The 1,153,433-nt window shown below is 30.3% G+C and overlaps 26 protein-coding genes and 7 non-coding genes across 38 annotated transcripts in view; 17 read left to right on the top strand and 16 right to left on the bottom strand.

Annotated features, from left to right (window-relative positions):
- LOC129956944 (histone H3) overlaps positions 1 to 188 on the bottom strand; it is a 489-nt gene extending 301 nt beyond the window's left edge. The window contains exon 1 of the mRNA XM_056069000.1: positions 1 to 188. This exon is cut by the window's left edge and continues 301 nt beyond it. Within this exon, the coding sequence (XP_055924975.1) occupies positions 1 to 146 (146 nt within the window). The 5' untranslated portion in view covers positions 147 to 188.
- Positions 189 to 268: 80 nt separating this feature from the next.
- Positions 269 to 1,000, top strand: LOC129956941 (histone H1-III-like). Its single transcript, XM_056068997.1, has one exon. It carries the CDS (start codon positions 352 to 354, stop codon positions 961 to 963), a length of 612 nt encoding a protein of 203 aa, XP_055924972.1. The 5' UTR covers positions 269 to 351; the 3' UTR covers positions 964 to 1,000.
- A 2,202-nt stretch (positions 1,001 to 3,202) lies between these two features.
- LOC129956845 (uncharacterized) lies at positions 3,203 to 10,534 on the bottom strand. Its single transcript, XM_056068801.1, has 5 exons — positions 10,204 to 10,534; positions 7,675 to 7,934; positions 6,727 to 7,137; positions 5,958 to 6,045; positions 3,203 to 3,527 (listed from the first exon to the last, which is right to left on the bottom strand). Exons 1-5 carry the CDS (start codon positions 10,508 to 10,510, stop codon positions 3,214 to 3,216), a joined length of 1,380 nt encoding a protein of 459 aa, XP_055924776.1. The 5' UTR covers positions 10,511 to 10,534; the 3' UTR covers positions 3,203 to 3,213.
- Positions 3,661 to 4,212, top strand: LOC129956952 (histone H2B). The gene has a single exon (XM_056069009.1). The coding sequence runs from the start codon at positions 3,717 to 3,719 to the stop codon at positions 4,089 to 4,091; it is 375 nt and encodes a 124-aa protein (XP_055924984.1). The 5' UTR covers positions 3,661 to 3,716; the 3' UTR covers positions 4,092 to 4,212.
- Positions 4,717 to 4,835, bottom strand: LOC129957715 (5S ribosomal RNA). Its single transcript, XR_008782822.1, has one exon. It is a non-coding gene; the product is annotated as a 5S ribosomal RNA (ribosomal RNA).
- Positions 5,663 to 6,113, top strand: LOC129956948 (histone H2A). Its single transcript, XM_056069005.1, has one exon. The coding sequence runs from the start codon at positions 5,701 to 5,703 to the stop codon at positions 6,073 to 6,075; it is 375 nt and encodes a 124-aa protein (XP_055924980.1). The 5' UTR covers positions 5,663 to 5,700; the 3' UTR covers positions 6,076 to 6,113.
- LOC129956940 (histone H1-III-like) lies at positions 7,254 to 7,985 on the top strand. The gene has a single exon (XM_056068995.1). It carries the CDS (start codon positions 7,337 to 7,339, stop codon positions 7,946 to 7,948), a length of 612 nt encoding a protein of 203 aa, XP_055924970.1. The 5' UTR covers positions 7,254 to 7,336; the 3' UTR covers positions 7,949 to 7,985.
- A 1,998-nt stretch (positions 10,535 to 12,532) lies between the features above and the next one.
- On the top strand, positions 12,533 to 13,029 carry LOC129956939 (histone H2B). Its single transcript, XM_056068994.1, has one exon. The coding sequence runs from the start codon at positions 12,534 to 12,536 to the stop codon at positions 12,906 to 12,908; it is 375 nt and encodes a 124-aa protein (XP_055924969.1). The 5' UTR covers position 12,533; the 3' UTR covers positions 12,909 to 13,029.
- Positions 13,030 to 13,533: 504 nt separating this feature from the next.
- On the bottom strand, positions 13,534 to 13,652 carry LOC129958004 (5S ribosomal RNA). The gene has a single exon (XR_008783100.1). It is a non-coding gene; the product is annotated as a 5S ribosomal RNA (ribosomal RNA).
- An 827-nt stretch (positions 13,653 to 14,479) lies between these two features.
- On the top strand, positions 14,480 to 14,930 carry LOC129956936 (histone H2A). The gene has a single exon (XM_056068991.1). It carries the CDS (start codon positions 14,518 to 14,520, stop codon positions 14,890 to 14,892), a length of 375 nt encoding a protein of 124 aa, XP_055924966.1. The 5' UTR covers positions 14,480 to 14,517; the 3' UTR covers positions 14,893 to 14,930.
- Positions 14,931 to 15,501: 571 nt separating this feature from the next.
- On the bottom strand, positions 15,502 to 15,990 carry LOC129956935 (histone H3). Its single transcript, XM_056068990.1, has one exon. The coding sequence runs from the start codon at positions 15,946 to 15,948 to the stop codon at positions 15,538 to 15,540; it is 411 nt and encodes a 136-aa protein (XP_055924965.1). The 5' UTR covers positions 15,949 to 15,990; the 3' UTR covers positions 15,502 to 15,537.
- An 80-nt stretch (positions 15,991 to 16,070) lies between these two features.
- On the top strand, positions 16,071 to 16,802 carry LOC129956934 (histone H1-III-like). Its single transcript, XM_056068988.1, has one exon. The coding sequence runs from the start codon at positions 16,154 to 16,156 to the stop codon at positions 16,763 to 16,765; it is 612 nt and encodes a 203-aa protein (XP_055924963.1). The 5' UTR covers positions 16,071 to 16,153; the 3' UTR covers positions 16,766 to 16,802.
- A 2,202-nt stretch (positions 16,803 to 19,004) lies between these two features.
- Positions 19,005 to 26,336, bottom strand: LOC129956844 (uncharacterized). The gene is made up of 5 exons (XM_056068800.1): positions 26,006 to 26,336; positions 23,477 to 23,736; positions 22,529 to 22,939; positions 21,760 to 21,847; positions 19,005 to 19,329 (listed from the first exon to the last, which is right to left on the bottom strand). The coding sequence occupies exons 1-5, from the start codon at positions 26,310 to 26,312 to the stop codon at positions 19,016 to 19,018; spliced, it is 1,380 nt and encodes a 459-aa protein (XP_055924775.1). The 5' UTR covers positions 26,313 to 26,336; the 3' UTR covers positions 19,005 to 19,015.
- LOC129956938 (histone H2B) lies at positions 19,463 to 20,014 on the top strand. Its single transcript, XM_056068993.1, has one exon. It carries the CDS (start codon positions 19,519 to 19,521, stop codon positions 19,891 to 19,893), a length of 375 nt encoding a protein of 124 aa, XP_055924968.1. The 5' UTR covers positions 19,463 to 19,518; the 3' UTR covers positions 19,894 to 20,014.
- Positions 20,519 to 20,637, bottom strand: LOC129957992 (5S ribosomal RNA). Its single transcript, XR_008783089.1, has one exon. It is a non-coding gene; the product is annotated as a 5S ribosomal RNA (ribosomal RNA).
- Positions 21,465 to 21,915, top strand: LOC129956937 (histone H2A). The gene has a single exon (XM_056068992.1). The coding sequence runs from the start codon at positions 21,503 to 21,505 to the stop codon at positions 21,875 to 21,877; it is 375 nt and encodes a 124-aa protein (XP_055924967.1). The 5' UTR covers positions 21,465 to 21,502; the 3' UTR covers positions 21,878 to 21,915.
- Positions 23,056 to 23,787, top strand: LOC129956933 (histone H1-III-like). The gene has a single exon (XM_056068987.1). It carries the CDS (start codon positions 23,139 to 23,141, stop codon positions 23,748 to 23,750), a length of 612 nt encoding a protein of 203 aa, XP_055924962.1. The 5' UTR covers positions 23,056 to 23,138; the 3' UTR covers positions 23,751 to 23,787.
- A 1,049-nt stretch (positions 26,337 to 27,385) lies between the features above and the next one.
- LOC129956898 (histone H2B) lies at positions 27,386 to 27,882 on the top strand. Its single transcript, XM_056068911.1, has one exon. It carries the CDS (start codon positions 27,387 to 27,389, stop codon positions 27,759 to 27,761), a length of 375 nt encoding a protein of 124 aa, XP_055924886.1. The 5' UTR covers position 27,386; the 3' UTR covers positions 27,762 to 27,882.
- Positions 27,883 to 28,386: 504 nt separating this feature from the next.
- LOC129957940 (5S ribosomal RNA) lies at positions 28,387 to 28,505 on the bottom strand. The gene has a single exon (XR_008783039.1). It is a non-coding gene; the product is annotated as a 5S ribosomal RNA (ribosomal RNA).
- Positions 28,506 to 29,332: 827 nt separating this feature from the next.
- Positions 29,333 to 29,783, top strand: LOC129956894 (histone H2A). Its single transcript, XM_056068907.1, has one exon. The coding sequence runs from the start codon at positions 29,371 to 29,373 to the stop codon at positions 29,743 to 29,745; it is 375 nt and encodes a 124-aa protein (XP_055924882.1). The 5' UTR covers positions 29,333 to 29,370; the 3' UTR covers positions 29,746 to 29,783.
- Positions 29,784 to 30,354: 571 nt separating this feature from the next.
- Positions 30,355 to 30,843, bottom strand: LOC129956893 (histone H3). Its single transcript, XM_056068906.1, has one exon. It carries the CDS (start codon positions 30,799 to 30,801, stop codon positions 30,391 to 30,393), a length of 411 nt encoding a protein of 136 aa, XP_055924881.1. The 5' UTR covers positions 30,802 to 30,843; the 3' UTR covers positions 30,355 to 30,390.
- Positions 30,844 to 30,923: 80 nt separating this feature from the next.
- LOC129956892 (histone H1-III-like) lies at positions 30,924 to 31,655 on the top strand. Its single transcript, XM_056068904.1, has one exon. It carries the CDS (start codon positions 31,007 to 31,009, stop codon positions 31,616 to 31,618), a length of 612 nt encoding a protein of 203 aa, XP_055924879.1. The 5' UTR covers positions 30,924 to 31,006; the 3' UTR covers positions 31,619 to 31,655.
- A 2,202-nt stretch (positions 31,656 to 33,857) lies between these two features.
- On the bottom strand, positions 33,858 to 41,219 carry LOC129956843 (uncharacterized). Its single transcript, XM_056068799.1, has 5 exons — positions 40,859 to 41,219; positions 38,330 to 38,589; positions 37,382 to 37,792; positions 36,613 to 36,700; positions 33,858 to 34,182 (listed from the first exon to the last, which is right to left on the bottom strand). The coding sequence occupies exons 1-5, from the start codon at positions 41,163 to 41,165 to the stop codon at positions 33,869 to 33,871; spliced, it is 1,380 nt and encodes a 459-aa protein (XP_055924774.1). The 5' UTR covers positions 41,166 to 41,219; the 3' UTR covers positions 33,858 to 33,868.
- LOC129956896 (histone H2B) lies at positions 34,316 to 34,867 on the top strand. Its single transcript, XM_056068909.1, has one exon. It carries the CDS (start codon positions 34,372 to 34,374, stop codon positions 34,744 to 34,746), a length of 375 nt encoding a protein of 124 aa, XP_055924884.1. The 5' UTR covers positions 34,316 to 34,371; the 3' UTR covers positions 34,747 to 34,867.
- LOC129957824 (5S ribosomal RNA) lies at positions 35,372 to 35,490 on the bottom strand. Its single transcript, XR_008782926.1, has one exon. It is a non-coding gene; the product is annotated as a 5S ribosomal RNA (ribosomal RNA).
- On the top strand, positions 36,318 to 36,768 carry LOC129956895 (histone H2A). Its single transcript, XM_056068908.1, has one exon. It carries the CDS (start codon positions 36,356 to 36,358, stop codon positions 36,728 to 36,730), a length of 375 nt encoding a protein of 124 aa, XP_055924883.1. The 5' UTR covers positions 36,318 to 36,355; the 3' UTR covers positions 36,731 to 36,768.
- LOC129956891 (histone H1-III-like) lies at positions 37,909 to 38,640 on the top strand. Its single transcript, XM_056068903.1, has one exon. The coding sequence runs from the start codon at positions 37,992 to 37,994 to the stop codon at positions 38,601 to 38,603; it is 612 nt and encodes a 203-aa protein (XP_055924878.1). The 5' UTR covers positions 37,909 to 37,991; the 3' UTR covers positions 38,604 to 38,640.
- Positions 41,220 to 41,300: 81 nt separating the features above from the next.
- Positions 41,301 to 41,852, top strand: LOC129956897 (histone H2B). Its single transcript, XM_056068910.1, has one exon. The coding sequence runs from the start codon at positions 41,357 to 41,359 to the stop codon at positions 41,729 to 41,731; it is 375 nt and encodes a 124-aa protein (XP_055924885.1). The 5' UTR covers positions 41,301 to 41,356; the 3' UTR covers positions 41,732 to 41,852.
- Positions 41,853 to 42,356: 504 nt separating this feature from the next.
- LOC129957709 (5S ribosomal RNA) lies at positions 42,357 to 42,475 on the bottom strand. The gene has a single exon (XR_008782816.1). It is a non-coding gene; the product is annotated as a 5S ribosomal RNA (ribosomal RNA).
- A 95,963-nt stretch (positions 42,476 to 138,438) lies between these two features.
- Positions 138,439 to 151,987, bottom strand: LOC129956842 (uncharacterized). Its single transcript, XM_056068797.1, has 4 exons — positions 151,848 to 151,987; positions 147,120 to 147,759; positions 145,305 to 145,381; positions 138,439 to 138,574 (listed from the first exon to the last, which is right to left on the bottom strand). Exons 1-4 carry the CDS (start codon positions 151,985 to 151,987, stop codon positions 138,439 to 138,441), a joined length of 993 nt encoding a protein of 330 aa, XP_055924772.1.
- An 18,056-nt stretch (positions 151,988 to 170,043) lies between these two features.
- Positions 170,044 to 371,413, bottom strand: LOC129956841 (uncharacterized). The gene is made up of 28 exons (XM_056068796.1): positions 371,102 to 371,413; positions 326,166 to 326,360; positions 322,273 to 322,491; positions 309,627 to 316,883; positions 308,659 to 309,039; positions 297,921 to 298,115; positions 294,752 to 295,267; positions 291,392 to 291,598; positions 285,901 to 287,298; positions 281,826 to 282,191; positions 278,778 to 278,999; positions 271,560 to 271,775; positions 262,410 to 262,608; positions 252,816 to 252,940; positions 233,491 to 233,712; positions 231,755 to 233,044; positions 227,345 to 227,737; positions 220,279 to 221,538; positions 216,665 to 217,057; positions 213,161 to 214,225; positions 204,624 to 205,031; positions 202,203 to 202,415; positions 185,629 to 185,853; positions 183,003 to 183,245; positions 180,396 to 180,758; positions 175,917 to 176,090; positions 171,627 to 171,923; positions 170,044 to 170,353 (listed from the first exon to the last, which is right to left on the bottom strand). The coding sequence occupies exons 1-28, from the start codon at positions 371,160 to 371,162 to the stop codon at positions 170,241 to 170,243; spliced, it is 18,216 nt and encodes a 6,071-aa protein (XP_055924771.1). The 5' UTR covers positions 371,163 to 371,413; the 3' UTR covers positions 170,044 to 170,240.
- Positions 371,414 to 428,100: 56,687 nt separating this feature from the next.
- Positions 428,101 to 1,094,276, bottom strand: LOC129957250 (GTPase-activating Rap/Ran-GAP domain-like protein 3). 6 transcript variants are annotated; one of them, XM_056069502.1, is made up of 31 exons: positions 1,094,054 to 1,094,276; positions 584,047 to 584,116; positions 564,350 to 564,433; positions 564,184 to 564,265; positions 562,424 to 562,542; positions 561,710 to 561,774; positions 559,677 to 559,743; positions 529,137 to 529,163; positions 528,128 to 528,203; positions 520,441 to 520,539; positions 516,358 to 516,461; positions 515,082 to 515,193; positions 509,865 to 509,910; positions 502,350 to 502,456; positions 496,317 to 496,432; positions 494,573 to 494,665; positions 487,624 to 487,728; positions 473,457 to 473,531; positions 471,500 to 471,523; positions 469,547 to 469,610; positions 467,094 to 467,144; positions 465,633 to 465,731; positions 461,417 to 461,530; positions 459,450 to 459,613; positions 454,286 to 454,444; positions 452,124 to 452,190; positions 451,722 to 451,802; positions 445,831 to 445,949; positions 440,480 to 440,594; positions 434,929 to 435,116; positions 428,101 to 430,295 (listed from the first exon to the last, which is right to left on the bottom strand). In XM_056069502.1, exons 1-31 carry the CDS (start codon positions 1,094,149 to 1,094,151, stop codon positions 430,041 to 430,043), a joined length of 3,045 nt encoding a protein of 1,014 aa, XP_055925477.1. In that variant the 5' UTR covers positions 1,094,152 to 1,094,276; the 3' UTR covers positions 428,101 to 430,040. The 6 variants fall into 6 exon arrangements, with proteins under 6 accessions (XP_055925477.1, XP_055925474.1, XP_055925478.1 ...); XM_056069499.1 differs by lacking the exon at positions 1,094,054 to 1,094,276 and adding an exon at positions 863,335 to 864,124; XM_056069503.1 differs by lacking the exon at positions 1,094,054 to 1,094,276 and adding an exon at positions 666,357 to 666,490.
- On the bottom strand, positions 447,863 to 447,965 carry LOC129957971 (U6 spliceosomal RNA). The gene has a single exon (XR_008783069.1). It is a non-coding gene; the product is annotated as a U6 spliceosomal RNA (small nuclear RNA).
- Positions 1,094,277 to 1,153,433: the final 59,157 nt, after the last annotated feature.

Here is a 1,153,433-nt window from a genome sequence, read left to right as displayed (position 1 = left end):
AAAGCAACAGTTCCGGGCCTGTAACGATGGGGCTTCTTAACACCTCCAGTGGCTGGGGCGCTCTTACGAGCGGCCTTAGTAGCCAGTTGTTTCCTGGGGGCTTTACCTCCAGTACTCTTACGAGCGGTCTGCTTGGTACGTGCCATGACTGACTATTCTCAAACGACTTTGAACAGAAAATGGGGCGCGCAAAGATGACTTCGTTTAAATACGCTCCGAAACAGAAGGGGAAGGTGGGTGAGCGAGTCGAAATCGACCAATCGTAAAAGCGAAAAGGCGGGCGGGCGGATTCTTGGCGGTTTCGTTATTAAGAATATTTTTATATTACGTTTCAGACTCTCGACTGTCAAGATGTCCGAGGAAACAGCCGCTGCCCCTGCAACTCCAGCCACTGCCACGCCTAAGAAAAAGGCAAAAAGTGGCGCAACCAAATCGAAACCTAATCCTCCAACTCATCCCAAGGTTTCCGAAATGGTTGTGAAATCCATCACCACTCTGAAAGAGCGAGGTGGCTCTTCACTGCAAGCTATCAAAAAGCACATCAGCAGTCAGTACAAAGTCGACATCGACCGTTTGACTCCTTTCATCAAAAAATATTTGAAAAGCGCTGTCGCTGCTGGAACTCTGGTTCAAACCAAAGGAAAGGGAGCTAACGGTTCATTCAAGCTGAGTGCATCCGGTCAGAAAACCAAGGAGCCAAAGAAAATCGTGAAAAAGCCTAAAAAGGAAGGAGCTGCTTCTCCAAAGAAAGCAAAAGCCCCTGCTAAGAAAACGGCCAAGCCGAAGGAAAAAGCAGAGAAAAAGAAGAAGCCTGCTGCTGCTAAGAAAGCCACTGCTGGGGCTAAAAAAGTAGCCAAACCCAAATCTCCTAAGAAGGCAAAGGCTACAAAGCCAAAAGCTCCCAAGCCCAAGAAATTAAAATCACCCAAAAAAGCAGCTCCAAAAAAAGCTTCAAAGAAGTAAATGGACTAAACGAAAAAAATATTTTTCTTTAAAAAAAAAAAAAAAACGGCCCTTCTTAGGGCCATAAAATAGATGTGCCAAGCCAAAAGTAAATTAATTTAATAAATAATTCCCACAGTAATTGACTATTGAAATTTTATCAAGCCATTTTTTTTTTTTTTTAAATTTAATTAAAAGCCAAGAAAAACCATAGCACACACAATTTATAAACAATAGTATATGTTTTAAACACATTTAACAACTGAATATTTTAATAATACATGTTTAAGGTGCAAACACTTCATAATCATGTAAAGTGAATAGTGTGTAATGGGAATGAGAGGCATGTGTTTATATTCTATTTCACACTGTGTATGTAAATGAAAATATTAATTGGAAAAAAAAAAAAAAAAATGCTTTTAATGAAATAATGTTTATACAATAATTGTGTCATATTGTTCAATTGAGTATTTTGTTTTACAATTGAAACAGGTTATTATTCATGCAATAGTTGTAACAATCAAGTGACACATATGCAAACAAGTAATTCTTATTTGTGTATGAGTAAGAAGCACAAATAAAACAAAAATTCAATACATATTAAAAAAACAATGAAATGCAATAAATGAACATTCTTAATATTTAGCAAAAAAATATAATTAAATAAATTATATGATAACATTTAAAAACAATAAATAGGTGCAACATAATTATTGAAAATCAATTATTATTATTATTATTATTATTATATATATATATATATATATATATATATATATATATATATATATATATATATATATATATATAATAGTCTTGCTGTTAGTAATGTAATGAAATCTTCTTATCGAGAGAGATGGCATGGGTGTCTTCACCTTAGGACATTTCAAATCAATCACACTGATTGGAGTTTACCTCTAACCCTGATTTGCATGTTTATTAATGGTATTAGCACGTGGTACTGTTTACCATAGAAATAAATGTTTGACAACTGATTCGACGCATGTGCAATGCACAATTCTCATATGTTGAGATTTAGTTTCTGTTTCTTCTTATTGTATAAAAATAGCAGGAAGGCATTTAAGAGGATTAATGTTTCATGTAGCATCCTAGAGTTAGTAAATAATTAATTTGCTTAATTGTTTTATTAGTAATAATTTTTATAAAATTCAAATATATATATATATATATATATATATATATATATATATATATATATATATATATATATATATATATATATATATATATATATATATATAAATAAATTTATTAATTATGAATCCCTGCTTTCATGAAAATTATTTATTTATTTATTTGGGGGGGGGGGGGGACAGAGGGATATAAATTCTAGCACTAATGTATATTTTTATATCAAATATATCATGCAAACGGTTGTTATTTAAGAAAGTGACAGAGTTCATTTTTGACCATATTTGCTTAAAATGTAGCAAATTCTGCATATACATCCTTCTATTTCAAAGATTTATTCAGTTTTTATTTTTTAAAAAATAGTTGCTGACCGTAGAATATTGGGAAACAGAAATTTAAAGATAGCATCCCACTCTCCAAACTTCCTTTTACATTTGAGGCTTTGTTTTTTTCAATATACATTTATTTTCGTTAGAAACTCATTTTAGATCTTGGGGACTGATGTTTTAAATTGGTTTCTTGAGTTATTTCAAAGCTGTTACAGTTTATTTGCTTTAAATGTTAAGTTTAGTTTTCATTGAATTTTTTCATTTATGTCATAATGCTATGAACCATATCATCTTTTTTTTTATTTATTTATCTTTATCATTAATATTATTCTTTTTATTATTATTGTTTATTTATTATAGGAATCAATGAAACTGGAAAATTTTCCTATAAATTATTACACTGAATTTTTCTCATTTCCATTCTTACCCCCCCCCCCCCCCCACACACACACACACACACTCTTTTTTTTTTCTCCTGTTACTAAAAAGAAGGACATTGTTCAAGAAATATTTTAAAAGGTTAAATCATACATCTGCAATTAGGACAGAATTGACATTTCTTATCATCAAGAACAACACTTTCTCAAAAATTTATAAAAAGTTTTTTTTTCTTTCTTTTTATTATCAATTTATTTTTAATTGCCCCCCCCCCGCTTTATGTGCTTCTAATAACATGAATATTAAATCATTATATGTTTCAATACCATTACAAACAAAACAGTGTTTAACAACATGTGTTGGCCCTGAAAAGGGCCTTTTTTTTTTTGGTGCAAGGGATCTGAACTTTTGCTTAACCTCCGAAACCGTACAAGGTACGTCCTTGCCTCTTTAGGGCATACACAACATCCATAGCAGTGACAGTTTTCCTTTTAGCATGCTCGGTGTAGGTGACAGCATCTCGAATGACATTTTCCAAGAAAACTTTGAGCACACCTCGAGTCTCTTCGTAAATCAAACCAGAAATACGTTTGACTCCGCCACGTCTAGCTAAACGCCTGATTGCGGGTTTTGTAATACCCTGGATGTTATCACGAAGAACTTTACGATGCCTTTTGGCACCCCCCTTTCCAAGACCCTTGCCTCCTTTACCTCGACCAGACATGACTTCTCAATTCAATGCAAATGCAAAAATGCCATGACCCCAGCTCCAGAATCGCCTTTTTATAGCAATTTACACACGCCCCTGCTTCGAAGAGCGAAACGCGATTGGCTGCTTTCGGTTTCGCAGCAGTGGGTATAAAATGAAATGTAAAAGTGGTCGCGAGTATTTTCTATTCTCATTTCGAATCGAAGATGCCTCCTCAAGCCTCTGGTAAAGCTGTGAAAAAGGCCGGAAAGGCCCAAAAGGCTGTTCGTGCCGGTGATAAGAAAAAACGCAAGAAGCGTAGGAAGGAATCTTTCGCTATTTACATCTACAAAGTCTTGAAACAGGTCCATCCTGATACCGGTATTTCCAGCAAAGCCATGTCAATCATGAACTCTTTCGTGAATGACATTTTCGAACGTATCGCAGCCGAATCTTCCCGATTAGCTCACTACAACAAAAGGAGCACAATTACCAGTCGGGAAATTCAAACAGCTGTGAGGCTTTTGTTGCCTGGCGAATTGGCCAAGCACGCTGTTTCCGAAGGAACCAAAGCTGTCACCAAGTACACTAGCTCCAAGTAAAAAGTTCAAATCCCTCGAACCAAAAAAAAAAAAGGCCCTTTTAAGGGCCATCACATGTTGTCAAACACTGTTTTGTTTGCAAAGAAAGAATATTTATCACAATAATATTAAAAAAATATATTTTGAAGTTTGTGTATACATAATCAAACAATGTTTCACAATTTTCTTTGTGTAAAATAAGGTGTTTCATGGCAATTAAGCATAATAGTTTAAATTTGTTTCAAACATGTGTAGAGAATGGTTAAAAAATAAAATAAATAAATGGGTAATTAGATTTTTAACACTTACATGCATCTGTTAACTTTCAATTCATTTTATTTCCTTTTTTTGTTTTGTTTTTAAATTCTTCACATTCTTTCTAATTCTGGAAAGGAAATAAGAAAACGATTTTTAGTGAAAAATAATTTGTAATAACATTCAGTCACTATTGATGATACTTCATTACAATTTAGAATCACAGGTACAAAATAAATAAATAAACACTTCGTGCAATAAAAACGTATTTTGTAGGGAAAATTAATAAAACACATCAAATAAATTAATAAAAAAATAATAATAATAATAATAATAATAACATTACATGCAAAAGGATCAAATCTTAATTTTTGAAATAAAATTAAAAAGATGCCAACAGCACGCGGTGTTCCCAGGTGGTCACCCTCCCAAGTACTGACCGCGCCCGATGCTGCTTAACTGCGGTGATCAGACGAGAACCGGTGCTTTCAGCATGGTATGGCCGTTGACATTCATCTGGTGAGAAAATACATTTCATGTCCGATCTTATATATACGATACTAATACTCTACAGGTGCGATAATGAACATTTTCGTGGGGGGTCTTGCTAATGACGAGTGTCATTAGCGCAGATGGATGTCGCTAATGACAACCCTAATGACCCTTTAATGAGGGTCGTAAAATGACCGCCCTAATGACCCTTTAATGAGGGTCGTAAAAAAACGACCATCACTGACCACACACGATGGCCAGGGGGGACAATGGGGATCGGATGACACCACCCACGGCGACAATTTCAATTGCCCGCAAGCTGCAAGCGAATTGACACCGACAGCCAAAAAGAGACCGTGCATTCACATTCATGTTACAATACTCTTATCAAGTTTTTTCTTTCTTTCTTTTCATTACGCACTCCTGCAAGAAACGAACACGAGACACAGATCACACCCCACAAAATATAAGAAAAAAAACCCCTATTAAAAAAAAAAAAAAAAAAAAAAAAAAAAAAGTTCTTATAATAATAACTAACTCTCCTCTCAATTGAAATTATCACGCGATGAGCCATTTTCACCTAGGAATTTGAAATGCTTAAAAAATTCCAATCCGAAGACAGATGACACTTTATTAAAGGTCACTGTTTACTTATCATGTTTACATCGGCTGTATGTTTATTTGATTTGTTTGCCTATAATTAAAACACGTGACAATAGGAAAGAAACGGCTCTCTTGAATCCCGAAGATGAGCGCTTTGCGTGCATTTTTGCGCAATTTCCTTGCTCTCCGATTGGCTGAAACCCGGTTTCGCGGTAGTACTATATAAAAGAGGGCGAAAAAAGCGCCAGGTACATTTCGCATTCTCTCCTGAACTGTAATCATGTCTGGTCGTGGCAAAGGCGGTAAAGTTAAGGGAAAGAGCAAGACTCGTTCTAGCCGAGCAGGGCTTCAATTCCCTGTCGGTCGTATCCATCGACTTCTCCGAAAAGGCAATTATGCCGAACGTGTTGGAGCTGGAGCACCCGTGTACCTGGCTGCCGTGTTAGAATACTTAGCTGCTGAAGTGTTGGAGTTGGCTGGTAATGCCGCCAGAGATAACAAGAAAACTAGGATCATCCCTAGACATCTCCAACTCGCCATCCGAAACGACGAGGAGTTGAACAAACTCCTTTCCGGAGTAACTATTGCTCAGGGTGGTGTATTGCCTAACATTCAAGCTGTCTTGCTCCCCAAGAAAACCGAAAAGAAAGCCTAAATTAAGACTTTACAAGTTTAAAAAAAAAAAAAAAAAAAAAAAAAGGCCCTTTTAAGGGCCAACAAATTATTAAGAATTAGCTACTGAACACTTGTAAAAATAAAAAAAAAGGGCAATATATTGAATTTTTAAAAAAAGTTATGCATCTATTTTTTTTTAAATTTATTAGCATTACTTTTTAATTTATAAACTGAATGAATTTCCATAAGAATGCATTGTATGGAAGGGTTTCTATGACATGCACAGTTTAGTGTTACAAGAATTGGGCTGGGTAGTAATGAAACGAAACGTGTTTCTGTTTACACTAAAGAGAAACTGAAAGGGTCCCGGAATGTGGTGCCATCTAGCGATCATGCTAAGAATTCGAAACTGGAATGCATTTCGCTATTAGTAAACAAGAGGAGAGGGAGATGTAGAAATTGATGAAATGGAAAGTTATTTGCTTTTTGAAACATGAACATTCAAATATGCTTGTGTAAGAAGAGATTTACATAAGAAAAGGTGAGTATTTCATGAGAAATTAATATTATAAATAAATACATAATTATTAACATATTAATTAGTACATGGTTGTGTGTGCTATGGTGTTTCTTGGCCCTGAGAAGGGCCGTTTTTTTTTTTTTTTTAAACAACTTTTTTTTTGGCTTAGGCACGTTCACCCCTAATTCGTCTAGCGAGCTGAATGTCCTTAGGCATGATAGTTACTCTCTTGGCGTGGATAGCGCACAAGTTAGTATCTTCGAACAAGCCTACTAAATAAGCTTCGCTAGCTTCCTGGAGAGCCATAACAGCAGAACTCTGGAATCGGAGATCAGTTTTGAAGTCCTGAGCGATTTCTCTAACCAAACGCTGGAATGGCAATTTTCGGATCAAGAGCTCAGTGGATTTTTGATAACGACGGATTTCTCTCAAAGCAACAGTTCCGGGCCTGTAACGATGGGGCTTCTTAACACCTCCAGTGGCTGGGGCGCTCTTACGAGCGGCCTTAGTAGCCAGTTGTTTCCTGGGGGCTTTACCTCCAGTACTCTTACGAGCGGTCTGCTTGGTACGTGCCATGACTGACTATTCTCAAACGACTTTGAACAGAAAATGGGGCGCGCAAAGATGACTTCGTTTAAATACGCTCCGAAACAGAAGGGGAAGGTGGGTGAGCGAGTCGAAATCGACCAATCGTAAAAGCGAAAAGGCGGGCGGGCGGATTCTTGGCGGTTTCGTTATTAAGAATATTTTTATATTACGTTTCAGACTCTCGACTGTCAAGATGTCCGAGGAAACAGCCGCTGCCCCTGCAACTCCAGCCACTGCCACGCCTAAGAAAAAGGCAAAAAGTGGCGCAACCAAATCGAAACCTAATCCTCCAACTCATCCCAAGGTTTCCGAAATGGTTGTGAAATCCATCACCACTCTGAAAGAGCGAGGTGGCTCTTCACTGCAAGCTATCAAAAAGCACATCAGCAGTCAGTACAAAGTCGACATCGACCGTTTGACTCCTTTCATCAAAAAATATTTGAAAAGCGCTGTCGCTGCTGGAACTCTGGTTCAAACCAAAGGAAAGGGAGCTAACGGTTCATTCAAGCTGAGTGCATCCGGTCAGAAAACCAAGGAGCCAAAGAAAATCGTGAAAAAGCCTAAAAAGGAAGGAGCTGCTTCTCCAAAGAAAGCAAAAGCCCCTGCTAAGAAAACGGCCAAGCCGAAGGAAAAAGCAGAGAAAAAGAAGAAGCCTGCTGCTGCTAAGAAAGCCACTGCTGGGGCTAAAAAAGTAGCCAAACCCAAATCTCCTAAGAAGGCAAAGGCTACAAAGCCAAAAGCTCCCAAGCCCAAGAAATTAAAATCACCCAAAAAAGCAGCTCCAAAAAAAGCTTCAAAGAAGTAAATGGACTAAACGAAAAAAATATTTTTCTTTAAAAAAAAAAAAAAAACGGCCCTTCTTAGGGCCATAAAATAGATGTGCCAAGCCAAAAGTAAATTAATTTAATAAATAATTCCCACAGTAATTGACTATTGAAATTTTATCAAGCCATTTTTTTTTTTTTTTAAATTTAATTAAAAGCCAAGAAAAACCATAGCACACACAATTTATAAACAATAGTATATGTTTTAAACACATTTAACAACTGAATATTTTAATAATACATGTTTAAGGTGCAAACACTTCATAATCATGTAAAGTGAATAGTGTGTAATGGGAATGAGAGGCATGTGTTTATATTCTATTTCACACTGTGTATGTAAATGAAAATATTAATTGGAAAAAAAAAAAAAAAAATGCTTTTAATGAAATAATGTTTATACAATAATTGTGTCATATTGTTCAATTGAGTATTTTGTTTTACAATTGAAACAGGTTATTATTCATGCAATAGTTGTAACAATCAAGTGACACATATGCAAACAAGTAATTCTTATTTGTGTATGAGTAAGAAGCACAAATAAAACAAAAATTCAATACATATTAAAAAAACAATGAAATGCAATAAATGAACATTCTTAATATTTAGCAAAAAAATATAATTAAATAAATTATATGATAACATTTAAAAACAATAAATAGGTGCAACATAATTATTGAAAATCAATTATTATTATTATTATTATTATTATATATATATATATATATATATATATATATATATATATATATATATATATATATATATATATAATAGTCTTGCTGTTAGTAATGTAATGAAATCTTCTTATCGAGAGAGATGGCATGGGTGTCTTCACCTTAGGACATTTCAAATCAATCACACTGATTGGAGTTTACCTCTAACCCTGATTTGCATGTTTATTAATGGTATTAGCACGTGGTACTGTTTACCATAGAAATAAATGTTTGACAACTGATTCGACGCATGTGCAATGCACAATTCTCATATGTTGAGATTTAGTTTCTGTTTCTTCTTATTGTATAAAAATAGCAGGAAGGCATTTAAGAGGATTAATGTTTCATGTAGCATCCTAGAGTTAGTAAATAATTAATTTGCTTAATTGTTTTATTAGTAATAATTTTTATAAAATTCAAATATATATATATATATATATATATATATATATATATATATATATATATATATATATATATATATATATATATATATATATATATATATAAATAAATTTATTAATTATGAATCCCTGCTTTCATGAAAATTATTTATTTATTTATTTGGGGGGGGGGGGGGACAGAGGGATATAAATTCTAGCACTAATGTATATTTTTATATCAAATATATCATGCAAACGGTTGTTATTTAAGAAAGTGACAGAGTTCATTTTTGACCATATTTGCTTAAAATGTAGCAAATTCTGCATATACATCCTTCTATTTCAAAGATTTATTCAGTTTTTATTTTTTAAAAAATAGTTGCTGACCGTAGAATATTGGGAAACAGAAATTTAAAGATAGCATCCCACTCTCCAAACTTCCTTTTACATTTGAGGCTTTGTTTTTTTCAATATACATTTATTTTCGTTAGAAACTCATTTTAGATCTTGGGGACTGATGTTTTAAATTGGTTTCTTGAGTTATTTCAAAGCTGTTACAGTTTATTTGCTTTAAATGTTAAGTTTAGTTTTCATTGAATTTTTTCATTTATGTCATAATGCTATGAACCATATCATCTTTTTTTTTATTTATTTATCTTTATCATTAATATTATTCTTTTTATTATTATTGTTTATTTATTATAGGAATCAATGAAACTGGAAAATTTTCCTATAAATTATTACACTGAATTTTTCTCATTTCCATTCTTACCCCCCCCCCCCCCCCACACACACACACACACACTCTTTTTTTTTTCTCCTGTTACTAAAAAGAAGGACATTGTTCAAGAAATATTTTAAAAGGTTAAATCATACATCTGCAATTAGGACAGAATTGACATTTCTTATCATCAAGAACAACACTTTCTCAAAAATTTATAAAAAGTTTTTTTTTCTTTCTTTTTATTATCAATTTATTTTTAATTGCCCCCCCCCCGCTTTATGTGCTTCTAATAACATGAATATTAAATCATTATATGTTTCAATACCATTACAAACAAAACAGTGTTTAACAACATGTGTTGGCCCTGAAAAGGGCCTTTTTTTTTTTGGTGCAAGGGATCTGAACTTTTGCTTAACCTCCGAAACCGTACAAGGTACGTCCTTGCCTCTTTAGGGCATACACAACATCCATAGCAGTGACAGTTTTCCTTTTAGCATGCTCGGTGTAGGTGACAGCATCTCGAATGACATTTTCCAAGAAAACTTTGAGCACACCTCGAGTCTCTTCGTAAATCAAACCAGAAATACGTTTGACTCCGCCACGTCTAGCTAAACGCCTGATTGCGGGTTTTGTAATACCCTGGATGTTATCACGAAGAACTTTACGATGCCTTTTGGCACCCCCCTTTCCAAGACCCTTGCCTCCTTTACCTCGACCAGACATGACTTCTCAATTCAATGCAAATGCAAAAATGCCATGACCCCAGCTCCAGAATCGCCTTTTTATAGCAATTTACACACGCCCCTGCTTCGAAGAGCGAAACGCGATTGGCTGCTTTCGGTTTCGCAGCAGTGGGTATAAAATGAAATGTAAAAGTGGTCGCGAGTATTTTCTATTCTCATTTCGAATCGAAGAGGAAGGAGACGGACGTTCAGATAGCAGATGCTCTAGCAATCTCTCAACGAGCAGCTCAGGCAGACCTCGTAGGATTATGGTTGTTGGCTTTAAAGGCGATGATGATGATCTCTACTCCCATAGGGGAAGCAACAAGTCAAGGAATGTTGCAAATCCTAGGGCTAGTAGTACTAGTAGCAATAAAGAAAAACAGAGAACTCCTGATTATCTGAATACTCCTTATGCTAAGGAAGTACGAAAAGCCATCGATAAATTATTTCCTAAGAAAAACACAGACGGCAACTATCCCAATTTTGAGATCGATCTTGCGGTAAAAGAAGATAACCATATGGAAATAGATAAAATATCCCAAGAAAAACACAAAATTGATGATGAAAACACTGAAACATTCGAACAAGTTAACCCCAAAAAAGCAGCTAAGATCAAGAAAATTGAGGACAACATTGAAAACATGGACACATCCAACAGATATGAAGTACTTAGTGAAAACCAAGAAAAATCAACTAATAGGCCCGCTGCAATAAATTTAAAATTATCAACTAAATACAATATTACGCTCCAAGAAATCCATAGGAAATTCCCCCAAACAGAAAATAAACTCATCAGAAATATGATCGCAATCTACCCAGCAACCGAAGATGAGAGAACCCAAATCATAGAACTCTTAACAGAAAAACAAGAAGAATTTATCTTATCTGAAAACCAAGATGAAAGACCCTTAAAAGTGATTATTAAAGGACTCCCAATTAACGCTGATAAAGAGGAAATCAAAAAAGAACTTGAGGAAAGAAACTACATTATCAACAGAATCTCCCAACTTAGAAATTACAAACAGCAGTCCCTATATCCCATCTTCCTGTTGGAAGTCAAGAAAACCAAAAATGCCATCAGCATATACAATGAAAAATCCATCCTCTATCTAAAAATCAAGATTGAAAGCTATCAAAGAAAATCAACCGCAACAATGTGTTATAACTGTGCTGGATTCTACCACTCCGCTAGAAATTGTAGGTTAGCACCCAAGTGCATCAAATGCGGCGGCAAACACGCAACAAGAGACTGTAATATCACCGAAAAGATCATGGATCCTGTATGCGTTAACTGTAACGAAACTGGTCACACAGCTGCCTGGAAAGGATGTCCCAAATTCCCCAAACTGACAACTGTTAATGGAAGACCCTCTTATGCAGAAATGATGAAGAAAAACCTTAGAAAACAAGACACTGAACCCATTCCCCCACCACGGAAACAGAACACGGAGCCAACTTTGACAGCAGCTGAAGAACTCCCCTCTCTCCTAGAAACCTTCCAAATACTTAAAGATCTCAGAGAAATACTTAAAGAGTTCCCAAAACTAATGGAAGCAGCCAAGCTCGCAAAGAAAACTGAAAATAAAGAAGAAAAAAAGATGATTATCCTGAACGCACTGATCGGCTAAGTCCCACCAAAAGTTAAATCAACCCTCTGCAATATCCCAGCCTTCTGATTGGCCACCTACGTACAATAGTTTATCCCTCACCGAGCTCCGAAAACCTTCTGCATCACCCTCTCCCACACCCCTGACAACCTGCTTTACTATTGGCCGAGACAACTCTCCCACTCTCCCTCACCTTCAAGGACCAAAATTCGCTTGAAGATCCATGCCACTTGCTCTCCTTCCACCATTGAGTCAAGACTCATCACAGTTATCATGGCACAATACTATAAGTCAAGTTTCTACCAGTTATGTCATTTAAGGGGATAGTCCTACCCCAAGGACGGGTACCCCGATAAGCTTTCATCGTGAGATCGTGAGGTCGCGAGTATTTTCTATTCTCATTTCGAATCGAAGATGCCTCCTCAAGCCTCTGGTAAAGCTGTGAAAAAGGCCGGAAAGGCCCAAAAGGCTGTTCGTGCCGGTGATAAGAAAAAACGCAAGAAGCGTAGGAAGGAATCTTTCGCTATTTACATCTACAAAGTCTTGAAACAGGTCCATCCTGATACCGGTATTTCCAGCAAAGCCATGTCAATCATGAACTCTTTCGTGAATGACATTTTCGAACGTATCGCAGCCGAATCTTCCCGATTAGCTCACTACAACAAAAGGAGCACAATTACCAGTCGGGAAATTCAAACAGCTGTGAGGCTTTTGTTGCCTGGCGAATTGGCCAAGCACGCTGTTTCCGAAGGAACCAAAGCTGTCACCAAGTACACTAGCTCCAAGTAAAAAGTTCAAATCCCTCGAACCAAAAAAAAAAAAGGCCCTTTTAAGGGCCATCACATGTTGTCAAACACTGTTTTGTTTGCAAAGAAAGAATATTTATCACAATAATATTAAAAAAATATATTTTGAAGTTTGTGTATACATAATCAAACAATGTTTCACAATTTTCTTTGTGTAAAATAAGGTGTTTCATGGCAATTAAGCATAATAGTTTAAATTTGTTTCAAACATGTGTAGAGAATGGTTAAAAAATAAAATAAATAAATGGGTAATTAGATTTTTAACACTTACATGCATCTGTTAACTTTCAATTCATTTTATTTCCTTTTTTTGTTTTGTTTTTAAATTCTTCACATTCTTTCTAATTCTGGAAAGGAAATAAGAAAACGATTTTTAGTGAAAAATAATTTGTAATAACATTCAGTCACTATTGATGATACTTCATTACAATTTAGAATCACAGGTACAAAATAAATAAATAAACACTTCGTGCAATAAAAACGTATTTTGTAGGGAAAATTAATAAAACACATCAAATAAATTAATAAAAAAATAATAATAATAATAATAATAATAACATTACATGCAAAAGGATCAAATCTTAATTTTTGAAATAAAATTAAAAAGATGCCAACAGCACGCGGTGTTCCCAGGTGGTCACCCTCCCAAGTACTGACCGCGCCCGATGCTGCTTAACTGCGGTGATCAGACGAGAACCGGTGCTTTCAGCATGGTATGGCCGTTGACATTCATCTGGTGAGAAAATACATTTCATGTCCGATCTTATATATACGATACTAATACTCTACAGGTGCGATAATGAACATTTTCGTGGGGGGTCTTGCTAATGACGAGTGTCATTAGCGCAGATGGATGTCGCTAATGACAACCCTAATGACCCTTTAATGAGGGTCGTAAAATGACCGCCCTAATGACCCTTTAATGAGGGTCGTAAAAAAACGACCATCACTGACCACACACGATGGCCAGGGGGGACAATGGGGATCGGATGACACCACCCACGGCGACAATTTCAATTGCCCGCAAGCTGCAAGCGAATTGACACCGACAGCCAAAAAGAGACCGTGCATTCACATTCATGTTACAATACTCTTATCAAGTTTTTTCTTTCTTTCTTTTCATTACGCACTCCTGCAAGAAACGAACACGAGACACAGATCACACCCCACAAAATATAAGAAAAAAAACCCCTATTAAAAAAAAAAAAAAAAAAAAAAAAAAAAAAGTTCTTATAATAATAACTAACTCTCCTCTCAATTGAAATTATCACGCGATGAGCCATTTTCACCTAGGAATTTGAAATGCTTAAAAAATTCCAATCCGAAGACAGATGACACTTTATTAAAGGTCACTGTTTACTTATCATGTTTACATCGGCTGTATGTTTATTTGATTTGTTTGCCTATAATTAAAACACGTGACAATAGGAAAGAAACGGCTCTCTTGAATCCCGAAGATGAGCGCTTTGCGTGCATTTTTGCGCAATTTCCTTGCTCTCCGATTGGCTGAAACCCGGTTTCGCGGTAGTACTATATAAAAGAGGGCGAAAAAAGCGCCAGGTACATTTCGCATTCTCTCCTGAACTGTAATCATGTCTGGTCGTGGCAAAGGCGGTAAAGTTAAGGGAAAGAGCAAGACTCGTTCTAGCCGAGCAGGGCTTCAATTCCCTGTCGGTCGTATCCATCGACTTCTCCGAAAAGGCAATTATGCCGAACGTGTTGGAGCTGGAGCACCCGTGTACCTGGCTGCCGTGTTAGAATACTTAGCTGCTGAAGTGTTGGAGTTGGCTGGTAATGCCGCCAGAGATAACAAGAAAACTAGGATCATCCCTAGACATCTCCAACTCGCCATCCGAAACGACGAGGAGTTGAACAAACTCCTTTCCGGAGTAACTATTGCTCAGGGTGGTGTATTGCCTAACATTCAAGCTGTCTTGCTCCCCAAGAAAACCGAAAAGAAAGCCTAAATTAAGACTTTACAAGTTTAAAAAAAAAAAAAAAAAAAAAAAAAGGCCCTTTTAAGGGCCAACAAATTATTAAGAATTAGCTACTGAACACTTGTAAAAATAAAAAAAAAGGGCAATATATTGAATTTTTAAAAAAAGTTATGCATCTATTTTTTTTTAAATTTATTAGCATTACTTTTTAATTTATAAACTGAATGAATTTCCATAAGAATGCATTGTATGGAAGGGTTTCTATGACATGCACAGTTTAGTGTTACAAGAATTGGGCTGGGTAGTAATGAAACGAAACGTGTTTCTGTTTACACTAAAGAGAAACTGAAAGGGTCCCGGAATGTGGTGCCATCTAGCGATCATGCTAAGAATTCGAAACTGGAATGCATTTCGCTATTAGTAAACAAGAGGAGAGGGAGATGTAGAAATTGATGAAATGGAAAGTTATTTGCTTTTTGAAACATGAACATTCAAATATGCTTGTGTAAGAAGAGATTTACATAAGAAAAGGTGAGTATTTCATGAGAAATTAATATTATAAATAAATACATAATTATTAACATATTAATTAGTACATGGTTGTGTGTGCTATGGTGTTTCTTGGCCCTGAGAAGGGCCGTTTTTTTTTTTTTTTTAAACAACTTTTTTTTTGGCTTAGGCACGTTCACCCCTAATTCGTCTAGCGAGCTGAATGTCCTTAGGCATGATAGTTACTCTCTTGGCGTGGATAGCGCACAAGTTAGTATCTTCGAACAAGCCTACTAAATAAGCTTCGCTAGCTTCCTGGAGAGCCATAACAGCAGAACTCTGGAATCGGAGATCAGTTTTGAAGTCCTGAGCGATTTCTCTAACCAAACGCTGGAATGGCAATTTTCGGATCAAGAGCTCAGTGGATTTTTGATAACGACGGATTTCTCTCAAAGCAACAGTTCCGGGCCTGTAACGATGGGGCTTCTTAACACCTCCAGTGGCTGGGGCGCTCTTACGAGCGGCCTTAGTAGCCAGTTGTTTCCTGGGGGCTTTACCTCCAGTACTCTTACGAGCGGTCTGCTTGGTACGTGCCATGACTGACTATTCTCAAACGACTTTGAACAGAAAATGGGGCGCGCAAAGATGACTTCGTTTAAATACGCTCCGAAACAGAAGGGGAAGGTGGGTGAGCGAGTCGAAATCGACCAATCGTAAAAGCGAAAAGGCGGGCGGGCGGATTCTTGGCGGTTTCGTTATTAAGAATATTTTTATATTACGTTTCAGACTCTCGACTGTCAAGATGTCCGAGGAAACAGCCGCTGCCCCTGCAACTCCAGCCACTGCCACGCCTAAGAAAAAGGCAAAAAGTGGCGCAACCAAATCGAAACCTAATCCTCCAACTCATCCCAAGGTTTCCGAAATGGTTGTGAAATCCATCACCACTCTGAAAGAGCGAGGTGGCTCTTCACTGCAAGCTATCAAAAAGCACATCAGCAGTCAGTACAAAGTCGACATCGACCGTTTGACTCCTTTCATCAAAAAATATTTGAAAAGCGCTGTCGCTGCTGGAACTCTGGTTCAAACCAAAGGAAAGGGAGCTAACGGTTCATTCAAGCTGAGTGCATCCGGTCAGAAAACCAAGGAGCCAAAGAAAATCGTGAAAAAGCCTAAAAAGGAAGGAGCTGCTTCTCCAAAGAAAGCAAAAGCCCCTGCTAAGAAAACGGCCAAGCCGAAGGAAAAAGCAGAGAAAAAGAAGAAGCCTGCTGCTGCTAAGAAAGCCACTGCTGGGGCTAAAAAAGTAGCCAAACCCAAATCTCCTAAGAAGGCAAAGGCTACAAAGCCAAAAGCTCCCAAGCCCAAGAAATTAAAATCACCCAAAAAAGCAGCTCCAAAAAAAGCTTCAAAGAAGTAAATGGACTAAACGAAAAAAATATTTTTCTTTAAAAAAAAAAAAAAAACGGCCCTTCTTAGGGCCATAAAATAGATGTGCCAAGCCAAAAGTAAATTAATTTAATAAATAATTCCCACAGTAATTGACTATTGAAATTTTATCAAGCCATTTTTTTTTTTTTTTAAATTTAATTAAAAGCCAAGAAAAACCATAGCACACACAATTTATAAACAATAGTATATGTTTTAAACACATTTAACAACTGAATATTTTAATAATACATGTTTAAGGTGCAAACACTTCATAATCATGTAAAGTGAATAGTGTGTAATGGGAATGAGAGGCATGTGTTTATATTCTATTTCACACTGTGTATGTAAATGAAAATATTAATTGGAAAAAAAAAAAAAAAAATGCTTTTAATGAAATAATGTTTATACAATAATTGTGTCATATTGTTCAATTGAGTATTTTGTTTTACAATTGAAACAGGTTATTATTCATGCAATAGTTGTAACAATCAAGTGACACATATGCAAACAAGTAATTCTTATTTGTGTATGAGTAAGAAGCACAAATAAAACAAAAATTCAATACATATTAAAAAAACAATGAAATGCAATAAATGAACATTCTTAATATTTAGCAAAAAAATATAATTAAATAAATTATATGATAACATTTAAAAACAATAAATAGGTGCAACATAATTATTGAAAATCAATTATTATTATTATTATTATTATTATATATATATATATATATATATATATATATATATATATATATATATATATATATATATATATAATAGTCTTGCTGTTAGTAATGTAATGAAATCTTCTTATCGAGAGAGATGGCATGGGTGTCTTCACCTTAGGACATTTCAAATCAATCACACTGATTGGAGTTTACCTCTAACCCTGATTTGCATGTTTATTAATGGTATTAGCACGTGGTACTGTTTACCATAGAAATAAATGTTTGACAACTGATTCGACGCATGTGCAATGCACAATTCTCATATGTTGAGATTTAGTTTCTGTTTCTTCTTATTGTATAAAAATAGCAGGAAGGCATTTAAGAGGATTAATGTTTCATGTAGCATCCTAGAGTTAGTAAATAATTAATTTGCTTAATTGTTTTATTAGTAATAATTTTTATAAAATTCAAATATATATATATATATATATATATATATATATATATATATATATATATATATATATATATATATATATATATATATATATATATATATAAATAAATTTATTAATTATGAATCCCTGCTTTCATGAAAATTATTTATTTATTTATTTGGGGGGGGGGGGGGACAGAGGGATATAAATTCTAGCACTAATGTATATTTTTATATCAAATATATCATGCAAACGGTTGTTATTTAAGAAAGTGACAGAGTTCATTTTTGACCATATTTGCTTAAAATGTAGCAAATTCTGCATATACATCCTTCTATTTCAAAGATTTATTCAGTTTTTATTTTTTAAAAAATAGTTGCTGACCGTAGAATATTGGGAAACAGAAATTTAAAGATAGCATCCCACTCTCCAAACTTCCTTTTACATTTGAGGCTTTGTTTTTTTCAATATACATTTATTTTCGTTAGAAACTCATTTTAGATCTTGGGGACTGATGTTTTAAATTGGTTTCTTGAGTTATTTCAAAGCTGTTACAGTTTATTTGCTTTAAATGTTAAGTTTAGTTTTCATTGAATTTTTTCATTTATGTCATAATGCTATGAACCATATCATCTTTTTTTTTATTTATTTATCTTTATCATTAATATTATTCTTTTTATTATTATTGTTTATTTATTATAGGAATCAATGAAACTGGAAAATTTTCCTATAAATTATTACACTGAATTTTTCTCATTTCCATTCTTACCCCCCCCCCCCCCCCACACACACACACACACACTCTTTTTTTTTTCTCCTGTTACTAAAAAGAAGGACATTGTTCAAGAAATATTTTAAAAGGTTAAATCATACATCTGCAATTAGGACAGAATTGACATTTCTTATCATCAAGAACAACACTTTCTCAAAAATTTATAAAAAGTTTTTTTTTCTTTCTTTTTATTATCAATTTATTTTTAATTGCCCCCCCCCCGCTTTATGTGCTTCTAATAACATGAATATTAAATCATTATATGTTTCAATACCATTACAAACAAAACAGTGTTTAACAACATGTGTTGGCCCTGAAAAGGGCCTTTTTTTTTTTGGTGCAAGGGATCTGAACTTTTGCTTAACCTCCGAAACCGTACAAGGTACGTCCTTGCCTCTTTAGGGCATACACAACATCCATAGCAGTGACAGTTTTCCTTTTAGCATGCTCGGTGTAGGTGACAGCATCTCGAATGACATTTTCCAAGAAAACTTTGAGCACACCTCGAGTCTCTTCGTAAATCAAACCAGAAATACGTTTGACTCCGCCACGTCTAGCTAAACGCCTGATTGCGGGTTTTGTAATACCCTGGATGTTATCACGAAGAACTTTACGATGCCTTTTGGCACCCCCCTTTCCAAGACCCTTGCCTCCTTTACCTCGACCAGACATGACTTCTCAATTCAATGCAAATGCAAAAATGCCATGACCCCAGCTCCAGAATCGCCTTTTTATAGCAATTTACACACGCCCCTGCTTCGAAGAGCGAAACGCGATTGGCTGCTTTCGGTTTCGCAGCAGTGGGTATAAAATGAAATGTAAAAGTGGTCGCGAGTATTTTCTATTCTCATTTCGAATCGAAGATGCCTCCTCAAGCCTCTGGTAAAGCTGTGAAAAAGGCCGGAAAGGCCCAAAAGGCTGTTCGTGCCGGTGATAAGAAAAAACGCAAGAAGCGTAGGAAGGAATCTTTCGCTATTTACATCTACAAAGTCTTGAAACAGGTCCATCCTGATACCGGTATTTCCAGCAAAGCCATGTCAATCATGAACTCTTTCGTGAATGACATTTTCGAACGTATCGCAGCCGAATCTTCCCGATTAGCTCACTACAACAAAAGGAGCACAATTACCAGTCGGGAAATTCAAACAGCTGTGAGGCTTTTGTTGCCTGGCGAATTGGCCAAGCACGCTGTTTCCGAAGGAACCAAAGCTGTCACCAAGTACACTAGCTCCAAGTAAAAAGTTCAAATCCCTCGAACCAAAAAAAAAAAAGGCCCTTTTAAGGGCCATCACATGTTGTCAAACACTGTTTTGTTTGCAAAGAAAGAATATTTATCACAATAATATTAAAAAAATATATTTTGAAGTTTGTGTATACATAATCAAACAATGTTTCACAATTTTCTTTGTGTAAAATAAGGTGTTTCATGGCAATTAAGCATAATAGTTTAAATTTGTTTCAAACATGTGTAGAGAATGGTTAAAAAATAAAATAAATAAATGGGTAATTAGATTTTTAACACTTACATGCATCTGTTAACTTTCAATTCATTTTATTTCCTTTTTTTGTTTTGTTTTTAAATTCTTCACATTCTTTCTAATTCTGGAAAGGAAATAAGAAAACGATTTTTAGTGAAAAATAATTTGTAATAACATTCAGTCACTATTGATGATACTTCATTACAATTTAGAATCACAGGTACAAAATAAATAAATAAACACTTCGTGCAATAAAAACGTATTTTGTAGGGAAAATTAATAAAACACATCAAATAAATTAATAAAAAAATAATAATAATAATAATAATAATAACATTACATGCAAAAGGATCAAATCTTAATTTTTGAAATAAAATTAAAAAGATGCCAACAGCACGCGGTGTTCCCAGGTGGTCACCCTCCCAAGTACTGACCGCGCCCGATGCTGCTTAACTGCGGTGATCAGACGAGAACCGGTGCTTTCAGCATGGTATGGCCGTTGACATTCATCTGGTGAGAAAATACATTTCATGTCCGATCTTATATATACGATACTAATACTCTACAGGTGCGATAATGAACATTTTCGTGGGGGGTCTTGCTAATGACGAGTGTCATTAGCGCAGATGGATGTCGCTAATGACAACCCTAATGACCCTTTAATGAGGGTCGTAAAATGACCGCCCTAATGACCCTTTAATGAGGGTCGTAAAAAAACGACCATCACTGACCACACACGATGGCCAGGGGGGACAATGGGGATCGGATGACACCACCCACGGCGACAATTTCAATTGCCCGCAAGCTGCAAGCGAATTGACACCGACAGCCAAAAAGAGACCGTGCATTCACATTCATGTTACAATACTCTTATCAAGTTTTTTCTTTCTTTCTTTTCATTACGCACTCCTGCAAGAAACGAACACGAGACACAGATCACACCCCACAAAATATAAGAAAAAAAACCCCTATTAAAAAAAAAAAAAAAAAAAAAAAAAAAAAAGTTCTTATAATAATAACTAACTCTCCTCTCAATTGAAATTATCACGCGATGAGCCATTTTCACCTAGGAATTTGAAATGCTTAAAAAATTCCAATCCGAAGACAGATGACACTTTATTAAAGGTCACTGTTTACTTATCATGTTTACATCGGCTGTATGTTTATTTGATTTGTTTGCCTATAATTAAAACACGTGACAATAGGAAAGAAACGGCTCTCTTGAATCCCGAAGATGAGCGCTTTGCGTGCATTTTTGCGCAATTTCCTTGCTCTCCGATTGGCTGAAACCCGGTTTCGCGGTAGTACTATATAAAAGAGGGCGAAAAAAGCGCCAGGTACATTTCGCATTCTCTCCTGAACTGTAATCATGTCTGGTCGTGGCAAAGGCGGTAAAGTTAAGGGAAAGAGCAAGACTCGTTCTAGCCGAGCAGGGCTTCAATTCCCTGTCGGTCGTATCCATCGACTTCTCCGAAAAGGCAATTATGCCGAACGTGTTGGAGCTGGAGCACCCGTGTACCTGGCTGCCGTGTTAGAATACTTAGCTGCTGAAGTGTTGGAGTTGGCTGGTAATGCCGCCAGAGATAACAAGAAAACTAGGATCATCCCTAGACATCTCCAACTCGCCATCCGAAACGACGAGGAGTTGAACAAACTCCTTTCCGGAGTAACTATTGCTCAGGGTGGTGTATTGCCTAACATTCAAGCTGTCTTGCTCCCCAAGAAAACCGAAAAGAAAGCCTAAATTAAGACTTTACAAGTTTAAAAAAAAAAAAAAAAAAAAAAAAAGGCCCTTTTAAGGGCCAACAAATTATTAAGAATTAGCTACTGAACACTTGTAAAAATAAAAAAAAAGGGCAATATATTGAATTTTTAAAAAAAGTTATGCATCTATTTTTTTTTAAATTTATTAGCATTACTTTTTAATTTATAAACTGAATGAATTTCCATAAGAATGCATTGTATGGAAGGGTTTCTATGACATGCACAGTTTAGTGTTACAAGAATTGGGCTGGGTAGTAATGAAACGAAACGTGTTTCTGTTTACACTAAAGAGAAACTGAAAGGGTCCCGGAATGTGGTGCCATCTAGCGATCATGCTAAGAATTCGAAACTGGAATGCATTTCGCTATTAGTAAACAAGAGGAGAGGGAGATGTAGAAATTGATGAAATGGAAAGTTATTTGCTTTTTGAAACATGAACATTCAAATATGCTTGTGTAAGAAGAGATTTACATAAGAAAAGGTGAGTATTTCATGAGAAATTAATATTATAAATAAATACATAATTATTAACATATTAATTAGTACATGGTTGTGTGTGCTATGGTGTTTCTTGGCCCTGAGAAGGGCCGTTTTTTTTTTTTTTTTAAACAACTTTTTTTTTGGCTTAGGCACGTTCACCCCTAATTCGTCTAGCGAGCTGAATGTCCTTAGGCATGATAGTTACTCTCTTGGCGTGGATAGCGCACAAGTTAGTATCTTCGAACAAGCCTACTAAATAAGCTTCGCTAGCTTCCTGGAGAGCCATAACAGCAGAACTCTGGAATCGGAGATCAGTTTTGAAGTCCTGAGCGATTTCTCTAACCAAACGCTGGAATGGCAATTTTCGGATCAAGAGCTCAGTGGATTTTTGATAACGACGGATTTCTCTCAAAGCAACAGTTCCGGGCCTGTAACGATGGGGCTTCTTAACACCTCCAGTGGCTGGGGCGCTCTTACGAGCGGCCTTAGTAGCCAGTTGTTTCCTGGGGGCTTTACCTCCAGTACTCTTACGAGCGGTCTGCTTGGTACGTGCCATGACTGACTATTCTCAAACGACTTTGAACAGAAAATGGGGCGCGCAAAGATGACTTCGTTTAAATACGCTCCGAAACAGAAGGGGAAGGTGGGTGAGCGAGTCGAAATCGACCAATCGTAAAAGCGAAAAGGCGGGCGGGCGGATTCTTGGCGGTTTCGTTATTAAGAATATTTTTATATTACGTTTCAGACTCTCGACTGTCAAGATGTCCGAGGAAACAGCCGCTGCCCCTGCAACTCCAGCCACTGCCACGCCTAAGAAAAAGGCAAAAAGTGGCGCAACCAAATCGAAACCTAATCCTCCAACTCATCCCAAGGTTTCCGAAATGGTTGTGAAATCCATCACCACTCTGAAAGAGCGAGGTGGCTCTTCACTGCAAGCTATCAAAAAGCACATCAGCAGTCAGTACAAAGTCGACATCGACCGTTTGACTCCTTTCATCAAAAAATATTTGAAAAGCGCTGTCGCTGCTGGAACTCTGGTTCAAACCAAAGGAAAGGGAGCTAACGGTTCATTCAAGCTGAGTGCATCCGGTCAGAAAACCAAGGAGCCAAAGAAAATCGTGAAAAAGCCTAAAAAGGAAGGAGCTGCTTCTCCAAAGAAAGCAAAAGCCCCTGCTAAGAAAACGGCCAAGCCGAAGGAAAAAGCAGAGAAAAAGAAGAAGCCTGCTGCTGCTAAGAAAGCCACTGCTGGGGCTAAAAAAGTAGCCAAACCCAAATCTCCTAAGAAGGCAAAGGCTACAAAGCCAAAAGCTCCCAAGCCCAAGAAATTAAAATCACCCAAAAAAGCAGCTCCAAAAAAAGCTTCAAAGAAGTAAATGGACTAAACGAAAAAAATATTTTTCTTTAAAAAAAAAAAAAAAACGGCCCTTCTTAGGGCCATAAAATAGATGTGCCAAGCCAAAAGTAAATTAATTTAATAAATAATTCCCACAGTAATTGACTATTGAAATTTTATCAAGCCATTTTTTTTTTTTTTTAAATTTAATTAAAAGCCAAGAAAAACCATAGCACACACAATTTATAAACAATAGTATATGTTTTAAACACATTTAACAACTGAATATTTTAATAATACATGTTTAAGGTGCAAACACTTCATAATCATGTAAAGTGAATAGTGTGTAATGGGAATGAGAGGCATGTGTTTATATTCTATTTCACACTGTGTATGTAAATGAAAATATTAATTGGAAAAAAAAAAAAAAAAATGCTTTTAATGAAATAATGTTTATACAATAATTGTGTCATATTGTTCAATTGAGTATTTTGTTTTACAATTGAAACAGGTTATTATTCATGCAATAGTTGTAACAATCAAGTGACACATATGCAAACAAGTAATTCTTATTTGTGTATGAGTAAGAAGCACAAATAAAACAAAAATTCAATACATATTAAAAAAACAATGAAATGCAATAAATGAACATTCTTAATATTTAGCAAAAAAATATAATTAAATAAATTATATGATAACATTTAAAAACAATAAATAGGTGCAACATAATTATTGAAAATCAATTATTATTATTATTATTATTATTATATATATATATATATATATATATATATATATATATATATATATATATATATATATATATATAATAGTCTTGCTGTTAGTAATGTAATGAAATCTTCTTATCGAGAGAGATGGCATGGGTGTCTTCACCTTAGGACATTTCAAATCAATCACACTGATTGGAGTTTACCTCTAACCCTGATTTGCATGTTTATTAATGGTATTAGCACGTGGTACTGTTTACCATAGAAATAAATGTTTGACAACTGATTCGACGCATGTGCAATGCACAATTCTCATATGTTGAGATTTAGTTTCTGTTTCTTCTTATTGTATAAAAATAGCAGGAAGGCATTTAAGAGGATTAATGTTTCATGTAGCATCCTAGAGTTAGTAAATAATTAATTTGCTTAATTGTTTTATTAGTAATAATTTTTATAAAATTCAAATATATATATATATATATATATATATATATATATATATATATATATATATATATATATATATATATATATATATATATATATATATATAAATAAATTTATTAATTATGAATCCCTGCTTTCATGAAAATTATTTATTTATTTATTTGGGGGGGGGGGGGGACAGAGGGATATAAATTCTAGCACTAATGTATATTTTTATATCAAATATATCATGCAAACGGTTGTTATTTAAGAAAGTGACAGAGTTCATTTTTGACCATATTTGCTTAAAATGTAGCAAATTCTGCATATACATCCTTCTATTTCAAAGATTTATTCAGTTTTTATTTTTTAAAAAATAGTTGCTGACCGTAGAATATTGGGAAACAGAAATTTAAAGATAGCATCCCACTCTCCAAACTTCCTTTTACATTTGAGGCTTTGTTTTTTTCAATATACATTTATTTTCGTTAGAAACTCATTTTAGATCTTGGGGACTGATGTTTTAAATTGGTTTCTTGAGTTATTTCAAAGCTGTTACAGTTTATTTGCTTTAAATGTTAAGTTTAGTTTTCATTGAATTTTTTCATTTATGTCATAATGCTATGAACCATATCATCTTTTTTTTTATTTATTTATCTTTATCATTAATATTATTCTTTTTATTATTATTGTTTATTTATTATAGGAATCAATGAAACTGGAAAATTTTCCTATAAATTATTACACTGAATTTTTCTCATTTCCATTCTTACCCCCCCCCCCCCCCCACACACACACACACACACTCTTTTTTTTTTCTCCTGTTACTAAAAAGAAGGACATTGTTCAAGAAATATTTTAAAAGGTTAAATCATACATCTGCAATTAGGACAGAATTGACATTTCTTATCATCAAGAACAACACTTTCTCAAAAATTTATAAAAAGTTTTTTTTTCTTTCTTTTTATTATCAATTTATTTTTAATTGCCCCCCCCCCGCTTTATGTGCTTCTAATAACATGAATATTAAATCATTATATGTTTCAATACCATTACAAACAAAACAGTGTTTAACAACATGTGTTGGCCCTGAAAAGGGCCTTTTTTTTTTTGGTGCAAGGGATCTGAACTTTTGCTTAACCTCCGAAACCGTACAAGGTACGTCCTTGCCTCTTTAGGGCATACACAACATCCATAGCAGTGACAGTTTTCCTTTTAGCATGCTCGGTGTAGGTGACAGCATCTCGAATGACATTTTCCAAGAAAACTTTGAGCACACCTCGAGTCTCTTCGTAAATCAAACCAGAAATACGTTTGACTCCGCCACGTCTAGCTAAACGCCTGATTGCGGGTTTTGTAATACCCTGGATGTTATCACGAAGAACTTTACGATGCCTTTTGGCACCCCCCTTTCCAAGACCCTTGCCTCCTTTACCTCGACCAGACATGACTTCTCAATTCAATGCAAATGCAAAAATGCCATGACCCCAGCTCCAGAATCGCCTTTTTATAGCAATTTACACACGCCCCTGCTTCGAAGAGCGAAACGCGATTGGCTGCTTTCGGTTTCGCAGCAGTGGGTATAAAATGAAATGTAAAAGTGGTCGCGAGTATTTTATCACAGCGCCAGGAATTGCAGATGCAATCCGCGCTGCATTAAATGTAATGGGGAGCACATGACCATGGAATGCCCACAGAAAGAGAAAATATTAGAGCCTGTATGTATTAACTGTAAAGATACCGGACATCTGGCCTCATGGAAAGGATGCCCTGCATATCCAACTACAGCCCCAGCACCAAGAAATAGAAGATCCTTTGCAGACGTCCTTAGAAATAGAAATACTACCCCTGAAAAAGTCACTGAAATTACACAGAATCCACCCGCACCCAGACAGAGACCCCAGCGCCAACAACGGTTACCTGATCCGACCCCAACTTTAGAAGCCCACGACCCTCAAATAAGCTTACTGGAGATGAAGGAACTTTTTGAAGCCTTCAGAGAAATAAGAAACCTACTGAAAGAATTTCCCGGATTACTAACAGTGGCAGCCAAATTAAAAGAAACCAAGTCCAAAGATGAGAGAAAGCTGGTCCTCCTTAACGCACTTCTCGACTAAGTCCAGACCCACCCGCCCACCATCAATAAGCAAGCTCCTGATTCGCCCTTCTCAAACAATGGATTATCCACCACCTGGCTCCGAAAACTGTCTAGGAACTGTCAACAACACCCTCACCCGCACTCCCCCAGCTAGCTGTTCCTGATTGGTCACCGCCGCACCTACTCCCCTTGCCTTTCCTGCTTCACCGGTTCCAACCTTGCTAGGCTTCATTTCTTCCTTGCAACGAGAGAGGACGGTCCTTCGGACCGCTCCTCTCGATGTAAAAAGTCCATGTCATTTAGTAAAGCAAGGCTAATTTCCTCAACTTCCCACCATCTACAGGAGATAGCTTCCTCGGAAGCGGGCTCTCCTTAAACTTCTCCATCGGTCGCGAGTATTTTCTATTCTCATTTCGAATCGAAGATGCCTCCTCAAGCCTCTGGTAAAGCTGTGAAAAAGGCCGGAAAGGCCCAAAAGGCTGTTCGTGCCGGTGATAAGAAAAAACGCAAGAAGCGTAGGAAGGAATCTTTCGCTATTTACATCTACAAAGTCTTGAAACAGGTCCATCCTGATACCGGTATTTCCAGCAAAGCCATGTCAATCATGAACTCTTTCGTGAATGACATTTTCGAACGTATCGCAGCCGAATCTTCCCGATTAGCTCACTACAACAAAAGGAGCACAATTACCAGTCGGGAAATTCAAACAGCTGTGAGGCTTTTGTTGCCTGGCGAATTGGCCAAGCACGCTGTTTCCGAAGGAACCAAAGCTGTCACCAAGTACACTAGCTCCAAGTAAAAAGTTCAAATCCCTCGAACCAAAAAAAAAAAAGGCCCTTTTAAGGGCCATCACATGTTGTCAAACACTGTTTTGTTTGCAAAGAAAGAATATTTATCACAATAATATTAAAAAAATATATTTTGAAGTTTGTGTATACATAATCAAACAATGTTTCACAATTTTCTTTGTGTAAAATAAGGTGTTTCATGGCAATTAAGCATAATAGTTTAAATTTGTTTCAAACATGTGTAGAGAATGGTTAAAAAATAAAATAAATAAATGGGTAATTAGATTTTTAACACTTACATGCATCTGTTAACTTTCAATTCATTTTATTTCCTTTTTTTGTTTTGTTTTTAAATTCTTCACATTCTTTCTAATTCTGGAAAGGAAATAAGAAAACGATTTTTAGTGAAAAATAATTTGTAATAACATTCAGTCACTATTGATGATACTTCATTACAATTTAGAATCACAGGTACAAAATAAATAAATAAACACTTCGTGCAATAAAAACGTATTTTGTAGGGAAAATTAATAAAACACATCAAATAAATTAATAAAAAAATAATAATAATAATAATAATAATAACATTACATGCAAAAGGATCAAATCTTAATTTTTGAAATAAAATTAAAAAGATGCCAACAGCACGCGGTGTTCCCAGGTGGTCACCCTCCCAAGTACTGACCGCGCCCGATGCTGCTTAACTGCGGTGATCAGACGAGAACCGGTGCTTTCAGCATGGTATGGCCGTTGACATTCATCTGGTGAGAAAATACATTTCATGTCCGATCTTATATATACGATACTAATACTCTACAGGTGCGATAATGAACATTTTCGTGGGGGGTCTTGCTAATGACGAGTGTCATTAGCGCAGATGGATGTCGCTAATGACAACCCTAATGACCCTTTAATGAGGGTCGTAAAATGACCGCCCTAATGACCCTTTAATGAGGGTCGTAAAAAAACGACCATCACTGACCACACACGATGGCCAGGGGGGACAATGGGGATCGGATGACACCACCCACGGCGACAATTTCAATTGCCCGCAAGCTGCAAGCGAATTGACACCGACAGCCAAAAAGAGACCGTGCATTCACATTCATGTTACAATACTCTTATCAAGTTTTTTCTTTCTTTCTTTTCATTACGCACTCCTGCAAGAAACGAACACGAGACACAGATCACACCCCACAAAATATAAGAAAAAAAACCCCTATTAAAAAAAAAAAAAAAAAAAAAAAAAAAAAAGTTCTTATAATAATAACTAACTCTCCTCTCAATTGAAATTATCACGCGATGAGCCATTTTCACCTAGGAATTTGAAATGCTTAAAAAATTCCAATCCGAAGACAGATGACACTTTATTAAAGGTCACTGTTTACTTATCATGTTTACATCGGCTGTATGTTTATTTGATTTGTTTGCCTATAATTAAAACACGTGACAATAGGAAAGAAACGGCTCTCTTGAATCCCGAAGATGAGCGCTTTGCGTGCATTTTTGCGCAATTTCCTTGCTCTCCGATTGGCTGAAACCCGGTTTCGCGGTAGTACTATATAAAAGAGGGCGAAAAAAGCGCCAGGTACATTTCGCATTCTCTCCTGAACTGTAATCATGTCTGGTCGTGGCAAAGGCGGTAAAGTTAAGGGAAAGAGCAAGACTCGTTCTAGCCGAGCAGGGCTTCAATTCCCTGTCGGTCGTATCCATCGACTTCTCCGAAAAGGCAATTATGCCGAACGTGTTGGAGCTGGAGCACCCGTGTACCTGGCTGCCGTGTTAGAATACTTAGCTGCTGAAGTGTTGGAGTTGGCTGGTAATGCCGCCAGAGATAACAAGAAAACTAGGATCATCCCTAGACATCTCCAACTCGCCATCCGAAACGACGAGGAGTTGAACAAACTCCTTTCCGGAGTAACTATTGCTCAGGGTGGTGTATTGCCTAACATTCAAGCTGTCTTGCTCCCCAAGAAAACCGAAAAGAAAGCCTAAATTAAGACTTTACAAGTTTAAAAAAAAAAAAAAAAAAAAAAAAAGGCCCTTTTAAGGGCCAACAAATTATTAAGAATTAGCTACTGAACACTTGTAAAAATAAAAAAAAAGGGCAATATATTGAATTTTTAAAAAAAGTTATGCATCTATTTTTTTTTAAATTTATTAGCATTACTTTTTAATTTATAAACTGAATGAATTTCCATAAGAATGCATTGTATGGAAGGGTTTCTATGACATGCACAGTTTAGTGTTACAAGAATTGGGCTGGGTAGTAATGAAACGAAACGTGTTTCTGTTTACACTAAAGAGAAACTGAAAGGGTCCCGGAATGTGGTGCCATCTAGCGATCATGCTAAGAATTCGAAACTGGAATGCATTTCGCTATTAGTAAACAAGAGGAGAGGGAGATGTAGAAATTGATGAAATGGAAAGTTATTTGCTTTTTGAAACATGAACATTCAAATATGCTTGTGTAAGAAGAGATTTACATAAGAAAAGGTGAGTATTTCATGAGAAATTAATATTATAAATAAATACATAATTATTAACATATTAATTAGTACATGGTTGTGTGTGCTATGGTGTTTCTTGGCCCTGAGAAGGGCCGTTTTTTTTTTTTTTTTAAACAACTTTTTTTTTGGCTTAGGCACGTTCACCCCTAATTCGTCTAGCGAGCTGAATGTCCTTAGGCATGATAGTTACTCTCTTGGCGTGGATAGCGCACAAGTTAGTATCTTCGAACAAGCCTACTAAATAAGCTTCGCTAGCTTCCTGGAGAGCCATAACAGCAGAACTCTGGAATCGGAGATCAGTTTTGAAGTCCTGAGCGATTTCTCTAACCAAACGCTGGAATGGCAATTTTCGGATCAAGAGCTCAGTGGATTTTTGATAACGACGGATTTCTCTCAAAGCAACAGTTCCGGGCCTGTAACGATGGGGCTTCTTAACACCTCCAGTGGCTGGGGCGCTCTTACGAGCGGCCTTAGTAGCCAGTTGTTTCCTGGGGGCTTTACCTCCAGTACTCTTACGAGCGGTCTGCTTGGTACGTGCCATGACTGACTATTCTCAAACGACTTTGAACAGAAAATGGGGCGCGCAAAGATGACTTCGTTTAAATACGCTCCGAAACAGAAGGGGAAGGTGGGTGAGCGAGTCGAAATCGACCAATCGTAAAAGCGAAAAGGCGGGCGGGCGGATTCTTGGCGGTTTCGTTATTAAGAATATTTTTATATTACGTTTCAGACTCTCGACTGTCAAGATGTCCGAGGAAACAGCCGCTGCCCCTGCAACTCCAGCCACTGCCACGCCTAAGAAAAAGGCAAAAAGTGGCGCAACCAAATCGAAACCTAATCCTCCAACTCATCCCAAGGTTTCCGAAATGGTTGTGAAATCCATCACCACTCTGAAAGAGCGAGGTGGCTCTTCACTGCAAGCTATCAAAAAGCACATCAGCAGTCAGTACAAAGTCGACATCGACCGTTTGACTCCTTTCATCAAAAAATATTTGAAAAGCGCTGTCGCTGCTGGAACTCTGGTTCAAACCAAAGGAAAGGGAGCTAACGGTTCATTCAAGCTGAGTGCATCCGGTCAGAAAACCAAGGAGCCAAAGAAAATCGTGAAAAAGCCTAAAAAGGAAGGAGCTGCTTCTCCAAAGAAAGCAAAAGCCCCTGCTAAGAAAACGGCCAAGCCGAAGGAAAAAGCAGAGAAAAAGAAGAAGCCTGCTGCTGCTAAGAAAGCCACTGCTGGGGCTAAAAAAGTAGCCAAACCCAAATCTCCTAAGAAGGCAAAGGCTACAAAGCCAAAAGCTCCCAAGCCCAAGAAATTAAAATCACCCAAAAAAGCAGCTCCAAAAAAAGCTTCAAAGAAGTAAATGGACTAAACGAAAAAAATATTTTTCTTTAAAAAAAAAAAAAAAACGGCCCTTCTTAGGGCCATAAAATAGATGTGCCAAGCCAAAAGTAAATTAATTTAATAAATAATTCCCACAGTAATTGACTATTGAAATTTTATCAAGCCATTTTTTTTTTTTTTTAAATTTAATTAAAAGCCAAGAAAAACCATAGCACACACAATTTATAAACAATAGTATATGTTTTAAACACATTTAACAACTGAATATTTTAATAATACATGTTTAAGGTGCAAACACTTCATAATCATGTAAAGTGAATAGTGTGTAATGGGAATGAGAGGCATGTGTTTATATTCTATTTCACACTGTGTATGTAAATGAAAATATTAATTGGAAAAAAAAAAAAAAAAATGCTTTTAATGAAATAATGTTTATACAATAATTGTGTCATATTGTTCAATTGAGTATTTTGTTTTACAATTGAAACAGGTTATTATTCATGCAATAGTTGTAACAATCAAGTGACACATATGCAAACAAGTAATTCTTATTTGTGTATGAGTAAGAAGCACAAATAAAACAAAAATTCAATACATATTAAAAAAACAATGAAATGCAATAAATGAACATTCTTAATATTTAGCAAAAAAATATAATTAAATAAATTATATGATAACATTTAAAAACAATAAATAGGTGCAACATAATTATTGAAAATCAATTATTATTATTATTATTATTATTATATATATATATATATATATATATATATATATATATATATATATATATATATATATATATATAATAGTCTTGCTGTTAGTAATGTAATGAAATCTTCTTATCGAGAGAGATGGCATGGGTGTCTTCACCTTAGGACATTTCAAATCAATCACACTGATTGGAGTTTACCTCTAACCCTGATTTGCATGTTTATTAATGGTATTAGCACGTGGTACTGTTTACCATAGAAATAAATGTTTGACAACTGATTCGACGCATGTGCAATGCACAATTCTCATATGTTGAGATTTAGTTTCTGTTTCTTCTTATTGTATAAAAATAGCAGGAAGGCATTTAAGAGGATTAATGTTTCATGTAGCATCCTAGAGTTAGTAAATAATTAATTTGCTTAATTGTTTTATTAGTAATAATTTTTATAAAATTCAAATATATATATATATATATATATATATATATATATATATATATATATATATATATATATATATATATATATATATATATATATATATATAAATAAATTTATTAATTATGAATCCCTGCTTTCATGAAAATTATTTATTTATTTATTTGGGGGGGGGGGGGGACAGAGGGATATAAATTCTAGCACTAATGTATATTTTTATATCAAATATATCATGCAAACGGTTGTTATTTAAGAAAGTGACAGAGTTCATTTTTGACCATATTTGCTTAAAATGTAGCAAATTCTGCATATACATCCTTCTATTTCAAAGATTTATTCAGTTTTTATTTTTTAAAAAATAGTTGCTGACCGTAGAATATTGGGAAACAGAAATTTAAAGATAGCATCCCACTCTCCAAACTTCCTTTTACATTTGAGGCTTTGTTTTTTTCAATATACATTTATTTTCGTTAGAAACTCATTTTAGATCTTGGGGACTGATGTTTTAAATTGGTTTCTTGAGTTATTTCAAAGCTGTTACAGTTTATTTGCTTTAAATGTTAAGTTTAGTTTTCATTGAATTTTTTCATTTATGTCATAATGCTATGAACCATATCATCTTTTTTTTTATTTATTTATCTTTATCATTAATATTATTCTTTTTATTATTATTGTTTATTTATTATAGGAATCAATGAAACTGGAAAATTTTCCTATAAATTATTACACTGAATTTTTCTCATTTCCATTCTTACCCCCCCCCCCCCCCCACACACACACACACACACTCTTTTTTTTTTCTCCTGTTACTAAAAAGAAGGACATTGTTCAAGAAATATTTTAAAAGGTTAAATCATACATCTGCAATTAGGACAGAATTGACATTTCTTATCATCAAGAACAACACTTTCTCAAAAATTTATAAAAAGTTTTTTTTTCTTTCTTTTTATTATCAATTTATTTTTAATTGCCCCCCCCCCGCTTTATGTGCTTCTAATAACATGAATATTAAATCATTATATGTTTCAATACCATTACAAACAAAACAGTGTTTAACAACATGTGTTGGCCCTGAAAAGGGCCTTTTTTTTTTTGGTGCAAGGGATCTGAACTTTTGCTTAACCTCCGAAACCGTACAAGGTACGTCCTTGCCTCTTTAGGGCATACACAACATCCATAGCAGTGACAGTTTTCCTTTTAGCATGCTCGGTGTAGGTGACAGCATCTCGAATGACATTTTCCAAGAAAACTTTGAGCACACCTCGAGTCTCTTCGTAAATCAAACCAGAAATACGTTTGACTCCGCCACGTCTAGCTAAACGCCTGATTGCGGGTTTTGTAATACCCTGGATGTTATCACGAAGAACTTTACGATGCCTTTTGGCACCCCCCTTTCCAAGACCCTTGCCTCCTTTACCTCGACCAGACATGACTTCTCAATTCAATGCAAATGCAAAAATGCCATGACCCCAGCTCCAGAATCGCCTTTTTATAGCAATTTACACACGCCCCTGCTTCGAAGAGCGAAACGCGATTGGCTGCTTTCGGTTTCGCAGCAGTGGGTATAAAATGAAATGTAAAAGTGGTCGCGAGTATTTTCTATTCTCATTTCGAATCGAAGATGCCTCCTCAAGCCTCTGGTAAAGCTGTGAAAAAGGCCGGAAAGGCCCAAAAGGCTGTTCGTGCCGGTGATAAGAAAAAACGCAAGAAGCGTAGGAAGGAATCTTTCGCTATTTACATCTACAAAGTCTTGAAACAGGTCCATCCTGATACCGGTATTTCCAGCAAAGCCATGTCAATCATGAACTCTTTCGTGAATGACATTTTCGAACGTATCGCAGCCGAATCTTCCCGATTAGCTCACTACAACAAAAGGAGCACAATTACCAGTCGGGAAATTCAAACAGCTGTGAGGCTTTTGTTGCCTGGCGAATTGGCCAAGCACGCTGTTTCCGAAGGAACCAAAGCTGTCACCAAGTACACTAGCTCCAAGTAAAAAGTTCAAATCCCTCGAACCAAAAAAAAAAAAGGCCCTTTTAAGGGCCATCACATGTTGTCAAACACTGTTTTGTTTGCAAAGAAAGAATATTTATCACAATAATATTAAAAAAATATATTTTGAAGTTTGTGTATACATAATCAAACAATGTTTCACAATTTTCTTTGTGTAAAATAAGGTGTTTCATGGCAATTAAGCATAATAGTTTAAATTTGTTTCAAACATGTGTAGAGAATGGTTAAAAAATAAAATAAATAAATGGGTAATTAGATTTTTAACACTTACATGCATCTGTTAACTTTCAATTCATTTTATTTCCTTTTTTTGTTTTGTTTTTAAATTCTTCACATTCTTTCTAATTCTGGAAAGGAAATAAGAAAACGATTTTTAGTGAAAAATAATTTGTAATAACATTCAGTCACTATTGATGATACTTCATTACAATTTAGAATCACAGGTACAAAATAAATAAATAAACACTTCGTGCAATAAAAACGTATTTTGTAGGGAAAATTAATAAAACACATCAAATAAATTAATAAAAAAATAATAATAATAATAATAATAATAACATTACATGCAAAAGGATCAAATCTTAATTTTTGAAATAAAATTAAAAAGATGCCAACAGCACGCGGTGTTCCCAGGTGGTCACCCTCCCAAGTACTGACCGCGCCCGATGCTGCTTAACTGCGGTGATCAGACGAGAACCGGTGCTTTCAGCATGGTATGGCCGTTGACATTCATCTGGTGAGAAAATACATTTCATGTCCGATCTTATATATACGATACTAATACTCTACAGGTGCGATAATGAACATTTTCGTGGGGGGTCTTGCTAATGACGAGTGTCATTAGCGCAGATGGATGTCGCTAATGACAACCCTAATGACCCTTTAATGAGGGTCGTAAAATGACCGCCCTAATGACCCTTTAATGAGGGTCGTAAAAAAACGACCATCACTGACCACACACGATGGCCAGGGGGGACAATGGGGATCGGATGACACCACCCACGGCGACAATTTCAATTGCCCGCAAGCTGCAAGCGAATTGACACCGACAGCCAAAAAGAGACCGTGCATTCACATTCATGTTACAATACTCTTATCAAGTTTTTTCTTTCTTTCTTTTCATTACGCACTCCTGCAAGAAACGAACACGAGACACAGATCACACCCCACAAAATATAAGAAAAAAAACCCCTATTAAAAAAAAAAAAAAAAAAAAAAAAAAAAAAGTTCTTATAATAATAACTAACTCTCCTCTCAATTGAAATTATCACGCGATGAGCCATTTTCACCTAGGAATTTGAAATGCTTAAAAAATTCCAATCCGAAGACAGATGACACTTTATTAAAGGTCACTGTTTACTTATCATGTTTACATCGGCTGTATGTTTATTTGATTTGTTTGCCTATAATTAAAACACGTGACAATAGGAAAGAAACGGCTCTCTTGAATCCCGAAGATGAGCGCTTTGCGTGCATTTTTGCGCAATTTCCTTGCTCTCCGATTGGCTGAAACCCGGTTTCGCGGTAGTACTATATAAAAGAGGGCGAAAAAAGCGCCAGGTACATTTCGCATTCTCTCCTGAACTGTAATCATGTCTGGTCGTGGCAAAGGCGGTAAAGTTAAGGGAAAGAGCAAGACTCGTTCTAGCCGAGCAGGGCTTCAATTCCCTGTCGGTCGTATCCATCGACTTCTCCGAAAAGGCAATTATGCCGAACGTGTTGGAGCTGGAGCACCCGTGTACCTGGCTGCCGTGTTAGAATACTTAGCTGCTGAAGTGTTGGAGTTGGCTGGTAATGCCGCCAGAGATAACAAGAAAACTAGGATCATCCCTAGACATCTCCAACTCGCCATCCGAAACGACGAGGAGTTGAACAAACTCCTTTCCGGAGTAACTATTGCTCAGGGTGGTGTATTGCCTAACATTCAAGCTGTCTTGCTCCCCAAGAAAACCGAAAAGAAAGCCTAAATTAAGACTTTACAAGTTTAAAAAAAAAAAAAAAAAAAAAAAAAGGCCCTTTTAAGGGCCAACAAATTATTAAGAATTAGCTACTGAACACTTGTAAAAATAAAAAAAAAGGGCAATATATTGAATTTTTAAAAAAAGTTATGCATCTATTTTTTTTTAAATTTATTAGCATTACTTTTTAATTTATAAACTGAATGAATTTCCATAAGAATGCATTGTATGGAAGGGTTTCTATGACATGCACAGTTTAGTGTTACAAGAATTGGGCTGGGTAGTAATGAAACGAAACGTGTTTCTGTTTACACTAAAGAGAAACTGAAAGGGTCCCGGAATGTGGTGCCATCTAGCGATCATGCTAAGAATTCGAAACTGGAATGCATTTCGCTATTAGTAAACAAGAGGAGAGGGAGATGTAGAAATTGATGAAATGGAAAGTTATTTGCTTTTTGAAACATGAACATTCAAATATGCTTGTGTAAGAAGAGATTTACATAAGAAAAGGTGAGTATTTCATGAGAAATTAATATTATAAATAAATACATAATTATTAACATATTAATTAGTACATGGTTGTGTGTGCTATGGTGTTTCTTGGCCCTGAGAAGGGCCGTTTTTTTTTTTTTTTTAAACAACTTTTTTTTTGGCTTAGGCACGTTCACCCCTAATTCGTCTAGCGAGCTGAATGTCCTTAGGCATGATAGTTACTCTCTTGGCGTGGATAGCGCACAAGTTAGTATCTTCGAACAAGCCTACTAAATAAGCTTCGCTAGCTTCCTGGAGAGCCATAACAGCAGAACTCTGGAATCGGAGATCAGTTTTGAAGTCCTGAGCGATTTCTCTAACCAAACGCTGGAATGGCAATTTTCGGATCAAGAGCTCAGTGGATTTTTGATAACGACGGATTTCTCTCAAAGCAACAGTTCCGGGCCTGTAACGATGGGGCTTCTTAACACCTCCAGTGGCTGGGGCGCTCTTACGAGCGGCCTTAGTAGCCAGTTGTTTCCTGGGGGCTTTACCTCCAGTACTCTTACGAGCGGTCTGCTTGGTACGTGCCATGACTGACTATTCTCAAACGACTTTGAACAGAAAATGGGGCGCGCAAAGATGACTTCGTTTAAATACGCTCCGAAACAGAAGGGGAAGGTGGGTGAGCGAGTCGAAATCGACCAATCGTAAAAGCGAAAAGGCGGGCGGGCGGATTCTTGGCGGTTTCGTTATTAAGAATATTTTTATATTACGTTTCAGACTCTCGACTGTCAAGATGTCCGAGGAAACAGCCGCTGCCCCTGCAACTCCAGCCACTGCCACGCCTAAGAAAAAGGCAAAAAGTGGCGCAACCAAATCGAAACCTAATCCTCCAACTCATCCCAAGGTTTCCGAAATGGTTGTGAAATCCATCACCACTCTGAAAGAGCGAGGTGGCTCTTCACTGCAAGCTATCAAAAAGCACATCAGCAGTCAGTACAAAGTCGACATCGACCGTTTGACTCCTTTCATCAAAAAATATTTGAAAAGCGCTGTCGCTGCTGGAACTCTGGTTCAAACCAAAGGAAAGGGAGCTAACGGTTCATTCAAGCTGAGTGCATCCGGTCAGAAAACCAAGGAGCCAAAGAAAATCGTGAAAAAGCCTAAAAAGGAAGGAGCTGCTTCTCCAAAGAAAGCAAAAGCCCCTGCTAAGAAAACGGCCAAGCCGAAGGAAAAAGCAGAGAAAAAGAAGAAGCCTGCTGCTGCTAAGAAAGCCACTGCTGGGGCTAAAAAAGTAGCCAAACCCAAATCTCCTAAGAAGGCAAAGGCTACAAAGCCAAAAGCTCCCAAGCCCAAGAAATTAAAATCACCCAAAAAAGCAGCTCCAAAAAAAGCTTCAAAGAAGTAAATGGACTAAACGAAAAAAATATTTTTCTTTAAAAAAAAAAAAAAAACGGCCCTTCTTAGGGCCATAAAATAGATGTGCCAAGCCAAAAGTAAATTAATTTAATAAATAATTCCCACAGTAATTGACTATTGAAATTTTATCAAGCCATTTTTTTTTTTTTTTAAATTTAATTAAAAGCCAAGAAAAACCATAGCACACACAATTTATAAACAATAGTATATGTTTTAAACACATTTAACAACTGAATATTTTAATAATACATGTTTAAGGTGCAAACACTTCATAATCATGTAAAGTGAATAGTGTGTAATGGGAATGAGAGGCATGTGTTTATATTCTATTTCACACTGTGTATGTAAATGAAAATATTAATTGGAAAAAAAAAAAAAAAAATGCTTTTAATGAAATAATGTTTATACAATAATTGTGTCATATTGTTCAATTGAGTATTTTGTTTTACAATTGAAACAGGTTATTATTCATGCAATAGTTGTAACAATCAAGTGACACATATGCAAACAAGTAATTCTTATTTGTGTATGAGTAAGAAGCACAAATAAAACAAAAATTCAATACATATTAAAAAAACAATGAAATGCAATAAATGAACATTCTTAATATTTAGCAAAAAAATATAATTAAATAAATTATATGATAACATTTAAAAACAATAAATAGGTGCAACATAATTATTGAAAATCAATTATTATTATTATTATTATTATTATATATATATATATATATATATATATATATATATATATATATATATATATATATATATATATAATAGTCTTGCTGTTAGTAATGTAATGAAATCTTCTTATCGAGAGAGATGGCATGGGTGTCTTCACCTTAGGACATTTCAAATCAATCACACTGATTGGAGTTTACCTCTAACCCTGATTTGCATGTTTATTAATGGTATTAGCACGTGGTACTGTTTACCATAGAAATAAATGTTTGACAACTGATTCGACGCATGTGCAATGCACAATTCTCATATGTTGAGATTTAGTTTCTGTTTCTTCTTATTGTATAAAAATAGCAGGAAGGCATTTAAGAGGATTAATGTTTCATGTAGCATCCTAGAGTTAGTAAATAATTAATTTGCTTAATTGTTTTATTAGTAATAATTTTTATAAAATTCAAATATATATATATATATATATATATATATATATATATATATATATATATATATATATATATATATATATATATATATATATATATATATAAATAAATTTATTAATTATGAATCCCTGCTTTCATGAAAATTATTTATTTATTTATTTGGGGGGGGGGGGGGACAGAGGGATATAAATTCTAGCACTAATGTATATTTTTATATCAAATATATCATGCAAACGGTTGTTATTTAAGAAAGTGACAGAGTTCATTTTTGACCATATTTGCTTAAAATGTAGCAAATTCTGCATATACATCCTTCTATTTCAAAGATTTATTCAGTTTTTATTTTTTAAAAAATAGTTGCTGACCGTAGAATATTGGGAAACAGAAATTTAAAGATAGCATCCCACTCTCCAAACTTCCTTTTACATTTGAGGCTTTGTTTTTTTCAATATACATTTATTTTCGTTAGAAACTCATTTTAGATCTTGGGGACTGATGTTTTAAATTGGTTTCTTGAGTTATTTCAAAGCTGTTACAGTTTATTTGCTTTAAATGTTAAGTTTAGTTTTCATTGAATTTTTTCATTTATGTCATAATGCTATGAACCATATCATCTTTTTTTTTATTTATTTATCTTTATCATTAATATTATTCTTTTTATTATTATTGTTTATTTATTATAGGAATCAATGAAACTGGAAAATTTTCCTATAAATTATTACACTGAATTTTTCTCATTTCCATTCTTACCCCCCCCCCCCCCCCACACACACACACACACACTCTTTTTTTTTTCTCCTGTTACTAAAAAGAAGGACATTGTTCAAGAAATATTTTAAAAGGTTAAATCATACATCTGCAATTAGGACAGAATTGACATTTCTTATCATCAAGAACAACACTTTCTCAAAAATTTATAAAAAGTTTTTTTTTCTTTCTTTTTATTATCAATTTATTTTTAATTGCCCCCCCCCCGCTTTATGTGCTTCTAATAACATGAATATTAAATCATTATATGTTTCAATACCATTACAAACAAAACAGTGTTTAACAACATGTGTTGGCCCTGAAAAGGGCCTTTTTTTTTTTGGTGCAAGGGATCTGAACTTTTGCTTAACCTCCGAAACCGTACAAGGTACGTCCTTGCCTCTTTAGGGCATACACAACATCCATAGCAGTGACAGTTTTCCTTTTAGCATGCTCGGTGTAGGTGACAGCATCTCGAATGACATTTTCCAAGAAAACTTTGAGCACACCTCGAGTCTCTTCGTAAATCAAACCAGAAATACGTTTGACTCCGCCACGTCTAGCTAAACGCCTGATTGCGGGTTTTGTAATACCCTGGATGTTATCACGAAGAACTTTACGATGCCTTTTGGCACCCCCCTTTCCAAGACCCTTGCCTCCTTTACCTCGACCAGACATGACTTCTCAATTCAATGCAAATGCAAAAATGCCATGACCCCAGCTCCAGAATCGCCTTTTTATAGCAATTTACACACGCCCCTGCTTCGAAGAGCGAAACGCGATTGGCTGCTTTCGGTTTCGCAGCAGTGGGTATAAAATGAAATGTAAAAGTGGTCGCGAGTATTTTCTATTCTCATTTCGAATCGAAGATGCCTCCTCAAGCCTCTGGTAAAGCTGTGAAAAAGGCCGGAAAGGCCCAAAAGGCTGTTCGTGCCGGTGATAAGAAAAAACGCAAGAAGCGTAGGAAGGAATCTTTCGCTATTTACATCTACAAAGTCTTGAAACAGGTCCATCCTGATACCGGTATTTCCAGCAAAGCCATGTCAATCATGAACTCTTTCGTGAATGACATTTTCGAACGTATCGCAGCCGAATCTTCCCGATTAGCTCACTACAACAAAAGGAGCACAATTACCAGTCGGGAAATTCAAACAGCTGTGAGGCTTTTGTTGCCTGGCGAATTGGCCAAGCACGCTGTTTCCGAAGGAACCAAAGCTGTCACCAAGTACACTAGCTCCAAGTAAAAAGTTCAAATCCCTCGAACCAAAAAAAAAAAAGGCCCTTTTAAGGGCCATCACATGTTGTCAAACACTGTTTTGTTTGCAAAGAAAGAATATTTATCACAATAATATTAAAAAAATATATTTTGAAGTTTGTGTATACATAATCAAACAATGTTTCACAATTTTCTTTGTGTAAAATAAGGTGTTTCATGGCAATTAAGCATAATAGTTTAAATTTGTTTCAAACATGTGTAGAGAATGGTTAAAAAATAAAATAAATAAATGGGTAATTAGATTTTTAACACTTACATGCATCTGTTAACTTTCAATTCATTTTATTTCCTTTTTTTGTTTTGTTTTTAAATTCTTCACATTCTTTCTAATTCTGGAAAGGAAATAAGAAAACGATTTTTAGTGAAAAATAATTTGTAATAACATTCAGTCACTATTGATGATACTTCATTACAATTTAGAATCACAGGTACAAAATAAATAAATAAACACTTCGTGCAATAAAAACGTATTTTGTAGGGAAAATTAATAAAACACATCAAATAAATTAATAAAAAAATAATAATAATAATAATAATAATAACATTACATGCAAAAGGATCAAATCTTAATTTTTGAAATAAAATTAAAAAGATGCCAACAGCACGCGGTGTTCCCAGGTGGTCACCCTCCCAAGTACTGACCGCGCCCGATGCTGCTTAACTGCGGTGATCAGACGAGAACCGGTGCTTTCAGCATGGTATGGCCGTTGACATTCATCTGGTGAGAAAATACATTTCATGTCCGATCTTATATATACGATACTAATACTCTACAGGTGCGATAATGAACATTTTCGTGGGGGGTCTTGCTAATGACGAGTGTCATTAGCGCAGATGGATGTCGCTAATGACAACCCTAATGACCCTTTAATGAGGGTCGTAAAATGACCGCCCTAATGACCCTTTAATGAGGGTCGTAAAAAAACGACCATCACTGACCACACACGATGGCCAGGGGGGACAATGGGGATCGGATGACACCACCCACGGCGACAATTTCAATTGCCCGCAAGCTGCAAGCGAATTGACACCGACAGCCAAAAAGAGACCGTGCATTCACATTCATGTTACAATACTCTTATCAAGTTTTTTCTTTCTTTCTTTTCATTACGCACTCCTGCAAGAAACGAACACGAGACACAGATCACACCCCACAAAATATAAGAAAAAAAACCCCTATTAAAAAAAAAAAAAAAAAAAAAAAAAAAAAAGTTCTTATAATAATAACTAACTCTCCTCTCAATTGAAATTAACAAACTTTTAAACACCTCCCCTTTTGCCTTAAATGGAAAATATGATAATAAGCTTCCACTTCTGGGAAAAAGAGAAGTTTCTAACTTCCGTCTATAGATGGTGCTTTGAAATCAAAAATTAAACATTAAATAAATAATTTTAGTTCCCTTTCTTCGAAAAACTTCCATTTTTCAAAAGCCTTCTTCTATTTTATACTGAAATTCTTGTTTAAATATTTTCAGTACTTTTTTCAGCTTGACATCAGAACAACTTCGTCGCAGTTAAGTGAAAAATCTTCTTTGTTTACCTAATTAATTATGCAGAAAAACATTTCTGCTGTTACGTAGCGCACAAATCTCCAATGCTGCTCTTTCGATTACGCAGACCACGTTCCAAAAGTTGCTGATTAAAAGATCTAACGAAGAGCAATGCTGAAAACTGTCCTTAGTTACATTTAAAGAAAGAGAAGGATAATCACGATTTCGGTGATTTCAATTTTTATTTCTCATTTTCTGTATAATCATGAACATGCGGATGGATACTCCTGTCATTACAGTCAAGTTAAGTCAATTTTCAGTATTTGTAATTTTAGTGTTTTTAAATGTTTTACGTTTAAGTTATGATTTAAGTTAACAAGTTTTTGAATTAACTAAATAACACTGTTAATTACTACTTCCTTCCTTAACTAGAATATATGTTTAAATATTGTTTTTATCAACACCTCTAAAAAAACCAACCTATTTAAAATCTTAATTTTTTCAAAGATTGTTAAACATCCTTTTAGCTTCTGAATCTTAAAAGAATTTCACACATAAACTACTTCATCAAAAAAAATACATAAATTTTTAATAACATTTCTCTAAAACTCCATGAAAATCAATCTTACAAATCAGGAGTAACATCAAGAATCTAAATTACAAATATATTAATGAAAGTAGAGAAATACCTTTCAATACATTCACAATTAATCAAAATTCAAACAATGCATTTACTACAACTATAACCATACATTACAAAAAGAGTTAATTTTCAGTGTTTAATTTTTAATGAAGCAAACAATTATTTCAGATTCTGAAAAAAATTCCAATATAACATTTACCAATTGAACGAAAGTTCAGTGCAAGCATTTAGGTTAATTTTATTAAAGTTGAAAACATTTTAAAAAATTCTTAAAAATTACTAAATAAAAAGTATTATTTAATATGCAATTTATATCAATTAACAGATTCGGCAGATGCATCCAAAATTCGCGTACATTAAATTTATTTCACCATTCATTCCTATTGATAACAAAAAATAGAAATAGATCTTTATTTCTTTCTTTCTTTCTTTTTTTTTTTTTTTTTTTTTTGATAAAAGGGAAAGAGAGCCAAACAGGTATGAAGGTATGTAAGAATTGGGGGTGATTAATTTTTTTTAAATATATAAAGCTTTTTATCAATAGGAATGATTAATTTTCACTCAGGCAAGAATAAAATTTCTTTCTATCTGTCCTCTGCCACCCCTCATATATGTATATATATACATCAATACTTCACAAATCAATGAAAGCAATGAAGAAAAGAAATGGCTGCAGTTAATTTCACCTTTATGTAATATGTTTAAAGAAATAAAGCTAATACTAAAAGGATAATAAAAAAATATAATGATTAGAAGATAAACCTGCATTTCTCAAAGCAGAATTAGAGGCTTTGGCTGCTTCAAAAAGCAATACAGCAATTTGATGAGCAGAAAAATTCAATGTTTCAATGAATAATATTAATAAACAAATAGACGGCCTTGTGAATGAGAAATTTATGTTGGTCTTTGGATTATATCTTTATTTCTTAAATAATTATTCAAACAAATTGTTCGTTTCATTGTCAATGCCTCAATTCTAATTTTTAAAAAAAGCAAATTCTATGTTTTGCATACATTTGTTGTTGCAATGTTCATTCATCAACGTTTCATTATAATTCATTTACGTACAAAAAGATGTTAAATGCTAACTAATGTTTTTATGCCATTTCTCCGCCCTCTTGTTTCTGTTAGCGGTGCAAAAATGCCTCAAAATTAATAGAAAAAAAATAATGATAAGATTGCTGGAAATGAATCAGTCATTGCAAACATAATATATATTAAATAGATTTATAATTCACATGAATTCCTCTTCCACTTTTATTCTTTTCCTGCAAATATATATTAATTGAAAAAATTTCTCGTGTCAGCAATTTATATTTTAGTTTATTTATAGAATAAATTTATATTAAAAAAAATTTGCATGTTCCATTCTCACTTAAAAACTGGAATAAAATAAATTTCACTCAAATGCCTAACATAGCTTTAAAAAACTTTCTTGCTTTCGCTTTTACTGTATCATGACTTCTCACACTCTAAGAGAATTGCAATACTATCTATCAATAACGAATCCGACTTGCGAACATTTATGTTAATCGCCAAAACACGCCTACCAACACAAACCGGAAATGAAAAAAGAAAAAAATACATTTGGAAAGAGGCATCATTATTGTTAATCGTTTCAATAAATTTCGAAATACTACCACAGTTTTCAAAAGTGATAACAGATGGCACAACGGGTATCATTAATTCTTCGTTCATAAACCATCCTTGAAACTCGTGCTTTACCAAAAATTAAAAAGGAAAATAAATACATATAAGATATTTCTTTTTCTCGAGAAACAAAACAAAACAAAACAAAAACAGAGTATTTTGAAATTGGAGATTACTTGGGAAAAAATAAACTTTCTTTCGAAAGATTAGTTACTTTTTAAGATTAACTCAATTACATTTTTTAAAAAAATTAATTATAAAATAAAATTCGGTTTTTTGTAAAGAAGATATATTTAAAATATGCATGGCGTCCGTGTTTATGAATATTGTATAAAAAAATAAAAGTATGAACGTAATCATACACAGAAAATTACTTTCTAATGCACAGAAAATTGTTTTAAAATATAATTTTGATGCTGATTTACTCGAAAAAATAATTGAAATGAACATAATATTATAAAATTACACAAAAAAATTTACAAACATTTTTTTTTTATCTATATTTACTCTTTGTTGTAACCAATTATAATTTTAATTAATTTGTTACAAAATAATTAATATGTATGAAATTAAATCACTTCTCAGTTATTTATTCCAAATTTAAATTCTATTAAAAATGATAATTTTACCCACAGAGAGTTCAATTACTCTTGCTTTTGAAGGAATAAATTTTATTAAAGCAAATTATTAACATTCATTATTCCTTTCTCTTTAAGGATTCTTCACTTTCCAAACACCTTTTGATTTTTCTAAATGCTGATACAAAACAACATATTGCCTTACAAAGCTAATAATAATAAAAGTGATGTCATTGCTCATTTGGCTTATAAAGCAAATAATAATAAAAGAGATGTCATTGCTCATTTCGCTTGAAAAGCAATTAACAATAAAAGTTGTCATTGCTCAATCATTTAAAAAAAATGATAAAAAACATTTACGAAGTGTAAATGAACATTAAAAAAATAACTATTACAGCACATTGCTCCCTTCTAACAGGAAAGTGCTTAAATTTTCGGAAATTTAGAAAAGAAAATACATTTATTTTAGGAAAGAAGCAAAATATAATTACGATCCTTTTTTTTATTTTATTTTATTTTCAACGACATAAATTAACTTTATAAAATTTCTACACTAATGCGAATAAGAATTAATCTATCTATACTTAGATAAAGCTCAATGTGTGTGTGTGTGTGTGTGTTGGCGCTCTACAGGCCAGGCCATTTCACCTACAGCTACAAAATTTGGTACATGTATACCTTGAAGGTCGGGAATGTGCACCTGGGGTCCCTTTTTTTGAATTTTTGATTAGAATTTTATTAATAAAAAACTATTTTTCCCGCCAAAAAAATATTTTCATTTTCCCCACCGCCAAATCGGAAAGGCTTCAGTTTTTTTCTTTTCTTCCCCACGCTAATGAGGCTAGGCTTACCATTTTTCGGTCAATTAATTAAAAAAAATCTTTTTGTTTATTTTCTTAATGTTTGAAGCATTGAAAATTAAACATAGTTAATTACTCGATCTTTCAGATTCATTCTGAAGAACTTTTGAATTAAGATAAAACAGAATAAAGGAAATTAAAAATTTCTTATCTGCATAGCGTTACCCCAACTGACGTAGAAATATTCACGCTTTTGCGTTACCATAACTGACGTTGCGCATTCACGCATGCGGACTTGATTTTAAATAATTTTTAGGTTAGTTGTATGCTTTTGTAATTAAATTGAATTTATGTTAGTTATATATATTTGGTATATGTTTTGAATATATATACATCGTTTTTAAGTAGTTTTTTAAAACCTGTTTCCGACCGATAATTTTAAACGATTCATTTTATTTTCTTAATGGTTGATGCATTTAAAATTAAACATTATTAATTAATCGATCAGTTCATGATGAATCTGAGAAAATTTTGTTAACAAGATCTTGAGATTTTGAATAAATTAAGAAAGATATTCATTAGTGCCATTAAAGTTTAAAATCTCAGTGTTTTCAGTAATCATATTATAAAAAAAAATGTTTTGTTTCAGTAAAAAAAATTATTATATTTATTGCAGATTCATCCTTTCCACTTTAATTTAAAGCATAAATTCTACGGGAGCTAACAGAAAACTAGAGAGATACATATTGCGTTATGACTGAAGGTCTTTAAAATATTATGAGCGAATTATATGACTATCAAAATTTTAAGTTTTAAAAAATTTTGATAAAAAATCTATTAAAGCAGGAAGTGCAAAAAAAAAAAAATTAATTATTAAAATTTAAACGAACATTAAGATTGGCGAACTGGCAGGTCGACAAAGGCGGCTAGTTTATAAGAAATTTAATTTCTATGTTAAGACCTTTTTATTACTTTAACATTCCATAAATTCAAAGAACCGAATTTAAATTATTTTTATTTTTCATAAAATTAAAATCTCTCTTAATTACCGCAATTAACATGAAATATTAGGATTTGGATGATGATGGATAGATAAATAATGAAAAAAAAATTAATAAAAGAAATAATGTAAAAAGTTATATTCAAATGAAACAGACTCTAAACGGGATCTATTAATTTTCATTGACAACTGCTATTAAACTGAAAATTATAAACCTGTAAAATTTTCACTCTTTTACTCGGTGAATTGAGATGCGGGTTTCTTTTTAAATTACTCTACCACTTACGAAAATTTTAATTCAAAAATCATTAAGATTTTCTTTAATAGGAAAATCTTATTTTTTTTTTCCTAATAATGACTTTTTTTTATATTATTAGAGAAATGCCTTACGATTACCCCCCCCCCCAACCTTCACTCTATTGTAATCCAGTTTTATGAGCATGACGCTCATCTACCTTTAGTTGTCGTTGTAAGTTAATGCACATGGTAAAGTAGAAATCCAGCATTCTATTACTTTAGAAGTAAGCATATAAATCACATTTGTTATTAGATGCCTCAAAATATTTAAGGGGGCACTCTTTCCTAAAACACAGGAAAAAACTTAAAATGATCAGGCACTGCATCTCATTAAATAACTCTCGTTCGATCAAAATTATTTTGCATTAACATTTCACAAAACATTAACATTTCAAACAAAAAACAAAACATTACATTAACATTCATTACAAACATTACATTACATTACATTTCATTAAAAACATTTCACAAAATAAAATTTTAATAAATATGAAAATAGTATAATGCATAACGTGCAACTTCTCCCTATTAAGAAAAACAACGTTACATGTTATCATCATGATTTCTAAAAATTTAAATACTACACAATAAATTTAAAGGAGTATGATATAATACTGAACATAAGCATGAAAGGAAAAGAAAACTTACCCTAAACTTTCAACGAAGCATTTTTGAATTACAGTGTAGAAAGGTGGCCAAAATGGTAAATCCACAGCAGCTAAAAAGGGATAGAATTTGCGACTGTATTCTAAATGTTTTAGTCTCTTACTATAACACTTGCCAATGTGCTTTGTCCCATCTGTCGAGTGGGTAAATGGGGGTGAAAGGACCACCCCGAAAAACCAGAATTTTATGGCTCTCAGCTGTATACGTGTTTTCCACTTGTCAACATTCACCACAAAATGGGAGGCATCACTTACTGACAAATAGTGTTACTGAAAAGAAAAAAATACTCTGCAAAGAAAAACGATCTTAAAGTTTCAACATCCATAGTTTAAATAATTCAAAAGTCTAATCTTTAAAAAATTACCATTAAAAATTTTAAAAACCATACAAATAACGTTAATTGAAATTCTGTAAATAAATTACTTGAAAAAATTTATTGCACACAAAATAAAACTTTTTCTTTCATAAGGTTTGATACAAAATTTAATCACATCAAAATGCGACTAATAATTTAATATAAAATTTCTTTAAAGTTTTAGAATTTTTTGTAATTAGTCGCATTTTTATTAAATTCTGGAATCTTATTTAATAAATAAAATTTAAATTTTTATATCATCAATCATCCCATCACCAATGAAGCTTTCACTATTACGATGTCCGCCCCAGAAGTGTGCTTTTGAATCAATAAATGGCCTTCTGAATTATAATAGATTTTATTATAAACAGAGGATTATTAAGGGAAAATATTATATTCTTTACCATCTTCGAGATGGAATAAACATTAGCAAATTTCTATAACTCGAATAACCCTATATAATCTAGTATATTTTCCGACAAAGAAAGTAAAAATTAAATAAACATTTTTGCAAGAAAAAAGTAGACAAAATAATGCAAAATAATAAACAAAATTATGTTAAGTTTTGGACGACATCATTGAACACAAAATAATGCAAAATAATAAACAAAATTAAGTTAACTTTTAGACGACACTATTGAAGACATCAAAATAATAAAAAATCACTATATTATAATTGAAAGCAATTCATCTCATCGTTTAAATACTACGTCAGTTTCAATTATTGAGACAGTTGACTCGAACTAATTTGCAAATATTTAGAGACAATTTTAGAAAAAACATTCTATCTCCAATTCCATTAAATATATGCGTGGATTTCAGACAGATTTCAGTTTATAAGAAAAAGAACAAAAGAATTTTAAATTAAGCATTTAATGGTCATTTGTAACTTACTAAATTTTGATTGTTTCTATTAATTTAGAAAAAAAAAATATATTATTCTTATTAGTTAATTGATGTGACGTTATTGAAAATCAAAATACCTGTTTTGGTGAAAATGAAACTTTTTTTTGGGAAGGGAGGGAGGGAAGAATGAAAGAAACTCCTTAATACTAGGAAAATTGTAGTGCAGAACAGAAAAATGTCGGGATCATGCATTTCTTTTTACAGGATAAATAAAAGACGGCATTACTTTTAGCTCTAAGGCTTCAGCGACCAGCTCTTCGTGCTTCTTATTAAAATTAATAATTTAGAATTTTCAACTATCTTTGGTCAGATGCATTTTATCACAATAAATGAAAATAATATTTTACAATTTTGCACAATAAACAAATGTAAATGCTGTGAATGCAAAGTTTTGAAGTTTATTGGCGAATAAAGTTGACATAATCGGTGAGGCGGATGTTATATCCTTTTGCAGGCAATTTTCTTAACTGTGTAGTACTTATTACAAAATAATTTTATTCAAATAATTTGAAGATAAGGTCAGGTGATTATTTTTTGAAGGGAGAGGGGGGGTCCTTCAAAAAGTGTTTAGATTGGACTTAAAATTATTGCCTGCATGTGAGGATCAGATCAAGACTTCTATCTTAGCTCTCAGAAAGCATTTATAATTATTATCATTATTTAGAATTGGAAAGAAATGAAGCAAAAAGATAATAATTAATATAAAAAGACACCAAACAATAGAAAAATTATGCGCTTTTATTTCTTGAGGAACAAACGAATAAAAAAAGAAATGCTACAGCTCATAAAATATCAAATTTGAGTTCAGATTTTATACGCTGGTATGAACTTGAAAATCAAAATCTATTTTGCATTATTGAACTTAAAGAAATGAGTGATGTAATTTGAGGAACCATTTTCTTTAATTGAACCAATGAAACAATTTTAAAAGGCTATGTTTTATTCAACTTTAAAGTGTATTTCTACGTAAGATTATTCCATTTTAAAAACCAAATAAACAAAAAAAAATTACTGCTTCTGCTTTTTGAAATTAGTTTATTTTTGTCAGTTTTCATTAAAAACTATTTATATGATTCAAATGTGACAGACTTTCCTTATTTCTGCTATTTTAAAACACTCCTTTTAAAGTAAGCAACAGCGAGCTAATTTGCTTCTAATTGCAACAAATATAATTGCGAAGGAAACAAAATCTATAGAATGATAATTGTATGGAATATGTTTCGAAAATTTCAATACACTTATTCATATTTAAAATCAGATCAAGACAAGGAAAAGAGAGAAAAAAAAAAAAAAAAAAACATGAAGCATTAAATCAGAAAATAAAATTTATAAAATGTTTCTAGTTTTTCTTAAAGAAATGATTAGCTTTACCATGAAAAAAAAAATATTATTTCATGAAAAAGGTACCTCAATCATCAATGATTCTCTTATCAATAAGAGAATAATTAGTAAGTAATCATTAATCTGTAGTAATCTTGATCCACGAAAAGTTTTTCTGTCAAGGAAATTAAAACCCAGTAAACCTACAATGTGAGCGCAACGATTGTAAGAAAAATGCGATTGAACGCAAGTGACACACAACTGAAAACTTCTTAACGTTACTTCTACGGCGGCTTTTGAATATAGTTATCAAATTATAATTCGCGAAATGCGCATGTTTTGCTATGGTCTGATACATATTTTTACGAGTGTTATACATACATAGCCAAAAAATATTACATTTTGATAAAAAAAAAATGTGTATTTTGTTTAATATTGAACTTTTTTTTTTAAACATGCAATTTTTATGAAGCGTTTGGTGTGCTTTCAAAGCATTTAATGCTGAAAAAAAGCAGAAGAATGCGCATTTTCCAAAAACATAAGAAAAATGATCAATTTTTTTTTTTCAAGGAAGGAAGTGTTCCTGTCAAATTAAGTGAAAGCTCTTAAATTTGCCCATACAGTTTCTATTTTGAATATTGCCAACTTGTTATATTATATTATATATATATTTAATTTAGTTTATTATAATATAAATTATTAATTATTATAATATTATAAATTAAATTAATTTATTATAATTAATTTAGGTATCTATATTTAAAGAAACTAATACTTCAAAATTTCTATAATTAAAATATTTCATTGTTGAAATGTAATTCACTGAATTTAAATAGTTCAAAATAATTAGTTTTTATGAAACTAAGTACTAATTGCAGAAAAAAAAAAAAAATTCCATAGTCTGAAGAGAATGAAAGGTATTAAGCCATTAAAAAAAGTTCATGAGAGATAAAATACTAAATGAGCTCCTTTTAAAGTGTCAATAATTTATCTTTAATAAATGTTAATATTCCCATTTTATACTAAAATAAAAAAAGAAAATCGTAATTTTTCTCGTAATGTTTTAAGAAAGCTGTTTTTAAGAAAGCTTTTACATTAAATGTATTTATAATGTTTTTTTTTCTTTCTTTTTTGAAATCCTTCTTGTCTCTACTGGGACTTCATAATTGATATAATATGTTTTAAATAATTGTATTTTTCTGGTTTATTATGAAATTTTTATTTGAAATATAATTTGTATTCTTTCATTTAAAAATCTAAATAAAAATGAAAATAAGTAGATAACAAATATCAACATAAAAATTCTCATTTCATCTTTTATTAATTATCATATGATTATTCATCTTTCAATCAGTAAACGCTTATTACTAGCGCCTGAAAAGTTAAAAGAATGATATCAATATCGCAATTAAATGTTTTGGAAAATTCTCAGAAATTAATGTATATAGTATATCGTAGCTATTTGGGTCTAAACTGAAAATATTTTAATCCTCTTGATTATTCATTTATGAAGATAAAAAAAAAAAAAAAAATGAGAGGCACTTGTTATAAGTTTAAGTCAGATTTTCCGACTTTCAAATATTCAGTTTTTGAACAATCATTTGAAAAATCATCTTAAATATAAATTTATCCTTATAATGTATAATTATCCAAATACATTTATAATATTTGGATAATTATACATTACACAACCCAGGAACCAATCTCCCACTCACATCTGCTCCCCTGATTTCGCCAATTTCTGATTTTAGATAGAGGTTTAATATCTGAGTCTACCTTTCTATTTTAAATCCAAATTCGTTTTGGGTTAGGGAGGTGTGTAAAAACCACAACTTTTTTGTTCATTCTCTACGGGGGAGGGACCTTAACAGAGATCATTAACCGCAACACCAATAAATATAAATGATCTATATGTTACCGTTAAAGTATGAAATCCGTTATTTTATAGAATACATAGTTATTCCATGAAATAACTGACCGTGTCCGTTAAAGTCTAAAACTCTCTTGTATTTCATGGTTTAACTAGTTATTTCATAGAATAACGATCTGCTGCCCGTTAAAGTGTAAAATAATCTATATCATATATCTCGCACGACAAATACATTTACCTTCCACCCCTACTGCATTTATGTTTTTGTTTGTTTGTTTTAGAAATAAAAAATGTTTTTGTTTTAGAAATAATGTTCTTTGTAATTAAAAGTGTCATTTTAGTAATCCTTGTTGTAACAAATGATTTTATGGTACGTTTCCATAAATTAGATAAATTGCTTCTTTTTCATTTTAATTGTCTATCATTAGTTTAATTTTATTTTAGATAAATTGTTTATTTTACAGTTTAACTGTCTCTCATTAGTTAATTTATAGAATACCTAGCTTATTTATAGAATACCTAGTTAATTTATAGAATACCAAGTTAGTTTATAGAATACCTAGTTATTTCATAGAATAACTAGTTAAAGTGTCAAATTAATAACACATTACGCACTTTAATGGACACGATCAGTTATTTCATGGAATAACTAGGTATTCTATGAAATAACTGCATTATATACTTTAACGGTAACATATATATAAAATCTCATTATCCCACAATGCCTGCAGTGATCATCTGAGGTTTCAAAATAAAAGTGAAGGTAATTAAAAGCCTGGTTTTGCATTTAATATGATACATTCAGATCATTAATATAATAATCAGAATTCGCAACCCTTCATATTTTTTCATCCATTATTTATGTGATTTTTTTGGTCTTTTCAGTGTATTCCAGGGTTGTTTTTACTTATCAAATTTTAGACGTTTGATATTTTAATTAAAACGTTTGGGTCTTCCTTTTAGGTGGGAAGGAAGACCTTTCAGGTATATTTCAGTTCACTATCAAGGACACTATCTTTCAATTAGATTGATTTTTTTTTTTTTTTTGTCACTTGCGTTAGAAGTTATTTTCTTGTCAGTAAATTGTGAATTACTAATATTAAGCAAAGTATCATCAAGGTGATTAAAGTACCACCTACCGTTGGAATCTTGATAAATCGGGAGTAGTGAAGAAATTCTTTTATCCTTATTATAAGATCCTCTTTTCTAGGAGTGGGATAGTTTTCTTTTTTTTTTAATGACAACGCCATCACTTTAATTTTAACACGAGTAAAAGTTCGTCTGATAACAACAGATAAGCTTATCAGCATTAGTCAACTGGACAGCAAACAAACAGTCAGCATTGCAAGAAATACCAGGATGTGTTAAAATTAATGGTAGAAAAAGAGCTACAAACAGACACATTTGTTCTAGTCACCAAATACCAGACACTAAATCCGCAAAATTTGGAAAATTCAGATAAGTGTTTTTTAGTGATGAAATATCGCATGACAAATCTAATCCTGAAAAATAAAATTTGCTTATGAGTGCGATCGCACAAAGAGAGGGGGGAAAATCAAATATTCATAAGCTATAGAAAAACTTATTACATTTTTGCTCCCTAAGAGTAAATTAAAATTCTTGAATAAAAATGGTGATTTAAAGAATAGATCGAACAATGAAATGTGTATGATTTATGTATCAGTACTGAAAATTATTTTTGCAAATCAGATGTATTCTTAAAACGGTTATATTAAAAAAATATTTTTAATACTGAGGATAATGACACAACAACTGAATGTATCATATAAAAAATATTTCATAGTTTTAAAATAGGTGAACACTATTTTTATTATATTAATCTCTTCATGAGTAATCACTAAAATCATTGAAATATTGCTTCATTTTAAATTAACTAAAAATTCAAAGTGCAGACTATCACCCTCAAAACTGCTATTGTGAAGAGTTTGGTAACATTAAATCAAATGGTTTGGTTTCAAATGTCGTCAACGGACATTGCAGTCTAAATCGGCCCGGAATAAATTTTCTGGTAGTATATATACGTGCGTGTTACGGCGCTTTAAATAATATATATATATATATATATATATATATATATATATATATATATATATATATATATATATGTCAACAGTTTTTACATATTTAAACTACAGCTTTATCATTACTAATTACCTATTTAACTGTTATATTATTTAATTTAAAAAAAATTTAAATTGTAAAAAAAATGTTTATCTATTCTGGATAGTTAAAATACAGTTATTTAGGTTCAATTTTTCCTAATCAGGAAGTAAAGGAGGGGAGGACAATTTTGTTATTTGTCCTAGGTGCCGTTTTCTTTTGAATATTCAAACTGAATCATAACTCCGTTTTATGAAACAAAGTTACCATTCAAATAATCATGGAAATATTTTCACACAATTTAACTTCTACTTGCATTGCTAACATCCTTGTTTCATTATCTCATTTCTTAAAAGTTTCTTCATTTTCAGTAATTAGTTTTGATCTTTATCCTTACATTGACTGTCGCGTAAAAAAAATAAATGCACTCAGTTATTATCAACGTTTTCGATTACTTCCTTTTCATTACTTTATTGTATATCATTATTTCGCTGACGTTCATTATGTCTAGGCAACGGCATCCTGATTCGCTTTAAAATTATTATAATAAACGATATACAAGATATAACAATCTATGCACATACTAATACTAATATGCGATTTTGCAACAGAAATGGAAATTGAGGCGCTTGTACTTGACTTTAGTAATATATGGCCTTGAATTTCTGTTCATGATTAATATAGTAAGAAGCATGGAATAAAATCTAACTATCTAAAGACAAATATTTTACGATGTAAGTATATTTGTAAAAACTGATGTTCAAGCAGGAATGAGTTCTTTGTCGAAAAAATTATTTTAATATTCCGTCACTATTGCAAGTCCCGAAATTAATCTCCGCCTATATTAAATAAATAACCAATAAAATGTATTTGTTTCAGTATAATAATAATTTTTTTAAAAAAATTTCTGTGATAAAAGTGTTTTACGTATTCTTTTCATCCTGCCCAATCTGGGAAACCATATGCAAAAGTGGACTTGTAAAAAGCAGAATAATTTCATTTCCAAAAAGGGAAGAAAAGAGTGACAATGCACCATAACTTTCTGCACCATTTGAAATTCACTGATAGTATTTTTTCAATACTTTTGTTGCTTATTGCTTCAGTCAAAGAAGCTTCCGCGCTTTGCATGGGGGAGGCTTGGAGAATAAGATCGTTGGTGGGGTTAGAAGTCATTTTGGGTGCAGCCCCTATCTCTCATAAATCTAGTAGCTTCAGGGAGATACAAGAAACTTGTCGCACATGCCTTTTGTCAGAAAGCGCAAAGAAGGACCGGCCATTCAGAAGGGGATAGAATTTCACTGTCCAGATGGTGATGGAAAAACAATTTCAAAAGAAGAAAAAAGAAAGGAAAGCCCCGTTTCCGTTTTGTTTAGAAAGTGAGGGATCCCTCAAGGGGCTATTTTATGGCCCGTTGATATTGGGATTCTTGCCTACGAGACATCCGTATCGGTCATAAACGTCCAATAAATCATTCGCATCTCGTTAAAGAGGACTTAAGAAGTGATTAGGTTTGCTGAATGTATTAGTTGTTGGTAGAAATATTTGGCGAGAAAATGCATTACTACTTGAACTATATTGTAATGCTTAAAATTAGGGAACATGCTTTTTTTATCTTAAAATAAACGAAATTTTCCTTTTCTTGAAAAAAAAAAGCTTAAATATATCAAGATTATTTGCAAGTCACAGAAGTTATCTAAATCATTCATTCACAATCTAAATGGACCAAAGATAATTCTAAAATAAAAATAAATAAACTATAACAATTATATTATATTTTTTTATATCAATTCATTGTGTGCATGAACCTTTGTAACTTTAACTTTCCAGTTCCGTGGCATCATAGAGCTATTAAAATATTAAATTTGATGTATTTCATTAGCATTTGCATGTTCCATTAACATTTATACAATATTAAATATTTCAGTGTTGAATATCATTTTAAATTGTGTCTATGAATGAAGTTGAGAGACAGATGTAATTTTTAAATATATGAATACTGGAAATTAAAATCACATTTCACTCTATTATTGTAGATTAAGTCTCATTAGCAATTACAGCTCAAATGTCAAGAATAAATTTTCTCAAATTTAAGAAGTTAATTAAAAACTTCTTACAGAGCACTGCAGCTGTATTTTTACTTCAGAAAAAGCAGTTTTGAGCTTAAGAAAGACAGAACACGAAATGCAGTAAACAATAATAAAGTTTATCCAGTTTTAGAGCTAACAACTGTATCTGAAATTTTATTTATAAATTGTTTCAATGCTAAGAAATTTGATTCATACTAATTAAGTATTACTATAAGAATTATTCTTCCGTTTCCGTATGCAGTATATTTATTTCTATAGCTTCGGAATTATAGATACCCTATAAAAATTAATAAGTTTTATAGGTTATTCAAAATTAATGAACTTTCTATGAAAAATTGTTAAAGTAAAAATAATTAAACCTCTTTCAAAATATGTTCGTTTTTCGTATATTAATATGCCTCCAGTATATTATGCAAATTAAAAACTCCTGATATACCATATGTTTCATGAGCAATCAGCATTAAAACTTCTACATGTACCATAAATTGAGGGTATATTTTGATTTAATTTATTTTGTATTTCCGTATTAAAAAAAGAGAGGTGCCATTTCTTTACACAAATAAATATTATCAGCAATTTATTGGTTTCTTAACAAAAATTTAATCAAGATTTAATCAAACTTTCAGGAATTATGATTAAAAATAAATTACTTGTATAAAGTCAATCACATAACTATCATAAAATAAAGGTTTTATTGTTTTTATTTTAATTTTTATTTAATATCACAGCAATAGTTTCTCCTGCAATAACGTAACCATTTAATTTTATTTCTTTCAATAAAGAAATTGATAATCTAAATTCAGTTACTGGGCTTAAAACCAATATTGAACTCAATTTAACTTTTTCAAACTATGGACTCATCGTATTGACAACTAGACTTTTTCAGTAGCAAAATGTATACAACACGGACAAAGCTTCCACAAAAAGAATTGCCCATGGACCCCATCATTCAGACCAGTATCAATGGGCATCGAAACGTGTCTGTAATTCCATTACCAATAAATATAAAAATAAATCAACTGACAGCGAATCTTTCATACAGGTCAAATTTCGCGATATTGGGACTTTTGCGCAACGATATTTCCCTGAGGAGGGAGCGTACGCCCAATAAATAATTTATATATCCTAAAAAAAAGGGGGGGTTAAGGTGTGATTAGGTTCATTAACATGGTGTGAAGTGAAAAACTGTTGCAAAAATTAAGTACTTTTAAAAACTTTTTAAGTATCTTATATCCATAAATTAAACACTTTTGTATAAGTATTCATACATAAACTTAATTGTATTTTCTAATTAACATAAAAGTTTTCTAATTAACTTTCTAATTTTCTAAAAAACTTAAGTGTATTTTCTAAGCATAATATTTTTTTTTGTTTTATAATAATGCATCGTTTTTATTGAAAAAAATTAAAAAATAATCTTAAATGATTATTTTTTAAATTTTAATATTTATTTCTATATTTACACAACATCTTCTATTGTAAAATTATGCTTTTTTTTATTTGACAAATGCATAGAAATGATCATAAAAATGAAAAAAATGAACTATTAATACCAAAAAAAAAAAAAAAAATTAAATCAGCTTTTTAAAGATTAACAATAAGGATCTAAAGAATGTTGATCTTTTAAAAGATTCATCATTTCTTAAAATTAAAATAAAACATCAGAGAGATACAAAATTTCTGAAAATGTTGATAATGTAGATGCTCAATATGACTACAAAGTATGTATTTGATGTTTATATAAGCAACAACAATTAAGATCCAACATGGCTTGTATGAAAAGAGTAAATTTCTCCCTGTACTGTCTCATTCTATTAAGTAATTTTATTTGCGATCTTATAAAGCTAAGAACTAAAGCATTCCTATGACTATCATCATACGACTAGCAAAACTGCCATGCAATTGATAATAGAATGCCATGTTCTAAATAAGTTTAAAAAATTATTTTTTAATGGAAAATAATAGACAGTATTCATAAATGATCAGACTAAAAAGAAATTGTCTTATCGCTTTTAATTTCTAAATGTGTAGAAAGTTTTTTTGAACTTTTAAAGTTCCTAAAATTTAATGAAAACCGACTTTTTAACCTATAAGTAAAAATTCTTACTTAAAAAGAAAAAGAATTACAGAAGAAACATTACATATATTTTACGAAGAAATGAAAATGCTTTAAAGAGCCATAACAAATTCATACAGTAAAGAAAAAAAAAAAAAAAAAAAAAAAAAAACAGCTTTGTAGTTAGAAGATAACTAAATAAGTAATAACTTAAATAAATAAACCAGTGTGTCTCCTCAAAACTTTCTCGCATATTTCCAGGAAATGCCTTGTGTGCCATTGGCGTACATTATTTACAGATTATTAACAAAAGACGTGAATTAAATATTTTTACTGATTCTATCGTGTGATCGTTGGCAAATGTTTTGGGAATAATCTACGGAATAAAGTTGAAAGTATCCGGAAAGCGAATTTGGGTTTTAGACGCATTCTTTTTAAATGATTAAAACAAAAATTTGACACAAAACTCCACTTGTAGTCACAAAAAAATTAAAACTTACCTATATTGCTCTTAAATTGATATGAAGGCCGTTGAAAGAACTCCCTTTTCAATTCGGAAGCTGCCTTCTGGAGTGGCGGATAGTTGGACCATTGCTTTTGTTGAGTGTCATTTTTCTTCCTCTTGGTGGCTGGAGTACGTCTGGAGCTCCTATGCGAAGCATTGCAAACTGAAGGCACAATTTATTTTTAACTGTTCTCGACTCTGCTGGCGCTAAAAAGAGATGGAACCAGTGACCAGAGGTCTAAGAGGCGTAACTGCCCCAGGGGCAGGTTCGTGTTCCATTGTCCGATGCCCTTAGCGGTGGGAAGGGGATTCCATTCACCCAAAAGGACAGTATTCACCCAAAAGGACATTTACTATAAGTTTTCCTTCACATGCGTTGTTATTACATGTTAGAACAAGTGCGTAGCATATGTTCCCACTTGTGTGAAAAATATTTTACAGCTGATGATAAGCTTTTTATTATAAAGCTTTTGCGCTTAAACATTGAAACTTTTTTCTTTCAGTTATTGTCTAATAACAACCATTAGAGTTTACGAATGCCTGTTTTAACAATGAAAGTGTTAAAAAATAATTTATGATGTTGCATTGGATTAAGTTTTTGTCGAAAACAGTTTTGGACAATTACTTTGTTAAACATATCTGCTTTGAATCTTAAATTTAAAATGAAAAATTAATCTTTCAATGATAGCAACATTTTTCATTAAATTTATAAATTCTATAACGGGCGTTTAAAGCTAAATAAAGTTTAGCGTCTGTTGCTGAAGAGATGCCTTTTGAGTTCGCTAATTTGCATGACCTTTAACAATATTTAACCTTTCTATAAAAGGATTAAAAACTATTTCCAAATTTGCTTTAGGAAGTTATATCGTCTGTTTTAAATTAATAAAACTTTCTAAAAACATATCTGCTTTTGTATTGTATATATGGAAGTAAATATACAGATTTTTTTTTTTTTTTTTTTTTGTATTTCAATAACAATCTGGTGTTGGAAACTTTCAATTAGAGAACAGAAAACATTTTATACCAAAATGAGATACTTCAAGTAACAAATAAAATTGTGACTGTTTTTTTTTTAAATAGAAATTTTAGTCAAAATTCGTATAGAAAAAAAGAACAACAAAGATATGCTATCAAGAATAATCTAGTTCTCATGAAAATATTCAATTCTTCTGTGTAATATTTTGTTTCACATTATGCAACAAAAATAATTATCCACATTTTTTTCAAATTCCATCCTTGGGCACATCCATTTCCGTTTTCGAAAGGTAGGGTTAACTCAAATATACAAATGATAAAAGTTCTGAGTGAATTTTGTTAAAATAAAAATGAAGTATGCGCTTCGATCACTGGAATGCGATTCATCATGGGACCATGATTCATCGGTAAGAGATCGGATAATCTATTTTTCAGAAATATCGAATTTTTGTTCGATAACCAGAAAACTGACACAGTTTTACTGACAGGGGTAATATGTCTTAGTTAAATGGGTGGAAAAGAATTTTAAAATATAAAGTTGTTCGAGATATATTTTAGATTAACTGAATAATGGCATTAAATGGTACTGGCAAGAAAAAACAGAAAACTGAGAGAAAGACAAGAAAAATATACAACCATTTTTCAAAAATGTGGTTTTAGAACTCAGGAAAGTCGGACATTCGTCGAAATGTTTGACATTTTTTATTTTTTCTACAATACATATACGAGAAAATAAAAAAGGAAGGTTTTGTTTTGTATATTTAATCATTGAAATATTCCGATAGTGAATATTTCAATGTTGTAAAGAAAAAAAAATCTTATCATTAAATAATTTTTTCTGGCTGGAAAAATAATTTACACTTTTATATTCTGATCTTTCTTCTTCATTGCTAAATAATATTTACCAATAATAAAAAATATTTTTGTTGAAAATAAATTTTTGGAAATGTAATTTCATAATTATTCTGTGTGTTTTATTCATGTATTTATGCTCACATACCAAAATCAGAAGGACAATGCTGTAAATAATTAAAGAAATATCAAACGACTATTGTAGGTTCAATGTGAAAAGGAGAGATATCCAATTAGATTTATTAAAATTATAAATGATTTATTAAAAAACCCCTGTTTTTCTCATGAGTAAGATGCATCAGGCATGATTAATAGGGAAAAGCGTATTTTAAATAATGATTTTGAAGTAACTGTTTTGTCTAACAATTAAATAAGAGTGGTATACATAAAGTTCTGGAATAATTATTAGGGCTGTTACAAAATGAACGGGCATATACAAAATGAAAAGTTATATAACAAACAACTAATTTATTCTAAATAGAGTACATTTTTTTTAAATGCAACAATATCGAGGTTAAATCTGCGATGACAATCAGAACGTTTTAAATTTGTAATAGCACTGAATTTTTTGATAGTGATATAACATGAAATCTCACGAAAAACTAATATCCATATTTAGAAGTCTTTTTAACGACTTATGACATTTCAATATTATTCATTCTGCAACTATTCACTCATTAGAAATCATTCCAATACCAGTTATCTCATTTAATTGTACATTAAACTTAAGAAATTACTTAAACTTGAGAAAAATTATCATTTGTTCTTGATTTTTATTATTCATTTTTGAATACGTGTATAGAAAAGAAATTTGTCTTTTATAAAAGACATCCTGGAAAGTATTCAAGCTGTATTAAAACGCATGCAAAATTGCGTTATAGTAAATTTTGCCAAATCTGACACTTTTATATAAGGCTTAAAATTTTGCAATCTTTTATGGCATTTATTCTTTTCAATAACACAACCGGTTTGCAAGCAAGACCATTGATTGACAGTTTTAAGACCGGTACGGAAATGTTCTGATGGAAAAAATCCTACAACTCACACCGCGGAACTCTCTTAAAATCCCCCCCCCCCCCGATATTTAGTGACTAATAGATGAACGCCACCTGCATATGTCTGAAAGCGCAGAAAATGACCAGCCATCTGGGCAATGTGTCATTAAAAGGATAGAATTTCAGGTTGTCCAGATGGTTTAGAAAAGACTATTTCATAAGGAGGAAGGCAAGTTTATCGCCTTAATAAGAAAATAATGAACAGATGGTATTTCATATTGAATACTAAACAGTTTTTTCATTTGAAACAGTTCAATTCGTGATTTATGACGGTGAAAATCATTCCGATAAAACGGTACATCTTAAATTAGGAATCAGATAGGAAAAACAAATGCATTTAAGGCTTTTTTCAAATCTAAGCAACAGGTGTGTGTTCTGATTTCTCCAATACCTGCAGCATTATTAAATGATCACTGCTGCACACATATACTCACACTTACCCAAAAAATTAGAAAAAAAATAAAAAATGTACGAATGCAAAATTTTAATCATTTGCTCCAAAATTTAATTAATTTTGAAAATTATAAAATAGCAATAAAAATACTTTCCTACCAATTCGGGAAATAACGCATTTTCATTGACAATATGTAAGCTTTAGAAATCCTAATTACTGAATAGATTTTATTTAGTTTTCGGTTACAGGCACAAAGATTTAAAAGCAAAGTTTTACTGAAGGTTTCGTGATGATCAGTTAAATAATAAAATTTCTAATTATTTGAAACATGATTTCCATCCATGAAAGAATTCATTTTGCCTTTACAGTTCGCCACCCCTACTGATTGAAAATATCGTTCATATTTGAAGAAATTTAGCTGTTGTCTTCGCGTTACTACTAGAACAATTTTATTAATTTAGTATCAGTTTTCAAAAATTTTTTGTAACCAATGAAAAATAGTATTTTTCTTCTATTTTAAAAATAATTTGAATTGAAAATAATTTCAGGACATTTCCGTTACATCTATGGGCTATAAATATTATTTTGTGTAATAGATACACTTAAACTAAAATAACATTTGCAGACGAAAAGAGAATATTATGGAATTTTTTAATGTAAAGGTCATCATTAAAAAGATATCTGCATTTAAATGAACGAGTTTATTTAATTCTCGTTAATATTCCATCGAATATTATTAGAAGCGTATTTTTACTTTCTCTTATGACAACGATTTTCAATATCCTGTTTCGTTGGTGGTGATTGCAATTTTTATTAAGTTATTAGTATTTGTTATGTTAAATATAGGTCAGATTTTGCTTATAATCAAAGAAGTATAATTAGTATCCAGATGCAGATTTCTTGAAAATTCATTAAAACTTCACCAGTAAAAGAAATGAATATATCTCTATCTCGAAATAAATAATGACTGCCAAATCGCGTGAAAAAGGAATAGATTTATTTTTCTCAAAATAAGCATAAAAAAGAAACGACCTAACTTAAATGACATGAATGACTGCATTTATCAGAAAATCTATCTTTGCTTTATTATCTACTAGCCGCCTTTGGCGATCTGATGTTTCACTATGATTAATGTTTACTAACATTTTTGAATTAAAAATTTCATATAACTTGTCCTCTGAATAGCTTTCTTTGCAAAATATTTTCAAGCTTCAAATACTTATAGCCATATAACTCATACTATTTTAGAAACCTTACAAAAACATTTTTTTGCTGAAATCAAACTGTTTTTTTTTTTTAATATGAAAAAATATCATTTTAAACATAAACATACTGTTAAAAGCATATTTTTAAAATATGTTTTTTTGTAAATACGCAGAACAGAATAATTCATCATTGATGTCTTATGTGGACTACAGAATATTTTTTTGAAGGATTTATGGAATGATTTAACTCTTCGCTCGCCTAATTATTCTGAGTATAGTTTCTCTAAAATTTATCTCTTTTCGGTAAAATAATACTTCAAAAAGTATCTGTTTCTCGCGAGAGTGTTCAGAAAATAAATAAGCATTTTTCGTCCCTTTTGCGGGGTCCAATTATAACAGTGGGGAGATTGGAATCTTTTCAATCTGGTTATCTTATCTTTTTATTCAAGTGCATGCGACTTGGATTTTCGGCGCAATTTGTCAAAATTTTACGCTTGTAGCTACTTTCTCGTAGTTTTCGGGTACGAGTAAACGATGTAATTTCATCCTCCAGACCAATCTTGAGCGGTTGTGCGCAAGGGAGTTTACTTTCTCCAACTCTTTTTAACATTTATGTTAACGATCTACCTAGAGCTAGTAATTGTCATTTAGCAATTTTTGCAGACGATTCCGCCATTCTCACACAGCATAGGGATCCAAACATAGTCATAGCAAACATACAACAATACATGACCGTTTTACAGTGCTGGCTCATCGGCTGGAAAATAAAAGTCAACCCAAATAAATGCGCGTGCCTCCTATTTTCTAAAATATTGGTAATGCCTGATCTAGCCCTAATCCAAATTTTCGACCAACCCGTTCCTTTGTAAAAGAATATAAATACCTTGGGTTAGTTTTAGACACAAAATTAAGCTTTAATAGTTATATTAAAGCAGCCCTCTCCAAAGCTACTAGAATGAGTATTAATCTCAACAGCATAATTTCTCCATGGAGCAAGCAATCGACTGGGCTCAAGTTTCTGCTCTACAAAGCTATTTGAAGACCAATTCTGATGTACGGCTCTCAAACCTTGGGGGGCCACATCCGCCGGAAACATCAAGAAGTTGCAAGTTTTTCAAAACAGACAATTGAGGAAAATTGTTGACGCACCCTGGTATGTCAGAGGAAAAATAATATATAACGACCTCAAAATTGAACCTGTTTCGGAATTTATTAAAAGAACGTCAATTAAGTTCTTTGAAAAATTACCCCAGATTCGCAACGAGTTACTGAATTTACCTGCATATGATCCTGCTTTACCCAGCTCTAGGAAAAGACCTAGAGCTGCAATTGATAATGTATACATCAATTTCCCAGCCGTAAAAAAGCTGAGGACATCATAACTCTGTTGCCAATCTGGTGGCATACAATTCTCAAAATCATTACTGTTTAGGCCCTAGATAGCTACGATGAGCTACACGCACGAATAATTTTTTGGAAATTTTTTAAATCAGCCAAGTTAAATCCAGCCTCCATAGAAAAGGCACGTGCAATGTAAATCCATTAAAATTCTTTTTATCCCATAAATAAACCTTATATTATTTTTAATAAATTAATTATATCATAAATAATAATAATAATAATAATTAAATATCAATCTCTATGACGTTAGATTGCGCTTTATTACGCTCGTCGAAATTAGTTTCAATTAATTTTAACTTTTCCCTAAACTAACAAATTAAAGTAACTATTCCAAATTATGATGTGGAGGTGCTCGTGACCACTTTGTCACATCGCGGAACTCCGAAACATCACGACGTTGCCGTTATCTTATCCTACTGACTGACCACTTCCCTCTCCAACATTTTTCTCACATTAGCAATATGTAATTCCAAACTAAACTTTGATCCGAATTCGTTTTTCGAATAATTACCTCATTTTAGAAAGGGATGAAAATATTTTCCTTTAGCGGTCTTAATTTTTCAAACTAATACTGATAGGATTTTTCTATAATCGAATTTTCTATTACATATCTTGCTTTATTACCGCATTCTTACTAAAAAATAATTTGTTACAAGTTATATTTTCATTAATAATAAATAAAAACAAAGAAAAGCATTCAGAAATACACTTGCGCTTTATCGTGCTACAGATTTGCATATTTGCGGAAAAATTTATAAATAATGTTTAAGGCAAATAAATACTTCTTTCGAATACATATTAATTTTCAAAATCTATGTCTCCTATACTTTATTTTTTTCTAGAGACTTAATTTAAGATATCTTTTCATTCAAAATTGAGAATTTTACATCTTAATGATGAAATTTCACCAACTTTTGTCTTTGTCATTTCATAGAGGAAAAACTATTAACCTCTAGGGACCTCCTATTTAACACATGGGACCTCCTTCGAACACAATCCGGTTAAACTGAAGTTTCATTTCAGCATCACCTCCCACCTTCATAATAAAACGACAACAATAATAATAATAACTGAATGGCAAAATTATAAGAATATTATAAATACTATTGCCAAGCTTAAAATTCCAAAACTTGGCATTAAAAAAGGGCTTGAAAAGGACATATTTCAACTGGAGAGTGATATTACCTTGACTTATAGCAGTAACTCCAAACCCATGAAACCTCATTTGGAACTTTATCTTCCTTCTCACGTTACGAAATTAAAAACTGACATAAACAAATTTTAAAAAAAACAAAGATTTAGAGACTAATACAGAAAGTACGATAATTCTTACTACTCTAATTAAGATTTGAAAAAAATAATATTTTACAACCAGAAAACACTTATAAAATTTTAAATTGAAAACAGAGCATTAAAATGGGCTAAAACACTATTTATGCTCTATTTAAATTTTATATTTCGGCATTAATATTATGGTACTCTTTATAAATTTAGTGAATGATTGATTTTGATTATATTTTGAAATCGAATTAAAAAATTTAAGCAGTGAAAAGCTGCATATTAAAAAGCTTAATGTTTATAGATATATCTACAAGCAATTCAGTTTTCATAAAATAAAAATTCTTTTTCTGGTTAATGAACCACGCAATTTCTTCTCCCCCCCCCCTTTTCGTCACGGTGGAGGATGTGCGAAACTTTCACCTAGAACTGCATCGACCCAGTTCAAGATAAATTAAAAATTATGAAAGTAAGGCCGAAAAAATCTTTAATTAGAGGATCCATGTCGCGAGAAAAATAAGTTTTTATATTTAAAATTTGTGTAATTTTTTTTTTTGAGAAGCGTTTTTTATAAACATTTTTTTACTTGTATCACATTTTACAAAACATATAGAGGGGAAAATGATTCGAAATTTTGCTTTTGCTTATATTTTCCTGCTATACATTAAATGTGCCTGAGAGATAAATTTTAATGGTCTAAATTTTTGTTAAAAAATGAATTGTATTAAGAAAAAAGAAAGCACGAATTTTAAGAAGATAACACGTGATAAAAATGACCTTAAATCTCTCATTGGTTAAAATTTTTTCCTTTTCGCTTTATGTGAATACATTGTCCATTTTTTTATTTGTTAGTAAAGGATTCACATAAAACAGAAATGAATTAGATTAAATGTTTTAGAAGAATGGTTTCTGAAAATTCTTTTATCACAAATTCATTATACATGATATATGGGCAGTTCAATATAACAAACTAGATACTTTTGGTAATAAACTGTTTCGTAGAGTTTATTAATTACGTAAGATTTCAAGTGAATCTCTTGCTATTGAATTAGTCTTTATGGCTTCCTCCGCAAATTATTTTTTAACTTTTGATTTTGATGATAACCAGTACAGTTTTTGTAAAGGCTCTGTATAGTTGTGCCCATTATGGTATTTGAAGTGTCATTTTTACGACATTTTATCTCAGATTTGAAGTTTAATTTTATAATTTCAATTTTCAATTCTTTTCAAAATTCTTTTTGTGATTAAATTTCAACAGATCCAGTAATATGGCTTGCTGGATGTAGAAAATGTTATTAATGCGCATTCATAAAATATATAAAGAATTAAAAAATTGATAATTCATCTTTGAAGTTTTATAGAAATTACAGAATATATTCATTATTTATGAATATCAGAACATTATTTTATAAGAAGTTCTTTGATTCAATAAACAAATTCACCGTGCTTCGAAAAGAAAGCAAAACGTCAAGCTAAAAGAGCAAAAGTAAAATTATTTTTGTATGCTTTAAACAATAACCTATTAAATTTTAATTCTTAATTTTTCATTCAAAAACATTTGTGAAGAAAATTAAAATTAACAAACTGGTTCAATACAACTACATATATTATTTATGAAAATTTGAACAGAGAATTAATGAAAAGCATTGAACTCCTTTTTATGTACATCGGAAAATCACATATGTAGATCTCAAAATTAAACTTGTTTTGGATCAAATGAAAACGCTTCCTAATTTTTTTTTTTTTTTTTGAAAAATTATCCCAGATTCACAAAGCATTGTTGCAGTTATCCGCATAAGGTCCATTTATTCCAAGTTTTCCACATTTAATCAAGCATTCGAGAATTTTCTAGCTATCAAAAGATGCCGGGATCTGAGCACAATCAATACGAATCTGGACCCTGTTATGACTCGAACTTATACACTTATATATTGAATAACTTATAAACTGCTATACAGAGTAAATTTCGCGCTGTTGAGGACTCGATAATCCTTAAATTAGATCAATTCTGAAAATGTTCACCCCAGTTCATTAATTGCTTAATTTACATCTATTTTATCTAATTATACATAACGGGATTACCTAGAATCTCCTGTTTCTCCCCACACCAGGAATTGCTTCGAAATTCCTGCATTTCGGCAGACAAAATTTCTCCAAAAGTTAATATTTTACTGAGAAAACATCGTTTCCTTCAATTAACTTAAAATTTCTATTTTTTTCTTCTGATTTAACAACTGTTTAAAGGAAAAGGACTTGCGGAACTCTGATAACCATTATGTTCCTCTCTCTACAATGAACTACTTTTTTGTTTAGTGATTGCCTTTTCTAACGTTGCAGCTTCTGCATCGAACAATTAAAGGGAAATTAGGAGCTACTGACGCTTTTTATGAAATACCTCTTCTGATAATATAATCTTTTTATTTTTTTTTTCAAACTTCTGCGATTTGTATAAGCCATTGCAATAAAGAGCACTTTTTTTCTCCTCAAGTATATTTAGGGATTTTTTTTTTTATTTATTATTGTGATGCTCTAGAGTCAAGATACAACTACACAAGTACGGATAATTAAATATTGCCAATTTTATATCCCTCTCCCAACACGAATCAACAAATTTGTAATACTGAATCAGCAATAAGATGATATAGTTAATTTTTACCTACAGTACGGGATATTGTTTTTTAATTTAATTATATTAAAATTACAAACAAATTATCTCTCTCAATATTCAAAAAGGTGAGCAAGAGAAATATTTTTATAAGTAATTAAAATTAGGAGCATTGGGAGTGCCAGACAAAAAAATATATAAAAAAAGAATTTACGTGTTGTGGGAAAGATTTTTTAATGTACTGAAAACCAGACTGCTGACAGCCATCATCAATTAACGGTAAGAGGAAAGGTTTACTTCTTACTCCTCCGCGAAAAAGGAGAGTTAAACAATTATGAGGAAAACTGCAGAATATTTTGTAAATATTGCGACTGAAATTTCCTTTTTATACATTTTTAAAAAAAGATTTAATTTGCATCTGAAAGAAGATATCAAAACAGATGTTTCAGTCCAGCTATTTTTATTTTATTTATGATAGAATTTGTCCTAAATTTATTTAAATGATGAAGTTGAAGTTCTGCAAATTTTAATAATTATTTAAAAGTACTTTGAGAAGTAGGAAAAAAATTCCTTTATCAAAAATCCGTGTTTTTATCCATTCTATCGATTGCAGTTGATTTCACAAAAAAAAAAAAAAAAAAAATCTAAATAGCAAAAGAAAAAAAGGTCGATATATTTATCCCCATAGGATAATATATTCGGAAATTGTAGGTGGTGTGTATACGGCACCCTTAAAGCATAAAAAATTTCTTATCATTGTTCAGCATTCATTTGTTATAAAATTTATTTATTACTGATATCCCGTATCATTGTTTTCCCCTCTTGTCCTAATGAAGAAAAAAAATTAATTTAAGGGATACAAAATGAAGTACAGCAAAATAAATCCAGTTTATATAATAGACGGTACAAATTATATGTAAAGATTATTTAGCATTTTATGTATTTGTTTTACTATAGGACAACTTTTTATTTAAAGTTGATAGTTCATGAAACATAAGGTATACCAGCGATTTTAATTTATATAATATATAGTTCAGATATTATTTTAATATGAGTATAATGTATATTATTTTAATTAAGACATAAATTTAAGACTTTTAAAAGTTTATTCCTAACAATCGCAGATATATTAAAAGCTAACACATATGTAAAAAAAAAAAAAAAAAAAAAGGCGTAACTAATTCTGTTTTCGCACTATTTCATAGAAACTTCATCGATTTTGAATAAACTTTTATTCATTTCAGAGGCTTTCTAAAATGAAGTGATAATTTTATTGCATACGGAAAATTTGCGGTCAGTTGCTATAGTTATACACTAGAAGATATTATGCATTTAATTTGTTTGCATTGAAAGAGTTTACAAATAAAAATTGAGATAGAGTTCTTAGCTCTGTAATATAATTTTTTTAGAGAATGAACTTTTTTCTTACCCCCCCCCCCCTAAAAACCTAAAAAAAGCTTTTGTATGAATGAATAAAAATACAGCCATTTCATTTTCTATGAATTGTTAATCAACAACTCTTTGAATTTGGAAAAATCTGTTTTTGACATTTGAGCTGTAATTGCTAATGAGGCTATGAGAGAGAGACAGAGGGAGCGAGAAAATGCATAAGAAATCTATGTATAAATCAAATGCCTTCTTACCGTTCTTTACGTATGCATACGTAGATTGCTATATTACGTATTATTATTCCCTTTTCAGTTGTAAGGCTCTATTAAAATCACAATTTCAATTCTTAAAATAAATAAAAACAGTTTTAGGAATTTAAATAACAGGTTTTCGGATTAAACATACACACACAAACTTGATTTTCAGCAAGGAGGTATATGCCTTAAATTTGGCTGGTATCTCCAAATTTTTTGTTTAAAATTATTGAAAAATTACAGTTTTAAATATTCAGACTTTAATTTAAAAATTTTAATTCACAAACTAAAATTTTCTTTCATGATTAAAAGTAAATGTGTACATATTCGTCTATCCGTCTGTTTTACAAGACAGACCATTATACTGAGTTACTATATTTAGCATAATTATATTTGGGAGAAAGAAATATGCAATTCAGTGCATCAAAAAATATAAACACAGAAAAGTTATTCAATATCTAATGTAAATTATCTTAAAAACGTTTCATTGATTTTGTTGGTTTATTAATGCTTATGCTGCGTGTTTTTGATCAAAAATTTTGATATCTATCTGTATTTCTTTTAAGCAATTGGCTTCTGATTCTATCTCTATGCCCGAAATTTTGAAGCTCGTAATCAACTATGATCTTTCAAACTATGTAACTAAATTCATAGACTTCTGATTTAATGCTTTCACCAATTATTTTCATAGATAATTTTCTTAACTGAATCAGCAATAGCTTTAGAAAATTCTACAAGTTAAAATTAAAAACATGTTATTATCATCCCTTCATAACCTTTACGTGCCCTTCTGTTTCGAAAATTTACCCGAATCAATTGTAGAAGACATCAAAATTGTTTTAGTTGATTAATAGTGATAACATTAATTCGAATGGTGCGCATGGAAACATATTCTGCATGAAAATTCGCAACATTTTTTTATTAATTCATTTAAACAGTTGCATTTTGTAAAAATATACTTTTACTATAAACTCATTCGGAAGACTCAAATCAAACATATAGTTTATGATAGTAAAAATCAGGGATTAGAAATTGCAAATGTATTTATCAATTTGGTTTCCATACCGAATTATTTTTTACCCACTTTATATACCTAGTAGTTTGTCCTGAAGAAAGCCACAATGCACTCACACACATCCGTCTTTATTATTAACACAGATATAGATTAATTTATCGTCTTAAAATACAATAGTAAATTTCACTGTTTATATTCTTTTCATTTTTTAACATTTCTTTTTAATGTTTCGACTGAAACATTAAAAAGAATACACTTAATTAGAATTTTGCACTTATTAGTTAAAATTTTACACTTAATTGACATAACTTTTGGCTATTTTGCAATAGAGTTGAATGGAGTACGGTTAGTTTTTCTAAAATATTCTTAAATTGTATATAACCAAGAATTATATAAGTGTTTAAAAAATATAAACATTATTAAATTTACAAAATTATAAAGAATGAGTTGGACTGATTTGCATGCCAGGTGAAAGTACAGTTAAAAATATTTTTCTTCTGAAAGCAATTTTAAAGTCAAGAAAGACTAATACTAATAGATTGAGTTTATTAATGGGCTTTTAATATTATTTTAGGATATTTTATCAGTGTATTATATTCTATGTGTTTATATAAAAAAGTAATTTAACTTTCTCTCTACCCACCTTACATAAAAAATCTTGAATCGTATTATCTTGACAATTTCAAGTTGACATTCCGAAAATAAATTCCCTGTTCTCAAAACATTTCTTCTAAAATGAAAAGAAGCTATTCCAGCACTCAAACTTTGGGTTTTACATTTACCGCAAAGATTGATATGCAAATTAATAGAAATATTTAATATACATAATTGGATGAAGCTATAAATTAAGAAGTAACTCCAAATGTTCATTTAAGAGTTATAAACACCCTAGCAAAATATTACAGAAAAATACTTTTATGCTACATCCTTCAGTTATTAATTATTGAATTCTATAAGTTTTGAAGATTGCATTGTTCAATTTTGCAAAAGAATTACACTTTTGTTTATAATAGCGAAAATCATATCTTCATAAACGGCAGTTTCTAAATGCATAATTATGTCTAGTTAATTTATATTGCTTAAAAGTTATTAAATAGATCAAAATATCTTAGAAATATCTTTCAGTTATTATTGTAATAACTAAAGAAATTTGCATGGTTTAGATTGTGTGGAAGCTTTAAATGACAATTAAATCAAGATAAATTTTGCAATAATTTGAATATTTTGCAATAATTTAAAGAAAATTATTGATATTTTCACAAAATAATACTAAAAAAGTCTCTTGCCTCATTTCAATGTCAGATATCAAAGATTTCTATTTAATACATCAAAATTTTTCTTATTATTTTAAAGCTGGAAAATTAAGTTCGAAGAAAGAAGTGGCATAGATTCTAATGTTAAATAAGAGCTATGTAATACAGTGAGATTATATCATCTTGTAGCATTGCTTTTTTCAATGTACGAGAAGCATTTAAATAAAAAATGCGGTCCACATATATGATAAATAAATCAATTCAACTTACCTCTGTTCTTCGGTTCATCCAAAACACGTCTGTGGCTGAAGACGTTCTAACACGCCAGTCGGTACATAAGTCGACCCAGATGTACACTGGTGAACAAACACACCGCTGAACTCCGAAACATCCACGACCAAGTTTAGAACATCCCTTACTTTGACTAATAGCCACTGCTCTGACCACAAGGAAAAGAAAATTGTATGGCTGCTTTCAGTAAGGTATTTGCCACACACATTGACCAAAGATTTTAGGGAACACAGATGGTGAACACATGTATCAGGTAACCAAACAGACAACAAAGCATTCGTAGGAAGATTAGTTTGTGCCCTAAAGCGTTATCTAGCGATAAGAGTTCTCAAATGCTCACATTAGGCATAAAAAGGAAAAACTGATTAAATGATATTTATATTCTTCGAATTTATTTTAAATATAATATACTTTTTCTTACATTAATTTTTATAATTTACGATAAGATAGACGTTAATTTATTTTTTAAGGAAATATAGAACTTCGTTATATTATTGAAACTGAAGGATTCATTAATGCTTTCACAGTAATTCAGTCATTAAATAAAAATAATAATAAATATTTTGAAATTAAAAAGTATTTGAAAAATGTAGAACAGATTACTTGATACATACTATTCTATAAAAAGGAAAGATTTTCTAACGAATCTAATAAAAATAAAAATTTTAATAAAATATTGATCAACCCTCTTTAATCGCAATATATAATCGATAAACATCAAATCTGATTTTATTAGTTGTGAATTATGCAACTAATAAAAACAATTTGATTTTTTCTTCAGAAAAAAAAAGAATCTTTTTTCTCATTTAGACTAATTACTGTCTTTACAAAAGGAAATATTATAAAATCGAATTTAGATCAAAAGATATAGTGTGACATTTCAGAATAAAATTAATGCGATTGTTGAACAATAACTGTAACGAGGTTTATTATTTTTTTTTATGTCCTTAGTTATTTTCAGCTTTTTATATCACATAAAAATGTTTGAGTGCGGGTGGGAAATATTTCATGATAAATGTTTTTTAAAAATTAATTACTAATATGTAGATCAAAATGAGTTCAAAATTAAGAATCCAAATTCACTAGTGACTGATAATAGAAGACATTAAAATGTGGGCAGAATTGTAATTTTAAGAAAATTAACTTGTGATTCAATTTCTTAGCCAGTACTTTTCTTGGCTCAGTTGAAAATTGATGCGAAATTAAGTTTTTTTATTTTTATTCAAATGCTAAATAAAGTATATATATATATTTCAAATGGTTCAATAAAGTAATTGAAAAAATGCTTAAATCCAAATTACATTTTAAGAATTGAAAACTAAATTACGAAATCGTAGCATCAGTTGTTACTTTGCGCAATGTATTGAATTAATGTTTTAATACATTTGAGGGATTATTGAATCGTAGAAAGATCTATTTATAAGATGGGGGACTTTGAGTGTTTTTGCATTGGATATTTTAAAAAAATTTCATATTCATATCATTTGCTGATGAGAAATCAAATCAAATAATTTAATTTAAATATTGCGTTATAAAATTAGGTGTCGTAGTAATTGCTAAAAAATCTAAAGTTACGTGAAAATAGTTTGGATGTTTTTTGTTTCTTTTTTTTATTTCATTGCTGCAATGATGCATATACAGAATGTCCTATAAAGTGACTGAAAATGTTATTTCCTAAAATATTGTATCTATATATTTCCAATTTCAAAGTTTTCTTAAATAAGTTGGATATTGTATGAAAATGCTTTGGATTCTGCGGAAGTTAATAATAAAAAGCTTAAAGAATAATTTTATTCGACTCATAGCGGATTCTCCTTTTCTGGAATAAAATTATTGACCTTGAGTGAGAACGCGAATGCGTTACGTTGCATGAACAGTTCCGAATTACAGATCATTGGTGTAAGTATAGCACTCCTATTAAATCTATCTTGGAAATATGAATTTTGGCCGGATTTTTTTTTTCCAACATGTTGAAACTAAAATTCGACTCGGAGTTACAGCTGTCACGAGATCACATACTTAATTTCATTGAAATAAGATATTATGTTTATGAGTTTTCGCGTTTGCATGTATGCGAAAATATAGACCGATATTCTGGCAGCCTGATTAAAAATTTGATAGAATCTATAATTTAGATGTTAAACCGTGTAGACCATTTTTGCTTAACAAGCTCTTTATATTTTCTAGTTATAGTGTTAACTTATATTTGGGCAGTCGGAAAGGGAAAGTTTATTTGAATGGATTTCACTCAAAAGTTTATAGAAATCTGTAAATTTATTATAGAAACCATGTATCTAATTTCACTATTTTAACTCAGCGCGTTTTTGAGTTATCGTGTTTACAGATAGAAAGTCAGAAATCCCAAAATGTGCTGCATGAACTTAAGGAAGAGACAGTTTAAAACGTGGAGATATGTCAAACACTTTCTATGTCTTTAGTGTCATATATATTTGGCTTTTAATATCTTTGAAAGATTTTTAAGTTGGAAGCATCAGATTTACTGTATACATGGATGAATGTCAGACCCCCCCCCCTTTTTCTAATTAATACTTTTGCACTACAGGAACTGTATAATTTTTTTCTAATTTTTATTGTCGATTTCGATAGAATTCAAGATGTATTCATACAATTATCTAGTTTATTTACTAAAACTTTGTAAATGGAAATATATGTTTTACAATATACAACTGTACAATTTAAGGACACAAATGTTTGTTGTACTTCTCTAGGACACACCGTAGGTTGTACGCATTTTCAAAAGAATAGTTCAGAATGACTGCACTAAGATTGCATCTTTCATATTCCTTTTTTTAAAATAGTTAATAGTATTATAAATCAGTATAAAATTATAAATGTTAATGCATCTTTTTCTCTGAATTTTTTCTAGATATATTGCAGAAGCTCTATTTGTTTTAATTCATTTCGAAATTGAAACAGAAATTAGAATAAATTTCTGTAAAGATCTGTTGACAAAATTTGCACTTAAATGGTTTATAATTCAGATAATTAATTAAAAAAAATAGGAATAAGCATAACTCAAATAAAGGAAATATACTAGTGGCAGATAAGTGCGTTGTAACTAACGGCGTAAATAAATTAGGGAATATACGTAAGCACTTCTGCTTCTGTTCGCTCTTCGCAGCACATAGCAGGCATTGCGAAAAGGAGTCAGAAATAGAGAAATGTGGTTTTATGGGAAGAACTGTTTTTCCCTTTCCCAGAACGAAATTCTTCTGTGAAAAATCTGAAAAGAATCACTCACAAGTGCTATGTTCAAACATAGAGCTAAAGATTCGATACAATTTTACTGATGTTATAGAAATGTGATGATCCTTTAGATTGTTCCGGTCTCTACATTAATTTTTTAAAAAAAATTTCAAAGACATAAATTCTATATCATATTTTTCTCTTAATTATTCAGTGACCATCTGTGTAAAACCATTACCACCTTACACAGTTTTTCGCACAGTGATGATCGCTCTTTGTCTTAATTTCGTTAAGAATTTATATAAGCTTTATATCTTCGGTTCCCACCAACATCGCATTAAGTCATTAAAAAAATTAATGATGCTTACTTCTTATACAGTTTTTGTATAGATATAAATTCATTTTCTGTTCTATTGCTGTTCCTACAATCGTTAATTTTATATCGAAATAAAAAGTGGACATGGAGTTTATAATAACATTTTTTAATGATATTTAGGATACAATATTGCTTACGTCAAACTTGATTAACAATTGCATACAATTAGAAATTTAAAAATAAAGTTAAAAAAATTGGATTAAAAAATTGGTTTTATATAATATGTTTGGTGCAGACTTTCACCTGCTTATTCACTTGTTTTATACACCGAGAAGAAAACGCTTTCGGTTTGGTAAAAACTGCCAAATAAAATTGCTATGAGCATTTCTAAAATTTTATTCTATTTTTAGACATTTTACAGAAAGGAAAAATCTGTTCAATAACTGTTTGAATAGTTGACTTTCTTCAAAAATTTTAAATAAAGTTTATTAATGAGAAAACATTATATGAAAATTATTATTTTTTTTATTAAATTATTCTATTTGACCTACGTCTTGAAGAAAATTTTTATAACTTAGTTAGTTTCAAAAATGTTTAGTAATTTGAAATCAGAATCCCGTACAGTTCAAGGAGATTTTAACTCATTTATCGCATCTTTCCACAATATATCAAAACTGAGCTAATAGTGTAAATCTATTAGTTAAACTGCATATTTTGATGAGAAAGAGAAATGTGGGATTATTATTAAATTATTCTACTATAAAATATAAAAAAAGTATGAGGTGGCTGAATAAAAAATCTAATAAAATGAATTATAATTTTTAGTTTTATGAGGATTTAATCTTTATATATTATAATCTTTATACTTACGTTTTAACTTTATTTAACAAAATGAAAAAAAAAAAAAATGCATAGAAAGGGATTTAAATTCAAATTTAAATGGATATCAATAATGTTTAATTCTTTCTATATGTATGTATGCTTTTATGTATATACATTCCACAAACTGATACTTGAAATGAGCTAATGTATTTTTTACGTTAAAGCTGTTCAAATAAGGGTTTTATTTATTTATTTTTTTATTTTTATTTTTATTTATTTATTTATTGCAAAAAAGTAAGCTTTTTGGCTGGCTAAAATAAATGATAGGAATCATATTAATAATTTTAAAAACAGCAGGTGGTTAATTCTCGGGAGAAAAAAAACCCCATTTTCAATAAGAAAATGTTGATAATTACTAAAATTCCTTCAAATCTGAAATATATTACTTCATTTTCTAGCTTATTTTACTGTCACATTTAACTATACATAATCCAATGTATCGCAAACGACATTTAAATGCAACATCTAAACGTGCTACATTAAAACGCTTAATTCTCAAATACAGTATCATGAGCTTAAATTTTATTCGAAAGTAATGTAGTAGCAAATTTCTGCCTATTTTCTAAAAAGCGCTGCCAAAGATTTATTACTAATTTTCAATTTGTCTTAAATCTATGCACGAAAGAAAGCTAAAAATAAATATATTACTTTATATTTTATTCGTTCTTTTGTTTTTTTCGCTCCTGAATTTTTTTCCAAAAGTATAGATTTATATAGATTGGACCTTTATCGTAGTCTACTTTAATTTTCCCTCAGTCAAAAAACTGAGAATTAATTAACTCTGTTACCAATCTGGTGGATTAAATTTATCAAAATTATTTGTGTTGGCCTCAGATAGCTACAATAAGCTACCCGCGTGAAATTTCTTGAAATTTTTTTTTCCTTCAGTAAATTTATTTTCAAAAAATCAGTCCCAATAGTTAAGGCACGTGCAACGTAATTCCATTAAAATTCTCTGTATATTACCCCATAAATAATCTAAAAATTATTTTAATTAATTAATTACATCATAAATAATAATAATATGAATTAAATACCAAATTTCATGACATTAGAGCTTTATTGCGCTCGTCCAAACTAGTTTCAATTAAATTTAACTTTTCCCTAAACTAACAAATTAAAGTATCTATTCCAAATTATGATGTGTAGGTGCTCGTGACCATTTTGTCACATCGCGAAACTCCGAAACATCACGACGTTGCCGAGACCCCCGCCTTTTCGTGTACTCATAGGGGTGGCGAGAACCAATTCGCCATTCCGCAAGCTTCTCGTCCTCAATTACAAGGTGCCCACCCGCGGGACTATACCAATTTCAAAAATTGGAGCTTCTTACCTTACTGTGAATGGTCAGGATGTCACAAATTTATTTACTTTTCTATCGCCAAATCTAACTACTGCTAATCTCGACACGGCTTTCTCTAGTAAATCTTACTTGAAGTAAAACGCGCTTACTAATAAATGTATTTGTTATGGAATGTATCAAGACGCACTACGTACAATACCAATGTTATATATATGTGGGGGGGGGGTCTTGGGAAGTACCTAAGCTCGACGGCCTTTAATATTCTGCTCGATTAGAATGATGAATATATGGCAAACAAATTATGTAGAGCATAAGATTTTTAAAATTTAGATGATGACTTAGCAGTTTGTATTATTGATCAGATTAACTAGTTTAGGAATTAGAGTAAGGGGGAAAAAACCGTTACGGCAATTTAAAGTTCTATAATGTGGTATTTTTCTTGTCAGGATAAGTACATTGACCATTAGTGGGTTCTATTTCGTCACATCGGCGGGTGGAGAAGCTGGCCATGGAGTAATACATTGTTTAATTAGTGCCATATATCAGTTTAGTTAATCTGAAGGGACCAATGCTGCCGCAAGTATTTATTCATCAGTAGAAGGAGACCTGAGCTCTTAGCGTTGCTGGAATGTTGGTAATTGCACTAAATATATTATTTAGTTCCATGGCAAACACCAAAACATCCTGGATATATCCACGTAGCAGGAGCGTCGCGTCTGTTGACTGTTTACTTGTCTTCCTTCTCCCACTACCTGGGGAGAGAAGGGGTTTACTGCTTCGGCTATTGTGTTCGTTCTAACGGTGCTACCGTTACTGGGGGGGGGGTCTTACTAACACTTCCGCGAAGCTTTTACCTGGCTTAATAGTTTTTATTTGTGCGAGCTTGGGCTGGCGTGGGCACAAACTGTAATTTACTGTGTGTGGCTTACCGCAGTTGGCATACTTGACTATCGTAGCATTTCCCCCTTTATTGGGACATTCTTTAGATGACGGCTCCCTGCGCATATTAGATTGCTCCCTGTGATTTAGTTTGCATTCCTTAGATGCGTGGTTCTATAGCTGGCAGTTATAGCATCGATGGGTTTGTTTGGTTACATATTTTTCTACACGGATCATAATGCACAAGAATGTATCTAATTTATAAATTTCTTGAATGTCTTCTGTTCTAAATAAATGAATTTGGTTAATAGTCATATTAAAGTGGTCCTCCCCAAAGCCATGATTATGAGTGTTAAACTGAACAGCTTAATTGCTCCATGGAGTAAGCTATCGATTTAGCTCAGGCTTCTGCTCTACAAAGGAATTTTAAGACCAGTGTTGATGTACGGCTCTCACACTTGGGGGGAGGGCACTAAAAGCAGTAAGAAGTTGCAAAAGACGTATGCAACTGAAGAAGTTGCAAGTTTTCCAAATAAATATGTGATGAAGATTGTTAAAGCATCCTGCTACATCAGAAGAAAATGACTTCATGATGACCTCTAAATTGAACTTGTTTCGGATTTTATCAATTAAGTTCGAAAAATTACTCCAAATTCATAACAAGTTACTTCAACTGCCAGCATATGATCCGACTTTGTCCAGTTCTAGAAAAAGACTAAGAGCTGCAATCGACAACTCTTACATCAATTTTCCGTCTGCAAAAAGACAGAGAAATCTCCAAATCCGTTGCCAACCTGGTGGATTAAAATTTTTCAAAATTATTTCTATTTCGGCTTTAGATAGCTATAATGAGCAAAACTTATGAAATTTTCTGAATTTTTTTCAAAAATAACTAATTAAAAGTCAACTACATTGTCCGTATTGTAAAAGGCACGTGCAACATATTTCCATTAAAGTTCTCTATTTCCCTAGAAATAATCAAAATATTATTTTTCTATAAATAAGTATATCACAATAATTAATCTAACAATTTTACCAAATTTCATGACGTTATGCGCTCCTCTAAACTAATTTTAATCTCTCCCTAAACTTACAAATTATAATTGCTATTCCAAATTATGATGTGGAGGTGCTCGTGACCACTTCCACATACCGCGACAACTCCAACACATAGTGCTGTTCCTTCTGCCCTAAATTTATGAGGTCAATCTATTTGAACCCCCTTTTTCACAGATGGGAGCCTGGTTAATGTTTCCAGTGTACAAAAAAGAAATTCCTCTACTTATCTTGTATTAGTGTACTGTCACATTTTCTGAGCAATGTTCTTAAGAATTTATACTAGAAAGGGGAGAGGAGAAAGGACAATCAGAAAACTTATTATTTTTTATGTTTATATTTTTCTGACATTAAAATATATACATAAAAAATATGGACTTTTCAGAGTTGTAGAGCAATATGTATTTTCCAAAGTTAAGATAACAAATAAGTAAAAGAAGTTGCCACGAATTGATTAAAAATATATATATAGTTCTTCAAAAAGATATTTAATCTTCTTTTTTAAAAATGCAATTCTTATGAACCATGCAGAAAGTTTTTAAAATTTCTAATTCTGGCGAAAAAAAAAATGAATAAAATAAAATGCATATTTTTCAAAAGAAAAAAATGAGTAAAAAAAAAAGCTCCCAAAGTTTCTTTTCTTCAAAAAACATATTATTTGTGCTATTATTATAAGAAAGCGACAGTTTTTAATTTCCATGAAAGATCTTATAACTAAATAATATAATTATTAACCAGTTTTTATAGCATATATCGATGTACAATGCACATCTATATTTAAAGAGGGTAATTCTTCAGAATTTTAAAAATGAGATATTTCATTGTTTAAATGCAATTCGTAGAACTTGATTGCTTGAATAGTTCCATCCTGAAACTAAATATCTCTTACAAGAAAAAGAAACTTCATAATTGAGATGGAGAGAACGGAAGTCTAATTTATTTTTTAAAAGGCACAGCAGAACAAAAGGTTAAAATGTGCAACTGTTAAGCACAATCCCTTATTTTTAATGCCTGTTAGTATTTGCTATTTAATCTTTTTTCTATTATTATTCACTTCTTAATTCTTGTGTTATAAATTACGTTGATTTTTTCGAAATTCGTTAAATATGTAGAGAAAATTTACAATTGATGAATTCCCTTTCAATCATTCAGAAATGAAAATTTTAAGGAAGTACATTTTTAATTTTAAAAACTGCATATGTGTGTTCTCTACTCTTCAAAATATACTCGAAAACTGGCTATCTACAAAAACTTGGCAAAAATAATTGTTTAATAATAAAAAATAAATAAATATAAAAAATTTTGAAATTAAAAATTATAATATAAATAAAGAACACTACGAATGTATGTTATAGATCTCCAAAAGAACCGGGCCGAAATAAATCAAATCTTGCATACTTATTATTTAAAAATGAGAAACAATATTATTGACTTTTCAAAATATAAAATTATTTAAATATTCAGTCAATTAGAAATAATCAGAAAAATTTTAGTTTTCCTACAGTAATTTCAGAGCAAATTATGCTATATTTATATACCATCTTAAAATTCAAAATTTTTCCTTTTCAGTGATGCAATTCTATTTATATGCAAATTTTCTCTAATTTTCACCAATTTTTTTCCAAATGCAATAAAATATTAAGTAGGTGCGAGTGATTTGCAAATAAGGAATTTTATCGGTATTTTTTAAAAAAATCATCTGGTACAGTTGAAACTCTGATTTTAAATAAAAGCAGGAGACGATAAAAATATTATTTGTATTATAATATTTTTTACATTAAAACTATAATACATGAAAGTATTTTAATTTCGAGGGACGACGAACGTATATACTAGAAGATAGAAAACGAGAATAGAAAGAGAGAGAGAACAGATAGAAAACGAGATGTTAACGAAAGCTACAAAACACTGTCAACCCCTCGACATAAAGCCAAGGGGTCATTGTGTGTCCTTGAAAGAAGTGTCAAAAACGAACATCCCCGCGGCCACGGTACTCTTGAGTAACGTCTTGATGTTTAGGAGGGTTGTATGAATTTTCTGTAGGATCTTACAACTTTCAATCTAGGGTCTTGTTTACAATCCGGTCCTGTTACTGATAAGGGGTTGTAAAATTTAAAGTGTTATCTAAAAGTGTAAGATTTGGCGACATTTACAATGACGTTTAACGCAGGTTTGAATACTCAAATGACATATTCTTTAATACAATATCATGCGTTTTAATAAGTTTGAACACTTTCCACTTTGTCTTTGATAAAAAAATTAATTGGTTTTCAATAAATGTATCAAAAAATGAATGATAAAAATCAAGAACGAATGGTAATTCTTCTCATATAAATACTGTATTTATTTCGAAACAATAATCACTTCTATATTTAAGATACTTTAAATAAATATAAAGATTTTAAGGAAGCGAAAGATTTTTGATTTTATCAGTTTTTGTTTCTTTTCTTCTTGATTCATTTATTTAATTCAATAACTTCGAACACTGAAATATATGTTATTTAAATACAGGTACTTAAAAAAATTGGTTTCTTAAGCTTGAAGCACAATTAAATGAGGTAACTGGTATTGGAATTTCTAAGGAGAGAACGGTTGCAAAAGCAATTGTAGAAATGTCATAAGTAGATATTACATTTCCATGACATAGCCTGTTATGGCAATTTCTAAAAATCAGTTTCCAAAGTAGAAGCGCTATTACAAATTCAAACCTTTCTGTTTATCATCGTAGATTTATTTCAATGTTCTTACATTTTTTTAAAATTTGTGCTTTGATAAGAATAAATTTGTTTCTTTGTATGACTTTTCAGTTTGTATATGAAATATTGAAATTACAGAGTGCATAAAAAGAGAGAGCCTAATGACACAGAAATATATTAACATTTCACTAAACGATCCTTTGCACCTGCGAAAATCTATAGGAGATAACAGCTGAGTTCAAATTTAATTTACTTTTAGATGTACTATTAAACTAGGGACTGCAATACCGGACCAAAATTTCAATACCGGTATTCGGTATTTTTTAAATCTTAAATCCGGGATACCGGTTTTAATAACGGTATTAGAAATTTTTGAAAAAGAAAGAAAACACAGGTGTTTCTTTGTTTCATTTGCCGTTTTATAAGAGAGTGTAAATATCACTAAAAATAATATGTAACATAAATTATAACAATATATAAAGAATCACAAAAAAGTGAAGAAGCAACTTATTTATTTAAATCACACAAAAAAAAGTGTAAATATCACTATTCAGTCATTGGTACTATTACAAATTTTTGAAATGTGATCTTAAAAAACATAATGCATCAATTGTACTGTCTTTAAGCCTGAAAAGTAATTTTGTGTGAAAATGACCAGCTGTCGAAAACGCTCTTTCGGCATCTACGCTAGTTGGTGATACTGTTAGCAATACGCGATATACTTTTTCCAAGTATTTACCTCTAAATCCCTCATCTTCAAATAAATCAATTTCTCGTCGGATGGTTTTGGATATAGCTGATTTCTGTATTGTATTTTGGTTCGTTGATTTTTTTTTTATTTATTTATCGCTAATTTTAATTTTTGTTCAAGAGACAATTCCTTTTCCCTGTCGACATGAGTGTCATCATAATCTTCGATAACTGAACCGAATTCTTCTGAATATGGATAGGTTTGTGGGTAAAAAATTTTAAGAAAATTTACTGTAAACTTAATCAGATTTGAATTGATTATTTTCTTCTTTTTCATTTTTATTTTTAAAATCATTATAATTATGTAAATACCATAAGACATTTTCAATTTCGGTATACCTTTCTTCTGTGCGATTTTTCAATGTAATATATAATTCTTCCGATAGTGATGTGTGCTGTTCTTTCATGACTGTAACATGAAATGTATTGTTGCATTAGCTGTTAATAAATTAGAATCTCTCCGACATAATGTCTCTATAGTCAGTTTTATTGGAAGTAGAGCTGATATAGTTCTGGATATTAAGTCGAATTCACTATCTGAAAAATTAATTTACAGGTTTAAGTCGATTATTGCTTTTTGGATTGGATTTCTAAATTTCAAAAATCGTTCAATCATTAGGAGTAAACTGTTCCAACGTGTCTTAGAATCTATTATTAACATATATTCTGTTTTATTTTCAGTTAGTATATATTTTTGCAATGTGGCATTTTTTGTAGGGGAAAGTTTAAATATCTTAACAATTTTTCGAACTTTATAAATTATAAGAGGCAATTCTTGATGGGTTAATATTTCATCCGCATTAGCAATATCTTCTTCAACAATTACATTGTCATTATCTTCATTGTCAATATCACTCTCACTCTCATCAATGCCGGAATCTGAAGTTTCTATATCCACAGTATTTGGATTTTTTTGGACATCTATTACTCCTATTTGAATTCCATGAGCATAGCATAATTGCTGATTTGCACCAATCAACTTTAAAACTTTTTTCATAACTGTTGATCCATTAGTCGTTATGGATACAATATCTTCTTTCAGGGATAATCCATGTTTCGCTAATTTAGATTTAAGCAATTAATTAAGCCATTAATTAGCTAATTAATTTCACCCGCTAAGGAGACATAAAAACAAAAATGTATATTTTTTTGCTATGTTGGCGATCCCGGAACATATAGTGAAGACAATTTTAAAAATTTTTAGTAAATACCGAAAAACCGGTATTTAAACTTGTGAATACCGGTATTACAAAATTGTAAAATGGCTCAAAATACCGGTATTCGGTATCCCGGTATACTGGTATTGCAATCCCTATATTAAACGATAACCGAAATCTACTGCTGAAAAATAAAACAGAATAAAAGAAATTGATTTATACATTGATGTATGTAGTATATATTTTTTAAGAATTTCAATTTTTTTGAAGACAGTTCTTACATGTAAAATGAGTCTTTAATTCGTGGTGAATGTAAGCACTCTTCAACAATATAGATTTTACTCACAAACTACGTTTATTTCTTACAAGGCCTACAAAAAAAAGAGACCTGATGAATTTACACTGAATTTAATTACTTGCTTTCCATATTTTACACAATGCGATTATTTCAAATTTCAATAGAACTCAGGACCGATTTTAAACTTACAGGGATCCTGAGGTAATGCAAATCTCTAGCCCTCTTTTACCATGCATATTTTTAAAACCCAGGATTTTTTTTTATTGATTTTAATTTAATTTTTATTCAACTATTATAAATAGTAAATTTTGACAAAATGAAATTGCGAATATATTTCAATATTTAACGTATAAAAAAGTGCGCAGCTAAAATTTGAAAGCAACTTTAAGCAAAACTGTAAAAAAAGACAACTTTCTTTAACATATTCTAATTAATATTATAAAAAGAGAGGCTATTTTTTTAAAATTGAAAAGCACTTAATTTTTGTAGAATTATAAAATAGCTTAGTAAAATACTTGCAAATGGTAAATAGGAATATCACTAGAATAGAGATCCAAAATTAATTTATACAATATTTGATTTTGATTTGAATAAGCTCGATTATACGGTCACTATAATTAAATTAAAATACTTTTAAAATATCACTAAACATTTTAAGAGATCAGGGGTCTCTTGGCAATTACCTATTTAATAAATCGGCCATTTTTTACTGTCTTCATTAAAATTATTTAAATAATTTTCTTTGACCTGTTGACATAAAATCTCCCGTACTATAGATTCTAAACTATGGAGAATTTAATTATATTTATTAGAAACTTCTTTATGGACACGCATTTCAATGTGCCGGTTGATTCGGATGTTCTTAAGCAATTCTTTTTTGTGAAAACAATGTGTATCCAGCAGAACATTTTGCTATGGTAAAAGTCTAGTCAGCTGTACCAAATGAATATAAAATTTCAAGAAGAGCAATTGAATTTAGAGCATTAGTTTCTTTATTAAAAGTAATAAAATCAGACTTATGTTATTGCATTTCAGGTGAAGCTGTTGCTGTAGCATTAAAAAAAGTTTAAAAAAATTCTCTTTTGATAACTATGTAAATGAACATTCACTTCTTTTTATGTAACTTACTTTCATCTGAATATATGACACCTTGATTAAATTTTCAATATATTTTCGTTATAGACATTTGTAATCGTGTTATTAACGTGAAATAAATATTTTCCTAATAACAAATTCTTAAATTAAAAATATATATATATATTGTATTGCTTATGTAACAGCCGTTTTTTTTTTTTTTTTTTTCTCAACATAGGTTGACATTTTAGTGATTTTTGTATTAAATTTGAAGGAATACTTAACAAAAATTTATTGTTTTAATGCTACTATCCATAAAAAAATAATTTAAATTATTTTTACATAACATTTATATTTTAAAGACCTCGTAATTTTGAACTGCTGTCAGATGAAGACGACATTTGAGCTGGAACCCTCTCTCCAAGTTTGATTCCCGCGAATTTAAAGTGCACCAGATCCGCTTTCAAGATGGTTCTTCGGTAGAATTGGGTCTCGAACCTGAATTCCTTAAGTCGTAAACTCGAACTCGAATAACCTCTCACAAAAAATGCTCAAAATACTTAAAGTATAAAAATACCCTTATCATTCTTCAGCATTCATTTATGAGGAAATTAATAAATTGATAACACTAAATATAATTTTTGCAAAAAAAAAAAAAAAAAAAAAAAAATGTTTTGCCTCTTTTTTTTTTTGTATGGGGACACAAAAGGAAATAAATAAATTAAAATAAACCTAGTTTATAGGACATATAAAAAATATTAATTGTAAAGGTTATTTAGTATTTAATGCATTTCTTTTAATATAGAATGATTTTTTTATTTAATGTTGATTGCTCGTGAGCAAATACATTTTAATTTGCATAAGACATGGAAAATTATTTTTAAATTGTATATGGGTGTATTTTAATTTAACTATGATAAGATCTATAAAAGTTTGTTTCTAACAGCCGAAGATATATTAGAAACAAACATATTTGAAAAAAAAAAAAAAATCTTAACTAATTCTGTTTTCACAATTTTTCGCTGAAACTTCATCAATTTTGACGATCTATTTTACAAGATAGACCAATGTACTTGGAGTTACTAATTTTAGCAGAAATATATTTGGGAAAAAGAAATGTGGATTTCAGTGCAATCCCAAAATATTAATGCATAAAAGTAATGCTATATTTGGCACAAATTATCATACAATTAAGAAAAAATCATATTAACTCTATTGTTTCATTAGTTCTTTAAGTTGCGTATCTTTATACTGCTAAAAATATGTATAAATCTTAGATATCATGTAAGATTTATACTTAAGATCTTCCATTTATATTTATGTGTTAAACATAAAGTTTTCACATTTTAATTATAAGCGTGAATACTAGATTTTTAAATATGAGATTTGGTGTATTTTTTTAACTTTATTAGGTTTCTTATTTTATATGTACACTCATGTCCATAAATTAAGGAAGTTCAGAAAAAGAAAGAGCCAGAAGCAAAACAAATGCGACTTATTTATAAAGCCTATTTATAAACAAAATGTAAAGAGCAAAAAAGATGCTATATGTTTGATATCATTAATAAAAATTGCGATTTTTTGCTCCCTGGTGTAAATTGAAAAAAGAAATCTATTTACAAAAACCAATATTACCTGGTTCGTATGATGGTTAATACATAGTATGTCTCCCAGACAATGCAATACAGTCCGTACAACGTCTAGGCATGCTGAGTATCAAATTATCGTTCTGATCTTGGGGAATATTACATCACTCATCAAGCAATGGTCTCCAAAGTTCCGGTAGACATGTAAGAGCTGGTTGACAGGCTGCAACTCGTCGGCCAAGCATGTCCCACACATGCTCTACTGTATTCAAGTCCGATGAAAATGCTGGACGGTCCATATGGGTGATATCCTCCGATCGAAGGCATTTATTTACGATGTTTGCATGGCGAGGACGGGCGTTATCATCTATAAACACGAATTCTGCGCCCATGGCACCCCGAAAAGAACGTACATGTTGTTCCAGAATGACGTCCCGATAGATTTGGCCTGATATGGTCCCGATTTGAACATGGAGGGCAGTTTTGGAACTCAGAATAGTTCCTCCCCAAACGAGCAATCCTGCCCCACCGTAACGGTGTCGTTCACTGATGTTCTCTTGATGGTAACGGGTACCTGGCGCTCTCCATATGAAAGTCCGGCGAGAATCAGACTGCAAGCTAAGCCTGGACTCGTCGGAAAACATCACACAAGCCCGCTGTTTCAGTGTCCACAATTCATCTCTTTACTCCAGGCTTTTGAAGATGTGTGTTGTCATTTTACGGGTGATATATGTTTTTTAGAGTTCGATTTCCGCATGACTCTGAATTATCCTTAATTTATGGGCATGAGTGTATATGAATTATTAATTTGATTAATAGAAATTCTAAAGTTATGGATACATTTTACTTCTCTCTATATATATTTAATAAGAAATTTATCAGCTGTTAAATTCTGTTATAAATTTATGTATCAACAACTAGCTAAAATAACCCACTTATTTTAAAACAATTAAAATCGTCTATGTCTGTAATAATTTAGTTCTGGTGTAAATTTTTAGAATAGAATTTCACTGTTTTAGATTTCCTTTTACAGTTTATTGATTTTCATTTCACATTTGGTATGCTTTGACTCTGAATGAATGTTTCAGAGAATTAATACGATTTCCAAACGTATATTTTAAACTTGCCGCCGTTGGCGACCAGTTGCTTCACTGTGATTAATGATTGATGAAAATTTCAATTGTTTCCAAAACAAATCATTTTTATTCAAATTTTGATAAATCTCTCTCTCTCTCTCTCTCTCTCTCTCTCTCTCTATATATATATATATATATATATATATATATATATATATATATATATATATATATATATATATATATATATATATATATATATAACTTGCATTAGTCTTAAACTGTTTTTTTCCCCATTGTGCTCTGCATTTGCCTATTTTCTGTCTATACTTTATACACATAATATTTATTTTTACAATTATATTACAGGAAAAAGTAGCACGATTTTAAAATGGAGGCACTTAAAAAAATTTCCAACATTGCTTGATTTTGTAGTTAAACCGTATTTGTAAATACAAAGAATATCAAAAAAATTATTACAAGCATACCTAATATTGACATCTATTCGACATGGAAAAATAAATTTTGATCTTAATATCCTGGTTACAAAAATAGAAACAAGGCAAAGATGAAATATTAGTAACAAATGTATCTTATTCATTTGTCATCTCGTCTGCCAAATGTGCTACAAGCTATCGGCTGAACTGGCTACAACTGAAACTCAAACTGAATGTCCATCTGTTAAATTAGATGTCTGATTGCCTCTAAATTTTTCTTCGCCGACATCCGTTGCTTTGACTTCTTGGTGGACCGACAAAGAATAAACGGCAAAATGCGACATCTGATTCCCTTGCCACCTCTTCCGTTCTTCTGCCAAATCTAGTACAAATTGTAAGTTGAATCATGTCTGACATTAACGTTACATTGATTTCTTAATCGACCCACCAAGAATAATCGAAAATTGAGTCAGTTTATTCGTCTGTTGCTTTGTCGCCTTCTTGCCGAATTTGTCTTTCGGCCAACTTAATTCATAATTCGGATATTTCGATTGTTTATAATACATTGCCTGCAAGATGCGTTTTAAATTATTATATTCGTTAATACTCAACTCGCCACGTCACTGTTCCGAAACAATTAAAACTTTTGCTGACGAAATTCTCATTTCAAAATTCCAATGCCGATGGGAAGACAATTTCCCCCTCCCCAAATTCTCCGCCTCTGAATTTGAAAATTTTTATTTACGGCTTTTAAATATCAGAAAACAAAAGTTTCATCCATTCATCCATACATTTTCCCATTTCTAGTTGTTATTCAAGGAATTATATTTATGATGATATTTGACTAAATGCAAATCAAATTCATTAGTAACTCGAGTTTTTTCTGTTTTTTTTTTTTTTTTTTTTTTTTGTTGTTGTTTTTTTAACTTCTTATTAAAGTTGTGTTAAAATATTGTTCATAATTCGAATACAATTATTTCGATATTCCAATTCGATTATTTGATATTCGATTTCCAATTATTTCGATGTAACTAATAAATGTTTTTATTTCTGAATTGCTTTCATCATTTAATTTCGTCTATACCTATGTTTTCAGAGATTATAAAAGAATTTTCAAAGAGCTTAATCCGTTCGAGGAAATCGTAGAAAGTTTTGTTAATGGAGAAACAAAATAAATAAATATATTACCTTCCATGTTGTAAACACAGCATGTAGTGCTGAATTATGATGTTTCTAAATCCAATGAAAAATGCTCGGAATTTCTGGATAATTCAAAATAAGAATTTAAACTATGATACGTTTCAAGTACCTTAAATTTCCAAAATTCTGACTGTGACTTTAGCTTCAGACAAAGGCGATGTCGTGAATAAACAATCTCAATTAAAGTTCCATCAAGTAAAACTTTAGGCCAAGGTTTGTTTTAAAGAGAAATTTCATGAGATCTATTATTATCCATATAAAAATAAAATTGTCTTGGTCAAATTTTCCGCATTTATTTTTATTTTTTAAATCTGGTTTAGTTTTACATTGTAAATTCTGTTTTGCTTTCTCTTCTGAACTACTTTGCCATTTATAGCGGAGCAATGAATTCTGCATTCAATATAGCTTTAATTTTAAACTAAAAACAAAACAAATAAATTTTAAATAAAATAATAAATAATAACTTAATAAATATAATAATAAATTTTAACAGATTTTAATTCAACCCCCACCCCCAGTAGTAACATGTTGACTTGTCCCTGATTGTATGACTTTTCCGTACGGATCCACTTTCGTACCGGTAATAAAACTGTCAATCAATGATCTTGTTTACAAGGCGGCTGTGTTACTGATAAGGATCAGTTGTAGAAGAGGTTACAACATTTTAAACGTTATCTAAAAGTGACAGATTTGGCGAAAGTTAACATGATGTTAAACGCAATTTTGAATATGTTCTTTAGTACAATTTCATGCGTTTTAATGCAATCTGAATACTTTCCCCTTTGACATTTATGAAAGATGAATTGCTTTTCAATAAATTTATTCCAAAATGTATGATAAAAATCAAGGACAAATGATATTTCTTCTCATATAAATACTGTATCCACTTCGAAACAAAAATCATTTCTTCTACATTTTAGATAGTAAACGCATTATTTACTATAAATATAGCGATCTTCGTTAAACGAAAGGATTTGGTTTAGTCAGTTTTTGCTTTATTTCTTCTTGATCCATTTGTTTAATTCAATAAATTCGAACTCTGAAATATAAGTTATTTAAATATAAGCACTTAAAAAAGTTGTTTCTTAAGTTTGAAATACAATTAAATGAGGTTAGTAGTATTGGAATGATTTGTAAGGGGAGCATAGTTGCAAAAGTAATTCTTGAAATGCCGTAAGTAGTACGAAAAGCTTCCAACTACGGATGTTAAGTTTCCATCTTATATCAGTTAAAAAAAAAATCAGCTTTCAGAGTAGAAACGTCATTACAAATTTAAACTTTGCTGTTTATCATCGTAGATTTAATTTCAATGTTGTCGCATTTTTCATCTGTACTTTGATAAAGATAAATTATTTATTCAGTATATAACTTCTCATTTTGTATATGAAATGTTGCAAGTATACAGCATAAAAAGAAAAAGTCTACTAAGTGAAGTATATCAATATTTTCCTAACTGATCAGTTGTATCTGCTAAAATTTATAGGAAATGTTAGCTGAATTCAAATTTAATTTTCTTCTAGATGTTAAACCATAACTCAAATCTACTACTGAAAAATGAAAACGTAGTATAAAATGAAGTTTCCTGAAAGCGTCTGTATGTTTGAGCCACAAAAACTCGAGAAATATTGAACGGATATTGGAGATATTTATACCATTTTGTTGAGCATTTATTGGGGAAGGTTTTAGTACATTAAAGTCATATCAAAATACAAAAGGTAGTTTTATAATTGCGATTTTAATTATTCCGCGCATGCGTGAAAACCTCAAAGTGCGCATGTGCAAATAGCAAGAGCATAGAGAAATAGTTATGCATAGACGAAACATTTCTTTGTTTACCTCTGTTTGATAGTCAATCACATCAGAACGGAATTGGATGAAATTTAGCACAGAGATAGATTATATTCTGGAATACGACATAGGCTACTATTTATTCCGGTTAATTTTTTATTAATTAAAAATTAACTTTCCCGCCAAAAATCTTTTCATTTCCGCACCGCCGAATGAGCAAGGCTTCAGTCTTTTTTTCCCCTCCCCACACTAACCAGGTCAGGTTTAACAATTTTTTGACCGATTATTTCAAACGATTCTGTTTATTTTCTTAAAATTAAACATTGTTGATTAATCTATCTTTCGTATTCATTCTGAAATACTTTTAAATTAAAATAAAGCAGAATAACGGGAATTAAAAATTTCTAATCTGCATTGCATTACCGCAACTGGTGTTGAAAATTCATGCATTTGCGTTACTCCAATTGGCATTGAAAATTCACGCATGCGCAGTTTGTTCTTATTGTTGACAACAGTATTTTCAATTAAAAGTTTATAAATTATGTATATTATACTGTTGTAGCTATCTCAATCGATAAATAAAATGGACTTGATTTAAAAAAAAATACGGACTTGATTTGAATCTTCTGCTAGTCCAACTCCGCAAGGACCGCAATATAGCTCTTGCTGTAGCTTCCTCAGGCATTGCTGCAATTTTACTTGACTGTGGCCGGACAGCACATTCCGTTTTCAAATTTCCACTTAACCTTGCAAGCAAAGATACCCCAAATGCAACATCGGCAAAAACAGTGGCCGAGGAATCCTTTTGCAGCAGTGCAAGTAAATATTATGAGACGAGTGCACAATGTCGCACAAGCCTGCATTAAAGATGTTAAACCGCAGCCTGCAAGACATCCGGAGTAACAAGGCAGTGATGGGCGGCTTTGTCATTTTGCAATTTTAGTGAGCACTTGAGGATTATCAAACCCCCTCCAGCTGTGGGATAATACAAGGACGCTTGAGCCGCAGAAGATATCGCGCATAGGCTGGATGACACTCACAATGACCTAATCATTAACGGAGCTTAGGTACTGATTGAAAGGAGATTAGGTACTGATACCTAGGTCAGTTCTCATGCATACGCATCAAAATTTCCACGCGAACGAAGTCGAGGGTAATAGCACAACCCCCGATATCGGGAGTTGTGGTAATAGTTAGTACAAAATAAGTCATTAAAAATCGTGATGAATGAAGTTCTGGTAATACACTCTTCAACAATTTACATCTACACTTCTAATGTAATTTTTTATTGATTAACTATGCTTTTATTCCATATTTCAAACAATGTAATTATTTTCAATTTCAGAAGAATTCAGGATTGTTTTAAAGCTTCCAGGGGCCCTGAGCTAATGGAAATCTCAAAGCCCCCTTTTCCCTTCAAATTTTTTATCGATTTTAATTCAATTTTATTCAACAGTTTTAAGTAGCAAATTTTGAAAAATCTACAATCGCAAGTTTCTTTCTAAAAAGTCCATTTCAATATTTCATATATAAAAAAAGCGCACAGTTAAAATTAACTTTTAGCAAAATATTAAAGACAAAAGACAACTTCCATTAACACACTCTAAATAATATTGTAAAAGCAGGGGACATTTTTCTAAAACTGAAAAGCTCCAAATTTTTTAGAATTGTTAAATAGCATGATGAATAACTTGTAAATGTAATTAGGAATCTTATTAGAATAAAGTTTCAAAATTAATTTAATCAATATTTGATTTTGACTTGAATAAATTTGATTGCATGGCTCTCTGTCATTAAATGAAAGTATAAAACTAAATAACTTTCTAAAACTGCTAAAATTTCTCTAGAGCTGAGAGGCTCCTTGGCAGTTGTCAACTTTGTTTATTTAATAATATTGCCCTTCTCTCCCCTCTCCCGTTGAATAGAATTATTTAAATAATCTCTTTGGACTGTTGACATTACTGCTCCCTTAATGCAGATTCAAATTTCTTGGGAATTTAATTATATGTATGAAAAATGGTTTTAAGGGCTCATTTCGATGTGCCCATTGATTCGGACGTTCTTATCAATTTTTTTTTTCGTGACAACAATGCTTATACTACAGATATTTTGCTATGTAAAAAGTCTGGTTATTTCGCAATGAACCCATAGTTTGTAGAAGTCTTGTCGAGATCAATATAAGATTTCAAGATCACATTCCTATTAATATATTGTTAAATAAAAAAAATGCATTATAATACTTTTTTAATAGCTGTAATTTTTTTTTTCTCAAAATAGGCTAAAATTTTGGTTATTTTTTATTAAATTTGAAGGAATAATTAACAGAACGTTTAATCTATAATCCACAAAAAATTATTTAAATTATTTCTTAAATCACCTTTATATTTTAAAATTACTGTCAAAGCTGCCTCTCACAAGGAATGTTCAAAATACTTAAAGTATAAAATACCATTTCTACCATTGTTTAGCATTAATTTATTATGAAATTCATATATTACTAATATTAAACACCATTTACGTAAAGAAATGCTCCCCATTTTCTCCTAATGCAAACAACAACAGCAACAAAAATACAATTTGAAGGTAAGAGATACGGAAAGAAGTAAAGCAAAATAAATCCAGCTTGCAGCTCATATAGTAGCATTTATATGTCAAGCTTATTTAGTATTTAACTTATTTTTTTTAATATAGAATAATTTTTATTTAATTTTTATAGTTTATGAAACATATGGCATATCAACGACTTTTAATTTACATAATATATACTTGAGAAATAGCCATACACTGTTTTTTATCTTCATTGTGCTTTGCACTTTCGCAATTTTCTGTTTTTTTTATCAATATTTTATGCTCATAATATTTATTTTTTCAATTATATTACAAGTAAAAGCAGCAATATTTTAAAACGGAGGAATTAAAAAATGTCCAACATTCCTTCATTCTGAAGTTAAATCTCATTCGTAAATACAAAAAAAAAAAAAAAAAAAAAATTACACGCATACCTAATATTGAAACCTACTCATCATGGAAAAATATACAAAATATTCTTATTCTGTCAGAACAATAGAAAAAAAAAAATAGATGAAATATTCGTGCATTGAGTTTTCAGGTTTTTTTTTTTTTTCAACAATAAAATATATTGTTGCAAAATGTGTTTAAAATATTTCAAAAAAATTATTAAATATAGAAAGAAAAATTATACGATAAAAAATTTTATATCATTAAAAAGATAATTTTTTTGAAAAACGCTCCTAAAATCACTTTTCTACCCTCCAAAATATATATATTTGCCAAATTTGATAGGCGTAAGTCAGACAGCCCCGTCAAATACTGTTGCCAACAGATAACATGTTTTTAGCAAACTTAGGCTAATCACTTTCTACCCCCTTTTTTCAAAGAGCTAAGCATGATATATTGGACTTTTATGTTCCGCACGGGAATGTCGTCCCTGACCAAAACTTGAAGATTGTGTAGTAATATTTATTACATTAGCAAAAAAAAAAAAAAAAAAAAAAAAAAATTAGAGAAGCGAATAACTTTTTTTTTTAATAAAATTCAGTTCTTTGTTCACGCATTAGCAGATTCAGATTATAGTGCGTCGGATAGCGTCTGCCTCAGAAATAACTGAACTTCGAATCTTAGATCTGAACTTCCTTCGTCTCTATATAACCTTTCTCTTCTATCTGCCATAGAAAATTTAAAAAAAAAAAAAAAAAAAACTGCTATTGTAGTTTCTTCTCCCTTTTAATTTATTTTAAAATTGAAGCTTTTGTTCTCCATAGAACTTGGCCAAAAGATTTTGGCTAAGATTTTTTTTTAAAGACATGCAGATAAGGACCCCCCTTTCTGAGGATAATATGCTACATTTTCAGACATTCACAAGCATAACAGGAGATGGAGGGAATGACTCATAGCGCCGCGGAGAAGGCAGTAAAAGGAAGTCGTCTGCTATTTGACCCCTGTGAAATAGACGCAGTAAATTGCGCCGGGACATGTGTTCTGAGTCTTTTTCATAAATCAGTTCTCAGAACGCTTCTTTGTGGATCGGTTTCCTTTGTAGCAAATCATCAATCAGAAAACTATAAAAGAGAAAATAAAAGATTTTGAAAATAGCATTCCATTTCCCCCTTGAAGTATAAAATATGAGGAACTGCTTCTTTCTTGCAGATAATACACACCGACAAAACATCTGTTGTATCATTGAACCTGGGAATAGCTGAAAATTATTATTTAGCTGGTCATAAAGTACTGCAAACGCACTCTCAAATTGACCACACATTTTTATCTTTAAAAATTTTATTTTCTCCAGTAACTGAACTATTTATGGCATATGATATTCGGAAATAGCATCTTGTGCATGAACTTGCACTTAAAAAATTCTCAAATTCTTTTAAATTTTAATTATATTGTTCCATGTTATTAGCCGTGGAACAATATAAATTAAAAGTGCTTATATATATATATATATATATATATATAAGTATATATATGCTTTTTAGTAGTTTAGTGATGCTGCTGCGAACACTGCTTCCCTTTTCTATTATTTTTGTTAATTTATCCATGCTTAAATAAAATATCAAAGGTCTTACCCGTATCCAATCGATTAATTTCCGTGCCGATGCACCATGTTGCAACTGTGGTCAGTGGTGGTGCTTAATGAAGAAATTCCAACTCTCGGTGCCTTTAGATATTTTTTATTAACAATAACAACAAAGTTTAAAGCTCAGGGTAAATTCCATTACCGCTGGGGTCCGTGCCTGACACGCAAGTCCCCGTTCACGGGGGTGGGTGAACTCGAACTCGATGATGGGTTTATCGGGGCACCCGTCCTTGGAGTAGGACTATCCCCTTATTGATGTGGCTGATTAGAGCTTTGCTTTTAGTATATTGCCAATGTTTACAAACAGGAAGTAAATAACAGGCGGGAGCGCCATCTATGTACAATCCACAACAAGAGCAGTACAAGGACACCTAAATTTATATTCCACAGATGCATTGGGTCATCTGTACACTGTAAATCCAAATAACGCAGAATGCTTTTACCTAAGATTATTATTAATCAATGTTCGTGGACCAACATCTTTCCAAGAATTAAAAACAGTCAATGGCCATGTGTGTGCTACATTTCGTGAGACTTGCCAGAAATTTCTCTTAGAAAACGATGCTTATTGGGATATTTCACTCGCTGATGCTTCTGATACAGCTCAACCACAGCAGATACGTACACTATTTTCCATCATACTAACTACATGTTTTCCGGCTAATCCAAAGGATCTTTGGGGAAAACATAAAGACTATATGAGTGAAGACATTTTACATCGTATGCGTAGAATAAATGCTAATCCCAACGTTCAATTTACATCAAATATATACAATGAAGCATTGATTTTAATTGAGGATGTATGTTTGACAATAGTCAACAAATCACAGACAGAATTGGGAATTATTGCTTCAAATAGATCTCGTAATGACATTTTCGATCGATATACAACGAGAAACGCACTTCGATGTTAATGAATTACAAACATTTGTTCGAATTAATCTGCCGAAATTGGTATTAGAACAACGAACAACATATGACACAATTATAACTGCAATATCTAACAAGAGTTGTGGTTTATATTTCTTAGATGCACCTGGAGGCACTGGCAAAACTTTTCTTATTTCAATTATTCTGGCAACTATAAGATCACAAAATAATATTTCACTTGCTATTGCACCATCTGGTATTGCACCAACTCTTTTGGACGGTGGTCGAACAGCATATATATTCAGCATTGAAATTGCCATTAAATATGCAGGTAATTGAAACCCCAACATGTAATATTAGCAAATATTCTGGGGTACTAAGATCATGTCATATACTAAGGAAAATGGGAAAAGTACTAAGATCATGTCAGTTTATAATATGGGATGAATGCACCATGGCACACAAGAAATCATTGGAAGCACTCAATCGCACATTAAAAGATTTGACAGGAAATGAGCAGCTCTTTGGTGGTGCACTCATTTTGCTAGCTGTTGATTTTCGAGAAACCCTACCAATTATACCACGTTCAACACCTGCAGATGAATTAAATGCATGTCTCAAATCATCAGTGTTATGGCGGTATGCGGTGAAAATATCTTTAAAGACCAATATGCGTGTTCAGTTACAACAAGATGAATCTTCTGAACGATTTGCAAAACAATTGTTAGATATTGGGAATGGTAAAATGGAAATGGACGAATCCACACACTATATTACATTACCAGAAAACTTTTGTCATGTTGTAGAATCCACTGATGAATTGATTGCAAAAGTTTTTCTAAATTTATCGCAGAATTACAAAAATAATCAATGGATTAGTGAGCGTGCTATATTGGCAGCCAAAAACATTGATGTGAATTTAATAAACTGCACAATTCAAAATGAAATACCTGATGAAAACAACATATAAATCCATAGAAACTGCTGTCAATCACGATGAATCAGTTAATTATCCAATAGAATTTTTAAATTCATTGGATCTACCAGGAATGCCATCGCATATTTTATCTTTGAAAATTGGTTCCCCAATCATCCTTCTACGAAATATAAATCCACCGTGTCTATGCAATGGGACTAGGCTATCAGTAAAAAAATTAATGAATAACATAATTGAGGCAACCATTTTAAATGGAAAACACCAAGGGGAACATGCACAACTACCACGCCTTCCCATGATACCAACGGATACTCCATTTCAATTCAAACGTCTACAATTTCCTGTACGACTAGCCTTTGCAATGACCATTAACAAAGCACAGGGACAATCATTGCAAGTATGTGGATTAAATTTGATAAATCCATGCTTCTCACATGGACAGCTGTATGTTGGGTGTTCAAGAGCTGAAAACCATCAAATTTATTTGTTCTTGCACCAGATAGAAAAACAAAAAATGTTGTATATTTACAAGCATTACTAAGATAAAGTTCACCATTAATCATCAAATATCATTCATTTCATGATGATATTTAATAATTACAAAATTATTTTTGTAATTATTAAATATCATCTAATAATAAATTGTATTGTTAATTTTCATTTTGATGTATTGTATATATTTGATCATTATTAATTTATGTTTGAGGTATCAAAACTGCCTTTCTGTTCAAACACAGCAACGTGTGAACGGGTACAGCTATTATGAGGCAAATTTTATTATAAATTTTGCCTACACACAGTGGCGGATTTTTATAATATGCGGCGACAGAAGCTAAAATAATTTGAGGCACCTTCTCGGTGAATTCTATTGATGACAAGAAAGTAGTATAGATAAACTTATTTGAGTTTTTAACTTTATCTTCATGCTTATTTTGTGATATCGTTATATAATTGAAAGGCAATTACTAATGCATTTATAGCTTTTATTTCTAATTTGTACAGAGAATACGCCTTTTATCGACACAATTTATATACTATGTCATTTTTTTAATGTTTCTACTCCAATGAATTTTGTATTTTTGTTATATATATATATATATATATATATATATATATATATATATATATATATATATATTTATATATACTTAAAAGCAAAAATCCTGAATGAATTTTATTCTTCATAATTTCAAGAAAATAGTTCAATTTTTATATCAAGATTATTTGTTCAAACACTGGTGAGCACGTTGTAGCATACTAATTTGAACGTTGTTCTGCCTTCTAAATTATTTCTATTGAATAATTTGGTTGTTAACGAATGCATTGTAAGTGTGTGGGGTTGGGATCTATGACAGAAAGAGGAATGGAGCGCTGTAGGTGATGATCGCTGATATAAAAAACAAAACAAAAAAAAAAAAAACCCACCAACAATTTATTTTTTTCATTACAATGTATTTCATTAACATAACGAACATATACATTTTTTGATCTCTTAAAAGTTAAACGTAAAGTGAAAAAAGTAATATATTTTTTGTCCTAAAGTATAAAAATGAAATAAAGAAAATCAATATTCATTTTGAAGAGCAATTGAGTGTACGATATTTTTTCTCAGTCCGTCTTTAGCCAACACAAATAAGCTGGATATTTTGCACACGTGAGAACATGCCACGTGTGAAAAACATGGTGTACCCAAATCTAAGCAGCAAATAGACATCGTTTGGTCTTGCGACTTATTGATTGTCCTTGCGAATGCCAATCTAATAGGAAATTGAATGCGTTTGAATTCAATTGGAACGTCTGTGAGAATCATTGGAATTCGTGGCAGCAAAACCTTTTCGGCTCGGAATTTACCATTCAAAATGGTGGCTTCGATAACGTTTTTCATCAATTTTTTAATGACCAATCGCGTGTCATTGCACAACCATGGTGGGTTCAAATTCCGAAGTAAAATAACTGGAGATACAACTTTCAGTAGTAGAAGGTGTAGTGGCATGCCTGGCAAATCCAGTGAGTTCAAAAACTCTGTTGGATAATTTAAAGCTTCGTTAGCATCGCAAACTGCATTGAACAATTTGTATGATACCAAGTCGCCTGGCAAGTATACCAAGTCGCCTGGCAAGTATACCAAGTCGCCTGGCAAGTATGATACCAAGTCGCCGTTAGTAGGCAATTTTATGCATCCAGTATTTTATTAGACACCAACTTTTCCATTGCCGATATCTAAGAATTGGTCCGAGAATGTGTCAGCAGATGGATCTTGTAGCATTTGGACGCGCGTGTTTATTTTTAGCTGGACTTTTTCAACATTACGCCACAGTGGCGATGATTTCAAGCAAGCGCTGATCTCATCAGCGTACTGTGAACATGGATAGGAACACCCTAATTACCTAGCGTTATGAAATATACTTTCATGAAAATCGGTCAAGCCGTTTCGAAGGAGTACAACACAAACACCGTGACATGAGATTTATATATATCTGTATCTCTCTCTCTCTCTCTCTCTCTCTCTATATATATATATATATATATATATATATATATATATATATATATATATATACCGTATGCGGCATAAATTCGCGCAAACTTCAAAAAATCATAATAAAAAAAGTAATGTTGGAAAAAAATTGCGGTTTGTGGGAATATGTTCAGAGAGCCTTTGGATTTTATTTCTATTAAAGAAATGACAGAGAGATGGCGCTCACACGTCATACCGAGACGGTTTATGCAAATCAGGAAAACAGAGCACAGTAACATTATAGTACATTTTATTTTAAAGCAAAAGATACTCAACATGACCGCCAACACAAGGTATTAAGCAAGTGAGGCGCGTAACTACTCCTATTACAGCTGCGTGTAACATGTCGGCATCGATGCCACCAGCGATCAATTGAATGGCATCTTTCAATTCCATCAAAGTGACAAGAAAGATCCGGTAGGCAGGAGATTTCAAGCATCCCCACAACCAAAAGTCCGCTGGAGTAAGATCTGGCGATCATAAGGGCCACTCATTCTTACATCCTCGGCTTATCACTCTGTCCTCAGTGAATGTGCTTAGGAGGAACTTCTTAACGGAACTAGCAACGTGGGGCGGGGCACCATTCTGCAGGAAGGTGACGGAAGATAACACACGCCTTTGCTGCAAAGCAGGCATAATGTGGTCACGCAAAAGCCTAAGATAGCGTTCTGCAGTGACGGAACAGGTTTTCCAACAAGACACAGGACAACGCTCTTCAAAAAAGAAAGGGTCTAGAATGAAGGACAAGTGAAACCGTACCAAACATTCACATGCGGAGAATGTAGTGATTTGGTCGTGAATTCACAATGGTTTGATGTCGCCCATATACGACTATTTTGCGTATTGACGTCACCATGCAATGAAATATGGGCTTCATCTGCCCACATGATGTTCAGTAACCATTGTGGGTTGCGTTCCATTTGTGCGACCACCCATGTTGCAAAGGCAAAGGCTCCTCCTAAAAATAATGTTAGACAAAAAAAAAAGGGGACGTTTGCATTTTTGAATAAATAAACCAGTTGCGAAGCTACATTGCACCTTTTGAGATTTTTTTTGAAGTAGTAAGTAGTCAGAAATGATCTTCCTTCAGCGTTCTTAGCAAAAACTCCTTTGTGTTGTACAGGTCTGCTTTTAACACAAAACATTTTACTTATCAGTTATAATGCTTGGTCATAAACCAAACTTATCACGCAAATCCTTGATCACTTATATGCACTTCATCACATTTGTTATTGTCATTTTCGCCGTTATTTTCTGATTCAATCATATTAGTATAAACATATGGTTCTTCAAAGATTTTCACAGTTTCTATACTTTCCATGCAAGATTGTGTAGTAAGTGCGGAACTTTCTTCGCCAGTTGAAGCTTGAATTGTAACTTCTGAAATCGAAAATATTTCCTTACCATAATTACTTCATAGACAAGAAAAAAAATATACTCATAACTTTTTGAAATTTAGTTTTTCTTCTTTTTTCTTTTCCGCTTATTTTCGTTTTTTGGAACCGAGTCTTCACACTCAGAGGCATACTTCCTTGGCATAGACATGATTACATCTAACAATATTAAACATTTTATAGTATGAATTATCAAAGTAATATATGCAATTTAACCTAATAGGTGAGGCAAATGACCGTACTTTTTGTTTATAATATGTTGTACACTTGCACTAAACTGTAATATATCTGTAAACTTTGTATATTTCAAAACCCATCGATAGTTCCAATTAAATTTCTTTCTCTCTCCTTTCCATCCCGCTATTACCGATCAGAACATTATTTTAGCTCTTGATTACTTTAGTTCTTGTTGGGACCCCCTTAATCACGGGACCCCGGTGCATAGCATCCGCAGCAACCCCCAGATGGCCAGCCTTGACTAGTTTCTATTTCTGATGTCGACAAGGGGCAAGGTGATTTGCACACTATATTGGCAGTTGTAATGAATGTGACAGATTATGATTTTAACCGATTTTGAACTTAGGAAAGAAATTTAAAAGAAGTATATGCTAGATCACAATTCACTTCATGCCCTAAGAACTTGCTTAGAATTGGATATATTCTTGACGACACAATTCCACTCCGTCAGTTGCAGTTGTTCAGTCCAGTGAAAAGGACCAAGGATTTATCAAATGTATGTGTAAAACAAAGTGCCAAAATATGAAAAGTCTTTCTGTAAAAAATGTAATTCAAAATGTCATTCAAGCCTATCATGTTGCAACAAGTAGGTTAATTTTAACTTCTTATTTTTTTATATGAAACTTTTTTCCCCCTTAATAAGAAATGCATTTTTTGTTTGTTTGCACGCCTTTCATTTTTTTTTTTTACATATTTTGAATAAATTTTTTTTAATGGCACTCTCATTATTTTTGAAGAATGACAACTTGAGTGATTTTAATTCTTGTTAGCTTTTTATTTCGCATATTCTCAAATTATTGAAGTTAATTTTCCTTCTGATTTACAATTTCTTTATTTTTGTTAACAACAATTACAAATGTTCAAGTGAAAGAAGTTTTAAAAAAGTATAGAATAATGTTCTTATGTTTTGATTTTGCAAACCATTTTTGTAATTATTTTTATTTTGACATGAAGCTAAAAAAGGCTTAACAGTAAATATTTATTGTAAACTTCGAAAAGAAATTTCTTTAAAACTTGACATTATGTAGGCCTTTTTGAATCCTCTTAAATGAATAGTTTATTATTATTTCACATTTCCTAAAATAGCAACATAAATTTTACTTTCATTTGTTTGAGTTATTTTTTATTTGTCTCTATTATCCCAAAATGTTATTTGCCTACACAGTCCATAATTAGATTGAAAACATTGTCATGCCTATGAAGTTCTATAAGAGCTCATAAATTACACATTTCCAGTTGTTAAAGAATATTTTATTTGTACTTTAAAAAGAAATGAAAGCTCACTTATTATTATAATTGTTTTCTAGGTTCATCAAAAAGGATCAAAAAAGGAAAAGTGAACCTAAAGAAATGTATATGTATCATTCTTTATACGTAGCAGAAGATTCAATTATATATATATGTAATGATATTTTAAACTTTAATTTCAACTTAATTAATTTCCAAGATTTTATCCTAATGTAGCCCCTAGTAACTTCATTCTAAAATATTCTCTTATTTCGTGATCCATTTCCACTTTCTCTACTTAATTAATTCGAGAAGCTTCATAAAATTGCTTAATCAGCTAAACGCCGATACTTTCACACGCTCGGCGTGAAGGGGTAAAAAATGTCCAGTAAGCACATTCTTTCTTAAAAGATCGCTGTGTTTCCCTTACATGGGATTGACATGCGTCAGAAATCCCTATCAGAATCTTATTAATATATTAGCACAATGAAGAAATATTTTCCATATCAAAATCTAAGGTTATATAAGGCGAGGGATAATTTATTTCGGCCTTTTTCCCCGAATTCCTTTCGGCCTTTCCTTTTCGGATTTTCCTTTCGGCCTTTCCAGGGTGCGCAGATATCATTAATATTCTTAGCATTGTGCTTTTAGACCACATTCACACTGTGATTAAAACTTTTAGTGAATAGCCGTGAGGAGAATCTTAGGCCCTTCCGGCGCTCTCAGGGTACGAGGCTTGGTGGCAAGATCGGCAGGGTGTGACACTCATTTTGTACTGCGCTGTGGCGGACGTCTTGTCCGCGTCTCTGCTTGTAAATAATTATGTTTTCCCGATGGATTAAAAAGATAAAAAGTTCCTTCACTGTCTTCAAAACTGCATCATGCTTCAGAACAAATAATGTTACATATTAAAAAGTCGCCAAGGATAGCTGCCTGTGAAAAATTGTCAAATGAACTGAAAGAATTAATATTAAATCCGGGTGAAAGGAAAATGAATCATGCAATAGATCTTCGACAACGCTCTTCGTTCTGGCCAGCCGTCTCCTGTGTTTCCGTGGCGAAGCTCTTTCACCGCCGTCTCCTTCGACTGCCTCCGGCCACATCGTTTCACGCAAACCGTAGTCCAGGGTTCGGTCCAGTTCCCGTTGAATCCCGTGCCTTCTACAACTTGTGACTTCATCCGACACTGCTTGTGTTTGTGTTCCATATTGTCATGTGTGTGTTCCTTATTTCCTCAAGGAGTTGGGGCACCTTGTCATCATAAAAATTTTCTGGCTCCTTATTTGTGCTGAATAATCCCGATCTCGACTTCATTTCCTTATTATATCATCATTACAATAATAATCGCCTGCTTTACTCGCCAGTGGTCTCCAGTGCTAAAGTGAATCATTCAGATTTCGAAAATATCACTTGTGGTTATATTATCATCTCAATATAAAAATAGTTTTCCGTCACCTGCCGTAATCTCCAGTTCCAGTGCTCAAAATTGCATTTTTTGATTAATTAAAAAAGTGATTATTTTTCAAAAAGTGTAAGTATTTAAAAAAACAAAAATCATCCATCAGCTGACTCAACGAGTGAAATTCAAAATTTATATTCTGTACTTTTGATTTGATTTTAAATTGCATTTTTCTGTCATAATATAATTGCAAATAATCTGTTTATATTATTATTCGAAATATCATGAGTTTTAGTTTAAAAATATTGAGTTTTTAAATTTTTTCATATCTATTATTTAAAATGTATTCATAATTTTATAATTTGTTGAATTTGAAATTTATGTGCATGCTATTAATAACTAAGAAAAAATGGTTTCCCCAATTTAATTAAATTTATCTCACTCAAAAGTTTTAAAAAAATTATGCATGCAGACCTTGTGAACGAAAAAAGTAACATAACAAGATTCTTATATACTTAATAATTAATGGAACATGATAATTAGACAAATGCAGTGAATACCTCAGGGGAAATTTTTACACCCCTGACAGTTATTGAGCTGTCCTCTATTATCACTGTGTCCAAATACTTGTTTTTTACAAAATACAATTTTTTTTTTTATATTACATTTTTTTTTTCTTTTTCCAAATATTATAAGAGTATTTTGAGTCTTGTGTTTGTTACATTCATTCACAAGTGTTTTGTTTGATATTTTGAATTTTGCAATCGTTATCATTTCCAAGAGTTTTATATGAAACCATTCAATTTTACAAGTATTATTTTCATTTCCAAGAATTTCATTACATATTTTTGAATCTTATATTGGGTTGGCAACTAAGTAATTGCGGATTTTTTTTAGAAAATCAAAGAAAATTTTTTCATAGAACTAAATAACTTTATTCTGTAATGTATTGCCCATTTTGATCAATGACCTTTTGCCATCTTTCAGACAGCATCATAATCCCACGTTCATAAGACTTCTGGTTTTTATTAGCAAACAACTGAATCAGGTACGATTTGACATCATCATCATTATTGAAATTTTTACCCTTCAAGGAGTTTTGTAAAGATCGAAACAAAAAAGTAATCAGATGGTGCAAGGTCAGGACTATATGGTGGATGTGGCAAAACATCCCAACCAAGCTCCAATAATTTTTTGCCGAGTGACCAAAGATGTGTGTGGCCTTGCATTGTCATGATGGAATACAACACCTTTTCGATTTGTCAATTCGGGCCGCTTTTCTTCAACTGCATTGTTTAATTTCGTTAGTTGTTCAATGTAGACATCAGAATTGATAGTTCGGTTGGGTGGTAAGAGTTCAAAGTAGACAATTCAAACTGATAACAAAACCTTCTTTTGATGAATATCAGCTTTTGATGTTGTTTGAGTTGGTTCACCTGGCCTGCTCCACGATCTTTTCCGCTTGATATTGTTGTAAACAATCCATTTTTCATCTCCAGTTATCAGTCGTTTTAAAAATGGATCATTTTCATTACGTTTCTTTAGCAAATCGCAGCTGTTAATGCGTTACGTTAAATGCGTTTCTTTCAGTTCGTGAGGAACTCATGTATCGAGTTTTTGAACATAGCCAAGTTGTTTTAAGTGATTTTCAATGCATGTATGTGATACATGAAGCTTCTCTGCAATCTCACGTGTTGTACTGCGACGATCCGAATCGATTATTGCTTCAATTAGGTCGTCATCAACTTCAACTGGACGACCAGAGCGTTTTTCATCTTTGAGTAAAAAATCACCAGAACGAAATTTGGCAAACCAATTTTGACACTGCCGATCTTTTAAGGCTTCGTCACCATAAACAGGACTTAACTTTTTATGAGCTTGCGATGCGTTTTTCCCTTTGCGGAAATAAAAAAGCAAAATATGACGAAAATGTTCCTTTTGATTTTCCATTTTTCAACGAACGCCAAACGAAAACTATGCAAGCGACCAAAAAACTTTTTTTACTGATTTACAGCTGAATTACCAACTATCAAATAACAAAATGTGTTTTACATTTGTACTACGTCTACCAACCTAAAAATTCAACTGAAGCCATCTATGAGTGAAATCCGCAATTACTAAGTTGCCAACACAATATTTATGGTTTCAGGTCCAAGTGTTTAATATGAAATATTTCAATTATATTGGAAGTATTATTTTCATATCCAAGTTTTTTACCTGAAGTTTTGAATCTTGTGTTTTTATTTACTGTTAAAATACTTTACTTAAATTCATTATTATACTGATATTTCAGTTGGGTAAAATCATAATAATACTGATATTATAATTTAATACTTTATTTCTAATTTAATAATTTTGTTGAGTCAGATTTCCTAACATTTAAGAATAATATATCATTGACAATCCTCTCCAAATTAAATTCAACAGCTGAGTTCCTGCAGAAAAATAGTCAGAATAAATGTGTGTACCACATCATTTAATTTTGAATATTTTTTTTATTACTGTTTTTTATTAAGGTTTTAATATAACATTTTCACAATTATAATTCTTGGTTTTTTTTATATTTCTAATATAAAATGATGAATGGGATTTCTATATTAATTTTTATATCATGTGAATGTAAGGGAAACCTTGGTATCACTTTTAATATGCCTTTAAATTTTAATTTTTTTTACTTGACCACCACTGTAAGGTAAAGCTGTGTGTCGAGGGCTCCGACATACTTTCACGTCTTGCAGTGGGGGGGGGATGTAATGATATTTTAAAATTTAATTTCAACTTAATTAATTTCCAAGATTTTATCCTAATTTAGCCCCTAGTAACTTCATTCTAAAATATTCTCTTATTTCGTGATCCAATTCCACTTTCTCTACTTAATTAATTCAAGAGAAGCTTCATAAAATTGCTTAATCAGCTAAACGCCGATACTTTCACACGTTCGGCGTGAAGGGGTAAAAAATGTCCAGTAAGCATATTCTTTCTTAAAAGATCCCTGTGTTTCCCTTACATGTGATTGACATGCGTCAGAAATCCCTATCAGAATCCTATTAATATATTAGTACAATGAAGTAAAAAGTTCCTTCACTGTCTTCAAAACTGCATCATGCTACACAACAAATAATGTTTTATATATATATATATATCGATAAATGTGTAGGGAATTTGAGAAATTTCACACTCTTCATTACAAACATTGTAACTAAACTGTAAATAAATCTGGTTATAAATGACTTTGTGACAGTATTATTTTTTCTTGAAAGTCATAGTTTCAGGGTACTGTTTGGTTGAGTATCTCATTACTGACAATTCAGTCAAAAATTTGAAATAAATTATTATTATACTTTATTTTTGTAAAATATTATTTAAGATTAAAGGTCTTTATAAATAAATTGTTTTGTATAGTTGATTTTCCAATCTCCTAAAAATAAAGAGGGAAAAATGACAATTTTTTTTAATAAATATTTGTCTATTACTTGCAATAAAAGCAAAACAATTTTTTTTATTTACATTTAAAATGAAGTATAAATTTTCCATGTCAGAAAGTAATTTTATAAATTAACAGAAAATAGCAAGAATATATATTTTTTTTAATTTAAAGAATTGTTACATTTTTATGTATGGAATTTTTGTGAAACATATTTTTAAAATATTCATAGTTAGGTATTCATAAATCAAATTTCGTTCTTGTGCTATAAAACTAAACCAAACTAATTATTGATCAAGGAAATATTAAATATTAGAAGAAAATTATTAATTTGTGCTTGTAAAATATTGTCTGTTTCACATTAACTAACACTAGCATTTATAATTAAGTATAAAATTTAAAAATCATGAAGTAACATTATAAATTAGTTGTAAAAAAGCAAGCATAATTTTTATAAAGTAGAAAAGTGATCCATTTTTGTGAAACATATTTTTGAAAAATTCATAGCTAATCATGGATCCAATTTGGTTTTTGTGCCATAAAACTAAACCAAGGAATATTACAAATTTGAAGTAAATTATTAATTAGTGTTTGTAAAATGGTGTCTACTAAACATTAGCTTACTATACAGTTTATAAATAAGTATAAAACATCCACATAATGAAGCAAATTTATAAATTAATAGTAAATAGCAAGAGTATTTTTTTTTAGAGAAATGTTGCATTTTTGTGTGTGGAATTTTTGTGAAATATATTTTTGGAATATTCAGTGTTTATCATGGATCAAGTTTGGTTCTTGTGGCATATAACTAAACCAAACTAATCTTAGATTAAGAAAGTAATAGAAATTTGAAGTAAATAATTAATTTCTGCTTGAAAAATGTTGTCTGTTGATCATTAGCTTTCACTAGCAATTTTAATTAAGTATAAAATTTCCACATCATGAAATAACTTTATAAATTAAGACTAAATAGCAAGATTTTTTTTTTATAATTTAAAAATTGTTGCATTTTTTGCCATGGAAATTTTTGGGACATATTTTTGAATTATTCATAGTCAGTCACAGTTCAAATTTGTTTTTTGTGATGTAAAACTAAACAAAACTAATCATAGATCAAGAAAATATCAGAAGTTTGAAGTAAATTATTAATTTGTGATTGTAAAATATTATGCATTAAACATTAGCTTACAACAGAATTTATAATTAAGTATAAATATTCCATCATGAAGTAACTTTTTAAATTCATAGCAAAAAGCTAGAATTCTTTTTATATTTTAAAGAAGTGTTGAATTTTTATATATAGAATCTTTGCGAAATATATTTTTGTAATATTCATAGTCAATTATGGATCAAATTTGGATTTTGTGCCTTAAAACAAAACAAAACTAATCATAAATCAAGAAAATATTTAATATTTGAAGTAAATGAATAATTTTTGATTGTAAAATGTTGTCAATTGAATATTAGCTAACAATAGAATTTATAAGTAACTGTAAATATTCCACGTCATGAAATATTTTTATAAATTAATGGTAAATAGCTTGAATATATATATTTTTTAATTTAAAGAGGTGTTCGTTTTTGTGTATGGAATTTTTCTGAAACATATTTGCTTATTATTCATAGGGAATCATGGATCAAATTTGAGTCTCATACCATAAAACTAAACCAAACTAATCACAGATCATGAAAATATTAGAAATTTGAAGTAAATTATTAATTAGTGTTTGTGAAATGTTGTCTACAGAAAATTGGATTACTATAGAGCATATAATTATGTATAAAATTTCCCTATCATGAAGTAACTTTATAAATTAATAGTAAATAGCAAGGATATTTTTTATAATTTAGAGAAGTGTTGTATTTTTATGTATGGAATTTTTGTTAAATATATTTTTTGAATATTCAGTGTTAATTATGGATCAAATTTGGTTCTTGTGACATTAAATTAAACTCAAATAATCAAAGATCAAATTATTAGAAAAATTATTAGAAAATGGAAGCAAATTGTTAGTTTGTGCTAGTAAAATTTTGTCTATTTATCATTAGCTATACTAGCATTTAAAAGTAAGTATAAAATTTCCACAGCATTAAGTAACTTTATAAATTAATAATAAATAATAAGAATATTTTTTATAATATAAAAAATAATGCAGTTCTGTGTATGGAATTTTTGTCAAACATAATTTAGAAATATTCAATAGGAATGCAGTTCTGAGTATGGATATTTTGTGAAACATTTTTTGAAATATTCATAGTTATTCAAGGATCAAATTTGATTTTTCTGGCATAAAACTGAACCAAACTAATCATAGATTAAGAAAATATTAGAAATACAAAGTAAATTTTTACTTTATGCTTATAAAATTTTCTCTATTAAACATTAGCTAACAATTGAATTTATAATTCAGTATAAAATTTCCACATCATGAAGCAACTTTTTAAATTAATAGTAAATAGCTGGAATATATTTTATAATTTAGAGAATTGTTGCCTTTATGTGTAAGTAATTTTTATGAATATATTTTTTGAATATTCTTAGTTGATCACAAATCAAATTTACTTTTTTTTGGCGTTTAACTAATCCAAATTAATCATGGATGAAGAAAATATTAGAAATTTGAATTAAATTATTAATTTGTGCTTGTAAAATTATTTTGTCAATTGAATATAAGCTAACACTAGAATTTATAATTAAGTATAAATTTTCCACATCAGGGAGTAATTTTATAAATTAATAGTAAATAGCATGAATATATATTTTTTTAATTTAAAGAAGTGTTGCATTTTTGTGTATGGAATTTTTGTGATGCATATTTGTGAATTATTCATATTTAATAATGGATCAAATTTGAATATAGTGCGATAAAACTAAAAACTAATCATAGACCAAGAAAATATTAAAAATTTGAAGTAATTTATAAATTTGTGCTAGTAAAATGTTATCTATTGATCATTAGCTATCACTAGCAATTACAATTAAATATAAAATTTACACATTATGAAGTAACTTTATAAATTAATATAAACACCAAAAATACTTTTTATAATTTAAACAAAAAATTCAACTGAAGCCATCTATGAGTGAAATCCGCAATTACTAAGTTGCCAACACAATATTTATGGTTTCAGGTCCAAGTGTTTAATATGAAATATTTCAATTATATTGGAAGTATTATTTTCATATCCAAGTTTTTTACCTGAAGTTTTGAATCTTGTGTTTTTATTTACTGTTAAAATACTTTACTTAAATTCATTATTATACTGATATTTCAGTTGGGTAAAATCATAATAATACTGATATTATAATTTAATACTTTATTTCTAATTTAATAATTTTGTTGAGTCAAATTTCCTAACATTTAAGAATAATATATCATTGACAATCCTCTCCAAATTAAATTCAACAGCTGAGTTCCTGCAGAAAAATAGTCAGAATAAATGTGTGTACCACATCATTTAATTTTGAATATTTTTTTTATTACTGTTTTTTATTAAGGTTTTAATATAACATTTTCACAATTATAATTCTTGGTTTTTTTTATATTTCTAATATAAAATGATGAATGGGATTTCTATATTAATTTTTATATCATGTGAATGTAAGGGAAACTTTGGTATCACTTTTAATATGCCTTTAAATTTTAATTTTTTTTACTTGACCACCACTGTAAGGTAAAGCTGTGTGTCGAGGGCTCCGACATACTTTCACGTCTTGCAGTGGGGGGGGGGGATGTAATGATATTTTAAAATTTAATTTCAACTTAATTAATTTCCAAGATTTTATCCTAATTTAGCCCCTAGTAACTTCATTCTAAAATATTCTCTTATTTCGTGATCCAATTCCACTTTCTCTACTTAATTAATTCAAGAGAAGCTTCATAAAATTGCTTAATCAGCTAAACGCCGATACTTTCACACGCTCGGCGTGAAGGGGTAAAAAATGTCCAGTAAGCATATTCTTTCTTAAAAGATCCCTGTGTTTCCCTTACATGTGATTGACATGCGTCAGAAATCCCTATCAGAATCCTATTAATATATTAGTACAATGAAGTAAAAAGTTCCTTCACTGTCTTCAAAACTGCATCATGCTACACAACAAATAATGTTTTATATATATATATATATCGATAAATGTGTAGGGAATTTGAGAAATTTCACACTCTTCATTACAAACATTGTAACTAAACTCTAAATAAATCTGGTTATAAATGACTTTGTGACAGTATTATTTTTTCTTGAAAGTCATAGTTTCAGGGTACTGTTTGGTTGAGTATCTCATTACTGACAATTCAGTCAAAAATTTGAAATAAATTATTATTATACTTTATTTTTGTAAAATATTATTTAAGATTAAAGGTCTTTATAAATAAATTGTTTTGTATAGTTGATTTTCCAATCTCCTAAAAATAAAGAGGAAAAAATGACAATTTTTTTTATTTACATTTAAAATGAAGTATAAATTTTCCATGTCAGGAAGTAATTTTATAAATTAACAGAAAATAGCAAGAATATATATTTTTTTTAATTTAAAGAATTGTTACATTTTTATGTATGGAATTTTTGTGAAACATATTTTTAAAATATTCATAGTTAGGTATTCATAAATCAAATTTCGTTCTTGTGCTATAAAACTAAACCAAACTAATTATTGATCAAGGAAATATTAAATATTAGAAGAAAATTATTAATTTGTGCTTGTAAAATATTGTCTGTTTCACATTAACTAACACTAGCATTTATAATTAAGTATAAAATTTAAAAATCATGAAGTAACATTATAAATTAGTTGTAAAAAAGCAAGCATAATTTTTATAAAGTAGAAAAGTGATCCATTTTTGTGAAACATATTTTTGAAAAATTCATAGCTAATCATGGATCCAATTTGGTTTTTGTGCCATAAAACTAAACCAAGGAATATTACAAATTTGAAGTAAATTATTAATTAGTGTTTGTAAAATGGTGTCTACTAAACATTAGCTTACTATACAGTTTATAAATAAGTATAAAACATCCACATAATGAAGCAAATTTATAAATTAATAGTAAATAGCAAGAGTATTTTTTTTAGAGAAATGTTGCATTTTTGTGTGTGGAATTTTTGTGAAATATATTTTTGGAATATTCAGTGTTTATCATGGATCAAGTTTGGTTCTTGTGGCATATAACTAAACCAAACTAATCTTAGATTAAGAAAGTAATAGAAATTTGAAGTAAATAATTAATTTCTGCTTGAAAAATGTTGTCTGTTGATCATTAGCTTTCACTAGCAATTTTAATTAAGTATAAAATTTCCACATCATGAAATAACTTTATAAATTAAGACTAAATAGCAAGATTTTTTTTTTATAATTTAAAAATTGTTGCATTTTTTGCCATGGAAATTTTTGGGACATATTTTTGAATTATTCATAGTCAGTCACAGTTCAAATTTGTTTTTTGTGATGTAAAACTAAACAAAACTAATCATAGATCAAGAAAATATCAGAAGTTTGAAGTAAATTATTAATTTGTGATTGTAAAATATTATGCATTAAACATTAGCTTACAACAGAATTTATAATTAAGTATAAATATTCCATCATGAAGTAACTTTTTAAATTCATAGCAAAAAGCTAGAATTCTTTTTATATTTTAAAGAAGTGTTGAATTTTTATATATAGAATCTTTGCGAAATATATTTTTGTAATATTCATAGTCAATTATGGATCAAATTTGGATTTTGTGCCTTAAAACAAAACAAAACTAATCATAAATCAAGAAAATATTTAATATTTGAAGTAAATGAATAATTTTTGATTGTAAAATGTTGTCAATTGAATATTAGCTAACAATAGAATTTATAAGTAACTGTAAATATTCCACGTCATGAAATATTTTTATAAATTAATGGTAAATAGCTTGAATATATATATTTTTTAATTTAAAGAGGTGTTCGTTTTTGTGTATGGAATTTTTGTGATGCATATTTGTGAATTATTCATATTTAATAATGGATCAAATTTGAATATAGTGCGATAAAACTAAAAACTAATCATAGACCAAGAAAATATTAAAAATTTGAAGTAATTTATAAATTTGTGCTAGTAAAATGTTATCTATTGATCATTAGCTATCACTAGCAATTACAATTAAATATAAAATTTACACATTATGAAGTAACTTTATAAATTAATATAAACACCAAAAATATTTTTTATAATTTAAACAAATGTTGTATTATTGTGTAAGGAATTTTTGTCAAACATATTATTGAAATTTCCATTGTTTATTATAGAACAAATTTGGTTTCTATGCCATAAAAATGAACTTAATTATTCAGACATCAAGAAAATATTAGAAATTTATTGTAAATTTTAATTTTTGCTTGGAAAAAGTTGCTTATTGACCATTAGCTAATAGCTGTAATTATAATTAAGTATTAAAATTTCCACATCAGGGAGTAACTTTATAAATTAATAATAAATTTAAAGAATATATTTTATAATTTAAAGAAGTGATGCAGTTTGCATTTTTGTGCATGGAGCTTTTGAGAAACATATTTGTGAATTATTGATAGTTATCAATAATCAAATTTGGGTGTGTGATATAAAACTAAACCAAACTAATCGTGAATCAAGAAAATATTAAAAAATTGCAGAAAGCCATTAATTTCTGCTTTAAAATATTTTCTATTATATATTTGCTGCCTCTAGTAATTACATTTAAGTATAAAATTTCCACATCATGAGTAACTTTATTAATTAATAGTAAATAGCAAGAATATTTTTTATAATTTTAAAAGGGTTGCCTTTGTGTGTATAATGTTTTTTTAAACATATTGTTGAAAGATTCATAGTAAATCACTGATCATAGTAAATTATTATGGCTTTTATGCCAGAAAACTAATTATAGATCAAGAAAATTTTGTAATTTGAAGTGAATTATAAATTTGTGCTTATTGAATATTGCCAATTGAACATTAGCTATCACTAGAATTTATAATTAGGTATAAATTTTCCACTCCATGAAGTAATTTTATAAATTAAGAGTAAATAGTATGAATATTTTTCTAATTTGAAGAAGAGCTGCATTTTTGTGAATATAATTTTTGAAAACATATATTTGAAATAGTCATAGATAATCATTGATCATATTTGGGTTTTGTGTCTTAAAAGTAAACCAAATTGGACATACATCAAGAAATTACAAGAAATTTGAGGTAAATTATTAATTTGTGCTTGTAAAATATTGTTTATTGGACTTGAGATACACTAGCAGTTAAGTATAAAATTTTTATGTCTTGAAGTAACTTTATAAATTAGTAGTAAATAGTAAGAATAATTTTTATAATTTCAAGAAGTGTTGCATTTTTCTAAAACATATTTTTGAAAAATTCATTTTTAATCATATATCAAATTTCGATTTTGTGATATAAAACTAAACCAAACTAATCATTGATCAAGAAAATATTAGAAATTTGAAGTAAATTATCAATTTGTCCATGTAAAATGCTATTTATTGACCAATATCTAATAGTGGTAATTATAATTAAGTATAAAATTTCCACATCATGAAGTAACTTTATAAATTGATAGCAAATAGCAAGAATATATTTTATAATATTAAAAGGGGTGTAATTCCGTGTATGGAATTTTTTTAAAACATGTTTTGAAATATTCATAGTTTATCAAAGAAAAAATTTTGATGTTGTGCCATAAAACTAATCCAAAGTAATCATATATCAAGAAAATATTCTAAATTTTAAATGAATTACTAATTTGTCCTTGTAAAATGTTTCTATTGAAAATTAACTCACAAAAGTATTTGCAATTAAATATAAAATTAAAACATCATCAACTAATTTTATTAATTAATAGTAAAAAGTAAGAATATATTTTTTATAATTTTGAAAGTGTTGCGCTTGTGTGCATCAATTTTTTTTGAAAAATATTGTTGCAATATTTATAGTAAATCACAGATCAAATTTTGGTTTGTGCCATGAAATTAATCAAAATCAATTATAGATCAAGAAAATCTTTGAAATCTGAAGAGAATTATTAATTTGTGCTTGTAATATATTGTCAATTGAACATTTTTTAACACTAGAATTTATAATCAAGTGTAAATTTTTCTACATCATGCAGTAATTTTATAAAATAATAGTAAATAGCATGAATATTTTTTTAATTGAAAGAAGTGCTGAATTTTTGTGTAACATATTTTTTAAAAATTCATAGTTAATCTCAGAGAGTATTTGGTTTTTGTTGTATAAAACTAAACCAAATTGATCATAGATAAAAAAAAAATATGAGTTAATTATTAATTTTTGCTCGTAAAATGTTGTCAATTGAACATTAGCTAAAACTATAATTTATAATTAAGTATAAATTTTCCAAATCATAAAGTAATTTTATAAATTAATAGTAAATAGCATAAATATTTTTTTTAATTGAAAAATATTTCAATTTTTGTATAACTTATTTTTAAAAAATTCATAGTTAATCACAGAGAATATTTGGTTTTTATGATATAAAACTAAACCAAACTAATAATGCATCAAGAAAATATTAGAGATTAGATGTAAATTCTTCATTTTTGCTTGTGGTTTTTTATTGATCATTAGCTATTACTAGCAATTATAATTAAATATAAAATTTACACGTCATGATGTAACTTTAAAAATTAATAGTAAATAGCAAGAAATTTTTTAAAAATAATTTTAAGAAGTGTTACATTATTGTTTATGGAATCTTTTTCAAACATATTTTTGAAATTTCCAGAGTTTATCATTAGTCAAATTGGTATCTGTGCCATAAAAATAAACTAAACATTTCATACATCAAGAAAGTAATAGAAATTTAAAGTAAATTATTAATTTGTGCTTGTGAAATTTTGTCAATTGAACATTAGCTAACACTAACAAATATAGTTAAGTATAAAATTTCCACATCATGAAGCAACTTTATAAATTAGGAGTAAGTAGCAAGAATATTTTTTATAAGATAATAAGGGTTGCAATTCTGTGTATGGAATTTTTGTGAAACATATTTTGAAATATTTATTGTTAATCACTTATGAAATTTGGCTTTTGTGCTATAAAACTAATTATAAAGCAAGAAAACATTTGAAATTTGAAGTAAATTATTAATTTTTGCTTGCAAAATTTTGTCGATTGAACTTTAACTAAAATTAGCATTTATAATCTATACTATTATTATAAATGTGAAAGTTTGGATGGATAGATGGATGGATGTTTTTTAGTGAATCAAGTCAGAACGGAATTGGATGAAATTTAGCACAGAGATAGATTATAGTATGGAATAGGACACAGGCTACTAATCATTCCGGTTAATTGAGTGGTTAATTTTTTATTTATTAAAAACTAACTTTCCCGCTAAAAATCTTAGGCCAAATCCCGCCAAAAATGAATATGGCTTCAGTTTTTTTTCTCACACTAATGAGATTAGACAATATATTTTCGACCGATTATTTCAAAGGATTCTGTTTATTTTCTTGATGTTTGATGCATTTAAAATCAAACATTGTTAATTAATCGATCTTTCGGATTCATTCTGAAGTACTTTTAAATTAAAATAAAACAGATTAACGGAAATTAAAAATTTCTAATCTGCATTGTGTTACCCCAACTGGCGTTGAAAATTCACGCATGCGTAGTCTATTCTGATTGTTGACAACTACGTTTTCATTTGAATTAAGTTAAAAAATTATGTGCATTATACTGTTGTAGCTATCTCAATCTCGATCGATAAATAAAATAGACTTGACTTGATTTTAAAGAAATACGGACTCGCTGTTTTGTTTTATTTCAGGTTACAATGTAAATCAATGGTTTTTAGGTTAATTGTGTGTTTTTGTAACTAAATTGTATTTATGTTAATTATATATTTTTTGCATATGCTTAAAGTTTTTGCATCGGTTTTTAGGTTAGTTTTATTTTTTTTATTTGTTATTATTTGATAGTTTTTCAAAATGCCCAAAAAACGCAAATCTAATCTTTCGAAGAGGAGTAATAAAGCTCGGGCTATGAAAGTAGCTAGAAGACCTGTTTGCAATTTTAGTGAGCACTTGCGGACTTCAAACCCCCTCCAGCTGTGGGATAAATACAAGGACGCTTTATCAAAAGATATCGTGCATATGATGGATGGCACTCGCAGTAACCTAATCATTAATGAAGCTTTGGTATTGATTGAGGATAAAGTGATTTCAATATCTGAAAAATGTCTCACTGATTTCGGCCTACCCCCACCGCAACGAAGAGGAGAATTATCAAGCGAAGTTGTGAAGGAGCTATTAAACACTAGCGTGTCAATCGCAGAAGCGGATAGCGAGAGAACGATCATATAATGTTAACGGACTTAGAAAATTTTTTCGGGAGAAATATCCACCAGGCAGCTCTAATCGATAATATTTCGCTAAGGTACTTTTTGCATCCATTTCACACTACTCACCCTGGATCATATATATATTATTTAAAGTTTATTATTGTATGCAAATACTTTTAGACTATTTGTTTTATTAATTCTGTAATTTTTTTGCTTTGATTTAGATTTTTGTTTAACACTTTAAATGTGTCATTATCTAGAATTATGCATATATATGTATAGACAGGCATATAAATAATTTTAATTGAATTATTCTATGCAGTGATTTAAATTAAAATTTTAATCATTTGAGTGATTAATTTTATCAAATTTTGAAACTGCAATTATTAAAAATAAAAATTCACACTATTTTATTTATTATCATTTTCTCCTATTGAATCATATATATTATCTTACTATATATATATATATATATATAAAGATTTATATTAAAACTGTTTTTGTTGCTTCAGCCATATAAAATTCTTTATGGTTTTGTACTATTTATCAATATATGCTTGATTAATCACATACTTTAATAATTACATATATCACTTTCATTGTTATTTCATTTTTGTATATTTCTGATTAGTGCCTATCCAAAAGCAATATTTTTTTTTGTTCTTTTTTTTTCACTTATAACACTATGAATATGATGATAAGGTTTCATAAGGAATATAAAAATCTTACATATCTGATTTTAAATTTATTTATAAATTTTACATTATTTTAGATTCTCTATCAAGTCACTCGTGTATTGCTTTAACCCTCTATATTTTGCAATTTTTTTAAACGTATATAATTTTAAATTTTCATTATATTGTTGCTTGAATTTTTGTATTACTGATTACTTCATGAAAAAAAGCATTGATTTTCAATAATGGCACAATGAATGTTATATTTTATGTATACTTGATTGTAAACTTTATTTTGAACTTTCTATCTTGTCAATCTAGAGTTCTATTACTATTCTGCAATTTTTTTTCCTCAAAATCTCTTCAATTATAATGTTTGAGTTTTTGTATTATTAATTAGTCCAGACGATTCAGAATTTGTTATGCTTTTTAATTTTTATAATTTGTATACAATTGCAATTATATTTATGTTCAGATTTTCAAACAATTTAGAGAATTATTCTTTTTTTTTTTTTTTTCCTTACCTTGATTTTTATCTTTTCTACCTATACATTGTAAAACTTTTGTAAATTCTACATTAAATTATACTCATAATAATTTACTTTATAATTTCAAAATTTGTTTTGTGATTTTGATATTTGAAAAATGTTTATAACTTAGTGCAGTATTCATCTTATATTTTGTAAAGAGTAATCAGATGCATTTTGTAGTTCTGATGTCTGCAATAAAAATTTCAAAATTGTTTATAATTCTTCTAATTTATTATTCTCATTCAGTTTTACATTTCAATACACTTTTTCTTTCATTTAGCTTAGAAAAATGTCAAGTAAAAATATCAAAATATTTATTGCTTAAAATAAATAAAATGAATATGATGATATAAGAAATCTCTTATAATTTTTCTATAAAAACACTAACATTTTAGTATGGCAACATAATATATCTTATCAGATTTTTATAAAAATATAAAATTATTAATATTTATAATTCATAATTTCAAACAAAAATATTGAAACTTTTATTTAAATTAAAATGTTCAGAAATCAAATTTTTAAAAACATATTCGTATTATTTAAATATATCTGAAAGAATGAGATAATAAATTAAATTCTCTGAATTAAAAAAAAAAAAATTGCTGAAAAATCTTGGCAGCTACACCAGTAGTCCTGGATGGACAAAAGTTGAAATCATATGAGTTATTAAGGTTTTTTTTAAAAGAAGAAATGGTTAATAGTTATTCTTGGATTATTGATTAATTTTGTTTCTGATAAATGCATATCAATCATGGTGGTGAAAACATGTAGATTTTCTATTTTATCTTACTTGCCTAACTACAGAAAACTATTTCAGCAAGACATGACCAAGATAGTTATTCCATGATTGACTCCCTTTTGAGTATATAGTCATGTTAAATTTTATCTAAATATTGTTTATTTTTAAGAATCCAAAGAATTTGGGGAGGAGATCTTATTAAATTTTATTTTTGTCTCTTTTGATAAACATTTTATTATTAATTTAAACTGATGATTTTTTTTTCAGGTTATCTTTCTCTGATGCTACCAGAATAAAAACTTTACTCATCAAACTTAAAGTATATGCAGTAACAAAAAGTGTATATATTTTAAAAGAAAGTCCTTGCCACTGAAGGGAAAAATAAAAAAACGCAGCTGCAGAATAGTTCTCGTTTATCACAGTTAATTGACAAATGGCTTTTTTTCTTTGTCAGAACTGAATTTCAAAACTATAATTCATTATTATTATTTTTTCTATTATTTATTAGACTGAAATAAAATTTAAGGAATGATTGAAAACAGTAGAAGTATATCCCCTTAAATTCCTTGCTCAAAAAACGGTTTTAGATCAAATTTTTGTTCCATTAATAGGATGTAGAGCTTATTATATTTAAAATTATTATGTACAGAAAGTACTTTTATTGCAAAAATAGTTAAAGTGATTATTTCCTTAAAAAATATTGATTAAATGGAATTTGGATTGATTACATGGAATCTTTAAGTGGAAGATTTATTAAATTCTTAGAAAAATTAGGGAACATGATGTAAATAATCCTGTTTTTTATGAATTAGGATTACTATGGTAGGAAATCTTTAGTATTATATATAATTATTGTATTTTTTATTCTCACTTCAAATTACTACAAAAATAAGATCTAGAATTTGTAAATTTTTATCACCTCATCTTTCAATTAAAAAAAAAAGAAGAAGATTTTTTTTTAACTAAAATACTCAACAAAAGAAGATATGAAGAAAAACAGCAGCTTCAATTAATATGCTGGTTGATACTTCCTTGTTGCTCAAAAGCCCTTTTTAAAATGATTTCAAATGTTATTCTCAGAATTCCTCAAAGGAAGATAAATTTCTTTAAATTTTCTAAATTATTATATTAAATTCATATATATGGGTATTTGATTACTAACATTTTTAAATAAAGCATTTAAGAAAATAAGGTTAACCTTTATTTTACTTTAAATATAAGGAAAAAAAAAACATAACCATACTTTCCGAACTTACATCCTTAATATTAAGATTATCCATTAATTTTACTTTCATTTTTTAGAAAGTCTCATTAAATATTTAAGAAACTAAAAATCAACCCTATTTTTAAAGTTTGAATTATAAAACATTTTATTTATTAAAATACGTCATAATACGTTGAAAAAAAAAACATTCTTACTTTTTTTAATAGTTGTAAATGATAAAATATTTTTAACATTTTTGATTTTCTAAACACGAAATATTCTTCATCTTGATGATGCTCCTGACGTAAGCGGATAGCGAGAGAACGATCATGAACCATAGAGAATATTACTTATTTTCTCCAGTAAAATAGGAGCATGTGCAGAGTGTAATGATTCAGCTTCTTCCTGGGTGACCACTGTGACATTCCTTTTTCCCACACTCGATAATTTACATTCCGGGCCATTCTTCATCAACGAAACTCCCACAGTGTTAAGTGCCTCCAGATTGCCAAATGGAAGACCCTCCTTTTAAGTACGGTCGTCTGGCCAATTAGTGCTAATCCAGATAAGGAACCACACGTGCCTTTCCCAGGGAAATAAATCGTGTCTTCCAAAGGCGAGAGTGTCAAACACTCCAGATGTCCTTCATTTTTCCCATTGTGGAGGGTGGATCATCAATGGACATTTCCCACGGCAACGGCAACGTCGTGATGTTTCGGAGTTCCGTGATGTGACAAAGTGGTCACGAGCACCTCCACATCATAATTTGGAACAGATACTTTAATTTGTTAGTTTAGGGAAAAGTTAACTTTAATTGAACTAGTTTGGACGAGCGCAATAAAGCTCTAACGTCATGAAATTTGGTATTTAATTCATATTATTGTTATTTATGATACAATTAATTAATTTAAAAATAATATTTATATTATTTATGGGGTAAAATAGAACTTTAGTGGAATTACGTTTCACGTGCCATAACTATTGGGGCTTTTTTAGAAATAAACTTTCTGAAGGAAAAAATTTCAAGAAATTTCACGCGTGTAGCTCATCGTAGCTATCTGAGGCCAAAACAAATAATTTTGATAAATTTAATCCACCAGATTGGTAACAGAGTTAATTAATTCTCAGTTTTTTGACTGAGGGAAAATTGATATAGACATTGTCTATCGCAACTCTAGGTCTTTTCCTAGAGCTGGGTACTGCAGGATCATATGCAGGTAGATTAAGTAACTTGTTACGAATCTGGGGCAGTTTTTCGAAGAAATTTATTGATGTTCTTCTAATAAATTCCGAAACAGGTTCAATTTTGAGATCGTCATGTAAGATCTTTCTCCTGATATACCAGGGGGCGTCAACAATCTTCATCAGGTGCCTATTTTGAAAAAATTGCAACCTCTTGATGTTAGTGGCTGATGTCGCCCCCCATATTTGGGAGCCGTACATCAGTATTGGTCTTAAGATAGCTTTGTAGAGCAGAGGCTTGAGCCTAATCGATAGCTTGCTCCTAGGAGAAATTAAGCTGTTGTGTTTAACACTCATTCTAGTAGCTTTGGAGAGGGCTGCTTTAATATGACTATTAAAGCTTAATTTTGCGTCTAAAATTAACCCTAAGTATTTGTATTCATTTACAAAGGGTACGGGTTGGCCGAAAATTTGGATAGGGGCTAAGTCAGGCATATTCACTTTTTTAGTAAACAGGAGGCACGCGCATTTACTTGGGTTGACTTTTATTTTCCAGCCGATGAGCCAGCACTGCAAAATGGTCATGTACTGTTGAATGTTTGCTATGACTATGTTTGGATCCCTATGCTGTGTAAGAATGGCGGTATCGTCTGCAAAAATTGCTAAGTGACAATTGCTAGCTCTAGGTAGATCGTTAACATAAATGTTAAAAAGAGCTGGAGAGAGTAAACTTCCTTGCGCGCAACCGCTTCGGATTGGTCTGGGGGAAGAAATTACATCATTAACTCGTACCCGAAATTTACGAGAAAGTAGGTACGAGCGTAAAATTTTGACAAATTGCGCCGAAAATCCAAGTCGCATGCACTTGAATAAAAGCCCTTCGTGCCAAATTTTATCAAAGGCCTTGGCTACGTCCAGAAAAAGTGCACCTGTGGTTTGGGACTTCTCAAAGCCACTGTGAATCAATTCTGTAACACGAATTAGCTGGTGATTCGTCGACAGATTTTTACGAAATCCGAATTGCTCGGAAATTAAAATATTTTTGTCGCTGAGAAATTGATTCAGGCGTTTGAGGAGCACAGATTCGTACACTTTGCTCAAGTTACTAAGTAGCGAGATGGGACGGAAATTTTGAGGTAAAGTCAAATCAGAGTTTGGTTTTGGAATAGGGACAACCACAGCTGTTTTCCAGCAATCGGGAAAATAACACAATTCCATTAATTTATTTATTAAGAAAGTTAAATATAAAATAAATCTAAAAGGGAGGTTTTTAATCATGCGATTTGTAATTAAATCCAATCCTGGCGATTTATTTGGCTTAAGGTTATTCATGAATTCCATGATCTCCGTGGGCCGAACGGGTTGAAGGTTGTTTACGTGTTGTTGCGATAAGAAGCTCTCCAGCTGATCTGTGACGAATTCCGTCAGCGGGGGGTTCGCCAGCCACGCGTCCGCGTGGGGGGCGAACTGGTCTTGTAGGCTATCTGCCCAAGTTTCCGCCTTTTCAATGTGAGCAAGAGCGAGTTCCCCCGTCCCCCCTCTGAGGGGGGGGGAATCGGGGAAAATGGTTTTTTGAGAAAGGAGGAGCGGCGCCAGAGGCCGTGCGTGTCTAGGTTCTCTAATTGACTAGCTCGCCGTTGCTCGAAATGACCTACTTTTAACCCTTTGATCTCATCCTGGGTTCTGCGAAGTTCCGTTCCCACTTGAGGGTCGCGAGAACGTTGCCAAATTCTTCGCAGGTAGTTTCGCAGTTGAATTTTGGTTTGGATTTCGAAAGGAAGCTTTTCTGGAGGTTTGTTAAATTATGGTTTTGAGGCTTCTGCGAGCGACTCTGTGAGAATTTTTCCTAGACTTCCAACTGCAAATTCAGCGTCATCATTGCTATTAATTTTGAAGGGAGGAAGGGGTTTTGAATTTAAAATATGCCGAAAGTTCTCCCAGTTGGTTTAGAATTGTGCTGGTGAATTTAGAGAAAAGGTTCCAGTATTAAAAGTCAAAACTACTGGAAGATGATATGATTCTAGACAATTTAGCACTCTAATTTGAGAGTGGAAAGGAATTCGCTTTAATATTGCGAAGTCTATGACGGAATCATTAGAGCTAACTTGATAAATGTGGGTTGGAGAGTGGGGCGCCTAAACATTGATTCCGTCCTGCGTTGCAAGATAATTATACAACTGCATACCATATCTAGTTGATTTATAGTAGTTCCAAGCGATATGACCTGCGTTCATATCGCCCGCAATGATGACGTTAGGGCCTAAATTTAAAAGTTTTTTCAAATCCTCCAGAGGAAATCTGTACGAACTCCCAGATCGTACATATGCTGACACAATTTTGAGAGGGGGGAGATTTCCTAACTTAACCTCAATAATTGTCGCGTCCATCCTCTCTAAAACGGGAGTGGGGATGACGTGATGTTCAATTATTGATTTCACATAAATACAGGTGCCTCCGTATATGCGCTGACGATTAACACTATTTCCGGATCTATTTGTTTTATAAATCCGGTAATTAGCGATTAGGGGTGTGCACTCCGGGGGGAGTTGGGTCTCTTGTACCAAAAACACATCAAGATTTTGCTCTAAAACAAAGTCTCTTACTTCCGCGATCTTGTTAAGCAAGCTATTTGCATTCCAAGTGCAGACCTTAAGCTTATGCAAGTTTACTGAGTTGTAACGATTGAATTTTATTTTTGGGGACCGCAACTAAGTTTGACGTATTCTTGGAAAAGTAAATACGCCATATCAGCACCGTGGGATGCAGCACGAATTGCTGGTAATGCCTTTCTAAAGGCTTCGAGTAGAAGAGGTGGTACACACCAATCTTCTCTCATTAATGCAGCTAGGCCAAAAAAGATGTCGGTGAAAATTTTGGAATTTTTAGCATCCGCTGGGACCGACTGATTTGGAATAGGTTCTACGACAACTGAGGAAGCGGGTTCTCGCTCCACTGATACATCTAAAGAGAGAAAATCTTCTTTATTTGTTAGGATATTTGAAAACGACACTTTTTCTTCTACTTTTCTGTAATTTTTTTGAGGTCGATGCGTCCTGGGGGGATCCCAGATAGATCGATTGGTTGGGTGATTTTTGAGGAAATTACTGGTGGCGGGATTTCGTCCACCTGATTTAGGGAATCTTGGACACTGGCGCCAGTTCGCCGCATGGTCACCTGCACAGTTAGCACATTTTAGTTTATCCTCAAAGGCTAAAGGACAATCTTTAGCTCGATGAGGTCCTGCACATTTAACACATTTCACAGGAAGCTTGCATGCTTCTTAACTATGAAAAAATCCCTGACACTGCCAACATTGAGAGGGCCCCTTCTTACCTCTGTAACGCTCTACTGAAATTTTAGTGCCAAACATTTCAGTCAGAATGTACACCGTTTCTGACAGAGTGCCGTTTGCGATTTGCACATAAAATAACGGCATTGGAGATTTAGTTTGAAATTTTGACAGTTGAGTAATGCTGACAGCTGTAAAGCCTTCTCTTTCTAATTCCTCTTTTATTTCCTCAATAGGTGTGCAGGAGGGAAGCCCTCGAATTACGACCTTTATGGACCTGTCAGTTTTAAGCATAAAGGTGTTAAACTCAGCACCCTGAGCTTCGAGAAGGCGTCGGTGCTCCTCATCTGTTTCCACTGTTAGCTTTAAAAATTTGCTACTCATACTAGACTTTAATGAAGGGGCCTCTAACCTACAGATATTAAGCATGACTTTAAAGTCTGCTCTAGGAGTAACGAAGAAGGGCGGGACTCTTCTTCGTTTTGGTTGTGTAGGTGCCTGTTCAGCATCGACCTCGTCGTCTAATGCAACCTCTTCGATGCCTTCTGGTTGTTTCTGAATTTTTATTTCACTATTTTCATTCAATTTTAAATTTTTGACTTTCCTGACGAGGTGGGCTGCAGGAGCAATAAATCCATCCTCGTCAGCGGTTCTCTTTTTATTTAGTTTCACTTCGTTTTGATTAATTTTAACAACATCAATTTTCCTTTTAGGAGTTTGATTAACATTTAATTTCTTATCATTAGTTACTTGATTATCCATTTTAGTCGTAGAATTTTTATTTTCAGAGGTTGCATTAGCGTCTCTAAATTTGTCACAGATTTTATTGACCTCCTTGATAGTCGGAGGGAGTATAAAAAGGGGGATGCCTAACTTAATTAACAATTCGTTTAAAATTGCACTCACCCTTGCAACTTCAGCACGCATTTTGACGTATTCCTCTGATTCCTCCTTGTAACATCTGAGAGCTTGGGCCCAGCTCCCCACGGTGTTTCTAGTGGTGATGGCTTGAATGATCTCCATGTGGTGTTGATAAATGAATTCCTCCGAGACTTTGATGGACGAAGGTGATATCGGTCTTGGGGAATTTACTGGAGTCGATGGTCTTGCATCATCCACTTTGGGTTGCTGGGACTGATCTTTTGTTCCATCTATGAGGTCCATTTCTTCATCTGAGGAAGAGCATGATGAGCTGGATTGCCCCGTTCCGCTTTGGCCCTTAACCCATCGAGCGCCGACTGTCTAGCTTAAGAATGTTCTTAAAACGGCTGCAGTCAAAATAAAGGTTGAACACAATTTATTAGAAAAGAAATTGGCAGAACGTTCCTAAACCGGCTTGGTATGTTTTTGCTTTCCCCTGACCATTAACAACAGGGGGTAAACTTTCCCGCGTCTCGACCATCGCCACCTCCTGAACACCGGGGGATTTTGAATAGGACTGACTGATCAATCAAGTAATAAATCTGTCGACGCAGGGCAATTGCCATGCGGTTTTTCAACTAAGAAGTTGGTTTTCACTCTGAGAACTAAGAATTTGTCTTTTAATCTGCAATGTTTACAGAAAATAGAATTTGTTCAAAAATAAATTCCTCAATATGATTTTATAAATTTTTATTAGTAATAGAAAAATTTGTTTAATAAATTATTTAAAAGGAATTATCATTCATCAAATTGCATTACGAATATAATACATTCTTTTTACTGACATTCAGTGAATTTTAATTAAGTTTTTTCTAATTTTTAGTTGTAAGCATTTTACTCGCATATTATATATAATAGATAAATATATAGTTCTCTGATTAAAATAAATTATAAAAATTTATTATTAATAATTTAAAAATACTACATTCATTTCAGATATAAATCTGTTATTGAAAATTATAAATAAAAATTTATATTTTTTTTTCCATTTTTTTAAGTTCTGAAAATAATAAAACAATCTTTTGTCAATATATAGTAGGTGAATATTTTATTGATAATATGTTGATGAAAATATTATTAACTTGAATATTTTTGACTTATTATCTTATTTTGAAATGATTAAAAAAATAAGTTGAAATAATAAATTTTTAAAGTTAATTTTAATACTAAAAAAACATATTAATGTATCCATTTACTCACGAGGCTTATATCTGATAAAAATCATCATTTCATTCATATTTTAATAAGTGAATATTTTGAATGTCAATTTCTTATATCATTCCTAATCTTGTCAGAAATCTTGGTAAAAATGGCTCATAGTCAGTGCAGAAATATTTTCATAAATCCATGCATTTCTCTGCTGACAAATATTGCGAAGAATCTTTCCTTCATCTTACTCCATCAATGAAATCAAAATTTCAATTGTACCCATTTTATTAAGTTACAACATTATGATTTTTTTATGAAAATTCGTAAATTATCTCGTAGATAAAAACGAGACTTAGCTGCATGTGTCCAAAAATTAAGAATTACCCTTTCAGACCGTTGCTTCCATGCTCTTCCTTTCTGAACAATTCAAACGAATTTCATTGGAAATATTTATAAAGTATTTCACTGCATGTGAATTTCAAAAGATGGATGCACAATAAAATAAAAGAAAAACAATCTAGAGTAAGTAATCATAATTTCAGCAACGTTTAAAACCCGTAAATGAAAAATAAGGTTTTTATTTCATTGTAACAATAAAAATACTTGCTACAAATTTTGGCACATTAATTAAAATAAAACAAATTATAGATATTCATGAATCTGTAATTCATGAATCCTCCGGTCACAAAAATTGGATGGAAGAAAAGTGGTTTAACAATGACATTACATATTAAAAAGGTTGTGCTAAATCAGAAATAATATATGTATAAGTTATTTTATATATATAAGAAAAATAGAGCGAAAAGTAAATTTTTTACGTCATAGAATTAATTAGCAAAGACTGGGTCGGAGAATCATGTTGGTGTGGTAAAGCAGCGAGTTATTGGTGGTCAAGTCACAGATGACTCATCGGGGTCTCATGATGTTAAAATCTTCTTAGCATCTGTAACCATTTCTTATCAAAGCAAAAATAATATTCACAAATAGCTTTTAAAAAATGCAAAAGCTAATATTTTCGTAAATTATTAATTTTTAAAGCATAATAAAAAGTTTAATTAAAATTTTCCCGTGGTAATTCGAAGGAAAGTAAATTAATTAATTTGACATTTGTATATTAATTTATCGAATTTAAGTATATTTTACATCAATATATTTCTTGATGGAAGTGAAATTAAATTGTCTCCATTGTTGCTTCTATCATTTCAACCTAATTGTTTTCCATTGTTGATATCAAGATATGATCCAACTAATTATTTAATGTTGAGTATGTTTCAGTGGTATGCTTTTGTTAAAAATTTTGTTATATTTTAGATAAAGTTCAAGTGCAGAATCAAGCATTGGTGAAAACTTTTTAGCTCATTTTTGAAAATTGCTATTAGGATTGACCTTAGGAGGTGCATTAGAAATAAATTTCCTAAAGGAAGCAATTTTTCTATTGGAAACAATACTCAGTAGTATCTGATCAATGGCCGAATTTCAATCAGAATATAAACAAATTTTGTAATAAAATCCACTTGCCTTGTATTAGTGAACAGAGAAATCGTATTTTTTATTTTACTTTTTAGTCATTAATTATTATTAAATATATTAAGAAGTACGTCTTTAAATGTTCTATGAAAAAAAAAAAAACTGTAATGGATATGAAAATCAAAAATAGTAGAACACACGCTTTGTTTGACATAAAATCTAAAATTGATTAAAGAGCAAAGCTTAAAAACTTTTTTTCATATATTATTGCCATAATACCCATGTTAATTTCATAAAAAGAACAGCTCATTCAGGAATGATGAATTAATCTTTTACATCCAAGACTCATAAATTTCAAAAATGGTAAATATTAAAAGAACTACTCAGAACATCTTTCAAGAATTCATTCTTGTCTTGCTGAATGCCTAGCAAGGGAAAATATCCTTCCTTTCAATGCGAGATTCGTATTAAAAGTACTTCTATTGTACAATCTGCCTGGCACATGTTCTATATAACCCATTTTGAGACACTAATTTTTATTGAATAGGCTGTTGTCACTAGATGTAACGCTTCTCTTTGTAACTTAACTTGGGCAATTTTAAGCACTAAACCTACCGACATTTTACAGCTTGATTTGATCGTAAAACTTCTATTAACAATGCGGACAAGCCGAAAAACTACTTTCACATAGAGAAAGACATGGATTTTCTTACCGAATACTAGCAATTGAAAGCAACCGAGATCCAGATAAAAAAGTTCTGAATCCACAGCCTTGTAATATACGTTCAAACAGTTAGAAATGGTATCAGCCTTTAATGCATTTATTTAATTTCATTAAATAGCTAATGCCGTTTTAATGCAAAGCAATAATTATTATTGCACAGATACATTTATTAATTCTATTCTTCAAAGCAATATCATACTCATCATCGAATTTTGTTGAATATAAATAAACGTTTTCCATTTATTAAATATATTTTCTTTCTTTCATATGCTAAACTTTTTTTTAATAGTCCTTATTATTACTAAGTAATTTTTTTCATATACGCTTTTCGCAGCTCGTCACAAGACACAAATCTTCCTCCCATTTGAGTGTGCTTTCATTTTTTATAGAGATTTTAAATATATATTAATAATAAAATTATATATTTTAAAGATATAATTTCTAAAAAATATTTTTATATTTATAAAAGAAGCGGGTTTTTTTCCTACCTTTGCCTCCCCCCCCCAAAAAAAAAGAAAGACAAATATGATTTGCAAAAAGCAGTAAAGAACGCTTGTATTTAAATAATTAAATAAAAAATAATATTAAGCAGTAAAAAAGAATAATAGTAACTACATTTATCAAGATACTTTAAATAAAAACGTCTATAAAAATAATTAAAAACGCTTTTACTAAAAACTCACTCTAAATAGTAAAAAATAAATAATTAGATCCAAAAAATTTTCAAATTTGCCTTTGATTACGTATTAAATGCTTGGCCAAAATCTATATACAAAGCTTAAGCAATAGTTAAAATTACATTTATAAATAAATATTTGTCTCGCTTAATAATCGGGATGAAAATAAATTTAAAAATTTTAAATAAGGATTTTTTTTTATTTTACTGCATTTTAATAAAAGTATTATTAAAAGTTCAAACGTACTGTTTTGCGAACTAATTACAATCATTAACTGTTATACATGATTATGACATGTAAATATGAGGGATTCCCTACCTTTAATAAGTATAATAGTTTTCATTTGGATATTAAATTTGTGGCAAAATAATGAAATATTCAAATCAGAAATGAAGTATACAGCTCATATCACCAATCGATCCTGCAATCGTGAATTCTTACGAAAAGCGTTGTTTCCCCTTCTTGTGAGTTCGTTCCCCTAATTGGAGGGACCACCCAAATTCTAACTGTCAGCGAAAACCACAAAATGACCTTAACAAGCGGATGACCCACCCCGTTTACTGCATTTAAGGGGGAAGGCATTGACGACTTTCTACGTTGGAGCCGGGTTTAAAGCAGTTTGCGGAAAGCAACTTCCTACGTTCCAGCCGGGTTAGAAGTAGTTTTCGGAAATCAACTTCCTACGTTCCAGCCGGTTTTCAAGAGACACATTGGAGCGACTTTCTACGTTCCAGCCGGTTGAAGGGTTAAAAGGCTAGTCCGGGAACCCGCTCCTCTCTTCCGTCTTCTTTCATCTTTCCTAGGCTTCACACGCGCAAGCAGCTCCTGCTCCGTCGAAGACGGAGCAGCTTCCACACACGTGTTATCCATTCGGATACCAATTATCATCTGGGCAAGAACATTTATAAAGATGGCCATATTATGAGTCGCATGCCATATTCGTACATTTCTCCAAACAATGCTCTGGTATTGGGCAATTTTTATGCATTTTTACCACTTTATATTCTTTGTTTTTATCTTCATTTGCGGACGTATTCCAAATATTTTCTGAATCTTGATAGACGTCGTCTGTATTAATTCTGATTCCTTTTTTGTGATTTACTTCAATCCTTGTGGATGACTGAGTTTTGAATGGAAAATCCATATATAATTTGTAAGCATGTGTCAGATGTCTATCCTTCTCCATTTGCATTAATGTGTTAACTAAATTATCTATTCGCCTATTAAATTTTCTTTTGAAATAAACTGTTCCAAGCAATAACTGAATTAAATGACAAATAGAACGCTCATGATCTTGAATTATAGTTGAGTCATTTGAGCTAACTTGATTAATGTGGGTTGGAGAGTTTGGGCCTAAATTTAAAAGTTTTTCTAAATCCTCCAGAGGGAACATGTACGAACTCCCAGATCGTACATATGCTGACACAATTTTGAGAGGGGGGAGATTTCCTAATTTAACCTCAATAATTGTCGCGTCTATCCTCTCTAAAACGGGAGTGGGGATGACGTGATGTTCAATTATTGATTTCACATAAATACAAGTGCCTCCGTGATTGCCTTGACGATTAAAACTATTTCCGGATCTATCTGTTTTATAAATCCGGTAATTAGCGATTAGGGGTGTGAACTCCGGGGGGAGTCGGGTCTCTTGTACCAAAAACACATCAAGATTTTGCTCTAAAACAAAGTCTCTTACTTCCGCGATCTTGTTACGCAAGCTATTTGCGTTCCAAGTGCAGACCTTAAGATTATGCAAGTTTATTATGTTGTTGCGATTGAATGTTAACGTTGGGAACCGCAACTAAGACTGACGTATTCGTTAAATAGAAAATACGCCATATCAGCACCGTGGGATGCAGCACGAATTGCTGGTAATGCCTTTCTAAAGGCTTCGAGTAGAAGAGGTGCTTCACACCAATCTTCTCTCATTATTTGAGCTAGGCCAGAAAATATCTCGGTAAAAATTTTGGAATTTTTAGCATCCGCTGGGACCGACTGATTTGGAATAGGGATTTTAGCAGCTGATGGAGTTGTTTCGCTCTCCGCTGGGGTCTCTAATGGAGGAAATTCTGACTCTGAATTTGTCAGAATTTTTGAGAATGACACATTTTCTTCCATCTTTCTGAAATTTTTAAGAGGTCGATGCGTCCTGGGTACATCCCATATGGATTTTTTGGAGGGGTGGTTTTTTAGGAAATTAGTAGTGGTGTTATTTCTACCACTTTGTTTAGGGAAGCGGGGACATTGGCGCCAGTTCGCTGCATGCTCACCTGCACAGTTTGCACAAGTTAGTTTCCCACGGGCGACCAGAGACGATTCAGGTTGTTCTGAACGGTGATTGGGTAACAGGGAGTCTGAGAGGAAAATAAAAGGTGAGATTTTTCAGAAGAAGAAGAGAGAAGCTTCGTTTGAATCGGACTTCTGAGTAAAATTCCACCCGAAGCAAATTCGGTGGATTCCGAGAGCTACCCCTGGAGTAGCCTAAGACGCCAACAGCCTGTTAGCTGTTCTTGTAAAGTTGTTTCCTTCGAAATTGTTCGATTAACTATTCTTGTTTAATTTTCGTGTTGTAAATAGCATCATTCATTTAACCTAGATTAGAAAGAGTTGTTTTTATGTAATAAAGCTGTAAATAAAGAATTTGATCATAACGCTACCTGTTATTGGATCGAGACTTTACAGCTTTAATATTTGGTGGCAGCGGTGTTGATAGAACTTTGCGCGGTAAGCTATCATTAGCTAACTGGACTTGCGTTTCAGACTCAGAGATTTCTAGTCTGAGAAAACTTACAATATCTAGGTTAAAATTACTTTTAAAAAGTTGCGTGGTAATTGCCAACTACAAGATCGACGAGTGGAACTCAAAGCGAGGAAGAATCTCTCAGCTGCAAGAGCGTACTGACCCAAGTTAGAAAGGAATTCTCCAGCTACAAGTTCGACGAGTGGACTCAACTTCGATTGGAATTCCCTCTACCTCCAACGTGGTATCAACCAACCGACGAAGTGTTCCGAGTCTCCTGCACACCGGTGAGTGCTTCCTAACTTTCCTTTCTCTAGAGGCAGTAAATTTATTATAAAAGTAACTGTCGATTACTGAAGTAAAATTTGAAATTTCAGTGTAGCATTTTAGAATTGGCTATTAAAGCAATTCAGTAAAGAAATTTTTAATTAGTTGGGACTAATTGTAAAGATTAAAATTTTGGTGTACAAGTTCTGTTAATAATATAGAAGTAATGTTAAATTGTAGATGCTAATTAACTTGTAAATGCTAAATGTAACCACAGGTTTCAGTGGCTGAACCAAATGCATTCGATGAATGATAACTTTGACTTTTATCGAATGTGTATTAGATGAAAAATTGTGTGACAGTTTGCAGTAATTAGTTGAATAGAAATCTGCTGATTTCAGTAAATTATTCAAAACTGGTGAAATATTTAATAGAATTTATTTTGTGTATTGTATAAATCAACTGTGTTTTATGTGTATTGTTGATACATAAAGGAGTTCCTTGTGTTTAAAATCAGTTGAGTTTTGTGTAGCTTAAAATTTTTTTTTTTGAGAGTAAGATAGCTAATCAGTTTGTAAGTAGAATTAAATTAAGAAATGGCTTTCTTAAACAGAGCGTTAAAAATAGATTTATTTTCCCTGACGGAAGAATTAGGGATCGAGACTGACCCCTCAAATAAAGTAGTAGATCTGATCAGGAAAATTAAAGAGTTCCCAGATATTGACTTAGACTTCGTAAAAGATAGATATGAAGTTATAGTGGAAGAACGAAAAACAGAGAAAGAGCGCGTAGAGGCAGAATTACAAGCTGAAAGGCAGCGCGAACGGGAATTTGAGTTGGAGCGTTTAAGAATATCTAATTCCTCGGAAATTAATAGCTCACATTCAAGCCGAAATGAAAATTCTAGACCGCGAAGAGATATTAAGCATTTAATGCCTAAGTTTGATAGTAACCAAACTGATATGTCAATTTATCTGACGTTACTAGAGAGGCAATTAAAAACCGCCGAGATTGACGAGGCTGAATGGGTCTCTCAACTACTGTCATTATTGCCGTTAGATTTGGCTCACATCATAGCGAAAGAACCGGAAGACAAGGCTCAGGATTACGAGCATATTAAACAAGTTTTGCTGGAACGATTTAAGATAAAAACTGAGACATATAGGCAGCGTTTCGTGAGCCATCAGAAAAAACCGAACGCATTGTGGAAGGAATTAATTTTTGATCTGGAACATTTCTTAGATGGTTGGCTTTCGGGATCGGGTGTAACGGATTTTACCGGGCTAAAGAAATTGCTAATCACCGACCAGATAAAAAAACGCGTCCCGAGCCAGATAAGAGACCATTTTCTAGACGTATGGTCGGAGTTCGTGGATCCTTTTGTTCTAGCCGAGAAACTGGACTACTACGAATCGGTGCGGACGAAATCCAACTTTGTAAAATTCCCCGAAAGAAAAATGGTTGAGAGAAACAGACCCTAAGAAGGATGAGAAGTATAAAGCGACGGAAAGAATGGCAAACGCTAAACCCAATGAGAATAAATCGTGGAGGAATTTAGCCCCACAAAGGAATTGGAATGGAGACAATTTTGATCAGCGGAAACAATTACAATGTTATGAATGTCTGTCTACGACGCATTTAAGGCCAAACTGCCCTCAATTAAAAAGGAATCAACCGACAGAGCAGATAAATCACGTAGGAAGCGCACGAAAATGAATTATTTGCTCCCTATATAAGTGAAGGATCCGTTAACGGATCGGAAATTAAAATATACTAAAAACGACTTAATATAAATATATGATTGTATTACTTTAAATTGTTCTTTTCTCATTTTAATGGGTTTATTAAATGTTGTTTCTTATTTAGTGAATGTAATTTGAATCAGTATATCAATAAAAGCTCACTGTGACCAAAATAGTATATATTTTTATAAGAAAAATAAATTAATTTTTTACACTGCAGTTTATATTGTTATATTGTATGTATTTCAATTTATTTATTTTCTCCTGTCTTTAAATAAAGGAACAAATTCCCAATGGTTTGGCTGAAAAGGTTGTCCAGAAATTTCTGGCTTTCTTTTTAAGCTTTTAACTTTTAGGAAGTTCCTTTATGAAAAAAAATTTAGTATCAGGATAAATCCATAGAAGAAATTGTGGTGAAGCTTATAAGCCAGATAACAGCCTCTGGAAAGATTGAACACTTTTGTTTAGTGGTCTTGTTACTCGGCTGCAAACCCCAACGTCACGAGTTTGCTCCTCGTCCTCATCAATCTTCCTCATTGGTGACCCTGGTTCTGAACTAACAAATGTATCGAAACAAGAATTCAAGAAATAAAGCAGTAAGTGACAGCTAAGAAATGGAACATTTTCATGCTGTAGCTGTGTTATATTTAAAATTAAAATAGATCATTTAGATAATATGAAAAGAATTATATTTCATTTGTTTAGGGTACATTCTTACAAGGGGGGGCATAGAAATCTGTATAAAAATTTAGATGTAGATGGTTGAAATATATATAGAAATTTATAATGTTATATTATCTATTCATTGTCTGCATATTTCATCATTTTGCCATGCTTGTTAAAAATATGCAAGGACATTGCTGAGCTTGATTTTTCTTCTTTCAGCTCATATAAAGATGTATAGTTCTTACATTCTGAAGTGAAACAAAACAATAAGAATATGTTACATTATTACTTTTCACAAATTACAGATTTTTAATGATTCTCTGTTATTTTATTTTTCCATTTATACTTATTACTTAATGATTTCTTTTTACATAGTTAATAAATATAGTTAATCTTTGGTTATCAATTAATTTTATAAATGTCTCCCAGATACAGTTTTCTTTTCTTAATTTTGCAAATGAAACAAATTTATAAGTGCTTGAAATAGTATATAAAATCAGTAAACTTAATAAAATTCACCTATTTCTTTGGCAAATTGGAGTACTGAAAGAATATCATATATTTATAACTTGAAAGAATAAAATAAAAGTGTCAAAATAGAAACAAATTTTATATTTAACAAAATTATTTATGATTTTGAAGATTTGTATTTTAAAAAAAATGAATTATACAGTGGCAATAAACTATCTAGCAAGGTAAAAAAAAGAAAAAATTCCGTTTCCTGATTTTATGTTTTATATAATTTACTACACAGCACATTTTTGCAGTGTCTTGCTTGGAGTCAGTTGACTGAATATTTTTTGGAAAATGTGACTAGGTTATTGCCAATATCCAACGTAAAAGGCCATGTCTATGAAGTTAAAAATAAATAAACAACACCTTTTTAGTCTTTTTTTTTCATAATGTAATGAAGATATTTGTTAAATATTGTAAAATTTTTAATTATGAGTTAAGATTTTTTATAAGCAAAATAGGTATGTGATAAATCCTAATTTTAAAATGTAGCAACAAGTGAATCACTAAAAAATCAGCTCATTCAGCTATAAAACTTTTCCTGCGAAATGCTGATATTGATTGTTTATGCTCATAGGGTGTGAGTGGGAAATTTCAATGGGAAAAAGGAAGGTAGAATGTGAATACTGGATTTTATGACTATACTTCCTGCTTTTAAACTTTTAGCTTGAGAAAATAAGTTCTTGCCTTTTTTTTTTTTTTTTTTTTTTTTTCTTTTCTTTTCTAGGGAAGAGCTGATTTTCCGTTTTTTCTGTGAAATTCAGAAAGAATGAGTTCCAAATTTATAGAAGAAAAAAATAATTAAACTGTGTTAAAATTCTGTAAAAAAGGAAGTCTCTCATAATATATGAACACTATATTTGGACTAGTTTTTCCTTACCAAATTTCATATGAAAGCTATATTATTGCATGCAATTTTTTTGGGTGAATTAAATATATTGGATCTAAAAAACTCTGTAAAATTAAGGTAATTTTCATTTTTTAAGAATGAGGTTTCATTATAGTGTTAACAAGTTTTTTTTAACACATGAACAGTCTGAAGAATTAATAATTGTATGAATTTTTTATCCAAGAAATTTATGTCCTAATATTGAAGACAAACTATTTCTTTTTATCTAAATGGTGAATGAAACAGCTTGTCACTGAAATATTAAGAAATTTTTATTTTTAAGCAGTCAATCATGCGGTTATTTCTTAATAATTTTTCACATCTGATAGTTAAGCAACTTATGTTCCTTGCATTGTTTTTATTCGTGTAAAAAAAAAAGTTCATTTTAATGAAAAATATCTTCAACAGAGTACATGTTGATAGTCTGAATACAATTCTGCAGTGCCTGAATATGACCTTTTTATTAAATAGACAACTGCTTAGATGCCTCTAGATATTTTTTTTTGTGGTATTTCCGATAGTTTCATTTTGTACTGTCGCCTAGTGTACAAAAGCCGTGCAAACTTAATTATTATTATAATTATTGATATTAATTTTAGAATATTTTTCTAGCAGTTCGTTATTTACTTTTAGAGCATTGTTCTACCGAAAGTTTTATATTTTGTTGTTCCATAATAATAAAAAAAAAAAAAGCTGCATTATAATTTAAAATAAATATATCAAATCTATAATTAAATATTATTTAGATTGTCTTTAAAAAGTCTTAAAACTTATTTTGTGTTGAATTCTTCGAAAATTTAATTTGGCATTGCGATATACTGAACTTTAGAAAGTGATCCGCAATAAAAAATTTTGTTATTTCAGTTTGATGAAATTTTCTTCTTAAAACTGTTTATATAGATATTGTTGAGGAGAGGAAAAGAGAAACGACCCCTTGAGGGTTTAATTGGCATTCGAAGACTTCATTTTAGTCCGGTTCACTATCTGACTTAAGATCTCCAACTTCTTGGAAATGTTCTTTATAAGAATTTTTATTATGATGAATGGGTTTATTTTTCCATAGCATTCCTTTAAAGACTTTCATTCTAAATTTCAGTAAACGTTATTCTGTCTGACTACTAATAACACAATTGCCCCAATGATAGAAAATCGTTTTCAACTAAATTTTTTAGAATTGCAAATAAGTCCTTTAATTCGACTTTAAGAATACATTGTGATCAGAGACGTGTTGAAAGGACAGGGGATTATTGCTCCTAAATTTTTTTTTCCCGAACTTGCTCCATATTTTGGTACTTTTTATGATAATTCGACTGGAATATTTTATGTTTGATTCCTCTGATTTTATTGTATCGAAAATAATTACTAACGAATATACTTAATATCTTTGGAATGTGTGTGAGTATAAATCCAGTTACTACAGATAAAAAATTATAAAGTATATTAAAAAATATTTTTAAAATTTTATATAAATTACAGGTAAAAACACGCACGGTAATAAAATAAATTTTATCGAAAAACTCATTTTTGTATTTTTAAAATAATTTAAAAAATGGTTTGTGACTGATATGCTTCAAAATTATTGAAAGAAAAATTTAGTTTTAAATAATGTTTAGGTGAAAAATCTAATTCAAATTTTGAAAAACTCTTTCTTAATCCTTTAAAAGGTCATTTTTTTACACAATCATGATTTGTTAAAATATTTTTAGGATTGAATTTGGCTTAAGAAAAGTGACTCCTTTAGCTAATTACATTAATTAAATTTGGTTTCTTTATAATTAAGTAACAAATCAAGACACACTATTTTATGTGAAATAAGGAACTGAAGCATCTAAGTTCCTGTCTTATAGAAAATTTGTCCCCTCAGGGGCTCACCTTCTTTAGGTGGGTACAGGTGTCCCGATCCCGAGGTACCCAGAGATCTTTACTCTTTCTTTTCTCTTCCTACTCCTCTATCCCTTTTCTCTTCTTTATCCCCTTCTCTCTTAAAATCCCCCCTTCCCCTTCTGTTTTCTTCATTCTTCCATCTCTGGACGGTAAGCGAGGGAGCTCTCCATGAGAAGCTGTGGCCGCTCTGTTTGCTTCTTGCTTCGCATGGACAGCCAAAAACCCCACGTGTTCGCCGTGCGTGGCGACCCTCTAAGGGTCTAAACCGAAATGTATCAATCGGCCAGTATCCCAGATATTTGACTGGGCTGCTCAAGGGGATCAAGTGAAGGGGTTACTCCTTGGGCTAGGCGTTAACAGGCTGTCCCCGGGGGTGACTCTCAGCGTATAGGTTCCGGCTAGCGCCATGATAAGCGCTAAGGCTGGGAATGGCCAGAGCCAGTGGTTGCCTTCCTTTGTTGGGCTCCGTGGAAGGCGGTGTCGTCGTGCCCGAATTTTTTTTCAAACACTTTGCCATGTTTACCTATTACTGAAGATACTAGATTTCTAATATTACACACACCAAAGACCTTTAATAGTTCAAAGATTGATTTCTTCATTTATTGGTGATGTCAAATCTACTAAAAAACTTCCATCCGGGGATCTTCTCATTGAGACCTCATCAAAAACACAGATTGCTACGATGCAGAAATTAACAAAACTTGAAGACTTCCCTGTAGAGGTATTTCCTCACAGGACACTGAATTTTTCTCGAGGAGTCATCTCTGATTTAGATCTTTTTGATTGTTCGGAGAATAAACTCATTCGGGAATTGCATTCCCAAAAAGTTTGTGCAGCTCATCGCATAAAAATTAAACGTAATGGTTCGTTCATTCCAAACAAAACATGTCATTCTAACTTTCAGTCGTCCGGAACTTCCGAAATTTATACGTGCTGGCTATATACAATCCAAAGTTAAACCATATGTACCGAATCCTCTACGTTGCTTTAAATGTCAGAGATTCGGACATTCGCAGTGAATTTGCCATGGCAACCGTCGATGTGCCAAATGCTCAGCTGATGTTCATGAAACTTCAGTTTGTAGCTCACAGACCTTCAAATGTTTAAACTGCTCTGGGCTAAATCCTGCTTATTCCCGTGACTGTCCTAAATGGAATACGGAAAACGTAATTCAAAGCCTGAAAGTTAGAAGAAATATTTCATACGCAGAAGCGAAAAAATTTGTTTTAGACAGAACACCCAAACCTGGCCTTATTATAGTGCCTCCATAAGTTCAATATTTAAATGTGCTTGTTCTCAGACCGAATTACTTTTGTGTTCAGTTTTACCACACCGATGCGCAGATGTGAAATTAATTCGTCTATGCATTGGACACACAAGGTATACACATAGACATTTGCTGTTTGGTGAACAAGCTCCTCATTGTACGAACTGTGGAGTGATCAATTTTATTGCACATATTCTTACTCAATGTCCTAATTTTACTTCTGATCGTTTAACTCACTTTCATTCGCCAATTTCAAATTTACAGGACCTGGTGGGTGAGAAACCTCACTTAAAACTTTTTGACTTTTTAAAAGCCACTGGTTTCTTTCATAGCATTTAAAATTTGAGATTTATTTTTATTCTTGTGCCAAATCATTATAAATCATAGACCTTTTAAATTTTTGACGTTTTACAATGTATCCTTGTTTTATTTACACCTTTATGATGGAACTGCTTAAATATCCTTGTGGATAGCACAGCTTGTCCTAAATTGTACCTTGTGCCAGAAAACCTAAACTATACCATACCATACTATAGAAAATTTGTGTCAGAACTTAAGTAAACCTACATAACTTCACACAAAAATTGAAATATTTGGGAGGAAGCATATTTTCCATATCTCTTGAAAGGGTTAATGAGCATCAGCAACGTAAGAAGTAACTACATGCCGGATTTTGTAGTTGTAGATGCGATGATCTGTTCTATAAACCATTTTGAATGATTTTTATCATGCATGTTGAAATTATAAACAGTACACAAGTCTATAAACGCTATCATGTTAGAAATATAATCCAAATCTTTGCACTATGTACCACATTTGGGTTCATTAAGATGGTATTAAAATATTTCAATGTAAATTCACACACAAACAATTGAAAAATTCACACATATATGAGTCACTTGATCTTCATAATTTATATCGAAGGAATAGCAATTAAGAATTGCACAAATTGTCGTGGCATTATAGTTTGAGAAAGACATTTGTTTGACTAATTCTGCTGAAATTGCTATATAAATAGAAATCAATGTCTGAGTCTATGTAGTTGATTTTAAGAAGTAAAAAAAAAAAAAAAACTTTATATTTTTAAAATACAAATTTTCCTTTTCACTTTGAATATGTTCAATATATGAGTATTTTTTTCCCTACATATTCCATTTCAATGCAAAATAAATAAATAAACAAAAAAAGGGCAATGCTTATTACGACTTGTCATGTAACAATTAGGTAAAATTAGTATTTAATAAGAATGTCAATAATTAGTTGTTAATGTCAATAATTAGTTGTAATTAGTTGTTAATGTCAATAATTAGTAGTAATTAGTTGGGCTTAAGGGAACTAAGTGTTATTGAAACAAAGGGGAACAAAAAGTAAAGAGATGAAAATATTTAAAATTGAGGAAATATGAATATCTGCAGCAATAAAGATCTGATAATTAAATATGAAGATGATAATCATTGTTAAAAATTATGACTCAATACTTGTGAAAACATGATATTGTTAGAAAGCCTTCTTTGCATGTTCTGCACGAAAAAAAAAAAAAGAATCACTAGAATATAAAATCTTTGAAATATATTTAAAAAAAATCATTTATCTAAATATGCTACTTATTTGGTGATACATACAAATATACTTTAAATCATAATCATCCCACATGTTACTGAAGATTTGTAAGTTAATGTAAATGTAATAACATTATGTACACGATAAAAAGAACTATATTTTTATGTTTACTATCCCACATATATTAACAATTGCTCATAAATTCTTTCACACTTCTGTGTCTCAGACCACCTGTGAATTTTCAAAGATTAACCAGACAGAATCTCACACACGTTTGCTGTTATCTCCGAAATGTAAACATACACAATCAATCACGTTCGCACGTTAGCCAATCACATGTACGATTGCATTGCTCATATACATGGATATACATAGCGGCTTTCTTTCGCGAGCTGGAATTGGTCAATAAGAAAAGTGAATTTTAGTACACATTCTGAGGTACACATTTCCTCCCATCTTCCTCGTTCACGTTTATCCCTGATGCCCCTCTCGGACAAATGTACCTACCTGTGAAAAGTACGGTTCATGATGGATTCGCCCATTCCATAGGGATTACGTTGCGATTGAGACGCTAGTCGATTTAACTGAACCAGGATAAGCGTTGAGCTACAACTCAACATTTAAAAGACAACGTTTATCCCTGCTGCCCCTCTCGGTCAAACGTCCCTACCAGTCGAAAGTAAGGTTTGGGATGGATTCGCCCATCCCATAGGGATAGACGTTGCGATTGAGACGCTAGAATTTAGCCGCTAGTAAACCACCACGAGGAAGAAACATTTCAGCTTTCGTAGCTCTCACACTAACATCGTCAAGACAGGAGACATCCCAACATGGGTGGGTCACAAACCCGATAGACAAGGTCCCTGCGGTTTTCCGTGACGTCAGAACGAGACGGTACATTTCATTCCCTTAACGTTAAGTCTCTGTGCGCTAGAAAGTCAGGAGAAATTACTTTTCACTTGTTAATATCATTTCATATACTTCCATATCATGCAATTCAACACACATATATTGTAGAATTCATTAATAATTAAAATGCAGTCCCTTTCCAAATCACCCTGGAGGTACGGCGCTTGGTATGCATTACCTTTTTTGCATTATATGCAGGGCAGGTTTCCCAGTAGGTGTATCTCCCCTAGATTTAAAACTATTTAGCAAAAATTGAATGAAAAAATTGTTGATTAATTTCAAAACAATTCCATACAAAAAGGGTTTTAAGAATATTTGCCGTGGCGTCAACTCCAAGAAAGCAATAAAAACAATATTTCACGAAACAGTATTCTATTCTATTGACACTTCAAAAAATATCAAATAAATCTTTGAAACATTAGAAGAGCTTCCTTATTTAACTATATATTTTATCATTACTTTGTTAGAAATATCTTTACTAAATTTATCAAATTTTCTTTTCTTTCCAGTTTTAAAAGAGCTTCTCAAACTGTCATTTAATTTTTTGCAATAATTATTCAGTAATGAATTTACTGCAGACCAAATTACCATTTTATAGACATTTTGTAGAGCTGGTTGTGTGTATTTAAGCCAAGGAAAGATGCTTTCTTGTCTCTTTTCTTATTTATTTTGCACACACACACATATAACAACACATGGACGATGACTTCACACATATAAGGTAACACATAATACTATATACAATTAAAGTAGAAATTGCCGCTAACAAAGAGCGAACGAATACTTCTTTTTGCCGCTAACAAAAGAGCGAGCGGTGCCTACTTGCACCAGTTACACACCAACTCTCAGGGTCAAGTCTTTACAAAAAACAGCTTAAGTGCGCTTCCCCCACATTCCAAACATACACATGGGTTAGCGCATACTGCGCCATCTATGTTCAGTATTAATCTTTACTGTATGAATACATATACAAAGAAACAAAAATACAAATAAAGTAATTAAATAAAAACAAAATATTATAAATAATAAAATCACATAAACATACTCCCACCCATCAAGAAGTCATTCTTGATGCACAGGTAAAATACACAGTTTAACTATAGGCCTTTTAAAAAGCCCTTTCAAAGTTTTTAATGTTACTACTCTTATGGCCCCATCCTTACCAGGATGTATAGCTACAACCTTACCAAGAGGCCATGTTGCTGGGGGAATATTGTCTTCTTTAATAATTGCAATATCACCGATTTTAATGTTTGGATAACAATTTTTCCATTTTCTCCTATTTTGTAATGAGCTCAAATAATCGATATGCCATCTTTTCCAAAAATTTAATTTCATTTTTTGGACAATATCCCAGCGCTTCCTCAATGAAAGTGTAGACACTTCCAGTGTCTCAGGTGGACTATAAATTACATCTCCAATTATAAAATGAGATGGTGTTAGAACATTTAAGTTATCTACATCATCATTATCTGCACCAACTAGGGGTCTTGAGTTTAATATCGCCTCTATTTGAGTTAATAAAGTATAAAGTTCTTCAAAAGTTAAGTTTGAATTTCCTAAAACTCGCTTTAAGTGAAATTTTACCGATTTTACACCAGCTTCCCAGAGTCCACCAAAATGCGGACTCAAAGGAGGGATAGTATGCCATTCAATTTCCTGTTGAGAAAGAAAATACGAAACATTTTGATCTAGATTAATTTTAGATAAATGGTTGTATAAATCTTTGAACTTCCTTTTAGCTCCTAAAAAATTAGTCCCATTGTCCGAATGAATATGTTTAGGTGTGCTCCTTCTTGAGCAAAAACGTTTCAATGCAGCAATAAAGGAATCGGACGTGTAATCCGTAACCAATTCTAAATGTAAAGCCTTCGTAGCAAAGCATACAAATACAACCATATAACCTTTCGTTGTTTTGGCTCCTCTGCCTCGGTGTTTCAATATAGAAATTGGACCTGCATAATCAATACCACAGACAAAAAATGGTCTGTTGAGAGTCACTCGTCCCTCAGGAAGATCTCCCATTTTTTGTTTTGACATATTACTTCTAAATCTACAACATACAACACAATTTAATACACATTTTCTAACTATTCTTTTAACATTTAATATCCAAAATGTTTGGCGTAAAATACCCATTAACAAATTACCACATGCATGCAAATTTAAAATATGAAAATATTGTACAATCAGAATACTTAATTTATGCTGGTTAGGTAATATGATAGGATGTTTTGCATTATACTGCAAAGATGCATTTTGAAGACGCCCTCCCACTCTGAGCAACCCGTCCTTATCAATGAATGGACAAAGTGCTGATAGTGGGCTTTTCTTTGGCATTGGTTGGTTTGACCTTATACAATTGATTTCAGCATCAAAAAATACAGTTTGAACATATTTTACAATAATATTACGAGCAAAAATTCTTTCCTTTGAAGTTATAGGTTCAACTATACCTGTAGAATTATTAACTTTACCAGTTTTACAATTATTTATAAATCTAATACAAAAACATAATACATTAATTAACTTAGTATATGACGAGTATTTTTCAATTAATGAATCTATTAAGTCATTTTTCAAAATTGCAGCAAATACACATGCAGTTTTTTTCTTTTCCTTAAGGACAGAGTCATTGTTTTTGAATACTGGTTGCTTTGGCCAGTCAGCCTCTGATGATGTTAGGAAAGTAGGGCCCTCCCACCATAGACGACAGTCTGGCAGATCCTTAGGAGACAAACCTCTGGATCCTATATCTGCTGGATTTTCCTTTGACGGCACATACCTCCATCTATTTTGAGGGATGAGGTCCAAGATCTCTGAAGTCCTGTTGGCAACAAAGGGCTTCCAATTTCGAGGAGGTGAAGACAACCAGGAAAGAACAACTTGAGAATCTGTCCAAGCATATATATTAATAACATGATCATTAAAAGTTTTAATTAGAACAGATAATAATCGGGCTAACAGGAGAGCTCCATTTAACTCCAGCCGTGGAATGGATACAGGCTTTAGCGGAGCTACCTTGCTTTTAGCTGCTAAAATAGTGACTTTCGTAACACCATTATCAGTTCTTTGAACCGCATAAATTACACAGGCATATGCTGATTCCGATGCATCCGAAAATCCATGAAGAGTAATTTCCTTTTCTGTAGTTAGAAGCCATCTCGGAATAGAAATGTGACATATTTGCTGAAATTCCTTTTTGAATTTACGCCACTTAACTGCAAAATGTTCCGGTAGGGCACTGTCCCAATCAAGTTTCAGCAACCATAACTGCTGATAAAAGATTTTTATTAATATTGTGCAGGGTGAAAGAAAACCCAAAGGATCAAATAGCCTTGCTGATGTGACAGAAAAGATCTTTTGGTGATTTCATTCTCAAAATTAAAGTCAATTTTAAAAACAAAGCAATCAGTAGAAGAGTTCCAAATAAGTCCCAGAGTTTTAGAACAGTTTTCGGGATGAATTTCCACATTAGATTCATTAGCACTCAGGCATTCAGCTAAATTATTTAAGACATGTGGAGAATTAGAACGCCACTTTCTTAAGTGAAATCCTCGGGCATCTAGAATTTCCGACAATTTTTGAATTAACTCGATTGCTTCTTCATTAGATTTTGCTCCAGCCATCAAGTCATCCATATAAAAGGAATTTTGAATTATTTTAGATATTTCAGGATTTATAATTTGAGAATCCAAGCCTATTTGATGTAAACATCTAGTAGCTAAAAATGGAGCGGATGAAGTTCCATAAGTTACAGTAGAAAGTTTGTATTCCTTAATAGTGGAATCAGGTGAATTTCTCCACACTATTTTTTGCAAATTTTGATCTTCTGAATCAATTAAAATTTGTCTATACATTTGCTTTATATCGGAAGTGAAAGCAACTTTATTTAGTCTGAATCTGACAAGAATAGTAAATATATCTGGTTGCAATAATTTTCCTACCCCCAAAACTGAATTCAACGAATTAAAGTTAGGCGGTTTGCAGGATCCATCAAACACAACTCGAAATTTGGTTGTAATGCTGTCTTTCTTTTGCACAGCATGATGAGGAAGAAAGCAATCCGGTTTAGAAGAATCAAAATCTTTATTAGGTGACATATGCCCCAATTCTTCATATTCTCTCATAAAACTCTTGTATTCCATTTCAAATTCTGAGTCAAACTTAAATTTCTTTTCCATAGCTATTAGCCTAGAAATAGCCATTCCCTTTGTATCTCCTAACTGATTAATGTCCTTATAAACAGGTAATCTTACAACAAATCGACCCTGATCATTTATTCTGTAAGTCGATTTAAAATGATTTTCACAACATTCTTCTTCATCTGACATAAGAAACTTTTTATCCGGCAACTCTTCCATTTGCCAAAACTTTTGCAAAACAGAATCAATGTTACAATCACTTTCAACGGAAATCAGATGCGATTGTGTGTACGATGATGAAATAGAATCTCTTCGAATCTGACCTGCGACAACCCATCCAAATATTGTGCTTTGCGCAATTGGTTGTCCTTCAGACCCACTAATTTTTCCATTACGAAGGATTGAGAAAAAGCAATCAGAACCTAAAATTATATCACATACGGATGGCTTTGAAAAATCTTCATCTGACAGAGGGATGCCCTTCAAATAATCTAATTCTTTAATGTTAATATTCTCAACTGGGATTTGAGAAGTAACCTTATTTAAAATAAAAGCATTAACTGTCACACATTCTTCACTAAATCTTGACCCAATTTTTAAATTAACTGAGCCACGTGTGGTTCCTGCTTGAACCCCACTTATCCCACTTAGAGACACTCTAGCATTCTTTCTTTTTAGTCCTAAAATATTTATTACATTTTCACTGACAAAACTGGACTCCGAACCACTATCTAGTAAAGCTCTGAATAAGAAAGAATCACCCCCACTATTATACAGTAAAACCTTTGCCGTGGGGAGGAAGGTTATAAATTTGGAGTTGTTTAGACATGTGCTAGAACTAACAGGCCTTTGAGGTTCCACTGATTTATTGCGTTGCGTTTCTCCCCCTGGGCGGATGTCGTCTTCGGAGGGGTGTTTTGGGGTTTGATCGTTAGGTTCGGGTTCGGATTCTGAAACACGTGCACTATTTACTACCCTTTTAATATCTTCATGCAAGAGTGAATTATGGTTTCCTTTACATATGGTACATTTTAAATGACTATTAGAGCAATCCTTAATTTTATGAGAATTCAAACATAAAAAGCAAAGATAGTTTCGTTTTACAAAATTCTTCCGAGCATTCAGATCCATATTTCTAAATTTAATACATTTAAACAATTTATGCATTCCCGAACATTTCAAACAATTTTTATCACTTTTATTTCTTTGAATATTTTCACATGCAACAAAATTAGACTTAGTAGGAATTTTAGTATCAGATTCATTATAAACCATTAATTCAAGAGATGAACATCTGGTATTTAAAAATTCCAAGAATTCTTCCCACGTAGGAAATTCTATTTCTGAAGTTTTCACGGACCAAAGTCTTCTTGTTTCAGGATCTAATTTTTGCAATAACAAATGAATTAGCCATGAATCTCTGCTAGATGCCTCTTCTCCTAAAGATTTTAACCCTCTCAAAACCTCATCACTCGTGTCAACTATATTTCGCAAATTCGTTGAATTGGCTTGAGAGATGCCTCTTTGTTCCAAAAATGTTTTGATTAATGCATTAATAATTTTCTTCTTCTTATCATACCTGTCCATTAATTTTCCCCATGCTTCTTCATAGGAATCATTGGACAACGGTATGTGCTTAATTAAAGAAGCGGGTTCATCAGACAACAAACCCTTTAAATATTGAAATTTTTGGCTATTGCTTAGTGAAAGCTGCGAATGAACTGTGGATACAAATAAATCCTTAAAGTTCATCCAATCTTCAAATTTACCAGAAAACACTGGAATAGTAAGTTTTGGCAAACGAAAATTCGAAATAGATTGCACTGAAGAATTTTGTGTTTGAGCAGAAGTAAATTGAGATCTATTAAAGACATCAATTTTATTTTGAAACTTTAATTTCAAGGAAAAATATCTATTTTCGAATTCCTCTATTTCAGAATCCTCAATAGTTAATTCTGAATCTAATTTTTCGAATTCTTTCAAAAGTTCTTCTAACCTCTGCAAACGAATCACTACCTCATTTCTTGATTCCAATTCATCTGCAGAATGTTCTAATCTAGTTAAGGAGGCCTTAACCTTGCCTCTTGCTACTTTAATTTGCGTTATGTGTTCCTTATATCTTTTCGGATCGTCCATGTTGAAAAGAAATTATATAACAAATCGTTTGCGAAACGGAACCGAAGAAATTATGTTCGCTCGCAATTCGAGAACTTCTTATTAACTCTTCAGATGTTCTTCTCTTTAAAAACATCAAATTAATAATCAATAATAATAAGAAACAAATGAAAGAAACTTATCTGTTTCTCATGCTGACATCCCACCGGTGCCTCCATTTTTTATATGTAGAGCTGGTTGTGTGTATTTAAGCCAAGGAAAGATGCTTTCTTGTCTCTTTTCTTATTTATTTTGCACACACACACATATAACAACACATGGACGATGACTTCACACATATAAGGTAACACATAATACTATATACAATTAAAGTAGAAATTGCCGCTAACAAAGAGCGAACGAATACTTCTTTTTGCCGCTAACAAAAGAGCGAGCGGTGCCTACTTGCACCAGTTACACACCAACTCTCAGGGTCAAGTCTTTACAAAAAACAGCTTAAGTGCGCTTCCCCCACATTCCAAACATACACATGGGTTAGCGCATACTGCGCCATCTATGTTCAGTATTAATCTTTACTGTATGAATACATATACAAAGAAACAAAAATACAAATAAAGTAATTAAATAAAAACAAAATATTATAAATAATAAAATCACATAAACACATTTTCTGGTTTATGTCCTGAAATGCATTCGCCAGACTTTCTGACAAATTTATATGCATTCGGAGCCATTGAATAAAGTAATAAGCAGAATATCATCATTTCAGTGCAGTACCTTTTACTGTACTCATTTTGAATAATCAAGGCAGATTGCTCTTTAATAAATGCTATAACATTGGTTAAATTTTTTTGGGTTATATTTAAATTATCCATGAAATTATGAATCTAGGAAATAATATCTGAATTCAGCAATGAATTATTTGTCTTCATTTCTGGCAGATGCTCTAATATTTCATTTAAATGTTGATGTTATTGACTTTTATTGGTAAAGAAGAAATATTTGGAATATTTGACAAGCTTGTTTTTCCAACCAAAGCTAGCACCTATAATAAATCAATTATTACAACAGAAAATACAATTTCAGGACCAGAACTAAATCCAATATTCACGAATAAAATTTTGTTTTCTTTATGAATGATATTCCAGAAATTTTTCAAATTTACTAAAGAGATGCGTTGCTTTAGTTCTTCAAAATTTTTAAATTCTCTTGTCTCATCGTATTTTTTTTTTTTTTTTCTGTTAAGCTTTCCTGGAGAGCTTTCTCTCTATATTGTTGTTCCAATTTCATCTTTTTTATTTCTGGATTTTCCCTATGAAATGTTGAAGATGACATGTAAGAGGCACAATTTGGCATCTGAGATGAAATTGCTCCAGTCACTAGTCTCGGATATTTAAGAGGGGCACTTAATAATTTTCCTGACTTCGAATCAAATAGACTAGTTTCTCTTTCAATATCATTTTTTTTAAAAATGTAATTCACAGAGCTACAGTAAAGAAAATTATTCGTAAATATTGACTTCCTTTAATGCAGCGATTCTCAACCTGTGGGACGCGCCCCCCTAGGGGGGCGCGAGCACACTAGAGGGGGGGCGAGAATATCCAAAAGAAAATATTATTTAAGAAAATGGATTAACTGATTGAAAGGAAAGCACACATACACATAGAAAATACATTTCGACATATTTAATAACGTATTAAAGTAAAACAACTTACTAAATCAAAACTTACTTAATTTAAACATACTAAATTAAAAATAAATTTAATAATTATTAGTGTCTTCCTTGGGCCTGTCTTGCAAAGCAAAGTTTTTCGAAGGAAAGCTTAATATTAGAAATACCAGTCTCAATTCTGTAATTATATTTAGCCGAGATCCATATTTTGTCTCCAAAGAAGCTACAGTAGAAAATCGAGTTTCACAAAGGTAGGACTTTGAAAATGTTAATACAATGCGAAATGCCCTTGTTTTTAGTGCAGAAAAATCATCCTCTACTCCTGTCCAAAATTCAAATAGTGATTTATTACTCAATTGTCTTTTAGTTTTGCCACTTGTCGTGAAGTCTATGTATTTTTTTCCCTCATCAATTGAGAGTTCTTCGGGAGTTTTATGAAACAGATCCAAAACCCACTTGTAACTTGCTATCAGTTTGTCGTCAGCAAAAAAATACTTTTTAAAATTCTTTACCAGCATGGCTAAATGATTTAGTTCTTCGGGAGTTTTATGAAACAGATCCAAAACCCACTTGTAACTTGCTATCAGTTTGTCGTCAGCAAGAAAATACTTTTTAAAATTCTTTGCCAGCATGGCTAAATGATTTTCAATGGTTACAAAAACAACTTTTACATTTTCTTCTTCAGCCTTGTTAGTTTTAGAACAATCATTCACATTTGCATACATTGTTAGGTTTTTTTGCTTTAAATTTCTGCTTCCCAATTCTAATTTTCTACAAAAAGCATTGACTTTATCACTCGTATTCAACATATGTATATTTGCACCTTGGAGTTGAAGATTCAAGTTATTTAATTTCTCGAATGTGACGACCAAGTAGCTCAACTTCATCACAAAATAAACCATCGCGAAAATTCTCGGCCTCCGGTCTGTTTTCTTCTTCGAGAAAAATGGCGATTTCTTCTCTTAATTCATAAACACATTGCAAAAATTTCCCACATGATAACTATCTTGCCTAGCAATAAAATAGTAATTCTCATGTCTTTACAAAGTGCGGAAAAGATTCTCGATTTCAGAGGTCTCATTTTTATTTAATTTACTACGGTTACAACCGTAGTTCACACAATATTCAGACCAGGACTCATTTCTTTCGAAACCAAAGCTTCTCTGTGGATCATGCAATGTGTCCAGATGCACTGAGGCGATTTCTGTTTTCCAAGTGCTTGTATACCTTGGAATCTTCCGGACATAGGACTGGAATTTAATTTTAATTTGAAGAATTATCTGGGTTTGTTGACGTACTCACTATGAAGCGTTTCCAAATGTCGTTTAAGTTTATTAGGTTTCATGCTTTCTGTAGCCAACATTTTTAGCAAATGATATACGGGAGCCTTTTTTCTTCTTTTACTTCAGTACTGGTATACGCGAAATTTAAGTATTCTTGTGAATATTTTTTTTAATTTCATTTTCGGAACCACGCTCGTCTGTGTATTTGTTGATGCTTGTTCTATCGTCTAATGCTCGCTTACTTTCGCTTAAAAATTTATCCATGAGTCGGCATAAATCTGCTGCCCTGAATATTTAATTTGGCGAATTGTAATTAACACGAAAACATACATAACATACACATTCACGAATATAGATTAAATAGCGATAGAAAGATCGACTCGAATGAGACTAGCTGGAATTGAAATCTGCATTATCGTTCCTTCTTATGAGAAAACATTTGCTCTATGCATACTCAAGACGGCATCGGTCGTGTGGATTCCCTTCCACAAATATTACTTATTTCTTTCTCTTTTATTTCAGGCTTCTGAAATAAAAGATATTCCCTTCCACAAATATTCTTATTTCTTTCAGGCTTCTGTTTTATTTCTTTTATTATTCGAAAAAAATGTATTCAAAGTTTCAAATTTTAGTTCACCCCGTCTAGGTTAATTTTTATTAACGAATTTTTCTACTTTCATATTCTTTTAACGTTATCTCACTGTTTGGGTTTCATTTCAAATACAATATTTAAATTTTCCCCGCTTTCAAACGTTTCATCTATTCACCGCCCACTTCGCAAAATGCCAGATATGGTTTTTCGCCAACGTTGGCTCGCTTTTACTCTTGTGTTGGCAGTTAATTAAAAATAATTTAAAAATAGAATTCAAAATACTCAATATACATTACTGTTGTATTCATTTTATTGTAATCGGGGGAGGGGGGCGATGAAAATTATGATTGAAAACTGGGCCGCGAATACAGAAAGGTTGAGAAACGCTGAAATAATCTAAGTGAGAAAGATGCAGCAAAATGGAACCAGAAAAATTCTGACGCCGTTGCTTATATTAAGTTATCATTGTCAGACGAACAGGCCGTACAGTTCGCAGCAGAGGAAAATACAAAAATTCTTTGGGATAAAATAAAGTCAACATCCACGGGTAAAGCAGAAGACCGCAAAATAGATGCCGCCAATAAATTGAAAAATCTTCAAATGAAAAGTAATGAATCGGCAAACGATTATGTTGTCAGAGCAAGAGGAATTGCTACGAAGAATCATTCTTTAGGACTGGATGTCACACCTAGGGAGCTCGTTTACTATAGAGTGCGCAGACTGAAAGGAAAATACTCTAAAGTACGAGAAATTTTCAATACCCAACGTGACAAGTCAATGGACGAAATATTAGAAATTTTACGTGAAGAAGAAATTACCTGTTATTCGCCGACGAGTACTCGCCCTCGCGGAAGTGCTTTATTCTAGAAAAAATAAAAGTTCTGATGTAAGGCTCTGTTACATCTTCAGACATCCAAATCATATCGCCAAGGACTGTTTTTACAGGAATAAAAATACTAGTCGAAGTACTCCATGTAATGAAAATAATCAAAGGCGAAATACACAACACCGTGCCAACCAGTCAACAAAACAATGAAATGTTAGTAATAAAGTGTTTACTACTTCTCATCAAGAAGGAAGCCTAAGTGATAAAATATGGTTGCTGGACAGTGGAGTTTCTTGTCATATGGCCAAAGACAGTATGTGGTTTGAAGAAATAATCCCTGAAACAAGGGATATTTATTTAGCAGGTAAAGACTCTAAAATTTTGTGTGAGGGAGTCGGAACAGTTAAAACAAAAACTGTAAGTAATAATCCTAAAAGTTTAACAATTACTAATGTTAGCTATGTTCCTGAACTAAGATATAATTTATTCCCAGTAACTTGTTTGATGGATAAGGGTTGTAAAATTAAATCGAATAATAACTGTGCGTTGATTTTTGATAAAGATAATAATTTAGTTACTAAAGCATTTAAAAATAACAATAGATTAGAATTATATTTAGAACCATTGAATAATTTAGAATGTTATTTTTCTAAGCAATCCACTAGTAATTATGAGTTTGGCATTACAGATTATGTCATTTAAATCCTAAGTATATGCTTAAAATGAAAGATTATATTGATATTAATGATATAAATGATTTTAGATATGAAACTTGTGATATAAATAAGATAACCAGAAAAACTCATCCTAATATTGACATAAATCAAAGTTCTGAAATTCTTGAGTTGATTCATGCTGATCTGTGTGGTCCTATTCAACCTAAATCATTTGGTGGATGATTTTTCTAAAATATTTCATGATATTGGTGGATGATTTTTCTGGCATGTATTTTACTTATTTCTTAAAAAATAAAAATGAAGTGTTTCATATATTTTCGCAATTTAAAGCCAAATAGGAAAATTTAACTGATAAAATAATTAAAAAATTAAGAACTGACAGTGGCTTAGAATTTGTAAAATCTTGATATACTTCTCTTGCTAATTCAGGAATATTTCATGAAAAAACTGTTCCATACAATAGTGAAAGTAACGGTAAAGCTGAAAGAGCGAACCGTATTCTTTTAGAAAGGGCTAGATCAGGGATGGGCAAACGTTTTTCGATCGTGGCCCAAAAATCAAAAATCAAAAAAAAAAAAAAAAAAAAAAAAAAAAAGTTTGGCGGTCAAAGATAAATTTTTCAAAAATTTCAATAAATTTTAGATTCTAAAATTTTAATTTAACAATATAAAAGTATTACAGTTTTAATATGTGTTAATGAAATGAATGAAATTGCGATTTCATTTTTAAAAGTTACTTATATTGAGGTTCGAAGTGAGATGTACTGAACGAGGCTAAATGCTCATCTGTCAGTCTACTTCTAAAATAATTCTTTCTAAGGTTCATAACTGAAAACACTTGTTCACTTATATAAGATGAAGCAAACATAGCACTGATTTCTGGGCTTGAGATATTAAATTTTGGAAACTTACTTTCGATAATGATTTGTAAAACTCTAACTTTTGTATATTTAGAAACAACTGCTTGAAATGATTGTTAGATTGCAACTCACTTAATTCAAGCTGCAAATCTACCTCACTGCTTCACAATTTACGTTGAAAGGCATGGCAAAAAGATCCAATTTTGTTTGAATGGCACTGAAATCTTGAAATCTGCGTTCGAACTCAAAATGCAATTTTTTCAAGCCATCTTCATAATTCTTAAGCTTCTCTTTATTTACTGAGGGTATTGAATTTAACCTTGGGAAATGTGTCAAATCGTTCTTAGCTAGCTGCCCAGCAAACAGATTAAGTTTTAGTTTAAAAGCTTTGAAATAGGCCCGGCTATCGTCGATAAATTGATTTTTCTCTTGCATCTTGACATTCAAGTTGCTCATACGACAAAGAAGATCTATGAAAATGCAAAGTCCGAAAGCCATTCTGTATCTTCTAACATTTCGCACTCCGCAGAACACTGTTTCTCATGAAGGAACGAAACAATGTCGTCTTTCAGCTGCCAAACTTGCTCGAAAACACATCCTGTATTAAGTCATCTTACTTTCATGCAATAAAGTACATCAGAATATTAAGACTGCACATACTGATGAAAATTTCGAAATTTCTTGTGAGTAAGCTCACGAGATTGAATAATATTTACAAGTTTTATGACTGCATCAAGCACGGGTTTCATATTTAATGCAGATTTACATAGAGAATCTTGATGTATAATACAATTAAGAAAAACAACATTGTTCCCGGGAAAGTTTTGATTAAAGAGTCCAAGAAATCCAGATTTTTTCTGTCATATTTGGTACTCCATCGGTCGTAATATTACATATGTTTGTTATAGACATTTTCAAAGTTAAAAGCCCTTCCTGAAATTCACGAAATATATGACATCCCTTTGTAGTTCCCTTTTAAGAACGCCTGCACGCCAGTTCCTCGGCAATTTCAAAGTTTTCATCAACACCTCTTATAAATAATACTAATTGAGCAGTATCATTTATATCTGTGCCTTCATCCATAGCTATGGTGCAAAATTTAAACTGGTCAATCTTTGACTCGAATTGTGATGTCAAATTTTTATCGATAACTTCGATTCTAGAAGTCACCGTTTTTCGAAATATAGATTCAAATTTTGACAATTTTTTAAAGGTCAGTAAAAAAAACAATAACTGAGAACATTTTTTTTTTGCAAATATCTTTGTAAATTTTTATCAATGGAAGAAAGGTCAGTATCTCAATAAAAAAAAAAGAAGCTAAAAATTACTAAATTTCCTTTAATTAAATGTAAAAATTAATTATTATGAGTTATTTTCTAACCAAATTAGGGAAATTGTGATTCTTGCCCCCCCCCGTCGGCAAGACTCTACCGCCGCCTCTGGTTTTAATCAAATAAAAAATAAAGATTATTCCGAGTCTTATTCACCTGTTGTGAATATTGAATCTTTCAGAATGTTAATGGCACTTGCATCTAAATTAAATTTATTTTTTAAGTTCTCTGATGTTAAAACTGCATATTTATATAGTGATATTGAAGAAACTGTTTATATGTTACCTCCACCTGGTTAGGAAAAATTAATAGGAGATGAAAAAGTTTGTAAGTTGCAAAAGAGTATCTATGGCTTACCAAAATCTGGTAGAAACTGGTATATGACTATAAAAGGTGAATTAGAAAAATTAGGATTGATACAACTGGCCTCTGACAATTGTGTGTTCATTAAAACTGTTGGTAAAAATATTTTTATATTATGTACGTATGTAGATGATTTAGCAATTTTCTAATAATGATGAAATGTATCAAGAGATTGCAAATAGCATCAAACGCATATTTGAATTACATGAGAACAAAACTGGTAAATTTTTAGGTATAGAAATTGTCAAACATGAAAACGGCATTAGTCTGTGTCAATCTGAATATATTGAATCCTTATTGGTTAAACATAATCTAGAAAAATGTAAAAGTGTTAAAATTCCAATTGTAAAAGAAGAAGATAAGAGTTTTCCTTCCACAAATGAACTTTAATCATAAACCAGAAAAAAGGCACTATAATTTGGTTAAAAGAGTACTAAGATATTTAATGGGTTCAAAAGATAAAGAATTGTTTTATGACAGTAAGTTTGGTTTTCTTAATGCAAGTTCTGATGCTAGTTGGGGGAATGCAGAAAATGGCAAATCATTTTCTGGTGGTGTAATTAAATTAGGTAATTCATTATTTTCATGGAAATGTCATAAACAAAAAAGTGTCAGTCTGTCAACATGTGAAGCTGAGTTATTTACTATTTCTGAAATATGTAAAGACATTATTTGGTCTGTAAACTTATTAACTGAGTTAAACTGTAAACAATTTATAAATAATGCTGTATCCGTCAGGCAGCTCAGGTGTCGTTGCGTCATCTGACCGTAGTTCAAAATTACGAGGTCCATTCCAAAATAGCTTTAGTGTTGCTTCAAACGGGACGTTAATTTAACCAAACCAAACCAGACTTGGGATATTAATCCACTGCTTGAAACGTCTCCAACGGTATGTAAGATAAATCAAAAAACAAAAGTGAAATATCTAGTTTAGAAATTCCTGACGAATCAGTAAAGGATGAGATTAGTGATTCATCAATTCTATACCATAGTAGAACTTCGAGTTAAACAGACGCCGCTATGGGGGATAAAAACGAAACACCAAATGTTGAATCAAGTAGTAATAATATCGTAAATCAGATTCCAGTCAGACGTTCGGAAAGGCTCAAATCCAAACAAATGTCAGCTAATGATGTAGTTTATAACATTCCGAATACATACTTAGGGAAATAGTAAATACTGTTGATTGGAAGAACTGGGAAAGAGCAATGAAAAATGAATTGCATTTGTTAAATAAACACGAAGTTTGGAAAATAGTAAATAAGCCTGCAAAAACAAAATTAATAAAAATCAAATGGGTATATTCTTTAAAACAAGATAACTCTGGTGAAACAAAATATAAATCGAGACTTGTAGCAGCAGGTTTTAATCAGAGGCGGCGTTAGCAGGAGGGCAATTGTCCCCCTGTCGGCAACCGCCTGGCCCCCCGTCGGCGAGAGATTGAGTTTCGTCGGCAAAATTTTTCACTACTTCAAAATTAGGGTTTGACGGTTTTCAAACCCGGTTTTAAAAAACCGGTTTTTTAAAGTAAATTTATCACATTCGAGAACCGGTTTTTAAATTAAGAAAACCGGTTTTAAGAATTCATATTATTATGTAAAATTTAATTTTGAACTGATTTGATTTGCTATTCATTCTATGCAACGGGCTGCAAACACATTTTTTCAACGTTACAAGTTGCGTTGGCCAGTGCTTGTGCACTGCACCTCGAATTCGTCAATTTATGTTTTTCATGAAGATCCCTTTTCACTTTTTTTTTTCTAGGTGAAACAAAAGTTTGATAAAGTTCATCTCTTGCTTCTGGTCGGATGTTTTGTCTATCGGTATGAAGTCGGTGCTAATAGAAACGTCAGCAATTTGACTGGCTCGTTTCGAAGAACGTGTGAAAGGAATAAATAATTCCTCGTTTTCTACTTCCTGATCATAGTATTTAATAATATCATATAAAATTTTCTTCGTACCACTCCTGAAAGCTTTTTTACTACACCACTTGAACTAGCCATATCAATACGAAATATTCAATTAAATTAAAATTGGAATTTTAAATAAAATACAGGGTGTTAAAATATTCCATATTTTCTTTAGCAACGTTTTAGCATAAATTATGTCTTTAGATTAGAATCATCGGAATTATATTAAGAAGTGTTTATTTTTTTAAAAAATTCCTAGTAAATGTACAGATTAGATTATTTTAAATTGCATTAATATTAATAGTTAATAATAAAATTGTAAAATAAAAGTCGAAAATATTTATTCAATAACTTTAATTTCATTTTTAGATAAAATTTGGGAAGTTAGTCGGAAGTTTGGGATAATTTCAAAAAGTATGGCATAGACAAGACAATTTGAAATCATTGTAATAAAATGTTTAGCTGCAAAGGATCATCTACGAGCAATCTACATAATCATTTGAAAGCAGTTCATAAAATAATTGTCGGATATAATTGTTTAATTTCTTGAAGACTGAAGAAAAACTTACAAATCCAAAGACACTGAAAGCTGAATTTTCATTATTTGAACAAACGAATAAAAGAACAAAAAACTTAGATTTGTAATTTGATGCCGAATTCAGTAACTAGTGAACGAGTATTTTCAATTTCAGGCAATATTGTGCCCAAAATAAGAATGAGACTTAGCCACCTTTCAGTGGATATTTTATGTTTTTTAAAATCATATTTTCTTAGGAGAAATTAAAATTCGTGAAAATAATATAAATATTATTTGAAATTTTTGTTTGAGTTTTCGTTATTTTGTGTAAGTAATATGTATATGTAATCTTTAATTTTGTTTTTTATATTTTGACTTTGATATTGATTTCGTTTTTTGTTATTTTATAGAAATTAAAATAAAATAAAAAATAGAATAGAGAAAAATAAAATATTTTTCCCTATACAATTTTTTTTTTTTGACAAAAATTCAAAAACCGGCTAAAACCGGTTTTTTTTTAGAAATATCGAATTTGAAAACCGGTTTTTGTATAAACCCTATTCAAAATGGTTGTGGAAAAGCACACTTTCTCGAATATGAAAATTTGAAAACCCTCTTAAAATTAATATGTTGTAAACAATTAAGTAGCTGTTAAACCGATTTGATTACGTTTAGTAAAATAATCAGTAGGGTGGCAGGTCAATAAGATACCGCATTTTGCGGACGATTTTTGATCGCCTGACTATGAACGCAATTTGATAGATGTAGAAGTTAAATTCACAGGTTTGCAGGCTTTTGATTGAAATGTCGTTCATCAAGCTTCTAATTAGCATTACTTTTGGCAGTATATCCGACAGGGTGAATAAGTTATCTCATTTTGCCGACTATGAACTGAATACGATGGAAGTTCGCTAATTTTCAGACATCTTATATAAATGTTCATTCGGCTAATAATTTGCATTACTTTTGGCAGAATAACCGACAACGTGTCACGTGAGTAAGAAGTCACATTTTTGCCGATTTATATTTGTCTTTCAACTAAGATGTTATCATAAGTCATGAGAATTTTTTTTTTTATCTAGTACTTCGATTATTTGCAAGTGGAATTATCAGGGAAAAATACTTTTATATTTCATAAGATATAGGGCCGGCATCCTGGCATAGGGGTAGCGCGTCTTCTGGGTGTTCTGGGTTCGAGTCCCGGATCGGGCATGGTTGTTCTTCATGTGTTCTACCTGTGAGATGTGTGAATGTGCCCCCCTCTAAAAAGGGGCTGTGCAAGCGAATGTGATGTGTGAGTAGCTGAGACATACTCTTGGCTCTAGTTAGCGCTACTAAAACAAGAGACGCTCCCTTGGCTTAAAATCGCTGACTTCGTCAGCGAGCTTGTCCATGGCAAGTGCCATTATAAACATGAATAGGGCGACAATTTTCCCTAATTCGGAATTCAATGAATCATTTTACGAGATTTTAGATTATAAAATGGATCATTTTTTTTATCTAATTGTTATTTCTTCGGTGATGAATTGGTAAATTTATATTATTTTACTTCACTGAGAATTCTCTGATTTAAATCTAGTTTATGGTTAAACTAAACTTAATAAACACTCTTTTCTCTCGATACTCTTGTGTTTTATGCATGCTAAGAAGAGTTAGGTTGCTATAGCTAGGTTATGTGAATTCATTTTAAATTACTGGAATAAATACATTGTATTATAGTAAATTATTTAAAAGTGAAATATCTTTTTTATGCAATCTAATTTACTGGCTACAATTATTAAAGAAATATTACCGACTGAAAATGACGACAAAAAATAAATATATATGTTATAGTAGCTTTTTAGCTACGCTAAGAGCTTATCCAAGTATGTACTAAATTTGTTAAATAAATTACTACCTAAATTCTTAAGATTCTGCATTCAGTATTATAACTATGTAATCGAAAAAAGTATTTTTAAAAGACTTCTTTTTCATTTTTTTATAAATACTCTTTACAGTAAAATCTATATAATTTCTAGTGCTTCTAAATTTTTAATAGACTTTAGATAAAGATATCTTGATAAAACGATAATGGCTCGATTAAAATATTTATTCGTAGAATATTCATATATGATATATTAATACCTTGACATACGAATTTACTTAATTGGTACATCTTATTAAGGACAATTATTATTATTTTAATTCCTAAAATAATATAAAGTCATTTGAGGCACTGATGAGCTTTCAAGTGATTTTTGCATTTTAAATTACTCAATACTTTCACTTAATTGTAGATTAAAAATTTAGTAATTCGATGCGCGATCCAGACTCGTCATTGTATACGAAGTGGTTAAGAAAAACCAATGCATGCAACTGAGAGGATAAAAATAATCTTTTTAGAGGAATATTAGCTTGCAATAGCTTCGAGGGAAACAAGTACTTAACCACAAGACACGTGCTTAAAAATGAAGATAGACGAGTTCATATTTTAGATCTAAATGTTTTTTAATAAAACGCTTTGTCTTTTTAAGTCTGATAGCTTTTTTAGCATATCTATACTTATAATAAAGCTCAATGTGTGTGTGTGTGTGTGTGTGTTGGCGCTCTACAGGCCAGACCGTTTGACCTACAGCTACCAAATTTGGTACATGTATACCTTGGAGGTTCGGAATGTGCACCTGGGGTTCCTTTTTTCGAATTTTTAATTAGAATTTTAATTATTAATTAAAAAACTAACTTTCCCGCCAAAAAATCTTCCATTTTCCCCACCGCCAACTTTTCCGCCAAATGAGTAAGTTTTTTTTCTCCCAACAGTAATGAGGCTAGGGTTAATATTTTTCGGCGGATTATTTCAAACGATTCTGTTTATTTTCTTAATGTTTTATGCATTTAAAATTAAACATTGTTAATTAATCCATGTTTCAGATTCATTCTGAAGTACTTTTGAATTAAAATAACACAGAATAAAGGAAATTAAAAATGTATAATCTGCATAGCATTACCCCAACTGGCGTAGAAAAATTCATGCGTTTGCGTTACCGGAGCTGGCGAAGAAAATTCACGCATGCGCATTCTGATTGTTGTCATGACAACCGTTATCAAAGGACGATTTAAATTATTTTTAGGTTAGTTGCATGCTTTTGTAAGTAAATTGTATTTATGTTAGTTATATATTTTTTGTATATGCTTATAGTTTTAAGTACATCGTTTTTTAAGTAGATTTTTTTAACCTGTTTTCAATTATTTAAATTATTTTTAGGTTAGTTGCATGCTTTTGTAATTAAATTGTATTTATGTTAGTTATATATTTTTTTGTATATGCTTATAGTTTTAAGTACATCGTTTTTTAAGTAGTTTTTTAAACCTGTTTTCGACCGATTATTTTAAACGATTCATTTTATTTTCTTAAAGTTTGACGCATTTAAAATTAAACATTGTTAATGAATCGATCTGTTCATGATGAATCTGAGAAAATTTTGTTGACAAATTCTTGAGATATTACATAACTTAAGAAAGATATTCTTTAGTGCCCATAAAGTTTAAACGCTCAGTGACTCTATTATCAGTAATCATATTATTAAAAAAAAATGCTTTGTTTCAGTAAAAAATATTATTATATTAATTGCAGTTTCGTCATTTCCATTTTAATTTTAAGCATAAATTCTACCGGAACAACAGAAAATGAGAGAGATACATATTATGTTATGGCTGAAGGGCTTTATATTATTATGAGTGAATTACATGACTATCAAAATTTGAAGCTTTAAAATATTTGATGAAGAAGCTATTAAAGTAGGAATTACATAAAATATTTAATTATTAAAATTTTAACGAGCATTAAGATTGGCGAACCGGCTGGTCGCCAAAGGCGGCTAGTACATAATACATGGGAAACCTAATGCTTCAGCCGCTCATTTTTCACACGTTCATTTTTCAATCTTACATAAAATAGTAAAGTTTGTACATATCTTTACAAAATATCTTCCCCAACTTTCTTAAGAAACATCATTGTATCTTTTCAGCATTCTATATCGTTCGTGTCCGAATTATATTAAATTTTTGTTGTATGCTCTCGCTTATTCGACTTGATTTCGAAATATATTTGAATTCCCTCTCGTTGTTGCAATTCTTATAAAAATTATTTTAGGTAGGAGACTATACAAAGGAGGGTGAAAAAATCGGTTTTTGGCGAAAACACTGAATATTCCTTTTTATTTATCATGCTGGATTTCTAAAAAATTTCTTTTATAAAACTTTTTGAGCATAATTTCTACATTCATTTTAAATAGCTTCCATGATGAGAACATGTATTTGTTTAATTTACAATGACACCGCATTCTACCTCAGCCTGTGTTTCTATCTATATACTACAATCTAGAATAAATATAATTGTAATTTTTCCAAAATTAGATCTTAGTGCAAGTAAATCTCAAGAATCTCGTAAAAATATAGATTCAAATTTTGACAATTTTTTAAAGGTCAGTAAAAAAAACAATAACTGAGAACATTTTTTTTTGCAAATATCTTTGTAAATTTTTATCAATGAAAGCAAGGTCAGTATCTCAATAAAAAAAAGAAGCTAAAAATTACTAAATTTCCTTTAATTAAATGTAAAAATTAATTATTATGAGTTATTTTCTAACCAAATTAGGGAAATTGTGATTCTTGCCCCCCCCCCGTCGGCAAGACTCTACCGCCGCCTCTGGTTTTAATCAAATAAAAAATAAAGATTATTCCGAGTCTTATTCACCTGTTGTGAATATTGAATCTTTCAGAATGTTAATGGCACTTGCATCTAAATTAAATTTATTTTTTAAGTTCTCTGATGTTAAAACTGCATATTTATATAGTGATATTGAAGAAACTGTTTATATGTTACCTCCACCTGGTTAGGAAAAATTAATAGGAGATGAAAAAGTTTGTAAGTTGCAAAAGAGTATCTATGGCTTACCAAAATCTGGTAGAAACTGGTATATGACTATAAAAGGTGAATTAGAAAAATTAGGATTGATACAACTGGCCTCTGACAATTGTGTGTTCATTAAAACTGTTGGTAAAAATATTTTTATATTATGTACGTATGTAGATGATTTAGCAATTTTCTAATAATGATGAAATGTATCAAGAGATTGCAAATAGCATCAAAAGCATATTTGAATTACATGAGAACAAAACTGGTAAATTTTTAGGTATAGAAATTGTCAAACATGAAAACGGCATTAGTCTGTGTCAATCTGAATATATTGAATCCTTATTGGTTAAACATAATCTAGAAAAATGTAAAAGTGTTAAAATTCCAATTGTAAAAGAAGAAGATAAGAGTTTTCCTTCCACAAATGAACTTTAATCATAAACCAGAAAAAAGGCACTATAATTTGGTTAAAAGAGTACTAAGATATTTAATGGGTTCAAAAGATAAAGAATTGTTTTATGACAGTAAGTTTGGTTTTCTTAATGCAAGTTCTGATGCTAGTTGGGGGAATGCAGAAAATGGCAAATCATTTTCTGGTGGTGTAATTAAATTAGGTAATTCATTATTTTCATGGAAATGTCATAAACAAAAAAGTGTCAGTCTGTCAACATGTGAAGCTGAGTTATTTGCTATTTCTGAAATATGTAAAGACATTATTTGGTCTGTAAACTTATTAACTGAGTTAAACTGTAAACAATTTATAAATAATGCTGTAACCTTAAACTCAGATAGTCAAGCAGCAATTCAATGGATTAAGTGCACCAGGTCTTCAAATAAATCAAGACATATGAACTTACGTTTTCATTTTGAGAAAGATTTGTTGGAAGATAATGTAATTAAATTAGAATATGTTCAAACAGAATGTTTAATTGCAAATTTTCTTACAAAAGCTATACGTGAAGAAAAGCTAAAATATTCTGTGAAAAATATTTCGTTAATTTCTTAATTTTTGTATGCACATATAATTTTTTGTATTGTTGTGTGTATTTAATTTTTATGTGTATCATAAATGCTCAAAAAATGTCACTCTCAGGAGGGGTGTGTTGGGATGAAGCGAGCGTACTATTTTATCGCGTAGGAATATTTGTGTGATTATGCTTCTGCTTCGTTCCGGCGCCATTCCTTCCGCGAACTGCTTAACTTGATGCTGTGTGCGTAATTGTCAATACCTGTGTTCTGTTCTTTTCGTTTTCTATGTCTAATAAATGTGCTGTCTTCAAGAACCATGCTGAGATTTATTGAAAAGTAACAACATTAACTTTTGCCATATTAAAAACTAACTTGCCCTAGCAGCACACCCCCATTCCTTGTTGCATCTTGACCGCCAATAGGAATTTGAGCTTCATCATGCTCTTTCCGCCATTTCTCCTGCAAGTACTATATAAGAAAATCCATGGACTTTTGAAGAAGATCACGTCAACTGTTGAAAGGCAGGCCTTATGCCTCTTTCAACTACCGGAGATTAAGCCCCCTGACAGGGGCTAAGCGCTCGGTGATCATATCATTATCTGTGTCAACCGAACGCCAAAGAAAATGAGACAAGAGTTTCCTTCGCTTTTAAAGACCACCAACCGATTCAATGGACAGTTTCATGAGGAGGATATTAATGGTGCTGACGTGGCTGATACTGAATAAACATCACAGCAGCCCTCCGTTGCTGCTACAGTCAAAACTAATGACGAAGTTGACCCGATTCCAAAGAAAACCTATGTCCCACACATCTACATAGATGAACATAAAAATTCAGCTGGACTTCTTTCTAAATTCAGCCAAATCACCAATATTAAAATCATGGGCAAATTTATGCCAAATAACCGTTTTAAAGTTTTTCCTTCTAATGCTGACGTCCACAGGGCTATCCAATGCCAAATAAAAAGCTCTAAGCCCATACTTCCACGCTTAGTGACGAGAAGAAACTTTGTCGTCATTCGTGACCTTCCGGCGGACTATCCCTCGAAGATACCCTTCAAGAAAGCAAAAAATTGGTCTTGCACCCGAATTCTGTCATCCTCAGAGACAGCGAAACACCAACACTCTGATGCCACTCCACTCTTTTTGGTCACTCTTCTGAAAAACGATATTAGTAAAGCCATTTCGGGCTTGTCAACTATAGGCTAGCTTCGGATAGTCGAACCACTTTCAGTCTCAGTCGAACCACTTCGCCACAAGAAAAAGCCAGTCCAATGCTACAACTGCTAGGAATGTTACCACCGCAGCCGTCTCTGTACCAGAAACGCCGGCTGCCTTAAATGTGGAGGTCCTCATACGACAAAAAACTGTTCCAAATCAAAAGACACCCCAGCCAAATGCTGCCTGTGTGGAGGACCCCACACGGCGAACTATTTCCAATGTCTGAAGAATCCAGCGATGCGAAAATCCCTTCAGGCCGGTCCAAAGGATGTTCTGGCTAGTGTCAAAGAAGACTTTGCGATTCAACCTGTGATACAAAGCGATAACTCCTCGAATAATAAGAACCAAATCAATCCACATAAAAACAGTCAGCCGTTAACTGTAAATCAAATTACTTAACTTATGAACAGCTTTTCCTTTCCCAAATGTCTGCACCTGGCTTCATTCAATAGTATCAGTATTATTTTCTGAAACGCTGGTGGCCTCAAAAACAAATTTAAAAAGTTCAAGTACTTTGTCCTAGATTGGGAACCAGGTATCATTGTTCATCAAGAAATCCATTTGAGTCCCTCAGACAATTTCAAACTTCCTAATTATCAATGATAAATATCAATGATCAGTTGATTCTACTGGTATTTTACTGTTAACGTATATTGAACAGTTTTAATTTATTATTCTAAGAGTGTTGATGTTGATCCTTGCTCTAACTTTCAAAATCTTATGTTTCATAAATAACAGTTACTGAAATAAATAAGCCGTTTATTTTAATTTTATTCAGTTAAATTTACATCCATCAGATCTCGAAAAAAATGATTAAAATACTTCAGGCGATATTTACTATATTGTGGAAAGTACTATTTTGTGGTTACTTCTTATTGAAGACATGATATCTGCTGCTTTTTCTGCAATAATTATATATTCAAAGTTTCATTCAACATTGAAATTAAATCGAATGTCTTATTTTCATTTAAAAACATTGTTTTATTTAAATGTGTAAAAATAAATTACACCATAGAATTATTTTCAAAATTCTTAAATTACATATCTATGCTTTTGCTGGATAAATTGTCAAAGCCTCCAAAAAGCCTCCAATAAATTAGAACCCATGCGATACAATAGTGATTACATGATTAACATGCAAGGCAACGATGCTGAAATTCTCACAATAGGATTTCTGGATCTGGTGAGAAATGCGCAGTTTCAAGTGGATATTTGATCAATGTTTGATCAGATTTTTGAGACTTCAATCTTCTTAAAGTGGCAAAGAAAAAATCTGAAACAGAAAGTAAAACAATTGGTATCCAATACAATTAGCAACTTAACTGGAAATACTTATTTCACATAATGACTATTTCATATGCAAAAGCATAAATTCATGTAAAATATTTAAATTTTATATTGTTTAGTTGAAATACAAATGAATCGATGGATTTAATTTAGCAAGCTAAAGTAGCATTTTATAAAATATATTACTACATTTCTAGTACCTGATGTCTAATATTTAAATGGCCAACTATCTTAAACTATTTTAAGTGCGCGATACTCGTTAAAAGGAATAACATTTAATGCCTGCAGAGAAAAGGGGTTGGGAATGGTGCACAAACTATAGCATATGTTTTCACACGCGTAGTGGTGCGGAGGCAGTAACCTTTAATTGTTTGAATGCTATACAGGACAATCACATTCATCGAAAAGAATCCCTCCATGGTTGCAAATTGATTGATATCAATTCGAAAATTTGCGATTCAGTATTTTCTGCCCAATAAATGTTGATTCACTGAAATGAACTCATTTAAATACTGTAAGATTAAGACAACTCTGATTATTGTAATACATCAGGAGACTTCTAAGTTAATACTAAGTAAATACGTTAAGTATTTGATTATTTCACAAAACACAAATGAACTTTTCTTGAAAATAATTCTAAAGAAAAAACTATTTCAAGTAAAAAAATTAAATCCATGAATTCAGTCTTTCGCGTTCTAATTTTTTTTTTTTTTTTCAATTTCATTGAGAATGCTACAATGATTTATTTTATTATTCAGATTTTGAAAGATTTTTTCTCTGACATCAGTGTTTAAAAATCCTTTTATATCAGCTTGAGTTTCTTCTTAATAATTTTAGTCTTCTATACCTTTCTACCTTTGAAATACCAAATAAGAATAAGAAAATAATTGATAACTATGCTTTTGTTTCTAAAAAAGTTACTTTTTACTTTTTTTAGATGCTAGTAATAACAGCTGAATTTGTACATCGTAATCATGTACTGAAATAAGAAGTTTCTGTAAGTTAGCAGATTCTTCGCTCTCTTAGCAACATATGAAAAGATAAGGGCTAATTAATTGACCCGCTTCCAAATACTGGATGTTAATATAATCCATGAGAGTGGTAAAACCATACTACTGTTGTGAATGGCATGATTATGCCACCTTCCACAATTACCTTTTCATAATGCGTTCCATGCAGCTTTAGTCGGAATATTTGTAATTTAAAGGTGAAATTTTTCGAATATAATGAGAACTATGAAATTCGTAAACTCTTCCTACCTCTACATTTTACATTTTGAGGCAGATCGCAAACCATCCTCTTTCTGTTGAAGTACAGACCTTCCGGGCAGCGTTTCTTGCAGGCCTTGCCGTTCCTTAGACAGTGGTAGAAAGATTGGCAATCGTCATAGGTCGTCACTCGACAAGCACAGGGGCACAATATTCCAGGAACCACTTCACAGGACATACCATTTGAGTTCTTCGATTCTGAAAGGTTTTCGTGTGATGATAATGCTGAGCTATACTCAATTATTTCATGCTTAATGTCTTTAGTCTTGAGCACTTTTTTTCTCGATTCTGAAAAAAATTCACGTAATTAGCTAAAAGACCTTCCTTTTGCTTCCTAATTCTCACTTAGTGGCAAATTTTAATGTATAGCGAATGGAAGTGAAGCAACAAAACGATTTAGACATTTAATATTCATTGAAATTTATTAATTTGAATGCTAAAAGGGAATTGAAAACATAAACTAACTGGTTAATTCAAAATGACTACGTTTTAAAAATGTTTATAAACAGTTATTGTTATTTAACGAGCATCAATGTCAAGAAAAATTTTTACGTCTGAATTTATTGCAATTTATAAGAGCCTGAACAATGTTTATACTGATGCTGGACTGAATTCTAAAAATATAAATTGTTTAATAGACAGCCATGCCTCTATAGAACATGATTAAATGAATGTGGATGAAACAACAGCTTGCCCATTTCTCTCTCGGATAACCTTGCAACGCTTTCATTTGGTCCTATCTCACGTCTGGATGCATGGCAATGAGCCAACTGATGGCTTGGTCAAGGTTGCTTCTGTTCAAAACTTGCATAGACGCAAATGACTCATTTATTATGAAATCTCCTCAATAAGAAAAAAGAAAGAAAAAGGAAATAAATAAACTCTGGAAACCAAACATGGTAATTTGGTAGAGGCTTTGTTGGATCTCTTCAATTCAAGAGTAAACTTATCAGACACCAGACGAAACAGCAGACGACTATTTCACGATTGATCAGTAGATACACCATCGTGCTTACTTCCCAACAAAGATGCGCGGTCTTTCCGGAAGCTCTTTCCAAATGGTCTAGCAAAGCTTGACAATCTGAGATAGCAATAACAATAAGTAATAATAATTTAAGTTTCCTGTCGAAAGAACAAAATATTTTTAATTATGACATCATTCATGTGTTGGTCTCCGATTCACATAATTGTGCCAAAATGAAGAAAACTCTAAATTCCTACTTTTTGAGCTTTATATTTGTAATATTTTAAATATATAACTATAATTATTAGTAATTGGAAAAATAATTTTGAATTCTACATTTTTTGAAAAATTCTTTTTGTTTTTCTGAGATCTCTATTGATATTAATTTCTTAAAAACCTTGGCTTAGATACAATTTCTTTTATTTTTAGATTCATCTGCTATCATAGGGGCAAATTCTTGCTCTCTAAATGTGCTTCACTAATTGAACTTTAGATTCTATTGCACTTCCATTGGGGGAAGGATAGAATTAGTAGAATTTAGAAAAAACATGCTCTTAAGTGCTGAAGAACATGCATACTTTTAGGTTTATCATGCGTATTGATTCAGTTTCTGTTAGAAAACTGTAGCCATAATTTCTCTCCAAATGTTTTAGGCCTGAGTAATATGAGGATATATATATATATATATATATATATATATAATTTTTTGAAAAAAGAAGAAAACTTTTATATTGGACATTAATTCAAAAAGACCTGTGAACTGAGAATATTTATGATCTTTGGATTATTTAAAGATGCCAAAAACACTTTAAGTTAAAAATACCTGACATGGGATTTTCGCTTATAAAATACAAAATTCATCGTGAATAAATATACTTATTAGCAAAGACAATCATCTGTGATCTATATGTCAAGAAATTTTAATTAATAAATCAAGCATGTTTAATTAATTTTAATTCATGCATGTTTTAGTTTTGCTTTAACATAGTAAAATTTTATTTAAAAGTGAATGTTTATCAAAAACGGGGAGTTTCAAACTATGGCACTTATTTATGATCGTAGAACTATAGGGCATTATTTAAATTTTCTTCATTATATTTACTCTGGCATATGAACACACAAATATTTAAACACAATATTTACAAATTTTATGTGGTATTTTCAATAAATTCTTTAATACTTTATCATACAAATTATCGGAATGGAAACACTAAATTCTCTTATTCCAGCTTCAATCATCCTCTGTATTCTCTTTTTTAACAGTATCTCAACAAAGACACAACAGCCCTAGATTCCTCAGGCCGTTGGGAGCTTCGTGTCTTCTATGATATGAGCACCTTGAAAGTGTTTAATTGCATTATTCAATCTACATGTGCTTACAATTTTTTAAATATTATTTTATTGATTTTTTCAGGAATCAATTATATAAGACCACGGTATACCTACCAGACCGTTTTACCAACAACTACCAAATTCGGCACATGTATACCTTGGAGACTGGAAATGTGTACCTAGAAGCCATTCTTTTAAATTTTTTACTAAAATTTTAATTAATAAAGGTTATCAGAAATTTTTGGTGTTTTTCCGCTATAAGTTCCAAAAATATTACAGCACAAAATTGATTTTTACATTATATTGACGTTCAAAAAATAATATTTTCATTGATAATAATGTTTTAACCAACAAATTAAATTTCTATTTTTAATAAATTTTTTAAAAATAATTTAATTATGTTTTTTAGGAATTTATTTAATACAAAACAAAAATAAAATTTAACCTGTACGAGCATGTTACACGCTCATAGGAAAAAAATTAGCATTTATCAACGAGTTTCCTGACAAAAGCTCAAATTAAAAAATAAGTTAAATATAACTGAAAACCTACGAAAGTGTAATGTTTAGCATGTGCTTGTATATATATATATATATACAATATTTTCTTTAAAAAATGAAAGACAGAATTTTCTATAATTTTCATTATTAATTCAATGAATCAACTTTATTTCAGGCAAACATAGCTTAATATATATCATTCCAATTCAAGGCCCAACAGATAATTTGTAAAACCTTTAATAATAGAATTACATCTGTTAAAATGGTTTAAATGAAGTAAATAGTTATATTATATGTAACTTGAGTCTATAAATGCTCTAATAAATGACGAATGCTTAGTTTTTATCTAGATTCTGTGAATCATATTTAACAAAATATTCTAATATTTTTCTCTAATATTCTAAATACACTAATATTTTTACTAAAAAGAGTTGCACTCCAATCAACTAAATCAGTCACTAACACCAACTGATTTATGAAAATTTGAATTCCACTGTTCAATAAGAACGTTCGGTTGTAGACCACTTCATCGACCTTCTCAAAGTTGATACCCAATTAGCGTCCAATGTTTCTCAATACTGATTGGCCTAAGATTATAAAAATGTTGATTGTTCTAAACTATTCTATTCAAAACTACATAAATCGACCAGATTTGATAGCAGAAGATAAAAAAGTTCATTTATTTATTTAAAAGTTGAAGTGTCAAGAATATTTAGCAGAATATGATTCAAAGGATTGTATACAGTTTTGACTTGCTGATTTTTAAAAGTATATTTATAGATCGAAATAAAATAAAACATTGTCAGTCAAATCACTTAAATCCTTTTGAAAGTAAAACTAAATTTTATGAGGAATCTGAGAAATTTTTGTTAAATAATTCTTGAGGTATTATATAAATTATGAAAGATAATCTGCCGTGCACATAAGATGCTGAATGATTCTGTTTTCAGTACTCATATATTTTTTTTTTAAAAAATTCATGGTTTCGGTAAAAAATGCTTTTATATTATTTGCAGTTAAATCATTTCCACTTTAATTTAAAGTAGACATTTTACAGGAGCCGATAGAAAATTAGAGAGAAACAAAGTACATTTTAGCTTAAGGCTTTCATAATAGTATGAGTGACAAATTAGACTATCAAAAATTGGAGTTTAAAATATTTTGATGAAGAAGCTATTAAAAGGCAAGTTACATAAAATATTGAATTGAAAATTTTAACGAGCATTAAGACTGGCGAACCGACTGGTCGCCAAAGGCGGCTAGTAAAAAATAATATTTAGTACAATGTAAAGTATTCAATTATAATAAAAAGATTTTGCTAAAGGAAAACTGTGTAATAAAATAAAATAAGCATTTTGTAGACAATTAAATATAAATCAGTAATAATGTAATAATAATAATAATTTTTTGATTAGAAATCATAACATTTAGATTTTATTCATGTAATTTAGTGAGAATAAAGGGAGAATAACAAAATTCCTCTACCTTGAACATTATGTGGCCAGTCACAAACCTGATCCACGGCGTTGTAAATCAATGGAGATGAACAAGATTTTAAGTATTTGAAGCCATTTTCACAATGATAGAATAAACTGGAATTTTTTGGATGAGCAAAATATCCTGAGATTTCTTCACAAACGGGATCCTTTCCAAGTTGTTCTGAAAAAATTAGGGAAATAATACGCAAGACATATCTCACACTGATTGCCTATAATTCACATTCAATAAAGACTTGAATACAAAGATCATAAATTACTTGTTTATTGTTTGATTGTCTATTCCTTTGAAGGATATTTAAAGGAGAGATGTTCGACTGCACATTTGCCAATAATGAATTGTACTTTTATTGGGGAATCTTTGTTACATGTGCATCGCGATGGATTCTGTTTTGCAGGCAATATAGAATTTGTCCTAATGGTGAAATGTAATCTTTCGATTATGTTTGGCACATTATGATATAATATCAGTTTGGAACTTTCTTTGATTAATATTAACCAGGACAATGTAACTAAATTTTTTTCTTTGTAAACCAGAAATGTATAAAAATACTTCCGGATCATAATGCCATTAATCTTGATATCTAGTCCGCATTCTTCGGAATTTTCAGATTTCGCGTTTTCGGAAAATTTATTTATATATTAAAGCAATAAAAATAGCAGTGGCTAAATTACATTGAAAAAGTGGTAATTTTGCCAACTGTGTTAAAGTTTGTCGAAACTCCCCAGAAACATAATTTTTTTAGCTATGAAAAAACTTTAGACATTAGTATTAACTCCTCATTGTTAAAAAAAAAAGAAAAAAAGAATGGAACTGGAAAAACGATGGAAAAGAAGAACTGGAATGTTTAAAAACACATATTTTGTGCAATAAAATCAGAGACTTTTGTTGCAGGACCTCGTAAGGAATCAAATATAATTTTTTTTCTTCAAAAATTGGTAAAGTTATTTTAGTTAAAGGTATTCACAGTTGCGAAAACCGTTTTATGGAATTTTTGACTTTAAATTTATTCATTTTCCCTTTCTTAAAATTGTTTTTAGTAGCAATGAAAGAAATTGGTTAAAGAACTTCATTAGTTTTGTTTAGTAGCTAGTTTTCAAATTGTCTGTGATTTCAATTAAATTTGGCATCCTCTTGAAGGACAAATAACTTTCTTCAATTATTGCATGTAGCTTTTTAATGTAGTAACTCTTTAGTGCCTGATAGACATCATATGAAGTAACGAAACTATATATGTGAAATAATTACGAGAAAGTACGTGTGTAAAGGGTTTTGTTGAAACTTCAGAGGATATTTGTTTCATTTTTTATGCTTAGATTAGTTTCAATATTTTCTGTCCTTTTCAGAGTCACAAGTAGGGATTGCAATATCGGACCAAAATTTCAATACCGATATTCGGTATTTTTTAGATCTTAATACCGGGATACCGGTTTTAATACCGGTATTAAAAATTTTAGAAAAAGAAAAAGAAAAAAAAAAAAAACATAGGTGTTTTTTTGTTTTATTCGCCAGCTTTATTAGAGAGTGTAAATATCACAAAAAATAATTTATAACCTATAAATTATAACAGTATATAAAGAATCACAAAAAAGTAAAGGAACATCTTATTTATTTAAATCACAAAAAAGTGTAAATATCACTATTCAATCTGTGGTGATTACAACTTTTTGAAAAGTGATCTTAAAAAACATAATGCATCATTTGTACTGTCATTAAGCCTGAAAAGTAATTTTGTGCAAAAATTACCAGCTGTCGAAAACGCTCTTTCGGCATCTACGCTAGTTGGTGATACTGTTAGCAATGCGCGATATACTTTTTCCAAGTATTTACCTCTAAATCCCTCATCTTCAAATAAATCAATTTCTCGTCGGATGGTTTTGGATATAGCTGATTTCTGTATTGTATTTTGGTTCGTTGATTTTTTTTTATTTATTTATCGCTAATTTTAATTTTTGTTCAAGAGACAATTCCTTTTCACTATCGACATTAGTGTCATCATAATCTTCGATAACTGAACAGAATTCTTCTGAATGTGGATAGGTTTGTGGGTAAAAAATTTTAAGAAAATTTACTCCAAACTTAATCAGATTTCAATTGGTTATTTTCTTTTCTTCTTTTTCCTTTTCATTTTTAAAATCATTATAATTATGTAAATACCATAAGACATTTTCTATCTCGGTATGCCTTTCTTCTGTGTGATTTTTCAATGTAATACATAATTCTTCAGATAATGATGTGTGCTGTTCTTTCAGTGACTGCAACATGAAATTTATTGTTGCATTAGCTGTTAATAAATTAGAATCTCTCGACACAATGCCTCAATAGTCAGTTTTATTGTAAGTACAGCTGATACAGTTCTGGATATTAAGTCGAATTCACTATCTGAAAAATTAATTTACAAGTTTAAGTTCGATTATTGCTTTTTGGATTGGATTTCTCAGTTTCAAAAATCGTTTCATCATTAGGAATTAACGGTTCCAACCTGTTTTAAAATCTAATATTAACATATATTCGGTTTTATTTTCATTTAATATATATTTTAGTAATACGTCATCTTTTTTATAGGGGAATGTTTAAATAACAATTTTTCGAACTTTATAAATTATAGGAAGCAATTCTTGATGGGTTAATATTTCATCCTCATTAGCAATATCTTCTTTAACAATTACATTGTCATTACCTTCACTGTCAATATCACTCTCACTCTTACTCTCTTCAAAGTTGGAATCCGAAGTTTCTATATCCACAGTATTTGGATTCTTCTGTTCTTTATTTTTTTGTTATAATACATCTATTACTCCTAATTGAATTCCATGTGCATAGCACAATTGCTGATTTGCACTAATCAACTTTCCAACTTTTTTCGTAACTGTTGCTCCGTCAGTCGTTATGGATACAGTATCTTCTTTCCGGATAATCCATCTTTCGCTAATTTAGATTTAATCAATTAATTTATCCATTAATTAGCTAATTAATTTCACCCGTTAGGGAGACATAAAAACAAAAACGTGTACTATTTTGCTATGTTGGTCATCCCTGAACATATAGTGGAGACAATTTAAAAAATTTCTAGTAAATACCGAAAAAACGGTATTTAAACTTGTGAATACCGGTATTACAAAATTATACAAAGGGTTAAAAAACAGGTATTCGGTATCCGGGATCCCGGTATTGCAATCCCTAGTCACGAGCCTAATTTAGGTACAATCTTAAAAGTCATTATAAATCCTTTAGTTTTCTAACTTTTTAGCATAAATGTGTATCTTAAAATATCTTTACAACAGAAGCTTAAAGCTAATATATTATTAATCTAAATATATTAAAAGTATTTTTAATTGGCATTTCAACTAAAATACAGGAAGAGTGCTTCACTTATTCCTGGAATTATTAAGATATCTTTATTTTAAAATAAAACTTATCGAATTTTCCTTTAAAAGTAGAGAAGGAAATGGCAAGTTTCATTTTCTTCAAAGCTTATCTAACTACCTTTTATTGCTTTAGATTTGATTTAGATTGCAGTCATTTTGATTTTACTTCATACTTCGTAATTTTTTTGTTTTTTATTTTTTCCATTTAAATAAATATAAAAATGTAGAAAAAAAAATGGATTAAAAAATTTAAATCTTTGCTTAATTTTTAATTTATGTCATTTAAATAATTGATTAATAATTTTATTTGCAATTTTATTTCACTTCATATAAAAACTTTAGTAAATAGCATAATTATCCAATTCTTCAATTACTCAAAATTAACTGAAAAAATTAAAGGTAGTAATAATAGAAATATGACTTTTAACGTAGTTTGTGATTTTATTTGTTTCCATTAAAAAACGAAATATCAAAAGTATGAAAAATGAAAAAAAAAAAAATAATAATAATAATTTTATTGCATAGTAAGACCAATTCCTAAATATTCAGCAACGATGAATCGTAAAGAAACCTTATTTTAACAATGTCCAATTTTGCTATGATTCTTCAAAAAAAAAAAAAAAAAAAAAAAAAAAAAAATGAAGACTGAAATTTTGGAAAATGAATTTTAATCTGCAAATCAAAAATCTTAAAGACAGTGAATACAATAGTAGATTAAAAATAAATACTGTATTATTTTTTTCTCTATAGAAAATCGAAATTGATTTAGATAAAAAATAAAAATAAAAACTTCTGCAATCATTGTAGTAAATATAACAAAAATTACCACCTTAAATATATTTGATTAAAAATCTCCCATTCTAATTTTTTTAACGTTACGGAGCCATTTATATTTATTTCAGAAAATAATTTTAAGACAAAAAGTATCTTTAAGCTATAATTATATTACAATTTGTCTTATTGCTTCATCAGGGAACCTTCCAAACTCTCTTTCAATTCAACTTCATTCAAACGAGAAGGTGAGATTCTCACACCTTCGTATATAGCTAAACTCCGTAAGTCCTGTTCTTTTGCCAGTTTTCTTAAAACGAATTCTTACCACAATGTCTCTTAGGATTCGCACACTCCTGAATCACTGGATCGAACTCCAACTCATCTTCACAGTCCATGACGTGAGCCACCGAATCTCTGCATTGTATAAACTTTTTGCAGTTGCCCGGATAAGAAAAGTTTCCGGAAGGCTCGTCGCACATTGCCGGATCACCGATTGCTTCACAGGTCACTTCGGACGCATTTCTGCATTTGTTGGATGACCGATCAAACAGCATCCCTCGCGGGCAGTAGCCTTTGGTCAAAAAACCATGACTACAGAAGAGGTAAGCTGAACAATCTGTAGGATCCTGTAGGTAACAATTTTCGCAAGAACACTTTCCTTCAGGTGTGGGGATCTCTGATGGACATTCTGAAACAATGCACAGATAACATTATTTTAGGGGAAAGAAACTTTATGAGATAATAAAAGTCATAGAGTGGGCGCTGCTTCGTCGCAGAGTGATCGCGGTTATTGTCATAATTCACTTTGTATTAGCAAAATCTTCTGGTTACAAACGAACGTATTTAAATGCATACAAAAATATTATTCATCAAAAAAAAAAATATTGTCGAATAGGGTGTTTACTACATTGTTTAAGTTTATGAAGTTTGAAATAGAGAAATGGCGGATTTTTCCATGTTCAATCAGCTTTAATGATTGACATTCAAACATCTGAATTGATTTAAACGGACAGATTTAAAACCGGATATTAATTGAAATCCATTTAAAACCTGAAACAACTATTGCTTGTCATTGAATTATGAACAGGAAGGGGTTATAACAAATATGTTAAATAGGGGTTGAGTATATGTTGAGTAAGGTGTATAGCAACGATTTCCGAAAAGAGTCAACACTTGATTTTTAAATCTGGCGTACTGCATAACCCCAAAACCTTTAAAAACAATGCAAGTATCAACAGCATTTAAATAAACTGTTAAACGAATAAGTGTGATAAGAAATAATTAATACATTTTTTAATAGTTACTCTTAAAATAAATTATGGGTATCTCGGAGAGATAGAGAAAGAGGAAGTGCCTTTTCTCTTCGCTTGATGTCATATAAATGTGGCTCAATTTACCCAATTCGGTTATTGTTATCTATTGGCTAATATTTTAAAAGCGTAAATGCCCCACTTAGTCACATCAGCGGAAGCTACCGTTCTAATCAATGATTAATGTTTCTCATCTCTATAATGTTAGAAGTTGTGTCTCGCGCTCAGCTTCCTAAATATTCAGCAACGATGAATCGTAAAGAAACCTTATTTTAACAATGTCCAATTTTGCTATGATTCTTCAAAAAAAAAAAAAAAATGAAGACTGAAATCTACAAAGACATTAAAGGAGAAAGGTTAGAGAATCGATGAAGCTAACCAATTTAAACAATTCTGAGTTTTCTTACAAATCTTTTAATGCCATTTATTTAAATCTGATTTCTTGAAAAAATATCAAAGAAGAATCAACTATATTCTACATGATTTTTAAAAATCGAAAAATGTTTTAGGAAATCTGCACGACAACGTCTTCCTGCCAATTTTTCGTCCATAAAAGTACTAACTTCAAGATGCAAATAAAATATGGAATTTGTGCAGAAAAACTACAACATGAAAAATTACATCCGAAAGATTGTTGATAATTCACAAAGTATTATTCAGTTAGATGTAGTGTTATATCATTTTCAATTAGCATTGTTAGGGCATGAGGATTATAGTCTTAGCGCCTTGTTTCTCCTTGTAAATACTCGTACTTCTAATCACAACTTTTCATAGCCTGTTTCTCGCATTTTTATTCATTAGAATTCTGAAATATAACACAATTTAGCTAATTTATAGCTGAGCATAGCTAAATCATATCAATAATTGGAAACGAGATATAGACGTTTTATGCATTTAGTTTTTTATATTGTCGTCAAATGCTATGCCTAAATAATTACAAATGAAGATAATTATTTATCTAAGGAAGCAGCCATTCAATTTTTCTCTTGGTCTTGCTCAAAACTTTTGTGACACCTCTTCACATTCTTTTGGTTCCTTGGTGACCAAATTTGACCCAATTAAATTCATTTCTGAAGTTATTATTAAGAAATTAAATGTTCAAGATAATGAATTTTTATAGAATTTGTTCTTAATATTAATATCATCGTGATTTCTCTATTTTTTTACAATGTTTTTATAAGAAAATAGGAGAAATTTAACAGAAAATCCTAGCATTGAAGAATTCTCTCTCAGAATTAAAAAAAAAGCAGATAATGCCAACATCATCATGTCTGTATTCTATAATGTTAATTCCACTACAAACAAAACTCTGATAGTGAAACTCAGATAGTGAAAAATTCTGATAGTCCAAAAATGGATGAATCAAAAATTTAAAATAGAGAAGAAAATGCCCTGAAGTGTTTTGACGCTGTTATTTCATCAGTCTCTAAAATCTCTTCAAGAATAAGTAAAGCATCACGCACAAACGCACACACAAATGATTTAGACAGTTTCGTATCCACTATTTTTTAACGAGGAGAAGAAATATTTTAAGTAACATTTAAAATTGCAAGCACTCTTATCTCGAGTAATGCTGTGTGTATCAGCTGTACCAAAAGATAAAATCAACAATCACTACTTACGGATATTTGGATCACAGCCAGCAAGACATGGATTTTTACATGTTTTGTCTTCGGGATCAAAATGCAGTCCTCTAGGGCAAAGCATAAGGTGAACTTTACCATTAGAACATTTGTAGAAAGATGAACAGTTTTTGGAATTTGGTAGTGTTCCATTGCTTAGAGTTTTGCACAGAAGCAGCAGAGGTAAATGAACGGAAGGAACGAGATTTCTCTTTGACTTCCCGCTGTTTAAAAGAGTGCAATCTAAGAAGAGGGGAAAATTATAAGACATCTCTTAGAAAAGTTAGCAAGATGATCGTATTACAGTTTGCAAGGTTTTTCACTGAAGAAAATCCAATGGATAACTTTAATCTGAGAGGTGGTTTTCGCTATTTACTTGTGTCTTACTTGAGATAAAACATTTAACTGACATTTTTTTTATGTTATTAGGTTACCAGAAATAAAATGTCATATTTTTAGGAATAAATTTTCCTTAAATTGCTGCGTCATGCTTTATCAACTATTCAAGGTTGTCTTTGTACATGTTAATTAAAAAAATCAAAGAATTAGGTGAATGAAATTTGGCATACGGTGTTTTCCTTTTTAAATATTAAAATTATATATTTCTGCCAGATTTTATCCTTCAACTGAAATTTAGCCCATCTTCTAGCTCGTTTGCAAGTAAACAAAACCACAATTCGGAATTCAAAAATGGAGAGCTAAATGCAAGAAATTCGGCTTATGATTTTATGATCAAAGTCATACATTCGTATCTAATTTTGGGTCAAATACGCCAATTGTTTGACTATTTGTTTGTATGTTCAATTGAATGTGAACGCATTAACACAAGAATGCATTCAATGCGAAAGATTAAAATTTGTTATGTTCTTTCAACATCAAAATTTCAAACCTACTCAGTCACTCAAAAAAGTATTGGGACACTTGGCGTGAATAACTGCAAAGCTATTTATAAAATTATTTATCATATTAAAATAAAAAAATGAAATGAATCAAGGGATATTTTAACATTTGGTTTACATTCTCTTGGAAGAATTTTATTGGTATTTTAGAATTATGTTTTAATCTAACTTTTCAAACATAATTTAAAGGCAAACAAGAGTCAAAAAAGTATTGGGACACTTTTGAAATGAGAAATTCAATAAATATATTGCACATCAATAAAAATGATTTTACTGCCTCTTTTTTAGAGTATAATTTTAAACATAAAAATTTCAACAGATATGATTTCTTATAGCGAAAATGGCGAGGAACAAAGATATATCGGTTGTTGTGCGAAATCTTGTAATAAGTTATAGGAAAAAGGGAAATTCAGTTCGCTATATAGAACATATATTGAAATTGAGTATGTCTACTGTTTTTAACATTATTCACAAGTTCAAGGAAAGAAATAGTGTTGAAAATAAGCAAAGATCAGGGCATCCAAGGAAACGTGAAGCAAGCTCACTTTAATCCAAAAACTAGTGCAGAAAAATTAACTTTGCAATGTAGCAATTGCAATTTAAGTTCGGAAAACCTGTAAATACAGAAACTGTCAGAAATGTTATAAGAAAAAATAAATAACATCGCTGAGTACCTCAAAGAAAACCCTACATCAGCAAAGCAAATCGACAAGCTAGGCTGGCATTTGCTCAAATGTATGCAAAGTAACCAACAGAATTTCAGAAAAATGAAATTTTTGTTGATGAAAGCACATATAACATTTTCAGATCGGATGGCAAGCAAAACGTTTGGTGGAAACAAATACAGCAATCAAATAATCTAGTGTTATATGAAAGCAATGGTGTCGGGAACGTGCATTTTATTGATGGTACAATGAATAAATATGTTTATTTTGACATTCTTAAACGAAACAAAGCAATGTTAAAACAAAGTGCGAGCATGCTGTGAATCTCAAGATATTTTAAATTGTACCAAGGTAATGACCTGAAACCTACTGCTGATATTTGCAAGTATGGGTCCTCTATCACTATCCTAGTGTTAATAAGACTCCTGCACAATGTCCAGACCATAATCCCATTGAGCGTGCATGGGATTATTTGCATCAAAAACTGTATGAATATCAAATTTCTAACAAGCAGAATTTAAGAAAACATCTGGTAAAGAGTGGGCCAAAATCGATGGATCATTTTGCAAAAAATAGGTCCAATCCCTGCCAAATAGACTATATGAGGTCATAATAAGCAAGACCGGCCCAACAAGATATTAACTTTTAAGTTTGCATTCTTTTTCTTATTTTATTAAGAAGTGTCCCAATACTTTTTTAGCACCTTTTTTTTTTTACTTGATTTCTTTTATTTTCAATTATAAATATTATTGCATTAATGCGAAAATTTTGTTTGAATGATTATGATTAATATAATATTTATTCATTTGTTTTGGTTTCATTTGTACATTTAAGTGAAGTATTATGATAAAAATCAGTGAACTTGTAGTGTGTTCTAATACTTTTTTGACAGACTGTATATCAAATTTCATTCAGTCGTCCAACAGGACGGTGGATGAAATATACATTTAGTTCTCCCTTTACAACGAAACAAAACAAAATATGTCATTTTGGGTAGCATGCAGCAAAATCGAAGGGAACAAACTCAAATTGGTTCAAAAAGTCGCTAATGAGTTTACTTACCTACGCTCTTGTCACACTGAGCACTGCATGGCGTCTCGCAAGTTTCGTCCTTACTGCTGTAATGAAATCCAGGGGGACAATGAAGTAGATGCGCCCTTCCTTTAGAACACAGTTTATAGGCGCCGCATTCCCCTGCTACTGGAAATAGTCCATTTGGTCTGGGACAGTGTAGGGGAAGAATTTCGAACGATTTACTATAAGCAAATTGAATCGGCGAGGGGCAGTCTAGAAAAACAGCCATTGTTAAATCATGCAAAAAATGAAAGAAGAGAAAATTAATTGAAAGCTTGTATTTCAAATGCTATGGTACCATCTCATATAATGTTCCTGATGAATATTACATTTATCGTGGAACTACGATTTAAACTTCAGAACAACTTTGGTTTTTGAATGATTTTAAAGTTTTTCTGTTCGAAGTTTGTAGTTTTAAAATGTTGAAACATCTGATCTTGATTTTGAAATTAAATACCTTAAAATCTTAAAATAATGTTTTTTTTTTTTTTTTTTTTTTTTTTTTTTTTTTAAATGAAACTCCTAAAAATAAGTGAAAAAGAATCAATCTAGAATATAATGCTTAAAACTTTTAAACAATCCACACAAGAAAGTCAAGGAAACTTTCAATCATCGATTGCGTATATACTGTATTCTTTTTATTTTGCTATTTTTATGTTTGTATTAGTACAGCATTTGTTACTAAAATATAATTTTATAGGATGTATTTTTCCTTGCAGACAAATTCTTTTGTATATAGATCTCTTGGTTAAAAGATTTCTTTACATACTTTGTCGAGAGTCCCCTCCCCCCCCCCCAAAAAAAAAGAAGGAAGGAAAAGGAACCCACTTTTATTTCTCTAAGTATTGCTGGCAGACATATGCTTCCAGTTATGATGGAATGTGAATAGGTAGTTCAAAGCTCAACATTCCATAAACAACAATGTAGAAAATATTTCAAATTAATAACGGGCAACCATGCAGCATTCATGAATTCCATTGATTATTATTCGTGGGAAACTACATGATTGAAGTCTAGAATTTTACAAGTGGACCCTTCTTCAGATAAAATCTTCCATTTCTTTTCTGAGGAATATAATTTGGACTGACGAATCTCGCTTTGATCTAGAAGGAATTATTGGTTTTAAAATTAATTGCTTTTGGAATGGTAAAATTCCATTCTTCGTAAAAGAAGTTCATCATCAACGGTAATTTTTATAAATATATGGTTCACTTTGGGCAACAATATATTGACTCGTTACCTTAACACTTAACACCTCTCCATGCCCCTGCGACTATAATCTTAACGATTATTTAAACAGTTGGGTGGACATGGAGAGTGAGAGTTGCAGATGGCTAAGCTAATGATGTGGAGGTAATGGTGATTGGGCTGATGATGTGAAGCTGATGTTGGCAGAGTTGTAGTTGGCTGGGTTAAAGATTTTTAAGCTGCAGTGGGTTGCATTGGAGTAGGTGAGCTGAATTCGGTTAGACTGGTGAGGAGCTGACTTGGCTGGGTTAGAGCAGGAATGGTTGGTTTTAGGTTGGGTTGGAGCAGGGATGTCATGGGCTATGCAGGACTGAATGGAGTTGTCTGAGCTTGAGGATGCGCTGCGTTGGTTGTTGGAGTTTCCGGGCCTGGTGGAAGTCTTGTCGTGCAGGTGGTGAGATGGGTTTTCCGATGTTATAGGAGTGGTGGTCAGTATCTGAACAGCTGTGACTCTTCATGCAGGAATTGAACCATTTTTCTGATCTTGGCCCTGCTGAGAGAGTTATCTGCTACCCTGGAGAACCAGACCTGTTGAAGGTTAGCTGATGGTTTCGTTAGGTGATAAGATGTAGTTAAAATGCATTCTGTTGCGTAGTGGAGTGGTGACCCCACTTCGCCGCAGGTGCAGTAAGGTTCGTCTGCTAAATTGAACCTTTTTAAGTAGGTGGGAAATGGGCCATGGCCTGTGAAGAAGAGAATTTCTTCCCTTCTCCAGGGCGTAAGTTGTTGAGTGGCTTTTGGGAGAAGCTGGTAGATGAGTCTTCCAGTTTCGCCATTGTCCCATTCCGTTTGCCACTTTTCCAACATGTTTCGCCTTAGACTGGACTTTATGAATGAAATTGGGTATGGTTCGGGCTGAATAGGGCTGTCTGAATCAGCAGCTTGTTTGGCAAGTCTATCCGCTTTCTCATTACCTGCATATCCGGCGTGGGCTTTAATCCAGGATATCTTTATGTTTGCATTTGTAGAAAGTATTGCAAAGATTTTCCTGGCACATTTGTTATTGGATTTTGGATTTTTTGCTGCTAAGATGCTGGCCCTATTGTCGACGTAGATGGTAGATGTTGCTGATGTGGACTTCAGGAATTCTGCGGCCTTGTATAGGGCCAGGATCTCAGCTTGAAATACTGTATTGTGGTGGGCCAGTTTTGTTGCCCAAGTTGTTGTAGTTACTCCATTGTTGAAGACACAGTACGCTGCTCCTACTCCCTTGTCCGTCTTCGATCCATCTGTGTAAATTCCATTCGGGTCCGATCTCAAGCCTCCGTCGTCAAGTGAAATCTGGTGATCTTCTAGGTGTACCGAGGGATGAGAAGTCCAGCCTGAAATCTTACAGTCTATTTCTAGTTCGCTAATTTGAAGGTCGCAGTTGTTGGTCGGGTTTTTGAGCCTATATAACGAGATGCCCTTTGCCTCTCTTTGTAGTTGGAGGTGCAGAGGGGGGATTCCCAAAATTATTTGTAAGGCTGCTGTTGAGGTAGTTCTATAGGCTCCCGATGTGGCTAGTAGAAACGGTCGTTGGATGGCTGCAAGTTTCCGTTTCATCCTCTCGGTGGGATCTTGGCACCAGATGGCTGCGCCGTGTGCAAGTACTCTTTCTATTACAGTTGAGTAGAGGGTTTTTCTTTGTGCCTGCTTAATTCCCCAGGATTTCCCTGCTATTTTTAGGAGATTTTGGTGGAGGATAGCTGCTCTTGTTGCTTGATATCGAAGGTGTGCGTTCCAATTGAGTTTGTCGTCTATTTGAATTCCTAGGTATTTTATTGATTTTTTTCTTTTGATCGCTGTGCCGTTCCATTTTATTGATGGGCCTCTTACTATTTTACTGAGGAAGATATAATTGGTTTTATTAATGGATATTTCCAACTTGTTTTTATTTGCCCATTTGGAGAATTTTTCTATTGCTGCGTGTGTTTGGTTCTCAATTTCTTTCCTGGTTGGGGCGTGAGTTATTATAGCAAAGTCGTCCGCAAAAGCCTGGATGGTGGTGTTGCGTGGCCACTCCTGCTGAAGGATTTCATTTGCTACCAGGTTCCAGAGAGCAGGGCCACTGCAGGAATTGACTCGTTACCGTTATATTTAGTTAATTTTGCTTGGTATTATGTCTGAATTAAGGGACTGATTGCTTTTGGTATTATACATTGCAGATTTTTGAGGACAGATTGAAAAGCTCTGCTTTTATATCACAAGTGATGAATTGAAACGCTTATACCAAAGTTAAAAGAATGTAATTTTATATAGACGTACAAGAATATGTTATTAGGTATGGAAAAATAGTCTAAGTCAGTAATTTGCCTTTTAATATCTCAGAAAATTTTACAAATAGGAGCATGAAACCTTGTATCTTTACAGATGAGTGTAAGAAAAATATTTCATTCATTGCAACTTTTTCGCAAAGTGCATCGCATAAAAATTTTGTCATTTTTAATTTTTGTCCTCTATAGAATCCAAAGTCCTATTTGGGAAGCGGCCTCAGAAATTCATCTAAATAAATTACAGACCCAGCAAAATTTTAGGGCCAGACAAATCACAAGAACCCCATGGTACCACCGAAGCAAAAATATTCAAAAAGACTTGAAGCTCCCAACAATAACTGAATTCAACTTTAATAAAAATATAGACAAAAGCAACAATCCTAAAATAAAGTAAATACCAGTTTATAACCCGCTAATCCCAAGAAAAAAAGATGAGCAAAGAGTCAGCTTCACCGGCAATAAACATCTATTAGATATGCCCCACCCCAACTCTTTTTCTTCTTCTCTCACTCACAGTAAGATAAATAAAACGGCACAGACTGACCTCCTAGGCCCGAACAAGTCTTGATGGCACCTTCGAAATGGCGACGACAAAATCCCAGTTAGGTAATATAATTGTTAATAGTATTTTTTTTCCCCCTACAGGTTTTTCCTTTCTGGTTATTCTCTGTTTAAACGGAATCGGAACTTTTGCGCTCGGTAAATCATTCCCTACCCCTGTTGCTGTCATAGGTTTACTGGGATTTGGACCTTTGGCAAGAAAACTTGGCGCGGATGACGGTTTTTAGTTTTCCATAGCTGCATTTCCGGTCGGGTTTATTGGTAATAATGGAATGGCGATAATTTTTGTAAAAATTTTATTTGATCTTTCATTTATGAGATCTTGTACATACATTTATCTTATCATTTATCTTATTATTATTAATAAGAGCCTTGTTCATTGCTCCGAAAAATTAATATATATGAATTTTCCCAGAAAATTAATCTACATATTTTTATCACTCAAAATTTAATAAAATAATTAAATAAAACGCCAAAATGATGCACTGCTTTGAATGGTTCCTGAGAGGAGAGATCTAAGTGCTAAGTGTAAATATATTCATGTCTCAAAACAATTTGTTAAATAAGATTCAAAGGTTAATGTAAAAGGATAAACATGTAAACGGATTACAAAGGGTAATTGAAAGGACCTATGAAAAAATTTAAAATTCTTAATTCATCGGAGCTTTTATTGACTCCAGTAACATAAATTGTAATTGTTTAGTTCATTTAGACCATTTTGTTAGTAGATGCGTGCCCCTGATTAAAATTGACTGATGGGCGCTGATTACAGTGACTATCCAATAGATATATAAATCCTGTTTACCTTAAATTTAATTGTTTGATTTAATTAATAATATAGATATTGTAAAAGTTCATAGAAATCTTTTCGCTTCATACAGACACTAGCTGAAATTTACACTTTTATATATTTAATTTACAATAATTTGATTTATGTTTTTAATTTTAACTTCTTTCAATGTGATGGCAACAGGTGGATAACAGCTAATTTTTTTTTCATTGACGTGCTCATGCAGATTAAATTTTATTTTTATTTTGTGCGAAGTACATTGTTGAAAAATATGGTTAAAATGTTTCTTTAAAAACAAGTTAAAAATCGAAACTTAATTTGTAGATTAAAGCATTGGTATCATTAAAAAGATAATTTTTTTAGCTTTATCTTGATGCAAAAATCAATTTTGTGTTTTAATATTTTCGGAAGTTATAGCGTTGTAATATTTAGAAAGTGTATCCATTTTTAAATCTTGTTACTTCTTAATGTAACAAATTATTGTATGTATAAGGGTCAATGTCAGTGAAATGAATTAATATTAGATAAGTATATTATCTGTAATGCTCATAAACAATGCTGATTGAGAAAGTTTTCGTATTAGTTGAAATTTAAACACTTTCGTTTTTCAAGTTCCCATTTTTTGTTGAGATTACTGAAAATTAAAAAAGATGCATTGCGCAAAAAGCAGAATAGTATACGGTTTTAAGAACAATAGTAAATGTTACATGTCCAATAGAATTTGAAGTTAAATATGCTCTTGTGAGTAAGCAATCAATGACAAGTTAAGTAAACTTCAGCAACCATAAATCTGAATTATAAAACTAAGTTGGCCATTGCTTTCATAAAAACTTTTAAAAAAATGCTTTTTAATATGTATTAGCATTTGTGTAATAATATATTTTGCAACTATTTTTCTTCAATTCATGGTTATATAGGAGTAATCATAATTTCTATTTTGAAAAAAGCAACATTACTACCAAGTTATTCAATGAATCTCTCAAAACTTTTTTTTAATTTTAATTACATACAAATGAACAAAAAATGCTGTTAAGCTTTCAGAAATGCGGAACAATCTTGACTATGCTGAATGTCAGAGAGATAAATGTTTGCAGTTAGTTTATTTTTTATTTATTTTTGTTAAATGTAAGTGACCATATTATGCATATTGTGAATGCATATTAAAAAAAGAATTATTTAGAAATTATATTCATTTTTTTTAAATTCACCTTTTTATTATTTTTTTATGTATAAGTAAAAATTATAACAATTCCTAGATGAATATTCAGTCTGAAATATTCCAGAACTTTAATACGAAATAACGAAATATACAAAAATTCAATTTAATTTAGTTCGTTTCTTTTTCAATTAAACCTATTTAATATTTTTTTAATAAATAATTTACTTATAAAATTCGAAAAAAAATTAGGGACATTTTATTAAAATTCGCTGTTAGTACTAAAACTATTGAGAGAAAGGATTGAGCCATTCTTTTGGGATGAATCCGAGGTCTTACAATTTCATAGGCACATAGATGTTGGCCGATTCTTCTGGATTGAAAAATTAATAAAAGCAATTATTGATAAAAATAAAATCGTGTCAAACGAAATACTATAAACATTGAATTACTCCTTCTAAATTACAGAATTCGGAAATGTTAATTAACAGAATTATAGAGAGCAAGTAAATGTCCCAAAATCGAAGTGCTTCAATAATTAATCAGTGATGAGTTCTATGTTCTAAGAGCCCTTCTAACATTCACGCGGAACTCAGTATGATTTTCTGTGCAAGCAGAGAAAATCTAAAATATCCAACTCAAAGAGTATTTTTTCCAAACAAGTTTGGGTGACTCATTAACCCCACCAAACCCCTCTCGTGATGTACAAAGACGGCAACGGCAACGTCGTGATGTTTCGGAGTTCCGCGATGTGACAAAGTGGTCACGAGCACCTCCACATCATAATTTGGAATAGATACTTTAATTTGTTAGTTTAGGGAAAAGTTAAATTTAATTGAACTAGTTTGGACGAGCGCAATAAAGCTCTAACGTCATGAAATTTGGTATTTAATTCATATTATTATTATTTTGATACAATTAATTAATTTAAAAATAATATTTATATTATTTATGGGGTAAAATAGAAACTTTAGTGGAATTACGTTGCACGTGCCTTAACTATTGGGGCTTTTTTGGAACTAAACTTTCTGAAGGAAAAATTTCAAGGAATTTCACGCGTGTAGCTCATCGTAGCTATCTGAGGCCAAAACAAATAATTTTGATAAATTTAATCCACCAGATTGGTAACAGAGTTAATTAATTCTCAGTTTTTTAACTGAGGGGAAATTTATATAGACATTGTCTATTGCAGCTCTAGGTCTTTTCCTAGAGCTGGGTACTGCAGGATCATAAGCAGGTAGATTAAGTAACTTGTTACGAATCTGGGGCAGTTTTTCGAAGAAATTTATTGATGTTCTTCTAATAAATTCCGAAACAGGTTCAATTTTGAGATCGTCATGTAAGATCTTTCTCCTGATATACCAGGGGGCGTCAACAATCTTCATCAGGTGCCTATTTTGAAAAACTTGCAACCTCTTAATGTTTGTGGCTGATGTCGCCCCCCATATTTGGGAGCCGTACATCATTATTGGTCTTAAAATAGCTTTGTAGAGCAGAAGCTTGAGCCTAATCGATGGCTTACTCCTAGGAGAAATTAAGCTGTTGAGTTTAACACTCGTTCTAGTAGCTTTGGTGAGGGCTGCTTTAATATGACTATTAAAGCTTAATTTTGCGTCTAAAATTAACCCTAAGTATTTGTATTCATTTACAAAGGGGACGGGTTGGCCGAAAATTTGGATAGGGGCTAGGTCAGGCATATTTACTTTTTTAGTAAACAGGAGGCACGCGCATTTACTTGGGTTGACTTTTATTTTCCAGCCGATGAGCCAGCACTGCAAAATGGTCATGTACTGTTGAATGTTTGATATGACTATGTTTGGGTCCCTATGCTGTGTAAGAATGGCGGTATCGTCTGCAAAAATTGCTAAGTGACAATTGCTAGCTCTAGGTAGATCGTTAACGTAAATGTTAAAAAGAGTTGGAGAGAGTAAACTTCCTTGCGCACAACCGCTTCGGATTGGTCTGGGGGAAGAAATTACATCATTAACTCGTACCCGAAAATTACGAGAAAGTAGGTACGAGCGTAAAATTTTGACAAATTGCGCCGAAAATCCAAGTCGCATGCACTTGAATAAAAGCCCTTCGTGCCAAATTTTGTCAAAGGCCTTGGCTACGTCCAGAAAAAGTGCACCTGTGGTTTGGGACTTCTCAAAGCCACTGTGAATCAATTCTGTAACACGAATTAGCTGGTGATTCGTCGACAGGTTTTTACGAAATCCGAATTGCTCGGAAATTAAAATATTTTTGTCGCTGAGAAATTGATTCAGGCGTTTGAGGAGCACAGATTCGTACACTTTGCTCAAGCTACTAAGTAGCGAGATGGGACGGAAATTTTGAGGTAAAGTCAAATCAGAGTTTGGTTTTGGAATAGGGACAACCACAGCTGTTTTCCAGCAATCGGGAAAATAACACAATTCCATTAATTTATTTATTAAAAAAGTTAAGTATAAAATAAATCTAAAAGGGAGGTTTTTAATCATGCGATTTGTAATTAAATCCAATCCTGGCGATTTATTCGGCTTAAGGTTATTCATGAATTCCATGATTTCCGTGGGCCGAACGGGCTGCAGGTTGTTTACGTGTTGTTGCGATAAGAAGCTCTCCAGCTGATCTGTGACGAATTGAGTCAGTAAGGGGTTCGCCAGCCACGCGTCCGCGTGGGGGGCAAACTGGTCCTGTAGGCTATCTGCCAAAGTTTCCGCCTTTTCAATGGGAGCTAGAGCGAGTTCCCCCGTCCCCCCTCTGAGGGGGGGAATCGGGGAGAATGGTTTTCTGATAAAGGAGGAGCGGCGCCAGAGGCCTTTTGTGTCTAGGTTCTCTAATTGACTAGCTCGCTGTTGCTCGAAGTGACCTACTTTTAACCCTTTGATCTCATCCTGGGTTCTGCGAAGTTCCGTTCTCACTTGAGGGTCGCGAGAACGTTGCCAAATTCTTCGCAGGTAATTTCGCAGTTTAATTTTGGTTTGGATTTCGAAAGGAAGCTTTTCTGGAGGTTTATTAAATTTTGGTTTTGAGGCTTCTGCGAGCGCCTCCGTTAGAGTTTTTCCTAGACTTCCAACTGCAATTTCTGCGTCATCATTGCTATGAATTTTGAAGGGAGGGAGGGGTTTTAAATTTAAAATATGCCGAAAGTTCTCCCAGTTGGTGGAGAAATGTGCTGGTGAATTTAGAGAAAAGGTTCCAGTATCAAAAGTCAAAACTACTGGAAGATGATCAGAATCTAAACAATTTAGCACTCTAATTTGAGAGTGGAAAGGAATTAGCTTTAATATTGCGAAATCTATGACGGAGTCATTTGAGCTAACTTGATTAATGTGGGTTGGAGAGTGGGGCGCCAAAACATTGACTCCGTCCTGCGTTGCAAGAAAATTAAACAACTGCATTCCATACCTAGTTGATTTATAATTATTCCAGGCGATATGACCTGCGTTCATATCGCCCGCAATGATGACGTTTGGGCCTAAATTTAAAAGTTTTTCTAAATCCTCCAGAGGGAACATGTACGAACTCCCAGATCGTACATATGCTGACACAATTTTGAGAGGGGGGATATTTCCTAATTTAACCTCAATAATTGTCGCGTCTATCCTCTCTAAAACGGGAGTGGGGATGACGTGATGTTCAATTATTGATTTCACATAAATACAAGTGCCTCCATGATTGCCTGGCCGATTATTATTATTTCCGGATCTATCTGTTTTATAGATCCGGTAATTAGCGATTAGGGGTGTGAACTCCGGGGGGAGTCGGGTCTCTTGTACCAAAAACACATCAAGATTTTGCTCTGAAACAAAGTCTCTTACTTCCGCGATCTTGTTACGCAAGCTATTTGCGTTCCAAGTGCAGACCTTAAGATTATGCAAGTTTATTATGTTGTTACGATTGAATGTTAACGTTGGGGACCGTAACTAAGACTGACGTATTCTTGGAAAAGAAAATACGCCATATCAGCACCGTGGGATGCAGCACGAATTGCTGGTAATGCCTTTCTAAAGGCTTCGAGTAGAAGAGGTGGTTCACACCAATCTTCTCTCATTACTGTAGCTAGGCCAGAAAAAATGTCGGTGAACATTTTAGAATTTTTAGCATCCGCTGGGACCGACTGATTTGGAATAGAGGTTTTAGCAACTGATGGAGTTGTTTCGCTCTCCACTGGGGTCTCTAATGGAGGAAATTCTGACTCTGAATTTGTCAGAATTTGTGAGAATGACACATTTCCTTCCACTTTCCTGAAATTTTTAGGAGGTCGATGCGTCCTGGGTACATCCCATATGGATTTTTTGGAGGGGTGATTTTTAAGGAAATTAGTAGTGGTGTTATTTCTACCACTTTGTCTAGGGAAGCGGGGACATTGGCGCCAGTTCGCTGCATGCTCACCTGCACAATTTGCACACGTAAGTTTATCCTCATAGGCTAAAGTACATTCCTTAGCCCTGTGAGGTCCTGCACACTTGACACATTTAATTGGTAATTTGCATGCTTCAGAGCTGTGGAAGAAGCCCTGACACCGCCAGCATTGAGATGGCCCCTTCCTTCCTCTGTATCGCTCCACTGAAATTTTCGTACGGCAACGGCAACGTCGTGATGTTTCGGAGTTCCGCGATGTGACAAAGTGGTCACGAGCACCTCCACATCATAATTTGGAATAGATACTTTAATTTGTTAGTTTAGGGAAAGTTAAATTTAATTGAACTAGTTTAGACGAGCGCAGTAAAGCTCTAACGTCATGAAATTTGGTAATTAATTTAATTTATACATATTTTTCAATATTTGATCTAATTTAATTAATTAAAATAATAAAAAAGATTATTTATGGGGTAAATAGATAATTTTAATGGATTTACGTTGCACGTGCCTTTTTCCTATGGGGGACTGATCATAACTGGGCTGAATAAAAATTACAGAAAATTTTCACGCGTGTAGCACATCGTAGCTATCTAGGGCCTAAACAGTAATAATTTTGAGAATTTTAAGCCACCAAATTGGCAACAGAGTTACGATGTCCTCAGCTTTTTTACGGCTGGGAAATTAATGTAAACATTATCAATTGCAGCTCTAGGTCTTTTCCTAGAGCTGGGTAAAGCAGGATCGTATGCAGGTAGATTTAGTAACTCGTTGCGAATCTGGGGTAATTTTTCAAAGAACTTAATTGACGTTCTTTTAATAAATTCCGAAACAGGTTCAATTTTGAGGTCGTTATGTATTATTTTTCCTCTGACGTACCAGGGTGCGTTAACTATTTTCCTCAGTTGTCTGTTTTGAAAAACTTGCAACCTCTTGATGTTAGTGGCTGATGTCGCCCCCCATATTTGGGAGCCGTACATCAATATTGGTCTTAAAATGGCTTTGTAGAGCAGAAGCTTGAGCCTAATCGATAGCTGGCTCCATGGAGCAATTAAGCTGTTGAGTTTACAACTCATTTTGGTAGCTTTGGAGAGGGCTGCTTTAATATGACTATTAAAGCTTAATTTTGCGTCTAAAACTAACCCTAAGTATTTGTATTCATTTACAAAGGGGACGGGTTGGCCGAATATTTGGATTGGGGCTAGGTCAGGCATATTCACTTTTTTAGTAAATAGGAGGCACGCGCATTTACTTGGGTTGACTTTTATTTTCCAGCCGATGAGCCAGCACTGCAAAATGGTCATGTACTGTTGAATGTTTGCTATGACTATGTTTGGATCTCTATGCTGTGTAAGAATGGCGGTATCGTCTGCAAAAATTGCTAAGTGACAATTGCTAGCTCTAGGTAGATCGTTAACGTAAATGTTAAAAAGAGTTGGAGAGAGTAAACTTCCTTGCGCACAACCGCTTCGGATTGGTCTGGGGGAAGAAATTACATCATTAACTCGTACCCGAAAATTACGAGAAAGTAGGTACGAGCGTAAAATTTTGACAAATTGCGCCGAAAATCCAAGTCGCATGCACTTGAATAAAAGCCCTTCGTGCCAAATTTTATCAAAGGCCTTGGCTACGTCCAGAAAAAGTGCACCTGTGGTTTGGGACTTCACAAAGCCACTGTGAATCAATTCTGTAACACGAATTAGCTGGTGATTCGTCGACAGATTTTTACGAAATCCGAATTGCTCGGAAATTAAAATATTATTGTCGCTGAGAAATTGATTCAGGCGTTTGAGAAGCACAGATTCGTACACTTTGCTCAAGCTACTAAGTAGCGAGATGGGACGGAAATTTTGAGGTAAAGTCAAATCAGAGTTTGGTTTTGGAATAGGGACAACCACAGCTGTTTTCCAGCAATCGGGGAAATAACAAAGTTCCATTAATTTATTTATTAAAAAAGTTAAATATAAAATAAATCTAAAAGGAAGGTTTTTAATCATGCGATTTGTAATTAAATCCAATCCTGGCGATTTATTCGGCTTGAGGTTATTCATGAATTCCATGATTTCCGTGGGCCGAACGGGGTGAAGGTCGTTTACGTGTTGTTGCGATAAGAAGCTCTCCAGCTGATCTGTGACGAATTGAGTCAGTGGGGGGTTCGCCAGCCACGCGTCCGCGTGGGGGGCGAACTGGTCCTGTAGGCTATCTGCCAAAGTTTCCGCCTTCTCAATGGGAGCAAGTGCGAGTTCCCCCGTCCCCCCTCTTAGGGGGGGGATCGGGGAGAATGGTTTTCTAAGGAAGGAAGAGCGACGCCAGAGGCCGCGTGTGTCAAGGTCTTCTAATTGACTCGCTCGCAGTTGCTCGAAGTGACCTACTTTTAACCCTTTGATCTCATCCTGGATTCTGCAAAGTTCCGTTCTCACTTGAGGATCGCGAGAACGTTGCCAAATTCTTCGCAGGTAATTTCGCAGTTTAATTTTGGTTTGGATTTCGAAAGGAAGCTTTTCTGGAGGTTTGTTAAATTTTGGTTTTGAGGCTTCTGCGAGCGCCTCCGTGAGAATTTTTCCTAGACTTCCAACTGCAAATTCAGCGTCATCATTGCTCTCAATTTTGAAGGGGGGAAGGGGTTTTGAATTTAAAATATGCCGAAAGTTCTCCCAGTTGGTGGAGAATTGTGCTGGTGAATTTAGAGAAAAGGTTCCAGTATTAAAAGTCAAAACTACTGGAAGATGATCTGATTCTAAACAATTTAGCACTCTAATTTGAGAGTGGAAAGGAATTCGCTTTAATATTGCGAAATCTATGACGGAATCATTAGAGCTAACTTGATTAATGTGGGTTGGAGAGTGGGGCGCCAAAACATTGATTCCGTCCTGCGTTGCAAGATAATTATACAACTGCATACCATATCTAGTTGATTTATAGTTGTTCCAAGCGATATGACCTGCGTTCATATCGCCCGCAATGATGACGTTAGGGCCTAAATTTAAAAGTTTTTTCAAATCCTCCAGAGGGAATCTGTACGAACTCCCAGATCGTACATATGCTGACACAATTTTGAGAGGGGGGAGATTTCCTAACTTAACCTCAATAATTGTCGCGTCCATCCTCTCTAAAACGGGAGTGGGGATGACGTGATGTTCAATTATTGATTTCACATAAATACAGGTGCCTCCGTATATGCGCTGACGATTAATACTATCTCCGGATCTATTTGTTTTATAAATCCGGTAATTAGCGATTAGGGGTGTGCACTCCGGTGGGAGTTGGGTCTCTTGTACCAACAACACATCAAGATTTTGCTCTAGAACAAAGTCTCTAACTTCAGCGATCTTGTTACGCAAGCTATTTGCGTTCCAAGTGCAGACCTTAAGATTATGCAAGTTTACTGAGTTGTAACGATTGAATTTTATTTTTGGGGACCGCAACTAAGTTTGACGTACTCTTGGAAGAGAAAATACGCCATATCAGCACCGTGGGATGCAGCACGAATTGCTGGTAATGCCTTTCTAAAGGCTTCGAGTAGAAGAGGTGGTTCACACCATTCTTCTCTCATTACTGTAGCTAGGCCAGAAAAGATGTCGGTAAAAATTTTGGATTTATTTGCATCCGCTGGGACCGACTGTTTTTGAATAGGCTCTACGACAACTGGGGAAGCGGGTTCTCGCTCCACTGATACATCTAAAGAGGGAAAATCTTCTTGGTTTGTCAAAATATTTGAGAACGACACTTTTTCTTCGACTTTTCTGTAATTTTTTAGAGGTCGATGCGTCCTGGGGGGATCCCAGATGGGTCGATTGGTAGGGTGGTTTTTAAGGAAATTACTGGTGGCGGGATTTCGTCCACCTGATTTAGGGAATCGTGGACACTGGCGCCAGTTCGCCGCATGGTCACCTGCACAGTTAGCACATTTTAGTTTATCCTCAAAGGCTAAAGGACAATCTTTAGCTCGATGAGGTCCTGCACATTTTACGCATTTCACAGGAAGCTTGCATGCTTCGGAACTGTGAAAAAATCCCTGACACCGCCAGCATTGAGAGGGCCCCTTTCTACCTCTGTAACGCTCTACTGAAATCTTGGTGCCAAACATTTCAGTCAGAGTGTACACCGTTTCTGACAGAGGGCCGTTTGCGATTTGCGCATAAAACAACGGCATCGGAGATTTGGTTTGAAATTTTGACAGTTGAGTAATACTGACAACTGTAAAGCCTTCTCTTTCTAAATCCTCTTTAATTTCCTCAATAGGTGTGCAGGAGGGAAGACCTCGAATAACGACCTTTATGGGCCTGTCAGTTCTTAACATGAAGGTCTTAAACTCAGCACCCTGAGCTTCGAGAAGTCTAGAGAGGCGTCGGTGCTCCTCATCTGTATCTACTGTTAATTTTAAAAACTTGCTACTCATGCTGGACTTTAAAGAAGGGGCCTCTAATCTACAGATATTAAGCATGACTTTAAAGTCTGCTTTAGGAGTAACGAAGAAGGGCGGGACTCTTCTCCGTTTTGGTTGTGCAGGTGCCTGCTCAGCATCGACCTCGTCTAATGCAACCTCTTCGATGCCTTCTGGTTGTTTATTAATTTTTATTTCACAATTTTCATTTAATTTTAAGTTTTTCACTTTCCTGACGAGGTGGGCTGCAGGAGCAATGAATCCATCCTCGTCAGCGGTTCTCTTTTTGTTAACTTTAAGTTCCTTTTGATTAATTTTTACAAGGTCTATTTTCCTTTTTGGGGTTTGATTTATATTTAATTTTTTATCATTGGCTGTTTCTTTATCCAATTTAGTTTTATTTTCAGAGGTTGCATTAGCCTCTCTGAATTTTTCGCAGATTTTGTTTACCTCCTTAATACTAGGAGGGAGCTTAAAGAGGGGGATTCCTAATTTTAGCAACAAGGTATTTAAAATGCCACTCACCCTGGCAACTTCAGCCCGCATTTGCTTGGACTCCTCTGAATCTTCCTTGTGGCATCTTAGGGCCTGCGCCCAGCTTCCCATTGTGTTTCTTGTGGTTATCGCTTGTATAATATCCACATGATGGGTGAAGATAAACTCCTCTGACACCTGCACCGATGAGGGTGAGACTGGCCTCGGGGCGTTCTCCATAACTGGCGGTAGACTTTTCTCTTTCTTTTCCTGTGGATCCGCATCACTCTTCTCTTCATGGATCTCCATTTCCTCCTCAGAGGAAGAGCATGATGAGCCGGATTGCTCCGTTCCGCTTTGGCCCTGACAAGGGCTAGTCCGGGAATCCGCTCCTCTCCTCCTTCGTCTTCTATTTCTCGCCTTTTCACCCGTAAGCAGCTCCTGCTCCGCCGATGGCGGAGCAGCTTCCACACACGTCCTATCCATTCGGATACCAAGTCGAGAATCTCTCGAAATTTTCGTGATGTACAAAGACAGTGACCTCTTCAGAGAGTAAGGGAAAGTTTTATTGGTTAATCGTTTTATTGGGGGTGGTTGATGGGTCAGTTGACCGCACAGTTTGGCGTACATTGTAAAATCGCCAAATCTTACATGCAAAGATAAAGTTTATAATGTGGTAGTCTTTCTTGACACTTGAGCGGAAAGGGGGAAATTTATCGAGCGCAAGTGACATAGAAGCGTTTAAACAACTCATGAGTAAAGGCACTTCACTTTAGTGACTTAACAGCGGTCTAGTAAAAACTTAATTCCCATAATTATCATCATATTCCTCAGCTCTCAGTCGTAAAACTGACTTATTTCTGTATGTTTGATCTACACTTAGCTTGTTCTATTATTTTATAATACTGAGTGGAGCTCAGATTCAGTCAATAATAATAATTTTTATTTTCTGAAATACAAATTACGATTTTAAATAACTGTTGTAGAAAATAATTTGCATTAGGTTTTTTTAACGATGCTGTAAGTTGCCTCGTTGAAAGCTCGAACTGTCTTTTTTTATACCAGTATCTTGTGTTGTGTTCGATGTTCATGCCAACAAAATATTGTACAAAAAATGTTTATTACTGTAAGATGTATCACTTTTCTCAGTTTCTAGAATTTAGTACTTTCGTATACACTTGAAACAAACAAATATACTTGTAACGACTATTATTTAACTTTTGGAGATTAACTATTTCAGTGAGTGATGGGGCAGATTCTCATAGTTTTCTACCTAATGCGAATATGAATCGATGCTATAATGGAATTTAAATCGCGAATTTTGATTTTTCGCCAAAAACTGTTTCTTACCAACGGTGAGATCGCATCGAGCATCGCATGGTGGCTCGCAGACTCCATATTCAACATTGAAATGCAGCCCTTCCGGACATTTTATTGGATATGCCCGGCCCTCTGTGCACATATAATATGACGAGCAGTCATCTTCGGACGGGTAGAGACCATCTCTTGCAATGCAGATGGGTGAACCGGAGATTTCCGACGGTGGACGTGGCGTATTGCAACCTAAATAAGGGATTTAATTAAAAACAGTTTACAAAAATCCTTTTTATGTATTGAGCATTAGAATTTTAATTTTTTTTTCACTTTAAATATTTTTTCACTATTTGAGATTGAGAAAAGTGTCCTTCTAATTCACTCTCTTCTAATGACGGGAATTCAAATATACAAAACTTTAAACCTATAATGCACAAAGAAGTGGGTAAGAATCAATTATAAATTCCATTTACAGAAATAGGATACCAAATTAAATAAAAATGTCAAAAACTAATCAGTGACAATTTTCAATAATAATGTTTTTAAATTTTATTAGTTTCTGGCCATTTGAAATCATAGATGGCTTGAAGAAAAAAAAATTATATAAAGCTTTAGAACTAATGGAGAGGCTTCCCTATTTAAGCAATACATGTTTCTATTTGTATGTACGATTTTTAAAATTGAGGGAAGTTACGATTTAATAACTTTCCACATTTGATGAAATGATTTCTTGAGAGATTCATGTTTTACTTTAAAGTAACTCACTGAAATCCAAAATGTTTTAAAAAAATAATAAGAATATGAAACTTTGCTTAATAATTATGTTGAGAAAATTAAAGTATGTATATAAAGGCTTAGCAAATTTTCAACGTATTGAGGCAGACATTTTTTGGTTCTCGGGTAAACAAACAAACAAACAAAAAACCCTATTCTATAAAGAAATAAAAATAAAATGTTTGTTTAATGCCTGACTGAGAGGAAGAAGCGCTCCATCATCAAATAAAATTTGCGTTCATGAGATCACCCCAAATGTTGCCTTTAGTTTCCTTAGTTTTTCTAACTTCATTTTTTAGTTAATAATGATCACTGATATAGTATTGATTAAAAATTAAGGTTTACAATAGTAAATAATTAGCAGCTAATATAAAGACAAATGATTGCGACTTATTAATGTATGTAGTTTTATGAAATATTACTTTTAGAAATATATTAGTATTGCAAATACGAGCAATTATTCAAGCATTTTCCACCGGTATAGAAATCACAAACGCCTGTTAATGAATAATTTAAATTCAGAAACGACCCAAAGAAACATAAATTTGTTGTAATTACTATCCTAATTCTCTAAAAACATTCTTAAATATCTCCCACATAATAAAAAAATGATAGTTAAGATATATTTATATCCAAATTTTGAAAATTATTGCAAAATGTTCTTATTTTTTGAAATACCATTTAACTTACTTATTTGCATTTAAGAATGTTCTTCAATGAATGGTTGCAAAGCAGTAGAATTAGCTGAGCAACTTGATCGGGGGGCACTTAGAATGGAAATAAGAATTTAACATTTTTTTTTATTTGTGAGGACTTGACAGAAGTTGAGGGGCGAAATTTCACTGAATATCTTAATGTGGAAAAAAATTTGGTTCATTTTTTGCACTTGTGAAAAGAGCATTAAAATAACAATATCCTAATCAAATAGCTCTAATTTAATATTAAACTATGATGTTAATCGAACAAGTAACTCTACAATTTTATAAAAGGAATGCTTCCGTAAAACATCTGCAATAAAAAAAAAACTATGTTTTTAATTTTCTGTATCAGAGACATAGAAAGTATGGTCATTCGTTAAAGTATTCTACGGTGATTTTTTTTTTTTGTTTTTTGTGATTTACATCTGAATGAAACAATGAAATGCATTTTTGGATACATGACCATTTGTCTGTGAACGCAATGCAGCGAACAAGAAGGATCAAATTTAATGCGAGATCTTTACACCGAAACTATAGATTTTTGTCCCATTTTAGCATTCCACCAGTAGAAAGTCAATCCATAAAGTGTCATGTTATCCCATCACGGTAACTCAGAAGCCCAACTAGCTAGATGGATGAAGTTAAAAATATTTTATCATTAAAACATGAGATGTATTTGAAATGTTCGACCAACAGTTAGCTTGTCAATCAGTGGATATATGAATGCAATAATTTAAAAAGGCAGCTACCTAGATAAATAAAATTTAGTATGTACTGTTGACTTGAAAATTATACATTTATAACTGATTTTTGACCCAGTTAATCAAATGGAAGATTTGCAATATGTTTGATTCTCTTCACTGTACTAAGGAATTACCAGAAAATGTTCCACACTGAATTACATTCGCGAGAAAGTCTAGTACACTTTTGCCCAAAAACAGAAACATGCTATTGATTAAAAATATCACATTATGTATTTCTTTACTTAATGTCTTGTCGCAGTTTGCATCGCATGGATCCACACATTTTCTTTCAGAAGTTTTGAAATGCTCATTTTCAGAACAATATTCTAAGAAGGATTGTCCATTGACACATCTGTAGAATGCTGCACATAGAGTAGGATGAGGATAGATTCCATTTTGGGATGGACAGGAAGGCGATGTTTGCGGACAGGTCACTCTCTCGGCAATGTCACAGTTGCTGTCAAGGTGGTTAAACAGAAGGCCTTCTGCGCACTGACCCTTGTGCAGATAACCATCTAGACATAGTGTGTATCTCGAGCAATCAGTCTTGTTCGGGTAGAAGCAGCATTCACAATCACAGGTTTGGTTTACAATGATATCCTTCTCGTTGGGTTGGATTATTTCAGAAGTAGGCATAATTGGTGATTCACCTACAAATACAAAGAAAAATGTCTTGTTAGAATATTAAAAAGTATAAAATTGTTTTTTCCTCATCAAACACAGACATCAAAGAAAAAAATCACAAAAATAGATGCTGGCAGTAATGCCAAGTAAATTAGAATTTGGATAGCATATATATGATAATTTAATTTATAATGAATTTTTCAAATTTTTTTTCTTATGATATTGAGTATAACTATATTTTTTCATTGGTTTTGGTTTCACAGCCTTATACTTTTACAATCCTGTTTTGATTTTCATAGTTTTCATAAATAATTATTTCTAACAATTCATAATAATTATTTCATAATTTCATAATAATTTCTCTATTTTAGCATTTAGTTAGCATCTTTTTGTTTCAGAGAGTATTTGCGTAACTTTTTTAATTTTTACTATTTCCTGTGTTTTGAATTTAATATAGGAATTAATTATTTTATTGAAATCTAGTAAAAATTTTATTCAAATTCATTACATAGGGAATCAAAATTAATTCAAAATAATTTATTATGTGATAATTAAGTACTAAAAATACCATAATAATCTAATGTCATCGGAAAAATACAAAACTAGCATTCTAGTTTATCAATCAGTGAATGAAAAAAAGAGGATTAGTCCAACTCGCATGAGACAGTTTTTGTTCTGACCACTGTAACTGTTCTGAATTTTGTATGGCAGTATAATTAATCCTCAGCTTGGTTTAATAATGTCATCAAATTTCAACATTCCACTTTGGTAGTTATATCAAGATGTCCTTCGTGGCAAATCAAGGACATTTCTCACGCGTTGGTTCATCAGAGATTTCTTGATTCGGTTATTCACGATCACTCCGAGCCATTTCATTTTTTCGGCATGCGTTCCCGATTGTCGAAGAAAAAAATATTTTGTGTAAATTTTAAACGATTTCTTTTCCTCCTTTATAACGATTTAATGCTTTTCTTTATACAAATTCTTTCATAAGTTCACCAAAATGTCTGCTATCAGGAATGCATTGTCCGGTGGTATTGGAAAGGACTTGCTTGAGATGTTACAAGAATATTGAGATAAGCAAATCAAAAATTAAAAAATAAATTCATAGTGCAATTATTCTTCTGACCGAATTTTTACAAGCAAAGTGTTAAAACACTATAATTAAAAAAAAAAGTTTAAGGATCATAGTTGCTGAGCCAAATTGTTGATGAAAAAAAGCGCTGCTATTGCATTGAGACAGCTTACTGAAAAATAAATAGTATAAGCAGACACTAAATTCATGACATATTTAGTGAAATGAAAAAAGAGCGAATTATTTCAGAGAAAACAAAAAAAGTGAAAGATAGAAATAGAAAATCCTTGAATTCTATTGAAACTAATGGAGTAATGGTCCAGGTGAAACTCTACTATTGAACAAAGATTCTTAATTGTTTTATCATGTACTAAGCATTGATTTTTTAGTGATATTGAGATGTAGAGCTCAGTAAATAGTTTTCTGAATAACTAAAAACTGGACTTCTTCTCTTCTTGAGACTTACAACCCGCATCTACAAGGGTTAGGAGTCGAATCAAGATTTAACTAAGAACTTCACCAATCCTTAATCTTTGCAAACAAAACTATCAGATATCGAATTTCATCACGTTGTAAATTTTCTGGGATAGGTTAGAGGAAACAGGAGAGGGGAAAAGGGGAAACTAGTCATTTATATTTCCTAAATTGAATTCTTTATATTCCAATAAATGGAAAATATATAATTCTAATCAACAGAAACAACTGGAAACCAAATGAAGATGAAGAAGTTGAAGAGCTTTTAGATACAAGAGAATATGCAGTATTCAACTACCGGAACCCCCCCCCCCCATAATATACTAAAGAGTTGAACATATCTTTTATAATGAATGTATTCCTGATGGAGAAACAGATTGGCAAATCGTTCAAGCAAACTTTGAACAAAATGCAAGAAAATAATTATACAGATTAATTGATGAATTCTACAAATTTTGAGATTACAAGATTCAAAGATAAAGAAGAAACGATTGGAATATTTTGTGGAGAAGTTAAAAAAAATGCCATTTATTAGCTCAATTTTTCGATGCATGAATGTCTGTTGTGTTCTCAGTCATCTGAAGACTACCCGCCGATTATGATAATTTAATAGATCTTCTTTACAAAATGGATGATAAGAAGTTCATATTTACAAATATTGAAAGTCACATAAGTGAATCCAGGAATATAATGCAGAGGAAGAAAGATCAAGATAAGATGAAATGGCCGACGTTTATATCACTTTGCTAAACAGAACAGAGTTTTCAGTCTGAGGTAGAACCACTCTGAACTAGCCAGAAGAAATTAAAGATAAGGCTTCTTATCGGCAGTATTAAAAAAAATACTGCCGATAAGAAGCCTTAATTAAATTTAATTTTGTAAGTTTGGCAAAGAGCGAGGAAGGGCACAGTATCAAAAGACGGCATTACTACCGCAATGGGACTAAAGGCGGCAGAGAAATACTGAAATCGAAATCTTTGTTTTCAAGATCTTCAACAAACATTTTTCTATGACGATCAGAATCAATAGAGTCAATACTCTCTGCTACTGCAACAGATAAATAATTGGTGGATTCAGCTACAACATCGCAATTCTGTAAAGAGTGTTAATTGCACGACGGCTTCAAAGAGCTTATTCCACTTGTAGCTGAGTTCGGAGAAAACAGTTTGGTGAAGAAAAAATTCATGTGCATTGGTGGGGACTAGACAAATCTTTCCCTCTAAGAAAACTCTGGGGGGGGATTCTTATTTCTTATCCATAATTAATGATTTTTCAAGGTATATATTAAGAACTTATTTGTTAAAAATATATCTGATGTATTATTACTTTATTGAATACGAGGACAGTTCAGAGAAGGAAATAGCCCAAAATTTGATGCGAGTAAGAGCAGATAATGGAATCGAACTCTGTAACAAATCATTCGAAAACTATCTAAAAATCTTTAAAAATTTAAATGGAGAAAACTATTGTTGACACTCCAGAACAAAATGGTGTAGCAGTGAGATTTAACTTGACATTAATTCTGGATTTCAAGTAATGATAGTGTTCTAAATGCTAAATTCTAGGCTGAAGCTCTATAGGCTGTTGTGCGTATTCACAACAGATGCCAGCACAAACTCAAGAAAAAATGTCACTCCAGCGGAAATTTGGAGAGAAAGATAACCATCCTTTTATCACTTCAGTGTTTCTTAGGATCAATGATCTATATTTACTCATCAAATGTTAAATGTGATAAATTGAAAAACAAAACAGATATTGGTATTTTTGTAGGTTATCATAGGAAAACGATGGAATTTGGTTGTCGAAAGGGTGAGAAGTTATCGAAACAATCACAACAATCACACAAAATCTAGAGAATAAATGCTATTGTCAGATTTTAAATTTGCTTAACTAATTAGACGATCAAAATTCAAAGGGAAAAAAAAACACATATAGAAATTGAACTACGACTTAAAAACATTGATATCAGGAAGTGGAAAAAGATTTAAAAAAAAAAACCATGTAAGAAAGGTTCGCTTGTATTCTATTTTATCATCCTCGAATCGGAGAACATGTTTAACATCGAATAACGTCGTGATTAAATATTGCAATGAGAATAAACTTTATTATAAATCCAAACATTTAAATTTCAAATCTATCTTAAAAAGTTAATCTGTAATATCTCATAATTCAGACAATTTAGAAGAAAACTGACGAGTCTAACTAATCTCATGATATTTTTCAGAAAAACGTTTTAAAATGTGCAAATCTATGCAGAAACACTGTTAGAATCTCCAAAAGTTACTAAAATTATAGATTGCATTCAGTTAAATTTTGAATTGCGATTTACATTCATTTAAACGCGTTGAACATTAAAAAATAAACGTTTCAAATACTAGATAGGTAGTATTCGGCTGGCAAACTTCCTGGAATTCTTTTGGCAAATTAATATTCATAATTTTAATGTCAATATTAGGATGATGTCAATATTGTGACTTTTATTATTTATTTTCCGTTTATTATTGAACCGTTGTAACTTTTGACTATGAAAGTATTTAAAGAATAGTGCTATGAAGGCAATAATCCGAACCTCTCTCCTTTACAACGACGTTTATAATTATTCCGGAATATTCCAATTAATAATTCAATAATTGATAAGATAATACTTTTCATAGCCTGAATTTATTTTTACGATCCATTACCAACCTCAACCAAGTACTTTCTTTTTAAACTTTTAAATAAAAAATATCTTTTATTTTATAGAATATGGCAAATAAACTACCACAGTTATTAAATATTTTCAATTTGAAGTAATTCCTATTTCTATCTCCAGTTTTGTCTGGAAATCGGCTTTTACAAAACCAGGAATGACTGAATTTTATGTCACGAAAAAGAAATTTCTAAGAAACATACTTTAAAATGAATAAGGGTTGGTGGTTCAATAAAGTCGTGGAAACTATAGTTCTCACTTCAGTCTCTTGTTGAACTCATTTTTCGCTGATATTTATGCCACATGGAAAAGTTTGCGTAAGCGACAGGATCTGACAGAATTAACTTTTATCTGAACCTCAGACAACACAAACTATTACGAACCATCAAAATAAATTTTGATTTATTCAAGCTAGGGATCCTCAAAACTGTCGCAATCAATTGACCTCATCAACTTGTCAGACTTCCGAATAGCGTGTCGCCATTTTGGCATTTTGAGCATAATCGGCTAAAATGAGCATATTTATTGAAAATTCAACCACTGAAGATTCGAGACAAGTTTCTTTTTTCATCTTCGTAACCTCTCAACCTACTGAAAATAATTAAAATCAGATTCCTTCCTCAGCATCACATTAATTTTTTTTTATTCCTCGACGCCAGTTTACTTCTTTCTTTCAAAATTATTATTAATAAAAAATTTCTATACATGAAAAGTAAAGTGTATGTAAACCCCATAATAGATTCTTAAAAAATGACAATTATTAATTAAATTAAAATAACGAACATCATTGGCGGGATGAAACTTTACTGCGGATCTAGATTTAATATCACTTCAGGCCATATGATAAATTATTTCAAATGTATGAACAATACAGTTTTTATTATTATAAATGATTATTCCTAATTATCCCACAATGAAAATTATCAGATAGTTGAGAACACTATCCTACTTATCAGGATAAAATCCAAAAATAAAAATGGAATTTTATTCGTAACCGTTATATCCTACAGATCTTAAAAATATATAATATCGCAACTTTTGAAACAAATAACCGATGTGGGGAATGGATAGTAACACCTATGAAAGTTATGTCTTCAATTTTTTTTAAACACAGCTACAATTAAAACAAATAAACGTTAAGAAATAACATTAAAGAAAGCTGGGAAGGTTTGTTCGCCGTTCTCTAGAGTGTCCTAAAGAAGGCACATGCTTCCCAGCTCGCTGAGGTTTTACCCGTGAGCATGATAGTCACCGCTCTTCATTACTCCTTGTTCCCAATGTTCAATCCTTATATTGTTTAGTTCAAAATTTTTTAAATTATTTTCAATATGTAATTTAAAGAATTGAAAAGATATTTCATGAAAGACCAGCCGGATTTTAAAAACACAAAAATTTGAAAATAAAACTATTTGTAGTTATGAAAGTAGTTTTCGATTTGAAAAATTTGGCTCGACTATGAAAAGAATTATAACTTCTAAATGATCACAGAAAATTACTTTGTATTACTTATGAAGTTAAGTGAAAACTGATGGTATAGAAGAGCTGTAGAAACCAGAAAACAAAAAGAATTGCCATTGTAAATGCTTTTTGTTATTCGAAATAAAAGCATGATTCCAAAAGAGTTTTTTTTTTTTGTGTCTGTGTGTGTCTCGTATAAATGTTAAGTTTTGGATTCCCAGCTCAAGCTATCTATCCTCTGAATTTGACAAGCTTGAAAAAAACTCAATGGGCTCAAGTTAATTCTATGATTTGTGGAATTTTCTTATTATACAGGGTTCATAGGCTCGATAATGTAAAGAAATCAAGCACATTGTAAATTCTGAAATTTTACATTAGCTATCATTTCTGTTTTTCTGATTCTTCAAGTTAATTCATTATGAATAAACATTAAAACAATATCTTATAGGCTCCTAAGAAACTATTAAGTTTTCATGTGCGAAACGGGCTGAATAAAATTTTTTTTTCGATGAATTCATTGAAAGCTGCTGCATTCCAATTCTTTCATGAAGAGTAAATTATATTTCAATAATCTATTTTTGTCTTTTAACAGAAGAAATCAAAAGAATTTCCATAAAATGCAAGTTCAAATGAAACGGTAAATAATTTTCAGAAAGATTTCTTCCAACAGGAAATTTTAATTCATAAAGACAAAAGTCAAGGTTTTATTCATATTCTATATTTTTAAATCTCGAGGAATTCAGATGTTTAGCTTTGGCGAGTCAATTGATATTTCAACCCTTGAAATTGCAACAGCTATTAGCAAGTGAAAGCAGATAAAAAGAAAACATTTTTATAATATGCATAAAAGAGTTATTCTGTAGCAATATTAATACTTTTATCTAGCATATAATAAAAATTTGCAAGAAAAAATATTATTTTTACAATATTCATAACTCTTAAAAAAAAGCTGTATATCTGAATGGGATAAAATTTTTCATTTTATCTAAAATTACATTGCTACAGTTTCATTCATGCACACAAAGTTGATGTCATATTTATTTTAAAATTAAAAATTAATTAAATTACTATTATTAAACTTATTATTAATTAAATTACTAAAATTAAATTACTATTTAAATTTAGTACACAGGGTATACTGAAATGGCCACATAAACAGTACTTTGCTGGATTTCCCTATCTCAAAATATTAAAAGAACTATAATATTATGACCTCAAGTTTTCAGGAAAATTTCACCCAAAAATCGATGGCATCAAAAAAGAAACTTTATTTGAAACATGAAAAATTGAACCCAGTCTAAAAGTCTGATGTTTACGAATATATAAGCAACTTCGAAACGAGTAGCTGTCTATTTCAATTATGAGTTGGGTTTGAGGAATCAATTCCCTCAATGATATCATATTTAATTAATTTTTTTTCCTTACATCTGCCCACATTGCACAAAGGATTTAAAATTTAACACGAGTCAACACGAAATATAATAATAATCCTTATGTTTTTGGAATATGTAAGATATGAATTTCGTATTTTAAATATGGCTCCTTTTAAATCATCGGGGTTTGATAAGAACGTTAATTTTGTGCATTTTCTCGAAAGCTAAAGTATTGGAAGTCTCTGAAAGAGAAAAAGCTTTGGTAAATTTACTATAACTTCTTCTCAGTATTAAAACTGTGTCCAATAAATCTTGGGAGTAAATTTTAACATTAAAAAAATGACTGCTCAAAACACAGTTCTAAGTATCACTCTCCATAATTTTCATATCAACATGACGATCGAATGGCAGAGTGGCAAAGTCTATGCATTGAAGTTGGATGATCGAAGATATGAGATCTGACTGAACAGAAAGTTCATGACCATGCTATGCTTTCAATAATACTTTAATTATTGAATTTATATAATATTTATTCCCTCTTTTAGGGGTCAAATATTATATTCTTTTCTTGACCTGGCATTAATGTCGAGTGTTAACTGCCAAATTCTGAAACCATAGGTTCCATTCTTAAAATAATTTTACTGCCTTTTAAAAACAGAATGTCAATATAGCGAGAAAAATTATTATCATGCTTTATCATTCATTTTTAAGATCATGACACTTGGGATATTTTTATAAAATGTCAAAGATGTGACAGTATTTTGTTCCAACTAATTTTATTTAAAGAAATTACTTGAAAATAAATCAAAACTGTAAATTTTTTTAATTAAAAAGTTATTTCCTGGTATAAATTTTTTTTAAAGTTTTTGTTTTATAACTCTGTAAGGCAAAAGCAAATGTAAATTATTTTGTTTTTATTGCATTATTAAAAAAAATTATTGTTTATTTTGAGTTTGAAATAGACGCAGAAATCACATCTGGCAAATTTTGTTTCAAAAAATTTGATGCAATTTTGATGATAGATTTCTCATATTTAGGATAATTTGGCATTGGAGTATGATTATATTTAAGTAGAAGTCCACTTACCACACCCTGCTTGATTAGGCCAGTCACACACTTGCAGTTTCGGATTAAAATGGAGATCGGAAGGACACCACTTGTGAAGCGCCACCCAGTGGGAACAATGATAGAAACGAAAGCAGTTCTCAGGATCTGGAAATAGGCCAAAACGTGACGGACAAAAGAAAGATGAGTTTGAATCAGCTTCAGGAGTGGATATTTTTACATCTAAATCATTTGCAGTGGTAAAATTTTGGTAATTTTCGGTAATTTTTGAAACTGTGTTTGTAGAAGACTCAGTCAGTAAAGAAGAACCGTCAGTTGAAGAAAGAATTGTCACCAAACTCTTCGTCGATGCTTTTGCGAAATCAGCAAGACTTTCAGTTGTTGCATCTGGGATCAATGATTCAGTTTCAAATGAATTGGTGCCAGTGGAAGTGCTGGAATTTTCACGAATTTTAGTTGAGATTTTGACTTCTGTAGTCGGATTTATTGTTTCTTTCTTAGAAGAATCGGGAAGTTCGGTTTCAGTGTTCAACGAATCAGCAGCTGTACTTAGTTCTGTGCTAGGTGTTGAGGCAAAATCGTGATTTGATGACGTAGGAATAAATTCGGATGATAAAGAAACAGTTGTTGAGATGAATCTCTTCGTAGTATAATTTTCATTTGACTTGCTAGTTAGTGAAAAATCGGCATTAGTAAATGGTGGCAAAGTACTTGAGAATTCACTGTCGTCCCTTTTTGTCTTCTGATGAGTGCTCAGATCTTCGAGACTGGTAGTTTTTCCGTAAGTTGTAGAAATGCTACTTGAAGATAAATCTCTTTTCGTGGAAGTAGTTACAGGATCAAAAGGGAATGAAGTCTCCGAAGTCTCTTTTATAAGTTTTGTAGATGTTTCGGGAACATGGTTTACTGTTGACTTCGTTCTACTTGTTGAAAGACTATTTATTTTTGAGCTTTCGTTATCTGTATATGTTATAAAAGTATCTTTTGTTGAAGCCACTTTTACAATCTCGGCTGAATGTGGAAAAGGTGTTGTCGTCTCCAAACCTGTCGTGCTTTCATATTTAATAGAATATGTCGTTTCGATATCTGAAAAAAAAATATTTGTATACTTTTTCATTGTTGCCAGAAATGAAATTTTAAGAATAAGATCATGATACATCTTTTAACATAAACTGTCTTTCTGACAAATGTAGGGAATGACTCCAAAATACACTTATAGAGAATAATTAGATCAATCATAAAATTTTCCTGAAAGTATTTTAAAATCGGAGAATTTTTCTAATAAGTTCAGCACAAAAATTATTGTTATTATGTTCTAAAAGATGCTATTTCACTTCAAACTTAGTTTGCTTGTGGCTTCTCATTTTTGCAACTATAATTAATTCCATGAAGCGTATTTAGTAAGGTAAAAACATTTGCTTATAAAGCAATCAGAATAATAACTAGTTCTCTACTAACGTCAGAATTTTAATGTTTACTATTAGTTAAAAAATTTGCTGACCAGGGACATTTTACTTCTTCAAAAACATGTTAGAATATTTTCAAGGATATTTCAGATCATGCAAAATGCACAGATAGAGGGCAAGTCAAAAGAAACAAATTCAATTCAATAGTAAAAACAAACACTTCCCAAAAGAATGTTGAATTTTCAACATATTTTATAATAAAAAGGCAATACAATATAGTCATGTGAAAGCATAAGAGATAAATACAGTGTAGGCAAGAAATAGTATAGTTTATTGTCTCTCAGGCTGAACTACAAGTCATTGAACTATATATTTTTTTCAGTCTAAGTAACGCGCCTACAATGTAATAATGCCTCCCTACAGGTGAATTAAAATCAGTGCTAATATATTCATGAAGCTCTCTTAAATTATTTGAATGAATTAATTATCTTTGCGATTTAAGCAAGTAAATAAAATAAGAGGAATGTTTTTAAAATACGACTAAAATTCAAATATATTGTTAAAAACTTTGTAAAACTCTTAAGTGTTTATATTGAAACATTTTGTTCTACCTTCACAAATAAGGATCCAATTTCTAACTTGCATTAAAAATATAAAAGGCTACTATTAATTCAAATACTGCACCTTTTTACAGAAAATATAAAATACTTTATTTCTCCGTAATTTAACAGCTATTTGCAGGAATTACAATGTAACATTAATATAATTTATATTTGTAAATTTTAAAATAAGCTCATTGATGGGAAGGAAACAGAGATAGAAGGGGGGAAAAACTGATAGCCTTTAAAGTTAGAATTTCTCTTCCATTCCAAATATAGTAGTGAGTGAATTGCAAGTAAGACGGGATGAAGTTCAACAACAAAAAGTTACCTTCCGCTTTAAAATTGATAAACTGTGCAAAGAAGAAGGGAATAAGGTACGGCCGTATGTGTGAAAGAAAATAGTGTTAGTAACTTCAACATTCAGTATTTAATTGAAATTGAAAACTAGAAATTAATCAATAAACATCAAGCACACACTTTTTATGCACACAAAACAGAGTATAGTATCCCCGTAACAAGCATTTTGACCCCTTTCCATGCATGAAAGGATTCAACATATTCTAATCACGCCATTAAACTAAAGTACAAACAAGTGACGCTATTAAATAAGTTAACACGAAATTATTTGTTATTCAACACATGTATTACATATTCTAAACATTATTAACTTATTTTTAACTTTAAACATTTTTAACTGTATTCGAAGTAACTTTAAAAATAAATCATTCAAAATAATTCACTTGCGGAGGACTGATAAAAAAATTGGAATTTTATATTCAAAAACTAGTGTTTTTTGTCTGCATAAGTTATAGTTTAAAAGCCTATTTAGCTCCGTATTTCTCGGAGCAATATAATACATAGAATAAAACAATCAGCTAATCATTAGCCCATCATCTTTCACTTAGAAAATTATCAGATGGGAAACCATATTTTCCGCAACATGAAGCGCCATTTCTATTAATATGACCTAATATCAACAATAAAAACGTTACTGCAAAGATATATATATATATATATATATATATATATATATATATATATATACATATATATAGTACGTCTTTTGAAGTTGCTTTCGAATGTAAGAAAATCCATTAAACATTTTAATCCTTTCTAGGAAGTTTAAATATAATTTTCTTCATGAAAAAAAGTTAATTCCTACAAATCTATCAGATAAAAGAAAGCGAGACATTGCTTTCTTTACAAACATACATTCACACACACTCACACACAATGAACAAAGCTTCAACAGACTATTGCCTCCCTTAAGGAGAGGCTTTTGTAAATGTGGTATTGAAATCCCCTTCGAAGCGACTTTTTAACGTTTGACTTTTCATTGTTTCATATAAATGCATCGTTTCACAACTGCAGAAGCATCTAGTGGTTTTAAACAGCAAATTATGTATCTAATAATTACTGTCTTCGTATTACAAAAATATAACTTCATTTTAATTTTTTCTATGTGAATTCTTCTGTTTTAATTCACATCTGTCAACAAAGACAACAAAATCATTTACCTTCGCAAGTTGCAGTCCAACTGCATCTTTCTTCACTCGTGTCATAAGCCATTCCTTCTGGGCACTTATTGACGGTCATTTCAGTATTGTTGCATTCCATGAAGTGATAGCAGGAGCGTGGGTATGGAAAACGGCCTGTGGGCCCAGGGCATTCGATGTTTGTCTCGCAGAGAACATTATTCTCCCAGTCGCATGTTCCAGTTTTAACATTGAAATTCAGCCCACTCCCACAAGAGATGAGCATGGCGGATTTATCGGTGCACAGAATGTAGGAGTTGCAGTCATCCGGGATCGGCAGCTCGCACGAGTCACAGGGACAAAAAGCTCCAGTTGTCGTTGGTTGAAACGGAGTGCTTTCATTCTGTTCAGCAGTCGTTGTGGATCTGGTGGAAACTGAAATAAAAAAGTGAAAATCAAAGTTTTTAGATGATGATATTTAATAGGTTGAAATTTCATCATCCAAAAAGGGTTTGAAACTTCCTATAGGTCAGATCTTTGGAATTATAGCTGCGAAACTTGACACTTATTCTTTTGGTAGTAGCTACTGAAAAGAACATTTTTTTTCCATATTTTCATCAAATTTTTTAATCAATTCAAATTATTCGAAATTTTTATATCCTCTTAATATTAAAAAAAATGAGTTTCAGTTATGCCATTTTCAATACCATAGAATTTCTCCTTAACAATATGTTTTTGAGATTATTGTATAATAATGATTTTCCTTGTTTTAAGCACATTTGCATTGCGATTTCATAAAAGGCATTTTTTGTGTGAGCTTTAATGGTACTTTATTTATAAGTTAATTTTTAAAAATAATATAAAGAAGACAAGGCTGAAAAATTTAATAAATTTTTTAAGCCTAAATAAGCTTAATAAATTGTCATGTAATGTTTGTGATTGTGATTCAATTCTTCTTTGGTTTTTTAAATAAGTGTCCTATTTAGATTATATATAAATTGAACATGCTATTTTATATTCCATGCTCTTCGATGCATCGAAAATATAATTTTAAGGGAAATATAATTAAAAAAATAGTTCTTGTGGGAAGGGCTGCTAGATGTCGGTAGAGGTATTGTGATATCAGTAAACAAAGTCCCGGTAGCATGCCTCTGTTTTACAATATTTGCGTAGAATTATATAATATTATGAATATTTCGGAATACTCAGTACTCCACTAAAATATTGTATAATCTTAATAACGTTTCCATGTTTCCAAATTTTCTAAAATATTATAAAATTAAGTTTTTGCATAAGAATATAAATTTTTGTTTTTGTAATATCTTGGCATGGGGTATTATTGAAAGAAATCATTGAGAAAGTTATTATTCAAAACATTAAATAAAAATCATAATTTAAATTTATCGATTTGATACAATATGTTTATGATAAAATTCAAAAATGCGTATTGATAATTCTGAATTGAATTTCAATCCAATTTCATTGAAAAAATATTATAAATGTTAAACTTGTGTCGAAATACACTGAAAAAAAATATTTTTAGATATTTAAGGATTAGAATATTAAGCATAATTTCTAAATTATTATGGAAGCAAGTTTTTAGATCAAAACAAAATATTTTCTTTAAAAATGAAGTTATTATGAACAGATGACAGAATATTATACTTTATACCAAAATAAAGCAATTCTAAAAATTTTATGTTGAGAAACGACTTGCAATAAGAATTTGAAAATAAGATGAAGAAACTGATAATTCGTAAATGATAACACTAAAAACTTAGATTTGATTTCAACACTTTAAAAACTATAAATGTTATAGCAGTGTCACGATCTACCAATTAAGAATAAAGCCTTATCACAAACTGTTACACTATTCACAACTCAAATTATTAACTCTTTGAAAGTTTTTTTTTTCATGTAAACTCTCGGGAGTTAGGTGAGTAACTAATATTTCAAAGAATAATTTCACTTTTTTTAAGTTGAAATTTCAATGTTCATAAATTAAATCAGATCCAAAATTTAATTGCTTCAGAAAAATAAGTACTTTCTTAATATCTGACATCATTTAAATTTAGCCATTTGCAGTTATTATAATATAGAGTAGCATCACAAAAAATATTCTGTTTTGAATCAAATAATAGCTATAACTTTAGATGGGAAAAACATAATATCAGAAATAATCCGAATAATTTTCTCGAAAGGTTATAAAATTGAGGGTGTGGGAAGAGCGTTTCGGCAAGAATTCAGACCTATAATTTGAAATGCACATCAAAATCAATTATTTTATCAAATGCCTTGGGCCAATCCTTTCCTTACAACTCCGAACCAGAGCTAAAGACTATCTTTGAAATGAGTCAGATAATTTTATCAAATTTTTTAGTGCAATGCATTTGAAATATTAAAAAAAGAACATGCATTTTAATATTTCAAAAAAAAAAAAAAAGTAACTAGAATATACACATTTCTTCCAAAAAAAAAATGATGATTCTTTTGCCAACGTATTTTCTTACTTATTTGCCTATACCGATTCACTTTTCTAAAGGGCTTAGATTGGTTTCTGATCAACGGAGTATTAAGAATGCATGTTGACTGCTAATGGTTAATACAATGCACTTACTAATGATAGGAATATTTTTTCGAAGAATCTTATATTACTAAAAGAGATTGAACTCAAGAAGAAAAGCAATTACTGACTCTAAAGAATTCCACCCTTGATGCTCTTTGCTTTAAGCGGGATCTATACTTCTTTCTTCGATATTTTTATCCCTTGTAAGACCAGTCTCCCTCTTTCGTTTGATCAGTAACTAGTAAATGGCCAATTCATGAAATGAATAATTCATTGAAACAGCGTTTGTTATTTATCTGATAGGTTATCACATATTCCCAACTTTAGGGAATTTATCAATTTATGGATATCAAGAAGCACATAGAGCATAAACAATGGTTCAGTGTGAGCCAAGCAAGAGAAGTGAGGATATAAAACAGGACATGCAGAAGATGATAAACCTTAAAAGAAATTATATCCCTTTAATACCTTAGTATCGGGATACTAATCACACGCAAAAAAAAAAAAAAAAAAAAAAAAAAACGCTTTTTTGTGATCAAAGTATGATTATTGATTCTTCTTTGAATTGTTTCTAACAGAATTCACAGTCAGAAGTCGTACTCGATAATTTTAAATTAAAATAAGGATTGCTATGGTAAAAGCAGGGATCGTTAAATAGAAACAGAACATTAGACTCTTATAGTGTTGGAGAAAGATTCATTTTCATAAATAAACAATTCAAGAAATTTCGATGAAATTTAGTGAAATTCAGTGGTGTTTCTTGGTGTTAATCTTAGCAAGAGAAATCCTAAATAGCACTGAATGTCAATATATATGGAACAACTATTCAGTTACCTTAATATTATTTCACACTTGCGATAGCGAGCTCTCTATTCTTTTACAACCCTGTATTCTACACGGCGATTCTACTAAACATTTGGTAACTATCACAATTAATGCTATCCAGTGGTTTCATATCCTCTTCTTTAAAGATACAAACAATGGGACGTTTTGATACATAGACACATAACAACTTTAGGGACTGTGTAAATTAATAAAGGAAGAATTTGGGGACCAGATTATTATTTAAATAAGTATAGAAGGAACTTACTGCATCCAGCTTTGTAAGGCCAATCACATACAAGCAACACAGAACTGAAGTGTAGTTTCGAAGGACATGTTTTATGATACGCTATCCAGTGAGAACAATGGTAAAATTTGGAACAATTTTTTGCATCAGGATAAAGACCAAAGCGATTTGGACATTTGAATTCTGTGGTGTCGTTACTACTTATTCCTTTAACTGTTGTTATTTCTGGTAATGTGCTATACGATTCTTCTTCATTTATGGTCTCATTACTTAGATTTGAAACGCTGTTTGTCGTTTCTTTGTTGAACATCGTGGTACTCAAATCCCTGATGGCTTCCGTCTCTGAAAATGTGTCAGCAGTTGATATTGTTGATATATCTTCAGTGTTAATTTTTGTCTCCGGAGATGGAGTCGTTCCCATCTCTGTTGAAACGTATGTAAAAATTACTTCAGTTTCATTTGAAACAACTGAAGATAATGTTGAATCTGTGTCCGTTGACACTTCTCTTTCTGGCATAGTTTCTGACTGCGAAATAGTTTCTGTTGAAATGATATCTTGAACTGTTGTCCGTGATGAAATTGTTTTAATGTCTGTGGCAGATTCATCCATTACATTTGTTGACTGTGAGGCGGTTTCTCTTGTTGATGATATTTCATCTGGGATGTTTGAAAATATTTCGGTAATATTTAAAGTTTCATCTGAAATTTTTGATGGAGAGGAAGTTATTTCAGGTTTTGCAGAATTTTCATTTGAAAATGTTGTTGCTATTGAAGTTATTTTGCTAGAGACTACATATTTCTCTGTCATTACTGAATCGGCATCAGTTGTGGTTTCCGATTTAGGATTAATACTAGGAATTACTGTTGAATAGTCTTTTCTTGTAACTCCACCTTCATCAGTTTGCATAGTGATGGTTATAAATTCACTTTCACCATCAGAATGCTGAGTTGAAAACAATTCTTCGTTCTTGGTTACACTTTCCGATGTGAATTTGAAATCAGTTGTTGCTGTATGTGTAGTGATATAGACAGTGGAATTTATTTTTGCACTGGTAGTGTTCGATTTATCTGTAGCGATATTTTTTTCAGTTATAGGCGTTGCTTTTGAGGTGAAAGTAGTTTCAGTACCCATAATTGTTGTATCGTTTATACTATTTATCTTCTCTGTCTTAGAAGAAGATGTTGAGCCGCTTACATAATCAGTCGACGACTGCGTTAAATCCATTGTAAAACTTTTAGAATTCTTATTATTTGTTGAATCTGTTGAAGTGACGAACTTATCTGAAATGGAATTCGAAGATTTCAGTAAATGATAAAAAAAGATCCATGTCTTCTGTATTTAATTATGTATATATAAAAATAAAAACAGGACACTGAAAATAAATATCAGAAGAAAATATTAATGAATTCTATTTATAACTTCTGGTTTATTTATACTTATAATTTTAGAAAAGGATTTGAAGCAACTTCTAAGCACAAGAATGTCTTTATAAACTAAAACTCTATATAGTTGTCCTACTTCTGAGGTTTTGTGATAGAGTCTCCAAATACCCAGCTGCCTAATAAGGCCAAATAGGAATTAAGATCTTAAGACGGTTTGGGAAGAAAATATCCTCATAGCACCACGGAGAACCATGTCACCTCGCAAGTGGTTTTTGGGCGAGCAAAGTCCACTAAGCAAGAGGTAGTGAGTTTTAAAATAGAGTGAAAAATATTGCTTCTAACACGAGCAGTAAGGGAGACCGGGGCAAGTTGACACCAATTTTGTTTGCGAATTTTTCTAATTTTTTTGGTAATGATTAAATAGCTGATATGTGTACCAAAACATTCTTACATCCTTTAACTAGTATAAAACGGAATTAATAACATTTTAGTTTAAAAATAAGCGTGCATTATTGAGTTGATTGAGCTAACTCCATCGGTGTCAACTTACCCCGGGACCGAGGTACGTTGGCACCATAACGCGGGCAGGTTGGCATTATATATTTGTATTTTTCTTTATCATACTGTAGGTATTTATATAAAAAGAAAATAAAAAAATATATATATTTCAACCAGGAACTTTTATTGAATTAAAGTTTAAATAATTAAATTTAGCTAAAAATTGCACTTTTTTTAAAAATTTAGAAGCATTTAACCAAGGTACTGCCATGGTACAACTAACTCAGATGGACTTAACATTGCAAAAGTGTTTTTGTCTCTTAGTCGCTCCAATGCTTTCATTAGTTTTCTTCTGCATTTTGTCTTTGGCCACTTTCCTGCTTTTGGTCTTTCTTTCTTCATTTTTATTGTGTAGAACATTAGTCTTGATTTTCACACTTGTTTTTAATATTTTTATGTTAACGGCTTGTTTATCTGTCTGAAGTGTGTCCTTCACAAGGGTATCCGTCAAAATAGCAGCCTGCCTCTTCCTCCACCCTTTTCTTGTTCCTTGTCTTGTGCCAGCCTTTGGTAATGGCCATAGTTCTTCCAACGGTGAAACAGTATGTGGGATCAAAACTTCGGGATCTGCGGATGATAAAACCTGCAGTAGTTGAGTGCCATTTCTTTCATGCTCTGCTTCGGAAATTTCATTGGGATCAGTAGGCATCAGATTAGAACAAATGCATTCTAAAGCTGAAGAATCACTGAGATATATTAGATATGGCTTGAGGATAGTCTGTAACGTAACTGGGAAGAAATTATGAATCGGGAAATATATCTGGGTTCAGTGGACTTATTCCAGTAGCTGCAAAGCCGGCTGTTATATTGCTCTTGGTGGTAGCAAGTGGGAGAGCAGTCTCTATGATACCTAGAATATCGTAAATCTTCATTGTTTTTTCCAGGATTTTTTCCATGCCATGAATCTCATGTACTGTTCAAGTATTTCTTTAGCGAGCCATATACACTGCGATACAGAGGTTGCAGCTTATGGTTGCAATGAGGTGGAAAACTCAGCACCACAACTCCGTTCGCTTTCAAATAATTGAGTGCTGAAATCGAAAGAGTCATGATTGTCCAGTAGTGGTAGTGTAGGTCTTTTCTTAGTTGACGTCGTGTACAGGACGAAATGTTCAGCAAAGAGTATAAAATGCTCTTCTTTCACCCATCCTGAAGGATTGCAACATCCAGTGCTGCCTGTACGTGCTCCATTGAGGAAGTGATCTCTGAAATTCACACGTGGAAAAATGAAGAGAAGAGGAATCTTGTTTCCTATATCAGATGCAGCAACAGTCAACATAACAAGAGTACCTCTTTCTGCAGATGTCATTTTGCAAATCTGTTTAAATCCCCTCCGAGCTACCACCCGGTCGGGTTTGTGAACAGTTGAGATCCCTATCTCATCCATTTCCATATATCCGCAGGTCCGAAATTGTACTTATAACACTGCGTGAAAAGTTTAAAAAATGCGGCAACGTTTGTATTATTAAAGGAGGTCGCCGGGCTGAGACTCGTTGCTTCTGGCTTTCTGATGGATGAAGAAGAGTTCTGTTTTAAAAATAAGCTGGACCAGTCCTCGCCTGTCTGTTGATTTTCTTCCCATGAACCAGGCACTTTCCGTTTTAATGAAATAGCAAACTCGTATGCAAATTTCCGTACTTCTTTCGGACTAAGACCAAAATAAACAACTGAGGTTCGTTTTACATATTCTGCGAGATTTGCTTCCTCCTGAAAGCTGAAAATTTTTCGTGTTTACAGATAGCTGAAAAGTCAAAGGATAACCACCCCCTGCTTTTGAAGCTTTTCGGCGGTAGCGTTTTAGGGAACGCAAAGGTATCCCATACTTTTCAGCAGCCTTTGAATACGATAATTCTTTATGCAATATTGCTTTTACAGCTTCCAAAATAACGAAACGGGGGGGGGGGTCGAAACTCGGTCTGTAGTCCTCTTTCTGTTTCTAACCAAGGATTTAAAGAAAAAGTTAGATAAATAAATCATCGGCATTATTAAAAGAGTAAGGCCAACCTGCCCCGCTTGGCTTATGCTCTATGCTCCGTCACGCCATTTTGATTTTGATTCCATTTTTGATTCAGAAATGTTAAATTAATTAAAAGATGCTTTCTCACAAATACATTCATGAATATCAAAATATTAAATGTAACATGCGAGAATTTTCTTTGCTAATATTGTACATTTTATAAGAAAATCAAGTGAGTAGTAATACTTACTTTTCGAAGCAAAAAAAAAAAAAAAAGCGACTTGACCTCTAGTATCTATAGGTCCAAATGAAACTGACTGAAAACTTCTGAGCGTATGAAGTCATACTTCCTGTTTACTCTGTTCCTGTTTCTACTGCCATCTAGTGTTTTTTACCTCCGCTATTAGCAAAGTGCCTATTTGCCCCGGGTGGCAACTAGGCCCGATCTCCCCTACTTCAAGTCATTGATATGGATAGCAATACATATTATTCTCTTTAGACATTATTACAGGATTCAACTTAATTTGAGGGGATGGGATCCCGACATATTTGAGCAGAGTTATCCACATAGTCACCCTGAAGCACACACAGGAAGTGAAACTATTTACATTACTCTATCTAGGCCTAGATTCATATACATTTTATTTAAAAAAACACACGTTATTTTTTAGACAAAATTGCGATAAACCAACAGGTCAGAAAGAGGGAGGAATGCCTGCTCGTACGACTAATCTTAATTAACCTTAATCTTCACATATGTTTAATCTAATTAAAATTATTTGTGCTTAAGTTGGCTTCATTTAGGTTATTGTTTGAATAACTTGAATGCTGTTTTATTACCTCTCAAGTTGACGGAAATAGAAAACTAAGTAAAATCACGGTCATATTAAGCCGCTTCCCTGCTTGGCTGCTTCCATTTCAGAGTCTCTCCATATCCGAGTAAAAAAAATCTTCCCAAGTCCAATCGTTAATATGGCAGATCTTCCAAATGTACTTTGTAAAAACCATATAAAAGATTAAAAATTTACTTAGGGTTAACAACATTAGGACAAACCGCCCCTTAACCGCCCACACTTGACTCCTTCACAGACATAAATGATCCGAGAAAGCCAGGGTTGGCAGGGGAGTGAGATGGGACTGAGGATATTGGACAAGGAGCAATATCATAGATATCCTAAATTAAACTATGTGCAATAAGATGTTATTAAAGGATTAAATGAAAACAATAAAAAAAAAACTTAGGCGTTCGAAGTCCTAGCCAGCGCCCCGCAGATGTTTAGGCTGATCTAAAAAGCCCCGTCCATTTTACTAAAATTTGGTTATTTTTTAAAAAGATTGGAAAATTGTTTTGCGGTAGTGTCTCTACTTCAGGATCGTGGGGTCAAGATTTGATTCAATAGAAAATTTGTAATTCTCCGTCAACTGTCTTCATGCTAGCTGATTACGGAAGTTAAAATGCCTTCAAAACTCAAAACTAAGAGATTTATCTAGCGCATTTGTTTCTTCAAAACTTATATTAATTTAATGAAATAAAGCAATTACTTATTCAACTTTTAATGAGCTGAAAGCACTTCTTAAAAATGCAGTAATTCAGCTAATTGCAGTTATCCATTCTTCTTTTCAGCAATTTTAAATTATATCTCTGATTCTACAAAGAAGAGCATGAAGAGAACAGTAAAATCTATACTTCTGGTAACCTATATTTCTTAAACACTCTGTGGTGAGCAAATCAGAGTGATAGAGCTTAATATTGTACTTTTTACTCTTGAGTTTGGTATTCTCTAGGAATCGAATTAAAAGCTTCAATTAAATAAGTTTCTATGTTTGATGACTATTGATTAAAAGCAGTCAAGCAAAACAAACTGCAATGAATGTGAGAGAAGTGACTATCACCCGTAATTTTAGATTTCGCTTGGCCTTTCAAAATTCTTGATATGTTTAAAATACCATTTTGTAGTTATACCTGAACCATTTGTGGATGAAACACGACATTTTGATTTCACGCATGCCAAGTTAGATTTTTGGTGGATAATGGTTCGAATTTCAAAATCTTTCGTTCATGAATTTAAAATTCTACTAGCTGTGCTCCTTTCATTGCCAGATAGATTATTTATTATAAATGGGTAACTGACAAATAAAAATTGCTAAAATAATGAGAAATATTTAAGATAAAATTCCTGACAAAGTTTACAATTCTATTAGCTTTAAACCTACTTTTAATGTTTTTATAAATACTGAAAATTTCTTCCTTGGCTCTTAAATTTTTTTGTCTTCAAATTTTAACGATTTCAAAACAAACACGAACAGCGAAAACACAGAACATACATATATTTTTTCAGCTAATAATTGAGAAACATATTTACATTTTTCACTCATTGGTTAGTAAAGAACAGTGAGAGGCACTTTTGACACACTTCATTATAATCCAGCATGTGGAATAAATCAAATATTATTAATAAATTTTTAAAATCTTTCTATTAATAACACTAATTTTTCGCACTTTGACATCATCGAAGTTCATTTCTTTGATGAAAAAATGATCAACATCATTTGTATTGAACCTCTTGGTTTAAAAATCTTCTAAATTCTATCAACACTTGAAAATACCTATTATGAAGGCCGATTCTTTGTTTCTATAGTAAGATAAAATTTCAATACTCATTTCTCAAATAAAACTCTGTACATATGAGTGATTTTTTTGTTATTGGAGCGCTGGTGCATGTTTCTGCTTTCACGCTTTTGGTTTCTGTTAGATTGTCGCAAAGCATCATAATTAGGGCGCCATGAACATTTGCAGAATTTATAGATTTTGTGGCAAAGGAAGGAAGAAGACCTTGGATTTAAAGGGTTTTTTTTTGTTTGTTTTTAGTTTTTGAAAATAATTCGGAAGTTTATTTTAGATAAATTTATCAAATTTGAAAATCTTTTTCATTTTTGTGTAAAATGGCATACTTCCAAATATTTTGTCACAATGAGCTTGTATTTTTTAAAATAAGATAAAACACTGAAACAGTTTGTTTTATTATTTTATAGTTGTGAACAATTTTTTAATTCATTTTTTAAATGCACCTTTTCTAAAATTGAACTGAATTTATCTGGCACCATTTACAAACCTTTGTGCATGTGTTATATGCGTGTAGTTTCAAAGTTTAAATAAACATGTCTTTTTAAATGATATAAAAACATTACCTTCACAAGATTCACCAGAAAGGCATTCCGCCTTATCTTTGTCGAAGATCATTCCTTCAGGACATATTTTGACTGTTATTTCGAAGTTGTTGCAATCCATATAATGAACGCACGAATGTGGATAGGGGAAACGACCAGAAGACTCCGGGCATTGGACATTGTTTTCGCAAGGCAAATTGTCCTCCAGGTCGCAGGTTTGAGCCATAGTATTGAAATACAAACCACGCCCGCATACGATGACTTTGGCAGAGTTGTTCGTGCACATCATGTAGACACTGCAATCGCCAGGCACAGGCAACATGCAGAAGGTGCAGTTGCACGAAATGTTGGAAGACGTTTCTGGTTCTCTTGTTGCTGAAGTTTCAATCGATACAGATGTCGTCGACTCTTGTCCTGAGAATACAGAAGAAAGAAGAAAAGCACCAATAAAATGTTTTTGACGATCTTTTAGTAAATAATCCTTATGAACATTAATATGGATACTATCGAGCCGAACGTGAGAAATGAAATCGGACCATGGAGTCACTGCAATCACTTTTTTTTTTCTGAAAGGATAAGCAAATATTCTCTGTTCTATATGTAAATATCATTAAAAAAGGCATATTAATTTTTAGTTATTTTTTTTCTGAGCTTGCTGAATAAATTGATTTTTAAAAGTGCATTGAAATGCTAATTTGACAAGAAATGCATCTTTTACAAAAATGTTAAATTAAAAAATATTTTTAGGATTGAGGCTTATTTAAAAAGGTATTTCGTTTCGTTTAGTGGATAAAATTGATTTTATTTATTAACTTTACATATCAGAACAATTTTTTATGGATTAAGTACCTACATTTTTATTCCGTTGAAAAATTTCCCGAAGTTCATCTTCTTTTTTAACTTTAGGGGTTGCCTACATATGTATTTCAAATTGTAAAAACTTTGAAATTGGCTACAGCAACATCCTTTTTTTAATATCATGAATATATTTCTCATGGAAAAAAACGCACAGAATATAATATTTAGTTAATATACCATGATCACATCTGCAGATATTTGACGTTTTCTGTTAAGGAATTGTTTCTGTATTTAGATGTGTAACATCTAGATATTCTCTAGACGTCCATAATAGTATTTTTTTTTCTTGTAATCCTTTTAAACCATCTTTAAAGTTTTAACCCGTACATTTGCCACAAAACATTTACAGCGAAAATTTTGGAAGAATCCTGATTCTTTCGGGAAAGAAGTATGTAAGAGCATGGAAAGCTTCGTTTAAATTGCACATGAACCTGATTCTGCATTTCGCTGAAAGCATTGAATGGAAAGTTTTGCTGCATTAGTAAAAGATATAAAAGTAAATATATTTTTTATTATTAAAAAGAATTGTTAATTTATTGTTAAAATTAATATAGTATCTTTCAGAGAGAAAAAAAATTAATTGATTTTTGTTCCTTTGCGCTTTATTCCTGCATTTCTTTATCAGTATATACTATCAACACAGATTACTGCTCATAAACAGACATGAAATGGTACGCAGAAGTATTTTATAAACATACAAAAATTAATTCCTTTTATTCACTGATAAATGTGAATCAGTTTTCTTCCACGCTTCATGGACAACTTATTATTCCTTGAAAATAGTTTTTGTTTACCAAAGATTTTATTGTACGTGTTCATGTATGGAGGATATATGCGTGTTACAAACTTGAAAAGCAAACTGCAGAGCATTACTCTAAATATTCCTTTATAGCTTTAATTTCCATTATCGCACCACTTATAAGCTATAGCTATTAGCGACTTCTTATATGAATAGAAGTTTGAAATCAGGTATAGTTATAAGGATTATTATACATATAATTTTAAGAATAATTACATATAACTATAAGAATTATTTCTGTATATTGATAATTATAAGAATAATTATTCCTTCTAGATGTCTTGAAGAAGTAACCAGCTGAATAATTGAAAATTTATATTTCAGTATATTTATTCTAACAGAACAAAGTTAATTTAATTAAACATGATTGAAAAATTTAGTGTTTATCGGTTAACTGTATTAAATGAATTAATATGAATGAATTTAATGAATTAATATTAAATGAATATATATAAACAAAATATCATTATTAAATTAAACTAAAATGACTACCTCATTTTATATCTATTACTCATTTGAAATAAAGATTCTTTTTATGGAAGTCAGAGGAAATTATGAAGAGCTTGCATTCGTAATTTATGAACAATTTTCATGAATGCTTGATAGTCTTTAGGGTTTTTTTTTTCTTTGAAAATTTTAATGTCTAAGGGAAGACACTTATCCGATTTATGAATTTGGCAGATGATCGTGTGATTAGTCTATTCAAGGTGATGGTGTTGGGAGGCTTAGTGATCCACAGACTCTGGGATCACTTTAAATTCCAATTCGAAATTTAGTTTTGAGAAGACCTACTTCAAATAGGCCATGCGTTGCAATCTTCCGAGAAGATCGTTCTCTTGCAATTTTGGTCCGAAGAGAGCAGGCCATCATTGCACTTGAACTCATTGCAGATCATTTCATTGCCACAAGGACGAGAATAATACTTTCTACGAAAACATTAAAAGGGTAAAATGTAATAAATGTTAAGGGTAAAATGTAAAAAAGTCTATTTATGTATGCCCCTCTTAACCAACATGCCTGTTTATGTTGGGTCAGAGAGCAAGCATATCGCCAAGGTCAGACAGCAATAAGCCTCTCTTCTTTTACAAGTTTATTCTGGCGAGTCATTCCTGCTGCGTTGTGATATGGAGAAAACAAGCTATCGTATACCATCATTCCAACGCAGATAGGCACAATTACGAAGGAGGAGGAGGTATCGCGGATTTTGGTTGGAATCACTTTCCCATGTTCAATGCTATGGGATATAGAGATGAGATATTCGATCGACATTTTTAAATTATATCCTATGTTATTGGCGAGGAATTTATTCTAAATGTGAATTTATGCTTAGCCTTACCGAACTAGGCTTGTCGATGAATATCTTAAGAATTAATATTTGAAACGAATGGATTAATATCACAATCTCCGAGCTTTAAGCTTTGGTTCTAACTTCAACCATCTGAAGTATCTTTATGAGCTCGATAAATCAGCTTGCAGAAATGTTATTTCATGAATGATTTTTCTTCCCAAATTTGGTGTTCAATAACTTATAAGAAAATATGATAAAGCAACGCCGCCAATACACTGAATTAGAGTTTAATCCTCTTTTATTAAAATAATTATTTTTAGTTAAAATCACTGATTTTTTAATAAGTATCTCAATCACTTTCCCTAATCTTTTCTTCGAAAGTGGAATTTTTATTTTGAAAAATATGTAACGATTAATTTGTAAGTTTTGCTTGGTACTAAAATTGAGTAAAATTCAATAGATAATCATAAAATTCAATAAAAGGATGTAGAATTTTTTTCTCTTTATGTATATTTGCTTGCAAATTAGACACTAATAATTAAATGCACCTTAACTTTTCGAGGTCATTTTTTAAAAATTAAAAGGTAAAAAAACAGCGCTTTATATGCTTAAATGCAGAACATAATTTCTTTTTGATCCAAAATGTCTTTGTCGAAGTGAAAATCTTGAAAGCGCGAGACATTGAGAAAATAATCTACAAATATTATTGAAAGATAGAATATTCACAAAAGATTAAAATGTATCAGGAATAGATTTAAATTTCTGATTGTCTGAAAATATTTATATCACGTTTTTGCAGCTTTCGCCTTTGCCTCCAGAATTTGAGAGGAAACCTATGTTCTACATTTAATACATTATTAGAAGCAAGCTTTTGAAACTTTTTCATAGTTATTATTTTAACATTCATCTTTTTACTTTAATTATTTATTTAATTTATAATATAAAGATAAGAAAAAACTGAAACTACAGATCCTAATTTTGGTATCTCCCGAATGTAATTTTTTTAAAAAGAAAAACAGGCATTTGAAAACGAAACCAAATATTTAAATAGCATTTGAAATAAAAATATTTGAAAAAACTTGAAATGAAAGATAAAAGCATTTGGAATATAAACTAAATATCAAAATAAGAAGAAATTTGTCCAGAATTTGTTAAATATGAATCTCCCAAAAAGTAAACCAGAATTCAAACTATTGAAAAGTGATTTTCCACTATCACAAATTTATAAGAAAATCAGTTTTTGGAAATAAACAAAATTAAATAAATTGGAAAAAATTTTCAACTTTATGAATTTTTATGTTAAACATCGGTTTCCTAAATCAAAACTAAATTTTTAGTGCATTTTTTATACGTCATAAAAAAAAAGAAAGAATGAGTTGAAAATAGAAATCGTTTGCTTAAATTCGAATATTATTTATATATCAAAAATATTCATTTTTAACGATGCACTATATTTGAATCTGCATAACCTGCGTTCATTACTTACCGCATCCCGCGCTTTCTGGCCAGTCACACACTTTTAATGCTGGATTGAAGTGGAGGTTTGAGGGACATGCCTTGCGATATGGCTTCCAGTGAGAACAATGGTAGAATTTATTGCAGTCGCTCTCATCCGGAAACAATCCGAACCGAAAGGGACATGTCCAGTTTCGATTCTGGAAATCATTTGTGACATCTGGTTGTATTTCTTCTGTTGGTAATGGATGCTCTGTGCCTCCAGTCGAACCAATAATTACTGTTGGCTTTGAAGTAGTTGTGATTGTAGATCTAAAGCTTGATGTTTCAAATTCTTCACTCTGTTTGGCTACCGATGTAAGGCGAGTTGTTTCTAATTCTTTGTTCTCCTTAACTGTAGATTTAAAAATGGTTGTTTCTGGTTTTTCAATTTTTTTGCTTGTTAATGGAAAATTGGTGGTTTCTGGTTCTTCAGTTCCTTTAGTTGTTAATGGAAGGTTGGGTGTTTCTGGTTCTCCGATTGTTTTGGTTGTTAATGGAAGACTGGTTGTTTCAGGTTCTTCAATTTCTTTGGTTGTTAAGGGAAGGTTGGTTGTTTCAGGTTCTTCTTTCTGTTTGGTTGTAGATCTAGAAATTGCTGTTTCTGATACTGCAATGTCTTTGGTTGTAAAGGAAAAGCTGGTTACTTCTGGTTTTTCACTTTCTTTGGCTGTTGATGTAAAAATGTTTTCTTCTGGTTCTTCACTTTCTTTGACGGTTAGTGTAGATTTATTTGGATCGGGTGCTTCACTTTCTTCGCTTACAGGACTCGTTATTTCCTTTGCTTTGGTTGTTGATGTATATTTAGTATTCTCTCTGGGTGTAAAGGAAGGATTTGTAATTTTGGTAAGTAAATCAGAAGATTTTGAATAAGTTGTATTCAGTAAAATGTCGAAACTAGAATAAGTGGAAAGAATAGAAATCTTTGTTGGCTTTAAAGAAGAGTTTGTAGTAGTCATATCCTCTTCACTTGCAGGTTTCGAATAACTTTCACTTTGCATTTCTGTAAGTGTAGTTTTTGTTGTTTTAGTTGGTAAATCTGGGAATTTTGAAACAGTTGTTTCTGTTGGGTGAATTTCATTTGATGTTGTAGACTGATAAATTTTTGTGGAATATATCTCGGATGTGTCAATTGAAGTTTTTGTTAAAGGCTCTATGGATCTATGAGAATTATCAGAGGTTGTGTCGTTGTTAATTATAACAGGAATTTCAGAAATTTTTGAAGTTGTAATTGTTATAGCTCCAGTGGAGGATTCAATTTTTCTTGTAGTCTTTCCTATGCCTGAAAGAATGAGTTTTTTAGATATCATGCATTTTTTTTTTCAGTATTTATATATAAATGCAAATACTGATGATAAGCTATATCACTGAAAATTAAATAAATGGTGGGATTTGAATTACTATATGACAGCTACATTTTGGTTATGCATTTAAGTCATGATAAGAAAAATTAAAATGAGAAGATAGGGTGATATTTTTTGTTTTTCTGTTCATTAAAATTTCGCAAATTCTCTAAAAAACTGTGGGAACGCGCTTGTAGAATTAAAAGTCCCATTACCCAAAGATGAGGAATTAAACTGTTTAGAATCTCCGCCTTTTTTCAAAAAAAAAATCTTTCTATGGAAAACAAGAAAATTCGTCACTAATACATAAACGATTTACGAATAAATATCTGAACCTTAAGTTTAACCTTTTGGTTTAATGTGATAAAAGGAGTATTAAACTTACTACAGTTGACGTTGAAATCATAGTCACATGTTAACGTGTCTTCATTAAACAAGAGACCCGGAGAGCATCGGTATTGGAGCGGCTTTCCCTGCACACACTGGTAGTAGAGGGCACAGTCCACTTTACTGGGGTACAAACAGCGACAGGGTGATTGGGGACACATGGGCCGGTCATCACAAACACCCGCACGACATTGTCTCTTTATGCTTGAATTCGCTATTCCTGAAATACATATCTATTATGAAAATCAAACGAAAATATGTAAGAAAAGGAAAAATGACTCAGGAACAGGGAAAAAAGATAAAGCTTTCGTGTCTAAAAGCAAATCCTTTTTGCAGTATACAGAACATCTACGAATTTTTCTAAAAAGAGTTGACGGTGTAATAGAAACCTGTGAATTTTCTCAATGTTCGATTTCTTACTACTGAAATATTTAAGATCAGTGCAACACAGTGGCCTTCCAAAAAATAATTTTAAAAATTACATACAAATATTGTTTAGACAATGATATTACTTTTTTTTTCTTCAAAATTATGATTGATTATATAGGTAAAGGCTTTTGAATCTCTTTCTCTTTCTCTGTATATATCTATATCTATATCTATATGTGTGTGTGTGTCGTGATGTATTAAAACTTCTCCGATATATGACACTTAGTGATCTATCCGCTAGCAATTGAAAGGAAATTTCTGATGTTATTATTTGTAAAGATGAGCTTAAAATTTTAATGATTTAAAGCAAGAGAATCCTTATGATTACAGCTAAAATGTGAAAATTCCGAAGTTATCAATATTTTGAAGATACCACCGAACTTTATCGGCGAAATCATAAATGAAGAGGAGGCCGATAATCTATAAAATTTGCCCGTTACTAAAAAAAATTGAAGAACTTAGATGAGCCTGTTCTAAAACCGTGATCAGGATGATCGTCTGTTCCTATTGATGTTGTTGCGGAAGCACATATTATGATTCCTGCAAATCCATTGAAATGTTACCCACAGTTTCGTTGCACCAGAAACTACGGCCCCAACTCTTCTGCGCTCTCTTTCTGTGGATATTTCATTATCGAGTACTGCATGCCCAGGTGTTGCAATCTAGAGACGAGCAAGAACGTGCCGCTTTTGGAAATTTTTTCCCGTCAGATGTGATGAAAATAGCAGGTGAATGCTGAGGATATTATGAGGCTATTTTCTCTTAACTGTGAGCGTAAACTCTAATATCAGACTTCACCGGATTGACGAAAATTATCATGATGTGGCTATAGTGTCTTTTCAAGAAATTAAAGACTGTGGGATGCGATATCGCAATCACATTCATATTACTTTTTCAAAGGGGTCACTTCCACCGATATGAAACGCCCTCCATCACAGGTTCTTGGAATAGAACAATTTTGCAGATTGGTGAAATTTTAGAAATGAAGCAGTGAAATGCCGTTGATGATATTGCATGGATACATGATGATGCTCCTCCGCATACTGTCACACATATTCGGCAAATGATTCAATGGCATTTTGCTTAAAAAGTCCTCCGCTGTAAGTTTGCAGTTTCGTGGCTGTTACGATCCCTCGATCGAACTCAGATGGATTTTTGGTTCTATGATTATTTGAAATCTAAAAATGTGCACAATATATCCATGAGGGAAAAAAATTCAAAATTGAAGTAAAACGTGAAGTTACACAGATTCTTCCAGCGATAATCTCCCACACGCAATGCTTTATTGTCTGCGACGGTGAGTACGATGAAAAACTTATATTTGCATTGAAAGATTTTTCTCCCCCTTCTCTCTTGTCTGTTCATTAGTTTTTCAGAATGCTCATCTTTGTAAAAGATTTATGCTGCCAATTTTCGTCATGCGTGCTATTGCTATTCATGATTTATCAATGCGCTGATTAATTGCCCCCCCCCCAAAAAAAAATAAATAAATAGTGAATGCTGTCATTCGAAAATTTCGATAATTATTCAAGGTAACTGTAACCGTGAGAGCTCTGATGTTTTAAATAAATTAAATGATCCTTTTAAATCAATCTCGAGTACATACCTACAAAATACAACTTCTGGAATTTCTTTTCGATTAATTGAGTGGATAGTCAATATGGGATTCATGTACAAGGAAAGTCTTTTTTATGACAAACTTGTACATATAATTGAAAATCCTTTCATTTGTTTATGCTTACCTTACAGCTTCACATCTTTTGATGGGTTCTAAAGAAATTCACCATATATGTCCTTTTCTCTTAAAAAGATTAGCTGTGCTGTTAAAAAAATTTCTGCAATCCTTTAAAAAGGGTGAAATAAATTTTAAATGACTAACCTTTTCAACCAAAAATCCTGAATAAAGCACTACACATAAAATATTTTTACGTCATGTAAAATTTCAAAAAAATAGCCTTATAGTAACATTATATTCATGACTATAATATTTTTCTCTCTTTTTAATCAATATTTCAAATTAAGAATAACGATTCCATTTTTTTTCAAAATATGGAACTTTTTTACACTGGTTCATCATACATACAATTCGCAAAATTTTGCAGTTGTTAATGTCAAGCTGCTTTGTACAGACATTTTATTTTTTACTTATAGCTTGTAGAGTGAAGATAAAAATGTTAGTACTCGCGTGCTGCAGTTCACCATTAAGCACTGCCTTAAAATATTTGCTCTTTGTTTAATGAACCGTAATTTTGCCTCATATTTTAGAATCTTTAAGATTCTAATAAGCCCAATTCGTATGTCATATGCTTTTTTTTTAAATTTGAATTTATTTAATATGATTTTATTTCCTGTGATAAGTTTGCAAGTTTTTATTGCATTCTTATATATATGATCACACCGATTTCAAGGTCATAAATTTTGAAGTGCATTATCAAACATTTCCTTTTAGCTTTTAATTTTCTAATGACAAAATGTGACTTTTTTTTACCTTCATAATTTCAAGAGTGAAGGCTTTTCTTTAATCTTACTAATCATTCTCACCATATTAGTAAGTTCAAAATCTAAATATTGAGTTTGTATATTTGACAACGCATGTAAAAAAATTGAATAATAAAACTCTTGAAATAAAACGGATATGAACAAGCTTAATAGGACCTGCACCATGTCAAAAATATTTCTTCAGAATATAAATACAGTACTGTACAAATTAATTGGGACAAACACAAAAATTTTCACAAATGTTGTTTAATTAGTATAGGTTAACTTACATGCACGGTATAGCAATCTAATACAAAATTTGTCCTCCTCTAGCTTGAATGAGATCCTGTACACAGTTTGGCTTGGATTCCACTAAATTAGAACATAAATTTTTGATCTCGTCATCACGAAACCAAACTTTTATAGCATTCTCAATCATTGTTTTCTTTGTTAAGCAGTCCATTTTACTCAGACGTCTCTTTACAATGCTGCACAAATTTTCGATGGGATTTACATCAGGAGAATTGCCAGGCCAATCCAAAACCATTATTTTCTGTTTTTGAAAAAAATTCGTTGTTAGCTTAAAAGTATGGCATGGAGCAAGATCTTGTCGAAAGATACGAATACTACCAGAGAACGTTTGCATCATGGGCACAATTTTACTTTCTATTATAGAAATGTATTATTTAGAGTTCATCATCCCTTCAACTGGTACTAAGCTGCCAGGTCCTTCAGAAGTAAAATAACCACAAAACAACGGTTTCTGAGGGTGCTTAACTATTTGAATAAGATCTTGTTCCCTGATGGGTTCTCCACCACTTCGCCTGACAAATCTTGGTCGAAACACTTGCACAAGAAAATGCGTTTCAGCGCTGAATACAACTTTCTTCCAATCTTGTGCAGTCCAGGATTGATGTTTCCTGTCCCAATCCAAATGTTTTTTCTTCATTGCAGGTGTTAATAACTGTTTTTCGATTGGTTTTCTTGCAAATCTCCCAGCTTCAATAAGCCTTCGTCGAACTGTCGATGAATTTACTCTCACACCAGTAGCGAATAATTCTCTCTGAAGATCTCTACTTGTTTTGTAAGGATGCATTGTACTATTTCGTACAAGAAATTTGTCTGTTCGAAGTGTGGTCTTGCGTTTGCGTCCACATTTACTCTTTCATTTTGGAGACACTGTTCCAAAATTCTTTTGCTGATTAATAATCCTAGAAAAACTGGATTTTCCAACTCCAATTACTGCAGCAATATCCCTCACAGTCATAGAAGTATGCTGACTAAGGGTAACAGTTCTAGCCCTTTTCCAGGGAGTGATATCCATTTTTTTAATACACGTCAGAAGGAGACAATTCACACAAGCGACCACTTTTTACAGCAACTGAAGGGAAAAAATTTCGACATGCCATGATCACGTGGTCAAACCGGTTTAGACTAGTCAAGGGCAGTCACGCATTCTAAGAAAATGCAGTTGAAAACGCTTTCAGGCAGAAAATCCCCGAGAAAAGAACAATTTTCTTAAAAAAATCTGTCTGTCCCAATTAATTTGCACAGTACTGTAAGCGTAACCTAAAGAATTATTTTTAAATACATGCTAATTTATATACACGTTTACTTTTTTTCAAAGAGTCCGTTTCATTTTTTCATCATTTTTAGCTTTATTTTCTCAACGCATCTCGAATTCTCTGACATTTCTCGTAGATATTTGAACTGTAATATGAAACAGGTGGTGATCCAATGCCTGCTGAATCAAAAAAAAAAAAAAAAAATGCAACAAAAAAATAAGATAATAAATAGAATTACTCAACATGTACCACCTAATATGTTTTATATTTAACTTAATATCTTAAAAAGTTTTTGTTTGCCAACTCAATAAAGAAATTGAGTATACTGCAGTTGGAAAAAAAATTGAAGCAGAAACAGCAAAAATATATTTGTTTACACACAAAGAAACCTGTAAGGAATTTTGATTCTTTTTCCGTTTGAAATTTTAGCTCTAATTTTTCCAAAATCCCCAGCAGAGAAGAATGTTTCAAAGAGAAGCTTATTGAACAAGTATGTTTCTATAAGCAATGAAAGAAAATAATGCAGAATAAAATATTTACCAAATCAGTGAAAAATAATTGAATCTCGTTTCATCAACAAAGAATATTGTCGCAGAAAATACTTTAGAATATTTTTAAGAAGTTTAAAATTTTAATACTTCAAAATATCTTTAAAAAGTGTAAACTTTTAATAATTTAAAATTTTTAAAATTAGAGAAATGTTTTGCGAAAGCTAAGCTGATATCATTAAAAGTTAATTTTAAATTTTAAGGTTGCGTTAAAATATTTTTTAGAGTTTTGGATATTACTACTGGTAAAGTTCCAATTTTCTTAATTTTTAATTAATTAATATTTGAATTAAAAAATGTTTCGAACCACGTATCTTTTAGAATATATTTATGTCATTGTAGTTTACATATTGTAGTTTTATTATTAAAGGGTCCTCTCTGTACAACTCCAGCACACCTGCATTAGTTTCTATCATCAATAGGGAAGAGCTCATCTCATAATTAGACATGGACGCTGGTTAAGGCGGCAAGAGATAATTAATGAGATGGCAATAACGTCCTATCATCTCTATAGCAAAGTTTTTTTTCTATTGAGTATTACCTAGAGATTATTTCTTTGTTTTATACATACTTTTCAAAAGTGAAAGAAATTCTTTTTACAAAAAATATGATATTTAATCCTACGTTACTAACATATTTTAATATAATTAAAGACGAAACTTTTTAAAAAATAGAAAAGTTTACTAAAGCAGGAAACTTTAACAAAGAAATTTTGTTGTATTTTATTAATTTTATAAAAATTTTAATAATAATTGTTTTGATTGCATTACTATATTCTTTACACTGATTGACATAAATCTGGGTCACGTCAGCTGAAAAAAATTACGTAGCATAGAATTAAGTAAATCTCTCTCTCTCTCTCTCTCTCTCTCTCTATATATATATATATATATATATATATATATTTATTAATGAACACATTATATTAAGAATTTAAGATGGCAATGGATTTTAGGTTAAGACAATTTCTTAGATTAAAAATGCTGTACTTACCACTAGTGAAAAATAAAACTAAAATCTGACAACAAAACGCTATTCTGAACATCTTTAAATGTTTCAGTAAAATGGCCTAAAAATTATGAAAATATCATATTTTTTAGAATAAATTTTCTCGATCTAATATTAGACGAAGACTGATTGCAAGTTTCGAGATCTCTTGAAATAAAAAGTCTTCTTCCAGTTTTATTTTTGAAATTTAACATAAATAAACTGAGTTATCAAATGTTACTGGAAAATGGATCAGCATTTTTTCCCCCTGCAATAAATTGAAAATTTGCTTCTTTGTCATGTTGAGCCACATATTTAGAAGATAAGATGTGTTTTTAATATAAAAGGATTCGAAATTCTTCATTCTTTCCTGATAAAAATGTGAGTTTGAGTGATAGTACTAGATATGACCTTGAATGCTGTGGATCTTGAGCTCTCTAAGAGGCAACACCTGAGATCTAGAGGAATTAAGGCTTTTATTTCCAATAAAATATGAGGTGTGGTGGAATTTTAATACAGGTAATAAAGGCTTTATCATAGTCATAAAATTTTGAGTAGCTGTTATTTTTCAACTTTCGTTTTCCAAGCAAAAGTAAAAGTTACCGACCGTTATGCTGTGTTAATAAAACATTTCTTGGAAGTTGGTTGAGAAATTCATTCCTTTTCTTACAAATATATTCGGTTGCAGAAAGCTAGCAAAAAAATATTAGTACTTGCAATTCTAGGGTAAAAAAGGTTTCCAACGTTCTTTTGTTCATTTTAAAGTTTGTAATAAATAGTGAATTTTGCAATAAATTCTCAAGAAGCTTTCACGCAATCATTACCCTTCCCCTGAAAATCGTGTATAGCTCCTTCCTGGGTTAATGTAATTTAAAATTTAGTGAAATCTATACTTATAATAAAGCTCAATATGTGTGTGTGTGTGTGTTGGCGCTCTACAGGCCAGGTCATTTGACATACAGCTATCAAATTTGGTACATGTATACCTTAGAGGTCGAGAATGTGCACCTGGGGTCCCTTTTTTTGAAATTTTAATTATTAATTAAAAACTAACTTTCCCGACAAAAAAATCTTCGATTTTCCCCACCGCCAACTTTTCCGCCAAAAAAATCTTCCATTTTCGCCACCGCTAAATGAGTAAGGCTTCCGTTTTTTTTTCTCCCAACAGTAATGAGGCTAGGGTTAGTATTTTTCGGCGGATTATTTCAAACGATTCTGTTTATTTTCTTAATGTTTGATTCATTTAAAATTAAACATTGTTAGTTAATCGATCCTTCAGATTCATTCTGAAGTACTTTCGAATTAAAATAAAACAGAATACAGGAAATTAAAAATTTCTAATCCGCATAACGTTACCCCAACTGGCGTAGAAAAAAATCACGTATTTGCGTTACGTAATTGCCGTTGAAAATTCACGCATGCGCTTTGTGTTCTGAATTCCGCATTGTGTTGACGAATTATTATCAACGGATGCGGACTGGATTAAAAATTTTTTTAGGTTCGTTGCATGCTTTTGTAATTAAAATGTATTTATGTTAGTTATATATTTTTTGTATATGCTTATAGATTTAAGTGCATCGTTTTTTAAGTAGTTTTTTTAAAACCTGTTTTAAACCGTCTATTTTAAACGATTCGTTTCATTTTCTTAGTGTTTGATGCATTTAAAAGTAAACATTGTTAATTAATCGATCTGCTCATGATGAATCTAAGAAAATTTTGTTGACAAATTCTTGAGATAATACGTAAATTGAAAAAGATATTCTTTAGTACCCATAAAGTTTAAACGCTGAGTGACTCTATTTTCATTAATCAGATTAGAAAAAAATTCTTTGTTTCAGTAAAAAATATTATGATATTAATTGCAGATTAATTCTTTCCACTTTAATTTAAAGCATAAATTCTACGGGTGCTAACAGAAAATGAGAGAGATACATATTACGTTAAGACTGAAGGCCTTTATAATATTATGAGTGAATTATATGACTATCAAAATTTGAAGTTTTAAAATATTTTGATGAAGAAGCTATTAAAGTAGGAATTGCATAAAATATTTAAATATAAAAATTTTAACGAACATTAAGATTGGCGAACCGGCTGTTCGACAAATTCTTGAGATATTACATAAATTAAGAAAGATATTTTTTAGTTCCCATAAGATTTAAATGCTCAGTGACTCTGTTTTCGTTAATCATGTTATTAAAAAAATAAACATTTATTGACGAACACGAACACACTGATATTCACCGTTACTCTGATTAGGTGTTATAAAATCTGAATAGATAAACATAAACGTGTAAACAGCTGTGCGCCGGTTTCTATGGCAACACAGCTGGAAAGCGAAAAAAAGTTTCTAAACAAAACATCTGCTTTACACACTTTTATAGAATAACTTTTCCCCTTTTTCGTTTCATTTTATTAAAAAATTACTTATTTAATAAGAACACCCAATTTTTTAGAATAGTTTTACCCCTCTTCGCTTTACCCAATTTACCCAATTTTTTAGAATAGTTTTTTTCCCCTCTTCGCTTGCTTTAAAAAAAACATCTATACTTATATATAAAGTTCAATGTGTGTGTGTGTGTGTGTTGGCGCTCCACAGAAAAGACCATTTGACCTACAACTACCAAATTTCGTACATGTATACCTTAGAGGTCGGGAATGTGCACCTGGGGTCAATTTTTTTGAATTTTTAATTAGAATTTTAATTATTAATTAAAAGCTAACTTTCTCGACAAAAAAATTATTCATTTTCCCTACCACCAAATGAGTAAGAGTTCAGTTTTTTTTTCCCAACAGTAATGAGGCTAGGCTTAAGATTTTTCGGCTGATTATTTCAAAGGATTCTGTTTATTTTCGTAATGTTTGATGCATTTAAAATTAAACATTTTTAATTAATTGATCTTTCAGATTAATTCTGAAATACTTTTGAATTAAAATAAAACAGAATAAAGGAAATAAAAATTTCTAATCTGCATAGCGTTACCCCAACTGGCTTAGAAAAACTCACGCATTTGCGTTACCGTAACTAGCGTTGTAAATTCACGCATCAGCATTGTGTTCTGATTGTTGACATGACAACCAATATCAACGGACGATTTAAATTATTTTTAGATTAGTTGCATGCTTTTGTAATTAAAGTGTATTTATGTTAGTTATATATTTTTTGTGTATGCTTATAGTTTTAAGACCATCGTCATTTAAGTAGTTTTTTTAACCTGTTTTCAACCGATTATTTTAAACGATTCGTTTTTTTTTTTTTTTTTTTTTTTTTTTTTTTTTTTTTTTAGTGTTTGATGCATTTAAAATTAAACATTGTTAATTAATCGATCTGGTCATGATGAATCTGTAAAAATTTTGTTGACAAATTTTTGAAATATTACATAAATTAAGAAAGATATTCTTTAGTGCCCATAAAGTTTAAACACTCAGTGACTGTTTTCAATAATCATATTACAATAAAAAAACTTTGTTTCAGTAAAAAATATTATTATATTAATTGCAGATTAATCCTTTCCATTTTAATTTAAAGTATAAATTCTATGGGAGCCAACAGAAAATGAGAGAGATACATATTACATTATGACTGAAGGCGTTTATAATATTATGAGTGAATTATATGCCTATCAAAATTTGAAGTTTTAAAACATTTTGATGAAGAAGCTATTAAGGTAGGAATTGCATAAAATATTCAATTATGAAAATTTTAACGAACATTAAGATTGGCGAACCGGCTGGTCACCAAAGGCGGTTAGTATGAATATAAAACAAGAAAAATCATTGTGAACAAACTTAGAATATTGCTTTGAACATTAGATGAGGAAATATAGTTAGAAACTGTGTCCATATTAGCGATCGCTGAATATTTAGCTGGCTGGAAAAACTTATATCTTCTTTAAAGCACTCTAGAAAAAAATGAATAGCACCTTTTCCCTTTTTTCCAGCATTATTTTCTATCATATTATTACTTAAGTTACTAAAAAGTGAAACCAAAACTTTTCTAAATGTTATTATTCATTCCCTAAACCGGTTATTTACAAGCCAAGTTTTTCATTTACATGCAGGATGCCCCTCAAAAGAGAAACGAATGTTCATTTCTTTATCTACTATAACTAAACTTATAATGGCGAAGTTTCATCAAATAAAGTACGCAGAGATATGAAAATCTTTGGTTTCTGAAAAGAGGAATAATACAAATTTACAAACTATACATTTTTGTATGGCCCTCATAGTAAGTACCTGTAAATTAAATATTTTTCATACATTCATCTATATGAACACAAAATTTCATGCTTCTAAATGTAAAATATCTCGAAATGTTAAAAGGAAAATTTACTGATTTAGACCATTTTTCTATACCTCGACCGATACTTGAGTGAGACTTCCGTTGTAATTTTCAGGGATAGTGTTCCTGTCAGGAAAGATTAATAAAAGGGTAAAATTTAATGACCCTATTTGAAACTTAAATATTTAAATAGTCAAATTGCATATATATTAATTGAAGTTCATAAAAATGTATTCAAAATGAATATCAACAGCCCCTTATAAAGTTTCATTCTTTTAAAAATACTTATGCATATACGATAAAGTTCATCACTTGAAATTATATTAATGTATCAGCTATCATTCAGCATTCTTTTGTGCAAAATCGAACAAACCAAAGAGTTTCTCAAATGGCCACTTACACTTTATAAACAATTGCCACTGATGATTCATCTCTTGTATGAAGAATGGAATTTTAAAGCCCCCAAAATGATAGTTTTATCTTTATCCATATAATTGTTGTAACAGTCCATGTAATCTACGAACATTGTGTGGATGAAAGTTATTACGTTGAAATAATCTCCATACTTTTGGCTTTGGGATGTTGTATTCTGAACTGGTTGTTCGCACACTAGAATGATGGTAACTTGGAAAATAAGCCAAACTATCAATTTCTGCATAATATATACAAAACCATTCCATTCATCTCCAGGAAATTATGAATCCTGTCGTTTGGAATTATTAAACCGTACTGAAAACACATGTTCTAGAAAGATGCTGGGAATTCGGAAAATGATGTTTATATTCTTCTACATTACGATTATAAATAACACGAATCATAAGTATTTCCAAACGTTCCGTGTTACTGAAATATGTCATTCTTTAAGAAAATACAAATTACGACAATGATTTATTTTTTCTTTCTCGTTATACCAGTATTTTTTTAAATATCTTAAATGCTCAGTTTTTTTTCTCTTTTTTATGAAGTTGAAATTTCATTTGTTGACCTATCAAAGTGAATAATATTATGCATGATTAAAGAAATTCTTTTAAATCATGATAATTGAATATTGCACGATTAGAAAAAATACTTTAATATGGAAATTTTTTCTGAAGAAATTAGCATTACTGAAATTAATGTTGATATCTAAATTTATGATTAACCCCTTTAAATTTAATAATACCATATTTTTGCCTATTTCTGAATGGGTGACATATAAAAAGTGTATTTATCTTACCTTTTAATTACAAACCTTTCCAGATTTCAAAGTGTTTTGTATAATTGCTCACCTTATTTCATGAAACTTTGTAATCAAAGGTATGTTTTGCTTTCATGAAATCTGTTTTGCTTATAAATATTTGAGTTATGGATAGAAGTTTAAATTAATTATTTAGCACTTTTCATTATTTTTTATATCAGTATTGAGAGTAATTCGGATTGCAAAATATAAACAAAAATATTTGCAACCAAAATAGTGATTTTTATTTAGTTAGTGTTCTGCAATTTTTTTTTTTTTTTTGTATTTTTGTTTGTGATACGTTTAATATTAGTTCAAAATTTTTACGCATCTTCGTATTCTTCTTGTTCAAGATATAATTAAAATATATTTTGAAAATTAATAAAAAAAAATAAATGGAGTCGGCAAAAATGGTATCATTAAAAAGATAATTGTTTGAATTTTAAGATGATGTAAACAGCATTTTTGCACTATAATCTTTTCAGATGTTATCGCGGGAAAAATTTAGAATTTCGCTACATTTTCAATAATTAAAATTATACTTAAAAATAGCTTGCATAATTTCATCTTCCAAAATACAGGTAGTTATTAAAATGATGGAAACACCACAGACGAATACACGAATATTTATTAATAAGGCACAGGGAAACTTTGGCATGGATTCACCTGAGAATCGAATCATACAAGCGCTGAAAAATGTTTCTAGAACTATTGCACTATTTTTCATGGAGTTCCGGGAGAGATGCCTATAGAGGATTTTTATTCCAAATTGAAAGCTCTAAAATTCGATTATATTGATATTGGAAGACTGTGCGGAAGATGTTTCACTTCATTCTCGTATTCATAAGACCACAATTGGGAAAGTCCCACTGCATGGATGGGGGCGTTATCATTCCGGGAAATTCCATCTCCTGTAGGAAGCAAAGTTTGCATTTTAAAATGGATCTGGTCAGCTAAAACTTTTCTACTATCTTCCTTAGTGATTCTTTATCCTAGGAGTACGACTTGGCCTGAAAAAAACCACGACACACTACTCATATCATGACAATCACCATCGTACGTTAGTGTAAGGTCCTCCAAATGTGTAACTATCCTATTATGGAGAAAAGTATGAAGAATGATACGTCTTATAACTGTTTTCCACTTATCAATCGATCAGGTTTTAGGTAATGGCATCACTGTAGATGACGTTTGTGATTAACATCAACGAAAAGTGGCAATGGAAATGCTATTTGGCGAAACTATTTGGGAAGGTATAGGTAACTAATCTGTGGTAACTATTTGTGTTCCTAACAGTAATTATTGACAGGGGAAAATCTAGAAGTTCATACAGCTCTTTGGTCACTTTGATTGACAGTTTTTTTTCCTGTGTGAATAAAAGAAACGGCATGGTAGAAAATCTTAAGGTCCTCTATAGCTTATTGATCATTTAATAACATTCAAACTTCATTTAATAACATTTAAATCACAATGTAAATTTATTAGATATATACATACATATACATACATTATTGAAGTGACAGGTAATACATGTATTTTATAAGTTAACATAAAAATTGTTTACTTCTCAAATTACTTATGAACTTTCAAATAAAATATTATTGTATTTAATATAAAATTTAAATTTTACACCAACTAATTCTGTTGATAGAAAAGAATTACTTTCACAGCTTGTTTTTTCACATGAAGAATTGTTTTCATTTAATATTTTAGTAATTCATACAATTTAATAAACTAGCTTTTATTATATATCTGATTTTACATTTGAATGCATTTATAATTAATTTCAATTCAATCTGTAGAAACAGTAAAAGAAAACACAAATAAAAAAATCGCACACTATTTGAAGCATAACATTTTATTTACAGAAAGACAATAACAAAATACATTTTGTTTTCCAACTTTAATATAAATTTCACACAGACAAATGAAAATAATTATAATATTAAATAAAGTTAAAATACAAACTTACAAATTACTTCTAATTTGGAAGGAATTAATAAAGAATGATTTACCTTAGGAGCTTGAGAAGAGCCTAGACAAATAAAAATTATTTTGTTTGATTTTTGAATTATACTCCATGTATTTGATTTAAAGTTTTTAAAGTTTAAAATTAAATCAGAAAAAGTGTTGATATTTTCTATCTCCTCTCTTTTTACTATGTCATGGAGACTGTTATTTAAAGCTGCTTTTAAGTTTTCAAATTTTTTTATGTGTTGCCCTATCCATTGGAGTTTCTCTTCTTGCTTTTGATTCTGAGGAAAAGTATGAGGGTAAATTAGAAATTGAAGGTACAGCATCAGGTACAAGCCTAGAAAGTGGAATTCTTTAGATAAAAAAAAATTAGTAATTTATTAAAACTTAAAATCAAAAACAGAATAGATATTTTCTTAATACATAAACTAAAAGCTAACGTATGTTGGACAGTATTAAATAAAATCATATTGAGTATTAAAAAATAAAATTTAAAATCAACAGAAACATTCATTCATCCAAAATAAATACCTAGTTCATTATTATGTTGGAATATCTATAGTAATTATTTATACTACCATTCAAGTAATACAATATTCTACATGAATTAATCATTTGATTTTACACGATATGAAAAATGGATTTAAAAACAGTAACTTTTCTTTTAAAAAGAGTTTCCGATATTTTGTAAAAGTTGCATCTATTTATAATTAAAGATTGTGCATAACTAATGATATTTAAAAATAATAATAAATATTAATTGTTTTATATATAATCTGATGATTTATAGATAAACAAATAAAAACTACATTTTCTAAACCTATATGAGCATGCAATTCATATTGTTTTCACAACTATATCTTTTTTTTTACATAATATTTTAGGATAAAATATGTTTAACCTGCTACAATCTATAGTGATGATATATATAATTAAAAATTAAGTTTTATTACTCATTAGATGATTTTAAACTTTTTTATAAGAGCATAATAAAAATAAATCACTTAAGTATTTTGTAAGATTTTGATGATAATTATTAAAAATTTCTAAAAAAATTGCCTTTTACACTCTAGTGGTACTTGAATAAGTTCTTCTGTACTGGTATTAAACGGTTGTCTAATTGTTAAAAACTGATTTTCTTGAAAATGTTTAGCACAGACCTAAATGTTAGCAACAAATATTAGGCCTAAATCAGATTTTTAAAAATATGTATGAAGTATAATTAAAAAGATCAAAAACAAAACATTTTAAATATTAGGAACAAATAAACAAAAGACTATGAAAAGTAACAATAAAACAAAGAAGTTTTTTATTTAGCTCAAGCAAACAATACCAAAGTAATTGGAAGCACAAGCAACTAAATGTAGAGCAAACAAAATGACAGAGGACTTAAATCAAACTTACCTTACTATATTTAGTTGGTACGAAATCGTCCCGCTTTATTGCAGAGGTCCATGCTCTTCTAGTGTTTTCATCGTTTGGAAACGAAAATACAGAAACATTGGAGCTATTTTTTGTGTAATTACTTTTGCAATTGAGAACACAGCACGCACTAGGCATCTTCATTACGATAAATTAAAATTAATATGCAAAAAGATCAGAAAACTACCAAAAAAGCCAATAACACATTTCCCATTCTTCACTATGATAAGGACTATCGTTTTCTACAGAACTCATCCAACCTCATGACTTCACGGGCTGAAAGCGTTGGGAGTTGTGAGGCCTTGTATTACGAAGGTCGTGTTCAAACCCGTCTTTCTCCTTCTATCCATTATTTTGTTTTGCCGAGATAGCCTGGCGAGCTTTGTGTGTGCTGTTATAATTTTAAATACCGTTATAAATACTGTTATAATCTCTAAAAACACCTATTTGCTGGATGTTTCGGCCTCAGTTATTCTAACTAATCGGGGTCCTACAATTTGAAATCTTTGAAAATCTGTGAGGTCTAATATTTTGTGTTTTTGATAAAAATCTGAGACATATACAAATTCAATAAAGCTAACTAATACTGCCATATAATGTACCTTTTATATTAAAAAAAACTGTTAGCTAAGATTATATTTTAATGCTTAAGAAGCGCATTCTTTAATATCGCTTTTAATCACAGATAGTCACGCTCTTTTTTTTTACCATCTGTTAATATGTGCTAAGTATGGAAGCTCTAAGTGAAACTGTTGAGTGCAAATCCACTGACATGTACATATGTGTATACACACATTCATCTTAATTATAAGTGTGTTATTATTTCCGTAGAATATTTTAGTTTTCAAATGGTTAGTATTTTGATTATATTTGAAGATGTGTAAGGTTTCAATCTTTAATTATTCTCTGATACTAAAGATTACTATATTTAAAAATAAACATATTTCTGAAACTTTAATAGATAGCAAAATGAAACTTTGCGTGTGAATAGAGGATATAAGAAAGGCGCTTTATACATTGCTGATTTTTCTTTCTTTCTACCATAACAAAATTTAACTTTTGTATAATTTCTTTACTTTCCTTTGTATTGAAAGCAAAGCGTTTTCATACAGTTTCTCTCCTCTTTTAATAAAACTGTGTCATTGAAAATGCGTATCTGCGTACAATATTTAGAGAAATAAAAGTTTACTTCGTTTTTTGAGATACCCTGTATTTCTTAGATTTGTAGTACTACTGTTTGCTATAAAGATTCGATGCCCATTTCTTGGACTTTATCCCGAGAAGCAGCATAAGGTTCCCAATTAACTCTGACAATTTTCATGGTGAGGTAATAAGGAATCGGCTTTTGATATAATAAAAATTGTCACTTTTCATGCATTTGGAATAATTTAATACGTGATAGGAATATTAAATCTAGGAAAGAGGTAGGGTCGCATTTATTATTTTATGTCAAATTAACATTTTAAAAACTTCCGCATTTTTTCGTGTATGAAAATAAGGTATTAATAATGATTTGATATTGTTTCCTAGTTGATTATAGAAGAAAGAAAGAAACAAACAACACCCCCTCTCAAGAAAAGTAGGAAAAAAAAAAGAGAAAAAAAAAGAAAAGAAAGGAAACATAAAAAGGTAATGATTATGACTCTTTTCAAAGAGAAACAAAAGTTGTGAAGAAGAAGAAAATAAATTGGGATCATCCGACATCAAATACGTGTATCGATCGATTATGTTGAAAATACCAAAATTTTATAATTCTTAAGGATTGATGGATGATGGATATTTAACTAAATGCAACAGATTTGCAGAGCGCTTGTTTGGCTAAGTCAAAATGAGTCTACATGTCTCGTGATAGTTTGCAATTTTCGGGAGCCAGATAAAAGCTACCTTATCAAATCCCGCACAAAAAGCAGATTTTTTTTTCCGGTGGTGTAAATTTTAGGGAACAAATAAGTTGAACAGGAGATTGAACGTTTCACTTAAAGTAACAGCTCTATTTTCTAGTACTAAATGGAATTATTAGCCCTTACTCATTTTAAAAAGCGTTTCTAAGTATAAGATATTTCTTTTTCAGTCTCGCAATATTTAGTCAGTTCTGTTCTTATAAATATTAATTTCCCACATTTTTCCTATAAAATAGATGATGGAATGATTAAAAATTTCTTCAAATCCAAAGTGTGGTGTTTATATGCGAAATTCCATAAAATAGAATATAAAAAATAGTTCTTTGGCGTATATGGGAAGGAAGATGGTAAAATAAATATTCAAACAAAGAACAGCAATTTCTTATAGCTTCAAATAAATTTTCTTGATATCAATCTCAGTTTCTACCTATTCTTTGGAGTAATTGGGAACATACTGAGATAATTATGAAACTTTACTAAGTAAGCTTTGTTTAGCGATCTCCAGAACATGATTATACACCGCATAAGTCACAGTCGTTTTTTTCTTTCTATCTCATTGAATAAATTTAAATCAAAGAAAATGAAAAAAAAAGCAGCAAAATTCTTCCCCCCAAAACTCTATCTGGTCTTACCTTATTGATATCAGAATGTGAATAGTAATTCTTTGTTTATCATTTTCGTTAATCCATTCAAAGATATTTTTGCATTCTGCTATTTTTGTAAAAAATTTATAATAAATACATATAGTAAGTATGAAGCCTTTGTCCCTGAGACGTTAACAAGGATTATAAAGGCAAATTTTCAATGGAAACTATATTGCCGCATTGAAGAAAGACAGTTGAATCTCCATGGCCAAATGGTCATGGCAGTGGTCTCATACTCAAGAGACTTTGAGTTCGAACCCGCTAGAGACGATGGGATTCATAGTATGTGTAAATATTTAATTACTTGATTTTATGTTTTCCTTTATTTCATGTTCCAGAAGATACTGGACATTTCTTTAGTTTACCGGACAAGTGTTCTGGACTTTTCTTACTGTCTCCAGAATAGTATTCTGGAACTTTTCCTGCTAATATAAAAGCAGAGGATTTATCAATCACTGTATTCGCAGTTCAGAGTTCAGTTAATAAATTTGTTTAGCCCTACCTCTTGTGTGTGTCATTGAGTTCTATACTATAGTTCTACGTGACATTCTTTGGTGGTGGCGCCGTGTACGATTCCAGTCAGCGTGGAAACGAATTTACGAAGAAGCGATCGCCTTACAGGCCTTGAACCAGAATTTGGACTTTATTTCCCACCATCCAGAAAGACAAGGAAAATGCCCGCAGAACAGGAAACTAAACCTGTCATCCTAACATCTGCACAGCAACAATACAGGAATCCCTCTGTATTTAAAGGAGACGTGGGACAAGACCCAAACAAATGGCTGAAGGAATATGACAGAGTATCAAAATTCAACAGATGGGATGACATGACTTGTCTCGCAAATGTGTTCTTTTTTTCTGGACGGCACAGCGAAGCAATGGTACGAAAATAATGAGGATAAATTGACTTCTTGGGATGTTTTTCAATCAATGTTAAAAGGGGCATTTGGAGAAACACAGCACTATGTAAAGAAGGCTGAAGATGAGCTCAAGTATAGAGCTCAAAAATCTGGCGAAAGCACGCAATCATACATCCAAAGCGTGTTGGGATTATGCCATCAAGTCAAACCAGATATGTCAGAAGAGAAAGTATCTCATCTGATGAAAGGAGTCACCGAAGGTGTTTACCAGGCACTTCTGACGGAAGAAATAACAACCACAGAGGACTTTATAAAATGGTGTAGGAAAATCGAAGAAATGCAGCAAAAGAGGATCCGTGGTAGGAAATTTGAAAGGCTCCCAAATGTCGTACCAATGGCTGCAATTGACCAACAACAGGATCTGGTGTCACTGGTACGTCAAATAGTGCGTGAAGAGGTCCAGCCCCTCATATCTCCAGTAGTCGATCCCGAACGCCAAGACAAAGGCATTGAAGCCATTGTTCGAGAGAAAGTAGAAAATGCTTTGGATCCTTTGTCACAGACAGCACTAGAGTGGACAAAGGTCAAACCAAGACGCCGACCTTCCTATGCTGACGTTGCCAGACTACCTACGCCCGTAGCACAGTAACCACAAAGGAAGCCAGAGGTCTGGCGCACCCCTGATAGAAGACCCGTCTGTTTCCATTGTGGCCGCCCTGGCCATGTAGTTCGATACTGCCGAGATCGCAAAGCTATTTTTGAGGCATATCGGGCTCATAGGAGAGATTTCGGCCGTCCGCCGTCGAATGAGGGACGCTATACCGACGAATGCAGCCGACCAGTAGCCCGGGGTTTGTCGCCAAGCCCATCACGAGGACGATCGCCGACACGCCGCTATAAATCTCCGTCGCCATATAGAAGATCCAGTCAATCTCCTAGACGGAGAAATGAGGAAAACTAAGCGGTACGACCTTCCTCGGGGGGTGAAGCCGCTAGTGACAAAAATCCCCCGATTGCCGCAAAGATGTCTGGGAACAATATTGAAGTAATCGTAGACAAAAGCCTGAGGGCCGAATGAGCCAGTACCTTCCCTTGTGGACTCTGGAGCCTCATTTTCTGTTATCTCGGAGAAGTATCTTCGCCTATTGAAGAAAGTTATGTTTCCAACAACCAACAATGTTCTTTTAAAAGTTGCCGATGGAAATTACGTGAGACCAGTGGGAAAATGTACGCTTCGTCTCGAAATCAATGGCAGACCTCGGGCTTTTGAATTTATTGTTTTGCCGCAATGCAGTCACGATATCATCCTTGGTTGGGACTTTTTGGGCGCTTCTCAAGCTGTTATAGATTGTGACCGTTCGGAGCTCTTGTTTCAAGACGTCCTTCGAGAATCCCAAACTCCAGCCGTTTATTTACGATAGAAGACTATACAGTACTTGCTCATTCTATCAGAAAGATTACTGTCTTTCACCGTAAGAACCTTCGAGCTATTGACGTAATAGTAGAGGGAAATAGGATGCTCCTCTTGAACAAGGAAGTTGCTATTCCGTCTTCTATAGTTACGCTCCTTAATGGAAAAGCCGAGCTATGGGTTGCCAACGGACAAGGAGAACCTCAGATTATCCCTAAAGGCATGTGCATCGGGTATGCCGAACCTTTACACGAAGACTGCGTAAATACCATACTAGATGAGGGATTGCCTTATTCCACGACCACTTCAAAGCCAAAGTTGGGTGTCATCGATTATACCACGATGATAGCTCCGGATTTGAGGATCGACCAAAAAGAAAGAATGTTTCATCTACTCCAGAGGTTTTATGAAATTTTCGATCAAGAAAGGACTTTCAAGAAAGGAAGTCATCTCAATGTGAAACACCGAATAAACACAGGCTACCACTTACATATCAGTCAGAGAGCTTACAGAGTGTCCCCATCTGAACGCCGCATTATAAGCGAGGAAGTAACCAAAATGTTAGAGAGAGGCATCATTCAACCATCAGAAAGTCCATGGTCATCTCCAGTCTTCTTGGTCAGGAAAAAAGATGGAAGCTGGCGTTTTTGTGTTGATTATCGCAGACTCAACAAAATTACCAAGAAAGACTTGTATCCGTTGCCACGTATTGACGACACCTTGGATTGCCTGAAGGAGGCAAAATATTTTTCGTCTATGGATCTCTACTCCGGTTACTGGCGAATAGAAGCCGGCTTAAGAATCGGCGGTAAGAAAACGGCTTTTATTACACCTGAGGGATTATACGAGTTTAAAGTGATGTCATTTGGCTTATGCAATGCTCCTGCAACTTTTGAAAGGATGATGGATAATCTTCTACGACATTTAAAATGGACAATGTGCCTTTGCTATTTAGATGACATTGTGATGTTCTCAGAAACATTCGCTGAACATTCAGAGGTTGAATACCGTCCTTCAGTGTATGCAGAACGCCGGCCTTATCCTTAATCCAAAAAAATGTCTCTTTGGAGCAAAAGAGATAAAGATCTTGGGACACTTAGTATCCAGTGATGGCGTACGATCGGACCAAGAAAAAATAAAGGCCGTGAGTGACTTTCCCGTACCTAAGAATATCCATGACATCAGAAGCTTTCTGGGACTTTGCTCTTACTATCGCCGATTTATAAAGGACTTTTGCCTTAAAGCCGAACCTCTACAATTGTTACTGAAGGGGGGGCACAAAATTCTGTTGGGGACCTGGAAGCTTTTAATACCTTGAAGAAAGATCTTACCTCCGATCCTGTCTTAGGCCTTTATGACGAAACTGCACCAACGGAACTTCACACTGACGCGAATGCATATGGAATCGGCGCAGTATTAGTTCAAATACAAGATGGGAAGGAAAAAGTAATAGCTTATGCCTCGCGTACTCTGACGAAGGCTGAGAGAAACTATTCTGGACTTTTCTTACTGTCTCCAGAATAGTATTCTGGAACTTTCCCTGCTAATATAAAAGCAGAGGATTTACCAATCACTGTATTCTCAGTTCAGAGATCAGTTAATAAATTTGTTTAGCCCTACCTCTTGTGTGTGTCATTGCGTTCTATACTATAGTTCTACGTGACAATATTATGACCATCTAAAAAGCCACATTTGGATCATAGAGAAAGAGTTTCTTTTACCGTCAGTGCGTAAAAAACGGAGAGAAAAGTCATATATACGCTCAGCCGCCTATCACAATGGAGTCAGAATTTCAGTGCGTTTATTTTGCGTCTCAAAGAGAAATATTTTGAGGCTCAAAAAAGTAGAAGCATGTTATGACCCCAGGCATGATGCTCGTAACGTCGCTGTTTGCTGTCACGACATTTTCTCCAGAATTAATCAGATGAGCAATGATTGTGCGGGTTGAAATAAATAAATAAAAATTCTTCAGCTTCGCGATATCACCGAAAAGTAATAAATTGGGGATAAATGAAACGAAATATATATATATATAAAATTGATTTAAATCCTTCGTTCTCATGTCACACTTAAAAGCTGTAAAATTTGACGGAAATTGACATATTTTCATTAATTTCTAAATTTTTTTCTATCTATTTAGTAAGGCATAGTTACTATGCCTTTAACTTCTTGAGGGTAATGAAATTTATTTTAATAAAACTTATATATAATTCCCGCCCTCACATTCCCACCAGATTATTGAACAAATAAACAAATATTGAAATTACTTTAGTCTCCAACTATTAGTTTTAATCATGACTATCATCTGCATGACATGTTTTATTGACGAATTACAATAATTAAATGTACACACATAGCAAAAAAAAAAAAAAAAAAAAAAGAAAACTACTTAGGTTTAAAATGATATCAATATTTATTTTATTTATTTATAGTCACACATTGCAACACTAAGATTCAAAATTGGGTTATCATTTGATGGAAAACAACCAATGGAAAAAAACTGAAAATAATAAAAAATAATGTATTTTTAAGAAAACATTGAAGATACAAAGACATCTTGATATATATAAAATTCTTTGCATGGAATTTTTTTTCTCTATATTAAATAATGCTTGAAAGTTTGATTCATGGGAGTTCTTGGGCATTAAATGCTTAATTCCTTGTATTGATCTAAAACATTCCGCTAGGATCGACAGTGTATTCTCAATATTTCTTTTTCTTACAAAAATCGTACAACTTATTGAAGAATTGACCAGCTATGATTTTCACAAATTCCCACCTTTAAGATGACTAACAATTGTAAAGAATGTACATCTACCTTACTAAAATGAGAAGAGGCGAAATCCGTGTAATGAAATCTACTATGCCACATTTTTTTATTATTAAAACCAGCTTATAGATATTTCATTCAAACCTACTGAAATAATTCGTATCTTTCAGAAAATTTGCATACAATCCAGGTGAATAAATATAATTAATTTTGTATATATTGAAAATATGACACTGATCACTGGAAAAAAAAACTTTAAAAATCTGGCAGTAGACACATTTTAACTCTCCAGCACGCGCATATTCTAAAGCAGTATGAAAAATGAGCGTATGTACGCTTTCATACGCGCTTTCATACATTTCATACGCGCATGTAAAATTTAATAGCAGTTTTTGATAGGGTAATTATTAAAATTTGATTTCATTGGACTTAACACACTAAACCAAATATTTTTTTAAAAAATATTGTTTAATAAGGAAAGGAAATATAGCTAAAAAAATAATTTAATGGTTAAAAAATTAACCGAATGACTTAAAAATAAAATGAAAAAAATTACCGATATTTCAACTGAAATCTTTTTATTTGGAACATAAATTTGTAAAGCTGACATGGAAGTAAAAAAAAAATTATCTTGATATGCAATTATAAAGAAGGAAGAAGTGAAGAACGTATTTAAGGAAAAGTCAACTCAATATTAATTTTATTGCAATGTTATAATCTGAGCATATACACTTCCATGCTCCAAACAAACTAAGCGTGCTCCAAACAAACAAACAAAAAAAAAAATGGTAAATCTCGCAGCTAAATCTGTTGATTCTGCTGAATTCCTTATTATTATTATTTTGCTTGATGACGTTTTTTCCTTTTATCAACATTTTTTTTCTTTCGATTTTTTTTAATGCAGTTTACTTTGTAAGGCGACCAATGCACTTTACTTTATCCTATTTTTTCACAAGAACTTTTGTCAGTAACCACAGGTGTTTTATTCTAAGAAATGCTTCTTCACTGTTTCTAAAAACCAATAAAGTAATTACTGATTTCGGCTACAATGAACATTGAGAAGAAACCCAAAACAGTCAACAACGACCTGAATTTCGGGCAACATAAGGAAGAAGCACTTAATTTGTCCATGTGCTCACACCTCTCTTAGTAAGGTTGTAAAAATGATAACCACTAGCTTTTCTTCGGCTCCTTGCACCTTTATAGATTGCCATCTGATCATAATAATTAAAATGGAAACTTTTATAACGTTTTGAAACATTGGAGAGAAGGGTTATATTTTTCTAAAACCATAAAGACTCACATTGGGTTTTTCAGCTTTTTGTTTGTTTGGTGAGCTTGAATTCATTTGGATTTTGAATTTTATTTTCATAAGTACCAAAAATGGTAAGATGTTTTATGACTGATTTTATACTTTGAAACTTGAAAGCATTTATCTGTTGTCAACCTTTATACAGCATTTTGTAGTCAGTTGTTTCTGGAAACATGACCACCTGCCTGTGCTCCTACATATATTTATGCGCTATATGCATGCTGATCTGCAAATCATACCAGTGTCTATCATAGCGTACATTTTATATAGTGTATGTGTTTTCATATATATTGGATAAAACTACATTTTCCTCGTAGTTACAATTTTTCCTCAGTTGCAATATTCTTTCCGAGAAAATTGTAATTATCGACAAACTTTTCAAAACAAATTTCATATTGGAACTAGACTTAATTTTCTTCATGCAGCTCTAGTACACATAGAATCAAAGTGTAAAGTTTTCAGTGAAAGATAAAAAAAATTGTCTTCAAACTCACAACAGCTTTGAAATTCTCCATTTTCTGTCATTTGACACATTTAATTTTATTTTTCTACCCATTGTTTAGTTTATTTAATAAAATTATGAATGTAATATATGACTAAAGCCTTTGAAATTATATAAATTGAAAATATATAAATTCTGTTTCTTTTAACTTTATTTCAAGATTTTATTTCAAGTTTAACAAATTATTCTAAAGCATGCAAGTTTAAATGTAAAAAAAAAAACAAAAAAACAATAAAATATTATTTTATTGTTTAATAAACCTTCTAAAAAGAACAAGAAATATATCTTTATAATAAAAATGAGTTTTTAATCAATTATGTAAAGTATATAAAATATATTTATTGAAAAGATCTTTTAAGACGTATTTCTTCGGCAAGCTGGGGTTCAGAAACAAGCCATCTATAATAAGGCATCTGAAAGAATAATTTCTTTTTTTCAATGCAATTAAATTTTTAGTGCTTAGTTTTCTTGCATTAACATAATCGAGAAGCGAAAAGCCAATTATTCTTTATGGAATGAATTTATCTACATAATTGCGATTAAAAGAATACCAACGTATCTACTAGTGTTCCGAAATGGTAATGATTTAATCGAGGGGGAAAAAAACTTATGAAAATTGGAAGTGACGCATTCACAATTTAGCCATGGCCATTGTTTAAGATTTCAGAGTTAATAGAGCAAATAGGTCAATCTTAAGCATTTGATTTGCTTATTATTATTAATAATAACTAATAATCGTTGAAAATTTACTCTAATAGTGGAACTTCATTAGAAAGTGCGAAAAGAATGTACTAAAAAATCTGAATCCATTTAAGAATTACTCATTTTAGACTTTTTACAAGGAATAAGCAAACATATTGTGAAAAAGTTGAAAAATTCACCCTGTCATTTCTGAATGATTTAATTTTGATCGACAATTTTGTCCGATTGAACAGTATTTAATTAGAATTTTGTTGTGCAGCACATTATTTATAATATTCAATGACTTAAAATTTCATCATTTCGCAAGAAATAATTTATAAATTTAAAATTTCTTTGTCATCAAAGAATAAGAATTTTAAAATATGTTAATTTAAATCATGCAGGTGAAAATTAACTTGGCAGTAATGCTTAAATATGCGAAATTATCTGCTTTCTTTATGAACATATTCTGAAAAAATAGAAAAAAAGGCAGAAAGTGATAATTTTATTTATTTAATTTTTGTAATTTGGCTTTTTTCTTTTGTACCTTAAATTTAATTATTAAGTCATGATCCATACTTCGAATATAGTTCAAAGTAAATATTAAAAATTATAAAAAAAATGATTTTTATTTCTGTATTGTTTCACTTTTCTAAATATGCTGGATTTCAATGATAAAATGAATTTTATTCATTTGAATTCTTTTCTGATGTTGAATATATTCAGACAAAAAAACTAATTTAAAAAAATTTCACAGAAGAATTTTAATTTAAATGTGATTTATAGAGTTTTTTAAAAAAATTTTCTAGTATTATTTGCTACCGTGTTTTTTCAGGTAGAATTGCTGTGTTTAGCGTATTTTAAAAGGTTCGAAATTTCTCACTGAAATTATTTTCTAAATTATGAGTAAAAATATTAAATTGATGTTTTAAATAATTTTAATAATATACCATTTCTTCAAGCATAAATATTACAAATTTATCTTTAAAAATTGTCAGTTTCACTTGGTATTCTCCTATTCAGATTCAGTTTTAATTAATTCCAATTTTTAGCGAAGTCAATTTTGAGTTAGCCAAGGTCCAGTTTGTTGAGAAAGAAAAACCAATTATATATGGATTTCAAAAAAATTCTTAAAAACAATATTATTGAAATTAAATATTTTTTACGAGAATTATCCTCATTTTTCACATTGTCAGAGAATGTTTTTGAGATATAAAACTAATTCATTAGACACAAAATGCTAAACTATTTTCTGATGTATTCAATTTATTCCAACGTATTCAAATTTTCACAAGGACAAAATTTCAGAAACAAACTTTATTTGTTAATAATTTGTTAAATACACAACAAAACTATTTTATTTATAATAAAGTTAACATATTGTAAAAAATTGTATAGAGTTTCTACTATACACAGCTTGAATTTTGTAGCTTAAAACCATATTTACAAGAATATTAAAAATCGTCTCTCGTCATTGTTCTTCAGAATACTCGTGACTCGAACCTGAAAGAAGACATTGCCGGTCATTATTGAAAAATGTAAGGCTGTAGAGTAAGAAATTCTCTAAAATACTAAAGGAAGACTTTGCTTTTCAAAAATATTAACTGATTAATATGAGATACTTATCTTTTTATTTGAAAATGGCTTTTAAACTAATTCAATAGGCATTCAAGAGTTATGAATCGTATTTCATTAACTTAAACAATCTGTCGTTGTTTAGTTACCCTTTTATATGCAATAGCTTTAAATAACATTGATATATACAAAAGTTTGAGGCTTTGTGACTATGCTTTGCGAATGGATCCAAATTTATCATTTAAAATCTGAGATTAAACCGTTAATGAACAATGATGATGTTTGCGATTCTTTCCACCTTTTGAACAAAAATATTTAGTAAAGAATGCAAAAGGTTGGAACAATTTTGCGAAAGATTGCCTAAAACGCGATCTTGATTTAAAATGTTGGTGATAGTTTGGGCATTTTTTTTCCTATTGAAGAAATTACTTCCAATCGATTATTTGGGCACCGCATTTCTCCGATTTATTAAAAAAATTATTCATATTGCCGAATTCCCCTTACTGATATTTAGATTCTCCTATTTCAGTTAAGACGCATTTGACTTAAATGCAGCAGCAGTTTTGATTGTAAGAAAATGCTTCTGCTACCAATTCAAAGATTCGCAGTTCTTTCCTCTCTAATGCTCAAAATTATTGGAATTTATATTCAAAGAATTTTATAATGCATTTCTAAATGGCATAAATCAAAATGCCATTCCTATACCTATTTCTTCCCACAGACCTAACAAACTATTCTTAATTGTATTAAAGCGTACTTTACCATCCTCTTCCTTCTGTTTTCTCTTTTCAAAATGGCTTGCTTTGATTTTTTTAAATATGAATTCTTGCAAGAATTCCACATAGTGCAATGGTCTCAGGAAATCGTGAAATAATTTTTGCCGATTTTCCGGGATTCTGAATAATTAAATTTTAATAGTATTAAAATGTGAAACAATTAATCCGTTTTGTCTTGTGATCACATGAAGAGTAATTGAATTAGATGTGAAATGGCAAATAACATGTAAGGTGTGCGAAAATTTTAAGATAAGCCATCAAGCTCAGAGGGGTTGGACTGTGAAAATGCTCACTTCACTGCAAGCCGTTTAATATTGAAGATAAAAAGAAACAACTCATCGTAGCAAAAATTTGTAATGAACATTTTATCGATAACTGGAAAGTGGAAAATAATTTTCATCACTTCATTTTGACACCCTTTTAACCTGGAGTTGTGAAAGATTTTTTTAATAGTTACTGTCATTTATATTCCTTTCTGCTTTCTTAACTGAGACGGTTCCCTTATAACACTGGATAAGCGGAATACAGCTTCACCTTCCATTTACCAACAGAATTTTCTTTTTTTATTATTATTGTGAAGAAAAATAATTTACATGTGAATAAAATAAACATATATTGAAGGACTAGAGCTTCTGCCTTCATTAGGAATAAATTATGTCGAAATACTTCGAAGTTAAAATAGACTTCGAAGTATTTCGCCATTTAATTTGAATAAATGCAAATTTTATCAAATTATGAATAACAGCATGTTTAATAGCGATTAGCAAGCATTTTCGAAAGCTCCTTTTAAAACACTGCCGCTGCTGAATAATGAATTAATAAAAGTTACCATATAAATTAGAAGTTGAGAGAATGATTTGTGTTGTATATTGTAGTAAAAAGATATTGTAACTCCCTTTTAGTAACAATCAACAACATTTAAACATAATGCAATATTGAGCAATATTTTATGATGAAAGAATAATTATGCTGAATTTCCAAGATATAAAAGAAATTTTTTCGGGGGGGAAATATCGAGTTAACCTCCCTTTTTTTTATTCTACAATTATCAATTCTTTTCTTAATTTTTTTACTCCTTATAACTGGATTGTATATTTTTACAATGTATGAGATTGCCCAACGAGCTTATTTCGCAACTTTATCAGTTATTATAAATTGATGGAATTCTCACGGACTCGATTGTCCTCTCGACTATTTTAATTTCGAACATTTCGATTCCATTTTTCAAACATTAAACACAAAAAGTTTCTTTTTATATTCTTTTAGTTTCATCCTTATTTTTGAAATAATTATTTCAAATTGAAAGCTATTCTTTCGGGCAAGTGAAGCAGCAAAATTTCTTCGTAGATGAAAGAGTTTCGTTAGTAAAAAAGCTACTTTTAGAAAAGATAGTTTTTTTTTTTTCATTGAATGATGAGAAATTCAGGAAAATGAAGTTCGAAATGTTAAAAAAAAAAAAAATCATGTAAAAGTGGGATTTGTAAATATCCATTCATCAAAGAATGCATGAATCAATATATAATGAGCATCAGCTTAGCTATTAATAAATTTAAAAAAAAAGAAATATTAGTATTTGCAACGTACGGAAGGTGAAATGCTGCCCTTCTTTCACATTTCCTCCGTTGTTCGTTATATATATGGGTACCGGGACAGCAGAAACGCCCCAATTTGTCATGATGACACTTGTAGTAACATTTGTTCGTTGCGGGGTCCACCGCCTGCACCTTGTAGCCGTGTCTGCAAATTTCTGCAAATCTCTTTAAGCTGTAACTGCCACCATCCCCTGAAAAAAAATTTTCACTTTTATATCTGAAGACAAGAATAACTTTTTTCTGAAGTTTATTGTTTTGAGTATTGTCTTTTAAAAATTCACATAATTTTAAGAATGTTATAATCAATTTAATAAAATCAAATTAAATATAACTTTCTTTCATTTAAAGAATTTATTCTAAGAAACAGTTGATGAAAATGTTAGTTATTATGTGTCATAAGCTCGTATATCTCTCAAGTGATTTTTTGCAGATATATTGATTGCAGCTACATATTTTACCAGTTTACGCTTCATGAGGAAGCATTTGATATTATTATCACTTTTTGTTTGCTTTTAGATTTCAAACAAAGGAAAATCGTTCCTTCTTAGTTCCACATACATAGCTGTTTATAACAATTTCATTCAGTTCAAATGAAACTATGAGGATGGCAGAAATAAACAATGTTAGCAAATTATCTTTTATGTAGATGTAAAAAAATCTAACAATTGATATTTCTAGAAAAGATGCATACGTAACTCTCCAAAATTTGGTACGAAATGCTAATAGACACGTTGGTTAGAGCAATCATGATGAATAGTTTACGAAATGGTGGTGACTTTATATAAGAATACTTATGTTTTAGAATATGCATTGCATGAATGGACAGTTTGGTAGAAAAAATTAATCTTTAATACTAGCAGCACAGCAAGAATTGAAATACATTATTCCTGATTCAACGAATATTGCTGAAAACTTATACTATTCAATGTATTATGGAAAACTTATACTATTCAATGTATTATGGAAAACTTATACTATTCAATGTATTATGGAAAACTTATACTATTCAATGTATTATGGAAAACTTATACTATTCAATGTATCTGAGTTACCGTTTGCACGTGCACCGTGTAGCCAACATACAAGTAAGTAATATGCAATTGAAAAAATGTGAACAGATACATCTGTTCATCTATATACTGTTCTGTCTCAATAGACAAATATGCTAAATCAAGCATGCAAGTACAAAGGGAGGAAGAAAAGTTAGTTGATGCACACCAAACTACATAAAAGTAAATGTAATATAAATAAATTTCTTAGATATATTTATTTATTTGCCTTCATGATTTTCGGTAAGACAAAAGAACACAACACAAATACAGAAGCATTTAAATGGACTAGGGATTATTAATGACAACTAATATCACTTTGAATTCGTCCTGCACCAGCAACAAAAATTTAAATATTCTCTAAATTAACCTCGGCAGAACTAAAGCAGCAACCACTCACCTACACCCTGCCGTAGTAAAATTGAAAACGGACATTCTCTTGGTACAAGAGCCATATGTATACAACAACAAAATACAAGGTTTGCCGATGTCTTGGAACATCTTCACATCTACATCAAATGAAGCTGCAACTTTTATTTCCCAAACCATCCATAAAGCAATTCCAGTAGCTAAATTGGAAAATACTATAGCAGTCAAACTTCACACAACAAACATATAACACTCATTTCGGGTTATTCATTCCCAATAGCGGATATCAATGAAACTTTACAAGAGATCCAGGATTTTATAAGAATGCTACCAAATGAAAACTTCCTTGTTGGAGCCGATCTGAATTGCCACAATCATCTTTGGGGTTATCATTTCACCAACACCAGGAGTGTTGCAATAATGGATTTCCTACTGACTAATAACCTTTATATCAACAATTCGTCAGATGCCCCACCAACCTTCACAAGAAATACATATGTGGGCTGGCCCGATATGACATTCTGTTCACAGGATATCACAAAGGTAGCCTCTTGGGAAGTTCTCGAAGAACCATCGTTTAGTTATAACCACTTTATTCAGATAACAATAAGAACAATAATTAATAGCCACATATTCAATAGGTTTAAAACCCTCCATGGAAACCATAACAAATTCCACAAACAATTTTAAGTTTATGTCGAAGAACTAATTAACATAATTAAGAACTGCAATATCCAACAAGAACTAAAGAATTTACCTACTTCTTCAAGAAACAATAATTCAAACCTGCAACAAAGCATTTAAAATTAAAAAAAACAGCCATTTTCTGAAAACCCAACTTGGCGGACAGATAAATTCGAAATAGAAAAGAAAAGAATTAAGGCATTGAGCCGAAGGGCCCAAAGATCAAGTTCGGAGGAAAGATCTGAAAAATATTTGCAGTGGAAGATAGAAGCCAAAAAATATATGAAGAAAGGCAAGAGATCCAAAAGCGTTGGTTGGAAAGATCTTTGTACTGAAGCTGCAAATCCATATGAGAAACATTTTAAAGCTGCCTTTAGGAAAACAATTCATCCATCTCAACTAACAGTCTTCTACAATATCAATGCAAAAGGAAGACACCAGAAAATAGCTCAGAATATATTAGAACAAATTTTTCCATTCCCAAGTTCAACTCCATCTTTAACACATGAAATCACCACCACTCCTAGTGATTGCCCTTTCACTGAAAAAGAAATAGCACAGGACATTGATAATCTCTCTCATGGAAAAGAACCAGGATAAGATGGTACTGATAATATAATTATAAAAACAATAAAAAAAAAAATTCCCGACCCTCTTCAAAGAATATCTTAATAAATGTCTTTCACTAGAAAAATACCCGAATCCATTTAAAAAAAGCAATATAATCCTATTTCAAAAAATTGAACAGACCCTAAACAAGCCACGTCGTACAGACCAATAGCTCTCTTGCCTACTATAGGAAAAGTTCTAGAAAAATTACTCACACAGCGTCTTATTTATTTTCTAGAATCAAATAAACTCATCAACAATAACAAGTTTGTATTCCGTGAAGGAAAATTTATACAGTGGTGGCCAAAATTATGGACACTTTTAAAAGTCGTTATGTTTTTTAACTTTGTATGCTTATAAATAATGATACATTTCAGAAAATGCAAACTATTACATATCATTTTAAAGAGAATTTAATACTGATTTCAATAAAAGAAGCACAACTCAAATATTTTCAATTAAAAAAACATTCTTACTTTAATCTGAATAACAAACACATTGATGAAGTGGATTGTAATTTCTAACTTTCCTGACAAGTCACTGTTTTTGTTCTGAGAAGCAGTCAAATGTTAATAACTGCTAGCCGAAGCTGATATCATGTTTAAAGTTATAACGAGTCATTATTGTGCTTTTTCCTGTAGAAGGAAGACTGTTTTTGATGTAATTAAGTTGCAAGTTAGAAATTTTGTTAAACTTTTTAATATATAGTAGACATTTTTGTAAATATTTATAATATTTAGTCAAGAAGCAATGACATCAAATAAATGAATAGATTGAACATCTAAAAAGAGAACTAAGATTATTGTGTTATATGAATGGGGTCTTTCCTATGCTGGAATTGCAAGACAGGTGGGTGGTTCAGTGACTACATCTGGAGTCCGAAAGTTTTGTTTACGATATCGGAGACAAATTCAATAAAAAATAAAGTAGGAAATGGCTGAAAAGGGTGCCCCACATCTGTTGATAATAGAAGAATGAAAAAGCTATGTCTCCAAGATAGAAGAAAGTCATCAGAGGCCATCAGAAGTCAATTGAATGATGTTGGTGTTTCTGTCAGTTCCAGAACAATCAGGAGAATGTTATTAAATGTTGAACTAAAAGGTAGAATTCCTCGAAAAAGCATTATTTCAATTTACAGCAGAGAAAAACAGATTACAGTGGGCAAAGGAACACATTAATTGGACAAATGATCAGTGGTCACATGTTATATGGAGTGATGAAACCAATATATTTTTATTAAACATTTTAGATTTTAGATTTAGATTATTAGATTTTATTAAACAAAGATATTATTCGGTAGCGAAAATATGCAAAACGTAGAGTAGGGGAAGAGCTACATCCTGACTTCATTCAGGCAACTGTGAAGAACTCAATTAGTGTTATGATTTGGTCATGCATGTCAGCAGATGTCATTGGTCACCTTCATCTTATCGATGGGACATTAAAGGCTAGAAATACATTGACACTATTCTAGAACCAAAATTTACACCTTCCATCAGTGATCCCTTTTTCAAAAACGCATTATTTATTTTTCAGTAGGATTCTGCTCCTTTACACACAGCAAAAATATCGAATTAGTGGTTTAGTACAAAGAACATTGAATTGTTATCATGGGCAGGAAACCTTCCTGGCCTCAAAATTATTGAGAACTTATGGCAACGTTTGAAAACTCTTGTGCATATGAAGCGTTAATCAAAAGATAATAAATTGTGACTATAATTGTTTCCTGGTATCATACAATAACGAAGGAAGAACAAAAAACTCTTTAGCTCATTTAAACATCAGTGTGAAGCTGTAATAAAAAATAAAGGCTACCCTACTAAGTGCTGATAATTCACTGCAATCATGAGCATCTAATGTATCTCGATAATTATTGCCACTCAACTTTTTTTGTATTGCAAATATTTGAATTTTGCATTTTGCATCGAAATCAGCATTACATTCTCTTTAAAATGATATGTAAGAGCTTGCATTTTGTGAAACGTTACATTTTCTATAAGCATACCAAGTTAGAAAACATAGCGATTTTCAAAAGTGTCCACAATTTTGGCCACCACTGTAGATGCTGCTCTTAAAAAGCTTGTAGAAAAATTTATGATGGAAAAAGGGAAAAAGACAATATTCTGGTTCTTTCAGTGGACATCAAAGGGGCATTTGATAATATCCAACACTTTTCAATAGTTAAATATCTAGATAAGCTCCAATGTCCCCAAAATTTAAGAAACATCTCTGAAAACTTGCTACATGCCAGAAAAATAATCCTCAACACACAAGAAGGCTGGGCCATAAGAGAACAGAAGCAAGGCTGCCCCCAAGGATCGTGCAGTGGTCCAGCTCTCTGGAACTTGGTGCGAACGATCTGCTTAATAAAATCTGGCCTGTCCATACAACTGTCCACGCATTCGCCGATGATTTTGTTCTGATCATTAAAGCCAAAACAAAGGAAAATCTAAGAAAAAATACCCAAGAATCAATAGCACAATTCATATCCTGGGCTGACATAAACAATCTAGATGTGTCCAAGGGGGGAAATACAACTTTATTCTGTTTAGTAAATGGGTAGCAGGACCCAGAATCTATTGACAGGGAGAAAGAATAAAGGAGACCCACGCCATTAAATACCTAGGTGTCCATATTGATGATAAATTGAATTAGAATACCCACCTCAAGCATTTAGCATTGAAAGGACAACAACAACAATTCAATTTTCTCAAAATAGCTGGCAAATCCTGGGGAATAACACTTCGACATAGATATATTTTGTAGAAGACAGTCATTGAAAGGATGCTTGCACACGAAGCAGGAGTTTGGTGCCTCCACCCAACGGTTAGATTAGCAAGAAAGTTCTCTTCCATACAAAGAAGCTTTCTGTTTGCAATAACGGGAGCATACAAAACCACGCCTACTGCAGCACCAGGTTATCCTTGGCTTGCCACCACTACATTTGCAGCAGATGGCAAGAATGACTGAACTGTACAGATTTCGTGGAATCGTACATGATATGCCACATATCAGCCCATACGAGTATGAATACAGAGCTACGGGTTGGACGTCACATCCTTCCAAACATCTACAAGCACATCAAATTTCTTTGGAAGACGGTGGGTCTCAGAATGTAGTACTCGGGATCTATGCAGATGGTTCAAAATCCTCAGCAAGAGTTGGGGCTGCATTTTGTGTCATGCAGGATGCAGTGACTATACACCAGTGGTCCATCAGCCTATTGAAAGAAAACACGGTCTTCCAAGCTGAATTACTAGCACTCAATAGAGCAGTCAAATACGCAACCTCTCTTTCTACATCAGATCCAGTTACTATTTACGTCAACAATAAAGCAAGTATACAAGCCTCAAGCTCTCCAAAGTCCAATAGCCAATTAGCAAGAGATACATTTACCCTTCTTGCAAATCCTCACATTAAAATTTCATGGATCAAGGCACATGTAGGCTATAAAGTGAATGAAGCCACGGACAAACTAGCCAAAACAGCAACTAATGCTAATCAAGATCGGAATGTAATGAAGCTTCCAAGATGTCATCTGAAGAACATCCTCCAAACCGATATGATGACAAGATGGCAAAAGGAATGGGAAGAAGGTGAAACAGGTCGCTCCACATTCAACATAATACCGAAAGTTTCTCTCTACGCGGCCAATGGATGTCTTTTTCATCACTGGACACGGCTCATTACCGACATACGTACAGATTCCATCTGGCCAATTTTCCTTACTGTAGCTGTGGGGAGATAGGATCCCCAATTCACTATGCCACCGAATGCCTACTGACTCTCATGGCACATGAGAAAGCCAGAAACAAGTCTCGAGGAAGAATGGTACAGGAGAGTTGCATCGAATACCCTTTCACGCGGCAAGATCCACTCCATAGTAAACCATATTCATAAATACCAAGACCTCTTCAAGACTACACAATAGCTGAGATCAAAATGCCACTTGTCAAAATCCGCCGAAATTATAACTTCAAAAGTCCCTCATAAGTGCAGTTCTCACGAAGGAAATCAAAACCACAGGACTCAGACGGACGTTACAGATTTCTGACTCTTCAGTGATTATTTATATGCTTATACATGTCATACAGATGTTGTCAATGTAATTTATCAATTTTTTCAGTTAATAATCTCATTTCCTTGTCAGTTCAACTCAAAGTCACCATTTGTTTAAGTATTCTTGTCCCCTCTATCCAGTTATTACATCACCAAAAATTGAATACAGTCGTGTAGGATTTGACACCAATAGGATCTCTCTGGAGAACCCTGGATGGTCTGTCGTTTCTTTCTTTCTATCAAAAATTTTCTTTCTTTTTTTCCCCTTCTATCTTGTGCTCATCCAACTGGTTAGATAACTTAGTGTTATAGGCACCGGGGGCACAGGATGGCGTTATGTTATGTAGTATTGTGCACCAGAAATCGCACTTGACCAAACACATAAGTAAAACAAATGGACATTTTGAAATATAATACATAAGATAATAAACATGAAAAACAAAGAATTTGGCAAAAAGTAAATAAAATGGCACACACACACAAAAAAAAGAAAAGAACATAATGCAGAAAAAGAAAAATCAATCGAACTACCTTTCTTTCATCCTTCTGTAGAATGGTGTAGATACTTTTAGATATAAAATATTTTGTGACTTAAATACAGAAGATCTACTGATTATAGCATGGGTGAATCATATATTTATTTTTTTACTGAGAGACTAATAAGATGGAGTTGATAAGTATGAAGGCAATCAAAAGCAAAGTTTTCCGCATTTCCTGGGGAACGCAAGTACAATTAAGTCTATCGATTCTGTAAAAAATGGTACAAACAAGAAGAAAATCGGTTATGTCCAGAAACAAAGCATAAAGAGTATCTTTTCTAGCTCAGTAAGTTAAAACTAATTGAGATTTGACTGGCACTTTGTAATTCAGCATTCAATGGAAATCAAGTTGCATTATTAATATACGCATTAAATTATGGAAGTAAAAGGTCTTGAATGATTTTGCCTTTGAATGGGAGTAAACAAATGGGTCGATGAGAGCTTAGCAAGCGAGGGAGCGTCCCTGACTTAAGGAAAAGTACTTTGCATTTCCCAAACAATATGTGATAATCCGCTTTCTTACCTAAGCAACTACCAAATCAAACACAAAACTAGACACATTTTGAAAATGTATGAGATAATCGAAAGGAAAATAGTCTTGGTTCTTTAATATTCAAACTTAATACCAGGAAAAACACAGTTTGTTTCATATAGTAATTAAAAAGCCACCTATAAAATCAAGTTCTACTATAAATCAGAGCAACTAGAAAAATGACAATTGAATAAATTTTAGAAAATCCCACATCTTAAAAATCTGCAAGTGTTCTAAACCTATTCTTAGAGCAGTAAAGTTTTATAAATTTCCACGCAGTGCAGAAATTCGATTTCTATTATCTGGTTTTTGATGCACAATTAATGCATGCTTATATGAAGCAATCCAAACAATTCCCCAAATTTGTCGTAGCAACTTGCAATCTATACCGAAACACTGAAAACAGAGAAACTCCTCCCTTATTGAAAGCGAGCTTCACCAAGTGATTTACTTTTTTTACACTTTATTTTTTTATTTTATTTATTTACTGATATTTTATTTATTCATTGTCTTTGAAATAACTTTTATTTTATTCAAATTTATAGTTTTGTGAAACGTGATGGAGGCTATGTAATTTCTGTCTGCCGCAACCTTTCTTTTATCCTTCGGTATTTTCATATCAATCATATCAGCTCTTATCTTTATGTCTTTTAAAGAAGGAACATTCTTTTGTCTCTAAATTATAAATTTGTAATTATTGTTTAAGAGCTTATTTTGGTATAGCATACCATATAATCAACAAAATATTCATTTCCCCAAGTAGTATTTTAATAACAACAGCGCTAGTGAGTGTTGTTCATTTAATAAGCATCAAAATATTTTTTCATTTAATAAGTACTACAATATTATTGAAGATTTTTAATGTTATCTAGTCAATGAAATATTTATAAGAAGTATTATTAATGGCTTTCGCACCAAACCTTTACTCTGAATTAATTACTTTTGGACTTTTTTTGAGTCTATATAGATGAAACTGTATCTCTTATATGCAACAGATTGGAAACTGAAGATTTCATACACATAAAAAAAAATATCCTATTCAAATAGAACAAACTGCCCATGATGAAAAGTTACTCCATTATTTTTTGATTTCAAAACATCAGTGAAACGATCATAATCCTAAGAATCTGCTCTTTACTCAGGTATTAACCGATGCTACTCTTGTATTTATTCAGGTATTAACAGATATTTATGAACTAATGATTTTAGTTCCAAAATATTCTGAGCATGGTTTACGGTTTAGAAATGAATACGATTGAGTAATTTTTTTATATATTTCTCAATCAATGAGCATCACTCACTTTTCTTGCATCGAACGTTCGTTGGTAGATCGCACATCGATGTTTCCCAGTTGAAATAGAGACCCTCTGGGCACTTCTTAGCGCAAGCTTTTCCAGTTCGGCAGTCGAAGAACATGTCACAGTGAGAATTTGCCACGTACGATCTGTTAGCTGGACACTGGAAATCTTCTGTGAAACGGCGACATCTTTTTTCCATTCGACTCTGGTCATAGCGACCTGGAAATTGCATAAGTTTGTAAATAACTTTCAAACTATGAAAATTTTGCAACAATAATGATTATAAACTCATCAAGTGAAAAATTTTTATAGACTGATGAATGATCATTTTCGGCTAGAAGAATTTAGCAGAAATGCGAAAAATTGATCCATGCAAAATTTGAGACTAATTGCCTATATTTCTAAGAAATAAGGAAATTTGTAATCCAAATGAATGAATTATTTTAAAGACTGTTCATTAGGGAGGAACGAAAAAACGAACTTTTGATTTTGAATTTGGAATAGCGCGGAAAAGTTGCCTTTTGGTGTAAATAAAATAAATTATAAATATTAGCAATATTAGAGTACGTCTTGAGGTACCTCAAGAGCGTTAAAGTTTCATAAAAACGCCCTTTTTGGAACTTTTTCAAAGATTTTTACGTGTCTTGATTATGAAATAAAAAGTTTTAAATAGGCGTTATAATATGAATAGAAGTATAAAACCAATTTTACTATTGCGTTGGCAGGCATCCAGGATGCTGAATCATTGCCGGAACTGATGTTATTTAGGGGAGACGGAGTTTTTTTACGAAATAATCAACTTTTGATTTTTAATTTGTAATAGCGCAGAAAAGTTGCTAGATAAAGTTTAGATAAGATAAATAAAAATTATAAAAAATATTAGAGTACATCTTGTGGTATCACGAGGACGTTAAATTTTCAAGAAAACACACTTTTTGCAATTTTAAAAAGATTTTTGCGAGACTCGATTAGGAAATAAAAAGTTTTAGATATGCGTCATAATATGAATAGAAAAATAAAAACAATTTTACTCTTGCAATGGTATGGCATCCAGGAAGCTGAGTCATCACTCAAGTTGATGTTATTGAGGGGAGGCGGAGTTATATCTGCATTTGGTGACGAGAACAGAGCTGGTGCCGAGTTCAGTTGAGTTTGACTCTCCGTTCCGTCTGTTGCGTAATTATTAACGAAATTGATTTGTGAATTTATGTGCTTGTGTACTTCGTAGTTAGTAAAAATGGCTCAAATTAAGTTCGCGAAGACAAGATAAATGTCAGAATGCCCTATTTTTGGGGAATTTAGTGATTTGTTTGAAGTTGAACTACTTACTACTATCTTATGAAGTGCTACTGTTATATTAGATATAACCTCAAAATCGCTATAGAGAAGGATGCTTCTGTAAGGGAAATATGTGACACTTTAGTTCACAAAATAGAACAAATATGGTCAAGGGCTTCCATACTCGCTATTTCTAGCAAAAGAATTTTGCAAATGATAAAAGCTTATCATGCTAAATACAGGAATTTATTAAAGTCTAAAAGCAGAAAAAGTTCAAATAAGTTTGATTCGAACCTCAGAAAATTTAGAGAATAAGCTAAACGCCTATTTTATATTGCTGCCTGTAAATGTGTAAATTTTAATACTTACACTTGCATAAAAGAAAATAAAGTGCAGTTATGGAACAAGAGTTTCTAAACGATCAATGCTCTAACAGGAAAATGGTTATAGGTAACACAGATGTAGCTATCACAAGAGCTTTGAGGAAAAGAGAAGGAAGAAAATGTAAAGAACTACAGAGAATAGCTAAATTTAATCAAGAACGGGCGAAAAATACTTGTGTGGCAGAAATGGTTATTGACAGAGCTGAAGAACAACAGTGTTCTTTAAGAGAGCACACACTAGAAGAGAAAGACCAACCAGATCCATCAAATAGACAAGAAGAGATAAAACTATCAGACCCTTAGAAACTGAACGAAGAGAAAAGCACTCAAAAGCGTATTAAACTGCCATCTGTAGCTTCCATTGCTGACCGTATCGGAATATCAAATTGAGCTGCTGCACTTATAGCTAGTGCTGCTTTACAAGACTTGGATGTAATAACAGAAGACAAAATCTATGTAATAGACAAGAGGAAAATTAGGAAAGCAAGATCAACAAATCAAAGAGTTCTCATTAAAGACAATCGTTATACTCAAATAACCGAAAATAGAGGATTGTTTTTTGATGGGAGAAAGCATAACAATTGTTTAAGAGTAGAGAGGTAGTCAGTTGTATAAAAAAGTTATTTCAGAAGTGCACATTTCACTAATAGATGAACCAAACTCAAACTTTTTAGGCCATGTAACACCTAAATCTGGCACTGGAAAAGATATAGCAGACAATATACGGGAATTTCTTAAAGATAGAGAACACAACACACAACTTTTGAACTTTACTTCTGTTGGGTGTGATGGAACCGTTGCAAACACTGGATATAATAATGGTGCGATTTCTTTGATGGAAAAGGAAATAGGAAGACCTTTACAGTGATTAATCTGTTTGTTGCATTGTACTGAGCTACCATTGCGACATCTTTTTTGTCATTTAGATGGTAAAACGAAAGGACCCAATAAGTTTAAAGGTGAAGGTCAGCAGCTAGAAAACTCTGCTAGTCTTCCTGTGATTACCTTCTTGCCAATTGAAAATAACCTTCCTCTTCTGGAAGACAAAAATGATTTAAGTAAGATCAAAACCATTTAATGGATATGTGCATCGCTGTGTCAAGTTGAAATTGCTCACTAGATTTATCTTTAAAAAAACCCTGGAAAACTTGCTCACTCCAGGTGGTTGACATTAGTCTTCGCTTGCTATCGCTTGCTTCGATTGTATGTAGCAACAGAAAATCTTAAGACACTGACTGAGTACATTGTGAAAGTGTATGTGCCTGTGTGGTTTAATATTAAATTAATGTCATCATGTACGTATGGTTCCAAACATCTGTTTAATATTATCTCATACTCACGCTATCTCTCTGACGATCTCAAGAACGTTATAGAATCGATTATTCAAAGAAATAGGTACTTTGCTACGCCAGAAAATATCATTTTATGCCATGCTAAGTTATGCACGTAAAATGCAAAGTGAACTTGTTTTAAAAGCAACAACAGAAAGTTGAGACATAGTTAAAAAGTTCAGTTTCAAAGATAAACTTCGATGCAAAGAATTACATGGACATTAGGAATTGCAATATCGGACCAAAATTTCAATACCGGTATTCGATATATTTTAGATCTTAATACCGGGATACCGGTTTTAATACCGGTATTAGAAATTTTAGAAAAAGAAAGAAAACACAGGAGTTTCTTTGTTTTATTTGCCAGTTTTATTATAGAGGGTAAATATCACAAAAAATAATTTGTAACTTATAAAGTATAACAGTATATAAAGAATCACAAAAAAGTAAAGGAACATCTTAGTTATTTAAATCTCAAAAAAGTGTAAATATCACTATTCAGTCTGGGGTACTATTACAAATTTTTGAAATGTGATCATAAAAAACATAATGCATCCATTGTACTGCCATTAAGTCTGAAAAGTAATTTTGTGCAAAAATTACCAGCTGTCGAAAACGCTCATTCGGCATCTACGATAGTTAGTGGTACTGTTAGCAATGTGCGATATACTTTTTCCAAGTATTTACCTCTAAATCCCACATCTTCAAATAAATTGATTTCTTATCGGATAGTTTTGGTAATAGCTGATTTCTGTATTGTATTTTGGCTCGTTGAAATTTTCTTATTAATCGCTAATTCTAATTTTTGTCCAAGAGACAATTCCTTTTCACTATCGACATAAGTGTCATCATAATCTTCGATAACTGAACCGAATTCTTCTGAATGTGGATAGGTTTGTGGGTAAAAAATTTTAAGAAAATTTACTATAAACTTCATCAGATGTGAATTGGTTATTTTCTTTTCTTCTTTTTCATCTTCATTTTTAAAATCATTATAATTTTGTGAATACCATAAGACATTTTCTATTTCGATATGCCTCTTCTGTGCTATTTTTCTATGTAATATATAATTCTTCAGATAGTGATGTGTGCTGTTCTTTCATGACTGCAACGTGAAATTTATTGTTGCATTAGCTTTTAATAAATTAGAATCTCTCCGACATAATGCCTCAATAGTCAGTTTTATTGGAAGTAGAGCTGATACAGTTCTGGATATTAAGTCGAATTCACTATCTGAAAGATTAATTTACAGGTTTAAGTCGATTATTGCTTTTTGGATTGGTTTTCTCAGTTTCAAAAATCGTTCCATCATTAGGAGTAAACTCTTCCAACGTGTTTTAAAATCTAATATTAACATATGTTCTGTTTTATTTTTAGTTAGTATGTATTTTAGTAATATGTCATCTTTTATAGAGGAACGTTTAAATATCTTAACAATTTTTCGAACTTTATAAATTATAGGAAGCAATTATTGATGAGTAAATATTTCATCCTCATTAGCAACATCGTCTTCAACAATTACATTGTTATTATCTTCATTGTCAATATCACTCTTACTCTCTTCACAGCTGGAATCCGAAGTTTCTATATCCACAGTATTTGGATTCTTCTGTTCTTTATTTTTTCGGTATAACACATCTATTACTCCTAATTGAATTCCATGTGCATAGCACAATTGCTGATGTGCACCAATCAACTTTCCAACTTTTTTCATAACTGTTGCTCCATCAGTCGTTATGGATACAATATCTTCTTTCAGGGATAATCCATGTTTCGCCAAGTTAGATTTTTACAATTAATTAAGCCATTAATTAGTTAATTAATTTCGCCCGTTAGGGAGACATAAAAACAAAAACGTATACTATTTTGCCATGTTGGCGATCCCTGAACATATAGTGGAAACAATTTTAAAAATTTCTAGTAAATACCGAAAAACCGGTATTTAAACTTGTGAATACCGGTATTACGAAATTGTACAAATGACCCAAAATACCGGTATTCGGTATCCCGGTATTGCAATCCCTAATGGACATGATCTCATTGTCTGAAAATAACGTAACTGAACCCTCACTGTTAAAATATGTTTCCAGTGACTCTCTCAAAGACTTTATACTGAAGTCGTCTGAAGTTGAACCAAATAATAAAGTGAACTCGGTTATCGACTTTCTCCGGCTTTCTTGTCCCTCAAGCTGTAGGAAGAGCTGTAAAACTGGTGACCGAATCGGCCCAAAATGTCCGAGGTTCAGAAGAATAAGAGAAGGATATATAAAGAGCAAAAATAAACTCGCATGTGAATATGCCAAAATTTAATACAAAAAAAAAATCAGTTTATTGTGGCAATTGGCAATGAAGTAGAAAAGATTTTGAACTGTAGTCTTTGTAATCATTAAGGATACAAAAGTAAGAAACAAAATTTAACATTCAATATATTTTTTATCATTATATTTTGTAATTAAGAATTTTTTCGAGTTATAGTGCTTATATATGTATTTAAAACCATCTTTTGTAACATCATATCCTCGAAAAATTTATAAAATTCTTTTTATCAAAGTTTATAATTTTTCAATTTTTTTACAAACTTTAAATTCTTTGAGATACCTTAAGATGTTGTAGCATTGTAAGCAAATAAAAAAAAAATTTTGAACCTAAAAGGTACCTTTTCCTCTCTATTACCAAACTGAAATCGAAAAAATAAATTTAAAGGCCTATTTTAAAATCTGTCAGTTTTTTTCAATTTTTTTTCAAATTTCAAACTCATTGCGAAAACTCAAGATGTTGCCATATGGCAACCACATTTTCAATTATTCTTTATGAAACTAAAAGGCAACTTTTCGCCACTATTACCAAACTAAAATTGAAAAAAAAAATTTAAGGCAATTTTCGTTCCACCCTACTGTTCATATAAAGAAATAATAGGAGCAAGGTAGCAAAAAGAGTTTTAACGAAAACTTTAAAAGCACTTATTTGTCATTATGAGGAAGTATGGTTGTTTATAAAGCAATATCTTAAAAAGAAATTTAATATTAATGTGTTTAATACGCGACAAGGAATGTGCTTAATAGTTAATTCTGTAGTTGTTAATCTATAGAAAATCACTATCGAACGACAGGGCTCACAGCCTTGGGTATCACTATTAGAGACGATGTAATTTCTTACCCTACCCTCTTTTTGTAAGCATTGACTGGGGATACTGTCTAATGACATTTCTTTCTAATTATTACTGTGACTCCATTTCAAAAGACAAACTTTTATCACTTGTAGAAGTCTGTAGGAATCGGAATGTTTGGTAAAAACAAACCGATTAAAATAGCTATTAAGAATCACATACTTCCAATTCGTACAACATTCTTTACTTGCACCTCAAAACTTCTCATTATGCATAATAACATTACATAATACGACTTAATTAATAGTATTTAAGAAATATTATTGAATTATTTAGTATTTAGTATTATTTGGGAAATTTTATTGAAAGATCGGTTTTTCGTTAATATATAAATATTACTGAAGGATCAAATAAAAGCACTTGACATCAAAGTCTTGGCGAAAATTTTGTCAAAAGTAAAAAACTAAAATATCCCTGGTTTTATGATAATACAACTGATCAGTGCAATCTAATGCAGGATAAACTGAAAATATTCCCGCCTGTTTGGTCTGCTCCATTATCGGATGCGCAAATTCCAGCTTATATACTTCCAGTGAAGATTAGGTCACTTTGATTCGACTTTAAAATCTCGCAACAGCTTTCGTCAAAGGTGACAGCCGTTGAAAGGAAGTCGTACCTATAGTCAAGTATTCTTTGCTTGTCCTTTTTTGACTGCATAAAAATATCTTGGAATTGTCCAGAAAAATACGTTCTTTAAACAAATTACTGTTTTTGACATAGGTTTATAGCATTATTATAGAATCAACTGTATTCATAAAATGTGGTTTCTGAAATATTGTTTTATTCTCAAAACATTAATGCTTTCAAATTGACAACTCCGAAATCTCTCCATTTCAAATCATTTTAAAGTTTTAATGGTGGAAAATTATCCTTTAAAAAATTGTAGCCTTTTGGAGTCATTTAATTTCCATAGATGACTACAATGCTGATTTTCCGTCTAGCAAACTGAATCTATATTTTTTCCTTAATCGTATTGTGAAATTTCAAGTGAATTGCTAGCGCCAATAATTTATTTCTGTGTTATTACTTTGCTAAAAAGTAATTATTATTCGAAATTACTTACACTTAACGTCCTTTGGCCAGTCGCAAGTTCCATATTTCGAGTTGAAATGTAGACCTTCTGGACATTCTTTCAAATGTGCAACGCCTTTGTTGCAGAAGTAGTATAGGTTACATTTCCCTTCGTGTCTGTAATATCCGAAACTACTGGGGCAGCGCCACTGTGCTGCTCCTGGAGCAGGCTGCTTTGATTTGCTTCTAGTTTCATTCGTTGAAGGGACAGAGCCTGAAATATCGTTGGAATGAAAATTGCATGCATTAACAAAATAGTGTAAACAATTACAGTCAGCTCTAAAGAAAATATGTGGTCTCATGCAGAGTTCAAAATGATTTTTGTATCAATTAAAATTTTCTTGGGCTGTTTTTTTTTCAGTCTTGGTAGATTAACTGTTGAAAAGCGGATTGTTAGAATGCATTTCTATGCAACTTTTGTCTCTAATTTTTATATACCTAAAACTTTTGGTTTCTAACAATAAGGTTGTGTTCAAGAATGGAGTGTGCGAATAAAAACAGGATACAAAGTGGAATAAAAGTGCTAGTAGCTACAGGGTTATGCAGAATTTTATTGAAATCCATATCTTGATAAAGCTTGCACTGCTACTATAACATTATAAATAAGCCTGCACTGCTGCTATACAATTTCTTTGATAGTAATGAATATTTGCTTAATTTGAAATGGATGTACATGAAATCGTTATGAAACTGCATTAACTGTTTCTAAATAAACAAGCACGAATTTATTGGGAGTAGGAAGATGAAAATATTATAGAAGAACAGTATAATTCCGTCCTCTTTTCTGTTATCCATTTTACGACAATTACTTTAATATTCGAATTTTTAGCAGTTACTTTTTCATATTTGGAAGACTAAAAATATAAATGATGAAAATATCCGTATTTAAATTATTTTACTAGGAAAAATACATCGATGATATATTTTTATATAGGATCTTCTATAATATCTTAGTGTTGTATGAGATCGACCTCAAATTCAATTAAAATAATATCACTAAGACAAATATGAAATTATTTTGGAAGATCTCGATCGCAGTTGTGGATGGCGATTTTGGTTTCTTGACACTATATGTCTTGATATTGAAACAATTCGTTACAAAATAGTTATATACAGTACTATTCTAAAACATGAAATAAAGATATGTGGGGGATATGAAATAAGAAATTTTGGCGCAGACTGAGAATATGAGTGCGGCGGGGGGGATTTCTTAGGTATTGGAAAGAAAAGATGGAGTAACTCTTATTCATTTATTAAGATACTTTTAAGTGTTCTAGCATTATTAATCTTTACAATTCTCACCTTTTGAAATGTGATGATACATGTCATACGAGATCAAATGCCCTGCAGAAATTATTCACTTATCACTTATGTCATAGTACAGTGTAAATCAGCTTTTGCATTTAAATTAAAAACCTATCTTACATTTAGCTTATTCAGTTAAAAATCCAAACATACGATATCGTTGTTTGTATACTTAGATCTACTATTTCTCTTATATTTTGCCATAAGTTCGTGCACACTTGTACTTCTAATATTGGAATTAGAAGAGTGGAATTTCTTTATCTTTACTTTGTTAAGAATTCTGGGTAACTAATTGTAGGTTGTACTTTCACATCCCTATTGTGAAAACCCTTTTTTTTTAAAATCATTAATCATTTACGTGTCTTTACTTTCTAGTATGCGAAATACAGCCAGCAAAAACAGTCTACCCTAAACTTTAATTCATAGTAGCTGAAAGATAAAGATGTTATAGTCCCCCCCCCCTCACTAGCAAAAAAATTGTGGGCAAGTCCATGAACAGAATTTTATCCTCAAAATACCGCAAAAAAGCGTTTCGAGTATAGCAACACGTTGTAGAAAAATTGAGTATGCATTTCGGACGCCTTTCTTTCAATCGATTAAAATCAAAATTTAGTATCAACATAACATATCAAATGTCATATCAGAGTCGCTACATGTTTTACTTATCGCGAATGCATTGAATTGCAAATGGCTCACTGTTTGACGGATTTGTTCAAAACTTGATATCGATCTCGTTTTTACTGACAAATCTGTGCACCAAATTTTATTCATGTAACTTATTACGTTTTGTTTCCTTCGTTTTGTTATGCTTACTTATGCTCGGGTAGACAGACATCGTCAGAAGAGAATTCCTTTAAAATCTGACAGAAATATAGAAATTTCAGGTAAATATGCTACAGTTCAAGTTTCCTTCATCTAGCTTAAATAGATTTCCATAAATGATCATTTCGAACCCGAGAAGATTTGAAATGCAAAGATTCATCAAAATCTCAAGGCCGACTGTTTTGATTATTACAATGCTTCTTCTTTATATATTTTGTATATGAGAAACTAAAAAGAGAAAACATTGAAAACGTTTTTATTTTTATTTTATTATTATTGATCTCTGAATAGTGAACTAGATGTTTTCGATCAACTCGAATGTGGAAAGAATATCCTCGAAGCAAAAGTTTACGTCTATGGCCATAATTCAACACCAGTACGAGTCAACACCAGTACCAGTTGCATGGCTCGTAATAAAATTTAGACCAATTTGGTCTTTAGACCGAAACAGCAGATTTGCTTCAAATTTCAATTAAAATCCATCTTTGGGATATCTGTCCATCCATGAGCATGTGGAGATAATTAAAATGCTTGAATCAAAGCATTCAAGGTGTTGATCGTCTGTCTTCATAATTGTGTATCTGTGAATCTGACAATTCAAAAATACAAAGATAAAAGAACTTTGCGTACCGACTTCTCTAAAACTGTCGATATGTAATAAATTCGTATTTAATTGGTTCAGAGGAAAATGTATAAAGTGTATAATTGGTTTTTCTTACAATCAAATAAGAAACTGGCCTTATTTGGTTTTGAAAGCAGGTGACGGGGATTACTCTAGATGTTAAAAGTGTAGATTAATTACTCTAGATGTATATAAGTATATACAAGCAAGATTTTCGAGCAAACCTTCTTTATAAAATCAGCGTTTATCTTGTCCCTTAGCTGCTTATATATTAGTGAGAAACAGACTTACCACACGGTCCCGGTGCGACTGTACAGCGCAGGGTTTCTGGATCAAACTGGAGCCCCCGTGGGCAGCCTTTAGTATATGGTATTCCATTTGAGCAGCGGATGAATTTTTGACAGTCTCCCTTATATGGGAATAATCCATTCCTCTTAGGACAGATTTCGCTGTGCTGACAATCCACTCGATGCGCCCAGTCACATCTGTACAGGCGGGGATCGAATGTCTGACCCCTAGGGCAATCCCTTTTCGTTGGTTGGCCATCCTTGCAGTCGAAGAATTTCGTGCAGCTTTCTGGACTAGGACGAAGGCAATTCTTACAGGCGCAGAGCGGGTTGAGAGTTGTAGGTGGAACTGCTGAGCTTGAGACACAAGCTGCGGAAAACGAGGAAAGGAGCATTAAAAGTTTGAAAGGAGTAATGAAAGTCAATGGTGCATGTTGCAATATTGTATCGAATACGAAATGTATTGAAACAAATGATTCCAAAGGGTTTTGGGCCACATGGAAAGAACAATGTCATTTAAAAACCGAGAAGTCAAATTAGGTTGCATTTGCTATGTCCCTTTAATTTGGCACTTGGCATTTCAGTTTCAATCCAAAATGTTAAAAATAACAAAAGAGAAATGATCATTTTATAGAAAAGCATTTTTTATGACAAATTTCTTGTCAGGTTATTTTACGTTTTCACAGATGAATGTTAAAAATATAGACTTTCTGACAAATCGTCAATTTCTAGGATCTTCTCCACTTATAACAATGCACAGTAGGGTGGAACGAAAAAACCAACTTTTGATTTTTAATTTGTAATAGTGCGGAAAATTTGCCTTTTAGTGTACATAAGACACATTAAAAATAAAAAACCTACTGAAGTACGTCTTGAGGTGCTGCAAGGACGTTTAAGTTTCATAAAACCGCACTTTTTGGAACTTTTTCAAAGATTTTTACGTGTCTTGATTATGAAATAAAAAAGTTTTAAATAGGCGTTATAATATGAATAGAAGTATAAAACCAATTTTACTATTGCGTTGACATGGCATCCAGGATGCTGAATCATTGCCGAAACTGATGTTATTGAGGAGAGACGGAGATCTGCATGTGGTGACGAGTTCAGAGCTAGTGTCAAGTCAGCAGTTTTGTCGAGATCAATTGAATTGGCGTCTCCGCGCCGTCTATTGTGTAACTTATTAACGTAACTGATTTGTTAGTTCGTGTGCGTTTTTGTAAGTAAAAATGGCTCAGATTAAATTAACGAAGACAAATGTCGAGATATCCTATATTTGAGGAATTTAGTGATTTGTTTGAAGTTGAACTACTTACTACTAACTTATGAAGTGCTACTGTTATATTAGACATAACCTCAAAATTGCATAAGTTTGATTCCAAGCTCCCAACATTTAGAGAAGCTAAACGTTTATTTGATATTGCTGCTTGTAAGTGTATAAACTTTAATACTTGTACATGTATAAATGAAAAAAGTACCAGTTAGATTACCAGATTTTCTAAACGATCAAGGCTCTAACTGGAAAATGGTTATAGGTAGTATTGATATAATTACCCCAAGTTCTTTGAGTAAGAAAGAAGCAAGAAAAATTAAAAACTACAGAGAAGTATTAAGTAGAATCAAGAACGGAAAAAAAATATTAGTGTGTCAGAAACGGTTACAAGCGACAATGACAGCGCTGAAGATAAAATAGTGTTCTTTACTGGAAGAAGCAAACCAACCAAATTCTTCAAATATGTATTAAGATTCTGGTTTATTACATTGTGAAAGTGTACGAGCTTGTATGATTTAATATTAAGTTATCATCTACTTATGGTTCCAAACATCCGTTTAACCTTATCTCATATTCATGCGATCTTTCTGATGATCTCAAGAACGTTACATACCTGATTATTCAAAGAAATGGGTACATTTCTGCTCCAGAAAATATCCTTTTGTCTATGCTAAGTGAGGAACATAAAATTCAAAGAGAACTTTTTTTACGACATGTTTTAAAAGCAAGAACAGAAAGTAGAGACAGAGTCAGGAAGTTTAAAGTTCCAAAGATAAACTTCGATGCAAAGGAATATATCGACATGAATGGTTTGAAAATGACGTAACTGAAACCCCCCCCCCCCCCGCCCTTCCTTAAAACACGTCTCCAGTGAATCTGTCAAAGGATTTATACGGAAGCCATCTGAAGCTGAGCCAAATAATAGAGTGGAGCCGGTTATCGATTTTCCCGGCTTCTTTGTCATATGCAAGCAATGTAAAGAGCTGCGAAACTGGTGGCCGAATCGGCTCAAAATGTCTGTAGTTCAATCATAAGAGAAATATATAAGAGCAAAAATTGACTCATGTGTGAATATCCCAAAATTTCATACAAAAAAAAACCCAGTTTAATGTGACAATGAAGTAGAAACAGACATTTTGCAGCTGCAGCATTTGTAATCATTAAGGATACACAAGAAAGAAACATCAAATTTGGCATTAAAACATATTTCAGTACTATTATTGTATTTTGATATTATTAATTTTTTTTCCAATTGTAATACTTTTATATACATTTAAAACCTTTTATAACATTATAATGCGAAAAATTCAAAAAACATATTTCATGAACGTTTACAATTTGTTCAATTCCTTTTACAAACTTTAAGCTTTTTACGGTAGCTCAAGAAGGTTGTTGTAATGCAACCAAATTTATTTTTACTCCTTTTGAACCTAAAAGGCAAATTTTCCCCACTATTACATCTAACTATTATACCCACTATTACATCTTACACTTAAAATCTAAACAATTTTTTTAAAAGGTCCATTTTAAAATTTGCCAATTTTTAAATTTTTTTACAAACTTTAACTCCTTGCGGCACCTCAAAATGTTGTTGTATTGCTATAAAATTTTTAAAATTTTTTTCACCTAAAAGGCAGCTTTTTTCCACTATTACCAAACGAAAATCTAAAAAAAAAAAAAAAAAAAAAAAAAAAAGTTTAAGGCCATTTTAATTTATTAAAATGGCCTTAATTGCACAGCATTATACTTATTGTTAACAAATGAGATTTATCAAATGATATTATAACATTGGATATATTCATTTTAGTCGAAGACGTTAGCGCTCGTTAAAAATATTCAGATTTATGCTAAATAGCAACGTTTTCAGGAAAGACTTCAATTCTGTGTTTCCAAAAAGTTGCTGAAGCTGTAAATTTATATTTAAAAATTTATTTTTTTAACTTTTTTCCAAAGAATTTCTACTTTTTAATTATAATGATTTTGATATCATTAGAAATAAGAATGTCAAAAATATCCATGTTTAATCGGAAAAATTACTGGGTGAAAATTTTTTCCTGACAAAATTAGAATAAAATTATTGAAGATAAAAACGTTCAGTTAACGTCTAAAGAACACGTAAAGAGTTTTAAAACATGATACTGTTCCGTTAGATATCACAATACCAATAAATAAAAAAGGCATTTCGCTAAAAAATACTATTTCTTCATTGTATGTTTATTTCGATTGATGCAAAGCCCTCTTTCTAAGTTACTTAAATTCTATGAAAACATAAAAAATTTGTTTTATGATTAGATTGCTTCAAAACTAGATTTCTTCTTTTTCGAATCGAATATATTCGTTTTCTAAAAAGAAACATCTGTCAAACAGAAGGAAAAACAAATTCTTCTTTCAAAATGAAACTAAATAAATGCGCTCTGTATTTAAAAAAAGAAGACAGTTTGGTTCTTATGAATTTAAAAAACAGTGAAAACTTCTGAATTTTTAAAAATAACTAAAAAAGAAGAAATACGAGATTTCAAACATTTAGGTTCAAAGTGTTAAATCAGTTAATAATAATTTTGCAACACGAAATTGCATATCTAGCAAACGATTTGGAAATTATAACCAAGTTCGAAATAAACATCAAATATAATGAAAACCAAAATTGAAATTTAATGCGCTAAATGGCGATGAATAAAATGGGAATTGTTTTTATTGGGGAATAAATCTGAAGTGAAATTTAAAAAGTTTGCAACTTGTATTGTTATTCAAATTAGACAAAGGATAAAGAGGTGAAAGCCCATTTTAACGAGTACTAATTGAAACTTACCTAATGATCCATCACACTTGGAAGCACAAGGATAATCACAACGTTTTGTTTCAACATTGAAGTGGAGACCATCAGGACATTCTTTAAAGTATGGTATGAAGTTAGAGCAATGTATGAAGCTACCACAATCTTTTGGATTTCTGAACACACCACTGGCTTCAGGACATCTAAAAGGACTTTTTGTTGGAGATTTTGTAGATCTAGGCTTATTAGTAGTCGGACTTGTAGTATAGGACTTGCGTGTCGTAGAGCTAGTCGTGTAGGGCCTGCTCGTCCTCGAGCTTGTCGTGTAAGGCCTGCTCGTCGTGGACTTCGTAATGTAGGGCTTATTGGTCGTGGGGTTCATAGTGTAGGGCCTACTGGTCGTGGGGATCGTAGTGTAGGGCTTATTGGTCGTGGGGTTCATAGTGTAGGGCCTACTGGTAGTGGGGATCGTAGTGTAGGGCTTGCTGGTCGTCGGGTTTGTTGTGTAAGGCCTGTTCGTTGTCGGGCTCGTCGTGTAAAGCCTTTTCGTTGTCGGGCTCGTCGTGTAAAGCCTTTTCGTTGTCGGGATAGTCGTGTAAGACCTTTTAGTTGTCGGGATAGTCGTGTAAGACCTTTTAGTTGTCGGGATAGTCGTGTAAGACCTTTTAGTTGTCGGGATAGTCGTGTAAGACCTTTTAGTTGTCGGGATAGTCGTGTAAGACCTTTTAGTTGTCGGGATAGTCGTGTAAGGCCTTTTCGTTGTCGGGATAGTCGTGTAAGGCCTTTTCGTTGTCGGGATAGTCGTGTAAGGCCTTTTCGTTGTCGGGATAGTCGTGTAAGGCCTTTTCGTTGTCGGGATAGTCGTGTAAGGCCTTTTCGTTGTCGGGATAGTCGTGTAAGACCTTTTCGTTGTCGGGCTCACCATGGGACTCGTAGTATATGGCCTGTTGGTCGTCGGGTTTGTCGTATAAGGTCTGTTTGTTGTCGGGCTTGTTGTGTAAGGCCTGCTCGTTGTAGGGCTTTTCGTGTAGGGCCTACTCGTTGTAGGGCTAGTCTTGTAAGGCCTGCTTGTCGTGTAAGGCTTTCTCGTAGTTGACATCGACTTTGTGTACGGTTGTACGGTAGTTGTATAAGATATCGTCGTTGGAGATTGTGTTGTGTAAGCAGGTCTTGCATTTGTTGTGTATGTTTCATCTGTTGATGGATACGGTGTGCTTGTCGCCTCATTTGACGAGTCGCAAACGACTTGATTAGCAAGATTGCAAGTATTTTGGTTCTTATCGAATCGAAGACCATCTGAACATTTCAAACGATATGCAGTAAAGTTACGACAGAAGAAATATTCCAAGCAGTTTTGAGTGGAAGGTAAGAGGCAAGTTTCGCAGGGACACATGTAATTTAGATCTGGATTAGGGAGATCTTTCGCTGGTTTGCCTGTGATAGAAACAGAAGCATATTAAAATTTTTATAAAAAGAAATTTCTGTATTATATATTTAATATTAAATTCTAAGTAAAATCGTAATCAAAATAAGCTCAAATATTTCTAAGTTTCAAGATAAAACGATGAAAATTCAGAATTAGATTCTAATTGATGAAAAATACTGGACTGTAAGTTAATTATTTGTTAAGAGTTTGAATACTTCCTTTAGTTTAAAGATAATAATTAAATAGAGATTCTTTTGTCTTGGAAAAGAGAATCTCGGTATTTTATATATCCTTGTAAATCCCTGTAAAATTATAGCCCTGTAAAAGCAATATAATGTGCCTTTCATTACAACATTCATTTTTCAACGAATGAGTTTCTGCAAAATGCGACTTGATTAAAAGATATTTAAGACACCATTTGTTGCTGGCAAGAATTCAAGAGAGAGGACTAATACCACTTTTTCCAAAAATAATAAAATGAAGAATTTTTGAAATTGTGATTTATAATGTGGAGAATAGCTTAATGAAAAAAAGAAAATACTTAGAATTAATAACAAATGTTTAATTTAAGTTATTCCGAGCATTTTACCCAATAGAATCTAATTTTCTACGATGAGGAATTACATTTTCTTTAGCAAAATTCTGAGGTAACATTACAGACGAGATTTTATAATCTTTCATAAATCTTAATGTGTTTTAATAAACTTACTAACCTTTCAAAATATTTGTGATGCTGTCGAATAAGCACAAAAACATAGAAACATAGTGCTGTTTACCTACACTTTCATCATCGTTGTAGAAGTATCCGAAGGTACTATTCGTTACTTTATGCTCACTAAACAAATATCGCTTTTATGGAAGCAATTGCCTTTTGGATACTTACTTCTACTGTAAAGATGCATTGATAAACTGATACAGTAATATCGTAAAAAATAACTATGATCAGAAAAATTTGCTCTCGTCTGTCGTTTCATCAATTGGAAAGAAAGAATCAGATGCAGAAAATAATTTGGAAACTGAGACAAACGAAGATCAACATTAGATCTTATCTATTTAAAAAAATAAATAAAATAAAATTTTGTTCTTTCATCTTTTTAAGTTTAGAAAGTCGGAACAACTTTATTAAAGCATTAATACTTTAAAAGGAAACTATGAATCACCTTGGAACCCACAATTTTTTTACAGAAAAATTCTTCATTTATTTTAAATAGGGAACTATTAGATTAGAGCATGAAGTAAGATACAAGAGATGGAAAAGCCATTAGAATTTTCATCAGCTGAAGTAGAACTAGATTTAATACGTTTTTTGCATATTGGATGATATTTATGATGATAAACTCGATATTTTGCTTGAGATCATGATAAATATTTTACATCCAAGAACATTCAATCTTAAAATTGACTTGAAAGCTCACATCAAATGCTTGAAAGTTCAAAAAATTTTTGGTGTAGGAATGTTAAAAAATTTCAAAATAATCTCTATCCTAAATTGATTCTTTAAAGTACCTGCATCCTTGTTTCAACTGAAGTCAATACATCGCACGGTTTAAAGAATAATAAAAAAAATATTCAATGTACACTTTTCACAGACAGATTCACTTTTAATCATAAAGAAAATGCTTTTTTTTGGCCAAAGTTAGTGCAACAAAAATATTACTGAAAAACTTGCATCAATGAAAGTAAGGCAATGGTAAAGTGTTATGTAAAATACTATCAGATTTGGAAGAATTAAAATGTATTTTGCATTAAGACTTATTTTATATCAAATATGAGTAACATGTGTCACAAGGAGCTAATTTCCTGCTTTAATACTTTAAAAGGAAACTATGAATCACCTTGGAACCCACAATTTTTTACAGAAAAATTCTTCATTTATTTGAAATAGGGAACTTCGATCATTCAAATAATACAGGACGAAGCATATTTTCATGTAGTCTTTTCTACAAATACCTTCCAAATTTCAAGCGCAGCCCGCGTCCGATTCAAACCTCTCAAAGCATGAATAAATTGGTCTGTTTTAGAAAACAACTACCTATAAGCAAATTTCTATGCTTTTGTGCTAAACGAAAATGTTTAATCTTCTGTTTCAAAAAAGACTTGCAATGAATCATTCACTAAAGAGATTTTTTAAGCGTTACGAATCGTAAATTCAACTGCATACTATCATTTTTATACATTTTCTTTAAAAACCGAGATCATGGTTTCATAATAAATGGAAACGAGTCCCGGTCTTACTTAGATATGGAATCATAAAACACTGAAAAGTGGGTTTCCGCAATTTTAATTTCTATTTATATTATATATATTACTATATAATTGTTTTCTTAAAAGAATTCCAGATTTTAACTTTTTAATTTAATTTTCGAGAATTTCTTTAAATTGACTGTTTTTTAAATTTAATGCTGTTTTTTTTTTATTTTCATGAAAATTATTAGCATCTTTAAAAGTAAAAAGTGAAATTCTAACATAAGGTATAATGCCTTTTTAATTTTTGGCATAAAAAATAAACAATGAAAAAAAATTTTGTTAAAAAATTCGAACTAGAAATGTTGGCGCACTTTGGACTTTCCCGAGTACCAAAAATCCATTTTTGGAATTTTGTTTGTCTGAGTGAACACGAAAACGTTTTCAGAAGATGAATGAAATTTTGTGGAATGAATTTACTATCGAATTTGCAAATTTCTATGAAATTTGAATGACATCTATTCTGAGGGAGTCTTGTTTTTAAGGCTATCAGAATACAATTGAATTGGATAATTACAAAACGTAAAGCGCTTGATTATTAATATTTAGTACATATCCTTGTTTAAATACTAAAATGTATATTCTTATCCGATTTTGAATCAAATAAATCATAGTATAACCGTTCAGTGACCAGAATGGTCACGGACACGGGGGTATGAGACGGCGCTCTGTTCTGTATCGAAATAGTGGGAAATAATTAAGAAGAGTTAGTTTATAATGTTATTCGTTTTACTTTATTTAGTTTTATTATTTATTAGCTAAGAAGCATTCCAGTGAGATAGAGATACTATCATACCTAAGAATGCACGAAACAAAGTGCTCGCATTTTTTGTTTTAATTCGCACAGCCTGTCATTTTATTAGGACAGGAATGCTAATCGGACTCTTTAGAAACGTCTTTGTTCGACAATTGTCTTGCTCTGTTACATCTTAACTTCCGAAAATTTTTACCCGCTTCAAAATACAGGGTGGTTATAATTAAAGTTAAACTTTGAAATGATCATAAAAGTAAAACTACTGGACCAAATGTTATCAAAGTAATAATTTAAAAAAGAGCATAGAATTTTTTTTTTCCTATCAAAAAAAAAAAAAAATGAAACTCACCACCATGGTGAAATGACGCTGTATGCAATATTGTTAATCGAAATAGGATATGAAGATATCACTTTAAAATGTGTTTAATCGTTTCTGAAATGTGTTACAAAGAATGTTCAATATGTGTTATCTCAAAAAGCACTGGTTATGGGGATAATCTAAACAATTTGACGGAACTGAAAGATGCGATATACTGACATGTACGTAACATTCCTCCTGATATGCTAAGAGCTGTTATTGAGAATGCAGTAATGCGATTTAACTTGCTTTTAGAAAATAATGGACGCCGCACTGAACATGCTTTGTAACACGTTTCAGAAATGATTAAACACATATTAAACATATTGCATACAGAACCATTTCACCCCTGATTGGGAGTTTTGAACTTTTTTTTCTTGACAGAAATGAAATTTCCGTAACTTCCTTTAAAATATTATCAAGTTTGATAACATTTGGTCTAGTAGTTTTCCTTTTATTACTATTTTAAAGTGGAACTTTAATTATAACTACCCTGTATTTGTGCAAAATGTAAATAATGGAAAAATGTAATTTATTAGGTGAAGATAACATACGTATTTGTAAACCACTGCAAGATTTAATTTCCGATACAAATGACGCAAGAAAGTATGTCTCTTATTGATTTTTCAAGAATTGATTCCATTTTTCAATGAAATGGCATGGATATTTCTGTATGGAAGTGATGCGGTATAGTGCATTGTATACAGATTATTAATATGCTGAAAAATGAATTCGCAACTCTTACCGCAACCAGATTTCAGAGGCAAATCGCAGACACGCTTCGTCGGATTGAATTCCAGTCCTGTGGGACATCTTTTCTTGCTTCGTATTTTGCCGCGTGTGCAGTCGTAATAATACTTGCAGTAACCACGCTTCGGTAAAAAGTCCTTCGTCCTGCATAGAGTTAGCGGCAGTGGTGTGAGCGTATCTGGTTCCTCAATGGTTGAGCAATCTGCAAAAAGAGGTTGTAATTTGTCTTGAAAAGAACTGACTTTACCAATCTACATGAAGATGTTTACGCTTAGTTAGACGTCAGAAGTTAATTGCGAGAGAAGAAAGTGACTCCTTAGTTTCCACCCCACTCCAGACTTTACAATTTTAAAATTTTGTTTGACTTTATTATTAATTATTATTTGTTTTAATTATTTGAACATTGAAAACCAAATGGTATTTGTAGTTTAAATTATGAGTGCAAGAAATTCTAAACGACTTTCCATATTTTTACTAACCTTTATATAGAAAAATGATTTCAGATATTGCAGCAACAGATTAAACAGGTGCTTATCTTACCAATTAATTAACAAAAGCACTAAAAAAAACTTTCACAATATGAAAAGGAAATAAATCTTCAGATATGGAAGACGCGTCAGAAATTTTCCGACGGGGAGGGGGAGGAGGTCATGACAATTACTTGCAATAATCAACTATTCGCATAGTATCGGATGGTAAGTTGGTTGGTTGGTTTTATTGGCTCAAGAGCCACTCTTGGCCATACTGCGCCAAACGTATGGTCGATAAACAAGATCGTGGTGTTCAAATATATGGTGATGTTGTATGAAAGGTGTTAAAATTCTAAAAACATTGAAATTTTTCATGATACAATTTATAATTGGTAGAATACAGTTTGCCTTTTTTCGCATTGCAAAACTGTCGATGCAAAATACGTCTAAAACATTAAATCTAAAATATCTAAAATTAGAGCAACAGATGTAAAGTAAATAGATTAAAGGATTAAATATAGTATAAGTAAACAATATACAATTAAAAACATAAGAAATTATGTTACTCGATAAAAACCAAAAGATAACTTATGGTAATTAATTACAATGTTAAAGATAAAAAAATTAAGCACAAAGCTAAATATTTTTAATATTTTTGTATTTTGTCGGGATAATATACATTCTTTTTTCTCTTTTGGCTTTGTAATGAGGTGGAGAACTAATCACTTCTGGGGAGTCTTCCAAGTTCTCAGACATGTTATATTCTAATGTGTCACCATCTGACACAGAGGTGGAGCTCATCTCGGCATCAGCATACGATATAAAATTTTGAAATTTTTTCAGCCTTGGTAACATTTTTTGTTTTAACAGGAGAGGCCTTTTTCAACTTTTTAGTGTGCGTAACAACTTTAAAACCAGTTAAATCAGGTGAAGCAGAAACGACTTCACAAACTGGAAGTGACTAATAATTATTAAATTAGCTTTTAATTTAGTATGTTTTTATTAAGTAAGTTTAGTCGAAATGTATTTTGTTTTCTATGTGTATGTGTGCTTTCCTTTCAGTCAGTTAATCAATTTTTTTAAATAATATTTTCTTTTGGATATCTCGTGCCCCCCTCTTTTGTGCTCGCGCCCCCTTAGGGGGGCGCGCCCCACAGGTTGAGAATCGCTGGCTTACGAGAACATACTTCGACCAGTAAATCACCGCATCTGAGCTTTTTAGTGCTTTTGACTTCACCAACAGTACTAGTAACAGCCTTTTCTACCGAAAACGGAGAAACAGAATGAAATGTTTCATTAGTGTCAGATGATCTTTCAATTATAAAAAAGTAGGAAAATTTGTTGCTGTTGAGGTGTTGGAGGTAATTTATTGCCCACCGAAGGGAGCCCTTTTGGTTTTACCCATACGACATTGATTTAAATTCAGGTCCAACAGCACCGCCCACCACGGAGCCCAACAAGGGAAGGCAGCCACCGGCTATGGCCATTCCCAGCCTCGGCACTTACCTTAGTGCTAGCCGGAACCTATGCGCTTGGAGTTACCTCCGGGGACAGTGACCACCCTTAACGCCAAGCCCAAGGAATAGCGCCTTCGCTTGATCCCTAGCAGACTAGCCACTCAGGTGACTAGGAACCAGCCGATTGATACACCGGGGACCCCAGTGCAGAACTCGTCAAATGGGTCGCCACGCACGGCCAACACATGGGGGTATTTGCTGTCCATGAGAAGGAGGAAGCAAACAGAGCGGCGACAGCTTCTCATGGCGAGCTCCCTCGAGGGTAGGAAGAGGGTAGAAAAATGACAGCCAAAAGCAGAAGACGGAGGAGAGAGTAAACATAAAGGGAGTATAGATCCCTGGGAACATCGGGATTGGGACACCCATACTCACCTATAGTAGTTGAGCCCCTGAGGGGTATCGAAGGGTAAGAAATGTCAGATGCAAACTGGAAGATCAACGGATGGCAAGTGAAGGAGATGTCTCATCTTGCCTACAAAACCGAATCGTATAATTCGGACAAAATTAGACTAACTCGACTTTTTGTTGTATAATAATTTTAAGATACGATTTTAATTATGTTATTTAATACTTATATCTCTACACCTCCTTTCTGAAAGCTGGAAAATTTGATGATGAAATTCTTAATTTCACCCTCTCAGTGTCATTGTCCCCATTTTAAGATGCTACTAAAAACTTCAAAAACAAAATTAAGAAAATATTCGTGTAAAAAATTCTGACTAGCTATTTAATAATGATGTTTTTAACGTTATCTGATCCCTATGACTTTTTACATCGGTCTTAATTAAATTTTTATAGACATTTGCTTTGAAATGATTCATAAGAAAAGAATTTGGTTGAAAATAGAAAGTACTTCTAGCCAGTAAATAATAGCATAAATTAAGATTTAAGTGGATTTAAATGTTAGACGAAATTTTTCCAAAGAACTAAAATATCAGTTTAATTGATTATAAAATCAACAAACTTTAATATTTACATTAAATTTAGCACCGACAAAAAAGCAAATAGTTGAAAAGTATTGAGAAATACCAGAATAATTTATTTTTTAAAGAGGATATTACTGACAATTCCCTTCAATATTTTTGTCATATCCCTTTGTAACCATAAAATATTTTCTAATATCGTATCAACCATATGAATTCACATATAAAAAAATACAGAAAGAAAGAATGAAAATATAATCCTTTGTTAGTTTAATTACAGAACTTGAAACTAATAAACAGCGAATCCAGTAAATTTAGTGCTTAAATATTAATTTTAAAACTTAGAAAATTTCATTTTTATACATTTTCTAGGAATATTATAAAATATTCATTCAGAAATTAAAACAAAGCAACAATGGAGGCGTTAACCTCTTTAGAAACTTACCAAGACTTGGATCACATAAAGCACTGCATGGCGATTCACAGCGTTTCGTAAAGGGATTGAAATGCAAATGGTCATCACAATATAGCTTCATTGGGTATCCATTGATACACAAGTGCAAAGCTCTGCATTCTTCAGGATCGGGATAGACCCCTGTGGTTTCTGGGCAAAGAGCAGAGAAAGTAGTCGGAGATATTTCAGTCGTTTCATCGGAGAATAAGTTAAACTGAGAAATGTATCGCGTAGTTCTAGATGTCGATTCGGTCATAAGCTCATAGTCATCAGGTTCTGGATGAACCGAAGAAAATAAATGTATTGGAGTCCCATCGGAGAATGAGTCTCTTTCGGTTGTTGTTGTTTCTCTTCTTGAGATTGGTGAAAAGCTAGTTGAAGTGATGTCGCTGGGATTAGAGATTTTCGTTTCCTCAGAAGTTAGTAATGAAACAGTGGAATTGGTCTCACTTGCTGTGGAAACTGAAGTGCCAGAATCAGTAAAGTCAGTGGTCGAATTTAAGCAGACTGAAAGAGAAGAAAATGGAATGAGCAAAAGCTTTATTGATTGACAAATGACGAATTCATTTTGCTTTATTATTATTATCACCTTTAAAAAAATTGCTTGGAAATTTTATATGAAATAAAATGTTCAATTTCGTTAAAGAAATATACTGAGGAAGTTAATAACCTGCTCAGCTAAAAGTTTCAAAATATATAACGTTAAATGAAGCTTATATAATCTGCAGTCTTCTCATTTCTCAAGTTATATATATAATCATATGATGAAGGGATGAACTGTATGCAATTCAAACATAATTCTTTAATATATTTGGAACTTAGTTATTAGTTAAATAGGTAATGGAATTTGGATTCTGTACTTGTAGTGTTACGGATTCCAAGAAAAAAAAATCGATTATGAATTTCCATAATGTTTATAATAATAAAAGAAAGTATGCCAAAAAAATTAGAAGTGTCTTGTTACTTAATATTTAAATGAAATTTATAAAGATTTCATACAGCAATGCTTTAGGATAAACAAATGCAATCTTATTTTCAGGTCTGACAAATAGACTAGCAATCCTTTGATACTTGCACCAAAATAATGAAGATAAAATAATTTTTTAAATTTATCTTTACTTAGCTACTTAGATATGAGCGAGAAACGAAAACCAAGGAATTATGAATTGCAGAAAACATTATTATAAAGAAATTAAGCTCCAATGAATATCATAATAAACCCCCCAAATTTTAGTTAATAATTACTATGTATTTTATATTTGTTTAAAAGTCCAGTATGTCAATAATATGTTAGTCAGCATTTCACATTTTCATGATTTGGATTTATGTAGCTCATGATTTTTTGCAAGTTAGTTTAAAGTGGCACATCTTTGCCAATAGTAAATGATTCTTAATCAAGTTGTATTATATTAAACAGATCTTTGAGCCAAATGGGTAACAGATTAAGGATCTGACAATTCTAAAAAAAAATCTACTAAATAGTAAGAAAGTGGTATAAATACAATATAAGTTTTCTTTCCATTTCCATCTCTGTCGAAACAAAGGTAGTATTGGTTTTTGAAATAGTTATCTTCTGATTTTTTAAATTCTTTTTCTGCTTTTAAATGTAGCAGATATGATTTAAGCTTAGTTCTTAGAATGAACAAGCCGCTCATAATAATCAAATGGATGATCATATTACTGTTTGTGTACTGTCTAATTAAAAATTGGTTAAAAAAACTTTTAAAACTGCTGCTCAGTTGCTCTATCATGCCTTTAAGAAACATTAGAAAGCCTAATGCAGCATCTGTTTGAATTTCAAGTATAAAGAAATAAAACTAAAAAAAATCTTTAAAATAAAATACATGATTTCTTAATTACAAAAGAAAAATTAAAATTGACATCAAAATTTATACTTTTATAGCTGTTATATAAGCTGCTTCGCCTACATTCACCTATTCTTATAAATAAACACGAGGGGGGAAAACACAAAACACATACGCCTAAATCATATGATTTTCATATTCAAGTCCTTATAATGCCTCAAGACTCTCAACCTCATTTAATTACTAGGATAAGGATTTCGAATAAAAGCCGGCTTGTAAAAAAAGCTTCGAGCTGAGATATTATTGACCGTTTGAGAAATTTTAAATTTCTAAGGTCATACCAGTTCTTTTTAAAGAGATTGAATTTTATTTTAGGCGATGATCAATGTCAAAAGAAGACAATCTGAAAGCTATTAGGACTCCACTAATAATGATCTAACTTAATATTTGATGTAATAACACTTGTAAGCGTCTTAATATAAATTATACTGAAAACAAAATTCAATGAATTACAAATTTAGAGTAAGGCATAAGTAATAAAACTGTGAGAAAAAATATTCGAAGAAGGTAACGTAAATTTAAAAATGGTAAAAGCGCTAAAAATAGATATTTTTAAACAAGTTTGATTTCCAACAACAACAAAAATTGAAACTGATAAAAAATTTATTCAAATTAACTTTGAGAAAAAAAAAATGATCAAACATCGAAGAAAAACCGTCTAGTTCTGAAAGTGAACCTGTTTTGTTTTTGTTTTTTTGTTTTTTTCCCTATGTTAAGATGTGTAAAAATATTTTTTGTAAGTTACTGCGGGAGAATGTAAATTCTTTTTTCTTTTTCAGCCTCTTCAAAGATGCATAGAATTTATTTTAATAGTTCAATTGATACTTCCAAATGCTAAGGAGTATGTTGTACATGTTCAAATTCGTCAAGGTGTGTGGAATCCTTTAGGGTTAAAAAAAACAGACAAATAGACATTCAATTATAAATATGGATTTATCTAAAGCTCCTTAAACTTAATATTAGAAAAAGCCTGCCGAATAGAATTTCTTTCATCACAGCACAAATGACTTTTGGGACCATACTCGGTACATATTTACTCTTTACAATTTTTACAAAACATTAAATTTTATAATTTAAGAGTTTTGATTTCCGTGGTTGTATTAGAAAAACTATAGTTTATCTGAAATGAAATTCCCCGATTCCTCTAAAACAGAGAAGAAAAACAACTCTTTAGATTTGATATTTTTCATAATTTTTTTTATCAGAGATTATAAAATTATATGGAAAATATTTCTTAGTTATGATAAATACGATTGGAAAAGATGATAAAAAAGATTTAAATGATACATCAATACCTAAATCGAGATCGCACATGGCCTGACAAGGGTCTTGGCAATTTTTTTCCACAGCGTTGAAATGTTCTCCATCGGTGCACTCTGCGAGCTTCGGTTCTCCCTCTGAGCATTCGTAGAACGTGTGACAGTCATCTGGATTTGGAAAGAAGTCACTTTGGTCCAGGCATATCGGCAACTCGCTTGTAATGGGGCACTCTGAAAACACGAAATTCCTTTGTTAGGACTACTGATGCATAAATTTTCATTTCAGTCTGAGATAATTAAATAATTTAGAAGATTAGCAGATAATTAAAGAATTTAGAACGCGCTTTGAGGCTACACAATACCATATTTTAAAAAAAGAGCAATATCAAAAATAATTCTTGCAAATTATACTATTAAATCGTCACTGAGAAAAAAAAAAGCTTAGCAAACACGGGATTTTAAAATTTAAATTTTTTGAGGCTTTACACTTTATATATCAGTATTTTCAAGTAATTTATATTTCTTGGAACAAAACTGTGTATGAAACAGAAAATCTAATTCCATTTTTAAATTTTGATAATTATTTTTCTAAATCCGGAAAAACAAATATTCTAAAAATGTTTGCTATGATTATTTTAAAAATATAACTAGAACATATAAGCCTAAGTCCATATATATTCTTATAATACATAATGAAAGTTTATACAAAATATTTCAAGGCTCTATCTGGAATAGAAAAAAATGAACTTCATTGAAAAGAAAACAACAAAATAAGTCCGAAAATAAATGCGTTAAGTTAGTAAAGGCATAAAATAAAAAATAATTGTAGAGTTCTATTTTTTAATATATTATTTCTCAACTTAAAGAATAAAGAAAAGACTATTTTAATTCCACATGATTAAATTGATTTTTTAAAATTCAAATATGCTTTCGCACAGTATTAATAAACATTGGTTACGTAATGACATCATCTGGCTTAACTCAGATTTAATATTTTCATAAGATTTTTTATTGCAATGTACAATGTAATGATATGACACAAATTAAAATAAAAGAATAACGAAGATTGTACAATCGTCAAAAAAACAATGTGACAGCTTTGTAACTTTGTTACATCTCTACCAAAGTGCTTTCGATGAGAGGTTTCAAAGGACGGATTTGCTTAAATAGATACATTAACAAAGCTAATTAACCTAGTTAATTAATTAAGATATCGGAATTTTCCCATTATTCCTACCAATTTTTTTCTCCTAATCGTTTGTTCATTATAAAAATAATCACCAAAAAATTTTGAGCTTTTAATGAAAAGGTCAGAAAAATGGCGCGTTAAACAAACGATTCCACAACGTTTAGCGATATCTAGGAAATTATAATATATTTGCCAAATGTTTCTAATTAGCGTAAAGAATATAATTTCATCATATAAATGGATGGAATAAATTGTTAAAATAAAAATATTAATATTTTTTTAGAAATTTTAAAACATGGCTGTGATAAAAAAGTGAACAGTAACATAATAAAATTTTTACATATGAACAAAGCTGGGATAGTAAAATATAGAAATCCTAAAGATTACTTCCATACTTGAAGTAATTTTTGAAATATTTCGAAAAAAATTCAAAATTCAAATTGCCGATTGGAAACACCTTGGCATGCTTACTTGTTGAAGGATTGCATGTCATTTCTAATGGTTTTTATTGATATACTCCTTGTGATAAGGGAGTTTTAATTGCTGTAAATCAAACACTGGATATTTGTAGATCAGATGATTTTTGTATAAAATAGTTTCTATCGTATCAAAAATAAATATATTTAATCTATTGACATGAAAAATGTGGGATATTAAGATGAATTACTTACAAGAAGAAACAATACTCATGTTGCTGGATTGCGATTTTCAACGAATCATTTATATTTTGTTGTCTTTCTAAGATTTAATGTTCGATGACTGTTTATGCAAGTAAGACATTTTTATGAATTTTGTAAGTAAAATTTTTGCGCCAACCTATAGTTTAATTACTTTGGATATTCTTGGGCATTTGGATTTTAAATAATGACTATAAAAACTGCACTACTTACAAATAATAATCAAATATAGATATAAATTTATATTTTTCGCATAACACATCGTTAAAATTGCGGCAAAGTAGGACACCTCGCCTACGCACGGCGTGGCTGTGAAAAATTTCCGAAATTTAAACAGCCATCTTATAGAGCCAAAACCCACTGCTTCATACCATTTGATCCACAAATTTCATATGCAATTAAAGCGGCAGCCGAGACGAATCTAGAAAAAACGACAAAAAAACAATGCACTTCCTCTGACGAATCCATGCCGTATGTGTTGAAGGTGATTGAGTAGATGATATGAAAGATAGATTATTCATATGAAATAAATTTCTAAAACTTTCCCGGAAAACTAACCTTTCAGACATGGTTAGGCGTCTAAAAAACATCCAGAATATTCTTGATCGTCTCCAATTTTTTGTCCATTCTTTTAAAATTATCCACACACTCAAAAGACTTTCTATTTGTTATTAGAACGCTAGTGGGACAGCGGATAAAATGAACGATCTTCGCATCTTCGTTGATGAGCACAAACCATAATTCCTTCTCATTCAGGAAATTTGGCTTCAAAACTCTAAAAATATTTTCCTTCCAAATTATTACATTTATAAAAATGATGGGCGTCAATCACACCCTTGAGCCTCCAGAGGTTCCAACATCTTTATCAAACATAACATTAGTCAATGAAATTTCTTTCCTAAATCTTTGCTCTATCTCAGTAAGTGCACTAAAAATTAATCTAATTCGCCCTTTACAATTTTCTCGTTTTATATTCCTTGTCTGCAGGATCTAATTTTATTAATGATTTAAACTTAATTCTAACAACAGCGCCATCTGTTGTGGAGATTTTAATACTCATCACTCTTCATGGATTATAGTAACTTTAACAGCATTGCTACTAATATTTATAATTTTACACAGAATCATAATCTTGAATTAATTGGCCCCTTCCTCTCCCACCAAATTCGGTTATAACTCTAATTCCACGATCGATTTTCCTAAAATTTAATTTTAATTTCACTCCTATTATTTTAAACCACTGCAAAGTCAATGGTGATTGGAACAGTTTGAAAAACTCATCTCAAAAATGTTAAAGATATCCCCCCCCCCAAACCAACTCTACAGCGTATCTTGAAAACGAAATTCTCAATTTGATATCTGATAATCAAGAAACTTACTAAAACAGTCTCACCCTATTAAAGATTCCGAAGAACTTTTTATTCTCCCTGCATTCAAAAAATAAAAGCTGAAAGACAACGAGTGAAGAATATCTGGTAACTGAATAAAAATCTGATTAATAAAAATAACTATAATAGAGTCCCAGCCAAGTTTCGTAGATCCTTTAACAAAATCTCCCAGAATACATATGCATTTAGCAACGAACAACCGGACAGACGGCTCCATCTGGCGGAGAGCAAAATAACTAATATCTAAAAAGCCCAACATACCTGAATTCATTAATTGAAGTAATAATCATCACGCGCATACGGATTTTGTAAAAGCTGAATTTATTGCAAATCAACTTGAATTACAAGTTAAAATTAACGATTTTGGTGATCCCACAACTGATATTACTGTTAAATCACCCTATCGAAAATTTCTTTAATAATCTGCGCCCCATTTAAATGTCGCAAAGTTAGATTGTTGGAATTTATAGATATCATCGAAAAAACAAAAACAAATCAAAAGCTCCTGGGTAATGATAATATTATAAAAAATTGCTATAAAACCTACCACTTAAATATCTACTTAAATTACCTAATCTTTACAACTTCATGTTCAAACTTTATTATTTTCCTAGGTGTTGGAAAACGGCCAGGATTATCCCAATCCAAAATAGCAAGGACCCCACCAAAGCATTCAGCTACAGCCGCATCTCACTCTTGCCTACACTCAGCAAAGTCGGTGAAAACCTGATTCTCACTAGGTATCTCAAACACACCAATAGAATCAAAATTACCATTCCTCAACAATTTAGCTTCACGCCGCAACTCTCAACTATTCATCAACTTCTCCACGTCACAGAATACATTATCGAAGGTAAACGCTTCAATTTAGCCACTGCTGCTATTTGCCTTGACTTTGCTAAGGCTTTTGACAAGTATGTACTCAAGGACTCATCTTGAAACTAATCTCTTTAAAACACTCCATTATTTAATCTTAATCATACTCTTATCTCCAATATTGCTATTTCACTGTTAAAGTTGCAAACACAGACTTTTCCATCAAGAAAATAAATGCGGGCGTTTCCCAAGGAGGAATTGTAATTTTCCAATTATATATGAACGGCATCCCCAAACATCGCGACATAACACTGAGCTAGTATGCTGACAACACCGGCATTCTTCTCCAGGGTCGTACATGCGCACAAATGGTTTTCCTCCTTCAAAATTATTTCCCCAAACTCGAAGACTGGCTTATTAAATGGAAGATTCAAATTAATATTGACAAAACTGAAGCAATCATCTTTCCTAAAATTTTTAAAAACTGCCTCGAAATTAAACTCTTCAACTCTTTTATACCTTGGGAAAATGAAGTCGAATATCTTGGCCCAATACTTGATAAAAGACAAACCTTCACCCCCCATATCGACAATATTGGTAAAAAAATTCAACAAGTCATTGAGAATGCAATATTCGCTAATCTGTCCCAGTTCTAAATTATCTATTAGCAATAAAATGCTCATTTACCTATCCTATTTGAGTCCACTTCTTACTTATACTTGTCCCATCTGGGGTCATTCTGCTAATTACAATATTAAAAAAAAAATAGAAATCATGAAAAACAAAACCATAAGAATGATTGCTAATGCTACATGGTTTATGCGTAGCGAAGAAATTAGACACGCCCTCAAAATCAAAGACTTTATGATTAAACTCTAGCAAAATATCTTTGATAATCTTGTAAATATTACAAGCCCTACTATCAGAAAAATTTCTTCATGTAATGGTTCACTTCCAGAAAATAAAAAACGCCTGAAAACGGTTCTCCTTAGATAATTAATAACTCCTCCCCTGAACCTCCCTTAACCACGCCCCATCCGCTCATTTCGTTTTGTAACTAGTTTACCCGCCTTCTGCCACAGTATTTCTGGCGCGGTCGGTTAATAACCGATGCTCAAACTTTTTCTCCCATGTCCTAGCCACAGTTCTGCTTTTCTTTATTTTAATTTTAAAATTTTCCTAATTTATTTATCACTCTTACTCTCATTTATGAAGGAAATTTTAATTATATCATTAATTCAATTCAGTTTTCATTATTTTTCTTTTCATTCGTTCCGTTTAAAATTTCTGCATTTACATTGCACAGGTTTTTCTACACTTCAAGGAATTTCACACACCTCAAGCCAAAATTCTTCCTTGAATGCAGCTAAAGGACCCGTTCGGTGACCAATGAACAGCAGTAAACCTCCAAAACAATGATGGAATATATGTTTTTCATATTGAAAAGTACTTAAACGAATGCTGTCTTATACTTAAGATATTCTTTTGATAGGAATTAGTATCTTATTTGTGCTTTAAACAGGATTTTATAATTTTACTTGAATATGTGAATTCAGATAATGTAACTCAAAGAAATTAAGTAATTGAATCTTAGTAAAATATTGGTCAATAAATGATGAAGAGTTGGAACAACTATAGAGGCAGATTCGAAAATATTTTTAAATGTAACGAGGGCTTAAATTTCCAATAAAAATCATATTAATTGAAATTTGAATGTAATTCGTATATTCTTGCTAAAGATCAATCTGATTCACTTTTTTTTAAAAAATAATCTCAGTGAAATGAAATGAAGGAAATGCATTTTTTGCATCTAGCTATCTGTGGTTTACTTAATATATGATCCTTAGTGGGTTGACTTCTTTCTGGCGGAATTTTAAACAAATGAATTTAATTATAACGCAGGAACTACTACGAATTTTGGAATAAAATTTAATTATAATGTAAACATAATAAACTTTTTAAGTGGAGGTCGAAGAAAAAGGGACACTTTGAATTTTCGAAACCTAGCTTTATTCCGTCCCGGGAGGCAAAATTTATGTACAAAGAAGCAGTGGCGAGGTACGTCAATCCACAACACGACACAAGAGCGAAAGGTGAACGAATAATTTTTTCCGATGACTATATACTATTAGATTCTGATAGGGATTTCTTTATACGCGTCGATTTAGGTAAGAGAATTATAGATATCATTTAAAAGAATTTGTTTAGATTACATATTTTCATCCCTTCATTCGGAGCATGAGAACCGCTGATCATTAATTAAATAAAAAAGGGAGAATTGGATCAGGAAATAAGAGAACATTTCAGAATTAAGTTAATATTTGCTAAATTAAGATACAAATTAAGAAATCAATTAGTATTTAATTTAGATTTTAAAATGTCATTTTATATATAAACATACTAGATCACATTATTGAACAATCTCGATCTCCGTAATGGGAAAATTCTGAAGTACTAATTAATTTACTATGTCAATTGGGTTAATTAGCTTTCTCATCTGAATAAAGCTGCTTTCTTAAACCATTTCCATCGACACTAGTTTTGTGAAGATGAGATAATAAAGTTACAGAGGTGTGCCATTATTTTTGTTGAAGAGTGTACACAGAACCTTATAGTTTCGTCTCAGTTAAATATTTTGCTTACAACTGTTGCACCATAAATTAATTTACCGTTGCTTTCGGGTCGATACATTTCCTGTATCAGTAATTATTTTATTTCTCCTTCTCTCAAGTAAACTTTCCAGCATCACCCCAATTGCCCCATAAAATCCCTTCTTTATTGTGAAACACTCCAAACGGTCAAAAGATTTTGGATTGCCGATGTCAAATTCAGTATTGGCACTAAAAAGTCCGCGCACCTTGTCTTGTAGACTTTTTTCCCCCCAAAAAAAAGTTGGGGAAAGTTCCCCATTAATTTCGGAATGGATAAGTTTCTTTTCATTCATGAGTCATACTTGACAGAACCGAATCACTTTGATATTCATTTCTCAATTTTGGGAAATCAACTTTCCCATATCAATAATAATGGTGTTCAACAGCGAGTGATGATTCGTAAAAAGAACTTTTTTCCATCTTAGACACGCTTTCTCCCCATTCCAGCTGTAGTCACCAGAAAATCGGCGCATGCGCAGTTTCTGTAGAACTTTGATATGCTTCTTTTTTATATACTTCAGATTTTGTGATGGCTTATTAGAGATGTAACGTAGAATGACGTGTTTTTGTGTTCGTGTTGGTTATTCGTATTCTTCCATAAATGTTATTCTGCGTTTTATGATATTTCTAATTCTTGAGAGGTAGAAATAGATTTTTGACGTTAGACCCTAAATAATTAAAACCACATAATAGAGTCAGAATGGCGCCATTGCATTTAGATTTATTTGATGAAAGCTCTGGTGCCATATACATCAACCAAACTTCATACCGAGAAATCCTATACTACATCGTTTTTCAAAATAAAGCAAATTGCTTTTCAGCGTAATATTATCACAACTATAATATTAATAGTTATTACATATGAATTACAATTACAGTATACAAGTACAGCGATATTATAGAACAATAGTAGTTATATACAAATTACAAAAAATTCAGAATTATAAATAAAAATTAACGCTTAAGCGACAATTAATATCTGTTTTTCAAATTCTAAGTACACCATATTCAATTTTACTTTGCTAATTTCATTATTTTAATCTGATAATTTATTTGCATCTTAGAAAATTTTTGGATGCATTTCTTTTAATTTTAACTCAATTACCAACTATGAACAAAACTGCAGGCGTTTTTCAAAACTGTAACACCCGTAACGAATGATTGAAATGCTCAGTAAAAATTAAGCAATCAACAGGCATTATAAGCATTAACAGCATAGAGAGAAATGTTTCTATTTATAGCTTAAAAATTTCGAAAAAATAAAATCGATTTTATATGCAATATATTATTATTCAAATATTCAAACATAAAATTAAACCTTTAATCTATGGAATAGAAAAACTGTGTAACCTGCGTGACACACAAGAAAAGAAGTGAACATTTTGAAATAGAAAACAAATAACTAGAACCTAAAACTATTGTAATAAAAATATTATAATTAATACTAAAATATTATAATTTTTATAATTCTTGTTAAAAAATAATTTTATAGAAATATATAAATAAAATATTCACATTGCAATGTTCAATCAGTAAAAGAATTAACTCCATAATTTCAGCAAATCTTTAAATATTTATTAAATTTCAATTCATTTTCACATTCCAAAGTAATTATAATGCGGTTTTCATTCGTATTAACTCCATGAATCATTATAAAATAGTTGAACGATTGTTTAATCTGCCACTTATTTATACAGCAGAAATTTTCATTTAGTTTATTCAATGTCGTGGAATTCATTTAATATTGTTTCCTGCAGAATTAATGAATTAACAATTAAAGGAGAAAAAAAATGAAATAAACCTGTGATTTGAAATCTGAGTTGTGAAAAACTGGACACAAAAAAAACAACCTGTTTACTACTGAGTGGAGATTAACCCATTAATGCTTAGTTGATCGAAATCGAAGACAATTTCAAGAAACGCGACCAAAGGAAGGAGCAAGCATGCACTAGCTTTCTCGTTTAGGGCCGACCTTTAGAGAAGTTTTAAGAAGATAGGTTCCGAAATAGATAGGTTAAGAAGATAGGTTCTAAAGTCAGAACAAATTTAGTTAAGTTTTTTTCTCGCGAATTTATGCTTTGTTATTTTCCCGATTTACTATCGTGCAGTTTAATACAAATGGGGTATCATCTATTTTATGAGCAATACTTGTGTATTCACAATACGTTGGTATCTGCAGAAAGTCGATTTTTAGAATTATCTTTACACTTATGTATGTTTTTTCAAAATATTATGCGCCAATAATTCGAAAAAGCTAAAGGTTATGGTTTTCTCAATGGTACATGAGACACAAAATATTTGCTTTCAAAGCTTCTAAGCAAAAAAGAAAAAGTCTTTTTGTAAAAGCTGATGTTGGTCCTGTCAAAATATAAGTTAAATAAGAATGAAAATTCACACACAACACAACAAATAAAAAAAAAAGTGTCTTGAGAAATAACCATTTAACTTATGGAATTGGCTAACATATGTTTCATTACATTTTAAGCATAGAAAAATGCTTAAAAAACTAATCAACTTCTCAGATGTAAAATTTTGAGTTAACAACAAAAAGAAAACATTGAATATCTTTAAAGCTATTCATATATGAAATTAAAATTTGAAATCAAATTTCACAACCTTATAAGTCATTAAAAATTGAGAAAAAATTTTATTTTTTAAATCAGTTTTAGGGTCTGTGCAGTTTTAAAATAATCAGAGTAAATGGTTCTAAAAATTTAAACATAAATATTTGGGAAAATTGGTAATTTCTAATAATAACAATTATGAAAAAAGATAGAAAACTCATAAACAAAAGGCAACTGCTGAAGTGCTTCGTCGGGAAACTCCACCAAAATCCACCATCTGCAGAATGCACAAAATGTAAATGTAATAGGAAATATTCATTGTAGCTATTATCAGATGATCTTCTAAATGGATATATTCTACGATTTGAAATGAGATATTTTCGAATTTGCAGTCGTTAATACTTGACCGATTAAGTATAGAATGTGGACATCGTAGAAACAACTTCGGGACAAGTCTTGAAACGAGATGGGTGATATCTATTTTTTCGACAAATAACATCTTTTACTCACAGAAATATATCAAGGCTCAATAAGCCAGGAGCTTAGAGGCCATACATACTTACCCCCCCCCCAAAAAAAAAACTTATTTAAATTCTTAAAATCGAACTTTTTAAAATGTGCTGGAGCTTACCATGGCAATAGCACATTTTTCGTATGACGCCAGCTTGAATGAGGAAACACAGAACTTTAATGGCACATAGGAGAGTATTGCCTTCTAATGATATTTGCAGTTATAGATCACAGAGATTGCATTGTTTTGGAATTCTTCTATTCCATAGCGTTTGCATAAGTAATTTTTGGAATCCAGTGTTTCGCAATTGATTTCAGAGATTAGTTGGTTAAATTCAACCGAAGAAACTAATGCAACTGTGTTAAACTAATGCAATATTTAATTGTCTTTCTCACATACAGTATTTTATAGCAATGATCATAATATAAAAAATGCGTTAACATTGGGCCAACTGAATAAAAAAAGAAAAGGAGAATTGGGATTGTGGTTCATGGTGCTTCTGAAATCAACTCCCCTCCTCACCCATCAAATCTGTATTGATAATCGTTAAAGAAACAGCTTAATATTTAAAATTAAAATCTTTTTAAAAATAAAGATTTTAATTAAATAACAACCAGCAATAATGAAAAACATTTCGCAAATGATGCAAAGGAAGTTACTATTTTTGTCACATAGATTTTGATTTCATATCAAGATTATCCAAAACTAAACCTCATTATCTAAAATGCTTTGTAATGAAAATATTTTTGGAAAAGCTCAATTCTCAGAACATTTTCAAATCAAGTTGACAGATTTTGAACTCTGTGTTTGATAATTTTTAATATTGTTGATAAAAGGCAATTGCAACAATGGATCCTTGCCTTAAATAAACATATGAACGATATGAATTGCGGTGTCAAAATCGTAGAAATTTGGCAACGAAAAGGCATTAAAAGTTTAAATAAAATGTTCTTGTTTTACTAGTAATGAATAATTTACCCAAGGATGAATCGCACCCGGCTTCACAAGCTTCTTCACACTGGCCAGTAATAGCACTGAAGTGGAATCCCGGCATGCACTCTTTGTTGTAAGCAACTCCTCCGACGCAGTGATAATACAAAGAACAATTTTCTGGGAATGGAAAGTCTCCGTTCTTGGTCTTGCACTTTGGCGATAACGAGGTGCATACGGCACTCCCTTCATAGTCACATGTGGAAGTCTCCGAGTTGAATCGAAGGCCGTCGCTGCATGTTTCGTTGTAAGCAACTCCATCCAAGCACAAATAATACTTGCTGCAGTCGTCGGAGTCTCCCATTATACAATAGTCACAGTTACAATCGATCACCATATTTCTGGATGTTGGAAGAGTTGCTTCAACTCCTGTAAAATAATTGCATTTCACATATACTTCTGGCACAGTAAATTGTTTCCCTTAGACATTTTAAATAAAATAAAAATATCAAAAACCCATACTTCCTTATCATAGCGAATCCCGGGCTTACTTGGCAACCTTATTAAGACGAAGATTACAATTATGATTTCTGCAAACTCATCTTAGTAAGAAAGTAATATGAATTTTATAGGACTGCATGCGTATTGGTCAGATTTTCCAAACCCTCTTGGCGATATAATTTAGGCTGTTTAGTTATTGAATTTCCGGGAGTAATATGAAAAGGAAGTACCCAAAAGACTTTTAACTTGCATATTGTTTTCAACATGTTTGATTCTTATTCGTTTGATAAACCCCTCTTCAGGTTTGTTTTACCACTATTGAAAACCCTGCTTACCTTGAAAATTAGATTTTATTGATAGAGCAGTTAAACCGACACTATCTTTCACTTCATAATGTGGAGGAGAAGACATACTATTTTTAATCAAAAACGTTATTTTTGTTTTTGTAAGTGAATGAGTAAGTTTTGTAATTGAAAATGAAATATGAATTAGCCATTAAAATTTTCCGCACTTACCGCAATTCGATTTTTTGTCGCAAGTCCTTTTCACTGGATTATACAGCAAACCTTTTGAGCAAGTTTTCTTGTACGGAATGCCATGATAACACTGAACGTAGGAACTGCAATCACTTGCATCTACAAAGAATCCATCATCCTCCAAGCACTGCTCTGAATATTGGTCACATTCTACATTATCAGCCATTTCACATCTTTCAAGTGCATTGCTGAAGAGATATCCAACAGCACACTGTTTAGTTACATATTCATTATTTATACATTCGTAAAATTTTGTGCAGTCATTGTTATCTTGTATACGGCATTTTCCACAATAACAAGAAAGGTTTTGAGGTTTATCAGTCGAGTTTTCTCGGATTGTTGAAAGAACTGTTGCTCCTGTCATTTCTTTATACGTAGTAATTCGACTGCTACTTTCTGCATCCGTAACTGATGCCGTCGTTTCGAATGCCTCCGAAGTTGATAAAGGCTGGTTTGTTGAATCTGTTTCAAATAAATCTCCTGTTATAGAATACGCTGGCACATTCGATGACGAAGATTTGAATGGTAGAGTTTCGCTCGCCATTGTTAAGTCAGAAATAGGAGTAGACGTGTCTGAAGATATAGAAACAATTTCTGTAGGTAAAGAACTTGCATCTTTTGTTTCTAACGAAATATTTTCCGTTTCAGTAATTTTGTACGTAGTGGGAAAACTCTCGGTAGTTGTGTCAAAAATAGATATTTCCACAATTTGTGTCCCCGTTTTTGTTGAGGTACTTTGTTTATTCGTGTTCTCTTTCAAATTGGTGGTAGAGAAAGTGCTTTCGACATCTGTTGTAGAATTTTCAATGTTAACAGACGTATCTAATATTGCAGTTGATTCAATGTTACTACCTATAGACTGTTCAGTTCTTGAAGTTATTGTTGAACTTGGTAAAGAAATATCAAGAGCAGGGTAAGTCGTAATTATTACGTCATTTTCAGAAAATGTTGCAGAATTTCCAGTTGCTAAATCATAGGTAACCTGAACATCTGTAAAAATATTTTCCTGCAAAGAATGCTGAACAGTTGAAAATTCGGATTGTCTGGTGAGTCGAAGAGAGGGAGTGATTCCTTCATTTGTGCTTATTTCCAAATCATTATTCGTCTGAGTAATTTCATCTTCAATATTTGCTTCCGTGAAAGCATTCCCTTTAGTATTTCCGACAGTTATATATTCTGCTTTAGATGTAGAAGCCTTCTCGATGAGGTTGTCAACAGTACTAGTGACTCCTGTCGAGGACTGAGACAAAATGCTGCTACCCACAGTCGAAGTTTCGGATGCTACGCGATTGTGCATCGTGGAAGTTTCCGTAGTAGTGCTCGCGTCTGCAGCAGAGGTCTGGGAAGTCATACTCGCACCTGAAGCAGAAGAGGTCTGAGAAGCAGTGTTCTTATCCACAGCAGTGGTCTGAGAGTTTGTGCTCGTGTCCACAGCAGTGGTCTGAGAGTTTGTGCTCGTGTCCACAGCAGTGGTCTGAGAGTTTGTGCTCGTGTCCACAGCAGTGGTCTGAGAGTTTGTGCTCGTGTCCACAGCAGTGGTCTGAGAGTTTGTGCTCGTGTCCACAGCAGTGGTCTGAGAGTTTGTGCTCGTGTCCACAGCAGTGGTCTGAGAGTTTGTGCTCGTGTCCACAGCAGTGGTCTGAGAGTTTGTGCTCGTGTCCACAGCAGTGGTCTGAGAGTTTGTGCTCGTGTCCACAGCAGTGGTATGGGAGTTTGCGCTCGTGTCCACAGCAGTGGTATGGGAGTTTGTGCTCGTGTCCACAGCAGTGGTATGGGAGTTTGTGCTCGTGTCCACAGCAGTGGTATGGGAGTTTGTGCTCGTGTCCACAGCAGTGGTATGGGAGTTTGTGCTCGTGTCCACAGCAGTGGTATGGGAGTTTGTGCTCGTGTCCACAGCAGTGGTATGGGAGTTTGTGCTCGTGTCCACAGCAGTGGTATGGGAGTTCGCGCTCGTGCCCACAGCAGCGGTATGGGAGATAGTGCTTCGATCTGCATTAGATGTTTGGACTGCCATGTTCGGTTTCTCCGAAGAAGTCTGAGTAGCCGCGTTCGTGTCAGCCGAAGAAGTCTGAGTAGCCGCGCGCGTGTCAGCCGAAGAAGTCTGAGTAGCCGCGCTCGGGTCAGACGAAGAAGTCTGAGTAGCCGCGCTCGGGTCAGACGAAGAAGTCTGAGTAGCCGCGCTCGAGTCAGGCGAAGAAGTCTGATTAGCCGCGCTCGAGTCAGGCGAAGAAGTCTGATTAGCCGCGCTCGAGTCAGGCGAAGAAGTCTGAGTGGCCGCGCTCGAGTCAGCCGAGGAGGTCTGAGTGGCCGCGCTCGAGTCAGCCGAGGAGGTCTGAGTGGCCGCGCTCGAGTCAGCCGAGGAGGTCTGAGTGGCCGCGCTCGAGTCAGCCGAGGAGGTCTGAGTGGCCGCGCTCGAGTCAGCCGAGGAGGTCTGAGTGGCCGTGGTGGAGTCAGCCGAAGAGGTCTGAGTGGCCGTGGTGGAGTCAGCCGAAGAGGTCTGAGTGGCCGTGGTGGAGTCAGCCGAAGAGGTCTGAGTGGCCGTGGTGGAGTCAGCCGAAGAGGTCTGAGTAACAGTGTCTTTCTCCACAGCAGGGGTCTGGGAGTCTGTGCTCGTGACCACAGCAGGGGTCTGGGAGTCTGTGCTCGTGACCACAGCAGGGGTCTGGGAGTCTGTGCTCGTGACCACAGCAGGGGTCTGGGAGTCTGTGCTCGTGACCACAGCAGGGGTCTGGGAGTTTGTGCTCGTGACCACAGCAGGGGTCTGGGAGTCTGTGCTCGTGACCACAGCAGGGGTCTGGGAGTCTGTGCTCGTGACCACAGCAGGGGTCTGGGAGTCTGTGCTCGTGACCACAGCAGGGGTCTGGGAGTCTGTGCTCGTGACCACAGCAGGGGTCTGGGAGTCTGTGCTCGTGACCACAGCAGGAGTCTGGGAGTCTCTGCTCGTGTCCACGGCAGCAGTGTGGGAGATAGTGCTGGGATCTATTGCAAAGATTTTGGCGGTTGTGCTTTGATCTACATCAGACGTTTGGACTGACACAATCTTGACTGTCAGAGAGGTCTGAGTAGCCGCACTCGAGTCAGCCGAAGACGTCTGAGTAGCCGCGCTCGAGTCAGCCGAAGACGTCTGAGTAGCCGCGCTCGAGTCAGCCGAGGAGGTCTGAGTGGCCGTGGTGGAGTCAGCCGAAGAGGTCTGAGTAACAGTGTCTTTCTCCACAGCAGGGGTCTGGGAGTCTGTGCTCGTGACCACAGCAGGGGTCTGGGAGTCTGAGCTCGTGACCACAGCAGGGGTCTGGGAGTCTGAGCTCGTGACCACAGCAGGGGTCTGGGAGTCTGTGCTCGTGACCACAGCAGGGGTCTGGGAGTCTGTGCTCGTGACCACAGCAGGGGTCTGGGAGTCTGTGCTCGTGACCACAGCAGGGGTCTGGGAGTCTGTGCTCGTGACCACAGCAGGGGTCTGGGAGTCTGTGCTCGTGACCACAGCAGGGGTCTGGGAGTCTGTGCTCGTGACCACAGCAGGGGTCTGGGAGTCTGTGCTCGTGACCACAGCAGGGGTCTGGGAGTCTGTGCTCGTGACCACAGCAGGGGTCTGGGAGTCTGTGCTCGTGACCACAGCAGGGGTCTGGGAGTCTGTGCTCGTGACCACAGCAGGGGTCTGGGAGTCTGTGCTCGTGACCACAGCAGGGGTCTGGGAGTCTGTGCTCGTGACCACAGCAGGGGTCTGGGAGTCTGTGCTCGTGACCACAGCAGGGGTCTGGGAGTCTGTGCTCGTGACCACAGCAGGGGTCTGGGAGTCTGTGCTCGTGACCACAGCAGGGGTCTGGGAGTCTGTGCTCGTGACCACAGCAGGGGTCTGGGAGTCTGTGCTCGTGACCACAGCAGGGGTCTGGGAGTCTGTGCTCGTGTCCACAGCAGCAGTGTGGGAGTCTGTGCTCGTGTCCACAGCAGCAGTGTGGGAGATAGTGCTGGGATCTATTGAAGAGATTTTGGCGGTTGTGCTTTGATCTACATCAGACGTTTGGACTGACACAATCTTGACTGCCGGAGAGGTCTGAGTAGCCGCCCTCGAGTCAGCCGAAGAAGTCTGAGTAGCCGCGCTCGAGTCTACCGAAGAAGTCTGAGTAGCCGCGCTCGAGTCTACCGAAGAAGTCTGTTTGGCCGTGGTCGAGTCAGCCGAAGATGTCTGTTTGGCCGTGGTCGAGTCAGCCGAAGATGTCTGTTTGGCCGTGGTCGAGTCAGCCGAAGATGTCTGAGTGGCCGTGCTCGAGTCAGCCGAAGATGTCTGAGTGGCCGTGCTCGAGTCAACCGAAGAGGTCTGAGTGGCCGTGCTCGAGTCAACCGAAGAGGTCTGAGTGGCCGTGCTCGAGTCAACCGAAGAGGTCTGAGTGGCCGTGCTCGAATCAGCCGAAGAGGTCTGAGTGGCCGTGCTCGAATCAGCCGAAGAGGTCTGAGTGGCCGTGCTCGAATCAGCCGAAGAGGTCTGAGTGGCCGTGCTCGAATCAGCCGAAGAGGTCTGAGTGGCCGTGCTCGAATCAGCCGAAGAGGTCTGAGTGGCCGTGCTCGAATCAGCCGAAGAGGTCTGAGTGGCCGTGGTGGAGTCAGCCGAAGAGGTCTGAGTGGCCGTGGTGGAGTCATCCGAAGAGGTCTGAGTAGCAGCTCTTCTGTCATCCGAAGAGGTATGAGTAGCAGCTCTCGTGTCAGCAGAAGAGGTATGAGTAGCAGCTCTCGTGTCAGCAGAAGAGGTCTGAATAACAGTGTCCTTTTCCACAGCAGTGGTCAGTGCGTTTGTGCTCGTGTCCACAGCAGTGGCCTGGGTGTTTGTGCTCGTGTCCACAGCAGTGGCCTGGGTGTTTGTGCTCGTGTCCACAGCAGTGGCCTGGGTGTTTGTGCTCGTGTCCACAGCAGTGGCCTGGGTGTTTGTGCTCGTGTCCACAGCAGTGGCCTGGGTGTTTGTGCTCGTGTCCACAGCAGTGGCCTGGGTGTTTGTGCTCGTGTCCACAGCAGTGGCCTGGGTGTTTGTGCTCGTGTCCACAGCAGTGGCCTGGGTGTTTGTGCTCGTGTCCACAGCAGTGGCCTGGGTGTTTGTGCTCGTGTCCACAGCAGTGGCCTGGGTGTTTGTGCTCGTGTCCACAGCAGTGGCCTGGGTGTTTGTGCTCGTGTCCACAGCAGTGGCCTGGGTGTTTGTGCTCGTGTCCACAGCAGTGGCCTGGGTGTTTGTGCTCGTGTCCACAGCAGTGGCCTGGGTGTTTGTGCTCGTGTCCACAGCAGTGGACTGGGTGTTTGTGCTCGTGTCCACAGCAGTGGACTGGGTGTTTGTGCTCGTGTCCACAGCAGTGGACTGGGTGTTTGTGCTCGTGTCCACAGCAGTGGACTGGGTGTTTGTGCTCGTGTCCACAGCAGTGGACTGGGTGTTTGTGCTCGTGTCCACAGCAGTGGACTGGGTGTTTGTGCTCGTGCCCACAGCAGTGGTCTGGGTGTTTGTGCTCGTGTCCACAGCAGTGGTCTGGGTGTTTGCGCTCGTGTCCACAGCATCGGTCTGGGTGTTTGCGCTCGTGTCCACAGCATCGGTCTGGGTGTTTGTGCTCGTGTCCATAACAGTGGTCTGGGTGTTTGTGCTGGGATCTACTGCAGAGGATTTTGTGGTCGTGCTTTGATCTACATCAGATGTTTGGACTGCCTTGCTCTTGTCAGCTGAAGTGGTCTGAGTAGCCGCGGTCGAGTCAGCTGAAGTGGTCTGAGTAGCCGCGGTCGAGTCAGCTGAAGTGGTCTGAGTAGCCGCGGTCGAGTCAGCTGAAGTGGTCTGAGTAGCCGCGGTCGAGTCAGCTGAAGTGGTCTGAGTAGCCACTGTTGAGTCAGCTGAAGTGGTCCCAGTGGCCGCGGTCGAGTCAGCTGAAGTGGTCCGAGTGGCCGCGGTCGAGTCAGCTGAAGTGGTCGGAGTAGCAATGCTCGAGTCCGTTGACGATGTCTGAATAGCAGTGCTAAATTCCGCAGAAATGGTCTGGGAGTGTATTCTCGTCCTTAAAAGTGAGGTCTGATGTTCTGTACCAGTGTCCGTAGCTTGTGTCTGAGATTTTGTGCTCGTGTCCAAAGCAGTGTTCTGGGAAGCAGTGCTCGTTTCCGCAGCACTGTTCTGGGAAGCATTGCTCGTTTCCTCAGCAGTGTTCTGGGTAGCAGTGCTCGTTTCCGCAGCAGTGTTCTGGGAAGCAGTGCTCGTTTCCGCAGCAGTGTTCTGGGAAGCAGTGCTCGTTTCCGCAGCAGTGTTCTGGGAAGCAGTGCTCGTTTCCGCAGCAGTGTTCTGGGAAGCAGTGCTCGTTTCCGCAGCAGTGTTCTGGGAAGCAGTGCTCGTTTCCGCAGCAGTGTTCTGGGAAGCAGTGCTCGTTTCCGCAGCAGTGTTCTGGGAAGCAGTGCTCGTTTCCGCAGCAGTGTTCTGGGAAGCAGTGCTCGTTTCCGCAGCAGTGTTCTGGGAAGCAGTGCTCGTTTCCGCAGCAGTGTTCTGGGAAGCAGTGCTCGTTTCCGCAGCAGTGTTCGTTTCCGCAGCAGTGTTCTGGGAAGCAGTGCTCGTTTCCGCAGCAGTGTTCGTTTCCGCAGCAGTGTTCTGGGAAGCAGTGCTCGTTTCCGCAGCAGTGTTCTGGGAAGCAGTGCTCTGGGAAGCAGTGCTCGTTTCCGCAGCAGTGTTCTGGGAAGCAGTGCTCGTTTCAGCAGCAGTGTTCTGGGAAGCAGTGCTCGTTTCAGCAGCAGTGTTCTGGGAAGCAGTGCTCGTTTCAGCAGCAGTGTTCTGGGAAGCAGTGCTCGTTTCAGCAGCAGTGTTCTGGGAAGCAGTGCTCGTTTCAGCAGCAGTGTTCTGGGAAGCAGTGCTCGTTTCAGCAGCAGTGTTCTGGGAAGCAGTGCTCGTTTCCGCAGCAGTGTTCTGGGAAGCAGTGCTCGTGTCCACAGCTCGGGTCTGAGAATTTGTGTTCGTGTCCACAGCTCGGGTCTGAGAGTTTCTGCTCGTGTCCACATCTGGGGTCTGTGAGTTTGTGCTCGTTTCCACAGCAGATGTTTGAACTTCTGTGCTTAGATCCGCTGTAGACTTCTGAGTAGTAGTGGTAGAGTCCGCAGCAGAGGTCTGAGTAACAGTGGTCGAGTCCGAAAGAGTGGTAAATGTTTTTCTTAAAGATGCTGTTGTGGAACTGTAAGTATTTATATTTGTCATCGTAGATTGAGTTGCGTCTTCTGCTTTAGTATTAAGAGGTTCAGCTCCTGAAAAAAAGGAAGAGATTTCATTTTGAAAAAAGGAGTTAAGAGATTTTTTGAACTAATGAATGGGTACTCTCCGAGATAAATACTATACTATTGTGTTACATACAAGTACAATAAACAATTTTGAAGATTAAGTTTGTTAAATTATAAAAATTGCTCCTTGAAATATTAAAAAACATTATTTTAGATTCAATATTTTGCTCCAGCACAAAATTATAAGATTTTGAATATTTATTAGTTATTTACTATATGACGTATGTTTCCTTAGAATTTATATAAATCTATTTCATATCAATTACAGGCATCTATTTTAAATTAATTGCAGGGGATTGAATTTGGCATTTTAATTTGAAAATACTATTCGTACTGCAGCTTAATTAATTTCAAAAGGGAACAAATAGAAATATCCGATTTCAGAATAATGATAGAATAAAGCTTAATTGAACGAGATTAACAGTTTAGGTTTGAAACCAATTAGCAATACATTAACTGTCAATGGATGTGATTTAATTATTTAAAGGATTTTTTTCCCCATTTGCACTGATATGTGTCTAAAACATATATTTTAAGATCTATGAAGGGGTTTCTATTCTATTTTTTAATATGCGAATGAGTTAAACCGATGAAACTTTTCTTTGACCTCGAAAATCTCGAATCCTTCTTCAATTTCAATTTGGTTAATAAACTTATAATAGCATTGGCAGCTACCATGTGATCGGATTGGGTTGTCAATTTTTTTTTTACTTGCTCGTATACAAAGTATACAAAAAATATTGTATCCTTCAAAAAATTTGGACTCCAGATTTTGCAGCTTTCCTGGTTTCAGACTTCCCCCGAGGCCCGTATTGCCGTTATATTTGTCTGCATGTGTCAGATGCCTGATTGCCTATGATGTTTCAAACTCAACTTCAGAGAAAGAACTTCTTCAGGTCTTAGTTAACCGATAAGATCTCCCAGATCCTTTGAAGTTAAGATTTACACTAAAAGTAATAGATCAGACAACCTCTCACAAGATACTGGAGGCCCCAGAAGAAATAAAGTTAAAAAATATAAAAAAATTCCTTAATTATGAGATACATAACATAAGAGATTTCTTCTATATTAGAAAATGCACCAATTGTCAAGGCTTCGGACGCCTGACAAAGAATGCAGGTATGTAATGACTACTTATGGCAAATATGTTAGCAGGCATAATACCAGGAATTGCATTTATCCTCAAACCCTGTGCATTAACTGCAACCATCATAATTTACTTTGACTTTAACCTCACCAACGCAGCCAGTGATCAGTTTCAAAAATTTATATTCAATTTAAACTAGGACATCATTCTTATTCAAGAACCGTACATTAATGCAGGAGAAATTCAAGGTCTGCTTAAATCTTGGAATAGCTTCTAATTTAGAGCCAGAACTGTAGCAATAGCAGTAGTCAATTAAAAATTACTGCTCGTCGACATAGTGTAATAAACAAAATAGTGTAGCCGTGAAGTTGCAAACAGGAAAACAATCAGCTACTTTTATTTCAACTATAACTCTTCCTATGCTAACATTGAAGAAATGTTACAGGAAATGCAGGAAATCATTACCTCTTTTAAAAACACGCCTATCTCTATAATACCCTTAAGATCAGCTCCGATAAACTGCAGAAATACAGAGATAATGACACAAGAAGAAAAAAAAGTATTAGATCTTATCCAGGCAAACGACTTGTTTGTTTAAGAAGATCAGATGCTCCCCCAATATTTCAGACAGACCTTTTCAAGGTCTGAAAAACTTAAATATCTGCAGACAAAATCTAATTTTACAAATTGCAAAATGGGTCGTCTCTGAAGAACCATCCTTCAGTGACTTATAAATATATCATCCCTCAAATTAACACCCAAATACAACAATGTTCATTTAATAGATTCAAGACTCTCCATGGGAACCGCAGGCAGTTTCTCACTTTTCTAAAACCAACCATCAATATTCTCCTGCAAGAAATTAGGAGTTTGAGTTTGTGTTTTATGGCAAAAAAAACCATCTTTGGCTAAGCTGCGCCACACGCATGGAATTAAAATATTTGCATCAAATTATAATAAAATCGAAACATGTCTACGAAATCTAAATGTCTAAAAGTGTAAAAAGTGAAAAAGCTCAACAAGGTGATGTAAGGTATAGAACATTACTAAAAAGAGTTTCATTACATTCATTCAAATTAACATTAGCCTTTTTATATATTTATAAATAATCATATATAAACATGATAATGTTTATATATGATTATAAAAACCAATATTATTTTATAAATTAAAAAGGTAAACATGAGGCATTTTGGAAAGAACTCGCCCAAATCATGTCGAGATTTATGAAAAAATACAAGACACTGTGAAGAAAATCGTGGACATTCTGCAAGAATGTGTAAAACAGACATATGACTGTTACAAATTGAGCAAAATGGTGTTAGCTCCTCCGTCAACAAATGATGAGGAGTGAATCGAGTGCGACCAATCAACAACTTAGTTAAAATGGTCTCCAGTTTTCTGTTGAATATTGTAGACCAGAGATCGAATGTAGGTTTATTCGCTTGACGCTTATTACGAATGTGTGCGTTCCGAATCAGTTTGCCGTTGGGAATGCAAAATGTGAATTATATATTTCTTTTAATCATGAAGAGGGATCAGTGTTGGCAGGAAAGATGAAGATTTAGCTGCCCTGTCAGCCTTTTTATTTCCCGTAATTCCAACATATACAGGGATCCAACATAAAATAAATTGAAAGCCCTTCCAGATACGTTTGTCATACAAGTCTAAAATTTTGAAAAGCACAGGATGACTGTGAACATGTAAAGATGAAAGGGATTCCAGGACGCTCAGGGAATCTGTGCACATTACGTATTTATCTGTAGAATAATCTGAAATAAGCGATAAATCTTTTAAAATATCAGTTAATTCTGTTGGGAAATTTAAACAAAAAATGAATTCTATAAGATATTGTAGAATTTGAAATAAGACAAGCGCAAGAAGTACGATCGAAATCTCTAGAACCATCTGTAAAAATTGGTTTGAATTGATGATATTTTTGACGACGATCAGCAAAGATTTGCTACAAAATGCTGTCTGCAGTACTTTGTTGATCAAGATGTTGAGAGGGATATAAGTATTGGATACCAAAAGATTTCCAGCGCGGTAAGAGAAATGATTATTGAGAAACTACTTGCCCCTTCTCTAGATGCAGTTCTGAACCTAAACAAGTCAATCTCTCAAAGAATGACGGTATTAATGATGGTCGGGCTGCCTGAAGGCTTTGTAAAAGCCGGCTTTGATTAAAATTATAAAAGATAACCAGGGTTTGATAAAATTTTAAAATAATAATGAAGGGATGATGCCTGCCTTATGATATGTAGAGAAGGTTCGTTACATTCTATATACAAACTTTGTTCTGGTGAAGTATTCAACGCCCTAGAACACAATCGAAGAGCAACATGGACAGTATTTAATTTTTGGAGAATACTGCGTCTTGGCCCTTTATGTCCTCTAGACTGTTTAAATAATCGGAAGGTTATAGTTTCAATGGCTTTAAGCGGTGTTATTCGGCCTCTGAACGTGATAACACAAAGCTTTGAAGCATGCGACTGAAATGCGGTATATAGAATTAAGACTTAATTTGTACAAAATCCATTGAAAGAAAGTCAGTCTGCCTGGTTGATTGAGTACAAGTTATCTCGATAACTGCAAAACACAAAAAGCTAAATAAATAAAATTTGATTAGCAGGTGTTGCATCTAAAATATAAATAAATTTTAAATTTTGAATCATTTCTGAAAATATCAGTATTTTCTTCATCTGTATTTCCTCATTTATGTAAACGAAATAACTCAAAGTTAATGTCTTAAATCAATGAAATTCTGTATTTTATCTTTTGTGACTAATAACTGTAGTTTCGCGTGTCGTGTCGTAAATTGGCCGGCAAAAAGGGGGCCGAAATGCACATTCTTGCTATTGATTCAGTAGAATGCAAGACACATGTCTAAGATTTATATTTCGTCACGGTTGTTACGAATACTATTTAAGTGTCTTTACTCATAGTCCGAAATTTCCTGCAGAGTTAGAGGAATACTATCTTTATTGGAGAGTAGCACTGAACATCGCGATATATCGATCAACTCGCACCGATGTTCTTCGATATATCGTGATATTATTTGTAGCAGTTATAAATTGCATCTCTTAACATATTGATTTTTAATAAAAGGAAGTTTTCATTTTACATAATAAAATTTTTCCTGTTCTTTTTAATAAAAATAATTATGTTAAAATCCCTTAAATAAAGCATGCCAATGCCAAAGCAATGACCGCATGTTATAATTTATAATAATGCATTTTTTCAATAATAGCAATCTTTAAAATTTCTCCCTTTTTTACTTCTTATTTAAAACAAAAATGTGTTTCTTTTGTTTTTCATAGAAAAAAAAGGAAAATGACATAATTACGCCTTTAACAAGTAAAATTAAGTAATTTTAATATAACTCGAATTCGAAATCTGCTGTTTTTAAAAATTTATTCTGTATATGAATTATGTAAATTTTTATTCTTATTTTAATAGTATCATTGGCAGATTTAATTCAAATAAGTAGTAGAACTTTTACAACAGGTATATTAGGTAATTAAACTTAGGGCCTTTCATACAATTTACAGTTTCAAAATTCAAAAAAGAAAAACAATAATTCTGAAAGAAGTAAAACATTAACAAAGACAAAAGTAAAACATTATCAAATATTATGGAGTGTAAATTTATTTATTTGTATTATTATTCAAAACAGTACTTTCAAATTTAGAAGTAAAAAATTATTATGACTGACTTGGTAGTTATAAAAATTCCATATGTATTAAAATACCATATAATTTTTTTATATTAATGTAGTCGTTTCAAAAGGAACATCAAAAATATTTCATTGCTTTTTGTGAGAATAAAACCTATATTTCATGATAACGTTTTGTTTATTTAAAATTACTTTTATTCACACCGTACAGTACAGAACAGATAAAATCTGTATTTTAAGTCTCGTGCAATAATTTTGAGACAAAATTTACATTAAGCAAAGAACTATATTCATATTTTTAAACCTCCTTCCCTAGTATTGCGCTTCTAAACATATAGTACAGTAAGTAGGATAAACACATTGAATGTATTAAGAAGTGAAATTTAAATGCTGTTACTTTGATATAAATCACATTGACACATTTTATAATCACATAGACAGGCGAAAGAAAGAGCACTTATTGAACTCTTTAATTTTTCGTTACCCGGCTTTCCTTTTGCTCATATTAATCGGGTTAATTTGGAGTCTGCAGACTAAAATAATCAACCGTTCCTCACTGTTCTAAGTTTTAACAAGAACACAAATATACTTACTACAGTTCACATTTTTTTCATAATCGCACACAAGTTTCTCTGTATCAAAAAGTAAATCTTGAGGGCACGACTCCTTAAAAGCTTCACCATTTTCACACAGGTAATAATCAGAACAGCTGCCATTCACCATCGAGACCCAGGTGGAGGTGTTCGATCTACATGTGGCATCTCCATTCGTATCCCGATTATCAGGATCCACAACAACGTTTTCAGGTAAATCTGAAAAAAAAGAAATCAATTATTTTTCAAAGTGGGCAAATGAACATACAACCATCGAATCAATTTGAACGCAAGAGATCATTTTTGTAAAGTTGTGATCTTGCATTTTTCTGATGGGAAGCACTAGTTTCAGAGAATAAAATTTTTACCTCCTTTACATATGGTTTTGTATAAATGTTGTAGCATCAAATCATCGAATCACTTTTTGTAACTAGTTTGAATAGCCTCTAATCACCTGGTTTCTTCATTCCCCTATTCTATTGCGTACATCATGACTTTCATTTAACGTACTTGTTCCATGTTCGTAATCATTCTCGATAACATTTTCTATTTTAATATCTTCTAAATTCAATTATTAATTATTCAACAGAATTAGTTTAGATAAAAATGGGGCTATTTGGCAGAAAAGTTGAAAAAAATGGATTTCAAGAACCAATAATATTTCTATTAGAAAATTATGAAGTCCAAAATTACAAAATGATACGGAATAAATTTTTAAGGACTCAAACAAAAGCGTGATTTCTAAAACCATCTTTATTCATTTCATTTATTGTAATTTATTTTTATGCAATTGAAATGAAATGCAATTTATTCACTTTTTGTAATTTATTTATTTATTATTACTTATGAAGTTAAGACTATTGGAATTGTGGCCAGATGCCAAGAAAGGCTTATGAGATGCCTCACTACTCTCCTACTTCCGTACTTTTCTAGGGAAGTGGGGAAGTTCGAACTGCACCATGAGTTCCCAAGCGACAATGCGCGCGGTGTTGGTGTTTGTGGAATAGAGATGTATTTTTGATATAGAATGGAGAGTGATTGCTTCCAAACCCTTGCATGGAGTGAGATCATGACAAATAATAATAGGGATTAATCAATCTTCTTCAACCCTACATTTGATGTGCACCGTGACAGTAAACAGAGATTAGAAGGAATCCAATTTTGAAATTGGAAATATCTATTCACTAAGTGAAAATGCTACCATGAGTATTCTGTACTTAATGGATAGAACTGAAGTGTAATAAAGGTAATTGATATAAACCTTATCTTTTAAAATGCTGGAATAGCATTTTTTTTCAAACTTTTCTATATTATGTTCGACATTTATTTTCTCCTTGACAAATGATCTCTGAAGAACTTTTTCTTCACTATGTGAGTGTAGAAAGCTCTAGAAATGTATGGCTCGAGTCATTTATTCTCAATATAGTGCTGAATTTGCATTTCTCAATTTTGACATAATATTTATAGACTGGATATTGTAAATAAATTGCGACTGCATGACACGAGAGTCATTAAGACTCAAGAGGGCACGCGTCTGGAGCGAGAACTACAACTGACGTGCCTTTATTTCTTGGTTAGTAGATTTTCACGGAGAAAAAATTTCTCAAGCTTTTGCTTATAATTGTCAATGAAAATTAATTAAAATAACTTTTCACAATAACATCGAAATATCACTTTTAGAACCAAATTAATTTTTTAAAAATTAATTTTATCTAGGAAGACTAGTTTTATTTTCGCTGAAAGTGTTCTCTAATTTTAACAAGTTTTCAAAGAATTTTTACTTTACTATACATTGTTGTTTTAATCATCACTTTTATATAAGAAAGGAAGGAGATAAGGAAGTCATATTACCTACTTAAAGAGATCCTATTTTTTATTAGATTTGGGAATCAGCATAACCACGTTTTTTGCATCTATTTTCTGTGATAAAACTCGACTTCTCTTTATATTCATATGAATTCCATTGAGTGGTCAGAAGTCTATTTATAGCCAGTGATGTGAGAGAGAAAACGTAAGGACCTCCAATTGCCAGCTTTCAGCAGATCGGCTCCGGAGTAATAATTCGAAAGTGAAAGGACACGAGAATTCAAGTTGGAACACATAGGACGCAAGGATTGTTCATTCTATTCTCTGTCAAAATTCAAGAGCCATTGTCCTAAGGTTGTTGCTGAGTGAGTCTTGATTATTTACCGTTTGTAGATTATGTTTTTATATTTGGGTTTTATTCCAGTACTTTGTCTAGAGGCCCAGCTTGGCTTTGAACTATCCTAGGAAAAACTGGTGAGTCGTATATGTTCTAAAAATATGCATGTTAATTTTGTGAGAAGTGAATAAATAATAGAATTAGAATTTATTCTTTCCGGATTACAGTTGCGGCATACTGTACGAGTCTAAAATGCCAACCCAATAAATTACGAGAAAGTTGTATTGATACTTGATTTATTTCTTTAAATAAAATAATTCCTGAAAAAGTTTTTTTTTTTTTACATAGACTCAAGAGTATGGCTTGCCAAATTTTTTATGAATTATAATTTATCTGCTATAGGTAGCACACGAATAGTTCTTAGAAGTTGATTCTAAAACTTATTTCGTGAACATAATCTTGCTATTACATATATTCTGCAAAGGCAATGCTGCTTAGGTGTGTTAGCGTTGGTATTTAGATAGTGAACAGATGTAAAAGTCAATTAAGTTGAAATAATCTATTTTAAAAGAAAAAAAAAGACGAAAAAGACACGTTCAATTATTAAAAAACACCCTTTATACAAAAATTTGTCAGAATGCCTTTTAATTGTGTTTTTTTAATTCGTAGAGCAAAAACATTCTCATTGATACACTAGTGTCTGTTAAAATATTTTGCGGAGTTTCGCAATAAAAAATGCTTACAAAGTTCCTGGCAAATAACGTAGAGATTATGAATAGAACCTCATATTTAAGCCAAATCAATGTAAGGATATTCATCTCCAAAGACAGATATAGTTTCGCAGATATGGAAATCCAGCGAATCTTCAGCAAAATTAGATCACGGAACAGAGGCTGAAAACTAGGCATTTATTTACATGCATTATTATCAACTCATTTTTGTGAATAATCGTAATAGGGCAATTCATGCTTATGTAGTATACATAATGCGTGTCATACTATTTTAATTTTATAATTCAATGTGCATTTTGGCAGAGTAAAAAGGGCACGATACCACCAGATATGACAAGACAACGTGCAATTAAATGCCTAACATTCGTTTGCCTTGTTACTGATGTAAGTTGAATTGACCTCACTCCTTAAAATGTTGGTTTTAAGCTAACTGGTTAAGCTCCGTTTAAGTAAATTCTCCGTTACTGTTAAAATAAACCTCAGTTTGGTGGACCTTTGGAAGATAAGATGGGACAATTATTAGGTAAACATCTCAGCTATTTTCGTGGGAAATAAATTGGGGGTTTCTCCCCTTAAATTTTATTTATGAAAGATTTATTTGTTGGGATTTAAAATTAGAATATGTTAAAACAAGAGCAGCTGAATTTGTGGATCCACAGATATAAGCACATAAGTACTCACTCATAGGAAAATAAATATTTATGCGTGCATCCAATATAACAAATCCAATATGCAAACAAATCGGTAAATGTCTACTACTCGTTGGCTAAAATATGCCACGAAGGTCAGATGAAGCGGAATAATCCCATTCCCACAGTCAGAACCTAAATTGGAGTTCGGAAAATCTGTTGAGTTAATTTACTGTCGCAGAATGAGAGCTATTGGAGCTGATTCATATTGATTTGGGCATCAAATGTAGTGATGCATGGTTATATTAAGGCGTTTATATCATTCTAAATAAACTGATGAAATGCTCAAAAAAATATTTCGTCGTTCAACATAGTATCTTAATTATTTACCAGGGTCGCAATCCGCAGTCTTGTTATAGTCGCAAGTCCTCTTTGATTTGTTGAAGAACAGTCCATCGGAGCAATTAAGGAGCGTGGCATTACCACTGTCACATATGAAGTAGGAGAAACAGTTTTCTGGATGGGGGACGATTCCGTCTTTGCCCTTGCATGGTTCCGATCCACCGCCATCGTAGCTCGAAGCAACTGCGGAAAAATAATACGACATAATATTCCATATATACAAACAGAAATCTAAAGCAAAGTGAATTCAGGTCATTTGTGATCTGTGTGTTATATAAGGAAATAGAATCAATGTATTGCCACATTCATGGATAGTTTTAAAATGTGGGTAGTGTTAACAATATCCTACTTTCATCTTTTGGATTCAAGTAACTTTCCCCCTCCCCCCAAATATTTGTAGAACAATATCCAAGTGGATGTAATAACTAAAAAACATTCTTTTGCAATCTCTTTTTTCACTAACGGGTATATCTATCATTTGTACTTATGGCGCAGGTAAGCAAGTCCCATCTATCAAAAGGACGGTTACAATCCTACTCACAGGAATGCGTTTATTTCTAACCTCCTTCAATAACGAGTTCATCATTCGAACACTTGCTTAAGTCATTGAAGTTCTCTCTTTGTTGAAAAAAACGCTAAATAATTTAATCGGCTTAGACTATTCGCAGGCTTATTCAAACTAAATATTATAATCTTTTACGTGTACCTATTGCTTATACTCATCTTTATTTTTAATATCCACTTCAATTTTCATTTTACTTCTTTTTTACTTTTTATATTCCAATTTATTGCATGACGGAATTTATATCTACATAAATTTGCCTATTTAATATTTATCAATTCAATAAAATTTCATATTTTAAATTTAAAGAAGAAATTTCTTAAAAAATATGGAGGTTATCAATGTTGGAAATTAAAAAAAAAACATAACAAATAAGTACATAAACAATATTGCTAAACTTTCATTTGTAATGCAGAATTACAATTAGTAAATGAATTTCGTGCTAATATATGGTGCCAGCTACAAACTTCGAAATTTCATGAAATTAATTTATATTGATTTAGAGGAGGAAAGACGGAGTGCATGTACCCAAAATTTTTAACCTTCATTTTGCTAGATGCCTGGGGAAAAAAGTGGCTCAACAATGATATTACATAGCAAGATGATTGTGCCTAGTTAAATATAAAATTGCATAACAATTACTATAAAAAAAACGTATCTTTTTTTAAAAACAGAAAAACAGATTTAAAAAAAAGAAACGTCTGTTTTTTGCGTATTAGAATTAATCGGCAAACATTTGGGAAAAGGGTCATGTTAATGTGGTAGATTAGCAAGTCATACATGAGTCGTCGAGGTTTCTTGACATTCTAAAGATATTTAAAATAGCAAGTTTCAATTTCTTTAGTTGCGATAGCATCGCGTTTGTCTAGTTGAATCTAAAAAAAGTTTGCAGTCAGCTTGTTTTCAGTTTTTGTGATATTTTGGAGATGATTTTCCCGGATATTTTCATCTTTATCATTTTATGTATTTTTTGACTTATTCAAAATCGATGAAATGCCTAGAGAAACAACTCTCCATGTAGTCTGTTGCCGAAGCCTTTCTGAGTACGTTTAGTGATTCTAAAGGTGGGTTCACACGAGGCCAATAGTTGTCTCTCTACTGTTGTCTCTGTATTTTCCTCGTGTGAACAGTTGAGACAACGTCGGTGGGACAATGGCAAATGGTTGTCTCGACGGGACAACCATTTGCCATTGTTCCATTGCGATCACGTGATTTTCCCGAAGTAGGCGTGACCTTCTATTACGCGCAATAGTTCGGATCGTGTGAACCCACCTTAAGAAGCTAACCAAGGAAAGAGATTTTGCCGAACTGAAAGGGAGAGATGATTCGCTGAATCGAATGAACACTATAATTCTCTGTAATTCTACACCGAATGAGAACTTTTGCTGTCGCTCGAGTATGCCTGCCTCGGAACTAACGTGTTAAGGATTTTCTCTGCAATTTGACGAGGTTGAGAAGAAATTTTGCTGAACTGGTTATTTTTACTTCTCTAAGGTTTGGAACAATTTAGTTATCCAAGTATTAGAGAAATATTTTATTTTGTGCATTGATTTAGTGCTTTCAGTAAGGTTAAAGGCTTGCTGAAGAAATTATTATTGATGTTTATAATTTTTAGATTAGGCAGTTAGAAATTCTATCCATGCTAGAAGTTATGATTTTTTTAGGACTTAATACAGCATAGCACTTCAGAATTATCTTTTGTTGTTGAAAGAGTTAGTCTCTCCTGAAATCTGAGGTCAATTGTTAAATTATTTTAGCATGTTATTTTAGGAATGGAGTTCACGACATTATTCCAATTTCATGCTTTTTTCAAAAATGTTCGAAAAGGTTGCTGTATTCGGCTCAATAATGGAGGAAGGACCATAAAGAATTTCTTATTTGTGAGGTTTTTAACAAGTTTCCTAATGGATCCACCTTCTGGAGAGAGTTCATTTATTACCGGCAACCAGAGATTTTGTGGTTCTTCATCAAATAGTTCGCGGAGATCATTTTGAGCACAATTAAATAGATTCTTATATCTTGTATCCATAAATTGTGCCAGAAATGACGCAGTTTATTTCTAACTGCAATCGACTTTTTAATTATAGTTGGGAGTTGGATGGTATCGTCTTTCATCTTTCAAGAGCTATTATTTCTTCTGGGATACTTTTGTCTTCATCGATATCTTAATCCAAGTTAATTTGGTAGAGGATGTATGGTGATTTTAGCAGCAAGTTTTTAAATTCTGTCAGATTAAAATTGAGAGTTTTGTCATTCATAAGATTGTTGGTTCTCAAGTGTTGTATTGATGAGAAGATGGTCTTAGAAAGTTCATTGATTACTTCCATTGTGAAGCGTCATTTAATATCTCTACAAATGGAGAAGTTATTCTATAATTGAGTGGCTATTAGTATTGTAGTGCACAGGTGTGGAAGAAGTAATAATTTGAAGATCAAGAAAACCTGCAAATGATTAAATATGCTTACTGATTTGGTTTTTGATTTGACAATTCCACCATCTATTCCAACCTATTAAGTAACCCGCAACGACGACTGCTTAAATTATACACAAATGGGTTTTACCGGATGGTGGAATTATTAGGAGGATTGTAAATTCAGAGGACATTGATTGGTGGGTTCGACTGGACGTGAAACAGTCACAATAATATATCCGATGTGATGATGTAAAGAGTTGATGATATGATAGTGTTGAATAACCATGATTTAATGAGAATGCTTGTGTCTCTCAATAATACCTCCAGTTCCTGGTAAGGGTTGATTATAATGTGTAGTTGGAAACAAACTTTGTCGGACGCAATTAAATGAGTTTCTTGGGAGAATACGCCCTGTTTATAACGGTTGATAAAAATTGCGGGGATCGCGAATTTTATCTTGAAGTCCGTTGATGTTCTAGATGCAAATAAAGATGTCGGTGGCTGCATATTGAGAAATAAAGATTAAATTTAATGAATTCATAAGGGAAAAAGTTTGTGTTGCTCACGGTTGAGCAGTTAGTTTTGATGTATTGTTAATACTTAAAAGATGGCTTGGATTTCTTTAAAATGACTAAAATATTCTTCGTACTACTGGCATTTCCATTTTTTTTATTGTATTAGTTGATTGACCATTGTTTGTAACTTGATTGCAGATACTGAAGTTTTGCCTTACAGGGCTATTTTGAGTTTCTTTGTTAAGAGTTTCATTTTTAAATAGTTTTACAAATTTTTTATCTTGCTGTGCATTCTTGGTGTTGATTTTTACTTTAGGAAATTTTGGACTCCTTTAGTCTTAGGCCAACGTGCAGGTCATCATAATTGATGCATTCAGGAGTAAAGTGTTCTCTTTTATTTGACCCTTTATATTGATAACTGGCATAGGCGATGCATTTTAGCCCAAGACCCTATTATTTAGTAATGTGCTGAAATGTTTAACAACTGCAATAAATATATGATTTTTGTATGATTTTTTTTTATTTCTAAACATGCATGAGAGAGTGTTCAATTTATAAATATCCAACTTTTTCAGAGGAAAGTTTGTGGATCTGGAATATTGGAATTGAAATTTCGCTCTTGAATTGGTTGACGGTCATTTCTATAACCAAGCTCTTCTCGTTTTAATTTCTGCAACAGGAATGTAAAGGAGTGGTGGTTTTAATAACAAACTTAATTTGACATTAATATCTTGAAGCTTTCTAAAGCAATAATATAGTATCCAAACTTATTTTTAATGAAATGCTTGTTGATCTTATGGTGATCATCTGAATTTTCTGTAAAGACACTGTAGATTCTCCAAATTTTTTGGTTTTACATTTTATATTTCGATAGTGTTTAATCTTTTTAATAGTTCTTTATACTTAACTATATGGTTTAGTATATATGGGATTTGTGCTGCGTAGATTTCGTTTCCTTCATCTTATGGTTGATTAATGCGCTAAATCTGTTTTAAGTATAGCGGCGTCCTAATTTGGTGTGCGTTTTTTTTAGTGGGGATGATTATTGCCTGCGAGATGACGGCCTTCTTTTCTGGAAGGATGATCCTCGAAGGGACAAGTATAAAATTCTACAAGATTAAATTTTGCGTCTTTCTTTCGGTATTTTTTGATTTGTCAGTTTGATTGTTATTGTTTAAATTACTTTTGAAAATTTATTGCTCTTTAAGACACTATCAAGAATACCATCAGATTTAGGGATGTGATTATTAGCAATATTAAAATCATTAGCATTATTTATTGTTTCAATATCACTGAGTTATCATTAGATAAGTTTACTTCATTATCATTTGTCATCGTATTCTCAGCATTAAAAAAAATCTTATTCAGTATATGTTGTAAACAACTTTTCTAGCATTTTTATCACTACAGCTATAAAGTGTGCCCGATGAAAAGAGACTACAGTTACGTACATAGAAACTTTAATAACAATATTATATTTAAACTTCATACGGAACAACACAATCATAAATGATCGAGAATGAAAAACTGATCGTAGCGCGTAAGAAGGGAGTGGATGGCTTCAGTGTAGACACTTCTGGAATGCTAATCAGTTGCTTGGCTACCACTGAGTACAAACTCTTCCATAACCGGATTATTTAATCCACAATTTATTTGCTTATTGGCAGTTGAACAGCAGTTATACGTGTGGTGGTTCCACAGTCAAAATTGTAGCATTGTTGGTCACAAAGTGCGCCTGCCCAACATGTGACCATTCAACGATGTTTGCTCTTCAAGTCTCATAAAGTTGACATTACAGTCATGTTGGTGCACTGTGCGCGATACTGCTCTCCGTAAACCTCTTCCATTCTGCGATAAATTTGTGCAGTATACTCCTCTTCTGCTCAAAGAAATTGGATAACTGCTCTTTGTGCTGATCTGGAAGATTCCATCCGGCAAAAAATTGCGAAAGCAACTCTCCAGAAATGAGGATATCAATATGAAGCCGTTAACTACTCATATGCATCTGGGAGTATTACCACGCCATCTATTGGCATTCATTCACTAAATCTGATATAACACCAATACACTTAAGGTCTTTTAATTTGGGCACACTTTATACTTAGTTAAAATATCTCTGAAGTATTGGCATAATCATACATAAATAAGTTTGTATTTCAAGCCACTTAGAAGGACGCATCCAGCATGATTAGTGTAGTTAATAGTGCCAGATATATCCATAAGGTTAAATTGTGCATATATCCTTTCATTGAACTATGGAATTAATTTATTAATTTTCGAATTATGAAACTGACTAATTAACAAATTAGAAACTATCCGGTAGCCGCTTTCGTATAAACACTTTCTTATATAACAAGGGAATAATGTTTCTTAACGTGTATCACGATCTGTGTAATAATGCATTTTACAACTGTTTTTCTTTCAGTTCATGGTTATATTATATATGTATAAAATCAATAAACCTTCAAAAATATAAGAATGTCCCGACTTATTTTGGATGTCAGAGAGAAAGGTTCGTAGTCAGTTTACTTTTATTCTTTATGAAATAATAATGACCATAATATACATATAAAATATGAAAAAATTATTTTTTTGGAAACTTAAAAAATAAATCTAATGCAAATTTATTATTTTAATATTTTGTATTTTTATGTAAAAATTATTACAAATACGAAATGAATTTTCTGAATGAAACATTCTGGAGCTCTGATGCGAAATATAGAATCCTGGCTAAGTAAATGAATGTTGGCATTATAAAAATCAATAACTAACCAAAGCAAAGCAAAATCTTCAAAAACAATCATTCTATAAATGCTTTAAAATTTAATTTCAGATGCATTTTATTAAACTTAATTAAAGATGTACGCACATCCTATTAAGTTAGCTGTATTCCTGTTTGGAAAAGTTGAGGAAGGGAATTCTAACGAATATTATTTTCAGAATAAGTATATTTTCCTTTTAATATGGTACAAATATTTATATTTATTTATATTTAATTAGAATTCAGAGTATTTTTTTCGGGAAAATGAGTCAGAAAATAAGAACATCCCTGCTTTGCTGAGACATCACATATCTTTACAAACATCCGATACGTAACAAGAGTTGAAAAACTAAGCTTGGTTTTTTTGTCTTCTTTCCAACTAAACCTATTTAGTACTTTGTAAATAAATAATTTGCTTATAAAATTCAAGAAAACCGGGCACATTTTATTGAAATTCGTTGTCAGTAGTAAAATAATCGAATGAAAGGATTGAGCCTATTCTTAGGGGACTATCCAAGGTCTTACAACTTCATGTCCACATAGAGCTTGATGCAAACTGGCCCACCTTGATTGAAAAAATAATAAACCCAATTATTGTTGTAAATTAATTAAAGTTATATCAAACGAAATGCTATAACTACTGAATTGTTTACTTACCCCATCTAAATTATAAGATCCTTTGATATCAATCGATAAATTTATAAGAAAAGCCCAGATTTGCCTATAGCCTCATTTTAGATGAATAGTAGGAGAAAACATGAACTTTCTGGTAGGAATACATACGCTCTCGAATGTGCAAATTTAAAAATATGTAGCTACTATTAGTTAAAATCTGGAAGCCTTCAAATTTCATGAAAAATTATCAAGACTGTATTCTAAATATTTTGGATTCGAAATTAAGTAACTTATTCAACTTATTTATGTCATGCTTTAATTTTTACAGCTAATATGTGGTTTAAAGAGTATCTGTCATATTTACTCGATTATCTATATAAATTACATAATATCTATAATAAATTACTTGAAATTATTTATACATGTTGATTTCCCTTATCTACAATACAATAGGTATCTGATACTAAAATCAACTAATTAATTTCTGAAGAACATTGTCGAATGCAAAAATAATACGTATACATTTCGGAACTTAATTATTTTTCCGCCAAATTTCCGCCAAATGCGCCAAATTTGCCTACTAGAGACGTAACTCCATTAATAGCGAACAGGGCAAATGCTAAAATAATTCTTCATTTATAAAATGTAAATCCTTCATTTTCACTACTCCAAATTGTAATCTGTATACTCTCTTCTCTCTCCTGAAACCTTACGCTAGGCTGTTAAGATTGAAATTGTAACTAAATCCAAATATTTCAAATATTTTTGAACTTATATGGTTTACATGCTACAAATAAGCTGGTTCACTCATCAAATTGATGATATTCATTTCGTAACATCCACCAACTTTAATTTTGCTATTGAAATTATATAATTTTTGGAAAGCCCAAAGCATTATTACAAAAAAGTGGAGGGACGAAAAAGAAAATCAGTGAACAAATAATTTGAATTAAATTTTGATATATATAAAATAAAAATATATTGAATGTTTTGCAGTTGAAATGCGGGAATTAGGCTTTTATATTTTACAATAATAAATAGTATTAGGCAGAATGATTTAGTAAAAAATGATATTTAATTAAAATTCTTTCCTGTTTTAATCAAATATGAATTTACTCTCTATATAATAATTACAATAATTAGTTTCTTTAATAGACGTTAAGAACCTTGAATAAAAAGATCATTGCTATCCTTTTATATCCTGAATCAAAGTTATCATTTTATGAAATGCACGATTAAATTTATCCAGAAAATGTAAAAGTTATAGCAATTGTCTAAATCATTTATATACAATAGAGAAAATCAAATTTAATTCCAAAATATAAATCATTTATAGTTTATGTAATAAAAATTATGGTAGCAAAAGAGAAACGCCAATAATACCTATAAGCTATGAGATATTTAAGTATATATATATAAGAGACAAAGTAAAAAAAACCAAGTTAATAGGAAAAAATCAAAATTAAACCAAATAAAAAAAGATTAAATTCAGATTCGTGACTTGTAGTACTGGCAGTTATAATTACTATACGGGAAAACATTTCTTTAAATACTTAAAAATTATCCTGGACAAAATCAAAGATGAAGACAACTTTATAATTTCTAGTAACAAAGAAGTACTGCAGCGTTTCTCAACCTTTCAGTATTCGCGGCCCAGTTTTCAATCATAATTTTCATCGCCCCCCCCCTCTTACAATAAAATGTATACAACAATAATGTATATTGAATATTTTGGATTCTGTTTTTAAATTATTTTTAACTAACTGCCATAACAAGAGTAAACGCGAAACGCCAGCCAACGTTGGAGAGAAACCACATCTGTCATTTTGCCCTAGCGGGCGGTGAACATATGAAGCGAATGAAAGCGGGGAAAATTTAAATATTATATTTGAAATGAAAGCCAAACAGGGAGATAACGTTAAAACAATATGAAAGTTGAAAAATTCGTTAATGAAAGTTAACTTAGACGGGGTTAGAGAAACTTAGAAACTGGGAATGCATTTTTTCGAATAATAAACGAAATAAAACAGAAACATGACACAACAAAAGTGAAGAAAATAAGTAATGTTTGTGAAAGGGAATCCAGACGACCTATGCTGTCTCAAGCATGCGCGGAGCAAAGGTTTTCTCATAGGAAGAAGGAAAATTTTCGATAACGCAAGTTTCACTTTCATCCAATTTCATTAGAGTCGATCCTTTTATCGCTATCGAATCTATCGTGAATGTGTATGTTGTATATGTTTTCGTGTTAATTGCAATTCACCATATAAAATATTCACGGCAGCAGATTTATGCAGACTCATGGGAAGATTTTTAAGCGGAAGTAAGCGAGCATTAGACGATAGTCAAGCATCAAAAAGTACACAGATGAACCTAATAAACTTAAACGACATTTGGAAACGCTTCATAGTGAGTACGTCAACAAACCCAGAGAATTCTTCGAATTAAAATTAAAATCATATAAAAAGCAATAATAATTTTTTAAATAAACTTTTTTTGCGAAAAAAAAAACTTTAATTGCATCTTACAAAGTTTCATATAAAATTGCAAGATGTAAAAAAACCTCACACCATTGGTGAAGAGCTTATTTTCCCAGGAGCAATTGAGATTGTAGAAACTATGTTTGGAGATAATTTTTCAAAACAATTGCAGCTCATCGAATTGGTGATATAGTTGAAGATGGAGAGTGCCAGCTTTTCTCGAAGTTGCTTGACAAATTGTTTTCACTACAGCTTGAGGAAACAACAGATAGTAATAGGAATAAAGATGCTCATTTAATTAATTTTGTGATAATATGTCAGAAGAAGGACTACGTTTCTGCAAACCAATAGAACTCAAAATAACAGCGCTCGCATTATTTGCTATTTCAAATTATTTTATGAACGAGGCAAACATAGAATGGAAAAATTGCGTCAGAATATGCACCGATGGTGCTCGTTTAATGTCCCCGGAAGATTCCAAGGTATACAAGCACTTGTAAAACAAAAATCGCCTCAGTGCTTCTGGAAACAGTGTATGATCCACGGAGAAGCTTTGGCTTCGAAAGAAATGAGTCCTGGTCTGAATATTGTGTGAACTACGGTTGTAACAATAGTAAATTATATAAAAATGAGACCCTTGAAATCGAGAATCTTTTCCGCACTTCGTAAAGACATGGGTTCAGTACATTCAGCATTACCATTTTATTGCGAGGCAAGATGGTTATCACGTGAGAAATTTTTGGAACGTGTTTATGAATTAAGAGAAGAAATCGCCATTTTTCTAGAAGAAGAAAACAGACAAGAGGCCCAGAATTTTCGCGATGGTTTGTTTGTGATAAAATTCAGCTATTTGGTCGACATATCCGAGAAATAAAATAGCTTGAATCTTCAACTCCAAGGAGCACATACACATATGTTGGATACGAGTGATAAAGTTAATGCTTTTTGTTGAAAATTGGAATTGTGGAGCAGAAATTTAAAGTAAAAAAGCCTAACAATGTTTGCAAATGTGGATGATTTTACGAAAACTTATAAGGCTGAAGAAAAACATGTAAAAGTTGTTTTTGTAAACATTGAAAATCATTTAGCCATGCTAGCAAAGAATTTTAAACAGTATTTTCTTGCTGACGACAAACTTATAGCAAATTACGAGTGGGGTAGGGATCCATTTCATAAGAATCTCGAAGGACTCTCAATTGATGAAGCAGAAAAATTCATAGACTTTATGACAAGTGAAAGACAATTTAATAATAAATCTATATTTGAATTTTTTGCAGGAGTAGAGGATGATTTTTCTGTTCTAAAAACAAGGACATTTCGCATTCTGTTACCATTTTCAACATCCTACCTTTGTGAAACCGGATTTTCTGGAATGGCTTCTTTGAAGACAAAATATAGATATTTGCTAATATAGAAACAGAACTAAGAGTGGCTATTTCTAATACTAAGCTTTCCTTCGAAAAACTTTGCTCTGAAAGACAGGCCCAAGGAAGTCACTAATAGTTATTAATTGGTTTTGATTTAGTAAGTTGTTTTACTTTAACAAGTTATTAAATATGTCGAAATGTATTTTGTTTTCTATGTGTATGTGTGCTTTCCTTTCAGTCAGTTAATAATTTTTTTAAAATAATATTTTCTCTTTTATATTCTCGCGACCCCCCTCTAGTGTGCTCGCGCTCTCCTAGGGGGTCGCGCCCCACAGGTTGAGAATCGCTGAAGTACTGGATTTTCTTAAAGATAACAACATCAATAAACTTAATACTTATGATTTCGAAAATTTATACACCAATTTACCTCATGAAAAATTAATAAAGGTCTGTACTTTTAGATATGACGAATACTTAAATGAAGATGTTATTCTAAAAATAACTGGCTAGAGTTATGTAATTTTAATATTACTGAAAATTATGTTTTTAATGGAATTAATTTTTATAAACAAGTTAAGGGCATTCCAATGGGAACAGCTTTCTCAAGTGCTTCAAGTGCTTTCCTACATTACTATGAGAAAAAATAAATACAGGGTGTTTATAAAGTCTCGGACCCATTTTGATGTTTAATAACTCATAAAATAATAAAGATAGATTTAAATTAATAACATAAATGGTTAAATAGACTCAAAAAGTTTCATGACCCTTGTCAATGAACTTCCACGTGTGCCCCCTTCGTTGCAAGGAGAATATCAAGTCGATAGTCAATTTCACGCCAGGTAGCGACAAGCATGTCGGCATCCACAGAGCCATTTGCGCACTTTATGGCGATTAACAATGCCAGAAACATGAAAGGATGCTTCATCGGAGAACATTATGCTCTTCAGAAAATCAGCAGCATCTTCTATCCTCCTTAGCATATCTGTTGCAAAGGCCATCCTCCTAGGCCTATTGTTCGGTTCCAAAACTTGAACAATTTGAACTTTGTATGCCTGTAGTCTTAATTTTTTCTTAATAACCTTGTACACCGTCGAAATTGGCATATCCAATTCTGTTGCCGCTGATCTCACAGATATTCTAGGATTGTGTAAAAATGTCTGTCTGACACGCTCAACATCAAAATCACTTGTGCAAGGACGTCTGGAAAGTTTCTTATCTTCGATACTTCCAATTTCTAGAAAATTCTTTTTCCATCGCAAGATGCTGTTTTTGGATGGAGGATCTTTTTGGTAAATTCTTCTGAAATTTCTCTGTGCTTGCACTATCGATTTCATTTCTATGAACCACCATAAAATCTGTGCTTTCTCTTGTGGTGTATGCATTCTCCTTAATATCCGCTCGAATAAAACATCACATAGAAAAGTACTACATAGAACAAACACATCAAAAGTAAACATAACATTGCAATAGTTGCCAAAAACAAAAGAGAGAAAAATGCAATTAATAAGCAGACAATATTTAGAAAAGTGCAGATATTTAGACTGGAAAATGAAATTATCTGAAATTAACCAAACGCGCAGACGATATTTACAAAAGTAAAAATATTCAAACCTGAAAAGGAAAATATATGAGTTATTCCATCAATAAATGCCATAAGTGTGTTTATATCGTTATTATTTTATGAGTTATTAAACATCAAAATGGGTCCGGGACTTTATAAACACCCTGTATAATTTAATAAACGAGTGGAGGTATATTTATGACCTACTTTTTATGAACTTGGACAATACTAATACTGTTACTAATTGCTGTCCAAAAGATTTAATTCTAAAAGAAAAAAATAAAAATCAACTTGAGGCTACTTTTCTGGATTTAAAAATCGAAATTGCAAATGATAAAACAATAGTTGGTATCTATGATAAAAGGGATGAATTCAACTTTAAAATAACAAAACTTTGCAATTATCATTCCAATCTAAACTCTAAAATTTTCAAAAATCTAATTTTCTCACAATTTAACAGGATCAAAAGGATTTGTAATAACAAAAATTCCTATATTGAAGCATGAAATAAACTCATTAAAAATTTAATTATAAATTTTCAGAAACTACTGCAATATCAACTTTTTGACTAAACAAGGTATGATTTGGGATTAATCCTTTACCTAAAATAAAAAATATACCTTTCCTTGCATATGAGATAACTCAATAGATGACGCTGAGTCCCTCCAATTGTTTTTTTTACCTTGAATGCGTTAACTTGGAGGTGTTAAGAGCGGGAGCACAAACGTTAGCTTAGAATTATCATGCCTCTTGCTGGTATGTCCTTTCCTTTTTGTTTACATTACTAGTTTGAGTTTTATTATATGGTTATTTTGTGTTATTTATGTTGTTGTATTTTTGCTTATTAGGATGTGTATTCTTATAATTTATTGTTTTGTATTTTCCTTTCTGTGAAAATTGTATATCTCTTAGGCCTAATTTCAAGGGGTTGTCGGGTCACGAGGAATCGTTATTAGACTGTTTAGTCTGCATTCCTTCACAGAAAAGGGTGACCCTTGAAAAAGTCTTCAGGCCGGATTCATTTTTTATTTGGTTTAATTTTTATTTTTTCCTATTAACTTGGTTTTTTTTACTTTTGTCTCAATTCATTTGTGTTTTAGAAGTAGCTGCATTTGCGCTCTCTAAATACTATAGTGCTTTTCCTGTTCCTTTTTTGATTTTTGTTTGAATAAGAAATAATTTTTAGTTGCGATTCCGAAACTATTTAGTTACATTTTCAAAATGTTTCTAACTTTAGATTGGTTACTTTACATATATATGTATTCGTTTGCATCAAAAACTTAATATATATTATCTAAAAACTTTTAAAGTTATAAAATTCTGATGATTATTATAATAACTGCATTTTTTAGGTGATTAAAAGTTTATAAAGATAAAAGATAAACGTTTATAAAGATATAAAGATATTTAATCTGGTTAATTAGTATAAGAGCTTTTTACGCTAAATTTTGAAATACTTGAACTACCTCTAAAATTTCACAATAAAAAATATTTGTAACTGTTGGAGATATGAAAGTCTAATTCGTGTATATTTAATAAATAACATACAATAAATTCAGTTGTGAATTTTCAATTAGACAGACAGGGAAGCTGCATAGGATACCTAAGCTGGGCTCGGCGGGAGGGTGGAGTACAAGCAGGTTGTTTCAAAATTATTTTATTAGTTGTTGCTAGTTGCTTGAATAATATTTGCCTAGTTGAATAAAATGTACAATAATGGAAATTTTTTTGAATTATAAAATATTAGATCTATAATTACTGGTCACAATACATTATTAAAATCCTTCATTTAAAATACATTACTTATCCTAATTCTTAAATTAAGCATTGAAAAATTAATTTTTCATTTATTCTTTGTGTTACACTCCCCTTGAAAAATTCTTCAAAATAATTTTTATGGTATATTTGTTTAGTGTTTATTTTTTCCATAATAATTAAATATTTTTACTTGCAAACAAAAGTATCATTAATAATTTTGGTTTAATTTTCAAGAATTTTATTAAGTAATTTTTTACCTCGGAGATGTAAATATTAAATATAAATAATCAAAAATACTTTACCATAATAGTAAGAATAAAAAATCTAAAATAAATAATAAGGATATTGATTAAATCAAATTTATGAAATATATGTTGAATGGTCAAAACTGATCAGTAAAAGGACAGAAAACTCGTACTTTGATTGCCCATGACTAAATTATTTAAACTCCCATTAGACGAATCTAATTTTGAAAAAAAAAAAAATGAGGAGGAGAGAAAAAAAATTACTATTCGTAAGCTACAAAATCTTTTGTTTTATTTTCATAGCATAAAATTCTCTATTAAAAACTTGTTGGGAGTGTAGTGAATGAAACAATGGAATATGTTTGACTTAAGTCTACGAAAAACTTACAAATTATTTATAAATTAAAAAAATTATTAATATTAAAGTTACCAGACAAATGAATTTATATATTTTAAAATGTAATTTCTGGAATTTTTTGAAGTAAAAATTATTTTAGTCTTTAAAAGTTATTACCAAAATTTCGTTCAAATTTTTTCAGAAAAAACTGTACATTTCTATTTTTTAAAGCATATTTTTGTCCAATTCAGAGATTTTGTATAAAATGATTGGACCTGCGATATGCCAACAGACAAAAGGTAACATATAGAAAATTCGCTCTTTTTAGTATGAATAGAAACATTGCACACTAAGTATTAAATACGTAGGGTTTTCATCGAAAATGACAAAGCGACATGTCATGAAAATGTTTTAAAAAAGTTAGTCATTTAGACTGTTATTAATGAAATTTTGCTCCACTTTCTCAAAAACATTAGGTAGCTGAAAGGAGCTGAAATAAGAAATTCAGAGAGTTGTTTCCCTGTGAAAATTTCGATACATCAGATAAATACAGTAGACTCCCGATTATCCGCGGTGCGGATTATCCGCGCCTGCCGCACAAAGTTTTTTTTTTTTGACTGATTTTTTCATAAAGGTGCAGTTTTACAGTTATGCTTTTGTAATTACATAATACATTACAGTATTAAAACAGTACATATGTATTAATTTTTCTGTGTATCCTTGACGCCTCTCGTAAATACTAAGCACTTTTCTGTTTTCATTAACAAAATGCATTTTAGGTTAGTTTTGAATGATATACTAAAATATTAAGCGTTTGTTAAACATTTCCTGCTGTTTATTTTAAGTTTTATTGTACATAAAACGATTTTTCAAAGTTGGAATGACGGTTTTCTTTTTTGCTACACCCGTTTCTAGCTTTTTTCGGATTATCCGCGATTTTTGTTATCCGCGGCGGCCGCGCCACCCAATTCCGCGGATAATCGGGAGTGTACTGTATAAAATAAATATTCATTCAATAAATACCATATTTAAACAAATTTAGTAAAATGTAAAACAAGTCAATGTTTGGAAAAAAAATCAACAAATAATAAATAATATAAAAAAAATACTTTTTTAAATTTCTTATCAATAGAAATTTTAAATATTCATATATTGAAATAGATTCCTCCGTTTCGCTTTACCAGTTAAACAGAAGCATTTCTTTTGAAATAAAATTTTTTCCTCATTATATGTAATGAATTTTAGTTGATATCCATTTAGCATACAAAATGGGGACTAAAACATTTAAAATCCATGTAAATCACAAGAAACCCTGATACACTTTGTGGAGTTAATCAAAGTGGTATCAACCCCTTTTGGAAAAACCATTTAAGGACGGTAAAGTACGTTCTTTACTGCCACCGAGATGAAGCCTTGAAAAGGATATCAAGCGTTAACTTTCACAGACTGGATTTCGGGTTATCAAATATTTGCTGTGTAAAACTATTTGAGTTTTTTTTATTAAAAAAAGGCAGTTCGGGGCTATAACTGATTTTCTTTTCCCGCACTTGGCTGAAATATTTTTTAATTTTAAGAATAAATTAAAAAAAAGAAAGTAGTTTTATATTAATTGCAACTAAGCGATTTTTCAATTTTGCAATTCCTGATAATTGTACAAAGAATAATAAGCTCTTCTTGTTCCACTCTGTTATTTACTGTTGCCCACCTCTTGTTCAACTAGTTCTTAATGGTTCACAGTTCGAGAATTACTTAGAACAGATTAATAAAAGTAATTCAAAATTAAGAATTCATCTGTTAATATTACAATCTTCGTTAACAATAAGAAGTATATAAAAAAAAAAAGAAAAAGAGCCCACCATAAGTTTTCCTGTTTTATACTATTTTATTGCTTAGGATATTGACTTTTTACTAATCATTATTCAATATGCTAATGTTTTTTAGATGTTATATAAATAGAGTATTACCTTTTACCTTCATTCGTTTAACATTTTCATTCAAAATGATTCAGTTTTTTTTTTTTTATAAATAATGGAATTTTTTAAAATATGGAATTCCACTTTCCATGCAATCAAAATCAGTCTAATCCCGATTTTTGCAATGGTGAATCTGCGGGACTTTATTCCTCGAAATTCTGACATGAAGCGAGACGAAATTTTATTTTTAAGCGCTTCTATTGATTTTGAATGTTTGTAATTATAATGTTTTATAATGTTATTATAATATTTGTAATTATAACATTTTGTAATGGATTTATTTTCCTTTCATTTCCTCATGTTCTCGCGAGTTCAGATATTTTGTTCTTTTTTAGTGTACGACAATAAAGTTTTGTTATTTTAGATATATTAATGTAGTAAAAATTTCAATTCACTGAAATAGCGCCATCTAAGACAAAATTTAGGGAATATTAATTTTTAGACGCCAAAATATTTGCGACGATGAATTATGGAATATATTGAAGACTAAAAATTAAAAGCAAAATGGTTTTAATGTCTTTTTATTATTGCAGTAAATATAGGAAAGAATGTTATTTATGAGTAATCAAACAATTTGAAAAAAATTTAGATAATGTGATCAAAATAAAATTCTTGAATATTCATCGGAAATAATACTATAAATTTGATAAAAATTTGAGTTCGAGTATTTTTTTTATCTCACGTATGTAGGGTTTTGTTCCGAAATTTATACTTTCTGATAAAAAAAAAATTATTAAATTGGGGATAGTGTAAAAATATTTATTCTCAAAATAAGAATAGGCATGAAATTCTTATTTTGAGAATAGGCATGAAAGCGAACTGGCCGATTTGATATAACAATTTATGTGCACAGAAATAGCATTTTTATATCCGATTCATGGAGAACATTGCAATTCGATATTTTATTTTAGGTACAATAAAAAATCATAAGAAATAAAATCTAGATAATAATAGAAACTCAAATACTATTAACCGTATATTATGAAAGAAAATATTTTTAACAAAAATCTATTGGTGAAATAAGAGTCGTAATTACATAAGGTACAGAGAGCATTCCTCTGATGGATTACTTTGAAAAGATGTCAGACATGACAGATAGCGAAAACTATATTTTATTACACATACATCATAAAGCACAAGGAGCAAAAAGAATCGTCGGAACTCAATCCGTTATAGATACGCTATCAAATTCCTGTTTTTTCCCAATAGCCCCCCCCCCCCTTTTTTTTGACGTCCGTCGCTAAAATTATTTTATTTATTCAACATCCATTAAAAATATCTAAATATCCTTTCCTAACCGTGAGACTAATTTGGAAGCTAAACAATTTAAAGACAATGGATATCAAACAAATACAAATTCGAAGCATAACAAGTATGACTTCCATTCGCTCAGAAATTTTTTTTGACGGAACTTTATTGTTTTCGAAATTTGTTTTGACGTTCAGATTTTTGATAAAAAATGTTTCTCTTTTAAATACATTTATAAAGGCATTTTGCTTATTTTCTTCATAACATTATCTAGAGAAAAATAGGTTAATTAGGCTCCCATGAATGAACTTCCCATTATATTAAATGCTTTTATAACCAGATTTCCTTTTGCTCTAACAATTATAATAAAATAAAAAAATAAACAAAAAATTAAAAAAATATATACAAAAAAAGGGGTAATTTTCTTTTTTTAAGCATATTTACTATTTTGCAGCTGATTTTTATTTTCTCGCAGTTTGGTGTTATCTTTTTTACACAACCTACAGTTTACACAGTTTAAAGTCGCTTCAATTTCATTGAATGAAATTATTTGTTCCATCTGGCAAGCTTTTCACATAATGAACTAATTTCTTGCACTAGCTGAAAACTGATATTTTTTTTTCTTATGAGAAGCTAACTAATATTTGCTTTTAAGTTTTCTTGCCAGATTTTTAGTTTCATTAGGATTTTCCGATTAGTTTAATTCAGATGTCTTTCTTTTCAACAATTTTGACAAACAGAATTTATTAAATTTGATGAAAAGTGGATCTGATAAAAAAAAAAATTCTGACAATGTTCTTTGATAATAATTTGATTTTTTAAAGAAAAAAACAGAGACCAAATTTGAATTTTTCAATAAATACTTTGCCAAATTTGACATTAGATTTAACAAACAACGATTATTTACATGCATCAAATTTTATTTTAAAAGCATGCAAAGGGAAAGAGTAATTCATTTTCGGACAAATTTCAATTTCTATTAACTTTACAATTCGATAGGACTAAAAGATACAAAATTTCAGTTTTAAATAATTTTGCATTTCTTATCAGCAGTTTAATAGTATAGAAAACAATATTCCGATGGAACCGAATTAAGAAATCATTTAACATAAATGGCGAAGATTTCTAGAATATTTAAGTACTAAAGAGATCTTTTTTGTTCCCACGAAGCTGAAAATGGCGTTAAATTTCCAAAATCAAAAAATTCCAACTACATAGAAGTTTAAACTTATTCGCATTTTAAAAGATTAAGAATTGAAATAGGTAATTAGCAAGAACAAACGAATACTACGAGCATCAATATTGTCTCTGAATCCTATGTATCAAAAAAATATACAAAATGTCACATCTCTTTCAAAATTGGAAACTGAGAGCTTGAAATTTATTTTGAACAAGCCCACAATGAACGCATTTTGTCGAATGTGAAAAATTCTTTACGTCTCGTAGAACAAAATGCGGACTTATGCTCTCGATTCTTCAGAGAAAAAGAGGGAAGATCAGAAAAGTTTTTAAAACGTTGAATGTTAAAAGTGGAAATTTGTGAAAGACTTTTGTGCTGTACAAATGCTTTTAAATGGAACAAAACTCAGATATTGTAAACTTCAGAATATTGCTATAAAACTTCAGAATATTGCTTAACATTAACCAACAGTGTTTGAATATAATTTTGGAGATGATTTCGTATATTTGTTACAAGCCTCTTTGCATTATTATCCATCACAATTAGTGTATCAACGATTTTCATGCATTAAAATTGCAATATTTCCACTAATTTGCGACTATTAGAAGAACCTACTAATTATTCGATTAATTAAACATCACGGACATGGAGTTTTCTATTCTTCAACAATTCTTATACAGCGTCCTGTTATTATAAATTTTATAAAACTTACATTTTTTTTTTTTTTTACTAAATATGGTAAGCAAAGAAATATTTATGAAATTTTTTGTCCAAAGATAGCATTATTAGTACTTACGTTCATGCTTAAGAAATATGGATGACACTTCACAAAATTCACTTTTAAATCCATTAACTGGGACTTTCTTCGAAAACCTGTTTATTTAGCATTCACATTAACAATTTTCATAAACGATATTCCTGTAAGACATTTATATCGCAAGATTTTTTTTAAAGACATTAAACCTGAAAACCACATCTTTCAAGAATGTATTCTTAAGTATTTCTCGCGGTAGACATATCAGTAGCGTTTGAAACTTTTTGCGTTTACGGTGCTGTATTCATTGGAAATCTATTGTCGTGACTCCGAAATTGGGAAAGAAAGGAAAATTTTTGTAAAGGAAAATGAAAAATGTTTAAAAATATGTATTCAGCAAATTTAACGAAGCTGAAAAGAGTATGAATGACCGTTCTTAAAACCGCTGCATGCGAGTAATTCAGTTGGATCATCGTTCTGCTTTGAAGTTACGATGAGACAGTTTTTATAAAGGACCTTACGTAAATAGTGTTCGCAAGATTAGAACGACATTCAAGGGAGGATGATCTCTTCATACTTTTTCGTTGCAACTACATGAGAATATTTCATACCGACAGATTTAACTTGAGTCCAAGAAAGTTTTGTAAACTTATTGCAACCAGCGTATGTTAGTTTAAACGACTGAATTCGAATCTGCGACTCACATTCTAAGAAGAAAGTACAGAAACGATTCTTTACCATTCGAAAACGTGATCTTAATTGTAGAATTAACATGACAAAGTCCTTCTATGTTTATATTTTGCATAATTTATGTGTGGGGAAAAGATTTTTCCATATTATTAATTTATGAGAAGCCGGAAACGATTTTTAAGCTCTCCATTTACACATGAATAGCTGCATTTAAAGTTTGCAGCAATTTTTTGCTCATGTTCAAGCTAAAGCCCTCTCTACCTCACTCGTAATTTTTTTTCGTCAATGATGCTTTTCCCAACTATTTTACCATTTACGAGGGAATGAGATGCGAGGAGCGCTTCAGGCGAAAATCCTTTGTATTCCTCATATTCCGATATTTAAATAATGGATAGAAGTACTGCTTATTTTTTTAAGTTCAGGAATTAGATAATATATTTCTTAAGCTATCTGCAAAATTTTAAGCAAATCATATGATAAACTTCTAAGCTAGAAATTTTTTTCTTTATACTTCTTTTTAGCCAAAATACGTGCCCTTTTTTCAATTAAAAAAAAAAAAACTTTTGGCACCTAATTGGTATATTTTGGCTTCGTAGATGTTTTTTCAACCCTTTTTATACAAATATTTAAAAATATAACAATTTTTGAACGTTTTTCGAAAAATTCATCCCGAACGTAGTCACATGCCTTTCATATTACTTACAAAAGATTAACTGGTAAAAAAATTTCAGTCCATATTTGCATTCTTTTAAAAAATTCAATTTTTTTAAAAAAAATATGCAGTGTCGTCAGATAGTTCTCAAAAGTTCTTTTCTATCAGTCAGAACTTGATGACTGAAACAAAATCCTACTCTAAAAGTATAATTCTACACTTCGAAATAATATAATGATCGATTTTTAGAACTGCTGAAAAATAAATTTGAAGTCAACATTTTATTCCAATTTTTTTAGTTATTTTCTGATGATAGCCACATTCACAAAAGTTGTGTCTAAAGGTTTTTAAAAGAAAGTCGTCGCCACAAAGATATTTTTATTTTTACAAAATTTAATTTTTTTCTTTTGAAAATCGACTATTTGGTATCATAGAATAGTGCATGTGAAATAAGGTCTCTTTTATAATTGATGAAAAAGAATCATTTTTCAAAGATTGTTTTTTTATCAGTTAAATCAAATTATTCAAAAAATAATGAAGATATCATTAAAAGATATTATCTATTATTTTTTTGCATAACATATAAATATAATTCCAAAAAATTCGCTTAAATTAAAAAAATGAAAAATATTTTTCCAAATTTTAAATTTAAAAAATATATTCCTGATTAAATTTGGTTACCTTATCCCCCATTAAACTGCAATAAGCCATTTTTTTTAACTGAAAATGTTAATTTTATAAACAAACTTTTCTTAATTTGCACCTAAATTTTTATACTTTTAATAAAATAAGTACACGTTTTTGTGATTTTAACTTCCAAATCCATTGATTCACCGAGATTTCTACATTATTCAGGTGAATAAATTGATAGGTATTTTATTGAATAAAATTGGATACTGCACTGTTTTGGGAAAAGCGATATCTTAAATATAAAATATTTTGCATTATAAAAACGCGACTTAAAATCCAAAAGGTTATTTTTGGTAAAAATGATAAAATTTGAACATAAAAATTATAAAGTAAGACCATTTTATCTAATTTCAAAAATAAGGAATGCTTTCATATATAATTGCATAACTTAATATTTCTAATAAAATTCTATTTTGAATTATTGGCATTCCTCCTACCAGAAAATCCGAGAGGGTTTTGAGACTCTCACACCCAACTTTAACTCGAGCACAAAATCGATGTAAACTTCAAATAATTCTTTTCAAATGTAAAATGAGTTTAGAAAATTATTCAGCTGTTCTTAATTTTTCCTTTGTTGGTCTTAGTTTCTTGAACTATTAAATAAAAATGACTTTATTCGTTAATATCTCGTCTTAAAGTTACGCTGAAAACCTTATTCTATTATAGGAAACTACTACTCAGTTCTTCAAATATGCACATATCATCAGGTTGAGGACTAATGATTTGTGATATATTTAACCCAATGGGTACATTTGAAGGCAGTGAGACTCGTATTTTTCTTTTTCTCTAAATTGATTCGTCATGCAAAATTGCAAGATATATCTTTATAACGTCAGGAATTTGTGATACAGTTTACTTGTCACATTCGAGATATATTGGAAAGAATAGCAGGGATTTTGACAAATTCAGCTAAAGGACAGAATAAGAAACATGCTTTTCCAGATAAATGAAAACAAGGAACATGCCAGAACTTATTTTAGCTAGAGTTTAGGAATGTCTGTAAGAAATTATTGTGTAACATGTAAGTGATTAATAGCTATTCTAAAATTCTAGAACACTTCCAATATTACTTCAAAGACAGATAATTTCTTAATCGAATTTATCCCGTTTTCATGGGATGGCTTTGAAATTTTAAGGAACCTACAGGTTATATAGATCTCTGTAATAAAACTTTCAAGTGATATGATCCAATTTTGAAATCCAGCATCGAAAATGCCGCTAATCGTTTTAGAATATTCTGTTTCGAGAGCTGCAAAAATTGCTCGAATGTCAGAAAAAGAGTGATCTGAAAACAGACGTTTCAAATTCATCCCAAAAATTTCCTTTTAATTCCATTGCCTTAAATTTAAACATACAGAAAGCCGTATATTCGTGCTAAAGGTAACTGTTCCTTTTGGAAATTTTCTTTCTTTTCCTGTAATAAAAAAAAAATCGCATCGAACTTTTTTTTTTAAAGAAACGCAGTAAGTGTTTCTAGGTTCCTTAATTATTACATTATCAAAAACTTGACTTCTTCCTTTGAAAGAGCCAAACGTCTTGGATGCCGCTTGATTGATAGATGATCATTTGCATTTTCACATTGTGTCATCTCACGGATGTTAACTTCAAAGTCGCAAACGTAAGGCAATCTCTGAAGTTTTTTCATTTTAATATTTATTTTCACAATTCTTCACTAAATCTTTAAGATTCCTCATGTTATTAGGAGATATCGAAATAATTTTCTGCAGCGCCCTCTATGATGTTATCCACTACTGGTCCACATGCCACAATAACAAATTACAATCTTAATTTTACTGTCTAAATCCTGAACCCGTATGGAAACGGCATCCTTTCCCTAATCAACAAATTTTTCGCACCACTAGGGTACAATTTTAAAAGAGTTGGATAGGAAAATCCATTGAAGAGTAGATGAATTTCCAGAACTTTCAGAAAATACTTATACAAGAAGTTCTGACTTCGCTTGTAATATTTTCCTTTCCTTTGCGATTACACAGCATAACTTTGAATACTGTATATTTTTTGAAAATAAAGTAATTACCTCTCATTATCTTTATCTGCTACTTCAGGTTTAAAATAAAGTTAAATTTTTGAAGAAATTCCAGGGCAAAATACATGGATTGGAGATATCAACTATGTCTATGTCAGCTATCTTTTGGCTCCACATTTGAATGATGCACGCAGCTTCTCTTGCATCTGTTCTTTTCACCAGTGACAATCTTTAAAGAAATATTAGAGTCACATTTAATGTTGCGTCTAGTCATTTGCTCAAGAAGACTTACTTTTTTTTTCACTTTTAGCACAAGCTAAGACACTGAAACGGCAAGTAAACAGTATCATGAAATCGTAACATGGATCTATAATATTGTTTCCTTACCGCATTAGTGTCCTCGCTAGAAAGATAGATTTACAAATTCGTAGCAACTTACAATTCTGTGCATCAGCAAATCAAGTCTTTCCAAAGGCAAAAATCTTTTTAAAAAAATTTGTTCTCAAAGTGTTAAAGACCACTATTCGGACACGCATGGAATTTTAGAACCCTTCAACGTAATGTGTAAATGTTCCGAAAAAAAGACTACCGCCAGATCATCACGATCATATTTATCTTAAAGCACATATCAATATCTCCAAAACTCCCTTTTAAAATCATTTTCAGAAAAAAAAAATACTGTAAAATCCCTTTATGCACTGAAAATTTTTTAAACAATTGAGCGATTTCGTATTTCTTACCACACAGAGTGCATCATTTAACGTTAAACTTTCTTCTACCTCTTATACATTTCTTCTAATCCCTTGAGTTTCATCATGTTTTCTCATTTTTATTACAGTTTGGATTATATTTTTGACACTAACCTGCTGCATTAATTGTTTCTTCTATGCCTTAACAAATGTGAATTTTTCCGTCATAGAAATCAATGAAACAAAGTAATGCATTAACTTAAAAAGAAAACCAAGATATTTCAGAAATGTCCAGCTGGAATATCTATCTGGTTGTTTCAAAGCAATGAGATGTCGACTTTATTATTAGGAGATCTGTTCGTTAATAAGTTATATACATGCCATGGCAAATTTCCTTCACGCTAATGAAATAATTTTATTCTGTTATAAACGTAGCCTTTATTAATTCAAAATACATGCATTAATATTTATATTCAGTTAAATAAAATGATTATATAACAAGATATGACTAAGGTAACTATGTTTATTGTCACAAATCTAAGATGCTTCTAATCTCTAATAATTAATAACATTTAAAAATAGATTTATTGAATTTTATTAACTGGCATGTAAAACTTCAAGTTTTACTGCCCCTAGATTGCAATTCTTGTTTATTAATTTTGTGGCAACTCAGTACTTGGATTTTTTTTTATTAAATTTTAAGTGTATGCAAGATGCAGCGCTAATGTTAGGGAGAACAAGTCCAGGAATTGCTAAAACACTCTGGATTTGATTCCTCGCCTCAATATTCGAATCGTCCTACGTTGACATTCAGAAAATTTGACCATTATAATTTAAGCCTTCTAAGGGAAAATTTAAGAAATTCTCTGATTCTGAGATGTTCTCGTGTGCTCATTTAAAATGTGTGGCAAAATCTCTTAAAACGCCATCTGAAATTTTACAATGGAGTGTGTCCTGTTTTAGTCAATTTGCATGCTATCATGACTAGGGATTGCAATACCGGTATTTTGATACATTTGTACAATTTTGAAATACCGGTATTCACAATACCGGTTTTTTGGTATTTACAAAATTTTTAAAATTGTCTCCAGTATATTTTCAGTGATCGCGAACATAGAAAAATAGTACACGTTTTTGTTTTTATGTCTCCTTAACGGGCGAAATTAATTAGCCAATTAATGGCCTAATTAATTGCTTAAATCTAAATTAGCGAAACATGGATTATCCCCGAAAGAAGATATTGTATCCATAACGACTGATGGAGCAACTGTTATGAAAAAAGTTGGAAAGTTGATTGGTGCAAATCAGCAATTGTGCTATGCACATGGAATTCAATTAGGAGTAATAGATGTAATATACCAAAAAAAAAAAAAAGAAAGAACAGAAGAATCCAAATACTGTGGATATAAAAACTTTGGATTCCAACTTTCAAGAGAGTGAGCGTGACATTGACAATGCAGATAAAACCAATGTAATTGTTGAAGAAGATATTGCTAATGAGGATGAAATATTAACCCATCAAGAATTACTTCCTATTATTTATAAAGGTCGAAAAATTGCTAAGATATTTAAACGTTTCCCTATAAAAAATTATATATTACTAAAATTTATACTAACTGAAAATAAAACAGAATATATGTTAATATTAGATTATATAACACGTTAGAACAGTTTACTCCTAATGATGGAACGATTTTTGAAACTTAGAAATCCAATCCAAAAGGCAATAATGGACTTAAACCTGTAAATTAATGTTTCAGATAGTGAATTCGACTTAATATCCAGAACTATATCAGCTGTACTTCCAATAAAACTGACAATTGAAGCATTATGTAGGAGAGATTCTAATTTATTAACAGCTAATGCAACAATAAATTTCATGTTGCAGTCACTGAAAGAACAGCACACATCACTATCTGAAGAATTATATATTACATTAAAAAATCGCACAGTAGAAAGGCATAGCGAAATAGAAAATGTCTTACGGTATTTACATAATTATAATGATTTTAAAAATAAAAATGAAAAAGAAGAAAAAAAATAATCAATTCAAATCTGATTAAGTTTAGAGTAAATTTTTTTAACATTTTTTACCCACAAACGTATCACATTCAGAAGAATTCGGTTCAGTTATCGAAGATTATGATAACACTAATGTCGATAGTGAAAAGGAATTCTCTTGAACATAAATTAGAATTAGCAATAAATAAAAAGATTTCAACGAATCAAAATGCAATACAGAAATCAGCTATATCCAACGAGCAATCGATACGACGAGCAATCGATTTATTCGAAGAGGAGGGATTTAGAAGTTAATACTTGGAGAAAGTATATTACGCATTGCTAACAGTACTACCAACTAGTGTAGATGCCGAAAGAGCGTTTTCGACAGCTGGTAATTTTTAAACAAAATTACTTTTCAAGCTTAATGACAGTACAATTGATGCATTATGTTTTTCAAGATCACATTTCAAAAATTTGTAATAATACCACAGATTGAATAGTGATATTTACACTTTTTTTGTGATTTAAATAAATAAGATGTTCCTTTACTTTTTTTGTGATTCTTTATATACTTTTATAATTTATAAGTTAAAAATTATTTTTTGTGATATTTACGCTCTCTAATAAATCTGGCAAATATAAACAAAGAAACACCTGTGTTTTCTTTCTTTTTCTAAAATTTCCAATACCGGTATCCAGATCTAAAAAATACCGAATACCGGTATTGAAATTTTGGTTCGATATTGCAATCCCTGATCATGACATAGTAGAGGAAGCCAAGATTAATCTTATTTTGCAAATAATCCTAAATTTTGAAACAAAATTTCCTGGTGAATTTCTTGGACACGTCTAGTAATTCTCCTTTGTAAATCAACAACAGAGTTAGATTTGTTCTTATGGATGCGGTCTTTTAAATATGTCCACAGCCAGAGACCGAAAGGATTGAAAGCAAATGAACGGGATGGTATGCATTTCGGAAACATCTGCTAACTATATGATCCTCATTGAAATTTTGGGGAAGCAGTTATTTAACAAACTGAGCAGTGTTCTATTTTGAATAAATGTTGTTGAATTTAGGCAGCTTTTTTCTTGAAAAGCAGAAATTAGATTTTCTAGTATTTTATTGTAACTAATGCCTGTTACAGTATAGCGAAACGGCCCTGTTAGTATAAGATTTTCGAAAATAAATAAATGGACCAATAATAAAGTCCACAATCATACCTCACCAAAATGTGACAAACGTTAAATGCAAGTATTTTCGAAGAATAGCGTCAGGTAGGATGAGCCCCATATCCTACAATTCTGGGTATATACTGGAATATAATGAAATGCGTTTCATCAGTCCACAAAATCTTTCGAATCCATGATCGATTTTGGGCAAAATCGGTTCTTTGTTGTGGATCTCCTGGTTGCAAGGTGCTTCAAAATTTTAACTTTATACGGATAGCGTCGTAAAATTCAGCACAAGACTTTTTGCATGGTCAGTCGTGGTGTTGATAAAATCTTTGCTAATGCTTATATGTTGCTGACCCACTCACCCTGAATCAATTGCTTCTCTGATTTCTTCCACAACTTTCTCATTCACAGCACGTTGTGTAGTTTCCAGGAGCATCTCGATATCTCCTATAGCTTCAGATTTACTAATCATTTTCAAGTCACTCGCAGACATAGATCCTCTTTTTCAAACTTCTAAGATGACGATATTCTTTTAAAGCAGCAGTGTAATTGGCATTCTTCGGGTAAAACCTTTTAGACTGGCAATGCACATTCTGACTTTGACAAAGTAATGGCTGTATTTTAAAGACATTTCGTTATAAAAGTAATGTTTTTTTAAGTGACAGGATTTTGACATAATACAGGAAAAATAGTTTTGGTAACCGACACCACCATCTATCAAGAAAAAAAAAAAAAATTGAACTCCCTTTTTTTTAAAGCGAGTAACTCATTTCTCTCTCCATGCTCTAAATATATCAATTACTAAGTTTCTTCAAAATAATTCAAATAGCTTTTCTTCTAGAGTCTTTCAAACGCATTTTAATTATAATCACCCTACAATTCATAAAATTATCTTCAATATTCTTAAAATTTGTATTTATGCATTGTTATTTGTGTGAAAATTAAGCTCTAATTCCAATCTTTATGTTTTCGTTTGTTTTTAGCATAACTGAGTTTTAAAACTAAAATATATTTACAACACTCTGCTCTCTGTTGTATTAGAAGACATTTAAAGAGATAAAAAAAAAGATTAATGAATGAAAAAGCATCGTATATCTATTAAAATGTAGTGATCCATATCAAAGGCGATTAATTTAGTTTATTGAATATTTTTGAAATGTACTAAATTCCTTTCTACGACAATAAAAATTTTAATACAGTTAAAATAATTTTTCTAAAAAAATGTATATTTCACGAACGTTACTTTTAGGCATTACTATTGAGACTGCAGTTCTAAAAAAAAAGAAAAAAGGATACAAAATATTTGACAAATAAACGTGGATGAAACTGTAAACAAAAATAAAGTGATTTTGTTCGATTTTTATACAAAAATAAAAATTCTCTGATTTCTGACCCCTTTCCCTCATATATTGTCTGCAGTGAATAGTTTTAATGATGATCAAAAATTTATGGAGGTTTGATCATATTTACTGAAATTTTGTTTGACTGGAACATTCAAAATCCAATTTAGGATGTTTTACATTTGTAATAGGAAAAGTCTTCATCCAATTAATGTTCTTTCTTTATATTTGTTATAACAATAGTATTTTTATTACAATAGTATTCTTTATATTTTCAAAAAAAGTAGTTTCTTTTATAGAAATTTAAAAAAAGTAGCTAATAAACAAGAATTTTAGTTTTAAAAATTAAAATTATGCCCTCACATTGACAATATCCGATAAAACCATATTTTAAATTACAATTGTGCTTTTAAGTTCATTATAATAAGTGATCAATTCTTCAAAATGGGTGGTGGAAAAAATTATTCTTAGATGAAAACTATTCATAAAAACAGACTCTCAATAATCTGAAAGACAGTATCTTATGATTTTTCAGAAATAAAACGTTTATATTTGAAAAATCGTAATCCACATCTCATAACAATGTTATTTGTAATTTATTTTTCATTTTATTTCAGTTATTGTTTATTATTTATATCCATGATTTTTTACATAAGGCTTTAAAAATAATGAGATAAAATATTTTAAACTACTGATCAAGCATGAAGGGCAATGGTTTCTTGAAATTACTCTTTAGAATTCAATTTTTCACATCTTATTATTATAACAAATTCGCGAATGATTTTTATTAAAGAATCTTTTGCTTAAAATAACTTACTCATTAAACTTCCAATCAAAAGTGCTGATCCGAGGGAGCGAAACATCGTATTATTCTGTGTATCTTTCAGCTTTTGAAGAGACCTCCTTTTTATGAAAGCAAGAAAAAAAGCATAACAGCCTATAAGTCAAGATTTATAGAAACTGAAAGCAGTCGGTTTTAGAGAATCAAAACAGAGTTTTATTATATAAAAACTTATTGCCATTTCCGTTTGTTTAATTTATTTTGACGTGATACAATACTTTTAGCAGGCAAAGCGGTTGCTACAAGCAACTGCGATGCCGACATGCCAATCTTTGATATAGAAGGAATCCTGATCAACACAGGGTCGTTTGCATGGGCTTAGGATGAAAGAAAGGTGCCAGAAATACTCGAGTATCTGGCTTCAACCAAATTAATTCAGAAAACCATCTCAATTTGAAACTGCAATGTAATTTCCAAGTAAATATGTTTAGACAGATATTTTTCTGTTATGATTCATTAACTAATATGCTGCACTGCTTGTATGCATACAAAGGATGAGGGAAAATGTCGTTTGCATGATCCGTGTGTATTTTACCACACATGTAATCAGGATTCAAATCGTAAAAGCACTTTTATCTTAGTTAAGTTCAAATGAACTTTGTAATCAGGATTAACAAGGTTCGATTTATCATCACAGTTATTACTTGATAATTAAATAATTCATTGATAACAATTTAATTAAAGAATCAGCTATTCGTTATTTACAGAGCAATAATTCAGTTATTTGTTAGGAATTTATGCACCCCTGGTCTCATTTTAATAAAAGTTAAGTTTATTCTCGTTCATTTAAAGTAATATCCTTGTCCTTGCCTTATATTTTATCTTATTTTAAAAGATGAAATATATCATATTTCTGAAAATTTCAACTTGCGATTATTTGGTAAGTGACAGAGTTTCGCCACAGATGACTCCAGGGTCGAAAGATCCACTAACGAATCATATTTAGCCACTCCAATGTGAATTCTATAGCAAGTGATTCTTATTCAGTACCACACGTTCCTGCTTGATTATGTTCCAATAAAAGAGGATCGTTCATTTGAAAAATTTAGCTGAATAATAAAAAAAGAAAATATTAAACTGAAATAACTAACCTCACGGAGGGTTAGAATCTCAGCTCAGAATTTTTGTTTTCTTTCAGTAGATATTAGCATTACAATTATAAATAAGTATTGTTTACAAATGAAATTAGTTTATCATCTCTTTATTACGAAATTTCATTTGACTTTGAAATTACCTGTATAAGTCCTAATATATTTTAATTTACTTAGTAATTGCTTTAATACTTTCTACCGTATATGAAATAAATTCGCAAAAGAAAAGCCATAATGCTTATTCTAAATTTATAAATATAAAAAGAAAGAAAAAAATGACACTTTCAAGATACTTGTACCAACATGTAACACTCTTTCAATATATGTTCATATTAATTGTTTAGTCGAATTCAAACTTATAGTTGGCATTCTTGAAAGAACTTTCCCGGAGAGATGATGAGAGCCACTGTGGCCTAATGGTCAAGTGTAAGCTCCGAATCTGGATGATTCTCAGATTTGAAACCCGATCTCTCTAAGCATTCGTCTTACAGATGGGCCTTGTGTCTCTTGGATCCGTTTTGGTACATGCAGATCTTTTGCATGTTAGGTTAGATGTCCTCCCGTTAATTCAGCACTGAAATTTGAAGAGGGTTGCACTGGTTCAGGTATCGTCCTCTCCAAAGTTCAAAATTATGAGATCATACCAAAATAGCCCTCATGTTGTTTCAAAACGGGACAAAAACAAAATTCATCTAAACCGTGGCAATAAATATATTAAAGTGCAATTCTTAACTAAGCATGAATACGAACATTAAACTTTTGAATCGTCTTCAGAAGACAGCAGGGGCTGGCTCCTCCACATAGAGAAGATCGGAAAGAAATGTCTGGCCCACATCGTTAAAATTTATTTTTATCTTTCCCAAAGCATCCTCGGGTTATCAGATGGATTTTTCAACATCAAAGTTATGATCCTTCAAATTGCTCAATTAATAAAATTTCAAATAAAAATTCGATACGGGTTTTGCAGAAATATCGGCTAACAGATCATTTATTTAGTTGAAATAATTTGAATAATATCCCTTTTGTATCTCATCGCCAAATTTAAAATTATGAAACAGGTTTATAATCTCTAATGGTATCCTCACTGAATTGATTACAAAGGAGATAACATATTAACTTCTGATACAGCTTTCAAACGTCCTTAAACAAGCTTTTATTTTTTTGTCCATATGTTTATACGAATCTCATGAAATGTGATATCAGGAATTAAATTACTAAGCTCGGATTGGTATAGAGCCTTACACTGAAAACGACGTGTCATAAGCCAGATGTAATATTATTAGTTAATATAATAAAATAAAAAATGCATTTTAATAATAAAGAAGAATTCTCATAGTTCATGTTCATTAAAATCTGGGAAGATAGTACCTTCGATGATTTTTTATTTTTATTTTAAAGTAAGAATTGTTCAATAGACTTCTTTCAACAGAAAATTTACGTGTAAGTTTATCAAATCGTTTTGAAAAAGCCATGAAGATCATTTTCGATTCTGATATTTAAAAATTGAAATCCTGATCTAGAGAATCGGGTAATTCCTGAATGGAAAATCATATTACCCGAATACTACGAAGTAAAAAATGTCACATAAATGCATTTACTTAAAAGAAAGCCTCTTATTTGAAGTATCAACACTTCGCAACATCTGTTGTATCGCTTTCTTGCGATCTCAGTGTCAGCTACGAATTGATAAAATAGAGAAAAGACCTGTACGATGCAATCCGGCAGTGTAAACAAAAACAACCTTGGGCGGTGGCATCCTTATTGCGAAGATAAAGTAATTTATGGAGCTTAGCTTGCGCAAATTTGCCAAGTCGTACCTCTTCTTTAGGAAGCGTGAGAGACTACCTTGAAAAAAAAAATGCAATTTTCCTTTTGAAAATATAAAAAAAAAGGAAAAAAAGAAGTAGAAGAAAAACTTCTGTAAGAAATCAAGCAAAATGAAATTGTAATGTTTTTCAAATGATTATCAGCAAAAATTCCAGGCGAATACCAAAAGCTGTCTACAATAAAATAACAATAATAATGTTAATTACAATTGTTATTTTAATTGTAGATCCCATGAATATAAACTGCAAAAAATAAAATTTCGAAATTAATTTAATGTAATTGTACAGTCGGAAAGCTTAAAAAATGTTACTTTCATTAGAAAATTCTTTCTTTTGAGTTATAATAAATTCACCGGTTTCTAATTTTTAAATATCTGATGCCCGATATTTTACTGCCCTAATTCGTCAATAATAATGTTATCAAAATTACGGTTAATGATTTTTTTTCAAAATTTTGTCTTTGTTTTTAGTTACTCATAATGCATTATTATATATTTGATCTTTATATGATATAAAAGGATATAATGAACTATTGGGAGTATAATAAGATAATTCGGGACTTATTGTTTAGCATGCCTTTCATTAATGACTCCTTCAAAATTGTAGTACAGCTGAAAAATTCTTTTCGAGTCTTATTTTAATTTTATATATATATCCCGCTTTTAAGCAACTTGAAGATTGTTTAGGATTATAGATCTCAAAATAGTGAAATGTGATCAGATGATGAGGATATAATCTGATCTACATTTTACTTTGAAATTTCCGCTTCACGTTCAATGAGATTCCGTGCCGCACAAGTAGACTATTTGATCTCAAGGAATTTAACATGTAACAGATCAGTTAACATAGCGGTTTTTTGGTAGAATTGAATTTCAAACCAGGAATTCTTTGAAAACAAGATCTTAGCATCACAGAGTTCTCTAAATTTTAGTCATATTGAGAGTCCCATGCATTGGAATGATAATTTAAATCCACTAAGTAAATGATTGTGTAACTGTGGTTGAGAGTTGTGTTTGTGTAACAGAGACGTCTTAACAATGTGATATTGACGATGAACGTGTCATTGAATCAGGCTTGAATTCTTCACAAGTTTAAAGAGCTGGATACGTTCATGCTGTAACTAATTCACTTTCTGAACTCAAGCACAGGAAATAGTACTAAAAATATTCAAGAATGATAAAAAAATAAAATAAAATGGAAATATATGGAATATAGAAATCTTTTTAATGTAATTTTTAGAATAATGCGATGGAACTTCATTACCCGATAACATTCAGTAAGATGGGTTTTTTTTTTGCTTTTTTTTTACACTAGTCACGGTTATTGATTTTGTGTTTATCGGAGATCATGAAAAAATATCAAACCAACATCTTGTTATACATAAAAATTCTGAATTTCTAAGTGTTGAATAACCAGCAATGAACTACATCTGCCTTTTCTGACATATCTAACGACCAGTTCCAAGATCAAAAGGATATGGAAATTGAATACGAAATAAAAGCTGTAAGAATTCCAAATACTGAAACTATTGCTTTAAGATGAATGGGAGCGAAATATATTTACTGAAATGATATATACAAATATATATAAAGTTTCTCCAAAACCTCTCGATAAGGTCGCGAATGCATTTGAATGGCCTTGGCAAACAGTAATTAGGAAATATAGATCACTGGCATGAATCACGCATTTTTATGAAATTACCTAATGAAAATGTATTTTGGGTATCATTTTATCGATTGATGAAAACCGAAATTTGATGTGAAACCACATCTACATTCGGAAGACCACATACCAAATTTTATTTATTTAAATTGCTTTTTTCAATTATTGCATTTACATCTACACGAAAGAATAGAATGACAGACGGTCTTTCTTTCACAAATTTCTTTCAAAGTTTGTAAAAAATCGACACATTAGGTACTAAATCTAAGTACAAAATTTTAATTATTTATCTCTTTAAATTTCATAGTTTTCGAATTCACTTGTATTCCATTTGCCTGGTAACTATCCCAGATTCCGCTGAATGGTTTTTGTTCAACATTTGAGTTTTTAAAAAATCTACAAATTTTGTCTAATGTGTTTTGCCAACAATGTATTCTTCGAACTCGAAGAGGTCTGAGGCGTGGAAGTTCGTCGAAATTTCAAGTTCGAATTTTCGATGATTGCAGTATTTACTTTATACTTCGCATACGAAGAAGTAAAGAATTACTTAAATCAAATGCTAATATCATGAGCAATGGAGAAATCCTTTTGATGGGTATTCTTATGGGTTCAAATAATTACATGGGTATACAAAGCTACGCTTAATAAAATCTGAATATTCAATATATTACACCATTAGAAGAAGTAATGTTCATATTTTTGTTGTTGTTAATTCTAATACTCATATTTTGATCCAGATTTCCATCTGCATTCTGATAAAAAAGTAGATCCCCCTCCTTCACAAAATAGTAGACAGAACAAAATGCTCAAAACCATATCAGCATACGCACAATAATTTGAGATGTCATTGTTTTGGCAATAATTATTTTTCAAAGTTAAAAATATATATATTAGAGATATTTAAATTGAATTGAGAAAAAGAGCGCGTAATGATTGCTGTGTATGATGAATGCTGTTTGCTCCTTGAACTATGAAATGAATTATCATTTCATTCAATTATAAGATGCAATATTAAATCTGCATTTTGTGGTATAAGTTAAAAAAATAATCAGGAAAGTTGTGATGAATTTCTTCAATAAGAACAATGCTTTTGCTGAATTACTGTCTGTAAAGTCGCCGGAAGTGTCAACAATGTTAGATGCTCAAGAAATTTGTATGTTGCATCACTATTAAATACTGTAAACAACTCTTGATGTTTTTCAATTGAAAAGAAGAAGGAAAAAAAAAACCGGAACCATTGAGCACATAATACCAGTTAATATCCTGTTATTTCAGCTCGTAAAGTGAGCTGTACTCTAAATATTCATTTGAAAACGTTGCCTAGAAATATATTTTGAATTTCTATCACAGAAAATCTGAGGCCGAAGAAAAAATCATAATTCCCTCTGTATATGGAAGAATATTCTAGATACATAAAAAAGTTGTCAGGTACCAGCGTCTTGTGAATGTAAAAGATAGTGATCAAAACAGACTATAGAGAACCATTGTCCTTAAATTAAACCATAATGAAATATTTTGATTTTTTATCATAAGCATAAATGACGAGTTATTTTTCTGTCTCCCCGTCTGTTGGTGTATAATTTTATCTATTGGATAAAATATTTTAGTTGTCTGTTTTCAATTGTTACTTATAGTGAAATGAGCATGGATTTGGTATTCCAAATGACACAAAAATATAGTTTAAATATTTTTATAAGCTTTTCTTAATTACAGATTAACGCCGCATACCGGAATCCAATCACGCCGACGATTGAAAGAGCCCGGACTTCGCCACATATCTAAAATTTCTATGATAAGAATATCTGCCAATTTCTATTCTAAGATGACATACCAAAGTGGTGTGGTAACATTTTCTGTATCATCGTATTCAGTCATCATTCAAAAAAGTTTTTCCAGAATCAGTCATTCGTCCACACCTCGAGGCTGAGTTTCTATGATTACAATACTTTCTCCTCCTGTATATCGGATTTATTTTAAAAGGTTGTTTAAATTGTATAGGTGCCGTAAGTTGAGTTTGGGAACTATATTGTACATTATTTTGCTTAAATTATTGCTCATATTGTAAGATTTTATCTGGAGTGATACTATTAAATGAACGAAATATATGATACTGTCAAATATCGAAATATAGTGTCAACTTATAGGAATATAGAAATTTTCAAATATCACGCGTATTTTTCGAATAAGAGCAGTGAAACAATTCCGATTTACTTAGGTTAGGTTTGGTGGACGCATATTGCAGATAAAAAGCAATTCAAATAAGGGGAAAACATGGATAACTGAATACCCCTAGATAAGATATTCTCGCATGAGATGAAGAATAAGCTCAGAAGAAAATAACTGAAATTGAGGGACCGAGGACATAAATATGAGTATTTCTTTTTAAGGAAAAAGCAATCTTGCTGGCATTTCTAATTATTAGATAATGAGTGATAAGAAAGCGGAAATATCAGGATCTGTAAGTTTTTTTGAGAAAAACAACCGGGCTCATTTGTTCAACCCAGCATTCGAGAGTTATGTGAGTTTCATATTCTAAGGAAGAATTTTTTTCCCAATATTTGAAATAGATACAAAATTCACCATCAATAAAAATTTGTTCAAATATTTCAATACGATTTAGAATGCATTAGGATATCATTTAATATGATGATGAAAATGTGGATTGCAAAAGATTTATTTGAGCATCAAAATGTGTTGTTTAAATTTCTAAATATTTTATTGCAAATACAAATTTCAAGTAAATTTTGAAAATAAGATTTACTATTATAAACGTTTATTACTTTCTCGTCTTTTAAAATGTAATTTAAATATTTTAATTAATTTTGTTTCTATCCTTCGAACTATATAAAACCGAATCTTAAACTGCATTAACATTGCATGAAAGCCAGGTCAAGTCCGAAATTAACAGAAATAATAATAATACAAAAAGAGACAACTTTCGATTAGGGGGAATAAAAATGAAAGGGGAAATCTCTTTTTCACCGAAATAATTTAAGTAAACAATTATATCAGATGTGTTTACTTCTAAACTCAACAGTTCATTTTGTTTAAATCTGTACTTGAACAACTTGTCACTATTTTTTTAGTTTTTCATTCGACATTTTTTTTTAAATATAAATGCTAATTCATTTTCCTTCAATATACGAACAAAACACTTCTAAAAGTACTCATCTAAACAAACATAGGATTTAATTTTTCATTGCTCGCCTTTGCATACGAATCTGATTCCTCAACGTATAATTTAAACACTGTCATCACTGATGCCACATCTTATGAAACATGCCCTCGCCTGACCATGACTCCTTTGCAGTTGAGACGTCCACGTAATAGTCTCATCGCGCACTTGACCTTGACTGACTAATTTGATTCTCAAGTTGAAATGCACTGAAAATGAAAGTTTTGGGAGTAAAACCACAAGTTTGAAACTGGTAGCTCTCTTTCCTTTTCTTTTATCTTTTTTTTTTGTATACAATCATTAAGTGAAAGTAATTAGCGCGATGAGTATATGATGTCATCGAAAAATGGAACTGGTATTTAAAAAAGAGAGTCTGCGACGTCTGATAACTTAAATTAAATCTATTTTCCATTCTGAAATTTGTTTTTCTCAGTTTCACAAAGCATTTTTATTTCAAGGATTTTAAAAATGCTTTTCATCGGCTTTTATTTTAGATAACATTTAAAGTACTTAGAACTTCGATAATCGCATTCATTTAGTTTCTATCACGCGTTTAAAATTAGAAGAAAATTAAGATGTTTATAAATTCTCTTTCACAAACAATGTGCCTGCTACAAATAGAGTTTCTTATTATATTGCTTTAAAAATAATCTCTTATTTAAAAAAAAATAAAACTTATTAGGAATAGAACCAAGGAAGAGACTTTCAACTCTGCTTTGTTATGGAAAGAAAGCATTCGACATACCTGCACATGAAGTTGATGTTTCTACTTACTTCCTGATAGTGAAAGTTATGCTAAAAGAGGAGAGTAAAAAGAAAGAATTGTAACAGTTAAAGAACTATATTTCTAGATTTTGATGAATTTCTCTGAATCCATACATATTTTTAGAATTATATTTATCTATCAGCTTGCGACACTACTAGTTAACGGGAGAAATTCGGAATGTGATCCAACACATCAATAGTAAAATACTAATAGCCCATTGGTCAACTACCTTAACAGGATGCCTGCGCATGTGCAAGTAAACACGAGGAATCAAGAACTGAATGAGCCGGATGAATAAAATTTAAGATTTTATTAATATAATGGGGATTTGTACCAAATACTCAACCAAATCGATCGACTGTCCGTCTATCTTTAATACGACGACTCAGAAACACAAGCTAGAGAACTATATCTCGTTATAGGAAGCTAAAACTGTTGCGTGTAGAAATATGTCGAAGAGAAAAGGCACAAAAGACATAGTCGATTACCTTCAATTTGTGATAAACTAAACACAAAATGAGCCATGTGTTTAAAACGAAGGGAAGAACATTTCATTTGGTTAAAGACTTGCATCTTGTCTTTGACGCAAATAAAAGATTGGTGTCCAATCATAATAAACTTCTTGATAAATCACGAACATTTCAAATAAATGTCCTTAAAGAACAATCGTATGAAAAAATGATTCATCAAAACAATTTTAAACCAATTTTTCGTTCTTACCACAAAAATGCAAAAAATTCCGAGAGATTAATTACAAAAAAAAAAAAAAAAAAAAAAAAATGAGATGCATTTTTTTTGTTGTGAAAAATAATTTTAAAGAAATAAATTAAGGTTAAACAAAACATCAAAATATAAAATTTAGAATGCATTGTTTTGGCAGCAGTAGCGGTTTCAACTTAAAAAAAATAGAATTAGACGATACAATAAGAATCTTTCAATACATCAGACCAGAGAACTGCTAAATTAACGAAAGCGCTATTAAGTGAGAGTTCATTTAAAAAGCTCCTTTTGGCAGCAAACTCATTTTAATTGCACAGAGTATACAAAATTATATCTAAAATTATTTATACTTTTGAAAGGAAAGATTTTATGAGAGTATATCTGTGACTCCAGTCAAATCTAGTGCATTTATAGCTCTGAAATTCGCGTACAGTCCCTCGTAGTGATGTTTCAAAGCACTGAATTAAATGCAGAATTTGTTTATTTATTGTTCGAGTTTCTTTGGATAATTTTTTTGCATGTATTTGCTATAGTATAATTTCTCATGATTGTAGAAAAAAATACGTGGATCTTAGAAGACAGCAAACATTTGAAATTTAAGAAATTGCTTCCCCACTAGTGTATCACTTTGAATTTTGCTAAATTTTTAAATATTAGTCACACTTTCCAAAAAATTTTAAAACTTGAAATTTACATTTCATGAAACTGAGATTCTAATTCAATAATTATTTCAAACAAATTTTAGGAGATTATTCGAACATTTATCTCTTATTTAGAAAAGAACTATCAACATATCCTTATTGTTTATTTTTAGTTCATTATTATCCATATGAGTTCAAAGAGTTTTATTTTTTTTTATCACTTAAGCGAATTCGCGGGAAGCAGTTTTATTTCTTCACAGATTTGTCAAGAGGTTAATTTAAAAACCATGAAGATTATATTATATGCATATAAGCTTCATGGCTTTTAATTACATTCATGTCCAAAATTAAGGTCACAAAAGTGTTTTTCAAAGTAATTCTAAATAGCTACCAGTAAAATTTAAACAAATTATATTTTATATATTGTGAAGGACCGGCAACATGATATTAACCTTTGTTGTGGGAAAAAATGTTGTTTAGCATTAGTTTTTGAGGAATTACTGAAATTAGACCGTTTAGGCATCTGGGATTTTTGCCTGCAATTTTGTGAATATTGAATTAAAAAAGAAAATTTAACATGTTCCCAATGAGAATAAGTTCTCATAATCATTTAGACGATTAATTGAGTTGGAGAGCCGTTGGCAGGCTTGAAGTTGGGCAGTCTCAAGTGGAGGTGGCTCAATGATTACACCGAAAGTGGTATCTTGGTTGTGGAATCAATTCCAAACAAGTGGCACTGTAACCAGAAAGGCCGGCCAAGGCCGTCACAGAACAAAGACGCCTGCACAGGATCTCTATTTGGCATTAAACGCACGACGACATAGGCTGACAACGGCTCCTCAACTTGCTCTTGACCTTGCTGCTGCATCTGGAATAAGAATTTCCAGACAAACAGTATACAGACGTCTAGCAGAGAGGGTCCTTTATGCCAGGCGACCATTTGAGTGCGTCCCTTTGACTGCATTCAACAGAAAAGCCCGGTTCTTGTGGTGCCTAACACAGCCGTCCTGGGCACAGCAAGAATAGGGGCGTGTTCTTTTCAATGATGAGTCGAGATTTGCCACATAGAGTGACACTCGTTGAATCTTCATCTGGAGAGAGTGAGGAGCTCGCTACCATCCCTCCTACGTAAAAGAAATCGACAGATTTGATGGCAGAGGAATCCTTGTCTGGGGTGGCATAATGTTGGACAGTTGTACACCACTGCACACCTTCGATGCGGGTACTTTCAATGCACATCTCTATAGAGATGAGATCCTTGAAGCCTATGTAAGGTTGTTTCGGGGGGCTTTTGGCCCAGACTTCATATTTATGGACGAAAACGCGCATCCACACAGAGCCCAGATCGTTGATGATTTTCCTGAGGAAGAGGATATTCGACGTATGGACTGGCTCTCGAGGTCTCCGAATCACAATCCTATTGAACATGTTTGGGATGGTCTCGGAAGAGCCATTGCACTGCGTAACCCCCCTCCTAATACCTTCCAAGAGTTAAAAGCCGTGATTTTGGAAGAATGGGCTTTGTTGCCCCAAGCATTTATTCACACCCTCATAAACAGTATGAAAGCTCGTTTTGAAGCCTGTATAGCAGCGCACGGTGGTCACGCTCCATATTAGACAGGCTTTTCCCGAGATAAATGCTTTATCTCTTATTCATAGTGTAACACTTTTTAATATACCCTGTTTCTTAAATCCCAATTAAAATCTTTTCCATGTTGATATGTGTCTACATTCTTTCTTCCATTATAGTGTACCTCTGTGCCAAATTTCGTGGCAACACAGTGACTAGTTTTTCATCTTTCTCAGATTTTATGTTTGTGACCTTAATTTTGGACATGAGTGTATTTTACGCTTAGGAGAGCATAAAACTGTATGAAATTTATTAATTGCCGTTTCGCAACAATTCATAAATTGGATTGTTTACAATCCAACAAAGATTATAAGTTTGAATGGGTGGAACGTCTTTTTTTTGAATAAGGTAGCTCGAACAAAATAAATTTAGGTCGTGTCGCTTCGTTTTTAAATTGAATTTAAAGCCAGGATTCATTATAATATAATTGCGAAATTTAGTTTCAACAAATCACAAAGTAACATTTCAGACGCAAATAATAATAAATTGTTACTGTAATGTAGCGATGTATCATATTTTACCGGTTCATTAAAGCAAACTGATTCATCACACTGGTCTCAACCATTCCATTTGATTAAAATTTAATTTCATGCATTTCAAATAGTTTAAACTGCAAAATGAAATATTTTCTTACACTTGAAATATTCACATTAGTTGTAGAGGAAACGGTTGCTTCGCATCTCTAAAATACGGAATTAGTATTTAATTTTATACAGTACATTTATCTGAAACAACAAAGTAAGCAAATTCATCTATTTTGTTATAAATTCTGGGTTCTGATTCTTTTCATTGTGTTGTTTTAATGAAATATATGTATGCAGGGTATCTCAAAAAAGTGGAGCAAGGTCGCCCAAGAATTGCGCCTAGACATACAATTCCTAAGTTTCATCACATGTGATGATTCAATGTATGAAAACACTTTAGCTTCTGTAGAGTTTGATAACAAAAAAGATTACAAAAACTAAATTTTGTTTTGGCCCGGTAGTAAAGATAAGACTTTCATTCAATGGTTGCGGGGTGGTCGTCTGTGGACAAGAAGAAGCATTGAAAAGACTAAAAAAATCTTTATCTTGTCTTCATTTATGCAGAACAAAGTTTCACGTTTTCATTTACAAAATTTGTTTATAAATGAAAAGATAAGTTTTGGACTTAAACCATTTTTTTATATTTCAGATTGGAGCATGAATGAGTCTTTCCTTTTCAATCTCTGGTTATCATCATATGATATTATGTTAATATCGCAGCATATTTTGTCTCATTCTTGCAACTTTTTAAAATATCATGGTCTGTAGTTCTAGTCATTAAGGGCGACTCTGCCTTGCCTCCCTTTAATGAAATAAAAGAGATAGAATAAAGAAAATAGATTCATGCAGTAGAAATTTCGGGAGTCTCCGTAAGAAAGTGTGTTTTCAACCATGTTTCACCGCAAGGGACCGATTTTTTTGCTAACAATCTCATACTTTCGTACGTTTTAATTCCTTTTTATGAGTAAAACGGGTTTTTTTATATATTTTTTAAAAGACAGTAAATTCTTCTTCTACTGATATTAAATTGAATAATATACCTTTTTTGTGAGCTTTCATCAAAATTTCAGTCTAATACAGAATAAATACCAATCATTGAATGGAACAGATAAAGGAGTAATAATTATAAAATTATTTCATTTCTTTGTTTAATTTTTATTTAGAGAATTGTAATCTTCGGATTGCATATGACTCTATTTCCAGTTCATTCCTTGTTTTGGCTCTCTACAACATAATCGTTAGTAGCATAGATCGCCAGATCTGAAGCTACTAAATTTGGTACAATTATAATTTGGAAGTATGGAAAATACACCTGGAAAAAAATATTTTTAAGCATTTTAATTTCGAAAAAGGAACGAAAATGAATGAAAAGTCAATGAAAGATTATACAAAACTTTGGAGTTTTTTACCGAAAACTTCCTGAAATATTATTATATATATACCATTTTTACACTACCATAAAGAGCAAGAGAAAACCCTTATAATGATACTAATTAAATTACTGTCAAATATTTCGTCTAATTTTAATTACTTTCAAAGACAAAAGTTTCAAAATTTACTATACTACTTTCTATTGTCGCAATGGAATTCAAACGATTTTGATTATTTATATAAATACGCATTTGTTTTTCGGATAAGAAAGCTAAAATAATATCCTAACGAATTTTATTCTTAAAAAAAAAACATTTCATCTATCTTGCAATAAAATATGGAAAAAAAATTCTCTAGGATGCTAAGTGTATTTCAGAGATAAGAGTTATAGTAACTAGCTCATAATTAATAATTTTTATCAATATTTTTAATTAAGATTATTCAGCAGTTGCGAAGTCAAAAAGCGATTAAACTTATATATTGTTGGATCTGAAATTTAATGATCAATTTTAATATTAATGCCCTCATTTCGGATTATTCATGTGATTGATAGGGATATTTGCAAATCTTCCAAAAACGGGGATTAAATATATAATCACAATTTGAAGATTAAAATTTCCTTATTAAGTAAATTATAAATATTATACATTATTCAAGTCATACATTATACATGAACATAATAAATATTACTATAAAATAGCTTGCTGCAATGGGTGGTTAATCGGAAATAGAACCAATTTGCATTAAAGGCATTTGTGTATAAAGAATTTGGTTTATGGTCTGAAATAACTAATTTTATATATGAATTAGTACAATAAACTTCAAAGAATAAATTTCGCGATTTTCAGTGTCTTCCTTGTAAAAGAAATGCTTAATTTTAAAAAGATTAAAATGTTACATAGATATAAAATATTGTCTAGAATATATAAAATAAGATTTTGGTAATTTCATGGTGAAAAAAAAAACTGAACAAAGAGACATGTGAGAAAAAAGTAATACTCTGTTACACCTTTTTAATTTTTTAGCTCCATTTTCTCTTCGAGAAACATCTGAGAAAGGAATGAACAACTTAATAATTTATCAAATATGATGGTGGGGTAATATCTGAGTTCAATTTTGTATATTTTGCTCTTTTATTTGAAATCAATTAGTATCAGCTTTTGATAATTTTAGCCATGATCACAATTTTAAAAATAAAGAATAATAAAGTTTTAGTTCCAATCACTTTAGATTAACAAACAATAATTGCTTTATAATCAATACAAATATGAAAACAAATGTGCGGAATTTTGCTAATCGAATAAATTTCAAATTTACTCAAATTAATAAAATAAATAAAATTAAATAGGAGTATTTGTCGTTGTTGAAATTAGCTAAGTAGTTACTGGTAGTAAAATAGAAGAAGTTATATAGTTTAGTTATAACCATTTACTTATTTTAGAGAAGTTTAAAAACCATATATAACATAGAGCGGTAAGAGGCGAACAAATTCACGTTCATTTGTCCCTTTGAACATTTGTGCTTCAGATTCCATAAAGTAAATATGATTTCTAACAAGTATGTGATCACATGGTACTTTAAGGTAATCATAATACATGAAAACTATAAATATTTACGAAGCTTTTGAACGAAATCCGAAACAGTAAGCGATCCCGTTTTCTACGAAAAGTTTCCACATACCTTTCAGCAAAGTGCCGACAAGAAGCACAGCTACTTGCAAATTTCGTTTCATCCTCGTCATAAACTCACTCAAGTCAGTCTGTGGATTTTTCAGAACCGAACTGAAAAACACGACTTAATGTAATCCTTGTGTCATCAAACAACTCCCGATGTGACAGTCTTTGCGATTCTCAAAAAGGTCCTGTCGCACTCACCCTTCTCTTTAAGTAGCCCTTACAAGCGTTGATAAAGAAAATTCTTCCTCTACCTTATCTTATCTCATTGCGGACACTGCCATAGGTATTCATATCTCTTCCATTCCAGACTGTTTTGATGTGTTCGCATACTTTCCGAAGTGGGGGTCGAATATTGGAGACCCACTATTCCCCATTTAGAATATGGTATTAGTGATATTGAGGGGATAACAGAAGCACGAAGTTCTTCCTCGCACAATAGCTGGTGAGAGCCCGGTCTTATACCACCCACAATGAAAGGGATTTGAAAATAAACAATCAACCGGTTTACAGAGCGAGCGTTAGTCAACGAGACGTGTTTTTCAATGGAGAGGAAAAAAAAACTGTTTTCTTACTCGGTGTTTTGATTATTTGTTGTTTGCTTGGGACTGGACGACTCAGAGATTTGATTTTGGAGGTGCGCTTAGAGAGGATAATCAAAATTGCGATGAGATTAGGTAATGCATTTTAGTTGTAGGGAGATGGAAATTCTGGTAGCGTCACCTTGTAAAGAATTTTACTTAATTATTCTAGGTTTTTCTTTTCTTTTGAAAGAGGGAGTTGAAGCGTCTATTCTTCTGGGAGTGTTGAATTTTTGAGAATACTTTGTTTCTAGGGCCAGAAGAAGCTTTGAAAAACCTTAATTGCCTGATTTCAAGAGCAATGTCATGTTTTTATTTGAGTCATAAGTAATTAGCATTTTCCTTTTGAGAGATAGATGAATTTTTTTTTCCAATTTCTTTTTAATTAGATATTTAATTTATGCGCACATATTTTTTTAAAAAGTAAATCCGGAAAATAAAACAATTCTAAAAATATCTCATTCGAACTAAATATATAGCTTCGATGTGTATATTAATAAAAATATTATACCAGGTTTCATATTTGAACAGGATTTTCTTAATTTTCGAATCACATATCGACAACAAAAAGAGTTATCCCAATATATGCATCACAAACTTCGCTAGAAAATTCAACAAAAAAATTAATTAAATTAAATGTAAAAAGGATTTTCAGCATCCAAGCACATAATGGAGACAAAAAGGAATGTTTTCTTACATTAAATTACATTTCTTAGATACATTTAAAAAAAAACTCGTTTCGACTTGTTAGTTCCTCTTATCAAGCACTATTTCTAATAATAAGTGCTACTGTTCTGGGAAGAACAATGAACATAGACCTACACCATATACGGCTGAGAGACTTCAGATACGTGGGAATGTGTAACTTAAAGCCATTTATTTTGAATTAAAATTGACTTTATTAAAAATCCAGCAAGTTTTACCCCTTTTTGTTGACCAAGTTCAGAAGTTTTTCAAAAAAAAATAATTATGTATTAAAAAAAAAAAATCTTATTCCTCTCAATGAAATAATTTTTTGAATCGAACCAATTTAGCTGTCATGCAATTTCCCTTAAATTGTGGCAAATATTAAAAAAGTATTTTCCTGCAAACTTAGCAATTCTACAAGGGGTGTTCAAATGAAAAGGTACGAAACGTCGTAACAATGTAACCATTAACATATTTGCCTATTCCGCTATGGGAGAACGTAGTGAGACATCTGGGGATGCGATTGGAGTCTCCGGCGTAGATCTGAGCATGTGCAGGCGTCCGCATGCGCAGGAGAGAGCAGAGGCTCTTATAACGAGCGCCATCCAATTGACGCTATTTGTTGAATTCTCGAGTACAGAAGAACCATCAACTTTGATGTGTACTGTAAGACACTCGAAGACTACGCAGGTCCATCAAGAACAAATGATTGGGGCTACTCATGGAGGGTGTGGTTCTGCTCCATGATAACGCGCGTCCACACGTCTCCAAGGGGTAGCGTTAACCGGAGGACGCATTGGAGGATCAAGCCAGGTTCCAATTAGTGTCTGTAGGTGGTGCTAGCAGTCTGAAGCCGTCTATAGGCGCTAACAAGAACTTTCCCAATTCCAGGACTAGCTATAACAGCGGTTATAAGATTTGGCAAATAAGCATATTTGTGGCGAATTATGTCAATCTTTTTCATTTCCTATTCCACGATTTTGTTTTTCATCTTATTCCGCTAAAACTTTGAATCAGCAAACTATTTCGTTTCTTTTACTCTTTCTGAAACTTAATCGTTTCTTTTACACTCTTTCAGAAATTCATCTGATAATATTTTTTAATTTTAAATTAAATTTGATGTAAATAAATTTTTTATTATTATTAAAATGAATTTATTTATTAAGAATGTTTTGAAGTCATTCGCTAAAAATTATTATTTATTAAATAACTATATATATACATAAAATATAAATGCATTTATTATTATTTTTTATTTATTTTATTATTGTATAATTATTTTTCACTTGAAAGAAAACGTTTCCAACATTTGAAAATAATAGAAATATTTTGATGCAAAATTTGAATACATAAATGTTTTTATGTTATTGCGATTCGAAATAACATTTAGCTGCAAGGACTCTCCATATAATATATGTATAAACTTTTTACTATATACAAATTTTTTTTCTAATAAAAGAGAAAGTATGCAGAGAAGAATAAATATGCTTTGGAGGGTGGGAAATTCTAATGTTTGGAAGTGCAATTTTTAAATTTTTATTATTTAAAATCAGCCAAAAAGTTTGATGCTTTATTAACCGGGAAAATTTTTCCCGATTAATAAAGATTTTAATTCATCTTTAAAATAAAAGTATATTTATACATATATCTTTTTAATTATAAAATCTTATGATTTTCCTTCTTTATTTTAACAAATTTTTAAATATTGATTTTTAAGAATATCGTTATAATAAAAGACAAATGATTTTCATTGTTCAATCAAAGCCGAACGTTTTTCCTTTATTAAAAAATATGAGATAAAATTATTCATACTTTTAATATAAGAAAATTTATAGGCTGGCATGCTATCAACAAATTGCGTCTTTCGGGGCAGATGATTGGACTTATTTCTTACAAATTTAGCTATTTCTTCGGTAGCAATATTAAGAAATAGTGTTTCAAAAATTAAATTAAAACTTTAATTAAAAAAAATTCCAGCATTTTCTTTAATAACTTCGAATCATATCACTGACCAAAAACATTTTAAATTTAAAAAAATTATTTTTCAGTGCTCTCTTTTTTTATTCCATTCAATATTTTTCTTCTTTGATCTTAATATTTTTCAAAATACTTTTAAACATATTTTTCAAAAATATTTTTCATTGGTTTAGTAAACTATACTTCTATATGAGCGCATTGCAGTGATATTAAATACAATTTTATGTGCATATTATTGTCATTTTAATTTTTTAAACATAATATAAAACGAAACAATTAAAATCTACTACTTTGGTTTCTTATAATGATTTGGATGAAGATTCAAATCTACTTTATTATTTCCATTTCTATTATTTAATTTTTATTTATTTCATTTCATTTATTTTAGGTTAACATAAAATTAAAAATTAGATATAACTGGAGGTCTTTCTTTCTAATAAAATACAGTTGATTTTCTTTACTTTACCAGTTTTTTATGGCTTTTTTTAGCATTTAATAAAAAGAAATTTGAAAAATTAACTTTCTATTAGTTTTAATATATTCATTTCTTAGCTCAATCATTAAATAATTCTTCCATCAACTGCAAGATAATTCTTTTCGAAGGTTATGTTAATTAATTATATATTATAGTTTGCTTAAACAGTAATTCTCATAAAAAGCTAAAAAACAGTATTTCTCATAATAATTTGCAACTACATATAACTTGTTCTTTTCTTGCAATTCATGCGTTAATTTAACAAAAATTAAATTTATAGCAAATACTTTATAATTAATTGACATAATTAAAGTAATACTAAATGTATTATGGACAGACCAGCTGGTCACCGAAAGCAGCTGGTACATCCCTAATTATTTCGATTTCGTTTCCAAAGTATACGTCTAACGATAATCATCCTTATAATGTAAATGTGCTTTCATTATGAAACAAAACAGTGCATATTAGTGGGGAACGCAGTGTTAATATATTGAATAGTTTTAGCTAACATTAGAGTTCATGCTTCTTCTTGGAGTCTAGCCATGTCATACATGGAATACCTGCTTAGTCATGCATTGATTCCTCTTAAAATCCAAAATTAATATTTATTGACTGATTGTCTATTTAGCATTTATGTTCGGCTGCCTTGTATGGGCCTATATTATTATATTAATGTTGAATGTTTAGCATGGACCGTTAATTGCTCTATAAATATCTACATATCTTTTCTAAGCAACTATTATTATTTGAATAATCTACATTTGTTCCCTGAAAATGTAGTGAATTTTCTTGTGGATTATTTGATGAAAATAAGCTGGAATGTATAAACCCCTTCAAACCCATAATGGGATTAATGACAAATGATTTTATCAAAAATTTGCAAATTCTTCCAATCAGACATCAAATCTTAAGAAATAAAAAAATTCAATTAAATTTGCATCAAAAATTATTGTTATGACTGTTTCAAACGGCATCATTAGATGGATATTGGAAAACCTATAAGGAAAAATGATAGAAAAAACCATGAAGGAGCTCGAAGTGGAGCAGTTCTCTTAGTTTTCGGAAAGGGGTATCCGACAATGGTAAATTTTCAGGCATTAAATTAAGCGAAATATTGGCCTTTATTCGGGATAACTTTTTAAAAGTCTACAGTAGAAAAATAGTTTTTATAGCAGCATAAAATTTAAAAAAATATATTGCTGCAATGAAATGAGGCAGTCGACTCTCCATGGGCGAATGGTGATAGCACTGGTCTCCTAATCAAGAGACCTTAAGTTCGAATCCCGCTAGAGACAATGCGATTCATAGTCTGTGTAAACATTTAATTCCTTGAATATATGTTTTCCTTTATTTCATGTTCCAGAAGATTCTGGACCTTTTTTTAATTTACCAGATGAGTGTTCTGGACTTTTCTTACTGTCTCCAGAAAAGTATTCTGGAACTTTCCCTGCTGGTATAAAAGCAGAAGATATGTCATTCTCTGCTTTCAGAGTTGAGTTAATGAATTGGTTTAGCTCTACTTCTTGTGCGTCATTAAGTTCCATCCTAAAGTACCTACGTGACAATATATCTTTTTAACGACACCAAATTTTTTATCAGACAATTTTTCTTATATTTAATAAATTTTTTGAAATATTTTAAACGTATTTTGCAACAATATATATTTTATTGTTGAAAAAAAAAAGAATCTCAAAGCCGTTTTAAATGTTTCTACTAATTTCATATCTACTTTTTTTTTCTGTTTTCATCAGTGTTACCGTTTTTTGTCTATCATTGTTAGAACTCTCCAATTAGCAACGGAAATTATTAACTTCTTGTCCACTTAACATACTATTTACTTTTCAAAATGGATCTTTGGTGAAACTTCTCATGACAACTTCTCAAGACATTTCTTTCTTAAAAAATAATTAGCGTTTTATGCATTGGATTCTGGTTCATTATAAAAGTGGTGTTTTCTATAAAATTTGAATAAAAGAATTTTTAAATAAAAGTTTTTAACTAGGAAATGTGAATTTATGAAATGATTATTCTGGGATGAATTTATTCAGACAAGATGTTTGTTCTTAATTCGAATTCTCTTGTATTCCTGAAGGGCAATTTTTAAGAATTTTATTTTTACTTTTGTGAGCTTAAATGCTCAAAAAATAAGTATTTTTTTCAATTTTAAAAACTTTTTTTTCCATTATGGTAGATATGGATATTCTATCAACATTTTTCTTTATTAATCACCATTTTAACCAAAAAAATCGCTCTGAGTTGCCTATTCCCAGCATCCAAGGGATATATGTCCAAATTCGATAGCTGTTGATCAAATGGCAGGCCATGTAGAGCGCAAATACTCACATACGCACGAAGACATGTACATTCATCTTTATTATTAGAATAGATAATACATTTCATGTTTGTAAAGATTAAATTTTGTAATGGAATTTTCATTCACTCTCCGAGGTTGTCAGAGTTTCAAAATTGCACGGCACGTTTGTCTTCTCTATGACTATACATAATTTTGCTAGGAATTAAATTGTCAATTTACTTAATTTTTAATTCCACATAAGTAATGCCACCCGGAATTAAATTTGAGAAAACAAAATTAATTGAAAATTACATAACGCATATAATCTACACTAATTATAAAGATGCATTTGTATGCATTTGTACAGGGTAAATCGCTTGATGTATAACTACCAAACTTTGAACATATATGGAGGGTGGAAATGTACATTTCGGCTGCAATTTTTTGAATTTTCAGTTCATTAAAATTTGTGAAATTTTGGCGTTTTTTGCATTAATTTCTGAAAATATTACAGCAGAAAAACAGTTTGTACAGCATCTTAAAATTCAAAACATCACTTTTTTAATGATGCCAATTTTTTGCCATATAATTTTTCATTTTTTAAAAGTTTTTAAGCTTATTTTACAAAACTATATTTTATTATTGAAGTGAAACTGAAACCATTTACGTTGTTGCTCCCAATACCTCATTTTAACCTTTTCCCACTGATAAGACCAATATATGCAGGTTCGGTTTATTTTTCCATGTTGCGTTGGCTTCAATATATGGCATGCGTTTAATATATATATATTTTTTGCATTAAATAAAGTTCGCTCTTTTGCGATTAAAACTGAGTGAGTTATGACAATTTGAATGTCACTGTTTTATAAAAACGCGGAACTCCATTGACTGTCTCGAAGACATTAAATGAGCGCTGAGTTTCTCCAAGATTGATCGATCTAAAATAATTACATTTTTGATTGTCCTAAAATAATGATATTCAAGGCTTTATAACTCGGTCAGATTTGGCCGCAGAAGATGGAAACGTTAGATTGTCAAAATTATTTTACTGAATATGATTCCTAGGCCTGAAGGATCGTATAAAATTTAGACTTCATAATCGTTTTCAAAGCTACTTTCAACAGAATAAGATAAGGCTTCTATAATAGTATCAGTGATATATTTATAAAAATTTGAAGCTTGAAAATAATTTGCTTGAGAATCTATTAAGAGAGCAAGTTACATAAAGTATTTAACTGAAAATTTTAGCAAGTATTAATTCTGGCAAACCAGTTAGTTGACAAAGGGGGACAGTAACAATTATTGAAAAAAAATTAAAATCTACTTTTAATTCTTTAATCAGCATAACTTTTAAAAAGTGGTTTTTTTATTAAAGTTATTTTATATTCCTGGTAAAAATTACCAAGAAATAAATATTATCGAAAATAGTTTCAAATTAGGCCTCGCGCCTTCTAAGACCGACCCTATTAATAAGGCACTGGGAACTATAATTATAAAATATTCCTTAAAATGTTTTCAAATATTTAATTAAAATATGAAAAGAAATTGCACAGAAATAAAACTGATATCACTGAATAATTAGTATTTTGAATTTTAAAATGGCGTAAGAAGGGCTTCTATGCAACAATACGCTCCGAAGTTACTGAGACGAAGGGTTAAAACGTCAATACATTTTTAAAGAAGAAACCTATTTACAATTTTAAAAACCTTTCTTAGTGAACATCTACTATTCAAATTACGAACCAACTTTCGGTCGAACGGTCTAGTCTTCAGAAATCTCGAATATATCTTTGCATTATAAATGTCTCCTAACTGAATTCAGAGACAACATCAGTCTATAAATTTAATCATGTTAAAAATTTAGCAATTTTATAAATAATGCGATATCTTTTTCAGAAAAATTAGACATATAGACTGAGTGAAAAATAAGCTCAATATAAAAAAATATATAATTGAAAAAATAAAAAAATAAATAAAAATTGATATTTTAACCTGAATTTATTTTTGCAACAGCTGCCTTTATTTGAGAAGCTACTTTTAAGCGATTTTTTTTCTTTGATGAATACAATACCAAACAAGAAAGGATAAAATATAAAACTCATGTTATTAAAATTTTTTGATTAAAATTCTTCATTACTAAGTAGATGAATAAAAATTTTGCTAAATGCTGCATTACACATAGCTCTTATCAATCCTTTTTAATGAATATTAAATCAAAAGTATAACGTTAGAGTAAGATGCTGATACACGTTCGTAATTCCTATCTTATTGAAGAATAATATACTAGTTAATGAGTTTATCTATACGTTAACATGAGTTACAAGACAGACTGCCGCCTCTAAAGCTTAACATTTAGCAAACGTGATTTAGAGATTAAAAATGTGTACTTTTAGGCAATTTATCAAAATTTAGAACTATAATATTAATTAATCCTTCTCTCTTTCTCTCTCTCGCTCTCTCTGTCTCTTTCTCTCTCTCTCTCTCTCTCTATATATATATACATATTGAAATAAAACTCATTCAACATAGTTGTATAAAATATGGTTTTGTCCATTTTTGCTATCAAAACATGAACTATATTAAAATTCCTCAAAACTGCGAACACAAAAACTGATTAAAATACATCGATAAAAAAGTATTAAATAAGAAATAAATCGTAATTATAATTCAAATGTTCTTTATCAAGCATTTGTAATATTTATATGCTGCAAGGGAAAAATAGATTTAGTTTAATCAATTTTACTTAAAAAACTTCCGTTTAAAATGGATATTTACAGACCAATGCGAATGTCAAATACTTTGTTATATTATTTGTGTAAACAAATAACTGTTTGTTTAATCTTTTCTTAATTTGTCTTTTTTTTAAAATTCTATAAAAATTTATTCATTTGCTTTTATAAAATGTAGGCATTTATTTGAAGGAAATTCGACTATGAGTTCACTTTCCCGTCTTTAAGCATGGTTTAAAGTGTAATTATCAAATTTCGCATGGGAAGAAATGTGGATTATCCCATAAAAAAGAATCATTATCCATCAATCACTCTCATTACAAGAATGAGAAATATGCATTCCCCACAGCTTCTCTGTTTACCAAGTTTTCTTCTAAATGGTAATTAAATTCCATTAATCCTACAACTTCAGCACATATGATACTAGTTAAGAGCGCATATGCAAGATGACCATCCAGTGGTTTTGTTGCCGTAGGCCAATTGGGGTAGCTTTTCAAAAGCAGCAGAGATAGGTAAGTAGATGGAAGTAGAGGAATCAATTACAGAACTGTCATGAGTATCTATTTTTCTTTCTTGAGGCTCATAAAAACATCTGTTACTTCCCTATCTAAAGAAATACGTCCCTGCATATAAGCTTTCTTTGAGAAACTACATCCCAAGCAGCAAGAGAAGTCGCTAAACGATTGGCCAAGCATCGCAGCCATCTGATATACGCCGCCCGTATTTTGCCAATGTCACCTTTGCATTGGCGCGACATCGGATTTTGACCATATTTTTTTCTGTCGCCTCTGAAGATCGCTTTTTCATCGGGGCGAACTCCTACGGCGACTTAGTGGAAAAGACCGGCTTAAAGCAATCGGCCCATAGTCGCCTCGATGTCGGGAAAGTTGCTTTTCCTAGGTGGCGCTATGCGAACATATTTTAGAAATTTCCCATGAATCACCTGGCGTGTATTGGATTTTGAAATTCAACCAGCAACGCATACTGTCATTTCAAGAAACTTGGTAAGTGTAAAGTTTTTATTATTATATATTTGTAAATAATATATTATTTATTCTAAATAGTGAATAAAAAAGATTATTTTTGTTGAAGCCGTTCGAACTCGTTGCTTAACATGGAGTTGCACGTGATATTATTAGCGTTAGGCGTAAGCTAGGATTATCATTTCTTTTCTTGTTTGTATTCTTTTCAAGTGATTTTATTTCCTATCTTTTTTTTGTGTGTGTGTCTGTTCTTAAATTATTGCAGATATTTTTCCATTTCATTTACAATGCCTTTCTTTTTGTTAACAACAATTTCTAATGAAAAAAGTTAAAAAAAAAATATTAAATTACGTTCTTATGTTTTGGTTTTGCAATAACATTTGTGTTATTATTTTTATTTCGACATAAAGCTAAAAAAATAGATTAGCAGAATATATTTATTGTAAATTTCAAAAAAAAAAATCTTTAAAACTTGCAATTATGTAGTTATATTTGAATACTCTTATGTGAATAGTTTATAATTATTTCACCTTTCATAAAATAGTAACATAAATTTTACACCCATTAGTTTATATTATTTTTCTCTATTGTCCTAAACATTATTATAATATTTGCCTATATAGTTTTATCAGATTGAAAACATTATCAAGCTTATGAAGTTCTATATATCTATTTTACTCCTTAATTACATATCTCCAATTGTCAACAAATATTTTATTTGTACTTTTAAAAGAAGTGAAAGCTCAATCATTATTCTAATTAAGGAATATGTTTTTTAGGTTCATCAAATCTGCAAAAAGAAGAGTGGACTTGAAGAAAAGTATATGTATAATTCTTTATATGTATTACCAGCAAAATATGAAATCCAGTATTCTATAGAATGCCCAAGCATTGTATATAATGCCTAAAACAAGGCAGTAATGTATGAAACAATTTGTATTTCATACATTTTCTAAGCATTCTATAGAATGCCAAATGACAACCTGGCAAAGTATGAAATACATCTCTCATTCAATGAAATAAAAATTTTGTGCAACCTTTGTTTCAAAACTGAAAATGCAATTAAAGATAAAATAAATTTTAAAATTGATCTATAAATATAAACAAAAAAAAATTTCTCAATATTTTTTTGGAAACTACTGTGCAAGTTTCTATTCCTGACTTCAAGAAAGAGCAAAATATTGGAAGTTATAATTAATGTGACGGAGTATGGTTTCTACCTACTTGGAACATCAGAAGGAAATTTAAAACAATTATATGTCCCAATTCACTTTATATCCTAAGAACTTGTTTAGAATTGAAGATATTCCAAATCAGAAAATTTCTCTCTGGTCAGTTGCAATTACTCAGAGCAGTGGAAGCAATCAAGGATTTATCAGATGTATGTGTTTAAGTGCCAAAATATGTAATGTCTTTTCGTGAAAAATGTAGTAAAACTTCAAAATGTTGCAATGTGATAGGCTTGAATGACAAGTAGGTAAATTTTAATTTCTGATTTTTTTATCTGAAAACTTATTTGCCTTAATTAGAAAGGCATAAATTTTGTTTTGTACAAATTTTATTTTTCTATATAATTTGAATAAATTTTTTTTAATGGCAACCTCATTATTTTTTCAGACTGACAATTCAAGTGATTTTAATTCTATTTAGATTAGTTAATTTTCCTTTTCATTTACAATTTTTATATGAAAGAAGTTTAATAAAGTATTAAATAACATTTTTATATTTTGGTATTGAAATAACATTTGTGTAATTATTTTTATTTTGACATGAGGCTAAAAAAAAGTTTAGCAGAATGTATTTATTTTAAACTTCAAAAAAAAAAAAACTTTAAAACTTGAGATTATGCAGGCACTTTTGAGTTCTCTTATATGAATAGTTTCAAAGTATTTCGCATTTCATATAACAGTAACATAAATTTTACTCCCATTAGTTTGAGTTTTTTTTTTTATATTATTATCCTAAACATTATTATAAAGTTTGCTTACACAGTCCAGTATCAGAACAAAAATATTATGCTTATGAAGTTCTATAAGACTTTTGCTTGTTAATTACTCATGTCCACTTGTAAACAAATGTTTTATTTGTACTTTTAAATGAAGCGAAATCTCAATTACTATTATAATTGTTTTCTAGGTTCAGCAAAAAGGAAAAATGAAATGTATAAATAAATGTATAATTTTTTTATATGTAGCTGAAGATTCAGTTATACATATATAGAATATTTATATAAATGTGTGTGGATTTTTAGAAATTTCAAACTCTTCAAGTATTACATAATAAATAAAGTTTAAATAAATTTTTTTATAAATTACTTTGTGTCAATATTATTTATTCTTCTAAATTATAAGTCATAGTTTCAGGATTTTGCTTGGGTGTATAAGTCATTACAGAAAATTCAGTAAAAAATTTCAAGTAAATTATTATTTTACTTTGTATTTCTAAAATATTATTTAATGAAGGTCTTTGTAAATAAATTGTTTTGCATAGTTGTTTTTCTTTTCTCCTAAAAATAAAGAGGGGAAAATAATAATTAAAAAAAATATTTGTCTAAAGAAATTTTGTATAATTGAAAGTAGTGTTTACATTTTTAGGTATGGAGTTTTTGTAAAATATTCAGAGTTAATCATAGATCAAATTTGGTTCTTGTGCCATGAAACAAAACCAAACTAATCATAGATTTTAAAAAAAATTAGAAATTTGAAGTAAATTGTTAATTTGTGCTTGTAAAATGTTATCAATTGGACATTAGCTAACACTAACATTTGTAATAAGGTATAAAATTTCTACACCATAAAGTAACTTTGTAAGTTAATAATAATAAAGTAACTTTGTAAGTTAATAATAAGATTTCGTATAAGTAAAAGAAGTGTTGTATTTTTGTGCATGGAATTTTTGTGAAACATATTTTTCAAATATTCAGAGTTAATCATAGATCAAATTTGGTTATTTTGCCACAAATCTAAACCTCACTAAACATAAATTATGAAAATATTAGAAATTTGAAGTAAGTTATTAAATAAGAAGTAAGTTTGTGCTTGTAAATTGTTTTTATTGAATATTAGCTAACACTAACATTTATAATGAGGTTTAAAATTAATGCAATATGAAGTAACTGTAAATTAATAGTAAATAAAATTTCCTATAAGGGGAAGAAGAGTTCCATGTTTGGGTATGGAATTTTTGTGAAATATTCAGTGTTAATCATTAATTAAATTTGGTTCTTGTGCTACAAAACCAAACAACTAAATATAGATCAAGAAAATATTAGAAATTTGAAGTAAATTATTAATTTGTGCTTGTAAAATGTTGTATGTTGGACATCAACCGACACTAACATTTATAATGTGTAAAATTTCTACAACTTGAAGAAACTTTACATGTTAATAGTAAATATAAGGAATTTCGTAGAATTGAAAGAAGTGCTGCATTTTTGTGTATGGAATTTTTGAGAAATATTCAGTGTTAATCAAAGATCAAATTTAATTCTTGTGCCATAAAACCAAACTAATCATAGATAATAAAAAAAATATTAGAAATTTGAAGTAAATTATTATTTTGTGCTTGTAAAATGTTATCTATTGGACATTAGCTAACACTAAAATTTATAATGAGGTATAAAATTTCTTCATGAAGTAATTTTGTAAAATCAATAGTAAATAGAATCAGTAAAATTGAAAGAAGCATTACATTTTTGTATATGGAATTTTTATGAAACATATTTGTGAAATATTCGGGGTTTAACATTGATCAAATTTTGTTATTTTGCTACGAATCTAAACCTCACTAAACATAAATTATGAAAATATTAGAAATTTGAAGTAACTTATTAATTTGTGCTTGTAAAATATTTTCTATTGAAGAAACTTATAATAGGAATTATATAATTTAGTGTTTGAAACTATTTTTAACCAATGCATTAAATTTTAGGGTGTTAAAATAGGAATTTGTGTTTTATTCATTATTCTTTAGGAATTATTTGTTTATTGCTCACATTAAGCAATATAAAAGTGTGTATAGTAAAAAAAATATATATATATATTTTTAATAGGAATTATATATTTTTCTGTTTCGAATTTTTATAAAATAGCTTTTAAAAACAAATGATATAGGCAATATATATAATACATCTACTTTTAAATTTCTAATATCAGTTAAAATCATACTGATTAATTATATAATTGAAACTATGATTATGTTAACATTTCTTCCCATGCATTAAACAATGAAAATAAATAGGAAATATCAATGAAGGAAATAAATCTTATATGTAGATAGATGTTCAGGAGATCAAATTTAAAATTATTTCAGATAATTTTAACATTTGTTTATTTTTTTTAAAGAACAGTAAAAAAATGTCATTTAAACATTTTATAGGGTAAAATTGTGGTAAAATCTATGCTATAATAATAGTTAAAAAAAAGTTGGAAGAATTGTTAGAATGACATTTTCCATGAATTTTTATCGAAAACAAGTATTTTATGGAATTTTAAATTTATCAAAATAAATAACAAACACTATTATTAATAGGTAAAAAAGAAAAGTAAACTATTCAAAATATCTCGTATTTTCAGGCTTTTGACAAAATTTTGAAAGTATGATAGTTTTAAATATTATGACACTAGTTTCTAGAGTTTGAGAAAATTGAGTAACCATTAAACTAATATTTCAATTTGACACCAGCAAGTGTTCAGAAATAAATTGCCTATTGATTGGCATTTGGTTGCCCATTGCTAAAACACATGGGGAAATGATTGGTATTGGGTCGCCCATTGCTAAAACACATGGGGAAATGATTGGTATTGGGTCGCCGATTGTTAAAACACATCGGGAAATGATTGGTATTGGGTCGCCCATTGATAAAACAGGTCGCGAAATGCTTGGTATAACGTCGCCCGTGATAATAACAAGTCGCCAAAGGATCGGCAAATTCGTCGAAAACAAGTCGGGGCGACCATCGCGCGGCGAACCGCCGGGGGACATGACCAATGTCGGGGCGAGATCGCCTCCGATCTCGCCCCAATCTCGCTCGTTCTGTGGGGCGATGCTTGGCCAATGGTTGGCCTACGATCTTTTGCTGCTTGGGATTTAAGCAATTTTATTTTGATGATTAAAATGCTAAAGAAGAAAGGGAAACATATCAAAATATTGTTTAATAAAATTATTTAATAAAAAAAAAACCCTCACTTTTAAATAGAATAGTAGAAGAATAAAAATTTTACAAGATGCTGCATTCCAGTGGATATCAAATCAAAAGAAAAACATTAGGTCAACATACAGATATGCAATCGTAATTTCAATCTTACTGAAGAAATATATAGTTGTTTATATATTTATTCATACTTTAACATGAGTTACAAGACAGACTGCCGACTACAGAAACTGAAAATTTATCAAACATGCTTTAAAGGTTGAAAGCGTGTGCTTTGATGCAATGCATCAAAATTTCCAATTATAATTTTAACTAAACAAAATGTTGATGTTTTCCTCTTATAATTCCCAAAATATATAATTGTACTGTACTCATTTCATTCTCAATACTCTATGGAAATTTAACTACTCAAGTAAGGACGAATTTATTCTTTTACCATTAATTTAAACTTTTCTGTCACTCAGCATTACACGTTTGTTTTTATGCAATATAGTAATTACAAAAACAAAAACAAAAAAAATGTATGACAGCAATAATATTATTAGATAACGATAATTAAAAAAATGGAATATGATGTTTGCAATAATAGCTGAAAAATCTTCCGAATATAACATCCGAATATAACAATTCCTTATGACATCTTGACACAACTCAATTTCTCGTACTGATCAAGATATTTTATTTGTTTAAGAAAAAAAGCTTTGGTAAATTAGCGCAGCCATATTTAAAATTTTGTTAAAATACCATTTTATCATTCAGATTTAGTATTTAGAACTTCAAAAATAACCTTTGGAAATTATGATATTTTCTTCCTGAAGCATTAACAAAGGTTTCTTTTATTCGCAAAAGAATTATTTTTCTTCAAAAGTAAAATTTTCTTTTAAAAAAAATTGCTCTGAAGAAATTTAAGTGTGAGTGATTAGTGATGGTATTCGGATATCTAATTTTAAGAGTAAATATCCAGAATGGATATTTATTTTTCAATTAATTGTATTCATATAAAAAAACTGTATGATTTTATATGCTATCGTTATAAAGAGGCAGAAAAAGTATAAAGATAAAAGAGAGAAAGGGAGAAAAACATATAATTTTTTAAATTTTATAAATTTTTTTAAAAATTTATAAAAAACAAACAATAACACGTCATACATTTTACATACTTGATTTAAATATCAATTCTTTTTAGTTACAATGAACAATGATGAGGTAGAAATTTTTTTAAGAAGTAATTTTAACTAAATTAAATTTTTTTTTACTTAAAATAATATTGGAAACAAAAGTGAAAAATATTGTTTACAGTATTTTGTTTCTTCCAATTTTTAGACTGTGGTTTAAGCATTAATAAGAATTATGTTTTAGAGGTACTATTTGAATTTTGAGAGGAGTTGCATAGATTATCGGCTTTTATACAATATCTTGTGGAATATATTATATCATATATTCCACTTGTAAATGATTGTGCTTTCTCTTTGCTCATGAAGTTTAATTTTTTTTTCTGTCAAGTTCTCTTTATCTCTTTAGAAGCTTCCAATTATATGATACATATCCAAGTTCAACTGCTCTTTCATATGCTAAAAAATTTCTTTTTTCTTCTTTTGTGAATAGAATGGCCCAGGAAGTTGTTTCAGTTGCATGTAAAATTTACAAAACTACTCTGATTTTTAAAATACTTGTTTCATGCAACTCTTTCATCAAAATAGTGAAAAAAAACATAATTTGTGATCCTTCTCATATTTTTCATTCTCTCCCATCCTTTTTTCTGTAATGAATAAAATCTGTTTACAGTTGATTGCCATCTATTTTCTTTTATTGATCCAATTGATATATGTAAGTTAAAACATTCAGACAGTTTTAACCTACTTGTGTCATTAGCTTTAAAATTTTTTCTGAAGGTGAATTGAATCAATACTGAATTATTTTTGGAAATTAGCCTTTCTTCATGCTTTTGTAATGAGGACAATGGAAGTCGTTTTAAAAACATATTCTCCAAATTATTAAATTGCCTATTGAACAAATGAATTTGCAGATAATTTGATTGAAGGGATTATGATTAATTTTGTTGTTGATTCTAAATTGTAAATAATTTTGTCAACTTAACATAAACAATGTTAAAATTCATTATTCCATTGTAATTATCATTATATTAAAACAATAAAAAATTTTCTGTCATTTCATTTTTCTACAATATTTTTTCCTACATCCTCATAGAAATCGTTTTTTTTTTGTTGATAATTTAGTCAAAAGTTTAATTTAAAAAAATAAAGTAGGTATATAAAATATATAAGTTTTAAGCCTTTTCATCATCCTTTGTAATTTTTTTTACACAATATCTCAAAAATATTCACCACTCGGTATTTATCCACTCATCATTTGAATCAGTTAAAACAGTATTAGTATAGCATTTTTTAAGGTGGAGCAAATGTTTCTTATTTTGTTAATGGTTTGGTTAACTAATATATATTGGTATATTACATTAATGAATGCTTCTGAAGCAAATTACTTTTATTTCATGAATTATTATTGAAAATCAAAATGAGAAGATATTAAAAAACTGAGAAAAAGAAAAATTTCTTGAGAAAATGTAAGTGTTGAATAAAATATGACTTAAATATTATGCAAAAATTAGCAAATGATTTTTTTACAATTTAATTGAAAATTCTATTGTACAAATTTAGAATAAACTAATATTATTATATTAAATTTAAAAATATTTTTTATTTTTTGAAATTAAAAATTACATTCCAAATTTTTTTTTAAAGTTTTTACTTCTGTGTATTATTATAAAAGTAGAAAATTCAACATTTTGTAGAAATTTATCCGATATATTAGAATTTTTAGTACAATTTTTCTTTTAAAATGTTATTACACCAGCCGTATAACTAGAAAGAATTGATTCTATTACCTTTTCAGATTTAGTTTGGCAACTTTCTATCAAAATTCTGATTTTTAGCATTTATAGAAGAATTAAATTGCGATATGCATAAATAAATTTACTAAGCATTTATGGAAAAAAAAATTGGAATAAGAAATATATGTATTGAAAAGTACTTTTTAAAATCATGTGATATTAGCTCATGCATATAATTTTTGTTTCAATATAAATCCTATTTTAACAAAACAAAAATTAGTTTTTATCAAATAGAAAATACTGAATATTTTGATGATTTTTTTGAGATTTTTGGTTATCGCACTTTCTTAACATGGAATAAGCCATTTTTTTTTTTATCAAAAACGTAGCTAAAATTATATGTATTGTGAAAAGAATTCAAATATATATGTTTCTTTGCAGTGCATATTTTTACAAGTATGAATAATTCAATTTTGAAACAATTTTTGACTTTGTCATGCAGATTATCAACATTAAAAAAAAAAAAAATGGATAAAACTGCAAGAAAGAGATTGCAGATTTTTATTATTGCAATTTTTAGACCACAAAATATAAATGCTTTATTGCTAATACAAATGCTAGCAAATAACAAAATCAAAGCATGCCAGCAGTTATAAAAAATGTTTTAAATGTTCTATAACACTAATTTATTACTCGATTAATATAAAAAAAATATATATAATTTTTCATATTTGAAAAATGTTAGATAATTTTTTAGAAACATTTAACTTTGTACATTAAAAAAATATGAGCATTAAAATTAATAGTATAAAAAAATTAAAATATTTTCCAATGAATACAGCCAAATTGTAAGAAATAAAATTAAAACAACATCGAATTTGTATTCCGAATAAAGCATCATTTTTAGCTGCCAATAAGAATTTAAGTGAAACTTGTAAGTTCATTCCATTACTCTGTGAAAACTTTAAATTTCATTTAATAAACCAATACAAGATAGAATTTTACTCTGAGTTAACATATTAGTTTCTTGTCATTTAATTAATTATAAATAGAATGCGTCTGTGGAAAATTCAGCTTCTCCAAGCTCTCACTGTTCTCAGACATAGTCAACATTCATTTCTAATCAAAAATTAGATTCCTAAAACGTAATTATGAGCAAAAATAAATAAATTATATCACGGTATTGTCCTTTTATTAAGAAAGGTCGTGCATAAATAAGATCTGCCTTCTTCATAGATCCGAATGACAGTCGTCCACACTTCACAGTAAGCATTCCAAAGATGCGCTTCATTCTTGGTCCCTCTATATAAATTTTCCCCTCTTAGGGCGAAAAAGCTTTTCCACAAGCAACCATACATCTATTGCGTCTTCCCCCATTTCCATCACTACCAGAATGAAACCCGTCCTCCAAGGCTACTCCCCCCCCCTATCGCTTCTAATTCTTTCCCCCCTTAGACTTCTAGTGGGGGTTTCACACATCTTCCAGTTAACGATTCTCGTCTCCAGGATCACACACTCGAAACTGGCCAAGTTCTAGTGAGAGCAGCTCGACCATCCATCCTACAGCCCGGACATGTCGCCCTGTAGTTTTCATGTGTTTGGACCCCTGAAAAACCAGCTGAAAGGGAAGCGACCCAGCTCTCCAACTTGGACGGCAAACTCAAGGAAGCTGTGAAGGATTGGGTCTCGTCACGGCCATAGGAATTCTGAGAACAAGGAATCCTTCGAATTAATCAATGGGATCGTTGTGCTCAGGCATATGGTGTATATTTAGAATAAAGTCTTCATTTATACCCACAGTATCGTGTCGTACCATTTCATTTGAACAGCCCTTGCATCATTGTAGTAAACGTACTGTAGCCTCCACCAGAGCACGGCGCAGTGCCGTTCTCTCATAGATGTCATCAAAATGGAAGCAGCTAACTTCATACCATCACTGTACCCACCACAGTATGAAAGGAAAAATAATAGTTATAATCATAAAACTAATTTAGAAAGGTACGAATTCATGAAGACACAATTATGAAACTTTTCAAATGACTGTACTTTTTTAAATATCAGTTTAAATTTGTTTTCTTAGGATCAAAATTATTGTTTACCATTGGCTAATGAAACTTTCTATTTCCTTTTGTAGCCATTCTATATATACAATTTACAAAAAAAAAAAAAAAAAAAAAAAAAAAAATGCTCAATAATATTTAACACGCTAGAAATAAAATTTCGATACTGGCCTTTTTGGAATTGAAAAAATTCTTAATAATGAATTTGATTGATTAAAAATAATTAAATTCCTCAACTTACATTTACATTGAAAATAGAAACATATATATGAAATGTTAATTTATGGTAAATTATGAACCTACTGCAGGATGATATATTGTAACAAGATACAACAATAAATATTGAACGAAATAACAAATTGATTCATTTTTAATTTACCTGTTTTCCCTCAATCACAAATGTTTTTGTTTGAGTCTGAAACTAGAACTCTTCCATTCGAAGTTTTTAATTATTTTCAGTGTTCTATGTGTAATTTTTTCTAAGTCAAAATTATTTTGTTCATCATTTTATTTCAAAATCAAAATTAAATTAAAAATAAAGAAATAAAAGAGACACTTTAGTAAATAACAAGCTTTTATTGTTACCTTGAAATTTCTGACTGCGTCAGATTCACGTCTCTATAAAGTCTCTGTCGCACATCATTGCTTGAACGTTTTAGATTTCAATTTCCAAGAAACCGTTATCACTATCATCGTAATATCCGTGTGCCACAAGGAGCGGCGACTGTGCAAAATACACTTCTTCTGATAAGACGGCAATGGAATCATAAATCAAGTTGTTCTCAACAGAAATTCTAGTAGAAGAGACGAAGTATCAGATTATTACGGACTAATAAATTTCCTCATAAAGCTAGATACGTGAATCGATGCAAGCATTTCATGCAAGTGTGGATGGACGTGGGAAAATGAGTGATTAGGAAATACTAATATACATATGCTTTTAGGTAATTTTGTTCTCTTTCTCTGTTGATATTCAGAATAAACCCGTACACAGTCATATTTTAGGAGAAGGAGTGATAAAGTACGAAATGAAACTAAAACTTTAAATGACTTTGATACACGATTTAACATTTAATGATGTTTGCTTTAGAATTCAGAAATAAGACAAGAATTACCTTCTAACTAATTATACCAATTATTTTCACAAAATTCTTCCAATTCTCATTTTATTTTAAGCAAAATTTTCTTCTTTAGGTAAAATTTGGTAAAATACCTTATTAAGTTGTTAGCAATTCTAAAATCTATGTGATTGTAGCAGTATGAATTTAGCAAGCTTCAAATTTTATTTTTATCGATATGACAAGAATATATTACTAAAATATTAAAATTGCAAAGAGATCGTGAAAACATGAGTTCTCTTTTAGTTTTCCGTGGGCTCCCGTATGAAGCAGTATGAACAGAATTTCAACTACGGACATAACAATTTTGTATTATTATGCCAGATGACAAAAATTGCATTTAAGTTCGCATCTCGTCTCCACGGTCCTCCTTATCCCGCACAGGCATAAGGATGCGTCACCCAAACGGATTTATCGTTAACAGATCTGCATACAAAGTGGAAACCCTTAATAGGCCAGGATTATTTTAGAAATAATGCTAGATAGTATTATTGCAAAACATTTAGGATTAGTTAAATGTTAAGTTTATCTGTTACTTTTTGTAACCGGACCTACAAAATGGGATCTTTGATGCTAGAGTATAAGAATTTCTAAGATCATATTTAAATGATACAGCTCAAATTATTTTAGAAATTTAATTAGCTATTCTGTGATAAAGTAAGTAAATTATTAAGCAAAAGTCAGCAATAATACTGGTGTAATTTCAATTGCATTCAATATTACAGCAGTGATATGGGTTTGTGTGGCGAATTGGTATGGGCGAGGATAGAACCTGGGACCGCAGTCGAGTAACATGACCACAAAACAAAAGCAACTGCTCGGGTAGCGTAGCTGTTAACTGGCTTATAAGCTTTCATTACAGGTGTATTTAAATGATTTGAAACACAGTTAATGGTCAAGTGAAATTGGCATTATCAACGCAATGCAGCTTCCACATTAGTGCTTGTCAAAATAAATATATTAAAAATTTTAATATATTTAGTTTGAGTTGTGTCTTATTTTTCGCTTATCGCGTTTCCTTATTTTATTTCCTGCTAAAAAGGATATTTTTGGAAACATTTTCGTTATTAAATTTAAATGGGTTATTCCACTCTTTCTTGTGTTATATTCAATTGTATTAATTGCTTGTTCCAATAACTATAAATATGAACCAAATTATATAAATATATATTAAGATAATTAATAGATTAAAGCAGAATTGTAAGCATTAATTGTGAAATCAGTATGACTCATTTTTGAATTTCTTTGAATACGGATTCCTCATTAATTATTCTTAACATTAATTTTTATTAATTATTAATAAAATATTTATTATTATTCATATCAAAATCCAGTTAAGATTATTTTTATCACCTAACTCTCAACATGCTGAAGAAGAAAGAAATTACATAATATTTTTCCCTTCTACTGCTAATGATAAGAAGAATTTGAATGTTAGGTGTGAAAGATAAGTAATACATAGCATGAAATATGATGCTTTGAAAAAAAAAATTTGATTTGTAATGACAAATATTTGAAAATCAACTGATTATCTGAAAAACAAATTTCCCCATTAGAAAAAAAAATGTCCATGGATGAGTTTTGCTATCAATAATTGAAAATAATTGAAATAATTGAAAAACGTTTCAATAGGCAATTACGATATTTGCTAAGGCAAAATTAAAAATTCAGATTTAGTAATTACAGTCTATATATTCCATTTCATCTATAGAAACCGAATTTTAATGTGAAAATATGAGAGAGAAAAAAACTTCCGTCCAACGAAGATAAACATAATGTGCACTCCTTTCCAGAAACAATGTTTCAGCGTTTGAATTGTTGCGTTGGCAGAATTGTTGGGAGAAGTGTATGGCAAAAGGAAAAATAAAGGAAATTAGAAAGAAATCAGTTAATATACAATTGTTATATCTAAATAAAAAATTCTTTTTATGAATACTTTCTGAACAAACCTCTTACAAGAGAAAAATCGCCGTTTGGTTAAAGTGTAAAAAAATCCATCCGTTCGTTGTAACTCAACTCAGTTGAAGCTTAAATATTTATTTTGTTACATATTAGAATATCCCTTACACTGCCTTTACAAAATCCAGTGATAATAAATTTCCCACTCATGAGATTCTGATGCACATTAAATGGCAATCTGAGGTTTTTATAAATGTAAATGTTGATAGAACTTTATTATATTTTTTCATAATTTTAACAGGTAACAAGTAATTCCATCAATATGGATGTCATAACATTAAATCCATCAATATGGATGGAATTATCTGTTAAACTTGCTATAAGTCAAACAGTAAGTTCCGAACACTTTAAAGAATCTTGTTCTTTTTTTAGACCCTTGGAGGCCGGAGGTTACCAGGTCCCAAACTCAATTTAACCGAAGAAATATCGTGTAATTTAAGATGCATAGTAAATACATCGGGGCCAAATATTTTTTTGATGTAATGCTAAAGTTTTGAATAAGGGATGCGGATTGGGTGCCGTTCTGCTCTTTTAACCGCGATTAAAAATCACGTGGTCCTTCTCAAAAATTCTTTAGTATTACTTCAAAACGGAATATTAATATAACTCAACTTAGGTCCTAGATTCCTTTTTTGATTGATTATTAAGAGATACAACAACAGAATTTTGAAAATATTTTTATGTGCATATTTTTAATTATCCGAAAAGGAAAGTGAAATCTGGCATTATATGCATAATAATATCTTGAAAAGCTTAATCTCTTAATAATCAACTTTTGAAAACTTCTTCCAGCCTTTGAAAAAAGTCTCAAAGTTTTAGCGTTATTCTAATCTAATAGTATTTACTCGAAACATATATTTCAATATCAGTATTTTTTAGAGAATCCTGCAATGAATGTTGTGCTGTCAAGTTTATGTGCTGCCAAATTTAATAAAGCATATAAACTTGACAGCACATGAAAAATGAAAAAAAGTAACTAGTGCGAAAATTTATAATTCTCTGATTCATTAGAATTTTTAAATTAAAAACTGAAAGGGAATACGAACTATTTACAGAACTGATAATAATATTCTTATATGTTTTATCATTAGCGTATCATTGACCATAAATATAACATTATTTTACAGAATTACTAGTGATATAGTTGTCATCATTCTGTGTTTTTTCTTTGTGATTTGCATTTTATTTAGACTAGATTTTCTTTAATTTTCTAAAATAGCAATAAAGCTGTCTTATTTGATGATCTGCTACACTCCAGTGATTAACTTGGGAATAAGAAGGGCACGTTGCATAGAAATGTTGTCGACTATACTAATTCAGAGATGGATACTAATAGTGTTACCAATCCTGGAGAGAGAAATTGCAAAACTCTTTCGTACTTTGGAAATTGTTAAAGAATATTAATTTAACAAACCATTGCACGAAATTATAATAGAGTCACTTAATGTAAGTAGGAATATATTTTACCAACTTGATCATTTATTTTCCAATTCGAAAGATCTTTTGTGATAGGAATTGTTCCAATAATTTACGAAAGTGCAGAATCATGTTCATTTGTTAAACAATGTCTTTTGTTCCTAATGAGTGTATTAGTTTGCCAGTTTTCATTTACTGTGACGTTTATAATTATTTCAGTACGCCAGAAACTAAAGTTTAAGAGAAAAGTTTTCAACTTATAGACTCTGAGGAGTAATCGGAAGAATTTGTTTTGGCTTCTGTTCCTTATAACAAATTGAATTAAAAAGAATATATTTGAATTGATAAAAACCTTCTGCTTATTGGCTCAAAATTTATTTTGTTGACCGTTTTCGCCTATCCATTGAGCGTTATCGATTAAGTATTGCTTTTCTACTGTTTTTCGATAAGAATGTATTATAATTCATGAAATTTAGCATATAAATTATTATTACTATTTAATAGCTCCAATTTGTAATAATTTATATTCATTCCCTTCATATGTCGGTAGGAAAAAATCAGGAAATGGGTTTTTATAAAAACAGAAATGATTAAATTTTATATCGCGAGAAAGAAAGAATTAAAACTTAGAAACTCATTTTAAAGGATTAATATTTCAATTCAATAATAGAAAGTACAGTTCTCACTTAAAGTAGAACGTTCAGTCTCTTAAAGAATTCATTTACCCATGACATTTACATTTCATATAAAAGTGGGCTTAAGCGAGAGGAACTGACAGAATAGTTTTTGTCTGAACCCCTAATATCACCAACTAGTATGAACCACCAAAATCCATTTTGATATAATCAAGATTGTTCCCCACAATCTTGCAATATCCAATTCAATATACTCAGAAAAATACATATATTTGTTTAAAAAAAATAAATATGGATGATTGGAGATAAGTCCTCCATGTCCACAATCTCTAATCCTTAAAGAAAATAATTAAAAAAAAAATAATCATCTTCAGATTTCTCCTTTAAAATTACATTTTTTTTCTTTCCCTCACTACAACTTCCTTATTTTCTTGATTGCTTGATGTCAAAAAAAAAATCATTTTCAATATTCAGTTTTTATTAGTGAGAAATAATACATACGTAGATAATGATAGATTCTTAAAAAAATATTAATCGCTTATTTTGCATTAAAATTATTTGAAATGCATGCAAAATTCAGTTTTAATCATTATAAAAAATCTATTCGTAATTACCTCACGATGAAAATTTTCAAAGGTAAGTCAGAACTGTATCTTGTTTCTCAAGAGAAAATACAAAAATGGAGACCGATTCATACTCGCACAGTTCATTTAACTAACAGGTCAATAAAAACCTATATATCTATGGAACAAACATTATGGTAACTGCCCGGAAACTTTGAATCGCCATTAATTTGGACACCTCTTATTTCGAATCCAAATATAAGCAAATATTACAAGATTAATGCTGATAAAATAATTCGGCAGGAAATAATCGGAGGCTTTGAAGAAATAATCCAAATGATGTAATAGGATGGTTATCGAAGTGTCATACAATTAAATGCCAATACAATAAAACTGGAGAAACAAATGGAAAAATAACAGAGATGAACTTTCAGACTACGAAGATGAAAGACAGTCTTAAGGAATGCATAAGCATCAACCCTAATAAGAGGATATAGAAATGATTGAATTCATTAAAGTTACGAAAAATAAAATAAACAAAACAAAAAAAATCCTGGATCCCTATCGACACAAAATAACTTTCAAACCTTAAAAAAATGAGATCGAAGGAAATTTGAAAAAAATCCTACTCCAATTATGAATTTAGGATTTACTGAATATTATAAACTAACTCACCAAACCTAAAAAAAAAAAAAAAATCTGAAAATTTCTGGTTTTATTAAAGTTGACTCTATAAACAACAAAGAACGAGCACAAATAATCTAATTACTTGAGGAATGTAAAAAGGATTTTTTCGCTCTCAGAAGATCAAGATGAAAGACCTGTCGGAACAGTAATCAAAGGTTCTACGTGGAGTCCAAGATAAAAAGTGCTTCCCCAAAAAATATATTTGAATTATCAAGCACTTTGCTTATCTCAACAAAGAAACTTTTCTCCCATTTTCTCGATTGAAATAAATAAAAAGACTGGTAACTATAAGAACGCATACAGCTTCAAGTGTCCTAACTTTCTCAAGATTAAATTCGGAGCCTACAGATGAAAATGTTAAGCCAATTTGTGTCACCAGCTTGCTCTATTTTTTTTCATAGCACTTAGAATTTCAAATCCATTTTATGCTGCATCAAACGCAATTGAACACATTCCACTCGCAGCTATGAAATAAAAGAAAAAATTCCAGAACTATTTTTTATTACTTACTATCTAACAGATACTAATTAATGAACATTTTAAAAAGTACCGATGATTTAGAGAAAAAGATAATCACAAGCACCTTTATGCATGACATTTCAACAATTCAGACGTAAACCCTCCCATTGCTTTTAACTCGTCTCTGGTTGATCCCTTAAATTCCTACTAATACTATGCACCAAAGCAAGATTTTCTATGGATTCTACACGGATTTTCTTGGAAACTGTCTTTGTTAGTTCAGCAGCAAAGCTTTCTAATTGGCACTTCTCAACAGACCTCTAATCTAGTTAATTGGCATGATTCAGATCATATAAAAAATTGAATTCCTTTGTACAACACCTCTACTCTAAATCAGCGTGACATTAGGAAAAAAAATATAACCATTAGAAGTAGATCGAAATTGGATAGAAGAGAGAGAGAGAGAAAAAAAGAAATAATTTGGCTTCGGAATGACCTTTCAATAAGATACGGATGAAGTTCAATTAATACTGCAAATTAGATTTCAGGAGTAGCAATTCTCGAAATTCAGGACGTTGAGTTGAAAAGAGTAAACTTAAGAAATTTGAGAGGGAGAGTCCATCTTGTGTTTGGATAAGAAAATCTTTGTTTTCCAGTATCATTTCTGAATGACAACTGAAATGCCATAAAAGATTGCTGGAGTGATAACTGTTCCAGTGAAACACTTTCTGGACAGGTCGACAATTAGGGTTTACAATATCTGAACAAAAGTGCAATACCTGTATTCGGTATTTTTTAAATCTTAATATCACAATACCATGTTTAATACCGGTAGTAAAAATTTTAGAAAAAGAAAGAAAACACAAGTGTTTTTTTGTTTTATTTGCCAATTTTATTAGAGAGTGTAAATATCACAAAAAATAATTTGTAACTTATAAATTATAACAGTATATAAAGAATCACAAAAAAGTAAAGGAAAATCTTATTTATTTAAATCACAAAAAAGTGTAAATATCACTATTCATTCTGTGGTACTATTATAAATTTTTTAAATGTGATCTTAAAAACCATAATGCATCAATTGTACTGGTATTAAGCCTGGAACGTAATTTTATGCAAAAATTATCTGCTGTAGAAAACGCTCTTTCGGTATCTACTGTAGTTGGTGGTACTGTTAGCAATGCGCTATATAGTTTTTCCAAGTCCACCTCTAAATCCCTCATCTTCAAATAAATCGATTTATCGTCGGATGGTTTTGAATATAGCTAATTTCTGGATTGTATTTTGGTTTGTTGATTTTTTTTTTATTTATCGATAATTCTAATTTTTGTCCAAGAGACAATTCCTTTTCACTATCGACATTAGTGTCATCATAATCTTCGATAACTGTACCGAATTCTTCTGAATGTGGATAGGTTTGTGGTAAAAAAATTTAAGAAAATTTACTATAAACTTGATCAGATTTGAATTGGTTAGTCTCTTTTTTTTCATTTTCATTTTTAAAATCATTATAATTATGTAAATATCGTAAGACATTTTCTATTTCGGTATGCCTTTCTTCTATGCGATTTTTTAATGTAATATATAATTCTTCAGATAATGATGTGTGCTGTTATTTCAGTGATTGCAACATGCAATTTAATGTTGCATTAGCTGTTAATAAATTAGAATCTCTCCGATATAATGCCTCAACAGTAAGTTTTATTGGAAGTAGAGCTGATACAGTTCTGGATATTAAATAGAATTCACTATCTGAAAAATTAATTTGCAGGTTTAAGTCGATTATTGCTTTTTGGATTGGATTTCTCAGTTTTAAAAATCGTTCCATCATTAAGAATAATCTGTCCCAATTCCGTGTTTTAGAATCAAATAATAACATATATTCTGCTTTATTTTCCGTTAGTATATATTTTTGTAATATGGCATTTTTTGTAGGGGAACGTTTAAATATCTTAACAATTTTTCGAACTTTATAAATTATAGGAAACAATTCTTGATATATTAATATTTCATCCTGATTAGCAATATCTTCTTGAAGAATTACATTGTCATTATCTTCATTGTCAATATCACTCTCTTCAAAGTCGGAACCGAAGTTTCTATATCCACAATATTCTTCTGTTCTTTATTTTTTTGGTATAATACATCTATTACTCCTAATTGAATTCCATGAGCATAGTACAATTGCTGATTTGTACCAATCGACATTCCAACTTTTTAAATAACTGTTGCTCCATCAGTCGTTCTGGATACAATACCTTCTTTAAGGGATAATCCATCTTTCGCTAATTTAGATTTAAGCACTTCCACGCATTTTTCGGTTGGCATACTTCCCGAGACGTGTGTAAGTCCTATATTACAATTATTTTTTTCTGAATGAATATTTATATTTAAATAGCTTCTATTTCTTAAACTTGTCCATTCATCAAATGTAAGATTACATTTTTCACCATTTACTTTTAATTGTATTAGCTCGTGTTTCATGGAATAGTGAACACCGTTAGTACACCCACTCTTCTTATAGTGTTAATCGATGTTGGTAAATTTTTAAAACTTCTGACGGATAGGGATTTTCTTAATTCAGTAGAAGTGCAAAACACTTGAAATGGCAAACCATCTAATGCTGCCATTTTACTTATAATTTCATCCAAATTATTATTAATTTTTTTTGAAAATAATCTAAAATCCCTGATGGATTTGTGCTTAAATTTGTATCTACATCGCAATTAGATTCTTTCCTCTTTAACAAATTTGTATCATGTTTCGTTTTTAAATGTGTATGAAGTCCACTTGTACTTCCTCCGTTCACTTTAATAACTCTTGAACATTTTTTACACTGTGCCACCATATTATTTTCATCATATAAATAATGAAACCAAACCGAAGTGATTTTTTTATGTTCTTCAAAGTTAATCGTATTTATTATTATGTGTTATTATTTATTAAGATATATATATATATAATAGATCTGAATAATATTTTGAACCCTAAAGTATGATATGCAAATACAATGTGAATAACAAACTCACCAGTTTAAAAAAATATCGAAATATTACACACTTTCTTTACAACTACAACCTTGTTTTCACAGATATGAATATCAGACTACGAATCCTGCGCGTGTGCAGTATCGCTCGGAGCTATAATAGGGTAGTTTTGACCCGTCTCCTTGGATGATTCATATACTAAGCGAAAATACTACTAGTATTTTATCACTTCTCTCGATTGTACGATGCAACTTTGTATTCTCAGTCCAATTAATTTCGCCCGTTAGGGAGACATAAAAACAAAAACGTATACTATTTTGCTATGTTGGCGATCCCTGAACATATAGTGGAGATAATTTAAAAAAAATTCTAGTACATACCGAAACAACGGTATTTAAACTTGTGAATATCGATATTATAAAATTGTACACATGGCTCAAAATACGGGCATTCGGTATCCCGGTATTGCAATCCCTATCAATTTCAACGGTTTCAATCTTCCAATCGTCATGGATGATGTCGTTTATAATATACCACAGGGAATGGTCATGATCCGCAATATTTTATTTTGAATTTTCTTCCTGTTGTTGGTACAGTGAGACTTCAAATCGAAGCCACGTAAATCAAAGTAGCCTTAGAATTTATTTGCAAACTACTGCTCTGTTATAGATTGAAGGTTGTAATATCTCTCGATAAGGTGGTAATATATTTGATTTCCTGACAGAATTTATCTTTTATGCATTAAATATGTCGACAGAAATTTAATTTACAATCCAACACCAAATAGAGGTATTTTACTTCTTAAATACATTTAATTTCATCATCAAAGACCATAAATGAATTGTGTGTGAAGTTGCTAAGATTTTTATGAAAAATGACGACCTGAGAATTGTCAGTTTCAATGCAATTGTCCATTTGGTAAACAAGACTTTTACATCTCTAAGAAATCATTGAAATGGCAAATCAGATTTTTTGATTCTCTAATAAATTGTTGAAATATCTCGGTTAAAAATTTAAAAAGAGTATCTTATAAAATAATTGCATAGTCATCTATCTGCAAGAAGTACTTATTAATAAGTCGATGGCTTACGGTAGTCTGTTGTATTGATTAAAATACCGCTTTCTCTGAGGCATATTTCCCTAGACAATGCATTCTTGGTAGAAATCATTATGAATAGTCACTCTAAATTTTCTGCCTTTAAAAAAATTCTGTGGAATTTTAATCATGTAATCAAGAAATTTAATAGTACAGGTCTGAATAGCGAGCCATGTTGTCAAACGTTATCAAATGCCTTCTGAGCATCAAAGTATATACCATAAGTCTAGGATGGATTTCTAGTATATATCATGGATTTCCTTGACCATGGATTTTTCTATTCCAAAACAATGATGAGCTATAGAGGGCTTCTTTCTGAGTCTCAATCAATTCACAACGTTCATCGATTCTGAATTGGAGGATTTCTCAGAAAATTTTCATGCACACGTCACCAACAATTTAAGAGCACAATGTTAGACTATGAGGAAAATACTTCCAGTTTCTTATTTACTAATGTTTTTTCCTTCTTTTATTGCAATAAATTTGCCTTCTATAGAAGTAACTGAAATACAAATTTCTATCAATGCCCCTTTTTTTATTTCTTAAAGCATTTTGAAAAACTTATAAAAAGGCTCAACATTTAAAGACATTAATATTTTAAAATGTTAAACTTGAGCATCAAAGCAATTTTAAAAATCCAAAACTAACCTCAAAAGAGACTCCGCATTGATTTTTTTCTTTACGATGCATTGTTCAACATATTATAAGCATATGAAAGGTGTATCTTCGCCTTTTCGTAGAAGAATACATAGTAATACGAATCATATTTTCACACATACAAACCAACAAACAAAAAGGCAAAGGAATACGTAAAATTAATGGATGCTAACTTTTCCACTAATTTTAAAAACGAGCATGAAATAATTTAATTCATTCCAAAAATTGTATTTAATCTAAAAATGTCTACGAACGAATGCTTTTAATTGAAATTTTTAAATTTGAACGAATGCTTAATAATTTGAAATGATAACAGAAAAGCAAATGTAAACTGAAAATAGCATTCTGAAAAATAAATATTAAAGATAGAAGTTTTAAAATGTCATTTTTATTCTCTTCACAGTTAAGCTATTAATATCAACTCTGATGCACCATTATAGCTTGTTGTTATATCAGAGCTTTCGATAAGGGATTTAATAATCGCAAATTAATATTAATTGGAAAGAGATTTGTATTAACAATTCATTCTCCGTAACTTCCATACCATACAAGCATAAAGATATGTTTACTCATGTAAGAGTTCGTAGGCATCTTATACACTTTTAGTGAAGCTTAAGTAGCGAAAAATTATAATTTGACTCCACGTTTCTCTTTAAACATTCAAACATTTTAAACGCGTATTCCGATTACTTTTCAAAAAAAAAATATTATTGATGCTACGCATAATGTATTTTATTTACCATTAAATAATGACTTATTTTAAAAGCTCTAAAATATGAAAGTATATTTCCTCAACAAAAACTTCTTAACAAAGAATAACCTTAGGAAATGGATATTTTTAAGTCAATTTCTCGTTCAGCATTGATTGAAAAAAACTGAAAAAAGTTGTTATAATCTATTTCTTAAACACGTGAGGTTCATAAAATTAAATCAGCTGATGATATGAATACACAATTAAATCGATTATATAAATATGTATGGAAATTCTTACTGATTAAATCTACGGAATGTAATTTCTTGGAAATAAGAGTATTTAAAGCAAGTTCACTCATGAAATAACGCTACTGAATGCACGTAAAGTTTTCTTTGAAACTGCATGAGCTAAGAAAATTCATTCTCAAAACTTCTCCAAAAATATTTTTTGCGATCTTTATTCCCTCCCCCTGTGGGGAGCCTCAAAGATCTAAATGAAAAGATTTTGGAAATGCGATGGTTGATTTTCGATTTGCTGTAGGTTTCATGCATTCCTTCAGATGCCAGCACATACTTTCTAAGGGAAGAATTTTGCCGTGTCTGGTGGTGACCATTAGTAGTTATCCATAGTTAGAAAAACTTGAAAATGTCGTATCTAGTTATAAAAATTATGCCATAATAATTAATGGCGATTTTAATACCAAAAACCCAGCATGGGGGAAGGTTAGACAGGACGAACATGGAAGAAAATTATTGGAGCTGATAAATCGACTAGATTTAGACATAATAAACGAGAGGGATGCACCACCGACCTTCGACTCAGTCATAGGAAAGAGCTGGATAGACTTGACCGTAACTAAGAATATTCCAAGGAGTAAAATTCGAGATTGGAGAGTTCATACGGATATATCATTAAGTGATCATAACCTCATCACCTTTCAGGTGGATAGTTGCGCTACAGGCATATCTGCCGCCGAAAGATGGTCACTGGACAAACTTAAGATTTTTAATTTTCGTATAGACATAAAAATATTTATGGACGCTATGTCTAATATAGAAATAAATAAGAATAATTTTATAGATATCTTGAAAGACTCGGATGAAGGTCTAAAATTAGCTTGCCAGTTAAATACTAGAAAAAGTACCTATAAAAAAACCAAAGGACGCCGTATGGTGGAATCAAAACCTTAGCATCATGCAGAGTAAGACTAGGGCTATTAGGAGAAGAAATAAAAAAATAATGGAGCCACTAGAAAGGAAGAAATGGGAAATAAATACAAGAAAGAACTAGCTGAAATATAAATATATGATTCCTATTGCGAAGATGGATTATTTTAAAGAATTTCTTGGCAACATATTACAAAAGAAGTCATATGGTAAAATTAAGAATAACATAAAAGAAAAGAAAATTTAAATAAATTGGACAAATTATTAAAGACAACGGGGAAACAACAAGTAGTTATAGCGAGAGTAGATACTATACATTGAAGAAGCACTTCCCGTTTATAGATTATGCGACCGCTGTCGTAAATGCAAAAAATATTGAAAAAACAATTATTGAATTTTCTCCAATTGAAATTGAAAACTTTTTAATAAGTATGAAGAAAATGGGTGCTTCAGGTTATGATGGTTGGAGAGTTGAACTTATCCAAGAACTGTTTTTTTGCTAACAAAACCTGGTTCACTAAGCTGTACAACGATTTTTTCCAATAACTTGAAAAATAGAGGTGTGATATTAATACCAAAGGAAGGAAAAAATTTAAACCACTATAAGTCTTATAGACCAGTATGCCTACTACCTATTATGGGAAAAATATTAAATAAGCCGGTAACAAAGAGACTCTCCTATTACTTAGAAAAGAAAGAGTTTTTGCATAAAAATCAGTTTGGTTTCCGCAAAAGTCGCGGAACCAATGATGCTTTAAAAAGTATTATTCATTATATTCATGAGGCAAAATATCAAAATTTGATAACGTGTGTAATATCATTGGATATTTCGAACGCTTTTAACTCAGTAAGATGGTCAGACTTAAAACAAATTTTTAATAAATATTGTATACATATTACACTGAGTCACCTGTTGGAAGCCTTTTTAAGTGAAAAATCCATATTACAAATCTGACGAAGTAAAGTGGAAATACAATCAAGGAGTCCCAGAGGGATCTAGTTTACGTCCAGACCTCTGGCTGGTCATTAACGAATTAGTAGTTGAATTTGATCGGGAGACAGAGATTATGGTTCAAGCTTATGCGGATCATTTTTATGAAGGCCACCGCATCTTATTTATTTACTGATAAAAGTATTTTAGTTATGAGGAAAGTCGAGAGCGCATTAAACAGATACAATTTGAAATTTAATAGGTGTAAGTCTGTATACTATTATTAAAAATAGAAAGGTCATAACCCACTTCCCAGGAATTAAGCTCTATAATCAAAGGTTTACTTATTCAATAAATATCACATATTTAGGCATTACCTTTGATCCAAACCTGTCATTCCTGCCACATTAAAATTCAGTCCAAGATAAAGTCATTAAATTACAAGAAAAATTGCGCAGAATTGCCCACCCTACATGGGGTTTACAACCAAAAGTAATAAAACAGATATATTTGGACGTAATTGAAAAAATATTTTTTTATGAAAGTGAGGCTTGGTATAAGAATATCGTTAAAATAAATAATAAACTTCTTATCATACAGAAACAATCGTTACTATCAATTACTAAATGTTATAGTACCGTTTCAAACGAGGCAATACAAGTAGTAAGTGGATGTTCCCCCATTGACATTAAAATTCAACTTACGAATCCGGTGTCTGAAATCATTAGACAACAAAAAAATAATTGAATATTCATATGGAAAAATAAATCTTAATTACGTAACAATGGAAGCTCCGTGGGAGGCATTAAAAATTGAATGGAGCTATTTCAACGAAATAATGGTTGGTACACAAATATATACAGATGGCTCAAAAATTGAAGATCTAGTGGGTTGTGCCATTGTCATTTTTCAGCATGGTAGAGAGATAGATCATAAAATATTTAGACTTAATGATGAAAGCACAGTTTATAATGCTAAATTGTTGACGATAATAACCGCAGTTGATTATATTGTCTATAAAAAGCGGATAAATGTTTGCATTATTTCTGATTCAAGATTTATATTGGAGACTTTGCAGTCATCTAAAGAAGAGAGAAAACTGATAAGAGATCTGAAACTAAAAACAGTCAATTCAAATCTCAATATCAAGACTAAGGGCATGAAAGCACACAAAGGAATCATTGGTAATGAAAGAGCGGATTATTGCGCTAAGGAGGCCACAAGGGAAGAAGAAATTGATTATTGTTTCGGGTCTTCTACACTTCAACTGAAAACAGAATTGAAAAATAAAATAACGGAAAGATGACAAATCAGATGGCAGGATTAAAAAAAAAGGGAAAATGGACAAAAAAAGTTATACAGAAAGTAAGTGTAAATATACTATATGGTGATTTCTACATAAACCAAATTATTACTGGTCATGGGACATTTCGAATTCATCAAGCAAGACTTTTTAGAAAATCGATGGAGTGTATTTGTGGGAAGGCCACGAGGACTATATTACATGTCATTAAGGATTGTGAACTATGGGATCATCTTCGTAGCTCATGACCAAAAGTATGGAGTAACTTGGATTTAGAACTGCTGGTCAAAATTCCATCTTTTCGAATTGGTGTTTTCAAAATATTGGCCAAACTTCAAAAATTGGAAATGGCAGACTTGGAATGAACACTGTACATATGTAAACATCTTACAGCTGTCTTGGTATGAGTTTTTTAAAAGTATTTATAACATACTTTAATGGTTATTCAGGTTAAATGTATTAATCGTTTTTAATGTTTTAAAGAATTGTCAGATTATAATTATTGTACTTTATATTTGATTGAATTACAGAATATGGGGGATGTAAGTTAAATAGCAATAGTTATAATTGAATGATGTGTATTCGAAAGAGTATGGACTGTTTAGTATTTATTTTATATCAAGAAAAGAGATAGAGAATGTATATTGTGACTATAATACTCTATTTACTATAATACTCTATTAATTATTATTTGTATTGTTGAAGGGTAGAGCTATTATTGTATATAGTTTGATTTGAAAGTGGAACATGGTGACAGTAATATATAAAATTGGATTTTTGTAGCTTGTCCGAGGAATATAGCAGTTAAACATAATGTTTATCAAGTTTTAGTCTTGTGCCTCCGCGCTGGCTGGGGTTGCTTCGTGGCGGCCCATCATTTTATCCGAATGGCTCCGGCTAGGACGGACCGTAGGTATGTCTACCCATAGTTCTGGTCAGAGTGTAGTCACGACGATGATGATCATTCACTTAACTAGGATACTAGGATTGAATAGGGCTCTTTCGCGGTTGTCATTACAAAAATTCCATCCTCAATATATCATTTATGTTCTTCCAAGGAAACTTGTAGTGGAAAATACCTCCAGTAAATCTTTTACAGAAATTTCTTTAAAACTTTCTTCTGCATACACCTCTGAGAAATTCAACGAAAGGCAATGTCAAGGTCTCGCACTCCTCTCATTGTGATAATAAGCAGAATAGTTCCTCTTTCACCGGAGAGCTTTTACGGAGAAAGAAGAATTTTGCTCTTATTATGGTAATAAGCAGAATAGCTTCTCTTTCTCCCGAGAGCTTTTAAGGACAAAGAAGAATTTTGCTCTTATTATGGTAATAAGCAGAATAACTCCTTTTTCTCCCGAAAGCTTTTATGGAGAAAGAAGAATTTTGCTCATTGTGGTAATAAGCAGAATAGCTCCTCTTTCCCTCGAGAGCTTTTGCGGAGAAAGAAAATTTTTACTTTTATTCTAATAATAAGCTGAATAGCTCCTCTTTCGCCTTCCTTTCACCAAAGATGGCAAGGATTAATGTTATGCACACCAATATCACAAATCAATCAACTCTTTTTTGAACTACATCTTATCATATAAATTTAAATTATAATTTAACAATAACGATAGAGCATTTTATGTAATTATAATTCAAAGTGAAGAAATTAATTGACGATTTTCCTGTAGTTTGGAAACCTCATTCAGTAAACTAAAACAAATGCACCTCTATTTCATCTTCAGCACTTCATTTGTCCTAATTTTCGTTTTCACTACTATATTTGCATTAATTTTTTCCTATTATTTATTCTTAATAAATAGCGTTGCCTCCTGTTTATTAGCCAAGCTAAGCGTACAAATAATGTGATCGTGCAAGTAGTTTTCAAATGATAATTAGCAAATTTTTTGATTTTGAACCTGATCTTGTGTCCACACACACACACACACAGAAAGAGAGAGGGAGAGAGATGTTTTTGATTTTTCTCCAGTTCATATACGATTCGTCTATTTCTGTTGCAACAATTAGAACTCCATGACAATTAAATAATAATGAAATCGTCTAAACAAATAGGCTATTAAAACGGAAAGCATTGTTGAGTTTTTTTTGTGCTAAGGTGACCGCGAGGGGAATGTACAAACGACTATTTTGAATTGTTTCTTGCAAGAGTGCTGGATAACGTTGATGGAGCATTCAAACGTTTTGGAAGAGAAATTTCAAACGTTCTGGTAGTTGCTGCTGTTTGAAATTAGTATAATGTGCCTTCATCCTTATGCGTAAGCCTGCCAGATCTATCGATATAATAATTTAGTTTTATCCGAGGGTGAAAGTTGTGCTTTTTGAATGAAAATTACATAAAATATTTCGTCGGAAAAAAACATTTGAGTTCTTTGATTTTATTAGGAATGTCTTTCGCAATCCAACTAATCCATCGCAGATTATCATAATTATAAAAGTTTTTGAATTTGCTGATTATTGTTGTAGTTAATTGAACAAGAACATTGGTGGAGACTCCCTTTATACTTTTGATTACTTCTGCAAGGTTTTGATATACAGAATTTAATGGAAGATTAGAAATTGAATGATTACTCTATTTGTTGGAAGGATTTGGGCAGTCAAATCTGGTAATAAATTGACACTTTGGGTGATTTATATGGAGATGTAGGGTTAGACTAAGCAGTTACGTTCTGGCTGAGTGTATTTGACGTAGTCCATCGGAAAACAAGAAATTTTGCACGATTCTGTTGGTTTGCGGGCAACTAGAAATTTTCGCTTTTTATCTATCATCACATAGTGCGTAGATTTCAGGTGTACCTTGAAATTTTGAACAATCCAAATATCTATAAGCACCAGAGCATTTGAAGTAATCTGGGCCCTTGGACACATTCGGCTTTATGGTAAAATTATTGAATGTTGAAACTATCCTAAGGGCATATTGCTTCCTCGCGAAGGTAATATCCTTATTCGTTCATAATATATGACTTCAATTCTGAATATTCTTTTGGAGTAAAATCTTTAAGAAGGTTAATTAAATATAATAGCAAATTAATAATCTTGTCTATACTTTTTAGTCGGGAAATGAGTAAAGAGCATATGAGTAATCAATAAATTCTTCATTCACTTTAATTGGGAAGTCTTTAGGCAGATGATGAATATAATTTTTTTACTATTTCCTCCTCTGACAATATAAAAATACGCATAAAAATTTTGGATTCTCAAAAGTTCAAATTTTTTTGGCTGAAAAAACGGGCGAATTACGGTATGGATATCAAATGTAAGCGAACAATTTAATAAATTTCTTTTGAAATATCCACATTATTTAGTAATATTTTGCAGTTACGTTATATAGGCTTTTTGGAAAATTTTTGGCATTCTTATTGCGGTACATATTTTACGACATTACATCTTTGTTTTCATCCTTTTTAACATCGTGAAGGTTATCAATTTTTGCGTTTTCCCCCTGATAAACCAAATTGGTTTGATTTGGTCCACTTTGAGAATTCGTGATAACTGGTTATTTTGACTTTTGGTTAGGAGGCGATTTTGGATTTGAAGTTGATGTCAAAGTGGAAAACTCTTCCATCATCCAAGATTTTAACTTATTTCATTAAGGTTTCAGCATTTAGATTATCAAAATCTCCTATTTTGAGATGTTCTAAGTCAAATACATTCAGCCAGAATATAACAACTCTGTATAACCTTGTATCTCCATATAAATTATCCTAAGCGTCAATCCCTTACTAGATTTGATTGTCCAAACCTCTTCAGAAAATAATCCAACTATTTAATTCGTAAACTATTAACGTCCATCAAATTTTCAGACTAAATTAATTAGATGGAGGAAAAACATCTATCTTCTCCTTTCTTTATCTTGGTGCATTGGAATAATTTTAACAGTTTTTGCTTTTATTAACATTACCTACAACACTATCCTGTTCGTCTTGAATCACATTCTGAGGATTTGGGTTATGTCAGATTCTGTATTCCATTCACTATCGGTATCTAGAGAAGAGAAAATTAGTAATTTAAAACAGAAGAAAGTTTTCTAATAAAGGAACCCAAATGCAATAAATCACTTGCCATAGGAAAGTGGGCTTGGTAAGTAGAATTTGTAACACAATTAAAAAAAAAAAATGAAGTGCTGAATGCTAGGAACGCAATGTGCTGAAAAATAATTGCTGAATAAAAACTTTCTTAATATTGTAACATTCCCCGTTTCCCAGTACTGATAAGACATTTACAGCCAGCTGTGTCGTCGCTGTTAATTACTAAACTCCTCTAGAGAGCCAGATGAAGGATCTTTTCACCTGGGTGTTTTCACATCTGTTCATTAGCGATTACAGTGAAAGACCACATGTGGTAATTCCTCGTCCAAGAGATATTGATAGTACCTTCAAAGAGAAAGGGGTGTCCAAACATGCTAAATGTTTCTCATTGTGAAAGGACTATGATAACTCAGTGTTCCAGAATAGTCAGTTATGAAGGGTGCATCACTAAAAAGACCTTCCCACGACCGGCTGGCGCCGCTGAGGGAGCATATTGCTGAACCCCGATTGGCCGAAAGAGAACTCAAATGACCAATGTAAATTAAGAGGCGGAGATTGTCGCCGGAATAAAGTGTGGAAATTTTTCCTCAAGTGAGAACGGAACTTTGCAGAATCCAGGATGAGATCAAAGGGTTAAAAGTAGGTCACTTCGAGCAACTGCGAGCGAGTCAATTAGAAGACCTTGACACACGCGGCCTCTGGCGTCGCTCTTCCTTCCTTAGAAAACCATTCTCCCCGATCCCCCCCCTAAGAGGGGGGACGGGGGAACTCGCACTTGCTCCCATTGAGAAGGCGGAAACTTTGGCAGATAGCCTACAGGACCAGTTCGCCCCCCACGCGGACGCGTGGCTGGCGAACCCCCCACTGACTCAATTCGTCACAGATCAGCTGGAGAGCTTCTTATCGCAACAACACGTAAACGACCTACACCCCGTTCGGCCCACGGAAATCATGGAATTCATGAATAACCTCAAGCCGAATAAATCGCCAGGATTGGATTTAATTACAAATCGCATGATTAAAAACCTCCCTTTTAGATTTATTTTATATTTAACTTTTTTAATAAATAAATTAATGGAACTTTGTTATTTCCCCGATTGCTGGAAAACAGCTGTGGTTGTCCCTATTCCAAAACCAAACTCTGATTTGACTTTACCTCAAAATTTCCGTCCCATCTCGCTACTTAGTAGCTTGAGCAAAGTGTACGAATCTGTGCTTCTCAAACGCCTGAATCAATTTCTCAGCGACAATAATATTTTAATTTCCGAGCAATTCGGATTTCGTAAAAATCTGTCGACGAATCACCAGCTAATTCGTGTTACAGAATTGATTCACAGTGGCTTTGTGAAGTCCCAAACCACAGGTGCACTTTTTCTGGACGTAGCCAAGGCCTTTGATAAAATTTGGCACGAAGGGCTTTTATTCAAGTGCATGCGACTTGGATTTTCGGCGCAATTTGTCAAAATTTTACGCTCGTACCTACTTTCTCGTAATTTTCGGGTACGAGTTAATGATGTAATTTCTTCCCCCAGACCAATCCGAAGCGGTTGTGCGCAAGGAAGTTTACTCTCTCCAACTCTTTTTAACATTTACGTTAACGATCTACCTAGAGCTAGCAATTGTCACTTAGCAATTTTTGCAGACGATACCGCCATTCTTACACAGCATAGAGATCCAAACATAGTCATAGCAAACATTCAACAGTACATGACCATTTTGCAGTGCTGGCTCATCGGCTGGAAAATAAAAGTCAACCCAAGTAAATGCGCGTGCCTCCTATTTACTAAAAAAGTGAATATGCCTGACCTAGCCCCAATCCAAATATTCGGCCAACCCGTCCCCTTTGTAAATGAATACAAATACTTAGGGTTAGTTTTAGACGCAAAATTAAGCTTTAATAGTCATATTAAAGCAGCCCTCTCCAAAGCTACCAAAATGAGTTGTAAACTCAACAGCTTAATTGCTCCATGGAGCCAGCTATCGATTAGGCTCAAGCTTCTGCTCTACAAAGCCATTTTAAGACCAATATTGATGTACGGCTCCCAAATATGGGGGGCGACATCAGCCACTAACATCAAGAGGTTGCAAGTTTTTCAAAACAGACAACTGAGGAAAATAGTTAACGCACCCTGGTACGTCAGAGGGAAAATAATACATAACGACCTCAAAATTGAACCTGTTTCGGAATTTATTAAAAGAACGTCAATTAAGTTCTTTGAAAAATTACCCCAGATTCGCAACGAGTTACTAAATCTACCTGCATACGATCCTGCTTTACCCAGCTCTAGGAAAAGACCTAGAGCTGCAATTGATAATGTTTACATTAATTTCCCAGCCGTAAAAAAGCTGAGGACATCGTAACTCTGTTGCCAATTTGGTGGCTTAAAATTCTCAAAATTATTACTGTTTAGGCCCTAGATAGCTACGATGTGCTACACGCGTGAAAATTTTCTGTAATTCTTATTCAGCCCAGTTATGATCAGTCCCCCATAGGAAAAAGGCACGTGCAACGTAAATCCATTAAAATTATCTATTTACCCCATAAATAATCTTTTTTTATTATTTTAATTAATTAAATTAGATCAAATATGAAAAAATATGTATAAATTAAATTAATTACCAAATTTCATGACGTTAGAGCTTTACTGCGCTCGTCTAAACTAGTTCAATTAAATTTAACTTTCCCTAAACTAACAAATTAAAGTATCTATTCCAAATTATGATGTGGAGGTGCTCGTGACCACTTTGTCACATCGCGGAACTCCGAAACATCACGACGTTGCCGTTGCCGTTGCCGTGGAAATTTTTTTTTAGAGGGTGGAAAAGAAACGAATTGCAGGCAGATTGTTGGACTACGCCCACGAGTTCGGAGTCCGAGAACTACCCCTGGAGTGGTTGACTAACAACCTGTTAGTTCCTTGTGATGTTGTTTCTCCGTATTGATGGAGAACTGAGTTTCAAGATAAACCTTCGGCTGTTGTGTCTCCTACTACAGGGGTAAATAACTATTTATTTACCCAAGATTAGAACAAGTTATTCTTTTGTATATATAGGGCTGTAAAATAAAGAATTATCTGGAAATTCTGCTTCGTTATTTGATCAGTCTAGATCAAGACATTACAATATAAATAAAAAATCATTGTGGCTATCTATGTATTTATGTATCGCATTTAGGCAAATGGGCTGAATTCAATAAAATTTTGCCTACTTACTACATAAAGCATTAAAAAAATTACTATCTACTTGTATTTTTCAAAGCACAAGTGTTAATTGACTATTCAAAACATTTATTATGACAAGCAACAAAAATTATGCGTTTTTCTTCATTAACATTGAAGGCCATTTTTCCAGAAAGGTTTTTTCATATGACCTTTAAATTCAAAATTTTACCTTTTCAAAATTACCAGTTTCCTTTCTAAGTTTTACTTAAATTATTATTAATTTTTAAAAAAATTTAATGCCGACGGTTTTGAAATATTGAACCACTCTATCATTATATTTTTAAAATTTCTCTTTTAATATAATAATATATGTTGATTCAATACCAAAACATCGCGAACAAGTAATTCGGAAATATTTAACTAATTAAATATAACAAAAAGTTTATTAAAGCTTTTTTTTTTTATACTTCAGTATTTGTGAATGGAATTTGGAGGACAAGTATAAATTATTAACTAAGAGAGAAAATTAACTAACGAGTTTTTAAAAAATCGTCTGAATCAATTTATATTTTAATTGTAATTAAAAATACTTTATTCGATAAAATTATTTTACGTAATATAAATTTTAATGCTAAATTATTTTTTATGGTGAAAATATTTAACACGAAACGATTTTAACGCTGAACAACGCTAGATATGTCATCTAATGTTTAATAAAATTTCTGATTAGTGTCACTAGATGGCAGCTCGTTACAGGCTTATAGAAAGGAGAATAGCAGCTATGCAATTCGAAACCCCAAACAGTATCGACGGTAAACAAAATCGATGAAACTAAAGACTTCCAAACATAATGGTTTCTTTTCTTTTTTCATTTTTTTTCCTCATTATGTGTCAGATCACTTATCATGTGGTAGACAATCCAAGTTAATTTATTCAAAGCAAAATCGGAGATAAGTCCTCCCGTGGCCAAGAATGCCGATATCGTACTGAATTAAAGAATGAATCTCTCTGTGGAGTTGAATGGCTTTAATACAAAAGAGTTTTTCCCAAAATGCCGAAAAACAGCTCTGGTTGTCACTAAACCGAAACCGAAAACTGATTTCAGTTTTCTTCAAAATTTCTATCCGATCTCGGCACAAAGTAATCTGAATAAAGATCTGCTTATCTGTGTACTTTCTCAAATGCAAGAATCAATTTTCTGATCGACAATGGCATTATTATTCCAAGCAATAAAAGACCTGGCGAAAACAAACAAACAAACACGCTACAAGATTTTTAGATCTAATTATAGAAAGGCAAGGCAATTTAAAAATTTATATTTATGACAAAAGAAATGATTTCAAATGTTGCCGTATTGAACATATTTTTTGAAATTCTAATTTTTTTTTTGTACAAATTCTTCAAAAAAACAAAAAACAAAAAAAAAACACACACACACTTTAAATTGAATCATAACATGTAATGAAATGTACAACGAATCAAATTCTGTAAAATCAAATCAAGCGCTTAATAGATAACATAACCACCAAAAATCCCACTTCTATCTTTAAACTTTTAATCAAAGGCTTTAAGATGTAAGCAAAGGATTGCATTTCAAAGCAATGTTGATGCAGTTTTATAAAATTGCGGCAAAGTTTTCAAATATTTGAATTAAATCTCGGAAATACATCTTTTGGCTAGATTCTAAAATTTAAATAATAATGATTTTTTTTTTTTTTTAAATTCCAACAATATTCCTTTTAAAACTATTTTTTCCAACCATCTTTATAAAAATAATATTTTCCTTCATAATCGATCTATCCACTTCCTAATTTAAAAAAAAAAAAAAAAAATCTTTTTTTTTATTTCTGTTTACAATTTATTCTTGAATCGTTATTTTTGTCTTACCGAATAGTTCTTAGCCCCCAGCAGGCAACCTTCAGAAACACGCGGCTACAGTAGCATCACTTGCTATGTTACAGTGCAGATGAATCACCGGCCTTTCGCCTATACCAATAATCCATTAAATCTTTTTTTATTATTTACCAATTTTTACTTTGATTTTTGTTTTTAATTATTACTATTTTTCTTACGTATATTTTATCCCATTCTTGTATCTTAAATTTTTGTCCATCTGTATAGTATTGGTCTGCTGTAGTATTTGGGTGAAGACTGCATACTGCAAACAAGGGTTTAACTCCTTTTGTGACTACCATTAATTTCTTAAAAAAAAAAAAAAAAATCCAGATTACAGCCCATTTAAATTTTTGGTCAATTTGTCACCTTTATAAATGAATTTAAATGTATAAGGTTAATTTTTGATGCAAAATTAACTTTTATTCATATTAAAGGACCCCTTTCCGAAGTTACGTATTGTAATTTTAAACCCAAGAGCTTAATAGCTCAATAAAGTAAGCTATTGATTGGACTCAAACTTGGTCGTTCGTACTTTGGATATATAGTTCTTACATGTATGATTTCACTTCTGCAGATAACATTAAGATTTTACGAGTTTTTCAAACAAACAGTTGGTGGTGAATGTCTCCTGCTATGCAGGAAGGATGATAATTCACAATGACCTTCAGAATGAACTTGTTTCGGACTTTATTAATAGAATGTCAGAAAAGTGAATCAGAAAAATTCCCCAAATTCGTAACGAATTACAAACGAATCCTGCCATTCCCTGTTCCAGTATAACACCTAGAGCTGCGCTGAGTAATGTGTTCATAAATTTCTCTTCTCTAAAAAAAATTGTACCGTTATGAAGCTAGAGGATAAAAATTGTCTTCAAATGATTTCTTGTTTACACTTCAGATACGAGCAGAAATTTCTGAAAATTTTCACATGATTTAAGTATTGATAAAAATTAATGAAATCAGTGTTTAATTAGCAAAGTACGAGCAACGAAATTTTATTAAATTAATTGATTCTATTAATTTAATAAAATTAATGTCTAAATCTATTTCCATTAATAGATTATATTCCATTTTAATAAAAAAATTTAATTAAGAAAACAATTTTACGAAAATCTTCGGTAGAGCCTCATGCGCTAGTTCAAGTTATTCCAATTAAATTTAAACGTTTCCTCAACTTACAAATTAAATGTTAATGCTCCAAATTATGATGCTGGTCAGTTGTATTTGTGACCAGTCATGATGTTGGGCTTCGAAACATCACGTGGTTACCATTGTTCTGAACTTGAGTTCACAGATATAACACAAAAGTTGTGTGGTGACTCAACCCTATTATTATTGAATTAGATGTTTGTTTTATGCTTTTGCACTACAGTTGACATTCGTTGCTCCGATCTTGACCATGCTTTAGTTACCTCTGCTCTGTGTTTTCTGGAATATTCGAGGAAAAAAGCACGGTTCGACAAAATTCAGGGTGTTTTAACTTTAACGGACATTATTCCTAAGAATATATTATTTCTGATTTCAACATCTTTCTTCCTAAACTGATAGAGAGCCTTCAGAAATGATTAAAATTCCCCCCCCCCTTTTTTTTTTGTCGTTGTTTCGAAGTGGGGGAAAGTGCGGAAATTAGATTACGCGAAAGTTTAGCACAGGTTTATTGATCCACAAATAAGGACAAAAGGAATCTTTTTTTATTCAATACATGAGCTGTACTTTAGTTTACAACGTCATTTTATATTTGTGCCTTTATTTTAAGCACATCATGCAAAATAAATATTCTTGGATGCTCTCCTGTTCTATCTTATAACTTTTGAATTTCATATTTAAAATTATAGAAAAAATTCATTTCATTTCATCCTTTTGAAATCTTGAATAATTATAAGATTGATATAATAAAAATAAAAACAATTTTTTTTATTCTCAAGAATTATGGAAATGTTTTTCAGCTTATTTTTGCTCTAGGGCACAGAACCAAAATCACAAGCTTCAAAATTTGAGTAAATCAAGAATTAATGCACTCTGAATGAATGTTTCAATTTGATGTGAAGGCACAACAAGGGAATTTCGAGAAAAGGACTTGACTTCAGACTTGCGTGTATATTGAAGCATAGAGTAGGATTTGTTAAACTGCTGATCATTGGCAGGAATGTTTGAACCTAGAAACGTTGATGATATGAATTACACCAGATTATTCAAGAGCTGTTAAAAATTATTCCTGAAGCAAACTTGATTAGAAAGACTTCATTAAAACTTTTCTCCTAAAGGTATGCTTCACGAAATATTTTATTACTAATCAAAATCTTGTTGGATTCTTTCATTCTCTGTGCAATATTTACATAAAGATAAAGCAAGAAGTCGCGAAATTATTTTTTCAAACTAAACGCAGTCCGTCTGCAGAAAAATGAAAGGCTGTCAGGCCCCTCGTCTGAAATGGGGAAAGAGGCATCTGATAAGCATCTATGCTATGATAGATATCCATGCATGATAATGTCTAGTTTGTTTCCCCTGTCATTAAATTTATTTTAGCAATTTACTATGAATTTTAAAGTAGCATAAAATCCTTTTTGGTGATATTATAACTTCCAAAAATACTGAGAAAGAAATTTATCATTAATTTAATTGGTGCTCTATGTCCAGCTGTTTGTTGTTTATAGAATTTAAAATCCTTTTTTCATCATACCTGTAATATATCAGGATTTATAAATAGTGTTCAATCTTTAAGCTATAACATGTTAAAAATCAAGCGATTTCTGATTTTATTTACTTTTTTCAAATGTATTCATTTGTAAACAGAAGATTAATTGTAAAAGGAAGAATAAATTAGAGAAATTCTGAATGAATTTGAATCGATAATTTGTAAACAGAAAAAAATGTAAAAGAAAAAAGAATAGTATAGACATCTTGAAACGAAAATAATCCTTTGTGTACCAGGTTTAGTTTTAATTTTATTTTTAATAGTAGTTGGTATTATTCAAACTAATTGTGCCAAATTTCAAGAAATTTTAACACGTTTTTTTAAATATATAAATAAACTTAGTCGTAATTGTTTCGGACTTTTAGTAAACTTCGCGCATTTTTATAAAAGCTAAATAAGAGTATTTGAAGTGCATGTAAATAAACCTTATTGGAAAAAGTTCGTTAGAAGAAAAAAATTTAGAACAATTGAATGTGTTGTAATCCATGAGTTTGAATATTTCCCTAAAACATGTTTGTTTTATATGAATCATTCACATTGTCTAACTCCATAATAAGCACAACAATGACATGCAGGGAGCCGGGGCTAAGCTTTATATACTCCTTCGAGTTGTCAATTTAGAATGCGCCTTACAGACATCATTGCATTTAGGTAGCTTTGTAAAGCCTAAGTTATATATATATATAGTATAAGCCTAAGTAGTGTGTGTGTGTGTGCATGACCAGGAACTTTCCCATTTTCACTTATTAAGCTAATGCTGACCACTAGAAGTCAAAAGTCATATAAAGTTCTCAGTACCACCTTCTGATACTATTACTCTCTTGCTCTATTAGCAAAGTTATGCCCTACAAAGTAAATAAAACAAACTCCAGAAACAGATTGAAAACACTTTTAATATGAAAATATGACAGACATTCATAAATTGTATGTATATAATAATCAATGTATATTTATATTATGTACAAGAGAGATTATGAAGAATGGTAAACATATATAGATTTAAACATAACACCGTATATATAGAGTATGCAGCTAGAGTGGAATGATCATTCCTCCCGCTGGTACAAAACACACAGCTTCGCGTAGCGATAGCATCTTCTCCGAAGGGAGAGATTGTTAGACAAGGAGAGATTTTTGAAAAGTACTTTTGTACGTCCAGACACTTAAAAAGTGCATTGCGTAGGCGGAAAAGCAGGGTAAGTACACACAGGTATTCATTTGGATAGAATGATATGTACATTACTTTGAAAACATCGCTCGCAGGGATAAAATATAAAACACACACATTGAGAAAAGATATATTTGACATTCATGTTTGCTGGATCCGGAATCTATGCTGAATCAAGAATTCACGCAACAAAATTTAAGGGAAATCACTTCAAGTTTTCTCCCCGCGTTGTGCAGATCATTTGATAAAAAATAAAGGTGTTCAGTGAAGAATAGACGCGTTATGCATTTCATGAAGAATTTTTTCGGTATTCCGAGTGCAATCTAACTTGAGGGATTGCGTTAATAAATAATCACTGCGAAAAGATTAAACAAAATATATGCATGTATGAAAGCTCTTCAAATATTTATCTGAACAAAAATTTTAAAAAATACTAAAGAATTTATTTTTAATTTATAATTTACCTTCATTTTTTCATTAAAATAGAAAAATATTCGTAATGAATTTTTTCTATTTTAAATAATTTATCGTAAAACGTAGTTCATAAAAAAGGGAAAATAAAGACAAAATCAAGTAATATATTTTAGTCAAATGTTCTACCTCCTAGTTCAAACTTAAAGCAGCCCCCTCCCCCCCAAAGAAAAACCAAAACGTAGAAATAAAATGATTCTGAGAAAGACTTGTTTTCATCTCAATATGTGATCATATATCGAATGATCTACATAACATGGAACAAAGTAGAATCACCGAAACTTTTGCTTAACTAATCATGATTCGAAACAAAATCCATCTCCGAAAACGCCTCGAAAGAGGACGTTAATCTCATCCTTCTATCAATATTCACTAATGAGCAGAATAATGTGCAACACGGCTAAAATGTCAAAAGCACCGATTTACATCTTAGATTCGACATACTGCATGCACGGAAAGGGAATTTGCTCTGAATCTTGTGCAATAAGAAATTATTTTGAATTTTTATTGTGGGTGGACCTGGAGAACGTGAGTCTCGCTCATATTACGGTTACAGAAGAAAAAATAGGATCAAGATATTTATTTTTCAAAAATTCCTAAGAATCATAGAAAGAACAAAGAAAAGTTAAATTCTGGAGTAATTTTAAGACTTCCTCAGACTTCAGTTATAAGCTAATGTTCACAATCACAAACACATTTTCTCTAGTAAGTAATTTCATATACGAGAAAAGAAATTTTTCACTATTCGATTAAAAGTCTTGATTATTTTTTTAGCTAACAGAAATTGTTCCAAGATAAACAATAAAAAACTTTGAAAACATTACTGATTTTCATTTCTATAAAACAAAAGCAAAGAAACCAGTATTTGAAAACATTATTGGTATAGTAATTTAGCCTTTTCTATCTATAAGTAAATGCTTTTGAACTTGTGATTAAAAGTAACCCCTTCCTCCGTCCTATCCCAAAACCTTTATGTTCACCTTTTCACATTCTTCAGAAGCAAATGCCCTCATAAAATTGTTGCACAGCTTTTAAGCAGAAATGAGCAAAAAAACATTATTTGCATTAAGTGCACTGATTCTTTCGATAGAGAGAAAAATTAAAAAAAATAAATAAAAAATCGCCAATGCTCGACAGATCAGAATGCCCAAACATCCATTACCGCTGAGGAGCAGAATAACCGAAAAGTAAAAAAGTGTTTCATTTTTTAACTTCAGAAGTCTTATCCTATTTGATTATTTTAGTTATCGAAATGCAAGAATTTTATATACTTGAGACGTTTTATTAACCATCGTTTTAAATTTACTATTTTTGAATTCTGTATTTAATCACGATAATTTCAAGTGAGTTTTCATCATCTAAGTATTGTTTGAAAAGCATACTCATTTTATACGTTACAGAAACTTGATTCAGCATGTTTTGCATCAGTGAAAGCTGGGTTCAATTCGCTACTTTATTAATTAAACATGATTATATTCGATCATTTGGCACACAGCGTGGATTATTCAATCGATATGTAAAAGCTACGCCAACATTCAAAGGCATTAATCACACTACATTCTTAAAAGGTTGTCGAATTATAAAAAGGAACAAAACTAGATGGCAGTACTTTCCCAGGAGGCAATACCTATTTTAGTTTCTACAGTCAAACGAACTAATAAAGTTGTTTTTAATATCACTGCATAATCTAGTTTTGTTTCAACTAGTAACTCTTTTCGTTATTCGATGCGTACGCGCTTAAATCTTATAAGATTCCAAAAATTCATCTGCAGTTACATCTCTCCTGCTAACTTGCGTGAAAAATAGCCATCCCTTCCAGACAAGCGGCATTACTAGTCTCTTTATAATGCACATCAAAAGACCGCACGTTATAAATTAAACTTCATTTCAATAAAATTTCATACGAATCAATAAGCTCTTGTTTCTGCTGTTATATTTTGGATTTTCTGCTTAGTAAAGAGTTCCATGAACCTTCAGTCTTTTCCTTGAATTTTTGCGAAAAAAAATTATGATGATATTCGTAAAAAAATAAATTTAAAATTCAACTACCTTCTTCATTATGCAATATAAAATGAACTTTTTCTAATAAATCCCAAACGATTATCCCCTCTCTAGGACTTTAACTCATTTTGATTAGATTTGTACCAAGAAAATTCATCTTATCAAGATTATTTGACGGAAATGCCAAGAGGACTGGTATATTTTAATAAGTGTTTGAATATATAATATTTAATAATTTTGAAATAACAAATTACAGTCGTGTAATGTTTGTTTTCAAAATAGTTTCTCAGACAAGATTTTTTTTCAAAGTTTCGGATCAACACGATTCGATTTCTACTTACTTCGCGATTATTGATGTGCCTCTTTCATTACCTTTCATTCTTCTTCTTGAAGATTTTTCGTGAAAAAGACCACTTTAAGAATGTAGCAGATTATCCAGTTAAATAGATAATATTGCATGATCCATCACATCAACAGGGTGTACATTACACATTTACATCAAATATGTCAGTCCACATATTTCAGTCAGGCCAAATAAAGATTCACTTTCAATTTGAAAAAGGGAAGATCTCGACTTTCGACATTAAAATACAATTATCATGACTACACACTAGCATGCATCATGTAGTTAAAGCAAGTGGCTAGAATCAAATATATATTTTAGTAATGCACATTTTGCACGAGTGGAAAAGCACTTGCAGTTTGAGCAACACGAAAATTATTCGAAGCACACAAGAATTTCTGTTGAAATTCAAGTTACAATATTGACAATACCACATAGTTCATTTTGCAATGAGGCAGATCGTTAAAAATGTTCGTTCTATTCCATATTAAGTATTATTTTAATTATTCGCCTTTGTTTAGAAATAACCTCAATGTTTTCATTTCAAATACAAATAAAATTACAATATTTATTACTTGAAAATTATAGAGAATATCTGAGTAGAAGGAATTAAAAGAAATTTATTGTTTATATATATATATATATATATATATATATATATATATATATATATTCTTAAAATGCATCACAGTTGTTTCATATAAAGAATATGCTTTTATTTGTTCAGAATATATGTATTTTAAAAGCGCAGTCTTTTACAATTTATATCCAAGGAGTTGTAATTTCACGAGAAAAATTTATCATTAACAGAAATTATAAGTGCACTCCAGCACTAATTTTCCCTCTCGGATAAATATTTTAGGTGATTATTAGATAAATATTTAGAATTTCAGTAATAGTAAATTTTCTGAAACCAAATTTCACCTAAAGTTTTAACTGCAGCTACGTAGAAGTAAAACTAAATAAATATTTATTGAAATATTTTACCCGGCTTTTAATACTGCTCCTAAAAATTACATTTACTTATCACAATGAATTCATTCCCAATTTTTGAAAATATATTGGCTTTTTAAAATTACATATCTTCCGCAGTTGCATTAATTGTCAAAAACAGAAAATAGATATTACATTTCTTTAAAATTGTAGCTTCATCAAGAGATTTGTAGAGATCTGCAAAAATGTTTTCAGCAGAGTTATGCGACCATTAAGCAAAAATTTATCCTTCACAACTACTGATGAATATTTCTGTAACTTTTGACTTCAATCTCGTCAAGTAAAGAGAAAAAGCATATTTGTAACGAATTGTTGAGAAGAATAGCGTCTGCCCTCGTGCAAATCTTCATCAGCACATGAAAAAAACTGATATTTCATCAGTGGGAAAATTGTTACGACGATACATTCAATAGTGAAATATTCAACGATTGCTTACCAAAAGCGTGAAAAAGTATCACCTAGCACAAATTGAATCTCAATGAATATTTTTCACTTTACTTGATTCAGATACAGAAACATACACTTTTATACATACATACATACATATTATATATATATATATATATATATATATATATATATATATATATATATATATATATATATATATATATATATATATAGGCAGAGAAACATTCCATACAAATTAATATCGCAAAACATCCAGCCCTTAATGCACATTAAGCTAAACTGACAATATAACACTTCAACAATAAATGCTGATACTTGAAGATGAGTTCACAAACTTTACAATATTTAAGAGAAAGAGAAAACGCTTGTCTGGTATTGATTTCTATTCGTACTTGTGATCGGAACATATTTACTTAATTTGCAGATGATGTTTTCGAATAACAAAATATTTATCAGAATCTTTCCTAATTATAGGTTTACAATTATTTGAATTCAATCTGTATTACGTTTTTCCGCTGAGTTGCTGCACAATTTATAGATCCATATACTGAATTCATGTAATATTTTTTTTTTATCTTTCAGAAGATATGAATGACTTTATATGTATATGTTACTGAATCCCAACCATAGAAAAATTTTTAAAATAAAATCTGAACAGTTCGAAATTACAACTTGCTTCAATCTTTTCGAAAATTCTTCTTTTCAAATGTATATTTCGAAAACCTTATTATAAAAAGAATTTCTTTAATATACCAATAGATTAAAGAATTATGCTCAAAGATTTTTCATAATTTGAATAGTAAAGAGTTTATTTCCAGATTTGAGCAAATTTGATGTTAGGTACAATTTCCAAAATTCCAAAATGAGCAAAGAAATATGCATGTATATAATATAGTCAGTGAGATGAATTGGTCATTATAAATAGAATCGGTGAAACTGATTAATCTGTTTTTCCCATTGACTAGTTATTATTAATAATTACCGATTATTATTATTAACGGAGGAGATTATTAATAATATCTGACGAATCCCGTAAATGGCAACATACAATCATAAATCTCACATACATAAATCTTTCAAAAAATTCTTACCCATTGTTAAATTGGACAATCCACTAACTGAAACTATGTGGGACTAATTCATGTAAAATGAGGATTCAAAAGTGCTATTGAAAATTTTAGAAAGAAAATTTTTCGATTGTGAGTGTGAAGAATGTTATTCGCTCTGTTGCCATTCAAGGGATTCACAATGATGAAAGAAACTGCCTAAAATCTGCAAGGTTAAGCTTAATTTTGAAAGAATGATTGCATTCCTATTTTCGAAACACCTTCACCGATGTTAAAGTTAATTGTTTGCTAATGATTGTTAGTTCTACGTTATTTACATAACAACAGCAGACTCAGGAGAAAAACAATGATCACCGAGAGACAAACTTGTACTCTTTTTTTGCAACTATTTTAAGAAATAGTTGTAACTATTATTAAAAATACTATTTTATGACTGTAATAGACGGATTAGAACACTGATAAATTGATAATGTAAATAAAGAAAAATGAACGAATAAGAAAAAGCATTTTTTAAAACTTCAATGCAGAATTTAAGAGATAAATTATTTTTTATATTTTTAGTGTAGTTTACATGTACCATAGGTACTTTTTTGATGGTATCTTAATTTCAAACTAAAACATGAAAATGCATAAAATAATCCATACAAACTTCTTATTTACTTAATCTGATCCAGTTTCCCATTCTCTTCAAACAAACTGTAATATGTTTATAGATTTGCTTTTAATGTCGTTAAAAGCAATAATTATCTCTATTGATAATTAGAAGTATATCTCAGAAATAACGTAAGTAAAAAATAATATCTCCCTTTGTTGCTCATACAGGAAATTAATTATTCTTTTTATTTAATTACCGATGATAATTACGGCAGTTTTCTAGGAAACTATCAAGTGTAATATGAATGCAGTTAACTATAAAATACAATGCATCTAAAAGTGGAACGGCGACTCTTTTCAAAAAGTTAAAGGCTGATTAGTCCAACACTTTCTAATTTTATGCATATGTTTCGAAAATTAAATTTGGTGACTGATTTACTTTAATTGCACTCATACCAATCTTTTGAAGATAAATGTTACTAATATCTCCCTTTTGTGATACAAATATCAATACCTTAAACATGAAACAGATTTGAACTCAGCCAAAATTACCAAATTCAAGCGTTCCATCTTCATTATGTTTCAGTTTTAAACGTTCAAAATTTCAAAAAACTTGCTAATTTTTCGACAGTTAAATTGTTATTTAAATAGATACCGAAGATCATTAAAGACTTTATCAGTGTCCTAAGTCAGTCAAAGAGACAATTATATACACATTTTCGAAATCAAGTGAAGGATTTTCAGTAGAAATACACACAACATATGACTAGTTGTAGAACTTACAAAAAATAAAAAGTTTTGCATTTTTAGTGAAAAATCGGAAAGAATAACATGGTTCAATTAAGTAACTCGCTTACAATGAGATCACAAACGCATGTTAACAAAGTTTATACATATACATATATACACATAAAACGTTGATACGAGATACTAGAGAAAAAAGTTGAAGAAATACTGATAAATATCGTCCATTTGAGATGTGAAATACATATTCGGGTTCGTTAAAGTAGAATACAAACGGCTACCGAAGACGATTTGTAAACAAATGCTCTTTTCCTTGCAAAGGAGAGAGTTGTAAAAATTGATTTATAGAGCTAGAGAAAATTTGTGCAGAGTCGAAGAAGTTGCAGCTGCATCGGCTGGCTAAAGGAAATAAACCTCATCAGTTTACCATCAAAGGATCTAGGGCTTTTCTTCACAATGGAAACATAGTTTGACGTCTTTCGGTTGTTGCTTTCTGTAGTTACATTCGAATAAGCTTTGAAGCAGCAAGATTACCAATTTAATGGCCCTCCATTCCTCGTCAAATGACCTGATTCAGTTCAAAACACATCAGAAGGAAGATTTTTAATCACGAAAAAAAAAAAAAAGATTTAAGGTGGGATCGGCTCTTTGCCTGGCAGTCCCAAAATCAAGGATGCACTGCACAATAGTTGCACCGCTAACTTTAAATCACCACTAAATCGAAAACTTTTCCTATTTTTCACTCAAAATTATATATATACAAGAAATATTATGAAAATAATATGAAATTAAACTTTGAGATTTGATTTTCCAATAACATTAACAATTTAAAATGTGTAGATACCCAATTAATGTATCTTGATTAAAGACTTTCCTATTATAAATAAATTGCAATAAAACTCAAATTTTAAACTTTTGTGAAATTACTCTCTCTCATAGCTGGGAGACAAAATTTTCATATATTACATTACTCATAAGACAGATTTCGATTTAATCCCTGATCTTAAAATGGCTTAAAGTCACTCATCTTGCCATATTATTTAATTATCTGACTAAACACTGTTTATTGAAAGGTTAACTCATTAAAATGATTCTACTCATTCTTAGCATTAATGCATTGATAGAATTCATATCTTTTAATTCATATTATTAATAAAAAGTTTTTTTTCTGTTTTCAAAATAAAATAAGCTAATACCAAATTAAACATTCATTTTTAATGGATCGATGCAAAATTGGCAAGAAAGCATCTTTGTTGTTTTTTGTAGTCCAAGCAATGACATTAGAGAAATCTCTGGATTCTTAGAAATAAATATATTCAATTTCTAATTCTAATTTGTATTCGAAAATTCAATTACCCACACCGAAATCTACTAGAAAATATCTGAAATGACTTAAATAAAATTAAGACATATTTTTAATGAGAAAAGGGAAGAATACTAAGCAATAATCTCTTAGATATGAAATTATTTTGATTCAAGAACATAAAATATAAATAAAAGCTCTCGAACTGTTTGAAAGCTCTCAAATAAAAGCTTCGAATTATTTCCTCGATGCAGCTGCAACCGAATGTGCTTTATTCTTCAACAGAGATGAAAAATACGAGGTTTTCATAAAAATTATATTATAAAGTATGCATCTGTTTCTGACAAGTTTACATTCAACAATAATTTATTTATCAGAGGGGCATTCCAAAAATTTTATTTCACTTCATAGAGAATAGTGCTATTGGAAGAAACTAATTATATATTGAGATAGTTTGGTGAATATTCTTCAGTAAATAAATTATAGAAAATAATGATTCTAATTTTTTTTTCATACACTTATAAATATCACATTTCATTCTAAAAAGATTTCAGAAAAGTTAGAAGGAAAAAGCACAATTAATAAGAGTATAATTATTTTCTAAAATCTCAGTTTAATAATTTTGTTTTCTCCTGAAAAATTAAATGCAAAATGTGTGAATGAAAAATTTCTCTATATAAATTAACAGTTGTCGATTCAAACCTGACATCAAAAAAATAAATTGATATTCTTTTTGAATTCGTGTTCATTTTCTTGGGAAAGGAAAAAGTAATCAAAATTTCAATTATTTATAAATAACCTTTATTTGTAGATACTGAAATTTTAATCAATTTATGTCGAGATTTAAAGTATTCGTTATTGCATGTAATGGCGTTATTTTAATAAATGGTAAATATTGAAATAAAATATTTTCATCCTGATGCTATCAAGATTATATTTTTTAATAAAAAACAGAAAATCAACTTTAAAATAAGAATTATTTGTTTCCGAATTCTTAAAAGCAGCTAATTAAATTATAACAAAGAACGAATCCAATATTCCTTTCCGAAGCTATATTCTTTTTCAATCCATTCTGTCACCTGGGGAAAGTCTGCATTACTGATTTCAGTTTCTCTGAAACTCCTGTAATGGAATTAACTGCTATTTTATTGATACTTTTCCTGCCTTGAAGAGTAAAATATGAACCGCCTTTCACGCAGTCTTTTCTCGTACTATTATAAACAACTTGTATCAAAGAAAAAGATTCATCTTACAAATGAATGAAAAAAAAAAGGAAATAATATAGCATTTATCAGGGGATTTACTTCATTATACGATTAAAAATGCATGGATATTAATGACAGATTTTAATTAAAATAATCTGAAGAATTTGCAATGTGTGCAATTTAAAAGATAATTAGGAAGAAAAAAGACGGAGCTAGAACTAAATTATTCATATATGAATTGAGCATTTAAAGCATCTGGTGCTTTTCGAGCCGAATAAATTATTTAGGTTAGAAAAAAAAAATTCTTTCTAATTCTCTGGTTGGGGATTTAAACGAAACTTGTCATACAATTCGAATTAATATTTTAAAAATAAGGTTTTTTCCCCCAATGCTTTGAGGGATTGCGCTCATTAGAGCAAACAAGATAAATTTTAAATAAGATAAAATAAAGATATAAAAATGAATTTCTAATTATTTGAATTCAGAGGAGGATTTTTCAATAAAATATGCTTATTATATTATTATTCAAGTGGTAATATTTGATAAAGTAAAAAGAAAAAAGCAAGGATGAAACAAGCAGGTTAGCAAATCTCAGGTGCGAAATGCTTTTTTTGCATCCAGGTTTATTATTTATTAGAAAATAAGTATCAATTTAATAAAATGATGAATTTATTTAAAAGTGTCTGTTTTGTCTTAATTCTTAGTTATAAAATTGCTAACAATTATCGTGTAAATTAATATTTATTTTGCATAGTTCTCTGAAAAATTGATACAATGAATATTTTAGAAATTATTTTGATCTTATATATTGGTTCAAACTGTATAGGAAGAAACAAATATTGCAACATTTTTTATAGGTATTTTTTAAATCTTTGCTACTTTTGTACCTAAAATAAATCAGTAACAAAAGTTCTTTTTATATCTAACTAAAAAAAAAAAAAAGAAAAAAAAAACGCTTTTTAAAAACACTGATAAAACAACTGATTATCTCGTTCCTTCATTCACTGTGCAATTACACTGATTATTGATTGACTGCCAAAATTCACTTTAATTGACAATAATTTTGAATGTTTCAAATCTAATTTGATATGTGAAATATATATATATTATTTTGGGACGAAGTAAAGTTACTTTTCAACTAGGATGACAAAAAATTTTATAATATTTATCTCCTTAGTCGTTTATCTGGGCCCACAGTTTTTTTTATTTTTTTTTTATGTATATGCTAAATTCTCCTTTACGTAATTACTAACTTTTTGAAATTCATTTGTACATATAAAATATAATATTTTGTACTGCAATGTACACCTTAATGTTTGTACTGAGTTTCGCGAATGCACAGTTTGTACGCATGCTCTTCATTTTCATCTCTGTTGTAAGAATGATAAAAGAGTGGGGAGGGGGGGGGTCATCACTTGTCCTGGAAGGGAGCAGGTGGGTCGATTTCTGCCACAACAAAAGGACTCGGCGGCGGAGTGGATCCCAAACTTTTGCCCAATCCAGAATCGGAACTGGCGGAATGGGTGTGATCTCGGTTGAGTCCTCGGGTGGGGGAGGCCTGCCGATGGATGAGAGGCAGTTGGGGCAGGGGAGAGGAGGACGCACTGCGACTGGGTCGAGCTGCATCGGCCCGCAGGCGATTGCCATCGGCGCTCAGGCAGTCTAGCTGTAAAAGAATAAAATAATTAAAAATAATGTTTGGAAATACCTTTTATTAATGCAATAAAAAGTATAATATTTTTCTAAAAATATTACTCTTATTTTACTTTTTAGTCCTAAATTCTAACTCATGCTTATAAATATTGTGGATACTTGAATTTTTTAAAAATTAAATTCATCATCAGACCATCCCACTTGTATGAATCAAAATTTTATAAATTAATAGATTAATTGAGAATTGAATTCTGAAAAGACAAAATAGTGTATTTATACCGCACATTCGCATAAGACTCCCCACAGAATTTTGAAGAATTCTAAATTTTTTTACTCTGATTCCTTGCATTTATTATTTATATCAGAGGTTTCCAAACGTTTTTTTCTCTTGGACCACTTTCAAAGTTTTAGACTCCCTGTTGCTACATTTCTACTGTATTCCCAAAACTCCTAAAAAATATCACCCTATTATCACTGGGGGTGTTAAAAAGAAAAAAAAAAAAAGTAGCACATTTTCTTGTGTCCTATTTATAAAAATAATACTTGTGGTTATACAAAATTATAAACATTTATTATTACAAACAATCAACAATTGACAAAAAATCAACTCTGAAATGTAAATCAACAATAAAAAATAGTCGTACTTTTAATGAGACGGATGTACTTGATGAATTGACAGCAAATTATCAATATTTGGCTTCAGTTTTCTCAAATCTCCCCGTTCTGTGATGTTCAATCTGCTCCTTTTTTTTTTTTTGTTAACAGGTTGGTAACGGCACTAAAACTTCTTTCGACAATATATGACGAGGGAAACGCTATCAAAAATTTTCTCGCAATTTCCCACAGCCCAGGATATTTTTCGGGGATTTCTGCCTGCAGCCAAAATGTTTGATAGCCTTTTTTAAATTTCACCTTCAGTTCCTCGTTGGTACTGAGCTCAAGTAGCTCCTCTTGTAATACCACATTCTCCTCTTCCGTTTCATCAAATGGGGGTTATGATGTTATGATCCATGGTGGTATTTAGATCGTCAGAATATCTTCAAATCTATTTTTGAAGTCATCATGTAGGGTATTTAAATGTTGAGCGTATGTCTGAATATCCTCATCAAGACATTCTATCTGTGACAAGTGCAGAAACTGGGAGAATTCGCTCCGACTAATATTTTGCTTCATTAATTTCAATTTACCAAGAAAAGCCGAAATTACACGCTTTGTTTTTATTAAATTAAGGCTGTCCCCTTGTAACTGCAAGTTAACGTCATTGAATTTTATGAACAAATCTGTTAAGTACGCAATGTCCGCTTTATATTTGATCAGATTTTCTTTTAAATCTACGTTGATAGGTAAATCCAAGCCAAAATTTTTGTTCTTTATTATGAAAACCAGAAAATTTTTCGTGGACCCCCATTTACAACTTGTGAACCCCTGTTTTCTTTTTATATCTACGTGGACCCCCATGTGGTCTCTTATGGACCCCTGGGGGTCCACCTGAACCACTTTGGGAACCTATGATTTATATTGTAACGAAACTTGCTCTAACTAGGAGCGGACTAAAGTGATAGAATGCCATGAACTGAGAGTGACAGCTCGCAAACTCGTATCCAACTGCAGGCAAATTGCCTAAAACCTGTTTTGTTATTGAATTACTTTCTGTTATTTCTCTTTTGTTCTAGAAAGTTCTTGTAATTTCTGTATCTTTTTAAATCTGAAAGATTCCTTTCGTCTTGTGCATGAAAACAGATGCAAAGTTTAATTCCTTGATTGAAGTCTCGAGTTGAGATTAGCGAGTATTATTTTTGACTTTAGTTAACATACAGTTTATTTACGCTAACTTCATCTACGCGGCACTATAATATTAAAATAGCATTTATAATACAAATTAATTTTATCAATTAGATTTTGACAAATGGAAAAAATGCTGTTATTTCCTAATTCTTTTCGTTTATTAAATGAACTAATGTCCTGCATTTTCAATGCCTAAATTTTTTAATGCCCTTAATTGATTCGAGGACTTTTATGTGATTGATTCAATCCAAAAATTGATAAGAAAATCTCTCTCTTTAACAAGAGACTGAAATGTTAAATATGAATAACACTGTTTATTTTGTGGCTTTATTGCAGAATTGTTTAAGCTGTTATTTTTTTGTAAATGCTTATGTTGTTGGGGGTTTTTAAAACTGTAAATGTAATTTTTTTTATCATTTTTTTATTTGAACTGCTATATTTAATGCCATTGTTAGTTTCGCATTTGTCTCCAGCTCTTGCTTACACTGTTTAATTTCTTGGCCTGATTAGAATTTCCGTTTGAGTCCTACCAGTTTTCCTGCTTTTTATAACCTCTTATTTCAAACGCTTATGATACTTTTTATTCAATTTAAAGTGAAAATTTGAAAATTCAGGGCTGACACTATTGGTCATTCTGGAAATATGCATAAAATTTGAAAAAATCATTACTAAATTATAGACTGCATTAATTAAAAAATTATCAAAATCTAAGGACCTTATTTAACACGATGATGTTTTAAATGGTACAATATGCCTTGTGTGATGCACATAAAGCTCTTTTGAAACTGGAGATAATAACCTAGTTACTTTTCGAGAAATATTACACATCAAGAAAGGATTTTTCAAAATTTAATTAATTTTTATTAAATCAAAAATTATTGGAAATGTAATAATTATTCTTCAAAAACTTTGAAGCAAATTCTGGCGCATAAATACTTTCCATAAATTTTAAAAATTAAAATTTCAACTTAAAAACGATACAGTTTTCTTCTTGCCCAGTTTTTCCTCAAATTTTTATAAATTAATATTATTTTAAGTATATTTGAAAGCAGCACTTTCGATTGTTTTGATAATCGCTTTTATATTCATGTATATTGAGATATTATTAAATATGGTTGTGCACGCATCTTCTTTGTACTATAATTATGGGTTATTTAAAAAAAGCATAAATACTAATAGCGCTTAAAACCTCGTTATTCTACGATTTTCGAGTAGAAATTATAATCTTCTTTAAGTATTTTTGTAACTCAATGCACAGTAAATATAATCTTAAGCGAGCATTTGATGGTAAATCTTGCGTTTTAAGAAGAATTAAAGAAATGTTTTCTTTCCTTTTTTTTGTTTTAGTTTTGCCTTAAAGATTGTAAACAACTGATACTTTTATTGACTTTACACTAACTGCATTTGAAGGGTTATCGAGAGTCATCGTTGAAAACATCTTCAAAAATGCTTAATTCTGAGAATTTGACTTTGAAGAAGATATATTAATGCATAGAGTATTGGAGAATAATTCTTATTGAAAAAGAAATTGATGCTGAACAGACTATCTTAAAAATGCAGGTGTTGCAACAGTTCGTCGGCAATGAAATCAGAAGATACCAAGAGGAAGAAAACATTTTAATGCCACAACAGCGTTCATTCGTGAAATCCTATTTCCTTAAAACTAAAACTAAAAATAAGAAGTGTTTTATACCTTTGTAGAGAGTAATTTAAAGCCTTTTAAAATAATATTTGGCAAAATGAACAATTAAGATGATTGGTTGTGGCAATGACATCGATTCGAACAAGCTTATTCCCTAAGATAATGATTTGATCTGCTAAAAAAATGCAACATTGTTGGATTGATTTTAGGAAAAATAACTTTGAATATTTAAAAAAAATTATTAATAATTTAAATGACTTCAAGGGTAAATTTGAATTTTTTTTCATTAATTGTAAAATTTTTTGTTATGTTTATGTTTGTTTGTTTGTTGTTTGTTATGTATGTAAAAAATGTTTCGTTTTCGCTACCAAATTCCATGCAACAGTTTTGATGGAATGTCGACTTACGGAAACCCGAATTTGTCACTAAATATTGCTTAAATACTCTTTATGTTATTTTCACAATTATTATTGAAAGCATGGATCACTGATTGTTTTAGTTTATTTTGAAGGTAATAATATCCCATCTCGAATAAACACAGATTTCATTAATGGCTGGATGTTATGGTGATAAGCATGTGATGAAAATACTCAATAGAATAAATCTTTGGATTTAGAAACATCATATTAGATACGTAATTATTTTTACTTGCTATATTTTCATTATGAAAGAATTACTAATAATTTCAATGATATCTTTTATTTAAACATTAATTGGAAGTTTTAATTTTTTTTCTTAAAAACTTAAAAACATAGTATCACACAAAATTAATTTTTGATCACTTGAAAATTTAAAAAAAAATCTCTATTTTTATCAAGCAGTCGTGTTTCTTACAGCCTTTTTTTAAATCTTAACACACTTTTCAAAATAATTTTTGATGTTTTAATAAGTGGATTCAAAAACAGGTGGCTTGAGAGGGCAATGCGTACGATTTCTTTGTTATCGTCGCTATAATTGATTAAAATTTAAAAATATGACAAATTAAATACAGACGAATTAATCCTAGAAAGTCATCACACTAAGATATTTGGAACAAGGAATATGAATTCTCGTTCCTTTGAACCTGTGGTGAGGGTACTGGTTGCTGGTTCTGGTCTTTTGAAGATTCCGCGTCACACCAGCAAGAGAATGTCCCTTGCTGGTGCGTAGACTCCCATCCACGTGGAATCGATCTTCGGTAAGGTGAGTTTCGAACAGTCTGACTGGAGGGAAATCTTACCTGCGTATCCGGTGTAAGATAATTGATGCCGGAGGCACCGGCGTTGAGCATTGAGTTGGGAGTGGGTGTGGTGGGTGTGGGCACTCTGCGCTCGCTGGGTGAGCTACCCGTCAGGGAAGTGTACGAAATCCGGAAGATCCGGAATGGCTTCACCCCATCAAAGTTGTACGGTGCACCCCCTCCTGTAGCTGTAAAACGGCAATATATTAAACAACAATGGATTAAACAGCAATGATTAAGAATAAAAGAACGAAAAAAAGAACAGCATATAATTCACGTAAGCATAAGAACAGCACGTGAGTTTTTAACTACCCGTATAGAGTCAGCTTGAAAAGCGAGGGCGCAGAGACTCACGCGAGTCGATGAGAAATTTTTTTTCGGAAAACACGTGACGCGCCAATTTAAGGTAAGGGGTAATAACGAAGAAATAGCAAAAATATTAACATAATCGTATAATAAATAAATAAGCATACATACTAATACAAATAATATATATTAAATATAATGAAAATTAAAAAATAAACACAATTAACATTTACAAGTAATATCAACAAGGGAGATAAATAGAAAAAATAATAAATAATAAGAGTTTTTTTTTTCCTTTTCTTTTGTGAATGAAACAGAGGCACTGTTATAGTGAGATGATCATTCCATTTATCATTCCACCCAAAGATGATAACATGAAAATCATATTATTTCGGCAGAGTGGCGGATGAAATTATTCAGAGAAACTGACTGTGAAACTAATCGAATGAGGTCTGCTTCGGTGATCCAATCCAGGTTATAGTTGAAATCATTTGTAACTTGACATATTTGATCTAATAATACAAGTTTCCTTGAGTCAGAGGCATAAAATATCATAAAAAATCTTTTCATATCAATATATTTTTTTTTATTTTCAATATGCTACTTCATAATTTTTATCTTCCTTTCAAAAAAATTTTGGGATTTACTTACACATTTTAGTGAATTGTATTTTGTCCATTTCGAGACAGACAGCAATGGACGGAACTGGAGATGAAGCTTAAAGTAAAAAAGCCATCTCCTAAAGTTCACCTCACTCAATACAACTTAAGCCAGCGTTTCTCAACCTTTCAGTATTCGTGGCCCAGTTTTCAATCATAATTTACATTACGCCCCCCCTACAATAAAATGTATACAACAATAATGCATATTGAGTATTTTGGATTCTGTTTTTAAATTATTTGCCAAAACAAGAGTAAAAGCGAGCCGACGTTGGCGAGAAACACATCTTGCATTTTGGACAAGTGGGCGGTGAACAGATGAAGCGAATAAAAGCGGAGAAAATTTAAATATTATATTTGAAATGAAAGCCAAACAGGGAGGTAACGTTAAAAGAATATGAAAGTAGAAAAATTCGTTAATGACAATACACATAGACGGGGTGAGCTAAATTTAGAAAAAGGGAATACATTTTTTCGAATAATAAAAGAAATAAAACAGAAGCATGACTAAACAAAAGTGAAAAAATAAACAATGTTTGTGGAAGGGAATCCACACGACCGATGCCGTCTCGACCAGGTGCAGAGCAAATGTTTTCACATAGAAAGAAGGAAAATGTTCGATAACGCAAGTTACAATTGCAGCCAGTCTGATTTGAGTTGATCCTTTTATCGCTATTGAATCTATCGCGAATGTGTATGTCATATATGTTTTCGTGTTAATTGAAATTCACCATATTAAATATTCACTGCAACAGATTTATGTAGACTCATGAATAAATTTTTAAGCGGAAGTAAGCAAGCATTAGTCGATAGTCAAGCATCAACAAGTACACAGACGAGCGTGGTTCCGAAAATAAAATAAAGGAAATATTCTCAAGAATACTTAAATTTTGGGTTTACCAGTACTGAAGAAAATGAAGAAGAAAGGCCCCTGTGTATCATTTGCTCAAAAATGTTGGCAGAAGACAGCATGGAACCTAAGAAACTTAAACGACATAATGGAAACGCTTCATAGTGAGTACGTCAACAAACCCAGAGAATTCTTCGAATTAAAATTAAAATCATACAAAAAGCAAAAATCATTTTTTAAAGAAACTTTGACTGAGAATAAAAAAGCTTTAATTGCATTCTACAAAGTTTATAGAAAATAGCCAGATGTAAAAAACTCACACCATTGGTGAAGAGCTTATTTTGCCAGCAGCAATTGTGATTGTAGAAACTGTGTTTGGAGATAATATTTCAAAACAATTGTAGTTCATACCTCTTTCAAATGATACTGTTGCTCGCCGAATTGGCGATATAGCCGAAAATGAAGAAGAAAGGCCCCTGTGTATCATTTGCTCAAAAATGTTGGCGGAAGACAGTATGAAACCTAAGAAACTGAAACGACATAATGGAAACGCTTCATAGTGAGTACGTCAACAAACCCAGAGAATTCTTCGAATTAAAATTAAAATCATACAAAAAGCAAAAATCATTTTTTAAAGAAACTTTGACTGAGAATAAAAAAGCTTTAATTGCATTTTACAAAGTTTATATAAAATAGCCAGATATAAAAAACTCACACCATTGGTGAAGAGCTTATTTTGCCAGCAGCAATTGAGATTGTAGAAACTATGTTTGGAGATAATTTTTCAAAACAATTGCAGTTCATACCTCTTTCAAATGATACTGTTGCTCGTCGAATTGGCGATATAGCTGAAGATGTACAGTGTCAGCTTTTCTCGAAGTTTCGTGACAAATTGTTTTCAATACAGCTTGACAGTAATAAAGATGCTCATTTAATTGCCTATGTTCGCATTTGTGATAATATGTCAGTAGAAGAACTACTTTTCAGCAAACCAATAGAACTCAAAACATCAGCGCTCGCATTATTTTCTATTTTAAATGATTTTATGAACAAAGCAAACATAGAATGGAAAAAATTGCGTCAGAATATGCACCGATGGTGCTTGTTCAATGTCCGGAAGATTCCAAGGTATACAAGCACTTGTAAAACAAAAATCGCCTCAGTGCACACATTGCATGATCCACAGAGAAGCTTTGGCTTCGAAAGAAATGAGTCCTGGTTTGAATATTGTGTTAACTACGGTTGTAACCGTAGTAAATTATATAAAAATGAGACCCCTGAAATCGAGAAAATTTTCCGCACTTTCTAAAGTTATGGGTTTAATACATGCAGCGTTACTATTTTATTGCGAGATGGTCATCACGTGGGAAATTTTAGCAACGTGTTTATGAATTAAGAGAAGAAATCGCCATTTTCCTAGAAGAAGAAAACAGACAGGAGGCCGTGAATTTTCGCGATGGTTTATTTGTAATGAAATTGAGGTACTTGGTCGAGATATTAGAGAAATTAAATAATTTGAATCTTCACCTCCAGTGAGCAAATACACACAAGTTGGATACGAGTGATAAAGTTAATGCTTTTTGTAGAAAATTGGAATTATGGAGCAGAAATTTAAAGCAAAAAACCTAACAATGTTTGTAAATGTGGATGATTGTATTAAAACTTATAAGGCTGAAAAAGAACATGTAAAAGTTGTTTTTGTAACCATTGAAAATCATTTAGCCATGCTGGCAAATAATTTTAAAACGTATTTTCATGCTGACGACAAACTGATAGCAAGTTACGAGTGGATTAGGGATCCATTTCATAAGACTCTCGAAGGACTCTCACTTGATGAGAAAGAAAAATTCATAGACTTTACGACAAGTGATGAAACTAAAAGACAATTTAGTAATAAATCGCTATTTGAATTTTCGGCAGGAGTACGCATGATTTTTCTGCACTAACAACAAGGACATTTCACATTTTATTACCATTCAACGTCCTACCTTTGTGAAACTTTATAGCTTCTTTGAAGACAAAATATAAAAACAGAACGGAGAGTGGTTATTTCTAATATCAAGCCTTCCTTCGAAAAACTTTGCTCTGCAAGACAGGCCCAAGGAAGTCACTAATAATTATTAAATTTGTTTTTAATTTAGTATGTTTTGATTAAGTAAGTTTTGATTTAGTAAGTTGTTTTACTTTAATAAGTTATTAAATATGTCGAAATGTATTTCGTTTTTTATGTGTATGTGTGCCTTCCTTTCAGTCAGTTAATAAATTTTTTAAAATAATATTTTATCTTGGATATTCTCGCCCAACCCCCTCTAGTGTGCTCGTGCCCCTCTAGAGGGGCGCGCCCCATAGGTTGAGAATCGCTGACTTAAGCGACAAGCGTTTGTGAAAGTAGATGATGCACCTGCTGGTGACATTAATTTCATTCTTATGTATTGCATTTGCAGTATTCAGTGCTGCTTGTAATCTACCTTGGATATTATTTGACAACAGTTTTCATAGATTTATTTGTGAATTCAGGACTGTTTGAGTGACGCGAATAAAGGGATAATCAGTCGCCAAACTTTCCTCAAATCTAATGCAGGCATACTATATGTGAATACTGCTGATGGTATCTAAGAATTAAGGGAAAGGAAAAAGTAAACAGACTTTATGATGAAAAAGAACATTTTATATGCGACAATTATGCTTTGATTAATTAATAAATTTCACATGTGAACAAATTTTGGGATAATCTTTTACAAATTTTCTAACAATGTATATAATAATTGATTTACTTTTGATTGAGCAGCAATATGAATTTACACAGATTATGCAAGGCCAATTTTGACGAAATACAATTTCCTCTGCATCAGTAAAAGTAACATGTGGCATAGTGATCTTTTCTGATTTGTGATTCAACTGCATATTTCTATCATTGTTGTTTTTCCTACTATGAAATTCAAGCTTGAAATTTAGCGTCGTAATTGCATTCTTTGCATACAAATGCGCTTGCTGCCATCTGAATGAAGAACATTATGAAATAAGCACGATCCCCTTTAACAATGTGGCAGGATACCGAGATGAAGCAGGAATTTCCTGTTTAAACACGCAAATTTACATCACACCAATGATAGGCTAGAAAGCCAGCAGTACTGAAGGAAGGAGCGATTCAAAACGAGGATTGTTTTAACCCCATTTCATTTATCTTATATTTTTGCTTTCTATTTACATAATCGTGAGGAACGACAAAGAAAAGGAAATCGTTCCCATTAAGATTTCATCTAGTAAAGAAAATGGCTTCATTTGGTTTCGTTGAATATATACAGTTATCAAATTTCTTGTTATATCTGCTATTTCATAAATTCAGTCTGTTCTGTGCAGAGCAAAATTATTAATGCGATATCGAAGTTTCGTTGCAACCAAAATACAACAATGAATAGGCAGATATTTATATTACATTTATCGGCATTTATTATAAGTAAGGAAGCAACGCAAAATACTCAGTTTCATCGAGAACACATGTTGGATATAAGAATGGAACCGGCCAGACAAATTACTCTACATAGAAACCTATCCTCGCTCAAGAGTCCTCTAACCCAATTTCTGTAAGGTTCTGTATTTCGTCTCAAATAGATTTTGTGCAAAAGGGTTTATATACAACTAAGAAACTCCTGCTATCTGCCCGTGAGCGTACATCCGACCTGCTATCGAATGCATTTCTAAAGTACGAATTGCCCTACCGTGCCGATCGACTTACAGTGTGGCGATGAAGGTGGAGAAAGACTCGGATCTCTGTCCATCTTGTCAACTTTGACGCGTTCTCGGCGAACTTGGAAACTTTCGGGTGCGGTGGTAGCGAAGATGATGTCGCTCTGAAAAGGAAAGATGAGCTCTTTTAGTGTGAAGATTTTGAGTGATTCAGAGTACAAATACCAGCAAACAAAATCCAGTCCTATCGGAACAGAAATCAAACAGGGAAAACTATCTGATGTGTTTAGGAGGGCTAAGAAATGGTTAGGAAATAAAACGGGAAAAGTGCTCATTATCTAAAAGTAAAAGTTTTGAAAAGCACACTTTTACTAGTGTACTAGAATATAGAGTGTATTTTTTAAATTAAAAACTTGAAGGTTATAGTTGGAATCATTATGGTGTGACACCTTGATCTAAATACTCCATACGAAAGAGCTTTTGTCAACATTAATTAAGTATTTTCCCTTTAGCGAATGTATTAGAATATTTTTTCTGTTTATTATGACTTAATTTCTTTATTGCCTCACGCTGTAGTAATGTTTACCTTGACTACAATATTTCTGACTAAAAACTAGTTCATTTTCAATATTTTTTAAAAAAATATTTACTTTCAAAAGTATTTACATTTTTATTAATATCGACTTTTTGGTCTTTAATATATTTTATTACAATCAATGAGCAATTTTTTTTTTCAAATTCATTACAAAACGGCATTCTGTCAAAACCAAATAAGGTTAAGCGATAAATTGCTAAAATTCTCGTTAGCTTTAAAATATTATAAAAAACATTGAGAACAATCACAGATCTTGGAATTTCATAACTCTAACGCCTAAGCAAATGGGTGAAAAATGGATTATAAAATTTTAGACATGAAACAAATCAGTTTGCATAAAATTATGCAAATAGTCTAAATTAATAAATATTGAAAATCAACATAAATTAAACATTACTCAACAAACAAAACGACAGTTACATTCAGACTAACCTAAAAGGAAAAGTATTCTTAATGTCATGTTGAAATGAACAATTTGAATTGCAGACAATGTTCTTTCCCAACATTGCATTCCGATATTTTATAAACAAATGACAATCAGTTCTAACGGAAGATTGTTACCATAATTTTATAGGTAATTACAAAAGAAAAGAATGGATATATTAAATTTATACTTCATTGAAGATTTAAAGCAAAGTTGCCCATTTCACTATTGAGAGAAAATATTTGTATCCTTAATTTTACTATAACATCTAGAGATTTGTGGGTCTCTTAGGATCTAATGTCACAGATGGAGCGAGTCTTTTCTTTGTAACTGAATTAAAAACAGAAACTCGCTTATTGAAAATATATCACTAACACTTTTTATTTGGAAACGAACGAATTCTATATAGGCCGAAAGGAAAAGAACGATAATTTATAGTTAAAGCAATCCGAAAGAAATTATTTATATTTCTACCATGGCTAGTTGAATGAATTTTTTTACAAAGAGAATTAAAGCATCAATTTATGGTGGCATTGGGAAAATAATATTATTAAAAATATTGTTACGAAATTTCCAGGGTTCGTTTGGATAATGGGAGTTATATGGTGTGGAGAACGCTCAATCAGCAGGCAGCAGTAGAAAAAAAAAACAACGACGTTTATTTACACGAAGAAACACAGGACAGCACAAAGACGACAATTATATACAGCATAGAAGACGATTATCTTCAGCCGAGACGGGCAGCATACAACAAGACTCTACTGCAGACATTAGCGCACAGCTTAGTTCAGCACTAGCTTGAACCCGTCGCTGCTTCGCTTATCCCTGGAAGGCCAGTTCTTTAACGTCGATTCCAACTACTCTCCACCGTCGATTCCGACCACTCTTCACCGTCGATCCCGACTACTCTTCTCTGTCGCTTCCGAACTACGACTCCTCCGTCTAGGACTACTCTGGCAGCTGCGCCTGCCTCCTTTTATAGGTCTCAGGAGGTGGGGCTAGAAGCCCCTCAACCAATCAGGTACGTTCGAGGCGTATCTCGGTTCCTACTGGACGGATCGGGAAAATTATCGTCTTTTCGGGTATAATCTATTTCGGCGCCAAAGTCGCCAAATTCGTCGCCAAGTCACCAAATGGTCGCCAAGTTTGTCACCAAGCTCTGGGACCTCCTATGAAACCAACTATGCTGGGAAGCAGCATCACAGATTCGTAACATTGTCCCCCTCCTATGGACTGCACGTCCCGGGCAGTCCCACTTCAATTCAACAGCTGGCGTAGGCTTCCGAATGATGTGATGATGTTGATGCGTTTGGCGACTTCCGCTCTTTCGAAGATGACATCGTTTACTAATTTGGCGGCGACTGAAGATCCATCCGAACCTTCTCAATGATTTTGACTCTTACCTCTTCGTCTTTTCGGATTGTACACCCAGACTTGATTTTTCTTCTTAAAATGCAATGTGTCCCATGGAGCGAAACGCTGGATCGCAGTAGAGGCCTCCGGAATGAATTCTTGCAAGGCTGGTCGGTTGGTCAGTTTAAACTTCTTTCATCGAACCAATCGTATATCAGGATGATCCAACAGTGCCTTCTGAAGTCCACTCGAAAACCATGTATTCGCCTTCATCGCCAAAGCTTCCGCGGGAATATCTCCGCCTATTCCCGGCTCATTCTCGACACTTGAGAATTGTCCGCAACTCTCCATATTGGATCTTCTGAAGAGGACATCTGTCTTTACGGGAAGGGCTTTTCTGCAACAACACAACTTGACCGGATACACAGAAGATTCCTCGGCTCCTATTTACATGACACTCCTCGAAAAATACACAGCAAATCCGAATTCTTGGAGGAAATTGAGACCGTGACTACAGGGATCAGCGATTCCAGCCACGTAGTCTTCTTCCGTGTCACTGCACCAGGAGATACCAAGAGGCTTGCAGAGAGGTAATCCCTTTAAGCTTTGGGACGAATCCAATCCAAACAGGGTCGCATTAACTCTTGCATCCATAGGCATCGAGCACGGGTCGCCACCAACAGACCCGTCCGAAGAAAGTCCATCATCCCCAAGCGCCTGTACTTTCGGTTCCACTTCAGGGGACTCATTCGGAGAAGACTGTTTCAGTTCCGCAATTATTTGACATTCTCCCTGTTCGTGCCTCTCCTTATTAAACTTCGATTCATCCTCCGGATGGCTAAGCTCCTTTTCGGTGACACCGGTCTCCATTCGATCTTTAGCCTTTTCTTCTTCCACTTGGCTCTCGCTGCTTCCTCCAATTTCTTCTGTGATATCTTGGACGTCTTCTGTTTTATTACATTTATCTTTTAAAATTTCTTTCCACGACGAAAGGCCTTTCTTCAATTCACTCTTCATTTCTTCATATCCGGTTTTCATTTCTTCCGTGAAGGCTTCCATTTCTTGCAAAATTCTTTCTTGTCCTTCCTTCAACTCATCTTGTCTTTTCTTCATCTCATCCATAGATTTCTTCATCTCAGCCAACAGAGCCAGCAACTCACCATTACCGCTATCAGTCATTTTTGCTTGCGATCTCGTCACCACCATACACTATTAACCACTATTCCACTTTTGACACCAAATGTTACGAAATTTCTGGGGTTCGTTTGGATAGTGGGAGTTATATGGTGTGGAGAACGCTCAATCAGCAGGCGGCAGTAGAAAAAAAAAAAACGCCGTTTATTTAGACGAATACACACAGGACAGCACAAAGACGACAACTATATACAGCATAGAAGACGATTATCTTCAGCCGAGACGGGCAGCATACAACAGCATACAACAAGACTCAACTGCAGACAGTAGCGCACAGCTTAGTTCAGCACTAGCTTGCCTCCGTCGCTGATTCGCTAATGTCTGGAAGGCCAGTTCCTTACCGTCGATTCCAACTACTCTCCACCGTCGATTCCGACCACTCTTCACCGTCGATCCCGACTACTCTTCTCTCTCGCTTCCGACTACTCTTCTCTGCCGCTTCCGACTACGATTTCTCCGTCTACGACTACTCTGGCAGCTGCGTCTGCCTCCTTTTATAGGTCTCAGGAGGCGGGGGGTGAGATGCCTCGCCGTTCTGAACTCCGAATATTTTTATATTTCGTTTCAGACTCTCGACTGTCAAGATGTCCGAGGAAACAGCCGCTGCCCCTGCAGCTCCAGTCACTGCCAAGCCTAAGAAAAAGGCAAAAAGTAGCGGAACCAAATCGAAACCTAATCCTCCAACTCATCCCAAGGTTTCCGAAATGGTCGTGAAATCCATCGCCTCTCTGAAAGAGAGAGGTGGCTCTTCACTGCCAGCTATCAAAAAGCACATCAGCAGTCAGTACAAAGTTGACATCGACCGTTTGACTCCTTTCATAAAAAATATTTGAAAAGCGCTGTCACTGCTGGAACTCTGGTTCAAACCAAAGGAAAGGGATCTTAATTCCTACTTAACGGATCTGGAAAATTCTGGATGTTTCGGGTATAATCTATTTTGGCGCCAAAGTCGCCAAGCTCCGGGACCTCCTATGGAACCAACTATGCTGGGAAGCAGCATCACAGATTCGTAACAATATGTTTCAGATATTATTCATTTTAACTCCTTCCGGTAAAATGACGAGTCTCGTCATTGGTTTTTCATGCCATACAGCACAATGGCGAGCTACACTTTGGTTTAAAATTTCTTGTGCATTAAATTCGGCAGCACTTTTATTCCCTATGCTGATGTCATAGATCACTATCACATATCGTTTGCGGTTAGATCATCTGGGTACAAGTTACGGCCAAATTGTTGTTAGTCAGTGGGATTTCATTCCTATATATATTTAGCGTGAGCATCCGTCTGACTAAAAGAAAAAAACGTATTGTAAAATAAACAACAACAATGTGATTTGGGGGGGGGATTCAGAAAAATCAGAAGAAATAAGCATGCATTTACCTGATACTGATAATGAAACTAATGTTAGCGAAATATTATCAAGAAGATGAAAAACGCGCTTAGCGACTAATGAGTGATTTTAGTGAATGCTCGTTCTGTAGTCATAGACACATTTGAAAAGAATTACGTGTTGATCCGCAGTCATTAAAGGTATGAACTTTACGAATTACAATTATATCTATATCAATTATATAATTTTAATTACAATATGTAAGAATTATAAAATGAACTAAATGTTCTTAAATAAAAATTAAATGGTTGTTTCATGCGCAATTTTTCATTATTAAATCCCACTGGAAGGGGTTAATTACGTGACTGATTTTCAGACAGTGATTTAAGAACGTTTATAAAAATGATATACTCAGATGCCAGTAGAAAGGAATTTTTAAAGAAATGTACAATGAGTAAAAAGGGAACGCAGTCCATGAGGGGAAAGAAATGAGTGATTCTCACTTTCGCTGTGATGAGCTTGAGGCTGGGCATGACCATGCTTTGTACGAGGTTTCCGTTGATGACGAGTCGGATTTCTATGTTGTCGGACGTGAAGGCCATGACGTAGGGAAAGGCACAGACTGCGGGAGAGAAAAGAAATCGATGAATGAATCGGAAAAGCAATTTGCAGCACGCTACCTAGTTAGACGATCTGGCAATAAAAGTCAGCAATAATTATTAGCTTTTAGTGTTAGAATTAACGTGCTTTAGTTTAAAATGATTGTTAGGAAGTAGGAAAACTAAAAGAAAGATAAACTATGCTAAAATGGAACTATTAACAAATTAGCAATATTTTCATGATATCAAAACGATGTCTCTCATTATTCTGTATATTGTGCGATACCCCTATCTAGTCAGAGGTCATGCGGGAAACTTGATGGGGCCGCTGAAAAGTAACCTTACCTAGCACGAAGGAACAGACCACACTTCAACACATTGCACCCTTGCAAACAATAAAAAAATACCTCTAGAGAAAACGCATATTGTTACAGAAAAAGAATAGGAAAAAAAAATATTACATTTGAAATTAAATATGAAGTTGTAAAAAATTAAAAATACATAAAATGAGTGTTAATGTTTTTCATTAGGAGAGAGCTAAACACAAAAGATTTGACAAAATGTCCCTAATTCATTATTCTGTATAAGTGAAAGTTTTGATAATACGGTAGAAACTGACTAATTCAAACATTTCTGAATTCGAAATGAGTGGATAATTTTAATTTCTTAGCAGATTTAAAAAAAAATTTAATTAACGTACCTTTTATAATTCAAAGTTGTCTTGGCTATTATTTAGACAAATTTAATTATTATTTTTATAATTTTTATTTAGTTATTTATTATTTTTTTTTCTAAATTGCTTTCCCAATACACTCATAGATTTTACGGCAGTATAATGTATTCAATAACTTTTTTTTTTTAACTGTATTGCATTTTTTATTTGAATTATACTGAGATGCATGAGGTGTGAATTTTGAAATGTTTTGGTCAATTGTTGTAAATAATGCTGTACATTGATTCAATAATAAAATCACTTACTTTAATATAATTGCCATTTTGACATCTATTAAAATTTCTAAAAATAACTCATATATCTTTATTTATTCAAATACTTACTTTTTATTAATAAAGTATTGTTCATCCAAATTATTAAATATTAAATACGTAATTTAAAAATTTACATTTTCTGATACTGTACTCATATTGTGAAGCAGTTTTTTCACGTCACATTTTTGAATTAGACAGCATTTTTACAGTTTTTTAATTGGCTGTGAAGAAGCCAATTTCAAAAATTCTTCAATTCGTTTTCTGTAGATATTTAAAAAATAGTGACAAGCTAAAAATGCTTTAGTTCCTTTTGTTATTTGAATGAATGTATAAAATTTCAAGGAATTTCACAAGAGTGCACTGAATTAAATCTGAAAAAATGTAATTAGGAATATTTATAGATTTCAATAAAAAAAAGTCCTAAATTCTATAAAGACAGAACAGCACGTAATCTCATGCCCTCGTATTCGTAACCATTTTGGGAACTGAACGGTTTTTGATGGGCATGTTGCGGAAATTTTATTGAATATAAAAATGCTTACAGTAGAAGAAACAAAAATAACTATGTACAGAATTTACAAACATCAAAGATGAAAGATTAATGAAATGAAACATTTTGCAAAGGTTTTCTACTTTAAAAAATTATAGAAAAGTTATTTGGTATAATAATTTGCAGAAAGATATTATGTATGAAAATATACACATATACATGAATTCTATGTTCACTTGTTATCATGATATAGTAAATGAGGAAGGAGTTAAAAAAATTAAATGGAAACTAATAGGGTTAATGGAAATGAAGAAAAACTCTGATTGATATTTATGAATGCAAAAATGTATGTGAAGAAACTGTGGTGCTCCCCCCCCCTAAGTTCTTGTGAGTGTGGTATGTTAAAAGCTAGGGAGGCAAGAAAAGGTCTCTATTTTCACTGATAAATTTAATTATCTTAAAAATGAGAAATGCTTCGTGGTTTTGAGTATCATTCTTGCGTAGGAGCCATTCAAATATTCTCTGTATCGTTCCAATTTTAGTATATGTACTGCCGAAGCAATTAACCTAATATTTTAATAAGCTGAAATTTCTCATTTTATCATCATTTTCTACGAAACAGCTAAACTTATTAAAAGCACATTGTTCATCTGAATACTAATGTACGGTTATTTTAAAATAATAATATCATGCTTTATTTAGAATATTAAAAAAAAAAATCTCGAAAAATCTTAGATCGAAAAGTGATTTTAATTCTTTCTGTTAATTCATACCTTCAGAGATTAAAAGTTTTATGTATACGTGTATGTTATATTCACATATCAATTGCTCTCAAGAAAAATAATATATTTCGAAATTTGGCTGATTTTTAATTCGAATTTCTGCGTAATTCAATTTTGTGTGCTCTCTAGAATTTCCTGTTCACATAACGTTAAAATATAATTTATAATTCTGATAGATTTTAATCAATTCATAGTAAAAAAAAAAGATTTTGTTTTCACTTGTTAATTTATTTGTAATGCAGCGCTACTTCAAAGTGCTGAAAACTGTTTGTTTATCATTTAATTTTTATTAAAATTATTTTTTAAGTTATAATTATTATCACTTTATTATTTTCACTTCTTATGTATACATCCTTTATTAAAACTATCAATAGCATATTTTTACTGATTCTTTGAATTTAAAAATTATTATTTGTTTGTGAAATTGTTAGACTTGTTTCATTTAATTTAAATTGTTTAAGTTGATTTTTTTTATAAATTGCATTTAAAATATGTCTCATCATCTTCAAATTATTATATTTTTAAGGTATATAGAAATATTTTTAATATAAAATATATCTTAACACAAAGAACTTAAAACTCTACTCTAAAAATAAGCGGTAATTTAAAAGAAAATTTCGTTGAATGGGATTCCTGTAGTTGAATCATTAAAATTTAAATTATACGCAACGCCCGAATAGTTGCATTTGGCTTTCTACAAACTCCTTCAAAGTCCTTGGTTAATTTAACATGTGAATGAAAACGGAGATGAGTGAAACGCAACTAGCAGAATTTTCAGAGAAGTAAATTATGGAAAAGCATAGATAGCAGAGTGTCGTCATACTGGGTGTAATTAACGATATGAATAATGAATTAAGAGATTTAAGATATGTTAATCTTTATTCTTTTAATCGAAGAAACATCTCATTCACATTCAAGATATAATTAAGAAATCTAAAACGGTTGGGATTTCACACGTGAAATGATATTTTAAAAAGTTATTCACTTAAAATTATATTTGATCCATTTCATTAGAGCAGCAAAATTTGGAGATTTCAGTGATTCTGAGTATTTAAAAGGCTTACTTGTGTTTATAAAATTAAAATAAGAAATGAAAATTTCAGAGGTTAAAAGGGAAGAAGTGTAATATAATGACTGAAATATTTTTGAATTCCGCCGACATCAGATTTGAATTTATGAAGAAATTCAAAAATGTTCGTAAGACTTCCAGAAAGACCAATTATCACAGTTCTATAATTATAAAAATGAAGACATTTTTTCACAACATATTTGCAGATTGAAAATAACACTGCTTTAATTTACGAGAAGCTTAAAAGTTTTTTTAAGGTACACAAAATTTCCCAAAAATAAATACTGAAATATTGGAACATATTAAGACAAAATTAACTTTTTTCGCACATTGAAAACATTGTCAAAAACGTAAGATGCCTCTTTAAATTGAGTTTTGAATAGGTTCAATTAGTATTCCGAATGTAATTTTCATCTTATAAACACGACGACATGTTTTGAAATCTTTTTATATAAAGTTCATCTCATTATCCCACTCTTTCACTACAGAAAAAATGTTATTATACAAACAAATTTTAAGACCTGTCCTCATTTAGGCTGCACAAACTTGGGGATTCGTTGCTATAAACGACCGAAACAAAATTCAAGTTTTACAAAATAAAATAACTCGTATCATTATCAATGCTCCCTGGTTTATTCGGAATGATATTTTGCACAGAGATCTTAAAACTCCAAAGTTCGATAATTTCATCAAAGACCTTTCAAGAAAATTCTTTAATTAGCTCAAAACTCTTTTGATATTTTGAAAAATTCCACAATCAAGAACAAATTAACCATGTCCACTGCAATGGAAAATGCACATTTCCTTACTCTACTATTAAATGGACTTAAACCTCCATAGCGTCTTCCGAAATTTAAATTGCATCCAAATAATTGCTTCAATTTTAACCTTAAGAGTTTTTAAGTAATATTCATTTCTACTCAACTGAAGGACCAATCATACATTACTTCTGTTTTTCCCTCTGCTACTTATTACCTCAAACCGTAGAAAAATGCCTAGGCACTAAGGCTCATCATGTATCTAAATTCAAGTCAAATCTTTTTATGAAAGAGGAATAAGAAGAATTATTGAATAATATTGACAAGTCTAGATTGTTACATATAATACATTTCTTGCAAGTAATTCTGACTAAACTGTTAAGAAAAAAAAACCGTTTTTCAATGATATTGTTTTTGATATTTATGAATTTTTGGGCATAAATTCAATTATAAGAGTTCCGTAGCTTTTTGAATTTTTTCTCATTTTCACTGTTAAACCTAATACTTCGGCATTATCGTTCTGGGTTTACCAATGCAGACTTCTAATAATGTTGCAGAATAATGTTTATCTTTTCATGATTTGTTGTATCTCTGAACCTGTCAAAATTTAGTATCTTCTCGAATAATTAATATGCATATAGTCGCGAGGAAAGGATACATATAAAAGAATGTAATTACGGGAAAAGATATACATACAGGAAGATTATCTATCTCTCATCCAGTGTATAGCTTATCTTATCACCATTTTTAATAGCTAAATTTGTTATCAATATAGCAAGGAATGAGATGCAACTTTAAGGGTGACCAAAAAGATTACAAGACTTATATGCAACGATTTAAAAAGGCTGAAAGCGCTTTTTTGTCACTTTTCCAAAATGCTGTCTGAATAAGATATATGAATTTTATTTTGCTCGTTATCTAAAAGCTAAAACATACTCTGAGAAAGAACAGAAATACTGGTTGGCATTTGTTGAGGATGGAATTACATTACGCACATGATAACGTATGAATAAAAAATGATGTAATAATTGATAATAAATAAGCGAATTGCTATAAAATGAATATTCAATTTAGATAATTCTATTAAAAAGAGTTATGACATTCTGTTGAAGAATAATCAAAATAAACGCACTAAAAACACTAAATATCTATTTTTCTGATTTGATTTAGATCTGATATGGAAAATACTTTAGTGACATTCTAATTTTAAAAATTGTTAAATAAACTATATAGCATTGGAACATCCAATGCTATTTAAAGAAATCGGAAAACCATTATTAATATTGTGATTGACAATTAGCATATTACACATATTAAAAACTAATTTTTCTTATAGATCTGATTAAGGACCTGTCAAATCTGTGGTCATCATTATCATCTTATTTTAATGTTTCGTCCAACCTATATTCGACAATTACAAGTGATGGAAAAATTAAAATAAATCAAAACGTTAAATCAAACCTTGACAAAATCATTTTTACTGTCCTTTAGTTCTCTAATATTGTTTTGAAGAAGAAATTAGATAATTTTGTGTACTGATTCCTTTTTGCTGATATTCTAAGAACCAGTTGCTTAATATTATAATATTTAGCAATCAGAATTAAAAGTGTTGATTGCTTCATTTAATCTGAACCAACCAGAATGCTATTTTGAATTCATACATTGCAGTTAGAAGTTATCAGAAGGAAAAAAAAAAAAAACCCAATTACCGATTGCTTCGGGTACTGCATTCCACTGGAAATCGAATTCACTTGTGCCTTCCTCAAACAGCTTTTGAAAATGCGTCATATCTAGAAAAGAAAGAGGAACGATATATTTTTTTTATGTCTGATGTATCTCAACGAAATATCATCATAAAAAATAATTTTTTAACTTTCCAAAGAACTCTCCACAAGAAAGATTTAAATTTCGCATTGATTTGATACAATTTGAATAAAGAAGTCTTTAAATCACATGGTATGATTTTTTTTTTTTTGCTGATTTCAGTTACCTAGCTTTTTTTTTCTCACAAATATGAAAGTATTTTTAAAGGATCTATTTTTTTCCTTGAGAATTATTAGAGAGGAAATGTCTTAGAAAAAATGATATAAACTTTACATTTCTGTACTTACGATTATAACAGAGCAACAATTCAGCTTCATCATCTTCGTATATGTCGATGGCAGCAATCAGATGACCCTAAAACAGAAAAGTTAAGCAAATACGATGTTTAAAATCACCAATAATACTTAGAAAAGTGTAATTTTACTTATATGTTGCATAAATTAAAAATTCGATCTTTGTACTTTTATGTTTAATACAGTATATTATACTGTCAGATTCATTTGAACTCGGGGAAATTTGATTCATTTGTAGCCAATTGAATTGAACTAAACGTTTGATCGATTATTGATTGATTGATAAAATAATGAAACCGGGGACTAAAAATGAGTTTATAGAAAAAGAATTTTAAATCTAGAAATGGCAGAAGACGCTTGTTTTTTTGTATTTGTTAATTTTAATGAGTAATGTATAATGAATAATTGAACATGACGTAAGTTTAAAAAGTAAAGAAATAATTATTATAATCTTAAAATTTTAATCATTCGAAAAATAATAGTTTCAATTTATAATTTAAAAAAAAATGAGTATTTTGAATACAATAATTGTGGAACCCTCCCTCTTTTTGAAACAAATAGCAGAATTTTTATCTAAATCATCATGTCTCACATTTTAATTTAATTTAGGGCAGAGTTTTTCAGAAGCATGGGAGAAAGAGTGGTAATTTTTAACACTCCGAGTTCGGTGGTACAGCATTGTGAAAAGAATGAAATAGTGTCATTTATTGCAAGACTTAATTAGGATGTAAAAGTATACTATTTTAACAATGATTTAATACTAATATCCTGTGTGTGGCCAAGAATACCTTTTAAAGTTTATATTTTACTATAACTACAGTTTTTTTCTATGAATGCTCTAATAGCTATAATATATATATATATATATATATTTATTTTTGAATTTGAGGCATGCATATGATACCCGGAAAATTATTTGCCTGTCACTCTGTAAAACATGAACCTTCGGGCTGCGTAATTCTTTAACATCTCTATTTAGATTTGATGTTTGCAAATAAGTTCAAATATTTTCCAAAGAAACGGAACTGATACTATAATTTACAAGATAATAGTATACTATAATAAAAATCTGTAATCGTAAAACCAAACACTCTAAACTGCGAGAAACGCGGGATGCAATAGAAAATGGATTGATTGCTAACCTGCGGAAATCGCGGGATGCGCAGCTGGAGGATTAAAAAATTAGCTCCTGAACATAAAAAAAAAAATCTTATTTACTTTCTTTGAGAATTACAGGTGCTGAAATGTTTAATTAATAAAAATATTAAAAATGAAAAAGGTTTCAGGTTGTAATTTGAACTTCGAATTAATTAAAGTCAAACCGAATTTGAAGGCTATATTCTCGGAATTGACTTACTGTTGTGTTTTCATATTTTTACGAATGAATATCGTAACGGTATTCGACGATTAATGTAAATGTCATCTCGAATTCAATTATCCAACATACTTAGACCCTAGCAATCCAAGTAAATTAAACCAATTTAATTTTTCCAACAAAAATTACTTATTTTGAAAACAGTAAGATAATTATATTACATTTGTACAATAGATCCTCAATTTCTTTAGCATGTTTTAGAATTAAAATTTTTTTTAAATTTGTGATACATTTTTACAAATAGATTAATAAGCTTTTTGTTTTGATAATTTTTTAAACTTTCGTTAATAAGTATCAATTTACATTTAAGTTTTGTAGGGCATGTTTTATGCCTCTTATAATAAAAATGTTTATAAATTAGTTTGAACATCTTAAAAAAAATATTCTGCTTTGTGAAATCTAAAGAAGTAGCCATCCTCAATCCATTGAAATTAAATTTTATCCATCCATATCCAATTCCGTTTTTTTTTCTCGATAAAAAAGACTCATTCAAAACTTTCTACTTGAAATACATTTAGGAGGAATGAATTTGGAGTTTCATGTTTTTAAGATGAATACAAATTTCATAAAGTTTTTATCAGAATTTTCCAAATATCCAATATTTTTGAATAGAAGATATAAATGAATTCTAGGGATGATTGAATGAGAATTTTAACTAAAGTAAATTTATATAAATATTTTTCAACTTGAAATAGTTGCACAATCAATGGAAGTGGATTACTATTATAAATAAACAAACAAACATGTATCCGAGGACAGCAAGCAACCGAGAGGCACTCACTTTGTTTCCTTCGATGACGTGCAACTTTTGTGACTCTCCGGTCTTTTCATTCACCAGGTCAAACTGGTGTCTGTACCCAACACATATCTGGTTGTCGAATCCCGACACGGGGCTGTCCACCAAAGTAATGAGATGCGGAGTGTCAGGGAGGGAAATTTCCTGCAAAAAGGAAATAATATTGAGTTAGGAGTTATTCAATATCAAACTACCGAATCTCCCGTCCACAGACCATTTCTTTCTAGTATCATTGAAACCAGTTTGACGTGAAATCTAGGAAAACATGAAGTATAATGTACTTTTTTTATTACCTGCTCATTATAATGACTCTTTTAACTAACGCATAAATTGCTCCAAACTTTGCACATAACACCTCTTTAAAACTTTATTTAATGGAATATTTAGTATGAAAATGTGGGTTGTTAGAAGACGACCGACACCCTCTCACATCCGCATTGTTGTAATTCTGTTTTCATAAAAACAAAATAATGGAATGAAAAAATATCTATGTGAATTGAAACAAAAAAGCTAATATATTTTTTGCACTTATTTATAAATTGAAAATCCATCAATATTAATAAAAATAATATTCATTAATAGTTCATACACTATAGAAATCTACAGATTTTCTTAAATTTTTTAAATTAGTTTTATGAAAAACGAGGGATAATTTAGTGATAGATATCGAGGCAATTAGTTAAACAATTACTTTTTTTTATAAATTCATACATTTAAAAAACATTATTTTATCTTGCTGTTACTCTCATTAAATAATTATGTTGTAGATATTTTCAATCATATTATTTATAAATCCCCGAGATGCTTCTAGCAATGCTTTGTTAAATTTTGTATCATTTTCTAAAAATTGTTAATGATTTTTTTTTTTTAAAATTAACTTTTGGCAACTTTTAAAAATTGTTGGATCCATATTTTTTATTTTTACACAACTATGATAATTAAAACTTGTTTGGTGCAAATTATTCTCATATAGATTTTAATTAAAAATATTTAAATATACTTGATAAGAGGATTTTATATACCAAAATTTTAATGTTATTTAAAAACTACATTATTTTGCACAGTCATATTTTTGGAAAAGAAAAAAATATACATAAAAAAAGTTTATTTCGGTGAGCATTAGCATTTCAATACGTGCCATTGTTAAATAATTGTTCTGATGTGTTAATGAATAAGCTAAAAATACCGAAGGCATCCATTTCATCTGCTGTGGAACTTTCTCTCCGAAATAGGGAAAAAAAGGCAGAAAATTAACTCAATAGTTTCTATTTATTCTGCAAGCAATAAATTACTCAAAACATACAAATATTTTTTGTCACTCAAAATATTGAGCAAAAAGTTTAAGTTTCATTTAAGATAGAAACGTCTCCTATTGAATGCAGTAACGCTTATTTTTACACAAATAAATTACTGCATAAATTAAACATAGTTTCCAAACATAACAAAATATAGCCTTAATGTCCCTTGATTTGTTTTTCTAAAGCCCTAAAGACAGATATATCGACATAGCGTTTAATTGCTATTACAATTTATGAGTTTCCATTATTAAAAAGAAACATTAAATATATTCACTTGTTGAGAATAAGCATTTCCCTAAAAATGTTTTCAAGCTTGAGAGGCAGTTTGTTAGAATTTATTTATTCTAGAAAGGGAATTTGATTGTTGCTGCTAGAAAACATTTTGGTGTAAATGTCTGCATGATAAAGAACAAATGAATTAAACTTTTATTATAGAAAGAGGACATTTTCTCTCAAATATTTTAAAGATTTAGAAGAAATAAATTAATTTTTAATTATTACTTAGAGAGTTCCATTCCTCTTTATTTAAAGGCTTAAAATACTGTAGAATGTAACATTAAAATTTAGAGGAAAAACATAACAAATTTATTTGAATTTGATGGGATGGCAAGGAGAGATCCGTGCTGTGAAGCCATTAAAATTTGGGCTGTTTTAAATTTAGAATGGAGGTGAAGAAAACGTACTAAATGTAAATTGTTGATCATGTTATATGCAGCGTCGTGGGTTTTTAAACTGAAATAAAGACATCTTAGGAAGAATTAAATGCTCGAGTTACGAAAATCACGCATATTCTCCTAATTGATGAAATGCTTTCAAATTCTGGATCTTATGTTAGAAATTGTATTAGGTATTCATTACAAATCTGAGAATCCTTCTGTAAAAAATGGGCCCAAATACCTTTCATATGGTAAATATAGGTTCAATGTTTTATAAATTATAGAGTACGTGATATCTAACACAACATGGAGCTTCACAATTGTTAATTATTGAACTTTATTTGTAATATTTACATGCAGCAGAGTTGGATGTGTGTGTATTGGCACTCTACAGCCGTTTCATCTAGAGCTACCAATCGTGATATTATATATATACTTTGAAAGACGCTTCTTAAAGAGATTTCTTTTTAAACTGTAATTTGAATTTTAATTATTTTTCCCATAATACCTACAATTTTGCCATAATTTTTTCATTTTTAATCAATTTTTAAAGATATTTTAAATAGATTTTCCAACAATACATTTCTTATAAAATAAGGATTAAATTAACTTCCATGAACCCCTCTCATACGCATGAAAAAAAATGGCTCATATCAGCAAGTTGCCATTGCGCTGGCAAATTTTCAAACTAAAAATTTAAATTAACTCTCACCTCAAACTAAACATAAAAAAAGTGAAATTTTTTGCTTGTAACGGTATGAAAATGAAACTATTATGAATCATTATATTTTCTGGAAAAATAAATGCAAGAAAAGATTTCTGTTACCTTTTTGAATATCTTTATAATTGATTTAATAATTCTACACTATTTAAAGAAAACACGATTTTTATATACAAGAAAAATATCCACTCTAATAGGATCGCAACAATATTTTTGAACTGTTAACAACTCACATACAATCTAGGAGAGAAAATGGACTAAATAAAGAAGATAATTATATTTTTTTAATTTGTGTCAATAAAAGTTCTCATGAATTATGAATTTTAAATTTACATACAGACTTTCGAACATTACGGTCTAACTAATTTACATTTATACATTCTTTTGAAATTTTATATGATTATAACTATAAAAAGATGTTCATTAAATTTCAGATCTGCTATTATATTTTTTTTGTTCTGTAATATATTTTCACATTAATATGAGTAAATTGCATAACATATAGCATGGGAAGCCTTATAATAATAATTTGATATTCCATCCAGGCATGTTCTCAATACCATCATTTCTTGTGTGTGCGTGTGTGTGATTAAGCTCAAACGTCGAAATTAAGTAATTGTAGAATACGTGATGAAAATTTAAGGTATGCCTGCTTCAAGAGGGAATATTTACTAATCTAAATAGAAATTATTTTTAAAATTGTAGTAACCATAAACAATGTGTTTTGAAACAATACAAGCTATTGTATTTTAGTCAGCTCATCACTCAAAATAAAGGTGACTAAGAATCCCATCTTAAAAAATTCGAAACTTATAAATAAGAGTATCATTTCATATATGCTTTCGTTAACTTTATTTTAAAGAGTTTTATACTTAATAAATTAATTTGACTATATATGCTACACTAAAAATTGTTAATGTTTTTAATAAACGTTATGATTCTTTTATTATTAAATTCTTTGTAAAAGTTTAAAATTAAAAATTAATTAATTTTTTTCCTACATTTTTTACATTATTGTAACTTGATCTACGCAACAGAGGAAAAAGCTTCATTAAACAATCATAAGTTCGAACACGAATTAGTTCATCATGGCTTTTAATCAGCTTACATCTTTACCGTTGATTTTTAATACCGGCTTTAGGTATGTTGTTCTCAATTAAAGCAATCATCAGGGAAGGTCTGGAATCATGAAAATAATGTTATGATTCATCTCCAAATTTAGCTTATTCTTCATTGTCACATGCGTCGTAGTTAATTAATCTTAGGTAAAATATAACTTTAGGCTAATGATTTCTACTTAAGCACGAAAAAAGTTTTTTTAAGACTTAATTATCAAAAGAAAGTTTAAATAACTTTAAATTTATTAACTGAAGCTTATTTATTTCCAATTTTTCTTTTTAAAAATTATATTCTAAAGAAATTAATTACTAAAAGAAATGACAGAAAATTCTTATTTTTTAAATAGGAAAATAAAATGTCATAATAGAAATAATCTAATTGCTTAAAATTTCGAACTAAACCACCCTAAACGAGTTCAACAAAAATCATTGGAAGAAGATTCAATGAAAAATTATTAGGGAAACTGAGACAAAAATAGTGAAAACCTTAAAAAAAATCACATGTATTTGGTGAATTGACAAGTAAATACAAATATAATTAAAGTCGGACAAGGTTGCTTTGTCTTTCGTCATGAACTGAATCTCCATTGTGGACTAATGCACTATTCTATCTTTGTATACATGTAAATTTATTTAAAATATAAGGATTTTCGAAGATTTTAATTCGCATATTGTAGTTAGGCGAGAAAATTTGGCCGATAGGCAAATAGACACAATGGGAATGAGTATGACAGCAAACAGATTAAAACTCTTGCAGGATTATTCCATGTAAACATTATAGTAATTTAAATAAACACAAAAAAATCAAAATTAAAAAAAAGCAACGTTCAAGAGAAATTTGAAAGCTATTTAAACTCTTCACAACGGTATCCTCTATAATTACTAGGACATTTTCCCACTTTCTTTTTCTATAAGAAGGAAAGGCTGAGAATCCTATTGCAGCCACGCCGAATCCAACGACAAAATCTCTGCCATAGAGCGAGTACATTTGTTTATCAGTTTTTGAATAATTTTGTTTAAGAGCTGAGACCTTTATAGGAAAAAATCCCATTACCATGTTTTTTCATATTCATATTCTCCAATTTAGGCAAGGCTTTAATCTGACGGGGCACTTGTGAGCTGTAATTGTTTGAAACAATTAATACTCTGTGTCAGAAAAAGTTGGCTGATTTTCAGGTTTATTAAATATGAAAACATCGAACGACATTTTCAATTATCGATGCCACATTGCATATTATAGAAAAATTGACTGACAGTTTATAGAGAAGCGATATCCAGTCCCCCACACAGGTATTATTGAAAGGATCTAAATAGGAAGATCGATGGCTTTGAATTTCGGCAGAGAAACGAACTTACCTTAGTGAACTGAAATCCGTCCACCGTGTCGGTGTCCGACGCTGCACACCACGTGGTCCACGCGGCAGAGTGTCTCCACTGAAGAATGATCAGCTTGCGCCCGATCGCCACCACCATGCGCAGGTGGCTACCACCGGGGCGACTGAGAGCATACAAGTGACAACCTGTTGGGTAAAAAAGAATTATCTCTTTTTCTGTTAATCGTTTCAAGGCATTTATTGTATTTCAATACAAAAATTATTGCTATGGAAATATTGAAAATTTAGTAGCGAAATTATTTTTCTCAATAGTTAGGGTAGTTTAGAAAACGTTCCATTTTAAAGCAACACTAAGGCTATTTGGGGGCAGACCTCGTAATTTTGAACCACGTTCAGATGAAGGGGACGAAACTGAGCTGGCACCCCACTCTCCAAATTTCCATACCACACCAGCTGGAGGAGGTTCGGCCTCAACGATTTAACGTGCTTACATGATGGTTTCCGTAGGATCGGATCTCGAACCTGAAACCTTCCGGTTCCGAAGCCGAGGCCACTGCAGCCTCTTAGTAAGTAGGAATCATTTATTTATTGGCAGAATTGCTCAGAAAGCTTATGAATCAAAGTTTTCGCTTAAAAAAAGTATTTAATTTATCCGAAAGGCATTTTGAGAAATTGGGGTTTTCAGAAATATTTACTGATTTATTCTATTTAATTTTAATTATAATAAATATGAATAGTAATAACGGAAGCCTGGCATTTTATCTTTCAATTCTTATTACCTGGTGTCACGATTATATAGCAATTGTTAAACCGTTTCTGAAACCGCTATAAAGCATTTGTTTGAGTAATACTTGCAGAATTTAAAGAGGCTTTTTATAAATTTCAACTAATAATTATAACTTCATTAAAGAAAAATCCTAGCCTTTTTTTCTTGAAAATTAGAAAAAAAAATGTTTTCTATGTTCACAAAGTGCATCTTTCATCATTTTTTTTTACAGTATATCATCAATTTTTTTTCCTTGAAAAGGGAGCAGCAGATTTTATTCGTGGACTTGACCTGGCTAATCCAAGTAAAGTGAAATAAGAATAACTTCCATTTTAATTCATTCTTTTTAACTTTTCATGAAGTGCATAATCAGGAATCGAGCTTCAGGCTCATCCTGAGGTATCAGCAATGTGTCATTGTAGCTTTCCAAGGATGCAAGTTTCAGTCAATGAACGAAATAGCAAGTTTCGATGGTTATAGTATCTACATCTTTGAGTGAAAAGGCGATGAAGTGTAATTCAAACTATCAGCCAGGTCTACAATGTTGCCACAAGTTAATCTTAATTTTTTAAATAAAAACTACAACATTTTTTAATATTTTCCTTAAATTGCCTATTTTTAGAAAAAAAAAATCCTTTAATGATCTTGATTTACTTTTTGTGAGAAAAAAATGAAGTGCAGTTCAATAAAGCAATTATTTCCTTTCTTGGTGCATCAGATATGTTCATATCTTATTTTGTTTCCTTTAATAAGAAAAGCGAAAATTTTATTTTTACATTTTTTTTTTTGTATTTTGAATAAAATTTTTTAAATGGTTCTCTTTCCTTTTTTTTTCAAAATAACATATATTTATGAGGAATTAGCTTTCTTTTTATAAGAGGCTTATCAGGATCTATTTTACATACTTTGCATTTGTCATTCTATAGTAAGTCTAGATATTATATGCAATACTGAAAGAAAGTATTAAATAATTCTCATACTTCATATTTTGCTTAAATCGGTGGGGCATTTTATAAGAATATAGGTATTATATAGAATGGGGTTTCATACGTTGCCAGTAACAGATACAGCAACTAGACTTTTGCATAATCGATTACGCAGAATTTTGGATATAAGAAATGCATAATAGATGGTATGATAAAAGCGCGACACAAACACACGCGTACACATACAGAGAAAGAGAGAGAGAGAGAGCATTTTAGCTAATAAAAGAGTGCACTCACCTTTCGTACGTTCTATTTTGTGATCTTTGACGTCAGCTTTTGTTCTTATGAGTGCCTCATTTTGCTCGCCTTCAAAATCAGAGAGACGAAACACGTGGATTCGGCTGTCCCGGCCTGGCATAGAAGAACATTGTTCAAAAAAACATACTGAATTAAGCAAACATCATATATGTGTCACAGCAACAATAAGATAATTTTTGAAATATGAATAGCAAGAAGGCACAAATTGGTAGATCACAGTGAAAATTCAATACATTTTGTGATAAAGAAAGAACGGATGGCATATAAGCTAATACTTCATAAAAATGATCTAAAGTATTGCTAAAAAATCTTTAAAAATAGTAAACATTCGTATTGATTCTGTAACCATTTGTATTTTAATGCAAATGACCAAATATCTGTATTTTTATTAAATAAAGAAATGTAGCAAAATCATGCGCATTAAAATTATCTTTTATTCTATTAAACTTGTGATCAGTATTAAGTATTGTCTGGTATTTGTTACACATTCAGTCTTATTTACAAACTAATTTCGGAATCTTACGTGTAACAGGAAATGAAAATTTAAATTGCAAATTGATGTATTGGCGAAATTTTCTTAGCTGATATATTTTCCAACGAAGTGAAAGATGGTAATACGATCTCTAATATCACAAATGCCGTGAGGCTGCAATTCACCTGATTAAGATCTGTAGGATCTATCCCGTCATTATGTGATTTATAAAGTATAACAACTAACGGGGACCTTTCTCATAGTGCAATAAACGAAAGAATCAGAGATATATGAAAGAATCAGAGATATATATAAATTCAGACGGAATGCCTTGCTAATTTCGATGTGTGCGCAATTTCAAAAACGGCAGGTCGCTGGTATTCACCACTTGTCAATAAGTACCGATTCCTGTAATTACACTTTAAACGTTTGAGAAAGGATTTGTCTGCAGACATAACAGGGTTGTTCTGGCCTATTCATTTCTTTCAGAAAACGTTATTGATAACTTTGGCATCGAGTGATAAAACGTCCTGTAATTATATGTAGATATTCGCCGTGCTAAATTCACACGCTACAGAAAAGTTGAGGTAAAATAATCATAAAATAACTCTGAGAATACCTCATCCAACAATATTCAATATGCTGAAACATCAGATCTCGTTAGCTACAAGTACGAATTTAAAAAAAAATAAAACCCATCAATACCAGTTGAAATTTCTATTGAAATTTCAACTTGTATTGATGGTCAAGCACTTTTCGATATCTCGGATGAAATTTCTTCTCATACAAATGCCAGTAATGTACATTCACTACAATATCTCTTGGAAAGGCAGAAAAGCGACTCCATACAGCTTTGAAATAAATCTAGAGGCAATATGTTTGCAAGAAAATCTGATGTTTCTATCACATATACCTGGTCAAACTCTTTTATTTCACCCTTATCCATTCAAGATTTATTTTGATATTAGTAAACTCAACGTCATTTGTAAATATTTTAAGCATCAATGATGTTTTGATATTTTCATATTAATGATTTTTTTTTAATTGACACCCTTCTTTCTGCCATTATGCTTGGGAATAGAATTCCAAATGAAATCAGAAGACGATGACGTGATTGATATCAGAACTAATACATTTGTTTCTGGTTTTCCAAATTATATCTATCCATTAATCTAGTTTTGACATTTTTTTTCAACTTTTAAAGTTTGCTAATTCACAGTTGAAAAAAAAAACATTGCAAGAGTTGGTTTTACAAAAAAATTGAATATACTCTTTTTAATTGAATATATTATTTTAGAAAAAATATCATTACTGTAAAAAATAAATAAATGAATGCCTTTGCTATGGAAGAAATATGTTATTACTATAATGTTTACTAGAGGAAGAAGGGCATTAAAAGATTCATAAAAAGTTATTATAAAGTAAGAAACGCAAATTTTAATGTACATTTTCAAAGTCGTATCAAATCTAAGACATTCAGTACAGAAATAGAGACTATGAAATAATTTCAAAGCTTCGAGCATTTTTTGCTTCTTTCCTAACCCTTATAAAAATAAAACTGAAAGGAAAATTATGAAAAAAAAAATCAAACTTTTGTTGATTGAAAATAAAGTTACTTCTATAATTGTAGTTATTTCAATAAACAGGCTTTCTGTCTTTCCAAATGAAAATAAAAATTCTCGGAATAAATTATTTTTATAATTCTTTTTCCACGCACTAACATAAATTTCAGGCAAGAATTAACAGGGCAATTAAAAAAAAAGAATGAATGTTGAAATTTAAAACTTGAAAGTTTTTAATTATTTAAAAAAAGTATTTGCAAAACTTGTATGTAATTAAGGCTTTATAACTTTATGACATAATTAATTAATTTTTTTTTATAAAACTACTTGATACATTACTATAAAAATATTTCCTTAACGCTTTTTTTTAAATTGCGCTTACAACTTTATTTATTCAATTCACTGTTAATAGAATATCAAATCGAAAGTAGCAAATAAATAAAAAAGAAATATTTTATCAGAGCTTTAAAATTATCTCTAAATTCTAAAACAATGAAATTTGGCAAGAAAAATTGGAATTTCAAATTAAATTTCTGCAATATCTAAAAAGTAAATTCAATTTATCTTATCTGCACTTCAACGTAAAAAGCGAACCTGAGCGTACATTAGAATGAATCATCAACAGCATTAATTGGCAATACGCACTGGGAGGGGAAATGGTCTCAGTTATATATTATGGAATATATCTTGAACGTATGGAATTTGCTGAAGTCCGTGAGTGGGATAAGGTTAGCCACTCAGTCCAAAACAAGCGATACTGTATTTGTTTTACCCATGAAAATATTTGCTTCCATATGACAGCTGTAATGTAGAAACTCATTGCAGATTTTGGCTTGCAAATATTCTCTTCTATTCTTCCCAGCTGATTTTCCTTTCTTTTTGCAACTTAAGATTTTTTTATAGGATAAGAAGTTTCAGAATGAAGATAACGAGAGGCATTCTATGTCTGTGTTATATATTTAATTAAATTGAAGAATTTAATAGAAATATATTCCATCATTGATTCTATAATATTAAAAGTCCTGTGAAAACCTCATTTTGATATTACAATCTTTCTCTTACTTTGAGATACATGAAACGGAAACGCTAAGAAAAGATTTGAAGATTAATTTGCATGGTTATGTGTTAATTATCCTTCTTTTATTAGGAAACTTCCTTAATTGAAATTTTTTTTCAAAATCTCCCAATAAATAACACTTTGATGACATATTTATTCTGTAAATAAGTTTTGATAAAACTGAGCATATTTGGAGCATAAATATGCAACAACATAATAAAATCTCTGATTCTAATCTTTCAGGTTTCAAACTTGATAATTAGAGATTACATATTTTTTTGAAATGCTTGTAGGAAATGCTACAATTTTTCCGACTGAAGCAGCTAAATTATAAAATCAAAAACTTATTTCACCTTCCCTAACACTTTTTTTTAATTCGTAAGCTTCTAAATAATTTAAAATGCCTACAAGTTACTATAAAGAAAAATGACCTAATATTCCGAGATATCAATAGCTTTCTAAAATAAATAAATGCGGAATTTTTTTTATCAATTAATGTCAGAAGTTAATTATCTTCATTGTTAAATATTTATTTAAACTAGTTTGGAGTTTTTATCTAAATTTCTATTATTAAAATCTGACTAATTAGCTACTAAATATACTATCTTTTTTTTGTCTTCGCTAAATCTGAGAGTTAGCTTTTGTTTGAATAATTTTTTTTTCATTTTCAGACTTTTACAAAACTTGTGCAGTTCATATTTAATAAAGAAAGATATGTATTCATTCGCTATTTATTAATTTTTGTAGTTTAATGTTTAGATTATTGGCGCTCCCTGTAATTCAGGACAGATCCCACAGATTTGATGCTCGTTCGGAGACAACTTATTAAAGCAACAATTATTTATTATCTGTTATTCAGGGATAAATTCTGGAATTGCAACGTGAATGCTATCAGTAAAGAAACTATTACAAGGTTATTAAAGAAATTTTAAAATAAAAGACTATTCATTGCAATTTTATCTACCAGATTTTGGACTAATTATTTAATTTAATTACTATAAAATGAGTTCAGTACTTCCGTAATGTCTGCCACAGAGTTTAGATTACTGTTTATTTCTATAAAAAATGCTAAAATATTTTTCATGTTTTAAAATTAGTACTTACCTTTGTCCGCTCTTATTAATAAAATTCCATGAGCTTCAACAACACTAAGTTGCTTCACTTGTAGAGATTTATCAAAAATTAATCGATGACTAGATCCCTCTGAAAGAGTGATTTATCAATCATGAAATCATCAAAATTCGCAGATATTCATTTATATTATTTCATTGTGAATCATGATTCAATTTACCATGGCAAATAATAGATATTTAAATGATGTGCCTACATGAATGGAAATTTAATGGAAAATTATAGTTTTACGCGAAAAATTAGGAGGATCATTCAGAATCTCTGATAATTAAAATTAAAAAAAAACTAACTCATACATATTTTTGTATTTTTATATGCCACCGATGAGGCCATTTCATGCAAATTATTCTAAAGAGTACAGGCTAAATACTTCTAAGTTAATCATCTAAGTTATTATTTCCAAATTCCTTTCAACCCTTAGACAGAAACAATGAAACGTTACATACTGAAAAAACTAAACATAATGATTTTATTGCTATAGCCTAGTTCATTATTTATTGCAAAATAGATAATATTAAGATAAGAATTATAAAAATAATATACAAATGCAAGTTTATTTCAACATTTTTATTGTTGAACAGTTTTGAAGCAAATGACAAAAGTTTATATTAATTGGCAAGGACTAAAATTTTATCGTCATCATTTTAATCAAATCATTTAATCAAAAATTATTTATCGTTTGCAATTATTCTTTTTTTTCCAATTAAATACAGAGAATGAAGTTTTATGATAAAAGGTAAGAATTTATGCCTGCTTTTATCCACAAATATTGTAATTAAGAGCCTATCTGTTGGGTTTTTGAATACTTATATTGTAATTATAATTAACTGTACTGCTACCAATATCTAATGCTTTTGGCTAACACGGAATTTCAGCATTTAATGTGCCAGATGAAGTATCTGAATATGAAGAGATTACTAGAACGTCATATATTAATTTTTAATTTAGTTAATATAATTTTAATTGTTTAATGAACACTAGAAAGCCTTTTATTCTATTTTTGCTTTAAATAAATCTAATCAAAATAGTTTTAAAAACTAAATTTAATAAGTACTTCAGCACACATTTTGGTCCTTAATTAGTTTTACACTTTAGTTTTTATCTTATCCTTCATTATTATAAATATTAAAACCAGTTTGAAATAATTTTTTTCCTCCTACATTTTTTACAATATTGTGTATTGGTCTACACAACAGTGTAAAATTTAAAAAAAAAATCAGTTACGAATTAATTCATTACCGGTTTTAATCAGTTTACATCTTTAGCATCGATTTTTGATAATACTATCTTATATCCAAGCGTTGAATGACAGTTTAATTATTGTAAATTATATATATAACAACCTATTTTCAGTTTATATAATTTACGAAACAGAATATTTAAGTCAGAAGCTAAATCTTAACAATCCTGTTAATAAGGAGATTCCATATTTACCTTCAACAAAATAGACTCCGTCTTCAGTTGCCAAAACCAATTTGTTATCTCCTGTAAAATGAGAATATATTTATTGAAACAACCCGAAATGTGAACTGCCCTTAAATGCATCTATTTGATTGTAATGTTCACTAACTTATTTTTAAAAACATGATGGAATATTTTCATCTAAAAAGTACTTGAGGATTCCATTGGGGTTCGTAAGGCATTCGAAGTAAAACAAACAATTTTTCTTCATTTTTGAGAACAGGAAATAAGTCCACTGTTTGAGCTGAGGCGCTCACCAGAAATTTCGGTATCTTTTCAGCTCTCGAAATGTTTTATTGGCTTTTCAGCCACTCAGAACGCTCCGAAAAGAAAACATTTGCCTTCGGCTCTTCAGAAATTTCAACGGAACTTTGGAGGATCAATAGAATTTTGAGATTTTTTCATGAGGCGCCAGAACTTGCATTTATTGAATTTTGAAGCTGCTTAGGAAATAAAAGATAAGAACTAAAACTGATAAGGAAAAATTTCAAATGTTTTTTGTTTTTTTTGGCCAAGATATGTATTATATCGGCATGTGCTACGGCTGTAAAGATCTTATTTGTGCAAAAAATATCATATAAAACAAAGGGGAATTGTCTGAAGTATCAGATAACCAAACAAAATTATTATTATTAAATATTAAATTTAATGATCAAATATTAATTAAAATTATTAAATATTTTAAGATCAAATATTTTATAATATCTGATCTTAAAATAATTTTTAGAGTATTTTTCCTGCTAAACTCTTATTATTTAATTGATTTTTGTATAAGAGAACAAAAGGAGCTTATTATTTTAAATTATTCTAAAAGTTTCTTTTTGAATAATCCGATGTTTTGATAACCCGAATGTTTGAATAATCCGAAAATTCGTTTTAAATTTTTTAAAAAGAATTCTTTACAAAAAATTCTTTTTTTTGTAATATTTGAAAATGGTATATATTCTTTATATTCTTTTAGGAAAACTACTATGCGTCGTGTTTGTAACACTTTTGTGATATTTCGGGAACGATGAACTACCTAAACAGTTTATTGTATATAAAAAGCAGCTGCTAATTTAAAAACGTTTATCAGAAGAAAAAACCAGTTTCAAACAAATTCCTACTTAAAAACAAAGCTGATCATAAATCATATCATCAAAATGCATCTATTAAGAAATTGCCTTTTTTTTTTCAAAATAGCCATTTCCTCTTTTCAAAAATTTTAAATAATTATTTAAGTCATTTTTCAACATACCATGCTTTTCAAACAGATTAAAAAATATCAAATAATTTTACATAACCTTATACAGACTTCTAGCCCCATCAGATTGTTCTAAAAGGTTTCGATTGAAATTTTTTTCACCACAATTTTAAAGGGAACTAAAAAGCATAAAATGATTTAAAGGTGATTAGACTAAAAATATAAAATTAATGGTATAATAATAAAGAAAAGGATAATAAATTTGCAATTGTGGATTTTAAAAATTCACAATTTTTAGGACAATCTATATAGGGGGTCATAAATATATATGGGTTTAAGTGAAAATATTTTGTAAATTTTAGTCCGTTTTAAAAACGTGATGCATTAATTATGTTAATTTTTTTGTTGTTTCGTCTTGTGTATGTGAAATTTTGCAATCAATTTTAAGCTAACTTCAACTAATAACTTGGCATCACTCCATCTGTCGGTAATGAAGCGCCGAACAAATAGACAGGCAGACAGAGAGGCGGGCTAGAAAGCGAGTAAATATTGGATTGCTATCCAGTTCTGAACTGTGTTTAAGGTTTCGAGCTTGTCTGGAAATTAGTTTAAAATTGATAGAATAATTTGCCCTGAAAGAAAAGACAGATAGTGAATTAATAAAGGCGAATTAATAATAAGAAAATCCTCGTCAATTTGAAAACAACAGCAATTTAAAGAAAGGATGGTTGTGCAAATAAAGGGATGGATTAAGCCATTGGAACAGTGCACATTTTACCAATTTTTACTTATTTCTTACTTTTTTTAAAAAACAAATTTGCTGCAAAAGAATTGATATCGGTTTCCTAAAATAGGGCGTACTATCTACCATTGAGATGTGGGCACCATGAAACTTTTTCCCATAAAACCATATTCATGTATGATGAAGTGTGGCAAATCAAAATAAGCAAGCATTTTATTATTTCTTAAAACTAATAATTATCTGAAATAACAATCATCTAAAGATAATATTTTACTCAGCTTCTAGTAATGTTAAAAAAATATCCTTTCGCCTTTTACTGATCACAATGATCTATTCATAAGCACTAAAGCACTGAATATAAACTATAAAAACCCCTAAAATGTTGTATGCTTTACAAGTAGCCACAATTAATTTTCCGAGATCTTTTAAATGCTCTTCTTTTAGGGAAATGTTCTTGTTCAGTGTTCAGAAAGTTGTGTAAACTCATTAAAAAAAACTGACCCCACGAGTCTCCACAGACGATTTCATGAGGGAAATCCGGATAAAAGCACTGTGGCTCCCAGGGCTGAAAGAAAATATCAATTTCGTATTTTTAAAGCGATCTGAAAAATGTAATTAAAAAAAATATAGAACGTTTTTGTAGATAAAATGTTCTGCTATGAATTTATATATGATGTACACAAATAAATTATTGAAGGCACAATAGGAAAGAAAATAATGTATACACAAAATATCAGAGCTTGTGCATATTAAAAGCTTTCAGCTATGTTATTTAATTCATTATTTAAAAAAGCAGGAGAATTTTGTTACTACAGTTTTAATGCCCAGTTTTTCAAGCCACGATAATCAAGTATGCAATATTATAAACTGTAATGTAATCATCGCTTTATGCATCTGCACTTAAGCAATAATTATTTCTATTAATCTTTTCGTTTCTCTACACATTTAATTTTTCAAAGAATACTAACCGTCTAGTTTTTATTTCCTAGTTGATATCTATTTTTAATAACCATCGAGTTAATGTCTGCTAGGTTGCTGGGCATGTTAATCTAGATTGCAACCCATGAGGACGGAATTTTCCTTAAATAAACTCATGAAAATTGCTAATACGTACGTGCAAATTTTAAGAAGCCAATTTATGAAGAATATGATATTTAAAATTGATTTCATACATTTAATGGATTGATACATGAATAAGAAATAAATTAAATAAATTTATTTAGGTGCAATCATTACGACTTCATAATCACCGATTCAAAATATAAATTTAAGATAATGTCCATGCCAGAAATAACGAACCTTTGTCGGAACGTAAAGTAGGAAACAGAATAAAAATAACAATATACAGTAAAAGGTGTAACATGTTAATCAACAAGGAAATTTCATGCACATTATATGAGTACACACAGAGTATATAAATCTATGTTTTTGAACCATGAAATCGGATGAAAGAACGTGAAAATAATTTCTATATAAGTTGAATATTATGTACCAATACTTCAGTTTGATCATAGCGAAATAAATGGCAAATCTAGGTTGTTGGAGATTTTTTTTAAAAAATATGATTGAAATCTAGAAATAATGTATCATTTATTTAGTGTAAAATATCTTTATATAAATATATAACAACACATTTTTATAAGATATAAACGCACATCAAACACTGTGAAGTGCTGATACTTACAATAAATCCATTTTTAACGTGTAGTAAATTTCTTTTACGATTTTAATATAGTTTAATAGTTCACTAGTTACATGAATACATTTCTTCTATATTTTGGATCACATATCACTAGTACCGACTTTCAACATAATCATAACTAAGTTGCCGAAACTCCAACTTAGCAGAAACTTTTTTTCTTAACATGAATTTCGTAACAGCGTCCGCTTTCTTATATTTTTTTTCCCACAAGATATTTTATGACAGATGAAAATTAACTGATAAAAATATATTTCTGTAGACAACAGACTGTTTTATACAAAATGAATGATACCGTTTAAGCCTTTTTAAAAAATCTTTTTGTCATAATTTCTAACAGAATTCTCTAAAATCCAAGATTTGTCTTTAGGAATGCTACGATCCATTTCTTGCCCTAACGCCTAGTCACTTAAACACAGAAATAACTTTAGTTTTATTCATTGAAGCTTTGCATTCTGTTATGTTTCGCGGTATAAAACATAGATCTATACCCCGTGCTTACATAAGTTAATCAGTCTACAATTAAGAAAAGAGAAATTGATTACAATAATAACAAACTAGAGAATTCAACATGGAAGATTTCCAAATGAATATACATCCGTTTCGTGCTCTTTCCTTCATTTTTCAGAAAACAAAAACACATAAAAATTTGTCATAATAATATTAAGGTCATGAGAATAAATCCTAATAACTACTTTAAAGTTATCTAAAACTATGTACAATTGATTGACAAGAAGAGTGTGGCTATAGCTTACCAGGCACGGGTTGCTCTTAGGCAGCTAAAACGAAGGCAACACAAAATGACAGTGTAAGAATCTCAGTTAAAAACTATGAATTACATAAAAAATAGAATGTATAGTATTTTAGTGTAACCCGTTGGTTTTTGCTTAGATTTTATATTTTAAATTTAGAGGGTTTAACTATAGTTTTTTTTCTTGCGTATATAATTATAAAACAAATCGTAAAAATATTTTTATTTAATAAAGATCAAATCATATCTCATGATGAAACAAAGATTACAAAAAATATGCATAGTTTTTTGTTTCATAAGATGTCACTTCTTAAGAAGATTTATATACATTAGTAGATGTTTAAAAATGGATCTTTTCCTTATAAATTCTTAAAATAGTCCAAATTGGAACATTTATAGCCAAAAAACTTAATATTTTAAACGTGTTACTTTAATGAAGACAATATTTTCTTATGTGCTATTGGAAATAATGAGAAAATTTTGAAAGCTTCTAAAACATAAAATACATTTCACTTCGAAAATTTCTGTCGTGTTGTGGTTGTATTTAAAAAAATGCCAAAAGAAATCATGTAACACAAACTCCCACTAATAACAAAGTGTAATCAATTATCACGTATTTTTCCAACCGATTTAATAGGGTTTTAGTATAATTGGTTTAGTATAAAATTGGTTCATTTTTCATTCGAAGCAAGCAGCTGGCTATAAACAGCTTTTTGATTTTTAAAGAAGAAAGGCAGCAATCTAAATTCTATTTGAGTTAAATGAAAAAAAAAAAAAAAAAAGGATCAAAATTTGAGCAACTATGTATTCTGATAATACAAAAATTTATGTAAATATATCATATAATGAATAAGTTTAATGATTTAATGTGCTTAGACAGAATAAGTCAGAAAAGAAAAACCCTGCATGGTTAGTAGAGAACTTTTAAATAAACTTAAAAAAATTATTATATAAATACATTCAGATGTTTTTCTGAAGATCTGCGATCCTTTTTGATATTCCAAACTGTTATATTTTGAATTTTATTATAGTTAAGTAAAATATTTTTGACTATTGCTTTAATTTTGAACTAATTGGATAATATTTTAAGATATTTTTTTTTACACTTGGGTAACCTCAAAATGACCACTCCGACCGGTGCTGATTCACATGGATAAATCTGAATGACCGGACCGATATGACAGCATTGGTGGGAACTGAGGCTAAGGGCCCTCACCGGTCACAGTACAATTCCTTCCCCTTCGTGGGAGGTAAGTCCCATTATCGGTAGAGGGTAGCGCAGCCACTCCATTTCTGCACGCACCCGGGTGGTGAGAACCAACCACCATACCGGAAGCATCACATCTTCATCTCTAATGTACCCCCTGATGGAAAATTATATATGGGTAATAGCAATATGAAAGAATTTTATTTTATTTTTTAACGTGTGTAGTATTTAATGAATACGTATATGTAAATTTTTAAAGTTTTAATCTTACTTTTTATTTGAAATTTACTTTCAATCTAAATCCTTGAGAAGAAAGAATTCGACTTTAGACTGAATTATCAATTGAGAGATACTAAATAGATTGAGATACTAAAATATTGTATTGGTAATAAGGTAGCACTCGACATCCTGCATTAAAGTTTCTTATTCTGATGACTTATATCAAATATTTAATTTAATATTTTAAAAAGAATTTATGAGAGACTAACAAAGACATTCTCAATTTAACTTATTACATCAAATTAAAATATTATTAAATAATCATTATGGATTTAATTCCTAATTTAAAAAAAATCAATTCATCAGTCAGGTGATAAAATGAATATTTCCTATTTTTGTTTTTAATAATATCTACCTCATGATTCTACAATTAAACATCAAACATAATGTGTTAAAGAATACAAAACTAAGACAATTATTTTCACAAAAGAATTAGCGTCTTGTCAAAATCAACCAAAATTATTTGTTCGCTTACCTCTCTCTTAAACAGACTGGTAGTCGCTAAACTTGTTGGCGCGTCTCCTTTGACAATCGTATCTAACTTTAGTGCCTGGGAAAAAGCGAGAAAAAATAGGAACATGTAATTTCGTTATATTTTAGTGAAACTTCGTTAGTTAAAAATCTCAATAAAAATATATTTATATATATATATATATATATATATATATATATATATATATATATATATATATATATATATATATATATATATATATATATATATATATATATATATATATATATATATATATATACAGGTGGTTATTAAAATAATAGAAACACCTGTGAATAAAAGTGACACTTTTGAATGCGCTTTATAAGTATTAAAAAAATAATAGCCACCAGTTTTTTTTATAAATAGCAATGTATATATTCTGGCAGTATGTGTTATCTTCATTGAAATACAGTAATTCTTCGATTTTTTTCAAAAGCGTAAAATGACGGACCTCTCAGATTTTCAAAGAGGCCAAATTGTAGGCCCCAGTCTAGCTGGAGCAAGTGTGACCGAAACATCTCACCTTTTAGGCATTTCTAGAGGTACGGTTTTTAAAGTCATGCCAGCATACAAACAGCGCAGCAAGACAAACTCGGCAAAGCAAAATAGTGGCAGGAAATTAAAAATCATTAAAAGAGACAGACTCGTATTGAAGAATATTCTAATGTCTAAAAAGCGAACAACTGCAACAAAAGTGACCGCAGAGCTCAATACCCATTTGGATTCTCCAATGTCAGTGATTATAGTTAGAATTCACCTTCATAAACAGAACATTTATGGCAGAGCAGCAATTCTGAAGCCACTTGTCACAGATGTTAATGGTAAACGACGTCTACAGTGGTGTCATATTCACAAAATCTGGTCGATTGATAAGTGGAAGAGAGTAATATGGTCTGACGAATCGTGTTTCACACTTTTCCCTACAACAGGTCGAGTGCGCGTTTGGAGGACTCCTGCACAAGCGTATGATCGTGATTGTGTAGTTCCAATTGCGAAGTTTGCAGGTGGATCTGTCATGATATGGGCAGCCATGTTGTGGTGTTTTGCTGGACCAATCGTAACTCCGAAAGGAAGTATCACTGAGAAATATAGATAAATTTTAGCTGAACAGGTCTATCTTATGATGCAAACTTTTTTTTTCTGCAGTAGATGGAATTTTCCAGGATAATAATGCACCTATCCGTGCGGCGTGATTTGTCCAATCATGGTTTGATGAAGACGAGGATGCAGTTAAACATCGGTCTTCAATATAATTGAGTCTTTATGGTCTATTTTAGAGCGTTCGATACGGAATCGATATCCACCATCGGCATCTCTCCCAGAACTTTCACAATATCTTCAGGAAGAATGCTACAATATTCCTCTGAACATTTTTCAACATTTGTATGAATCGATTCCTAGACGAATCCAAGCTGTATTATATGCCAATGGTGGTCCTACACCATACTAATAAAAGATTCGTTATAAATCTAAGGTGTTTCCATTATTTTGAATACCACCTGTATATGTATGTGTGTGTATATATATATATATATATAGCAAAAGGGATAAATAAATAAAAGGCGTATAATTTTAGAAAATCAATTAATAATAGTTTCAAATAAATTTTTATAACGTTAAAACTAATAATTTCAACAAATAAGCAAACATTTTTATCTAAAAAAGCAAAATATCAGTTAAAATAGAGCAATTGTACAGTAACATTTGCCTGAAAAAAGTACAATTCTTATCTTACTTTTTCAAAGAATGTATGTCTTAAAATAAAAATAAATCTCTTTTTAGATCACATATACATATTTTACTACTGTAAAGTCTTCGAGTGAATTGAGAATTTTTATAAATGATTCCTTTATTATGAAAACTACCGTATGTTAAGGAAGTATTTAATTAATGAAGAAAACTCAGAAATAAGTGCCATTTTTTAAAAACTTTTGGATTTAACTTCGATTTTACCAAATTAGATTTCGATTGCAAAAAGTATATAAACATTATATCAATTGGAAAAGATTTAAATTACCGTGGAATTCAAATTAAAAGTTTAATTCAAATTCTCATTCATTCAAATTCAAATTAAGTTTTACTAGAAAAGTCACTTATTATTAATTTTATTAATGAAATATGATTTAAAAAATGCTTATCCTAATGTGTTTCAACTTAGAGTAGCTTAACAGATGTAACAAACTTTAGCTTAAGGAACGGCAATTTGTTAAAAACAATGTGTTTTAATCCAGAGAGAGTATCCTATCTGTGAAATTAATAAACTGCCATTTCCAGTGCTATCCTTCCCATTTTTGTAAACTTCGTATTACTTCAAAGAAAGGATGTTGAGAGCACAAACAAGACACAGGATGTTGAGAATTTAACAGTACACATTGAATAGTAATAAATAGAAATTGAAAAATTGAAAAAAAACATTCTTAACCACTATCAATTTAGAAAATGAACCATTTGTATTAAGAAAAATCCCGAGAACTATTTCATACACCATTTATTCCCATTTACATTAACTTGTAAAAAACTTATCAACGTCTATTTATTCTATTGTAATTAGAGAAAACAGAAGAAAAGATTTATATAGATATATTTTAAACTTTGGTCAAATATTGCAGTGATCTTCATGAACGAAGAACCGAAATGTTCTCACCTATATGAAAATCCGAGAAGCGCAAACCACAAACGATTTTATCTTGCTTATAAAACAAGTTACAACTATATTTTTATAAATATATATAATTTTTTATTCTATACATTATACATTTATTAAAACATATATTTGACACAGTTTTCCTGCATTTAAGAATGCCAGTAAAATATGAGATTTTTTTAAAGATATTTTTTTTATTTAAATGCATTAAATAAAGAATTGAAGTGTAAAAACTTGTTATATAAATATTATTTAATTAAGTTACTGATTGATGCTTTTTTCCGTCAGTGAGGCTTTTAAAAAAATATGCAACTCAGCCAGTTTTTTTTTTTTTTTTTTAATAATCCGTGAATTTTATTTTGAAAGAGAAAGTATTGCAAGAAATTTTTAAATCAAACTTTCTAAACATGAATCAAAGAAGAATTTTCTGAAAATGTGAAATTTAGAACATAGTTTATTAAATTATGCATTCATAACTATCGTAAGCGTGAGAGAGAGAGAAAAAAAACGTTTACATTGCACCTTAATAATTTTTTTTTTAATTTAAAAATATTGTAATCATTCATTTTTTCTATCTAGGTAATGTAATTATTCTAATTTCACTGCACAACATCATTATCTGCTCCTTCCTTTAATGTTTTAATAAATTTGTTTTTTAAGTGTATGATGTTGTGGTCCTCTTCCAATCTCCACTAGGAGCAAACCTGGTAGGGATACAATTTGAATCCATCGACCTGGAAATGGAAGGTAGTGAACAAATCGTTGACAGTGCAAGACCACTTAAGGAACGGAAGCAGCAAAAGATGTTGTCTTTAATTACGTGTTGATGCAAAGAAATTTGCGAAAGAAATGCCTGTGTTTGATCGATAACCTGTATTATATTAGAATCTGAAAGAACTATCGAAATCAAAGCTGTCCTAATATTAATACATAATAGGAAAGGATAATAATTTTCTATAAGCAGAAAACGTGAAATAAAATTATTTTAAATTATATAGAAAGAAAAAAAAATGAATGACTATTGTATTTTTGAAACCTGTATTAGAAAAATTCAAGTGAGTTAAGATGAAAATGTTTTGTCACACTTTTAATAGTTATGAATTCTTAATTTAAAGGATTCAGTTCGAAACTTTACGTTCACAGAAGATACCGCGCTGCTCGGTGTCTGGAAATATTCGATTTCTGATCATTTTTCTTTCAAAATGAAGAGCGTAAAAATTTAAAACATGATAGTTCATGCGGTTTTTAAGAGCATCACCGAGAAAACAAAGCATAATATAGCACAGCATTTCGGATGCTTAACTAAATAGCATTCCTTTTCTTACATTTCCAGTCCGCAATACAATAAGATGTTTATTCGATGCACTTAAATAAAAACAAAATTATCATAGAAAACAATTACATGTTTTATTGGCATTTCTATACAAAAAATATTATGCTAGATTTAACTATGCTAATTTAATACTATGCTAGATTTAAGTTCTAATGTAATACAATAATTTGGATTAATGAATGGCCTATATTTAAGAAAAATCATAGTTGCAATTTAAAAGCAAAATACAATCGCTGTCTTTTTCGAATTCTTCAAAGGAAAAAATCTTCCCCCTAGGAGGTGGGAACCTTTCGGTTCTCAGTACTTGAAGGTTAAAAGAATAATTGACCGAAATTGATATATATCAAATATTCTCCTATTTGTCATTTTTGGGTCTAATGGCAGTTGAATAATAATTTGGAATCCATATTGAAAGCACAACATGGTAATGTAAAGAGATTGCCTAATATCTTTTAATTTCGCCATGTATGATGCAAAAATCTGTGAAATCTCTCGGTAAGGCAGACCACTGTAACAAAAGCTACGGAATTCAGCAGGTAGTTTCTTTTTGGGTAGCATATGCTCACTTATAAAAAGTTTTAAAATTTTGAACTAATTTCTTTAATTATTTAAAACTGAGCTAAGTTCTTTTTCAGCAGCTGCTTAGCATGCTATTGCCCCACTGCCACATAAAATTTAGAATAATGCGGTTTTTAGTTACGCTCACTTTCATTTCCTCTTATTTCGCTCTTTAATTAAAAAAAAATAGTATTTTGTATATTAAACCAATACTTTTCACTGCTTATTTATTTCATTTCATGAGTTTTGCATCTATAAGAGGCAGAGGAGGCTGCGGTAAGTTGAGGATGGAACAAAGTAAAAAGTGACTTAGCTTATGTTTACATTACCCAAATTTCATCACATTACAGATACTTCTAATGTTTCACAGTACAAGAAACTTAAATTCAAACAGTGAATTCATTGTCAGAACTTCGTTGTTTGTTGGATGATGCTCATGTATTTCATATGACGTGTTGAAACTTCCGAGACATTTATCTTAAGATCTCACATTCTAAATGGGAAGATATCTGATTTTTCTCTGTTCTACATGATTTTCATAGACAATATGCTTTATACTATGATTTCTTATACATTATTTTTCTAAACCAAAGAATAAAGGATTTTTAAAGTTTCCTATTGGGACAAAACGGTCTGGTAAATGGACTGTTGGTCATTTTGTCTTAAATAAATTTTAGTAAAAAGAGTTAACAGTTAGCCTCTTCAACTTCCCTTGACCTCTGCTATATTTTGTTATGCCAATTTCTCTTTCAGCGTTAGATTTGGTGTAAAATGTTTCGAGGATAATAACTCATTACACATGGGCGAAACTCAAACTGGCATCAAAGGCAATGAATTTATTGATTCGAAGGCCAAAGCTGCTTCAATTAAATCTGCAGTAGGCTATCACTATAGGAAAATTAAAAGAACAAACAGAATTCTTCTTCGTAAAATTCACATCAATGAATGACAAGCAAGATGTTAAAATAATGAAAAAGACCTCTTTACTTTCAGTATCTTTTCTCAGATGAAAAGAAACAGATGTATTAATAATAAATATTGAATTCAAATAAGTACAAAACATGGAATTTGACAGCATTATCTTAAAGGATTCGATTTGAAAAATCGTAGTTGCAGATGTGATGATGATTCTGATGACATTCAAAAGTACAGTTTTCATTTTCTTATTCTTTATCATTTGAGAAAATTAAACTTTAAAAAATCATTTCCGAAATTTTATTAAATAATAAATTTAATTTAGAAGCTCCAGTTATTATTGATTTCCCATATCAGAATGAAATCAGGGTTTTCCTATGGAATAATAATACATTCGAGTTTTTATCTCTCTATTTGAATTTATCTTCTCTATTTTGGATCCTGCCTTGGTAAAATCTATACATAATTTTACTTTGTTGGTTATACCTTGATGTATGTTATTTCAGCATTTCTCTTAGTTATTTCAATAATTAAAGTTTTTTTTTTTATCAGTAGCAAGCTTTAAGATGGAGTCTACCATTGCCCGAGCCTTTCAAAGTATTTAGAAAGAAAGTTAAGTTTTACTAAAACTAAGCAGTATCTTTTGAGTATAAGAAAAATTAATTGCAGAATCAAATATTTTTCCAGTCTTTCGTTCCTGAGAATTGAACTTCATTTAAAACTGAATCAATGCATAAATTTATAAATTCTTGTTTATTCCTCTTCCTTTTTCAATTTTTAAAAATTATTTTCCGATTAATTTTCCTAAGTTTAAATTGACTGTCTTTGGTAAATTAATTGTTTACTAATTATATTGTTAACATTACATTAGCAGTGCTGTTCATGTCAGCCATTCTGATTTTATGCCTACTCCTTTATTTTTTATTTTCTTTGGTTATTTCCTGCTTCTTTTGAATCTAGCATCTATGCGTATGAAAGAGTTTTGAATGGATAGCCCTTTAACAGCCATTTAAATTCTAATTTTTAAATTTTAATTATGAGCTCTTTGCTAATGTAACACCACTTTTGGCGCAGACTTAATCACCAGCAGATTATGGTATAGTTAAAAGTAAAGTTTTAAACGTAAAAAAAGTCCTTTAAATCTTTGTCATACTGCGAGACTTCAAATTAGAGGATATAACTTAGTTTAATCTTTGAATATGTAATTTTCTTCCTCCCCCCTCTCCTCCCACAAACAACAATGACAATTTTTCGGTATAAAAGTTTTGTTACATTTTTCTATACTTAAACTTTGTTAAAACGGTTTTTTCGAGAAAAAAACTTACCTTACTTAAACGGCAAAGGACTTACTTCTTTTTGTTTATTAAAACCGATGGATTAAAAAAAAATCACTTGCTTAAAATGAATTTCCGTATTTATTATAAAAGCTTGTTTAAAACCTTTTTCTTTTTTTATATAATAATCTCCAAGCTTGCTACTTTCATTAAGTTTCTGAAAAAGAAAAATTGAGTAAATATAAGAAAAAAAAAGTTTTTAAACTGTAACTCAAGCAATGTCTGAATAGCCCGAGGCGAAGGGAGAGAAGGCGAGTTTATTCTTCCCCGTGAAAGGGGAAAGAACCGTTCCCCTTTTTACGGACTTTAACTTAATTAGGTCAACGTGAACTCGCACAGGAAAGGTCGAGTCTCCCTAGTCTTCCCCCTTTAGTTTTCAAACGTCTGAATGAAAAGTATTGAAATAATTTGTATAACATAATGCCGAAAGCAAAAATTAGTGAAATAAATTTCTGTAAAAAGAAAAGAAACAGACTAACAAACTAAAGATGAAATCCATCGAATTAGTCTTGTATAAGAAGATTCCTTCTTCCATCTTCTATTTAATAGTATTTATGCCGATGCTTGTTGTTTTTATTTATCATGAAATTAAAGCGGAAAAATGAAAATCGCCCATTAAAATTCAAATTTAACTCTTATTTCAAAATTTTTATCATATTACAAGTGCTTTGAACATTAAGTACAGCATTTAACTTTCTAATTTTTTTTCTTTAAATGCCAAATAAAATATCTATAGAAAAAAACGTCACTTTTTTTACTTTAATATGCATTATGATTTTATTATTATCTCTACTTAGATAATAAAAAAATCACTTCCTTGGTGAAATGTTTTACTTTTTAAATTTATTTTCTCTAAAAATTAATTAAAAACTTATAAAAGAAGTGTACTTTTTCCGCATTAAATAATAACTCTATTGCAGATTTATAGCATTAATATATATATTTGCGTATTAATATTTAACAAAAGGTTTTGCTATACGTTTGTTTTACATGGAAAAGTGTTAACTCTTAGATTCTTTTATTCAATTTACAGTACAGCAGAAATGCATTTAAGTTACCACCAAGTGCCAGCTAATTTAATTGGAATGCGTGATTAATCAGATTTATCTTAGAAAAATGTTAACTTTAAAATAATAAGTGCGAATTTGGTGGTAAAAAAAAACATTCATACGCATTTTCTTTTTCAGTTTCATTTACCTTATTAGGGTGAGAGGGACATCAGGATGTCAACTGAATCGTCAATTAATCACTCAGTGGATCAAATATAATATTTGAATTACCGAGTAATTTGATAATTTTAAGACATAATACGAAAGCTCTTACAAATCCTAGTTCTCCCCTTACTTGAAAGCCTTTGTTTTAATGTAAGAACTATATACTACTCTATATACCTCAATCAAATATCAAGTCCTTAAATTATTTTTGCTACTAAAAACAGGATGAATCATAATTCAATTGCAAACTGATAGAGATAGAGAAGGGAAAAAATGAGTTAGAATCGCTTAATAACATATGACAAAAAACGACACCTCGTTAGACACACGATACATGAAGACAAGGAAATACACGATAACCGATGAAAATAGTTTATTTCGTTTTATTTCTAGAATTCCGAAATTTTCACTATTTATAAAAACGTATATTTTACAATGGTGGCACATGAATTGGCGAAAGTTTTTTAAAAGTATCCTGTATTCGCTGCCATTTTCTTTAACAACAGAAATTTTGTAACAAGCTAGGAATATCTGACATTTTAACATTCTTAAGTTGATACATGTTTTATGTACATAGTAAGAATATCAAAAGTTTCATGCTTAAATCCAGTTACAATCCAAGTGAATAACTCATCGAATGGAAATTCTGAATATGTTTTCATTTGTGATTTTGATTTGATTTTGTGTTCCTCATCTTGTTGTCGTAGTTATTCATACTTTGGTTGTTAAATTAGATATTATATATGCAACAATAATAACAGTTTAGAAGCCAGTTCTTATTATAAGGCTGATTTATAATCAGCCTCTTGAAATTTAAATGTTAAGAAAGAGTTCTTAATTATAAAAATAAAAATCTATTATTGTGGTAAAGCATCTGCGTAGGTTACAACCGTGGCGGACATCGACAACCAAACATCTGTTGCCAACATTCGTTTTCACAAGTTAACATAAGCTAAACGATTACAATCCTTTCATCGATACACAAAGTGAACCTTACATTCGGCCCCTCTCAATATAAAATTTAGACAGACAGAAGAAATTTTAAATTGAAGCGTAAAAATAAAAGAAACAAAGTTTTTGATGAAATCATAGTTCAAGTCTCTGTGGAACACAGACCAGTTAATATCTTTTTGATGATGGCTCAGTGGCTCTCATTCTCTTCGTCTGTGCTGTTTTCCTAGATGGTTGGTGAATTTCGTTTAAAGTAAGGGCGAAGATATTGTACGTGAACAACCTTGATAAATTTTTTCTGCTGTGTTGTAGACTTGATCTCATAGCACACGGCCCGACTGGACGTATAATCACAAATGGTCCTTTGAAAATAGGAGAAAGTTTGTGATCTTTTTTCGGCCAGTCGTACAATACGAGATCTTCTGCCTTGAAGGAATGGGATCTGCGATGAAGATCAAATCGTTTCTTGTTCTCCAAATGTGTTTCATACACATTATTTGCTGCTTCGGCCCTGGTCAGAGTTAAAAGGTCTAGTTGGTCTTCACGTGGCGTGTCATCTATGGAGCTACCAATGTGAAGTTCACGTGGAAGGCGTGGCTCATATCCATGAAGTAAATAAAATGGTGATTTCTTAGTAGAATTTTGTTTTGTGGTGTTAGTTGCGAGTAAGGCATTTGGAAGTAATTCGTTTCATTTATTCGGGTTTTTGTCAATCATTTTTTTCAAAGAGGACACAATTAGGCCGTTGGCTCGTTCAACGATACTATTAGCTTGTGGTGAATAAGGTGGTGTCGTTGATTGTGTTTTTCCATATTTTTGAAGAAACTGCTGAGTGTGACGTGCGGTAAATGCTGTTCCTCCATCTGATAAATACATATTTGGCGGTCCATATCTAAGTATTATATTATGATACAGAGCATCAGTCACTTTATGAGCGGCGAGAGATGCAGAAGGTGTTGCAATTACATAGCGTGTGGCGTGGTCAATTTGGACAAGCATATTTGTATTTCTATTTCTCATTTCTGGCAAACAGATTATGTGGTCAGCAGATACAATTTCCCAAAGTGTGGATGGAATCGGCAATTGCTGCAAAAGACCATAGGCATTAGCAGTACGTCGGTTGACAATTAGGCATTTATGACAGCTTCGATCATATTCTTTACAGTCCTTGCTCATATTTGGCCACCAATAACGTAATTGCAAATTGTGAAGAGTTTTTTTGCGTCCATATGTCCAACATCATCGTGACAAGCGATCAGAGTTTTCTCTCTCATTGCCTTAGGAATCACTACTACAGATTTCGAATTATTATCTTTAACTCGCACCAGAGTGTTGTTATCGATATTGTAATTGTATATGATTGACATTGTCCTTTTGTTTGGATTTTTTTCTCTGAGAAAGCGAAAAATATACTGACAAAAGTCATCTCTTTTCTGTTTCACACAAATGTCTGATTCATAACTTGCAGTAACTGTTAAACAAACAGGTGGTGTTGGGAAACGTGAAAGGTGATCAGCGATGACATTTTGCTTTCCAGGTCAGTGCTCAGTTGTGAAATCAAATTGAGCCAAATTCACTAAATATCGTGCAAAATTTCGATTAATTGCAGATTTTGCAGCTACATAAGCGGTTGTATAGTTGTCTGTGATGAGTTGAAACTTGTGACCTAGGAGATAGAGTCGAAAGTTTTCAGTTAGGGACCAATGTACAGCAGTACATTCCAGTTCGTTACTGTGGTAGCGTGTTTCAGCATCTTTTAAGGTACGTGAAGCATATTCAATGACACGACGCTTTCCATTCTGTTCTTGAGATAAAACTGCTCCTAGTCCAGAATAAGATGCATTAGTTTCTACAAAGGTTGGTAATCCTTGTTTGAAATACAAAAGAATTGGAGCAGTAGTAATTGCAGTTTTTAAAGATTCAAATGTACGCTGTTGGTCATCTGTTAAAACTATGGGAGCATTGTTGGTCTTCTTTTCTGAACTTTTTAAAACGCTTGTTAAAGGTTTAGCAATAACAGCATAGTTACGAATATACTTTCGAAACTGATTAGTAAATCCAAGGAAACTACGGACTTCATGAACTGATTTGAGAGTTAGGTAACGTTCAATTGCTGCTATGCGTTCCGGATCAGGACGAACACCATCTTGAGAAATAATTCGACCAAAAAGAGTGATTTCTGATACTGCAAATTGTGTTTTTTCTCGTGTCAGCTTGAAGACAGCTTTTTGAGTTGCTTCAAAGATTTTATATATCACTTTGAGATGATAATTGAAGTCATCATGAGAAGTTGATATATTATCAATGTATGTGTTGACATTGTGGGGTGCAAGATGATTGTAGGCTAATTTAATCGCTCTTGTCATAGAAGATGGGCCATTTGTGACACCAAAAGGCATTCGAAGAAATTCATAATGTCCGTCAGGAGTAACAAATCCAGTTTTGTAGGTGTCAATGTCTTTTATGGGAATGCAGTTAAATGCAGAAACATCTGTTGCCAACATTCGTTTTCACAAGTTAACATAAGCTAAACGATTACAATCCTTTCATCGATACACAAAGTGAACCTTACATTCGGCCCCTCTCAATATAAAATTTAGACAGACAGAAGAAATTTTAAATTGAAGCGTAAAGAATTGTTTAGAATTGTACATTTAGAATTGTAGCTCTTGCCTGCCATGCGTTTTATAACGTTTTCCATTTGATCGATTGGGTGCGGATCAATATTTGTGATAAGATTAATAGTGCGAGAGAAATCTACCACAACTCGCCTAGGAGTACTTTCATAAAAGGGCTGCTCCACAATGAAAGCTGGTGCTGCGTACGGTGAGTTGGAACGACGGCAAATTCCTTGTTTTAACCATTTTTCAATTTGCGTTTTTAGAAACTGGCGATCAGGCTCTGAAAGTCTATAAAGTCTACATTTAATAGGCTTTTCATGTTGCAATTCTATTTTGAATTCCACATATGGACATAGTCCAATGTTATCCTCATTAGAATAAAAAACATCAGTAAATTTTCCAATTACTGCATCAAGTTGAGCTTGTTGAGTTATAGAGAGTCTTGCGGATTTAGGGATAAGGTTTGTTTCGGATGAAATTATATTGGGTGTTGCTTCTGGCAAAGTAACATCATCTAATGATGGTAGTGAGGGTGGATGAAAAGCGACACAGTTGATGCTGGGTTTCGAAGCATGAATACATTCGTACAAATGAAATGAAGTTGGAGTAGAAATACATAATGAGCCATTAGGGTCGTAAGTGCATCTAGCTTGAACTTGTTGTTGCCAATCGAATCCTAAAATAAGCTTAAATGGAAGCTGGGTGCACACACCAATATTAGGCAGCATATGTTCCAAATTACCAACAATTATGTTTAAAGAAATCCAACCTATTGGCATTATTTCATGGTCAACAACTTGGAACTGTCCATCAGTCCACGGGTTAATAACAATATCATTTGGAACACAAGATTGTTGAATGACTATGATATCTGCACATGGATCACAGAGGGCTTGAATTTCTGTATCATTGTTGATAATAACAGGTATTAAGGCAAGTCTGTTAGTTTCAGTTCTAATACAATTTATGGAATTAATATTTGCACTATTTGAAGTTGTAGATCTTCCAGATGTCGAGTTGCGATTGTTGTTGTTGTGGCGGGAATTTGAAGAGTACAAACTTATGGTTTTGACTACTGTGTTATTATCAGAACTAGTTGAACTGCTAGAAGATGGGATTTGGGCATTAGTTTGACTGTTGGTATATTGATTTTGTCGTGGCGTGTTTCTTGGTTGAGCTATGGTTGAACCACGTGGAGGAGGTGGTAAACTGCACATAAAAGATGCATGGCCTTTGTTTCCACATCTCCAACAAGTAATATCACGAACATCGTCAGTTACTGGATTGTATTTACGACGTTGTTCATCATGTGTATAAGAAGATCGAATTTGAGATTTCGGAAAATGTTTCTTATGCTCTTGTTTTGCACTACGAATAGCATCAAGTGCAGTTGCCCTGTCAATTCATTCTTCAACAGTATTCGTATTTTGAGTAGCTAATGCAATTTGCCATTTTTCTTCGGTAATATAACCTATGATCATAAAAATACGGTCAGGTTGGGGAAAGGAGCTTTTTCCAAAAGAGCGTCTTTTGAATAAATATAATCTACTAAATTTTCATTATGCCTCAACTTTCGTTCACTTGGGTGAGCCAAAAATTCTTGCATTGCAATACGCCTTTTAAATCTTGAGGCGAGACCTTTTTCCAAGTAATCCAATCATTAAAATTTTTTCCTGTTGTTAATTGCCAATTTTTTGCAGATCCTGAGAGACGAGAAATAGCATTAGTTAATTTTAATTCGTCGGACCAGTTATCTAAAGTTGAAATTCTTTCCACTTCCTTTAACCATTCAAGTGCATTTTCAATTATAACACCTTTAAATATTTGGATTGAATTTGCAGTGTCATTTGTAGATGTGATTTGAATCACATTTGGATTTACTTGTCTTTCTAAAAATTGTTTTTGCGTTTCCATTAATGTAGAAAGAATAGCTGCGATATTCGGATCTATTTGAGAGGGCGGAGGCATAGGAAGTGGTGATTGTGCTTACTTAAAAGTTCTACTTGTTTTCACAGAGATTCAATCTCTGTCAATAAATGTGCATTATCAGAAATTGTCTCCTCAACGTTATTAAGATACTGCACTCGAAGAACATTTAATTCTTTCAAAGTTCCTTCACTATTTCTTTTATTATTATCCTCTACAATACGCAAAATTAGTTCATTCTTATTTCCAGTTAGCGAAAGATTTCTGAAACGTAATTCTTTTTTCAGTTGAACTATCGTTAAAGTTTGTAGCTGTTGCGAATCTAAAGAATTAAAAATGATATCATCTTTTGTTGACATTTTTTTAATTTGTTCTTAAGTTTAATTTGTTCTTAATTAGAAAAATAAAAATCTATTATTATGGTAAAGCTTCTGAGTAGGTTACAGCCGTGGCGGATATCGACAACCAAACATCTGTTGCCAACATTCGTTTTCACAAGTTAACATAAGCTAAACGATTACAATTCTTTCATCGATACACAAAGTGAACCTTACATTATCTTTGCCAATTTCTCGTAAATCTATATCAATCGATTCTATTGGGAATTATAAAAAGAAATTAAAATTAAAAAAAAAAGAACATCATCTTACCTGTCCAATCCTGACAAACTCGACCTGCCTGGCTTCTTCTTTTCTCCGTGATGTTTTGGATGCGTCAGACAAGACGTCACTAAATGCGCGTCTGTTGAGCATCGTCTGAAATAGACAGAAACCAAAAGGCAGATTAAACTTATTTCAATTACTCTGCAACCTTATCTTAATGGAATTAAAATTTAATATAATGAAATAAACAATTTTTTAGTGACATGTCTCTTATCTGAAATTATCTTTTAGTTGAAAGATATTTTAATCAGAAATAGTTATTTCGGAAGTACGATCATGATGTTCGGAAAAGAAAGAGCAGTCTTGAAAGTGTCCCAGAAATTTTTCTATCCCTATTAAAGCTGCTACACAACGTCGACGATCCATTCCTACAGCATAAATCTTTCTTGAGAAACAAATTGATCAGGATCAATCCATTTTAAAAGCACCGAAATACTTGATGTGCAGAAATCGCAGTTAGAAATTAGCGTCTCTCTAAAGTTATCAAAGTCTCATTTATGAAATGAGAGAACAAAAGCCGCGGGGTTGTAACATATCAATACTTCCCTATTTCTCTGCAACAAGGGTACAGAAACATTTTCACTCGATATCATTTTCAGGGTAAAAAAAAATGATTTTCAAATTCAAAATTAGAAAATATTCTCAAAATATGACATACATTCGACAATTATCTATATTTATAAAATGCTATGTTTGCGACTGTATACAATGCAAAATTTTCTTTGATTTTTAACAATCATTCTTTTGCATGATTTAAGAAAATACTCCACTTTTTATCCTTTATATAGATTTCTTTATAGATGCCATGAAAAATGCAGTGCAAAGCATCGATTTGAAAAGCAGAAAGAGAAAAAGGAGACAGTGAGAGCTTATTTAGTACAGAATTTTGAACTTATATAATTTGAGGAAGAAATTTGTTGATGTTCTGTGGAAAAATAGTCACTCTCGCAACTTAGAAGTTAGAATAAAGCCGGAATTCGAGTGATTAGGAAAGTATTTTTAAAGCATAGATTAATTAGAAATTGTTATATGCACACAAAAGCATGCTTGTAAGTATGTTGCCTATATAAATCTATTACATTTAGAACCATGGAATTTCTCACATAGGTAGTTGCAATTGAGCCTTAACGTATTTAGAAGCTCTAATTTTCCAATTTAATATCAATTTTTTTATTTAATATTTTAGGTTTTTTTGGAGAATTTTTCTGCATATATTTTCACTTAGTGTCGTTTTTCATCGATGTAGGAAAGAATTCTGTGCATTTTCAGAAAGAAAAACAATCGTTAGATATATTGTTTCTCTTAATTAATTTACTGAATTTTGTGAAACTTAAAAATTTGTCATTTACCCCTAAATAATTTAGGAATTAAGAGTAAATTTCCTGCATTCGATATTCTAATTCGTTTTCTTTTTAAAATTTTTTTGAACTTATTATCCAAACATTTATCTCTAATTTTAAATTTAAACGATCAAAATATTTTAATTCATTGATTTTTAATCATTTTTTTTCTGGTCAGTTCGTAGATTTTCTCTTGATCAGTGATCATTTTTGCTAATATGTTTGATTTCTCCATTGATACGGCAAGGTGCTAAATTGAAAAATCAAGAATCACGTAACTTTCATATAGACGCAGGGTTGGGTTTCATTCAATTATTGACCTTTATAATCAGCTTCCAAATTTAGTTTATTTAAAAATTTGAATGATCAGAAATTCTGAGGACAATACTCCTAGTAAATAAACCATAGCTTAGATAAAAAGCTTAATCTTAAGGTTAAGGCCTTAGATTTTATGAAACGCATTTAGGCTGTGTCTTCTGCGGTTTCGATGGATCATGAAAACCACTGGCATAAGTGGCATTTTAATCAACCTTTTGATACTGCTTCCAGTTTTGAGAATTTTCAATCCCCTACTGAGGAACTAACTACTAATGAAAATGTCATCGATATTCTATGAAGCGCTGAAAATAGTGATTCAGATATTAAACCATATCATGCTTCCGAAAAAAAAACCCAAATCTGTCAGGAAAAGTACTTAAACCTTTTAAATTATATATTGAGAATAATCTAGCAATTTATCGTAAAAAATCATCTAGTGTTTCACTCATATAGTGAAAATCTAGATGATCAATGGAACTTAACTAAATACACCGATAATGAAAATCTAGAATATTTTGTTGATTCTACCCAAGCCGAGAAAGATATCAAAATCGTAATTAAAGGACTCCTAATTGAAGTCATTTGCAAAGAAATTATGGAAAACCTTACTATTAAAAGCTATTTAGTTGATGAAGTTAGTTGATTTAAACAATTAAAAGCCAAAAACTCTATTATTAATATTCCAGGTTAACAATTTGAAAAAATATCTTTAAGCTATTTTCTCTACGTGATTGTAAAAATCAAAAAAGATTTTTTAAAAATCTATAAGGTAATGTTTTTCTTGCCAATATTTCGCTCATACAAGTGTTAATTACAAGAAGCCTCGAGAATCTGTTCCCACCCCTCCCTCTCTCTCCCAAAAAATTAGAAAAACAGAATTAATGCGCTAATTGATGTAGAAGATCGCTCACTGCCTCACACAGAGGCTGCCCTAGAATTCCAAAATTTCAGAAATCTAAGGAAATATAAAAATGGAAGTCTCTTTATTTGAAACGTCGAGCGATAAGCCAAACCAGAAAAATAATAATGATAATAATAATTACACCATACCAACATCAAGTCTCGAGAGTACTCCAGAAAATTCGCCTTGCTTACATTTTCCGTCTCGTTAACCATCTAAGAATTATGAAAATCATTCTCAGCATGATGGAACCACTAAACAAACTGGACAATGATAACCATTCTCAAGATAAGTTATTTATTCTAGCCGAAGTTTTCGCTAATTCCATCAGCATGTCTCCTTTTAAGCTTCATCTACCAACTTCAGGCTTCACTACAATACCTCTCCAAAAGGAAAGAACTGCAAGTCAACTCACCTTTTAGAAGGAACGCAAATCATATTCCGAAACTGAAATTGGTTTTCAAGATTGATTTTTAGAAGATGCCCTACCGATGAAGACTCTTTTCTTACTTCCCCATTCTGCTTGCCAGAATTTCCTGCCCAAAATGGATTCAGATTTAGCGAGAGTTGCAGTCATTAAAGTTCACACGAATCTTTCTATGCAATTTCTTCTTGAACTAATCCATTATTTTATGAAATTTCTTCTTTCTCATCTGTATGGCGATTTTTAGAAACTCCCTCTGTTTGCGTTTTTTTCTCTTGCAAATTTTATCTGTTTTTCCTTTTTTTTTGTTCTGTACAACATTAGGTTCGAGTATTATCTTTTGTAACTTTCTAACCGCTTTGCTACGAAATTCAGATTATGAGCGAATCACCCAGGAATTCCTAACAATTTCTCCTGGCCACAAGTTTGAGGTAAAATATATTTAATTATATCATTTCAGAAAAATGAGTTAGGCTCTTGCAATTTCGATTGGAAACTAAACTGAAAGTCAGAATACATTGCAATGCTATTGAGAAATTTAACTAAGTCTGAACAGTGGATTTGATTTAATTCTAACCAAATTAGAACTTGCCGTTTTAGGGGTAAAATAAATTGATTCTACAAATAAAAAAGGACATATTTTATACCACGAACATCCCATTCAAGCTCAAATGATATCATGTTTCACATCTTCTAGCTGTATTATGTCTTCACTAATTGGCCTATATTATGGCAAGAAATGAAGAACAAGGAAAACTTATGAAAAATTTCATTTGATGCAAAGCAAAAGCATTTTTATCTCTAAATAATTATATGTGAGGTTCTCACTAATTGAATCTTTAGACTAATTGACCGTTTCGATTGAAATTAAACAATTTTTTTAACCGTGTATAACAGGAAGTTTCAAATGATTCGTTTCTGATCGCTGTAAATCATTTCAATATTTAAACACTTAAAATTAGATGTTTTCGTTTTCAAGTTTCTTTCTAATAATATCTCTTTTCTTCTAGAAAATTTTAATTTTAAAAATTGAGATTTAGTGATTGTTAAGAAGCCAATGGTCATAGTTTATGCAACTTATGTTATAGTTTATTCATCACGATCAGGAGCTCTTGTAAGCTGGCTTTATGAAAAATAATAGTTAACTGTTGACTGCTATTTTTGAATCTCATTATAATATCTAAAAGGTGCGTATTAAAACACTTTTACATGAATCTATACATTATTTGAAAATTCCAGGTGTTCATTTAAATATAATAAATCTAAAATATCGGACATAAAAAGAATCGCATTATTTGGAAACAGATTTTTTTTTTGCTATTAGATTTTAAATATGTGTTCAAGAAAATAAAAGTATCAAGAACACAAAGGCACTTTGCGCACTTTTTTTTCTTTTCTTCCAATTTAAAAGTCGTTCCAGTTTCTTTCCAAATTTAAAAGTCAAGCCCTAATGAGTGTAAAATTTAGAAAAAATAGCCTATATATATATATATATATATATATATATATATATATATATATATATATATATATATATATATATATATATATATATATATATATATATAAAGCGTTAATGTGCTTTGCGCAGAATTCATTTATATTACTTATTGTCGAATGACATCAGTCAAATGTTAACAAATTACTATGCAACTGTTTCGGACTGCTTCTTTGAAATTTTTGGTAGCCACATTTAACCAAAGCTTCACCAGTTAATGAAGTTGCGAAATTTTATTAAAAATGTTCTGTGTAAAAATAATCAAAAATTCTATTTGTAGAGAGGACACTAGAAAAAGAAATAAAAAACTATGCACTAAACAAAATTTGATCGAACGCGGAAATAAGAATACTCATTGGCAGATGGGTAGTCGCTAGGGTTTCCTTACTTATGGAAACTTCTGATCATAATTGCCGTGCTTTTATCTTAAAAAATAGTTTTTGCATTTTTTTAAAACTCAAAAATATCTTTTTAATGATACTGATTTCATTTCTGTATAATGATTTTTTAACTTTGAATTTTATCAATTTTCAATTGAATGCCCAACTTGTAACAATTTTTAATGTTATGAAATTTAAACTCATCTATTAAACCATACAATTGTGTGCTTTTGTCAATGTTTAAATTGAGATTTAAAAAAAAAATTTTTTTTGTACATTAATTCGGAAGTGGGATTTTAATTTCTGATTTTATTTTGTAGTTTATACATCTTTTAATTTGAGAGAGAATAAATTTGTCTTGACTTGTTCAAGTAAATTTTTGCTTTCCGTTTTTCGGTCTCGACAAATAATTTAAAATTTAAATATATGCATTCCGCATCAAATGCAGGTAAATAATTAAACAAAAGAAAAAATAAGATAATGAAAAAGCGACTCATTGAAAAATATTGATTTTTTAAAGAATATATTTTGATCAGAAATGTATCTAATAGCACATTTCGCAAGTTATTAAGAAATATAGATTTCATTCTTTTGAGTAATCTCAGTTTTTTTTTCATATTTTAAAGAAATTCTGCAATCAGTGTTAATGTCATTGTGAAATATATTTAGAAGAGTAGTTTCTACACAATTAAATAATTCGCAACAAGATATTCGAGTAGATTTGTGTAAATGCTTCTAGCAGTTTGATTTATTCGACTGGAATGGAAATTTTGGAGAAAAAGAATGTTGATAACCAGTACGACGGTGTTAAAACTAAATATCTATTCTCCGCCTATGTTCATCAAAATATCACCATTTTGGTGTTTTTTGAAAAATGTTATTCAAAAACTTCTACCCTCAGAAAAGAAGAAATATGTGTATTTCTGTATTCACTCTATTCTTGTTCGTATCTTTTATTCTTTCTCTTTATTTGTTACTAGTTACAGAAACCACACCTCCCCTTAGTTTGTATGAGTTTATTCTTCAAGCAGACAATAAGCACCGAGTAAGAAGAGCACTTTTCGCCAATTTCTTTGTTAGGAACATTTCATTTTTAGTTATTTTTTTTTCCTTCGCTGATTTCCTGCTTCTTTTTAAAGGAGCTGATGTGTTTTAACTCTAAATTTGTCTTATCAACCAATATATTCAAACCTTTCTCATCTCCCTCTTATTTTGATGAAATCAAAGAAGGCTCCCTCGTGTGTGTAAGAGCATGTATGCATTTCCGTCTCTGGTAACAGATAGAGCTTGCTTATTGCGTTGTGTTTACTCTGCTGTTTTTATTTATAATTTTAATTATGTACTCACTTGTCATACTTCATTGTTATATTTACTTTATTTTAATCCTCAGGTCAAATTGACTGTTTCGTCTTCATAACTTTATTTTTTTATATTCGTAAGATCGAGAAAATATCTCATTAAAGAACATCCCTCTGAAATTATTTTTTTTTCATCTACATTCTCTTTAAAAATTTGTGAATCTAGAAAAAATTTTAGATGCTGTTGCAGCCAAAACTAAAGCCACTTATTTTGTGATTTTGAACTTACTTTGTTCTTTCTTAGGTTTCTATTCCTTTGCACAAATAAGTGATATGCATATGATTGAAATACATACGTATTTAATTATGTAATTAAAGCTTCAAATTACATAAGGATATTTTATCTTCTGTTCAATTTCTCACCTCATATATAACTGCAAGTAGGAATTTGAAGCTTTGCACGAGTCATTTTATTAAATAGAGGCGATTGTCACAGTTATTCATATTGAAAGGCATTTCAGTTTAATCTTGCATCCATAGTATTGTAATGAACGCGAAATTATTCTTTGAACAATGTAACCTCACCGGTATTTCAAATTAATTTTTCATCCCTAAGGAGTATTTCTGTTGTAGCAAATTTACTCATTTTTTTTTAATAATTCACTTTCTTTAAAGTTACAGACGCAATATGTTAAGATATGGTTGTTGATTCCATTTGAATGAATCATTTCAGTTAATAAGCATTTTTGAAGCTATAGACAAGTATTGTTTTGTATACCATTTCTCTGCGCTTGGATGCAACGTTCGCTTTCTCCATCCACCGCTGCTTAAGAAGGATCTTTGAAACCACAGCGTTAAAAAACAATTCCGCCTAAATGAAACGGATAAACAAGTTGTAATACAACATCCAAACTGAAGATGTTCTGATGAAGTACCCTTACTTCTAAGATGAAGATGAAACTACTTTTATATGACAACGGATGAAAGACTGTGCAATTATTTGATGAAAATTGATTCACAATGCTTATGAACATGTAGATGATCTCACAATGCCTTACAGGACATGATAAATTAAAGATATGTAGTACTGAATGAAGCATTAAGACAAGAACAATCGCGAGTCAAATTGAAACTCGAACTCTTCGCGTTTGAAGCTGAAAGTATTCCAGCCATCTATTGTTCCATTTAACAATTGAAATAGCACCACACTTCATTTAGGGACGGATGATAAAAGAAATAGGGAAAAAGGAGCCTTTTTTTATGCCACTGTCACCTAAAAATCAAGTTCTGCGGAAAGTAAAATAAATTTACGAATGAACGATGAAGCACTGAGACACTTCATTCAGTCCATCCACTTTATGTTATCCATCTACGTTATGCAACGCGGTTAGGGTAAAACTGGAAAGGATCACAAAATTGAATCTCGATTTCATCAAAGATCCGTTATTTGAGTGGCCGCATTGTTTTTGACCTTGAGGATTAAAAGTTTTTCGGCTGACGTTGAGTTAAATCTGGAGCAACCATTTTGGGTGTGATCTGACTGCGATTCAAAATGATGGGGATCATTTCAACACATTCCTCGCGCAACATCAAAACAAGACGTTAATATAATAAAAATAATGAACTAAATCTTTTTTATCAGGGCATATCGCAAGGAACATCCACTACACTTCTCGAATTTTCTCGATGAATGCAATCAAGTTATGGATACTCTCGAGATATTCCTTGAATTTTGAATCGTAGACAAAAGTAAAATCGTTTCTTAAACTGCTATCAGTGTTTATTACTTTCAACTCATTAGATGATAAATATTTACTTAACATTTAAACGCAATCTGAATTCATATAGAGCGGCTTTTATGTTAGATTGTTGAAGATAAAATAAGTTTTCAAGTAAAGCGCATTTTCGTAATGTCATGCAAACCATCCGTGGAATGTATTTCAGTACTTTCTTGAAGTCTATATAGTCCGAATAACTGAAGTGGTTGTTGTCTGGGCAAGAATTAACTTGTATTTTGAATTTTGAGCTGCACGTTATGCAATTTTTCTATTACGTAAATTAAACCATCAGCTCTTGTTCGCCGCATGTCTTCTCATGTCATATATTAGTATTCTCTTTTGCTACTCAGAAGAGCAGAGATCGGAATACATATGAGTTGTTAGTAGTTTGGCGTTATTTCTTTTGTAAGATGGAGCTACGTATCCATCTGCCATTTCAATTGCAACACCAGCGAATATGTTCATTATGCAATCAACACTATACGATTAAAATCAAACTATGAATTGTTTACACATTTGATGTAAGAAAGACGTCATTAATGAAATTGATGCTGTATTGAATATGATATTTATAAATTTAAAACATCGGAGATCGGGATACATGTGAGTGTTATTTGCCACAAATGAAGCTTTACACTCGCAAAATAGTTAATTTTCAAGTATTATAAAAAAAACATAGGAAAATATGCTCATAAAAAAAACTTAAACCTTGGGATAAAGATATCTATATTCTAGTGGTCTTACCCCTCTGTTCTCTGCCATGTGTTCGGTGTAGAGATCCTTTATGAGCATGTCTAATGTTCTCTCTCTTTTCTGCGCGAAGGTCGGAGTGTTGAATGCTGCCTTCTCACCGTTGATAACTGAAATAACGGAAAGAAAAGAAAGAAAACCGTTTAGTATAAGGAGAAATATTTCATTTTAATATTCATTATAATATTTCAAAAGTACATAAAAAATGCAGTTTAGGAATTTCGCTTTTCGTCGCATTTCGCGTAAAAACTGTTTTTCTAAAAAAAAAAAAAAAAAGCAATTTTGAAATTTATTTTTGTTTATCAAAACAAAAGCGATGATTGAAGAACACCACTATTTTTCTAGTTTTGGTTATTATTATTTTTTATTCAGCAGTAATTTATCCCTTTTTGTTTATATGGGTGAATTTTATTCGACACGATTATTTGGTAACTCCCCAATGGCAAGTAGTTCCTTTTAGTGTTTATGCTATGCATTATGATTTTGTTTAATGCTGCAAAACGAGTGAATTAAAAAACTTCAGCAAATATAAAAATTGGTGTATTATTTGAAAAATGTTGACTTTACGAAGAAATCGATGTTTTGAATGCGGTCATCCTTACATACATCCAATATCCGCTTCTTTATTTCAACTGCATACAATAAACCTGCAATAACATATTTGCTAAGCCTTCAGAAATATGTCTTCAGTAATTGCCTCTGTGATGCGGATTTTTTTAAAATTAGTGATGGTCGGACATGTCGACATATATGTCATTTTTTCGAATAACCACAGTATCAAAATGAAATTACGTGGAAAACGATTTGGGCATTTTAGTAACCAAGGTAAAAGTTCTCTGTTTCTGTTCGTTGAGTATCCAATCTACAGATATGGGCTCATGCTATATAGGTAGCGCCTTTTTTTTAAATGACCTTCTATAATTTTAGAGTCCATATCACAGTTTCTGGGACCAGATTCAAAAGTGATATATTATTGTCAAAAAACCGTTGCAGATTTCATGTATGCTATGGAATAAAAGAAATGTAAATTAATTATGTTGCTATTTTAATGTATTACATCTTGAAATGTTTATCTTTCAAATACACACATTAATTTCTTCATTGAGACTTTCTTACAGTTAAGCATTGAAATCAAACATTTAATTTTTGTTTCTCCCATATTTTGAGTTCAAAGATGAAAAACTTCCTAATAACTTTGCTAAACCTAATATCTGCAATTAGATTTACGTTTGATATTTTGTAAAATCTTCGAAATTCCTAGAGTTTAACATTCTGAATGATGATGGCATACAGAAATCAATTCAATCTCAGCTCACCACTGGCCAAACTACCCCAGTGTAAACATCTCCCCCATTTCTCAGCGGTTATTTGCTTTACTTCCCCATCCCCTCCCTCAGAACTTGGTAACCTATTCAAATATTATTAACTTACCAACGAGCTGGCTATCAGCCGTGCACAAATAGGCTGATTGCGTTACGTGGCAACGAGTAAGCAACAGGAGTTTGCTAACTGCTTGCAGCCTAAATTCAATTTTAAGAGCACACCATCAAAGAGTCTGCTTTTGAAGCTCGACGTCGAATCGGGCGGGGCGTGTGTAATAATTGAATGTCGGATGTTCACGGATCGGAATTTAAGAGGTTTGAATCAAATTCAATTTAGATCGCAAACAGTTTTAAGAAAGCATTTAAACAAATTAAAAGAACATTAAAGCATTTACAGAATTTTGCGATTAAACTTCCTTCTTTTAAAGGTATAAATATCAAAGGTAATGTATTTTAATTCTTATGATAATATTGACGTTAATAATCAGAAAAAATAATCCTACCTCAAATTTGATCAATAACAAATCATATTTTATATAATAATACTCAGTGTGTTTAAGACTTTTTAAGATAGGCTTTGTAAAATGAAATGGACACTAGAAATTGTTACTTCATTGACTTTTTATTCAAAATAAATCTCTCCGATTTCAATATCATGGTTATCACGATTTATTAATTAATTCCATAACTGTTCCAATTGATTACTTGGAATTGCTTCAAAGGCAAGACTCGAACTAACTTGTAAGGTAAAAATTTCAGTATAATAACTTCAACATTTGAGAATAAAGATAAAATACAGGATGTTAAATTATGTGAATATGCGGATGATTAAACATATAAATGGCGTTTTTTCTTTGCAAAACATTAATAAACAAATGTGACTAAATATATTATCAAGCAACAAGCACCAACTATTTTTTTCTTCAGTATTCTGGAAAAAAGGTGACAAATTCTGAGTATCAAACATTTTAAAGTATTTAAATAATAATTAGCAATTAAGGATTTGTATGCTTCAAATAAGGGTTCAATTAGGTTGTTCCATAAGAGTATTATTATACAATGATGCAATAAGTTTTATCTTAATTTTGGATGAATCTTTTTTTTAAATTGTGGTGAGCTTATTCTGATTCCATTTCACATTTTATCTGTCGGTTTTTACCATTGAAAACTCTATACTTCAACACTCTCAGTATCAATATGAAGAAGTTTAGATCATTTTCAGCGGCTTTAATGAGATCTCAACAGTGCACGCATTTCTTTGAATTTGTTTCGATAGTTAAAATGTGTGGAACAAATTTAGCCCAAGCTTTCACTTTCCTCTAATATTAATAATAAATGGATGCCTGGAGTTAATTCTTTGTTGATGATCAAAGATCTTTCCTCCTTTTCAGTAGTGATATCAATGTTTTGAATGAAATCAAGCAATTGTGTAGTTGTTTTCAGTGTCCTAAAATAGCTTTTTTTCATACTGTGAGATATTTTTTTCACTCAAAAAAGTTTGTGACACAGAAAGTATTTCATTTGCTTGAACAACACTCACTGCAAACTTTTTTTTCAAAAGCTGGTGCGTTTTCGAGGAATTTTTGCCAAATTTTCTTTTAAATCAAATGTTACATCTTAATATTTCAACTTAAATAATTTAAGTCCTTAATGAACGGCGCTATCTTTTGAGTTGATTTACAAAATGCGTAGAACTTTTTATTTCTTACCAGTAGAATGTGGAGGCATTTTTAGGCATGCACAGTTACATTGTGGGCGTCAATGAGATTAGACATCTATCCTTAAAAATTCTTAAACACACTGTATTAACAAACCCTAGGTATCTCTTAATTTTTGCATAAACAGCATAAGTTCTCATTTACAAATGACAAAATACCTCCAGAAATCCATACCTTTCTGACTCTTTTTTTTGTCAATTATTAGTGCCACATCAGGAACACATAAAAGTTGCCCAGCATAAAGTGTTAGCATTATAACTAAAATCTCCACAAAACATAAATTATTTTTATATTCGGATAAATTGAAAGAGCTGATGTACCAAATCCCAAACGTTACAGAAACACAGTTTCCTGTCTTCAGATGCTTGTATATATTTTAAAGCCACACAGTTTACCACTCTGCAGTGTATATAATTTATCGACTTTATAATGGCTCCACAAAAAAGTTATGACCATTTCCATTGATCTTTCTTTTCAAATTGAAATAATATTCTTCTCTTTAACATTTCAGACGATGGGGAAAGAGGCTTTATTTGCATTTCTATAAAGAGGTTTCTCTACTAAATCTTTCTTCGTGTATTAAAACAAATTTATTTTCAGAAATCTTAAAATTAGTTATATCTATTCAAGATCAGGAAATGTTTCCAAGTTCCTTGACAGATGCCTGATTAGTTTCAAAGACATCTTTTCTTCATCCCTTGCTGCCTATTAATTGAGAATTTTAAATTGGTTTGAATGGTATTTTATCTTTGCATAATGTGGCATTTATGCATTTATTTCATGACTTCAGAAAATATGGTAATTTATTTTAAGTGAGTGAAAAAGTACTTTAAGAAATATATAATAGATTCCAAGATATTGCCGAAAGTTAATACGATACATTTACATTGCAAGCGTCATTTTTAAAACCCTATAACTATCCAAATCAAGGTCAGAATTCCGTAAAATTTTACTGATTGGTTAATTTTATTACGACAAATCGATTTAGTAAAAAGGGTATCCGATACGTAATTTTTTCTAGATAATAGTTAATTAACTTGATTAATCAATTTGTCTATCTCAACAAACCTCCAATCGTTTTCACCCAAAGTTTAACATCGGATATCTTTTAATAATAAGGATAAAATTACAGAGGTATTCCCCTTTTTGTTGACGACTGTTCTTTGCATTTAATTGCGTTTATTGTGCATAAGAAAAAGATTAATTTTGTTTTTTTTTTGTATTATATTGCACTGCGGTATCTTTATGATCTAATACTGTTTTATATAATTAAAAAAATGCATAACTGTTAAAAATTCTACTTCACTTTTAAAGATCATTTTTAAATTACGATTTGGTAATATTGCTAGAAATTACAACTTTCACCAAAATGCTGAGTAGCTGTTAGATTGTGTTGTCTCCCTTTTGGGAAATGAAATGGAAATGGTACTTTTAAGGAAAAATAAACAAATTGCATATGATATACAATTATTTAAATTTTTTTAAACTGATTTTGTATATTTCTATTGTTTGTAACAATTACAACTTATATAAATAAGTAAATGATAAGAATTATTTTGTTAATACATTATTTTATAATATAAATTATTTATATACGGTTAAAAAAACCAGGCTGAATTTCATGTTCATTAAGAAAGTCAGTGAAGATAAATAATTGATACACATCATTATTATTTGCAATTGAAATTTAAATGAGAAATATCCATTTAGGTAATTAAAAAATGATTTTATAAGAATTTAGCAACTTATTATGAAATGCATGGGAATAATAATTATTGCTTATGTCAAAACGTTACATAAAAGGCACAACTCCATTGAAAGTTAATTAAAAATGAAATATACAATATTAATTCGTTCAGTAAGCACAAGCATTTCACAATTGTCTCAAAAGTAATTTGCCATGTTACTGGAAGATTAAATTTTTGGAAAATGTATGATTGCATGTCAGTGATTGCAAATTGCTTAGACAACTCATTTTATATCGAATAAACATTCATAGTGGAAACTCTCCAAAATCAATCGTAATTCAATTAATTTCGAATAATTCATTGATGTAATCATCTGTTTGATATATTTTTAATTGCAATAATGAAAGTGAAAGAAATTTTGATTAATACGTCTATAATTGTAAAGATATTCAAAATTAAAATGTTCAATAATTTGTCTTCAAATCCTTAGTCAATTTGTGTTGATTTGTACAACTATTTTTTTTTCTTAAAGAATGAATAATCATGTAAAATAGAAGTAATTCAATAAAAAATGCAAATTTTTAGAGTCGATAAAATTATGCGATGGTAGAAATGAATTTTTATGTCCAGTCGAATTTCTTTTAGAATCGGCTAGGATCTGTGTATAATCTTCTTCGATATATAAATATGTGCAAATGTATTCTGAATTATAAATTATTGCATTCATTAATTCAACGGAAACATTAAGAAGACATTTTTTGCTAGCTAATGGAATACATATATATCTCGGAAGCATAAAAAAATATACAGTTGTAGTTACTCGTGCATCGCATGATTAATTAGCTTGCAGGAGCACGCAGCTAAAACTGCGACGTCATCTTGATGAAAGCCGGTTCATCACATTAATTTCAGGATTGTAGTAATGAATTGAATAATAAGGATCATTTTTTATAATTAAAAAAAGCAAAATTCGAAAATTTTAAGGAAAGCTGTATATGAAATGGGATTGGGCTGATCTTCGCTGATCTGATTTTCTGGCAAGCTTTAATTTAAATACCACAAATTATGCTAGGAAGTCAAAGTTTCTTTTTCTCAATGCACCGTTCCTTGTAATCATAAAAATAGAACAATAATGTAAAATCATATTTTTAGACATGATTGTTTCAATTATAGAATCGAAATAAGAGGAACATCAAGGTATTTTTTATAATTGAAATATAATTGCATGGAAATAAACAAGACTATAAGTGAATCGGATGGCATCATAATCTAACAAGAACTTTCCGAATGTATACTTACGTTTGACTAGAAGAAACTCTCTGAATTCTTGATGATTTTTGAAAATTGGTGGATTCGGGAGCGTCGGGCCGAAAAGGGGAACCGATTCCTCCGAATACACAGACAACCTGAAAAAGAAAGACAAAGCATTATATTCGCAAGAAATCGATTTTAACCACAAATTGTAGGGGTATATATATATATATATATATATATATATATATATATATATATATATATATATATATACTAGCAGACCCGGCCACTCGTTGCTGTGGCTAAGGTTTTTGTTATATTACATAGTAGTAAACTATTCAAGGGAAACGGTAGGAGAACACCAGTCATGGGGACCACCATGCTTTTTTACACAGATGCCATTTGTAAAAAAACATGGGGACCTCCATGATTGATTTTCTACTATCGTTGATATTGAGCAAAAATCAATAATAAAAAAAATTTAAATTTCTTTATTTTTTGTATTTAAGTTTGTAAGAAATGAGTACATTACAAAGTGGTTAGTAAAAAACACGTAACACTTAAACTTATAAATGAGGTAGGTAGGGCAGATAGTTTTAAATCTTTGACAATAATGTTTATTATTTTGAATTATAAATACTTTTAATTTCAATTTAATTTAGCACTAATCGGTGCACAATATGTTTGATTAACCTGTCTTTAGCTAACACAAATAGATTTGACGGTTTTCCTACACGTGAACATGTAACATATAGTTGCCATGAGAAAAACATGGATTTTCCAAATCTAAACCACAAATGGACATTGTTTGGCCTTGAGACTTATTTATAGACATGGCAAAAGCTAAATGAATTGGAAACTGTAACCATTTGAAGGGTATCGTAGATTCTGATGGTATCATCGGAATACGTGGCAACAGGACCACTTCTCCTTTAAACTTTCCAGTTAAAATGGTAGCTTCAAGTATATTTCCGGTGATCTTTTTAATGACCAAATGCGTACCGTTGCATATTCGAGGTGGATTCAAATTACGCAGGAGAATAATAGGTGAACCAATCTTTAATCGAAGGTTATGTGGTGGCATTCCAGGTATATCTAGTGAATTTAAAAATTCAATTGGAAAATTTACACTATCATTTTCATCAACAACAGTATCGATTGATTTAAAAGACATCAGATCGCCTGGTAACAACTGTTGTATTTGGAAGTTAATTTCGTCAACATCAACATTTTTGGCTGCCAAAATAGCCCGATCACTGAGCCAGTTATGATTAAAGTAATTACTCTGTATATCCGGAAAAATACTCTTAAACAATTCCTTTTTTCCCTGAAGAACAGTGCAGAAATTGTCTGGCAGTTTAATGCATTGCGTATTTGGTTGCAGTTCTATTTTACCATTCCCAATATCTAGTAATTGTTCAGAAAATATTTGTGCTGATGGATCATTTTGCAATTGTACGCGCATGTTTATGGCCAATCGAAGTGTTTCAACACTTCGCCATAAGAATGATTGTTTTAAACATGCATTTTAATTAAAGATTGTTGAACAATGAAGCACTAATAATTAAAAAGCAAGAAGAATTCCACTGTATTACTTTTACTATAATATGAATTCAATTTATACTTCAGTCTAAATAACACGTGGTCGGCTATGCTAATACCAAAAATTGAAAAAGTAAGAACAATTGAATTTCATTGTATTGCGTTTACTACGAAATAAATTTAACTTATACTTTAGCCTCAGCAACACGTGGTGGTTATGCCATTAAATTGTAGCTTATGGGAAACGTTGGTACTTTTAACACAGCGCCATCTTTTAGAATACTTACTCAATCCAGTCAACAGATACCGCCATCTGTTAGAATAGCTTGGAGCTAACAGATAATTGTGATTGTCAAAAATTGAACAAATAATTTGTTCCTTCTTAACACCTTCCTTCTTAGTATAAATCCTTTATGATGTATAATAAATCCTCTAACTTCAGTGATACAGATTCTGGCTTCCTCAGCTTAAAGGAAAGATTTAAAAAAAAAAAAAGTTCTATATTCCACACATGAAGTTGCCATGAGATTTATTCTGTCATTGAAACATTTGTCTGTTGCAATAATTCAAAATTCATTTACAAAATGAAATCAGTTTCAGAAACATTTATTAAATAATGATAAGCATTGTAGCTGAAGTGAATGATAGCTGAGTTGATGATAGCTGACATAACTTGATACGTACATGCAGTTATTAGTAAAGAAATGAAAAACTGAAACGATTATTGTAACCATTTTTTATTATCATATCTTCAATAATTTATATAAAAAAAGATTAAATTTCATTTAGCATACAAATGAGTTAATATATTTTTATTATCCGATTAGAGGAACTTATTATTGGCTCGTTCACTTACCTTTTTTACGATATTCTTAACAAAAGAAATAAAATCATTTAATTGAAAATTCAATGAAGGTAACAAATGTTATTGCCGTACAACATTTTTCTTAGTAAACAGTCAGATAAAGAATCGGAATTCATTCAAAACGAAAAGTAATAATTATCCGTGTGCACCTCCAAGTATTTTTCCAAACTTCTTTATAATTAAAAAAAGCAGAATTTTAGTATGTTATATTAATCAGTGATCAGTTAAAAAGTTTGTAATTAATCATTTTCAAATAAAATAACTTATTTCTGAGAATTGCCACCGTGCACAGTAATACAAAATTCAAACATAAGATCGTGATATTTTATCCGTTGCAACGTATCAAATTTATTGTATGCATTAAAAAATAATTGTGGAAAATAATATCTTATTCCTGAGAAACGTTTTCGGATAGGATCATAAATAATTCGAACATTCGGATTCGAAACGTAACGCAAATGCGTGAGTTTTTCTACGCCAGTTGGGGTAACGCTATGCAGATTAGAAACTTTTAATTTCCTTTATTCTGTTTTATTTTAATTCAAAAGTACTTAAGAATGAATCTGAAAGATCAATTAATTAACAATGTTTAATTTTAAATGAATCAAACATTAAGAAAATAAATAGAATCGTTTCAAATTATCAGCCGAAAAATCTTAAGCCTAGCCTCATGACTGTTGGAAAAAAAACTGAAGCCGTACTCATTTGGCGATGGGGAAAATGAAAAGATTTTTTTGGTGGGAAAGTTAGTTTTTAATTAATAATTAAAATTCTAATTAAAAATTCAAAAAAAGGGCTATCCTATCTTTTAAGTTTGATCAAACTGCACATGGTGTGCAAATTTGATTAAAATCGGTTAAGTAGTTTAGGAGTCCATCGCGGACAAACAACGTGACACGTAATTTATATATATTAAGATATATATGTATTTACAACTCCTATTCCTAAACAAAACGCACCGAGTTGTCTCAATATGGATCCATAAACATTTTGAAATGAATTCAAGCTGATTCCATAACTACCAATATAAATTAAAAAAAAAAAAGGCTGAGATAGAATTATTGGTTGGGCGTTGGATTCGCATCCCTTGAGCTGTGAGTTCGCACTCTTCCGGCCGAAGATTCTTCGTGTACATGGTGCACGTATAAATCTGTCGTAGCCACAAAATCCTCCAAGTATAGACAATAGCACTGGAGGGGGGGGGGATGGATCAGAGGTAAACTTTCTCTGATTCAGGTCTAAATTACGACCTGCGGATGAGCGAATGAAATATATGAATAAAGTTCTCCCCGTGAAAAGAGCTGTGACGCATGAGTAGCTAAGACGAACTCTTGGCTCTAGACGGCACAAGAGACGCTAAAACGTAGCTTTAAAAAGCTGACTTCGACTGTGGGCATGTGTACGACAAGTGCCATAAACAACAACAACTTAAAAAAAAACGAATATTCATGATAAACCAAATCAGTGATTAATGATTCATTAAGTTTAACAATATTTTTTTCAGCAGATCATTATGAATTAAGTAGAAAAAATTGTATTTTTCTAAATAGCGTTTTTAGTTAAGGATTGTCATTTTATATTAACACAAATCTCGATCAATTTCTTTGATAGTAAACAACATTCTGTTTCACAACTCCATTTGAAATTTAATTTTAAGAATACATTTCTAATTCAAAAGAAATATGATCTTAGAAATATTTCATCTATTAATTGTTTTTGCATTCACTTTCCTTTTACATAGAAGAATTCACAGGAATAGGTAGAAGAAATATTTTTAGTTTTTTTTTAAGCCTAAGAAATCTAGAAATTCTTGATATACATTGTAAAAAGGATTTTTGAAGACTCTTTTGGTCCTAGAATTAAGAAAAATGTATCTTACTATTCAGAAAATTTCCATAGATTTGATATTTTGAAGTTCCTAACAGTATGCTTAACAAATATCTTTCCACAATATTTTGGTCTTCAAAAGAGAGTAGAAATAGTTTCTCTTTCAATCAGGGTCTTTAAAATTTTTAGAACGAGCCTTTATTAAACTTCAAAGATGTTATTCTGTTTTTTTTTAACTCATTCATTGAAAGCTAATATAGTGGAATCTCGAATAATATTAGAAATAAAGTTCGACGAATAGAAAATTTCATTATGGAAGATATGTACTATCGGTTAATTTTATGTACGTTCAACTTTTTCTTTAAATTTGCAACTATGCATATAGCATGTAGGATTTATTTTTTAAAAACTATCAATATTATAGTTCATATATAAATAACAAATAAGTATATATATATATATATATAATATGGAGAGAGAATTAAGAAAATACTAAATTTATCTTGCGCATAATCTGGGACTGTTTATGTGCTGTGAGAGAGCTATCTACTCGCAGAATTTTTTTCGTCATTTTGTATTTATTATAATTGCATTTCTAAAGCTAAGAATTTTGAAGAAATTAATTCCGTAACATTTTTTTAAAAAGTCCTTTATATTTGCATTATTAAAATGTTATAAATATAGATATAGTATAATTTCCCTTTTAAGTTTGACGAAACTATTTAATATATAATAATTTTTCAATAAATAATTAAAATCGTTCCTGTCTACATCTTTCTAGATTAGAACTAATAAAATCTTTCATCTTTTTGATTGAAATCGAAATAAATATAACAATATACTTGAATACGGAAGTTGAAATGAAAATAATGTCTTTGTGACATCAAAATTATTTGCATCAACAAAAATGACTCAATGACGCAATGTCTGTTGCCATTATTACAGAAAGCCAATTTTAATTTTTCTGTCGTATGTAATCTATCATCTCTCATAAGGTAATGTTATTCGACAAATTAATTTTCACAAATATATGTAAAAATTATAATTTTTACTGATTACATATTTAAAATAAATTAATTGCAATTAAAAAATCTTTTTTGATATTTAATTTTATAATATCTTCCCATGGAACTTCGGAGCTGTAAGAGTTTACTTTTATTTTTGAAACTTGATTTAAATTTTTCAAAATCTATGTTTCATTCACTTAATCTCAAAATTTTAGAGAATATCAAAAATATTCTGTGATTAATAATAAAAAAAAATGTAAAAATCAGATGTAGTGTACTCAATATGGTTTTTAATTCGATACGAAACAAACTTAATTACTTTTCTACTGCAACGGATTATTCTGCAATTGGTCTATAACATTTCTCAATCATTTCTAATATTATATTGCCTTAATTGAATTTTCAACATATGGTAATATCTTAACACTGAATTTAATATTTAATTCACCGACTTATGAAAATTCAAAAATAAGTTAATTGCCAGTAATCTCAAAAGCGGTCCCCATGCTAAAATTTAATATTTATAGAAAAGGTTTCAAAGGGATTCTTTATTGATTTAAATAAAGTGTGAGAGTTTTCAAACTTGCAAAAACATTGACAAACTAAACCGATATAATATTTTAATTTTATGGCAATCTTTACTCTGTAATTATATCTTCAATTGTTCGAGATATGTAATTGAAATCCTTTTTATTAAAACATTTCAGGTTTTTCGCCTAATCACTCTGAAACTTCGCTTAAAAATTAATTACGGAAGAAGCGATTTAATCTCTTTCAGAATGTAACAGATATCTATTACTTGTGAGAGGAGGAACTCCTACTGCGCCAGAGATAATTGTTTTTCTCCCTCTCTATTACCATCTAAGAGGCATCCCAACGTGAGACACACAATTACGTTTTCTAATTTTAAGTTACGCCATTTTTCGCTAACTGCAGAGAGGGGGAGGGGGTACCACATCACTAGTTTTCTCGAAGCAATTATATTCATTTCCCGAAACTCCAAAAGGCTATTAGATTTTCTAGAACAATTTTCGCCCTACAGGGAAATTAGAATTTGATTTCTAGTCAGCGCAATGTTAATGTTCGTCTTGGGAATAAGAAACTATCCATTACTGTTTTTATTTTCTTTTTTTAAAGAATAGTAATAGCAAACACTGAAGAATTCTGTTGGATAGTTACGCAAGAAGCGTGATTTAAATACAGCTTTCTCTTTGTGAGAAAAAAGTCCACGCATAAAAAAACAACTCAGCTTTCCTCTGACGAATATTTCAAAAGACAAATTTAGACTGACTTTTTTAATGGAAATTAAACTGCACCATGTATCGGTGATGTAAATTAGTCAAAATTCTCATTATAACCGCATTACGCATGCATAAATTATCATACCTTTTGTAATTTAAATTTTAATGACGCTTTTATGTTACCTTCTGTAATTCTATTCTGTTATGTAATTTCAAATATTATATATATATATATATATATATATATATATATATATATATATATATATATATATATATATATTATAAATATTGTAACTTTATAAATCACTATATTTGTTTATTAGTATTCTCTGGAATGTATCATTTTTGCTGAATCACGAACTATCTACGATGAATCCCAACGGATAAAAAATGGCTGAAGAATGAAAATGAAAAGCGTAGTTATAGATACAGCGGTGCTCTTAAACCCCAATGCTCAAAAATGCCAGACTGCTAGGAGTCTTACCGGCAATTTCTAACAACTGTCTACAAGAGATTTTCGTAAAAATTCAGAAGTTCAGCGCCGAACGATTTGTAAAATTTTGAATGGAGGAGAAAAATGTCACCAAACATCACTGTAAAAAAAAAAGGCGGGTTTTTTTTTTTTTTTTTACTTTAATTAAATATTTGCGGTGGATGCCTATTTCGTCGCCATTGCGTCGCTTATGCTCAGTGGATGAGGGTGGGTTGCGTGGGAGAGGGTGGATGGAATGTATTGTACTCTATCAATGCGGAGTTCTAAATGGCGTGAAATGCATGTAAATGACTGGTGCAAATATATTGGTAAAGTATTAAATGCTATAAAATGCCATCTCTCCTTTGTCCTGCAATAGAATAATCATTTATGACAGGCTTTATTTCAAAATCTGCCAATAATTATTTTTCATAATGTCCTTAACTGCATTAATAAATAAAACTTCCTTCAAGCGGTTGATAGTAAAATAAATGAATTGAAACTTATTTATGCATTCAAACTATCAAAAAATGTAAATCTCTCAAATAATTACTGTTTATATGATGAATGAGCGTATAAAATTCATTTGCAATAATCGCTTACCTGTAGGAATCATCTTCCTTCTCGTATGAAACAACCGCGAAGATATCTTGGAATGTTAAGGGATATATTGTTTACTTTGCACGTAGCTGACAAACACTTGAAAGAAAGGTGCTTGGAAAATAATTGTCAAAAATAAAAATCTAAACTACATAATTTTTTCCCCTACATAACAGCATTTTGGTAGAATTTGGATGAAATACATAGTTTTGTGAAAGGCATGTATGAAAACATAAGAATATTATAGATGCAATATCCCTTAATGAGTTTAATGTCAGAATTATTTACAATGTTCGAGGAAAATCCAGCTCGTTAATTAAGGAATAAGTAATGTTTCAGGCTTAATTTAAGTTAATGCTTCCAACAAAGCCAAAATTCTTACATACAAAGACAGATTTTTTGCTTTCTATATTTTAGAAATATTTCTCGAGAAGGTTTTGATGTGTATGTAACATTTTCCGTTGAGAGTCAAATCAAATTTCCTGGTCTAAAAAAATCCCTCTTTATGAAGCAATTGTTTCTAAATGAAAAACTTATTCATACAAAAGAGAAAAAAAAATTTTTAAGTAATATTTAATAAATAGCAAGATTTTTCTTCCTATTTTTTCCATAAATGGATTACTGAAATTTTTCTAAAACATAACATTTAAACTTTAAAAAATAAATGGATTTCTCTTAGAAGAAGGCATTCCTTGGGTAGCCTTTCGTTTCTCTTTTGTTATGCATGAATTTGTCATACACACCAAATGATTTTGAAAACAGATTCGATGCTTTTAATACTTGATCGCATAATTTTTCAGTACCAGAAATAAGTTAATGCTAAAGAAAAGGTCAGAATATTCAATTTAATTTTACTGTTTAAACTATGGCTGTAAAATAGCTTGTAAAATGAATGTTTCATGTATAATTTATGAAGAAATTTGTCACTGACATTATAGTTTTCAAATTTCTGTTTATTTTCAAGTTTCTTGCTCATTATTTAGAAAATCATTTTCAGCCTTTTTGTAACCAAGCAGCAGCAAAATGTTTTATATCATTTTTAAAAAGTGAATCTTTGCAATTGCGTTGTTGCTTCCGGTTTCTTAGACCATTTTGGAATCCACTAAATTTCTAACTATAAGTAGAGGATAATTTATCAGAAATCTTAAAGATTCCTGATAAATTATCCTTAACTTTTGTAGGACATTCAATGCAAATACAGGAATTTTTTTAAAAAATTAATCAAAATATGCTATATAGTTAATGATAATTTCGAAGTTTTATACCTGCTTTTGCACCAGCAGTCAGACTACTCAAAATACTTGTTCATACAGGACAGTCGAGCACTACAATGAGAAAGCACTTAATGGAAACCTTGAGATACTTTCAGAAAGAATTTGGAAGAAAGTTTTGTTTATCAGGAGAAAGTTGCTATTACTAATACTACATACCAAATAATGGCTTATGGAACACTAGTTCATTTAGTTAAATTTCGATGAAAATAGAAATAGTTTCAAATTTCTTTGTGAACAAGTTCAAGAAAATATTTTAGACCAAATTATAAGAGAAAATGATTATAAAAACTGAAAATTCTTTCTTGAAGTTTCATTTGCAGATGCTGTGAAAGAAAATGGAAAAGAGACGTAGGAACCATTAAAAATATGATGTATAGAGTATTTCAAAGTACTAGGAAGTTTTTAACCAGAATTATAAAATGCTAGCAAAATAGAGTTGGCAGTGTGAAAGCAAAAAGCTACAAAAAGAGATTCATTTTTCATTTTCTGTCTTTTCAAGTGAAATCGCGCCCTGAAAACTTTGGTTCCTTTAGTAGGAAGGAAGGAGATTCCATTAAGATGCTACCAAAGCAACAGAATTTTACTATGATTATATTTTATTGCTGGTTGCTTCAGTCGGATAGCGATGAAGATACATAAAGGGGAATTGTGCCAGTATAAGGGATGACCTTCCGATTCTGCATTCAAGGACAATAATTTTGATCAACAGGTGAAATTATGGTTTAAAATGTAATGCTGAAGTTTATTGAATTTGCTAACTTGCATTAAAATGAAACTACTCTGTCTAGTATACCTGTATATGATTTAATAAGTATTTAACTAAAACTTTCAAAAGGAATCTGATGGTTAAGAACTGAAGTCCTTTTCAGATTTAATGCAGTAAACATTATAAAGATCTCCCAAGCAAACCCACGCAAACGAAGAATGTTTTTTTTTTTTTTTTTCAAACTAACATTTTTAATGAAAAAGAAATTGAAAGTGTTTAAGAACTATATAAATAGTCTATATTCTGAACTTTTATTATGGATATAATGGTATCATAAACTCTGTCTGAGATGTCTTTAATATTTCTTTAGATATTTGGGACGTGGTAGTTTGAAAGTAAATAACGTTAAATATAAAGAAACAGTTAAACAAGAAATTCCGGATTGGGTTCTATTAAAACAGATTATTTGATAATTTTTATATGAAGAACATCTGATCTGTAGGATACAAAAATAAAATTATAAACAAACAGAAATACAAAGAGAACCATTTGGTGGGAAAATTTCTTTCAAAACTTATCTTTTTATAAATAACAAAAAAAAAATCTTTCACAATAAAAGAAGATATATGAAATCAAATATTATGCAAGAGCAAGCTTTATATACAAGAAACGATGATATTAGAAAGTATAAAAAGAACTATCAATTTATGTTATTTATAAACAGAAGAAAAAAGTCTGTTTAAATGAATATTATTGCTTGATTTTTAACAGCAACGAGTTTCGATTATGAATGAAGTAGATAAAGATTACGAAAGTAGATTTTTTTTCAGATTAAATGAAGTCTTAATATTCGGAAATCTGATGAATAGAGTTCACTTTACGAACATCTCTAAGATTTCCTTCTTAAAGTTTTTTAAACACATCATAAAAATCATTACGCACATTTTAGGATGTGACATAATTTTTAAGAGTTTCAACTTAATAACAGGAAAGATATTCTGTTTTGTACGAAAACAGTCTTTTTAATTAAGCAAAGCAAAGGATTAATCTGAAAGATGGATATGAATATTTCAAAAACCATTAAAACACTTTTTACCATGCATTGATGAAGGAATGCAAAATGTGAAAAGATCGGCTGGGATAAATAATTCAAAACTGAGACTTTTAAGTTTTTGGGAATGTCTGTCATTCTAGTAAAGTAGATTATTCCTCATTTCATTAGTTATTTTTTTCTTTTAACCGAGTCGAAATATCGAAGTCAGGCAGAAAGAATCTATTATAGTTTCATTCATGGTAGTCAAACTCACAGAGAGTTTCAAATATTTTAGTGAGCATATTTTGCCAAGAAAATGTGGCCAGAAGGCCTTTTTTGCTTCACAGCTATTTTCAAAATGAATTCCTCCATTTATTGACTCATATCGACATCCATTGTTTGAAGTTAGCATTAATATTTCATCTTTGTTCATAGGTAAAAATCAATTCTTATTAACCATCAAATACTTAAGAGAGTGACAGAAATAAAAGCAGTTGCTTGGGCAAAAGAAATTATCACAAAATAAGGAGTCGATATTTCTGAATGAATTAAGTAAAAATTGTGTCTCTTAACTGGATTAAAGAAAGATCGCGACTCTCCACATTTCTAAGAGCATCACTTATGTAAGTCTTAACAATCTAACTGATCTAATTTTCTGAAGTCTTTCATTGTTCATTGCATTGCCGAAGAAGCATTGCTTTTCCATTATCAGAAAATCAAATCAGGAAATCTATTCCAGTAGCACACAAGAGTTTTTCGATATCACGTCATTCTTCTGGAGAAAGTTTTTCAACAGAATGTATACAGTTGAACAACAATCCTGAAACAATTACCTATCAAAACAATACTAAGAAAAGATGATTTATTCGTTTGTAGGATGAGGCATCAGACAAGCTTCTTATTTCATAAATTCTATGGTTGAGCAATTATTTCTTTTAATAGTACCGACTTCTAGGAAGTTTATATGCAGCGCAATATTTCTAGGATAGAGGTTATCGGTTTAACTTCTACGAAATGCTTTTATGTTCAGACATTGGATAGTGTGCCTCTCATAGAACAAATGAAAAAAAGAGTACATGTGAAAGATCCAGGGAAAAATTGCATTACAGTCGCGTGTGTTAAGTACGGCAAGTACCAAGAATACATGGTTATCAAATAATAACCATATCAAATTATGTTCAAAAACAAATTCATCAAATTTATGAATAAAATCGTAAGTGAACAGTTTGAACGTTTATATATATATATATATATCAACAGTATTTTGAACGAGTTTCCTATTGAATATAATTTTTTTTCACCATTTCGCTTCGAAGTTTTATAAACGCTTTTCTGAACATTTCATTTAAAACAACCTGATATTCTAATGTTTAACCCTTTCGGAAGGGGGGGGGGGACTCTATCCTGAAAACTTTAACGTCGTGAAAGAGGTGTATGAAAAGCAAAGGAAGTAAGGCATGGAAACAATGCAAGAAGCTTTACACCAGTTATCAAGTAAGAGTTACTTCTAAAAGGTATGAAAAATTTTCTTGATGGATGATTCAGGGATTCATACTAAATAAAATTATTATGATTTATATTTGAAAATGAGTAAACGAAAAAAATGAATAATTCAAAAATTTTGAACTAATTAAAGTGGAAGATTTAAGATTGTTAAAAAAATAAGGCATGCATTTTTTTTACTTTCCTATTTATCTATTAATCATTGCAATGAATTTGTATGCCTCCAAGATGATTACAAAACGTCAGAAATAGTTCCTTTTCGTATTTTCAACTTTGATTTATTTGTATTCTCTGTTTTATTACTATTTGTAGCCGAATTTAAATAATACAAAATCAACTTTTGCATAAAAGTTCGCTTGTCTCAGAAATTTATCAATAAAATCTTTTTTTCTCTTTTACATACAATAAACAATTAGTTATATTTAAATCACGCAACAAATAGAAATAATGGAATTATATAAGATGTAACTGTGAATTTGCATCGGTACAATAAAGGCTGAGAAAAAATGTTGTGATCAAAAATTGTATAGGTGCGTGTTAACATGATCTGTAATTTTGAGGGATTAAATCCTTGTATTGCATTTAACTGAAGAAACGCATTTCTAGAAAATTATTTCTTTGTTACAAGTTTTGATAATTTCTGACACTCACTTAACTTTCTTTTTTTTCCGTACGGAAAAGAACACAACAAGCGAAAAGGATACGAGTAAATTGAGATTTGATCATCGTTGGTTTGAAGTTGACGTGATCCATATGAGTGCCTTCTAGAAATATGATATTCACAATGTCGTTGCCAATGTGCCGTTTTCTTTCAACCTGCAAGGAAATGTTGCATCATTTCAATGACACTTCATGCAATCAAATTTTTTTTAAAACCAGTTTTGTTCTTTGTGAATGACTTTTCTCAATGAATTATGGTAAAATGACACACATTTACTGTTTCTGGCGAAAATATTTGATATAATTGTATTTATTTTTGAATAATTGTTCTTTCTTTCAATCAATTATAAGTAATTATCTAAATTGTATTAAAACTGCTTTGCTAAAAGAGCATTTTTTGTAAGTTTAATACCATCATTTCACCTTTTTATAATGTTATCACTGAAGTATGAAAAATATATCTACAATTTTCTAAAGCAAAACGTATCTGTTGTTTATTAATCATTTCTAAAAGTGTAATTATAAAGTTATGTATGCATTTAGAGCTTCACATCTTTACTTTCCTTTTTTAAATGCATTTCCTTGATTAAGCAATTTCTCATTGCTACGTGTTTGTTTCATACGAACATGAGAATATCAAAAGTGGATGCATGCTAAAAAGCTGTGAAATAAATCAAACTTTGCACAAGGAACCATTTTTATGATTTCAAATGCTATACTGATATATATTATGTAAATGAACACACTTTTGAGAAGACTTTAAGATCAAGTTCGTCAAATTTATTTCAGCATAGACACAAAACCGGGAATGTCTTATTTTCTGTAGTGTTTTTATTAAACATATACATTTTTTTCATAATTTATGACGATATGTGTAGAATTTCTAGAATAGTCAAAATATTTTTGGTACGTAATAATTATTTTTAATGTTTTATCCTTCTTATATACCCCGAAGTTGATTTATAATTTTTACATTTTCATTCAGCGTTTAAATTCAAGTTCAGATTTTTCTTTGTTTTGATTTATTTATGGGTAATTAATTTTAACACATTATTTTTTCGATAAAAAGTCTTACATCAGCAATAGCAATAATTTTTTCAATTTTGCCTAGTTCAATATATAATAAATTATTCTTTATTTAATATTTCATTCCTACCTATAATATTTTTGTGGGCAAAGAAATGATTTCCATTTTGTTTATGCACAAAATTATTAGGAATTTGTCCAGGAATTGTCGAATTTCTTTTTAGAGTTTAAACCCATTTGGATTTCTTCAGATATGGAAATAAAATTTCACAAATAGAAAAGTTCCTTTCTTACTTGTTGTCGATTGTCTTTGGAGTAAGGCAGTAAAGTAGAGACATGAAACATAATTTCATGGCCTTCGTATATTGTGTAAGCAGAGTATTTCCCCGTCATATCACCTAAAATAGGCACAGAATAACTGCTTAATTTTCATAGGAAAATAATAAAAAGATAAACTGAAAAATATTACAAAATTCCAGTATTCAATGCAAAAAAAATTTAGTATTGAATTTCCTCTGTAAGTTTAGAATTTGATATTGACCATATAACACAAAATCATTTTTTACGTGTATAGGCATTTGATCAACAGAACAGCAACGCATTAGTATAAGAATATTGGAAGAACGAAAAGATCCACATAAGAAAGGCATTTCACTCTACCATGCAAAATTATAATCAGAATAAATGAGACAGAATAATAACATCCCAATATTTTGCTCGACAATAAAATCTATTTCATGAAATTAAGACATTGTGACGACACGTCCTTATCCTAAAAATGAAAGCTAGATATTAATTGATAATCCTATTCAGATTGTTATTATTGTGATTTAAAAGCCATCAAACAACTGATGCTTTGAAAGTATTGAAACTGCTTTTGGAATTTACTTTTGACAAAAATGGAAAACACATAAGCGTCATCATGCATTCTTTACAGGTCACATATTTATACGATATAGTTAGGGATTGCAATACCGGACAAAAATTTCAATACCGGTATTCGGTATTTTTTAAATCTTAATACCGGGATACCGGTTTTAATACAGGTATTAGAAATTTTAGAAAAAGAAAGAAAAACACAGGTGTTTCTTTGTTTTATTTGCCAGTTTTGTTAGAGAGTGTAAACATCACAAAAATAATTTGTAACTTATAAATTATAACAGCATATAATCAAAAAAAGTAAAGAAACATCTTATTTATTTAAATCACAAAAAAAAGTGTAAATATCACTATTCAGTCTGTGGTACTATTATAAATTTTTGAAATGTGATCTTAAAAAACATAATGCATCAATTGTACTGTCATTAAGCCTGAAAAGTAATTTTGTGTAAAAATTACCAGCTGTCGAAAACTCTCCTTCGGCATCTACTGTAGTTGATGGTACTGTTAGCAATGCGCGTTATACTTTTTCCAAGTATTTACCTCTAAATCTCTCATCTTCAAATAAATCGATTTCCCTCGGATGGTTTTGGATATAACTGATTTCTGTATTGTATTTTTGGTTCGTTGAAATTTTATTTATCGCTAATTCTAATTTTTGTTCAAGAGACAATTCCTTTTCACTATCAACAGTAGTGACATCATAATCTTCGATAATTGAACCGAATTCTTCCGAATATGGATAGGTTTGTGGGTAAACAATTTTAAGAAAATTTACTCTAAACTTAATCAGATTTGAATTGGTTATTTTCTTTGCTTCTTTTTCATTTTCATTTTTAAAATCATTATAATTATGTAAATACCATAAGACATTTTCTATTTCGGTATGACTTTCTTCTGTGAGATTTTTCAATGTAATACATAATTCTTCAGATAGTGATGTGTGCTGTTCTTTCAGTGACTGCAACATGAAATTTATTGTTGTATTAGCTGTTAATAAATTAAAATCTCTCCGACATAATGCCTCAATAGTCAATTTTATTGGAAGTAGTGCTGATATAGTTCTGGATATTAAGTCGAATTCACTATCTGAAAAATTAATTTACAGGTTTAAGTCCATTATTGCTTTTTGGATTGGATTTCTAAGTTTCAAAAATCGTTCCATCATTAGGAGTAAACTGTTCCAACGTGTTTTAGAATCTAATATTAACATAAATTATGTTTTATTTTCAGTTAGTATATATTTTAGTAATATATCCTTTTTATAGGGGAACGTTTAAATATCTTAACAATTTTTCGAACTTTATAAATTATAGGAAGCAATTCTTGATAGGTTAATATTTCATCCTCATTAGCAATATCTTCTTCAACAATTACATTGTCATTATCTTCATTGTCAATATCTCTCTCACTATTACTCTTTTCAAAGTTGGAATCCGAAATTTCTATATCCACAGTATTTGGATTCTTTATTTTTTCGGTATAACATATCTATTACTCCTAATTGAATTCCATGTGCATAGCACAACTGCTGATTTTCACCAATCAACTTTCCAACTTTTTTCATAATTGTTGCTCCATCAGTCGTTATGGATACAATATTTTCTTTCAGGGATAATCCATGTTTCGCTAATTTAGATTTAAGCAATTAATTAAGCCATTAATTAGCTAATTAATTTCGCCTGTTATGAAGACATAAAAACGTATACTGTTTTGCTATGTTCGCGATACCTGAACATATAGAGGAGACAATTTTAAAAATTTCTAATAAATACCGAAAAACCAGTATTTAAACTTGTGAATACCGGTATTACGAAATTGTACAAATGGCTCAAAATACCGGTATTCGGTATCCCGGTATACCGGTATTGCAATCCCTAGATATAGTTGATGATCAATTATCAATAATCTATGACGCTAGCAAGCCTCTAAATCAAGACCAAGTCAGATTATTGAAATAAAAACATAAAATTTCAAATTATTTTTGCAAGCATAATTTAGTTAATTTAATGACACGATTCGAAACTGCTCTATAAAAATTTACGACTAACCTTATTATTATTTTTTTTTACCAGCGATCAAGAAATCATAACGACGGTTGAGCCGGCACACGGCAACGGTAAGGATGGTTAAAGAATGATGGCAGATTTAGCAAGCACCAGGTTTTTAAATATGGTTTAATGGGTCCTTAAATATAGGATCCTTCAGTCTTGAAGACATTATCTTATCATCATGCCATCGTGGACTTTAAAATGTTCATATATCCATTGTTTGAATTTGCTGGTTATAAATAGATTCTATTTTTTATTTTATTTATATAAATCCTATTTCTTTTCTTCTGAAAGGTTTCTGCATGTATATTCGAAAGTTATAATTATTTTACAAAAAGTAAAGACTAAAAGTCCATATTCCTGATGTAAAATCTCATTGCCAAGTGAGTGAAATGCCTTCTGAAATTCCAATACATAATTGGGTGGGCACTTGTTGGAGTTTGATAGGACTGAGAGCTTTCGAATTTCAAGAGAGCCACTGCATGGTAAGATATTTCCTGTTCCGCACGCCTATCGAAATATCCATTCAAGGTTTAATTAAATTGGGTATTAATTGTCAATGCAGTTTAACTTCCACACTGTATGCCAGTGAATCAGGGCTCGAAGATCATCGAGAATATCTGAAAATTCTTGTTTTCTGCAAATATGCAAACATTTAAATTATCAACTTGAATTTGATTTCAATTATTCGAATGATGAAGAATTTCACATTTGCAATAAAGCTAGAATAACCATTTGTTTGAAATAATTGAAAAGGAGTATCCGATTTTTACTTTTTTCGTATGAAAAGTACATATGTTGGACTAGATGAATCCCCCCCCCCTTCGATTGCCGTCACGGATAATTGTTGAGATGTGAAATATTCAGTTATTATAATTTCAATTATTTAACCGAACTTATTTGTCTGATTTTATAACATTTAGGTTCCAATTATATTCCGCTGTACTTGTATCATTTCATTTCTGTTGAATACAGTTATTTCTAATTAGACAAAAGTGGATTTTTTTTTTTATTTCATCGCTTTTTCTCAAACATTTGAAAATAGAGAAAGCGAATAAGAACTTTTTCTCCTATCAAAATATTCATTCCAAAAAGTTAGTCGGAGATTGAATGTCTGTAGAATATTATTGCACTTTATTGAGGAAATGAAATTAAGTTGGATCAGAATTATTAGTATATAATATCACCTAGCAGGATATTTCACGACATTTAAAGTCGCTTTTCACTTTTGGGCTCTAAACATTGATTTGACTTGAATGGTTTCAAAATATGTTATAAATATATCTCTGACTTGAGAGCCTTGGAAATACACCTGTATTCCAATGTAAAATTCCATGCTTGAATTCTTTATTTATAAAGGCTTAAAATGCCGAAGACATGAAATTCTCAAATAATTACTGCACAAAAAAAGCATTTAATTTCACAATTGGAGAAACTAAGCATTTACCTTTGACATCTAGTCCTCCTCTGTATTTATCCCAGCTCTTTAACCGAATCCTCTCACCAAGCAAATTCACAAACTTGTCAAATTCTTTTGTACCGGTTTCTGAAATGAAACAGTGGTAAACATATCGAACAATAAGCAATCTAAATAATCACATGAAAAAGGATGAATAACTATTTTTTAGTATTCAAAGAACAAAACTAAGAAGCCCGCATGAATGTCCCGAAGATATGGAAATTTAGAGAACAAGGAGTAAATCGATTCTTTGTTCACGCCATATGATTTAAATAATTTTGTGAGTTTATTTTCATTCAAAAAGTTCACTTCTTGTGGTTTATTTTACTTTGATATACCGTAAACTGGCTAAGACATTCAAATCTATCTTTCACATCAAATATATTATTATTTTAAATTTTAGAATTTATTTAGAACAGATTTAAATACTTTTAAAATCAGAGTTTAAAGAGATGATTTATATTCAGGAAAAATTTTAATTTTTCAAAAAAAAAAAAAAGACTTGCTACAGTAAATGAAATTAGTAAAATAGGTGAAATATTTAATATTTGGAAGAATAATAAAACTTAAAGCTTAAACGGTAATTATGATTATATTCGAGATTCTTTAATAAGAATTAAAAAAAAAAATAGCATTTTGTTTCAATGTTTTATTGAAATGCACTTCAAGGTAGTTAATTCAACTAAAGTGATTCTCGTTAGTCCATAATGAAGATTAAACAATGAATTCACATGTTGAGTACAAATTGATGAAAAGTTAAAAATCAATATTAAAAAAAAAAAAGACTGTTCGAAAAATATAATCAAGTGAAAAATATATCAACAGTAATTATAGTAATATTAAATTCAAAGTATCTGAAAGAGAACAATGAAAGGCATCGATAAAAAAAGAGTCATTTTAAGGATTTAGATATGCAAGAAACAAACTAAATCGTTGAAAACGAATGTTATCAGTATGACATTAATGAAAAACAACAGTTCTGCAAATTATAGAAACTCTGTAACATTAATGAAGTACTCGTACTGAAATCTGCACAGCTTAGCAATTTGTTCTTGTCTTTTTATGGGTAAACAAGTAAAGAAGACTTCCTATTTTAATCGTGAATTTTCTTTTCGCCGGAGGAATTTTTTTTCTTTCCACTCTATAACACCGACATTTTCTGAAATCCTTATGAGATTACCGAGAGATTTTCTTTCCCATTCAGTCGGGGGGAACAAAATAAAGAAGACGACGACAAAAATCAATTATTTAATGGAGAACCTTTCTTAAAAAACACATTAAAACTAAATGATTTAAGTCTTAAGCGATTCAAAAACAGCACAGAATTATTCTAGATTAAAAAAGATTTGTTGGATTAAATGGGGAGTTCAAATAAAAGCATCTGTGCCGTGATGTAATCTCTTAAATCATTGACGCGACGCAATTTATTCTAGATTTTTCCCCAAAAGTTTATAGACGAATTAAATTTTTCGGGTAATCTTGTTATTCTTTGCAGAATCTAATCTATTAAAAAAAGTCGGATTTACTACAAGATGAGAGCCAGGAATAAAATCTTTATTTTGTTTACTGCGCAAAAAATAACAATAAGTATTTCCATTTACCATAATAAAAATAAAAGGCCGATTGCAATATTTAAGCATACAAGTGCTAAAAGCCAACAAACAAAACAAAAATATCAGGTAATATAAAATTACTTGAAGAATTATCTTAAATTTCGGTTATGTCTTGATAGTGAGATAGAGCTTCGTTTATTTATTTATAGGTAGAGGAATTAGAATTGATATAACGAACTTTGAAATAAAAGAGAGCACATAAAAACAAATATTTTACTTATAGAAACGGATGGATGTGGAGGAAAAAAATGAAACAAATAAATACTTTTCCGAAATTAAAACATAGTCGAAATTTTCTAAAGTAGTTTATAAAATAGTGTAAAAATTGATCACGCTTATTGGTTATTAGCCACTTTTGGCCACCAGCTGGTTCGCCAATCTTAATGTTCGTTTAAATTTTAATAATTAAATATTTTACGCAATTCCTACTTTAATAGATTCTTCATCAATATATTTTAAAACTTCAAATTTCGATAGTCATATAATTCACTCATAATATTATAAAGGCCTTCAGTCATAACGTAATATGTATTTCTCTAATTTTCTGTTAGCTCCCGTAGAATTTATGCTTTAAATTAAAGAGAAAAGAATTAATCTGTAATTAATATAATAATATTTTTTACTGAAACAAAGCATTTTTTTATAATATGATTACTGATAACAGAGTCACTGAGCGTTTAAACTTTATTGGCACTAAAAATATCTTTCTTAATTTATGTAATATCTCAAGAATTTTTCAACAAAATTTTCTCAGATTCATCATGAACAGATCGATTAATTAACAATGTTTAGTTTTAAATGCATCAAACACTAAGAAAATAAAATGAATCGTTTAAAATAATCGATCGAAAACAGGTTTAAAAAAACTACTTAAAAAACGATGTACTTAAAACTATAAGTATATACAAAAAAATATATAACTAACATAAATACAATTTACTTACAAAAGCATGCAACTAACCTAAAAATAATTTAAATCAAGAATCATCCCTTGATAATATTGTCAACAATCAGAACACAATGCGCATGCGTAAATTTTCAACGCCAGTTACGGTAACGCAAATGTGTGAATTTTTCTACGCCAGCTGGAGTAACGCTATACAGATTAGACATTTTTAATTTCCTTTATTCTGTGTTATTTTAATTCAAAAGTACTTCAGAATGAATCTGAAAGATCGATTAATTAACAATGTTTAATTTTAAATGTATGAAACATTAAGAAAATAAACAGAATCGTTTGAAATAATCGGCCGAAAAATGTTAACCCTAGCCTCGTTACTGTTGGGAAAAAAATAAAACAGAAGCCTTACTCATTTGGCGGTGGGGAAAAGATATTTTGGCGGGAAAGTTAGTTTTTAATTAATAATTAAAATTCTAATTTAAAATTCTAGAAAAGGGACCCCAGGTGCACATTCCCGACCTCTAAGGTATACATGTACTAAATTTGGTAGCTGTAGGTCAAATGGCCTGGCCTGTAGAGCGCCAACACACACACACACACACACACATTGAGCTGTATATAAGTATATCTGATAACAAAAGATTTCGATTAGCAAAAATAATACGATAGCATACAAAATTCTCGTGTTCTTTGTCAAGAATGCATTTCTAATTTCTTAATTATTAAATATTTCAAAATTTCTTGTCTTAAAAAATCTTTTTTATATCATCTAAAAATTACTAAAAAATAATCTTTTGAAATATTATATCTTTAATTATAACTTTACCAGCAAATTAAAATGAATAAATACACAGAGGGACAATGCTCGTATAAATAAGCATAATGATTTAAAATCCACATAATATTTCCCTCATGGAAGAGAGATTGTTGAAACAGACTTTTTTATGTAACTTTATTAAAACGCTAAATGAATCGAGTACGAAAATTGGGCTAATACCTCTTACTCAGCATTAAAATCTTAGAAACAATTCATTAATTACTTAAAGAACTATGTGATATGTTCACTGCTTTTAAATATCATGTTCGAATAAATATGAACAGATGGATAGATAAATACTGATTTACAGCAGAAAAGAATGTCATTGCAGTTTATTAACTGTCGAAATGCCGAATTTGATTTATTTCTTCGATTTAGCGGTTAAGAAGAAAGAATAATCCAGATTAAGCTTTAAAGAGAAAAAAAAGTGTAAGGGATAATGAAAGCATAAATGACAGTGAAAGTCTAATGACGATTTAGGCGAGAATTTTTTTCTTATCGGTGCAAAGCGAAATGGATAGGTTGAAAACGACTGAAACTATTTATAATGCTCAGAGAAAGCTCTCACGAGCAAAGCATGAACGTGTGTAGAGTTGTTGGAAATATATCATTCACTTCCAAAACAGCGCGTTCATACCTCGCCTTTAGAAATTCTAGTGAAATTAAAATTCCAAGGTATAATGTTCATCTTTTCTTAAAGCGCTTTAAATGAAAAAGTTCCGCTCTAACGCGCTCTCAGTGAGGAAGATCCAGACGGCATAACTGAGATTCCTGCACCTGAGAAGAAATCATTTAAATTGGAATGATGAGTGACTAAAATGGAATGATGACTTTTATTGGAATGTTTTCTTAAGAATAAATGCTATTACAGAAAAAAAATGCAGTCTTTGAAGAATTGGAAGTAACAATCGAAATAACATATGCAAAAATTTCAAATAAAATGTTTTTAAGTATGCATGCTTTTAAAATTCGGGGAGTTCAGTGCATTGCAGATCGGAATAGCCATTGAATCGCGACAGGAAGCGAGTGAAAATAATGCCATTATCTAGTTTGTTATAAGCTCTGAAAGCAAAATGTCCAATATTTAATAAATACTTTATAAACAATGAGTGATAACATTTTATGCGACACTCAATAGATACAATTTTTTTTATTTCGTTTATTTCAAAATAGATTTGAAATTCTTTGAAGGATTTTAAAAATATAAGACCACAAAAGTAGTTTGAATGGGTGATATAATCGAAACATGATCAAAATATTTTTATATTTTTACTTTCTCGTATCAAAGTATAGGACAAATATTGTAAACATAAAAAAATCCAAAATCAAAATGCTTACGAATTTTTATATTTCAGATCTCTGTATGATCGAAAAATACATTCTTTGCATTTTGATTGCCTGCTTTGCAAAACAATAGCTCTGAAATGCTTTGAGATAGGCGAATGAAATTTGGTATATAAGATTAGGTGCAGAAAATTTGTAGAATTCCATCACATTTTGCACAAAATGCATTCCGAGGGGTCCGGCAACTCGAGTGCAAGTGAACTCGATAATTACAGAACGTAAAGAGCCGGACAGATAAATCTGGTGCACAGTTTTAGCATCTGAAACGTAAATTCGTATGAAATTTTGAACAAAATCTGTCGAAAATTCTTTCGTGTGTCGGTCTTCTTGGTTCGGTTTCGCATGCACACAAACGCAATTATTTCAACCAATGGAATTCGGCATGTGATCTACAATTGTAATGCAGTTTCAAATTTCAGTTTCAATAGATCGTTGAAAAGGCATCCGAAATACAGAACTCTCACAATAGATTCAATAAAAAAAATCCTATATTCAATCCAAAGATCTAAAGTCCTTAACTATTGTTCTCTAAAGCCATTTCAGGCATTCGCGATCAAGTCCAAGGTCCAGAATTTCACTCGGGGGGGATACGGGAGGGGGATAAATCACTCATAAGAGAGAATATTAGAAAGATTTGGTAGACTATTCCCCTTGATTCCAATGAAACATTTTTCTCCATAAACGAAACTAATAGAAGTTCAAATTTTAGATTGAATTCTTTCTCCATTAAGAATATCTCCAAGCTTCCGTATAAAATAAATAGATCTACCTTACCAGAGTTTGAATTTCAACTCTTATCAACTTTGAAAATGCTTATAATCCATATTTAGTGGTAAAGATGAATTCTGATATTAATAGTTTTAGTTGGAAAAATAGATGTGAAAATTAAAAAAAAAAAAAAAATGTTTCAGATTTGTACTGTGATTATGCTGATGGGAGTGATTGCCCCAATACATTGCCAGATAGCCATTGCTTTTTGATCGATTGTGACTCAAAATTACAAAGATTTAATAAGATTATTTGAAATGTAAGGATTTTCAACACGTTGGAATCGTAATAAAATATTTAATATCTTATGCAAGATTTTTAGACAATGGCACTGCATGATCATTATTATAAACTGCTGGAAAGCCATGGCTCACCCCCCCCCTCCGTATATATCAAATTGAAAAAAGTGCCATACTAAGAGCGAATGGTTGGCCGTTGGCCGCATTTTTAATGCAGATTCTCATAGATGCTATCGATGCCTAAGATCACGCTCCATCAGTGAAAGTTTAAACAATTAGATTTTGACGGAAAATGAGTTACAAGTGAGTACAAGATACCATCAGATTTGAAAGTAGGCTAGTCATACCAAATTTACATTGAGACGTGTTTATGGATATTGTCGTATGTGCGACGTGAGCGAGTTTTGTTTCTCCTATCTAGACAACCACAATGTTTACCGTTTTAAACAGCTCCACCTATTCCGAAGTTTCCGATGACATTTCTATTCTGCTATTCACATTGCCTTCTCTATATTTACACAGTTTTGGGATTAAAATTCTTCAAGTATTTGCTCTAGATGTTTGCCTATATTCAACAAAAAAGGTTGAAAAATGTACAGTATGTTTAAAAACAAATAAAGGGCTTAACATTTTCAATATTATACCTTTCTTTAATCCTTTACAGTATTCATACATTCGTGACTCTTTAAACAGGAAAAAAAAAAAAAAAAAAATCGGACTCGCATTTGTTACATCTTTGGCCTCGAGCGATTAGGCGAAGCGACGCACAAACATTTGAAGGAGAAAGACGTTTTATTGAGATAAATAATGGAGATTGAAGTTTATGATTAATAAAATGTGAAGGCAATTTATTTTATTTTGACTTCAAGTCTCTTCTCTGGATCTTAAGACGATATATTTAGGGAATTTTCGAGAATATACTAACTTTGAAGAAAAGAGTTATTTGTATAGATATTTTCTTCTTTTTATGGTAAATAAAGTAATAAATTTTGCTATGATCAGAATTAAAGAAATCCTAGTTTACATCAACTTTATGATGTGATGCAAGTTTATGGACCCTTAAACATTCCATTCGCACTTCGTTGAAAGGTAACAAAATTAATAGACGGGTAAATATTAAAAATTAGAATCGATGAACTGTAAGGACCAGATTCTGTTGTTGAAGATCACTTGCAGAATTTTCCCGTTATCTTTAAATAAATTTTAATATGTATAAAAAAATAGTATTCAGTATTATATCAAAGTGCGAAAATATGCCTTTTATGAATTTTTGATGCCATTTTTTATTTGAAAATTCGTATCCAATAGTTTTATTCGTAAAATTAATTAATGTAATTTTTCATTTAATCTATAAAATTAGATAGAAAGAATTAAAAGGAATAATTTGCAAGGGCATTCAAAGTAAAGAAAATACACAAACACTACATCTCTGTAGTGTTTGTGTGTGTTTAATTGTGCGTAAAGAACGAATTTTGGCATTATAAAATTTGAAACACTTTTACTTTTGAATATTTACTTCAAGAAATCTGTTTTTCCTAAACATGTTAAAAAAATGTAAAGTCAGATAAATATCTAAAAGTAAATTATTTAGTAGAACATGTTACAATTAATATGTATAGGAATATTTTATTAACCAATTCATTACTATTGATGTACTACAATCACATCCTTTAAAAAAGTATTCCTTCACCACTGAATTCTATCGTTCCTTTCTTAGTTCATTTAGTTTTAGATTTACTCCAGAAAGTAGTGAAAATACTTGAAACAGAGCCATAGCGAATGTATTAAATGCAGATCTTGAAGAAGATTCGATTTTGGGCAAGCATTTGTTGCCAACAATATGTAAAGGATTTATCTGTTACAGATGAATAACAGCGTTTATTTTATTACTGATTAAAATTGTGAAATGCCATATAAGTTGGCGATGAACATTAAATAATACAAATAATTCCTTATTCATTTTAAAGTACCAAAAAAGTATCATAAAACTTACCATTGCTAAACATTTCATCGTCTGTTGTTTGGCGGGCTTTTGCAAACAGCACACCAAATTTGAAATTCACAGATCCCTAAAAATACACACACCACAAATATACACATAAAATATATAAAAATGTTATTTTTCTTATGATAATAATAGCATCAGTCCTTTATTTTTTGCTGATTTTATTTCAAGGGTAATTTTTTAATTAATAATAATTAAAGGTAAAGCTCAATAACGAGCTATATAACGAGTCAACATCTGAATTCTCTTTTCTCATTTTAATTTATCAAGTATAAGAGTATATTGCTTAACAGCTTCTTCCATTATAGAATTAGAATTGTTTTAAATGTAGAGTAAATCAAATAAAAATATTTTATTGACTATTTTCATTAAATTAATGTTTTTTTTAAGTCAATCAATGTACAATGTCAATCAAAGCACAATCAATGTAGCATCACTCCACCACAATTAGATGATATCACAACAAAACTGTTTGACTAAGCGGTTGCATTCTCTCTTACATAAAAATAAGAACTACTTTCCATACAAATCCCTATGCACGACTTTATAATTGCTTGAACTCACACAAATATCGATTTGCAACACATTGTTTAAAGTTTATTTATAGAATTTAAATCTTAAAGTTAATATAAGTTCGTCGTGACTAACTATTTATACACCACAAGCAGCACTACCAAACAATAGCTTTCAACAGTGTAAAATAGAGTATGTTTCAGTGTTTTTATTAGCTAAAAATATTTTGAACAAACGAAAGAAACAAGAGCATAACATTCAGTTTACTTGCGAATATGAATGATGTCAATGTTGTATAAAAGTTTCCTGAAGAATACCATTACAGAAAATTATCATATAAAGCTGCTCGTTTTTAAAAAATGAATGATAAAAATTATGAACTATTGACACATTGTGTACATCATTCATAGAAAGATACAATACTAATAATTAAAAATAAACTTGAGTTAAGTAAATTTAAACTTTAAAGTCAGAAGAAACTCACTTCTTGCTCTTCCAATAACAGTAGATCCTAAAAGAAAAAAGACAATTATTATACAAAAATGCCAATAATGAAATAATCAAAGAACTATCTCTAACATGAGGATACGGTTTGAGATCATGCTTAAAATCTAAAAAGATAAGAATTAAAATTTATTTAGAAAAGATACATAACATTCGGAACAACTATTTGCGTCCTTTATGATGGCTCAATAATCGGTCTCAATTTTATTTCTGTCTCTTTTTTCCATAACGTTATTATTGAATTTGTTTTATTAATGAAATAATCATCTTTTTACTTTACTTGTCCTGACATTCTCACTATTTATAAGCAATGTTAAAATACCACCGTCCACCTACTGACTAGAATAATAAGGCTGTTATTTTTACGTTGATCGAGGCAGAAGTATTAATGAGCACACTCCCTTTTCAACATTTAATGCTATATCACTTTTGCAGAATAGAATATAAATAACACATGTTTAAATATATTTTTATATTTGTACATTTTAGCATTTTGTGTGTGTGGAGAGGGGAGGTGAAGACTTCTTATCTAGGAAAAAATTATTCATAAGATACTTTAATCGGAATGGTTAAAAAGTAATGGATATTTTTATAAAAACGACTTTAGGGAAAAACAAACGGTGTCATTACTCAGAAAAATCTTGCAGTTAATATCCTCAAATATATTATATTAGACACTGATGCGTTAAAATACATTTATGCAATGAGCCACAAAATTCTTCTTTAATTAAAAATATTGCACAAAATTCTTTGAATTATATCACACAATTATAATTAGTGTGTTAAGCAATATTTCTATCAGGCAATTGTAAAAATCTGTTATTCAAAATGTATATTAAAACTTATGTTCATAATTAGAATCCTCATATTTTAGCAGTTTTCGTTTGTAATAGGGTTTCATTGAGAGATAGATTTCAAAAACTGATTTAAATTTCAATATACAAATAAGACCATGGTTTTCTTTCCTAATTTACTTCCTATAATAGATCCATTCATACCTCACGGTTTAATTCTGTGAATCCAATACTAAACTTTCCGAAATATAGAATGGGAGATGTTACAGTACAGACCAAAAAGAGGCAGATATCTGACTCATAAATAAAATTGCAAACATCAATATAATGCCTTCAAATTGAAATTACTTTAAATTCTCTCTAAATGCTCGTTTTTATGGAGGAAAAAAAAAGATTTTTGCATTTTAGTGATTTTATCATTTGGCAATTGGATTTTAGAGGATGTGTTGAACTAAGTGATAGTAACATTAGATAAAATGACTCTATTGATGCGTATTACTCAGTATTTAATTCATAAATCCATAGTTAACAAGATTTCCTTAATTTTTATTAATAGACACAAAAACTATATAAATAAATATATCAATTTAAAAATCTGCATTTTAATATCACAGTATTCTTTAAAATTATATTATTAATCAAGAAAGTTTTAAGGGTAAACTTTAATGGAATTAGATAAACAGAATATAAAGTAAATACCGTGAAAATCTAATCTTATTTATTGAGTAGCCATACTAAGAAATTTAATGTCTTTCTTTAGATTACATTTAGAAAGAAGTAAAATGTATGTATATATAGGAATGCTGAAACACCAATTAGCTTTCTTTAAACAGAAAAGATAAACCAAAATTAACGAATCGAAACTGAGCCGGGAATGCTTTCTTCATAGTGAATAAGCAAACAGTTTTCCTTTCAACTGGAACTATACAAATATTTATTTAATTTCCTCGAACAAAAGCCTCTCCAAAAGTTGAATTTAAATGTCAAATAAAAATTTACAGAGCCCCTCCCCCTTCCAAAAAAAAAAACTTAATTCGAGAAAAAACAAACTCTTCCTTAATGATTGGAAATACATCCGTCATCTATTGATAAGAAATTTTAAAAAGAATGAAAAAATAAGAGATTAAAGAAAATAAATCAAATCCTTTCCATTTCGGAAAGGGAACGATTCTTCGAAGAATTTTGTGGCGGAAACAGCATTAAAGCGAATAGGCAGAACAATTCAAAGGATATAAAAAATATTCACCGTACCGAAGGAGTTTTTTTACTTCTTCTAAGTTTTTTTAAGAACAAAAAATTCATTTAACAAGATTTTCAGCTTCACTTTGGATTTTGGGAGTAAAGTGTCCATGGAGGTTTTAGGCATAAAGTGCTGCCTCCATTCCGAAAGGTTAAGCTCTGAGTGAAGAAAAAAAAACCCGAACAAGATTTAGCACTTTAAAAAACATAAATCCGACAAAGCGCTTTTGAAAATCGTTAAATTTTCCAACTGTGTGCGTTTTACTACTGATACAACATTGCTTAGAGTCAATGAAGTAGTTTCATGTAGGGTAAATAACACAAATAATTCTTAGTTTCATAACAATGCAAGAAAAACGTTCTTGAGGTAGAATTTGAAATAAATATAGCACAGTTTTCACTAGATGAATGAAAGAAAAAAAAATAAAGAAGAGATGATTTAGGTAGAGAATTCACAGTTTCTAAGGTTTCAAAACTCTGGCATGGAATTCCCACAAAAATTAGAATTCTGATGAAGTTTTGTGAGTGCGTCGATGACATATGTAGATAAAACTGATGATAAATATAGATGGAAAAGAAACCGGAACTCAAAGGAGATCAAAATAATATTATCTCCAATACATACACTGTGTAAAAAAATTAGTAAAAGAGTAGCTGCAAAAGCTCAAAATCAAGCAGAACTTATTCATAAGCCCAAGCAAACAGTACGCAACTACATCGAAAAGTGAAAAAAAAAAAAAAAAAAAATCGTTTTCAAAAAACGGAGGCATCATCCAAAGTGGAAACAAACACAAATTAATGATCGTTTGTCTTGGGCAAAGGGACACATGGCATGAACCACAGAATAGATTTCTGTGATATTTTCAGATGAATTTTTTTTTTTTAAACTTAGATGGTCCAGGCGGTTATCAATGCTACTAGCATTGTCTGAAGAATGCAGAACAATATTATTCAACTAGACAAATGGGAGGAGGACGTTTGATGGTCTGGTTAGTAGTTTTTTATGGAGGAAGAACACGCTCAATCTTTCTCAATAGTAGGCAGAAGCATACAGACTGCATTAATGTCCTGAATTCTGAGCTTCACCCTTATGCCTCTGAGTTAGCAGAAGAACAGTGGATGTTTCAACAAGATGGAGCGTCAATCCACACCAACAATGAAGTTAAAAATTGGTTCGCAGTAAATAATGGGCAGGTTTTACCACGGCTAGCTAAAAGCCCCGATTTGAATATAGTAGAAAATATCTGGACAATGCTTGCTCATCGAGTATACGCTGGTGGGAAGCAGTTTGAATCGCTCTCTGAGCTTCGAATGGCATTAAATACCTCTAGGGATAATTTTGGTCAAGCAGAAATCTTATCCTTGTACGATTCACTTCCAAACAGAATATTCGAAGTCCTAAAAGCTAATGGAACGAGTATTCCTTATTAAGACCGCTTATATTTTGTTCGTTTTATAACTGTGTTCCACTTTTTTTTACATGGTTGCAAATGAAAAAGACCATTTTTGTTGCCATTTATACTTTATTTTTGAATATCATGGTAATGATATTAATAACTTTTCGTTGAATGATCTAAAAAAATAATTCTTACAAAAATAATTGCAGTAAAAATAAAAATAAATCCTTATTTTTTTAAAAAAAATCTAGTTTCCAACTACTTTTTTTAAACAGTATATATCCACCATATTCTAAAGCATGCAACATTTCATTTTCATAAACAAAACAGTCACAATAATGAATGTTAAATTTTATATTGGACCCACAATAGGGAAGTGAATCCTTTGGTAAATAAGCCAAATAGCGACTCATTTTCTTGATAGCCCATATACTGGCAAGCTTGACTCAAAATTTACATTTTATATCTAAACACTTCTGAAAATATTCAAAGTTTTCTTTATGTTGTCATATTCAAATTTGAGAGCTCATGTGACCTAGCTCGTTTTATTTTCATTTTAAAATATTTTTCTTTTTCCAAAGCTAATTAGAAATATCTTTGTATGAATTAAATTCTTAAGTGCAGTGGTGGCCATCTTTCACCTTCAAATAGCGCTTATTCGTTTAAGTCCTGCGTCTTTTTTTCAGTATTGACTTACTTACAAACAGAAAAAGGATTTTTTTATGAATAATATAAGTTTTTGCTTAATTTTTATATTGTGTTATTTCTTATTCAATCTTCTATTGAGAAAAAAACACGACCTAAATATTCTTGAGTAAATAAGCACAATGTTTTGAAGAGGCAGCAGATCAATGAAGACGATAATTCTGAATTCTGATGTCGATTCTAGTAAGAAACTTTAAAATACAAAAGTTTTGAATACAAATATTGAGAATAAAACTGATGATATATCTGTTAAATCAGTATTTATTATTGCGGATACTGAAAATAAAATCAGTGATGCCACATAAATTAAGCTTGCTAAATTGCGCCAATTTAAAATTGAGAAGAAATAAAAAAAATGTTACACATAAAACTGTATATTCTAATTTTCATTTGTGTTGTTACTACTATTATTTTTAATGAGTGAAGAGTGTTCAAAAATGTAATCAAAATATTTGGTTAAGAGAATAATCTGTCATAATCGTAACCAGTATTATTCATATTGTGCAAAAAGTTTGAGTTAAAAGTTTTTGAATTAAAAATTATATACTTAATGATGTAAAATAGTGCTCTTTTTATTCTTTAAATCAGGAAATAACATATTAAAAAAATTAAAACTCCACAAACGATACTGTTTTGGGATTTAAGTTACAAATTTTAAAATATTTTCTCCAAACTTGTATTTTTCATTGAACTCCAAGAATTTCTTTTTTTTCTTACGAGGTAAAGTCTTGAGAATTTTGAATGCACTTTGTTTGTATATTATATAAGAATTAGAATAGATTTTGGTCTGAGAATTCTAGCTACTTTAAAAAAAACATCAAAATTAATGTCTTCAGATTTTGTTTTTTTTTAGATTTAATTAAATTATTATAAACTATTAATTATAATATATTAATATAATTATATAAATAATTATAAACTAAGAGTCAGATTTTCAATACTAACATGTTTTGTCAATAAAACAAGAAATATAAATCACTTAGGATAGCTAAAAATCATTTTATAAGAAAATTTAATAATTTTTAAAAGTTGCAATTTTTTAAATTAAACTAATGATGATGCTTGTTAAATTGATATTTTTAAAAATCAGAATAAATTTTAAATTTTGTTGAAAAGCGGAACTATAAAAATTTATTTTCTTCGGAAACAAAGCTTCAATTTATTATGTGAGTCATCAGGTTAATGAAATCTTTCTTTATTCAATTTTTTCGCTTTCACTGAGGTAAAATTGAAGAGTTCCGCATTCTTTTTATAAATTTTGGTCAGGAGCATTTGTTTGAACTTCAAAAATCTCTTTCCGATTAATGGGAAAAATAAAACTTCATAAGGGCATATGTTATGGAGTAGTTCATGTATTTTAGAGTTTTTTATTAATTCTCTGTCAATCACAAATTTTTTTTATCTTTAAATTGTTACAATGTATGTTTCAGATCTAACAGCTTTTTTACAATATATGCATCCGATTTTTATAATATTTTTGCTTCTATAAATTAATTCTAGCTATAATTATAATTAATATTTTTGTAAGAAAAACTCAAATTATAAATTTATAAATGTAAATATTTTATGCAGTTTCCATGCGTAATATTGTAATTGATGGAAAATTTAGGAAAGCAAGTTACTGAATAACGTAAATATTGTGAAAATAGTATCAGAAAGTAGTGGCAATCGGAGAGATTAACACACATTCTCATACAGATGCAAACCCCTTCATTCATATAGTGAAGCCAAGTTCAGTAGTTTTGCAAGACAGAATTATGTAACTGGCATAAGAGCAGTCGGAGGCTAGAAAAAATGGTAGTTTATTCGCTGTGTTCATCCTTTCAACCAACTCTGAGCCATATGCCAAATGCAAAATGTATGTTATTTCTGAAGAAACTTGCCTTCTTTATCTGTGCTGCAAGTAATTTCTGCGATAAAATGATCATTTTCGCGTTCCCTGCAGTGCCAAAGTATTTGGACTTTAGACAGTTTTTTTAATTACTATCTTATAATAAGACATCCATATTTAGCGTTTTTCTACTGATACAATTAGTAATCTATTGAATATTTAAGTTGCTCTGAAACTTGTGATCTTTTTGAATAATGGATTATTTGAATGATTTAATTTTAGCTTATAAATCTGATAATTGTTTATCATATTTTAAAAAGTTTACTATTAATTATAGTAACGATAATATGTACACAAAATCTGCCTTCCAAAAGTTTTCGAATTTAATTATATTACTTTAATTAAGAGGTTTTTTTCACTGAATTGGTGTATCATCTGCTAATCAAACGTGGTATTCAACAAAAATAGTTCTTTTAATAATGACTTTATTATACTCTGAACAACAAATACAAATGCAATGGAATACGCTTTTTTTTTAAATGATAAATTAAAATACCGAAATAACACTTCACCAAGTTCATTCGGCATTTCTTTTTCACACTTAATTTAACAATCCCCAAGAATATTACAATTCAGCAAATATATTATAGCAATTATAGTTCTTCGTTATATATCTTTTAGCTCCTTCAAAGTTGTTTTCAAATTTTTGAGCACCGAATACTCTAGTTTCACTCTTTGCACTTTCTCCTTTAATATTCTTCCATTCTCTGCTGCAGTTGGAGGAAGTTTTTTTTTTAAATTAATTTCTGTATTCCTATCGTACTCTACCTCCGATTCGGTCCAAATTTGTTGCTGGAGATTGGTGAGGCCCTTTTAGATTTTTTGAAAAGTTATAGAAACGTGAAAGATGAGCATTCTGAGGGGTGTTCTAAGGACAATTTTTATACTGAAAAAATTGTTCCCGATACTTATTTCAGATTGGTAATTTGATGTGCTATTGAAAAATATTTAAATAAAAGAAATTGACTCAAAGTTACTTAATTTTGGTGTTGATATATTGACTTGCACAAGAACATTTCACTTTCAGGTTTCACAATCCCAACTAATTTTCCAGTGTTAAATTCACCATTTTTTCACTACCATTATATAATCCATTCAACCAAAAATGTTCTCTTATGTACACAAGTTGTTATTTCAATAAAATGTGGGTTCATTTATCATCTATTTCGTGTATAATCTTAATGCTCTTCGCAAATATATATCTTTCCATAAAATTTTTTCATCTGTTTGAACGCCCATTAATACCAGCTGATCTCAAATTTCCCCTTGCATTTTCCGGGGAAGCTAAAGCAAAAAAATATTTTCTCTAAATTCCGAAGAGGATCTTTTGAAGCCCTCATGAATGATATTTTTGCGATATTTTTTAGAATAAATTCTTGATTAAATCAAATTAAACTTTTCTGGAGAAAATTTATTTTAAATCCTATTCAATTTCCATTAGTGCAAAACTTTATCAAAAAGTACTCCAAAGTACTCAAAACTACTACAAAAAAGTATCAAAGTACAATTTTTACTAATTTAACTAGATTTACCAATCATATATTTAAAAAATCATTTTTCAAATACAGTTCTTGTTTGGAATTACATTTTTTTTTTTTTACTTATGCGTTATTTTTAAATAAATAGGTTTTTTTTTTTTTTTTTTTTTTTTTGTGAAATACAGGGTGTTGCCTTTTTCGATTGACAAATTCAGAGAAGTGATAGTAGACACCAAAAGGATAAAAAAACCCCAATACAACCTGTTCCCAAACGACGTTTAGTAGATAAAAATCGCAGAAATAGAGAGTGTGCGAAAATTGTTGGAAACGGTAGAAAAATAACTAAAAAATAACAAATGGTGTTGCAGTTATGATTTTTTTAAGTTAAAGAATATTCTTAAATCTAAATTAAAATGTCAATTTGATGATCCAGAGGGTCGCAAATTACTGAAAACGAAAAAGTAGTTTGTAAACCTTATCTGCTAAAAATATTAAAAGTTGAAGAAAAAAGTATAAAAATGTAAGAAATTTCATACTCTTGAATTTGATATATTCATGTAGTGTGAAAACCCAGGAGTATGTAAAATATTCGAGAAAAACTAAAATGGTACCAAAAAACATCGTGGTAACATCGGTACCAATATTTGCATAAGGTGTTGCCAATTTCGAAAGATAAATTCAGAGAGAAGATAGCAGGCATTCAGGAGATGAAAAATCACCACAAAACATAGGGTCGCAGGTGACATTTATACGGCGAAAACCGCAAAAACAGACGACGATATATTAATGAGTCTGGCGAACAGAATGGTCCTATAAATGCAAAGATTAGAAACAAAGTAGTTGAAAAGAAGAAACCTTCCTTTCTTCTTCTTCTTATTTAAATTTTCCATGCGTTCTAGGAAAGCGAGCAGGTGTTGATTATTGAGCATTGCCTTTTCCTGTCTATTAAGATTATCATGTTAAAAAAATATGAAATGCCTTTAAAAAATTATAAATTCTTTATGAATCCAACGGTTAAGCGATAACAAACTAATTTTTTTTTTTTAAATTTGTAATGCACAGCCAAATAAAGAAAAATATAAAAAAAGATTGTTCACAACGTTTAGTCTTATTATTGGTCCTTTTTTCCCATAAAAAAGTGAAATTTGTGATGAGACCAAATCGTCATTGTTGAGTCCTAAGTTTAGACTACAGGAGTTTAGATTGATGTTTGTAATAGAGGTTGTCCCATGATTTTGATTATCTACATTTAACAATCAGACTCTAACAAGTAGAAAATTCATTATACAAGCTGCTTAACCTATTACATTGCACGCTCCATTGAAATATTGTGCTCTGAACTAACGTTTTCTCAAGAGAATGTGATTATGTGCATCATCACTACATGCATTTATGTTGTGCGCATGTTCTGTGCTCTGTTCAGTTCAAAGAGGGTGTTCCTTCAGAAATGTGCCTTTCATATGAATCGCGGACCCTTCTGGCCGTTAGGAGTCATATATGTATTTGCTATGGAGAGCAAACAGAAGATTATGAAGCAGCGTTCACACATGATCAACTAGCTGACAATTTGTTGACGATTTGGGACAAATATTTCCATTGTCTCATTAGAACTGTGTAATATTTTTGAAGTATATGGAACATTCTTTTGCGTAGAATAGTTGGCCTCGTATGAATGCTGGTTGACAGATAAACATTCTGAGAAAGAGTACGTGCGGTGTTACAAGGGCAGCAGCAATTAGGTCAACAAGCTCTAAGGAGATCTGCTCTGTAGGAATAATACCCATTGGTATGGCCATTGCTAGTCCATAAAATTTATTACCGTTTCTGTGGCTCAACAGTTTATAAAACCTCAAAGATAACAGAGAAGACATTAGTGATGAATTTATTTGTTTCTCCAGGAGAGGCATTTCAGAATCAGAAAGTGGCTGCTGTCCAAATTGAATACTTTTGAGTGAAGTTTGCTGTTTCGCTAATTGTCAAATATAACGACATTGTTTACCAAATTATAATTTTAATAATACTACTAATTTAATAATATTACAGTCATTAAATTTTTACTTTAATGCCTAGCTCTATAAAAAAAATGACTTTCAGTGCATCAAAAAGACCCTGAAAGAAGCCATTTTTCTGTCAGGCTTCAATGTAAGATTGTTTTGCTATAAAATGGCTGTAGATCCATTCTGCAATCAAAATGCCTAAGAAGTCTAATGAGAAATCATGATCCAGTAACAATATTTGATAAATCGATCGAGGAATGTTAGACCCACACTTATATAAACAAAGAATTTCCCATGTGTCCCATGCTTACTCGCATTTTTATACACTTCATCTTAGTCCTAGGTTTTTTCATAAAAAATCCTTTCTTCATTTTTCGAAGCTGTTGCTTCTATTCCATGTCCAGAAATACACAAAGAGTTAAAAAAATCCACACTTTAGGAATTTCATTTCGATTCCTTTTCAAACCCCTTCACAACTTTACTCTAGAATCTAGTCAATCTTTCTCACTCAATGAACTTTGAGTGGTCGGGGAATAAATAGAACTCCAGATTTCCCTTGCAGGGAAACTTCCAATCTGCGCAGTGCGAGAAGAGAAGGAAAGAGACATATTTTCTTTTCTGGTTTCTCAAGATTCAGAATGTTTTTTTTTCCCCTAAAGATCCAGAAGGATCATAAATGATGAAAAACACCTGCTTCATGCTTTAAAACACTGATTGGGCCCTTTTTAATGAGCAGAAAAAAATATTATTTTTTTAAGATTAACCTGTGAAATTAAGAAGTGCCTTTCTGATTAAAAATTTCTAACTGTTAAATTAAAGAAGGGTTTTTCTCTAGCTGGCTTTCAACTGTAAAAAATCTTTGATAACAATAATCTGATATAATTTTTTGCTCATTATGGAGAAACTCCGCTGAAATTTGTTCAAACACAAAATAGATTCTTCAAGATTGCTACTACATCTACACTAGTTTATTTTATAACGTAAAAATATAATCATTTTTTTATTTTAAAGATAATCATTAGACTTTTGCGTCCAATAATAGTGAATATAAGTAACCAATCTAAAATAAGAAATATTTTGAAAACGAGATGAAAGAGTTTCGGAATCGCAACTAAAAATTATTTCTTATTCAAACTAAAACCAAAAAAGGAACAGGAAAAACATCATAGTGTTTAGAGAGCGCAAATGTAGCTACATCTAAAACACAAATTAATTGAAACAAAAGTAATAAAATTAAACCAAATAAAAAAAGTATCCGGCCTGAAGACTTTTTCAAGAGTCACCCTCAGGCAGAAAAATTCCAAAAAAAAAAAAAAAAAAGGATTTCTTCTGGGAAGGAATGCAGACTAGACAGCGTAATAATGATTCCTAATCACCCGAAAATCCCCTAAAATTAGGCCCAAGAGATATACCATTTTAACAGAAAAGAAAATACAAAATAATAAATTAGAAGAAAACATCCACTAATAAGCAAAAATACAATAATCAGGGGTCACACTGCCTGAGGGTGACCCTTGAAAAAGTCTTCAGGCCGGATTCTTTTTTATCTGGTTTAATTTTTATTTGGTTTATTTTATTTACTTTATATATATATATATATATATATATATATATATATATATATATATATATATATATATATATATATATATATATAAATGCAGTTGATTCAAGTGAAGTAGAAGTTGTAATTTTGTAATTCATTGCAAAGAAGAAAAGGGCTTCACAACACTTCGTAAGATGGATATATAATCATGCTGATCTGACTTTCTAACTAGGATGTAGAGTATCACCCAACCAGCATATGAAAGATCATTGGGAAAGGGGGGGGGGCAGTCAGTCCTCTAATGCAAAAGAGCATGCAGATCATGGTATTCACCGCGATGACAATTCAGACAAGCTAGATATTTGAATAATCTGAATTTATTAAAATTCCAAGAGTTGCATGGATTGTCCTCAATAGGGACGATGTACTAAATTAAATTAGCAAGTTTTTATGAATTACTGCTCATCTTCGCCAGAAGCGAAATAGTTAAGATTGGCTCACCATTTTCTTATTAAAATTCAATCGAATACAAAATCCCAGTGGTCCTTTTGTTTTTGATAATTTGAATATAGAATGTCCTCTTTTGCACCATTTTTTAAAAATATCTATACGTAAGGTCGGATAATTTGAACTGGAGAATCGCCTTTATTTAGATCGCAATGCATTTTAATAGTATATTCACTCTTTTCAGCAATTTGATGGGATATTCGATCCAGCAGTACAGTGCTTTGCCTAATCTTTTTGGGATTTTTTCTTAAAAGATTCGAAAATTATTAGTTTAAGATATTAGAGGGAAAAATAACTAAAAAAATTGATTTAGATATTTGATATGAGAAATATTCTTGAATCGGTTTTAAAGATTATTTACACGTTAAATTTAACAAAAATCATTTTGTTAAATTCGATTTGAAAGTAATAATTTAAATCTGAAAGGTGAATAATTTTGTATTTATTTATGATATTGATAAAATTCTGTGCCCAAGACATTCTCAAGACGTCCCGCTTCCAATAATTATAAACTAATGAATTCAATAGCATTAATTCAAGTGAAGGAAGATATAAACGAGATCCATGCTCCTTATTATTACAAATATTTAAATTATGGACAGTAATAAACACAGTTTATATGTCCTTAGAATTTGACTGAATCATGTCCTCATTTTTTTATTCGAAGCTAAAATCTGTAGTTGAAAAATTAAAGATGTTGATAAGATTAAAATATTAAAGCATCCCCCCCCCAGTTAAATTAAAATCATCGTCATCATTGGGAAGAAAACAACAGCTAAAAATATCACGAATAAGATTATTAAAATGAACTTTAGTCACCATAAATTGGGAAGTACTAATTCAGACTCTTATTCAAATATAGATTTTAAAGCCTCCATTATTAATGAACTCAAAAGTTTTGCATTCAAATCGGTGTAAGGATTTCATCCTTTAATACAATGCAGAACTCCTATTTTGTAAAGTCAAGACCTTTTTCTTATATAAACTCACCATCCTGCCACCACTGAATGAGGTAGTATCGACAGGATTTGTTGTGGCCGACTGCTGTCTTTAATATAATCCATCAATATTGCTGACAAATTCTCCGAACTAGCATCCTCTTCGAGACGGTTAGCCTTAAGTTACAGTCTCGGACCTTCCTCCTCAACTTCCCATTCATTTGTCATCCTGTTTTGCGAGCAGCAGGTCAACACTTTCTCTACAAAATTCTCTATATTCCTCTATATTCCAAAATTCTCTATATTCTTTCAACACAAAATTCTCTATATTAATCTAAATGTGCATCCCACAGCATAAGAAAGGATAACACTTTTAATTTTTAGCAAAAAACTTTTTCTTTTAGCAAAACTTTAATTTAAACTTAAAAAAAAAACTTTAATTTTTAGCAAATTTTCAACATAGTGTCTCTCAGTATTTTAAGACTTCCTGGCACAATTTGTACTGAGCCTAAGTCATTATTTTCAACGTTTAGATTCTTTCTTACTTCTGAGACTTCTGTAGATTCGTTTAAATAAAAGTAAACTGTACAGTTTCCTCCACAGATACATTTATTTTCCCGCATTCTTCCAAATCTTTGGAAATATGCGGGAAATCTTCCATGTCCTGATATAATTTGTATTATAAGTGGATGGTATTTTCTTATTTTTATTTCTGGGTTAGAAATAAAAGAATGGGATACTCTTCCTTTTTGGACATATAAAGTTACAATGGTTTGACGAATGGTATATCTTCTCTTAATTCCCATTTTGAGACAAGATTTGATTTGAGGACAATTATATTAATGTAAATTTAAGACCATAGGCATTATTTATCAAATAGGACCTAGAGTGTGCTGAGCAATCTGTAACCTTCTATGATTTATAAAATTCATCGGTGGTTCCCTAAATAATAACTTTGTATTGACTGAAATAAAATGAGTATATTTCATCTAGAAAGCTGCGTCTTCCACAGTTTGTCTTTAGTCTATAATTCTATGCAATGAATACATCCCATTGCGTTGAAATTATGTCTTCTCTTCTTTTTCATAGGTCTTCATGTAGTATTGATCAATTTCCTTCCTTTATATCAAAAACTGAGCCGTCCGACCTTATCCCATATCTTGTATTACGAATGAAAACTCTTAACCCCATGAAATGAAAATAAAAATTATCTTTCTGTTAATTTATTAGGATCAAGAGTCGAGATGCAGTAATTAAAACTGGGGTTATCTCACTGGAATGTTAAAATAGTCTTAGTGTGGAATTCATTGTTGTAATCCGAGAGAAACAAATTTTAGCAGCAGCCTTTCCTTTAAAGCTCCTGTTTCGATATTGATGTTGAACGATATAAATTCGAATATTCTATTAGTCAGAATGAAGAATTCTAAGTCTTCATCAATCTTATTTGCCCCTTAGTGGTTAATCTTCTTTTTCTTGATTTCAAGTGAGTTTCAATGGAGGGCATTATTTTGATTTCCCCAATGTACAATTGTGAAATACCTATTTGTTTTTCAGAGATAAAATGCAATTAGATATAAATTTCTTTCGTAATTGGATTTAGGTTACTTCCTTTATTTGAATTTTCTCTTGATCTTTAAGACTGGAACTAACATTCTCGACGGGGGTACGAGGGATTTTGAACCATCTATGCAAAGACAAGTGTATGGACAAAGATTTACATAATTTCAATCAATAACTTTTCACTTCACTTTTGTGATTTGTTGTTGATATTATTCGTATTATACAGTACGATCAAAATTATTATATTATGATCAAAAGTATTACACATAATTCAGTGAACAGTCAGATGGCATGTGTTGATATGATTGTCAAATGATCTGGCATTTTCTAACCAAAAGAGAATAGAACTATCTCCGTCCTAATTAAGCATCTAGAGTAATCTAAATGATAATAATCAGATTATGAGCATGGGAACTGAGAGAAGTATTTTAAGGAACATCACCAGCCATTACCCAATGTCTTTGACAATTGGTATATCCCGCCTTCAGACTAGTTTGAGAGTAACTACATCTCAAACAATTTCTATGCTTCCAGAAGAAACGAGAAACCTCATACTCACCTATAGGCACGCTTTGTGGAGTATATAAAGTTTCATAAATCTACTGCGCTAATAAATCGTTGATAGTAATTTAAAAAAGAATTATATTTAAAATTTACAAAAAAAAAAAATGTTTAAACAAATTGAATCAGATAAATGCGACAGTTTCCAATATTTTATAATTTTAAATATGTTTTTCCTGCTGTGGGAAACCATATTTAAAATATTGCAATAAATTATTATAGAAACAGACAACTAAGTCAGAGTTTCATTTAATTAATATTCCTCGTCACCAAACCGATATTTCGAGTATACAAGGCAACTGCTTTCCTGACAAATCCATATCTCAGAATCGCGACAAATTGAATTAGAATCACGTCACTTCCTTTCAAGCAGCGCGATCGAAAGTAGTAACAAATGAATGCTCGCATGCGTGATGGAGTTATAATTAGACATCTTTATGTGGAGGGTAGAATTAAAATAGAACTTTTTATTAATTTCTGGCATTAATGGAAGCCACCGTTTGCTCTCCTTTTAGAGAATGGAAGCAGAAACAGTCTAATTAAGAATCAATTACAATGCTTCAGATGATTGCCACCGGCAGGGTTGGAAGGACAGCTTCATACCTCCTGTGCGCTTATCTCTTGCTGAAAGGATCAGGCATCCCGCTTGCAGCTGAAATTTTACAATGATATGATAGTCGTAAATTTAAATGCGCTCAGAGCAGGGACGTTTGCGTTCATTAGGCACAAAAGACACAGATGTCGGAAATTAATTGTAGCGCTCATAGGTATGTTTAGTTTAGTTTAGTTAGATTAACGTCCCGTTTTAAAGCCACACTAGAGCTACTATGAAACAGATTTCATAATTTTGAGCCACTGTCAGATGACTAAGACGGCACTTGAGCTGGCACCCCCTCTCCGAATTTCCACGCCACACCAGCGGTAGGGCGTTTGTCCTCGATGAATTTGGCGTGCACTAGACCAGCTTACACGATGGTTCTTCGGAGGAATCGGGTCTAGAACCTGAAGCCCTCCGGTTCCAAAGCCGAGGTCTTACCATCAGACCACCGTGACCCTCTCATAAATATGATAAAAAATCATGTTATGAAGTATGTAGCTCTTGTAACACATGTGACATTTTCTCCAGCTATCACAATTTTATTATTAAAATTAACTATTAAAGTGAGCATTTGGTGTTTCCGACTGAGCAGAAATATTAAGAACTCAATACACAGTATTAAGAAAATATCTAATGCGAAATAGAGGGTATGTAGATATACCTGAAGAAAAGAACGATCGTATTAGTCCATACTGAGATATAAAAATTATTTTATTTTTCTGATCAATTAGAACTCAAGTTTCAGTGATTGAATCTTTATTCACTTAATTCGTAGTATGGCTATTTATGCATTATGGAAGATTTTTAAGCTATGAAGGAATATTCGAGTATCGATTTCTTGCTGGGCTTTTAGTGAAAAGAAATTAGGATTATGATTTCAGTACAGAGCACAAGTAAGTTGAATATTCAAACAATATATTTTTTGAATATAATAAACTTGCATAAGGGAATGAAAACATTTCTGTTCCAAATAATACAGTAACTTTTAGTTTGAAAAGAGTTTCCTGCCATCACTTTGATAATAAGATGAAATATCGATTTTATTTATTTACTGAATGTCTGTAAATGTATTTTTGTATACGATTCGGATGCTTTCTAATATCCTCTATGCGTTAAGTTTAAAAATAAATTTCTTTTCTTTTGCATTTGTATTATTTGGTTATAAATTCAACGTTATTTGAACCTGAAATAAAAGCTGGTTACACGATACCAACGCTGAAGGAGAACCATTCGATTTCACATTTTCTTTTTAGATGCCAGTTCCGTTGCGCGACTCTTGGGAATGGCACAACACTTAATTCCATTTTATTGATAATTCTTCGCCGCTGTTTCAGGTAAAATGAATGCCACCAGCGTCGCCGTTAATACTAGCCAGAAGTAAAGGTTACTATTTTCGGTTGCAAACCTCTGGAATTCGGCTCACGCTTGGCACTTCCATTCAGCCTTTTAAGTGCAGTGGCGACCGCTTTAGTGCGGGCACTTGTCTGAAAATGGCGTCGGTTTATGTCCGTAACAACGACGATTCGCTTAGTTTATGAGAAGTTGAGATATTTAGGGGTTGTCGTGCCTCATGTAAAATGAGACTGAGAATAAACATGGGACCTTTGAACTTTATTAAATACGGATTAGCGTATGAGGAGCAAGAAGCCATTGTCAATGAATAATTAACAGAAAGAATCAAAATTTGTTACTGCAAAGGAAATATAAGAGGAAAGAAAAGCGATCGAGTCTGTTTAATAATGACAGAAGACAGATTTCTTGATTTTTCGGAATGTCAAAACAGGCTTTTTTAGTTAACTGTTGAAAATAGTATTTTAGAAACCTTTTTTTAGATGGTTTTTAACTGACATTTTATGGCTGGTTCGTTAGATTTCATGTTTGAAATGCTTTGTTTATTTACATAATCTTAGTATTCAAAGCAAATAATGAGAATGCTTAATATAATAATATGAAAGTTTGTTTCTTCAAGCCATTCATTTGAAAGTGTGAACTATTAAAAATTTCATATTCTTAATAGAGGAAAAATAAATATCATTTTATTGTACATGGTAGATAAAATAATTTTTTTTACATATATTTATATTTATAGAAATCAGGATTTTCAATCAAAAAATAGGATTCGTCTGGCGATGCTTTTGATTTGCAAATAATTTCTTTCGTTTTCATCATTAATGGTTTGAAAGTGAATGTGAGGTGTATTTTGCCGATTATTTATTTCACTAAGAATGCTAATAACTGATTAAATGATAAAACATTAGATACAAAACAGAACAGGTTTACTTTTAAAAATGTTGGTCGTCAATTAAATTCTCTGGTTTTTACTATGCACTCGAAATCGCTCAATGGGTTCTTTGATAAATCGCGCTTCTCATCGCAAATATTATGATTACGGATGAATAGAAATATTTTCTTTATTTCTTCATATGGCAAGGGCTTTTAGCACTTTGAAAGGACACGAAAAATATGGCCATCACGTCAAGGCTTCAAATGATATTTTAAATTAATACGTGTCAAGATAAAATTTATTCTATGACAAGAATCAATCAAAACGTCCTCTATTTCACTAAAATTTGCTTAGAATTTTTAAAACTATTTTCATTTTTTAAAAAATTATCTTTCCAGGAAATTAAATGCCTGTTTGGTGGAATTCCTTTTTTACAGACAAAAATTAAGTATTGCAATCATCAAAGGGATTCGATCTCAATTTATTAACAATTATTCGCGTTCAGTTTTCCTCGAGTCTTTTCATACTCAATTTTTAAATTATATCTGTTTGTCATTCTATGTGCGAACATGATAATTCAAAAAATATTTGGCACTTGGTACATTTGGTAAGTGATTTCTACACAAAATTTTTGGATTTTTGTCAAATTTGAACGAAATCTGTACAAAAGATTGTACTGCAAGTGAACCCATAAATCACAAAACGTATAGAATATATGAAAAAGTTTATACAATACTTTGGCATCGAAACTGACATCAAATTTCAAACCAAATCCGTAGAAAAATTAACTATATGTCGTTCTGTACATGCATGAAAGCGCAGTAACTTATATAATTAACGAAAACGCTATGACTTAAATAAATGTAATGTGGTTTATTGTTTAGATACCAAAATTGTAATTTTTTTTTTGTCAAATTTTGGTTTCATTCGATCGAAAAAAAAAAACTCCTAAATACATACTGCGTTCTTTCATTATTCAACAAAAATTTAAGACACTCATGTGCAGGACTCTGAGAACGAGCGCTCATGACATTCACAGCCTTATGGAGGGTCCGCAATTTTTATGTGGAGGGAGAAGTGTTCCGATCAGAAGTATGAAACGAAAGAAGTAGTCAATATCTGCTACCAAAAATCCTATTAGGATTTCTTCTCTTAAAATCTTAAATCTCTTGATCTAAAACTGAATCTCTTAAAGTTGCTAGTATCAACCTGGAAACTACATTTTTCTCCAGCGGACAAATTTAAGTTGTCAAGTTCTACAATGAGAAACTCTCAAAATCTTTAATCTATGTAGCAAACAGCGAGTTTGAGATTATCACTTAACCGAAAGCCTTAATTCTGTAATTATTTATTAATTAGGCAGAGAGTATTAAAACATCATTGAGAAGGGCACCTTTAATTATTTTAAGGAATTTTAATAAATCAAAACTGTATGATCCAAAAGTCTATTCTACTTAAATTTCACTAGGGTTCCATATAAGCAAAATACTAAAACTGTCGTGCATGGAAAACACCTTTGCATTTAGAATAACTCTTAGAATTTTCCAAAAAATCTCTAACTAAGCAGTGGACAAACGTAGGTATCTACTGCTGGTGGAAAATAATTCCCTTTTTGAAGAACTCATTATTACAATAAGATATCTAAAATAGTGAAAAAATATTTACTAATATAAAAGATGTTTGAAATCTTATAAAAATTGTTTTCTTTTCGTTAATGAATTGTAGAATTTATAAATTAATAATAGGATCTTCATTTGCATAATGATTTTAAATTTTTAAATAAAAATCTTCAAATCTATGCAACAAAATGTTGACTTTTTTCGAAAATGATGGATTACCATTAATATCAATAATTTCATTTCTATACGTCTCAGTGGTAGTAACTAATTTTGGGAAGCTGATGTAGAAGATGAAGGAAAATTGCATTTTCTACGGTGAAGATGGGATGGTAGTTATTAACAGTGCCAATGTAGCAAGAAATTTATAGACTTTGAGGAATATCAGAGTAATAGAAAAGAGATCATGGTGGAGAAGAAGTGAGGGCTATAATATGGTGGGTGTATTGCATGGAAAAATTATACTAGATATGATAATTACTATTAATCAACTGTTTTAATTTCTTTAACTATAAGAACAAAAGACAATAAAATCCCTTCTTAGAAGAGACGAACATCTCTGCGATTATAAAATACACTTTCACTATAGTGGGGAGTAAATGATAAGGGTGCTAATAGGAAGCAAAGTTATTCAAATACAAGTCACTAGAAACTGGTCCAAGAAATTTCAATTGTTCGGAATAAGCATACAATGAAATAAGATATTTGGTGAAAAAAAGATTTAAATCGCATTGACAGAGAATATCACCAGTCTGTGGCAAATTTTCCATATCATAAAAATTACAATGTGCGATTTTCAATCTTTTGTTCAAGCATGTTAAGTGAACCATTTGAAAATGCGGTCGAAAGATTTGTCGATGAGTCTACGTTAGTAAATTTCAATGTGTTATTTATGCAACATCTTGAATGACAACTACATAGTGGCTCATAATGCACTACGATTCTCAAAAATGCCTAGCAGGAAAACGGTAAAGGTTAAAAAAACAATTCTTGTAACAAATTCATGTGTCCGGGCATAAATTTTTATCCCAGTTTTAGGATTTTGTTCAAAAGTTACAGATAGAAGGCGCTGCAAGTGCTTTTTTTTTGTTGTTCTTCCGGCACGCAAGTCATAAAAATATGCAATCTCAGAAGAACCATTGTTTTGACTTTAAAGTTTGTGTTCTGTGACTGGACGAGAAGTAGTGAGCTGAACTGCAGATTCTGTAGGAAAGCTTCGAAAAAGGTGAAAAATGGCTGAAGGAAAGATTTTTCTTGTTTTAGAATTCTACAGTTTAAGGGAGAGAATTATCGCAACAAGAAGTGCAAATTCCAAGTCTCTAAGGATACAATACAAGGATCAGCGGAATACAATAAAGAAATTGTACGAGAAACTCAAATGAACAGGTTGTGTTGCTGATGAGAAAGTTGGAATTGTTGGACGACACCTTACACATATTACAGAATCAAATGTACAGGCCGTTGAGGAAACAATTAAACGCACCCCTAGAAAACCAACCTGGAAAACAGCTGCCGTGTGTCAAGTGAGCAAAACAGCGACGCATACCATAGTGCGTGAGTGCTTAACCTTGCTCCCGTGAGAAATTCAAACACAGCAATAGCTTCATACCGTATCCGAAGAGAAAAGGAACATATTTGAGAATGAAATGCTGGACATGATAGATGAGGTAATATTGAAATGCATTCTATATGGTTTTCTATTGGTATATTTTCAAAGGTACATTTTTATTTTTTTCTCTGTATTGTAGATTTTCTTGTCGGTGGTTCGTCAATGAACAAAATTGGCGAATTTGTGGTACTCAAAAACACCCATGTGTGTGTTCCAAATTCATTCTTTTTCAAAAAGTGACCGTAGGCAGCTATTTCCAGTAGAAGTGTAATTGGAGAATTTTTTTTCTAAATGATGCAGTGACTTCAAAATAATATATTCAAATTTTGAATGATTTTATAGTCATTGGAAATGTTTTAGTCGAATAGTCCGCAACATCCTGGCTTATGCAAGATGGCATGATGTCTCACCGTACTGCTGGCGTATTCCGTTTCTTATAGGGATATTTTTATAGTAGGGTAATTGCTTTAAATTACTCATGCTTCAAAGAAAAGGGAATAGATTGGCCAGTCGTGACACATGTGCAGCTGTTCCAATGGCCACTTTCCAGAAAGTGTCCACAAATTTCATGTTCCGACGACGACATGCGATTGCCGCTGATGGTGGACATTTCGTAAATATCATACTGTGATTTTCATTATTAAAAGATTTCGAAAAATTATGATGTGATTTTTCAGTTATTTTTTGACTTACATATTTGTTGTCTTAAAGCGCCATTTATCGACAATTTTTGAACTAAAACCAAAAATTTTGGGAGGAAAAATTTATTTTCTGTAAAAAAATTCCCTGCAAGAATTGTTTTTCTTACTTAACAGTCTTCCGTTTATGCATTTTTTAATATCATCGTCTATTTCAGGACATACTGTTTTACTGCCATATCTGCTGTTTAATTTTATCGAGAGGGTCATATAGTTCAGGTCTAAGAGTGACAAGTTCTGCAGTAAAAATCGTTCGAAGGAACTTTTATCAGCCCGCTGTGCAAAAACTTTCTCAATTCTGCCAAGAAGAAATGTTTAGGAGTTTTTGTTTCTTTTGAGCTAATAGAGTTGTGGATTTTCAAATGCATTTCATTAAACTAAGAAAATAATGCAGACAGATATACAACTCACGAAGAAATATCAAAAATAGGGTGGGAAAATCAAATAGATGAGATACTGATTCATTTGCTTCTTAACTTAACGAAACTAGTAAAACTTTCACCTTACAAACATAAGGTTCTAGAGTTGTGCAGTCTTCATTTCTTCGGTGTCTTCACGTTCACTCACGAAAAATCTCTTATTAGATGCAGAGATTTTATGAAAAAAGAATAGTTGAAGGAAAAATAGTGCGAGAATCAAGTTTCACTGATACCTTCGCCCCTAGTCGTTCTTCAACCTTACAGTCCTCAGATCTCGACTGCAGCAAGGAGAATGCGACATCAAAAATGTATTGTGGGAGATTTGATTAGACGCTTTTTAAATAAAATTAGGCTTATAACCTCTTGGAGGATGAAATTGACTTGTAAAGAAATCCTGATATTAGGTGGATTTTATCCATTTATAGTTACATAGTTGTGGTGACCAAGTCATTGCTGGATGTGGAATAAATGAAATGTGGAGTGAAGTATACGCCAAGAGAGCGTATGCTTCTCCGACAGCTATATATCCTCCGATTTTGAAATGTTGTGAGGGAAAACTGATGTTTAATCGATTTTGAATAGAATTCCCTGAGGAATTTACAATCAGATTGCAAACTTGTCTTTTTCCCAAGAAATTTTTTCTACCCAGATTTGCGTCTCTATTGAGTGATGCATTAAGCGCGTAGAAGATATCCGAAGAAAGAAGCAGCACATCTAAATGATGGTTGCATTAGTTCAAGTAAGTCATGGGATGCGTGATTTCATGAGAGAGACAAAACTACATTAAGAATAACAGACAACTCGATCGTTCATCTCTTCGGCTTACCTCCATGTAGATGGGCATATTCAATAAGCAAGTCAACTGAATAAGTCTAATACTTGCGGAATAAGTCTAATGTTAGGACTTTTTGTCGGATCAAAAATCTGAGCGTTTCGTTAGTCAGGACTATTTTGAATTTTTGCGATAAGATAGATTTTGATACTGAGTTTGTATAGACATGACTATAAATAAGATCCTAATGCATTCTATGAAGATTAACTGTGTCTTAATGCATTTTCTTAAATATGTCTGATAATGTCGTATTACGATGGATTTGCAACATGCCGAGAAATTTTCAGTGATAACAGCAATGAAAGCGTTGGCAGGCATGGCAAATGAATCCTTCTATAAACACATTTCTATATCATGATTGAAACTTTTACTACTTGAAAAGTTTACTGCAACAGAGAATTACGGACATGTCTTGGTAACCTTACCAATACGATTGCTATCTTACCTTGATTTTATGCAACTCGATGAAACCTCTATTTAAACAGAAGTAGCTCGTTTTTCATCTTCAATATGTAACAAAGAGATCATTTTCTGAAAAGGATGTGAAGTATTCAGCAACTTAATCACTTCTCAGAATTATGTTGCAGCTGCATAAGAGCAATTTATCGTCCATTTATACAGAGGTAAACGAACTTGACAGAGCCAGATACTTGAAATACATCCATCTACTTTAGCTGCAGCTCTCCAGCATAATCTGCAACCATGACCAGATTCAAACAAGACAGATAATTTCCCTTGAGCTGTCGATAGGTGATGGAGCAAAGGGCAAGGGAAACATACGTTTCGTAACTTATAACTGCAAAGGAGATAGCTGCTGGAATTTTAAGTGCAAGAGATAAGAGATAAGAGCAAATGTACAAGAGAGTTCGTTCCGCATCAGTTGGAATATTCCGAATCCGTAGATATAGAGCGTAGCTGTAATAATAAAGATTGCTTCGAACACAAATAAATGCACCGATACCTTATGCAGAGAAAATTTTACTAATCACGGGCAATTTTACTGAAACATATAAATTTGGTAGATATATTGAACTCTATTTAATCAAATGAGTTCAGTTTTAATTTCAAAATAAATTGTATAAAATTATAAATTTTCAAGCTAATTTTGCATTTATTAATAGAAAAAAATGCCGTTTTTGTATGCTTTCAAAATGTTTTATACAAATATAATTCTATTTACTTCAGTCTTTTTATTCTGGTTATGAGTTCTTGTTCTAAAACAAATGTGTTTTACATGAACAATATCTCTGTAAATGTCCATTGCTTAGCCGAGGTAAGTTTTTGGAAAATTGCTAAAAGGCTGGTGTTTATTCAAATTTTAATAGCGTTCCCCATGCATGAATTTTTAATTGTGTTCTAAAAAGGGGCACTAAGACCTATAAAATATATTTTTTTGAAGGAATCGTTTTCAAAAAATTGTATTTTGTCTATGCTATACGTATTTTTCCTTTCCTTACATGCAGATAGAACGAATAAACGCAGGCGAGTTGTAGCACAGCTGCTAAAAAGGAGGATCTATCTAAAAACTGATTTTCACCATCTCATATTCTATACTTTAAAATTTTTTTATTAACATAACATTAATTATTGTTTTCATAGTCTCCATCCTCTTTAAGTAATAATTTTATATCTAAGCAGGATTTTCCAGATATTAATTCAAGTTTTAATAGAAATGATTTTTTTGTATGACTTCTAAAGAATTATTTCAAATTCAATGAAACTACAAAGTTAAGTTATAGAGGACTCTTCACAGACAGAGAGGGTTCAAATGCTGAAAATTTAAGTAGTTAATCTCCAAAATTTAAAGATTAGAAAAAAGTTACAGGACAAAACTTAATAACGATTGTCTTGTAGCTTCTACTGCTTATTGTCTTAAGTTTTTTTTCACACCCTTTTCCTTCTGTAGTGGTTTCAGCTTGCTGTGAAATTAAATTGGCTTTCTGTATTAAAATACAATTAAGAGCGTGTAAATTATTAAACTGATGTATCATCTTCGATGTACTATTAAGCAAAACAGATAAAAAATAAATTTGTTCTGAATTATTGGCGATTGATTTATTTGTAAATAATAGGAAGTTGTGAACTTTCGATGAAAAATCGTTCGAAAATGATGAAAAACTTTTTTTAATGAGAGAGAGAAAAAAAAAAAAGGAGAAGAGAAATCATACGAAAGGGAAGTAAAGAAAAAAAAATAGAACTTAGACAGCTTATAAAAAAAAATAGAATAGAATAGATAGAATTCGATAGAAATATTTCCCTACATGCACAGAGTCGAACATATTCTTAAATTCTTACTACAGCACTCTAGGGAGCAAATGCTATGACAGGAATCATTTAAACATTACGCGGCACACACCCTGAAGCCTCTTAAGTGTCGGTTGCATTGCCGATCATAAATGCCGCAAATAAACGCAGACACAAAGAATACCAAAGAACAATTTAAATAGGTTCTCAAAACCAATTCTGTGGTATTTAATTACTCTTCGTATCTATGTAAATGACAACAATGAAGTTTCGTTTTTCAAACTAGGTGATATATTTGGGGAAATAAAAACTCTGAAAAACCAAAACAGCCACCAAGCGTTAAGGCGAAACACATTCCTTACCTCTTCTAAAAGCAATCGACTCAAACCTAAATATTTGAAATAAATTAAATGATTTTCAGGAAAAATAATTGTTTTTTACATTATAGATACATATATGACCATATAAGAATTGAATGCTTCTCTTAAAAGCTTTAAGTTTATATATTATATATTTATATATATAATATGAAGAAAACCCGTTTGCTATCTCCAGTTGGAAATTGTGTTTTTAATTATGCTAAATACTTTCTTAAAAAATGGCAAAGAAAATGAAATCAAGCATTTGACAATAAGTGCGAAGACTTGAAAATGAAGTCTATAAATTCGTGATTGTTCCTATATTTTTTTCCGAATATTATAATAATGCAGATAAGGATACAATGGGCATTTGTAATCGAATAAGAATTTTATATTTGCAATGAGATCAAGAAGAAAAATATTTAAGAGTCATTTGTATGAATTTCAGCTTCCTATATATTAAAAAATATTTAAATTCTTTATAAATGTTTTATATTAAAAATTTGTTTGAGAATAATTTTTTTAATATAATAAAAAGTTCATTCGATATATATTAACACTAAATTCATTTATTGGATTTTGTATCAAAAATGTTTTAACCATAGAATTTTCATAGAAATATGACGTGTTTCAGAACTTGAATATCTAAACATAATTCAGTTCTTTTAGTAGAAAATTAAAGGCGAAAAACACCTCCAAAGCGCAGAATTGACACAAATTCATCCAAAACAACCTGAAATCAAAGCAAAAAGTCGGGTCTTCAACTTTTATAGAGAAAATCTAATCGGGAATTCCGGTCGCTTTCATTGCATAATCAGACAAAACGTGGGTCCTGATTTCGGTGAATCCATGGTGGCATCCGAAAGCGAATCACAAGTAAATCTTGATTACAAAAAGGAAATGACAACTAATCCTACCTACCAAGTAAATAAATCCTGCTTTGAGAAGAAAATCTCCTGGCAGAATCTATTTCATTCATTTTTTTTTCTTTTCGTTCGGGTGGCCTGTGAATCGGTACGACAAAAGCTTTCTGTTTATTGTTTTCGCTTTATTTTGTTTTGTTTTTTTGGTCTCCCATTGACGAAGTTGATTACTAGGAGTAAAGGCCTCTTGAACAAAAGATTTCTTTAATAGAGCGAGTTGAAGAGAGCGCAAAGAAATTTATTGTTGTTGTTGTTTTTGGTCATCAAGGGTCAAAACGAAGACAAATCCATTTAAAAAATAATAATATGGGAAATATTGAAAACCTTTCTTCATTTAATTGCAATATGCGAACATTCATTTGCATGAAATACATTTTCAAACTGTTGTTATTCAATGAAATCCTGATGATGGTTCTTTTAGACAGTACACTTATTGCACACACACAAACATACTATATATATATATATATATAAATATATATATTAAGACAAATAAAAAAAAAACATACAGCATTTTCTGTTCTGTATCATAAGGACACTGTTAAGGGCTTGAGGGAAGAAGAGAGAAGCGGTAAACGTAATCACATATCCATGTCGAAAAATATTTCGCCCACATCATTTCAATGCAAATGCTAAATTATGACTTTATGATCATATCACCGCATGCGCAATGTCTTGTTTGGAAAATTAAAGAGGATTTCATTTTGATCTCCATGATCCACCTTTTTTTATTTAATTAAGATTTTAATCTGAACCATTATTTAAATTTCTTTGGTTAGAATTGATATATAATATTGGTAATATTAAAGAAGTTGCGAGTGTAATTTTTCAATGCAGGTAATATTAAATTTATAATAAATTATTATTTACAAAGAAGGTAATTTTTAAAAATAAAAATAATCTAAACGAAAAAAAAATCAATGTATTTTAGAAATCCTTACCCCAGGAATTAATCAACGCAATGGTAAGTTTCAACATCTCATTATAAATTCGCAGCATAGTGTTACAACGCAGAATGTTTTTTTGGTATAAACGGCTGGAAAATTCCATCGCTCGTTCATAACATTTCAAACAATTATATCTTGCTAAGAATTATTTTGTTTATCTATTGTCTGAACGGTCCTTATTAAAAGTATGGAGATAATTCACCAAATAGTATGTTAAACTCTAATTGATAAGTTGTTTACGCATAAAATGTGCCACAAATTCAACGTTTCTCTAGAGCGGCTGTTTTATAAAGTAGGAAAGCTAGAGGCGTTACAAGATGCCGAACGGAATTCCAAAGCAGCAAATTTTCTTTTCGAGCCATGCTGATAACAGGTATGGTCAGAAGACTCTTCGTTTATAATACCAGTTGAAAAGTTGTTCCTGAGATGCTTATGTCTCACTGCCCATGGGAGACAATTACAAATATTTACTTGATTCAATCCCCAAAAAATATAGCTTTTTTCAAGATACAAATTTTGTCAAAAATCCTTTTTAGTGTAAAACTTGTTGCCCAATCTAGCAAGCAGAAGTACTTTATGTTTACGATTCCATGTTATTCTGTAAAATTGTCTTCAGTGCACATTTCATTTTTAGTTGCAGAAGTCTATTGTATTAATCAGTTCAATTTCGTTGCAAGGGAGAAAGCCTTTTAGGCATTATGACTTAATCATTTTTATTTCAACTATTCAATCGCTTCCTTTAGAACAATTTGGTACCTGGAGAATCTTGATTAACCATAGTGAAATGTAGCAATTTCATAGACATTAATTATTTATTCTTTCTATGATATTCTTTTTATTTCTTGCTTTTTTTATATACAAAGACAGACTTTTTTACGCACATTTTTGTTTTCTTTAAAAATATAGTTAGTTTAAAACATAATTTAGGAAATACGGCACATTTAACAATAGTTATAAGATCATTATTTACTTCAAATTCATAATAGGAACAAAAATATATTGCAACGAATAACTCTCTCAACAGATTTAATACACAGATACGTGATACTTATCTACTTAATTTTTTATCGCGCATTTTTCATTTAGTAGAACTTGAAATGAAACTTTAGATGACAGGTGATTTTATTTTGTCATGTGGCTGATGGAGCACAGTGTTACACTTCCTTTTTTGAAATTAAAAGATAGAAATTACATATCTCATTTCAAAACGATTGTTTAATACCCAAGCTTTTATATCAAATAAAATCAAGAACAGCTTAGTTGCATTTAATAAAGGCAATTCTCACGACGTCAGCTGTATGATTAAATTGATTATTATATCATCTCGTTTTTCACCTATGCTTGTATCTCAAATTGAATCTATCTTTAGGAAAAATTTCAGCTAATATAAATTGAAATAAATAATATACTAATGAACATGTAAATGAAAATGCACTATTACACTATTAAAAACTATCTGCTTCCATCAAGTCTAAGCATGGATTTTGCTGTATCATTTCTTGTCATTTTTTTTAAAGTTTTCAAAATCACAACAACTATTGCTTCTTTTAATATAATTTTAATTTATTAATTGCTTCTTTTAATATAATTTTAATTTATTTATTCTGTTATGAGAATTATATTTTTACGTTTCGCTGTTCTCTTTCACATTACAGTAATATAAGGAATTACTTGAAGAAACTCATTATAAACTAATTCACGACAGTAAAAAAAAAATCAAAAGCTTCTTATAAATTTAATCAAACTGAATATAAAATATTATATTTAAAGCATAAAAAGCATTTTATCCATACTTTTACTTAAAAAAATTTTAGAATATATGAGAAAAAAACTAGGTAACCTAAATCAATAGAAAAAAAAGTTATGTAAATTAATTAAAACGCATATCAGTGAAAATCTAGTATTATTATTAGTCTTTTTCTCTAAAAAATGGTGAATAACATTGTGAAAGCGTATGTTTCATTTAAAAAGAGCGGAGAGGAGCACTAGAATCTAACAGCACGAAAAATTGCTAAAATAAAAAAACAAAATGTTCTCATTTATTATATATACATTCCCTCCTTTTATCTGAAACAAAATAAATAAATAAAAATATGAACACACAAGGGAGAAAAAAAGCCACCGTAAACTATTCCTTAATGAAGAAGGCGAATTTTTCAACAGAGATACTTTTAATTAAAACTTCAGTACCCAAACATAACCTCTTCTCCTCGTTTTCCGAACGACTTATAGAAAACAAAATTTTCAAGTACCAGCATAAACCCCTCCCCCCCTCACAAGCGGGAATTTTTTCGTTGTTATCCCCTCCCCACCCTTTCAAGCACTCGGCTGCTCGCAACGGAAGAGCTGATCAAGTCTTCACGTCACGGAAATACTTTAATTATATTTTAACTTTTTTTTCCATACACCGGAATATCATGTTTCTTTAATGCTAATTAATTCCCACGACATAAAAGCTTAGAAGAATGTTCCTGGGCTCTAATCTCTGGCATCGGAGCTCCAGCAGACTTCAAAAGATTTGAAGGAACCTAATGAGTAACGGTCTTCGCAATCCCCCCCTTCCTCCTTTAGATTGTCTTAAATACTCTTTAATTAATACTGGATTGTGGCAATTATAGATCGCGATCTGATATATTAGGTCTCATGAATGGGAGAGTGAATTTCAAGCATCTTTCTTTAACAGCTTCTTTTATTACAGCGATAATCAATGTTTTTAGAGAAACTTTGAATAGAGGAACATGCACGCTCTATACTTCAATATATCTCAACTCTCAGAGTAGAGAGTAGAAGAAATAAGAAATGTACATTGAAAGAATTTTCTGAAAGGCTCCTTTTTCCTCATTTTAAAAATATTTCTACGATAATTCAGTCTATTTATATAATCTCTGGCGTCTATTCCTTTTCTGTTTAACGAATAATCAGACTACTTTTCATCTATAAAATGACTGAATAGGCTGGTCAGTAAGGCAACAGGAGAGTTATTACGCGAGATGAGATAAATTAGTTCAACAGGCAGAACGAAGTCCCTGTTTAAAGGCAGAAAATCTACCTGGCATGGCATTTGTATCATCCGGATCGCAATGACGCTATGCCAGGAGGAATAATGTCACCAGTTCAAAAAGAAATTATGAGTGTTCTAATCTTGTTCTAAAAGCCAGTAAAAGACACAAGAGTCATTGAAGAAGTAAAATTGCGACCGATGGAATATGAATGGACAAACAAGAATATTTGCGAATATAGGCATTCTACTGACTGCAATGAAAGTCAGTGTTTGAGATTACTCTAAACAGTTATGAGTTACGAACTGCTGGCTTTTGAAACTATTTAGCATCAGAGAGAAAGGAGCAATATATCACGTACACACGCAAAACCCTTATACACACCTTAATTACTAATAAGGGAATTTCATTATGACTCTTAAACGCATTTATGATTTACCTTTTGAATCTCTGGAGAGAAGATTTCCTTTGGTCCTTTCTCGATTTTGTCCATATTTTGGAAATTACTGAAAAAAAAAACCCGTCAGAAATTAGTACCAAAGAATATCATATTGATATTATAGCAAAGCTATTAAGCTTATAATATGATGGATATTTCAACTGAATTTATTTTCTAAACACAAACAATCTACAAATTGTGTCCAGTAACCGTTCCTACAAGTATTTTTTTTCCCTCTAAAATATTACTTGTTAATGCAGTTTTAACTAGCACCATTATACACTGAGATGGCAAAAGACATGGGATGGCCATATGCAAGTATACAGATATCAATAGTATATTGTACAAAAGAATAAATGGTCTATGCATTGTGAAGTGCCATTGTACAAATAAATAGTGTGCCTGTGCATTTGTATTCAAGTGATTCATGCGAAAACGATTGACGTGATAATGCCAGATACATGGGACATTCCATTTCAGAAATTGTTAGGAAATTCAACAGTTTGAGATCCAAAGAATCTAGAGTGTACATATATAGAATATTTATTTTCAGGCATAACATCTTACAAGGGACAATGCAGTCGCCGGCTGTTTGCAATTAATGATCGAGTCCAGGGACAAGTACGTAGTATTGTCAATTGAACAATATTTAAAATAACCACTAGAATCGATGTCTGACGTATGATGAGAGTCAGTCACGACAGTGTAAAATTTGTCTTTAACTTTGCTATAGCAGCAGAAGATCGATTTGAGTGCCTTTATTAACAATATGAAATGATCTGCTTTCCTCTCCTGGGCTCGTGACCTTAACGGTTAGATCCTAGACGATTGGATAACCGTGGCTTGGTCAGATGAGTCTCGATTTCGATTAGTAAGAGCTGATGGTAGGATTCGAGTGCGGAGGATTTTCAGGAAGCCATGGACTCAAGTTGTCAACAAGGCACCTCTTTGCAGTTTGGTGGTGGCTCCATGATGGTGAGGACTGTTTTTACGTGGAATGGATAGAGTTCTCTAGTACATATGAACTAATAATTGACTGGAAATGATTATGTTCATCTACTGGGAGACTACTTGCAGCCACTTGGACTTAATGTACCCAAAAAATGATGGAATTTTTATGGATGACAGTGAGACTTGTCAACGGCCACAGCTGTTCACGACTGGTTTGAAGAATATTCTGGACAGTTCAAGCGAATTATCTGGCCATTTAGATAGTCCAATATGTATCCAATCAATCATTTATGGGATATAATTGATAGATCAAAAATCGTGAACAAAATCCTGCACCCTACACACTGCCGCAATCTGAGTGTCTATTGAGGCAGCATGGTTTAATCTTTCTGCAGGTGATGACTTCCAAACACTTGTTGAGTTTATACATCTTCGAGTTACTGTACTTCGCCGAGAAAAAGGAGGTCCTAAACGTCATTAGGAGATATCCCATGACATTTTTCACCTCAGTGTATATACATTCAATTAATTTTGTTGCGTAAGTGTACATCATACACTTTTAAAAATATTTTTGTAATACATCGAAATTGTAAAGCTAGTTGTTTATTATAAAAGTATTATAATAATAGCATTGATTACAATATTAAAAATCATTATATAATTTTATCATTTTTAATTTTACTTAATAATTATTTCAAAACTCGTTTATTTTGTCCATTCGATTTTCTTTAAATACAATTTTTCATATAAATATTAGTATAATAAAATAAACAAAAATTTATACTTACGTACCTATAAAAATTTCATGCCATGAATTAAAAATAATTATTGAAAAATTTTGTAACTATTGAAATTTTTGATATTTAAAATCGTAACGAAACAGATTCCACAATTGCAAAGTTATGGGTGTTTTTATTACAAACATATAGTCTCAAGCTAATTAAGCATTTGTTTATAGATTCAAGGAGTATTTGAAAAAATTTAATAATTTAAAAATAATTGAAACTCTAAAAGCTTAAAGCATTGTCAAATTAGAAGAATACTTTTTAGACATTATGTTAAAGGAAAAAGGGATGCCTTACCTTAAGATAGACTTCACCGTCAAGGGTTTACCAGGCGAATGAGAAAGGCAAATTTTTTGAGCTCCCTAAATAAAAATAATCAAATATATTGAAACTTATGAAATCTTGTATCGAAAAATTTAGGAAAAAAAAGTTTTGGAGGCTGTGAGTAAATACGCATGTCATTATCATCATTGATAATAATAAAGGCGAATTTGTATCTGCTGACGTCTGAAATTCTTAAAAAAATTATTTTTTACGGTCGTTTTAAGAAATATGAGCTTTCTGGGCTGGAGTAATTTAATGCTGCATTAAATCCATCGAACATCTTCTGCGCAATGAAAATGAGATCTTTATATTCTTCTCAGTATATTATAAATAAAAAAAATATTCTTTTATCAAGAATCACACCACATTTTGTAAATTGTAACACAGAATTACATTCATCTAATGTGATTCAGTGTAATGTGATTAAAGTACTAAATTTGTACTGTAATGTGATTAATGTACTGTAATGTGTTTAAAGTACTAAATTTAGTGTATTACTGTGATGTTAGACATTGATTTGTGACTTTCAACAAAATGTATTGGTTTGTCTACGACCTTGGACTCAAATGTTGCGTATTATCTGACTGGAATTTATTTCACTTTTTCAAAACTTTTTTTCCAAATGAACCCTAAAATTCTTTTTGTTGACGCCTGCCTCCGAGTCTTAGAGAGATTGCTCCCACTCACCGTTTTTCTCCAGAGGATGGCTCTGTACTGCTGAACTCCTTGGGAGTTGGCGTCGGTGAGCACAACTGACAAGAAGAAAGGGACTTTGTCAGAGTCTGCACCGACGTAGTTCTGATGCACTGAAACAGAAGAAAAGGCACGGTTCAGAATGAGAGCTGAAAAATGTACTTTTCCACAACTTTATGCCTGTAGTCATTGATTAGCTCTCTTCCGTTAACGAAAAGCTGAAAACCGCCAACTTCTAATGGCGAATCATTAAAGAATGTTAAGACTTGCTGATTTACATTGAATTCTTGTTACTTTAATGGTGAATGTTATGCCGAAAAAGGAATATCACCAGCATTTAATCTTAATGAATGTTCAAGTTCCCTTAACCAAAAAGTAACCATCGACTCTTTAATGTGTATTGAAAGCTCATCTTTAAAGGAATGCAACATGATTTGGAACAAAAAAAAAACGAACACCTCAATATGTGCCCAATTAAAAGAATATTTAAAATGAGTCACATATCACTGGACGCTTTATGTAGAAGATAGTAAATACTACTCCCAGAAGGTATGTGCTTACTAATAAAATGAAAGACTATGGGGAAGCATTAAAAACTTTTCCATGTTACAAGTTTCATTTAAATAGTTCAACAAGTTTTAAGCTGCATTTAAATAGTTCTTTTTTAAAATAGTTCCCTAATGTGCTCTTCGATCAAATGTTAATATTGTGTAATAAACATTACAAAGCCTAATATCGAGAAGACAGAATTAAGTATTCACTAATGTACCATTTGTTGGATAACTACCTTCAACATGAATATTGACTATGAAATAGAAAGAGAGTGAAATTTATGTCAACCGTTTTTACCTTCAAATAATCATTTACTTGCATTGGTTTTATTTATTTAAATATATGCTTTAATCCTAAACTGATGAGTTGCCATAGTTTCCAAGAATATATTTGAATGTAGATTAATTTTTAAAACTTATCGTCTGTGATTGAATCTGAAATGGGAGATCTTTTGTTAAATGCATAGAAACACGATCTTTAAAATCTAGTACCTAACGTTTTTATCTTTTGAAGAGGAATTACGTTTCTATTTTATATGCAGACATATCAATGGAATTATTGATTGGATTCGATTTAGCATGCTTAAATCTTATTTCATGAATTACAACAGCATCTAAAGTTTCCCATCTGCGTAAATTTATTAAATTTCGTTTTATGCAAGACATTTTAAAATTTAACTGCAGTTTAGCGCATGGCTACTGATTTGAGACAACAAAGCCACGTTTAACTTTTGTATTATAGAACTTTTCTCTAATCAAAAATCAAATTCTACAGGAACAAGGAATTATACGCCAGGAACCTTTCCACACCAGGAATCTACAAGAACCTTTCAAATCATATGCCAGAAAAATGTTTTTAAACTCGGCAAGTCGGATAAAAAAATGTCACAAATCCTATACAACACATCAAAGATCACAGAGTTATATTTGCAACAGTTGCAAAGCCATAGTTCATATTTAGCGGAAATGCTACATTGCTTTAAAAAGTAAGCCGAATTGAAAAAAAAATATATGTTGAGCTTTTAGACAATAAAATTTTATATTTCAAGAAATTTTTTTATACAAAAACTTTGATATTTCATAAATAAAATTCATCAGAAACAATTCATTGCATTAAAGTCATTTTAGGATAATAATAATTCTTCCATGGAAATAAAAAGGTTTGAAAATTTGATTTATTGGTAGTTTTTTTCGAAAACTTACATTTTCCCAAGAAGAATTTGAAATACCACCTCGTTTGGTATTCAGGATTTTCCAGAACAGGCGTGCTTGGAGATCCATATACCTGAAAAATTTTTGCTCAAATTCAAACATTTTTGAAGTTAAGTAAAAAAATGCAACATTAATTCATTCATCAGCAGAAAAATACCTCATCTTTTTCCACTTGTTCACCATTTTCTATTCGGAATCTCCGGACTAGACTTTCAGATCCCTCACCGTCGCAGGAAGCGAGCTGTAAAGAGAAAAGAAACATTCGAATTCGTGTTTCAAAGCGAGAGTTAGAAACGGAATTACAAATGAATTTTACTGGTTCTAAAACTTCCTTTAAATTTTGGAGAAATAAACGAACTTTATTGAAAATTTGATGCTAAAGTATGTGATATTGTAGGTTTTTGATTCAAAAGTAAACAACTGTTCAACTTAAAAATACATTCAAATATTTTTTTAAAAAAATGTTTTCAAAGTGTTTGAAGTATGTTTTCTGCATGTGTTTTGACATAAAGCGAGTTACAAAAAGTTGCTCTAGATTTGAAAAGTTACATCTAAGCATGATTACTTTCTAGAACCTAATTATACAAATTATTATGATGGAAATTATGTAATTTAATTTATTTTATGAGACATGTTCTAAGCGCGTCCTACACGATTTTTTGTGTCAAATTTTTCAGTAGACTTAAAGGTTTTAATAAATTATCATTTTTAGGGGAAGATGCAATTGCAAATGAAATTTAATAATATTATACTTGTATATTAATCACTAACGTTTCATTTATTTTTTTTTAATAAATTAGAACTCCTGTGAAACACCAATGCATTACAGTATATTCACAGCAACGACTATTTCTAGAGGTCCTGTCTAATAAATTCATTGCTTCATGTAATACAAAAAGGTATAGAATCGTAATGATAATGAAACTAAAATAAAGTCAAAATTACATGAACAATTATGGGACAATGAGAAAATATCACAATGAAGAAACCAATTCTTCACAAACTCTTATATCGTAATGAATAAATGATTAAAAAAAAATTCAAAAACTAACAGAAGTGATACACATTTTGCAGTAATGCTTCAGATCAAGCACAAAGAAAGAAAAGAATAATGAGCAAAATAACCGGAGTGGAATATTCATACTTAAAAAAGCAAGACAGGCGAGAAATCATGGGAAAATAATAAAAAAGGTAAGCGAAAGAAACTAATAAACAGAAACGATATAACATTCCGGAAATGAGATGGAGGGACGGGCACCTCGTCACCGGCAACAAGACGATCATTTATTGCTTGTAATGTTCCTAAAAATCTAAATATATAAGGATTATTATATTCGTGATGATTTTGTGATTGCTTTTTGGAATTGTTTCTAGAATGCAATTTCCTGCCTCTCACTCAAATACAAAGGACTGATTGCTTCTGAATGGGAAAGTTATTTTAGGCTCTTCACTTTTTCAACTCAGGTCTGTTTTATTGACTATGGATAATTAAATAAAAAATCTTTCATTATTTAATGGCAATATTAGATTTTTGTGTTTGTTTAAATATATGTATTAGAAATAAATTTCGGGTAAAATAACTAAAAAAAATATGTGCAAGGTTTTATTAACTAGAAAAATAATTAGATAAAAAAAGAATAAGACTGACAATTAATTTGCATTGGAATATACTCAAATCTTCAGTTATAATAATTGTAGATGAAAATAATTACGTTTTGAACCTTAATTCTTTCAGGCACATGATTTTAAACAAAATAAAAACATCCTAACTGCACAGAATTTATTTTATTATAAAACCTTTACATAAATATCCATTTCAAATATTTAACATAAAATGTTACTTAAAATAAGAAAAAGAAATTATAACATTTCAATAAGCCTTTTTTACAGGTTGGGAGATATCTAATACTATCTCTTCATAACTTCAAAATTAGTAAAAAACACCAAATAACATATTTATTATTATAAAACAATTTATTCATACCATTATGAACTACAAAAATTTAGTCTATAACACAATGTGCTAAACTTAATCACATCAGCTTTCACAGCTTAACTGATGCGTTTTGATTTGTATAAATTGTTATCACGCACTAACCTTTGGTGCATAGTATTGCCAACTGAATGAAAAACTTTAAATAAAAAAATTGTATGCTTATGACTAAGTTCAGTTTTTCGAGTTGGGTTTAAATATATCCCATCATGCATAAAAGTAAACATTCCAAGGACAGTTTTTAACCTACCTAACCGCAAAGAGTTAATGGGAGTATTAATTTGTTTCTTTAGCTTAGAAGCCAGTTTATGTCATTGAATATTCAAATTTTCTTTTCCTGAGATTGAATTTGTTTGTAGTCTGACGTTACAATCGAGAAAATAACGTTTATGTGTTTGACAAAAAATTATTTTGGCTACAATATGCCACTAAGGATAGTATTGAAATTGTGAAAGACAGAAGGTTCCGTTTCTCCTGCTTGGCATTCCTCCATCTAAATAGAATAAAGGCTAGCCTTTGTGCTTGCAGGCAAATTATTTTGCCTATGAATAAGTTAGATCCCAAAGATAAGTTAAAAATCCCAAAAGATTCAAACAGTTGCGAAAGGAAGATGTTTTATTCAAGGATAATAAAGAACAATAGAAAATCAGAATAAGCCGTAATGGAATTATTTTGTAAGTTACTTTTAAAGGAGTTTACATTGATCATCAAAATAATGCCATTAAGATTTTAAAATTTTAAGATGCGGATGATATAAAAATGTAAGATATTATTACTATTATTGTAATATCCTTATTTTGCTTTTTCTTCTTGACCTTTATAACAACGCATTTGACCAGATTCATTTTAGTGTTCAGCAACAAAATTATAGGTGTAAGTATTCGCAATTCACCGCTCGGAGCACGCCATCATCAAATCGAGAAATTTTGCAGCAACACTTTAAAGAAGAATGAATATTAAAATATTCACTTTTTTGCTCAAATTACAATTCACCATTCAATTTTTATTATTTCTGACTGCAAAGAACCTCAAACGCATAGACACACGTATATCAATGATGCCAAATTAATATTTATGTCGGAAATCACGAATTCTGTTATTATTTCCTGAATTTTGATGGCTTGACCATCTCCATGTACAGAGCTATACTGCAGAGAGCTATTGGTGGTAAAAATTGGAACTATTTATTTATTTGTATAAATAAAAATGGTTGAATAGAATGTTGACCAGATATGATTTCACATGATTGAACAGGTGTTTGTTTAATATTAGAGCTTTAAACATTTCGATTTATTTTATGGCCAGCATGCGTACATTATAAGCATGATCTTAAGTAAAATATTTTCGGTTTAAGAGAAGCCGTGAATTATTTTGTAATAGTTGAGTGCAGCTGTTGCATATAGAGCATGCAAATTATAATAGCAACTGCGCACTACTGCTTCTTTTTAAAGCACACTAACTCTAACACATTCATTTATTCATTTCATCGGTTTGATTTTAAGGTATTTTTCCTCTTTCTCAAGAAAAACTATTACAAAAATTTTTTCAGTAAAACCTTGAAATGCGAAAAGGAAGAAAATTTAATGCTTCTGTGTAGCCGAAAGTCGTGCCAAAACAATCGATCTCCATATCCCAAAAGAATTGAATTCACAGAAAAATGGAACTTCTCGAAGGCGATTCCAATCAGGATGTTTCATCATTCATGCGAAAAAGTATCCTGAGATACACATTCCACCCTAAAAATATCGTTTCCCTGATATTTAAAAAGTCACTTGAAGATGCTGTACGGAGCTCCCTGGGGTAACCATCGAACAACCTGTTTTTTTATTTTTTATTTTTAATGCAAACAAAGGCAGGAGAAGTTTCTTGGGAAGTATCCGCTAGAGAGTGGGTGATTCGCTTATTTAGTGCTGTCGTCAGAGATTTATTCGGAAAAATCTTTTCTGGAAGAGTGGCATTTTTTCTCATTATGTTGACAGCAAAATTATTAAACCAAGTAAAGTTTAAAGAAAAATAAAAAGATGACGATACTTTTTTTCGAAAGAAAAAATTTAATAGGTCATGATAAGTGATATCGTCAAATACAAAATTTTTATGTATGCAGTTAAAGCATTGTAAAAAAAAAATCATTAAAAGCTATAACTTAAAAATGTATTAGTTTTTCCTATAAAATAAAGTATTATTCTCTATTTTTTTTAATTTTTCATGTATATTTAACTATTAGAAGATCTCAGATTTGTTACTACATTGTTAAACTTCACTAAATTAATTGATATCTGGTAATTCGGAATATATTAAAATAGTATATCGCCACTAAAAATGTACAAATGCAGAAAGTTTCAAAATTGTTGTTGTAAAAACCATTTGCAAAGTCCAGTTTTAAAAGCGTGTGTTCAAAACAAGTTAAATAATTAAAAAATGCATAGATGGAAAGAGAATATTAAAAATAAAGGCCATTCAGAAAAATTATTGATGAGCTTTTATTGAGTAATTATAATCATTAGAAAATATGCAGCAAAATTAGAGATGTAAATTTATAGAGCTAATGCTTGGCTTAGCCTCTTGGCTACAAATTTTAAATGATTGAATTTGACTCGGTTTAAACGCAGTTTCAAAATAAAATTGTTTTATTTGGAAACAAATTCCTTTCATAGCGCTTATACTAATACACATGTCCATCTGGTCGAAGAATTTATGTAATTTCATGACTTTCAGGAGAACAATAAGCTTTGAAGGAAATATTTTAAATTTTAGAAAGTTTGTAGGAATATGCAGAAGGAACTTGCGTTGCTAATGGTGCAATGTTGATGCTTGCTGCAAGCAAATTGAACCATATTTTGAGGCAGGAAGTTAATGGTTTTCGGCAATGAAAGAAAAATTAATCTTTACCTATATGAAAACAATTTTACAAAGTAAGCAAAACACTCAAATACATTTTTTTCGAAATATGGATGTTTCATAAACATTTTTAGATTTTGAAACCAAATTGTTTATAAACTATCAAACTAAAGTAAACAATCTGAATTTTATATCAAAATGTGAGGAGCACTGTATTTTTCTTGCATCCAATTTAAATAAATTATCTTCTTAATTTAAAGAATTTGAGGAGAAAAAGATTTAAAATTAGGGAATTTAAAGTTTTCCTGCAAAAGTCTAAAATAATTAAGCTGGAATGCAAAAATATTTTCTGATTTAGAAGAATTTTCCAAAAATCGGTAGCTATGCTCTTCATTATCAGTTTTCTCTTCGTGTAAGAATTTTTCGGTACTATACTGATGCAATTTCCTTTAACAAGAAAAAAAAATGCAATAAACATTTCTCTATAGGCACGTAACTTTAAAGTGGAACGTCCCAAATATAATGATCGAAATATGAAGCAAACACCCATGTTTTAGATATATATTTGTTGTGCCTTAAAACTTTTGATTTAATAAGTTAATTTGTAGACTAAGCAAATAAACGTTTTAGATTTGGAAATAAATAGCAAAAAATAATTCCTTTAATATATAAATTACTTATTTTTAATGTGTAAAACAATTTAATTATATTATTAAGTAAGAGATTAGTGTAAGCATACATCATCTTTACACCGATAACTTCTGCTGTAAATCGGTAGAAAGATTTTTTCCCCTAAGAAAATGCAATCTAATTCATTCCTAGAAACGGTGTTTAGTGCTGTTTTGAAACGGGACAGTAATATACGCTAAATTAAACACAAAAAGTTATTATCCAGGCTTCAGTTGCTTTCACAGTAAAAGTAGGCGAGCACTTCCTCATAAAGGCATATTTTAGTTTTATGATATAGAATGTATACGTTTATTAATGAACCAGAATTAAAGTTAATGCAATGAGGCAAATTTATTATTCCCCATGCGATAAAACTTCAGAATTTTATTAAAGTAAAAGTTAAAACTATTATTTTTTTTAAATAAGTATTGAAACCATTTGGTCTATCATGAAAAGCATAGAGTGTCTAGAAATAAATTTAGCATAAAAATGCTCCCTTCATAAACATTCATTTGAATGAAAAATGACTTTCATGCGAAAGAAAAAAAAAGAAAGGTTTCTGCAAGAAATATTTAAAATGTCTACCGATGTCAGCGAGAGAAAACGATGCCAAAATAAGATTAATTAATTGAAATAGGATAAGATATGAACATTGAAAGTTTTTCCATATAAGAATAGAGATTATTAAGGAACTAATTTAAAGAAATATCAGAAATAAAATTTTTATCTTAGCTTTTTGTTTCTCAACAATCGTTAAATTTCAATTTCTTCACAACAGTGATAATTTTTAATGAAAGATATGGAAGTTTCAGTATTTAAGTAACTTTTCAGTATCTTTTAATATAGACGTTTTGCAATAATTATCTCAATATATATATTTTCTTTCCTTGTTCTTAAAATTTGTGAAATTCAAACATAGTTATTAAAGGGAGTGATAAGTGATGCCTAAAATTATTAAGTTGAATAAAAGACGGCATCAATTGAGCAATTATCAGACAAGTTTCTAATGATATTTCTTACATCCACTGGTGATTAATTTATTCCACTATAATTCAATGTATTGAAGTAGGTACCGTGAAATGACAAATAATGAATGAAATGGAATAATATGAAGTCAGTATATCTTAAAAGATATAGTGCATGTATATTTAACATCATTAAAGCAAAGTCGATACTCGGTGAACACATTATTCGTTAAGCAGTTATCAGTTAGTCTGAACATTTTATGGAAGTTTAATAAAGTGATTTCCGAGACAGCAATTATTTTTGCTCAGTATTATTTTTCTATTTATGTGCAGTTAACTGCACATTATTTTTTTTTTCTAATCTTCCTTGTTGACCACATTTGATGTCCGTTCATTCTTTTTAAGACATATACAGTACATTTTTTAATAAGAAATTCAGAAGCGGAATTTCAAAAATTCAGATAAGAGATATCTGGTACATAAGAGAAATTTAGATAAGATATATCTGAACCGCAAAAATACTGAGCATGCAACTACTGTTTCCTCGTTCCAGATATCTATCATGTATCAGTTAAAATTTTCACTTTCTTCTTATTTCCCTCTTCTCGTTTTGCCTCACTTTCTTTTGATTACTAGGCGCCCACGATGGTGCTAAAACGGTTCTTCTCGGAATTATTCTTTTCCAATCATTAAGAACTTTCAAGAAAATTTCTATGTTCCAAACGATCAATTTACAGAACACTTACTGTAATCCTTGAATCTTCTTTGAAACTGAACTCAAAGTATTGAAACTAAAACCAGTTTGAATATGTTTTGATTCAAACTAAAAATCTTCACCAATACACTCAATAATAGCACAAAATTTCCAGAACTTGCTCAGGCCTAATAGACAACACTATTTGCACATTAGTTCTATGCAAGATATTTTAATTGGCGCAAAAATCTTATGAATCCCTTTATTTGGACAAACTTTTTAATATCAAAAGTAGATAGAAATTTAAAAAGCGAAAGATAGAAACTAAATAAATAAAAAAAATTAAGCATTTATTGAAAGATTTGTTTTTTAGGTAAGATGAAAAGAATCAATAATTTTATTGATTACATTTATATAAATGTTATATAGGATCGGACAATTAATGATTAGTCGCAGCATTTATTCAGAATGAATCAAGAAGCTGAAGTTCACGAAACGAAAGTGTGCATCCGAAACAGCTCAATAGGACGCCGGCTGATTCCGTGCTGCAGGTCATTAGAAGAGGAGTCAGACGCGCTGGCATCATACGAACGAACATTAAGTATGGAAACTGCAACAGCCAGCGTAATTAGAATTTCCACCCCTTCATTAGGGTGTATACAAGCGCCTGATTGTGGCACCAACACTACTTGGTGCAAGAGCGCAATAATTTCGGGGAATTATGGGTACACAAAAGTTTATTGAGCTAGAAGCAGCTTTGAGGTGGAAGTACGGCCGTTTGCTTGGATGAATCTTTAGCCCAGTATTCGAGACGAAGTAGGTTTCTAAAGATAAAAGTTTTCCTTTTGTATTTTTTTTTATATTGCAAGAAAGTCACAGTTGTGCCCAATAAAATTTAGCCAGCGATAGAAAAATTCTATTTCGTGTTTCTGCACAGTTGAAAAGGAAGCGATCATAACGAAGGCATTATTAAGATTAAAAATAAATCACTTGAGAAAATGTAATAGTGACAAATTATGGTGAAAGTATATAGAAATCTATCATCGACCGAGTTATAGAGTATGACGTAATGCATATTAATATTTGTCTCAGGTTCATAAAAGAAGGTCATGAAAAGCAACAACAGCTTTAATTTTAAATAAAAGATTTCATCAAACAGTACTCTGATAATTAGTCACTGAAATTAAATTCAAATATAGCACCTGCTTTACAAAACAGTAGCACTGATGATTTGTAGAAGTACTTTAGAGATTGAATCTTTCTCCACACTATCAACTTGACTACAATAAGAGAAAAATCTTTTGATCTAGTATTGATTCAAGTAAATATTCAACTAAGTGAAGTCATCCATGAAAATATTTTACAGCGTTAATATAGCGTAGTATGTTTTTATCTGAAACTGGTTAGCAAAATATATTTTGATTACTTTTGTCATAAATGGGAATCTTTAAATTAAACTAATCCTAATTACCGACTTTGAGATTCGATTAAATGAGAAGTTCATATATACAAAAGCAATGAAAAAATTTTGAATCGTAGGTAATTTATCTTATTTATCTGTGCATTCGGAAACCTGAAATAATTATTACTTTTAAATCCTGTTTTAACACGAATATTGCCCTTACTTTTCAACCCTGTTTATAAAGGAAAACAAAGAAACCAAGTAATTGAAAGAAAAAAAAAAGTTTATTATTTTGTTTGAATATTCTTTCTCATTATTAGTTTTTTTTATAACTTTATACTTTAACTTTTATTTTGTTTGCATTATTTTTGTTTAGTCTTCTGTAAACTGTGCTTTGTTTACTTTGTGTTGATTTTATATTTTGTGTTTGATCATGTACATGTTTTAGTTTATATATTTTTTTGTGTACTTTGCATATATTCCTTCAGTACATATATGGTTTTGTTTTTGCTTTACATTTATAATTTTATTTGAAGATTTTTTTTTGTCTCAGTTTGCCTCCCAAATGCATTTATATTCAATTTATATATATTTGTTTCTTCCACTACTCCCCTAATTCATCTGTTAAGGGGTATGAATGATTCTAGCAACCGGTTTTCTGTTCTATTTTTATAAAGAACTAAACGAAATTTACCTAAATTCTGAAAAGCTATAATTAATAAAGGAGAATATCAGAGTAAAAAAATCTGAAAAAGGAAAACGTTTTCACTCTTTCTCTTCTTTCACAATCATCAGACTCATGAAAAGCAGAGTCAAAAATTTATTTGCGCAAGTTTTATGCATCCATGTATTCTCAGTTAGCATCTATAAAAACTATCAGTTGGGTAAAACTATCAAATTATTGTTTTGCTCTCATGTTTTGATTTTAATATTACCTTTCAATAATTGCGCAAACTTAAGATTTCTTAACTATTTTCAAGCCATTTACGGTTCCATTTATTAAAGCTAGCTTAACAGAGAAAATGTTTTTTAATGTTACCAATCGTGCTTAAATTTTTAGCTTTCTGAATAGCATTAACACAAAAGTAACTATAATATATGATTATATGCACACAAAAGAACTGTATAAAATTATCCTATTTTCGGTACTCTTGTTGAGAAGATTGATTTAAGGTTTAAGTTAAATGACTTTTTCGATTAACATATCAGAACTAAATTTTTCTGAAGCTCTTTAAGACTGATAAATTACCTTATGGAAAATGCTCATTTAAACCACTTCATTTTTCAGGTTATTCTTGGCATGCATAGAATCAAAAGACTAAATTCCAAAAATAAACCCCATTTATTTTATTAGGTTATTTTGTTTTAATTTTAGTGGGATAAAAAAATGTCAAAATCCATCAAAATCTCGGTGTTGAATTCTTTGCTCATTGCAATACATTTCCTGCATGTACTCATTCGTGATAAAGTAAAATTAAAAAACAAAAGAACAAAAAATATTTTCATAAAAAACAAGAATCTCAGAGTAAGTAAATATTTTTAAGGTAATTTTTGCGACCTTCTTAACCTTTCAGTATTCGTGGCCCAGTTTTCAATCATAATTTTCATCGCACCCACCGCTTACAATATAATGTATACAACAATAATGTATATTGAGTATTTTGGATTCTGTTTTTAAATTATTTTTAACTAACTGCCAAAACAAGTGTAAAAGCGAACCAACGTTGGCGAAAAGCCACATCTTGCATTTTTGAGAAGCGGGCGGTGAACTGATGAAGCGAATGAAAGCGGAGAAAATTTAAATATTATATTTGAAATGAAAGCCAAATAGAGAGGTAACTTTAAAAGAATATGAAAGTAGAAAAATTCGTTAATGAAAATTAACCTAGAAGGGGTGAGCTAAATTTAGAAACTGGGAATACATTTTCTCGAATAATAAAAGAAATAAAACAGAAGCATGACAAAACAAAAGTGAAAAAAAGCAATATTTGTGGAAGGGAATCCACACGACCTATGCCGTCTCGAGCATGCGCGAAGCAAAATTTTTCTCATTGAAAGAAGGAAAATGTTCGATAACACAAGTTACAATTGCAGCCAGTCTCATTTGAGTCGATCCTTTTATCGCTATCGAATCTATCGTGAATGTGTATGTCATATATGTTTTCGTGTTAATTGCAATTCATCATATTAAATATTCACAGCAGCAGATTTATGCAGACTCATGAATAAATTTTTAAGCGGAAGTAAGCAAGCATTAGACGATAGTCAAGCATCAACAAGTACACAGACGAGCTTGGTTCCGAAAATAAAATCAAGGAAATATTCTCAAGAATACTTAAATTTTGGGTTTACTAGTACTGAAGAAAATGAAGAAAGGCCGCTGTGTGTCATTTGCTCAAAAATGTTGGCCGCAGACAGCATGAAACTTAAACGACATTTGGAAACGTTTCATAGTGAGTACGTCAACAAACCCAGATAATTCTTCGAATTAAAATCATATAGAAAGCAAAAATCATTTTTTAAAGAAACTTTGTCTGTGAATAATAAAGCTTTAATTTCATCTTACAATGTTCATATAAAATAGCCAGATGTTAAAAACCTCACACCATTGTCGAAGAGCTTATTTTGCCTGCAGCAATTGAGATTGTACAAACTATGTTTGGAGATAATTTTTCACAGCAACTGCAGTCCATACCTCTTTCAAATGATACTGTTGCTCGACGAATTGGCGATATAGCTGAAGATGTACAGTGTCAGCTTTTCTCTAAGTTGTGCGACAAATTGTTTTCAATACAGCTTGACGAAGCAATAGATAGTAATAAAGATGCTAATTTAATTGCCTATGTTAGAATTTGTGATAATATGTCAGTAGTAGAAGAACTACTTTTCTGCAAACCAATAGAACTCAAAACATCAGCGCTCGCATTATTTGCTATTTTAAATGATTTTATGAACGAGGCAAACATAGAATGGAAAAATTGCGGCGGAATATGCACCGATGTTCCACATTCTATTACCATTCAATATCCTACTTTTGTGAAACTAGATTTTCTGCTGTGGCTTCTTTGAAGACAAAATATAGAAATAGAATTGAGAGTGGCTATTTCTAATTTTAAGCCTTCCTTCGAAACACTTTGCTCTGCAAGACAGGCCCAAGGAAGTCACTAATAATTATTAAATTTGTTTTTCATTTAGTATGTTTTCATTAAGTAAGTTTTGATTTAGTAAGTTGTTTTACTTTAATAAGTTATTAAATATGTCGAAATGTATTTTGTTTTCTATGTGTATGTGTGCTTTCTTTTCAGTCAGTTAATCATTTTTTTAAATAATATTTTCTCTTGGATATTGTTGCCCCCCCTAGTGTGCTCGAGCCCGCCTAGGGGGGCGCTCCCCACAGGTTGAGAATCGCTGTTATACGAAATAGCTGAGTTGAGTAGCTATTTAAAAAAGAAGCGAGGTCGTTTGAGAACTCGCTCACAATTTAAAATTCTTATGAATCTTTTTCTTATATCTTTTCCAAGGTCTAAAATCAAAGTGATATTGATATTTTAACCAAACAAAAGCTTAATATTAGAAATTATTCCGATAAAGGATATAAACAATTTTCCTACAATTAGAGTCCTAATTTTATAATATAAATAAAACAAGAATTTTTTTAAATTAGATGGATTCTTAAAGTTAAAAACAAATAACATTTTTTTTATTTAAATGATAGCTTGAAAATGCATTATTTTTCAGTCATGGACTTTTTGTGTCATTTGATAACGCAGGGACAATGTTTTGGCCATAAGGCAGCAGACATTTAGTAAAATTTGGATTTTCTAATCTAGCATCATTTCTAAATGGTTATGCAATGGTAAAACGTTTATGCAAACAATTTAATAATAAATAATATGTAATGAAAAATTCATGTCCATTGCAGGGGGCAAATGAATGTTTAAATTTGAGAATATACTTCAGTGGTTATTAAAAATGAAAAATTTTAATTGTGTAGAATGTTACATTCAATGTCGAAATAGCGATTGAAGATATTTGAAAGTCGTATTAGAAATCTGGATTGAAAAAACCTGAAATTCGATCAGAATGCAGAAAAACATATGAAAACAATCACATTAAGAACATATAGAAATCTGTTCACCAAGTAGCAAGAATTGATATATAAATCTTGTACGAATGATGAGCAAACACTTACTGCATATTTTTGCTTTTTAACTGAATGCCAGTATTCTTTGATAAGTTTCATTTTCTTATTATTTATTGTCTGTTTACACGATTTTACTGAGAAGAGTAATACATTTTAAAAATCATATTAAGCGATGGACATATTGTATTAATTAAAAATGGAATGCGAATGAATAAAATGTTGTGGTGTATCTCGTTTAAATTTCAATGGGAGGCTACACAACAGCTGTATAAAAAAATAAAATATTAAAAAGATTGTAAATATAAGATTGCAATTCTTAAAGAGGCCGTAAGGGCTGAAATAATAATGCCGGAGTCTAAAACTGAAGATCGTTCATTCCATGCCGCATCAGCGAAGGGATGGCGCTCCAAGAATCTATGCTCAAAAAGAAAATTCAGTCAGTTTTGCTAGGGTGGGTTATCCAGGCAGTTAGCCTTACGGAAGGTTAACTGCCTGGTGCTTGCTAATATTCTGGTCGCCTCTTTTTATTACATTAATTGAATCAGGCCTTATTATATGCGTGTGCGTGCCAATCCTGGGAACTTTGTCTAATATCTCTCTGTATACATTCATGTAATAATTTTCAATTATCTGTTGTCATAAAAAGAATTTCCTTATCACACTAACTCCAGTTTATACTTTTATGCAGGTTTTTATTTTCTCATACAGATCAAAACACGATATCTGAAAATTCCTTATAAAAACTTTTCATACGGCCTCCTTTTTTTTCTTTTTTGCTTTCTGTCTACTTTCTCAGATTGTGTTTCGAACTTAGTCATGGCTCTGAATTCGTTCCTTTTCATTTTTTAAACCTTTTACAGTCGGAAAAGTAATTCGATGAATAATTCACCTAATACAAATATTTGTTTATTACTCTGAAAAATAATTATTTTCAATCGAATTTCTTTGAATAATCTATCTACATCTTTTTACCATTCCGTGGGCGTTTTTAACAACAAAAAAATCGAAAAAATAAATAAATAAAACGTCAAAATGATGCACCGTCCTAAATGATGAGGGAAAGACACCATCCCAGTGCAAAGGATTGACAATTTTTATTCACGATGCCCAAAAAAAAACTATTTTTTTTAATTTTCGTTTTTATTATTGTATTGTCCTCGCTTTATTTCTCATTATTATTCCATTTCTTTATAATTTGTCATTTTGCATTCCCGAATACTTAGTATAATAATAGTATGATAACATAGTTAAACAAAGTTCAATGTGTGTACATTTTAGATTCGATTTGCATATTAATCAGCTTTTTTCAGAATTTAAGATTTTTAAAAAGAAAATCATGATTTCATATCATAAAGTTTCATATTTCATCCAGGCATTACTTCGAATAAGGATGTTTGAGACAGTTCGAATAAGAACGCGTTTCTACGAAATAGAAGTTTTGTTAGGAGTAACACAGTAGCGAATGAAAAGAAGAACACTGAACTTGAAAAAAATGTTACGGTATTTTGAAACTTTATGATTTAGGACATACAGGAAAACTCTTCGAGATTATCATAACTAAAAAAGTAAATTATGATAGATTTAACTCGGACTGAATAAAAAAATAAAGAAAAAAACCCATTGCATTGCAGTCTTCACTTAACACCACGCGATTCGTAAGTTAACTTAGTCTGAAATTTTACATTTCAGGGTGGGAGTAGGAATTAAACTCAAGGATTCTAAATGAAAAACCCTTATATATGTTTTTTGAAAAATGAAAACAAATATTTTGAAATATATATGACTTTATTCAAGACTGCAAGTATAAATGCAATAACTATAATATTCCTTGGCTATTGTTTATAGCACAGTTACCAGTCTTCCATCCTACTATATATTGATTATTCTGATCCCGCTGCCAATTATGTAAATGCAAGATAATTTGTTTGATGAGTTTATAATTGATTATCCTTTTTTCTATTATTATGTCAGGAATTTATTTTAAAAAGTAATTCAAGACAGTTTTATTTATTTTCATTAATGAAATTTTCTCAAGCCTTTCATGTAAATACAGGGTGAAATCAAAAACAGGCGAGGGAAGATTAGAGCAGAAACAAAATATTTTCAGCCGCCAAGGTTGTCAGTTGTCCTGAACTTTATGATTTGTGTGTTTATATGAACCAAAAATTCAGGTTTCTATTGAATAAACTTGGATACGTTTAAATAAACGCGAAATAACTAAATTACACTTTTTCAGCAGTGCCTAAAAAAGATAAAAAAATTGATAAAACTGCATATTTTGAATTATTTTATTACTATAGCAGACATCATGTTCATGTAATAAATACCAAATTAATTTCGGAATCCTATTGCCCATAATGCCGCAATTAGAAAAGCAAGTTATTCCCGAATGGGTTTATTTTATCGCGCAGTTGGATGTTACAAATGAGCAGTCAAATCACAACAGATCTATCACATTTAAATTCAATCCCTTTTCTGACACAAAACATCATTTGAGCGTTTGGAGCAGTTTGGAGTTTAGTTATATTAACTTCCCATTTTAAGCAACACTAGGGCTATTTTGGGACCAACCTCGTTATTTTGATTCGTGGTTAGATGACTAGGATGACACCTGAACTGGATCCCCTTTCCAAACTTCCATATCACGCCCTCGGGAAGACGGTTGACCGTGAACGGATTTAGCGTACAACAGGCCCGCGTACACGACGGTTCTTCGGTGGAATCGGGTCTGGAACATGAAGGCCTCCGGTTCTGAAGCCAAGACCTTACCACCATTCCACCGTTGGCCCCCGTTACTTTAGATGCTTACATTTTAGCCAATGTTAAAGAAAATTTTGCAAGTAGTGTAAATAGCTGCTGAATATTAGTGCCAAATTTTGCCGCTTTGGCACTGGCTGCAAACAATACTTAGTCGTTTCCAAAGAAAATTCATTAACACATAATGTAAATGTGTTAGAATAAAAAGGGAAATATAAATCTCAACAGAAGGCATAAAATTGTAACTGTATCTCATCATTTTTGAATATGCTTTAGTTTTTGGATATACATAACCTTCGTCACATAAATACGATTCATGATTCTTGTATGTAGTGAAGAGTTCGCTTTATTTTATCATTTTGCGTGCCCCACATACGTTGAACTCTTTGTATATGACATCTGCTTTACGGGTTTACAAAACTGTATTTGTGTTTTGCAATCAGAGGATCAAACCCCACCTGTCACAGTTATTCTGACTTATAAATCCTTCACCAATCTGTAAGAAACCAATTTCTCTTTTAATCGTATTCTTTGATTGCTCCCAGAGCGATAACAATCGGAAACATTCGCTTCCTATGGGGCCAACTATAAACCCAATACCGACGAAGAATGAAATTAACATTTTTATTTCATTTAAAAATTCTTTCGCCAATTTTGTTGCATTAGCCAATTTTATCTATAGTTTTAATATTGAAGTTCTTGTGCATTGTAGACTGAGCAAATATAATTGTAACAGACAACAAAGGTGCTGCGCTTCATTTTGAGCTGTAATTCAAAAAATTCAATCGAAGACAATTTCGCACTCCTAAAAGTAAATAAATCTTATCGTTGTAAATATTAAATTTTGGAATATTTCTCCAGTACTTAAATCACATTTTTCTTAACACAACAATGTTAATGTGATGATCTGTTAGAAGAATGAAACAAACATGATTCATTCACGACTTTTGAAATAAAATCTTCCTCGGCAAAGAATTCCTTTTCTTGCAAAAGTGTAATTCCTTCCTCTTCATCTGTAGATAATTGTCAAATTATTAAATCCATTTTTATGTAATTCAACTTTTGAAAAAAATATATGCTACAAGTTAAAGTTGCTAGAATAAGACTTAGTAACCTTATGTATATTTTATTATTTTTCTAGTAACCTTGGATACGAAGTTAATGATGTTAACCCAAAAAATCAATGCGAAGTCTAACAGTGGCGGATTGGCTTCGATTCCAAGCAAGCATAGAAATATTCGATGCCAGGCTAAGATATTGTCACCGAATAATAGCGACAATGTAGCAGATTAGTATGATTTGTGGTGAGATAGAATAACCAAATTCTGTCGTCATATATTAAAATATTAAAGTTGAGGCCATCCGAATAGAAAATACCTAAAATTCAAAACAAATTATGCAAATTGGCTAATCGCAAAGAATAAAAATATGTATTTTTAGAAATTTTTCGTATTAAAAAAAAATCCTCATTGCTTAGTTTCATGTGGAATTTTATTTTGAACCGGAGTAAAATAATTATATTCTAAATGAAAATTTATACTCGTCATTGCTTTCAGTTTTAATCTTAAAAACCAAGATAAACTTTTAGAAAAATTGTCTGAAGAACAACTGCTTCGATAAAAAAATAAACATTCTTTTCTGCCGGTAATTATTTTCTGTTAAGCAGTTTTAGTTATGTGTATCTGTATTTGCTGTTTAAATTTTCTTTAATCTAAGCTGTTGGAAAGAAAATAAAAATAATTCCAAGAATGATTTTAAGCCCTTTTTTTCAGAAATAAAGACATCATAATATATATATATATTTTTAAATTACGGTTTCGTTTCATACAAAGGATTGTATCTCTCACTCAAAGCTGTAATACTTCTTTTAAGATTAAATAAAGAAAAGCAGTTGAAAGGAATAAAAGCGATTCTTAGTCACACAAATTTAGTTATATAAAATCATTATAGACAAACAGTTCTTTGAAAGACCAAATTAAGAGCATTCAGCTTCAAAAAACCTCAAAAGAAGCCTTTTTTCTCTTTTATTCAAGAAAATCATATTTTCAATCATTCATTAGTAAACTAAAAAAAAAAAAATCGTTCTTGAGAAAAGTATTATTTTGTGCAGTTTTTATAAATGTAATTTAAACATAAAATTATAAATAAAAATCTTTTGTTAAGAAAAAAAATTATTCCTTACATATAAATTGAAATGAGATCAGAATAGGGTTATTTTGATATTTAAGGTAATAACAATCTTTATGAAAGTAATTAATTTATTTCGTTAACAAATCTTTAAAAAAAATGAACTAATTTATTTTGAAATCAAGGACATTTTAAAGAAATGAGTTCAGTTTGCTTCATTTATCTAGTTAAGGAAAAAGAATTTTAAACTTTCATTATAATCCCTAGAACATTTAAAAAATAATTTCTCTTTTCGTGTTCTTTCCCTAAACAGCAAAAGAAGAAAAAAAAGTTATATAATTTTTTTTATTCAACTTAGCAGCTTAACTAAAAATACGAATAGTAAGAGCTGAAGCATTAAAAATATTTTTCTGAGAATTAATCTAGAGAAATTTACTAAAGATGGAAGGATAGAACAAAAAATATTCACGGAATTAGGAAACATTTTGGTACCTTTTCCGGAAGAGAACATTACTTTATAGCAGGGTGGATGAAGTAAATCTTCACTATAAAACGGAATTTTCTTTAATAAAGTAATTTTTAAATTATAATTTGAAAAGAAAGTGGTTGCCATAAATATTTGGAAATGCATGTATATTAGAAAAGTAATCGTTATTAAGTAGAAATCTTTACGGAAAGAATGTTTTTATGAAAATTCAGAAACTGGAGAATAAATAAGGCTTAAACTGCTCCGTTTTCAAAAATCATCGGAATTGTCTTTGATAATGGCGCATTTTCCTCGGTGAAGGCATTCGTATGGAAATAAAAAGAAATATTTTAATTTAAAAGAAATAAAGATACATTTAGTTGGCTACAAATTTAAAGAGGAAAATAAGGTTACCTCAAACTAATTATTAAAATTAATCGATGAATTAATCAAATTTTAAATTAAAATTTTTTTTTTAATTTACTTCCATCAGATTATTAGACTGTTCCTTTCTAAATGCATTATTCCGTTCATTGATATTATAGCGAAGTAGATAGTCATATGGAATAATGTATTTCATAAATAAAAACATTCCAAAAATATTTCCCAGTTCTATTAAGAAAGGACTTTAAAAATGTTCTTCGGTTTAGTTGGATAAATTTGACCTTTTCTTGAGATACATGGAAGCTATTTCTGTACAGACTTGCATCTTCGAACATAATTACATGATAAAAGAACTGAATTCTTGATTACGTTAGTGAGGTTTGGAAGTTTATAAAGTTTTTTTTTTATCTAAGATAACTTTAAAAAGGAACCAGATTCCAAACTACAGTGTAGTTTGCTCAAAATTTACAGCTTCTTTAGAAAACTAGTAATGAGCAAGAGTCGCCCGTCTGAATGGTTCTGACATCACTTTGGGATACAAGAGATCCTAAATTGCCAGTTAGATCAGAAATTTTTACTACGTGTAATTCCCAAATGTCCTAATATAAAGTTTATCCAGAAATGAGATTTGGACAAATTAAGAAATCAATGCATATATAAGAAATTAGTGTATCCTCTATATGCATTTATCAGATGTTGATATTTTTAAATTGTGGTTGGGTTACAGTTTGATCTTTGAACTTTATTTCATCTATTATATCTCCGAGATAACTCAAAAGCTTTATTTTACACAATTAGTGCTAAGCCGTCTGAATCGGTATCAAATCTATGCCTCTAAAACAAATGACCCTAGGACGAATCCACACTTCAACGCAAAACTTTCAACTAGTTTCTAGGCACTCACCAAGAAAAGAATTTTCAAAATTTTAATTGAATTTTTAATTGATTAAAGTCAATAAAGATTTTAAAGTTTCTCCTCAATAGTTTTTATCATACTATCGCACAATAATCGTTATTGCAACACCTATAATAATAAACAAAATTAGAATTTCAGCGATACCAATTTTAATAACTTTTTGGGAATTAAATGCAATATTTTAGAATGCTTTTTCTTTGTTCTAATATTGATCAACATAATTATTGCTTCTTCATTCAGATATTTTTGCCAATGGTAATGTTGCATTAAAAAGCACTACTTTTTTAATTGTTTTTAAGCTAAAATTTTCTTTTTGAACTGTTTACTGATTTAAATTATGCTTATAAATTTACTGGTGTAAAAACTATTCTTACGCGTCTTTATCCATACGCAGTCATCATTACAGGGTACAGAGCTGATGAAGTGAAACTAAGAGAAGAAAATCTCAAGCTACGCTGTTTTAGGTAACATTTGAATTGATTAGTTTCTAGGTGCTTACCATCTCCACTGAGCCATATCTCCTTCTGCTGAATACGCCTCTTCTTGCAGCAAGGTCTGTAGTTGAAGAACTGAAAAGTAGAAGAAAACTTCAATTAGTTTCGCAGTTCAGAAGGAAGTAAAAGGATGCCTCAGTTTTTACGGACTCGGTTGTACAAAATGAAAATGTTGCTAATGAATTATTGGCTAAATACAGGTATTCGCATATGTGCATGTATAAAATATTATTGTAAAATAGGAATGGCCGTAAAAGAATCTTTAATGGCAATTGTTAAATTTTTAAAATGTCGGTTCCCGTGCATCACACATTGCTATTTTCAAACTGTTAAGTAACAAATCAAAATAGTGAAAATAGTGTTCATGAAAACATCAATATAATTTTATACTAAAAGCACGCCGAATCTATAAACAATTAAAATGTTCTGTAAGTTCTTATCTGTATAAAAAAGACAATGTAATGTAATGTCAAAGATAACACTAAAATAAATTACAAGGTTCATATGAGTATTTGAATAGGTCATATAGATTTCACATTACAACATTAATTTTTGATGATTACTTTTTCCACATATTTTTTAACTTGTTTACTTTAGTGAAACATGACGACTTTTGAGTACATTCAACATCCATTTGATTTAATCAAATAATAGACACTTTAACATTTGTGATTTTTCAGTTTACTCTTAAAAATCATTCTGTAGTTATGTTACAATAACTGCCTTTCATTGGAAGATTTAAAAAAAACATTTAACACAATGGTTTTTATTAAAAATTGATTTCACCAATTTTGGATTTTTAAAGGTTGAAAAATTTTCAGAAATTTCACGCATGTAACAAATGGTAAATATCTATATTCGAAACGCAAATGATTTTGATAAAACTTTAATACTCCAGATTGGCAACAATGCAATTAATCAGTATTTTAAAAGACAGAAAATTTATACATACATTATCAATTGCAGCTCTAGATCTTTTCCTAGAGATGGATATAGCAGTGTAAGCTGTCTTTATAGTAACGTTAACAGTTGGCAGTTATTTGACATCCTTAATTGACATTCTTGTGACGAATTTCTAAAGGTTAGGTTATTTGGAGGTTATTATGAAGTATCCTTCTCGTGTAATAGGAGGCATTAACAATCTGTATGAATTGTTTGTTTTGAAAAACTTGCAACTTCTTAATGTTATTGGCAAAAGTGGCTCCCCGATGACAGGTCATGTAATTGATTTGTAGAGCAGAAGCTTGAGTCTAATCGATAGCTTATTTCACCCAGCAAATAAGCTGTTGAATTGAATACTCGTTATCGTAGCTTTGGAGAAAGCCGCTTTAATATGACTATTAAAGGATAATTTTGCTTCAAGAACTAACCCTAGGTATTTGTATTAATTTACTTGGGAAAGGGGCGTGTTAGCTGAAAACTTAGATTGTACTGAATTTTACTATTTCTTTCTTTCATTTTTTGTAAAGAAGAGGCAAACACATTATATTTGTTCATTTTATTTTCTTGTCGATGAATCAGAGCTATAATAGAGTTAAATGATGTAAAGTTTCTATGACTTCTAACTTATACCATTTATTGAATGTGTAATGATAGCACTCTGCTGTCCTTGAATGACGAATCATTATCAACTATTTCCATCTAAGTGTTTTTTGCATAAAACGATGCCTCAGTATGACTTATAAGCGCTCATATTTGATTAATTTTTTTGACATAGAAAAAGAATCCAATTCTTATCATTCTCACAAGCCGAAATGTTTTCGAGCATCATTTCTACTATTATGAATTTTTATAGAAATTTATGACCTCAAATAAAATTGTGTTGCGTTCACAATATAAAATGAGTCAGTATGATGGGATACATAACTATTCTTTAAATCAGGCGACTTTGGTGCACACTTCGTGCAGTGATCATTACGTGGCGTTTTGTGTTCTCTCATCTAATGTATTATCACGGATTTTAATAAAATTTGTATAATTGCTAACTTGCATTCTTTTTGTTTTATGTATGCGTCACGAATTATGACGTAAAAATCATTTGAGTATATGCGAGCCTCTGAGCTTCTTATGACATTTTGCTGTCTAAGCATTATAATTAGGCGCGCTACTGTTTATGCAATTTGATGCCCTTACAAAATGTGAAAAGATTAAAGATTTTAGAAAACAGGTGTGAAGCCTGAATTATGTTATGAAAATATGTTAAGAACATGTCAGCCAAAAGCTGGGATCAAATTTAAGGTAAAACAAGAAATATTTAAAACAAGCAATTTGAGGTTATTGAAAAAAAACTTTTATAAAATTATTCAATTACAAGATTCATTTGAGATCACATCAAGCATTTTACAGATTTTTTTTTATTTTTAGAAATCGATTATAGCACTACTTTCGGTGAATAAACCTTATGATTCCCAGCAATGATAAGAAGAAAAAAAAAATGAATGATTTTAGTGCGGAGCCTTTACAAAGGGTTCTGCGAGCTTCTACGAACCATCTCTATTCACTCTTTTTATAAGGAGTTACATTCCGTCAAGTAATAAACAAGATGCTTCTAATTTATACTGAAATATCCTTCATCGTCCTTCCCACTTTCCCACGATCGACACATTTCCTGCCCGTGGTCTTCGAACAGGTAAGTTAATGTTACCAATTTTTCGGCATTCGATTAAGACAGAAAATTTTAAAGAATATTTTTACGACGTGTCAATATTTTATGACGAATTTCAGCATAAAGAAAACAGAAGATTCTGAACCACAGTTTGAAAACATAGATCAAATGTATAATCTTTTTTGCATAAATTCAGTAACTGTGACATTTTTTAACAATCAACAAAACATATACATATCGAAGAAGAAAAATAATCCCACAAAATTAACTTTAAAACCTGTTCTAAAGAATTCTTTTGGCTAAGCAATAATTAGTTTGAAAACAATTTCAACAACTAATCTTTTTTTTTTTATGTTTCACAACATCAAAAAGAAGAAAAAAGTACTTCCAAGAGCTCATCACAAATAGAGGCAAAGATCAGGTTTAAAGGTATATAACTAGCGTAAACTTCTGCGTTCGAGTTTTGCAATTCATTCACAGGAGCAGTCGAGATCCCGTCCTCTCTCGGCCTCGTCCTTTCTAAAACAAATAATCTGGAACAGATCTTTAGGAGTTCGACTCCCGATTTAACAAGAGGTATTTCCAGACGCTTGTTAAAGAATTTCGAAAAGTAGGAAATGAAACTAGGAAAGAAAAACCAATGGGTGCTTTTTTTTTTTAAGAATGGATTTGCAAAATTCTAACTAAAATAAAATTGAGAGATAATGCCAGACTTCTTTACATTAGTGCCAATTCTTGAATGAAAGTAGTCCGATTGAATTAAAAATCATACTTTAAATAAAAACCCCACGAAAACCTCCGAAAAATACTTTTAAAATCTCAGCTTTAAACATCGATAAAATTTATGAACTTCAAATAATCTGATTTGGAAACTTGGGTTTCTGACTCTCGGAATTGTACTGCTGGAAACTAGTCCTCCCCCAACATAAAATAAAAACTTCCCTTTGAAAAAAAAATATTTGTCACGAATACAAATACAAATCGACTTTATTGAATTTTCATAATGGCAGTTGATTCTCAGAGGAAAAAAAAGCTAATAAATTAGAATTTGATTACATATGCTATTTCCTCCCATTAGAGTATTATTTTTAAAGAATGTCTATTTTAATTAAATATTTATCATCTACTCTTGATTACACCCTCAACATTTTTTATGTAATCAAATTCTCAGTAAATGTGAAACATTGTTTGCATTCTATGTATTAGTAGTTATTTTGCTAATCTAAGATGAATAAATAAATATCGAAACAACGTTGATCGGCATTTATACAATTCAAAACATAAGAACTAAAAATTCACAAAAATCTACTTATTTCTGTCATTAAAATGAAAAATTGTTTGGTGATCAACCCTGGCTGGTTACGAAATGATCAAACGGCGATGAATTTACAAATCCTTAAGCTCGGGAAAATTACAGACAATAAACTTCTTTTACAAGCGCATTTAAAATTTGCTTCCGAGTGATACATGGACGTGTATTAATAAGAAGGAAGTCATGGACAAATGTTCAACTGTGTATTAACTATTAGCATAATAATTTTATAATATTATTTAGCATCTTTCTTAATTGCTGCAGCTCATATTTTTTTATTTTTTATTTTGCCGCGATTTAATCGGAATTTTTCAGATTCGGCACAAAAAAGTTTCAAGTTCAAGACCGGATTTCGTCCAACATTTACAATGTCCGTGAATATTTAATAGTCCACATTAAATCTGATCCCTCGGATTTATATTTCTTGGAACATCGAGAAACTCTTGTTCGAGGATTTCAACCAAAATTAGAATGGTTTCCTAAGATTAGGAGGTTTTTCCATAACTACCATTTTCCTTGTCCTTTTTTGAATATGTATTTTCTTTGTCTTTCTTGAATTCCTAACCCACTGAAACTTTACACTCTCGATGAAACTAGTTTTTCGGTCAATGAGTGATTCTGTAGATAACGTTTTCTTCTGTCTTGTGATATGACCACATCCTTGAAAGTAAGAAAATCATTCGAGTTTAAAACAAATGACAGGAAATTTAGAAAATTCTTCCATCTTCTAAATAATGAGATATGGTTACGTAAAAAAATCAATATTTCTTCTTCGAATGCACAATTTTCACTTTGAATCTATATGAAAATTACTAAAAAGTTAAATTTTTTTAAATATTTTTATAAGAAACCTTATTTTATAGAGAAAAAAAATTTATTATTTCTAAAACAGGCACTATTCGTTATTTCCAGAACTATTGTGCTTTGTTCAATTTTACAGCATAAAACTTATTTCAAGAGCCAAGCCATCTTCACATTAACAGCAACGATAAATTTCCTTAAGTGAAAATGCTCGAGATAAAAAGAATCGGAGAAAAAAAAGTGAATAAACTCGAGGAAAAAGTAAAATATCAAATGAATCAGTAGTCATTTCTTAAGGATATTTGCAGTCTTCAGATTCATATCATATTCAAGGGCATTCATTCATCTGCCATATAAAATTCATCCTTAAAAGTTCAAAAGAACGATTTTTATATGATTTGAAACAATGCGTTTCATTATAGCAATTAAACTTTGTCCAAATTATTGTTAACATTTTTTTCATTATTTCTACATGTAAAAGTGTTTCCCATATTCTGTATTAGTTGCCTTTTGTGACCAGTTGATTCACTGGAATATTGGTTGCGCTCGATTTCAATTAACTCTCTTTGTTCATAACCCGATGCTCATGGGACCCTCAGAGTAATTTTTAAGCATCAAATTATGATAAAGCAGAGATAGCATGTAAAGCTATGATATTTTAATAGCCTTAAACCAATTTTATTTAACGCATGCACCATTCTTTCCTAATGGAATCATGCCCTATATTGCTATTAAATGTTCTGAAATCTATCTTCAAATTCATGTCATCTTACGCGGTACTTAAATCCAAATTCTGATTTCTCATATAAACTGTGCTGGTATTAAAAAGAACCCTTCTTTAAGCCTTCTTCACTGAAAGAAAATGAAACAATTAAAGATACGATAAAAGCAATTTGAATTTTGTTGCAACGAAGAAAATTATTTGTGAAAATTACGCTTTAGACATTTTTAGAAAAATTACCAAAATTCAGAAAAAACTCATACAAGAAATAAATTGGTAAGGTTCGAAAATTTGTAATTTTAAAACGATACAAGTATTAGCTATTTGGAATATTACAAGATTGCCATCATTTCCTTTTTCAGAAGTTTCATAGACCTCTGCAAGTATTGTCTCTGCAGCTAAAAGTAGTGGACAAAACGGAGCGAAATTTCATTTATAAGCCATGATATATATGGATAAATTAATTAGAAAAGAAACACGTATGGTTGGAAATCAATTAGTTTCATCAGCTCCCCGTTTGGAGCAATGCTAGGATTTCTGTAAGAGAGACCTTATAATTTTGAAGCCCGACCAGATGAGTTGGTCAAACTTGAACCAGATGAGCTACAAACTTTCACTCTATACCAGCGGAATTCTATCAGATATTTGGTTATGGCTAAATTAGTGGATATTTGGCCCCGATGAATTAACGCGAACCAGACTTGCTGGAATCGTGGATTGTGGCTTAGAATCGTGGCTAAAGTCTAGAACCCTACGGTTCCGGAGTCAAGACTTTACAACTAGAAGACCAAACCCTTGTTAACATTTTTATTAACTCGCTTTTTAGTCTGTTCGTTCGGTAAAGATTTTGCAATAGATTTTAAACTAATACAAACTTTACATTACCAAGAATATGGTGCTATGACAACTCGTAGTAATCTTTGCTCTTTAATAACTTTTAACATGGTTTTATTAATTAGCTTTCTTGCTTGCCTGTTTATTTGTCTGTTCAATACAAATTTTGCAATCGATTTTAAGTTAACTTCACCATGAGCTAGAGGTTTGAAACTTCAAGCATAGCCCAAAACTGAATAACGATGCAATATCAAATCGTTTTCCTATCAGTTAGGTACACATTTTGTCATTGGGTATTTAGTTTAAATACATCCCAAAATTTTGTGCACAAAATATTTAATAGCAAAAAATTATTATTTAAAATATATTTTTAAAATATACCACGTTTTCATAATACACTAACAAATATAAAATAAGAATTTGCCTGGGGCTAGGATAAATTATTTCAAGCTTTTCAACCCTTTTTAAAAATATGATATACTATTGCTTATTATTTAAATAACCATTTTGATCAAATAAGGCTAAAAGAGTCATTGAAATCGGTCATGAAATTTTATTCATCAAGAAATTCGTATTAAACGTTTTTTATAAAAGAATGAAGGAGAGCTATGAAAAACCATATACTAGAACATTTTGGCAAAGAAATATTATTTATTGGCAAATGCTTTACCCAATTGTTATTAGCATTTTGTTTCTCGGGCATTACTTGAAATTTGTCGGCTAAAAAATATTTTACGAATTGAGAAGATGACAGTAAGAAAAGTTAATCATCCTTTCCCCAAACTAAATATCTGAATCTCTCCGAGGCATGGGAATGAAAATATTTGCATCTTGGCATTCGCTTTCATGAAGACAAGCTTTTCAAGGATATGAATCTAAAATCAACACAGCCTCAGCATGCACCTCTCCAAACACGCTTTTAGGCGGTGACAAATGAGATCAGGGCAACACAATATTGCGACCAAAATAACGGGAATACTCTCCGTTTTCTTTCACACTACAATGACAAGAAATTCTTTCCAAATAAGATTCAAGTCCGACCTTTTATTCTCCCCACTTTTATGACGTAAATGAAAATTTTCTGAAAGTGCCGAAAGGAAAAGAGATTTATTTCACAAGTTTTCTGATTCCTCGGATCTCGAGAAAATATATTTGGAAGAAATGTTTCGATATTGTTGTTTCGCTAAACCGTATGGGGTGATCCGCCGTCAGCTGAATAATATTTTATGTTTCCTCCGCTCTTGCGTTCTTTTCCCAGAAACTTGTTGCCATTACTCTGTGTTCATACATATTTTGAAGCTCGGAATTTAATCCTGGGATATTTACCAATAGAAGCAAGAAATGTTTCTTCTCTGAACGATATTGCTTACCGAAAAGGAGATTTAAAATATTTATTGTAAATGAAACATGAGGGTAGGAGAAAATAAAATAAAATGAAATTCATACAGGAGCACTATTAAATAGAATTTGAACCTTCTAAAAATCAAATGCCAAATCATATGCAATTTCCACTCTGTATCAAATATATTGTTTCATTTTTTATTGTAAGTATTAACTATAAATGAAAGTTAAAAGAAAATTGCTCTTTTAAAAAGAAAATGACCCAATTGCATATGTGTGTAGCAATTGGATTATTATATCTTCTCTTTTGGATAATAGACAACGATGCCTGATTAGGGACGCATCCCATAGTGCATTGCGATTGTAAATCATGAGATAAGATGCCGTTGTGTTGGAGGTGTGCGCGCATTAATGTCTTGACTTCGTGTTTTGTGTGAAATGCGATCATTAAAGAAATGTTCCTGGAAACATGGGTCCTCTTTCTTCCAGTGCACGGATAATAATGAGCTTCATTCCACCACATGTGTTAATTAAAGAATATCACAATTTCAAAGCTTCCAGAAATCAATTTTTGAAATATTTCTAGGGCAATATGAACAAAATGGAAATCAAATAAAAGAGAATTATTCATATTTTTATCTTTTCAGGTTTTCTTTTTCCTTATTTACGCAAGACATTTTTTTAGATCTAAAACGAGGGAAATTATAGCCTTTTTTTCGCTTAATGCATTTAACGTCGATGAAGAATTACTTAAATCAAAATTTTGGGAGAAATAATTTTTTTTCATCATTGCTTGGGAGAAAATTATCACTACAGAAGCTTTATATAATTTATTTTAAATTCTTCCTGGATTTATTCTATTGTAACCAGTCTCATTCTGAGATAAAATGTCTTCTATAAATTTCCTTAATTAAAACAAGTGTTTGTTTACTACTCTTATGTCATGCCATAGTCTCTCTGAATAATTAGAAGAGTTTCTAGAGCTTTGTTATATAACTCTTCTTTTGTGGTTCTCCGAAAGACGAATGTTATACTGGGATAAAAAGCTATAACACAAAATTAAATTGAATTAGGGATCATAATAAACTTTCTAATCAATTTTATTTCATCAACTGTTCTGAAATCTGAAATGTAATGAAAGCTTTAAATTAGCATAAATTTAATTGAGTGTATTCTATTTTTGCTAAGAAATAACGCGTTAAATGAAAAAAATTCTCTCGTTTTTCATTTTTTATAAATTTTTGATGACCAAGAAGAAAAATTATATTTTTGTAATGTGTTTACAAAGAACTTTAAATAAAGCCGCATACAGCTTATTCATCCTCTTTCTCGTATATTTGAGCATTTTTTTGAGTAATGTTGAATATTTGAGTTTTAAACTAATATTCTACCGGTCACTTATGGATAAAATTCTGCTAGTTGCGTTCGACAGCTCTATCCGGTCAACGCTTCCAAGCAGAAATACGGATTATCTTCAAACAAATTTCAAATAGACAGATAACTTATATCTAGCATACCAGGCCATGTCTCTTCGTCACTCGCAATGCGAAACATGCTCGTTAAGTCATTTATTTTCTTTTACTTTTGTTATATTAACGTTCCATTTTTTTAAAGTAACACTAGGGCTATTTTGGGACGGACTTCGTAATTTTGAACCGCAGTCAAATGATTAGGCGACGCATGAGCTATCGCCCCCCTCACAAAACTTCCACACCACACCAGCGGGAGGACATTTGGCCCCGACGGATTTAACGTGCATCAGGCCAGTTTATATGGCGATTCTTCAGTGAAATCGGGTCTCGGACCTGAACCCTCCGATATCTCAGCCGAGACCTTACAATCAGGCCACAGCAATCTTTTTTTTTTAAATTTTGTTTCACGTTACGAGAATTACTGGTTACGAAAGGTGCTCTTCAACGAAATATGACTATAAAACTTTTCTTACTTTTAGACTCGGGGGGGGGTATATATTTCCTTGCAATACAACTCAGATATGCCTTCTTAGTTATAATACAATCAATTCAAATTAAGTAAAAACGTTTTTATATTAAAAGTTCCATTTTAAGTGAATTTTTCCCTATCCGTAAATAAACGCTGAAATGTACTTGTTTCCAACCATAAAATTTTTGAAGTCGTCTACTGTCTTTTCTCTAATAAAACCGCTTTCCAAACTAAGAAAATTATTTTGATTTAAAACATTTTGTTGATGCATCACTTATTTATTTTTTATCCTTAATTATTGCTACATTTATTCACTTTTGTTTTTCATTACATATATTGCTCTGAAGTCTTATGTTAAGCGTGGTATCGAATAATAATTCTAAATGAATACAAAACATCACAAGTGCTTGCACAAATCAGGCATAAATCTTTCCAATAAAAAGAAAATTGAGACTGATAAAAATATAATCTTTAGATTTCGGAGGATTGAAATCGTAAATAATGCTTTCAAAACTTTCAGAAATTCTGACTGAGGGAAAACATTTTCAGATCATTCGAAGATAAATGAGGAAAGATTGCACATAATTTAAGAAATCACTTTTTCTTGTCTTTTGTTGTTAGCAATAAAGAAACCAAAAGGATAGGGGAAATGACGCAAAAAGGATTTAGGCAAAACTTTGTTCAAGCTGATCAAATGACAGATTAGTTTTGTGCACCGAAATCAAAGTGGTATAATTGTACCATTTCACTACAGGTAAATTGGGAAAAAAAAGAATACTGAACAACCCGAATCGAAAGAACATTACAAGCCATTACTCAAAGAACTTTGAACGAAATAAATCCGATTAAATATTTAGAGAAAACAAGCCTATTATAGTTTTGTATATTTGCGGATGCAGCGTTTCGATTTCTTGATTGCTCTCAACGATAATTATTTCTAAGAACATTTACGCGCTTGGATAACATCATTCACTTAATATTCTTATATATAAGCTTAATTCTTCTATAAAAAATCCATGCATGCAAGACCTGCAAATATGCTACATAAACATTGTATGCATTTTTCGAGGCCTTAATGACGTTTGATGGAGTACATTGCTGACTTCCAATCCAACAACATCTTTTTTTTATACCTGCCGCAAAACAGCGAGCTCATTCAGAACAAATTGAAATCTATGTTTATACACCCAAGAGAAACTGCAAAAATTACCCCTGCAATTTCTTTTCTTCTGAAACATACACCGGATAAGGTCGATGGTTTTTAAATCTCTGCGGGCAGCGAGAACAGCTCCTCGGCGAGCAACAAACGAAACAACCGGAAAATTCAAAAAAGCTGCTAAGGAATAAACATTTTTCCTTAAATATATAAACATTTTCTTTATTCGTGTTTGGCTGCTTGTTGAGATCCCTTGCTTTCTATTCCTTTTTCCTTAACTATACGGAAGGCAAATTTGCCTTTTTAGGATTGGACAATTTTACACCAGTTTGCAGTGGAAAAATTGTCCAATCCTCTATGTTTATTATTCATTATCTTTATGCCTATTATCTATTCAAAAGGATTTTTTCCTCAGAAAAATGTTTTAAAATCATTATTTATGGAAAAATGAAGTCCCATTTTATTTATATTTTTTCTTGAAATCTCTTTTTAAGGAAGTTCATTAAGACATTTTATAAATAAGTAATATCGGAAATACAGCAAGTATTAAATAATCGATAAGAAATTTCCTTGCAATTCAGGAGCACTTTTTTTTATCTTTATGTAAATAACATTAAAGCTTTTATGGCTTCATTATTTATTTAGAAAATAAATTAATCATTAAAGCATTTGCTTTTTGAAACGGACTAATCCATTTCATGACAGAGAAAAGTACTTTTATCCATTTAGTAAAATCTTGTTCTTCGTTTTGGAGCTGAAAACTTGAGCGAATTAACTTAAATGGATCGTACTCATTTCAGTAAACGATCAAATTCAAAAACACCTTTGCGTACCTTAGGCATGGCTAATTAAATATCACAAACTACAAATGCAGTAAATTTTCTTTTATAAAACACATCACCAATGTATTTTTATGTAGTCGTAAATTTTAGCAGTTAAAAGTTAGGGTAGCAAAAATCTTAATATTTTCAGGTAGTCCGACCGTTGATCAGAACTTTTATTGAATAAAATGGAGAAATTCTTCAAACAAACAGAATAAAGAAGAAATACATTACAAGAATCAGTTAATGCATGCATTTAAATTAAATGTAGAGTTTTATTAAAGAAAGTAATAATGAAAATTAAACAGAAAAATCTAACCTTTCAGCCTGTGCTCTAGCAAGAACTTCACAAATTTATTTATGCTAAAACTTTGTTATCTTGCATTAGACATTAAAACTAATTACTGCCTTTTTTTAAACATCTGTATAAAGAAAAAAATACATTGTATTTCTTCATTTTACTTTTTAAGTTAGAAAAGAAAGTAGAACTGCAATATTTCTGCTTGATTGTTTCAGATATAGTGAAATTATATTCGCTTTTCTTGCAAAATTGGCAGAATTACCGGCAGCACTGTCAGCACAGCCATGCCATACACAGAATGCCATCTCATTATAATTAGGTACTGATGTTAAGTACAAGTTATTACAAGTTTTTTTACAATTTCATATAATGAAACTTTTGTTCAATAATTTTCCAATACTTTCATACAATAAAACTTTTGTATTTATTAACACAATTCTATAGTTTACAGTTGATTTCCGAACCTCACTTAAATAACATCCCCGCATGGTTAAAAAAAATGAGAATACAGGATGATATCTGATATTTCTTTGAAATAATTAATACTACATAAAAATGAGTTAAGAATCAGACTGCATTTCAAGGTTGATAACAATATGACCAAAGTAAGAAATTAAATGTTTCATCAAGTTGTCAGTTTCGCCTAGTATTGCACATTTGATAAGTAATTGACATTAAATAGTGATAAATTTGATTGGTAGTTAAGCATAAATAATTGAAATAAATTATTGTAGTTCGAATGAATAAACTTATGTAATTAATCACATAAGAGTTTCTAGAAAGAATTTCGATAAATTTTAATTGACCTTTAAATATTTCAATAAATTCATTATAGAAAAGGCCTTTTTCTTCTATATATTCATCTTGTTAAAATCAAATCTAGTATGCAGTCAGAATGAAATGCAGCTAATGCATCACTGTGATTTCTGTTTCATTTACCGATCGATTACAAACCCAGTTCTTGACATCACAGAGAAAAACACAACAACTCGAACGAAAATGTTCAGACTTTGCAATCAAGTCAAAACTTCATGTAAACTCGCGAAGAGCCCGAATTCTTCGTGTCAAACGTCGTAAAAATGAGTGAACTAATTAGATGCGCAGATGCGAGCTTTTATGTTCCCTTGTAAATGAATAGCGGCTGGCTGTTCATAAAAGTTAATTAAAGACTCAGGCCTCTGGCTGGCGTTGAAGTCGCATATTAATAGGATTAATTTGTAGTAGTTAAGTCATTAAGGCAATTTACTAAAAGCGGTAAATGCTTCAGAAGCCAATTGGCGCAAATGGGGGGAGAAAAATGGGTGAACTTGATGACGGCAGATTATGCATAGTACATTTGTGGGGATATGCCGAAGAAGCAGAATAATTGTATTGAGGATGAAAACAATATTGCTTAGCATAATTGTAACTATTGTTCATCGCAAATAAGTATTATCTTCGAAATTCAGTTGTTTGTTCAGTTTAAGAAATCTCTTAAGTAAGATTGCTTAAAAAGGGGATTGTTTGAGGGTTTTTCAGGAGTTTAGAGAGTGGCAATGTAATAATCTTAAGTTAATCACGATTAGCATGATTAAAATATGAAATGAGAATACTCTGATTCATTTTAAAATTCTACACTATATCTAAAATGCAGGAAAATTTTGAAGATTTATGGCTATCGAAACAAGTAAAGGTGTCAAGAATTTTGGTATTATAGTCAACAAATTTGTATGGAAATGTATAATTAATATGACATTTTTAAAGAAATAAAGCTTCAAATGGAAACGTTTTTAATTTATGTGTAATTAAATTAATTATTGAATATCGTCATACGTAAACAGTTTCCTATTTGGAGTATTCTTCGTTACATCATCCCAATTTCGTAGATCATCATACACGTTACGGTTGACGTGATCAGTCGATTATTATTAATTCTCCCCAATTAAATGCATTGATTATAATGCTTTATTTATACACCTATGACATGAAATAATTTATCATCCTTGCCTATTTGAAATAAACCAAACAATTCACAACAACTAAACGAAAGCTTCAATCTGTACCCGACATAAAAGGTTTTCTTACCATATATCATAACAAAAGGATTTGAAAAGTTGTCGTAAAAGTATCTAATTTTGTTTACAAGATTATCTTCGGATTATCTTCAGTTTACAAGATTATTTTCAGTTTATATTACCCCAAAATATCAAGAAATATATAATATCACTAAATATCCGATTTCTCAACAGATAGAAATTTTCATTACTTAAATCATTAGGCACGTGCAAATTTCACATTTAACTCTTTGAAAACAAACTGTAATAACACTTCCCGAAACTTCCTGAATTGAATATGAATAAAATGCATTACAAATGTGGGATCGGTTACTCAGAATGTGTACAATTAGGACAAGAATTCTCTGGGAAAGAATGCTTTAACAGGAGATGTTGGGTCTTAAGAAGGCGATTCTCCGCATTAATTTATTTTCCCTTTCTTTCTAAATTCAATATACTAATGCTAATTTAATCAAGTCAAAGAAGAATTCTTGTTTAACTTCAAAATTCATGTCATTATCAAGATTTCTTGCCTAAATATTATTCCAGATTTTCTCATACACCATTATTACAACAAATATTTCCTTTGACTATTCTTTGTTATACCTTAAAAAAAAGGAATAACATAATTATGAAAAGAATTCTCTGGGAATCATGTTTTTACGAATTTAACTTTTTTATATCAAACAGCCCTTTTAGAAATTCTTCCATTTTCAACACTTGCTACTTTTTTTAAAGTCCCCCTTTTAACTGTCTTCAGATTTGGATAATTACAATTCCCTATGGCTGAATTCTATTCCGGTTCCATCTGTCCAATAAGTCGCATTGCAGCAATAATCCTCAACTGTTTTTGTCTTCTGCATTGCTAGAAAAACAAAGCCGGGCGTAATGCGATTGTAACCCAAGCTTCTGGTTGACCGGAGCAGAGCCAGAGAGGAGAGCGGCTCGGGCAAGGGAGCGTAAGGAAAACAATTCGCGGTCGCGGTCAAGCAGAAGCGCACCAAATCGAAGCATTCCACCCGATACGTTATTCTTTCTGGAAGAGAGGTCTGATTTTGCAAAATCCCATAATTGTAGATAAATTTGTATTAACCACATATGCTCTCATCTTTCATACTTTAACTGAAGTAGGTTGCAATAGTAAGCTTGCTTGATGCAATAGCTAGAGTATGGCTATTGCATAGAAATACATTTTTCAGCTTATAGTCTAAATGAGTTTTTCGTTGGCATTATGATTTCGAAACAAAAATGACATTGAATCAGTAAACTTTTTCAGGTGGTCATTGGACTCTTAGTTGAATCAATCGAAAACATTTTTTTCTCAAGACTGAAGGCGCCACATAATTGGATAGAAGTGTTAACATTTCAGTTAAACTTGTATATCCCGAAGGGTCTTAAAAGTACCGTTTCTTTCATGCTGCTATCTTCGTAATATGGGTATTTTCTCTAATCAAATAACACGAAGAGTGAAGCTCGGACAGCCATTAATACATAGGTAAATTTTGGCGTAGAATAATTTCAGGAAGAGAAATTTCTGTATCGGTTAATATAATTTACATAGTGAAATTATTCCAAAAGTTACCTACTGATGCAAAAATAAAATAAATAAAGAGTTGTCCCCGACTTCATTATTTGTAACTGAATGCTTCGTAAACTTTTTCCCATTTGCAATTACATATTACTTGCCAAAAAATCTTCCTTAATTCACCAAAAGAAAAATTTAATTCACACTCCAAATACGTGTTTAAATAATAAAAAGGTATAAGATAAAGATATTAAGGAATAATAACCAAAAGGCGATTAAAATATTAGTGAAAAAATCTTATTTGTAATTTTCACTGAAATATTATATATCAAAATAACATTTGGAATATTTAAATGCAGCGTGCTTTTATTTGTCTATAGCAATAAATGCATTATAGAAATTAGAAAGGATATTATGGAAGCTTAAAATATAAATTGATGAACATAAAATGAAAAAAAAAATAATGTAACCTGCAAAATGCTTCGAAAGTTAAAGAACAATTTTAAATCAAATATTTTTTTTTTATATTCAGCCTTGTTAGGTTTGACGATGATTGTGAATACGAAGAATATATTGGAAGGGTTAAGAGGCACCAAGTACTCTTTTGTTGTAGCTTCATGCATATCTTCACTCCATCAGCGATAATAATAAAGGAGGACAGAGGAGGCGTATGTAAGGGAACATTTAAACATCCCCAGACATCAATTCCACCTCCGCCAAACTCTCCTGAAGACACAGTGCATTCTGGAAAAAGAATTATCCATGCATACGAAAAAACCAAACTCTGCCATCCAACTGGTCGAAATTAAACCCTGATAAATCAATCCAGAGAATCCGTTTCCACTCTTCTGTGGTTCAACTTCGACGTGCCTTGTTCCACCTCAACGGAGCAGCGCGGTTGGATATTGTAACCAAATTCATCCGGCAGCACATCCGTGGAAACCAAGCAAATGTGCTTCCTTGTGGATGATATTTATCGAAACAATAGTCCCGAAGGCTTGTTGAAACTCTAGGAGTATGTGGGCCATCGGTTTGGAACAGGTTTTCCAAATTTCTTTGGGCATCACTCATCGGTCTCCGTCTCTTAGTTTCGAGAGTCTGCCAGGTCGAAGCAGATTCCGACAATCATGTTCCTCTTTTTAATCGCAAAAATCATTTTCGATTTTGAATGTTTAACTCACAAGATATATCCCTAAAAGATCAGCCATTTCTGTTATATCCAACAACTACGTCTTTCTCGAAGTCAGAGAGCTCTGAATTTGCCATCTTGCATGCGACTAATGCCAAAGCTGTTTCGCACACTATATTTAAGCACAGAAGGCCTTAGTAGATCACAGAGGCCTAAGTAGATCAGGACTGTAGATATCTTCATTTGCATAAGTGTCCAAATGCTTATTCGTATATAGTATATTTATTACGCCGACAATCAAAGTTCTCTGAAATAAAAATGTCGCTTGAACTTAGGTGCATATTTTATTTCAAATGCTTTGTATTCTTATCTAAAAATAGATGACTGCTGTCTGCACTCTCAGAAATCAAGGAATACTATTAAATCACAAACAAAAAAGTCAATAGGCAAAGTAATGTGCATACACACGATATACCATATAAGATAAACTATAGGATTGTGATTATGCGGGCCGCAAACTTTGTTTTTCTAGGGCGTAGTTGAAAGGTTGCCTATATTGAAACTGGTCAAGTTCAGAAAAATACCTTTACTATAAATCAACAGGAAATTTCTATTTTTGTCAACTTTGGTCTCATGGTTTCTGAAGCAGATCACTCTTGGTGTAGAATGATTGCGGTTATTGCTTGAAGTCATTTCTTTCTTAGTCCGAATGAAGGCATTTCTCTTGCAAGTTTTTCCTCCAGTCAATTTAATCAGATATTGACTAATTACTTGGCAACCTAAACCCAAGCTCACGTTGAGTGTTCCTTCATTTCCCAAGGGCATTTGTGTTGCCACCACGGGAAATTCGAGGTTCGCGCATTATCATGAGTGATGACTTGCTGCATGATTAAGCCGAGACTTTTGCTTTTGATTGCGTTCTTGAGAGTGCTGCAATATTCTGCAGAATTAATAGTGTAGTGTCATGGTAAGAAACCAAACAAAAGTGGTCTACCATGACTGAAGAATAGCGTTAAAACCACTTTTCTAACAGTCAACTCAGCTTTTTTTTTAATGTTTTGACTGCATACTCTTTTTTCATTATTCGGAAGTGCAATGGTGATGCCATTGCACTAAAAGGTTAGATATTTTGAATACCGACTGCGTTGTTTCGAAAATGTTCTTCGATGAAACATTTCTTCTTTTTTGAAAATTCCCACTTAGTGTTTAGAGACATCAGAAGCCATTGATAAATCCTACTATCACGCGTTATTCCGTTCTGAACACATTCCAGGTTTAATTCTCTTGCATTCTTCCAGACGAATAGGCTAAACGCAAACTGCGATACAGTTTTCGAACTTATAAACTCAGCGATTGCGCTACTTGTTTCAATTATGATTGATTAAAAGTGTACTTTTTATTTAAGAAAACTTTATAAACGGGAAAATTGACTTAATTTGACATTTTTAAATTATTCATTTAAATGAAAAAATTAAGCTTCTTGAAAATCCTTTAATACATATCCTAATCTTTTAACAATTCCTAAATAATAAGCATATTATAATTTATATTCTTGCAGATTTAATTCATAATATCAATTTATTTATGGAAACGATTGTGTTTATTTCATTTTTAGTTATTTAAAAATAAAATTTAACGCCAGACATGTATTTTCAGATATGAGGTTGGTTCCCGAATTATGCAACCTATATAAGAGACAAATATTCGTATTCAAACAAAACAACTTTATTATAATTTCCTTCAAAATAATTATCTTGAGCTGCAACCCCTTTTCCCCCAACAGTTGCGTCACAATCGGGAATAGCAGTGTAAGGTTCCTTTGGTGATGGCATGCAATCGGTCTGACGTATTATGAGCCATATCTTCTCCGGATTGAAATTTTAACTGTTTAAAGGTATTTTTAATCTGGAGAAAAGCTATAAGTCAAACGAAGCCATATTGGAACAGTTAGAAACTGACAAAACAGTTATGTTGCATTCGGCCAGGGAATTCTGTGTCCAGTGTGAAGAATGAAGGGGCATTTTATCAGAATGGTTCAACCAATTAATATCTACCGGCGTCCGCAGTTTGCATGTCACATCGTCATGAAGACATTGAAGGAAAGTTTCACAGTATTTTTAGTGATAGTTTGTATCGGAGAGACAGGATAATAATGCCCTTTCTAAGCATGTCGATATTAGTTAGTCATTTTTCAGCTCATTTAAATTTATTCCAAATACCAGAAGTATATATTTCGCCATTGTATGGTTTCATAAGGGTAGCAAAGCCACAGTTACTACCAAAAGGATCTGTGATGTTTATCCAAATGCATTAGACGTTCGTAAATGCCAAAGTTGGTTTCCCAAGTTCGAACCTTGTAATTTAGATCCTTTCGACCCGGACCTATCAGGAAGACCAACAGCTTTAGACCCTGACATGCTAAGAGTGGAAGTAAAAGAAAATCTATGCCAGACAATCGAGAAACTGTCAAACACTCTTAACCAAACTTGGTCGATTGGTACTGTATGCACAGCAGGTGTTTGGATCTCTCATAACCTATCCGAAGAAAACAAAGTTAATCATCCCACCACATGCACCAACGCTTTAAGAGCGTTACAAGATCTTCAGATAGTTTTATTATAAACGAAATGCATCAAAAAGTAGCCATTCCCTTGTGCAAAGAACGCCCCATGTGATTTCCTTTTATAGGCAATATTTATAAATATTGGGTGTTTCTAAATAAATGCGATTTAATCAGCAAGTTTGACATCCGTATTTAAATACAATAAACCATTCTGTAGGAATATGCTTTCCCTTTTTCAGATTTTACATTTTACTGAATACTGCACATGCAGTTACTTTCACTGAACTCCAAATTTAACGATCAGCCTAAAATATTACATTAAAAGCTCTTAGACTGAAAACCCTCATTCTGTAATCAATGAGAATGTCATTCGAAAAGCGGTGTTACTTTTTAAAGACCTGCTTTCGGGGAATCTGGCAACAAGAGCCATTTATCTTAAGAATCCATTACCGAGGCATCTTGAGCCGTCATTATTCGAAAAACCCGTTGGAATAGTGTTATTTCTTAGATTGGTTTGTACATTGGTAATGTACTGAATTAAATGATTACCCCTCTGAGCAGAGACTTTTGCGCCTTGCAATATTTATCGCTCTTTGTCATTATAAATAGTTTTTTTCCTTTATCCCTAAGGGATTAAAAAGAGAGAATGAAGTTGCAGTATTTTAGTTAATGAAGAACTCTGCATGCATTTAATTGAAATGAATGTTCCTTGCTCTGATGTAAATCAAGTTAGGATAGGACAATGTCAGCGATGGGGCATCCAAAAGTAAATAGCCGTAAGTTGTGCTTCAAGACACGAAAACATTTATATTTGAGATTGAGAGCAGTATTTTCGACTTGTATCTTATTTAAAATTTCTCTTATAGCAAACAATTTTTACATTTTGGACATACTGCTTTTCAATAACTATTAATGCAATATTAATTTTGTAGTTGTCATTTCATAAATATTTTGGCCTTTGATTATGAATTCAATATTAAACATAAAAAATTTAATTTCAAAGCAGATAAAACGCATTTTACTTTGCAATTAAAAATTATAACGTTTTTCAATATTTTTCGAAAAATTTAAACAAATTTAATATTTTATACAATTATTAAATCCGTTTCTTATTGAAACAAAAATTGGTGAAATGAATTTTCCAAAGTTAATAAGTTGATTGCTTTCAAAATATTCGTATTTCGATTTCTTTTTGTTCGAAATGTACCCAAATAAAAATCAATGTAAGGGTATATAAGTATATTGTTTGAATGAAAGTTAATAAAATATGCTTAAATTTATTGAAAAATAGTTTAATAAAATGGAATATTTAAAAAACGTGTTTTGAGAGAAACTCTTCCTATATCTATTTCATAATTTGAGCTCGCCTAAGTTCGTTGAATAGAAACGTTAAAAAGTTATGATTAATATAAATCAGTGTTATAGAAATTTATCTTTTCCTAAAATGCCTGCATATTGAAAAATTTGAAAAAAAAAAAAAAAAAAAAAGGAAATCATGTTGAAAAAATATATTTTGTTGATATTTCATCCCTTTTGCTAAGAAGAGAGGCTTACATTGTTTGAAATGATTTAGGAAATTGAAAAAATAAAAATAAAAAAAACCCGAATGGGAAAAAAGAGAAACGAAAAAATATGATTCGTCTCATTTTCTAAATATTTTCTTTTATGAAAAGGGTAAACATTGAAGTAGAAAGCCTTCAAGTAAAACATTTTTTTATTAAAAGAAGAAATATAAAATAATGGCTTGGAAGTTAACTTAAAATAGCATTTAGAGGAGATATTCTTTCAAGATAATCATGAAAGTGAAGAAAACCATACACTTTCTTGTGTTTTTGATTAAAGGGACTAAAACCTTGCTTTTTAAAAAGAAATAAATTCCTTCTCTTTAAAGTAACAGAAAACCATTGCAAACTCATTCATTAATTCTTTTGTTATTTCTGAAACATAAGAATTTAATTTAGTTTAGTTACATCAACATCCCGTTTTAAAGTAACCCTAGGTCAATTTTGAGATGGACCTCGTAATTTTGAACCGCTGTCAGATAACGAGACTACACCTGAGCTGGTATCCCCCTCTCCAAACTTCCACACAACACCATACCATACCATACCATGCCATATCATACCAGCAGGAAGATGTTTATCCCCGGTGGATTGAGCGTGCACTAGACCCACTTACAAGACGCTTATTTGGTGGAATCGGATCTCGAATCTGAAACCCTCCAGTTTTGAAGCCGAGATCTTACCACCAGGTCATCTCGGACGATGCAACATAGGAATTAATGAATGACAAAATTCAGTTTCAAAACATATCACAGACCCATGTACACATTTTCTTTGAAATAATTTTATATAATTAAAAAAACAGTTTCGTTATTCTTTCTTACATATTTGTCTTCATTCAGTTTGCAGAAGTCAACTAATTGATTAAAATATAAAATTGAGCAGAAAATTTCTTTGGAAAACGTATTATGCTATTTACATGAATAAATTCTAGGAAAAAATTTGAGGAACTATTTGAAGGTTTGCATGGTAAAAAAATTATGCTTTCTAATTTGCATATATTTCAAAGGAAACGATATCATATACTGTCATGATTCCCTCAATTGGAGCGAAAATGTATCATATTATCATGATGATGGGTATAGGCTAACTTACTCTATATTGTCTGATGCGACATGAACGATTAAAAATCGATTAAAGACAAGCCGTTGAATTTTCGGCTAGTTAAGAAAGGTTTTTTTTTAAATGATTTTTAATTAATACAAAAATTAAAATGAAGTTTTCTGAAATTCCGAGCATGTAAATTTGAATTTTTCTAATTTTAATAATTTATACTTTATAACTTGCAACACTATTTCTTGTATTGTTGTAGTCACTGTGCTTAGACTCGCACATCTGCGATGACATAAAATGCATTTTTAAATGAGGATTGTCATAGCTATTATTACGAATAAACCTTAAAAATAGAGAGAAAAAAAAAGAGAAATCAAGACTAAACTATTATCATGCCATGATATTTTGAAATAGAAGTTCCAGTTTTATGCATGTACCAATAAGGGAAACCGGAAATTTAACTCACTATTAACTATTTTCTCGATTTTAAACTACGTGGGATAAATTATTAGCCAGTAGAGTGCAAAAATTGTATGAAAATTTTCTCGATCTCATTTTATTCACGGTATTTTATAAATTCAAATTTTGAATTAAGTTTTTTCCTTCTTAAATTATTTTTTTTTCCTAACAGGAGAAAAAAACTAAAAGGACTTTAAAAAAAATCATCATCTCAAAATTGATGAAAGTTCCACAATCAAGGAACAGATTAACTATTCCCACTGCAATGGAAAATACGCCTTTCCTTACTCCACTAGTAAACGGACTTTGCCACTTAATCTTCCATAGCTTCTTCCGAAATTTAAATTGCATCTAAAAAACTGCTTCAATTTTCACCTTAAGCAATATTTATTTCTATTCAACTGGCGCACCAATGGTACATTACTGTTTTTTCCTCTGCTACTACCTCAAACTGAATAGAAGTGCCAAGGTAATAAGGCTCTTCACACATCTAATTCAACCAAGATACTTGTCTGAAATTAACTTTTACATATTGTTTTTTTAATTGTTGATTTTGCCACTATATTTGTGTATATATTTCTTTCTTCCTCTTCCCTTGAAAGTTCCGTTAGAAAAGGAAACTGCATATTTTTAAAACGAATGCTATGCTCCTCCTACAGTTAATTTTACATTGCTTCAAAATTTCAAAAATCTCATAGAAAAATCACCCTTTCTTATTCATAGACAGTAACACGATATTTCTATGAATAGCAGTGAAAAGCAAGTAATTTGAGGTTTTCATTTCTATAATAAAGTTTCTTTGTCTTTAGTAAATGCTTATGAGGCGTCGAAGCTTTTGAATTCAACTTCTGCAAAATGTTACATGCCCAGAAATAATGTATCGCGGTAGAACTGGATGAAATTCTTGCAAATAAAGTATAAAAAGGGGAACAATTCTCAACACTAAAGATTCTATTTTTCCCATATATTTAGTTGTTTGTTATTTTTATATTATTAAACTTTGTAGCAGTTGCATTACTCTATCTTCTCTTTTGGATAATAGATGGCGATGTTCGATTAGATACGCAACCTAAAGGGCATTGCAATTGTTAATTAAAATGAGATGTTGCACGCCCTCTTGCTTCCATTGCACGGATCATATTGATCTTCATTCCACCACATCTTTAAAAAAACCAGTACCACATCGTTAAAAAAAATTACAATAATTTCATGATAAAAACATCGAAAAAAATCTAGAAATTCATAAATAAAAAATTGAAGTCTAAATTTAAAACAAAATTTTTAAATTCACATTATATCCACAATTAAAATAAATGAGTTTAAGAGTTTTTTTTTTCACATTGAGAGAATAATTTCTATAATTCAAAAAGTACTACACCTACACTGCGTAAAAAAAGTAGAAGGACAGTGTCTTTTTGCCAATTAATATCTCTTATTTTCTCCTAACTACCAAATATTTATGCAGATTCAGTTTAATGACCCTTGTTTTCATTTTAGGCAAAAATTAAACATCTACCACTAATATTAAGAAAATTAGTATATATAATTTCTGAAAAAAATTATATAATTATATATTAATTATATAATTTTATATATAGTATATATAATTTCTAAAAAAAGTAGGACACTTGCTAATATATTTAATTTAGTGAGTTGTTCTTTATTTAAATAGTGATTTTGTACTTTGTTTATCCTTTTCTCTCAAAAAAGTCTAATTTGTTTAAAAGTTACGTTGTTTCTCCGTTGTCAGAAATGCTTAGAGGAATACCTCTGAACGATTTGCAAAAAGGGCAAATTTCCGCATATCAAAATGATGGTAAAGGTGTCAGAGAGATTGCTCGATTGTTGCAGGTGAGCCCCAATACAGTTTCAAACTTTATCAGAAATCCTTATAAAAATGGAAATAAAAAGAAGATTGGTACACCGAAGAAGTTAACACCACGTGATGAAAGAAAACTTGCTCGTGTGCTGAAGAACAAAGGAAGTGTTTCAAAGGCAAGAAATCAAGCAGGACTTAATCATGTGACGAAACAAACAGTTTACAACTATATTAAAATATCTAAACAATTCATTTTCAAAAAACGGAAACATCATCCTAAGTGGAAACAAGCTACATTGATAACCGTTTAGCGTGGACTAAGGAGCACATGTCCTGGACTACAAAATGGATTTCTGTGATATTTTCCGATGAAAAGAAATTTAACTTAGACCGTCCAGACGGATATCAGCACTACTGGCGTTGTCTGGGGACTGAAGGCGAATACTATTCAACACGACAAATGGGAGGAGGGAGTTTAATGGTTTGGTTGGCTGTTGGATACGGAGGAAGGACAAGTCTGATTTTCTTAAATGGTAATCAAAAACATACAGACTACATTCAATTGCTGAATTCCGAGCTTCTTCCTTATGCCTCTGACATGGGGGGGGGGGTGAAGAGTGGAAGTTTCAACAAGACGGAGCTTCCATTCACACCACGACTGGAGTCAAAAATTGGTTCCTAACAAATAATGTGGATGTTTTATCATGGCCAGCCAAAAGTCCTGACCTTAATATAGTGGAAAACATCTGGGCAATGCTAGTTCGTCGAGTTTATGCTGATGGAAGGCAATTTGATTCGCAAACTCAGCTTCGAGAAGCATTGAATGACTCGTGGGACAATTTTTGTCAAACTGAAATTCAAACTCTATACAATTCACTTCCAAACAGAATATTTGAAGTTATAAAGGCCAATGGGAGAACCATTCCTTATTAAAGTCACTATTTTTTCATTCATTATAATGCTGTCCTCCTACTTTTTTTTACAAAGTTTCAAAAAAGAGAAACTATTTTTGTTGCCATTAATATTTTATGTTTGAACATCATAATTCTGATTTTGAAATTGTATTTTTGAAATATTTGTTAAATGTTTCTAATAAAAAAATTTTAGTAAAAATAAAATATTTTTCGGTTATTGTTACAAAATCATGTCCTACTTTTTTTACGCAGTGTATGAGAAAAGGCCATACCTCGTAAATGACGGAAATATGAAGGTTTTTATTATTATTGGAATGGCTTTATTTCTCTTTCTTTTATTACGCATTTTTTTATCACTCAAAAGTGCTGGTTCCAGGAATCAATTGAATGTTCCTGGCATTAGTGGTGCATACATAGGCCTTTAATGTAAGAAATTGTCAAAAAATAAAATCAGGGAAACTTGGGGGAGCATGGAATGGGCTGTTATCGATTCCACATCGGTCAATTCATCGTCTCTTGATTACAATGTAACCGATAGTAAAGATAACATTGTTTTAAAAAGGAGACAGTTCAGCTAAAATAAAATAGCTAATATAATATTTTGAAATATCATTGGGGATTTATGTGGAATGAATACTTTGTTTTAAAAATGGAAATACCAAAATAGGCTCGTAATCATGACAAAACGCAGAAGAAAAAGATTACGATAAAACAAGTGTTTGTGAAGGAAATAGACTATTACATTTATTAATCACAAAATTTAATTCTATTTTGCAAATTTTTTTTTATTGGATACATTTTTTCACCAACTGACAGAAATAGAAGAGTTAGAGGAGAAATCTTTTATTCTTGATGCATGAAAATCTTATTTCTTCTTTTGCTAGATGAATGTAAATCTTCATATTTAATAAAAAGTATTATACCAGAAAAAAATACTTGATTTTGAAAAACAGCGGCTAGATATTAACATTTTTACCAAACATATTCGAGAATCTATTGAGAAATAACATTAGCTTATTGTGACATTTTGCGCTTTTACATAATATTGAAATAAAATTCGTCGACAATTCGATTTTCTTTGAATATTTTGATCTAAAAATTCTTAAAATGCAACTTTATTCCGAAACGCGCAAGCCAAATTAGCACATGAAAGAGGATTTCGGGATGCTTGCGAGCAGCCGTTTCATTCGAGGTATTTCTGTGAATATCCTCTTGTGACATAAAAATATCGAATTTCTTAGGATCCTTCTTATCTATAAATTCGTTTCTATCGATTTCTCTGAAATACGATTATAGGCATCTCTTCAAAATGCTATATGTTATTTTAAAGCAAGCAGAATTTTTTAAAATGTAATTTACTAAATTTTAAATTTAAGTTTGTTAATTTATAAAATTCTTCGATTTTTTTCTGTTTCATTCCGACTGTTTTTAAAAACTTTTTTAACATTTATTAAGTAACATTCAATTTGAGCTTTTGTAAGACTTTTTTTAACAGGCATGTTTCTTGTTTAAAAGTTTTATAAACCAAATAAAACGTAATCATTGAAATTTAAACCAAAACCATCTTCATAATACTTTGTAAATTATTTTTCAGATTACTTTAAATATTTTTTTTCATATTTTAAAGCCACCAAAAATGTTATGGTGTTTTGTTTTAAAGTAAAATTCCTTACTGAAAGTTTATTTTTTCAGAATTAACGCTTTTCTAATATTTGTCGAAAAACAAATGGCTTATAGATTTATCGATAACCCTTTCTAGGTAGTTCGAAAAATTGTCGATTTCCGCCACTTTTGACACCAGAAGAGGTTCTAGGAAAAGCAGATATTTAGTGGAAACAAATGAAAACCACAAGTAATTTTTTTTTTATTAATATATTAACAAAATTATTGAATATTAAATTGTAACTTCAAAGTTTAAAGGAAAATTTTGTTTTGAAGATAATGAACACACATTTAGCAAATAACTCCATGTAGTCATGAAATGGCCATATGGAAAATCTTTCTTGGATCATCTGACAAATATTATTTTTCAATTTTTTGTAATAAATTCATTTTTCCTTTTATAAAGGAAAGCAGGCATAGGTCGGGAGCTTTTAAAAATCAAATTGTGTTTCCTCAAGAACTACAGTAACTATGTTTACAATTTTTTTTAAATTTGTGTCCTGTTAATATAAATTTTACCGAAAACACAAAACTGATTTTCTGTTTCTGCAGTAAGCGATTAATATACGAATCAGTGTCTAGATTTTATTTTTAAACCAGAGAACAGTGAATTTAAGATCCAATTTTATGAAAGATCCCTCTTGTATCGATATCGTGCATGCTTCATTCAACGAGGCCAAATTTCCTTTTATTGGTTCTATGTGAAAATTTGGTGAACGATATGCTAACAAATGCGTCACCCTTGCCGTCGGATTATCGATGACAAGGAGGTCCCGTCCATTTTACGGATAAACCACCATGCGTATGGACTTGGTACACATTGCAGTTGTGGATTGTCAATTTTTTCCTCTGGGATGGTGTGGAAATTTGATAGCGGCTATTATTCATACGATTTTCTGGTTTTTTGACCACGATTAAAACTGAAATCTATCCTGCAATAGGTTTCGTGTAGTTTCTAACATTGAAAACCGACATGATTAAAGTAGCCGAGACCTTAACCCAAACTAAACTTGCATTTTCTTTGCTTTTTCATAGTAGGCAGTTGAAGACTTTAGCATATAGGCTTATGCAGTTTCGTTTTATATACTTTTCCCGTTTATTAAAACGGAATACTGTATTCAATTTATCAATTACACGTAATGTGCTAAAGATTCGAAATTTGAGGCGAAAAACTAACTTTCAAAATGCAATGCACAAATTTAGCATTTCCAGGACTCGGTTATCATTGAATGAATTAATTTGATTAAATTTTAATGCAACGCGCTTAGCTTCGCCTGGTAGTAAATTTGAGAATGATTCAAAGAGATTTCAAGTTTTTATAACATTTATAACAGTAGATTTCAAATTTAAGAAAAACTATACAGCATGCGTAATTAAATTATATCCTTTATACATTTATAAAAAATACTGTTATTTATTAAGTGCTATTTTTTAATTTTGTTATCTAAATTATTCAGCAGTGTATTTTATCTCAAATTGCATTGCTAAATCCAATAACATTGGCGATATTTTGGAAATACCTATTATCAGTAAACACGTACGTTTCTGACAGTTTTACTCATCCATGTTTCAGTTTCAAAAACAATCACCATCAAATAAATAAAATCTCCAACGGAGAGGCACAAAATACTCTCCGATATCCATTTTAAAAATATCTTCAAGGCAAACAGAACAAGCGCGCCTCGCCATCTGAGGAACACAGCCAGCGGATTGCATTTGAAATTAATATACCGTGTTCTGTTAACAGTAAAACCGTGTTTGGCTATCAAAGAGGGGAGATAAAAGCAAACGAAAAAGAACTAAACAAACCTCAAAGCATAATGAAATCGCGCAGTAATGGAACACCATTAGTTCCATGTAGGGAGGCGATACCATTATCTTGGCATTTCGAACACTAAAAGTGCGATATGTGTTCACGTTGAAAAGAACCATACAAGCCATTTCAGTGCAGGTGGTAAATAAAAAAAAAATAAAAAAAAATGTGTGTGTGTGTGTGTGTGTTTTCTATTCGCAGATAACTGCGAGCATTGCAGTATTTATTGGCGTTAACGTAAAAACCTCTGGAGTTGAAAATCGGACAAGACTATTCTTTTTCCTTTCTTTCCTTTCTAAACTCTAAGAAAATAATTTTTGCTTTACGATTTTTTTCATTCGAAATTTTAGATTTATTAATGTAATTAAGGATGTCTTTGCGCTTCATTAAAAATGTAACATTGCAAAAATAAGTTGTAAAATGTAAGTACAGAAAGCAAGTACAATTCACAATCGTAACCCATTAAGAAATACAGTTCATTAAGAGATCGTGGATTTACGTTAGATAATGCAGAAAACGATTTAAAAAAAATATATAAAAAATTATTTTTAAAAGCATATATTTATACATTTGTAAATAAACATGATACATTAATAGTATCGTTTTTAAGAACATTCCGTCATAAATACAGTGGTTCTTGATACATCATCTTTTCCATTTCCTTATTATTAATTTTTATACAGTTCATCATAAAAGCATTTACGCAATACAAGTGAGAGTAATTAAATATGCAGTGCTCTGAAAGTGTACGTTTGAAATTAATAGAATTTCTTCCAGGAATGAATATATATAAATTTCACTATTTCTTCATTCGATATGTGTCAAATTGTTTTGCAGGTGAATTTGCTGCTGCTTTCGCATCCCTTTTGTATTTCTGATTTTCCTGGCAGTTTCTTTCGAGAGATCATAGCTCCGAGAGACATTTCTGGGAATCTTACAGGCAATTTCACTTATTCTGTTGATCCTGCGAGGGTTCTGCTACTTTAAAACTTATTATATGCCCAGATAAAAATTAACATATTTTAAGAAATAGTTCTTTGATTATTTTGTAATCCGAAATGTTCATCAATTTAATATTCAGTGTAGCTCTGAACAATAGATCAGAAGTTACATTTGATTATAAAGACTAAATTATGCAACTTGAAATATTAGCTATAGAAAACAGTATAAAATTCAATCAGAATTTTAACCAAACATGAGAAATATTTTAGCAACAAAACATATTTCTAAAATAAAAATTCTTTAAAAAATGTAGTGCATGATATATATTACTAGCTGACCCGTGCCGCCTAACAATCAATGAATAGTTTATTTACACCATTTATAACTCAAGAACAGCTGTTCCTATTTTAATCATATTTGACTTGTTATAATAATATAAGAAAAAAGCAATACAACTACAAAAATTAGTATTACAATGGCTTGTCAGAAAGACATTTTCTTTATTCAATCTATATATACATTCGGGTTTATTCTTTTGCTTATCAGAAGGTGCTTGACTGAACATTTTTGTTTTGTTTTGTTATCAGGCACAAGAACAAATAAAGTGGATGGTTTACCAGTACATGAACATGCCACATACAATTGACAATGAGAAAAACATGGGTTTTCTAGATTCAGACCACAGACAAAGGCCTTGTGATTTGTTAATCATCATCGCGAATGCAACACGAAATGGAAATTGAATTCGTTTAAATTCAAAGGGCATATCACTTGGGATCTTGGGAATCCTCGGAATGAGAACTTCCTCACCTTTGAATTTTCCTTTGAGTATAGTTGCGTGAATCACATTGATCATCAGTTTTTTTTATATCACCAAACGTGCTCCATTGCATAGTTTTAATTGGTTTAAGTTTCGAAGCATCATGACCACCGAGCCAACCTTCAGCTGTAAATTGTGAGGTGTAAGCCAGGCACATCCAAGGAGTTTTAAAATTCAGATGGATACCTGATGACTTCGTCTTCGTTTGTTACACAGTCAATAGATTTGAATGAATGGAGAGTACCAACGATTTGATTCTGAAATACGAAGTCATCCATATCTTTACTTTTAGCCGCCAAAATTGCTCGCTCAACCATTTGTGATTTTTGTGGTTATCAATGATGTTCGGGAACACTTTGTTGATGAGCTTGTCTTTCGCTGAAACGAAATTGCAAAAATTTCGGGGAAGTGAACTCAATCCATTCGATTCGTCGACAGGAACACGGTCATTACCGATAGTCAACAATTGCTTGGAGAAATCTTCAGCAGATGGATCGTTCAGAAATACAACTCTCATGTTTATTGTCAGTTGAAGTTTCGTCACATAGCGCCACAGATTTGATGATTTGAGGCAAGCGTGTATTTCATAGGCAGCAATCGATCTTGGAATGACTGGCAGTGTTTGGCAGAAATCGTCAGACAGTAAAATCATTGCGCCTCCAAAGCATCTCTAGTCATTGCACAGATCTTCCAATATCCGGTCAAGTTCTTCCAATGCACGTCCTCGTGCATTCGTCTCATAAGAGTTTAGATGCTATTACAATTTTGGCTATGGCGGACTGTTTCGAAATGTTACATATCACTTGTTCAGAATTTTGTTGGTTTAACGTTAACTTTAACGCTGAATGAGCCATACGGCATCCTTCCAACAATGTGGCCGCTGTGCCAGGAGAAGCAGCTGCTACCGCAATGTCCGATCTCGCAAAAACAGTGGCCGAAAGCAATGATATGATGAATGTCTTCCCAGTTCCACCAGGGGCATCCAGGGAAAATAAACCACCATTTCCATCATCAATTGCCTTCATTAATGCATCATACACTTCCTTCTGTTGGGAATTCAGCAGGGGTACATTCGTTTGAACAGATTGGTCTAATTTATGTCAATCATATTCATGATCTCCTCATTTACCTCAATATCGAGATTTCTTGATCTTACACGAATTCGATGTAAAATGTCTTCTGACATGTTATCTTTGTATTTGTTCCTCAAGTCACGTGGATTGGATGGAAAGCATGTCGAAAGGATAATAGCAAATAATGCGCGTATCTGACTTGGAGATGCAGAAATAGTTGCTTCAGCCATTGAGTCCCAATGATTATTTTCAAGCAAATTGAGCTCTTGACGCGAGTATGAAATGTTGGGTATACTGTACCATTAATAGTTTGTAGTGATTCAAATGTTGTTGGCCCTCGAACATTCACCAGTAACAAACACAAATAGAAGCATTCATCATTCTTCAGATGAACTCTATAAATACGGCCAAGAACAGTAGAATGCACATCCGGATGATCAGGAACCACGTTGCCTTGCTTCCGACGTTGAAATTTCTTCGATGAAGTGTTCCAAGTGTAATAACGTGGCATCTCTGAGTAAAGCAACGTTCGGGCAAACGGATCGCTTTGGCAAGTCGTAAAGAAATTCGTCAATTTTGTCGCTGGTGGTGCTTCAGCTCGTTGAGCAACATTCGACGTGGTGGAATAAACTCGTTGCCCATTCTCCAGATGCACCACCAATTGTACAACAGTGTGATGGCGTTCGTTTATAGGGAATGCGAATATATACCAAATTGCCTCATTGCAGTTCACATATCGACCAACTTGATAGCTGGTAATTTCATCGTTGATATCGGGTGTTTGGATGACAAAACCACCTCCTTTTAGTTAGTAATTACATTACACCCACATAAAAAACAAAGCTATGCATTTTCAAGAGATAGCAATGATCGAATTTAATGGTGAATCTGGTCTTGAATCTGTCGAAAGCGAAATCAATATTACTCATTTATAATCTTTTTTTATGTTAGCATGCCTTATTTATTTTAGAAACAAATGCATTGACCTAAACTATTCGCCCATAATTGAAACTACATTTGAGCAATTTTCCATCTATTAAACAAATCTTTTAAAGAAAATAAACATTGACTCTCTTCAACATATATTAAATTACCTTGAATGCTCGATTAAATCCCGATTCTTGGATAATGTTTGTCCCAAATGAAGTCATTTTAAAACAGCCATTGTATTTTTGAGTGTTCGCTAGAAAAAGTTGCGATTCTGGTATTTCGCTGAAAAGCAATGGACGCAATGGCTAAGGTGGTGAAGTCAATAATGGCAATTTCACTTTGCCATTAAGGCAGTACAATCCAGGCGTTTCACCAGAAAACTTTAATGAGCCACAATGCTCGCAAACAACGTCCATTTGATCAATGCGAACGAAAGGATGCGAGCTGTAATTAATTATGCAATCATATAGAAACGCTGCTCGATTCAAATCAACACCTGAAGCATCGCGCCGAAGATTATTTCGCAGTTGTAATTTTTCAGCTTTTAAAAAGAAATAATAATGAATTATAAAAACAATTTAAATACACAACGGAAAATTGCAATAATATTCCTTTCGAAAGACCGCCATCGAAGTTCAAGAAATGAATTTAAACTGTCATAGTCTCAGTTCATTTTGACACAAAAACGAGCTGAAAATCATCTGCTAATAATAATAATAATAAAAAAAAAATAATAAAAAAAAAAAAAACTGGAAAAGTATTCTGGAAAGCTAGAATACAGCCTCTTTAGATTCAAACTATTTCATTTTTTAATAGTGGCAATTATTTTTAAATTGTAACGTTCCGAAGCCAAATGTTCGAAATATTTATGATCCTATCCGGAAACGTTTCTCAGAAATGAGATCACATTCCAGAATTTTTTAATGCGTAGAATAAATTTGATACGTTGCAACAGATCAAGTTTTATTATCTTTTGTTTGATTTTTTTTATTACTGTGCACGGAGACGTTTAAAATAAAATGCCATTTTATTTGAATATGATGAATTCCACACGTTTTAATGGATCACTGATTCATAGAGAATACTGGAAATCTGCTTTTTGTTTAAGTAGTTTGAAAAATACTTTGACGTGCACACGGATATTTAATAATTATCGTTTTGAATGAATTGCGATTATTTATCTTACAGTTTACTAAGAAAATGCTGTAAGGCAATTAAATTTTTAAAAACAAAACAAATCATTTAGTTAGTAGTTTTGATCTGCTTGACAGTTGTTGCAATGTTACCAACTCCTAAAAAAATACCCTTAGGATCATGGTTAATTTTTTTCGTGAACTTTTACAACAATTTAATGGTTATTCTGCTATTTGGGGCCGAGACGAATCCAAATATATATATTATTTGAATCGGTGCAGCCGCTCTTGAGTTATAAATGGTGTAAATAATACGATTTACGACTTTGTTTTATATTATATAAAATGTTCAATTCCAAAACCAATAATTCCTGCGACTTAGAACGATTAATCTTTTTTTAAATCTCATGACTCATTGTACTTGAAAATTGAATTAAGTGCATTCTAAATAAAGTGACAGAATATTTCCTTTCTGCTCAATTAAATTCATTGCACATGCAAGATTAAAAAAATTTGTTTTTTTGGCGATATTAAATAAATTATGAATGCAGCTTTTATATCAACTTGCTAATTCCCAAGTATTTTAATATTGAACCAGCTCATAGCAATGAAATAAAAAATATTAAAAATGGTAAAGGCTTTTTAAAAAAATTAATGTGTTTCAAATATCTAACAGTTTTATCACTTATACAGTGAAGACAAAAACAATTTATGCTTATTTGAACCCATTTCATTTTGTTTCAAATGTGCTTTTTGTATCAACAAATACAATCGCATCGAAACTTAAAACTTAATAAATAAAATTCAAGAACAGCATTTCTTCTACCGAGACAATGCCATTTCCATAGATTAAGCAAGCAAGTTTTGAGTAAATGAGTCGGAAAATGCGTTGATCATGCGATAATTAATTGGCTATTTCTTGCATTCAAATTCTGCATGCAGCGTGGAAAAATATTCTACTCCAAAATTTAAAAATGAAAAATACATCATTGCTTATTCACTTAATTTCTTTTTGTAAGTTAATGCAAGTCAGTTTTCTTTAAAATTTCGATCTTTTTTCTAAATTTCTAAACTCCTGTTTATATTAATTAGTTTATGGAGCAGCATTCCATAGATTAAAGCTCTATGAATAGCTTTTTAATTCCAAAGTAGTACGGTACAACAAAATCCTTTTTAAACAATAAAAAGAGGTTGGTGAAGAAGAATTAATAAGAACGCGATAATTTAAATGTCGTTTCTACCGCCATGTCCGTCAAACAAGATTATATTGCGTATTTTCTTAAAACAACTTCTAATATCCGAAATTTTTAAATATTCTTCCTACATTCCATGGGACTTTACTTCATACTTTTCCAAAAAATTGAGGAGTAGATCAGTTGTATGCACAGCTGTTCTACAATTAGTGTGGTGTGTTAGTGTGTGTGTGTGTGAGAGGAGGCATTTTACTTTTAAAAGTAAATGCGATTACTGTGCCAGAGAAGTTTCATTTTGGCCTGAAGAAATTCTCGTGAAAGCATTGAGATTAACTATTTGCCAGAATTAATATTTCAATTTATTGAGAAGCACTGTTTTGCATTATCGTACGTCTCTTAATAAACTAATCAAGAAGATCCTCTTAATTTGAGCGCGTCTTATCAATAATATTTGAACTAAATAATGAAGCTAATAAAATGAAATAATAAATCCCCTTTAAATAAATAATTATTTAAAGGTTATTAAAAAAAAGTAAAGAACCACTTGTACGAAAAACCTGGCAACATGGTAAAGTTCTAGACTCGATTCGTCACTGCATCAGCTATTGCATTTTGAACATAGTAAAAAATGCATAACATAATTAACCGAAAAATTGCTATCTTAAAATTCTTATAATGCCAAAAGCGAAACTGCATCCGATGTTTTGAATTATCTTAAAGCATTAATTATCAATAAACTGAAAATCGAATATTTATCTTTGCTCTCTTGCATGAGAATTTATTCATTGGAAAAGAAAAATTCTTAAAGAAAAATTTCTCGGTAATGACATTAATATCATTGAAATCTAATTTTTCGAGTTTTAAAAGGCTTTAAAATGATTTTTGTCTTGAAATATGCTCTGATGTAATAAAGAAAAAAAAATAATGTTTCGATTAATTATTAAAGATCTGAATAAAAGTGGTTTTTCGATTCGCTTTTGTTGGCCAAGGAGTAGCTGCATGCCGAATTCAGGATCTCTAGATCTAATTAGATTTAAAGTGTAAACCACGATATACGTTAAGGACAATTTTTGCGTAATGAATGACGCATATCGTAAGATACAAACCAAATGTCAGTATTTTAATCTTGTCATGCGAATTGTATCATACAAAATTTCTTAATTCTTGGGTATATTTATAATAAATTCTTGTGTATAATAAGATGTGACCTTCATACGTTGAATCAGAATAATTAAAAAACGCTTTTCGATTTCAAATTCCCAATCTTTAATAAATGGGCGAGTATAAAAAAGAACCAATTCTTTCTTTATTTTTGGGTTAAGCACGAAAACATATGCACCAAAATTTGCATAACGAAACTAATCTATTCAAAATCATAAGAACTTTATATTTGAATTGAAAGAATTTGAAAGATATGAAGTATCAAAGCTTTAATGCACTAATTAAAGATGCACTTAAAGCTCAATTCAAGAATAAACTAAAACGCATTTAATTTGTACTGTCATCACACACACACACGTGTGTGTCTCCTTAACATAAAACGGTGTCCTAATCTTCCCCCAAAATATTCATGGTAACTTGCGTAATAATATTTTGAGTGAAATTGTGTGAGCTTAAAAAATATCAATAAGAGAAAAATTTTCAACAATTATGCGAAGAATCACTATAAGAATATTCCGCATGCGAGTATTCTCTTAATATAAATGACTATTCAAAAAAAAAAAAAAAAATACAAGAACATAAATGGAGTTAATCATGTATGGAAATATTGCCACCATCATTTCATAAATAGAATAACCTGCATTCTTTTCTAACTATGAAGAAGGATGCGTTATTTTTGCGGATAAGGAAAGACTTCAATCATGGCAGGTCAACAAACGGATCTAGTTTTTCGAAAGCCTCATTTCCAACTATATTTGCTAAACCCTGAGAAGTTATGTGTCTCACCTTCGACGATATCAACTTTTAGCATAAGTTTTTTTTTAAATCAGTTTCAAAGATATAACTATCAAATAATCTTAAGTTTGAATTCAAAACACCTTACAGACCTTCTGTTTAAATGTTCCAAAATGAGTAGTTAATCTTGCCTCTAAATTTATCGAAATATTTCTTTTTCTAGCTATCATTTCTATAAAAACATTTGATGATTTAAGAGCAGATGAACTCTACAAATGACGCCTCCTTTGGAGTTGCGAATGGTTCTAAGTTAAATAATTATTTGCTAAAGAAATTTATAACAATATCTAAAAGATAACCGATTTCCCACACTTCAGAGAAGATACTGATTTTATTTATATCTTTGCAAAAAAATGTTCCATGACATACAATAGAGGTAAAATAAATAATAAGATGTAATTTGTCATTGAAGTAATTAGAAGTTTCTAAAAGAACACAATTCAGGGGGGAAAAAAAACTGGAATTTTAAGTAAAATAATTTTCCTTCAATTTGTTTTTATAATATTAAAAAAGATCATTCCCCCTGGTGCTTATGATATTAGAAGAATTCACTCTGTACAGCTATCACATTAATTTGTTTACTAACAGTCTAATTATGAAAGATTTAAAGAACTCTTTAATAATCAAAGTATTATTATTCTGCATTTATTACCGTAAATAACTATTAACGTTACAGCAGATCATTTTGCCTTGAGGATTCAAAGAGTAATAAACTTTACAGTTTCAGTGGAAGACAAAGATTTATGTAATGCCTTACGCATTATATCTGATGCATTATTTTCGTTTATTTCATCTTTTGGCAAACAGATCCTGGTTTGAAGCACCAAATGCAATTGTAAAAAGGGTTTAATTTTTATATTGGTCTAAGAACTCTTTAATAACGCTGTAAAAAGTGATTATAGTCGCGATGCATATAGTTTCCAAATTATAAGTAGACAAAAAAGTTTAACAGCTATTAATTGACAATTTAATAACTTATCGAAGAATTCTAAAAAAATCATAAAATCAACAACATTCAGCACACAGCTTTTTATCATTCTCATTTTATTTATTCAATTTCACATGTGTGATATAAACCGACGAAATTTACTTTTAAAATGACCTTATTATATTTATATACAGTCTCGCCGAATAAGGATATTTTGGCTTTGATGGTACTATATACAAATTTGAATATTTTTAGTTTTATTTGTATTTTTCTGTTAGACATCTATTTCTTAAAAAAGCTTTAATATACAGCAAAATTCCTTTATTCGCATTAAAATTGCAGAAAAACAATTTCGATTCTAAATTAGCATTCCTTTTATGCAGAGCTCGATTCTAAAATGCGCAGAATTGAAGACTGTATTTATTAAGTTTTTCTATGTATGAAATTTTTAAACGGCTTATATTCAACTTATCCTTACAATTTATTCCTTTCACAATTCAATTTATCCTTAACAGATAATCCTAAGTTTATTTATTTAGAAGATACGCAAAGTGAAATTTCATTTCAGTCAAATAAACATGTTGAAAAATAAACTATATATAGCAACTCCATTTCGGGAAATCATATGATTAAGTAAATATCAAACTGTGAAAAGCGAGAAGATTATAAACATATTCCAAGGAAAAAAAAACCCTCGCAGGGGGGGGGGATATTGCCTCAACGAAATAAAAGGCACATTCATATTTAATATAAAATATATCTATATTTAAATAAATTTTTCGGTGAATTTTCCTTCCCTATGAAATTGCCTTCCTATGAATATTCGATTCCCTAGATAATGTTATTTATTAATAAAAGCCAGTTTTAAAGTTGGGGGAAATTACTACTTATTCACGATATTCAATTCAAACCAACTGTTTCAAATTTTATTTTGCGATATAAATTAAAAGTAAGAACTACCAAAATGCTTATTTTAAAATTTTTAGTTATATACAAAGTATGAAAACTACTTATTTTTTGCTTGGATATACTTATTTTTTGAACAAATAAACTTTTATAATGATAAGCACTTAGTATGTTCAGAAGAAGAAAAAATGTTCAAATTGTAAATTTTTCGTTTCAACTTGCTTTTAAGTGCACGTAGCACTATTTACACGAGAGTTAAATGAAAAAGGTGACGGTCAAGCATGAGTCTCAAACTTTATACAAATAATATATATCCTTTCTTATAAAAATGAAGAACTTATTGCAATTTTGCTTTGTTTCGGAATGAATTGCAATTTTGCTTTGTTTCGGAATGAATTGCAATGTTGCAAGTGGAATTTTGTGTAAATGTAAGCAACACTCATTGCTTGCCGTCAAGGATAATTTAAAACAGTTTACTGAAAATAAGCACAATTTCGGTAAATGTGGTCAATTCAATCTTTGGATTTGTTAGCTTGAACATTTTGCATAAAGTATTATTAAATTGCATTATGTCACAGTAGAGGGCAAACGCAGCTACGCTATGAAGCTTTTTTTTCTTCCTGCTATATGAATAATAGATTCTTCAAATTACTTTGAGTCGGAGCATAGAGTGCGAATCGCATCATCATTCATTTCTACTTATAATTTTTTAAGATATTTTAAATCGTTAGCATTGACCGATATCACCAGAAAAAACATTCATATTCCCACAGACAATTTTATATGCATACTAACTTTTTCATTGACTTTTTTTAGTTCATTATATGAAATATCACAAAAGCATATGAATAAGAAGCTTTGTTTTCGCAAAATTTCTTGGATATCATAGATGCCTATTTGATGATTCTGGTCCTCCGAATAATATGGTCAACAATACAAGTTGTAGACGTAAATCAATGCATGAAAATATAACAACAAATTCAATCGATACTGATAAGAATCTTCACTAAATAAGGAATCTTTTCTATAATCTAATTAATGAATTATTATTTTCAGACCCAATGCGAAATGAGTGGTAATCGCCAAATTTTTTTTCCATTGAACGACTGCTAAAAGTTCTTATCAAATGATAACGAGGTATCACGATTTATTAGTTATTAACTTAAAAAAAACGACAATGGAAAATCATTTTTTAATTAACCGCATTTTTCTTAGATTTCAAACCCCAACATTTTATATCATAATGCTATTAAAAAATGATTTTTTAGGGTTAAATAAATAGCCCAATACTCGTCATCTTAATACAGTATTAAAAGGAATATGCTTGCCAGTTTAATTTGTGCGAAACACCCAATTCTGAAGTACACGAGTTAAAAATAGGATGATCATCACATCGGCTCTCCATCTACTATTTATGATCCAATTTTTACTGCAAGTTTAAATCGCCATTTTATTTAATAAGAATCTATCTCTTTAACTTCGTATTAATAGTTTCTGGTTCTCCGATGTATTTTCTGTTTTATAAAGAATTTGTATTATAGTTTTAACAATAAGCTTCTTTACCAATTTCGATTTTCCAAAACTTTTGCTGGTTATTTTTTGTTCTTAATCTTGTCTTCACTTTCCCTGCTGTTTTGAGCCATTTTGACGCGAGTGAGATTCACCAATTTAAAGAAAATAATATTTGAAAACGACAAAATCGAATAGAATTTCAATAAATGAAAATTTGTGCAACAAGTTCATAATCATCAGTTTACCATAATTGAAAAAGATACAAATAAACATAACTGCACCATATTATAAATTGCATAAATAAAATGAAGCTACAACGAAAAACAAAAGCCCTTTCTATTCTTTTTAGAATTAATGGGAGGAACAACATATGTATACAAATAATTTAATGCATAAGTAACAATGTTTAATAATCCCAATTGTTATTGTTTTATTAAGCATTTGATTCTTACCTTTTAATTTGATTAATACCACGTTTTATTTTCAAATTTAGAAATAATTTTCTTGCTAAATAAAATGAAACTACATTGGTATTCTTCAGTGAAATGTTTAATAGCAGTATCATAATATCCATGTAATGATGTAATTTATACTTAATGTATTATACATAATTAATCCATGCATAATATAAAGCGATAATTAAATAAATCTTACATATAGGACTCGCACCATCCCTACTAGTAATCTGCTGCAATAATATCAGATTTTGAAAACTGCATTTCATATAATGCCCATTCATACTGCATTTACATCCGTCTACCCATTTTAGATTTTTTTTAAGATGAAAAATTATTTGCGTTTCAAAATTTTCTATAAAATACGCATGAAAAAAAATATCCGAAATAAATTACAATTCCTAAAAGAGCTTTTATAGGGTTTCTTATTTTCGTCATTTAAAATAAAACATGCTTTAAATTCATCTGAAAATAAAAATAAAATAAATTAAACTATGCAACTTAAATGAATCGATAACTTAAATTTTATTACATTTTTAATAATTTCAGTATTTTAATTACAAGCATTTTAATTACAATGAAAATTATATTTGAGTGAGCAGTTTAATTATAAAGTATGAAATTTCCCTAAAACTATTCTAAAAAATAAGGAAAGAAAAAAAAAATCGAATCTTATTTCCATACAGTGTTTTTTTATGGTCATTGAAATTTAATAAATAGAAAAATCGATTATAGAATAAAAACATTTCCTAAATTAAATATTTTTTCATTTTATTCTGAAAAACGATTCTTTTAGGAGTTAAAGCTTCCAATATTGTTCCAATTTCTACTTTTAAATATTTTTAAGTTTTCATGTAAATTATCATCAGTGGTTTTTAAAAAGAAAAATGACTTAAGAGAATTGCTTACAAAATTCATGTACAGATCAGATAAAACTTCTCCGATTCCCTTTGCGTTTAAAACATTCTAAAATGCAAAATTTCTATTAATTTAACATCAATTTTCAAATAAGTAAAGTAATTAGTTCTATCAATTAACATCAATTTTTTAATATAATTTAAAATAATAAAATGTGACAATGTAATAAAATATTGATAAATATTTATAAAGAAATAATCAATCGGAACGTGCATTAAAAATAACAGACTTTACCTTGGAGACTCGCATTCTGCTAACGTTGCCGGATGACACCAGAGTAACATATTGGTAGTGTGAAAAATTCCTACTATCCCACTTGCAGATCCCCTTCTCCCCAGAAAGGGAGGGGAGGCCTTGGACTCCCATTTGGGAAGTAAGGGGGTCACCCGGTCCACGCACAGAGATCTGGAACGGTCCCTTTTCGGCATGGTGCTTTTGAAGTGAGATAGGGGTGGATTCAGAGGCTGACCGTGTTTCAGAGGCATGGTTACAGTTTTTCAGTGCCTACCCTTCAACATTAAATAATTTCACATATCTTTTCAAAATTAATTTTCTTCCAATATTTGAAAATCTTTTTTCTTATTTTAAGATAATAATTTCGAGATAATCTATTTCAAAATAAATATTTTCCTGAATATCTCATGTATGACCGAGTTTCTATATTCTAAGTAATAATTTTATGTTTAAACTCTATTTTAACATTCAAGAAAATAAACAAATCTTTTCGGATGAAAAATATAGAGATTGTCGAACACTGTTATCACAAGAATCGTAACTATGTATTGAAACTGTTGTCAAAAAATAATTTATGCATATTTATATTTTCCTATGGATAAGGCGCAGGTACTATGTATATTTTTTATTAGCATTCATTCGAATTTAAAATTTGCTGACAGAAATAAGCGATTTCATCGGTAGTATCTTTTAACCTTCATGAGATATAAACATCAGGTTTTTTTTAAATACGAAAAATGTCTTAAAATTTCCTGAAAACTGGATACCTACAATTCTAATTCTCTATCTTCAAAAAAAATCCGATTTAAATCTGGCACGCATTCCTTAGGTGTTAAAAGCGGAATCACCAAATTCCACAGGTGGGAAAAATCTGGCAGAAGTCTTTTTCACAGCTGGCATTCGTCTCGAATTCTGACAGTGCATTAAAAACCTCCACGAAAAAGTCAGATAGAAAACGACAAACGAATTTTTGTGGAAATTGGAAATTCTTAATATTTATGGATTTCTCGGGACGACATAACTTTTAACTCCGTACCGATGCCGTTTGAATCCGAACTGTGAACACCTTGAATCATTTTGCAGATAGGCTCCAAGTAAAATCGCGCATGCGTGTTGAGCTACATCGAACGCTTTTGGTCGTTGGGTGCTCCGAAGCGAGTACAGCCTCCCTCCGCTCCCAACATTTCGAATTAAGAAGAAAAAATTAAAAAAAAAAAAAAAAGAGAGAGAGAAAATCGGAAATGATATGTTGAATGTCAAGATTTAATTTATCAGCTGTTCGTCTTTGCCCGTGAATGGTTGCACTTGTTCTACGAGAACAAGAAATATCATTTGCTATTTGAGTTTAATCTTTTTTTTTTCTTTTTGCCTTTTTTTTCAGTAATTTGAATCTTGAGTTCCCGTTCACTGAGGAAGTGAGCTTCACCAACAGCTGCGTTCGCCGTTATTGTCCTATTTGTATAGCCTAAGATTTGCTTAAACTCTTGATCAGAGCTTTGAAAAGGGAAAAGCAAACGAAATTACTCCTTTGTACGAATTGTTTTATGAAAAGTCGATCAATTTCTTCACTTACGGTTGACTGGCTTCAAGCATATGCTACAGCTGATTGGCAGATATTCGCGAATAGGTGCAGGGTTCTTTAAGAGTAAATAACCATCACTATTTTAATCAAAATTATCTATAAGTCAATAACTGAATAAGAAATTATTTATAAAAATATTTATTCATACTGTTTTTTTATTTTAATATTTCAGTTCAATTTTTTTAAGTAAAAATTGTATTATAAACCACTTTATATACATGAAGCTTTAGGATAAATCTTTCGCCAGATACTATTAAATTGAATAATTCTTGGAAGGGTATTTGTCCTACAGCTTTTCTGCTTAAAAATATTAAAAAAATCATCAGATTTTTTTTGTTTATAGATACTGTAGTAGATGGATAGTCTGTGATATTAATGGGAAAAAATTAATTCATTGTCTATGGATTCATATTCTTATATCCATAGATGCATTATTATCACTTTGCTGTCTAAAAAGTAATTCGATGCATGATTATTCTTCTAATACAAGGACTTGTTTAATGCTCCTAAAACTAAACATATATAACAGTTTTAAGTAAAATTACCCTGAAAAATTTACGTACAGCCAATTAACACTATTTAGGTATTTGTAATAATCAAAATTAATAATAAAAAAATCTTCAAAATGATGTAACGTCTTGAATGGTGTCTGAGAGAAGTCATCCGAATGCAAAGGTAATGTATCGAATGAACAGCACCTGTTCTAACAAAAATATTGATACGAAACAAAATAATTTCAAAGAAAAATTTATTTAAAACGTTATTAAATAAATTACTCATTTAGTTGTCCCCTTAATTTCATTGTAAATTCATTCTGCCTCCTTTAAAATTTTATTCTAGATTATGTGAAATTTTGGCTTTCATTGTAACTATTGTTTACTGCTGGTAGTCTACAAAAAATATATTAAATATGTTTTTAACTCATTAAATAGTTTGAATCATTTTTTCTTCTTTACTGCAATGCATGAGATCAACATAAGATAGTCACTAATTTTTTAGGTTTCTCACAGATAAGATAAGTTTGGTATATAATTATGTGTATATTTTTTATATTTTTCTGTCTGTCCTTTTTTTAATGTAGAATTATTTCATTTCATAAGGCTGTATTTGTGGAAAATTATAAAGTACATTTTAACATTAATTAATTGATGATTTTTATCCGTAAAGAAATAGATTTTTTAACATCAACAGAATATCACACATTCTTTCTTTTTCTTTTTCTTTTTTTTTTCCTTTTTGTACATTATTTGCTTATTATTGTTTTGATTTTACGGCTAACTCAGCTTATGTCCGAAACAGAGTTGTGCTTCTCCATTTCCTTTTACACTTTTTAGGTTTCGGTAGTTTATATTTCTTTTCTGCTATTTTTATTGTATATTTTTATGTTATAAAATATATTTTTAAAAATAACAAAGAAATCGCTTAAATTTTAGTCATTATTATTTTATCATTTAACAATTTCTTATTAATACTATATTTGTATTGTCTGCAATATGAATTCTTTGGTACTCTAAAGTCGAGTCTGTCAGTCGATTTTTTTTAGTAAAATTAATTTCTTCTTATCTCTCTTGAGAATCTCTTCGAAAATTCGTAAATGCGACGCTTCCATAGAACTTCAATAAGCAAATACAAAACTGATATTTTTTTAATGTCTTTGTATAATGAGAAAAATATTTATTGAAATGAAAAATTAGTTATTCAAACAATGCGTTTCAGGCTTTATAACCAGATTAGTTTCTTTTCTTTTCATTTCATGCGTCGTTATTATGTTCTACGTAGTAAATGATCGATAATAGCTGCAACATTGTGTAGGCTACGGAAAAAAAGGACAAATGAAGGAGTCCTCTAAGCAATGACGCATTGGATTTTCCGCTAAGAGGAAGCTTTGGGGATTAGCATTTATTTAAACATTTAACATAATCATCCGCAGTGCGATAAAAGAGTAATAACAGTAAGAGTACAAAATAAAATGTGACAAAAATATTAATAACATTTGTAGTAGTTAATATTATTTATGAACTTGTGCATGCATAAAGAAATGTCTTTAGCAGGATTTGAAAAAGGAATGCAATGATTTGATAAATCATAACAATACATTTTTGCAACGTGATGCAGCCTTCTTACAGAAAAATATTGCAAAAAATCGAAACGATATAACAAAACCAGAAATTTTAGTTAAAAAAATAAAGTATCATCCTATTTTTCTTTCATTAAGTGTCTTTAAAAATTTCGAATTTATTAGGAAAATTCAATTTTGAGAAATATTTAAAGCAGTGCTTTTTTTATTTCATTTTTTTTTCTTTTAATCATAAATAAGTATAGGAAGAATAATAAAATTTTAGAAGCTCTAAAACTTTCAGTATTAGCAAGTGCTCATTCCTTAAGAATGAATGAGCACTCCTTTTTTTAAATTTAGAAAACCGAATAAAGAAATCCAAAAGAATGTTATCCCGAACACTCGAATTTGTTATTATAATTTTTAGAGAAAATCTAGAAAAATTTGTTTAAGAAAGAATTATCAATTGCAAGAAAAAAAAATCACCTAAGCAGGCTGGATGTCAAAGGTAGAGTCCTTCTTATGTGAGTTTTGTACTTTGTATTTTCATCTAAGCTATTATTTAAGGTACATTCCTCTTCATCTACGAAAATCTGACAGAGCACTACAATTATAGTCACAAGGCAACATAAAGAAAATCACATTTATTTTAATCATTGTGTTTGTGAACATTACTCATCTACATGCACTATAAAGTTCGGAGCAACAGATGGTCAACCGTTGGCGGACTTGATTCGAATCTCTATTTTAGATGCTAAACCTGCGGATCAAATTTTATTTACGCAGCTCCTTGCAATTATAGAGGGCATTTGTTCCCAAACAGCCGGATAGATAGACTTCCTCTGAACAAATTCTGTCCAACATTTAACAGACATCTACAAATTTGATGAAAGACTGTATATGGGATTTCATATCTCCACCTCAAACATTTTTGAGTTATCTTTGTTATAGACAGACTGATAGACAACCACAATGAAAAAAAAAAAAAAAAAAAAAAAACATATTTTTTTTTAGACTCGGGAAGATCCGAAACGAAGAGTTTCATCAAAATCCCGAGTTTGATTTTTTTCTTCTTTTTTTTCCGATTACAATACCTTTACTATACCTCGTATAAGATAAAGTGAAAATGAAATATTACATATTGAAGTAGTCATAGGTAATGATTATATTTCTACTAAATAATTCAATATTTACTGCAAAATAAAGAATACCAAACACACATTTTATACAAAAAAAAAAAAAAATTAAATCTAGGCCTGTTACATAGTTTATAGTATTAAAAAGCTCTGAAGTCCTCAGCAAATGCCAAAAGCTTGTTAAACGCAAAACAATAACGTTTTAATAGGTAAAAATTCTACGCTCATATAAAGTGCATTTTTTTTCTTCAGATTTTAAACTGGGAAGCTGGAAACTCGGTTTTGTTTCATTTTTTTAATCTTTGGTGTTATATTTTTCAGCTAAAGTTCAAGAATAATTCTGTCAATGAAACCTTTTTGAATTTGAGCTGTTGGCTTATGTTAAGCACTATCTTTGGTAGGCGAATTTTCTTTTCTTACAAGCCATTTCAACTCATGCTAACTAGATAACATCTTTCAACAACCTACATTTCGACTGAAAAAAATCATTCTTGAGATTTGATTTCCTAATGAAGAGATCCGCAGTAATATTTGATAAAGCAAAATATTGAGTGTATAGGGTAGCCTAGAATTAACAGAATATCTCTCAATTAGCGACAATACAAATGCGAAATATTGCAAAGCATGTCACTGTTCATTGCAAGGCATCACTTTGGGGTTGCGAGATTAAAACTTATTATTTTCACTGTCTAGCAAATAGAATTCCTTTAGCAACATATCCCACGATTCGTCATTCATGATTTAAACTGTTTTTACATCATATCTCAAGAATAAAACTCAAGGAATTGTTATCTCTGAATTATATTTAGATTTTATTAAAAAAATTCTGTGAATCCTATAATCCTAGAAAACGATAAAATCCCCTTTTTAACTCTGAATATCATTCCAATACGCCAAGGCATTTAAAGCTTTCCAAGTAAAACTAATTTCTTAATTTCAAAATTTGTCATTTCGTATCTAGTATATTTATACAACTATTCACAAGTATAATTACCTGAGCATAAATTTGTCCAATAGGACTTTACGTTCCGTGAACCTTCTCTTTGCAGTTGGGTTCGCATCCTCAGAGCAATCGGGCAAAGTGAGAGATTACCATTTTCATCGCTTATGGTAATACGGTAATATCAGCAGATATCGCTTCGCAATAATTAGCTTGAAGTATCCGGTAGAATAGCCCCCTTCAAGTAGAATCTTTGAACAGGCTTTGAGTCCACATTTATAAATTTCTAGGTTTAGAGAAGTTTTAATAACCAAGAAGAATATTCTTCGACATATTTCTGAGGAATTAAATAACATTTCTCTTATAAATCCCTGGCCTGAATACAAGAATCGTCCTTTAGTTAGCGGAGCTCGAGCTACGGATTATGCCAAAGCGTAATAACGGCAGCTCCATTGGCAATGTATACATTATGCAAATGCGACTGCAGCGGGATCAGATTCAGACGATTCGGACGGAAATCCGAATGCGGGGTTTGAATTCATTATTAAACGAAAATAAAGGAGTGGAGGTTGAATTGAAATTGAAAAGAAGGCATTTTTATAGCTAAGTTTAGTGGAAAAAATCTTTCACGAAGATCTCCCACGTTTTCAACGTAGCTCATTTCGCTCTTTAGAGATTTTGCTTAACCTTTTTTGCTATTGATTTTGGCAGCAAGTAATAATGCTTAAAAAGGGAAATTGCTTGTAAAATAATGAATCTCACATTCCTGGGCAAAAATAATCGGAGTTGTTTTCTGATCTTTGAATGTAGCCTTTGCGTTGGAATGAAATCGAAATTCAAATGTCAAGGCTATGCTGTTTTATGCTATATTAATGGAAAACCAAAAGAAATTTCATTTTCGATAAACTTAAAACACTTTTAAAGTAAAACAAATTTTATAATTCGAATTAGCCCCCTTTTTTCTTTTATCTTGATTTAAATTATGTGAAAGCAATAATTACTCAGTTTTTTTCCTTTAAATACCGACTAAAGCAATAATGATAAACATGGACTAAAATCTATGGTGAGTAATACTTAAAAATAGCGAACGTGTGCTATATTTTGGTGCAAGTCATTAAACATGGAGTTGATAGACATAATTTCATTGATATTTATCTGAAAGTTGTATTCCATAGGCATCAAACTGGCGATATTCACAGCATCACTTGGTTCTTTTCAAGTTGAAAATTCAAAGCATAATGGGAAAAAAAATGTATTTATTCTTAACTAAAAAACATTGCTGTAATAATATTTATAAGATTGGATTATAAAACAAGTTTTACTCTTTCAAAGAAAGAAAAATATGCGTTTCATCATAGAAACATGGAAGCAGCAAAGAGTCAGAAGAGTCAATCACCCTATGCTAGAAGTAAAGTTTGCTAAACTATCCTTTCACATTTAAAGGAGATGGAGAAGAGGACAGCCCGATTGAATTGTACTGACATCCTCCTTTCGCCTGTCTGATAGAACCTTCTCATTCTGTTAACGTCTGCCTTTTAACTTCTCCGAACAATCTCTGCTGCCGAATACACGCCTTTATTACATAGGATAAATGCTTTCTCGAGCGAAAAATTGCTTCCCCATGCCCCGTAAACTGATCTGTCCGCGTATCTCTGTTTGTCTAACTTTCGACATTAAAAGAATTTTATTTATCAAATAGTTCACTCGAAACGAATTCATTTCCTCTGATCTTGGCCGAAGAGCCAAACGTAGGAGTCTGAATTGCCGAACACACTCCAGTGTTCTTAAATTTGAAATCAAAGCATTATAAAAAGAAACCACGCTAAATTTTGAAACTTAAAGAGTAGTAAATTGAGTTGAAAGTTATTTAATTATAAAGTCACGGCATGGTTAAATAAGTACTGCAAAAGGGGCGTAGTTAATTTTTAAAAAACAAAACAAAACTTAGCTTTATTTTAAAAAAAAGAAATAAAAATAATCCAGATTCTGCCTAAATTTGTTTTACAGACCTAAAATATCGCCATGGAAATAAGCCTAATTTTTTTCCTCAGAAATATTCATAAACAGCTCGGAGATGACTCAATTCGATACATGAGTTTAAAGAGTGCTGTATTTAAAAAATGATAGTTAAAAGTTCATCTTATTTATTTCAGGTAAGGCGTACACCATCCAATCCTCATATACTCGTAACTTCAGAAACAAATCATGCATTGAATCCTTTGTTTTCTCGCTGTGCGGGATTATTTTCTGACTCTTACTTCTATTTGCCGTAATGAAGTCATATCGGGAAAGGCAGAATAAGCTGTGCAAATATTTTCTCTTAGAAATCAATAACTGATGAAAATAAATTAACTTATTATTTGCCTTCAAAAATCTAAAGTTTTAGAATAAAACATATCAATGAATAGTTTTCGATGATAGGTCTTCAGAGAGGCTTTGAAAAAAAAGAGAAACCGCAATGACAGGAAAAAGGGGAAAATAGCTATAAAAGTCAACGGAAGCTAAAAAGATTCACTGTTTTAATAAAAATTACGAAATATAAGCTTTAAAAAGAAATGCGAAAGTTTGTGATATTCAATATTTAAATTCCAAAATTAATTTAAAATATGAGAATGTAATTAATCTAATATCAATTGACTGCTAAAATTTGCAGAATAATTTGGCTTACGTTTTGTAAACGGTTGGGGGGGGGGCAATGATGTAAATAATATTTCAAGGAAACACAACAAATTATGAAAAATAATATTAAGTTAAAACATAATTAAACACGGACTTCAAGGATTGCAGAGGAAATGCTAAGGTGCAAATACCCACAAAGAGAATTAATACATGACAATACTTTGGATAGTGAAACCAAATCGGCATCGATACGATTAACTTATTAACTGGATTTGACGAAGTATTGCAATGTAAAACGAGCTAAATATAAATTAATTACCCGGTTAATAGGTTAAAATCTATGTTTCTGAATAAGTGTTCATATAAAAAAAAATAAAACAGTTGAATGTCTGTGAGTAAAATTAATATTTAAGTAGACAATTCTTTTAGACGTGAAAATGTTTATAATGAGAATACTATTTGAAAATAACACGATACTTCTTCCAAAATACTCTACAGAGCAGAAGACTGAACCTAAAGCCACAAAATTTAGCAAATGGCTACTTCTTTTTCAATTGGTATCAAAAAAAGTTTTTAGAATTTTTATTAGATTTTTGATTAATTAAAAATAATCAAAATTTTGGCGTTTTCATTCGATATGATCGGAACATGTTTTTGTGAAAGAAATAACTATTTTGACATCACTTTAAAATTTAAAAAAAAATCAGTTTTTCAATAATTTTAATTTTAATTTTATTAAATTTATAATTTTAATTTTAATTTTATTAAATTTATAATTTTAATTTTCTTAAATTTATAATTTTAATTTTATTTGAGTGCAATAATTTCAAAATTAGGTTTGAACCAAATTTGGAAAAAATGCATTTTCTTAATGACAAATATATAACAAATAGAAAGCTTCAGAATAAAAATTATGAGTATTTTAAAAGCTGCGAATGAAGTAAATTTTATAACTTATTACGAAGTAAATGTTTCATTTATTTCAAAACATTGGATGTTTTTTTAGATTGATAATGTTTTTAGAAGGATGCTTAAAATATAGGATGAAAAATCATGATGCATGAAAATCAACGGCCGATACAATCTTGCCCAATGAAGACAGCACAAATGAATCAATATGAGAAATTATCTCTCTACGATGCTTTGGGCTAGAGGTTAGAATCTGTTTTTAAAATTTTATTTGTTATGCTCTTTAACTGGTTTAGTTAGATAATGAATTGAAAGAAATTCGTTTCATGCTGTCTGTTCATGTTCATAAGTAATCATTAATAAAACATTAATTTTTTTTTTAATTTTTTCATAAATGAAAAAAAAATTGGATACATAAAATTTTGTTTATTGCTTTAAAAAAAGAAATTACGAAATGATAAAATCATGATACGCCTATATAGATATATATCAAAATATTATTATAACATTTATTTGAGTACTAATTTTTTTACTCCTGCAACACTGAATAAAAAAGAAGCTTGAAAATAGAAAGTTTGAGTTCAATAAGTTCAATTTCAATGTTACACAGAAAAGATGATAACATTACCTTCTGATATAATTCATAATTTTTTCTCAATGTTTCACTAACAATATATAAAATATTATATTATAAAATAGCTTCTTAATGCAATAAATAGCTAAAATAATCCTACTATATCAGATGAAGTGTTATAAAGAAATCACTTACTTATAAGAAATACAAAAAGTAATTATTAATGCATCTATTAATGCAAAAAAAGTTCAGAAATTTTTCTTTAATTTATTATCAATTTATAAGATTTTATAGCATTTTATTCCCTAAAGTAATACGTTATAAATATTTTTGTATATTACCTTAAAAATTCAACTTTTATGGTTTTATTTCAAAATCTATGGGGTTTTTTTATAGAAAATATACATGACTTTATCAGATTACAAAACAAAATGAATTTCACCGTTTTATAATCAAAATTCTTTATGTGAAATTGCTATTTACTGCAAACATTATGAGATGTTAATTATTAAAGAGAGAATAATCATATATTGATGACATTTTAAATGAAAAGAAATTATGAAAATGTGGTTCCAAACGTCAATAATTCCGAAACAATTTTGGCGTATTCTCCGTACGCCAATAAATTACTTACAAACGTGTTAAAGTATTTGAAGCTTAAGTTAATTGGAGAAAAAGGTTTCACTAAACTGAACTCCATAAAGTGGCATTTATAATAAAATGAAATATTATATTTAATAAAGTTGAAATGTTAGTTTGATTTCAGAAATTTTCGATTACCAACCATTCACCCTTCTTTGAACACAATAAATGCTCGTTCAAGAAGCGCTATTGCAATATTTACATATATATTACCATGCCATTATTTGTTGAAATGTAGGAAAGGTACATTTAATTTTGAAGGTATTCAAGTGCAAAATAAAATATGTTATTTGCACAATTCTCTCTTCTTTTGTTACAAATCAGATATTCAGTCAATATCCCATATTTTTTGAAATTATGCTCAGAAGAAACAAAATAAAAGAAAATAACATTAATAATTGTATTGAGGTTATATCGGCAAAATTCTGCGTGAAATTTTGAAAATTACGCATTCGGAATATTGCACGAAAAGCATCTGGCGACAAAAGAGGAATAACTGGATAGATACCGTAGGAAGCCATTCTCTCCTGCGCAGTTAAATGCATAATAATCATCCATTACTCGTATTTCATTGCAAAAGATGGTTTCATTAATTACCTGCAATCATTGTTGGCTGCCATGACTAATCGATCATAATCCGAATATGACATATTTGCAATTTAAATCCAACTGTCATACAATTCATTTCGTAATGTGACAGTAAATAGTTTCATGACAATCGCAAAGTTTTAGAAACACTCAGCTCGGAACAATGGATTAGTTATTAATTGATATTTAATACGTCTTCTCCTGATAAAGCTTTTGAAAAGAGAAGGAATTTTGCAATTAACATTTAGAGGCTTTGGAAGGAAATCGTATACAATCACGTTTTATTTAAAGTATTTGCTGAATGCACTTGCAGAAGCAACATGAATGAGTTTTAACAGTGAACATTTCATTATAAATTATATTTTCAAAAACGGTCTATATGAAATATGATCTGCAAATTTCAAATTTCCTAATTGTGATATATTGGTAAATGAAGAGTATATAAATTTCATTTTAGATTTTGTTACAATTAAAATAGCATCTAAATTTAAATTTAATGTTACTATATTTCAATTCAACACTTTCTATTAGCATTCATTTACTTGAAGTCCTCATTCCACATCATTGGCCATAATACAGCCTCTCCCATAGGAGATATCTAACACTATCAGAGAGAAGGTACCAAGCACTGTACTATGATGCTGTCCATCAGGAAAGCAAGATCCAACGACAATTCTGGAAGCTTGCCATCTCCATTTTTATGACAAATAAACAAGAAAGATTATGATTGGCTCAAAAACTTTAAATTATATCAAATGTAGTTTCTTTTTATTCCCACAATCAAAATAAAGCGCCAAATAAATTGGAGATACATATTATTTTCGGCATATTATTTATGTCATTTATACACATTTCTTCCATAATTTCAATACATTCACAGCCGAAAGCCAAAAGGAAGAAAACTTTTTTTCTTGTCTTTTGTAAGAAACGGTTTAATTTAAGATTCATTATAGATTAAGATTTATTATATATATATATATATATATATATATATATATATATATATATATATATATATATATATATATATATATATATATATATATATATATATATATATATATATATATATATATATATATATATATATATATATATATATATATATATATATATATATATATATATATAAACTGGAGAAAAATGAAAATGAAATCTACGATCGCAAATTTCAAGTTATCATGTGAGAACATTATTATTTTTTAATTCATTATTTGTCTTAATTAATTTAAGATTAACCAGTTTAAATCGGTTTGAAACAATCACGAGACTTCTCTATCAATCTCTCTCTCTCTCTCTCTCTCTCTCTCTCTCTATATATATATATATATATATATATATATATATATATATATATATATAATTTTTTAACTTTCAATTTTCAATTTTTCTAGCTAGCAAACAAAGTTTTGGAGCTCGACCGATTTTAAGATGAAATAACAGTTATAATGTCATAGTTTTACGTCAACCTTTTAAAAACGCTTCTGCTGTCAAAGAAGCATGCATAATAATAAAGCAATACTGGTAAAAGCAGGTCAACTTTTTAAAAACACATCTGCTTGCAAGGAAGCATACATAATAATAATGCAATACTGGTAAAAACAGGCAAAAAATATATGCGATTAAAAGATGATGATGAAAATTGCCATTTATGCTTTATTCATTGCCTACGAAATTTCGAGCTTCAATATTCATTGCCTACGAAATTTCGAGCTTCAATATTCATTGCCTACGCGATTTGCATTTTCAAAAACCCCTCACCAAAACAACATCATGTTCTCACATGATAAAAAAAGATTTATTTCACTCTCAATGTCGAAATTCTTGAGACCATTAAAATATTCGAATGAAGTACTTTTTAGATTATAGTTATTTTGATTAAACATTTAATTTGTATTAAAAAAATTTCTGTATGAAATGAACTACTATGTCAAGTAAATCAGACACTAAGAAAAAAATGATAGAGAAATGCTATCAACCAAAGATTTCTCTGAGAGAAATAGTGTGTGAGAGAGAAGACTTTAAAAAAAAGAATGAAGATAAAAGAGGTAAGATTAGAAATAAATCCATAAAATATTATAAAAAAATGAGTAAATGTTGAAATTTTGAAGTCAGGAAAAAGTTTTAAAAAAGGCAAAAACTGTGATATTCCATGAATCATAACAATCAAGAATGAACAGTTGCTCATATGTTGCTAAAATGTTTTGAAAAGACTTGATATTTTTATTTGATAAAATGATAATTTATTTAACCTTTTTTTGAATAATGATTTTAATAATGACTGTAACATATTGAAGAGTTGAAATTTTCATCCCCCCCTTTTGACCAGTATAGCAATTATTTACTACCTGCCATACTTTTGAAACAAAGCTTATCCTTCCCAGTCAACGAGCTGATACTGAAGAGAAAATCATTTGACAAGGAAATGAAATCTCAAATAGGATGTACTTAATTGACTTTTAATTAAATGTGACAGCATGCGGCTTAACTACTGACTGGGCAAAATGAAGTTTGAATGCAATGATCCAAATTAGAGTTCGTATTCACCGATTTGAAAATATTAAACTTCGCTATAACTCTTTCGATATTTCAAGTGACGTAACTTAAATTAATGAGGAGGAAAGTATTGATATTCAGCGGTTATACCCAAATTCTTTTCAATGTTTAAATCGCTGGATAGAAAAAAATCGATTTATTGATAAATTGAAAATTCAGAAGCAGACTGTATTGATGCTGAATAAATATATACAATTTTAAAAATGAATTCGAAAGCATCCTTATCATTGTTTCAGCTATAAAATCTCAGACAGCTTACAACTTATACGCCAAGTAAGCGATTTTTATTTAGTCCTTTGTATAATCTTTACTTCTGTGACGTCGGAAATGATTTTTCCAGACAAACTTATATCATATAATTTAAAATTAATAGCTCTGCATTAGAGTTTACAAGTCAGATTGAAACATTTTAACCATGAGAGCATTCTTCTAGAACTATTTCTCATTCCATTTTTAAAGAAATTTCAATCAATCGGAAACCTATTCCAGATGAAAGAAAGGTTCCGAAACGATAATCGCAGAATTACTTTTTTTTCTAAGCGATATCAAAGGCAGAGTTTGAAAAGTGAAACCGTAGAGTTAACTAGATAATTAGAAAAATTGAATTATTTTCACTTCTAATTGTGTCTCATTAGAGCCTGCTTTCTTATTTTCTAATATGAAACATCATTAAAGAAACATTCCTCCTCCACTCCATCTTCTTAAAATTCCATTTTCATTTTCTGAACTTTTCCTAGTAATTAGTCGCCATGGAATACTCCACATACATTATTTATGGAATCTAATTAACAGAATTTATTACGACCAGTCTTTTAGTTACATATTTCAGAAGAATTTTGTACCTAAAAAATTACAACTAATCAAAACTTTTAAGTTAGTCCAAAAACATCTCTGCCATCATTGTTTATAATTGAGAATTTGTGCCAAAGATTTTTTTTTACTCCAGAAACTATCATCAGAAATGTTTCTTCTATTGGTAAAGGATAGGTAATGCGGTATAGCTAAACTAAAATAAGCCAAACAATATCACACTTCAACGCATATCGTCTTTCCTTTTCATTCGGAATCACGTCATTTATTCTTTTTCTGACTCTTGATAACTTCTAGCTCGTTTGATAACAACAAACCATTCCACAATTTTCTTTTGCTCGAGGAGCAAGAATAAAAGCATTCTGTTAACAAAAGCAAATTTAAGCGCCGTGTAATCTCGCATGTGAATCAAGAATAAAGTTTTCTGGTTATAATTATTAACGCTTGCTTAGTCATGTTTTTATTCCTTATTGTTTATTAATGATCGTGAATCGCGGATAATTATTCGACTAGAAAGGAGGAAAATTTGCATAAAATTGATGAGCTGGAAGGAAAGACGAATCTTTGAATAGGAAATAGTGAACGTAGCTCAGGAGTGAGAATAAATTTCTTCTGAGATGCTGCACGGGTGAGAAAATAATTAGAACTTTTTTTTTATTTATTTTGTTACTAAGGCGACAAGAGTTTGGAAAAATATAGGAATAATTTCTGCTTCCATAAAAAAAGTTTAAGGAAAGTTTCAGACGATTTTTTTTGTGAGGTTGGTGTTCAGAAATATAAATTTTGTGTTATTATACACTTCTTCTCTGTAAAAAAGTATCTATGAAATATCGGAAAATCACTGGTTATGAGAGTAAAATAAAAGTTAAACGCTTTATTTAGATTATTCTAACGTATTTTTAGAATATTTGGCTGTACTGTGTAAGAGAGCGTACAATTCTTAAGATTCTGCGAAGGTATGGAAACTTTAGAATTTATTGTTTCTGCAAATATTAATCATTGCAATGCTGAATGGAATACTCATGAATACAAAATATCTTACAGGAACGAAGATTGTTTTAATAAAACAGTGCTTTAAATTACATAAACTAAGCATACGTACATAGCCAAATTTAAGCTTTGGAAATATTCTTTATTTTTTAAACTGAAAATCGCTAGTCACGGCATCGATAAATCACCAGCTTTGATGGCCTTGAATGAAAATGAAATCCCAACAAGTTCATTAGTGCATTTCTATACATATTTCTTTTTATTGTTCCATTATCTGTTTTGTGCATGAAAATTTATTACATTTTAATTCCTCATGCTTCTAATTCTCAAATTTACTATTAGGTTCGAAACGAAGAAGCATTTTTTTTATGCAAAGGTTTATTGAAAAAAGTTTATACAGTTTCGAAAATTTTCAGCATTTATAATATATTTCCACAAAACTTTTTTTAACAATTTAAATTCTTAGAATAATTGAATACAGGATAATCTGTAATGGAATTGTGATATGCGTTTGAATTTGCGCCGATAGAAATCTTTAAGTGGAATCGATTCTAATGTTTCCACTTAGAACTCCAGAATCCTGTATCCTATTCTGTCTTCGTTTGAGAAAATGGTTTACAAAATGAAATCAACAGTACTTAATACAAAAATATTTTTTATTTAAAATGTAATTAATTAAAAATAATTATTTATAAGAATATTTAAAGAATGTATAGCATCAATATTTATTGAAACAAAAGGCCCCCAAAAAATGTAAACATTTTACTTTCGAAAATTCTTTCTTATCCTTACTCCGATTCTACTACTGATAATTCTTTTCAGATGTCAGATTATATCTAAATCTTATCACTCTTAAGCCAAATGGTAAAATTGTTATATTTAAAACAAACTGCCCTATTATCGTTGAACAAAGACGTTTCAGTCGTTTTTTTTAACATATCTCTAGATGATAGCTGAGTGCCTGTTCTCCATTTATTTATAATTTCATTACTCAAAAAGGAAATATGTCTGGAATTCTTCCTAAAACAAATTTCTTACTACACATTGAAGTGATATTCAGAAACAAACCATTTTCCAATGCAACTCTTTGGTGCTTTACTTTTCAAAAATTGCAGGAAGAAAATGTGTTAAATTGTCTTTGATTAATAATTAAATTCGTAAACACAGCAAACATTTCTAATGTGATTTCAGAAAACAGATATGATTCAATCGACGATATTTAATTTTTTATCATATTTATATTATTAGCATAATGTTTTATTAAATTTATCCACTCTGTAATACAACAAGTTTTCTTCGTAATTGAAGCATATTACTTTGATGCTTTTTTCAGTTGAAATCTTTCAATGGATTATTTACTTTTTTTTCTTATAATTTATTCTATCAGATAAAATGTAACATTCATATAAAAAGAAAGACTACTTAAAAGATCATAATGCTTGCTGACTTTGAGAAAGGATATCGACAAATCCTGCAAACACTTAAAATTCGCAGAATAATTACCATTATTGACTCATTCATTATCCGTTCGCATCATGATTAAACGACAAATACATCCGAGAGGATTAAGTCTCGTGCCAAAATCGAGCAAACTCATGTTTACCGAAGAGATTCGGAAATGCTCCGACCGAATGCTGCAATTTCATTCTCAGTAAATAACTTATGGCACTCGGAAGTTTTCTTCAGAAAATAGGGAGTTACTGCTTTGATGCAAGACTCGCAGTTGGAATAAGATAAATCGTCTGTTTTTTTTAAAGATGAATACGCAGCAAAAAATTATTCGATAGACAGATTTTTAGAGAATGTATATCATATTTGATTAAGGAATTTTTTTTGTGTCTTATATTGCTTTTTCTAAGACATAAACTTTTACCTTTTAAATGTAAAGAATTTATAAATTCTTTACTGCAGAAAAAGTCACTGTTATCAAAAGTCAAGTTATTAAACCTAAGTTTTTGATGCAAGGAATCATAGAATAGATAGGAATTTTTGTAAATAGAAGATTTTTAAAATCTTTTCTTACAAATTGAGTTTTCCTCGGCATGTTTTCACGGCTTTAATTTTTTTTTTTTTATTGTGAAAGAAGCAGCTCTGTGGAATGAAACCGAAGAAATCAAACTTTTGAAATATGGATATAAATTACAAAGGTTTTTGGACGTCATTCATAAATCTATAAAAAAATAAGTACAGGATTTTATATATAAAAAAATAAGTTAGTAAGCACTGAATTATTTACAATTCCTAGAACCCGATACTTCAAAAAAATAAGTGTTCATAATTTGTGTTCAGAATAGATGATGTGATTTTATTATACAATTGAACTTTGGTGATGGATAACGCAAGTTATCATTAAACAATTTTACATAAAGTCACTGCAACTTTTCGCTTATGCCAGATACAGATCAAATAAACCAGTTGTTGACAAGATGCAGCATTTTTAGAAATAATACATTTCTGTTAATAAAAATAAATAAATAAATGCGTATGTGTACGCCTACTGGCGCACCACAGGACAAACTATTGAACCCAGAGTACCAGATTTGGTAATGTCAGTAATAGAAACTGGGAATATCCACTTTGGAGGGAGGTTTCTTTTTGAAATTTTAATCGAAAATCTTTTTAATTGAAACTCAAGCAAAATAAATTCCGAATATCTCTCAAAAATACTAGCCACAAAACTAATTTTTGTATCATTTCAAAATACAAACGAATTATCCTTTCGATCATACCGATTTTTTGCCTTATAATTTTAGTTAATTTTTTAAAAAAAATATTTTATTGTTGAAGTGAAAGTCAAATTGTTTTATTTCTTGCCACTAATATTCCATCCATCATTTTTTTTCCATTTTGACAATGAAAGTATGAAAATACAACTTACTTCTCCATAATATTTAGTATGTATTTATAGTATGCTTTTAATATATTTTTTTAAATTCATTATTCTTACAATTGAGATACATTTTTTTAATTAAGCTATGAGGGAAATTTATTTTTATTGAAATGCTACGAATTATTTAGTTGAATCTGAGAAATTTTTATTGAATGATTCTCTGAGTTATTTCGTACAACATGAAAAATATTTTCTAGTACATATAAAATTTCAAAGTTACTTTCTGTTCTTAAATTGTAAACAATTTAAAGTTTCATCAATAGTGCTTTAGTATTAATTAAAGTTTAGCCACTTCCAAAATCTCAAATTTTGGCGAGACTGCAGGTAAAGTAAAGAAATACATAGCACAATGAATAGGACAATGTAAGGCTTTTATTTTTACGTGTTTCACGACTGATATAACTTGAAGTTAAACGATACTGAATTAAAACAATATTCAGGGTAAATCATATAAAATTTTGGCTGGCATTGAACCGGTTGAAACAAATGACCGCCAAATGTGGTTCGTAAGAAAGATTAACTTGTGTGCGTTTTGACGCTGCACAAAGTACAGGTTTCACTTAAAGTTATTAAATTTGCATTTGGTAAAATCTTTTTACCCATTTGGCTAAATATTAGCAATTTCCCATGATAACTTACAAAAATATTATAGCACAGAAACGATTTTTTCCATTTATTTAAAATTTCAAAAATTGCCTTTCAATCATACCAATTTTTTGTTTTCTAATGCTTTTATCTTTCTTTGAGCAATTTTAAAATGTATTTAATATGCATTTTACACCAATATATTTCATTTTCACTGTCGCTATTAATATTTCATCCGAGCCTTTTTCCATTATGGGTGATCAAGAAAAGACGATTCATTGTATTTCTCCATGTTAAGTTGGTTTCAATATAAGGCATGGTTTTAATAAACTTTTTTATATTAAATTTTATTAAACTTTTTATTTACAATTACGGTTTAATTTTAGAGGAAAACAGCAGTGAAAACATTTTTAAGTATGTCCAGTTTTAAATATGACTACTCTTCCCTGTGATAATAATCGGACATAAATAAGAGCAGAAAATCCAGGAATTATACTGAATGACATTAAGACTTCTTAAGTAGTATGGGTAAAATCTTCAATAAAATTTGAATTTAATATTCATTTATAAAAATTCATTTAAATTTGAATTTGAATTTAATTTAAAATATTAAATTTAAATTATAACATTTTGCTGAGAAAACCAAGAAGGAGAACTTTAAAAAAAATATTAAATTGAAATTTTTAGTAGCAATTAATCTTATGAATCAACTCGATGCAAAGTGGCTAGTTTAATAATAAAATAAAGGATTTAATAGATCACTTTTTATTAATTCCAGAAAGTCTTTTTTTCCTTCAAAATTCTCTTTCTTCCACCAAATATTACCCTTCCTTAAATTTTTTATACTACATTTCTTTATACTTGAGTATTATAAAGTATCAATGTGTTCAAATATTTGCTGTTGAATGCATATAGATTTAAAATATTAAATTAAAAAATTTGACTTAATTATTACAGATTGTTTTACCTAATTAGCTTTAATTTTTCTTTCGTTTTAAATTAGTCTCAATTTTTTTTTTAAATTCTTGGTTTCACATTTATTTCTTTGAGCATATCGAACAGCACTTAAAAGATTAAAAAAAGCTGCTATATTTTGTCTTGGAAATACTTGAATGGAATAAGATGTACCTTAAGAATTAATAGATATTTTCTCATCCATTTATTTTCAGAGGATTCTTCATGCAAATGATCAAAATAAAGAGCTCGAGGGTACAGAAAGCGCCAAAGAATGCCAAACTTACCTTTACACATAACTCTGTGTTCCACTTACTTAACATGACAATGTTTCTGCCTCCCAAACGATGCATCACGCTCATTAAAAATGAAAGCGTAATGCATTCTCGGCGTGTATGTGAATATTTCACGAGAGAATGCCAGCCGGAGCGATGGAAAATGCCTCATCATTTATTTCATTCCTTACTTAGAAGAAAGAGGGAAAGTATTTTGCAGCCTTATGTAAAACATTTCTCGTATAATTGTAAGTTTTTAACCAAGCTTGAAATATTTTAACCAGGAAATAAAATCACACGATCGAATATTTTTACTACTTTTAAGTGATGCAATTCGAAAAAATATCAATTAGTTTTGTGAATAAGTAACCTATTGGCCGGGATAGCCTGGTTGGTAGATCGTCGGATTCGCGTCCCTTTCCCGCGTGCTTGGTGTGTGGCTGACGCGCGTTAATTCTGTCGTGGTCACAAAGTCCTCCATGTCGAGAGTAATACCACTGGGGGTACTGGATCTGGGGTGATCGTTCTCTGATTCAAGTCTAAATTACGATCTGTGGTTGAGTGAATGAAATGTGTGAATGAAGTCTGCCCCGTAAAAAGGGTTGTGACGCTTGTGTAGTTAAGTCGTTCTCTTGGCCCTAGATGGCGCTACTATAGAAACAAGAGGCGCTCCCCCTCAGGCTTAAATTGGCTGTTTTCGTACAACGGGCTTGCCCATGGCGAGTGCCATAAGAAACAACAACAACAGTAACCTATAGAAGTTTTATCGCAGTATTAAAGTATATGCCATGTTCATAATAATAAGGATTTAAAATCATCCTGATGCTACAGTTTTAAAAGTACATTTTATTTATACCTCAAAAGGCCAAGAGATTGGCATTGCGCTTCATAGATGAAATAAAGAAAAAAAGAAAACAATTTACAATACTACTTATTTAAAAGCATGAGATTTATAAAGTTATGAAATATTTTTTTTATTTACAATGTCATAAGTAAATAAATAAATGATCTGAAAAAAAAATGAAAAATTAAATATACTTATTACACCTTAATTAAATATCTGTAAACAAATTAATCATATATTTACATAATAACTATTTCCTCAACTACTGTGCTTTTAGACCTTCAGGCAGTGAGAATTTCAGGGCTTAGTCAGAAATTACTTCATATTTCTAACTGGTATACAATATGATGAAAAAAGAATTTCTATTAGATAATTGCTATAAGCAGTGGTGAAAAGCGCATTTTCACCAAGTTCTTCTGTATGGTAACATATTTTTTATAATTAAAAAAAAAACATGTAGATGACTTTAATTTTAAAATTCAGGATCTTTAAGGATCTATGCACATAACTGAATGGACGGCAAATTATCCATTAGAATACATAAATATCCATATAAATGTTTCTAATATAGTTACATAACAAAAACAAACTAGTTTATAAGATTGAGAGAATTGCTTCGACATTATTAAGAGTTTAGATTATCCTGCAATGGATAGATAATGCTGTAAAAAGTATTGTATAGATTACAATTGAAGCGAAATGCACTTTTAAGCCGAAGTTATTTATAATTAAATTCCAGTTTCTATATTTAAATAAAAATGGGGGAGATGGAGGAATTGGCTTGAATAGGAATGGAAACTATATAATATGAGCATGATTATTTATTTACTGAAACATTTTGCCTCGTAGTCAAATTGCATGCAAATTCGACTTCACATTATTTCTTACATCATTTCTTTATGTTAAAACTTAGTTAATTATTATATTTTTATTGTTTCTAATGGCACTTATCATAGACAAGCCCACTGACTTCAGGAGTCAGTGATTTTAAGCCAAGGGGGCTTCTCTTATTTCAGTAGCGCTATCTAGGGTCATGAGTACGACTTAGCTACACACATGTCGCAACCCTTTTTACGGGCGTACTTCATTCATGCACTTCAATCCCTCATCCGCAGATCGTAATTTAGACATGAAGCAGAGAACGATCACACCTGACTCAAGTTTCCAGTGGTATTACTCTCCACATGGAGGACACGGCACTTTTATACATGCGTCAGCCACCACAGACGGAGAGTCTTTTGCCGGCGGGGTTCGAACTCGCAACCCCAGGGACGCGAATCCAACGCCCTACCAACCAGGCTATCCCGTCCGTTATTATTATTTTTTTTAGATGACCATTGGAGTTTCATCAGTGCTATTGTAATTTATTAAATTAACTTTCGTCTGCTTATTCGAAATTGATATAATTATCACATATAACTTCAGGGGCAATTTAAAATGATTTTATTGTTATAATTAATTTTTTACAGAAATGATTGAAATAAATGAATAAAGAAATTTGAGAAATGAATAACTAGCGACCGATAATGTAATAGTTATTAGAAGGGAAGAATGAAATTGTATTGCTCTTCAACCTTTTAGTGTTTATCAATAAGTGTTCCAAGTATCTGATAACTTTTCAAATAGAAAGACAGCAGGTGAGAATTATTTAAAAAGGTTCATTTCAATGACTTTGAAAATATGTACTGCAACATAACTACTTTTAGCCCAATCACATAATGCATCCTTTAAAATGCAAAATGGAATTTATTTTGATTTTAAGACTATATTAAATAGCTATTGTTGATTCCAAAATATTTACCATTCTCACAAAATTTAAAATAAATTTGTGCTTTTTAAAATGTTACGGCACTCATTCTTCATCCTTTGCAATGAAACCCTAGTCCTTGCAAAATATTAAAAAGCACAATAACCTGAAAATTTTTTCATTCTCACTTTTTCACTTGTAAAATGAATCAAAATAATCTTCCGAAAACTTTCATTAAATTTAACTTTTATGATGTACGTGACTCAATTTCTATAGCAAGTGATAGTATATTAGTGAATATGAAAAAAAAAAGAAAAAAAAAAGAAATGAATTGTATCCGAAGATATAAATTACTTTTGAAATGCAACATAATTATATTTAGAATTATTTCATTGGGAGTAAATATACTTCGTGTCCTTTTTCGTGTTTTGTCAACTTTAGTCGCTTGAATTTGTTTATCACTGTATAATCGAATGTTTTTAATATGCCACTCCTATCCCAAAACTTCCAGGAGAGTTCCGCAATTTCTGCAGCTGATGATTGATTAACGGTGAAGTGTTGCTCTTCCGTTTCCAAGAACTCTCCTTCCCATAAAGAAGAATCGATATTGGGGGAAAAGGGGAGTATTTATGGCCCAGGGTGGGAGGACCTGTTGCGGTGAGGAGCATTTCTGGGGATCGATGCCTTGGCGGATGCGGAAAAATAATGCAGTGCCTGGGATAACATCATTAGGGAAAGGACATGGTATTGGATTCATTCAATTCCATGAACACTCCCCAATATAACGGATATGGGGCTTGCACGCATTCAAAGAGTCCAACTTCCATTCAACTAAATGAGATCATTTCTCGAAAAGCGTGAAAATTGCTCTGGAGTTACTATACGGCATAGTTAGAATTAATTAAAAATATTAGTAAAAGGAATCAAATATGTGAGTGCATTTCCAATAAAGTTATAAAGAAAGCAAATAGCATTCAATTTGTTTATTTTTAAATATGTAAAAAAAGTATTTGTTAACCAGATCTTATTTTTGTTGTTATTGTTGTTTGGTGGTTATAATTTTTCTTTTCTAGCGACGAAAAATGATCAGACAACACATTTAATGTATATATTGGTTAAATTTTATACTGGAATAGGAAAAGAGTAGAAAAAGAGATATTTTCAAAAATTTGAAAATTACAAAGTTAAATAATTACCATTCACTTCATATTCACCATTCATTGTTGAGCGAAAGGTAAATTATTACTTGAAATAAAAATATGGTTGGTAAAGTTGAGAACTTTCTTCATTTTCAAAATAAAATATGAATTACTTTCGACCCATCATAAGGTTATCTAATCTAATTTTTTTTATTTAAAAATAAATTTAATGGTGGTATGTGTGATGAGAAGAATAAAACTGTAAATAGGGTGATTAAGAAATTCATTATGCGTAATAAAATTTAAATTAGTAACACAATACGAGGGGAATTCTGATGCTTTAATGATGCAATGATTATACCAACTAGCAAACGATGAAAAATATCTGTGATGCAGAATCTCTACCATGCACATTAGTTCAGTCGATTTTTCACACACACACAAATACATAACAGCAATTGTTGATGTAAATTGATGAGTTTGCTGTGTAAATCGGATCTCTAAATTTGCACTCAGATAGTTTACAGGATGAAGACAGGAGGGGCGTGAAAACTGAGACATCAGTTTGCCGGGTTTAAATAAACGGTTATTAATCTTAGATGAACAATTTGGACGAAAAAGTTGTGTGTTATACAGTTTTCTGTAACTAAAAACTTATAGAAAATTAAAAACATAAAATGGATTGTCAAGCGTTGTAATTGCACAGTTAAGTCAAAAGTAAAATTTTTCAAAATAAAATGCACATTTGGAAAACATCTTTAAGCATCTTTAAAAAATATAAATGGATATTTTTGAAATTCTACCTAAATACATATTACATAGAAGGTAATATCTGATAAAAATTTGTAATGAGAATCTGCATTAATTAATGAAAAATTAGAGATGAAGGTTAAATTTGTAGTCAATATTTTGTCTCAAATATCAAATCTGAACTCATTTCCCTATGAAAGTTGCGTTCGCGAACACTGGTCTTCAACGATTTTCACGAATGAATTGCCACAGAGGTTTTCTCTTTTTCTTTTTGAAATTTTAATTTTGCAACGTATTTTTTTAATTCCACCATGTCCCTTGAAATCACAGACTAACACTTTTAGAATAAGAATCTTTTTCCATCCATAAGTAAGTAATAAAAAAGTACTTGCAGAACTTTCCGATAAAGTCGAGTTTTTCAAGAACAAATGCAGATGTCTATCTGAAAGAGTGCATAAACACAGAAAGAATCTTGTAATGGCGACGATGAGAGAAAAAATTAAGATGCTAGCTTAATAGTTGTTAATGCGGTATTTTAGGAAATAATACATTGTCTCTTTATTGTTGTCTGTAAAAACGTAAGTTAATTTCCTGTGTGGCTTTATATAAAGCTTTCGTTCTTTCTTGATACTACGAACAGATAGCGGCGAAAAGAATGCTCTATTTATTCATCATTTCTAAATATTGTAGTTTCTTTTTTTATTTAAAATGTTTTAATCCATAATTTTCAAATTTACATTTAGTGAATTTTTATATTATGACATTTTTATAAAGTTACGCTAAAAATGTATTATTTTCATAAAATTACGCTAAAAAGAACTCACAAGCGCTTAAGTCTGATAAATAGATTATAAAATTTAATACAATCTATCTGTTAAGAAATGTCAGTGTTATTTTGTAATTCGCTAATTAGATGTGACGGCGTAAAGCAGTGGTTTGAACATGACATACTATGCAGCCATCCGCTTAGACAGTAAAGAGATGAAGAAATAAGCACTCTGTACCAGTGAGCCTTATACAGAGCCACACAAGAAATTAACGAGAGTCTTCACAGAAACAGGAAATGCATTCTTTCCGAAAATGCCGCATAAGCAACTAATAAGCTAGAAGTTTAGTTTCTGCATTCTTGAATGGCATCGCAGGGTTTTCCCTGCGTTTATCTGGTCTTATTCGTCACCTGAGATTATTCTTACTTTTCCTCAGAGCAAAAGAAGTAAAGATCAGTAATAAAAAAATAACATATTTCTTTAAATTCTATCTAAGCTGCTATCATATCCACAAATGGAACGAATTTATTACCATCAGAAAAATAGAAGCTTCTCTTCTCTTATCTGTTAATTTTACTAGTTTGTAAGAAGCCCAAGTACAATGTAACCTGATATTTTTGTATTCAAGAAACCTTTCTTTTGAAGCTTCTTTTTAAAAAAATACATAATTATAATAAGAATTTCAGACAAATAAAATTAGATTGCGATGGGAAAAATAAATGAAATTAGTTTAAAATAAAATCAGACGTAGAAATATGAAACCTGATTGATCCAATCTATCACATAACGTTTATTTGAGCTTATAATTTAAAATTTATAGTGATTTGATGCCATACGGTAAGCAGAATTATTTGGATTCATAAAAAAGATTCAAGCATATGATATTTTTTTTTTTTTTTAAAAAAGGGTTTTTCTACAAAATTGGCATTCAGTAATAATAAGATTTCTATTTTAGAAAAGGCAGAGTCATATAGCTCTCGGTTAGTTTGAATTCTGTATCTCCATCACTTTAGTTAAAAAACAAATCACTTTGAACCCGATGTCTTGAAAGTTGATTCATGGGGATAGCGGCAAAGCAGACAACCCATCCAGCTGCATAATCGATTTCATCTCGTGTTTTCGCTCACACCTGTTAAAGAGGATATTCGATAGTTTAGACCATCCATCATGCGTCCCTGTCGTATCTTATAACAACTCTCCATGATATCAATCAAGTGAATAATCTAGTTTGAGCCAAAATTCACCGCCCGCCGATAATATTATGCTCAAATTCTGTTCGCCCGGTGTTAGCCTCCATCATGTTCCATTGTAAAGTATGAGCAATTATTATTACCCTCGAGTTATATTACTTTGAAGTTAGTCCTGTGGTGATAATCTATCAAAGAGTCTAAATTATTAGTGCATTGAACTTTTATTTTCCTAGGAACAATTATCTACGATTTCTTGTCTTTTGCTTCACATTCTAGACTCGTAGACAATGAATTAATATATATGACAAAATGATTCTTGACAGTTTACAGAAATATGAAACTATTTTTGAGTAAGAATATTGTACTGATGAATTTGAAGGAAGAATCTTCTCCTCGAAAGTTTAATATTGATCAAATGCTGTTGAAATTAATTCCCTTGGGAGAATCCTTAAACAAGCCTCCGGTTAATAGAACTGTTCCAAAAATAATGGTGAGCGAACGATATTACTAATAAGTAATTATTAGCAGTAATACATCGATGTAATTTTATAATGAAATAACCACACAGCTTTATTAAATAGATGTGAAAATACATTTCAGACGAAATATAGAAGTACATAAAAGTGAAAATTTGATGGCACTGATGTAATACAAAAGAAAATACAATTATATTATAGAGGGAGGGGGAATAAGGACGAAGTTTTTCGATTCCGTGGATACACACTTGTTTTAGTTTTCTAGCATTGTTGATAATTGTGACTTAACAATATGTATTTTTCCTCTTGCAGCTCTTACACAACATCCTACGTGGAACAGTCTTTAAAGATTGCCTCTGTGCACAGATCAGTGGAAATCACTAAGATATTTCATACAATGAATTATCACTTTGAATTTTGATAACTGATAGAAGCAATTTAATGTGAAGTTCTTTGACGATTGTGGTAATTCTGTCTTCAACAACGGAGGGATGGCCTTGAATGTCTGTAAATAAATGATTCTTTACAGAATCGCAGAAAATTCGACGCATTTTTTACCGAAACAGATGTCCCTCTCTTCGCAACTTCCGTTGCCTCATAGAGGGTTTCTGTTATGATTACAGCTAAAATTGACTGAACGGAAACTGGTGTTGTCTGATATCCTATAGGATTACTTTGTCTGATATCCTATAGGATGCTGCAAGAAAACTCTTGAGGTTCCAGTGGTTCAGTGGTTCGGCCCTACTTGAGCCGTCATGAAAGCAGTGTGCGCTAAATCTTTAGAGTTCAAATTTTCTTCTGCTGGTGTGATGCGGAAGAATGAAGGGGTAGGATGCCAGTTTAGACATCATTCTCATCATCTGATTGTGATTCAAAATTGTTACGAGCCTCCGAAAGTAGCCATAATGTTACTTGAAAACGGGACATTAATGTAACTAAGTTATATGAGAACTCATGATCCACAAAATCTAGCCAGATGATCGCCTCTTCAAGATTTTCTCTTCCAAGAAGTTTTCAGGCGATTTTCGAAATCTTTACAAGGGTTAAAACATCAAATACAGTATTCTCCCGAGTATCAGGTTCGCGACAACCCAGTTTTTGTACTATCCGGTCTAGTTTTCTTTATCATAATTAATTGAGAAAGACAAGGCATTGTATTGGCAATTTCTCAAAGGCACTGGAAGCGGACATCTGCTGTGAAAAACACAAACTCTGACAGGAAAAGAGCAGCGTTCTGCTAGTTTCTCATTTTTCGTCAGTATGTAATTGCTGCCGCTGTTTTCTTATTGTAACTCCATAATTGGTACGGGACTCGCAAATTGTTCTTTGGGTTTTCTTAATATTTTTTATGCGTACCACAATGAAGTGTACAGAATTTATGTTAAAATGTGAATAGTTTATATCCTTTAACTTACTTTATTTTCTAATAAATTCTTTCAGTGCTGCATATAAATATATATAAACTAACAGTGCAGGGCCTTCTGATTAACTTGACACCTTATAGGCAACTACTTCTATGTTTCACCGCGCTTAGTACTCACTAAGATGTGAGAAAATATGTATTGTAACAGTGAATTTAAGTATAAAGACTTTGTCTTCTGGTATTGGTGGGCAAAGATATGAGTTCATAGAATTTTGAATTATCTGACTTTTTTGTTATCTGGCTATTCCTTCCGCCATATTAGCTCAGACAATCGGGAGTGTACTATATATATATATGAATTTATTTAATTATGATTTGTAATTATTTCTCTGACGATCGAAGCAGTATTTTGCAGTGGGTGCGAAACCATATTTGGCTTTGCTCTAGTGATCAGAAAATTGAATATTCAGACCTCGTTCGGACTATCATTATGGCATTACGTGTTTTCGGAGTCATTATGGAATCAATACATTCTGTAAAAAATGAACTATTTCCAGGGAATTTAAAATAAAATAACATTTGCATTCAAGAGCACGTTACGCGTGCGTATGAAAAATTAGCTTTCACCGACATGTTGTTATGGTCTCAGTAAGCACGTTGCAGTAGATATTGGGAAAGTCTATTTCAATGATTGTGATTGGCTCCTACGATACCAGGGAGGTGCGATTGCCAATAGTGATTCAAATTTTATTCAGTGGTGCGAATATTGCCTCTTTCCTTAAATTTCCTTTTTTTTTTTTTTTTTGTCCTTGCGCGCCGATTTTTTATTTCCCAGGTTCTAAGGGCAGTAATACATAACTCTTTCGGTACAGATTAAATTATATACATTCAGTTTCCATTCATTTGAAACATCTTTTCTTGGTACACGAAGCTTCTAAATCAAATAAAACCGGACACCTAATAATAATAAATAATAAAATTCTTCAAAAAATTAAGATGTGTAAAAGTTTGGCTGGTTATGTATTTTCCTTCCCAAAGCATTATTTCCCTGCATAAATTAAGATTAGAGAACAATATGTACAAAAAAATTACACTTAAATATCTACTTTAAAAATATAACAAAGTTTTGTTGATTTTAATGTGCAAGACAATATATTTATTGAGGGCAAATTATATAAATATCAATGGATTCCTAAATATACTAAAGTAAGACTAATATATCGTAGACCAATAATGTTGTCAGTATAAAAAATGTCAAACACTAGATGATTCATATAGTTATTAAGCCAGTTAAAACAGTTTAATCCCACTAATGAAATGAAGATTTCAAAAGACCAAAGAATTGATAATTAAATTAATAACCGAAACAGTTTTCAACTTCCAGTTAATCAAAGTAACTAAATAAGATTCTTCCAAGGCAAAATAATGGTAGTTCAATTTCTTAGGGGTGACATAGAAATTAAATGCTGTTCTTCCAATGACTTATTTTTGATGTTCCCTTTTAAAGAGAAATTCATTTTCATTGCATTTATTTCAGGTCCCCACACACATTATTGATAATGAAAGGAGTCCAGGATCTCAAGTTAAAAGAAGAGAGGGAGCTAAATATAAAGCAAAACAAACAAAATTTCCAGCAAATATAGGAAAATCAAACTGACAACTAGGTTTATTTTTATTTTTATTTTTTTCTGATGATGCAAGAGTTAGATATGCCTTGCCCGAAGCGCATTTTAATTTTTTTGTTTGCAGAAAAACAACTTACAAAACAGATGACGCTTTTTTTCCAAGTGGAGGCAATCAGATATTTTTGTTTATAGTAAATATTTTTTTTTTCTGCTATATCTTAGTTAGACTTTGACACATTTTTTTTTTTGGAAAGCCTATGGGCGTTGAATGCCAAAAGTTTCTGATCGAAAGGGAATCAGAAAATTCTGTTCAAATCATTAATAAGCAAATGGTTGATTCATTGATGGGATTGTGGAGGCATTTTTCACATCAATCCGATACATTGAAGTAGGATATAAATTGAGCGGTCGATTGAACATAGAAATCTCATATTACAAACAAGATTAAGACTAGACTAAGAATTTCCTGACATTGCATTGGTTTTCTTTTTACTTTCTCGTATGTAAAATGTAAAATAAAATGTATACTTGTGACAAAACTCGAACTCGACATTTTGAAGAATTACTCCGAGAATGTGATAATGCAAAAAATACTTTGAGCCAGATGGATGAAATTTAGTATATGGAATACTAACCAAATTTGCAATTTTAAATTTAAATGTTGAAAAAAATCTATTCACAGGATTTTTGTCTGCCTGTCCCTTCGACTGCAAATGAACTCAATTACTCCAAAACACAAAGAACTTCTTAGTTAAAATTTCGTTAACATAAGGATTCTTAGCAAATTTAGAACGAACATAGTGAAAGGGTTAATTGTGTATCGGTGTGTACTATTGCATGCATGTAAGCACAAACGTAAATCAATGAAATTGGGTATGCTATTTTGTGACTGCATTTATAGTTCAGTGTAGAATTTTGGTATCAGTCGTTCGGAAAAAAGAATTTCAAAATGCACCCTCGCACGATAGATTTAATAAAAATGTTAGATTTGCGTTAAAAATCTATGATCAGTAACTATTTCTCACCAATATATATGCCATGTAACATATATGAGGAGAGAAGGATAATACCTTTATTGACGCGAGAAAGTTTCTGGGAAACCATTTTCATCGGTGGCGGTAGAACAAAAATTGCCTCAGCAATGCCGACTATCGATCATTTCATTATCTTTTAAAATTATTTGTATTTACAAATAGGACTGCATCATTTGTATCTATTCATTTTACTTTCCTTTTCGGTAAAGTTTAGTTCAGTTATATTAACGTCCCGTTTTAAAGCAACACTAGGGCTATTTTGGAATGGACTTCCTGATTTTGAACCACGATCAGATGAAGACTACACTTGAGCTGACAGCCCAGCCCCCCTTTCCAAACTTCAAGCACCAAACCAGCAGGAGTACGACGGACTAAACATACAAGAGACCCGCTTACAAAACGTTCTTCGGTGGAATCGTGTCTCGATCATGAAACCCTCCAGTTCGGAAGCCGAGACCTTACCACCAAGTCACCGTGGCCTCTACTTTTCGGCAATAGAAGAACGATGACAAGTGAAGTGTCATTTATTTGAACTGCGACCTAAGTTTTGTTATAAATGTCAATGTAAACTGTTACTTTCCTTTTTGTTTTAAGAATTTGCTTTTGTTCTTTATCTTAAGAATTCATCAACATCCTATACTTTACACAATATCATACCTAGAAAGCAATACTACCACTGTTTAATCTGCAATAATTTTGAAATAATTTGGATATGAATATTTTGCTTTTAAAAAGCATTATCGGGAAACTAGAAGATGAACGAGCATTTTAGTAGAAACTTCTGTTATCGATTTACCTGAACGGAGAATTTGAACCGCATAGGAGGTATCCATTTCTTTAGATAGGTTGTTTAGTTATATTACCAATCCATTTGGGAGAAACACTAGATTTATCTGGGAAATGACTTCATAAATTGTATCCCTGTGAAATAATTAGGACGACACATGATCTGGCAATTCCTATCAAAACATCAGCTCTACACCAATGACAGAACTGTAGGTATACCAAGTCGAAATTATAGCATTCATGACTAATCTCCTAGTGGGGTAGGGTTTGAACCGGCCCCAAATCCAAGGCTTTAATATTGCTACTCCGTTTTCTTGAGGTTCAGAGTAAATTAACTTATTATTTAAATCTTATGGATTCTGAAAAACAATCTTTTCAAACAGATTAATTGTGTTCCTTGTAAAAAAGACAGGTTAATTAAAATTTAGAGCAGTTCATCTAAAACACTGCAAAATTTACATGTATATGTTTGCTCTGTAATTAAAAGTCTGAGAATTACAGAAATTACTCATGTATTAGTAAGATTTTTTTGCCATTTAACTCTTTTGTCTCTTTATACGTATTCTTACTTTTGAAAACATGTAATAATTAATTACAGAATTGTGAAATTATGCGATTTTAATCTGTCTCTTTTTTGTCTTATACCTTTTACAAAACAATGCGTTAGATATTTTTGTTTGATATTTGTTTTGCATTAAAACAATTGGAAGAACAAAAACAGATAAATCTATAAAATAAAAATACTAAACAAAAAATGAAAGACTGGAATTTATTCAATAATAAATATATAATAATAATGCTATCAAAAGTTATATCGCTTTTTTAATCATCTTTGAAGAGAGTAAGCTGATTCTAGAATATTTTCATGAAATTATTTATTTTCAGTATTTATTCATCACAGCTTAAATGAACTAATACAATACGCACAATAAAAATTGGAGTTTTTAAAAATAATCTTATTAAATTTTAAATTGTAAAAATGATTTTCATAATTCTGAAGCTGATTTTTTAAAAAAATTGTGTAAATTAAGAATGTTTTATTTAGCAAGTAACTCATTCATTTAATTCAGTTGTATATTTTTCTAGCATAATTTTTTAGTAAATTGTTAAGCATCGCTTCTAGAGACTTTCTGAAATTGCTTCTAGATATAAGAAAAAGTTTCAGTTCATTTTATTTCGCATGAGAATTGAAAACAGCAATGACAAAGCAGTTACAGTTCTGCTTGTAATCAAGTGCTCATGCATGAAATTTAAATACTGATAGCTATTGGGAAATTTAACCAGAAGGTAAACTTTAATTAGCTGTTACTAAATTGCGATATAAATTTTATTAGGTTACAAAAAATTAAATCTGTATTTCATCCATTAAGTGCAATTGTAAGTTAATTATCATCGTAAAATTATCAGTTTGCCGCATTGTTGAAGAAATCGATTCTGGTGGAAACGAAATGTGTATAGAAATTAAATATTAAATGCGAAAGTGCTCCAGGATGATTCTGGTTCCCCCAAAATACGTAGCACAGAACTAATTACTACAAACATATTTAAATAAAATCATAAAATAAGTCTTCACCCTTAAGGATATTTAACATTAGAGATGAGGTCCATTGGGAACCATTGATAATACAGACGAGCATGTTCCGAAACATGCCATTAATTAATTTTTAATGATTACATGCTGATACTTTTCCTAAATTAATATTTCTAGTAATTAGCTTTGTCCGATGATTGTTTAAATAGACGCAATTCATGGACATATGAAACATCCAGTTAAAAGAATAACCACCAATAAAACAATATTGATAACTGCGAGAAAAAGAAATATATCAGATATTTTTACAACTTACTTTTCAGTTATTTCTATAAAGTTATTATTATAATATCGTAATTTCATTCTTTTTTCTATTTCATTTATATATTTCTCAAAACTTTATTATATTATATTTCAATTTAGTTTTCAAATTTTTTATGGTTTTCAAGTGCATATTTTTCCGGAATAAGTTTTAAAAAGATGAAGCTACAATCAGTCGACTTATTAACAAAGAAACGTTTATATCTAAGTTGTGTTTTTAAAATATTGCCTTAACCTTTAATTTTCTGAATATTAATTTTTATATGTGTCAATTTACTAAGTTTTTGTTAGAAACCGCAAAATTATATACAATCGATAGAAAATAACACTTCTATTTTTCTAGAAATAAAAAATTTAATTTAATATGAGATTTATGCGTACAAAAATCTCCAGCGACCAAATGTTTTACATACGCTATGAAAATAAACTTCAGCTTACGATGTGAAAATTCTCCAAAACTTAGCAAATTAAATCATGCCATTCAACGAATTTTTGCAATGCAATGATACTACGCAGAATTACATTCACATGTGAATAATAACTTTTTCTGAACGGTCATTTCTCCTATCCATCAAACTATCATTAATATAAGCATTTCATATTTATTGTAAAATGAAACATTAAGCATTTTTATGGTCTCTGAAATGTTACTCATAAACCGAAATTGTCCTTGTTCTTCCAGTAAGTAATATTTTATTAACATGATGTTATATTCTTAATGTTGAGGAATTTGAAGTTTTTAAACACAAAGAGAATATAAATTGTATATTTTGTATTTCTCTATGAAGTTAACCTCTGCAATTTTTGATCTGTATATTATTAATAGCTACATCATAATGAATAGCATTATGCATTAAATATATTTCAGGTACACTTCTACGTCTGTGTAACGTATGAAAATGTGCTTCTTTGCACATCTGAAGAATGAGAAAAAATATTTTATCAAAAAAAACAAAAACAAAAAAGAAAACATCCCAATGAATGAAATTTGGTGTGAAATGAGACAAAGCACCCTCCATATCATTAGCTTTTCCTTCAGTAAAGCAATTAATATTAATAATAAGAAAATAATAAAAATGGAGGCAAAGAATACCATTTTCCAGTAGATAATTACGAACATCAAGTGCCATGGTTTGGTTTGTGTATTTCATTGGTGCAAGAGCCTCATTTAGCTTTACTGCGCCAAACATATGTTAAAAACAGAACGGACTATAAAAACATTAAAATATAAAAGCAAAAGTATTAATATAAAAATGCATAACATTTGACAATACAAATAATAAATAGATGCGAATTTAAAATGTAAAAACTTTGTGTAATGCCCTGATGCTGAAAAATCAATCAATGTAAAAAGAAAGTATCAATGCAAAAAGAAAGGTAAGTACCAACAGAAGAGTGCTAAATACAAGTATAAAACACGTGGGTTTTTAAAAAGTTACAAATATTTTGGCGGTATTTTTTACTCACAAGATCTTGTAAAGTTAATGACGATGACTGAAATATTGTAAACGGTAGAAGTTAAAAGACGGACATTCGATTATAATGTGATTTATGATAAAATCTGCAAAATATATGGGGCACATCAGTGCCCGTTCATCAAAATGAGATGTGTGTGGGTGAAGAGAGTATATTCTATACGGAGACTGTCGTTTAGGGAGAACAGGCCACAAGTGAATTGTTAGTTTGACAGAATGCATTTGTTGAGGATCCGCATGTCCCGTGTTTTTGCCAAGTAAAAAAAGCGATTAATAACATCAGTGTATGTAATTATTATTATAATATGGAAATCCTTGATTCAAAAGCTGCAATGCAGAGTTTGCAACCGAATCAGCTATTTCATCGCTAGAAATGCCTGCGTGACTCTAAACCCAAGGAAGATGATCCAATTGTGGTAGGGAGAGAGTGTTTGCAAAGTGCTCATACTATCATAAATTTATCCTGCGCAGAAGGTGGAATTTTCTGTACAGCATACAATATAGCCACCAGGTCAACAGCAAACATTGAACAATAATTGCGTAGGCGATGGTTCAGATGGAAGCATCATGTCGCAATCAACATGACTCTCTGATTTCGAGCCATCTCTATAAATTGGAAAAAAAAGAAAGATACCTATAGCAACGAGAGTTAAAAAGTCATTGGTAAACAACAGGAGAGGTTGAAGTTTTATTGAATCCTTTAAAGTGATCCAGAAAAAAAAATCGACATATTTCATGGTAAAAAACTAAGAGAATTAACATCTTTTATGAGAACAGTTTTAATGTACGAGTCACATAGAAATATGGCTCTCTCATCGAATAGCAGAATGTGATGGGGCGGGCATCATACAATCTGCGAAGACTAATCGAGATATTATTTCACATATTGGAAGTTTCAGAACAGATTTTGTTCTGAAATAATATAGGTTAGGTTTTTTTTTTTTTTTTTTTTTGCTTCTTAAACAAAGAGGTGGCATATTTGACAATTAACATATACTAGAAGTGCGAAACGTTTGCAATCACATTGTTAAAGTAGAATGGTAGACAGTTCCAAATCGCTGAAAAATTGAAGTATAGGTGGAGCAGACTGCTATTGATTAGTAATGAAACAAATAGACATTATAAATCACATATATTTGAAGAAAATAAATAAAATTTTGATCAATCAGTAATAAAAGATATGTTGGAAAAGATGTAAATGAAAATAATGAGGTCCACAATCAGTGTAGAAATAGAAGAATGCTATGATTTCAGCTGAACAGCTGAGAAATGAAGCGAAACAAGTGATCCCATTTCCTTGTATAAAAATGAATGAAATTAAGACGTCCTATTTGTAAAGTAAACAATAAAATAATATATTAAAAACCATATATCAGCACGAATAATTTTGGGCTCTACTTACAAAAAAAATAATAATAATAATAAGAAGAAGAAGAAGAAAGATACAAACAAAAATTACTAAACATTGTCCATTCTTACAGATATTAATGAAAGAACACTCCATCCTAATGGACAAAGAACAGAAATTCTTAAGGGCCCTCCAATATCCAGGACATAAAGATAGAAATTCCATTTGCCAATGAATGGACACCAATCAAAAGCTCAGGAAAATGCGAAGTGGAAAATTTTTATTTGTCTCCTGATAACCATCTTTACAAACACTCCTTCTCCAGCAAACTGTATCAAATAGAGTTCGGTCGAATACTAATAGCAGGAAAGTTCTGAAAGTGCCGGATTACCCTCCGGGAATTCTTTCCGACATCCTTTTCAGGTCTGAAAAGATCAATAACTGATCCGCACAGTACGGCTATCCAGTGACGTCTTTTCTAGGAATGGAACTGAACTTTCCAAATCTAAAGGATATTCTACTTAATGCGCGCAATAATCACGGAACGCACTTTTCGATGCGTTAAGGATTTATGCTCGGTGTTTGCTCTTCGCGTCGGGTGAAATGTCAGAGGTTGCACCTCCCGAGATGTCGGGTAACTTGAGTTGGCTGAAAGATTCTGTGTAAGTGGCTACTGTAAAGAGAAAATAGGCAAGTTTCAAAAGGGGTTTGAAATAATGAGGTTTATAAAGGAATGAGAAATTTATGCTGCGCTTTGATTGGCTGTTTTGAGGCGAATGACATCAAATGAAGTAATGAAGTCTGCAAGAAGATGGAAGATTTAATTTTAACTAAAAGCGTGTACTTTTTCTAAATATTGAAACTTTTTTTTCCAAGGGTACCCCAAAAATCTTTCATGTCTGTTGATAGAATCTCAGTTTCTTCTTAATTTCTTGATTGAAAAGTTTTGCTCTTGATTATCAAAAGCTGTAATAATTTCAGTAGTGTATCTTTCAGTTTCCTTTTCAGTTGGGAACTTAGTGTTGCATTCGTTGACTCCTCTCATAGGCATTTTCTTTCTTTCTTTTTCTTTTTCTTTCTTTCTTTCTTTTTTTTCTTCACTTTTACAGTTTGGTTTGGGAGAAGCATTCGCAGTGTATTTGATAGAATACTAAAGCCTAATCAAAATTTCACTTGTAGTTTATCACTTTTCAATTCGAGCTGTTTCAATTGCATACATATTTTCCAATTAATTGCATAATTCCTTTCTCCCAGAGCTTTATAATTGAATCATCTGCATAATAATGTAGATTAGTTTTTCAGGTACATCAAATCTTCCGTTAATTTTCTTCATGAAATTTGTAAGTCGCGTGCTTAACTTACAGTCTGATGTACAATTCCATTTCTTATTCTTCATGTTTAGATCCTTTGCAATAATCACAATGGTATTATAAATAAGTTTACAGGAGCTCAAAATTTAGCATAAAAGCACTATTAGTTAAGGTGGAGTGTAAATAGAGATTATATTTATTAGTGGTAAGTCATCATAATTGCTTCAATATGCTTGAGTGCCCGAATTCGGGTTTTGTTTTTGTAAGACAGAATTTTTTAGTTAAAATACTTATCATTTAATTGTTGATAATGAGTTAGGTGTAGAATCGAAATTATAATTTGGGACACTTACACTATCGTTTGCACTAAGATGTGTTTCTTGGATAGAAACTGCATTTCGATTAATTCTGCTTAAAATCTTTCGAAGGTCAATTATTTTATTCAACCGGCCGTTGGTATTTATGCAAATAAGAGAATTATTTTTGAATGTTGGATTTTAACAATGAACAAAGATTTTGAACAATTGTCAGAGGACGACGATAATAATACCTGTACCGATGCTTCTATCTTACATATAATATCAATCGAAGAGCATTATTATCTAAGATTCGAAGTGCATCTTAGAACACACATGGGTGGTTCGAGTCAAAATTGACGCCCTTCTGTTCAGAGAACTCAATAGTCAATGGTTTAATTTCGAGTATCATCTGTTTAGAAAATTTAAACTTATAATGAAGAGAAGAAGAAACTTATAATGTAGAGAATTTAATTCGAGACAACAAAAATTAAATTTTCTCCAGAAATTGATACCCAAATTACTTTTGAACTCATTGTAAAATGGACAAATTTGTGCATTGTATGCATTAACTAGATTTTTCCACTCCACTTCTAAGGTGTCAGTACATTTTTGGAAATTTATGACCCAAATTTCTATTTTATTATCAATGTTCCTAAACTTTTTCATCATATATACATAAGGATAATTAATTCCAACATTTCGAATTTTACATTTAATTTTTCACGACGCTAAAAAATTTAAAAAAGATTGAAATAATGTGTATATTAAAGATTCAAAAGATGAAATTGAAAGCTATTAAAATGAGGAAATGTGTTCAGGAATACGAATTTTATATTATGTTCATTTCGGACAGGACTACAAAAATTTTATTAGTTGCTTTTCAGATTGCAAATTCAAACATTCTATCGTTGCATGCATTATACACCAAATTTTTAGAAGGAAAAATGTCTGAAAATGCTTTTTCAATGCGATTCAATGTAAAATAAAGAAGAACCGTACAATATGAAGGTTGGAATGAACTTATCTTATAAGTTCTGAAATAATTATTATCTCATTTATTTGTCATTCTTCCACTGCGATTTTACTTTAGAATTCTTTTTTTTTTGTTGTTGAATGGATGCTAACTCAGATGTTTTTATAGAAAGCGGCAGTTAGTTTTTTTTCATCTAATTCTAAAACAAATGTATTTTTATTAATATATAGTATCATTAAGCTAGAAAATTATCTCCTGTCCCATTATATAGTCGCACAAAACTTTTAAAACATTTTAATTTTGTTCAGAATCCATATTAAATATATTTCTAACTGAAAATGCATATATTTTAGTAATATATTTCCAGAAATGAAATGCTCATATCAGATAAGGATATGATAAATTGAGCTAAATAATTCTCACTCAAAACTTTTTGAATCCACAGTTAGTATTTATATTTAATATAATTCTCATCAATAAAGAAAGAAAAGTCAAATAAAAGATAGAAAACCACTAAGCAGTGTATCAAAGTATTCTGATTTGATTCATAATGGCATAGGTTATCGTTTTTATCATTATTTATGGTAAATAAAACTTACGTTCTTCTTGGCATGTATGGTTGAAATTTTTTTGATTTTAATTGCTTGTGATATTGCTATATCATTCTGAGACAATTACAGAAGACAATTCAGTTAGTTAAAAAAATAAGTAAAATATTTATCACATATTTAAAAATATTAATATTTTATATCATTTCAACTCCATCAGCGAGCATTTTGAAAAGTTTGATCTCAATGGCTTTTAAATTGTCAATTGTTTACTTGATTTAATGATCACCTTTATTCGTATAAGTTGTTTATATTTTCCTTATTTCTGTTTTAAAATTTTTATAAGTTTCTACTGGTGGCAGGCTTATTAAAAATAAAAGCTTCCACATTTAAATTAATTACTTTCTTTACAATCTATTTATTCATATAAATTAATAGTATTTCTTAATTCGTTAAAGTTACATAATTGAAAAATTAGTTAAATATACTGAATATTACTAAAGAAATGACGATGGAAATGAGTTTAAAAGGGTTAGAAAGAAAAGTTATAGCATTTTCAGTTAGAAAATCAAATGACCTCATTTGATGAGAAATAATAATAATAATAATAAAAACCGCATTTCCCAAAATATTTTCTTAATTTCTTTCTTTTATACTGCAATTCATCTATTGCATAGTTATTTTCTTATAACCTCCAATCCCAATTTTTTTCTATATTTAAGGGAAAAACATATTTATTGCATTAAATATTTTCTTTTCCTTTAAAATTTGCTTGAAAAAATGAAATTTATGTGTTATGCATACAGCGAAAATTATATTCGTAACTTCTTGGCTTCAATAACGTAACAAAACTTGAAGTGTGAAAAAAATATATTATAAATAAACCCATTTCGTTTCATAAAAACTAAATTGTATTATTGGCTATTTTAAAACCACTATAATTTGCCATTCACTTTAAATCTTTTGAATGAAAAAAAAAAGTTACTTACACGAATAAAGATTATTTTTACCATTACTTTTCGTTTTAAACATTTAAAAAGAATTCAAGCTCATTTTCTGCATTAAAGTAAATTAATTTAAATATTTTTTTTATATTATTGAATAAACAAGTACATATTTCCGATTAACACTGAAAGGGCAAAGTTAATTATACCAAATAAAAAATATATATACTTTATCAACAATCTAATCATAAGCCGGTGATAAATGACGTCAACTTTCATATCTATTTATTGAATCAAAAGGCGTAAAGAATAAATCTTAGAAATGAAGTTTTGTTTTAAAAAAAAATCAAATATTTGTCGAATTCTCAGCTTACCTAACTGCCACATACCATATAGTTGACATCTTTTAAGAGAATCATATTCATTAAAAACATAATATCCATTTCATAATTTTTTAAACTTTTGAGGGATAATTCCTTCAAGAAAAAGAAGCACCATATGACTGTTTTCAGTTGTTAAAAGGTTGAAGTGATTAGATAATTTTATCATTTCGAGTGTTTTTATCAGTCTATCTTAAATTTGCTACCTAAGCATTAAATGTTCATCTTATAATCGCTTATTGCATTTGTTTTAAAAAAAAGAGTGGATTGAGAGAATCAGATAATGAAGAATTTAATCCTGACTTTAGGGTTGTTTACCATCGTTACATTACGTTACCATCCCTTTATGCCGCATAACTTGATGTAAATAATCGAGAGTAAAAATTCAATCCTCTTAGACTGTTTGTTGAAAAATTGAATCCTAGATGGAGCCACGAGATATAGAAATACTGAGCGTATATTTTTTATAAATCAAAGTAAAAGGATAAAACGCTTTTTCATAGCAGAAGAAAAAGTACGAGATATTTTCATTATTGGCATGAAAAATTCCCTTTATTTGCTATTGAATGTGTTTTTACTCCAGCGCTATTTATATTTAATGTATTTAATAGATTGTCTGAGAAAAATAAAACAGAAAACGAACATTTTAAGTATTTCGTTATTTCAAAGTTAAGAGATAAAAAGTTAATATATAGTTATTTCAAAGTATAAAGATTTCGAAACGAAGAAAGATGCTTCACTTTTATTTTTCAAATGGGATTATTAATTAAAAATCAGATTTTTTTTTTTTTTTTTTTTTTTTTACAAAAAAGCAACTAAAAGATTTAATTATCAAATAAAAACAATGGTTTACTCGAAATTCTGTTTCTACTGAATGTCAATTTTTTTTTCATGAAATATTGTTCCCTATAATTTTTAACGACTTTTAAAGAAACAAATTTAGCCCCAAACTAAGCGTTTTGATTGCAGAATCTTTTAAATATTAAATAAATATGCTGTGAATTTTATTTTTGAAAAACAAGGATGTGTTTGATTAAATAGAAAAAATATCCCATGCTAAAGCAATTTAAAATTGTTTCCTGAAGAAAAGGTTTTATTTTTATTTCACAGCTTTATACAAAGATATCAATGCAAATCCTTTTGTTTCAATTCTCGTCACTAGATGTCACTTCGCAAACCTGTAGGATATCTGCTGAATGCTATCGTGATAAGAAAGAAAAAATAATTGCCGATTAAAACCTATAATGGATAAAAGATTGAATTGAATTGTTCATACAGGCACAAAAAAATTATTCTTCATGAATTAGAATCTACGCAGTTGATAATTAAATGTCATATGACGGAAGAAATATTGTTAAAAAAGTATGTGAATCCTCCTTTTCAATCGTACAATTTTTCTCCATAAACATCGGAAACTTCCAAACAGCTTCAAGAACTGTTATTTTCAAACTTTATTTTTTAATTATCTGGAATAAGCACACTACTTGATTTCATTTCAGTAAAGATAACCAACTAAGCTTTAAAAAGATTATCATTATTTAGGAGGGGAAGAATGTCGATAAATCTTTTAGCTTTTGAAAAATGGTTATATTTTCTACTCCATGAATAGTTAATATCTGTTTTCGTTTTTATTTTATTCTTTTAAAAGCAATGCGATTCATTTAGGCTATATTTCTTTTATAGCTGGCGATATAAATGTCTGAGCAAAATAATCCTTTATAGTGAAATGCTTGATTGTTGAAGAATTTTTATGGCATTAAATGCCTTACACAATTTTCATTTCCAAAGCAAATATCTAATTTTCTATTACATTCAGAAATGACTCCATTTTTTTCATATAATATAATTAGGGCTCATTAGCCTATCAATTTTAGTGAAGACAGTATAAGCCATTTGTTCTTAAATTTTATTTGCATATTCATTTTAAAAGACACTCGTTGTGCTGGGCGTCTTGGGTGATTTAATAAATGAATAAAGACGTGAATGGTATTCCCATCATTCACGGGTGTTCACTTACAGAATGAACGTCACTGGTCCATTCATCCCTTTGCCCCCCCCCATCTCTCCGTCATCGTAATAAAGCTAAGAAAACCGAATCATCTTCCAAGGAAATAATAATATGGTCATATATTCGGCGACTTTTCGTTCAAATATTCGAGATAAATAGAATATTGAAATAAGAGACAACAGATTATATGCTTGCAGCGAATTAGAATTGAAAAAAAAAAAAAAAAAAAAAAAACGAAACTGTTTACAGAAATAATAGAGAAATAATAATAATAATTAAAAAAAAATAGAAGCATTTCTTTTTTGAACGTCTATGTAAGTCAATAATAATAATAACCGTTTTAATTTCTAAATGCATTAGCTCGACAACTTTTAAATAGTACAAATAACAATCGCAATATAGAAAAAGATGCCTTTAAATTTAAAGAATAAATGAAATTTAAAAAATAATATTTATATTATAGCCTGTAATGGGGCTATTCGTTAGAATATTGAAGTAAAAGAATAAGATATTATTTTATCGTCATATAAGTAGAAAACATTATATAACAGTCTATTTGAAGCTGTTCAATTTCAGTGTTTAATAAGAAAATCAGTCATTTATCTCAGATAAAATCAAGAATATTAAAATAACAATTCGCCCACCTGAGTTAAACCCCTCTTTTTTTCGGTAAAATACTTGTTAAATCATGCAGTGATACAAACGTGTTAGGGTACAAAAGGCTTCAAAAGCACAGACAAGATAGATAACCTTTCTTCATTTTATCCATCGAATATATATTCCAAAATTTGAACAATGATAAACCGATAATATTGATGCAACTGATTTGATTTGAAAAGATAATATTCTATGTTTCATAGCCACTTGCGATAAAGTAAATAATTAAATTATTCAGAATGAAATCTTTTCAAAGCACGATTTGAATAATAACACAAATCTTACGAGGAAGGCAAAATGAATAATTTTGGCCTAGTTGTAAATTCTATATTAGTGCATACATTATTAATTTTGAATAAATTTAATTTTCGAATCTATTTAAAATATTTATAACAGTGGGCAATTATTCAAGTATAGGCAGCATAGGATGCATATACAAATTGTCTTGTTGGGAAGTTGTTACAACACGTTTCGACATGCGGGAAGAATATTGTCATTCACTGATAAAATGAAATTACAAACAGACTCAAACCGACATTCTTTCTTGAAATTTGACGCACAAATAAATTATGAAACATATTTTGTGAGAGGCATTTTTTTAAATGAGGTGTGTGAGAGGCGAATTTTATAAATCAAACCTAACTTTAGAAAATGGTAACAGATTAGCATTACAAAGTTTAGAGAAAAAATCATCTAATGAATACAATGCAAATGTCTTTTCCTATGCTATATTATATGATGCTCTATTTATGTATGGTATTTTCAATTATCATCTCCTCCTCCGGATATTTTTTTTTTCACTCATTTTGAGACGCTGATTTAAGGAATCTCTCATCAGCCTGAGTACAGTATGCATTACTTTTTTTGTTTCATTTCATTACGATTTGATGGATGGATTCAGTCAGGGCTTCTGGAAGAATGCGTAATCCATCGACATCTAAAAGGTGTGGAAGTCTTATCCTTACTTATGTGAAGTAAGAATAAGACTGTACAGAATGGAGCATTTTCCTCCGCTTTAAGAAAGCATCTTACATCTCATTCACCTTCATCTTAAGATTAATTAGAATTACATAATAATAAATTATTTTATATAATTAATGAAAGGCTTCATAATTCACTTTTATATTATAATTCGATATGAAAATCTATTTCCACTTGAGTGACTCAACCGTGATTCATTTTAATATAGAAATAAAACTTAGTTTATAACTATTCGTCATCTCATTTAATATGATAACAATTATAAAAATGTAAAAATATTGATAAATTGTTTTTAAATTCTTGAAATTCTACAGAACAATTCATAACAAAAAAGAAATTTTAATTGTTTCTCGATTCAAAAAATCATTGTAACACTTCAAAAACTAAGTGAGAAAAAATTCATACAAAATAAAAATATTTCTTCCCAGAATTTGACCAAAGTTAATGAAATACTTCACTTTATCAAAGCAGGGTTAATGATGCAAAAAAACGTAAACATGATCTGAAGCACAACTTGTTTACCTCACAAAAAAATGCTTCAAACACACACTACAATTTCGTGTCGCATAGATTATCCGGTATTTGTTTTTCTTAGATGTTTAATTGACTATCATTAATCACTTTTTGTGCGAAGTTTAAAAAATATTCTGACGCAAAATATTTCTTGAAAAAAAAGCAATATTTTTCCCCGTGAAAATCAAACAATGAATAAACTGGATCTGACAGCGTCCTCTCAGGCTTTAAGGTAATTCAGTTGAGGCCGGGGGAAAAAAGCCAAAGTAGTTAAAGCACGTAGCGTTTTTTTTTTGTTTTTTTTTTTGTATTTTATTTATTGAAATTTTTGTGAAATATTAAGGTTTGACGTTTCCTCAAATTGATAAAAATTACGAAAAAAAAATTATCTTGCAGCAAAGAAAATTTAATTTCCGAGACTTAATGCGAAAGGAAAACGCTGTTGTTGAAGAGCGCTTTTAAATTAAAATAAAGTTAAAATATTAAAAGAAGAAAGAATGAATAGCACAATGACGGTAAGATTAAATAATTTTTATTATTAAATGACACAGTAGTTTCCAAGCAAGGAGATTCGATTTGTTCTCCATTTGTTACGTTTTGGCTAAATTTAATTTTTGCCATTATCTGGTTTTCTTATAGAGTTTGTATTATATTTTTCTAATTTTCAATTTGACTGATTGATAAATAATAAATAATAATATTAGTAGATTGATTTACGCAGGCGATTCATGTTTAATATTGATTGAAAAAAATATAAGGGGACAAAAAGCCATGCATTTTGTGAAAATAAAAAAAAAAAAAAATGCATGTGTCATTCATTCCTATGAAGTTTTTAAAAAAAAATTAACTCAGTATGAATTTTACAAAAAGAATTTTAATTAAAAATTTATTCGTTAATAATTTGTTAAGTTTTCCTAATGAAAAAAAAGAAAGAGAGAAATTTATAAATAGATGCTCGCAAAGAATACTACGAAGAATTCTAAGAAATAATAATAATAATAATAATACTAATAATACATGTTTACTATGAATACATAAAGTTGTTTCTTGAGGGATGAAAAAACCTGTATTTTCTTGAAACGGTAATGCTCCTAAGATTTTTGAAGAAAAAATAATAATTTTAGGGATAGAGAATTATAAACCATGCGGTTATATTGGACTGTTCTCAAAAAATATCTGGTTATTCATTCTGTATCGGTAAGTTTGTGTTATGAGAAGAACCTGAATAAATGATATTTTTTCTGTAGAATCCTCAGTGTGGTAATAAGTTACCCACAAACTACTAAGATATCAACTCGTTTAAGATAAGGGCAAGTTTTTAATTCATAAAATATTTAAATTTTATCAAAAAGAGCAGATAAAAAAAGAGTCTACATTTTCACCAAAATTATCCAAAAATGAATTCAAGTATGATATAAATTCTTACTAATAGACTGGATAATGTTATTCTATTAAAATGTTTGTTTTAAATTTAGACTGTTATCTATTATTTGTAATAGTTTAAAATAGTTTTGAGAAAGCACTACAACTTGTGAATACATCCTGAATCTACAAGCTTTTATCTTTGTGAATTTAAAGGGATTTCTTCTCACATTCAGCAACAAGAACTGCCATCTGATAGTAAACTTAGATATCTTGCTCTTCTCATTCTGACTAATATTTTAATGTCTAACTGGTAATTAAAATTCCAAATTCTACATCAATAACATTTTAACTTGAATTGAGTTACATTTAAGTTGAATTTAATCACATTTTAAAAATAACACTCCTAAAGTTTTCAACCTAAGGAATTTAGAAGTTTTATTTCATTCTAAAAACGATAATCTAACAGTTGCCAACAAACCGCTAAATACGATAATCAATAAGGTCAACAATCTTGATCACAGACTACAGGTTCATTATATTGACTCGCGAACTTCCACATAACAGATATTAAACTGAAAAAGAAGAGGGAAAAATGGCAAAAATTGCCATCACCCTAGTACCCTTTCCTCCACACTTTTTCCCATCAGATATCGACAGTGGAGTCAATTCCAAATGATGGATAGAAAAGGGGTGGCGACCACCGACAACCGAGAAAACGCTGCTTTTTTTCCCTTATTGCTCGATGAAAAAAATATTACCCCCGACCATCCTCATCTGTCATTTAAATAATAGTGGAAGGCAAAAAATATATTACGGCATTTCTTTAAAAAAAAATTAAGAGGAGGTCGAGAAAAAAAAATAAACGGTTGGAGCACGACATCATCATTGATTTTCATAAATAGCTCAACCATCAAAATGTGATTTATGACTTTTCGTAATCCTCGTTGTTTTTCTCCCTGTCTAATACTCAATAAATCACTTTTTCGTTGAGTTTCTGCGACCCCATCTTACGCGCCGATATGGTTTTGCTGATCGCTTAGCAAAAGTGTGCTTAAACACGCTCAGCATAAATCATTCCTGTCTATTTGTTTTAGGATCGAAATCATTCATCGTGTTTGATATATACACTTTTTCACAAACACTTTTCACGGTAATCTGTGGATTTTGAAGAATAAATGCAAGTGGGTTTATTTGATAAAATTTATCCATATCAAACCATTATTTCCATGCACTCAGTTGATGGATTCTCACCGAGGATTCCATTCTGATCTCACCCACGGATGCAAAACTGATTTTTACAGTATACGAGGTAAATAGCATGCATCTCTTGACATATATGTATTCGAGTTTTTCGCTGTAAAATGTAAAAAATTTAATGGAAAAACAATCAAAATTCTTTCTACTAATTTTACTAAATAATACTTCGTCCTTATATCTCAGCATCGTTTCATTCTTGCATTTTTGTGACGTTTGATAGAGAGAGAATCCTGAACCTATAGCCGAGATATTAGATATTTTTATTAAATTCTTAATCATAATACTTAATGCTCCTGATATTCTAGTTAAAATACCACTGTTCAATAAGTGTACTAATTCTTGATTAGCATAGTGGCCTCTACTTCAGATTCTGCATATTTGCACAGGCAACAAGTGAATGGTTGGTATTTATCGTGAAAAGAATCATATACTGACTCTCATTGATAGCTGAAATTAGAATTCATAGATATAAAATAAATTTGGAAATAGAAATTAAAATTGGAATTTTGTAAATGCAAAATGACTAGCTAAAGTCTGCACTTACTAGATAATAAAGTGCTTAATCAAAAATTGTAAATAATATAATATGTTAAAATAATTTATAAATCTATTATAAAAAATAAATAGTTCAATTATAACACATATACAAAACATGAATTTGAGATAGTAAGTTGCTTTTAATCCCAGAATACCAAATGTAAAATTGGAATTATTTCCTTTTTTTCTTTTAACTAGAGAGCAAAGTAGTATCTGTAGAAAAGAGAGGAATCATTTGATAGAGGATCATTCATAGCAGGGACAACATCGTCAAAGATTTTTAAAGAATGGCACCTGAGGACGTTGTCTATGTCATCAAGTGAGATGTCATTCTCAGAAGACGTGAGATTACTTTCGGAAGGCATTAGAGTTTCTTTGAGGATAGACGCTTTGATTTACTGATTTTTTGAGACAGGAAGATAATATTTTGATTGAGGAGTACATAAGAGTTGTATAAGGTTTTCATCATGACAGACGCATTGCAGGAAATGTGATTAAACATTTTTTTTTAAAAATAATATATTTCAGAGTATTATTGCTTTTCTAAAGAAATTATCACCCTACATTATTTCTTTTTTTTAATTTAATAAAGATATGAGTTATGATGATGAAAGAGGTCGGAAAATCAATGGCAGCTTTTCATCGAAGAGTTGAAAAACAGTCGAAGTAAGATATGGAACGTCATTTTTTCAATTCATAGCTTTTAAGTAACAACAATTATTGAAAACCTTTAGGGTAGGATCGGGGAGATACTCACTAAATAGGATGTATGCTTATTTTTTTAATGTTTTTAGAGAGTTTGATTTCTATTTTCTTGAGTAAAATAGAAAGGATTTAATGCTATTTACTAAAATAAATGTTTCCCACTGGAATGCTTTTTGAACGATGAATGATAAATAAAAGTTGAAACTGTTATAAAGAGGCTGAAAGGAATTTTTTTACTCTATTTAAGCTCGTCGTTAAAAACCGCAAGGCCACTACTCAAATTAGAAAGATGACAGATTCATTACGTCGAACAACGAGGAACAACTGACCCTCAGCTTGGGAGAACCTCAGTCCTGCAGCTAGCTTCAAGCCGAAAAAGTCTAGTTACAAAAAGGAGTGAAAAGTGCTTGAAAGGTGCTTGGATGTCAAAGAGTTAAATCCAAAATTCTTCTCTTCAGGATGAATGTCTGAAGAAGCTGATTCCCAGAATGGTCAAATCAATTCCAAAATTAATTATTGATCGGTAATAGCATTATCATTTCTATTACCGATTTCCCTCTCTTCTAGTTGATTTGAAGGGTCATAATATTCTGTGTTGAATAATAGGTAAGGTTCATGCTTTAGGAATAAAGCATGCACTACATCTTTTGTTTTCCAATAGGTAGCCGACCTATCGAACCTACATCTGATAATTTTCGGGTAACTTTGTTGGATCAAAAATATTGCTTCAACATTTTTTTCAGAAAAATGTACTTATCTAATGGACTTGAAAACCCACAGAAGATTACTCGGTGCCCAAAACATTGCTCGATATTTTAGATCATATCTCACACTCTTTCTCCCGTACCCAATTGCGCGAAAGCGAGTAATTTGCCTATTACACTGCTTTGCAAACAGGATGAGCTGCATAATCAGTTTTCCATTTTGTTGTTTTAACTTCGTATTCGTGAAATAGATGAAAATGCTGTGAATCCCTCTCTTTTTCGCTTTGCAGTATTATACACAAATGTGACAAATGGTAAAACGGGTTCCGAATCTCTCCATTCAACATCGACATGCTTAACATATCAGTCAGGATTTTATTGAAATTTTCAATTAAACCATTTGTTTAAAGACGATATACACTGGTGTGCAAAACTTAGGCAGCAATGTAAATTTTTAGAAGGTAGCCATGAAATTACAGAAAAGGGGTTATTGCTATCAATACAGTAAACATGCAATTCAGTAGAAAGGTGATGCGTGTTCAAATGCCGGGAACTGTTAGGAAATTTCGGCATTAAGGTTATAAATTCCAAATTATTTTGTCTCCCGTACTTTATTGAAAAAATGATACAATGCATTTTGAACCTGCTTTTGTGCGTCATTGGTATGAATAAATCACTTCACGTGACATTAAACATTTAACTATTTAATCGGTATCGCATCTGATATTTATGTAACCTAGCAACTGTAGCTAATTTTAGAATTAAGACATGAGATAAATACGTGTCGTTACGTTTGTAAGATGTTTTGGTTCGGTATTGGTCTCAGGTCCTGTAATGACCGTTTATGTTTTTATAAGTTTTCCCCGTCATATCTGTAAATAGTTCATCATGTGTTCAATTCTATTTCCTCGTAATAAATTGTATTTAAATTAAATCTTTAATTTTGTCGGACCCAATCTTTGGAGACTTTTTATTCATCATCATTTCCACTGCAATACTCTAATATCAAACGGCTGAATTCCCAGCAGTTTTATAAAATATCATTGTAACATCATAGGCGACGTGAGTGTACGCAAAACGCGTACGAAGGCATAATTAAAAACATTCGTTGCAAGTGCAAGTGAGTTCTTTCGTGAAATATGGCTTGAAGTAATCACCTAGACGACTTCACACGTGGAAGAATTTATCGGAAAGCTGGAGGAGGGGAGCAGTTTGACCAGTGTAGCTGCAGAGTTCGAAATCAACATAAGTGCCGTTTCGCGCTCTTGGAAAGCATTAGAAACCATAGGTACAGTTGTTAGAAAGGTTAATGTTGGCTACCCTAGGAAAACAACTGCAGTTGATGACCGATATATCGTCCTAAGGACGAAAAGAGCCCGATACCAGTCAGCAAGCGCCACTGCTCAGCATCTATGGTGTCGTGGTTTACTGCGGCCAGACGCCTTCACTAAGATGGACTATTCACCCTCCGTCCTGAACTCTGCATCCCTTTGAAAGTTGGCCATCGGCGGCACCGTTTAGAGTGGTGTAAGGAGCAGAAAAACTGGACATTTCATCAATGGAATGGTGTTCTCTTTACGGATGAGAATCGTTTCAGTTCCACAAGTGATTCTCAACTCCAATTCATTTAGAAAGAGGTCGGGACACGGTTTCATCCCAGTGACATCACGGAAAGAGGCCGCTACGATGGTCCTGGAGTTGTCGTCGGGGAGACATTATGCTGAACGGGCGGACTGAGCTCCCCATTTTCGACAGAGGTTCTGTAACTGGATATCGCTATTGTAAGGGGGTGATCCTTCCCCATGTGCGTCTGTTCCGAGGTGCTTTTGAACCAGACTTTGTTTTTATGGATGTCAGTACACAACCGCACCAGATTACTGATGTTCAGCAGCTACTATAAAGTGAACATATCACTCGAATGGATTGACCAGCATTCTCACCTGATTTAAATCCCATAGAACATGTGTGGAACGCTTTGAGGAGACGCCTTTGCGGTACGATTACATCCTCAGGAAAACACCCATTAACCGAGTCAGATGCTGATTGCGGAATGAGCACTCTTACCTCAAGAACTGTTGAACAATATGGTGCTGAGTTTGGAGAGACGATGCGAAGCAACCATTGCAGTAAGGGCAGGGCATATCCCATACTAAAGAACATCTACTTGTTGTCCTTCTTCTTGGACAGACAATCATGTGTATCAAGCAAGATGTATTTGGAAACAAGATCAGATCATCCCAACAATTGTACTTGGTAACCAGATTAAATTCATTTAACAAATTTCCCGAGTCCTGGCATGTATCTCTAAAAAAACTGAAGAGATATATGAGTTATAGATCAGAGGAGAGCCTCTGAATCGGACCAGAGGAAGCCGTATTGTGTGATGGGTCGTATTCCGTCATCAATACTTTTATCCATTTTCGAAAATTTATGTCTCAGGCCTTACATCCTTCGACTTCTTCGTAATTGTAACGAACGATTCTTTAACGATCGGTTCATAGCGGCCGGCGCCATCGCCAAAATGTCGCGAGTAAAACTGAAGAAAATGCTATTCAACAAAATTATTCTGTCTGTTTTTAAAAGTAAAAGAAAAAAGAGGACAAAAAAGAAACGCTTATAATATTATTTTTCAGAACAAGATTAAATGTATAAAATCAAAAGAAAACACTTACTTTCAGAAATTTTCGATCGATTTCTGCGAACCAACAAATATTACTCTTTCGTTATTTTCTTTCAACCAACAGTCTTTTTTAGTTTCCAGCCATTAAATCTGCGTCCACGTGCATTTAATATTTTTTGAAATAAGAAATTATGTTATTTATTTCGTAGAGGTTTCATTATTTGTTTAGCAAGATATCAACCTACCTACACACATATATATAAAAAGTAAGCTGTTTTGATGAAATGACCAGAAAGGCGTTATTCTAATATTATCAGCTCTGGAATCTCAATTGCACGAATACGACAAGAGGATTTCGTTTGGCTCATTCATTTTTTGTCCATATTCTGTAGGTATGGTTTCCAATTTAATCCGTAATAGCACCGCATATATTTATAATCGCATATTTTAACTCGTATCTTTCTGCAGTGTAATGGGAGAGAATTTTTTTAATTGCAGATGCATTGTTAAAGCATATTTCATGCTTTGACGTTGACCTTTTAATGTAATGTAAACCCTCCACATTTTATGGTAGGAAAGCCAGTTTTGAGTCGAAATCTTTAATGGGGTTCCTCTTTTTATAGAGCAGTTAAAATTTCGGAATCGCAATAAATTGCAATTCCCACGGTGGAGGAAAATATCATTTAGGAAAACTGCCGTTACTTAAATCGATATCCTCATTTAAGAAATGCTTGGCAGAGTCACTTCGCCAATTTCTGGGTTGGGCAACGAAAAAATTAAATTTTCGCCGGTGCCGAATTACCATTTGATGGCGAACCTCGAGTGGGGAGGCCGAAGAAAAAACAATTACTTTACTTTCCAAAAGGTTATATATATATATATATATATATATATATATATATATATATATATATATATATATTCCCTCCTAGAGTGCGATTCGTTAACCGTGAATTTATTTCGGTGGCAAAGGCTTAAATACCATTAATAAAATATGTAGTTCATTAGAACTCAGCAAGGTTTCTTCCATCATGAAATATTTTATCACCTGAGTGAATATTCTATAAATAATGAAAAGTTAGAAAAGGTAAGAAGAACATCTTTAGTACCAGCATTGCTTTTATGTATAGACCTCAAACATGTTTTTTCACTTTGAATAACTTTTACATAAATAATTAATAACGTACTTAACAGTTTCATAACTCAGATAAATTTGTTCAAATATGGAATCTTTTCAATTATTATAAGGTTATAAATTTATTTTTAAAAAAAACTTATTCCTCTAAAATCTTTTATTTAACATGGTTTGTTTTTTCTGTTTGCAAAAATAGTAATTTTGCTACATAATTTTCACTCACTTCTTGAGGAGCAAGGGGATTGAAATTATGTATATCTATGTATTATAGATGACAATACAACATTTTAATATATTCAGAACTTTATTATTAGTTAGTGGATTCATTTATTTAAATCTTTCTTTCATGCATGTGCAATGAATTTGATAAACAAATGATCTCAAGATCAAAATATAGAAAATAATTATAAGCATATTCTGCTGTTTAGTGAACTAATAAAAACGAGTTCTTAAAACTATTTCTAAGTTTTTTTTTTTGTTTTGTTTTTTTGCAATTACATGTTTTCTGTATGATTACAAGGGTTTCAATGACAATTATATTCAAAGATACAGCTCTTGATGATCTTCATTTAACACAAGAGCACTATGTTCTCTCCTCCAAGGTGAATTGTAGAGTTTCATTTGATAAATTTGCAAGCATATGAATTAATTAGAATTCCGTTTCAGAGAAAACCATGACTAGTGATATTTACTTATCCAATAAATATGTAATAAGAAGCTTTTAAGAATTGTTTGAAGCTAAGGAAATTACTTTCAGTAGAACAGAGAGCACTCCCATTGCTGGCATGACGTGAAAGCTAATTTTGTTGGAATTCGGGTGATGTTGTTGCACGTACCCAAGAGCAACAGAGCTATTTCAAGTGCGACATGAAGAAGTCCAATACTAACAATGGATTGTGAATAAGATCCAGCCTGGAGAAGCCCAGAAAAATAAGAATGTGATCAGGTGAAGCCTCTTCCGTAAAACACTTGGTGCAGACTTCAAAACGCTTTGATCCCTCAGAATATTTTGTAGTTCTAAGGTGCCTGCTGAGAAAGCGGGTAAGAGTAGTTTGATCTCATTCTACTGCAATCAAGAGTCAGAGAGCCCCCTGGACGACTACTCTTATACCAGTGATGTGCCAGTGAAACAAGCCAAATGATTATAAAAGGTTTATTTAACTTTTTCGTCGCCCGTAGCGCGTCCAGCGCGTTCAATTAAAACTTCTCCAGGGCGGCCGTAACGCGCTTCAAGCGTTCTACATTTTAAAACTTTTAAATGTTTAAAACGCCTTGTAAATGTTTACTTTTTTGAGTTTTTATTTTTGCTGGTTCTAAACTGTACAGAGAGAACTAATCTGTACTAATATTTTATAGTATACTGAGTATATATAATAATATAATTAGTATACAAATATATATACTAATCGGTACAGATATATTTTTGCAGAGAAAAAAAAACACTTCATAAGACAAAAAACAAAAGACCGGGGACAGGAGAGGACGGGGACCGGGGACGACAAAACAATTAAAAGACATATCATACTTTCCCATTATTGAAATTGATACTTATTTTGAGTTATAGAAGGTTTTCATAATTTACTCTGTCCTGACTTAAATGCTTTTTCCTAATGCTGTTACTTTAAGACATTCATTCTTAGATATGATTCATTTAATGAATACATTATATATATATCAGTTTATAAAATTATCCGTCCACTTAACCACTTACAAGAAACACCTACCTGTTTTCACAAATTTTGATTTTAAACTTTTGTATTTTATTTTCTGACAATATACTTGTATCAATTAATGTTTTATTAAATAATTTTTAATAAAAAATAATATATCAAATTTTCTTTCAACTAGATCATTTTTTGTTTGAGCTATGCTCTTCCTATACAATTGGAGAGATAGATAAGACAATAAACACACAGAAATAATTTCAAAAAACGTTATTTTGAGATTCAGAACAATCAAAATTGTTGAAGGGTATCAACATTTATAGATTGAATCCTTCGATGATTTTTAAGGTACAGGGTGGCTATAATTAAACTTACCCTGTAAACAGTCATGGTGTTAAATTTAATGTTTTCCGGAAAATTCGTCCTCTAGTGGGCATTGTGGAACAATTTTTTTCGAAATTCCTTGAGTGCATTTCATGTATAGTCTATATACCAAATTTCACTGCAATCTGTTTACTCGTTTGTGTATAGAATGCTGTTTATAGGCTAAGTTTAATTATAACCACCGTGTATGCTTTCTAAATGTATGATATGTTTGTGTGAGAGAAAATATTCTTAGCACTTGTTTTTAAAATAAGAAAAATAGGTTTTCGGTGATTGAAATATTAAAACGAAAAAACAGTTACATTTTGCTTAAAAAAAAAGGAATGTAAGGGCATTTTCAACTTGCCAAATGGCACCGTTTTCTTAACAATTGAAGCTTCTTAACGAGATCCCCAAAACGATGACGCAGCATCCGAATTCTTCCGCTTTTTGGTGAGCTTCAGAAGATGACGATTGTGGGGAAAGTGATTCGTACCGACTCAAAGTAGTTTAGCACAAAAAGCTATCCTTGAATCGGTACAAATAACCTTCACGGCCACATGGCACGCCTTCTCCCTCCTTCCGCAGATCCAGGAACATCGGCTCGCAGCATTCCTTTTCTTCTTGATAGCAGCGAAAAAATGGTCCGGCTATTGATATTTCTTTGCCGCATCACAGGAAATAGGTCAGCCGCCTTTCGCTCCCGTCTTCTTCTGTTTCGGGATGAGGCGGAAGGTGAACATTGTCTCAGTTTGCATAACTGCGGCAATTTGCAGCAGAAAGTAATAGTAGGTTATTTAGAATTGAATTTCTCCTAGTAAGATTGGCATGAAATGAAATATTTGCTTGGCTTACGGATTAAAAAAAGAAAAAAAAAATCATTTTCTATAATTATTTATGACCTCCCTCTGCTAGTGGGAAACACTTTTGTACATTTTGATATCTTTTATCTTAATCCTTTCATTATTTATTTTTCTTCTGCTATTTTATGAAAACATTTTATTTTTTAGAATTTCTTGTTGTTTTACTTTAAGCAAAGCACACAGAAAACTTAAATTCTTTTTGAATTTCTCATATTTTTTTAGAGAATTACAAAAATTTAGTAATAAATTGATTTCAGTTTTTGAATTTTAGCACTAAATAACTTAACGACGTGTTAGTTAGTTTTTTTTTTTTTTTTTTTTTTTTGTAAAAGTGTCAACTTTAAAGAAGCATGAATAATTTTGTAGAAGGTTTTGTAAAAGAATGTATAAGATAATTAAATATATTCATGTTTAGATTATATGCGTCGAATACACTGATTAAATTAATTGTGTTCTGAATTATTGTTTTGCAAGGAAAAAGTGACTTATTACCACTACAAAGTGTAAAATAGCGTACGACATGACACGGCACAATCCTAATTACTTATGTCCTGTGAAACACGTTATTGTGAATTACTGCAAAAAGGCTGAAGACGGCGTACAAATCAGCAAATATTTCGTATAACATCCTTGCATTCTCCTGAAATGGGCCGGCCATAATTTCAGCTTCAGAAATGAGAGATCGTGGGTTCGAGATGATATTCCAAAGCATATTTGGACTGTATTTTTGCCAGTTTCTCGTAAAATCTTCCTTTGAAAGTCCTCGTTAGTGTTATATCGCTCTAATCATTTAAAATTAGTTCATATTAAGGAGGTTGGCGTCAAAGCAGTCCTTTGAAGCCAAAGTAGGCTCTTTTTTAATCTAATTAAATTAAGCCAAAGTCACAGAAAACGCTTGCTATTTATCCTCCAAGAAATGGACTCTTGAATTTTAACATATGACCAATGCCTATTAAATATATTTCAAATGAATATGAAAAGTTTTCTAAAATAAATTACAAATCCGGCAAAATTTAGAATTTTTAAAGAAATGAAACAGTTTGAAAAGAATGATTTTATCAGGATTTATACCTCATAAAAATTTATAAGTTTCTTTCTTTACTCAATTATAATTTCTTCACCAACAGAAAATGAAACTAATGCGCGCATTTCAAATGTCCTTTACTTGTTCAAATACAACATTTGAACGAAGTATTGGATATCTTTCTTTAAAAGAAACATTTTTAAATTATAAACATCGAATAAACTTCATAACATGGTAATAGATACATAGTTGAATATTAGTAAAGATTGTCGTCAATATGGAATAAATTGTATTATTTCTTTATATAATTTTTTTGCCGTTTGTACTTTGCATAGATCTTTAAAAATTTTTTTTCTCCTGGAATCATTTAAATTGATTAGTTTTTAATTACTTCAAACGGACTAAGAATGAAAATATTTAAAAAAAGTATTCTAGATTTAGAATTTTCAAAATACGAATTTCATTAAAGAATGCATCGGATCCATAATAAAACTAAGAAATCTAATAGAGGAGGACTTACTCTTAATTAATATTATTATATAGAGCTTTGTGTGCCTCAAGAAAACGCGGAAACAAATGTGCTCCAATTCTTTCTAAAAGTCCCTACTTCCATATAAAGACACACTTTTATTTCAAGTGCAATGTAACTACGTGCTTCGGATAATTATAAGCAACAGAAGCTGACACGCTTCTATTTTCCACAAATTAATAACTCATGGACATATGTTCGATTTATAGGGTTTAGTAAGCAACAAAAAAGTGTAAAAATGATGTTTAATTGTTGTTCGCTATCTAAAAATCTGGCGAAAAAATTAAACTAATAAAAGACATACACAACAATAGAGGTATTGCCTTATAGAGGTACTGCATAAGTATAAAAATCTATACATCTTCGAAAGAGTAATGAATCCTAAGTCATTCAGAATTTCAAATTTATCAACAAAGTGGAGGGGTTTTTTTTTGTCACAGAAGAAAAATTCAGAAACTCGATAAAATATAACAGCGGTTTGCAATTTTACTTTCCCTAAGGAAACAGAGTAGAAAAAAGCAGGTAAAAAAATTGCATCTAAGAATTGAGGGGGAAATTTTAAATTCATCAGGTTGTAAAGATATATCGTGGAATGTCATCTATCCCAAAAACAGTAACTCCAGTTTCCAGACGAGAAACTGTCATAAACAACGTTGCTCTCAGAAGAGACTCGAGCACTTGTCACATCCGCGGAAAAACACTCATGTTTATTACAACCGGTCCCACTGGTCAGAAGATGGACACCATTTCTTTCATACCCTGTAACAGACAGCAGCATATTTTCGCCACTAACATTCGATGTTTGGAATCCCGCATGGCGCGTTCCGAAACACTCAACGAAAAATAAATATATAAAATAAAAGGACAAAACCTCGAAGAAAATGATAAGAACTTCTTTCTCTCCGTCTGAAATGTATCTTATTTTATTCCCGACAAAAAGTGATATAAAAAGGAAAAAGATGAAATGCCTCGTTCGCTTTTTTATGATTATGCGATTATAATATTCTATTTTCTGAAGAATTCTCCCCTGTTCCCGGACTGAATGGAAGTTAAAGTTTCTGCTGCCAACCTTCCAGAAAACTCAACGGGGGGAGAGAGAAAAAGAAATATAGCTTTTCAGGAATATCAAGCAATCACTTTTTGTGAAAGGTGCATCATTCAAACAGCAGGGAAAAAACGCAGCATCAGAGGGTGCGAGGATAGATATGGATTTAAAATTTTTCAGAGAAAGGAAAAAAGGGAAAGCCTGAGTCCCTTTTTTCCTTCCTGAGTCCCTTATGAGGTTTTTTTTTTTTTTTTCTGCATTCGCAATTGCTTATAGTTCTTGTGCTCTGTTGTAGTGGCGCCGTTCAACTTTCAGATAAACGTCAGCATCTGTTCCGTCTTAAAGATAAGAAGTACGAAACCTTCTTTGATCTACATTCTCTCTCCCTCTCTTTTAGTTTTTAGCATTTCATCGAAGTTTTCATGGATTGAAAATCTTCAGCAAATTTATTTGTGAAAAAAAAAAATGCGTCTGTAGGTACGCAACAAACCGACAGTAAAATATGCATAATCATTGCCATCTTTGTTAATTTTTTTAAATTCTTACTTACTTTTCAAGATATTTTCTTTTCTTTCGTGCATAATTGCTTAATTAAAATTAAATTAAATTGTTTCAGATGGAACGGAAATTCACATAGTTCATGATAGAACCTTTTTTGTTTATAATTGTATTTATAAAAATGAGTTACCCTTTATTTTTAGACCGAAAAAATATCAAGTATTCTACTCTGTGACAACACAATTTATCCAATTAATATTTTTTTCTGAAATTATCCAGAGGGCCGCAGTGGCCTGGTGGTAAAATCTCGGCTTCAGAACCAGAGGGCTTCTAGTTCGAGACTCGATTCCACAGTAGAACCGTCGGGTAAGCGGTTCTGAGGCATTTGAATCCGTTGGGGCCACACGTCCTCTGGCTAATGTGATACAGCAATTTGGAGACGGGGTGCCAGCTCAAGTATTATCCTTGTTATCTGTCTGCGATTAAAATTTAGGAGGTCCTTGCCAAAGTAGTCCTAGTCTTACTTTAAGACGGGACGTTAATACAACTGAAATTATCCAATAAGCTTTTAGCTATAGCTGTATTTGATTTTATCATTGCATTTATCATCGGAATAGGATATGATGGATTGTGGCATTTAGTTGAATTGCTTTATGCATTTGTCTGACATGTTCGATCTCTTGAACGTTTCACAAAGCATGTATTCTTTCAAGACAGGGAAAAAAATATTTTTTTGAAACTATTTAGTTCTTATTTTACGACTCTCTTTTAATTAGCACCCCCACTCTCAGGACATCTCGAGAAGTACTGGAGAAGAGAAATGAGTTTTTGCTTGCAATGAAGAGCAACCTCTGAAGAATGTAGCTCCACCTCCTGAAAGTTTATGCCCAATAAAAATCACTTTTATGACCCCCTTCGACACTGAACGAGCCAATCAATTGAGAGAACAGAGCATAGCGACAAGCGTCTCATTCTTCCGCAACAGCAACATTCGAGATGAAAGTAACACGATTCCCCTCGGAGGAGCTTTTACAAAGTTTCCGGCATTTAATTAAAGCCGTAAATTCGTTAGATTGCGACAACTGCATCTAGATGAGAAGAGCGCCAACTCCAGCTCAGAAACACTCAATTTTTAATAATCTTAACGTGCTATCCCTAACTTTTCTAACGAAAGATCCATTTGTCATAATCAAAAAGAAGTAACAAGAAAAAAAATATTTCAATTGTTTTTTAGGTAATTTCAAAGTCTTAAGAATTTATTAAGTCTGTTCTAATTTTTTGAAGAAAGTACTGCATTGTAAGCTCAATGTCGCATTCAATAAAATTTACCAAATTTCAAAGAAAGGCAACTTTGATATTTTAACAAGATAGTCAGTGGGAGTGTTTGCTTGATTCCACTTTAGATGTCTTAATTGATCTTTTACCTTATTGTTTCAATCTTTGCACGCATAATTATTCAGTTTCTTCGTTTGATTTGTGTCGGTCTTTGTATATATATATAGTAGGGATATCAGATATTTTCAAGATATATTCAAATCATTTTGAGCTTAGTGAATTATTTATTGAATTTTTTTCAAAAATTAAATGTAATAATACCATATGTCGCCAATTTGGCGCTAAATACGCCAATATAGAAAACTTTGAACGAACTTCGGTTTACTCGAAATGAACTCCTCTTATAGTAATATTTTTCTTTAGCAACCGCTGTAAATAAAGACATTTGACAGAAAGTGTTCTTCAGGCGGACAAACAGTACTATTCTTGCCGCGGTCTCCTTCCTCTCTTTATTTGCTTTATAGTATACACACTGAATATGCATTTTTGGAAGTTTCGGCTGATGTATCCAATTTCAATCCAGATCTACAATGCCAGTGATAAGACTACAAATTATAATTCATTGATTTAAATCGTTGCAGTCATACAAGGAGCCATTCAGACTGATCGTCAGTCAAACAACCGAAATATTGGGTCCGAAATTGAGATGAATCTATAATACTGACATTAAAAACCTATGTTAAATTTATCTTTCTAGCTCCTCTCGTTTTTGAGTATTCATGATCGTATTTCCCTTTCTTGACGGGAGGCCTCTATCCTAGAGGCACGCAAGGGACGGAGCGTACGCGGAAGAATCATCCTACAGGACGGGGGGTTTGTGTCACTAAGCCTAAGTTTGAAAGTAAAATAACAAAAAATAAAGTTTAAGCTCGTTGTCATTTTTTTCTATCTTTTTAGATAATTAGTTTATTCATAATACGAGCACATTCGTATTAAAAAGTGAAGTGTGCGAAATAGATCCGAAAGCTGCTCCAAATAAATCAGAACTGGCGGTAAAATCCAAAAAAGACTAGTTAAGGTTACAAAGTAATAACAAAAAAGAAGAAGAAAAGAGCTCGGAGAATGATCAGAAAAGCGAATGATTCCATCAAATGGAAAGTTACACAACTCAGCTCTGCTTATTTACATTACTCTTACCCCCCCCCCCTTTCCCCGCAACAGCAGATGAATAAAATACCAAAGTCTCAAAATGAGCAAACTGAAGTTCAGAATACTAAAACTGCATTTATTTCAAAAGCAATGTACATAAGGATCCATCTACTGGCGATTAAAAATAATTCTATTTTAAAATGCACATATGCATCACCGTCCCATGAGTTCGATTTCTAGAAATGCGCAGGTTGTACGCCCGGCTTTCAGAGACATTGATTGTGATGCATATATGACACATCCGTCGAGAAAGGATATACACAGATTGACAGATTCCCTGTTGCCGCATTTAATTCGAAATTTGCCGAATATCTAGAAATTTGGCATGAGATCTACACACCTCCAATCCTTTGCGTACCTCACTGCTCTTTTGAATTATCGAGTTCATTAGTAAATAAACCGAACAATATAATTCCAAAATGAGTTTCGTTGAATTCATAGAATTCCAAATCTTATTAATTTATTAAGACTCCGATCCCAACGTTCTCCTTGTCATACAGGAAAATGTAAGAACTAGAAGAAGTCATTCAACCGCCTCTATTCCTACCACTTACGGTTGTTGTCTACAATTAATATTAAATGATTGCTACTTCTTAAAAGTTTTATTAACGGGCATCTCTAAGGGCTGTTGTGGCTAACATTAAAAATCAATAAAATTATTTATCAGAAATCAATTTTATTCGTTTGTTAATGAAAACAGATCGGTAATTTTAGCACTTAAGAAAGATAAGTAAAGTAGGGTTATGAAAAATGATACCAAAATGTGAACTGTTTTAATGATAGGAAATCTAGGTAAAAGCTGATCTTGAACAATTATTTTTTATGTTAGCTAATAATTAATTCAATGATTTGACTGGAATATTTTCTTTAAATTTAACAGAAAATTCTGTGAAATTTTAATAATTTCACTCCACTACTTACCATTTCGCTGAGAATATTTTGGAAATAGAAATTTCATACGTTGCTTCAGTTTTACTTACCTATAATAGAAGAAAAAAAAATATTTTAAGTTTAATTTTAACATAATTAACAAAAGTCTATATTTTTTTTTCTGAAAAGGTTTAAGATCAAAAAGTATACATATGTATTATATAATGGATACATATGTATTATATAATGGATACATATGTATTATATTTGGATTATTATTTCTGATCCCGATCTACATATTTAGTAACAACATTTATTGCTACCGTATAATATCTTCTCGGTTGTAATAATAATAAATAATTTATGTGTTTGTATACAGAAGTGTAATTTCAATTTGCCAGAAGATTTTATTTATTTTGTTATTTTATTTATGACAGAATCATAACAAACAAAGTGTTCTTTCAAAATCTGGACAATGATTTAAGTATTCATCTCGCACAAAGCAAATTTATTCTTGATTTCCATAATCAAGTTTCAACAAATTTCCAAAAAGGATATAAAATACTAAGCATATTACTAAAAATGAAATGTCTTCAAAAAAGCTATTTAAGATCAAGGAATCTATTAGAAAGTAATTTAACTTTATAATTTAAAGCGTCACGTAAGATATGCTGACTTCAAATCTTCTTGTCGCAATAAGACACGTTTAGGTTCTATAAAATGATCAAACCCTTTAAAATCTTAATATGCATTAATGAACAACTCACTTTCTTTTTAATTTTATTTAGATTAATCTTTAGAAACAAGAAGAAGAAGAAAAAAATAGAGACAGTTTCTCTTCTGCTACAATTTGGAGTGATATTCCTTTCATTTAAATATATTGAAGAAGTCTTGACACATTCTAACAGTGAACGTTCCCTTGAAAAAATATTAACCACTCCAATTTCTGAATAAAAGAAGGAAAAAAATGTATTTATTTGTTTCCTTTTATTATGCTCTTGAGTTAGCCAGTGCACTGTTTTTAATCTAATAAATTGCCCTGGGTGAAGAGGAATTGTGGTAAAGAACATAACTAAATCCCTGAATTTGCATTTTTTTCTTCTTCCAATAAGCGCTGCAAGAAAGGTAAGCACCGACATCAAAGCTTGAGACTTGCATTAATTAGCAATAATTAAACAAGAGTCATTAGCTGATGAAAGAATGGAGAAAAAGCTAATTCTCTAACATAACGCAAAGAAATTTCATTTATTCCTTTGATTTCGAGTGGACGATCCGCAACAAACTACTGAAACCAATAAATTCTTATCGGCTTAGATAAAAAGTTAGGCTCTTTATACTTCGGAATATAATCTTCTTTTCTAATTACCAAAGTTTAGCAGAAAAGAAAAAAGTGCTGACAGGAAAATTTCTATGAACATTAATTAGTAAAGTTGGCGATTGTTTAGAAAGAATGATGCCAACATAAGCATCAAAATACTAAGCAACCCATAACTGTGAAAATGTTCTAGCACGAGTTAATAAAATTGAAACTTTTTGAATAGTATCCTGTATTTTGAAATTTTTAAAAATACAACGTTTTTCTCTGATTGCAAATGATTTATATACAGAGTTTTATCATAAAGCCGTAGCCTGAATTTCTGAAAATATGAAAATTAGTTGTGAAATGCAATTGTTATCTTTTTAAAGATTTTTAAAATTAAAGAGAATTCGTAAAAGGAATTTAAAATATTATATTGTATAAATTGAAAATGTTTGATACTGATTCTTTTAAATGTTCATTTAAATGACTTGCTGATTTTGTTTATTTTAATTACAGGCAAATAAAACGTGACTTCTTTAAAATGAAAGTGGACATCTAATCTTCTTTCGCTTCGCAAACGGAAAGGGAAAATATCTCAAACATTGGAGAATTTTAATTTTAATCATGAATAATAGGAAAAAAATTCAATAACTTGATAAAGTTGAGCAAATCCTACTTTAATTAGGATATATACAGTCCAAATTTATTAGTTGTTAACTTTTTACAACGCTTTTAATTTGTGTAACACAAATTGTCATTTCAGATAATCTATATCAGAAAAAAAAATTAAAATATATAATTTTTCGATGATTTTTATTTTTTTATAGTATTATCAATATGAATTATATAAATGAACATTATTATTACAAAGTATTAAAAACCTTTAAATATTTACTATTGAATATATCACTGGAAAAATTACTTCAGTCTCTGAAAGACTTTATTATAAAGATTATTTTTATTACCTTGAATTTTCTGAATTAAATACTTTGCAATACATTATAAAAAGGTTTTTTTAATTTAAAATCAAGGAAAAAATTATAAAACATGATTTATAATACTAGTATATTTAAATATAAAACTAGAATTCAAACTATACAAACATATTTAATCTATCAAGAAAGTTAGTAAGATTAGAAATACATTTCAAAATCGATTCCATTGCAATGAAAAAATAAGCGGGAAATTATCGAGACTCCGAAAGCATCCGAATTACTTTTGGGAAGCACTAATCTACGATTTTTGATAATAGATTCGTTTAGTATAATTGCAACCAGACGAGACAGCGTTTTAATAGAAAAAGGATACTTCGTGCAAACAAATTGAACAGCTCCATCAGTATAGGGCTTTAAGTGTTAACAGTCGAGCGTTCTTTATTAGTGTTACTTATGAGGTGCTCTTTTGAAAAAAAGTTAGATAAAAATAAATAAACCATCTCATTGTTTACACAAGAATTTTATTGTAGTAAGAATTATATTTGTTAACTACAAGATTATTTACAATATCCAAATGATACTTTAGACGTATTTCCTACATACATATGAATATTTAACAGGTTGTATGCATTTGCTCGCTTCCATGATCTATCATTTAAAATAACACAATAGTCTATTTGTTAGCATTCATTTTAATGATTAATTTTAGGCATGCGTATGAATGAAAAAAAAAGAAGAAGAACACTGAGTGCCCCGGTGTTTACTTCATCATTTCGGCTTTTTTCTTCGTTCCATTCGTTTTCTTACTCCAAACTTTATAATTTTAGTTCATAATAAAATTAAATTCCAAAGTTTGAGTGGAAATATTTTGCAAAATTTTTTTTTATTTAGATTTTGTATAAAATATATCTACACTATTTCAGGAATAATATCAAAATCAAATTTAACTTTTTTTAAAAGTGTTGTTAATTTATGTGCTTAGAATCGTGTTAATTATTGATGTAAATGACTTAAATTATCTTTAAGATTTGGAAGAGTCATTTCGGTTTTCGATAAGAGTTCAATTCCGACTCTTCCCATTCCTATATCCCCCTCCCGATTTATAGAGCATTCTGGTTTGGAATTGAGAAATCCGAGGCAAGTTATATATCGACGACTTGCCAGCTTTCCATTGACTGTACTACCTGCATCCCGTCGCTTGGAATAGAAAACACCCAGAAATCGGCCGCGACTCGAGCACTTGGGGTAACCAAAGAGTGAAGTGTAAAATGGATTTATCTTTTCATTACTTTAAATTCTTTATTTATAGAAACCTAAAGCTTTTAGATGAGAAGATTCTGAAGCCTGGGATAGAGTTTTTTTTATCATTCATATTTCCACATCACAAATGAGCGAACGGAAGACATTAAATAAATCCATTGTGCTCATCTGCAAGATACACTTTTAATTTTGAAGTCCAACGGAGTACACATCACAAATATATTGTTACGAAATTTCCGGGGTTCGTTTGGATAGTGGGAGTTATATGGTGTGGGGAACACTCAATCAGCAGGTGGCAGTAGAAAATGAAACAATGGCGTTTATTTACACGAAGACACATAGGACAGCATAAAGACGACAACTATATACAGCACAGCCGAGACGTGCAGCATACACAGCAGCTTACAACTGACTCCACTTCAGACAGTAGCGCACAGCTTAGTTCAGCACTAGCTTCACTCCGTCTCTGCTCCGCTTATCTCTGGAAGGCCAGTTCTTTATCGTCGATTCCGACTACTCTTCGACTCCACTGGTCCACGACTACCCCCGGCAGCTGCAGGCTGCTCCTTTTATAGGTCTCAGGAGGCGGGGCTAGAAGCCTCTAAACCAATCAGGAACGTTCGAGGCGTAATTCGGTTTCTACTGGACGGTAGGGAAAATTCTCGATGTTTCGGGTATAATCTATTTTGGCGCCAAAGTCGCCAAGTTTGACGCCAAGCTCTGGGACCTCCTATGGAACCAACTATGCTGGGAAGCCGCATCACAGATTCGTAACAATATTGTTATACAGAATTTTATTTTTGTTGCAAATTCACATTTTAAAACAACAAGACTATTCTAACTTTTATTTTTTTCTCCTACTTTGTCATTTTAGACAATATGCCAAACATATACTCCTCAGGCATATGCTGCTAAAAACGATAATCTTAAAAATCTAAAAGAAGCTATTATTCACTTTTTAACAATTTTATAAAGAGGAAAAACTTAATTCAGCGGTGGTTTACATTTTCAGAAAAAAGTCTTTTTAATAATCAACTTTTTTTAGTTTTAAGAAGGTGCCATTAAAATTGACTATAAAGAGCACTGTGAAGTTTGGGGGATTTAATTTAAAAAAAGTATCCTGTAGAATTTGTAGAGCAGCACTTCTAATAAGCAGATAAATTTATTTTGCAGGTGATCAAATGATACCGAAACTTCAGGCAAACTAATTGATTTCATCAGTTCTCATCACTGACAAAAAGAATTTAAAGCAGAACATCATTAGAATTCCTAGTGGAAAATGGATTACTGAAAGCAAAGCATTATTTACTCCTTCTAACCAAAATTTATATCTCATTAAATGCAATCCGGCTTGAAAAATGATGTTTTTAAGCCAACACTCCGTACAAACAAATTGAATAGTGCACCATTAATAAGGTGGCTGCGGAATTCGCCAGTTTCAAACTTTTCCCAGACTGCACATCATAGATTTATTGGCGCAGCGGAGAAGCGTTCAGAGGAAACAAATGAGTCCGCTCATCACATTATCAATGAATGCAGGACTCTCTCCAAGCAGAAATTCTGTTCATTTTCTGCAATAGCGCTTAAAAGATGCCCGAATGAGATTTAAGACTTGGGGCTGTGCCGTTGTTTAAGTGGGAGGCTAGATTTAATATCCGCCCTCCGACGGAATGCATTAAACAAATTAAATAGCATTTATATGCAACGGAAGTCACTTGTTGGCAAATTTCAGACGATGCCCTGTATTTTCTTGAAACAATCCTTTTCAAGTCTCAAAAATGAAGAATTCCCAATGAAATGTTTACATATATTTACCTTTTGTGCTTTTCGGATGATACAATTTAGTATTTCTCCTGAGAGAGTATATTTGTTTCAAACAGAAATCATCAAGGTGAAATGGGAATTTTCAGGGATCTTCGTTTGAAGTTGAAGGCAGATTTTTAAAGTATTCAACTTATTTTGAATTCACGGAGTGGATGTTCAATTAGATGCTTATTTATGCATTATCCGCCTTTGGTGACCAACCAGGTCACCAGGGCTAACGATTGCTAAAATTTCAATTAATCCTCTGTTTTATCATAAAATTTATTTTTCTGTTTTCACTGCAGAGGAATTTAAATACGTGAATGATAATATTTTATTTTATTTCCTACAATAAATATAATTACGTAATATACGTAATTTTTATGCAATTTTCTCCAGAGTTTATTTCAGTGAAATGATCTTGACATTCCAACTTTTAAATAAAAGAAACTTAAACATTTCTATCTTCTGAGACCAAATTATGAAGTTTAGAATACCACCACTTGTACCAATTTTAGGCAAATCAGTCTTGGCGAAACTCCGGATGCCGATTGGCGTATCTTTGAAGCAGTAAAAGGAGTGGTGTAAAATTGCATGTTTTTATAAAATGGTGATTTTCAGATAAGATAATCAGATTTTCATACTTCAAATTATCTTTTGTCACCTTTTCTATGTTGATGTCACAAGAATATTTTTTAAATAGTTTTCATAAGACTAAGAATAAATATAAAAATTAAAAATTCTGTAATACATCAGAATATTTATTGACTCAATCTACATAAAATATAGTTGTTTACTTATTTTAAACTATTTCTGTTATTAGATACGCATGTCTATTACTTAGAGAGACTATTAACATGCTTATTACTTAGAGTTTAGTTTTGGGACTCCGATTGTAGTGGATATCCTGAATATATTAAATATAAATTGCTTTTAAAAAAACACAATTATTGTATTAATAATATAAATGTTTTAAAAGTAAAAGATTTTTTTTTTTTACTTTCATATTTCAAGAAAAGTATATATTTCATTATTTCTTTTCATACCAAAACCGATATACACATTCTAAGTTAAGTTGCAATAAGAGTTAATCTTTTCATTTGTGCTCTTGTCAGTGTGCATGAAAGCATAACGTTTCCACTCAGCTAAATTTTGTGTCTGTACGTGTGTGAAATACATTGGTAGAAAAAATGTTTAAAATAAAAAGTTAGAAATTAAAAATTTTATAAAATTATATCGTGAAATATTAGGGATCATTCAAGTGTTAATTTTTTTTAAATTTTAAGATGATTTAAAAATCCTTCTCGTGCTGCAATTTTTTCAAATAATATTGTCAAAGGACACTAAAACTTTGTTTATTTTCAATATGTGCCGTGTTTGGTAACGATAGATCTTATAAAGCTTTAACACACATACATTTTTATATCTTATAAGTAATGAAGATATGTTAAAGAAAATGCCATTCATGGATTAGTGTTTAGTTTTTACGTGAATCTTTATAATTACACAATTTTAAAAACTATTTTTCCATTAAGTTTAATTATATCGTTCCGTTTAGTTAATATGTTGAGTCGAAGCCAAAAACTAATCTCTCTCTCTGCATATATATATATATATATATATATATATTGTGGGGAAAAATGTTTATATATATGTATGTGTGTAATGATATATCTTTAATTTAATATAAATTTTAATTAATTTCCTATTTTTTTATCCCAAATTAGTTCCTACGATTTTGTTCTAAAATTTCTTCTTATTTTCTGATCCAAATTCCACTTTTTTTTAAATTTAAATTTTGCCATCATGCGCCTTAAGAAATTCATTTTTCTTTTTTCCCCAAGTTATGAGCGAATGGATGAGAATCCCTTGCAGTTGTTTTAAAGAACCCCACGATTCCCTTTCCTGAGTTCAGATGTGGCAATAAAATTCTTTCACATTGCTCTTCTATTGCGATGTGAAGTCTTTTTTTTTATCGTCGCTTCTTCCTTATATAAATTATACCCGTCTTGATAAAATAAATCAATTTTAGAATTTCAAATTTTTTTTTTTCGTCCACGCATCTGCAAAATTATGTTTACATATATATTTCTCTCTCTCTCTCTCTCTATATATATATATATATATAGAGAGAGAGAGAGAGAGAGATCAGTAACTCAGCTTTATCTTATTTATTTATATATATATATATATATATATATATATATATATATATATATATATATATATATATATATATATATATATATATATATATATATATATATATATATATATATGTATATAAATAAGATAAAGCTGAGTTACTGATTTGCTTTGAAATCCGTGAAAGATCTGAAAATTATCTGTGTGAAATAAGACCTTCGCATTTATGAAAATTTATCTTCTGTTACATTATAATTAATACGAATCGTGTTTCCTTTACATGATCATAAAATCATTTAATTGCTTCCTCTTAAAAAAAAAAACCCTTCAAATTAAAACACAAAAAATGAACTATAACAAATTTTGAAATCGTTTGCGTCGTTTATTTACACGAATACGATCGCAGATCAAAAAGGTATTTCATATGACCCGTTAGTGAGTCATTCTAAAATTCTATCTATTTTGATTAAAAAATATGGTAATTTGAGACAAAAATGCCTGTGCCCTTTACTTTTGTATGGATAGATTCAAAACTACTTTCTGTGGATTTAACAAAAAATTCTACTCCGTAAGATGTGACTCTGGTTGTCCAGGTGTTTACATTGTTTTATTTATTTTCATTCTAATATTTAAGAAAAGTATTTTTCCAGAATCATAGATAGAAGCAATTAATCGTTACAAAAATTTATTCTCTAAAAATTTGTACAGAAAAGAATCGTTGCAACTTAGTTTTTGCAAAATTATTCACATAATTATGATAAAAAAATTTTTTGATTTTCAATAATATAATCTTATTAAAAAACACATTTTTTAGTGATATTGAGTTTAAGATTTTATAGCCTCATCGCAACTGTTTTATAAACTGGGATTTAGAAACTAAAGTTAATTCAATCTCCTTTCAACTAGAATTTAATTTCAGATAACTAAGGAAAGGCGAAGCATTCCTTAATTGTTGATTTCTTATTTTAAATAATAGCTACCGAAAATGATGGTCCAAAGCAATAAAAATTAAAGGTTTACTTTGCATTCTTTCAACAATGAGTAATAAGTATCAACTGAATTCCCGGAAGTAAAAGAAACCCGAAGATAAATTTTTAAAATAGTTGTTTATTCAACTGATGAAGTCAGAATAGATTAAAAAAGACGAAAAACCTTCATTTTGTGATTTTGGAATATGTCCAACAAAACCTCCAGCTTTATGCCCTTTTGTTAGGAGATTCTTTTTTGGTTGCAGAGCTTCTTCGTGACCCATTACACAAGGCTCGTTGCCTCGCTTAAAAGAGACTAAATCGCCTCCACTTTCGCATTTTAATGGTGCTTCGATAACATTAAAGATGTCACTTTAATGTGCTTCTTACATTTATTTACTTTTTTCGATTTTATAACAAATTCTACGCAATTTTCAATAAGTGCTTAAATAAATAGTTGTTACCAGTCAGGAAGTGACTTTCCTTTATAATTTTCAGAATGAAGGCTTGAAACCTTTAGAGTTCAAGATTAAAATGAAAAAGAAAGACGCTAAATTTCCTTTGTGGGAGACATTTCCGCTCTAGCTTCTAATTTGTTAAAGGATATTTCCTTATATTTGATTCACAAATTGGTAATCAACATTAAAGATTGACTTTGTCATAAAGGAGTTAGGGGAAATATTTAAATATGCATTTTAATTTTCTTATTCTCTGGAACATAAATTATAACGTAGTGCAATAAAGGAAAAGAATATGACTATCGTTGATGTTTTTCCTACGCTTTAGTTTGATTGCATGGACATTTTGTGAATATGGATATTGTTGTGGTCTCATGATAACCCAAGCGAATCAAAGGAACAGAATAAAAATAAAAAAAATAATTTGAAGCCATTAACTTTTTACTTTAAATACCTCCAAAAAGGTCATGTGTTTACATTTAATAAAATTTGTAATTTTTACTCCAGAAAGCTTAAATGTCCATGAATGGTGTTAGATAGTAATTATCAACAGATGAAAATGTCACCTTTTTTTCTTCTGCTCATTACTTTTTCTCTGAAATACACATTTTCAATTAACGTATAAAAAGGACTTTACAGTATATTTGTTAGCCAATATAACGGCATAGAATTCTGGAACTAGACACAATTTGCAGTAAACAACAAACTAGAGTTAAATTAGAGATAAATTAGTTGTAGCAGTTCTTTTTTTTTTTTTTTTTTTTTTTTTTTTTTTTGAAAATAGAGATAGATAAGTAGGAAGAGCTATTATCCCCAGAAAGCAAATGATTTTGTCTAATTTCACTAATTGTAATTTTTAAAATTCTTCTTTATGTCTTAAAATTCCTTTTTTTTCTTTTTTTTTTCGAAATGCTGCCTCACAGCGATTAAACCAGTCATAAACCGAAGCTTGTGCGATAACATTTCTGAATTAACTGATTGTTTTTTTTTGTTTAATACATTTTCAAAAATATTTCATTACAATATATACTTATTGTCAAATAGCTGGCAATAACAACTTTCTTTTAAAAATTCACAAAAATACAAAAATTTATATTTCTGTTATTGCTATATACTTCGACTTAAAAGAAATTTCTTTGGCGAATTTACTATCAATTAAGAATTTTTCATCCTTCTCAACTGACACTGAACGAATCTGAAAGTTATTTCAACATTAAAAATTTATGTACGCAATAAATATACACATATTTCCTTAAAAACTAAACACCCACTTTCCTTATCTAAACGTGAGCATTTCATGCTATTCATAAATTCATTTGTTTACATTCATTTGTTCACATTAATCGATATTCGAATTTGGCTGCGCTCATCTGGCATGAATAAAGGTCTAAATGATGATTAGAGTTTTTCGAAGAAACGCTTGCTTATGCCGAGCGTTGCAGTTATTTTTATGACTTATATATCTAAAAAAAATTAATTTTAAAAACAGCTATTTTAAATGAAAATTTTTACAGAGACACTATTGCTGCTATCTCTCAATTAATCAGAAAAAATAATGTTTATTATTTTTGCTCGAAACAGTACAAGCTATTGTTGTTGCATATTTTGTTGCTAATTATTTTATGTAAATATGCTATGTGCAGATGATTGAAATAGAAGTAAAGGCATCGTGAATAAACAAGCAGAATTTGATAATAAACCAACGCTTTCTGATATATAGCTAGTTATCCTACTAAATATGAGCTTCATTCATTAATAATAAAAAATATCAGGAAGAATTCTGGAAAACATTCGTAGAAATTTAATCTTTTATAAATTATAAATAATTCATACGAGTAGAGAGACATTAGAAATTATGATTTACTAGAATATAGTATTCTAACACATTAAGGTTTCTTGTAACAATTTCGTAGCAAGTTTAAGGGATAGCATCTCGTGGGTTACCGGACAGAGGCATCCGTTTCTAGTAGAGGAATTTGCAGCATCATTTTTGTTATTCTCAAATATGAGTTGTATTGAGAATGTTTTAAGAAGTTAATAATAAGCGAAGTAGAAAGCTTGTTTCTAGACACTAATAGTAATTGACAAAACTCCATTGATAAGCGGTTCGATGTAATTATCATCTATGTATCGAACATTTTTTTATTATTTTCAAGCAAAATTTGCATAATTTTTTATAAATATTGATATTATTTTTAATTTCAGATTATTTATTAAAATTAAGTAATTAAAAACTGTGTTTCCTTTAATAAATTCCCAAAATGAAAAAATTAAGAAAAGAATGTTATAAATTTTATTTTTCAAAATTTTTTAATACGTTTAATCAAAAATAAACTAACATTTTAATGATTCCTTCTCATTTTTTCCCATAAATTAGCATACCAAAATCTAGATCTCATTTCTACTTTCTGCAAACCAAATCTTTTAAGCACGCTTTTTAATTTCGAGGTTAAAAATTCTTTTAATGTTTTCATCAGATCAGTTAAGTCAGGTCGTTCATTTGACAGAGGTTCACCGCAACCTATTAAAAATGAAGATTCCTGATATTAAAAAAAATGGATTTCCTTACTAATGAATTAATTCTCAGACCATACTAGAGTTTTCATGTTTTGTGCGTTTAACATGGTTTAAGTTTTTTTTACACTTATATAATATATATATTTTTTCGTTTTTAAAATGCTGCCTCCAAACATCCTGGAATATGCACAGAAGCAGGATGTGGCTTTCTTGAAATTTTATCACCCTTGAATTTGGAATCAACTTGCTTTATGTGTTTTTGGATTCTTTCGGATGTCATTTGAAGGTATGTGATAAGATAAAAAAATTCTCTGCCTTCTGTTTGGAGAGGAAGAATGGTAAAATTCGATGCTGGGTGCACTTTAGTTTCCGATTTGGCTTTAAGAGTTGATGAAAGCAGACTGACCCGCCGTAGCAAATATGTTCGTCTTGCATTTTCGATACATTCTTTACAAATTTTCAACAGAAAATAAGCGTAGAGAATAATTTCTTTTGGCAATAGAACAAGAGGTCCAGAATTCTAAGCAATACTAGGAGTTCATTAGTAAAATAAGCAAAAGCAGAGAATGCGCCAAATGAACAATTAAAACACTGATTTAATGGAAGGACATCGTCATAATTGTATCACAAAAAATAATGTAGAAATTCAATTTGGAAAAGATGGTTTTCTAATGTGATTGAAGATTAGCATGCTGTAATCTGTGGTGACTGTTTACTTTAGAATGAATAGAACTATAAAAAAATTCTTTTCAGAGATTTAAATTTTTAAAAAGTTACTTCACTCATAAGTAACCTAAGAGTTTTAATAAAAGAACCAAATAAAAGGTTTTCTGCATTTCAAAAATATTGAAATAAACAACGTATGATACAAATTTCTTGTAGTTTTGCAAACAGAAAAAGTTGTGAATGTTAAAAGAATGATTCAGCAGATAAAATCATCAGTATCTTTTCCTTCAAAACACACTCTTCTTTCTTCACCTAGATAGTTCCATAATTTTTTTCCAAAAAATGAATGTCAAATGAGACATATAAAAACATGATCTGCAATGCACATCGCTTTATGTAATAATTGATAATATAGACAGCTCTTTATAAAAATGTTCATCTAAATAACTTTTCAGAAAATTATTAATTATTCACATGCATTACCCTCGACCTCCAACAGACGAAAGATGTATTTAACAGGCCTGTCTGTCCAGTCGGCAAGAATCAAAATCAAAACTCAAAAACAGACAATGAGAGTAAGACGGGGGAGTGTTCTACCTTTTCGTGCTGCTACTGGTCACGTTTTCCTTGCTTATCGAGCTCTCAAAGTGGAATAGTCAACAAATTAAAATAAAAAAAGTGCAAATTTAATTTCAAAAATGGGTCCAATTTTGCAGCTGTGATTAACTGATGTACCTGTATTGGCGTAATTCTGTGAATTCTGATACCATTTAATATGTGATGAGAGTCTTGTCTAGCGCATCTTTTCTTTAACTGAAAAACAGGCCTTCTCAGTTGTCACTCCTTGCATTTCAAACCCTACGGCTGTAACAATTCGAAGACAGACTTATTTCTGTGTGTATAGCTTTGTCTTAAGTATGCATATGGTCTGTAACTAAGTCTGTGTCTGGTCTTTAGACACCCCTTATCATATAAACAGTTAATATGTTTTAAACGCTTGTTAAAAAAACAATTCGTCCGAGGCGTGCTTTCGCCCATTCTCACTAATTACTGGAAGTATTCTCTTTACATGAACATTCACATGCCCTATCATCAGTCCGAAAACAAGCTGTCATACATGTGGTATAATAAAACAGAAAAGTAGCCACTTGCTTATATACCTTTAATCATTATAATTAAAGTGCAATTAAGTGACTGTTAGAAGATACAATAAATGATTATAATTGCATTATTTGAAAACAAATGAGTACTGTCTAAAGATTTGCAGACGGATGAAATCCTAATAAATATTTATGGCAATTCAACTGTTTTGGTCAACACACAACGAGAAAGACCTCATGATGCAGCATCTGTTTCATAAGTAGGATACAGTTTGTTTCACTAAAATTGAAATAGGATTTACTTGCTGCTGTGTTCGTTTTTATGGATGAATCATATTCCAGCGGGCACTGAAGAGCAAACTTGTGATAAATGGAATTTCGTATGACTGTAGACAATTTTGGGGATTTCCATCATTGAAAGAAGTTCAAGAAAAGAAAAATAGAGAAGAAATGGAAAAATAGCCAAGCATAAGACCATTTTTGAACTAGGGTAGTTTGAAAGAAAAAATTAGATAAGCAGATCCATTTCTTATAAACTATGTCAGAAGAAAAATAAAAGTGATTTGTTTCTTTCTTCAAACCCAGAATCAAAAATCGATTGCAACATCTGACAGTTAATTGTCCACTATCGAATTTTGGCCATCGATTTTCGACAGAATAGAGAACAAAACGAATTAAAAGATCAATAACAGCTCCAGTTATGATTAACACTACAGTGATCCAAATCAATTCTAAGCGATCTATACCCAAGCTGTTCTAAATTAAAAACAGTCATTAGTGCTCTTTTCTTATTTTGTTTCTGATTACTAAATGTAGAAAATTTGCACGGGTGAAATGAAATTATGGCGTCTTGTGGCTGATCAAGAACAGAGCAAGTTGCTCAGAGAAGAGATGACCGCAGCACATATGTTCCATGCAGACCTCAGATTTTTGTCCAAAGCTGAGACTGCTGCCAATTCCCGATGGCCTTTTTCAAGAGATTATTATTAATAAAATATTTAGCAATATGATGAGATTTATTTATTTATTTTGATTATCAAAGAATAACGATGCTTCAAATACTAGAAATAACAGAATAATTTAGGATGTTCTAATTGCTTTAAACATTATTAGTAGTATTAATTTGAGATATCAGAGTTAGACTATATCGTTGAATATGTTAAGAATCGATAGAACTCTCTAGGAGGAAGGGGGGGAGGCTTTGTTGTTGATAGTTGCTATAATATTGGTCGCTGTCCTTCTATTTCAGGGCTTTGTCCAGTCTTTGTACTATTTTTATAATTTGGAATATGCTGATTTGAAGAGTTTTATTTAATTAAGTTGTCATATTAATTTTGTTAGGAACTTAGAGAGGAATTTCTTAAGGGATTGTTTTAGTTATGTTTTTACTTATTTTCTTATGAACAAAGGGATCTTTGCTATCGTCATGATAATTGCATTTGAGGATGTGTTGAGTTACAAGGCGTTTGATACCAGAATAAGAATAATTCTTGGATTTTCAAAATTTATTTAGAGTATATCATGCATTTTTGAACAACAAAAAAAAAAAAAAAAAATCGGACTAGGAATATATTTTTAACCAAATACTTAAAAATAGATAGTAAAAATAGTACACTATATAAAGTCAAAATTAAAATATCTCATTCAAACCATTGCAGAAAACAAAAATTAGAGGCTGTAAAATTTGCAGATCTTCTTGGTATGGTTTTCAAAAAATGAGGAAAAAAAAGAAGTGCTACAAAGATCTGAAAACGAACAATAGATGAAGAGAGTTAAAATTGAATGAACTAAATTAATAGATAAAATAATACCAACGAAGCCTATATGTTCGGATGTCTCAATGAATGTCTTATAAAAATTTATAACCTCAGAAACCGTCATTTTCAAAAACTATTTGAATGGTAAGGTGCAACTATTTGAATTGAAATTTTCTTAAAAAATGAATTATTCGAAGTTAGTACTGATCATGGTGAAATAAATCTAATAATGATTAATAAACAATAAAAGTAAAATATTCCCTTTTCTATCAGAAATGATAAAAATAAAGTTGCTTTTCGTTTTTCAAAAAAAAAAAAGTCCTTGAATAATTCTCTTTTTTTTTTGGAATACCTAATGCCTCTGTTTATTAAAAGAAATCAGATTATGAAAGGTATCTCCAATATTTAAAAAAAAGAATTTGTTGGCATTGTTGGAAATACCGTGCCCGACAAGCATAGCTGCAATACTGAAAGAAGCAATAACCAATCAGTGCATACCATCATTACTTCTGGCAAAGATGAATTCGTGTTTGTATTTGCGTGCTCCTCTGTGCGTGCTGGCGCTCTACAGTTCAGACCGTTTGACTAAAAGCTATTGCACTTGGCACATATATACCTTAGAAGGTGGTAATATGTATATCAGAAATTTTATATATATTATATCTTTTTGATATTTTATATATATTATATTTTTTGATATTTTATATATATTATGTTTTTTGATATTTATACATATATATATATTGAAATTTTGATTAGCGTTTTGATAAAAAATTAACCAAAATTTTTCGTTTCCACATCTTACGAAGTTACTACAGAATAAGAAGGATTTTTGCATCATCTAAAGATAAAGAAAAAAATATTTTTTCATTCATACCAAATATTTTGCCATCAAAATTCTTTTTCTGTTTTTATTCGATATTTTTTAGTATTTTAAGAGTATTTCACAAAATACGCTTCTGTTTTTAATCGATATTTAATCCTTAAATTGAATCTATATCATTGTTGCTAATAATATTTCATTCTGCCGTTTTTCCATTGTTGTGATCAACATGGCAATCAAACATGGCAAACAAGGCTTATCTTCCTTTTAAATTCTTTTCAGTATAAGGCATACTTTTGATAAATTATTTGTTATTTTTTATATTAATATTTAATTTTCAGTTCAGAATCAGACAATGGTGGAAAAATGTTAAACTGCCTCCATTTTAAATTACCGCTGTTTTTTGCTATGATACAATTAGATGTTTAAAGATGTAGACAGAGAATTAGAGTAATGCGAAGCACAATAAGCATGTACGACTTTTGAAATAATATAAGTTATATATCTATCAAAATGTGAAACTTAAAAATATTTTTCTGGGGAAACAATTGACATTTTCAACAATCCTTAATCACGGCGAATCAACTGGTCACCTAAGGCTGCTAGTAGGTAAAAAAATGCTTCCTAATGCAATAAACAGTTCGGTTCCTCATCTATCAGCTAACTAATAGACAACTCATGTATACTAAGCTGATAGTTATCACGATTCAGACCATATATATATAACGCTTCAAGAAAAATTGCAACATTTTCTTTTAGCAAAGAAAAAAATATTTAGTGGTGCTAAAATGTAAAAAAAAAGCAATAAATAAATAAATAAAATCTTGATTTCCTTTCATTTTGTTTTTTCTAGTTTTCCTATTAATAATTTTTGAAGATAATTTACAGATATGCTCGATAAATATTATTGCTTCACACTATTAGGCATATAAGAGAAACATTTGTAAAACAACAAGTACATCTATAATTCTGATCAAAGAAATTTTGCGCCTTAATTCCTGTTTTTTGAAAAGCTGATGAGACTGTATTATCTGGATAAACTTGCTTTAAAGTTATGGTTTTTGTTTTTATTTCATTCACATTGTTGCGTACATCTCGAAATGCCCATTCCACTTCCAATCTCATGATATTCAAATTGAGCAGAATACTCTTTTTTCACGAATTCTGAGCCTATCTTTTAGGCTGTGCTCAAAAAACAAAGCCCCGACCACGCGCATTTCATCTGCAGCTGATTGAATGCGCTTCTTTTCCTCCACGACGTATCCTTCCTCCAATATATCTCAGAGTGTATCTTGCTGCAATCGCCTGGTGACAGACCAAATCCGCAAAAGGATATTTCTTGCTTCTTCTTTAAAAAGATGGGAAGAGATGCCTGTTTGCATTCAAAATTCAGGAAGCAGCTGACGTGAAGGCGGCAGCATGTCCCTGCTCATCGGCAAAATAAGGTAAATATTACTCTTTGGGGGAAACATGCTCGATGGCTCGTATAACTCCGATGCGGGGTGGGATGAAAAGGAATAAAAACACAATCCCCTGAATGGACGCTACCGGGGAAAATATGCCGAGCGAATTATTAATAAACCCATCCAAACTATGCCTACAGAAGGGAAAAACAATCTTCGAGCTGAGAAAAATGAGTAAGGTGTTGAGATATTTTTGGCATGCTCCTCTGGGACTTGGCGACACTCCTTGGTAGATTACCGAGGCAATAAAATGAAGTATAGATTAATAAGTTTCTGGCATTATAGTTAAAAGCGAATGCATATTTCTTCAAAAGTAAGTTTCTTGAAAAGTAAATTAAAGCATGTTTTTTTAAATTTAATTTATAGAATCTGTAAAAGGAATGGTTTATTTTCTTATTATGTTTCACTGGCATGCCTCGAGATGGAATGTTTATCGTTTGCTGTAGACTACGTGGAAATTCATAGCTGCCTCAATTTCCACAGAACGCTCTGATAAAACATCTCAAGAATCCTTTTTTATTTTATCAAAGAATTTCCGACATAATTTTTCTTTTGAAAGAGAACTTTTTTTACAAATTCATGCCCTCTTGTGTTTTTTATTTTATTTATAACAGAACAAAAATGATTTCGACAGACTTCATGCAGTTATAACGAGAACAAACCGAGGTACCTTCGGTTTATTTAAAGTACATAATGGAAACAGATTCGCATGATTATCAGAAGAGAAATTTTTAATTAAGCCAGAGAGTTGATTAGATTTGCGGAACATTTTTTTTTCTGATTCTTTATTGCTTTTTTCTCCTGGGAATTCATTATAACCTATCCATTTTTAAACTCATTTTCTTAAAATCTTTTTTGCCTAAGAAAATGTCCAATTCCTCTTCTAGGTTTTTACAAATTCTTATGATACGTTGAAAGATGAATGAATTTTATATGAATTATATTTTTCACACCATTTTGTTTAAATCGACCCCTTTCATGCTTCTAAAGATGGAATTTTGCAATCTATGTTTCACACATTCATTGATGTGCTACATTTCCAAATTCTGTATAATTATTACTTTATATGGAAATACAAATTTTAATATTTCAAAGTTTATTTACAAAGTAATTTATTTCTTTAAATTTCATTTTGATGCTATAGGAAAGACGTCATTTATTAATAAATTTGTGCTAAATTAGATTATAAGTTTCCATAATATTTATAATAATAAAACATTGCCAATCCTTATGAAAACATGAAATATTTGGAATAGACTTATAAATTAAGTTAAATATAAGGAAAATAAAATTGTTTTTAAAAAATACGATATTATTGTTATACTAGATAAATGATATTGTTATCATATTACTACTGCTTTTAATCATAAATATGAATGTAGAAATAAAATTAAAACGGCGTGAGGGCGGAAAGGAGGGAATCAAGTCACAGTGAATATTCTGAGAATGTCAAGTTTTAAGAATTCTTTAAAAGTATAATTAATGTTACTCAAAATTATGTTCTGAGGGTGCTGTTTTCAGTACCTTTTGCGTTTCCAATTTTGTTGTAACTTTTTCAGACTTTTTTTAATATTATCTTACACTTTTTAATGCTCAATAAATGAAAGTTATTTTTTAAAATCTTTGTTGTTTGATAATGGAGTTGATGTATGCTCACAGGATATTAAATAACATGCATCAGTTTAGTTCTGTAATCTGTCAAGAATTAAAAATGTAAGATAAACCACAACGCAACTTGTGTGCAATGTGCAACTTTAACGCAATACGACATTACATGAATTATGCTTAATATCAAGTGATTATTTTTTTTTGCATATCTAATTTTTCATCAATAACATAAATCTTCAAAAAAATATCTCACATATTAAAATTTAAATATTTAAGATAATCACTTTGTGAACATGGTATTATGATAATAAGAGATTCAACAATAAATAATTTCTTTATTTGTTGCTATAAAGATTAAATTAAAATCCTTCTGAAAATTATTTCAGTAGAGAACAAGAATTCCAATTAAATAATTCATATCAATCTTCCTCTAAATATTTCATTTCAAGAATGAGTTTTCCCCATTTCTAATAATTAAAACTTTATCGTGCTTTTTTCATGGAAATGAATCTTTTTCTCCTAAAAAAATCTGCTTTTAAATCTGAAGAGAAATTTTTTCCCTATATTTTTGACATTCAAAAGAGAATTTTAACAATTTTTTATACCATTCTCCTTTAATACAAACATTACTACTCCTCGTATAAATTTAGTTAACTGCTAGACAGTTAGAGTTAGCTAATTAAATCTGTCTGGAAACTGATTTCTTTATGTTTGAGAGTGGTGGGGAATATACATTAGGTTTGAAGAATTTTCTGATATGAATGTAAGCACTGGTATTTTTTCTAATGGAATTACAGTTACTTGAGCATCAGGAAATTTTTTAACATGTTAGAAAGAAAAAAAAATTAAATGATAGGATTAACGAAAATTCAAATTATGAAATTAAAGAATGAGCTTACATAATAAACGTTGCATTAATTTTCAAAAAAAAATCATTTTTTATATAATTTTTTACATTATTATATATTTTATAAAAGTCAGTATTTCACATTTAAATGCGTTTCTCTCCTGCTAAACTATCGATTACAAATGGACAAAGGAATATATTGACTTCTTTGATATGTTACTGAGCTCTTTCAAGGTTCCCTTTTTGATAAATGGAATATTAAAAAAATTTTGAGAGTGAGATTGATTTAGGAAAATATTTTTTCAGTTTATTAGGAAAAAAAAAAAAAAACATTTCACTTTTGAGTTTCAAATTTTATCAAATTAATTTTTAAAATAAAATAACTTAACAGTTGCCTGTTAGATGTGGTTAAAGCAGGTTTTTAAAAAATATATTTAAGCAGTAAAAAGCAGAAATTTTTTGAATAAAAACTAATAAGATTTCCAGAGGAGATGAAACTAAAAACATCAAAGTTTTGCTTAATGTAACATTTAACACAAATTCCATGTTTCTCCACAATCAATAAATCATAAATATAATAAAATTAAGAATGATCAAATGAATAAAGAATTTTGTAGCCGAAAAAGTGACATTCCTTTAGAGTGCTCATTTTAAATTTAATTGCTAACCTTTTCAATATATGGACCTTCACTTTTTGTCTCAAAATTTAAATTCTTTTGATGGTTGACTTTGCTTACGTAATACTGAATTATTCTATTTAGAAGAATACCAATAGTTGGCAGAGAATAGTTTACAATTTTTTTACGAAATTAATAGTCATCTTATCTGATTTTGAAAGATAGCTTCAAAATAACATTTAAGAAAAAAATTAGCAAATAAATGATTATTTAAAGTAAATAGATATTTTACTGCAATAAAATTTGTAACATTGTATGCTAATAACTTATTTGAACCGTCAAAATTTTAATTGTGTTATTTAGGGATGTTATTGTGACTTCTGTGCATATCCACGTATGTGGATCTCACTTCTGTATGTGAAATAAAGAAATAATAATATAAAATTTTATGTCATAATTTTTTAATTCGATAATCCCTGAGTACAATTACAATGAGTACAATTGAGTAGAGATACCTGACTACAATTACTGTAAAGATTTAGAAAATTTCTGAATTAATCTAAAAATATATAAAAAATATATCCTAATATAGATTTAAAATGTATTAAATAATTCATTAATTCGCACAAAGATATACATTTTCATTTTTAGCAAATAATACATTCATTTATAAGAGAGTGAAAAAAGTATCTTTCTCTACGTATATATGTGCTCCATACTTTATTGATAAGAATTTATTCAATTTGATTTATAAATTTTTACGGCTTGTTATGTGAACAAAGTACTTAACTAATTTACTTTAGAGTATGTATGCCATATGTATTGCCATATTGATACAATTAAAACTTCGTAGATTCTTTTGGATTATACATAACTTTTGTATTATATTATAGTCTTTATTAATGATTTAATTTTTTATTTATAATCTTAAGATGATATATTTCGATAATGTGTGATGACTAGAGAGGATAGTTGATAAGAATGATTAATTATCACTTTTCGTGTCAAATAAGACTTGTATTACATTTATAATTTTTATATTGTAGGGAGACTTTTATTATGCACGTAGTTTAAGATTTTCTCAAGGACAGCTTCTGTATTAAAATTTGTGAACAACATGAGTTACGGAAGATGCTTTTTCAAAATATCAAATACGGCAAAAACAGAGATGATTTACGATCAAAAATTGACGACCTACAGCATTTACCCTGCATAGATATCTTAACAAACCACACGTGAAAGAAAGAAAAATAAAATTAGCAAGGATTTCGTATTCCTAATCCAAACATCGTAGCATGATAGCGTTTTAGGATACATTCGTTATTATGTTTCCTATTATATCAGCCGTTTTATTTTATGGGCAACCATTTCTGCATGCATAATGGTATTTACTGATAGAATGATGTCATAGAAACATTATCATTATAAAAAAAAATCCGTCTGAGTTATTTAAGTTTAGGATTGCGTCAATGCTAGCAAATTTAAAAATGTAATATTTATTTTTGCTTGGAACTAATAAAATAAACGCACTGATTATTTATAATCTTGCTTTATTTTTTACATTCAATTAAATAGATTAAAAGGACTAATAAAAATGCTTTTCATACTCTTTTTTGAAAAATTACTTAAATAAAAAGAAAATTCACAATGAATAAATTTATATCATTTGAAAGCTCGCTTTGAATTTGTTTGGAATTAGTTTGAAAACTTCTAATAGGCTATGAAAATGAAATATGTACGTGAAATATGCTACGAAATTATTGAGCTTATACTATCTAAGCAACTATTACAAATTAAATGTGTGTTTATTCTGTTTTTCAGAAAGCTTTGAGCAATTATACTATTTCAGCTTTATATTTGCGAAGATTAAATGTTATAAAATTCTTAGCTCAATTTAGAACGAAATAATTTCATATAAATTCCCAAGCCATGCTTTAAAAAGTTTTTGAATTAAAACAAATGTTTTTGAGAATAGTTTCTATTGATTGATGAAATAACATGAATAAATCACTTTGGGAAATAGATTTTTGGTATGTTCGTTTCATTGTATAATAAATTTTAATTACTAACTAGTAATGCTGCGGAAACTAATTTTCCTTTTCTTAATGAAGCTAAAATATTTGCAATAAGTGAGAATAATTTCAATGAAAAATTGGACATCTTAGAAGTTTTAAAAATTCATATAATTTTGAAAGTATCGAAGTGAAAAATATTCTTTGGGTTTCGAACGATTTAGTGTATAAAATCTTTCCTGACTTAAAGAATATTAAAAACCTTTGTTTAGAACACTTTCTCTTACTGTACTAAAAGTAGATTTTTTTAAAATTTTAATTATTGAACTCATTGATTTTTAATTTATAAGGAAATAATAGAAATAACCTGATATTTTGAAATTGAAATTTTTCTCTTATTCATAAACAAATGAAATCAAAATTTTTTTTAAGGATTCGATAACTGATTATAAATTTTTGAATTCCTATTAAAACGAGGTAGGTTTTTAACAAATAGTGATACATGATATTTCAGGAGACCAAAATACATTTTAGCATCACACACACGAAAAAATAATAATACTCCGCATAACAGAATATCTCATGCAATGTCCTGGGAATCATTTGAAATTCAAAGAAAATTTAAACAAAATAAAAAGAAAGAAGATAGTGATTCTAGACCGGGAAACAAAAAGGGAAAGAGGAACAAAAAATATTAAATATAAATATAATTTCAAAAACTTATTAAAAACACACTTTTAATAACATGTTTTAAAAAACAGATCTTTTCTCTTTCAATTTTTTTATTCTTATTTTTTTAGTCTTTAATTTATAATTTAAAATTGTAATAATATAATGAAAAATTTATAAATTTGGTTTAAAACTCCGTACTAGATGCCGCCTTTTGCAAAAAAACAAAATTTAAGTTCTTGAAGTGTTGAAATACAGCATTGTCATCGATAGTAAAAAGAGCGCAATTCGATAATTATAATCCGTCAAGAAAAATCGATAGGAAAATTTCATCATTAAAGACATGAAGCAAATCAAATTTAATAAAAGTGTGTAAAATGTCTTTTTGAACTTTGATAATGCTTATCATCAACATACTATTTTTTGCAGCCATTATTAAAAAGTTTCCGTGTCAATGGCTGGAGAAAAAAGAAGCTCGAGACTGTCAACGGCAAATCTAATGGTTTCCTCTACCGACTGCAGGTACCAATAAAAGAAAGCGTCGATATGTGGTTTACAAGGTCTTCTCATTTTAGTTCAAGCTGCATTGATCCCCCGGCCGCTTCAACCACAGAGAGAATTTTCCAGATTCTTTTTATCGAATTTCCACCTTCCTCGAAGAGTCGATTTTGGTGACAAGAAAAAGTACTTCCCATGCAGATGTGAAGCGCAGAGAATTTTTGTCACACTTTGCTTTGTTTCTCGGAAGAGTGTTATGTTTGCAGGCATGAATCCGAGCTGAGATCTGTTGTGAATCTCAAATTTTCTCGATAAAAAAACCCAACAGAACGAAAAAACTTCTAAGTTGCAAAGACTTCTAGGAAATAACTCCGTGAATATGCTAATTCTTTTCCGGAAAACACTGATACAATACAAACGGAGAGGCAGAGATGGCATACTAATACAAAATTAACTTTCGAGGGGAAAAAAATCTGCTAAAAAAAATTCTTTCATAACTGAAAAAAAATGTTCAGGAATTATGAATGCTTTTGAATTTATGAAAAAGACTTTTAATGACTGATGAGACCTTTAATGAGATCTTTTAATGACTGATTCTTAATTTTGAACTTGCTATTGAATTAGAAACATTAAAATTCGTAGATTTCTTTAACTTCTTTAAGCCAAAATCATAAATAATCGACTACTGAAGTCTATAAAATATAATTTTTAGTGATTAAAACTGAGACAATGTTTCAAAGTAAATATTTTTAGATGAAGCAAGTTTGAATCTTAGACACCTGAGAATATTCAAGAATATGTTCAGGTACCCTATGAAACAGTTGTTTAGGATTTTTTTTCTAAAGCAAACAACATCGGAATTAAAGTTTTTGTTCAAATTAAGATGAATTCTAATGAATTCAATCAAGATTTCGAAATATTACAACGCAGGATTTTCCCAATTCGCACGTTTTTCACAAATATTTAAACGTAACTTTCACACCTGAAATAAAATGAATATGTTCGATTAGCTTAAGAAATTTACCGTGCTCTAATTCAACAGAAAATTTAGGAATATATTGACTTGGTTATATTAACGTCCCCGTTTTAAAGCAGCTGCAGGGCTATTTCGAAACTGGTCTTGTGATTTTCAGCCGAGGTTAGATGCCGAAGACGACACCTGAGCTAGTACTGCCCTCTCCAAACTTCCACACCACACCATCGGAAGGACGTTTGGCCCCGACTGATTTAACATGCACCAGACCCTCTTACACGACGGTTCTTCGGTGGAGTCATGCCTCGAATTTTAAGCCTTACCACCAGGACATCACGGCCCCAGGAATATTTTGAAGAGACATTTAAGGCAATAAATTATGCAAGTTCTGCGTTTATGAAGTCAAAAATAGAGTCAGTAAATGAATCAGATCAATGTCAGAACGATCACAGGAGATAACTTTTGCTAAAGGAGCATATATTTTATATTAATACAGGCGTTTATCTAAGAACATAAATACATAATTTTTAAAAGTGAGTAATTATCTACAATTTAATTTGAGTAATATAGTAATAAATGGACAATTCTGAAACAAAGATTCGAAAATAAGATTCGTAGAATAAGATTTTACCCAACATCTTGATTCTGCCTTAGTGGATGAGATAATAAAACTTTGGTAAAACATTAAAAAAACATTTGCTATTTTTTTTTTTAAGTTTGCTTAAAATGAAATTGCATAGGATAATCTTCCTGACTCCAAAATAGAGCTATCCGTTATCTCCTACATTGTTTACTAATGTCTTGTAATCCGATATATGGTTCAACCATGAGAGAAAGTCACAAGTGTCGACTTATCAGTGTTTCTATATATCATATTTATAAGCTACTGTGTGGCGTGAAGATAGCTCGCGTCTTAGTTCTAAGATAAGGCACGCACAGTCTCAGTACTGGAATATAAGGCTTTCAAGGTTTCTAAATCAGTGTAATTTTTTTTAAATCTTGGAAAACCAGTGAAAAATGTCATTTGCCTTTGAAAATGATATATATATATATATATATAGTAAAATATTTCCAATGTTATATTTAAGTATTGATTATATGCCGTTATTATTTATTTAATTAAACTATATTGTTAATATCTCATTTCTTGTTTATTAACATTTATTTAATGTTTTCTGCTTACCGTATAAGGAATGCAAAATGGTTTCGATCAACAATTAATTTTTTTCTTACATCACCTATAATAAAATTGGAGTTTTTTTTTATTTGCAGGTATTATTTTTGTCAACTTTGAAATCAAATCCTCCTGGAAATATTAAAAAATTAACACTATATAAATAAGTAACTTTTTCAAATGATTGCGTACATATGACTGACATAACAGTCTTAAAATATTATTTACATATATCATAAATTATAATTTATCAGCGATTAATAGAAAAAAGAAGAAAACAACAAAAGTATATTTAAAATAAAATGGTAATTATATATATATATATATATATATATATATATATATATATATATACTAAAGTATTAAAATCAAGTTAATAGGAAAAACAAAAATCAAATAAAAATTAAACCAAAAAAATTATTAAAAAAATATTAAAAAAGAATCCGGCCTGAAGACTTTTTCAAGGGTCACCCTCAGGCAGGGATTCAAATAAAGGGATTTTTTCTGTGAGGACATACAGACATAAGTCTAATAATGATACCTCGTGACCCGAAAATCCCTGAAATTACGCTCAAGAGATATACCATTTTAAGAGAAAGGAAATACAAAATAACAAATTAGAAAAAAATAACCACAAAGTAAAAATACAATAAAAACAATAACAATAAAAACAAAAACAGCATTAAAATTAAAATTAAAATTAAAAACGAAAAGGCCAGAACATACCATCCAACAGTGAAGGAAACTTTAAACAATCGTTTGTGATTTCCTGTTTTAAAAAAAGTCTCTGTGACCTCTGTTTACATAATTTACCGTTAACTTTTTTTAAAACAGGAAATCACAAACGATTGTTTAAAGTTTCCTTCACTGTTGGATGGTATGTTCTGGCCTTTTCGTTTTTAATTTTAATTTTAATTTTAATGCTGTTTTTGTTTTTATTGTTATTGTTTTTATTGTATTTTTACTTTGTGGTTATTTTTTTCTAATTTGTTATTTTGTATTTCCTTTCTCTTAAAATGGTATATCTCTTGAGCGTAATTTCAGGGATTTTCGGGTCACGAGGTATCATTATTAGACTTATGTCTGTATGTCCTCACAGAAAAAATCCCTTTATTTGAATCCCTGCCTGAGGGTGACCCTTGAAAAAGTCTTCAGGCCGGATTCTTTTTTAATATTTTTTTAATAATTTTTTTGGTTTAATTTTTATTTGATTTTTGTTTTTCCTATTAACTTGATTCTAATACTTTAGTATCAATTCATCTGTGTTTTAGAAGTAGCAGCAATTTTGCTCTCTAAATACTATGAAGTTCCTTTTTGGTTTTAGTTTAAATAGGTAATAAATTTTAGTTGCGATTTCGAAACTGTTTTGTTTCGTTTTCATTTTAGTTTCGTTTTCAAACTTTTTCTTACTTTAGATTGGTTACTTATATATATATATATATATATATATATATATATATATATATATATATATATATATATATATATATATATATATATATATATATATTGTATATATATATATATATAAAGTTAACAAAGTTGAAACATAAATCGCTCTGATTACTTATTATGGAATGGCAACAATCAAAAGTAAACAAATCCCTATACGAAAATTGAAAATCTTTACAGATGCATATCAATCAAAGGTTCGTTAATTAATGGATTTGCAAATTATTATTAGTTATTCTCTGGAGATGACATATCGTATTTCACAAAACTACACTCTATAAGAGGAAAGCAGATGTGAAAGAAATCTATAAATAGACCCCAAATAGAAGTTTTAATGGAGCTCAAAAATAGGCCTGCAGCAATATATTTATTATACAATCTGCAGCAATATATTTTATTTATGGAAAAATTCAAATCCATTCAACAAAACATCCGTTCGCCTACTTTTGCCAATGCTGAAATTAATATTTTTTCTAAAAAAAATGCTTTCTTTGGACATTCACTCCAAGATGCCATTTTCTCATCCACTTTCATTTCGTCGTACATTTTATTAAAAAATTACGCTTGCCTTAATTTTTAATATTTTGATTCAACAAAATATGATTTATCAGTGGTATGATATAAAAAAAGTAAATATAAAAATCATTCCATAGTAATCCCTCAACATTTGAAAAAAAATTGTAAAATAATCTGAGCGGAAAAGATGTTAGTCAAGGGCAGCTAGTAAAACGTAATGTAAAATTAAAAGATTGAAAATTAAGTATTTAATCAGCAAGCAGCTATTTGCATTGGAAAAGAATGGGCTAAAATGATTTTAATCATGGATCACTGTATAGAAACTGAAGATCAATGCTAAAATAAACTCCGTTTTACAGCTAATGAAATGCAAAAATAATTCACCATTCTATTTCTCTAAAATTAGAAATGCATAAATTATTCAGATGGATTATTAAGGAAATTCTAAATGAATTATAATATATAAAAATTATTCAAAACCAAAAAAATCTAAATAATGGCAACACATATATTCGGAAAACAAAGCGCCAATACCACAGAAAAATCAAATTTATGCAAAGATTAAAATTCAATATTTTATTATTTATACTACAAACCATTCGTTTATTTTAATTATAAGTACTGAGAAATCAAAGCAAAAAGCAAACAAAAAAGACAGATATAAAACTAATATTACAAATTTACAAATTTATAAAAAATCATTAACATTTGCTTAAAAATAATACAATATTGAGATTTAAAATGTCCTTAAAACATGGAAAATAATTTTTATTTTATTTTATTTCATCAATTGATAAAATAATATAATATTATGTTTAGAAATGAATTTTTCGATTAAATTTAAAATTAGAGTAAAAATTTCAAGATAGTTATTTTAAAATCAACGGAAGCTGATATTCCCTGATTTATAAATACATTCGTTAAATGATTTTATCAGAAATTATTTACTTCGTATTTTGATAATCTATTTATTTCTAAATATTTAGCAAATATCCTATTAAGTTTATATTAAAATATTAATTGAACGATGAGACAATACAGAAACTTACAGCCCTTTTTTTACAGAGTAAAAAAAAACAAAAACATTTTATGTTGTTTGAGACAATAAGTGTTCTGAAAAGATATTAAATAAAACTAGAGATATCTCTAATAAATTAATGAGCACGACGAATTGCTGAATTAAAAATCTTTATGGAATGGATTGGAGAGATATTGCGAAATGAAAGCTTAAATAAATGTTTACAAATAATATACCCACATAGTAGTAATATTTGTAATTAGAATAATTGTAAAGAAAATATAAGTAGGAAATATATTTCATATTCTAAGTAAAATGCTTATTATTTGGAATAATTAATGAGTTTTCGTTTTTTAATTTACCATAAGGGACATGTTGATGATGCTATCGTATCATTCTCCTCTAATTTTCAAGGAAAGGAATAAGCCCTAAAGCAAAAAAAAAAAAAAGTTAGGATTCCTTTTCCCTTTAAAACAATATATCTTTTTCTAGAATGAAATAGTTCATTCTTTTTTTTCCAGTCATATTCAGCCACTTTATGTGTGATGATAATTTAATAGCTAAGGAAAATAAGGAAAGCAAACCCAGGGGAAGTCGAAGCAGATCGCAGAACTAATCTTGAAGAGAAAGCATCTTCTTGTAACTTTGTCAAAATTCCAGTTGTAAGGAGCTGATTAAAAGTTTTTGCTGGCCATAAGATAAAATCTCATTTTTCATTGTGGTTGATATCTATGTCAGTAGAAATTTTCCTGCCCATACAAACTGATTCAACATATATGCCAATAAATCAAAAGAATTTACCTCCTCTTGCGTAACTGATTGAAGAGTTTAATAGTGTTTTGAAAATGATTTCAATCATGTTTCATATTATATTATTACATGCCTGACATCTTGATTGTATTTTAATGAAAAAAAAGTGAAGAGTCATATTTCTTCTCTAATATCTCATTTGCTCATACTTTCTTACCAAGTCATATCATATTCAATCACTTAATATTGATAAGAGGAAATTGCGCTATCTTTTGTTGGCTTGAGTAAGCGTGGAACATATTAATTTTACAGCCAAGATGCAAATCTGGTATAGCATCAATAGATTTCAGTAGTTCCTTCCTGAAGGGTTTTGAATGTAACTGCCTCTTATGTGTAAATCGCTTCATAAATAAACAAGAACTCTTCTCCTCGTATTGCAAATACCACTTTGGTCCTATATAAATTGCTTTTGCTAAAAGGAAATTAGAGGATCGAATCCGAGACCTCCTTTCTTCTATTCACCTTTATCATCTACGCGGTATCTTTATTTATTTAACAGAAAGCGGTCATAGTAATTTTCTATAATCAAAAAGGACATCAGGATCTATTTTGTAATGACAAAAATGAGGAGATCATATTTCTCTCTTTATTCATTCGAGTTCCCATTTCAGAAATATATTAAAGTTTTCAAGGTGCTTTAAGAAATAAAAATTCCAAAATTAGAATCTAATGATTAAACTTTTACTCGTCAGTATTTACATTTCATGCAACCAGCATTAAGGAAGTATGAGCCTAAAGTAATTTTAATTACGGGACCAACTAAAGATTTCTCAGATTTTCTTTCGTTTTTTTGGGTTTGGATAACAATAGTAGTTTTCCACTTATGGAATTACCCTAAAAGAAACAACCTATCACCACTTTCCATCAAGGGTGAACTGCGAGATTCGGTTTGTTCACCCACTTCAGGACCCTCAAATGGTTTCAGGGTTATACATAAGAACACTTCTAGTTACCAACTTAAACGCCACCCAATCACGTCGGGTTCTGGGCTTATAAATTATCGTTAACACCCATCTCCCTCAATGCGGCCTATCCAATACCCAAATCCTCGCCATCAAAATTTAATGCCTCACTGAATGGAATGTTGTGTACCACTTAATTAAATTATTTAATTAACGCAGGAGCATGAGAATTAGGGGGGAGAGCTAATTGCAAGGGGAGGGTGAACTTTAATAATGGAGGGTCAGGTGAGATGAATCTTTCATGCTCCCTCCCCTCTACTTCTCTCTAACCCATCTAGGGATTTCAGGGCCCTGATAAGTGCCGAAGCTGGATAGTCCTGGTCTCCAGACTGTCCGACACGTTTCCCCATTAATGGTCCCTTTCTAATTCGGAATTGGTGGAGGGGGGGGGATTGTTTACATTCGAGGTACGTGTTTTGAGTTTATGGGATAGGCTTTGGGAAGACAAAGAATTCCGTTTAGTCACGCCGTAATTATACGTGATCGGGAATCGGAAATGTGTCTGAGAAAACGGCTAAGGGATTGATAATGCTATTGTGTTTCGAGACAGGTGGGGAAAGGTGGAGGGAAGACAAATCATCAGCTTGGGGAATGCTTCACATCGGATTTGGGGACACATTCGACAATCGATTTAAGCCGGATTTTCATATGTCTATTCAGAACAGAATGGGAACTTTCCGGTTCGTACATAAGCATTCCTTAGTTCCAGCAGAGTACAATAGAACTCAACACAAATCTCGTAGAGATACATGATATTGCATAATATTTTTATTTTTACTTTATATAAATATTATAGGTACGATCCATATTACACGATATCCCGAAATATTATTCAATACCACACAATCGTGTTCTATTTTTTTTTTTGTCTTGCTGATGAATGAATTCATTGGCCAATATTTCAGTTTTAAGTATTTCATATCCCCTCTCTCAATTTAGAGTTTATTTCTTAGAGCAATCATTCAGCCATATAGCCTAAGAGGAACTTTAATATTTGTGATAGTCTTTCAGAATTTATGAAACAATTCTTTTGAGCTCGCAAATATTCTGCCATCACACTAAAATAATGAATAATTTCATATGATTGTATGTATGATAATTTTAAAATATAGATTCGTTTCCCTTCACTGAAATATAAAATTGTACATATGTATTTTTTCTTTGAAATAATCTGCACGACTTTCGATATTATTTATTTAATTGTAGCCAATAGATTAGAAACAAATTTCCTAATACTTTAACATACTTTACAATTTTTTTAACACTTTTTCGCAGTTTTTATAGTTGATATCGCAAAGTATGCATTGCCAAGTTGAAAAGAAAAATATTCAACGAACCGCAAATGATTAAAAAAATTATTATTTTTTAATTCCCAAAGCGAAGGTATGAACTTATGTCTTTTTTTTCTTTTTCTCATAGTTGAGATTGCATTTCAGTATAAAATTGCTGTTGCGCTCTAACATACATCATGTGAACTTGAACTAACTGCTTTAAATTTCATTCATTTATTTCTGTGGAAAGGTTACTAAACACATTATATGAGCAGTTATTTTCCATGAAAATTTTTGTAAATAAAATGAATAAATTTGAGCAACCACAATATATTTCTGGGATGTTCACAACTGATCATTTCATCAAAGCATAGGACTTTCGACAGAAAGATTGGCGTCAACCTTGCGTAAAATTCTCGCCAAAAATTCCTCGGAGAAAAACATAGAACACATACATCACTGTATGGTATGTATTATATTTCTAGATTTTAGTGTTTTATGTTTCGGAATGATTGATGTGAAGTTTTTTGCTCAGCGATCAAGGGTTATTCGGATGAAAAATCATAAAAGTAGTCCGAGAAAAGGATCAATTGTTATTTAAAGAATTAATGCCAAAGAGACAGACCAGATGCGCTGTTTTTATGTACAATAAAAATAAAAGAACCGTGCTGTTTCCTTGTGAGCACAAAGCAATATTATTTTACTGTTTAAGATATTTATTGTTTCAGTTAGAAAGATTTATCCTTTTTCATAAAGTAAAATGCATGAATACATTTTAGAATCTTATATCGTATAGTTTGTACCGGTTAGAAAGTATATGCAATAATATTATTATAAAATTATTTTCTTCTACAAAAAAAAAAAAAACATTAATAATATATATTTTACAAAATGCAAGGCAAAACCACATTTCTTTTTTGATTATTATTACAAATATTTCATCTCAAAGTATATAAATAATACAAATATATGCTTAATAACTTAACCTTGCAAAATGAAAGGTTTTGAAATCGCTGTTTACATAGAAGTTTCGCAAGAACTCCAAATACCTTTGAAACAAAGACAATTGTAATTTTGATGCAACTTCATAACTGCATAATGAAGTTTTGTGCTATAATAGAAAAGGCAAAACAAGTCTGTGTATGAGCGCTACATATATCACTTTTCAAATGAAGGTTATAAATATTGTTAAACCTTTTATAACTTAGTAGCCACATTAGCGATACATTTTGGTCAGAATATTTTAAAATATTTTATCGCTAATGGGAAAAATTATTTGTATAATTATAATAATTTCTAATTTTTGTTGTCTAATTAATTGTTGTATAAATAGTAGAGAAACGTCCCCTTTGCGCCCTGCTTCATTCTAATTTAATTCACATCCAGCTTATTATTAAAAAATATAAGACTTTAAAGAATAGTTTGTCAAATTACTGTGCAGAAATAACTGAAATATTTCAAAACAATTTTAAGAAATCGAGTAACATTTTCGAAAGCAACCGATTTTGAGGAAAAAGCAATCGAGGAAATGAGGATTTTCCATATCTTCAAAAAAGAATTTTTAACCAGCTGATTTTAAACAATTTGTAAAATTATTGTTTAAGACACCAAAAATATGAATATCATTATTACTGACAATATAGTATTAAAGAGGCAAAAAGAGCACATATTCTAATTCCTTTTCTTCCTTTCTAGCGTTTCCATTTTGTTCCCAAAAGAACCATTTAAGTACATGTTATGCGTGGAGCACTGTTTTCTCAATCAGCATTAAAATATTTTAGGTAACACTGATCGCTAGTGAACGCTGTAAGCAATATTATGAAATATTTAACAAAAAAGAGAAGAAGATGAATTCTTAAAAGTGTTGTTACCGTGAAATATTGACATAAAAATATTAGTTTAGCCAACTCATTTCTTTTATTTAAAAAAATCAATGAAATATTTTTTTTTTCATTTACAAAGCCCGATATTGTGCAATACTATGTGAACAATTTTGCAAGTTTTACACTTAGATTCGTTGGGTAGCATTATGGAAAGCTATACTTAACATTTTGAGTTTAACAACTTTGATAATTAATGTTCTTATTTAACAGTATGATAACGGTATATTATTTTTTTATGTGTCTCGCATGAATTACTAAACAAATTGTATACATCCTGTCTTTGATTTTATCCTAAATTTAAAAAGGAAAATGAGTTTCAATGAAATGTTCTAATTCGCTATTTATTCTTATATTTAACATGAAGTCTTTTAAAGTTCATTCAAATAAATTTGATTATATATGAGCATAAGAAAATTTGCTTTTTAAAAATGATTCTTTTCTACTTTTATTATGTATTGATTTATGAAAATTATTCTGACAGGAACTTTGATGAGCAATCTAAGTTTTGAACTTTTGCCAAATGTTCAAATTTTAATGTTTTTAACTAAATAAAGTCCAACAATATTGGAAGGTTTCGAAAAATAAACTTTCCTGTAATGTGCCACAACTTTAGAAGCAAATATTTTGGATCTAATTTCTAGAACTTATTCTTGTAGAAAATATCAATTACATAATAAATCTCTTCTTTGACTTCAAATTACGTTCTTTACTCGAAATTGAAAATAAATAAATAAATAATAATTTAAGTAAACAGGCTAATTAAAGTAAGATGTGGAAATGCAAGTAAGAATGTATAGAATGTAAGAATGTTTCATGAGCCAAATTCCTAAATAATCATAAATATTGTAATCCGTGATTGCAATTGAGCACCTCATTATATAAATGGGTAAGGCACCGAATAAATGCCATGATGTTTTGGGTTCGAATCTCGAAGTTGATTGTGTCTAGAGTAACGAAAGAAATGATAAGCTAAACGAAACGGTAGCAAATATGAATTGGATACGCTAAACGAAAATAAAATATTTATTTTTCCCTAAATCTAATTTTTAATGTTGAGGAAATAAATTCGGAATCATTTTGTATTATGTCAGGAAAGCTACATAGTGCCACACTGAGAATTACATTGTTAAACATAGAACTTATAATAAATAATAAGTACTAAATATAACAAATAATACAAATATAATACTAATAATAATACTAATACTAATACTAATATAATAATACTAAATATAACAAAAATCTTATGTTTTGTGCGGTTTCCTTATTGTAAATTGAAAAGTATAATAATGTTTTTATTTCAAATTTTACACTATATTCTGCTCTTTGGGTTGATTACTACACAATTGTTTCAATCAATCACTTTTTAATTGAAAAAAAAAAATAAATTGGTAGAAAGAGCTGCTAAAGAGATGCCACCGAAAGATGGATTTTCCAATTAGAAATTCATTACATCGCGGAAAAATAAAGCGCAGTATGAAATGGATATAAATTTGCTACATAATAAGTTATTATGATTTCGAAAAAACATCTAGTGCAATGCTATTATTACAAAAATAATTTATTTATTTTGAAGTACGGACTTCCCTTCTAAAAAAATCCTATAACATCTTCAACTTGATTTTCTTTTCAAATGACTGCTTAAGTTTCGGCAACATGTCTCTATCTCAAATGAAGAATTCAGTGATTATTTAATAGATAAAGTAATAAAAGTTTCAGTGGAGAAACCAAGACGCGGTTTTCATAGTTTTAAATCCACTGCCATTCCCAGTGGAGACATGAGGTTAAGACGCTCACGAAATGATGTCCAGTCTTAAGAAACCTGGTCGACATCTTCAAAGGACTCATTCTGAGCACTCAGCTGTTTCACTGGATTTAGAGAAACTTAGTAATAAAACTTCAAGGTAGTTTAAGATAAAATCACGACTAAAAAGCTGAATATACATTTATAGTTCGTTGAATTGGAATAAAAATGGTTTCCTAAAATCTTGGAATCGTTTGTAAATTTAAGCTTGTTATGCTAGCTCGATTTGGGCTCATTGTCGATCGAATCCTAACTAACAGATTTGATTAATTTATCTTTGAAATCAACGGCAACGTAGCTCTAGAAAAGTTTGAAAGGTATATTAATACATGGAGTTAGTAGCAAATAAAAGTTATTTTATACCTTAAGAAGATTGATTCTTTTTACTTTCGGAAAAACTTTATGAAATGAAAACCTGAAATTTAATAATCTACGAGCAATGTTGAGGGAGTTTAAAACAGGAATTGTAACTATATTTTCTCACGTATTTGCGGTGATCCTGCTTTCATCAAGATGACGTCACAGTTTACGCTGAGTGCTCGAGCAAGCGGATTAATCATGCGATGCACGAGTAATTGCAACTGTATTTTTTCCTTCTTTCTTCGAGATTTATATTATATTTTTTATTCTATTAACAAAAACTTCTTCTTAATGTTTCCTATAGACAAAAATATTTTTTTAAGCCATCATTGAATTAAATATTATGGAAAACATCCACATTGGTGGCCAAGACGTGATTTAAACACGCAACCTTCCGATCTGGATTCAGAAATGTGGATGTTGTCCAAAATATTAAATTCAATAACGACGTAATTTTTTTATTTAAAGGAAACATTAAGAAGAAGTTTTTGCTATTCCATGGAATACATATAAATATCGAAAAAAGAAGAAAATACAGTTACAGTTACTCGTGCATCGCATGATTAATCCGCTTGCACTGGCACTCAGCTTAAGCTGCGGCGTCAACTTGATAAAAGCACTATCACCATATATTTTTTCAAAAAGAATGCGTTATTATTAACAGCATAAACAAATTTAAAATTCAAAACATAACAATAAATGAATTAAAAAATATTCATTGATTCCAATCCTCAGTTTTGAAAATTATTAGAAGGAATGAATTCAATGGTGTCGTGCAAGATACATGACACTAGAAAATTAAGTTTGCAAGACTGATAGATCGGTTTGATAGATAAATGATTTTTCTTAATTATTTCTGGAGATTTCAAATGTTTCTCGGAAGTTATGAGGAATTCAATATTTTAATACGTTGTTCCGCCAGATGTTAATTTCACAAAATTCACACCTTTTGAGAAAAAACATCTCTGCTTTTGGTTAATCTTACATGATAAAAATAGGAAAAATTAGAAAGCAAACCAGAATTTGACTTATTTCGTAGTTTTAGTTGAAATATTTTATATTCGTAGACCGAACACTTTCACTGAAGATTTTATATTCTCAAAAACGAATGCATAATTGGAAAAGGAGCACTTTCCTAAGAATTTATCAGGTTCGAGCTATGAACAAATGGTGAACACACCAGGTAAAGGGATGAAAATAAAAATGGGAAGTAAAAAAAAAACTGCTTAATATTTTTACATTTATTAAAGGAATCTGAAACCGAATTCTTACAAAGGAACACATAAATTGTCGCTGCTCATCGTAATACGAATTCTTTCGATTTTCAACTTTTTTTAAGAAGACAATTTAGGCAGAATTTAAGAAGAGATGAGTGTCAGGAACTGTGTGCAACTAAACAGAAAGAATCAATTGTTGAAGTTTTCTGTTGAAAGCATTTTGTTTGAACATTTTACGTCAGCTAATGAATCTGCCAAAATTTCAGAACTTCAATTTAGAATCACTAAAATGGATGTTTTTTAAGGCTTTATATATTGGGCTGAATAAGAATTTCGATAAGAGATCAAAGACACATAGAATATATTCTGTGTTACATGTTTTTCCCAAAACCATAATATATATATGTTTGAAAAAGAGATTCTTTGCAATATGAGAGCAGAATTTCAGAGAGATAGTTATGCTGGCCTTCCTTTAATGTGAAGGCGTCCATTAGTAGCCTCGTTTGAATGAGAAAGATTTTCAATTCAAAATTTTCAGTTTTGATTTATATCTTCCATTATTTGAGGGCACATTGTATGAGCACAAAATTATTTCTATAGAATATTTACGAGTCCTTTTTTTAGTAGAGAATTTCAGAACAGTATTAGCATTCAATTACAAAATAAATGCAAAATTCTCTTTTAGGAAACAATTAAATAGACTGTATGAAGATGAAATACCAAAAATCTGAAAGATTTTCATAATTTCACAATGGATCTAAGAACAATAAGATTTTAAATATTTTAAAATATATGTGCAAAAATCTGGAAATGAAAGGAGTTTTTCATTTATATCTTCTGAAAAAAAATGAGGTTTTGTAGTCAGTACTAATATAATACAAGGCAGTGACGTATCTTCAATTGTGAAAGAAAATTCTATTTTGAGTTTTCTGTTTACATTTCTTTTTTTCATCAATAATTTATGTAGCAGTTCGATTAATTATGCTTTATTTATATGGAACTCTTTGTAAATGAGTTAATCAGGAAAATGAAGAATGTCATCTTTCACTCAGAAAATATTCAGGTTTTTCATTTCAGGTATTTCATTTCAGGTTCAGGTATTCATTTTAAGCTGTCCAGGTTTGCCTTTCTGAAAAATATGCTCTCCATTATAAATATTCTAATGATGATGATTAGGTGTGTGCCAAATTGGTGTTACACCGATAAAAAGCTCATTATTAAAATAAAAAAACATATAATTAAAATAGCTATAAAAGGACTAGCTATTCTAAAAAAATCTTTCATATGCTTGCGGATTAGATGCAAAAGAAGCTAAAAACAGCCAAAGAAAAAAAAACCCGGAACAAAAATAAAATGAGCAGGAATAAAAAGAAAAAAATGAAGGTCTAAACGGCTCAAGTAGAAGAGCCTTCATAATATTCTACAGCAAAAACGTCATTGAAACAGAATTATTAAATAATAAACTTTACCAAAAATCGGCAGTTTGAACTTTAAAAACAGAAAAAAAAAATGAAAAATTAAAAAAAAAAAAATAAATAAACAAATGAAAAAAATAAACAGAAAAATATATACAGTGGCTCAATCTAAGGTCGAGTCCACGATCAGGAACAAAATGCTAGATAGAGTTCTTTTTTGCATTTTTTTTTCTTGTACTCACAAGATATTGTCCACTTTTTACAGTGCTTGAGAAACTAGGATAAATTATTATTCAATTTGGAAAATCCTGCTTTCATTATGATATAGAAAATCCTAGATGGTTTGAGCTTCTAAAGTCAATTTATTATTTGATAGAATTTGGGAAATATTTAGTTGTGGTTTAATAAATTTTCTCAAATGTCGAATAATAGGACAATGGAAAATACAGCGTAGAATGACATCATAATCATTACCACATCTACAACTACAATTTCTCAAACTGAATCTTTTAAGATAATGCGGGCAAACTCCATGTTTTGTAATTAATTGGGCGAAATATTTACTGTAAATACATCTATTTATTTTTACCTGAGAAAAGATACTGAAAGTAAAGCGGCCTTTTTCATTATTTTCCCATTTTGATTGCTATTCATCGACGAGAATTTTATGAAGACGAGTTTTGATTGGTCTATCAGATTCTCCAAGGAGATAGTCTGTTGCAGGTTTAAGTGAAGCAGCTTTGGCAGCCGGATCGGCTACTTCATTACATTTGATGCCAATGTGGGCTTTAACCCAGTGCAGTGACATATTACCCTCTACCAGACTTTTAACATCTTCTACTGAATTATTTTTTGGGTTGAATTTTTGAAGAACCTTTAATACACTTAGGCTGTCCGTGAATAGATGATAATGCAAATACGATTTATTATGGTTTTTACAATTTAAAGATTGTCGTATTGCAAAAAGTTCTGCTTGAAAAATTGAACAGTGATCAGTTTCAAGCCTATTCTGAAACTTTTCAATTTTATCTTCGCCCTCAAAAACACAAAAAGCCTCACCAACTTTTTCATTCATTTTCGAACCATCTGTATAGATGGAATGCGGAGCTGTCACTGCAGAAGCATCCCATTGCATCTTTTCAATATTACTAGGGTGAATCCATCTATTTTTACAACTAATCATTTTAATCATTTAATCAATCAACCTTAATTGTTTTGCCAAAATTATTGATGTCCTTATGGTGATATCTTGTCCAATACCAAGCGGTTTCAATATCACATATCAGATCTACTGGTTCAAGTCCACTAATTATTTGTAGAGCTGCTGTAGATGTTGTACGAAAAGCCCCCGTTATTGCTAACAGTGATTTACGTTGTAGGCTATTGATCTTTTGCCTTTGTCTATTATTGCCCTTCCACCAGGCTGCAACTGCATATACTAAAATTCTTTCCAGAGCTCTTTTGTATAAAATGTTGATATTTTTTTGCCTGATATTCATCTGTTGTACTTGGCAATTGTAAATCTATTTAAATTTTTAGTCATCTTGTTTCCCACATGATTTATATAGGCCATACCATTTCATCTGTCATCAACAATAATCCCAAGAATCTTCATATTTATTGTAAGCTTGATAGATTTACCAGCATAGGAACAATACGGAGGGTGTTTATAACACCCCTTTTTTCCAAAAGGAATCACTGTTTTTTATGCGCAAAAGTAACCTTTGAGTCCTTACTCCAACAATCTAAATTTCTAATGCCCTATTAATCAGATCTTAAATTTTATGCTTACTAGTTGCTGCCACAAACAGTAAAAAATCCTCAGCGTACGCAATTATTTTAGTTTCTTCTCCAAAATTAATTTGAAGGGCTTCATTAGCTACTAGAAGCCAATAAAGAGGTCCAGAATTAGAACCCTGAGGGTATTCAGTTGAATATTCTCTATTAAAAATATGATTGTCTTAAATTTAAAAGCCTTTTCTGTCGTTGAGGGAGCTTGAAACCACGTTAAAGCGGTTTTTGGGGAAATTCATACTTTTCAAATTATGTAGCACTAATGGCCACGAAACTCGACTAAAAGCACTTTTCACATCTAAAGAAATTATAACACTATGTTTTGAATTATTTCTTGCCACCGCAATCCAATTTTTAATGTGAATAATTGCTTCAGTTGTACTTTTCCCAGGAATAAATCCATATTTATTTAGATGAAGATAACTTTTGTTAATAAGTGATATATTATTCTCTGTGTAATGATTTCATCAAATATTTTTCCAATGAAATCAAGAAGACAAATAGGCCGAAAAACTGCTGGATTTGTATCCGCTTTGTTTGACTTGTTAAACAACGCAACTTGTGCTATTTTCCATTTTGCAGGGAAATATCCATCGTGCAGACATCTATTATAAAGATCAACAAAAATTTTGCTATTACTCTTAAATGCTTCTTTAATAATTCCTGCTGGAATACCATCCGGACCTGGAGCTTTTTTTGTTATTTAAACTGTTGAAAGTACGTTACGTTCCACTTCGAATTTTAAAAATGGAGGATCATTTAGAGAATTTGGAGGATTTCGACTATTGTTTCGAATATTTTCATTTAAAAGCGTAGAATCACCATCATCCGATGGGAAGTGAAATTCAATTCTTATTTAAGTCCCTAACATACTGAGCTTCTTTAATATTTTAAATAATACAAAAGTTGTTTATAAAATGTCTAACAATATATTTTTGACTTAAAGATGGCAAATTCTGAATTAAAGATATTTTCATTGAAATATTTAATGTTTCTTAAACTTTTATAATATTTTTGCTTACTGTCCCATTATGCTTTTTTCATCTCTAATATTCAGTATAGGGTAATACTAAATAAAGAGCTGATGATTTGATCGATTTCTATATACACAGTTTAAAATTGAGGCATGATTCATCGCAGTTATGCAGGAAGATTTTTAAATTTAACAATAATAAGATGTAAAAAATATTGTGAAATAATTTTTGACTTAAAAACAGTAAATATATTATTTTTAAATAATAATAAACATATAAGTATATTAATAAATAAATTAATATATTATTATTAATAAACAAATTAATATATTAATAATAAAATAATAAATATACAACTTTTAAGTCATTATAACTAATTTCTTTTTACGTAATAAAGATCAAGTAAAAAAAATTACAAATAGAACCGAATGCGTTTTGCGTTAATTATTTTCTTGGGGTAATTTTTGACTTAAAAAAATATCAATTTCACTCATGGCGAGAGCCAGTTTTCAATTAAGCGGAATACTGAATTGAAAGGCGGATCGTAATGAACTCCTTTCCCGGAATCTCTTAAAAAAAGAAAAGTAAATAATAAGAGTCAGAATATTAATATTTTCTAACAATGAAAACTTGATTATGCTTCACAAATAAATCAAGTCGGATTCGTGACATCAGAAAAGATTCTGAGCTCCACTTCAATTTAAAACTTTCAAATAGCTGCTCGTATCTCAACTGAATGCGAGATAGAAGAAACGTATAAGAATTCTTCGTTGTAGCCTAATTTAATTTCTTGTACTCAAACAAAGTTAATGAGTTCGAAAAATACTACAAGGAAAATTATTTTAAAGAAGTCCTTTGGAAAATATATTTCAGTAATTTAATAGAAATACTCTTACATTGTTAGAGCTCCCGAATTTTTTTCCTATTTCAATTTAATTCCTTTCTGCAAAGAATTATCATGCCATAGTTCTGAATGATCAAACTCAGTTTTTGACAAAGAATGAAATTGAAAAAAGTATTTCCTGTTTAATTATTTTGAGTTCCGAAAATTAAAATGTGGCTAATACCTTTCCATTACATTAAATAAATCTCTGTTTCGTTATTTGGGGGATGTTGCCAAATTTGAACTGTAGCCATATTTTTTTACGTACATTAATAGGGAAGCATTTGAATAAAAAAAATAAGTATTAGAATTTTTTTGTAACTTATTTTCCCAGAAAATAATTTAAATTTTTCAGAAATGCTCTTTGAAATGAAACTGAAAAAAATATAACACAAAAGAAAGTTGTAACCTCCATTCAGGTAACCCAAGTACTGTTCCAAGCTTGAGCACTTGTTTCCCAAATCAGTCCATCAGGTCATTTAAGCAAAATTTAAGCAGACATTTTTTTTTTTTAACTTTACAACAACACACGGTGTTTAAACCCGAATATGACGTTTTAAGAAATGTATTATTATTTTTCCCTCCCTTCCTTTACTTACGCCGATGTATAACCGTATATTAGTTAAATAACATTAACCTTTATCATATTTTTCTTTGATTTATTCCTCTTCAAATTTATAAAGATTGCAATTTAATATAATTTTTTCGAGTTTATTCCGCTATGTTATGTCAATAATGTTATTTATTTAAATAGTTCAATTTTATGAAACTGTTTATTGCCCAATTTTGAGAAACTTTTGAATAAAAAAATTATCTTAATTATATCTTTATACGATTTAAAAAAAATTATAATAAGAAGAAAATTCACCTTCTGGAAATGTAATGACTTATTTTTGCAGCTTACTTAAATTCGGGAAAAGGTAGTTCGTCCTTAGTTAAAATATTTAATTAATGAAATCTGAATGTAAATATTTGTTCTTTGTTTACCAAAAATGATTCAATTAAGCACATTTACATCTCTACAATGTAAATTGCATATTTTGTAACCCCAATAGTTTGCATAATTCAAGTTAGGATATTGATCCAATCAAGAAAAATTGACAGTCCAGATCCGACAACATTCTCCAAGCGGTAAAATGTATGGCTCATTTTAAACTCTGATATGATTAATTGATGCAAATATGCTGATTTATACTCAGATTTCCTTAAATATGTCAATATTTACAAGAATGTAGCATGCATTTCAGGACACGAGAAAATTAAAATGATTTAGGAACTCTAATGGAAGATTGAGTAATGGCAACTCATTCTATTTAGATTTCAATGATCATAATCCAAATAGTTTACTCATATTTATAAGATGTATTAACTGAAAAGTATAAACGCTAAATAGTGAAATAGGTGTAAAAAATCCTTATAAACTATTCAATCTTTAGTTTATAAGTAGAATTACATAAACTGCTCTAATTGAAAATTCTTGAAAAGTTTTTAATTGCCATTTGCTTTAAAAATATTTTGAAATACACTCTATCGAAGTCTGGAATTATAATTCTAATATCATTTATTTAGACTTAATTAAAGAATCAAGCACAGCTTACCTTTTCAGAAAAATGTATTTCAAATACAGAATATATCACATTTATTTTCTAGGCATCAAAACGTATTTTGGGAATCACTTACCTAAAAAGAAAGAACGCATAAATATAGTAATAGTAAATATATGAAACATGTAATTATTTAAATAAATAATCAATTATATTAAATATAACAATTATGTGACTAAATACCATAATAAACGCAAATAGCTCCAAATACTTTTGTAACGTTTTTCTATTATTGCACCATGGCATTAATTTATTATGTTATTCTATATATATTATTAAAATGTTAAATATATATAGAAATATATTTATAATAATATAATTAAAATGTTAAAATTATACAGCTTCGTAAATTATTTATTTCAGATATTAGATAAAAATAGAAGAAACACATTCGAAATTATTGGCTTTTATAATATTTTCAACAGTGCAAAGAAAAATTTCTTTCATACAATGTTTTTGATTACATTTTTTTTCACGTTTTGCTGATTTTTAAAATTTAACATCATAAGTTTATTTTTTCAAATATTATGTGCAACAAAATTATGAAAACATACATTAAGTCTTGATAAACTAAATTTGTTTAAAATATGAAGATACGGAGAAGTTTTGTATAAATGTTGTGTTTATCTAGATCAGTTTTTGCTCCTTTGAAGCATATATCAATTATTATTATTTTAGATAAAATATTCAGGTTTTGTTAAGAAATTTTAGATCAGTATATGCGATTTTCAAAACTGGCAAAAGTTATAAAATACAAAAATGTATGAAATAATATTTTGTTTTTTCTTTCAGAAAGGGAAGACAAAACAATTATTAATGCAATTACTAATTCATTAATTTGGACACACTTCATTTTAATTATCTAAAGAATCAAGTAATTCAGTACAGTATTTCTAATTCTTTCTTGAAATATTGTGATATGTATTTACATAAAATTTTCATCCCTAAACATTGAAAAATGATTTTTTATTAAAAAAAAATACATTTCTAATCGATTTTTTAGTAGCTGTAAAAAATGGGTTATATTATTGTCATTTTTTAAAACAAAATCATTTAGCGATCTAAATTTTATTATTAAATCAGTAAATGATCAGTATTCTTTATAATCATTTATTGATTTTATTGAACTTAAGATTAATGATTTAATGATTTTGATGAATGATGAAATTCGCTTGACGATCAAAATATAAGTTGCAAAAATGGTTATTTGTTTTACGTTTACTTGCAATAGGCCCATTTTTCTTCCCCCTTTCTCTTTTCCTTAGCAAGAACAATGCAATGAAGAATGAATTTTATTGAAATTAAATGGTTTATCGCCCCCTTCTGCACGTAAGGGTTCTCTTCTGAGTTGTTTGTTGAGTTGCTGAGTTGTCTGAGTTGAACCATGTTTAGCATTCACCAATGGCTGAAAATACCACATTAAAGAAATGTAACCTCTAGAAGGGTGGCCGTTTCGAGAACTTTTTACTATATCAGGAAGATTAAATATTTTACATGCCGACAAGCTTATCTCTGATAAATATTTGAATAAATTAAATATTCCTTTTTTCAAATAATTAATTTATTTTAATCCAGACATTAAAACTAACGACATAATAAAAATTGGTTTGTAATTCAATCGACCCTAGCAGGTGAGAAAACGGATGCCAAATCGGCGATTTCTTGTTAAATATGACTACAAATAAAAGAGAGATCAATGGAAGTTTATTCAAGTTTTGTTTTGTTATTTCAAATGACAATGCGTTTCTGGAAATTGACAATAAATACTGAAATGGACGAAACCTGATTTAACTAAAGTTTTTTTCAGTTATACCTCTAAATGTTCAATTTCTATATAAGTTGAAAGGATTGATATTTATAGGCCTTATCTCTTTCAAAGCAAATGATAGTTTTTATTGAAGAGAAACAGAATCAATATGTATCCCTTAAATATTTTTGAAAATTTACGAGTACATTATTGTCATTTTTTATTTTTTTTTACAACCATCATTCCATTTTAGTCGATCTTTTTATTTTTTTTAAGATTGTTTTTCGTGAGAATCGTGGATGTGCGAAATGCTCGATAGTGCAACATTAACCAGAAAAAAAGGCAATGTCTTCCTGCAGTCGCAAATGTATTGAGTCGAAAAAAATTTATTTTTCGAAATATCTCTGAGAGCTGTTCTAATGTTCTCTCAAAGAATCAGAAGGAAGAGAGAGTGGGATAGAGGTAGCAGAGGTGCGCACAAAGTCAATCAATTTTGAACCTTCGCCTGGCACGCTGCCATTCGGACTCGAAAAGGAGGCACCAAAGACGAATAAGGGAAATTGAAAAAAAAAAAAAAAAAGAAGAAGAAGAAGAAGAAGAATATTATAAAAAAAAAGAGATTCTTTCTGATTTAAAAATTATATTCTTAATTTCATTTGCTTTTTCTTGTTGTCTCGCAATTTATCTCTTATTTTTTATTGGAAGGGAGAAGTATGTATTATAACTATATTTATAACATTTATATTTGATTTCAGAGATCTGATCTTATTCAAGTCTTTTTATAACTTCGAATAATTCAATTACTTTCGAAAAAATAATTTTTTAACTTAATTAAACTATTACTTTTTTTTACTTATAAAAACTAATTTAGAGATACAGAGGGAATAGAGATAAAATTGTTGATTTTATTTAAATGATTTTTTTTGTTCAATTTACTTAATTTAATTAAATTTTCAATTTACTTAATTCAATCGGTTGATTATATTGGAATTATATGGCGGTTTATGGCTATACTACGTTAAATGAGAACTGAAGATAAACTTTAACCCTCTCGCAGCGTAATTCTTTTGTGAAAATAGGTTACAAATTGTGAAACGTTTCCTGTCAAACATGTCTGAGCTTTGAAAAGATGCCGCAAAATGCTGGAAAGCATCCTTGTATATTTTGCAGAACCATGGACAACTAACACTATCTGTTTTCCCAGATCTGAAGGAAATCAGAAAAGCCGAAATGAAACCATGAACGGGAAAAGAGTGGGTTGCACAGCTAAATAGATCGAAAAATGCTTCCCCACGGAAATCGGTGTTGCGCAAATTTTACTGCTTCTACGTTGCCCGTGGAAATAGAGAGATGCGAATCGAGAAGCTTAGTGGTTAATAGAAATATAATTTATAATTAAAATTTTTCATGGTACTAAAAGCTTAAGAAGTAATTTTTTCTCCCCAAAATTTTAAATAAAATAATATAAAATATCAAATGCTGAATGAAGATTGATGAGGGAATTTTCGTGCACACTTTTAACTTTACAACAAAAACGGCAAATATGCAAACTAAAGCAAAATTTAATTCTTAATTACAAAAGGTAATGTTTCTCATTTCATTTTTTTAAACATTTTCTTTAGGCAATTTATCTTCAGAGATCTCCAATCTGTTTGAAATCCCATGAATATTGTCAAGGTTTAATTAAATTCAAAGATGATTCTGTACAAGACTGCAGTATGCATCGACGCATATCATAATTCGCCCAAATTGTAAATAAACATTCTGCACAAATGATATCAATTATATCTCGTGTCTACTATGAATCCTTGCAATCTTTGCAAATTGCATTACACGTTGTGACAGAACATGTGCACAAGAATGCCCGGAAAATGCGGCGAGTTATTAAATTGCAACTCGCTGACTCAGTCGGTTTTTAATTACTCTGAGCCGTCGCAGCTGGAATGCGTGATAATTGCACAAAGATCACCAGAAAATGCCACGCCGAAATTTTATTTGATAAATGTTTCATATGTAAAACGTTCGTTCTCACTTGCATTCTAAGAAATGTTGACAAAATGAAAACTGTTACTAAACAGAGGATAAGTGGCGCACATTTTCAAATAAATTGTATTCCACTCCATGTTTGGCGCGATGCGGTGGAATTGATGAAAATCGATCAACCAAATAAAAGAACTGTCGCATTTTTTTTTGTTTTGTTTCAAAACAGAGGAAAAGTTCCTGGATCGCCGATTTCGATATTCACGATATTCTTCACAAAAGAAAGGAAATCTTTCCGCACTCCACTGAAAACACGCCGCACTGATTCGTTTCGAGTCCGTAATGGGACTTGCAGATAAAAAAAAAAAGGCAACATGAGTTAATGTGCAGTTAGATGGTTTTGACTGCATTTAGATTCATCATAAATTCGAATAACTTAATGAATGATTCGTTTTAATCGCCTTCCTTTTTTAAAATGACACGAGAGATATTTGAGGTTGGACCTTCATTTTGGGAATTTGTAGATGGTAAGAATGACCTGATAGTGCATTCAGCTTCCGATTGGCAGCAAAGAATGAGGGAGCTTTTGATTCAGAGATTGTAAGCAGGACCATTTTCACTGACGTTTTAGCTGGGGTGTGAGGTTTTTACCTTTCGCCTCTTCGGCCAAGGTGAAACCTTCACGCTACCGCTTTCCTACTTCATTCAGTGAAAAGTCTCTTTGATCATGAATTGCTTGCCGGTTTCTTGATTCAAAGCATCTTGGATGGTAAACTGAACCTTTGAATCAAAAGCTTTGACATTCGATTACTGGTTGCAAACTGAATTCAAATACCCATAACCCACGTTCTTTTAATGCATGTAATAATCGTAATTAAATTATTTTTTTTTCAATCCACTAGTTTTATCGTTTCTTTTTACATGTTGAAAAAAATTATTTTCATATAAAATATCAGAAAAAGACTGTTTGAATAGCAAAAACTTGCAATTAAAAAATAAAAATAAAATACTGACTTTTAAATGAAAATAGCAATTTTTATTTATATGAGCCTACAACATAAGAGAAGTAATTTCTGAATTATAGATTATAAAATAAATCACAATAGAGTGAAACATAAAACTTAGGAATCTCTATTTCACGATGGTTAGTTAACTAATGTATTTATTAGCTAACCATCATGTAAGTAATATGATAACAAAATTTGTAAAGTAAAATGGGAATGAGCTTAAAAGGCCTTGATTGATTAATACATTACGAAAAGCATTGATTTAAGATAAATGAATGTGTTTTATAGCAATGGCGTTTTTAATGGCGTTAATGCGCTTTATAATAATGGCGTCTGAACTTTTAATGTTCCCAACTGTAGTATAGGACTATTTTTTATAGTCAAATGACGCTGTCTTTTATTCACTATTCATAATTTTTGTTTTCCCCTTATATCATCGAGCTCTCGCTTTTTGTTCTCTTTTTTTCAAATTTTATACAGGCAAAGAAAAAGAAAATAAATTGATTATGTTATGTCATATTTTAATGCTGAATATAAAATATATTTCTTATAGAAAAATTTCACACTTTTATTTTTCTAATCTTCATCGGATGTACCAATGCATGTCAATTTGGTTGCTGCTATCATTGCCTAACTGGAAAAAATTTTAAAAATATCTTGTCATCTTCAGAGAAACATGTTAACAGTTTTTACTCAATTTAGCTCAATTATTTTGTATTGGATGCCATTCCATTTAGATAGATTTTTCCATTAGGCTGATTATCAAATTAGATAATTCCATTTAGGCTGATTATCAAATGATACACTTCACGCTGGGATTACTAATGATTTTATGCAAAATGCACATATATGTATTCTGAAAAAGATTAATTATGAAATAAAAAATGATGTATTTAGCAATTAATAATTTTCAGATGGAAAATATATTACAATACAACATATTTCACTGATTCAATAATTTGTACTTTTAATCTGTTCTGCATATTTCACTAAAACAATCTAAATAATTCACAAAATTAAATACTATAAGCAATAAAAGTTTTCAAAAAGATTTTAACCACAACAATCTAATTTAAGAGAACAGCTGGCATGCAAACAAATATTATATTTATACTTACAGAAGAATTCTATTTTTAAAAAACTGCATTGAAAATTCGAAGTTGAAATTCTATTGCTCAAACATAAAATACTTAACATATAAAATTTTTCCTGCCATTAGTTTATTTCTCACTAAGATCAGGACGACGTCTATCCCACCTCCACCCCATCTTCAAAGGACATGAATATCCCCCATGAAGCAAGCTCTTTTTGCCAATTCTCATTTATCTGTTTCATCGGAAGAAAAAATTGATTATTTAGCACATTCATTTCAAATATTTTAAAATGTATATCTATGGCGAATAATAACATTTTTCTTGCAATCAACATTCAAATGTTCTTTGCTCTTTATTGGTAGTTTATAATAGATGCCATCTCCCTTGAAAGCTTCAGTATATAGTCGACCACGGTATTTCAAACATTAAATGACTCTTGATTTATAAAAGCCAATCAGCTCGGGTCTCTAACAAGGTCTTTGCATTTTCAAGGGAGAAAATATAGTGTTTCGAACGAGATTTACCAAACCGCATATACGGAGATGGAAAGCAAAAGGAATTTTCGATTAGAACAATTGGTGAATATCTATCGTGTTCGACAAGGAGACTTCAAACGAATAACAGCAACTGAAATTAAGCGAAAAAGTCCCCTGAAAAGAAATCGTCGTCATTCATAATATTTTAGAAGAATTCTGACATTCTGTTCATTTCAATATATATATATATATATATATATATATATATATATATATATATATATATATATATATATATATATATATATATATATATATATATATATATATATATATATATATATATATATATATATATTACTTTCTGTCAGATCAAATAAAATTAGTAAAAAAAAAATGATAGATTTGGCGTTTTTTCTTAGCATTTACTTTTTTGCGTTTTAAGATTATAACCTCAATAATATAAAATTTGACATATTTCTTCATGTTAATAGTAATTTAAATAAAAATGTAATTTTTTTCAAATTATTCCCAGAATTAATTGAATATATTGCTTGCTTTCCTGAAATCTGCTTTGCCAACATTTATTTGTGTAAAAGACAAGATAGTAATTCATACTCTATAACAAATATATATATAGATATATATCTGCAAATTATCACATTAAGAAAAACGTGGATATTTCCTTGAATATATTCAATTACCAGAATGAAGCTATATGCAATATATTATACTACTTACGATACACTATACTTTTAGCAATCATAGGGTACGGTTTCAGAAATAGTAAAAAAATGCAAATAGGAAAAGGTACTCAGATATTCAGTCTCGAGATTTAATTCTAGACTTATGTATAGATTCTGCTTTCCAGATACGACGGAAAAACATGTCATTCATTTATTCATTAAAATTCCTCATAAACAACTTCCTGCAGGTCCGGTTGTCACCTTTTTATCTTTAGAAAAAAATTATGGAAAAAAGGAAGAAATTCAAACATATATACTGTCTAATAAGAGATTGACGAACTCCATACGTACTTCGAAAAATATCCCGAATGGATGTTGCGCACTCTGTTAAATAATGACACGGTTTTAAATGAGCAATAAAATCCTCTATGCTTATGAGAAATAGGAATATCCTTCTTCAAATGTCAAATAAAAAATTATTTCGTATTTGTCATTTTTACAAATACATACATACGTTTGCATAACTAATTTTTTTCTTAATGCATATTATTATTTTACTATTAAGTGAAGCACATAAATTACTTTTGTGTTGTTGTTATTTTTAACATGATGGTAAATTTATATAAAAAAGTTAATTCATTTTTACGAATTAGTAAAGTTATTGAAATAAGGACTAACATTATTGATTCACAATTATAAATCAATAATATTAGTCCTTATTTGAAGCATCGCAGGGAGATTACCTAAATCTCACAATGAAGTGTTGCAGACCCCAGCTTTTTTAATTATAATACCTGATAAAAAAATCCTTTTTTAACAATTTCATTTTTATTTTGGTTGCTTTCCTTGAATCTTAAAAGTTTCCTTTTCAACAAAGCTTCATTCTAAAATTCACTTTTTGCACTGCAAATAAAACGGAAATGTATCGTCTAAAAATGTGAATTTAAAAACTAAATTTAAGGAATTCTATTTAATTTACGATGTATTCTGAAAAAGAAAGAAACGAATAGTTTTCAAATAATTTTTCCTTAAAAATGTCCAACTTTTATTTTTAAAAAAAATATGAAAGGAAATGGAGTAAATATCAATGTCATCACCCCATAAGTAGCTAATAAATAGAATTTAACTGCAAATAGAATTGAAATGGAAGTTCACACCAACCCAACTTACGCTGATGAGTATAAAACATAAAACTACTCAATGAAAGAATTGCAGATATAAAGGGACAAAGCAATTTATCACTATAGTATTAACTACAGCTTGTTACTGAACTTCACACATAGACACATGCATTATTCATCACACCGCTCATAATCGCTTATTATTTAACAACAATATAGACAGTAAATGTAGCTGCACTTGTCATCTACTTTGCCAGGCGCTCATTCACTTACAAATGGGTATAGGGTTCTGAAGTTAACTTAGTGCTGTTCATTTCACCAGTATTATATGAACGAAAATTGAATGTCTTGATGAAATAAAGAAATAATTTATAATAAACATTTTGAAGTGAAATTGTTTTCTCAAATCTAACACTAATCTTATCTAATTTATTCTTCTAGCAATACCTTTTATTAAAATATATTTTGCATTTCACGTAGTTATTCATTCAGAGGATCCATTTTTATTTTTGCATAACATATTTTGATTATTATTTTACACAATTGAGTTTCTTTTCAAAAGCGAATTCAAAATTTACAAATAATTAGTCAATTCCTTACTATATAACTAATGTCCAATGGATTCCATGTATACCAAGGAAAAAAAAAGAAAAAAGAAAAACTAATAACTTTTGGAACCAGAATGAACATCTGAAATCAAATAAAAACATTTTTTTCCTATGGTATAAAAGAAAAAAAAATTAGATTGAAAATAATTCTTTGCGTCGATACAGAAATCCAGAATCCTGTTATTCTTCTTATTTAAACAAATAATAAACAAAACATGCCTCCTCTATTTCTCTAAATAAATTTCTACAGGCACATTATCTCAGACTTAATCCCATTTCGTGTTTTGTGCGCTGGCCACATATACACAGGCCACTCAATATTCCACATTCTCTGGTGAGCCATGTTTGTCTACCAGATCCTGTCACAGCACAGCACAGATAATTATCTCTCTTGTGTTCTGTGAAACGCCGGTCATAAAGGATCGGAATCGATCGTGCACCAGGGTTTAGTGTGCTGGTGCAGGATGCATTGGCGTTCGGGCATATTAGAGAACACTATGTTTACGGAGTTGCTATGAGCTCGGCTTTATTGTCCATGTTATTAAGATGATCTAGGGTTATCCAATATAAAGAGGCTTAGAATTTTGAAATGCTGTGATGACTAAAATCGGAAATTATCTTCCATTCCGCCGTCCATTGTTCCTAGCATATTTTAAAAAGACATGTTTTTCAGGAGGAATAATCTCGTTAGTTAAGTTTGTTTATGACGCAGCGTCCATTCTTTCTTTTTCTATTTCCATCCATTTCTTTTTGATTGATTATCGATGGGAAAAGAGAAATGTGCAATCAATATATTGACATAGAGATAAAATCTAAAAATAAGAGAAATTTAAAATAAAGCTTACTGAGGTGACTTCTATATCTTTTGCCTAAGAAAATAAATGGATACTTCTTCTTCAAGAAATCATTGTGTTTATAAACACAATGCAGATGGTCTCTGCATTTCAGCTTTAAGAATTCCAAGAAATTTTCTTAATACCAAAATGTAATTAGATGAATGATTTCTTTTTCAAAACATACATCACATATTTATTCAGTTCATTCCATCTGATAAATTTGCCATTAAAAATTCATTATTCCTCAGTAACAAGTTTAAATTGGATTAAATCAATTAAAAAAATGGATGAATTCTAAAAACTCCAGAAGCATAGTTAAGGTTGTAATATATTGATATCTAAATTCATTGTCTAAAAATATATCAAACACGATTTTTCTTCATTGCTCTTTCTTCGAGATGCATTGATTTCAATTAATTTTGAATCAAAATTTTAAACATTTTTGAAATAATACGCTTCATCTTTTAATAGTGTGTTGACTCTTAAAATATTTGAAATATTTGAAGAATGACAGTTTAATTTAGTACAATTCTACTATACATAATATATGTGCAGAATCATTTCAAAATGATGTTGTCAAAAAGTCACTTTATTTATTATAAATAATTTTTTGTTGTTCATTTATTTAATATAGATAAGATTTTAAGACAAAGCATATATGCTTATTACATAAAATATTAGCACCTGAAATATAAGCATTTTGAATATTTTTGCTAAATTTCAGAAATACTATTAATGAATTATTTTCAATTCCTATGAAATTAAAATGGAAACTTTGAAGGTCATTAGTGTTTCACAATTGTAGACATTCAATGGAGGAAAATAATATTGGAAATTAACTTTTTCTTCTTACATTTAACATGATTATTTGTACTCAAAACAAAAACTTACTTTTAATGACAGAGTTTTACTGAATCATAAATATTTACGGGACATTCTAGTTCGTGTACTTTTTAAATGATCTCCATTTAACCTTTAAAATACCTCCGTTAAAATTAAATCAGTCATGATATTAATAAAGCTTCGAATTATATAGAATTGTAAACACCTATTGGTTATAATATAAAAGTTAATTCTTCGACGTAAAATTAATGATTTAATTAAGAAATGTTATTAATGCATGAGAGTCCATGAAATGACCTGTAATTAAAATTTAAAAATAAATGATTATTGAAAGAATAATGAAATTTCGAATGAAAACTATTTCATTTAAAGATTTTGATCTTTCCAATTAAATTTTGTGTACCTTGCATAAGAAAAGAAAGGTAAAGAAAAACATCATCAGCCGCAGAGAGCTCTGTCGAATTTAATTTAACAGAAAAATTTTCTGCTAACAGTCAATGTTGCCTTAATTCCAAAATAACATTGAACTCAAAATTAATTTCTGTGCAAATGTTTTCCTTAATAGCACAGTCACTTTCATAAAAATCTTTAGAAGATCAAAGTGGCATTTCTCAAAGATAAAATTTTCTTTCAGTGTACTCGAAAGAACTAGGAAGTTTGGTTTTCAAAAGTCAGTCAGCTCTGCTAATTAAATGTTTGTTTTCACAGTAAAAATATTTTTCAAAGTCTTTGACAATGTTGCTGGAATTTTTTTAAAGACAGTTATTTTTACAGAATTCAAATAATTACATGTTATATGTTTAATCGGAAAAAAAATCAGTCGTATTTACTTGGTGTCAAAAAATAATTAATGACAAAGTTTTAATTTTTAACTGTTTCTCAAGATAAAAATTACTTTCTTTTTATTCCAAAAATATATTAAAATTAAATAAAACGTCGACCCTAAAAATTCGAAGAGCAATCGTTATAAATAGTAAAAAAAGAAAAAGTAACGCGCGAGAAAGCTAACGATTTTCTTTAGAAAAAACGCCATCAATGTGAAACGAGGCCTTTTCAAAACCGAAAAAAAAGTAAATAAATGAACAAAATGTCGACATAAAAACCTCTTTGATACAGAAAGGAGATTAGAAATATTTACCGGTTCAATATCGTAGGAATTAAATTAGTTTAATGGAATATATATATAAAAAAAAACATTTCGTCTAACTCTCTTGACATTTTTTACCCTTCTTTCTTAACTCTGTTTTAAATCTAATGCTTCTTATTTATCCATCGTTAAGCTTCATTAACTTCATAAAGAAGAGTTTTCAAATATACACTAACGAAATGTGAACGAAGTACTCGAAAAAAAGTATTTTTTTTCTATTAGTTCTAATGAGTTTGGTGTCATGAACGTAACATTAAATAATCGATTTACGTACAGGTACGAGTCAGTCATTTGCAAGTTTTTCTTTACCATTTCCCGCTTTGCGCGTTTACTTTTTTCCAAATGACGAAATGAAACTTGTATGTGACACACCTTTCGATCTGTAATTCTCTCAGCGCGCATGCGTTACCCTTTAATTGGATTCCATCATGAAATTACCGCGAGCGGCAGCTGGGAATGCTGAATGCCATCATTAAGTCGCAGAAATGGTGGGAAATGATTCATATCTAAATTTATTATATTTTCATTCAGCGATGAATTATAGAAAGTGAAGCTGATTCTTTATTAAAAGTGCTTTTACCAGGAATTGAATTTCGGGTGCGGATGAGGTCGAAAACAGAATGAATAGACAGTCGAAAAAAACGAGGCAATATTATTAAAAGTTTTTTTTATCTTCTGATTTCTGAAGCATAGTGTAGTTATTAATGTATAATTCATTTTCAGAAACACATTATGGACATATTTATAACACGAAATTGTACTTATACATTCTCATTCTTAAGAAAACGTGATGCATTTCCAAATTAGACCAAAGAGAAAACTTGATTTAAAGGAAGGATTTATCTTCCATTATTCTTGCGAAATCACTTACATTTATCTGTTTTTACCCTATGTATTTAATAAATAAGTAAACATTTAGACATTTCGGTCTTCAAGGATATTTTTGTTGATGAATAGTTAAGGTATTCATAAATATTTCATTATTAATTTAAAACTAATTGCGTTTTAAGAACAAATGGGGCAAGTCTAGATAGAAATCCCAATTAAAACGAAAATAACTTCTTTGCAAGAGTTTAGTGAAGTAATTTTATTTATTAACATAATTGAAATTACTATATCTTATTCTAAAACATATTTTCAGTAAGATATAGATATCACAATAATTAGTATAGGAATTTCTAAGTAAGATAACATTATAGATACAGAAAAAGGCCATGCATATCATCAATAAAAATGCCTGAAATTTCTATGACTGTTTGACATACATTATGAAATTTATAACTTAAGATCGTTGCTTTCTAATCATAAAAACTCGCTTGCTTAACTCTTCAATTATTGCAGATTTCTTTCATTAACGCTACTTAGATTATCAACTCATTTTTAACCAAAATAAAATTTGAATTCTAACTATAACACTATAAACTGATAAACAATAGGATTTTTAGGCTTAAGATTATTCAGCTTTGGGCTGCTTTTCAAAAAATGTTTAAAACTTTAAAAAAAATGTGATTTTTTTTTCCTTTTTTTCTTCTAATATATATAGTATATTAGAACAAGTGTTTGAAACTCTAGAAGGAAAACTATTTGGAATATGATGAAGAAACTTGATATTCGTTATATTTTCAACACGGGGAAATAAATTACACAACAAAAAAAAATCTGCTCGGCATTTTTTAGATATGTGGTGCTTTTTATTGACATTACTTTATACATTGAAATTATATATTTTTCTTTGTTAATGAAATGAATTATTTCATTATTTTCTCTATATGTCAGCTTTCAAGTCCCCAAAAGACGGAAAACAGCGTGATCCACTGTAGAACTTAATGTTTCCAAGTGAATTTCTAAGACACGCCTAGTAATTCTGCTTTTTAAATCAACAAGAGAGTAAAGTTTGTCCTTACAGACGCGGACTTTTAAATATCCCCACAGTCAGAAGCATCAATGATTCAAAGCAGATGAACGGGATGGTCAAGTATTTCGGTAACATCAGCAAACTATACGATCATCATTGAAAATTTGGTGAAGCAGTTATTTAACAAAATAAGCAATATAAACTAGGGTTCTATGTTGTATAAATATTGTTGAATTTAGGCAGCATCTATCTTGAAAAGCAGGCATAAGAGTTTCTATTATTTTATTGTAACTAGTGCCTGTTACGGTGCAGCCTTGTTGGCATAAGCTCTGTTAGTGTAAGAGTTTCGAAAAAAAATGGGTCAATAATAAGTTAATAGTCATACCATACCAAAATGTAACAAACGCTGAATATAAGGATTTTCCAAAAACAGCATGCTGTTTTATGCGCCTCATATCCTACATTTCTGGGTGTTGACCTGTCCTGATAAAGTGAAATGCGCTTCATCAGCCCACAAAATCTGCATGATCCATGGTCGACTTTGGAAAGAATGAAGTTTGCAAAATCAATTCTTTGTTGTGGATCTGCTGGTTGCAATGGCTGCAATATTTTAATTTTAAATGGATAGCGGCGCTAAATGTAGAGTAAGATTTTTTTGCACTATTGCCTATGATATTGATGAAGTTCTTGTTGCACTTCCATTACTTACATGTCGTTGACTTATTATACCTGAATCAATTGCGTTCCTGATTTCTACCCCAACTTCCTGATTCATAGCGTGTCGTCATATAGTTCTAGGAGGAGCTCCAAAATCTTCTACAGCTTTAAATTTATTAATAATTTTCTTCACGGACTTCAGTTCTTTTCTCAAATCTTTAAAACGATGATATCTTTTCAAAGCAGTATTTTGTTGTTCTTTTGGTAGGAACAGATTACTAAAAGAGCACTTTCTGCCTTCAGCAAAGTCATAGCTATAAGTAAAAAAAAAAAAAAAAAAAAAAAAAAACATCAAAATGTTTCTAAAATTTGTATTATATATATATATATATATATATATATATATATATATATATATATATATATATATATAGATTGGCGCTGATACCAGGATAACAGTTCTTCCCACGATATTAGTTTCGATGTCATGAAATGCGGAATGTAGCACTAAAAATAACCTCTCTAAACTAATACAATGAAGGTAATATTGCATGAAAACAATTCCAATTTAAAAACAATTGCTTACAAAATTTAACCTTTAACTGGGGACGTGCGGTCTATGAGACTGCTAGTGATGGATTTTTGGTCACCCCTATTCTATTTTTAACTCAATTGAATGGATTGACCCTGTAATTTCCTGTTTGTGACCTTCAATACACGTGCACTTTTTCAACCGATTTCAGCGGATGCTTTTTAAAAATAATTCAGTTATTTCTTTCAGCCCGGTCTCTAAGACCGCACCCATTTGTTAGTGTCCCAGTGATAAACAAGGCTTAGCAGATGGCTCTAAAACTTGGGCTCCGAAATATCATCCAGTTTATTGATCCTATTACGAAGCAGTGTTCCAGACACTTTTAAATGAAACAGAAAATGATTTCAGTGATAAGGATAATTGTATAGAAGAGTTTTTCGATGAAAGTTCGCATTCAACTGATTCTGATATGTATGATCAAACATATTTAATTTTTCTAATAATAATGTATTTTGAAAAATTTATAAAATATATTAATATACCAAGATATATATATATATACAGAATTTATAGGTTGATTTTTTATATTAGCTCTTAACTTGTATGTTTAAAATGCCCATGAAAACCGTGTTATGAAAGTCACACAAGCCGATAAAAAAAAGGGCCAATTTTACCCATTGTCAATTTTTTTTTTATTTTTCATATAATTGTTCAATTTTACATTATATTGTCTTCTATATACCTTCATATACTGTAAAAATAAATATTATTTAAAAGTAAAAAGTAATATGTTTTTTCAAGAATATTATTTATTGTAACATGTAATTCGAGAAGAAAACATATCTTCCAACGCATTTACTTTTTTCAATGACAATATATTTTGAAAAATTTCTAAAACATATCTATATATCAAGAAAAATATCTGCAAAATATATTGGCAGCTTTTCATACTAATACATTCATTAGAAAATTTAATTTGAGTATAAATGAAATGAGGTCTCGTAGACCACACCTCCTCAGTTAAGTCCTAAAATTTCATCTTCCGGAGTTAAGGGTTAATAAACTGAATAAAAAGTGTGGCATGTTGTCGGCACTTTACACGTGTGATAAAAATGCGGAAGCATGCAGTTCCTCTTATTCTGCATTTGAGAATGTAGATATTGAAGGACTGCGTTCCGCTAGGGAAACATTTTTCAAGAATATTATGTCTGTGGCGAATTGATCGAAGAAATTCCGGACGTTAAAGGGTTTATGAAATGTCTCGGTACGATGACTACATTAGGTCTGAAGAGGATGATTGATAAATTCGGATAGACTGGTTCATTTGACGTGAAATGTAGCAGAGGAAGAAAATAATAGCTTCGACGACAGTCTATTCGAATGTTGAACTATAGGAAGTGTCAGTTAATGCTTTGAGAGAGTCCAGTGGACGGAGATTTTCTCCTAATTTACAATGTATTGCAGCATGATTCGAAAAATTTTATGAAACATTCTACAATTGTACGCACTTAAAATTACGCATATTCAGGAGTTGCTTCTTAAACTATCCTTGTGAAAACTATAAACTTCCGGCCCTTATTGGAAATTGCATGGTCGTGGAACATTTTGTAGAGAAACGAAGCCCATTTTCGTTTTCAATTTTCTGTAAACACTCAAAATTCTAAAATATGGGACAGAAAGTATCCGTCCCAAATGTGATCTTTGAATATTCATTCTCAAAAATTTTCCAAATTTACTATAGCTTTTTTTCATGGTCTTTTACTTTTTACAAGAAGGTTGGCCCTTCGGTAATCTAAATAATCCATGGAGCACGTTATGAATCTCTTTTACAGAAGCAAATCCTACCAACACTGCAACAGCGTGGATGTGCGGATAAAACAATCTTTTTGAAACATAGCTTTCTTCCGTGCATTGCGACACCAATGAAGGCCCCAGTGAATGACTATCATTCGCCCTTTCCCAACACCTCTACCACCACGATCACCTGACTTGAACCTTCTAATAAGGGCATTCTTTTAAAGATTTTGTATATGGGGTTCGAATGCGAACGTAGATAAAATGAAATATATAATGAAATTGATAAACTGAAATAAACTGAGAACATATATACAATATCACCAAAAACGCACTCACATCTGTTGTGGAATATGCTACTTGGCTCTTTCAGTTCGTAGAAGAATACGATGGATAGAATACTGATCATTTCTTAAGCAAGTCGTCGCCGACTTCCTTTTCTTTCAATTTTACTCTCTCAAAGACAGATAAAAGCCAAATTCATTTTTTATTTTTAATGTAGGTTTTGGCCTAAGGAGAATTAAAAACCAATTTCTTTCCTATTCGCTGTGTCACCAGCTTGTCGTGATGAATGGGTCTTGAGAAAGGTATTATACAGTAACATGTCACATCTTTTCATTTGCATCATATAATGAGTATAGCGCCATCTATCAGTCAAATTTTGAACTACTTTTTTTTCTCTTTCTCAAAACAAATTTTCATTGCTTTTCGTGCAGATACCAGTTCATTCTGATCAGTGGCCCTTTTTTATAGCTGTTTAAAAGTGTAGCTTTAATTATACTGATGATACTGCAATGACTTTAATTATAATGACCATAGTGCAATGATCAACTAAAAGAAGAACCAATCAACAAAGATTAAAAAGTAATGAAAATATTTTACTTGATTTGCTTTATATATATAAAGTCTATCTCTAGAAAATGAGAGTTTTAAAGTAAAATATATGGTATTTTAAAATATTGTTTATATTTAATTAGACTTTTTAAAATTCTTCAGATAGCGGGAGATTCGAACAAAAACATCTTTTCAAATGCGTCATTAAACCATTTTCTGCTTATTATAATATATTTAAGCTAGTCAAGATTGCTTTTTTTTTCTTTTGATTTTTTTTCCTCCGTTTGACTTTAGAGTAGCTTAGTGGAAATAAGTATAAGTGGGAAAAAATGATTTGCTAGAAAAGTGGGTTTCATTAAACCTTACATACATTAGTTATTCATACATTAATAAACTTTTAATGAGATTTTAAATCAATGGGGAATTCTTTTTCTCCTAACAAAAGAATAAATATTTGTATTGTATATTTTAGTTATTTTATTGTTTAATGTTCATTAAAAAAATTCTTCATTTAAGTATAAGCTAAAGTTCTACCTTTAAATATTTTTTTTTTCTTGTATATTGAATATAGAGTAAAAATAAAAAGACGAAAAAGATATTGGAATAAATAAGCAAATGAAATAACCGTGTTTTGAATATATACTTTCAACTCATGTTTCTTTTTTAAGTTGAAAAATACTCTAATTGTGAAAAAAAAATGTCTGACATCGAGACATTTATTTCTTGAATCAAGAACTGATTTAAGAAATCTAACATTAATCTCATTTAAAAGCAATTTATTATTGTCTTGCGAGTTGTAACAGTATTTTACACATATTAAGAGATACAAACGAGATTAAATAACAAAAATGGGTAGCGAGAGATATTTTCTTTTTTAGAAATAAATTTTCTATATGGATATTTTTATAATAAAAAATATGTGAAGAAAATCTTGAAAAAAAATTGTGTAGAGAAATTTTTACTTTTATCTCTACAGGAACTTTCTTTATATTTCGTAAATTCATATCTGATTATTTGTTAAAGTTTTCATAGAACTGTACTGTCAGTTTTGATCTTGATTGATTCCATTTTTTTTTCTTTTTTTTTTCTTAGTGGATTTACCATTTCATATGATCAGGTAAACCGTTATGATTCTCTAAAAAGAAATTCTGCAAAAGAAGCAAAAATGTGTTTTCTTCTTTGTTAGCAAATGGAAGATTAAATTTTTTTCAGTATTTTTACCTTTCCTGATCTTCTATTTTCAGTTGATTTAATATGACTGTAATGCATATGTATCTTCACAACGGTTATATGAAATACTGATTAATTTACCAAGATGAAGGTAACACTTAGGGCATAATATATTTAATAGATTAATTGGATAGGGATTAAGTAAAGAGTTTAGGGATTCGCCTTTAAATCCCATCTAACAATCTTCATGTATTTGGGTCTTTTATTCGTTTTATTTCATCGAAGTATAAACTTTAATACAGAATGAATAAAGTGGTCAATATGTTGTAATGACCATCGAACAACATATGCAGCATTAGCTCATTTTTAGTGGCAAACAAAATAAAATTTAAATGTTGGTGGATTTTGTACTTCATTTTGAATTATATTTGTGTTCTTTTAAAAAGCAAAAAAAAAAAAAAAAAAAAAAATGTAAAAAAAAAAATGGATATTGTAGCATTTTTTTTTTATATGCATCAATAAGGCTTTAAGGATATTTAAATAACGAAAGCTGACATTAGAATTGGAGGTCGTAGATTAAATCCTTGAAAAATAAATTATAAGGTGCTAAGTTATAAGTACATTCTAAGTTAGATATACATTCCCATGGATATAAATACGAGAAGGGAGTGAAATGTTTGTTCTTGATATGAATAAATGTTATACGTTTCTTTTAAATGAAATTTGTAAACCTTTTTGAATCCTTTGCTTCATGAATTATTTTGTTTGAAACTTTCGCAATATTTCCTACAAGACAAATTTCAGACTACTTTACACAATATTCTAAAAATTTCTCAACTAAAACTTTTAGAATTCGTCATTTTACAGACTTTCAAACGTTTCGCACAAATATGGAAGTATGTTACTTGAAGTCAAAAGCATGGATTTGTTGCAGTTTATATGGTTAATCAGCTAGGATGAATAATTACATGCAAGTTTAATACGTTGATTAATCATTTCTTAAGTATTCCATATATATATATATATATATATATATATATATATATATATATATATATATATATATATATATATATATATATATATATATATATATATATATATATATGCCGTGTGACTATTGATTTCTTTCTGTTGTTTACCAATTTCTGTATTCTATGCAGTATTTTCGAAAATAAATAAAAAATATTTAGTTAAAACATAAAAATATTAGTAAAATAATAGGAACGAAAATTTTCACGGCCCGAGAAAAAAAAAATTGCGAAATCCATAGTCACTAAGCAGATACGTTAATTGCAAGGAAAGAGAAACAATGGATTGATTTTCTTTGTTTTCAGTTTTCACTTCATTCTCAAATGTGTTCAGTAGGTGGTCCATTAATGAACGTATTTTTTCGAGCTGGGAACAAATCATATAATAAATTTTCTTGTAAATTGCTTTTATGTGGGACAAGAAACGCTTCACAGTACAAATGAATTGAATGTGTATACAGATGCATTTTTATTAGCACCTATCGGTGCTTTCAAAAAAAGGTAAAGTGCATAAAACTTTTAGGATGGATAATAGGATGTCAAAAATAAAACAGGACAAGTAGAAGCGAAAACGGAAGTGAAAAGAGTGAATTTTTATATGGTATATGATTAGTAAATAATATATTATAGTACATTTATATACTATATTAGTATATTTATATGGTATAATATGATTAGAAAAATAAGTTGTGTTTTCTAAACTTAAACATTTTTTTACTGAAAAGCATTTTGAAAACAATTTGTAGAGTAAAATCGGCAAAATCTGACCAGAAATATTTTCACAACAGATATGCAAAGAAAACGACATGTTTTTTGTTTTTTATTTTCAATTATCATAATTCCATTATAAATTAAATTATTTCCTCCCAGTAAGAAAAGATATTATGCTTTTATTGGGTTACCATAAAAACGAACAGCTTATTAAACAATGATTCGAATATCGATTTGGAATGCAATTAAAGGATACTATCTTTAAGCAGATTGTATTCTTTAATCAGTTACTCAAAGATTACGCTTAGTTTAGTTACATAAACGTCCCGTTTTAAAGTAATATTGGGGCCATTCGAACCGCGGTAAGTTGACTAGGACAAAGCCTGAGCTGGCACACCCACCTCTTCAAACTTCAACACTACACCAGGGGGAGGACGTTTGGCCTTTACTGAATTGAGCATGCACCAGACCAATTCACAAGATGGGTCTTCGGTAAAATCAGGTCTGGAACCTGAAACGTTCAATTTCCGAAGCTGAGGCCTTACCACCAGGCCACTATGGCTCCCCACTCAATAATAAAATAATGTAAAAATACTATATCTATAAATATATTTTTTAATAGACAACTTTTGATTTTTTTTTCATATATAATATTGCTTAAAAAGTCCAAAGTCTTCTTATTTTGGGAGGGGGGATCAAATTAGCTCTTTACAAAATCTCCTTTCAACCCCATTGTTTACATTTTGTAAGGAAATGAACCTGTGTACTCAAGGAGAATCATGTCATGAAATTCCGATGAGAGAAAGCAAATATGTCTGCAATTAACTCTGTCCTTGTCCACCCCCAAGAAAGGCAAACAAGTGTTTTTGCTTTACTCTCACATCCCACAAGTTGCGCTGCATCAAAGGGGAAAAAAATCCTGCTCTCCTTTCTAATGAGAAAAAGCGATGAAGGCACCGGAAGAGTTGGTTTCCGAATGTTTCGAAGTCTATTGATCAAGATAGTTGATAAAAGAAAATCCCTTGTCCTTGTTCCGACTGCAAATGTTTATTTTGATATTTAACGGATACAAATTGTCAAAGAAATGTTTTTCAATAAAGCTCTGCTTCCTTATTTGAACTCATGCATTTCTTGTTTTTCCATTCGAATATGCATCGATTCGAAAAAGGAATGAGTCACTGTTGTTTGCTGTTCTCGTATAAATATTGATGGCGGAAACTGAATTTTACATTTGCTGGAAGTGAATGCATTCATCCGGGAAATACAAATTTAAGTTTAGTCCCTTATACTTGTTTTATTTAAAAAATTGAATTATTAAGCATGTTTGTTTTTGCTTTTTAGTCATTATACTTCATGTGTTTAGAGTGCAAAATATTATTTATTATTTCATCGCGTATATTATAATATAAATATCAAAGAAACTTTGGAAACTTCAAAACTGAATTCTGACGTTTAAGAAATTAGTAAATCAAATGCAAATGAAGAAAATGTAACTCCTACAGCAAGTTTCTTTTTTATCCTAATAACTTCTTTTCAAACAGAATCTGAATTCAGTGATGGTATTAAAAATACAAAGTGCTAATAATCATAACAGAGATCTGTTATTACGCAAAAGCTTACATAAAATAACATGATGAAAAATTTTCAATATGACATCTTAAAAAGAAGTTCTACGCATTTAATTATTTTGAATAAAACTAGTTAAAAGGCATAATTCCTGAACAATAACTTACAGTTATGCGATATTAATTTCAATCTTAATTTTATATTAAGAAATCAATCTTTAAAATCTTTTCTTAATTTTTTTGAAAAAAAGTCTTCTCTTCGATGATAGAAAATAATATAAATCAAAAATAACATTTTATAAAAAGCATATTTTCTCCAGATTTCCAGCATTTTATTTGCAATTTTTCTATTTTCCAGTATCTTCCACAAATGTTTCAGTATGAATTTAAACTGTTTAGGTATATTTATAATTATTTAAAAGATGCTTTTATTTTATAGATACAAAAAAAAAAAATTTTGCTATCAAGCGTTTTTATTCATTAATTTTTAAGACCCAAGTACCAAGAGCACTATGGACATGCAAATTTGCGAACATTATTATTGTAAATGTGGTATTGACGTAATAATTATAATAATAATAATATATGAAAATATTAAATCCTGAATTAATGTACTTATTAAAATTACATACAAGATTTTGTAAGGAAGCTTAATCAACATTATTAAAAGATTTTGTTAGGAAGCTGATTTACTGATTTTTTTATTAGAAAAATTGATCTTCTGAAAAGTTCTTCTGAATTGATTTTCGAAAATCTATTCTTAAAATTTATCTTCCGAAAATTTAAAGTTAAAGTTATGCTCTTTCAAATGTCAAACAAAAAGAACCGAAATCAACGTCGGCCCGCGATACTTCCTGCAGAAATATAAGAAAGTAATTTACTTTGAATAGTTTTTGTTTTAAAAGGAGGGAATTTTAAATATAACAAAAGTTACAAATATGTATAACTTTTACTAAACTTTCAAGAAATCCGAAACAAAATTTTAAAAAAAGACTGTTGCTGGTTTGATGTAAAATGTCAAATTTTGTAATGCTTGAAACTTATAAGAAGGATTCCTTTTATTTGCCTCTTTCATTTCTCATTTGAAAATGTTCCTCTTTTGAGGCTTAAATCTCCAGAAAATTCTTTTCTCCCATAAGAAAGGAGCTTACCTGCAAAAGCCAGAGGAAGACGAATGCCCCATTGAAGCACGGCAAATAAAGTTTTATTTTGATGTATGCTCATTTCCATGGTTACCATATAAAACTGGATTCTTTGATATTTATTCTATTCTTCCTTTACGTTGCGTTATTTTTGAGATACTTTATGCGGTAGTCTGGAGTTGCCTTCAGAATTTCGAAGGTTGAGATCAGTCTGAAGAAAATATGGATGACAGCTAATTTTGTTTTAAAATGTGAAATTCAGAATAATTTTGTGCGAGCTTCGCAATCCATTCAAAAAATCCATCATATGTAAACATTTCTCTAGGAAAAATAATTTCCATGGAATAAACAACAATTTATATTCATATCATAAATATTTAAAAGGATTAAAATATAAAAAAATAAAAAAAAGATTAATTATATGTTTACTTTCCAAATTTGTAATTTAAGTAATTCAAATATAATAAATATATACAGAAAAACGAGTCCATATTGGTCTTAGCAATTTGCAAACCTGGGAATTTTTTTTACAGGTATTCATTCCTGAAAATACAGGTGCACTATAAATTCGAGAAAACTTCAAAATATCATAATAAAAATGCAATGTTTGAAAAAATTGCAATTTGTGGAAATATATTCAGACAGCCTTTGAATTTTTCCCATTAAAAACATTACAGAAATGACCGGCAGATAGTGCTCACACGTCAAACTGAAATGGCTTATGCAAATCAGAAAAACAGAGAAAGTAACTTAGCAGAGTGCACTTTATTGTAAAACAAAAGGTGTTCATCATGACAGCCATCTCAAGGTAATAAGCAAATGAAATATGTCACTAAGCCTATAACTATGTGCACCATGTCGGCATCGATGCCACCAACAACTAGTTTGAATGGCATCTTTTAGCTCCACCTAAGTGAACCTTGATAGACACGAGACTTTAGGTATCCACACAACCAAAAGCCGAATGCAGTATGGCTTAGCAATCGTGATGGCCATTTAATCTTACATCCTCGGCTTATCATTCGGTCTTCAGAGAATTTGCATAGAAGAAATGCCTTGGTGGAACAAGCAATGTGAGATGAAATACCACCCTACATGAAGGCGATTCCAGGTAAAACAAGTTCTTTGCGGCATAGCAGATACATTTGATCTCGTGGAAGCGTTGAATGACATTCTGACGGAACAGGTTTTCCAACTGAATATAGGAAAACGCTTTTCAAAAATGAAAGGTGAAATCACATCAAACAGTCACAAACAGAGAATGTAGTGGTTTAGTTGTATACTCACTAGTATTTAATGTTCCTTAAATATGATAGTTTTGAGTATCGATGTCACCAGGCAATGAAAAGTGGACTTCATCTGTTCACATGATGTTCAGCAACCATCGAGGGTCACATTTCATTTGCGCAAGCACCCATGTTGCAAAGGCTTGTCGTTCATCGGAATCTGCTGGCAATAATTGGTGAAGTACCCGTATCTTGTACGGATGCAGTTTCAAGATCCTGTGTAGAATGATTCGGACTGTCGTTTCTGGAATCCCAGTAGCTGTCTCAGCTTCAACTGCATTGTCACTCCCCGTTGACGTCTCGGCTGCCGAATGTTCCATGGCACTCTGTAAAATAGGACGTGTTCCGCACAGACTGATTGTCTTCGTGGGGGACTCTCTAAACTCCCCGTTTTCTCAAAATGGATTATTAAATTCAGTATCCCATTCAATGAAATATTTATACATCTTGATTCCTTAATCATGATTTCACCGTTCTTGTAGAAATGTTTAGTTTAACCATTAATATTCGATCCGGTAACGATAGCATGTTACTGCCATCGAATGACGGAAACATTTCTAGCCTTGTCTTTTGTAATTATCCTGCTTTTCATAAACCGTTTCGGTTTGAAGCGCTTACGTTATTTTATTGGTCATTTTTCGAATCATTTTTAATGGGGAAATGATCCATTTGAACTTATTCTCAGACCATGATTTTTTTTCGATTATTGCTTTATTTTTTAAAAGTTTGTACGGATTTATAGCTTTTCATGTGTTTAAACAATTGAAGATAGTATTATGTGCTATTCATCATATGTTATCCACTCTTGAATTTTTACAAATCGATAAAGTCAAGTTGTGAAAGTGATGTAATGAACAATGATTCCCAGCTGTGAAAGTAATAATTTAGATTGTAATTTATTTAAAAGTAAGTAACTAATCTAACATACATTCAAACAAAATTTAGAACGTTGAAGTCATAGTTTTAATCAATAGTAGAACTATAAACAGAACTATATGAAAAAATTTTTTTTAGTTTCACGGCATTCTTTATATAACTGTTAAAAGAGTAGAATAAAGCATGAAATAACCAAAGCACGATATTTTCACAGGTTGCAGCATTCCCGATAGTTTCTGCTTACATAATAATAAATTTTGAAACATCTTATTCTGTCATGATCGTCCATAATACGTTTTCCATTCAAAACTCCTAAAAAAAATTTAATTCTTTATTACATTTATCGTATATTTATTGAGTTAAGATGACAGAAATTTGACGGATTTCTCATAACGATCTCCTACATCCCGTTTATTCGTAACCGACTTTTTTTCGGTGGCTGGTCAGAAACAACTGTGAGTGATAGTATACACACGAGAAATTTTATCAGTTCGATAATGATATAGACAGATAAGTTTAATTAATTACCTAGTTTAAATAAAGGAGAGAAAGATAGGCTCTTGTAAAGAAGGGAAACATGAGAAAATTGAGAAATTTAACCTTATCAACAACCATTATCTAAGTATCACAACATTTTCAGTTATTACAGAATATATAATTTTTGATTTCAGGAACTATCCTTTACTGCCAATGCCCTTTAAAGATTCATCTTCGAATGCTTTTGCTTCCCTTCAGAATTTTTCTTAGCATTTGAGTTCAGCCAAAGATCGTAAAGAATGAATTCTCGGGTAAATTTTTTTTAATATACTATACTTACAGAACACAAACCTCGGAAATCAAGAATAAGTACTTGCGATTTCTTTAACTGAAAGTTTGTAAGCTATTCTGGAGACATGTTAAGATTTTAAACAAATTAAATTACGAGTCTATCTTCTTGACAGCTAATCTGAAGGAAATCAGAAATTCAAACGTCAGTGTCTGTTATTTCGAAGCAACGTTGTATAATCACACTGTACGATAAAAGTTTCAAAACCATTGTTAAAAGACACACCATCATTTTATTAAATGAATTAATTATTCATTGCGCACGCAATTCCAGTTCTGAAAATTAGGAATTAATTCATTGTGTCTTTGGTCTCATGTTTCATCCGAAGACCTCTAAGGACAGCGTAGTGGCAATTATTCACCTGCGCCCGCTGTTGACGAGGAAGCCAATGAGAAGTAGGAGACATCATTCATCAATCACGAGTAATTTATTCCGAAATGTTCATTATCACTCAAGCCACCCTTAGGACAGGTATTCGAATCAGATTCCCGATACCTTCGACCCGCTGATTCACCCCTAAACGTCAGCTTGTCCGAATGAAGAGATTATTCGTGCTTGTGCTCATCTACCAAACAGCACTGTTAATGGTTCCATTTCCCATTTGCATTTCATGATCTGAAGTAGAATCTATTTCGTGGGAAGGAGAGCATTAAATAATTCGAAAGATGAGATTTGCAATTCGATGTAGGAGGTTTGCATACGCTGAAATGTCTGAAGATTATGGCTTGTAACTTGAATTTGGAGCTGCTGCCTTATTTTTAACACTAATTCATCTGATAAAGGAGAATATTGATGTGTTTTATTATTCCTCATTGTGATGTTTAAGAGAAAAATTGCCAAAAAATAAACATGTTTAAATATATTTAACCAAAAGAAGTGTTCTCCTATCGACATTTCCAAAATAGAGACATAATCGACCGATTAGGTCCACAATCTGAAGCAGATCTAAAACTCTGGTATCAAATTTCCTTTTTCTTACTTTGTTACCATTTAAACTAATACATTCAAATCCACACTAATAATTATTCTAATAGGCAGTCACCCAGCTAATGAATGTCTAAAATTTTTTACAGTTTTTTTACAGTTTCAATTCAGATGATAAAATTTTAGGCTCAGGTTCACTCACTCAGCTTGCTGCTGAAGTATTGCATTGGAGTTCAACTGAACAGGCCGAAAAACAGATTTGGTCCAAAATTGATACAAATCTATAATTTTAAAGGAAAGGACAAGTATTACAAATTTTTTTTTTAGTTCATAGATTTTTTGCGTAATCGAATTCACTAGCAAATAAAAAATCATAGTTTCAAAAATGTGTATTTAGATTCAAAGGAGCCTGGAATTTGGAGATTCATACATATCTCGAGAATAAATCCTACGCAAATGTACTCTAGAATTAAGAAATTAAAAATTATGTACAATGCTGCAGTAACCTCTCGTGAAGAATGCATTACCTACCAGACAAGAGCAAAGGTATATGAAAACTGCAGCTATTTTATATCTCCGTTTGCTCGACATTGATTTATTCAATTGATTTCCAATCGAGATCCTGATACTTTTTGTCAAATAATAATTCGTGAAATTATGATCTAAGGACTGAAAGCATCGACTCTAAAAACATGATCCAAATCGAAGAGGGGTGAGGCAGAAGGATTCGATGTTCTGTGATAATATTCGAACTGAGCGATAGCGGATATGAACTTATTTGTAGACAAATAGCAAAATGAAATGCTTTGTATTTTTGCCAAAAACTGAAATAAAGTGTATTGGGTTACAAAATAAAGTGGAAAGGGTTTATAAAAGACAATAGACTAGACTTAATTTATATTTTAATTATGTACAATACTTTGAAATCGTTTTTATAATTAGCTGGTTTATAGTATAAAATATTTCGCTAATTCAACAAGTTCTTTAAAATAGACTGAAGGCCAATTCATTTTAATGAAATCAAATAAAATTTATCAATTGAAATAATAATAAATGCTTTGTAATAAACAGATAATGGCCATTTAAGATTATTATCTTAAGATAAAAGTCAAAATATGTTATCAGATATTTTTATGCAATGCTTTTCAAAACATTTATATGCTACAATGCAAAATTGAAATTTTGGAAGTGTTTTGATATATTATAAAAGAAAATGGGCAGTTTGTTTTAATGCCGTTGAGAATATTCGTCATTCGATACTGAATGTGAAAGTAATTAATAATCTTTATATGTTACTTTATTTTGTTTTATAGTTGATTAATGATTATTAATTGATTTTTTTAAAAAAAATGTATAATATTGGGGGGTAGGTTTTCTTAAAATTAGGACATTCGGAGAGCGCCATTTTAGAGTTGTTCTATGAATCAAAAGATTTCCTTTGCTTAGTACGGCTTCCGAGCACAAAATCTTCATGCATGTTACCGGAAGTACTCAAGACCTGTAGCTGCCATTTATTCGATATCCTGCCTAACATTCAGTAATTTACACGATTCGAGCTTATCTTTTGTTGAAAAAGTTTCACTTAAAAGAATTACCCGCCGATGAAATTTAAGAAGAATCTGAAGAATTTCATTGGCTTCGAAGTAAAAAGAAGAACTTGACAGGTTCGAACTGCTAAAGAAGTGGCTGTCATCTTCGCTGTTTAGTGAACACACTCTCAGCCTAATGAGGATACCTGTTTTGAACTTAAAACCCGCCGCTTAGTTAAAATAATACGGACCACTTAAGTTCAGCCATAAATCTTCATTAGTCGCACCCGCCGTTCGTGATAGTTTTAACCTCGCAAACTTCTTTTCAAAAACTTCGCATTCTTTTCTTCACTTCCGTTGAGTTCAAATTCCACCAAACTTTGGTTGTTTATTCCCAAAGGGCGGTGGGATTTTGCTTTTTATTTATCATTTTCTTCTCTCTATCCATTTTGGAATTTGTTTTTCTTTTCGTTTTTCTTTGAACGATGCATCTCCGGCGTCAGTTTTTGTTGGAATTGTTGAGTCACATTAATGGCGTTTCTGTGTACGGAAGTTCTTTCATAAATATTTAATGCGCGGAAGATGTTCAGAAGAAAATGAATGTATTTTTAGGTGAACCGGATGGGGGACATTAAATATTTTAGGACTCGCTTTGAAATGCGATTTCTGAATGCAGAATGCATTCATAACGCAAATCAGCATTTCAAAATTTATTTGATTATATTTCTTTTTTAAATTAGTAAGCATACTTTCCAATTGATTTAATAGTACAATATTTTTTCTCTTGTTGTTACTACACTGCTCTTACAAAAATAAATTTTTAAATATGAACATAACTTTTCTAACTGAATGATCAATCCACTAGAAGAAAAAAAAAACAATATATTCATTGTTATATTCGATCAATAAAAAGTTTTTAATATGATGTTCAAAATCAAACCAACATTTATATATTTTTTTACTTAAATTTAATATTCTCCTTCGGTGACCAACTGCTCGTCTATGATATTAATAACATTAAGTTATGAATACCAATCAATTTTGATTCTCATTCTCTCCACTTTATGGCACCAAATGAAAATAATATTTAAAATTACACAATAAGTTCTGAATGGCTATGTAACAAAGTGGCCAAATTAATTGGCAAAACCAGTTATTTAAACTTAGAGTTATATCAAGGTTATATTTTATGATATCAATAGAGATTGAGGTTAGAGATAAGTAAGCGATAATTAACAACGTGAGTAAGATTAGTCATGATTATGATATTGGCGAAACCCACTTTTTGTAAAATTACCACATCATGCTGAAAAGAAATATACACATTTGGACCTACGAGCGTTTTTAATTATTCTAAGTTCGACACTTATAATCCTTATCATATAAATAAGCTTACCTAAGAATTCTTTTACCTATTATTAATATATATATATTATACTTTCTAAACAAAAATAAAACACGAAATTGGAGAGGAAAAACAGCATAAATGTTTCAAGAAATACTTATATAAATTTTCCGAGTCGCTTCCCTACTCCCGAGGGCTTCAGCTTTCAGGGGACTCCTGGGTTTCTACTGTTTGCGCGCTCTCTTTGTGTGCCATCTTTTTTTCTTTCCGGATTGGAATAAAAAAAAGAAAGACATGAGACCATATCTTTCAAGAAGCGCACTGGAAATTTGATTTATTCGTCAAACAATAACAACAGGAAAAAAAATTCGGACACATCGCAGGGTCTTGTTGAATTGAATATAGCTGGAAGAATTCTGCAGAGGCCAAAAGATCTTCAGAAGTTTAACATGATATCTAGAGTATTTTTATTTTTTGCTTTATTTCCACAAATCCTTTGTTGCTTAGGAAGAGAATGCCTTGAGAAATATTTGTTCCAGCATGAAAACATAGCTCAAAATCATAAAGTTTCTTTTAAATGTGTAACAATTTGATTAAGTTTTCCACGTTTGTCTTTATTTTCTCTGCAAGCATTAGAAGAGGCAAGACTTCTTGGATATGAATGTCATTTTCGAAAATAAATGATTCAGTCATTCAAGATTTTTCATTGAAACATTACGATCTGAGAGATGTTTCTTTAATTGCCAAAAGATAAAGTCATGAATTTTTGCTTATTCCCAAAAGAAAACTTCTGTGATATTTATAGATATTCTGAGCTGTGACCGAACCTTTGTTAATTTTTTAGGTATAATAGAAAGTTCTGGATGTCATTCATTCTATAAATTGAGTGAAATAAATATTTTCATGCTCAGAACGCAACGTTTTACCAGGCAAAAATTTGAATCTAAAATTACTGATAATGACAACATCGTACTTTGAAGTGTAGGATTTTGCATTCCCGAGTGAATTTTTAAAATGTTTACTGTTTCAGAATGAAACGAAAGTTCTTTGCACTAAATGCAAAAAATATTGCAATATAAAAAGACATGCGCAGTATCTAAACAGATGTTTTTTTGTTTTTTTTTTCAATACAGTCAGTCACCCATGCTTAAGCATTGATCTGATTTCTCCATTTTTTCATTTGAAAGCTCATAGCTTCTAGATATATCATCAGTTGTTAGTCACCCTCCACGATCTTCCCATTTTAATAGAAATTGAAAAAAACATTGTTTGATTGTAATTCTGGAAATTCTACGGCAGTGTTCGACAGCCCCGGACACTGGATTTATCACAATTTCCTGCGAAAGCTAATGACCTCAAGATAGTCCATTAAGTATTAATTACATTTCACAACTTTTATTACTTTTCACCACTCTCCATTTTTTAGAGAAATTGAAAAAAAAAAAAAAAAACTATTTCATAATACATTGCTTATGGAAACAGAATTTGAAAACTAAAGTCACTAAATCGATTTAATTTTTTTTAATTTTGTATGAAAGCTCATGATATCTACATATGCCATCAATGGTCACGTCACCATTACTACCCCCGATATTTCATTCACTTAAAAATTTCGTCTAAGGAAAACTCCATCGAAAAATACTTCGACAGAATTACCCAGATGGAACCATTATAATGGATAAGACATTTTTCTTAGTGTTAGTACTCATGACTCCTGGACCCAATAACAAATCTCATTCATGATTTTTCTATTTATTCTAAGGTGAAGCATTGTTATAATCCTTAATCTCAACAATTGGGCAATTTTTTCGGATATTCATCACTGATTCATTTCACTACTTTGGAATATAACTAATCAACAGAATACTGTATCATCAATGATCAAGTATGATTTAAAATAATACCATGAAAATAATATTGCATGAAAACAATTCCAATTTAAAAACAATTGCTTACAAAATTTAACCCTTAACTGGAGACGTGCGGTCTGTGAGACCGCTAGCGATGGATTTTCTAGCACCCCTATTCTATTTTTAACTCAATTTAATGGATTGACACTGTAGCTTATTATTTTGTGACCTTCAATACACGTGCACTTTTTCAAATGATTTCAGCAGATGCTTTTTAAAATAATTCAATTATTTCTTCGAGCGCGGTCTCTAATACCGCATCTCCCTGTTAGTGTCCCAGTGATAAGCAAGGCTTAGCAGATGGCGCTAAAACTTGGGGCCCGAAATTTCATCCAGTTTACTGATTGTATTATGAAGCAGTGCTCCAGAACACTTTTAAATGAAGCAGAAAGCGATTTTAGTGATACGGATAACTGTACAGAAGAGTTTTTTGATGAAAGTTCGCATTGATCTGATTTTGATATGTATGTTCAAACATAATCAATTTTTCTAGTGATAATGTATTTTGAAAAAATTATAAAATATATTAATATTTCAAGAGATATATATACAGAATTTATATTTTGATTTTTAGACTAGTTCTTAACCTGTATGTTTAAAATGCCCTCGAAAACCGTGTTATGAAAGTCACACAAGCCGATAAAAAAAGGACCAATTTTACCCATTGTCAATTTTTTTATTTTTCATATAATTGTTCAATTTTACATTATATTGTCTTCTATATACCTTCATATACTGTAAAAATAAATATTATTTAAAAAGTAAAAAGTAATATATTTTTTCGAGAATATTATTTGTTGTAACATGTAATTCGAGAAGAAAATGTATCTTCCAACGCATTTACTTTTTTCAATGGTAATATATTTTGAAAAATTTCTAAAACATATCTATATATCAAGAAAAATATCTGCAAAATATATTGGAAGTTTTTCGTATGAATATACATTCATTAGAAAATTTAATTTGGGTGTAAATGAAATGCGGTCTCGTAGACCGCACCTCCCCGCAGTCCTAAAATTTCACCTCTCCAGTTAGGGGTTAAATTTGGTTCCGAAAACGTATAATAATTTCGAATTAAAAGATTTATTTTTCTTCAGTGATAAACTCCACTATGCTTAAGAAACAGCGAGCACTTTTTTTTTTGGGGGGGGGGTATGGAAACATTGAGACTACCAAGTGATGACAAGTTGAGAGAAGTTGGATTGCATTTCAGACTATGGGACAGAGGGACCCCCCCCCCACCCCGAACTTCTCGGAATTGGCATATTGATGATGAAATAGGAATCATCTTTCCTATTTATCTTATTTTATTTCTTTAAAAAAATTCGTAAGAAGAGAAGCAGGTTAATTCAATGAAGCAACCAATAATACTCGGCTAAATCCACTTGGGCTAAATAATCAGTCAGTTAGATACTTTGGCTAAATCCGTAGAGTGATTTTAGTTAGAAGTATTCTTTCATGATTAGATTTTTTTTAATTAAAACAATATGGAAATATTGCTTTTAATTTGATTTTTTAAAATTAATTTGAAGTCAAAACTTAAAATAATAACAGGTTTTCTTGGGTCTGAGTTTCCTCTTTCCATGCTGTTTATCAAATATTTCTGTATTTGCGTTAGGACTTCTTTCATTGCGATTCTATGAGATCATTTATTCAATCGAAATAGTAAGAAAAAATTTCTTACTTTATTGAACTATTTTTTTTTTATTTTAAAATTTTATAGTACAATTGTTGTAAGCTGAATATATTATATTATATATTCAGCTTCTGTATATTAAATTATATTATATTTACTGTTTTATTTATAATTAATATTATTTATATTTTATAATTACTCGGTTATTAATTATTTATTAATTATATATTCTTCATTATAAAAATTGATAAATATTAAAAAAAAATATGTTATAAATTATCAGTTACATTTTCTACTTTCATTTCTTCTAATCTTTTAAAGTAAAATTTTTCGGCAAATTAAATTCTTAATGTATTTTTCTTCTTAACCAAGTTCCATTGAATATATTCGCTTATTAGTACAGCAAAACAAGTTTACTAAGGAATAACTATTACTTTTATAGAAAAATACTGGATTTTCAAATCAAAATCAATTGCATGAGGATGCATTTCCGGTAGTTATTAAGATCCCTCCATATTGTTTTAAGTTTTTTTTTTCTATTAGAATCTAAAGTGATATAACAATTAACATAGTAATTAGATAAAATATATGTGATAAATAATTTAGAATCCTTAGCATGTCAAAGAAGTGATCAAATCCTCGACCGCTTGTCCTGTCTTTTTTATTCCTATTCTGTAACCAGCAGAGGGCTGCGTGCCGAAAAGAAATTGCCCGGTTCCATATCCTGAAATTATATCACACTTCTTTCTTGGGCCATTGCCACTCAGGAAGGAATTATGAAAGATTCTGATTGATATTTACGATAGAATGTTTCATTTGATTCGTAAAATGACCTGCGCCAATTCGTATTTGAAATCCACTGCGCATCTTTCGGCTAGTACTTACTATGGTAATGAACTTTCAGTCGTTTTTAGATATTATTGCTCATTTGTTTTATCATTTTGTTTTCTATAAATGCATTCTAGTTCTGATACTAAAATTTTTGTACGGCTACTACTTTTTTTATCCCTCTATTTTCTACTGAAATTCCATCTTTATTTTCAATGTCACTTTTACTTGCCTCAAAATATTCACATCTGTGAGTATTGTTTGACTAAATCTAAACTAAACTTTATTAATTTTTTTTTTTTTGAAATTCAATTGCAGTATTTAGTAGATTTTACATTTTTAAGTTTACATAATAAATTATAAATCAATAAAATCGCCGAAATAGCAATTTATGCGAAATGAATACAGTATCTGATACATAGCAGAGTGACACTTTTACATCAAATTTTAATTCTATGTTTTAATAATTCAGGATTGGCAAATAAAAACAAGAAAATTTTTATCGTATTGCTGTAATCACTTTTTTTTTTTTTTTTTTTTTTTTTTTTTTTTTTTTTTTTACTTTCCATTATATTACTCGAAAACAAAACAAATTATCATTTTTTTTTTCAAATCGAAAAAGTTTATTTAAGTATAAACGAAATGTCGTAGTATATATACAATACTATTTAACTACATAATTAGATTAAAAGCGCAATTTTTTGGCATATAATTATAGCAGATATTGACTACACTAATATTATACAAACAATTTTTATTCAAATTGCAACTTAAATTTTTTCAATTAATTGCACCTAATGTATGAAAAAATGTGGTTCGGACTTTAGAATAAAAGGGTCCTTTTGAATAAAAAAACAGTTAAACATTTTCAAAAATATGTTTTATTTATATATAAAAATAATATTTAAAGCAAAAGTAGCAATCATTTATTCTGAGATTGAGATAAGAAGCATGACACTATGACTTGCATGCTTTGAATACAAACCAATATTTAAAAAGAAAAATATTTCTGCTAGTTTCCTTCCTTAGTTTTTAACTTTTCATTCCCTGCATGGAAAGTTAAGTCAAACCGGTTTATTAAAGTTTCAACTGATTTACTGAGCATTGTATTTAAAATTTATCAAAAATGTAAAGAACAAACTTATTTTCTTATTCAATGGAGACTCATAAATTAAAAAACTGGCCCTGTGAATGTGAATAAACGTTGAGAGAGAATAAGTGCCTCGATCTTATTATTGAGTCTGTAATTTTAAAATTTTTCTTACATTTAATACTTATTCCGATTTAGCGGATTCTCATATCATTCAAATTCAGCTGAATGCACATCATTGTTCAATGCAATTTATTTCATTCCGATGATCTCCAGCAGTTATAATTTATTTCAGTAACGCAAAGTAGTTTTTTATATAATGCGAGAATTTCAGATTAAATAAAGAAAACAAAACACAATCAGATGTGCCGATATTCTACAAGTTAATATAATTCATATAGGATCGAAACGGTTTTCCAAAGCTATTTATTGCATGGACTTCATGTCCTCATTCGGATTTCCAATTGAGCGCTCTCCTATATCCGGAAGATTTAATTTGTATAGTAAAGCAGAAGATAAAAAAAAAATCTAATCATTTTTTTCATGAGTTCAGCGGCTAAAGATAAAGCGATAGTAGTGCTACTTAATTATTTATGAAAAATCGTACGAAATAATTTAAGTGTAATAAAGGTAATTATTATTTTTAGTTAAATAATTAAATACATCTCTTATAAGCCATTATGAGCTTTTCTATGTATAATACTTTGATAAGTTTCGAAACTATTTTAATTGTGGCCAAAAATGTGAATGAAATTAGTTCAACCATATAACTTACAAATACAAATCAGACATATCCTTTGCCTTAAGATGCTAACTTTGCTTTTTTAATAACCAATAATGGTTTAAATGTCTTATATAAAAAGTATAAAGGAATATAGCAAGTAAATCAAGTAAAAAAAAAAAAAAAAAAAAAAAAAACATTTGGAGCAAAAAGTTGTGCATAGGAATTCTACGATGACTCAAAAGAATATTACGTATCAAAATTTTCACTTGATTTTATTTAAGCTTCCTTTTGTTTACTATAAAAAAGCTATAGTATATCGGAAATATTTATTGTTATTTATATCTATAAAGGTTCTCCATTGCACAGACTTTAATACAATCTATATGCTTTCATTAAGATGGCAATATAGTTTGAATAAAGTATAACCATCATTGAATTTAGCGAGCGGTAATACTGGCGAACCGGCTGGTCGCCAAAGGCGGCTAGTACTTATAATAAAGCTCAATGTGTGTGTGTGTGTTGGCGCTCTACAGACCATTCAACCTACAGCTACCAAATTTGGCACGTGTATACCTTGGAGGCCGGGAATGTGCACTGGGGGTTATTTTTTCGAATTTTTAATTAGAATTTTATTTATTTAAAAATTAAGCGAAATTTTGGGGTGTTTCTGCTATACCTTCCGAAAATATTACCGCACAAAAATTAGTTTAACCTGAAGTTAAAGATCAAAAATTTATCTTTTAAATGATACCAATGTTTTAACCTTAAAATTAAATTTCTATTTTTAATGAATTTTTAAATATATATTTTAACTATATTTTTCAACAATTTTTTTCTTACAAAATAAAAATAAAATTTAGGCCGCACGAGCACGTTTCGCATTCACGGGAAAAAATTAGCTTTTTTCGAAGTGTTGCCATCACATTGATTAAAGCTCCAATTAAAAATAAATTAAATCTTTTTGGAAATGAAATCTGCAAAAATATAATTTTCGTCACGTGTCTGTAGGAAATGAAACAAATATGAAATATTTTTTTTTCTAAAAAATAAATTCAAGAAAAATTATTTTATGATCTTTTACACTCTCTATATTATTACTACAATACATCAGTTTTATTTTAAGGCAAGTTTTGTTTTATATGAACAGGATATCTATTCAAATCAGGGCCACACAGCTAATTTGTAAACCTTTAGTAAGACACAGATCTGCTAAAATGGTCTAAATGGAAAATGATTATATTTTATGTAACTTGATTCAATAAATGCTCTAATAAATAACGAATTTTTGATTTTACATAAAGCTTCTGCTGCAGAAATCACGAATAACAAAATGTTCTTGAAACACTAATATTTTAAATAAAAAGAGTTAATTTCCAATCAACTAAATCAATCACTTAAACTGACTGATTTATGAAAATTTGAATATCACTATTCAATAAAAAAAGGATAATTTTAGATTTTCCATCGATCGTTTCAAAGAAAATACGCCAATCAGAGAGCAGGTTTCTCAAGATTAATTGGCCTAAGATTATGAACATGTTGAGTTTTTCTAAATTTTTAACATTCAAAACTTCATAAATAAGTCTTAGTTAATCGTGGAAAATAGAAACATTCATTCATTTATTTAAAATTTGGTGTGTCCAGAATATTTCTCAGAATCTGATACCTTATTGCATTAAATTTAGACTTCATATTTTTTGAAATATATTTATAGGCCGGAACAAAATATTTTTATTGATTTCATTTCAATCCTTTTGAAAGCAAAACTAAAAACTGAATTTTATGCTGAATCCCAGAAATTTTTGTTGAATTATTGTTTGAGATATTACATAAATTATTAAAAATATTTTGTAGTTCACATAAGACTTAAATACCGAGCGATTCTGTTTGCAATACACATATTCAATAATAATAATAATAAATAAATAACAATAAAGATGATAAATAAAATAAAAGGCTTGGTTTTATTAAAAAATATCTTAATTGCAATTTCATCATTTCCACTTTAAATTAAAGCTGAAGTTTTACCGGAAAGGACAACAAATTAGCAAAATATGTATAGTAAATTGAACGAAACGATCTAAACAACAGTATAAGTTTGGTATGACTATCAAAATTTGAAGATTAAAAATGTTTTGTTTGAGAATCTATTAAGAGAACAGTTACTTAAAATATTTAATTCAAAATTGTAGCGAGCGGTAATACTGGCGAACCGGCTGGTCGCCAAAGGCCGCTAGTATCAAATGAAAGTGACGCTTTTGCCCCTATCAGAGGTCAAAATATGTATTTCATCTGCATGTGGCCGGAAATTCTATGTTATATAAGACTAGTGATCATTTGTTTCGTCCCTTTTGGTTTCTTCTTTACTTCTGCTTTTGTGGCGCACTGCGTCTGCTTGTAAATAAATTGCTTTCCCGAGATGGATACTAAAGAGAATTAAAAATCTAACGTCTCGTCTCTGTCTTCAATCCTGCACTCTGCTTCAACCAAATAATGTTACATATTATTTAGCCGACAGGATTCGAAAAATATTACACACACACACACACACACACACACACACACACACACACACACACACACACACACACACACACACACACACACACACACACACACATATATATATATATATATATAGCGACATTGAAAATCTGTAAAGAACTATCACTTGTATATCTTTATATTTTAAATGCTATTTTGACTTATTTGTTTTGTTTCAAATTTTTATCTCATTTTTGCCAACTGTAAAAGATTTTCACTTTCACTGTAGTGCACCGTTTGTGTTTAATTTTTCTTCTGTATTAATGAATCAAAGCTTATAACCTCAAAAACATTTGCATAGTGTAATTTTATTTTTTAAAAATATTATTTTCATCAATAATTAATTTTTTAAGAAGAAAGCATTTTTTTTTTGTAAAAATATATATTCCTTTGTTTTTGATTACGTGTTCCTATATTCCTGTCAAAATTTTAACGCTACTCTTTTAAAATTCACTTATATACGATGGAAAAAGGCGTTCAAAACCATTTTCCTTCATCATTTTAATTGATTTTTCCTCGTCGAAATGATTTCAGAGTTAGTGGAATAAATAATATTCAGAAGAGAAAAGGGTTTGCAAATTCGAATGTCGGAAATTCCTCGAGCATTTATAATGCGATGTCGCAATTTGTGTTCGGAGTTGTCCTAAGGGAAGAATTGCTTTTGTCTTAATACCTGGCCTTTTTTCATTTATTCATTGATTTAAACCACACAGATTGCTTCTAATTACAACTGTTTGGCAACAATTTAAAAATTTATAGAGGATTATTTCCTACCAAACAGATAACAACACCATTAAAGGGAAAACTAATTTTTCCAATTTTCTCCTTTTCCTTCTTCATTTCTTCAGCACTCAACATTTTTCTAAAGTGAAAAGTCGCACGATGTGTGAGTTGTATTTGCTATTTGATTTTATACCAAGCTGATGCAGGTAAATTATCCATTTTCGCTAAAACTGCAACTGAAACAACAGCATTATTTAAGGGCTGACTTAATTTTAATAGGTAAGAATCTACAAAAGATTCTATAAATGTTCCAAGGTAGGACCGATAGACTATTTATTTACCAGTTTAATTCTGCGGCCACAAGATTTGGTAAGAATTTCATAATCATTTAAGGCGGATCTATTTGTTAAATTGAAAAATTAATCACAAATGGTGAATGACGTAGTGGCCATTAGATACCATGAGGTGCTTGCAATTGAAATGTATTTTCTGAAACAGCTAAACATGTCGGTTGTAGGTCAATAGATTAATTAAAATTCCTCTTACTAATCTAGAAATAAAAAAAAACTGTTGGACTTAAATAACGTTTTGAAATTAAATTCTAAATTAAAAAAATCAAAGAAAATTTTTTTAAAAAAACTTACTCAAAAAATGTACCAAATAAATGCATAATATTAACATATTTTATTCTACGTCATCCATATATGAATTACAGCTTCATTTCTTTTAAAAATTAAATTAAAGCGCGAAATTTTGCTATTAATAAAAAAGGAGTTGGACCCAACAGATATTTTGTGTAGAAGATAATATCCAATGCTTAATGACTTGTTAAATTAACATTATACATTGGTTTTTTTAAATGCATACTTAGTCATGAATTTCTGATCGAAATGCTTGGTACGAAATCTTGATTTTCATTTGTATCATTACTTTCAGAAATATCTTGATGAAATTCCTAATAATATTAAACTACAAATGCACAGTGATCTGAACGTTTTATTGCATCCACACATTTCGAATAATTAACTATAAATGAAGTTATTTTTAGTTTCATTTACAGTAACTTAAATAACCTATCACTTAAATATCTAACTCGGTTTTGCTTCAATTTTCGCGGAGCATTAAATCCTTTGAGTCTGCATAATGGAATTACTCGTTCGAGGCATTCATTCGGGCACAAAGGGAGCCAACAAAAGCGCTGATGAGGCAGTCGGGCATGCGGGTGTTGATTCGAGACGCCGTATTTGCTGACATCGAACAACCTCATTAATTATGCCGTGCAAATGCTGGATATTTACAAGTGCGGGATGCAATCAGATACGGGAGGGATTCATTGACCTCAGACGAATCCTGAGCAGTCTACGCTGCATCAAATTCTGTGAGAGGAGAAATTAATTTTCCAGAAAAAAAAATCCATAATACAGAGAATTTCAGGAAAGTAAAATTCACCGAAATGCTGTCGAGCATAACTAGCCTCGTAACTGGCAATTCGGAAGCATTAGTTTGAGTCAATGCGTAAACATTTGGGAAGATAATTCATTTCCGAGTTCATTTTATGGTTATTATAATGAAATCAAGATTTCAGCTTGTTATCTCTCGACATCAGGGATAAATTTTAATATTATGCATTATTTCTATTCTTTTTTAAGTTGTCCTCTCACAAATAGTTAGCAAAAACAAAAACAAAAAAAAATTATAAACAGTTAATTTATAATATTTTTTCACATATTTCAATCAGTATTAGTTTCAATTTCGGTCATTATTAGTTTAAAAATTGACATATTTTAATCAATATTAGTCTCAAAGCAATATCTATTTTTAAGAACTTGGATACTGAAAGGAAAGAAATCAAACTGAATTCGACTTCGACTCTCTCAATATTGTTCAACGCCGTCCTTCGGTGTCAAGAACCACAGCTTAGTTTTCATCTAAATCAATAAAGGGGAAACCGTTTCGCTTCTGATTCGCAAAATAGAATTTAGATTATATATTATATACGGGATTGTTAGATGCTGTTTTCAAAGAAAAATTTCTTAAGAAGGATTAACAGCGATAATCTTAAAAGCGAAGGCTACAGTTACCAACACAGATATTTAAAAGAGTGATAACCCGTAAAATCAGCATATGCTAAAATGTTTTACGAAACAGCGTCGATACGTTTCCAAATAACATTGAATGATGTATCTCCACAGAAAGTAACCAGGAAGATGTCGATGATTCTCGATATAAACCAGTTTTTATCAAGAATTTAGTTCTGGTTACATAGGTTAATTTTATCTAGTTCTGTCTAGGTATGGTTAATATGCTTCAGCTGTTATTGCATTTAGATCATTGGTTTAAACTATGATCTAAATCATCAAAATATTTGATTAACAATAGTAACTTCAGGAATTTATAACAAATATAAAACAGAAAGCTCAAATATTAATGAAGAAAATAAATAAAGAATCGGAACTTTAATCATAAAATGTATTATTTAACATTTCATTTTGAAACGTCAACAGTATGCTGTATTTTTATAATTACTATTTATTTTCGGATTTTTACGTGTTAATTAATAAGTTTTTTAGCAATATATCCTGAAATAACTCTAGTTTCTATTTTAGAAGTTAAATGACGAGTGAAATATTTTTCCATAAGGATTTTGTGGTTATATTTCATAAAAAAATGAATTCTTGAATTTTTGATGCTATAAAGAAGATTAGATATTTTGGAGTAAGTATTTTTTAATATGAAAGTGCTTTCGAATTGAATTTAGATTAGAATTTTTATATATTCTTCAGGAGTACACAGTACGAAGTATATAATGTATACAGTACAATATTATAGAAAGATGAAGGAAGCAAGCTATTATACTTCAAAAAAATTAAATATTTTTTAATTACTCTATAAATTTCCTCTATAATAATACTGTAAACTTCAAAACATTTAAATCAAAATTTTAAAATAATTAATCTTAAATTCTTTTTAATTCATTTTAAAATATTTAAAATGATTGACTAATATATAGTCATGTATGACAAAAGAAAAACTTTATTTAGAAATTATATACTCCTGCTTAAGTTTAAAAAATGAACGAGTTTTTCAAGTTCTTTTAATAGAAACTTTTCTAATTTGAAAATAGTATCGAGCAATTAAAAGGCTTCAAAATTCATTTAAACCTTATATACTGAATTCTATGCTCCGACACCAATTTTGTATTTTTAAAAAAATAATTATTTTGTTTCCCAAATCATAATTCATATTGAAAAACAAATATTTCAAGTTAAAGCTCCAATTATCCTCATCCGTGAGCAAATTCTCATGTTTAATAAAGTTAAATGTAACTCTCATGCTTAATAACAGAACTCGCATACACCGTAGATAGTCTGATAGGAGAGTTAACGCATCTAATCTATGACAAATTCATTTTTCATCCGGAGTTGATGACTTAAAAAGTTTAATGGCATAATGGAAGCGTGAAATTTTAATCAGCTATATAACAATTGTTTTAAGCCCGGTCTCCCATAAATCATTCTGCGGGACCTGCATATTTTTTGCCTCGATTTTCTGGTTCTGTTGAAATATGTATCGATTCACTAATTTGCATTTGTATGAACGAACGCTAGCTTTTGAAGTAAAAGAATCTAAATGGAAATTATGAGCATATTTATTTATTAAAAGAAAAATATCTCTTTGGAAAATGCAAAAATTGATAACTATACCCTTGTAGAATTTTGCACTCAAATTCAGTTTTCAAAATATACACTTTATGAGCATTGGTGTTTAACAGCCTGCTCACTATTTACTTTTAAGTAACTTGCATTTATTTGCTAGGCATTTTAATCTGTCTTGTAACCAACTGATATACAAGGATGGGAAGCTACTGTGATTAATAGGTTAAATGTGTTCTAAAGGAACATCTCTGAGTTAGTCTATCCTATTGCCGATGACACGTTCGGGGTTTGAACGATCCTAATGAAATCCATTTTGCATGATTCAACGTTTCATATTAGCGGCACTTCAATCATTCAGATTTATTAAATGCCATGTGACATGGCGAGTTATCTATCGTGATAACTGTTTCCTAAACGTAGGATCAGATGTCATAATAACATAATCTTTCTTCTATTCTAAAATAAGGGAAAGCGTTACATCGTTGATCGATTTTCAGATTTAATTTTCTATTGGATTCATATATAAGTTCACAGTGCATCTGTGAATGCTGATTTTAACTTTGCTTGGGTTTGCATTTATCACGCATTTTTAAATGTGCTTTTCTTTGACCAAGAAGTTGTAAATCTTTGATGCATTTACTATAAAAACAATCATCAATAAGAAATAATTCGTATGTACATGAAACACATAACATTTTTGTTCTATATAGTTAGAACATAGTTATTTTCGGTTAAATTTCAAATTTTTTATTCATAGAAAAAGTGTTTTTAAAAATAGTTCGTAGTTTTTAAAAAGTTCATATTTTTTAAATATATATTTATTATATTATTTAATGTATGAAGAATTTACTAAACTTTACAATTATATATATAATTACTTCCAGAATTCATTTTTTCTTATACTTCTTTTTTTTAAAGCAATAAAATTTGTTTTGAATCTTCTTTTTTTTCGGAGATGAGAGACAGGGTGAAAAGATATTTGATTTCAGTATCATAAGGTTTGTCTTTCAAGACTGTCAGTGACAATTTTTTATTTAAATTTTGATTTTACTTTACTTGTCCTTATTCTTATCCGAGTCTTAGTGAAAGGTCTCGCATTTTCAGGGAACAACAATGAAGAGGACAACTGTACAGTGAGATCGGCAAAAGCTTGAGTACAGATTTGTGCACACTCACCTACAATGGCTGAATCATGCATGAGATCTGGAATCATTTCACAGCACATTAGTTATAAGTAAAGAGAGAAACTCTTCATAAGTAAACATATTTTGTTTAAAGAATGTGAGTAAAATAATTAGTTTTTTTAGATAATCTAACGTTGAGCCCTTCCAGGATAATCCAATTTGGAAGCATTATATATAGTAACAGGTGTACGACTATTACTTGAAATTAACATTTCTTTATTCATTGCCCGCTTGTGTTATTTTTTAAATTATCATGAAAATCGCAACAGTGTTTTTGTTTTCTTAATAATAATTGCATGTTTCGTGGTTTTGGGCTTAAATAACTAAGGGAAAATGGGCCTATGAAGTAAAACTTAAAAAAAGTAACTTCATAAGATAAATATCGTAGTCGAAAAATAGTCTAAAGTTAAACCACTTAGAATTAAAAGATTGCATAATATTATATATAAAATTATAAATGGAAGTTTGCTTGAAACTTAAAAATATTTTAATTGACTTTCTTTTAGGAATAAAGTTTCAATCAACTGGGAAATGAAAAAAGAAAATTTACTTTGGACTCCCAAAACATATTTACTTAGTCACCATTACAATGGCTTTTCTGAATGGAATGAAAATAGACCTTAGACCAAGACGATAGACCATAGATTCAAGATCAAATATAGATGGCATACTCGTATTACCGTCTTCCTGACAATCAGAGGAAATGATCTTGGGTGAAAATGAGCCCTTGTTCCCTCTAAATATGAAATATTATAAATCTGGCATGTTCAAAAGAACAGCACTTCATGATGATAAAGGGTTATGGGGTTTAAGGTTTAATGTGCTTTCATGTTTAATCTATTCAGTAACACGCCAATTTAATTATATCAAAAATACTATGGAGTTAAAATGTTTTGTTTATAATGCTTTTTAGTAGTGAAATCTGATCAGATAAATATTTGATGCATGAATTCTCTGCTTCATATTTTTATTCATCAAAATATCCATTTCTTTAAAATAACAGTAAGTTAAATTATGTAATTAAGAGTTCATTTCTGTACTATATATAAAAACTTTCAAATTTTATCGTCTCGTTGCCACCAAAAACAGAAGTGGACAATGGTCATCAGCTTTTTATGTGACTAAGCATATCGTAGATAGTAGTACACTCTCTTCCCTTAAAGCATTTCTAGTAGGATCGATGAGCTTATTGTTAATAAGATATTCAGAAAAATAAAAGAAACATCGCAGGCATCAAAAATTATTTAATTAGATTACTCATACTGAAGATTAATTTCAAGGCAAAATGATAACGACGACGGTACCTGAGACAGCACAAACCTCTTTAAACTTCCACGCCACATTTGTGGAAGAAGCATGGCCGAAGCAAAATCCATTTCTGAGTATTCTATAGATCTTTTATTTAATCGGGTCTCGAACCAAAAAACTTCCTTTGAAAAAGCAAATAACTCTTTTACTAGCCTTTTTTAGAATTTCGTCAGTTTTTTTTTCAAAGCCTTGGACAAAGGGGAAGAATTTTCCCCGTTCTCCTTTAGAATTTAATTCTTTATAAGAGATCCTTGATGTCACCCACCGTAATCGGTTGTTTGAAAGATAAATACTTCATCTATTGAAAGAAAATGCTATGGTTGTTTCTGATTTATACCTATTAAATGAAAGGGATATTTTTAAAGAATAATACTCCAAATTTAGCCATATATTCTCAAATTATTTGATCACCTTGGTAATTCATTGTTCCCACCTATAATTAATCGAAATACTCGGATGCGCATCAAAAATTCAGTGATGATTCTTAAAATAAATAATAAACAATAGCAATTTTGGAGGGTTGCAATTTAATCTTTAAAAAGGAAAAAAAAAATTACTTTATCGGTCTTAAAGCGTAACAGAAAGATTTGCCTTTTTTTTTTAACCTTTTGAATAATCCGAGATTGTTTGGAAGGTACCTTGGTAACAGCATTGGTGCGAATCGCCTCAAGTTATTGCTGCAATTTTTATGTCTTTCTTTTGTTACCCTTGCGACATGATTTATAGAGATTTCTTTCAGAAACCCATTTGGAGGAATTGCTTGAATTGCTTATGTGTTTTTTACAATAGTTACCCATTGGTTCCAATCTAGTAGGCAATGCATTAGCTCAGATATGAGGAATAATATTTTGAACGTTTTATTGCTTTAGAAGGTAATGAATTTTATAGAAAGCGATCGGTAAGCCATTCGAAATTGATATTTTATGGGAAAAGCTCCACTAGATTAAAAAAAGTGTTTAGAAAGATTTTCAACTTCGTTAAAAAAATGTATTTTTAGGGAACAAAAATTCTATATCAAATTAATGAATAAGAGCTATAGAAAACTATATGCAAATATAAAATACAACTTATAAATTGAATGTAAGTGGCTTTCTATTCGGAAGAGTATTTTGACATAAAATATTCTAAATACTTTTTTTAATTTTATATTATCTTATTTATTTTGACCCACTTTTAAGTAATTTCCTTGCAAAAAAAGGTTTTTTTTTTCTTTTTAACAGAATTTATTATTATAGTTCTTAAGTTTGAAAATTTATACGACTCAGGTGGAATCTTGGGATTCCAGTCGACAGTATGCACTCAAAAAAATATTGCCTGCAAATTTTCAAAGCAATTTTATTCTTATAAGTTAAATTATTTTTAAATAGTTACTGTGATTAATCTATACAGCGTAGAAAAAAATGGCTGCTATACTAAGTATTTTTTTCTATCTGAGACAAAATTATTCCGAATTTTAAGTTAATTTTGTTTGACAAAATAGAAGTGCGAGTACTAAAATCGTATAAAATAATAATAATAAGTTATTTTAAAATTCTAATCTAAGTTTTCTATTAAGAAAAACATTAAGTCTCAAAATTTATAAATTATATAAACACGATATGTTATTATAATTATACAAACATAATCTGATTAGTTTCTAAATGTTTGTTTGGTTGATGCGCAAAACAACATGTATATATTGTCTGTATTTTAATTACACAAGAAATGGTGGCAGTTCATAATGTCAGATTTCCCTTATACTTATATAGAATTTAAAACACATAAATTAGTGATATTTACTCGTTAAATGATCAAAACTACCCAAACACACTAAGAAATCTTAAAAAATTTCCATTATTATAAAATGGCAAAATAAAATTTCTAAAATTATCATAGTGAAAAATAATTTTAATGGATAAAAAATAATATAAAGTTTTAAAGAAAATTTTATTTGTATCGAATCATTAATTTATAAAAGTGATATACTGCGGATCTTTTAAATGATCCTGTTCCTACCCTGAAAAGGGTGATCTTAATCCTCTCAACAAATGATACATGTTTATATACTTAATGAAAATAAAATATGTGTATTAAGTATCTCTTTATTGCGAAAACAAGCCATTATACACACGCTATTTTCATTCGAAATTCGCTTGTGTATAATGGCTTCTTTCGAAGCAAGCATTCATTTCAAAGATATCAATTCATTCACCAAAGAGCTTCTGAGATGTATCTATGTTCTTTATTTCTAATAATCACAAGGCGCAAAATCCCGAATTAAGGGATGCAGTCACGAAATTTATGATTACATCATAAACCCTATTTTCTCATTGTATGGATAAATGGCGGGAGTAACTGCCGCCCACAGCTGTAAATCACACATTAAGTTAGGAGAGACGTCCCCGTCATTTCAGATTGGCGCTCGCCTCTCGGTTATCCGTCTCTCCATAACTGTTTATTCGGGGCATAGCAGAAAAGATCACACGAGAATAACAAATCCAATAATTCCTTCGCAATCGCACGAGTGTAATTGAAAATGAGTTTATGAGTAGGTGTGCGAGTGGTTCCAATAATTTTGTCACGGCGATTGATCATGCTTTCAGATGATTCTTTTTGTATCATTTTGTTCTTGTCATTTCAAGATGGTCTCATTCGATTTGTGGAATGCGATTGAAAATGTTTCGTTTGCGATTTGTAAAATAAGGAGCAATTTTTAACATGGTTGTCATGGATAAAAGAAAATTTAGAGGTAATTATGTAAATCATATATAAAATATGCCTTCACCGATAAAATTCAAAACCAAACTACTTTTTGATCGTGCAATTATTTTCAATTATCTGTTTTCTACGAGTGGATTTTTTTTCAAGTCCATATTTAAAGTTAGGAAATGTTTACAATTGTTCTATAAAACTATTACAGGAATTTAAAACATTTTTTTTCATTTTATGTAAAAACTGAATTTAAAAATTATTGATAATACAAATAAAAACCATTGTATAATTTTGATAACAGAGACATATTTTAGCATTAAATTTTCACGTATCGAAAACAACTAATATTAAATGAATTATCATTTGGTAATATCGCAAATGTGATTATGAAGGTACATAATCAATATCGAAAAATGATTTTTTAATAATTTATTTAATGTCTGAATCAAACTATATTTATTGGAAATGTTTTGAGGTTTTATCAAAATATTTAATCATTTCCTTGCATGCAATACTGATTTCGCCTAAAAATGTATTTTTCCTTTATATTTAGTCAGTGAAATTTAATATGAAAACATTATCAACTCTGTTCCTTCGCTCTGTTTATCTTCGATAATTTTTAATATACGTGCAGATAAATTTACCTTTTTGTGTTATTATATGATGGTATATGTGATTGGTGATACTTATTACTAGTTAGAGGGGGAGATATAGGTTAATCCGCGACTAAAATTAAACTAAGATAATTTCTAACAGTGATATGATAAAGGAGAAAACCGCTTTGTTTCCTTTTAAGAATGAGATTTCCTATAGGCGCAATCTGATGGTGCATATACACGCTGGAGAAAATTACAGACATCAAGTTATATAGCAGGCTTCTTAAAATATAGATTGATGTTTTAATGTAATGCTTTTTTTTTCGTTGCAAATATAGCAAATATAAAAACAATGGTGCAAATCACTAATTATATTTGCTATAGTATATGGCTGTTTCATGGAAGCATTGCATTATTTAGATAATATTTATTATTATATAGTTCTTCTTTTATTTGCATTCATTTATAATGTTTTGAATGTACTACATTATATATTTTACTTCATCGGGAACTTAAAAAAATTATTTCATTGTCTCAAACGATATTCTATTGTTTCGCACAAGGAATCAAATCGTTCGGGTAGTAATTTCTATCTAATTATATTTTGTGTTTTACCTACAATTGGTGTAATTTTTAATGTTGAATGAATTTATATATAAACACCTTCTTATTAAATCGAAAATTTATATTTTAATGACATATAATGCACACTTTCATTTAATAAATATGATTAATTTAAATATTCAAATGCTTTACAATTTTTTAACCTAATAACAAGAGATCTCTCATTCGCTTAATTTAGCTCGAAAACATGTATATAATTTAATTTTGGTTTGAGATCGAATAAAATTGAATTTCCAATAAGAAACGAGGAAAACTATTTTTAAGTGTCTATTGAGTTTTTCACTGCTATTATGTATTAGATAAAGTTCAAAACACTTACATCAAATTTTGTCACACTGGAAATATTTTATTATAATTAGATTAAAATGATCGCATACGAATTGTAATATAATTTGAAAGCTTTCAAAGCTTATAAATTAAGATTAATTCCAAAAATAATACACTTTTTGTTTTCTAGGAATTTTACACATACCAGAATGCAGAAATTCCATGGAATTTTCAGATATCGTACTACACAAAATTAGAAAAAGACAGAAAATGCTAGAAATAATGTACTTACTATTTTTTTATTTTTACAGCATTCAATAAGGATAAATCTGAAATCAAGATGTTTAAAATCTAAAAATTTGTATTAAATTATGTTTTGATGAACATCATTAATGAAAACACATTTTTTATAATTTTTGATATTTGATGAAAACATATTTTTATTAAAAAAAATCTCCCATGAAAATATAGACCCATTTTGTGTGCTATTTTATTCAGTTAATATAAAGTTAATAAATTATTTGCAAAAACTATGTTTGATGAAATATTTTGATACTATCGGCATTATTCTAATTCAATTAATAAAAAATAATATGTCCATTTTGAAGTTATGGAGAAAAGTTAATTTCATATGTCATTTTTTTCTTTGATTTGTACAAAACATTCATTGGGTTGCATTAAGTATGCCTGTTGTCTGTTATTTTTAATTTAAATTATTTACTTTATTACTGTACTTCAAATAAAAAAATAAAGAAATTGTAATTAAAGGAAAAGGATAAATGGGTTGAAAGGATTATAAGCTGTTTATTTTTCTGATTCTGAAATCAAATAATTTGAAAAGAGAACGTTAGAATAGCAAAGATAAATAACTTTGGTATAACTCTGCTCCTCCTCTTCAGTGATATGAAAAAGGATATTTTTTTTTAATATACTCTAATAATCAGAAAGCATTATTAGATATTTATGATTTTTCAAAAATTTAGTTTGATATTAAAATTTTAAAAATGAAGAGAATAATGATGCGAAATAGCGAAGATAAAAACAAGAAATTTACCTTTTTTAACGAATTATCAAATCGCAACAATCCCTAAAAAACAAACCTTAAATAATCTCTATACGATAATCCAATTTAATGTACATTACAACGCTTGTACTAACTACATATTGAAACAGTGCACAATTCTCTACAACATAATATTGTGTTTTATATCTGTCAATGTTAAAGTTTCAGAAATATTCGTTTTATATTACATAAAATGGCTGAATGCAAAATCGAAGCATGTATTTGATGTGTTAACTTAAAAATATTATAAGTTATTTTTCGTTTTAGATTGTTACGGAATATGGTATTAGAAGTATAATATTTGTAAATAGATGCAGTTAAAATATAATGTTATATTAATATGAAAATATAATACTCTAATACCCTTATTAATTTATTTCAAAATATCTTATTTATTTCAAAATAAAGCAATGATTTTTTTAAAATTTACATTGCAGAACTCTTTGAGACTGTTTGTCAAATGTTCTTAAATTCATTTAAATTATTTCTTCAAATTAAGTCTTTAAGCCAAAGTCCATAAGTATCGAATTTTAAAGACTTTGAACACAAAATGTGTTGTATATTTACCTGTAATCAAATCAGAAGTCAATAACTGTGACTATATTTATATATAGTATTCTATATACATTTCGTGGAATGAATAAAAATTATGCAATATAACATCGAATGCGATGCGTAATTGATAAATATATAAATATTTGTATTCCTGTGAAATATAAGGTGTCCAAGTTTCGAGATGTCTAGATAAAATAGCATGTTAGAAAAACATTGCATTCGATTTAGAAATTAGCAAATGAAACAAAATATAATTATAAATTTTATACTTTCTTCACAGTTGAAAAATTAAAGTTTTTGGTTTGCTATAATTTTGATGTTATTTTTGATGCATTTAATAATGTTCAAAATTTTAAAATTAGTCCAATGATTAATAAAGCAAAATTTGAATGCATAAAAAGAAAAAAAAATATTGACATTTTTTATAGATTGTCATTCTTTTATTGCTTTGGAAAAGAAAATAGAAACACCTAGGTAACTTTTCATCTAATCTTCTTTTTCCCCTTAGAGAGTCTTGTTTATTTTAAGAAAAAAATTTATAAAAACAGAAAAATAATTGCCTCCAAAAAAATTCCATTTCTTCCGAAATAACATTTTTGAAATGTTTGCTTTACATTTTTTTGCTATAAAATATTAAATTTTTTTTCACGGGCATTTAATTTTTATAAAACTTATTTTTTTCCCACGTAATGGAAGCGAGTTATGTTTTTGAAATGAAAAGGTACTCTTGTTAACAACATGAGGAGTTTCATTTTTTTGGAGGTCAACAAAGTCGGAAGTTGTTCCATAAACTCAAAATTATTTCTTCTTTTTAAGTAAAGGCAGATAAAACAAATCATAGTGCATGCAAAATTGTTAAAGATATTTAAGTTAGTTTAAATATGAGGGAAGTTCAAAGTGATAGCAACCACTAAACAACATCTTTCGTTCATAATCCTGTTTATTTTTATTTATAGCAAATTTAAAGAGATATAAATGTGCAAATAAAATTCTTGGATCCAGCAAGAAATTCCTTTTATTCTTAAAAGTGGAAAAACACCGCTTAGAAAAATAAATTAAAAACAAATTATTTTTTTGTTTATAAAAGTAAGCTTTGTCCACAAGAAATTTAAACGCGAATTGGAATTTAAGAATTTGACAGAAAAACTTTATTAAAGAATTCCGAATATATTAAACACAAAAATATTCAAAAATATTTTGCAACTTATTTCCTAATTTTTTATAAATTTTATTTTATAAAAAATACGTTAAAACCTCATTAAATTCTCATATTTTATTCATGAGTTTCAGTTGCTTTTAACAACATGAGATGTACAAACCTGAAGGATATGAATTAAAAAAAAACTAATTATAAAACTATAACCTTACTTTTTAATGTTATTTAAAAATAAAATCATGGCGTAGAAAGTAAAGCCATACGTAGACTTCAAATATATATACCGAAAAATTTCATTCTGTATCATTTATAATCCCAAGACAAAATTTGAAATTTCTTACTACTGATTTTGGAAAATGGTAACAACTTTTAAAGTATTTTCGGTTAATAAAACAAATTAAAACAATAATAAGTAATTATAAGTCATTGGTTGATATTTCTATTATGAAGTTATTGGATAAAACGTTTAAAATTATTTGGAATATAATATAGCTACTATATCCAATAGAATGATAAAATTCAAAGTTTGGAAAGCATTGAGAAAGATTAAGATATTTTTATTCTTTTAATGCTTGAATAAATCAAAATTTTTATTAGGCACACTAAAGACGTAATTGGGTTCTGATAATTGAATTCGTAATATTTCGCCTTTGATGGCTAAATTAATATAGAAAAGTTACTTTATTAATTCCTAAAAACAAAAATGAATTGAAAATGACAAAACTGTATTGATATACTTGGAAAGAATGCAGAATTTTTTCTTACCCAAAGTGTTTTTGCATTCGAGAAAAGTCATGAATTTCAGATTTACAAGTTGGAAAATGCACAGAGTCAATTGTAAATATATTAAAGACGATTAAAATAAAATTATGGCATTGCTCTTTTCTATTTAATTAAGACATTCTTTTACAATGCAATTCATTTATTTCAAATAAATTGGTTCTAAAAATTCTAAAAAAAATCCATGTCAGTACTGAAATGCATATAAGAATGAGTATCAGAAAATTAAATACACCGTGAATATTATTATGTTTAATATGTAATGAATATTTGAAATGATTACAAATTCCTTCAGTCCAAGAACTAAGTGCATGCTTCATATGCATGTTACTTTCATGCATATATTTAAATCACATTCAAATTAATCATGAAGTTGTTTGCTAGATGGATAGTTTAGTACATCTTTGACGGAATCTCAATTTATTAAGTGTCACCTGATAAGATTTTGAATATTTTATTGTGCATGTTCAGTTTCAAAATAGTTCATTTTTTTTTAACAAAACACAACAAACAAAAATGATTTAAAAAAAAAACCTTCGTAAGCATTTTAATGATTTTTCTATGAAAAAGACATTAACATTCAAATCTAGATTTTAGTATATATATATATATATATATATATATATATATATATATATATATATATATATATATATATATATATATATATATATATTCGTTTCGTTTTCTTTGTAAATTATAAAACCTAAATTGAATGTTAATGCCTGTAAACTGTCAAACATATTTAAATTTAAGAGAAAAATGACAGCATATTTATAAAAAATGAGATTCATAATGGCACGCCATAATGCTGAAATAGCATTTGGTAGATTTCACAGAGAATAAACATTCTTCAATTTCCATCTTCGTTTAAAGAACTCTCGCCGACTTTTTGGCAAAGTCATAACGAAATTTCTATTTTTGAGAACCGGAATACAACCGCAAAGGTGTATAGCTGGAGTCTCAGTAAGAAACCCATTTTGAAAAGGGAAAAGTGTCACAACAATCCCCAAATCTAGATTTTAGTAACCAATCATCAAACGGGACATGGAACCGAGGGAAAAGAAATCTTATTTACGGGAAACGCTTTTGCGAACCTGAGCTTGAATCCCCATTCCTTTCATCTGCACAAAGGGAAAATAGAGTAAACAGTTTACAAGATGGTTGCTTAGCTTTCCGAAGAACATCAAAGCCACGGTTGAAGTTAATGCTATTTGTAGGGATTCAATTTAATTCGGTGATATTTTTTTTTTTCCCAAACGGAAAATTCTTTCATTCCAAAGTGTCGCTTCGTGTGCAAATAATGTTCTTGAGAGTTCGCATTGAGAAAAGAGAGAGAGAGAGAGCAGATCTTTTTTTGCATCGAAGAGTGATGTCGCATACAAGCTTAAAAATAAAAGAAACGCTCAAATGTATCATATTCACAGAAGAAACATGATTAAAAGTAAATATTTTCGAAGACGGATATTCTTTTGATTGACTGAAACATTTAAATTTTTTGTTGTATCTGAAATAAATTGTCCCGTTTTGAATTGTTTTTAAAGGCATGCACAGGACTTATCAAAATGAATATTGAAAATTTTGTATAAAATTCAGTAATTGTGAATTAATATATGTGTTTTACAGTAGTCGTTTTTTTTAAATATGAGACGTGGTTGATTCTTGTGAAAATAATATACGAAATATGATGATTTAAGTGTTGTCCTGGCTGAATATCCGTAATGGGGTTTTCACTCCTTCTGAATAGCACTTGATGAGAAAAGAAGTAATACAAAATTTAGGTTTCTACTTATTATCCGCCTTGCGACTAAGCCTCTTAACTGGCTTTTGATATAAAATGAAAAGAAATGAATAAAAGTTTGAATGATAAAATATTTTAGAAATGATAATGGATAACAAAATATAATGTTGAAATCTAAAAAAAAACTATTAAATTTTGAATTCCAAAATATGAAAGATAATTAAACTTTCTTTGTATTAGTTAATTTAAAGGAAATTATAAGTTTTATGGTGAAAATAATTAAAAAAATAGTGACTCCAGCATTACACACGCAAAAAGAAAAAGGTTAGAAAATTATATTACTTTTTAGCTGAATCAGATATCTTATTTTAATTTTTTATAAGTGAGTAAAAATGGATGTAAATATAAGCATATAAATAAAAATATAAAAAAAATATATATAACAAATGATAAGGATATAAGGTAAAATAAAAATAATCAATAAAATAATGGAATATTAATTGAAAGGAAAGGTGAAGATAAGCTTGCCAAATTTATGTTGCTTTAAAAACATTACAAAATGTCCGCTTTATGTTTTGAGTTTCCTATCCACTGCTTTTTTCCGATGAATATAGGATTAAAATATCATTCTTTTAATATCTTAGTTACTTTTTTTTTTTTGATGATTGAAAATTGTGATTGTAAGACGATCTTTCAGCTTATCTCTAATCTTGTGTACTGAAAAAGGACGATGCAATACAATTCATGCACATCATTCTGTCATCATCAACTTGATTAGCAAAGTTTTCACTCATGATGGGACGATGTTTGAGCATAACTGGTATTTAACTTCCAAGGCAGTGAAACACACTAGAGATGAAAACACACTAGTTACGAAAGCCGATTCTGACTGTTCTTAAAGTTCCTTTCAACGAATTGGTAAACAACTTTTGGCATTAATAAAACGCGAATCTATTAGTGCTATTCGAAGCATTAATAGAATGCAAATCTTCTATCTATACTTCAGAAATACGAACAATCGTTAAATTCCTGTAATATTTTCTTTTTTTTGTTGCTGAATTTTTAAAATCTTTTTAAACATAGCTTCAGTTTATATTTTCATTATTTTTCGAGAAATAATAAAAAATATTTCTTAAAAGGAAATTTCTACGATAACTAATACATGCTCCTACAAAAGAATGCCTTGCGCGAAGAGTCCCTACTTCATTATATAGCGATCTAAACTAAAAGTATTGAAAAGAAAAGCATAATTTGATTTTGAAGAAGTGGCCGAAGACACGAACCTGCTGAATTTAAGCACATTAGAATCAAAATGTTTGAGATTTGGTAAACATTTACATGTTCGGAGGATTCTAAGCGTATTTACACGCACTGCAAATGAATGTAAACGTCTTTCTATTACATCTAAAATTTAATTATTTTATCACCATATTGTTTCGATATTTTTGTATTAGAAATATAAACATTTCCATTGGTTATTCATTAATTATATTTCCATGTCATTCTTTAAGCATTTTGTAATCTTTTTGTGTTTTATGATTAAACTGCTTCCATTCCTTTTTAAATAATTTTTTTAAAAAATTGTACTCACTAAATTTTTCCCAATTAGAACCCAATTTGAAGAATTAACTTCTTAAAAATTTATATTTCATAAAGGTGTATCTAGGAAATACTTGCGACCTCTCTTGTTCTATCTGCTTGAATGTACACGAAAGAAGGCGTGCCTGCTGGAATGTTAATACTTGGCGTAAAATGAATTTACTGAATACACAGAGAAACCGAAATAGTAGTGCGTGCTCATTTTGAACTAAAATTTGTGTTTGTCTATATTTTTGGATCCGACATTTTTTCCTTCTATATTTGTTATAGTTTTTTAAACAAAAACTTTGAAATTTGCTATCCGTAGATTAAAAATCGAATTAAAATGGCAGTGCTTAGCTATTTTAGTATCGATAAATACCACTTCCACAATTCTAGTTTTTTATCTTTTTTCCTTTTTCATTTCTAGGTAGCATTTCTTGCTAACTCATTTTCTTAATGCTTCATATAGTGTTATAGATATAAATATATATAAAACTATGAGCATTTATAATTAAAAGGGCAAACTTCTCAACTTATCGAAAAATATTTATGCAGTGATCTTTTCCAAGATTTATTCCTTTCTGCGGCTAATCCTTTCAGTAGAAACTGTGATAAAAATACATATTGTTAAAAGAATGATTTAAACTTATTTTCTTTTATATGGTTTTCTAATTTTAATCTTCAGGGAACAATAATAGATTCTATATTCTGCAATTGCACTCATCTTAGAAAAGCAATCAGCCATTGAAATAAAAAAAAAGTCCGTTTACCATATTTACGACATTTATTTGCGAAAAATTGAAACATATTTTTATTCCAGTTACAGAAAAAAAAATCAAAGAAGAGTCTCATTTCCAAGCATCTGAAAGCAAACACGAAGAAGATAGCAGAAGTGCAGGTCAAACTCGAACAACAAAAGTGGAATGGCGTATTAAAGTAATAACTTAAAGAGTTGAAAGATTCTTAAATGTATTATTTTTCTCACCTCTTGAAGAAAGAAAAATAAATGGGACGACTGAGAAAAAGAAAATATTTCTCTCTTCTATTCAGAGTCCAATTGAAACGACCTTTCTTCGAGGCGAGTTGCTGATGACCCAAAAATGGCGGAAGAACTCAAGAGAGGCATTTGGTGGCCATGGCCAACAAAAAGAGCGGCCCGATAAGTGCGACGAGGGGAAAAGAAGGAAGCACAAAAAGTAAACAAGAAGCAGAGCAAGAAACTGGAACTTTTAGCCATGTCCCTACAGATCTATTGATCCAGAAACCGAAAAAATGTCAATCTTCCCCCCACATTGTTGGTTAGTTGTGGGTGGACAGTTGAAGTATTAAATGGAATCTTCTATGCCCAAATGGGAAAAACGACCAACGGCACTTGTTCGAAAGTTTCCAGTTTTTTTTTTTTTTTTTGTGTCTCCGCTCTTTTCTCCTTTTTATTATTATTACTTCTTTTTCTTGTCAATCCATGTTCAAAAACTCTTTTTCCCGTTCCTCTTTATGGCTAAAAAGTGGCAGAATGCCTTGTCAGCTCCCTTTCAAAGTGACAGGATTTCATCGTTGCCATACGCATTAACAAAATGGTAAGAAAGTTGTGGACGTGAATAGAATTGATACTTGAGTAACTGGTAATTGGGGATTCTCCAAACTGCTTGCGGAAGCCACAAAAATGATAATGTAACACATTCGATACAAGAGATATGAAGAAATAATGTATACATTTAATGCAACTTGAATGAATTTGATATTGTAAAGCTCTTATTTCTTTTTAAGATAGAACTCTGGAACACGCATAACAGTTAGTCTTCAAAACGTTAATAATACATTTTTAAAAGTACATCGTACGAATATAATTTATGTTTGAAAGCCCAAAATTCTTTATAAATATTTTGTGTTTATACTTTCGAGTAAATTCACTTGAATTTTAATGTGAGCTTCTGAAATTTCTTAAATTTTGTATAATAATTGTATTTAGTATAATAATTAGTTTTAGTATAATAATTGTATTTTAGAAAAAGCTTCTTAAAATTATTTCTTAATCAATATTGATGCCACTTTATCAGTTTTAAATTATAAGAAAATATCATATCGATAATAATTATACATTAGTTGTTATTATATATTGTTACTATTTCTAAATCTTCAGAGAAGATCTAGAAATAGTAACATTATTTTTGGATAATAAGTCCAATGATGAGCTAAGTTCTACAAACTGTGGCAGAGCTGGCTGCTGGAAGTTCCTTCAGGTTTTCTTTCAAATCAATTACAAATGTTTGGGAATTTCTCAAAAAAATTATTCTAAGATCGCAAGCCTATCCACATCTTTTAGTCTGATTTCTATCGCAGGTGCTAACTAAGAATTTCTAGTCACTTTGATAAACAGAAGATGTTTAACATCTCCTTATCTCTAAATATTGTAATGGATTTTATTAGATATCAAGTGGGATATGAAGTCGCAAATTACATTAAATATCTATAATTGGCCTCTGAGATATTGCTGTAAAGCAGCATTTTATCATCTCGAAATAATATACCGAAAATAGGAAATTTCTGACGTTATTTCTTAAAGCATCAAAGGACATTGGAATGTTTACTAGAATCATGAACGGATTAGACGCAGTAGTGAACTGATAACTGTTCTACTCATAAGTTTGTTGCAAAATGGACATACAATAAAATATCCCAATAATGAACAAAAAAATTTATTTTCAGTATGCAGGTACTCCATTCACATTCTTTCTTTTCAACTATAGAATCTTTGTGTTTGATCAAGTTTGAGACTGCCTTAAAATTTGGCTGATTGAAGATTTTGCGTCAGGAATAATAAATTTACATTCTCAATTTTCACTCCTTGATAGCATACCTTTCTTTCTGTTGATTCCATCCCAGTACTATCAGACGATATAACAGAGTCATTGTTCCTCAAAAAGCTTTTTTTAAGTGTTTTAAGTCACACAGAGTTGTTTGATTAGATTTAATGCAAATCAATTCTTGTCTCTGCCCTTGTAAGCCAGTTCGATATTTAATATTTTAAATAGAAATAGAGAAGATCACTCTACTTAAGTGAAAATATATATTTTATTTTTGTCTAATATCGAGAAAAATTATTTGCATTTTTGTAAAATTAAAGTGCAATATATGTGATATAAGTACGTTTTCACATTTGTAATTTATAAATCTTTGTGTAGTAGAAGGTAAATAGTTAGTGTAATTTTCTTCGCAAGTTTGATACTAAATCAATTTGCTATAATTAACCCTTAACTGGGGAGGTGAAATTTTAGGACTTAACTGGGTAGTTGCGATATACGAGAACGCATTTCATTTACACTCAAATTTAATTTTCTAATGAATGTATTAGTATAAATAACTGTCAATATATTTTGCAGATAGATATGTTTTAGAAATTTTTCAAAATATATTGTCATTGAAAAAAGTAAATGCGTCGCAACTAGGGATTGCAATACCGGACCAAAATTTCAATACCGGTATTCGGTATTTTTTAAATCTTAATACCGGGATACCGGTTTTAATACCGGTATTAGAAATTTCAGAAAAAGAAAGAAAACACAGGTGTTTCTTTGTTTTATTTGCCAGTTTTGTTAGAGAGTGTAAATATCACAAAAATAATTTGTAACTTATAAATTATAACAGTATATAAATAATCACAAAAAAGTAAAGGAACATCTTATTTATTTAAATCACAAAAAAGTGTAAATATCACTATTCAGTTTGTGGTACTATTACAAATTTTTGAAATGTGATCTTAAAAAAACATAATGCATCAATTGTACTGTCATTAAGCCTGAAAAGTAATTTTGTGTAAAAATTACCAGCTGTCGAAAACGCTTTTTCGGCATCTACGGTAGTTGGTGGTACTGTTAGCAATGCGCGATATACTTTTTCCAAGTATTTACCTCTAAATACCTCATCTTCAAATAAATCGATTTCCCGTCGGATGGTTTTGGATACAACTGATTTCTGTATTATATTTTTGGTTCGTTGAAATTTTATTTATCGCTAATTCTAATTTTTGTTCAAGAGACAATTCCATTTCACTATCGACAGTAGTGACATCATAATCTTCGATAATTGAACCGAATTCTTCCGAATGTGGATAGGTTTGTGGGTAAACAATTGTAAGAAAATTTACTCTAAACTTAATCAGATTTGAATTGGTTATTTTCTTTTCTTCTTTTTCATTTTCATTTTTAAAATCACTATAATTATGTAAATACCATAAGACATTTTCTATTTCGGTATGCCTTTCTTCTGTGAGATTTTTCAATGTAATATATAATTCTACAGATAGTGATGTGTGCTGTTCTTTCAGTGACTGCAACATGAAATTTATTGTTGCATTAGCTGTTAATAAATTAAAATCTCTCCGACATAATGCCTCAATAGTCAGTTTTATTGGAAGTAGAGCTGATATAGTTCTGGATATTAAGCCGAATTCACTGTCTGAAAAATTAATTTACAGGTTTAAGTCGATTATTGCTTTTTGGATTTTATTTCTAAATTTCAAATATTGTTCCATCATTAGGAGTAAACTGTTCCAACGTGTTTTAGAATCTAATATTAACATATATTCTGTTTCATTTTCAGTTAGTATATATTTTAGTAATATATCCTTTTTATAGGGGAACGTTTAAATATCTTAACAATTTTTCGAACTTTATAAATTATAGGAAGCAATTCTTGATAGGTTAATATTTCATCCTCATTAGCAATATCTTCTTCAACAATTACATTGTCATTATCTTCATTGTCAATATCACTCTCACTCTTACTCTTTTCAAAGTTGGAATCCGAAATTTCTATATCCACAGTATTTGGATTCTTCTGTTCTTTATTTTTTCGGTATAACACATCTATTACTCCTAATTGAATTCCATGTGCATAGCACAACTGCTGATTTGCACCAATCAACTTTCCAACTTTTTTCATAATTCTTGCTCCATCAGACGTTATGGATACAATATTTTCTTTCAGGGATAATCCATGTTTCGCTAATTTAGATTTAAGCAATTAATTAAGCCATTAATTAGCTAATTAATTTCGCCCGTTATGGAGACATAAAAACAAAAACGTATACTATTTTGCTATGTTTGCGATACCTGAACATATAGTGGAGACAATTTTAAAAATTTCTAGTAAATATCGAAAACCAGTATTTAAACTTGTGAATACCGGTATTACGAAATTGTACAAATGGCTCAAAATACCGGTATTCGGTATCCCGGTATACCGGTATTGCAATCCCTAGTCGCAACATGCATTTTCTTCTCAAATTACATGTTACAATAAATAATATTCTAGAAAAAGCATATTACTTTTCACTTTTTAAATCATATTTATTTTTACAGTATATGAAGGTATATTGAAGACAATATAATGTAAAATTCAACAATTATATGAAAAAAAAAATGACATCGGGTAAAATTTGCCTTTTTTTTATCGTCTTGTGTGACTTTCATAACAAGGTTTTCGAGGGCATTTTAAACATACAGTTTAAGAACTAGTATAAAAATCAACCTATAAATTATGTATATATATATCTTGGTATATTAATATATTTTATAATTTTTTCAAAATACATTATCACTAGAAAAATTGATTATGTTTGAACTTACATATCAAAATCAGATCAATGCGAACTTTCATCGAAAAACTCTTCTGTACAGTTATCCTTATCACTAAAATCGCTTTCTGCTTCAATTAAAAGTGTCTGGAGCACTACAATCAGTAAACTGGATGATATTTCGGGCCCCAAGTTTCAGCGCCATCTGCTAAGCCTTGTTTATCACTGGGACACTAACAAGGAGATGCGGTTTTAGAGACCGCGCTCGAAGAAATAATTGAATTATTTTAAAAAGCATCTGCTGAAATCGGTTGAAAAAGTGCACGTGTATTGAAGGTCACAAAATAATAAGCTACAGTGTCAATCCATTAAATTGAGTTAAAAATAGAATAAGGGTGCTAGAAAATCCATCGCTAGCGGTCTCACAGACCGCACGTCCCCAGTTAAGGGTTAAGGAATTATACAGTGTTTATTCATTTGAAAATAAGAAATTTTTCAATAAAATTCTAAATTTAAACATAGATGAACAAAAAAAAAAATTGCTTTATAAGGGAATGGTTTTATCGAGATATTTGGAAATCCTTTAAAACCTTCTTATGTTGTCCTTTAAAAAAGAGTAAAAAAAAATAAATAAAAAAAAACCATTTGAAACTACAGTCGATCATCCGTCTTTGTGAATGAGATATCCTAAGATCTGTTAAATAATTTGAGATTTTTAAAATCTAATACCGCATATTCAAGATTATTTGGAGCAGCATCAACACACTTCTGTTGACTGTATACAACAAGATAAACAAGTGTTGAGCTGGAACATAGTATCTCAAAAGATGGAGAATCTTTAGAAGTAAATTAAGAAGTGAAAGAACTCACAAAGTGCATTACATGCATTTGATGAAATACAGATAATCAATAATACAACAATATTTGCATAAATAACACCGTTGCAAGTCGTGATGATCATGACAAGTGCAGTGGCTTTACATTACGCAAATTTCGACACCAAATGTTTGGAGAAGCTTAAAGTAAATGTTCAAAAAAAGTGCATGTCGAAATGATACAGACTTCGTTCGCGGTCACTTTTGTTCGCTAAATTGTTACTGGACAAAAGTGAGTTTTTCTGTAAATTATTATAAAAAATCTGCTTTTGTATAAATACTGAATAATCATTCAATATTACAATTATGTATTAATATTATAATAATTGACTTCTAATTCTGAATTTGATACTTAAGCATTTTTTTCTTTCATGCCATCATGAAGTTAAGATAAATTTTATTCACAAATTAGTAAATTATCTGAAATTGATTATTTTACAGTCTTGATGAGCGACCGATGCTTGAAAGACCGTTTGCATTTCACCCATGCCTAGAGACAGGAATCTTTTAACAACGAAGAACAAAGAAGCACAAGAGCAAACAATGTGCTCATTTCTTCAGCAAAGTTCGAAAGATACTTTTGCACTAAGTAAAAAAAAAAAAAGTTTTTTTCCAGAAACGAGGCGAGACAAAACACCTGACTGTGAAGAAGAACCGTGTTCTCTCGCATTCTGAAAAGCCTTTTTTATTCTTTCTCAAGCTCACTGAGGAATACAATTTCAAATACCTCTGCATATTTTAAAAAAAGAGGGGTATGTATTAAGTGAAAGATACTTCCTGGAACTCTGCAATCAAAAATCTTAACAAACGGGGATAGCTAATTAATTATTTAGGTGGCCTTAAATTTACTCGTTACGTTTTTCTGGCTTTAAGTTTATAAATATTTAATTCTCTAGAATTGCATTTAATGAAAATTAACTTAAACTACTATTAAAAATATATTAGAAATGCTCCCAAAAATAAAAGCTTAATTACGTTAGATATTGTGAGAGGCACTTCAAAATAATTAAAATGGATTGTTAATAAATATTAAGAAATAAAAATGAGAAATATGCTAGATAATATTGGTAAGGATAAAGACTAAAATTTATTTTTTCCCCAATTGAATGTTATAATTTCAGTCATTAATTTAAACTATTTTTCTTTAGTTATTATTCAGCTATATTTCTTAATAAAAGTGTGCACTTAATTAATCGGAATAATTAAGAACACAATAACTTAATTTACATTTACTTTGAATGATATTACATCTAATAACATCGCATTTAAGACGTTGGTGAGCTAAAAATTAAATGGGAGAAGAAGCACTCAAGTACTTGGTAACTGTAGTTACAGGCATTATGAAATGGCGATAAAAGGTATAAAAGTTAAAGAAATTTCGGTATTATCCAATTTATACTGATATTAATCAACGAAATAAATCAAGGTTAAGGGGCTGCTAACAAAAATTCTTCAATAAATTTAATAATTTATTGGAAATTATTATCAAACTCACCGAATTCGCTTTTAAGGCATCCAATTAAGTTCGGTGATAATTTCTTTAGAAAAGGATTCATGAATTTTTTTTATAGCTTCAAGCAACTAAAATAACCTTAAAAGATCGTACATAGAAGGAAAAAAAATATTATTAGCTATAATAAAGTTTAGTTTAGTTCAGTTATATTAACGTCCCGTATTAAAGCAACACTAGGGCTATTTTGGGACGGACCTCGTAATTTTGAAACCACCGTCAGACGACGCGAACCACATCTGAGTTGGCAGCCCCCTCTCCACACCACACCAGCGGTAGGACCTTTGGCCCGGACGGATTTAATGTACACCAGGTCCACTTACACAAGGTTCTTCATGGAATCAGGTGACGAATATAAAACCCTCCGGTTTTAGCTTTAATAAAACTAATTTAATGACATCTAGCAAAATGTTCAGTTTTAGGAAAAAAAGCTTACTTTAAAAAAAAATTGAAATACTTAATTTTTATTTCACATATATACTTCTAAAACCAATACCATAGAATATAACAGACCACAAGATAAAAAAAAGAAAAAAAAAGATTAATATAATAAATATTTGACTAACATTTCATGTTGCCTTATTGATTTTTTACCAAAATTTCTCTTTCCGTGTTTTGAGCTGAAAGTATCTGTAAAACATGGCAAAATAAAGTCATCTTAAAAATCTGCGCTACTACACTTTCTATTATACTTCCGAAGGTGCTTGACACATGTACACCAAATGTCATGAACTTTTATTTGGTTGTTTTTGAGTTTACATGTTATCGATGAACCAATTATACTTCCTTCTTCAGAAATATTCCTTATATACTTGCAGATTAACTCATTCATTTGTTTTAAAAATATATTCAGTTTCCCAACATTTTAGCAGAATTGCCTGAAAGAAATATATTGGGGCTGAATAGGCAGATAATTAATATAAACATTTCGAACATTATTTTTGGAGAAGTCGGCAAAAATAAAACAAAGTATTCCCTTTCGGTTAAAATATCAATATTTCCAATTTCATTCGTATCTTTTACGTATTACTGAAAGTCATATCTATGGTTCTATCTTATTTATTATCAAACATTAGGCTTTATTTTTAAATTATAAATGTTTATGTGAATGGTACAGGAATAGGATTTTACAAACTGGCCGGATACTTTAAAAACTTTTTTGAATGTCTGTATAAATATCAAATGTCAATACTATATTTCTAGAGTGATTTATTAAATTTTATTTGTACTAAATGGGGGTTTTCATGCCTTTGCACGACAAAAAAAGCTTTAGCTGAAAATTTTTTTCACATATTTGCAAATAATATTACCATTCCTCTTTTGATCCATCTCTTTTATTTATTCAACCTTAGTAGTTCCAAATAACTAAACTTAAAATATTTCAATGAATAAAATTTAAATGCATTGAAAAGTGTTTACTTTATCTGGAATGAATTTCATAAAATCATTATTTCCAAGTATGACAAAGACAGCATTTGCTCCTTGATATCAAAATAATTCATTTTTTAAGGATAAATAACATTTAAATCCAATCTTATCATTCAGATTTAAAATAAATCTGAATGATCTTATATTTTTTTTATCTAACTTTGTCTTCCAAATTTAAAACTAATTACCCAACTGATCAGTTTCTTTCAAAATGGAATTATGCATTAGTAGAGGAAAATCGAAAGAGAAAACTAGTAATTAATTAAGTACTTTAAAACATTTTTATGTTTTAATGAAATGATGTACTGAATTATGCATTTAGTTGAATAAAATGACTGAAAAAAATGCATATTCAAAACTTGAGATACACAAAAAATTTCCTTTCAATGAATATTCTTGTAACCCTAATGAATCAAGTTATTTCTGAAAGGCGTAAACATTTACTGATGTAGATAATTATGAAACAAAATCTCACTTTTTTTTATTTATCTTAAAAACTGCAGACGAAAAATAAAGACATTGGAAAGATGTAAAAAAATCTGTTTTGATTTAAGAGTACAAAATATGCAAAATATTAAAATATATCTAAAACAGATTTGAAAAATACTTTTCTAAAATAATAAAGAAGGAGCTATCACAAAAAAATAAATAACGGCTGCACAAAAAGGCTTTAGAAACTGTTTTAAGAACTAGTTTTTTTTAGTGGAATTAATATCTTGCTCAAAGAAAGAAAAAAAAATATCTTAAATTTTTAGAATCCTCCAGAAAACCAGTCGAAGTTCAGCTTGTTTTTTCCCCCAAACATCTTTTGTTAAGCTAGTGTTTATTTTGCTGTGGTAACTCGACATTTTGATGAGGTGAAGAAAAAGTCCTCTTTTTTTTCCATTCTAGACACATATCAATATTTATAAAATAATGCTAATAATGAATCTTAGTTCTTATAATAATTTATATAATTGATTAAATTGATAGCTAAAATCTATAGAGATTTAAGAGTTTTTCATGATTGTTGAATTTAAAATTAGACGAGACAGAAAACTATTAAAAACGATTAACAGTCAATGAAAAAAAAAATGTAAGATAGATTTTTCATATCGAATTCCTATTTTAATTTGACTATATTATTAAAAGGATTTTAAAATTTTTGAAACGAACTTCAACTCTTACCTTCATTTAAGAACATTTTAAAATGAACCAGCTCAACCAAAAATGTCACTCACATTGTTGCTAGAACTTAACTGCAGGAAAAGCAATGAATCTACATAAGATCATTATGGTTAATATTTAAGAAAACAATTCTTTCAGAATAACTAATGCCTTTTAAATGATTGATATGGAATCCATTTTTTAAACAAATATGAAATTTCTATTTGATACGACTAAGATACTTGAATTAAATGGAATCAATCTGCTTCAAATTACTGTTGGTTCAAATTAAAAAAAATGTGTGTGAATCAATCTGCTTCAAATTACTACTGGTGTAAATTAAAAAAAAATGTGTGTGAATCAATCTGCTTCAAATTACTACTGGTGTAAATTTAAAAAAATGTGTGTGAATCAATCTGCTTCAAATTACTATTGGTGTAAATTAAAAAAATGTATATAATGCTAGATAAAAATGGAAGTGGAAATTTTATTTAAAAGTTAATTCCCAAAGAAAGCCTATTTTAATCTTATTTTTAATATTGGCAAATTCACTTGATTGAATTTATTGATGGATGTATTTGAATTTAAGCATATCATTAAAAACATTTTTAGATTAGATATTAAATTAAATGAAATCTGTGAAAATTTTTCCAAATATCCATGATCTATTAAAAATACTTTTTTATATTATTTTCAACAGCAGTTGTTATTACTGAATGAAATTCAAACAATTTTTCGTGTTGAAGAAAATATTTGAATTCTCAATTTTCTCTTATTATTGAAAGCTAATTATGATGTTTCTTTTCCCTTTTTATACCTGCAACTTATATAAGGTATCAAAAAGGAATCATAATATCTAGGAAAACCATGTACAATTAAACGGTAAATTGCGCAGATGGTTACACTTTTAAAGGTTCTATAATGTAATGAGACTTGACTTAATTTGGGAAGTTCGTATATTCAATAAATTGATTATGTGAAAGGATAATAAAAGTTTTTTGTCTTAGTAGCCATCGCTAAATAAATTTGATAGAAAATAAACACAGCCTTTATACTTGGCAAACTAAATAATAACTCATATGGTGGAATGAATGTACTGGTAACTAATATAATTGCTATCAATAAGAAATATACCTGTATCCATCTTCAGCATAAATTTTATGTTTTCTCCATCAACAACCAACAGCTAAACATTTGTGTGCCTGATTAAATAAATGCAGGCATAATTTTGCCAGTATTCCCTGGCTAATATTATTGATGCCTAGTCCTATACTCCCTTGCAGTTCATCGTTTGTGCGAGGATTGTTTTGATATAATCACCTATTAAAAATGTCCTACAGTGGAACCTCTAGTCCGTGGGGGATCATCCTAATCTCGAACTACTGCTCTCCCAATTCATGAACAATCAAACGACTTCTCAGGCGTTTAGGCTACTCCTTCCTTTTTGATGAGAAATGTAGAACTGAAACTCTTTTGTCAGCTTTATAAGATATGTAATTTAAAATGACTACAGCGTAGAAATGTGTTGGATGAATCATTCCCCTATCTTCTTATCATGTATGGTGCCTTCAATGTTTCTTTGTTCTGATTTCTTAAGCTAATGTTTCGTGCTTGAAATTACGATAAATGCAATACATCAAATGATAGTGAAACGAGTTATTCAAAGTTCACTTTACAATTTCTGCGTTTACATTTATATTTCGGTGAACATTAATAAGGCTTTGGGAGTTTATTTATTTGCTCGGTGTTTTTTTTTTGTACCATTCATTTACGTAGCAAATGAAGATTCAACACCGGTAGTTAATGTATCGCTTCGATTACATCAGGATTGTACTTCGATATAATTATATCAGGCATAACCTTCAACTCTTCCTATGTCAAATATCTGCTTGATGCTATTCATAAGACACTTTCATTTCTCTTGATCTCCGTTCAATAAAAAGAGATTCTGAGCTTTTCTGCTGATTAAAATTCACCTTATGGGCATTTCAAACCGTACATAATAATAAAGCATTTTCATTGGCAATAATTTTTTTAATTAATACCTCAGACGCTACACATCTTAAGAAATTCTTCTAATGAAAAAAAAATATTAAAATTCTTAATACCCAAACTTAAAATTTTGTTCTACTGTTCTGTAAAAAAAAGGAAAAAATGTAATATTCCAACTTTGCAGCTGTTTTGGAGTATTATTGTAACTTTCATTATATAAACTATACAAATGAAGTTCATTACAAATTTTGATTTTAATTATCTGGAAGAAATTAAATTAGCCAGTTTTTTGATCTACTGAACCTTTTTGTAAAATAAAACTTTAATAATTATAAATATTAAATTGTTCTTATCATTCACAAATATTTTGCAGTTGGATATAAACCTATGTCATTAAAATAAAAAAAGCATTCAAGAGATAAAAAATATTTTTGAAACATCCAGCTAAAATGTTAAAGATAAAGAAACCGCTCTCATTTATATATATATATATATATATATATATATATATATATATATATATATATATATATATATATATATATATATATATATATATATATATATATATATATATATATATATATATATATATATATGAAAAAAAAACAGCATTTGAATTCCTCACTTTATGCAGTTAAGATATCTATCTTCCAAAGAGTCTTTTATACCAGAATGGAATTCGAAATAGGATCAGACAGTTTTTGCAGAAAACGCACGTGGAACGCTGGATTCGTGACTGTTTGAAAAAGGGTGGAAGTTGAAGCGGGCATTTTTCAAGGCAAAGCTTTGCTTGTCACTTTATTTTGCGAAGCAAAAGGTTAAGCTTTTTCCTCACAAAATGGAGTTTTACAAATTTTAAATAAATAGTGCCGTTTCTCAAACAAGGCTGTTTCTTACAAACATGATTATTGCAAAAGAATTGTTCATTATGTCAAAAATCTACAAATAGAATGGAAATATTATAATTTTTTTTTCTTTTAATTTGATGTGTTGGGGTTATTTCTATTTTCAGTACGATGTTGATGAGAAAAGTGATGAGCTTTGTCTGTAAAATGCAATTTTGCAAAGTATATCATTTATAATATAATAAAAGATTAAAACAATATAAAGATAAAAAAAATTGCATTGAAACCAATAGAAACTTCATCAGCAAATAAATTTTAATTGGAATTTCTTTAATCTTAAAAAGTTATGGAAATATGTTTTCAAACAAGTTAGATATTTGAATGGCTTCCACGTTAATGCGTATTGAAGAATGTAGCTTCAATTTAATTTTTAACTCATTTGAACTAAAAATTAAATTTGAATTAGAAATGAACAGAGCAGAAAATTCTATCAAGGACTCATATTTCTTTCAAGGTGGAAGAAATCCTGTGTTGCAAAACTTTTAATATTTTTTTCGTTTCGCATTTATAACCTAAAAGAAGAGCGATTTTTTAAAGATTATAAAATAAAGAAAACTCAATTTTTGACTGTTAGTGTAGGACTGGATTAAAAAAATCTAACATACATGCATATATTTTGAAGTATTATTTATTTATGATATGCCAATTGCCCTTGATAATAATCATCACAGTAACATCTAAAATCTTGTTCATATTCAGTTAATACTTGATAGATGAATTCATGAATAATCAGAGAGAATCAAGATGCAATCTTCATTTTACTATCTTACTAATAATGATTTGAACTACATTTTTTTGTTTTATTATTATATTGTCATTTTAATCTTATATTTGTATGTACGTTTGAATTTTTATATGACACATAAACTAATTGTAACAATTTAGGTTAACACTCTCATGAATTATTAATAGTTGAATATAAATTATCCCTCAGCAGCATGATGAAATATCTGGCAACATATCCTCATTTCATCCCAAGACCGCATTTTAGTAAATGAATAGAGTTTTAAAAAATGAATAATATTGCTTATGGTATATTTTTTTTATTTCTGATTTATTCAGATAGATTTATCGCTATTTTACTCATGCGTAAAAAATCACGTTAAAAATAAAAATTTAAAATTCAGATGGTAGTTTCCCAATATCTAATTCAGAGTTAGTACGAGATCAGAAATGGAGAAACTGACATCTCAAATCTTCATTATTTTCACCAGAGGTGCTTTCACAATTCTTATTGGACAGAAATCTCTAATTACTTGATCCTCATGGAACAATTTCTTCGAACTCTTTTGCAAAGTGGTTCATGTTCACTCAGTATGTACTTTTTATTATTTATGCCATTTTACTGCTTGATGGAACAAGGTCAAGTCATCGAAGCTCTGATGCCCCACAAAAACTTACACCGAATAAATAGAAGACCGAAATTCTAAAATAATGTCAAGAATTTGTCAAATTATTGTAAACATTCCACACAAAAGTAGTATATTAGGAAGGGTTAAATACTCATATTCTCAAAAGATATAGAGGTAATAATATTTCAAGGGACTAAATGGCATTACAGATCCTGTAAATTGATTATTGTAGATTTAAAATTATTTAATAGCAAAAACTCTCTTCAAAATAAGCACAGAAGTAAGTATTCTTAAGAAAAAAAAATGACATTGAATTATCATACCACAGACACTTCAGCAAACATGGAATCCTTAATGACATCCAACTTACCTAAAAATAAAAGAAAACAAAAATTATTTTTAAAGTTCGTCTCTGCTGAGTAAAGATAACTCTACAATCAATGAGATAATACTTTTACAAAACGCAAGCGACTTGAAAAATGATTTCCGTTTATCTGCACTTCTTAAAAACACGGTATTTATGAATAATAAAAATTTAACTTTTTAAAAATATTTTTTATTTTGAAAATTGTGCAAGGAATTTTTCTACAAACAATTTTGTTAAAATTTCAAATAATTTTAATAAATAATTTTAAAAATAATGAACTATTTTTTTTAAAAAAAATCCTTCTTGCTAAATTTGGCATTTTTTTTCCATTTCCGATTCTGTTTATCAATTCTGTAATTTATTTATAATCTAGTTTTCTGGAAGTTTAATTAACTCGTTCGCAAAAAAGTACCGAATAAAAAATATTTACAATGCGCAGATTCATCTATTAAAAATGTTAAGAATTTAATTATCCGATCATGTGTAACGGGGACATTGAAGTATTCTTATATTTATGAAGTAACGATATTGGCAAATAGATAGAAATTATTTCTAAACAAAATTTCTAAAATTGAAGAGTAAAAGTATTAAATTTATAAGAGTTAAATTTACAATTATATTACAATCATAATAAAGATAGACCAATTTTTCAGAAAGTGTTTGTTTTGAATAAATGCTTCTTAAAATATAGCAGATTCCGTTACTCGGAAAAGCTAATAATATAAATATTTTTGAAGTGATGATTTAAGATTATTTACGATTAAATGATCTGCTCACTTCCCCAACACGCAGCGAATTCTTTTTTTTTTTTTTTTGAAGGGGAGGGTATTTAGTTATTTTTTGTGGGAGCGTTAGTTCAAGATTAGCAACAAAAGTAATCAAATGCGAACTTATATGTTCTGTTTTACATTACTTGCAGCCACTGGCACAATTAGCGGTGGTTAGAGAAAAGTAGTGAACATTTCGAACACTCTCTATAAATGACAAAGTTTTTCCTCGAAATTAATTTGAAATTTCAAACTTCAATTCGCATTCCACTACACTCGGCAATGATTATCTAACATTGAATTTGTATTAATTTTTGAGAACTATAAGGGGTGTTCAAAAGAAAAAAGTACTGTGCTCAGGCTTACGGTGTATACTTTGAATAAAATCTTCATTTATACCCGCAGTGTCGTTTCGTACCTTTTTTGAACACCCCTTGTGTGTATGCTATACATATTATTTTCTATCTAATTTGATGAATTTATCTTTTCATAACATTAGTTACATAGACTACCATGTTTGATTCAAAATTTGTTTGACTTAAAGTTTGCGCATGAATGGGATTTATTTTTCTTATTTTTAGTAAATTTACAAAATTTAAATACCTGCGAAAACGAAAATGACTCGTTTTTATAACCGCCTGTCTTGGTTAAAATTAAAAAAAAAAACCCTTGGAATTTTTAGAGAGTTATGCATGCGTTTTGCAAGCCAAAGAACAGTTAAAACGTTGGCCGAAACAAGAGTTCCGCACACTGCTGCAGTCACGCGAAAAGCCCTTCGACATATCATTAACTTCCCCATTCCGTTGCATGCGAGTCGCCCATTTAATCAGTTCAGAAGGCTTCATCATTATACAACATTTATTTCTCCCAGCAACTTCTTTCAGTGTTTCTTTTGCCCGTCATCATTTCCCCATTCTTTAACATTCCAAAGGATTTTTTTTTTTTTTTTTTTTTTTTTTATCTTTGCGGATTCAAAAAGCAGCAGGAATTTTTCATTTGCTCTTTTCTTTTCCCCAAATGCTTGAAAGTGGAGGGATTCTGACGAATTTTTTTATTTCTCATTTGTGAAGCATACAAAAAGTGTTATTAACATAAAGGAAATCAAGCTGGACATCGCATGAATCTGCACAATTCAGACCTATTGAATCTGAAAAATACATTTTGGGAATAATATTTTGCATATTTGTGCATTTGTGAATATATGAATGCAGTAGCTGAATAATGAAACTAGTTAAACGAATGAAATCTGGTAGAAAGTCTTTTCGTTAAACTGATAGATCTGATAATGATAAAATTTCGCCAAGAGATAAAATTTCGGATAAAATATACCAAGTGGACGTTATCCATCTTGCTGGTTATGCAGATGGGGACGCGATAATTTATACACCCAACCAGAGGAATATAATAGAAGTTTCAAAAGATACACATTAGTTCAAAGAGTGAAAAGTCTGAAAGTTTGGGCCAAATTGGTTTGCAGGAAGTTACCGTTCCGAAATACGCATTCAGTTATAATATTTTTATAACCAGAAACCAAATGCGTCACGTCGTAGTAGTATATGAAAAATACTTAAGAGAGCAACCAACTTTTTTCTGTTTGACTTTTCATTAACACGAGAAAGTTAAAAAGACGCTCAATGCTTAAACGTTACAATGTATGATATCCAGCCATGAACCGTTTTTTTTTTAACTTTTGCATTTATACAGTATTTTAAATGTTCTTTTAATTTAAGAATTATGAAATGAGTGTTTGACTCCTTGTCAATCTAACACCGCATATCTTCTTCCTTTCATTTTATCAATCCCTGGTGATAACAGTGCTGTTTTCCAGCATTTACTGTTAAATATAACTTGAAACATGTGATAATACGATTAAGATCTTCATTGTGATAAGAGACCTTACAAATTAGCTGAACAAGTGAAAGGTAACCAGCCTTCACACAAGAGTACGCTTTTAGTGTCTTCGGCCACATCATCTGTACTATCTGTTTGTAAGGCTTTTTTGTTCTTTTTTTACGATGTAATATTCTAAGGGAAGTAGATAAGTATTTTCATTACTTTTAACTCCGAAATAATTAATTACGTTCGGAATTTGTTTACTTTTGTGTGATTTGGTTCTGGTTACAAAATGGGAATTATAAATGCACTCAGAGATTGATTGAAAGATAAGACAAGAGATCTGAAAGATTAACACAATTGTATACGTTATCTGTGTTCAAAAGGTTCCTGTACAAAATCTATTACAGAAGGGGGAATGTAAATAGAATCTATTTATCCCTTCAATATAATAATTCTCTGCAACTCTTTTTGGCAGTCATTAACGGAAAAAAGTAAATTTGGATTGCAAGTCTACCTCAGTGTAACAGTGCCTTCATGGCTAATCTTCTTAATTTTAGAATCTGCTGAATTTTGAGCAAATTTTTCATGAGAAAAAAGGTCATATTTAGAGATTAACATAAGCTGGTTTAGGGAATGAATAGATGTCTTGAAAGATGATTTGAAAAGGAGAAAGATATGTGAGCAAGCGCATTATAATAAAGGCGCACCCTTGAATTGGCTTTCTCAGAGACAGGAAGCTTTAAATGCCTGCAAGCGAGTACTATATGAAAACACTAGAACTGTATGAAACCTGTTTTGATTCGATGATAACATCCCTCACCATTGGGAATGCCATGCTTAATTCACATTTGCAAAAATATTCCGAAACGTCAAGTGTAAAGTATTGCAAGAATTTCTGTCAAGAAGAATTTCAATTCACTAGAAACGTAGTCTGTGTAACTATTATACATATATAAAATTCTTATTGACTGAAAGTTGGGAAAGTCATCTTCAAGCAGCAGATAAAATATTTCCATATTTCTGAACATTCTTATTGAGAATGTTTTTTTTATTCCCTCTCTTCCCTCAATACACTTTTAGTTAACTTTTTGGTGAATAATAGAGATAATTTAATCACTGTCAACACCGCTGACGTAAAACAGACATAGCTTGATTAAATGCACATTTCTTAACCTGTGTTTCCGTATTACTCATCTTTTTTCCTCCTGCAAGATGGTAAATGTATATTTAAATGAAACTGAAGCAAAGCATTTCAAAGATATCACCTGATTCTTGATTACTTTACTTAGAACTTAATTACGTCACTACGAGTTATTTTTACTACTTTTTTAAAAACCCGTTTCTAGTAAGTCAAAGATTGACTCTCCGACCCACCCTAAGGCACATGGGAAAACCCTGAATGATTGGACCGCCACGACATCAACAATGGCAGGAACAGTGGTTGAGTGAAAATGGGTTGTACAGTGGCCACTATACAATCATTCCCTAAGGCAATAAGTTCGGTTATCGATGGGAAGAGCCAGACCCCTCCCTATCGTTTCGTGTACACACAGGGGTGGCGAGAACCAACTAGCATGCCGGAAACTTATCATCTTTGATTACGAGATGCCAAACCGTGGAAAATCTGTTTCTAGTAAAAAAATGAAAAAAAGCAAATGAAAGTAATCTTATTTAATTCAGTGATATGGCTATAGGTATACATTGCCTATTGAAAATTCGTTAACAATGAATATTCTAACTCAATTTGAAATTTCGATAAAGTTTTCCCTTAACCCAAGAAAGTAAGCAGTAATTACATTTTTATGAGCGAAATGTCAGTAAAATTTGAGAATTGGAAGACATTTGTGATGTATATTTCCAATTATTTTATTCTATCTGATTTAAAATAAATTTCAAAACGAATTCATGCCATTAAAGAAACTGCAAATCAAAAAATCAAAACTAAAGTAAAACGCTCCGTTTCAAGTGCTTCGTTCGAAAGAAGTGGATAATGTGTTCGAAATTAATTCATCCCCCTCACGTTCTGCATTAAGAAATTGAATTTCAGTACACATACATTAACTACTCACCGACTCTATCCAAGCAGCTTTTAGTGTTCAATTTGAATAATAAGCGCTGATGTACTAATTTGATTACTTTTCAAATTATTCAATTTGAATGATAATTTATTTTGTTCCACGAGATGGGATTTTTAATGACAATTTAGTATGTTCATCCTATCTGAATGCATATATATATATATATATGCCGACAAACATATATTGAAATCTCAGTCATCAAATATTGGCATAACATCATTTAATGGCACATTTTATTTTTAAAAGTTTTGTTTTCATTTTAATTAATATTTGAAAAAAATATAAGTGATCTGAGAATTCTGCATTATTTTATGCTCTGAATTATGACCTCTAAGAATAGTTCAGCTTCACAGCTTAACAATACAATAATTCCATGCACAAATAATGTTTAATAAATCTTTTAAGTAGTTTAATTGCTTTAAAAAATTAATATGAGAATATTTACTTTTGTAAATGCAAAATCAAAAATTATTTTTCATTTTTAATGATCTTTAGCTCTGCAGAAATTTTTAATAAAAGCAACATTCATTATTACAATTGCCTTAAATTCTAATTTGTAAATCAAAGTAAAATTTAATTTATAACGGCAGAAGTCGATTCATGTTCGCTGAACTGATTATACGTGATGCTGCCTTTACACCTTTTTCTTTAGATGTTAAATTTCACGAGGCATCAATGTAAAATGCCATAAAGGCGGATGCAGCTGAGCGTCACGAGTTTATAATTTACATAATTGCAAAATTTTCACACTTCATCGCTTTACTCATTTGAATAAATCAATATTCAACACAAATCAAGTTGCGCTGTATCTCAGACAATTTCATGAAATGAATCAAATTAAACTTGATGAAGCACGTTTTCATTTCAAATTAAGTCTAAAATTTCTTTGCGAAACATGCCTTTCGTGGATGACAAACAAAACAGATTCAAGTATCAGTTGCCACTTTCTATTTACAAAATGTATGAATGAGTGGTGTTTCGAATTATAAAAACAGATAAAGCTATTTAATTTTTTTTTTCATTTTTCAGTGTGCAGTATCTGATAATTCATTCCTTGGGATAATTTTAAATAATTTTGTATTGTTTTTAATTCAATTTTTTAAAAAAAACATAAAAAGTAACATAAAGCATAGCTTCCGGCATTCACAAAACTCTGCAATAAGCATAATGATTACAATTTCATTGGGGATGACCACCTTAAAATAGCGATGATTCGTTCATTTCAATAGTTTATTGGAGAGATAAATATCTTTACTAGCAATGAAAGTGAATATGTATGTGCATTGGCACGATTCAAAGTATTTAGAATATCTAGAGTTATATATTAGTATCTGTGAATAATATGAGTAAGCATCACTTTTTTCTTTATATATATTTGTAAACAACGAGAGAAATTTATTGAAACGAATTTCCATCGGATCATTGAAATTTTTTAATCGTCGCAATTGCTTACAAATTTTTTTTTCTTCAACTGTCGAAAACTGAGGTAAGTTCGAATTTTAGTCATCCATCTCCTACCAGCTATTTTTTCCTTCAAATTTGTAAGTAATTCTAAATTATTAGGCATATTACGAGAAATACACTAAAAGGCTAGTGTTTATAGTTGTGGAATTTTAATTTTTTTTATCAGCTAACTTCATTTGGGTAACATTCCGTTGAGTGCAATGTTCTCTTCACTTGAATTTTGAAATAATAAAATCTTATTTGGATGAAGGAATGAGAAAGTGAAGGAAGTGCCGATAATCTGCAATTAGATGAGGCGGATTATCACTTGATCCCATTCATGATGTTAACAAAGGTAATCAACAAAATCGATAAAATGCTCATAAAAAGCACGTTTAATATAAACTACAATTAAAAGCTTCACATTATTTTATTAAAGGAAACATGAATATATAAATATGCAATTGAATTTAAATACAATACGAGTCGTCTATGAAAAAACAAAACAAAAAAAAAAAACAAAAAAAAAACAGTCCACTTAAGCTGGCTGATTTTCAGCGCAATCCAAACTGACTGTTGTCCAACTGTCGACTGATAAGAAATATTGAGAAAGGAAAAATTGTACAGTCTACACTCTTTAATTTGTCAATTTTTAATAACATTACTCTCATGATTGCATCCATTTACACGCCTTGTTATGACGACAGTATCCATCTGGCAAGAGAGTAAGTAGATGATTCAGTTAAAAAATCGAATTTTGGAGAAAAGAAAAAATATTTTTCCAAACATCGGGACTTTATAAAATTTTAATGTTTCTGTCTATGTTCAGTCTTTGGAAAGTTGCATTCATTTCTATATTCCTTCAACTAAAAATTTAAATTCAATTTTTTAAAGGCTTTTTTTTTTGAAAATTTAAAATTTGGTAAAATATTCCAATGAAATATATCATAAAATTTAATATACATTTATGTTCTACTTTGGTAACATAATTTCTAAATATACTCAGCAATTCCTGAACTGCGAAATACGCTATCTGTTCTTTCAAAAAAGTTATAAAACTAGTTTAAAGCTAAGAATAGGAAATTTTATGTATATATTGTGGATGCTATGCTAATCCTTTTTATTCTAAATTTCAAAAAAATAAGTATTTAATAAAAATCATTCCGTTTATAATGTTATCACATGCATTAAAGAAAATTTAATTTAACTAGAAATCTTCTTTTCTAAAATTTTGTATTTGCATATAAATTAGCATTTCTGAAAATTAGTTTATTTCAGTTCGTATAAATTTAAATCCAAGAGAAAGTTTGGACTTGCTTTTTATATACTTGGTAAAAACCTTTTTTGAAGCTTCAACATTATAGAAATATGTAATTAGTTTCAAGATTTGAAGGACGAAGTTCCCTTCTTTTTGATATATGTAAGTACTTTAATATTTGTATGGCAAGTCTTTTTTATTTGAATGTAATTTGCAGCGGAGTGCAGATGTGAACTGATTCTCGCAATAAGTTAACATTCCAAATTCTTTTGAAGTTTATTTTTTACAAGAGAAATGTTGAAAAATGCGCCATAAAAGTGTTACAAAAGCAAAACAGATGAAAATTATCATTTCGAAAGGGCTTTAAGCCAATTAATTCATTTAAAATTCTTTATTATGGAAGGTCTTTCAGTAAATCTCTATAATATTACATTTCTAAAAAAATGTAGATCAAATAAGATTCATTATCCCCTTTTCTTTTCTTTATCGCTTTTATATATTTTCTTCTTACAGAACAAAACTTTATTTTATAAAAATACAAATTTAATACCTCAGCTAGCATAAAATTTTTAATTTAAACAAGAATGCACTTAAATCGAAAATTTAAAAATTTAGAACATTACAATAAGAATAAAATTCGTTTTTTTTTCAGATTATTTCATTGAAAGAATTACGGAATCTTTAATGCGAATAAAAACTGTTATCCAAATGTACTGCATCCATTTAGTACACCATTTTGTTTTTATTTTCGGTGAAATAAATTTCCCACTTTTTTTATTAAAGTTTCATTCCACTTGTGCAGATAAAGACGTATTAAAGGAAAAGACGACTCTTTTTAAATAAAAATGGATTTTAATTAAATGAAAATAAAATTCTCGCACTCAAGTATTTTCCAGCTTTAATGCTCAGTTTGATGCGAAATTTTATTTCGTAAACTTAAAACTTGTAGATGGATTTAATAAAAGTATTGCCTTTTCATGTAAAGTACGAATTTTACTGAAAATTGATTTATTCATGCCTGCTATTAATTTGCGGTTTATTTCATAAAGAAATGTGTTTCCCGCACGAAGTAACAAAATTAGAGAATCACTGAAATAGATTAGATTTCAGACAGTTTCAATTTCATAAGAACAGCTATTTCTTTTTGATTCATGAAATACGATTATATTTTACTCTTTTATTTAATATTTGTTTGCACTGTTGTATAGATATAGTTATTTGTTTGAGCTGTCGTTTTAAACATGGTCCGTTTGGACAAAAGTAATTAATCCTACGGCTAAAAAAAATTTTCTCCTGATTCTGTGGCTAAGGAAATGAAGTGATCATTAAATAACTGAAAAACAAAACTATTTAAATTCCCAAAGATTAAAATATTTTTCCAACCACCTTTCTAAAGCAAAATAAAACAAAAAATAATGTATTTTTAACTTAAATTTAAAGAAATTTTGAAAGAGTGCTAATAAGATACTTAAATATAAAATAATAAATGTGCTTATTTATCATAGCTTAAATAAATGTGCTAATAAGATACTTAAAATACGACAAGTTTGGATACAAATAATCTATCATCTACGATACATTTGTTATTAATAGTCGACCCCTTGTTTGTGGTGTTTCTAGTTACACTGGCTCCTTTTCAGATGTCGTCAGAGTAAGGTATGAAATAATCTGTAATTGTCAATGAAGAAAGGTAAAAACCGAATTAAAGCAAACATATTAAAAATATTTGAAATAAAAAGGAACAATAAATATATAAATAACGAAATTATAAAAAGTAAGGTTTTTTATGAAACGTTTCTTGAAAAAAATCATCAGTCATTAATATTCAATATCCCATCCCTTCTGGTGTCCTTTCTGGAGCATTTGGTGTGAAGACAATATCTTTTCGCTTTATTTTTCGACACAATTTGCATAAAATGTTATAATTTTTTATACAGTCTAAAAAAAGTCATTTTTCTAAGTTATATGCATCGAATGTTTTATTTTGTCTTCTTTTATAGTTAATGATTTTTTCCCACATTGTGCTTTAAATGACAGAATTTTACACTTCTGTAGTTCTTATGTTTTATAGTTTCTTCAATTATTCCTGTTACTTTCGTTTTTCATTTTATTTGTTATTTCTGTGTTTTTTTTGTATGTATATATATATATATATATATATATATATATATATATATATATATATATATATATATATATATATATATATATATATATATATATATATGTTTATATTTATATATATATATTTATATTTATATTTATATATATATATTAACATTTGTCTTTTGTTTTAGCATTTATTTTTAGACCAAAGTAGTTTAAGATTTAAAATTGAGACAGAAATTTTATCTGCCTTTCGGCATTTTTTTAGTTTTTTTGTTTTTAATTGTTTTTTTTTGCGGATGGACATTCTTAATGAAGTCATATTTTGAAACGTCATGAAAATCATAACTGGATACATTGTCCAACATTTAGCAACATGCTGCCTTACGCGTTGCTGAATCCTTAATTTCTTATTCCGTCACTCCATCATTATATTGGTGCAACGCATTTGCAATGCATTATGCGAAGATGTCTTATAGATGTTAGTTGTACTAAAAAAAGTTGAATATAAATTTAAAAATGTTCACTTCCATTTATACTTTACATCTTATTAAACTGTGTTTTTAGATTCGCAAATAAATTGAATGAAAGAAATCCATGAGAAAATAATAATAACAATAAAAAACCCAGTAGAACCAGTATAAATAGAATATTCATTATGCATCTTTTTACAGGAGTAGAGACACATACTGAAACTATTGAAACAGGTTGGAGTTTGTTACTACACAGAAAATACTGCTGCCAATTTGCGTAAAAGCATTTTTTTAAAAAATTGACGCAATTTTCGATGACTTAGTACAATTATTAGAATGATTATGTTATAAAGGTATTCGATAGCTATTAAAATGAAATAAGAATTATTAGTGAACAATAACATTGTTTAAGTTACAGTATATAGATGCAACCTTCACGCTTCATTTTGAGTATGATTCTAAAAATATCAAATCTATGTGCAAAATGGCCATCAAACCAAAGTCATGAAGGACATGGTTCTCTAATAAACAAAATTCTATAATTGAAATTTTTTTTCTTTCTAGGCACCTTAAAATACTATCGGATGCCTCATGCAGATAATAAACAGAATTTTATGTATCAACTTTCAACAAAGGGTTACGATTAAATATTTGATACATGATGACGATGAATGAATTTAAATGCGTAAATAAAATACATTATTGATAATTACGCAAAAAATATTCTTTAAAACTTTTAAACATACAAAAAATATTTACTTGATAACTGAATGGATATCATTTCAAAACAATTTTATAAATTCTATAATAGTATAAAATTTTCTGTATCATATTTTCAGAATTTTTAGATGAAAAAGAATAAACACTTTAAATAGTTTTAATTAATTAATATTTCTATTAACATTTCGAATAATTCTTTAATAAAAGCACATTTCCAAATGCAAAAATGTATTTATATCGAATTTGGTAGCTGTAAATCTAATGATTTAATAAATAGAGAGTCAGCTCTTTCATTTATCGTCAGAAAAGTTTATCCTCCTAATAAATTAGTAGATAAAATTTTTAAGAAATATACTAAATATCACATTTAGGATCATTTATGGGCTTAAAGCAAGTCAATGGTGTATTATTGCCATGGTTTAATGGTGAAAATTGCCCATTAAATACAATAGAGAGGGAAACAATTTAAACCAAGCATCTCTCCTGCTTGCTTGTGTTTGTCCTCTACCTCTTCTTCACACTGCTTTTTCACCTTTTCTATCTCTGCTCTTCAATCAGCGTCTTTCTTTGCTCCGTGCTGTTCACATGTGTTTATATTCCGAAATATGAATTAAAAATTATTATATTTGTACTTCTAGTTTTTGTTGCATTAGAGATTCCAGAGAATGTGTTAGTTCATTGAATCGTGATACTATAAAGTGAAAAAAAAACATATATCTATTTTGACATGAAATTAAGACAAGCCTTGAGCTTCCAGCAGTCTGCTGCATTTGTAAAGAAAAACTAAGGCAATAGACTCAAGATAAAATATAAAATTCTTATAGTTATTCGTAGTATACTTATAGTTTGGAAATAGCTAAAAATAACAGTGGTTTTTGAGGTTGTAATGTAAACGGTTTCAATTTAAAGAATAGAAAGCGAACATCTTTTGCTAAATTCTTTCTGCCACTCACCTGCCTCTCAGGGATCTGGTAACCGATTCCTTGCATTACAATTTTTTTTTCAAATACTGAATCTGAATGTGAAATTGAAGAGTATGTTCATGTAGTATGTGATTCCATGAGAGATGAATCTAAATTTTCCCCAAACTGAGTTAAATGATTTTGTTTGTGATTTAAATCTTTCTAAAGATTTGGCAGAAGTTTTGAGTTTCAGATAGAAAGAAAAATTTTGCTGTCTGCTCCTTTCGGGGTTTTGGAATATAGAAAAAGAGTTAATTGTTTTTTTTTTTTTTCTCAAACGTGCGAACTTTTTTTATAGCATATTTCATGGGATATATCAAGTTTCAAAGTCCAATATAAACCTGAAGAATGGAAACTTTTTATGGATTCATCAAAATGAAGTCTCAAAGCAGTACTTTTGCATAATGAAAATGAATATATTGGGCGTTGATTCATTTCAAAGCGTGCTATGAAAATTTTCATTTGATCCAAAATAAATTATTGTATTCTATTCAAATTATTGTATTCTATTCAGTTAGTGGTAAACTGAAAGTGATTTCTATGTTACTTAGTCAGAAGAAAATGTTCACTGTATTCATCACGAATGAAACATGCGAGAAAGAAAAAAATATCATAAGACAGAATGGTTATTCAGTATGATATTAGATATTGGAGTCAAAAAAGTTCAAAAGAAAGACCTGATTGATCCATAAAAAATGTTACTTCCACCACTTCACATAAAATGAGATTTTCTGAAATAATTTCTCAAAGGCTTGACCAAAAGAAGGTAAATGCTTCAAATACCTTACTGGCCAGATTCTGGGTTTATCTGAATCGAAATTGATTGAAGATGTATTTATAGAATCAGATATAGAGAAAATGTTGGAAGTTAAACATTTTGAGATCAAAATGGAAACAAACGAAAGGAAACACAGGAAATATTTACAATTAGCTATTACTAACTTTCTTGCAAATAAAAATATTCCAAACTACGATTGAATTGCAGAAAATAATATAAAAAAATTAAGATTTTAGGCTGTAGTATGAGTTTAAAAGTTCATTTTTTCCAGTCAGTTGCACAGTTGTTGTGCTTACATTCTATATGGACGAATGTACGATCTTCCCCTTGTCAAAGTTTGTTCAATATAAAATAAGTTTGACCTCTTTTCTGTAGACTACATTGAAAACTTCATTTGTGTAGCCATTTCCTTTGATCATTTAACTCATTTTAATGCACACACATCGATAGACATATGCACATAAAATAACTTTAAAAATACGCATTCTGAATTCAAGCAGATAAAAAAGGATGCAATTCATCAAAACTTTGAAGTCAAATAATTTTTGACGATTACCATTTTTTATTTATACTTCACAAATAAGGCAGCAAAAAAAATGATTTATTTTCTGTATAAAAAGGAAAGTATAGCTTTTATTTTTCTTCTGAAGTTATTTAAAGGAAATAAAATGAAAAATGAAAAATATGAAACCCAAATAATAAAAAAGCAAACAATCTTCAGACAGATATAATTAAATAGAGAGAAAATATTTTCATAACTTGAAGTCTAATTCAATACGATTCTTTCGTCGAATAAAATAAATAGTTTCAAATCGAACAATATTTCTAAATACGCCTTGCTTATGTCTTTATAAATGAGCTCTTCCTATAAAACTGATCAAAGAGGCTTTGAATTTTTAATGAGCGAAGTAATTTCAAGAGAGAAAAAAACTATTGCTTTTTCAGGAAGATCTTCTCTCGCAAAAAATAAACTTCTATTAATGAGGAAAAAATTCTTCTTCGGTTTTCAAATTTTTCTCCCAGAATTGGCGACAAGATTTAAAAAAAAAAAAAAAAGAGACAGAAAGAGTTTATGAAGAAAGAACAAAAGAGACGAGGCATCCAAGACCGAACTTCTCGGCCACCCTTGGGAATTATTCGGTTTCACGTTTTTCGAAACTCAAGATCTTAAGTAAATGCTCGAGGACAAAAGAAAAGAAACGGAAAAACCGTTTAACGGTTTTCTACTTAAGCATTACGAAAGAAGAAAAAGTTACACTTATAAAATCCAATATTGACTTCAAGATTTAACAAAAACAAAAAACGAAGCAAAAGAAAGATTTCTTTGCTTCGTCACACTTATGTTTACGTTTGAACTATATTTCTATAGAAAACAACCAACTTTTATGTTCAATTAGAAATTATATCAAACCCTAGGACACATCTTTTGAAAATTTAAAATGAAATAAATTTAGAACTAAGAATACTTTTTGGTTTAGCTATACTTTACTTTATACTATAATAGTTTATGATATATGTCTAAAAGTAACTAATTTTTATATTAAATTCGAAATTACAATAAGCCTTCGAAGTCAAGCCCTTCGCCTGATTTTTAATACTTCCATTTGGAAACAAAAAATGCCTTAAATAACGAAAAGGTTTCTTTTGAGCCAATCGATATAAATCTGAAAAATTCAGCAAAATTTTCATGTGTTTCCCCTTTTTATTAAATCAATAATATATATATATATATATATATATATATATATATATATATAATGTTGAATATCTAGCATTTTAGTAAATAAAAAAAACAGTTCTCCTGCAATTAAAACTGATTGTAATATGTATCTTTAAATTTAATTAGTTAAAACAAATAAAACGGCTGTTGTTTCAAGGAAGTGTTGAATGATGATCGATAGATGTGCCTCAAATCGGTCTAAAATCGAAGCAAATATTGATAATAAAAGTTTCATTACTAGCTCGATTTTAATCTCAGATGAGTAGAAGTTTATTTTCATCAAAATTTAAAAAAATGAAAAATTCTTCACTAAATATAATTGATAATACAAGGAACTTGATGTAAATTTGAAGTTCATTATTATTTCATCAGTAAACTTATTGCATCAAAAGGCATAAAATATAACATAGTATTTTAAGACATTTAAAACCTTTTACGAAGTGAAAACACATTCCTAGCTGACAGCTAAATATTAGATAACGGACCGTATTTAAAGGATATGGAATGCTAATATTCAGAGCATTATGAATATTAAAAAAAATTCTTAAAGAATTTTCATAAATACAAGGGTTATGATGACAAAGTAGCAGATGAGAAATCCGATTCCTATTGAAGATCTATCATTATACCAGGACCTGGCTCAAAGCCAAGAGTACTGGCTCTTACGCAGAACAGAAATTTAAAGAAAGGGGAAAACTCGACTTTCTTCCTTGTCATATGACCATTTCAGAATGGGAAAACCATTCTACGGTAACTCCAGTATTTCTATAAAACGGGATATTATTACTCGAAACAAATTAAACAAAACGTTTATAAAATGTTATATGCCGTTATAATATATGATATGTTTAAGATGCCGTTACTAAAGCATCTTCACACTGGTAGGTATGGAAGTTTCAAAAACATCAGCGGATTTAAATTCCGTTTTTTCACCTTATTCCTTTGGTAGCAACAATTTTCTGAAATTATTGCTCAGGCATGTTACAATGATAATAATATATGGCACAGATCAGGATATAAAATTATATATATATATATATATATATATATATTACTAGCAAGTCAAAATTTAGAGTGTTTACTGAACCTAATAACAAAGTTACCAAATGGCCCGATTGAAAGAATTAAAGAAAAATTTAGAAAAAGAAACTTTTTACTTTTATTTTTAACTTTTAGAAAAATTTAAGTACATATTGAGAATTTTCTTAATATTTGCATACCATTATGAAAAACGGGGGAAACGTAATATTTTATCAAAATATTAAAAAAAAAACTAATTGTTTTATAGGTTAAAATGTTAAATGCAATTGATAATTAAACATGAAGCGCTTTTCAAATGGATTTGAAGAAGCGTTAAAAAAATTATAAAATATTCTTATTTAGATTTTAAAATTCATCGAGAGTTTTAATCTAACTACAAAGGTAAAATTGTTATCGATTAAAATTAGAAAATGTCTCAAAGTTATAAATGATTGATAATTCTATTAAATGTAGAAACTGCTAGTCTTTACAATTTGCACCATACAATTTCATTCTAGTGTAATAAAATTGCTTACATTGCAAAAAAAAGATGTCATTTTTCTGTTTTTTTTTTTCTGTTAAAAATGTTATTTTTGGCATGAGGTATATTTAGATAATGCTAAATGTGTATATTGAATTTTTCTATTTATTTCATAGATCGAGAATCTGAATATATTAATCTGTCTCATAAACTTTAGAATTACATGAAAAATACTTATTTCTGAATATAAAATAAAATTTTTAAGTAGTAAATAAATTTACATAAAAATTATGCACGTCTGTTCTTTTTCTATTTCTTATTCGATAAATTCTAATTCACAGATAAGAAAAAAGATAAATTTAACTAGACGAATTTTTGTCACTTTTTATTAGAAAGAGAATTAATGGGAAATGGGTAGGTTGCCTACGGCAAAGCAGTAAGCACTTTTTGAATACTTATATATTTTCCTTTGCTTCTGTTTTGAGAAACATTCTGTAACTTGGAGCCAGATTTTTATTGTAAATTTATTTTACCTTTAGACTTTTTATAGTTAATTTAATCCTTAAATGTAAATGTGTTGTATTCAGTCAGTTTAACTAATTTACTTAATTGTATTTTGCTTGATCTCATCTTAATAAAAAAGCTAGAAAGCGAATTAATACTGAATGCATAATAAAATCGGTATGTATATTGACATGTACCATGCAAAATGATTTTGAATAAATGCGATTTGATTATCGAAATCTTAAATGACTCTAAATGTAATGTTTCTGATTACCGGAAATGAAGTTTTAGCGCATTGTAAGTTAATTCGAAATTAAATCCATATATATATATATATATAGATAGATAAACTTTAACCCTAAAAGTACGAAAGAGGTGAAAAAATGGCTCAAAACCGAATAACTGCATTTTTTTTTTTTTTTTGTATTGGTACTTCTTTATGTTGAATTATTTTCCAGACCTATTCAAAAGAATTAAATACATTGACTTGCTGTTTCATCTATTGCTATTTAATGGAATAATAATATATTTACGAAAAAAATTGTAACATAGCATGATGCTGCTACTGATTTTAACTGGTGAATTTTTTTTTATATTTATGTTTAATGAAAAGTCAAGTTAAACAATCTCTAATGAAAATTAAAGCATTTTTTAAGGCTAAAATACGGAAATTGAAACACAGAGACACATAACATATAATACATTATAAACCCAGAAATTCAAATAACAACTTCTTTTTAGATTTCAACTGTAAAAAATTTATTTTTAATTAAAAACATAATCAATTTGAATAAATAGTCTTTAATTGCGCATTTTATTAGTGTTAAATAGTATACAGTAAAACACATTTTCATTTTATCTTTTTTCTCCTTTCAAGTTTTCAATGTTTGATTCCTTATTATAGACATTGCGGAAGCTTCAAATTTATTATCCCATATTGTGAATAATTTGAATTTAATTCATGGATCGATTCGCTGCCAATTTAATTTTGGAAATAAGAAAATAGAGAATTTCATTCATCGTATGAATTTATGTTTGCATGAAAGTGAGAAAAGGTTATTGCGAATTTCCATTGCTGTAAGCAAGTCAATCAAGTTAATTAAATATGTATCTAAAGTGCATTGCCGTTTTAAATTAAATAATATTTAAAATTAAAACTTTGTAATAACCAAAATAAATAAATATATAGTTTGAATCTCTTGAAGAACATATATATGTATTGAAGAAAACAAACGTTCATTTTTTTGCAGTACATCTTTTTCGTTTGATTATGGGAGAGGCAGAAAATTTTATTTATATATTCATTCGTATTTTCAATGCAGTAAATTAAAGTTTATTTACTTAAAATATTTACAACTTCAAAACAAAATGCATGCTGTGAATTCCCTGATGAGTTTAAAAAAATCATATTCTAAAGTCTTGAAATTCATATTATTTCATTGCATAATACAAATATTTAGCAATTTAAAAATAAAAATAATTGATCTTCTGACAGAAAAAAATTTATAAATTTTAAATGTTTTTGACCGTTAAATATTTTATTGAAAATTTTGCTGTTAAAAAATTTTATTAAAATTTTGCTTTATCTAAGATGGCGGTATACAGGATAAAACTTAATTTTAGATGTAGTTAAAATTCCATAAATAAAGCTGTAGATCCCTTATAAAAAAATTTTATCCAAAGAAAAGATTTTGCCCTTTTTTTTATGCTCAGTCTCACGTCATGCATGCATAACCAGACAGAAAAATATGTCCTCCTCCACATCTCCAGAAAAACACAAAAGAGAAAGTAAACTTTTGCAGCGGAATAAAAGAGAGGAATTTTTCCCTCCTACCGAATGCTTTCTAGATACAAGAAAGCGGGAGAGGAAAAGGCTGAAAATAAATTAGAAGACTAGTTTTTGAAAGGAAAAAAATGGGACTTATTTCAAAATTATGAAGTAAAATAAGGGGAAATAAAATTATGATTGCATGTATTCCAATATTTTTTGTTATTTCTTTAGATTAACTGCAGTTTTTACAGTACAATTTTTAAAATCTTAATTTGGATAGTTTTAATCCTCGCATACGCAATGAATCTAAAAATAGCCATATTTTCTAGTAATTCCAATAATAAATAAAAATGAAAAAAAATGAAAGCAAAGCAATGCACTCTGCAGACGATAGAAAAATTTTATTTTAAAAAATGATAGATAATTAAAATTAGAAACTGCCTATGCAGATTAGAATTATTTTGAATATTTACCAATGATTACCAATTTCTTTGGTACCTTTTAAAAACTTTATAACATATAAATTAGCTCAATGAGTGGTTGAATCACGCATTTAAGGAACTAATTGTCAACTGAAACTTAATTCTTTAATTTAAATTCATATATAAATTTTTTCTTTCTTTAATTAAAAAGCCATAAATAATTTTATTAATCAGGTATTTAATTATTCACTACAAAATTAAAAAATATATATATAAAATAGTTTCATTCATACTGAAATGGTATAATAATGTAACCTTATATTAACAAATAACAAAACGGAACTAAAAATTGTAATAAAGAATTTTCTGGAAAAATACATTCCTGTAATCAACAGTTGTTATAACTTGCTATTTTTATTTTATTTTGAATCACAGTTCACAAATTATCAAATAATCCAAAAAGTAACAAAAATATTTATGGAAACGTAAATCATAGTCAGCAGACGTATTAAGAACATAATTGCATAATGAACTATGGCATTTACAATTAATAACATCATATGTTTTAATTTCAAAAATTGGGTGGGTGAAAAAAATAGGAAAAAAGGATTACTTTTTTTGAAAGTAAAATTTGTAAAATTTTCCTACTTATGTTCTGTTTAGTTGGGTCTTCAGATAATATATAAAAGTTTTATTTAACTCAAAGATGTTTTTTAACATATACTTTCTGTCATTTCTTTCACCCACCATTATGCTTTAAAGAATACGCAGTTTACGCAAATGTATATCAAAAAAGCAACTTTTCAATATAAATAACATAGAAATTGATTCTTTTTACTCTGCTATTAAAATATGAATAAACAATTCCTAGGTGATATTAAAGACCAGCTCAACATCATGATGCATATTTATAGAAATTGCTTACAGAAGAATTATTCACAGAACTGAAGATTATCATTCTTTTAGATGAAGAGTGCGCAAGTGAACATTACAAATGTTATGCAAAATCATAAATGATTTATTGTTTGTACAGTTGATCATTGAAGAAATATGCTGCCCAAACAAATTAATTTTCGTTTTTTTGTGTTTAAATGCATCAGTAACTGCAAGTAATTATGAAAGTCGGAAAGCGCTGGAGAACCATGAACATGGAAGCCGCTTCTATGGTTTGTCTCAATAAATGAACATTGGATTGAAGGTGAACGCATCTTCAAGAAAAAATTCTCTTCTCATCTCAGAAGCGCTAACAACAGTTGGCATTTTGCTATAAAATGTTTACATGCCTAAAACATAAATGATTGACAAAAACTAAGACTTTTTTTCAATTATCAAAACCAATAAGCTAATTTATATTGGGTTGTTGATATCATGTAACATTAATGTGCAAACATTCATATATTATGCTTTATACAACTCGAGCTTCAGAAGAAGATATTCAGATTAATTGTAATCATCAATGCGCAGAATACTAAAAGGTGTAAAAAGGGAACTGGAAGGTGAAAACGTATTGCATGTCTGAATGTATTTCACCAGACTGATTTAATCTATATCTATATTTATAATAAAGCTCAATGTGTGTGTGTGTGTGTGTGTTGGTGCTCTACAGGTCAGGTCATTTGACATACAGCTATCAAATTTGGTACATGTATACCTTAGAGGTCGGGAATGTGCATCTGGGGTCCCTTTTTTTGAAATTTTAATTAGAATTTTAATTATTAGTTAAAAACTAACTTTCCCGCCAAAAAAATCTTCCATTTTCCCCACCGCCAACTTTCAGTTATTTTTTTCTCCCAACAGAATTGAGGCTAGGGTTAACATTTTTCGGCGGATTATTTCAAACGATTATGTTTATTTTCTTAATGTTTTATGCATTTAAAATTAAACATTGTTAATTAATCCATGTTTCACATTCATTCTGAAGTACTTTTGAATTAAAATAACACAGAATAAAGGAAATTAAAAATGTATAATCTGCATAGCGTTACCCCAACTGGCGTAGAAAAATTCACGCACTTGCGTTAACGTAACTGGCGAAGAAAATTCACGCATGCGCATTGTTTTCTGACTGTTGACATGACAACCAACGGATGATTTAAATTATTTTTAGGTTAGTTGCATGCTTTTTTTAAGTAAATTGTATTTATGTTAGTTATATATTTTTTGTATATGCTTATAGTTTTAAGTACATCGTTTTTTAAGTAGTTTTTTTTAACCTATTTTCAATGATTTAAATTATTTTTAGGTTAATTGGATGCTTTTGTAATTAAATTGTATTTATGTTAGTTATATACTTTTTTGTATATGCTTATAGTTTTAAGTACATCGCTTTTTAAGTATTTTTTTAAACCTGTTTTCGACCGATTATTTTAAACGATTCGTTTTATTTTTTTAGTGTTTGATGCATTTAAAATTAAACATTGTTAATGAATCGATCTGTTCATGATGAATCTGAGAAATTTTTGTTGACAAATTCTTGAGATATTACATAAATTAAGAAAGATATTCTTTAGTGCCCATAAAGTCTAAACGCTCAGTGACTCTATTATCAGTAATCATAGTATTAAAAAAATGCTTTGTTTCAGTAAAAAATATTATTATATTAATTGCAGATTAATCATTTACACTTTAATTTAAAGCATAATTTCTACGAGGGGTAACAGAAAATTAGAGAGATACATATCAGGCTATGACTGAAGGCCCTTATAATATTATGAGTGAATTATATGACTATCAAAATTTGAAGTTTTAAAATATTTTGCCGAAGAATCTATTAAAGTTGGAATTGCGTAAAATATTTAATGGTACGACCGGAGTTTAACCTCCTGCTTGGAGCAATTTTTAAAAATCGCCACCAACGACCTTGCGAAATGTTCAAAAGCAAAGGAGCAGATGTTCAATTATAGTGCATAATAAAGATTGCCAGCTTTGGAGCGTTATCGCAACTTGGCGAAGAAGGGGGTTAAACTCCCCCTTCAACCTATTTAATTATTAAAATTTAAACGAACATTAAGATTGACGAACCGGCTGGTCGCCAAAGGCGGCTAGTATTCAATAAGTAAGCCTGTTGAAAAAAAGATACAACGATTCTAATCCGATTTCCCTATATTTCTGATTCCGAAAAATCGCCACCCCTTTGTTCGATGAGCTTAAAAAACTTGTATTAAGAAAATTGGGAAAGGGAATTTTAATAAACATATATTCCACATATTTTCAATACATTTTTCGATAAAAGTTACTCGATTTTTGTCAGTGTAATTATATGGCTTTTATCAGGGTATGTGTATGCTTACATGCAGGTGGAACTATCTAAGCATTGTTCGTAACTTCCTCCAAAAGAAATTAGGAATGGAAACCTAAATAATGACGTTTTATCATTATATTTGATTTTACTTACCATTTCTATTCTGAAAAATTGATAAAGTGGCTATGATCACATTATATCAAGTACTATTATCGATCACATTATATCAAGCACTGTTACTGTAATATAAACATGTGTTTAATACTCATTTGCCACAGTTTTGGAAAATTCATACACTCGGATTTTAATTTCAGTTCAGGATCCTGTCTTAATTAGAAAGGACCGAGGCATTAACTCTCCTGTTATGGAATTTCAAAACGTATAGACGTGCCGTACTGTCTTGACTGTGACCGAGGAGAGAGTCATTCAGCCAGTCGTGAAAGCACCCCAACCGAATTTATTTAAATTCAGCCCGGGTGTGTGGCCGGCTCCAGAGAAATGCAATCAGAACGCTGTTCAGATTCCGAGTTTGACACGCAAGTTGAACGCGGAATCCACTGATCTGCGCAGAGATCGAGATGTGAGTATTATGAGTGAAAATGCGAATAAGTATTCCTAAGTTGCCTCAAATAAATACGAGCTTCATTACATGATGGAATATTTTGTTTCATTTTTATAGCCGATAAAATACCCGCGATAATATTTATTAGACTTTTCTGTTTTCTGTGAATGATAATGGTTTCATTTTTTTTTTTTTTAATTTCACGTAGTTCATTGGTTTTTTTCTTTCACTTCTTAATATTCTTTGCAGCAAAGTATCGCGTATCTATCCAATTTCCATTATTTAGTCGAATGTTTTGTTTTGATACTGTTTTTTTTTTTTTTTATTGAAAATGTTTTATTTGCTTTTATCTATTAAAATACTCTGTGTTCTGCCATTGATCGGAAAGGTTCTACTTCTTACAATTCTGTATTGGATTGTATCATATATCACAATATTTATCTCACAAATAAAATTATTAATATTTTTAATTATTTATACAATTTTCTATTTCCCGTTATTCTGCTTTCAAATTTAACAAGATCATTCTGTATGTATAAATTATTACTTTAAATTGCTTTGTAGGTTATGAAAGTCAATAATAATTATTATCAATATTAATAACTCAAAGACTGCCAGAAAAATATTTCATCTTCAGTTAATATAAGGCAGTTATGATTTCTATGCTTTAAATGCTGTAAAAATAAATATTTGTTCCATGCATCAGCTTTCATTTCTTCAATTGATTTCCTTGCGAGAGAAGATAAGTTACGTCAGAATATTCCTTACATACATCCTTACACGTGTGCGCTCACAATCATGCACACACGTACACGGGAAAGCTACTTCAACCTTAGAGCTTATAGCATGCTTGCAGTAGCAAAACTGTCCAGAAGAATCGGTCAATAAATGCATTTTTGAAAAATGACCGAGTTTACATTTTTTTCAGTTATCCAGTCATATGAATTATGTTTAATAAAATATTTTTCCATACCAAAGGGGTACGCCGTAGGGTATGCAAAGGGATATTTTTGTCGTAGAGGGTACACGAAATGGCGGTGTCCCATCGTTGACAGTGAGTGATATGACTTCTCAGACATAGTCTGTGCACTAATGTTGTCTGCTGCACCCTGACGATGTTCTTAAAAATTGAGAACTCCCTTTCTCTCAATGCTAAAAACAATCAAATATTCATCAATTTTTTTAGGCCTGATTACATCTGATACTCTTAATTTGTTTTATTTTTCAATTACTTTTTGCATTATTCAGAAATTGCCTCGGTTTTTTTGGTTATTATTATAAACAACGATTTCCTGGGAAATTACCATAACATTGAACTTTTTGTAAAAACAAATTTTGAAACTTTGAATATAATAGTTATATTTCATAACAAAAGAGTGCTGAATCATGTCATATTAAAGATTTGATAAGTGAAAATAATGTGCTAATTATTAATGAAAAAATATTATTGCCATTGCCATTAGTTATATTTTTTTTATTAGGTTGCCAGGTAGAATTTTTATTTATCTTGATGTGACGCACAGTGTTATTTATTAGCTGATACATCAGAAACAAATGTTCCTATTTATTATAGAAAAATTAAAGTTTGAAATGAAAACTTTTGTGAAATTAAAACTGGTGTCATTTCATGTAAAGTCAAATGCATGCGTGTGTTATCTCACACGTGTTTTAAATTCCAAATTCAAACTTTTACTTTCGTATTACGGTTCTCATGTGATTTCTATTTCCTTCATTAATGAACTTGTATTTTGCAAGATCTTAGACAGTTAGAAGATGGATTACCAGGATAATAATATTTTGAACGGCACTTTGATGTCATTGGGCTCGAATCCTTTAGAAGTTTTTATATAACCTTATAAACAAAACAAATGTAAGATTATTAAAATAACTTAAATTTTTTTTTATGATAATTTAAAATTTGACTTTTTTTCGATGAAATCATGAAGTGAATAATGCTTCGAAGACTTCAATGAATATAAATTAGCCTTCTTGGAAATTAGAAGTTGAAAAAAGTAGAACACACACACACACACACACACACACACACATATATATATATATATATATATATATATATATATATATATATATATATATATAAAACCTGGGTAATTCAAACCTTTTAAATTTAAAAAGTCGGACAATCATATTTATAAATCAATTTTAAAAGATAGTTCGAGTTAACTAAATCGAATTAAAGATGAAATTGTTGCACTACATAGTTAGCATAGCATGATGATGATAGTATATTAAATGCTGTGGCCTCTATTAATAAGATAGACATAATTTGGAATGTCAAGGGGAAATTTGGGATATTGAAGAATGTTTTAGTCATTCATTCGTTGGACAATAGGCATCAATGCTGATGATGGCACGAGAATTGTGAGGCAGACGTAGGTTATACACTACACGAGACTCCATTATTATAAGGCTCTTAAAAGTATGGTGCATATCATATAATGATTAGGCTTTATATGCTGTTTTAACACGCCTGTAATTTAAATGATCTTTTCTGATTTACTTATTAAGATAAAGGCAGAAATTTGGACTCTGAAAGTTTATTTTATTATTATTTTTTTTACACTCTATGTCCAGTAATTCAGTGATATAAAACAAATTTTGTTTCCTTTTCTTACACATGCGCATTTGAAGCTTAATTTCATCGGGAAAAAAGAAGCATCATATTCAAAAAGCGATGATTTCTGATCCAAACGAAAGATTAACTCTATTGTCATCTCACCGAAGACCTTTTTCACTTTACTCTATTCCAGGTAAATATACTCAAAAGCACTTCAATCTAACACTAAATAAATCGTGATGGCTGTTGCCCTCCCTGTGGCACAAACCTCATCTATGAGGTAGCTCGTAGCGATTTATTAATTGCTCTAATAAAAAGCCTTCTCCTCTTGGAATGTGCGTCACAGCCAGATCTGAAATCCAGGAAGCAAATATTTAAAATAATTTCGCTTATGTCACATCGTATTTAAAAAAAATACAAACACTTCTTGAAATACTAGCACGTTTTTCCTATTGTAATGCGTTTTCAGTTCATCTTGTAACTTTTGACAGAAATGAATAGTTTCCAATTTTTCAAGAATATAACGAACTGCCGACAAGCAGTAGATTACTAAATTTAACTTGTATACTTTTATATTTTAATGAATAAAAGCATCAACTGTTTATTTTTTTTCCTTTAAACGATAAATATTGAAATTATTTTTAAAAACAATCACTAATGCAGGATTATAAATTATATCCTAACAAATTAGAATAAGACGACGTAAGAGACCCAACAATTTTTACCAAAGAAAGCTTTAATCCTTATTCTATTGTGCTTACTTAAAGTCAAGAACGCACACACAAAAAAAGTGAGAGAGAAAGCAAGAGAGATAAAAAAATCAGCAAAGACCCCCCCCCTATACACACACACAATCTGTTAAAGAAGAAAATCAGTTTTGAACAAAATACTCTAAGCTAATCAGTAAATATTCAAAATTTATTCAAATTATTCAAACAACAAAAATGTTATATATTGGGTTTTCAGAAAGTGGATGCTTTGAAACTAATTTGTATGCAAATATGTGATTGGAACTTATGAAAGAATAATTTTTTTCTTAAAAGAATTGTTGTTAAGTAATCTAAATAATGCAAAGATGTTTCTTTTGGTATTTTGGATTTTGAGAACAGTTTCAACAATATTTTTCAGAAAAAATCAATTAATTTACTATTCTGTCAGATGACGCATTTTTTTAAGCAATCATTTCGTAAAATTTTAAAACTTCTTACAAATTATTATCTTTATGTCAATAACTTAAGATAAATCTGTTTTCGCCTGAAAAATATTCTTTTCTCAAAAATAAATAAAGTAAAATGTAAATGATTTTGAAATGTACTCAATAATAATGAGTACAGAATATTTTTAACAGAAATGTATAAATATGTTCAACAGATGAATGAATGCCTTTAAAATACAACAATTCGAACTAATAGACGTGATAATGAACTTTATTATTAAATTGTATGCGAACTGTAATAAATATATAAATCTTAGTTCATTTATAAGATTTATATTTGTATATAATTCGTACAGATAAATTAATGAGAGGAGCGAAAGAAAAATATTTCAAATTACTTTTGATTTATGAAATGGATAGGAGAAAAAAATATTTTTAAAGATGTATATGAATTTTTTTCTTGTAATATTCATTTCGCTTAAATTCTCACATTTAATGGTTTTCAATACCTCAGTTTTCTGGATTTTCATCTTTTCGATTGCCATAAATTGGAGAAAAAATATTTTATCAGTATATTACCAATATCTTGTTTTTTAGAAAATAATTAAATTTATTTTTTTAATTCTTAATCTTTTTTTATATTTCATAATTTTATTGTTTCTTAATCTTTTTTTATATTTCATAATTTTATTGTTTCTTAATCTTTTTTTATATTTCATAATTTTATTGTTTCTTAATCTTTTTTTATATTTCATAATTTTATTGTTTCTTAATCTTTTTTTATATTTCATAATTTTATTGTTTCTTAATCTTTTTTTATATTGCATAATTTTATTGTTACAACTGAAATCTCTGATCATATTTTTCATGAGCTAATTGTCCATCCCCCTGATACAAAGTCAAAATTGAACTACATTTTTTCGATAATCTGATAATTGTGGAAGCATTAAATTTTGAAACTGTTATTTGAAATAGACTAATATGCAAAATTCTAGAATAAATCAAATGAAGAAAATGAGCGAAACAATAAATATAAAAATTTTGCAATTTCAAATTTAGTTATGTAGTTGCAGAAAGGAGAATTTCGCTTTCAATTGATTGTTAAAGTTTCAAACTATATTACAAATCAAAATAAAACATATTCCAGTTTATTTATTTTGAATCGCATAATGGATGAAATAAATTAAACATAATTTTAGAACTATTTATTTGTTTTATAGATTTTAACGACTGTTTGAAATGTTTAGAAAAAGAATGTGAATCAGCGAGAAAAATTTCCAGCCAAATATGCAGAAATGGATTATGTACATATGAAATTAATTTGTTTATTGTTATATCTTCAAATACACTTCAAAAATACCCCACATTTATTTATAGATAAAATAAATTTCAGGTATTTTCATTGCACAGATCGTGAAACAATGTCTACTATATACATCAAAAATGGCTAATTTCTCTCCATATTATGCATATAGTCTACTTTAAAAAAATATATTCTAAAGTAGCTCAAAAACTACGAGAACTCATTTTAGCCCTTGGGTGATATTCTAAATGGAATCTTATTATACATCTCATTGTTAGAAGAAACACCATGTACTCATCACATAATTAGATGAAGTCTCGTGCCAAAATAAATATTTGATAAAGAATCAGAAAACATAATTTCCCCTTTTTTCATTTAACATCCAAAATTTTATTTTTCTTCGCTGTATATTTTTATCATATGTTAAATTCTTAGAGAAAATGTTTGGTTTCAAGAGTTTTAAGGAACATGAATATGAAACTATCCATTGTATTATTAAATGCCTCTCACACTGGCTATAAGCATCTCATGGATTTCGATAATCACATATTCTTTCCGAATTTAAAATCCTAAATTAGTGATATTTTGCTTTTTACATTATATATTTTTAATAAGATAATTAAATCGCTTCTAATAAAAATACTTTGTTAATTTTTTTCGAAACTATAATTTCGTGTTGATTTCTTTAATACGATTGGAAGCGTTCGATTTGGAAGACATTAAAAATTTCTTATAATCTAAAGATTGAATAACATTCCTAATAATGTGTTTCAATTAATTAATTAAATTAAATTATGCGTTTTTAATTCTCCTGTTTTCTTTAGAAACCTGCTTTTTTACGTAAACTCGGAAATGTTGAGAAGTAATTTAAAAGTTTATTTTTCCTATTTGGTGAATATTCTTATGATAAATGTATCCTAATGATTATCGCGATGCACAAAATCAGTTCGATGTATAAAGCAAACCATCCAGTCTTTTTTTCCAGCTTATAAAAATTCTGGAAACATTTCAAGACTATCGCCGTTTCTATTTTTTTCCTCTTCTCTTTTTTTTTTTTTTTTTTCCCTTCCCAAACAGTTTCTTCCGCGAAGATAAATATTTGAAGTGAGGTCTTCTGCAAATCCCGCAAGATGCCACACAAGATAAACGTTTTTCGCCTCTAGGTGTCGATTGTATTGGGGTGGAGGCTACGACTTTGCGATGTGGAACAAATTTTTCAAAAATGGCTACTGCTCCTTTTTATTACGTCTGCAGTACTGCAGGGCGAGTGGGAAAGGAGACAGAATTCATTATCTCGATTTGATGCGAGAAGATATTTTTCATTTTTTATGAAGCACCTTCGAATGAAATGAGATAGAAGATTTGGAATGATTACTTTTCTCGACGCTTTGCTTTTTCTTTTTTGTTCGAAACAATTAAGGGCTTATTAGAGGTTGGAATTTCTTCACAAAACTATAAAATAGACAAAATTATTTTCAGTTTGAATTTAAATGATTATCATAAAAAATATTTCTTCACTTAGGCGTAATTTGTTTCACTTGCATTGAAAACATATTTATCTCCCAACATATATTATTTTTATTGTTTATCGTGTTTTCTAGATATTTCACATAAATGAAATCTTCCATGAGAAAAAATACATAAAATGGTGAAATCCCATTTATTTAATCTCTTAACACGTTAGATAGATTTCGACTATATTTCTTGGTGGAGATTATGATTTCGCAATGCCGACCACAGTTTTCAAAAACACAAGATTCTTACTTTCAATATAATCTTTTCTAGCGAAACATGATAACTGAGTGTGTAAGAAGAAAGAATTCATTATCTCGTTTCGATATGAGAAGGTGTTTTTTGTGGCATCATTGAACGAATGAGACAGAGGATTCAGAACAAATATTTCTCCCGCGTTTTTTGCTTATTCTCCTTTCTTCGGAGACCTTAGATGAAAGCGTTTAATTAGTTGCTTCTTACTTTTACCAACGAATGAATTAGAAGGGCGATTTTTTTTCTTTAACAATGGCAACATCTGTGCATGTACAAATGAATTAGTATTTTGAGATATTGTTCGTTCATTGTTGCTGGAAAAAAAAAGGTGACTTTTTTTTTTTGTCCAAGAGTTTTTTGGGGGGAGGAGAGGAAATTATAATAGAAAAATGAGCAAAAGGAAGCTATGCAACGCTGGAGATAATTATATGAAATGCGTAGAAAGTATTGGTATTTGATTCGGAAAAAAATCCTTTATCGGAAAAAGTTGCATATTCTAACAAAGGAAACTAATTATGAAATCTAATTCGCAATGTATGTAGGGATGGTGCATTGTTTGTTACTTCATGCACAGTTTGATAAATGCGAAGGAAATAAATATCTTAAAATTCCATATATTATTTTGGAAAATGGATAACAAATCTGCACAAACTGTAAAAAATTTAGGTCGCTTTTATAAATAGAATCTGGTGATCACACTTAAAATCACGTTCACTCAAAAATTCGAATTAGAAACAGGTTATAAAAATACATGCGGTTAGAGAAGAAGTATTTAAAAAATATTTAACATTTAAAAAATATATTGCATAGTCAATAAATAAATATTTATATTATTTAACATATAAAGATTAATTATATTAAAAACTAGAGTATTTTAAAAATAATAAAAATAGATAAATAATTGTAATAAATAAAAAATAAAGAACACATTGAATAAAATAATGTACAATCGAATCATATAATAAGCATTACAATTCACATAAGTCTACACACAATAGATATTTAGAAATCACATAAGTCCAGCATTACAATTCACATTTATATAACTCACATAGCCCTTAAATTCAAAGTTTTTTTTAAAATGTGAGAAATTTTTAGCTATTTTTCTACTAATTATTTTTGAATTCCACAAACGATTAAGGCTATTCATTATGATTAGAATTATTCAATGATTATTGAAGACACAAAACTAGGTCAGATACAAAAACATTAACAGTCAGAAAACAACATTAAAATTAAAAAAATAATAATTATTATACAAATTCTAATTTTGACTTCGGATTTATTCATTCGAATTATAAACAATATTTTGACATGGTTTTTAAAGGGAAAGAAAGCACATAGAACAGTTTCAGTTATCTGTGATTTAAAGTCCTCGACTTCCAACTTGTTTCCATCTCAAAAATTTTAACTATCCTAAACGGCTGATAAGAAAATATTAAAGATTTTTCAGATTCATAAGAAAAAAAATATTAAAGCTTAATAAGGTTGATTTGTTTTAAAACTAACAGCTGTTTCAGTTTATTTTCATAATGGAAAACAAACTGTAATCCTAATGTTAACTGAAATTTCAGATTAATTTCACTTTAAAATTAGAAAAAGGAAAAAAAAAAAAAAAAAAAAATAAGCAAGCACGCGTGCTGAAATTCCAAATTGTTACGAGTAGTTCTATAACTCAATATCACAGTTGGAAATCAAATTACTGCCATCAAAATCGCTGATCCACGAATAAAATTCGTAAAATAAAGTGCTGACTGATAACATTTCATTTATATCCAGAATCCTAATAAATGCTTTTAATCTGAATGTTTTTTTCCTCTTTTAAAATAGAATAGTTTGACATAAATAAAATAGCATCGATATAAATAAAATAACGTAGAAAAAAATAAGAAGAAAATAGCAGAATTTTCGAATTTCAAGTAAAATAAATCGAAGGCTTTCATACGAAAGAAGGAGACGGCTCTTTCAAGTACGCGTGAACAAAAAGGAAAATCATTGCAGAACTTTTCATTATCTATCATTTAAATATTTGTTCAAATTATTTCATTGTAAAGTCTACTAATAAACGTTTTTTCCTCGAAGCGAATAGCTTTTTGTAAGTTGTTCTATCTGAACCCACTAATTTGCGAAAATTACGAAACGCCATGCAGCAGAAAAATTTTATTTTTTTAAAGTAGTCAGGTAGGTTCGCAATATACTATTATGTCGATCACTCCGAGAAATCTGTACATTTCTTTTGTCAACTTTGCTTTTCGTTTTTGCGTGTGCTAAGAAGTTACATTCATGCTCATTCTTTTGCAAAATAGAATCACTGTACCCATGGAAAAACTCACCAACTTAGCTGTAATGTGAATTTTACAAGACGTATAAGAAAGTATATAGTCAGATAATGGGTGGCATGAGAAGATGTGTTTATATGAGAAACTAATGTCACTTGAAATGAATCCATTGAGAGGCAATAAGGCGATATATATATATATATATATATATATATATATATATATATATATATATATATATATATATATATATATATATATATATATATATATATATATATATATATATATATATATATATATATATATATATATATATATATATATATATATATATATATATTAGGCATTTCTTTCTTTTTATTGTACTCATTGCTCTGAATGCATGCGACGCGTCATAAACTACTTTTCCGAACCCAGTGAATGAGCCTTTGAAAAGCCGAATCTCACGGTCTAAAGACACGAAAAGCCCACAACAAAGATCCTTGAAAGGGACTCGGTAAACAGAAGCAATGGCTATTGATCGTAGAAGAATAAAGGGGCAGATTATCTTCTCCTCGATGGCAATGCGATCACAGGAATGAATAGGAAGAGCCTAGATCTTGACGTACTCTCGGTTTTATTGGGCCAAGATTGTGCAACATTGCCCCCTGGTCAGTCGATTCAACTCGATATCGGAAGGAAGGGGCGTGTTTCGGAACACGGATAGAGGTTTCGAAAAATAAAGGATCGAATTTTTAAAATTCTTCGAGAATTAATATCTGTAAGTTAAGAGCTTAAAAAGTTTTTTATTTGTACTCGAAGTTCTATAAAATAAATTTATATAAAGAAATGAAAATAAAAAAAATACGAATTATAGAGAAAGATAAGAATTTGTAAAAGGATGATTAGTTGAGAGTAGGAAGTGATAACTTCTTTCTTATTTTCTGTGACAAGGGACTGAGAAGAAGTATTTTCGAAACATTCTCTTACATTAAAAGAAAAATTGCTTTTAGTTGTTAAACTTAATCAAATCAATATAAGATTTCTGAAAGCTTGTTTGAGAAAAGCTTGATGTCCAAAATATCATGCTAAATGTACAAAGAAGCCACAAACTTTCCTTACAATTTAAAAAAGAAAAAAAAAAATTCGGAACGAAACGTATTTAGAATGGCATAGAAACAATAACTGCTCTAATGATAATAAGTTTTTAAATATGTCGATTTAAATTTTAGAGTTACAAAAGCTCATACATCAACATATTTTATTCTGCATATTAAAACATGCTATTTCCAATGTACTTTGAATATCGAGGAAATAATGTTTTTGGAATTTGTATTTCTTTTTCTTAAACTACCATAATAACTTCAAATAGTATCAGAATTTCATGCAACCGACTACAGGATGGTAAATAATATTTTAACTTTTTAAAAATAGAAATGGCCTCTGTACAATATTTGAACTTTTATACTCAAATTACTTTTCAATATTTTGCGTGGATTCTTTTCCTCTGTATTTCTAAATAAATAAATTAAAAGTCATAATTATACAAAATTAATCTTCGAATGAATGTTGTATATTTAAGTTATTTTTAAGAATAAAAAGAAATCGTTTTAAGCTACATATAAGTATAATAAAAGAATGAACGAGAAACAATACATATGTACAATGCAAATATGTCAGGTTAAATACCGCAAATACATATCGTAAATTTATTATTTTAGAAATTTTGCAAAACTTACCCTACTTTAAAAGTGACTCGAATAATTTTGCAAACATTGAAATAACTTTATTTAATGATAATTGAAAACAAAAGTGGTTTGCTTTTCTTTGCCACGAATATTTCGACTAACTCGTAAAATTAAAGAATAAAATTTATTCTCATGATTTAAATTAAAAAACTTTTTTTTTCACTTTTATCTTGCAGACAATTTTATGTATTAAAACTTCTCATCCTTTTCTGGTTCATTTTCTCAGATAACGTTACCTATATATTATGATACTAATAATGTCTTTAATATATGATAATTACAGAAACAATTCATTATTTCCACTCAGATATAACGGCAAAATTTTAAGATTTTTTTTTTTCAAATTGCGAGCATAATTTCTAAAAAAATGTTCAAACTTCCTTCTATCGTTTCATCAAATGTTTGCAATCAAATGAATTGTTTGTGTTTTTATATAAACTTGAAAATCGTAAGAAAAAGTTAATTAAATGCTTATAAGAAAATAAATCGAAAATTTTAACAAGCAAAACTATGATGCTATATAGGAACATTAGATATTCTTTAGCGTAGGTGAAAAGTATTGTAATCTATTCAACATTTATTATCATTTAAGTAACTCTACTTAAGAAGAAGTTAAAATTTCACAGTCTTATTAACGAAGTTAAGTAAATTTGAGTTTCTTCCATGCTTGCATGCACCTGAAAAATGGGAATGAATAGATACCGGCATGATGATTGGTCCTCGCCAATCTTTTGAATACAGAAATTAATGTGGGGATGGCTATTCCTTACCGCTGACGAGATGTGCTGCTTCCTACAGAAGAGGTTGTAACGTAGTCGGTGATGATCCTTGGAGCTCAATCATAGTTCAGACTAGTGCTGTTGTCATGTTCCGATCATTCATAATTTTTCCGAATGCCTTCAGGACCGGGTGGAATCAGAAAGGTATTTAGGGATTGCAATACCGGTATACCTGGATACCGAATACCGGTATTTTGAGCCATTTGTACAATTATGTAATATCGGTATTCACAAGTTTAAATACCGATTTTTCGGTATTAACTAGAAATTTTTTAAATTGTCTTGTAATTGTTTAAATTGTTCAAGGATCGCCAACATAGCAAAATAGTATACGTTTTTGTTTTTATGTCTCTCTAACGGACGAAATTAATTAGACTGTGAATACGAAGTTACATCGTACAATCAAGAGAAGAGGAAATACTGTATGACAACAGATTGTAAAACCCCCCAACGCTTTTGCGCATGAGCTAGTATGGGTTTACTCTGACAAAATAGGAGTGAAAGTAAAGATGAAAGGAGCTGTTGAGGCATTATGTCGGAGAGATTCTAATTTATTAACAGCTAATGCAACAATAAATTTCATGTTGCAGTCACTGAAAGAACAGCACACATCACTAACTGAAGAATTATATATTACATTGAAAAATCGCAATGAAGAAAGTCATATCGAAATAGAAAATGTCTTACGATATTTACATAATTATAATGATTTTAAAAATGAAAAAGAAGAAAAATTCAAATCTGAGTTTATAGTAAATTTTTTAAAAAAATTGTTACCCACAAACCTATCCACATTCAGAAGAATTCGGTACAGTTATCGGAGATTATGATGGCACTAATGTGAAAGGAATTGTCTCTTGAACAAAAATTAAAATTAGTGATAAAAAATTCAACAAACCAAAATACAATACAGAAATCAGCTATATCCAAAAACCATCCGACGAGTAATCGATTTATTTAAAGATGAGGTATTTAGAATAAAATATTTGGAAAAAGTATATTGCAAATTGCTAACAGTACCACCAGCTATCGTAGATGTCGAAAGAGCGTTTTCGACAGCTGATAATTTTTGCACAAAATTACATTCCAGGCTTAATGACAGTACAATTGATGCATTATGTTTTTAAGATCACATTTCAAAAATTTGTAGTAGTACCACAGACTGAATAGTGATGTTAACACTTTTTTGTTTATCTAAACGTTATTATTGTCAAGCTCTCCGCTGAACACTCTATACACTTTCGGTGGATCCCCTCACATGTTGGTTTAAATGGTAATGAAATAGAGAATAATTTAGCTACGACTGCCTCAGCTGACATATTTCATGGTGATGCAACACTAAGTTATTATTCTCCTCTATCAAAAGTCGAGTGCACTTTGGAGAGTCCCACCTACTCACCCTTGGTACCTTGGTACCTTGGTAAGAGTCCGGGTTGGTGTCACCGTTTGAATATCTTTAGAAAACAGCAAACGGCTCTGTCTCGTTTTTTAAGTGGACACACCAAATCCCTCACCTTCCAACACGGACGGAGGATCTTTGCTGAATGTTCTTGGCTCGAGGCAGATCAAGCCTTCCCCTATCGTATTCTTAAATGTTTAAATTTTACGATTTTTGAGATTTTAAGGGATCCGCTATGGTTTTTAGACTTTTTAGAGGTCTTTGGTTTCATGGAGACCACCTTGGATCAGAAAAAACAGCAACCTTTTTTGTGATTGAAATAAATACGATGTTTCTTTACTTTTTTGTGATTCTTTATATACTGTTATAATTTATAAGTTACAAATTATTTTTGTGATATTTACATTCTCTAATAAAACTGGTAAATAAAACAAAGAATTCTTTCTTTTCCTAAAATTTCTAATACCGGTATTAAAACCGGTATCCCGGTATTAAGATCTAGAAAATACCGAATACCGGTATTGAACTTTTGGTCCGATATTGCAATCCCTATTCAGAGCTATATCATTTTTTCTACTTTTCTAATTTTTATTTTGCTTTGTTCTGAGGATCCGAAATTTATGGCTTCTTTTTTTTATATTTCCTGCAATGAGAAACGTGCTTACGCAAAATGTAGTTCCAAATTATAATTTCATTGAAACCATCATAGCTTTAATCATGATTGGAATTGATCATCTCATTTCGATTGTAAAATAAGAATTTGGTTAGAAAAGATATGAAACTTGAACTCAAATTATTATTTTATGGATTTAAAAGAATTATATGATTCACTTAGTGATATTTTTTGTAGAAAATAGTTTTTTCTTCTAGATAATAGAAAAGAATCATTTCATGGATTGTTTACTCTATTTTCTAAGTTCAAAAAATTTCGAGATGCTTTTCACTGTTACTTGATGTTCCGAGATTTTATCACATTATTTTTTGCATACCAATTATTTTAGAGGAATGAAACAAGAGTTATTTTCTTTGACTTTAATACATATAAGTGTCGAATGCAGAATAATTCAATTTCAATTTTTTTTTTTAAATTTTTAGCAGAATTTTATTATTATCTTTAGAATTATTAAAATCTTTAGAATCAAAATTGTAATTTTGAATATTTACAATTCTGGATTGCAACATATGGCATGGGAAAACAAGGATAATGTATATTTAATAAATGGTACTGATGAAAAAAACTTATTTAATTGCAAATAAACGTCTGCGGAAATGCCAAAATCGATAGTTTATTTTTAAAAATATTTGCGGAACTCTTTATTACTTCAACGATACTCTTCACCGAAGTGGAAAAAGAAAAAATGGAGGTTTATTTTTCTTCAAATTTTTTCAGAAGATGAATGACACACTTGCCGCTTTACGGATGTCTGTTGCAGCCATCTGAAGATCTTTTTAGAAATTATCGGGTGGGGCAAATCGACCAGAAGTATTTATGGGCTCTTTCCTTACATAAAATGACCGGCGAGACTTTATAAAATATAACGCTCGAAGAATAAAAGTTAAACTTTGAGATCCCCAAATCAGTAGCTTAAGTGGTTTTGAAGGACTTCAAAAAATTCTTTATAAATGCACACTAGAACGCCTTTTCCTGAAAAATTTCTTTATAACTCCTTTTACAAAATGGACAGAGAATTCATTTTATTACAATTCGTTGTTCGATAAATATACGAAATAACAAGAATCTAACACATCCGATGAAGTGGAATTCGAATTTACGATTCAGAATTCGAAGTTACGAGACATTTTAAGTGGTTATTTTTTTAAACTATTTGCAGTAGATGATTTAACGATTTAGTTAAAAATGGGTATTAGCATTTTATCAAAAGATTCTCACTAGCTCTCATATCACAATGAATAACCTTACCTTCACCTTATGATTGAAAGAAATATAAACGTTTAATAATGACAGGTTTCATGAAAAAATTATTAAAGCATTATCAATACGACAAATTGTATATACGATACATAACATATAATATGAATCGAATCGATTTTACCATTTTCAGTACTGTTCTTCAATAAACACTATCATTATTCTAGCCATTAACTAGATGATTATTTGATACAGCTGGGGAGCTAGAAAATTGTTAGAGTTGCAATAAGTTAGCTAGACGTAGTAAGTTAAATTCTAATAGATTAGCATTCTAATAGTTACTAACATGAGACTTGTGCGAATAGCAAAAAATACGTTTTTGTATAATATATTCACCAGTTAAAAAAATGGGTTTTTATAATCTCGTATTCAAATGAATTACAAAGCTTAATTTTTACCTTATTCAAGGGAAATGACAATTATTTTATTCGATGCAATTTTTAATTTCCAGCATTTCCAACTTTAAATTCCCAACTTTTGAACTAAGAATATGGCAAATTTATTTTTTTAAGAATTTAAATCATGTGAAAATTGTTCATTTTGTTAACCTATATATAGTTTCTGTTGTCAAAATTCGTTAAAGTGAATTAAAACAAATTCTATACATATGAACATAAAGTCAATGAGCTGGAGCAAACTGAACTTCGATTGAAACTCATTTCTAATTAAAAGTTTAAATTAAAAAATAAATAAAAATATTTATACTCGGCAGTGAACCTGTAACTCTAAATATACGCTTTTCAATGCTGTTCGATCGCAAATTTTCAATTCAACTAGAATCTTCACTTGCAAGTAAATCGTAGAAGTTACATCATTTGTGTTGTCGGTGTATGATACTTTAAAAATGAGTATCAATAATAAAAAAAAATAATTTTTTTTTATCATTTTTACTCATACGTAATCATCGTTATGTACATCTCCTTCGCATTATTTTGGTTTAGAAGATATAATCCGCGAAATGTATACAGATATTATATAATATAGTTACTAAGCCTAAAAAAAATATAATACTACTAAATATAGATACTAAGCCTAAAAAAATATAATATTACTAAATATAGTTACTAAGCCTAAAAAAATTACAATACAACTAATAATAAATATAATAATATAGTTACTAAACCTAAGATTATTTTTGCATCAGTAATCGAAAATAAACAATAAAAAAGTCGGATTTGTAAACCAAGAAGCATTGTAAATGTCCCCAATAATAAAAAAATTTTTGCAATCTTGCGAAAAAAATCTTTTAGAATTTAATATATATTCCAATAAATGGCGAAAATCACTTGGAGCAGGATTGAAAACACGGAGTCCTCATGCAGATATAGTAACACATAATAAGACTTTCAATTATGTAACTTACTCGCACAAAAAGGATAGTGCGATGATTTTTAGAAAGTATAACATAAATCCAATACCTCTTCCCACGCAAACACATTATGTTTTAAAGAAGGGGATTTACTTACCATTTAATCAGTTTTACAAGTTTTCGTTTAGGAAGGCGTTGGAAATCATCATTCCAATTCCTTAAGAAGTTTTACATCTGTGAACATTGCATCAACTTCGATTTGGAATTCTGCCAAGTGAACCAAGGAATTCAACTTATACACTGCATTTATGATTTCCAATTAAAATCAAAGCACATTTCACCTAATTTTATTTTATTAAATGTTTTCCATATGTCAGGTTTTAAACTCAATTTTACATATTTAAGTCCAAATATTTTCTTAAAATTCTTAAATTTATTTCCAAAGAATTTCGAAATTTTAATCGTTTAAAATACATTTGTTTTTACTTATTTTTTAAGAAAAACAGGTAATGCATATTGATAAAATGAATATTTTCTTAAGCTAGTTAAGGATTCTATTATCAAATTGCGTCTTGAGGTTTGGGAAATCGATTCAACAGAGGACTCGCCTGAAGAATTCATAAACTTCCCACTGTCCAGTCGAATGACATAAAAAATATATAACAGCAATTTTTTTGTTTAAAAATATTGTGTGGCTATTCACAGCAGACCAATATATACCCTGGACATCAGACAAAATGAGAAGGGATAAAGGAAACTGAAACATAGTTTTTTTGTGTTTAGGTAAAACGATATTAAATTGTGAGGAAAATTAGGAATTAAAAGTTACTAAAATTTATAAAAAGAGTAATCAAATAGTACACTAGTTAATTAGATCCAGAATATATGTATATAAATATTTGAAATATCCAAAATATTCATAATATTTTTCCAAAATTTCGATTTAAAGAAAACAAATTTATTGAAAAATGCTTATAAATTATTTTCCTGCTCTGAAGGTGTTGTTCTGCGGTTTTAGATAGCTTTATTATGGTAGATTTGAAGCTATCATTTTGTTTAAATTATTATATTTTAAAGGCATTTTTTACGGCCCAAGCCCCACATTAATATTAGAAAATAAACTTTAGAGTAAGAATGTTTTAAATTCTATTATGATCCGCTTTTCGAATGCGTTAATACTATCGGAAATCTATAAATAATACTTTTGAATTAGAACGTTTTTGTTACTTGAATTTCGAATATAGAAATGCATTTTTCGAAGGTTTTGTTTATTTATATTTTACAATTAAATCGAATAGCTCGAAAAATATTGCAGATATCGATCTAAATTTCTTACTGGATATTTCTTCTTGTATATAAAATATTCAAAAGGAATTCTAAAAATGCCACTCAAATTAGAAAAAAAAACTGTTAATATTTTTTCAAACTCATGTTTCTTTTTAAAATTTATTCCAAGACTAATAAAGCGTTCAAGCATTCAGTCAAGCAAAGAACGTTCAATGGCACATTTTACAGATTTCATTTTATGTAGACTTTTCTTCTTAGAATAATATCCTTTTATTTCAACACGAAAAAACAAACACATTTCCATCCTACCTCTTTCTCCTCTTATATTGCCCGATATTCGAGAGCAAATACTTGAATCTGTTTTGCATGGACAACGCAACAACTGAATGCAATGAAATTTCTACTAAGCATTTTTCCAATATATTGTTACATTTCGTGCTGATTTGATTGAGCTGAAATCCACCGTTGTTATATGAAAGTTAGAAGAGAGTATTTGATGCTTATTACTTGTTTTTGTCACAAAGGTTTAATATTGGAAATTTATTCTTCAAAAGCTTGGCATCACCGAATAAAAATATTTCTGGGTAACACATGTTTTCTATATTAAATCGGAGTTGTTATTTATTTCTAAAAGTTATTGTAAGCTATTGAATAAGTTAGTTTAACCCTTTAAATGTCCATTTTTTTCTAGTCATATTATGTTAAAATATTTTTAGACTTGAAATCAGAATAAGAAAAGAGATTCATTTAGTTTATTAGATAAATTTAATTTGATTAATTAATTAATTTGGTTAATTAATAATTAAGTAACAAATCAAGACACATCATTTTGTGTGAGATAAAGAACTGAATCATCTAAGTTTCTGACTTACTAAAAAAATTTGTTAGAACTTATGCCAACCTACATAATTTCATTCAAAGATTGATAAATTTGATGGGAAGCATACTTTCCACGGCTCTAGAAAGGGTTAAAAAACGTGAAATTTATAATATTAAAATTACATAAAATTTAATTAAAACATATTAATAGAAGGTATTTAAGATTCAATTAACGTTTTATCAATCATCATTTGCGATTCTGTCTGGAATGTAATAATTAAATAATTTTAAATTGTTTCAATAATTTTTTTGAATAATTGTGTACAATTTATTTTAAAAGTGCAAAATTTATAGTTATTATATTTATTACAATATAAGAATAAGAATATTTAACACTATATTTATTGGAGATTCTGATAGAAATAGAAAAGTTACTATGTTATACGAATTCATCTATAAAAGCGCATCGCAAATGAAAGAGAAAGAGATAGGAACAAAAGCTTTCTACTGAATTTGTCAATTAAAAGATGTTTCTTACATTTGACTCTGGTGATTTAAACAACTTTATTTTAAAAGTCGGATGTGCGATCGCTAAAAAAAGCTTATTGTTTCCTAACAATATTTATGAACGGAAGAAACTTATTGGCATATTTAGATTTCCTCTTGCTAAATTGAAAAAGGAACATCGTTTCTGGCAATAATTTCTCTTATTGATGTCATCTTGTCCAGATTAAACAATTTTTCTAGTAAATCTTTAGCCCTAATTTAATATCTCTAGGCAAAATTATAATAGAACACGATACGCTCTGATTATATACCAAAGACTTAAAGGGAGAACACGTTTAAAGAAAGAAATCCTGGCAGCATTTGAAACTACTGCTACTTGATAATATTTTAAGAAAAGAATTAAACGGTGGTTTTATTTCAATATATTTTCTTTAACTTTGTTGAAGTTCATTAAATGCAGGCTGCATTTGAATATTTTTGAATGCTTATTTACACCTTGCTATGGAAAATTCGAAACATATCAATCTTTTATTTTATTTTTGTGGTTATTTTAAAATGAGATTTTAAGAAAGACTTTCTTTGTACGTACATGAAAGGTGTTTAAAATTCTATATAGTATAATGAGAAGTTTTATATCATGGTAGATAGATATTTTATACTTTGTTGAATGCATTTTAAGAATGTCAGATTTAATGCATTTACGCTGCCTATTATGCCTATACTATCTACTGATCATGTATTTAAAACTTTGGAAATATGTAAATAACTCAATTTGTTAAAACTGGAGGAAATTATGTAAAACATGTAAATAAATTTGCTAATCATCAGGGTATTTTTTATCTCTAAGCAAAGAAGCGAACAATTCGATTTTAAAACCTATTATTTCTGGTTCAATTCACTGAGGATTTCAAAGGTTGTCAAAAATTCAACGTCAAAAATTCTATTACAATTCAAAATAGAACTCAATACCATATCAATATTGAAAGATAATATTATAATACATGAAAATACAATGTTCTGAATCTAGTTCGATTTTTACAAATGAATATGCATTTAGTAAAATTCAGTAGTGTAAAAGAAAAAGAAACATAAATTTAACCTTAATTCAAGAGTGAAGTTTCAACGCCATTTTCTTTGAGTTAGAATATCTAATTTCCTAACTCTCGTTAAAAGTCCTGTTAAAAATGATTCCTGGATATTGCACATTTTCCCTCACATATTTCCCTCCCCCGCCTTACTGATACACGATGCCCATACCATGCGTTGGGAGCTCATCACTGCCGTATCTATTCTGCTTCCTCTCTTCCGCCTGCTTGGAAGCGAAGATCGTGCTTGTCGTGCTGATAAAAAAAAAAAAAAAAGAGCAGATATCGCCATCAGAAAGAGCATAAAAAGTGTGTTATTCTAAAGTGGAATAGTAAAATTCTTCAAGAATTATTTTGATAATTATATTTTTTTCTTAATTTATTTATATTAATGTGCGTCACAATTTCGTACTTAACGATTTGTTCAATTGAAAAATCAATGTTACCGTTTAAAAATACATTCTTTAAAAAAATTAAAAAAAAAAAATCATACGCATATATGAAAATTCGATATGAAGAATCATCTAGTTTAGAAACTCTCTACCTTTATACAATTTATAATAGGTATTTTGATTTTTATCTAAAATGTTTTCTTAGTAAAAGAAATTCTGAGTCTATAAAAAAAATCTGAGAAGGAAGGCCATTTAAACGTTTTTTGCTTTGAAATTTCTGTGAAAGAGATATAATATATACATGTTTATTCAGAGTTTAGAGTGCCATAAAATAATAACACAAGAAAACAAAGTGATTTTTTAGGATTGTTAAATATTGGATAATATCTCTATATGAAAATTAGAATTCTGTAGTATTAAAGTTATTTATCAACCATATTGTTATCATGAACCTTGACTTTTAATTCCCCATCTAATCTAAGTTGAAGTTAAAAAATCAAGCAAAATTACGATAGTTAAGAAAATAAAAAATACCATCCACTTTAGACATTTTATTTTTAAACATTAGTTAACATTTTGAAATGATTTAATACATATTAAATGCATAAAAAATGTGTGCAGTATAAATAAATGTTTTTTTTTTTATTTTATATTTAAAATTATTCGGAAACATATATACATGCAGTCTCTGCAGAACTTTTACGTTTGCTTAATCCAGCGAATATGAATTGTTCTCATTTTTCGAACTTCAGCATTCGAATCTAATTCCGTATTCAAAGTCAAATATTATCCAACATTTCAAGAAGTTCGGGGGCATTAAAACGTAAAGCCTGAATAAATGATTAGCGAATATCTTTTAGTGAGTACTAATCCCAAGACTATTGAAACATTCCTTTCGTCGTTCTACCGACAGAGATGTTTAAATCTATTTAGGATCTCAGCCTCCGGCTAAACATTTCCCACCGTATTAGTGGCTCATCACACTTTAAATATGCAAATAAATTGTTGGGTTAACTTATTTCTCCGGTGTGAGATATTTGCTTTTCGCTAAAAATGATATATATTTAAACAGATTTCTAGTTAAAGTTTGAATATCCTGGTATATAAATCCGGAATTATGAAAACCGCAATGCAGGACTTTTATGTGGTGCTAGAAAATAGAAATGGGTTTGAATATCAGATCAGCTATACCGGATTATCAAATTTAATTAAGGTCCTGACTTCACGGTTCAAGAGACCAGTTTTAGATACAATTCATTTTTAACTAAATTGGGACAAATTGATGATATTGCTAGCTGAATATAAATTCTATTTGCCTAATTCTGCATGATTACCAAACGACACACATTGACCTCATGCCAGAACAGATAATTGGTGATATCGAGTCTCAAATTAAAAACTCACCATCATACCGTCATCATGAAATGATGTCTATTCTGCATGATTACCAGAAGATGCACACTGACCTGATTTATATACCAGGATATCGAGATGGTGATATCGAGTCTCGAATTAGAGACTCACCATCATGCCGTCATCATAAAATGATGCCTTTTCTGCATGATTACCAGAAGACACACACTGACCTCATGCCAGAGCAGACAATGATACCGAGTCTCGAATTAGAGACTCACTATCATGCCATTATCATAAAATGATGTCTATTCGAAACCAAGAGGAATTTTTGTTTTTGCCATCGACTGTTACATCCGTGTCCAGCTGATTTCTGTTTTACGAAAAAATATCATAGTTATGAAATAAACTGTTTTGTTAAATATTATGAATTGTTTAGTTCGTTAGGAATTAAAATATTATTATCTTTGATCTTATAATTTGTACAAAGCACTATTATAAAATGTGAAAAATGGAACTATTTTGCCTCTAATTATTTTCCGATGTGTTAGAAATTGTCCAGACAAATAAAATTAAAGAATTAATAAACTACAATCTGCTTCCAATTTTGAAGCATGTCGCACCATGATTATTTTTGGATGTACTTCTCTTAATTTTGATCCATAATATTTAGATATTATCTTAAACAAAAAGCCTGAAATGAGATGTTTTGAGCTTGCACTTAAAGGTGGAGAAATACATACATAATATTTATTCTAAACACTCGACAAAAAATTGTTATGTTTAGAAACACGCTGAAAATACAGGCATTAGTACAAAGCACGAAATAATGGATTCTTACTTGATGTTTTGTGTGTTTCAAATTTATAAATTGTACAGAAATGCAAAAAAGAATCTTACTTAGTCAGGGATAGGGTTTACTTTTGATACTTCAAGATTACTTCAGATACAGATGCAAGTAATCCGAAGTAATTGAAAATCGTAAAGCTTCAAAACACGCCAAAATATTAAACTAGGAATTTGAAATTGAAATTTTTATAGTGATGAATTTATCCCGTTATTTTTACCGTCAAGAATATCGCAAATTGAAATCTGCTTAACCCAGAGGGCCAGTGCCTCACTCGATTCATTAGCGTTTTAGCTTTCACTCTGTATAATTTTATTACAAACAAGCAATCATCCCAAATTCCCCTAATCTTGAGGATAATAAATTTTTAGCTCATTTTTCGCAGTGCGCAAAAAGAGATCCAAATTAATGCGGCGTGAAAGTTTCGAAATTTCATTAACGCTTGAAAGCCATTTTCTGATCTTAATTATCAAGAAGACATCCTTGCTAATAAGCTTCCCCTTTTCGCGTTCATCCACGTGGGGGATCAATTTGTTTCGGAATCAATATCTGATGGCAAGTTGATGAAAAACACGCTGTCTTAAAGTTTGCTTTCAGAGACATTCGAGCGCGGAGTTGAAAAGAAAAGTGAGCGCTTATAATAATGACCACAAACGAGTCTGGACAGTTATGCATCGCTGAAATGAAAGTTAAATAATCTCTGAAGCGTTTTACTTTCTGGCGATTAAAACTAGGGGAAGATTTAAAAAATAAATCGCCAAATAAAAAGGTCAATTTTTTTTGTAGTGCCAAATCTAGAGTTATTTTCTATTAATTACGACATACATGCAATGCTAATCAGGAAACTCAAATAAGGTGTACACACTTAGAATTGAAATAAATTAGAGTATTGATATTGCCATTTTTATTGCTCTTCAAATTCTGTAGATTAATCGAGATGCAATTTTTATGCTGCTCAAAACTAGGAGTCGGAAAAATATTGAGAAACATTTCAAACTATTTTCCGATAATTCATTTCAAACATTGTGTTTCATCTTAAATTCACCAAACAAGAGTCATATTTGTTACAACTGTAAATTTCTTTCCGAAAATTTATTGCCTGCCAAATGTTATGAAGCAATCCTTGCATATTGCCTTATTTTATTTCTAATGAAATCCTTATTTCAGATAAGTGTAGTGAAACAGCAAATCCCAAAATGAGTGAAAAATGAAATGAAGAGATTTCGAACTACGCGTCATCATTTCAGTGTTTTAAATATTCATTAGAATTACTTTTTAGAGCTATTTTAGCTGTTATTCTTTTTATAAGTGGTTTACTATTCTTGACTTTTACAGCAGTTTATGAAATGTCGGAATAAAATGCATTCATGAAATTTTCTAAAGATATATATATTTTGATATTTTGATATATTTGATAAAATTCAAATATTTTTTTTGATTGTTTAAAATAAGTTTTGCCCTATACCTCCTAGGACGTATAATAAATCGAGATATTATAAACGAAAATAATATATCAATGATATTTCAATTTTCTAGATATATAAATGAATTTTTTCTATTCGATTATTTGGTTAAGCTCTTTCAAAGGTGTCGTTACTAAAGGGGATTTCTAAGAAACGTGCAGCTGCTCAAATATTTCAATAATATGATTGTCAGTTAAAGCTTCTGATATTCACTAGCAAATGGACTTTTTGTCAAAGATTTTGCCCAAAGATTTCTTTCTTTCTTTCTTTTTTGTGCTTTGTTTTCTCGTTCAAAATGAATCTTTAAAGAGAAATATGAATAACCCTATTTTTCAAAGCTTAATCCTTAAGGTTTTTATAAGAAATATTCTTCTGAAAATTATTTATATCTGAAATCTGTTTAGTATTCATAAAATTTAAAATATCTGTTTTTGTATTCGAAAAATCTCTTTTGAATTTCAGTTTCACAGCATTCTTATTAATTATGAGGCATGTTCGTTTTTAAGCATGAAATGCGAAATTTGAAAATATTACCCAAAGTCTTAAATGAAAGAGAAAATTCTCATTTCGGAAGCATGGCATGTCTTCGCTTAAGTACATATACACCTTGTTTCAAAATGAGTGGATAAAACATCAAATTTATTGCAATATATTACAAGTTTGGAACGTTTGGAATGCTATTGTGATCCTCATATCCATTTAAACAAAACAATAATCACTTTATATCTCATTGTTCAGCTTTTATACTTCCTTTACATTAAAATCTGATTGAAGAAAAGTTAACATGGATATTTCCACAGCTTATAAAAGTATTACACATAGGAAAAAATTGCTTAAATCTTCGGTATTCATCTTTATTCCATATTTATTACTGATAATATTCTTTCGCGAATCACATAATGTGCCCCAGAATCCTAACTAATAAAAATTGTTATCCATATGCAATGGCAGAATAAATGGTACTTTAATGCTTAGAAGTAAGTGAGGCGAATATTGCGTTTTATTAGGAGGGAATTCTCCAGCAGCCGAGCCTTCCATGGACCCGGACAGAAGTAATTATCCCAAACCGATTATCTGTTCGCTTCTCTTAACGACGTGTTATCGGAAGTGCGCTCTTTTAAGGCGCGCTTCTTTTACGATTTATTTTTCGCATCGAAGATTATGCAATAAAAATCAAATTCTGCTAACCATATACATTAAATTGAAATGTATTTTTAAAGAATCTCCGCGCAATAAAAATCATTTTCGTGACTTTTAAGTTTATACTCTATTTAGATACAATCACTGAAACTAATTCGAAAGCTATAATCAATATTGCTATTAAATTTTATGTCACGCTTTCCCATTTCTGAATTAGCTTAAGCATAATACAAATGTGATTCGGTTCAATCAGTGAGGGGTCGCAATATTTCAATTTAGGGGCCCGTTATAATCAGTGGTGTAAAATTTCTTGTCTGTTGCGATGACTTTTGGAATCTCCAGTTACTTAGATTTAATCGGTGTTGTTAATCTGATGACCAGAATCATTGAATGCACTTAAGTTATATGGATGTTATATAATCTCAGATATATTGAAGACTGTTACAAATTCAAATAAATTTAAATAGAGCATTTAAAGCAACCCTTCATTAATTTCTCTAAAGCAATTTACAATGACGCTTAAAATTGACAATTAGAAAAGCCTATTTTGGTTATTTGTATCATTTTGCGCAGCGATTTTTATAATTATCTTCTTATTCTCTACAAAATGCCTACTAAACATATTTTTAAATAAAAGAAAATGTACTGAACCAACCATATTAAAAAATTGAGAATGTAGACAGTGTACTATTCCAAGAAGTGCAAAATTCCCATTTCGTTTATTTTAATGTAATACTCTGCTATAAAGTTTATATATTGTTTGCTTGGCTATTGTGAATAAATATCTTATGTTTTGCAATTTATTTCTCAATACATTAGTTTTTTTAAAAGATAAACGAAAATTAAATTATATTGAATGACCTACTTCTAGAATTACAGTGATATAGAAGTACAAATATAGCAATTAGACATTAAAATGATTAATTTATATACTTCGTTTCAGTGATTTCTCTACTAAAATTAATTATTTAATGCAAAAGCATAATCTTCCTCATTTTTCAAGCTATCAATAGCGAAATAATATCAGCTATCGAAAGCTACGTCATTTGTTCATTTGCCTGGCAAAAAACGATTCCGTGAGGGAATTAACCCGTACTTTCGAAACAACCTTGTCAGCGATTTTTATTATCGGTAAAGAACTCTAGAAAATAATCTTTGCATTGAAGGAAATTATTTGTAATTTGACGAAGCAACATCAGATGAAACGGTTTGTGCAACATTAAGTCCAACGAAAAGCTTCTAGAGATTCCATTTTCCGACTTAAAATAAAAAGATAGGAATTAAACGTTTGTAGGCAACCTTATTAGGTCTTAAGACCGACTCATGATGTTCGAATAATTTTTGCTTGATATCTACATCACTTCAATCCAAAAGTCAGATTTATCGAATTTAGTTCTTATGGAATTTTTTTAGATGACGTCTTTTTCGCATACAGAATGCATCCTCTCTGTCATGAGTGTTTGTTTCAGCGCTGATTTCCTTGTTGATTGACCTTGTTTCTTGCTTATGTATTCAATTCTTATTATAAGCTATGTTTCAGTTGTTTCAGAAATGCTGTATACATCATGAAATACACAAACACAGGAAATGAAACCGGTGAGGTAGTCTGGGATACCCTCTGCTTTAAAGGTTTCCCTTTCATTTCGTAAATTACTTGTTAGAATAATTATATGCTTAACCATTTTAGAGTTAAGATTTGAAACCATCTCCTAATGCTTTATTTATTTATTTATATTTTGTAAGATTGGCTAGAGCTTTGTTGCAAATTAAAAGAAATTATACTGAAATCTATAAATACAGATATTCTTTCATAATAAATTAGAAAGGACTATACGAGAATCAATTATAACTTTGATTTCCTTAAAAAAAATGAAAATTAACGTTATTTGAGAAAAAAAGGTTTCTTACTATGGATTTAAATTGAAGAAACAGTTTTATGATTCATTGATATTTCTTTTTATAAATAATTGCTCTTCACAAGTGTAAGATAGCCTAAATATATTTGGACAAAAAGATAATTTTGGTGCGTTTTTTATTCACCCCCAATTCGAAAGGAAAAATTAACTCTAAACGAGATTTAAATAATTATGTAAATCGGAATAAGATTGTTCACCATCGTGTTTTGAGAAGATTGTTGCGTAGAATCTATTTTCTGATGTAAAAATGCATTTCATTCTCATGAATAAATACAAAATAAAAGTTGTTTATTGTAGATTTTTTTCCATGTAAGAGATTACATTTAGGTATAAATATTAGATTAAATTAATTTATAAGTATTTTTCAGTAAAAGAAATTGCTTGCTTTTTATAGTGTTAATAATAAAAAGAATTATTTTTTATTAAAATATTTTATAAATCAATATCCAAAGTATATATATTTCTATTCATACAGTAGAATTAAAGCTACTCCCATAAATTACTCAAATACATTGGAGGAATATATTAATCAGGCAGGATTAGTGTCTACGTTTGATATCATGTTTCATATATATTTATGCGGCCCATTTAATTATAATATCTCAGTTCCTCTATTGCTCGTATTAAGACAATATATCTTCAGTTAGCTTTAGTATTAAATCTTGGCTTCGTCAAATATGGTAAGTATTTAAAACTGATTATTCAAAAGCTATTTCGTGGTAATAATGTCATTATTTTATTTGAGAAAATAAGAGAATAATGCAAAAAAATATATATATTTAAATGTTAATTTTTTATAGGATTATCCTACTAGATAATTTTTAAAGTGTGTGTAATGTTATAGTTTTAGCATTTTTTTTGATATCACATATGCATAGAATTAATTGCGAATTGGAGCTAATAAACGAGGAAAAATTCTCTGATTTAAAAGTTATATTATTTTATTTTATTCATGGCAAACAATAAGCAATTCACAAGTGAAAAACGATACTAATAATTATGAAGTTATTCCACCATCAGTTATCTGCGCATTTTATGTCAAATAAAAATGTGTTTTTTTAAAATTTCATTTTAAATAAATTTTGAAATTAATTCAAAATATTAAAAATATATATATATTTGTTCTCATAATAATAATCATTTATTACATGCAGGAAATGAAAATCAATGTGTTAAATATTCATGAAACTCACGAGGCTCAAATATTTCATCCATTGAGCAAAAATACTTTAAATTTAAATTCTGTTTTATACCATTAAAAAAGCGGCATTATATCCGATTGGCTTCAAAATGGATACCTTAAACTTTTAAAGGGAATTCTTTTTTTGTTAAACTCGTTTGACAATGGGACTTTTTTCCTGGAAAAAATTGTTACCTCTAAGGTAATTAATGAATATTGCTTTCAACATATGGATTATTCATTTTGTCAAAATATTTTACGACATATTTAGAAAAATATGAATCAATTATTTCCAGTTATATAAACATATTGAAATAATTAGTTGGTTGTATAATATTTCTTGAAACAATGCGGCATACACAAAGTAATACTGCAATCGGAAAACCAAAATCTCGATTCTTTCTGTAAACCCCTCAAATAATAAAATTTGCATCTCCTGGTTACGCGCAATCTTGAATAATTAAGATATATTATTGACAATAAGTCTTTCAGTTTATCTGGATGACTTTGATATCAAAGAAAGACGTCCTGAGCTACTCATTCCATCCTTAAATTTTTCGATTATTTTTCACAATTAGTTTCTTTCACGAGATAACTGTTAAACATGTTTAAAAAAAATACGCAACATTCAAATTAAGCTGTGAAACGTAAAATACTCAAATGCAAATGACAGAATGTACATCACCTATTTTATAGAAAAAGATGCAACACTGGTTTTCAAAATTACACTGAACATATTTGAAGTATTTCTATACTGTCATGCTAGGTTTTAATGGATAAGAACGGAGTAGAATATAATAAAAGCCACGCATTATTTAAAATAATTCCATGGCGGTGAAAGAGTTGTCTTACAAGTCTGTTGAAACATCTCGACTGTCTGGTTAATAGATTTCTAATCCCCCCCCCCTCCATTCCAAAGCAATAAATTAATTTCTACATTAAAAAGGGGATGTTGAAATGATCTATCGAATAAGCTTTGTTAAAAATAGCTACAAACTAAAAATTCATTAGTTTGCTACAGAAATATTATAAATGAATTTTTTAAACCACTTAAACTATTCGCAGATTTTGTTTCAGATTAAAATACACACGTATACATACAATATTATGATAAATCGTATAGTTAACCTTTCCTTTATTAATAATCAATAAAAAATTAGATAAATTTAGGAATATTCGTTGAAGGGCATAGGTAATACAGGCATTATTTTATGTTCCGTTATTAAATTTTGATTTCTGTTCCTAATGTTCATGTATGTTATTTTCAATAATATCTCACAAATAACTTACTAATTGCAAGGCAATATTTCCACAACAAAAACATTTTTGATTAAAAAAACAAGTTTCGCAATTTTCGAATTATATTATTGCAAAAATGAGAGAACTTCAAGATTTTAATCTTTACTCAACGATACACATTTAAAATTTGTATGATTTTAGAATTTGTATTTCAAATTAGGTTATACTAAAAAAGTTCTTGTATACTGCATTTAAATCTATTGATATAAATATTCATTTATTAAGACAGTAGACACTGTTTGCATTTAATCATTTGTTCTGCAATCATTACAGACGCAGTATTTAGATGCTTTACATTTGATATTTATAAATGGCTTTTCTTTTACTTTTTGGTATATCTACAAGCACTAGTTTATTTAAATTGTAAAATGATATCTTCCAACTTTTTTATTCACTTTTTTGTGGTAGTAATGAAGATGACAAATAACTGCATTTCAGTTTTCTGAAAAAAAAACAATAATCGACAAACGTATTAACAATTCTATACTTTTTCAAGCAATTCTGAAAACTTTTGACTTTCTGGCGCATTAAATATTTCCAGTAACTCTCAGACGCAGGACCAAAGTCTGCTTCTTTAACATTATTATTATTATAATTAATTTTTGTAATTGTAACTGAGAATATGAAAATGGTGGCCGAAGAAAACCTAAGAGTTTGTTATATTTTTATAGTTAATAATATTTTAAAATCTTAATATTTAAATATTAAGTATTTATATTCAAAAAAATTTTAATAAAAATATTTAAATAATGTTTCAAAGTTGTTTTATTTCTAAACAAAACACTTTCTAATTCTAACTTTTTTCACATGTATATGTTACTGTGTACCATAATAACGGTATGGAAACTCATATAAACTTTTGTTTTGGCACAAAATAAAGAATTTAGTGAAGACTAACCAAAAAGTTCCTTTTCATATCCTTCTTACTTTGCTGGAAATGTTTCTTCTCCAACTTTCATGAAAATGCTTATCTGAGTTGGTAAACAGCCAACACGCGAGGTCAATAACACAACTATAACTGTAATTTTTTGCACGATGAGCATAAATTAAACAAGACTTAAGACAAAGGTTCATTTAGCGTTAAACGTTCTAAGGTTAGTTATTTATGAAACTAAATACATAAATAAGAATTGTTCAAGATCGAATAGTTTCTAAAAGAACAAATTTCAAATCTGCGTAACTATGAATTTGTAAAAGAGCTTTTGATTGGCGGGGTTAAAAATAAATCATTTTCCTACTCAAAAAGAAAGTTATAACTGTTAAATTTATAGGAAAATAATACTAAAATGTGAACAGTCCAGATAATTATTTCTTAACAACTGAACACAGAAGGAGAAAGAGCTTAAAGAATTCATTTTGGGTGATTTAGCCAGAAGCTTTTATTTTCTATTTAAAGAAGGAAAGCAACATAAAATAAGGTGCACCTTTTAAGATAAAATATATGACATTTGAACATTCCAAAATTTATTAGGCATGCATAAGAAAATCATACTAGAACCTGATTTTATTATACCTGATATAATGAGTAAAATTTTAATGATAAATTAAAATAAGAATCGCAGCATATGTAGCATTTCGAATAATATTGTTAATACACATTATTAAGATTTTTCGATATTTTCGATTAAAAAAGATTTAAAGAAATGTTCGTCATAACATAAGTGTAAATGCTTAAACCTTGCAAAATTGTATGATAATTTTTTTTAAATATGCATAAATTGAAGTAAAACTAATTACGTTCCTTAAACGTCTGCATCAAATTGAATAGAAAAGCATTAAATTGCAAAATTAGTATTTTCTGGAAATAAAAAAATAAGAATATTTTTTTTTAAATTCATCTTTATTCTGTCATAAAAGATGACTAAATTTTAAATTATCTTTAATATCGATTACGCATTGTAATCGTTCAATCGTTCAAAAATCAAAAATGCTTTAAAGTAATTCTGTTGCTTTAAAGATAAGTATACGTTAAATTATTTTTCAATATATATATCTCCCAAATATTTATTTAAAAGATGGCTGAAATTTTGAAATTTCATTTCATTTTCCAAGCTAGACCGTAAATGCAGAATAAAACGCAATTTTTAATATAATAATAATTTATTAGAGGAATAAGATTTAAAATTAATTTTCAATGAAAATAGAAATGAGAAGGAATATTTGCCTCATCTTTACAGATCAGACTGATCTTATCTCTTTTTAAATAAAAATATCCCAAATTTCTCCAAAGAAAGAAATTCATAAACGCTGTAAAAATCTGGCATAATATTTTTTTTTCTGATTCTCTTTAGCGTCTTTTTTTATTCGGAATGTAATTTGCAAATAAAAAAATAACATATCTATAAAAGGACTTGAAATATATTAAAATTTTTATGCAGTTTAAAGATATGTAGCATTTAGACCATTCATCTTGCTTTCTACTGCTTCCGTACTATTGAAAAAAGTGGGAAACCTAATTTTGGTTTATGAAAAGCAATAGTGCTTGTTTTAAATAATAAATCTCTTTAATGAACATTGAGTTCTACAAAAAGAGAAACTGTCTTGGGTAGTTTCATAAGACTTTTATTATATTATTCTTCCAAAGTAATGTGACTATTGTACAGATTGATGGATCAGTAATAATGTTTATTGCTATTTTATGCAGACCACGCTGAAGAAAGGATTGTACATTCTGTACTAACAGTTAATTTGCTAATTTTAAATATGATCAAATTTTTGAGTTATCTCTCCATTATTTTCTCACCCCTTATTGTTTATCATCTTTAAGACTAAAAAATCACTATTTATTCCATTCTTTCTGTATGGGATGCTTATGCGGATTTTTTCGAAATCAAGATTTAAAAATACTTTCTCCATTCTTATATTTTCACGAATGAAATTGCATGAGATATACAAAATGAAACTGGCCAGATAAAGGAATTCTTGACTAAAAATTTGAGTCAAATGAATACTCATTCATGAACAATCTTTCTAGAAATGTGATTTAAATCAGAAATCATCTTTTAATAGCACTTTAGGACAAAAGCACACATTAATCAATGCATGGAATTTATTCATTTTCACGGATTGTTCCTTGCTTGAAGTCACTTACGGCTAGAATCGCACGATGATTGATAAAAGTGCCATTCTTCCATCGAGAGGTTTAATTTAAGGCACAAAATACAGGAGTTTTGAATTTTCTGATTATCGTTATTAGTTGTTAGGAATATATTTCTACAATTTTCGAAGTTTATGAGATCCTGTGTTTATGGTGCACTATAACCCTCCTTGTTGTTTATAGAATAGAGAAAATAATTCAAAATAAATTTCGTTAAAATAAACTTTTAACATTATTTAGAACAATATTCATTGAACTTACTAGCATTTTATGACAACTGCAGAACCGCATTCATCTGAAGAAAAATAAAATTTATTCCATAATCCAAAAATTAATGTCATTTTATCTTTAAACTGTTCAGTACAAGCCATTTACTATGAACGATGTCATTTGAAAGTGAATAGCACGAGAAACGTTTACGGCCATCCATCGTAAATCAAGAATTCAACTAAACTATCAAATCATTCTCCTTTTTCCATCTCTTGAAACCAATGATGGTAACTGGTATTTTTTAGCCTCGATGGTTATTTTATTTTTGAATAGAAATTTGAAATATTTATGTTTCTTATAATGATGCTTTATGTTACACAATGAGCAGAAATAATTGTTTTCAAGTTTAAATTTGCTGATTTATTTAAATTAAATTTCTTCCCATAGATGTAAGTTTACATTAGTTTCATGTCATAATTTATAAGAATAAAGGCGAGATTCTCCTTCTCTCTTAACTTAACAAAAAACATTAAATAAATATATATTTTTTTAATTATCGTGTATTTTCCGTCTCCATTTTTTCGCAAGGATCTAATAATTTATTCAGATTTTTTCAGTCTACCTTCTTCTCTATGACATTTTTTTTATATGTTTGGAAGAATATCTTTTTAGAAAGATAATTATTTTATTACATTGATTTGACCTTTCTATGCAAAACTTATAAAGTTATTTATGAATGGAAAAAAAAATCTGCAATTTCAGATCCTCCTTGAGTTATCTAATTTTAAAATATTACTAACATTTCAATTTATATTCTAAAGGAGGTTGTTTGAATCCATATATAGCTTCCAAATATAATTGTTTCATTTAAATTGTAAAAGGATTAAGTACACATGGTATCATACAAACGTTTACGATATGATACTTCTCTTTCCAATAAATGTATACAAAATCCAGTGATGAAATAAAATTGATATCTTCACTGGAATTAACAATCTTGTAAATTTTATTCGTAAATAAAGCGAATTTTCTTTCATTTACTTTCTAACTCAATACATCTTATTTGAAATACGAGAAAAATAAAAGTCTCTAGATTTGGCAAATTTCCTATAAGGTTCAGAATGCTTTATAATTAGATCTTTTTAAAAAGAAATTTGAACTATTTGCGATTATCTTTTGAGAATATCCTTAAACATCAAAATCTTTGAATAAAAAAAATAAAGAAATAAAAAATATTGAAAAACATCAAAATTTTGAATTTCAAGTAGTATAACGATTTTTTCACTAGTAATTTTGATTTCATATTTCCATTTTCATTTTAAGTTCACAAAATTTCATAAAATGAACTACATATAAAAGGAATATGCAAAAATAACTTATAAATTCTTTGAATAATTGTCAACCTTTCAATTTCATCATAAATATGGTTGCCTATGAAACTTTCTACTATTTAAGAAAAATCTTATTCAAGCGCTCTTTTGCAAAACATTAGATTTCCAGACTTTCCATAATTATCAATTATCTTAACTAGATATGAGCAACACTAAATATTTAACAATTCATAACTACATTACCACTAATGAGGTGAGGACAGAATGAAAAAAAAAATCTTATTTATTTGCAATTACAGACTGCAAAATATTTCTTTAATAAATGAAAATAGTTATGCCACGAAAGTCTAAGAATTGATTGCTGTTATAAAAATCACATAAATGTATTTCATGTGGCTCATTTTTAATGCAGAAAAAGTTGGGCATTGTTATATTCAAATAATGATTTCCAATCCATTAATATTGGAGAAACTAACCATAAATTGGCATGTGAAGTATCGAGATAATTTAAAAGTACAGATTCTTTGAAAGTGATTATTTATTGGTAAGCTAATAACTGTTTATGGTTTAATTTTTGAATAAATTAGTTAATTTAAAATTAATATTCAGAAATGAAATAATAAGCGAGACTGAATATCATCACTGTAATCGATAGAATGAGACTCACAAATTTTCTGTTGCGAAACAGGTGGCATACGTATAAAAATTCACATATAAGAAATAGCTTTTATGCTTCTAAAGCAATTAATGTCTGTATAAATAAATTTGTGACTATACATTTTATTCTAATGTTTTATTTTGAACAGCGTTGGGTATTATAAATACATTTTCCTCTTTTCCGATTATAGTCTTTTTAAAGAATTTATAATATATCTGGCAACTTATATTTATAATTATAAAACAAATTATAAATAATAATATCAGCAGTTGAAATAAATATTTATCCCGTATGTTTAGCTTTTATTTTCAAATTTTTATATCTAAATAATGTTTAGTAATTGAAGGTGTTTATTTTATTTTTAATTTTGCTTACGTTTTCTTCATATTCCAAAAACAATTAATGAAAAGAATTTAAGTTCATGTTCACAAGAAAAGTAGCATTCTTAAAGTATGTATCAATCTTAAAATGAAAAAATAAATCACTGAAATAGGCTTTCGCATTATATCCGACATTTTTCATTTTTTAAATAAATAAAATTCCCTTTTAAACAGATTTAAATTTCACTTTAGTGGTTTGAATTTCTTAGAAAATCTGTGAAGCGTTTTTTTCTCTAGCATCCCGTGCTTAATAATAACTGCTTGATTATTTTCTAAATCCTTAATGATTACCAAATAAAGTAATAAGCATTATATATTTTCACTTTTTTTGTTATAAATATAAAATAATTGCATTTTTTTAAAAACCAATATTTAATAATATGTGAATACGAATATTGAAAATAAATTTTTGTGCGTAAATAATGTGTTGATTAAATATAATATAAAATGCTCTTTTTTAGCCTTTGAGAAATAATTTTTCCTCCTGATAAATAAGACTATTGTTTCAAAATTTTATTACATTTAGAAAATATTATGTGGAAAAAAATTATTACACAGGCTTTCTTTATATTCAGATATAAAAACATGATTGATTACATTTTAAGTCAATTAACCGTAAATTTCTCTTTCTAAAATTGGCTGAGACACACAAAAGACTTCATATTATTGTTCATTTTTTTAGTTTTCTCTAATTTCTAGGAACATGAAGTTTTTCAAATAACATAGAACTAAAGAATACCTTTTTAAATATAAAGAATATTAAGTTCAAAATCTGTGTAAATCGAGTAACTCATTTTAAAGAATTAATTTAGTAATAAAATTTTAGAGTTGATCTTTTTATAAAAAAATAAATCATAATTACATGATTTATACCAGCCAAAAATGTAGGTAAAACTATTTACATATTTCTGTAAAATATCTTTTGATATTACTATTTAAACAAAATCAAAATTGTCAAGAAATCCAAAAATTCTGAATTTAATCTCTTTGGAATCAAACCTACAAAATCAATCATATCATGAAGTAAGTAATTCATGAAAGTATAAAATATATAATTTTTTTCAAATAATTGCTTTAATAACAAAATTCTTATTATAAAAAAATCCTATTAGATATTGCTTTCTGTGGAAATGAAATTTTACTTATTATTCTATTGAAAACGCTTATAAACATCAAAATATTCAAATAGAATTATAAATGTCATATTTTATACAAGTTGAAACTAAATTTCTCTTTATCATCAATTCTTGCTGCATTGATAAAATGTTTTCGTTTATTTAAGTATGATCCTAATAATACTTATTAGGATCATAATCCTAATAACACTTATTAGGATCATAATCCTAATTATACTTATTAGGATCATAATTAAATAGTTCTAGCTAAAAGAAATTAATATTAAAAGATGAAAAAATCAAATTTAAATTAAACTTTCACTTATTCTATAATTAATAGAGATAATATATTGATTTGAGATATATTTATTTTCTGTGAAATGAATCAATGATTCAGTATTTTCATCTCTTTTGCATAAAATTGACATTAAGAAAGTAAGATTAAACATCAAACATAAACACGATTTCTTAAATCTTACAAGAGTAAATGATTACTTTGAAGATACAAATTAATTTGTCAGTATGAATATTTTCATTTAAATTCTTTTATAATCGAAAATTCCAACAATTTCTTTAACGAAATTAAACCATTTGGCTGTTCTGAAATTTCCTAGAGATACAGATTCCCGTTTAATCACATTTCCTAATCTTTTCATTCGTATTATGAATTTACAAACAAGACTCACATTCAATGAAAATCTAAAATTTAATTTTTCTGAAATAATAAGAATATAATTTATTTTTCAAAATTTTGAGAAATGAGTGAATAATATTTTTTAAAATTTAATTTTCTAGCTCTTTTGGAAACATGAAAAATGCCATGAAATAACATAACATTAAAAAAAAATTCTATCATGTAGAGGAAAATCAAATTTCGATTTTTTGGGGGGAGGCGGGAGGATAGAATTATTGCTTCCTGAAAATTCAAATATTCAGAATGAAAATTTCATAATAATACATTAAAAAAATATCTTACAGTTTACGACATTCTCTTACAGTTAATTTAGAATTAATCTCTTGTTTGACAGCAATGTGAACTTTGAATAATCCCTAATAATTCGCTACAATAAACGTAATAACTTTTCTTCTTGAAATCATTGAAACAAAAAAATAAATAAATAAAACATTGATATATTGTGCAGAGAAATCCAGAATCTCTACTTCAAAAAATTTAAAGATTCGACATAAAAATATCCTTCATAAATTCATTAATTTAGTAAATTTTTGGCGATGTTTTGATGATATTTATTTAAATGCTTATAACAACTTTTCCATTAAAAATATAAATTTGTTTTATAAATCTGAGATTCCGCATCGATATTTCGAAATTTTAATGAATAAATATTTAATTCTTAGTATTATGATGAATGAAAGAAGCAAATTCCAAAACATAAAATCTTTATTAGAATTGGTTAATAAACCTTAGCAATAGTATAGTTTTAAAAAATTAATTCTTTTTTATATGTTCGTAATGAAAATCACGAAATAAAACGTTCATATATCGAAGTCCCTCATTTGTTTTAGAACTAACGAGTGCCTACAGAATTTTCATTTTTTTTTCAAACCAAGCATTTAAATAAAAGAATGTAAATTTTATTCTTAAATCTCTCCTTTACAATTTGGAAGTTATCAATTAAAATTAAGAATTTCACACCAAAGAGTTGGGAAGTGATTCCTTCCACTAAGTAAAATTCAGGTTTCTATATCTTACCTTCCAAATTCGAAGTTGAGGGGTACCGAGTTCACGAGACAGAGGGGTTCCTTGAGCACCGAATGGAGGCAGAATCCTCCGACGTGATGAGCTTTCTTCTTCCTTCGCTTTGCGTGGTAAGTGAGCACTCTTCGCAGTTTGCTCACTTCGGCTGGAGGGGTCGAGTCCTCTTTCTGGAGCTCGATAAGGTCCTGGGCCGAGCCGCTCGGACCCCTGTACCACGGCATCATCTGGAAAGCTTGGTGAAATTACCGCCCTTATCTGATCAAAAAGAGAGTTCTTGAGATCTGGCAATGGGTATTAGCGTTTCAGGTTTGGCAGAGTTACACGATAGAGAGACTAACACAATTAGAACACAGTCGAAGAGGGAAATTATATCTCAAACTTCTAATTTCCTTGTAAGATCTGTCTATCTATAATTTTCAAAATCTGTTTTTTCCGTTATTTTTGTGACATATTATGGCTCTCCTTACCTTCCGCACAAATACATGGACTATTTCGATAAGCACGAATGCTAAATATTCTAGAACATATCTTTCCCAAGTATTACAAATTCATTGATTCAAAGCTAATATTGGGCTAATGACTTTGCTAAGTATTTCTATGGTTTTCGATATGACTTTTTGTCGAAAATGGATCGTTGTTCCTTTTCAGTATTTTTAAGTAAATTTCTGTTCTGGGACTTTACTTTGAGTAGAAAAGCTCTAAGTTTGTTTTTGCAAAAACTTTTCAACACATTCTTGTATCAACAATTTTTTAATATTTTAAAATGTAAATATCATTCATAACATTTCTGAGCTACTTTGATATACGTATATACTAACATCAATCAACTCTAATATCATTTATTCAAAACAGAAATTTCATTAGAATTTTTTAATCAATATTTCAGAAACGTTCAGTAAAATATCAGTCAGTAGATTTCAGTATTATTTAAAATTTCAATTAGATTTCAACAATGATATATAACTAATATTTCAGTTTTCTGCTTTTAATAGTTAAACTAGATATCACAAGCAATTCTTATATTTTCATAAGTTGAAATTGAAATTTAAAAAAAATGAGATATCTCATCTAACAAGATCATACAATTTCTAATAATATACTTTTTGAAATCTAAGGTACGAATATTATATTTATAAGACGAATATGCTTATATCCAAACACCTCACGGTGTACTCTTTTATCTTTCTCTCTCTCTTTTTTTTTTTTTTTTTTTCCCTAAGATCACCAACGATTCTCCAATTAGACAGAATGTTTCTTTAACTCAATCCGAGGGCTAACTATTATAGAACACTATTCACTATGCAAAAAGAGATGATCCTGGATATCGGTAATATCCTTGTTTCAAAATTCCTAAACAAATCATCAATTTCGCTTTTTTCACAAGCATAAAAAGGTACCTGTTTTATCGCTTGTTTTGCTTCAGATCTTTAATTTTGGATTCAAATTTAGAAAAAGATATCAATTAAATGATTCACATAAATGATTTGAGCAAACGATACTGATATTTTAAAAAGTCCTAATAAGGGATTCAGCATACCAAAAAGCAATCCAATTTGCAGACGATAAATAAACGCAAGTTTAGGTGAGCCACACACCACTTGAGATTCTTTCATTGTCGAAAAATGTACTTGAGAATAAAGTCGATGCGAACATACTAATCTGTAGTGCACTTGCAAACGATAATGAAGTGATACTAGATGACAAAAAGAAGGGGTGGACCACCACTGGCGGGTGCGCCCGCACACTCACGCACACGGGGGTTTGAGCGTGTGATTCACGAGCGTGTAAGCGCTCTTCTACCAAACGATCGGGATAGGTGGAGGAAGAGACGTGAGCAGTTGGGGGCGGTGTGGCGGATGGAGCAGCCTCGATCCCAGCAGTGCAGGTGGAAAGGAATCGTCTGCTGAAAGGAAAGAATAGTTCTACGAAAGGCATATCGTTTGACAAGATTGTGGAGCAGAAAGAAAGCTTGTTTCTTCTTATTTTTTCTTTCATGGGATGGAAATATTTGTATACTTTGAAGGGAAAAGTAACGGTTTTATTTTTGCCGTTCAATCTTTTGTTGAAAGTTACTGATCATTGCGACAAAGCGAAGTAAAAGGATTCTTTTTTTAAAAGAAGAAGTTGATTTGCTTTTTAAGCCCAGAAAAATCTCGTTATAAAACATTGATTTATCAAAATGTTCATCGTTATTTCAAAAAGAAAAATACAAGAGAAAAAAAAAAAAACAGTAAAGATTCCTTAGTATGGGAAATAATAGGTGACTGTTATTTTTTCTAACCCAAACCTTTTTTCTTATATATATTGTACGGAAAGGGATTTTCTACGGCAAGCACCTACAAAAAAACATCAAATATATCTCAAAGATCGTCAATTTTTGCTCTTTATTTCCTCTACAACTTATATAAGCTTCCTTTGCCTCATTCAAAATAGAAACATCCCTAAACTGAAGAAATTTGTATGAAATAAATTATATAAAGCTAACTTTCAGTGAAATGAATTTATCAAATAGATAAATATTAAATAACAGAATTTATTCGAATTAAGTTCTTTGCTTTATCAATTCATGATTGTAAGTAATAAAATAAATTTATAAGTCGATCCTTAAAGTGCACAAAACTAACTGAAATGAATAAATACCTACGAAAATATGAAAAATATGCAGTATAAGTTCAAAATTTATGCTGCACTTTTAAAGCAAGTTTTATAATGCATCTCTTCTTGTTGAGCTTTAAATTAAGCACCATATAGAGACTAGTATTTTTTTCTTAACTGTAATATATGAGAATGTTTTTAATTCCTTTTCAATAACTTTTTCTCGTGAATTATATATATATACTATCTTAAAGTAAATTATATCTTAAAGTAAACCACTTAGTCTCAATAAGTTTTATCTTTTCATATACTAAAATTCGATATTTTCATCTAACTATAAAAAATTTATTTAAAATTCATATTTTTTTTTCTGCTTGAAAAAACTTGTAATTAATTTACTACTTTCATTTTTTTTAGAAAATCTGAATCTTTGAAAGCTATTGCCTTTTTTATAATTTATCTCAACAACTGAGATAGAAGTTCCTAATCGTTTTTCTTTGGAAAGTGCAAAGTTTAATTTTTGACATAAATACATAAGATGCGCCTTTATGATATTTTGAAAACATTTTTTTTTAATTTTATGAATTATGCTGAATATTTCATGAATTCATTTCATAGGTACATTTCAAAGCGCATATCTCTTCAGATGCATGCGAAATCTATGCACACAGATTCCTATTTATCAAGAAGTTATTTATTATTTCTATCATGTTGTGAAGTACTATTTAGGAAAGCCAACTGGCTCTGGATTTCACATGTAGCTCAATAACTTATGAATTTGCCTTCAAAATTCATTTTCATGTTTCGCCACCTTTTGACTTCTCACCAAGGAATAGTTTCAAACAAATCGACTGAAACGGTTGCCACGCAAATGTTATCATTTGAATCGATAGCATAAACAGTGTTCCGGAGAGATAACTGAAATTTCGAAGAGAGTGATCCATTCGTAAATATTGATTGACCAGAATCGTACGTGAAATTCAATTCTTCGTATTGTATTCCTTCCGATAAAAGAGTATAAATAAAAACTTACTTTCAAAAATAGTCTTCTGTAAAAAAATAAGTATATATCCAAAGTACATGCTATTTATGATGCATGTGTAGCATGTATCTAACATGCTAAAAACTTGAAAATAGGCATACATATTTTTAATGAGTCAGAAAATTTGATACAATCATCACCCATATTGAATTTTAAACTGGAATCATTTGGCACCCTTCATTTTATTCCATTCACTGAAATTAGAAATTTCCTCCTTCCCATTCTATTCCTGGAATGAGGATAAATTTTGAGGAAAACTGCTGCGTAGACAAATTAAATATTTGATATGAATGGAATAATTTTTTAAAGTACATTTTCAAATCAATATCCAACAATCTGCCATTTTCAAACAAAGTTTATAGTAGTCATGTTGTTGTTGGCACAGAAAATTTATTATAAAGTTGGAGTGTTGTTTCGTCAAGAATTGGATTCGGTATTATTGTTCTGGTTTTGTGACAAATAATATGGTATAGAATGATGAATAAAGGTAATTCAAGGCAAATGAAGTACAGCAATGACTTCTTAATAGCAATGATTAAAATATAAATGATGTAATGTCGCATTTGAAAGAAATAAATTATAACCACTTATTTCCTTTCCTTAGAAGTTGCGTAATGGCATGCGCATGAACCGAAGATTTCGACTTCTTTAATTAATGAGCTGTCTTTTAGCTATTAAAGTTTTACTGATAAAATTGCATGAAATTATCCATTTTAAGAAATGATAGAAGCTTCTCTTTGATGCATATATTTAATAAAACATACATTAGCCTCTCAGAGTATATTTTATTATGACGACTACATTTCGATAAAGAGAGTGAGAGTTTTTGTTTTCTCTTTATCTTATAATTAAAAATAAATTAAAATGTTTTCTAAAATTGAAATTTTTTTTTATCATGATTATATTGCTTAGACAGTAATTGGGCATTAAATAATCTTCAAAATCTATCAAGGATAGATGGAATTTCAAAGTAACCTTTGGAAACGGGCAGATAATTTAAATTAAATCCTTTCAAATAGTCACTGGTCATTCCAGACCTACTCTCCTCTCACTTACTTCCCTCTCACCAAAAAAAATAACTTAATTCATTTTTTATCAAAAGGTCAGATGCTAAAGAGGTTACAATTATGATATTTTGTTGGCAAAAGTAGCAGTTCTGATCTCGGAATTGAATTTTTTGCTGACGCTATCCATAAGGAAAAAGTTCAAATAGTATGAATGGCTGTCAATAAAAATAAAAAAAAGATATTAATAAACAAAAATGGCTGGAATAAAAATGATATTAATAAACAAAATAAATATAAAAAGTAATTTCGAAATGAACCTCAATGAATGAAACCTATATTGTAGGAATTACAAAGTCTTAGATAAAATGAGTTTCAATGTAACGCGATGCATAAGAAATAATTTGAAATTTAAAATTATTTTAATTTTAATTTTGGATATTTCAAAATATTTTTTTTAACTTTTTCTTCCTAAAACCTTGTAAAAATATTAGACATGAAACTTTTTCATGCAAAATAAATTTGTGATAAATAAGAACCAGTAACAACTGATAAGCTATAATGAGGAGAAATTTCCGAAATGTCATAGTTTTAAGAAAACAGTTCTTCAGAAACTCTTAGAGCTTCTTTCAATTATCAAGAGAAAAACGAAAATATATTTTCTCATAAGACGCTTGCCACATTTTTAATATCTTGATTGTTGCAATTTTGATTTTTTTCATGCACGTGCATACGAACAGACAAAAAAAAAAAAAAAAAAAAAAAAAAAAAAAAAAAAAGAATAATTTGAGAAGTTTTCTCATTTTCTATTCTCAAGTCTCAATTAGCTCAAGAAGGTCTGCAAATCTAAATTTTATTATCTCATGGTCGAAATTTCAACGTTTGCAGTTGCGTTTCATATACCTCTTACAGGAGGAAGTGACAATTAATTATTCATTTATTTTTTGATATGCGATTTTCTGTTCTATCATATCCTATTATTTTGGTCCATAAATAAAATATGAATAATCAAATCATGTGAACCGCATTCTGTATGATCTTTCTGGAAATTTTGAATAGAAATTATGTAATAAAGAGGCTTTAAACAAATGAAATAATTATAGCATAATACCAGCTATTGAAATATAATGCCTGTTTACATCCAACTTCTCGACAATCCATATGATTATTTTTCACAAAAATTCAGCCTCAATAGCAAGTTGTCTTCATATAAATATTAAACATCAGTATAATTATAAGATTACTTTTATTAGAGATTGGAAATCCTGTTGAGTATTTCTAATAAAATACAAGGTGGTATAATTAATTTGTCGTAGCTCAGGTTTACGTAAAGACCGTTGATGTATTTCGTTTAAGCTTTGTATATACGTCATTTGAAGCATAGAAAAAAGAAATCATCGGTATAAAGTTCAGTAATTCAAATTTCAGTCTTCAGAAGAAAAGGTGATGCTGTTTTAAAACAAAATACAAGTTTGAAACACAAATTTAATTTAATCACTCTATCTATTCAAAATTTTTTGTCATTTTTTTATTATTTACTTTTTGTATTAGTGATTTATAAACAACATAAAAACTCGCTTTTGACTGTCGTTGACCTTCCTTCCTAACTCAAATTTGTCTTCAAACTAACATTCGCATTTTTAGGGAGTTCATTTGCAGCAAGTCTCTCTGATGACCAAATATAGGACACTCAACATTTTTTTGGACATTGAAGAATTGATTTTGCAAGTTGATTGAACAGAATCACTTAATGTCAAACACTATTCGGGAAAACTAAAGATAATCATCACAGACAGAAAAATGCTTCTCCTTTGTGAGTGATGTCTGGAAACCTAAACATTTAATAATTACATAGACATTATAAAAAATCAACACAAGAGTGGAACGCCAATAAGGAAAAGGAAGAAACGAAATTAGAGTGAATTCAAAGCAATCGCCCTTTCTAATATTGAACTATTACTACTATTTAAAAAAATACCTGAAGTTGATTTGTTTCCGTTTTGCCTGCTTCTGGATTCGTAAAAACTTATATAAGTTTGATCAGATGAGATTTTATATAAGGCACGTATTTAGAATATATTTCATAATTTCTAAAATTTATGAACATTATCTAAATGTAGCATTCTTCGTAAGTGATTTGCGCAATAAGAAGGAATTTAGAGTAAAGGAATAATTTTATTTGTGACATAGAAGTGCCAGTTTTTTAGGTATTACAGAACTGAATAAAATATAGGAACAAATTTGAAGAGAAAGTAGTAAAATGCCCTGAAATTCTTCATTTTTTTCGAATATTTAAATGGCTTGTTTTTGGAAAATATAAATTTCATTTTTTAAATTTTTGTTTAAGAATGCATTAATTTAAACTTTTCCCATTTATAGTGACTAGGAAATATGAATTTAAACTTTTTGGGTCGTCCTACGATACATTTCATATTAAAATATTTATTTTAAAAATATGCTTCCCAAATATGTTATTAATTTTTTCATAAATTTCAGCTTTCGCTAAATTCGAAATTTTTATCTTATCGGGTATCAAACGAATTGTTATTCAATTTGTATTAATAATTTAGCTGTAGAGAAAGTCAACGTTTCAGCCGTTCAAGATGATCCCCAAATACGGTTCGTTGTGATAATTATCATAAAATAATAAATCATTTACATAATTAATGTTTTAGAATTCAATTATACTTATTTGCTGATTTCTGAATTTTAATTCACCACAGCAATAATATGAATTATTTCAAACATCCATAGAAAATAGAATAAGTGTCCAGGAGAGACCAACAGCAGCATGAAGGAAGCGGTTTCACCATCCGTCATGCAATGGCGTTATTTTATATTGTTGGGACAATGGTTATTGGATTGATTTAGAGGATGGTAAAAAAGAAACTATTTTAATCGCTGAAAAGCATATTATTCCTCATTTGCATGTGAGTAGATAATTCTCCAAAATCTGATTGGAAGGCAAATATTTCTTCTTTTATCACTTATCATTGTGAGTTTATTATTTTTGCATTGTTTATTCTTTTCATTTTCTGTATTAAACAACATTTCATTTTAATTTGGCTTCTCACATTTTTTTGCAATAGTATTTGAATTTTTTCATTTCTACTATTTATTGGACTTTCTTTCATAAATTTCTGTGTCAGTTCATCGTATATTAGTTTATTAAGGTGTATCTGTATTTAGATTCATCTTCTATCATAGATTCTCAAAAAATCACATAAAAGTTGTTTTATCCTTTTATGATCGTTAAAATTCTTTTTAAAAAAATCTAGTATCCGAAGTATTCTAACAGCAAGAGTCAGAGAGCTGTATATCGATTAGAATATCTATGAAATCCCTTATTTGCATTTTGAGTCAATCAGTCTAGTTTACGTTTACGAGTAATTTTTGCAGACAAATTGGACAATTTTTGTGTGATTTAAGTTGAAATACATATTAATTGATAAAATACACGAGAAAGAAATTTTCCGCCATTTTCTTTGACAATGGTTTGCTAAAGTTCTAAACAATTCTTATTTTTTCCAGTCCTGCTGCTCACCACATGGCTTATTTAAAATTTTCTCACTTCCTGTACTGATAAGCAAAAAGATAAATTGTCTTCGCATGCTTATCTTTCTTCTAAGTAGGTGTTTAGTTCTCATTCTAAGCAGGTTGCTAGCTTATTATTTTGATACAATTTATCCAATCCAATATATATCGCTTTGTAATAGTCGACATTTTGAATATTAAAATAAACTTTTCATGTGCTCATTTAGTTAAGTATAATTGCCATTTTTTTCTGAATATCTATATCGGTAATTTCAATGAAATTCCACAGGCAGATTAAAACAATGAAAAAGTAATGTGAAAATGACTAATCATTTACCCCAAGATATATATATATACCTAATATAAGTTTTATTTAAATCTAAATTCAAGCTAATTGAAAAGCTTTTGAGTCGTAAGAGGGACCTTAGGCAGTATAAGTTTCGGAGTCCTGTTTACTTCAATTTTTGAAGTAAATAAAATATATTAATCCTGTTTAAATTTTTAACACTCGGTTTTTTAATAACAATTATTAAAACTAAATGAAATAAAAACATTTAATTGAGGCCATCTTCAAGATAAATGGATTCAATAACGCTTGTATAAAAAAAATGTGTTTAAAATAATTATAACATTTTTGTTTATATAATATAATTATATTTTAATGCAAAATTTGTCAGCACTACTAACATGTGGTTGACACGTGACTACTACCAAACAATTTATTAAAAGATTATGTTGCCCTGGTCAGTTGTTAACTTTGAAAACACCAAAACAAATCTTAAAATTAATAGCTTGTAATTTAAATGGTTCTTGATTTTAATTTTAGTAAATTCGAATGCGTGATAATGTAAATCAATTAAAAGCATGCGGTTTCTCATGCATGCTGAAAGTACCACATATAAATAACTTCGAATTAAGCCCTCCTCAAAGTCGTGGGATCTTAAGTAGTTACCTGGCTTGTTTATTTGATAATCCAGCCCATGTTGCAAAAGGCAATATAAACTTTTTTTATAAAAAAAGACTTCGGAAAAAATATTTTATACACCAATTTTTCAAAGGGTAAGTCTTTAGACACTCTATCGCTTAAAGTAGTAAAAAAAATTTCTTTTTTACTAGTTTCCTAGTGTTTCCTTTTTTGTATAATTTTTCTATGCTGTATCAATTATCGGATTTTTTTTTCTTATCATTCAAATTTTTTAAATAATCCCCAAAATAAAATACATCTGAATTAATATCATGCCATTAATGTGGTCACTGAAATGACCATGAATAGTTAATTGCATATAAATAATTGAATCTTTAAGTCACATCTTAATGTTACTGGCATAAAGCACTTTTATCTATGTTAAAAACATTTTCCATCGAAATAGTGTTCCATATTTATCATATAAATGCTAATTTAAATATTAAATGCGATCTTTGTATGAATAAGGCAGTTTGAGAGCTGCTTAGGAAAAAGTATAGAAGTAAAATCAAACGATTTATTTTATATTCTTTCTGATTTTAAATATTCAAGGCGGAATAATGTAAGATTATAAAAAACTTGTTTCAGTTAAATGTTGAAGGTTAATTATTGCCAAGGCGGCGGATTTTATTTAATTGTAAAACGATCTTAATACAATTAAATTCTATATTTGCACAAATATACTTAAAATTATTTTTATGATGGTTTAATTTGATATTTTATAGGCAATTATTTAAAATTTAATTTCTTCTATATATATGTAAATCAATTTTGAGACTTTCCTGATAGGAGAAATAAGAACAAAATCGCTGCATCTTACACAGAAAATCGATGTTAAGAGGAAGCAACAATGAGGCGTATTATTCTTGTTTAAAAATTATCAGTAAAAAATGTCCTGTTTTCATGATAACATCGATTCAAGAGAAAACTGCCAAGTTTCCAACTGGGTCATGGAGATTACAGCAGGCCAGACAAGAGTTGGACAAATCATCAGAAAAGTATTGGTTTTCGCTTCCCTCTTTTTCGATTCTTGGGGAGTCATATTGGAAAAGAATACATTTAAAGAATGATAAATAAATATAAAGAAACAGGCGATAAATCATGCTCTGCGATTTGAAGGTTGCTTTCAGAAGAATTTGCATCTTAAGATTACAAAAGAATATAAACAAATGACGATAAATTCATTGACTTCCAGGGAAGACCGTTTGTTCTTTTTAAAAACACAAATATTCTTCAAAGGAATTTATTATCTTCTTTAACGCGTTCGTATATGTTAAGAGTGTGTCTGTAAAGAGATTTGATGATTTTTTTTCCTTTGAATTAATTTCGCTTTATTTATGTAGTATGATTTACTAACATGCAGACACATTTCATTGAATATTTTAAAAGATATTTTTGTGAAAAGTATATTTTCGAAATGAATGTATTCTATTTTACGCAGAATTGAAAAAAAATATAATTAAGATTCTGATTTTAGAAAATTTATAATGATCTTTTAATTATCATAAATAATAGATCTCAAATAAATCACTTTTTTAATACTTTCAAAAATTAACTGTGGCAAGTTAATGCTTTTTTAAAAAAGATCTCCTTTAATCAATTTCTAAATTAGATTTTTACATAATTTTATTTCTTTGCAGTAAAACAAAACTTGCATAGTTAAATATTTTTAAGAATTCAACAAGGATTATGCTTACAGTTATTATAGACGTATTAAATTCTTAGACTCCTTACAATTTCCATGCGGACATTAGAGAGAAATAAAGTGAAGTTTTATTTAGACATAGATTTCAATTTGCGTATATATACACTCTGGAAAATTATCCTTCTTTTAAGGCGGTACAGTTATTAGGATAACACATTTAGCACTCACATAAATTGAATTTCACAAAGATAATTTATTAATTAATTTTTTCAAATGTTTGAAATTTAAAGATAAAACCTTCATGATATAGGACTTTCTATTTTACGTACGCTGATTTTTTTTTGATGTGCTGAAAATAATTGAAAATTACCGAGAACCTTAAAAGGTCCACCTTTCTGATGAGTGCTGATAAAGTTGTTTCTGTTAAATAAATTCTTATATTTGCATAATACTACTTATGGCTGACTGATGAAAAACATTAAAAAAGCAAGAAAATATTAATTATGAATTAAGAAGATTATTTGCATAAGGAGAAGCGGCGGCTCCACTGGAACTTCTATACAATATTTATCAACATTTAGCTAGGATATTTGAATGGTGATCTAGTTTTATATCTTATAAAAGATTTTGATATCAAAAATTATATGAAAAAATTTGTACTTTTTCATTATATTAAATGTTTTCACTTAATTCTATTCATGTAAGAAGAAGTGGATTGAATTCAAAATTATATTTTCAATTCCATAATTAAAAGTGTTTTCTTAATAATGTTAAGAGTAAATTTAATCATATTATAGGCAGTTTTATAATTTGTTTTTGTTCAGTTGAAGCGTAATTCTCCTTTGATAATTCCTGATTTCCCGACATAAAAACAATCACTTGCAATTCTGTATTACTTTAAACCTTTTCCGATGCACAAACAAATCATGGTTGCCTCTTATTATTTTTTTTTAAAAATTAAGTCTATTTGAAATTTATAGAAATACAGAAATGCCTCACAAAAAAAAAAAAAAAAAAGACCATGAATAGTTAATTTGTGAAACGCGAATGCGTGCTCGTTTGTTTACAATATAATTCTTAGGAATAAAACTCCTTACATTTTACTTCTCTTAATTTACTGTGATATATTAAATTTTTAATCATAAAAGTGCGAAATATCTAGAAAGAATTGGATGCTTTATTAAATTTTGAGACGGAAGTTATTTTTGCTTCTCTTTATTTTTTAGCACCAACTTTTAATTATGAAATGCCAACGACATATTTTCATGGCATTAATATCTTTTCAGTAATTAGTTTAATTTAATTTTATTATGTTTTAGATACGTTATGTATTCAAAAATCCACATTATGCTTTTAAAAAACAACTTTATGTTTTTAAAATTTAATACTCCATATTAAAACAATAACAAGCAAATTATATTAAGGAACGGAAGAAAATGTTATATTAAGGAGATAAATTAAATTAAGGTAACATATTAAATATTGAAATATTTAGGGAGTTTATAGAAGGTTATTTGATATATTTTTAACATGTGTAAGCAAACTTCATTGGAATAAATAGGCTTAGCTGATTACACATAGATATAGATTTTTGCCAATAAGAAAAGGCTTCGAAAACAGATTAAAATATGCAGACATTTCCTTTAAAATTTTTCAGGTTTTAATAGTATTCGATTTCCCTTAAGATACATAATTCTTGAGATGAATATCGTAAGTGCGAGTTCAATCTTGTGGGAAAGGAATTCGTGCTAGAGGAATAGTTATTTAAAAAAAAAGTTACATGTTTCAACTTCCTAAATTGGAACGAAAATTGATATATTTACCTTCTGTAGGAGTGACATAGAATTAATCATTGCCTTTTTCTAATATATTGAACAAATAAAATGCACTTTAAAACTTTAATTTTACTTGATTCGCATTTTTAAAAATGAGCTTTGGAGCTCATTTATCAATGTGTATTAATGTTCAGATTTTGCACACCAATAAGCTTTTTGGATTTTAATATTTTCAGCAATTAACTATCGATTTTGATACATTATCTATATAAGGTTGTATAAATATGTACGTTTAGTAAGTATTCAAGGGAATTTAGAGAAAAATTAATTTCAAGAGATCAACACACTTAGAAAAATTAATTATCAATTTAAATTTAAATGTTTAAGCACCCCATTCTTAATGCACTTTTAAAGTTTGGGTTTTTCTATTTCATTTTTTGATTATATTTATTTTCAAAAGGAATTATTACACAACATAGAGCTGCAATCTCAGCAAGATTACATAATGTGAAAGCATTTTAATATTGCTCACTTAAAATTCATAAATTAAATATTTTTATTTCCTTATTATTTAAAATTCTAACATTTGTACAAATTATAGGGAGAAAATATTTTTACAATTGTTTCGGATATGAGTCGACATCCTACTGGAATCATTGCATATCAAATGATAAAATTTTTAATCTACTCATTTTGTATTTTTCAATATGTGTAACAGAAAATAAGTGAAAGAAATTTTGTTAAATTAAAGAATTGTCTTTGAATTCACTGAAAGTGAAATTGTTACAAAAATGTTTTATCAACAATTTCCTTCCACCGCCTTGCCTTGCCTTTATCTTGTTTATTTCAGAAACGTGAAAATAGAACTGAAGCCAAACAATACTCTCCAAAAAGGAAATTGCAATATTCTGGAGGTGTCTCTACTCAACGTTTGAACATTTGTTATGCTTGTATTCAATTTTAAATTACATTATTTTACATAAATAAAGATCCTTATACGTTATTTAAATATAAAGAAAAAATGAATGATTTTTTTTATTGATTTTTAACATTTTTATTGGACCTTTTACTACTCATGATCTATTTCAACCTTCTCTGCATCGTGTTAGGGGGAAAAAAATTAAAACTTTCAAATATATTGAATTAACTTTTCTTCACAGAATATCAAGCGATTTTTCTGATTTTTCCTATATTTATGACATCCATATGCAATTTTCGTTTCTCGCAAGCGAATGAATAATATAAAGATTTGAAAATAAATAAAAAAAATTCGTTTCAAAGAGGGAAATGCCCGTGTGCCTGGCAAAAGCTTGCTTATTCTTCCCTGGAGTGATGTAACGTTGTATCCTTATTGCATTTAATCTTATAATCATTTAAAATTATTGTCATATATTGAAACTTCCTGTAAATAAAAACAAACAAAAGATTTAATTGTAGAGTTGAGCTAGATCAACCGCGAGTGGATTGCATGATCTGCATAACACAAGATTCCTATAGCGATGCTAATGGTAAAAACTTCCAGAAACTAGCAAGAGAGAACTACAGGTTTTTCATTTCTCTTTCTTTCTAATTTTCAATTTCATCCATTGAAAGGCTTCGAGATAGGGCAGAAATTTCGGTAATCAGAAAGTCATATGTGTTTTTTCGAATTAAATCCTAATAAGCGAAGAAAAAAGATGAACTAAACATTTAAAAGCGCAACTATATTAAAAATAAAAACCCAATTAAGTGTATGGATGTTGGTTAAAAATTAGTATTTTAAGCATTTGTGTTTCTCACATCACCCACGGTGACCAAGTATTGTGATATCGATTTTTCAATGATCACACATTGTTGGTTAAATTTAATATATGCTTTGTTTTTAAAAATCTGAAAAAAAATATGGATCATTTTATATAATAGAGTCATCGTACTTAAACTTAGGTTTACTTTGTGTCTAAATGCAAAACTTTGCCATCATAGATAAGTATGCGTTTTTGTTAAATATATTTAGTCAAAATCAAAAAAGTTAATTTGATGTTAAGTATGTACAAAAAAAAAATAATTAGTTATTTGAAATATAAGTTTAAAAATCTGGACTTAAAATCAATTTATTTAGCATTTAAATTATTGATAATTTATAGTTAAAAAGCTCCAATATTTTTATTAAACTATAACTAACATAATCAATCTGCAATTTTTTGGTATTTTTAAAACTTATAGTCTACAAACTTTTTCCTTTCAGTTGTTTCATTTAAAAATATTACCATGTGTAGATGCATAGTGAAAATATTTTCACTTGAAACTTCGTTATAATAATTTTCAAATTTCCTTAGATATGCACCTAAATCCCTTTAATCCATTCGAAGAATAAATAAAACATTCAAACACATTAAAGAGTATATGTTTCAAAAATTCTCGAAATTTTATTTAAATAAGTGCAAAAAGTCGAAAGATCTGAACAATTTAACTTATTAAAGATTGCTTTGCAACGAGACAGATATTATATATATCATTTCTAAATATTGAGAAATAATGTGAAATATAGAAAATCCCATTTCCTAATGTCACTATGAAATATTTTGTGATGAAATATTTTTCGTTGCTTTCAAAAGTTCCTTCACTTCCATTTAATTTAAATCCAGACATTTTAAATCCAAATCCAAATTTAAAGACGTACAGAAACTATCTGAGACAGCTGGGCGAAACTTATATTAATGCATTGCCTCCTTGACAAAGACTATTAGATTGAAACGAGTTTCCTTTTCTACTAACATAAAAAAATGTCAGTAAACTGTTTCTTTTTCTGTGAAATAAATATTTTTATGAAAGGATTTTTGCTGCCATTTGGATAAAAATGTGTCTGCTTTTCGGAACCTATTACATAAATTAAATATTCTTGCATAATTGTATATAATACGATGAATATATATTGTCACATACCGACCATACATTTAAAGTAGCTGGATCGAAATTTAATATTTCAGAATTTGAAAGCTTGTTTTATAAGTTTTATTTGTTAATTTAAGGTACTGTTATAAAACATTCTTTATCATAATATTTGGAATCGAGTATATCAATAATATGATTAAATAAATCATTGATATTTCCAAGCTACCTATTGCCTATGCAGCATTAAAAAAGCAATTTTTAAAGTTCCATCATGTTACCATGTTACAAGTTTGGAATGCAAACTAAACATTTTACACTAAATTGAATGCGTTGTAAAATATGAAAATGTAATACGACTATGGCATTCTTGAAAATTAGACATGCTTGACTAACTCTTCGTTTTTTTAATGGTGGGAACAAGATCAGTTTCTTAAATTTCGTAGGATGATCTTTTTCTTAAAGTCTTCTTTACTAAAAAACTAAATTCATAAGAATGGTTTTTTAAAAAAAAAAACATCTTTAGAACTTACATAATGAAATTATAGGAATTATCAATTTAAATCCTTTATACTTCTTTATCTCATTATTTTTTTCAACATGATCTGATTTTAAACTTCCGGACTTTATCTAAATATTATGTCGTCGTTGTAATTTTACTTAAAGTGATTACACGTTTTAAGCAAATATATTTTTAAAAAATAAGTACTATAATTTTAAATCACGATAACCGGTTAAATTTTTGTTTTTCATACTTCCATGTAAATTGCTGTCTACAGTCTCCAAAGTCTTAATGGACACTTGCTTAAATTATACTTTGTATTTTGTCATGACTTAAATATGGTACGTTCTGTACTGTTTATCAAACGTTATCGTCATCATAACAATCATCAGCATTTATTAGAACAATCCGATAAGGTTTTTTTTCTTTGCTTCCCTTTTCATATCGCTCTAAGATTGGCAGCAAATAAATTGAAAAATCAGAAATTCCTTGATATTAGTTTTGACCGACTATATTTGGATTATTAAAAACAATTTAGCTAACATTGTTAAATCAATGAAAATTAAATATATTACGAAATTATATACATATAAGAAAACATTGTTTTTAAAGTGCAATTCTTATCAGTTATATCAAACAAAACCTTATATTTCAGCTATAGAGAAAATAAAGCTATTTTAATTCTTATGTATAGCATAATAGATTATTGTTAATGAATTTTCTATGAAGCAAGGATTATAGGATTATTAAGTAAAACTCCACATTTCTTGACTTTTGCTGTTATTTCATGTTCTCATCAGCTGCTTAAGGAAAATGGTTTAAAAGTCAATCTCTGTAGACTGATCTGAAGTTTTCTTTAAATATTTAAAAGAAAAAGAATATTTTTTAAAGATTCTTATCTTTTCCCCGTTTCTAAATAATATTTCATGCAGGATAAAAATGTTATTTCTAACATTAAATGACATTTCTGAATTTAACCATTTTTGCTAAAGTGCAAAAATACCGAAAAAGTTCACTCAGAAAAAAACAAGTCCAAAAAATGTCTTTTCAGGGATGGAATAAGAGCTCCCAACATGTAAAAAATATGGTTGAAAAGAAAAGCCTTTTGAATCTTGAAGGGAAAAAATGATTCCTTTATTCAAAATGTTAAAAAAATTATAAAATTATAAAAAATTGCTGTTTGTTTTTTATGTTATGAAAACAAATTGGAAGTAGTTTAGAAATATTAAAAAAAATATTAATTAAAAGGGAGGAAGAAAATTTTAGTAGGCTTGTTATGGTAATATAACAATGCATTTTTTAACAGTAGATAAATGAAACTGTTTTTAGATCCTTTGATAAGATTGATAATCAAGGATCACATTTTCTGTTTTTTTTATGTTAAGAATTTTCATATCCATACAAAAAAGAATGTTTGAAAAAGAAACAGAGCTAAGCAACGGGGAAATCATTGCATTTACACTTGTCTATTAAAAGGATATGGACGGATTAAGCATTTCAATTAAAAATGGATTGATTCACTATTTCGTATTTTATCTGAAATGGTGTATTATCAAATTATACATCGTTTTCTCGATATCTGATTAGTTGGCCATAAAAAATATGATATATTATGAAAGTAAATTGGTTTGTATTATTTTTCATTTTTATTCAAAAATTCGAATTTTAACTACTTATCTAAAATCCGATTGCGGCATATTTTTATTTGAGTTTCCAAATCAAATTATTATTCCTTTTTGATATATTCTTATGGTTATTACTTAAAGCTTCATGCTTTTCAATAATTTATTTTGCATATATTTGATACTGTTGTATATTTTGAACCACTTAAACTATTGGTTCGATACTTATTTTACTGCTTCAAATATAAATAGAAATTAGAAGGCAATGAAAATAAAATTCTTTCAAGAAATGTATTCATCTCGATGAAATTTATTCACCAACGAGATTAAAATTATTACTTTAAAATTTAATTTAAATCATTAATTAAAAATATTTTAACGCATATCCAATTGTAAAGTAAGAAACGCATAATGTTATTCTAGAAAAATGATGGTAATTCAAAATATTGATTTGTACTTTATAACAGAATATTGATCTGTACTTTATAAACATTAAAATTATTTTAAATTGTTCGTTTTTTGTATGGGTATGAAATAGACATAAGACACACTTTGCCCCTAAAAATATCAATAGAAAATATGTTATCTAGTAATGTTTTGGTGAAACCTCAATTAATTTACATTTATATACGATATTATAATAATTGCAATTACGAAAAATTAATTTTAAAAAAATTGAAATTTTTGCAAGAACTCTTGAACACATAAAACCAATAAATATTAAATAAATAATTATTTATGTGCATTATGCAAAAAGGCACTTTCCAGTTACACACAAAAATATAGAATTAGTGATTCATTATTTATAAATAAAAATAATTTGATGAGATTGTTTATGAAATTACACAATTAAAATTTTACAACTTATTTATTAAGCAATAAAATTCCCTTTCTTCAGTGACTTCTTACATTCTACAAGTAACATTTTCTGGGCCGACGATTAAAAACGCTTGCTTTCCAAATAAGCAGAGACTCTCCACAAGATTAAACAGCATCGACTATTGATCAAAGAGTTTGGCGATGATTTTTTTTTTTTTTGCTTTGATTTCATATTTTTTGCCACTGGCAAAATTTTACCAGAATACTAGTGGCGGGGGGAGGACTCTTATTTTTTCACTATTGTACATTAACACCATACTTTCATATCTACCAAATGGTGTACTAAATTGAAACTATAACAAATAATTATTAAAAAAAATGGTGTACGAAATTGAAACTATAACAAAAAAAAAAAAATGCTAATCAACCCAAGGAATTGCTGCAGAGCTGTAGGCTCATTTTCTTTAATAAATATTGAAAAATGGCAATTATAGAAATTGCCATTTCAAATATTGTTACAAATATTTATAACAATAGTATACACAAGACGTAAAGATTCTACAACATGTAAAGCATATATTTTTGTGATTTTCAAATGTTCTACTTGGTAAGAAAGACTACCAAATGTGAAGTATAACTTCATTTATTTCATTCAAGAATTTAAAGAAAAAGCAACAGTCTTTGCATGGCTCAGAAAATATAATTCATCTAGTTTCAATACATCATTCAACGTAGAAATGAAATTTCTTTCAGATTCGCCAGACGCTTTTAGTAGATTAGAAAATTAATTTCGAACTTAATCCTATTTAAAAGCATTTCAGTTCTCTTCTTTCTGAAGGTGTTTTCATTAGAATTTCAACACAACCCATAGCATCCATTACATACTCTGCATTTAAGCAGCTTACTTTAGGAAAAGCTGATGAAAATTGCTTCACATTCGTTCTTTTGAAAACTGAACTCACATCATATAGAATTTTATTTAAAATCTGAAAAATATTTGGGAATGTTAAAGAAATATCTGTTAATGGAATTAGAATGACTAAAATGAACGCTCATTTATTTTCTTTCAAAGAATATGCTGGAAATTCCTTCTCTGAATTTTAAAAATGACTTGATCGCTTCTTTTTCGTATTTTTAAGAACAGTTAATGATGATTAATTTTTTTATTGAATATAAGGATATTATTTTTTGATTCTCCCAGAAGTATTAATTTATTTTGGATCATTGAGCGCACGTGAAATTTAATTTGAAAATTCTGAACATTTCAAGTTATTCCGAAAAATTAATAGGAGACAAATGGTTTGCTAAATGCATAAAAATGAGGGCTACTATTTTTAAGCTTAACAATTTATTCTTTTTTACTCATTTCTATTATTCATTCAGGGATTCACAGAAAATTCATTCATTTTATTTGCCAAATTAATAAAGTTCTTTGAAATATGAATTGAATTCTAATTGCGAAGGCAGTTCTAAGAATTCAACAAAACCAATTTCAGTCCTTGAGCATTGTCTTATTAAGTTTCAAAGCAAACTTATTCTCATGAAAACAGCAGAAATAGATTTTTATCGCAAAATAAATGCTATAATGAATGTCACCACAGAAAGTTATTTTCCGTATTTCATTATTAAAGATGAATTTTTCAAGGAAAAGCATGCGGCTGAGCTACACAAACTCAATTCGAATGTTTTTTTTTTAAAAAAAAACAATAAACAAGAGAGGAAATAAATTGATGTAGCAGATTTATAGAATGTGCTTCTTTAATAAAAACAAATCTTTCGTTCGAATGATGAGACGAAATGCGGTGTTTTTTTTTGTTTTTTTTAAATCTTTTATTTAATATTCTTTCTGCAAAAGAAAATGTACACAAATAGAATTTCGTTATTATTTCTGGATAGTGTGAGAGAATTGTTCGCCAAAGTATCGCCTCGGAAGTTGAATGTTATCAAATATGGATACCTTTGGAGTAGGAATTTCGGAATTTAATCTACATTGTTTTATTTAGACTGAATGCTTTGTTTTAAACATCAGAAAAAAATGCGTTGAGTTGAATAATAAAATTTCAGAATTGGCATCAAAAAGGAATGTGACTGGCTCATAGACTTAAGCGATTTTCTTTTAAAAGGGGAAATGCATTTGGAAAATTTAATGCTGTATTTTAGAAATTATTGTACGAAGTGTTAGTACATTATCGTTGATTTATCTTTTTTCTTGTTCTTTGTTATCTTTATATCTTGTCTTACGATGAAAACGATAGTTAGACTTTAAATCATTATTAATACATATATATCTCTGTACCATGCATGTAGAAAAGAATTTTCACAATAATGTGATAATGAGATTCACTTAAGAATGAGATTCGAAATTAAGAAATTATATATTTTCTAAAATTTCTTAGCCAATGGAAAATGGAAACACAATATTTTATTTTTGAATAATGAAACATAAAATAAGCAAAATCACAGTGAAACTAGCTAACTTTTATATTATTATACTTGAATATAAGCTTAATGATAACGTAATTAAGAGCTAATAAATTATATTCGACATCAATAAATTTTTACTTAAAAAACGAAAAAAAAAAAAAAACACTTGAATTGTGCTACAGAACAAAGAGGGAAAATATTCTTATTGGTATGAGCACTAAGAAAATTTCAAAATTATATTAATGAAAGAGATCTCTATGAAAATAATCTAACATCTTTTTATGTTTGTGTTTGTGTTTAATTCAAATGTATGATTTTAATGTAAATAATCGATCTTGATAAATATAAAAAATAGAAAAATGTTGCTGTTGTTTCTTCAATTTTGACGAAATATAAAAAATTATCCAATTTAAGTAAATTAAAACCTTAAAAGTAAAATAAAAGAAATGCTTGCATTGATTGAGTTAAAAAGTTTATAGTTCCAATATCAGGATAATTTTTTACAATTAGAAATGTTTTCCCATTGATGGAAATAAAGGACCACATTTATAAAAAGGCTATACTAAAATTATATACATCATTATATTAATTTGCAGAAATTAAAGGAAAATAATCCCTTTTGGGGTCCAAATAGGATAGAACAGCTGCAAGAGAAAGTGATCATTTTCATTTCTTAGTTCCTCACAACAGAACACTTGCTAATGTAAAAAGTCTTTCTTCAACGAAAGATAAATTTCGAACAGCAGTAAAATGGAATTGAAATTATAAATAAGGGCGGAAAGGAGCTTTTTGGCTTCACTCCAGTTTTTGGCTGCTGAATTGGCGGCACTTCACGAAACAACCAAACTTAGCAGTTACTATTTGCGGACGCCATTATTCAAAAAGGAAGAGAAGCTTAAATAATGTGTTGGCTATATTTGTGGATCCATTCTCGGATCTCTGTCCAGAAACAAAACTACTTGCACAAGACGCTTCCTTTTATAATTTGTGAAGTAATTGTCAGTACCATAAAAAAGTACTTGATTCATAAATTGATCAAGAGCTCAACAAAGAAACAGTTGCATGGTTTATATGTATAGCATATCAAGGATAAGAAAATGCACTGAAGAGATTTGAGGTGCAGTTCTTATTTGAATTGGTTGCGAATAATATACTAAAAGGATGAAAGTAGGTTCATCAGGAAGGGAAAAATATTTTACTAATTTTCTATTTACAGTCATTACATGCTAATTATTTGCATATTAGGAAGAAACCATTCATATTTATTGAAAAAAATTAACGATAAAGCTATGCATGAAAAGTAAAAATAATGCAAGCACTTGCCGGGTAAATCATATTCCATTGCTTTATGCCTAAGATACATACATTCAGCATTGTTCATTCCATATGGGAGAAAAACAGATGTTATATCATGGAATAAATGTATTTATTGGATATTTTTTATGAATGAGAGTTTATTATGAAACATGTTGTAAATAATTTAAGAATTGCATTAAAAGAACTATAAGAAATCATTCAAAACTATTGAAATATCTTGTAATTATACTTTTATACTTTATCTTTGAATTATATACTATTTTGAAAACAAAGTATACAGATAATTCCGAGAATGCATTACTTCTTTGACATTCCAGCACTACTTTTAATTAAAACATTTTGAGTTGCGATTATTCAATTAGTTTAAATATACATCCAAAAAAAGAGTCTGAGTTAAAATATGTTTAATTAAAAACATCTTATTTGAAAAAGTAATGACATTTATTTTGAATATTAGTATTAATAGGCATAGACTCTAAATTTGAAAATTATTCAAACTTCCATAAAAAGAAAAAGAAGATATAGTGAAAATATTACGATATGAAAGCTAAATTAAGGTGAATATCCATGCGGCAAAATATGCATCCTGATTGCGAAACAGGAAGACACACATTAATGTAACGCCAAAAGTTCGGCATCAGTACTTCACTGCTTGAAATTGAGAATTCTTAACAATTTTTTTCAATAATTAATATTATTGAGTTTTTTAAACATCATTCATATTTAGTATAATGAAAGTATATATATCTGAAATGAGAGTTGCTTTGTTTGATGGAATTAGTTCCGTAATCCTTAGATGCTTAAAAATGTAAACTGCCTTGTTACTTAGCACTTTATTTTTTAATCCATTAAACTGTTTGATATTAATTTTTAAAAAATCTCTTCTGTATCATTTTTGTATAACTTTTCCAATTAAAAGCATAATGATCAATTCTTCTCATATATTTAGTAACAGCCCCTTGAAAGAAAAGAGATGATGTGAAATGGTTCAGTAACAGTTTTGCTGTTGAAAATATCAGAGCTCATATACTATCGAAACGATTCGAGCCTTCTAAATGATATTTTGTATAATATTATAAATTCATTCACTTTTGACAATTGAAATTTAAAAATAAATAAATAAATCCTTTCAATTTCCAATTAAATCCAACAGGCATGGGATTTGACGCACTCTAAAGTAGTAATTGTTGTAGTGTATTTTCCCCTTTAGGTTAAACATAATATTATAAAATATACTAAATGAATTAATAGAATTAAAATTCTGGATTTTGTATAAGCATACCCAGCATGTAATTATTATAATCAGTTTCCTCTAATCCAAATAATTAAGAAATTCAATTTCAAAATCAATGAAATGAAAGAGAAATACAAAATACTTGAAAATATTATGAAGCCACATATTTTCTGTTAAGAAGAATAATTGCCAATGTATGATTTTTTTGAACAGATGTGAAAAATGTTTACTTAAAAAACAGATATTAGCAAATTCTGATGCAGAAAAGCACAAAGATAAATTCCTACTTCAAATCGAACCAGATGCATCTTCTTTCGTTACTTCTGAAAGAGAAGCCGAACTTGGATGTCGAATGATAATGAAAGAATCTGAAAACCTTATAATATCGTCAGGTTTTCAATTGATTGGAAGAATGCAAATTGCCACCGGTAATGTTTCAATAAATTTGATTGGAAATATACAAAATAAAAAATACATTTGCGCCATGCAAACGCACTTCGATAAATGTAATGATGAAACACTTTCATAAATGGAAACTAATACATTTGAAGGCAAAAACAAAATATCTCAGAAATATACGTATTTTAGAAACGTTTTACGTCACTACATCTTTCATATCCTTCTCAGCATTCTATAGCATTTAGATAGTAACAGAGATAAAATTCTAGAATCTATAGCAATTAAAAAATAATTTTATTTCCAGAATTGATATTTTAATCCATAAATAGAATATGTTTCGGAAGTTCTTTTAATGATTTTTTTCGTGAATTTATAATATAGATATTTATAAAAATTCATTGTTATAAATTTCATGCATCATTTTCCTCATATTCATTTCTAAATTGAATTATTTCTTGTTTAATAAGGTGGCATGTATAAATTTACTATCTTTTGAGTTCTATTTGTTATAGAGCTAAATTTCAGTTCAGATAAGGCCATAATAAAAAAGCTTTCTAAAATTATTTCAAAATTTATTATACAATTTCATGAATATATAATATAAATCAACAAAAGTTCATCCTAAAACCTGGGATCATATTATCTTACATAATGCATAAGAACATAATATGACCATTCCTTTTTAATTGCAGGTTACCTTGAAATGAAGCTAAAAAAATTTCTCCAATATTAAGTCTATAAAATTAACCACTATCGCTTATTTCCTACATTTATGCATAATCTAGAAGTTATTCATATTGGAACAAATATTAATAAATAAAATAGGATTATAGGTCATTGATTCTTAATGAATACTGTTATTATTTATCGTAGCAAGCATATTTAACAATGAGAATTTAAGGCATTTAAGATTTCTCTTTTATTTAAAAGCAAATCGAACATTTTTGAACTGCTGTATTATTTTGTTATCTCACTTAATTGCAGCTCTCAGAATATTCGGCTGGGAGGTATTAAAAAATTACCCTTTTAGTCGTCTTTGCGTCAAAAAAAAAGTATTATTGGATTACAGATTTCTGACATTTGTCCCTGGCATGTGAGCATAATAGCTTAGTAAATGTTTAAAGTCTGGTTTGTCATCTTTATTGAGAAATGTTTACGACTTTCCTCACAACAAAAAGACGTACTTTGCAAAATTACTTATTTGATTGTCTTCTCTAAAAAATACAATTCCACAAATAGCATAGCAATTTTATTACACAAATCATTAAAATTTTGATTAAATTTTTTTACTAAAAAATTCTTTAAACTTTAGAATAAATTCTTATTTAATTTTCATTATCGAAAAAGTAGCGATGTTGCATCACTGTTGTATCAATGTATGTTGTATCTCTTCATCGAATGGTCTGTGTTTTGAAATATTTTCTCATCGTGAATATTGCTTGATAAGATTCACAAACAGTTTGCTGGCCTATAAATATTATATTTTCAATACACACAAACAAGATTTCTCATCCTATAATTTTATCTGTCATGAATCCATTTACTGGCATTGAATGAAAATATATAAGCTCGTTCTCACATGATACATTTGCTGACCTGCGAGTTGCAGTCCACACATAAGAGAAATTCCACGGATATCTTTAATCACTGTATTCATTTAAATTTTTAGTAGACATAAAATAATCAATTCAAACGGGCTTCCAAATGGAAATAATATACATATGCATTTAAGTGTAACTTATAAAAAGTTAAGATTTCAAAACCATGGTAATAAATGATTGAATATGAAATTATAACGTAACCCCCTTTTTAAATTCTAAGATAGTGATGAAAATTGTTTTAACTTAAATAATATAATTCGATGTTATGTTTAAATAACATGAATTTAATGAGATCCAAAGAGAATAGGAAAGCTATGATATTAAACAAGAAAATTTTATTTTAGGTAGTTAAAAGAATAAGTTCCAATGATAACATTAAATTGTCCATAATTTCATATTTATCTGGGAGTAGGCATGGAAATCAAGGGAAAGTTATTCCAGTTTTTTTTCCCTTATACAAACAGCTTGTTACATTCCTGGTTTTTTTTTTTTAAATTTAAATTTTTATTTTTTATTTTGCATAATTCTATTTACCAGCGTGAAAATTATTATGCTTCAAATCTAATTGCATTTCTAGAGTTTTCTTGCAAAAATCAGACGTTCTGAACAATGTAGCAGAATGTAACACAATTTCTACATCATGTTTTGCCTAATAACCGCGAAGAAACTGCACCGATGCAAGAAGAAAAAAACCGAATCAACGAATGCAATGTTTTTCTGTTTGAGTAATTCTTCTGAAGTAGCAACACAGTAAACATACAAGATGATCTGCTTGCTTCAAGACATATCCAAGCAGTTTCGCGTTATGATATTTATGCGAAGATATTCTCTTGTGCTTTCGCTAATCTGTTGCCAAGCAACGAGGCAGAAAATTTAGCCAAATCGTCCCCCTGCAGACCCACCGAGGCGTGCTTACCCAGTGATACATATCAAACGCTTTATGCCTTGAGAAAAGACCCAAGCTTCGATTTCTGGAACAGATGTTGATGGCATATGATGAGGTTCGAGGCTATGCTCTTTTGGTTTGGAGAGTCCTAGCTGGGGGTTGATTGGCATTTTCCCTGATTCTGGAAAGAATTTCACCCTTCAGCCGGAGATGCCAACTTATTGAAAATTTTAACTCTCGAGACGAACAGTGTTCCTCGAAATTTGGATTTTGCTAGAAAATGATGTCAGTTACGATCCCCGACTTATTTGACATCATAAATTCGATTGCTGACTTCTCTTTCGTGGAATAAATTAAAATTATTTTTCAGGAAATCGACATTCTCTTCTGTGGAGCAAGGATTTTTGATTCTTTCTATTGTGTCGGTTTTGCGCTGCAACATTCTTTGTGTTTGAAAGTTCTGTAATTTTCTTTTCTGGATTTTATATCCAAAGTGGTAGAGTATCTAGAGAAATGGAACACAGTGTCTGTTATTGAAAAGATGAAATTTGACATGCCTGAAGCGCATTTTCTTCCAGCAGCTCCTCAGAAATCGTGAAAATTCATTTATGTGTTTCGTTTAATATAAAATCCGGTAAAATATTCAAGTCAATATAAAGAAAATAGAAACCTTAAAAATGGAATGTATGAAAAGCCTGCCAGATGGTTACAACTATAAAGAGTTTAAAAGGCTATTATTGTCATAAATAAATTGTCTTTTATCTTACTTTTTGTGTTTTAACTTCTGTATTAAAAAGGTTTTGAACATTAATCCAAAACAGTTTTAAATTTCAAGATAACTTCTTAAAAATGGGAGATGGGATATATTAGATATGGCAATCAGATGATCTAAAGAAACTTAACTCAAATAATGCATTTTTTTCAGCTTTAGCCCATTTAATAACTTTCACGCCATAAACTATTCATATGATGTACTTAATATTTCTGGAATATTAATTATCCATTTAAAGAAAATAAAAGATTAAAACGATTAAAAAAAAAGATATTCGGTAAGTTGACAGTGAATTTTATAAGCTTATACAAACTTTATAAGGATTAACTTTCTTAGGATGAGCGTTTCTTCAGAGCCCTCACTTGATAAATTTTTTCTTGACGAAATTTATTTTCGATTCTTCACACTTAGGAAGAAGAAAGGAAGCGTTAGGGAGAATAAATATCTTTTGTAATGAATAAATAAAATATGACAAACAATTGAATTCATCGAAGCCTTCAGAAAGATCAGATTCATAGAAATTATTATTGTTGGAAATCAGATTGGCTAAATTAAATTTTTGATTTTTAATTTTTGACTAAAAAAAATTAAACTGGCATGAATTCACTAATCACATTTGATAAACTAAGTTTCGGATTTTGTTAGTGATAATAAAGAATAAAGAATTAAAAATATATATGTGTGAACTAAGTTTTACAAAAAAAAAAAAAAAATAAATAAATAAATAAAAAAAAAATAAAAACCACCTTTTTTTATAATCTACAAATATAAGAAATGTACGATTTCGTGTGGATTGAACTCGTTTTTTTTTTAATTAAAAAGGGCTCAGAAAGATCTTTCCTCCTTTTTAAAAAAAGAAAATTATTCAGAAGGTACTTTTTTTAAAGTTCATGTGTCTGATTTAATATACAGAATAATTTTTTTTATGTTTAGATATCCATATATTTATAAAAACAGAACGAATGAATTGAAAATTTATCTAAAAAAATATTAAATATAAAAAATACCCAATAAATATTAATCTTCTTTCAGAAACCAAAAGAGGTAATTATTCAATATTAATTTTCAGAAGCATGATTTATATATTTGCGTACCCTTCCTCTCATAGTATATATCTCCGATAAGCAAAAACAATTTTACTTCCCTTTCTACCATTTACAGCGCGCCAATAATACAGGCCAACAAATTGAATCATTACTTAACCAATATAGGAACGTACACTTTTGAATCGGAAGCAGGAACAAAAACACAATTAACTTTCGAAGAGTTATAGCCCAGTATCACATTGCAGCCAGGCAATAGCGCGGTTTTCTCTTCTTTTGCTTTTTTTTTTATTATTAATTCTTTTCCCAGATGCAGAGTTGGTGCGCTTTAAAATGAACTGCAAATCATAAATTATATCACCGAGAGCTGACCTGCCGGATACGAGCGAATGAATCACGGGAAACAGTATTTCGAGACGCTATAATTTAATCTTTTTCCAGTTGCGGAAATCAAAGCAAGAAAAATAAGTTCATTTCGAGGCGTCGATATAAATGTTTGGCTGCCTGAGAAAAATCAGATTAATGTTCGAGTTTATTTTAATAGCTATGCAAATGTAGTTGGAGGAAATTAATCTTATTACAAGGGAAATTTAATACGGGGTCAGACGAATCAGCTGATAATTCGGCTCAAACGCAAATAAATAAAATAATTTCATGGATTTTTCGTGAAGCCTCTTTAAGTGGAATCAATTTACATGATGCCAATAACTCATGTCTAAGAAAACTGCGCATGTCGTCAAAATTTTTTCTATATATTAATTTATACTGTTCAGTCACTTTTACTCATTTTTTTTATTCACAGGCTTTTAGAAAATATCAATATTAATTCATTCCGTTTAAATGAGTTATATCTAGTATTCAAACTTAATTTCTTGACCAGAAAAAATAAAAGATTTAAAAATAAATGTATAGTGGATTAAAAAATAAAACAATATAAGTAAAAATTTGGAAATGTGATTACTACCGAAAATCGGATATTAAGTTTTCTCATAATAATTATTATAACGAAAAATGATTTTCAAAATGCAAGCCAGAAATTTTTAGTTCAATTAAACTCTGAAATTATTTTCATAAATTTTAGAAGGATTAATCCCAATGGAATATTAACCCGTTATCTGCGGTGCCCGAGTGTGGATCGTGCGTAAAATAATCATATTTTTCAAATGATTAACTAAAATTAAGTCATTCAGAGACCTTTGATGCTTAAATTAAGTATTACTCAGAAATATTTCAAGTGTTCCAGGAATTCTTAGGTGGACCAATGCAGCGATATCTTTCCAAAAACAAGGATGCCATTAATCTAGGGGGCTAAAAAAGTGAGCAGAAAGAGGGGTGTATTTTTTATTTATTTATTTATTATTATTGCTGGATGAAAGTTTCGGAAATTGTTCAAATTGAAAAAGAACAGCATATATATGTCAAAAAATTGGCTGAACTCTTCCTCGCTAACAATCATATTTGTGTTTAATTTGATAATTACATATCAGATGATTTTTAAAAATCAAGTCCATCGTCTAGTCTCATTTCTCATTGCTTCGTACGAGGACCGCTTACTAAAAGACATTGTTTCAGATTCTTCAATGTTTGCAAGCAAGCTGCTGTAATAATATTTGCTAAGATATGATTATTTAATCATTTTTCTACTTTTAAATCCGCTACATAATTTACCATTAATACAGTTTCATCACACATTCTTCGTTATCTTTTTTTGAAAAAAAAAATTTCTTACTTTTGTCGATTAATTACAATTTCGATGCATTTATGCAACTAAGATACCAAATATCAACTCCATTAAATTGATAATTGAGATTTAGCTATTTTCACATCTTATTGCAGAAAAGTTCTAATACAATATTTTTCAAAAGTGCGCTATGGGGGTTTAAGGAGTCTGTTAGTGATAAGAAATAATAAACAATTATAAATATATATGTGTGTACCAAATTTTACAAAAGTCTTTCATTCATAATCCTCAAAAATAAGAAATATACGATTTCGTGTTGATTGAACTCATTTTTTTAAAGAAAAGAGTACTCAGTTAAACCCTTCCTAGTTTAAAAAAAAAAAAAAAAAAAAAACCCTCGCGTGTCTGATTTAATATCGATATATATATATATATATATATATATATATATATATATATATATATATATATATATATATATATATATATATATATATATATATATATATATATATATATATATATATATATATATATATATATATATATATATATATATATATTTAATTTTAGGATATCCATATACTTAGAAAAATAGTACGAAGGAGTTTAAGTTAAATAATAGAACAGGGCTGGTTAAATTTTTAATTCAGAACTTCTTACGCTTTGCTACATCCAAAAATAGCGAACTGAAAATTCGGAAGCCAGTTTTCCCAATTTAAAACACATACTAAAGGTGCAATAAGAGCTGTTCCTTCTTATAAAGAAGCAATGCATTGGTATAGAGTGTAGTATATCTTGACAAATAATAAGGAGTACATACTTCTTATTATTTCCCAACGTTATATTATTTATTAGAAAACTATCAACTCCAGAGTGTACAGCCCAGAAGTGAACTTCTCTTTTGAAAAGCCCATCATGTAACAAAGCTTCCAACTTCACCTAGCCCTGACACTTACTCATTACGCAGCCGTCACACTCAATCTAGCAGGCGGCGGGAGAAACGGGGAAAATTACTTTGACGTTTGCTGTCCCGACGTCTTAAAGCGCTGCTCCCTCACGCTGAAAAATTTAATTTGATTCCTTCTCGAATCAGCTTCTGAAGAAGAATTCTTCCTGGCCATTGGAGGGCGTGGAATTTTCGATGGATTTAGGTCAAGATGTTTGATGATGTTACAAGCGGAAACATGGTATTTGGGAGAATCTTTTGTGCCTGGTTGATCGTGCCCAAACGGTTGTAGACTGTTTGGATAAAGGATATAAAATATTTATGGCGCAACCCTACGTGACTTAGACTATTTTCTGGAGGCTCGTATTTTCACTGGGAATTATCGAGGGAAAAGGCTAAAGGAGAGACAGATGTAACTTTTTTCTAAGTTAGTAATAACTCCATTTCTAATGCATGGCCTTAGGAAGTGAGCGCCGCTCAACAATCGGTCTCTCCTGTTGAATCGCTCAGAGTGTTGTGTTTCCTATTTATTAGTATCTTAGCTAAATAGGATCTTGCTTTTCATTTTATACAATGCTAAGTTTAAACAAGTTCAACTTAATTACTATTTTACTATTATTCTTATTTATCGATCATGAAAGGACTGACTTGTTAATATTTGCTATTAAACAATGTTACAATGAGACTCTCTTCATTTATAGTAGGACGGAGAAATGAATGAACTCAGCACTCTTTATGCACACTGAATGTATGCAGGCCAAATAGATATGAGAAATGAGAACTCAAGTTGGCAGCAAAGGGGAAGCTATTAATGCATCATTGCACTGCCAGATTAAATAATTTTGTAGTGAAGAAAAACTCATGGTGTTGTGCTGATGAAAGCACCGGCTTTTGGGAATCCTATTTTGGTGAGACTTCTTCTAGCTTCCACATCACAAGATAAACAAAAAAATCAAATTACACATACATACTTAACATGGAAAAATAAAACATAATATCAAGTTGACTAGTGAACTACCACAGAGTAGTGATGTCTTACTTACTCACTGAAAGGCATCATGGGAACAAAGGGCCACCTAGGGGCAGGTGTGGAGAAAAGATACTATATATATATATATATATATATATCACTGGTTAAAATCTTAGATATGTTTCTAACGTATTCAAAAGTGAATGAATTGTTTGAATAAAGTTCAGTTTTAAAGCGCCAATAACATAGATGAGATCAAAAATTTGTTTCAAAACATTTATTGTTTTCTTTAAAGACTTTTAGAAGCTAAGGACTGAAAAAAATAATTTAGAAACCTCATCATGAACAGTTTTACCACATATCACAAGAAACCCCATTAATTGAAATTTTATAGCAAATAACTTGTTACAATATTGTTTGCATAAACTTTATGTATAGTTTCTAAATAATAAGTGGTTCTATTTAAATTCTAAGAAGGAAATAGTAGTTATTTATTTAGGAGTTTTCTCTAAATCGGTAAACTCTACTTTTCCTCTAAACTGATTGTTGTTGTTTATAATGGCACTTGCCATGTACAAGCTCGCTGACGAAGTCAGTGATTTTAAGCCAAGGGAGCGTCTCTTGTTTTAGTAGCGCCAATTAGGGCCAAAAGTACGTCTTAGCTACTCACGCATCACATTCGCTTGAACAACCTCTTTTTACAGGGGGGTGGGGGTACATTCATACATCTCAGAGATAGAACAGAAGAAGAACAACCATGCCCGAACCGGGATTCAAACCCAGGATGCCCAGATCACGGGTAAGACGTGCTATTCCTATGGCAGGACGCCGGCTGCTAAACTGATAAAGTGACTAAATGGTTAAATGTAAGATTAAAGTCAGAATCGAAATACAGAAAAATAGTTTGGACCATAGGTGAAAATACTAATATAATGATTTATTTCCTTTTTCAGAAACTTGTCCTTCTTTTAAATCCTCATAAAACTATGGAATAAATGAAAAAAAAACTGTTAGCATGAATATTTGTTGCATTAAGAAAAAAAAAAAAAGAAATGATTTTAATTTGATTTAAAATGAGAAGTAGTAGAAGTACCTTTGAGAAAGAAAAAAAAAATTATCTCATTTTTAAAAACTTAGCACTGAAATCAATAAAAAATATCATTTATTAGTGGTAAAAAATTTTCAATATGCATTTTTGAAAACTTTTTTTTTTTTGTAAATAGTATGTCAAACACTAAAACATCAATTTTATGTGAATTTAATTTTATGGAAGTCTTTATAGCACAACCATTTGTGCAGCAAATTCAACTTTTATTATGATTTAGAAATTAAATGTAAAATATATTCTTTGTTTCTGAATGCACATTGAAGCAAACAACTAAATTTGAGAACAATAATTAAAAAACTGCATGCAAAAATTAAAAAAAAAAATTCTTAAACACTATTAATTTTTGGTCTTATTTTCCCATATGCTGGAAGTATTAGAAGTATAAAATTTATAATGAAATAACTTTGTGATATTTTAATCATTATATTTAATTTATATTTAAAAATTTTAATGATGATCTATCTACGAATGATTTTGATCTTCAACAAATTATACATTGTTTCTTTAATTTCTTGATTCTCTAAAATGTTAAAATACAGTTCATTTAAAATTAAAATTAATGCAGTTTTTTAAATACTAAGAATTTCACAACAATCAAATCTTTTTTATTGAAATCACTCCTTCTTCATTCGAGTTGTCGGTTTTTAATAAAGGAATATTTTTCACTTGTTTAACTCTCGCCCTATTTTTCCAAATTATGAATGCTTCGTTTTTCTTTTTCATCTCCTTAAGCGAATGAATAAATAAATAACAATCAGTAAAATATGGACTACACTGAGAAGGAACCATTTTTTCCCTTGAAGGAGCAAAATAAATATTTTTTTATGCTCTAAGCGTTTAATCTGTAACGTAGATGGCAGTGCAGCATTTTTAATTATTCATAATTGCTGTCGTTTTTATGCCTAATAATTTCAGGGATAACAAATACTGAATCATCATTTACGAAGCGCGTCTCAAGTTGCCCTTCGAGTAGTTCTTTACCTGTTTCTTTTATTTATTTGCAGTACTAAACTTAATGAGGCTCTAAATCCAGTTCTCAGAGAGGCTTTTTGTCTCTGTGCGATATGGAAGTCGCTTAAGAAGAAGACAGAGGATAAATATCGCGGTGAAGGCATCCTTGGGTAACTAACGAATAATTCTGGATAAAAAAAAAGGAGGGCTTTGTTTTTAATTGTCTTTTAAGTTGCCAAATTGATTTAAAATTTTGTAAATATTAGGAAACGTATTCATTTCAATAAATATTTTTTTTCCTTTAATTTGTACTTTTATTACCATATTAATTCAAAACTTTAAAAATAACCGTATACTTTTAATTACAAATCATCTCATATCCAAAATTAACTAGCATTGCTATCTAACATTCCTTTGGAATTCTAAAGATGAAAATATCAACTTGAGATCGAGTTATTTTGGTAAGAAAATATCTAAATGATACCCTTTGTAAAAATTGACAATTTTAGGGAAAATGCATAACATTCGATACCATGACCTTATTTATTTATTTTGGCTAGTTAGATGCCTAATATTAGTAAGCGTATATAATATTCAGAAATGAATAAAAGATAATAATCAGAAAATATTCTCTCTGGATGATCCAACCCGCTGTTATGGTGAAAAAGTTTGGAGAGGGGGTATCATCTCAGGTGTAATCCACGTTATCTAGCCCTAATGTTCAATTAAAAAACTAAACTAAACTGAAACTAAGTAGTTCCAAACATGGTTCAAGATATTTAAGATAAGAAATTAGTGGATCATTCCAGTCAACGATTATCTTCAACATCAAGATAATTGTAATTTTACTATTTATACATGTTCTTAAAATCCAATCATAAATAATTCGATAGACTCCAAGATGGTTTATATACGAAGGGTGATATGAAATAAGTTTATCCATTGACGCGGCGTATTATTGTGCTTTAAGAAGTGAGCACAAACTGCAAACTGATACTTGCAGTTATTGTTTATGTTTTGAAAGTATTATATCGTCATTAAAACTAAATCTTTTCTCTCTTCGAAATACAATCGAACTACAAACTTAACTCGTTTTCATATTTTGTGACATTTGTGCTACTTAAATGGCCTTTCTTCTAAAATTTAGATGCTGTTTTGTTTATATTTTGTCATAAACCTAAATAAAATTACTGATTATAGAGTTTGAAATAAATCATTTTCTTTGAAATTAAATAATGAGAACGTAAATCGGTAGATTTTCTGACATTTTTTGAATATGTTTTTGATTTTCACTGCACGCAGGTTTAAGGTGAATTGATAATGTAACTCAAATAGTTGAATCGTTAATTAATCATTAAAATATTTACTATTTCGAAAAATAAAGAAATTTACAATTTTTTATTAAATTTATTAAAAAATGAAATGTTTGTGGTTTCAATAAAATTGTGATATCTCTCACCATAGTATATATATATATATATTTGAATTTGAGATTAGACACCATTAAATGTTGAATTTTTTTTGTACAGATGCAAAGTGAAAGTGAATAGGAGAAAATGGTGACTACTTTATCGATACATGCAAGATGAAAAAATGAAATAATTTGAGAGAGTAGTGTTATTTTCAAAGCTGAGTTAGTTTTTTTATTGATTTTTTTCTTTTTATAGGCATGTGTAGTGACAATTGTACTTAATCTTTTGAATTATTAGCAGAATTATTTTAAATGCAGTGCTGTTTTGTATTTTTTATGTGAAACATTATTTCTATGCTTATTTTTTCATTATGTAAAACTCTAGAGCAATTTCACTTTATCTTTCAATTAATTTTGCAAATTATGCACTTAATAGATTTTCTAATTTTTTAATACTTAAAAATTAACTTTAAAATTATTAAATGTAAGAGAAAGAGTGAATTCTGATTTTCTCCAGGAAGTTGTTTTCAAGAAAAAAATATTATTAGCTTATTTTAACATAAAAGTTTTTAATACAACATCAGAGTTCTTAGTTTTAATTAAAATGTTAGTGTCAGTTTAGAAAAGAATTTCGATAAATTCTTCATAGGTAGCTTGCAAACATATTAATTTTTACTCATATTCATAAAATATTTCATCGAATATGACCCCTCCCCTTCAGTTATCATCAAAGAATTATGTGTTACTAGCATCAATGTAAAAATAATGACTTTTTTATAATTAAATGAATATCACTTTATTAAGAAAGCATTTGCTTGTCTTTATTTTATCGAAATTTTCGGTTTAGTATAGGAAATATCTATTCATATCATTTGAGCGTACTCTGCAAGCAAGAATCCTTAATGTCATGTTTTCTATCTTTCATCTTAGTTCAGTGCTCAGTCATTTGACATAAATCAGTCATTATATCTTTCAATCTCTGCCAAGTTTAAAATATGAATTCAATAGAATTGTAATTACAAAAGTCAGTAAATAAACGTGCGGCTTGGTGCAATATAGATGCAACACTACCTTTTACAAGAAGAATCGTGGTGTCCATTTCTGAAGGGAAATAAGTTTTTCACTCAATTTAAGTATTTTTATTTGAAGACTTCCTATTCCTAAGGCGATTTTTGAGAGTATTTAAACATTTTAAAGAAATTATCGAAATAATATCTCTGAAAAGCATTCGAATATGGCTATTCCATGTTAACAAAGGAACCATTCTTCCTCGCATTGATGACGGTTGCATTGATCCACCCGTTTTGTCGTTTTGCAGCAAATGGATACCATTCTCAGTTCTCCTTTAAGGTTCTGCTCTAGAGTATTTCGTGGTTTTTCAGTAAAAAGTCTATGCATTATTGACCATCAGCTAGCTCACCTGCATATAAGACATAAGAAAAATTTTGCTTTATATAATTTTTATATTAAATCGTACTATAGATAACATACCACTGCCATGTGTTCTTCGGAGACTATGATATTTTTTCATCTCACCCCCTCCAATTCGAGGAAACGGATAATATGCATTTCCCAACGTGGGCATAAATGATGTTACTACCGAGTCGATTTCTTTTCCATTTCCCTCTGACATACCCCCATTTTCTTTAAACCGAATTGCTTTCCTATTTTCATTTACTATTTTTAACATATATTTAACTCTCACGGATAGCGGTATTTTTCTTTTGCACCATTTTTCAAGGATGAATCAAAATCAGATGAAAATATTGATTGTGGCATACATTTTCCATCTGATACGTTGATCTTCATAATTAATGTTCAAACTTACTGCTACTTTCCATCATCTTCAGAAAATTTTCCCTTTTAGTAAGCATAATTCTTTTTTTATTTATACATATAATAAAGAGTGTTTTCGAAATATTTTCTTACTACAATCACCAAATGCGTCCTACTGCTGTTATGGTTTTGCTTACTTCGCACTACGTCAAATGTCATTTCTTGCTTGACTAAAAATTGTGGTTGTAATGTTAGCAATGCAATGCCGATTACTTCTGTAAGATTTACAACATATTTTCTGTTCTATGAACTTTGATATTGCGATGTAGCCTCATCTCTTCTTAGAAAACAACAGGATATCTGTAGATCCACATCAAATTACATTCTGTTAAATCTATCAAATTAGTGTTACTCCACAAGATGTTATACTTCCCCACCTCTGTATAAAGAATACTCGCTTTCCCCACACACATCTTATTTTTGCGGTGAGGAAAAACATGTGCAAAACGTAACAATCATTTACTTTCAAACATATTTTAGACAAGTTTCTTTCATTTAATTTTAATCTCCATCACCATTTCCATTTCTCGTCTTAATACTTGTAAGATTTTTTGGTTGAAAAACAGCGTTCGAAATATTTTTAACTATTAATAATACTTTTAAAGACTATTTTCTTTTTTCTTTTTTTTTTACTTTCATTTAACACTGTTATCATTCCTTATATTACAGTTTTTCCCAATACTGAATCGTTTCATCTCATTTTCTAACGATTTTGACAAATATAATCTACTTTTGTGTGTTAGAAATGTCTTTTTGCCCTTTTATTTCAAATTAAAATCTAAACTTATGTGTGAGTATTTTAGCCATGATTAGCTCATATGTCAAAAAAAACAAAAAAAAAACAAAAAAAAACAAAAAAACAAACAATATTTAGTAACACTTAATATGCGCCCATTTTAATGTTTTTATTCCAGTGTGTTTAAGAGAATATGAATTCTTCAACATTCTTTTGACATTAAATGTTTTAAACATGGAGTTATGTTACATTCTTATATTAAAGTCCCTCTATTATTACCTTAAATTTAATCTAGCTCTGTGGTGCGTTTTCGATACAAAGAAGTTTAAATTGTTGTTAAATTATATTGATGGTGAAATGGAATTTTACAGGAATATAGATACAATGCATTATTTATTGATTCAGATTTAATTCTATATAATTTATTATAGAAATATATATAAAAATATGAATTTAGCGTATTTTAAAATATTAAAATATTTGTTGTTGCAATAATTTCACTGATTCTGAAAACCTTAAAATTCTTGGTACTTCACAAATAAGCAATTTGCTCTTTAAGAAGATCTTAAACTGGAGGCTCAATTATGACTGAAGTTCACTTTAAATCTGTCGATGAGTATCAAGGTTATTGGCGTTGATGTGGTGTGGAAGGTTAGAGAAAAGAATATGTGCGTGCTCGTTGTCGTCTTCTTCATTTAATCTTGCTTTGAAACACTGAGCTCTAACTCAAAATACTTATAATTCTTGAAGCTTGAGAAAGGGACTTAGTCTGAAATGCCATTGCACATTAGTTCATCTTGTCGTTTATTTCTCAAAATTTACGTTGTGTTTCTTGAACGACAAGTCATAAAATATCATATGGTAAAAAATAAGACATTGATACTGTGTGATTAGTTTAAATACTGGATTTAGGTTTATTCCTCAAATCTCTAGGTATTATTAGTCAACATTAATTTAATAAGTATGGAAAATCTAATCATTTTTTTCAAAATCTGGTTCTAAGAGAATTAGTACTCACCTTGTTTGTACTTCGCTACCCCATTAATATTAGAATTTTAACAAGTGACTTCGATACCATGTAGAGTGTATCCCTTATATAAAGTTACCCTTTACGTTAAGTAAATAAAACTTTTTATCAAATTAATCAAATTTCAAATACATGTTTCGGACTGATTAATTCCTGAGTACACACAATCTCAATTTGAAAGATGTAGATTCTTTTATTAAAAATTGGCCCTTCCTATGAATTATGCTTGCTGTATCAGCAAAGCGAAGAGTAGCACACAAATGGAATACTTCATCTTCTTTCTGAATGCTAAACAAGTGCTGCTTTGAAGCTGGAACGTAGCGATCCTGTAAACTGCAATTCACTTGCAAATAAATTCATCGTTTTAATAATCTCATTTCCCGGTGAAACTCTATTATTAGGAAAGTGTTTCAGCAATACATGTATATGAATTACATATCCAGGCATACATCTGGGAGAATGACGGCTCTGATAACTATTTAAGCCTCTCCGAAAACTCCAGCATTTTAACGCTTTCTTAATTTCATAAACGCCCGCTTCTCATTGGATTAACGTTGACCAATACCGTTAATGTATTTCCGGATTCTAATGAAATTCCTTAATGGAAGTCGTGCGGGGTTTTGAAAAGAGGAAACTTCGTTTGCCTGATTCGGTTCAGGTGAAGGTGGACGCTGCACATCTTAATGGCTGTGAAAATATAATTAATTGCTTTACTTAAGGCAGCGAAAGGTCTTTTTCAAAATATGTGTCTCTTTCGAAGAATGGTAATTGAAAGAGATTGAGTTCAGGTTGGAGGAGAGCAGAGCTTTTATAGATTCCCATTTTCGACACTTAAAAATATTATCAGAATTCTTGCGGTGTGGCATTCTGTTGTAGTACTGTTTTTGAAATCATTTAAAATCGTCATTTCGAAAAGGTTGTTAACCTGCCATGTTAATCCCATCTTTTTAATAAAATTATTCCATCTCTGAAAGATAGAATTTTGCAATCCATTTTTCCTTCCACATCTGATGTGCTAGCGTTCAGAAATTTTGTATATTTATAATATATAAACGGAATGTATTTAGAAGAAAAACCTTGTTAATCGATTACTTAAAAAGGATTTTGATTTCATTTGTGTAACATTAACTGATAGTGTATTTAAGCAAAATGAATCGCAAGGTATCATAATAATTAAAAAATGAAATGTATCTGTGAATGTCGTGACTTATTTATTATATTAAACAAAAAATGAATTTAAAATAAGAAGCGTGTATCATATAGTTTTTTAGAGGTCATTTCAACCTTATTTAAGTATCATAAAATTCCCAAGGGCTGTCTATAAAATCAAAGTTAATGGTCAATAAGACGAGTCACCACAGAAGAAATGATGGAAGTAAATGAAGTAGGTAAGGGGGTAAAATAAATTAAAAACTGAAAAATGCATGCTTATTCATATTATATTTGTTAAATAATAATATAGACAATTTTCATAACATAGAAGAGAATTTGCAGTCCAATAAAGCCAGACTACACTTTACTTCCAATATTGAGCTTAAACTTTCAATGTAATTAAGGCGAAACTAAGTGAGCCCTGACGGATTTCGCAAACCATTATAATCGGAAGAATAATACCTTACATTTAAAGCATAACTCGATAGTAAAAATACTTTTCAGGTCTGCTGATTTACCTCTGCTATTTATATCCAACCACATTAAGGAAATCATTCATCATACTTTCAATCTTAAGCTAAAATGCATTATCGTACTGAATTTCGATCAACAAAATGTAATTTAAAAAAAAAACTTTTTTCTTATACTGCTGTTTCTATAACAGAAAGCAATTTAACCCCTTAACTGTTTTATTTTCTTTACTATCTAATAAGATGACACCTTCTATTTTGGGAATACTTTCTTATTTTGATTCAAATGAGAATTCATTGAATACTTGACTTATCTATGTATTCAAAGTAATTTTACTATTGAATTATAATCGTTATAAAAGGTTTATTTTTTGCTCACAATTTTCAAAATTCGATAAATCGATGCACGTATGGCATACGGGCAAAACAGTTAAGCGATTCATTCACTTAGACATTGCCAACTTCCTGAAATTTCAATTTCTTTTCCTACATACATATTGTTATGTACATCTGTAAAAATTATTCAGATCGTTAGAGACCTCAAGGCAAGTCTGTTTAGGAAAGAAATGCTGCACATCCATTAACGTAGCTTAATTGCTTAAGATTGTAGCAAATAAATTATGATCACATCGTACTGAAAGCCCGTTGCTTAGACAGGATTTGGCAAATTTTGGGAAACCAATTTTATTCTGTAGTATTGGATGGAGGATTATGATTTTCGATTAAGAGAAAAATGTCGCCATAGAGGAGTTAATAATGTATAAAATGCCACTCATTACCTCAAGATAAAAACTCACATAAGAGCTATAAATTAATCGGGTTTCCGTAGCTTTGACATTAAAATAATACCAAACTCGACACACAAGCGTTAAGCGTTTCTTTTAGTTTCTTTCACTTCAGTTTTGATACTTTATCTTAGTATTAAGAAATAATGACAATCATAAATTAACAATATATTTGTGAAATTAATCGGTATTGTGAGTATTAAATAATATGGTAAGAATCTTGTGCAATTGGCTTATGATTATAACGCCTCGTTTTGGTTCATTGAAAATTGTTATTTTTACTTTTCCTATACAGAAACATTAAAAAGATATCATCAGAAAAAAATCCTTTTAACAGCAATGTAATCAAAATTCGTTTTTGCATTTCTAATATACTATTGCGCTATTTTTAAAATCTTTGCAATTTTCCAAATTTTTTTGCCATCTGATTCTATTTTAACTTCAAAACCTGGTTAACATTGAAATAAATCAAGGGAAACTTAATTTAAGAATCAAATTTAAATTAAACTGTAGCATCCAATTGAATTTATAGAGTAAAGTTAAAGATGAAAGAACGAAGCCAGAAAACTGAAAGGGCCATTGATACGAAACATTACATAGTGAAGAAGATATTCTCGAACATGAACAGTGATCAAAACCTTAATGTTTCATCAATAATTAAAATATGTAAAAATATAAGAAAATAATTAATACATGAGACAAGAAGAAGAATATATGAATGTAAAAAAGTGAGCCTGAATTTCCGAAATAAAATCCTTGACAATAATAACACTTATTGGGTAATTTTATATGTAAATATAACAGTTTAGAGAAGGAAGTGAAACTAAACCAATATAATGAAGGATAAGTGAAGCTCTTGTAACTTATGATTGACTCTGCAATCAAATGAACCACGAATAAGTAGTAGCCTTTTAAATAAAGTCGAAAGAGTTTTCAAAAAATAAATGATTAGGTGTCATTGACCTTTTTTAAAAACATTTCGAAAGACAAATATGTTACTGACTTAAAATTTTCTAATGAAAAATAAATAAATAAATAAAATAAAAATAATAAAATAAATTATGGGATCCAAATGGGGTGATGTTAATTCATTTATTCCTTCAAATTTTAATTATTAGCAGCTTTAAAGAATGTGAATAACGATTTTTTTATGTAATTTAATTTAAAAAAAAGAATTCCTGCTAATACATATCGTTACTTAAAATCATGTAAATTGAAATGTAGCAGTCTTGAAAAACAAAATGGAGTAGAAAAACAGTTTCTCTCCGATCGTTATTCGCTCCATTGGCATCCAACTTAAATTATGTCGGCTTCTCCCCAATGGCTATTTCCGATGAATTGATATAATAGATGTTGCAAATCGAATGCTACTGTTGTACCAGAGCCAAGAGCTTACCAATCAGAGAGAAGCACTTGCCTTTTAATCCTCCATTCTAGACTTGTTCCTGTCGCAAATAGTTTATCCGATTTCTGTTCAGTTAATGTAAAACATTTATATAAGTATATTCTTTAGGTGAAATTATATTAACATGAACAATGATCTTTAATCAAGTATCACTGCCCTTCATTATTGACTTGAATAGCCTAGATGAAATACTTTCTTGGGATATTCATATCATATTTCAAGTTCATAGTTTTAAAACATTTTCCTGCTTTTAACTTCAGTAAACCTCAGATTTTCATGAATTTTCTTCCGTGAAAGATTATATAAATTACAATCTGTGAAACAATCATTACAGTGTTTTTTTCATTTCTTACTGCCGGTATCATGAATTTTATGAGAATGACATTTCTTTCCAATGACAGATTATTCTACTCTAATAGCACAGCAAGACTTATCTTAATAATTCACTTGGAATCGAAGAGGGCAAAGATGCAAGGTCATTTGGAGGCAATAAAGGTGAGCTCTTAATTAGATTTTAGGCGAATCGGTAATCCCCACTGAAAACATCTGACCTCACTAATTGATTCGCTTCTACTTTTATTTTACCAAAGGAGAGTATTATTAGATTTTTCCTACTTTGTTCTTTCCACACCAGAAACAGAGTGAGCTCGACAAACGTTTGCAATCAAATAAGGTTCGCGAGAAAATATTGTTTGACACATTCTGATATTTCTACCCTTAAGGAATAATTTTATTTTTGATTACGGGGTTCTTGTTATAGTAGTATTCAATTTCAGGTTTACAGTCAATATCTTAGCTATTAAAACTTTCAAAAGATTTAAAATTTTCAAAAAATGCTCGAATTTTTCTTTCGAAAGTATTCTATAGATTGTTTAATTTCATAAAAAAACTTGTGTAAAAAGTAAAACCGAACTTTGTTGTTACAGAAATCGAATCAAATATTGAGGGAAAGTACCAAAATGAAATGAAAAGAATAATGTTTTTACTATTAAATTCCAAAATAGTAAGAATAAATTAAAACAAAAGATATTCAACAGCGGTTCGTATCTAACCCAATCGGTAAATTATTAGCTTCAGTCTTATAAAAGAGAGTATCTCCCCAATTTTATTGCAGCTGAATGAAGTTCATTATAAACAACAATAGGGAGGCTGCAGATATCTAGAGATAATTGTTCTCCTACTGAATAGTAACACAAATGAACCCATTAATAGCTTATAAAGATGTATTTAAAAAAATGATTTACATTTGATACATTTTATTATGCATAAAATTCTAAATACGTTGATATAAAATAAATCTTATTCCTTCATAAATTTGACGATGCCTTAAATTAAAAAAAATGTTAAGGGCTTTTTAAAGGCTTCTTAGATTAAACGGAGTATTTAAAAATGGTTTACACACAAATACTTTTCACGTTATATTTGGCTTTCCACATACATAACATTAACCGAAATGTTATAATGTAAATACATAAAAAAATATATTGAATTTTTAGATGAAAATATATATGTTTCATAAAACATTTTTCCTAAAAATATTATGTTTTTTTTTTGTCATAATTTTAAATATTAACTATAATATTTCTTTTCAAAAATAGAGCAATTTTTCTACTCATGAAAACTTTTTAAAAGTAGATTGCATATTTCCAAAACAGTTTTCCTGAAATATTAATAATAATTTGTATTGAAAAGGTTCGAACATATTCGATTTAATTTCAATCATTTTGGTATTTTTCTTTATTTTTTTATTTCGTTCATGAGTTGAATCACCAGTATCTTCAAAATCTGAAATTTCAGAATCAAAAACGTTTGTAAAAACACACTCTTCTAAATAATTTACAAATTCCTGAAAATTTAAATCTTTTTGTTCACTTGAAATACTTATCTTATAAAAATTTGGAGGTAACGCTCATAAAACGCTGGCATTAAACTGATATACTTTGGGCTTGTAGAACGAAAACATACAATGAGTCAACTGTGAAAGTTTTCTAAATCATTTTTATCAATTTTTAATTTAAAATCAAACAATTAAATTGATCTTTTAGCTGTCATCCTCTCCTGAAAAAAATACAGACTCATTAAAATCGGAATTTCATAGTATGGTATCGAGAAATTGTATCATGTGTGAGATCCAGTTGCGACAGGATTTAGTGGAATTGTTTCCCATGTGACTGACGAAAACGACGATTAAGGGATAAACTGGTGGTACAATTGAAGAAGATGCTTACATTGTTTATGTTATAAAATTATCAAGCATTCTCTTGACACATATTCATTGCTACGACAAGTTACATTATCAAAACTAAAAGATCAACGTACTCGAAGCATCAAGGTATTCGAAGACCTGGGAGCCTAAACACATGAGTTCCAATAAAATCCATCAAAATACAAACAAATACTAGTAAATTTTAGAAGATTTGACAACATCCGAGCAAATGCGGAGTTATTATATATGCTAAAATTGGATATCATTCATTTGCCGAATAAGGCAAACGCTACTAAAATTTGTATTTAATCGCACTTTTTGCTCCTAAATATAACCATTTATTTTAAATGATGTGACAATATATTCTAAAGTAGTATAAGACACAAAGATAATATACTCTGACTAAAGTTGACAGTATATTCCATTTCTAAGTAATCTTCGTATACCTAAAGAATTTTAATGGAAGTGGTAAGATTTACATTTTAAAAAAAAAAATTTCTTAAATTTTATGGTTGCTTGGCAGATCAAATTTTTTTTTTAAATGTATGTCGATTAAACTAAATGTTTACACAAAAAGAGAACAAAATGTGTTTTAGCTTAAGAAATCCTGATATGGCATTATCGAGTAGTTGATAAAAGGCGCTGGGCTCTTTTCATATTCTTTCATATTACAGTCATTTATTCGAGAACACTTGATATATGATCTTGTCATAAAGGGCTTAAGGTGTGGTAATTGATTATTTAAGAATTTCTGAAAAGAATTAATAAAAAATAGTACTTGAGAAAGTATTAATATGAATTGTATGAAAGATCCTCGTTATAGAGGAGACTGAGGCTAATTTGTAATAATTTTTGTTTAAATGTTTAAATTTTGCAATTTCCATGCGATTACTTGATTATAACTGAATTTTAAATAACTTAATTATTTATTCATATAATGCATTAAACACGATTCAACAATTTTGTTGATTTTCGTACCATAGATTTTTTTTTTTTTAACTTTTCGACTGTTACAATTTGTCCCGGACATGGAGAAAGGTGCAAAAATAGAAGTTTTAATATTTAAAATTATTTTATCTTTGCCATTCTTTTATTAATTAAAATTCGCAAGATATTTGGAAAATATTATCACATGGTCTATTGATACTAAATGTTATCAAGTAATTTACACTAAAATAAAGAATAATCAATCAGCATAAAAGTCAATCTACTTCAAAAAATGGCAATCAGCCCAAGAAAATGAGAGATGGCTTCTTATCGCTCATATTTCCTGTTCAAATTCTGAAAATAAAATATCGAAACCATTTTACTTCATTAGAGCTGCAAGCCGTGAGTTCTGTTTTTAATGTTCTTGGTCTAATGTTCTTGGATGTTCTTGGTCTGAGATACGATTTCCCGAAGAACCGCCACAAAAGTGGATTTGGTGTACTTTATATCTGTCGAAGTTAATCTATTCCCGTTTGGGTGACCGTAAATTTAAAAATGGGGTGATGGTTCAGGCAGTATCCTCGTCATTCTAACACTGTTCAGAATTGCATTATATGATTCTGCTATCTGAGACTGCTATAAAAGAGATCATTATATGGGCTATCATTATCTGAGGCTGCTATAAAAGAGATATAATGTAATAATATAATATAATATATCTTCAAAGTTTTTGCATGCATCTCTGCTAACTATAACTTAACCATTTTTTCTTTTTTTTTAGAAACTGTATGTTAATTCAAAATCTTCTTTTTACTGTTAATTCAAAATCTTTTCTTTCCTCTTAAACTTTTCATTTTCAATTAGTTTTCTTTTCTTGTTTTCATTTCCTAATTGTTATTTCGCCATGTTCTTTTTCCCTTTCTTCTTTCTCAGGTGGATCAGTTAGGAAATCAGCTTTTTTTTTTAAATAAACAGAATTAAGTGAGCCTTTGATAGCTTCCCTCCGCAGTGAATGTTTAGGGAGGAATCTAATCTTTAAGGCTGCAAGTTAATGTTTGAAGCAGACAGTCAAAGTACATGAATCAAACACAAATCAAAATAAATCCTCATCTTGCCCCAGATTTTGGTACAATTTTCTTCATTCTATATGTTCGCTTTTTATTTTCTTCTTTGATAAATACAAAAATGTTGCGATCAGAAAAAAATTAAAGCAGTTTCCTCAGAAATTAATGCAGAGGTAAAGTGAATAATTAACATATTTAAAAAAAAATAATTAACTTATCTTAAATCAAACTTTACATATTTTTTTTCCATCAAGCTATAAAGGAGCACATATTCCCAACTTCAAACTGCCTATTTTGATTGGAATTAACCTATCATAAAAATAACATTTAGAGAAAATTTTGATTAGAAATTTCGAAAATCTAAGCGCCAATTGCTCCCCCTATTAGATCCAATCCCAGTATCCCTCGCATTATTAGTTATCTCACTTTGAGACAAAATTAAAATTTTAACAGATTATTTGAATTTATTTATCTGCAAAATAAGTTTCGTCAGTAATGATATTTAAATTAAATGCATTAAAATTTTCAGATTGTTGAGTAATATTTCAATTAAACTCACGTTTCTTCAAACATTGCAACTCTTCTTTGCCCTCGCAAGTATTAAATGATGCGTTGAAATAATTCAAAATTATAGATCTGAATTGTCCCTTGATTCTTAAAATGAAAATTCTCGAATTTGAGGTAACATTTTGAAAGCATCTACCTCGAAATATTTTAAGAGCTCTCATGCAAATCGCATTGTTGAAGCTTCTGTAGCATTTCTGTTCACAGAATCATTCATCCAATCTAAATATCTTCGGAGAAATGCGTGAATATTTAAACCATTCATTAAGGCAATTCATGAGCGAATATTGCATTTGTGAAACATGACGATTCTCTAATAATAGGATAAATTGATTTTCAAATACTAAATATAATGCCTTTATAAAGATTACAATTGCAAAATATTCAAAATTATAAAATTTTAAATTAGAGCGGAATTTAGAAATATTTTGAAATTTATTTCAGAACATTATGTGTTTGTTTAAATTTTTACCATTAGTTGTTTGGTTTCAGGCTCATTACCGTGTTTGTCTCTAGCATCGAGAAAATACCTGTCTGCAGCCATAAGTAACTTCCAATGCTGTCGCTTTAGCTATTTTTAAGGTCTTCAGTTGCGTAAAACTTTGAATAATTCTTTCACCATTGTCAGTATTTATACACATTTATATAACTTGGTAAACCAAATGTTTTTGAAAGTAGTATGTAATCGATTTTACACTCACTTTTCCGGATATCCTAGATTTAAAAATTCCGTCCATATGCTGATCCTGTTAAACAAATAATGCATAGTATTGCCAACAATACAGTATTTTAATACTCTCAGATGTTAATTATAAGTTAATCGATTAATTTAATTCAATTTTGTTTCTATTAAACTGATGCTGCATTTTACTTAAAAAAAAATTTATTCTAAAATTCATAAAATCTTTTTTAAAAAAATATGAATTAAAAGATAAAACCAACGAAATAAATTTTTAAAGATTTATCTTTTACCCTAAATGAAAGAGAGTTTAAAAAAGCTATTCTTTAATTATTGACTAAGATTTATGCATTGTCTCTTACAAATTTTTAACTTCAAATACAGTCTCTGAGTGAGTTAGTCATATGATTTATTGTCACAAGAACTACAAACTTTGTGACAAATCCAGAAGAGGTAATCCGGTGGCACAATTTCGGTGCAGATGTTGCAAGTTAGCAGAATTTCGTATTTCCCATAATATCTGGCTTTTATAAGTTAAATTTCTTCCAGTGACTCAGATGTGTTACTCGTTTAGCGGAACGTTAAATATAAGGACAATAGTTCTGAGTAACTTATCATAAGTTAATGAAATGTAGAACACTTTTGAATTGAAATCTAAAAGACAGCGACTTCCCCTTTTTCAGTAGTCATTAGAGCATATTATACTTTACTCATAGGAACACAAATAAATAATAAAAGAATTCCCTTGATTAATATGATTGTCATTTTTAGTTGTCATTGTCTAGTTGTTCCATATCGTGTAGTATATTCTGAATCTCCGACACAGAATATATTTGCTTAACTTGCATTGAACTTCAGAAACTTTGCTTAACTTGAAGACAAGGAATTATATATAGGGTGTTATTAAAAATATATCAAGTGCTTATTTAGCCAAATTTTGCACCTAGACGTATAATTCCATTTACAAAATTTTGTCAAATAAGGTGAGCAATTGTTAGAACGGACTTTAGCTTCCATGAAAATTAATAATAAAATGATGGAAAACTTAAAATTTCAAGTTGTCCTTTTAGTGTAAAATTGTCAATTTGTAAAATGTATTTCTTGCATTCATTTAAATATGCTCTTAGAAAGTTTCAGGCTTTCATCTATAAGTTTATTTCTAAATTTAAATTTAGAGGATTTATTACAGATTTAGACTGATATATCATTTTCCAAATACAAAGTATTCTCTCCAATTATATATATATATATATATATATATATATATATATATATATATATATATATATATATATATATATATATATATATATATATATATATATATATATATATATATATATATATATATATATATATATATATATATATATATATATATATATATATATATATATATATATAGCTATCTCAGAAGAGACACTTTTTTCCTTTTGCTGATATTTTTTTACGTATAGCACGCTACTAAAGTTAAGATGATTTTCATAGAGCCATTTAGCACTTAACACTTACATGATGAAAACAAGTTTACACAGTTCATATCTGAAAGGAATTGGCATTTTTTTTTCTAAATGGCTAAAATGAAATTATTTTTAGAAATATCTCTTTTCAGAAATATTTTTCATGAAGCAATATAAATAATATTTCTAGAACAAAGGAACATTTTATTTTTTTCCAACGATTCAACATTGAAATTGACGAAATAATTATATAAACATCTTTCAGCAACATGTAAATAATTTCCAGTTTCATATATCAATATAAAAGGAACAAAAAATATTTGACTTCTTATTATTTTCTTCATTTTACTTTTTTCTTTCATATGTAAATTTATTTTTAGGGAAACAGAAAGTCATAAAATAATAATGAGGATCATGACAAAGTTTTCAATAAAAAGAAAGACATTGTTATAATAAAGTACGATGTTACCTGTTCAGTCATGAGTGCACAAAATCAAGAGATAAGGAACTTACCTAAAAAAAAAGAAATATTTTTTATTACACTGAAGTAGTTTATGTTTGAATATTACATTTAAAATCTGTGTCATAATATCTAATTAAATAAAAAATAAGGCTCTTCATTTAGTTCTTCACTTAATGAAAGTACACATCCACCACAAAAAGACACTTTTATAAAATTAATATAATTTAAGGCAGACTTCAGAATAAATAAATTCATGTTTTTGGTGTGAATATAAATAGCATAATACATCTCCCCTTTTTGAGCATGTAATACTGGATATATTTATTTTTTCAAAGTAGAGAACGTGGGATAATTAATAAAAAGTTCAAAAAAATTATTTATATAAACATTAAAGATTTATTATAAGCTGTAATTTTAATTTTAAAAATTACTACATTCCGAACTAATTTTTGGGGGTTGCAGTACAGCATTCTCATATTGAAGATATCAAAATCGGTGAAATCACTCAATAAAAGCACTGTTTTTCAGCAAGTATCTCTGCTGTTACGCTGCACTAATATAACTCGATTTCACACTGAAATATGACTCAAGAATATGATAAAATCATTGAACAGATTTCTAACATACAACTTCCTTTAACATGGTCTAAAACTAAATACAGTTTCAAGTAAAAATGAGTAATTGGAGATAATTTCATCTAAAGGAATCTGTAATATGGCATCGATTCGGATGACAGAAACACAGGTATAGTCTAGAATTTAAACATTCAATGCATAAAATTAAATAAAATGTGTCATGAAATGTCCAGAATAGGACTAAAAATTGATTCCATATTTCTTTGTTTATTTCGGTTTTAAGCTCCGTCCAATGAAAGAAGCCCTTATTTAAAACTTTGAATACAATGACTCGTTTAAAATCTACTTGTTGCTATTTTGAAACGACCCTCACAATTTGAACTCCCGTCAAAAACCAAGAATGAATTTGTATCTTCTTAAATTTTCATAACGCATTAATGGGAGAAAGTTAGACAGCAGTGCATTTCGCATACTTGATACACGACCTCGTGACAAATCTCTGGTTCAAAATCAAGAACCTTACTAATACTTCTCACCGAAAAAATGCAAATAGTTAATCAACAGTACTCCCTGAAACGGTGCAGAGAAAGCGATTTAATAATTTGAAATATAAACATTGTAATAATCCACATTTCAGTGCCTGTGAAAAGGTATATATTATAAAAGCAAAACCGGTAAAGGCGAGGCCAGAAAAAACAAACAAACAAACAAAACAGAAGCTTGAAGCTTTTCTACGAATTGTGAGGAATTTTCGTATAAAAGAGTACAAAGTAAAATGTAATAGCCTTACATTTTCAAAAAAAATAAAAAACAAATGTTTTTAAAGAATCAATCCAAATATTTATTTGCCACCCTAGCATGTTCTCTCTATCACATAATTTTGATATAATTTTAAGTTATATTTTAAAGTAGTCTCTTCTATGAACAACTGATACCAAGTTTTATTAATATAAAGATTATGCTTTGAAATTATCATAATGTGATTTCGAACAATACTTCATTTAATGTCTTATTTAGATCGTATCATATTAAATCCTCTATTTTCTTTTATAAACAATATTTTTCTTTTAGATTACTCAACTATTCGTAGTTAAACTAAGATGTTTCTGAATTCATAAAAATCATAAAGGTCCTCAATTATTCGTTGTGTTCGGTCCTCAAATTATTCAAATGTCTTTACAACGACGGCCAAAATACAGATATAGGAGCAACTTTTCCCCAAATATGAAAGAAACCAAACGATTATCTTAAGCGCTTTTGTGCGTAGAAATAATTTGCTGCATTATACTTACTAAAGCTACAGAGATAACAATATGACTTGTTTAATTTTAGGATTTGTATTTTATAGCAATATTTAATAGAAGAATGTGATAAACGTTATCCCTTTATCTTGTTTGCATAATCATTCTCATAGCATTGTGGGTTTAATCACAGTCTAGAATTTTTAAAATTCCTTTATTTTCCCTCAAAATTTGATGAGACTAACTGAAATAGTTTTAATAGAATTCTAAGAGTTGTACAGATTAGCTACATGACTTAACGTAAAGTCATGATCTGAGAAACATTCAGAATTTTGATTCATTACCAATGAGTGCAGGAGATGACTGATTGTGGAGGAAATCGCGTTTACTGCGATGATTGTTCCTTTCACTAATTTTCTCTATTGAGAATCTATCAACAGAGTCAAATCATTCTTAAGTGATGCATTTGAAGATGTACAGTAAATTTATTTTTGGTTGCTGAGAGCATCTTGCAGTTGGTAAAATAATTTGATAGTGCTATATAGCCTAAAACAATATTCAGTTTAATCCCTAAAGGCTTAAAGAATATAAGAATTTACATGCGTCATATGGTTGAGTGATGTTGTTATTCATTTCCAGTGCAAATTCAATTGCAATTTTTTTATAAAGTCACTACTGTCAGACTAATGATAGCGTTACAATATATCACAATGTTTATAAACAAAAATTCCTTCAATCAGTATTTAATTTTATGATAATAATCCATTGAAAAACTAATATGTAAACTTAAGTACTCTCAAATATATATATATATATATATATGTATGTATGTATGTGCGTGTGTGTGTGTTAGGTGTGTGAGTGAGTGTGTGCGTGCGTGCGTGCGTGTAAATGAAGATATTTCCCAAGCAATGCATTAATTGATATTTTTATTTTCATGCAGTTGTCTATTTCGGGTATTTAAAAAGAAGGACATATCAGTCATTGGAAACATTCTTTTGACACAAATGAAGAGCAAAAAAATGAACGAAAGCTAAAAAGTAAAAAATAGCTTCCAAATCAAAGAAGATTCGGATGCCATCCTTACTGTTGTTATAGCTTCTCATATTAGACACGCATTGAATTTGAGATTTGTTTATGGGCTAACTTGAAATTAAAAGGGTATAGTATAAAACATAAAATTTGATTCATATAAAAGAAGGTTTAAAATGAGATAACAACTGTAAAAGTTATCAATTTCCACAATTATTTTGAAGAAAAAACTAAAACTTTAACTCATTTTTTTACAGAAAGCTGTCTTAACTGCTTATTTTAGAATAATTCTTAAATAGTATTTCAATCATTCTTTTTTCTATTAAATCTTCCTTCCGCTAAGATTTATACTCTGCCATTAGAAACAATGCGTTGATTTAATAATGTTTCACTTTTAAATAGAATGTTTTTCTTTAAAGAAAATGCTTAAATACGAATTTAAATTTTCCTGTCTACCTCAAGCAACAGAATAAATCTTCTGGCAAATGAAAGCTTCGAAATACAAGATCTTGACTAGATAATAAACACAGAAGCAAGAAAAAATTTTGCAAAACAGTTTTATAAACATAAAATTGTGCATCTCACTACAAACGAAAAATAAAGTGAGTCATATCCCATATATTATATACAAAAATTCGCAGGCGTTATAAACTTGCTAGAAATTCTGATGTTTTATACTGTTCAAAAAAAAAAAAAAACATATTGAAGAATTTTTTCTGCCGTACCTTTGATCAAGAGGCGTAAGTTTTCTTGTCGTTTTCAGACTTTTTCTAGCCAAGATATATTTCGCCCTTTTTCTTGCCTTTTGTAAATGCGTGTTCTTATCATCTACAAAAGGTTTTATACCCGTTTTTTCGCTCTTTTCAAACAAAACCAAGAGAAATATCTTCCAGAAACGGTTAAGAGAAGCGATACATTTTAGAATCTCGCACTTGGCGCATAAATTTCCTCTTCCAGGGGACCTTTTCCTTCAATTTTGAGTGAATTTTCATCCCTGGTATATATCAGTACATGAGAAAGAATTTTGGAAATAAAATAAAGCTCCTCTTTTCCTTATCTGTAACCGTAACCTACACTTTCCCCTTGGAGAAAGAAGATTGTGGTTTCTAAACGTTTTAACTTAGAAACATAACAGCTGAAATAGGCCACAGCAGAGATTCGATTTGCCTAAAAACTTATTTCGCCACACATAAATGAATAGAAAGGTTTTATGGTTCCTTGAATCCCTCACTGCAAAGCACTGCATCAAGATACATTTGCATTAAATACAGTACCAAGCATTTTACTTTTGTCGAATGTATACTTTTTGAATGTGACACAATCAAATAAAAAGCTAAACCTCTTCAAGTATTAAGAATCAAATTATCTTGTTCAGATTCCTTTTTGTCCTTTGCATGCTAGCTTATTAGTCATGATGAAATGTATAGTTCTATTACTAGAAATGGGGATCAATAAGTACTAAATTAAAATGTGTTTTGAAAAGTACAAAAAAATGAAAATAATGACAAATACATTACTATTTCGTAGAAGTTACTTATAGAAATTTCATTCACTCATTTCTTAGATCTTTTATAAAAAAAAAGAAAAGAAAAAAGGAATTAAATGCTAAAACATCATTTTATATCTGAGAATCAAAGAAGACAAAATGTATTTTCGAACGAAGTATCATTCACTTTTATTTTTTCATAAAGTATTTTGTATAGATGGCTTAAATGTGGTGTAAGCTTGTCCTATTTGTATGTCAGATTTATGCATATGATATCTAGTAATGGTCACAGGCATAACGCTTACCTCAAATAACGCTTGTCACATCATGCTCATAGAGGCAGTGAAATTCAGTAAGAGCTCATAGAATCAATGCACAGAAGTCTTCCCACGCTTTATGTCGATTTTCTCGAATTAAGAAATTCTTCGATATCTCATGCGTCTTTGAATTAAAGAAATGAATTTAATTCATCTGTAAGAAGGGATGAAAATATCCGATGAATGGCTCGTTAGTGAAACCTCGTGTTTCCACAGTTCGGCATTGCTTTTTATTGACTCTAAATTCTGCGTTTCGCCCCCTTATTTTTTTTTTTAATGATTCCTAGTTCACCTCCTTTTGTTTACTCCATGGCAATTGCAAATAATCGATTTGCTTCTGAGAATAACGTATATTTTTTTTTCTTGCCTAATCATGATAGACAACAAAAAAATAAAATTTTCATTGAATGAAAAACGGAATTTTTAATGAATAAAAATAAATGGAATGTTCTTTTCGGTCTATCATATCTAATCTGGAAACGAATTCTAAATTAAACATAAAATATATTTATCATAAATATTTTTACACTGACTCAGTGCTTAGATGGCTGCTGAATTGCTGATGAGAGTTTTTTCCCTCTGGTTCGGAACCTTAAGATTAAAAAAACAGTTTTACGAAACATTTTTAGCTAACGTCTATTAATCAGCTTATCCAATGCCTGGTTTTACTACTGTCGGATATTTGATACAATCAAGAAATTCAAAAGACAAGAAAATTTCTTACATTTCCAAAATATATTGATGTTAGCAACATTTAGACTTTCAAATGGATACCTTTAATATTGCAAGTGCCCTAATTTGTTTACCGGTTTGCGTTTATTTATCCTGAATTGAAAGCTGAATATTTTGGTATTTTGAATAAAAGATTTGAAACAAGACACTATGCATGCATTCAATCGGGAGTGTGCTATCATCTGAAAAGTGTTAATGTTTCACTGCATTCGAAAACTTGAGTTTGTATAAGTTACTGCCAATTAAATAGAAATTTCAGGACAAGAATGCGGTTGAATCGCAATTAGTTTTACAAGAACAAGAAAACAGATTATAGCATTAAAAAAAAGAAAGAAGCAGGAAATTTAAAATTCTCAAATTATTCGCCGGAAAGACACATTTAAAAAATCAGACTATCAAAGTATCAATAGATTTTTGAAATAATATTATCTCAGAATGAAACGAAAAATTTATTCAAAGGGAAACAAGGGTGGAAAAAGAAAGGAAAAATTTACAAATATTACTTTTTTTTTACAAATATGTGAAAACAAAGCTAATTTGGCTCAAGTTTATTCGAAATTATAAAGGAGTGCGAGAAGTTTTTCAAAAATAATTGATTTCATTTTTAGTAAGTGAAACACTATTACTTAGGCAAATATGTATTTCATTAAATTCAAATAATATTATTCCTAATCATTTCGTCTATTAATATTAGACCACTGCTTAAACTATAGATGGTTTCTACTCTTAAAATTTGGGACATAGACATAATTATTTCTTCACTTTTTGCATGGAGATAAATAAGAAAAAAAAATGTTTTCTTTTATTCATTGACACCTTGTATAGAATGCATAAAATAAAAACACAGATGTTAGATGGTGAAATGGGAGTGTAGATCTTTATATTTTCATTTCCTTATACTGTCATAACTTAACTTGAATTATAAGTCATAACACATCTTTTACAGTCATGATATAAAATTGAAGAATGATTAAATTTTAACTGATTTAGAAATTTGATTTGAAACAGTCATTGAATTGATCTAAAAGTGAAATTATTTTATACAGAATCACATTTAATGACTCTAAACCATACCCACCGCCATTATAGGAGTAATGATATGAGTCATTTTACAATGATCGTTTGGGGAATGAATATTTTAAGGCGTTTCGTTTTATTTTATAATGGCATTTCATATTCTGTATTTTTTATTTTGTCAATGATATTCACATTTCAAGTGCCTTAATAAGAAGCTGGATAAAGCTGATGAAAATACATGATAAATATAACCGTTTAAAATATTTGGTTTAGCAAAATGTTCTTTTAAAAAATAAATAGTTGACTAATTACGAAATACAATTTTGTAATGAAAATGCCTTGTTTTAAATTGAGCATCATTACTTTCATTGAACAAAGAATTATTAAATAGAGAGTGTAGGAAGAAATGTTTGATACATTATACTAATTTCATTCACAATAATGAAACACAACAAACCAAGAAGTGGATTAAATTCATTGTATTATTTTTTCCTCGTCTATTACTTGAGGAGAAGAATGTTTTCCATTAAATAGATCACATCTTCTCATCTTGCATTTGATCTAAACCAGCTCAAATAGCCATTTATTAGGTTCCAATGTATTTCCTTATCAGAGAACAGCTCACCATTTCCCGAGGATCTGCTGGTTAGGTTATCTGAGGATGAGGCTACTTTACGAAAAGCCTTTTTCTTCGAGGCTAATTAGGATGAGCTGGCTTCATCGGATTACAACAAAAGACGAATTCCCATCTGGAGTTCCGGGCTGGCAATTAAAAGCCCACCGAACCTGCCGTCTGATTATTCAAGAAAACTAAAAGATAAATTCAGAATGAGCCAATGGATATTTTAATTGAGACGTGGATAGCTATATATTTACCGAGGGAGGAAGAAACAATCAAGTGTTGTTTGCTGCAAGTAAATCGTTTTCTTGAGCTTGTGAAAAACATTTTTTGATTAGCTCGCGTAATTAGAATCTTCTGAAAAATGTTCTTTCCACAAAATTGGTAGGAAAACATTAATTAGAAATCTATACTAATTGTTACGAATCTGCAATATTGTTTTTCTGTAGCATTAGAATCATCGCCGTATCGTAGTATTAGTATCAGCGATTATTAAAAAAAGTACTGAATGGATACCAGGTTAAACCGAACTTGGCGAGAAAAACGCAGCCATGTTCTTACTTGGCAATAAATTTGGCGACATTGATAACAAAAATCAAGGTTCTGGAAATTCAGGAATTTCGGCTTCATTTCTATTAGGATCTAATATCTTATAAGACTCTTCTAGAAGATTTAAAAAGGCGACATGATCGAGTAAGGTACAATTCTCTCTCCGAGATGCTATCGTATTTGTAAAGTAATGCGAGGTATTGTGCTATTTTATCTTTAAAGAAACCATGTTTTTTTCTTTTTCTTTTTTTTTTGTGGATTTTTAATTTCTATTGATGCCATTTTTTGGACACACCTCAGCTTAGTTTTTATTACCTGTGCTTCGTGTTTTTCGAATAATAAAGCCGCCTTTGCCATTAACTAGCTTATGGCATTCGTTTCATCGTACATCCATTGGCCAATTTCCGTTAACATAATTATACAACATGTTTCATAAAGAATGTTAAGTCATGGGTTCGAAGGAAAGATGCTTCATGTGAAAGATGTCATTCAAATTTCTTTTTATGTTTTTATATGGATCAACAGGTTAAAACCATCAGGAGAAAGGTTCCAAGCAATAATTATTTTACCACATTAAAAGTAACAATATGTTTATCCCGTGGGATGCTCAATGATATTAGCCATGACATTTCCTTTCGTTTCTACTTATTAAGTTTTGAGTGAAATACCGCAGCAGTGTGATTTATCCGAAATGCTATATTATTAATATTATTTCATTAACATTGAATGTTCTAAAATGCGTTTGAGAATATTTGAAAGATGAAGATAACTTTAATTGTTTAGAAATATAACCAATAAATAAATTGTTGTACTTGAAATAATGATAAAAATAATGATAATTTATTATGTTAAGGAAACTCCCATTAGTGTTTTCCACGCATTATTTTAAGTATATGAAAAAAGTAACATTTATGATAGGAAATGCTACAATTGGTAGAGACGAAGTAATAATTAGAATGAATAATGAATGCAAATAATTCAGTATTAGTTTTGTCTGATTCTTTCGCTACTGGCTCTCTAATGCCATTGTAAGGAAATTAAAATATAATCGAAAAAACAACAACATCATTTTTTTTAATTGCCCTAGAATTCTTTGTTGATTCTTAGGATGCCTTTTATTTATATATATGTATTTTTTATATATATGTTTTATATATATGTATATGTCTTTCTCTCTATACATGGGGGAAAAAATCATTTTCTTCCTTCACAGATCTCCTGTAATGCAATCTTTATCTACTTTACAACCTCCCAATGGAATCAATTTCTGTTAACTGCAATAAATGAGTGTACGATCCCTCTCCTGCCTTTTCTTACTAGTATATATGATATGAGCCTTCAACAAATCAATAATACAACAGCTCTTCTCCCCAGGCATAAACAGTGCGCGTGGCGAAGCTTTGTATTCCGAAAAGATGGAATTTCTCCTTTTGTTTTTTATCTCAATGAATATCAGAACAGAAAGTCACGAAGACAAAATTGAAATTTCCAATGTTGCAGATTATTTTACATTTTTCGCCTATTCATCAAATTTCAAGATAAAGAGTAAACATCTTTATAGTTAGATATTTTTAAATCGTGATTAAATTTAACAAATTAACAGAAAATATTATGAAATAATGCATGGCGTTAAAATATTTAATTAAAACAATAATATTTGTTTTCATTATATTCCGAATAATTTCGCATGACATATTATTCGGTGCTTTGAAATAATGTTTAGTCAAAAAATAATAAATACACAAAAAGGGTTATTAAAATACTATCGTTGCGCAAGTCAAAATTAAATTGCAGTGAATTCCGCTAGAAAGAAGACTCCCTTTTCTAGGATTTTATTTTGAACTTCCGTATTTTTGATTAAAAAAATATTTTTATTTTTTGTGTTTTTATGAAAGTATTATTTATAAAATAATTTTTAATATTTTTTTTTCTATTGTTAAATCGTTAATGTATTTTATGATTATGAATCTCAAATTCAATTTTCTCCGTAAAGTCATGAGCAGGGCTAACTATAAAAAATCAAATCAATTTTATCTCTCCGTTAATTATTTCATTTTATCAAAATTTAAAATTATTATATTATTATGCTGTCACAAAAGCACAGCTGTATTATATTTCCGGACTTCAGTGTACCAAAAAATAAGTGAAAAATCGGTAACAAATTCTATCGTAACATACATCAAACAAGTTTGAGGGAAGAATTTAACTTGAAAATATCATTAATATTTGAAACGCCATTTGAAAGATTTTAGAATAATCCTAATTTAATGAATTAAATATCAGTTGCTAATTTATAATTTTCAAAAAATTATTTATCTGTTAAAATATTATTATTAAAAAATTGTTATAAAAAAATAAAATTATTTGTGTACAAAAAAGTTTTGCATATTTGAGCAATAATATAGCAATATGAGCTCTTTTTTTTTTTTTTTTTTTTTAGCATGAGAAGAATAATGTTTCATTTTCAACTAAATGAAGCTAAAGTCTAGTTTGCAAAGGGAAGAAATCTAAAATATTCTGTGAAGCAAGGATTTTAGGACCAGAAATGACTTCTCCTCTTTTTTTCCTTTCAAACAATTGGGATATCAGATTTGTTTCCCCTTTTGAATAGATTTGGAGTTTTCTGTTCTTAACTTTCTTCATTTACCTTATATATTACGAAATTATACAAAAGGAAAGGGAATTAAAGCTATCTGCAGGATGATTAGATGAAAAACAAATGATTTCCATCATGGAAATAAAAAAACTTTGGGACAAGTCATTTATTTCAGACTTTTCAGAAATAAATGAAATAACACGATAGAATTACAATATAGGCAAAAAAATATTGCAAAAGACGATATTGACGTTAAGAAAATTGAGGCATATGATAGATATATTTTTGAAATTGTAGCTTCCAGTTAACATTAAGAACATTTGTTGGCAGTTCATTTTAAAATTACTGCTGGATTTGAAAATTTATGAAAATCATATGAAACAAAATGAAATAAAATTTACAATGGGAAATACATTTTTTTTAAAAATCTTCTTATCAAATTTGTTTGTTTCTTATTATTTTTCAGATAGTTTAGCTCTAAAAATAATAAAAATTTTAGAGCTGTCGGCATTTGTTGACAGAGAAAAAGGAGATCTTGCAGATTTGATTATTTTAAGATGCATGTTTTGTGAAGAAAGATTCGTTGGCTACGATCGTGAACAGATTGTCGCAAATGATCCCCGGGATTCAGTTACAAACAGAACAATAAAGATGAATGCACTTGATTTTATTTTTCCATCTCGGCCGATCTCTCATAATGTTGTTTGCTTCTTCGTATCTATTCTTTGCTTGATCTTTTAAAGTGGTTAAATATTTTAGAGGAGTGGACAAGACACATCCTATCTAAAAAGAGATTTCATCATTGATCTGAGGAGAATATGCAGTTGCCACGACTCAAGGCAGTTATTTGAAAAATTAGCCTTCGGATTATGTCTTTGCAAATACAAACTTATTTTTTCTTTTGCAAAACCTCTTACGTTACTCTTATGACATTAAAACATTTGGAAAAGTGGCATACATAGACAACAAAATAATTTGAATTAGTTTTTAACAATTTACTTTAGGGTTATAATTTTTAATCGTGATATTGTTCTGTAGTATGCATAGTTAATATGCTAATACGGAATGTTTAGACTGTTTATGTTTTTTTAAATCCATGTGATGTTGTTACATATATATCAGGACTCACGGCCTAATATTATAAACAGTTTAATTCTTTTCATACGTGGTCCAGAAAATACAAAAAAAAAAAGAATGATTATAATAAAAGTCCCTTTAAATATTTCATCCAGCAAATTTTTCTCTGAAACAAAATGGGTGCATTTGCATGCATAATTACAATAGTAAATGTCCTTAAAAGCAGATTGAAACTATTAGAAATAACCTTTTTTACTTATAAAAAAGTATTATTTGCTGTTTGAAAGCCAGTTTTTACTAAACTCAATTTTCCTTGAAAAGCTTCATAACATTCGATTTTGCTCGTAATATAATTTTATTTTATCTTTTAACCTGTACATAAACATTAGGAAAATGTATTAAAATCTTTGATATAAGATCATAATAGTGACAGTAAAACCTCATAATAGTAACAGTAAAATTAACCTCAAAATAGTAACAGTAAAAACCTTTATTCTTCTAAATTACTGTCTATTTATATAATAAATTTTACTTTGTTGGATAAATAAAGAACACTTTTACTTAATTCACAAAGTTTTATAAAAATCACAAACGAAGAGCAAATAATTCTTAAAATATCATTTATTTATTTTCTAATCGGATACAACATGATTCTAAATAGGTTTGCTAATCTGTTGTGATTTTATTACAGATCTTAGAACGATTGAATCTACCTTTTAGAATAAATAAATATCAAAAAATGCAAGCACGTTTTATTTAAGATGCTAATTTGGTATTTCATTGGTAAAATAAGTAAAAATGAAGTTTCATATTTCTGTTCCCTAAACAATACCACCACGACTTAAAAAAAAAAAAAAAAAAAAAAACGCCCGATACACAATATATGTTAAACTAACAGTAACTTTACGTTTAATGACAGTAATTTAACCCGCTTCAATTCATTAATTAATAAATTCATGAATAAATCAATAAACTTAGGAAAAATGAGTTATTTGCTTATAATCGTTGGAATAAATTTAATTAACTCAAAAATCAAAATCATTTATAATTACCTGATAAGGTTAAGTAACATAAAGACAAAATAAACTCTTTTTTTAAAATGTAATTTTATTTACGCTCTATAAGTAACCATTATTAGAAAGCTTGCAGTCATTATTAGTGGTACATAAAATTATATGATAGAATCCTCCCTCATTTTTTTTAATCAATTGGCTTTAAATTTCAATCTTATTTAAAAACCTACTTAATAAATTATTATTTTATTTATTTTTGAATTTTAAATTTATTTTCAGTTTATTAAAATATAAACAGGATTTATCAGTAAAATATTATACGTAGGATGTTGTTAAAGATTTTTAAAATCGTATCTAATATTTTTAAATTTGATTTAGATTTTTTTCAGCAAAATATTGACAGAGTTTTTAAATTCGTGCCGTTTTGAGTGCTAAAAGAAAGAATCATTTTAATAACATTTAACTCTTTCAAAAGATAACTATCCTGTTGAAACAATGGAGGTTATCATTCCAAATTAATACAAAGTCTATTGCCTCTTAAATCTCCATGGGAAAAGAAATAAAAGTTTTGTTCACCTAAAAAACAGCTCATTGCAATTGATGTTTTGAAAGGATTTTATTTCGAAGATCATATTTGCAAATACCATATTTAAAAAAATCATTCGTAAAGAAATAAGATAAAATGAATTTAATTATTTAAACGAATTTAATTATCGCAGTACTAACATTACTAAAACTCCTCAAATTAAAGGAAATTGTAACATTTAACGCTCAAACAAATTCATTTCCAAAGTTATTTAAAGGGATTAATCTTGTAAAAATAAAATTTTGGCTCACTTTTGGATCTGAAAATAACAAGAAATGAAACCTGTATTAAAGAGTCTCCTTTTCTCATTTATTCGTAAAATGGAGTGAATTAAAGTTTAAATGCTAAATTTTTATTTTCCGAGTTTAATGAATAATTAACCAAGATTAAAAAATGATTCTAAACTTGAAATAATACAAATGTTTAATATAAGCAGTATTTTGGAAAACATTAGGTTGAATTACTATGCAAAAGTAATTATAAGGGGAAAAGTAGTAAGTAACTAAGTAATAGTTCGAAATAAAAGTAGTAAGTAAGTAAATATTGATGTTGTTATAATTTTAAATATATCATAATGACAAATATTTTTCCACTTTTCAATCAATAAAATTGATTGAAAAGTGGAAATATATTTCTCAAATGACATCAATTGTAACAACAATTGATGTCATTTGAGAAATATATCCCAGTATATTTATATCCCAGTGATTTTACAGGTTTCTCAATTACATAATTAATGGTGCATGTTATTATTTAGAATATGCCACAGCAGATTAAATGTTAAACAAACTACCTACATATTTAAATATTCTACTGTCTCCTAATGACATAAAATTTAATTCATTATGAACAGCATTTTGTTTATTTTACTTTTTTTCTTTTTTATTTAATTTGAGTTATAAAGTAAGCAATATATATGAAATGATAGTCATTTTCTTCGTTTGAGTGTGAATAATTTCACTATCATCATTTTATTTCTTCAATTTAAAATATAGTATGCAAATGCAGTTAAAAGAATAATGATAATAATTTTTTTAATGGCATTGTTATCATTTTTACTACTTTTCCCCTTATAATGAAATAATTCTAAAACTTTTTCCCATTTTCAGGGTTTTATTTCCGATTTTATTATCATTTGAAATAAACTGCAGCCTAAAGATATTTTTGACCGCATTTCCTTATTAAAAATTAAATTTACAAATTCTGAAACTTTCTCTAAAATACAAATAATCAGATGTAACAGACTTTGCAAAATTCTGCTGAGAAATTTAGAGCAGCATTATTACAAAATTATTTATTGAATAACACATTGTCTATCGTGCCCTTTGTCAAAATTGACTTAAGTTTATAACGCAAATATCCACAAAATTAAGTACAACCTGTGCCGTGCTTACGATTTATAATTGTTCTTTCTTTGACAAAACTCCCTTTCACCGTTTCATTCTGATGTTGTACTTCCCTAGATAAATTTATTCCAAGATGAAATTTAAATCCATCCTTTTTTAACCTAATTGGTGAAAGATCATGTTGAGAATCTCTTAAAAAGGACCTGTGTGACTTATAAGGACATGTAATAAGAGAAGGGAAATTTGATCGTCCCGCCCCTATATGCAAGTGTTAACGTGGATGAGTTTCCCTTCTGGCGGCCCAGAATGCTCACTTCACTTGATTCAATGCCCTCTACACCAATACTTCTTTGACCAACACTTTGAGGATTGCTCCCCTTTTTAGCGACTAGATAAAATCGAACCTTCTAGTAACTGTCTGCCCCTACAGTCTCCACTGATCTATAATTTCCGTTGTTAATTGACTCGATGAGGATGATGCTCATGCCTTAGTTGCTAGGAATTACTAAACTAACCTATCTAAATCTTTCGAAAATGATGATGGCTTCCAGTCCATATGTCTGTAAGAATTCTTTTTTTTTTTTTAGTTTTACAGATACATAATTTCTTTGGCATCGTTTCACATCATTCCTTATCAATTTGCTAAATTCAAAGTAGTTTGAACCTAATTATAAAAGTTCAAGTCACAGTCTCTAATTTAATCTAAGATTCTAACTGTCTTCATGGTTTGCATTAGTTAAATTATTATTATTTGAATTATAAGGTTTCGATGATCTACTGATATGTTTTCTATTACTCATTTGAGTTTCTGAGATTTTTTTCCGCACGTAGCTATCTGCTTTATTCAAAAGAATTTAATATTTTGTCACATCTTTTAAATGATGTAAGTTTGGTTTTTACATCATCAGTGATTAAAACATTTAGTGGCTCATCTTTTTTCATAAATATGTTGCTATTGGAATGATATAAATGACCTGATTATAAGGGATTAGGTATCTAAATTTGCGCATGAAAGTTTCACATCATTAACACCTACATTAGGAATTCAATGTCATTTTTAATTATAGATATTAATGTTGGTGGTCACTTAAACGGTAATATCGAATTTTTACAGCTGAATTAAAAATTTCTTTTTACTCATTTTATTTATAGATTTAGATCTAAAAAACATTAGTACGGGACAATCCTGGTTATTCAGATAGTGTTATTGACACTCGACTATAATTATAATCCAGAGTGGTAGGATTTTATTACATGATTTTTGTTGTTAAATGAATATTCATTATATTTTAAATCGGGTCCTATTATTCTTTCATAAATATATGAACATATGATTGAGGTTGCCTGTAAAAAGAATTCTAGGTGAATTTATAAAATATTTACACGAACAAAATTCAATACTGAATGATTGATTCATTTAAATGGTTGAGATTTGTCTGCTTCAAATGAAATCTTCTGGCAAGTGAAAAATTAAAATTCTGTGTACTTTAGAACATCATACCTGCGAAAAAGGTCGATTCTGGAATCCATCAAACCATAGTTGATTTTGATTCAGAAGCTGATAAAAAAAAGAAGCTTAATGCCTGAAGATTTCACCAGAATGTCCTATTGCTCTCCTTTTTAATTGGTTTTATTAAATGTTAGACTTTTATTAGGAATAAGTTAAGAATGTAATTTTTTCAACTACGAATATTTCTTCTTCAAAGCTGCGTAGAAGTATTAGTACAGGTGAAAAGAGAAATCTTTGAAGTTGTTTCGAACTAGACAGAGGTCAGAAAAAATGGAAATAAAGATTCCTGCAATAATTCTTAATTGAAAATATTAGTATTTTACCAAATAATTAACTATTTCACATTCGGGACTATTCCTTCCCATTATAAAATATTTATAAATGTTTCTTGTGTAAGTTTTTCCCAGTCTCAACATCCCAACTATCTTCTTCGTCTATTAAAACTCATAATCTTAAAAATATTAATGAAATCCTCAGCTCCATAAGAATTACATATTTTATAAGTCATAGTAAATCAAATTTGCCTATTTATTTCCCCATATATTTTTGAATGTTTAGCAACACAGTTTGCTTGACACACATGTAAATATCAACTGTCTTTCAAAACAAGAATGATAATCCACTCGAAGAAGTACGAAGACTAAATGGAAAAAAATAATGCTCCTTTCTAGAATATGACTTTTGAAAGAAAAAAAAATGGCAAAGAGGATTGCAAATTTATTGATTTAAAGCAATGTTTTCAGAACTCTACATAAATTATTTTCTTATTTCATGAAATATGCCAAGGAAATTGAAAAATATTACGCCTCTTTCAAATACGAGATGAAAAATGTCTCAATAGAGCAAAATAAATATCCAGTATTCTTTTGGAGATGCTTTTTAAAAATAAATGGAATCTTTCTTCACTTTGCAAAAGCAGCAAAAAAAGTTACACCCTATAAAACAGAATACTTATTTTAGTTTGTTTTTCAGGAAAAGGGAAAGAAATAGAAAAGAATGATGTATCAAAGGCCACTTGTTTATTCTTGTTTTTTTTTCTAGTATAGTGCTCAAAAATTTCAAACAAAAGGAATAAAAACTGTCGAACACAGAAAAATTGTTTTTTTCCTAAAGATGTAGAGAGTCATATCCCCTTTATTAGAATAAAAAGCCAAAATGAGAAAAAGTTGACAGAATTTAAAAATCATTTAATCTTAATATACGAAGTGAAAAAAAAAAACTTATATATATCTGTGGTAATAAACTTGTTTCATTTGCAATATTCTGAAAAGAAAGATACAAATCTTTTCCTCTAACCTTATAAAAATAAATGCGCCGAGTGGTAAAAGATAAAAGGTATTCTTTTTTGGTGAAAAAAAAAGTGCTATTTTCGCTGAAAGCAATTTTGCTTTATTCAAAACGAAATTTGAAATTCAAGAATACACTCAGCGTGTGAATTATTTTAGATAAATATTTCTTGAATAAAGTCATGTTCATTGAGGTGCAGTTTTATCTTTAATTCGACCACAGCCACTAAATTCGAAAAAAAAATAGTATTATTAAAAAATATTTTAATGAAAATTACTTGAGTCTTTTTGAACATTAGAAATTTTCAGTTTGAAACCTTAATAGAATTTATGCTTCAAATAACCTCAAAAACATTTTAAAATAAGGCATTTTTCTGTAATTACCGAAAAACTCTAAAGATTTACTTTCAGGTAATGAAACATCTTAATGGGAAAGGCTCAAATAATTTCAGTAATAATTTAAAATAATACAATTTCTGTATTTTTTTTAAATTGCAAGGTCATGAATATAATTGAAATTACAGCTGAAAGACGAATGTCATTTTTTTAAAAAAACTTCCACATGAAATTGACACATATATATATTTTTTGAAACGTGATTTTGACTAGGTAAATTCATACATAGGCATCAAAATGTTAGAAATGTTTCCAGGAGAATCACTGTATTCACTAGGAATTGCCAATAAGAAATAACAATAAAAAGTCCACATTAGTATTAGTTTTGAAATTTTTTTTCAGTATATAAAAGACATGGTTATTAGATAGCTCCTCTACTGTTTTAAGGAGCAATTCTGAGCTGAATTTGAGATAGGTCTCGTAATTATAATTTCAATAATTCTCAAACTAACGCATTAGATATTTGCACATTTTACCAAAATTAGATACGAGGAAAATCAAAAACCTAACAAAACTTATTTTTAATAAATTTCTTCTTTTTTAAAGCTTCATTTCTGAGATTATGTAAATGAATGGTCACATCCTAATATGTAGGCTATTTGGAGGAAGTATAAAAATATTGAGGAAAAGGCCAAATACTTCTCGACTACAGATTGACTTTTGTTATTCATTTACTATGAAATTCGGGAAATTAGAAAGAAAATAATACTATTGTAATCATGAGTAATTCTATTTACATTTTTAAATTATCCCCGTTCTCTTTAAGAAATAGCTATATTGCATAATTAGGCTTTGATGCGCAATCAATATATTTTCATTTAGTAATCAATAAAGTAATTAACCAATTATTTATCTTCCATTTCAAGCCAAAAAGGGCATAATGCTGCAGTTTTCCTTAATTCTCTTCTATATGGCCTCGAAACCAATCCAAACAAGTTTAGTGTTTGTTTGGTTTAGTCTAAATTCATTTTTAGTGTAAAAAGTGTTTTAATTTCCAATCTGCCTTGTAAGTTAACTAACAAATTATTATATTTAAACCAAATCTTGACTGTAAAAAATATCTGTTCAAAATCTTGAATATACTATGCATTTGGTACCAAGACAAATTAAAATCTTCATAATCTCAAAATATTATTTGTAGCCATAAAGAAAACATGTTAGTGGATGCTGATAAATGCATCTGATTTACATTGTGCGCAAATAGAACTGGATGCTCCACTTATTTTATAAAATGCATTTGGCACGTTTCAGCTCAATTCCAGTTAATCCGAGCACAAACTGGCCTTACGCTGTGATGCACATATACAAACTGGCAGTAGGTATATTTCAACTGTGAAAAAGCAAGTGTCGACCACATGGACATTGCATACTTTGATTAAAAGAGAACTCGGAATGATTCTCTATCCACGGCATAACACTTTCATCACTTTTGGCATAATTCTCTTAATGTAAGCTAATACTTTTTTTACACCTTTATTCCAGAATCCCCTAATTATCATTCTTTGTACGCTACCTCATGTTTGAATCCATTAGCTGAAGTAAATGATTTTGTAACTGATAGTTCGATGTATACCTTTAAAAGAAATTTAATGTCATAGGATCGAAACCATCATTTTGTGGTTTCCGTTTGTCAAAATAAGTCATTTTCACGCATCCGAAATTCGGCTTGAATATCAGTACATAAATTCGATTCTAAGCCAGTTAATGCTCAATTAATAACATAAACGGCATTGAAAAAAAGTTCCAAATAAAGCTCTTTCACCATTATTTCCGATCAGAGAAAGAATTCGCAATTCTAAGGCTGCAAATAATGGCAACAACAATACTGCACCGATACACCAATGGAGTAAAGATTGATAATAATTGCTCCGAAGCAATTTTATAACGTTTTTCTTCCACTTCTAGCATCGCTCTTCACACGTGCATGCCCGGAAGAAACTTTAAAAGTGCGGGTCCATTAATGACCCCGAAAGCTCTTTCTGCTGCTAATGGTGAGAGGAAGCTTTGGAAATAAGCTCTGAAAAATAAAGAATCGTATCTTTGTCACCATTCCTTTGAAACGAGACAGTTTTATTGAAAAGGAATGACTAATGCCAAAGAATTTTGAGAATATTGTTCGAAGTTACGGGAAAAAGGAAACAAGAATTCCTTTCAAATTGGGGTGATAGGGTTGCAATGTTTAAATGCGTTACGAAAAATAAGTTATCTTCATTTGGCAATTAATCGCTCTGGGAAGTAATTTTGGCTTTCATTCTTGCAGAAAGAGGCGAAAATTATTATTTACTATTTACGGCAGTTATTATAATTATTATAATTATAGGTACAATTGCCTTCTTCGCTCTCTCTTTGTTCCCAATTGGTTTATTCTTTTATATCCACATTTTTTTTATTTAACTATATTTTTCTGTTTTTTTTTTTTCTGGAAGAATTTGATGATAAGATCTTACCGTTCAGATTTGAAAGTCCCAGCTTCAAAACTCGATTCAAACATAGCTGAACAAAATACGCCGACCTGGCGCACGCCAAATTTGGCTTTAAAGACTCCTTCGGATGTAGCGCGGTAGTTTTTAAAAGTGTGTAACTTTTTTTATATGATCTACTTTTTATACTATTTATGTATCCATTTTCTGTTTATGTAGATTTCCCCGTTGCATTAGGTTGTTTATTGTATTATTATATCACTTTGCACTATTTCACTTTTTCATTATTCTATGTTATTATTTATAAACATTTCAAACAACTCTTTGATTATTGTTCATGGTGTATATTTTGCGTAGTTGTATATAAATCTACTAATTTTTGGTTTCAGTAGATTTCTTGTTTCAATAATTTGCTATTGATATTCCCTTTACTTTTTGATTCTCTTGTACATGTATATTCAAATTTTTACGGAATTCCAATTTGGCTTACCGTTGAAATACAACGATATTATTGAATTGCTAATTATCTATTATTCATAATCTATTAAAGAAAGGTAAGTTTTCTTCCTATCATCAATCAAATGCAAACCCGCATTTGCAGAAAAATTATCAGAGTACAAAAGTTGAAAATTAACTACAAGAACGCAAATTATTTGAAGGATATTAATTCATATTCTCAACGATGTGAAATATCTTTGCATTAAGTAAAGCAATCATCTAACTGGTTGGACAACACTTGGAAAAAACCATTCCAGTTATTAAAAAAAATGTTCAGGAGCTAGTTCTAACAAGAGCAGCTTATAATTATGCAGATTTTTTTAAAAAATTTAATTAAATTTTCTCTAAATATGATTCCTTTGATAGACTCTATTACATTAGTAAAGTTAATATCGGGTGGTGGGATATTGTGAACATGTGCTCCGGTTTCGCTCTTGAATGTGAAGAAAAAATGTCGTTTAATTTGGTTTAATACAAGTTCATTAAAAAAAATATGTGTTTATTTAATTATCTTGATTATACATTAAATTCTAAAAAAACTTCTTTCATTTTTTTTTAAATCACAATATTTTTTTCTATAAATCAACGAAAATTCCGAAACTGTGAAATGAGGCAAGTTGTAGAAAAATCTTGGAACAAAATGTAACATATTACAAATTATGTGATTTGACTATAATTTATGTTTTATTCATGTAGTTCGACTTTCTGCTTCACTTCGGAAAGAGTCCTACTCAAAGGTTCACTTGAAAAAAAAAAAAAAAAAAAAAAACTTCCTTCTTAGATGCCCAGAATGAAAAAGTAGCAATGGAGAAAGAGAAAGGTGGTATAATTATTAAAGTAGGAAACGAAGAAAAAAAGATAGGGAAAAATGAGAAAAAAAATAAAAAAAGGAGGTGAAGAAAAGGATTTTGTACTAACATACAACTCTGAAAATAGAATTTTTTTTCCGAGCTTCCGCAAATGCATGCAGAAACTTTGATGATACATTTATAGAAGAGTAAATATATGATGTATTCTCAAAATTAATATAATATATGACTGTTGCTTAGAAACATCCAGTTTTGAAGTAATATTAACGTTATCTTCGCAGAGACCAAGCAATTTTGAACAGCGTTCAGATGATTATTATTGCACCCGAGTTGACACCCTCTTTTAAGCTTCCGAGCCATATTAACAGGTAAAGTCAGACCCCAGAAGATATAGTGTAAGCCAAATCAGCTTACACGGTGCTTCTTTGAGGTAATTGGATCTCGAAAAAGGGACACTTTGACTTCGAAACCAAGGCAATGAAAAGAGACTGCTATGTCTCCTAATTCTGGTGAAAGAAAAGAAAAAAAAAAAAAAAAACGTTTAGTACTTACTTTGCAAAATTTGGAGAAGAAGGAATCTATCACTTGTTTGCAATCACTGCACTTCTGATTCAGTCTCAATTTTATGTTGATTGGTTAAATAATTTATCTTTACTTTTGGATATCATTTGATAATACTTATTAACACTATAAATGGGACACTATACTATAATTAGAAATATCTTTTATATAAGAGAAATTATTGTTTAAATTTTAGTTATTGTCGCTTATATTATAATAAATTACCCTATATTCGAAGCAAATTGTAACAACTGACAAGTTTTCAAAAAAAAAAAAAACAAAAAAAAAAAAATCTGGTCCCGAATTCAACAAAATTGTTTTATGTTTGTTGATGCATATAATAAAAGAATGGTTAAGCTTTAAAAAAATCGCAAAAACATAAAAAAATATATTTTTTAAAAACTTTTTATAATCAACTCCCGTGTTACCTACTAAAATTAATAATGATGAAAAGACAGTTGGATAATTATTGATATAGAAGGGGAAAAACCTGAGCTTAATTTCAGCTTGAAAATCTTTTTTGACTTCCTTTCTTTATATTGTCCCGAATTAGGTTTTTTTTTTTTTTTCAGTTTGTTAGTCGATGAAGAAACAGTCCTTTAATAACGAATGACGACTTACATTAAATACGAAGACAAGAATACGCAGAGAACAAATATACAGCCAAGACGACCACAGGCAAAACACAGCAGCACACTACAACAAACAGTACCCCACAAGTAGTTATCGATAATAATAACAACCACAGTACACAAAGCGGGAAGACAGAATTCAGCAGGAGGAGTGAATCTAGGTAGCTACTCTCTATGGTCTCTCCGAACACATGCAATTCCCCACTGTCTATTCGCTTTAGCTGTATCCAACTGCCGCCTCACTACTATACGACTGCCTTCTCCACACACGACTCGATGCTGCTTCTATACTAAACACCAGGATCCGGCCCACAGCTGAATTCAGCAAACGCTTGACAAGCCCTGAGATTACTGATTCGACACGCGATCAGCATCCAACAAAGCTCACCGTAAAACGGTCTTACCAGTGATTGAAATAACTAAGTAGGGAAGCAACATTACAGATTTGTAACGATATTTATACTGAACGGGTTTGATGTAATAATTAAACAATCTGTACTAGAAGCTTGGAATACTTCTTAGAGGAAAGGCAGAAATAAATTACTTCATGAATTCTTAATTCTATCGGGCATCGCATGATATAGAGGAACGAATTTAATGTCAAAATAAAAGTATTTTTAAAAGAAAAAAAAAACTATGAGAAGTGTCAAGAATTCAACCGCAAAGTTAACAAAGAAAGAAATTAGCTGAAGTGTTCTTCTTTCCACCCTCTGGTGCACTTGTACAGTATGATGAGCTTTTCGTTCAGATTCACTCTACAGTAAGGATAATCGTACATAATTTTAGTCCTGCAAAATAATTAACCGAAATAATTAATATAGTTAATTAAACAACATCGCGGAATTTTCCAATCTCGAAAATAAAGATTTTTTTATTAATTCAATCCGGTATGTCTTTTTCTATGAGTTTATCACATTTCCTTGCAAAACTTTCGTTAATTATTGATATATGAAAGTTTTGCTTCCTCAAAATCCCAACTGAGAAGAATTAATCCATTAAAAGGCGCATGTTAAATAAATCTCAGTTTTTGAAAAGGTAACCAGAGTTTTATTCACTGACATTTCAGAATACTAACCAATAATAATTCAGACCAATCTTTCATATGAGCATTCTTTTCCAAATTATAAATATGTTATCAACTTATTCAAAATTCAAGCATTTTCTTTCTCTTCCAAATTTTTAATACTCGAGTTTTTCTAATTAATACAGCCCTAAAAATGCATTGTTGATACTCATAATGTTTTTAGTGTATAAGATGTATTGTTTTTAAGGTGAGAGCAGGTTAACATACTCGGTGTCCACTGTTTTCGATGAATTTATAACCCAACTAACCGGATTAAGATTAACTCAATAATAAAACCGAATTCCTGTAATGATATTTAAATCCATATAATTTATCAAGCTTTATTAAATGGAGGAGATGTGATAAAGACTGCAAGTCGGATAGAAAACTTTTTTAACTGAATAGTTTCCTTTTGTGGTATAATGTAAATATTACATACTTGGTTTTAAATGGAGTTCGTCAATATTTTAATAATATCAATAAAGGGGAAACAAGTAAAAAGCTTAAAAAATTTTACAATAAACTATTACATATGTTATAATATAAACTATTATATATTTGAGTCGCGGAAAGATTAACTTCTAAAAGAAAATTCAACTGACAGTATCTGGTTGAAAGAGTTGCACATGGATAATATTTATAGTGATGGAACGTTATTTGAAGGAAACAATATTTCTGACTTCTGGTATATGAAGTACACAAGACAAACCATTATAATTGCTTAGTTATTGATCCTCGAGCTCATTCTTCACATTTTGCCCTCTTTTCGAACCTTGAAAAAATCTTTTAGAAATTACATCCAACTATAAATAAGATACATCAAAAATGGGAGAAATTAGATGGTAGTTATTTGATGCATAATCTTGACACCAAAGTTGAAGGGTTTGAATGTCATCCATCCTCAAGAAGCATGTCCGTTTGTCCGTCCACTTCCATGAGAACACGATAGATAAAAAGGTTGATGGATGAATTCTTATATGCAGTTTATCACCTAACTTTTATGCATACATATTTAAACAAAACTAATCAATATGAGGACCAATCGTCATTCATTTACATAGGAACTTCTATCTACTCGAACTTTCCATTCGAATTCTAAGCACATAATTAGCACGAAAAAATCAGATATGAATTTTGAGACCTGCAGATGATAGGTCTCAAAATTCATATCTGCTTTACAACAATTTGCTTTTTTCTTTAATACATGTTATAACTTTATAAATTAATTTTTTTAAATATTATTTCCGCTTTTTTTTTGTGTTATAATTTTTTTACGAATGAGAAATTTACTACCTAGTTTGAAAGAAATTGACATAAATAGGAAGTCAGATATTTCATTGAGTATTCTCCCTGTTTGGTTATTTGAAACATTGCAATAAAATAACAAATCTTTATTTATATATTTATCTTAGAAAAGAATGACATTTTCATTAAAAGCCAATGTACGTAACCTTTGAGAAATATGAACAGCATTTGTAACTTGCTGTGATAAAATTACATTTCTAGAACGCATAATAATTTTTTGTGAGAATAGAAATAATTTTTTGGGTGAATTGATTCTGTGAAAATGCTTTTAATGTATAAAAGTTCAATACAAATCAACTTTAAAAATAAGCAAAACAATTTTTTCTAAAGTTACGATCAAAACACGAAGCCAATTTTATTTTTAATTTCTTAGCCCTTAGTGCATAACAAAATGGAATATTCGAAAAGTTCTCTGAGCTAATGAATGATATATTAAATATTTAAATTACGTGATTAATAAGATTTTATCCAAGAATTTCTTAAATATGTCTTATTTGCTTTGCTATATATTGATAACTTCTTCTTTTGCATTTTTCTTTCATGTGAAAAAAAAAACACCCTCGGAAATTTCTAAAATTTAAACTATTTGTTGCTACTTATTTCAATAATTTAATTAACTTTTGTTCAAATGGATGTTTTCTATTTGATGAAATTCAAAGAATCAGTAAAGAATTTATCATATGAATAAAAGAAATAAATAATTTTTTAAAGACATAGGTACCTTTTTCCGTATTGATATCATCTGATCTGAAGAAAAATTCATATTTCATCATAAGCTTAAGTTTCGTTAAGATCAGATTTATTTATAACGAATTAATATAATATACAAAAATAGGCGTTGCTGACTGAGGAAAAATTTTTTTTCCTGTAATTATTTTCCTAAATATGATATATAAGCACACAGTGCTTTGAATTTCAAAATTAAAAATTTTACTACAGATAATTATCTCTTTTATAAACTAGACTATTTCATGTAGCAATATTATGCCCTTTTACACAATAGAAAAATATTTTAGAAATATTAAAAAGTTTCTTAAATTATTAAGAGATTGCCCGATTCTTTTAATATCGGAGACACCATTTTTCAAAACCTTCTAGCTCTGAAACTTTCCACCATCATTGTAAGAAAATTCATTTATAGCCCGATTTCGTGATAAGAAAACAATTCAGAGAAAAAACCGTTACGCATAATGGAACACTTTGCAGGCATCAGCTAATTAATTACATCGATTAACTCGAACGATCCATTTTCCGATTTCAATGAATATGCTCCTGTCGTCCATTAATATCTATTGAAGCAAGTTCTATCAAGATGCAATAATAAATACTCGAGTTACAGAGGTTTCCTATTTTCTCGAGATCTGTTCAGTGCCGCTCCTCACGGGTCGAATGGAAATTAGATTGGATGCTGATCTGAGATTCTGAAATCAAGTTCGCATGCACACTTCTTTTAATTTTTTATATTCTTGATTTATCACATTCTCAAAGGACATGCTCATACATTTCTTGTACAAAGTATTCAGACAGTATGTCCACGCTTTAACCAATCTACAATTTTAGTGTAAAGGTAATGTACTAAAACTTAGGGCCGGGATAGCCTGTTTCGTAGGACCCTGGATTCGCATCCCTGGACTTGTATGTTTAACTGACCGAAGACTTTTCGAGTATATGATAATTGGTACACTTATAAATCCGTCGTGCACCACTGAGGGTACTGTATCAGAAAAGATCGTTCTCTGATTCAGATCTAAATAATGATCTCGGGATGAGTGAATGAAATCCGGTCCGTGAAAAGGGGTGCGACTTATGAGGAGCTGAGAAGTACTCTTGGTCCTAGATGGCGCTACTGAAACAAGAGACATTAAAAATCGGCTTAAATCGCCATAAGCAACAAAACTAAAATCATCACTCTAGTTCGTTATGCATTGGAATCAGTGTGTGTTCGTACACAAAAATAGTTTGTCAGATAAAATTCTCGCAGGAGTATTTTACTTAAAATAGAACTGAAACATGTAATTTAATTTTTGTATTATTCAGCTACCGTAATACTACACCCAGATAAATTCGCATAAATCTGGAAGTTTTCTTAAAAGCGTAGATTTATCGAAATAACCAAATCGAAATTTCTAATATTGTCTCTTTCTACACTTTGTGAAGTAAGAGATTCTGATAAAACACAGCTTCTTAAAGTCGGGGAAAAAAATAAGTTGCCTGTAAGCGAGACGTGAGAAATCCCCGTGGTAATGAGATTCAAATTCTTTAATTAAAGGAAGTTTTTTTCAAGGGAATAATTTACACGGCTATTGGAAAATAATTAGCTTTTTATACAACTTATAAACAATGAGATCATGTCAGATTTTTCTACCATTTGCTATCTTATTTGCAATATTGTACTTATATATATATTTGCCTGTGGGGGGGTGCGCTTATGTGTTGATTTATTATGAAACGGATGCACGAATCAGATTATAATCAAGAACAAAGTAAATTCGTATGGATAAAAAAGAATTATGCTCAGAAAATGCATTTTTGTTATACTTTTATTTTACAAGCTGCAATAAAACAGAATCACCAGGATGCAAAAAAAAACAAACAAAAAAAACCGTTTCTTCTTGTTCCTCTCCGTCGCTTTTGTATCAAAATATAAGATGTTACTATTATAATGCAATTGAATAGTGCAAAATAACTCACTTAATTACTTTCAGCTATTCAAAAACTAAAATTTAATTAGTTTCTGCAAAAATTTGGAGGTGCGGGAAATGTAATGAAAAATGAATAATTTGTGTTTATCGTTCTTGATTAGAAACAAAAGCACTTTTCTCAAAAAAAAAAAAAAAAAAAAAAAAAAAAAAACCTTTTTCTTTGTTTGGAATTTCTGAAAAATTCACATTTATAGTAGATTTTTTTTCTTCTCCTAACCATGTAGAATTCATATTCAGCCATTTTTTTCCCTCTAAGATAATTCAATTTTTTTTCTTCTTTAAGCTAATTAAGTCAGGTAATGATGAATACTATGAAAACATTTTTTTTTATTAATCTCTTTTTTACTAACAGTACTTTTATCCATATCAAAACATTTTCTGTCTAATAATTTGAATAATCTTATCAAAAATATTCCAACGTATTTTCTTCTCTTAGTTGCATTCTTTTTTAAATCTGTGTGTAGAATAATTCTTTTGTTAACTCGAATGAAAGTTCTATTAATTTTTGTAATTATTCTATAGAATAAACCTTTTTTCTACAATTATATTAATCTATTAAACTTAAGTGTTAATTTCTAATAGGTACAAGAAAAATAGGTTTTAATTTCTAATAGGTTCAGCATAGTAATTTGCATATTTTATATTCTCGAATGATTTTTATTATAATGTTTGAAAGCAATTTATAAAACGGCAGCAAATATTTGGAGGAATTTACATTTTTATCTTAAAGAATATGAGCCAAATATTTACTCTAGTCTTAGTAAGAAATAAGTTCTATACTTCACCGAGCTCTAGAATGCGTTTTATATGCCCAAATGTGATAAAATTTGAATCGCGAATAAACAAAATAATTGGCTTGACATTTATTAAATAAAAAAAATCAGTATCAATCAAAAGGATTCATCACCCTAATGGCGCTTTAAAACCAATGTTATTTTTTCGCGTATATTCAAAATGTGAAACATCATTTATGTTACAACGCATGCTTATTAGCGTTATTCCTCGGATAAATAAAAGACGCATCTTGCCAGAGCTTTCATTACTGCTCTGCACACCATCTTTAAACTACAAGAAAAAACTCTACAGGTACGATTCATCTGCCGGAGTCATCAGAATTCCATCAGAAATGTAAAAGAGTTTTGTGATATGATGGGATATTGTGAGATCCGTTGTCTGCGTGTGGCCTATGCAAGACGATACAGAAATTTGAAACAGTTCCTAACTTAGCTGTCTTCCATGCAAATGAAGAAAGACAGTTAATCTCGTCATCAAGTTACAAAAATGGGGCGGTCGTTGAAGCCAGCAGTCAGTCGACACATGGTAGTAAGATTGTGCCAGTTATTTCCCGTGTATTGAATATATCGTTTTCTGATATATATATATATATATATATATATATATATATATATATATATATATATATATATATATATATATATATATATATATATATATATATATATATATATATATAATGTGCCTGATTTTGCATTTTCATCCCTACAGAATCAAGTCTGTACACCAATTGCATGACATGAACTCAGATATTTGTAAAACTTTTACACTTCAATTCCTTGCTGGAATGGTGGTTAATGTCACATGGTCATGGAGCACTTTGTGGAGCAAAAGTTGGACAAGTTAATATGCACAATTTGTTGATAGAAGAGCCTCACATTATCCATAAACAACCTTTGCTTCTTGAAGACGTGACAGTATGGTATGGTTTTAAGGCTATCATTATAACTGGTGCATATTTTCTTTAAGAGATAGCAGTAAATCGAATCTATATTTCAGAGGACAAAGGTACCGTTATATGCTGATGACTTCTTTTAATTTCATAATTTCAACGTCATAGATGTTTTCAGAGTATCATTTTCATGCAGGATGATGCATTTTCTTGCACGGATTCTAGTTCAGTTACTAAGACGGCATCTCACTGACTCATGATCATCAAGCATCCTTTTTCAATAGCATGCATAGTTCGCCCAATGTGACCCCTGGCAACTTTTGGTAAGGGGAGGGTCCTGAAAGACAACATTGACCTTCAAAGGTTAGTATCTATACCAGATCTGAAGAACTGCATTTGGCATTATGTTCTTTAGACTTACTCCAGTCAACTGTGGGAAATGTGTTTTTGCAATAAAGGAAACATATTAAGGAGTTTAATATTACTTTTCATTCTATTTTGCATATGTAAATCATATTTAATATTTCTTTATGCATTATAGCGCCACTTATAGTTGTACTAAATTCTTTTTTATTTCAATGAATGTCAAGCCCATCCTTTGAATCATCTGCACTTCAAATTTTATCTCGTTTGCATCAACAGAACACATTGTAGATCCATCTAATGTGAGAAACTTATTCCTTACTCACACTGTTTTATTATTTTATATATTAGCATATAATATATAAATATGCAAGATTAATATAATATTATTAATATTATAAAATCATTATTAAAAATATTCTTTAAATTATATCATATGTTAAAGAAATTCAATGCCTTTTAATTTTCAATATGCGCAGATTCGTTATTATTTTACTTTCTGTATGAGAGTAGTAAAAACCTATATATTATTATAGAAATCTTTAGGTTGATGTATATATATTGAAGGAAGTCTAACACGTTGGAGAAGGAAAACGATCGATTATTTCGCAAAAAGCAGGACTCAAAATACAATTGAGATGTTCAAAATGAACAAAATTTAAAGTAACTCACAACACAAGCAAACAGAAAACAACAATAGTGTTCAGTGTGCAATTATAGAACTTGTCCTGCGATTAAAATACCATTCTAAGAGAGAATTTATCCTTCACGTAAACACTTCGCTTTCAATAACATCCCAAAAAGATATGAAACTTTTTATAAGAACTTGTGCATCTTGATTCCTATGAAAGATACCTCAATAATTCTTGTATTTTCAAGAACTTGGAAGTTTTTTTTTACTAGTGTCATCAAATTCGGTTCAAAATTCTGTGGTTGTCTTTGACTAGGAATTTCTCTTTTAAGAATGTCTGTAAAGCTTTCTTTTCAGCTATGAGATTAGCATCACGGGGAAGCAATTTAACATATTACAATAATATTTGCCTTCAATTTTATTTTAATTATTTCCAGCCAAACAATTTTCTGCTAGTGTTAATCTCGAATTTTAAGTTTAATTCTGTATTTGATAGCTTAAGAATCAAGATTTGCCATATCATGCAAATAGTAAGTTAATACAAATTATATATAAATGGAAGTTTATGATGGAACTATTTCACCTTTTAACTTCTATTTCCTTCACCTTAATTTCTTTTTAAAACTTTTAAGTTTTTTTTTTATTTGATTAATTTGATGAGGTCGGCTGGACAAAAAAAGACCATGAACGATAAATTATGAAAACGAAACCATAATTTCGAAACAAGTGCCAAGGAAATGTCATCTACTTCCTGTATTTCCTGTATTTTCTTTCCTTGCTATCAAAGATTAATGTTAATCAAACACTTACAGATATTATATTATATGTGGACTCTATTTGATGGTCTTCAAACTTTAAAATCAAAGTCGCAATTCTGTTTCGAAACTAAAAATGGTGTTAGTAAAATAAAGGGAGCGTCAAGCAGGAATATTATTTTTTCCAATTTACTCACAAAAAAATATCATTGTGGGATAGATGCATAAGATTTTATAATCAAGTTTAGGTATATCGTTTGAAATGCTTTGTCTTGTATAATATAATCTGTAAGATCAGTCTGTACGATGATAGGGTTTTGTAACAAATTTTTCTCTTTCCCTGCATCATCAAAGAGAACAAATCCGTACACCTTTATTCTCCTCACATAGTAATCGTCTGTGGATAGCTTTGAAAATCTGTATTATTGTATCATCCCAAGCATGAAAAATTGATTTTCAATTAATGAAGAAGGCAATAATTAGTTTTAGAGGTATATGAAAAGAATATAGATATAATCTGTGAAAGTTTTTTAAAGAGAGGCAGACATCGGCTTCAGCGTTTGTAAAACCTTTTTATTAAAGAGGTATTTGAAATCGAAATCTTTTTTCATGCACTTTTTTTACTACAACGATAAATTAAAAAAAAAACATACTGAAGGCAAATTAGGGGAAGTATCCCAACGATAAATTAAAAAAAAAAAACATATTGAAGGCTCATTAAAGGAAGTATCGTTCCTTTTTCATCATATATGTAAATTGTGTTGCTTAAATTTTGATTATATATATTGATTAATCAAAAATTTTTAGTATTCTCTAATATTAAATAAATGATAATATTAATGCTTTGATCAGACTGAAACACTTAGAAATCTTCATTTATCCACTGTCGGATGAATATATTCTGTATATCTAAGTATAGTAGCTGCCCTAGTATCCAGGGCATTTATTGAAAATATTAGCCGTGTCGAATTTCAATTAGATCAGTCTTGTCCGACTTTATATTTCTTTCAACAATGATTTTTTTTATAATTTCAGCAAGTGATAGATATCCAATATGTAATATTTTAGAAACTTAAGATTCCTTTTTGTTTACGCATCCATCTAAAGATGTCAATTTATATGACATTAATTCAGAAGAAAGACGATTCTGAGTATGCTATACATCGCCTCTCTGCGCAGAATCATATGCTGTTAGCAAATTAATATTAATTTTCTTCCTGTAAGTTTCAAAATAAAATAACAAATTAATTTGATCTATTCATATGTATAACATAAGTAAGGTAACATTTCTAATGGTATGCACAATGCTATCTTTTAGTCGTCTGCTGCTTCATGTAAATTTACTTCATTAGAAAGCTGTATGTTCATGTGACTCAGACTTTTTTGATGCCTGTTTACACGCAGTATTGTATTGTCTTTTGATCAATACTTCTTTTTTCCTGGAAATTGAAAAAAAAAAATATTTCCAAAATTAAATTGAAAGGAGAAATTAGACATTTATAAATTGACTTAATTGATTATCTGTGCAATGTGATGTGGGTGTACCAAGAGTCACATAATGTTTGAGCTTTCATGTGAAAGCAGAAGTTCTTGAAAATATATTCATTCAATAATATGCAAGCTTGCTGAATTTAAACATACTGTTAAATGCCCCGACCTACCCAGAGACCATGCGGGAGACTTGATGGGGCCGCCGAAGAGCAATTCCACCTAGTACAAAGGAACAAACTACACTAGTTTACATTGGACCCTTGGAAACGATAAAGAACCCTCTAGAAAAAACGCATAATAGTACAGAAAAGAGTAGAAAAAAGAACATTACATATTAAGCTGTGAAGCATTAAAAATGCATAAAATACATTAAATGAGTGTTAACTTTTTACACTAGAAGGGAGTTAAGTACAAAAGATTTGACAAAATGTCCCTAAAAAAGATTTAATGACTGGTATTTTTATGTGTTCTTCGACTTCATGTGACATCTAATTATTGGCAATCTGATTCTGTGTTCTCGCCATAGTGCTCAGGCTTTGATCACGTGATTTATGGATCTTTCTTCGGTGCCACACTGACAAATAGAACTTTTGTCAAAGAAACAACTCTGATGCACAGAAAATACATGACCAGTGCATACTTGGCTAAGATAAAAATCACCCTCCATTCGGTTAACAGAAACGTTTTTAAAAAGTTGACAGGTGTTCGCCCCTCAATGGAATTATTTCATCTCTCCTGCCGATCCTTAACTATCAGTGTTTCAGTCTCATAAACATACCGAGATGCATAAATTATCTTAGAGCAATAACGAAGATTCCTTGATTTACTTAATATCTTAGAAGAAATCGGATGCAGTTAGAAATAACTCTGCAGTCGGTGATCTTTTTTATCATCACTGTATTATAAAAAACGAGTCCAATGGATTGTATGAGCAATTAATGACAGTCGAATTGAGACACAAATCGTCATAGTTTGAACTTAAATAAACATATGTTTGAAAAGTAAACACCAGAACATTTCACTTTATTAAGAAAATTTAATTGGTGATGCTTCTTTGTCTATAGAGGCACCTACTGATGATGGCAATGTTTGGTAAAAACCAGCGTTTCATAATCTCTGCTAAGTTTTGAAAGTAACTTCCCAAAAAGTAAAAAAAAGAAAGAATTACTGGAAAAGTGTAATAATTAGTTCTGAAAGAAATAAGAGTCCGAAAATGTTCAATCAATACTTGGAAAGAGCAGAACACATACCCTTCTGAGCAGCGTTGGGAAAAAAAGTTTAACAACGGGAGAGCCCATTTGCTCGAAGTAATTGCTTCCCCTATTATAAAGGATATGTGAAGAAGAGAGTTTTCAATTTCTGTTGAGTGAGAGAGCTTCGTACGCGGACTTCAACACAAAACAAAATCTTGCCAGGAGTCTGGTGTAGCATTAATTATATTTTTATCCGGGAGGGAAAAAATTGGAAGCGAAGTATTGATCTTTACTGCAAAATACAAACAAATTTTGCTGTGGTGATGGCTTTTATGTTGCATCTTTTGTTAAAATCAATAATTTCAGATCGAGGTAGCTTATAATGTAAAATCTCAGTTTTAATCACGTTGAAGTTGAAAACAATTGACACTGTTTGGATGTGTCATATCGTTTCCATGTGAGCCAAATTCAGTCATAAATTTTCATTCTGATATGTTTCCTTACTTCACACGATAGTTCCGGTCATTGTGGCAAAAATCAATAAACAATCGATAAAAATGTCACATATTCTTGTTGGCTCTAATGTACCATGACATGAATGGGAGATATGAATCGGAGAGAAAAGATTATGCATTCCAGTTTTTCAGTCTATTTTTCAGTGGGATTATTCAAAAATCGATCTGCTTTTAAGGTCGTCAATAATGAATCGTCATAGTAAGTGGAAAAGACATATCAAATCGCTGCAACAAAAGTGGTACAGTTAGAAAAATATGAAATGTAATATTCTTATAAGATTAATCAGCATCATCTTTGATTGCGAGACAAGTGTTGCCTGGTCTTAGTTAACAATTTTGTATGTGAAGGTTAAAATGGTATTTAATGACTGAAAACAACATGAAAAGCAAAATGGCGTTCGGAAAGAATTAGGGGACACATCTTCCAAATGCATTTGCTTTCTTTTCTTTTTATCAGAATATTCATTTTTTGAGAAAGTTCAAAATTTCGTCATTTTTGCGTAATTGATATTATTCATTTTAAAACTTTTTTTTCTGAGTAATTCGCAATAAGATAGAAGAAAATAATTATATATGTTCATTTTTATATATTTTTTCCGAGGAAATATATATACCATTACATATTTTCTTGAATCTAGATGCAATGTGGGTATTTGGAAAACGGAGTAATCATTCAGATATCTTTGTCAATAAGCGAATGTAAAAGTAAAAGACTCACTATTGAAGCAAATATCCTATCTATAACGAAATAATATGAAATATTATTTCATCATATTATTTGTTATATAATATTGAATAGTTTGTAATGTACAGTACACAGTCCATCTCTATTCTTTCACAGATATCTTTATTATGTGCATTTAATGATAAATTGACTTAAAAATTGCATGAATGTTTCGTGTAGTCTCTTTTTGTTAAAGATTTCTTTTAATAAAGGGAAAGAGAAAAAATAATTATTATTTAAACAGAATAGATAGGTGTAATGATGAGACAGGGTTAGTTGCCTGTCTTTAGAGACCATGCTTGGTTAGGGCCACAATAAATAGCAACCCAAACACTGAAATATATGACTTGGATAGTCAAACAGATTCCATAAAATAAGGGCGTTCGATAAATCAGGAAATTTGATGTATCGGTCTCTTTGCTATCATAGAAACGAGAATATTTATGGCGGCCCTTGACAACATCATTTCCTGGAAATGTGAGCGATGCTATCTTTTGATATTAAGACAACAGGGTACTTATGCAAATAGTCTTACAAGATGGTATACTTCAGAGCTGAATCATAGCAGTATTAAATAAATAATATTAAGCAGTGGAAAGTGTCCATATCCCAGCATATGCTTGCAAATTAAATGGCTGCCAATTTGCTCCAAGTATAAATCCTATAATGGGAAATCTATTCCATGCGGTTCAGCTGAATTATTATTGAACTCGTAAGAAGATAAATTGTGTATACTGCATATTTAAAAAAAAAGCAGAATATATTCAGAACTGTATTTGAAAAACTAGATATAATAGAAGGAAAACTATTTTTTTTTTAATTCGACATTTAACTTTAATAGATATAATTTTTTTGTTTTGTTCTACTTATCAATAAAAGCAAATGCACATTAATTGGAATTATTTTATTAAAAGAGGAACATAAACTCTTTTAACAGATTATTGATTATTTCTTAGAAATTTAAATGATGCTCGGAAATCTTTTCACATATGTGATCAATTCATTTTATTCTTTTTTTTACTCGCAGCTCTGTAGCAGTGTTCATTAAAAAATATTTTGCAAAATTTACTATGTTTTTAATGAATTTACTTTTATCTGTTACTATCTTTTCTAATTGTTTTCTTTTAGTGTTTTAGTAAAATATAAATGAGATATTTTCTCTGGTAAAAGATGATAGAGAATTTGGCAGATTTGTTTCACATTCATATTTAATTATTAGTGTTGAATTAATAAAAACTTCTAATCATAAATAATAACAGATTTTTTTAAGAAAAAAAGATGAAATATTTGCATTTCTTTGTAAAACATATATAAAATATTCTGACATCTTTTTTTCTGTTTCAATAAAGACTATTTTTAAATGCATACGTACAAGTACTTAATTAGACATAAATATTATACACAATTTTTGCATATTTTTACATCCGATTATAAACGAATAAAAGATGGAAAGCATAATTAAATTATTTTTTGCTTATCTGTATCAACTCTTTTAATAAGTCGAATACCTTTACTCTTAAATTTCCAATACGATGGTTTAAAACATATAAATAAACAAACTTAAAAAATGAGGAAATAAAGATTTTAAATTATTTACGAGGGCATATGTCAGAAATAAGGTCAAGATAAGAACAAATAAAAAGAAATTCAGTTGATACACTAAAATCTAAATCATCATTTGTCCATGAAAAGAACTGAAAAACTAATGCCATTTTAGAAATGCATTATAAATTTAGATACTTATATAGTTTTAAAAGTCGTCACTTTAATCTAAATTAATCAATACAATTTATTCATTTATTATTTGCTTGTAAATGGAACATGCCGTCATGTAGGAAAATGTAAGTGCTAAATAAGTATAATTTTTGGCATTTTTAATAACTAAATGTTCTCAGTGATTAAAACTCCCAAAATGCATCATTGAATCTGCAAGAGTTTAATAAAGCAGTCATCACGACAAATATTCTCTAAAATGCAATTGAGGATAAAGCAATTATTATTTTTCGAATTTATTATTCTGCTGTTTACAAAACCCTCAATTGTGATTGTTGAGGATAATGGAAATGCTTCCAATATATGCAATTCTTTATTTAGCGTGGTGCTTTTTTTTTTTTTTTTTTTGAGGATTTGAATATATTTTACTTTTCCACCTCTGAAAAATACCGAAACTCTTATCGATTGTACTCACGATGTGAAACCTTCACAGTAAAAATTTGCAAATTGATTTCAAAATAATCTGGTCCTCGAAGAAAAGACAATAGGAAAGACGCTTCTTTTTTCGCAATATCCTGAAGAAAAAGAGGAAAATTTTCCTGTCAAATATTTTGACAATTTATCAAGTACCTAATGAAGATATTAATGTTATAAAGCCTTTGCTTCAACATAGAATGTTAACTGAAAAATTATTTTATTTTTTTAAAAAATATGTTCGAATGAAAACGTTATCTGCTATAAGAAGGCCCTAAAATTCATAACTGCTAAAAATTTATCCTTTCGTTTCTGTCAGCAATCCATTGAAGAAGTACTTATGCATCACAATATTACGTGTTCAAGTTCTTCGTTTCCATTTTCTGGGTTATTTAAATTGTATTTGCTTATTCCAATTGTGTAACGCACTTTTATCACTTTTAAAACAAATATATATATAAAATTTGAAAAATAAAATACATTAATGTTACTCAAATCTAATAGGAGCAAAATATTCATAACGAAACTAAAACAACTGGAGATTTGACTTTCATCAGATCAGTAAATAAGCGCCATACAGTAAAATCTATACAGATTTCAGTTAAAAAAATTATCCAAAAAAATAAGCAGAAAAAACACTTAGATTATGCATAAAATAACTCAGAAAATCCAGTTAATAAAATGAGTGCCAAGGCTAAAGATGCGATATATAGATGATGATGATCAACGAGTATTAATGTGTCATAATTCTTCTAAAGACTCGTCTTCTTTCAAAATTAAGCAGCATAATTTGTTTGGATTTTAGAATCAGAACCTTTTTTTATATTACTTATTAGTTTCTTAATCATTTAAGAAATTCATTGAAGAATGTTATTTAAGAAATTCATTGAAGAATGTTATTTAAGAAATTCATTGAAGAATGTTCTAATTGTTTATGGGGAAAACAAAATTTCCAATAGTCACATTTATTAAATTATGAAGTTTAAAATTTTATATGGATTTTACATAAATTTTCCTTAACAAATAATTTTCAAATCCTACTTTATTATCTAAATGAAGTTTAAGAATTTCAAAATGTCAAAGATCATGCGCATTTAGGAATATAATATCTGCTCGATATTAGATGAAATTATATGAATAATATGTAATATATTATATACAATGATATAATAACTGAATGATAATTAATTTAATAATTTTCATTATTAAATAAAAAAATTATTTTCTAAAGACCACTGATTTTTTATTCTTAAATACAATATATATATTATTTTATAAAATCACAAGCAATCTTAATTTTCTAATTTTAAAAGTTTTATAGAAATCTGAGCACACAGTAGAATAAATTTGAAAGCAAAATACATTAGATACTACAGAAAATAATCTATATATTTGAAACAAATAAGAAAACACCACTTTCAATTAAATTTTGAAAGATTGAAGCAATAACGGCAATCGCCACGAGTTCAGTTACATATATTTTTTTTCTATATTCTTAACCTTTGAGAAAGAAAAAAAAAGTATTTCTTTCTTTCAGTTTCTTTTTCCTTTAAACACAATGCAGAAGTTGGAAAAAACGAAACAGTTTCTTTTATCTCTCTTAATAATCATACTCATCTCTTAGCGTCTTCTTTTTGCTTCATCTATCTTCCGTGTTCTCTCCAGATGTCTGATTTTCTTCTGTTCGGCTCAATTTTCTCTCTCTCTCTCTCTGTCGGTATATGAATCACGGAAGAACTTCCTCGGTTTCACGGACATCTGCAGTTTCAATATTTTAGATGACAAAGGAATGCTAAGCTCCGATTACAACCAATGGAACTGATTAATTGCTTCGCTTTTCCTTTTATATAACAATTTTGCTTTCATCAAAATGACTTATACTTTAACAATTTAAAATCATTTTTATCCGTTAAATGGTATTTAAAGTATTTAGCATTTTAATAAGTATTATTAAACCGGTAAGCTATGTGGCATGACCAAGTAACAAATAAATTATGACAGCTTTGATCTAGAAGACCAATGCACTGATATTTCTCGAGTAGGTGTCTGTAAATGTCAGAATTCTGGCATAAAACAGTAAGTAATTTCGTGACGCTGAATGAGGCAAAAGGCAAAACATTTTGCACTAGACACCTCCAAGTAAGCTCAAAGCATAAAAATCTAATTTTCTCAGCTTGAAGGAATTAATAAAACTTACATTTACAACATAAGGCATGAGATAGTGAATTTAAGTCACGAATTTCGATTTCCTGATGGCACCGTGATTTTTACACTGATAATTACATTTTATCTCTCTTTTGACGACATGCCATCTAGGCTCGCGTTTCATGCGCATTTGATATTTTTGTTCGGTAATAGATTTCTTTGCTCATTTGTAACAAATAATAAAAGAATCGGCTTCAAATTGTTTACTATACACTCGCATCTTCTTAATCAACTGAGGTAGTAAAAGAAACATTAATTTAAAATATTTTTCTGTATTTTTAATGTAATATGCATTTTAATGCTTTTTCAATTATTAACCATTCACTTTTGCAACCACTACTTCCTGCCCACAGTACTGCAATTGTTACTTTCAACGAACAATGCGACTTTCTTTCCAAACCATAAAAATACTCCCTCCACTCCCAACTCCCATCATTCACAGCGTTCCAGTAGCGGTGCATTCGGGATGAAGGGGGCGGCCGTGTCCCGGCATACACTAATAATCCTTTTAACAGGTGTGCCGCATAAACACTCAATTTGGAAGGGCGCTCATGAATTGAAAATGCTGCGCTGGCGATATTTGGGCTTGTTTGCGTGACCCCGGAGCATGTGTCGGGAGGCAGCAGGTGCTACTGAAGAACGACGACGCGTCGATAATCGAATACAAGCAGGAACTCCTAGCTTTTGTGCAAAGGCGGCGGTTTCCGTTTACCAGGGCAGAATTTTCTGGCGTTTAATGAACTGAGACGCGCTGGGCAGTGGTAGTTGCGATTCAATTTCAGAAATCCAAGAAAATATTCCAGAGAAATGATCTGACGTAATTGAAATAATTGAAAAAAATGAATGAGATGTAAAATTAAACTCTACCTTCTTGCATTTTCATCATATTTTAGAAATCTGTTAATCAAAAATAAATGCAGCATTTCACAAAGGTATTTATCTTCTCTCCCCACCCACAAAATATGTGAAAACAATTCCTTATTCAATTCGATTTCTGTTTCTGTAGAGAATTTTGCGTTCATACTTTAATTTCTTCAAAATCAGATTCTCAGCATGGTCAGCAATTCATTTGGATTTTCTTTTCATAGATTTCAAATACTAGATTAGCATCTGAGGTATTTTGCAATTGTGGAATTAGAGATAGGCAACAGTTAGCTCGTAAATAGTTTGTAAGTCCCCTCTTTAACAAATATCTATTTAATAAATTGTTATGAAACATTTGCCAAAAAGATTTGAGAAAGTTTTTCTGAAGTTTGAAATTTTACTTTCATTTTTTAAAAGAGAAAAACAAATAATTTTATTTCAATAATTTTATTTATTCATTTTATCAATGTTTAAGTATTTTCTATATTCTATCATATTATAATCTATATCATTAATCTCTAAATGACATGTTCAAAAACAAATTCTGAAGGACGTAAATATACAACAGTCATATAATTATTAATCATAAATTCCATCTTTATATGGATCAAAATTAAGACTATTAATTACGGGAAAATTATTTATAGATTTTACTAACTAATAATTGCTTTCAGATAATCACTATGTTTAGAAAAGTTATTATTGATTATTATTATTAATTATTTATTATTAAAGAAATTTTTTACATACAAATTTATTGCAATGAAAATTTATTTACACACATGGCTAACAATTACGCCTATATTAACGGAAAGCATATTTCACATTTTGTTTTTCGTAATTAGATTTTTGAATATATCTTTTTTTCCATATTTGCTTAGCTTATAGGAATTGTAAGTTACTGAGAATATCAATCGAAGGAAGTTTGCAATTGGAAGGAGGATTCAGATTATTAAGTTTATCTAATTAAAAAAAACAATAAAATATTAAAATATTAGATTTTTCAAGAACTAAATACGGCATGATAAATATGTTTTTGCCCAATAGAATATAATTGATTACATTTTGATAATAAAATGTAAACACTTAGGTACGGATTTTAGCAATTTTTACGCTAAAAATATTCGGCAAAATCAAATAACTAGTTCCCCATCCTCCGTTGCTGGCCCATTTAGCCATTTTTTAAAAATTTATATGAAAGCTCATGATTCCTAGATAAGTTATCAATGGTCACCTGCATCGTTCCACTAACTCAAAAATCAAATCTAAGAAAAGCACTTCATCGGTATTCTTGTTAGAGAAGAATGTTTGGCAGAGTGCCTTAGTCCCGAACAATGTGTATGAACCTCACGAATAGCCATCTGTTATGCTAACTGTATTTCATACTTGAGAGATATTGTAAAATAAAACTTCAACCAAATTCCCCAGTTTCAACACTTTGGTTTATTTTACCTGTTGATATCGAGCTCAATTAGTACAATTACTCACCCAGAGCTCTTCATGTTCATTGTACAAACATAAAATAATAAATTGGATATATATATATGTTTCTTTTTCACACCATTTCTTGCTAGTTTTAATACTAGAAGTATTGTAAAAGATAAAATTTATCCATTTTTCGCAATTTTTTGATACATTTATTCTTTTTTATCCGATTACCAATAAGCACATCGTCTGAGATTGTGGCAGAGAGATGATTTCAACCATAATCATGCGAAGCATGAACCAGTAAAATGAGAATTACGAATCAACTCAAAGTGGATAAAAGCGAATAATATCTTTCCAACAAAGTGCTGAAATGTAGTCTTGGCAGAAATTCAACATACTTTAAAACGAGGGTAAGACTCTTTGAAAATGCTCAATTTCATCCCTAGTAATAATTAAATGCAAATTCGTCATCCATAAATTCCACACGGTTTAACACCACCAAAGAAAGGATTACCCATTTTCAGAAACTTAGCCTCACTTCCTTTTCAGCTTCCGACTGCGAAACTGAAGCCCGCCTCTCTGTTTAAACCCTCTTACGAAAGCAAACGGAGCTTCAATTCTGACCTGGATGCCTCATCCCTCCACCGCAGTTTCAGAATGAATCGATCAACAGCTTCTTTTTAAATGTAAATCGCATCCTTAAATTCTCTGTTCACTTTGATTTCACAAAAGACATATTAGAACATCAAATCTAATTAAATACATGAAAGCGCTTCGAGTTTCTTTTTGTTGTCTTTCATTCCTTTTCCTAATTCTGTAAGCGTACGAACTGTTCCAATCTTCTAAGGGTCAGTGACTTCTCTGTGTTGGGTGAGGGCCAAAATGCAAAATTTTTATCCATAACTACAGACGAATGTACTACATACAAAATCTTGCATGCAAAACTAAGATATTTAGTCTTTTTGATAAACTGCATCTTATGGATAGTTATAACAATTCATAATAATAAATATTTAGCTTTTAAACTGCTAATTGCTATTTCCTGTCTTACTCTTTCCTATTAACTTTTTAAACGTGTTTTATTTTCTTATGCTTTCGTCATTTAAGTAATCAGTCAATAATTCTTACATAATATATTTTATTGAATCTAATTATTTTTTGTTCCCTTTCTTCTTATCCATTTTGCTGCTCTCTGTGGCCTCGAACATAATGAATTCCCTTTGCAACGATTATTTGTATCATTTCATTGTTGATCACGAGAGCATTACTTCCATTTTTGAAGTGAGATTTCGAAGGAAAAAAAAAATATCAAAAGGTGCATAAATACATGAGATTGTGTCATTCTAACACTTTTTATTGCTAGTTTTGTGAGGAAATTTATGAAGGAAATATCAAATATGTGTTCTTTTATTTGGTTAACAATTATTAGAAGGTCCGTGTAAAATCATCTAATAAATAAAGTTAATCAAGAGCTTATGCATAAGTAAATAACATTAGAATTTTTTAAATACTCTAACTATCATGAACGTATTATAATATTATTTGAAATGTTTGGGGAGATTAATTTCAAAACTCCATCGATAATTCAGGAAAAATTATAAAACTAGTTTATTAACAATGAAGCATAAAAATGGTAAATAAATAAAAACTTTGAATCTTGAATTTATTCTTTAGTATGAGAAGAAAATGGAATGCATTCTAGTTTTATTCATATGGTTTAACTATCGCTAACGTGTAGATATGGTCTTTTCACTCTTTTTTATTCTGAAGAAACAAATGGAAGCATAGAATCTATTTAAATTAATATCATATATTAGTCCTTTTCTCTTACAGAGCAATTGCATTTCTTGAATGGCAATAGTATCTGTCACAAAATTTCAAGAGTTTTTCCTCCTCTATTAACTCATTTGAAATGATTCAAAAATCTTTGCATTCGATTCCGGATTTGTTGAAGGCAATTTAACCTTAATTCATAAGTATTTTACTGAACAAAAAATAATCACATAAATTATGAAATGTGTAAACATGTATTTTAAATATTACACATCGATATATAAAATGCCGATTCTTGGTCGTTTCAAAATTTTCGAAGTGTGATTACACATTTTGAACATCGGAAAATTAACATTGCATTTAAATAGCAATTTATGTGATTGGTGGTTTCATTGGGTGATTATTTATATAACTGATAACGAATTTTTGGGGAAAAGATCTGAATACAGTTAATTATCATCCATATGTGTCAACATTATACGAAATCTGCCTGAATATTAGAACAAATGTCATTATTTCCAAGACATTGCTATTTGTCTCTAACTTGTTTGATATTCGTGTCAAGCTTTATAAAAAAACAGTCCGATTTCATTGTAATGTCTAATAAATATAACACAGTTGCGCAGTTGCCTTACGAAATATCATTGTAAAGGTAGAAATAAAAAACAAATAATTACGTATTTATTAATTTTCCTAAAAATTAAAAAAAATGATAAAATAACACAATAATATAAGTGCATAAAAATTTTCAAAAATAAACACCTTTGGCACTTACAGAACACATGTTTTTGACAATGCCTGCACATATACACTGAGTGACCAAATTATTATGACCATCCCTTGAATATAGTGTTGGACTACCTTTAGCCCGCAATACTGCTCACATTCTTCTTCGCATAGATTCTGTGAGATGTTTGGTAGATGGTAGGTGGAATTTGAGCCCATATCCGATGATCTGCACTTTCCAGTCCTTCAGATTGAATGACACTGGATCCAGCTGTCTGATGCCCGTTCGATCTCATCCCACAGATTCTCAACTGGATTGAGTTCTGGTGATTGTGTGGGCTAACGAAGACAGGTAAAATCAGCGTCGTGTTCTTCGAACCGTCTGACGACAATACCAGCTGTATGACAAGGAGCATTCTGTTGTTGAAAGTATCCATCCCCGGAAGAGTACACCATTAACATAACAGGATATATTTGATCTGCGATAACACTTAAATACCCTTGGGCATTCAGATGTTTTTCCATAGTAATCAAAGGACCCATGTAATGACAAGAAACCCCTACAAAAACCTCCTCCAAACCATAATATTACCTCCACCAGCTTGAAGTGCTCTGGCAATGCAGTTGGGGTCCATGCTTTTGTGCTGTTTTCGCCATATCCGAACAATGCCATCTGCATGGCGTAGTTGAAAACGCGATTCCTCAGACCACTTGATCCTTTTCAAGTCATTTATTGTCCAATCCTTATACGCCTTTGCAAACTGGAGACATCTGCTCTTGTTCAAGGCTGACCGCAGATGTTTTTAACAGATAATCGGCTTTCTTAGCCTATACAGTGTAATGTGCGCCGCACAGTTCATTCAGAGACGTTCGCAGTTGCTCCTTCATTAAGATTCCCTCCTATTTGACGTACTGTTGCTCTTCTGTTGGAATGGACAACTCTGGTAAATCTTCTTTCAGCTCGAGCATTCAGTAACCGGTGACCACCATAAGCCTGACGTTGAGACCCGGTTTTTTTATGGTTGTCCACTCTCTGTACACTCTAATAACTGCTGCTCTCGAATACTTCACAAGAGCAGCCGTTTTGCTGATACTGGTTCCTACGCTTCGAGAGTCAACAATCCTCCCGCGTTCAAACTCAGTTAAGTCGCATTTTTTGCCCTTATCTCCGAGCGTAACATAGTGCAACTGAGGGTTCTCTTGCATTCCCTTTTTGTAACTATCTCGCCTTCTAGCGGCAACACTGTGACGCAATAACTCATTTTGCATATCAGGTGGTAGTAATAATTTGGCCACCCAGTGTATACAATCGAGTTCATTACTTATGAACTAAAGGTATTTTTTTTAATTCGTCAGCAAAAATCTACAAGACGCGCAAGGCCAATTCCTCTCCTAGCTTAAGAAAAATTCCAATCAAAACTAATTGAATATATTGGTCACTATTCAGTATATTGTTGTACAAAGTAGAACAAATGAGATTCTTAGAAGTGCCTTACATTTATTGCAACTGATGTGATGAACTTCTTTCACGAAGAATGGATTTTTACCTTTCCAAAAATGATAGTTTTGGACATTAATGCTCGATTAAAGCAATATTTGTTTATACAAATTCCATTGACAGGAAAATAGGACATGATTTTACTTAAGGCAGAATCCAATTATAAATTCTTCAAGGCGTTTAAATGTCGCCTAGTAGTTGTCCAATTCAAATGAAAATTTTTAAAACCTGCTTTATTATTCTTATTGTTAGAACAATATTGAAGTGTAAGAGCAGTAAAATTTTATCTTCCGGGTAGTAACCATTAGCCAATTTTAATACATATGCTTGTTCTAGTTAATGCGACTAATGGGTTAGTATAATGATTACCAATCAATGAGATAAATATTCATTTTCAAGGTAATCACCCATATTAATGGCTCATCATATCTACACATATGGCATAATGCCATTCTATGCACTCGGTACCGATAACACTGAGTTATCTAACCAGTTGTCATCAGAAAAACATTCATTGACTTTCGATAGAAGAACAGTTTTGAAATTCAAGTGCCATGACATCAAAAAGATTTGCAGAAATGTTAAGGAAATCGTAAACTAAGAGGCATTTTAACTTCCTACAAAAAACTGCAGCCTCTCCAAAAAAATTATTTTCTTCAGCATGAATAATCTGAATGTCTTTAACTTTCACTCTGCATAAAATATAATATTATTTAATTCAATTTCATAAAGAGTTAGGTTTCTTTAAGGGATCTTCTAAAATAATGAAATTAAAACGAGTTAACTGGAATATGAAAATTTCAAAGAAAGCAGTTAAGTTTAAACTTTTGTTTTAGTTTGTTTTAAGCTGTCTTTAATACATAAATACTATTCTTAATTCCTTTTTTCCTTCTTTTGAAAAGGAACGTTATCATAAAATCTAATTGAATCCATCAGAGGTTCTTCTTTCCATCTCTGTTCCTAAAATCGCAGCAGCATCTTTTCCGATGTTCCACGGGCACTGACTTTCCCTGCCACTTATTGGACAAGGGCCAAAACCCTAAAATTCGATTCCTGATTCCTCGCAGCAGACAACCCTCTATCTGTTTTTGGTTTAAGTTTATCAGAAATTACAGATATCGCGTCTCCCTAAGTAGATGTTTCGATCCATTTTCGAACAACACTAAACAGGGAGAGGATAATGGAATTTAGGAAAGGTTATAAATGATGTTTCCTATCGGAGAACTTAACGGATTCATCATTACTGCTGGATTTTGCAGAGAAATTGTTACGATATGGATTTTTCTTGGAATGGGTTTTCACTACAAATTGATTGCGCTTTTAATAAGTAAAAGGCTCGGCTGGAGATGCGGCGACTGACGTTTCTGTTAGTCTTCAGAATCCGATAAATATATTATTCAGAAATGAATACGTTGGTGAATGTTTTTTTTAACGAGCAATCATGACAACGGGTGTAGTTCTAGTTCTAGATACTTTATTACTATCCTTCCGTATTTCCTGTCTTATTAATATTAACTACTGGAGAGCCATTTTACAGGATATTCAAGGATTTGCTGTAATTCAGAGAGATATATTCAAGGATACGACTTGGCATTCGTCCTAGCGTTAAATGTTTAAAACCAAAGGGCATGTCATGGAAAGAAATAGAATGTGACGTCGCGTCATACAATGAAATAGCAAACGCCTTTCTTACAAATCGCTCGATTAAAACAATTGATGTTTAAATTTCAATCAAAGTATTCAAATATTTTCAGCTAAATTCAGCTACTTCCTATTATTTAAAACAATATAAACATAATAAGTAAACTTTCATAGCGTAAAAATAATGATGCATAATAATTCTATTTCTGGCTTTCGAAATTGCGATCATAATCCAATATTATATTCTGTAGTGGTTTTCTATTTATTTATTTATTGTTTGTGCGAAATAACACAGGAAAGTTTCCAGTTTAGTTAATAGTAAGAAATTGATTCTTTATGAAAAGCAAAAAAAAAAAAAACATTGTTAATGATTGGATAAATTTTTTCACAGAATTAATTTCTGTTCTATGATCAGTATCGACGTTTTGGAGAGAGCGAAATGTTGCTCGACCTTGCTTCACCTACCGCATCATTCAGTTAAGTCTTTTAAACTGATTTTATTTTGAAAACTTCGCAAGAAAATAAATAATTATTTTCCTCAAAATATTTCTCCAAAATATGTTGAAATATCCGAATTGTACTGTTGGAAAAATATTATATTCAAAGTTTAAATACGGTGGTAAATCAAAATATACATCATTTGCTTTTTTTAAAATTTATTTTTAAAATCAAAATACTTCAAATGCGTATGCTTAACTTTGATCCCGTCAGTGAAAAATATAGTCAATAGAAAATTCTTGAACAAAATAAGAATTAACCTTGAAACAAAAATATTTTTAATAAAAATTTGATGTAGCAGTCTTTTTTGAGTAAATAATTCCACCAAGGCATATCAAAATTAATTTTCTTTTATGCCAGTTTCTATAAACCTGCTATCGAACAATTCTCAATTAAAAAGTTTTATATTCTTTTTGAACTCTATTAATCCAATTTATTTAGACGTCGTTTCCTCTTCTCAATCCCTAAGATCCGCAATTTTTGAAAAACACCGTCGGTGGCAGCAGGAATTTTTTAGAGGCCACAAAACCTGCTCCTTAAGTTTAGAAATCGGTTCTCCTGAGCGAATAAAATTTGGAAAAAATCCTTGAATAGAACTATTGAGGAAGTTTATTTTATTGTAGTGCCTTTCACTCTCTCCTGGTCTCATTAAATTTTTCCGCTTCGAGTTCTCTTAATGTATATTTCATGAACGGAAGGAAGACTTCTCCCGTGACCCAAATGAATAAAAATGATGGTTAAAAAATAGATTTTCTTCTTCCATAACTCCTAGGAATGTTATCGCTGGTTTTTACGGTTTGGGTGCTTCGAAACAGACTGCAAAAAATGTATTTGTTTCAGAACGGAATAGTTTCTTTCAAAAAGCAGTTTCCTTTGTGTTATTTTCTTTTCGACTCCTTTGAAATGTGTTGCTGAAGATTTATGAAGGTACAAAAGCAATTTTATATTGTATTTTATTCAAAGTTATTTTCATATAGATTTGAGACTTTTAATACCCACTTTAGAATAGACTAAAAAAGAAGAAAAATAAAAAATAAATTCAAGTTTATTATTTTATAAACATAAAGACTTTACAATTTTTAATACAAATTTAGCATTAGTACTACTTGACTTTTTTTCCAAAATGTAGTCTTACTAATAATCAATTTTTGTTATGTATTTTTCAAATATAATCTGAAAGTTTGATATTTATTTGTAATTTATCTTATATAACTATGACTTTTATCAACGGAGGTTATTTTATCTTCTTTTCTATGAAATTCTCAGTGTTTTTCTCTAGTACTTGGGATTTACTTATCATGATGTCATTATCTCAACACCTCTTTCATTCAAGTGGATCGAAGGAAGCTCACTCTGCATTCTTCTAGTCGAATAGCTGTATTGTTATTGAAAGAAGGCTATCCCACTCAGGAAGAGTGATCATCATCCAATTACTATTGAATAACCACTGAAACAATCTGTTTTTACTATTGTGGATTCTATTTTATGATTTAAGGCCTTTATCTACATTCAGATACTGTATAATTGCTTCAGATATTATTTGTTTCAGTTTTTCGGTAACTGTGTTTCAAATTATTATTTTTTTTTTCACTGTTTGTATTTACTTACGTATATTCACTATGATTGACTTCATAAACTTGCCTTTCAATATTTTTAGTGAATAAACTCTTATTTCTTTTTTTAATTTGTTACTTGCTTTATTCTCTCCTGAGTACATTATGAAGTTAGAGAATTAGAGTTCGTAAAAGCTTCGTGTGTTTAAATTATCCTTAAATCTTATAAATCGAGCGAAAAAAAGGGAATAAGATATCCTGAATATGAATAGTTCATTCAAATGCTTTTATTATCTTTTATATTTTTATTCCTTAATGCTTTTTGAATTTATATGAATGCAATTAAATATATTTTAATTTTTCTTCGTTATTATAATCATATTGAAAAAATAGGATTACAGAAATTGACTAGGATTATTAATATTTGTTAATGCCAAAAATAAAAGATTTATAAAACAAACAATTATTTAGTGAAAGCGAAAACAAAAGTATGTGCATAATAATTGTATATACAATGATATGCAAGATGCAAAGTAAAAGCGCTGCCATGATATTTATTTTTCAATAGCCCCTTCAAACAACTAACTGGCTCTTCAATAAATGACTTGCCTTCAGCTAAATCATTTGGAAATAGCTTCATGGCTGTGATTCTAGCAAACTGTTTGACATTAAAGCAGCGCTGTTTTAACTATCTTACTTTGTGCGGCGTTTTCATGAACCATTCGAATCAAGACAATCCCAAAACATCATAACCCTGTTAAGAACCTAAATGGGCGCTTCGCTTAGCTGCTAAATTTTGCGTTGAAATAAATTCATTTTTTATCTTGTAAATTGTATTTGTCTTGTAAATTACACAGATATTATACAGAATCCTTCTTCCTAAGCTTTCAACAATAGGAAAAAAATCACTCGATTTAATAGTATACGAAAAAATAAAAAAATAATATTTTTTTAAAATTGCGAAATTCTGCCAAAGTTTGTGTGACTATTAAAAAGATCTTTCAAATTTTAAAATGATACAAAAATTTATTTATTTGCAGTGAAAATTTCTAAATTATCAAGGATGAATGGCAAAATTCATCTTAATATTTAATTGATTAAACTTCTAATTAAAATTTTTAAAAACACTCCGAAGTGCACAATCTCACCCGCCAAGGATGTGTATGCGAAGTTTGGGAGCTGTAGATCAAACAATCTGGCCCATAAAGGAATAATACACACAGTTTCACTCTTTTATTAATAGGAATAAATGTAGTTATAAAAGAATACATTCATTTAATCGGTTAGTTGTTGGTTAGGTGGTTGATTGATTAGGTTGGTTAGGTGTTATATTATTTAAGGGTTTTAACTTAGTGATATTTAAACAATATTGTTGTATCATTTGAACTTTATCGTAGATAAGATTTACAAAGAGAAAATTAAAGCAACTATCGATAAAAACTGAATGAGCAATACATTTATCTCCAAATTTTAGACTTCTTGACTCCGGAAAAACCGTTTTTATTGAACTCCTGCTAGAATTATAACTTATAAAAGTAAAAATTTACTCTACTTTGAATATGGTCTTTATTGAAATCTGAAATATGGTCTTTAGAACTAAATTACAAATTTCTTTTAAATTTTGACTAAATCCTTCTGTCTAAGAGGACAGAAACACGTTATTCAAAATTGCAAAGAATAGAATGGATTAATTTAAGAATAAATTTTATAGTTTGAAATATATATAAGTGTTTGAATAAAATCGGTCAACTGTAAATGCATGTCGATTTACATATTCATGTTCTTCAATGATTAAAAAAATGCACTGAATTAGATAAATAAAATTTGTATGTAGTCTTTAAGTATTAATTTTAAATATGCACCAAATTACCGAGCTAATCGACTGGGAAGGTATATCTAATTTCATTTTTATTTCTCATAACACCATGGAACAAAATGTTAAAATGTCCGGCATTTTATACACGTATTCGAAAAGTCAAGGGGTGAATAGTACTTTTCTTTGATTGTCAGACAGGCATGAATAACCTTTACTTATAATAAAATAGAATATGCATTGTGCTCGGCTTACTGGCATTCTAAAGGCAAGATAGTTCCCCCTATTGCCATCAAATTTGGTAACACAACCTAATGTATATATATAATGTCACGTAGGTACTTTAGTGTGGAATGCTATGACATACACAAGAAATAGAGCTAAACCAATTTATTAACTCAACTCTGAACTCAGAACACAGTGACTGACAGATCTTCTGCTGTTATACTAACAGGAAAATTTCCAGAATACTTTTCTGGAGACAATAAGAAAAGTACAGAACACTTATCTGGTAAACTAAAGAAAGGTACAGAATCTTCTGGAAAATGAAATAAAGGAAAACATAAAACAAAGGAATTACATATTTACACAAACAGTGAATCTCATTGTCTCTAGCGGGATTCGAAATTACGATCTCTTGATTATGAGACCAGTGATATGACCATTCGGCCATGGAGAGCCAACTCCTCGTTTCAATGTGGCAATACTATTTATAAAATAATAAAAACAGAGTTTCGGAGCAAATATTAAAATTATTGCTGGAAAGTATGCAAAAGAAAAAAAAATATTTTAAAAATATTGTCAAATTTAAAGAAAAAATGTGACGATTACAAAATTGGTATCAATACGAAAATAATGTTTCGAATTATCAATGTTTAGGAAATAACTATTTGCAATAATATTTTCAATAATTAACGGGAAGAAACTTCAAAGTCTCGTTTCCTTTATGGCTAAATAATATTTCAAAAAAAATTGTACCAAGATGTACATTTTCTCCATTCGAAGCTTATTTGGGGTTAATTTGGTAGCTATAGCACAAACGGCCTGGTCTGTAACAATAAAGACCAACAAACTCATACATACCAAAGGTCCACAAACTCGTACATAACAGTGTGCTCATTTCCACATGCACTATGATTTTGAAATTTATGATTGATTGTATTGAAATCTATGATTGATTTGAAATCCATGATTGATTTGAAATCCATGATTGATTTGAAATCTATGATTGATTTGAAATCTATGATTGATTTGAAATCTATGATTACATTGGTCCAGATATTAAGAAACTAGAAATTATTTAAAACTAAGGAATTAAGAATCTTTCATTTAGAAATTAGGAATAAAATTAGAGCTTATTTGAAACTTGGTATCTTTATCAATTAACAACTAATAACATAAAAAAAATCTTTAAAACTTGGATAAACAAAAATTTAGATTGAATAATTATCATAAAATAGTCTTTCGGAAAGAGAAATCATTCCAAGAAAAAAGAATGATGATTAATGTATTAAAGAAAGAAGAATTCTCAATGCATTAATTAATTTTATCTGAATTTTTTTGGCAGGTAATAATTATACCAAGAACAGCATTAAATGATTTCTTGGTACCCGAAGTGAAACACATAAAATCTGTGAAATCTCATGTTACTTCAATTTTTCTTCGTGCATTAAGAATCTTTTCCTTCTTGTTCAATCCAAATATCGCCATTAATTAAGTACTAGACATGATTAATCCATATTTCACTTCTCTGAAAATCGCAGAATCGTTAAGTGAAAAATAAAAGTTAAAAGATTATTAATCACTTTTGATGAATGGAGGAATTTAATGCTTTAAGCATGGCTGGAAAAATTAAGAGTTTTTGCGTCTTTATTAAAGCCATATTCATCACATTCAAAATCACTGTTCTTTTATTCTAATCTCAGAAGATTTGTTGCTGAAGTTTCAAATAATTAATTAAATTAATCTAAATTGTTAGGCCTCGGCTTTGAATTTTTAGATAGTATGGAAAGTTACTCGTTTTCTTTAATTTTTTTAGCAAAAATTCAGTTTAATCGAATTGCATTTCATTTTACAACCACACAAAGATGGAATTAGGATATATCTTGTAATTTTGCATAATAATTATATGATGATGATTTCTGACCCAGCATCGCAGATCTTCCCAGATGACATGCAAAGAAGATGCCCTAAATATCAGATAATAAAAGTAATACTAAAACATTAATTAGTGATGGTAAAATTAATATGCTCTAATTCTTTTTAAACCTCAAAATATCAAATAATCATGAATCCATTTCCCTTAGAATCGATTCTTGAACCTGAGAATTTCTTGTGAATTCCTCACCATCTTTTTCTTTGGGGCAGAAAAGATGTTCTAACAACCAGTATTATTTCTAAGTAAGTCTTTCATTCTAATTACTTCTAAGCATGATTTTTGCATCGCTAAAACGCTACTCTCTCGCCACGCAACAAATCTATAAGATTTCTCATCACTCTGAAAATTGCATTTTTCTCCTGCCTTATTGTATGGCCGCAAATGTGATGCATTTATTTATTTCATATGTGAGGAAATAATAAACGACAATCCCACATTTAGGTAAAAGGGAGAAAATGTCTTGTTTTTGAATCGTACACTCTAGCTATCCAAACGTGAAAAAACAGTTCCGAAATTCTCATGTTCTATAAATTATAACAATCGTTGATAAAATGTTATTATAATTTGCAGCCTTAAATGCGTTAATCATGTCATTTGAGTAAAACAATATAAAACAAGATCATTTTTCAAAAACTATTTTTTTGAAATTTGATGTGTAATGTACTATATTAAGTTTATTACATACATTAATTTAAATTAGATGAAAATTAATGCTGCATTTTCACAAAAAAAAAAAAGAATCCATCATTCGTTTGTGATAGTGCAGCCAGTAACTACCTACATACTGTCAGTTTGTATCGTCATTAATTATAAAAAAGTGTTACTTCAAATGCAAAAGTTCCTGTGAAAGGCATTTTTTTTTTCCTTTAGAAAAAACGCTCATGAAACATTTTTATGGAATTCTGTGATTAGCAAAAAAGGCAAATTTATTATTTTAGAAAAACTGATTTAAAATTTAGATACTTTAGTCTTTTCATGCGTATGCTACAGTTGTTTATAAGATTTTTGCTAAAGCGCACAATTACATTCGCGTTTTAAAAAAGAAGCTTCATTTCTTTAGAAGAAGAAGAAGAAAAAAAAAAACTTCAGATTGTAATGTTGTTCCACAAAATAAAACATTCAGTAATACATAAGTTAAAATAATTCGTAAACATTGTTCAAGCAATGTCACACAAAGGTAGGGGCCGGAGAATGGTGGGAAGGTCTCGTCTTCGGAACCGAAGAGATTCTGGTTCTAGAACAATTCCATCGAAGATCCGCCGTGTAAACCAGTCTGGTGCACCTCAAATTCGCCTGGGCAAACGCCCATAGCTGGCATGGTACGAAAGCCTGGAAAGAGGAATGCCAGCCCAGCCGATGCCCTCGTCATCTGACGGCAGCTCAAAATTACGAAGTCTGTACCCAAATAGCCCTAGTGTTGCCTTAAAAACGGGTCTGGTGTTTCCAAGACCACTCTGAATTCTAAAAACCTATCTCACTCCCTAGCAGTTAAAATTTTCCATTTATCTATTTGTTAATTGCTATGTGGCTAATTCATTTTTATAATATTAGTTATATGGGGCCTATTTAATCCGGATTACTGCTAAACTTAAAATAAAATATATATTATATATTGCATCACTTCATATTATTATAATAATTGTAATATGGAGAAAAGAATGAAATGAATAGCTTCGACTCTTAGATCCTATTTATAAATATATATCATGTTTTCATACATGGATTGAAAACTAACCTTTTTTATAATTTGAAAACATAAATTTATCACTTTAAAATGGGATGCAATTTTGAAAGTTCGGAATGCTACAATAAAGCTAAATAAATTTAAAAGGGAAATTCCGATGGAAATGTAATTAATTAAAATAGAACAATATCGTTGTATTGTGTTCTATTAGCCAGAAGCCTGGAATTTCCAGAAGAGCAAATGAGAAGCATGAAAAGGACAACAAATCATTGCACAACGAAATCAGCGATCTTCGCGTGACAATAATAATAGGCTGTGCAGCGAGAATTCCTTCCAATCGCCAGTATCGTAATGCGTCGCCAAATAGGATAACCGAGCTCTGCCTTTGGCTACTTGGCGAACATTGACTGGCAATCCCTCACAAAGGAAAACAAACTTTTCAAGATTTCTTCAGTCGGTGTGTGATTCCCTTGAGTTCATGCGGTAACCTAGTATTACTTTCAGGTTGTAATTGCTTTACAGCATTGGTTAATTAAAATTTATTTCAAATATTACTTGAATAAATCTTGTAGCTACTGATTAGAGAATATTTAACATATAAAGTATAGCATTTTATTCTATATTTTTACCATAGGTTTTGCATTAAATCGTAAGTTTTAAGCGTTTGTCTTATGAATTAAAGGCGTTTTTATTAAGTGAGTCATCTCTATTCTGGCAATCATGTGATTTGATATCTGTTCAATAACTGATATTAATTGCATTTAAGGCATATTCGTTTCGGCATAACTTTTGATATGTAATGCAGATTAATTGGAATATGCATTTTATTGCAATGAATGTCGCCATTTTACAATATGCCAGAATGAAAGAAAAAGGATGAAGTACTTTATGATCAGTCTGGTACATTTTAGGCTTCAGCCACTGAGTCCATTAATCTTTTAAGCAGATTAAAAAATATTTTATTTTCAGAAACAAATAGTCGGTATTTATTTCAGTTAAATTGTAGTGCTTCTTATCTGTTGCTAGTTTTCAACATATATTTTGAATTTTTGAATTAATTATATTTTATTAACATTTAAAAAAATTAATCTACACATCAATCGATATTTTTCAAAACTTTTTAAGCAGTACTTTTTAAAAGTTTAATTATTTAAGTAAGGAAATTGTCAAAATCAAACGTATGGCACAAAATCAACCTAAAAAAAGTAAATCAAGTTAGAAAAGTTTCTGGTCTTTGATTATAGATTTTTTAAATTACCAAATAATCTTCAGCTCACAATTCATTATTGTGTATATTTTTTCATTTACTTGTACATTCTTAACTCTTGCAACACTTTGATAAACACAATTCATTTAATTTTTGGACTTTTTTTCCCAATTACAACATATATTTCATATGCTTATTTTTGTTTGGCGCCAATTTCTTTAGCCAGATTTTTATTAATTTCCCGAATTTCTTAAAAATTTTAGAAATGCGTTACTTCAAAATATTAAAAATATGTATATATTTTGCCGACTACAAATTTCTAGATTTCTTTCCAACTTGTCATGTGCATTGAAAAATGACGATCTTGTTTGCTGTAAGCCTAAATTATCGGTAAAATAAAAAAAAAGTACTTTGTTTACTTTCCCTGTTTTTCAGTTATTCCTTTGTATTTAAGTTCCTTTTTCTTGTGTTTCTGTCTACTTTGGATGAAGCAACTATTTTGATAGAGTGCATGAGCCAAGCATTTAGGTGCAAAATCAATATTCGGCACCAAAGTATTGTTTTAGATCTAACCAACATTCTGATGGTATTTACATAGACTTGTCATTTTCTTCATATGTACTTGTATTGGTCATGTATTTTTTTTAAAAATCATTCAGGGCGAGGATTAAGAACCACCGTGTTTAAATAGTTCGTTAACTCGCATCACACATCGGCACATCGATTAATATGCTCTAGACTCATTCAAATCATTTCGCCGAGCAGAAATTTTGAAACTATGGTTTTTAGAGAAACTCATTTGGGTGATTAGTCATAAAGTTTGAAAATTCATTCTAATATCAATTTATTATCACCTCTTCGCCGTCCGAAACTCGTCCAGCGCGTTCAAGTGAAACTTCTGCGGGGCGGCCATAACGCGCTTCAAGCGTTCTTCTACATTTTAAAACTTTTCAACGTTTAAAGCGCTTGGTAAATGTTTACTTGTTTGTTTTTATTTTTGTTTGTTCTAATCCGGCAAAGAACAGAGGAAAAACAGAAATTTTCGCGGACAGGAGAAGACGACGAAAAGGTTAAGAATATTAAATATATTTACTGATTGCCCGTTACAAATGATATGGAATAATGGGAGAGGGGGAGGGGATGGGGGGGGGCTCTAGCAAATGCCCATAGTGGCAAATGGAGACTTCACCAACTCATAAGCTACTCAAAATTCAATAACAAAAAAAATCGTCATTATGTACAGAATATATAAAACTATTTAAGATCAATTGCCCAGTTAGAGGTTATTTTTGAATCAAAATGAGATAATGAATCCTTTTGAAACCAAAGCACAAAAAAGAATCATTCAATTAAAAACATGATTAAAAAAAACTCGTTGCAGGCTTTCTAAGGACGATGAGGTAAAAAACAAAATCCATCATATTTTGCAAATTATATTTCATTATTTTTAAACGTACTTACAATCTAGAAATTTCAATAATAATATACCAAACCCAGTTGGATTATTTAAAAAATGAAAATACAGAATGCGCATACATATGATGTAAAAATAAATCCAATTTAATACTTTTCATAAAAATTTAGCGTGTGAAGATTGCATCGGGATATATTAAAATACACATTATGAATAAATTCAATAACATTTTTGCAGTAAGGCAGGCAGTATCCAATTGAAACTGAACTATAAGGAAACTTCTTCCAACTTAATGAATGTCTTGCTTCAATGATGTTATGATTTCAAAAAGTACAAAAGGGTGTTAATCTAATGCAAAACTGAAAATAGTTTTGAGCCGAGTTAAAAGTTTTTCATAAAAAGCCGAAAAAATTGTACATAACAATCATTTTCACTTAATATGTAATGAAAAAAAATTGAAATTTCATCAAAGTTTTTTAAATATAATTTTTACAGTCAATGCAATAACAATAGAGTCAATTTTTAAAATATAACAGCTAATTTAGGAATAATTACAGTGTATGTGCTCAAAATTATAATTCAATTCTCTATAAATAGAATAGAAGATATTTTTAGTAAATTATTTAACATCCATAAATTCATTTCCATGTATTTTCAACATTATCGGTTATTTATACCAGTCTTACGGATTACAATAAATTTATAAAAAAATACTTACTAAAACAGAAAAGCAAAACTAGATTTTAAAACATTTAATTATATTTTAATTAGTTAGTAACTACTTATTCTACTGCAGATGATTTTCTTTCCCAACTATACAGATTAAAGCAGCAAATACGAAATGAATACCTCTCCGTATCCCTTTGTACTATAGTTTCCAGTGCATCAAACATTTTTAAAACAAAGAATATTTTGAATTATCTTCACCGTATATTCAATTTACAGCCTCATGGTCAAAACACGAAGATGTCAAACTTCGCAGACACTTCACTCTTTCCCCTAGACTCGTTGAATAGACAATCCCCCATCCCTCCTCTCAGAAGCTCGGAAAACGCCTACTTACAGGCTGGACAGCACAGGACGTAAAATATCTCCGTGGACGTCAAATTCTTAAATGATATATGACATTTTCTGAGTCCTTGCCCATATATCATAGTCTGGAGCCCTCCCTTTGTTCCTGGGTCGTCGCAAGGATGTCCCTGGGATGCTCTGAGAGGGTACTTTGAAACAGTTGCCATTGACTTTTGTCTGCAACTAGAGAAGGGCAACTAGAAATGAAGGGTCGTCCGAAAACATTCCTTTTATCTCGATAATATCATTTTGGCTTTCAAAGACCTTTGTCATAAAGTTTTATCCATTTATTAATGAAAGTGCATTCCTTACCTAACTTATTTCCTCTGAAAAACTGCAAAGAATATGCATCTTTATGTACAACTCCAGCGTCATTCGTAATTAAAATCGTACCATTTTCCTATTTTTTGCATTAATCCAAGTTATATTATGATAATAGAATATTATTATGCATGGAAAAGAATATGATGTAATAATATTCTTCTCCGTGAAGTATAATTAATCAATCTTAAACTGTTATATGTAATTCATTTATCCTATATAAACTTACTAACGAGGTTAAGGGATGGTCAAAAGGTGCAACAGCATTTGCTATTATGATTCTGTCTTGCAAATCATTTAAATTGATTTAACATGAAGCTGGTATTCCCAAAATAATGTTACGGAAAACAAAGATAGTTGGTAAAAATAAATTAAAAATTATTTTACGTTTGCTATAAAATTCTTTAAACTATAAGATTTCATTTATGCTCATTTTTCTTAACAATTTTTTAAGTAAAGTTTTCAATGAAAATGGTAAGGTACTTGGATTCTTTCAATTCATTAAGATTTATTTTCTACATTTTCACCCCTCTTTCAAATACATTCTGAATGAAAAGTTTATCAGAAGGAAAGCTATCAAACACCTCTTCATTGTTATTATACGTAAATCAAATGATCTCTGTGTCTAATCAATGACAGATTTGAGGCTGATTTACCAACGAACTCATCCAATGATCGGTTTAAATTAACTACATTCCAAATTCCATATCTCAGCAAATTTTAATTTCAATGGAGAGCTGTATCGAGATTTATACAAAGTAATTTTTCACAGGAGTTTACGCATTGACATAACAAGTACGATGCATCATTAAAAAAAATATTTCTAAATGTGAGTATGTATCTGCTTTTAATCTGTTTGAAATTAACTATTGAGCCAAGAAAAGAATGTACAATCTGTATTATTACGATTGCCTTGTATCATTTTTCGATTTCCAAGGAATGTAAGCAAGCATGTTTTGAAATTAATAATTCTTGGAAGATTTCTGGAGGGACCAGAAAGAAAAGGAAACTCAGATATCTTGAAAGATGATCTTTAGGCTGTAAATAAAAACTGTAGAAATTCGAGATTTATTCTCCAGTATTGCATATAAATAACAGTTTAAAAAAAAAGCTGCGATTTTAAATAGCTACGGCGAGATATTAAAGGAAATTCAAATCTCTTGTCTGAACTACTGCAGCCGTATTATGTTTCAAACCTATGCTTGTCTTGTCTTTGATTTGCTGTATTGACCATTGTATTCGGTATATTAAGATTATTCTTACATTGCACAGTTTACGACATGTGAAGATTCTAATTTGGAATTATTGTTGAAAGAAAGAAAACTTCTTTATCACGACGTTAGCATGGGAAAAAAGGGACCAGTTTAAGATTTGATGAATTAACGAACTGGATTTTAATTTGAAATCAACGATGGAAAGGATTTTGGAAACTCGTGATCTATGTTAATTTGAACAATATATTAAAGAGAAAAAAATACATGGGAATTAAATTTGTATCAATGAGGAGCTAATTTTTTTAATATGTTTGAAAATATGTAAGCGATGAAATGCGTTTTCTTAGTGAGTTTTATTTTATTCACGGAGCAATTTCGTTTCGAATTAGGTGCCTCTAAATCCTTTTAACTGAAGTAGCTAAAATGTTTTAGGATCATTAGCGCATTTTTGTATAATTTTTGCAAATATTTACATAAAATAAAAAAAAAATGTTTAAATTTATCAAGTTTTGCCTATGTATAAAAAAAAAGAAAGGAAAAAAAACACACACACACACAACAGACCAACAACATGAGTTTAAAGCAAAAGTGTTTGATATTTGCTGAACTATGAATGCAGAAAGAGAATAAGTTATTTATAAGAAAACTTGAGTCGTTCGATCGTAAAACAGCAGGTATAATATGCATCCCATTTTCTTTCTTAACCTTTTGTTTTCCATTCAATAAACTCGTCTATTACATTTACAGTTAAACGTAGTCTGAAGTTTCCTCCTTAAGCAGAAAGGTGTGTGATGAAGCCGCGTTTTTTGCAGGCTTGTGCACTTGGCTCTCTGTAACTATGGTTATATAATAAGTTGTAGGAAAATTTCATGCAACACATGAGCTCAGCATAAACTAAGAAGTTCATTGACTGATAGTGCATTTACACATGTTCTCGTGTAGTAAAATGCTTCATTTAAAGCTGATGACTAAAACAAACATTGAACCAAAATAGGAAAGTCTTTTTTGTTAACAGAAACAATTTTCTTCTATTATCTTAAAATACAAAATAACATTTAAATGTTGAATTGATAATTATACGTTTTGAAGATTAATTCGAACTATTCATTGATTATTTCCTATGCAATAGAAATTCGGAGATCTTTATTTTTAGTAGAAAGATGAGTGAAGGTAAAAATTTACACTAAAAAATTCTTCAGAATTTATTTCAACATTCAATTCTGTATACAGTTTTCGATACAGTATTTGTACCTAATATAATATTGCCTTATTTCTCAATGGAATTTTAAACGCGTTTCGATAGAGGACAAAATAGAAAAGCTATACATGAGTGTAAGTCATTTCTGTTTCCTAACAAAAAGATCCATCTAACTGAAGTGTAAGTCTATTGTACCATTTGCTTTGCTTTGTCATCTTGAACTTGAAATGAAACTTGAATGAATACAAAATAAAAGTTGAGAATAACATCTTGCTTAAAGGAAGATTCTTTAATCTAAAACTTTAAAAAAATAAAAAAAAATTAAAGTTGCAAACAATGTCCTGCTTGAAGAAAGATTTTTTTTTCTTTTGATAATAACAAGATCATTGTAGAGCCAATTATCCAGTTACAGAATAGATTTTAAAAAGAATAAATTACAGTGTTTTCAAGAATAATTTTATTATTCGGAAGACAGTGGATACTCAAAATTCAATTTAGAATATTATATTCAGGGACTCATAATTAATAATAACTCAAGATTATGATTAGGCACCTTTAAATAATATGCTTTTAATTTATTTTCGAATAATAATATTTATATATAATTCAGAAATTCAAATAATAATATTTATTCTGAATTATAAAATTATTTATTTAAAATTAATAGCGAATCATTTCGAGGAGATTTTCTATAAAAGTAACATTTATCAAAACATCCACTACAGCAACGAAGATGTGAGTAGTTTTCTGTGATAGTGCTGTAAGGTTAATAACTGTTAAGTAAAGAAAGGAGAAGGGTTCTTTTGATAAAAGCATTATTCTATTATTTCTATTCAGTTTTGTGAAGTTACATTTCCTATTTGGAAACTTATGACCACTCTGTGGTTATCAAAGCTCTTTTTATATCTCGCAAAAAAAAGAGCAGAGTAAATATGTAGACACAGATGAATTTAATAAAGCCTTTTCAGATTCAGTGAGTTATCAAACAGGAAAGAAAAAAATCCAACAAAAGTTCAAGAACAGAAAGAGAAAAGAAGAAGAGAAATAGCAATAAAAAAAGGTCCAATAATAGCGGCCCACTAGAAATAAAGGACTTTCCTCAATTCTGAATGTTTGCTTCAAAATGAAAGGACAAGGACAATATTCCTTCTCCTGATAAGCAAAGCAAATACACTTCTTATTAGCTGCAAAATTTCGGTAGCTTAACGCAATAAAAAGAGCATCAAAGCGACGATATAATCAGGAGCAACGATCGGCGCAAGCCTCGTTCTTATCTCCTTTGTTCTCAGAGTTTAGTTCTCAAAGATGGCAGCGGTACATTACCGGGAAATGAAATTCCACACGCGTAAATGAAAGTTAATGCTGGCCCCGAAGCATTTGCATCTGCTTTTTAGGAAAAAAGTTCGCTTTATTGGACCAGTTTAGGGATTTTACGATGTTTGCGAGACTTAAAAGGATTCCAAAGGATTAGGAGGTTTTTCATTAGATGGAGTTAAGAATGATTAGACTTTTAGCACGGCTCAAAAAAGTCAGCTTGGTTAAGTCTATTAGTGTTTTTGGTTTAATAATATTTATTCTAACATTGAAATTCTTGGGTGAACTTTTAGATAAGCACTGTTGTTTCTGGACGAAAAAAAGTGTTGCTTATAAGAAGGAAAGCCTATTATTATTTCAATTTTTAACTGTGGTTTCAGAAAGCAAAGAGGAATGAGTTGGTTTTTTTTTTCTGTCAACTTCTTGCACACTTTTTTAGCAAAATAAATTTTCTTTAGTTATTTTCACACAGAGCACTTATTTATCAGTATTAACTGGAAAAAGGTTTGGTTTTGTTTTCTTATCCAGACATGATTTTTTTTTTAAATTTAAAACTGCTTTGGTAATTTTTTATTTTTGTTTAGTGAGGATAGATAAGTTTTTCAGTATCTTCGTTACCCATATATTTATATAAAAAAATGTGAAATCTTAAAAAGTATAACCCCATTCCTTGAATGAAAAATTAATATTTTTGCTTTCCTTTATAATAAAGATGAGTTGTTTACTATTCCTGAGCTATTCATATTATGTTCATCTTTACTCATTTAAAAGGCATATTCTTAACAAAAATTATTTCCAAAAAAATCTGAAATAAATTTAATTGTTTGTGAAATTCGGAAATTTAAATTACTCAAATTTTCCTTAGAAATCCTCTAATAAATTACAATAATTTAAGAAATAAATTCCAAATGGTTTCTATAAGAAAATAATGATTGACTATTAAATGAAATTGATAATCAATTCACCATATAAAATTTTGAAATATATATATATATATATATATATATATATATATATATATATATATATATATATACTGGCTGGCACTCTACAGGATAATTTTTTTTTTTAGACTTGAGCTACCGAGGTTGCCACATACATTGATGGGTGGAAATGTGCTCTCTCCGGAACTTATTTTTGAAATTTTAATTAATTAAAAAATAAGCGTGATCGTGGCGTTTATTGCAACAACGAAAATATTATTGCACAAAAAATGATGTAGGAAAGTTTTCAAATATTAAAAAAAAAAAAAAAAAACTTTTAAACTGCACTAATTTAGTTGCTGTAATATTTTTGAGCACTTAACAAAAATATGTTTTTTCTTTCAGTTGAAGCTGAACTCAACTTCATTATTACTACTAGTTTTCCGCCCAGGTTTCTCCTTTTATGGCTAATAATGAAGATATAAAGAATCGACTTTTTTTTCCTACACTGAATAGATTTTAGTTTAAAATATGTTTTTAGAAAATAATTTTAAAAAAATTTTGAATTACAACTAACATCCAACTACAAAAATAAGCAATGAAGAAAATTTGTTAAAGTTCGCGGATTTATACGTATATACTTAATTTCGCTCTTTTAGTTTGACGTTTTATTTTTCAATGTGTGCTGAAACTTCTTTTAAGAAAAAATAAGCAGTGGAATTTTAAAAGAATACAGAATTTAAGCATAATGAACCATATAAATACAATATAGCATAATGAACATAAAAGTAAGAAGTTTTTAAACAGTATATGAATTAGTTACATGATAATATCGACTAAAAATAATCTGTTGTGGAAGCCATTAATCTTTTCATAATATTCAATTGAAAACTTACATAACAAATATATATATATATATATATATATATACACATGGGAAAAGAAGCTCAACTTGCTAAATTTGACATGAGTAGCTTTTCTTCAACTGAATGCAATGTTTAGAAAGCCAATCTGGTATCGTTTTGTTTTGGAAACGAATTAATCAGATTACAGTAGGATTAAACTCTTGATATCATTTATTGGAGTTCAAACGAAAGTATTGGTCAGTGCGTTAAGTGATTGCTAGTGAATCGGTTGCTTTTTATTGTTTACTTTCATTTAATAAGCTAATAAAACTATAAAAATGACACAAAGAGTTGGCTGGTCAAATAGAAAGCGATGTAAAATAGTGCTCTTACGTGATCAAAGCTGCAGTTATAGAGAAATTAGAAGAAATATTGGTGGAAACTTAACCAAAGGTGGCATTTCTAAATTTTTGAAGAAATATGAGAAGATTCAAACCCTACGAAACCAAACTGGTAAAGGAAGAAAAAGATGATCAATATGAATTGATGGTATGAGAACTAAAAAACTAAACTTATGTGACAGAAGAAAATTATCTGTCAATATAGAAGAAGAAATGGCACAATGTATTGTAAATGTTAGTGCAAGGTCTGTTCGACGAATACTGAAAGAATTTGATCTAAATGCTAGCATTCTAAGAATAAAGCCCTTTTTTTCTGAAACAAAAGTTTAAAAGATTAAACTGGTCTAAAACCTATGCTAATTAGACAACGGAGCAATAGGGCAGTGTTATTTGGAGTGATGCAACTAAAATCTCCCTATTTGGCAGCGATGGCCTAAATTACAAAAGACGAAGATATGCATCCTGGATGTATTGCACCTACAGTGAAAACCCCAGTTAGTGTCATAACATAGGACTGCTTGACATCAAAATGTGTTGGTAGAATTTCTGTGATAAAAGGAAATATATATGCGCAAAATAAATGAAATACTTGAGCCTAAATTGAAGCTTTCCACTCAAGATATTTTCTAAGAAAATAAAGTATTTATATTTCGACAAGATTCATCTCCATGTCATATAGCGAATGTGCAAAAAGTGATTTGTATATAATCCCTTTTCTTCTTTGGAGTGGCCTCCAAATACCCCAGACCTCAACCCAATCGAAAATTTATGAAGGCGACTGAGAAATCTTGTTCGTGAGCAACAACCCAGCAATAAAACCCAGTTAATTGAATAATTAAATCTTAGTTCCACATTATAACAGCTGAGGAACCTAAAAAGTTAGTTCACTTCATGGAAAGGCGTTGTAAGGCCGTATTCAAAGCTAAAGTTTACCTAACAAAGTATTAAGTGGTATTATTAGATTATTTGCACATCACTTTTTTTTTCTATGTGTTTCATTTTTCTTTTCTTTTTTTAAATTTTTTTTTTTTATAACTTGTGTCGTAATAAAATGTCCTGCTTAAAAGTTATTCCAGTAATATCTCGAATAATTAATTTTTCTATGACATATAATTTGTGCGAGAGTGAGAGAGAATAAGTTTGATTATAATTTTATTATGCATATGATTAAATTTGTTTATATGAATTAAAATTTATTCCGATTTTCTTATTCTAATATTAACAAGTTTTGTTTATTAGAGTAAACAATTACATCTGAAATTTTACGTTTAAATCCTTAATTTTATACAATACGTTATCTTGTATAATTTATATAATAATTATAGCATAGGCATATTATCAAACATTAAATTAAATTTAAATACATTTCGTAACATGATTTCGTGGGGAATATTATTTAGCGTGGCGCCATCTATTGCAAGTTAAAGAAACCTTCCTAGCTATCGTTTTCATTGCTTATTCTGTTAGAATAAGCTTTAAAAAGGCTGACTATTCAAGTATGGTTTTCTCAACTTACCTCTTAACCATTTAATATACATTGTTATAAAAGATGTTTGTCTAAAATTCATCTACATGGCTGAACGTTAGGGAGAGCTGCCGAATATGACCCGTTCTTTAGATAGCACAGTGCTGTGTCCTTAATTTTGTTCAATATTTAATCCGTATAATAAGTAATTTATGCTGCAATGATGTTAATATGGTATAGGGAATCATTTTAAAGAGAAAGCTTTATGCAATTGCTTTGAAAGAACCTTTCCAATTAAATGTCACAAATTTAATATATTTTTAAAATATTGCTTTAAATTTAGTAATTAAATTAGTAAATTATCATAAAATCAGTGCCATGTGCTATTACAGTGTCAGAGCTGGAACTGTTTGATTACATTTTACTTAAAAATTTAATTCAGATAGTGTAAAAATAAGATTAGTTGCATTCATTTTGTAATTTTTTATGTAAAAATTATTCAGAGAGTTAAAACAGTTCTTAACGGAAATCAATGTGTCAGCCATGTTGAACCAGAGTAATATTTCAGGAAGATATCATAAACAGTACGATTTCTCACATATTGGAATAGAGAGAAAGTCAAAGTATTATAATCAAAACAATTGTAAGTAATTGATTAATAAAGAAATAAAGGAGATTAAAGAAATGAACGTTCGTTCAAAAAAGTCTAAACAAACGCTGCATCGCTTTATGCCGTATAAAAAATGATGTAGTGGATAAAATGGCATACTTGGGTTCATAAATTATGTGCTGATGTGAATTTTAGAAAAACAAAAGCTTTTACATACTCCCACTTTATAGCTTAATTATGTTTTAAGAGACTGATTATTCTTTTTGGGAATTCAGCATCCTTAACTGATGCATTGATAAAGTTTATTTAATCAATCAAATTTTGAATAAATCAATTAAATTGTTTTACAAACAAATTAACCGGAGTCCTGGCATAGGGGTAGCGCTTCTTGCTCGGGATCTGGGCTTCCTGAGTTCAAGTCCCTGTTCGGGCATGGTTATTCTTCATCTGTTCTATATGTGAGATATTTGAATGTGCCCCTCTGCAAAAAGAAGTTGTGCAAGAGAATGTGATGCGTAAGTAGCTTCGACGTACTCTTGGCCCTAGTTGGCGCTACTAAAACAAGAGACGCTCTCTTGGCTTAAAATCGCTGTCTCCTTCAGCGAGCTTGTACATGGCAAGTGCCATTATAAACAACAACAAAGACAAGTAAACTACAAAAAATTATTTTCTTAAATAAGATCGTTTTTCTATGAAATAAAATTATTTAACAAAAGGACTTCAACTGATACAGAAGAATAATATAAAAAGTTTGGTTCATTCAACATCACTGAATTACCACTTCATTAGGCAGTTTCATTTTCTTTAATATTTGGAATATAATAAACTTTTTAAAGAGGCAAATGGATTTAGGAAAAGGGCTTTATTTGGCGAATTCATTCATTGGAGCAGATAATTCATAATTAGTCTGATAAGAACCTTAAAGGGGAAAAAAGAAAGCATAACGACTTGACTAGGCAATTATAACATAAATTTATTATCACTAATTGGAAATGAAAATGAAAATTTTACGAAGCAATAACCAAAATATTTCAAAGAAATGAAGTCTTTTTATAGTTTATATATCAAAAGATCAATGCAACTTTGTTGAATAAAATAATTTAGTTTTGTTTAGTTTAGTTATTTGAATAAAATAGAGGTCACTGCTGAAGTTACTAGCTAGAATGATTTTGCGGTCAATCTCTATTTTATTCGAGAACAGACTAGGGATCCTTTATTCAAAGCACCAAGATACAAGCTTTAAATGAATTTACTGTAACACAATTAATGCAGATCTTTGGTAAAGCCAGGTTTCCAGTCACAAACATTCGTATAAATAAATTTAATATTTAGAATATCTGATTGCTTACATTTTGATTTAAATGTTGAAGTAAAATGATCATTTTTTATTTTTTTTAATTTCTACATCCAACATTTTTATATTCGATTCTGAAGTTTCTCTTTTGAGCTAAATAATATGATAAAATAACTTATATTGTTTTTTAGCTATTTTATTTTATCGTTTATTTTCGATGCAAATTAATTATTTAAATAAGGCTTGAAATGATTCTAAAAATTGCGAAATGTCTGATGCAGAAATAGACTCTTTTTGGGGAAGACCGTCATTCTTAGAAAGAATACTTTTTAATCAAAATTTCAGTAAGTTTTTAAATTAATCAAGAATGTAAGAAAAACCTTTGAAGTGTGTTGTCTTAAACCCTTTTAAAATTAAAAAAAAGCTTTCTAGAAGTAACTATTTCATTTCCGATCAATTATTTTTCAATTAATGTAAATTTTTCTGATATGTAGAAACTGCCACTCAAGAAATGTAAAGACTAATATCATTGAGCCACGAGAAGAGAAGATAAAGGATTATTTCATACGTCGGTGGATTCGGCAACGTACGATTCCAGTACCCAATCTCCACTAAAATATTGGACATTAATATTGCAAGATAAGTAATGAAATCCATTAATAATACAATAATAATAGATAAAAAAGGCAAGACAAACTAAATGAAGACAACAACATATGATAGCAACAGAAGTTGTCCCAAGGAAACGCCTGAACTATCGTAACTTCTAGAGAATGATAGGCAAACAGTGAACCCAAACTGGAGAGTTGAAAGGATAAACTGCAACTTGAGCGCTTCTGGCTTAAGTGCGTCATTTCATCTCTCATGATTCGGCAGTGACACATTTTTCTGATTTTATTCTTAAGATACATATATGAAAATCTACGAATGAAGATTCGAATATTTCATTGTAGCTCTCAAAAAGAAATCAGAATTATCTTAAATATGAAACAAAAGTAAAAACTCATCACGAACCATAACATAATTTTTAATTCAAAACCAAACTAAGTAAATGGAGCAATAAAGTTTACCACAGGTATTTTTTTTCAACGTAGCAGGAGACACGGAAAGATAACAAACTCGTCTTGATTTACGAGTCCCTTGCGGTGCATTGAATAATATCCATAACAGCAAAAGGGATAAGAAATAATAGATTTGAATGAATTAGAAATACTGCCTTATCAACATTTCTAAAAAGATAATTCATTCAAAGAATTAATAATTGCTTTCAAGATGAAGCGAAGAAAGAAGGAACCGGCACTTAAATATATATTTGATTGAAAAAAGTCATTTTATTAGAAATATGATGGAGAAGTGAGTCAAATTTGATTTTTTCAATTTCATTGTCTGATGGCGGACCGTATGTAGAAGAATAAATTAAATTAATCTGTTAACTTTTAATTAAAATTTTAAAATATTGTAATATCATCGAGAGCATAGAAAGTTAAAAAAAAAAAAACTCTAGCTCATCAAGATGTAAAAGTAATCGTACAAAATGATTAAAAACTTGAGACAAATCTCTTTAAAAATATAGTTATTCCAAATTTTTAAATGCTCTTAAGTCATTAAATAATAATAATAATAAATCCTTGAGAAATGATTCTATTTCACATTCAGATATCTTTTAGAAAAGTTATTAAATTCCATATTTTTTTCAAAAATCTAAATTTAAATTATTTTGTTTTCTATCCACTTTCTATCAAGTATTGTTTTCTATTATATAGTTTAAAGTTAAAAAAAAAAGATCAATTTTCTTCACTTTTAAAATGACTTCTAAATATTTCAATAGAAAAAAAAACACCTCATAAAGTTAAGAATTTTCTTTCCTCTGCCCGAATCAAAAAGAGAGCTTTTTTTGCATAAATTCCTCGTATATTTGTTAGAGAAAATTACTATCTGAAAAAACGCCCGTTGAATTCCTTACAAATAATTGTATATGCTTGAATGCGCTTGTTTATACAAGCTTTTTTTTCCTTGAAAAAAATCTTTTCTTGAATCCCCGAAAAAAATCTGCAACACATTTCATTTACCCTTACATTTGACTTACAAAGGAATTTTATTGAAATTTGTGTCGCATTTGCACCGCTTTAGAGCACGCTAATTTAATCTCGGCGAAGGATTTAATTAAATTTGCTTCTGTGCGCTTTCTTTGAAGTTTGAAAATTGTTCTTACAAATGGAAAAGTTAATTAATTTTGATAAATTAATCCAAGGTTGAAAGATAAATTTTAAACTAAAGGCTGCAACACTCTAAGCCAAACAGAAGGTATGATTAACTTAAAGAATAAAAAAAAATCATAATCCGTCGTCGCTTTTGTGCGCATTTTAGAAGAGAAATTCTTGCTTTCACCTTTATCTTTGTGAAGAATAATTACCGATTTTATTGGACCTTAAAATAACATTAAAAGCCTTCAGCGTCATAAAACGAGTTAGCTTAAAAACAAAGATGCCAATGCGTTTTAATTAGAATGCTTTTCTGGTTATTTTCAGGCGTTATTAAAATTTTATGCTGTGTCCCTTCATTATAAGAGGCGCTTAGTGATTAATTTAATGATTAAGTTTCTGGTAGATTAATCTGAAAGTGTGAAAATCAATCTGGGATATAAAACAATTCTAATCTGCGGGGTTTGTTGCCTTTTTTCTTCATTCAGAAGAATGATTTCATGAATGCATGCATGCTTTTCTGAACTGCAAGTTATGTCTTACTTTTATTGTCTCTTTGACGTTTATTTAATCGATAGATTTTTTTTTTTTTGAAAAGCGAAACTATGGTTGGGGTAATGTGTCCAGATGTTTCAGATTATTAGCCTGGTTCATTCGAAGTATTTAACGCGTTGCTTCATTTCTGCAAACTTGTTTTGACTCGTCCAGTTTTTATTTTTGTGAGTGAATCATTCATAGGAAATGTTTTTAAAAGCTTTTCTCGGTTGATTAAAAAAAAAAAAAACTGCGTGTTTTGAAGATTATTTTACAGCTGTCCCTAGCAGTTGCGATGACTGTAACAGTTTCATAAATAAAAGGTCACGAGTTCGATCTTCGATATGGGCCGCATATGTGTAAATCCGTTGCTGTCGTACTCCCCCCCCCTCTCATCATTGCAGAGAGTGTTTTATGTCAAGTGACTTTGCTACAAAAATTTAAAATGAGATCTGGTACTTTCCTATTTTCTTGATTTTAATCCAAAATGCGTAGATACTAAAACGCTCAGGTATATCATGAAAAACCGGATCTGATATAATAGCTCCCAAATGCCATTATGCTGCTTTGATTTAGAAAAATACTGCTTTCAATGATTTTGGGAAATATAATTCTGTATTTAATAAAGATTATTTTTAGAAAAACTAAATTTTTTAATGTGAAATTAAATTTGTTCTCTTCTGTTCTTATTTTTCCTCTCAAATATGTTTTCACATAATGGTATAAATATTGATGTGGCGTTAATTAGATATTAATTAGTATTAATGCGGTGATTAGATATTAATTTGGAACACAATCTGAATGCAAACTATTTATATGGTAATTATAATAATAAAGCCTATATCTGTTTTATAAGCGACTTTAATTTCGACTATCAGCTCACAGCTTAAAAAAAATCAAGATGGATGTTGGGCGGCAGTGGCCAGGTGGTAAGGTCTCGGTTTTGGAAACAGAAGGTTTTAAGTTCAGTGTAAGCGGGTCTGGTTCCCGTTAAATCCATCGTCCTTCCACTGGTTGGGCGTGGAAGTTTGGAGAGTGGATGCGAGCTCAGGTGTCTTCATCTGAAAGGGATTCAAAATCACGAGGTCCGTCCCAAAATAGCACTTGTGTTGCTTTAAAATGGGACGTTAATAAAACTAAACTATAATCGACATTAATATTCCTTTTTTTTTTTTAGTAAATTCAATAATTTTGAATTTGGATGTAGAGCAGGTCTGCAAATGCTAGTTGTGACGAGGATAAGATGTAGCACGCCCATTACGTAGTGCATTTTAAAATTTTTAATCAGAATCTCCATTAAACATGATTCTTGTGTCTGACCCTTTTACACCAGCATAGTCAGTGCCCTTCAGAAACATGTAGTGAGATGTTAGTTGTAAACACATCCTCACTTTTTAGTTAGAAAAAAAAAAGAAAAAATATTTTGCAAATTTTGAAGTAAGATAAGTTAGCTGACCTTCAATAAAAACATCTTAATTTTTGTCAAGTTTTGAAACATTATTTCTATTGTCAAAATCAACAAAATTATTGAATGCATTTTTATGGAAATTATCAATGAAGATTTAAACTATCAAAATCAGTAGTTACAATCAAGGTATCGCAACTATTTTTCTTTATATATAATTTTTTTTAAAAACTGTTACAACTAGCCAGATTTTCCCTACTGTAACGCTGAAGTTTTTCCTCTTATAGTAGTTACATACATGTTGGATATTAAATTTCAGTTCAAAAATTTATTATTTTATTTAAATTATTGTTGAAAATCAACTCTATATACATGTGTTTCAAAATATCACGACGGATCGTATTGTTTTCAAATCTTCGATTACTTGTATATACAAACAGTGTCTATGATTTCTCAAATATTTCTGGTTAGAAAGACATGTGAACCTATTCTTTTTAAATCATATCTTCAGATGAGTAATGATCCTTTGCGAATGCTTGGAATATTTTGTAAAACATGCATTCATTTCTTTCAGAAAACTATCGCAATGAACTAAATCCGTATATAAATAGTACATTTCTATAATCACGTTAATACTTACTTTTATGAACTCATAGATCTACAACCCTACATACCTTATTTGAGTATAAAAATGTCGATAGCAATATTTTGAGGGATTTTTCATGCTACTTTTTAAAATTTTAGTTTGTAAATCAATTTTTTAAATACTACTGTTGCATGAATGCCTCGATAAAATGTGTTTCTGAAAATGTAAAAAATAAATAAATAAATAACAAATCTTCACATTTTAATTTGTAATGGATGCTTTATATATTACTTTTTGTTTAATTATGGTTTTAAGAAGGCAGTATTGATTAATAATTACTCTCTAAACATTTCATTATCATTCTTTTTTTAATACATTTCCTTAGATATCGCATTGTTCATCCTGGATTTGATCTATTTTGTTGTTTAATATTATTGTGAAATTTCTTTCCTCTGCTTAATAAAGTTTTTTTTATTTAATAGTGACTTTGATTTACTCGCATTTTTCTTGTTGCTTTTAGTAATTATATTCTATCTTTTTTAAATGCGTACTTTTGTTCTGATTTTGGTATTCTTTTAATATTTTTCAACTTAATTTTTTTCCTTTTTAGCTTATGTTTCTCACAATATATTTTAATTTATGTTTCAATAAGTGAAATCGTGATTGTGCTTATAATCTTTTACTGTAATTATTCATTAACATTTAGACTTTGGAGAAATGGAATCTCCTCAAAAACTTTTTTTTAAGATTCAGATGACGATATAAAAAAATAATAACCACACATTCTCATGGCTAAGAGATGGCAATCTCTTTCAATTATATGTGTAGGAAAATTTCTTGTTTTTATTCCCTTTTTGCAACTAGTTTTTGTATGTCTGATTGAAAATCAAGAGAGGAAAGTAAAACCAAATTGTGGCTTGATAAGTGATTTATAGATTAATCTCCAGAGACGTGGGGAACTTGATGGTTGAATAGTAGTGGATATTTTTGTTGATCTTACTGAAAAGAAAATATTCTTCTGGTGCAGTGTAAGTATATCATTTTTAAAGTACCTACTTTATTTTTAATGCTTCCTACAATATCAAAATATATCTTTTCGAAAGGAGACTATTTTTCTTGCTCATATTTAAATAGACTTAAAGCTTGATAGAGCTAGCTTTAAGCTGAAATTGGCAGTTACGTCTTTATATAGCCAGAACATATCTCGACAGAGTTCTATTAACTTCGGATGCTCACTTCTAAACGAAACGATTTCCTTCGCGGCTTCCATTTACTGAATGGAAATAATCTGTATTCAGAAGAGATTATGTGAAGAGGCAGGACACTTATCGGCGAATCAACTTCAGCTGCTGTTTACCTGTCTAATGTGTCTCCTCTTTATCGAGCAGAACTGGCAACAGCGACAGATGGAGAACATGATGCGTGGGTGAGGAAACAGGTGTCTGGAGATAAGTGTGGGATTTAATGGCAGCCTAAATATGCTTGGAAATGGAGATATATTTATAAGAAGCCATAAAGTGAACCTCGTACGATGCCCCGCAAACAACCGAAATCAAAAATATGAGCTGCAATCATTTGTGAAGAAACGAGTTTGATTATTAAGTTATTTACTATATAATAACGCTCAGTTTTTATGTCCAAAGTCTCAATAATGTTCAGATTGATGGAATGAACATTTTTAAATATTTTTTCATTGCAAATATTTTCATTGCGAAACTTTAAGGTATTTTCCCCTCCTTCTTTTGAAATAAGAGTAGCCACTATTATATGTCATGTGCTGTCAATAAGCACAATTTTCTGGCTAAACTTCTGAAAGTGACTTTCAACGTTTTTGGTTATCAACTTCCAGTATTTAATAAATATAGAATCTCTGTTGTTACGCTTGCAAACTTGATTTGAGTTTTAAGAAAAGTACATGATTAAAAGATGGAGATTTTTCCTTTATGTTAAAAACTACTTTTTTAAATAATAATTTTAAACTCGTTTATTTTTTTATAATTTCATAAAGTATAAATGATTTCAGAACGTTTTTAAAGTTATGCAAAAAGGAATTAGATTTTCTTACTGATAATAATGTAAACACTTTTTTAAAAATCTCGTACTAAAGAAAGTAAATAATAAATATTGTAAATTTTGACTAAGAATCTAAGATTTTAATTTTCATTAAAGCAAATAATTTTAAACACGAAATAAATCATTACTTACGATGTAGATACGTATGCAGTTTCATGAGTGGAGTAACAAACTTACCTAAAAAAAAAAAAGGCATTAGTATTTTATTTTGAAAGAAATATTTAAAAATTCATATTTCTGAAATAAAGATTCATTTGGACTTGGTTTCTGCTTATAGAAATTTTAGGTTGAAAAATTGCTGTATAATTAATAAGCACTTTCCAAAGTATTAAACAAAGCGATGTTGTTCATCCTTTTTTCCTGTCTTTACATAAACATTATGGTGCTATAGCAAATAGCTTTAGTTCTCTTTTTAATTTGGTTGATTTCAGAAATACGATTGAATATGATTAAAAAGTCATATCTTAAAAACATATAGGAAATTAAGAAAACACAAAAGCGTAGTCTAGGTTATAGTCAATTTGGAAACTATTATCAGTTATCCCAAACTTGTTCCTTATGATTCATTCTCATTATTTTACAAAATAATTTTTTAAAAATATGTTACAAATCAAAAATTAGAAAACTTTTAAAATGCTACAGGACTTAATTAGTTTTTTTTAATTAAAGAAGAAAATTTTTCATGTGCTTCATTTCCATCTCAATGCAAATGAAAGTCATTTTGTCTATGTCTATATACTCCGCTCCTCCTCCTTAATAACTGGTTTGAATTCCACTAAATTTTGCAAAGATCTTAAATAATAAGATCTTTTTCGGATAAAGAGAATTTATATTTTAGCAAGATTTCTACTGTGTGTAAAAAGTGTTTTCAAGATAAACATATTTCATTACTGGAATGACCTGGGATCATTCCAGACCTTAACCTAATCGAAAATCAATGGCGCAGATAGAAGATTCTTGTTACTGAGAACTAACCGAGCAGTAAAGTCCAATTGAATGAAAAATAATTAAATCAAGCCATCACATTATAGTAGCTGAGAAATTAGATGCACTGGTGAACTACATGGGACAGGCGTTGCAAGATCATAACTAAAACTGAGGTTTACACAACTGTTAATTATCATGACCATTTTTTGTATTTCTCTTTATTTCTCTATTTCCTTTTTTCTTTTCTAGCATTGCTTGCTCCAATACAAATATACATTACAAAAATTATTTTATTTAACTTTTAGTTAAATTAAATAATCTTAATCATTCATTTTAAAAATGATGCGCAATTTTATGGTTTTCTTTTCACTAAAATCGCTGTTATGAGACATAAAATCTCAAAAATATGCTTTTTCCTAATATTCTCTTAATTTTAGCCACTACTGTACATTCTCTGTTCAAAATTAATGAAGTAACGAATGACTCTTATTAAAATTTTGGAAACATCATTTTCATTTATGCATATGCAATGACATACAAATTAATTTATACCATAAACTATGTTTTTATGCATGCATTCATATATTTTAAATATAAATTTATAATTGAAAAATTATCGATGATGGTATCGTATTTTGTGGAGTGCAACTTCTAAATAATATTTCGTAAATGACTATCGCTCGTCAATAATAAAGAAATAAATAAAATTTCTTTGGCAAGAAAATGTTGCATTAAATGAATAATTACTTGTTGCAAAAAATTATTTAAAATAAAATTCAGTAGTCTTTAATCGCCTCAATTTTGTTGATAAATACTTGTTGATTCATTAGCGGTAGATGGCACCAGGTCCTGTTGATATGCGGCCTCAGTTTTAAGCGAAATAAACTTCCGTGCTGCCATCTATGAAATAATCACGTTACTTAAGAATTAAATCCCTTTTTCCTTGAATCATGCTAGAAAATAAAGGGCGGGGAAGAATTTGTTAAACATCATTGCATGATCTTTCAATCATTTTTAAAATTAACTAAAGGAACATATTTATTTATTTTTTTTAAAAAAAATTAGCATTTTGCTCAGCATCGTTTAAAAATTGTCTCCAGAGGAAATTTTTAATGTTTTATTATGCATTTTTTAATGTTTTATTTCTTCACACTGTCCAAGTAATTGGAAATATTATGAATTTATTAGAATTGAAAGTAATAATTCGTTCATTTTCCTTTCAGATTAAATTCTTTCTGAAATATATTTGATGTTTAATAATTATATTACTAAATATTAAGCTACTAATGACTCGGATATATTTACATTTGTATTTGCAACTGTTTATATTTATCTTATTATCTTATGATAACATTTTTCTCGGTGCTGAAAGCAGATACTTTTACAGAACACCGAATTCTTTTATTTCTCAGGTAATCTAGAGAAGAAGATAATGCTCTAGATACCTGAAGATAAGAAGTTCCTTTCAGTTATCTGACTGTTATTATTCAACTGATATCCAAATAATTAGATCCAATATTAAAAATTAGATCCAAAGTTAAAATTAGATCCAAAGTTCAGTTGTAAATTAATCAACATGAGAGAATTTTATAAGAAATATCATAAAGACATGATGCGCACAAAGAATCAGACCAAATGCAACCAAAACAAACAATATAGCATTGAATGAACTAACCAGCAGATAATTCTACATGTATTCTTTTCGGAATTAATCCAATAAAATAATAATAATGTTAGAACTTCAAAACTGAATTACGTTCTCAAATTGAGCAAATTTAGAATAATGCAGTTGCATCGACTTCGGTATTTCTCTTTATTACGCTGGTTTTTATTTTTTTCAATTATGAAGCAAAGAGGAAGTGTATTAATCATCAAAAAATTATCCTCAAGATTCTGTTTAATCTCTCTGTTTTAAACTTCCTTGAAATTCAAATGATTACTGTTTCTGGAATGATGTACCTTTTAACACCTGTCTGTTTACATGCGTAAATGTAATAACTTTATAAACAAAATGGCCAGAAGGATATAACTATAAATGTATTTTCAAGACTAAAATGATGCATCTGAATTAAATGTTACATCGGAACCGTTAATGGTATGTCTAGCCATGTGTATGCCAGTCCAAATCTTAACAGGCCAAGCACGTACTACAAAACCATGCAGAAAGTTACACATGTTTTTATAATAATCGGTACATGATCCTTGCACATTCCACTTTTAGATCTTCTCATCTCAATATATTTTATCCTAATTATATAAAAATATCATAAATTATACGAATGAAATTTAGTATCGGATCTCAACATCAGCATACAGATCCGTATCGGATCTTTGTCAGCTTCTCTAATCTCTGCGTGACAACACGATAATTAAGAAAACCAACAACCAGAAAGAAATTCGGCATATAATATTTATATATAAAACGTGAATCTTTTGTCAAATTTTAGGGAAAAAACAAAAAGAACATTCATTTAAGATAGCGATTTTTTTATTCTGTTTTATATTTATTTTAATTTAGCATAATATATTTTACCTTGATGTGTATAAGAAATTCTAGAAGAGAAAAGCTAGCCATTTTTTATCAGCTTCTAATTTAGCAAGTAGCTTCTAGAAGCCTATTTTTTCTCCTCAGAATATTTAATTTCACATTATGGGTCATTTCTCTTTGTTGATTTAATAATTAATTTTTTTAATCTTACATTTAGAAAGTATAATTGATTTGAACATTGATTTGAATTGATTTGAAAGTATAATTGATTTGAACATTGATTTGAATTGATTTGAAAGTATAATTGATTTGAACATTGATTTGAATTGATTTGAAAGTATAATTGATTTGATTTCTTCAGATCTGAATGTTTGTGTCAACTGACCCGGATATACTTTTCAGAGGGGAATGGAATATTGGCAATAAGCATTAATGCTGTTCATGCTTCAATACCATTAAATACCTCTGCAATGGAATATGAATTTATTTAAACAACTGAGTAAAATATCAATTTGTAACAATACAAGGAACAATCCGGATGCTCACATATAAAAGATACTATTAATCTATATTTTAAAAGTAAGGAGAGAAAAGCCATAAATATAGCAAAAAAAAAAAAAAAACTTAAATAAATATTAGATGTTGCTTCCTTTGAATGTTTTCAATTTCATTTCCAAATATTAAGTCTTTTTTTTAAGCTCTCTACTGACCCTTTTCAACATGGTTGATGCAACATAAAACTTTCAAAAAATAAGGTATAATATTTGGAATTAAGAAAAATGTCTTTTTCTGTAGGAAATAAGCTTTGAAACAAAATATCACTGCTAAAAAAAGTCTATCGGCTAAGGCCTTTTGTTATTAAATTTGCTTTGATTTTAAAAGAAATAAAAAAATGTAGAAATTCTGTTATTTTTCTTTATAAAATCATTCATTAGAGTATTTATTATTGAATTATTTCAATAATTATTAACATCTATTATGAATAACTGTAATTACAATCTATTGAATTAAATAGCTAAATTCAATGAATCAAATGAACAGTGGTGTCGAAAATATTTTTAAGAATATGGTTTTGAAATGCTAAACTTTTTAAATAATCCAAAAATGAGGTACTTAAAATAAATTATTACGTAACCTAATTATTATATTTCATGCGATACTAAACATTATATATAATCTCTGCCGTTTTCCTATATTATATTTTTATGAATGTATATAAAAAATTTTGAAAGTAGGAAATTAAAAAAAAGAAAAAAAAAAATGTTATAAAATATTCTTTAAGTACTGGGAACAACTTTTCCAAAACTATAATTAGTGTTATTTGAAATTAATTTGATGATTTGTGGTTTAATTGCTTGCATGGTCGTACAACGTAATTCCATAAAATTTTCTGTTTCCCCCATAAATAATCTAAATATTATTTTATATTAATAAATTATATCTTAAAAGTTGCAATCTAACAATTATATCAAATTCCATGACGTGAAAGCATTATGCTCCCGTCCAAACTAATTTGATTAATTTTAATCTTTCCCTAAACTTACAAATTAAAGTATCCATTTCAAATTATGATGTGGAGGCATCCTCGTGACTACATTGTCACACCGCGGAACTCCGAAACATCACGACGTTGCCGTTGGCGTTAGACAGGTTTTCTCTACATCTGATTTTCCAACAACTAAACCGTTATGCCTAGGAAACAGTCTTACAAAGTTAGCAGCTTTTAATTCGAGTTTTTATCGTGACGAGGCTTTCGTGCAATGGGAAAAAATGTTGCTACGACAGTTTTTGTCCTAAAAGCTGAATTATTGAATATATCAAGGCTCCTATTTAGATAGTATCGCGTGCTTTATTTTTTTATTTGTTATTTGTGCACTGGATAAATTTGTGTTGGTCTTTCACAAAATTTTCAAAAAGTTACATTTTTGAAAATTCTTAGAAAGTACTGGATACTCCGTCTTTATTTATCATTAAAATATTTATGTCTGGCTATTCTTTGTGAAGATAACTCCCTGGATGAAAACGAACTAATGTTAATAGAATGTTCGTTGTTTCTGCGCAATCTCCGTCTGTCATTATTTCAAAAAGATTAAAAATATTATAATAATGTTTATTCGTAAATATTGTACCTAAATAAAAAAAATTTATGTTTTCGTGACATTTGCGATTTCGGAAGGTTACATTTAAGAAATGCTATGCCGGAATGAAATATTATATGATTGCGTTGCAGCTTGACTAATTATTTTGAGTCATTCAATATATGAAACCAGAATCGGATAATTAATATCTTGATAAATTCAGGGAATTCTATTTTCATCTGAAAGAAATATCTTTCTTCCCGTAAATCAATGCCTTTTCTAGTAAAATAAAGCATGGAATGTTATCATGTTGTGAAGCTTCCGACTGAATATTCGAATTATCTTAGATTATTAGTACTAGGATTGATGTAAATAATAGTTTCTGTTTTATTTCACACCTCCAAATTTGCAAGCTGTTAATCTCATTTTTTTTATTGTTTTCACTGTTATATGAATACGATAGTACATTTTGAATATTGACAATAAAGTTAAAGTATGATTGGCGAAGGCAGATATACCCAAGTGCAAAAAATAAATTACGGAATTTAAAAAATAAAATGTATAATATCCATGATTACGTCACATTTGTACATGACAAAAAATGCACCTTAGAGGTTGGTAGCTTTGTTTAGATTTATATGCAAGGTTAATGCAAGCTTTAAAGCTACTCAAGATCTATTTGGGGGCGGGATTTGTAATTTTGAATCATGGTCTGATGCTTGGGACGGCATTTGAACAAATCAGACTTCTACTGTCAACAACATGAAGGCAAAACTCGACGAGAACTTATACAATCTTATAAAAAAATAAATACTTTGAAATCGGATTTTTACATGTACATCGAAGGAGGTTTTCGGTTATTTTTGAATAAAGAAGCTCGACAAACAGTCTGCTGACGATAAACAACTATTTCGAAGAATATGATAACAATAAATGGTTGAATATGACTGCTTTAATTTCCTGATATTTAAATAAAAATGAAAGTGAACATTTTTGTGAATCTGGATAGCATTAAAAATTACAATGAAACTACTAATACCAATAAAAATACACTCAGTTTCGTTGGTTCTTTTAAAGCACCTGGAATGTTGCTCATTTTTATGATGATATTTCATTACTTTTTATGTATGCAGTACTATGATTATGCTTGTGCGTTTTTATGATTTTTTTTTTTTACACTTTTAGATGTTTTCCCCCCTTAGAATAATAAGAATATATACTTGAAAAAAGTTTTTTTTTTTTGTCTCCATTGTTTCTTTTTTTTTCTATATATAATAAATTAGATCATTAAATTCATAGATCACATAGTTAGATAATTAAGATCACATAATTAATAAATTAGATCACATAATTAAAAAAAATTGCGTAAAGAATAACTATAAAAATACATAACTAAAAAAATACATTTGGCGTAAAGAATCTAACTTGTGTCTTTCATCAAGAGTTTTTTATTTATTTATTTCTGACACATTATATGCAAAGAGCCATGGAATCAAGAAGATGATACAGATGAAAAATGCAGCTTAATTGAAAACTATTTTGTAAAATTAACTCCGCTTCTTCTCATAAGTAGATAGAAAATGAACAACTAAATTTTTACTAGAGATAGATCTATCTCTGTCATTCATTTTAATAAAATGTTATTCCTCATGACCTAGTTATTTCCATTCATATTGTTTTATTTGTAACCAGAATTATTCAAATCGACACATCACAGATATCACCTGTGGATATAATCTTGACATATATTAAATGTAGATGTTATTTGAAAAATTGTATCGAATCATCTAGATTGGAAAAAGAAAACAGAATTAGACTTTTAGATAAAAGTAAACGTTCTTCCTCGAAGCCTCTTCATTTGTAACAAAACTAATGCATTCCTTTGATGGCTTTCGAATATGATATTTACAAGAATAATTTTTAAAGCTTGTAAAATTAAATTCAATTAGCTTAATCGGGAAATTTAATTAACGTATTTTTTCCTTCAAATAAATTTATAATTGGAAATAAAATAACATGTAATGTGTAGAATAACTGATGTGGTAAGGAAAGAGTAGAAATGTAATATTAAGGGTGACGAAAGTGACAAAGAATCTTATTTTCGAATTACTCTAAAAGAGATGAAAAACCTCTTTTTGTTTTCTGACCAAAATTCTTCGGTAAGATGAATAATAATTTAATATTACTTTATCATAAGAAATAAAACAGAGCATATTTTCATCATTTTATCCTCTGTATTTGAGAGTAAAGTTTCTAATTAGCTTAATAAGTTTCCATTCTGTAGTTCCTAATTAAGAGATACCGAAAGATGAAACTATCCTTTCACACGAATAGAGAATAAATTACACGTTTTCAACATAATTGCATACCAGCATTTATGCCCACAAATAATCTCCGATGAAAGATATCATCCTCTCCGATACCTTCCTATGCATTTGGATATGACAGCTTGCTTTTGATCGGAACTGTAAGCAATTTCCGCTGAAAGCCGCACATCGGGAAATTAGTATTCAAAATTCATTTGGAAAGTTATAATTGCTCCGTTACCGCAACCATTCAATTACAGATATCTTGAATCTTCCAGCGAGACTTGAATGTATCTTGATACCAATACTAATCCAATCGGACGCTCTACAAACAATGCTCCTCGGATCAAAAGTACCGAATAACGGAAATTAAAGCTCCCCGCAATGAAAAGTGATTTGCGAGGGTTGTTAGAATTAATTCTGCGACATGATCAATATGACTTTGCCTTGCTGAATTATGGTGCGACTGTAAAATCGACTCGTTCGGCCGGCCGCCGCGAAATTTCCCGGGGGAAAAGAGATGTGTAAAGCATTGTTGCGAAATCTGCTTTAAATAACGGATCCGGCGAAGACTGATGAATGCATGAACAAATCTATTCGGTTGATTAGAATAGGCATGTGATCTCAAGACAACCTTCAAGGTGTCTTCTTGCAGTGTGTGCGCTGATGGCATGGTGTAATGGTGTTTGCTGTACTGGTGTAAATAGAAAAGTACAACAGCCACCATAAAGTTCCTCAATCTTTTTATTTGACTCCAGAGAACGCTTCTTTTACATGAGAGCTCAGTAAGACGCAGCTTCTTCATTCTTCGCATCTTACAAGATATTTAACATTAGATACGTGATCTTTTTTGCAGCTTGCTGAAGTTGTTTTGAGGATGATGGGGGAATTTACGAGTGTATTCTAAGTGACATATACGAGAGTTGAAAATTTCATAATCGTTTTGTATTTCCTTCTTGTATGAATTCAGTAAGTGCTTTTTGAATAATATGAAAGTATTTCGCCTTAATTTCGACTATTTCAGTTAATAACTAAAATAATAACGATGGAAACAATATACAGCGAAATTAATAACGTAGCGGATATCTTTTAGGGTAAGAAAAAAGAAATCAAAATCACCTAGATATTCAGGGCCCGAAATACCATCCAATAAGTTAGAAGACAGCAATTCACTGTTCATTTGAAGTTCTATAAAGGATATGCATTAACGAATTCTGAGAAAGTGGACAAACCTACTGATTCCACAGAGCTGTAGGTGTTTGAAAAATATCGGGCATATTATAAATGATTCGCCAATGCATGCACCTCTTCTTGAAACGTGGGTAACTGGGAAAAGTAAGAGGGTTGAGCATATTTTATAAAGTGAACTATAGAGATATAAAGTAAGAAGAGGTCACCAAAGAGGTTTTCATCGGTTGATGGAATATTTAATTTATGAATATGAATTTCCATATTAATGTGAAATTTTAAATTTTAAATTTTTTTTGTGCTGAATTTTGGGCCATTAATCAATTTAGTGTCATTAAGATGGAAAAACTTCTGCAATTGCTCCAATTTTTTAAAAGGAAGCTACCTTTTAGTTTATTTCTACTTCCTTATACTAATCCTCATTTTGTATGAATTTATACGACTGTAAAGGTTTTTTCTCATCATTTTTAGAATAATGCATGATTTATCATTGCAATATTAATCTTGTTTTAGTGAAAAGGCATTCATTTCATGCATTTATGTAATAATCGGATTAATTTTAGTTCGAGCAAAGCTTTCTAGGCAAGTAAATACAGTTCATAGTTGTGGAGTGGTTCATGTCAATCAACCACTCCACAAGTTTACCGTCACGTGCATAAAATAACAACTTAAACAAGATTAATTATTTGAAGGATAAATAGGCATAAACTTCATAATTATGACAGCCTTCAAGAATGAACGGTTTTCAAAGTCCTTCGAAATCGATACTGCATTAAACCTCATCTTCATTATGAAATACTGGATAGCAGCTTAGCATGTTACAGAGTAAATACATTATTTATGTAATTAACATTTAAAAATTTAAAATAAGAATTATTAGATCATTTTCGTAAAAACAAAAATTATTTTAAGAATGATAATTTTTTTTTAAATGCCGGTACAGAAAAGAATTATTTGCAAGAATGTATATTCGATTGTCCTTCATTTATCCACAATGATCTATGATCGTCGATTTCAGAGCTGAATGATTTTTATCAAGAATTATATCTCAATTTTTCAAGCGAATAAGTTTTCAAATGAAAAAACAATGAATTATGTAAATTTAAAATCAATAAATATTTGAGGTCAATGTGTGAAAATAGAAAACACATCTGTAAACCGTATTTGTTGCATAAATGTTATGACAAAGGCGAATTGATAATTTTGTTGATATTAGTTATTTGAGTCGGAATGGAATTCGCAAGAGTAACAACAACTGCCTCTGAAAAACATTTTACAATAATTTGTTTCGTGATATTGTGTAATATTTTGTTAGCCATTTTGTGAACGGATCGAATAAGTATTAAGATTAAATGTCTTTTGTTTTCAAATATAATCATACGTTTCTTTCTGCTTAGTTAGTTATGCAGCTTTACTTAACAGTAAATTTCAGGTACTTCAGTTTCTGAAAACATTTTTTCTTAAGTTTCAAGCACAGTTTATTGCAAGCAAAATTTATTTTAATAAAAACGTCATTCATAAATATGCCTTTTCATTCAAAGCAGAAAACCTTAAACCATTAGATCAAGTATTTCGCAAATAACTACACCTGATATGACTGCGCATTAGAACAGCTAAACTTTTCCGGAATTCCCAGAAAACGAGAATTCAGCAATCCAAGAATAAATCATTATCGTCCCCGCGTGCTGCTTCGCAAGTTCCCCAGAATAACTTTCTCCCTCCAACGCCCAATAAATGTTCATTTAATGCAGAACGATATTTTACAACGTCATCGTAATCGAAATCTTGATTTGCCTCTCGCAGCAAAAGCGGAGCCTTTTGCCTTTGATAGAGACAAAATCGAAACAGCAATTTATTCCGCCAAAATTAGCTCCAAACAGGATCCAGTCCGAGATTAATGTATCGCTATCTGTACCAGAAACCATTCACTAGAGAGGCATAAAAGTCGACAGGATAAAAATGAAATTCGCCAAAACGTCCGAATGAAAAAAGCAATAACTTCGCTGCCAACTTATCGAAAATCTACATACACTATCTGCGAAAGTCCGCTGATGGGATAAATGTCGCCAAACATTCTGCCATTTTCTTTTATGCTACGTGGATATTATGATCATTCATCATTTTGGCTGTCAGTGAGGCTTAAGCCAATCAAAAGTACACCAATCTGGATACTTTCCCGCCAAATCTGCTCTTCTCGGCAGGGATTTTTTTTTCTTTTCCTTCCTTTTTCATTCTGACAGGAAATAATTTAAATTCTCTCTGAAATTCTCCGATGCGGAATGTGGGTTTCAAATTTATGGCAACGTCAGACTCGTCAGAAGACTTTCCGGAATCAGAAATCTTTTTAGAAATTTGAATTGGCATGGGATTTTGGAATCTGTCTGGATCTTACTGATCATATTCTGCATAAATTTGATTTAAGAGAGTAATTTTCAAATTTATTCTACTCATTCAGTTTGAATTTCACATATTTTTTTTGATTTACATCACTCAAAGATTTTAAAATTTAAATATTAAATTTATATATGAAATATTGAAGTTATTAATAATCAATGAGATTGAAGCTATCGTTGCAATTTATATGAGAAAAAAAATTGAGATTGCATATATTATGCGATAATATAAAGTATAAAACGTTTCCTAAACACATTAAACATAATTTAAATGTTAGAATACTTAAATCCATAATTTGATAGTCCATTAATCCATGTGTAATTTTGTTAATAACTCTGAATACTTTTTCTAAAATTAGTATTGATCGAATATTCAGATTCAGATTTAGATGTTTTGTTTCTGATATCCATGTTAATTATCATAAATAATTTTTAATAAGAAATCGCACAAAGGAATAATCCAATTTATAGAGATGATGAAAAATGATATTTGTATCCAGTAGGCCCTTTATGTATGGGCAGATGCTATGTTCAAATTATTACTATCAATGCAGACTAGAAAAAAAATCAAGAAAAGGACACCCATATAGATGATGTTACGTCAAAGATGCTACTTTAATAATAGTGTCGCATAGATGAAGTTAGCGTAGATAACCGTGTATTAAAGTCAAAGATAACATTCACTAATCTCAATCGAGACTTTATTCAAGGAACTAAACCATACATCCGTTTTTATCCACAAGACGAAATTATTCGAATCTTTCAGATTTAGAAAGATACAGAAATTATAAGAACATTCTAAAATGAACAGAAAGCAAATCAATAACGAAACAATTTTTAGGCAATTTGCCTGCACACAGATACGAACTTGCGAACTGTCGCTGTCAGTCCATAGCAATACACCGCTGAGTCATTCAGTCCGCGACAAGTTAGAACAAGTTACTTTACAATATCATTTTTTTTGTTTTATTCTTTCTACGATATTTTTCAACATTCTGAATGTTGTACAGAATTTTTTTAAAGATACATTGGCAGTATGATAGAGCATTCTCTGCTCTTAGATCAGATAAAATCAACTGTAAAGTTAAATTCGGATCGTTGCAAACTTATTCATTAAGCAATATGCAAATTCACATTATAATTATGCTACGGTCATAACAAAAATTCTGCTATTCTCGTGCCATATTTAGAAAATTTCGCCCAAGATTTGTAGCTTCTAGAAATGGTTGATTGTTAAAGTTATTCATGGAATGATACTAAAGAATCTATTTATATGATCTTTCCTTAAAGCTAGCAGCCACTGTAGCTGTGTAAAGCATATTCGATATGCCGTTCGGTGTGATGTACTGAGTGTATTGTAACATGTGTGAATTTTTAAAATGTGCCATTCAAATGAAATTTAACGTAAGAAAAAGCAAAAATAACTCAACATTATATTTTTATTAAATTAAATAATTGATATATATGTTATATTCATGAAACGGTTAATTCAGTAAAATGATGCCAATCGGATTTCGTCTAAAAAGAGGAGTTGCTTCATTGAATTCACGGTCAGACAAATTAGAATATTGCAAGTAAAATAAACCTATAAATTAAAAATTAAAAATTCTTTAGTTTAGATGACTATATATATTTTAATAACTTGTTAAAAGATTATCTTTTCCTATACAAATTTTTTTCTATCCAGTTAATCAATGAAATATATATATATTGATTTCTATAAAGCCTCTTTCTTATGACTATCGAATTCGAGAAATAAAATCCGGCCTATTCTTTAAGTGTTATCAACGACGATCACTGATTTAATTTCATGGGACCCAATTTAATGAAAACAGCTTCAATAATACTAATTAATTCACAGAGTGTATTGAATGAAACCAAGATTAAATTCGCTCCAAAAGTTTTGAATCGCATGTATCCCGAATATCATCACAAATCATAAGATTTCATTTTATTTCAATTTTTTTCGCTAAAATGAGAGAACACAGGAAGAAGTTCTTAAAACGACAAGAAACTTGTTTAATCTTTTTTGCTAAAATTGACTCCCAATTTTACTAGTAATTTATGTGCAGAAAATATTAAGTTCTATCAAAATCATTTGCTTAAAAAATTACTATTTCTTATAATTGGTCAATGGAGACTCATGATAAACATATAATGAATTATCAGCAGATGTAGAGATCGAGTATTAGTAAATGAATCAGTTTGAGAGCAAAGGTCAATGAATGTTATCTTCATTTGAAGCAAACTAATTGCAATTAGCAGAATAAAGCAAAACGCAATAAACACTACCATACACTAGAAGAGCGATAAAAGCAAAAGAAAAAATATCCACTCTTAAAGGTTTTCTTTATTGTATACCAAAAGAGAGGAAGCCTTAAAATCTAGATAACAAATGGATCAATTGGTTAAGTAAAAATCGTATTAATGGCGTCCTTAATCTGACACTTTTAATTCCAAGCTTAGAAAGAATATCATTAGGTTTGTTGTACACAAGTGTCGGTAAAAAATGTAGCATAAATGTAGCATTCATATCGCCATTGGCTCGCTCTCTTATATTTAAAGTTTTTTCTCTGCACCACGAATAGTACAGTTTCCACTGTCAATATTAAGTTATTTTATTATAGACTGAATGATATTCTATGCAATGTGTTTACTTGACATCGCCTTTCTATACCATTTAATATTATTATTAGCAGAATAAAGCAAAAGAAAAAAAAATCCACTCTTAAAGGTTTTCTTTATTGTATACCATATATATATATATATATATATATATATATATATATATATATATATATATATATATATATATATATATATATATATATATATATAAGTAACCAATCTATAGTAAGAAATAGTTTGAAAACGAAACTAAAATGAAAACGAAACAAAACAGTTTCGAAATCGCAGGGGCAGAAATTTCAGGGGATTTTCGGGTCACGAAGAATCATTATTAGACTAATGTCTGCATTTCCTCACAGAAAAAATCCCTTTCTTTGAATCCCTGGCCGAGGGTGACCCTTGAAAAAGTCTTCAGGCCGAATTCTTTTTTATATTTTTTGGTTCAATTTTTATTTGTTTTTTTTTATTTTCCTATTAACTTGATTTTAATACTTTTATATATATATATATATATATATATATATATATATATATATATATATATCCAGTTCAGCATTCAATATTATATATATATATATAATATTGAATGCTGAACGGGTGCCTGTTTAATTAACCTTAACATTAGCAGCATGATGACGAATTTGATGACAAAAGTTAAGATTCTGGAAAATGCAAAAATTGATATTTTATCTTTAATAGGTGCCGAGATACAAAATATTTTCTATACCCAAAATCTATATAAAAGCGAGTTAGTTAAGCAATTATCTCTTTGGAGCGAATGTAAATAGCAGTAACATTCAGTACTATTGCGGTGTTGCTGTTGTTTGAGTAAACATTTGCTGATTGCAAGTACCATTATTGATCTCTGTAAGTAATGGTTGGCTGCATATTTGCAATCTGTGTTACGTGTTTCTCATGGAATAATGCGCCTTTATCTTGCAGCTTGTTACACTTCCTACATTTTATACTTAACGGTGATTCCCATTGTAACATATTGCATAAATACATATTTCATTCTAAATGGATTCAATTTTATATTTTACACACACATATTGAGTATTAAAGCATTATTTACATAAAGAAAGTTTAAAACTGAATGAGCTAAATTCATTGAATCAACCACTCTGAGTCATGAAGAAACTTGCGGAACTTGTCTGAAACTTGCCTGTTTGTGTTTATGATTTTCACCAGAAACACAAACAGGTACATGCAGATATAAATAATTTTATCTGGGTTTTGAAGATAAACGCCACGGCATCTTTAAAGAAGATTGTTTGTTCTTTGTGATTAACAAAATGAAATCGACAAATCTTCCAGAAGAAGAACTAATTGATTGAATTGCAAAACATTAAGATGCAATAATCTACATTAACTCTTAAAGGATATCCAGGATGAAAGTTTAGCCCATGTAAATTGTTTTTCTAATATAATTAAAAAAACCAATTTTCTGGAAGTACTGATTTGCCATGTAATCATTTATGGCATGGGTAAGAATATCGTTATTATAACAATGTTCACTTTCTTTGTGCACTTCGTTAGCTTCAAAACAAAGAAAAATGACCTGGGGTAATATTTCATCTATAATATCGTAAGCGCAAGGTTATGAAAATTACTTCGTAAAATTTAATTTGCTATTAATTGCTGTAAATATAAGATAATTATAAACTGAGAGGTAAGAAAATAATCATTTTAGAAATGATTTTATTTTATTTTATTTTTTCTTCATGGCATTGAAGTTATACAATAATAATAATCCAAGTATATGATCTACATTTTATGACTAATCGTATCCTATTGAATGTTTTGGCATATAGTAATTTTACATCAAAAGATTTTACAGAAGAAGCCCACTAATCATTGAATCTGTATAAAATAACTCCCCATGAGCCCCGGAAGACTTATTAGGAACAATGGGTTTTTCACGTAACTTTCACAATTCAAATACGCATTATATTAAATATTTATATGAAATTTTTCAAGATATATATTTACGTGTTTATTCTTCATAATATTCTGTTTACAAACTTTTTGCTGAAATGTCATTTTTTTAATTAATCTGAATCCATGACTTAAAACATCCGTGAAATCTTTTAGTGAGTAAGTATCCTAAATGATCCTAGGAAATAAATTTTAGAGATCTTAATCTGAATTAGACGAAAATCAGCTTGTCTTGAATAGATGAAAGTTTAAATTTTAAAGATTGATTTGTTTTTATTAACGATCTCAATTTTTCAATATGAAATCCCTAAATTTCAAGATTTGGAATGAAAGTGTAGCGGCTGCTCAGAAATGGTAGCTCATCAACTGCGCCTCATTGTGCATATGTACAGATATAACGAAGCGAGATTTTAAAAACTGAAATTAAATAGAATTTACCATTTAAATTATTTTGTAACCCTTCTCTGCTCTTTTCTGATTGCTGATTAGTTAGAATGTTAATGATGCCGATTTGATCGAAGTGACATCACGGAGCCAATATCCGCAGCAATTATTCTGCAGAACAGACAAACCAACGACGGCAATGAGCTGAAATGCTTCGTTTGCTCGAAGTCCAGATCTCGGTTGATATTTGTACGCTCGATTTGCTTGAACAACTGCTGCCCTGCAACACGCATCAAGGGAATAACTCGCCTATCTCCATTTAAATGGAACAAAATCAATTAAGTCCATTTGAGTGCGCGGCCATGTCATTATATTCTATAGATCGATGGAATGTTCGGTATTCTCTTAATTCGTATTTCGGTTTTGAGTTTGTTCTGGGTCATTTATGTTATCGGAGAGCGAATGAGGAAGTAGATCTTCTGTAAATGTGACATTCTCCAATTTCGAGGAATTAATTTGATTGCTGGTGCTTTACTTGTTTTGGCAGCCTTTTTCTGGTTATCCTTTTTGGAATTTAGCAGGTGATTAAAGGTTTAGAAACATTTGCTAAGTAAAAAGTTATACACATTGAAATCAGTTGAAAGTTTGATTTTTCGTCCGGATAAAGGGTGTTAGAAATAAAAGCATTAGAAAGCAAAGATTTATGATGAGAAATTTCTTCAAGATTAGATTATAATCCAATCTGCTATAATAAGAATAAAGCCTCTAATTTCTCCGAATGTTTATGAAATCGATTATGAAAACATTTATTATTCCAAAATGGACAAACAATAATACATTATTGATCAGTTGATTAAGGGATTTATTATTAATAATAAATATTCTGCAGAAAAAACAAAATCTCCAAATGACATATTTTTTAATGCTAATGGATATCCAAATCAGAAAAATTGCGGTGCATCCAAATGCCCCAACACTTTCCTGACTTCCATTTAACTCGAATACTGTGTACCGGTTCTGGAAAAAAATATTTTTCATAGTGAGCAAGACATAGAACTTTGCCTAGCGTCAGAGTAACACATTTTAACATAGACATTATCATTCTGATAATTTTGCTTTCACTAAAGTCTATTTTCCCCAAGTGTTTATTCCACTTATTTGGACACAAAGCTAAGGAAAATTTATCTTAATTTTAACTACTCTAATATTTCTAGAATAATTTGCGTATTTGTACCATAACAGAATTAAATTTTGAGAATAAGATAAGTGCTTTTTTTAAATTCAAATTATATTTAAGTATAAATCAGCATATTTAAAAAAATCATCTAAATTTTTTTAAAGTAAAGAATTTTTAATGTACAAAAATACTTTATACTTGAAAGCAATCCTTTAATAATGGCTCTCAAATGAAACTCAACTAAAACAACGATAGTTACGTAAACAGTTAAAGCGACGGAAAATTAGCAAAACCACTCCGCTTGATTGCCGTATTGGAGACGAACTGCAACATACCGGAAAAGGGATCCTGATCACATATTGCACTTCAGTCGGCATAGAGAGCTGCAGTAACTTTTAGAAACGCAGCTCATAATAACTCTTTCACATATAACGACGCTTCTGACGCGCATATCGAATGACTCATTTTTTTTAAATTTTGCAATTCTTTAAAAACATTGAGTAATTTAAAATGCAAAAATCACATAGAAGATCTTTAATATCTAAATGCACATAATTATTAAAGGAATCAAAATAACAATAGATATTCCAAATTGTAATCTAATTATGTGTGATCTAATTAGGAAGGTAAGTAAATTTGTAGGTCAAGGGATTCATTCCTGCATTACGAATGTATGGGATCGTCGACATTCGAATGAATGCTATTCTATGAAAATTAAGATTCTAATAACTTAAAATTAAAATATTCGATACCATCTTATGCTAAATATGTTAAAAGATAGGACGCATTTTAATTCATTATAGTTTCAAAAATGAAATTAATTTACAAAAGTATAAATAAAGAAAAAATGGCGAAAATATTTCAAAACCACCAGAATACGTTTACAAATATCTCATTATAAAAGGTGTTTTTTTTTTTTTTTTTTTTTTTTAAGATTGGAAGGAAATATCTTTTCATACATCATATGGCCAAAAAGACAATTGAGATGACTTTGGTCATATATTTTGATAATTAAATTCTCAATTCCCTTTTGAGAAAATCAGTTTAGGATCAAGACTTCAAAGAATCTTGTTTACCTATCTTCCCCTGTCTAAGGGAGTTATAACATTCACATTCTGTAAACATTATGATTTATGTAGTACGATTGTCTCGGTAAATTTAAAAGTATTTAAATTTCTTTTCGATTTTAGTATGTTTATATGTTTGTTGTCGCAGCCACCAAAGGATTTTCACAATTCAATAGATGCGTTTCGATGCTTGTATTAAATGTGCAACTGTACGTATCAATCTATATGTGTCTAATATTTAAAATATTTCGATTATAAAACCGTCTATTCGCATAATGGCATTTTTACACTTGATTTTACGTCCTACTGTCCGATACTTGTTTACAACCTTCTTCTAATTTATTTTCCGGGGTAAGCAAGAAATAAAACACACCCAGAAAAATAAAAGACCATTAAGCGAAATTATATGGGCGAATTTTATTGCCCAGTTTCGGTCTGTGGGCACTAGCACACCCGGCACTCTTCTTTTGCACATTTCGGGTGTGTTCCCAAAGTTTCTGAAATTTTCTTGTTATAGATATGAAGTAAATTGGATCAAGAATGAAAAAATCTCGAAAATATGTTCTAATTTCATTCTTATCGGTCCCAAAAATTACATAATTTTAAAACTCCGCAGATAAATGGATATTCAGATTTATTAGAATTTTGTTTTTGCCTTGACTATTTATTAATTTGCATTCTTACGACTTCATACTGTGATAAAGTAAAAGAAGAAATGGTTTGCTTATTTTGTTAAAATGTCACATGTCACATTTGTCACATTTGACACAGTAAATTTTTGTTTCAATCTTTTTTTTTTTGCATATCGGTTTTCCTTTTTAATTTGAATATTGCAATTTTATTCTTTTCTATTTTTATTTTCTTTTTACACTGATTTTTTTCCAAGTAAAATTTTTCTAATTAAAGATTTTTTTGAGATATTTTTATTATTGGTTGAGGTATTTTTTTTTTTTTTTTTTTTTTTTTAGCATTCTTCACCATTCAAATTATTCTTCCCCCACTTTTGGATTGCTTTCAGTTTGAATTATCTAAATTCTATCGCGTATTCAGTGTTTGAAAATGATTCTCTGGTTCGACCATCCTTGGAGTGCTGCCTACTTACAATTCCTGAATGATAATCTACATACTTTGAGATATTTATTGTTAATGCAGAAGATCAAAACCACACATACAGGAATGAAGTTATGAATAATTACGACCAACACTAATTGTTCACCTCTTTCCATTAGTTTAATTTAGTTATATTAACGTCCCATTTTACAGCAACACTAGGAAAATTTTGAGATGGACCTCGCAATTATGAGCCGCAGTTAGATGACGAGGACGGTACCTGAGCTGGCACCTCCTCTCCAAGCTTCCGCACCGAAGCAGCGTGAGGTGTTTGGCTCGGATGGATTTAGCGTGCACCCGACCTGCTTACACGATGGTTGTTTGGAGGAATCGGGTCTCGAACATGAAGCCCTCCAAGTCCGAAGCCGACCTTACCATCAATCCATCGCGTCCCTTCTTTCCAATGAGATATTATTCTGAGAAACTAATGAAATAGCATCATATATGCGTCAAAAATAATTTAAACTTATGAAAAAATGACATAAATTATACTTTTTTTTTAAAGATACAATTGTACTTTAGTCAATTTTTAACTGCATGATGACATATTATATGAATAACAAACTACGAATTATTAATTAACTTAAAGGTATATTTGAATATTAAACTATTCTATTTCTAAATATTGTTTTTACATTCAGGCATACAAAAACGATGTTGATGAGGGGAAAAATAATTCTACTATTATAGACTGGAATTTTTTAAAAATAGCTTTAGGGACTTGGATCATGCAGTTTCTAAGTGTTAATGTTTAAATAACCTTTCTTTATTGAACTATTCCCTTAAAATTAAAAAAAAAACACCTGTTACTAATAAATTTCCCTTTTTTTAAACTAATGGTTTATTAAAAAACAAAAGAACGTCATGCCCTTAGACTAATTTTAAAAAGTGCTAATCGCTGTTTAGTCAATAAATTCAGGGCTCTGTGAACTGCTGTTAAGTATAATATTCTAAAATATTATAACGTCTTTCTGCTGCTCAAGAAAAAAAAAATCTTAATTCCAATCTTAAAAAATCGCGGTCTTTTTTTTTTTTTTTAAATAAAAACATCAATTCACCAAACAGGTTATACCACAACAACTTATGCTATGAAAAGGATTATGATAATGCTTTTGCTAACTATTTACATCTTGTTTTCCAGCATAGCACAGGTAATGTATAAAAGATATGTTCAAGAACAATTGCCAAACTGATTTTGTTAAAATCGATAATTTATTTCCGCATGTCTGGATGCAAACAAGAATTATTTCTGTTTTTTAAAAAATATAATTCAGAAGATTGTAAAAACTATCATTCAATTTCTAGTTTTAGTTCTATATCTAAGATTTTTGAATACTGCCTTTCAACTTATACAAGATTACACATATAGAAGCATTTTTCAATAAGTTGAGACCCTAATTTCTGGGTCTCGGCTTTATTCGTATACGTTAAACTGCTAATAATTCATTTTAATTGCCAAATAAGATTACTTCTTCATTTGTGATTAGTTCACAGCTTGATATCATTTATATCGATTTTTAGATGACGTTTGATTCTTACGATCTAGCTGATCTCTAACTCTCTAAATAACACTATCTTGGCTCTGGTGTCAATATAAGATGGATTGACTTCATTCCTATTTTTGTAATTGAACTCTTTTTGTTCATTTTAATAATGCTGTTTAACATGATATCTCGGATACTTCAGGTGTTTCAAAGAGCTCAAGTCTCCTGCTTTTTATTTTATTCATTAATGAACTTACTATTGTTTTTCAGTATCTTTTATTTGCTGACGAAGTTACTTCGTACAACTCTTTCTAAGTTTGGCGTTGTTTTTTTACAGAGTGAGTTTGATTCTCTTTTCAAGTGGTGCTTAGGAAGAAAGTTAAGAAAAGTCACACCTGAATATTAATAAATGTAGTATAATTAGTCATACCAGAAAAGCTGATATTTTTAAAATTAAAATATTTATGAAATAAAATTCTTATAAATACATATTTATAAAATTAAGGATCTTGTATGATCACGCCAACATTCAATCATAAATTTAGGTATATTTTTTGACATTAAACTTGGTTTTACCCAATATATTGATTTCATGGTTTCAATCGTCGATCATAGGCTTGTACCTCTCAAAAGTCAAACTAGGGAATTTTAGTTTGAATGCGCTCTGAAGGTTTTTTAATATGTTCATGTTAGATTTTGTCTCGGATATTGTAGCTTTATTTGGAATACTAATTACGTCATGAAATACACATTTTTGAGCGTATTCAAAAAAAGTCTTGTAGTATTTGTTTTAAAGGAAAAATTGTATTTTACTTTCAAAACATATCTCCTTTTTGTCTACGAGATTTTAAAACATGATTGTTCTTAAGTTCTTTTCATAAGTTTATCGATCGATTATAGTGATGTACCGAGATCTATAGACTTTGCTGTGCCTGTCAGATCTTTAAGGAACTAGAGTCGTTTTACAAATGTATATTCTAAATTTAATTATATTAGCAGGTTTGCGTTGTATAAATCTTTTCTCTGTTTAATTTGTCATTCGTCATATGATTCATAAAGTTTTTAAAGCGAGTTGTTCTGTTCTTTTAACTACGTGAACCTTCTTTTTTCATTGCTTTAACTGAATTATATTTTTCTATGCTTGTCTGCATAGTATTTTTATGCGATTGATTTTAATGTATTGATTTATATTTATTGAGATATTTAATGTGTTGGTGTTACACTTAAGTGCATTTGAATTTTTGACTTCTAGGGATCTTTTGATTTGATATTCTAATTAAAAAAAATAAATAATTTTATTGTGACGGGTTGTTACGAACCTTGGTGGGTTTTTGATGCTTTTATTGCTGCATTTTTTCACTTTAAATGTTTAAGTGTTTGTGTTTTTATATATTTTGTGTTTTGTATTCTCTGCAGTTATTTTTTTATATATCAATTCTTTTGTGACTTGAGTTTCTGCCAAGACAGAGCGCGTGTTCTCATTCATTCATTCACAGAGCACATGTTCTCATGCTCTGTATAAGGTAAGTAATGAAAAAGTAATATTAAATATTATAAATTAATAAAAAAGTAATATTTTTTATTGCTATAATATTTCACAAAGCTAAATAAAATTTTATTATACACATTCAGTTGTCTAAAACGTTTTATATAAATTATTTCTTTCAAATAAATAATTTGGCAGCTTCTATTTGCTATTGATCATGAATCTCCGAAAAATGTATTTCAGCTAGTTTTCGTTTCTACGAATCATTTTTTTTTTATATCTGATAATGAATGCACCACTGTCTATAAAATATGAACATATAAATGACAATGCCATTTTAGTCAAAAATATTTCTCAAAAATCCTGAAATGATATCTTAATATCTTTATGTTTCAATAAAAGCTATTCATTTTGAACTTCTGTAGCTAAATAGATATTCTGAAATTGAATATGTTACCAGTCAGCTACAGATAAATTTTTTTTGTTCATATCCGAATTTATTATATCTTTTTCATTACTTTCTTACTGAACGTTTGTCTCTGATGACAGCGAAATGCTGAATACTTTTGTTTATATGCAAATAAGCAAACAAAAAAAGTTTAACCAGTTTGCAGATATTTAGGATTTTGTGATTTTGTACTTTATGTGGACTGTTTTTACTTTGAGCTAACGCAGAAAATACTTTTTTTACATTGCTGAGTATATTGAGCTCCTATACTGATGAAATCTATTTCTTAACTTTTTAGGAACTTCCTCCAATTTAATGAACCTATTTTATTCTGCAAAATAAAAGCGTGATACTTGTACCTTTAAGGAATCTTCCAAGTGAGCCGAGGAACATCTGGATCATGAATTTAGATGCAATTTTAATGCTGAATCCATAACTTGAAAAACACTCCACCCTTCCCAGAGGGTAAGAAACTTCTTCCTTAAAAAAAGTTAATGTGAAAGAATGGTAATCACTAACTTATATATGTATTCATTCATTGCCCTTATGATTCCTACGCAGTGCAATTCATAACGTAAAAGGCATAAAAAAAAATTTCGACCCCGAATGGATGAGCTTAGTTCCTGCGAATAGATAACCAAATTATATTATACTTCCAAATATGCCGAAGCTCCTGAATAATTCATCGGAGTTTCAACATTCGTCTTTGAAATAGTGAAAATGAAAATAACAACGAATAAAAAAAATGGCTACCTTAGGTTAAATTGCGTATTCATTCTGATACGTATCTTTACAGAGAGAGAGAATTCAAATTTTTAGAAATTTTACTCCATGGAATGGATGTAGGCGATACTCGAGATTTGTTGATTTGCCTGTTGAATACATTAAACTGACAATGATTAATAGGCCCAGAGATTTGATGCGCTGTATAATGCATAAAGCATTAAAAGGCGAACTACACGGCGAAATAATCATGACTTTAGAAGACGATTTTTAAACTTGAGCTGTGAATACCTATCATTTCCAGAGTTGCGCTCTTTTCATTGAGAGGGTAAATATTTTTCAGCCAATGGCTGAGGGGGGGAGGGGGGACTTCGGAAGACTCGAATGATTGATGACGAGGATGTGTCGAGGTGAAGGATAATTCACTTTACCTAAAGGAAAAGAAAGTGTCCTGTGCACAGAATGTTTTGTCTTGAAAAATTTGGCTTGACAAGTGAGTGCAATTTTCAACTTCAATTATACACAAAATGAAAATGGATCGCTTTGGGTGTCAGCTTTACAAATGTATTCCTCTTAAAGAAAGTGACATGACGCGAAATGTAATAAAATAACTGAAAAAAAGTAATTAAATTCCAAGCAAATAAATGCATTTGCTTTTATTTAATGTGTAAACTAACAACTATAGCCATGGCTCCGCCTGTATGCCTATTTGTCTTTTAATGTGTGAAAAAACGAAATTCATATGCTTCTAAGTCTTACAGTTTTTATATTACATTCAAATTGAGATTGAAATTTCAACCCGGATTAATTATCTTTATAAAGTATTCGGATAAAAAACATTAGCTTCAGTGTTTGCCATATGTACGTAAAATTTCTTTTATTTCCCTTAATAGAATCTGGCTAGTTTAGTTTAGTTATATTAACGTCCCGTTTGAAGCAACACTAGGGCTATTTTGGGACGGACCTCGTAATTTTGAACCGCGGTCAGATGACGTACTGGCTACGGATAATTAGAAAATGATTTCATTTTAGTTTAGTTATATTAACGTCCCAGTTAAGGTACCAGCTCAAAGAAACACTAGGGTACTTTGGTACAGACCTGGTAATTTTGGACTGTGGTCAGATGGCGAGGACGACACCTGAGTTGGTACCCCCCTTTCCAAACTTCCACACTAGCGTGATGACGTTTGGTCACGACGTATTTAGCGTGCATCAGATAAGTGTAAAAGTTTGTTCTTCGGGGGAATCAGGTATCGTACCTGAAACCCTAAGGTTCTGAAACCTTACCACCAGACCACCAAAGCCTGTTATAAAATGAAGAAAATGAACGTGATACAAGGAATTCCTAATAAACTGTTAATAAATTGTTTTCAGAGATTAAATTTTAATTTAAAATTCTGACAATAACAGAAGAAACTCTATGGATCAGATACTAAATAATTTGTTTTTCTTAAAATAATGAGCTATATCGAAAGGTTTCTCTCTAATTCCAAGAAATCGAAATCAATATAAATCAGTTAATATTTAATGATTGAAAAAAAATTTGCGAGTGGCACTTGTTAAAAACAATGTTTAGAGAAAAATTTTGAAAGCCGATAATGATATGTGATTAAATTAATGCTTGCCCTCTAATTAGTTCTATGAATCAAATATAGCAAAAACTTTTTTTAAAAATTGAGTTTAAACTAAGGAAATTCAACTTAATCTCAACTTAAAAAAATAATGCACGAAGAGCAAAAGTAAAAATATCCAAAGAAGCTAGTTTAATTCAGCAGATTAGCTATGTGTGATTAAATACTAAAATACTTTTATGATTTAGACAAAAAGAAAGGAAATTGATACAAATTATGTTTAATTTAATTTTTATAAAATTGACTAAAAATCAGAGAAAAGTAATAAAGTAAGGAAACTTATGTCATTACAGACTTAATGTTTGGAATTTAAAGAAAGTAAGAATATTTTTCTAATCAGAAATTATTCCAAAAAATGAAAAATCTTTCAACATCCATTTCACATTTTTTTAGGCTCCTTGAAATTTTTTAATAACGCATTTAACAATTTTAGTTGCTGAGGAACATATGTGCTCAATTTCGTTAGAATCTTTTCAAGAGGCGTGGAGTTTTATAAAATTGAAGCAACCAAGCAAAAAAGGGGATTTTCAATTTAGGGGGAAAGGAATTTCCATACGTTTTAAAATAGGAATAATTCGATTTTCACCAGTCTTCTAATTTTGCGATAAGCAATATTTATCCTGAATGTTTATATATATATATATATATATATATATATATATATATATATATATATATCCTGGTGCATAAAACGGCATATTGACTCATGCCGTCCTGTTCAGGAAAGGATAGTTAAAGAAAGCGTTACCTACATCCGGATTCTTTGAAGATAGTCTGTCTTGGAAAAAAGAAGTGAAATATCTTGGACGGATCCAAGACAATGAACTCCCTTTTAAAAGCCATAACAACAGTAAAAAGAAGTTCTGGTCTAAAGGTCCACTTATTATCTCCATTATTATCAGTCGTTCCCCTCTTTCACTAAAGAATAAAACGTTATTATACAAACAAGTTTTAAGACCAATCCTCACTTATGCTACACAAATTTGGGGACTCGCTGCTAAAACCGAATAAAAACCGAAACAAAATTCAACTTTTACAAGATAAAATACTTCGTATCATTACCAATGCTCTCTGGTTTATCTGTAATGATATTTTATACATACATCTTAAAATTCCAAAGCTTGATGTTTTCAACGAAGAACTTTGAAGAAAATTTTTTAACCAACTCAAAACTCATGAAAATCACACAATCAGGGAACATATTAACTATGCCCTCTGCAATAGAAAATACACCTTTCCTTACTCTACTACTAAATGGACCTTGCCATTTAAACCACCATAGTTTCTTCTGATTTTTAAATTGCATCTAAAGAACAGCTTCAATTTTCATCTTAAGCGCTTTCAAGCAATCCTTCCTCTACTCAACTGACCAATGGTACATTACTTCTGTTTTTCCCTCTGCTACTGAATACCTGAAACTGACTAGAAGTGCTTAGGATCTAAGGCTCTTCAAGCATCTACTTCAAGTATATCAATATCAAAATATATCATGAAATAGACGATGCTCCTCATTATTCAAAATTATTTGCTTCAAAAAATGTTTAACTTTTTAAAAATAGTGTGTTGATTGATTCAGGTTTAATGGTATAAGAGCCAAATTTAGCAAAGCAATTTCATCCGAGAACAATGATTTTGAATATTCATTCATTGACTTTGAATTTATTTCTTTTCCATAAGTCATAAAAATACTATTTAATTGAGAAATAGTTCTTACGCATTTCATCGTTGCTTAATTTAAGGCAAATGACTGCGTTGAAAAATCATTTTTTTTCTCCAAAAATACGAACCTTTTTATTAATTATCCTTAATGCTTGAATAGCTTTCTTTACAAACCTGTATGAATTTTGTTTCTAATTCTAGTTTTTGGGAAGTTACACTGGTTTTTATATTTGTGTGCGTTTTGATGCTATTTTCTTAAATTCATTTATTTGAGAAAATAGCAAATTCAAATAAATTTTTCTTAAAAAAATACCATAAATTAAAATATAATAGATAGTTTCTTGATCAAATTTGTTATAATAGTTTCCCGAATATGTTATGCAGTTTATATATGAACAAGATGATAAGTAATCTATTTCTTTAGATATATTCTATAATTTCACAATGTATAAAAAATTGAAAATTTCATGTTTTTTATCTGTTTAACCTCAATATTTACAGAATGGGAAGGAATGAAGCTTATATTTTAGTTCAAGAATTAATTAATATATTTCTTAAGCTAACTGCCAAATTTCAAGCAAATCATTCGATAAACTTTTGAATAAACAAATTCCTCTTTCAAAATTTTATTATTTAACTGGTGTATTTTGGTTTCAAATCTATTTTTGTTTCAATCTTTTTTTTAAGTGGAAATTCAAAAATATAACTATTTAAGAGCGGTTTTCAAGAAATGCAGCCAGAACGTAGTCACTTACCTTAATGAGGTTTCAAAAACAAACACATAACGCAAGCGCGACATTTATTTTTAATAGAAAATAGAGGAAAAAGTTTATTCTAAGCAAATACTTAACTGGAAACACATTGAAATATAAAAAATAAAAGTTGCATAACTACATCAAAAATTATATTTAAAATATATAAGCTTATATCAGCAATAGAAAAGAAAAATACTATAGTCTGGGGGAATTTTTGAAAAGTCTTTTTGTATTCTTTTCGACTCATTGAAGAAGACAATCGAATCTAATGATTCTCTTAAAAAGAATATAACTGTAAGACTGCCGGAAAAAAGATTACTAAGCTTAATTATGTACGATCTGCCCAATGACACTACAAATAAAGATGTCCAAACGGCGTTGAAAGCTTACACTAATATGCAGGAGGATCTGCGACTCCGATTCAAAATGAAAGGTCGCAGAGAAGGAACAAGCCATTGGGTTCTGGAAACTCCCAATGAGGTTCTCTGTACGCTTAAACAACTTAAAAAATATTCTTATAAACTGGTCCATGTACCAGATGAAGGAATTCTTTCATATCAAGAGAATCTTGACTTGCCAAGCCTATGGCCACACAGCTTTTTCAAAAGAATGCAAGTTCACTACGTCTTTTTGTGGTTGTTGTGGTTATATACACAACAGCAGGAGCTGCAGAAGTGAGGATTCCAACTGCATTAACTACTCCGAAAGCAACGGAATTGAGATGTACTAACTTCAACTTGCGGTACAGATCCATCGACAATCAATGTCCCTGCTCCCAAAAAGAGGTAACAGCTTATAAAAAAATCAAGGGACTATTATTAGTATGGACCGTAATAATTTCGAAAATTCTTCTTTTCCCTTTAACATCACGACAGCCTGTATTCAAGACCCATTAAAAATACTTCAAATAAATTTAGCTAGAGCTAAAGCATCCACCAACCAGCTTCATTTGACAGCAAGCAAGATTAAACCGGATATCATCCTAGTGCAAGAACAATACCACTATAACAACGAAATCCCCGGAATTCTAAAATCATGGAAAACGTTTAGTTCAACTAATCAGAAAGCTGCAATTCTCATTCCGTCAGCCCAAATAAAACCCGCTCTATTGGCAACAAAGGTCAACTTGATAGCTTTAAAATTTCAAACATCTTCGTATCCCATCACAATAATTTCTGCCTACTCTTCACCAGCACAATATGTCAGCACAACTTTTCAAGAAATCCAACAGATCATTACCAGCCTGCCGCAGGGAAAGAGCATCATTGACGCTGATCTCAATGGACACAACACCCTTTGAGGGCACATGACCAATGACAGCAGAGGCAATGAAGTCTTGGATTTTATCTTAGCAGATAATTCATATACCTTAAATAAATTAGATGCCCACCAACTTTCCAAAGAAATAACAGTGTTGGCTGGCCTGATCTGACCTTATGTTCCCAATAAATTATAGACTCTTCCATTAACTGGGAGGTTCTGGATGATATTTCCTTAAGTGACCATATACAGGGTGTTGCCGAATTCGACCGACAAATTCATAGGGGTGATAGTAGGCATCAAGAGGATAAAGAATCACCATACAACATGGGATCCCAAACGTCGTTTAGGGGGTAAAAATCGCAAAATATAAGAAGTCAGCGAACTTTTGGAAACTGTAAAAAATTAATAAAAAATAAAAAAATGGTGTTTCAACTATGGTTTTTTTTAAGTGAAAGCATATTCTTAAAGTCAATTTTTCAGGTAAGTAACATGCTGATTTGATGAACCAGACGGTCGTAAATTATTGAAAGCGAAAAAGTTGTTTAGAGCCCTTATCTGCAAAAATATTAAAACTTTAAGGAAAATAAAACCTTGAAAATATAAGGTATTTTATACTCTTTAATTTGATATAAGTCTGTAGTGTGAAAACTGAGGAGGTTTTAAAATATTTAAGAAAAACTAAAATGTTTGCAGGGAAACATCGCTATTACATCGGCACCAATGTTTACAGTAGGTATTGCAAAATTCTATCAAAACATTTTGAAGAGTAATAGTAGGCATCAAGGCGATAAGAATTTTCAAAGAAATATAAACTCGCAAACGACGGGGAAAATTTATTTGTTGGAATACAGATACAGCATACATTTATAGCAAAGACATTTTAACATAAGAAAGGAGACGATGAGAAACTTTTATAAAAATTGCTCAATGTTGCGGCCGCGAAGGTCATTACACAACCGACACCGATGTTTAAAGGACCACCGGACGCTCTCAAACATACCAGGTGTGCTTGCGATTTCTCAAGCAGCGACGACGATCCGTGCTACGAGATCGTTCAATGTATCCAAAGGTGTCTGATAAACAAGAGATTTCATATGGCCCCAAAAGAAGAAATCCAAGGGATTGCGGTTCGGGGAACGTGGAGGCCAATCAACAGATCCGCCACATCCAATCCACGTCCAGGATATGTATCATCTAGGTAGTTATGCACAGAATTAAAAAATGCGCAGTTCCACCATCATGTATTAACCACATGTTCTGGAGTGCAATGACCGGTATTTCCTGCAGTAAATCCGGAAGGACGTGCTGCAAGAAAACATGGTACTTTGCACCACTGAGGCGTACGGACCCTGCATTTGGCCTCGTTATTTTGAAGGATCCTATCTCCCGCAACAATCTATTAATATCTGCAAAGGTGCTGTGGTGTGAACAACGCCTACTTGGATATTTGCTATTGGTATATTCTTTGTGCTAGCCGTCCATTACCATCCGCTCGGTTGTAGATTAAATGTATATCCGCATATTCGTCATTCGTGAAATCTGACATGTTGTTTGCGAATGAAACTTATCGGCTATTAATTCTGCACAGCTCTTTAATGAATACAAGCTGCTTTTATATTCCTCGAATCATAAATTCTGCAATGCTTGTTGCTTTTATATTCCTCGAACGCCTGGAAAATTTAGATATTAGAAAGCTTCTTCTTCCCGACTACCTGGTTCCAAATCCTTGCATTCTTAGGGTCCTTCTCTTCGCCAGGCTAATTGTCTCTTCGATGTCTGTTTTTGCGATTTTCACAGAATAAACGTCTCCTGCGACCCTATGTTTTATGATAATTTTTCATCTCCTTAATGCCTACTATCACTTCTCTAAATTCACCTTTCGAATTTGGCCACACCCTCTGTAGACATCGGTACCGATGTTGCAGCGATGTTTCCTGGAAAACCTTTTAGTTTTTCTTCAATATCTTAAAACCTCCTCAGTTTTCACAGTACAGACTTATATCAAATTAAAGAATATAAAATTCCTTATATTTTCATGGTTTTATTTTTCTTAAAGTTTTAATATTTTTGGAGATAAAGGTTCTAAACTACTTTTTTGTTTTCAATTATTTACAACCCCCTGGTTCATAAAATCGGAATGTTATTTACATGAAAAATAGCCTTTAAGAATGTGCTTCCACTTAAAAAAAATCATAGTTGAAACATTTTTTGTTATTTTTTTTATTAATTTTTTACAGTTTCCAAAAGTTTGTCGACTCTTTATATTTTTGCGATTTTCACCCCCTAAACGTCGTTTGGGACCCTATGTTGTATGGTGATTCTTTATCCTCTTGATGCCTCCTATCATCCATCTGAATTTGTCGGTCGAATTCGGTAGCACCCTGTATATATATACAAACAACAATAGCATCCACTATAGCTAACCAGTTCTACAAAAGATTCAAGACACGCCATGATGGGAATCATCCTAGATTTCTTAATATACTTAGTAAAAATATTTAATATCTAGAAAATAAAATAGCCACAACAAGAAATTCCAGAGAGCTAAATGACGCTACAATAGTTCTTCAAAACTATATTATTAATGCCTGCAACAAAACCTTCAAGATTTAAAAACAGCTTTTGTTAACGAAACCAAATTGGTGGACAGAGAAATTAGAAATACATAAAAAATAAAGTTAGAGCACTAAGAAAGAGAACACAAAGGGCACCAGAAATTGAAAAGCAGTGGAGATACCAGATCTTCAAGAAAGATAAAACCGAGTATAAAAAACACATTAAACAAGCAAACAATACGGGATGATGGAATTTCTGCAGTTCAGCCTCCAACACCTATGGAAAGCATTAGAAATTCGCTTTCCGGAAATCAGTTTTCCCATCGCAAATCCCATACCTGATAAACAGTGACCCAAAAGAAAGTCTGATAGAAGCAGCGCAAGCTATCTTGGACCAGATTTTCCCATCTCCTGCTATTTCAACTAATTATAATTTAAACACTTCAACGCAGCCACTTGACCCCCCGTTTTCCCTTCAAGGAATTTCAATGACAATAAAACAACCTTCCGTCAGGTAACCTCCCGGTATTGATGGAATTGACAACCTCCTTCTTAAATTATCCACAAGCGCTTTCATAATATCTTCCCAACTCTTTTTAATGCGTACCTAGAATTAAGTTGCTTTCCAGATTCCTTGAAAATAGGAAATACTATTTTATTCCAGAAACAAGGAAAAGATCATGGACTGGCATCCCTTTCTCTCCTGCCAACAATAGGGAAGGTGCTAGAGAAATTGATGACTCAAAGGTTAACTTACCATCTTGATACCACTAATAGCCTCAGAAAGCGTCGACATGGGTATAAGGAAGGTAAATCAATAGATACAGCCATACATGAACTGATAAACAAAATTCAAGCTGCAAGAAGAGAGGGCAAGCCTGTCTTAGTGCTCTCTATTGATATAAAAAGAGCCTTTGACAACTTGCAACACAAAGAAATTCTCAAGAGTCTGGATGAAAGTCCTTGTCCTTTAAACATCAATCGTCTCTTTCACAGCCTCCTCCAAAACAGGAAAGTGACCTTAATGATTCCAGAAGGTAGGGCCATGAAAGATCAGAAACAAGGCTGCCCTTAAGGGTCATGCAGTGGCCCCGCTCTGAGGAATCTCGTAACTAACGTAATTATCAAGAAGGTCTGGCCAGAAAATGTACATATCCAAGCCTTTGCAGACGATTTTCTACTGGTTATCGAAGCGGACACAAAAAATAGCTTGGAAAGAGAAGCTCAACTTGCAATAGCCAAATTTAACTCCTGGTGCTCAAATAATCAACTTTCCATCTCCAGGGATAAAACAACTCATATTTTATTCAGTAAAATGGCGAGAGGCCCCAGAATCACATGGAATGGAGACATCATTAAGGCAAAAAAAATCTATTAAATATCTAGGAGTCCACGTTGATGACCAATTAAACCGGTTGGAACACATAGAAAAATAAGGAGAAAAGGCCATTAAAATGCCTCAAAACCTCAAAAGAATCGCTGGCAGCACATGGAGAATCTCTCAGAAGCACAGAAGAGTTCTTTACAAGACAGTAGTTGAGAGAGAAAGCAACTGGTTGGTCAACTCACATTTCACAGCATATCAATTCCATCCAAATCTCATTGGAAGATGAAGGAATAAACTTATCTCAAATAAACTATATCAATATCTTCACAAATGGCTCAAAAACAGAACATGGAGTTGGAGCTGCATTTTGTGTCCTGTTCAATGATTCCCGGTCCTACCACTGGTCTGCCAAATTGAATGACAACAATACTGTTTTCCAAGCTGAACTCACCGCACTTCATGAAGCAGTAAAATATGCATCTCAGTTTTCAAACAACAGGATTTTTAAAATAATCGGCAATAGAGCTAGTATCATAACATCTTCTAATCCAAAGAGTACAAACCAAACAGCAAGATAAATTTTTGGTGTTTGGTTTTGGTTGCTTTCAAAACAAACAATAAAAGTCTCACAGGTTAAAGCACGTGCAGGAAATATAAGCAATGTAAAAGCAGACCAACTGGCGATGGACGCAACACGAAATGGGCAATTTTATATGCAAACAAAGCTTCCTAATCCACATATAAAAGTCATCCTCCGGAAAGACATGTTTGAGGAATGGCAAGGATATTGGAGCAATGGTGTTACAGGAAGAAAAGTCTTTAATATTCTGCCTTCTGTCAACCTTAATCCCACTGATTGGATCAGAGAGCATATTAATTTCTTCTCAGAACACGGCCGTTTTCCTGCCTACCTCAAAAGGTTCAATTGGTCTGAGAGTGACACCAATGTAGTTGTGGTAGGATTGGCACCGCACTTCATTATGCTACGGAATGCATCCTCACCATCTTTTGGCATATGAAAAAACCATCACCAAGAGTCGCCAGCAACTTCCTTTCCAGGCAAAAAATCCATAGTATAATCAAATTTATAAGTAAAAATAGAGACCTATTCTTGCCTCCGTAGCTCTCAAAATCAAGTCTCATACAAAAGAAAAAAAGACTAAGGGAAAAAACAAGCACTGTAGTCTCCTGTCATACATTTCAATCAAACACAGTTTCCCTTCATTGCCATTTTCGAAATTATTTTCCATCATTTTTTAACTGCATTCTGATCTACTAAATCATAAAAAATAAGTGAACACAGAATAAATGTATATGTTTGTACATTTTATCTCTCAGCATTATATTTCTAAGTTTATTATTACAAATTATATTTCTAAGTTTATTATTATATTTCTAAGTTGGAAAATTTTGTAAAAGGTTTCATCCTAATATAATTTCTTGTATGCTTGTAAATTCTGTAAATAGTTATTTTTGTTTCGTTTTTCTACTGCAAATATTTTGTTACTTAATTAAAATTCCCGTAACATGCCCACCAAACCGTTCAGTGACCAGAATAGTCACGGATACGGGGGTATGAGACGGCGCTCTGTTCTGTATTCTTTTTGGTCTTTTTAATCGGACTATATGTTCAATCAAATGCATTTTAGATTAGTATTGTATTTAGAGTAGTAGTAGAGTATGCATTGTTTTAAAGCAAATAAGATATATTTTATTTTTTCTAAACATAGCCTAATCGCATTGTTCATATTAGTTTACTGATGATTTTCTGTCTGAATTCAATTTCACAAAAGTGAACGGCATTCTATAATTATATTTTTTCGAACAGATTATAGGCTAAAACTCTTTGTATTGTAATTGATTAATCAAGTTGTATTAATCATCCACTTGAAATTACAAAATGAGCCTCATAGTTATAAATCATGGCCAGTTGATGATAATAACACGACCAGAAAACGGCACGTTTCCTCTTCAGACTTCCGCCCCACCCAAGGTATATGGCCCCGATGAATTTAATGACACCCTGCCCCCCCCCATACTTTACGGTATTTTAGTCAAGACTGATTTTGAATCTTGTATGCTCCATTCAGAAGCTAATGTCGATAGAATAAACTTTTGTTAAATTCATAATAAAAATCAACCTACGTAATATAATTAAGAAAAAAATACAAAAAAAAGATAGTGAGAAAATGATATGAAAAAAATAGGGAGGAATATGATATTTAAGAATATCAAAAAAATCAATAAAAAGTATAGTATCTTGAAATTTCAGAGATTTTTTTCGATTTTTTTCAAAGATAAAGGAATAATTTGTCAAAAATATTAACACAATTTTTCTAAATTTAAAGTAACAATCTGGCGTATTTTCTGATAGTTAAAGATATGATTTTAAAATAATTCTTTAAATTTCAGTAATCTGAATATGACATTCTTTAACGATCTGTCATGTCAGTTATTCTATTTCATACTGAAACGAACAAAACTTCTCGGGAAATAATAAGTTAGATCTTGAATGCGTTTTCCCGTGGTTATTAGTTCTAATAGTTTAAAGGAAATCACTATCCCTTTATCCGACTAAAATCAATGAAAATAAAGTCTTACAATAAAGATTGGAAGCATATAGATATAAAATCACTAATGATCTGAGAAATAGTCATGTATTCTTTCGCTGTAACAAAGCGATTCTAATCCTTTATATTCCTGGGAGAAAGCTCGAAGCTTTCTGTTGTATAATTAACATATTCTGGTAAGGAAGCTTTTTTGCTTAGATTTGACAGTGAAGGAAATATTATACAGTGCTTGAAATTTTAATTGGTTTTCAAAACTGATTTTTTAACCCCCCCTTAACTGTTTTAATTTCTTTACTATCTAATAAGATGACACCTTCTGTTTTGGGAATATTTTCTTGTTTTTATTCAAATGGAAATCCATCTAATACTTGACTTATCTGTGCATTCAAAGTAATTTTAATATTGAATTATAATCGTTATGAATGGTTTATTTTTTGTTTACAATTATCGAAATTCGATAAATCGATGCTCGTATGGCACTCGGGAAAACAGTTAAGCGGTTAATAAATATTTCGGGTTTATGCAACTCGACATAATTTGGAAGAATATTAAAACAATATTTTGCAATCTAGTTGGAAAGAATAACAGAAAATCATTCTGATTTAATATGTTTATTTGTAACAGGAAATTATCACAAACGGTTGTATTGTGTATATTAAAATAGAAAGAGCTGACTTTCGATGCCTTGATTGCCTCACACATCATCATAATGACGAATGAAAAAAAAAATGTTTAAGAAACAAACTCATAATAATGTTATCTTAAGTTGGTATTTTAATTTTTCTTTCAAATTCTGATGCATTATTAGAAATGTTTTGAAAACAATTTTTTCTGATATTTGTTTGTTGGTGAACAGGCAGGTAATTAAATGAATCTATTATTGGTAATAAAGATTTAAAAACGTAAAATCTCTCTTATGTTAGGAAACTTGGGATGAATTGTTTCCAACATTTTTTCTTTACAAAAATGAATTATGTCCAGTTAAAAACTATTCTAGATGGTTTCACGTGATACGGATGGTTATGTCGTTTTGAAACCTAACTTTGAAACCATAAGACAAATTTTAAGCTTATTGAGAAATAAATGAAGCACAACTATAAAACTATCAAAAACAGATATAATTCAATTTTTTTAATGCATAGAATGCACTCTTCAAATCAGTTTCTAGCATTGGAAATCAATTTATTTTTTGTACTTCAGTGATTTTGGGATTTACATGTAAATCAAAGTGGGGAGAGATCACAACATTATTCATAAGTTATGCCAAAAGATAACTTTTTCGTTTGCATAGCTATCTGCATAAATTCGTTTTGAATGATCGCGTTTCTGAATAAAAGTAAAAGGGCAAATCTATAAATCATTAAAGCACTTTTTTTTCTCTAACCTCATAGTATTAAGAACGAAATTGTCATTCTCAGACAATGCAAAAGCCGCATAAAAGCTTCAAAAAATATTTTAACTTGAACCTTGGAATATTTTTAAAAATAACTCTTCAAATTAGATGTCATTTCACAGTTTTAACGAGAGTAATGAAAACTAAGAATTTCCGTAAATAACGAAAGAATATGAATGCGCCTTATTGCTGCCATTAGCTGGGGAAGAAATTGTCTTAATTTTGGGAAAAAGAGACATCATATATTGCAGACGCGAGTGACGGACGTTTTAAACTGCAATGGATTTGACAAAGAAGGTAAATTGGCCATTTAGGGAGTTTTTGGCAGGACTTTTAAAGCTCATGGAGTGACACGTCCTAATAGGCTGTCATTTTGCTCATCGCATTTTATTATTCAACTGAAACATTTAGCGTGGGGGAGATAAACATACTCAAATATGCATTGCGCACATTTGCTAGATTAAAGGATTTATTTAGCTTTCTCTGCGAAATGCAATATTGCAGTTTAGTCTGCATTTCATCAAAATGAATGAAAATGTCTTTGCAAAGACTTAATAACATAAAAGTCAAAAATGCAGTTTTGTTGAATAATCATCATTTTTGGCACGCTTAAAACTCTTATGGGTTTCACCCAAAGTTTTATTTTGAGGTGATAACGTTGAGGAATATTTTGACGCATAAATTTTGTAATATTAAAATATTTGTAAAAATTACCATACCAATATAAAATTTTATTTTTATTTCAATCACTTTAAAACTAAAAGTGCATTGATAATAACTTTTATCAGAGAGTACTTTAATGGAACTTAAATCTATCTCTGTAAAGTAAAAAATAAATTTCATATTTTTTACAATTATTGAAAACATCAATAATGATGTGAATTATTTATATTTATGAAAACTTCTTCGCGGGTCGGCGGTGTCTAAACAAATGTATCGCATTGATATCCGTGCAATTTGACACAAAGCTACTCGTAACGGTTTCTCGAATTTTAAAATGTAATGCAAAGTATTAATTATTTGATAATTCATGTTGCTTTGAATACATTTATTCATATATTTGTCCAAATTATCATTTCTAATGATTTGATTCAAAATATGTGCAACATCGAAAAAAGCCAACAATTGTTCTTCTACAGGAATTTGCTCTTGAAGTCGAACAGTAATGAATAAATTTTTTAAAAAATGCTGAAAATTCAAATATTTTTTCAGAAGGATTTTAGGAATTAAATCTAAATTTCCTGCATTTGTAATTGCAATTTTCTCTTATTTATTTTACTTTTTTTACGTAGATTATTGCAGCATTTCTCAAAATTAAATCAGGAACCATCAAAATATTTTTATTGATTGATTTATAGTTAATGCTTTTCCAGATGACTGAACATTACCAACTCGTGTAGGATCCGATGGTGAAAGCTTCATTTCTTTGCTTTTATTGCAAGTAGCCAATATAATTCTTAATTCCAATGTAATTAATAATTCTTAATTTTATATATACTTCTTAATTCGATGTCCAACATATGAAAGAAACAATGTTTACATGACAGAGTAAATTACCTACAGGAATTAGAAGAATAAAAAATTAGAAATGCGAAGAAGGAATGAACGTCTCAACCATGTGGAAATTCTAAATACATGATGTCAGGTCAAAACATTCATTATGCATAGAATTGTGAAACTTGAGTATGGTATGTAGAACTAAAATTTATTTATCTTTCTCTTAGTTTGAATTTTATTTATTTGTTTTAATTCGAAAGATTCAATAATTATATATTCTCATGACAGATAAAAAGAGAAAAATAACTTTCTCTGACAAAATTCCCATTTTAAAATAATGCTGTGAGATTTGATATCCTTAACAATAAACTGAGCATTAAAATACACATTTTGCAATTGATGGGAATGTTTTGATTTAGCTAATGGCTACAGATACGTTTAGTGAATATGGGCAATTTGACCGACTCGTAGTATCTCCTGTGACGTTTCTATTATATATTTAAAAAAAAAAGGAGCAAATCTCCATTACTTCTCAAAATTATCTCTTCAAATTTAATGTCATTTTGATTGAATAAGACCCAACGGTTTCAGATGGTTCTGCAATTAAGAGAGCATCAGGTAAGAGATTCTTCAGATTCCATAGAGCCATCAGCTCCCTACGCCAAGGACAGGGACTTCATTTTAATGACCGTTCGCGTGTCTGGAGCTCCAAAAGGGCCGGAAGATTATTTCGATAAATGCGGAGATATGAGCGAAATTTTCACATGCTATTATCTGGAGGATTTAACCAGAAAGTGAGTTACACGGAGTCCTTAAGGGAAAGTCCTATCTTGTAATTGCAATGCTTTTCGGAGAAGGAGCCACCGAGTTTATCTTAATGCTAAATAATCGTTTCTAATTAGCAGAATGGCAAACTAAAAGCCTTTAAACTCCTTGATATTAGATATAAAGGATGGAAGAATAAAGTGCACTTTTTCTGTTCATCCTGGATTCATTCACTTAGATGATTTTTTTTTTTTTTTTATAAATGCATTTTCTCTTCGATGCTTGTCATCCATTTCCTAAGCATCAGAAGAGAATTTAACTTGAACTTTTCTATAGCATTTATGCGCCTGTTACATTTTTAAGAGGAATTCAGGAAAGATCGACCTTCATTTTATATATTTAAAGACATATTTCGCTTTAACGTTACGTGAAAAATATCTTAGACCAACATTGTTTATTATACGTAAGGAAAGCGTTTCAGTTGCCTTTAAAACGTTTACGATGCATCTTGAATAGCAATGAAACAATATTTGTAAATGGAATTGACAGAGAAAATGCAAATATTTTTGAGTGATGGTAAAATATATGCATAGAAAAAAATACTCTAATGTCACATAAATATAGTAAACAAACATTAAACAGAACAATTTTTACATTAGAATAAATTTTTGACAATTAGGAAAACGGAAATTATTTTTAATTCACAAATGTTTGCATAAAATTTTCTTTTAGTCGCATTTCCACTTTTAAAATGAAAAATCGAGCGCTTTGGTTTGTGTTATCTTAGAATTTCAAAGCGGTTGGATATTATGCTATAATACTGAAATTTCTATGCCATCATTTTGTCACCAATTAACGAATGAAGTAACGTTTTAATATTTTTTTTTCATGCTTAGAATTCTAAAGCAATGCATCTCTATGAGTTGAAGATTTTTCAATAAATATAATCAAAATAAAAGCACACTTTTCACAATATATTTATTTGGGAACAATATAAAAATACCATTGTCTTTATAAAAAACCTAATTTTGAAATGTCAACGATTTTCCAAAAATATATCAAAAGAAATTTATTCTATAATTCAAACCTCTTCAAGAACCTTTTAACTCAGAAAAAATTGATAATTCCATAAATATAGAAAATTATGAATGATTCAAATAAGCATAAAAAATTAAGGCGATTTAAATTTTTTAAATTTCTTTCAGACGCCATTTTGTTAATAATTTGTACATAAATGAGGATTCTACAATAAGAGGTCTCAGTCAGAAAATATGTAGATTTAATATCCAAAACGGCACACACACATACATATGTAAGTATAATTTTTTTAGTTGAATCTTGGCCGAAGATAGGGAAGACATTCTGAATTTTTTTAACTTCATTTTTTTTTCCATCCCGGGAGGCATGATTTATGTACGAGCAGAAGCGACGAACACATCAACACAGAATGGCACAAGAGCGAAATGAAAAAAAGCTTAAAAAAGAAATGACTTTTGTTTCACAGTGTTTAAATAATACTATGAGATTCTGATAAATTTCTTTACATGTGCGGATTTGGGTAGGGGAATCTAGGTATCTTTTATAAGAATTTGTTTGGATTAGTAATTTTTTATCCCTTCACTCGGAGTGTGAGAGCCTCTGATTTAAGCATTTTTACAGAGTTTCTGTTACATTAATTAAATAGAAAAAGTGGAATGGGATCAGGAAATAAGAGAATATTTTAGAATGAAGTTAATATAGGCTAAATTAAGATAAAAATTTAAGAAATTAATTAGAATTAAATTAGACTTTAAAATATCATTATAAACACATGTTTATATATATATATATATATATATATATATTATGGAAACCACAACAAAGGAATCCACACTGTTTATATAAATACTTTATGCTTTTATAAACACAGTTAGAACATTTAAAACATATTCGTTTTTAATTTGAATAATGCAAAATTGCAAAGGCAATCTATATATGAAACTGAGCAAAGTCTTTCAGGTACTACAAATGACTTTCTGCTGGACCATTCTGTTTATCAGCATTTTTTTTTTTTTTTTGAAATCATGGATTCTTAACCATTATGTTTATTTTGTACATACAACTTTATAAAAATATACTACCACTATAAAATAATTTTTAACTCAGTTTTATTAAACACATGACATACATGACATATTTATACTTCAAAAATAAAAATAGTAGTTTATCTGTCATAATTTTAAATCAGTTGTAAAAAATAACCGTTTTTGCTTTTCTTCAAAAAAGCAATCTTGCCACGATAAGGGTTAAGAGTGGTAATCATTATATGAAAATCTTAAATTTATTTCATCATGAATTTATCAAAATTCTTGTTTATATTTAAGTGTAGCGAAATATAAAAGTGGCACAGATTTCGATTTTCGCCATCTGCTGAATGTTTGTGCAAAATGTACAATATACGATATATGTTGAATCAAACAAGAATTCATAATTTACCATCTATTGCTGAAGAGATAAAGTAATAAATTTCTTAAAGGATAAAAATTCTAAAAAAATCGTTAATACTAATAATTTTGTCATCAATTATATACAATTATACATCAATTATACACAATTACATGTTTGGCTTTGAGAAAAAATTAAAATATCAGAAACAATACATTTTGTTTATGTTAAATTCTAATATATGTTTTCACAATATAATACATTAAAAAATCAGGAAAAGAAAACATTTAGCCAAAAACGTTTTTAAACTAAATTTGCTGACGAATAATTCAAAATAATTACTAAACGCTGATTCATAGTTATCTTTTTTATAATAATTAAATACCAATCAATAAATTTAAGCAATAGAAAAGTAACAACAAGATAAAGACTTAAGTAGCGATAAAATGTTTCTTCAAACATTCTTTAAGGCTTAATGACGCAGAAAAGAAAAAGCTGCAAAATGCATCCGCGAAAAGAGCAAAAGCGAGAGATCGTTTTGCGGTTTAAACTCAACTTATATTTATATGAACTTAACAGCAAGAAAAGTTGGCGAGAAAGGAAAAAAAACGATAAGCCATTTATAACTGCTTTTTCGCCATCTCGCAATCTTTTCGGTTATTTTCTAATCCTTTTAAAGTCGCCAGAACTTTCGTCTTAAGCCTTTTACGTTCCGAAAACGTACTTTTGCTGTGAGTTCGTATTTATATCAGAGCTTTTAGAAAGCGAAGTGCAAAGAGAGGTATATTTTAGAATTTTACAAATTGGCTAGCTTTTCTAGAATCGATACCGAGAATGCGGCTCCAATTTTTTCAAAGCAAAATGAAATATAGCGCTCTTTGTAATGAAGCTCACTTTTTAGGAACCTCTAATACTTTTTCGGTATTTTGCATGCAGAAATATTAGATTTTATGGTCTCAATAGGATTTAAATGGGGCTGAAAATTTGTCACTTTTTTTTTCTCTTTCTTAAGCTGTGGTTTAGAAGCCGAAATCATTGTAAGAATATTTCTAAGGGTTTGGATGTATATTTTAAAAATCTGAAGTTTTTATAATTAATAAAATTACTTCTGTAAGATAAAAAAATTTAAACGATATCCTTTCATTAAACAACAACAAGAAGAAGTTTATTTTAAAAATATGAATTTTCATGCATTGACTTCAATGAAATTTTTAATATTAATTTAGATTATGGGAATAGACAATAATTTTTATTAAACAGAGTTTGTTTCATTTATTGTGGGAATTTCGAATCATCGTCGTTCTTTGTCATCGGGTATAATCCTAATCATTATAATTTTTAGAGCCATTTTGGGATCCATTACGTTTTTCGAATTAAAATTTATGTTAACATACATAAAAAAGAAAAATTTGGGCAATTTATACAAAGAGGTCATATGAAATCACGTGATTCACATCCTACGCTCGTCTGACATCCATTACTAGATGCTCAGCGAATCATGTGGAGTCGGATCTCAAAGTCAAGATTTTTGACCAGATTTATTATTAATCTGAAAAGCAGCTCATTCTTATTGTATTCTTTCTCATTCTTCCTCTTGAAGTAACTTATCGCTGTTAACTTCCTTTACAAATCGGGGATTTCTATTTGACTTATTGTCTTATATCTCTGCTTAGTTCAATGTGTGATCCCGATACAAATAATTTAGACACAAATATATTACATCAGATTTCAGTTCTAATTCATTAAGATTATTTTAATCTCTTCCGTCTATTTATCGACGTTATTTTATCCTCTTTACATTATAAGAAGGTTATATAAAATTTTTATTTTATCTATTTATTTTTTCATTAGTTTTTCCATTCATTTTATTTCTTTTTTTTTTTCTTTGTTATTTCCAGTCACTGCGGTGATATGAAGCTATTATATAAACATTAGGAAAAACTATAAAATAGCAGTTTTCCCTATTTATGGTTACATTTTATTGGTAACAGTTAGAACTATTTTAGTCTTTGATATATACGCTTTTCTTTTCTTTTTTTTTTTGCCAGTCGTCTTATTGAAAATATGTAACTTTCTTATCATAAACTGATCTGTTTGCGAATGATGCAGGATTAACATAATTATTTTTCAGTTTTCCCACCCCCCCTTCTTTTATGATTCTAATATGATTTCCGATTTCGATGGAGTATGAGTCATACAAAGATTCTTTCAAAAAGCAAGAAACAATTATCAGATGCCTTCTTTTAGTTAAGACTAAACCACATTGGTTACAGCTTAAGAAATTTACTTTACACAAGTTTCAGTGATTCTAAAAGAAATAAAAGCTCCCCAAAAAATCACAATATGCTGCATCGCTTGTACTTTTCCCTACAAGGCATTATTTTTATTCTTCATATATATTGTTACTATATTTGAAAATAAGTATCTATGTTAAGTTTAAACTCTAGAAACCAGGCTTGAAATTCCAATGTTAAACATGGTAACATGAAAATGTTGAAGGATTGACTCTTTTGTATTTATAATTAGTTTTTCAATTTATTCTCATATATAGTAACAATAATGCAGACAAACACAACGTGTGTGTATACTATAAATGCAGTAATTCGAAAATAAAACATATTGCTCTATAATATTTCAAATATGATAATTAAAGAAAAAAATTGCTGGAAAATGAATGGGTATCACTGAAACGCTCAAGACGCATAATGGGTTTGCTAAAGGGCCATTTCGCGACAAGTTTCGCTAAATTTCGTCGCCAAAGAGGCGAAATGAACAGAGTCCTATCGTAGTCTTACAACTAGTTCCGTAGTTCGGAAACATCGCTTCATTAACAGAATTCCTTTACATCTCCATTTCAGCCATTCAGACTTGATCTTAACATGAATAATTCTTCAACATTTATATTTGTTTTAACGACTAATTCTGTTTATAATTGAAAGAACTCGACTTAAACTCAACTTTATCCAACTCCAAGAAAATAGTGTTATGTGAGGTTTTCAATCATGAAAACAATCTGGCCGGGTGAGCTGTTGCAAAATGACAATGAATAAATTTGGCTTGATTTTGGGCCCACATAAACATTATATGCATGCACTAAAGAGTTATTGAAAAATTTAATGGAATAATTAATAATTAAGATTTAAGCGAAAAATATTTAAAATATATTTTTAATAAAATTATTTTTTTATTATTTTTATGAATATTCAGCATAATATTTTTATCTGATATAAGATTTTGTTTAAAAATATTCTTGTTTACAAATATATATATATATATGTGTGTGTGTGTGTGTGTGTGTGTGTGTGTGTGTGTGTGTGTGTGTGTGTGTGTGTGTGTGTGTGTGTGTGTGTGTGTTCAAAATATTTTTCTTGGATTCTTCATGAAAATTTCTCGAAACATTCAAAATTATGCATATTTTCTTTGAGAGAAGCAATATAGAATGAGAAATCACTGTATGAATAAAACTGAATCAACATTTTCCTTATGAACGGATACAGATTAAGGCACCATTTGAATCTTAACGTTACGGATTGTTTCGGTTCTAAGCGTCATGAAGAAAGTTTTATAATTCTGTTCTGTTGTGTAATATTTGGTTGATTATATGGGGAAATAAAAATGCGTAGATTCTCTGGGAATCACAGAATTAACTTTGAAGAGAGACGCAGTTGTATCTATATATGAATAATAACCTGAGTTTAAAATCTTATTTTGGAAACTAGTGGTTATATCTAATTTAAATATATATAGGACGTAAATAGTTCCCAAGCTCGTTAAGTCAGAATAATTTTTATATAGTTATAATTTTTTTTATATATTTTTTTTCACTTGGGGATTATTTAACATAGTCTAGAATAGTATGTTGTAACTAAAACAGTTTAAGTTGGGGTGTCAAAAACGAATACTTATGAGCATGTACCAAAACATTCTGAACAATTCTTACTGAAGGAAAACCCCTTTTTAATTTCTAACTTTCTCATTCAATAATAATCTTCCATCATAGTTCTTAAATTACAAAAAAAAAAAAAAAAAAAAAAACCCTAAGCATGTAGAGAAAATTCTCGCCTTTTGATTTGATTCACTTCCATAAATTTGCTGCTCAAATTGGAAATACTTACATCTTGGATTATTTTACTCTTTTCAATATTTATCTCTGGTACACGATTGAAATTTGAATTGTGGTTTTACTTGTATAGAAAGTAGCCTAATCGTCGGAAAATTTCATCGTTTAGTTTAGTTATATTAAAGTTCTGTTTTGAAGCAACAATGGGGCTATTTAGGAACGGACTTGGTAATCTTGAGCAGCAGTCAAATGAAGAGGACGACACCTGAGCTGGCAACTCTCACTTCAAATTTCCACACCAGCGAGAGGAAATTTGGCCCCAATGGATTTAACGGGCACTAGATTCGCTTACACGAAGGTTCGTCTGTGGAATCGGGTCTCGAACATCAGACCCTCCGATTTCGAAGCCGAGATCTTACCATCAGGTCATCGCGACCGAAAATTCGGTCGTGGAAATTGATGAATTTTGAAGTTTTAGATCTTGCATATTATGGATGTTCCAATTCTCTCTGCATATTTTGAGGGGGGGGGGGGAATAACAAACTGGAACGTCAAGCTGGAGAGGTTTATATGCTATTTACATCAAAATAATAGACCTATATAAACCAAATGTCGGCACAATTCAGCTTTCTGTGAAATTAATTGAATGAGTCTCTTTTTTTTTTCATCATCACTTTATGGTTGCTTCTTAAATGATTGCAGGCAGAATCTTTTGAATAAAATGAAGTTAACGAATATTTTTTTTATATGGATGAGGTTCAAAAGCAGTTCCTTCAGCGTTTCTGGAGAAATTTAAAAATTTGGTGTGGTTAAGGGGTGTAAATTTGAAAGCCATCAGATATTTTCTTATCACAAAGTATATCTTCAAAGTCTTATGAAATTATAAAAAAATATATGATCATATAAAAATACCCTTTTATTAACAAGCACGTTAACTTGCTAATAATTATGAACAACATCGAAATAATGAAACTGGATTGTTATCGAGTAGAAAAGAAACCATATTGGAGTTTTTAAATTATTTTTTCTGATTGCAGTTGAAAGGCCTTGCTTACATTAAGATTGTGTAATTTTAAGAGTTAGCTAATACATGCTGTATAGCAGAGCTTAATATAAAGGTACAGGTATTTTTTCCTTTTTCAACCTTTTCTTGAATTTACTTTCATTTTTTAACTGGTTATGACAATAAAAAAAGAGTCTGAAAACAGAAATTGTTTCAATTAACGGTTCGTGTAAAGAATTTTAAACCACTTCAACTACAAAAAAAATCATTTCAGTCATCTCTCCATTCTTAAATTTGAATTGAATTTCGGTTCTTCATTTAACGCATGAATGGAAATATTTGATAAGGGCATAAAGGATGAAAAATAATCTGGGTTTTCAAACTCTGTCTCTTTTTAAAGTCTTTCTTGGACTACTTAAAGAAAACATTCCATAAATGACAAATATTGGAATCAGCCATTTATTTTAGTTCTCCCTTCATGTCAAGTGGCGATAATAATACTTGAAAACCTTATTTTCCAAAAATCACGCTTTTACTCTTTTATTTTTTAATAACTTTATACATTGATTGGATCTCCGAAATTTTCAAAATGGACATCAATGACGCCTCCGAGTTGATAGTTTGACCAAATCAACGAAGTGGAGTTACGAATTATTCAGGAATATGATTCCAAGATATCTTGAAGTTATTAATTTTAGTAGAAATTTGTTTAAAACAGTAGTAATTATTATTTTTAAAATCAGTAATTTGTATACTGAAATGATATAATTAAAAGAAAATTAATTTAATTTTTTGGATTGTATTTTGTAGCCCTGCGACAACTGGAAATCTTTGCTGTAATACTACCATGCTACTAACCACCACGGAACTATTCCGGCCGTCCTCAAAAGGATGTTAAGTGAAGAGTGGAAGAGCAGTTGCGCGGGAGTGGAAGCCATGAGTAATATCAGAGAGTCTCAATGCAGAGGGTGTGTGCGTGTTTAGTAGGAACTCTGAGGTGAAAACGGAGTAATTGTTAATTATTAATAACCTGAAAGGTAATCCACAATCGTAAATATTATATTTGATATTCAATCATATGTATACACCATCAATAATAAACTCTAGAAGGAATATGTGGAAGTATTCCTGTCTGGCGTGCACAATTATTAAAACTACCATCAGTACTATCTTTATTCAACGGTAGAATTTATTGTATTTTGGTGACAATGAAGTCAGATAATAAACAGTCCATTTTAACTCTGAACACACAAATAATAAAAAAACCCTATCTGCTTGGATTTAGATTTATTTCTAAACTCACCCAGTCAAAGATAATTTCAGAAATACTCGAAGTTGATACAAAAAATGATTGTATTGCTTAACAAACAGCAAAAAACATGCATCGATTCCGTTGCTTATGCTTTTTATTTGAAAAACTGGATAGGAACCTAGAGAAACCTTCTTGAGAAAATAAAAATTAATGATCAAACAACTTTTCTTTATTTCTTTCCATGTGGTTATTTTTTTAATGAATATGAATTAATTATAAATATTAAGAACATCAAAAATATATTAATGATATCTTAAATTATGTAAACCTTAGCATACTTTAATGGCCAAAAAAATAAAAGAAGCAAGTATTGATAGCATTCCAGATTATTACCTTTCCATAAGAATGCTTCTGTTTTTTGCTAATCAACAAGAAAGAATTTTGTTTAAATATTTCTTCATCGAAGGAAAAGAATGTAAATTAAAAAAAAACAGGTATAAAATATAAAATAAAATACAAACAAGAAATCGTGCGCGTTTCTTAACCAGAGACATATTTTTCATCATCGTTTATTCAGAAGATCTCCCGAAATTAAATTGTTAAGCTTGTTATGAAAGAAAAATTCTTCATAAAAAAGTTTTTTTTAATAAGTAGGGAACCGTAATTAAATGTTTTTTATAGCATCGATTCCTTCCGGCACAAGCAATGACGCAGCAAATGCTTACTGCGGATTAAACCGATGGCGAATATAACCCACAGTGTTGACGGGGAGTTTTCGGTTTAGGGCGAATGAACATATCTACGAGGCGATTAAATTAAGTAAAAGTAACCCGGGAGAGGATATAAATTTAATTTTAAAAAAAAAGTTAACGGTTCGTAGAACAAATAAATTATAAATTGTTTTTAAATACCTGCGTTGTTTCAGAAATATCAATTTAGAGTATATGAAATGAATTTCTATTCTTGGAATTTATCTTCCTATTTTCATGAGAATAAAACATTTGTATTAGTAGAGCAGACGTGAATAATGTATTTGAATGGATTTTTTTAAACGCAAAGGAGTGCATGTAGATAACGATTTTACTTCTGCAATCGAAACTTCGCCGTTTTTAAAGCGAAAAAGGAGCATTAATTTTTTACTCTAAACACATGGATGTAATTTTAAGTGAAGTCGCTGGAAATCAAATTATTGAGCATATTAAATTTTGCGATTAAAACAGAATTGGAAAATAAATTAGAAAATGAAGATTAATTATTAGTTTAGAATAATGAGTTCTATTTTTAAAAAATAAAATGGTGGGATAATGTTGATGATATAGTTGAAGTCAAGATATAAGGAATTTAAGCAGAAATATCAAAAAAATATGTACAGAAAAAAAAATTAAAATTTGAAAATGTTTGCCACTATGATTTTAAAGACCTTATGTAAAATTTAATATACTGATATATACAACTTCATGTTTACATTTTAATTACTATTGTAAGGCCATCGAATTACCATCTTCATGGTGACATTTTTCTTTTCATCTTTGCATGATGATCCTACCCGCCCGAAGGCACACGGAAAAATCTGAATGATCGGACCTCCGTGACAGCAACACTGACTGGAACTGTGGTTGAGTCTTAAGGGCCATCGCCGGTCACGATACAACTCATCTCTAAAGAAGTACGTTCCATCATCGATGAAGGGAGCCAGATCCCCACCTATTCGTGTACCCAAAGGTGTGGTAAGAACCAACCTCCATGCTGGAAACTTCTCATACTTAACTAAAAGGTGCCCCCGCGGGAAATTGGCCTGTTGAGTAGGGCAGAACACACACACAAGAAAAAAAAAGGAATATTCATCGCAAGTTTAAGTACGCCAACTCTTTTTCTTTGCAATTTTCTAGTTTTCTTCCCACAAATTAAATCGTTTTTTGCATCAGGTATCGCTAAGTGGATTCTATGTTTAGTGGCTGTTGACACTCTAAACCCCTTCGTTGGGAAACTCGTCATGGATCTGGAAATATGATCATATAAATTGGACTTTGGCTTGTCATGGTCAAACGTAACAAGAGGCTGGTAAGAGTTTGTCTTTAGGATTGAGCCCATATCTCACCAATCCAGGGAAAAAAGCACGCACAATATATAGCCTCTGTCCTCCTAGGAGCAGTATAACTTCCTGCGGTCTGATCAGTAAGGGAGGGAGCACACCGCCAATATCCGTGCGATTAGCGTAGCAGAACACCTGGATTAAATTCGGCTGGACTTTTTCGGCTGATTCTGCTGGGCCCGTTAGGCTGGTATGACTTCGTGGACCAATTTTAGTACGGTTAGTCTACGGGCCCTCCGGTTATACTGTGCAAGACCTCAGTTGTTGGCCGGTCAAGGATATTCCCGTTCTTTCTGTCATGGCCAAACATCCTCTATCTGCAGTGGTTTGAATGATTCTAGGATACAGGAATATCTCATTACTGTACTTATTGCTTGAACCTGCTACAAACTAACGACGCTTCAAGACAATTTTAGCACAGTCTCTTAAGTTAATTAATCTTACTGCTTTTAGAATATAAAAACGGTTTCTTGTTTTCTCCGTCTTTGTACTTGTTAGAGGGAAATTATTCAGCTGCTCTGTTGAGAAAGTATTCCAGGGAATTAATTTTATCAAAATCATCATAATAAATTGTTTTATGAAGCTATAAAAAGCAGAAAAGTCTTCCGTATAATATATATTTTTTTGTAATTTCACATTTATTTTTCAGAAATTGTTTATTTATCTCCATGCTTGCCACGAAATTTACTTTTAACGTATTTGCTTTTATATTTGAAATATATATTTTTATCATAATATCTAAAATATATTCCTGCTAGATATGGTTCATTTTTCCTGTATAGTTTAGACAAGCATCAAGGATAAAACCACTGCCGTCAACGAAATAACTTTTTCAGGATGAACTTAGCAACACTAGACGCTTATGGTTGAGAGGCAATGACCGCTACCAGGAAAACTTTCTTCTATTTAGAAGCACGTGGAAGGGAGTACAGAAGCATGGAAGAAGTCTGATTAGTTAAGAGAAAAACATTTTGCCCTTCATCAATCTCCACTGGTGAGAGGAAAAACGTTCAATCATTTTTCTGTTAGAAAATTCTTTAATAATTACAACCAAAAGTAAAATGTGTATTTCACAAATTAGTCAATTACGACAATCCATAAAAGAAATATACGACTCTGTCAACTTTATTGTAAAAAAAAAAAAAATGTATAGAGAACCTATCCACACCGAAGCATTGAGTTCATTCATCCTCCGCATTACGAGATCAATAGCAGCCATCCAGCTTGCAAATCTCGCAACTTTCCTCTATGCACCTCAAATACGAGATGGGGTTCTAAGATTCCCTGATGACAAAATATAATCCATATATATATAAAATATAAAATATAATATAACAATCCCCATCTATCGGTAGATCGAGCAGTTGATAAGTAAGCTTACTGTTTGAAGTGAGCCTTTGAATTAGACGGTATAGAAACCTACAATAGTATGTTGCGGCCATAGTTATTCTGATACATATAGTTATTCAGCTGTGGAACACTATGTATCTCTTCTTCAATAAAATCTTTTACTTTCAGCTAATTTGCTTTCAGAGAGAACAAACCGAAATGTCTCGTTGAAAATTCCGGTAATTCCTGGAAGAATGTTTTACATGTGAAATCTTCTGAATATGTCCATATACACGTGAATCATTTGCTATTGAAATGAACATGAAAAGAGGAAACAGGAGAGTTGAAGAGTGCGAATGCTGGGATTACTCCTGACGACAATTACATTTCAAGATGTATCTGTAGTACTTCACGAGATTTTCGATTTCCTGCTGTCAAAATAATTGCAAAACTGAAATTTAGTATTAGACTTAGATAAAAACACGGATAAAACCTTCTCTTAGATAAAACACGGAAGTTTATGGATCATTGGACAAAGTTTTACTCAACATATTTAATAAAGCAGTTTCATAGACACATTTCCACCAACATATTAAAATATAATGTATTAAAATTTCCACTCATGTATATATAATATGTTTTAATTTTAAATATATTTTATTTTTCAATAATTAAAAGTTCATTCAAAAAGGAAGAGCAAATTTAAAATATATATTTTTAATGAACGATAATTGATAGTTATACATCACTGAACAGAAGAAAGTATGAAGTTTCGTTCAATGTATTTAATATGAATTGTTAATAAACTTGTTAACGTCTTAAAAATGTTTACCTCTTGTTATGTAACAAATGCTGAATCGGAAATTAATTTTTCGTCATTACATGAAATAATTTATCTCTTGTTATTGAACTCCAGTAACAATTAGATCTTGCAGAATTTGAAGAAAAGCAAGCATGAGTTTCATGCACAGGCTATACGGTCCGTCAATAAATTCCAAATTCTCTGATCTTTTGCTTAAGTATTTCCTGTTATTTTGTTCAAAAGCAAATTTAATTGCTTTAAACTTTTATCTGATGTGCGATAACTGCTTTTCTGCATTTTCAAGCATTTTCTACAAATTTATGTATCATATATAAATTGGTTCATGGCGAAGCAGTGTCTCTTGAACTCACAATGCAATGAGCGCTGCAATGAAAAGATGAACTCACTTTTTTCTTACTGCAGTTATCGCAGTAAGAAAAGGATGTGGTTTCAAAAATGATTTCAAACAAACAATAGCTCCGCTTTATCAGAATCATTTGAATGAAAAATAATAAATTGATTTTGAACCTACTCCTTCATACATATCACTACACAAAGGTACATAATAATAAGTATTTTGGAGCAGTGAAAACAATTATTTTCTCAAATTCACTAATAAACGGTGCTGCTTGCTTTGAATCAAAATTTGCTTAACTTAATAGAACAAATTATTATTAAACTATCGAAAACAAATTGCTGAATTACGTTACTGAGAGAATTCTAATCGAGAATATGCAAGTGTACAACATTTCAAGTTCTTAATCAATCAGGAGTGCGAATCTGCTACCGAAATTATTTGCTTACAAACATGAAACAATTCAAGTCAAATAATAATTTGAAAGCAATTAAACACCATAAAAAATAGAATAATGGTTCAATTCTTACAAATGTATAAATAAATATAAACTGCAGATTATTTTTGAATTTTTATGGAATAATTAAACATTTCCAAGCATACGAAACACATCAACAAGATATTAAAATCCACAGGAAACCGGAATAAATAAATCTTGAAGTATAAATAAGGAATTCGAACACGAGTGCACTGAAATATCGACCAGAATCGGGAAACCTTTTATTTCTATCTTAAAATAAAATGTTTGCTCTCTTCTTTTTATTGCGATCCAGATTCTTTTTATTTCCGATTGATATTTCCAGTTTGATTGTTTTTTTAGAGTTTTTTTTTCTTTCTTTTCAGTTTTATTATTTTCTGATGTTTCTTGTTCGAATGTTAGATTGATAAACTAAACTTCTCTGACTCGAATACTGCATATGGCAATTGCTGAAATCTTACTTTGTATTTTTATTGACAAATGTATTTAATTAAATACAAGGATATCGATAATAATAAAATGAAATAGAATAGGACTTTTCAAAGCGTATGAAAAAGGTTTTGTATACATTTATAATGAAGAGAAAATTTTCTGATTGTTGAAAGAAAGTGCATTCCATCATTTTTCATGCAAGATTTTTTTTTCTTATGATTATAGAAAATACCTTTTATCTATCAAATTTCACTGAGCAAAATTTAAAAAAAAATGTTTGAGATTTCTATTATCAGAACAATATCATATACATATTTTCCAAAAGTTCGCTTGCATACTCCTTAGCTCATAGTGAATAAAGTTTTTTTCTTGGGAAACTGTGATCAAAAAGTACTCATATGCACTCCAATAACATGTTAGGCATGCAAAAAAGCAATAGCCCTAGATTATACGGTATTGACAAGCAAGATTAAATTAAAAAAATGCAGTGATGCACAATAGTTATGTTTATATTATGGGACTGGTAATATTTATGCATATATTATGGAATTATTATTTATGTTTATACTATTCTGATGTATTCTGATGATGATTAGGTGTGTGCCAAAAGTGGCGTTACACCGGCAGAAGCTCATAAATAAAATTTAAAAAGATAGAATTTAAATAGCTATCAAAGAAATGGTTTAAAAAAAAAATCATAATTTTGTGTACTAGAAGCTAAAAACAGCCAAAGGGAAAAAAAAGAAAGAAGAGTAGGCATAAAGAAAGAAAAAGTGGAGGTCTAAATAGCCCAAGCAGAAGAGTCTACATAATATTCCAAAGCATCATTGAAACGTAATTTGTAAATAATAAAATTTACCGAAGATAGGCAGCTTAAATTTAGATAAAAAAAAATGTAAATAAACACAAAAAAAGTGAAAAATATAAATAAACAAATAAAAAAATAAGTAAATGAAAAAATAAAAAAACAGAAAAATAGATATATACAATGGCTCAGTCTAAGATAGAGTCCATGAATCAGGAGCAAAAGGCGTGATAGAGCTCTTTTTGCTTTTTTCCCCTTGCACTCACCAGATACTGTCCGCAGTGTTTGATAAACCAGGAAAAATTATTGTTCAATTTGGAAAATCCTGCTTTCATTATGATGTAGGAATTCCAAAATATTTTGAGCTTCTAAAGTCAATTTATTGTTTAATAGAATTTGGGAAATATTTAGTTGAGGTTTTATAAGTTTTCTCAAATCATGAAGAATAGGGCAATGGAAAATATAGTGTGGAATGTTATCATAATCATTACCACATCTACAACTTCTCAAACTGAATCTTTTAAGATAATGCTGGCAAAGTCCATAGTTTGTAATTAATTGGGCTAAATATTTATTGTCAAAACATCTATTTCTTTTTACCTGAGAAAAGATACTGAAAGTGGCCTTTTTCATTATTTTCCCATCTTAATTGGCATTTATCGATGAGAATTTTACGAAGACGAGTTTTGATTGTTCTTTCAGATTCTCCAAGATGATAGTCAATTGCAGGTCCAAGTGAAGCAGCTTTGGCAGCCAGATCGGCTAGTTCATTACCTTTGATGCCAATATGGGCTTAAACCCAGTGTAATGAAATATTACCATCTACCAGATTTTTAACATCTTCTACTGAATTAGTTTTGGGGTTGAATGTTTGAAGAACTTTTAAAACACTAAGGCTGTCCGTGAATAGATGATAATGCAAATACGGTTTATTATGGTTTTTCCAATTTAAAGCTTGTCATATTGAAAAACGTTCTGCTTGAAAAATTGAACAGTGATTTTCAAGCTTGTACTAAAACTCTTCAATTTTATCTTCGCCCTCAAAAACACAAAAAGCCGCACCAACATGCTCATTCATTTTCGAACCATCTGTATAGATGGAATGCGGAGCTGTCACTGCAGAAACCTCCCACTGTATCTTTTCAATCTTACTGGGGTGAACCCATCTATTTTTATAACTAATCATTTTAGAGCCCTGGATTGTTTGGCCGAAAATATTGATGTCTTTATGGTGATTTTTTATCCAATACCAAGCGATTTCAATATCACATATCAGATCTACTGGCTCAAGTCCAGTAATTATTTGTAGAGCTGCTGTAGATGTTGCACGAAAAGCCCCCGTTATTGCTAACAGTGCTTTGCTTTGTACACTATTGATCTTTTACCTTTGTCTATAGGTGCCCTTCCATCAAGCTGCAACTGCATATACTAACATTCTTTCCAGAGCTCTTTTGTATAAAATTTTGACAATTTTCCCCTCTATTATATTTGGCAACTGTAAGTCTATTTAAAATTTTAGTCATCTTGCTTCCCACATGATTTATATGGGACATACCATTTAATCTGTCATCAATAATAATCCCAAGAATCTTCATATTTCTTGTAAGCTTGATTGGTTTACCGGCATAAGAACAATACGGAGAATGTTTATAACACCCTTTTTTTCCATAAGGAATGAGCTGCGTTTTTTCATGCGCAAAAGTAACCTTAGAGTCTTTACACTAACAATCAAATTTGTCTAATGCCTTATTAACAGATCTTGAATTTTATGCTTGCTAGTTGCTTCCACAAACAGATAAAAATCATCAGCGTATGCAATTATTTTAGCATCTTCTCCAAAATTAATTTGCAGTGCTTCATTAGCTACTAGAAGCCAATACAGAGGTTCAGAATTAGAACGGTGAGGGCATCCAGTTGAATATTCTCTATTAAAAATTTGATCACCTTAAATTAGAAAGACCTTCATGTCTTTGAAGAAACTTGAAACCACATTAAAAAGATTTTTGGGGGGATTCATATTTTTCAGCACTAATGGCCACCAAACACGATTAAAAGCACTTTTCACATCTAAAGAAATTATAACACAATGTTTTGAGTTATTTCTTGCCACCGCGATCCAATTTTTAATGTGAATAATTACTTCAGCTGTACTTTTCCCAGGAATAAATCCATATTGATTTTGATGAAGATAATTATTTTTTTTATAAATGATAGAATATTCTCTGTGTAATCATTTTATCAAATATTTTCCAATGCAATCAAGAAGACAAATAGGCCGAACAGCTGCTGGATCTGTTTCTTTTTTATTTGACTTGTTAAATAACACAACTTGTGCTACTTTCGATTTTGAAGGGAAATATCCGTGATGCAGGCATCTATTATAAATATCAACAAACATTTTGCTATTACACTTAAATGCTTCTTTAATAATACCTGCTGAAATACCATTCGGACCAGGAGCTTTTTTTGTTATTTAAACTGTTGATAGTATGTTCCACTTCGAAAATTGAAAATGGAGGATCATTTGGTGAATTTGGAGGAATTCGACTATTTATTTTTTTTGAATATTTTCATGAAAAAGCGTAGAATCACCATCGTCCGAGGGAAAGTGAAATTCAAGCAAAGTATCTATCGCTTCCTTAGGAAATTCAACTAAAGAACCATCAGTTTTTCTAATTGCACTAAGTTGGAAGGATTTACTGTCTGGATTTTTAGCCACATCAAAATGAATTCCAAATGGCTCACTTGATGTTACATTTTCAAATAAATTAGACCAATTATTTCTTTTTGCTCAATTTAAACTCATTTTATACTTCGCCTCTGCTTCTTTAACCAGCATTCGAAGATATTTCTTGTCTCTTATATCTTTGGCCTTAAACAATTTTCTTTTTGCTCTTCCACATAACTTCTTAGAACTCTAGTTTTCTAGACCACCAATTACGTTTTTTCTTTAGGTGTTTGCTTAACTTATTTAATTTACTGTTTTTACAGGCAGATATTATAGTTTTTGCTATATTCTCAACATAAGAATCCAGGATTTGTTTTTCATTATTTTCTATCTTTTGGAAATCTTTGGAAAGCAGAACTCTAAATTTTTGTAAATTTAAGTTTTCTATGTAAATTCTATCTTTTTTTTAAACATTTTTGGTCGTTCAGTATAAAGTGAAAAACTTATGCTATTATGGTCACTGCAATTTGGTTCTAAATCAATTTTCCATTTAAAAACATTTTCTGATTATATAGGGTCTCTAATAGTAATATCTATCGCTGATCTTCTTAACGAACATGAAAAGTTGGAGGAGAATTTTCATTATTTAAAACAACAAGTCCTTTTGAAAAGAGAAATTCAAGTAATATACGATTCCTATAACCCCCAAAATCATCAGAGTACTTTTGGCATTGAAATCTCCTGCAATCAATACTCTATCATGAAAGTGCTGTAAACAATTTTCCAATTCAATTAAAGTAGTTTCAATATCTTCTGAAGGAGGACAGTAAACTGAGATAATCATTAAGGTAGATTTGCGAAAAGGAATGGTTATAGTAATGATATTACTGGAAGAGAAAACCTTTATTGCTTGAAGATATTTATTTTAGACTATGATACCTGATTTCAGATTGTCTCGGTCAGAGAAGAATGTTTTTACATTGGAGGGAAAAACAATTGATCTATTATTCTTTTGATAAATTTCTTGAATGCATGCAATACTAATTTCTTTATCTTCTGCACTTTTATACTATGTTTATACTATGGTAAACATCAAATCTGTTAATTAGCACGTTTTCCAGTGTTAACGCTTGAATTTTCGTATCAATTGAAATCGCCAAAATGAGTAACAAATATCAAAATTTGAACGATCCTGAAGATGTGTTTGACGCCAAATGCTCGAATAACTCTTATGATAAGTGATTCATATAGTCCCACTTGAAGAAACTCAAGAGTCGAGGAAAACTGTCCATTTGATAATCGTTCTTTTATTTATATGATGCGGCCATCCACTCCCAGTGACGCAACAAGGAGCATCTTAGAAATATCGTTACTACACGATTTAACATCATTGGCTTAAAAAGCATAAATAGTGTCTGTGACATATAAAGAACGTCCACCCTTTCATCACGTTTGACTCCAAAATGGTAATATGCTTAACAAAAATATTTAGGCTCGATTTTATAAAATTTAATTACTTTAAAAAAACGAGAGACGAAGCGAAATAATAAAGGAGCGTGGAAGAAATCGCTCCAAAATATTTTACAAGAATTCTGAAACATGAACAAGGTTGCAGTGGCTTCGAATTTGGATCTCAGCTTTGGGTCCGGAGGACTCTTAGTTCGAAATCTGATCAAATGCCCTCCCATTAATATGGTACGGGAAGCTCGGAAAGGCAATCCTAGTTCTGGCGTCCTCATCTGAGTTCATTTCAAAGTCAGCATCATTAAACGACAACTCCTTCTACTTTCATTTCTCCATCATCACTTTGGACTCTTCTAGAACGGTTCAAATTTTGGACCGGACAGGGAATGGAAACGGGTCATTAGGGCTATGTTGCTTTCGAGGTAGACAATATAAACCCCACCCCTGCCCCTGTTATTTCCTTCTCTTCGCTCTCACCACCTCTATTTGACTCGGAGGCGGCTTGAGGTTTGGGGAAGGAGAAGGATGAAACGGATCATTAGGGAATTCATTTTTGTCGAAAGGTTACGGATGCAACTTTTACTTCCATTCCCCTGCTCTTCCTATGCAACTTCACTAACACACCATTTTTTACTGAAAAGTGACTCGATTTCCTAGAGTTAGTATGGAATGAAGAAGATCTATTAAGATTACTTTCCCTATGAGCAATGATTACAGACATTCTATCCCCGCATCTTAAAATTATGCATTATTCAAAAAATGACTGTGAGTAATAAACTACTGAGGAACAAACCGATGGTTTAGCAATAATGAATGATATTTCAGTAACCAATAAATCTGACAAATGCCATTTTAAAAGAAACTTTTTGAAAAAAAAATGTAATATCTCTTCTTTTATCGAAATTGAGTATTTTCAATTCTTATTTTAAAAAAACACGCACAAAAGAATGTTGATAATTGTATCTTGGTGCTCAAGAAATAATTAATATGATTTTTCTATTGTTGAAACTAACCAAATCACATTTTAAAAGCTATCTTTCGTAATTAGAGTAAGCCTTTCTCTAGTTTCTTGCTTTAAAAGCATTTCAAGGAAAACAGAGAACACCCTTTATTCAAGCAAAATATTACAATAATATTTCTGCTTTACCACGATGTAAAAATAACGAATTTAATAAACGGATATCATAATACTAAAAAGAAGTTAATTTAATTTCTCGTATTTTAATTTGTGTAAATATAAACGAATTTAAGCATCACTTCAAATAATCATGTGATTTATACCGACTTTTCTGCTTTTTTCTGGAATAAATAATTTTAAGCATTCTTTTTGTTTGCTATAATATTTTCTACTTATATTTTCATAAACTGTTTTCACTTTCTTACTTAGGGCTGGTGGCGTATATACTAAATAGATATACATGCAGGTTCAAAGATGCCTCGTATACATGCAGGAGCTGCGGATATTCGAGCAACGAGAGCCTTATCTGAGTCAGATAAAGCAGAATAAGCAAGTCTCTCACATTTGTCCATGTAAAGAAATGGGGGCTAGGTAAGCCGAGAGAACATGATGGCCAAGGGACGTTCACCAAGCTTAATTCATTGCACTCCTAAACTCAGCATTCTCTTTTCTTTCTCTTCATTTCTTATTTTCCGTGTTTGAGCTTCACCGCATCACTTTCACCTAGATATATTCTTAAACAACAAATTATTGTTACGATGACTTGTACCAACTCTTTAAGTTTGCGCCATGAATTTGGCACCAGTCTGAGTATATGTTGAAGATTTCAACTATACTGCTTATGGATAGTTAAGAAATAACACCTTCTTTAGATATTAATATAAGTTTCAAAAACCAACAAACATTAAGACCTCAAAGAATAAGAAGAATAAAACAGTTTTCTTACTAAAACGAAAGCCACCTTATACATTGCGATGAAATGGATCTTAAATTAAAAGAGCTTTTATTTTTAATGTTATATGCTAAAATATCAGCTTTAAGTGAAATATTTCATCTAATATCTTCTCATTCAGAAGTTTTCCAGTTTTTGTGGAATATATATAACTCCAATAAACACTCTTAACAAATTTAACACTTAACATAATTTTGGCATAATTTCTGTCAAAAACTGGTAGAGGCATTAACTGGTAAGAATCGAAGCGATGTAAATAGTATAAAATTCATGCATGAATTGAAGTTTCTGAAAATTTTTGAGAAAATATATCATTGCCTATTGAAACTTTAAGCTATGTCATTGCCAAGAATTTAATTCACCTTTTTTCTAAAAATTTATAATATTTTATGCATTTTATTAAAATTGCAATCACGATAACTACTAATATGCAATTCCCATAATAACTACAATTCCAATCTAATAGAGAGAATTTTTTCAAAACCAAATATAATTTTAAGTAAACTAAAATCTACTGATAGATCTTAAGTGATAGATCATAGGTAATAGATATTTCTATTGAATCTTGCAATTGTTTCCTCTGAAAGTTATTTTTTTATAAAAATTTGATGTAAAATTGCTTATAAATCAATTTGCTGAAAAAAAATCCGAAAAATTCAATTCGTACAGTTTTTCCCCCAAATGTTAAAATTATTTAGTTTAAAATTGTTTCCATTTATTTATTTATTTTATGTATCTTTTATTAATGTATTGTTCGTGGAAGTAATTTAATGTGTTAATGTAATTTCATTTTATTAAATAATTAAATAATTATATTATTTACTTATCAAGATTTCTGCATAACATATATCTCTTTTCTAATAAATGTTTTACAAATTGAACATATTACATATGTAATTGAGTTGGTTTCTAATTGTAAGATGAAATAGTTAAACAGTGTATTTAGTACTAGATATGTTTAGTATAGTATTTCACTTCACTTGCAATATTTTTATAATATAAAATTCTTTAATAAATGTGTTTGAGTAGAGCTTTTAACAAAGCATGAAATGCCTATATATATTTTAAAAATATGTAATTTATATATCATACTTATATAAATAATATTTCATTTTAAGTGTTAGACACAAGCCATTTTTCTCTAGAGTCGCCATTGCATAAAGGTCTAAGGCGGGGCCTCAGATATTTATTTGCTTGATGGCGCCGATTATCCATGATTTCCCCTTTCGTTTCAGATTCATTGTGCACCCGCCTAAAAGTAGGTGGTTCATTAAACATGACTGCGCAAAAAGGATTTAAACATGCATACCTAAATTTTCGAAATCAAATTTTTATCGCCTATACTTCGTAACACTTAGAAAATAGTTGCAATCATTGTTCTGATGAAAGACAGGTTACTGATATCGTTAAGTAGTACTACCGGAAAAAATGTTTACTATTAAAAAGTAAATAAGGAATGATTAGATATTTCTGGAAAAGAAATTTAAAAAAATATATATATTTAGTCATATATATATAATGTTTGAGATTCCATAACTGACTAAACCAGTGAAAATTCCAGCTTGCGATGCAAAGCTCAGTGCTACTAGCGACCGTATCACTGAGAATGGCTTTTTAGCGCTTTTTATGCTGCTCAATATTATTATCTTTTCAGCTAGATATTAATAACTACTGAATTTTATTTTGAAAATATGAGAATGCTTAAATCACAATTTCACCAAGATATAACTTGAAATATATTAGGACAGAAATCAGAATTATACATCTTAACATAATGACGGAATCTTCTATGCTTTGTCGAATTGTCAATCATTTATAAACCTAAGACTTTATACGCTTACTAGGTAAAACACTAATGCATTGTGATAATAAAACATTGTTGAAAGAATTAAAATATCGATTTTTATGATGGTCAAATAGATCATCTAAAAAGAAGAATTTCATTGAAGGATGCTTAACCCATAAAAGATAAAAACAGAAAAATACTCCTCATAAGTTCACTTCATTAATGAGGGAACATTTATATCCTCTGTAAGAATTACTGTTTATTCTATGGATTACAACAGCAGGAAATCGGCAAAGCATACGGGTAAAAAAAAACAGCTTTTAAATCAATAGCAGTGAAGAATTTTTATAAGTTCGGTAAATATAGCCTTGAGATGTGCTTTCCTGCTAGCCAAGGTAATCGAAATTCCATCAGTAGCTAATAGAATAACCTCAAAGGAAATTCCTCGCAAAAACGTGGAACCGTTTTTCCCGACTACGTTTTCCCACAGTGAATGAAAGAATTCCCCGGATGCATTTGTTGAAGAGTTGATAAAGTAATAAATAAAAATAGTTATACACAATTGAATCAAGGCAATGCCCGCTTCCGGTAAAGAAGGGTACAAATATGTTGCTAAATGTGGAAAAGGTAATCAAAAGTAGAAGAAAAATCAAGTCAACAAAACTATCAGCGATTCATGAGGAATGATTTTAGATAAACGGTTATTTTGAGACTTTCAATGATTAAATTAATTAATTATCTAATAAGGAAACAATGAAACAGCAAAGGAAAAGGTATTTCCCTTGATTTGACAAATAATGCGATTGTCTCCTTTCTCGTATATTTATATAAAATCCCTTTGGATCTTTATGTTTAGATTCTCAGTACAATAAAGAAAATTGAATCTGTATTTGGAATATATTCTTTCTAAAAGCAAAAACTAAAACTTAGTCAAGATCTAGAAATCTCAATTCATATTGTTGAAAATCATATTGAAAATGCCATTAAGTTAGCTTGTTATGTTTACGGATTGGTAGACAGCCATTTGTCTTGAAATGACTTTTGTAGACATTGAAACCAAAATTTAAAATTGATTGCTTTGACAATCTCATGGCTCAGTGGTAGAATACAACGAACTGAAAGCGACTCTTTGCAAGTTCGTATCTGACTGCAGACAAATTGCCTAAAAATTGTTGTATTTTTGATTTCCTTTCTGTTATTTCACGTTTGTTCTAGAATGTTCTTATAATTTCTATATCTTTCTCAATTTGGAAGATTCGATTAATTCCATCTAATGGATAAAAACAGATGTAGCGTTTAGTTCCTTGAATAAAATATCGAGTTGAGATTAGTAGCTTTATCTTTGGCACTATCTATCTTATCTATTTTTTGCTATCTTATTTAACACACGGTTTATGTGCGCTAACTTCATCTACGCGACAATATGTATGATTTAGTGCGCAGGAAGTAGAAGAAAGAAATGATCTTGTGTGAAATTCAAAATTTTGCCATTCACAACAGTAACGATGAAGTTTCCCAAGTAAACACATGCATGAATTCCTTTTTTAATATTTTAGTCTCGCATTTTGTGCCGCCTTAATTTTACAATTTTCTATTTTGGTTGTAAAAGAAATACATATCTCTGACGGAGTCCATTTCGCTGTGCCATTCGTAATACAGTATCATGAGAATAAACCCGAATCTAAATCATAAATTCCTTTTAACACAAAGAAAAATAAAAAGTGAAAACAATTGATAATACTTTTAAAAATTCGTTATATCCCTTATTTGTCCTAAGCATTTAAGATTGAACTATTCATAAGAAATGAACCGAATTGACATGCTTTGGCACATAAAAGATATACGCATTTTTATGGGAATTCAGTAGAATTAATGAAAACAATGCTTTATTCAGCAATAATGTCTTTCACAAATTAAAGTAGAAAGCACCTGAATTTCCATGAATTGAGAGACAGGGCATAAAATATGATATCTTTATGGGGGAATGCAATTAGTTATTTGGACACTGTTTATGATTTTTCAGAAAATTCCTTTCATCGATCTTATTTCGAATTGATTAAATTATGTATAAGAATTTTATGAGTGCTTGCTAATTAAGGAATGAAGGTAATATATAAGTTTCGAAGTCATTATTGATGCTGCATCAGAACTTATGATAATACAACATGACGTCTCTTATGAATTTCAGAGAAGAACAAACATGACAAAAGCACTTGACGATTCTACTGTGAGTTTCTATTCATCATATTGCATTTAGAGGGAAAAGATATAACAGTTAAGGAGGCCATTAAAATGTCGGAGCGTTCATGAAATCATGTGAGAACCAGCGATTACACGTCCCTGCAGTCTGTTGTTAGGCACCGTAACCCTAATATTGAGGAGGATGAGACTTTTTATTTATGGAGTGAATGAATAAGATTTCAATCATTTTTAATAGATGACATTAATACTTCTGCCTGAAAAAAAATCGGAAAAACTTCATTTAAAAGGCTTAGCAATAACCTTCAAAAATTAATGAGTAGATAATGTTTAAAACATATTTTTTAAATCAGAAAATATGTCAGTTTTGAGATAAACAAACACCATGGGAAGTAATGTTACCTTTCTTCATTGCGATGGAAATGCGAAGCTGCTAGTGGAAATTTATGGTGAACATACCCACCGAATACAACCTATAAAGAGTGATTTCTGCGATTTAAAAATGATAATTTACATATACATGACAAAGAGCATGGTAAACCACCTAAAAAAGTCAAAGATGTATATTTCGAAGCATTACTTGATAAAACCATCAATGGTGGACACTACAAGCAACAAGTCATCAATATGAATGAAACATTGAAGAAACAACTTCAAAGAATATGGCGGAAAATATGCAATATCGTTTACCATCGAGACAATGCTCGACGATATGGTGCCAATCCAGTGAATGAAGCTTTAAGATCACTTCATTGAGATGTGTTGCCACTCACACTGTATTCACCAGATATTGCTCCTTCAGAATGAAGAATGTTCTTGCTTCACCCTTTGAAGAATGTTCTTTCTCTGAAAGGGCTAAATTTCCACTTAGAGTAAAGAATATTGCCTTGATAACTTGACTGTATATATACAAGCAGTTTTTTTCTTTGTGAAATGCATTTGTTGCCCGAAACATTGACAAATCTTATAATTTCTGAAGGGAAATATTTTAAATAAATCTATGTTTAAATTATATAACAATGTGTCTTCATTTAACTTGACAAAGGGCAGAGACAAATGCATTATACCAATATTTTGTGTGATTATCTTGATCAATATAATCTACAAATATTTTATAAAAAATTTATAAATTTATGTAAGATTCATAGACCTATAGATAATATTAATTATCTAATCTTTGGAAGTCATACTAGTTTAAAAAAAGAGGTAAAGATTAGCAAATGTTAAAAGACAACAAAGCAAGAAGGTAGGGATGCAAAAATGTTGTTTCTAGGGGAAAACACTAAGATGTGAAGTACCAATATCAATTGAAATTTCCAAATAACGCACATTATAATTCTTGCATATTGTGAGATCTATTTCATCAACTATCACGATACTAGGAAGCATCAAGCCTAAAAATCTCTTGTCATCATATGTCAAATGCTTTATATGGGAGGATGATCGAACTTAGAATGACGGATATTTTTCATTAATTACTGATATTGGAATATTTATTTTGAATTATATTAATTTACTGTGGAATAGAGATTTAAACATAATAAATTTTAATAGCCTACTATTCGAAAAAAACAACAACTAAATACCATTTAAATAATTAGTGTACTATTTTATATCTTCTAAGAGTATAAAGGTATTCAGCTTTCACAAGGATAGTCATATATATATATATATATATATATATATATATATATATATATATATATATATATATATATATATATATATATATATATATATATATATATATATATATATATATATATATATATATATATATATATATATATATATATATATATATATATATATATGTGTGTGTGTGTGTGTGTATGTGTGAAAAATTTCTAGAGGAAATAATATATTTTTCAGGGATAAGTTTATAAAATTTATCTAAATGAAGGAGTGAGAGATTTTTTCAATAAAATTATAAGTATTGATTTTGAATAATGAGTTTTAAAGGATAATGTATAGACACAAGATTAAAAGAACACACACACACATATATATATATATAAAGCCTTTCTAGCATTTTAGAATTATCTGAATAATATAATGATGCCTAATTCTAATTTCTTTCAAGTGTTAGTATTTAAATTTTCTTGTTCTTCTAAGTTCGTCATTAAAAAAGGTATTTTGTATTCAAATAATATTTGTATAAAAGTATTTACATTCAAAGCAAGACCCAAAGACATTTTTTGTCTGTCAAAAATTATGAGCAGAAAACAGCCGAAAGGAGAGAATTATCTCCCATTTTATCGTTTCTATATCACCAAAATGTTAAAAAAGAAAACCTTAATTTTCAGTCAAATGCAACTAAACTCTTTATCGTACAGGCGGCAGTTTTCCCAAAGTACAAGAGCTGCATCAGGGGCTGAGTGTTTTACGACCAAAATTTAAAATGACGACAAATAAAAGAAAACGTCAAAAAAGAACGATGCAGTTTTGCAACTAAAAGGTAATATAATCTTTAGTACTCGACAAACAGCCTTGTTTCGAGTTTTTAATGGCGAATCGGGGGGTTTACGAAAGAAATTTCAAAAGTCGTAAATTCGGTTCCTCGCGCACTCTGTGCACAAATATGCAGTTTTGAATGACATCTCCTTGCTGTGACATTTATGATTTGGCTGGATGGAAAAAGCCGAGGAATTGCTGCAGAAAAGAGTTCAGTGCTTTTAATCACCTCTTTCCATGCTGCATTCCGAATGGTTTTGTTGTTCTGAATATATATTTGGAACAGAAATTTATGTCACAAATCTTTCTGGTAATACAGTTTAGAAAATGTGGGGATTTTCAAAAAATAGATTTGTCTTTTCATATATAGGTTACACGACGTGAGTACTCAGTGAAGTGTTTATAAGGTAAATTAATAATCACTTTTAAGGATAAAACTGTTTCGGTATTTTTTAATATTAAGTTTGAGTAACTAAATTGAATCTCTCCAGAAACTTCAGCTACAGTTTAACATCCTCACGCTTATGATACCAACAATCAGTCTCAGCCAATTTAATTAGGTGAAGTGCGTGTTCATAATCTACTTTTCATTAATGTGCAAATTTCAATTTATTCATTTTCAGAGAGATCTTAAATCTAGTTTAACCTCAATCTTGAATTTTTTATAGTAAGTTTATCTAAATTTAAAATAAAAGTGGAGAACTTATTTTACCTGATACCATGACTGTTAGAAAATAATTCCAGAAAAAAAGGCACAAAGATTTATCACTTCAGAACATAGTATGAATTTTTTAAATAAAATTTTAAACTGTAACACACATTGTTTTCATGCAGAATATAGGTAATTAGTAAATGTAGCACTTATATAAATTACTTTAAAATAATTAAATATTGTGTAAAATATTTTTAATCGCTTAAAACTCATTATTTACGTTCAAAGATTTGAACTATCAAAAATGGATGAAAAAAACTTCTTGAAACGCGAATTCTATTGAGCAGAAAATATCCCATTTAAAAATTTTATATGCATTAAATTCAATTATTGCTTGTTAAAGGTACTTCTGTCTATTGCATATTCTGAAAAAATGATAATAATTATTTTTTTACAAATAAAAAACAATTCATTCATAATTGTCTTCATACTTTCTTAAACGAAATCTTACTGGCATGCGTTACTTATGACTGGATTAATAAAAGTTGCCATGAATCGCACATCCAACGTAATAACACGCAATTCCTCTCTATCAAACACTCATATAAGTAAAATTGTAAAGGTATTTAGAAATCGTAGTTTAAATGTCAATACAACTCGTAAGTGACTTGGAAAACAAATATTTTAATTAAGTATCATCAATCAAGTATTTTTTCGTTCTATTTTTATAATAATTTTGAGCAATTTTGAAAATAATTTTTTCAGGATTTTTAACTTTTAAGTTAGAATTGAGATAACGATACTAAAATGTTCTTTGTTTAAGTATTCTTTTAGACTTGAAGAGCCGAACATTTTATCTTTCTTGATAGAAATTTAACGAACCCAGTCCAGCTGCAAAATTAATAAACAAAAGTTATGAAAAAATGCGAATTTAAAAGAAGGATTTTTAAAATGAATTAGAAAAATATTTATTTTGCGACATTTTTGACTCGAACAAAAGTTTAGCATGATTGGAAAGAATGGAAATGAAATAAGAGCTGTGCATTCTTATTTCATAGTAGTTTTAAAAATATCTTTCTAAAATGAATTTAACTGCTTATCTTATTATTTTATAATAATTTGACAGGAAAAATAAAGCAAAGTTGACTTAAAATGAATCACTTCTTCATGAAACAGTGCCAGAATCTAGTTAATTTCTATCAAATTATTATGCAGTTTAACAGGACACTTCAAATAATTATTTTCATTGCTTTATTTGTTAACATCATTAAAAATGCAGCACACGCGATAATCACTGGTTTTACCTTATTGAAGGCACTGTCGCATAAAATATTGTTTGAAATTTTTATTATAATGCAAAAATAATTAAGTTAACCCTTAAAAAGAAAGAAATTTTTCTAAATCAGATTATAATTTGTTTTGAGAGAGTTGAAACTAAATTATAAGCCTCTTTGAAGTATGATATTTCATCTGAATCTAAAGTAAACAGATTAAAGCAGAAAAACATTTCTCATATTGGAAAATGCATAAACAAAAGTAAACATAAGTTCATTATTCCAACGCTTCCAGACTGCTTCAATTACGTAATGAGAATCCTTTTGAAAACAATCTTTTGATAATGAAAGAAATATTTTCCTTCGAAACCAGCGCAAATTAACAGTTGCGCTTGGTGCGGCGTTTTTTGTTATTTTTAAATTATATTTTCAGCTTCGATTAATTAGTGAAACATTTGTAAGGGGATGAAAAATTATCCCCTGTTAATGCTATGCTACGGATGCAAATATTGTGCTGTTTGTAATTTGATAATCAAATCATTTTTGTGAAATGAATGAAGAATTATATTTTTTATTTTAATGGCTGTGAATTTTAATCTTCATGAAAGAAGGTCTCCAGCCTTCTCATTTTCGTTTAAATGATTAAAAATTAGGGAAAGGGGATTTAAATTTCCTACTAAACACACCAAATAAATTTTGTAGCGAAATAATAACTGGAATTAAGATTTTTGATACTAATAACCTGAATAAGCATTTTAATGAATTATAATATGATTAAATTCTTGAATTAAAACAAGCGTTTACAATTCTGTTTTTGTTTCAAAAATTAAATGCTGGTGTGGGATTTCTTGGTAAAAAAATGTATCTTTTTAATCTATTTGTAACGTCTTCTTGCGATTCTAAAACATAATTTTTAGAGGGTTTTCTGATTCATTTTTAATTACTTCTGTTCCATTCATTTCATTCGTTTTTTAATATGAAAATCAATGACAATGAAATACATTCATGATGCTTTCATTATTACACATTTTGAATACATTAAACTAGATTTCTTATTTAATATTAATAATAAAATTTTTCAGTAGTTAATTTGGAAAAACTCTTTAAAGAACTATATTAAAAATTTTGCTGAATGTTGCACTGTAATATGAGTTTTCATGTATAGCATATGTTACATAGCTTAAGCAATTTAGGTTTTTAATTCTTGTTAGTTTATTAACAGAAAATTGTAATATAAATGCATTCTACTCTTGTGTACCAATTAAAAACTTTTAAATTATAATGGAGAATATAATAAAACTGTATTATTTGTAATTGAAGATGAACCGCTTATCTGTTTTGCCCGAGTGCTATACGTGTATCAATTTATCGAATTTGATAGTTGGAAGCAAAAAATAAACCATCCATAACGATTATAATTCAATATTAAAATTACTTCGATGTATTTCCATTTGGATCAAAGTAAGAAAATATTCCCAAATAGAAGGTGTCATCTTATTAGATAGTAAAAAAAAAAAAAAAAAAAAAAATTAAGTGGTTAAAAGTTGTAAGTGGTGTACTTAAAAAAATGAATATTTTCAGATTAAGTGAGCATTATTTTGTAATTCAATAAACTTGAAATGCTAGTGAGGCATTCTTAAGGACTGGAATCCCTCCAATATCTCTACAAATTTCAGTTTGGTGCTTAATTTGCCTTTTTCAGCCTTCAGTTCATCGAAATGTTAAAAGAATGACAACTGAATTTTGGAAATGAAGAGATCAAATATTCTCTATTAATAAGCAAATATTTTAATATAGGTTTTGATTATATTCGCTAATTCAAATTATGAAAATTTATTTAATATATAGTTTTAAATATTTATTTCTGATTTATATGGAAAACTTATGATTTTAATGCACGGCATTTTATCTTTTAGAAACATTCTATATTCAAAAATCAAAATTTTTTTATCTGTGGAATTTTTTTTATAAAGTTAATAAATTAATTTTTAACTAGCATTATTTTTCTTTTTCTCATAATATATAAATATACAAAAGTTCATTTACATCGAGCTTTTCAGAGATTTTATGAACACACAATTAGTTTCTATTACAAAAATGTTTAAAGCTCTACTTTAAATATATATATATATATATATATATATATATATATATATATATATATATATATATATATATATATATATATATATATATATATATATATATATATATATATATTGCTAAAATTAAAAACAAATGAAAATAATTTCCATTTTATTACAAAAAGACTTTTACCGTTTTTTATATATTTTACATGTTTTGGACACAATTGATTACAAAAAATCTTTGTAACATAACAAACTCCTAAAATCACACTTGAAGGAATGAATGTTTGTCGACAAGTATTGCATTTGTAATAGAAATAGTTCTTATTAAAATAAATTTTTAAGAAATTCGAATTACGTAAAAAAAATTATAAATATAGAATATGTTCAAACATTTCCTCAGCCAAGCAATGAAAAATACTTGAAATATATCCAACTCCCTTTAGGTGAAGTCTCAGAAAAGAATTTTGACACATCGGAACAGCATTTTTCAAATTATTTTTGATTCCATACCCTCCAAATCCCCTTTGGCGGAATTATTCTTTTCTTTTCCCTGCAAAAATATGCTTCAAGTAAGTCCTATCAGAAAATAGGATTCATTCTGACAGAACCCACCATGCCTTATCTACCGGCATGGGAAACATATTCAAAGGTTCCCTAACAATAAATGCGACGTTGTCTGAAATACGGTAGACTGCCTCCTTCGGAACAACTGCGGAAAAATATCATTGTACGCGTGTGGGAGGGGATGGGGAGGAGTCTGGAAAATGACTCGGGGGGATTCAGAATTTTTTACCTCATATTCATCTTCTACGGATGGATTCTTCGGGTCACATCCATTTGACCTCACCGCTCTGTCGCTCAAGCATCTGCCGGCATCGCTATGGTTACGAATCGGGAAACAAGCTAAAATTGGAATTCCAACCAATATGTATTCTTCAGTCGCGTGTTCCTATCGCGCGGGTGCTGAAAAATTTAGTACTTTTTGCTCGTCTTTTTTTTTTCCCCTCCCTAGGATGGTTTTCTCCTAAATGAGAAAATGAAATCAGTAGTAGAAATTGTTTTCTGGGGGAAGGTCTGTCATTGATGAAGCGGTTTTGCTTGGTGGAGAGGTTTATCGTTTCCTTTTTCCTGAGCCGCTGTTCGTTATGTCGGCAGTGAATATCGACTCTTACTGTTCTAAGTATTTCATATGAAAGTGAATGGAATTCTTTCATTCGTTATGCAAGATTAATAAAGAGGAGATATTACAACTAATGAGTGGGTAATAAATTTTTTCATTGCAATATGGATATTCCAGTCACACCAATTCATCGTATATTAAACCCATAAATATGACAACGACATATGATACTATTGTTTTCATCATAAATATGACAACGAATTATGTTATTACAGTTTTCATGATAAATATGACAATAGAGATGGTAAAACTATTTTCATTGCAAATATGACAACGACATAAGATATTACTATTTTCATCAAAAATATGGCAATGACTTATAGTAATGTTATTTTTATCATAAACATAAAAAAACTGCATATGTTGTTACTATTTTCATCATAAATATGACAAAGAATTATGGTACTACTATTTTTATCATAAATAATACAATGGTGTATGGTATTGTTATTTTTATCATACAAATAAAAGGTGTGTATGCCATTATTATTTTCATCATAAATATGACAACACAGATGGTATTATTATTTTTATCATGCGTATAATAACGGCAGATGGTATTATTATTTCCATTGTAAACATGACAACGATATAAAGTATTATTATTTTCAACAGAAATATGACAATGGCGTATGGTATGTTATTTTTATCATATAAATAAAAGGTGTGTATGATATTACTATTTTCATCATACATATGACAGCGACAAATGGTATAACTACATTTATTATAAATAATGCCTAGTTATAAAATATTGAAAAAATTTCTTTTGTCGTTGGATCATTCATGAAGATTGGTTTCTTTTCAATGTATTTTTATCATCCATTAATCTTTTCTTAGAGTTGTTTTAAATTATAAACATTGTAATTTTGTTTTTAAAAAAGAGATATATTAAATTGCTTCTTTTCAACTCAGAGATCACAGTAGATTTCGTTATATGATGATAAGCAAAATGGCGGAATTTTTTTCTTATATTCTGTTCTTCTTTCAACATAAGCTTTTTTTTTTATCTTGGATATATATAGTCCAAATTTTTCAGATATTTTTTTCATTTTTTAAAAATATTTCTTTGTTTTTATCTGGGCTATTATCTCCAAGTATTACGTCTGAGTATCAAACAAAGCTGACTTTTATTTTATCGTTCCAGAGTTTTATTTTACTTATGAAACATCTTATTTCAAAGAAGAACTGTCAAAATTCTCATTCGGCAACGTATTCTGGTAAGACTAAAAATCTCCTGCTACATTCTAAATATAAAAACAAAAATAAAAGCATTAATATGCATTGGAATATATTTTTCGCTTTTCCGTATTATATACATAATTCAACACTAATATGCTATTTCATATATTATAACATGCTTTTTCATATTATATAGTTATTTCACTGATAATATGCTATTCTAATCAGATAAAGTAAGAATTTGCTGGTGTTCATAGTCAAATTATAGTCAAACAGAATTAATTTATGAACTAATTCATAAATGAATATAATTAGAAAAGCGGTGAAATTAAGAAATTTTTGAAAAAAAGTAGTTTGTTTGTGTTTTTTATTAATTCTTGAAATATCAAAAACTTTCTGCCCTGTTAATGCGAGAAGAAATATGCTACACCATTAAAGCAATTGTTTCAATTAATTTTTTTTCTTAACAGCTCTCAAAAATTGTAATTCATATTTGTGCTTACATAATTTTAAACTCCGAAGGCAAAATATCTCCTTCATTCTTATGTAAAAAAATCAATTTTGCCTATTCTATTCTAAATCAATATATACTCAGATTTGAAATATTATCCTAACAATATGATGTCAAAAATTCTTAAAAAGAAATTTTATTTAAAGATTATCTGTTTAGAAATGACACAAGATTTTTAACAAATTTTTAAATCTGAACACATAACATGCATAAATTTATTGCACAATTCTGTGGAATAAAGACGTCTTTTTATGTTGGAAAGATTTGATATGGAAGTTTGTGACATGTACACGACATGGAATCAACTACCATCATAATAACGTGTTTTTTGTATCCAAGTGTTAATGATTAAATACAACATCTTTTTAGCAACTCTCTTTAAGCAGACGAGAAAAAAGAATTCATAATATAAAAGAGAGAAAAAGGATTATTTCATAGAGATTATTACATATTTTATGTTTCAAAATTCAAGAATTGTCAAAGTTTTTAAATGACACATTTTTTTTCTCCCAATTAATCTTTAATTTCAGCTGTTTTATAAAAAAAATTCATTTGGAAACATTGAATATTTATACATTGGTAGAATATAATACCAAAGCATGCACTATGTCTCCGGATTTTGTAATTCTATGTTCGCTAAAGTGAAGTTTGGTGATTAAAAGACTCTTGAATTCTCGCGCATAATATCACTTATTCATTCTGACCATTCCATACAGTCTTCTTGATTACTTTGCAGTTGCATAAAGCAAAACGCACTATCTGATATTTCGCAAAAGGCGGGCGCTCATAAAACATCGCTTTTAAATATCCGTAATGAGGTAAATATTGGAAAACATTAACGATTTCCCGTTTCTGCAGCAATTAGCCCGAGCAGCGCCTCATTCCGAATCCGCATTTAAACAACTAATGATAACGGTTATTAGATAGTTCCAAGGAGTTATTTTTACTATTGGATACTGAGATGACATGTGATGTGCATTAGCGTCTATTTATAGGTATAATCCATTGATTTTCGAAAAATGAGAGATTTCTGAGAGAAATCCTGGCAAAAAAAGAATACTTCTCTAATGAAGCCTATTGTGATTGGGCATCCGAATATTAAGAATGTATCTTTTTGCTGTTTGTCTGATTTGAGCCATTGCGAATTCAGCTGCTTCTTTTAAACACTTAATGGTTAGTTATACAATTAGACAGACTGTTAGTTAGACAGAAAAAAAGCACATCAAACATCTATCATTTGTTGCGGACATCAAAGGAAAGAAGGAATCTGAAGAGCACAGTTTGAAAGATTTAAAGAATTTTTTTAAACAGAATCCAAGAATTTCTTTTCAGGTTTTAAAGGAAAACAAAGGATTTGATTGATTTATTCAAGCTTAATCTGACAAAGTTGGTTTATTGATTTAAAAGATCGAATCCTTCAGTTAAAAATTCATAAATTCAGTTAATCAGCCTATGGAATTATACTTTTCTCAAAGCTTTCAGAAACTAGTTATATTCATTTTAACATAAATTGTTTTGTCTCAGAAAAAAATTTAATGCTCAGTGATGAACTCAGGCTGTAAAAATATAATTTATTGTATAAATCTAAATTTCCCTGATAACATGCGTTCTCTATAAAAACTAATATTGCACAAATTAAAAATAAGCATTTAGATTCATAAAAATGATGTATAGAAAGAATTAGAATAAGAGCCTTTGAAATAATGTCTGGCAAAAGCAAAACAAACAATTAGAAATTGATGAACCGCTAATGAATGATTCCTAGTCCATAAATCATTCCTTTACAGAAAGTAAGAATTAATCTCTAAGCATATATGATCAGGACACAATCTAATATATGGCTCTGATCAGACTATTACGGTGACAAAGCAGATTTATTAATGTGAAATTTATTAGTTAGCTCCCTCTTCATTCAACAGAGAGGATTCCAAAGGTTTGTAGCAGATCGAAATACTGCATTATCTAATTTTGTTCAATCTTTTATTTCAATGCCAGTGCCTGAAGGAAATTAACTAGTATGAAAAACTGAGTAGTTGATCTGTGCACAGACATAAAACACAGTTAAAAAAGACGCGTTTGAACCTGCCAACTTTCCTGTTAAAAACACTAGCGCTAATTTCTGTGACGCTCAAAACAAGAATCCACAAAAAATATACAATACACAAGGGAGATTCTTCCTATTCTTGCATAAAATGCTGTAAATTTTTCTCTCTAAAACATAACTATAGAAAAAACAGGAAACAATATTATCTATGATGTGATTAGAAACCCATCGTATTAATGCTAAAAGGGAAATAAAGCATGAAGGGTTTAGATTTATAAGGTATAAACCGAACAGAGTGCTATCTAGTGCTATCCAATGGAACTTCACAGCTTGAAAAAATTTTTGATAGCGTAAATGAAATTCGCATCCAGTTTAGAAAATAATAGATATTACATTTGATTTTGTATATTATATTAGTGTTCTTCCTTAAATTCATAGTAAATATTTTCTACTTTAATTATTATTCGCAATGCCAATCTTTTGTTTTTTTAACTGGAAAATAACATTTTGGTCTTGCATACAACCCTAATTTTGATAAAGAGAGTTAGCATTTCTAATCAGAAATTATGTTTCAATAATTTAATCAAACAGCTTCATCACGTACAGGGAAATTAGATTTTTTTCCAAATAAATTTTAATTGAATCTCATGACAATCTTTACTAATAAAGTTAGTGAAGGATATAAGACCTGTTTTTAGTATATGTGTGCCTGGCAGTTCTCAAGATACACAAGTGACATGTGGGCTAATTAGAATAAGTGTTCAGAGTGTGCCTTCTTCTGTCAAACATTTCATAATAAAAGGAGATTTAAAAAATCGTAAAAATGCAATAAAGGATAAATGATTTTTTTTTAATTTCAAAGATGTGTAAAAAGACTTTTTGTACAAAAACAAGCTCTGAAATTACAAAGGAGAAACGTAAGTATTCCTTTTATTATTTTATAAAAATGATTAAATGTTAAAAAAAACAACTCTTTTTGAATGCGTTGCGACTATTTAATAATATGCCGATTCTTCAATTTTCGCTGAACGTTTTATCTTGTAAGGGCCTTTTGAACACCTTTATTGACACGCGTATCACATGAGGCAATTCATAGATAATGTGCCAGCTGATGAATCTTCAAATGAAATTTAATAATTAAAAAAAATATTTAATATCATCGCAACGGTGTGTCTCAAAGGAAAAAAAAAGTTAAAAAAATTGCTGCAAATTGTGCTTAAAATCTTATTTATGAACTTGATTAATATTAATGATAAAATTGCTCAAAAATGAAATTGATGTCCCAAAAATCCTGTTTTTGGGCATCCATTGACTCAAAATGGGTGTTGTGAAATAATTTATTCTAAAGTTGCTGAGAAAAAGCTTCTTATTTAAAATTCAATTGTAAAATACATCTTTAGGAAGCATCTGAGAAATATATACCATTCAAATTTGGTAGCTCCAATTCTAATGGACTGCCTTGCAGAGCGATTTAAAGAAATTTTGTCAGGCATGATACGTCACGCAATTTACAGATGGTATGCCAACCTAAAGAATTCATCGTTATAAAGTTACTTTCAATGCTTAAAAGAATTTGTTTTCTAAGTTGAAAATGTCTCTTACTAACATAGATGCCATCCAAGTTCTTCTTTCTTTATCAACATAATTTTTTGTTGATATGTTGATGTTTCATCTTCAACAACATGCAATGACACATCTTCCTTTTATTGAATATAGCAATAGGGCGGGATATTCGTTTAAGGCTGTGTTTTAATCTATTCCAATAAATAGTTTTATGAAGTAATAAATAGCGTCTATATCCAATTGCGAATTAATTTTTAATAATAAATGTATGGCTGAGTAAATAAATAATCAAAAAATAATTTGAACTCAGTATTAGAAATATTTTGGAAAAGCATTTTTATCATTTGTACTTTTAAAAAAAATCAGTATTATCATATACGTGAGTGATTCAGCCAGCTTTTTCCCGAGGAATTTATGTGTAGAACTTACAAATAATCATTCAAGGAGTATGGATAGTCAAAATAGTAATTAGGCAGCAAAAATCGATACTGAAAGAGATAAATTTAGATATACTCGAATTCTGATAGTGAAAATAAATTGTTTTATGTTTGGATCTAAGTAAAACAAAAATTCATATCCCCCCCATAAAATATAAATATATATCAAAATGATTAAAGTGAACATCGTATATTTTTTTTACAAAATATTAACTTCTAATTACAAAAAAAAATATTTATAAAATCATAAACGATATTTTGTTGCAGTGTTCCAAAAATTAAAAGTAAAGCATTTTGGAAAATGTTATTGGGTCGTTGTAAAGGATATAGTTCTCCTTATAGGCAATTATATTTAATTCTAAGTTATAATATTTGTCAAATGAAGTAATAATAATTCACAGAAAATAGTTCCAAGTATCTAAATTTTGCGAATGTTTTCGAAATTGAAATTGTTCGCACTAATGGAAATTATTGGATTTAGAATTTTTTTTTTTGATTTTTCTGGCGCAAGATCCATGGATTTGTCTATGCTACGCCAGAAAAGGGTTAAAATCATATCCGTGTACAATAATCAAACTCGTAGAGTGTTCAAGAGTACTTAACAAACGTTTAAGTGAGTGCATAGCATCTAGACTTTAAATATGCAAAAATTTCAGCATGTGGTGTCTTACCAAGTAAGAAAGGTAATGGAATGTTCGAGTTTTGAAAAAATAACAAACGTTGAGCTTTGAAATTTGGGCATTCTGACATTATATGTTGGACAAACATTTGACAGTCACATTAATGATTGCTCGCCTAGCAACAAATGGAAATGGGTGAATCTAGTTTGCCCAATGCTTAAACGGGTTAACACTATGTCTACTTTTCGATTCGGTAATGAGGACCACAGTTGCACATGATGTTTAATGACTTGTAGTTTGTTGTTAGTTTCAAGATCCCAATGAGTTTACCATTTGGAATAAAAAAGTAGAAAATTGTTGGAAATTTAATGTATGAGCTACTTATTGTAAAGCTTTAAATTTGAAAAAAAGTTATATAACTTCGAAACCATTATCATAAAAATAAGAAGAGATTTAGCAGAAAAAAAGGGGATTATGCCGATTCAGTTAATGTGCAGTATAATAATTTTAGCTGCAAAAGAATGTTCATATTATGTAGGGTCAATACTATTAGCTTGAAGAAACATTTCCCAGTTACCTTCATTTCCAAAGCAGCGCGTAAGCCAAAATTAAACTTCATTTGCAGCTCAGCTTTTAATACGCTTTCTTTTCGGAATACAAGATGTATCGGAAGGCGTTGTAGTTTATTTAAAATTCAGCGAATTAATTAAAGCCAAATTTGACACTTTGACTTAAAGCCAGGAGAGCAGAAGAAGTAACGAAGTTGTTTCAATCGAAAAATAACGCCTTATCTCCCGAACTTTAAAACACTTCCAGTGCTTCTGAGAGTTTTTGTTTTTCTTTCGAAATAAAGTTTGTTTATTTCCTTTCTTGAAGCGAGCTTTCTAATCTCAGAAAATCGTTTGATTTATTGACTTCACTTCCTTTTGAGACAGCGCCGAAAACAAATTAAATCGGTATTACTGTGATGGAATTGTTTGGAGATTTAGGAAATTCGGATCGCGCTGATATCGTCTGCTGTTCCAGAGCTTTGTTTATCAAATTTATTTTATTTTTATTTATTTATTTTTTGCGTTTGCTGTTTTGGTGATGAATGGAAAGCAACACAGGAAATTAGAGTTCTGGAATATTCGACGCAAAATATGTTTTGTTGGTGATACGTCTAAAAAAGTTCTGTACTTTCTGTCTAAAGTGAATTAAAAATATACTTAATTTGCATTTTATATTTTGCAAAGTTAGTTTATTTTCGCTGTCTTTGTCTCTTAAACTCTAATGTTATTTTAATGTTAATAAAAATTAACAATCTTGATAATTGCAATCCTAAATCAAAACTTTTCTTAAACTTCAGTTCTTGTGATACGAAATTTAAAGTTCTAACAATGTAGAAATATTTATAGCAAAAGGAAAACAATCACATGACGAATGAGTTGCTACAAGCACTTTGATGTAAATATTTTATATGAGAAAGTAAAAAAATAATAATAGCTATTCTCCGGAATTCTATTCAAAATCTTTCTATTGTCTCCAATTTTATTTTTGTTTAAAACGAAAAAAAATTAAAACCTCGTATAGGCTCTCAAAAAATGAGGTGCTATTCCAAATGATACCTGAAAGCCACAGGACGTTAACATTTTTCATAAATTACTAATCCTGAAAAACGATGCAAAATTTAAATAAACAATATGAGTGGCAATATAAACGTAGGTTTATAGCAAGGTTCAGAGAAGTAGTCTTTAGCGCAGTCAATTTATTATTTGTTAGTGTTTTGTTGAGCACCAACAACTTTCATTTTGTACAAAATAAACTTTAATTAAATATCATGATACATTCATTAAAATCTATCTCACCCTTCATAGTATTTGTGAGCAAAGTTTAAAGGAAATGTATACAGTAGTTTGGATTTCTGTAGGGAAAGAAAGAAATATGGTGTATGGTTTAGTAATAAAAAATAACGGGATTTTGTATATTTCGACATTTGTATATTTTTAATATAACTTATCTTGCAGAATATATTTAATCATAAGGCTCAAATTAAGTCTCGTATTATGTTAAGAAGACATTCTAATTCATTAACTAACATCAAAAGAATAAGGTTTTAAATGCATTTTTTGAGGCTTGTATTTTTATTAAATAAGAGTAAACATAATCTTTATAATTTTTAAAGAATGTCAAAAAATCAATCTGAAACTTCCAAACATTTTATTAATTTTAATTTAATACTGCAGCAATGAACGAGATAATCATCAAAATTTTTATCACCTTTTGCTGGATACGCATCTCAATAACATAATAATTAATGATCCTATCCACAATCTTCTCCTAAAACCACTAAAATGTACTAAAATAATCTTTTTATTCGAAACTATTTTCCTGCGAGAAAAATTACTTCTACTCTCCCTACCATCCATTTCACTGGGGCTCTGCTTTTCCTGAGACACCTTCCTTTAATTTAAATTTATAAGATTTATGACTGACACATCACCTAGTAACACGTTTCCAAGTCAGTCTCCTTCTAAAAGTATATTCAACCTTACGAATGCGGGAAATTATGTGTAATTAATATTTAATTAAATATCATTTTGCGGACGAGATTTCGAAGCGTTTCCGTTACGTGAAAATGACAACTCATCTCGGTTAGTTTTAATAAAGATTAATGACTCCAGAGAATCTGAGAGATTTGAGGACTTTTTTTAATGTTTTCATAGAGGAAAAGAAGGAAATAGCAGAGTATAGTTGGCTCAGAAAAGCATGCTCAGGTGTGGGCTACTGAACAATTTCAATCAAATGATACGATTTATCATTTGTGAGTGGTTATCGATTGGGTTCGTTCCTTTATTTTTAATGATGGAGCCGGGAGGTTATTATTTATGGCGCGAATGGACCGTAAAAAGAGGTGGGTGTTTTTAGTGGATCATTATTTAGGTAAGCTCGCAAGAATATATTTGGGATTATATGTTTCCCGGAACTTGTCAGTAATTATTTCGGAAAGATTCAATGATACACGAGTGGAATATACACACAAAACAGATACCATATAATGCGGATATATATATATATATATATATATATATATATATATATATATATATATATATATATATATATATATATATATATATATATATATATATATATATATATATATATATATCCGCATTATATGGTATCTGTTTTGTGTGCATATTCCACTCGTGTATCATTGAATCTTTCCGAAATAATTACTGACAAGTTCCGGGTATATATATATATATATATATATATATATATTTCTCTTCTATTGCTTTATTAGCACAGATACATATTAAAAATGGATTATAAAATAACTTAAATCGGCATTGAGCAAAAATAATTAAGACGAAACTTTATTTGATATCAATAAAACAAAATTCTTAATACTGATTTTAGAACTCAAAATTCCAAGAAATTTTCACGTAGTTAAACCTAAACAAAAATATTCAAACAAAATAATAACAAAAATAATAATATGATTACAGAAAAAATAAAAGAACTTCTCGATTTCAAGAATTTATAAAATTTGAGATGACCAGATAGAAAATTGTTGCATCATTTTCAAGTAAAAGGATACAACAAGATATTCGTCAATTTTCGTATCATTTGATATATAATCGTATATTATCAATATCAACTTTTTATAATCATATATTAGGTCAAAATTATAAATACTCCTTTGAATAGAAATGAGCTTTTTTAAGGTTTTTATCTCGATGTGTCTGTTGCAGCAATATTTCGGATTAAATTGTTAAAAGGAATTGTCATCTATTTTGAGTAAAGAATAGCTTAATAAACATTTATGAATTAAAAAAAATGTGAAATACTGTCACAAATCCAATATATTAATTTTTTAAAACTTTATTAATGAAATTGCTGATAGACATTTTTCATAAAATATTTTATATCAGCTTTAATATGTTCCGCAATTTCAAGATACTAGAAATATGTTTGGCCGAGAAAAGAAAATAATGCAGTTTTTTTTAGATTCTTAATGTTTAAAAATATACTAATGTAATCTAAAAATACCCAGAATTGTGGAATGAAATAAAAGGCATCAATTTATTGTATTTTCTATCGAAGTAATCTTACTCTTACTACATTATACTTTTGCCATCGTTTTTTTTTTCTTCATGAATCAAGATATACTTAAAAAATTGTCTGAGTTCGCGGCTAATATCCTTGTATCTAATTAACTGACTAAAAACGGTTACCAAGAAAAGGCAATTCCAACTATGGAAAAAGAAAAGTTCACATGGTGCCATATTATATGGAACTTATGGAGCCATATTTGTTGATTTTCTGGTCAGTTAGCAGGTATTCATAATGCTCAACATCAAAGAAAAGAAGAAAAAAACATTATGTTAAATTTTGAACAAATATGATGCTTTATTTGAGGTCTTAATCAAGATTTCGAATATCCGTTGATTTTTAATTATTTCTGTCTCAAAATATGTTTCAAAGTTTCATCACCTGCAATAATTTGACTTAGAAATTAATCACCTTGAGGAAGCATCTCTTAGGCGACTGGAGTATGTTAATGTTTTCGAGGGAAAAAAAAATACATTTTAAATAAGTACATAGATATTTTAGGGCAAATTGAGAAGCGACGCGTCGCAACCCTAAATAATATCTTAAGATTATTTTGAAATTTGATATTTTGATATTTGAAAAAGAATGACTGAGCAACTATTCAATAATGTCTCTTATTGCAAACAGTAATCTCCAAAATCCCATTCCCTGACTTTATTGATATTTTGAACATTAATCAAATTGAATTATCTGCTCTGTAATCTTTATCATCTTTAAACTTTGTATATCAAATATCGTTGTTTTTGCAAAGCACTTATCTCTAAAAGTTTTTTACAGTACTTCAAATGCTTTTAAGCTGAAATTTGTGGGCACAATTTAGTGGAGCGTTTTGTTAAAAAAAATTCCATATTTCGGAATATCAACCGAGTGAAAATTCTTATTTCATTAGATTAAAATCAAAAATTATTTCCAGATGATAAAACGAAACTGCTGCCATATGTACATGGAAGCCGTCGAAATGTGTGATAATAATGTTCAGACGATAACTAACATAGAAATATTTTAAATTAAACGTTGTTTTTTATTGATCTTGCATCTTGTACGGAAAAGTGTTGACAAGATTGCAATCGTAATTTCAAAACTGAGTTGAATGTAAAACGGTGTATTGGTATTTCTCTGAACCAATTTCACAAAAAAAAAAAAAAAAAAAAAAAAAAAAGATAGATTTCAATGAAAAAGTTGAATTTCCCAGAAATTACAGTTCTGAAGATGATTTTTTAAATAATGAAGAAGAATATGTATATTATTTAATTTCTGAAGCTTGAAAAAAATTAATCTGTTTTTCTAGTCCTTTGTTTATTTTCTATTTAATTTTAATAATAATTATTAGTGATTGCAACTGGAAAGAAAGACTAATGTATTTTAATTGATTTGATTTTATGCATTTGAAAACCATGTGTTAATAAGAAACAAAATGCAAAATATTATCTACGAAGTAATTTTAAGAAATGGTAATTGTACCATACATTTAAATAAGTATTGGAATTTGACCCGAAAGAATGTCGATTGGCTTCGTGGTTCTTTTAAAGTCATTTGCTGTAATTTCCCTACAAAATTTCATCTAATAAATAATGATAATTTTATTTACGGTATCAATTGTCTTATCTGCATTTATAAAACTACTGTGCTTTAGACATATTAACGGAAATTTATCTCCATTCTTAATTCTACATATTATTGAACCATCAATCTGAAATGGAGCTGACATTTTAAAAAGGATTCATCTGCTTTTTCTTGACTTTAATCTGGCATTGCATTGTGTTGTAAAAAGTTGTGCATCACTCGAAATACAAAAGCTATATTAGTCTAAAGTCTTGATAGTAGTAAAAAAAAATCCTATGTTTTAAAATATATTTAAGAATTAATTAGTAATAAACTAATAATAAAGGATCCAAATTTTTGATATTTTAATACATGTAGTATTAAATGTAAATTAATGGCAACATGTAGTATTAAATGTAAATTATGCTTAATACAGAAGTATAAACAAAAGCATTTGTTATAAAATTGTGTTTAAAACTAATTTTAAAAAATGATTTTTGAAATAAGCGAAATATTACTCAAAAGTAAAATTAATATTAATTTTCGAAATAAGAGAAGGATTATTTGAAAGTAAAATTAGTATTAATGAAACTTAATTGTATGTTTAAAATAGTTAGTGTAATTAATGTAGAAACAATTGTTTGCGATAATATGCTTCAAAACGAATTAGGAATGCGTTAGAAGATTCGATTTGCTTTACTTAATATATATATATATATAAAGCTTACGTGGACGCAAAATCAGGCCGAATTTGTTAATCGCCGTTTAGCAACACTTGGACCTCTCCCGGGAACATCAACAATAATGTACAAACTTCCGATCGTCCAACATTATATGTTACTCTATAAATTGGCAAAACCTCCTATGCCAACAAGATGGAGGCAGTGAGATCTGAGCTGTCGGAAGGTTGAATCAAGTTTTCGAAACCTAAATGGCTTAGATTTTCTAAACTTTGTGTGTGTCAGTGCGTAGGCAAGTTCTACATTAGTTTTCTTTTACAATAACCCTAAAATTTTAATCTGTATTAAAGTTTATGCTTCTGCCATGTTGTGTAGAAAACTTTTGGTTAATTTTTGCTCTTGCAATACGTTGCAACTAGAAAAATTGAAAGCTATCTGTTTCTTCATTGTGCTAATTGCGCATTTAAGATCATGTAGAGACGCACAGATGTTACAAATATGAGTGGAAATTAAAAATATAGAAAGAGGCCTTTGTATAAACATAACTTATTCGTCATTGTCGAATACTTCTCTTTTAGGCTGTAATTATGGCTGTAAATAATGATTGAGAGAAGTACTGAGAATTAATAAGTATTTACTATTGCTACAAAGGCACAAGTGTCAATTTAACAAATCTTACTAGACAAAGCATGGTGGAAAGTTTTGAAATTAAAACTGAACGTTTTCGAAAAACATTACTTATCCTCTCTTTATTCTTTCTTTTTTTAATGTTTTCGTTTCCCAATCTCTTGATATGAACGTAAGTTTTGCCTTTTTTTTCTATTAACCTTCAGTTACTGATATGCACTGCTCATAACATGTGCATTCAATTCTTGCCACTCTTTACATTTGCAATAAAAATATAAACCAATCTTGCATAGTACGCTCATATAATTTATAAAAGCAGGGAAAAAAACCTGATTTTTATATAATAAAATCAATTGCTCTAAAAGAAGTTTTGAAAAGCATCTGAAAGGCTGAAAATTTAATTAAAATTCCAGCCATCAAGTTATAAACTGGGAAGCACATTTCATCGAAACTGTGATTGGAAAGTAAACTGAGATGGAAGTCGGTTTGACATACAGCCGAGTCCTGGAACGCCAAATTAAACTGATAGAAATCGATGCCACCCCATTGCTTTGTCACTAATTTAAAATGGGATCTCATCATTTGCTTGCAGGTGCTATTGACAAGAGGCAGTTGATAAATTTTAGGTGCCCCGGGCTGTTTCGTTGTAAAATCAACCGACCTGCTCAAGTATATCGATATTTCGATTTATCATGGGTTATATATTGCAGCGCTGATTACCGCAGACAAAAGGCTGGCCCCTTTGAAGGTAAAACTTCACTTGTGTTTTACTTTTAAGTAAATAAAGCATCATTTATTTCTTGAGACATGATACGTATATCCCTTCAGTTAAGGAGAATGAAATTTAAACGTCCTTTAAAGGAAATGATTTTAAAGAAGAAAGCAAGCAAGCTTTCTTTCCTCTTCAAATCATTGAGTAATTAGGTGGGTTGTCTCTATCCTTTATTTGTGGAGTCACTCACTGGCAGTTAATCCAGCCATGACACGTGAGATGGCACAACAGAACAGGACATTAAATGTTTCAGTGGGTTGATTCGAGGTTCTGAGTATTAGCCGTGAGAGTAGAACGAAACTAATTCTTTAGTGATGAGATATTTGTACAAATCTCAGTATATAGAAACAATATATGTTGGCTACTGTAACTGAGAATGTCCATGTTGAGGGGTGATGTGATTGGCCCTTGGGAAAATAATTAGTATATATATATATATACAAAGTAAGGACAAAACGTTTCATAAAATTTCAAGAATAACTTTTCGATTCTTCCTTATTGTCTTGACGTTTATGTCAACTGCAATTTCTTGTTTTTGTGTTTTTTGTCTTTGGAGTATATTTTTATTTTGGTGTTAAATTTCTGCTCAGTTTCGAATGACTTTTACTTGATGCTGAATTTCAAATTCTTTTAGTTGGACGATTCCTTTAATCAACATTAGTATTCAAATCAATTAATAAATAGACCTTTACTTCTAACTGAGAAGGCATTTGATTACATTTCAGTAACATGTCGTAATGGCGATTTTAAATATAATCTAAATAAGAGCAAAGATCAGATTTGTTCTCAGTTACTTAGCTTTATGAAATAAGTAGGTCAATAATTATTTAATGATATGATTTTTTATTGGATAGATATATGTTACAGCTTTTAAAAATATCTATTAAAAACTTTCTAACTAACATTATTTTTTTTTGTTAAATTAAGCAACTTATTCTTTCTAACAATTGAAAACCAAACATCATCTTCACAAAGCCAATTACTTAAACTTACTAATTAAACATTAAAATATTCTCATTATCAATGGATATTCCTCAAAACTGTTAGCATGAGTTTGAAATTCAGTTTTCCTTTGGTTAAAATTTTCTAGTTCAACGATAATCGGATAATAAAATAACCCCTATTCAAACATCAGAAGCTTATTTCTTTAATTTAACGTTTGAATGATTTTCCTTAATTCAAGTAAAAAAGAAAAATTATTCTCACGACCAGAATTTATGTTCTTAGGTGCCACCCCCTAACTCCGAATTCAAGAGCTCCATTTCGAAACAGCTGTTATCAGTTTAATTAAAATACTGAAGAGATTAGTTTTGATTTTGTCAATCTGCTTTAGTACGTTCACTCTTTTTCGGAAATTTCCAGAGAATTGAGTTTTTGTGGGAAATTACATCTTTTATTTTATTCAATTTACAAAGATTAATTTATTATCACATGCTTTTAAACTGTCTGATACGCATTAATTTGCATTTATCAAAACATACATTGAAGTGGAAATTCTATTCTGTTCATTCAAATTTAATAGACTGTTATGAATAATTACTCATTTTATGGAATAATTACATCTGCACAGTGTTGAATTGAATATTTGAATCCTTATACATATTTCTTCATATTTAAAACGAAAGGTGACTTATTAACGCGATGTAGTTTCATAAAGATGTAAGAATATATTAGAAATTTAATTTTTATTGAATATATAAATATATTTCTAAGAATTTATAATATTGATCCCTGAATCTCATAGTAACGAAGGAAGATTTGCAAATATTTTAATAAATAATTGAATGGATGTGGAGTCTATGAACTTTGGCGACAAATTTAGTGATCGGTTGACGATTTTTAGCATCATTGGTAATTTTGTCCACAAAAAGGGTTCTGGAAAATACAGACGTAATACAGTATCTTTATTAGGAACTTTATTTTAGCTATTTTAGATTTTTCGCTGCTCTATGTAAAACCTATATAAAAGGAGTGAAATAAGCGGTACGGATTTAGTGTACGATATGAGCGCTACTGTGCTGTGCTGTTATTTAATTAGTGATTTCCTGCTTGCGTGTGCTTTCTTGATTTACGTCTCTGTGAATGCTTCAAGTATGTTTGGAGGCATCCATTTCAAATTATCTTGCAAAACAAAGCGTCAGTTATGAATTATTGAATTTTGTGATATCGTATATTGATCGGACAATCTTTTTCTAAGAATATGGGTAAAATATAATTGTAGCTAAAAACCATATTAAATTTTGTTTCTTTGTAATATTTGCAATTATAAAGATTTATTCAATGTAGATTCAACATACTTTTGCATGTGGATAAGAATTGAAAAAAAGAGTGGTATTTATACGATATTTTTATCTTTGCTGTTTTAAAATATATTGCGTATTTTCACTCAAAAATTTGGCGATGCAAAAACTCTTCACATCTATTTTGGAAATTACCTAATATAACACTTCCGAACATAAAGTCCCAGCGGTCAAGATAGCCTCAAACTTCACAAGTGAACTCATCGCTATCAAAGAAGCTTTGACCATGTACCTTGCACAGGCAACGCCGATTCCTTCAGATGAGATCGTGATTTTCTCAGATTGCAAATCCGCTTTAGAGACTCTTTAGAGAGGAAAGACAGGGATTTCCTTCAATACTAATGTTCTTCTGTTCTCTATCGTGGCAATGAAGAAGTCGTGCACCTTGCAATAGATACCAGCCCACGTGAGCATTAAGGGAAACGAGCCCTCCTTGGCCGGCACTCTGGCCAAGGAGGCCAGAGCAGTGGTTCCCACCCCTCTATCTATTACTGCTCTGGATGCTAATGCTGTGGCAAAACAGAGACTCTGTACTAATCGAAAGAAATTCTCCCTGACAGATATGAATTATAAAAGAGACATCACAACCACAATTGCAAGACTCAGAACAGGGCACCTGAGGGGCATGAGGATCATGCCTGCTGGCTCCAGACTCTATGTAGAATGCAGACACAGACCAGTCGTGCAGCAGGATCCGGAGAATATTTTTAGCTACCGTTCTATTATTTCAGCCCTCTTAAAAATATACATTGACTGTACCAGGGATATTCTTTATTCCGATAAAGCTGAAGAAGTGGCCAGGGCTGTTCTGCATGCTTTCGTTCCTATCTGATTCACTCCCTCTCTCCCTTTTTTTTCTAATTTTTATTGCCCTTATAACACGACAAAAACAACTAATATAACACTATCTGAGTGTTCGACTTCAAGTTTTGAAAGTTTAGTTGCATTGTGCCGATATAACAGAAAATTGCATTTGATTTTTATTTCTAAAAATATTGATTCTAATGATTTCAATAATATTTTTTCAGGAAAATGACAGAAAAAAATTATTTTATAAAATTGCTTCAGGGTTATCCTCATATCATTAATAAAAAGGCAATTTAAGATAATTTTATCTCTTTTATTTTCCTTTTCTGTAAAACGTAAATACATCTAAAGACAGTTTACTAGGACGTTGCAGATCATAATTAGTATTTAAATTTAAATTTACGGAATCAATATGAAAGTTCCTACGGAAAATGCTCGGAAAAAATGTCAGTAAAACTTAGAATATTGTTCAGTATCAATTAAGAATAAGCCTCGTAATTTTATTTCTATTTCACTTTTCCTGTTCTTAAGAATTATACAGAAAACTAAACCATGTGTATTGAAGCACCGCATTTTTTCATAGTTTGAGGCATGATATTTAAATTTGTTGTAGTTAGGATTTGCTAAATTATGCTTCTAAATCAAAAGTGAATATTTTTTTCTTTAAATTCATGAAACATCCTTGTGAAACTAATTTATTTAAAATTTAAATATTATCTTCACAGTTGGCATAGACCTGTGTGGTTAAGTCATAGCAGATTTTATAATTTGATTAAATACAGCTTTCAATACTTGTTTGAAATGTAAAATATACTGTTAATATTTTTTTAGAAAATAAAATTTAATGCAATTCAAAGTGCTGGATTCCTACTTTACAGGTTTTATTTTTTATAAAAGAGAAATTTTTTCAATAAATATTAATCTGTTTAGTAATTTATAAAAATACTAGATCTTTCATACATCCATTGATTCAAGCGTGTTCATGAAAATAGCATCGCACTTAAATCTAAATCTTTTACCAACTCTACTTCCTTTAGAATTCTAGTGAATAAAACATGGCACCGACTCACCGTGAATCACTCCATTCAAATACGAACCATTCTCAAAGACAACTCATCAGAACTATTTGCATTGCATTTAAGACTGTGTCAAACATCTGTGGGGGAGGTTATTCAAATCCTTTATTCAAAGCTCAAGGTAGAGGGTCATATTCCAGCTCTTTCTGACATTCCCTTTGATGAGAGATAGGATTAAAGTTTCTAGACTCAAAACTTGTGCCCGCATGGCGAATCGCTTAAAATATTTGTCTGAATTTTCGTGCAAATAAACTAGTCACATATTCTGAACATTATTTTCAAATAATTTACTTGAAGGGAAATTTTAGATTTATTCAAAATTTGTCCCTAGTTAAAATATAAGAATTTGTCATATACTTGGATATTTTAATGAAGAATTTATTTTTTTGAAGGATAATTTTACAACGAACTGCTGTTCTGCATGGCGTCTTTTGGCCAACATAACCTTATATTACAATAACTAATTCATAAAAGAAATTCCTAACGTTTCTGGGCCAAAAATATTTCATCCCTTGATAATATAATTAAATGCTGCCATGAAATACGGAATCATTTGCATTTTATTGATCTTATGTTCACTATTTCTAAAGTTGCTTAGTTATTAAAAAATATGCAAATATATGCTATTTCCATTTTGTTGATCAATAAGCAAGCTATAATGTAGTAACTAATTTTGAATTAAATTTAAAATGTAACACTAGAATTGTTTGTGTATTGTTTTCTGTTTCATGAAAGAAATGTGCATTTTGGAGTTATTTACGAAAAAAATTACTTTATAAATATTTGATGGACGTTTTCTCTGAATTTATCGTGGCCAAATCACAAAATGTTATTTCAAAAAGCAAGAAACAGATGCAAATTTGAATAAATTGATAGTTTAAATAATTTCTTATCTCTCGCTTGGAAATAAAAAAATAAATAAAAATGTAATGTGTACTTTTTCGATGTTTACATTAAAATGCCTTTATATTTCCAGTAACTATTATTACCAATTCAATAACTGAATATCATCATTGATTCTTTACAAAATTTAAAAAAGTTATTTTTAAGATCTAATTTATAAACCAAACGCCTATTTTATTGGGGGAACCAACATAGCCTTATAAATTAAACTCCTGCATGCCCGGATTCTTTTAAAGCGCCACTGAAGCCACTTTCCATTCTCATTCCTGCATAGCGGGCCCCAATTTACTTTATCTGACACCACTTCCTGAGTTATGATACTCGCAAATTGGATTCATTTCCTGCGCTTATCTGTCCGAATATTTCCGAGGAATCCCGATCCATTCTACTCGGATAGTTTAATGATCGGCGCACTCCGGCCGGAAAGAAATCGACTAAATGAATTACGCCTGTGATTTACAGTCTTTGGCAAACGAGGGATACATTTTTCGACAGGGGTCGAGACGACAAGGCATTTTTTCCCCTCATGTATTGAATGTTACTAAATATTTTCCCGTGCTTTCAAAGATGGAGATAAAATAACCTCGTCTATAAGAAAGAAAATTTTATTTTCAAAACAAACAATGCAAGTTTGTACATTTTTTCAAATAATTAGGCGATGTGTAGGAACCCAGATTTTGCATGCAATTATGTAGATTGACCTATGTTCTCTTTAAATGTTTCGATGAAACCAAATTCTAGATGATTTATTTTCATACCTCACAAGAAATGGAATTAATTTGTTAATTAACCAAATCAATACAAAAATCAAAATAATTATATCTAATTAGTGAAACACATTTTTCAAATTAAATCTCAACCTTCAAAATGTTTTAATATATGATTGCTAAAAAAATGGCTATTTAAAAGGTAATTAAACCACTTGCATGTGAAGAGCATTAATATTGCATCATTATCACGAATTAGTTTAGAGATTAAATCACATAAAATAGTACAACAAGCAACATGTAATTATAAGATAAATTAGGTAAAGTCAAGACATTCACCAGGTTAGCTTTCGGTAATGTTTGTGTTCTGAGGAAAGGTGGATAGATAAAGTTTGACACACAATTTTGTTTTCGAAATGGTAGATTTTTGTGAGAATTTATGTTAAACCCATCATTCGGTTGGCTGCATATATATATGAATATATATGAATGCATATAGTATATGAACCATTGCATATATATGAATGCATAAATAAAAAAATAAAACGAGTTAAATTAAATTAATAAATTTGTAAAGATATCTCGAAATCACAATAGTAAAACTATATCATACTCACATGGCCGAAAAGAAAAATATACAAATACATGCAAGATTCTCTTGACGATGTTATGAAGTGGAGCACAAAATGTGCCACATTGCTACAGTGTTTGAAAAAGAATCGAGAAGAAAAGATTCAGTTTTCTCCAAATAATATGAAAACAGACTATAATCATTTTTAGATTATGGATTAGAGAACGTTCTATCTTCTTTTAAGACTTGGACTTCAAGGGTAATCCATGAATGCAACTTATCTCTCCCTTTTCATGCCAGTAAAAAAAAATGCGATGCATCCAGAACTAATTCATGTTACACATTACTTTACCATATTGCAATTACCTAATTATCTATTCTTATCGCCCGCAAACTGCAATATTTTTTTTTCATCTAGTATATCGTGATATATCACATCAGAGAAGTAAAATCATCTTTAAAGTGGTTATAGAAGACTCAACAGAGCAGCTTTTTGATAAGATTGTTAATCAATTACTTTAATCTTAAGGTAAATCAACAAACAAAGGTATAAATATTATTTTATTTACAAAACCTGCCCACATTTCTCGATGCTGCCCTTCACAATCTTTAATATTGTGAAATTAGAAGAATATATATATATATATATATATATATATATATATATATATATATATATATATAATATGAACAGGAAAACATTCAATTCTGTAAAAAATATACCTCATTTATTGTGATCAATAAAGTTAAAATTCAAAGATAGATCTTATCTTATAAAGATATATTTATGCTTTTATTAAATAAGAATTGCTTTACTGATGACTTAGCAGAACCCTTCTGACCCCTTATGTAATTTTAAATTAAGTTCTTCGCAAAAGACATAGATTTGTCATCAAGCTGTTAATTACTTTCTTCGAAACTAATGTTTACTTTAAAATTAATTAATTAATTTTCATCTTTAGACCGAAAATAAAGTTATTAAAAACACACTTCAGAAAAGAATATCTTTTGCTTATCTAAGAAAACCTAGAATTGAGAAAAGATGCAAGCGTATTTAGATCACACCAGACCGAAGCAGATACCGTCACAACTGCTTGGCTGGCAAGTAAGTGCAGTTGAGCAACATAAAATGAGCATTCACTGCAAAAGAATAAGAACATGGAAGCACTACGTCGGGTTATCGGTTTAGTCACAGAATTTAAAATCTGATTTAGCTGAAAAACATCTGTGCCTGGAGACTCGATATGCAATAAACCCATCGAAGGAACGGACACAATCATTTTGTTATGGTAAGAAATTTTTGAGAGAGGACGCGTTTTAAATTTTTGACCTCAGCATCATCCAAATTTCACATTGGAAAAATACGAGCAGACAGGCTCTTTTTATATTTTTAATTCGATAGACGAAACGTTTATCAATCTTAAGAGTACAAGAAAGTAATCCAGAACCATGAAATGGAATGTATTTCGATTTCAAGATTATTTCTCATCTTCTTTTCTATGATACAATATATGCGAATAATTTTAATTGATATTAATCATTGATTTGGTCATTAAAATGATAAAATGACACATTTTTTACTATATTATATAGCAGAAATCTTAATTCTTTTTCAGTTTTCTAATCTGTAGATAAATATTTTCTCAAAATAATGACCAGGTGACTCCACTGGTAAGGAAATTTAATTTATTATAATCACTGATCATCTGATACTTAGTTAAATAATCTGAAAAGTATGCTCGGAAAATATTAAAAAAAATACTAGTTTCCATAGAAAAATGCAAGTGACAAAATTTTTTAACTTCCAGCGCATAAGATAAATATCGAAAAACTCATAAAGGAATTCCATCTAAGTGAACATAACGCTTGTCAAATTAAAGTGTTAAAAACTCGAATTTCTTGTATTCATGATTCATATAGTAAGGTGAGTGATGATAAGAAAAACAATGATATAAGACCAACGAAAATCAACACTGCATTTTTAATTAAAAACCTATCGAACTAAAAACTGCTGCGGGGTCGTGCAAATTTTTTTCTTAAAGTAAAGCCTTGGAATACAAGATATCTTAATTTATCATTCTTAAAACTTATCAGGGAAGAAATACAAGTAAAGAAAACTCATAAAGTTAACAAAATATATTTTTTTTTCTTTTTTTTAACATATTTTCTCTTTTTTACTTCTAAGTCTGCTGAGAAAAATTTCTTGTGTAATTTCATGGCAAAGACAGGGGATACAAGCTTCAGAAATTAAATCGATTTAATTTTTTTCTGCATGTTTACGAAGAAGATCTGTTTATATATTTATATATATACATATATATAGTGAAAAATTTCATCATCCAGAGCTTATATTTCCCTTATATAAAATAAAGCAAAAGTTGGATATAAATATAAGAAGAAAAAGTGTGATAGGAGAAATAATGAACACAATATTATTTCTCCTGTAATTTAAAGCGAAAAGTAAAATGCAATATTAATATTTTGAAATAATATTAAAAAATCCGTTATTAATTTATCTGCCAACTTAATGGGAACTGAAATATTATGCGGAATATTATACTGTTATGGTAACTGCTACAGGATAATGTCCGTAAAGAGGTTTGCTCTCCATAAATTGTGACATATACTGTTGAAAAACAGTTCAAATATCACTACAGGTTAGACCGTGAAAACATAAGGTCTAACTACATATCGAACGAAACTCGGTATGTAGATAGTTGTTAGTAGTGGGTGCTCTCTAAAGAGAGGCATTTTAATATTTTCAAAAAAAAAACATCAAAAATATACATTTTTCTCATTAAATTAGAAAAAAATCTTTCTAAAAGCCATTTCCTCGCCATCTTAAAACTGAAAAAAAAAAGCTTTTCACTGATATAAATACCACATTGGAGCAAACTTTATTCAAGTATTAATAAATTTGTTAAATAGTTTTACGTTTTTAATTTATATCAACACTTTTTATTTTCTTAAGATGCCATCATATAGGCTGCCCTAAAAAGTGGAACTGTAATTTATTTTCCAAATTATTACAATTAGACATATAATCACAATTGCAAAGCTTCATAAATAATATATCTAAAAGCATAAAAATGCCTTTGACTTCTTTAGAGGATGTTAATTAAAAGTTGCACTTATCTGCCACGACACAAGTTTCAAGGTTATATCTGCAATGTTTGCTGAAATATTTATTGGCTTGGATATTTTTCCATGACGCTTCTTTTTGTGTACAGCCGATCACCCCGCCACCACTGAACGAAGTACTATCGACAGGATTTGTTGATTTGTTGTGGTCGAATGCTATTTTCAACATAATCCATCCATATTGCTGACAAATTATCCGAACTGGCATCCTCTTCGAAGCGGTTGATCCTAAGCCAAAAGTGGTCAATCTCGGTCCTTCCTCCTCAACTTCCCCTACATTTGTCATCCTGTTTTACGAGCAGCAGGTAAACACTTTGAGAAAACCTTCTCAAAATTACTCTGTGTTCATCCAAATGTGCGTCCCACAACAGAAGAAAGGCAAACACTTTTAAACTTTAAATTTTTGGCAAAAAAAAGTGCCAATTTTCAACATCGTGTCTTTCAGGATTTTAAGATTTTCTGGCACCATTAGTACTGAGCTTAAGTCATTATTTTCAACTTTTTGATTATCTCTTAGTTCTGAGACTTCTGTACATTCGTTTAAATTATGGTAAACCATGCCGATTTATTTTCCCATATCACTGCCCGGCTTTTGAGCGAGGTTTTCTTCGTAATTTTGTGGGATAACATGCTTATCATGAAAGATCGTTAGAAGCCCAGAATCAGAAAACAATAATGCATTTATTAACTTTCATTAATTTTTTTAAAAAATTATCAAACAATGCATTAATTGATATGCTTTAAACTTTGCTCAAAAGGAACATTTCCAATACTTATCCAAAGTTTTATTCTTTCGAAAGTACTGGGTATTATGCGATCCAGTTCTATTCTTGTCTTCAAATTCATCGACAAAGGTAGAGAAAGTGTGTGATGCGAAATTCAATTCGTTTTTTAGTATAGATACAGTCATATTAGTCAGTCGAAACTCACTAAATAGGTCAGCCATCATTCAGCACATTTTAGTTCAAAATGGAACCCAGAATCAAAATGGAGTTTTTCAAAATGTCGCACCAAACGTTTGTCGAAAATGTCCGCTGTTGACGAACACCTTCTTGACCGAAGAATGGATTTTTACCTTTTTAAAAGTGAAAAGTATCGATCGTGTAATTGTCCATTTTAACTTTTGTATCAATACATACGCTCCACAAATACTGCATTGGTGCTTGTTATTATATTAAAATATTTTCTTCGCGGTTGATTCAAGAATGCTGAGCTCTGGACTGACTCTTCATACACCAGAATAATTTCAATATGAAAAAAGAAGCCAAAATGCCAATTTCAGCAATACGTGTCTAATGCCTCATCCTTCCCATTATTCTTCTGGAAAATTAGGTCCCTGTAGTTTGTAATCACAGAAACATTCTATAAGCACACTTCCCAGAAGGATTCCGGAAATTCAGAAATCGGTGCTTGTATTCTTGGATAACAAGGTCTACAACTAACTTGCAACATAAATCACCAGCATATCCAAGTTTTCTTTATTACCGAAATTTGCCATTCTTTTAGGAAAGACACAAGTGCGAGAAAATAGTTTTATTTTCTTGATATCCATTCCTGTAATTCTCTGAGATATTTTTAATGTTCAACCTCAGGTTCACTTCCCTTCTCTTCTCGAAATTGCAATTGCTTTTCAATTAAAATGAACAAATTTATGCCTGATTAACAAATTTCTTTCAAGTCATAGAGACCTATTAAAAAATATTTACTTATCACAATTTTTATGTATAATTTCCCAATAAATTTTCATCTAAATTTATGAATAACCCCTCTAAACGGAAAAATAAGTATATTTCTGCATAGGGCTTTGTCATATAGCGTTTAGAATCGCCATGAGGGCCTTTAAATAGTAATTATAGGATACAACTATTTAGGAAAAATCGAAGAATTTTATTAGATTCAAAATATTATGTTCCAAAGCATGAAAGTATGAATTCTGAAATAATGTATTCAATAATCCGGGAAAAATCACTCATCCTGTGGCCGTCGAGATCTCACAGGAAGAATGATTTCATAGCATTTGAAAAGGCATATTTATGTATGGTGTGCGGAATCTCAGTCTTAATAAGAAATATTAGGCTTATGAATTCGAAGGTTAATTGTTGCATAACTATGCAAATCAGGAAACAAACGAATGATACGCCATATAATAACTTCATTTTATTCACTTACTTCCTAATGGTTTAACTTTCACACCATTAATAAGAGAGCGTTTCAATTTTATCGAAACCCTTAATTAACCTTAAGCATATTGTTGAAAAAGCGGCAAACGGCAATAAAAATAAAATTCTAATATCAAATTTTTTTCTAACTTTTTGAAACTTAGATGCTAACGACCCTTTTTTTTCAGGCGCATGATATCGCTTCACTGTAAAAATTATCTCGACATAATCGGGTGTAAAAACACTTAATTAAAATTTCCTCTTTTGCTGCTAAAACTTTCAGCGATTAAATCTGCCGTCATCTTAATGGACTCTTTTTCGAACAGGTAATTTTCTATGTCCCCGATTACCGTTTCTTTTTAAGTAGATATGAAATACTTGGGACTCCAACAGGTGTTTCCAGAGTCATTTATCTCATCGCATATGGCGCTTTATTTAGTTTATTGATTATTTTACAAAGCAAATGCTGCTTGCGATTATAGACTTTTTCAGAAAACTTAGAGGTTTATTTAAAAGCAAAAATTGTGCAATTTTAACTTTATCATAGCAAAGATAAATTATTTTAATTAAATTTCACTTTTTGTTCTTGTTCTAAATTTGATAAAATTAAACTGAGTAGAACAATTAAAAACTTCTTTGTGAATAAACTTCAGATTCCTTATCTCTTTAAACAAGATAATTCACTCATTTAATTTGTCTTTTATTTCGGAGTTAAAAATATACAATGCAGATTAACTATTGCAGCTTAAATTGACCCTTATCTTTATTTATTTTTTTTATACCTCGAATAGATATACTAATATACGAATAGACACTCTTATATACGGATAGATGTATTATAATTTCTTAAGACATGAAATTATTTAAAGCCTTTCTTTTTTATAGCTATTATAATATATCTATTCAGAAATGTAATTTTATTGCATACATCTGTTAAACATACCATTTTCAATTCTACTTAAGCGGCCGCTGTAGTTTGGAGTAAGGTTTCGGCTTCGAAACCGTAGGGTTTCAGGCTCGAGACCCGATTCCACCAAAGAATCGTCGTGTAAGTGGGGATGCTATACGCCCAATCTATCGGGGCCAAATGCCCTCACTTGGCGTGAAAGCTTGGAGAGAGAGAGAGAGAGGTGCCAGCTCAGGTGTCCTCCTCGTCATCTGGCAGTGGCTCAAAATGACGAGATCCGTCCAAAAATAGCCACGGTGTTGCCTTAAAAATGACACGTTAATCTAGCTAAACTAAACTTTTAATTCTATTTGAAGGATGGAAGCAAGAAAATAAATCAAGTTCAAATAATCAAGTATCAAGTTCAAAACGCATTGAAAACCTGAATATCGTATTGATGCACAACATACTGCATGTTTGCTACTGAGAAGTCTAAAAAGGCTCCTAAAAAACTGAATAATTTAATTTTATGTACAGAAATTCAATGTTGAGATAATGTATTACTGTTACTGAATCTAAATTTTATTCCCATAAATTCGATATTATAATATTCATTGTACTCATATTCAAGATTATTTAATTCGATGGAATTTGCGCATCAGTATTTTGAATTCGGAATGTTAATGTCTATAGTTAGAATGTCCAAATATTTTTTTTTTTTTTTTTAAGTTTCGGATGTGGCGCAAAATAATCTCTCAACTAAATGAGAGAAATATCTCTTATGCCTGCCTCTCCATCACCCACAGTGTATCCCAATATAGTTCATTTAACTTTCTTCAAATATCTCGCAATCACTATCCGTAACCATAAAACTGAGAAATGAAATCATAAGCAACAGGAATTTATACAACAAGAAAGCGTAGTAGAAGAAGACAAAGAAAATATTCTGGAGTATTCCTAGTACCTCGTTTAAGAAAAAAGTTTTCTTGGAGGCATAATTGGATAATATTCTTTACTTCCTCATTCCAATGGATGGGATTTTTAATAATTTGAGACGACAAAAAGTACACTTACAAATGATTTTATTGCACTGCAATGTATTTACGAAATGGTAATTTAAAATATTTTAAATTATTCTCTTGAATATATTGCAACTCTCGATACAATAAAAGATTTTTATGTTGGGAATGAGTAATTTTAAATTTGATTTCTTAATTTTTATTTTTACAAATGGCTATGACCACTAATCTATGAGGCTTCGGTCGGGTTGTTTATAGATATCTTAAAAGATCCGATAGCTTAAAATTTTAACCTTGCAATGCATATACGTAGAAAGAGGCTCCAGATTTTAAAATATATCTCCGGCAGGGATTGGGGTGCAGATGCTAAAACTCTTCAAATTACTTACGACACTCTTGTCCGACCTATACTTGAGTACGGATATCAGATTTATCAATTAGCTGCACCATCTAAGCTAAAAAAAAGATAAAGAAACTAGAGAAAATACAGATAAGTGCAGCCAGAATCGTCACTCGCCACAGAAAGTACTGCACAAATGAAATTGTGTTATACGAAGTCGATCTTCAGCCATTATCTCTGCGAAGAGAGGCAAATTTCTTAAAGTGCTTGGCCAAGATTAAAAGTTGTGTGCCTCATAACAGGACCTCAAATTTCTTACTGAACTGCACAGGTTGAAAAAAGTCACTCTTATTGGTTTGATGTGGAGACAGGGTTTGGCGAATACGGATGTTGAACCATGCACTCCTTTTATTCAAATGACACCAGTTACTTTGTTTGATAATATCGTTTTTAAAGAAGACTTGGGAATTAATTTTACAAAGCGAACATCCAGAGTTGTAGCGCAAGTTGGCCCTCGAGGTCATTGGTGATACCATCAAGCCTTAAAAAACTACACTGATGGAAGCAAAATGGAGTCTGGAAGAATCGGAAGTGACATATTTTTAAAATCAAAATTGAGGCATTGTTTTAGAAACCCGACCATAGCTCAGTTTTTCAATCTAAACTTCTTGTTATTAACAAAGGTTTGGACCTCGCTTTAAAGAATGATAATTCCCAAATTTGGATCCTCACAGATAGTAAGAGCTTAATACAATATTTAAAGGCTTGGTGACACATTCTTGATAAATTGGGCCAAGACATTGCCTCCAAATTAACTACATTGTCAAGGACCGGGTGATTGAGAATACAGTGGATCCCTTCTCATGTGGGCATCCACGGAAATGAAATTGCCGAAGCTCTGGCCAAGGAAGAAAGACTAAGTCCCAATCCCCTTCTTCTAGATAGCAGGCAACAGAGATCCACGCATTGTTTAAATTAAGAATTAAAACAAACTGGAGGATTCCCCCAGAGCCTGGCTGGTATACCGGTAGGTGTCTAGGCTTGTCTCTGGCGTGCACCAGTCCAAGGAGTGTTCAAATGCTTTTATCTAGGCTAAGGTCTAGGCATATAAAAAGTCTTTTCTTCATCAGAGACCCCTTGCTACTGCTCGGCCGATGCTTCTTCCCCTCATATCGTTGAATGAGGGGGAGAAGAGATTCACAACTGCTTCTGTGAGGCAGCTGGTAAATGAGATTGAGTGAGTTTATAATCTTATCATGCGATTAGATATCTTGGACTTGGTTTGAATTGGTGTTCAATCCAAAGGGGATAAGGAACAACAACATTAAATGCAATAGGCCGAATTTCTAGCTTTTGGAAATACACAATAGTTTAGGTTTTATCTTCTGTAACTGTAACGAACTTCCAAAAGGAGAAAATAACAAGAAATTAATTCCTGGTGCATTCCATTTATGCTTATGTCAATTTCATTTCGTTTCGGCATTCATAGTTTGTTATTTTTCTCAGAAACTTTGCAAAATTCGTGTTAAAGCTTATGCTTTAGTTCAAATAATATAGAATATGTGCTTCAGAGTAACGGAGGAAAAATCCAAATGTTACAGAAAAATTAATTTTTATTACTCAATTATTGAACAGTTAAAAAATAAAATGTGCAACAATCGTTATATATAAAAGTGAACGATATTTGAAACCCAAAAATTTTTAAACGACCTGGCCAATTTTGATAATTTAATATGTTTCATTACTTTTAATACTGAATAGTTGATGTACAATTATATTATTTAGTGTAATTCTTATTCGGTGTATCTCATTTGGAAACATACTGTTTATTTGAAAATAGGCGAATCTGAACGCGCGTAACCCTTATATTTTAAGACTCAAATATCTGATTTGTTATTGTTGGATTTTAGTAGCTACCAGATTTATATTAATATTTATAACCTTAAAACTGTAAAAAATTATAGACGAAGAATTATTTCCAGAAAATGTTAGAATTCTAGAAATTGTCTAAAATGTTCTAACACCAAATGTTTTTTTCATTACTCATCGCGATGAATTTTCATTTAGAAAATGAAACAACATTGTTGTCTTGTCTTAGATTTTTTTTTAAAACAAAGTCTTTGTGCCCACTTTATTGTTTGAAACTAAATACTGAGAACTATTCACCAAAGTGAAAATCAAGCTTCTTATTGTTCGCTTCCCAGTCACCAGATCCATTACTCAGAAACTGACGATGCTTTTAAGTCCTCATTAATATAAATTTATTGAATCCCGATGAAGGCAGTTATTTATTCATTTTCTTAAGGCAGATGCAATAACTTAGAATTCATTTCCACACACAGTTCAAAAGCCGAAACATCCATTCTGTTGGCACCGAGAAGCACTTTAGATATCAGTTTAATTTACATTCTGAAGTCAATTAAGCTGCTTTCGGATCCGTCTCCAGCGTATTTAAATTAGTTGCGATATCGTGCGATGCCTTCACTTCCCACTCAACTGATTAGTTGAGCCGCGATACCACACTTTGATCTATTTCGCCTTAACTGTATTCTTTGCGAGTTAATCCATCAGACATGAATGAAATTGGAACTTAATTGAAAAATCAAGGCTGAATTGGACCTGTTACTTTCTTGAATTGTCTAATAACGTTTAAACATTGTATAACGTTATACTTCCCTTAACGTTTCTAAATTAAAACAATAATTATAGACAAAAATATGGAAGTTTCTTTGAATAAAACAATGAATAATGCATTCTTTTTTATGAAAGCCATTCAAAAAGAGCCTCCACTGGATGGAGGAAACTATTCTAATTTAACTTTATTTTTGGCAAAGTGATTAGTTTCGAATCAAATGAGCGACATTGTTAGACTATCTTTCAATTCTGAAAAAAAAATAAGATACTTTAAACAAAGTTTCTATAACTTATTTCTTTTTCAAATAAATAAAATATTCTAATAAATATGCTTTATCATTTATAAGGATGTTGCATTTGTAAGTTGTAAAACATTTGAACAAGGATGTAATGAACACACATATATGAAATGTATGACATAATTGTGTGGTGAAGTTGCCAAAATCCTCACCTACATTCTTCCTAAGTACGTTTCTGCAAATATAAATATTTTGAGTCTATATGACAATTTTAATACTATCACCATCCATTTCGTGCTTAAACACAATACTGAAATGCATCAAATGCCAGATAATTATTTTAAACTCTAATTTCGGGTTGATGCGGCAGAAAATATACATCCCCCCCCCAAAAAAAAAAAAACTTTTCTTTTTGGTGACAACTTTACAAGACACAATTATCAGTACATTTAAAACATATGCAGTCTAGCATTTCTGTAAATTATTCAAAATAATGACTCGTTCCTCACAATATATTCAATTTTATTCCTTTTTTTTCATTGGTCATAAGGACTCACTTCATATGCGTGCACGTAAATGAATATGGATGAAATGAACCACTTAGATTATGATTACATTAATCGTTGTTATTAGCTATATTCAGCATCGATTATCTGATTCAAAACAGATTTATTAATATTAGTTTAGTGGCATCTTGATGGAATTTCGGCAGCTTTCGATTAGATCAGTGGTATTTAGTCTGCTTCCTGGTTTTATCTAGTTAGCGTTGCGATAATATAGACATCCTTTAATAGAATGGCATATAGATGAAATGAATAAATAAAAAAGTTCATGGCATTAACAAAGCTTTTTAAAAGTTCAATTGCATTAAAGGTCGTATTTTATATAAAAGTACGCTTAGTGTACATGAAACTAAAATGAATTGTATATATTACAACGCTATAAATTACAATAATTCGTGTTCAGGAAGGAAAGAAAATATTATTATATGCAACTTATTAAGAAATATGTTAGCAATCGTAACATTTCTTTCTATTAAAAAAAAGAAAATGCAGAAAAAGAAAGAAAGAAAGAAATGTTCCACATATGAGGTTTCTAAGGGAAGTGCTACATAGAAATTTTTAGTACAAAGTGGGAAGCAAATTTACATTCTGGGTCATTTCCGTATATGTCATACATTTTCTAAGATGATTTCCTTTATATAGGATCTCTAATGTAAAGCTATGAAATATTGCGATTCTTTTCGTTAAAAATTAATTATTCTGACGTTTGGAGAGCCAATTTCTCGTTATATTTTTTATTTCAGAATAATCCAAGCGATTTATTACTTAACAGAAGAGATATTTGGTATAATTTATCTTTACAAGAAGAATTTGAAAAATATTAGATTTCTTTTTGGTTGCTAAGGAACAGTGACATTTTTCTCCATGCTAATGATGGATGCGGCCTTTGAAATAAACAACATTTATGAAAAAAAGAAAGATCAAATAAAGGATATAAAACACTGTATCAGAGTAAAATGCACACGTATCAGATTTAAAATAATGGCCTCTTCAAAAGAACTGATCAACCGTGTAAAAATATCTTTCATAAGTTGATTGCAAGATATTTTGAAACATTGCTTGAGGTGCCGGCATCTTAATATCTAATTTACTGCATAGAAATGTCTGCATTAAAATATTCATCACATTTGCATTCTATATGCTTTTCATAACTAAAATTATTTTTTTAACTTCAATTGTGTTAATATTGAAAGGCAAAGGCCGCAGTATATATTTAAAATCCAAAATTAACCGAAATAGTTTCATTCCTCACTACAATTACTTGTATGTTAATCTTAAGGAAGCGTAAAGATTGGAAGTTTCGTGGAAATTTCTATCTCTAATATTTTCAAATCATAAAGCATTTCACTTTATTCCAAGTATAATTACAGTTTAAGAAATCTTGAAAATCAGGAATTAAGTAAACGACAATCATTTTACTATCGACATATTGTTGAAATACCAAATATTTGGAGCAATGGGAAATAAAAGTCAATATTTTAAAAATCAAATACATTGAATCTTTTTTAAGAAAACATTACCCTTATTTTACTTTCGTAATAATTGAGAATTCTAAGGAAGTTTTCTTGATTCGTTTTGTGTTTATGATGCATGCTGGTTCCGTCGATTTTGTATTTGCTGTAAACAGAGAACTTCAACAACTTTGACTGTTTAAAAGTAAAATCCAACTAGAATTGTTAAAGAATTATAAGGATTAAGGGTTAAAAAAGATATTTCTTTGTTAAATTCATTTCAGTTACGAATTACAAGTTGTAATAAATGAAAATAAGTCTATAAATTTTGAGATTCTTCGTATATAATGATTCATATTAATTCTTACCAGATTAAAGCAATTTTGCCATTGTAATGAAATTTCTATAAACTTTTTAATAAATTAAAATGCAATGATTATTAATGCTACAATCAACATAAATTTTCATATGAAGAAACCAACAATATTTTTCTTATATATAAAGATAATCGGCTTCTAACTCGTACAAATTCCAAAATGCGCCTTTAAATTTACTCTCAAAGATGTATCTTAGAAGTCACAAAAATAATTTTATTGAATATATAAATTTGTCAATTTTGTATTAAATTACACAAATCCAGATAAAAATGACGCATGTTTAAGTGGCTTTGAAACAAAAAAGATACTTATTCTTCAATCAGCACAGAATGTGTTGAAAATTATGTTGGATATTTTATTAACGTTTGTGAAAAATTTACCACTTGATAAATAAAAAAAGTTTAAAATGTTCCATATTGCTTACTTTTAAGAAAAGAAATGAAAATGTAGAATAAAAATTCTGTCAAAATTGAAATAATATTTACAATTTATACTTCTCTTAAAAATAAGTGTGTAGTTTATTTCTTAAAATAATAGTCATAAGGGGAACTGTTTCAATAGCTCTGCAATTTATTATGATTTATAGCAAATAGATTTTCACATAAAATATTGATTGGTTATATATTATTTGCAATTTTTGAATTTTACCACCGTCACTCATTTAAAGTAGAAAATATGACGAGTTTCACGCTACATTTGCTCTTATCGGGTATTCAAATTTCGATTCAGTGCTTCTTGACATTCTTAATTACCTCTACATCCCATTTAAGCAACGGTTTATTAACACTCACCTTGTCCATGCCACTATTGGGGGTCGAGCCATGGCCTCCAGACTGGCGCTGCGTCGGTCCGCTTTCAGGTGCAGGCGGTCAATTAGCGAGTGATTCATTTTGTAATGAATCAAAGGTCACACTCACACCGCCGGTCAGGAGAGTCCGATCCTCAATGTTCTTCAGATGGCGAAATTAAAGTACCACTCCTCTGACAAGTTAACAAATCGAGGACCATATGTTCCTCTGCATTTGAAAGAAAGAGTATGTAGTTGTATCTTCAACAGAAACAGCAGGTGGTTCTAACTGATAATGCAAGCGATTGGGATTTCGATAATATGATGTATCTCTCTCAAGTTGCTGGGATTGAGAAAGATTTCATTTCTTGTGGTAGTTTGAATTTTATCTTGTTTCTGATTCAACACGCATCTTTCTAGATATACGCTAAATATTTCAAGGAGAATAATCTTTTATAGTTCTGACTACTGTCTTCAAAAATTGAGCATATTTTTAGGATATTAAAACTGTTTTATTCAAGGAAAAATCTGTTTAAGACGTAGAGGTAATCTTTCACTTACTTCCTTGAATACATTCAGGACAAAGAATTAGAACCAATGGATGTATCTTATTCGGAAATATATAACAGTTTTTTGAAGAAAATCTCCGTATTCAGAAGGTCTTCTTCCATTTCTCTGAAAATATTTGGCACTGGTCAAATTTTAATACTTTAGAAAGAGAATATGGATCGTGGAATGTTACTTTGAGTCATGCAGTTCCTTGTAGATAGGAAAAGATAATCGAAAATTTTTCTGATCAGTTACGTCTACTAATTTCCTACAGTCACTTCCTTGCTTTTAAGTTTCACTCTTCTCACTAAAGATAATTTTATGTTAATTGTAATGTCAGAATCAATCTGGAAAGGTAAAGAATTTTAGTTTTTAACTATAAAGTACATTAGTACTTACGCCTAAAACAATTTTCATTTATATTTCACAGTTGTTATTAAGTGCACAGATACAACGCAAATTAACAATTTGCTTAAATATAAATTATATACTATATATTATTGCAGAAAATATATATCTCAACAAATCGTATATCTACCTTAACAATGATATATAATCTATCTTATTTATAATATATATATTATTTTATATTCCCTATTGTTTAACTAATAATCTTCATCTAAAAACTATAAATGCAATATCTCTGCTGAGCTAAAAGCAGTAATCTCATATAAGCGCAAATCTCCAACTAACGTGCTCTAAAAAGCTATAACAATGCTGTTTACTTCAGTAAATGCTTCTTGTATAACTTCCTACCAAAATAAACTTGTTGAGATCACTTTAAAAGTGAAATAACAGATTTAATAAAACTAGAAAATTATATAGCATTCTAATATGAAATGCACGATAACAGGCGAAATAATTGTACTTTGATGCACATATCTACGTACATAGACACTGAATCCTGTATTACTGGATACAAGTAGTTTTTTAAACAGTCAATGTTTCAAGTGAATTCCTTGAAATGCAACAACACATTTTTTTGCCGGTTTGCCCCATGATGAACGTTTCTGCATTAGTTTTATTTTTTTCTTTCCTCTTCAACTAATTGTAGCTCTACATAAATCTCTAAATATTTTTATAAGTTTTTGATTCACAACAGGGTAACTTTCAATTATATGTGCCGTCCGTTCGGACATGTCGCTAACAAATAGCTAAGAAGTGCTTTTCTGTAATACTATTGCAAACAAATTTATCAAAAAGTGATAGTATTAATCATGGTAAACATGGAAATATGTGCTTTGATGTATTTCAAGGGCATGAATAGAAGGTCAAATTTTAATTTTTAAATTAGTTTTTCTTGCAACAGTCAGTGAGTCTTACTTTCCAGCTATATTGAGCAATGCACAGTCAAAGTATTACATGCTTTACATGCTGATGCAATAGAAAATATCATCGAAATCTTTGCGATTCAAAAACTTTTATTACCCTGTAACATTTTATTAAAGTATTTCATCTTAAAAATACAAAGTAGACATTTCTTTCTCTTTTCAAAATAGTTAGAAAATTGTAAAAAAAATGAAAAAAAAAATATCACAATTCATATCAAGAGTAGCACTAAAAATTATGTTTTATCAAGAAAAAATTCTAAAGATGTTTATCATTCTTTTATTCGTTTATTTATTTGGTTTGATTTATTTGTATTTTGATATCTTTTTTTTAATATTCTTTCCAGTTTTAGATTCTCAAATCATCGTTTTCTATTTATTTTCAGATTTCACATGCTCTTATTCCATATTATTTGTATAAATTATTTTAAGCTTGGCATTTATTGAATTAATTTAATCTTTTCGAAAAGTTATTTTTCTGCACTAAAATAAATTTACCTTATGATTGCATTTAACAACATTAAAAATATGTTTTTAAACTAAAACATACTTATTTTTAAAGTACTTAGATTTCATACTGCTTAATGAGAAATTATTAATCATCAGAAAATGAACGAAACAGTTATTCTTCTCGTATATTTATCAGTCTCAATAATCTCTGATTATGGTTCATCATACCTTTGCAAGGGATATCACTACCTGTAGCTCATCATCTCCACAACAATTATTTAAGGAATTTTTACCATCTTCTCAAGACACAAGCTTCCATTCTTCTCCAGCAAAAGTTAGTGGAAATCTCGAACAACAGGCATCGCTTGCAAAACAAGCGAAAGAACACTTTGTGGAGTCGCACTCTCCACTGTCAGAGGGTGGCACAAGGTCTGGTATCGCTCGCCCCCAACCTGATAAGTTTTCTTCTCCGACGAGCGGTGAGATTGGCGGGGGAGTTGGCGCTCAGGGCGGGCGCCAAAGCCCGATCGATCGAAGGATGCTTCGGGTTTCTTCGTCTACCATCGAAAGTGTCAGGGAAAAGTGAGAGAAGGATTTGTGGGGAAGAGGATATAGATATACAGAGCCGACCGTAAGGAATGTAATTGGTATGATTCTGTAGAGCGGGTGTTGTGTTAGGCAGACATTCGCTGAAAAGGAAACACGATAGATCGAAGCTTACGAAGATTTTGGCCCTGACCAATTGTTCCAGGCTCTACTCTTAGTTTTTCTTAAATTACCAAATGAGAATAAAGGAATTTTTTTAAGCCCCCTATAACCCAGAGTGAAATGTTATAGAATACCTTTTCAAGGAGGCTTTCTATTGATTTATTTAAATAATTCCCTTCTAGATAAGGGAATTTAAAGTTTATGCATTTAACTGTAGATAAGGATTTTAACTATATCTAAAGATCTGAGCCTATTTTTTTTGTGTTGACTCTTCAATATTCTGTTCTCGTTATCTTCGTATTTCCTATTCACAAATGGTTATACAACTATATGCGATAATTACGATATGTGATACAAAATATTGACTCGATTTAATATTTATTACCTACAAGGTGATTTAATTTATCTGATGAAACATAATATGATTGAAATTAACGTAAGCAGTATATACAAGGATTGTCGTGAAAGAAAGTATTAATGACAAAAAGATAAATGAATTCCTGTAATAAATAGTTTATAGATTCAACTATTTATCACAGGATTACTAAAGATTCTCTTGAAAACCAAAAGTAATTCAAAATTTATAATTATCTAAATAATTTTCCTAAACATTTCCAGAGCACCTCACAATATTTAACGATAGATTTTGTTCATATTTCGTCACATTTTTCTAAACCACTTAATGTGCACTCAGATGATAAATATCCATTTTTCGTAAACAGGGAGTAATAATGTTCCTACATATCCTACTACCTAACGATCACTGCAGGAAACTCTACCGCCTCAACATCTATTTCAAATATTTTCTTGGTTGATTTTAAAAATATGCCAAATATTCTAGAATCACTTAGTTAATTTAGTTTGAAACTGCTGAATTGATTAATCATAAAAAATTCTCTTTCATAATAAAAGTGGAACTTTTGAAGTTATTCTTTAAAATAAATACTTTTGAGCTGTTTTAAAGAAAAGCAATTTTGAAATTTTTTTAAATAGGAGAATAATTTTGTGTTAGAAAATATATGCAATTTAGACATCCAACGTCCAGTTTCAGGAAGAAAGCGGGCGCCTCATTATTGAATAAAACAACATCATTATTGAATAAAACAACATCATTATTGAATAAAACAACATCATTATTGAATAAAACAACATCATTATTGAATAAAACAACATCATTATTGAATAAAACAACATCATTATTGAATAAAACAACACCTAAGAAGTGGAGAATTAATTCGCCATATGACATTTATATCTTGCGGATTCATTCTATTTTGAAAAATATGCATCCAGCTCTTGGTTGTTTGATCTCTTTCATCTACCCGGATCTTTATATTTTACTTCCTCGAAACTGTGGAAACAAAAAAAGTTATATTTATTTGTCATATAACATGATTGCACATTACCTTCAACTTTTTTTACCCAAGCAACGTGTAATGGATTAAAAAATTATATTCACGAGCGTAAGTTGAAGTAAACTTGTAAGACACAATTGATTTTCTTAAATGTAAAAATCGCGGTTCATTTACTTATCTGTATAGCACGATAAAAAAATAATATATTTGATGTCCTCCTGTACATCCACGATGTTATGGTTCAAAATCCCTTTCTGTGTGGGGTATTACGTGGAAAAGTAGCAATTGCATAGTATTAAACGTTTTGCATAAGATTCAGGAGGGATTTGTTTTCAGCATTTTAAGCGGACACTTATTTATTGCATGCATATGTTCAAGTACGCCGTATTCCAGCTGTTAAATGTTCAAGTACAGCTGCACTTCTTGCTCAATTTTATGTTTAATAAGCCAATAAATGTGATAGATTTATCCGGAAAGTTAAACCATATGCTTGTAGGCTGCACGATTTCTCTCGTTTCTTCAAATATTATTAAAAACTATTTCGCATTAAGCAAATACATCAACAATTTTCAGTCCAAATCAAATTCAATATGCCATGATAGTAATTTTTGTGCAGATTAAAATATTTTAAAGCATATAGAATTTAAATGTCTGAAAAGGCTTAATAATATCGGAAAGATTGCTTTATGTATCCAGTATGGAATATAGGAATTTTTTGAAATCAGTTTCATTAAAAATGGAATTTTTAGTTAAACAAGTTTATTTTTTATTCAAATAGGCAAGATTTAATTCCAGTTAAGTGAAGCATAGACTATAAATCAATTCATTACGAGATTTATTTTACATTTCAATGTTTACACTAAACCCATTATTCACGAGATCTATGAAGGGGTATTAGCATATTTCATTCACAACTGCGATTTCTAATTTCCAGAAATTTAAATAATTTTCATGAAACATTTCATTTAATTACTAAAACTAAATACAAAAATAGAAATCTTGTATTTGGTACTGTAATTCTTTTTAGATTTTGAACACTTTTTACCAAAAACAAAAACCATTAAACAACCTAATAAAAGAATTATAACTAAAAATAATTATTTTTTTCCATTTTTTTATATGCATTTAAATGATTTTACAAATTAAATTTCATTTCCCTGCTTTCGAAACTTGATATATATAAAAATGATATGTCGATAAACTTCATAAGCTTTTTATGAATTGAAATCTTTCTAATTCAAAGTGAAATATCTTCTGTTCCATGAAGATTTATTAGAAATTTGTGTAAAAAGGACGTAAAAGAGATGCTATGTAAAGAAAGAGCAGTTGCCGTAAATAAGTTTCTTTTCTTATTGAAAAGTTTATAGAAACAATTATTCATCGCGGAAGGACGAATCAGGAAATGAATTTCATAAAAAAGAAATGGAGCATAAGAATTATCCGCCTTGGTCGATCACTTATTCTTGACTCATCATCTATATATTTAAAACAAAGGCAGAACTAAAGAGCCATTTTCCTAGCCACAACCACTGCGCTAATTTTTGTTTTTCATATAAAATTATTCATATAAATATTTGTATGAATTCATATGAAAATTTGAGTCATTAATTTTATTCGAAAGTAATGGAACTCTTCTCTCAACTACCGTCTATTTCTGAGAGAAATTTCGAAAGAATGTCTGATAGTAAATTCTCTGTAGGAAAAAAAACCTTCACAGTGTTCGCCAATCCCTAAATAAAATATCTGATGCACAGATTTCTCCAAATTTTATTTCCCATGAAAGTTCTAGATATTTCGTTAAGCTCCCATCACCTCTATTTTCGAGTGATACTGCAAAATAAACTTAGAAAACCTAAATAACTGGAAGGATTTCGTCAAGTTTATTAGCTAACAAATTTCGCCACTTTGAAATTACAGCAAACAAATCAGAATATCCCATAATTAGTATGTAGTCATTATTTAAATTAATTCTCTACCGTTTTTGGTAAGATTTATTTAATCGAAATTGTTCGCATTATTTAATATAAATGTCACTTATATGGTTTCCGAAAATAGCTAGCATTAATAAAATCATCCGGTTGTTGAAGTACAAAGATGAGTTTATGTCTACTTTTGCAATATCAATTAAAATAGAGTTAGTTATATTAACATCGTTTTAAAGCAACACTAGGGCTATTTCGGGACGGACCACGTAATTTTGAACCTCAGCCAGATGACGAGTATAACGCCTGAGCTGAGCTTCCATACTACACCAGCGGGAGGGCGTTTCGATCCGAGGAATTTAGCGTGCACCAAGCCCACTTACACGACGGTTCTTCGATGGAATCGGGTCCCAAACCTGAAAACTTCCGGTTCCGACACCGAGACCTTACCACAAGGCCACAGTGGCCACCATTTGAAATAGAGAGAAAAGCTATAGATAATTATTGGTGGCATACCTATGGGTCAGGATCATGCATATAAAACAAAAATTTTCGAAATCGATACAGTGGTTGTGCTTGGAGAACTCTGATTGTGTTTTCTCCCCTAAAGAATGCACAATGAAGCAGTGCATTTTCAAAAATGGAGCAAAGTGAGAGGCAAGCATATGATGATTTACTTAGGGACCGTGAGCTATTCTGTGAAATAAAACAGCTCGTAATCGGTTCAGTTGTTTAAGGTGGTGAATTCCGTCATTGCATCACCTCATAATCAAAATATAATGAAATTGTATTTTGTGGTGGATGGCAGTGGATAATTTTAGTTTACCACTGATAATATATTTAAATTCCATGGGCTTCCATATGAAACAAAACATAGTAAAATCAAACAAATTATAGGATTTAGGTGACTAGTTCATTGATGTTTTCCTTATTATTTTTCATATACAGCTTTTTTTCTAATACTACAAGAATAAGAGTTTTTATTTTATGAAGAGTATGTTCAATACATCTTAATTAACACTTTAACCTATATTCGATGGTCTAAAACCTTATTTAAGCATTTTATTTCAAAGATGCTACGAAATACTCGTGACAAAATGATTCTCAATTATGGCGCATCAGCTATGGCTTTAGTTTCTTTGGCTTACCCTTAAAGATGGAAGCCATCCATTTATTGAGTTGACCATGAAATTCACAGATTAATAAAAATAATAATTGTCAAAAAATAATAGTTGGATTAAATATTTTCATAATTAAAAAAATCTTACTTCTTAATTCTTGTGATGAAGATTTTTCTTTAAATGGAAGAATAGTAAATGCCAGTTTTAATATAGTTAACTCCAACTGTTTTGTAATTATGTCTAAAATATTTTTTTTCATACCAATTAAAATATTATTTAAATCTGATAGCATATTTTATGCTTATTATTCTTATTTAATTAAGTGAGATAAAAAAATAGAGAGCAGAAATGCAACAGTGATGGTTATCAACGGTTTATTAATTATCACAAACCAATATTATTTATGCCCATGATTTTATCGATATTACACATTCTTTAATATCTGTGAACTATGTTTATGAAATGTAAGCATAAATATGTTTCTTTTTAAAAAATTTTATTAATATTTTGCATGTAGAGCAAAGCCTAAGACATTGTATTACAAAGAGAAATTCAAATTTCCAGCAATTTTCCTAACATTTCTTTAATAATTATATTCATTTATTATAAAATTGCACTTTAGTAAAAAGAAAAAAAAAATATTTTATATATCGTATCATTGATATTATTTAGTCAAAGCTTCATTTTGTCTTATGAAGGATTATTTCTATTGAGCACTCGTATTCTGAAATGACGTGTTTAGTTTTAGTATTATTAACTTATTGTTATTAATCCTTTGTTCTTTTTGCTATGTTTATTCGTTTGGTGGAAATTTTGGAAGCGATTTTAAATTAATTTTCCGATGAGTTAGAAACTTGGAACTTTCCTGCCTGTCTATTTGTTTATCAATTAGGTAAATATTTTGCAATCAATTGAACATTTTCCTTACCGACATATGGCTGATTTATCTGGAAACCAAATTAAGCTATTAATATTCATCAACAACGAGTTTTACTACATAGAGAATAAAGGCACAATGCTGAGCAACTACAAGTTGCATCATATTAAAAATCCCAATGCCAAATTGTTTTAAAGCCGTTACAGTCCAGGCTTTAAAGGAAATATGCATGGAGCTGAGAGGAATTAATTTATACTTTATAATGCATTTGCAAAACCTTGTATAATAATTTTTTATTTTTTTTTAAAATGACCTTCATTTCAATAATGCAGTTAACTATATTTCATTTTCCATACTTGAAAGCTTTGAGAACACAAATCTACTTATGTTTTAAAATATTATTTCATTTCAGCATATTGAATTAAATTAAATATTTCTTGTTTTGGTGCAGACAGGCAGATTGGAACTAAGAAAAGGAAGAACATAAATTTCTCAAAGAAAATATCAAATATTGCATAATTATTATCTTTCTGTAAATAAAAATAAACATATTTATCTTATATTTAGCGACGCAGAAGCATAAAGCGACGCAGAAGACAATTGTTCACATTATCTTTTTTTAAAAGAGGCTTTGCGCATTTCAGAACATCTGTGCCTTTAATGGTAGCAGCTCATTAACCCGTGTCCTTTCTTTGTGATTGGGAATGAAAGCTTATGTGCTTTACTCTCTAGGGGGTTTTACTTTATGGAAATTTATTGAAAAATTTCAGATCTATTTTGTGAAATAGAAATATGATCTATCAGAGAAATATATTTTATTGAATTTTTATACATAACATATCCCAAAAGCGCTTTTAATATCAATTCCTCAAAAACAAGCCTTCAAACATTTCTATGCGTCGTTATTGTCAACGAAAAGAATTTAGAATTTGTTTTTGGCTATAAACATATTCTAAAATGAAAAATAAGTAATATTTAAGTTGTTGGAAGTTATGGTAAACTCAGATATTCGAATACAAAACTATTTGTCACAATCCGCCGATATTTAAATGTCGTTTTACTCCTAAATAAGTATTTACTGTGGTGAAATACTTATTTAGGAGCATATGATACTGTGAAGCATTTTGGAAATTCTGTGAATCATATGATATACGCAAGTACGCGCAACTAATAAATATGAAATAAATAATCATTTTACCTTGTTTAAAATGCCCATTACGGCTCTCTTTATCTAGAGATCAAATTAAATGATCAATGCTCATTACCGGCGAGTTTCTCAAGATTTAGGGAAAAAAATCGTAATGCAGCGAGTTGTGTCATGATTAACGTACCAACGCAAAGTCAAAATCCATTTCCGATACAGGTTTCTTGGATTTTTTGAACACACTTCAGTAAAGGTAAAGAGATTAAGTGGTCTATAAGCTAATAAAAATTTCATTGTCTGGCAGAAGCCGTGCAATTCAAGATATAATTGCTTTACTATTTATTGAATGCAAGGCAGCAGAGTCCTCCTTGCTTAGTAAAAATGTTATAAAAAGGAGGTAAATGAAACATTTTTTCAAACTTTTATTCTTGCATTCTATTACATTTGATTATTTTTTATGAAAAAGGCTAAGAAGAGAAACTAAGAGTATAACAGGGCATTTCATGAATTTTTGTTTAATTTCAATAATTAAAAATCACATCACCAAAATTTTGTTTAAATTGTAAATTTTTTCAAGCTTTAATTTTTCACTTTGGTTTGAAGCAACCCAAAGGCTACTTTAGGACATACCTTTCAATTTCTGACCACGATCAGATGGCAAAGATGATACTTTAGCTAGTACCACTATCCAGATTTCCGTGCTGTAGAAGTGGTACGATTTTTGACACTCGACGCCAGATTTCACGTGATTCTTGCATGGTAGTTCCCTTCAGAATTCAGTTTCAGGATTGAATTCATCTGATTGTGAAACCGAATTCTTACTACAGAGCACAATGGATCAAATTTTTTTTCAGAGCTAGCTTTGTTCTGGTTATAAATCCCTCATTTTGATTGAAACTGCTTTTCTGACCATTAAAAGTGTTAATTAAAGTGAATAACTTTATTTTCATAATTTTTACTTTGATTTTGTATGAAATCATACAGGTACAAAAACATCCAAATATTTCTGTCAGAGGCGCAGCATTTAAAGACCATCCTATATTCTTCATTTTAATAATGTGATCACTCGTCCAACTATAGTGAAATCTTTTCTGAATATAGCTACCCCAGCAACTCTCTAAGCTAAATAATGACAAGAAAATGATATCTGCGAATCAGTTAATTTACTCCAAGCATTTCCCGGTTACATATGATAAAGATAAAACTATAGTTTTCTGATGACGGCTTTACCTATTAAGATGCTGACTTTAAACCTACTTGGTGAGTGGTTACGTGACCGTGAGGGGAAAAGGCATTTACACAATCCGGTATTATCGGCACAGGAACAGATGAATAATGACTGACATATTCGTATATGATCAAAGAGCGAGATATGCTCATGAAATAACTATAATGGTATACTGTATCACCTTCAGAACTAAGCATATCATAAAAGGCAATAATCGAACATAAGAAAAAGGATTAAAAAATGGATATTATATTGTAGTATCGGAATCTCCTCAATTCAGTTACAGGAATAATGTTAACAGGATAGTTTAATATTAATGTTACAGAGGAATTTAAGCTATTGTTGCATCAACTAGTGTTCCATTTTCATTCTGTAAACTTGAATGTGTTTGTTGCCACTGCCTTTGACATCTATCTAGGAATTTATTCACTTTCCGCCCTTATTTGTTCGAGCCCAACAAGCAAACATATCTATTTCCAGAGTTTCTAGGATGTAACTTAACTGCAGGGAAAACAATTACCTTTTATTCTATGTCTGATGATAAGTTTCCTTAGAAAAAGAATAATAAAGTTAAAAGCTGGTGAGAATCTACAAGAGCTCTAGATTTAGTTGTTAATCTAGTTTAGTTGAAATATGGGTATATATTGGGTATATATATGGGTTGAATATTGGGTACTTATATTCCCAGGATTATAATATAGTTCGAGGAATATTCTTTCATTTAATTGGCGAATGAACTACGAAGTTCAAAACAAGAAAGTTCCTGAGTATTTAAGTAAAAATTTAAAAACTGTAATATTATATTATTTTTATTGGCTTTTTCTAAGGAATATAACAAAAAATTATATTTGATGACGAAAAATACATTCTTTTTCGCATGCAGTGTTGAAAAATTTGCCAATACTTGATTTGATCACAGGACGAAAATAATCTTATCATTTTATGTTGTGGATAGAAAAATAGAGCATTGAAAGGTTGGATGAATTTCATTGACATGAACAAAGATTGTTCTGTGTTACTTACAGTCGTGTCTCCAAATGATTCTCTGATACATATTGTCCAAAAATCTATTATTCTTCCGTTTGACGCACGATTATTAAATATTGTCAATTCTTTCGATATTTTAATTTGTCAAGTAAAATAGAGATAGCACATACCAACATCTGAAATTATATGCCAATCATCAAGATGAGAGGCTTACTGCACTGCCAGCACTAATCAGTAAGCAGTATGTAGAAAAAAAATAGTGAACTCTTACTATTTAAGAACTTTATGATTTTTTCTTTTGATATGAAGATAACGTTAGATGAAGTAAACATAAGGATAGCACAACTTCCAAAATACAGATGCCTTAAAAACAGATTATTTGGATCAGCCATGCGCTAGAAGATCCATGTTCTTAAACTAGTACTTGAGGGTCGAGAGAGACTATTTGGTAAAGCGTTGCACTCGCATCTTTTATGTTGTGAGTTCGAATTCGACGGGCCGAGGAATCTGCATGGTGGCTGGGGTGTGCATAAATCTGTCGTAGCCACAAAATCATCCAAGTCGAAACAATATCACTGAGAGTACCGGATCAGAGGTGATTTTTCTCTCATTCAGGTCTAAATTACGATCTGTGAATGAAATATACAAATGAAGTCATGTTCTGTAAAGGAGTAGTTAAGATGTATTCTTGTCCCTAGATGGTTCTACTGAAATAAGAGACGCTAAAACTCATCTGAAATCCGTTCACTTCATTAGTGGGCTTGTCTGTGAGTGCCATAAGCAACAACAACGAACTACTATTGAAGAATATATTTATATCTATTATGATGCATAAATGAAATGTTAATTTCTGAGGAAGTTTGTATCACCAACTTTTTATTTTTACCAACTACACTTAAAATGTGAGTAGTTATCTCTTTTTTCCTGTCAGTGTTGCTTCTTTAAAAAATGCAATTTTTGAAAGAAACTGACACTAAGCTATCAAGGATAATTTACCCTAGCATTCTACAAAAAAAGATCACACGGTTAATTTTCTTCCTATCCAGTCTGTCTAAGGAGCAATTAGTAGATGATAAAACTAAAGCGCAAACTTCAGTCACAAAAGGGAAATGCATCACAAAAGGCCTTCTCCCCTTTTCACATAAGGCACAGCCGGGGGCAATTTCATTGATAAAAGTTAATAATATGAAACAGTATAAAAATGATGCGAAAACATTGCGAACGATGATTTATTTTTCGCGAATGCATATATTTTTTTTTTCCTTCCCAAGACAGAAAAAAATAATAAGTCAGCATCCTATAATTTATTCCAGTTTTTCTGTTGCAACTTGAAGAAGTAAAAATTTGAAGTCTAATGAGCTTAGATAAGCAATGGAGCTTTATTACTGATATGCCCCCGAACTTGACTCTTCTATTAAACAAAGACAAAACTTTTTTTTTTAATTTGAAAATGTAACAAGGTAGACAGAGTGCATAATCCGTTTTTTTACTTTTATTTATTTTACGTAAATTTCTGCTTTTATTTATAGTCGATTCTCTTAAAAAAATGAAAAAAAAAAATTGCAGAATATTTGTTCTAATAACAATAATCTATCTTGCATCTATCTATCTATAACAATACATTAATCATTGCATGTCTTAAAATTCAATGAAATCTAAATTCATAATTTTTGATGTAAAAAAGTTAATTTCAAACAGAAAGCGCATCTTTTTCTGTATATCAGTTTTGAATGTTCTTACATCATTGTAAATGTTGAGAAACCATTTATTAAGATATTCATAAAAAAATGTTCAATATTTAATTTTCTCTAAAATTATAAATCCTTAAAAATGATTTTATAATGTTGATAGCTAATGGATTTCTTTTAATGTTTATCTTTTTTTTCTCCAAACAACATTATAAAATTTAACACTTAAATGTTAATATAATTGAAATAAAGCATATTTATATACAAATACCCATACATGATTCTGATAATTATTTGATATGTTATTATATACTATACTTAAGAAGTAGATGAAAAAGGGTACTTCAGTTTTCCAAACATGCTGCATTCTAGTGTACTTTATAAGCGACATGCAATTTTCTGCTCACATTGCTCAGGACAAATAACTTTTCTCTTTTTCAGTGCATCGCTATCCATTTCAAAACTTGTCAGGCATGCTCAAAAGATTGATGGTTTATTTATATTTGTGATGCGATAATGACGTTAAAAAAGTTTGAGAAAGACCAACCAGATGAATTTTGTCTTTGTTTAATTGCGGGGAATGAATTTCAAAGAGCCCAATAAATGGTAGATGGCAATATTTGTTAAATACTGCCACTATTTCTCTTTGTATATGAATTATTTATTCCTGTATTATTTGCATGCCTTCAAGTAAAATTTCTGAAAGATGAGATTAGTTAATTTATCTAAATTTGTAAGATGAAATCTGTTTTTACTAAATTATTTTACTTCAATTTACATGGCACCGGATAATCTTGAATATTTTTATAATCTGCATGCAGAGAGAATCAGTGACATTCTTTACTGTTCTGCAAATAAATGTAAAATTTAACAAATTGATATTTTTATATTTACATTAATAAATCAATCATTTCAATCAAGTTTCTCAGTGGAGCTCTTTTTTTAAAAAAAATATATTTATTTATATATAATTACACAGCGTATGAGATATTTTTTTTCCTATGTAATTAATTTCTCACATATTTCTGATTCATCTCACTCGTTGTTAATCAAAATTTGCAAGCAGTCAAAAAACAATGATGCTTCATAATAATGAACAGAGTAACCAACAAAAACTTCTCTTTTTGGTGTTTACTCAACAACGAGTTTTCAAGATTATAATCTTTAAAGAAAACAAAAAAAGAAGAAATAAAAAACAGTCAAGTGTTGATAAACATACTACTTAACTTTGAAATGAAACGGCTTTTGTAAGTGCTTAAAAACTTAAAACTTTCAACCAATATCTGCCACGAGTGCTTTTAGCTCTCGATTAATTAATTTTAAAGAGACGAGAATTCTAAAGGATAGCGTGAGAAACGAGTTTCTTTTAATTTTTTTCTCTATTTCCTCTATCTGCCTTATCAACGCGCAATTTTTCTTGAATAGAAAATCTTGATGTATGAAAAGGCATAATTAATGCTTCTGCAGAAATCTGCTAAAAAAACTTGTTTTGTTTGCTGATTAATTTTATCGCGTCAATTTATATCCAGAAAAAAAAAATACCAACACGTTTCTGTGACAACAGCCGATTCTACTCGGTACTTTCTCAGCTGAAAGGGGAAAAAAATCGGTATTAAAAGTGGTTGGGAGATCGATTAACAACTGCACCATTAATTCTCTTCGTGTGACATGACGCGCCTCGTGTGACATGCCTGCGGGTTTTTGTTTATGCTGCGTATGTTTGTATGGTACGGGTGAGCATGTTAAAATGTGTGAAAGCACTGAAATTATACCAAGTAGCTTTAGGAACCGAGTTAACAAATTTGATATGCATTAAAAAAGTATAAAAATAATATCTAAACATTGTGAAGGACATTGCATTAAGTATTTTTTTTTTAATTACAGTAAAGTTTTTTTCTTACTTCAAATTTTATTAATGCTGACATAAAAAAAAAGATTACGAATCAAAATTAATTCCAACATTATCTCGCTTATATTTTACTAACAAAACCATGAATTCAGTAAATTAAGTTACACATGACAAACCTTTTAATACCAAGACTTAGTGATAACAGAAAATCAATTTTTTTTCATATGTTAACAGATACATGTATATTTGAAGATGTCTCTCCAAACATTTAAGATTAGATTGGGACATACAAATATAAGAATCATATTAAATAGGACATTAATAAAATAGGAATCCTGCTATCAAACTGATAGCAGGATTTTATTCAGGAATGATTACAGGTAATGAATTTTTATATGCTAGTACTATATGGCATTATTTGGCCTAGGGTTTATTGACGATTTTGGGAGAACACTGTTACTTTAAAATTAGAATTCGATTAAAATTCAACAGTAATACTGAGACTGAAAGTATCCCTCCAGTATTTGAATCAACTGATAGAAATTTGCAATACGGGATGTGGCACATACAGCTGAATGCTTCTAACAAAATGGTGTCCAGCCAAAAGGTATTCACTCATTTGATCCGAGGTTAATCCGAAGCTGTTTTTTTCCCCACAATCTACTTTCGTTGTGGCTATTAATAGAGAATTTTAAAAAAAAAATCATTCAATATGCATAAACCTTTCAGACTGAAGCTCGAATATGCTTAGAAATAATGTACGTTATAAATACAAACTGATAGCTAATTCACTCACCGTATAAAATATTGTGATTGTGAAAAAAAAGCAATGTGAATGTATTATGGAAAATGTTACTAATGGGGTAGAGCTATACTGTTGAAAAAATTAATAAAAGTGACCGATCTCCTACTCGCATTCGTGAAAAATAGCCAAAATATATTGTATTTTATTCATTCTTTTATTCTTTAAATTTTTCTCTAAGTGTTTAATATAATATTAGCTATTATGTATCCTATTTCTTAAGAATGATGAAATTTATCGGATTGAAATTAGCTCATAACTTCCAGTCGCACATTTCGTTTAAAGAATTAAAAAGAAAATGCATAAAACAAACTCATTACACAATTTTGGATTTCTATTCATCATTATAATTCTTCATCATTATAATTCAAGCATCATTTCATAGATGGATTAAAATAAAAAGCTATATATTCGTATTAAAAGGTTATTTTGCTTTAAAAAAGTAATAATTTTATTTATTTTCTTTGTTCCTATTATCATATCGATTTGAGAAATGTAAGCTGCAATTGGAATTAGGATACCATTTCCTAGCAAAAAACAAATGGTTGTGTTTTACGGAATTACTTTGATCATATCTGCATAATTTAAAACAACTTTAATCGGTATATAAAAGTTCATTAGGGTTTACTTTTCTCGATGCAAACAGCTTATTAGAATGTCTAATAAATGTTGCGCTCCTGATCTATTTTAGATCCATAAAACAGCACATTTTATTTTTATGGACAACTAATGAATTTTACTGTTCAGATAATTGATTTTTAGATTAAAGGAATTTTAATCCAGAAATCAAATAGCAGCTATAATGCAAGGCATTTTATTTAATTTCTTCAGGAAACCAATAAGGACACTAAAAGGACTAAGGAATGTTTGCTGAAATTTATTTTTAATTACAACACATTTCATTAAAGATATCATACATTTAAATACCATTAACATAAATTATTGGTATGTGATTATAATACTATTAATTTAAACTAAATTTTGCATAAAACACGATTGATATCAGGCAGAAAGTGGTGATTTCAATTACTTATTATATAAAAGTTAAAAATTCAACCTAGTGATTTAAAATTCATCATATTATTGACCAAATTATTAAAAATTCAGACACAAAAAAATTGAAGTAGGAAACAAAATTTGAACTAATATCTCATAGGAAAGTATGGCCGGAAAATCGTCATCAGTGCCCAAGAACGTTTGGGAAATCTTGAATCCATGCGCCATCGCTGCAAAGCATATATAACTCTGAATGGTAAACATTCTGAACATTTTGTGAATCTGGATGTGTGTATGTGTGCTCCCAAGGGTAAAATGTCTCCAAATGAAGAAATTCAAAAGTTATTCATTTTTCATTTTTACAGATTTTTCCATCATCTCTTATTTGATTGGCATTTCAATCATAAATTTCTATGCTATGCGTCTCTATCTTCTCCTCTAACAGTTTGCTTAATGTTAAAATTATTAGTTAAAAAATGTAGTTTTGCTTTGTCCACCTCTGGATTATACTCTTGAACTCCGACCATTTATAATTTCTTGCTATGTCCTCCCTAAACAACTAGAATTACATAAGTGCAAAAGAAAAAAAAACACCGTATAAATAAACAATGATTAAAAATAAATTCATTGGCATTCTTTTCTAACTATTATTTTATTAGAAGCACATGCGTTAAAATTTAAATTATTATATTGTAATAATTGATTCCATTACCAACAGTTATTGTTCAATAGAAGTGAAAAGACTTTTTTACACGCTTTCATATGATTTGCTTTATGTTTGTGAAGATGAAAATTTGAAATCGAATTTTCTTTCAACTTTTGAAGTGCTACTTATCCAGAAAATGCGAGTATAGGTTCTGAAAATTTTTGCATTGTTCATCTTCGAAGACATTATCATGTTTTAAAATTTTTAGAATCTCATTATCTATCTATCAATTGATTTATTTAAATATTACTTCTATGCTATGATGATCCTATTCCTTATCATTTTAAGAAAATATAATTTTAAGGTTATGTTATATTTAAAATAATGAGCTACAATATGAATAAAAACTAAAAACTAAAGTTAAAAAATAAAATAAAATCTTTACTTATTAGTATTCCATTAAGAATGAAATATTTTTTATTTTATCAAAAATATTTACGTCAAAGCAAAATTGTTTAAAAAAAATGAAGAACTGAAAGCAAAATTAAAAATAAATTAATCTGGAGCGAAAGTGAAGGAGAAGAAAGGAGTGAGAAGAAAATTCCTATGTGTTGATAAAAAGTGTGTTTTAATTATGGATAAAAGACAATTTTATTTAAAATAATTTCATAAACTCGTCGTGCTTTTAAGGTTTTATTTTTACTCCTACTTTTTAATATTTTTCCCTTTTTTGGAACATTAACAAAAAAAGTTTTCTTTATTTTTAATACTAAAAATTAAGTTTTCTGAAATATATTTTTATGTGTGAACGCAACGAAGTAAAAACCTTTTTAGATTGATAGTATTTGTTCGCGCAGTTATGTAAAATTAATTTTTTTCCGAATTCTCCTTTTAAATTATTATTAGTGGAAATTTGATACAGAAAATTACTCAAAGCATTCACTTTAAGAAGTGATCAATATCATATTTTGAGTAATATTGAAAAAAATGCGTATTTAAATCTGATTCTATTATACAGCTTCATTTCCCTTTGATTAAAGTGATTCATAATTTTCAACATTAACAGGCAAAATGAAAATTTAAGATATATGTCATTTTTATTAATAAAATATAATATGGCAAATAATCGGTATTGATAAGTATTACAAGTCTTCCCCGCCCCCACCCCACCCCCCAAAAATAATCATTTAAAAGTTTGTCAAAATTATCGGCTGTCAATGAGAAAATGAAGAAGTGTAGAAACATTGTTTATTCGAAATAGCAAATGAATAGAATATAGGAAATAAATATCAATACTAAGATAAATTTCTCAGAAAAAAATGGAACCGCGTGTGTATAAAATGGAAAAGGAAAATACACTCAAATAATATTAATTTACAACGCAAAAGTCAATAATGATAAATAAAATTTATTTAAACGGATTTACATAAAAAAAGAAAGTTTTAAGTCAAAATTAAGTAATAAATTTGATAGTTAAGGAATTATGATGAGAAATTAGCATTTTGTTCTTGCAAAAATGCAAATTAATATCATAAAGATATAGTAAAAATAAGTAATGAGGAGATATTACGATTGAAAGGGCCTCAGTAAAATGATAAAAATATAATCGGTCCAAAAATCCAATAAATATGAAACAAACTTTAGACTTCATTTTTTAAAAAAATTTAAATCTTAAATAATTATTTGAAAAGAATAGAATTATTCAATGGTAACAAATAGGAGGATTTCATTTCTCTAAATAAAAAAGAAAATCAGTGCTTTCTATTTTTTGTTATTTTCTTATTATCCATTAGTAAATCAGACGATCGAGAGGGACATGTTTACCAGAAAGTAATTCAGTTATCATTTCAGTCATTTTTCTTTCGTTCTGAATTTTTGTTACAAACATAAAATGAGCAGTGTATTTCTAATAAAAATAATACAGACGCAACTGTTTACTTTCTTCTTTTTTTGAGAAAACTAACCAATATACTTATTATCAATGAATAGTGAATCTAGTTTATTTTTAAAACAGAAACATGCAATTAATAAACAGGAAAACAATCAGACGCTACTAATTTCAAACTTAAGCTTTAACTGTAAATCGATTACTTTTTTCTTTTTCTTTTTTGATATTAAAATATTTTTATCTGCAAAATATAATAATTAATATGAATATTTTAGCTTTGAAAATGGTTGGTTTCTTTTACTAAAATGTATAATTTTTTTATCATACTTTTCGGTGTTTAAAAAATAAATATTTATCATTGAATATGAAAAAATTACTTTTTTCAAAAGATAAGATTTATGTATAATCTATATGTTATGTTTAAATATTGCACACACAGTAATCATACATATATATATAAATCATGTATATATATATATATATATATATATATATATATATATATATATATATATATATATATATATATATATATATATATATATATATATATATATATATATATATATATATATATATATATATATATATATATAGTTATTATTTGAAAATCTATATCAAAATAAATCCTATTTTTTATATTTTATTTAGACTAACTTTGAGTTTCATTAAAACTTATATACTTTAGTTGCTCTGAGATAAATAATCCGACAGCATGAGTTTTGATTAACTTACAGCTTTTAGCTGAAATTATTTTTCAGAGCTTATAAAATATGTTTGTTATCTATACAATGAACTCAGTTTTATTTAAAGCAAACATAATTTAATGTATAAGTGATATCCGCCCTAATCAGGGTTCAACAGAAAATTTTTGACCTTTATGATGAGGCTAATATATCTAATACAAATGGTCAAATAGAAGTAAATAATTATATTTTATGTAGTTTGAGTCCATAATTTCTCTAATGTATTAAAGTTTTATATTTTTTTAAACTCTACGAATCATAATTTTTAAAATTTAGTTGAGATACTAGAATTTTAAATGAAACGAAGTGTTCGATCTATTACGACAAAAATTAAATGAGTTCTAAATTTTGAATATTGATATTTTATTAAAAAAAAATATAATGTTAGATGATTTCATTGGCCATCTTTATGAAAATACACGAATCAGCGCCCCGAGTTTCTCAGAGTTTATAAACCTGAAATTATGAAATTGTAAACTGTTCTAAAGATAATGATGTTGTTCAGAACTTCATAACTTAGTCAAATTTGGTCTCACAAGATATTACTATTTTTTTCAAGTTTAAATGTTGAAGTATCAAACTTGTTTCACTGAATTTGATACCATAGGGTCAAAGGATTGTATGAAATTTAAATTTTCAGAATTTTAAGTACATTTGTTGAATAAAACAAAATAAAATATTGTTTTATGTTATTTAAATCATTTTGAAATTAAAACTAAAAATTTAATTTTATGATGAATCACGGAAAAATTTATTGAATTATCTTTTAAAATATTGTATAAATTATATAAAAAAATATTTATTTCGAAAACAATGTCAATGCTGAACGATTGATTCTGTTTTCTGTACTCATATTTTTAAAAAAGTATTTTTTCTGTCAGAATGTTAATTCAGTTTTACTTCAATTTAAAGTTGAAATTTTATGACAGTTAGAAGAGAAACGTAATATAATTAACACAACAGCATAAGTATTTTTTTAAATTATACGGCTATCAAAGTTTGTATTCTAAAAATATTTTGCTGTAGAAACTCTTATATATATATATATATGTGTGTGTGTGTGTGTGTGTGTGTGTGTGTGTGTGTGTGTGTGTGTGTGTGTGTGTGTGTGTGTGTGTGTGTGTGTGTGTGTGTGTGTGTGTGTGTGTGTGTGTGTGTGTGTGTGTGTGTGTGTGTGTGTGTATAAAATTTTGAGAGCATTAATCGCAACAAACTACCTGAAAACGAAATATGAATTCTACTTATTTATTTCATGTTTTTTTTTTTTTTTTTTTTTTTTTGTCATTCACTAAATTTATAGTCATATATAACAGATGTGGCGGGACATTTTTTTTTTCATTTTGGCTAATCTTGTAATTATTTCTCTCTTTATAATCCTAAATACCGTCAAGCAAAATCCTTTCTTTAATGTTTTTCTTAACTTGGAATGAATTCAAATATTTTACTTGTATTACTGATTGATCAAATGTAATTTAAAAAAACTCGTTTATTGAAAGTTTCCATGACATTATAATAGTTTAAATACATTCGCATTAGTAGTTCATCTTCACATTAAAAAATTAAAAAAACGGAAATAAGATTTTTTCTAAAAAGCGAATTTATTTCCTTTTTGCTCTTTAATTTTGTTAATCTTGAAATACGAGGGAGAGCTTTCTTCAATTTTATTAATGCTTTGAGTCTATTTTTCGGAAGATCAAATTCTTCATATCTCAAAACATGTTTTGCTTACCAAAAACACCAAATTTTAAATTATGTGCTTGTGCAGGCCTTTTGCATTGAATTCAAACACACAAACATCCAGCTGCTGATTCTTATTTGTTTTCTTTCTAGTGACCATCACATCCTATATTTGCCAAACAGTTAAAAAATCTTCCTTTTATCGAGCAATCCATAGAAATTTAAAAGAAATAGCATTCTATTTTTTTCTCATCCTGTTTAAAGTTTTATGTGCATTTCCTTTACTAATTTAATTTAAATCAAGTAAGATATTTTATGTAAATTAGATTTTTTTTATTGTTACATTGTACTATAGTAATCTGCAATTTCAATTTAAAATTACCAGCCTTAATACCGTCTTTCATGTTATTGCAATTCAAAATTTCAGTACGTTTCAAATATTCATCATTTTGAAAATACCATGCTATTCATATATTACTGTTAGAGAAGAATTATTTGCTAAAATTTAGATGCTTTTATGCTAATGACTTTTATTGATAAAGAAAGATATATATATTTTTTTCATTTTGTAGATTATTTAAATGTTCGTGTATTCATTATTATAAAATTTATTAATACAATAAAAATTTATAGAAAAATAGAGGAAATGTTAGTCTTGAATATTTTTCAAATTGAATTCCCAAAATTTTAATTTTTTTTATCTCAGATTTCATGTTTATTCATTGTGATATAATTGGTTTATAATTTTTTTTCATATAACTGGAACAATAAATTTTTACACTACCCTATAATAGTAACAAATTTAAAGCTCACTATAATGGAGCTTCTTGGTTATCCTAATGATAGTTAAAATGAAATGAAATTTTGATCCATGATGCACTAATGGAAGAAACGGCTTCGAATGATGAAAGGCATTGGATGAAATGTGCATGACCGATGAATCTATCAAATAATAATCGTTCTCCTGTTGTTGTGAAGAGGAAGTTTTGAGAGGTAGGCATGTGGGGCGGTCGACGTAGTAAACTAATTCAGTGAATGGCAACCTAATAAAGTGATTTGAGCTCACATTTCGTCCTTTAAAATGAGGTATGATGTTAACTTAATGGATTTGTTTAAAGCTTGAAATTGTATAACAGAAAAAAAAATCAATTATTCATATTTATTGCTTTTTACTTACTAATATTTATTATTGTATATTTAAAATTATAATTCTACATTCACTTATATATATATATTTTAAATTTACAATAAAAATATCTGGAAGAAAATATTGGAAAAATTGATGTACAAATGTACCCAAATCCCGAATATGAACTATATATCACCAAACATGGACTTAACTCATGGAGTTATTGAAAGCTGTAAATAAATTGTTTTAACATTATAAACGGATGCGATAAGCTATAAAAGGTACAAAATTAATTTAATATTATGAAATTCGTATAAAAATCATAAAATAATAAGAAAATGTCAAACACCATTTATCTACGTTATAATCTGTTGTATTCTTCTGTGGCCAATAAATGCTTTTTCTTGTTATATAAAGCTAATTTAAAATAATTTCACATATACATTTTGTACCAAATACATTTCCATATACATTTTGTATCAAAATTCAGACAGATAATATAATGGATATTTATAAAAATTTCTTTCAAATATAAGAGGAGCTGAGGTGGCCTGGTGGCATTGGAACTGGTAGGTTTCAGGAACGAGAACCGATTCCACCGTTTGAGCTGATCAGATGCACTCTAAATCCGTCGGGGTCAAATGTGTTGACGCTGGTGTGGCACGGAAGCTTGAAGAGGAGGCTGCCAGCCAAGAGACCGTCCTCGTCCCCTGACTGCGTCTCAAAATTAAGAGATCCGTCCCAAAATCACCCTAGTGTTACTTTCAATGGGACGGTTATGTAACTAAACTAAAACTTCATACGTAAAATGACATAATTTGCTTTATTTCGAAATGCAATATTCACATACGTTTGCTTTCAACTGACAAAGATGAATGCACGCTGTTTAATCCGGAAGTTTTTGAAATAAATCTGGTTCCATGTGATGGATTTTAGAGAGGATTTTATAAGCGTAAACTTTCAGTCGCAGAAAATTTGAATAAATACCGCACACAATGCGGCATCGAAGACCCGTCGCTTTATTTACGGCCTAACCCCGCATTAGACAGGAGGGAGAAATTGTCCTTGTGATTTATGACGTCATCAGTTACAGCATGTTTCGTTGCGGTGACTCTATTCGGAATTTTCATTTTGTATTCTTTTCTGAGTTAAGTTGTCGTCGTTTAGTTATTTGTGGCTTGGATTATTTAATTCTTCCTTCCCTTTGCTGATCTGTTGGATAGGAGACGTACGTGGGAAGGATTTATTCAAAATTCGCTAATTATGTCAATTTGAATTAATTAAACAATTCCAACCTGCGTTCTTTGACGTTATTTGGTTTGATTTATTTCCTTCGCCTCGAAAATTTGATTACATTATGTGCAAGATCGAACTACTCCTCGAGATTTCGGGAAGTGAAAATTTTGTGTAATGGTATTTCAAATCTTGTCTTCGGGAATGAAACCATAACGAAGGTAACGTCAGGTAAGGAATTTTGAAGTGAATGTCGAGAATGAACTTCTGTCCTATGGGAATCTGAGCACAGGACAAAAAATACAACATGCCATCCAATACTTCTAAGGTTTTTTTTTTTTTTTTATTTCACGCCACATTAACACAAAATGATTTTTTTCCTTCACTAGAAGATTTGATACCCATTTGCATTCAAAAATCCGAAAATTTACATTAATTAAATTTACGACCGAATTTGAAATAAAATGAAGAATATTTTGGGTCATAAATGTAAGTTTGATTCATTTCAAATGATAAGAAAGACATATGATCTGATGTTTCCTTTTCTAAGTATCTACATCATACAGTCGGTAAGATGTTTAGCATTTGGCATAATATTAGACGTTTCTCACGCCAACATACACGGGGTAATTGGATTTGAAATTTAGAACATGATTCCGAAGCTTTCCGTAATCTTACCACCAACAACCTCTATCTGAATCTACTAGTAGTGTTCTTTGGAATTAATTCATAATTCTACCGAAACATTTCCTACGGTCCACTACTACACCAAATTCTTCATAGAATATCAACATTACTAAACAATAATAATTGCGAATAGAAATTCATTGGTTTGAACATCAAAGTAATGAGAATTGATATATACTGCAATGTTTTCAATATGCATTATATATACAGTGGCTCCCAAAATTGAGTATACACTATACTCTTTCTTCTTCAATTTTATTCTTTTTGATCTTAACATTCCTATTTATGGCTAATATTTATAAGAACGACAAAATATACATTAACAAAAGTATTAGGCTAAAAAACAAAACGGAGGAATCAATAATATTTTTATTACAGTAATTTTTATGTCAAAGTTACAAATTCCAAAGTCACAAAACTCAGCATACATCTAGCAAAATCTGTCAACAAAAAGATAAAAAGATAAATTAATATTTTGTTGCTTATTCTTTTGTATTTAGAACAGCTTGTAAACGATGTGGCATTGAGTTGACAAGAATTTGAGTTGTTTCGCCGGATATTTTCGACCATTCTTCTTGTAATACTCTTTTTAAGCATTCCTTGCCCCTAATATTGTGATTTTGAACTGATTTTTCTAATTGTGCGCACAAATTTTCAAACACATTGAGATCTGGAGATTGAGGAGGGGTGTGCAATTGCAATTTACAATTATACAACAATCATAACTTAACTATTTTAGCTGTATGCTTCGGGTCATTACCTTGTTGAAACAAAAAACTTGACCCTAAACGCAAATTCTGGGAACTTTGTTTTAAATTGTTCTTCAATATATCCAAATATTTGATTTTGTCCATGATTTCATCAATGAAAACTAAATTTTCCACTCCTTTTGCAGACACACAGCCCCATACAAAAATTGAACCACCTCCATTCTTGACAGAAGCATTGTTGTTTTGGGGAAGAAGTTCAGAATTGGGCTTTCTCCAAACATAACATCGACCATCACTACCAAAAACATTGAACTTGCTATCGTCACTGAATATTACTTGATTCCAGGAGTCCAGAGGTTTTGAAATATGAATTTAGCAAATGGAATTCTTTTCTCTCCATTTACTTTGGAAATGAATGGTTTTGTTCTGGCTACGCAACCATTATAATTTGCTTTTCAGATTACTCTTTGAATTGTTTCTGCAGAAACACAATTTACAATTGTTCTTGAAGTAAATGTAGCAATTTTTGTAGCATTCACCTTAAGATTGTTTGCTACTTCTCGAATAACTCTTCTCTTGGTCGTGACACTGAGGATTTCTTTTCTTCCTCTTAAAGGTTTATTAACAATTCGGTTATACATTTTATACTTCTGGGTAATTTTTTGAACGCATCCGTGACTGCGTTGAATTTTCCTTTCAATTTCTCGTAGAGATTTACCATCTTCAGATAATCGAATAACAAGTTTCCGAATTTCAACATTTGTTTCATTTCTGGAGCTCATTATGATAACCAAAACGTTTGTTTTCTCTTGGAAATCAATGACTGCCAATTAACGTAACAAAACTATTTTACTTATTCATTTAAAAATAAATAATAGTAGTCAAGTCGCATATTTTATATGGTGTATACTCAATTTTGTGACTTTGGAATTTGTAACTTTGACATAAAAATTACTGTAATAAAAATATTATTGATTCCTCCGTTTTGTTTTTTAGCCTACTACTTTTGTCAATGTATATTTTTTCGTCCTTATAAATATTAGCCATAAATAGGAATGTTAAGATCAAAAAGAATAAAATTAAAAAAGAAAGAGTATAATGTATACTCAATTTTGGGAGCCACTGTATATATATATATATCGGTTGATTGAATCTGTTACTAAAGAAAGTGCTATATGATTCTGCCCCATTTTTATCGTAAAATGACCTCCAGATTAAAAATATCATTTCTTTGCTGACATTCAACTCATTACAACGTTATGATATTAACTGAAGAAAATTCAATTTGGTTAATGTTAGTTGATCGATATAAAATTCTCGGTTACGTAAAATATGGTCAAACCAATTGGATTTATGTTTAATAAAATATTGTGCTCAAAAATGTAATAGTCATATTAAATGTCAGTAAACATGTAAAATTATATTATAATTTAAAGAAGTATGTTTTGTAGATGTAATATATCTTAAAGAAATGTTTTTTTGACACAATGTATTTCATGAGATTATTACACATATTTCGAATAATTTTGAATACATCAGGATTTATAAAGCTTCAGAAACTAGACATATAATTAATTTAATATAAATTAAAAATAATATTTTCGGCAATAAAATTATTTTTATTCTTAATTTTAAAAATGAAATTAAAAAAAAATTTTCTTCATTTACAAAGCTTCTTCTTTTCAGAATTAATCTGAGGTAACAAGTCTGTTTAGTAAAAAAAAGCCTCTTTATCCATCGTGTATATGCATCATATACGCCTCAATTATTATAGGTTCAAATTCATAAGATGAAATCATTCATAGAATTAATAATTTAACGCAAAAATTGCTTAGAATTCATAAACATATGAAGTTTCTCATGAATCAATGCAATAGAAAAAAAAATGTGTTAATTAATTCGATTGCAGAGAAAACATAGTAGGTAATAAGTTAAAATATCTAATGCAAATATGTCAGTGATTACTGCCAAGCAGTTCTTAGTAATCAAAAGTGGATTCAAAACTGGCACAATTCTATCCGACATCCCTTTAAAAACTTCCCCTACTTCATTCCGGACCATACCCAAGTTTGAGCCTTCTTGTTTTTAAACGTCTCTTTTTAGCCGCCAAGAAAAAGAGAAAGGCATTAAGAAGAGCAAAACGCTCCCACCCGATACATAATCCATGTCTTCCTCGCGACAGCTCTTCTTGGTAACCGTGACAACGCTTCAATAAACCTAATTCCGGCCAACTGGTCACGGATTGGACTGTCACATCCCGCACTCGAGAAATAAAAGAATAAACCGCTGGATGGGCGAAAAATCTTGCTTGTTGTTGGATTCTTTCCCCCTTGTCTATATGCATCACGCGAAGGGGCGATCTGCCTTTGCCTGTCACTTCTCGTGCCATGCTGCAGTAGAAGGGGTGGCGAGACCTGAATTCTGCTCGGGGGAGAGTTCAGACGTGCTTCAGACTGTCATTTAAACGAGAGTAAAGTTTACTCATAACTACAGTCATACATGATTCTTGAATTTGACCTATTTAACAAATAAAATGCAAAGGACATATCTGTAAAATTAGTACCTTACGTAATTCTAAATCTGCAAGTGCCATGCTTCTTAGGTGTTACCCCTTTATAGGGCATAATTCCGGGCATTGACAAATAAAATGTTTAAAGTTATATCATGATAAACTGATGGTGTAAGTACAAGAACATCAAAAGTTAGTTTATTTACTGTTTAATTTATGGAATAAGGGGTGGTAAATGTACTTACCAGAGATTGCTCAGGGGAAACTGATAGTGGTAAGCATACTCACCACTGAGCTTTTAGGTTAAAAATATCATCGAATGTTCATTAGTAAGCATACCAACCACTCAATTTTAGGTAATTTAAAGCAAATTTATACCGTATTTTTAGTTATAGATCATGGAATTCAAATTCTCCAATGTCTCACATTAAAGTTTGAAGTTCATTTTACATTTATTAGGTTCGCCGGGCTAATTGTCACATGGCATAAAAATAAGACTGTTGCAAACTGATACCATTTTATTAATAACATCTTAGCCACGTTTTGCTTTAAGATAAAAACTAAAATATCGTAAACTACAGTATTCAAATAATCAGTAATAAAAAAATGAAGTCAAAATATGCATAAAATCACCAACAGGAAGATTTCGAATTTTAAGAAATTCCAACTGCATCGATATTTTTTGTTCATTTTTCAAAATGAATGTTGAATTTAAATCAAATAAATGCAATAACAAATAATGATAATTAAATATAAGAATATCTTGGGTATAAAGCACACAACATAGTGGTGTTTCATGTCTGATTTTTTTTTTAGAAGTTACAATTTAATGACAAAAGCTGGAACTTTATATCGTTGCGAAAACCCTTACATCGTGAACGAACAGTGGTAAGCATCATTACAACATTTGAATTTAAATGATATTTAACTAAAGACTTGATGCATTTCAGATATATTAAAGTAGTTTAATCGGATTTTAAGCATCTGACGCTCTATTTATCATTTTAAAATACTTTTTTGAGACCTCATAAACAATGTTTTGCAGGTGATAAGAACATATAGTAGATAACTATAGAGGGTTAAAGTTCCAGTATATTGATAATCCAGACGTTATTTCGCTTGTATAGGTTGCATGCAAATCGAATTCATACTAAAATTATACCATTGTGTCACTGCTTATTTTAACTTTACAAATATACCTTGTATCTGATTTTTTAAAAAGCTTAAGAATTTAGAATACATACTATTAACCCTTAAATGGGGAGGTGAAACTTTAGGACTTAACTGGGGAGGTGCGGTCTACGAGACCGCATTTCATTTAGACTCAAATTAAATTTTCTAATAAATATATTAGTATAAAAAACTGCCAACATATTTTGCAAATATTTTTCTTGCTATATAGATATGTTTTAGAAATTTTTCCAAATATATTGTCATTGAAAAAAGTAAATGCGTTGGAACATACATTTTCTTCTCAAATGACATGTTATAATAAATAATATTCTTAAAAAAGTATATTACTTTTTACTTTTTAAATCATATTTATTTTTACAGTATATGAAGGTATATAGAAGAAAATATAATGTAAAATTCAACAATTATATGAAAAATAAAAAAAAAAAATGACAATGGGTAAAATTGGCCCTTTTTTTATCGGCTTGTAGAGCTTTCATAGCACGGTTTTCTGGGACATTTTAAATATACAGGTTAAGAACTAGTATAAAAATCAACCTATAAATTCTGTATATATATCTATTGGTATATTAATATATTTTATAAATTTTTCAAAATACATCATTACTAGAAAAATTGATTATGTTTGAACATACATATCAAAATCAGTTCAATGCGAACTTTCATCGAAAAATTCTTCTGTACAATTATCCTTACCCTTCAAATCACTTTCTGCTTCATTTAAAAGTGTCTGGAGCACTGCTTCATAATAGGATTAGTAAATTGGATGACATTTCGGGCCCCAAATTTTAGCGCCACCTGCTAAGCCTTGTTTATCACTGAGACACTAACAGGGAAATGCGGTCTTAGAGACCGCGCTCGAAGAACTAATTAAATTATTTAAAAAAAAAGCATCTGCTGAAATCGGTTGAAAAAGTGCGCGTGTATTGAAGATCACAAAACAGGAAGCAACAGGGTCAATCCATTCAATTGAGCAAAACATAGAATAGGGGTGACCGAAAATCCATAGCTAGGGGTCTCACAGACCGCACGTCCCCAGTTAAGTGTTAAACATAAAAAAAATTAAATACGATGCTTAGTAGATCAAATATACTTACAAATTTACAATGGGAGGGCACGAGGTTGAAAATTGAGTTCGGGATAAGATTTCTTTTAATGCTAGTACACATTTAGAACGCTTATTCACGAAAATATTAAAGCGAAGCACCCAGAAATGTTCTCATTTTCAATTATCCCAATTTTGGAACAAAATTAATGGATCTTCTTCTCTTCACTGAAGCATGAGAATCAAAGAATCATCCATTTTTTTTTTTTAGATCGCGTGTTAAAAAAATATATAAAAATGTAGAATTCGGATCAGGAAATAAAAGAAAATTTTTAAATAAAGTAACACGTGTTAATTTAAGATAAAAAGTTGAAAATTGATTTAAATTCAAATAATATATATATATATATATACAAGGGGTGATCAAGAAATAACAGGAGGTGTTCAGAACCCTGTAGCGTGTTATGTACTGGACGAAATATAACAATATTTAGCACCATACACATTAAAATATGCGGTTTCGATTTATCAAGGAAAAAAAAAATAGCACCAAAAAACACTTATAGTTGGATCTTGGCGCTGCGATCGTAAACTTTATTATGTAATTTGCTTATACGAGTACTTTGTGACATGAAATCGAAGATAAAAGAAAGTGTTGCGGGAATTTAAGTCATTCTCCAAGAATTCGCCCGTCGATGGCTTTGTCAATACGTGAACTCGCCTTATTAGTCAAGCTGTTTCATCAGCGAGGTGAAAATGCCAGTGCTGCTCTTCGTGAATACTGGTGGTAAAAATAGTTACGTATAGGATCGATGACCATAACTAAGTTACAAAGAATGGTTGAAAGATATGAAACAACAGGAATTCTTGGTGTGAAACTAGCTCGAGGACGTAATGATATTAAGCAGGAAAAAATTGAAGAAATTGCAACTGCCGTTATGGAACAGGTGAGAGCTAATAGGCAGGGTAACCACAGTGCACGTTCAATATCACAACAAACAGATACCCATTCTCGACGGTGCAGAAGATATTCGTAAGATTCAGAAATTTTATCCGCATAAGATAACAGCCATTAACTGATAACACTGATCTGAATCTTGGCAATTTCTGATTATGGGGCTATTTGAAAGGCGTCGTGTGTCAAAAGCATGTTCCTGACATTCCTACTTTAAAAAATCAAATAACTTTACATGTCATACGAATAAATGCCGACATGCTGTGAGCCACCTTCGAGAACCTAGTGTACCGCATGCAATTATTAAAACATTAAGTTGGTGGTCACCTTGAGCCAAATTTGTAAGTTGCTATAATAAAAGTTTTTCATTGGTATTTGGTGTGTTGCTATTTATTGTTTCCATTGGCAGATTGTATTCTTTTTTCACACTTCATGCGCTTGCAGCACCAGGATTTCCACCTATCGGTGTTGTTTTGCACTCATTTTTTTCTTCTTTTGATAAATCGAAACCGCACACTTTAAAGTGTATGGCGACCAAATTTTGTTATATTTGGTCCAGTACCTAGCACGCTACAGGGTTCTGAACACCTCCTGTTATTTCTTGATCACTCTGTATATATATATATATATATATATATATATATATATATATATATATATATATATATATATATATATATATGTATATATATATATATATATATATATATATATATATATATATATATATATATATATATATATATATATATATATATATATATATATATATATATATATATATATATGAACCTAGAGCGTGAAAATGAAACTTCTGCAGAGCTGCTGTAAAGCGCTTCAAGCGTTGCTCTACATTTGAAAACATTAAAGCATTTAAAACGCTTTGTAAATTGTTACTTGGTTGAGATTTTATTTTTGATTTTTTTTTCTAATGCGGTGAAATACAGAGGAAAAACAGAAATTTTCGTCGACAGAATAGGACAGCGAAAGGGTTAAAAAACTTATGATACAGTTTTTAGTATTTGTTGAGAAATAACGATGCTAGATTATACAATTTCAACTCATTTTGCAAGCAGTTATAGAAATGAATTTACTTAAAATTTCCTAGTATTAGCAGAAGCGAATAACTACGTGGTGGCAATGGAGTGAAGCGAAGTTGGTCACAAAGTTATCTCAAAAGAGCCCCAATGTGATTCTTTTGAGCAAAATGGAAAGAAGTCGTAAATCTTTATTTAGTTTTATATCATATTAATTCAAACAACAAAGTTTCTGTTAAATTTTTGAGCTTCATTGCAGCGCCCTCTTTCTTTTTGATAGTTCACTAAACGATACCATTACCAAGAAAAAACCCCGTAAAATCATGATTTTTTTAATTTCATCTTTAAAGCTTTATTTATTCATTTATATTTTCTAGTACTCTAATGGATATCTGGTTCGCGTTTATCCGGCATAGTTTCACTTGTTGTAAGTGAGGGAGGCAAGGCGTCTATTAAGTCATCTATTAAAGACTTTTTCAAAACTTAAAAACTGTAAGTTTTGACTGTTATCTTAGTGTTATTTGTCATATCTGTGTAATCATTTATCAGTGAAAAATAAAATCAGTTTGAGTCACTTTTCTTAAGAACTAGGTCTACAATTTACTTTAACGTTTTGTTTATGTTCCCTGCATTTAAATCAGACCTTACAGGATTTATGTTAAAATATGAATAATTTATATCCCATAACTTACTTTTCTCTAATAAATTCTTGAAACTTGCAGCGCAGTATATAAACATATATAAACTACCAGTACAGAATCTTCTATTTTGACTTGACGCGTTACCAGCAACTGCTTCTTTGATTCACCGGGATGCGCCTGCATTCACATTGAGATAAATGGAGAGCTTATCACTCACGAAGAAGTACGAAAACAACAGTGAGCTTTAAATAAAAACTTTGTCTTCTCATATTGGTGGGCAAAGAAGTGAATTCATAGAACACCAGCATATATATATAAATATATATACATCCAATCTTTCTGCCATATTACGCCGGATACTCGGCCGTATACGCTGGAGTAGGTTATAAAATATTGATTAGTTAGTTTCCATAATTCCAGCTGTAAAGTAAAATAATGAATCATATTATATTATGGAACATGGAGAAAGGAACTTCATGAAGTTCATGTGATTCACAGCCTGCTGACGATTGCTTAGACTGACACAAATTATAGCATCGAAATGCACATGGACGGAAAAACTCTATTTTTCACAATATGTCTGGTTTTTCGTCTATATTTGAGATAGGGAAAAATTATTTGAGGCTAAAGTGATTCCCTTGTAAGATTGTTTAGATTTCGATGTAGTGATGTAGCGAATTGTTTATTTATTTTAATTGCTACACAGGAAGTATTGAGAGAATTCATTTCGTTTGTTTTTCATGTCTGTAAATTGCATTTTGTCTCATTTTTAATGGTGCTCTGAATTATTTAAATAGTTTTTAGTAAATGGTTAATTATGTGTTTACTTGAATATGCATTTTTTTTACATTTGATTTAAATTCAAATATTTTCTTATTGGAACGTTGAGGAACGTTGTTTCGTTCTCCTGATCATCTGATCAAACTTCTGACTTATGAGCCCTTAGAACCATGACGTTCCTGAAAATTGAATGCGATTCCCTTTCAAAGCCATGCAGATTCAAAAATAAGGGAATTGTATTTCTTCTTCTTGAAGCAAAGTACTATACGACTGAGGTCACGTTAATAGCATATCAGATTTTATTACAATCATTGCGAGTATGATCCTGTTGGAAGGATTATTTCCTAAGAAAATTAAACTAAAATACCTTACAGTATCTAATTTTATCTGGAGAGCTGCCACTAGAGTTTTCGTAGACAAAATAGGCTAAAAATAATTCAAGTTTATGGTGTTCATAATTGTTTCAATGGGCCGGGATAGCCTGGATAGTAGGGTGTTGGATTCGCAACCCTTGGGTTGTGAGCTCGAACTCCGCCGGCCGAAGACTCTCCGTGTATGTGTATGTGGTGGCTAGCGCACGCATAAACTTGTCGTGTTCACCAAGTCCTCCATGTCGAGAGTAATACCACTTGGGTTACTGGTTCAGAGGTGATCGTTCTCTGATTCAGTTCTAAGTTACTATCTGTGGATGAGTGAATGAAATTCATGAATGAAGTCCGCCCCGTAAAATGGGCTGTGACGCATGAGTAGCTAAAACTTACTCTTGGCCCTAAATGACACTTCTGAAAAACCAGAGACGCTCTGTTGGCTTAAAATAGCTGACTTCGTCAGCGGGCTTGTCTATGACAAGTGCTATTAGAAACAACATAATTGCTGCAGCTACTATTTTTCCGTATCATCTTTCCATAAAATTAAAGGACACCTACAGCACAAGTATCTTTCTTAATTTTTAGCACTTAGTCTCATATTAAGTCGGGAGGCAAAAAGAGATGTGCATTTTCTCATTGGAAATTCTTGAACATATAAAATTAATTAATATATTTGACAATTTTTAAAAAAAAAATTATATATATATATATATATATATATATATATATATATATATATATATATATATATATATATATATATATATCGGTATTGCATATATTTTTTTATATGATTAAATAATGTTTTTATAAAGATTCCAACGCATTCCCGTATGCCATAATTTAACAATACGTTGGCCATGGTGATATTAAATGAATAAAATCATAATTGGATTGCATTTTATTTTGAGTCTGGTAATGTAGAATAATGTATATATTTTGGTTTGCTCTCGCTTATGATCTTGTTTTAATCCGTTTATTAAATATATTTTAAGTGAGATATTTTTCCAACCAAATATCGAGATTTGAACAGTGTCATCGGTTGTTTCATGAATATAGCAGAAACTTTTGCCAAACCGACTTCTTTAAAATTCTTCCAAGTTTGCAGACTAAAATAGATATGAATAGATCTTGATGAATAATCATTACATGACACGTTCGTGAAATCCTATTTTAAGCAAAGATTTTTATTTCACCTTACATAGTGTTTTATCCAGCATTCAAGTATAACTTTTGCTTGTGGCAAAATGTTTCATTCAAAAATCATATATTGAATCAGATTACATACATTTCTAAATACTTACACAAATTAAATAGTATTTTCTCTTTCCTGAATCATTATTAATTTAAAAAATAACACTAACATTTTTTATTCTTATATTGAATTCTACTCCAAGACTCATTAGTTTTTGAACAAATATTATTTTTGATTGAGTAAGTAAGCGCACATTTTTTCATCGTCTGTTCCACCTGCAGAATTTCTTTAATTTTGAATATGGATAGTTCTTTTCGGGGATTCAAGTTACCGTCTCAGAAAAACTCGCCAACCATTTAGAAATGCTATTAAAAATGGATGTACCAAAACTTCGATCCCGTGTCGTCTCCTTTAGCTTATGACATCCCCGCATCGCCCCTTGTCATTTTTGCTCACGTTGCATTTCACAGCCGAGTGTTTTTAACCCTAACAGCACAAATCCACCTTCTCATCAGTAACACGCAGTGACAGCCCCGCCATCTAGCGGATAACTGGAGCCGCAGAAAAAGAAGTGATAAACATGACACTTCCACCAACGTGTAAGGTATTGGGTTTCAAAACTAAGTGGTGAAGCAGTTCATGTAAATAATCATCACTCACGGGTCCTGGGAGGGAAGTATTAAAAAAAAGGAAGAAAGTGTAAAGGGGGGGGGAAAGGTTTTAGCTTAAATGAAATGTCTGGGAAAGAGTTGTTGATCGACGGCTGGGAAGTTCCTCGAAAGGCAAAAGAAATGACATTTTATTGTTTTTATTTTTTTTTATCAATAAAGTTTCTCATCTCAGGACATGCTTTATAAAATTTTCATTGTGGGACTTTTCATCCTTTTCATTATCGCCTCAGCGATTCAAAAAGAATAAATAATTTCAGCCCATAGAATAGCCTCTTAAATAATTAATTGATCCGTTTAAGTTTCAGAACTTTTCACCACAGAATATCCCCGAACTTGGAATCTCTAGGATTCTCTGTCGGTTGCAAGGATATACGTAAAAATAATTTATTAAAAAAATTACTTTACATACTATATACAATACTATGATGACAAAGGGAGTGTTCGGTGAGGAGCATGAATTGAGGGATTCTACTGAAGTTAATGTTTCTTGGAGAAGGGCTTGATTGAGGTACGAAACAAGAATTTATTTAGGGCTTGGTTCTGAGGAGATCAATTCTTCGTTGTCTTGCAGGAATCGCACAAGATTTCTAATTTTAATTTTGTACATCTTGTTTTCCGTTACGTTTTTCGATCAGATAGGACAAATATATTTTTTCTCTTGAGTTTTCACTTGCACCTCCGAGACGGATAACCTGTCGGATAGCCTATCCTTCCTCATTTCTCTTCACACTAATAGTGTATTTTCTTTTTCCTATGGACAGATGAGCAGCCTCGGACCTTTGAGACCAAGATTGTATGTTATCTACACGCAAAAGGTTTATTTCACATCTCTACTATCTGTATGGCCTTTGTTCACGCATTTGAAAATTTTATTTCATCCTTTAATTTTTATTATATCTGCATGGTGTCTATGTTCTATTATTAAGAAAAAAGCACAAGAATAAGTTATATCACTACGACCCACCCGAAGGCACATTGATACAAAATACTAAATGACCGTCGCTTCAGTAAAACTGGCGGAAACTGCTTGAGTCCTAAGGGCCTTCACCGACCACAGTACAACCCTTCCCTAAGCAAGTACATCCCATCATATATGGGAGGAGCCAGACCTCCACCTTTTCGTGTATCCTCCAGGGTGACGAGAACCAATCACCATGCCGGAAGCTTCTCATCCTAATTTCAAGGTACCCCCTTGAAGTGAAAGCATAAGAATAAATAGCGCCAAAGGTAATACAAAAAAATACTAAAACATGTCTTTGAATAATTGGAAAATTGGAAAAGAACTTATAATCCATTGCAATTTGAAAACATAAAAGAAAATTTTATATATTTTTTTAAACTATCGTAAAATATTCTATTGATCGTCAGTGAACGAAGAACTGATAAGTTCTCACCTTGAAGGAAGAAGATTCGTCTCTTATTTCCCTCTAAAAATTCGAAAAAAATCAAACAGTAAAAACAGTTATATCATGCTTATGAAACAACTTACAGCGACAGTTTTTCCTAAATATAGGTAATCTAATTTTCTACGTTATTAAAATAAATTAAAACTTATATCTGACATAATTTTTCTGTAATAATATGTTTATATAAAATACTATCAAAATATCAACTTTTTCTATTTCTTTAATTATTTAATTAGCTATATATTTATTCTCATTTTTAATTATTCTTTTCTTAATTTAATCGTGTTAAATAAAGATTTAATTGAACAATAGAGCCTAAAATGTAAAAAAAAATAATACTATTTAGTTAAATAATTGAAATACCACACTGTTTAACCATTAACTAGGAAGATAAAAATTTCGGACTTAACTGGAGAGGGGTGGTCTGTGACATCACATTTTCTTTAAACTTAAATTAAATGTTCTAATAAAAGTATTAGTATATTCTACAGACATTTTTCTCGATATATAAATGTGTTTTAGAACATTTTCAAAATATATTATCATTGGAAAATTAATTGCTTTTGAACATATATTTCCTTCTCAAATTACATGTTTCAACAAATAATATTCTTGGAAAAACATATTACTTTTTATTTTTTTAAATCATATTTATTTTTCCAGTATATAAAGGTATATAGAAAACAATATAATGGAAAATTCAGTAATTATATGAAAAAAAAAATGGCAATGGGTAAAATTGATTTCTTTTTTTATCTGCCTCATTTCTACGGAGAAACTTGTGAACATTTGTATCACTGTTTTCGAGGGCATTTTAAACATAAAGGTTAAGTACAAGTATAAAAATTCCCCTGTAAATTCTGTAAATATTTCTCTAGGTACATTAATATATTTTAGAAATTTTTCAAAACACATTATCACTTGAAAAATGATCTATATTTGAACATACACATCAGAATCAATCGAATACGAAATTTCATTGAAAAAATCTTCTGCACAATTATCCTCATCACTAAAATCACTTTCTGCTTCATTTAAAAGTCTCTGGAGCTCTGCTTCATATCGAGGATCAATATGTTGGCTGATATTTCGGAGACCAAGTTTTAGAGTCATCTGCGAGGCCTTGTATAGGGGTGCCTAAAAGGGAGGTGCGGTCTCACAAAGTCGCACAAAGAAATAGCTGAAATATTTAAAAGGGCATCCTCTGAAAACGGTTGAAAAAGTTCACGTGTAATGTAGGTCACTGAACGAGATGCTACAGGGTCAATCCATTTGATTGAACTAAATAAAGAATATGGATGACCGAAATTCCGCCTAAGCGGTCTGAGATACCGCATCTGCCCAGTTAAGGGTTAGTATTTTGTTTTGTGGTGATGTCCTGTAGAAATCTAAACGAATTAACTTTTTTTTTATTTTTCCTTGGAAGGAAAATGCGCAACGCAAGTTAGTATCAAATGTTTCTGAATGCAGTCATTCTTTTGAGAGAGAGATTACTGGAGACGTTCGAATCTACCGGATCAGTAAGCATTTTAATGAAGAAAAATGGAATTTGTGGGAGATAGGAACTCACATAACCTGAAGAATTTATCATCACATGTTTACAAAGCACGTTTTTAGAAGGACTTCTATGAAACACATTGCAACTATGAGGTAATAATAGTAGACAATACGAACATTTCAAATTCTGATAACTACTGTCTCTGCAATTTTGACATTAGTCCACCATTAATGATTGAGTGCGAAAAAATCAAATCGCTAAAGGCATGGAAAAGAAGTTGTTATAAGAAGGGTAAAGTTTTTCAACAAAGTAGATTCAATCAATAAAAGAACATTACAACCACGGTTGTTATACTTTCAGTCAGTAACAATAACATTACAACTTATTCAAATAAGCTTTAAAAAAATGCTTCAAATGATTTTTTTTATTACAAGACATTTTCTTTACACTTATTATTATAAACTATTGTTCTAAGACATGTGTTTACTTGAAAAGAATAACTGAGTAGTTCGTAAATTCGCAGCTTTTTCACAATTTGGCGTTTAAACATGAACAGGTGAGGTTTGGTCCATATAAAGGGGTACAATGGTACTAAAAGCACGCTTTAAAAGTGTTGGAACGTTGTAAGAAGAGAAATTTCCCTGGTAGCTTTCTTCAAAGATGGTTTTGTGTTCCACACTTAACATGTTTGTGATGCAAATTAAATACATTCAGGCACAAGCTCTTAATTAATAACATTAAACAATGTTGTAAAAACGTTATTAAAGAATAATATTAGATATTTAAGCAAAGGCATATATTATATTTGTAGAAACAATTCTGGATGTCATTTTATATTCAATATTAAAATAAATAACATATTATTATCTTTGATTCTCAGAAAAGGAATGGCATGATCTCAAATAAAATTACCAGCAGTTTTAAAACAAAAAATTATCACATTTTTGAAACATTTCAACGACATTTCGAAATTCTTTCTCATGCCGTTCTTCCGTTCCTACTGCGCTTTTAGACACATTCTTGATAGAAAGCTACTAAAATGCTCACTAGTCTACTTATTGCAATGGTTCCCGTGATCTTTTTTAGGAAAACATTCAGCAGATCTTCACTAATCATGGTCCCTAGAAATCAAAGCCACTCTCCTTTAAAATACTTAGGTAGTTGAAAGGAAATGAAAAGGGTGGGGGTAAATTTTTTCATTTCCTTCCTAATTTCATTACAATCGAATATATAAAAATAAATCATATTAAACTATTTAGCGTCTCATTAAATTGGGCAACTTTTGTGGCTGAAATTTTTCAATAGCCACAATCGCTCAGAAGTTGTTCTAACTTCCGCTGATTTCAACATTATCTGTATTACCAGTTTTTAAAAAAGAGATAAATTAAAACTGTTATACATACTTTATTTTTTTACTATGATATTGTTCAAAAGCATGTGGATTTAGATTTAATTATTTGGTGAAAATTGTGTAAATAAAAAATAAAATATTATATTAAAAACAGAATATATAACATAAATATTTATTTGCAACACTATACAAAAATTTTCAAAAATTAAAAAAAAAGAAATCTAGAAATAGAGTGTTTTTCAGGCCTTTTATCTTAGAAAGAATAATGTTAGTGAGTTTGTTTCACCTTAAGTTCATCTTTAAAATCGTAATTTTTTTTTCGAAATAAAAAGGAAAATGCGCTTTATCATGAGTACCGGACACTCAAAATTTGGAAATTGTTTGTTTCTTCGGTCAAGGCTGTTTCTTGAAATATGATTTAATATATTTGAAAGATTTCATATTTAAAAAGAAAATGCTTATGAAATTGATTTAAAAAGAAAATGCTTATCATAAACTAAATTTTATAGTTTAGAAACCATTTCTGAATGGATGCCAACAAATTTACCAAGGCGTGAATTGGACTGTTTTTTATCTTGAAATATTTACTACTGGTCATATGAAGCTGGCTAATCTGAAATGAAGCTGAATGAATGAATTAATGAATCTGGCTAATCTGGAGCTTTTGGTTATCTAATGATCTTTTAGTCTGATGTCTGCAGGATTACTGAGAGTGTAAAGTAATGGAAGAGGGAATCGTTATAGCCTTAACACAAGTATATTCAAAAAAAACATCTCACGGTACTCTTTGTTAAATAAAAGTTCTTATTAGAATAATAAGAACTGAAACTGTAATATTATAGTTCCAATAACAATAAAGAAACGCAGACGATATTTCACCCATATATTTGAAAAATCTAATGATATATTCTTAATTTGACTCATAAATGTTAATCACTGCATTTAATTGAAAGAAGAATAATTTTAAACAATAATTAATTTCTTTAATCATACATGAAATTCAAATAATAAACTTTTAGTTCTTTCCTATTTAATATAATCAATTTGTATCTGCTTAAAACCTTTGAAGCTTTTAACTAATATAAACTTCATAACAAACTAATTTTTTTTGTTTTTGTTTGTTTTATACCTCTTAATTTAATGTTATTTTTTTACCGTAAATGCCGAACTATGTGCAAGCATTAAAGTCATTATCTATGGTTGTTTCTAAATGTAATATTATGTATTGTTTTTTAAAGAATTGAAAGAAATTTGAAAGCAATATTTTAGATAAGGAATCTGTGATTGCTAAGAGGAGTTTTTATTTTTTCCTCACAAAATTTAGTACATTTTTTTTATCAATTTGACATATATGAGAGCACAATTTTATATTCGGTCGGATTTTTTTTCTGAGAATTCTATTCAACGAGACTTTTTGTAAATCTTAATGAATATTCTTCAAAAGTCATAAGAGTACATGATTTCGTTGTCAAAACTGTGATAAACTCTATCAAATTAGATAGAATATTGCCTTTCCAGCATTTATTTAGAAAATTAACTTTTTTAGTAAAAACGTAATTTTAAAATGACATTCTTTTGAAATTGTAATTAAATCTTCCTATTTAAGTATTAAAAAAAATAGTATAATTTTAATAGCATATTCAAAAAAAAATTATAATTTCTTTAAATGCATTTTAACTTTCTCTTGCAATATATTAATCTAAAATGAAAGGAAGGAAGAAATATTTAGAACATTAAAGATAAGAATTATTTTTTACGAAGTTATGAATGCAATTCTTTAGAATTTCAAAGTGCATTGCACAGAAATCAGTGAAAACTTCAACTAGAATAATAATTCTAATATTATACATTTCTTTCTTTGGAAAAATAATAAGAAATCCTTCTGTTCGTGTTGAAAAATTGGACCCTGCGATATACAAAAAAAGAATGCCCGAATTTTCCTGGTTTGAAATGCGATTTAATTAAATGCCTGAAAGGAAAAAAACTCTATGTCAGTGAACCTTCCAGATATTTTGTTTCTTTTCAACATATCCCAACAGCTGTTTTATCAGCTTCATACTTTTTAATGCATAAATATCAAACTTCAAAATAATAATTTTACTCATCCTGCCAAAAATTAAATCAAATATAAATAAACGTATTTCGAAAACAAATTTATATTTTTGAAACAACGATTTTAATATGCGTGGAATTTTCAAAATATCATTTCTTATTTATCAATAGTTTAACCTAGACTTTTGACTGCCTGACGTCAAAATGCAGGTTTAGATACTGGAATACAAATCTCGAAATGCGATATAGCCAAAGCTTGCTGTGCTATGCAAATGGGTTTGATACACGCCCTTCCAAGGATACTCAAATCAACTATCATCCTCTTCACCAAATCGCAGTTTAAAAGTAGGATATCCATTCATAAATAGTCCTTGTGTTGTCCCAAACGCGGTTAAGTTATCCGAACAAATGAAATTTGGCTCTCTTATTATTAATTTCCTTTCCTCATTTTACTTAATGACCCTAAACAGATCATGTTTACACTCATAAGAATCTTCAGTTGTCAGCTTTATATTTTTATCAGTTTAATATTGCGATCGAATTCATTCCTGGGAAGTATTCACAGCCCACAAAATGTTCACCGAAATTCCAATTTTGATGCTCTACATTTTCATAAAGAAGCTCAAACCGAAACAAATGGAGTTCCGAAATGTAGTCGCGGTAAAAATTCCCTAGATGCAATCGATCTTTCAGCTTGTCAGATCTGTGTGCTTAACCTCTTATACTAAGATATAAATTCTTTTTTTTATCTGAATGAAAATACAAAAACTAAAACTAACAAAACGTGTTAAAAAAAGCAAGAAAATCATTCCCGAAAGATTTGAAAAATCGAAGAATTCCTTTGACTGTCTGTTTGGATGTGGAACTCGGGTCCCGAGCTTTACATTTCTTTTCAATTCTGCCCGATGTTTCACGAAGCTATGTCCCATCAGCCCGAGCAAGTTTCTGTAACTATAGAAAAGTGTATTCCTCGGAGTGTATAGCGAAGAGATCTTGGGCGATAGAGAAAAAAAAAATATCTTCCACATTTCCAACAGCTCTTACCTGTCAATATCCTTTCTAGTCTTTGGCGTTTCTATCAAGTTAAATCCATAGAAAAAGTTTTGATAAAAGAAGTCTTTTATTATGAGAAGGATGTAGAAACTTTTTATGCATATCTGTATAAATACGTCTAGACAGATTAAATCACTGTGTTATTATGAAACACTGCTTTTGAGGAATCATGGATGTCGTGTTAATTGTAGATGCTGAGTTTTCCAACGAAATAATTTAAGATGATGCATGCGAATTTTATTATAGGATCCAAATCACATAATTTAAATTAAACTTTTCTAGTAAATATGAAAAGAATTAAAATTTCTTTCTTAACTTTTAAAAAAAAATAGGCACATAACAATAAGAATATAATAAAAGGTTACAGATATTATCATCATTATATGCCTGTTGAATAAAAAATGAAATAAATGATTAATGAATGAATATTATTGTTGTTGTTGTTGCTTATGGCACTTGTCATAGACAAGCCCACTGACGAAGTCAGCGATTGTAAGCCTTGTTTTAACGTCTCTTGTTTCAGTAGCGCCATTTAGGACCAAGAGTACATCTTGGGTGCTCATGCGTAACAGCCCTTTTCACTTGGAGAATTTCATCCATACATTTCATTCACTCATCCACAGAACGTAATTTAGACCTGAATCAGAGAACGATCATCTCTAATCTAATACCCCCAGTGGCATTGCCTCGATTTTTTGGCTACGACAGATTTATACGTGTACCAGCCACCATATACACGGAGAGTCTTCAGCTGGTGAAGTTCAAACTCACATCCCAAGATGCGAATCCAACATGAATATTGTAGAATGGAGCATGTAAGGAAACAATAATATTCAACTTCAGGCATTAAATCATAATTATTTTCTAAAGCTTCGTGCTGATCAGTAAAACATTCAAAGAAAGCCGTTGAAAGATATTAGTAAATTATCAGACACAAGCTTCAAAATTTCGCAAAAAAAAAAAAAAAAAAAAAAAAAAAAAAAAGTTTTTTTTTTTTTAATTATATGCCTATTATTATTATTATTATTATTATAGAGTTGAGATTTCAGTTCTTATTAACCTAGGCTTAGTATATTATTTCAATCATATGCTATAAAAATAGTCATTGAATCAATTTAATAAATACTTGTAAATTTCTGTCATTGAAAGTTAATTCTAATATTTTTACTGCTGGAAGATCAATTAGATTTTCCCATTCTATTAGAAAGTTAGATTATATTTTTCTTCCTAAAAAGTGCTGAAAACAGATATATAATATAGAAGAAAAATAACTGAAAATACCACTTTTTTTCATGAATTTTAAGTTACGGTTTGATCATAAAATGCCTTGAAATATCCCCTATTTTAATTGAAAATTTCTCTGATTATTCATGATTACTTTTATTGTAAACTTGCATTTAAAATAATCTCCATGTGCAGTTTTACGTAAATTCTAATCGATGAAGTCTTTGTAAATTAAAAATATCATTATGCAGTGGTCGGTATTTCATTAGAAATGGTCTATTCACTACTTTTCTAAACTTCAACGCTGAAATGCAATCAATGCCATCTCCATTCTGTAAATAAATTCTATTTTTAATACAATTAACACAGGGATGCTCAAATTCTGCAGAATCGACTCTACTAGAATCGTACGCACGGTAGAAATTCAGCAAATAAAGTTGTTATTTTACCTTTTTGTGCCTTCTATTCTAAGAACAAGCATTTTTTTCCTCCCAAAATGCAAATACACACACACAGACACACACACACACACAAAAAAAAAAAAAAAAAAAAAAAAAAAAAAAAAAAAAAACTCCACCAAAACTTGTTTAATGAAAAAAAAAAAAGTATCTCAGACACTGACAAATCGAAGAATTCTTTCGGATGGTGATGAACACGGGTCTCTTGTTTTACAATTATTTCCATTTCAACACGAAGCTCCACGAAGTGGAATCTCATCAACCCCATTAAGTTTCTTTAAGTATAGACCGAAGATTTTAAGAAAAGAGGCAAAAAACCCCCAAAATTTGAGACATGTCTCACGTGTCAACAACCCTTCTCATCTTTAGAGTTCCTATTAAACTTAATGTACAAAAGAGAGATAGAAGGAGAGAGAACCTTGTTTTCTTCCTCGATGAGATATTTCTCCTTACCTTTGACGTAAATTACTTCAAAAGTTTCTAAAGTATGTTTTTAGGATTAGGAACCGAGCTACCCCTGATTGGTCTAGAAGATTCTAGCCCCACCTCCCGGAACTATAAAAGACCGGCACTCTCAAGCTGCGTGGTGAGTATTTTCATTCGAATTTTGAGCCATGGAAGGGGACGGACTTAGCGAGAGCAGTAAAGGCGCTCGACCGTCAATCAAATGTGTAGGATTTAAAGATAATGTTGATAATTCCCCAAGGGGATCTAACTTCTCATACAGCCACACAGTACCATCGGAAACAGACAGCAAGTCAAGTACTGTTGCATCTCCCAGGGCAAGTAGCTGTTCTAACTACAAAGAAAAAAACCCAACAAAATTTCACTACAATCATTTCAACCAAATATGCTATGGAAATAGAAACTTGGATGAAAAATTACAACTTAAGCAAAAATATCAACGACAATTACCCCCAACTTTGAAATAGACCTAGCTGAACCAGAAATTAAACAAATGGATATTGACAACCCAACTCCAGAATACCACAAGAAAAATGATACCAACACTGAAAACTTCCAACCAGTAAATCCGAAAAAAAGCTGCAAAAATTAGGAAAACTGAAGAAAACCCTGAAATCATGGACACTTCGAATAGATTCAAAATCCTGAGCCAAAACCAAGAAAGCAAAGAAATACTCAACAATAGAACTGCTCCTATCAACCTAAAATTATCAAGTAAATACAACATCACACTTCAAGAAATCCACAGGAAATACCCCCAGACAGAAAATAAACTGATCAGAAACATGATTGCCATTCACCCAGTTAATGAAGAAGAGAGAAAAAAGATCATCGAACTATTAACAGAGAAAAAAGTAGAATTTGTACTATCTGAAAATTATGAAGACAGGTCATTAAAAGTAATATTGAAAGGACTCCCCATAGGCACAGATAAAGAAGAAATCGCTAAAGAACTGGAGGAAAGAAACTACAACATAATAATAATATCCCAACTTAGAAACTACAAGCTGAAAACCCTGTACCCAATTTTCCTACTTGATATCAAGAAAACTAGAAGTGCATTCAACATCTGTAACGAAAAAACCCTCGGATTCGCTGACAAGTAACGAGTCTTCCAGAGAATAGCAAATCAACGGCTAATTACCAACGTTGTGTTGAGTGAATACTGAATTGCTGTGAGCATCAAGTTCTGTTGTCTACTGTGATGGAAGCGTCATATATTGTGTGTAGTAGCCAGTTGTGAGAAGTAGTGATTCGGCAGCTAAAGCGATAGAAGACAGCGAAAAGTTCAGCCATTGGAGAGACCGTAGAGCGGAGCTCCGAGGAACCCCTCTCCTGCTGGATTCTGTATGACCGTTTCGTGTGCAGTGGACGATTATTACTTGTGGGCTACTGTCTGCTGTATTGTGCTAATCTGCGCTGTACTGTGTTTGTCCCGGCTGTAAATAATTGTCATCTGTGTATTCGTCGTCTTTGTGTACTCATGTTCTTCGTGTAAATAAACGACGTTGTTTTCTACTGAGGTCTACTGATTGTGTTTTCACACCATGCATCCACTATCAAAAGAACCCGGCTGTGAGAAAAATCTGTAACAATATTATTAGTTTTCTGAAATCATGAATTTCGGATTTCTCTGCTAGAGTATCATTTGTTTTATGATTCCACATAAACCTCAATGTATTTTTTTTGACAGATTATATATGGACAAGAGTGTTAAATAAGAAGCAATAATTTTACAAATTTTGAGTTTGAATTTAATAAAAAATTTGCTTAATAAAAATGCTTGGTAATTCGGGAAGTTTTCAGAGAATTCAGTTCATTTAATAACTGGTATTCTTGCTGAGAAAGCTCATGTGGCTCTTTACTATTAACCTTTTTGTAAATATTACTTTAAAATAGTTTCAATTTGCAATTTTAAAAGAATTTTTAGGGCTTCTTATGTGCAAAGTGAAAATACTATTGTATTACAAACAATTTAGTATCTCAATATCAATTTAGACTAATGTATCTCATATAGAATTTATTATTTCTCACATATGTACACATTTATGAGCGAACTTGGAAAATTTCTGAGCATTATTGTAAGGAAAATCCATTTTTAACAATCCAATTTTATATAAACGGAAAATCGAATCAAAATTCATGTTATTAAAATAGTTTTTCTTCGCATTAAAAATAAAGAAAAATTACCAAATAAATGTGTACTACAAAATAAAATAATTTCTCGCTGTTTGAAAAATTTTATTAACTATCAGTTCTGGCGGAAAATACAATTCTTGAGTTTCAAATACTTAATTTGCCGTTGTTTACTGCATTACTGCAGTAAACACCGCTTTACTGCATTGCATAGTTTTTTTTTAATTGCAAGCAATGTTTTCCCTCCAATTTTGAATATTCTCGACAAATTATGTTATATGTGAAAAGAAGAGAATGGGAAGTTTTCTTATAATTATTAAACAGGAAATATGTTTTTTCTTGAGTTGCTGACTTGCCTGTTTTAGATGATTCCCAAATGCTTATTGGCATTGATTTTGCTTTCTTCTTTATTAAATAAAGTTATAATAAAATATTCTCAATTACATTCTACACTTTTTTCGCTATTCAATAAAAATAAAGTTGTCCTCATATATCACCAACTGAAAATGTAGATCAAATATTCAGCTTCTGGAGCCAGCTACACTCTAAACATCAATCAGGAAGAATTCTACAGAAAAGATATTAAACTTTTCATAACCGGAAATGGGGTGGAAATATTTGAAGATGGCCAGAATGGAAAATCTCGTATATATCAAAAGATTTGTGAAGTAGATTTAATGTTTCACATTGCTTAAAAAAATTTTAAATTTCATGTTACATTGGCCCATATACACATGTGACGGCAAATATTTCAAACTAAATAAAAATGTTTAAAAATAAATTTATATTTATTATGATACTTTTTAGGTTAGTGACTACATTAAAAAATGATTTTTTTCTAAAATACCGCAATTTTATTTAAATACAGAATTTCTGAACAGTCTTTTTCATAAAACCTTTTGAATTTTGTTTGTAAGTGTATTCTTTGGGAAGTTACGTTGATTTTTATATTTACATAATACATGCTTTAATGCTCTTTTATATCCTTAAAACCGATTTTCTCAAATTCTAAGTATTAGTAGAAATTACTTAAGAAAAGCATTGGGAATTGGAAAAAAGCATATCTAATGTATTTTCCTTTTCAAAATTTATATAATAATTTTTCAATATGTTCTGTAGTTCCTGAACTAAAGAATAAGCAATTTGTTAGAAATATTCTACAGTAAATTTAATGTTCCACATTACATAAAAAATTTAAAATGTCATTTTATTATTCAATAGAACCCAATAAGTGAAGGTTCGATAGACGAAGAGCTACTTTTTTAGTTCAGCGATAAGGAAATACATTTATTAAGTTATCTGTAAGAGTTCGAGCAGATAATTAGATAAACTTTTGAACCTCTTTTAAGTCCCAACAAAACCCTTTTTTTTCAATTTGTAAAACAATTTTTGACATTTAACTAGTTTGATTTCATTGATGTTTTTGAATCCACTTCATTTCCAAATTTAAAAATATAAGAAATTCTAAATGTTATTGATGTTTTAAATATGATAATTTTTACATGTTAATGATAACAAATTTTTAATGAGCATTTGAATTTGCTATTTCTGATTTAAAAGTACAAAATATTTTCTATGTTTTGAACCGAAAGCTATTGTGAAACATGCCTAAACTATCTTAAAATCTGAAATGCATCTCATTCCTTAAAGGTTTTTGAGATGTACAGACGAAATTTAATTAAATTTGTTTAATTGCTCTCGAATTGCGACGTTTTCAATTAGCCAGTCGCAGTAAAATATTCAGTTTTTAGAAGATGCATTAAAAATGTACTTGTACATTAGATATCATCCAAATACACCAAAAGCAAATACCGTTTTAAAACATTTCTAATAGAATTGCCTAAATCAAGAAATCTTTGGTTGGATAGATAAAAAAATAATACGAACATTTCAAATATTATTTTTAGATAGTTCGTCTTCGATATAAATAAATAATTTCTTTTCACTAAAATATAACTAATTCCTGCTTGTGTGTAATTGATAGTGCTGTATCTGCTGATCTATTTTACCTTAAAATAAAAATAATAATATTTGCAAAGCTTAAGCCTTATTTTATGATTATGAAATAAAATTGGAATTTGTAAGCCAAAAGCTCCTTTACTACTTAGTCAGATACTGCAAACTAAACTTTTGAAATGTAATTTTTAACTGTCGTCTGTAAGAAATAAAATAAATAAGAAACATGAGATTTTCTAGAAATATCAATGCAAGGCAAAAGTTTCTCAAACCTTTAAAATGTCATAAATTCAATAGTCATCTTTAATAGTATGTATAAATTGAATAATTATGTGTCATATTAAACAAACATGAACTAATGTAAACAGGATAGCCATCCGGAACGGTTCCAAACAGCTATTTTTAAACATTTAGTAATAAGCTTTTGACATTTAATATTTTTATGCATATGATGAGCTTGCTTATTTCTAAAGATAAGAGAAAGAACGTTGGGTTTTTTTTTCAATGTGCAAAGGTTAGTTAAATAATCAATTAATCAGAAATTAACCGAAATTTTTCATTTTTCTGCTGTAACTAAAGATAAAATTATGTATAAAAAATATCATAATATCATTGCATTAGCTGATATTTATATAAATTTGTAAAATGTAATGCTATTACTAAATTTGATATTAAGAAATCATATTTATAAAAGTACAAGTAAAATTTGCGAGCACTTTATTAAAAAATAAAAAAAATAAATAAAAAACTTCTTTGCTTTTTAGTTTCAACATACACAAAACTTTGAAAATAAAACTTTTAGATGCTTTCAGATTCTTTAATTATGTCTTTTAAATAATATTATTAATTTTGGAATCTGATAGCAAATAAAATTTTTCTAACATAAATATCAATGAGCTCTGTTTATAATTTTGAAAGCATAATTATATCTTTTGTTCAGCATTTAACATAATTTAATAATATATGCAGTTATATAATTTATTTATATAAGCCATTATTCTTCTTATGAAAATCCATTGTTCTGTGTAATAAAATGCCTATGATTGGAAAGACTCTAGCATTAAACAAAATATAATATAAGTGTTAATTCCTTTTCTCTGAAAATCTTTTATTTCTTAATTATTAGCCGCCTTTTAGGCCAACTGGTTTGCCAAGATTAATGCTCTCTAAAACTTTGAATTAAATATTTATGTATCCTTACTAGTTTATTTAGAAAAATATTTTTTGGTTTCAAATTCCGATAGTCAAATAACTCATATTATTTTAGAAGCATTACGATATTTAATTCAATATGTGTATCTAATATGCTGTTATCTGCCGCAGGATTTAAATTTGAATTTAAAAGAGAACAGAAAAATCTTCGATAAAAAAAAACTAAAACCTTTTGCTAAACCCAACATATTTTTTTGAAAATATGATTACAGAAAATCAAATCCCCCAATATAGTAATCTTATACGTGCCACAAACTATATTTATAACATATTAAAGAATTATTCAACACAAATTTCTCCAATTCATCAAAAGATTCCATTTTATCTTCAAAAAAAATTTTAATGTGGTAAATAATATTTTATTTTATATCAATTAGTAAATGTACTTATGATGTCAATAAATGCATAATATAAAAAAAATCCTCATTTTATACCAATTTTTGATCCTATAAACTGTAGTTAATGGTTATCTTTTAATTTGAGCTTTAGTCATTGTGGTGGCCACACCATTATAAAACGTCATTTTCCCCATGGATGCTTGATGGGTGCGTGCAGTTATTGGTTTTTATTTTGCGTGAAGCAAATTGTTAAATAATATGGTTAAAATATATTTTTAAGAAAATCCTTCAAAATAGAGTCTTAATTTTTGATTGAAACATTGATATAATTAAAAAGACAACTTTTTGAGTTTTAAATTGATCTTAAATTGATTTTTTGTGATAATATTTCCCAAAAGTTATCGCTATAAAACGCCGATAGTTCATTTAATTTTTAATTAATCAAATTTTTAATTAAAAATTCGCTCCAATGTGTCCATTTCCGTCTTCCAAGGTATATATGTGCCAAATTCTGTAGCTGTACGTCAAACGGTCTGACCAGTAGAGCGCCAACACAAACACACATTCAGCTTTATTATATAAATATAGATATAGATTTATTAGAATATTCTTAAAATGCGCCTTTACAAACATTAAAGGAACGTTGGCATTTCTGTGGGTTATACTTTAAAGAAGAAGAATTGTTTTAATTAAAAACAAACAATACCAACAAATATAATAACAAATTATAAAATGTAATTTTCTTAATTCATCGAAATCTTAATTGCAAAGAGAAAAATATTGTAGTCAATCCATTGTCAAGTATTATGCGCCGACTTCGTTGTGCTTATTTATTTTTAAAATCCAACGCAAATTTTAAAGAAGAAAATATACGGTATCATACAAAATCGGAAAGCAACATGCTATAATATATTTGATGGCCAGCTCAATGATGTAATATTTGCTTTGTGACTACACCAGATATTTATTTAATTATAACATTAAAATTTAACTGATTAATTACCTTAGTATTTTAAAAATGCATACGCTTAAAATTTTACTTAAGCGTACAAACATTCTTCTTATATATTAACCTCTTAACTGGTTATGACGAAATATTTCGATGCCTACCGAATGGAATATGTTAATTACCCGGTAAACAGGTTAAAATAAAACTGTCTATTACATATGCATATTTACAATACATATTTCAATATTTCTATGATTTTAAATCTCTACTCCTAATAATTTATTTGTCCAAGTATAATATTTTTATAAATTAAATGTGGAATAATACGATGCATGTGATTTTCTTCGAATTTTAACTTTCTGTATTTGCATGAAACCTGAAGATGTATAAATTAACTTGCAATCAACGAGATTTATTTTCAAGATTGAAAATAGAATGTTGGAAGCGAACACCGGCCCAAATATTTCGGATTCTTGACAGAAAATGTGAGTTTTAAAATTATAAAATTTAGAAGTAATACATTTCGTTCGCAACAGCCTTTATTTAAATTTATATAAATTTATTTGTGATGTATTCTAGAATGGGGTTCTAATGCGAATATTTATCTTATTTCATATTTTACAACTTTATTTTCTACTTTTAAAGTATTAATTTTTGTTGCTTTTTTACAACGCATGTTGACGAAAAAAAATGTACATTTTCAATAGCGACCTTCGTTAGTTGCAATATGTACGCTTAAATAAATCGTTATCTATAAAAGCTTCTGTAAAAAAAAAAATGAATTGCAGAAGGAATATATATGCAGATGTACTATCATGGTTGCCATGGTATTGGTATTTCTGCTGAAAACGTAATAAACAATCAATATAATAATATATTTCCTTTGAAAAAAAAACATTGAAAATTTTCAGAATTTTGTAATGCGATAATGCATGAAGGAATGGATAAAAATTTTAATGTGTGTCCTGCTCACACACTTATTTTTCATGACATATTTATTGCCACATAAGCAAGATAACATTAGTTTTACAAAAGAAAATCCATTGTAAAAAATTAATAAGTATAAAAATTAAGTGAAAATAACCTTCTAAAAATAAATCGGATTTTTGTTAAAAGAATATTCTATTATAAAAATATTTTTTGGCTTTTTACTTTTTTTTCACAATTTTAAAGATCATATGGTAAAAGAAAGCAGCCACAATTCCAATTTCATTTTAATCCAGATGTAAATGAAAAACGATTAAATGAGATCTTATGTGTTAATATATTTTTTATTCCGTATTTATGAATTATTTCTCATTTTCTACTCAATCAGAAAGTTCCTTATGTTTCATTTCCGCATAATATGCACCTTTAATTGTGTAAATTTAAGAATATTTTTCACATCTTACAATTTCTCAGTCATATAAATTGACATTTTGAAATTTTGCTTTTATTGATTTCGCGAGCACTCTTGTCAAACAGTCTGGATGCATGTTTTATGGGCGTATTTATGCTCATAAAAAGTTTAAAGATTTTAGATCACAGAATTCCGCTGCCGACATAATAGCCTCATTAAAGTTATTCAGATTCTTGCTGAGAAATGAAAGATTTTTCAATACAAAAGAAAGGAAGTAAAAGAAAGAATGTATCAAAGAAAGATGGAGCTCTCACCCTTTAAAAGCTCTGCCAGCAATAAAATCGTCTTCATCTTCAGAATCGACGCTGATAGACAATGGCCACGAAGTCTGCAGAAGGGACTCGCGAATCAGCGAGTGCCACCCGTAGCTGAAGTCGTAAGTATTCTCAGACCTGGTGAGTCTCTTCCGCCGTACCTGACGGATATTGTTCATCCTCTTCATGTGGCAACTTCCGGCGATGAAGAACACCCTCCAAAGACACTCGTCCCGACTCTAAGTGAGCATGGAGCCCACTCGGTTGCAGTTGCGAAAGAGCTTGCTGGCCATTGTAGAAGGAGGCGGAAATGATGGGCTGAGGTTTTTTTATGTCCTGCCTGCAAAAAGAAATTGTTTTGGAGTTACTACTTTGCCTGTGGCAACACGGCAATGAGGAGGGGAGGATGATGATTACCTCTGGCATTTTACGAGAACTGGATTGGGCAGATGATATTAAAACGTTCTTGTGTGAGAAACGTGGAGCGATTAAGGACTCGTTGAGAGATGAGCATTGCTATTGACAGCTTTTCAAAATGAGATATTTGGTGTTATTATTAAAATATCGAGTTGTTCAGGCGAATAAAAAAAATATGCAAAATGAAATAAAATGTCTCTGTAATGTTGATTTGGAAAATTATAAATAATCTAAGTTTTAACGCAAAGTTTACTCTGAAAAATATTCTGCCATGTAAAGCTTTCAAGGTACAGAATAATTTTTATTCTTTCTGATGTATTTTTATACTCTTAGTTCTTAAAAAATAAACTTTTATATGATGGTTATTTGGGAGTGAAGAATCTAATACATTATATGCTATTTGTATGACGTGGACATTCTTTTAATGCAGTTTTAGTTCAAGTGTAGTCCTAACGCTTCTTAGTTGTTCGATTGCAGTAAAAGAGAAACGCTTTGACAATGGCATGGAAAATAACAAACCGGAAAATACATTTGATTAACAAAAGCCAATTAAACTTCTGAAATTGAATAAAAAATTAAATGAAAGGGAAATAAAAAAAAGAATATATAAGAAAAAATAATATTTAAGCTTAAATTATTTACTACCTTTGTGCGTCAATGTGTTCTTTTTCTCACTTCTAATTTCAATTGTTAAATTAACGACTAACTTTTTTGAAACTCTAAAAGTAGATAAATAAGAATAACCCTTGCAATTTTAAATGGCTTTCAAATGGCAACAATTTCTTTTCGACTGAAAATACTAAGCTACACATGCCATACGAATTTGGAGATTTTTCACTCAATTACCTGTTTCAAATGCCAAACAATTCACATGAAGAATCTGTGATATTTATGGACTTAATGTGATGAATGAGCCAGAAGCATTTCTTCTGACCGATTAGGTGCACTTTCAATGTTATTGATAAAAATTCTTTTAATTAAAAATATATAAATTTTAAATGAATTTTCAAAGCATATTAGGACTATACAGAAGTTGAAAACATAATCATGAAACAATATAGAATGCATACTTACTGCCCAAATGTGCATCGACAGTGATAATAAAGTTTTTCAATAAATTCAACAAAAAATATAAAAATGTAATAAAATAAATTAATCAAAATAACTATAACTAAAAATGAATTAATTTCATCAAATTATATAGAGTGAATGTAAACACATTAAAACAAAACAAAAAGAAAACAATCCAAACAATGTAATTGTAGATTATTTTCATCCAATAAAGAAAGAACGACATTTTGCTTATTGTGTTTCAGTGCCTCCGTTTTTTGAGAAGAATAGATTGATTTGGTTAGGAATTTTTCAACATGTGACGCCACCAATGTTTCTTTGTGATATTGTAAATATATATTCACGTCATACCTGTATTACAAATTTAAACACAATTAGAGACTCATCGACTTGAAGCCTTTTCAACAGTAAAGTCGAAGTGAAAGGGGAATGATAATATCAATTACCTGTTACAATTCTGAATTCACTTCATTTGCACGAAAACATGAATTTTGATATTTCATTTTATGAATTAAAAATTGCAACTGTGTATATATATATATATGTGTGTGTGTGTGTGTTTTATTTTTAGGAAAGTGTAAAATTATTTTTCTTTTACCTAGCATTTAAAGATGTAGGAAACGAAAAGATCGAGTAAAATTTTTTTTGAATAATTTTTGCAGAAAACTAATCTTTTCCCAACTTTCAATTTTTTTTTTCATATTAAAAAGTCTTTATATTATTCAAAATTAGTCATTTTTCTGTTCAATGGAAGAAAAAAGGATTGCATTTTTGAAGATATTTTAAAAATAAACAATTTAAATCTTGCTTAGTTGACTAACTGTTATTATTATTATTTAGATTCTGAAGTTACTGATAATGACTTCAAGTTTTTAGTGGAAATAACTTTCGAAACTGCCTTTCAAAAATAAAGATGTTTATGGCCGCTCAGAATTTAAAAAAATACGCCAATTTAATTATTCTATATCTTATTTCCTTTTTTTTACCAAATTTTATATATCTATTTGTTGCTTTTAATAACATAGTGTATAAAGAATAAAAAAAAAATTAATAGAATATTTCTTCAGGCTCAAGGAGGTTATAAATATGAAGATACATCGAAGTTTGAAAATAGAACTTTTTGAAAAATACAATACTTCTTATTCTTATATTTCTAAAAAGATAAAAATTAAATTCACATTTTCTACTGAGAATTTTCCGCAAAACTTATTATAGAGAAATATTTCCTAAAAAAAATACGTTTCTTCAACTTCGAAAGCAGTAAAAATGCTTCTTATATTCCTGCGTAACTTAATTACAGTTTAAGACTGTTATGCAAGGCAAATACGAAACTTTTGTTTTCATTTTTGGATTACCCAACATCAGCGTCAATAAATGAATATTTGTCGAGTTTAATTGAGCAGACTACGTCTTGTATTGAAGAAAGCTTTTCAGTGGAACCGAAAAAAAAGCTCTTCTTAAGATGGCAAAATGCAAAAAGTGGATTGGAGAAAGAGCAAATAATCAGGCGCATTAAATTGTTTCAAAAACACAAAGCTTACTTAATCAATTTAAAAGAGTACTTCATTTGATTAATTAACACTCTAATTAAATGACTTGAAAGAATAAAATAACGCTCAGAATAAATGGCAATTAGAGAGGATTACGTCTTTTTCTGGAAGAAATTATTTGACAATAAGAGACCGAGCACTTTGAAGAATATTTTCTTAAATTGGCAATTGCTGTTGAAGTTTGCATCTTCAAGCATCCATTTTACAATGTGTAATGATTCATTTATTATAATATATTTTATCGATATGCTCTATCGATAAACTCTTTTTTTATGGAATATGAATTATAGCGACTTTTGCCTTTCTTGCAGTTCTACAATATGACGGATTTTATGCTTCCGGGACGGCTATAAATTCTGCTTCAATAAGAACTGATTTTAATCATTTGATAAATGCAATTAACTTTCAATTTTAACGATTACAACATTCTATTAGTTCTATTTAGTAAATTGGTTTTTAAGCATGGGAGGCAAATAATTATTAAATCTGTTGACAATTTGAATTCTTTGGTTTCGACATGATATTTATTTATAGAACTTTGGAACCATTATTAGATATTAATGGAAGTAACAATTGACCCTGGTCTTTTCTCACAGAAAGACAGCATCCAACGAATTCATGAAATGATAGAAAAAAACTCAAAACGCTCCACAAGTAAAATAATTCAAAAGGGAATATGAACACATAATTATGCAAGTTTTCATTAATAAAAACATCAGTATTTGACTTTCTGATAGAAGAAAAGTTCAAATTTTCGTAATAAGAGGATTACAAGGCAGTGAGAAATTGCTAAAAAGTCACAATAGCAAAAATGTACCCCCGATTTTTTTATTGAACTGAGTCATTTAATAACAAAATTGATAAAATAATACATTTTCAGATAGTCTCAAGAATAGATTTGAAAATCATGGAACTTAAAAGTGTTTTAAGAACAAAAATTATGATAAGGTTTGGGCTGCAGAATTAAATAAATGAAAAATTACATTTGAAGTTCATAGATAAAGAGATATAAATTAATACCAAATGTTATAGAAAGACTACATTTTTTTCAACGAGATGAAAATTTCTATCTCAATGTGTATTGGATATTCGAGCATGATTCTGATCCATAGATTCAAGATAAATAAATATGTCTGAATGCACGTAAGAAGTTTGTTTGCCTTTTTATAGGATATAAACTTTTTTGAACCATTTCAATTGGAAAATTTCAATGATAAAAGTAAATATAAACAGTACACAAGATTAGAAATTCCCTCAAAAAAGGTATAATAAAAAAATGGGACAAAAGGTATAATAAAAAATGGGACAGATTATCTCTTAAAATGATTCATGCTGCAACTGGAAAACGGCGAAAGAAATTGTCTTTGACTATCAATAATAATGGCTATAGATTCGAATAAAATCATACGGAAGTAAGCGATCATTTATGATATTCATCACATTTTTACTTTTTACCATTTTCTATTTTGTGACAGCAAAATATTATGATTCAATATTTATTAAGATATTTAATAACGCCCTATAAAAAATTTGGTTACCTGCAATTTGTTGTAACAAAGTAAATTCATTTCCATTTGATATGCATGAAGTACGACTCGATGATTTCTTTCAGAAAGCATTTGCAAGTATCAAAATGTTTTCATTTCTTTCCATACTCGTTTTTAAAAAAAGGACTGATAAGAAAACTTGTTGTTAAATGTTAGTTGAGATGATTCATTGCCTGTCCTGAAATTATGAAATTACTTTTCGTTTTTTCTGAATGATAAATGAATGGAAATCTAGTTTTATGCCATAAGTAGAAAGTTTCATTCAGTAAAGAATGAAATAAATAAATTTTATATAGAATACACTTTATACAAGCTTGAGTATCTGAAAAACCAGACAAAAAAGAATCTAAATAATACGCTATTATATAGTGGCCTTATCAAAACATTAAAAATGTCCAAAATGCAATTCTTAAAAAATAGAATAAAAGGGAATCTAAATAGCTTTTATAGAAATGAAAGGTTTTCTTGGAAATAGTCATAACATGAATCTCAATAAAATGGAAATTATTTTAGCATTTTAAGAAATACAGATAAATGATAAACAGTTAAGTATCTCTGATGGCACTTGCCATGGACAAGCCCACTGATTTCGAATTCAACGATTTTGTGCCGGGAAAGAGAGTCTCTTGTTTACTTATGCATCCCATTCGCTTCCACAGCCCCTTTCTATAGTGAACACATTCACACATCTCACAGATAGAGCAGATGAAGAGCAGCCATGCTCAAACCGGGACTCGAACCCGGGACGCCAAGATGATGGGGAAGAGATTCTACTCCTATGCTAGGATGCCGGCAAAAATCTTGCTACCAAATAAGATTGCTTCGAAGGGATATAATTCAATATGCTATGAAATAAAATAAGCTTATTATATTTTTAGATGTTATTATTACATGCAGAAATTTAGATGAGAAATAAATCTTTATGTGCTTATA

The sequence above is a fragment of the Argiope bruennichi genome, chromosome 11 (genome assembly GCF_947563725.1).
Source record: "Argiope bruennichi chromosome 11, qqArgBrue1.1, whole genome shotgun sequence".
In the NCBI taxonomy this organism is placed as follows: domain Eukaryota; kingdom Metazoa; phylum Arthropoda; class Arachnida; order Araneae; family Araneidae; genus Argiope; species Argiope bruennichi.
The sequence above is the reverse complement of the archived record's forward strand: the minus strand, read 5'-3'. Positions and strand labels throughout refer to the sequence as shown.

What these genes read in the sequence shown, in the direction of transcription:
- LOC129956941 (XM_056068997.1), top strand. Translation starts at nt 352, where the DNA reads ATGTCCGAGGAAACAGCCGCTGCCCCTGCAACTCCAGCCACTGCCACG.
- LOC129956952 (XM_056069009.1), top strand. Translation starts at nt 3,717, where the DNA reads ATGCCTCCTCAAGCCTCTGGTAAAGCTGTGAAAAAGGCCGGAAAGGCC.
- LOC129956948 (XM_056069005.1), top strand. Translation starts at nt 5,701, where the DNA reads ATGTCTGGTCGTGGCAAAGGCGGTAAAGTTAAGGGAAAGAGCAAGACT.
- LOC129956940 (XM_056068995.1), top strand. Translation starts at nt 7,337, where the DNA reads ATGTCCGAGGAAACAGCCGCTGCCCCTGCAACTCCAGCCACTGCCACG.
- LOC129956845 (XM_056068801.1), bottom strand. Translation starts at nt 10,510, where the DNA reads ATGTCTGGTCGAGGTAAAGGAGGCAAGGGTCTTGGAAAGGGGGGTGCC. An exon ending in CGATTTTCTTTGGCTCCTTG is followed by an intron (nt 7,138 to 7,674) that starts GTTTTCTGACCG and finishes GTTTGAGAATAG; the next exon opens with TCAGTCATGGCACGTACCAA. An exon ending in ACTCCTCGTCGTTTCGGATG is followed by an intron (nt 3,528 to 5,957) that starts GCGAGTTGGAGA and finishes TGAATTGAGAAG; the next exon opens with TCATGTCTGGTCGAGGTAAA.
- LOC129956939 (XM_056068994.1), top strand. Translation starts at nt 12,534, where the DNA reads ATGCCTCCTCAAGCCTCTGGTAAAGCTGTGAAAAAGGCCGGAAAGGCC.
- LOC129956936 (XM_056068991.1), top strand. Translation starts at nt 14,518, where the DNA reads ATGTCTGGTCGTGGCAAAGGCGGTAAAGTTAAGGGAAAGAGCAAGACT.
- LOC129956935 (XM_056068990.1), bottom strand. Translation starts at nt 15,948, where the DNA reads ATGGCACGTACCAAGCAGACCGCTCGTAAGAGTACTGGAGGTAAAGCC.
- LOC129956934 (XM_056068988.1), top strand. Translation starts at nt 16,154, where the DNA reads ATGTCCGAGGAAACAGCCGCTGCCCCTGCAACTCCAGCCACTGCCACG.
- LOC129956938 (XM_056068993.1), top strand. Translation starts at nt 19,519, where the DNA reads ATGCCTCCTCAAGCCTCTGGTAAAGCTGTGAAAAAGGCCGGAAAGGCC.
- LOC129956937 (XM_056068992.1), top strand. Translation starts at nt 21,503, where the DNA reads ATGTCTGGTCGTGGCAAAGGCGGTAAAGTTAAGGGAAAGAGCAAGACT.
- LOC129956933 (XM_056068987.1), top strand. Translation starts at nt 23,139, where the DNA reads ATGTCCGAGGAAACAGCCGCTGCCCCTGCAACTCCAGCCACTGCCACG.
- LOC129956844 (XM_056068800.1), bottom strand. Translation starts at nt 26,312, where the DNA reads ATGTCTGGTCGAGGTAAAGGAGGCAAGGGTCTTGGAAAGGGGGGTGCC. An exon ending in TACCTTGTACGGTTTCGGAG is followed by an intron (nt 23,737 to 26,005) that starts GTTAAGCAAAAG and finishes ACTTCTTTGAAG; the next exon opens with CTTTTTTTGGAGCTGCTTTT. An exon ending in GACGAATTAGGGGTGAACGT is followed by an intron (nt 21,848 to 22,528) that starts GCCTAAGCCAAA and finishes TTTCTTGGGGAG; the next exon opens with CAAGACAGCTTGAATGTTAG.
- LOC129956898 (XM_056068911.1), top strand. Translation starts at nt 27,387, where the DNA reads ATGCCTCCTCAAGCCTCTGGTAAAGCTGTGAAAAAGGCCGGAAAGGCC.
- LOC129956894 (XM_056068907.1), top strand. Translation starts at nt 29,371, where the DNA reads ATGTCTGGTCGTGGCAAAGGCGGTAAAGTTAAGGGAAAGAGCAAGACT.
- LOC129956893 (XM_056068906.1), bottom strand. Translation starts at nt 30,801, where the DNA reads ATGGCACGTACCAAGCAGACCGCTCGTAAGAGTACTGGAGGTAAAGCC.
- LOC129956892 (XM_056068904.1), top strand. Translation starts at nt 31,007, where the DNA reads ATGTCCGAGGAAACAGCCGCTGCCCCTGCAACTCCAGCCACTGCCACG.
- LOC129956896 (XM_056068909.1), top strand. Translation starts at nt 34,372, where the DNA reads ATGCCTCCTCAAGCCTCTGGTAAAGCTGTGAAAAAGGCCGGAAAGGCC.
- LOC129956895 (XM_056068908.1), top strand. Translation starts at nt 36,356, where the DNA reads ATGTCTGGTCGTGGCAAAGGCGGTAAAGTTAAGGGAAAGAGCAAGACT.
- LOC129956891 (XM_056068903.1), top strand. Translation starts at nt 37,992, where the DNA reads ATGTCCGAGGAAACAGCCGCTGCCCCTGCAACTCCAGCCACTGCCACG.
- LOC129956843 (XM_056068799.1), bottom strand. Translation starts at nt 41,165, where the DNA reads ATGTCTGGTCGAGGTAAAGGAGGCAAGGGTCTTGGAAAGGGGGGTGCC. An exon ending in TACCTTGTACGGTTTCGGAG is followed by an intron (nt 38,590 to 40,858) that starts GTTAAGCAAAAG and finishes ACTTCTTTGAAG; the next exon opens with CTTTTTTTGGAGCTGCTTTT. An exon ending in ACTCCTCGTCGTTTCGGATG is followed by an intron (nt 34,183 to 36,612) that starts GCGAGTTGGAGA and finishes TGAATTGAGAAG; the next exon opens with TCATGTCTGGTCGAGGTAAA.
- LOC129956897 (XM_056068910.1), top strand. Translation starts at nt 41,357, where the DNA reads ATGCCTCCTCAAGCCTCTGGTAAAGCTGTGAAAAAGGCCGGAAAGGCC.
- LOC129956842 (XM_056068797.1), bottom strand. Translation starts at nt 151,987, where the DNA reads ATGGACGATCCGAAAAGATATAAGGAACACATAACGCAAATTAAAGTA. An exon ending in CTCATTTTATAATTGGAGAT is followed by an intron (nt 145,382 to 147,119) that starts GTAATTTATAGT and finishes ATCCTGGTTCAG; the next exon opens with TTAAATCGACTAGCGTCTCA. An exon ending in ATGAACCGTACTTTTCACAG is followed by an intron (nt 138,575 to 145,304) that starts GTAGGTACATTT and finishes TACATTTGTTAG; the next exon opens with TTCAGAACCAGGGTCACCAA.
- LOC129956841 (XM_056068796.1), bottom strand. Translation starts at nt 371,162, where the DNA reads ATGACGAGGATGAAACGAAATTTGCAAGTAGCTGTGCTTCTTGTCGGC. An exon ending in GACTGCGGATTGCGACCCTG is followed by an intron (nt 322,492 to 326,165) that starts GTAAATAATTAA and finishes CTTTTTTTTCAG; the next exon opens with ATTTACCTGAAAACGTTGTT. An exon ending in TCGATGCGATCTCACCGTTG is followed by an intron (nt 185,854 to 202,202) that starts GTAAGAAACAGT and finishes CTGTTTTTCTAG; the next exon opens with ACTGCCCCTCGCCGATTCAA.
- LOC129957250 (XM_056069498.1), bottom strand. Translation starts at nt 625,657, where the DNA reads ATGCCTCTGAAACACGGTCAGCCTCTGAATCCACCCCTATCTCACTTC. An exon ending in GATCAAATCTCAATTTACTC is followed by an intron (nt 509,911 to 515,081) that starts GTATCCTTTTCG and finishes TAACATTCCAAG; the next exon opens with ATATCTTCGCGGTTGTTTCA. An exon ending in ATTGTTGCTCTGTTATAATC is followed by an intron (nt 451,803 to 452,123) that starts GTAAGTACAGAA and finishes TTTCTTTTCTAG; the next exon opens with ATATGACGCATTTTCAAAAG.